Source organism: Urocitellus parryii, chromosome 2 (genome assembly GCF_045843805.1).
Source record: "Urocitellus parryii isolate mUroPar1 chromosome 2, mUroPar1.hap1, whole genome shotgun sequence".
Classification (NCBI taxonomy): Eukaryota; Metazoa; Chordata; class Mammalia; order Rodentia; family Sciuridae; genus Urocitellus; species Urocitellus parryii.
Genome location: NC_135532.1, coordinates 145,946,360 through 147,099,792, shown reverse-complemented (window position 1 = coordinate 147,099,792; position 1,153,433 = coordinate 145,946,360). Strand labels below are relative to the sequence as shown.

Sequence of the window (1,153,433 nt, the reverse complement as noted above, 5' to 3'; positions counted from 1 at the left end):
GCTTATTTCAGGATAGGAAAGGAAGGTGCATGGCAGAAATTATTACTCTGGAAAGGGCAGAAATTATTCCTCTCCAGCCCAGTAATTTGGTATCTAGACAATGACATTCTTTTACTAAGTCTACCTATGATCCATCCTAATCCGCCCAATCTGGGAATACATGAGGTGACATGTTAGAAAAGAGAATTAATTTTCTGGATTCCACTAAAATTAGTAACAAGTTGACCTTAAACTACACAGAGTATCTTCAATTATCAAGGTGGGCCCAAAGTCAGCTCAAGGAGCCCTTGAGTAGAAGAGGGTAGCAGAAGACTCACAAATGAAGACATAGTGACAAAAGTCCAGCACAGAGAGAGGCTATGAAAATGGAAAAATATGTTTATGAGTCAAAAGTGCATGCTCACCCAATCTAGAAAAGGAAGAAAGCAAATTCTTCTCTACAGAAATGACTGTAGCCCTGCCACCACTAATACAATTCCAGAGAGACCCACATTAGAATGCTGCCCTCCAGAACTGCAATATAATAAATTTGTGTTACATGACCTGAAAATTTTGTACTAATTGGTAACATTAGTAACTGAAAAAACACTGCCTCACACCAATCATATTTGCCTCTCCCATTTCAAAATCCCCATCTTCTTCAAGGCAAAATTTGAAAATCCATGTGTCTGATTCTCCCAATCACTGCCATCTCCTGTCTTCTGCTCATAATCTCTCCAGATTCCGAGAGGGGAACATTTTCTCCTACGACTGCAGTATCAAATTCTGCTTCTACCAGAGTGACAATTTTGAAGGCTGCTAAGCATGCATAGACCAGAAAAGGCAGTCCCCCCAAACTCAATTAAAGATATAATTAAGAAGACATAAAAAAATTAGGTCTACTTCTCACTATTTTGTTAAAAAAGTGAAGTACTAGCTTTTTCACACCCAAGAAAATATAAAAAGAAACTTGTTAAAACTGGAAATTACATTTCCATTGTTGAATACATGCAAAGATATTTTCCCCATTGACTAAGGAACTACCTGTGTTCCATTTGGGAGACAGGAGGATAAAAGCCCTGCCTCATACGATTATGAATGAAAAATACATATAGCAGATAATACTTCTCTATCTCCAGCTCATGCCATAAATGAGTAGAGGGTGAAGGAGAAGATGATGAGTGGAGAAAGGAAGCATGTCCTGGCACTTCTTTAGCACCAGACTTACGAAGCAGGAAGACTGCCTCTCAGGGGGGTGAGTAACTAACAACCTCATTGCAACTTAATACTAAACTGGTTTTTAAAAAATCATAGAGTTACAGGAAGTCAGTAACTTCAGCATAAGAAATAATACCTTAGAGACACACAGCTCCAGTTGCCAGCAGTGGCAGCAGAGAGAACAGACAAAAGAGAATCGTGGCCAGCAAATAAACGAATTTTAAAATAAAGAAAAATTGTGGAGCACTGTGGCACACACCTGTAATCCCAGCAGTACAGGAGGCTGAGGCAGGAGAATCACGAGTTCAAAATCAACCTTAGTAACAGGGAGGCACTAAGCAACTCAGTGAGACCTTGTCTCTAAATAAAATACAAAATAGGGTTGGGGATGTGGCTCAGTGGCCAAGTGACCCTGAGTTCAATCCCTGATAGCCCTTCTCTAAAAAAAAGAAAGAAAGAAAGAAAGAAAGAAAGAAAGAAAGAAAGAAAGAAAGAAAGAAAGAAAGAAAGAAGAAAGAGAGAGAGAGAGAGAGAGAGAGAGAGAGAGAGAAAGAAAGAAAGAAAGAAAGAAAGAAAGAAAGAAAGAAAGAAAGAAAGAAAGAAAGAAAGAAAGAGAGAAAGAAAGAAAGAAAAATTGTCCTAGGAAAATCTTTGGTATGGAGGAAGGCTGATTTTAATGAACACATAGTTAGTAGGGGAAACACCACAGTGGAAATAAATTCAAAGCCTTCCATGGGGGCAGCATGGAAAGCCCTCTAAGGGCTCAATGCAGAAGACCTTTTTTGGGACAGTCCCAAATGGCTATAGTTAGGCTCCCTTGCCAAGGCTTCCTGCAGGCTATGTTTTGGTCTTAGTGTGTGACTGAGACCATGAATCAGCTATGTTATGGTTAACAAGTAGTCAAAGTCAGATACATATATACTCAAGGTCATAAACATTTGCTTGTAAGCATGTGTCCACTTTGGTAACCTGTTGACAGTGTGCCTTATTTGTTTGGCCTGCACATAAAAATGGCTGATGGAAATGTCTCACAGGCTGGCTAAGATCTATTGTCACATCCAAATAAAAGTTGGCCAATATTCCCATAATGATTCACATCTTCTTTCAACTGCCCAATCCCTGGAATCCCTAAACCTTGCTTCCCAAGCCTGAGCCTCACCCTCAGTCTCACAGCCTTCCACAGGCACATTAGGGAAAGCTCTCTGCAGTGTGGAAGACAGTGGCAAGTGTGGAAAACACTCCCAGGTGCTGAAAGCTGTCACCCGTGCAGCTTACACAGCTGCAAACAGAGGCAGGATTAGCAACTAATGAAGAAAGTTACCAGCATCCAGCAGAATAAAATAAACATTATTATTGCTGTATGTATATAGGTGACTGTATGACCAATGTGATTCTGCAACCTGTACAATCAGAAAAATGAGAAATTATACCCCATTTGATTCAAATGTAAAAAATAAAATAATATCAATTAAATAAAAAAGGAAGTTACCAGCATCCAATAAACAAAAATTCCCAAAGTGTTTCTGAACCAAAGAGACTGAAATAAGTGCAAATAATATTTTACCTAGATAATTCAGCCTCTGGATCCCAGAGGAGAAAAATCCCATAATTGCTTGCCTCCTTTAAGAGCTATTGCAAAGTCTCTGGCTGCACCCACACAAGCACATTTGCATTCCAGGGCATGTATATACACAATGCAATGAAGAGTTCATTCTTTGAAAAGATAAGTAAAATTGGTAAACCTTTGGCAAAAATAACCAAAAAAAGAGAAGGTCCAAATCAATAAACTTAAAGATGAAAAAGTGATATTACCACAGACCCTTCTGAAATCTAGAGGATCATCAGAAACTATTTTGAAAATTGATACTCCAATAAACTGGAAAATTTCTTAGAAGATATTGACAAATTTCTAGACACATGTGACCTGCTCAAATTTAACCAAGAAGATATAGAAAATTTAAATAAACCAATAGCAAGTAAAGGGCTTTTCATTGAAATACCAATTAAAAGGCTTCCAACAGAGAAAATCCTAGGACCAGATAGATTCTCAGCTAAGTTCTACAAGACCTTTAAAGAACCAAGACCAGTCTGTCCGAAGTTATTCCATAAAAGTGAAAGGAAGGGAAAACTCCCAAATACATTCTGTGAAGTAAAAAATCAGTAGAGATTATTATTGAAATAATGAAGATATAAAGGTCAAAAAGTCTATATATTGACATATTGACATTGCTACATGCAATATAGATGTATATTTCTATATTACATGTAGAAATTATATATCCAAGCTTAATCTGCCTGTGTAACACCTAGAAAAATTTATAAAGTTTTGCACTGGGCTTCACTAGTGAGAAAAGGAGACAGAAACTTCTATAGAGATTCTGCAACTAAAAGGAATGGCCTGCTAGGATTGGAGCCCACATAGTTCAAGGCACAGAACAGACACAGTGAGATCTGTGTTCTGAGAACATTAGACTCTAAAGAAATTATGCCTGAATCAGGTTGCCCCACCTTGGATTTTGGTTAAAGGAATCAACAAACTGCTATTTCTTCAGATAAGGTATTTTTTTTAAAAAAAATGCTGGGGATGAAAAGAATGTGAAGTATTTTTTATCCTTGTACATGTTGACAAGGCCACAATATAATAGGAGATTCAAGAGTATACACCATTAAGAAGGCAACACATAAAACACACAGTTTTCTAGGGGAAAAATATCAATTTCATTTATTTAACTGGCAGGTGATTGAACATAATTGCTATTTTAGGTAATTAATTCCACAGAAAACTGTACTCAGTAATAGAGTGCTAAGAAAGTTCATCAATAAATCCAAAAATATATGTTTTGAAAGACTCAGAAATCTTTATAAATATGATACAGAATCATTAAATCATTTTAAATATATTAATATATTTATATATTTAACCATCACAATAAATGAAATTTGCTTTTAAATATTTCTTTTAAACTACATAGAATTAGTCACTTAAAATTTCTCAGGAAAATATGTTTCCACATTTAACGATATTATTTTAATTTATAGATTGTTTCTGTATTGATAGACAACTACAAAAGGGAGAATTTGAAAAATACATTGCTCAATAAATATTTAGAAAAGTATAAATGTATTTTAAGCTGAGAATTTACACAGGCTGAGTCTTAAAAGAACGTTAAGTTCAAAGAGTATAAAATATATGTATCTGGAAACAAAAGATTACATTTATCTTAGACTTCATAATGTAATGATTTCAGTTTTATCTTTGAGTTTGGATTTAAAACAACCAACAATTTGGAATCTTAAAGTGTTCATTATTAGCCTTTGGTGGTCATAATAATTTATAACTGAGACAAGCATACCTAGCTAAAGAATTTATTCATTCATTGAGCAAAATGTATTAAGTTCATACAATGTTCAATAAAAAGCACAATATATTGCAATTCATTTTTTTAAATTGTAAAACAGAAAGAATAAGGAAAGTTTCCAGAGGAATATTTATTTCTTCATCACTTTTCTCAGTGCACCTAAAACTTCCTTGTTTCTCAGGCTATAAATAAAAGGATTTAGCAGGGGAATTATAATGGTGTAGAACAGTGAATACATTTTATTTTGATATTTATCTGGACCTGACCCAGGGCGCACATACATGAAGAAGAGAGTGCCATAGAACAAAGACACAGAGAGCAGATGGGCCCCACAGGTGGAAAAGGCTTTGCTTCTTCCCCTCTCAGACTTCTTTTTCAGGATGGCCAAGAGGACAAGGGCATAAGAGACTATGATACTCAGAAGGGAAAATTCTTGTATGGAAGTGGCGAATATAAAAGCCACTAATGCATTAATAGATGGGTCAGTGCAAGAAATTGTAAACAGTGGCAAGATTTCACAGTAGAAATGGTCTATTATGTTGGACCTACAGAAAGTCAATCTATGTAATAATCCTACATGAATTATGGGGTGCAGAAAACCAATTACATATGACATACTTATCAGCCAAGTGCAGAGTCTGTTCGACATCACCACTGGGTAAAGCAAGGGATTGCATATGGCTACATAGCGATCATAGGCCATCACTGAGAGGAGAAAAATTTCTGTGGTTGCACTGTAACAAAAAAAATAATACTGGATGAAGCACTCAACTAAGGATATCTTATGATTCTTAGATAAAATGTTGATAAGCATCTTGGGGGTCACAGAGGATGAAGTACACGCATCAGCCATGGCTAAACTACTGAGGAATAAGTACATAGGGGTGTGAAGGTGGGGGTCCTTCCAGATGAGAGCAATCAGGCCAAGGTTGCCCACCATGGTGATGAGGTAGATCACAAGGAACACCAGGAACAGGGGCACCTGCAGCCCTGGACGGTCTGTAAGTCCCGTGAGAACAAACTCAGTCACCTGTGTCTCATTTGTCTCCATCATATCTACTCAGGCTAATCACTGCAATGAGAGAGGTTAAAAACATTAATCAAGCCTTATACAAAATGATCTGGAGTGCAAATGGAATTACTTTGTTTCCACTTTAATTTGCTCATGAAAATGAATATAATGAAATATAAAGTTTCAATGCTTCTTTTAAGAGCACATCAAAAGCTCTTATGTACTTTATAAATAACTTTTGAAATAAGGTGTTTTAAATGCATATAGTTACTTAAACAATTGTGAAAGAGGCTGTAAACACTAAAGGATTTGGTCTAACAACTTATCATTCATAAATACCTTAAAATTGAATATATTATCAATTGAAATGTTTTATGCAATTAAGAATAAAACCAAATTTTATATTTTATGATAAAGTCTGTGAAAACATAACTTTGGTTCAGGATCCACAGGGCTTTATCTCTTTCCAGAAACTCTTTCATGTCTTCCTATTGAACAAAACAAGGGTTTTGTTTCTGGGATTTTACTAAAACATTTCATTCTTTCTTCAAAAACATTAATGGGCTGCAAATAAGAGAGTAATTCAAATTCCTTTTTTCTACTGTTCTCTGTTAACTTTGTTACTTAATTTTATATACATGTATATGCATATTGCATATGATATTATATATATATATATATATATATATATATATAAAATATCATCCAAAAGTTAATCAGTATGTTATTATAAATACCTCAAAACTTGCCATATTTCTATTATACTCTTTTTCATAGTTTTATACTAATATTTTTCATATATGAACACCATAATTCATTTATTTGTTCAACAAATGTATATATAGTAGCTCTTAAGTTGGAGTTTGTCATCTTAGCTTGGGTGCACATAGACCTGTACCTCTGGTGTTAACCGGGTGATGCTAAAAGAAGCCCTGTTCCCCACAACTGCCTTGTCCAGGCATCCTATAAAGAAATTCTGGAGCTCACAGCAGCAGGAAGGGGTCTTGGATTCAAGTATTATTCTGTCACTATTATTCTGAAAAATAAAATGTTTAACCAAAATTTTAGAAGTTTCTCAGTCTTGATTCCAACCTGGCTTTAAGGTTTACATGTGTAATTCTTCAGATTTTCCAAGGTAAATTTCCACCCACACAGTCTGTGAAGCATGATTCTTCATTGCTATTCAGTAGACAACAGAGAAAAATTGGTAAAACGTACAGACTCAAAAATCCAATCACAAGTTCTAATTTTCATTCCTTAAATATGTACCTGTTTATGAGAAATTCTTGGTACTGAAATGATACAACTTTATGTGGAGAAAAATAACAATGAAATAAAGCAGTGCATCTCACCTAATTCCTATGAAATGTATAGATGCCATAAGATTTAAATTTTCATGAAGAACATTTAAGGTACAAGAACAAAGATATCAAAGACAATTGTTCCTCCTTTGTTACTTTATTTCAGAAATGACACTTGTATGGTCTGATATTTATTTCTTTCTATCGTCAACCGTGTTTGTGATTTTAACGCAGAAATCCCTCAATGCCACCAAAAAATTCCCTGTAGGATAAGGTCAATCTATCTGACATTGTAGAATAATCAACAAACGACTTCTGAGATACACATTACCCATTTCCAAATATAACTTTTACAGCTGTATTTCTCTCTTCTGAAAACAAAGGCATTACAGATTAATTGTAGATAAAATCGAAAATTAGAAAAGCAAAAAGAAAGCAAAATGCTATAATCTCACTAATCACCAATAAATACAGTTAATTTTGGGGTGTATGTATATATTTTACCCATGAATGTATTTGTATTGATGTACATTTACATATACTTTTCAAAACAATGAGACTTCTGTAGATAATTTTTCATAACTATTTTAAGTTACTAATATAAAATTTATATATTTATGTCATTAGTTTTTAAAAATGTGTTTTTCATCTTATAATTTTTTCAAAAAAAAATCTGTAATTCTAAAGTCCTAAAATTGAAACTAAAATGTCCAGGTAGGTGCACAATTAAAGAATATTTTGTTCTGCAATATTCCCTCTTGGAAAATGGTACCAATTTACATAGCATATTTCTCAAAATTTACACTAGCAAAAATAATGAATATGCACACACTTGTGCATGGGGGCATGGAGAGAGAAATCTATATATCTACATATATACAGATATCTCTATATCTGTGTATACAATTCAACTTGGTAAGAAATACCACTTCTTTTTCAAAGCAGCCAGCTTTTACTGAGTGGTATAAAAAATGGCATAATGTATGAAAATCCATAATTTTACCATTGGGGAAGGCTTGCTCAAGTATTAGTTTTCACAACTTACTATATAAATTTGATGCAATTTCAAACAAAATGATAAGGTGATAATTCACTAAAAATATATAAATTTATCAGAAAGAGCAGATGGATTCAAAAGCAGCCAAATGATTTCTTAGAAATAAAAGGAGCATTTGTTCCATGCAAGACACTGCGCCATATCATAAAGCCAGCTTTAATGATTACAACTGTGTTTTATGTCTCAAGGAACACTACAGCCATAAATTCATTAATATTTGATTGTCTGTTTCTAGACATTGCAAAGTTGAGTAAAAGTATAGACTTTGGAATGGACATGCTTGAGGGCTTTGCTTTAAAAATTAGGAAATAACTTTAATTCTCTAAAACTTGCTTTTCTGATTTGTGGAATAAATAATAATAAGTTAATAGTGTACACTTTCAAGGCTGTTGCAAGAGTCACATGAAAAGATGAATGTCCAGCCCTTATCACTTACTTGACAGATAACAAGGGTCATAAAAGGGGTGAATTTAATTACTCTTTTAGTTATTTTAGATATTCATAAGGAAATCTGCTAAGCTCCGTGTAAGAAAATAGAGTATTAAGTGAGGAAAATTGACAAAAGTGCATTTCTACTGCCAATTCATGACAATAGTGATTGAACCCTATCATAAATGACTTATTTCCAGCTGATAGTGACTTAGGTGTATCACATTGTTCCACCTTCCAGAAGAAACAAAAAACTACATATACAGTGTTTTAAAAATAAGCATTTTTATATTTTAATAAAAATTACATTGTGCATTTCATAACTAAACACTTAAGGTGGATTTTTAAAACATGGGACATTTTTCTTCCTAACCAAATATCATTTTGACACCTGACCAAATTAACAGTAATCTCTAAATATCATCTTTAAAGTACTCTATATTCCTGTTTCTTTCTGCCAAACTATCTTTTAGAGCATTGCATCTGTTTGCATTTTCTGTCAAGATGATTTTCATTCTAGAATAGTTTTATCTCTTTACCCTTCTTTCTTTTTCTTCTTTTTTCATTTCTTTCTTTCTTTTTTATGACAATGATGTTTTGGAGACTGGGTAAATTTTCCAATTAATTGTCTTGTGGAATATTCCATATATTCTGAATTCACCTAATTGGCATTATTTAGCTTGTTTTACTATTTTCTGTACTTTGTGTTCCCAGTGGAAATTACATCCAAACCCTTGATTAAACATTTTTTGGCAATAACACTCCATAGATGACGCATTTCTTCATATATTCATCACATCTGGAAGCACATACAGCCTGCTAGTCCTAGGACGGTGAAGCTCAATACAATCTCTGGATTAAAGTGGAATCAGATCTCATAACTCTAAAGTTGCACTTTCCCCCCTTATATTTAGCAAATAGTAAATGATGTGATACTTGAGTACCTTGTGAATATTCAGGATGCCATCCGTTTTTTAATTGAGTTAGGAACCTCAGATCATCCTTGCCAGAATCAATTACAGTATTAAGGATTTTAAAATAGTAATCTCTTTAATTCTTTTTTCCTACATGATGCTTAGACATCTTGTGAGTATCCAGAATTCTATCAAACTTTTAGCTAAAGTTTTTAGTGTCCTTTTCTGAATTAGGTCGTTAGATAATTAACAATTGAAACTTTTTAAATTCTACCATTTGTTCTATTTATGTTAGCTGCGGTACTTCTACACAGCAAAAACAAAAAAAAAATGTTTTTAAAAATGACAAAATCTTGAAGCTTTACACATTGTTTTCCTTCTTTGATCTTGCCAGAAGTTCCCAGTTGCTTCCCCAAATGACTGGAAGCTCAATTCCCTTTTTATATGAAGTCAGAATGTAAATGATTAAAGAAAGGCTTTTTCAAAAAAGCTTAGTCATTCAGTAACAATATTTTTGAGTGTCTGTTCTGTAGTATAATCCAGTCTGGAAACTCCTTTTAAGGAAAGAAAAGTGTTATTTAAGTTGCAAATCATTCCAAATTCCTGTTTCTCACACTTTGGAAGAAATGGATTTTTCTATCTGATAGATAGAATTATTTCTTTCCAGAAAAAGTCCATTTGATCCAAGTTCATCAAAACTATTTAATTTGATCCAAACTATTTTGAATAGTTTCTGCCAATGAGGGGTTTTAGAGATCATATGCATTCTACATAGCCTAGTTTTTAAAAACATATATTTATAAAAAATAATAGTTATTATTGTAATATATTTTATTTTGTTTTTTCACTTAACTTGAAGCAAAATTTATTCATATAAAATAATTTCTCAATAGAGGATCAAACCATACTCACATACAATGATACAATGAGAATAATTCTAGTGGTGTTAGCGTGTTCACATTGACAATCTGTGACAATGTAGTTTTAGATTGGCTCATTGGTTTGTCCCTTCATAGGTTATTTAACATTAGGAAAATCATATCTTAGTGTCTTAAAAATAAAAACTTATATTTATACAGTAATTTATATTCTGAAATATACTTCCACATGTATTGAGCTACCAGATCGACTGAACATGAGGACAAATGTATATTATCATCCTCAATTTACATGAAAGAAATTAAAATACTGTCCTTTTAAATTAGCATAAAACATTCTTTTTTTCTTATTATTGTATTAGAAGATTTACTGGAAGATATTGTGGTGTCTTTCAACTGCAAATGAAATTTTAGAAAATAACAATTCTTTCAAAAGAATAATGTAAATGAATCTGATGTCCTGTGCTCTTTATCAGACTGCCTCCCTTAGAATAAAATATATATATATATATATATATATATATATATATATATATAAATTATATATAACATCATATATGTAAATTATATATAAAAATTATATATAAAATTATATAATTATATATAACTATATAATTATATAATTCATGTTTTACACATATATGTAATTTATATTATACATAATATAATTTATATTATATAAGGATATATAATTTATATTATACATATAATATATAATTATATTATATAAGGATATATAATTTATATTATATGTGATATAAATTTTATATATATACATATATATGTGTGTGTGTGTATATATATATATATATATATATATATATCCTTCCTTTCATTCTTCCAAACCTGCTAATATGAATAAATGAGATAATTCAAGTGAACACACTCTAAAATCTTTGAAATAACACTAAATATGAGCAATCTTTCTTACTTTAATTCAAAATCTAAAGAAATAGTGATGAATGCATGAATAATTTCAATAGTTTAGCTCTCAAAATGAGGGCCAGGACTTCTTGCCTCAGAATCACCTAAGATGGTTTTTGAAAAATGCAGAATTTCTGTCCCGTCCATAATCTGCTATATTCAATACACAGAGGCTCATATTTAAAGAAGCTTGAGAATGACAGAGTCATATGAAACCAACTCCATATCACTTACTTCTCTCCCACTTAACATACTAGTTGTAAATTTTGCCTAGACAATTTACTCAAAGTATGTGAGTTAACATAACAGTCAAACACTTTTAAGAACTCAAGATGTATCCAATGGATTGCTTTTACTACACTGTAGTAGGGATAAAATACAGAACTGTTCAACATAAATAAAATACCTGCCACAGTCTTGAACCCCAAGAAGGGAAGAGAAATAATTTTTAGAAAAGAATTTGATATAGTTTTTGTTAACTATTTGAATATTCATAGCCAATTTCCCTAAACTTGTATCTGGTGATGAATTGGAAGAATTTGATATACTTTCAATTTTTTCATGAATGTTAGGGTCTGTAAACAAGTCAAGATGGCGCCTGGCATTTTGCCAGAGGGAGTGGTTTGTGAAGTAACACCAGCGAGCCATTAAGTGTGGAGATTCCTTATTGGTTGACTCCTGTATCTAGTTTATGTTAATTAAGATAAGCTGTGTGGAATGTATATATACCCCTCCTGTCCTACAATAAACGGCTCCCACTCCTGCTGTATCAATCTCCACAAGTTCCTCGTCACCCGCTGGTTAGTTTGCCCAGCCAGCCGGGCTGTGGCATATGAACATATTTGTTTTCAGACCTCAAACTCTAGGATTTTTTGTAGTACCACTTTAGACATTTTTTAATACCTTTATTTTATTTGTTTACTTTTATGTGGTGCTGAGGATTGAACCCAGTGTCTCACATGTGCTAGATGAGCACTCTACCGCTGAGCCATTACCTCAGCCCCTAGACAGTTGTTTTTAACCTCCAAAAACAATAAATAATCAAGAATCATCTAAAACTTCTACTTTCCTTTTCAACCAGTATTTTTAAGACAGGAAGGAAGAAAACTATAGGTCAATATCCTCATAAGCATAAAGGCAGAAACCTTCAAGAAAATACAAGCAAACTGAATCCAAGAACACATCAAAAAGATTATTCACCATGTTCAGGTGGGAATCATCCCAGGGATTCAAGAGGGCACAATATACATAAATCAATAAATATGATGCATCATATCAACAGATTGAAGGATTAAAAACTATGTTTTCTCAATACACAAGAAAAGAATTTGACAAAATTCAATATTCCTTTAGGATAAAAGCTCTTAATAAATTAGGTGTGGAAGAAATGTTACTCAACACAATAAAAACTAAATATAAAAAGTCCATCTTACTAAACTGGGAGAAGCTGAAAGTTTTCTCTGTAAAATTTGGAAGAAAATGATGTTCACCTCCACCACTTTTATTTAACATACTACTAGAAGCTTGAACCACAGCAATCAGGTGAGAGAAAGAAATACAATCAGGCTAGAGAAAGGAATACAGGTATCCAAATTGAAAAAGCAAATGTTACATTGTGAATATTTTCATAAGCATGATCTTAAACAGAGAAAACACCAAAAAGTCCATCAAGATCTAATAAAAAATAATAATTTGTCAAAAATGTATAAATTAAATTTGTTTTTCTTTGTAGTGAATTTTCTGAAAAATAAATCAAGAAAGCAAGCACATTTATAATAACTACCAAGAAAATAAAATACCTAGGAATATATTTACCAAAAGAGGTAAAAATTTTCTACAATAAAACTATAAAGTATTGATTAAACATGTTTAAGAGAGCGCGCGCACACGCACACACACACACACACACAAGATATCCCACATTCATGAATTGGAAGAATCAACATTATTAAATGTCCATACTACCCTAAATGATCTACAGACTCAGTGCAATAACTATCAAAATAACAATGACATTGATCATAAACTAGAAAAGCAATTCTGAAATTTATATTTTGTGAAATATAGTCAATGCCATCTTGGTAAAAAGAATAAAGCAAGTGACATTGCACTACTTTACTTCAAAGTATACTAAAAAGCTATAGTGATCAAAACAATGTGGTATTGGCATAAAATCAGACACATAAGACTGGTGGAACAAAAAAGATAGCCCTATAAGTGAACTCACTCATCTGCAGTCAAGCAAGCTAAGAACATGTGCTGGGGAAAGGAGAATATCTTCAACAGACACTTCTGGGAAAATTAGACATCCACATGCAGAAGAATAAAACTAAACCATAATCTCTCACCATAAGCAAAGTCAACAAAAATGATTTAAGCTTTTAAATTAAGACCTGAATCTATGAAAGTACCAAAAGAAAATGAAAGGGAAATACTTTAAGACTTTGAAAAGGCAAATACTTTTTTTTATTATTATTTAAATAGGACCCTGAAAGCACAGAAAACAAAAGCAAAAATTAGCAAATGGAATAACATAAAGCTAAACTTTTATGTTAAAAAAAAAGTTTTGCACAGCAAATAATACGATCAACAGAGCAAAGGGAAAGCCTACAGAATGTGAAAAGACTTTTGCAAACTATAGATTTGACTAGGGGTCAATAACCAGAATATATAAGAAACACAATCAATAGTGGAAAAAAAATCTGATTTTTTAAACGGGCAATAAATCTAATTAGACATTTCTCAAAAGAACAGTTACATGAAAAAGTGGTCAACATCACTAATCATTGTCTAAATAGAAATCAAAACTTATGCACTGTTAGTTAATATGAAAATTAGTTTTGTCATTATGAAGCACAGTATGGAGGGTAATATGGTTTGGATATAAGGTGACCCCAAAACCTCCTGTCAATGTAGGAATAAATAATCAGAGATGAAATAATTGGATTAGAAGAGCTCTAATCAAATCAGTCCATCCTAGTTTGAATGGAGTGACAGGGTGGTAACACTAGACAGGTAGTTGTAGCTAGAAGAGGTGGGTCACTGTAGGCATACCCTGAGAGGGTTGTTCTTCCTATGGAATATATCCCTCACCCCTTCCCCACCCCCTCTTTCTCCTTCCTGGTTACACCATGAGCTAAGCATCTTTCTTCTGCTGGGTTCTTCCCTCGTGATGTGCTGCCTCATCTTGGGCCCAGAGCAATGGAGTTGTTCATCTATGGACTGAAACCTCTGATACCATGAGCCTCAAATGAATTCTTCCTCCTGTAAGTTGTTCCTGTCAGGTGTTTTGGTCACAGTGATGTAAAAGTTAATTGAAACAGAAATTGGTACCCAGAGCAAGGTTGTTCCTGTGAGTAACATGACCATGTGGTTCAGAAGCCTTTGGAATTTTTGGCAAGTTGGAAAAGTTTTAGAATGTTGTAAGCAGAACTTAATGGGTGATTCTTATAGGAGCTCAAGAGACCAGAATGCTGTAGTTATATTGACTGTGCTCATGAGGTTTCAGAGGGAAATGAGCACTCTAGTTGGAACCAGACTGTAGACCACTTGTGTTATATTCTGGCAAAGAACTTGGCTACATTTTGCCCAGCTCCTGAGATTTTATGTAAAGCTGAATTTAAAAGTAATGGACTAATTAAGCTGGCAGAGAAAATTTCAAGGCAGCACTCAGTCCGTGAAACGGATGTTGCTGGCAGGTTTTAGACAAATTCGTTATAGGAAATGGGAGCAGAAAAGAGAATGAATTAAAGGATTTTAAAAACCTTCAGTTTGGCTGAGAAAGTCCATGTAAAGCTGGAGCCAAGCCAAAGCTTGTTGAAAAGATTACAGCCCCAAAAGAGATACTCTGTACTTTTCACAGAGACAACAGGAAAGATGGCTTAAGGGCATCTCAGGAATTTGCCAGACCACATCCACCGCAGGATCAAGAGTGCAGAATGAAAGCTCTTTTGAGACAAGATCATGGGAGTGCTCTTCTTGTATGGGGTTGGGGATTAGGAAGTTGTTTCACCATGCTGAACTGTGCAGAAACTCAGGCTGCTGCAGCCATGATTTCAAAGGGACAAATATTGTGCAAGCTGATAGCAGAATTGGTGACAATCACATGGTGCTTATTCTGCAAGAATGCAGGATGCTTGGATGAAGGGGTCATGGAGGCTTTCACCAAGATTGAAAGGAAGGCCTTTTAAAGGAAGGCAAAGTGTGGCAATGCTGGTGTTCCTGGAGGCTGCCTAAGAGGACAATGTATGGAATCATGAAGACGAAGCCAAAGCTTGTTCAGGCTTTCTATTTCTCCTGACTTAGCCTTAGTCAGTTGTGTTGTATGTGTTTTCATTTCAATTTGACCTTAAGTGCAGGTCTACTGATAATAAATCCCTTTAGGTTTTGTTTGGGAATGTTTTTGTGTTTCATTCACTTTTAAAGGATAATTTTGCTGGTTATAGTATCATTTCTTGGTAGTTTGCTTCTTTCAGTCCTTTCAATATGTCATTTCATTGTCCTGGCCTGCAAATTTTCTGCTGAGATATCCACTGATAGTATTATAGTTTTCCTCATATGGAGTAAGTTGCTTTTCTACTGATGCTTTAAGTATTTTTATCCTTAACCTTTGACACATTGAATGCAATTTCCTTTAAGTTGATTTTTTTTTTGACCATGAATCTGGATTTATTTTCACAATACCAAAATATTTGAGAAGTTTCAGCCATTATTTCTTCAAATAAGCTTTCTGCCCCTTTATTTGTGTGTTCTCCTTAAAATCCATAATTATATTTTTTATTTCATGGTGTTCTATATTTCAAAGAAGGAGGAGGAGGAGGAGGAGAAGTAGTAGCAGTAGTTTTGAAGCAAAAAAATACAAAAGCAACCAGACATGGTGGCACACAGCCTATAATCTCAGATTTGGGAGGCTGAGACAGGAGGGTCTCAAATTCAAGGCCAGCCTTTGCAACTTAGCAAGGCCCTGAATAACTTGCTGAGACCCTGTCTCAAAATAAAACAGCTAGGGGATTCAATCCGCAGTACAACACACACACAAACACACACACACACACATACACACAAACACACAAGCAAGACTTGAAAAGCAAGGGATTAAAGATGACCTTAAACTTTAAAGATGAATGACATTGGTAGTTAATATTGATCATTTTAATTATTGTATTTTCAATGTACCAGACTTATATCACATTAATTCTGACAATAATTGTGAGGTAAATCCTAATATTATCAATCTGATTGAGCTATAAAGTAACAGACTCAAAGAATAATATTAGGTCATCATAAATATTCACACAACTAATAAATGTAAGAATAAGAATTTTTCCCAGGATATTTAATATCAAAGATCAGATTCTTGACTAGTATGTTTTACTGCCTTCTCAAAGTTCTCAAAAATGACCTAAGTCTACCTGCTTAATGAATCAGAAAAGCAAGTTTTAAAAGCTTTCTAAAAATCCTACAGAAAGTGACACATCCTCTCTTAGAGCCAAGTTTCCTAGAGCCTTACCTAATGCCATTAAAATATTACTTATATAGGTACTTTATTTGGATAGAAAGCTTATTTTTCCTGTGTTTTCACCTCTATCTCTTAGTATTCCAAGAAATAAAGGACATCTCTTAGGTCTAAGTAAGAAACCAAAATTAAATATATACTTAATGTTCATAGAAACTGATAAACATCATTAGTCAGTCAAGATAAAGTTGCATTTTCCTCATAACAGCTGAAATTGTAGAGTCATAGAATATCAATATGGAAGGAGCTTCGCGTATCATTTAGACTAACCCCACTCCCATCCTTCTCTCTTTTATATACCATAATTTTTATTTCTTTCCTGGGTCCTTTGGAATTACATAATTAATTTTTTCATTTCATGTTGCTTGTGTTGTTAATTTCAAACAATTCATCATTCAATTTTTTCCTTTCATAAGGAAGACAGTACTTTGACAACACTGAGATCTGTATGGAACTATGTAGCCTCTTCTTCCATCTAGTGGTGATAGTGTACTATTACCCTTTAAGAGGCCTCTGCTTCCATCTAGTGGTTATACTGCAGTATTACACCATGAAGAAAATTGCTGGGCTTCAGTGCCATGCACTCACTTTCCTCTAAAAGGGAGCAAGATTCTTCCATGTACCCATGCCTATGACAGCGGATTCTCTATCTCAGGAATGGTGTGAAGGGAATGAAAATAGAATGATAGAATGGAGTGATGCTGTACTGGAGTTCCAGGAATGCTAGGAACCAGAAGAGAAAACAGGATTGCTGTGTGAGGCGGTCTTTTGGGTGAATAGAGAATTCCCCCTACTGTATGTACTTGTCACATTCGATTATATTTCCAACATACCAAAGCAATTAAATTTTTAAAAAATCAAAGCAAATGAACTAATCACTTAATGTCTCTAAAGTCTTAGTTCATTCACACAGTTGGCCCTTCATATCCACAGCTTCCTTTCTATGGATTCAACCAACCCTAGATCCAAAATTTTCAGAAAACAATTGCATCTGTACTGAACATATACAGACATTTTTTTCATCATTATTTCCTAAACATTACCGTGTAACAACTATTTACATGTATACTTTACAGTGTATGTACATTGTACTGGGCTTTATAAGTAATCTAGGAATGATTTAAAGTATGTTAGGCTATGGGTGCAGATTATATGCAATTGCTATGAGGAGGAGAAGTAGTAGTAGTAGTTTTGAAGCAAAAAAAAAAAAACCACACATAAAAGCACCCAGACATGGTGGCACACAGCCTATAATGTGTGCTGTGTAAGCATCCTTGGATTTTAGCAAACTCAGTTGTCCTAGAAACTATTCTCCACTAATACCACAGATGGTAGATAAAAGATAGAAGGATGGGGGAAGGGTTAGTCTAAATGATTTCCAAAGTCCCTTTTATTTCAATATTTTATGACTACAATTTCAGCTCAATGTATTTTGCCTTCGTGACATCCTGAAGCTACATTGGGAAACTTCTGGGAGCTTGGGATTTGTTTAGATTAGACATATTTAAGAAAGGTTAAATAAAACTTCAGTTGTTTTGTTTCTTTCACTTCCCCTTTTTAGGTATAATAATAACTACATATTCTGAGATGAATATCAGGGATAAAGCCATGCTATTCCAAGTTTTCTCTTTGGCTCCTTGCCAAAAAAAAAAAAAAAATCAAACTGCCTGACATCACCAGAGTGGAAGAAGAGTGAACAGGAGGCAATTTGTGCAAGGGAGAGTGTAAGCTATTACAAAATTCTCCAGGGATCCTATGACTCATTTTGTTTCCTGGTAGTTACCGCTTTCTAATTTTGACAGATGTGGTTTTCTGCTTTTTTCCTTAAGAAGCTTACTGGGCTTGCAAAGGAGAGTACTAACGGGATAAGGTTAAGGAGCCAACTCAGCAGCAACAGAGACAGATGCTTTGTTGTAATTGAACTAAAACCCTAAGACCATCTATGAGCCAACTCTTTCTAATTTAAGACATTGCCTTATTTTATTGTTACACAAATCATTTTCCACATAAAATTAATCACCAAAAACATAAACTGCTTTTGTTTCTTCCTTAATGCTAATATTCATATAAGTAGTTGGCACAGAAAATGTCATTCAATAAAAAGGTCAGACAAATCCTCATCGCTGATTTGTCTCTACTATGCATAAGGAGACACCCAGGACATCCTAACAAGATTGAAGTGAAGAGGCATATGATCTCTCAAATATTTCTGAAAACAATTGCCCCCAAAGCTCCACTGAGCTCTGTAATGCAGACAGCTACTACTTTAGAGGTTCGTTCTTTTAGGTGAAGCTGTTGCTTCTAGGAGTTCCTTCTTAATGTCTTGCTTATTCTTTATCAACTACTAATGTTTCATCAAAGATAGTTTTAAGATGGTAGGTTGTAGAATTTTGATGAGAAAGATATGTTAAGCACGAATTGACCTGTCAGTCAGAATTTCCCCAACTGGGTATCCTGAAGGAGCACTTCTGTAAAAATATTAGTGACTATTGTGAATTTTTTTCAAGGGGGATTTGAGGTAAAATAAGTTAGAGAAACACAGAATTAAACAGGGTTTTTCCTATAGTCTTTACTATATTAACATTCATTCATTATTCAACAAATATTTATTAAACACTGTCTTTATGCCAAAGAGGGTTATAAGTGCTTGCGATACCCCAGAGAATAAAACAGACAAATATCATTTCCTTATAGAACTCACATTCTAGCAAGACGAGACAGACTGAACAATATATTTCATTTTATACATATACATATATTTTATTGTATATGTAACATATATTTTACTGTATAGGTATACATATATTTTATTGTATATGTTATATAGTAATATAATATAAATGCATATATATTATATATATATATATATATATATATATATATATACATATGTATTATATAAAACACACTAAGTGAGGTCTAAGAGAGACTGGTAACACATGTTTGAGAAGGAAAAGAAGTATATTGATTTTTTCAAAGGGTGACCAGAATATGTTTCAAATAAATAAATGACATTTGAGCAAAGGTTCAAATTTGTTAGGGGAATTTATAATACAGATAATCTGGATGATAAGAGTTGGAATTTTGAGATAAGAGCCAAGACTAATGATATAAAATTGGGAACACTTGGTATTTAGATGATTTTTGGTTTGGGTTTTCTAAGATGTGATTTCTTTACAATTCTTTTTCATTTGGATTTTATATTTAATTGGCCAAGAATTGTATGTGTGGCCTGCAATGTGATGTTTTGATAATTGCATCTATTGCAGAATGATTACAGGAAGCTAATATATATATCACCTCATGTTCTTAACCATTTTTGTAGTGAAAATATTTAAAATCTGCTCTTTTAGCAATTTTGAAATATGCAATACACTATAATTAACTACGGTCGCTGTGATGTGCAATATACTTTGTAAGCTTAATGCTCCTAACTGAAACTTTTAAGTCTAAAGACTTGATGATCACTAAGGGATTGAGTTGCTAGACAAGACAAGCACCCAAGAGCTTATGGCCACTCCAGTGTTATAAGATCTGACATAAAAGGGAGAATTTGATAATCAGACTGAGCGAAAATGATCAGAGAGGGAGGAAAACAAGAGTAGAGAATCCCAGAAGTCAGATGAAGAAAGCATTTCAAGATGTGGAGAGAGACTAGATGTGCCAGTGGTCCCAAAAGATGGAGCAAGATAGGGATGGAGAATAGGTTTGTGAACTTACAAACTCCTTGTTACTAAAAAACAAGAACACTTTCACTGTACCACATAATGAGAACTGTGCCTCTTTGATAGGGAAATAAAATGTATAGCACTCCACTAACTCATTTAGCACAGAACACTTTCCACACAACATCTCCAGGGTAGCCAAGAACTTCTCTGGGAAGTGCTGGTAAAGATCATGGGTACTCAGGGCAAACAGCAGATCCAAGTACTGGGGCCAAGGAGCCAGAGCCCCGGATCCCATCAGAATACTGAAGTGGAAGATATTGAAAACAAACTCTGAATGAGATGTTACCACAGTGTAATTCTCTATCCTCCAAAATGACAGTGATTAAGACCAGCAACTGTTCTTATTGTCCTTCCATTGACCCAACAAAGAAGAAGAATGCTTACTGACAGAGAAATACATGAAAAATTGTCCAAAACTCTCTAGCTACTGAGGAAATTAAAATTAAAACTACAACAACCATTGGATTGGTTAACATTTAAAAACCTGATAATGCCAATGTGGGAAAAAAAAGGGTTTTAAGAAATTTCATTTAGGCTTGGGTTGTGGCACAGAGGTAGAGTGCTCGCCTCACACATGTGAGACCCTGGGTTTGATCCTCAGCACCACATAAAAATAAATAAGTGAAATAAAAGTATTGTGTCCAACTACAACTAAAAAATAAATATTTTTTTAAAAAAAATTTGAGAAATTCCTTCACAACACTGTATTCTGGGAAGAAAATGACATTCTTCCTAAATCCTAGTGAACAAGTCACTTATTACTTACACTGCTCACCTTGTGGTATTCCAGTTGGAGAAATTTAATTTTACTGACATATGCATTCACTGGTACTTTGCATTACATGCAGGGAATATTTCCAGAGAATATTTCTGCTTGATGTGGGCAAGTATCTTTAGGAATGCATACGTACATAAATTAATAGTAACAGTATGTGCTTTGCACCCTGCTCAGGACTAAGTCATTTCTTATTTATTAGGTTGCTGAACCTTAAATTGAACCACTTTTGGGGGGGTAGGGTGCTGGGGATTAACTCAGACTCAGGGGTACTTACTCAACCACTGAGCCCCATTTTGTATTTTATTTAGAGATAGGGTCTCACTGAGTTGCTTAGCCCCTCACTTTTGCTGAGGCTGGCTTTGAACTCCCAATCCTCCTGACTCAGCCTTCTGAGCCACTGGGATTACAGATGTTCACCTCCATGCCTGGCTAAATTGAACCACATTTTTTCTCAAATATTGAATAGGCCATCATCTTAAAATATGATTGTTTACCCGATAAAAGTAATAATTTAATATTTTGTTTGTGCTACAGCAGTCTGTATGCTTTGGGGGAGAAAAGGATTCCTTTCTGGATTAAAATGAGTCATAGGGTTAAAAAAACAGTCTTGAAATGTGTAATTAAGATTAATGATCATATTTTTCTCATATTAAGCATATTACTCTACAGAGTCATTAAATTTATTCAAATGATATTGCATTGGATTAAGAGGATTAATGCCTAACCTCACTTCTTTGTCTACCCAGGACTGCAGCCCAGAGTTTATTGAATAGGGAAGGGATAAAGCATCTCACTAAGAACCCTCCCTGCAAAGAGGGACTCAAGGTTGTAAACCGAAAATGAAAAATCTGCCTTGTTTTCTTTAAATTTCAGATGATCTAGGCAGACATGAGCCTGTAAATGATGTGACTCTATCTAATCTACTGAAACTAGGGCAGTATTGAAGGCAGTGGCTCCTTTTCTTTTCTTTTTTTTTAACTTGGCATGCTATCTATTTTTTTAAAGATACATGAAGAAGAAATCTCAATAACAATACTAGCTGCATCCACCTGCATTCCTTTCTTCTGGAAGAGATGGTCCTAGCTTCCCAGTTGATCTTCTTCACCTGCATCTGGATCACATTAATATCAAATGCTTTTGCTACTTCTCACACCAAGAAGACCTCCCACCGGTGCTCCACTTCAGTGAAACACACCCGGTAAGACTCCACAGTTTAGTCCATGCAAGTATTTTCTGTTTTTTCTTATCAGCTGCTTCAGGCCTATTGGAAATCCAGAAACATATCTCTAATGGAAATACATCTTTGTGGCAGTGTCTATCTCTGAAAATAGCATTCACTCATCAAAATAAGTACCCCCTGGTGGACATCAGAAAGAGAAAAATCCTGCATCTCTGCTAGAGTTTGTATGCTTATTTTTAACCAATTTTTGGAGAATATCATTAAATGGTTCATGTAGGGATCCTCTTTCAGAAAACGTATTTCTTCCATGAGTAATACATTTATTATTAATAATGACATTTAATGTTTCTTCAGATTTTTTTTAGTAGAAAATAGTCTAAGTGGCAACTTCTTTTAATGTCAAGTACTATCATATAGAATCATATATTGAGATAGTATCAAAAGGCATTAAGGCCATGTGTTGTCTTTGGAGAATAGTTCCCACACATTAAAAATACCCTCCCAAATATCAACACATCACCATTGTTATTTTGCCATAAATAACTCCAAGAGTTTTCTGGATATATGGTGAGGAAGGTACTTATCTGTTCCGGTGACCAACCCATCACTCACTACTTGCTGTGACTTTGCAGATTTTAGCACTACAGTTCCAAGAATCCCTTCCGATTGGCACCTGAAAATATTGGTCACTCTATTACCCATACATGCTTAAAAAACAAGGAATGTCTTTGGGAAGGTCTCCCCTTTTTACAAAATTTTGAAAAAAGACCCAAAAGGAGAAAGTGAGGGAAGAAGAGGAGTAATATCCTCCAGTCAATTCTGGCAGTCAATGAAGTGACAAAGGTTTCAGCCAGATTGCTCTCACACCTTGAATATTTATAAAAAATATTCACCAGAAGATTAAGAAGGAGAATACAGGATTGTAACATTTGTCTTCTGAAATTTTAATGGACCAACATTGAAAGGGAAGAGTGACTAGAGTCCTGACTTCTTGCTCTGCTCTTAAAAATCAAGGCCTTCCTCCCACATTTTCCTTCCATTCTCCCAGACTCCCGATTTGAAATGAGGTAAGGTCTTGTACAGTTTAACCACTTCAGAGCCTTCTCTGGGGGCAATTAGAAAAGAAAATATTTGGGAACTATAGTATTCTACCACCAAACTTATGTGGGTTTTTTTCCAGATTACTTACACAATTCATGTAGTATATTTTATCTATTTTTAAAATAAATGAAGACTGCTTAAATATCATGCGCCATTTAAACTGTGGGGGATTTGTCCAATCTGCAGAGTAAATGTTTAGACAAGAAGAAAATTTGTTGTAGAAGCTAATCCACTGTCGTGGCCCACTGTCAATGGCAGAAACTAAGGACGGTATTGAACGCAGTGTCTCTGCAGAAAAATCTGCCCACTGTCCTTTTTAGGTGTCTTTTAAGGACAGTAAGGGAACATAAATTCTCTGTGGCAGGGTGGAAATTTTTCTCTTCTGTTAAGTGCCTCGTTTTAGATCCCATTAAAAGGAAGAGAAAATTTTACAGACTATGCAAGCCAGATTTCCTCCAGAGGAACCACCCCCCTCCAGGTTTCTGCTACAAGAGGTCTAACATGTTTGTTTTCGCTTCTTTATATCCTGAATGAAATGCCCCTGTGAGCCACAAACTAGAATACAATTCATTAAAATTTATATCTGCTTCTTTTGTTCTTCAAAGAAAAATCCTGTAGGGCACTGGGGACCGAGTAAACCAGAAGTAGCCACTTAGAATGAAACCAGGCACTTTCCCTTAGTGAATAATTCAGCCAGCCAATTTCTGAGCTGTCACTCAGGATCTCTTGTGCAAATTCTAAAGCATTTGACAAAAAATACATAAATTACTATACAGGGTAGTTTTTAGAGAAAAGAGCCCAAGATTTATTATGCGAGGGTTTTTCCCCAATATCCAACCTGATCACCAACAAATAAGAAATGAATGAATTAATAATCTACCCCTTCATAATGCAAAAGAACTAACAGAGTGAACATGAAAGGAAGTCATGGTCTTCCTTTGAAAATTATGTAGTGCATTTTTATCCCTCACTTTGAATTTATACACATCATCTTGAACCTACTTTCATGCAATCTAGCCCTTAAGTGCTTTGTTATTAACTATTTTCATTGGGAATATGACCTTATTTGTTATATGAACATTCACTTTTCTTAATCTAAAGATTTCTTTTAAAATCTTTGCTTCAAAAATGTCCTTTATTTCTTAAAAACAAAGCAGGGGAGAACGTGAACAAAGAAAGTTTTGGCAAACGAAAATGTCCCTCTTTTGCCTGAGGAGAAAATCTGGCTCCCTAGTAATGCAAAAAGGAGGAGATATATAGACTCATTGAATACTTAGTCTTTCTTTCAACAATCTTATTGAGTGACCTTCACATGAAAGTGCTGCGTTGGGGGTTGATGATACCATGGAAATGACACACTGACCCTGGCCTTAAGAATAATCAGCAGAGCACTAGAATCTGTGCCACCAAGCTTGATAAATTTTCATAAAATTTGTATGCTGTTAAAAAAATTATTAAAAATTAAGTTGTACAAATTTATAATTAAATAAGTTATTTTTAATTCAAAGGCAAATATTTAACTCACCACTTCCTAATTACTTTACTAAATTTGCCTATCGTCTAAGGTCTTGAGATTATTTAGGCTTAGAATATCTCTATGGTAGAATTACTTCAATATGCCATACCATATCATCTTATGCCATACTGGATTAGTCTATAATATGCTAGTCCATAGTATTCCGTACCCTATTGTTATGTATGTACTATAATAGGGACAATCTCTGTCTTGAAGTTCAGTAACTTGTGGAAGTATTCTACTTCATGGAAATAAAACAAAATTCACTTGATATAAATAAATACTACAAATCAAGGCTTTTTTAAACCTGGAGAGCCACTTGTTAAACAACTATCAATATCTCCCTAAGCCCACTGTAAAAGTCAGTAAGGACCTAGAGATTGCAAATTCAAATGCAACTGCAAGCAAGTAAGACTGAAGAGAGAAGTAGAAACTCCGATTGCAGGATATATGCTCTTCTGAGGTGTGTCTCATCAGGTTCAGCCTCCTCTTATAAGAGAATCTGAGCACAGTGTTACCAGATATTCTGATTTTTCAAAGGAAACAGGAGTCCCAGTTTTCATATGAGATTTTCCAATTTAATACATCATGGGAGATATCCAAAATATGTCTGCAGACTAGCTCTTAATCTGGTCCAATTTTCTCATTTTGCAAATAAGGAAACTGAGGCCTCACCACTGAACTTGTGTGCTGACAGAGACCTAAGGGAGATATAGGAACCGCTGTGTTTCAACTGGAGCATTTTTCATGGTTGGCTCTTTCACAGAAACGTTCATCTGCATTAAAAAATGGACTATTGAATAAAGTCAAGTATGCATTCTCAGAATTCAGGTGTTCAGGAGTCCTTACATAAGGCCACAAGTGTCACTCTATTTAATGTGCCATGTCCTCTCTAAGGCACCTCACAAGCATCAGGGGCCTGGAAATAAACATTGGATCCATAATTATGAAGATTTTCTTAATCAAACATTGAACCAACTGATTTTCCCACTACTTTTACTTTATTCCTTGGATTTGCATCTATCACTCTAATAAACTTTTTTGTTATATTTTGTATTTTTCTAAAGAAAAATAATGTCTATAAAATTATTTTAAAGTTTGCCTATATGCTTGGAACAATAAACTGCGCTTCAGTGTGCACTGGTTCATATCAAAGTGAGAAAAAATAACCATGTTAACAATAAGACATGCTTCTAGAATGACAAGAAGAGTGATAAGGTAAGCAATTCTAGAGAGAAGGTCCAACTTGGTCTACATCATTTATAAATCATTACACAAATAACACTATAACAGTAATGGGTTTTTGCATGGAAAAGTACCAAAATAATCTCCATTATGCTTCTCTTTTCTAAATTGAGTTTCAATCCTAATTCATATACCTGGTTAAAGTTACAGCATAGAAAGTATTTTATATTTTCTTAAATTAAGCATTTTCCTCATTGTTTCATTGATACTCTAATATTTTTCAACACTTCATATTACTAATTGGAATTAAAGAATGAGAATTAATTCCTTCAGTATTGAACATTTATTTTCAGCTTTGCACTGCTATAAGTAACAGCAATAAATATTTGCACTCATGTTTTTATTTCCTCTACTAATAAAAATTATAATTTTCTGGAATTGAATTACTGAGTCAAAGCATATAAAATATCTTTATGGCTCCTGAGATTAAATTCTAAAAGAGTTTTCCAATAATTATTCTCCCACCTTCAAGGTTTAAATACTCCCATTTCATCATATCCTTATCAGTATAGGGCACTAACACTATTTTTTGTCTTCTATGCATTAGTAAGAATAAAATAGTAGTTGTAGTTTTAATTGGTGTCTCACTGTTAACCCTTTCAATTAAACTTTTAAATATACTTGTTAATTACAACCTCCCTTGGGTAAATAGTCTATTCATGTGAGGCCTAGTTGTTTTTAAGTTCTGATTCTAGTGGACTAATCAAATATACAGGTCTCCAAACTCTTGGGAAAACAGTTCTGTAAAGCATCCAACAAAGTGTGACTCAATTAATATGAGATTTTTTTTCCTTTCATTAATGAGAGTCTAAAGCATCAGAATGAGTTAGGTGTTTTTGTTTTCTGTCAACCAATTCCAGTACTTTAAAAATCTTTCCCTAGTATGTCTTCTTCAAAGACTTTCTTAGTTCCCCTGAGACTTCAGACTAAGTCCTAAGTCAAAGTCCTTGGTCAACTATTACCAAGATGTACACCTCTCTCTAACAATGTTCACAGCACTTTGTGGGCTAAGGCAAAGACTAAGAATGCTGGTGTACCCGTCTTCCATCAATTGAGATTTCTTTGTTTGATCCCATCAGGACTTCTGGAAGAGCCTTTTTTTCAGACAGAAGTTATTCAATAGCTTTCTCTCAGTAACTATGAAAACTGAAGTCATTTCTTCTAGAATGGGGAAGAGGCCAGAAGGTACACAGAATGGTTTAAAATATTGCATACCTGGAATAAGACTAGAAAGTTCTGGGCTGAACCTTATGCTCTGCACATATAAGTAACAGAAATAAATATTTGCTGTTCAGTAAACGTATTTGCTTCTTTTTTGTTTTGTTTCTTTCTTTATTTCATTAACTTTTTAATGTATTTTGATAATCCAGAGGCCTTTAAACCAGGCATCTATATTCCTGAGGTTTATCTCTATGGGAACATGCAGGCTACCTGAGAGACTGGTGGACATGCATAGTTTTTAAACAGTTTAACTTTCTTTTGACCTTTTTGCTAAAACTCCACCTGAAAACTCAGCTGTCTTCAGTGATTACTCTGTCCAACTTGAAAAAGTTAAAGTGTACCTCTCTCTCTTCCTAGATCCTACTCTGTGCATGGCCCCAGGGTGTAATAACTTCCTGGGAACAAAGAGACATTCCCCCCACCCAAAATGTAAAGGGATGACTGTATGATACATCCTTTTCCAAACTAGATGATTTACTATTTTTTTGCTTTCAACAAAACTAGAGAGAAAGAACCTAATTAATTTGTTAGTTAAAACCCATTAAAAATGACTGTTGATATATAATACAATGTGAATTTGAAAAACATGTCAGAAGAAATTTAAATAATTGTTACATTGCTAAGACAACATTAAAAATATTAAATTCCATATACTTATATATGAACAAATGTTTTCAACATTTCATCTATTAAAAATAAAAAATAGAAACAAAATTCTTGATAAACCCAGTTTCATTCTAGCAATAAGTAACATCTATTCACTTATACATAAAAGAATTAGGAAAAATATACCATCATTCCATAAACAAATGTGTTTCCACTAAAATTTCATTCTTAATTTTAATAAGAATCAATATTTACTTCAGCCATGCTTTGCTTTGTTTTTGATGGTTATAGAAAACAAAATAAAACAAAAAGCTAATTTCAATCTACACACAGTTTTCTTGAGAAGACATATTATAGGGTGGTTAAAATTCTATGGAGAAGCCGGGTACAATGACACATACCTATAATTCCAGCAGATCAGAAGGCAGAAGCAGAAGGATCTCAAGTTCAAAGCCATCCTCATAAACTTAGGGAGGCTCTAAGCAACTTAGTGAGACCCTGTCTCAAAAAGGGGGACTTGGGGCTGAGGGTGTGACTCAGTGATAAAGTGCCCTGGGTTTCATAAAGTCCCCTTTGTTCAATCTCTGGCATTTACATACGTACATACATACATAAATAAATTTCTACGGGGGAAATAAGATGGAAAGACAAGTTTGAAGAAAAGAAAGAGTAATCACTAATTATAGAAACACTATAAAATTTCTAATATTTTAAATAAGAATTTGCTTATATATTTTTAAGTAGTTCAAATTCATTGGCTACATTTAAATGATGAATATAAGTTTTCTCTTATTCATAAATATTTAAGTAATTTTAAAACTTATGACAGAAAAACTGAAGAGGTCTATTTAAGTATATGTGGAGAAGCAGGTAATCTCCAAAATTCCTTTAGAGGGTAGGTATACAAGCACCAAATTCCTTTTTGGGAAATAGATGAGATTTAAAAAATGGTAAAAATAGATAAATATGGAACATGTAAGAAGAGCCCTTAGGTCAAAAACAGATGCCTGTGTTTTCAAGTGTTGCCAAGACAGCATTTCACAACAGTCTATGTGTTCAGTGTTCTTGGAATTCTTAATTAAAATTTATCCTTTTCAATCTCATGGAGAGATAAGTTTTATAAAAAGTACATTAGTGACATGTCATTTAATAGTATTATTAAAATATTATTAGCAAAGGAGTAATTTTTTTAAGTTGACAATGTTACATTTCCATTTTTCTTAAAATAATAGCAAATAAGTAGCTTTTATTAAATGTCCACTATTTTCTAGGGCAGTGGCTCTCCTGAGAAATTGTTATAATGCAAATTCTCATATTCAAAAGCTATTGAATCAGAAACTGTGGGCATCAGGCCCAGGAAACCAGATGTTTTGGATGCATGCCAAAGAAGATAATATTTACAAAACATCTGCCATGACGCCTTGAACATAGTAGGCATTTAATAAAACCTAGCTGCTATTACTTTTTAAATAAATAGTTCATTTTAGCTCCCTAGAAGATTTTTTCTAGTTTAGCTTCTTGAAACAAATAGTTCTATGTGTTCCATTATTCATAAGATAAAATGTCTTGACATATTTAGAGTCAAACTTAATGCCTTCTACCAACATCAGATTTTTTTCCTCCCAGTTTCTTTATTCCTATCATTAGAAAAAGTATGTCTGTTGACCTCAGAGATTTCCAGAAATTGCCCCATTGAAAGACCACACTGGATGATCTCAGGAGAACACATGCCCAGACACATCTCTTCAACTGCTCACAAACTGAAATTCTCCCCCATCAAAGTAATTTTACTGAGTTAGAAAATTGTCTCCAGCTGGGCATGGTGGCGCAGGCCTGGAATTCCAGCCTTTCAGGAGGCTGAGGCAGGAGGATTCCAAGTTTGAGGCCAGCCTCAACAACTTAGCAAGACCTTGTCTGTAAATAAAAATAAAAAGGGCTGGGGGTATAGCTCAGTGTTGAACACCCTGGTTTCAATTACAGGCACAAAAAAAAAAAATTTAAATCCTCAGTACCCCCCAAAATAAATAAATAAATACATTGCCTCCAACAGTCTAGAGTTAAAATTGACCTCGATTGCTTAAAGAAGATATTTGTTTATCCAGATGGATATTGGGAATTCAGAGTAACTAGATTCACCCAGAAGTCCCATGAGAGTCTTGCCTTACTGTGGCTGCAGACCACCATGATATTTTTCTAGAAGGGGAATCTGAGGAGGGTCTCCTGCACAAGAAGACTGCAGCTCACAAAGGAGCTGGGCTCTCCCAGACACTGCCTCCACACTCACAATGACGCTGGGAAGCAGGTATCTCAGGGCAAAAGTGAGTCTGAGAATCCAGCAGTGTGCCCAAGTTCACAGACCCAGGGAGACAGGACTTTGTTCCCACATCAGGACACTTTCAGAGAGGCCATCGTCACCTTGCCTTTGCCCTAGAGAACTATGGTTAAAAATACACTTTACATCCTTCACAGTTTGGCTTGCGTGGGTCCAAGCATTGCCATCCCTGTGTCCTAGAACCTCTGCAAGTCATTCTGCCAGTATTTCAGCCTGCTCCCAAATTTTCTTTTTATTTTGTCTTTGTAAAACATTTTTCTCATCAGTTTACAATTTTGCAATGCTTTTTTTTTTCCACTGTTTTAATACAGAGACTGTTCAACTTCAGTAATCCCCAAAATTATGTAGTGACTTGGTTGTTTCCATGAAAACCGATTTAGTTGTTCTGGGATGGGGGTCCATGAATATGTGAATGTGAATTTTGACCACCTTCACCCAAGTAATTGAGATATCCCAAGACTATCAACCAGATTGTGAGAAATGTTGCCTATTTGGACATGAAATCTATACTCACTGTGTCATTTCGAGTGCTCCAAAATTTGGTTTATCATACCTGCTCCATCCTTACATAATAAAGAGTAAATATTGCTATTTGCATAATATGAACTCAGGAAATGAGATTTTATGTAATTATTTCAGAACAGGCTATGTTGAGCACAGATGGATAACATAAACAAAAATATCCAGAAGTTAGCCAGACAAAGTGGTACACCATTATGATCCCAGTGACTTGAGAGGTAGAGGCAAGAGCATCTCAAGTTCCAGACCAGCCTCAGAAACTTAGTGAGAACCTCTGCAACTTAGCAAGACCCTGTCTCAAAAGAAAAAATAAAAAGGACTAGGGGTTGTAGCTCAGCAGTAAAGTAAAACCCCTGAGTTCAAGCTCTAGTACCCCCACGAAATTCAAAAGCATGTATATCTCAAAAGTATTATTTTTCTTTTGGGGTGGGACAGCAAACAAGAAGCTAGAATGAGGAAGGATGACAGTACCAAAGTGAGGCCCCTGAAATATAAGCAACTTCTCCACATAGAGGACCATGATTTTGCAATAAGACCTGGATTTGGAGGTGAGTATTATCTTTATAAAACTCATGTTAAAACTCATTGTACTGCTAAAATGGAGTTAAAAATTAGAAGCAATTAAGGTCAAACATAAGACCATCAGTTAAAAAAACTTACAATAACTTCTTCTGAATGAGAACAATTAGAAATTTATCCATTTTAACTTGAATGAAATCGACACAGGTCATTAAAATGGGTTGGAAATCATAGTCTAGAACTTACTGTGTAATTTATTATCATTAATAACATTAATGATAGTAATAATGAGAATTACTAATCATACATTTATTACTTTTCTCAAAATAATAGGATTATAAAAAATATTTCAAAGTTACCATAAATGGTATATTTGTTGTTCAGTTTCAGTTTGGGGGGTTGGGGGGAGAAGGGTACTGGGGATTGAAGCCAGGAGCTTTACCACTGAGCTATACAACTAGCCCTTTTTCTTTCTTTCTTTCTTTATTTTTATTTTGAGACAGGTTCTCACTAAGTTGCTTAAGGCCTTGCTGAGATGATGAGGCTGGCCTTGAACTTGCAATCCCCCTGTCTCAGTCTCCCAAGTGGCTGAGATTACAATCACATGCCACCATATGTCTTGCCTCAATACCAGCTTACTTCTTTATTCACGATGTATAAATTCAATAACATGATGTTAATTATGAAATCTTGTTCAATATTCTTATGAGCTAGAATGCCTGACTTTCATGGAAGAACTATAGTATATCAAATGCCATGGCTCCCTATGAACCAATTTTGCTGAACTATTGTTGCTGTTTGTCACTTTTAATGATTAAAATTGATAACCAAAAAAAAATTAGGTAGTGTGTTAAGCCCTGAAATGCACTGTTACTTCACTGTCACAGTGATCCTATGGAATAGGCACTATCATAACTCTTAATAATCCAGTGTGGAAACTGTGGCTTAGAGAGTTTGGGAGATTTGCTCAAGACCATGGAAGTAGTAAGTGGTAGAAAAGATGCATGACAAGTCAGGGGAATGGGAGGAGGCCCTGGGAGAGGTGTGTGCTTGGATCAAAGTGTATTCCCTTCAGATTCTTCCACATCACTGAGGGCACCAAGTTTTCCAGTAAAGTGCAGGGTGTGGTGAAATCAACCAGTTAAAATGAACTCTCGGAACCCAACTGATTCCCTTTTCATTGACCCCTTTGGAGACTCCACTCCAAAAATTCCTGAACTGACAACTTTCCAGACTCCTGGAAATCTGCAGCTAGAGCAGTGTAGATGAGGGGGAGAAGCAAGGTCCTCTGGCTATAAAACAGAATAACTTTTGATGAATAACTAACAACTCACCATTCAAGTGGGGTGGAGGACATTTCATCCTCCTGTCATATTGTGTTTATGGCCAACAGGCATGTAAATGCCCTCCATACATAATTTGTTAACAGGAATTTTTTTTAAGTATGTTAGGTAGTTGTATGTTGAGGGCTATTTTGTCATGTTTTGATTTTTTTTTTAATTTTCTGGAATCCATTGGGTTGCAACACTAAGAACTTGATCTTAACTCCTTACATTGGAGACTCAAACTTTCCTGAACATCTGAATCACATGAAGGGTCCTTACCATGCCCCACCCACAGCACTTCTGAAGCACTGGAATGGGGTGACTCCAACAATTTGCATTTCTAAAAATTTCTAAAAATTTTCTTGATGAGGCTGATTCTGCTGGTATGTGAATCACATTTTGAGAACCACTGCATTAGATTACCAGCATCACATTAAATGTTAGTGAGTTTAATTTTTTTGTTTTTTGTTTTCTGGTTGTTTCTGACACTTATTAAATCCTAATTTAAGATTGTATAGGACTTGAAACTCACAAACTTAGAACTGTGTTCATTTTCTTTCCTCCTAGTATCTCTATCTCTCTATCTCTATCTATATCTATATCTGTATCTATATCTCTTCCCCCTCCCTTCCTCCTTCCTTCCCTTATCGGTCTCCCTCTGCCTCTCTTTCTCTCCTTCACTATTTCTTAAATATATCATCTTTCCCAAATTCCAAAGATATTTGAATTTTCCACTGTTCTCAATGGACTGTTTCTCACCCCATCAAATTTTCCCAAAGTTTGTATACTATGCCCTATAACCACCATTCAGGTGTTCTCTTCCTTGGTCTGTATGATTTTACGAAAACTTTGTGAAATATTTCTTCTATCATCACCTCTTAGAGGCCAGAAACCCAGTTACACTTGCCGGCTACTGGTCTCATTAGCCACTAGAGGGCGCCAGTGGCACGGGAATGGTTGCAACTGTCTCAGGCGCCACAGCTGGAAGCTCGACACGGTGGAAACGCCAATTCCAAAAGCTGCCCTAATTCCTAACAGGTTAAGTTCCTCAGTCAAATTACTTTCTATTCTAGAGGAAAGAGTTTCTGAAGGGATTACTTTAGGCCGCTGAAAGTCAGAGTCAGTGACAGAATCACTGTCCTTGAATGTGAACCTTGAAATAAGCAGCCCACAGACACCTCTCTCAGACTGGTACAAGGATCAGCTGCAGAATCACTGGGGAGTTCTCCTAAGTGCAGAAGCTCAGGCCCCAATTCAGGACTCCTGAATCAAAACTAGCATTGTAACAGGATCCCCTGGTGATTGACCTATGCTTGACAGTTTGAGACCTGCTGCTAGAGATTATTAAATGCCTAACCACCACTATTATCTCAAAACATATGCCTTTACTCTCCATCACCTATATCATCCCCAGCCCACAGAGCAACATAAAATTAACCCTAAAGTTCCCCTTTGTTTGATCTGTTAAGATATTTTTAAGTGATAATGTATTTTTGAAATATTCTTTTCCTAAGGCTACTTTGCAAGGTTATTAAAAATGCAATTGAAATCTGCTACTTAGGGACAGGTGGCAAATCATCTGACAATTAAGAAATTTTTCTGACAATCATAGACTGGGGCTAAATGATGCTCAAATGGCTTATGTATTCAGTCAGTTCAGGCATAAAAAAAAATTCATAATTTTGGTCAGAAGCGTCAGTCTAGAAGCTCTGTGAAATATAGTTCTTGACTTTCTCTTGCCTCTGTTCCTCTTAACGGCTCCTTATACCAGTGACCCATTTCCATGTTCCCATATGATTGCCTTCCATGGGGAAATCAGACTGCAGGATATAAAAGATGATCTTCAATTTCTCTTCTCTTTCTTTATACTTGTCCATTACACCAACACATGAACATACTTCTTCCCTCTTGATCTAAATGTAACTTCAGCACTTCCCCTGCCTTAATGTGTTTTCCTAATTAGCTTTAACATCAAAACCAGCTGCTGCTGCAGTGTTTTTTTTTTTACTTTTATAAAGCATTAGAAGATTAATTGACTCATTATGTGGAAACAGGAGGATATAAATTTAGGGGAGCTTTTTGTTTAACTTGGGTTATAAATTGCAGCTCATTTTCTTTATTTATGTTTTCCCTACCCATTACATCTCCCATAACTAAGGGTTTCTGTTTTAGTCTTATAGATGACGATTTCTTTGTTTCCTCAAAGTGAAATCAATGCAATCTCTAGATATTGGCTACTGAGTTGAAACAAAAGCAAACATTAAAAGCTGCCTGTACGGTCTCTGCCTGTCACGTAAGAGGACTGAGAGTCAGAAGGACTTGGTAATATCCCTGCCATTAACCAGCTTTGGTTTCAGGCAGAGTTGTAGGTGGCCTCTTAGTATAAGGTCCCTCATATGCCAAGTGGAGCTAAAAATGTTGCTATAATAACATGAGATAATACGTGACATAATGTATTTTAAATGAACCATGCAAATGAGATGTATTTAACCTGCGTTATTCCAGCCTGCATAAAAAGAAACAGATTGATTTTATAGCTTTATGTATATAAAAAGGTTTATAAATGTGTGTGTACCTAGTTAGTGATCCCAGGCAAGCAATGTCAGAATCAGAAAACTTGATATTTTTTCATTTTTATTATATTTTACATATAGGCTTAATAAAACTGCTTATAAAATTATCATTATTAATGCTGTTACATTTATCACTGATCTAAGAGTGAAAAGTTGTTTAAGCCATTTGGATGAGGATGCTAAGGAATTGACATGCATTTCTTCATGGAGTCTCACAACAACAGGCATATAAGGTATATATTTTTCCCTATTTTACAGATTAGTAAAACTGATATCTGCAGTATTAAGGGATTCACAGAAGTTTTGTTTAGCTTAGGCTTATTTGGCTACAAACCTCATTTTAATACATCTTTTACTGCCACTTTCTCTCTTCACTCAGCTGCATACCTGTAAAAGGAAGGATCTTGGGAATTTTATGTGGATCCAAAGTTCTGTGTTTCTGCCTCTGGCCTTCACATCCCCCGACCCTCCATTTGGTCCTCAGGGAGCCAGAGCATAGATCTTAGACCAAGAAGTGAGTTGTCACTGGACATGGAGCTCATGGGAGATATAAATGAGGGCAGGCAGTTCTGAGGACATGCATCTGCCCCAGAATTCTTCCCCAGGAGAACAGTGTAAATCTGGAGGGAGGAAAGAATAAACTATTTAGGAACTCATCTCTAATGGACAAGCCATGCCTTAGCTCCACTGTCAAACCAGCCTTCCAACAACCCCAAGGACCCAATGCTTCACCCACACAGGCTTGTCTGTGTCCTTGAAGGCAGCTCAAACATTGTTCCCCGTTTGCATAAATAGTCATCAGCAGTGCTTTTATCATCTTTCTTGTGGCTGTGACCAAAGCATCTGACAAGAAAAACTTAGAGGATGAAAAGATTATTTGGAGCTCTTGATTTCAGAGGTCTCAGGTCATAGAGGGCCAACTCCATTACTCTGGGCCAGAGGTTCGGCAACTCATACTGGGGGAGGGGCTCAGTAAAGGAAAGCTACTCAGCTCATGGTAGGGTCGAGAAGCACAGAGAGAGGCCTCAGATGAGATTCTACAGTGATCATTACTCCTCAGGTTTTATAGGTGAGGAAACCAAGCTTAGAGATGTCACTTACTATATATCACATAACAATAGTGGAGCTAGGTTCAAATTCAAGTCTATGTGGCTTCAGTGCTGGATCTTTATCTAGGTCATGCTGCTGCTTTCTAAGACCTTTCCAAATATTTCATTCCCTTGGAGTATTAGAATTAGTGGGAAGATTTACTTACTATGAAATACCAAGCAGAGCCAGAGACAAGATATTTTTATGAATTTTTATTCTGATACTCTACTAATTTGATTAAAAAGGTAAAAAAAAAGCCACCAAATCTGAATCCTATACAGGAATAATATTCAACTGTTTCCAAGTTAATACTCAATCCAAACTGACAAGTAAACAACATTATTTAGAGTTACCACTCATATTATAAGAAATGATTGATTCAATCTAGCAAGAAGAAGTTGGAGGTTAAGATGCAAGTAAGGTATTCCTGAAGGTAGAGGCAAGAAGAGATTTCAGTGGCAGAGAAGTGGCTGGCATGCTGAAACCCTTCTAAGTGAGGAATGATAGTGGTTTTATGGATATATAAAACAAAAAAGCAAATATAGTGTCCATATAGTGAAGGTAACATTAGTCAATTACTAGGGGAGTCACAGAAGAGTGACATAAACTAGCAAGACAGCTTGTTTTACACAGTGGTATGTATTTAAAAGGCCATTGAATTTATGGATTCATACATCACATGTAGCACTTCCAAGTATTATTTAGCCTAGTAAGAAAGTTTCTTAGGCCTGATTTCTATTTTTTTATTATTTATATATGAGAGAAAAATGCATTACAATTCTTATTACACATATAGAGCACAATTTTTCATATCTATGGTTGTATACAAAGTATATTCACACCAATTTGTGTCTTCATACATGTACTTTGGATAATAATGATCATCACATTTGGCCATCATTTATAATCCCATGCCCCCTCCCTTCCCCTCCAACCCCTCTGCTTGATTTCTCCAAATCCCAGAACATTGACTAAAACAGCTAGCTGGGATTTCTCTATGCAGGATTTGTATTTTTCATCAATTATTTAAAGTGTTTTTTAACTCAAGACTATATAGGCAATAAGGTTGACAGTAGGTCATTACAAAAACAAAGTATATGAAGATTATATGTTTAAGTATAAAAATTGTGTTAACATATATATGCATCAAATTTCATACTTAAACCTAAATGATAAAGCTATTAGCATCAGTGTTCCCTCACACAGAAAGTTAATTAATGCCAGAGTATCACCCAGTCTGGACTGTGTTATCCTTCAGTCTTTCTGGGCCCATGAACCTGACGCTAGGTGATCCCACTGCAACCAAGTCTCAGCAGTTCCCTGTACATAATTGCTGCAGTTCTGACTTTTGGTATAGTCTCTTCAAATGCATTCCAAGGATGTCTTCTTCTCCCCAGGTGCAGCCTTTTGTTGCTGATGATCTGTGAAGGGATCGATGTGTCTGAATCCACGGTGTCTATGCATAGCTTGGCACTGCCATCTGTGTGCTTCTAGTTTGCCAACCACTGTACAAGTAAAAGAGGCTGAGTTTTTCAGAAGGAGAGAAAACACTTCAACACTGCCCAGAGTCAGTTACTCTATGATACTCCCTGGTTGTAATATATGACCATGACCTTATAAAATGCATAATTTTTCATATGTTTTCAAAACATCAACCTTTCCACTACTAGCAATAAATAAATAAATAGATAAATAAATAAATAAAATGAAAAATAGAACTGGGGACATCACTTCTATACTACAAAAGAAAAATACTGAGAGGTTCCCAAGCAAATGACAAAGGATTATTGGAATAACATTTGTTTACTCGTATGCTTTTACTGTTATAATCGAATGTATAGTAATTCATTCAATAGAAAATGGGAAAAATTTTTGTTTCAAGAAACTCAAAAAATAATGTTGTTCATTTGCAACATATAAACAACGCACACTCTCTGTTTTGACAGTTTCCAAAATGATTGACATGCATTTCTCAACATTTTACCCATTGTTTTTTCTGTAGGGTCCCCAGTGCCAGTAGGTATAGATGTCCAGGTTGAAAGCATTGACAGCATTTCAGAAGTTAACATGGTAAGTTTCTGAAAGTATGATATCAATAGTAGCAAAATCATTGGTGTTTTAATAAATCATTTGAGTTATACATACATTAATCTTTCCTACTCTGCTCAATAATAATAGGGTTGTAGTTATTTTGTCCACTTCTACTCAGTTCTTTCTGCCTTTGATTACAATTCCCATTCCTTTCCTACTCTTCTTTTTCCTTCTAGTAGTTTTTCAGCAGTGAGGCACTGCAGAACATCATAATGTATTTAGTTATATAATATGAACTTGGAGCAATTTATTAGAAGGATAACCACAATGTATGTGCACTATGTCATCACAAAGGTGTGAGTTTACCCATAGAAAGACTACTGAATCAAGCTTCATACGCTGCTTCCAGAAGTTTCAACTGATATTAATTTTGCTTATCTGTAAACAACAGAGGATTTTTTGACTCAGGAAACTAAAAATTAAGAAAAGTGCTTCTATTTCCTTGTATTTCCTAGAAATACAGAAGAGATTATCACAATTTTATTTTAAAATGAAACAACCATATTATTTTCATGGAGTACTCTCTACCCACCACTGTCTCTAAAACTTGACACAGATCACTTGCTAATCTCAACCACCTTCCCTGTAGCCTCTCTCTGTCTCCTACACCACTTGGCAGGCTTACTTTTTAAATCTTTGCCTCCCTTACTCCTGGTTTTCTCATTTTAGCCATTTTTAGTGTTTTAATATCCTCTACTGTAATTTTTCCATTTTATTTTCCCTATTCCCAACTTAGAATTACCTTCCTTATCTACATAAGGACAAGAATTATCTTCCTTATCTACATAATGACAAGAGCCATTTTTGTTTATATAGTTTTCAGGGTTTTACTCCAAGAACCCTCCTGACTTGGCGGCTAACTTCCATGCACAGGCCTACACTCCTTTTCCTCTTCTGTTTGTGTGTTAATGTAGTCTCAGGGTTTTGTTTAGCCCCTTTTTGTTTACTTATCTATGCTAAATGAAGAAATATTTATAGTTGTAAACCTTCAGCGTCCATTTCTCTATTCTCACCTAATTTCTGGACTTCCTTATATCTGAATCATACTTTCCATTTCATTTATTTCTCCTCAGTTCCACTGCCTTTTCCACCATTGGTGCATTTCTTTTGTTTCTAGCAAGTGCAAGTGTATGACAAGGTCTCCACCAGGTACCCTAGTATGTAGTAAGATGCAGCTTCTAGCTATGCTTTGCACATAGTTTGCATTTTAATGTTGATCCTCCTGGACCTTAAGTATTAAGAAATTTCATTTTAAATGTCTTTAGATGGAGGCTGTTCCCTCTCATTGGCCCTGGAAACCAGGCCATGCTTTTCCCTGAATTCAGCCAGTCTTTGTCCCAGGACCTCTGATAACTTGCTTTCCACTAGCTCTAATAGAGACTGTACCCAGGTTTTTGCACGACTATAGTTTATTCAATTTGGGAGATCTGCTTTATCAGAAATAACACAAAATTAGGAATACTAAAACAATTTGAAAAGTGGATATTTAGAATAAGCAATAAAATAATAAACAAAATACGAAATCACAATAAAATAATAGACAAAATATTGAAGTTTCAGTTCCCTTTCATTTTCAGTCTATTCAGGGGATTAGTCAGAATGCTCACATAAAATTGCTTCCCATTGATAACATGGTTTCCCTTCCCAGCATGAATACTCTATCACTCCAGGAACTCTCAGCATTCACTGAAGTCCATGTGAAGGAGAAGCTCACAAAACAAGCTCATTAGTTTCATCCTAAACCTACCTGAAAATACAATATATGTCAGTCGCCTACAAGTCATCAACACCCATGGCAATCACTCCTGGAACCAAGAGTATTGATCCTGAGCCCCATTTCTACTGGTTTTGATTGGTCTCCTTTTCTCTCTGCCTAGGACTTTACAATGACTTTTTACCTCAGGCATTACTGGAAAGATGAGAGGCTCTCCTTTCCTAGCAAAACAAATAAAAGCATGACCTTTGACCACAGATTGATCAAAAAGATTTGGGTGCCTGACATCTTTTTCGTCCATTCTAAAAGATCCTTCATCCATGATACGACTGTGGAGAACTTCATGCTGCGCATCGACCCTGATGGAAACGTCCTCTTTAGTGTCAGGTAAGGAGGGCTCTCAGTTGCCTTTGCTTCCCTGGACCACAGGCATCTACACGGAAGCTGGTGGGCCTCACTTCTGATTACACTAACCACACTGCTGTCGGTTTAATGGTGATGAGGCACAAGAGAAGGTGCCATGTTCTCTGGTTCTAACACCCAGATTTTAAAAGATCAGTTTCCTATTCTAACTATAGCCATTCCGGGTATATGGGTATATGTTGATTGTACAAATAGACTGAAACTGACCTTTAGAAATACTTAAAAATCTGGTTTACAATTTTCTAGGTATGCAAATCTGCTATTTCTCTTCACCAGCTTCACCCCACCTCTCTACACCAAACGGTGTTTGAATCTCGAGCTAGCTAAGTAATTGACTGTGTTCTTCATTTTTCACAAGAAGGCATAGTCATCATCCAAGTTAGTATTAATTTGTTTATTTCCTTTTCCTCTTTTTTATTTACTTTAGTTTCCTCTTTTTTTGTTCTAATACTATGTATTCATAGCTCTCCACCTTTAATGTTCCATATGTTTTTTAACTAAATGAGTCCTCTACATACTGAGTGACGTATTCTAAAAATGTTTAGTAAACCTGTGCCATTCAATTTTTTTAAAAGTCCTAGAAGTCTCAGAAGTTTCTGTAGTAGTCTGGAAAAGTGACATCCTAAAAGATATCCATCTCTTTATTTCTGGAACCTGTGAAGGTTACCTTTTATGGCAAAACACACACACACACACACACACAAAAAAAAAAAAAAAAAAAAAAAAAAAAAAAAAAAAAAAAAAAACCTTGTAGATGTGATTAAATTAAATATCTTAAAACAGGAAGATTATCCTGGATTGTCTGGTTGGCACTTGAATGCAACCATAAGTATCTTTAAAATAGAAAGGCGGAGAAAAGTTGATAGACTCAGGAAAGCCGCAAACAAGATGACCACAGCCAGGGAATACAGATGGCTCCCAGAAGTTGTTAGATGAATGGATTTCTCCCCCAGAACTTCTAAGGGAACAAGAATTTTCTGATACCTTAATTTTGGCCTAGTGGTACTGACCTCAGACTTCTGGCCTCAAGAAGTGTGACAGAATAAATTTCTATTGTTTTAAACCACCAAGTGTGTTTTAATTTCATACAGTAGCAACAGAAAACTATTATAGGTTCTCTTGCCTATTAAAAAATCTTGTACAAAGGAACTGTTGCTTGCCATTTTATAAAGGTTGTCAATGTTTTTCTAAGTGAAATTAATGAAAAGTACTATTTTCGATGGGACTTTTAAATCAGGAATAACAGAAGACTTAAAAAAGCTGGGCACAGCGGTTCATGCCTATGATCACATGCCTGTGATCCCAGCCATTTGGGAGGCTGAGGCAGGAAGATCACAAGTTCAAACCCAGCCTCAGCAACTTAATGAAGCCCTAAGCAATGCGCTGAGACCCTGTCTCAAAATAAAACAAAAAGGGCTGGGAATATGGCTCAGTGGTAAAGCACCCCTGAGTTCAATCCCTAGAACCGAAAAAAAAAAAAAAGACTCAAAAATATTAAAGTCAGTTCTCACTAGAAATTGAAGGCAGAACAACAATATTTGGTCAAAGAATCAAGTGTCTTAATTTGTTTTGATGAGGGGACGACTGGTAAATGATTAACTCACTGGATTTTTCTTACCTTTCATATTCTAAAAAAAAGATTTGGCTCTTGACTGTCTCCTGCAAGGTAATCTCTAATCCCTTGGAATATTCTACCGGATAAAAGTATTTTTTTTGTTTAGCTGTAGTCTGTGGGTCAAGTCAGATAATCCTACATTCACAATGTGACTTGTGGGGGTTCTGAGGATATATGGTATCTGTGTATCCCCTGGAGGGCTAGAGACTAAAGTCAGCCATGTAGGTAGTCAACCATGGCTCTATGACCAACTCTCAATTAAAACTATGGACACTGTATTAGTCATTTAGCATCACTGTGACCAAAATACCAGACAAGAATGACTTAGAGGAGGAAAAGGCTATTTGGCTCAGTTCAGTCCATGGTGAGCCGACTCCATTGCTCTGGGCCCAAGGTGAGGCAGAACATTATATAGAGGAAGGGCCTGCTGAGGAGGGCTGCTCCAGGCACAGTGGCCAGGAAGCAGAAAGAGCAGGGGGAAAGGGCTGCAGGAAAGATGATTCCTTCCAGTGTACATCCCCTGTGACCCTTCCCCTCCGTTCTATAGTTCCCCAGCTGCCTACAGTTACCACCCAGTTAGTCCATTCAAACTAGGATGGATTGATTAGGTTACAGCTCTCACAATTCAATCTTTTCACCTCTGAACTTGACTGCATTAACATAATTGGGGAAACACCTAGTATCCAAACCATAATAGACACAGGCTCAGATGACCTTCCCTGGTTTGTCTCACACCATTGCTGAGGGAATGAAGACCTGTCTACATGACTCCACTAGAAGAGAACAACTGGAAACTTGCTCCTGATTTCCCCTGGACCTTGCCCTGTGCTCATTTCCTGTTGTTTATTTTAATTCTTTGGTCGTAGTAAAGGGAACCATGAGTACAAGAACTTTGTTGAGTTCTGTGAGTCTAATGAGTGGTTGACCTTGAGGGTGGTCTTGGATATTCCCAAACTCAGGAAGATTCAAAATTGTTGTTGGCACAGCTCTTCCAGCCAAGAACAGAGCCAATCCAAGCTCAGAGTCCTATTACCTGGTTCCAGGCTTGGTTCTGACATTGCCTAGCCACTTTAAATCCTTGCTCATTAATTTCTTTATGTGTACTATGTAGGAGATGGACGGGAAGACCTCCCGGGTCCCTTCCAGCTTTAAAACACTGGGAATGCACCAGAATGAATGTATTTCACTTACATAAAGCTGTCCAGCTCTTCCCTAGCTTGGTGTTTTGGTGTATGACTTTGACAGTAGAATTCAGCCACAGAAGATAAAATAATTCTACTCCTCTGATTATCTCAGGAGCACCCTGGGTAGGAGCATCTGTTGCCCTTTGTTTTTTTTTTTTTTTTTTTTTTTTTGCAGACTTGCTTGGAGGCCTTTATGAACCTCTGATCTGCTATTCTGGGTAGCAAAGTTTCTACTTTGAGGCAAGATCATAGTACAGCAGCCTCTGCCTGAAGCCAGGAAAATCTAGGAGGATACAAAAATTGAAAAAATATAAACCTCATCAGCATGCAAGCCTTTTTGCTTAATAGCACCTGAATTATGCATTGTGCACATAGATCTATGACTAAACATGCTCCAGGCTTTCCCCCTCACTGCTGGAAAGAGAATGTCCTCAACTACATTTGCTTTGTGAAGGAAACCTTTACCTGTAGATTTTTTATTACTTACTATTCCAACCCTTTACGACTAGAGACTACTTAAGTTTTGGTCTTTCAAAGAGCAGAAAATATTTAAATCTATTTAGAAATGTCTCACTTTGAAGTGTATTTTTCTGAAAACATCAGCACCAGAAAACACTGAGGGGGATGACCAGGAGATGATGAAATCAGAAGCAGTTGTGAGAGTGGGAACACACTCATCAATCCATGTCTTAAGCAATTATCATCCATCCTCCTGGTTTGCTTCCTTGTGCATTATTTGGACAAAAGATAGTAACGCCCATTTTCCATTATTCTTGAAAGGCACACAAAACAGGCGAACAATAAGGAAGCTTCAATGTTGCGTGCTAATTTGACCATATGGTTAAATGATCTGCAGTTCTCTTTTTCTCATTCCTTTTATAGGATAACAGTTTCGGCCATGTGCTTAATGGATTTCAGCAGGTTTCCTCTTGACACTCAAAATTGTTCTCTTGAACTGGAAAGCTGTAAGTCTTATTTCCTGATACAGTGAGTCCATATCATCTGAACACAACATCACATGCTTGCACAGAAATAATTATGGTCTTAGCAAGCGTTTAAACATCTTGGTGTGTTTTTACAAAGTGGTGGGAATTTTGTTTTGTTTTGTTTTTGCTTTTGCTTTTACTAGCAATGATGGCAGTTTATCTTTCAAATGAGAAGATTCAGAGGAAAAAAATGCTTTCATCATTACTTGTTTGTTGCGGTTTCCACATGGTTATAAGCTTCCTAAAAAGGTATATTCTTCTAACATTTTTATGTAGGATGACACACACTTTCCACATCTGGAAAGCTCTGGAATTTTATTCTTAAATCTAGTCACAATCCTCCATTAAGTGTACGGATTTCCCCAGGAAAACCCCACTCTAGACGTAGACCTCTAATCAAAGTTCTGTAAAAGGAATGCTTATCCAGCTCCTTGTCATTTACTTTGACCCAACAGCTATTTTTGATAAGACATCTTAAAAATTGACTGCAATTTTTCATAATGTGACCAAAATACTGGGATAGACAATGTATGTCTTCTACATATACATTCTTTCCCAGATCTATTAGAAAACTTTCTATAACAAAATGTGATTCTAGAAGAAAATTTCTTATAGGCTATGTTTATTTTTTAATTTCTTTTTTTTAATGGTACCAGGAATCGAACCTAGGGGTGCTTAATCACTGAGCCACATCTTCAACCCTTTTTTATATTTTTCTAGAGACAGGGTCTCACTGAGTTTCTTAGGGCCAAGTTGCTGAGGCTGGTTTTGAACTTGCAATTCTCCTGCCTCAGCTTCCTGAGCCGCTGGTGTTACAGGCGTGTACCACTGGGCCCTGCTCATTTTAGAATTTCATCCATGAGAGGTGCAGAATTAAAAAATCATGAGATCCTGGATCAACCCTGACATTGTGAAGCAATGCTATGGCGTCTCTCTGAGGTGACACCTGGCTTCATTTTGTGAGAGAAGGCACCTAATGGGGGAGCAGCTATTTGGAGAGTTTTAACCAGACAAGCTTGTGGGCATCAGACAAGCTTCCACACACTACTATTCATCAAGTTGTAATTTTTCAAGGATTCTTTCTTCTTTTTAGAGGAGTGGATATGATCAGTCTATTAGCAAATGCTTGTCTACACCTAAAATATATATGTCATTGGACCAGGCACTCGTGTAACCAAAACATGATTATAGGCCTCTCGTAACTTCTAAGAGCTTTTTGCAGTTACAGGAATGGTATTGTCTTGTTTCAGATGCCTACAGTGAGGAGGATCTGATGCTCTACTGGAGATATGGGAACAAGTCCTTAAATACTGAAGGGCATATTTCCCTTTCTCAGTTCTTCATTGAGGAGTTCAGCGCATCCAGTGGATTAGCTTTCTATAGCAGCACAGGTACAGCATTTTATGTGACCAATTCATCAGCATTTATTGAGCCCCTATTCTTTGCTAAGTACCACAACATATGAAGAAACCTGAATCTAAGCAAATGTGCTATTTGGCCAAAAATATCACCCAGCTGACTGCCTCTACTGTTCTAATACACCATTTCTCACCCCTCATTCAGACACCTCTAACCTCATGCCTTGCTTCCTCTCTGCCACCTCCATTCTATTCTCAGTACAGCAGAGAGATCTTTTGAAACATAAAGATCATAGTTCTTTCCTGCTCAAAAACTTCAGTGTTTTTCATCACATTTAAAACCGGATTCAAGCTTCTCAACATGGACTACCTCCTGCCTGCTGCTCTGACCTCACCCAATGTCAAAACAGTGAATAGAATATTGCAATATTTCATGCTAAAAATGTGTTATATATAAAGTATAAAAATCCATTTATATTATTTCCTGCACTGTGTAGATAGATATAGATATAACATATATAATAATGGTAATGATATTTCTTAAGATTTGAAGCAAAAGTATCCACAAATATAATCCAGCTCTTCTCTTTAAAAGAAAAGGTTAAATTTCACTTCCATATTCTAACTCCCCCCCCAGCCCCACCAAGATACTCCATTGACTCTACTATCCCTCTATTTGTACTTGTTAACCTTTTGAGCCTTGCCAGGTAGGCTCAACACTAGTTGATTTTTTTTTTTCCTTCTGGTCATGTTTTGGAGTCTGTCAAAATTCAAACTACTTACACTGGAAATTTTACTTCTTACAAAGATGCTTTGAAGTGTTTTAAAATAAATTAAAAATTCTTAACATTCAAGAAATAGAATTTTGGTTCCTCAGAAAATTGAGAAACAATAGAATTAGGGTTGAATGTGCAGTTGTACATGGCATGAGATGGAGAATTATTCATAATCAATTTTTAAAAATTCAAAAAGCGTTTTACAAAAGACTATATACATGTAATGCATTCTCATGTTTGTTATTGAAGAAAGGATTAAGCACATGTGTGTGCTTGTATATGTGTGCATTTTAAATGTCTACAGATTTAATCAAAGATATGTCTGAGGAGTGGGTATAGATTGGGGAGATTTTTTAATTTTATTTTAGCACTTTGTATTTTTTCATTTTGCTAATATGTACACATTTTAATGAGAAGGATTAAAATGGATTCTAAGGGTCAGAAAAGATACAAGAGTAAAGCATTTTGGAAGTTGTATTCAAATATTAAATTAATAATCATAACTGAGTTCCCTTCATCAAAACTATTCCCAAGGTTTCAGAAAGATCATATTTAGACATTTATTTCAGTTCACAAATATGTGATAATTCTGACTCATATTTATCTATGAATTTTTTAACAAGGTCTCCTGAAAGTCAAACTCAAGTGTCTTTCCCAGATTAGTATCCTGTCTAAATATATAAGCTTCATCAAAAATATTTTTGACACTTTTTTTTTCCTACCAGATTAGATCCCTAATCATATTTAGAAAACAGAATGACACTTTTTTTTCATTTCTATCATTTACAACCATCAACTGTACCCACTACTCTCAAATCATCTATACAGAAAAACTCTGGTTAGAAGAGCTAGAAATATAGTTATGGAATCTTAGTTTACATTTTACAGCTGAACCACAGGGTCCTCACTTTTTTCCTTGGCTTCACTTTCAATGCTCTCATTGCCACTATACAAAAAAAAAAAAATACTATCTGGCAACATTAACAAGTGGGTGAGGGCTTCTGCCCCTCAGCTCTTTCGATGTGCCTCCAGATGATGTACTCTGGATAGACAAAGTAAAAAGAAATGGCACCTGCCCCAATGGATTAGTTTTCATAGCATAATGCACTTGCTGAAAGTGTCTGTACTGAGCAGAGGCTGCCCAAGCTCAAACCCCAATCACTTATTAGCAATGTGGCCTTGGATGAGTTGCTTCATCGCTCTAACCCTCAATTTCCTCATCTCTAAATGGGTTTCATAATACTCTCTACCTCATAAGGCTGTGAGGATACATGAATTTATACACCGAAACAACTTGGAGTACTATTTATTTCTGAGATGGTGAATTCTCAATAAATATTAGTCAGCAGGCAATATCACCTCACTATCTTCATCAACATCATGATCTTTTGAATACAGTCTAGGGCTTTAGTGTCAAAGGCCATTGAAGGTAACAGTTTTCTGGGTATAAAAACTTGCTTTGTCTTGGTATTTACTTACTCCTCCAATACTGCCTCTCTGTTTCATTTTCCTGGCTGCCAATTCTCCAGCCATTTTCTCTAATTTCTTTTTTTCTACAGTCTGGCAGTTGAATGGAGGTAGATGGACCCCCGCACACAATCCAAAATTTGGTTCAGATGTCAAACTGATGATGCCATGCATGTGATAAATGATATGAAAAAAAAAATTCTTATTCACATAATGGATTTTCTAGAAAGAGCAGCACAGGCTCCCAAGTAGGTCTAAAAATGTGTTGAGAGAACAGAGAGGCATGGCTGGGTTTTATGGAGGTTTGGGAGTGGAGCTAAGCAGGGGTTCCCTTTCATGTGTCAGGACTGCCTGTTTGAACTTCTCAAAGATACACCAGAGAGTGCACTTGGGCTTTTTTTTTTTCATTAGGAAGTAGAAGTAGGGCTTCAGAGCTCTCAGCACTCCAACATCAACCTGGAGTCAGACTCTATTACATTACTCAAAATGATGGCTCCACACTGTTTCAAGGTAGCACTACTTTTCCTGGTAGGTAAAGGAATTTCTACTGGTCTAGATTTAACCACAATACCATTTCCAGTCTTCTCTTTCCCTAAGAACCACAAGACAAAGTAGCATTTCTCCTTTCTGGTTACCCCCACCCCAATCTCAGAAACTAGATAATCATTCTCCAGAAAAGTATGAATAAAGGAATGGTACAAGATGGGGATATAGTTCAGTGATAGAGCACTTCCTCTGCATGCACAAGGCCCTGGGTTCAGTCCATAACTTCAGAATGATTGCAGTTTCCTAAATTTATTTCAAGACTTAATAATAAACTGCCAACCACTTAGGTGGTCTCTGTGTCTGTGGGTTCTATCTTCATGGATTTAACCCACCCTAGGCAGCAAATATTTTATAAAGGACTTCTCTGCTGAACCTATACAGAATTTTTGTCATTGTTATTCTATAAACAATACAATATAACAACTATTTATATAGTACTTAAATTATTAGGCATCACAAATAATTTAGATATGATTTAAAGCACACTGGAGCATGTGCATAGATTATCACAATTTTATGTGAGGGACTTGAGCTTCCATAGATTTTTATGTCCCAGGGGGTCTTGGAACCAAGGATAGATGATTGCAGATGTTTATATTCCCAAGGAATGATTATACAGTTATTATGACTTTCTTTATGAATTACTTTAATAGGTATTCCTATTGCTTTTAACCTCACAGTAATTATATGAAGTTATCAGGGTAAATGTGATGTTATTGTACCCTACAGTCACAATTTAAACTCTCAATTGCACACAATAATAAAGTGAGGGACACATATGAGATAATGTATAGCTCCAAAAAATGTATATTTTAACCTTATAATGAACTGAGAGTATCTTTCATTACCCCTGGAAATGAAATTGTTTGGTGTTCTTGAATCGTATGTTTCTTCTTTTTTTCCAAGAAGGAAACTCTATTAGGTTGGCACCTTCTAGAATATCAGGCTTATTTCTCTTTTCTATATTCAAAGAAAAACTTAATCAAATATCCATCTTTAGGTTACAGATACTTTAAATAAAAAATATTGACAATCATATGTTTCTTAAAGCATATATATCAACTGACAATGAAAGTGAAAATTAGAATGTGGTTGAGAAAGAGAGAGAGAGAGTTAGAGAGAAAAGGATAATGAGCACTTAAGGATAGGAGACTAGGAGAAGAGCCTGCCAATTCCGTGTGGGTTAATTTGGTCTATATTTTAGACCTCATACCTAAATGTTTGTCAGATCTGTCCAAAAGGTGCCATCTTGAGTTTTCTACAAAAATCATTACTAAAACTAGTAGAAAGGTTCTCTAACTTTGCAATACCTCTGATTTTGTTTTATAATTTATAACCTATAGCCTCTGTTTTTAATAATTTCAATGAAAATAAACTGCATTTATCATAGAAAAACTAATCTTACCGCTTATTCATAGCAAGTGTATTTTCATGCTTATTCACTTCATCATTCATTGCTTTGTTTTTAGTAAAGATTAAAAGGTTGGCATCACAGTTATTGTGAAATAAAGCAAGGTAATATAAGCTGGAAACATGTGAGTGAGAAAGAAAAAAGCAAAGCAAGGTAAAGAATTGAATAAAATCTGATGTGTGGTCATGTAAGAATGGTGCTCAGAGAAGTCCTACATATGATTCCCCCCCACACAAAAAAAATGGCTCTATACTTCCTTCTGATCTGTGTGAAAAGGGAAACCTGAACGAAATATTTGTGTGGATATGACCACAATTTGTTCTGTTAATCAGACCAATAACAAATACTACCAATAGAGTCTATAACTCCAACATCATGAAAAGAACATTATCTTTTGGTTTATTTTTTGCAGATTTATCACAGTCACATTATGGTGTCCATGAGTCTTTAAAGTAATGAAAATAACTTAGAGATGGCCTTCTCTCTCCTATTTGAATTTCTAGATGTCTAGATTCCAAGTTAGAATGCAATGACCTAGTACCTACTGTGAAGTTTTTCTTTTAGATAAAATGTTCTCTTCATTTGTTATAGCTAATGAAGAGCTTGTTGACTATTACATGCAAGCATCAATCATGCGTTGAAGACTGTCCTTCTTGTAAAAACATAGCAAGTATAATATATTATCTTTAAAGGCCACCTCACATAATATAATTACCATTCATCCCTGAACTGCAGAGACAAATAATTAAGCATGCTGGGACTGGGATTGTGACTCTGGTAGAGTGCTCATCTAGCACGTGTGAGGCACTAGGTTCGATCCTCAGCACCACATAAAAATAAATTAAATAAAGGTATTGTGCCCATTTACAAATAAAAAAATAATAACTAAGCATGCTGAAGTTTAGGTCATGGAACAAACATTAGTGGAGTGCTAGGCTCACTCAGGTTCCAGCTAGGGCTGGAAAAAGAGTTGCATTTATCCAGCTTCATATCCTCTAAGAGCTTTGAGTTTCAAGAAGCAGATCACATCACCAAGTGTAGTGTGGCCAGAAGGAAGCCTGTTCTAATGGAAACTTTGGCTCTTTTTTGTAGGTTGGTACTATAGACTTTTCGTCAACTTTGTGCTAAGGAGGCACATTTTCTTCTTTGTGCTAAAAACCTATTTTCCGGCCATGTTGATGGTGATGCTTTCATGGGTTTCATTCTGGATTGACCGAAGAGCTGTTCCTGCAAGAGTGTCCCTGGGTAAATAAATCTTTCCACATCTTGTAAAATGCTAGTAAGGGAGAAAGGCCAGGAGGTAAATATAAACAGTACTGCATGGAGGGGGAAGAGAATGGTGGTGTAGTGGGGATGCTTAGCTATGTACATTAAGATTACAGTATTTACTTTGCCAGCGTCTAGTGCAAATTGAAATTATAATTGGGCTCCTTTCTTGGGAACAGAGGCTTTAGGGATGAAGCCTGTGCTGTTGATCCGTCTCTGAATAATGGTAAGGAAAGAAGGTGAATTATGAATCATAAACAGTCTTACTTCAAAAGGCTCTCTTTTCCCTTCAAAGAATCCCTCTCCTTTACCTGTGGTCATTTAGCTTTGCATGAAAAACCCTTACATCATAAAAGAAAGAAACTTTAAGCTAATTCACATTATGTTGTTAGTATCTTAAAAATTTTCTGGGGGAGGTGCAGAGAATGCTTGAAGTTGGGAATGTGAGTGCTGATTAGAAATATGGGCTTAACTCAAAGGCCAAAGTCAGAAGCATCCACAGTGGAATAATAGGTGCTGTAGCACATTAGTTGGCATGAGATCTCAGGTGGAGAGACAGTGCCAGCCTTATTAAGTCACCACACAGAGGTGATTATCTACTCCATCTAGTATTTTATATGCCCCTGTCACACACACTGATTTATGGGAACCATTTCAGACCCACTTAGCGGTTATAGAGTCCTTACAAAGTGGAAGGTGCCAAGCTAAGCACTTAGATGACATGTTACTTAATGAGGACTGGAGTGAATCCCACTTGCTTTCTTGACTGGTTCAGGGCAGAGCTCCCTCATTTCATCTAATTTTGTTCTTTCACCTGTAATGCTCTATCTAGAGGGAAGACTGTGGTAAGTGCTTCACAATCATTGCAATTATCACACAATTCATTCCAGAAAGGATGGTTTTGAAGTTAATGTTCACAAATTATATGCATACTTCCAAAGATCATTTGAAAGACATAAATTATTAATATTAATAATTTGTTCACCTCTTTCCCTTATTAAAAGCTTCAATCTGCAAACATTTGAGGTTTGCATATCTGCAAGGAAAACATAACATTTGAATGAGTAATTGAATTATTTTGACTCTGTCTTCACATCAGAGCATCTGTGTCCTGACCTCAGTACTGCAGCAGGGCAGCATAAACCCAAAAAGGAGATGAGGGGCACATTTCTAGCCCTAAAGACAGGATGAAAAAGGCACTCTGAAAGGTTATGAACATAATTTTCAGTGAGATTCCTCAAGTTGACTCCTGATCTTAACACTATGAGAATGACAGCTATAAGAGCCAGTTCTGGGGCAGGTTGAAATGAATGGAGAACATGGACACACTACTTTTAAGTTGTTCTAGGAATTCTATGCTTTTTACATCCACATCTGACCACTTAGAATTAGAAAATTCTATGCAGATTTATGTAAAATAGTATACAAATAAAAATGTACCCCGCCCTTATTAAAATAGAACAGGCATTCCTATAATACTGCATCTTCTCCAGGCTTAAGATTCCTACCACCCTAAATTTTTTCTCAGGGATATTTTGCCCTGTGTTTTACTCTGTCTTCCAAATGCTCTGACACTCAACGCCCCGAAAGTCCCCGAGACTACCTCTGCCCACTCCACTTGCCTTTTCTCAGCTGCTTCACCTTCTCTGCAAAATTTGACTTAGTAAACATTCTCTCCAAGTCCAGAACCAAGGACAGTGGTCAAGAGTTCAGCCTCATCTTCCTCATCTGCAAAATGAGATTATTATTAATACTTCCAAAGGTCACTCAGATAATTTAAATGGGAGAATTAGTATCAACTGTCTAGCTTGATGCCTGGTCCTTTGTATTGGATGAAAATTATCAGGCAAACAATACATTTGTTTTCTGTGCTCTGGTTTTTCTCCTCCTGCAGATATATTTCTCTTTCCTACTTTTTACTTCTTCCTTTTACTCCTTAATTGTGAGTAACTCTCTCTCAAAGATTTGTTCGTATTGGAGTTTCCTATCAAATCCTTTTGGTCCCCAATTACTACCCTTATGAATGTAAATTACAAATCTGTGTCCTTGTGTCAGATCTTTCTCTCAAGTTCCAGATGAGTATTTCCAAGTTCCTGCTGGATTTCACCTTCAGGTTCTAAGGGAGCTCAGCATCTTCAGAAATGAACAAACTACTGCCTCTTCCCACCTCATTTTCATTTCCTTTCTTTACTTTTCATTCTGTTAAGGAGACCACAATTCACTGAGTCTTTTATCTTTGAAGCCTCAATTTCCTTCTTAGTCTTCAGCAATGGTTCTCAAACTCTGGTGTTAGGACTTAATTTATACTCTTAAAAATTCTTGAATACCCTAGAGAATTATATCTAACATTCTTAGCCATAATAGATTTAAAAACATAAATATACATATATGTATATATATGTATATACATATATATATAAATTTATACATGTATATGTATAAATTTAAGGATAGCAATAATAAAGTCATTACAAGTTAACATGATAAAATATTGTATAAAAATAATTTTTAAACAAAAAAAATAGTGTAGCATTGTTTTATATTTTTGCAAACATTTAACATCTGGCTCTAGGGCAACTGAATTCTTATCCTTGCTTCTGTTGCAAGACTGGAGCCTTCAGGAAACTGAGCTAGTGCAAAAGCCCCCCCTTGGAATTTTGATTCTTGTGATCATGTCAGAAAGATTTTAGATGTGTCGCTCAGAGTAACAGGCAATGAGTTTATTGAAGGGATAGAAAAAGGGAAAGGGATACTCTGAAGGAAGAGAATGGGTCCTCTCAGAGAAGAGACAACAGTGTACCTCTCCTGCTCTCCAGTTTTATTGTGGATCTCAGAGAATTTTCCAGAAGGTCTCACCCAGGTTCTTGACTGACAGCAGAATGACATCAGACTTTCAAGTCCCTACTACCCTGACAACTCTCAGCCCATACTGACTGGTTCTAGTTGGATTCTTAGCCAAACATTCTTACAGATTTTATGGTTAGAAGAATTTACCTTTATCTCCCTGAGTTACAGGATCTAATCTCTGAAAAGGATCACAAACTCACATATATTTCCCCCTTCAGGTTAACTTGGATTTTTGTTTTTGTTTTTGTTTGTTTGTTTTTATAGTAACAGGCATGAGTTTATTAGAAGGAACTGGAAAGGGGAAAAGAGGGCACTCTCAAGAGAGAGAAGTGGCTCCTCTTAGAGTGGCAAACTCCACTGCATCTCTCCTGTCCTTCAGTTTTATTGGGATTCCTAGGGAAGTTTCCAAAGAGTCCCACCAAGTTTCACCTCTTGACTTAATTGACAGCATAGAAATTGCATAGATCACCTCAAAGAGGATGGTATGGTGCTCAGAGTTGGGAGGTTTAAGGAAATTGGGTCCCCTGTTTTATTTTATACTTTGAACAGCCCTCAGCAAGCTTTCTTTGTGAGAGTTTAGATTTTTTTTGAGAGAGAGAGATTTTTAATATTTATTTATTTTTTTTTAGTTTTCAGTGGACACAACATCTTTATTTGTATGCAGTGCTGAGGATCGAACCCGGGCCACATGCATGCCAGGCGAGCGAGCTACCGCTTGAGCCACATCCCCAGCCCAAGAGAGTTTAGATATTTTGATTGTCAGAATACTTGGGAGTTGTGATAACTTTGGTGATAAAGGAGGGTCCAGGCCACCTGGTAGAGTGGGACATGATCTTGAAACAATATTTTTTCTTAAGTGGATGTAATTTTGGCTGAGGGAGATTTTAACACCCCTGGGCCCATTTTCTAGGTGTTTGCCTTATTCTTAAGGCTCCCCATGGATTTTAGTCAACCTTTATTGTCCTTTCCTTCCTTACCCACTCATGGCTGATGAGCTACTTAACATTACTCCCCTAGAGGACTCAAATTCCTAAATTCTTTTCCAGTGTTTAGGTATTGATTGGAGCAAGCTACTTCCTGCTGAGACAGGGTAAAGTTGGGAGGGAAGTGACCCTAAATTCTAGTTCTCTATCAGTGGGGCATAAACATTAAGAGTATTTAGCACTAGGGCAGTCCAAAAGTCCAAGCTGGTAGCAGGTGAATAACTGGACAAAGCATACATAGGGCAGGGCTCATGCTTAGAGGTGAATTAGAGTTCCCACTAATGTGAGTCTTGAGTGAGGTCCCAGGATGTTCTACTCATCTGGAGATAAAGATGAGAGACTAAGAGGAAGAAAAAAATGTCTCCTCACCCTAATGGGCATTGAGGTTCAAAATCTTATAATTGCTGGCCTTCATATTCTACAAAAGCATCCCCTTTGCCAAGAACCTTTACAGTTGCCAGTGGGTAAGATTTGCCTGCGCCCCCTCCCCAAAAAGACCAAGGGTAAAAGCCTCCATTCCTAAACCTAAGGTCTATGACATCTGAGTTTCAATCAAGAAATCTTTTGGTCCTCACTAGAGTGTGCTGTAGCCAAAAATAAATAAATAAATAATGTCAAGATGTTTCAGCTAGTCACTAAGAATCTGAAGCGGAAAATACAGGTTCAGAAGAGACTAATGAAGAGGGTAGCCAGGAAATAATCAGGGTAATACGCAATAACCAGGCAGCAAACACCAAACATGACACCAGTGCAAACACCAAATGCACAAAGCTGAGACAGTTGAGGAGGGCCCCTCTTCATCCTGATTCTTGCTATCATGCCAGAAAGATTTCAGGCGTGCCTTTCAGAGTAGAGGCATGAGTTTATTAGAAGGGAATGAGTAAGGGGAAAGGGGGACATTCTCAAGAGAGAGTGTGGGTCCTCTCAGGAGAAGGAATCAGCTTTCGTTTTAGTATACAGAATTATTTCACATATATTTCTTGTTTCATCAACCAGACTGTTTTACAGTGTGCATTCAAGAGCCATAATTTAATAAAATTAACACTTTTTGCTGTGAGTGCTGGGAGGTGGAAAATACAGTGACAACTGGGTCAGCTTGGTGCTGCAGACTTGGTTCACACTGAGGCAACCAGCTGTGTTACTCCCACAGATCCTGCACCATCAGTGCAAATGTCAACCCAGGGAAAACAGCAAACAATGTCTTGGTTTTATTGTCCTATTCATTTTTACTAACCAGAGTCCCTGAAAAAGTCTTGGAAACCCCAAGGGGTCAACAGAACTGTAGCTCTGAAGTGTCTAAACCTTTGTGGTTTTCAAATCAGCTTAGCATCTGTTTTCTGTTTATCCTGTTTTAACCAGTGCTGTGACCTTTGCTGACTTCCCCCTGGAATGTCCCACAGAGGACTTCCTGCCTAGGGTCATCTTTCAAGAGAATAAGGAGGAGGAGAAATCCAGCCCTTGCTCTTTGAGACACATGGGGATTAGTGTGCTCTGGAGGAAAGGACACCTTTTACTAATTTACACTAAGCTGTAGCATAGGCCTCCTAATTGCCTATATTATTTCACCTCCTGTTCTTCTTGATCCAGGTCAAACCTCCTACCAGAATAATATCTCCAAAATGCAAATGTGATCACACTAATGCACCCCCATTCCAAAGTGCTAATGAGGTAAAGACTCTCAGCTTGGAATCCAAGGTGCCCTGAGAGTTTCCAGATTCAAAACACTTGGTTTAATTTGAATTTTAGATAAGTACCAAATAATGTTGCTAAATTGGAAGCCCTCTCCTTTTCCAATATGCTTAAACTAAAGCTTTAGCCAATTGGGATATTGAGTGTTCTCAAACAGGTGTCATTTCTTAGTCCATTTGTTATGGCTATCTCTCCACCTAGAATGTACTCCCTACTTCTGTCCCTCCATCAAAATCCTGTCATCTCCGTGCAGCCAGAAGTGTTTGACGATGACTTCAAGCACACATGATCATTCTAATTTTTGAACAACTTGGCATTTTGTGTTTTCCCCTATCTGTGGGCAGGGGTTAACTGTCTTGTCTCCTCCATTAGTAGAGCTCCTGGTGGACAGGGATCACTGTGCCATCCTTTTATCCCTGCAGTGACTAGCACAGAGTTTATACATAATTTACATTAATATATAGCTGTTATGTCACCAGCATTTACCCCATAGTGATTTTAATAATTGTTTTTAGTTACTAACTGGAAATAATGAAGGATGATTCATTTTCTGGAGAAGATCCACATTTGTCAAGTTTCAGGTATAGAACAATAGAAGCTGAACTGCTTGGAAGTATCAATTGTGATTAGGCAATTCTCATGAGAGACAATAGCTATCATAATTTGGAATGTGTGATGAGTCAGAAATATTATGCTTCTCAAGTTGTTGTGGTGAAGAGAGAACGTGAGGTGATTATAAAGTTATTCAAGGCTATTTTCAGACTCATCAAGGAGGAGCAGGACTATCATATATCTTCTTATTCCACCTCCCTACTCCTTGCCTCATTTCCATCACTCTTGCTTGCCCCTGCACAAAGTTATTATGCCATTTACTATACTATGTATTACATAATGGGGCCTTTACTGGGAAACAGATGTGGTAGACAAAGACAATCGATGTTTTCAGGCATATAGTCCCTTATAGAGAAAAATGTTTTCTAGCAGAGGATATGCCATTTACCTAGAAAAATGAATATTTTGGGAATGGGACAAGACCAATTCATTTAACCATCATGGAGATGGCCAGAACTTCTGATAGTCACTGGATTCTGGTACTGCCTTTGAGGGCAAATGGTTATTAGTGTCTAGCCATAGAGTGTTTGAATATCCTGTCTGTCTTCCTTTCTCTTCTTTGTATTTTCTTTCACCCTAGACCTGTAAGGAACATGTTTTCACTTGTTTGAAGGTAAATGGAGATAATATCTCCCTTCAAAATAACTACCCACAGTACAGCTAGTTCTAGGAGAGAAGCCTGTCTGCTTTACTGCTCTCACACTGGTCAACAAACCTCTCCACGACACATGACTAAAAATGGCCAGTGAAACACAGAGATGAATAATTCTCCTGGACTGTCCTTAATTCACCCCATGCATATCCTTAAAAGTTAATATGATGAAGTTGTAAGGGCTCAGGGGAGATAAATGGCCAGACTAAATGTTTTCTCATAACACCTTCCTAACTATGCATAGCAATATCAGTAGATGGGAAGATAATTTTCTAATCTCAACACATGACCTTTCTTTGACTAAATGGTCACTTCATATAATTCAAAACTCCTTTATCGGGATGTTAACTTTAATGGATCTGTAAGGAATACTGTTTGTCAAGATTAATGTATTTCCAGGGGGTGGTTCAAGACATAATAGGTGTGCTTAATGTAGCTTTATAGTCCTGACTTCAAGTTCTATTGCTTTAGGAATTTATATATGAGTTTTCACATCATTCAACCCCTTACCCAACAATCACTCCTCTCTACTTTCTTATTCTTTTTTTTATTCACTTGTTCGTTTTAAACAAGGAAAACCTAGTACACTGGGTTTGAAATGAATAAAGCTACTGTGAATTAGTTAGACTCAGCACCCTATTAATGAAAACTATGGATAGTTTATTGCTCTCTGGCCAACATAAATAATGCAACTCTTTTTTATGAGCCCAGTACTCATCAAATCCAAATACATGGCAAGCATTTTTGCCATGTACATGTGTGTCTTTGTTTCAAACCCTTATTTTATCTACGCCCATATTTTTGTCTATTGAAAAAAAATTGAAGCTGAGTATGGTGACTCAGTCCTGTAATCCTAGTCACACAGGAGGGAGAACAGCAAGCTTAAGACCAGCCTGAGCAACATAGGGAGACCCTGTCTCAAAATTCAAAAAATAAATAGAAAAGGCTGGGGATATGGCTCATTGAGAGTGCTTGACTAACATGCACAAGATAAGACCCTGGGTTTGATTCTCAGTACTGAAGGAAAAAAAAAATTGAAGTTTTAACTTCCATATCTTAAAAAATCAGAGCAGATATTTAAAGTTGCTTTGCATGTAAAAAAGTATAGGTTCACAGTGGCTTGGGGAGCTGAGGCAGGAAGATGGCATTTTCAAAGCCAGCCTTAGCAACTTAGTGAGGCCCTAAACAACCTAGCAAGGTTTTGCTTCTAAGTAAAGAAATATAAGAAAGGGCTGTGGATATGGCTCAGTGGTTAAGCACCCCTAGGTTTAATCCCCAGTACAAAAAAAAAGAAAAGCTTAGGTTCAGCACTCAGAGGGAAAGATCTGAATTCTTACAAAATTTGAGCTACTTAAACTACTCTTAGCTCATATTCCTTTTTTTTAATAAAAATATTTTTAGTTGCAGATGGACATAATACCTTTAATGTGTTTATTTAGTTTTTTTTTTTTTTTTTTAATGTGGTGCTGAGGATCAAGCCCAATGCCTCATGTATGCTAGGCAAGTGCTTTACCACTGAGCCACAACCCCAGCCCTCATATTTCTTTTCTGCAACATGTGGCTACTTAATATTTACCTCGATGTGTGGTAGCTAAACATTTAATTAAAGCAAACAGTTTTTAGGCAATAATCTTGGCTTCAGTTATCCCTGTAATGTTAATAAAAAATTTTCACATCTCTACATTTCTATAACAAATATTTTTTTAAGCCAGAGAATGCAAACAATATACACTCATGTAAAGATTGTTGATTTTACCATTGTTGATGGGAAACCTGGAACTCAGTGAGACAGTGGCCTGACTTTAATGTTAAGAGCTAGAATAACACTTAGGTTTCTTATTCTGGAGTTCAGATCAATGTCAAGGTGAGATTCTGGGTCCTCCCATGGTGGCTGTCAAATTACAGGATTGTACTGGTCTTGATTATACAAACTAAAAACTTCATTTGAAATTGAATGGCTCTATAGAGTTTTCATTGTTTTTGATATGGGCTCGCTCAGATGGGAACCTCACAGCAGTACTGTAGAAAGGACAGAGGTGTGTTGGTGAAAGCTGTCCACATGCTGTGTCTGTACATTTAGGAATAAATCATGGTGTTCTTCCTGCTGTTCGGGACTCTTCACAACTTTGAAAAATCATTAAGGATTCCATTTGCACCTCCCTAGTGGGAAGTTAAGAAATAAAATCATACCAGCCAGTGTACATTTCAAATATTTACAATTATACTATGCTTTTTCTCTAGGCAGTACTCTTGCAATAACCTTCTGAGAAATTAGGGTAGACATGGAAGGGCCCTTCTCAAAGCCAGGATTTTGTTAAAGAAGTCTCAGAGTCACTTCTTCCTCCATCGCCCTCCAGAACTCTGGTCTCTTCACTCTGATTCTCATGCAAGAGAACAAAGAGGGGAACAGAAAGGGGATCCCCCAAAAAAGGAGATGAAGGGAAGAGAAGGAAGATGGAGAATGCAGAAGAGGGAAATAATTGGACTGGCACTTAGCAGTTTCTCAGTAAATGTTTACAGTGGGCGGAATCTCCACTAGTACATGTATACTCAGTTGAACTGTAGTTTCATTAACAATGAACAAAGAAAATCATGATGGATTTTGAGTATTGTCTATGAAAGAACATTATGGAGAACAGTAATCCTTAATGCTACCAAACATCATTCAAAAAGAAATGAGTTCAGAGCTGGGGTTGTGGCTCAGCAATAGAATGCTCGACTAGCATGTGCGAGGCACTGGATTCAATCCTCAGCACCACATAAAAATAAATAAATAAATGTCCAACTACAACCAAAAAAAAAAAAAATAACAAAAAGAAATAAATAAAAAGAAATGAGCTCCCCGGTAGCATGAAAGAGTAAAGGTGGGCATGAAGACAATTTCTTTAATAGGAAAAGTTGTTAAATAATGGGAAAGGTTAGTGGAAATGACTTTGGGATTTCTTTCTCAGAGCACATTTTTACCTATCTGGGATGATTAGAAATAGTCCATCTGAGGGCAGGAGGAAGATATGCCTTGCTCTGTGTTTCTAGATGAAAGAAAGGACGCATGGTGGACAATAGGAGTGAGGGCAAGGAAAAGATGTGGAAATAGCCAATGAGAGCTTCTTGAGCTACCAGATTAAAATGCAGAGATCCATCCCTCCCATTGCTAATCTCCAGACTGATCTTGTTCTAGAAAGGCACCAGCTGGGTGGAGCCACCACCAAATCCAGGAAATGAATGACTGTGTCACTAAGCTTGTCCTTATTCTTGAATGGCAGGAATCACCACAGTGCTGACCATGTCCACCATCATCACTGGCGTGAGTGCCTCCATGCCCCAGGTGTCCTACATCAAGGCTGTGGATGTGTACTTGTGGGTCAGCTCCCTCTTTGTGTTTCTGTCAGTCATTGAGTATGCAGCTGTGAATTACCTCACCACTTTGGAAGATCAAAAGCAATTCAAGAACAGAAGGAAGGTACTGTCTTGCTTTGACTATCAGATCCCTTTGCAAAGTGGGAAACCCTATCCCCTTCTATCACCCTCTCCCAACAGAACTACAAGCCCTTGTATTAAGTCTATGTGCCTTGGCAAGTTGTCAGATTTACAGGAGAGTGACAATTTAATTTTGAACTTTAATCTCTGTTCTGCTTTGACTGGTTTCCTCAGCATCCTCATTCACTTTATGGGGAGTTTTTGTGCACAGAGGATTTCTCTGAGTGTGCCCCTCTCCCCTGACTGTACCCTTTGAAAAAAAGAGATTGTTGTACAAACCACAGCCTCTGAAGTGGATGATGATGATGATGATAGCTAACATAGCATAAATGGTCATAATATATCGACATAATGCCAACTTTCTAACACATATTATGTAATTTAATTCTACTAGTAACCCCAAGAGGTCAGTATTTTATAACCCTCATTTCAGAGAGGCAGAATAAGTGCAGGCAAGGTCACACATATAAAGGGGAATCAGGGTTTGCTTCTGAATCTCTTTGACTCCATATGCTATCCTTTCAAACAATGAATGGTATTTCTCTCCACCAAGAGATGGAATATATTTTTCTCTTCCTTTCAATCAGAAAAGTGCTATAGCAAAGATGGAAGTTTTCCCCCCACCAAATCCTAGGAATAAGGTGACTTGTGGGCTGTATGTATTATTGTGTGTTTGTGTGTCTGTGTGTGTGTGTGTTTGTGTGTGTGAGAGAGGGGCAAGGGAGGGAGATTGCTTTATAAATATGGATAGATTTCTCTCTGGTTCATTTCACAAGGATTTGGACATCAGTTCCCTGTTCTTGTGAGAACTAACATAAAATATTGTATTTCAAATCCTAACTAGTAAGATTCATTCCTTTGCTAGCCTATTTAAGAGACTGTGTGTATGTGTACATTCATATATATGTTATTATTTTTACTTCAGAATATTATTTAATAACTTTTGGATTTCTTACTGAGCATTTTGTACTTTCAGAGTGCTTTTACATCATCTTCCTGATCTGAAAGTTCATATCCATTCCCCAATGTGGGTCTCACAGGGATTCTTATCTCTATTTTATAAATGAAGAAGAAGAGTTTCAGTGAAGTAAAGAGATTTGCCAGAAGGCTCAGGGTAAACGGAGCTGCCATTGCAATTCAGATTTCCTGGGCTGCTGACTTCATTCTTTCATTTTATATCTCTTGAGTCAAAGTTCTAATAAGAGCTGATTTTGTTTTATTGCAGATGCTACAATTATTTTGTTGACAGCATGGGGCCATGTGTCACACACACACACACACACGCATGGTGAGGTGTTATGCAGGTGTGAGGAAACCGAGAGCTTTTAGATTAACCATGTGCCACAGTGGTGTGTACACATCACCTGCAGCATTCTTGTCAAGACTCTGACCCAACAGGTCTGGGCATAACCTGAGAATCTGCATTTTTAACAAGTTCCAGGTGATACTGATGCTATTGGTCCATTAGCCACACTCAGAATAGCACTGATTTGGATAATCTGTGAAGTAAGCAGTGATGGGGAAAAAAATGTGTAAAGAGGGAAAGAATTTTGTTTTTGTTTTGTTTCAATTTGGAAAGTTGTAAACCCAAGAAATAGGCATGAAAGTAGTTTTGGACAACCTCATCTAGTCCTTTGACTCCAAAATATCCATGTTTCCCTGTTGTCACCTGCCACACAACGTGCATTTTCTTGCTACCTGGCTTTTTTTTTTTTCATTTGATAATATCATACAGAATTTTCTTAAGTATGAAAATGAAGAGATTCTTTTGAGTTAATAAGCATTTTAATGCTTTAATGATTTTTAATGTTTTAAAAATTGTTTAATTATGGTAAAATACACATAATTTACAAGTTCCCATCTCTTTTTGAACAGGGTTGCACTAAGTTACTCAAGCTGGACTTGAGCTTGTGATCTTCCTGACTCAGTCTACCAAGTAGCTGGGGTTACAGTACATGCACTACCATGCCCAACCTGGAATTTCCCATCTTAATTATTTTAAAATGTATAGTGTGGTAGTGTCTATTCCTGTTGTTGCATAATCAATCTCCAAAGATTTTTCTAATGAACTGAAACTTCCCTTAAAGAACTCCTCATTTTTACCTCCCCAAACCCCCTGGAAACCACCATTCTAAGCATTCTCCCCTTAAAGGTACAGTTATCCCAAAGAAATTTTCTTACTTACCGTCATAGACCCATGGGAGGAAATGAAGAAGTGATCTAGATTTAGAAGAAAGGATGCCAGACAGAATTCTATCAGTTCCCAGCTTTGTGTTCTAGGCTGACTCGTTTATCTCACAGAGCTGTTGTGAAGGTCAAATGATATAATGCATGGGTATGAAATCTCGGTAAACTATAAAGTGCACGTGAATGTTCTTACTACAATTGGTGTTAAGAGCATATAGTTTAAAGGAGCAAGAGTTTCCATAGGGATAGTAGACAAAGGCTGCTGGAGATGAGAGGATTTTGAAGGAGTAGGCTGCCCTAGAAAGGAGGTAGAAGCATATGTCTACAGGTTTAGGGGCTAAAGTTGAATTGAAACCAGCTTCAAAGAAAGAGCAAGATGTGAGAGTCATACATTTGGCTACTATGTCACCTTAGTTTTTGATAACATAGTTTGTTGAATGTTGCTTAGATCAGAGAGCAGGGCTCACTAATATTTATTTCATCACTGAATTAAAAGTACTTACTCTTTTCCTCACTAGCAAAACTAAACAATTTAGGGTTCCCCCTGTTGGGTCTGTCTCCTTTTACATCATTTCAGAAAACAGACCTGGTACAAATGTGGATCCCAAAGTGCAGACTCAGAAGGGTCTGAGTCACACATGCCAGCTCCTTTCCCCAGACATCTAGTGGGGAATGGTTGAGGGATGGTGAGAAAGGCCTTAGAATGTTGGGCCAGTGGAGATCCTCCCCATGAAATCATGAAGTCAGGCAAAGCTCCTTCTTACCACCACCATCACCACCACCACCACCTCTGCTGCTCTCACACCCGTTAGATATCAAGAACTCAGAGAACAGCAAGGACCATGGAAAAATTATCTCTAGTATTGGTCTTTGTCCGGTAAGGAGAAAGGAAGGCACTTTTTTCTTATCCCTTACCCAAATGTTTTCCTAATTCCAGGACCTAGAACTCAGTCTAAAATAGTTTTATATATATATATAATAGCTTATATGAAATATGCCTTAGCTATGTGCTTATCTATAGCCTGAAATGAAAAATGAGAGACCAGTTCTAAAACTCCTTCTATTGGACAAGTGACTTATAAACTTGTGAAAAATAGCAGCCCTGTTGGAAAGTTGGTAAAGACTACAAGCTCTAATCAATTACATGTTAGATTATCATAATAGAGAAAGAAAATGACACCCTTGTTCTTCCAAGATTTGTCTTCTTTTATCACACTAATGACAATTTTGTTCAGCTAAAAAAGCAATCTGCTAGTATGATGACTCAGCAGTGTTCTGGATGGCTAGGGAAACCACTGATGAAGCTATTCATAGTTTTTCCGTGCTCAGATCAATAGTTGAATATATTATTAATATTATTGACTACCTAAAGTCATTATTCAGTCTTGATCTCATTGCATGGTTATTTTGTCCATTTTCATTTTATTATGGAAAATATTTACAATTAAAAGAAAAAGGGACAACCCCACTCAAAGTATGGGTCCCTGATTAGTTCACTGACTACACAACATAGCCTTCGTGTCTTTTGAATTCAGTAAAATGTTAGGTTTTTATAAACCAAATACATATCTTGAAAGGACTTACTCTGCAGCCTCTGATATCAACTCTGAATAATTTTTTCTAGAGTAGCCTCTCTATCTTTGCTCATTTTTCAGCTTTCCTATAGATCAAGAAGTGATTTTGTCTTATCAAAAAACAATTACTAACCACTGCTTCCTAGATATTATCCTATACTAGTGAGCACAACTATCTTCCTCAGAGTAAAACCTTAAAGAAAAATTTCAGTTCAGATTCAATCAGATACAAAAGCCAGATGCAATCAGAATTTGTTCCTTAAAAAAAAAAAGGTCAACTTCATGTTTATTGGGCTGTATTAGCATCATTTATAGGTGCTTTTAAGAAAAAATAGAAGACCAGACTAATTTGCATTTTTAAGATAAATGGATGATATGTTCTGTTTGGGGACAAAAATCACACTGACTGGGCATACTGCTATATTCTCTCTCAAGAGGAAAAATAAGTTGAAAAGCAAATCCAATCGCCTTACATTGATGTTCTGATAAATCATATTCAACTTTAACTCACAAACTTATGTTAAACGATTCGTACTATTCCAAGAAAAAAAAAAAGAAAAAGAAAGAGGAAAATATGCACAAGGAGTAATAGTCTAGCAGGCCAGGACTAAATTAGAAAACATTGGCATTATGGTAGTGTGACATTTATTTTATTTTTTTTTTTTTTTTAATGCTCAGCTCATATTCCATTTCTTTTTTTTTTTTTTTCTTTTTTTTTTTTATTGGTCGTTCATAACATTACATAGTTCTTAATACATCATATTACACGGTTTGATTCAAGTGGATTATGAACTCCCCCTTTTACCCCGTATACAAATTGCTGTATCACATCAGTTACCCTTCCATTGATTGACATATTGCCTTTCTAGTGTCTGATGTATTCTGCTGTCTGTCCTATTCTCTACTATCCCCCCTCCCCTCCCCTTCCCTCCCCTCCCCCCCTTCCCTTTTCTCTCTCTACCCCTTTTACTGTAAATCATTTCTTCCATTTGTATTATCTTGTCTTACCCCTCCATTCCTCTTATATGACATTTTGTATAACCCTGAGGATCGCCTTCCATTTCCATGCACTTTCCCTTCTCACTCCCTTTCCCTCCCACCTCTCATCCCTGTTTAATGTAAATATTCTTCTCAAGCTCTTCGTCCCTACCCTGTCCTTGTTAACTCCCCTTGGTAGTGTGACATTTACTTGTATGATGCTCAACTACCTCTATGGGAATAAATTTAAATTTCCTTACTAAATCAGTATGTGCAAGTCTGCAAGACAGTGTTTTCCATTTATTATTAAAATGACTTGTAGTCAGATGCAAGAAGCAAAGGTAGAATTCTATTCTTTATTACAGGCAAAACATTCTTAGCTATAGAAACTATTTTAAAAATCTCATTTACATTTTTACTATAATTCCTATTCATAAAACTATATTCCTGACCTACTAAAAAAAAGTCTTTTCTGACAGATTTCTGGAATATATAATATTGATGCAGTTGAAGCCATGGCCTTCGATGGTTGTTACCATGACAGTGAGACTGACATGGATCAGACTTCCTTTTCTTTACACTCAGAAGAGGGCTCCTTGAGAGGACGATCCACAGGGAGCCCCAGCACAGATTCATCTCGCATAAAGAGAAGAAAATCCCTGGGAGGTAACATCGGTAGAATCATCCTGGACAACAACCATGCCATTGACACCTATTCTAGAATTTTATTTCCCATTGTATATATAATATTTAATTTGATTTACTGGGGTGTATATGTATAAAGAGAAGCCTCGCTTTTTATTTTTCTCTCCCTTTTTGGGGGGTTGGGGTAGGGATTGGGGGTCCAAGCCAGGGTACTGCACATAAGAGGCAAGTGCCACACCACTGAGCCACATCCCCAGTGCAAAGAGGAATTTCTAATGTACAAAATCTGTATTGGAATCAGAATATGTTTAAAAAGCAAACCTGTTGAACATGAATTGGACCATACTAACTTGACCTAGGAGGGAGTCAGTTATGTCTCCTGGCCTAAAGAAGATTTAAAAACGGACTGATTTACGTCTAGGAAAGAGTTCAAAGTCCTAGGAGAACTTTGAAACAGTAATGAGAGTGACAGGCAATTGTATTTTGGAAAAAACATTTCCATAGGGAAGGGCTTTGTAACTATTTCATCTGGACCATTCTTCTCTCTCAATGAGAATGTTCTTTATTCAACCAGAGAATAAAGTTGGCCTGTGACATTAATTCAAGGATAAATTTTTATTTCTTAGTATCCACCAAGTGATAGATTACCTGACAAAGCTATATTCTCCTAGGGAAGGACATCCACATCAAGCCAGGAGTCCTGTGAAAGACTTCCTTCTCTTACCTCTAACTACTGAGATTCATATATTATGGAGTCCAAAATGTGGAAAAAATATAAACTTCACTCAATCTTCACTCCTCATATTAAATTATTACTTCCATCACCAATAACAGGATCTAACGTTTTTTAGATGAGGTATAGCTTTTATAGCTTTTTTGAGGTCTTTGATGACTCTTTTTTAAAATACATACTTTTTTTTTACTTGTAGTTGGACACAATACCTTCATTTTATTTATTTATTTATTTTTATGCAGTGCTGAGGATCGAACCCAGCACCTTGCATGTACTAGGTGAGCGCTCTGCCACTGAGCTACAATCCCAGCCCCTGATGACTCTTTTTAAATCAAATGTTGATTGACGACCAACATGTGACAGACACTTTATTCAGTGTTATATTCATCAAATATGAAATTACCTATTCTTTCCATCCCTGAGCACTCAGACTAGCAGGAATAATAATGAATTGGCATAGTAGATGCTGATACGATGGGAGGTACACTGTGCTGGGTCTGCAAAGTGAAGGCTGAAAGAAGAAAAGAACATCTATAAAAGAATGTGGATCTCAAGTTATCAACAACAGCAGATGCTTTCAGATATCACATTGAGGGAGAAGACTGAATGGAATGTATGTATCCATTAGTAATCTTCAGTAACTTGGTTGAGCCAAGTAAATCAGGTCAAGTGAGTATTAAAGAAATGTTAAGTAGAAAAACCTCCAATAATCGTGTTTTGCAGATGGGAGATATTATGCTTCTGAACTGAGCATTTTGTGGAGAAGACATGGTTTAGAGAAGAGCTCTTGGCAAGAAATGTGACTATGTCCCCTTCCTATTTTGGCTGCTGGAATTGAACTTGGAGAAATAAACTGCTGTATTACTTTCAGTAATACTGAAATACTGGAGTTTATTTCTCCATAAAGTAAAACAAAATTATTTGAATTATTTTATGCCAGGTGAGGAAACAAACAACTTCCTGCTTGTTGATCAACAACATTGGTTTGGGGTCTCTAACGTTACATGGGGAGGATTTTTTTTAAAAAAATTGGCTTCCTCCTGGTGCAAAAGATTAAAGGGAAAATTCTCTCTTTATTATGACTTTCCTCATGGGCAGGATAATTCTTAGATACTTCATTCTACTTTCTTAATACAATTTTTCCATTACCAAAATTTCCTAAGCATTATATTTTTCTAAGCTGTCATCCAAAATTAAACTAATATAATTTATTTAAACCCTTCTCCATTTAATTGTAGACTGTAAATAAATTTTAAGAACTATTTAATTGCTTTTAAGCTTGATGTAATAGGGATAGTATTGTTGTAGGATTATATTTTCATAATACAGCACAGATTAATATCCTGGGTGGTTGGCAATTTGTAGGTATTTTTCAACAGAGTGCTGAGTTTGATTATGTTTCTTATTTTGACAAGTTCTGTGTATAATTGATGAGAGAGAGAGAGAGAGAGAGAGAGAGAGAGAGAGAGAGAATATGAATCAACAAATGAGTAGAAAAATCTATAATGTTCTCTTCCTCTAATTTCCTGGTTCTTCAAACATTGCTGGTGTTCATCTATTTTGAAGTATAACATTTAAAATGTTTAATGAAGCCCCCATGCATATTCATTTTACTATTTTACACCAAATGCATCACTGCATACATTTGGCAGTCTAGGCTAGAGAAGGGCTCCATCAGAATACATATGCATTCTTCTTGAGAAGCACTGATAAATAATTGTTGGCCAATCAAATGTAACTTTTGTTAATATCTAATAATACAGGCATTGCATTTTCCAGTAATAAATATGTTGACTGCTCCAGAGAATTATTACAGCATTCAGAATGAGATTCCAGGATTTTACTTGCTTTCTTCTTCTCCTCAAATTGGTGGTTTTGAAGACAGAACTGTTTCTATTTGCCTCCTCCCTCCTAGGAAGCAGCAAGATTTCTGCTTTCATTTCTATTGCAGGAATGAAACCACAGTTACCTGGAAAATATATAAATGATCGAAATCATACAATAGATACCTCCTGTTAATTTTCACTTCATATACTGATCACAATCCTGAACAGACTGTATATGATTGTTCACTGATGGATAATCCTGGATAAAATGTGAGGATTTGGGAAAATAAGCTGCTTTCTAAGATTAAGAAAAAGCCAGCCAGCTTGTAAACTACCTAAATATAGAAATGGGCTATTTTATAAAGACTGCTCTAGAAAACCTATACTTTTAACTTAGTTTTGTTGCTTTTATTCTGATTAGAATAACCAATAGTATATTTATTTTAAAAATTAAAAATGCCAGTTGGCAAAAAATAATAAAATCCACCCAGAGTTAAAGTTAATATTTTAAAGTATATTCTTAAGAGGTTTCCCTTGCATAAATTAAGATTTTTTTCCAAAGGAATAATTTTGTACATATATTTCAATTTACTAGTTTAAACACTTGCTTTGTAATAAACCCTGCATTGTCTGTTGGGGATGCTATAACAAAATATGGACATGGTCCCTGCATACACAATTTAAATCCTATTGAAGAATATGTCTAAATTATGCAATTTGAAGCCAAATATTCTACCCTGGATTATAAACAACTTTCTTTGCCTTCGTTCCTACAAACTAATTTTCATATACGGAGTAGTAGTTTGGTGAATGGATACACCAGAATTTACTTAACCCATCTCCACCTGTGGACATGAGTGTTATTTCCTATTTTGCGTTATAATGTGCTGCAATTTTGTAACATAAAGATTATCCAAAAGCAAAATTATTTGATCAACAAATGAAATGTCTAACCATATTCAAATTTCAGCACTTATTTGTAAGAATTCCTATGTGCCCCTAGAACCTGATTCTCCCTTGTCTACCCAGAAGTTCTGGAGTATAGATTTCTGCAAGAAGAAACCTTTCCTATTTTGAGTTCATTTTTGTCTCCAAGCAGAGCTGGAATTCCCTCAACCCGACCCTACTTAATTCCCACCCTCTCAAGAAAACTGGCATTCCCTTTTTATAATGAAAGTTTTGGCACTGTATAAAATGCTGATATTAAGGCAGCCTTCTTCCTTCCTTAACAGATGCTGCCTCTACAAAGCCCTTGCCATGTTTCAAATAGAAGACTAAGTGGGAATACAAATATTTACATATAAGTTGCCACAAAAATCATAATTTGTGACCTTGCAGATAGGTTAGCCTTCATATCTACCTTTTCTTATGATGCCACTCATAAGCTTGTTCAGATCACAGGCACACAAACACATTCACAACCCGGTACATGTTTAATATTTTTAACATGGAGATTAATGAGGAAAGAAATTATAGATAATTCTTTAATCATTGTTAAGGTAAACATTCCGGTGAAATCAAATAATACTCTCAAAGAAGCAATAGGAAGGTGCTATTTCAACTACAGTTTTGTACCTGGGGCAGCTGTTAATTCCTAGCAGGGCCTTAGGCAAAGCCGTCAATGTTTTACTCCAATTATCTCACTTATGGAACTGAGCCACCTTCTCTTTTCCTTTCCCTGTAAGCATTGCATTAAAACACTCTCTCATTCTATAAAGTTTTGCTTAATTTCAAAGTCATATCACCTTCCAACTGCAATTTGATTTCCCTAAATATAACAAGGCACTTAAGACACTTTTCTCTCTTTTAATGAAATTTAAAGACAAAACACACCAGTTATTTAAGGAGAAGATTTTTCTTCAGGATGTTGCAATAGGAAGGACATATGTTAATGAGTAAATCTCAGAGAAAAGGAAGGGATCCAGGAGTTTCAAAGAGGCAGGAAAAAGTGCCACCTTCTCTCTGAGAAAGCAGAGAAGTAGTCTTATCTTAGAATATATAAGAGCAGGGTGTTCATTTCTCAGAATACAAAATTGTGTGGCACTTCTTGACCTCTGCTACATTCCAGACACATAGGGGTCATGTGACATTCAACATATGCCAAAGGTAGTCTTCCATTTCAATTTTTTTTGCCAAATCATAATGATTTTTTGGTTTACAATGAGGCCAAGGATAAAGGAGATATTTCACAAAGCAGAGAAAAACTATAATACTATTCTTTTCAATATATTGACACTTAATTTGTTGTCTCAAACATTGAACTAAATTTTATTATCAGGTCATTTTCAGGATGTGATAGCACTTTTAATCCTAGGACCAATTCAATTTATTATATAAATTATTTTCTATAAGAACGCTTCAGGCTGGGTATGGTGGTACATGCCTGTAATCCCAGTGGTTTTGGAGCCTAGGCAGGAGGATCTCGAGTTCAAAGCCAGCTTCAACAAAAGTGAGACTCTAAGCAACTCAGTGAGACCCTGTCTCTAAATAAAAATACAAAATAAAGTTCAATGGTTGAATGCTCCTGAGTTCATTCCCTAGAACCCAAAAAATGAAGCAGAAGAAGAAAAAAAAGAATGCTTTGCTGCTAGTTGACCACCCCTTGCCTTAGGCAATCAAAAGTAGTAGAATTTATAATGTAAATAACAACTATTTTAAAACACATTTTCTATTTTGAAATAAAGACTTTCTAGAGTTTAATGAACAAGTTTCACTTCTTTAAAAGTGACTTATAGGTTCCAACAGTTTCAAAATTAACTAACTCAAGAAGTCATCCCAAGAAAGGAAGGAAGAGTCTGTACTTATTCTTCTTATTTCATCAGAGAACATTAATGCAGGTGTTTCAAGTGTTTTGCACTTCACAAAGGCGCTATAAATACAAAGCCACACATCAAATAAAATTTTAGAGCAATCACACTACCCCAAAATAACTTAAAATATATTTTGTTAATTAGGTTGTGCCTTGAGTGAGATCATCTTTAAATTAAATCATGGACAAATGAGGAAGGAGCCTCAGAACCTACTGAATAATTTGAAAATAAATGTACAGTTCAGGTTGACAGAAGAGAAAGAGAAGGATTTTTGAAAATTAACTCTAATATTTGAATATGATTTATAGAGATAATGTGAATTAGAAGTAGGAAGACCCATAAGGCAAAGGAAGGATAGGAATAGAAACTAGAAAAGTGATTGGTTCACAAAATGAACTCCTTAAAGTCCTATAGTGTGTATCTTGGAAGAAGACTTAGATTTGAATGTAAAATGAATTTTATGTGATTATTTTGGATAATGTCCTGATTTAGACTAGTGTAATCTCATGATTATTGTTCATTTGTGTGAAGGGTGGTGGTATGTGCATCTGGGAAATCAAAGAATTATTTGTATGTTGGACATCAAGTAATTGATACAATATTCCATCTTGACTGAAATTCAAGATATTCTTATTACTTGGTTAATATTACCATTTACTCCTTTTATGTAATGAGTTGTACTGATGGAATTCCTGGTAGGTTCTGTTTGATTAATATGGACTATATAGTTATTATATTGCTGAACAATGTTTTATATGAAATAATCTGAACATAATAGGGGTATACTCAGTAAATGGCTTTATTTTTCACTAATCACTGTCAAATGTGCTCTGTTGGCTCTTTGTCCTCAGTTTCTTGCTGACATCTTAGGCAGATCCCATTGCTTTTGTTATTGAATATTGATCGCTTAAACAATCACATATATAAATGCAATCACATGTATAAATACACATTTATAAATACATAAATACATGTTAGCTTTCCATCACCTTAACAAAATATCAAACATGTATAAGATTAAAAGGAGGAAAAGTTTATTTTGGATCACAATTTCAGAGGTTTCAGTCCATGGTCATTTAGTTCTGTTTTTCCTGGGTCTTGATGAGGTGGACCACCAAGGTGTGACAGCCCAGTACAGGAAAAGTGCTCACCCCCTGGCAGCCAGGAAGGAAGGAAGGAAGGAAGGAAGGAAGGAAGGAAGGAAGGAAGGAAGGAAGGAAGGAAGAAGAAGAAGAAGAGGAGGAGGAGAAGGAAGAGGAGGAGGAGGAGGAGAGAAGAATGGAAAGGAAGAGATGAGGAGGCACAAACAAAGGTCTGCCCCTAGTGACCTACTTCCTCCAACTGAGTCCCACAGCCTAAAGGTTGCACCACCATTTAATAGCCAATAGGCTGGCAACCAAACTTTAGCATATGAACTTTGGGGTGCATTTCAGATTTGAAACACTATAATCCTTACATACAAAATACTTTGATAAAAGGGATTTGTTTTCAGGTATAAAGCCTAGTCTGATTCAAATTTGTTTTCCCTTAAGCTCAGGCCTCAACTTTGGACTGAGGAATTGTCATTGGGCAATGTAGAATCTGCACTTGATACATAATTCTCCTTCCTCCTTCTCAGTGTATGAAGCAGATTAGAGAAAAAAAAAAGGCAAGGTTTTTTTTTTCTTCAGTATTTTAGCTCCCAGTTTGCTAATGCCCTTTGAGTGGCAGACAGAGAAAGTTTCACCAGCATGCAACATAGGATCCAACTTTTGGGGTTTAATGCTCTGCAGCCACCATCCTGAAATTCTTAATCTTTGAGTTTGTTTTGTAAGTGAATGAACAGAGAGTATGTACAGGGCATGGCACATGCAGTTTTAACTACAGTTCCACTATAGGATTGTTCCAGTTTTTGCTACATTGCCTGCCCCTATCATACATTTACCCAATGCCACTGCTGCCTTCTGTGTCTGGTGGGACCAGGGCATAGATGTAGGGAGGGTTAAGATTGTACACATATCACTCCTGGGGCTGGTCATAGTAGTGGCCAACTCCCTCCTGGGCTGGCAGCACCAAAGTGTTTTGGGAGAGAGACCTACTGGAGCAAACTCTTTCCTACCCTATACTCAGGTAATTTGTTTACCCTGACTAGGAAGTTGCCATCTCTTGAAGCATTTGCTGTGGGTTGGTATTTGGCTAGTTGGTCAAGAAGACTGATTTTCCCATCCCTGGAAAGTACACAGCAGTATAGTGTCAGTGGTCAGCAGCAGGGCATTTCCATAGCGCACCGGGTCACTAGTTCAGGACCACTGCTGCAGTCTGGCTGGACACAAAATCACGAGCCACTCAAGCAGGAACAAACTTTATTTCCAAAACTCCCGCGAATGCCACGCACACCGGCCTTCTCCCGGGTCACACTACACCAATTGGAAATCTCTCCTCCGGAATTCCCTCCTACCGCACTTCTCCAACCAATGGGAACTCTCCGGGAGTCCCCGGGAGAGCTCCAAAGTAGCTGGCCTAGGCGGACAGCAGGGGTCTAATCTCCAATTGAATTCGCATCTTAACGTAATCATTATCATCTCAATGGCTTGCTGGCTTCACCTTTCAACCAAAAATGCCAAGCTTCATTCCTACTTGGCTATGGCTCTCAGCAGAGCACTATGCACCAAGTGGCACTGCAAGGCCCTGGGGGCCTGTAGATGTCTGCACTCACCTTTAGAACATGAGGAATAGAGTATGACATTTAATAGCAATAAAAAATACCACCACAAAAGAATAGGTTATATTTAGTATAAAAAATGCAAATAAGATCCATATTCTCCATATTATCACTTTGCACAGGATCCCACAAATTTTGTTGGCCCTGATGACCCTGATGCAGGTGAAAATTCTTTTGGAGGTCTACATGGGTTCATTAAAATTAACCTTGGAATCTCTAATTGATCTTGTGTGACCCCATTTCTCCTTTCCTGTCCAGGCCATGGCCTCCTAAAGCTTGGCTTTATTCACCTGCTATACCATTCTCTTTGGTCAGGTAATTTCTTAATGGTCCAAGCCCAACTATTTTCCACACTCAAGGATCTTCAATAATATCCATGTTAGAGCAGCCTGCTGCTTTCTGCATTTCTCCACTGAATGCAGTTTGTGAGGGTAATCTCTCAAGGGCTCAAGATGTGTGCTCAGCAGAGGAGTACTCACCTAGCATGCAAGTGCACAAGGCTTTCAATTTGAGCCCCAGCATTGAGGCGGGTAGGGAAACCAAAAGACAAAAACCCTGCTTCAAAGCCAGGCTGCCTGGATTAAGTTTGTTGTTCTACCCCCATGTCTGTGACTTTTGGTTGACTACTGAGTGTCTTGGTGTCTCCATTTCCTCAAATGCAGAAAAAAATATACTTACAAATCCTCTGCACAGGCTTTAGTGTGGATTAATCTTTGAATACAAGATGTTTTTAAAAGGCCTGGGAAATAATTTATTATATTTTAATATTAAATATTACTGTCTTCAGTTTTGAGGCTTCAACAGACATTTTCAAGCAAACATCTCAATTGGCATACTCTTCAACAAGTTATCTCATTCAAGTTTATGCATCAATTTTTCATGGATAATGTGATCATACAATTTTTTTCAGGGTTGTTTTTCTTCTATATTCAGAAGCCATAATTAAGGTATATTTTTCACTTCTTTAACACTTGAAATGAAATTATTGATAGATCTAACAGTTCATAAGTGTTATCAATTTGGAGATTGATTAGTTGGTCATTTTTGGTTCATTAAGGTAAAATTCTAAAGGAAAATAAGTCAACTAATCTATCATTATTGAAGGGTATGGAAAATGACAATCTCTAAAAAGGGAAATGACACCCCCCCACCCCAAAACTGACCTGGAGGAAGAGGGAGAAGGAAGACAATCATTAATCCTCTCCTAGGATTAATGGGCCCTAAGGGGGAAAAAAGGCAAACTTTCATTCCTTCCCAACAACAATGGGTCCTGAAGGGAGGAGGCCAATACTGAAATTCTGGGCCCTGGACTTTTACCCTTTCACCTTGCCAATGAGGAAAAAAGCAAATAGTGAAGGTCTGGGAAACAATGAATTCCGGAGAAAGAGGATGAGCAGTGAACACTGAATTCTGAGCTTTTCCCAGTGATAATGAGTTTAGGGCTTTTTACAATTTCTTTCCCGACTGTTCAAACTAATACATCCTGCTTTAGTCTCTAATAATTAAGCCACCCACATTGTAAACTATAAAACTCAAACTCCTGTAACCGGGGACCATTTTTCTACCCAGAAAATGAGCCCCTCCAGTACCTGATCATTGACTCCACTGCAGAATAAAGGAAAGCTTGTTGATCCATTTGAGGTCTGCTTCCATCCTGGTTATTGTGCTTCCATAATGGTGCTGAAATTGTGTTGGTTATTTTGCTTACAATCATGATGGTTGTTTCTCTCATCCATCTACACATTTTGCTAGTCTCCCAAGAAACATTTTTCAATAAGAGCTTGTTTACTCTTCAAGAAAGCAACCCCCAAATATATCTTATTCTTATAACAGTCATGAACACACATCTATTTCAGCGTTGTTGGTTTTTTTTTTTTTTTTTTTTGATGACATGTTAAGTTACAAAACATCTCTGTAAGGAATAGTCATTGGAAATTCTAATGCATACTTTCACTCACTAGTTCTGGGTTGTTGGAGAAAGAAGATCTGAAGTATCACTTAATAAAGAAATGTCATGCAACCTAACATTAATTGACTTTTCCATAGGCACAGGCTCTACAAGAAATTAAGACTGTAATCAAGAAAATGACAATATTAACTCAATTCACTTTTGTAAACACTGGGTATTCCAAACAGTGATAGTATGCTTTAATCAAATCAAATATAATGAGTCCCAGATGTATCACAAGTATAATCTTGGAAGACCTTGACTAGATCATTTTTAAAAGTGGCTTTTCTGAAGTTACTAAAGCCCCAAGATTATCTCATGGTTGACTACATTCATTTAAAGCTGCCTTGCTTGATGAGTTTTGTAAATGAAGTGAAGCAAACATGTGTCACAGACTCAATTGCACTTAATTCATTCTATAGAACCATGTTCAAGATGCTGAATGGGCTGTAACAAATGCCTCTCAAGTGAATTCATTTTACAGTTTAAGACTCTTGCTTACTCTCTCTCACCTGACACTAACGGCAGCTTTATAAGGACAAAATTAATCACTTTTACAGATGAAAAACAGAGGTCAGAAGAGAATACTGGTAAGCAGCATGAATGTTATGGTATGAATGTTTGCCCCCCAAAAATCTATTCACATGTTCAAACTGAATGAACAATGTAAGTAGGAGGGGCATTTTGGGAAAAGATTATGTCACGAGAGTGGAGCCCTCCTGATTTAGGTTAAAAGTCCCCAAAGAGCTGCCTTGCCCCTTCTATCACATGAGGATGCACCTAGGAGGCCTCATCTGTGAAACAGGATTCAGATACACCGAATTCCAGAATTAGCCAGTGCCTTGAACCTTGGAATCCGCATCCCTCAGAACCGTGAGAAATAAGCTACTCAAACAAAATCAGCAACCCAAACAAAAATGATGGGGAAGGGGAGGGTGTTTAAGACCCAGTTATGCTATTCAACGGTTGTATAATTTTGAACAAGTTACATAATCTCATTATGCCTCAGTTTTCTTATATTAGAAGTTAGGCTAGTAATGGTTTAAATATTAGAGTCCTATTTAAAGAAAAAAAAAAAAACACTGCCTAGGTCTTTTATGGACCAAAGTGAATATAAATATACAACAGATGGCATTCACACCATTTAAAACAATGTGTGTGCTTCCCACAGTTTTACAATATAGTAGTACTATAAAGTTTTGAGACAAAAATACAAATAATTATTTTAAAAGTCCTTTGATGTTTATAGAATGAATGATTCCAGTAGGACTGATTTTTCTCCCAAAATCCTGTGAAAATTGGTGCACAGATGCTCAGAGGCCAATAGGAGGATCACAGTACATCTGGTGCAAACTCAGCATTAGCATTAGCTAAGTTCATGCATTGGCTTCTCTCCCCTCAACTTTGTGATGTATGTGTATCAATCATAAAAAAGGCTTTTTCACACACTGGTTCTCCCATTGCTGCTTTGCCGGCTTCCCCAGGAGCACCCTCCGCCAGCAGCCGGGCTCGCCCAGGAGGCGGGCGCCTGAGCAGGAGCGCACCGCCCCGGACGTGCCCACGCCGCCCCGCCCAGCCAGCTCGCGGCCGCGCGCAACAGGCCGTGCGGGGTGAGTGGGGCGATGACGGCGGGAGGGCGGGTTCCTCCAGGCGCGCGCTCCCCTGCTCCCGGTTGGGTCTGTGGGATCTCGGCGCTGGGCCCGAGAGCTCAGTGGCGCCGGTGGCTGCGGGGGCCGGGGACGCGTCTGAACCGCTCTGGGCCCCCGGAGCTCCGGGCCCTGTGGACACGCCGGGACCAGCGGGGCCCGGAGCTCTGGGGTGCAGTCGCGAATGTCTGTAACACTTGGACAAGCTCACGTGCTCGGCCCGGGGTCCAGAGACCCGGGAAGAACGCGGAAAGTTTGCAGGCTTGGCAGGGAGGGTAGGAGCGAGGCCGCCACGTGGGTTGCCAGGGCCTGGGCGACAGGTCGGGCCTAGGAGACACGCTGAGGAAAGCTCCTGCATGCGGAGGCGGGAGCTGAGGCTGTCCCTCACCCCACTCCTGACTTTAGCAGCCTTTGCTTCCAGTTCATTCATTTGTCAATAATTGGCTGCTGAATGCTTGGGTTGTCCAACAGGTTAAAAAGACCAAGTTTCTCACTGTGTTTCTAGGAAGTGCAGGCCTGGGCCTCTGGAGACTCTGATTTCACCACTAATTAGTTGTGTGTCACCATCAGGAGTTTCTTTCAATGGTCTCATCTTTTAAGTGGAAGAGCCTGATCTACCCAGTTTTTACACCATCAAGTGGTTGGGTCTGACTCCCTTCTCTTCCTTTGTGACCTCATGGTCACCAAAATACATTAATGAGGTACAATTCATTTTCCTTCTAAAATAAAACTGAAAACATAAATGCCAGTCACAACTCAAGGTCAATAGGAGAACTTCTTTGCATTAATGATAATTCTTTATGCCGAAAAGAAATCATTTAGGTTAGCCTGGGCGACCTTGTTACAGGCAATATATTATTCTTATCAGGCGTGCGTGTTTTATTGAGCTGAGTTCAACTATCGTCTTCTATATTACTGGATCTATAATTTGCCTGGAGAATTTAATAATGTTGATGTAGATTTCTGGGCCCTGGTCATCAGAATTGACCATCCAGTAGGTTTGTTGCAGGTCCAGAAATTTGCGTGTTAACAAAACTGCCCACGGACTACTAGCTGTGCCCAGGTTAAACCCAGTCACACTTCCCTCCTTGGGTTGATTATAATTACTGGTATCTATTTGCCAGTTAGCCCTTGGAATACTGTTGAATACCAAAGCCACAGCTGCGTTCAAAGTAGCAGTCATACTGCAGGAGGTCTCTGTTTTCTCCAGCTCTGGTTTTTGTAAGGCCTTGCAGATTTTTTTTTTCCTCTAAAATTGTATATAGATTAAAGATGAAAAAAATGAAAGTTAATTTAGCAAGCATTTCTTGAGAATCCCCTATGTGCTATATGCTCTGCTAGGTTCCAGAATGTACAGATAGCTGTCCCTTCAAGAAGCTGTTATGATTTCTTGTCATTCATATTACTTTGGAAGAGGTAGGACACTTTCAAAATATAAATATCTTTTTTGGCTATAGTATGAGCATCAGTATTGATTTTCTTGTACAGTTTATCTGCAGGGCACTGAAAGTATGAACTGTGAATCTTTTTACTTAATCTTTTTACCTTTTAATGCTTATAGTCAACTCATTGAAAACAATTATTTTTCAAAAACTTTTTTTTTCCTGTAATATTATAATTTCTTTCTGGGTGGTCTGTGAGGTTATAGGCAGAATTGTATTGGCTGAACTTTTGTAGACAAAGCATTCTTTTGTCTATATTTCTTGGATTTGAAGTCTTTTTTTTATTTTTTAAAAAATATCTTTTTTAGTTATAGATGGACAAAATACCTTTATTTATTTATTTTTTTAAATGTGGAGCTGAGGATCAAACCCAGTGCCTTCCACATGTGAGGCGAGCACTCTTATCACTGAGCTACAACCCCAGCCTCCCCCCACCTTTTTTTTTTTTTTTTAACTTTTTACACGACTGAAATTGGATGCATCTTAGGACTTTTTTGTGTTTAATGGAATAGGGTGTGTCATCTATTCTCCCTTCCATCCTCTGAAAGCTGTTAAAAGGAATGGTTGTCTTAACAGTATGAGTAGTGTGAGCATCGAATAATACATTTGCCTAGTAACATCTAAGCTAGGTTCCAAGTAACTAAGCCTCCAATCATTTCAGCATGTACCCAGAGAAATAATAAATGTTGTAACTTTTGGCAATATAAATAGTGAAATTTATATTCTAACAAAAGCATATATTTTACAGTATTACAATTTAATTTTATGCTTGTAAGTGGAGAAAATTACGTGATTTTATTTTGGTTTAAGTATTTTGTGCATTTTATTTAGCCACACTTTCTGATAGGTGTGCTTATACTGTATTCATATTTTATGTTTAAGGAAAACAAGCCTTTCACTAGCATCTTCCTGCTTATTCCTTTAAATATCAAAGAGACTAATTCTGAGTAATAAGAAATATGTGACTGAATATAAAATTGTAGGGTACTTTAGTGAAACAAATCTAATAAGCCACTCTAACATTTAGTTTTTTTTTTCCTTGGAAATTTATTTATTTATTTATTTATTTATTTTTTTATTGTTGGTCGTTCAAAACATTACATAGTTCTTAATACATCATATTTCACAGTTTGATTCAAGTGGGTTATGAACTCCCAATTTTACCCCGTATACAGATTGCTGTATCACATCAGTTACCCTTCCATTGATTGACATATTGCCTTTCTAGTGTCTGATGTATTCTGCTGTCTGTCTTATTCTCTACTATCCCCCCTCCCCTCCCCTCCCCTCCCCTTTTCTCTCTCTACCCCTTCTACTGTAAATCATTTCTTCCATTTGTATTATCTTGTCTTACCCCTCCTTTCCTCTTATATGTCATTTTGTATAACCCTGAGGATCGCCTTCCATTTCCATGCGATTTCCCTTCTCACTTCCTTTCCCTCCCACCTCTCACCCCTGTTAATGCTTCTTCTCAAGCTCTTCGTCCCTACCCTGTCCTTGTTTACTCCCCTTATATCAAAGGAGTCATTTGGTATTTGTTTTTTAAAGATTGACTAGCTTCACTTAGCATAATCTGCTCTAATGCCATCCATTTCCCTCCAAATTCTATGATTTTGTCATTTTTTAATGCAGAGTAATACTCCATTGTGTATAAATGCCACATTTTTTTTTATCCATTCATCTATTGAAGGGCATCTAGGCTGATTCCACAATCTTGCTATCGTGAATTGTGCTGCTATGAACATCGATGTAGCAGTGTCCCTGTAGCATGCTCTTGTTAGGTCTTTAGGGAATAGACCGAGAAGGGGAATAGCTGGGTCAAATGGTGGTTCCATTCCCAGCTTTCCAAGAAATCTCCATACTGCTTTCCAAATTGGCTGCACCAATAACATTTAGTTTTAAAATTTAGATTTGAGCAATATATTGGAATCCCAAAGACCATTTGTAGGTTCTGTGATTTTTTTGCTAGAACGTGCTGATTCATTACAGCAAAAACATACTAAGCACATTAGTAAAGGGGAAAAGGCATATGGAAATAAAGTCCTGTGGTGACCAGGTACAAGATTCCAAGTTTCTTTTTGTGGAGTGCTTAATTGCTCTGGGCCCTAATTTTGTCACCAGGTGTGAAATGTTGCCAACCAGGGAAGCTCATTAGAGACTCAGTGCTCAGGGTTGTTACAGGGACTAGTCACATAGGATCTGTCTTCTTGGCACATACCAAATGTCTAGACACAGAGAAGGCAAGCAGGTATTCAGTATAAACTGTATTGTTTTACACTTCAGGCATCGTGAGCCACTCATTAATTAATGGTGTTGGGAACCTCCCTAAATCTTAAGTTCTGAGATATCATCCACAAGCTAACCTCTCAAAGGGTTGCAGTCAGTCAAGCTACGGTGACTCTATTTTGTACAGTCTTTATTGACTCTCTTTTCATATCTCCTGTACATCACTTTAGAATTCCAAGTACTGGCAATGCTTTTTCTCAGTAAAGCCTTGATTCTTTGGTTTGTCCATTTGATTTAAAAGGTATAGGAAACATTTTCAGAAAATATCTCATTGGCTATATATCCTAAAATACTAGTTTATTTTTTCCAAGCTTAATTAAGCGCTTACCCCTCTACTGTAGGTTTTTAGTATCAATTTGTATTAGTTTTCCACCATGATCGGGAATGTCTTTTGAAAGAACTGAACTGTTCATTGGTTTGAAATTTAGGCGCTAAAATGAGGCCATTATAGACTTTTGTATTTTGACTTTCCCATATCCTCATTTGTTCAGTTTACATCTGGGTTGCATTTTAAAAATTCTTTGGTAAATTAGTTGCAGTACATAACAAATTATTCTAGAGTGTTTACTTCTCAGGCCAGAATACTAATTCTACTTAGTCTGTTGTGTAGCTGAAATACTTCTTAGTTACAATGAAGAGAAGAGAAAACAACATTCTTGTAATTCTGATAATTCAACAAAATAGGAAACCATAACACTTATAAATTACTGGTCTTGGGAAAAAATTGGCATTTATAAACACCAGTGCTTCTTAACTTTTTGTTTGTTTGTTTGTTTTCCTCCACAAACGGAAAAGACTTCTAAGAATCTGGTGAAAAACAACCCCTTTCTTGGGGTAGGGTGAGTACAGGTTGAGTGTCACTAATCCCAAAGTCTGAAATGCTCCAAAATCCAAAATGTTTTGAGTGCCAGAATGATGCCACAAGTGGAAAATTCCACCTGACGTCTTAGTAAGATGCCTTGATGATCTGTGCACATTGAAATCGGAGAGTGCTGTGGTAGAAGTTAATGATTTTGGTATTTCAGTTATGATGTTTTATTGTTTGTTTAAAAGTTAGTGTTTTTAAAAACTTGGCATGTAATTATTTTTGGCCTTCACTTTTCAGCCCTTTTTGTTGTTGTTGTTGTTGTTGTTGTTGTGTTTTGTTTTGTTTTAATGGGGTGGGGGGATGATAAAGTGGGAGTTTTCAAGAAAGGCTCAAATTTGGGAGTGAAGAGTTTCAGGAGGTTGGTGGAGTCTTGGGAGCAAGCAGCATCTCACTTCAGCCACCAGGTGACACCACTGGTCCAGGCCATCGTGATTTCCACCTGAACAACAATTGAGCATGTACTGTGCTGAAAGCACCTGGCAGTGGACAGCTATTGATTGTTTGCCATCAAATGTTTGTAACTCAGAGTTCATCTAATTAGATTCAGGGCTTTGTGCTGATAGAAGCTCAATTCAAAAATTTTGGCTTTGCTGTATCAATGGCCACAGGCTAAACCTATGACTAAGAATTGCTGAGACAGTTGAATGGTTTAATTTGGGATAATTATACCTCCTAATAAATAATGAATTCCAGGACTTGAGTATATACACAAAAACATGTTTTCCTTTAAATGAATGCGTAATCTAAGTAGTGTGTGAAGCTGAATCATATCTTGGAAGAAATGGCATTGACTTAAGCCTGTCTCATTTCTAGAGGAAGCAGTGTTGACTTGGGAATAGTTCTCATAAAGGCATAGTGTTCAGCCATGGTTTGTGTGTACAGGCCACTAACACCAGCAATGGCACTTCCAGTAGACCTAACCATGTATGTTTTTTTTTTCCTTTGGATAGGTTTGCATTCCCTTCTTGCTTGAAGACAGACAATGCCAAAGAAAGTGAAGCCTGCAGGGAATGGGAAGGAAGAGAGTCCTGTTCCCTGTAAGCAGGTGAAAGTGGAGGCAGCTGGTGGACCTTCCACCTTAAACTTTGAGAGCCCCCGTGGTCTCTTTGAAAGTCTGATTTCACCCACCAACATAGAGACATTTTTCAAGGAATTCTGGGAGCAGAAGCCACTTCTCATTCAGAGGGATGACCCTGCAGTGGCAGCATACTACCAGTCCTTATTCAGGCTGACAGATTTGAAGAGTCTGTGCAGCCAGGGTATATACTATGGAAGAGATGTGAATGTCTGTCGGTGTGTCCATGGGAAGAAGAAGGTTTTAAATAAAGATGGAAAAGCACACTTCCTTCAGCTGAGAAAAGATTTTGATCAGAAAAGGGCAACAATTCAATTTCACCAACCTCAGAGATTTAAGGTAACAAGTTTCCCTATTACAGGTCTTCATACTTGCCCCAAATGCTAACACTTGACCATACATAAGCTCACAAGTGAATATGCTGAGCCTCCTGCCATTTTTGGAAGGCATAGCACCTAGTTGGTGCTCTTTAAAGAAAGAGTCTGAGAGTCTGTATTATCTTTTGGCTCTGTTATTGGGAACTCCAGTAACTAAGGGTGGACATTGTTGAGTATCTCTGAGCTACAAAAACTAAATTACATTGATAGTTTATAAAGTTATTAAAGTAGTATTACACCTTCAGGATCATGTTCTATGGACTGATTTATGATTTTGTATATTGTAGAGATTTCTGTTTGGTTTGTCCTACTACTATAATTTAAGACATGATAGCATCAAGGTGATATATTTTTTTTGAAATTGCCTCCCTTTGCTGCCTACATCTTTCTAAGAAGAGGCTTCAGAGCTGGAACCAGATCACATACCAGATGTATGTCTAAGAAAGTGACCTCTCTTCCTATTGACAGTTGAACTGGTAACATTAAAGGTTGGGGTCCTGAAACTTTTCCTGGGGAGGCAGTCATAAGTGCAGGATAACTTTGATTAAAATTATCCTGTAATCAGTGACTGACATTTGGGAAATAATTTGCCACCTCTGTACTCATTAAATGCAGATTTAGGATGAGGCAATCTGCTTTTTTAGAGATCTTTGTGTCAGCTCCAAATTGTTGAGGGTCTCATCTGAGTTTTAGATACTATTAGTCTCATTGTTGTAACCAATGATAGAATCACAATGGCAGCAAGGGAGAAGAAAGTGGAGTTTGAGGAGATTCCATATTGAGGAGAGTAGGATTCTGCCTGTATTGGTGGTTTCTGAGACTCTGCCATCGGTTACCAATAATATTTCTTACAATTTAACTCAGAAGTTGGTTTGTTAGATCCCATTAGGCTTCAACTGGTTAGTGCCATTCCTTCTCTTGTCTAAAGGTCTTGAACCTATTTATACTCTAGATGAAATATAAGTACTCAGGTGTTTTCAGGACAAGTCCTGATTCCAATTATTACATCTCAGGCAATCTTAAAATGTTGAAATGTCCCTGTAATGCCAGCCTTTTGGCACTAACCCCCCAGAAGGAATTTATAAATGATTTCCCAAACCAACTCATGATTTGAATTTAGAAAATATGGACCATATATAAAATGCTTCTCTTTAAGCTAGTTGACTCTTTACCAGACTAGAAGTAGCTTTTTTTTAAGAGAGAGAGAGAGAATTTTTTTTCTAATATTTATTTTTCAGTTATCGGCGGATACAACATCTTTGTATGTGGTGCTGAGGATCGAACCCGGGCCGCACACATACCAGGCGAGCATACTACCGCTTGAGCCATATCCCCAGCCCCATTTTTTAAAAATATATATTTTTTTAGTTTTAGGTGGACACAGTACCTTTATTTGATTTTTATGTGGTGCTGAGGATCAAACCCAGTGCCTCACGTGTGCCAAGTGAGTGCTCTACCACTAAGCCACAGCCTTGGCCCCTAAAAGTAGCATTTTTAAAAATATATTTTTAGCTGTAGATGGATACAATATCTTTATTTTATTTATTTATTTTCATGTAGTGCTGAGGCTCACACCCAGTGCCTCACACATGCTAGACAAGTGCTCTACCACTGAGCCATAACCCCAGCCCAGAAGTAGCATTTTTTGAGTAATTTTTAGAAACCTAAGAACTAAGAATATAAATCAATGAAATTTGTTACATATAATTTGGTCATAAACCAGAAATTTATTATTTGGCCCATGTGTGGTATTCTCTATGGCTGCCATTTCTGTATTTCAGAACCATCTCCCCCAGGGCTTTTCTCTGTTTGTCTGTTTAAGCCTTGCACACCCTTCTAGGATTCCAAGTGGCCAAGAAGCTGTTTCCTTTGCACTATTTACTCTTCTCTTTGGTTGGGTTTAATTATAGAAAGGATGACCTTCCTCAGCCAAAATTCAGCCCTCATACTAGACTAGGATTTTTTTTTCCTCTTTCCACCACCAGTACCTGAGAGACTATAAGCTATAAGAACTCACCTTCTTACATAGAAGCTGAGTTCAAAATTCTGTGTTATGAGGAGGATTAGTGGTGAGTGTGTGTGTGTGTGTGTGTGTGTGTGTGTGTCTGTGTGTGTGTTAAGGAATGAGTCTATGACATCAGAATAAGAAAGTTCAGAGATGGTTTACACTGGTCAGGTCAAGAAGGTGTCAGCCTGAACAGTTAGCCCATTGTTCACTGAGTCTCAGACTGTCTAAGTCTTATTAATCTAGATATTCTGCATACTTTCCCATAGCTATTCTAAACTGGTCTGGTGTTTTTGACTCCACATTTAAGTCATTTTCCTATCAGACTTTGAAAGATGATTATTGAAAGTAGCAGAACTTTTGAATATTAAGCCTTTCTTTAGGTATATGAGTGGAATTCTGGTCTTAGCCGTGGCATTCTATTTTGTTTCTGTGGAGACTGACATTTGGGAATTGGAGAAAGGTCAGTGGAGGAGGTTGTACCCAACCAGGAGAGAAATCTTCACCACCCTTGTCTTTCATTTTTCTGGTTCTCAGACTCTGTGCACAGTAGGAGTTTGTGGTAACAGGAGACAGGGGCCTTCCTTGTACTCCAATTAGTGTTGTAGTGTAATACTTATATACTGCTTTGCAGTTTAAATAGGTTTTGAGATAAGTTGAGTTTTGCTCCTCCCCAATATTGGGGTGGGGTGTTAGTAGCTTTGCTTTATAAAGAAATCTGTCAGGGCTGGGGATGTGACTCAAGGGGTAACGTGCTCGCCTGGCAATGGCGGGGTGCTGGGTTCGATCCTCAGCACCACATAAAATAAAATAAAGATGTTGTGTCCACCGAAAACTGAAAAATAAATATTAAAAAATTCTCTCTCCTCAAAAAAAAAAAAAAAGAAATCTGTTGCCTAGCTTGTGACTACAGTTGGACTCATCTCTTTTCAGTAGATCACAGTTGGCAGATTCAGAAGCCAAAGGTCTAAGAAAAACAGAAAAACTGTACAACTGATAGCATTTGCAGTAACCTTTAAGAAGAAGAGACATGTTTACATCAATTGCACACCTTGAATGATCTTGAATGATGCTTGGGCTGGGAAACAAAGTCAACCATTTTGTCCTGAAAGACCTCTAAGGACATCGGGAGAAAAAGAAAAGCTCTGGTTTCTTAGTGGTTCCACTAACTGTACAAACATAATTATAAAGCCAGGTCCTGTTGGTCTCTCTCCTGAAGTAAATTAGGTTCTTTGGGAGCTCTAAATTTTCTGAGGTATTCAGAGTCCATTAAGTTATTTTTCTGTGTCAAGGAGAACCTTCGAGATCTAAAATAAAGAAGCCCAGTGGTCCATATAAAGATATCTTCCAAAGCTTTTGATTTTTATGCTGACCCATTTTATCCCACTTTGTGATTTTAATACTGTAGATCTCTTTTAGTCCAGTGGTAGAATTGACTCTCAAGTTATAATTGATTTGCTCAGCAAATATTTGAAAATGTTGTAATGTCTTCTATGAGCCAGGCACTGAACATTCATATGCTTAAAACTTTGGTCTCTCTCTTCACAGCTGGGGTTGTAGCTCAGCTGTAGCATGTTTGCCTAGCACTTGTGAGGTTTGATCCTCAGCAGCACATAAAAATACGTAAATAAAATTAAGGCATTGTGACCATCTACAACTCAAAACAAAATAAAACAAAGCAAAAAAAAAAAAAAAACCCTTTTGGTCTCTTTAGTGTAAGTGAGTCACCTTTTCTTCAGTTATCTTAAAGGCATGGACTCAGGAGCTGATTTGCCCAAATTTGAATCCTAACTCCATCATTTAATAATTGTGTGTTCTGGTGCCTCAATTTTCTCATTTGTAAACTGGAGATAATGGTAGTAACCACCTTATGAGACAGGGTTGTTGTGAGGGCTATAGAATGAATAAAAAAGCAGTTTGAGGCTGTGCCCTGTCTTGGGGAAAAACTAACACATTCTCTCTCTCTTTCTCTCTCTCTCTCTCTCTCTCTCTCTCACACACACACACACACACACACACACACACACACATAGTTCCTGTCTAGGCACTTCAGTGGGCCTTATACCTAACAATTGATTAGTGACTAGAGAGAGAACATTGCTCACCCTTGTTCTTAACTCATTTGTCTATAAGCTTTTTCCTAGGTTTCATTTCTGCTTCCATTGCTTTAAATACCCATTTTGTGTAGGTGGCTCCCAATCTCTAGCCCATACTTCCTGCTAAAACTTCAAACTTACTTAAAAACACTTCCACATTGTGGGGAGAGGAGTGGTCTTAGCATCCCAAATTTAAACTTTCTTGTGTGAAGCTCGTGGTCCCCCCACCCCCCCTTGAAAACTTATTTTTTATCAAGCCTTTCTTGTCTCAGTCAGTGGAACTGGGAGCTAATTGCCCAAGTCAGAAACCCAGGTGTCTTTTTTTTTTTTTTTTTTAATTCCTTTCATTTCCATGCCCCTTTATCCATCAGCATGTCCTATCAGTTCTACTTCCAGAGTACCCCTGGGCTTTTCAAATTCTGATATCCCTCTTCCACCATCCAGCTTATATTTTACCTAGACTGCTATCTCAGTAGCTTCTAGACTGGTGTCTTACATTTGTACAATCCGTTTTCCACCCAGGAGCCAGAGTGAGCTTTTAAAAATGTTAATTGGTTCATGTCATGTGCATGTCAAAATCCTTCATGACTCACAGTTGCTGCCTTGCCAGTCTATCATTTGCTTACTTCTTTGCAGTAGTGTCTGTGCTAGAAGGAAAGATTCTTGAGGGCCCTTTACTGGTTAATTGTCTGATCTATGATAATTGTGAAAGGAAGGCTTCCTAAGTGAACAAAAACATTTGTTTTATTTCTAATTTATTTTTATCCCTCCCCCCTTTTCTTTAAAGGATGAGCTTTGGCGGATCCAGGAGAAGCTGGAATGTTACTTTGGTTCTTTGGTTGGCTCCAATGTGTATATAACTCCTGGAGGATCTCAGGGCCTACCTCCCCACTATGATGATGTTGAGGTGAGAGAAGAAGCATATTGCCCAGTGTGGGGAACAATGAGTTATTGAGAGCATGGTTATGAAGTTGCTCTGGGAGTCCTTGGGGTTCTTTTCATGTTACACTCTAAAACTCCAAGACCAAGTCTGTGGCTGTTCTTTATGTGCACTCTCTGGAGATCTTGAACTCATCTAAATGTTGGGCCAAAACAAATCTCTCCAAATTGATTTCCTGCTCCTTCTCAAAGGGAGAGATTGTTTCCAAACTTACTAATAAAAAAACATCAGATTCATTCCTTTGAAACAGGAATTTACTGAACTCTATAGAAAAGTCATTAGCTTTTCCTTTAATTTCACAAAGTATGGTCTTTGATATAATGAGATCACACATAATCCCGGCTTCTGCTCTCATTTTCTTTTTTTTTCCAATAACTGCCAAAAATATATATGTTTTTTCCATTTGTAGAAAACTTGGGACAGCCTGAATGAAGGTCATGATTTAATTTAAGCACTGGCACTTTAACAAATGTTGATTTCATTGTCATATGGTTTCCAAAAAACTTAACTGACTTTTTATTTTTGTAAAAATATGAGGTATGTGAACACAGAGATATTAGTAAAAAGTTCTTTTTTTTTCCCCCTTCTGAGACCAAGTTGATGGTAGTACATTTTCCAAAAGAGTTTTTATTTCTATTCTTAATAGACCATTAAAGTATCTTTGGCTGAATAAAAAAAATAAAAAGTTTTCCTGTTTACCGAGCCCCTTTTCAATATTTTAAGACTTTAGGCATTCCATTATAGCTGAAACTTGCCTTTTCCAACTGAGATTATGGGCTTTCAGAGGTCTGTAAGATGATTTCAAGAGTGAGATTGTTAATATAAAGAACTTGGCAATACTCTAACAAAGTGAAAAAAAAAAATTGAGTATCTGTTCAGTATCAGGATTCATGGTTACCTGTTTTAAAAAAATAAAACCAGTAGTGGCCACTTTTATTGTGTGGAGTGACATGCATTTCAGATTCTCTCATTTTTAATTTTTGTCTGAAACTTAGGATTTGTCTAAACCCCCTCAAAGAACTAATATTCAGAAAGATTTTGCACGTGAATTGTCAGGAAACTCTGACCTCCCAGGTCTGTGGCTTTTTATAGGTTTTCATCCTGCAGCTGGAGGGAGAGAAGCACTGGCGCCTTTACAAACCCACAGTGGCCCTGGCACGTGAGTACAGCGTGGAGGCTGAGGCCAGGATTGGCACTCCAACACATGAGTTCACATTAAAGGTATGGAGTGACCATATGGGCACCTCTATGAGCTGGCCTGTCTCTGTTGCTAAGACAAGTTCAGGTTTGAGGTTTAGAGTTTATGTAACCATCCCTGTGGGAATGTATCCTTGGGACTCTGAGGTAGGATGGCTCTCCTTGCAACTAGCCAGCACAGGCAACTTCTGAAGGAGTCTTGGGGGTTTGCACTTGGAGAAGTGAGCTAAGGAAGTATTACATTTATTTCTCAAATAATCTATAACCATATATGATCCAGTTTAACAGAAATAAAGTTAATTCAGTGTACCATGAAGTTCTCCAGAAAAAAAGTGAAAGATTTGGCCTTGGGCAGTTTTTCTACATCTAAGACAGCAGGTGGAATGGGTTGTAGGTTGCTTAGGCAAAGCCTGGCCAGGAATCTCTTCATTTTTTGGTTGCAAAAACTCTAGTATAACCCACATTCCTCCTGATTATGCAGCAGACTATTTTCTGCACTCCTTCTTTCTCCCTGCATATAGTTACTAGAAGAATAGTAATTAATGAAAGTTCTTTAGGATTCTTCCTCCAGGGAGCCAGGTGGCTTTATCATGTGCATTGGCATCTTTTTGCTGAGAAAATCTGTCTTTGAGCCGTTAGCATGGATGGGAACACAGCCAGTCCTCAGCAGGAGAGGTTGTTGAGAAAAAAACTTAAAGTATAAAAAAAGCTTCATAATTAAACTTTATACTCTACTTTAATGCTACTTTAATTTCCTTTAGTGGCAGTTAAACAATGGTTAATTCAAGCTATTCCAGAGATGCTTATAATAGAATATATTGCAATGGAATTATTTACATACAGTTATTGTTTTTGTACTTATTTCATCTTCAAGTTGTAATTAGTATAGAATTCTTGTCAATGCCTGTATCTGTTTCTGGATTTTAAGATCTTTGCCTGTTTATCTGCCAAGAACTAGGGGAAAGCAATCTCTTTTTTTAGGATTGGGCCTAATTATAGTGTACTTAAGTAAATAAACAACAATAAAGGTAACCTTGGTTTTATATGCCTTTGGTCAGCAGTCTGTAAACTATGGTCCATGGGTCAAACACCTGGCCTACTGCCTGTTGTTATGAATAGAATTTATTGGTACAAAGCCACACCTATTCCTAAAGTATGTCTATGACTGCTTGCATTAAATAGTTTACTAGTTGCCATAGAGAACACAGGGCCTCAAGCCCAAAATACTATATTTGACCCTTTAGAGAAAGAGTTTGCCCATACCTGCCCTTGTACATTTACCAGAATCTTGGTTGATTGTGTTTAAGCTAGAGACTAAGCCATCTGGGGTTTTTGAGGCCAGGGCTGAGTTGCTCAGGTGGACAGCCTGGCTATTTGTCATGCTGAAGAAAGTCAGGCTTCATAGTGGTCTTCAAGTGTGGAGGGTGTGAATTCTCTGTACTGTTGCCATGGGACTTGGAAGACGAGATGGAACAGATGTCCATTAAACATTCAATGAACACTGTTTATTAACAGAAGCTCTGAGTCTCCTGGAAGGAGAAAAATAGCATTGTGAGGTACACTGCTTTTCAAGTGTGTATATGCACATACATGTGAAATTTTAATCAGTATACCTCTTCAAATGAAATTGCCTAGTATATGAAACAAAAGCTGAGTCACTCTGGTTGGGAGAAGTGTGTGGAAGATACTATGGGAGTGCTGAAGCCCTTGTCACCCTTTTTCCCACTATTGCAGTGCGAGCCAATGCAGTATATTTGCCAAACCAGGAGTGTTAGGGTGAAGACAGCCCCCATAGCAAAAATAACAACCCTCTGCTTGGTGATCTGACAGAGCTGGTTTGAATTCAGATGTTGTCACTTAAATAATTTGTCACTTGGACAAATTATTTAAGTCTGTTCTTCTTCATTAAAACAGAGATCATAATATTTACCTTGTAGGATATAAGAATTGAAGGATATTATTTTGATATCCCCTTTACAATGAAATCACTTTGATGAGGTATAAAAGTATGTACTAGTGTAATGATTTTTTTAAAAAATATGTATTTTTTAGTTGTAGTTGGATACAATACCTTTATTTTATTTATTTATTTTTATGGGGTGCTGAGGATCGAACCCAGGGTCTTGAAAGTGTTAGGCAAGCGCTCTACTGTTGAGCCACAACCCCAGCCCGTAATGATTATTTTAGTAACAAAAAATTTATTATAATTCTGGAGGCCAGGAGTCCAAAAGTGGTCTCCACTGTGTTGGCAGAATCACATTCCTTCTGGAGGGAAACTCTCAGGGAGATCTTCCTTGCCTTTTCCAGTGAGGGCCGGAAAGCATTGATCAAATGTTTGTGGAATGAATGAAATGTGTATGTGAGGCTCTCACCTACACAGGAGCCAACAGAGAAACACTCATTAAATGGTTCTTTTAAGTATCAGTAAAGCATTTATTTACCTGCAATACTGTCAGTTTGGTAAAATTTAAAGCAAATCAGCAGCCAAAAATATAAATAAATGTATATTGCTTTTGCTTTGAGGGAAATCTTTAAAATTCTTTTAAAGGTGGTATTTCTTGAGTTCTGTCTCTAGGGCTCTTTTACTTAACTATTGAGCTAGACTGCTTCCCTTACTTCAGAGAGGAGATGAATGGCTCTCAAGATTCCTTCTCTCTTTAGGCAGTTACAGAATGTTGGTCTCAGTGGGATTAGGGAGGAGGTAGCTCAGGGCAGGAGTAATTTGGGAAGAATTTTTTCATCTGTTTATTTGGGAGAGAGTAAAGGGGTAAAAGGGAGTAGGCTTATCTACCCAAGAAGATAATCCATTATATCTAGTTTGTAGGTTCAAATAAGAGTAATATAGATTTTCAACCATTTATCTAACATTTTTTGAACATATGTTGTGTGTTGGGTGCTTTGCTAGGTTGGGCTCTGGGGAATATAAAATGGGTAATTGACCCTTCCTGAATGAGCTCAAATATTATTAGAGTGGTAGTGTGGCAGCCAAGATATGTAAGCACATAGCACATACCCATCTTTGCCCTGGGATCTTTGAAAACTGCATGTCCCTAATCCTGTGGGGTATGGGGCTGTTACCCCATTCTAGTAAAAGAGAAACTGAGGCTTAGGGAAGATAAATGAATTGCCCTGGTCAGCAGTCCATAAATGGCAGCATCAGTGTGACAAGCTTCACTCTTAACCAGGAGGGAGAGAAGATGCTCCCCAGGAACACCTTCCTGGATCCCAGAATCAGGCAGGGATGTTTCAGGTGTATCTGGTATCAGCTTGAGTTTAAAGACAGTGACTCTAGGCCTGGATTTCTGTTGGATTGTGGTTCACAGTGACAGGCTCATGGACACAGTGAAGCTGGATGGAGATTGTCCCATGAAGCAGTGGGTTTGAGTAGAGATCTGAAGCTCAATACCTGTATTTATCTCATTAAAACAAAGAGGACTATCTGGGCACAATGGTGCACTCCTATAATCCCAGCAGATCACGAGTTCAAAGCCAGCCTCAGCAATTTAGTGAGACCCTAAGCAACTCTGCAAGACCTTGTCTCTAAATAAAATACAGAAAAGCACTGGGGATATGGCTCAGGGGTTAAGTGCCCCTGGGCTAAATCCCAGTATCAAAACAAAAACAAAAACAGAAAAAAAAAAAGAGGACTGAGAAGTATAGCTCTTGTTAACTCTACCTTTTCTTTCTCCTTTAGCCAGGTGATTTGTTGTACTTCCCCAGAGGGACCATTCATCAGGCGGATACTCCTTCAGGGCTGACCCACTCTACTCATGTGACCATCAGCACCTACCAGAACAAGTAAATGCTCCGTCCTCAGCCTAGCATCCCGTCCCTAGCACTGAGTTATGGCCCAAGCAGCCACATTCAGCAGGGACCTGAGGGAGTTGGCCACCTCCTCTTGTTTCTGTCTTTTTGCTGACTTCCCTATTTCTTTGATGTCTCATGTGTGTGATTGGCCCATTGGACTTGCTCCTGGGAGCACCATGGATCTCACTCTATATAGAATACTGGGAAATTGCCTGAATACAAGGTTTCATAGTTTGAAAAGAAAAGAAAAAAAATACTGTAACTATGGGTGTGTCAGTGTGTTAGTGATGCCAGGCTGGGTTTGTAATCTCCGTGTCTCTCCTTCTCCCCTCTCCTTCTCCCTCTCTATCCCTACCTCTTTTTATTTTTTAAAATTATTGTGGCAAAGTATATATAGCATAAAATATGTCATTTTGAATTATGTTTAAATGTAGAGTTTGTTGGCATTAGATTCGAACAGCCATTACCACTGTTTTCAAAACACTTCCAAAGTCCCCAACAAAATTCTGGAACCTTTGAAACCTCTTGATCTCTTAAGAGTTCCAGTTTTTACAGTCCATGAAATTTAAGTAGGAAAGGGAGCCTGGAACAGGAGGAACTAAAAGCACATGAGATAAAAATAGATCCACTTAAAATCATGACAGGAATTAGTTCATTTTTTTCAGTAGGCATGCACTATTCCTGCTAGTTGTCAGGAATGCAAAGGTTACATTTTGATGGGCTTTGAGAAAGCTGACACTCTGGAAGTGGTGGCAGGATCAAGGGATGGATATGTAAATAGTTGCCAAACAGTGTGATAAATTCTGTCTGAGGTTTGCACAGATACCCGTGGAACATAGAGGAATTCACTTAGTTGAGTGTCAGGGAAAGTTTCAGAAATGAATTGACACTATCCCTGAGTGAGTCCTAAAGTGTGCATAAGTGGGGGTGAGTCAGAAGGTTGGGGTAGGAGAGAACATTCTAGGTCCAGGGGATAATATGACCCTCTCCTACCTCCGAAGCCATGATTTACAAAATGAGTAAGCATACCTCTGCTTCCTTACCTGATTTTTCAGTATGAGATTTACCTCTATGCTTAAGAGCCTTACTGAAGGAACTGGCTGGAATTGGGCCTGAGGTCAGTTCTGTCTTTGCCCACAAGTAGAAGGCCCAAGCTTTATTAGGCTTCCATTCTGAAAAAATGTCTTTGTTACTGTGGCTATTGGGTTTCTTAAAGTGTGAGGAATAGAAAGTCTGAGTCTATCTCAAGAGCAGAGCAACTGAGGGAGTGAGTCATAGGACTTGTAGAAGGGCCCTCCCACAGAGTCTGGAAACAGAAGTTCATTCTGGGTCTAGAGTAGCTCTGGACTTTGCCAGTCAAGTTGTTTTGCCCCATGTGCATCTTCTGGTATCCCCTCATTAATGTTGCTCTGCTACCCCCTTGCTCCTGAATTTTCTCTGCTTCTGTTTCATTTCTGTTATTGTCACCATCTGGTTTTCTGGTCATTGCTTTTTGCTCCCTCCTTTTCTTTCTTCAGCTTTATGTACTCATAATATTGGCTTATCCCATGCTGTCATCAGTTACTTCTGACCTCCCTCTGAATCACTGAACGTATTTGTTTCTGCTGTTCAATATTTGACTCTCACTCTGCTTCCCGATGAAGCTCTGATAGGCTGCCCCTGGATCCCATCTCACCCTTATCCAGTTACCTGTAAGTGGGAGGAACTTTATAAGTTACAGAGGCTGCTGCCCATGTCTTAGGGTGGGCACCATAAATGATGTGTCTAGACTAGACTCTGACTTTTGTCTTGTATAACTCGAGGACCGTTGCTCCTTGGAGGTCTTCTGCTCTGAGCCTGGGCTCTGTCAGCTCCTGTAGGAAGGTGAAGATTTGGGGCTTCTCCCCAACACCTTCTCATGGCAACATTATTGGAACATTTGGAGCCTGTTCTGTGGGGCAACAGCAGGTTGAATTGGCTTTTTTATCAAAGTGAACTCCTTAAGAGGTATTATTCCTGAATTTTGGAAAGTCCCGAGGTCTGTCCTAACTCTGTTTAGAGAACAGAGCACTGTTTTTTAACTGCTGTTGAACTCTTCTCAGTTGTTGCCATATGACTTTCACCTATTAACAGTGCAAAGGAAGTAGGTATTTTATGCTGCTGCATGTGTCCTACAGTTGAAGTTCAATTAAAAGATGTGGCATTAAGTCACAAAGCAGTGAGGCCACCAGGTAGTGGATACCTTGGGGAAAGTACATCTCAAGTGGATTTTGTCCTAATTTGCCACTTCATCAGAAAGGGAACATAAAAGTGTTAATTTTCCTTACTGAGTGAGAAGCAAAAGTCATACTGTGAATTTCCATTTTGCACATAGCCAGCAATTTGAAATCTGCTGGTAACACAGGAAAATTTTAAACAAGCTAAGAAATGTTTAAAGAGGGCAACCCCACAGAGAGTGTTTCTTACACTGGCACATGGTTAAGAATGAGCCAATTTTACTACCCCAGAGAAAGCAAAAGTAATTGAACACTGAGCTTATCCCTAGATGTTATTTTTGGCCACTGGCTTCTCCCTCTACTCCAGTAAAACCATTGCTAGAAATCAATTCTTTTGAAATAGTTGTTGGTGGATATTTTACTAAAGAGCAGCTTCCCTCTTTTAAAATGCAGTGGAAAATGTAACATTTCACTGTTCAGGTAATTACATAGTCTGGAGATCTTGCTGTTTCCCTAAATGTATTCCTCTTGGATTTATTGCATAAAAGATACTTTTTCTAGATCGCCTGAGTGTTAAATTTCTACAAAGCTCCTCAGAGATACTTGTGTTAAAGCTTTGGTCCCCTGGACTTCCTATTTTATGACAGTATCTGATTATTTTTCTGGTATCTTTAAGAAAAATCATGAATGAAACTTAACTTTCCACTTTTAATTTTCCAAGTGAGTGCCTGCAGAGAAAGAAGCAGTGTGATCAATGAAGATCTTAGGTTTTCATATTGAGTAACATCAAATTAATTGAATTCAGAAAGCTTGGGCTGGGAGGTTGAAACCCCACTTGTAGTTTGTAGTTTTTGGTTTTATTAGTAACAGGCATTTTGCATATATTTGTGTTCTCACTGGTTTTTATTCTTTCTTTTTCATGGTATATGTTCTAGTTCATGGGGAGATTTCCTTCTGGACACCATTTCAGGGCTTGTTTTTGATACTGCAAAGGAAGATATAACATTACGGACTGGAATACCCCGGCAGCTGCTCATGGTAAGAGTAAAGAAAGGCATGTGGAGATGAAAGTGGCAGCCTCAGCCCAGGCCAGCCAAAGCCCTGTCTTCTGGGGATCCAGGATTCTTTACTCAGCTGAGCCAAGTTCTTCTGTGTTGCCTGCTGAGCTATATGATTTGCAGAATGAATGGATGTCATCCAGAGATCGTGGGTGTTGCATAAACAACTCTCTTACTTTATTTCACAGTGATAGTAGCAGGCACTGTGGAGAGCTTGTTGAATAAATTGGCCAGGAGAAATACACATGATGGGAAATGAGGAGGAAATAGGTTTGTTCCAATGATGACTTAGAGAAGAAACCCACTGGAGACCCAGGCCTTTGTGTATTCGCTGGTGCTCCTGCATATTTTTGCATTTTGAAATATGAGTACTGTTTGGTTAGTTTTGAGAAGATCATTAAATGAGGGCTGGGTGGAACAAAAGTGAAGCAGGCACCTTAGAATAGTGACTTGCTTTCCAAAGGCAGAGCCAGACTGCAGTATATGTCTAAGGATTCTTCTTTCTAGGAAAAATCCTGAAAATTGTTCTTTTTTTATTAACAACAGGCAGCATAACATGAATGGGTTATGAAGAAGTAATAGGTTAAGGTTCTTAAGAGCTCTATTTATTCCTGTCCTCTCTTGAAATGACACAGAATTTTGTCTGTAGTGTGTGGTTGGTGTTAGGCTCAGCATACTACTGTAGAGACTGGGACCTCGGCAGTAAATTCTGCTTGGGTCCCCACCAAGGCTCACTTCTGTGTTTTTAGCAGGTGGAAACCACAACAGTTGCAACAAGATTAAGTGGCTTTTTGAGGACTCTTGCAGACCGGCTGGAAAGCACCAAAGAACTGCTTTCATCAGACATGAAGAAAGATTTTGTTATGCACAGACTCCCCCCTTACTACACGGGAGATGGAACAGAGCTGTCGACACCAGGTGGAGCTTTCTGTTTTCTTCTAGGTGGTTGGGGCTGGGGCCGGGGCGGGGGACATTTGAGGCTTTCCTGGGTAGGCCCCTCTTTGAGCAGATGGAAATTAAGAAGCAATTTAATATTAATGTGGGCATAAATCCATTCTTAGCACATAGAGTTAAACTAGATGGACTGCACTCATTAGCATCCTGTTCCTCACAAGTCATTTGCAAAGAACTTATAGCATGCTGGAAAACAAGAGCCCTGTCTTTGGGTTAGGAATATATATATATATATATATATATATACACACACACTTATGGGTACTCTGCTAGTCAAAATCTTCAAGAAATTTTAAGAACTTAAATACTGAAATAATCTTGTTGGAATTAAGGCAAAGGTGGGTCAAATGTTATCATTGTCAGATGAAATGCAAGAAAACTGAAGTCACCACATAAATTAGGTGACTAATTTATGACAGGTTTAGGCTGCAGCTGACATAATGCCCTCTGGATAGAGGATGTCAATGTCTTTTAGGAGAGGCTACAGAGAACAACCCCTTGAACCCAAAGTTGTGTTTATTGATTTGTTGCAATGGAGAAGACTGCACACCATTGGAAGGGCATGAGAAAGGACTTAGGGATGTGGGCCTGAGCTAAGTGATTTTGGAGAAGGTTCCAGGAAGTAGAGCATTGCTCTGGATTGATGCTGTCAGGATGAAGGATTTAGAAGAGACCCGATCAGAATCCTTCTTATCCAATGGGTAGGAGGAACACATAAGGCAATGTTACGATGGGTGAGCAGCAGCAGTCATTCCTTAGCCAGGTGGGAGTGTGGTCACTGGCGGTTTGGACAGTGTTCTTGTTTTTGCCTGAGTTCAGATATGGGTCTAGAATGTTTTCATCTTGACCTGTCATGGTTAGGGTGGTCCTATCTGACACTGTTGCTTTGTAAAAGGCCTTACCAGCTGCCAGGCCAGCTCACTGGCTGCTTCTCTTTTTCAGAGTTGAGTGAGGGGGTGTATTTTTACTAATCACCAGGTGAGAACCACTGAAATAAACAGTACTTTGAAGGGAGTTAAGAGATTTTTATTGCATCGACTCAAATCAAGTATTTTACCAGAAGTGTTTTAATCTTTAACAGAACAGAATTTGCTAAGTTCCATCTTATGACCCACAATGTTTTCCCTAATGGTTTCCTTGTCTTAGTTCTTCTAGTCAATAAAGTTATACCTCCCTAAGAGTCTCCCCACCCAGAGGACCTTGTAAGGCCTGTCAGTTGTAGTGACTGCCTTTTTACTAAGTTAAGTCCACTTTAGAAAAGAGTGACTATTTTTTTTTTTTTTTGTGAACTTTATTAGATAGCTTTTATCCGACACTATACTTGACCTACATAGACTTCCAGGGCCACACAGTTAAGAATAGTTAGGAATTGATGGAGTGGTACAGTTTGAACTCAGATAGTCCCTTGTGTGGGAAAAGCTGTTGGAGGATAGATACTGGAGAAATAAGTGCTCAGGCCAGATGGCAATATGTCCCAGTCTACTGCAAGTAGCTACCATGTTTTGATGGCATTATTTTTACCTGTTGAATGTACTCATGAACTTTTACCTAATTGTGTATCTGTCTTAACAATAAAGATAGCTCCATAAGCATAAGGATGCAAACTCATATTTGGATTCACCTGCAGACTATTAGTTTCCTAACCATTTGTACTGCAAGCAAGTTTGAATGGCTGGTTTCCTTTTTTGAAGGTTGGATTTTTCTTTGGTGTTTTCTAGGTGGAAAATTACCAAGGTTGGACAGCATAGTGAGTCTGCAGTTTAAGGACCACATCATTCTCACAGTAGGGCCAGATCAGGATCCATCTGTGAGTATCCAAGAGGGATTTCCTCTCTTCCCAGGGTCTTTCCACTATAGGCCTCAGTTTATTATTCAAAAGGAGTATTGGTCCCTGCCCTTCTCCTTCAGGAATCCATTTGTGTTCAGTTTACCATCACTTTGGTCAGATAATGCCAAAATCTTACTGTTCCAAATTTTCCTATGTGTTGGATACTTGAGGGCTTCCTCTCATCCCCTCAGAGTCTCCTCCTTCATTTCTAGTTATGTAAATATGTCTGCTCTTGGCTTCCCATCCTACTACAGGCCATGTTTTTGAGAATCCCTGCTTCAGTCCCTCTCTGATCATTTGCATCAATTTCTGTGTGGTTTTGCTGATATTTCTTCTCAACTTCTAATCCCATAGATCAAAAATAATAGTCTACACTCTGTAACCCTGCTATCTATCTAGCCCATGATTCTCAAAACTAGCTGACTGTGGAATCAGCAAGAAAGCTTTTAAAAAATTAAATTCCTGGGGCTGGGGTTGTGGCTCAGTGGCAGGGCACTTGCCTAGCATGTGTGAGGCACTGGGTTCAGTTCTCAGAAATGCATATAAATAAATAAGGTACATTGACAACTAAAAAAAGAATTAAATTCCAAGTCTCCTGTGGTCTGGGTTAGAACCTCTGCATTTATGGTTTTTTAAAGCTCCCTATACTAAGGACCTTGAGGACTGTCCCATACCCTGTTTCTTCCTCATCAGCTCATTTGGAAGGTGCCCCATGAATGATTGAGGAGGAATTCACACGTCTTCTATGTTGTACCAGCCATCAGGGCCAGACCTGGAAGGGTTGACATATATAAAACCTCAAAAATACACTATTAAAAAAATTCTAGTTATTTTGACAACCAATTAGTTTGAGACAGTGTGTAACAAAGAATGACAAAAGGTTCCAGAAATAAGTAGGGGTCATTTGGGAGGCTATCACAATTCAAGTGTCATTCTTCTATAAATTACACGGCTGTTTTTTTTTTTTTTTATTGGCTGCAAAGTGTACAGATATGATTAATATAAATCAAGTTCCTGAAGATACCATCTTTTAAAATAATGACTTTTAAGTTTCCATTGATGAATTATACAATGTGTATATGTCCATATAACTTTTTGCCCAAAGGATTCTTTAAAGATTAGATATAATTTCATTTGAGCAACATGACTTTTTCTTAGTGTTCACTTACTGGAAAACCCTCTTAGTACTGAAGCCCTCAATATTTTGTTGATGACTTAACATTCTTTTCTTTAAAGGATGAAGCTCAAGAAAAGATGGTTTACATCTATCATTCTCTAAAGAATAGGAGAGAAATACACATGATGGGAAATGAGGAGGAAATAGAGGTTTGTTCTAATGGAAACAATGTCATTGCTGAGATTTGGGTGGTGGCTGGGAAGAATCAATTATTTTTTATTTGTATGTAATATGCCTTTTATGGCTGTAGTATGGACTTACCACTTGATATCACTATGATACAGACCAGTTTTAAAAAGATACTAGCTGGAACCTGTAGCTTTATAGGAAAAGTAAAATAAATGTAAATGTAAGGCATTTCAAATGACTAATAATACCACTACTTAAATTAGAATGATTTTCATCTGATTTAAATGGGCATCAGCAAGTTTTGTGACTTCTCTAAGTTTATAGTTGATGAAAAGAGCTTATCTGAAGTTTCTGAAGGGTATCAAAAACAACAATGTAAGGTTTATGTGAAAATGCCACTTCAGCAAACTAAGTTTTTTAAAATTAAACTTATCCTTTTTCAGTCTCATGGACTTCGTTTCCCTTTTTCACATGTGGATGCACTGAAGCAAATTTGGAATAGTTCAGCAATTTCTGTCAAGGACCTGAAGCTTACTACAGATGAGGAAAAGGAAAGCCTGGTATTATCCCTCTGGACAGAATGTTTGATCCAAGTAATCTAGTGATGTTATAGAATCAAATAACTGCTATTTTACATGCTCATTTTTAAAATTTTTTTTAATGGGAAGTTGGGTAGGAGAAAATTGTCAACTGTCCTTACTTATTAATATATGGGAACATGGAAGGGGGAAAAAAAAAAAACAGGAAATTACAAGGTGTCCCAGAATGTGACAAAACTATATTTTTGACAAATTTATTTAATCCAGTGTGGTAGAAAAGGCACAACTCCAAAAATGTATGATGTAGAACTAAAATGTCATTAACCTTTGTTCTTTGGAAATAACTTCTTTAATGCGCCTTCTTGGCTCTAGAACAATTTTTAAAATATTAACATGAAAATTTTTAAGTTTTTTTTTTTACAATGAAAATATACATACCTTGGTGTATACACAAGCTTCCCTGTTAAAATAAAGTTATCCCTATAACATTAGTCTCATTAAATAATACAGCCACACCCATGGGAGGCACTCAACATCTATGGACTTGAGAAAGTTTTTAGATTCTGCTTAAAAGATGACAAAAGCCTGAGATTTCAGGGGGAAAAAATATTTACATGGAAACACCAAGTCTATAAAAAATACTCAAAATAGTGGGTCTTGAGTTTAAAATATTGTTATTTTTACATTCTAAAGTGCATATAGGTTGATATTTTTTAAAATATCATTAGAGAATTTAATCTTTCTATATAAAAATAGAGTATTTTTCTGCATTCTGGCAAAAGTTGGGAATGAAAGAAACAGTTGTCTCAAGGTACATTTAAATCCATCTCAGGAAGGAAAATGCTTGTGAATTGTGCTGTTAAAGGTGGTAATGATTATTGGAAACTAAGTAAAAATTATTTCCTGATTTTGCTTTAATATAAGCTATTTAAAATGGGAGTGAAAACTAGTAGAGAAATCAACTGCACCTTTACTTGAAAAGTAAATTTGGACAGAGTTTTATTTCAGGCAGACAAAAATTTGACTCTTATATAGGAGTGTCATACTTTTCATGAACATTTCTCCTTAACGGCAAATCAAGCAAAATCTAGGGCAAGGTCTCAGCACCAGGACAGGTGACCCAATGCTAAAATGTGAGGTTGGCACTCCAAGGTAACATGCATTTTCAGTTTGAAAGACTGAGCAAAGAATGGCCACAGAAAATATTCCAGTCCTGGTGCCTTTTGCCTAATAAAGCTGAGGTCCCTCCATGGAGTCAGTTAAAAGTATTTAAATACTCATGGTATACTTCTATTATAAAAGCTTCAATATAGAAATTTGAAGACTTATTTACACACAGCAGCAGCTTAAGAGGAAGTCTTTTTAAATACATTTTCAGATGTTGCTAAAATTATTTTTTTACAAAAGTATGATATAGTTTATTTTCCTGTGTTTTGCAGTCATACAGGTGTCTGGGATATTAATAGCTAATACAGGTGACAGAATCACCAACATCCTATAGTGGGCCATCAGGAATAGCATTCATGGTTGGTAGATAGGAAAGAAAACACAGACTTCCAGAAACTTGCTCACCATAACTGGAATCCATCAGGAATAAAACCTTTCCCAGAAATCATACCATTTTCTTCATAGATACACTGAATAACTGGCAAGAATATGGTGCAAGAGCAGCAGTCTTAGCTCCTGAAGGAAAAGTTGATTCTGTGCAGCGATTCAGTAGAGAGGGCACAGTAGCTTCCTTTCCACATGCATACATCAGTGAGGGAGGTGAGGTTCCTTTGCTCCTTCTAGGGATGGTGTTGATTCTCACAGTATTTCAATGTCCCATTTCTGAGTTTCTTTTCCCTCCAGGGGCTGATTTACAATGACATGAGTCTTGTCACAATAGTTTCCTCCTGAAATAGAAATTCCAAAAGAAAAGATTATTTGTTCACACAGGTGCTAAGCAATTTCACCATTTTCACAAGCTTTTGTTCGGCCCACTGCTTAAGTAGATGAATATGTCATTTACATAGTGGTCTGAAGTGAAAAATAGAGTTTGAACAGGCGTAGCCATTATTCACCTCAAATTGGACCTTATTATGACTCACATTGAAAAATTAAGAGGTATAATACGTGATTGTAGAAGCAGTGTGCCCTAACAATGCCATGCTTGAGAACAAACTGCTTTGAGAGAACTCTGGCTGGATGTCAGGTACTGTGTTTTTGTTTCTACATCAGCAGAGGCCGTGTGACTAAAGCCAATTAAAGCAAAAGCCATGAGTAATATGGCCATGACCTTGCTGAAGTAAAAAATAAGGTTAACTGACATCTACCTAAATTTTAACTGAAGACTGAAGGACCTTGATGACTCAGGAGAAGAAGTTGGAGATGTTCCTTTTCAAGAAACAGATGACATTATGGCTTATGATGCTTCAGTTGAGAATTGTTCCCAGGGTTTACAAACATTACACTTGCAAATGAAAATTTTACAACTTTACTAATGAACAAAAACCTTTTTTAAGACTTTGTTGTTGGGCTTTTCCTGCTTGATGCATAGTGTATTGGTTTGTAAAAATAACTTTTTTTCAAGCATAAAAGCATAAAGGATCATTTCCCTCATATATCAGAATGTCCTTTACTCAGAAGAGGTTTAGAACTTAAGCTGATATCCAGGGATACAAACATTTGCATATTATCAAAGGCCCACCTTTAACATCAAGGACAAGTTGCTCACTGAGATAAGAACTGATGGTTCCATTTTTATTCAGTCTCCATTTTTGCCTGAACTGTCCATGTTCAGTCCATAGGGCTACCTTAGCTCCAGGTGTGTCCCGGCCACCAATCACATCAAGACATGTATCACTGGCCTAGAAGCATTAAGAAATAGAATGGCAGTACCACATTATATTTGCTAACATCAATTTAATAGGGCCCCTTTTCTTTCAGATGAAGAAGTCATAGACATCTAAGTTCCACGTCTTAAAAGAATAGCCTATAGTATAATTTGAGTAGACATCTTAAAAGGGAGGAGTTGGTACAGAAACTGAAACAGAGGGTCCTGTACTTATTTTTAAGAGGGCATGCACATTTGACAACAGTGTTCAGTAAAGTTTTATTGACTTGTAATTAAATGTTGTTACTGTTAGCTTAAAATGTATTATGTTGATCTTGTTTTTCTTCTAAAAATACTGGATGTGCTGAAGATAATCCAGACAATAATTGTTTTTAGATGCTTTTCATTTTTGAAGCATGAGATTTATATAAGTCATTAGTGATACAATGAAACATGTTTGTAATTTTTTTTAACCTAATGTTCTGTGCTCCACAGTATCAATAATGAAGGGTCACAAAATAAATGAAACTAGTTTTCATTTTCTTAACATCCTCTAATAACAGCTGCTTCTACTACCACTTCATTATATATTTTGAAAACAAAGGAGTTTTAACATGTTTAGATTCACATAGCTGATTTTTATCTCACAAAAGCACGTTGTCCATTTTTGATCCAGTGACTTACATCACTGGTTTAAAAAAATAATTTAGGCATATCTATAGCATGTGATAACCATGGTTTTTCTCAAAACCTAAAATTTCTAGATCAAAAATTCTTAGTCAATTTTACTTATATGCTTTAGTACTACACATAAAGTGTTTTTATGATCACACAGTGAACTGTCTCTAGGAAGCTGCAGTTTCATTTATGCCAGTTAATTTAACTAGATTCTAGTTTCCAAAACCAAACACCAAAAAGTAGGGTACTATATCAGTGGGGATGTTTACCTTGGATTTAAAGAGTCCTCGACAGTAATACCAGATCTGAGTATTCTTTCCACTGTAGGGAGAGATGCACACAGACATCGCCCTTGTGTCCGCTAAATTTCCAGTGACTGTCAGATATTCATCTTGGGCTCGGTTTTTTATTCTGATGTACACTGCAGGCTGTGATGGGAGAAAAAGCCATTTAAAAATAACTTTTCCAAGCTGGAAATTAATCCTTCCAAAGAAGGAAAGCTGTGAGGAAAAGTGAGAAGTGATTAGATATTTACATCACTTTCACTCTTATTTCCTTTAGCTAATATGTATAAATTTATGTTTTCTATTGCTCCTGAGACTATTCAGCACAAAGCTGAAATTGTACAATCTAATACTTCCTGGGAAAAAAGGGTAAAAGGTAATATTTTCATTCACTACAACTATGTGTGTGGCAAGAGGTAGGGCAGTGAAGAATTCAGGACTTGGTGGTCTTTGCTCAATAATGTATCTCAGCTGTGCTGAGAAAGGTAGGGAAGTAGGAATATAGGCAAGAAACAACCTACAAGACAAGAACAGTAATCAAACATTCTGTCTCCAGCTGTGATTAAATGTCAAATGACTACAGTGAAAAGTCTTAAAAAGCCCAGGTAGGCAGAGAACTAGAAGCTCTGGTAATCTCTCTTTACCTAGGACTTTTATATGTCTTCAAAGGAAGACACCATGTATGTTTAATCACTACTTGGGTATTCAAAAATTGCATAACAAAGGAATTATCTCCTTGGCCTGGAACATACAAAGGAATTTTTAAAAATATACTAAATCTGGGAATACTACTAAGAATAATAGCTAATATTTATTGCACCTTCAGTATCTTGTCAAGCAATATGTTAAATGCTTTCTGTGTCATTATGCTAAGACATACAGAATTCTTACTGTAAGAATTAAGGTTAAGAGTTAATTATATCTGTAAGGATCGAAATCAATACAACCCTTTCTGAAAGTATGGTTACTGACCTAAGTTTTAAAATAAAGTTAATATAGATGTGGACCCAGATGTATCTGCACGAAAACCCTTCCTGCTAACCAGCATGCTCCAAAGCCTATGCAGAAATGCAGTTATTATTCTTAAGACAAAGGGTGGCAGGGTAGGTAAGATGAAGGAACAGGGCACTCGATGGAAGCTCAAGAAAAACCATTCATGTTTAGGCCTCCAGCCTCAGTAAAAATATAGGATATCAACATTTCCTCCTGTGGTCAAGTGTTGGTATCTCAGTCAGAACCTTGGCTAAGTAATAATAAATGGTTTGGTAGTTAATGAGAGAGCACTTTCACTCTAAGAAATTTAAGTGCTAGGTAAGTGCAACATGGTATTAGGGTTAAGACCACAAGTGACTATTCTGCTTTTGAAACTTGTGATACATCAACATGAAGGTAGTTGAATTTTGGTAAATTGCTATCATGTTTAGCATTCCTCAAGAAATAAATATTCTGAGCATTTAAATTGGCAAACATAAGGATAAATTATCTGGTCACTTAGATCAAGTGAACATGACCTCTGCTTAGCAAAACGTTTCAAATGTTTCAGACCACTACTTGCACATTCATGCTGCAGCCAGAATGTAGTTAAATTTCTATAATTCAGCCTGGTCTCTCAATGCAGCTATTATTAATTCTAGAAGCTTAAGTATATCTTTATTACAGTTTCATTACCTTGTACATGTAAGAAAACAGGTATGACCTTCACAGATGATAGAATTCCAATTACTTTAGGACTAAGCATCACAGTTTTAATCAATTAAACCAAGCAAAGTACTAATTACCCTTATTAACACATGTGTAGTCTGACTCCTCTGTAATTATACTTAAAAACACTGATATGCATTATAAGTACCTTAGTGACTTCCTAATTCCCAACTTCAAAGAGGATCACATTTTAATTATTCCTGAGTTTCTAAATATGCACTAGAGCCACACCAATATCCTTGCCAAAAAGTTAAATATAGCCCCCAAATTACTATTTTAGAAAGCCAGAATTCTCTTGCTGGGTTTTAAAGCTATGGCCTAAATAAACAGGGAAGATAATCTATTAAAATTTTTTGAAATTAAATGTTTAATCAGAACTTGACCAGGTAGTGCCTAAAGCACAATGCAGGAGGAATATATTTATTGTCAAATAACTTTCATGTAAAATTAGAGGCTATTATTCTTTTTTTTTTTTTTTTTTTTTGGTGTGGTACTGGGGATTAAACCCATGGCCTTGTGCATGCAAGGCAAGTACTCTACCAATTGAGCTATATCCCCAGCCCTAGAGGCTATTATTCTAATTATTCTTTATCTCAGGACCTTGAGGAACCACCTTCCCCAGCATGGAACCACCATTCAAAAATGAGGACAATATTCTGTGTTAAACTTGCCTACTAACATTATTTAAAACAGGATTCACAAGATTATGCAGCTGGTAAAGTAAACAATTTCCATGTGTATCTTGCATTGTCCTTTAGCTTTCCAATGGGATTACCCATCCATGGTTGTGAGGGGAATCAGCAAGGTACAAAGGTCCTGGGGTCCTGTACCACAGTGCTATGCCAGGAAAGTCATTAGTGTTTCAGTAACCTCAGAAAGGCACCTCTGGCTTGCTCCAGGGCCATTGTGAATAATAAACTTAGAAATGAATGTTTTATCATAGCAATATGAGCCAGGTGTTGTATCAGGTCCTTTGTGTTATTTAATCCTCACAACATTGAGGTATAAGCAATGTGATCACTGTTGAACCAAGATAACCCAAGGGCAGTGGAAGTAGGAATGGTGTGTATGAAGTTTATGGCAAGAGAAAATCAAGTAGGTTAACTTTTATACTTAACATTGTGTCAGATCCTCACCTAAGAGCCTCCACACTTTGGACAATATGGTGGCATTGCAAATGCTGATCTTATTGGAGGAAACTATAGTTGCTTAAGAACACTTATTTTAAAATATCAGACTTGGTGTCAAATCTTGGTTCTGACACTTGGATTACTAGTGTTTACTTCTCTGAGTCTTACTTTGCTATGTGGAAAATGGGAGTGACTGAACTGTTATCAGAATCAATTGAACAAGTGTTTCTAAGAGATTAGAGAGAGTTGATGGCATATCTACTCACCATCATACCCCTGACGGTTTCACTTGGGCTTTCCACCTTCCCTGAGACTAACCCCCATCAGGCCCTCACATATTGATACTTCTCTGATCAAAGTACTACCTGCGGCTTTTGATGATAATACACTGTCATAAATATTATTGCTTTGCGCTGGACACGTTTTACCCAACAAAAATGTAAATGTAAAATGCAAAAATGTAAACCATACCAAGGCAGAAACCACGTTATATATAACAGAAGACCTCCTTATATCTTCCATTATATATAACATGATTTCTAACATTCACTAATCCAGATATACAGCCCTTGAGCTCTGCATACAAGGTATGCATACAAGGTACTGGGTTTCCAGTAGAGTGGTAAGAACCCAGTCCAGCTGCACCATGTGGTCATAAATGATACACATTGTCCTATAAAGACAGAACCAGGCCTTTTAGGATTCTCATTTAGATTAGGAGAGGGGTGGGGAAACATTGGTGAGGACCTGACACATTGAATTCAGAGGGGTGATTAAAAATTAGCCAGGCAAAAAATGAAGAACATTCTACACAAAGAGTATAGCTTTGTTACAGATTGAGTGGGACAGCATTCTGCGTTCTGGTGCATGTGGCACAGCTATGTGAGGAGGAGATCCTCAGAGCTGAGGCTGGGGAAGCAGGAGGTAGCAGATCACAAAGACCACACTGTAAAGCAAAGATTATATCCTAAGTGGGAAGCTTTTGAACAGGAGACTGACAAGCAGTAGGTGTGCAATAAATACTATTTTAATTAAATTGCCAGGATCCAACCCGAGTATTATGTAAGTGGGAAAAGAATCCAAATGCTAAGAAAGTAAAACTGTTCATTGTTGTGTCCACTGTTTGCTACAGAACTTACAGTATCTTCTTTTTCCATGAAATGTGAATATGGCCAATAAAATTTGATCTTTTTTTTCCTTATGAAAGAAAATTTTACATGAATCAATGCTTAGATAAAATTCCTTTAAAAACAAATGAGTCAAAAAGAAACAGAAAATCTGAATAGTTCTGTGGCATTTAAATAAAATGAATTTATAATTTATGGACTTTAATCAAAGAAGATTTAAGGACCTGAATGTTTCACTGGAGAATTTTTATCAAATATTTAAAGGGGGAAATAATACCAATCCCACACAAAGTCTTTCAAAAAATTAAAGAAGAAGGAACATTTTTCAACTAGTTGTAAGATGCTAGTATTATCCTAACACACAAACTAGGTAGATGTACAAGAAAATAAAACCAAAACAATCTATAGGTTAATATTCCTCATATATGGTAGACACCAAAATAAAATTTACTGTGGACCTTAGATAAAATTCTACAAGTTGGATAAAATATACAAAATCCTTGCCTACTAGTCCATTCTCTTTTCTACATAAATGAAAAACTAAGTACTTCAGATACTGTGTTTATGACATGTCCTGGCAGAAAATCAAGCTATTCTGGGTCTTAGGTTTCTCTGCACTTTACCTGCTTCATGGGACGAAGGGAACCTATTGTTTTCCATCTACTAAATGCTGTCCAATTTGGGATCTCAGTAGGATCAAGTAGAATTTGTCTTCCCAGGAAGTTGGGACCTTCATAAGCTATCCATCTGCAAGAAAGAAGCAAAGAAAATGGGGCACTACACAACAAAAGGCTATCTGTTAGTAAAAAATCTGCTATGATTCATATGAGCTCATTCTTTATAACTTCTAGGTTTGTAGATTTTAAATAGACTATCAAAAAAAGCAGGGAGGTCTAGGAGAAAGCTCACTGGAATGGAGGCTGCTCTGGTTTCCAATTAGAATGCTGGGCTCTTTACTTCCAAAATAAATATATGGCTACCTCCAGCTCTGAAATTCTGTATTCCTTTAATAATACCAAAACATTTTTCATAGCATTAACATCCAAGACAGACCAGACCATAACCTCCCACTATAGAAAAAACATGTTCCTACCTTTTGGTCATCCTCTCATGGTGGCTTCTCTGGCTGGCTGAAACCTATCCAGACATCTTTTTCCACAATTTCAAAGACCACCAAGGACTACTTACAATTATTCACAGATGTCTCTCTTCTCACTCTTGCTTCAAGGATGGCTCTTCTGCAAATCCTCCCCAGTATTTCCCTGCCTTCAAACCTGACTGCATTCAAGCATGCCTAAGTGCATGAGGCCTTCAGGTGAATGCCTGGTGTTCCAAGAGTTATTGAATGGAACCGAGCCATGCCCATTCCCTTTCAGTTGGCCATGGCAGGTTGAAAAGCTGTGTGAGAGATATAGCCCACAAACTGAAAAAACTATCTGACCCTTGACTTAGGTAGTTACCATGCTGGATGGTTAAGGAGAAAAGGCTGGGATGGCCAAGAGGATGTGAAATCCTCAGCAGGACTCAAGGTCACTGTAAACAGTGCTTTAAGACAATGTGTGATGAGGAGGTGGCTGCCTTGCTTGGTTCATATATGGTACCTCGAGTTACAGTGGGGCTGTTCTGCCTCAACCAAGGGATGTGTAACCTAGAAGATGAGGTGCACAGCGTCAGCAGCAGGAAAGATAGCCAGCTGATTTCAGAGGCTTATTCTCAGGAACAGGTTCATCCAGTGTTCAGGGTTTTGATGAGTGTTCCCAAAGAAGGTTCACATGCTAATGTTTTGGTCCACAGGGTGGTTCTGTTGGAACTTTCAGGGGGTGAAACCTAATGGGAGGTTCTCAGGTCACTGAGGATGTACCCACAAAGGGGACTGTGGGGCTCTAGGCCCCCTACTCTTCCTTCTTCTTCTGGGACCATGATACAAGTGATTTTGCTCCACGTTGTGCTCCATGATTCGCATATCTTATGTGCCTCACTGGAGGCCCAGAAGAATAGGGTTGCTAATCTTGGGCTGGAACCTCCAGAACTATAAACCAAACTAAATTTTTTTCATTACAGTGACAGAAAGCTGACTAATACTGGGTTGTCACTGTGGCATTGTCTTCAACCCTTCAATTTTCAGGTGAAAAAGTTTTCAACTTACAAAGGGCAGTATTCTTTAGGGACATGTGCCTGGGTTAGTTCACGAAGAGACTTCAATTTGTAACTAAAGTTGTGGGCAGAAGGGAGGAAGTGACGAAAGCTTAATCTATTAAAACTATGAAAGCTTGTATGGAGACTTAAACTGACCATTATTAGGAAAAGTCTACCCTTTTTCCCACAACTAGGGTCAGACTTAGTCAAATTACAGATAGGTGAACAAGATGCTTCACCCTCCTTCAAATCCTTCTTACCTACACAAATCTAAATTGCCACACTGGGGCAAAGGCAAGTTAATATGGCCAGAGAGAGGCTTAGCCTCTCCGCCTCACAGATTCTTTTTTTTTTTTTTTTAAATATTTATTTTTTGGTTGTAACTGGACATAATATATTTATTTATTTATTTATTGTTATATGGTGCTGAGGATCAAATCCAGGGCCTCCCACGTGCTAGGTGAGTGCTCTACCACTGAGCCACAATCCCAGCCCCTCACAGATTCTTTAAATGGGCAGAACAGTTTCAGTTATAGAATTTAAGCAAGATTTTAAGGAACTGTAACTAATTATATCTTGATATTAATGAATTCCACAGGTGGAAAGTCTGTGTGGGATGATGCATTAAAATATGACCTTCATTACCATCCTAGATCAAAGATATGACATAACATGGGGTTTAAAAAAGTAGAAGTCACTGAGGATAGGTGGCTGTGCATTAAATGGTATCCTGTAAGCCATTTGTAGCCTAGGTAAACCTTTAGCCAGCCCTCACTATTTAATTTATATATACTAATTTCTCTTCTAGAGAATTTGGAATAGTAGGTAGATAATAATTCAAACAGAACAAATAATAATAAGGTAAAACACCAGTTTTCCAGAAAAGAGTAAAAATATAAGGTGAGAAAATTTCAGTGGTGAATTAAATATCTATTTCATTTAGGAGTAGAAAAAAAGTAGAAAAATATTATGAAAGTCCTAAATTGTGGTAATGCAAAATTCAGTTCAAATGTACTTTGTTAATTGGTAAATGATATTGTGGAATATTAAGCTTACATACAATAAATCAATTTATTTTAATAGACATTAAACCTTGGGAAATGACCCAGAGAAGAAATTAAAACTGTTCTATATATGACTAATATAAAAACCATTTACTGCAATAGTTGACTTAATTTTCAGTTTATACTCTGGGCTGTCTTGTTGACTAACCTCAGATATTTAAACAGTTGATTATCACACAATTTAAAAGCCATAAAAAATTAAAAATGGCCCTTTTTATATTAGCCATCAAGAGTTGTATGTTTTTAGTTGATGTCTAGTATGAAAATATTAGCAGTGCTGATAGGAGGCAGGCTTCAATGCCACAACTCTTCAGCAATGGCCTGAGAATCAGATTATCCTGGAAGCAAAAGGAGCTTCACCGTCAGAGCTGTTCATGTGCAGACCTCTCACAATTTTTGATTTTAAATATACAAGTTCATACCTAATTTTTGTATGAATAATTTTTAGTTTCATTTTCTAAAGGCAGAGTCCCAAATTGTAAAAGTGCAGGCCTTATCATCTTGGATCCACCCTAATAACCTAAGTGCAGGCAGGCTAGGTCATTCCACATGTGTTATTATCCATCTTATAAGAGGTGTCCTCCCAAAGCTCCTGTTAATGCAGGAATATTCAGAGGTAAATGACCAGATTATGAGAGCTGTAACGTAATCAGTACACCCTAGTTTGAACAGACTGCCTGGGTGGTAGCTGTAGCGGCTGGGGCATGGCTGCACAAAGTGGGTCATTGGGGGCATGCCCTGGAAGAGTTGTTCTTCCTTTGGCTCCTCCTTTGTCTCTCTGCTTCCAGAAACCCCCATGAGCTGAACAGTTTTCCTCTGCTGGGCCCTTCTCCCATGAAGTGCTACCTCACCTTTGGTTCAGAGAATGGAGTCAACTGTATAGGCAGGCTGAGACCTCTGAAGCTGAGCCCCAGGTAAATTTTCCTCCTCTAAATTGTTCTTTTTTGATATTTTGGTCACAGCAGTGAAAAAGGTAACTAAAACAATATGCAAATGAGTAACCTGGAGGGAAGTACTCTAGAATAAACATGCTGTCAAGTCAAAATGCAATAAAACAATCTTAGTCTTACAAACAGTCATTTGCCGGATGCAGGCAATGGTATTCACAGTGAAAGTTGTTAGTTAAATGAAATTTCTCATGAGAAGAAAGCAAGTTCAATCAGGGAAATCTGACCTGCTCCATGACACATGCTCTGACAAAGTGGTGCCCTTTGTCTCCCAAGGGGCTCTTCCCCCAGACTACTGCATGCTGCTACTTATGGGACAACACAGTCTTCTCTTATTTAAACAGAAACTACTATTACTATATTAAGAAATAAAAGGAGTAAGAATATCATCAGACTAAAACAGCAACAGGGAAAAACCAACCATGCAACAGTGACCAAATCAAACCAAGCTCTTCTCTCATACTTACAGTCCACTTTTTACCCATACAGACTGGGTATAGAAGTGCAGGTCCTTGTTCAAAACAGAGTTCACAGCCTCTTCAAGGTGCAACTCTCTTCCCTCACAATGTTCCAGAGCAAAAAGGCTGATTGAGGGTTCTTCAAAAATCTAACAGCCCCAAAAAAGAGAAAGCATTACCATATGGAATAGCCACACCTCAGTAACACCCCACTCTGAAGGCAAGGCACCTTGCATCCGACAGTCTCAAATGGATGAAATTTACTGCTCTACCCACTGAAGATATTACAGTGAAGGCCACACTGGAGAGATTTACTTCTATTAGTAATTTTTACTCACTATTTTAAAGTTGAAATTATCAGAAAAGTAATCTTCATAACTCAAAAAAGGGACACAATAAAAAGTTACACTTGGTTCCAAATTGCATATTAAGGTCTTGTGGTAGTGTAACAGGTACCACATAACACTGTTGATGCCAGTGCTTTTAGTTGGCAATAGAATAAATATCAAATGGAACAGTACCTTCATTTCCCAAAATACTACAGAAGCAGTCACTGAGAATGGAGGACTTTATGGCCCTATCCTCTTATATTCTTAGGAGGGCAATAAAAGGCAATTTAATTTAAAAAATAGCTAGAAGGCACAGGAAAAAAGGAGATTTCTCCATTAAAATTAAGTATTCCCTCAATTCATCATGTCAGACAATAACAGAATCAATATTGTTCCTTTTCCTTCATTAGTATATGCAAGTCATCATGCTAAGAAACTTAGGGGATGAGAAATAAAAACAAGTCAACATCCTAGTATTTGGGGCATTACTACCTAAACAGCTAAATTAGGAGAATTACAGATATCATTAATGCAATCTAGGGTCACCACACATACACATACACACACACACACACACACACACACATACACACACATCCTGTAAGAGTAGTCATAAGAAATCTATATTATTTTTAGCAGAAGGGAGAAGAAATCAAGGAATCTTTTAAGAATGTGGTGGTATGTGAGCTCTGTTTCAAAGGATACAACAGATATGGAAGGCTGAGAGAGAACAGAGGGAAGGCACACTGTGCAAAGCATGGGAGACAGTTGCATGGATACATCAAATGAGCTGCAAGCAGAACCATTTAGTTAAAATACAGAGTCTGACGAGAAATAGAGTGAAGTCCTTACACTGTCTTATTGTGTACTGAGTTGCCTGCTTCCCCCCTACAGCAACAGAGCAGGTGCAGATTGTTGCCAGGGAAAGTCCTTGAAGGTTTTGATATAAGGACTATGATTGCCCTGAAGTATCTTTAACTTAGTAAAGGAGAAGCAGTACACTAGCAGAGGGACTATGGTTGGGTCAAATAACATTAAATAAACCCTCAAAAAGCATCTTGCACTCAAAAGTGAACTGAAGATACACCTGCAACTGGAGCAAAAAGAAATATCAAAGCGTTACTCTTTGCAGCATTGTTTGGGATATCAAAGGATGGGGAATCATTTAAACGCCCACCAAGAGGAAACTGGTTGAATAAATTATGGTACATTCATAAAGGAACCCTGTGTAGCTGTAAAAAGTAATCAGGATCTCATTACGGAATGATAACCAAGATAAATTCTTCAGAGACAAGTGAGGAATAGTGTAGAATAGCGTATTTTATGTGCTAAAATTTTGTAGTAAAGAAAAACATATATATGTACATGCACACACACACACAGCCCCACACACATATATACTTGTATATACATTAAAATATTTGTAAAAAATAAATACAAAACCAGTATCCATGACCACCCTTTGGGAGTACAGCAACAGGGAAGACAAAGGGCACCAGTGGAATGAGTGGGAACAGTTTTTCACTAATGCCTTTTGGTATACTTTTTGATTTCTGAATCATGGGAATATATTATTTACTTGGAGGTTTAAATTGTCAATTATTATGCATATGTTGCATTGTGTGTATGTTTATAGGTTTTTCTTAAAATGGACCTTAGGAAACTTATCTGGCACCAACATAAATGAAGAATAAAGACAGAAATTCTGTTATAGCACCAGTAGACTGCTAGAAGATTAGAGACCAAAGAAAAAGGGACTGGACCTGAAATTCAGACCTGTATTGGGGGACAGAAGGAAGGTTAGGAAGAAGGGTATTAGAGGACAGAAGGAAAGTTAGGAACAGGGGATGACCAGGAAAACCCCTGAACAATAGAGTAGACTTGCAAAGAAATGCAAGGAGTAAGTGAATAAAAGGAGGTAGAACGCTGTGGCTGGGAGCATGGTGGTATTTTGACCTTTATGAGGAAACCAGGAGCAAAAACTTATCTAGCAACTAATAACTTATGTTTAGAGCTGTGTGTCTTCATTGTAAGATAAGAGGCAGGCTAAGCTTTTCAGAGACATTCAACCGTACACTGGACCTTTGGTACAGAGTTCAGAGGGAAAAGACCAGGCATAGAGTGAAGTTCAGAAACTCTCAGAAGCTGGATAACCACTGAAGCCTTGGGTGTAGGAAAAGGAGAGCCCAAAGAAAGCCCTCTACATTACATTAGTAAAGGAGAAATAAAGTAATAGGGAAGAGTGGTCCCACAACACACAACTTCCAGCAAAGCTGAGGAGGGGGTGACTGCAATAAAGCTTGGGGGTTTGGCAAGTAGAGGCCAATGGAGAGCTTTATGAGAGCCACCTTGGTGGCATATCTGTACTGAGGGGGAAACCTGGGCTGTCAGGACTGAGGAGTAAATGGTGAGAAATTGCAGACAGGGTATACAGACAATTTTTAAAAGAAATTTGATGAAGAGAAGAGAAATAGGGCAGTGACCTCCGAACTTGCTCACGGGTACAGTGGAAAGTCACAATGAACAGAAAGACAGACGGTTCCAGAGAAGGAATGAGAAGTCCAATTTACTGCTTCTTCAGAACTACTTGTTGGAATAGGTCAGTAAGGGAAAGGACCACACTAGAAGGGATGAAATAAAAGCCAAGACAGGAAAAGGAAAAGGATGCTGAGAAACTTCCATTTAAAAATAGAGGAACATCTTAGTAAATTTCTCTATGTGGCCAAGGCTACCCTCTGACCAGAGGTCTTAAGCACTGTCCACTACAACTTTCTGCACCCTGAGAAATGGTATCTGCGCTCTCCACCATGGCTGTCACTGGTCACTCGTGAGCATGAGCACGAGTGACCAAGGGACTGAATTCAAGTCATTTAATTGAAACTTAAAAATTCACGTATGGCTAGTGCCATGGTTCTGGATAGTGTCCTACAGATTGGGTGACACTGGGAAATGATGTAACAACCACCTTGAAGTGAGACAGTAAGCCTGGGGTAAAAAAGCTGCCCAGGAGCACTTCTCTTTCTCACAGTAACCATTACTGACTGGGCAGGAGCAGAAACGCATTACTAGTCACTGAGATACTGAGTGATCACAGGCAAGATCAGGCACCTCGACTGCTACCTGTGAAATAAAAACTGGAAGCATCCCATAAGTTCAGAGAATAAATTGGAAGTGACTGAAAATGAGGAGACAATCAGAATTCACAGGATAAGCCTTTGACTTAATGTTGGATTTTTTCCAACATCCTCACCCTCGGGCTTTTAAAAAATCATTTCAGCTGACCGCTATACACACATTTACCTCTGGTGATGTTTGTGGCCCCTGCCTGTCCAGATGCCTTGCCTTTCTTCCCTTCCTCCAAAAGTCTCTAAAACTTTTTTTTTTTTTCCTAATTCACTTGACAACAAAATCTGACCTGAAAAATAGATGGCTGTTTAAATATTTAATCCAATCTGTGTAGCTATGCATTTAGTTATGGAGTTCGTGCCAGAACTCGGCTGAGGGTGTTTTCTTATATACTACATTACCATGTAATATTTAAAAAGTTCCAAATCTCAAAATACATTCAGACTAGGGATGGTAGAACTGTCTTCACTCATTTACTCTTTACAATTTACTTTTAATGTAGCCACTACTGCTATCCAACTTTGCAGATGAAGCATCAAGACATGGGTCACACAGTTAGTGGAAGAGCTGGTGTTTCAGTCTAGACACTGTGACCTTAGAGGCTGTTCTTAACTCCATGCTACTGTCCTGAAGTGTTCTAGGTACCAATAAGGTCATAATGCAGATTATTTCCAATTGGCAGGTGTGATGAGCACTTGACCTCATTGTGCTCAGCTGGTAAGTATCCAGGATCCATTTTATTTACCTTGCTCATTGGCTAAACAAATGTATCTGCCATCTCAATTTGAAGCTCTGAGACCCTGGTACAAGTCCTCTGCTAGAATAGACTACATTTATATCAACACATCTTCAATATAACTGGATAAAAATTTTAAATCTAAGTTACTCCTAAGACTTTAAACTAGGCTGGAATTGTGGCTCAGTGGTAGAACACTTGCCTAGCATGTGTGAGGCACTGGGTTTGACTGTCAGCACCACATACCAATAAATAAATAAAATTAAAAAATCATCAACAACTAATAAAAAAATGTTAAAAAAAAGACTTTGAATACTGTTCAATTCCAAAGAATTACCAAACTGTGCTGCCCAAAAGTTATTTAAAATGATAATAATTTAATAGAAGGCTCAAAAATCTCTAAGACTCCAATCTTAAGTAGTCAAGGTCTATTATATTAAAAAAAATCCTACAAATGCCTACAGGCTATCAAAAATCTTAAGCGTTGCACAAAAATATGAATTAATCATTGTCTGTGAGCGGTTATGATATTATTAAGCACTTATGTGCTAAAGGTTTCATAGGCACTGGCTCATTTAATCCCCACATTTTAGAAACTTGCCCAGGGTCACTCAGGTAATAATTATTAATGGTGGAGTCAGGACTTGACCCAAAGTCTGTCAGACACCAAAGCAAACTCTTTACAAGGAACTATAATTCTTCTTACAAAACCTTTCGTTTGGTTTAGAAAATCAGTTTCAAAATAGGACTATCTTTCTTAACTGAATTTTATTCTTTTTAAGAAATATTGTAATACATTTTAAAAAGAATAAGTAGCACAGTATATGACCATGTGCTCTAGATCCTGAAGTATTACATTTTAATTTTACTTCATTTGTATCATATTTATTTTTAACTGATGCATAATATGTACCTATTAGTGGGGTACACTGTGATAATTCAATATATGTATATGATGTGCAATGAGCAAATCAGGGTTATTAGTATTTCCGTCTCCTTAAACATTTGTTACTTGTGTTGGGAGCCATTGAACTCCTCTCTTCTAGTTCTTCATAAAACATATAATAAATTACTGTAAACCAGTCAAACATATGGAATTTTGTATCCAAAAAAGTTTTTGGTACCAGGGATTGAACCCAGAGGTACTTAACCACTGAGCCACATTCCCTGCCTTTTCTTGTATTTTATTTAGAGACTTAGCGCTTATTGAGGCTGGCTTTGAACTTGAGATTCTCCCACCTCAGTCTCCCTAGCTGCTGGGGTTGTAGGTGTGGGCCCACTGTGCCTGGTTGTATCAAAATTTTAAATAAATAAAACATACCAAATATAGTAAAAAATAACTCCCCTCTTTGCCCTTCCCTCCTCCTTTGCCTTTCCCTAGAGGTACCCACTATGTTGAAGTTGCTGTGGCTTCTTCCAGCTCATATTTTTATACTTCTAGTTATGCATCCTTTGTTTTTAAAATTTCCAGAAACATATGTTTCTCTAACAACCTTTAGCAACCTTTTTTTTTCCAATTGTGTTTGAAATTTACCTGTTCATGTAACTAGCTTTCCGTTCCCTACTAATCATATGCTTTACTGCTTTCTCTTGCATGAATGTGCTGTGGCTTGTTTCGCTCATCAATGATGCAAATGCTGCCCTCATTTCCCCCCTATCATAACCGATGCTTCTTTCACTAGCTGTACAGGAATAATCCCACTTCTCTGCAACTAGATCAAATTTTGTTATTTTTAAATGTTTGTATGAAAAGTAAGGTAATGTTACCTTGTTTCTGATTTAATTTATATTTCCGTGATTGCTAGTGAGGTTGACAATCTTTTGTATGAACTAAGCCATCTTCTTCTATGAACTATTTATATTCTGTCAAATTTCTGTCAGTCTAAAAATGGATTTTTAAATTGAAAATCCATTGATTTTTTGAAAGATTGTTTGAAAGAGCTCATTTTAAATTCTGTACAGTAAAATTTTGTGAGTTATCTGTACTACAAAGATATTCTCTGTCTGTGTAGCAGGCTGAATAACCCCTCCCTACTCCCTCTTCAAAATCCTAATTCTGCAAATACAGTATGTTATCTAACACAATAAATGGAACTTCAAAGAAAGATAAAGAATTAAGGATCTTAAGACAGGGACATCAGTCTGGATTATTCAGGTAAATACATATAACTACAGGTATCCCTGTAACAGAGAGACAGGAGGGTCCATAAGAGTGAGTTTGGAGGGATGCACTTTGAAGATGGAGAAAGCATACAGTCAAGAAAAGCAGCTGGCCTCTGGAAGTTGGAAAAGGTAAACCAATGCATTAGCCCCTAAATATTCCTAGGGAGAACTTGGCCCTGTTAAAACCTTCAATTTACCTGCAGGAAGACCCATTTCTGGCTTCTGACAACCATAACTATAAGGTATCATATTTCTGCTGTTTTAAGCTAGTAAATTTGTAGTAATTTTGTTACATCAGTGCTATGCTTTGAATGTCCCCACCAAAACTCATGTTGAAATTTGATTCTCAACCTCAGGCCCTCAAAGGCTTGAACCTCAATCCAACTATGGTATTTGGAGGTGATTAAAGTGAAATAAAACCATAAGGGTGCAGCCCTAAACCAACAGGACTGTGGCTTTATAAGAGGAGGAGGAGAGACCTGAGCTAGGGAGCTCAGTTCCTCTCCCCATGCGATGCTGTGCGCTGTCTTGGGGCTCTGCAGAGTCCCAACCAGAAAAGATAACTTACCAGATGTGGCTATATCTTGAGCTTTCCAACTTTCAGAAGAACCATAAACCAAGTAAACTTTTTTATATATAAATTACCATGTCTGGGGTATTCAGTTATAGCAATAGAAAATAAATTGGAACAAGCAGCAACAAGAAACTACTATGCTTTTTCTTACTAACCAATGCTTTTGGTGTTTAAAAGAAATCGATCCTATTTCAAGATCATTAGAATAGTTTCCTATGTTTTCCTTTAAGTTGTAAGGTTTACTTCCCACTTTTAGGTTGTGTTTCAAGTTCAGTAATGTTCTAACTATCGTTTTCCATGTAAAGAGCCAACTATACTAACACCATTTATTTAACAGTTCATAATAGCTACATTGTAAGGCTCTCTGTGTCATCTTCCATGTTTTGGTATTATGTAAGGCAGTTTTTATGCTACTTACCCTATTCCACTGTTTCATAGGTCTTTCCTTGCACTAGTACCCAAAACCTTAATTATTACTGCTGCATAATGACTATGCATTTAGATAATTAATCCTACCTGTTATTCTAAAAATTATTGTCATGATTCTGGACCCATTCTTTTACAAATTAATTTTAGGATAATTAGCTACTAATTGTGTGTGTGTGTGTTGTCATGTTTTATCCACCCCCACCACCAAAATAGACAAAAAGTTGTAAACACTTTGGAAGTGTATTGATTTGGGGGGAACCATACCTTTGAAATTATTGTCTTTTCATCTAAAACACAATCTTACTCCACCTTTTATGTACTTTTGATGCAGCTTTTATAATTTGCTTCCGAAAGGGCTTATTGTCTTATATTAGGTTTATTCCTATGTACCCTATAGTTTAATTGCTACTTTTCTTACATCTATCTACTGTAAGTATGCACATTAATCCCAGTAACTTATTTGTAGATGCTCTTGACAGTCTTGTTTCTTCCACTATACTTTTCTTTTTGTTTTTTTGTTTGTTTCAATCTTATAAATTGGTCAGGACTGCAGAGTACTGTGGATTACAGGTGGTGATAGCAAAGACATTTGTCTTCTGCCTGAATTTAAAGGAACCGCTTCAGATGTCTCACTAGCAGGGGAATGGTTACTGTGGATTTATGCTGGTGTTCATGTTCACAATGTATAAAATCATACTTTTGATGATATACGGGTTCAGTTTAATATCAACCAAATTCTTCTACTCTTTATAAACTCACAGCATCCTTTTGCTCTAGGGCTGGATTTTAAAGTCTTCCTATATTTGGGGCTGTGTCTCTTATTCAGTACTCTTGCAGAGAATGAATCACTCTTGTTAACTCTTATTACACCTCTTAAGATCATTTATGTCACCAGCCATAATTTCATATTCAGGTTTTCTACAGTCTCTTGTTATGTTTCTTTGACTCTGTCTGCTTATAGCTGCCAAGACAGGATTATTACTTCAAAGAAGGCCAAACTTCTATGCCAAACCACCATAGAGACATCAGAGAAGCAATGTGCAGACTATTGCTCCCATGGCAACACAATAAAAGCAGGTTACCCAACACACTATTGGGCCAATATTTATTATGCCTTACACTGTAGTTTGAAGTATTCACTTCCTTCTTGGATCAATCAAGAGTTGCTTAGGTTTCCTGCTCTCATTTATTATGTATCCATTATTCTTTTAATATCCAGTTTGACTTTAAAGCATTTCATTAGTAGCTGGCAGCTATGAATTATGGTTTTTGAAAAAACAAACAAACAAAACACTTTTGCACCCTCCTCTGACTTCCAAATCTACCAGTAGAACATTGTACGTAGATAAGATACAAGTCCACTGCAAGTTCAAAGTACAACCCCTCTTATGGAAAGAACTGAAGTAGACCAACAAATTGTATACAAGTACTGCTTACATAATTTTAGGCAAGAATAAATTAGCTTACTTAGTGTATTTATTAATGGATTCTTGACATCTTTATGGGCCATGTGCTAAGCAGAGGTGACCAAAATGTGAAAGAATTTAAGCTACAAATAAATACAGATCTTGCCCTAAATGACTTTACAGGTTCCATAGTTGTGATAAAAGTAGAAAGTGAAAAGCATCTTAAGATTCAGTGAAAGAATATTCAGGGCAGATAAATATCACTTCAAGAAACTGTCTCAGGAGGCTGAAACAGGAGGATCACAAGTTCAAAGCCAGCCTCAGCAAAATCAAGTTGCTATGCAACTCAGTGAGACCCTGTCTCTAAATAAAATACAAAATAGGGCTAGGGATGTGGCTCAGTGGTTGAGTGCCCCTGAGTTCAAATCCCCAATTACCACCCCCCCACCCCAAAAAATAAAAGGGAGAGAAAGAAATGTGGATCACTGAAAGGTTCTTAGAACTGGGGTCCTTTGAATTAGGTCTTAAATGATTAAAAGAGGAGAAAGAAAAAAAGGTGTTTTATGTTTCCATATAAGCGATACAAAACAAGAGATAGTTCAAGCAAGGCATTGGGAAGGGGAAGTGGTAGCTTTGTAAACAGGACACATGAAGGAGAATGAGAAATAATATTGGGAAAAGTAGGTTGGACTTGACCTTAGAGTCTAGATTTTATTAGAAGGTTATCTGTTCAAAGCTGCAAACAGGAAGAACTGAAGAAGAAACGGCCCAAAGGAATAAAATTAGTGAAGTGACCATAACAATAGTTTGGAAAAGACAGAATAAAGCTCTATACTTAAGATAATGGAAAAAAAATTACATAGATATACACACCCACACCCACACACACACCCCTCCATCTCTATCCAATGCTTAGCTACTAATTGTGTGTTAGAAATCATGAAAAAGATAGAATCAAAGGTGAATACTAGTTTTATGAGCAGATGATGGAGTAATAGCAAATGTATTCAACAGAAATAGGAAATAAAAGATGAATAAATCTAAAAGGGAAAATGGGATACTGCTAGAACTTACTGAGAAAGACCCACTTGGAATCTAGGAATGGGACTCGGGAAATAGTAGACTTCCTGCTTACTCTATAGATCTGGGAATCATGTGCATTGACAGAGGAACAGAGGTGAGAGCCAAAGTTATGATAATGGGAATTTCCAGGTACAAGAAAGAAATGGCCAAGAACAGATCTTTGGAAATTTCTATACTTTGAGAGTCCAGGAGGAAGAAGACATTTGAATTTGATGATAGTGGGCTCACTGTGCTATGTAATTCTCCTTTAATTTTGTATTAAGTAGTTAGCACAGATTTGGTACCCGGTAGTGGTTAATACTTGAATAAACAGATATGAAATGCATACTCAGTATTATTCTCATTGTGCAGCATTAATAATATCTTTGGTCAAGTAGAAAACCCTTAAACTTCCTTTTCCTCAGTTACTAATCAGTTCTCTTTTTCTTTCCTGCAATTTGTACTCATACCTCAATTTTCACCTTTGGCCTTTTGTCATCTTGTTGCTCTTTTACACACAGTATAATTAATGCTAAATATAGAAGTCTTTGGTTTCAGACCCAACAAAACACTTAAGCTTCAGTATTCACTCCCTTTCATCTTAAAAGATCTTCTTGTAACCGGTGTTAAGCACAGTTAGTTACCAAAACAAGGCTGGTTGAAAACCTTAAAGAGGAATAAACCAATAGAAACCCACTCCCCAATGGTTTGAAATTCATACTTAGTTGTATAATCCAATGCATAATTTTCTAGAAATATAATCATGTCTTATAAAGATCCTGATGAAAACCTTGTTTGTTTCATTATTAGGCCACTTAATTTGATTTTACTTTTCTCAAACATAGCTCCATTGAATTTCTCAAAATAAAATTAACCAATAATTTTATAATTCCAAATGAATTCTAAGAAGGGATTATGGACCATATTCTGGGGTAAGTTCCTCTACTGGTCTACCATACACTTCATCTGACAGCCACCAAACTATCCTCATGCTTTCACTAAAAATTAATCTCAACAATCTTTTTTTTCTTTTTAAAGGAAGTTAGTGCTTTTACAAAGGCAGAAGGAAGAATATGCAAAAATTATTAAAATTTCATTATCTCTGATAATCTCCAAAATCTGGTAATAGAGAATATGTTATGAGTTCAATACATCTAAGGTAGATCACATTATTCTTTGAATATATTTACTCTGTCAACTTCCCCCACTGCCCAAGGAGTAGGGAGGAAGAATCTGTTTGTTCCCTTGTCCCATTAATATTGGGGCATGATCTTATGACTTGCTTTTGAGAACATAATGTAAATAGGCAAATAATACTGTAACTGAGCAGAAGTTTCTGAATTTGAGAGTCTCTCTTCCTCTAACTGCCATAAAAATAGGTATGTCCCTAATCAGTGATGCTCCCATCACCTGGTCCCCAAAATATATATCAAATGTACCTAAAGACAACTGATATCCTTGAATGGAAGCCAAGCCAACTCTCCAGCAAGTTGCTGAGACAAAGAATGAAAAATAAAAATGCTGCTTCATACCACTGATATACTGGAGATTAATGTGAAAGCTAATATACAATATTATTTCTTTGGAACATGAGAAACCTAGGGCTAGATAGATTCTTTCTCATGTCCAATCAGAAATATGACTACAATACTTACTTGCAGCAGAAGTAGAAGCTGTAGAGGTTTTAAAATACCTGTTATAGCTTTTTTTTTTTTTTAAACAGATACACAGAGGCCCAGATAAATTGAGAGATTTTCCCAAGGTCACATTAGTAAGAAACAAAGCTATAAACAAGGCCTCCAGCTCTTTTCACTGTGAAATTTTCACAACACTGCAAATTATGCATCCAGGGACCTCTAGAACAGTAACATCTATCTGCAGCTATAGAAGTTAGCCTGGTACAAACTGTCATTTGTAAAACATACTGATCTTGTATGAAAATGAAGTCTTAAGATTCCTTAATATTATATATTATGACACTAAAAGGTAAGTCATAGCATGTCTGGTAATGCTGACAGTAGGCCACATCCTCAGAATCTTCAGTTTTAACTATCTAAAGCAAAATCAATGAATAAACTTATACATACTCAACCAGACAGAAACATTTCTGAAAATGAATTCAAAATCACACTGGGTCATGGCATAGACATTGGTGTTAACAATGTATAGAAAAAGGTGTATGAATCCCTAAGTAAAAATACAGAGGGCAGAGGATGTAGAAGAGACCAGAGAAGCAGAAGAGGCAAAGAATGTCCTTTAATGCCAAGGGAAAGGAGATACAGAAGCTGGAGAATGTAAGCAACTAAGACCTGGGAAACATACATCTCTCTGGTAGGGAATGTAAGCTTATTTCAAGATATGGAATTAGAATTCACCCAAATCTTATGCTCAATAAGCTTCTGGTGATTATTTCAGTTTCCCATGTTTTTCTATAGAGGCAGAGCAATCCACAGATCAGACTTCTCAAGCTTTCCAGTCATTAGAATCCACTAAATACAAATTATTAAATTAGCCTTCTGTTTTACACATCAGTCTCCCTGGCTCTGGTCAACTCTTCAGGGCCTTCCAGGTAAAGGGTAGTTATTTTGCCAGGGTAATATAAACTGGTGAAGCCACTTTGAGGTCAATCTTCAGGTCTTTGCTGTGACACCCAACCTTACTTTATACTCCTTCAACCCCAAACCCATTGCCCTAACTTATCTTCAACAAAAACCTTTCAAAGACTTAAAATCTACCAAGAAAAAGCATTAGGAAATATGCTGCCCTTTCATAATTGAATGTCCTTCCCAACAGGCACCTTTACCTGCACTGCCTAGATTCCAGAGGACCAAATCCAGGGGTATGCAATTGTACACAACTTACACGTAAGCATTCCTCTCTGTAGTTTTCACTCCAGATTTAATTACTCATTTTACACTTCCTAAATATAAAATAATTTTAACTCTTCAAAGGAAAACAGTAGTGCTCATTAATTTTGACCCTGTTTCTAAATTGCCTTTCCTAGAAATTTAATTTAGTTCACTTAATTAAGAATCCTACAAAATCCTTTCAAGAAGGTACTTTATATTTAGAGCTATATCTTTTGCTTTTAGAGTTAATAAAAAGTAAAGATCTGTCTATTGATCCAGCTACGTAAGTTACTTTCCCAGAAAATCTGGACTATGCCTTTTTCAACTTTATTGAAATCTACAGACACTGACCAGATCACATTTTTTTTTTTTATGTTAGTCTTCCTCTGATAGGAAACAGAGATATTCTTTCCAACGTGGTAGCTATTGGGCCAACGAGAAAGACTAAGGACTCTATTTTTATTCTTCTTCCACAGCTAAGTTGCTAAGTTGCTATACTTAGCCTGATACCAAAAATATTCTATCCAGGAATTCCTCATGAAATAGGATGAGATTGCTTTGGTTGAGATCAAAGAACCAGAGTATGGCCATTCTCCCTCGAATCAGCTCTGGCCAAAAGGTATGAGTCATACCCACTATTATTTAGTGCTTACAGTCGGCTCTGTGTGAATTGCAAGTTTGGACCAGACATGCCCCAAGATCATCACCATATTTAGCTTGAAAATGCCCTGGATCTTCCCTGCTTCCTCTGGAAATACACCTTGAAACCAGGAGTATTAGAGTAGTGGTTCTGTTTTTCTCACATTCTGAATAAATTTTTTGAAAAGGAGACTCTATTTGCTCTCTAAATGTGGGCCTCCAAGATAAATCAGATAATTCTGCATGCACTGGGCAGAAAAGCCCTGGCTCCCCCAAAGGCTCAATCAATAACAGTGATAACGCATGCATTAATGTAATTGGAAAGCTGAATAGCAAGTTGCATGTGACTTATCTAATAGAATAATAAGGTAGTTGGTTATTATTTTTATATTTAAGTAGCTAAAACAACTATGGTACTAATAGCTAAGGTTGAATTGACTGAATTTAGTGTTCACTTATGTACTAGACATTTTAAAAACATATTTAATATTTAATGGTCTTTTGAACTATTATTTGCTATAGATAAGAAAATAAGAAACTTTGTGAAATTATTAACCTGGGATTTATATTATTCTAGTTTTGAGTTTTACACTCCAGCTTAAAGGAAAATATCAATCACATTTTGCTTAGATTTCATGAGTGAACCTCAATTTTATAACCAACGAGTAAATTATTCATATTTTATTATTTCTTCCTATAACATTTCCTCCAACTTCACATTATCAATTATTATTCAAGGAATTAAGCCCTTCATGTACACTATTTTATTTAGTTCTTATAATAATCCTTTGAGGTAGGTATTATTACTATCTTTCCTTTACAGATGAGGAAGCTGTGGTTCAGAGAGATGAAGCAATTTGCCTAAGGTTACACACATGGGAAATGATGGAACTCGGCTCAAATCCAGGTCTCTCAAGTGCCCTACATACTTACACAATTAAATTGGACAAGAAGGACAGTCTCATAATTATGCACTCAGCAAAACACTTACATAGTCAATGGGTTTGAGGGATTTGACTGTAGATGTTGGGCAGCCACAGGAAGTAAGGTCAGCATATAGGCCTTCTTCTAATACACACTGGTTATAAAAAACACCCTCTTGGTAATACAGGAGCCAGCTATAAAACAAGCAGTAAGACATTCCATTAAATTATATTCTGTCAGCACTGTGGACTCATCTTCATGTTGTGGAAACTGGGGTAGAGCCAGGACACAGAAGTCGTGGTGTTAATTAGCACAAGCTAATAAAACTTCTGCCACTATTATTTATGGATTGCTTACCTCGTGCCAGACATGAGACTAGGAACTTTACATACATTTTTTGACTGTGTCCTTATTCTTTGAGTTAGAACATATCCTAATTTTTATAGGCAAAAAAAAAAAACACTAAGTATTAGAAAAGGTTAGTTGATTTACCCAAATCCACCCATCTATTACTTGATAGAGTTAAAATTTGAAATGAGATATTTGCTTTGCACTAAAGAGCGTCTTCATTTAGTACTTTCAGGTACAAATCCCTAGGATCAAATTATGGGGATGATTAAGTACTTGAATAAACTATATCTTCTTCTGGGTAAAATAATTTTCTGTATCTTACTGATGAGCTTAAATGAATAAGCCTGGATGAATGCAGGGAAAAACTAATTGGTTCTTAATAATTCAGTTTTGGGATGTAAGTGCTAGCCCTGTATTTTAAGATCACCAACTGTACTAAATCTAGACCTTTAAATGTTCACAGAAATGTTCTGACATTAAAACTTATTGTCATGGCTTCTATGTATTAAACATTTCTATAAAATTTATCATCATGTGTCACAGGTTTGCAATGTGCTAAGCATGATGGAGCTACATCCTTCATGAATACTCCTTTAGTCTTTAAAAATCTTTTGGGATAGGTACTATCATTATCCCTCCTTTACAGATGAGGAAACTGAGGTTCAGAGAAATGACCCAATTTGCCCAACATTACAAAGCTGGGAAGTAGTAGAACTGGGGGCTTAAATCCAGGCCTGAAAAAGCTAGGTGCTCACACAATCTCCATGGTTCCTAATTTCTTTTATTAAGTTATAGTTGTGTATTTCCTATATTGATAGAGACATGTGGGCTAATCTGTCCTAGATTTTAGTACCAGGAGAAAAAGATCTTCCTCCAAAACAAACTTCAAAGCTTCTTTTCATGAGAAAATGAAAATAAATATCTCTTCTAAGATATTCTTTTTCATCTTAATAGAGAAGAAACTCAAGCCAACTAATGATAACAAAATTATTTCACTTCCTTAGTGTTTATTTTTCTTTCTTACTAAAAAGTTGCAGATAATCTATATATAATCATTAATTACTTAATGTGTTTTAATAATGTAAAACATTTTCTGTTTGGAAGTATAAAAACTATCAAATATAGGGAGGTTCAGAGCAGAAGAGATATAGGAAATATGAAAGGGAAAAGACTACTCAAATTAGGGTGAATTTTTTTTTTTTTTTTTTTTTTTTTTGGCAGTGGGGTAGAGGGTACTGGGGATTGAATTCAGGGACACTCCACCACTGAGCCACATCCCCATGCCTATTTTTTTCTATTTACAGAGAGGGTCTCACTGAGTTGCTTAGTGCCTAGCTTTGGCTGAGGCTGGCTCTGAATGTCATGATCCTCCAATCTCAGCCTCCTGAGCCACTGGGATTACAGTCATGTGCCACTGTGTCTGGCCCAGGGTGGATCTTTATCAAGGATTATGGTTTGGGTTGAACCTTAAATGATACATTTGGAATAGTACTGAGCGGAAGTCACAAAGTTATATACCTTCAAGAAGGCAGGCAAGTAATGCGAATAAGTAGTGTACCGAGTTGAAAAAACAGTAGGAAATAAGGATATGGTACACTGGGAAGCACACACATCCCCCCCACTTGGTATCAGCAACAGCCAAAGGTGAAAGCTTTCTCAAAGTCTTGGAATCTGCTGTTTTTTAAAAAAGGACAGTGGAAAACAGGCTCTTCTGAAATAATATATCCTATACCTAAGTACTGTTAGGAAGAAGCTTTTATTAATGCACAGACTGAACAAATAACATTTGCTGGCTACATTCACCAGAAGCCTACAATCTTTGATACAGAGCAGGGGTCAGCAAACTAGCCTGTGGACCAAACCTGCCCTGGCATCTGTTTTCATACAGTCCATAAGATGAGAGTAGCATTTACATTTTTAAGTGGTTTGAAAATTTAAAGAAGACTATTTCATGACATGTAAATATTACATACAATTCAAATTTTTATGCATAAGCACCGTTTCATCGGAGCACAGCTGGGCCTACCCACTGGTGTCTTCTCCATGGTTGCACCTGTGTGACATTGTTACGGTGGCATTACTAAGTAAACTGGGGCAGAGACTACTCAGCCCACAAAGCTGAGAACAGTTACTATCTGGCCCTTTACCAAAAAAAAAAAAAAAAAAAAAATGCCAACTGCTGGTACAGAGCGTAAGAAGGAATACAAGTAGCCAACTAAATATTGGAAGAGGGGAAGACAAGAAAAAAATATAAGAACAGAATGGAGAATGAAGAGGGAAAATGAAACTAGTTGATGGCAAATCCTGGAAAAGGTATGATCTGACTGGTATTAGAGAGTGACTACGGGAATTAAAAATCAGAAAAATATTAAACTGGGTTTTGGGACAATAAATGGGCTAAAATTGGTTTGTGATAAATACTAGAGACAAGACAATAGAACAGGGGATGATTGGGAGACTCAGTCTCTACTGGATCAGGAAAGGAAGGAAGGAAGAATAGAGATATTTTAACAGGTTATTCAGCAGATATTTGACAGAGATGCTGAACTGTATACTTTGGTTAAAAATGATAAGCTTTATGGTATGTATATTTTACTATAATAAAAAAATTGAGAGACTATATTTCAGCCTTGAGTATGACATACAGTTTCATATATATGTGAGAAGATTTAACATGTTACTGCAGCTGGGAGAATACAGAATTCAAAAGGGGAAAAAAACCCTCATAAACTATTTATTTGGTGTGACTTTGGCAAACCCTAACTCTGAATGTGGTTTCTTCATCTGTGAAATGCGAATGATAAATACTTCAAACAACAATGTGAAAGAAAAAAAAAAGAAAAAGGAGTATGTTGTCTTACATGGACAAAATCAGCTATTTTTGGTAGCATTCTATTACGCTATATTAAAAACATACAATATAAACATTCAAAATATTAAGAAAATAGTGAGTAACAAAATCATCAAGATGTTCCCACAGCTGGTTACTTGTAACATTCTTTCTTGGTTTCCATAATAACTCAAAATGTAAATTTGGCAAAATTAACATAAGCCAGTTAGTAGTTGACCAATCTTTAAAAAAGAAAAAAAATAATCTCACTATGTATGCAAAAAAAAGTCAGCTCTCTGTAAATTTAAAACAAATTTAGTCATTATGTAACACCAGAAAATACTCAACAAGAATACTTACCAACCTCGAAGAACTTTAAAAGAACATGGTGTAAATGAAGTCAAATCAGAACTTTCTTTTGTAAAATCTATACATTCACCTTGGAACCCTGGTTTACTGAATGCTTTGAGCTGCAAGAAAAAGCACAACTGAAAATAATTGTTTGACATCATCATAATAAAAACCTTAAATATACTTATAAAAAATTAGCAAAATATTGACTTGTTTTATCTATTACCAATAAATTTAGGTTAAGGATGATAGCATTCTCCTTAAAGTCTCCTTCTGACAAGTTTCCAGAAATACAATTTCAAAATCTATTTACCATTTTCATTCATCTTTTGCATCAAATAGTGGGCACAGATGCCTAGAAAATAATTCTACCTGTAAATCATAAGGGATTTACAATGTGATTTTGTTCATCATATTGAAAAATATTATCCTGTATGGTGTGACTAGAAGTGGAAAGTAAGAAGCAATTTAGTGCTCAACACAAAAGAGGTTCAGATGGGTGTGTGGGAGATTTGGTATGCCTTTTCTTTCCCAAAGTCTTCCTGATCCACAGTTAATAAAAGTGAGAAGAAGAGAGCATGAGGGTGCCCTGAGAGCACAGGAGCAGATGGCAGAGAAGATAATAATGGTGGGATTAGTGGAAGATTTATGGTGAAGAAAGAAAGGCATCTGTGTCATGTATTTCAGCTTACAGGCTTCATTTTTTCTGATAAGAACATCTTTAACATACAGCTTCAGCCATATACCACTACATTTCTACTTTAGTTCTTTTTGTCAAGAAACATCCATGAAATCCCAACTATAATTCCCCTTGGGATCAGTGAAATAACAATCTGAAACTCTAGTGGCCTTGGATCACAAGCAAGAAAAAATTAATGAGCACTATAAATACTTCATAATACACTAGAGACTTGAAACAACATGGCCCACGGTCCACCCTGCACTGACAGGCCAGCATTGTAGCAAAGCATGCATCATCACGGGTGATCCTCAGCAGCACTTCTCCTGCTGTCACCCAGGTCAATGCTTCTTTGAGCAGCTGGTGTTCACTGCCTTCACCTTCCCAAGGGTCCTTTGAGAGGAACTGTTTCTTGGCTGTCTTATTCTGCTCTGACCTTGCTCCTATCAAAGGTCAACCAAAACCAGGGAGGTAAGAGACCCAATTCCCCCCTAACCAACTGTGGCTTGCACAACATGACTTCCCATTGTGAAGCCACACTATACTTGGAAATTAAAATGCCAAGTAGCTCCTCGCCTCAAAGAGATGAGATCCAGCAAGTTTCTGTCAGGGTCCTTACGGTGCATACAAAGGATGGCAATAAAATGTAAGACAAAACAAGACCTGATTTTGAGGTAAAGGTTTATAAACCTGAGGCTAAAACACAAATCACTTTTAACCTCCAAAAGTGCATGTGTCTACAGCTTACAAATATTATCTAAATACACAGTAGAAATTAGAAAAAAACATAGGCAAGTAAGATTAGCTATGTTATTAACTGCTTGTATTTCTAGATTGTTGAATTAATTTTATACTGCTGAGTTCAAGATCTGTATTTCAATACTTCACTATGAAACCATGAAATGTCAAATCCTTTACTGTTAACAATGCATGTTAAGGCATGGTTCAGATGACATATTTAGTAGTTATCTCTGGTTTTTAGTCTGTCTTTCTATCCAGAAGAATAAATAAAAATTCATACACATACACAAATAATATCATAAAGTCATAATTTATGACATCTTTCAGTGAACTTTAAAAATTAGTTTTAATGCTTACATAAGTTTATTTTTACCCTCAAAATGAGATTATATGGCTTACTTAAAATTAGACCGATGCCACAGAAGTAACACATCATTTTGACCATCTTATAAATGCCTCAGAGTACAACAATTTTCATAATAATATTCTGAGGCTGGTCCAAACAGAATATAATTCTACTTACTAATTATTGAATTGTGGTTTCTACTCTTGGTGAAATTCAGTGACAGTGCCTCAGTGAAATCAAGTTCTGGGAAAACTAATATAATCACACAGCAAAACAGATTTCTGCAAAATCTTCATCATAACTAATAAAGAGAAGTATATCATATGTGATAATTGCACAGCAGAAAGATACCTGGATAAATTACTATGGTGTTTTCCTTTCCAGTTGAATGGCAAATACACATACAAAGTGACTCAGATAGGTTGCTTAAAACTCAGGCAAACAGATGAACAACAGATGAGTTGTTTTCAAATGACGCCTATCCCTCTGCGCCATGTGAGCATGTCTCAGTCCCTGCCAGCTCCCCACTTCATTTAAGTGTATGGAAGCAAAAACAAGAACATCACAAAACCCAGCCTACCACTGACTGGCAGGGTGTCTTTTCACATATATTGTGGCATTTCTTTCTTAAAACTGTCCTCAGGCAGAAAATATCACCACTTTATGCTGAAGATTTTGCTTTTGCACTGTGTCATTATCACTTATGAGACACATGAATAAAATGGGGTATTGTCTAAACTGAAAACTCAAGAACTTAATTTCTAACCAAATACAGATGCTGTGCTCAATTTATTTCACAATATCAGAGCCATCTTTTGACATAATTTTATTATTCCCAAATTAGATTAATTTCTAAGAGAAACTTTCTTCACTGAGTAGGACTTTCCCTAAGAATCTGGACCTCCCTCAAACACATTAGGAGACTGTTAAAAAAAAAAAAATCTTGTTTCCATTCCTCAATTATATCACACCTATCTTGTATTATGGTGTTCTGTATTTCTCACGTCAATTACATAGTCTATCATAATTTTATTTCCCTGAACACTCACAGAAGACTTTCTTAAATAGTTCTTCCTATTTTTGGACTTTGGAGTCTACAAAAACTGTCAGATGCAGTGTAACAAAGAAGAGTTTTTCTCTGTACTGTTCTTAAGTCTTACTGATATTTGCCTAAAACTGCAACTGCCACTTTCCTATTCCCATTCATGACAACAGTAACCATAACTAATACAGATACTGGGATCACGTTAAAATTCAATGAAACTAAGTTATCTAACAGAATAAAATATCCAGTTGTTTTTCTCAGCTAGCATTATGTACAAAAATGAATCAAAGGCTTCAGGATTTTTTAAAAATCCAAAATTTTGCTTTTATTTATAGATGAACTTTAAAAATACCTGAGGGACACACGGTATTTGGTTGGGTCTATGAGGGCAATTGGTGAGAATTTCTAATAGAACAATGCAACTAAACTAAAATTGAAAAATTAATTCATTTTTATGAGATTTAATTTAGTGAGATTTCTGAAATTCAGGACTTGCTAAGACAAACGACAATATAAAGATAACTCATATTATATTTAAGGTTTGTTTTTTTTGGGGGGAAACAAAATAAAATGTCACCTGTTAATAATGAGAACTCTATATAATGATAGTGATGCTATGTATCTTGATTTGATAATTTAAATTTAGTGACTGATCTTCAGCCTTAGGTGAAAAACAATCTACTCAATAAAAGGCAGGGTTCTAATAGTATCCCAAATAAAATGTGTCATAATATATTAACAGCAATATTTTTATTATCCTAAGTCTCATGATATATGTTAATCATTAAACACACTTTCTAGTGACTTGAGGTTTCCCTTAAAATCACCAGCGTAAAAAAAAAAAAAAAAAAAAAAAAAAAAAAACCTTATCTGAGTAAAACTCTGGAATGTAACAACTGCCTTCTTACTCCTCAGACAGGGAAAATAAGTAGCTCCCTGCACACAGCACATGCATGACCAATGTGCATATTAGAGCTACCTGTGAAGGAGACAAGACTTTCTGGTTAGTGAACAGAACCCATGTGTCAGCCAAGACTTGTCTATTTGGGTTTAGGTAATTATAAATAAGAGAAACACCTGAAAATGTGGCCAAGAGAAAATAATAAGAGCTCTGATACCGAGTAAACAAAAGAAGCTTTGTACATGTGTTACCAAATATGCAGTTATCATCTGCCTTCAGAAACGTGTACTGTACAAGGCAATTACTGAGCTCTCTCCAGAAAACATGAAGTGCAGCTGACTTCACTGGGTATTTTCTGCTACTTCCTTTCTTTTCAAGTTTGACCAGAAATACTATAAAGAAAACCTCCCACCAATGGGCCCCCATACAAGGAAGTGCTCACCCTCCCCCCAAAAAAAAACCTGCCACCAAATGAGATTTTTAAACTGTACTTTAAGCTCAGAAAATGTGGAGTTTGAAATGATCCCTGTGTAACTCCCTTATCTACTTGGTTATTTTGATTCATGTGAAAAAAATATTTTAATAATCCACAGTTGGGAGTTTTCAAAAATTCAAAATAAAGATCTGGCAGCAAATGTCTTTAAATACAACTACTCAATTATATTCAAAAAGGAAATGTTCCCGATAGGCCTGAGCTAATCAGAAAATAACCAAAACTAAAAGGACTGTGAGTGAAACACTGTGAAACCACGCTCAGCTGAAACATATAAATATTAGCAGGAATATGACAAAACATACGCACCCAGAGGAAATGCATCATGTAAGGTAGCCAGTACTATTTAAAACCACTCACTACACTTGGCTTTTGGATAGCAATTTTCCTGAATAGGGGTATTTAAAATGAAACAAAGGAAGCAGTTGCTCATCCCTTCCTTTTATGGCTGTGCTGCTTGTCCCGTGATGTGTCCTCCCTTCATGCCCAACTTTGAAAATGTGGCTTTGTTAGTGGAGTCAGGAAACTAGAAAATGTCAATTTTGTTACTTCTGGCTGTGTGTGTGATTAATGGCACTTAAATTCTGAATCTTAGTTTTCTTAACAATAACTGGGATTAACATTGACCTCACAAATTATTAGAAGTATGAAATGGGCACGATTTCTCGCCCACAACAGATAATAAACATGAGGCTCCAGAGTATTACACAATCCACTTCAAACCACAAACACACCAGAAATGACCAAGTAGGGTTTCAGCTTCATGAGTGCTTTAGAGCAGCATTTGATGTAGGCATAAGAAATCCAGGGGCCTGATAAGCATGTCAAGACAAAGACTGCTCCATGCTGTTCGCTCCTCCAGAGACAGAATAATACACTGTCCTGAAAAAGATCGTGATATGAAGAAAGAATAGGAAGATGGGAAAGAAAGAATGACACATGTTCAAATGACCCTAACCGGGTGAGAGCAGCAGCCCTGAAAAAAAAAGAAAAATGAAAGATAAGGTGACAAATCTAGGCCCATATGTCCACTAACAAGGACGGGCACTCCTCTGCTTACCAACAATAATATAAATTGTCCTGCCACACAGAAAAGTTATTTGAGAGGAAGATTTGAGGAAAGGGCACAAATGTTTTTGGTAAACAATCTAACAAGTACAAGTCGAGAATATTTTTAAACATACCAAATGCGGAGGCTCATTTATCCCAAGTGGTTCCTGAAAAATACATTAAAACAAAAAGGAAAACTGTCATCAAATAATCTTAGTCATCTTTCTTAATGTTTTGAAAATATCCTTTGAAAAGAAATTTAATGGTCTGATCAATTTACTAGATTCCTTGAACTGGCTATGACCCTCAAATAACCTTGGGAAATTCTGTGATAACAACTTTAGTATTTATGACTAAGTCATTTTGAGTAACATTGTGGCTGGGAGAAAAATGGGCTCCAGTGCCCACTAGAAAGAAATAAAGTCTGAATTTCTGACCCCAATCTCATGGACACTCTTATTATTCGACAGTGTTTGTTATTATACAAACTCGCCATAATCACTTACAACTACATGATTTTGGACACCAGGAATATTTCCTCTTTGTGAAATGCCTTTCTGCCTGGAAAATTTCCTCCCATCCCTTAAGATACTACTCAATATACCTTTTTTTTTGCGGCGAAGTCTCCAACTCCCTAGTGCTGGGAAGCCCCTCCCAGGCTCCCTCCCCTCTGCCTGCCCACTTCATTTTCTCACTAATCACACATAATTAGTTGCTTGTACATCTACATCTCTCTCTCCGCAGGGACCAGAGAGCCACCAGGGCAGTCTTATTCATCTTTATCTACAGTAATCAGCACAATGCCTGACATATTAGAGGCACTAAATAAATGCTGCTGAATGAATGATCAAATTACAGAATCATCTCATTCCTGTACCTAACAGCTATATATGGAATCTACAGAAAATCATATAATGTTTTATTTTCTGCATACATACATACAGAAAATAATTCAACAATCTCACTTTAAAAAAAATTATCCCACATATTCCACTGGCACTTGCCATCTTCATACTCACCAGCTGGATGGGTCTGATTGACATGATTATATTATTTGATCCTCCCCAGTCAAAAAAGCATTTGTATTTCCCTTTCTCTAAAATGTACTGCTCTCCACAGAAGCACTTCTGCTGGTAGGCAACCCATCTAGTGAGGAAAAGGGAAGAGGAGAACAGAGGTGATATAGAATCAAGCAGCCAACAATTTCAAACACCAAAGACTCTCTCAAGGTTCTCAGGGTAGGAGACCACTTACACTCCGCTTTTGACATGAATGGATCTTGTTTCACTGCCAAAGCCAATTTCTTCCAAGTCAGAAATTTCCTGATTTGTAATGTCAATAAACTTCCCACTTTCTAGGTCAGATTCAAACAGTGTGATGGAAGATTCTATAAAATTCTATAAAGAGGAAGAGGAAAGTTTAAGAAAACATGTACATTTTGTTTTATGGACTGCTACAGCTAACCACAATTTCACATACTCATGGAATAATATTCCCATAAATAACTTCAGAAAGAATTTTAAAAGGTTCAGGAAACAATTTTATAATTGCTACTCTGATACAGTTTAAAGGGAAAAAAATATAAGCCTGAATTTACTTCAATCAAAAAAAATATATATATAAATGGAAATTAGTCAACAACTGATAAATTGCTGGAATTTATAAGCTAAACTATGTGCTACTAACTGTAAAGCAAACTAAAGTCTCACTTTTGCCTAAAGAATGTAAACCATGTGAGAAAGAAGTGAATATAAAATATATTGTAGACAATGTTGTAGATAGTTTTATGAGTTTACATGTAACTGAAGAGACAGATAAAATTTACTTAACAAAAAAATGGCTTATTAAAAAATCAAGATGAAGAAATTTTAAAAGAAATTATAGTAGGTCAATATAATCAAAGTAAATGTATTTTAGAAAAACTCTAAGTCCTAAACAGATAAATCAGTAAAAGATATAGACAATTAAGAGAAGAGTAGCACTAAAACAGATATACAAATGTCTTAATTTCACCAGTAAATTAAAGAAATTCAAATTAAAACATTTAGATACAAATTTTTAAAAATTAGAAGTCTAAAAATTTAATTTTATCAGAGACTATTCCTGGTGGAAATATAACCAACTATTTTAAAATAAATTAAATAAATTATTAGAAAATAAAATATTAGAAAATAATTTAAAAATCAATTAAAAAGACTATTAAACTTTCTGAAATTCCCTTTTAATCAAGTTTTCCTAAAGGAAGAAGTGATATGATACATATATGCAAAGATGCATTCTTTAAAATAGTGAAAAGCTGTGAACAATGTAAACGGAAAAAAGATGGTTTGATAAATCTTATTACATCCTTCACTTGATGAAGCATTAAATATAATGAAGAACTGTAGACAAACTAAGTTAAATTATTCTATAATTACTAGTGACCAGGACCTTTATATACATTATTTTCAAAAGAGCCACTATATGAGTATACTACTACCATTCCCATTTCTCAGTTAAGAAAGTGGAGTGAATAATTTGCCTGAGGTCACACGGCTAGCAGGAGCTGAGATTGAATTTCAGTGGAAGTACGTCTGATATAAATGTGAAGATGGAAAGCAGGATAAAAATGCAAACTTGCAAACACTAGTAAGATTAGAAATAAACCCCCCTCAAAAAAAAAAAAAAGACTAAAACTTTTTTTTTTTAAATCAGAGTTACCTATGGGTACACAGACATTTAAAAATTTTATTCTACATTTTTTTTCAAATTTCTATAAAATATTATCATTTTTTAATTGGAAAAGTATAGCATATATTTTTAAAATCCTCTCTCTTCCTATATTCATGGTCTGTTAATCAAGTCTAGACCTATAGAAGTGTATCAAATTTTGTAAGTTCCAACAATGTCAATTTTCTCCCTTATAAGTAAAATTCATGAACAAAAGATTTCTAGGTATACATTCATTTTACATGAACAAGTAAAACAGGGTTCAAAAACAACAGGCATTATAATGAGTGGAGAAAATACATTTTAAAAAAAATCCTCTTGAATGTTCTACTTATCCAGCTTTGAAGGATTTTTACATTGCTGACTTAGCTGGATCAAGTATCACTTGAAACTTTAGGGTAAAAGATAAGGGCTTTTCACTTGAAATTTTTATCATTAAATAACATCTATCCCAAAACTGTGTTCTCAGTTCCTCAAGAGTAAACCTTGGAGAGAACCTGCCACCTTCATTATTTCTACACAGTTCTTAAAAATATGGGAGCTTGGGACTGGGGTTGTGGCTCAGTGGTACAGAGCTTACCTTGCATGTGTGAGGCACCGAGTTCAATTCTTAGCACCACATAAAAATAAATATTAAATAAAGGCATTTTGTCCATCTACAACTAAAAAAATATTTAAAAAATATGGGAGCTGGGTGGATCTATGCTTCATCACTACCATGACTCCTGCCTTTATTTAACATTAAGACTATTTTCAGAGCACTTTCGCACTTATCTTTTTGAGCTCTCTTACTCCCTGGTTTTATATACATTCACAAACACATACATACACATGTATAGGCAATGCAATCTTCCTAATGGGAAAAGGAATAACAACAGCCTGAAGGTGATTTCTCCTAAAATCTCCAGGACAAGCTTCCAACTGACTATGACATTTACATTCTAGATGCCATGCAAACCTAATTATACTGACAACATAAGCCTCCCTCACCTGAGGATCTTCTGCTTTTTGCAACCTAAAAGTGTCTTAACAACCTCAAGGTGACTGTGGGAAATTGATGTAATGATGATGATGATGGTGATGGCTAAAGGTGGTCCAGTCTGGTCCTGGTAGGAAGCACTACCCACAATCACCAACAAATCAGACCCAACCGTAAAAGAAAGGTTCTTGGCAGCTCTCAATTACTGGCATCTCTGTTCTCCCACTCAGATGACTCCAAAACCACCTCATCGCTGCTTCTACTTCTCCTGCTCCTACAATTAGCTGTTCTCTACTTCCTGGAAGGGTTTTAGCAATGGAGAGCAGGAAATGTGTCATGGATCACTGCGTTACACTGGAGTAGAACAGCACAAGGACACAGATACAGATATATGCCTGTGTGTTGTGTTTGTGCCTTAGCATTCAGAAATATCAGTGTTATACTAGGGTGTACTTGACTTTAGCTATGATTTGCACACATGTGGTGTGGGTTGTGGGGACTTACAGCAATGAAGAGAGTGAGCTGGGTAATGAGATAGAGAAACATGCCACATGCAAAAATGAAGCCTGGGCTGAGCAGAGCAGAGCAACTCACTGTCACAAAGTCCACTGACAAATATAAGGCTGGCAGCATTTGGGCTCACAAACAAAAATACTCATAGAGCTTGCATGTGTATCCATCTTGAACTGCTTATCATTCCCAGAAGGACACAGGAGTCTCCTAGATGATATCACTCTCCACTTTCCATCTTCTACACTTATTTGTGACTTTTCTTGCCTTAATAGTTTTTTTTTTTTTTAAACAGTACTAGGGATTGAATCCAGGGGTGCTCTACAACTGAGCTACATCTCTAGCTCTTTTTTTTAAATTTTTGAGACTGTGTCTTGCTAAGTTGCTGAGGCTGGCCTCAGTCTCCCACATTTCTGAGATTATAAGTGTGCATCACCAAGCCCCACTTTTTGCCTTATAGCTTTTGCCTTCCATTTTTTTTCTAAGTCCTTTTCCCCATCTGAGCAACTCTCCATGTTTTGTCCCTGTCTGCATTTTTCTCTCAAGCCTACCAAATACACCATATCTGATCTAATTGATTAGTTGCCATTAATATGGTATCCTTGCTGTGCAGAGCCCTTGGTGTAATTATAAGGCAACAACTAATATTTAACTTTTAAAAAATCATGTGCTCACAAGGGTCTTGTGTCAGCTCTGGGCCCAATCACCAAGATATAAACCTCCAGGGGTCACAAGTACAAAGCAAAAAAGCAAAAAAGAAAGAAAGAAATGAAAAGTCAATTTAAAAAAAAGTTCTGGGCTGGGGATGTGGCTCAAGCGGTAGCGCGCTCTCCTGGCATGCGTGCAGCCCGGGATAGAATTCTAGAGCACCACATACAAAGATGTTGTGTCCGCCGAAAACTGAAAAGTAAACATTAAAAATTCTCTCTCTCTCTCTCTTTTTCTCTCTCTTTCTCCCTCCCTCTCTCTCTCCCTTCCTCTCTCTTAAAAACAAAAAAAAGTTCTATCTGCCTTGTTCAGGACATGAGTAGAACAGGCACTCATGGTCATACCCAGGAACAGGTAAACAACTTTGAAAATCCCCAGCTTATAATGTAATCACTCAAGAAGAATGAATGATAGAGCAGCCTTGAAAACTGTATTCCATTTTATATTACTCTAGTTGGATTGAACCTAGGGCCTTTCACCTGCTAGGTAAGTGCTCTACCATAGAGCTAAATCCCCGATTCAATGTCTTTGGACAAAGCTTCAACTATAGACTTTCCTGTTATCAAAATAATATTTTTCTCCTCCTTTAGCATTTGCAGAGATCCTACTGGGTACAGGGACTAAGAATATATCAAAGATACCAGCTCTGCTCTCATTCCCAACTATGCCTCCATTTTATATTTTTAAAGCACTTCGATAGCGTAATAGTTCATCACTCCCTGATTTATTAGAGAGAACTAATCAGTAGTTGCTTCAGGCTCAGAGATGAGTTGTAAGGATCAGTAATCTGATTGCTTTTAAATTCCACAAACTTCCTCAGATGATCTGGCCCCTGAGCTCTTATGCTATAACCCCCCATGGGCAATGTGATAGAGATAACCCATGGAGATCTGGCATATCCATTAGCACAAGAGAAATCATGGTTCCTGCTGCATACCACCTGGTTTCTGGGATCTGGAAAAAAAGGCCCAAAGTCTGAAAATCATAGAAAAAGCAAATATAAAACTTGTTAGTACAAAATTGAGAAAAGACAACCTCACTAAGAAAGTTTTATTGAGGAAGTCAAGAAATAAAAATTTACTAAATCCCTGGAGTCTCAATTCTCCTATATTCCTTCTGGTGCTTTCCATTCTTAAAAAGTAATCTGTTCCAAGTCAATAACATATTTGAATGACTCATCTGGAACTGGGAACATGTTTCTGGTCTTTTTCTCCAAAGTACTCCACGACATAGATCACATTATCCCCAAGGAACATGTCTGTTATTTGACCTTAGAAAATTCACAGTGTTCCATGTACTGGAGCCAGGACATTGAGACTGCATTGCATCATGCAGCTTTTCTACCTGTCCTCTTGTTTATTTTATATTTCTGCAAGTGAGATTATAAACGTCATGCTTCATTCTTTCCCATGTTAGAGACATCTGAATTTCTTTATGGGGAAAAGATGCCTCATATCATTTCTGTCTTTTAATTCACTAGGGCTGCCACAATCACAAGGGCTTTTCGTACTCCTTCCCAGGCTGACAGGCATGTTGTTCAGTGAGAGTGCACTTGCCTAGCATGCAAGAGGCCCTGGATCTGATCCCCAACACTTCAAAAAATAATAATCACAAAAGAGTTCCTTCCCAACTATATGCTACATCTAAGAAAGATACAATCTTTCAAACTATAACTTGACAAATTTTCAAAGCATTTTCACTACATAAAAGTGCTATGTTGTCTTAATAAATATATTTAGATTATTTAGTACATTTATATTTAAAGTGAACATAAATTTAAATTATAAAAAAGTATTTGAAAATCCTGCAGCTATTTTTTATTACATAGGTGTATTGGTCTGCAATGTGACCCTTTATTAACAGTTATAAATAAAAAGCTAATAAGCCTTTAACTAAAGGAAATTTCCTTTCCCATTGAGGTGCTTTTTAAAATCTAAGCATTTGGAATGAAGGAAATGGACAGTATGACAGGGCCTCTAGAGTAGACAGAATTTTACTACAACCAGGGCTCTGTGCTTGGACACAGTAACTAATCTCTTACATTCTGCTTCCATGTCTGCAAGATGGGAAACACAAAGACTACTTCAGAGTCTTTGTGAAGATTGGTGCAAGTATTTAAGTAAAGCCATTAAAAAGTAACTGACAGGGGCTGGGGATGTGGCTCAAGCGGTAGCGTGCTCGCCTGGCATGCGTGTGGCCTGGGTTCGATCCTCAGCACCACATACCAACAAAGATGTTGTGTCCGCCAACTAAAAAATAAATATTAAAAATTCTCTCTCTCTCTCTCCTCTCTCACTCTCTCTTTAAAAAAAAAGTAACTGACAAATACTAGGATTATTGTGATGACATCTTTAATTATAAGGTAACAACTAATATCTTAACTTTTAAAAAATCTAATAGAGAACAAAAAGAAGGTTTTGGAGGAAGGACATTTTCATTTATTTATATTAAAACTGTGTCATCCTTTCTGTATATGCCCAAAACCTCTGTGCATAGCAGAAATTAACATGCTTTTTAATGCTGATTTTTCTAATGTATATTATTATGGACCTTGTCTAGATCAAGTATATCTTCATTATTTAACTACATAGTTAACAGTATTTCTTTCTTTTCTCACTTCCAACAATGACTTGGGGTTCTGATTTGTTTGGTTTTGGTTGCTTTACCCATAAGCCCTCTATATTGCTAAAAATTTATATCATCAGTAATGTTCCCACCCAGCTCTTTTTTTTTAATAAGTAGAGAACATTTTTAGTATTATGCAATACTAATATGATGATTTGAATCATGGCCCATAGTTTCTTAAAAAAGCAAGAAAGTTTCTGTCTTATTTTGTCTTACTCACCTTTTAGTTGTCAGGTAGAACGTGGATGAGTGGAGAAAAACTGTGGCCCTTGTATGTTAGACTTGTACACCATGCTATTGCTTATTGCTCATGCTATCCCAGAACTCAACCTCCAGTGGACTATCCTATACTTCTTTCAGGTTCAACTTGTTTCTGACTCACTTTCTTACTGAGAAGGATCATTTATGGGAAAAAAAAAATGCTCCCTTGTTCCCTGGGCTGCTTCTTTCCTTCCAGTTTCTCCTGCTTAACAAGGTGTAAATGGGCTGCTGTTAACTCCAACAGACAGAAACCTGAAGGGCCAGAGGACACAATCCCTGCATTGATCTTAAGTCTACATGAACCCAGTGATCACCTTTCACTTCACTATCAAATCCCTCAGGGAGGAAATTGTTCTCCAAAGAATATTCCAGATTCACACTCACCAGACCTAAAGTCTACCAGTGGCTCATGGTCAACTCAAGAAAAATGATGTGTATCCCTCAACATGGTACTACATTTTTCATTAACTGGCTCTGGATTCATCTTCCCAAAGTTCTCCCTAATATCCTAACTCAACTGCATTTCCCCACACACACCACAGATTTACTTACATGAGGGTTTCTCAACCTCAGCACTATTAATATTTCAGGACTTGTGATTCTTTTCTTTTAGGAACTGTTCTTCACATAGTGGAGGTGTAGCAGGATCCTTAGTTTCTACCAACCAGATGTTAGCAGCACCCAAACCCCCAAGCACGACAACCTAAAATGTCTCTACAGACATTGCCAAATGCCCTCCATGAGCTAACATCACCCCAGCTGAGAACCAGTGCTTTACAACCTTGACTTTACACATTAAAAGTGTTAGTCTCTTTCTAAATAGGACCTATCCTAGCCTTACCCAGTCCTGGAAATTCTCCACTTGGGCAACTCCTGTGTGTGTGTGTGTGTGTGTGTGTGTGTGTGTGTGTGTGTGTGTGTTACTGGGGATTGAATCCAGGGGTGCTGTACCAAGGTACATCTCCAACCCTTTTTAATTTTGAGACAAGGTCTTGTTAAGTTGCCAGGCCAGCCTTAAATGATTTTCCTGCCTAAGTCTCTAGAGTCACTGGGATTATAGGTGTGCACCACCATGCCCCACAGATAAATCCTATACATGAATTTCAGCTCAGTCATCATGTTTTCCATGCTGCCCTGTCTACTCTAAGTGGAAATAACTGAACAAATAACCTTTTCCTGGGTACCTTGAGTACATCATTCCATCACAGGCAAATAGTATCAAATATTTATATAAGTGCTACCTTCCCTACCAGACTGCCACTCTGGGATAACAGGACTGAGTCTCTGTCCACTATATATCCAGCATCTAGCATAATACATCTACAAAGTAAGGGCTCCAGAAAATAATTACAGAATTAGTGGATGGAAAGTAAAAAATACTCACTATGGCAGTTAAAAAAAAAAACAAGCTAGTCATTTTCAGTTCAGTTTCATGCTCCTAGCTGCTAGATACATTTTATAATCTCATGTTTTATCAGCAGTCATGTCTAATATTCATGGAAAGAGAAAACAGGTAGAAAGTTTAAATTAAGGAGGTAAACTCACAGCTTGTAAGTACCGGAAAGATAAGATGGGACCACTTAATGCCCCACAAGCATTAGTATCTTCAAAGTGTCCTTCTTCAAGCAGAAATTGCTGGCCTTTAAAATGTTCTTTTGCATAGGCGACCCACCTAGAAATACAGAGGATGATCAACTGAGCCATTAATAAAACTAGTCGAGAAAGCAAAAGAGAGAAACTCACGATAAAGCAAATAGGTGTTCATCTCCATATTCTAAAAAAAAAAAAACCCAACATATCTGCTTTGTTTCCATTTACAAAGACAAATGGTAAACCCTTCATGGATCAAAAATTTTTATAGTTTGGAGGCTTTTCCCAACGAAAGGTTAATTGTAGAACTGCAACAGAGCAAGCTTATTAAATTTTTGTGGCATGACTTTTTACCACATGTCAACATGCTTAAGAGAATACTTTGCCAAGTAAAAATTATAGAAGGCACACACAGCTGACAAGAAAAATTACAAACTCACATTGAGATTCAAAGATAATCATTCTTATTTTACTGAGCAAGCCCTTCTGAACCATAGAATGACTACTATATTATACACGCACTCAGGGTTTCAGTCAAAGGACCTCTCTCACCAGGCTGTAGATCAAAAACACAATACAGAAAGGTTTATTAAAGAAGAACTGGGCAAAGCAACTGAGCTGGAGAACACCAGGAGTGCTGGTGCCCTACATGTATACAAAAACTTCTGTAAATACTTATGGGTGAAAACTGTTGATCCCCTCATTTTATCAGAGATTATGGTGGAAACAGGAAACACTGTGGCTGAGTACTTTCCAGGTACTTTCCTGACTTCTAATCTAAAAGTATCAGTACAGGACACTGAGAAGCTTCTCCATGAAACTTATCTTTTTATTGGGTAATCCACATTATACAGTCTGGGCATCAATGGTTCATGAAACATGAAGATCTGCTTAAATCAGACTTTAAATGATCTGTACAATTAGAGAAGGACCCTCCAAGTAGGCAGATTCTAAGGATGACTATTCTAAGCTTTGGAGACTTCTGAATTCAAAAGCTTATCAAAAGAAAGCACAGGAGGATTCCCTACCATTGTTTTTCTTTTCTCCCTGCTCCCAAATTGTTTTCATAGACACTCTATAATAGTATACATTCAGCAATAATTAATCTCTTCTTGCTTTCTGTATGTATATGTATGGTGGGGTACAGAGGATAGGGGTTCACATGAATTAGAATAAACTTATAACTTACATTAAACTACTTAAAACACCTTAGTATATTTATAATATGTAGAGAGACTAATATTATTGTATTCTTAAACTATCCTGTAATAACAAATTTCACAGAAAACTTACAAATTCTAAATTCCTTTTACAATAATGTGACTATTCAAAACGTGTTTTTAATCATACCAGAATGAGAAAAAAACTGTATGAGGTATAGAAGATTTTAATGTTAAAGGATAGATGAAGTTTAGTAAATCTATTACATAATGAGAGTGCAGAAAGCTTCTGCCTAGTTTTAATAACAGATTGTTGTGATTAAGATTCCATTCTATTTAAATGTCTATTTGGGCTATCTAACTATGTATATTATCTGAGAAAAATTAAGAATGTCAATCTCACCAGATCACCAGGTGAACTGGTGTCCACCTGAAATCCTAGCTATCAGAAGACTGAGGCAGAAGAATTTCAAATCTGAGGCCAGTCTGGGCAACTTAGTAAGCTCCTGACTCAAAATAAAACAAAAAGGGCCAGGGATATAGTTACCACAAGGATGGATCTACCATATGCAAAGCTTTGGGTTTAATCCCCAATACTTAAAAAAAAAAAAAAAAAAGAACATCAGTGTTACTTTCCCTAGATCTCTCAAGATGGGATAGGGATAAAGAAGAGTCTATAATATCTACACACAAACTAAACAGCTAACAAACAGCAAATAATGGCGAAAACAAATGAAGCCAGATGGCCATTTTTAAGTGGGAACATCACATTTTTCTCCTGCAAGTGCCATATAAAAATGGAAGTGTGTATGCTGTATACAGCCATACTTTCTTGAGATTGTTCTTATTAAACAATTGTAAGAAAACAGAGAATAACACTGTTCATCACACCAAATTTTAGCAGATAATATTCTGTAAAGCAGAATAAAGCAGAAAACTAGTTTTAAGTCTGCCTAGTTAATGGGGAAAACATTTAGATTCCAAAGAAAGGAAGAGGCAAAAATATTTTAGAGCAGGATTAATAAGAAGCAGATGTGTTACAAACCAAAGACTACAGAGAAATACAACATAGTAATATGTAAATATTTAGCCAAACTGTATCTGTTCTTTTCAGTCCCAAGCACTTTTTGAAATTTAAAGATAAGTAATTAAATAACTACCAACTTGTCAGAGCAATTATCAATATGACCCATATATCTAGTATGTTAAGGTCTCTGACATTTTCATTTTGGCTGGTATGGCCATCACTTAATTTGTTGTCATAAATTGTAAAGTCTAAGCCATTATATGTTAGACACTCAAGTGGCCTTAGATAAGCTATTTAATGCCTATGAATAAAAATATTTTAGTAGCATCATTTTCTAGAAGAGGATAAACAAGTTATATGATATTACAGCAAATATTAAGAGACACTAAGGCCATTCAAATGAACCAATATTCAAAATAACCAATGTTTTGCTAGAGACAAGAGAATGTTTCTAAGGGATTCTGGCACTGGGTTGACAACAGTAAATAAGCTTTGTGGGGAGTTTCTTCTTTATGATTTTACCTTTATGTGTGTACATGTATTTATACCCAGGTGTTCTTTAAGAGTTTCCTCAAAAACAGTTCAGAGACGAGGGCTATCAGTGTCAAAAACTCTCAGCTTTACAAATACACAACCCAAGCTATTTCTTTAATGAGAGGGGATTCACTGGCAAAGACCTAAACACATTAGTCTACAAACATCAACATACCAACAGAACAGAAGATAAGACTGGGCACTCATGTTCATTACCAATGAGAAGATAACTTAGTTTACAACTCTTATCTTCTATGCTGTGTCTAGAAATGCTAAGCGGTGATGTTTTACATTAAACGTAGAAAATATCTTCCATCTCAAAATCTTTAATACCAACATAGAAAACCATTGTTGTTACTTTGCACACTACAGAAGGGATGTATAGTTTTAGAATAAGGCTTCTGTGTTTGTCCTGTTGAGCACTTATTATGTAGACTTCAAAAGAAGGATACTAAGTCAAATATTGAAAAGATGACACTCACACTCCACCAATGACACGAATTGATCCAACTCCTTGAAAGTCCCCATCATCTTTTAAAAAATTAGGGACGGAATCGATATGCTCACTAAAGTCTTTGGCCTGTCCATGGAAGTGAGGTTTTTCATAAATAATGACCTGAAAAACAAAAAAATATTATTTACCATGATCATACTTTACAATATGTATGTATATATGTGATGTAAATAGGGACTGCTGTTTTTTTTTCATTAATACAGTCTTATAACACTGTGTCTGATACTCACATGAAATGTTACTCCTTATCATCATAAATGTAAAACATGTTAACAATATATCTCTCACATATTAATATACCTGGGTTTGATTATATTATTCTGTTCACCCAAATTCTAGGATCATTTCATACACTGTCTTATAACTGATAAAACTGTCTTATAACTCATCCTTCATTTTTTTTTCATCCTTATACATTCACTCCTGTGTTTTGAATTTTATATTGACCTGGCTTCATATTTAAATATGAATTTAAGTATAGAATTTCATATTTAAGTATACTTCATATTTAAGTATAGAATTTTTGCTATAGGAAATAAAAACTCTGGAGTTTCCAGTGTATAGCAATAAATTATTGTATTTTAGAAAACATATTTAATTTCTTGTAAAACTTAATTGCTTCTATGGGTCATTAATATTTGTTGAACAGAAATATTTAAATTTTTTTAAGTGCAAAAATTTCTAGAAATAAATGATTAAAAATTATGGACTTTTTGAATTGGATATTTGATTCAAATTTGGGAGTAGTGTGACAAGTACAGTAGAAAACAAATTTATAATATTTCATTTGCATCAAATTTGGCTTGATACAGTATTTATCTTGTCTATTTTTCTGTTTTAACTCCTCAAGTACCAGTTGTCCTAATTATGTTAAAATAATAACAGTGGTTCTAGCATTAATCTGTCTACACTTTATCACTGACTCCTATTTATGGTTAATGGGATAATTTGTGCACAGCTACCAACCCAAGATCATAGCTAAAAAGACCTAATACTGAAATATACTAAACAAAAATGTTACATTTTTCTTATTTCTAAATGCTAATAACATTATATAGACTACATATATGTGTGTGTATGTATGTGTGTGTATATGTATATATATATATATATATATATATATATATATATATATATATATGGCTCTATTTCGCATGTTAGATTTTTATAGAAAGGTCTATTGGAAGTGATATATTTGCTTGCTTGTTTTGAATCCCCAGTACCACAAATATATACTAGACAAGTGTTCTACCACTGCTCCAGATCCTTTTTCAAAATTTTATTTTGACACAGGGTCTTGCTAAGTTGTAGAGGTTTGTCATTGAACTTGGGATCCTTCTGCCTTAGTTTCCTGAGTAGGTGTGATTACAGGCATGTGCCACTGGGATATAACATGTTACATGTGATGACAATATTCAAACCAAATGAAAACCAGTAATTCTTTAATGAGTAAGGTTCTGTGACATTATCAATGTTATCTAAGAGCTTGTAAACTGTGATTATTTATGATGATCAATCCAGTCATATATACTTACAACCTGTAAAACTGCAAATGCCCAAGGAAGACTCAGCCTATCAGATCTGTCATGTCTAAACTCAGCCTATCATACCTGTCATGTCACCAGCTAGGAGATTCAGAGGAGTCACTCAGTGTTACAGCTAAACGTACATTTATTAGATTAGTAGTTTGCAATTTTCATGGCATTTTCAAATCACCTGGGACTGGAAAATTTTTGATCACATACCAATTTAAAAGTCTAAGAGTGAAACCCAGGCATAAATATTTTTTTAAAAACCCAGATATATAATTGCAACATGTAGAGTCAATGTGCATTAAATATAAAGAAGTTTTTAAAGTCTTCATATATGTTATTAAGAAATGGTAGTCAATTCCACAAATTAGGAAGTCTAGAAATGGTAGGGTTGGAGGAATTGTGTCTTGTTTCCAAGGACAGGAGAAGGGTGAATGAACTCCTGATTCCATGCCTGCCTCTGCTACAGGTACTACAACTTACCTATAAGGAGGGGTGTTTGCATATTTGATCACTGCACTAAGTTTCTTTCTCTCTCCTTACATACATTTTGTAACCCTGTCTCCTTTTTCCCCTCATTTTAATCCTAGCACCCCTGCCTCCAGTTTTCATTGCCTCTCTTCCTCCTTTCAGGTATTTATACTTACAAACTGATGATTATGTGATAAGAGCTACGTATACCTCCTTCTCATCAGTCTTGATCTCCTCTTTAAGCATCATCCTCAAATACATGCTAACTATTTCCATTTAAGTATATAGCTGCAATCTCAAACTCACCTCCCTAACAAAAATCAGACCAATCACCTTGACATCAGTAGATACTTGATGGATTTGAGCTCCAACTTTGCATACTGATTCCACTCCTCATTCACAACTGTGCATGAACAGTCTGTATAGTCATTTCCTACCACCTCAACATCCCTTATTATCATATGTTCTGGGAACTGTTTCATTCCAGTAATTTCAAATACTTAAAGATTAGTACTCAGAGGCCGGGTGCTGTGGCACACGCTGGTAATCACAGCGGCTAGGGAGGCTGAGACAAGAGGATCTTGAGTTCAAAGCCAGTCTCATCAAAAGCAAGGTGCTAAGCAACTCAGTGAGATCCTGTCTTTAAATAAAGTACAAAAATATAAAATAGGGCTGGGGATATGGCTCAGTGGTTGAGTGCCTCTGCATTTATCCTCAGTACCCGCTCCCCAAAAGAAAAAAAAAAAAAAGATTAGTATTCAGTATTTGGGGCCTACCGCAAAAGTCATTTTCAACACTTACCTTTAAGTTCATAGGCATTTCCACTTTCAGTCCACCCTAAAGATGACAAGATACTCTTATTTAATATTAGATATGCAGATATTAAAATCTCTCAAAATATCTAAGTGACATATGTAGGTTATATAAAATCTAACTTGGTAAGACTACATAAGCAAATTTAAGTTCATTTAAGTACAGACTGTAGTAGTCAAAACAGTCTCCGATTGCTCTACAATTTTAAAAGATTCCAAATTATAACTACAAGGAAGACAATTGAGGTTTAGTCCTTGAGCACACATAAGCAATTAAGATTGAATCCCCAGCTCAGAATGTCCCAAACAGAAAGCTGAATTGCTAGTAGATTTAGCAGTCATATTTGGCAGAGTAGATTTCTAAACCAAATATCCAAATGTTTACCCTACAATTAATTGAGATTTATAAATAAGAGCATTGAGCTATCCACATTTAACCCTTCCAGGTTCTACCAACACTTTCTAATCACACTTGATATCTTCATGATGCCAAGATTGTACAGCAGAAAAAGTAAACCCTTCCTCAAAAAACCCTAATTCTGTAATTTCTTGTTTCAAAATGGTACTTACATTGTGATATTTCTTAAAATTTCTTATTTTTCATAGTGTTCTAAAAAAGGCACAGAAGAACTAAAAATGTTCTATTACACAGTCAACATTTAGTTGAATAGTTTTCTCCTCAAAAAAGTATCCTGCAGATACTTTATTATCTTTAAGAAAGTAAACATTGACAGAACTATACATTTATTATTAATGCTGAGCTTACCATTCATTGAAGTGGAAGAATGTAATTTACTACAACCAATTTTCTAAGGAGTATCAAGAAACTCACAAAAAATACTTATATAGGAAACTGCAGGTATTGTGATTGATACTTGTGGTACAACACAAGGTAAATTCAGACCTCTCTATGATATAAACAGAAAAACAATATGCAGTAACCCAATTCAGTAGTACACATATTCATGGCAGATTGAGATGTATGAGTAATCATCATAGCTATTTAATTTTAAATTCATGAGTATTTGAGGGAAGAAGCACTTCTTTCTAAATTTGCTTACCATTTGAAGTGGAAGCAATGATTTCATTTCTGCTGCAGAAATCTCAAAGAGCCCATGGTCTTCCTCCAACACTGTAGCTTGACCTTTAAAATTAATATCTGGGTAGGCAAGCCACCTAAACAAGAAGTGAATGATTGGTTAAAGTATAATAGTAATAATTTCATCTGAATCTGTAACAGTAAAATGGCTTGCCCAAAACAAAACAGAAAATCCTCCGTCACAGAATTACACAAGTAAAATACACCCTAAGTGACTGGCCAGACAGCACATAGAGTTAACATGTTATGAAAAACTCACATCCTTCTAGCCTCTAAATCTAATGTTTTCCAAGTTTTACTTTTCTTAGAATTTTCTAATACTCAAAGCCCGTGCACTTTTAACTCAAGAAGAATATAACTGAAAAGTCAAAATAATTCCCGTATATCCATTCTTTTCCAAACTAGGACAATCAGAGGAAGGGGTTCACTAAGCATTTTACATTTTGACCTGAAATTTTAGAATCAATATCAGTTCTACTAGCTGCCATAGAAATAGTATTTGAAATAAGATTCTGAAAAGATACATCTATCTCCCAGCCAAGCTTGATAATTATAGATACTTCCAATGCACTGGGCTAATTACTAGGTCTGCCCAAGAGTTTTAATTCATAGTTGGAGGAGGCAAAGAAAGATGTCCTATACTGACCCCAAAATTGTATACCAACTGTTATCAGAGCAGACAAAAATAATGGGAGACAGAAGAGGAATCCATGCTGCGCTAGGCATGAACTGGTTTTTGTGACAGGAGCCAATCAGGAACTAAACAATGACTGAGCTGAGATGCATGGTCCTACAGATACCTTTAGAAACCCAGAGGCCTAGAACCAAATCTATGCTCAGCATCTAGTTGTCTTGCAAAAGCATTTACCTAAAATGTGAGGGCAATACCACCTGCCTTTCAGGAAAAGAGGGGTGATAAACAACACAGTGCCTCCCTGTTGTCAGGAATTAGCACCTAAGAAACCCTAGACTTAAAATGTGGGAGACAAAGGATCCATCCACCAAGAACTATGTCTAAGGATTCTATACATAAAAGCCTTAATTGGTTCCACAGAAAGATTGAATATGTTTAAAAAGCATTTGTCTTTCCAGGAGCATAAATAAAGTAAATTAACTAAAACTTGAGAAATTTGTATGTCACCTACTAAAATATGAAACAAAAAATTAACTTTAGTGGCCATCAGTCATTATAATAAAGAGGAACTGATACATACACTCCTGAATTCACAGTGAAAGACACAGATTTGGGGATACTCAGTTCTTCTAAATTGGGGACTGCTCGCTGTATGTAGATAGGACAATAAGCTGAGTCAGACTGTGAGCAAAGTTCTATCTCTGGAATGCTGCAATCCTGAAAAACAGTAAATAAGTAATTTTACTTTGAAATCATCTAAAGACACACAGGCTAGCATTCCCAAACCCCCTGGACATAGTTACAATTATTCTCATTGTTCAGCTGAATTTCTTCACAAAAACAACATAAAGGAAATATTTTTGCTCCTTAGTTACTTTCTACATGAATTTCTCTAAAGAAACGTTAATAACAAGAAAATTATTAAATTGATGGAAAAACAATTGTACCAGTTTTTTCTGCTTTGTTTTTTAAACACTTGTTCCATTAAGTAATGCTCAGAGTTACTAGAGGCTTTGAGTGCCAAAGGTCTGTAAGCCTTCCTTCTTAGAAGCATAACAAAGCCATAAGGGAGGAAGGGAGTTAAATAAAAGTTGATCTCATGGGGGACATAAAAAATAAAGAATAGAGAGGCACTACGCCTTCAGAGTGTTTATCTAATTTACACTGACAAAAGAAGTCGGAATTAGAGGTGAGGGGAAAGGAAATCTGTTTTCCTACTTGTGGAACCTCTTTTTTTTTTTTTTTTTTTTTTTAGTGTAAACTGGTATGATAAAGAAAGGCTTAAGAATTAAGAAATTTGATTCTACACTCCATGATCAGTCATAAGAATTAGGTACCCCCTGTCAACATGTTCCTTCAGATCTTCTCTTTAAAGTTACACTCCCATTTATCTCCTTATCTAATCCCATTGCCATGGTCCACTCTTCAATAATGCCTCCTGCCCCGGCCTCCAATCACAACCACCAATCAAGTAGAAGCTACTCTTAATGTAGCTTGGATTGTGAGAATACAACTTTCTACCTTTAGCACCTTGGCTGAAGATGTAATCACACTCAATCCACACTTCAGTTCACTGTTCCATAGCACCATGACCCCACTCACACCCCATAGCTCTGCAGTCAGGCTAGCCTTACTATGCCTTTGTAAACTCTGAAGATGCTTCCCTCATCTTAGCTAAAGAGATGACTCTCTGCATTATTTATAAAAATCTCTCATAACAGTCAACTCATAACTCAAAAGAGAGATCTCATTCTTCTTTAGGGAAGTAATATCACAATTATTTCCCCCCTTCTCCAAAATTACAGATAACCTTCTGTCTGAACACACAATCTATCTCATTACGCATGAGTGTGTAATTATACAACTCAGGTTGCAGGAGCAGAATTCTTACCTAGGAAAATGTGAAATTCAAATGAATACACTTTACTAAAATAGGTAACTGCAGTAACAGAGGTGGTATATATTAAAGACTGAAACTATTTATGTGTTTTGCAATTTTGTAATTCTTAAACCTTTCCCCAAACTGAGTTTTGATCATTCTCATTAAAATGTGAAATAATTTAGATTGTTACATGTAATATTAAAGTACTTTTCAGTGTTCATATAGAAGACATTTAGAACCATATTAGGGAATTTAGTACCTCAAACTCAAATTTTATTAGTTAAAATACAATGTCACAATTATCCTTTCAAAGTGAAGCTGTTTAGTTCAAAAAAGGTGAATATAAACAGAACATTAAAATAATAAAAGCTACATTTGTTATGTATTATTATTATGTCCTACAAACTGTTCTACTTTTCTTAAAAAATACATAAAGGCAAGAACATTTATTCATCTCATTTCAGAAAATTAGTTTCAAAATTTAACATATTAAAGAAGCATAACCTAAAATCTCCTTTGAAATATAAAAGTAGATATCCTTCTAAATTTTCATTTCAAAAATAGCCAGAAATGTCCAGAACAGTAAACTGTCAATCTTCAATAGTCTTTTGTATGCTATTCATAATAGAGTTCTAGTAACATTATTTCAAATGCTGCCTATTAATGTTCCTCCAGGGATCTGAGGTACAGTAACAGAATACATAACTAAGTGTCTCACACAAACAAGTTTCCTCTGCATTGTGTTATACAAACAATGTTTGGGTGGTGTACTTCAAAAGGGGAAAAGCAAAGAGGAATTCTTGTCTACAACACAGAAGGAAACAGCACAGCAGCAAAAACTTAAAAGTGAATATAAACAAAAATAAGAAGGCATATGTTCTCAGCTATCTTTATTAGAAGCCCAATTTTTGCTCCAGTTGATTGAAAAAGATTTCACTATGTTCTGTATTCTACAGTAGCTATTCACAGAAATAGCATCTTTTGGAAGAAGTATTATAATCCTTGATGGACAAAGGCAGTCAAACACTAGCAACTGAAGGGTACTTTATAGTAATCTAGCAACAATTAATAGCTTACTCTAACAGTTTACTGGCTTCCTCCTGGACATTTCTAATTGTACTATACTTTGCAAGTGTATCCTGGTAAACTCTGTGACCTTAGACTATTACAATAATTAGTAGAAACAGAAACAAGGTTATAAAAGAGAAACAGAGTGGGAATTTATGTTAGTTAATGAAAACAGTATGAAAATCTAGTTGTTTCTATTTTCCATGAGCTGACTCAGTCCCTGATTTAACAACGGATCTCTCTCTTGTAGATTCATTAATGAAGTGTGCACAAACTAAGTAACTTCTGGCCATAAGAAAAACGCCATACCATTGAAAAAGAATATTAAATGCACAGTAAACATAGTAATTTGCAATACTCATTTATTCTAATTTGAGAAAGTTAAGCACCTGAGTCAAAATTTTCGCACTGCCACCCCCACTCTCAATTATTCTCACTGGGACAAAGATGAGCCCTGAGTATTCAAAATATACAAATTGCTGAAGACTAAGGGTATCTGGTGTATCTGTTCTCAGTTGAGTGAAGACACTGTGAAAGCATCATCTTTAATCCATTATTCCCCATAGTCCCATATATTGGTCACTTACGGAAACTTAAACTGAACAGTTTTTTAAGTGTCCTATAAAATTTTGTGTCCCATATACAGAATAATACCACATAAAGGGTTAAATGACATTAAAGTTTTGACTACTACTAATATCAAACCAACTATAAGGTAATGAAACAATATAAAGTTGGCATAGGCCTCCATGAATCTGGCACGGCAACAGCCACCATGAAAATGAAGCTATCCACAGGCAGAATCTTGACAAGTTTAGAGAAAAAGAGAACAGCTTAATGCCTGACGCTTACTTTATAAAATGTTTAGAACAATGTGAGTGTGTTTTCTGTTCAAAGAGTATTTTCTTTCCTCACCAAAAGGTATGAGCCAATCAAGACATTAGCATTGCAACTAAAAATCCAAAAATTTTAGTTCTAAAACTAATAACAATGGAAGGAGGGAAAAAAATGAAAGCAAATGGTGCATGTGTAAATATTCATTGAAATATCCAAGATCAACAAACTGATCTGTTCAATTTTACTCTTTGATTTCACGAGGGTTGTGAGGGTGGCTGAATGTCTCATTTCATTCACTTTTGCCCCTAAGCTTTATATGGTGTCTGATATTCTCAAGGAAAGCATAAAACTATAAATTATACAAATCCCAAAAGATTCCACCTACAAACTAATTATTCATTTCAAGGAATTTCTAGTGAGTTAGCTAAATTAAGTGAGCATTCAGATGCTCTTTGCAGAACTGAACTGGTCACTTGGATCCTTCCATCCAAGTGGACACTTCCCTCTCTGCCTTAGCCATTTTAATCTCCTTGAGTACCACTGGGCCACCAATGCTCACCTCTTCATCTGGACAAAAGTGGCTCTACCAGGAGCTCCCACACATCTCCCATACTGTCAAACTCCTGTTTGATCTTTTCTAAATTTAGATCAGGTGCTACCTCCTCCAGGGGAGATGCCTCTTCCCAAAAGGTGAGGTACTTCTTCCTGGTGTACCCTCAGGGCCCTACAGAGCACTTCCTGAGTCACATGGTCATGTGATTCAGCAGCTTCTTCCCAGACTTTAAGCAACATGAAATAAGGGACTATATCTCACTTGCATTTCTATTCCCAGAACCCCAAATGGCATTAGATCCAAAAGCAGACACAAATATTTGTTAGACACACATTGGTGTAGTTCTGATTCATTCAAATATATGCAGACAGACCTTATGCTAAGTTGAGTTTTTCTGTGTGCCAGCTTTAGTTTTTCCACATATTTTTTCTGCAACTGTCAACAGTTTAATAACTTAAGCAAATCATAGTAGGATTCACTTCAATTTCTATTTTGAAGTATATAAATTATTTCTGGAAAACATATATACCCATGATGATTGTCACATGAATAACTTCACTACCTCATATATGATGTTACTGCTGAAGGAAAAGTTTTAAATATGTGAGAGGATATTCTGTCCTTATATGAGGTCTTCCCTTATCACTAATTAACCCTTCCTCTAAACTATCATTGAATGTCTGACAAAATGTTTAATTATCTTAGAAGACCTTCCTCATCTTCACTAATATTTCTAGACAGGAAAAAAAAAAACCACCTTTTGCTTCCTCTCCTCATCCTTCCTTCTCTGATGTATCCTAACACACTCACACACAAATACACATATGGCCATACTTAGTAGTAGCAGAAAATACTATAAAGAGATACATTTGAAAATATTGGTTTTTCCCCTGAAGATTCCTAGATAATATAGTCCTAATGTTATATATAAACATGCACACATGTGTATGGGTATGTATGAACACAGTACATGTACCACTTTAATAGCCAGATTACGGTTAAAATTTTAAGTTTTCATTCACTTCAATGGTTTATATATGTAAATTCAAAAATTATCAATATGATAATAAAGATTAATAAAGTTAGAACAAATATTAGTAACTATACTTAAGTACTGCTAGGCCACAACATAGTTTTACTATGTGATAAATGAAATAAAAAATAAGGGAAAATCTACAGCTTTGTTACCTTTAAGACACGTTTGATAGAACCCAATACAAATTTTCTTTGTGGATGTTTTCTGTTCTGAAGAATCCAGTCACGATTTAACACTGTTTCCCCTTCTTCTAACACACATTTCTGACCTTGGAAATGTGGTTTCTCATATAATAGCCAGCTAAACAAATATAAACACAATGATGAGTTATATCTAATCTTATAAGTAATGAGGCATATGACAAATAATAATAAGTAACAGATCATTTTATCTACTTATAGTTTTTAAACTGGCCTCTTCCTACTATTAGAATATAAGCCTCTTTTTTAAAAAATAATATATCTTAATTATAGACAAGTAGTATAAGAAAGAAGTATACACACTTGGAAATAAAGCTACTGAACACCATACCACACAATATATGTCTGTCTATATTTATGTACACATGTACTTCATTATATACACAAAGCTATACATTTATATTAGAAATAATTTATATACACAATGGAATTATTTAGCATTAAGAGAGAATAAAATCATGGCATTTGCAGGTAAATGGATGGAGTTGGAGAATATCATGCTAAGTGAAGTTAGTCAATCCCAAAAAGCTAAATGCCAAATGTTTTCTCTGAAATAAAGATGCTGATTCAAAATGGGTTTGGGGTGGGAAGTATGGGTGGATTAGATGAACTTTAGATAGAGCAAAGGGGGAGGGAGAGAAGGGGAGGGGACATGGGGGTAGAAAAGACAGTGGAATGAGATAGACATCATTACCCTAAGTACATGTATGAAGACATGAATGGTGTGATTCTACTCTGAGTACAACCAGAGATATGAAAAATTTGCACTCTATATGTGTGATATGAATTGTAATGAATTCTGCTGTCATACATAATAAATTATAATTTAAAAAACTTTAAAAATAAAAAGAAAAGAAATAATTTAACAATTTCAAGTTACACTTCTAGTCTAACTTTCCTTTTGATGGATTTTGGCGAGATGGGTTACATTTTGTTAAGTAAAGACAACAATACACTATACTTCTTACAACACGAATACCAACCCAAACTCTGGACAAAGAAATTCTGACTCCAGCATGTCTATGGGACATGGTTCATAATAACAAATTGAGGTTTTCCACCAGTTTTGGACCATATAAGGAATTCCTCGCTTCTTGAGCATTTCAGCTATACTAATAACTCTAACTATGTGATCTTCGCATTCCTTAGCATCCCACAAATTCTGAACTCATTTTCAAAACTCTGCTTCATTTGACTGAAGCATTCAACTCAGTGTGCCAATTCTATCCTGCTAATACTCCCAATACTGTATTAAGTATTGGTGACTGCTGGCATTAAGTACTAAAAGCACCCTGTATTTTCTGCCATAGCAAATATTTATGTCTAATACTGGAGGAAAAGGAATACGACTTTTACAAAAAGTACAAATACAAGAAGGCATGCTTAATTTCAGAAAATATGCTATAAACCATTGAGATTTCTTACCAGCCTCTTACAACTTTTATCAGTACCCCATTGGGAAAAGACCATGCTGTAGCATCAGGAATATTACAGTAGATCTCGTGTTTATATTCACTTCCATGGAGATCATAGATAACCATCTGCAACATAAAGTAGACAGGCCCAATGACCCATTTTAAGAATGTATTTAAATCTTCAGAATGTCCTAGAATATACAAAATAAAATATCCTAAATAGATAAACACAAATATTACTTCAAATGTAAAATCCTCGAGTAGAAAAATCATTTTCTAAATCAAGCAAAAGTATTTATCTTAAACTCCCCAGGCCTAAAAGGAATCTTGATTGTCACTTTTTATCTTCATCTACTTGCAAAAACTATCCTTACCTTCCCAGGCCTTGGGTTACATCTCAGAATTTGTCTGTCAACACTCTGAAATAGTAAAAATTGAAAAAGTAAGACTTAACACTAGAGGAAACACATGTGGTTTACATTCTTAGCCATCATATACCCAATATGTACTAGTCACCATTATGAGCAAAGGGCTTCTCTACACAGAAGGAACAGAGTGCAAACATGCAGTATAATAGTATGGTGTCACTGCCTTCAAACAGTCTCCTGCTTAGAAGGGGCAAACAGACATCTACACTTTTAAGGTGGGACTAAGTTAAATGAACCGGTAAAACACAAAACAGAACTTATAATCAGAGTGAAGAGGTTCCATTTAATTTGGTTGGCAATGGGAACCCATAAAAGGCATATTTCTTCAAATTCTGTCATTTCTTTCAAAATGAATTTCTCTTGCAAGGTACTGATTGGTATACTATTTGCTAAGGGTGCTCTAGGTCAAGATACAGGCCTTGAGAGTCATCAAGAAAGCTCCATAATCCTCGGAATGCTGGAAAGGGAAAGTCCCATGTTCTGTAAATATTCTACGTTAAGACATTTAAATATTGCTAAACCAATGAAAGATGTAACTGAATTTCAACACATTTTCTAGCTCTTTTTCTCCAAACTGGACTACTCACTGTCCTGCTTTGTATGAATACGAGCAACTCCACTGGGAAGTTGTTGTCAAGCAAATATATAAAAATTTTACTTGACAGAAATATTTTCATGATATGTATGAGCTAAATGGAAAGTGACAACTTTCCCACATATAATACCTTGAGAAATCCAAAATGTCATCACTTAATTTAGTTTGAAAAGTATCAACTAAGGATTGTGTAATAAGTGGCTCCTCTATTAGGCATTTTAAATTCTGATCAGGCAACTGTGTTTTCTCAGCATAACAATTCAGTTAAAATACACAAATTTTGACACAATTCAACCAATTGTGAATCCAATATTTTCAAAAAACAAATTGTATTATACAAAGTCAAAATACTGATTTTTTTTTAGTATGCTTTTAGATAATTTTACAACCTAAGGTTTAATTTCACTAGTTAAATAATCAAAAGAACTTACCACAGTGTAGGGGCCCAATCTGCCTGGGTTGTCTTGAACACGGAAATATTTTGACACTGGTTCCTGAAAACACCCACCAAATCTGGTTCCTTTTTCCGAGGAATGAGTTTTAGAAGTCTGTAAATACTGATGATAAGCACTCTTTAAAGAAGAATGCAATTTAGAAGTAAGGTCAGATTTTTGTAAAAATAAAGTCTTTTCTGGCCACAGACCAATCTGCAGATTGGAAGGAGCAGGGTCACTTGACATTACATGCGAATTCTTAGAAAGTCCAGTGCTTTCCTGGTCATTGTCAGGGTAGCTTGTGATGGAAGGATCTGGCAACTGGAAAGTAACATGATCCTTTCTTTGAGCTCTCAGGCCTCCTCTCTGCAATGCTTCTTCCTCCTCATCTTCTTCCTCAGCCACCTCTCTGTCATCTTCATCAAAATTCATCTTTAAACGCTCTGATACTGACTGGAGAAGTGACAAAACCGAAGAAGACTGGTTTGCACTCTCTCTGGATTTAGTGGAGCCATGATGACCAGGAGACACCTCACTGGATAGAATGTCCTCCTGTGAGCTATCATCCTCATAAATGGGGCTCAAAGCCAAGGGATAAATTTTGTACCTTTTGGCCTCTACTGATAAGAACGTTTCTGAACTATCACCATCACATGTCTCACCTGATTTTGTATCTTTTTCAAGATGATGGACGAGGTCAGTTCTACTCTCAGATCTTTCACATGCCAAAACAGGCATGTAGGAAGGGGCCACATTGGGAAATAAGACAGAGCTGGTTTCTCTAACTTCTGCAGAAGCATACTTGTCTTCCTCTTGAAGGGGCTCTTCATATAATATAGTAAAGGAAGAATTTTCTTGTTCGTCCTGAGAAACGAAGGCCAAATTAGATTCTTCCTTCCCATCACTAAAATCCAGAACTCTTCTTGCGTCATATACTGTAGTGATGGACACTCTTTTGTTGAGCCTTACTACGGTGTCCTCAGGTTGAAAATCTGACATTGCTAAGGCCGGGTAACCCTCATAATCCTTACTTAATGTAGGTGATTGATATCCCCTGAAGTGTGAGGCAAGTCTGCTATGATGCAATATCAAGCTTTCCTTGATTTCAGTAGGCTCTTCCTCCACTTCTCCAACACTGCTTTCAGCATACTCTTGAGATGATTTTTCAGCTTCAAATACAGTGAGCATGCCTTCCACTTGGGTAATGGTCAATTCTGTTTCATGTATTTTCTCTATATCTATGGCTGTGGGTATTGCTTCATGTTTCCTAAGAGTCCCACTAGGATCCCCAGGGGATGATATTTTCATTTCCAGTTTAGAAGGCATAAACATATTTCTTCCTTTAGTCTCTTCAGCATCTACCTTGGATTTTTTCCCCATTTCTAAGGAGGCAGGTGCTGCCTTCTTGTGTGCTTCTTTCACAGAAGATACCACTCTAGTATTCCCCAAAACCCCTAGAGCATCCTTTTGGTGAGTAGTTTCCAATTTCAACACAGGCCTCTCAGTCTTTCTAATAACTCCTTCAACATCCTTTTGGTAAATAGCTTCCATTTCTAAGGGAACAGGTGCTGCCTTGGCCTCTTGGGTAATCTCCTCCCCACCTCTTGGGCAGGTATTTTCCACTTCTGACACAACAGATGTCACTCCACTCTTGCCAACATCCCCTTCTGCAAGCTTTTGATAATCATTTTCCACTTCTCTTGCAACAGGTGTCATTTCACTCTTTACTATATCCCCTTCAGCATCTTTTTGGTGGATATTTTTCACTTCTGATATAAGAGGCATCACCTCAGTTTTGCCAATGTCCCCTTCAGTATTCCTCATCTTGCAAGCTGTTTCCATTCCTAAAGTGACAGGTAATCCCTCAGGTTTTTCAGCATACTTCTCAGCACCCACTGAGTACACCTTTTCCATTTTAAAGATGTCAGCATCTGGCTCAATTTTTGTAATATTTAATTCAGCTTCCATTTTATGATCTCTTTCTGCATCTAACACAGGAGGGACTGCCTCACATTTCATAATATTGAATTCGGTGTCCCTTTTGTTTGTTTTCCCCATTTCTAACATGGAAGGTATATGCTTAATTTTTCCCATATTTACTTCATCCTTTTTGTGTACTTTCCCTATTCCTGACATTGCAAGGGGTGTGCTTTTACTATGTTCTGGCAAGCTTTTTTCAGATATACATACAAGACTATCAGACAAACTGCTTTTGGATGTGCCAGGTGTGAGAATGTTATCACTCACAGATGGAGGACATTTGAAATTCAGCACAAGAGTTCTTGTGTCTTCTGTCCCACTTTTGTGAATATCCACATGCTCTCTTTCTCTTGTCTCTCTACAGTCCTCATTGACAAATAAATGTGCTTTTACTCTATCATCTAACTCTTTATGGGGCATGTCTTCAGGGAGTAAAACAGTATCTGATTCTTGCAAATTTATACTATCAGACTGTCCAATTTCATTTCCAGAAAGTGAAGATTTTTGGTAAAGAGAAATATCTCTTCCTTTAATTGACTCTGTGCCACTAAGTAAGTTACTTATGGAGAAGAATCTACTTAATTTTTTGTTTTCACTAATTTCACACACGCTTTGATTTACTGCCTGTTCTGATAACAAGAACTCCCTAACTACATCACTTGGCTTAACACTATCACTGTTCAGAATTTTTGAAGTATGAGCCTGAGGCTCAGAATCCCAGGTAGCCTCAGTATCTTCAAAAGCATCATTTTTCAAATGTTCTTGGGCTGAATAAATAACCTCATTGACTAATTTCCTAGCTTGATCTTCTAACACACAAGACACATTCATTCTATCCGAATCAAAAAGAAGATGTGTCTCACCAACTGTAGTTGAAACACAGGCTTTCTCTTCCTCTTTGACTTCTGACATGTTTTCCGTGCCCTGCTCTTCCAAACACCCTTTTTGTTGGATCCCTGTTAATGCCACTTCTGATTCTTTTTTCTCAGGGATATCGTCCTTCAGAGTACCGGGATTCATTACACCATCTATGGATATATGCTCCTGGCAGGTACCAACTGTGTGTTTGGATTTTAGTTCTTCTCTGACAGAATTAAAAATCTCCTCAATCAATGTGTCAGCCTTTCTGAGTAAACCACTTTTGAGGTCCAAAAGTTGGTCATGTGCTCTTCTCCTCGTTTCTGCATGCTCAGCAGAGGCTTCAGAACACTGCTGGCTTGAGCTGTTAACTGACGCTGGAGCCCCAGCAACTGCTCCAGTCTCTGCTTCCATGGTATCATCCAAATGGGCAGTGGCTGGGAAATCAAGAGCTACCTTTCCAGTATGAATCCCCAAATGGTCCTGAAATGGGGTTGCATCTGCCCCTGTTGGGATAGGTGTCTCCAATTCCAAGTAAAAGCTGCTAGGGTCCAGCAGATTAGTTATGGAGGCATTTTCGCCTGAGAGATCTTCAGTAACATTCACAGAATCATAATTATTTGAGGGATCATATGAATGTATAACCATGCTAATTTCCTCTGGCTGACCAGAGAAAAAGGATGCACTATCAGTACCACCACTCAGAAAACGAGGTTCCTCTCTCTTTGTGTGAGATGAGGCTTTCCTTGCTGATCTCAGCACAGAAGGTACATTAAGCAAGCTTGAATATTCTGATGAAAACACATTTTTTTCCACACTAATATCAGAACTCAAAAAAGGTGAATTTACTTTTGTGCTGTCAGTTTCTTGGAACTTTGGGGAGATACTAGTTAAACTGAGTTCTGCCATTTCTGAGAGACCAGAACTCTGCTTAGTCCCACAAATATCCAAAGATTCATGAATCATACAAGTGTTGGATTCACAATTCTGTACCATATGCCTAGTGACATTTTTGTCTTGACCAAGATGTGAAATCACAGGTAGATTACTTTGGGGAAGAGAAGGAAGATCACATAAGGTGTCCACCTCTGTTTCTTCTATACTTTGATGTTTGGAAGTAGAAGAAACCTGAACCTGGTGACTGTCCTTAAGGCTGGCATCTGAACGTTTGTCTTTAATCTCCCTATGTTCCACTGATTGAAAACTTTTGTCCTGCTCAACTTCTAGAGAGGTTAACTCTGATAAAACAGGCTTTGCTGGCTCCTCTGGAATTTCTAATGGAGAAGAAATTGCACCCTGAGAAATGCTGTTGGGCTCCGTTTGGCAAACAGATAACTTGAGCAAGGCTATAGATTTTCCTCTTCCAGAATGTGACTTAACAGGAACACTGTTCTGACCACCAACCTCAGATGTTGATAAAGTTTTAGCAATGTTATTAATTTTGGTTTCCAAGGGAAGGGAATCAGACTCCTCTACTGTGCTTTTAATTGTTTTGGTCTTTGCAGGCATTAACTCTGTTTTATTAAGGTCTGGAGATGAAACAAAATTATAATCCTTGGGGAGGTTTCCAGGCTCAGAGTTCAATGGGTCCACCATAGTGCCACTCATTTCAGGACCCGGATGAAACTGGCATTTTTCACTCTCAGCAAAAGCTTCCTTGGATTCAAGAACTGCAGATTCATGCTCAAGGTAAAGGGAAGGAGGACTCTTCCTATCTACAGCCTCAACATGAATTGCCACATTTTTTTCTGGACATTTAGTTGGCTGATGAGAAATACCAACAATGTTGGAATCTCCAGTTTCTATGGGCACATCCTTTAAAACAGGGATATCAAATTTACTCGGAATGTCCGTTCCAGAAACAAAGGTAGAAGGTGAAGCATCAAAATGTGATTTCTTACAGTCTAGGGTAAGTGGTGTTTCATCATCAAGTGATACTTTGGCTTGCTGAGGTTTCTTGGCATGAAGAAGAGATTCCGAAAGGTGACTTTTATTAAGTTTGAAATTCATTTCAGGTTCTAGTCTGTTTTCTAAGCATGCTACAACTGCTGATTCACTGATGTACTGTGCAAAGGCAGGGTCCTTTTGTTTTATACTCATAGTGGAAGCTTTGTCATGTGGCCCCAAATCAAGCTTTTTGGCTTCTGTTTCAAACAATTGGTCGGTATCTTTGGGTAATGATTCGATTCTGTTTTCTAGAGCTTTTACATGACTTGAAGTTGTGGGTTCGCCAGCCAAGACACTTGCCGTTTCTTGCCTGATTTCTGTAACAGCCAAATTTTTCTGTGAGTCTTGGGCAAACAACTTCTTTCCTTCATTTACAAGTTCTGTGTCTGTCACAGCATGTCCCTGGACAGCAATGGTGCTGGTGTGATGGGCAGCCTGCTTTGATGAGTTATCTACAATTTGCTTGTTAGAACACTTTCTCTCTGGCAACTGCAGGTTTTCATGCATAACTGATTTATTGGGACTTGGCAAATTTGTACTTTCCAGTTTGGTAGTGTCACTCCCATTAGATTTACTACAAGAGAAATCAGAAACAGCAGGTCCCTGAAGTTCAACATGCTCTTCTCTTTGCTCCAGTGTCCCATCATTCATCACAGAGCTGTTTTCTCTCCTTGTATTTTCTGTTGGAGTTTTCCTCTGAAATTCTGGACTGCAAGGAACTTTGCTACTCTTACTTCCTGTAAACAATGCTGAACATACCAAATTTCTGTCAGTTTGAGAAAGTGGCACACAGCCTAAATGGTTCCGTGAGTCAGATTCTCTAACAGTAGAGCTGGAGTTAGTCTCAGAAGAAGAGAATAACCAACTTCTCTCAGGTCCTCCAGGATCATTTTTATTTAAAACATTCTTAGAAGGAGTGGTGTTCTGAAGTCCCGGACTGTTAGTCAGATGGCTTTCTGTGTTGAGATTAATTTTGCTACAGTCAGAGTCGTCTAATGGGACCCCAAGCAGACATCGTTTCAAGTGGACATCTGTACTAGCTGATGACAACGGTGCTCTCTCAGCCTCCATTTCACTTCCAGGGCCAGAGTGTGTGTTTGTACTAGAATCAGAACCATCATTTTCTCTGTCTGAGGTATTCACAGTTTCCAACATGGGCTGTTGCTTTAGGTATTTCATAATTTGTCTGGGGCCTCGATATGTTGCATATGTTACTGCAGGCCTCTCTGGCTTACCATCAATTTTTCTGTGAAAAAAAACAGTTCAAGGATATCAGGAAATATAATTAGTATCACTTTACAGTAATCCCAGCAATCACATTGCAGCGTACTGTACCTTTCAAATACCACTTCTCTTCATATGTACTCAATTGGAGAGAAAATCCTAGGAAGTTTTAGTTAAAATTATCTGCCATTAAAAATAATGCAGATTTGGCAAGCAGCACATGAATGTCAAGGCAGCCTGAATGCATTGAGTTTCTCAGAACTGTTCCTTCGTAGGATACAGTGATTTAGGATTAGGATACAGTGATCAGATAGAGATATGTATGATTACATATTCTTCTGTGGCTAACAAAAGAGTCTAGGCTGACAAGTCCAAGGCTTAGGTTCTGGTTCTTATCTGAAAGCATTTGACATTAATGAACCACAATGATTTTTGTGCCTCGTGTTAGTACCATAAGTTCATGGAATCCTCACTGTGATTTCTCCACCACATCAAACGTCATAGCAAGTTTCTATTCCTTTACTTTTACATGTGAACTTAAACAGCATCTTTAAGCACATAAGTTGGAAAAGTGTTAAATAAAAATGCCTGGCAAGATGTTCAGCCCATAGTAAGCACTCAGTATTTATTCATTAAATCAATCAGTAATAGAATTGGCTTTAACACCTTTTCCTGTGTTCAGAAAAAGTATTTTTCCAAGTACTCCACTGGTGCGATGAGTATTACATTGCTTGGATAAATGCAGATATCAAAAAGATTTCCAAAAAGAGTGGAGAACCAATTCCTGCATAAGTTCCTGATGCGCTCAGCAACCAGCTTCCCTTGAAGATTCTGTGGGAGTTCTCATGCAAGACATGCTGCTTTGTAGACTTTTATCAGCTCCATTCCCTGTCTTTTCATTCCAGCACCAGAGAGAAACTGACCTCACTCCTAACCTCAGCTCACAAATTATCTCTATCACAAACCTATGCTTTCTACCAAGATGGACATTTACCCTCTGGTCTGTGGGTACACAAAACACAACATTAACTACATTAAACTATAAAGATCTAGGTTATTTATTCTTCCCCACTCACCTAGTGGCTGAGAGAAGGTACTATGTCTGAATCATCTTTATATATTTAAGTGCACCATGCACGATTTGGAAAATGGTATATGTTTAATACCTTTCTGTGAATCAATAAATAAGTAAAGCAATGATACTAAATGCTAAGTAATCTATTTCAGACTAATGTCATAATTCTTATATATGATATCAAAATGTTTTCTGAACTAAAGCAACATTTTAGGGCCCGACTATAATAATTCACAGTAGAAAGACTGGATGTGTGTTCTACTTGATTGTTTCAGATTGAACATATCAGTAACCAAACATTACTCTCCATATGAATAACTAAGAAATTCAGTTATTAGTATTCCAACATCTAAAAGAATAAATTTTATTTCCACCTTTAAAGCAATAAATTAAGAATGCTAGATTTGTCTAAATGAAAAAGCAAAGGAAATCTCCTTTGATAACAATTTCATCAACTGTGCCTGTTATATACATCTTGAAATTTAGCTGAAATAACTCATTTCAAACCATATAGTTTGCTGGCCTTTAAAATCCTACCAAACCACTATTGTAAAACATTGTGCTTATTACATCCATTTATTTTTACTGTCCACTATGAAGTAGCTAAAGGAGATGTGGTGAGAAAAGCTTTGCCCTGCAAAAGGGATTTTAGTTGCTGCACAAGTTTCAGGCTGCATCTAATGCTTATGAAACAAAGTCAAAAGCTGGATATAGCAATCTTCCTATGAAATATTCAAGAGAAAAATACATACAGGCACGTTAACATTATTGGTGAAATACCATATCAAAATACACATATCATTCAGAAAATAAAAAAGGCTTTTGAAACAACATATTAAGATCTAGGGCTGGGGTTGTGGCTCAGTGGACGAGCGCTTCCTTGCTTGCCTTGCATGTGTGAGGCACTGGGTTCGATCCTCAGCACCACATAAAATAAATAAAGGTATTGTGTTTATGTACAACTAAATTTTTTAAAAAAAATGATCTAGAAGTGTAAATAAATGACAAAAATTGTTTTGTTTCTATAAAAATTTTAACATTGTATAATTATAACCTAGTATGCATAGGCTACAATTTTTCCCTAAAAGATCACCAAAATAATCCTTAAGAAATGTATACCCAAAGAAGGGAACATGGTGTCAACCAAAATATGAAATGAAAGAGAAGGATCAGAATTTAGGTCCTCTTACTACCAACTCCCTTGAAACTAGATCACAAAGCATTTTATCCTGCATCAATACAACATTGCAACTTTTATCTAAAAGGACTCTAATAAACCACACACAAAAGTCCACTAAACTTTAGCTTACTATAATAAGTGTTTTGTAGTTTTGGAGTCTGCAAAGGGGGATTCGTGTTTTACATTTTTTATGATTTTTCTTAATGCTTTTAACTAAAAAGTGATTAAATTAAATATATATTATATATAAATATATAAAATTATTAGATATATATATATATGTACTAGTTTAAATTGCTAACCACATCTTCTGCAGCAGCCTGTAAGAATATGTTACATATTTGTAAATATGCATTCTTTATATTAAACAATTACCATGTTTAAAGCACTAGACATCAAAGTTGTAAGCTTAGCTTCATTCATTTTAATTGATCCCTTCAGGCACTGGTGAGCTACACAACAACTTTTTAACAGGTTAGTCATGCCAACATTATCTATTTTCTGCATCATTCTTTCACAGGTTGAAATAGAGTCATCATAATTGAATATTAAGTCCATAAAATTGGCCAGGTACGGTGGTGCACACCAGTAATCCTAGTGCTCTGGAAGCTAAGGCAGGAACATAGCAAGTTCAAAGCTAGCCTCAGTAAAAGCGAGATGCTGAGATTTTGTCTCTAAATAAAAATTACAAAATAGGGTTGGGGTTGTGGCTCAGTGTTTGAGTACCTCTGAGTACAATCCCCAGTACCAAAAACTTAAATTTAAATTAAATTTTGCCCTTTAATTTGCGAACTTTTAAATAAACTAAAATAGCCCAAAATAAATAATTTTAAAATAAGGTAAAGATGGGGAATTAAAAAGGTGCATTTTTCACAAGCTGAATGAAGAAATGGGAGTATTAGTTTCATATATTATGTAATTATACATGGGATCTATAGCTTATTCTTTGTATGAAAGGTATGTGATGTGACTCAAATAGTAGCAAGAAAAAAAATAAAACACACTGAAAGTTCAAATATTTAAGAAAATAGGCATATGTATTTAAAATTTGAAAAGATTTTATGGATGCTGTCCAAATTTAGCTTTCATGTGAAGGTTTAATAAGCCTCCAGATATTACATATGATATGGTCTAATCTGAATAAATTTTATACACCTGTCAACCAAAGACCTATCATTCTGCAAAGAAAATTCTATAATAGCAGCCTGCAAATAGTAACTAGTCTTATAGCAAAAGAACTATAGGAATTCACTTTAAGGAAAATATGAAGTTTAAGATACTTTTTAGCAATAGGATTTATTTCCTTTCAAATTACATAGGTAAACATGCATCCTCTCACAATAAGGAAGTCTTTTAACAGCTGTAGGTAAAGAAAAGCTGCAAAACTAACAATTTTTTAAAAAAATCACAGGAGAGTTTTGATAGAAGAGATTCTCATTATAATGGATATAAACCTGTGAAAATATAAAAATTATAACATAGAAAAATTTTTAAAACCACAACAATAAAATAGCTTTCTATATAAATTACACAGAAGCTGAGTTAATGTATGGAAAACAATTTTTAAAATGTCACCAAACAGGTTTTTAAAAAAAGTTTTATCATATTAAAAATAAAATCTGCATAGTCAACTATAAATAAAACAATGGTGAAGCTTATGACTATTTTAAGTAAGCTAAGATGAAATCATTCAATATGATTTTCATGATAATTTTTTAAATCCACTTTGAATAAACAGGTAAATAAATGATTTAAATTTTGAAAATGATATTAATGGTAGTCACAAAATATCTTTGATTATATGATAATGTGAATACTGTTATACACCATAGGTTATTTTATTAACTCATATAAAGTCATTAACTCGTTTAAATACACCCTGATTATGAAGACTTCTAAAGAAAAAAAGGGCACTTTCCATAAAAGGCAATGTAAAACCTTCAGTTAACTCACTCTTCCCTGTATTAAATTTTTTTTAAATTTATGGGAAACAAATCCCCTATAATTTATTATAAATTTCACTTTAAATTACATTTTACATTTGATATAATCTCATGATCTGAAAAAGAAACTTAAATATACCCTTGTTTTTAGTACAGTCATACCACAGAACAAAAACAACTTTACTCCTTAAAATGCAAATACTCAGAATTATTTAATTTTTTTTTAAAAGAGAGAGGGAGAGAGAGAGGAGGGAGGGAGGGAGGGAGGGAGAGAGAGAGAGAATATTTTTTATATTTATTTTTCAGTTTTTGGTGGACACAACATCTTTATTTTATTTTTATATGGTGCTGAGGATCGAAATGCCTTACGCATGCCAGGCGAGCGCACTACCACTTAAGCCACATCCCGAGCCCCTCAGAATTATTTTAAAATAATTTTCTAGGTGTATTACTTAAATGACATCTAAAATCAGTTGTGAGCAGTTCTTCACTATAATGTGAAAACAAACTTATAAAAATAGGATTCAACTTTCAAATCACAATTCTTAAACAAACTGATAATTGTTAATAGTAACTATCGATAGAAACTGACAAATTATCAACTGTAGTTCTTAGCCTGATCAACTGTGGCATTTCCAAAGCTAGGCCTAGAGGAAGACTGTTTCTTAGTTGGGAGTTCAGGCATCATTTCCTTTCCTTCTAAATTAAGAAAAAATCTTTCTTTACTGAGTTGGTTCTAGAGAATTGCCTTAAGTGATTATTCCATTATCAAAGAAAGTTTACCAACAAGAAATAAGCCTGGTATCCACTGTCATTTTCTATTGTCCATTGCCAAAGAAATAAGCCTAACCAAACTAATCAGAACCAAAGAAGAAAAAATGTGAACTTTCCATTCTATTCAATTCTCCATCATTTTAAATTACTTCACAATACTGGATCTCAAATATCAGTGTGCAAAATAATCACCTGGAAAAGTTGTTAGAAGCTTGCTGGACCCTGCTCCCAGAGATGCCAACTGGAGTTTTAAATCAGGACCTGGGTTTCATCCACAGTGCCAGGGGGATGGGGCGAAGGAGGGTGGGGGTGAGCAGGGGGTGGAGACATGGTCAACAAATATGCTTCTCTAATGATTCCTGAGTGATGCTGATGCTACTTTTTCAGGAACCACACTTTCCATAGTGTTACTTTAAACAATCCCATATAATGGATTTACAATTGAGCCACTTTGTTGGACATTTATTTTCAATGAAAAATAATGTTTAAATGAATACCTTTGTATATCATCAGAAAAAATTGTAAAGTTCTTGTACATTTTAAAGTTCTTGATACATAATGCCAACTGAATTCCTAAAACATGCTATCAAATTACATCCTCCATTCCCAGCAGAGTATATGAGCACTGGCTTTATCTACTTTGACTCATGAAAAATATTTATTAGTATTTTCAATTTAAAGGAGAAAAAAATTCTCATTTTAGTTTTCATTTCCTTGATTGCTAGTGAAAACAAACTTTTTCATTTGTTAGTGGTTTATATTTCTATTTGAATGTTTATATTGTTTGCCATTTTTATCTTTTATTATGTTAGTATCTAAATTGCTGACCAATTATTCTCTGTCATTGTTGTATATGATTTTTCTCATTTTCCATTTAAATTATCAATGGTTATGTTTTTTGACATACAGGAATTTGAAAACTGGGAGTAATCTTTCTCTTGATCTCTTTCCTAATACCATACATTGCTATTATGCTTATAAAGTGATTTTTGTCAAAAGTAAAATAATAATTCATATATTGCTTCTCTTAGTTTACTTTGTAAACATTTATTTGTAACTCTATTTTAATTTGTTTTAATATAAAAATGAGAAGTAATTTTTTTCCTCCAAATTGTTAAGCAGTTTTTCCAATGAATCCACATTTCAAGGAGAATGCAAATGTCCTCACCACAGGTTTAGATTTTAAATTTTATGAGAGTCTACTTCCAGACTCTCATAAATTCTGCTCCATTTAAATTTATAGCAAATATTATACCTGTTTGGCACAGCTGCAGATACTCTATCTTTATCAGTATATTTCAACATCTGGTAGAACAAGCTCTACCACATCACTTGATGGGCAAACTCTCATCTATTTGGGTCTCCGTTCTTAGAACTGTGATTTGGGTCTGATCTTATAAATTTGCTATGAGGAATTAGCTTGCAGGACACTTTGAAACTACCAAAAAAAAAAAAGTACACAGAAAGTTATCTTTACATGACTACAGTATTATTGATGACCTCTTTGAATAACCAATTCTCAAGTGAAGCCAAAATAAAAGTCAATGAAACAGATCCCTGATAGTTATGAATTAACACTCTTGCGTTACCCAAGATGCCTAATGTACTCAACACCATTAAAAACATTTTTTGGCTCATTTGAGTACAAGGAGAAACAAGTTGCTTCCTATTCATTAATCAAACAAAGGAAAGATGGGTGGTAAAATGCTGCTCAAATTCATGTAAGACTTTGGCTTCTAAGAGCTGGGTAAAAGTTTCATAAAGCTATTTTCATGAATAGAGTCAATTAATTTTCTTAAATGATTTACCTAGATTTCACACACACACACAAAAGAATACTGAAAGAATGAAAATACAAATGTTAGGTCCATTATGGTTCCTAAAGTAGACATACAGAACTTCCCCTTGCCTGTCCTAATGCAAGAGGAATTCAGACAACCAAAAACACTCCCATTCAAAGAAGGCTTAAATTAAAAAAAAAAAAAAATCTTCTACTGTGACAATTAATTACCTAAAAGGCAATACTAGTCCTGCCCCCCAAAATAGCTGAAAAGGTGTTAGATTTCCAGGATGGTCAAAAAAAAAAAAATCTTACTATCTTTTACATAGCAGCAAAGATATTACCAAATACTTTTTCTTTCAATTAATGAGAATTAGAACTTACGTTTAAAAACTAGGTCCAAAAGCTTGATTTTTTTTTTGACTTAATTAAATTCTACTTACTTTGGCAAATCAGTGGTTTCCTGTTCACTGTCCTGAGTTGTATCCAAAGAAAAGGTATCTGAGAGTTCAACTGACATGGACTCTTGTTCTTCTGTTGGAACTGCCTGGGGTCCCAGTGGATCACTGAGAATCTCCCTCTCACTTTGGATCCCTTCATGACTGTCACCATGAGTTTGAGAGTCTCTTTCAGTTTTATCATGGCCTTCCTTGAAAGAAGACTGCTTAGCTTCACCAAGAGATGATTTTCCTGAGATATTGAACAAATTACCAAGAAACTGAAAAAAGCTCTCTTTTGGTTGTCTGTCAGTTTCCCCTGTTTTGGCATCTGAAGTGGAACCGGCAAGATCATTGGCCTTTTTGGGATCTTCCTGTGTTGGAAGAGTGATCAGCTTCTCAGCCTGGTTTATTTTCTCCTCACTTTGATAAATCTGAAAACAACATAGAGAATAAATAAGAAGCATTATGATTTAAAAAACAACACAGATTAAGTGATAAGAAATTTTAGGACAGACTGTGCCAGACACCAGGGAAACTTTGGGAATCAGAACGATGGCTTCTCAGACTTCAGGCAGATTACAATCCACTTAAGCACAGTCAAGTGTGTGACTCGAACAAAGCCATAAAGTAGATATGGAAAAGGGAGAAGTGCAGCACACGTGGGGACCCAGAGTAGCGTAACCAGCCCACATTTGATGGAGGCAAGGGCAGACAAGGTAAGTGTAGGAAGTGTCCCATCTGAAGGCGACCTAAAATATGACTAGGTGATGCTAGTGAATTTGAGTGAGTGAGTGGTGTGTGTAAGTTCAGTGAGGCATCTGCTTCTAAGAGGTTCACTATGAGTGGGGCCATGATGCAAAAGTGAGAGGTAAGTAGAGAGACAATTAGAGGGACAGATCATGACAAAGCTTGTGTGTATTTAAACTTGTCATAGCACGTGGTATGTTAGACAAATAACACCTAAGCAAACCTTATCATCTCAGCATTACATTAGTCCATGAAGCTGTCACAATTATGTAAAAATTGTTCTTCAAGAATAACAGGAGAGACAGTAAGATGGTGCAATAATTCAGAGAAAAGGCTCACTGTGACCTCTTCACAGTAAAACATAAGGTTCTGATAATGTGTTAATGCAAAACAGGTAGCCCTGGGCATTCTTTGCAGACATTAAACACTTCCAGAGGTTTATTCTGTTTATAATCAAGTTACTGGTAAAGCAAACACACATTAATATGTGTTCTGCACACGGGAAAGTCAAGCTGTTCCAGCAAAGACCACGCTGGCATTCCACCTCACACTCTTCCCGGATTCCAAAAAGCTTTAGGCCATTGTGCCAACTCACCCTGCCTTCCAAACATGCTTGCTCACATACTTGTAAATGGAATGCACATCCGACAGTATCTGTCACCTGTCAAGCTCACGAGTCCTTACAAAAGGAAAGCTCAAGTATGAGTCAGAAAAAAGATCAGAACACCAAGGTAAAACCACCTCAGGGCACTGTAGGTTCACATGACAAAGTTTTGCAAGAAGCTGATCTTCAAGAAAGCAAGAACACCATAATTATAATGTCATTTGTTCATTCACCTCGTTCCACATTTGAATCCAAGTTTCCAACCGCTGAAAGAAGCATTCCACTCACCACAAATCACATTTAGCATATGAAAGGTTGAGAAAGTATTCAGAACCTATTAACCCAGCGAACTGATTTCAAGTAAACCATATTTTAAGTCTGTGCCCACCTTAGGTGTCAGAGGGTAGTTCTAAGTCAACATGGAGCATTTTTCTGTCAGGACCTTAATGTACTTGTAAGGTTCTACACTGAAAAAAAAATATCACCAGCCTTACAGTCTACAAGTCTCAACTTCTACAGTTTCAACTGCAATTTGACCCTACTGTCTCCTCTTAACCCATTCAACCTTCTGCTCCTGTGAGAGCCCACACTGTAAACAGGCAGACCCTTCCCCTCAGCTAACAGAAAGGCCCCAGAGTGTGGCAGAAGACATGTTCACATTTTACAAGTGCTCACACAGGAAAGACACTTTTTCTTTTGTCCTTTGACTATTCTATTTAATTTGTTTAATTTCCAGCCACAATAGTTCCACCTAAGTCAAAATGAACTAATGTGGAACATCAATCAAACCAATTAATTCTTTCCTATAACCAATAGCCTGCACAGCCACCTGAAGAAAGTAAACTATGAACTTTTCACTAAAATATCATCAGTATTCTTAAAATTATTTAGAGATTCAAAAGTGAAGTTTGGCAAAACTAGAGCAATATTCTTAAAAAGTAAGAGAACGTGGAGATTAGCTTTAGACATTATTTTAAAAAAAATATTTCTGTCAAAAATAGTATTTGGCTCACTTAATTATTATTTTCACTTGACTATTCCTTTCAAAGCATAATATTCTATTTTCCAAAGGAGGAAGACACATTTTGCTAATGAACACCTTCACATTTAACCTTCTCAGAGTTATTTACAAATTTTTAAAAATCATTTGTTTCTTCTTAGCCTCAATTTTCAGCTTTACTCTTCTAGAATGTTGATAATGTAAGTTTGCCAAAGATGATTTTTTAATTTTCTAAAATGTCTGAGCTGCTTCATTTTCCCCTCACAATCTTAGGAGAAATTTCTAATTAAAATAACCTCAATAAAGTTATTAAATTTAGGGGGGAAAAAGGAGAACTGTGCTATTCAATGTAAACACCTACAATAAAATCTGTATTTGTATAACTAAAATCTTAAGTTTGATCTAAAGCAGCTGTTCTTTGCCCTAAGCCTAGACAGCAATGCAGTTCAGCCTGCCACAGGCCCTTATTAGGTGGGGCCTATGTCCCTCTGCCAACAGGACTGTCTGCCATTGTTCTAACAAGTCAGTAGAATGAAAAGCACTCAGGATTTAAGAAACCACAAACAAAATATCAATTCCAGTTTCTTGTAATGATGTTAATATTCCGCATATAATACATGATGCTACCATGAAGGCATCTGTATCTTTGGGAAATTTTTCCCTTCATATGCAGTATGTAATCTTGAAGCAAATTCATCTCTCCGCTCTTTTTGCTACATGCCTTATACAAGGAAACATAGAAAAGTGTTAGAAGCACTGATTAATATGTCTTAGCTGTGGCCTTCGGGGAGCTTCCAGAACAAGAAATTTAGTCATCACTGCATCACTTTATGGAGTTCAAAAGAAAGACTTAATGAAGGACATAATTAATTTGACTAGAGATAGGGAGAAATCATCGCATAAAGAAGGTAACATCTGAGCTTGCTCCTGAAGGACAAAAAAAAACATTTTAGACACACAGTATGTATACACAGATGTCTGAAGGATGTTTATTATGGCAGCAGTGTGGCCAAAGAAGACAGAGGAGAGAGAATGAGGTGTGACAGGGTGACCAGTGAGGGATAACAGAAAGGGAGAGTGAGGGATAACAGAAAGTCTGGTAGGTAGTCAGAAATACAGCTTAGGAATGCAACTTGGCAACACACTGTGTACAGGGGAGTGGAGACCAATGAAAGGGCTGTAGAGGGAAAGAAAAGAGTAAAAGGCAGATGCAGACACACACAAAGAAATGAAAAATGCAAAAATAAGGCCAGATTACTCCCTCCAAAAGAGTGGTGTCCAAAGTCAAGGGGAAAAGATACTTTCAAATGCACCAGGGAGGAAAGAATGTTTTCACTACTGTCAGATTAAAAAAAAAAAAAAAAGTAGGGGCTATCTTCCTCACTGATCTTCAGAAACATCAGGTACGCTCTCTTGCCTAGAAATTTTGCCCTTACTCTCTCTGCTTAGAATGTTCTTGTCCCAGATAGTTACGTGATTTGCACCTCCTTATCTCCTTCAGACCTCATTTAAAGGTCCTACTTAGCAAACCCTGCATTGCAAAACTGCCCATCTCCCTTCTGTTTTATTTTCCTCCTTGTACTTGCCAAGAATACACATGTACACCTTTGAACATCTGTGTTTGTTTGGTTTCCACCCTCCCCCCTAGAAAATAAAATCCACTAAGGTAGACATCTTTTGTCTATGTTATTCACTGCAGTATCTCCAGCACATTGAAACGTGCCTGACAATAAGAGATGCTCAAATACTTTTTGGGATAAAGAATGAGAACCAAGGACAATCCCTATGAATGGAGGAAAAACAGTCATAATGCCTCAGAAATCCATGAGCCCAGTCCTAAACTCAAGGATCTACGAAGTGAGCAGGTTACAAAGAGATCAGAAAGCTCACTAATTAGAAGGGAGCCTTTTGAGAGATTTATAACCAGAAAGAAAAATGACAACATTTAAAGTTCCAAGAATGAAGAAGTGGCTTTTTGTTCCCATTTTAAAGGAAGGGATACACAGGTTGCAAGGGAAGGGATCATAGATGCCAGAAGAACAGAGAACATGATGGCCAAAGAGATCAACATGGTCTCTAATATCACTAATAAGGGAGGGGTTTAGCCTTGGGGAGGAGGAGGGACATTTCCCTTTTCTCCTAAAGTAAGAGGCACATGGCTAAACCCTGGGCAATTCTGTAAGAGTGGAGACAATGAGGAAGATCCAACAAGTGGCTGTGATCTCATGAAAGTGGAAGGGGAAATAAGGCAGACCTCAGAGGCAGAGCTGGCATCTGGACTCACGAAATTAAGACTTGTGAGAATGTTTCTCACAAACTTGGAAGAATGTTTCTGAGGAATGCCACCCCAAGTCAGCAATACACTAAAACAGGGTGAGCCAAGGAGCAGTTAGGGGTAGTACAAACTTTAAAGGATTTATTCGTTCAATAAACAATGTGTAAGACACTATTATAAGTGTTTGGATACAACAGTGAAAAAAGACACCCAAGTCCCTGCTTCCATGGAGCCTACACTCTAGTAATATAAGAACTTTCTGCAGGTCTTATTGGAATTATTTTGTCACCTCCTTGAGCAGCCTAGAGCAGGTCGCAGATGCTGTACCACCGTGGTGACTGGTAGAGTGAGCATGGTCAAGGTCTAGGGAGAGTCGCCAAGTCTGAGTGAAAGAGAGAGAAGGGCTCTTCCTTGACTGCCTTTACCACCTGACTTGGGAATTGTGCACAAGAAGGACAACCCTTCGGTTCACCCTGGCCAGTTCCTTGGCACCCTTAATTCTAGTGACTTTTGCTTCCACCTGACCTACTCCTCTGGCTAACCCAGTCACTGTCTTTACCATCTTGACCCACCTCTGACCCTCAACTTCAGTCAACCACCAGTGTCCGAACCTTCTCATCTTCCCAGCTCCTTTCCCACTGTCCCAGGTGTGCCCATCACACCATGTCCCCTGCCTCACCACAGCTTCTGCCCTCTGATTCTTATTCTGTTTCAGCTCTCACAAATATGTGTATCTTCTCTGTCCAGCTATCCAATAATACTGTCAATAACCTCAAAGCCTTTTCCCCTTGATCTTTGTTCATCTCCACCCAGCAAAACTCCAGTCTTTGTCTTCCACATCCGTGAGGGAGTCTTACTTTAAAACCCAGTGGGTATACACACAGCTTTGCAGATGCAGGGCACCTACAATTCATGATTTACAGCCTTAGCTAGAAACCAGTCTCAAACCTTCCCCCGTTTCTACAGCAGTAATTTCAAAACTTTTCTATATCCCTTTAGTTCCCCACTTCTCTCTCCCTGGTTTAAAACTGCCTATTTTGTAGAGTCACTTCCTCATAGTCCCGAGTGTGCCTCTCCTCTACCTGCATTTTGGCAGCAGCCTCTGGGCTGCTTCCTTCACTAAGCTGTGCATGACAGAATAGAAGAACTCCACCCTGATGTCTCCTCAGAAACCTCAGTTGCTCATTTGCTAGTCTAACATACAGAGATAGCCTTCTCTCTTCTCACTACCAACCTCCTCACAAAGGAGGTATTAACCCTCACCACCCTTCCTTTACCTCCAAATCACTTCCTAAATCCCTATTGCCTGGTTTTTCTCCCAGGCATGCTGTGACCACAATCTCTGGGAGACACTGTCCTACTTACTAGTTCTATTTTTTTTTCCGGTATTGGCATTATATTATGCATTGAAAGAATGTGAGACGAAATCTCTTCCTGAAAACCATTCTTTCTTTGGCTTCCCTGACATTCAGACTCCAAGGTGTCCTATCTTCCTATCTGAATATTCTCTCAGTCTCCTCCAAGATGAACACATTGTAATCATCCCTTTTAAACCTTATTCCTCCTATTTCCAGCGTGTGCTCACTTTCTCATGAGATCTCATGGTTCCCACATATGCAATGGTTCAGATTACCCCAGATTTGTATTCTCAGTTCGAACTCCTAAGCTATGGACCTGCACATCTCACCATCAACCAGACATTAATCTGCATCTGGATGCTTCACTGGAACCTCAAAGCCAATACATTCTAAACTAAACCTGACCACCCTGTATTTCCATTCTTCCGTTTTCTAGAAATTATAAAATCCTCGCTTCTTGTTACAGTCAGCCATCAGGACACTATAACCCCCTACCCTAGAATAGTGTTGGCAGTGTCCTAACCAGTTTCCTTGATTTCCTTCTTGTTGTCCTTCAATCTACTGTCCATTCAAAAGGCAAAGCACTCGTGTACAAGTCAAATACAATATGTCAAAGTCTTTCAATGGTTGTGCATTGCTGTCAAACTCCCTACCATGGCATTCGGGATCTTGATGAATCTAGCCCCTGAAGCATTCTCCAATTGCACCTCTTGCTGCTCATGCTTGGAATGTTCAATGTCGGCATAAGCATTCTCACTCATTTATTCTGCCTCCCTTCTTTCCTCCCTTCCTTCCTTTCATTGTCTCTAACTGTATTATCTCTTGGAATACTGCTATTCCAATTGCTGAGACCACTCATCCCTTCCTCTCTTTGGAAATTCCTACCACAACTCAAGGTTTTTTTGGTTTTGTTTTGTTTTCTGGTACCGGGGACGGAACCTAGGGGCACCTAACCGCTGAGATATATCCCCAGCCCTTTTTGTATTTTATTTAGAGACAGGGTTTCACTGACTTGCTTAAGGGCTTGCTAAATTGTTGAGGCTGGCTTTAAATTTTCAATCCTTCTTCCTTAGCCTCGCAGGCCACTGGGATTACAGGTGTGAGCCACTGTGCCCTGCCATAACTCAAGGTTTTCAGTGTGGAGACTGTGTATATGTTCTTCCAATGGATATCCCTATCATCCTATGTCTTCTCTGCCACCACTGAGGGAAAGCAAACAACTTCTTATGTTGTTGTCATAAGTAGGACTATTACCTTAGTCATTAAAAGTTACTAAAATTTGGCATTCGTAAACTGAAACAAGCTGCTTTCTAGAGAATTCTAGTTAAGATTCCATTAAGACATCTGGCTGCCTCATATTACTTGGCAAATTTGCCATTTGTTGCCAGTTGTTGAAATTGTACCACTAAGAGTTGAAATTCCCTCAATTTTGAAAAAAAATACTTCAGCATCAAATTATTATTACTGCTACCTTGAGTTAAAGTCTAAGTGATACTAAAGTTTTAAATAAAAATCACCACTGACTGTCATAATCGATTTAGTTGTGGTGAACTGTTTGATTTACTCCATAGTCACTACTGATACACATTTGCCTTAACAATATATGAATTTTACAGATAATATTAAGATGTAAAGATAAACTGTTTATACTTCTATTGTTAAAGTAATTTTGCTTGAAAGGTAACTTTATGTCTTTATCACAGAATAAATTATTCAATAGAAAATAAGAACAGACAAAGTAGATAGGCCATAAATTATTTTGTCCTACCTAATTTGGTTACGGCTTAATACAAAAATAACTAAGCTATCTGCAACTTCTACATCATGACACACTGTTGCTAATAATTATTTCTGAGCTGTCATAAATAACTCTACCAATATTAATTAAAAACCTGGAATTTCACTTTTAAAAATTACAATGGAATGTAATCAAGGTTTTATCAATGGTATTACTTTCACTGTTTTTCATCTCCACATAAGTTTTAACACAGGAATATATATCTCCAGATAAATGCCCTTAACCATAGTTATCCCCAAGCAGTCATCATTATATGAATCAGAACCAAAAGAAAGGTTGGGGCGGAGGGGTGTAAATTGCTGATCTAAATAAAAAACATCAGTTCTAATCTAAATAAAAAATCAGGGCTGGGGTTGTGGCTCAGCAGTAGAGTGCTCGCCTAGCACATGTGAGGCACAAGGTTCAATTCTCAGCAACACATAAAAATAAAAAAATAAATAAAGGTATTGTGTGTGACTAAAAAAAATATTTTAAAAAAATCAGTTATATAGTAGCAAGGGGTAAGGATAGGAAAGATGAGTTGTTCGTGCACATTGATACAATGAGAAAGAAAACAAAATGAGAGAATCATTCCCAGGTGCCAAGCTTGGGTAATATAATAGCACCTTTTACTAGGATCAAATAGACAAAAATAGAAGGAAGTTAGAACAAAGTAAGTTAAAACAAATCTTTTACCTGGTGATATCTCAGAGGAAAGGCTCAAAGAACTGGCTTTCTCACTCTGAATGTCAGGAATACATGTTGAGATGGAGATAGAGATGTGGGCTTTGTCATACATAACCTACGATGTAGTCAGAAATCAAATCAAGCTGGGCAGAAGTATAAGGCAAGAAGAGAAAGAAACAAGAAGCTATGACATGAAGGGAAAGCCATTCCTTCCTATTGTGGTAAAAGGACTTATTCAGTAAAAACAATGAGCCAGAAGATCAATGTTTTTGATCCTCTGAGAGGTTTTTGGAGTTGCCTCTACTATTCCAGATTCCATACCTAGAACCTGTGGAGGCAAAGTTTCTCAAATTAAAAAAAAAAAATCAATAAATTAGAAGAGATTTTTAAAATACTTGATCCTTCCCAGTTTCCTTATGTAAGGTATTCACTTATACCAGTGAAGGATCATTCCAGGTCTATAACAGGCTGAAATGCTGCAAATCAAACCAAATAATTTACAATACGTTTGACATCCAAGAATTCTGACCAGCACCACCTTTGGTCACTTGGACAGTTTAGCAATGCACACTGCAATCTCCATTTTAGGTACCCTGATGGCACTCTATAAAAGCAAGCAAGAGATAAGGATTTTGATTTCTGGACAAAGTTCAATATATTCGTGTATGCCTCCGTTCCAAAATGTTTCTTTCTGATAACTGATTTCTACACTGTTCACCCAGAATAAATCACCACCATTCTCAAACAAAGATATATTTCCAAGTTTTGGCCAGATGTTTTATTCCAAGAACTATTTTTCCTGAGTTATGGTTAAAGTTAGGGTTAGGGTAAAGGCACCATTCCACTGATATGGGACACAGGTACAGGCTGCTGGGAACTCAGCCTTGGAAGGAACAAAGGGATACCCATTCCTCTGAAATAGGCAGAAGGGGACAGGGCTTAACAATATGCCTTCCCCCACTTAAATAAAAGTAATGTGAATGCATCAAGAGGCTAAGGCTACAAGATAATGGTAAAATGAGAACTAAATATCCAAAAGTTTCTCCAGGTAGATTCAAAACGTGATTAATATAAAAGAAAAACATTCCAGTAGATGAACAGATTCAAGTATTAGATAACAATGTTATCAAAACAGCAAAAGCTGTGCAGCATGTAAGTGGTATTTTAAAAATCATAGTGTCCAAAGATAATTATAAAATTATCTTGTATTATATTATGAAACTGCAATTAATTTTTGTAGCTCAAACTTGTCCCCTAGCCAACAATTTCTGACATCTTGAGTCAGCATCTTAAAGGTCAAACACTCATAATAAGATATATATAAGAACATATTCATCATATATAAATGTTATTCATGACTCAGACTTGGGAAGAAAAATGCACATTTTTTCCTTCTTATAACAGAATCCAATCCAGGCTAACAAGATGGAAGCACACAGTGAAAAATGCCAAACTACAGTGGAGTGCTGTTTCAGGAACTATTCATTAGAAAGAAAACAAAAGGCATGTTTTATGCCACTTGCTAAATGAAAAATCTTCAACTGAAAATGTTCCAAATGGCAAGAGACTAAATGTTATCGCAAACTGTTTTTAACCTGTTTTGCTCCCCCTAAGGCCTGAGGCTGAGTGCTGGCGTCTGTGTGGTTAGGTTGAAGAGATTTTACTGGTAGTTTTCAGAAGGATGAGAAAAACAAAAGGTTACACGGGCCAAAATGCTATCCCAGAGAATGCCATGTACTCTTTTTATTATGAGCTAATCCAGGTTCCCATGTACAAGTAACCTTGAAGGCTTCACGTCATTAGTAAAACAGCCTTATGACTGTGGGTGGTATTTACTTAGGGACCTAGATCCCAGAATGAAATGATCCTGGACACTCAAACTAAAATATTAAGAGCATATCAAAAAGATTGTATGGACTAAGATATTAACAAAAATAGGAAAAGGCTGTTAGCATAGACGTCCAGCCATTATTTTTGCCACCATAAATATTTACTAAATCCACAAAGCTGGAACTTCCTGAAGCAAATCTCTGAAGGTGGAAAACAGAACTACTGGGAATAAAAGAGTTTTAAGACTGAAGACTTTTTTTTTTTTTTTTTAAGGAAAATTGTAGCTGAAAGAACAGAACCACAGAAAGAGCTTGAGTAGGGAAACAAGAAAAGACCAAGAGAAGAGGAGGGAGCAAAGAAAGCAGGAAGGTTTGGTGTAGGTCAAGAATTCAGAGGCCATGAGGAATTAAGATGAACAGGCAGGAGTTGGTATCCAAAGAAAATTCCAAGTTTGAGATCTCAGAAGCACAGCCTTTCTGTGAAACAACATGGGTGAAGTTTCATATTTGAGTACTAGAAGTGAAAATCTTGCGTAGGGCAACTTTATGGCATATAACAACTATAAAGCTTGTCCAAAGGTAAAGTGACAGAATGGCTAACTGTTGGCTGCAGAAGAGAAGTAGGGGAAAGATATTATAGAACCCAAGAACAGGATTTAGTAGCCAAACTCACAAAGGAGTGAAGAAATGGAAGCAGGGTGATCCAGGATTTTTTTTCTCTTTCAATAAATATTTAATTTTCCACTGGCATGAAGAAGGCAGGAGGAATAAAGAATGCAAACTTGATCCTTGCCATATTCAATGTACTTGGATTTTATATAGGTTTCAAAAATGTTAAAAAGTATCCACATTAGTACTTAAAAAATCCACGTGACTGTTTAACCAAGCTAATTTGCCCTGAAATCCTTAGAAAATGTAAACTGTCCCTCTGACTGATTGTTACAAATCATGTAAAAAGAAAGCAACTGGGACCAAAAGCCAAGATTGTAGAACAGCATATCTGGCCAAAGAACACAAACATCCAGTTCCTAGAAAATCACTTATGAAAAGAAAGACTGAAACATTTATTAATTTTCAACCACTTACCAATAACTGGGTAGCTAGGTATAAGGCTTATATGTTTTTTGTGCTTGTCCTATATAAGCAAAGAAGACCAATTCATATGTAAGCCTACCAAACTCATGCATCACAGAGCAATGGCATGTGGGAACATGTAATTAATTTCTACTTCCCCCAAACTGATGAATAGTTGTCTACAGCATTTCATAAATGCAACCTACATCTAAGAACTTTCTAGGGAAAACAGACTGTGGAGATCATGTAATATGATATACAGATTAGAAGAGTAAGGCACAAAAAAATTAAGTTTCTCTTCTGAAGGCCATGCAGCTGATTAGTGGCAAAACTGAGACCATCACTCTCTAAACTGCCTTCTCAGGGTTCTTCTTTCTGTCTCAAAGCTGCCCCATCTCATGATGCTAATGTTCAACAGAGCTGGACTGAATTTCCACATAAAGTAATAATATGAGTCTCTTTTTGAAAAGTACAATAAGATACAGAATCTAAAAGGAAAAATGTGCAGTAATTTAAAATATGCGCTTGGTATTAACATTAACAATATATCATTGTGATTAAATTGATAACATTAATTTAAAACTATACCTTTACTGCGTCTGATGAAAGTACATTTTCCTTTTTCTGACTTGTGCTCATGGGCTCATTTTCAGCACTGAAAAATAAAAACCACAGTTTCTTTTGAAATTAAAAGAGAATAATTCGACTCATACATTTTCTATAGTTAAGCCAAAAATTGAATGTTACTTTATCTGCAGTGCTCAAAGTATTCATACACAAAATATATGAGGAATATGCTTATTTGAGGCCGGGTGCAGTGGTGCACACCTGTAACCCCAGCGGCTCAGGAAGCTGATAGAGGAGGATCTCGAATTGAAAGCCAGTCTCAGCAACGGCAAGGTGCTAAGCAACTCTGTGAGACCCTGTCTCTAAATCTCTAAATAAAATACAAAAGAGGGCTGGAGATGTGGCTCAGTGGTTGAGTGCCCCTGAATTCTATCCCAATACCGATATATATATATATATATTTGATATTTGATATCAAATATATATATATTGATATTTGATATCAAATATATATGATATTTGAATATCAACACTTGAAAAAACATACAAATATGTCCATCCAGGTTTCAGTAACTTTTGTGAATCCAGTATGCTTCATATCTTCTGATTTTGGTAATCAAGATCACAGTAATGATGTACCGGAACAACATAGGTCTATTATAACAAGGGAAAGTGCTAGCACATGAAGATTTATTTATCTTCAGGTTCTCCACAGTTAGATCCCTTTTTAATGTCTGTGCTGAGATATTTCTATTCAGCAAATCATTATACACATAGAGGTTCAGCTAGCAAACTCTGGGAATACTCAAAACTGGATGCAGGTTGATCTTGCCCCAAATGTATCCCAGATGGCAACTCTGGAATCCAATTTTCTGGATAGTCACTTCTAATTATTATTTGTCTTCACAGATGCCAAAAGGAATGACATAAGAAACTACTCTGCCTATCAGGCACCTATACATTTGAGACCTAAATATTCTTATCTCTGTGTTTATACATTATCTTGTTTTCTTTTTTTTGGATCCATTTTTTTTCTTTTTTCTATTGGTTGTTCAAAACATTACATAGTTCTTGATATATCATATTTCACACTTTGATTCAAGTGGGTTATGAACTCCCATTTTTACCCCTTATACAGATTGCAGAATCACATCAGTTACACTTCCATTGATTTACATATTGCCATACTAGTGTCTGTTGTATTCTGCTGCCTTTCCTATCCTCTACTATCCCCCCTCCCCTTCCCTCCCCTCCCCTCTTCTCTCTCTACCCCATCTACTGTAATTCATCTTGTTTTCATTCTTTCCTAATCCTAGACAAAACCAGTAGCTCCACTCTATTATCATGACTATCTACCATAAGTCAAAGTCTACATTTGGTTTTTAGCACATAAAAACATGTAGGTTTGGCACTTTGTAAAACTCAGTCTAGTTGGGGACACTGATGTAGAAATTTCAATAATACAATTTATAAAAATTAAAACTGCTGAAATCACAAAGTGCTGTGAAGCACAGAGGAAACAATCCATTCTGCCTGCCCCAAAAGTGCCCCAGAGGAAGTACAAAGACAGAGGATCTAGAGAATATGGCATTTTCAGGAACCCATGTTTGTTTTTAATATAAGACAAAAACATAGAATGTGTGTCAGGCAGAGGTCCTATAAGAGATAAGAAGGAGACCAAGGCTGGGGATGTGGCTCAAGCGGTAGCGCGCTGCCTGGCATGTGTGCGGCCCGGGTTCGATCCTCAGCACCACATACAAACAAAGATGTTGTGTCTGCCGAAAACTAAAAAAATAAATAAATATTAAAACTCAAAAAAAAAAAAAAAAAAAAGAAGGAGACCAAAGGTTAATGGATGCTTTACTATGAAAAACTGGCTCAACCCGTTGCAGAACATGATCTTTGTCCTACAGGCATGCAGTGGGGAAACTTCAGGGCTCTGAGGCAGGTACAAGAATAAGCAGGAAGGTGCCTGCCTGCTGACAAATCTTGGGGTCATGGTCACTGGCAACAGAGCAACAGCTCAGACCACATAAAGGTCAGTCCCAAAGCAAATGGAGTAGAAAGAGAAGATGCAACGTCTGATGCTTAGATTTTCTAACCTAAAATCCAGTGATTTTGTACAGTATCCAAGGAACAAATGGTGGCAGTCAAAAGACAGAAATGTAAGAAAGGTCACAAATACCTGGAAAATATACTAGATTAAAATTTCATTAAGTCTCAGATTCTTTGCAGGAATACATAGACCTAGCTCTAATACACAAGCCTGTACAAAAGACAAATATGTAAGTTGTATGTTAAATACACAGAAGATTCTATAGGGAAAATCAGGGCACAGATGTACAAATTAATAATGAGCAATATAGAAATTTAACCTGTATACATATACATATGTATTAAAAATATGTATATGTATAATACATATATATTTGTATTAAAAATATGTATATGTATAATACATATATATTATACATATGTCTCAGAGGTTGCTATTTTAAAAATTAACATCTATTTTCGGAGATCCAACATGGCGGCCGGCGAGCAGGCAGCATTTTCTATACCTCCGCAGTAACGGGATCAGAGAGACACATAAATACACTTGCATGGGACATGCTGAGGAACTTCTAACAATTTTCCACTGAAAGGAGACCTGCCGATAACTAGTAAGTCTGTGGGAGGGGTCAGTTGGTCCCAGGCGAGTGAATCTCCGCAACGCGGATCAGGGTCACAATCCCGCCTGCCGCCGCTGAACTGCAGCGAACATAGGAACCTACTGGGCCCCGCAGGCCTGAGTCCCTGAACTGACTCTAGCGGCTTGGTGCTAGGATCCACACTCCAAACACCCCACCCCACCCCCAGCCAGTTCGGAGCAAAGCGGACCAGGGACACAACCCCGCCGGCCGGCCACGGGCGGCGGCCAGACTGGGCCCCGCAGGCTTGAGTCTGTGAACGGCCTCTGGCGGTCCAGCGATAGGATCCACATTCCTACCACCCCACCCCCAGCCGGCTCGGTGCATCGCAGATCAGGGACACAATCCCGCCAGCCGCCGCTGAACTGCAGCGAACATAGGAACCTACTGGGCCCCGCAGGCCTGAATCTATGAACTGACTCTAGCGGCTTGGTGCTAGGATCCACACTCCTAACACCCCACCCCACCCCCAGCCAGTTCGGAGCAAAGCGGACCAGGGACACAACCCCGCGGGCTGGCCACGGGCGGCAGCCAGACTGGGCCCCGCAGGCTTGAGTCTGTGAAGGGCCTCTGGCGGTCCAGCGATAGGATCCACATTCCTACCACCCCACCCCCAGCCGGCTCGGTGCAAGGCAGATCAGGGACACAATCCCGCCGGCCGCCCCTGAACTGCAGCGAACATAGGAACCTACTGGGCCCCGCAGGCCTGAGTCTGTGAACTGACTCTAGCGGCTTGGTGCTAGGATCCACACTCCTAACACCCCACCCCACCCCCAGCCAGTTCGGAGCAAAGCGGACCAGGGACACAACCCCGCGGGCTGGCCACGGGCGGCGGCCAGACTGGGCCCCGCAGGCTTGAGTCTGTGAACGGCCTCTGGCGGTCCAGCGATAGGATCCACATTCCTACCACCCCACCCCCAGCCGGCTCGGTGCATCTCAGATCAGGGACACAATCCCGCCGGCCGCCGCTGAACTGCAGCGAACATAGGAACCTACTGGGCCCCGCAGGCCTGAATCTGTGAACTGACTCTAGCGGCTTGGTGCTAGGATCCACACTCCTAACACCCCACCCCACCCCCAGCCAGTTCGGAGCAAAGCGGACCAGGGACACAACCCCGCCGGCTGGCCAGGGGCAGCGGCCAGACTGGGCCCCGCAGGCTTGAGTCTGTGAACGGCCTCTGGCGGTCCAACGATAGGATCCACATTCCTACCACCCCACCCCCAGCCGGCTCGGTGCAAGGCAGATCAGGGACACAATCCCGCCGGCCGCCCCTGAACTGCAGCGAACATAGGAACCTACTGGGCCCCGCAGGCCTGAGTCTGTGAACTGACTCTAGCGGCTTGGTGCTAGGATCCACACTCCTAACACCCCACCCCACCCCCAGCCAGTTCGGAGCAAAGCGGACCAGGGACACAACCCCGCGGGCTGGCCACGGGCGGCGGCCAGACTGGGCCCCGCAGGCTTGAGTCTGTGAAGGGCCTCTGGCGGTCCAGCGATAGGATCCACATTCCTACCACCCCACCCCCAGCCGGCTCGGTGCATCGCAGATCAGGGACACAATCCCGCCGGCCGCCGCTGAACTGCAGCGAACATAGGAACCTACTGGGCCCCGCAGGCCTGAATCTGTGAACTGACTCTAGTGGCTTGGTGCTAGGATCCACACTCCTAACACCCCACCCCACCCCCAGCCAGTTCGGAGCAAAGCGGACCAGGGACACAACCCCGCCGGCCGGCCACGGGCGGCGGCCAGACTGGGCCCCGCAGGCTTGAATCTGTGAAGGGCCTCTGGCGGTCCAGCGATAGGATCCACATTCCTACCACCCCACCCCCAGCCGGCTCGGTGCATCTCAGATCAGGGACACAATCCCGCCGGCCGCCGCTGAACTGCAGCGAACATAGGAACCTACTGGGCCCCGCAGGCCTGAATCTGTGAACTGACTCTAGCGGCTTGGTGCTAGGATCCACACTCCTAACACCCCACCCCACCCCCAGCCAGTTCGGAGCAAAGCGGACCAGGGACACAACCCCGGCGGCCAGACTGGGCCCCGCAGGCTTGAGTCTGTGAAGGGCCTCTGGCGGTCCAGCGATAGGATCCACATTCCTACCACCCCACCCCCAGCAGGCCCGGTGCAACGCAGATCAGGGACACAATCCCGCCCGCCGCCGCTGAACTGCAGCGAACATAGGAACCTACTGGGCCCCGCAGGCCTGAGTCTGTGAACTGACTCTAGCGGCTTGGTGCTAGGATCCACACTCCTAACACCCCACCCCACCCCCAGCCAGTTCGGAGCAAAGCGGACCAGGGACACAACCCCGCCGGCCAGACTGGGCCCCCCAGGCTTGAGTCTGTGAAGGGCCTCTGGCGGTCCAGCGATAGGATCCACATTCCTACCACCCCACCCCCAGCCGGCTCGGTGCATCTCAGATCAGGGACACAATCCTGCCGGCCGCCGCTGAACTGCAGCGAACATAGGAACCTACTGGGTCCCGCAGGCCTGAGTCTGTGAACTGACTCTAGCGGCTTGGTGCTAGGATCCACACTCCTAACACCCCACCCCACCCCCAGCCAGTTCGGAGCAAAGCGGACCAGGGACACAACCCCGCGGGCTGGCCACGGGCGGCGGCCAGACTGGGCCCCCCAGGCTTGAGTCTGTGAAGGGCCTCTGGCGGTCCAGCGATAGGATCCACATTCCTACCACCCCACCCCCAGCCGGCTCGGTGCATCGCAGATCAGGGACACAATCCCGCCGGCCGCCGCTGAACTGCAGCGAACATAGGAACCTACTGGGTCCCGCAGGCCTGAGTCTGTGAACTGACTCTAGCGGCTTGGTGCTAGGATCCACACTCCTAACACCCCACCCCACCCCCAGCCAGTTCGGAGCAAAGCGGACCAGGGACACAACCCCGCGGGCTGGCCACGGGCGGCGGCCAGACTGGGCCCCCCAGGCTTGAGTCTGTGAAGGGCCTCTGGCGGTCCAGCGATAGGATCCACATTCCTACCACCCCACCCCCAGCCGGCTCGGTGCATCGCAGATCAGGGACACAATCCCGCCGGCCGCCGCTGAACTGCAGCGAACATAGGAACCTACTGGTCCCCGCAGGCCTGAATCTGTGAACTGACTCTAGCGGCTTGGTGTTAGGATCCACACTCCTAACACCCCACCCCACCCCCAGCCAGTTCGGAGCAAAGCGGACCAGGGACACAACCCCGCCGGCTGGCCAGGGGCAGCGGCCAGACTGGGCCCCGCAGGCTTGAGTCTGTGAAGGGCCTCTGGCGGTCCAGCGATAGGATCCACATTCCTACCACCCCACCCCCAGCCGGCTCGGTGCAAGGCAGATCAGGGACACAATCCCGCCGGCCGCCGCTGAACTGCAGCGAACATAGGAACCTACTGGGCCCCGCAGGCCTGAGTCTGTGAACTGACTCTAGCGGCTTGGTGCTAGGATCCACACTCCTAACACCCCACCCCACCCCCAGCCAGTTCGGAGCAAGCGGACCAGGGACACAACCCCGCCGGCCGCGGGCGGAGGCCAGACTGGGCCCCACAGGCTTGAGTCTGTGAACGGCCTCCGGCGGTCCAGCAATAGGATCCACATTCCTACCACCCCACCCCACCCCCAGCCGGCTTGGAGGCGGCCAGACCAGGCTCCGCAGGCCTGAGTCTGTGAAGTGCCTCTAGCGGTTTGGCGCTAGGACTTTGGCAGCGCTTAGTGCTGAGTTCCAGCTTTCAGACAGAGGAGAGAAGCGGTCCAGTTGGGTTCCAGACACCGGTCGGACCACAGAGGAGGACAGCAGCCGCCATTTCGGAGAGATGATGTAATCATCCCCATGTTCTATTGATCTCAGCTCATCCAGCGACGGAACAGGTGATTTCAGGCTGGTAGTTGCCTGCGTCTAGCAGACAGATTTCTAGCTCAGGCTCGGGACTGGGGATCTTGTGGAGAATACTCCTAGAGGCTCATGCCTGGCAAGGCGTGTACCGGGCACTGAGCAGCTGGATTCTGGTTCCCGGGGCTAACCTGGCCCAGGTCTGAGGAAACTGCGGAGACTGCCGGTGGAGGCCAGCTCCAAGTGGAGCGTGCGCTGAGCTAGGGGCGACTGGGTTCTGACTCCCGGAACAGTTTTGGCCCGGGGCTAGGGAACCCGTGGGGGTCGCTCGCTGGAGCCAGCTCCCAGCGGAGAGTGTATCGAGATAGGAGAGGCGGGTTCTGGCTACCGAAGCTGCTTTGACCCAAGGCTAGGGAACCAGCGGTGTCTGCCTCTCAGTCAGGGTCCTGTTGGGTGCTGTGGGGGCAGAGTGGAGCTTCCACCTGCACCCAGAGCAGGCCAAGTGTCCCGCCGGCGTGGTAGCATGACACCCCAAACGCAGCTGGGTCTGAAGAGAGTAGCCGCCCACGCCTAGAATAGGACCAGCGGCCCCGCGAAGCGGTAGCCAAGTATCCTCATTTGGAGTAGGGGCTGTGCAGAGCGTGCAGGCAGACCTGCGGCCCACTGGCAACACAGGCCAGGTAGCTTGCCAGAGTGGTGGACACGTAACACCGAGGCAGTTGCGTCACACTGGTTGGAGTGGGGGCGGAGCAGGGTCGCCGCCCGGGTCCGGAGGGGGCCCAGCGACCCGTTGGAGAGGTAGTCAGGTACTCCCATTGGGAGTGGGGGCTGTGCAGAACTGTGACCCACCGGCCTAGAAGTATGCCAGCGTGGTAGACTCGTCACACCAATTGGAGTGGGGACCCAGCAGAGCCGCCACCCACATCCAGATCAGGACCTACGACCCCAGGGCGTGGTAGTTACGTTACCACAATTGGAGTGGGGGCAGAGCAAAGCCGCCTCCTGTGCCCGCAGGGGGGGCAGACCTGTGACCGATCAGCGTGATAGATAGACCACCATAATTAGAGGAGGAGCACAGCCACTACCCACCCTGCAAGGGAGACTTTCCAACTATACAAGAGCAACATAAATAAATAGGGGGTAAATTTCAAAAACACAACAGTTGCACCAAGCAGAAAGAAACGCGAGCAGTATGAAAAGACAAGGAAAGAAAGGACCACAAGCAATGCAGGTCAACTCAACTTTAGAAGAGGTAATAGCTGCAACAGATGGAATATCAGATAAAGAGTTCAGGATATATATGCTTCAGATGATCTGGAGTCTCAAGGAAGACATGAGACAGCAAAATCAGACAATGAAAGATCACATTGACAAACAAATCCAGGAAGTAAAAGATCAATTTCACAGGGAGATAGAAGTAATAAAAAACAAACAAATAGAAATTCTAGAAATGCAGGAAACAATAAACCAACTTAAAAACTCAATTGAGAATACTACCAGCAGAGTAGATCACTTAGAAGAGAGAACATCAGACAATGAAGACAAAGTATTTCAGCTGGAAAAGAACATAGACAGCTCAGCAAGTCTGCTAAGAAACCATGAGCAGAACATCCAAGAATTATGGGACAATATCAAAAGACCAAATTTAAGAGTCATTGGGATACAGGAAGGCACAGAGCTCCATGCCAAAGGAATAAACAGTCTATTCAGTGAAATAATACGAGAAAACTTCCCAGAATTGAAGATTGAGACAGAATCCCAAATCCTAGAAGCCTACAGGACGCCGAATGTGCAAAATCATAAGAGATCCACACCTAGACACATTATAATGAAGATGTCCAACATACAGAATAAGGAGAGAATTTTAAAAGCTGCAAGAGAAAGAAAGCAGATTACATTTAGGGGTAAACCAATCAGGATAACAGCTGATCTCTCAACACAGACTCTGAAAGCTAGAAGATCCTGGAATAACATATTTCAAACACTGAAAGACAATGGGCTCCAACCAAGAATCATGTATCCGGCGAAATTAAGCTTCAGGTTAGAAGATGAAATTAAAACCTTCCACGATAAACAAAAGTTAAAAGAATTCGCAGCTAGAAAACCATCTCTTCAAAAAATCCTTGGCAAAACATTACAGGAAGAGGAAATGGAAACTAACATTGATAACCAACAATGGGAGGTAGGACAGTAAAGGGGGGAAAGTAGTCAAAGAGGATAACAAATCAGGTTTAGTAACATCAATAAACAATTATGGATAGAAGAACAAACCACATCTCAATAATAACCCTAAATGTTAATGGCTTAAACTCACCAATTAAGAGACACAGGCTAGTAGAATGGATCACAAAACAAGACCCAACAATATGCTGTCTACAGGAGACGCATTTGATAGGAAAAGATATACATAGACTGAAGGTGAAAGGTTGGGAAAAAGCATATCACTCATATGGACCGCGGAAACAAGCAGGAGTGTCCATACTCATATCTAATAAAATAGATTTCAAGCCAAAGACAATCAAAAGGGATAAAGAAGGACACTTCATACTGCTCAAGGGAACCATACACCAACAAGACATAACAATCATAAATATATATGCCCCAAATAATGGTGCAGCCGTGTTCATCAAGCAAACTCTTCTCAAGTTCAAGAGTCTAATAGACCACCATACAATAATCATGGGAGACTTCAACACACCTCTCTCACCACTGGACAGATCTTCCAAACAAAAGTTAAATAAGGAAACTATAGAACTCAATAACATAATTAACAACCTAGACTTAATTGACATATATAGACTATACCACCCAACTTCAAGTAGCTACACTTTTTTCTCAGCAGCACATGGAACCTTCTCAAAAATAGACCATATACTATGTCACAGGGCAACTCTTAGACAATACAAAGGGGTAGAGATAATACCATGCATCTTATCTGATCATAATGGAATGAAACTGAAAATCAATGATAAAAGAAGAAAGGAAAAATCAAGCATCACCTGGAGAATGAACAACAGGTTGCTGAGTGATCAATGGGTTTTAGAAGACATCAAGGAGGAAATTAAAAAATTCCTAGAGTTAAATGAAAACACAGACACAACATATCGGAATCTATGGGACACATTGAAAGCAGTTCTAAGAGGAAAATTCATTGCTTGGAGTTCATTCCTCAAAAAAAGAAAAAACCAACAAATAAATGATCTCATACTTCATCTCAAAATCCTAGAAAAAGAAGAGCAAAACAACAGCAAAAGAAGTAGAAGGCAAGAAATAATTAAAATCAGAGCTGAAATTAATGAAATTGAAACAAAAGAAACTATTGAAAAAATTGACAAAACTAAAAGCTGGTTCTTTGAAAAAATAAATAAAATTGACAGACCCTTAGCCATACTAACGAAGAGAAGAAGAGAGAGAACCCAAATTACTAGCATACGGGATGAAAAAGGCAATATCACAACAGACACTTCAGAAATACAGAAGATAATCAGAAATTACTTTGAATCCTTATACTCCAATAAAATAGAAGATAGTGAAGGCATAGATAAATTCCTTGAGTCTTATGATCTGCCCAGACTGAGCCAGGAGGATATAGACAACCTAAACAGACCAATAACAATAGAGGAAATAGAAGAAACCATCAAAAGACTACCAACTAAGAAAAGCCCAGGACCGGATGGGTATACAGCAGAGTTTTACAAAACCTTTAAAGAGGAACTAACACCAATACTTTTCAAGCTATTTCAGGAAATAGAAAAAGAGGGAGAACTTCCAAATTCATTCTACGAGGCCAACATCACCCTGATTCCGAAACCAGACAAAGATACTTCAAAGAAAGAAAACTACAGACCAATATCTCTAATGAACCTTGATGCAAAAATCCTCAATAAAATTCTGGCGAATCGGATTCAAATACATATCAAAAAAATTATACACCATGATCAAGTAGGATTCATCCCTGGTATGCAAGGTTGGTTCAATATACGGAAATCAATAAATGTTATCCACCACATCAATAGACTTAAAATTAAGAACCATATGATCATCTCGATAGATGCAGAAAAAGCATTCGACAAAGTACAACATCCCTTTATGTTCAAAACTCTGGAAAAATTAGGGATAACTGGATCATACCTCAACATTGTAAAAGCAATCTATGATAAGCCACAGGCCAGCATCATTCTGAATGGAGAAAAATTGAAGGCATTCCCTCTAAGATCTGGTACAAGACAGGGATGCCCTCTCTCACCACTTCTGTTCAACATAGTCCTCGAGACACTGGCCAGAGCAATTAGGCAGACGAAAGAAATTAAAGGCATAAAAATAGGAAAAGAAGAACTTAAATTATCACTATTTGCAGATGATATGATTCTATACCTAGCAGACCCAAAAGGGTCTACAAAGAAGCTATTAGAGCTAATAAATGAATTCAGCAAAGTGGCAGGATATAAGATCAACACGCATAAATCAAAGGCATTCCTGTATATCAGCGACAAATCCTATGAAACGGAAATGAGGACAACTACTCCATTCACAATATCCCCCCAAAAAATAAAATACTTGGGAATCAGCCTAACAAAAGAGGTAAAAGATTTATACAATGAAAATTACAGAACCCTAAAGAAAGACATAGAAGAAGACCTTAGAAGATGGAAAAATATACCCTGCTCATGGATAGGCAGAACCAACATCATCAAAATGGCGATATTACCAAAAGTCCTATATAAGTTCAATGCAATGCCAATCAAAATCCCAACAGCATATCTTGTAGAAATCGATAAAAGAATCAGGAATTTCATATGGAATAATAAAAGACCCAGAATAGCAAAAACAATACTAAGCAGGAAGTGTGAATCAGGCGGTATAGCGATACCAGACTTCAAACTATACTACAGAGCAATAGTAACTAAAACAGCATGGTACTGGTACCAAAACAGGCGGGTGGACCAATGGTACAGAATAGAGGACACAGTAACCAATCCACAAAACTACAACTATCTTATTTTTGATAAAGGGGCTAAAAGCATGCAATGGAGGAAGGATAGCATCTTCAACAAATGGTGCTGGGAAAACTGGAAATCCATTTGCACCAAAATGAATCTGAATCCCTATCTCTCGCCATGCACAAAAGTTAACTCAAAATGGATCAAGGAGCTTGATATTAAACCAGAGACATGGCATCTGATAGAAGAAAAAGTTGGTTATGATCTGCACGCTGTGGGATCGGGCTCCAAATTCCTCAATAGGACACCCATAGCGCTAGAGTTAACAAACAGAATCAACAAATGGGACTTACTCAAACTAAAAAGTTTTTTCTCAGCAAAAGAAACAATAAGAGAGATAAACAGGGAGCCTACATCCTGGGAACAAATCTTTACTCCACACACTTCAGATAGAGCCCTAATTACCAGAATATACAAAGAACTCAAAAAATTAGACAATAAGATAACAAATAACCCAATCAATAAATGGGCCAAGGACCTGAACAGACACTTCTCAGAGGAGGACATACAATCAATCAACAAGTACATGAAAAAATGCTCACCATCACTAGCAGTCAGAGAAATGCAAATCAAAACTACCCTAAGATACCATCTCACTCCAGTAAGACTGGCAGCCATTAGGAAGTCAAACAACAGTAAGTGCTGGAGAGGATGCGGGGAAAAGGGCACTCTTGTTCATTGCTGGTGGGACTGCAAATTGGTGCAGCCAATTTGGAAAGCAGTATGGAGATTTCTCGGAAAGCTGGGAATGGAACCGCCATTCGACCCAGCTATTCCCCTTCTCGGTCTATTCCCTAAAGCCCTAACAAGAGCATGCTACAGGGACACTGCTACATCGATGTTCATAGCAGCTCAATTCACGATAGCAAGACTGTGGAACCAGCCTAGATGCCCTTCAATAGATGAATGGATAAAAAAAATGTGGCATTTATATACTATGGAGTATTATTCTGCATTAAAAAATGACAAAATCATAGAGTTTGGAGGGAAATGGATGGCATTAGAGCAGATTATGCTAAGTGAAGCTAGTCAATCTTTAAAAAACAAATACCAAATGACTCCTTTGATATAAGGGGAGTAAACAAGGACAGGGTAGGGACGAAGAGCTTGAGAAGAAGATTTACATTAAACAGGGATAAGAGGTGGGAGGGAAAGGGAGTGAGAAGGGAAATTGCATGGAAATGGAAGGCGATCCTCAGGGTTATACAAAATGTCATATAAGAGGAAAGGAGGGGTAAGACAAGATAATACAAATGGAAGAAAGGATGTACAGTAGAAGGGGTAGAGAGAGAAAAGGGGAGGGGAGGGGAGGGGAGGGGAGGGGAGGGGGGACAGTAGAGAATAGGACAGACAGCAGAATACATCAGGCACTAGAAAGGCAATATGTCAATTAATGGAAGGGAAACTGGTGTGATACAGCAATCTGTATATGGGGTAAAAGCGGGAGTTCATAATCCACTTGAATCAAACCGTGTAATATGATGTATTAAGAACCATGTAGTGTTATGAACGACCAATAAAAAAAAATAAAATAAAATAAAAAAAAAAAAAAAAAAAAAAAAAAAAAAAATTATACTTATTAAGTAATTTAGGAAGTGTTATAATGTTAAATCTAATCAAAAACATTTAAGAAGCTTAACATTTATTTGTGTACATTTCTATTTGTATGCATGTGTACATGCACATGGATGCTTATATATCTTTATATCTATGTTCAAATTTTATCTATAGGTATATAATTATGTTTCAAACTATCAATTGATTAGAATAAATTCCAGTTCCCAGAAAAAAAAAAAAAAAAAAAAAAAAAAAAAAAAAAAAAAAATAACATCTATTTTCTGTTGCCACAAGGTTAATTATAATTCAGTTGTTATTTTGTTGTTGTTTTAATTTATTTATTCATTCTCATTTGTCACACATAATAGCAGAATGCATTTCAATTCATAGTACACATACAGAGCACAAATTTTCATGTCTCTGGTTGTACACAAAGTGGAGTCACACCATTTGTGTCTTCATACAGGTACTTCGGGTGATGATGTCCATCTCATTCCACCATCTTTCCTACCCTCCGGCTCCCTCCCTTCCCTTTGTCCTATCTAAAGTTCCTCCATTCCTCCCATGCCCCCGCCCCAAACCACATTATGGATCAGCTTCCATATATCAGAGAAAATATTTGGCCTTTGGGTTTTTGGGTTTGGCTTACTTCACTTAGCATGATATTCTCCAATTCTATCCATTTACCTGCAAATGCCATGATTTCATTCTCTTTTATTCCTGAGTAACATTCCATTGTGTATGTATACCACAGTTTCTTTATCCATTCATCTACTGAAGGGTATCTAGGTTGGTTCCACAATTTAGCTATTGTGAATTATGCTTCTATAAACATTGATGTGGCTGAGTCACTTATTATGCTATTTTTAAGTCCTTTGAGTATAGACCAAGGAGTACAATAGCTGGGTCAAATGGTGACTCCATTCCTAGTTTTCCAAGGAATCTCCATACTGCTTTCCATAATAGCTGCACCAATTTGCAGTTCTACCAGCAATGTATGAGTGTTCCTTTTTCCCCACATCCCTGCCAACACTTATTGTTGTTTGTCTTCATAATAGCTGCCATTCTAACTGAAATGAGATGAAATCTTAGAGTAGTTTTAATTTGCATTTATCTAATTGCTAGAGATGTTGAACATTTTTTCATATATTTGTTGTTGATTGTATATCATCCTCTAAGAAGTGTCTGTTCAGTTCCTTGGCTCATTTATTGATTGAGATATTTGGGTGTTTTCTTTAGGGGTTGTTGTTTTTTGAGTTCTTCGTATATCCTAGAGATTAGTGCTCTGATATGTGTGTGGTAAAAATTCGCTCCCATTCTGTAGGCCCCTCTATTCACCTCACTGATTGTTTCTTTTGCTGAGAAGAAGCTTTTCAGTTTGAATCCATCCCACTCATTGATTCTTGATTTTTATTTCTTGTGCTATAGGAGTCTTGTTAAGGAAATCGGGGCCTAATCCCACATGATGAAGATTTGGGCCTTCTTTTTCTTCTATTACGTGCAGGGTCTCTGGTCTAATTCCTAGGTCCTTGCTCCACTTTGAGTTTTGTACATGGTGAGAGATAGGGGCTTAATTACATTTTGCTGCATATGGATTTCCAGTTCTCCCAGCACCATTTATTGAAGAGGTTATGTTTTCTTCAATATATTTTTGGCACATTTGTCTAGTATGCGACAAAAAGAGGAATCTAACTGTATTTAGGTGGGTTTGTCTCTGTGTCTTCTATTCTGTACCATTGGTCTACACGTCTAATCTGTTGGTGATACTTTCTATTGAGTGTTTAATTTGATTTATTGTTTCCTTCATTTCAAGGATACCTGGATTTTTTTTTTCAGAACTCTATCTTCCTATTGAAGTAATCTTTTGCTTCTTGTATTTGCTCATGTAGCTCTTTATTAAAATGATCTTTTGCTATCTGTATTTGCTCTATTATATTATTCTTTAATTCACAGAACATTTAAATTATGTATATCCTGAACTCCTTATTCATCATTTCTTCTGTTGTGCTGGCCATGGATTCTAATAACGTAGTATCTTGCTTTGTTTGGGGCACTTTCTTCCTTTGTTTTTTCATGTTCATGTATCTTCCCTTCTAAACTGCGGAACTGAGGTGTTACAGTTTTTAGTGTTCCTGCAGGGTTCCAGTACCTCTCCTTTAAGGAGCAGAACAATATTAACAGATCCTAATACAAACAATATGCAGCCTTAAACCAAATAGTTGCTATTAAGATGTTTACGGTTTTGTCACAATATACAGAAATGTTGAGTTCAGTTATTATCTACAATATAAACTGTAGATAATAAAAACATAGGTTTGCAAAAGGGTCTACAGTTTCTGTTGGTGGACAAAGAGAGAACCAGGGGTGAGGTGTAGGAAGAGGTGTTAAGGAGGTAAAGGGTGAGGATATAGAGTTATAGGATATTGAGAGCGGAATCTAAATAAGTTGGCTAGTAGCAGAAGATAAGAGAGAAAGTGATTTGGGGGAGACAAGTGGGAAGACAATAGAGAGAGTACAAAAAACAAACATAAAAATTAAGAAAAATAAAAAATATAAAAATTGGAGATACAAGAATATATAACACAACCTACTATTCAGACATTGCAGTCTTCAGTAGCCTAATTCATGAAAAGTACTTGGTTTCACAAATGTTGGGGATGTGAGGGCAGGAAAAAAGAGAGAGGAAAAAAAGAAGAAAAAAAATCTCCAAGGAAAATATAAGGATTGGTTTTGTTGCAGTTCAATATCTTTCCTAATTCCCTTCTCATCCAATAGGTGGGGTTGTCTGTTGTTAGCTGGTATCTCCACCCTCAGGCTGGTGAAGGTTATTAGAGTGGGAGGATTGGTCTTGGGGTGGAGCTCCTGGAGGTGGGGTTTAGCACTTGCTGGTCCCCAGTGGGAGACTACACCTCAAGGATCTCCTTTGAGGCCCACTTGTGTGATGTGGGCGGCTAGTCTTGTCTCCTTATATCACCTGTAGACCTCACAATTCTTGGTCTCTAATTTAGTCTCTAAACTGTATCTCACTCACCCTCTCCCTTTCTACTTCCCAATCAGGAACCTCTCTCCCCAGAAGTCATGTGGGCTGCATTCTGGGGGCTGAGCAACTGCCACGAAGCTGTTCTGTAGTGAGCAGTTCAGGGGCAGGTTTTGTGAGCTATGGGCTGTGCCGGGTTAGTGGCTGTGGGGGAGAGGGGAGAGTAGGGGACTATAGGCACTGAAAGGAAAGCAAGGAACTGGGAGATGGATGAATGAGAAACGAGAGACAGAGACCAGGCAGAGACACATACAAGAGTTTGTTAGAGCTGACAAATAAAGGTACATCTCTCCATAGACGGAGAGAGGCAAAACAGGCTTGGGGTTCAGGACTTTCACGGGGCAGGCTCAGGGATTAGAGCCAGGCAGGTCCTCATGCAGCAGTTAAGGGTGGAGTTGGTATGAGGGAGTGTTAATCCTTTCTCAGAAATAACCTTGGGCAGGAAAGTAAAATTTTTTCTTAAAATGGTGACTGTCACTTAAGATGGCTGTCCAGATGCTAAGCAAGGACCTTACAGGTAACCTTGATATTGCTTCTAGGCCACAGCAGATGTCCCAAGCTGAGAGTTGCCCCAACTAAAGATGGTGACCAAGGTGTCCCAAGATGGAAGTGGCTGCTTTCAGAGATGGGGTGTTCGACCAGGTTGGGCCATGTGGTAGTGTTGAGCAGCATGTCAGAGATACAGCTCTGTGGCATACAGTGTTGTGGCTGGTGGCTGCCTCCAGTCCCTGCTCTGTGTCCCCAGGTGCAGGTTACCATGTGTAGGGGACTATGACAGTGGTTGCAGTGTCTCAAGATGGAGGGGACCAAGGGAGCCCCATGTTAGTAGATGGGAGTCCACACAGGAACAGTGTGGTCCTGCTTGTGGGTGGCCAGGTGTCCCACTCAGATGCTGATGCTGGTGGTCCTGCTTGGGAGCAGCTGTTGAGGTCCTCTAATAACTCGCAGAGAAACAACATTCCCACTACTAGAATCCCAAGTCGTGGAGCAACACAGAATGCAGCCTCCCTGAAGCCTGCCATCTTGGATCCCTGTTGTCGTTTTCTAATAACACGTAATTTGATACTAGTCTAAGTTCAAATCAAAGACAACTACCAACTGTCAAAATAAATGTAATAAGAGAATGTTACAAAGATTTGGCATATAATTTATTATAACACTGACCTTAGCATTTTTTAATATCTTTTTAAAATTTTTTAGTTATAGATGGACCCAATAACTTCATTTTGTTCATTTATTTTTATGTGGTACTGAGGATCAAACACAGTGTTTCATGTGTGCGAGGCAAGTGCTCTGCCACTGAGCTACAACCCCAGCCCTGACCTTAGCATTTTTATAAGTGAATTCTGTAACATTTCAAATGACTTACCTAAAAACTATCTAAACATATAAGCACTTAATTTTAATCTCCTGGTTCTTGCTTCATGATTCCTGGAATTCTACTTATTTAGAGTGTTTACAGAACTTTCAGTAAACATACTGCCTTAATGAGACTAAATCAAACTGGTAAATTTCTCTTCCAAAACAAAAGCTCTGCAGAAAATGCAGCTGAGTTCATGGGATTAAGGCAAAACGTTTTTTCAAGTAGCTACAATTAGTTCTATGTACACACTATGAATACACCCCAAAATGCCAGAAAAACCTAACATTAATCAGCACACAAGTATGGTGCAAACACGAAGTGATTTAATGCTCAAATCATGACAAAAAATATTTCTGGATACTATTTGTAAGTTTATGAAACGATTTGCTATATAATTCCCATGATTTTTATTGCTAAATGAAAATTTTAAAATGTATTGAGTTTTAAAGCAAACAACACATTTAAAATTTTTGATTTAGTGATAAAAATCATTTAATTAAATGTTTCCCACTTCTTTTCCAGATTAAAAGGTCTCCTGTATCTTTTTTTATTTTTATTTTTTAGTTGTCAATGGATTTTTTATTTTATTTATTTATTTATATGTGGTGCTGAGGATCGAACCCAGGGCCTCACACGTGCCAGGCAAGTGTGCTCTACCACTGAGCTACAACTTCACCCTGGTCTTCTGTATCTTTAGGATTGCTCTGCTTTAATCCATTCTTTCCAAATGATAGTCAAAGTGACTGTTAATGTCTTATCATGACATCCTCCTGTTCAAAAAATACTTTAATAAATTTCTGTTGGCTGATCAGTAAAACAAGAGTCCTTGGCATAAACAGATAAAGTTATTCACAACCTGGCTCCAGATACAGTTGTCACACAAAACCACTTCACATACTAGAATAGGCCAAGTTCACAGGCCAGCAAACCACTTTCTTCTCCTGCCAGCAATATCCTTCCCCACCCAAAACAATCCTAATCCTTTATAGTTTAATTCTAGTTTTGACCGTACTTTTTGTGTTCCCACTGTCCCATGGTATCCTACAATACTCTCACACATTTACTGCTCTTTATTATCATACAGCTGGTTTTCCATTTGCCAGAATATGCATTTATTAAATTCAGTAAGTGTAGCATTCATGTGTGTATCCCAGAGCCTAGCATCATGATTGGAATTGTGAAGATAATAGAATATTATACATTATATGAATTTTATAAATCTGTTACAAGTTTGTACCTGCTGCTATGATTTGGATGAAGTGTTCCCCCAAATGTCCTATGTGAGTGCAGGAATAGTCAGAAGTGAAATGATCACATTATGACAGTTGTAACCTAATCAGTCTATGCTAGTTTGAATGGAATAACTTAGTGGTAATTGTGGGTAGGTGGGCTGAGGCAGTAGATCACTAGAGGCATACTCTGGAAGGGGGTCCTCTTCCCTCCTCTTTCTCTCTTCCCTGGATTTGCTCCTCAACCACACTCTCCTGCCATTATGTTCTAACTCATCTGGGGCCCAGAGCAATGGGGTCAGGCCACCATGAACTGAACCTCCAATTTATTGTGAGCCAAAATAAACTTCCCCTCCTCTAAGTTGTTCAGAGAAACAGGTCAACTAACATACCTGCTTACTTTCATCAGAAAATCCCATTCTACTGAGAACAATAATAAATATTATTCTTAATGAGGTAGTATATAGATTTCTTGAAAGAACATACCAGCCCATTCTATATCATCTTTCTCTAAAGTCATAAAGAAGGAAGTGGGGTTGGTGGGGAAAAAAATGACTAAACAGGAACAAATTCATTTTCAGTTGTTTTAAACACACACACACACACACACACACACACACACACACAAACTGGACTATAGTAGCTAAAGATACTAGTAACAGTGGATAGTAAGATGTCTGCTCAGTGAAAAAAAAGAAAAAAACACAGAAAGACTCAAAAGAAAGTACTTTCAGACACAGAACTAAAAGGAAAAGAAAAACATGTTCTAATCCAGACAATCTCAAACTATATGAAAGACAACAATCTGTTTCTATTGTTTGCTCACAATTTAACCCCCTTTGGGACCTGGGAGTATTTCAATAGAAATATTTTTAGAAAGCACACACTTTCCTCATGACAGGGAGTGAGATACAAAAATCATAACCACACATTGGCAGAAATGAAACTACCTTGCAATTCTAAAAAGCCTCGCCTTATTTATTAATAGAAATTTGGGGATGAATCTGGCCAAACAGCCCAAGTTTGAAGGTCAGTGTAACACAGAAGCTGTTCATTTTCAAGCAATATTATTTATACCATAGCTGAAAAACAGGAATCCTTACTCTCTGTCAGACATAAAACAAAATTCTGGACCATGAAAGTAAAGTGGACACATCAACATTCTAAAGTTCAAATAATTTACAGATAGTCCCTGGATCTATCACTTAGCTCTCTTATGTTTTGTTAAACTCTAACAAGAGTCTCTAACCCCTAGCCAGTAAGAAGCAAAAGATTGGACTAGATTACTCACACATTCAACAGGTATACAATACATACTTGTATGTGCCAGGCACTATTCTTGGGAACTGAGCAACAAATAGACCAAGTCCTTACCCTCTGCACTCCTCAGAGCCTCTGTCCATCAACATCAGAATTGTCTGAAGAACTGGGTTTACGAAATAGATTTGGGGCCTGATTGCCAAGGAAGCCACCTGGAGTGGGGCTGAGGAACCACATGTTCTACAACTAACACCTCCTCTAGGTTTTTCAGCTGTAGGTCACACTCTGACCAGATTCTTGATAAACAATGATCTGGGAGCCTCTCTGGATCCAGCAGGAAGCAACATCTCATAGCTGCACAGGAGAGAGAAATCTAGTCAAGAAGATCTCCCCTCAATAATACTTAAGTATGTTAAGTGCTGATACAGAAAGACTAAGTAACAATTATTTAGCAAACTCACTCATGTGGAACACTCATTTTCCAACACAACTGCTCAGCTGCAGCCAAAGCTGTTACTCAAAGGTGTACTGGGAGCATTACAAGTACCCAGTGGAACCAACAAGGACAGATCCTCTGTTTTCTCCATACCACGGACAGTTTTGTCATGGAATAAGAGTGCAGCTTCCTGGGTAGCTGGAAGACAGTGAGGTATGGTCAGTGGAGAGGGGTGAAGGCAAGGGGAGGAAAAGAAGTTCTTTAGTCTGCCCTGCTTATAACACACATGCAGGCACATCTTCCTACTCCCGTTCTTTTCTCTCATATATCCTGACTGTGGCTGCATCAGAAAAATCTGGAGACATTAAAGACCTGAAAATACTTTCCTTAACTGTACTAGGGAGACTTGTCCACTTCTCTATAGATGCCGGAGTTGATAATGTCTTGCCATTTCCAGAGAGGAGGTGATCTTTGGTGTTGACATCAATGGCAATAATTCTGAGCATCTTTAAACACAAGATCACTAACATAACATAGTCCCTAACTTGGGAATGTCCTTACATCTAAACAGGACTACCAACCAGCTCTCCTTTGAGGATGGTTTACCATCCTCAGAGTCTTCTAAGGATTTGCCTTTTCTCCTCCTTCTCCATTCTACTCAGCCTGATGCTGCCTGAAATTATGTCCCCATTCTAGATTCTCCACTGCACAAGATATAGTCTTCAACAGAGGGACTAGTAATATTTTTTAGGACAGGAAAAAGGAATCGGGACAAAACTTTTGTTTTCTCTTCCCCTCAATAACATAAAACTGCTGATTCCAGCCATCTGGTTGACTAAGCAGCATTTCTCCCACTGCAACTTTACTAGGTCTGTCCTTCCTGGCACGTTGTTCCTTACCTAGAGCCCACCTCATCTGATCCTGTGATGAAATGCTAGAAGAAGCCAGAAACTGACCCACTCCTGTCATGTGATCAATCATACTTGAGTCTCCCAGATGACTTTCCATTGGACTAAATGCAAATAGAATACAGAACACAAACAGGTCTTTTCTCTACTCAGTCTCTCTTCCACTGTCATTAGTAGTAAAATGCTTTGAAAAAACTCAAAATGGACATATGTCTGTTTCTGGGATAATACCTTAGGGACAAAAGGCACTTCAGTCAAAATGCACTTTTCTGGATCTGATGTGAACTGAAAAGACAGAGCAGCTGATGTGAGATCTCTGTCAGATATACAATCCTATGTTGCTTTGTTTCTATAATCACATGGTGAGTCAAAAAAAAAAAAAGAAAATAAATAAATAAAAAACAGAGAAAAAAATAGTTAGACTAATTCCAAGGTTTCTGTTGTAAAAAAAAAGAGAAAGATTATAACCAAGAAACCAACAGAGAATCAAAACACCACCAGGGCATTATATTAAAGAGGCAGAAATGTCTACTGTCCCTCTTTTCAGAATGACTGAGGCTACTTATCTCCAGGCTGGTCCTCTATTTCCTTAGACTCTCTAAGCTCTCATTTAAGCCACAACCTCCTGAAGCGTCTGCTTATGCCATAAGGGTCATCTACATGACCCGAGAGTTTTGTTCACAGAAATACAGATTTACGGGACAAGCTCTATAGTTCTCTTTGTTCAATATTATATTGCAGATATGTTATGAATTAAATTGACTTTCGAGCATTGGCCTAGAACACCATTCAGCAGGTCCAATACCACTTCTACAGGGAAAAAGATTTCCACATCAATGCTTTACAAACAACCATCTGGAAAACTGTCCATTCATAAATGGTGACTGTCAGCAGTGGAGTGGTACTTGTGTTTTTTAAATGACCATTAACAGGATATAAAACAGGTGGTTATGGCACTATTTCTGGGCTTCAAATTAAAAGGTAACTAGAAGCTGCAATTTTAAGGCAGTCAAACAGCATGTATTTTAGCTCAAACATCTGGTGTTTGAATGATTCAAAATCTTTGGAGAAAAGTCGGGAGAAGGGAAGAAAGGTAACAGATGTGATTACGAGGTGCTGCTGCTTTGCAATATCAGACTCTTCTGACACTGCTTTTCTCTATCATGTCAACTCACTCCTATAATTTATGTCTTTACCTTAAAGGGGCTTTATTTCCTGTCCCTCTTCCCATGTTCCCAAAACAAGACCATAATTACAGTTCAGTCAGACTGTGGAGTGAGAATCTTGGTGTGTCTGGCATGTACCTCAGCTATCTACCACAAACACGCAAGTGTCACTACTACATCCTCCCCAAAGTCTTTCATTGATCCCATGCCCTTCAGATTCCACACATCTGTGACCCACCTCACAAGAATCAACACCCTGAGGGCTGGGGTTGTGTGGCTCAGCGGCCACAACCCCAGCACGTGCGAGGCCTTGAGTTTGATTCTCAGCACCACATAAAAATAAACAAATAAAGGTATTGTGTCCAACTACAACTAAAAAATATAAATATTAAAAAAAAAAGAATCAACACACTGAATCTTTTGCTATGACATGAACTCAGAACAGTATTCTAGCTCCTTTCTAACACAGAGCATTCAGGGTTGGGGATGTAGCTCAGCAGTAGAGCACTTGCCTGGCATATGCAAGGCTCTGGGTTCAATCTCTATCCCCATGAAAAGATAAATTAAAATTACAAAATAAAATGGGTCATTCATTATGTATAGTTCAAAAAACTGTCCTGAGGGAGGAGGCACTGGAGAACTGAGGATGGGCAAAACTGTGCCTTCCCAGAGATGGATTATGGCTGACCTCAGCTCCCACAAAAATCCTTTCTCCTCTGTAGATTCTTGTAGACATATATGAGCAGACAATACATGTAACAATCAATAAACAGACACACACATATAAGCCTATGCCTAAATGATCATTTCAAAAAGTAAATCTCATCACTTTAACTCCTAGCTAGGGCCCATCAAGTCCTATCTCAGCAGGCCACAGCCCCTGGGCCCCTCCTTATGTCACTGACACTTATTATTATACTTGCCCCCACAGGCATCTATATCACATGATCCAGGACCAGGTTCTAGTCTCTGACTGAACTGGTTTTTTCTTGGATTTGTTCATTTCCACTCTCACTTATCATCCAGGTCTTTGCTCAACTCTTATCAATAGAGCACACTCTGTGAACACACTGCCCACCCTTTACCCTAGACTCACCACCTCCATTCTCCCCTATTTTCTCACACTGCTTCAAAACACACGCATATTAATTTACATGAGGGCTGGAGATATAGCTCAGTTTGTAGAGTGCTTGCCTTGCATGCACAAGGCCCTGGGTTCAATCCTCAGCACCACACACACACAAAAAAAAAAAATTTACATGATTTGTTTTCTGCCTCCCCCACTAGAAATTCAAATCCTATGTAAGCAGAGGCACAATTAAATACTTAAAGCAGATTCTAATAAATAATGACACAACTAAGATTTTCATAGGGATTAAAATTTTTAGTTTGTAACTTGCATAAATATATGCACTATTATAGAAAATGTTAAAGCACTATTGTTAAGTGAATATATTCATGTTTCAATCCTGAAGAGAACTTTTACTTTTTATAAAAATACTTAGACATCTAGACACACACACTGGAAATGTGCTAGAAGAATGGTACTTAGCTCTAAATGGGTAAAGTAATGAATGTGTTTTTTTTTTAATTTTCTTATAATTTCATTATTTGTCTTGCAAAAGTTTACATTACTATTAAAAAGATAAGAAAACTACAAAGTACCATAGTTGATTTTTTTAAATAGCAAAAAATCGAAAATGAATTAAGAATAGACAAATAACAAAATACTAATCCTACAAATATTACACAATAGTAATTTCTTTTGTTTTATAGTATACACAACATTGTCAAATAAGATCCTTATCTGTCTTAAAACAATGAAACAATCAGTCAAAATTATTACTATTCACATCTTCCGTTTTAAGATATAGCACAATGCCACTCTTCCAGGCAGGGTATGCTCCTTGCTGCTTTACAAGCAAGGCAAAAAACATACTTAACATCTTACCTAATCAGTAGGCACTTATTAAAATCTAAAATTCAAAATATTTTATTTCTTGTCATAAGAAACATGGTAGTTACAAGAAAATCACTACCAGCCATTGAGGTAGTATCCACTTTTTGTATAAATATTAATGCATATAATCAAGAAGAAATTTCTAACATATCTTTTACAAATCACATAAAACTAGTATTTGTAAGAGCAATTAAAAAACATTTTCACATCATTTCTGAGACTTCTATTTATACCATTGTCATAAAAAATATAAAAGATAAGTTCCTTAAAAGTTTGCCATACTTGTATCAAAATTGTATTTTGTAAATACCTTAAAATTTTGCTAGACAATGGGTTATATTCTTGGTCCAACACCTTATTTGAAATACTGAAAGTCTAGTATATGATTTTGTCAGTATGTTGGAAACCTTTGATTTGTCACCCTTTAGCAATTATTTCCCATTACACACGTAACTTAAAGTTCAGTTTATACTCAAGCAATAAAAAAAAAAAAATGGCAACAATGATATCCGCAAAGATTTTCTAGCTATTCTCAGCAAAACAGGAGAGCTGAGTTCATGTTTAACTCTATTCCACAGAAAAGCTCTGCTAAATGACAGTGAAGAAATAAAAGGAAATAAGCTATTAGGTAACAAAAGAAAAAAGTAACCACATTTAGGAGATAACAGATTTCTGAGGGAGAAAAGCAGGCAGAATTATTTAGAGTAGATACAAATGCAATATAAATTGATACAGAAGAAAAAACTATAGTTTCAACTTATCCTGACACAACTCCAGAAAATCTCAGCTGCAGGCCCAAGACAGAACATGAGGCACATGGCTGAAAGTGTTAACCCCGCCCCAACTCACACTCCACAATTTACAGACATTTGGTAGGAGACTGAAAGCGAAGAAAAAAAAAAAAAACTTTTTAAAAGAGAAGTCTCCAAGCAATGGAGCACCAAGAATAGTAGAAGTATACAAAGTGCTGACCACAAACAAGGGAGCCTGAGCAAACCTCTTTATTTTGAATGGTAAGGCATAAATCTCTCAAGAGAAAGACCCTGCCAACCACCCAGCACTATGTAAGATTTATTATATGCATGTGTAGAGACCAGATTAAAACAAAAATTGCAAAATTCTCAAAATTGCAAAGAGAAAAATGAATCACACCAACAGATCTGAAAGCTGGGCTCAGTGGTACACACCTGTAATCCAGTGACTGAGGGGCTGAGGCGGGAGCATCACAAGTCCAAGATCATCCTCTACAACTTAGCAAGACCTATCTCAATTAAAAAAAAAAAAAAGACTGGGAATATAGATCAGTGGAGAAGTGAAGTGCCTCTAGGTTCAATTCCCAGTACTGTAAATAAATTTTTAAAAAAAGGTCTAGAAACCAGGTTGGCATCTGATTTCATGCTATTAACAATTCTGACATGACTTCAGAATTCTGAATAATTTCTATTTTATCAATTTATACCTAGAAAAACTATCATTTAAACAAATACAAAAAAATATATTATGAAATTGAAAGACAAAAAATTCATCTCACATGCAGTTTTTCTTGGAAACACTCCACAAAACTGGGAAGTTAACCAGGAGAAAGAAATACTTGAGATCCAAAAATAGGGGGCTCTATTATAGGGCTGAATAGAAAAGATCAATGTAGCAAACCCAGAAGCTACTAGATTATACAAATTAGAAGAAGACTCAGTGGCCAAGAGAAAGGTCTTAGAGGACAAAGGGGTGAGAGGTGTTTATCTATCACTGTGGAAAAGAAAGCAGGGAAAGTTTTACAAATGTGTTTGAGTACCCTACAAGTAGCAGTAAGAAAATGAAAAAATAAAGTAACTTACTTTAGGAAAAATAAAGACCATACAAAGGAACATAATCATAGTATAGAACCTGGTTGAGCAGTAAATAATATTTATACAGTCATAAAAATGTGAATATTGGAACTGGAGTTGTAGCTCAGTGGTAGAGCACTTGCTTAGCACACGTGAGGCACTGGATTTGATCCCTGGCACCACATAAAAATAAAATAAATAAAGGTATTGTGTCTATCTACTGGAAAAAAATATTTTTAAAAATGTGAATATTGCCTTTTTATTTAATTCCCAAATTATAACAGTTATTTTGGCAGGATGAGTATAGGGACACAGAAGGATGTAACAATGAAGTCCTCACCTACCATACCAGAGGTCAATATATATTTCCTAAAGTTTATAAATTAAGAAAGAACAATAAAGCATTATTTACACATATGGCTAGAAATATAAGAAACAGCTTAAATGTGATTAAAAGAGTTTCCTCTAAGAAGAAATTCTCAAGAATGTGTTCACACATGTTAAATGCTCCTACAGGCCCTATCAGTTTGTTCCTTATTTTGAGAGAGAGAGACTTGTGCAATGTCTGCCTTCTCCAAAAGACTGCATGAGTGCTTTAGGTAAAGATGTCATTGTAACACCTTCACTGCTGGATTCCAGTGTATAGCAAACTGCCAGGCACAAGTGACACTAAATTAATTCCTGCTAAATAGGTGAAGTTTTCACATCAATTGACCACAATGTTACCATTACTTGGAGAAGTTAGCAAATGCATTTTCAATGTGACTTTTCTAATAGAACATACATCTTCCTAATCTCAGACATATTGTGCACACAACTACCACCCCAAAAAAGTTCTAGCTGGTATGCAAAAGCTGGAAGGGACCTTAGCAATAAAAGCTAACTCCCTCACTTTATAAAGATTGAAAAGGTTAATGCCACTACCTGGCCAAGGTGGATAATAAGTGACCTCAAAGATAAGTTGATACTTTTGTGGCTTTAAATGTTAATTCCACTTGGTTTCACAATATAGATTAGATATAAATCATATGTGTATAAAATGTAAAATATCAAAGTACCCATCATTATACACACTACTTCTACTTATTTATAGCTTTCATCCGAGTTTTTCTCACTTGAACAAGTTAATGTATTTCATTCTTTCGCTGGAGAAAATTTTGTCAACTCAAGTTCATAAATTCTCTTTTTCTCTTCTTCTTCTTTATACATTCAAGATCATAAATTCTCTTTTTTCCTCTCTTGCTTCATACACAAATATTCACCAGACCTTAAATTTAAAAAAATAGATAATTCATATAATCTTTTAAGTGTGAAAAGGTATAAGATGAAAAGTGTCCCTCTTGTTTCCAATATCTTCCCTCTCTCCCCATGCACCAAAAATAGGGATACAAGGACAGTAATAGATTAATTTCATACCCCTACTGTTTTCTATTTAAGTGAGATATACTATACATAATAGTTTATAACTTTTTAATGTACCTTCAAGATATGTCCTTATCGCAATAAAATTTTTCTCTTTAAAAATTTTTTGGTAGTTCTAGATAGACAGAATGCCTTTATTTTATTTGTTTATTTTTATGTGGTGCTGAGGATTGAACCCAAGGCCTCAGACATGCTAGCCAAGTGCTCTGCCACTGAGCTATAGCCCCAACCAAAGTTTTCTCCTTTTTGATGGCTATGTAATATTACATTATATGAATGTACAGTTTATCAACTGATGGAAATCTACTCTACTCTTCTTATTTGCTATTAAAACAGTACTAAACTTGCATAGATGACTTTGGCACATTTTCAAACTTGATGCTTAATGGAATTCCTAGAGGGAACTGCTGAGTATGTGAATTTGTAACATTGATAGAACTTCTCAAATGTCCCTCCAAAGTAGTATGTATCAATTACATTCTCCTCAAAAGTGTATTAAGAGTTCCAGTTTCCACACATTAAATTGGAGTTTTGGTTATCAAATAATGTGGCATATCTTGCTATAGTTTCAATTTATCTTTCTCACTTTTAAGGGACTCTTTTAATATTTTGAACACATTTTTAATTTGTATACATTTATTTTCCTCTCTCTCAATGACAGGACTATAAATTCTTCATTGTACAGAACACTGACCTAGTCCATCTGGGCAAACGTCCAGCTGCAAGCCATTGTCTTTTACTCCTATTCAAAACCATTTTCTAAGGCCAGTCTTCTTTTATGGGTCTTCTCAAGTTAAGCAAAGGAAACATACATAATGATGTAAGCTTTGAATTCAGAAAGGAGAAGCTGACTCCTGACTCTACCACTGGAGTAGTGAGACTTGATCAGCCACTGAATCTCTCAAAGCATTATATATCTGTAAAATAAAGATACCCCTCATTTTTGCTTTAAGGACTAAGTAAATTCATGTTTATTTTTATATGTGTGAGTATACACACCTATATATTTATATATGAATCCCTAAGCACAGGGCTTGAATCTCAATAGGGACTTAATAAGGGTGGTTTCATTTTGTAATCAATAATCTGGCAGGCCAAAAAAAAAAAAAAAAAAAAAAACTTTGTCTAAGCAAATAGCTATTTCAGTGCTTTGGGATACTTCCAATTAAATACTTCCCGGAGTTAAACACTGAGGGATCGTCCCACTGGAGTTGTATCATTACTTGACCAGTCATAACTGCCAAGGAAACATTAAGAATGAATTATTTCTGGTTGCAAAACTTTAACTTGTTCTCCATCAGCATCAACCCATTTTGTGTAAGAGTTGGCACTCCCTGGGAACATTGCTTCCCGAAAGAATGCACTTCTCTGCCTCTATCTAGAAATTGCAGAGCCTGTAGAGTCCAAGAGGAGGCAGGGGAATAGAAGGAAAGCAGTTGTACCCACCTCACTGCTGCAGTCACTATCACATTTCCCCCATTATTCTGACTTGGCAAATAATGGCTGATCAAACTAGGGGCAAAGTTAATAATGGGACAAGATATTTTGAAAGCCCAATTAAAGTTCGTACACAATACATGACATACAACAAAACACTATGTGTGCTAAACCAAATGAATCACACCTATACACCGAAAACATGCTTAGCTAATAATGAGCTTCTCTTAGGAATAGAAGTACATAGGTTTACCTCAACCACTAATTTATGAACTCTTCTATGCAGTTTTGGTCATTCACTCATCTTCGTATCACCACTGTTTAGCACCATATTGGACACAGAGCAGCCACTCTTGTGCACTGAACAGACTCAAATTAAGAAGTGTTTCTTTAACTGTTATTTTATGTTGATTCTCTCTTTTCTGCATATAACTTAAATGAACTATTTCCCTTATTTTAAATTTAATGTCAACCTATAGTTTCCCGATACTATACTTTCATTTAGCATCTCTGGTATAACTGGGTTCCAGCGTATTTCATTTTAACTTAGGAGATGAAATATTTCACTTTGAAGGATTATAATTTTCCTCTTACTTTACAAAATTAGTTATTATCCTTTTTATGTATTATCCACAGTGATGAATTTTTTTGTTTGTTTTGTACTGGGCACTTTACCACTGAGCCACATCACCAGCCCTTTTCATATTTTATTTTGAGACACGGTCTCACTAAATTGCTTAGGGCCTTGCTAAATTGCTGAAGCTGGCCTTGAACTTGATATTCTATTGCCTCAGCCTCCCCGGTCACTGGGATTACAGGTGTATGCCACTGGACCTAACACTGTGATGAATTTTAGATGCTAAAAATATAATTGGTTCAGTGAAGTCAGAATTCCTGATGACACAAGTTCCTTGCAGGCCAATTTATGGAACAACTGTAACTCTAACACTCAGGTTTTACAATTGAGTTAGTTTCTGAGGAATCCCCAGGACAAGAAATAATCTCCCAATGAGCCATCTGATAGGCACTCTGTTAAACACAAGAGATAAAAATCTCACTTGTAAAAAGTAGGGGGTCTGACACCCTAAAACAGTCCATATTTCTATTCCACTACCAAGAGCTAATTTTGAGGCTTGAATTAACCTGGGAGCCCAGTAATCTGAAAATATTCACACCCCTGATGTTTGTGGAGTTTGCCAGTTACTTTTACTACTCCGGGTATGAGCTGCTGATGTGGCACAGGTATCTTCTATTCAACTAGATACCAGCTGTTTTCAATAGTGCTTTCTTTTTTTTTTTTTCTTTTTTATTTTATTTATTTATTTTTTAAAATATTTTTTTATTGGTTGGTCAAAACATTACAAAGCTCATGATATATCATCTTTCATACATTTGACTCAATTGGGTTATGAACTCCAAATACAAATTGCAGAATCACATCGGTTACACACTCACATTTTTACATAATGGCATATTAGTGACTGTTGTATTCTGCTACCTTTCCTATCCCCTACTATCCCCCCTCCCCTCCCCACCCATCATCCCTCTCTACCTCATCTGCTGTTGTTCAATTCTCTCCCTTGTTTTCCCCTCCTTTCCCCTCACATCCTCTTCTATGTAATTTTGTGTAACATTGAGGGTCTCCTACCATTTCCATATGCTTTCCCTTCTCTCTCCCTTTCTCTCCCCCCACTTGTCTTTGTTCAATAGTGCTTTCAAATCAACAAACATACAATTGTCATGAAAATACAAAGAAAGAAAGCTCTCTTTCCTCAAACAATTGATGGTGTGGTCAACATTGGCAGTTTAACGTGTAGGCAAACAATTCTGAAGGTGGTCATGAGGAGCAATATTTATGTTTGTTGTTGGTTTCTACAAAAATGTCTTCTACAATATAGCCAATTAGCATTCTGGTCCCATTTATTCAGTACCCTCAGGCCATGGTGACAGGCAAAAATCTCTCTCCATGTTTCTAAATGCCCACTTTAAGGACAGGGAATGTACAGCCCCTGGCTGAAAACTATTAGTGAACACTTTTATGCTCCAATTAATAGATTCACTCCTTATTTGAGATAGGTAAAAGAGACTCCAAGAAGACTAAGACACAGCCCTGCCCTTGAGTCTAGGAGTCCTGACTTACCTTCTTCTCATCAGTGACATTATATCAGGTCCCTCAAAGTAACATTCAAAAGAATATACTATATCTACAATGGGCCATTTGTTATCCATTCCAGAAGAATGGAGGAAGATCCAATTGACTTATATATTCAAATGTGTTTTGAAGTTCTAAAGGATGGTGGTGAGCATGGTGTGCCAAAAAGAAAGATTTGTGGAGCCAAAAGAACCTAAATTCAACCCACACCCTTGAAACATACTCCTCTCAGGTTTGGGAGTCAATCATTCTCCACTGGGAGTGGTACCACTCTCCTGCCCGCCCTCCTGGGTAGAGGCATTTTGAGTTATTCCAATGACCAGAGGACGCTACTGGCAATTAGTGGGCAAGGCCACGGATGGCAAACGTCCTGCAAAGGACAGTAGAGTCCAGTTTAAGAACAGTCACAACGCAAATATGGACAGTATCTACCACTAAGTATTCTCCTACCCTCAGTTTCTTTAGTTGCCAGAGAGTGTTACCCTTTCAGTCTGAGTGTATGGCTTAAATGAGATGCTGCAAGAAAAGTACCCAGGCCAGGTTTAAGTGTCAGTCAGTCCCTGTTAAAAGTTATTCTCCCATACCTCTCTTCCTTTTGGAGTTACAAACATTGCATGGAGTTCATCATACAGATCCCTCATATATGACACAGCAAAGAAATTCAAGCAATCATTTTCTCAAAGCAGTTAAAATTAGGTGGCAGGTATTTATACAAATTTCACATCTTAGCAGTATCTGTTTAAGAGGCTTTTCGCAAAAATTCTCTGAATTCTAAATCAAGAGCCAAACACTCTTGTCTAGAGATCCTGACAACTCAGGATCTAAATTTCTGGCTGCTTTTTCACTTTGTTCACTAATGTGCACAGCCCCTAACAGGTCATAAAACCCTGCAGGCCTTTTCTCAACCTGTAATACCTGTTACCTATTTATATCTTCCTAGCTAAGTTCTCCATCTATATAAACCTCACCAATTTCTTGAAGACCATTTAAATAAAAATCAACTCTACCATGATGTCCCCACTGGTCCCCCATCACTTCGAATGAGTCCTGTCCTTGTGTACTCAAAAACTGAGCTTAACAATGCAGTGATGGTTCTCAATCCAGTATCCATAGAACACCAGGAGTTCTAAAGTTTCCTGTGAAAATATGAACTGCAGTTTTCATTTCTAAAAAATCTAAAAGAAACATAAGCACTTCTTACATTTGGTCAAGTTTCCAAGATGAGTAGTGTCAAGCAATCTGAGTACCCAAATCTGAGTAGTTCACTAGTGTTGATGCTAATGCATTGTAACTGTTGGAACTTTGCTAAAAACAAAACAGCAAACTCAAATATATAAATAATGTGTTCATACCAAGTAAATCCCAAATGAATACCTCATAAAAACAAAAGTTCTCCTATGGCTCAAATAGGGAAAAACCAGAGACTTATATCAGGGTGTGGTGCAAAACAGTTGTCATGGCAACTTCCCAAAGACCTTATGTTTGTCTCAATGTGTAACATATTTATGTTTTGGGTAGCCAAAAAATAGCTGTCAGGTTACTATTGTAAATTTGATCTTTATGGTAATGCTTAGTTTTTATTTCTATTCTTAAGAAGGTATTAAAGAATTCTGTTCTTGAGAAATTTATGCCTTGTTTTTGTATTTGTACATGGGTAAGCTATAAAATAAAATTCATGTGGGAGTGGAGAAAAGGAGACTGTTGAACACAATTTGAAAGAATGCATTTCATCCCAAGTACAATGAAAAGCCAAAATGCAGACATTTGATCCTTAAGGGACCTTAGAGTTGCAGGCACTATACAGGATTTGATATATGTCCACTGAACAAAAAGTACTTAAGTGATTTGGGGCAACTCTCTTTAACCCTGTTGTGTGTGTGTGTGTGTGTGTGTGTGTGTGTGTATATATATATATATATATATATATATATATATATATATATCCTGCAAAGGACAGGAGAGTCCAGTTTAAAGAACTGTCACAACGCAAATATGGACAGTATCTACCACTAAGTATTCTCCCACCCTCAGTTTCTTTAGTTGCCAGAGAGTGTTACCCTTTCAGTCTGAGTGTTTGGCTTAAATGAGATGCTGCAAGAAAAGTACCCAGGCCAGGGTTAAGTGTCAGTCAGTCCCTGTTAAAAGTTATTCTCCCATACCTCTCTTCCTTCTGGAGTTACAAACATTGCATCCATGCATATATGACATCCTCATATATGACACAGCAAAGAAATTCAAGCAATCATTTTCTCAAAGCAGTTAAAATATATATATCACACATACATACATACATACACACAGTAAAATGAAGATTCTCATAATACAGGTTTGTCAAAAGTCATGTTCAGTAATATTACTGAACATACTTTAAAAATTGTAAAGTGCTAGCACATTATAGATTGGTATTACTATTTTCCAGTGGTATTAGCTTTTCAAAAGTCCTTGAGAAAAAAAAAGACCCATTTTCTTAGTCATCCTTATATCTAACACATCGTGTCTATTGAACTGATTCCTCTATGTGTAAAACCACCACTACAAAAGGGAAACCCAGGGACTGGAGGTAGTGCTCAGTGGTTGAGTGCTTATCCAGCATGCAGAAGACCCTGGGTTTAATCTCCAGCACTGTGTGTGGGGTAGGGTGGGGCGGGGGGAGTGAGCCCAGCTCTTATTAACATTAAAAGTTTTTACTACCACAAAAGAACAGCCCAAATTCCCTTTCAGAACATCATAGTGACAAATTGCAATTCCTTTCCAATCTTGTTAACACCAGGGTGTTGTGTTACTGGGACATTGGGTACTACTAAGCATTTCCATTTGTTTCATTAAACTTTCAATAAAGGCTTTGTGTTTGTGTATATCCTTGAAAAGAAAGGTTTAAGCTCATTTAAAACAGTAAAACACCCACACAAGGGATTATCTGTTATCCCCTTAACATCTGGCGTAGTTCTAAAAAAGATGAGGACAAAATTAGTGTTCACATAAGCACAATTAAAGATCTCATTGTCAAAAAGCCACAGTCTGTGCCTATCTGGTGCTGATGAAAACAGAGAAGTTGTAAGTAGATGAGGAACTAGCTGCTGGAGTGGTCAACTCCAGGCAGAAAAGAGTGGAGAATGGAGAAAGGCCCTGAAAAGGCACAAAGGCCAGGGAGGCAGGCAGGATTTCAGGACAAACTGATATGAACCTGGAACTGGCCTGCTTACCTCCTTTCCAACACTGACTCTCGAGTTTCCAACTTTTGCTGAGTCCACTTGGGACATCTTTTAAAGACTGCTTTCCTATCATCCAAGAGAGTTGTTCACTATCATCCAAGATAGTTGCCATTAGTGTTCCACTGATGGCAGCACCAGTCTATCTGCCTGGCTGACATCCTGGCCAGGACCTATCAGGCTTCCAAACTATTTTTAACCACTGTGTAACTTTGAATTTTAAACCCTCAAGGGTCAGGGCAATTGTAGCTGAAACTTCCCATGAGAATAACCAGTCGCTTATAGTTGGCACTTTCTTAGAATGATGTATTTGAATAATAAATGATCAGAATAAAAAAAAAATGTTTCACAAGTAGAGACACTGAGGAAAGCAAAGGACAAAAATCACAGCAAAATACCTAAAGGCTAATGGAACTAGCTCAGCCTCAGTTGTTTCCATCCGTTTTTCTTTGAAGCCCAACACTTTAGAGTCTGGAGTAAATACAGGTCTCTGAAGTTGGACCCTCCAAGGACTTGGGTAATCAGATGACTTGGAGTAAGGGGGAAGCAGGGTGCACCTCTCAAAAAAAAAAAAAAAAAGTTTATAACAACGAGTTATATCTCCTTTATCTCCCCCTTCCTTCTTCAGGATGGATGAAAAGACTCAGGAACAGACATTTTAATAAGACATCTTAAAAAATTAAATTTTACAGCAGGTGAAAAAAAAAAAAAAAGATTACAGGGAATGGACGCGTTTTAATTGCTGGAAACTATTCAGCTCCAGTCCTGGTTTCTGGAATCTATTTAGGAACTCAAGGCAGATGTTTCCGAACTGAGATTGAAAGAAGGAAGGGCGGCATCATTTAAATATCCAGTCCACGGTAAACAAAACTAGCAAGGATTTTCTATTTCGAGAACGTCTTGGGAACTCATCACTACGACTCTTTAAAAAATCATTTTGAGAAAATTTAAATACAATGAAAAAATTGCCAGTTGAGAGGGTGACGCCTCCAAAGCTGTACCTTTTCCACTTTTGTCCCATCAACTCCCACACAAGAGGTTTTCACATCGCGCCCTCGTTCCCCCGGCTGAACGCTCGGCGCGGCTCACAAGTGTTTCCCATTACTGCCGGCAGGACGCCGGGGGAATCGCTTGTGCCACAGAACTTGGAGAGCAGACGTGTGTGTGGAACCGGAACAGAATCACGTACCAGGAGGGGGAGGTGGGAAAGGAACAGCGCGCAGTGAGGCTGGGCCCGCGGGGAATGCGCCGGATCGCGGGGCAAGAACTTCACCCAGCTTTAACAATCCCAGGAAAGGGGAGCAGTGAGGCACTGGGAACCGGACGAGAAGGAGGAAACTTTAGCAATGGAGGAAGAAGAACAGAAAGTAGAGAACTAACTGCAACCCGGTCCGAGATCGACTAGCTGCGGGCGGTCAGGCCAGGAGCCCCATCCCGCCAGTCCGCGCAGAACTCCCGACGCCCCCGGCAGCTCCCACCTGGCAGCGCCCGGGGCGGGCGGCTGGCTTGTCCCAGGCTTCTCCTCCTCTTCCTCTTCCTTGTCCCGGGAAGGGCTTCGGGGAGCGAAGAACCGGGAGAAGCTGTGCCAGGGGGCGCTGCCCCTCCTCCGGCCACCGGACATCTCCCCCGATCGTCCGCAGGTCGGGGGCCGTCTGTTGGGAATGGACTAGGCGGTGCCGGGAGCCCAGCGCCTGGAGCCCAGATCGGCGCTTTGGGACCCGGCGAGGGCAAGACTGACTCTGCTCGAGCCGCCAGCGCGGCTCAGTCCATCCCCGGCGGGAGAAGCGCGGGCGCTACTCGCTCCCCGCGCAGCAGCTCCTCGCGCGGCTGCGGCTGCTCCTCCTCCCGCCCTCTCCCAGTGCACCCCGCCCCCGGGAGGGGCCAGCTGCCGCGGCACCGCCCAGAGCCCGGGCTCAGCCGTCACCCGCCACGGCTTGGGGGAGTCCCGGGTGAATGCGCCCTCCTGAGAGCCCAAGGCAGTCCGTCCCTCTTGGCTCTTGCTTCCCGCCTGAACGAATTCAGCCTGCAACCTATTTGGCTTTGCTTCAATTACTGTTACGAATTTGTTTTCTATCCTTTAGTCAGAGCAGTTTCCGTAATTTTCAAAGATATTTTTATAAATTAAGGTATTTGAAAACACTTAGATGCAGTACCAGACTGTCCCGGGCTGCCCTTGAGTTAATACATAGCCACTCCAACACACAGGTTTATCCTGGAGTACAAACTTTGCGTGCCTGTGGTCATCCCGTCCTATTCTCAGAGGGAAAGGGGGAGGCGGTACCTGTCAAGCAGTCAACAACTTGTTTCTGGTTCTTCTGACTTCCGAGTTCAGGAAATTGTCCTACTCCAGATGTGTTTTGTAAATCACATTCTGCCTTACAGGATACCTAACTCCAAGAAACCTTTTTCAAAGACAACACTGATCAAAGACAAGGATGATTCAAACTTGTAAATGCTGAAACAAACATGCTGCTATCCTTACACAGATGTCATTGGAATCTGGAAACCAAAAGATCCTTAAGACTTACTTTAAAATAAGAGTCCTGGTAGTGTGACAGCTTTTTATAGTCTAGCACTTAGTATGGAAAACGTGGCCCATTTAACCTGTAAAATTTTATTTTGCTGAAAGCTACACTGCCACTGGTACAGAATTCAAGGAAATGATACCTTTGTTCACCAAAATAACTTATGGAAGTTAATCAGATAAAAATGAAATGTCCATGGCAGCTTTGACAGGGGTAGGAGAACTTTGGGATAGTTCTCTCTGTCTTTGGAGTAGTGCCCCTCACCCCCATCTTTGGGATGCTGGTGGAGGAAAAGTTTTCTTATGATTAGGTTGAACATCCATAAGCCTCAGGTCATTTCAGCACCAGCTGGCGCTATTGAACCTTGTGCTGCCCCACAGCTGCCACTTAGAAGCATTCCAGCTCCTACTCACTACAGTTTCTTTTGGCAGGTTAACCTACCAAAGTTCGGTCCGCTCCAATTCTTTCAACGGAGTTCAGAAAATAGGAGTCTAAGAAAATAGGAAAGGCTAGCATAATATGCTAGAATAAGACTAGAATAAGTTCCTAATTGGAACATATTATTTTGGGGAGAATCTTCATTAAAGGTCTACTTACCAGAAAGTCCAAAGAGAATTTAAAAGCAAAAGGAACTGAAGCAAACTGTTCTCTCCAAATAGAAGACCTAATGAATAATTTATCTCCCCCAACAAATCTTAAATTAACTATCAGATGTGTCCCACACTTGTCCTGTGACTAATGCAGGCCCTACCTATCCATTGTTCAGAAAGTCTTTCTGGAGATAAAAATGGTGGGAGTCAGTTAAGATTTACTAATTAATTATGGTTTTAACTAACATTTCTCTTAAAAATAGCTCTCAAGAAAAATACTGATATTTGTTAAATAACCACTCTCCTCCATAAGTGAGGTGGTATCAGAATCACAATATGTAAAGTCCTTAATATTGAACTTTTCTAGTGTTGTAGAAATATTGCTAATGTTAATCCAGGTAAAATTCTGTTAATGGACAACTTGCAAGGTATTAGATAATCTAGACATTATACAGTGGTGCAGACCCATGACTCTATTTTTTTCCTTAAGAGCAGCTTTTTTTTTTTTTTAGTTGTAGATGGACAAAATACCTTTATTTATTTTTTTTTTTGTATGTTGTTGGGGATTGAACCTAGTGCCTCGTGCATGCTAGACAAGTGCTCTCCACTGAGCCACAACCTCAGCTCTGAGGAGCAGTTTCTTCATGAAGGAAAAGAATAAACTCCTAAGAATACTCTGATTTCCATCTGTAGCAGAGTAAAGCACCTGAGTGAATTTGAAGTTCAAGAGTTTTTTGTTTGTTTGTTTGTTTGTTTGTGTGTGTGTGTGTGTTATTGGGGATCAAACCCAGGGCCTTGGCATACAAGGCAAGTACTCTACCAGGTGAGCTATATCCCCAGCCCTAAACTTCAAGTTTTATGGATACTCACTGACATAGATTCTTCCAGTGTGAACTTAGCAATGTGATTACATTTTGTAAAATTTACAAATACATACATTTTATAAAATGTATTTTTTATAAAACTTATAAATTTAGCTATTTTAACTTGATTAAATTGATTAAGACACAGACTTTTTCTATTTGGATTTTTTTTCTCCATTACATTTCTCCTAGAGTTATTTGGAGCATTTTGAAATCTGTTGGAGAATTTGAGAGGGGAATTACCTTCAGTTTGGATTTACTGAGATATATGACTTTCAATCTTTCCAAAATATAGTACAGTTATTGCTTCATCTCTAATTTGCTCATTGTGCAACTCACCAAGCATTACACCTGAGGTGCAGGGCCACATGTTCTTTCAAGACGTGAATATAGCACATAGCCCCAGACACTAAAAGGTGAAATAAGATTTGAAATGTATAGCAACAACAGTGATATGTAGAAAATTATTTCAGGCACTGGAAGACAAAGTTGTAAAGTTACTTTTAAAGTTGAAAGAGTTACTTATAATTGGTGTAATTTCTATCATAACAGTGATATGTTCAATAATGCCAGATACATAATTTTATAATCATAAATACACCAAATATTTTTTTTTCTTTTGGCTGCAAACCATGTAACATAGAATCTATCAGAATTCTCATCTGTAAGGACATAAACCTTTGGCAGTACTATGGGTTCTGTGTGTGTATGAGAGAAAGAGAGAGAGAGGGAGAGTATAGTGTTGCATGTTTGTACATACCTAAAAATAATAAGATCCCCTGAACTAGAGGAAAATCTAAATTATATTTCCATTATTTTATACAGAAAATCATATTTAAAACTTTTGTTATATGAAAGGCCATCAAAGAGTATGCTATCAAAACTACTTTTACAATATAGAAGTTTTCCAGGCAGTTAATAGAAAAATGTATTATTTTCATAGATTTTTGTTAAGTTTATAAGATTAGCCAATCTTTTAAAATTGGTAATTTGCATGATTTATTTTTCATCCTATGAAATTCTATATCATTTTTATATCTAGTTTTTATTCTTAATTTTAAATCCTTTTTCTTTAAAGATAACCCCTGAAAATGTAGAAAAAGCAGAATCCACAAGTGTCCAGGATGTGTCAGACACATGCTTATTCTTAGCTATAAAAAAGTATAGTGAAGGAAAAAAGCAAGTGCTTTCCCTCAATTTGGTGGGGAAACAGACTCATAAAAAGGGTAAGAAAGATGGCAGGACAGATCCCCAGCATAGTCTAAAGGGTTCTTAGAGGGCTCACTAGAGGAAATAACCATCAATATTCTTTCTTCTTCTTCACCTGCTGTGACCACATCACATCCACAAAAGGACTACAGTTTAATAGCTTATGTGATCTACAAGAAAACCAGAACTAACATCACAAGTAACTGACTTGCCATTCCTAGAGCATACATACTACACTCCTCAAAATTATGAGAACAGACAGGAAGTGCTGACCCCTGAAGCATTTAAACTGATGCAAGAGTTATTTAGAAATGCTGAGATTTTTTGTTCTGAAAACTTTACCAGAGGGATACACTACTGAACATATCTTAGAGCACAATATTTACTATGTGGCAGGTGGCCCAGGAATATTAAGACAGCTGTCAACATCAAGGAAAGCACCAGCCCATGAAAAAGCAAGCAGATGGATTGGGCCACTTCACTCGCTGCTCCTAGAATAATAGCTGTGCTGGCCAAATGAGGCAATGTCATGCTGCCCAGGGCAGCAAAAAAGCCATTACTGAATATAAGCGCTCAATTAGGAGATGGGGCAAGGGGAAGATATTCCCCTTTCCTTTGTTTGTATACTCAAGTTTTCAATGAAAACTATCACAGCAAATAAGAAAGGGGTGGTCGGGGTGGGAGTGTAGCATTTCTCATTGCTATATTCTGATTATGCTGGTTTGTAACACAGAGAAATGTCTCAGTCTAAGCTGCTTCAATGAGAGCAGATGGTTAAAGTTTTAAGTAATTGGTTATTCAGATTTCTATGGGATACATAATGTTATGTTGTATTGTTTAGTTTTTTTTATTTGCAATATACATGGAGATTGAGATCTTTCCAACACACATCTCTTAATGCTTAAATTAAGTAAAATGTATTGGTTTGACCTAAATTACATTTACTATTTTATTCCTCTGATATAATACAAATAGAAAAATGTTCTTTAAAAATAGAATACCATTAAAAATTAAATATATAATTTGCAAACAGTGCAAAATTTGCTAATATTTATACTAAAAAGTATATAAACATAGGCGTATATGTTTGGCAAATGTTGATTATAAAACATTCCAAAATAGTTGCTGACACCAATTCAGTTTGATGTGTCTTTTGTCTGAATCAAAAGCTATCAAAAATATATAGTCACATTAGGATATTAACTTTCATTAATGCACTTTCATAAACATGACCTAGATAATGGTTCAGAAAAATAATTCACTATTAGATGAGAAACTCAGCCTCTATATTCTGTTTCCCCAAGACACTTCATCTGTGTTCATAAGCTATACTCCACATTAGGCATTTACGATATATAGTTTTAATGCATTTTATCTTGCAAAGAATTATTTATAAATTTCTGAATTATACTATATTTGTGTGATTATGCATTCTGCTTATTAGGGTTTTATGAAACAAAGCTTTAGTGTTAAAAATTTGCCTTGGGAATTGACTTCCTTTGTTTCTTATTTTGAAGTTGTATAACATGCAAGTCCCAGAAGCCTGAGCACTTACTATGGATACTTTGTTTCTTCTTTGATTGTTGCAAATTGTTTAAAAAACAAGGCATAGAGGCAGCTGCCATTGAAAGCAAATGTTTTGATTAGAGAGAAAGCAGCTGGAAATGCTGCACGCTGTCATATAAAATGAACCAGTTTTCACATAGGGATTTGACCTAATCTAAAATGGAGATTAACATTATTTCCCTTACATGAATTTTTATTGCCTAGAGTAGAAATCTATTCACTTTAATTTTAATCCAGAGTAATAAAATAGAGAGTATAGTAATTAATATAAATTTGACAAACTTATCTATGTAGATCTTAATCCCTTCTAAATTAATAATATCACTAACAAAACTTCTGGAAATTTCATTTTTAAGTATTGCTAAATTTAGTAGCCAAAATCTATATGGAGCTCATAAAACCAAGTGTTACTGTAGATGATATAATTTTTTATTGGAAATGTAATAAATATATTAATAACCCCACTTTGATTTTAAAAGATTTATTTTAAAAATTATCTATAATTTAATGAGTTTTATAAATAATGAACAAAAGCACCAGATATCAAATATTTTTACTGGTCTATTCTACAAACTGAATTCCCTTCTGATGTCTTCCAGTCAACCTTTTTGTCATTTAAAAAAAAAAGTTACTCACAAAAAGAGTTAAAACAGAAGTTAGATTCTATACTTAGATTTGCCCCATACTACTCTAGAAATTATTTTGTACTATTAAATTTTATAAATGAGGCTGTAGATACTGAAGCATGTTTCTTTTGTCTTTTCTTCTTTTTTGCATATTATTAAATATGAAAATATGTAATAAATATTAACTATTTGACTATTAGAAGACAGTAATTCCTACCCGCTACCCTTTTATGATGGAGTTTTATTAGATACTTCTAAAGCATCCTGTTTGGCAAAAGACAATAAGCAAAAGAAATTATATTTTTCAGAAGCCTTCTGTAGAAATATTTTGACTCAAAAAATCAAAGTAAAAGATAATTATAATAATTGATTTCATATTAATAAACATTCTTTTTTAATATTTTGTTTTAGTTGGACATAATACCTTTATTTTTATTTTTATGTGGTGCTGAGGATCGAAACCTGTGTGCCCTGCACATGCTAGGCAAGTGCTCTACAGCTGAGCCACAACCTCAACCCCATATTGATAAACATTCTTAAGTTTTTGTTCACTTCTATGTTTTATCTTCTATTTTATTTTTCTTTCTTTCTGCTCCCCCAAATTAACACTTCTAGGTATTCACTCAGTTTCCAAATAAGTCATTTGGTTTACTCTCATACTGGTAAATATATTGACATAATGCTTTGAATAATCATGTCTAAAAGACAATTAAAGGAACAAATCATATTTCATAAATCTCGAAGTTGGTATTAATTTTTAGTAACTAAAAAAATAGGATGATGTAGTATGATCAGGTGTGTATGCTGTCAAATGAAGTAGTTGACCACATCAGGATATAAAAGCTTTATCTCTAAAAGCTTCAGCCACATGCAGCCTGAGGGTAATGGAATGAATGTATTTATTTTAAGTCCTGCCAGTCTTATTCAAGTTCTGCCAAGCATTTACAGATACTCTGTAGTATATTTGGTTGTTGTAGTTTAAATAAAACACAATTTTAGAACAAGATGTATCAGTAAATAAAATCTAACAAATAGTGACTGTGAAAACTCTCCCTTAGTAGCTTAGCAGTAAGAAAATTACAATAACTACATATTTAAAGAATGCTATTTATTAATCACTCTGCATTTCAGACAGACAAAATGGAATCTTCTGGGATAAAGATATGCATAAAATCTAAAGATATGCATAAAATCATATTAGTTGAAATTACCAACATATTCATTTAGGTAGTTGACCATAAAATGCCCATATTCATATTCATTCTTCTAGTGGTAGCTGCTTTAAATTTGATTAGAAAAGTTGGTGAGATGAGTGTATATTAAAAATAAAACAATGCATTCCCAATATCATGTCTATAAAGTTAATTTTTAGTCAACCACTCATTCAATAAACATTTATTGAATACTTTCTTTTTTTTTATCCTGTTCTCTACTATCCCCCCTCCCCTCCCCTCCCCTCTTCTCTCTCTACCCCCTCTACTGTAAATCATTTCTTCCACTTGTATTATTCTTCCCTTACCCCTCACTTCCTCTTGTATGTAATTTTGTATAACCCTGAGGATCACCTTATATAAGGGGAGTAACTAAGGACAGAGTAGGGACGAAGAGCTTGAGAAGAAGATTAATACTTTCAAGATAAGTGTTTGGTGATGGGAATACACATTTGTTATCTACCCTCAAGAAGCTGTCTAAAAAGGAAACAAACTAAGCAAGTTACAAAATTACAAAACAGTGTGATAAATATGAGCAGTGGGAAACATGACCATGGGAAAAGGGAGAAATTGCCTAACTGTATGGCTTGGGTAGGCTGTGAGATTATTTTTACAAATTAAAGCTCCAGAAGCACCTACTGAAACACTTAAATTAGGACTATCACGCTTGTCAAGAAGTCAATACAAGGCCAACAATACACATATAATTTATATCTGCTTGTTGGGTGATTTGATGAGGAAATATGGCAATAACTGGGTGCCAATGAATTGTGAATCATCACATACTGTGTAATAGACAAGGACATACAAGAGTTTGGTATGTTAATATGAAACTTCCTTTAAGTGAACTCTTTGCTACGTTCCCTTGACCTTAAAATAGTTTCATAATTAAAAAGTAAATGACAATGATAAGGTATGAAAAATATGCAGGCGGAGAAACTTCTGCACTGATCCTAATGTGACCTACATAATTTGAGTGTACAGCTGCCAATTACTGCCTAAAACAAGTTAGACCAGTAAATCGGGCTGAAGTCTTGAAGTCTTACTACTGATAAAATATTCAATTTAGGACTAAAATCAAATGCATACAAGAATCAATTTAATTGATTGGCATTCTTATATGAATTTCCTCTCTCTCAGCTATTACCTGGAATTCACTCTAAAAGTTGTTAGGTTGATAGTGTTGCTATTGTGAAATCCATATAAGCACCTAAACCAACTTTATGTACCTGGCAATTAAAGTGTTCTTTTTCTTCTTCTAAAAATTGGCAGCAGCAATCATTATTAAACATTATATCTACAGATTTCAAGAATTCTTCAGTTAATAAATATTCTCACATTCCTCGTATTGATTGAAATTACCAACATATTCATTCAGGTAGTTGATTTTTATAGTGAGTGATGCTGTTTCAGACATTGTTTTACAAAAGTACTCATCTACTGCCCTTGATTCTAGTTATTCAGTATATAAAATGCCATGTCCTATATACTATCTCATGTAAAATTAGTTCTTAAACATTTTTATTTTAAAATAATTTTAAACTTATTGAAAAACTACAAGAGTAGAAGAAAAAGCCACTTTTATTCCTTGTGAAAGTATGTTGTTAAAATGATGTCCCATCTCACTTGCACACTTGAATGAATAACTCGGATGTGTAAATTTAAAATCAAGGAAATTAATGTTGATTTTTTTGTAAGCTTTTTTGCTGCTGTGACTAAAATACCTGACAAGAACAATTTTTTGAGGAGGAAATATTTACTTGAGGCTTATGGTTTCAGAGTCCTCAGTCCATAGAAGGCTGATTCTATTCTTCCAGGATCAAGCTAAGGCTAAATATCAGGGCAGAAGAGTGTGACAGAGAGAACTGGCTCAAGACATCATACCAGGGAGCAGAGAGAGAGATTGTGTTTCACTCTTCAGGGACAAAATATATACCCCAAAGGCACTCCCCCAGGGACCCACCTCCTCCAGATACATCCTACCTGTCTATAGTTACTACTTAGTTCATTCCTATCAGGGGATTAATGCACTGGTTGGGCTAAGGCTTTCATAACCCAATCGTTTCACCCTTGAACTTTCTTACAATGCTTCACACATGAGCTTTTGGAGCATACCTCACAACTAATCTGTAACAGTTACATATTCTGTCAGCTTATCCTTAGACCCTGTTTAAGTTTTGCCACTTGCCTTATTAAATTTCTTTTTTTGCAAAGTGATCAGTCCAGAGTTTTGTATCACATGTAGTTGCCATGTTACTTTAGTTTTTGTTTGTTTTAGAAATGTTCCTCAGTTTTTCCTTGACTTTCATGATTGTGATACTTTTAAATGTTATAGGTCACATTTTTGAAGAGGTAGGATATCTCTTAATTTGAGAATGTCATGTGTTTCTTGTAGTTAGATTCAACCTATGCATTTTTGGCAAAAATAATGCTATGTTATTCTCACTGTTATTCTCTCACAAAAGTAATGCTATGTTCTTCTCACTGTTCCAGCTGGCACATGATTTCAGTTTGTCTCATTATGGATTCTATTAATTTGAACCATTTGATTAAAACTTGAGTCTACATGTTTTCTCTATTATAAAGTTATTTTTTGGCTCCCTATAATTCGAAAGCATTTTTTGGGAGGTAGTTTGAAGGTACATAAAACCTATTTCTTGACAATATTTCAATATTATTTTGAATATCCATTGGATATTTCAAGACAGCATTAATTATTATGTGATATCATGGTTTTCTCATTCCATAATTCTTTCTACATTTATTGGTAGGTATTCTCTTATCTTTCTATTTATTTATGCATTTACTTATGTCATGTGGATATGAATTCCTATTTTATTCAATGAGTAATCCATTACAATCATTATAATTCATTACAAATCATTAAAATCCATTACATTTTGATGTTCAAAATATTTCAAGTGTAGACAGTTAAAGCCCATTAAAACTGTTTTCTGACATTTTATCATATCTGTATCATCCCTTGAGTGCCTTCTTACTTCCTAGATCAAGTTCCAGGTTCATTTTGTATTTTTTCTAGGCAGCTCTGGAATTAGTTATTTCCCCAAAGAACTTTGGTTCTTTTTAGTAGAGAATAAAACCAAGAAATTAACATGTGTACCAGTGGTGCTCATCACTATTGGGGTTATTACTCCTAGGCACATATACACATATATTCACACAAACTGCTTCTCTATCTACCATCTATCATCTGTCTATTTATCTAATTATCGTCTGTCATCTTTCTTGAAAACTATGAGCTTACACTGATATCTCCAATTGTAATCTGACAATAATCCAACAAAGTAAGATTCCTTCTAGTTTTCATTTCCATGAATGTAATTCCCCTCTAAAACAGTAAAAAGTTTGGCTTTCATCATTCCCAATATACTGACTTATTAGACGTTATTAATGTGTTTCTAATCTCCTGTTACCATCACCACCTCTGTATGACTCTGGTGCAGAAGTCTTCCTCATCATTCTAGACTTCCTACATACCACACTTGGGTAATGTATGTGCCCTGGTCATCCTATTTCAATGACAACCGGTGCTAGACATTTCCTGCTATTCTCCCATTGCTTCCTTACAATGGTGCTTATTCTCTAGGCCCCTAAATAATGTCTTTTTAACTGAATTATTCAGGAAGGAAAATCAAAAGGCAGGCAAAACTAAATTTAATAAAAAAGAAACTAAGGAATACCAACCATCCACCACCTCCAACGGTTTTCTCATAGTGTTTTACAGTTCATCTGTCTATCCATCCACTTCAGGCAACTATTGATCTGCCTTCTGACATTATACATATTTGTGTTTTTCTTAACTTTATGCATCTCTAGATGTTTTGATATTTTCTTTGGTTTTCAGTAATTTGCTGATATGATTATGTTTGATTTTTATTTTATTTGGGTTTTATTGAGATTTTTTAATCTATAATTTATGTCTTTCACTTAAGAAGTATTCAGTCATTATTTCTTTGGGATATATTTTTAAATAGTTTTCTTTCTCTGTGAGTCTCTAATCACATACTTAAAAAGAACTTTTTGTATCAAGCAGGACTCCAAGGCTCTGTTCATTTTTCAACACTTTCTTCTCTCTTTCATCTTCAGATGAGTAAATTTCTATTGATCATACTCCAAACTTACTGCTTATTTCCTCTGTCATTTTTCATTTTGTTAGTTCAGTGATATTTTTAATTTTAGACATTATATTTTTTGGTTCCATAATTTCATTTTTTCCTTTTTATATGTTCTCTTTTTCTGCTAAGAATTCCCATCTTTTCATTTATTATAGACATATTTTCCTTTACTTCTTTGAGTTGAGGTATGATAGCTGCCTTAAAGTCCTCATCTGACTATTCATTTGAATCATCTCATTATTGGTCTTTGTTGATGATCTTTTCCCTTGAGAATGGGTCACACTTTTGTGGTTCTTAATATGTCAGGTATTTTGGGATTTATTTTAGATATTTTGGGTGTTAAATTGTGGAGATTGTGGATTCTATTATGTAATTCCAAAAGAATGTTATCATTCTTGTTTTATAGGGCAATTAAGTTTGTTAAACTGAAATTGAAAATCTTGCTTTGCTTTCAACAGCAGTTGAAATCTCAGTTCCTTAGGTGTAGGCGTCTGCCTTGCTCGTTTGACCTTAAGTGAAGGTAACTTCGAGCCTGCCTTGTTCATGCCTCAGATGCAAACCATCCAGAAACTTGGGAAAGTTTATACTTAAGAATTTTAGACTTCTATTCTCTGAATTGCTACATTACTGTATCTTCCTTCTTTTACTTTCCAGTGTCTTTGATTGCCCCAGGCAGTGTTCTTTTTCTTGAAGACAGAGAAAGACAGGTTTTCTATAAGACTTTGACCCAGAGATTTAGTTTATTGTGACTGTAGCCTGTGCTCAGACTAACTCACCCAAACAGAAACTCACCCTATGTCAGTGACTCTTTTCCAATTTTATCCCTGTTTCAAAATATGCCTTCTTCTGTTCATTCTCAAATCCTTCATGTAGTTGGATTTTTTCTTATTGCCAAAGTACATAGTATCATCTGTGGAAGAGTTTGTCTTTTGGAACTAATTTTACCATAACAGAAGTAGAATTCTAACTGATTTTAAATTTATTTTTAGGATAGTAAAAAAGATCACACTATAGCCTAATATATCATGGTTATTAGCTTAAGAATACAGGCTAAAATAAATAAGAAATACATAATGGAATATTACTCAGCAATAAAAGAGAATAAAATCATGGCATTTGAAGGTAAATGGATGGAGTTAGAGAAGATAATGCTAAGTGAAGTTAGCCAATCCCAAAAAACCAAAAGCCAAATGTTTTCTCTGATATAAGGAGGCTGATTCACAGTGGGGTAAGGAGGGGGAGTGTGGGAGGAAGAGAGGAACTCTAGATAGGGCAGAGGGGTGGGAGGGGAAGGGAGGGGGTTAGAAACGATGGTAGAATGTGATGGACATTATTATCCAAAATAAAAATTTAAAAAAGTAGTTAATAACTAAATAATTTAATATTTCATTTAGATTAACACAAAATGTTAACTTTCACTTATATTCCAACTTTATTTCTTTAATTAGCATAAAAATATCCCTGGTCTATAGCAAAATTTACAAGTACTATTAACTTATTTCTTATTCATTCATTTGAGGAGATATATGGGCCTACAATATCGCTGATGAACACAGCTGCAAAATACAGCAAGCCAAATCTATTTTTATTTATTTACATTATTTTTTATTTATATATGACAGCAGAATGCATTACATTTCTTATACATATGTAGCACAATTTTTCATATCTCTGTTTGTATACAAAGTATATTCACACCAATTCTTTTCTTCATACATGTATTTTGGATAATAATGTCCATCACATTCTACCATCGTTTCTAACTCCCTCCCTTCCCCTCCCACCCCTCTGCCCTATCTAGAGTTCTTCTATTCCTCCCACACTCCTCCTCCTTACCCCAGTATGAATCAGCCTCCTTATATCAGAGAAAACATTTGGCATTTGGTTTTTTGGGATTGGCTAACTTCACTTAGCATTATCTTCTCTAACTCCATCCATTTACCTACAAATGCCATGATTTTATTCTCTTTTATTGCTGAGTAATATTCCATTATGTATATATGCCTCATTTTTAATCCATTCATCAATTGAAGGGCATATATGTTGGTTCCATAGTTTAGCTATTGTGAATTGTGCTACTATAAACATTGATGTGGCTGAGTCCCTGTAGTGAGCTGTATTTTTAAGTCCTTTGGATATATAAGTCCTTTGGGTATAGAATGAGGAGAGGGATAGCTGGGTCAAATGGTGGTTCCATTCCTAATTTTCCAAGAAATCTCCACACTGATTTCCATATTGGCTGCACCAATTTGCAGTCCCACCAGCAATGTATGTACCTTTTCCCTCACATCCTCGCCAATGCTTATTGCTATTTGTATTCATAATAGCTCCCTTTCTGACTGAAGTGAGATGAAATCTTAGTTTTGATTTGCATTTCTCTAATTTCTAGCGATGATGAACACTTTTTCATACATTTGTTGGTTGATTGCATATCATCTTTGGAGAATTTTCTATGTCCTTGGCCCATTTATTGACCGGGTTATTTGTTTTTTTGGTGCTTAGCTTTTTGAGTTAATTATATAACCTAGAGATTCCTACTCTATCTGACGTGTGAGGGGTAAAGATTTGCTCCCAAGATGCAGGCTCTCTATTCACCTCATAGATTGTTTCTTTTGCTGAGAAGAAACTTTTTAGTTTGCATCCACCCCATTTATTCTTCTTGTGCCAAATGAGTCTTATTAAGGAAGTTGGGGCCTAATCTCACATATGGAGATTAGGGCCTACTTTTTCTCCTATTTGATACAGAGTCTCTAATTGTATTCCTGGGTCCTTGATCCATTTTGAGTTGAGTTCCATGCATGGTGAGAGATAGGGGTTTAATTTTATTTTGTTGCATATGGATTTCCAGTTTTCCCAGCACCATTTGTTGAAGAGGCTATCTTTTTGGCGCCTTTGTCTAATGTAATTATAATTCTGTGGGTTAATCTCTGTGTCCTCTATTATGTACCATTGGTCTACCGGTCTATTTGATGCCAATACCACAGTAAGCCAAACTTAATAGCACATTAAGAGGACCAAACACCAAGATCAAGTGGGATTTATGCATGCCATGTTTCATCATATAAAATCAATAAATGTGATACACAACTTTAACAAAATAAAGACTAAAAACCACGCAATTACCTCAACACACACACACACACACACACACACACACACACACAGCATTTGGCAAAATTCAATTTCCTCTTATGATTAAAAATCTCTCAAAAAGTAGGTACAGAAGTATACTGCAGTATAATAAAGGCACCATGTCATAAACTCATAGCTAATATACTCAGTGGTGAAGCTGAAAGCTTTTCCTGTAAGGGACCAAATAAAGGTGCCCACTTTTGCCATTTTAATTTTATATAGTATTGGAAGTAGTAGCTAAGCAATTAGTAAAATAAATAAATAAATAAAAGGCATCTAAATAGGAAAGGAAGAAGTAAAATTTTTCCTTTTTGCAGATGACATGATCTTATACTTTTTAAAAAAAAAAACTTAAGAATCCACCAAAAAAAGGAATAAAAAGCCTGTTAAAACTAATACATAAATTTAGTAAAGCTGAAGGATACAAAATCAATGTATAGAATTTGTGTTTCTATACACTAACAATTAACTATCCAAAAATGAAATTTTAAAAATCTTATTTACAACAGCATCGATAAGAATAAAATACTTAGGATTGAATTTAATCAAGGGAGTAAAAGACCTGTATGCTGAAAGTTATAAAACATGGATGAAAGAAATTAAAGATGACACAAATACATGGACGATACTTCATGTTCATAGATTTGAAGAATTTATATTGTAAAATGTTTATACTACTCCAATACTGTACAGATTCAATGTAATCCCTATTAAAACTCCAACTGTATTTTTTTATAGACAGGCAGAAAATCCTAAAATTTTTTGGAAACATTAAAAAAAAACATGAATAGCTAAAGGCATTCTAAGCAAAAATAACTGAGCTGGAGGCATCACCCTTCCTGGTTTTAATTATCCTACAAAGCTATAGTGATTAAAACAGACTCACAGGTCAATGGTAGAGAAATAAGAGCTGAGAAATAAACCTATAGATACACAGTTAACTAATGTTTAACAAAGTGCCACTAATACATACTGGGAGATATGTGGTCTCTTGAAATATATAGTGTTGAGGAAATTGGATATACATATTCAAAAGAATAAGGCTAGATCCTTATCTTAAATCATAAACAAAAAATCAATTTGCAATGTAATAAATACTTAAACATATGACTTAACATGATAAAGCCCCTAAAAGAAAAAAATAGGAGAAATGCTCTTTGTTATCAGTCTGGTCAATGTTTCTTTGTTTTTTGTTTTTGTTTTTGGATTTGACACCAAAAACACAAGTAACAAGAGCAAAACTAAGTGACTACATCAAACTAGAACGCTTCTATAAGGCAGAGACAACCAAAAAAATGAAAAGTAAGTTAGAAACTGGAGAAAATATTTGCAAACCATTTATTTGTCAAGGGGTTAATAGCTAAAATACCAAAGAAAGTAATGAAACTCAGTAGCAATAAATAAAAAATAAATAAATCCTGGTTAACAGATTGATAAAGAAGGAAATATTAGCTCAGTTGTAGAGCACATGCCTAGCATGCTTGAAGCCCTGAGTTCAATCTCTAGTACGGGGGGGGGGGGGAGTAAATACACTTTACCTGATTTTATTTAAATTTGTGATTGATGTATAAGTGGAACACAGTTGGTGAAGATAAGGGAACAAACAGATTCATTAAGGACTGTGGAGTTCTAGAAGAGTTTACAGCATTACAGATCAGAGAAATATTTTTGGAAAGCATGTTAAGTCCAATACCAAGATTTGAAGCAGGACAAGAGAAATTATATACCTTTTTCATATTTTTAATTACCAATCTGGTTATTTTGTGGAATGAGTTATAACATACATTCACTATCACTTTTTCCCCCCAAGTGCTAGGGATCAAACCCAGGGCTTCAAGCAAGCTAGGCAAGAGTTCTACCACTGAGCTATACCTCCAGCCCCTCTACCATTTTCATTATTTTTCTTTATCATCAAGGAAAACCTATTTCAATCACTGTATCTTATTTAGATGGATAAATGAACAAATATAAGTTGATACATGTAAAGATGGAACTTTTAATACATTCATTTGAGAAGTGAATGGAATTTTGATTTTTGCTTGCTTTTATTGTGTGCATACTGTTTAATAGTCCCACTTTGATTTATATTACTTATTGTAAAATATAAATCAGAATGGGATACAGCATAATGCCATTTTACCTTCTTTTTCAGAAATATTTTTTAATTTATTTGTATGTGGTGCTGAGAATCGAACCCATTGCCTCACACATGCTAGATAAGCGCTCTTCTACTGAGCTAAACCCCGCCACCCTTTACCTTTATTTTACAGAAAGAAATGAAATTATGAGTACTATTGAAATGTAGGAACCCAAATTTCCAAAATTTACATGTACAACAAAAAAGCATAAATTAAAAAAATTGCAGACTTCATTAATGGTTGAAAACATATTATTCTCAGAATCAAAGAATGAAAGTTTGTGAAACTTCAGGGTACCACTTTTATTGTTTAATTTCAAAGTACAAATATAAATTCACATTTTAAGTACAAAATTATCTAAATTTCATCTTTATTCAGTCTCAATTTTGCAATGATTTAGACAATTCAACCATACATACATGTTTACATAGTATCTCCCACACACCAAGTTGTCAGAAACAATGGAACAATACTCAGTGTTCTTGTTTATGATGTCTTCAATGCTCTCTACCATTCACTTCTAACTTCAAAAGTTAATTTTAGCATGATCAATCATGGACCCAGAAAATATTCCTCAGACTCCCAAATACAGACTGGGTTGTCTCAGCAAGCTATGTTTACCATATAAAGTATCTTCTATTTCTGGTAGTGAGAATTACCTAGCAATTAAATAAGGATAAGACATGTGAGCCAAAAACAAGGTTCAACTAAGGCCTAGAACCACTTTTGGAACACAGGTAATTTTTTTCTAACAACCAGATTTGTTTGTTTCTGAATTTTCTGTATCACATGTCCATGTTATCTTTGTTTTTAGTTCAGTGGCTTCTGCTGTGTGCCTTAGGTTTAATTTACTCTTCTTTTTCTAGTTTAACACACAAGCATAAGCTATTGAATTTAGTCTTCCTTTCTAATGTTATTTCCCTTCAAGTGATTTCATCCTACAAATTTTATGTTGCATTTTCATTTGGTTTAGTTACAAATTTCTTATTTCTCTTGAATCATCCTCCTTGATTTATGGATTATTTATGTTTAATGTCTAAACATTTGGAGATGTTAACACAGTATTGATTACCAATTTAATTCAAGGCCTAAGTATATATTCTGCATGATTCCTATTATTTAAATCTAATCAGATTTGCTTTATGACTGAATATATATTCTATCTTGTAAATATTCCATATGCATTTGAAAAGAGTACTAATTTGTTGGTGTTGGAATATTCCATAGATGTAAATTATATCTAGCTGTTTGATGATTTTAAATTATTTTATATCTTTATTGATCATCTGTCCACAAGTTATACTATCAAAAGAAGTATTGAAGTACTTACCTTTAGTCATTGATCTTTTTCTTTCAGGTCTGTGAATTTTTCTTTGAGTATTTTGAAGCTGCTTTTAGTTGTGTACACATTTAAATAGTTTTGTTCTTGGTGCCTATATTCTTTTATTATTGTGTTTTTGTCTTTATTCCCCAAAATATTCCATGTTCTGAAATCTCATTTGTATGATATTAATATACCCACTCCAATATTCTTTTGATAGTAAATATTTTAATCCAACTTTTTACATTATTATATCATATTTGACATGACTTACTTATAGACAGCATAAACAAGTAAGAATGTTTGGTTAATGTTTTAAATTTTTTAATTTGTTTTAATTAATTATACATGACAGTAGAATACATTTTGACACATCATACATAAATGGAGTATAACTTCTCATTCTTCTAGTTGTACATAATGTAGAGTTACACAGGTTATGTAATCATATATGCACATAGGGTAATAATGTCTGACTCATTCTACTGTCATTCCTACCCCCATACCCCCTACCCTCCCTTCACTCCCCTCTGTCTAATACAAAGTACCTCTATTCCCCCCACCTTTATTGTGAATTAGCACCTGCGTATCAGAGAAAACATTCAGCCCTTGGTTCTTTGGGACTGGCATATTTCACTTAGCATAATATTCTCTGGTTCCATCCATTTACCAGAAAGTTCCATAATTTCATTCTTTAAGGCTGAGTAATATTCCATTGTGTGTATATACCACAATTTCTTTATCCATTCATCTGTTGAAGGGCACCTAAGTTGGTTCCATAGTTTAGCTATTGTGAATTGAGTGGTTCCCTCACTGTACTATGCTTATTTTAAGTCTTTTGGGTATATATCCCAAGAAGTGGGATAATTGGGCCAAATGAAAGTTCTATTCCAAGTTTTCTGAGGAATCTCCATAATGCTTTCCATAATGATTGCACCAATTTGCAGTCCCATCAGCAATGTAAGAGTGTACCTTTTCCCCACATCCTTGCCAACATTTATTGTTGCTTGTGTTCTTGACAATTGCCATTCTGACTGGAGAGAGATGAAATCTTAGAGTAGTTTTGATTTGCATTTCTCTAATTGCTAGAGATGTTGAGATGTTGAACATTTTTTTCACATATTTGTTGATTGATTGGGTTAAGAAGAAAAAGCATTACCCAGAAAAACAATTTTTTCATTGATGTTTAAATTAATTAATAAATTATTAGTATGTTTGGATTTATTATTTTATATGTTTTTATTCAGGTTTACTATTTAATTTAATTTTCAATTTATCATTTCCCTTTTTTTTCCTTTTTTGGATCAAGTGAGCATATTTTAAAAATTTGAATTTAAATTTTTAGTTTTTTCTATATTTCTTTGTATAGCTTCCTTTGGGGGGTTCTTTAGATGTTACAATAAATATACTTTTCAAAGTGTATATAGAAAAAATATTTTTCCAGTACATTATATAGAAAGCACAGTATTGGACCTTTTACTTTCCCTGTTTATTTTCAGTTGTCTTTTTTTAAAAAAAATATTTTTTCAAGTTGTGATGGATACAATAACTTTATTTATTTTTATGTGGTGCTTAGGGTCAAGCCCAGTGCCTCACAGGAGTGAGGCAAGTGCTCCATCACTGAGCTACAATCCCAGCCCTATTTTCAGTTGTCTTATTGGTCACATTTACATACACTGAAGTCCCATACCACAATGTTTTCAACTGTCAAACACATTTTAAGAATACAAGAAGTTAGCAGCATGTAGTATTGCATACCTACAATCCCAGAGAATGGTGAGGCGGAGGGATCCCAAATTCAAGGCCTACCTGGGTGACATAGATCCTGCATAAATATAAAAAATAAAAAGGGCTGAGGATGTAGGTCGGTGGTAGAACTCCCTGGGTTCAATCCCCAGTTTCAATCCTCTGGGTGGGGGGACAGAATACCAAATGTTCTTTACCTTCTGCTGCTTTTTCTTTTTAAAAAACTTTCTTTAGCAATTAGTTTAGGGCAGGTTTGAAAGCAATGAATGCCCTTGGATTTTCTTAATTTCATCTTAATCCCTGAAGGATTTTTTTATTGGATATAGAATTCTGAGTTGACAGTTAAAAAAATTTAAAATAGTGTGTCACTTCCTTCTGGCCTCAAGAATTTCTGATAAATCAAGTAATTTGAATCGTTGTTCCCTTAAAACTAATGTGTCATTTTTATGTCACTGCTTTCAAGTTGACCACCTAAATAAAATCTATAATCTATGCTCTTCACCATAAGTGGAGAGTTTTTTGCTACAATTATTTCAAATCCTTTTCATGTACTGTGCCTTTTCTCCTTTTCTTCTGGGACTCTGCATAAATGTAGACTTGTCTCCTAAGTCCCAGAGAATCTGCTCATCCTTTTTTTCCCCCCTGATATTCAGATTAAATGATTTCTAATTCATCTTCAAGTTAAAAGAATCCTTCCTCTGTCATTTCTATTCTGCATTTGAACTCATGAAGTGAGGCTTATTCCAAGTATATTTTTTCAGTTCTAAACTTTTCATTCATTTCTTCTAGTTTTATGCTGAGACTTTTTACCTCTCCATATGTTTACACTTTGAGCATTTTTATAATACCTGTTTTAAAGTCTTTGTCAGATATTTCTAAGATCTGTGTTACCTGACATTGCCTTTTCTTTGCCTATGTCATTTTTCCCCTCTGATTTTTGTATACTTAGATATTTTGGATTTTCTTCTTGACTTCTGGAATATAATTTTGAGTCTAAATCTTACTTAAATTCTATAGAGATGCTGATGATTTTAGTAGGAGTTCAACCTGGTTGGGTTTAGGCCTAAAGTTACAAGTCTTGTAAGGATTTGTTTCAATTTTATGTTTTCAAACGTTTGCATTTTTGTTCCTATCTAGCCCATATGTATGCTGCCCAGGGGCCAATCTTGAACTTGAGTCATAGTCTATTTTGTAGCTTAGTTTTCAAAGTTTGAGACACAGGTTTATATTGAGGATCTCCCCTTTCTGATCCTCTGGCAAGAAAGTTGGCATTTTGTGTACTCTACTCTGCTGCATGTTTCCTGAGAAAGAATTCTCATGTCTGGGGCCAAGCAGTGTATAGAGAGAACAAAAGCATTAACTATGTTTGTAATTAAGAAAATATTTTTAGTTATAGATGTTACTTATGATCACATAACTTAAAAAATATGTACAAACTGAATTATAAATGTTTCCACATTCTATTATACATATTTCAAGACCATCAACACTAGTTATCATTTATCTCAAAATAAGATTATTGGGGAAACCTGGAAGTCTAAGCCAGATCCTTGGGGACAATCTGATGCTTCACAATCCGTCAATCTCTTGCCACCCACTTAAAGAAAAGGAAGGAAAATGACTGTACAGGGCAAAGACTTGCCTATCAATCTTATGGGGAAGGGGGAAAGGAGGTTACAAAGAACATTACTTTCAAGCCATTGGTACCTAATGTTTCATTTTTAATAATTATTTAATAAGTAATTTCAAATTACCCTATTACATTTTAGGTTAGTCTTTAGCTGTTTTGAGAAATCATATAGAGATTAAGAACACATAAATTTGGTGCCAGATCTTCTAGACTATAAACCCAGGTTTTCCAATATGTTTGCAGCATGAACTTAAACATATTACTTAACCTATCTTGCCTCATTTTCAATATTAAGAGTTCAGCAAAGTTTTTGTGCAAAAGATCTGTACAGTAAACATTTTAGGCTTTATGGGCCATACACACTCTCTGATGCTCCTTCTCCTTTTTTAATACAATCCTTTACATATATGAAATCATGATTAGCTCAAAGACCATGCAAAAATAGGTTAACAGTTTGCTGACTCCTGATCCATATAAGACAGATAATAAGAGCATTTACCTTACAGGGTTGATATGATGATTAAATGAATTAATTGAATTAATATATGTAAGGTATTTACAAAGTAAAAATAGTAAAAATTATAAAGATATTTATCATTATTATATTTCTAAACAAATTTTATTTTAAGATAACTACTATTCCTGGATACCTTCTCATATTGCTTGGTGACTTGAAATTTGAAGAAGGAATTTGTCTTTCCTGATTTATTCCAAATGCCAGAAAGCTTGACATTCCTATATTGATGAAGCCCCTAAATGTGGCATTAAAACTAAGTGATCAAAACAAAGTAATGATTCTGAAGTAACCCTTACAAACCTGAGCAGAAACATCCATACTAAGATTCACTATAAAAATGCAATAACTATATTACCTAAAACATTCAATTAAACACAGAATAATTTCTCAGTCACTACAGTATTGCTCTCCAGTCAAAGTATACACACCTATTCATTTAGGTGAACTTCTAGAATCAGTCATTTATTTTTTAAACTCAGAAATGAGAGAATAATCAGAAAACAGAAAATATGCACAATGTCAACTGATGAATTTGCCTTAAGTATTAAAACAGACTGAATGTTTGTATTCTTCCAAATTTCCTATTTTGAAATCCCAACCTCAAATGTGATATTAGGAGGTAGGGCCTTTGGGAGGTAATTAGGTTATAGGGTGGAGTCACATAAGGATATAATAGAGTTAATGCCCTGATAAAAGGGACCCAAAGAGTTCTCTTGCCTTTTTCCACCACATGAGAAGAACTCTGTAATGGGAAGAGGGCTCTCACCAAGACTTTATAATGTTGGCACTCTGATCTCAGACTCCCAGCCTTCAGAATAGTGGGAAGTAAAATTTTCCCACTTTATCAGCCACCCAGTCCATGGTACTTTGTTATAGTAGCTGAAACTAAGACAAGTATTCTCAAGGATAACTGCATATAACACAACACTTGTGTGCCAAAATATTAAGGGGGAAAAAAACCTTAAAGTAATTAGAAGATAATCCATTAGTTTTAGTAGACAGTTTCTAAATAGAAAACAAATATATAAAACTCAGCCCTTTTGTTATTCATAAAACACAGGCTTAGTAAGGCCACATACAAATATTTAAATGTAAAACATTAAATATAAGGTTTGAACATTTTACAAGGTCTTATATTCAAATGCAGAGCTTAATGAACTAAACTTTATAATACAGTGGTGTCCAAACATGAAAAAAAAAAAAACTTGTTTCAGCTTTTATACGGTACGTTTTAGTTATATGCTAAATAGAAATGCAATAATTTTGGCTTGTACACACATCTGTATTGTTACTCAACTTACTTCTACAGAATTTCTACACAAAAATGTAGATCAGGAATAGATATTTGTAAACTATAACCTAGATCTTGGAGATCATAGAAATAAGAGTCAGTACTTTTCCTCCTTCTGAAAAAACACACATAACAGTTTCAGTTAACAGCTTGTAGAGAATTTACTTAGCATCAAAATAGCTTTGAGAATTATTTTTATCAAAGTCATTTACTCTCAGAGTTTAAAATATAAATAATATTAATAGTCTTAAAACAAAAAGGAAAAAAGTGAGGGTTGGGGAAATAGCTCAGTTGGTAGAGTGCTTGCCTAGCATGCACAAAGCCCTGGGTTCGATCCCCAGCACCACCAAACAAACAAAAGAAAAAAGTGAAAAACAGACAGTAGTCCCTGGCCTCTGACCTTCATAGTATGGCTCCATCCTGGTCTTCTCAGACATTTTAGTCATTTTTTGGGGCAGATAAATCTGTACTTCTAATACCTATGCTAATTCTCTTGACTCATCCCTCTTAAACAGATTGTGGGGTACTGAATTTCAGTAACACCATTTACTAGTTGTGACCTGCAGCAAGTTACATAACCACTTTAAGTTCTAGTTTCCTAATCCATATAACAAATAACAGAACTTAACCACATAAGGTTATTGTGAGGATTAAATAGTGTAAAATTCTGAATGTGTAATAATATCTGATTCTTGATTTTGTATTCCTATAGTGATAATTATTACTGTTGTTACTATTTTCTTTTTAATTATATATATATTATATAATTATACAATATAATATATATTTTAGTTGTCAATGGACACTTATTTTTATTTATTTGTATGTGGTGCTAAGAATCAAACCTAGCACCTTACAGTCTCACACATGCTAGGCAAATGTTCTACCACTGAGCACAAACCCCAGCCCATGTTACTATTGCTTATGGTAAGTGAGGATTTGAATGTCTTTTTCTATCCTGTAAATTAGTTATATCATTTTTTTTAAATCACATTGTTTTTTCATCATAATGTCTTTTCTATATTTGAGGCAACTCTAGATCAATGATCATTTTTATCCTTATCAAAAAATTTATGAGATGCTGGCAAAATGTTGGACCATTGGAATATTCTGAATAACTTTCAGTTTGACAAATATAAGATAGCTGGTATTTTTGGATTTTGAGAAACTGTATTATAGAACTTTTACTGTAGTTTTAAAGTTAGTAAGAATTCTGTTAAAAAAAATCACTATTGTGGTTACTAAAACCCATTGGTATTATTAACCCTCTGTATTTCTTTCTGTTTTTATCATTCTCATAGCTAAGGATATTTAAGATACTATACATTCCATTGTTTTTCTTTATATTTAATGTTTTCAGGATTGATACCACTGATTTATGAACTGTTTCTCAGTGATTAATTTAAAACAAAATCTTCTATTTATAGTTCACAGTTTAAGTGGTCTTTAAGTTGTGAAAAGTAACACAACTGGTGTGCTTGAGATGTCTAAAATTCCAAAGAACATTTATATAGCAGCTTACTTTCAAGTCTGTGTAGGCATATTTTAACAAGGTACTACTATAGTCATTTGGAGGCTGCTATTGTTTGTATCTCAAATGTCTCTCATTGGCCCCTGTATTGAAGGCTTAGATCTTAGACCATGGTGCCACTGGGAGGTAGCAGAACCTTTGAAGGTGAGGCATAGAGAAAGGAAGTGAGGTCCTTCTGGGTGTGTACTTGATACTGGGACCAGAGACTCTCCTCTTACTCTCTTGCTTCGGAGCTTCCATGAGGTGAGTAGCTTCTGTGGCATGCTCCCCTTATGATGCTCTGACACAGGCCCAAAAGCAATGGAGCTAGTCACTGACTGAAATTTCCAAAACTGTGAGTCAAAATAAACTATTCCTTTTTAAAAAATTGATTATCTCAGGAATTTTGTTACAGTAACAGAAAAGTGACCAACACAGAGGCATTTTAAAGGAAAAAACAATTTATGATAATTGTTAAAGTCCAACATTAATTTACTGTTTTACTTTAAATCTAAAGATGTAATATTTTCATTCAGCTAATAAAATGAAATTATTTGCCATGTTTGAAAAGGTGCTCAGATTCTCCCTCATTATATTTTAAGTTCTGTGAAAATAAGGAATGACTTAACGTATTTTGTATCACCATTGCCTTGGGACTATGCCTGACTGTTCAGGGTAGAGATGTCTAAAACACATTGAATAAAAAAAATTTGTTTATCTTGGCCTCAGATTATGTACAAATGTTGGCAGTAAAACACCAAATACCACATTACACAATATTATTTTTTTCAGCAAAAACAAACCATGCAAGTTGGTAAACTGCCTTTTTTGTTTTATTGATAATGACACATACTAAAAAATTAATATATATTAATTATCCATGGTCCTTTATAAATATTTAAAGCTATTTTCAAAAGCACAATTCATACTGCAAAATCATACCATAAACTACATATTTAAAAAGACAAAAATAAAATACATTAAAGATCATAAATCATGATGGGATATTGAGATGGCTCATAACTCTTTCAAACATTCTGATTACAATCAAATGTAGATCTTTACCAAAAAGTTGATAATTCTAGGGATTCCTTTTGAGGAAAGATTTAGTTTTTATGTAACAAATAGCCAGATTAGCATACCTGAAATTCCTATGGTCTTAAAAAGTTCTTCAAAGTCCATTAATGCAAACAGAATATTATAAAGTATTCCTGGATGTACACACACCTTTAAAAGATTTTAAAGTACTTCGTTTATATTAAATATATTCCTTGGATTCAAAATTGTTGAGGTTTCTAGATCCTATCTTTTCATGTCTTCACAGACTGGATCTGATCTGATAACAAAAAACAAACAAGAATTATTAGTTTCTGAAGGACAAAAATCTTTTCTAAAGTAAATATAAAAAATGTGTGTAACATGGTAAAACCCTATGTGTACATGTTTTTCTTACACAATTCATACTATAGTTATATTTTTAAAATCAAAGTTGTACATACAAATGGTTAATGAATCAACTAGTTCTATAAGGCTTGTTTGAAAAATAGCAGCTTCTTGCTTCATCTTTCTTTCCCCTTTATAGAATCCAGGACTTGCAGCTCTTTTTAGGTGATCGTTTATGTATTTCTAAGTATACTTTAATATTAATTCTTGAAAGTAATGTAATAATGAGGCTTCAGTTCTTACACTTTCATGCTGCTCTTCTGTACCCTCACTGTATTTCTACTACTCCCATCAATTTAACATAGTGATGCAGTCATTATCAATATGACTATGTAAATTTTATGCACAGCTGATTTAGGTGGTACACTCTGGTTAGTTGTCTTTTCCTCTACTATATTGTTTTCTTTCAAGGTAGTAATTTGACTTCCCACCTTCACATTAACCCATCTAGGTTTTTAAAAATGTATGTTTTAACAATAATCCAATCCCAATACTTCCAGTTTAAATCTTTATTATTATGAAGCACTTTGCATCATATTCATCTTGAAGAATTCTTCCCTAGAGTCCTACAAAATTCTCCAAAGTAGACCAGCTGTTCTCTCTTCCTGTCAGTCTGAGATTTCCTTTCATTATTATTTTAGAATATCTATTAACAAATGAGATTCCTTCCCCTATTCTGTTTCAATGTTCCTTATTTTTCTCTTCTTGATTTTTTCTCTTGTTTTTGAAGACTGCTCCTTTCAATACTAGACTTTATACAATCAAAGATGTCTTTATTCTGTTGTCACAATATGTTGATATTGTTCTGAGAATATTTTCTCCATGAACTTTTTGTTATAGCTTCTAAATTGTTGTTTTTGAGAAGTCTGATGCTATTCTATTTACCCTTATAGGAAAATGCTTTTATTTATTTTTCCTTAGGAAGCTTACAGAGTCTTCTATTATTATCAGAGCTGAATTTCATAAACAATGCACCTTGATGGGGATTATTTCATCCATTACACTGGGCTTTCAAAAGGACTTTCAACTGCAAACTCATCACTCAGTTCTGATAAAGCTCTAACTGATGATTTGCTACTCTTTATTTTCTCTGTTCTCTTTTTCTGACTTTCTTCTTAGTTGAATATTGGGCCTTATAAATATGACCCCTTTTTCTTTTCTTTTCAATTTCCAAATCTTCATCCTTTTGATGTTTTCTGGGAAATTGCCTCTATTTTATTTATTTTTGTTGAGTTTTCCATTTTTTTCTATTCTATTCTTATTTTCCAAGGATTATTTTTTTGTTTCTTATCAAGAAGTAGTATCCTGGTCCTATTCATGAAGACAGCATCTTACCTATTTGAGGAGACTTAACGGTTTTTCAAAATGTTCTAAGTTCTACGTCTTCTAACCTGCTTTTCTTGTTTTTTTACATTCCCATATTTCACAATGCTTTCATCCGCATGTCTGGTGATCATTTGCCACTTGTTCATACGTACATGTGAACACTAAGAAAGCACACTGAAATTTGGAAATGTGTGAGGAACTTGTCAAATATGGTCTTCACTATAGTGTCTGGCTAAGTCATTTCTGTGGGAATCTCCAATATTAATACCTTTAGGTTTTTTCATTACATTGGTCTAATTCCTTAAAGATGACTTTTCCTATTTTTTGCCTACCTCCAGTGTTTCCTGGGAAAAGTAGAAGACAGAATTACAATATTTGATATGGAAACTTTTAGTCACTTCTCACTTTCACTTCAGCATTACCATACACATTTATGTCTGGTGTTTTCTAGTCCAAAGATATTCTGCTTGACTTCCATACAGATATTCCTTCAAACTTCTTTGTGGGAAGGATATATAGCCATATCTTTTCTCTTCAATTCCATTTTCATCCTTATTTTAAATTTCCGCCAATTTCTGAGCTTTCAAGAGGATCTGCAAAGCAAATTAGGCTGCCTTCCAGCATTCCCCAGTACTAATTTGGGATTCAGCTTTCTGAGATCTGTTAAATCAATCAACATCCATCAGATTCACCTTCCAAAATTCAGTTGTTCTTTTCACCACTTGCATTCATTTTGCCCACATAGGTTAATGTCTTTTTAAAAGTTCCCTTTATTGTTAGTGAGATTTGGGAATAAAACTGTGTATGTGTTCTATCTTCTGTTTTTCACTGGAGTTTCCAGATGCATAGTTTATAACAGCTTAATGTTAAAATCTAGAAGTAGAATGGGGATATGGCTCAAAGGTAGCATGCTTGTCTACCATGTATGAGGCTCTGGGGTTTAAATGCCAACACCACAAAAACAAAATAAAACAAAACAAAAAGGTTTATAATCTTTAAGCATTATTCAAAGTTTCAAAGCTAGAAAACTTATTGCTCAGTTATATTTTCTGGAAGATTAAAAAAACACTTCATATTCTACTCAAGGGTTGTCTTTGGGTGGTTATACGTGCTTAAGTGATGAGATTCTTTCCAAAAGAGAATAGAGTCATAGAATATGCAACATTTAGTATTTCACAAAAATGTTTCTAAATTTTAGCTTAAAATAATGAGACGAAATTGGTCCAAAATGAACCAGAGGTCTTTTTGTTTATCATGATAGGAAATTTCAGATTCTAAAAGCAAAATGAAGAGATCAAAGTTCAAAACATCTTTCATAGTTAGATTCATATAAATGTTTTTAACTAATGATTTAACAATTACAGACTAGTCTCTTGCATTTACTATTATTTATTTTGCAAGATAGGATTTCATCTCTTCAAATAGAGGGATATAAGTGGGAACATCAAAATGCAAACTATTTATTATTATATAAGAAATATGAACAAAGAATCTTTTTAAACCAAACTGATATATATATATTTTTTTATTTTTTATCTATATATTTACTAATTTATACTCTGTTAAATAGTGTAGTTAGGTAAAAGAGTAAATTTAACATTCACTGACTTCTTTAGTACTTTAACAGAGACAATATATAATTAATTTGTATAATTTATGACATTTTAAAACTTTACAGATGAAGAAAATTATCTTCACAAGACACTAAGAGATGTTAGCTAATAGGTGAAGAGGTTAATTAATAAATAGGGGAATAAATCTACTAGACTCAAGAACCCCACTGTGTTTTACTAGTGTTTTATGCTGCTTAGAGACAATAGGGATACTACCACTTACCTTGTGAAGACTGTTGTAAAGAGAACATAAAGTAAGATGATAACAAAAGGACACAAAAGCATTTCCAACAATGTGTCCTTCATAAGACTTGGAAGTTAAGACAGTTAATGGGTGAGAAAAGTCAAAGAAACAAAAATTTGGTGTCAAGAGGAGTTGGCAGTTGGTACTATGATGTTGGATCTTTACTGACACCTAGTGGCCTGATTGCTACAGACAAAATAAAGCCAAGGTGGGTGGGAAGGGCCTAAGAGCTTAACTTAAAATCTAGATGAATACAAACTAATTTTCAGTTAAGTACTATGTTCTGAATAACTTTATTATGATTGATCATAGGGTTTCTATTCTATAATATCTTCACTATAACAGTAAGAACTTGTGAAGTAAGAAATGAGGGATGAAAACATGCTTTTGGTACATTCTCTGGATTTTCATCTGACCTCCATCAGTTTGTGGTGGGAATTCATCCCATTACCTTGACCATTTCCTTTACCATAATCTAAGAATCTAACTTAGTGGGGTATATGTGCTAGATCCTTGCTATTTTTTCCCAATATGTAGAAGATCACTGTAGAAGAAATCAGAATTTATAACCAAAAAACAAAATTAGAATTTATATCTTGTTATTTACCTTTATTCAGAGTAAGATTCCCCTTAAGAATGATCTTAGTTGTTCTATTTAAAAAAAAACTTTTGACCTGGTTGCCAAGATTATGCAATGAATACCTATAGAACTTGGCTTCATGGACTTATCTTCTTGTTTTACATGCATAGTAGATAATGTAACATTAGGGAAATTATGTATCTTAATTTATTCCCCGATATAATTGGCTGGCATCAACCTATGATAACTGTTTTGGTGAATAACAAACAGAACTACAAATACATAAAGCATCATAGAATAGCAGTATTTATAATACTCAACATGTGTTAAAAGTTCTATATACATTTTATATATAAATGAAGCTACACATGGAGTATTTATAGCCTGATTCTTAGAAGATACATGTCATTCACACTTATTTTTAGTTATTGACAATGAAGCCCAATAATCATACCAAACTTCAAATGTGCTTCAATTATTAGCTCTAATGGAAATTTGGTGCCATAAATTAAAATTATTTTCTAGATTTGTCATATATATTGATTGTAAAGAGGCAAACGCTTTAAATAACATATGAAACTTAAAGTGTAAAAGTAAATGGAGCAAACTATTGGATACTTACTGTACTGTTTTTTCTGATAGCAGAAACAGATGGAAACAAGAGGAAAAAGGCAATGATATAATAAAAATAAAATGTAGACAAGAAAATTATATGAGTGGAAAAGAAGCAAAGGCTGAAGATACACAGTACTTTGTGATGTACCTTGAAGCCAGTCTACACCTTCTTGCAATCCTTCTCCTTTTATGGCATCACTAGCACTGAAATAAAATCCATAAGAAACAAATCCATTTCATTACATAATGAACTGTAAGAATAAAAAATTACAATTTTTCCATGTAACAAATTAATACATTCTAGTAATATACACTTAAGGAAAACCAGTTAAGAAATGACACTGAATATAAATTGGAAATTAAAGACTGAGGGCTCAGAACCAAGACATGAAAAACATTTTCATAATTTATATAGATATTCTGAAAAGTATATCACTAAAGTTATTCTAAGAATAGTACTTAGACTTACATTAACAACACGTAAACTTTGAGTTATTCTTCCAGTGGTGGTAAAGTTTGTAGAGTTACCATCCTACTTCAACTAGCCTTGAAGGTTCAATAACAGCTACTTACAAAAAAAAAAAAAAAATGCTTGAATTGGGTTGGGGATATAGCTCAGTTGGTAGAGTGCTTGCCCTGCATGCACAAAGCCCTGGGTTCAATCCCCAGCAACACACACTCACACAAACACACACACAATGCTTGACTTAGGCTGTAAAACAGCTACATGACAAGAGTTACTTTATTTGAAATGTAACCTGATATCTATAACCCATAATTATAACTTTGATAAGCTGGCAGAATAGAAAAGAAGCCCAGTAGATTTCAATCACAATTTTATATTTATGAGCTGCATGTACTTGGCTAGGTTACTTAACATTTTGTCTTTAATTTTAACATCTGTAATATGGGGAAATATAATTACTCATTCAGCACCAAGGCTAGCTCTTAATGTAAGCTCTACTACATTCTCGCTTCTTATTTTACTCCCTCTTCTCTACTTTAGTGTTCAACCTTTCCCTTTAGTCTCTGTAACTCTTATAAAAAGGAGAAAACTCTGGTAAGAGAAGGTCATCTTGCAGCAGGGAGAGGTAAGTGGGTGGTAGGTAGAAAGGAGTGGATGGTACTAACACTATCTAATAATATATAACCTCTGGTTATTATTTTTGATACATTTTAACAGAAAGATATATAATATATTAGTAAGAAATTGTTTTTCAAATAATGCATAATAATTTCAGATATTAATCATTTGAGATTTCAACTTTATTAGTTTGTCCAAATAAAATTGTTATTTCTATTTATTCATTTTAACAAATATTTATTGTGTATCTATTATTTACCAGGTACTATCACTATTTCAGAGGTTACAGAAGAAGAAAAAAGAAAATGACAAAATCTCAACTCTTACGGAACTTATTAGTATAAGAAGACAAGTTAAAAATAAACAAACAAACAATAGCGGTCATATGGTGCCCTAAAGGAAGTACCACAGCAAGACAGAAAATATATTTTGGAGGATGATTCAGATGGGGGAGAGGTGAGACTATACAAGTATAAATGCCCTGAGATGGGATTATGGTTGAATGTTTCCACATACAGAAGGAAATCACTGTGGTTGAAGTCAGGTGAATAAGCGGGCTACTTAAATTATTCCATTATAATAGTGTTTACATTTTTCTATCTCCAAAAGGATTTAAAAGGGTTTTAACAGTAATATATTTCTGAATATCTGCATTGCCACAATTCTGTAAAACAAATCCTTACTTTACACAGTACTCTGCTTGGTCATTTATAAAATGAGATCAGAAACAAAACAATGAAGCTTGGATATCTTTCAGCATGATAAATAAAGTAAATATAAAACTTTACCAAATATGCCATGGTTTATCTTTGATGTTCTCTAAACACAGCAACTGAGACACTTTTACAGATGTCACTGCATCTCTAAGATCCATTTTGTTTGCAAAGAATAAGATTGGAATTCGACGGTGTTTAATATCTAAAAGAGAAAAGAAGACTATCTTACAAGTTCAGCTTATGGGGTCACCTTGCCCCAAATTCTTAAAACTAAAATAAAATAAATTGTTTTCCAGTTAATTTGTTCTATATGACACATGATAAACATTTAAAGGCACATACTTTCAAGCATGTATTTGAGCAAAAGGAAAATTTTATTGATATTTCTTCCTAAGACCATCTGCCTTCTGGTTAGAAGCTTTAAACCAAAGGTAGATGAGGTTGGAGAAGGGGACTCAATGAGCAGTTAGGAAGAAGAATCTATACAAAAAGTTCAAATATATTGCTTGTTACATTTTGTCTTCTAATACTTATGCAACATAATTTATTCAATTAAATGTAAAAATGTAATGTATTTGTTAACTAATCTTTTTAATTTTTTTTTTTTTTTTAGTTGTAGATGGACACAATACCTTTATTTTCTTTACATACTGAGTATGGAACCCAGTGCCTCACACATACCAGGCGAGCACTTTACCACTGAGCCACAACTCCAGCCCAAACAATGCTGCAATGAATACATTTGGATATAAGGTGGGTATTCCCACAGAATAAATATGATAGTGGAATTGCTAGGTCAAAGGACATGGAAATTGCTGTTTTTTGATAGATAGTATTTTTAAACAAAGGCTATCTTTCCTTAATTCTCTATCAATCTTCAGCAACAGTTTATAAAATTAAAGGTTTCCATTCCCTAGCTAAAAAAGAATTACCAAAATTTTAAAATCTTTTCCATATGCTATATGATTAGTAAAAAGTATGAACCCAATGTGTTCATTTGTATTTTTTGAGAAAAGCCACGAATCTTATAATATTTACAAAAGATGTTAAATGTACCTTTTCTGTTGAACTAGCTACACTTATATCTGGATAATTCATTGCCTTTCTCTGTTTTCAATTAATTTTTTATTTTCTTACTGATTTGTAGGAACACAAGTAGTATGCCCTATAGCTATTATATTAGTTGCAAATATTTTCCCTTGTCCATCATGACTTTTGAGCATTCATGATACATTATTTTGCTCGTCAAAGATTTTTTTATGTCTTTCATTAAAAAAATGATTCATATGCATTTCAGCTGAGAAATCCCACCCCTGAAAATTTATACCATAAATTAAATAAATCAGTACAAAAGGTATACAGACAAAGCTTTGGTTCAAGAATCTAAGGTTCCTATTGTGTTTGAGGCAGATTTTGTTAAGAACTATTTCATTTTATTAGTCAACAACTTTGCAGGGATAGGTAGAAAGATCAATAAAAAGGAAACATTTGATCAAAAATGCCTTCTCAACACAGATCAAAACTAAAAAGCTTTAAAAGTGGAAATGATACATAAATGATATAGGCTAGGTAATTTGAGATCATCATATAAAAACACCAAAGATATTCTAGTTAAGCAGCAAGATTTGTTAAGAGTTATTTATGTATTTAAGTTTTGCGATGCTGGGGATCAAACACAGGACCTTCTGCATGCTAGGCAAGTGCTCTACCACTGAACTATGTCCCTAGCTTAGCAAGAAGGTTGGAAAGCTCTACAGTATTCCTATTCTATTTCTAACAAATCTACAGTTTTTTAAAACCACCCTTCTCTTCTAAAACTCCTAACACAAGGATTACTTAAAACCTTTTTGACATGAATAAGGCTAGAAATTTAGAATTTCATAATATACTGAAGAATTATTTGTAATAGGGGAAAGGGAAGGGAAAAATATCCATCAATAGGTAAGTCACTGAATAAATTATGGTATACTCATAGTACATAATATTAAGGATCTTTAAAAAGATCACATAATCATACAATTTGACTTGGAAGTATTTCCATCATGTAGTGTTGAAAATGGGAAGATGCAAAAGAGTCTAATAAATATGATCCCATTTTGGTAAACAACAATAGCTCCAAGAGCCCTCAATCTTACAGATATCTTTGGAATCTACATAGGTATATATATATATATTTTTTTTTGTGTGTGTGTGTTCATACATACATACACATGACACATTTAAAAAATATGAATGAAAAAATATCAAGTTGTTAATACTAGTCTGTTAAAAAGGGGTGGGGAGCTGGTAGTTGGAGATTAAAAACAAAAAAGATTTGTTTTAAAAGAATATCCATAATAAATATGTAAGAAATTCTGTGATCATACACACACACACACACACACACACACACCTGTTTTATATGCTGCTAAATGATATGAGCAGCATAATTGTAAAGGAGGAAAGGTTTATTTAAGGCTCATGGTTTCAGAGGTCTTAGTCTATAGAAGGTTGGCTCCATTCCTTGAGGCTCTAGGTGAGGCAGAGCACCATAGCAGAAGGGTGTGCAGAGGGAAACAGCTCACATCATGATCAGAAAGCAGAGAGAATTTCACTTGCCAGATACCTAAAAGCCATGGCCTAATTCCCACCTCCTCTAGTCACACCCTACCACTTCAGTTACCACTCAGTTAATCCCTATTAGGATTAATTCACTGATTGTCTCACATGTGAGCTTCTAGGAGACATATTACATCCAAACCGTAATACATACACTCTCACAAATTCAGATATACAAGGAGTGATACATATAAAAAAGTAACCAAATTAATCTTAATGGCTGTTGAAATATATAGATTTTTTACTTTATTCTTTTTCTGTTTCATTTTTTTCTGTTGGCACATATTATTTATGTAATTGGGAAAGAAGGACATTTTTTTACTTTATTTCAGACAGGGTCTCACTATGTTGCCAAGGCTAGACTTGAATTTGAGATTTTCCTGCCTAAGTTTCTTAAGTAGCTGGGTCTACAGGCATGGGCCACTGTGTTTGACATGACATTTTTGTTCTTGTGGAAATGTTAGAGACTCAGAAAACATTGCAAAGAGCTTTGAAATTTAAACAATATGATGACATAAGCTATTCTAAATTTTGTATAACTAGCACATTTTAAAATTCAAGAATTTTAAATAAAATGTAATTAGACAGTATAAGCAACAGTTTTGGTTTTTATCTAATAACAAAACAACATACATAAATAGATCCTAAAACACAGAGATCACAGACTGAAAGACAGACATACCTGGATGATTCAGAAGAGTATCAAGCTCTTCTTTGGCCACAACCATTCTGAGTCTATCACTACTATCAATGACAAAAATAATGGCTTGTCCTTCTCTGCATAATAAAATAGAAAATAAAATATACTATTTTGGTATAATTCAATGGACATTTTGTGTATTTTCACATATGAACATCTATATCTGTATTTAAAATGGAATCCTGATGTTTTATACCTTGCCTTCTTTTTTTGTAGTATGGTTTGTACTTTTATATGAAAAAATAAAGCTTCCCAATAGCATTTCTCAAAATTTCTTTTTACCATAAACCATAGTGAAAAACTAATTTTACACTGAGATGCAGGAATTGTATATACAAGTATACATAAATATAATTAAAAGTCTCCTGAAACAATACTTAAAAATAGCTTTTATTTTACCCTAGTTTACATTTAAAAAAGGTGATAGCCACTGAACTCATTTAATGATCCTATCAGCATTTCAAAAATCATGGATTCCTCTGTACCCTTCTTTCAAAGGTTACAATATATTGTATGCACCATCAAATAAACCTGTGTTGTTGGACTTCATTCTGTTATTGGACTGTCATTAATAATCAAATGAATAAAAATAAATCAGACTTCTAAAATACCATTTATCCTATCATCTAAAAAAATGAAAATGCAGATTAACACAGCCACACCCTACTAGTGTATATAGAAGCCAGTACAATTGGAAATATCAAGAGCTTTAAAAATGTTCAATTACTTTGAGCAAGTCATTTTATTTCTGAATTCATTCTAAAGTAATGTGAACTATAGCTAAGGTTTATGAAAAAAGTTAACTGGAGGATCATATATATCTTACTCTGAAGAAACAAATGACATTCTTTCTCATAGGAGTGCTTTGTTTTGATAGTAAAAATAATTATTACTGTATGCATTATTAATCTTTTAACCTTTTCAGTCTAATACGTTAAAATACATTTATTATTTATAATTAGAAAAATATAGAGAAACTAATTATTGTAGGCTTCTCAACAACAAACATATTTACCATTCAGTCTACAATTTAACCACAATGTTCCCGAATTCATTAATTTCTTTCAAAAGCAGTAAAAGGAGTTGAAATCAGAAAATTTTTTTCTTGTTTTAAGTATTATTTTTCCCTGTATTTTTGTTCTCTGTAATTAAGATAAGTATTTTTTTTTCAAGTTGAAGCAAATAATTTATAATTATACAAAACTCCTTAACCTGTAAACTGAAAACATTTTTCGAATATGAAGGTCAGTATTTAAAAATCCTTGATTTTACTTTTTTCTTTTTTTTATTGGTTCATTTTAGTTATACATGACAATAGAATATCCATTTTAACATAATTATAAAAGCATGGAATATATTTTGTTTTAATTCAATTTTAAAAGGAATTTCTATCAACTAACTAAAGGAAGAATAAAAATCATGTACTGAAAATTTAGATTTTCAAATAATAAAAATAAAAAATCGTCATCATCATCATCATCATCATCATCATCAAATTCCCCAGGGAATTTAATGCAGGATACCATAAACATGTTACTTTTCCTTTTCTAAAATGATCCTCGAATTGGAAGTGCTCTCCTTTTTTTCTACCTCAGAGGTACTCTGGATCTACATATTTAAATAATTTCAATGTACTCAAAGTACTTACTGAAAAGAATATCTCCTTTTGTTCATATCCCAGGAATATAATATTTGTTATATTTGCAAGAAAGAGTTAATCAACTTATTAAATCTAAATCTGATGTGGTAGTCTTCTTATACCATTTCAAAGCTGGAGTTCATAATATCAAAAGGGAATTTAGTCGGAGAATACTGTTTTTACGTTTCAGACTCCAAAAATGCTTTTTTGAGGGGGAGGAAGGGTTTAAACATCAGAACTTTATTAGTTGCTCAAAACATTACATTGATCTTGACATATCATATATCATACATTTGTTTCAAATGGGGTATGAATTCTTATTCCTACATGTACAGATTGCAGGATAACATTGGTTATACCACCACGTTTATACATACTGCAAAAGTTCTATCAATATTAGAAGTTAATGAATTTAACACCAAATGCAAATCTTGAGAAAGTATAACATATATGGATTCTAATAACTTGACAGCTGTTAATTTGAAGTAACTAGTGAACACTTATTTGTTTATGCTGAAAAATATCCTATTTAAAATTGCTCATGGAAAAAACAGATCAACTGTTAGTACTATTATTTTAACTAAATTTGGTAATAATATTTTATCTACATGCTAAGCATCATACTAAGCCTTAAAGAAAGGAAATCATCTCATCCTTAGATAAGTTCACAATCCCATTAGGGAGGCAGCTACAGTACTTGACTTTGAGATAATAGTAAGTAAGATTACAGAGATGTAAAGGGATAAGGTAGTGGGCAAACACAGGGGAAAGAATAAACAAGGAAACAGTGACAGAGGAGGTGACTTTTGAGCAAATTCTTAAAGCATGAATAAATTAATCATAAACTAAAAATATGTAAGATAAAATGGGACATTAAAAACAGAATGGCACATGCAAAAGCTCAATGTTATGAAGGACCTGAAGCATTGAATTAAAAAATGTGCTTAATCATATTACATTTGAATTAGAAAATGTGCTTATAGTATATTATATTAAACCTTAATATAATAATTAAACAATATTCATAAACATACTTACTTATAATAGTGCTCCCAGAGATTTCTATATCTTCCCTGACCTGACATGTCAAACACTGTAAAAGACAAACTTAAAAAAAAAGTATGAAGTATGACTATATTATAAGCTACTAACTTACAGTATAACATTTATTTAGTATTTTAAATTGTTTTCAAAGAAATCACCCTTGCTATATAATAATCAATGTGGGCCAATTTTTAAGAGTTCCAAAAAATGAATTTGTACGTATGATTTTTGTAATGAATAACACAAAAAGATACTTTATTTGCTAATGAGGTTACTTAGAATCTAAATTCTATGTTTTGAACAATAAACCAGAGGTAGTGGTACAAAGTATTAGAATCTACAGGTTTCTAAAATAAATTACTTTCTCTAAGACTAGGAGGGATGATCAGGCTCAGGCAGATTGAATATGGTTACTTTTTATCCACAACTTCTTTTTATAACTTTATTTATTTTTTATTAGTGCATTATAGCTATATATAATGTTGGGATTCGTATTGACACAATCATATCTATGACTTTTAGTCAAAGGGATAAAGGGGATTACCTGGATGATTTGAATTTCTCTATGTTGAATCCTATTGTTGGAACTATATCTTGAGATTGAGCCTATAAGAGAAAAGACAAAGTTTAGAAAATTGCAATTAACAAAGAATTTTTTCTTGTGAAAAAAAGTGTTCATATTTTATATTTCTAAAATATGTCACAAAGGAGATGGCAGCATTAAACAAATTATAACTTTTGCAATAGGATCAATGTGTATAAATTTTTTATAGCTGATTAAAATTTATACTGATTTTAACTGCATAACATCCATGTCTTAATTCACATTTTATTTTATTAAGAGTTACCAAGGACTTGAAGTTTTCTTTTTCTTTTTTCTAAATGTTTGTGGTTTTTTGTTTTTGTTTGTTTGGTTTTTTGCTTGTTTTATTTGGTTTGGGATTTTTAATTGCCAGTTTGCAACAAATAGAGAGCAAAAAACTTTTTTAGTAAGGTAATAAATTCATCTATTGATTTAACTCAGGAATTTTCTATTGATGATACACTGTGCCTACTATAAGCATTTTTTTGACAAAAAATGCTTATAGTAGGCACAGTGTATCATCAATTTTACAATCATCATTTGCTTCAGATGTCAAATACAGCTTCTAGGTTAGGTCATGTATCCACATAAGCAAAAATGATTTTACCTTATAATTCATCTCATCAAATTTGTTTTAAATTGCTTTAATTTCTTTGACTTTATGACAGAGACATAATCATATACATAGACTTCAATTCTACATATCAGTTTTATCTGTTGGGATCTCATCTCCATGTCTAAATCCTACAATGTCCCAATATTTAATCCTTTTTAAAACATTAAAACATATATATATATATACATATTTATACATATAAAGCACAATTTTTCATATCTCTGGTTGTATATAAAGTATATTCACTCCAATTCGTGTCTTCAGACATGTACTTTAGATAATGATGTCCATCACATTCCATCATCATTGCTAAACCTCAGCCCTCTCCCTTCCCCTCCCACCCCTCTGCCCTATCTGTTTTTTAACAGGTCTAATATATCACCCTGAGTTCATACATGGAATTGTCTAATCTTTCATCGAATATTTACTAAGTTTATACAAATACCACCTTGATTTCACATCTAGACTGTCCCTGTAAGGATTCTGGCTGTGGGTATGTACAAGGCAGCGTTCCTCTGGTGAGCAAACTCATGGAGGGTAACAGGCATCCTGTTATCCACATTTGGAATATTCTACAGTTTCTCCCTGGAACTAGTAAGATGACTAATACATGGTCAATGCCTAGCTCAATGTCCTTGAGAGGAGGCTCTGTGCTAGAGTCTTATCAGCCTCGACCTTAATCTCAAATACTCAGCTTCTGGGAATAAAGGAACTCTCTTAGACAACACCAATGTGTCACTGTGCCTAAACCTGCCCACATAACAGTAACTTTTTACAATGAGCAATATGTACTAACGATGTCAATGACCTAATGTAGCCTATAGATATAAATAAAGCTGGCAGCTCAGATGAGAAGCTCTTTTACTTTGCCCCTGCACCTTGTTGCTTCTGTCTGTCTTTGTTATTCTTCACATGTCCCTGCTCTCAATGAGTTTATAATCTAGAGAAAGTAAATGAATTAACAACTTAATAACAGATAAATACAATTTTGAACAGTGATAAGTACAAAGACAGGTGATTGGAGTGAAAGGGAACAGGGCAGAGGAAGGCTGGTATGTGGCACAGTAGAGTCCTCAGGAAGGACTGCTCTAAGAGAGTGACATCCAACACAAGAGTAAATGGCCATGAAAGAGAAAAGCTATGACAAGCTCTTGGCAAAAAACATTCCTGTCTTAGCCTATGCAGCAATGATCTTAGAGCAGGAAGGAACCTGACACTCAGAAAAAGTATAAGGCCTGCTTGTCTGAAGTATATGGATAAGTAAAAGAGCTGTATATGTTTAGGTAAGAAAGGTAGGTATTGAAAGCCTACGCAGAGAGTTCTGTGTGATGAAGACTGCAAGGGGACAATAGTACAGCAGGACATCTGTTGACAAGTTGAACAGGCAATTAAAATGCGTTTTACTGAAAACTCATCAAATGTCTCTTAGCATTTCTACCATCAAAATTATTCACCCATTTGAATAAAACATCTACTTATTTTCTGATCCAGAGCTTTAAAGTTATTCTTGAATCCTTCCTTTTTTACATTCCATATACAATCATTTTCTAAATCATTCTCGTTACAGGTTCTATCTCACTTCATTCTGGTCCTTATTATTTCTTGCTTTGAATTACTACAATAGTCCCTTTTTATTTGTTCTTTTTAGGTATACATGACAGTAGAGAATACAAACACGAAACACGTCCTATTCTAATTAGAATCCTAGTCTTGTGGTTGTACCTGATGTGGAGACTCACGACTCACTGTGGTTTATTTATATATGTACATAGGAAAGTTAAGTAAGATTAATTCCACTTTCTTTCCTATTCCTGTCCCCCTCCCTTCCCTTCATTCCCCCTTGTCTAATCTATTGAACTTTTACCCCTACCCCCCATCTTGTTCTGTGTCAGCATCCACATATCAGAGAAAATATTTGACCTTTGGTTTTGTGGAATTGGCTTATCTCACTTAGCATAATAGTCTCCAGATCCATCCATTTACAGGTAAAAGCCATAATTTCATTATGTTTTATGGCTGAGTAAATATTTCATTGTGTATATCTACCACATTTTCTTTATCCATTCTTCTGTTAAAGGGCATCTAGGTTGGTTGTATAGCTTAGTTATTGTGAATTAAGGTGCTATAAACATTTATGTGGTTGTATCATTGTAGTATGCTGATTTTAAATCCTTTGGGTATATATACTGAGGAGTGGTCAAATGGTGGTTCCATTCCAAGTTTTCTGACAACTCTCCATACTGCTTTCCATAACGGTTGCACCAATTTGCAGTCCCACCAGCAACCTATGAATTTACCCTTTTCTCCACATCCTTCCCAACATTTGTTACTTGTATTCTTGATTGTTGCTATTCTGATTGAAATGAGAGGAATCTAGGTAGCATAGCCAATTAAGAGACTATTGAGACAATAGAATTACCTTGGACAAATTAGTTAAGACTAAGTTTTCTTAAATGTGAGGTATATTTTTTACTATCCTTAGCTCATAAAGTTATCATGAAAATTAAACTAATGGGTGCAAAACAAACAATACTGTGTCTTAAAATATGCAACAAATGTCTGCTGTTATTATAATCATAGTCTCACTGATTTCATTCAGTCTTGCCTCCACTTATTTCCCATACTACCACAAATATAGCTTAAAAAGAAATCCCTTTCCAGTTTTGCCTCACATCATTATGCTCACTCTGGGAAATTTAAATTCAAATGAAAACACTGAAGCTGTAAAATCACTGGGGTCTGGGTACCCTAATAGTAACATTAGTGAAAAAGTCTGCCCCTGAAGTACCCTGGTCTTGCTTTTTTGAAGTTTATTCATCTTTCTCTTTCATCCATCTTAAGAGTTGCCATAGTATTTTTCAAAAATACCTTCCTACTTGTTTGTTCAAAAAAATTATTTTCTGCTACTAAGATTTCTGCCTCATATATTAGGATTCCTCCCACAAGCTTTGAAATAGTTTCCTAATTTTGTTGTCCAAAAAAAATCTCCACCATCTTTAAGGGTTCTCAATGTGTCAGTCACATGATAAAATCATCAGCTATTACCTAAGAAAAACATACCAGTAACAAAAAAGTGAGGAAGTTAAAGCTTAAAGAAATCTCAGAAAATACAATCAAAACAGTAACCTTGTTTTCATTGAATTATAATTAGAACATTCAGCTAACCTCTCCACAAATATTCAGCTTCTCCACAAATTCCCCTTTAATATGGTATTTTATTTTTAGATGTAAAATTCATTAACTTTCTTTTCTTCTCCATCAAAGTTAAGATACTCCACAAATTAATCAGGATAGAACATACATGGGGGCTAGAGCTTCCAGATCATGTACAACTCATTTTCCTCTAAAGTATTTCCAAAAGATAAATCTCCAAAATTAATCTCTCTCCGCTCTCTTCATGAGCAAATGTATTGGGCCATTCTCTAAATTAGTCAGGGGATGATATAAAGCAAGTGAAAGGTATAGGAACAGATCATCCGAGACAGTCTAGGGATGGATCAACCCTAACAGGAATGAAACAGACTTCTAAGAACCTATTTAGTTAGTTTTATAACATCTGGTAAAATCCAATATCCTTGGACTATCAATAAAAATTCCCTGGCCAAAACCAAAAACATCATCTATCAATTTATCACCCCAAAATATACTTAATTGCTGAGCATTATTCTAGATATTTATAATTCAGTGCTTAACAAGTTAAGTGCTCTATTATGCTGAAGATAAATTTAACAAGGAAGTTAGCAAATGAATATACAAGATAATTTCAGATTGCTAGGAATTGGAGGAAAAAATTGTAATTTAAAAGGAAATATAAACATATCTTTTAAGGAAATGACAGCTGCAACTAGATTCTTGAAAAGAAACACAAAAAAGGGCAAAGCAAATTATTTTTCTGAGACAGAATAGCTGCCTAAAGACTATGGTTCAGGAAGTGGTTATCAGAAATTAGTAAAGCACTATTATGTGAGTTTTCTTGTAGCAAAACTTAGTAGGAATGTATATATCATGTGTGGAATGTGTTAGATTTACCTATGTTTTAATTATTAAAATAATTTGTTCATATGCTTATTTCTGTCTTCCTGTCCACTACAAATGATATGTACATCACACTTTTGGGGAAAAGTGTCTAATTTTCATAGAACCTATAAAAATGCCCATTCATTCTTTCCCTTTGTTTTACATCTCCCATAAAGAGGGAAGTTAAAAAAAAAAAAAAAAGGCAATGCAACCTGAAAGTAAGGTTGAGAAAGTTATGAAGATCTTTAGGGGAAAAAAAAAAACCAACTAAAATAATATTCCAGTTTAATAACCAAGATTTATATACATGCAACATAAAATACACAGCAAATTGTAGTTCACTGATACTTATTAAAGTATTTCAAGATTAACAAGATTCATAACATGATTACAGAAAATTATAATATCAAACAAAATAATTCTACATATTAACTTTTTCTAGTAGCAGAAAATACACACTGCATTGAACAAAGATACTTACATTTGAAGGTTTAAGTTTGTTAATGATTGTTGTTTTGCCACTGTTATCCAGCCCAAGGCACAAAACATGAACCTCCTTCTTCTTCAGGCCAAGCAAACCTGAAAGTCGGTCTAGCAATCCCATACTGTTATTCCAATATATACAAAGTGGCTGCAAGGAAAAAAAAAATACTATCTAAAGGCACCTTAAGTAAGGAAAATATTGATATCTGCATTAAAAATTTAAAGACACACATTGATGTAAAAAACATGTCAATGTAGCTTTACGCTTAGTAAACAGAGTATAAGCTGATTACCAGAAAGAAGCCTTAAATAAAATGCAGATTGGCAGCTTATAGCCTTTGGCAACATAGAACAATGCCCTTGAAAGAACCACATTTCTCATTCAATTTACAATATTTAAGAAGATGTGGTCAGCCTCACTATCATATGAAATCTGCCAATAGTAACACTTCAAATTGAGATTTCTGCCTATATCATTTGAATCACTAACTAAATCTTTATGACATATAAGAGCATTGTTATATTTTGTAATACTATGAAGATATAAAATGTTTACTATTTTTGTTTGGTTACTTTCAGTTTGAGTAGGGTTTTCTATCAATAGAAATAAACCATCCTGATATATTTATCTTTATTTCCCCTCATCCTTTACATATATCCTTGCAAGTCATCACAAATCCATTTTGAACTAATGGACACACACACACACAAACACACACACAAACACTATCACACTTTTATTGAATCTTACTAAATTTATTATCTTAACTATAATTTACCTGAAACATCCTTCTGTTATTTTAAGAAAACTTTATAATACTAGCATAGAAATAAGAAAGTAAATACTAATATTAGATTTTTATTTTCTCAAATACTGTTAAAAGATTTTTTGTTAACTTTTCCTTAAAGTATGCATTTGTTCAATTGTATTCATTTTTAGAAAAAAAAACAAAACAACTCTTCTGTTAGTTTCTATTGCTATAACAAATACCTGAGATAAATTAATTTATATAAAGAAAGGTTTATTTTTAGAATTTTGGAGATTTCAGTAAATGATACAGGCCCAATTACTTTTGGGCCTGTAGTGGAGCAGTACACCATAGTGAGGAACATGTGGTAGAGCAAAGCCGCTCACCTCACAGTTGGGATGTGAAAAAGAGAAAAAAGAAGGGGTTGGGTCCAACTATCTCTTTCAGGGCAGCCCTCAATGTTTGAGACTGCTCAGTAGGCTACAGAGGACTAGGCTTTTGGCACATGGATTTTTGGGGAACACTTAAGATGCAAACTATAGCACTTTCTAAATCAAATGTTTAAAAAAGACTCTACCAGTAATCCAATTACAAAAATGATGTCCTAATTAGAATAAATTATACTCCATGTATGTATAATCTGTCAAGATACACTGTACTGTCAGCTATATTTAAAAAGAATAAATAAAAAATAAAAAACAAAGTCAAGTAAAATTGCTATTGACAGGATCTTTGCTATGTGAAAACTTTATAGGTGTTCCTATCCAAGATGCTATTAAATTTATACTTCAGATCTCTAAATGAAACTTTTCAAAGGAGCTTGTTTTGGATTCCTCACCTCTCAGATCACCCGACTCTATAAGAAAATAGAGATATTCCTTTTGCCAACCCTCAAGTGCTACAGGCACTGCCCCAAAATACCTGTGAATATTTCCCATTACTCATTGAATATTCATTTTCCAAGTTCTCTAAACATTACTCTCAATTTATTTTCATCTTCATCTACAGTTCCAGAAACCTATTATCTGCCAACTTCTTCAGTATTTTTTATTCCATACCATCCTAAGCAAGACCAAACCTTGAATGATGTAAGGCTGTACAAAACTAACCAATAAGAGTCATCCAAGATAACTGCATGGGAAAGGATGCTGCAAAATTGACATTTTCCTTAAGTCCTTTGGGAGATCATTATAGTTTATAAATTTCAAAACTGAATTTCAATGAGGTACAGAAGATAGAAGGCACCACTCCCCCATTTAAGAGTAGGTTCTATAACAGAGCTAATTTTGTCTTATCCAAGGGATGGGTTGACCTCAGGTACTTCCATTTGTGCCAAGTGAATCGACTTTTATTATTAGCGGTACAAATCCCACTCAAAATTTCCTTTGAATATCATCTAAAGGACTGGTATTTGTAGAATCTATTTTAAGTTAACCTTCTGATAGGAAGCAATTCACACAGATCATCTTAATTCGAAGTAAATTTGCTATTACTTTATTACACTGAATAAATGATATAAATGATATAAATGCTTATATTATTTTGTATTCCATACGACTTAAAATATTTTTAAAATTATGACCACTTTTCATATCTTCTCCATTTACTATAAAGCACTGTTAATGTTTAATCATTTTTCATCATTATTCTGACTTCCATTCCTTTTCACAATTACTAACATTTGTTACTGAAATATTTTTCAATATACAATTGAAAAAGGAAGTCAGTTTTTCTAAAGGATGTAATCGTATTTATTGAAGTTGCTTCAAAAATAACTATGATGAAGCCTTATGTATACTTTTTTATTTTTCAGTAATTATAATTTTCCATCCTTAAGTTTACTGTCTATATGCATAAAGGAAGGAAGTAAAAAATAACTAAAGTCACTCAACATTTATTAAAAGCACAGTGTATTAAAAGCACAGTGGAAGATACAACTGATATCTTTTATAGATTCCTATTCCTATAATAGGCTCTGATTTTCAACACTGGTTGCACTTTGCAATCAACTACTGAATCAGAGTTTCTGAGAATGGGATAAAGGCATTCATAGTTTTAAAAGCTACACAGTGTTTCTGATAAGTAGTCACTATTGAGAAATAGTAGTTTTCAGATCCCCTAATCCCATGTTCTTATCATCCATGTCGCCTTGCTACCTATCAAAATTAAGTCCATTTACAGCATTTTTTCCCCTAACAAGAGAAAAGCATAACAAAGCTATTTTTTACTCAAAGTTTTACATGACATAGGAGCCTTCAGAAATAAAGACCCAAAGACTCAGTGAAATTTTCTATTTTTTTTGTTAGGTCCCATGAAATATGAACAGAGTGTAAACTGATTGGACAAAAGAATATGATCTAATGGTAACAGAGGGAAACCCAACTAGCCCTGTCCATTCAGATTCTTCTTGGTCACTCTGTGCAGGTATGGAGCAGGACCTCACTGGAATGAGGATCTTCAAGGGAGGAGGAAAAGTGACCTTGATAGGATTTATGGTTTGCTTGAGGGACAGGAGTTCTAGTTTCTATGATATGTCTTGGGGAAGAATAATTCTCATTTCTCTTTGGGGAGACAGATAGGCAGGACACAGGAAGTGGAAAAAAAAATCAGGAAAATCTTGCTTCCCAGGCCCTTCCAAAGTCTTTCACTTCAAGGTACTCAGAAATTCAAGATGCAATACTTTGCGGTATCATGATCTGAGTTCTAACACTACCTTGGTTATATCTGTACTCCTAGTGTACATGAAGTTTATTTTTAATAAATATTGGTAATGAACACACTCAAAAAGAAAAATTCCATGTCATCACACTCTTAAATCTAATTCCTTAATCAATATTCAATTATAAAGATCTTTTTTTACAGATTTTCTTAACCTTCATTCAAACCTAGGACCTCACAAATGCTTGTCAAATGCTCTACCTCTAAGCTACATCCTCAGACCTACTATACATTCTTAGAAATATATTTCTAGAGGTAGGAATTGTTGCATCAAAAGGCAATCATATTTTAAATTCTGATAGATTCTGAGGATTTGTTTCTAAGAAACTTGCAACAACACTTACCAACAGTGGATGAAGCTTTCTATTCCTTTTATCAACACAGGTTATGGTTAATTTTTCAATATTTGCTAATCTAAAAGTAAAAAAAAATGATATTTCAGTATTGTTTAAATTCGTATTTATTTCACTACTAATGAAACTGAACATCATTTCAGAATTTAATTGCCATTAACATTTCTTCTTTTGTGAACTATCAGCTATATTCTGATGCTTATTTTTCTACTGATTACTTTTTACTATTGGCATGTGAGAGCCCTTGCCATACCATACTATTGCATAGTTTTAACCAATAAAATTTTACTATTATTTATGTTGTTTTGTGCTGTAAAGGAGTTTTAATTTCTATCCCGTAATATTTATAATGTTTTCTCCAGCTTCTTTCTTCAGCATTAGGCCCAGAAATACTTTTCCTCCTCAATATTTTAAACATATTAACCCCAAAATATTTTCTGCCTTTTGAAGAAAATAATGATTTTGAAGTTTTTGAAGTTTAAGTTTTGCCTGAAACATCTGGGTATAAGAAGTGAGGCAGGGAAGGGGCTGTGGCTTCTTTTCTTTAATACAATGATAGTCATTTTATTCTGGTATCATTTTTTTTTTTACCAACCCTTATAGATGGACTAATTTTTTCTCAACTTTTTTTTCACATTCTATATTTTTTATACAGGTTTGGGTGTGTTAGTAGATTCTGTATTTCAGCATATTCCAAATAGTACTCTTTGGAAGATGATTTTATGAATTATATTTAAAAGGTTTCCAAGATTATGTAAGTTTTAGAAATTTGGTATTCTCTCAATTTAAACAGGTTTCTGCAGGGCCATACTCCTGAAACTCTTTAATATGATTTAGCATATGGACTGCAAGTTTCCAAGAGGTATATAAAGCCAGTAGTATTTTTGATGAATATCTGTCCATGAAAACTTTGTTGGGAAGTATTTCAATTGCACATAATTTGGGAAACCTGATCTACTCTCTTTTTATGGATCTGTCTATACCTAGATCAGGACTACAATCTTTTAATTCACCTCCCTTTATAATACATTTGATAAAGCCCTTCTCTCATACTGGTATGTTTTCAGAATATGATAGATTTATTAAATGGTTTGCACACTTTCCACAGAAGATTTCACTTCAGTTATAAATAAAAATCTGCTATGAAAATTTCTGTGCTTCTATAGAATTTTTCTTATCTCATGTTTTTCTTTTTTCTTTCATTCTTCTTGTTTAAGTTTACAGAAAGAAAGATCTTGGACAACAATAAGGTTTTTCAAAGGCTAATTATGACTAATCTGAGATTAGTCCAGGTAATTCTTATTAAGAAGAAACCCCTCCCCCATCACCACTCAGACTGAGACACTATAATAGATGAAAGACTATCCCAATCTGACCATAGCAAACCTAAACATTCAGAGTTGGATAATAAAAAACAGTTAAAAAAATGAGACACCTGTCACAAAGTACACTTAGCCTTTTTCACTCTCCAAGTTGTTCTTATTATCAAAACTGTACTAAAGCTTATTTTTGGAGAAAATTATAGTCTTGTTTTAGGCAAAAAGTAGAAAGCTGATATTGAGATTGGCAAGTGTTAGCTAGGCAGAGCACCACTATCTGATAGCTTAGAAACAAAATATAACTTTAGCTTAAAATCTTACTTTCTAAACAGACAGTGGCAGAATTAAGACACCTGAGATCAATTTGCTGTAATAACAACTCTGTACTTGAATCTAGAATACTTGGGTTTGAGTATTGGCCATGGCCCTGGATGTATGACTTTGTGAGTTGCTTGGCCTCTCTGTCCTTTGGATGATCTCTAAAGCAGTGGTTATGCACTTTTTAAGGTTTTTTTTACAATCTATCTTTTCAGTTTTTCATCTGTTTTCCTTTTCCTGGCTACTGAGAATCAGCTTCCTAAAAGATTACACGTTGCTAGAAAAGCCCAGAAAAATTAGGATATTATCCAGTTAATAGCTTGGAAATTAAGTTGCAGACAGAGATAGGATCAGGCAGAGAAAACCCATGAATGGTATTTTGTAAACTTTAAACATGTTTGTCGAGTAAATTTTTGCACCTTTTATTACACCAAGTAAACATGCTTATTTGACTTTCAGTTTTTGACTGCGAAATTTCTATTGTAATTCCCCATAAATCATAAAAAGGCTCAAGTTGGACAGTGTTAAAACTAACCAAACACTATTCGCCCAAACCAGTTCAATACGTTTTCTAGGGTCCCTAGTACTCACCACAAAAGTCCAATTCTCCTTTTCCATCTTTCACACATTAGAAACAACTACTCGAGTGGAGCACAAAACGTGGGAAAGAGTAAAGAGAACTCCTAAAGCTAAGGGGGAGAGGTTTACCTCTGGCCACAAAAACTGGGGAAATAGGGAGATACCTGATCTTGAAGCTGGTCTGGAGGGCCCAGGAGCTTGTGAGGAACCGTAATGGATGCACTCGCTAGTATCAGCTTCTGAGAAGGAAATCTGGTACGGAAGTGCCTCAGCCTTCCTCTCTAGGACTCCATCGGAAAGACCCCTTGTCTTGGGCAAAGCCGCCTCTACTAGTTGGGGAAACTGGCAGCTTCAGCCTCAGCAAGAGCATCAGGGGCTGAGCAGGCGCCTCAGCGCGCGGCGTTCCCTTGGCAACAGGAGTTTCTTCCGGTCCTGAAGCCACGCCTCCTTGAGGGTCTTTGCGTTTCAGCCTTGGCGCCCTTGTTTCTGGGATCCAAGAGCTCCGGGGAAAGACGAGAGACCTGCCGAGGAACTCTATTAAGGAAAATGTGAGCACAGGTGAAAAGTCGAGCCTCCGATTTCTGCGAGGAGCTTCGCAGTCACAGATGAAGCATGATGGGAGTTGTAGGCGCGCAGAGCCTGCTGGGTAGCGTTTTACTTCCGCTTTGGCTGTGAGCTTTCTTTCTCCGGGCTGGTTTCCCGCTGCAGTTCCCGGGCTTCGTAGTAGATAGCGCTCTGAGTGGCACCCAGAAAACGCCTCCTCCTGGCACTACAGGACAAAGCTGTGTCCCCTGAGGCACAGATGTGTACCAGAGTTGTCCCACTGCCCATCGCACCCATCCTCCCCTGGGTTATTCCGACTGACTCCTAAGAAGTAAGACAGTAAGGCTGTTAATGTGGTCAGAGAGAGGAGAGAAATTTGTAAAAAAAAAAAAAAAAGTAGTATAGTTACTGTCAATAGCGTGTTTTTTTTTTTTTTTTTTCCTTTTAGGCTAGGGAAAATAAAAAGTAAAAGACATTATTTAGCAAAGGAAGTTAGCTTGTACTCCTGCTTCTTAGCTCTCTGGTCTCCTGGAGTGATTTCCACCAGGTCTAATCTTTTGTGATTAGATTATGGTCCCCAGAAATCTAATCCACCGTATTTAAAAGTTGGCCACTTTCTAAAATTGCACTTGTGTATTATTGTAGTAGAAACTAATGATCCTCAAAATATGTACACGTATACTTCCCCCCACATTTCCCCCACAGTTCACACTGGTAGTCATTTTAAAGATGTAGGATTTTTTTTTTTTTTTTTTTTTTTTTTTTTTGCCAGCCTTTCAGTCTATCTAGTCCCATCAGCCTCACCTCTCCATGAATGGCTTTCATGATTTAAATGTTCTTTAAAGAAGTTTCATCTCTTCATTTCCCTCATTAACCATGAGTATGGGATTTTATTTTTCCTTTTCTACTAATTAGTGTTATGTTTATTATTCTACCTGTTCTTTGGCCTATCAATTAATTTGGCCTATTTAAATGGACTATAAGGGTGAAAAAAGAAATTCTATCAATATAATGGTGGTGGGGAGGATTGTACACATATTATGATGGGGGCTTTTTTATTTGTTGATTTTGGAAATTTGCAAATGTAGCTGTTTTTACAGTGAAGGAAGTGTTCTGGGCTGTGACTCTGCTGCAAGCAAAAACTAACAAAAATCCTGTAGTTGCATATGTAAAAGTATTAACATATGAGTGTTCTTGTAGAAAACATTCTATGAAATATACTATGTTTTGTGGTGTCTCCTTAGGCCAGTTAACCCTTCTCTATGCTTCATCTTCCTCATCATCAAAAACATACTATTTTATCTACTGTTTCTGAGGATTAAAGAGATAACAGAAGTATAACTGTTTGACACATAGGTGTTCAAAACATATTTTCCTGCCTTCCTTTGTTCTGAAATTTTTTACTTGACCCAATTATGAAATATCATGGTCCTTTAATTTCTGGCCCTGAGTGCATTTACTGGTAGGTATTGATCAATTTTCTTTGTTTCTGAGTATTGTACTCACTTTAATAAGAGATGGAAGCTATTTGCTGGTAGACAGACTTCAACAATTTTGTTTTGTTTCCCCTCAGTTAAGAAAAAATCGAGTGTTCTAGAAAACTTTCATGGATAGATCTTACTTTTCTTATTTAGGTTGAGTTCATGTTTTTACATAGTACAAAACATTGGGTGAGAACTACAAATGTAACAGGCAGATTGAGCACCAACTTTACAGTAGACTTAGGCAGATAGATATTTCTTAACAAGAAAAGGTAAACAAAAAGATAATTGTTATTATTATTAGAGATGAAATAATTGTTGTCATGAAACAAACAATTTACCCAATTTGGAAAATGTCTGTTTTGAAAATGCCAACCTAATAAAAATGACAAATATTTAATATGATTGAGTTTGTTGTTTTTGTTCTTTGCCAACTGAAAATAATCTGAGTGTTGAGCACACTTAGAGGCTCAACATAAAATTGTTCCATTCAATTTAAGAAGTTAGTTTGAGAGTAACAAGCTTTAAAAATGGTATGTAATTTTCTTAAAACTACATAATATATATGTGCAAGAGAAAAGAGTTCTAGATTGTTTTTTGGCCAGTTTTAATTTCATACTGGGTTTTGGAACTGTATCAAAATTTGGAACTGTAGAAGATACATTGAATATAACACTATTCTGATTAATTCTTGATATTTTTAACATTTTTTTACCAGCAACTTTTAAAAGAATATAGAAAATCTCTGGTTTATAATTTATTGGAAGTTTTTGGAACAAACATTGATGGTCTAGAGCTGTACTTGAACAACGAGATGTTCTGTGTCTTTTGTTATCTGCAATTTGCGTACAGTAGTACCTCTGCAATAAAAAACTTTAATTCACTTGAATCTCAGAAAATATTTTGCTAGTGTAAAGTCACTAAAAATATGTATAATTTATTATGATTCATGTGGATTTATGTGTAGACAATAATGACATTATTAATTACTACAGCTATGATTTTGCATTCAGAATTACTAAAGTAGCTAAAGAATATCTACATTTCATAAACTAAAAATAAATTACATTAGGAATACATCAATACAAAAACATCACAAATTCAACCACCAGAACTGTAACTTTTATTTGCTAATATATTTTAATAAACAGGCTTACTCCATCTGTAAGACCCTGATAATTCCTCTTAGGAAATCATAGAAAAATAAAATACAATAATTATTAATTTGTACTTTGTACAAAAATCTTATGTTGCTCAGCAGGTAGTTTTGCTAAACATCATATTCTTTCAGCAAATAGATGACATGTAATGCAATTCACCACAAACAATCTCTCATGTTGAGAGCTGAGCATTCTATAACACTATTAACTTGTAAGCATGCCAGCACATGAAAATTTACATGGAACATCATAATATTATAGTAGATTTTTGTAAGATGAAAACAATACCACATTCAAATAAATTTGAACTACTTTACTGGTATAGCAAAGTAGATAATAGGTAGGATTGCAGTTCAATTAACACTGTTATACTGTGTTTATCTCTACCATATTGTGATTACAACCAGAAAAGAGAACATAGGCTGTGTAAGGATCCTGAGTGAAAGGCATATATTGAAGCTCTAAAAGGTGATAAAATACCAATATTGAAAAATAATAATGTAGTGCTGCGCTTCCTTATTTTCATAAATAGATCTTCCCCTCCTTTTGTAAAAGTAGATGAGTATAGTGCTAAATCCTTAATTAATGATAAATAGCTTTATGTCACTTTAAGAGATACTTTGAAAGAATCACATAGGAAGGAAAAAATATTTTCAGCTGCAGTTTCCCCCTTAGTCAAATATAGCTCTATGAAGGATTAAATGTCTCAACCTAGACTGATGTTACTTGAGTATTTTATAGAAAAATGCTATTTAGTATTAAGCTTTAGGATTTGTGCTACAAACGTGTTTAGAACTATTATTTTGAGTGCACTGCAACTGTTGATATCATCTACCATTTAAAATTTGATATGGCCATTTAAATATCTAAAGTGTTTAATCAAATACACATTTATATGTACACATATTATCTTTATATTTTTGGCTATGCTAGAACAGCAATAAATTAGAGAACAATCTTATTCCATCATTCACAATCTAATTTCACATCAAATCCAAAGAATAAATATCATTAAATTCCAATACATTGAATTTCATACAGCCTATCCAGAAATAAATCACCAAGCACTATTAAAAGATCACATCCTTATGTTAGAATAGGGAGGGAAGCATTGAACGAAACAACCATCTTGCCCACATGTTTCTCCCAAATTATAGAAACTATTTATGTTTTCCATATGAAACAAAAATAATAATTTTTAACTAAAGATTAGTTCTCACTTGTCTTTATTTATTTTTAAAAATTCAGATGAGCGTTCAAAACCTCCAAAATAGTATTCAGGAAAATTGACAGGTTTAGTATACAATATACATCTTTCAGGATTTAGCTAATTTCAATTTTATAGGCCCCAGATTATAATGAATGGCTAAAAATTATTTCTGCCATTTACTCTGTAATAGACAAAAAAACATGAGAAGTATCTATAGCATTTAAGAAGTCCTCAATCACTTGACTCTTATCAAGAGTCCTTGGAAAGCAAAAGTTTTAGGTCTTCCAATAAAATTACTTATATTTAATAAAGATGCTTTGAAATATTTTCTAGGTTTTTTTCTATCCTGTATTAACATACAAATACCCATTAACTATGTCTGTATGTATATATAACATACATCTATATTCACTTTCCTGTTCTGCAACTATTTATGTATCTCTCTTCCAGTCTATACTCCCTTACCACCCCCATATTGACTTTTCTTTGTAAAATTAAACTACTCACATAGTAACATCTTTACCTCGTCACCACAAATCTACTAATCTACCTGCATATTACAAAGTCAGCTTTCCCTCTTATTGGAGTTTTATGTCCCTGCTCCTATAAAAAACTAACCTCCCTACTTGTGCTCTGAATTCTAACCCCTCCAGACCTTTGCCATAATTATCTTTTCTCTTGCATTATCAGTTTTCTCTTGTCTGCCAAAGTACTCTCGTTAGTATATAAATATGCTTTAGTATCCTTTATGTAAATAAAAGAACAAAAAATCTCCACAGAGCTCTCTTGACCCTACATCTCCCTTCACCTACTGCCTTAGCTCCTTTCACTTGCTCCCTTTACAACACAACATTTTGATAGAATTGTTTATAGATTCTGAGTCTGCTTTTTACTTATCTCTCTTCTTAATCTACTTCAGTCAGGCTTTGATTTCATGGTTTCACAGAAACTGCCCTTTTTGAGGTCTTGAGAGAGACTGCTCTTGTCAATGTTGCCAAATCAAAGGGCAATTTCATTGTTCTAATCCTGATTTTGGCTATGCTAGAACAGCAAAAAATTGGAGAGCAATCTTATTCCATCATTCACAATTTAATTTCACTTCAAATCCAAAGAATAAATATTGTTAAATTCCAATACATTGAATTACATTCATTTGGATTAAAAACCTTTAATCCAAATGACTAACTGCATTTCTTTCTTTCTTAACATTCCTTAGTTTCCTTTGTTGGTTTCTAATTCTCTGCCCACCTTCTAAACATTGCAGTGCCCTGGAGTTCAATCCTAGGCACACTTCTCTATCTATAGGATTTTCCTAGGTTCTGTACTTTAAATACCATGTATATATGGATGATTTACAAATCCTAATCTCTGCTCCTAAATGTTCCTTGGAACTCTCAGATGCAGCTGTCTACTTAGTAGCTCAATTTGGATACCTAACAGTCATCTCAGGCATGAATCATCTCAGACTTGATTTTTCTTCCAAATCTGCTTCTTCTCTACCACCAATGAATCAATTGTCTATTCCCTAAATATGGAATTTAGCTTTGATTTTTTCCTCTCTTCTTCATCCCTCATTCCCAGTCCATTAGCAAACCTTGTCTCCAAACATATCCAAAGTCCATGACTTGTCTTCATCTCCACTACTTCCATCCTAACAAAAGTCAGTGTTTTCTTTTTTTTAATTATTCCAGTGGCCTTATTCATGTCCTTGTACCTTATCTCCTTTTTGCCTCCTTCTTTGCCTCATTACTGTGTACCACTGTTCTCTTTATATACTGTTCTCAAATACTCCAAATTCCCATACATAGTTAATATTCCTTCTGCCTAGAATGCTCTTACCCTGGATCTTCTCATGGCTATTTTCTTCATGTTATTCTGGTATCAATAAAAATGTCATGTCTAGAGATTTCAGTTACTAATTAATGTGAAGGAGTCAATGTCATACTATGTAACATGATTAATATAATTACCAGTACAACACATCATTATATCTTTATTGTGTGTTTTTACTGTTAGAAAGTCAATTTCATGAGACAGGGACTTTGCTTGTCTTGGTCACTATTTATCCTCAGAGCTTTGAAAAGGACACTAGTATGAGGTTATATTCAATAAGCATTAGTTGGATGAGTGAATGAATTTACAGATACATACATATATTTTAAAAATTTATCAGTGTTACCATATTTTAAAATTTAGGAATTATAATTTTGGAACAGCAGTAGACATGACTTCCTATATTTTTGTTGTTGCTGTTGTTATATTCATTTCAGAGTGTAAAGAAATTAACACTGAGATTTGGACAAATCATGATTTTCTATTGTTTATATTAAATTACAGATATTTAGTGATTGCATTTAATGTAAGGTTATCAAGATTGTGTTTTTATATTTCCATGCGTACATTTATTCATGAGAAAGCAAATGTTCTATGGAATATCTGAGCAGTAATAAATAAAAGAAGAATGACTTCAGAAAGAATAGAGATTCTTGCCATTGTGTTATGGAATTTGGTTTCAACTTTTTTGACAACTGGAAAGTTACAAGCATTATGAGACTGAATGAAGATATAAAATATGCAGTGCAATTGCAGTGTAATCTAAATTTAAGCATTTGGAGATCAAAAGATCACAATTAATATGTAAGTACCATATTTTAAAACAGTACTATGTAACATTTATACAACTGCTTAAAAGACTAATTGGTGTTAAAAAATAACACTTTTGATTCGTTCATCTGTATCTTATAGATGCTCTTAATTGAATAATAGAATGGGATAATTCATTAATATATATAAAATATTTTCACAGTCCAATATTCAATGTATAATAATATATTTGATTGTTAAGCAAAATTTTAAATTAGATAAGCCTTAGAAATAAAAACCAGAGTACAGAAATGTTAAGAATTTTGATCATTTTCCTTATTAATAAAACTTTTAAAATTAAACTCTGTTTTGTTTTTTATATTTTCATAAGATCTTTTCCTAATTTTATATATTGATATACATTTAAATAACTATTAGTGGTCTTATTAGAGATTCTCATTTTCAAAATTTTCTCAGTTTCAAAATTAACAGTAAGAGTAACTAACATGACAATTTTCTTTGGGCTTTTCTAAATTTTTTTTTAATTGTTGACACAGTTTTAATTTTTATTTATTTATATGTGGTGCTGAGAAGCAAATCCAGTGCCTCACACATGCCAGGCAAGTGTGCTACCACTGAGCCCCAGCCTTAGTCCCTGATAGATTTCTTTTCTTATTTTTCTTGGTTGTTTGTTTAAAATGAGATAAGCAACAATTTTAACACAACTATCCCATTATTTTTTGTGTTTTCCTCAATTTGAAGGGTATTTGGTCTGTTGCCATGTTCTATATTCATAGTCTGCTTCTGATTTTTCAAAAAGGAGGTTAATATGGTAGGTATAACTAACATTTTAGAAAACATAGACAATTAACAATTATCCCTTAAAATTTAAAAAGTAACTGTTGAAATTTACACACAAAATAAAAATTAAGTATGGTTTATGAGAAATGTCCAAAGACATTAATATCCTACATATATTCAAATTTTAAATGTTACAATATAAGATGGACTTTTATTAACAAAATGATTAATAATGGACCATAAATCTAGCACACAGAGGAATTATTAAAATCAAGTGTTACTCATCTTCACATTTGTTGGCCCTGTTCAAATATCATGCCCCACACCCTCCACCAAAATGCTTCCATTTCACATTTTAATTTTTTTAAAAATCTTGGAGGCCTGAAAAACCTAAAATTATAACAGAGCTCGAATTTTTATAAGAAGAAAATTAGATTTTTGCATAGTATATCAATATAATTTTCTTTGAAGACTTATGGCATGGGAAGAATGAACACATTAAATAGATTCAAAACTCCATTGAAAAATCTTTATATACATTAAACCTTACTTTCTATATAGTGCAGAAAATTTTAAAAAGCCTCAATAATTCACTGTCCATAATAGGCATCATTATCTTAAAGATACTCTAAGGATATGGCAATAATAGTTCTAGATAATATACCAATAGATATTCAAAACACTTTAACATCAGTCACATTGAAAGAATAATAGCTTGTTCACTTACAAATTTGTTAGCAAGCAAGTGGTCATTGATTTTGTCATAAAGCTTCTATAGACCACATTTTAAGTAGACTTATTTTAAAGAGAAAAATAATACATGGAAATAAAGCATGCGTAGTTAAAGAAAATCTTCATTATGTCTTTAATAATGGTATTACTGTATGAGAATTATAAAGAGCAAAGTTTGTGTGACAGTTGAGCTAGTAGAATTAATTAAATTCTGGCTTCCCTAATTAAGTGAAGATATGTTTATATGAAAAATATCAAAAGTGGTTTTTACCTAAAATCCATGCAGTTTATTCTACAAATAACTAAATGTTGAAGAGAGATTTTTAAATCATAGAAGCAGTAGAAGAGAATGTTTTAAATTAGGTAAAAACTTGAAAATAATAGTATGTCACTCATTTTTGTGAATTAGAATTATTTATGCCATCCATCATGATTTCAAAAACTTAAGTGATATTGGGTCTTTCTAGAACAAAGGAAAATTAAGACTGTCCTAAGGATGAACTAACTATAAATATGGGAAAACATAGAAAGGTTAATATTAGTGTGGCTTTTTATATAAGCTCATATTTAACTCATGAAAATAAGGGTACCTATCTTCAAAATAATAATGCCCAATATAAATCTTAATTGGATAATTGAAAATGAAAAATGATAATCCCTATGTCCTTAAAGTTTCTTTATATTAATGCTTATTTGGCGATAAAGATAGTTCTCCCTTCAGTAGGGTTCATAAGATAGAGACTCTGAGATCAACCAAATAGGAATCCTTAGGATAGTCATCATTATGTTCTGAAGAACACTCTAAAGCCACATATCAGTTGTTCTGACTTATTGAGTTGATAATAGTATAATGAGTTATGAAAAATTAAATATAATCAGAAGATACAAATGATAGAGAAATATGGATAAAGACAGTGTTTTACCTGAGAGAAAATTTTCATTAATTCCAATACTTTTATAACTCCTGGGAAAATTTTTGTGTTAATTTGTATTTTATTTGCTAATAAAAGTTGAAATCTTGGGGCTGAGGAAGTAACTCAGAAAGCCCACCTAGAATGTTTAAGATCCTATGTTCAGTACACAGCACTGGGGGGGGGGGGAAGTAAAAATCATATCTTCGTATTATATTTAAGAGCTAACTTTCATTCTACTCTGTAAGATTATATTTCTTTAATGTCTTAGTTATTCTTAAGGAGGAACTGGTTCTGTCTAAGGGTAGAGGAATTCATTGAGATTTTTCTCTTAAACAGATAAAAAATTCCTTTAAGGGGCTGGGGCTGTAGCTCAGTGGTAGAGTGTTTGCCTAGCACAGGTGAGGCACTGGGTTCGATCCTCAGCACCACATAAAAAGAAAGAGAGAAAGAAAGAAAGAGAGAAAGAGAGAAAGAAAGAAAGAGAGAAAGAAAGAAAGAGAGAAAGAGAGAAAGAAAGAAAGAAAAAATTCCTTTAATTATGTAGAGATTTGGTAGTCTAATAGGCCTGGACATTCATGCAAGAGCTTTCCTTTGTTTTGTTTAGAAGGAAACTTTGCTTTCAGTGGGAAAGTACAAAAATAAAATAAGCTAGAAATAACTAGATACCATTAACTTTCACAAACTTTGTACTTGCTAAGTTATTTTTTAAAAGGTGAAGTTTATTATTTAGTAGTTCTTTGCTGCCCTTAGTAATTGTAAAGCTTTCTTTTAAGTTTTTGTTTTCTTTTTTAATATAGTAATTTTGAATCAACACTGATAAGCTAAGGATAAACTTTCAGATATATTCTAGGTTCTCTAAAAAGCGAGTGCCAGACACACAAAACATTTGAATTAAAAGCAAAGAATGCAAGTGCTTCACTTATGTTATAAATAATCTCATAATCATTTCACTTAAGTTGAATCTGTTAGTCAGAAAAAGAGAATTAGTTAAAACTACATCTTATGACCTACATATTCTGAACATTTTGATCTGTTTTCCCATAAAACTTGCATATGGTGTCACATCCCCTTATAACAAGAAAAAATTAAATTTTGTCCTAAGAAATTTTTGACAAACATGACTTTTTACAAGAGTAAGATATTTACTTTGATGCAATGTAAGATTTTTTCCCTTTATTTCACTTAGTAGTATGTTAATTTTAGTTGTAAGTAATCATCTCTTCCCTTTCTCATGGATCACATTTGAAAGGATTTTATGCAACTATTAAAGTTCACACTTATTGTTAAATTTACTAGGGCCAATAATAGCTTTGGGAAGAGTTTAGTTACAGAATTGTTTTTGAATAAAGAATGATGTTTTCTAACTGACAACACCTTTGAGATAGTGGGTCTACATATGAATTGAAAGATTTGTGACTGGACAATATCAATTTATGACTCTTGATGAGGAACAACTGTTGAAAAGAGAGACTCTATTAGAGAAACATTTCTTTCTGAAGGGGATTACAAATCCAATTCACAATAGACCAATTTTTGTTTTGTTCTGTGGAAAAATCTAACCCCAAGTGATATGACAACCATACAAACTGCAAATAGGCTCTCACCTCTAAATTTTAAGCTTATGAGTTAATTCAAGGCAAACAGTATATTCAAATTCATTTTTGCATAAAATTTTATGCATATAGGAGACATTTAATACATATTTGTAAATTGAACTAAAAACACTTTATACTGCCTTTGCTTAGCATTATAAAAATTTGAAAAAAATTGAAAATGTTGATCATAAAATAAAAAGCGCTTCACTTATATTATAAATAATCTCATAATAATTTCACTTAATAAATGACTATAGTGCTGGATATTCTGAGGGAACAACATTATTAATTTTACCTTTTGGAGGTTTCATATAAAAAGCATATAAACTTTTCCATTAAGTGTGAAACATGAGTTTCTTGTATTTTGTGAAATTTGAGCTTGGAAAATTTAAGATGATCATACTAAAAGAAGTATGACACACCTGCTTCAAATCTTTTTTGTATTTTTTTTTTCGGTGGTGCTGGGGATTGAACCCAAGGCCTTCTGTATGGGAGGCAAACACTCTACCAACTGAGCTATATCCCTAGCCCCTAAATATCTTTTCTATATAAAGACATAGACACCACCTGTGAGTTAATAATCAGAGCTCCTGATTTGTAAAATATTAATTTCTTTTTGTGGTTACTAGGGATTGAACCCAGGGCCTTTCACTTGCTAGGCAAATGTTCCATTACTGAACTATACCCCAGCCTCTAATTTGTTTTTAAATTAATATTAAACTTCCTTAGCAAAAGCTACAGAAAAGGAACATCATAATTCAATTCAAAATTACTTCCCAGCATACTTAATTTTCAGTTAAGGCAATGCCAGAACCCATACCCTCTGTGAATACAAGTGTTCCCCTTTGTGTGATAAGATCTAACATATTAAAAGCATAATTTTTGCAACCTTTCCTAATCTTCATCCTTTTCTAAGGCGATCTATAAGACCTTTTTAGATTTTCTGTGACTCTGATTCTGATAAGGATCCAAGATGTAGTGATAGAAGTGGAGAATGGATGAGACAAGATGAGGCAATTAAAAAGAAGAAAGAGCGCTGAAAAATAGTGTTATATAACTTAATAAATGAATAGAAAAATTATAGTATGGATGAAAATTTTAAGAAATTTAACTGACTGCTTTTTAGAGCAGAAATGTAATATAGAAAGTTATCAAAACAGATTTTTAGGAAATGTGTTTGGATGATATGTAATGTAATTTATTTTCCACTATCACTTTTTTAATGACCTTCTGTAAAGACTTTGCTATTTAAGAACTGGATCTGGATTTGTTTTTTTATTCGTGGACTGAGATCAGCATTAAATTTATAACTGGAAGCTGCTTTATTCAGATTATAGCTTAATAGATTTTTAAGGATTAATGCATCGTGAAATAAGTCTTTTTTGTTATGGCATGCATAACTTATTTATTGATAGTTATTATATAACTCTGAAAATCTACTGAAATTCTGGATTCCCATTAGGCAGAAATTTATAATTTCTGATTGCATGTTTTCATAAATACCATTTTTAAACCTTTATTTTATTGATTTGTTTTTTTATGTGGTACTGAGGATCAAACCCAGGGCCTCATCCTTGCTAGGCAAGCACACTACCACGTAGCTACAACCCTAGCCCTTCTGATTGCATTTTTAGTTTAATTATTTAAATGCCTCATCTACCTACTTGATTGTACATTATTTTTACATTTTTCCCAAACATGTCTTATACCATGAGATAATAATTTGACTATAGATTGAAAATTGACTACCCAGAAAATAAAATACAAATGGTTTCTTCAACTTTCTGACTTTCAAAATTTAAAAACTCCTTCAATACACAGACTAGAAAATTTTGTAAAGGCAGGTACATGAATTTTTATGCATGTTTTAGTTATCAAAAATTATTCTTGAAGACTTGTGATTTATGGAAGTTACTCATTTACTTTTATAAAGTCTATACTTATGCATATTAAGGAAGTTTAATTATTGAATATGTGCACCAGTCAAATGAAATGTTTCATGTAAAATTTCCAAATGATTTGGCATTTTAATTGTAGTTATTACTGAATATTATAATATCCCTGGGATTGTGTGTTTCATGATTGGTAGGTAGTAAAGAAAAAGTATCCTTATATTTTAATGCTGCTGTTTAATTTTACATATATATATATTTCAACCTTACTGTATGATGAAGTTCAAAATTATACTTAAGATTATCACATTTATAGATCTTTAGCACATTTATAGTTCTGTAAAGTGAAATTTGAAAGAGAATATTGGTTGAGAGACGAAATAACAAAGGAATTTTCCAATACTGTAACAAATTGTTAGCAAAGAAAAAAAAAAGAAAAGCATCATCAGACCTTTTAAAGACAAATATTCTTAACAGAGATCTTTAATCTTTCAATTACTTAATATCCATCCCATATAAATTTAAATACTTTAATAGAATTTATTTCATCAAGGTATACAGATGCTGCTGACAGAGTCATATGGAAGACCATATTATTCTATCTCTTATTTTCCTAAATACCTTTTTTGTTGTATTATAAAAATAAATATATATGATTAATAAATTTCATCTGTTTACTTCTGTTCTTATTTAATATATACTTGAAGACAGATAAATATGGAAACTTTATATTTTCTCTAAATTTATCCAGATCTGTGTAAATGTATCAAGCACACTGCAGATAGTCTATGAGTAATACAGGACCATGCAGGTTGACAGCTGAAAAATATGGCTAGCTATTTCTGACACTTAAAAAGTGATGGATTACTCATTTTTTCTTTTTTTAAAGTATACTTATAGAATACTCTAAAGACTTTATTCTAGCTTTCTGCATTTTTGTTTTTCAGAATGAGAAAAATTAAGCTGTTCTAGGCAAAAATAAGGAAATAATTCAGCAAAAGAAAATATGTAAAAGGTTCTAGTATAATGGGATAATCCATAAAATCTTAAAATAAGAGAAAAAAGAAACAGTGAGCTTCCTTAAATACAAGGCACACTACTATGATTAAAAAATGTACTTTAAGTCGGAATTTGAGAATGTGGGTAGGGAATCTTATCTTTGAAATAAAATAAAAACCAATCTATTTAATCATCATATTTAGACAATCTGCTTTGTATTTTTTTTTACCTTACCACATTCTCCTTACTCTTTCACCTAGCATGTTAGTCATTTTTTATAGGTTTACAGGAAGCAGCTGACATTATAATTGAATTTGTACTTAAAAAGCATTATTTTGATAAACTGACTCAGCCTAACTCACTGAAAAAATATATTTGCCTTTTTGTTGCAAGCCCCTCAGAAGATTGTGACAAGACACCTTAGCGGTGCTCACATTTTTATGTGAACTATTATGGACACAGTTTGACACACAATATATATGCTCAGTAAAATCTATTTAAATCCAGTTTGCAGTATTCATACTTATTTCTTAGAAGGCCTTGAAAATAGCTCAGCATGTTAATGTAACTATTTTTGTGAACAGACATAAAAATTCTTAAAATTGCAAAATGCACCATTAGCAGTCAGCTGGATACATTTATTTTGTTAGGTTACCACATAGCTATCATAAAATTCTGTTTTAATTAATCATTTCATATTAAATCTAAGGCTATAATCTTATATTCTTTATTCAAACCAATTCTGAAAACAACCACTTTTCTCAGTGCTGTGATGATGAGCTAAGGAACAGTCATGGGTTTATTCCATCCTTCACTCTATGAAAGCTATTAGAGCAATGGACTCACTCTTGATCTTTCTAGGGATCATCTTCAAAACATAGTAGAGAAATACACAATAGTAAAAAAATTAGAGGGGAAAAGCCTCTAAACTACCACCTACTATGAAATGTGTAGGACACTATAAAGTTAATTAAAAAAATATAGACAAACCCAGCCTTAGAAGATTTAAAAGCACAGTATTTTTCTCCCGCTCCCTCCCCAATACACCCTTCTCACCATAGTCACACCTGACAAGAATGCACTACATGGAATCATTGGTCATTTAGGCAAATCATTCTAATCACATCAGGCACCAACAGTTAAACTATTAAAAAATGAAGCAACAATACAACCCATAAAATTGAGTAAGGTTTTCTAAAAAATAAATATTAATGTCAATTTGGAAGTTACTAGATCACAAAATAGGAAATAAAAGTCAACTATTTCTTTCTCATCTACCATTAAACTCTACATACATCGTTAAGGATGCTACATCTGGACAGATTCCTTTAAGTCCATGAACACTTCCCAAATACTTCTATACAAAGTTACACATCCATGCTGGGTTATTTATCATTGTGTAATGATAATCTGAAGTGGGCCAAGATTTTATTTGCAGGCTATTCAGAGAGGACCTATGTAGCATGAATTTAAAATCCAGGTTGGAAGCAGAAACATAAGGTGTGCAGCCATAGTCTGAACGGGAGACCGTGGTTTAGGAAGTAATGTTTGGAGAATCAGAAGAGAGAGTAGTAGAGAGGACATTTTCCTTTTAGAAATGCTGAGGCACAAAACACAGGTGCTTGTAGTACTTTCATACATGAAATCCTTTCTCCTGTATGTGCATCATATGTAAACGTAAAGTCTGTATGCTGCTGACTATTCGTCTCTGGTGTCCAATGAGTATGACTCCAATTCTCCTAATGTCACTGAGAGAGAGAGAAAAAGAGAGGGAGAAGAAAGAGAAGGAGAAGGGGTGGGGGGTTGGAGACCAAGAAAGGAAGAAAAAGAGAGATAAAAAGAGAAAATGAACAATTTACATTTTATAAAAATGAGAAAGAGAAGTAAAGAAAATGTATGCTTAGATACATTAGATATACAACAGGTCACACTTGCCAAACATTGTGTAGTTTAATTGTTACAGAAATATAAATCATCAGTGAGAGTTTGTTATTTTTTTCTTCTATCTGGTCACACAGAATGTATAATAAGTTAATCTCAAGCTTAATGATACAGGAAAAATTTCATATCTAGGTACCTATGTAATGTTCAGATATTTTGTAGGCTGAAGGCTATATATGATTTAGATAGTTATATAAATTTGCAACTGTAGTAGCAAAATGATCAATATGCAAGGCAGAAGGTATACTGTGGATTCCATTTGAGTTCTTGATTTCTCAATAATCTGAAAAAAATGCCATTAGGTTGAACTATGAAATTGTTATTACTATTTTAAAACAATGGCTCGATATAATTGTTTTAATATCTAGTTAAGAAAAAACTCACACGTTCAGCATTTATATTGCATATAGGTAAAAAATGATCTTTGAGACAATGGAAAATGTCTGGCCATTGTAATAAACAAGAGGAGCCCTGGAGTGACATGATAAAATTGTATTTATTTGACAAAGGTAATAGTAGTTATAGATTATTTAAGAAGAAAATATGAAGAATAAATAAGGTAAAACTACATTTACATGTAGTTTGTGTGTACTACTCTTGTTCACATTATAGATGTGAACAAAAGTAGTACACATTTTAGAAAGTATTTAAAACATTTTTAAAAGCTATTTGATCCTTTCTAAAAATAATGGTTAAAAATGTAATGTCTAACTTCAACTAGAACAACAGAGATGGTAGAAATGACATATTTAAGGGCTGGGGTTGTGGCTCAGCGGTAGAGCACTCGCCTAACACAAGAGACGTCCTGGGTTTGATCCTCAGCACCACATAAAAATAAAACAAAGATATTGTGACCATCTACATCTAAAAAATAAAATATTAAAGAAGAAATGACATATTAACCTTAGAAAAGGTGTTATTGATATAGCATTTAAATTTATAATTCCCTAAATAGGACATCTAATTACAGTAATAACCCTAGTACCACTTACTCAATGCTCATTCTTGAAATCAGGTCAAATGTTGTAAACCCTGCTGCCATGAAGTTATTCTTATATTGCCCCATCTTTATAGAATCCAGCCAGTCACCGACTGTGACAAACAAAGGATATTCAGAAACTTCACCAGGAGACTCTGGCATTCTATGGGGAAAACAAAACAAAACAAAACAAAACAAAACAAAAAACATAGGCACCAGACAAAAAGTCAGATAAAGGTTTTCTTTTTCCTTTTACAATATTGTTAACATCTAGTATTTTTATCCTCCAATTTTCTGTTATGCAAATCAATAATAAAAACCCCATTTGTTGATCAAATCAATCTTTCGTCTTTTTTCTGCTTTTTGCCACACTTGGGTCTTATATTTGATAGATTTTGAAGACATTAACATCTTCTATCTTTTGTTTTTTTTACTTTTTCTCTTGCATAAAGCTGTGTTTTAAAACTTGAGGAATAACCTGCTCCCTATCCCCACCAAGAAAGAAAGTAGTTACCATTTTTGATCTGCCACTGAATCCATGTGCTTTTATCTTTTCCACATTTGTTGGTATAGTTCTACTTTCATGGTGAATTCTTCTATGGTAAATTCATTGATCAAGTATCCACTTATTCGATTTTAAACATTCAATAGGAATTATTACTTATTAAATAGTAATCACTGCTAGACATGGTGGCTCATGCCTGTAATCCCAGCTTCTCTGGAATCTTAGGCAGAAGGCTTGCAAGTTCAAAGTCAGCCTCAGCAATTTAGTGAGACCCTAAGCAATTCAGCGAGGCCCTATCTCAAAATATAAAAGGGCCGAGGATGTTGCTCAGTGGCTAAGCAACAATGAGTTCAATCCCTGGTACCAAAAATAAAAAAAAAAAGTAATTTGCTGCTGTCATAGAACTTGGTTTTGTGAATAAGATTTACATACATTTAAGCATATGGTTTTGTAGCCCAAAGCAAGATAGTATTAAGGCACAAAACAAAACAAAATCAATGTAAAGTTTAATTAATAAGAAAAAGGAATGCAGCATTGGTGGATCATAAAGGCAATGTTATAGCAATCTTTGGTTTCTAAAATCTGAGGCAAAGGCAATTTAGTTGGGGATATTTTGTAATCTTAGCATAAAATAATAGAAAAGTATTATTTTGGAAAAGCTAGGGTAGACAGGTATGTATAAACTCAGAGGGAATAAAATGAAGCTAATCTTAGAAATTATAGGAAAAAGAACTCAAAGTTGTGTATTTAAGCCATTCTTATGATCAACTATATTTTTCTGCTTCTAGAAATACATGGAAATTAATGTAAAAAAACATTTTACATGTTTTTAAAAATATTTGGTTGTAAAAGTGATTTTATAGTAATTGATGCATTATTAACCCTATAGGACAATAAATGTATCATTTAAAAATTCTTGGATTAGGACTTATATTATCTAGTAAAGCAGTAAGAATCTTTTAGTGTTTAGTGTTTGAGTCAAATTAGTGTTTTCTAAATAATGAAAATGTTATTAGAAATCAATCACTGAATTACTTGAATTAGAACAGTGAAGGCTAGTCCAATTTTTAAAAAAACTATAAAGAATGAAAGAATGCATGCAGACTTAACTAGAATTATAATTTTAAACACTCATATTTGAAATATTTTAACATGTTTTTAACATCCATATTTTAATTATTTAACCTATAATTAGAAACTTCTAGTACCTTAAAAAACACATGATTAAACCACATGAAGTAAGAATTCCACTGTGAAGCAGAGGGCATATATAAAATATATAACTGTATTGTTCTGTTAAAATATATGGGAGTGGGAGTTAGGTTCTAAGATTAATGCTGAAGGTGAAAATTGAAATTCCCTAACACACACACACACACACACACACACACACACACATTCTAAGATTAATGGTAAAGGTGAAAGCTGAAATTCCCTAACACATTCACACACACAAATCATTTAAGTTACCCTTAAAGAACTGAATCTTTTAGAAAGACAAGTTGTGCATGGTTTCAATTCCCAAAGACTCTGAAAAGTACGCCCTTGAAATTCAGGAGAGCCCTTAATAAAGGCCTAGAATTAATTTTATTTTTGTATTCCTTGTTCATTGACATCCTTTTTTAAGACTGAGGTTTAGTTGAAAATATAGAGTTGGCAGTGAACAAGGATGATGGGGAAGTACAGGGGGTTTTGCTCTTTACATAATTGGAATGTGAATAAGGTAAGTGTGTGTATCCTGAGAGTACACTGTATTCTATGTTGAGTCTGGTTATCCTTACCAGCACTGCCATCTTTTTTTTTTTTAAGCACTACTCAATTATATTATCACATTTATTATTTTGGAGACTAAGTCATATTCTTCTATACTACAAAAATGTTATTGACTATGGGTTGTTTCATTCTAGTTAATATCAGAATGACTCTTAATTTGACCCGAAATAAGAATCAGTTATGTATAAAAGTTGAATAGCTATCACAAATACTTAAATTGTTCCTCTGTTTCTTAAAATTTTCCTAGAGGTGTTCATGTTAATAAATAATATCAAATAAAACTTCATGTATGAAATACTAAATGATAAAGCTCTTCATGGCAAAATTAGTTATATAAGTTCTTTAACCACAGCATTTCTTGGTGTTAGACTCTAATGTGCATTTTAAATATGTAAGAGAATTTTGTATAGCTTATATATTCATTTCTTAAATTAGATAACTAGTTTCTATGGAATATACTTCAGGAAATAACTGCTGTACTTTATTGACTGAGATTAAATATCAAAATGACTAGGGTACATTTATTAATTATTAATAAAAATAAAATCACATGATAGAAAATTGAATGTCCTTTTATAAAATAAGATGGCTCTCTTGTGTTTAATTTCTTGTCAAATAAGTTTGTTAAAACTAAATTAAATAAAAGGTGGTGGTAATCTCATGAAAATGGAAGGTGGACTAGTAGAATAGAGGAAAGGAACCAGGGGCAGGGAGGAAGGGAGGGAAAGGAGAAATACTAGGAGAATGATATTGGCCAAATTAGATTGTGCACATATTCAAATATTTAACAACAAATCCCACCATTATGTATAATTATCATGCACCAATAAAAAAATGAAAAAATGTGAGCAAAATTAAAAGACTGTGTTTAAGCAACTTTGCTTTCATATTCCCATGCTGTTCTTGATGCACACACACAAGTCAGATGACTTTCACTCTCCTGAGATAATGCTGGAGTAACTCTTGAGCCATCACAATTTCCTTTAACTGGTGAGTAGAAATGTAATTTGCTAATTTTATGTCTTTAATACAGAAATGGAATGAAAGGACATTCTGTAAACTAAATGACTGAAATGGCCTATTTCCCTGTTGAAAAGCATCCACTATTAGCTCCCAGAATGCTTCAGTATAATAATTCCTTTTCTTTCCACACATCTTTAGTAACCTAGTTACTCTTTGGCCTTTATACGACTGCACTGGCAGTTGATTTAGTAAGGTCAGGATCCCCTCATTGTTCACAGCCACTGTGCAATAACTTTTCTTTCACCTTATCTTATAATGAAGTTGAAAAATGCTCCTATTTTCTGGCTTCAAGGGCTGGGTACCATTAGCCTCACGCGAATTCTCTGGAACATTAACTAATAAACAATAAATGCCCTTTCTTATCAAACATGTACAATGATAAATTCAGTCTGCTGTTTGCTGAACACATAGAAATTTCTGTTATTTGGTGATTAGTGGGTACTGTCCATCTGAGAAATGTCTTTACAGCAAAACCAGATGCTCACATTTTTAAAAAGTTCGTATTATAAAACGGAAGGTGGAAGATCTGCTATTTTTCTCAGAAAAATGAGGAGGGGCTAGAATTAGTAAATTTCAGGTATAAATTATGGTCATTTATAGAAAATGGCTGGAGTTTAGGTATAACAGGTAATCTTATAGTTGAAGAAGCAGTAAGTGTATACCTGATTCTTCTAAATATGTGTGTATAAATGAATATCTCTGATAGAGCAAAGATGTTCCTATTCTAATGAGTCCCTTGAATTCACAATAGTAACTAGTTTTTTAGTTTAGAAGATGCTTACATAGATTATTAGTAGATATCAACACTGTCCTTATAGAGCAAAAATATTTTTATCCTCAAAAGTATTTCATGTTTTACACTTAAATATGATCTAGTAATAAATCTATTTAAATGATTCAATAAAAATTACATTTTCAAAAACACTATTGCAAGTAAAATTCTGTTTTAATATGAAATGATCACATACTTAAAGGGTTTTCTTCCCTTTTATTCTAGCATAAATTCTTTTTTCCTTGCTCTTATATTTATATACTGTTAGCAGAACTGTACTGATAGTCTATCCTATTTTATATTGCCTTTATTTTGCAAATTTTATGGATATTTTTCATATTTCCATAGTCTTCATACTTAAATGAATATGTTATATTCTATATATTTATGCTTAATAATTTTTAATTCCCTAAAATTAGACTCAGATTGCTAACAATATTCTTTTAATATAGATGATCATGTAGTCTTAGAGCATGTATCTTTTTGCTTTAATTGAATTATTTCCCTTGGAAGAAATCCATAAGAAAGAAGAAAATTTTTAAAGAGTAAATTAAAACTCCCTGATGGTAGCAACCTTATCTCATATATTTTTCCTTTTTATATAGGCCCAGCACAACACTGAAAGAATTATAAGAGTTCATTAAATGAGGGATGATTTGTACTTGAGTTTTAAATTCTCTATAGAAATGTTTGATCCATGACATGATAGCTGATTCATGATGAATGATCTATTTTTATTTAATTCCATTATGAGAGCATCTGGAGGAATAAGTTCCTGTTGATGTAACTATCAAGCTATTAATGAATATACTGTTTAACTTATTCCTTACATTGTGGAAATGTTTATATATACTCATTTCCAGGTTTCAGTGGAGGAAGAGGCAGTACAGAGGGTGCCAGGTGTGTATTGTTAAGGGTTCATATGCAATTCTAACAAGACCTAGAATCAGAACAACATCTCTCCTATCCAGTGTCACTGCTTTTATATGAGTTTCTCATCTCATGACACAGAGACTACCGTCACACTACCTCTGAAGTCATTGAAGGCACAATTTACTTAATCAGATAAAAAATAAAACATTGCATTCAACTTGAACACAAGTTAAAATAATGAAATAATTTTGTTTTTTTAAATAAAAAAACTACAAAATCTCTAAAGCACTGAAATATGCCATTTATCTTATGGATGATGCTTGTGGGCATCATCTGTTGGTTCTCCAAGTCTTTTGTCATACTTACTTTTATTTTCAGTTTTTTACTTATTACCATTATTTATTGATACAATAATGCTGATAAGTAGTATAAAAAGTGAAGAAATGAAAATGAAAATTTCAAAGTAAATTTAATTATTATAGATTTTTTGAACATCTTGAGGGATAGATGTAAACAGGCATAAACATTTTTTAAAATTTTCTCATAAGATGAGCAGAGTACCTATCATGTGCTCCCTAGAGTCAGATTAACAGATCACTGAACCTCAAATTTTATTTTTGTGAGGATATGATCCAGAGTCAGAAAATAGATTTTATATTACATGCCAACTGCAATGCATTGGCAGTGCCCATCAAAATGTGGTCATGAAAAGGATAGGAGACAGCATGTGAGCTCAGTGGGAAGGAGTTTTCTGACGATTGCCAAAGCAAGAAAAAAGAAGCAAAATATATATTTGCCAACATCAGAAAAATTAAACCACAGAAATGCCTGAGGATATAATTCAGAACTATGTTCTTGCCATATTTTCCTCATCTCTATTTATTGTTGTAATTATTACTTTCTTTTTCAAATAATATTCTTTAAGTGGCTGGGCATTATAGGAGGATATTTGGAGAATATATGGACTATGTATTTGCTACTTATTCCCATAATGAGGGCATATACTCTTTGTATTTACTCAGTAAAACATAAAATAATTAGCTGTGCTACAGTAAGTTTCTTTTTGAAATTTTAATATAGTCCATCTATGAAGTAAAATAAATCCCAGAGAAAAGTCTAACTAGAAATATTTTAAAAATGTACCCTCTCTTTTTATCATCATATTTCTGAAATAGTATTATACTCGAAAACATCTCTCCATTTTGTGAGTTTCTCTAACTGTGTAGTGGAATGGAAAAGGGCTTTGGAGTTGGTGAATTTTGCTCCTGATATACTAGTTGGTTGCTGAACAGAAGATTTTACATCAAATTGTTGAAAATTATTGTGCCCCTTGGTGCACTATTAACTGAATGCAGGGAATTAGTATCATTCAGTCTTAGAGTGTTTCTCTAAAGCAAAGTTTCTTTTTTTTAATGTATTTTTTTTAGTTGTAGTTGGACACAATACCTTTATTTAATTTATTTATTTTCATGTGGTGCTGAGAATCAAACCCAGCATCTCTCACATGCTAGGTGAGTGCTCTATTGCTGAGCCACAAGCCCAGCCCCAAAGGTTCTTAATTATGGTATTGGTATGAGAATTTTGCTCTTGTCCTCATACACATATTACTTGGATGTTTGCAAGTTCAATGATAGATTTGTATATACTAAGAAAGGTGGTGATTGGAGTTCCTTAGAGCTAAAATTCTAGGATCCTATCTATTGCCCAGGGTAGGTAGTGAGAATATTCCTAAAGTGCCTTGGCCTGGGCAGGATATGATTTCTAAGGCGACTGACATTGTCTCTCTGGGTCACTTGAACATCTGTGGATGCCACTGTTGAACTGATGTTCAGGAAGTCAGAATCTGTAAAAATTCTTTGTCAGAGACAGGCTAGGAATGTGGAGCAGGACTGAAAGAAAGTGTTATTTATCTATCACATGGCAGCTCTGCTCAAAGGAGCATTGGCAAGCTAAATGAAGCCTAGGGTGCTCAACAGGCTTCAGTGCATGGAGGAACTGGGGTGAGAGTTAAGAGAATGTAGAAGGAATGAGTAGGAAAGGTGGCTGGGGTGGGGAGGTAAATACAGTTGGATAAAGGGACACCCTATGGTTACCAGGCCACTTTACCCTACTGAGTACAGATCCCCAGACAAGATCCTGGACTCTATAGGAGCAGGCTTACTTGGAGTTGGCAGCAGCTATAAGACTGATCCTGGGAGTTGGAGGGAGGGAGCAAATGATGTTTCAAAGTTTGAACACTGCTCCAGATGCCATTCTACACACAACCTTGACCTCAAGTTGTCCCCTTTCTCCAAGGGGCTGGGTACGACTTGACAGCTATACTTAATTCTTTGGAACACTATTATAAGTCATTATTGTAAAATGAATGAATGTGAGGGTACTTTGAAGTTAAATATATGGAAAAATAACTGCTTATATCAATGTTGTCATTTTGAAAATTAATTTTGTATGATTATTTAGATTTTAGGTTATACTTATTATATCACTGTATTCACTTATATATTCATATATTTTCTTGAGTAGGAGAGAAATGAAATATGTTGGGAACTGCACAGGGCTCTGAATATTCCTGTGGGAGAAACTTAGGTATAAGAATGTCAGCAGAGGAAGGGCAAGATCTGCTGCTTCAGATAGTGAATGCCTTTTCTGACCAAATATTTTTCTATTATGTACTCTGACTTAAAAGGAAAGATTTTGGTACAGAGTTTGTAAAATTTCTAATATGCTAATATAAAATTATTTAATTGTGAGCTTTTCTCATCCCCTTTTGTCACCTTAAATTCTTTTTCTCTTACTACTTTGTCAAGAGAAAGGATAAAATCTTCTTAGGTGAATTCCTGAGGGGGAAAAAAAGCAATTAGAGGGGAATAAAAACCATGGGGACCTAATGCATTAGTGAGTTGTATCAGCATATGTGTGAGAGAAATGTGGGAGTTTGGGGGCACTATAGAAAAGAAGAGTGCAGTAGAGTTTAGTAAGAGTCACTGTTAGGCTCCTTTACATGTTTGAGAGGCATATGAGGAGAAAGATTGAAATTCTACACTGTTATGTTTCCTTAGTCCAACATCACTCTGGGACAGATGTCTGGCACTGGGATGTGGTGGATGGAGAGTCCTGTCACATGAAGGGGTTTGTCACAGTTTTATAGCCATAAAACAAACCTTGAGTTCTTTAGCTAATATTGTTATCCTTTAATCTACTGCATCTCTTCCCCCTAAACAGTCACAGTTCTCTGGATCAGGGACAGGGTGGGTGGGTGGTAGTAATAATAAGGGGATGGCAAGGGGACACATTCCAGCTTTTGTTCAAATAAGATGCTGATAAGACTCAGACATGAAACCTTTAGAACTATGGTTCATTTTGTTTCTGAAAAAGTATATTAAGGGCAAAAGCAGTAGCACATATGTCTTTGTCAGAAACAAGGATAGCAAATCAGTCACAAAAAACTTCCATTTGGTCTCCCAGAGATTAGACTGTAGAATTGAATCAAGCTGCCAACCTTATATAAAGCACCTGACTTTTGGCCTACGTGTGACAGGGCTATCACAGAGTTTGCCAGTCACTGGCGCTTTGCACAGAAGATTCATGCACCTCACTAAATCATCAACCTCTGACCCTTAGATACAACCCTTCATCTTGGCTTGACCATTGGATCCTTTTTGCTTTTTGGCATTTTCTCAGATTCTTTCATTAATATATCTTCCAAATATGATAGTTACTCATAATCTTGAAAATGCAGACAAGCAACTGTCTTATCTACTTTTACTTTTCTTTCCAAAGAAGACTTTTACCTGCCTGTCTCTATATAGTCATATCATACTTAAACAGCTTTGTTGGCAGGCACTGACTGTAAAGTCTGTAAACTCTCTACCACAACATCAGGCCCAGATTAAATTATTTTAGCTTTAGAGATTCCAAAGTCATCTTCTATGAATGCAAACTCATTTCATGGTCCCTTTCTATTAGGACTTTTTCCTCAATATTCAAGCATGCCAAAGCCTCTTCAATAAAACATATGAAAATAGGAAACAAGATATATTTCCTCTACTTCTCTTTCTCTGGAGAAACATTTCTGGAAACACAAATTAGTACTGTGCATTGCTCTTCTCTCTGACTTCACATTCATTCCTCCTCTATTGCAAGATGTCTTCCACAACTTTATTGAAAATACTCTTGCAAAGGCTGCCTATGAACACCTGAATGCCTCACTGCCCAAACCAATGGACACACTTCACATTTTATTTTACTGAAACTTTGTGAAGCCTTGGACCTTATGCTCCTTGAAGCTCTCTCCTCTTCAGGCTTATGACACAACACCCTATATTTTCTTCATTACTTGTTTGACTCTTCTTTCTCACTCTCCTTGGGGTATACTTTTTCAGTTCTTAAGTCTTGGTGTGTTCTAGAGGATGGCCATTTTTTTCTTGTTGATTTGAATCCTTCATATTCTTTATTGGTTTTCTGAAGGACACTTAAAGCTTAAGATACAATCCACATGCTAATGATCTTCAAATCTACATCCCCAGTCCAGACCTTTTTACTTATAAAAAGAGACCCCACCTATAAATTTCACTACCTATTGGATATCTCCACTTAGATGTCCCACAGGCATGTCTGACATAGCATGCTGAAAATGATCTTATTTCTACTCCAAAATTTGTCTTTCTTCCTCTCTTAATGATTATACCATCCATTAGCTTGTCTAATAACGAAGCCTGATAAAGTTTCTTGATTCTTTTCTCTTTTCCTCCCTGCATATTCAATCAGTGACCAGGTCATATTGGTTTTCTTGCCTTATAGTAAATAAATTCTTTTATCTCCTGACCCCAAGTGTATTCCTGTTTCATAAGTTAGGTCCTGATCTCTTGTATCTTGGATTATTGAAAACATATAATCATATCTGATTCCAGTCTTGTTCCTTATTTTGCAATCAATCAAAATCAGCCCTAGGGTGATCTTTCTGAAATGCAAATGTGATCATGTCATTTTCTTGCTTTAAAAAAATCCTTCAATGGCTGTCCATTGCTTTAATGACAGAATCCCAAAGTGCCTTTCTCCCCATCCCCCACTCCTTTACTGCTCCCTGTGTTGGACCACTTTGGGGAAGATGGGCTAGAGTAATAGTTTAATCTCTAGCTATTTCATGCTTGGCTTCACTTTACTGAGACTGCCAATTAGTGATTTAGAGGTGAACTCTTATATGCTCACTGTGAACTGAAACCTGTTTCAAATAGTCCTTGAAGGGCCTTGGCCTTATTGTCACTAAAGCACTACACCGACTTGAACCTGTGACCTGAAGCTGAACGTCCGAATATCCTCTTGGCTATCCCCTGAGTCAGGGAAAAATGAACTTGGGAAATGCTATAGTTATTTCTAAGTCTAATTTATCCTAAAAGAAGAAATATATTTCCGACTTAATGATATTTTAAATGTAATATTTTCAGACATAGATGACAATCTTTTTTTCTTTGACTTTTCTCCTTCTTATAATTGCTTTTCAGAGAGAGGTGAATATATCTTCTCAACTCCACTGACTTTTATAAAATGGTGTATGAATGCCTTTATTTTCTTGTCTTGTAGTCTGTCCTTTTCTGGTTTTAGGAAGTTAACAACAGCTAGATGTGATCATATCACCTGGAAGCATTCTTGCTCCTGGCTGATTCACAAATTACCTGTCTTGCCTGCCATTTTAGATAGAGGGACATAGCACAGATTGGACAAGAAAATTAGAGGTGCTGCATGTACAAAAATTGTATTCATGAAGGTAAAGAGGGATCCATAAAGAAAGATCGATAAATATCAAAGGCCCACATGTAAAAAATATAAACTAATTCATAAAGTTGAAATAGAAAAGAGAAGGGGAAGCTACTTTTTTTCCTCATGAAAAAATTTCCATAGTTTCATTAATGCCAACACTTTGTTCAGCTGATAAATAAAATATAGCTTATACAAGACCGACAACTAGGTAGTCACCAGGGCAAACTCTTTCCCCTCTATCTACTATTCTTGTCTGTAGCCTAAAAGAAATTATGATTGTCAAGGGGGGAAAAAAACAACATTATGCATCTTACACAAGGATGTCTTCCACTAGGGTGTGAAGGGCACTGGGATTGCGGATCAGTTTGTCAAGGAAGCTGACAATGTCAGTAAATTTTGGTCTGTGGTTTCTCTCCTTCTGCCAGCAATGGAGCATCAGTTGGTGTAGAGATGCTGGGCAGCCCATAGGAGCTGGAAGTCTGTAACCTTCTTCAATGGACAGAATGACCTAAATGCAAACAAAAACAGATTATTCTCTTATTTTGGGGGATAATTATATATATGCTAAGTAACAATTACTTTATATGCAAGCAACAGGAGCCAAAATATTGGTGAGCTTGTGAATACACAGGAAAAATAGCAAAGTTCTGAACAAGAGCTGAAAATAGCCCCACAGTGCATGCTGACCACTATTAGAGAAAACAGGTTTTAAACATGCTGTGTTACTGGTGTACACAAGATAGCTAGATTTCACCACAACCTCAAGAAAGAGTTTTTTTGTGATTTTGCTGGAACATGAGAATGTCAGTGTGTGATCCATGCATTTTGTGCAAACTAAAGCAAACTAATGCAAACTATATGTGATGATCATTTCAGGTAAAATTTAAGTAAAATTCTGCTAAAGCGTGATTTCTGGAATCATTTTCTATCCTCTTTATAATAATATCAATGTATTTTCTTTTCTATCATTCCTTCTTTATCATGTATTTAATTTCTTCTCACTTTTAGCTTTCTCTCAAGTCTGACACTGACCTGACAATGAAGTCATCCTTTCATAATTTATAAGGTTGTTTAATCCTTGAAATGCTACCAATGGCCAGTCACCAATCAATAGGAACATTTAGCCCCAGCATGAAACAGAACTTCTGTGATGATACACATCTTCTCTCTGTCTGGTTGGTAGCAACCAGTCATGTGTGACCATTGAGTATTTGAAATCTAGTTACAAGGACTGAAGAACTGAATTTTTAATTTGAGCTAGTTTTAATTCACTAAAGTTTAAATTAAATGACTACCTTCTATGGAATAGCAGCTTTAGGGAAAAAAATACGCATAAGAAAGTAAAGTTAATTTTCCCGTTCCCCTCTCAACCTCTTATGTGTAATTTTGTATAACAATGAGGGTCTTCACCATTACCATGCAATTTCCCTTTTCACTCCCTTTCCCTCCCACCTAATGTATCTGTTTAATGTTGATCTTTTCTTCCTGCTCTTTCTCCCTGCTCTGTTCTTAGAAGAAGGTGGGAGGGGAGGGGAGGGGGGATAGTAGAGGATAGGAAAGGTAGCAGAATACAACACTTACTAATAGGGCATTATGTAAAATTGTGGATGTGTAACCGATGAGATTCTGCAATCTGTATTTGGGGTAAAACTGGGAGTTCATAACCAACTTGAATCTAATGTATGAAATATGATATGTCAAGAGCTTTGTAATGTTTTGAACAACGAATAAAAAAAAGAAAGTAAAGTGAAGAGTAACAACAGGATGACAATTTGTTAGTCTTGGTACTTAGAAAATCACACAAGATCAGGGAAGACACTAATCTGTTTCATATATGACCCACCTGGGAACTTCCTAAAAATGCAATAAAACTGATCCTAAATTCATGTTGCTTAGTTTTAGTAAAATGTTCAAATGCGTTTTGTGAACCTTTTTTTTTAAATATCATCTCTGGAGAAAAATAAAAGACAAAGGGTTTATTCTCCATATTTTTGGGGTGGCAATGAGGTAGGAAAGAAAAAATAAGAACAGGTGGAAAAAAGACAAAGAGGGAAAGAAAGAGGGACTATAGATTTAAATCTAAGAACCCTGCGAACATCCTCAGTTTCACCCATCCAGGCTTATTTTCCTGTAGGCCTGAATTCTTAAAAGATCCAGTAAATCTAAGAGCACTGTGAGTCCAGTTAATTAGTGCCTATGTACCTTATTAGATTATATAATGTATCCTTAGACTGATTAAAGGAAGCAGAGAGAGAAAGTGAGAGAGAAACACGGTATGGGTACACAGTCCAAGTGCTATGTATTAACTAGATAATGTCAAAGTGAAGATTCTGAGAAGAACCAGATGACCATGACTGCTCTCTGCACCACCATGAAAAGAATCCAGCTCATTAAGCTGACTCATCCCACCTATGGTTCAGGCTCAGCATTTCCTTTAAAAGTTAAGCCAGAGGCCCCCAAAGAACTTCTCTCTAATACCTATACCCCTCTCCCTTTGAGTGCTGTATCCTGTGCTATTATTACTTTCCTGAATAAATATCCTTGCTTTATTAAATAAAACTTGGCTTGTGCCTCTTCTGATATGTCCCCAAATTCCCTTCTGTGGGATAAGAACCTGGAAGGGTTAATTTGAGGTACCCTTTTCCTTCTGGGAGCCTCCTTAAACCTTATCTGGTGACAGAAAAACTGAGAATCAAACTAATATTTAAAGACAGGGACAGTTACACCTTACCACCACCCCATCCCAACACCCAAAATGCAAAAAATGTAAATGTTAATATCTTTAACAGAAGAATCCTACTGCAGCACCCTCTGCACATTTTCTGTAATTAAAAAGAAATATGGACTCTCCATTTTTGTTTATTTTTTAAATTGGCACCATTTGACATGACCCTAAAATATGTTATTCCTGAATTTATGTTACAGGTAGTTTGTAAAAAAAAAATGAAGCAGCAATGATATATGTTGGGGAATCCTTTAACCACTTTAGTATTAGGGAATCCCAATTAGTGTCTTTATGACCATAATCCTTTAAAATGTAAGGATATTTATATTTTTCTATTAATTTTATGTTCCATTATTAAACAAAATTTTTTTCTGAACTTTTTTTCTGGCTACTTTGGCTGTCAAGTAGGTTTGGATTTTAAGATAATTTATTACAAATTTTAGTAAAACAGGAGTGTATAAAATGCTTTTAATATATCATAATTACTGTGGGTAGCTTCAAAAAGTAATTAAGAAAAAATAGTATAGAATTACATTAGAGAATAACCTTGAATTCCCACCCTAGCAGAGCTTTATAGTCAATTTGCCCCAGTTTCCTAATTATAAGAACATGGAGTAAAATAGGTGGCAAGTGATATTATGAAAAAATGACAACTGTATTTATTGAATATTTCCCAGGGGTTAGGTTGTTCATGTATTTTTCTTTATTTACTGCTTAAAATTACTCAGTGTAGTAATTATTATTATCCCTATTTCATAAATCAAAAATTTAGACTCAGAGCAGTTAGGAAACTTGCCTAGATTCACAAAGTATGCAGCAGAACTGGAATTTGACCTTAGTTCCTTTTAAACTCAAAATTTCTCCTCTGGTCTTTCATCAGAGACGTTTTTCCATTTTCATGATGCAACATCTTCTGCTCTAATTTTATATCACTTAACTTAATCTGAACACTGATTACCATGTTACATTTCATGATAGCTTATGTTAAGTGGACTTCAAGGATTTTATAAATTTAAAATAAAAAACATATTTACTTCATAGTCTGTAAACTGTCATATTCAACCAAGAAGTCAGTTCTGAAAGCTTCTGAGTCTTATGTAAATTTGTATTACTGTAGCTATTATTTTGAATTGCTATTTCTCCATTTGCCTTTCCTCTAAGGCTATGTGCACTTGAAAGCAGAAATTATCCCTCTAGATTTTGTTTCCTCATCATTTAGTACAGTGTTGGACACAGTGATAAATGCTACTGACCTAAACTAAAGCAATTAGAAAAACTTTTTGGATTCATCTTGATAAAAGAACAGATTTTTAAAAATAAACTTGGAGTATCAAACCAGCCCAAATGGATTCAAAGCACAAGCACCATAGTATCTGTACTCATAACTTATATATTAATTTTAAAAGTAAGGTGAATTAAACAGCATTATCTAAAAATGCTATTCTAATGAACTAACTGTGATTTGCTTGGACAAGCCAGGAAGAATGGGGTGTTCAGGTTTGAAGTGTTCCCCAAAATTTCCTGTGTTAATGCAGCCATATTCAGAAGTGAAATGACTGGGTTGTGAGCTGTAACCTAAACAGTGCATCCTACTTTGAGTGGACAAACTGGGTGTTAATTGTAGCCTAGAATAAGTGGGTCACTGGCGGAGTGCCTTGGAAGGATTCATCTTCTCTGTGGTCCCTTCTCTTTGTCTTTGATTCTCCAGCTACCATAACATGAGCAGCTTTCTTCTGCCATACCCTTCTACCATGGTGCTCTTCCTCTCCTTGATCCCAGAGTGATGGAACTGGCCAACCATAAACTAAAACTCTGAAACCATGAGCCTAAATAAACATTTCCTCCTGTAAATTGTTCTTTTTGGGTATTTTTGTCACAGTGATAAAAAGCTAACATGCTGGAGACTTGCTCTTATCTAATAAACAGGAATTTTACTCAAACATCTTTTGACTGTAATCCCTTTCCTGCTGTCCAGAGGAGTCATTATTTTCCTCTGTTCCCATTTCTGGGAGTGAACTCTCATAAATAACTCCTATAAACAGTTGATATCCAAATCCAGATTACTTGGCCTCAAGCAGGTTGTTCATCCCTCTTGACAAAGTTGTTCTCAGGCTTTCTCTCTATGAAGAGTGTAAGAGGGTAGAGTCCCTTTCCTGGAGATTTACCATGAATATGTCCAACAGGGTGTCTGGTTCCAGCTTGCCTGTCTGTGGAGCAGTGGGAAGAACAGGGCACCCATGACTTTTCTTCTTGCTGATCTTTGACTTTAAGTTTTCTAAAATTTTTAACTCTTGACCTTATGAAATTTGTCTTGAACTCTGCCTCATGATCCCTCACATAAAGAGAAAACATATAGTGGAATAATTCCACAATGCTAGTTCTAAATAATATACCTGTATTTATTCTTTTAAACTTTATAATAAACCTGTTGGGCAAGTACAATTGTTATCCTCATTTTATGGACAAGAAACTTCATATTGAGGTTGAACTTACCTAAGGTCACATACGTAAAATCTCTAGCTTTAAGGCTAAAAAGCGACTCAAAAATATAAATTACACAATTGCTTAAAAAACCTTTCTAATGGGTTTTAAACTTATTTATCCAAAGATGTAGATATTACTCACTTAAAATAGTTGGCCATTATACATAAGAGATAACATAATGAGTAAGGTATATCTTCATCCTTAGGAGATTATATAATGTAGTTAAAGGAGGGCAAGGATTATGATACAGCAAATGCCACTCAGAACAGAATGGGAGCACTAGGGAGGGATGCTAACAGCCTAGGAAGACTTCTCAAGGAGGTGATCCAAGTCTTAAAGGAAGCCAGCAGTGTAAAGAAGGTGGGTTGAAGAGAGGAGATGTGATCTGGAATACAGTAGCAACATTTATAACTTTGAGAGCTTATTGTGTGCCACGTTCTGTACCAGGTGTTTTGATATAGTTTGGATCTTATTTGGGTCTTAAAATGTGTATTATATGGCTATATACATTTCATGTATGGTTATATACATTTTATAGCTAAGAAAACTGAAGTTCAAACTGATTAACAGATTGCATGAATATCACACAGCAAATAATTCTCTAAAGAATGACTTTGGTTGTCACCACAGTAGGCTTTGAATCATAGAAGTGGTGGACAAGGTCTCTCCTGGGTCTTTAACTGCATCCCTAATTCATTCCTTGCCAGTTAGATCTTGAGCCCTCCTTTCTGTGCTGCCATATTCTCTGGGCTTTCACTCTCACTCCTCTTCTTATGATTTCCATATCTGTAGCTCTAGCTCAGCTCTCTCTCCAGATTTCTATATTGGTCACCTGAGGGACATATAACTTCATAAAGGGGCCATGGATTATTTTATGCAAAATTGAACCTGTCTCTCCTTTGGGATGTGTGTCTTTTGCAAGGGTACCACCATTCTTCTCTCCAGTCATTGGCCAGGGAAACACCTGGGTCTCAGCCTTCCCTGTTGCTCAAAATTAAGTGATTCTGATTCTACCACCTTTGTATGTTTAAAGTGTGCTCCATTTAAAAAAAAATCTTCTTTCCATATAACTTATCTCCCCTTTTGATCAGGGCACATTCTCCTGGCCTCCTTCCCTGTTTTTCTCTCTGCTGTCATCAATCACAGTGCAGCTAAAGCAATCCTACTGAGGTGGGACTGTGATCATGCTCCTCCACATCCGCAATGCTGCACCATGATCCTGGCTCCCAGTCCTCACCTCTGGCTGCAACTTGTCCCACTTGATCCTTTGCTCTGGCCATTACAAAACACTTGTAGTTTCTTAGCTGGGTGAGCTGAGGTTCTGAAGGTTCTTTTTCCCATATGTTCCTGGCATCATGGAGTTCAATGCCTTGTCAAGTCAAACAATGGAGCTCACTTGTCACAAAGGGGACTGATGAGAGGTGTATTTTAAGAGTAGCTTGAGAACATCTAAATTAACCTTTATCTTCATACATATTTCTTTTGTGGAAAGTTTTGCTTTATAGGTACTTTCTGATTCCTTAATTAATAAATGACAGGGAGCAGCATATGGGGTGTTTTTGTCTAAAAGACTAATTGAGCTTTGTTGTTTTAGGAGATGAAGGGGTGATAATTAACTAAAGGAATTTTGCAACAGTTTGGTTTTATGATATTCATAGGCTGTCATCTTTTGGGAGAAGAGTTATATAAGGTTATACCCTTATTTTAAAATGTAAGAAAAAATTAAAATAAAGTGACTGCAATGATAATTTCCATGCAGAAATAGAAGGAATTAGATTTTGTCAGAAATTGTTATCTGAAACCTGGTTGGTTGTTCTAAATAGACTATACTGGTTCCTTGTCATCCACACTGAAATTTTTTAACAGCTGAGAATCAACATAAGGCTCAGTTGGGGCACGTCGCAGACTGCTCTGCTCTTGCTGAATCTGATGAGTTTTCCAATTGTGATGATAGTTTCTGAATCAAAGCAGGCAATGCACATCTTTTATTAAACCAGGCAAACAAAGATGAGACAGTCAATATTAAGATGCTGAGATATTCCTGAACTATACTATTGAACAGGACTGCTTGGACTGTTCAGGAGATCACATTTTTCCGACTACTAAATATCTACAAAAAAGCATATTCTGTTTAGTTATTCACATTCTCTTTCAAAAGAAGCTGTCTCAAAAATTTAGCATAGGCTGAAATGTATAGTAAATGGGAATGTGAAATGATGTTGTTTTATCTTCCCTCTAAATATTCATCATAGCTTTGTAGAGAAACTATAATTTCATATAGAAGTGAGTAGTGAGACAGGGCCCCAGTATGTATTTACTTTTTGTGATAGTGATTACTTACATAGATTAGGGTATTTAGATTTATAATATAACAACAATAAAAATGTATTCTCTGATGTTTAACATAGAGGTGTGTCTACATGGAACAAGAGGGAAAGAGAGAAGGAGGGAGGGAGGGTTACTAACGAAGAAGGGAGGAAGGAAGGAGCAAAGGAAGGAAAGAAGGAAGATCATAAATAATTACAAGTAACATTCATAGAAAGTTTAACCCACTTTCTCATTCAGCATTTTTCAACATAACAGAATTTAAAATTCATTTAAAAGCAATCAAGACTTAAATGAACTCAGTGTCCTGAAAAGAGGATAGAGTAATAGAAGAATAAGATGCAGAAAGAGAATTCATTTTCAGAGGCTAATTTATAACTTGTTATTTGGCATTAGATTTCCCTTTTAACTTTAGATGAAAATCTTCTGAAAACCTTACACTTTATTCAAAAACGCTTTTTATTGGAAATCACTAGGATGATGCCAAATCATACGTATGGAGGGTATGTAGGATCTTTACAAAATAAAAAAGTACCTGTTCCTTATTAGGTCACCATGCCTTGTACTGCTGAATGAGAGGACAAACGGGGGAACAGTAAAAGGTATAGGTTGTTGATGACATGATATATCATTTGGAAAATCTTTATCCCTAACAATTTGAAAGTCACACTTCTTGAAACTGAGATAACTAACACCTTCTACAGAACTTCCGTATGTAAGAGCATTAGTGAAGCAGTTGCCTGAATTCCACTGAAGTCCCAAGCTGTCACTAACAAGCTAGGTGTTGAGCAAGTTTCTGTCACCTCATTAATAAGGAGAAAAAGGAGTGGACTCTGCCTGCAATTGTACACCATTTTCTTAAACATTCTCTGGGGAAAAAGAAACATTTCTTCTCTGGTGCATCATTTTGATTTTATGACGATATTAGCCAACTCTAAATAATACATTTCCTGGGCCCACTAAAAATATTGACTAGCTATGGAAAAATAGTTTGTGAGTATAAATGAAAAGGTAGAATGCCGTGTTTGTAAACAAAATTAAATAAAAATCATGAGAGCTAAAGATAGTAGGCATATTTATTCCAAATAGAAACTGAAGCTATAGTTAATTTTTTATGAAAATATTGCTGTATATTTTCTAGCATTGTGGTCATTTGGTTAAAATATACATTTTCTAGTGTTGTGGTCATTTGGTTAAAAACAACTTTCCTTTGAAAATTACACTGTGGTAGTAGCATATTGGTTACTGGTTTCCTGTACTTGGAAATTTACTTTTTGAATTATTCACAATGGTGATTGATTACATCTTTTAATATTCTCCATTACTCTTGCCTTAGATCAGACATTCATCATGCTAGTATACTTAGTATTTATTTAATTAAAGTGCTTCTATTGTGTACATACCAGTAGTAGAAATTACTGAAAAATTGAGAACAGGAAGGCTGTTTTGAAAATTGCATCAGTAAAACACATATTCAAATAAAGGCAAATTTTTTTTCTATAATATGGTAGGTTGAAATAATAGGAATAGGTTTTTAGCAATTTACTGTATCTTACACAGATCATTACACAAGGACCATTACATAATAAAGTCGAGTTTTGAAAATCTAATCAGAGACAAAAATTGGAAATGACTGGACTCTCTGAGTCATAAAATCATGCTGCATTTCTAGGTAAGTGGATTCTACATATCCACCATTCTAGGCTGAAGTACTGACCCATAATGGAGAAAGGTTATAGAATTATGAGGACAAACTGGAAATACGGGAAAAGGTTATTTTCTTTCTTATAATTTGAAGAAAGGAATCAATTCAGATAAGGTCAAAAGGTTGTTTCCAGGCACATACTTGTAAAAATAAAACCCTAAATATAAATTCCAATTTTCCCCCTCTCAGGTAAGCTTCAAAGAGCAACCTAAAGCACAACTCATTATTATATAAAAGCTTTTAAAATGCAAGAGGGAAAAAAATCAAAGCAAAAACACCTAGGCAGCATTATGCTTCCTAGTAAGCCTCAAATGAGATGCTCCCTAGTATGTTTTTGGGAAACTGAACTAGCTTGGTAGCATATGCCTAAATGTTACCATACCCGGGAGGCACCTGAGTTTCAAAATGCTTCAAGGCAATTTTTTTTTTAACAGCATCATGTCAGGGAAACAAAACAAAACCAAACCAAACCCAAGACTCCAGTCTTGCACTCATATCATTAGCTCAGGCTAAGTTGCCTCTCATTTAAGTGGTGAGAGTATTTTCCCTACGTCTTGGCTCTGTGGGGATTTGGTTATTTAATGTTGCCTGCTGTTCATGTTTTGCTTCCATTCTCTTCTGTGAAGCACATTCCACAGTATAAGTGATGGAGGGGAGAGCCACAGTGCCCTTGATGTCTGTCATCTTCAGAGCTTGTGTGGCTCCAGCACATGTACTTCCAGTATGCAGTAAGTAACACTTATTTAGAATGTGGATGAAAAATACCATAAAACATTTTCCTGAGATACGTTATAAGGAAGGAAAACTAAACCTCATCATTTAGAAAGTAGAAAGCAGCCATGCACTTGCAAGGTGCCTGTGATATATTTCTGTTAATGAGCTAAATATGCCAATCATTAAAATTTGATTTAATATATTTAACAAATATAAGAACAAGATGGTACATTTCATAAATTTTTGACACCAAGACACAAATTCTGCCCAAAGGATTTATATTTCTAAACATTCTTTTGCTAATAAAAACAATGGAAAGGCTGGGGTTTTGGCTCAGTGGTAGAGTGCTTGCCTGGCATGTGTGAGGCACTGGGTTCAATCCTCAGTACCACATTAAAAAAAAAAAATCCAAAAAACAACCAAAGGTATTGTGTACATCTACAACTAAATTTTTTTTTTTTTACAAAGAAACAATGGAAATGCTTCTCTTGTGATAGACTGGCATACATAATTAAAGATGCATTGATCTCATTGTGTAGAACTTTGTGGTGTGCAGATACTTCTTGGAAACTGGGACTTCTATAGTACAGCTTAAAGGACAGAATCATAAATTTTGTTAACCAGTGGCTGGAACTTCAGTATGACCACTCACCAGCTCCTTGATATACCAATACTAAACCTCAATTATCTAGAAATGGGAGTAATAATTTACCTCATTGAATTATCTGGAATATCAAGTGAACTAATAATCTAAAATACTTGAAAATTTAATATGTTGTTACCACTGACTAATTAAACATCCTCTATGTAACAAGTGCCATACATGATATATTACCACTCATTCTTTTGAATTTGGCTGTTGGATATGTAGAACCTCAGTAAAGAGTATTTCAGAAACTTTAAACTGGGGGTGGGGTTGTGGTTCAGTGGTATAGTGCTCACCTGGCATGTGTGAGGCACTGGGTTCAATCCTCAGTACCACATAGATTTAAATAAATGAAATAAAGGGGTTGTGTCCATTTACAACTAAAAAATATTAAAAAAAGAAACTTTAAACTACTTGCCAAAGATTACATAGTCAATGAATTGTGGAGCTGGCATTTGATCCTGGATCTTTCTAGCTCTGATCTAGGGGTGGTTTTGTCTCTCATTGCTTCCAGGGCAACATCTAGGGACATTTTTGATTGCCATAACTGGTGTAGTGCTACTGAAGTCTGGCATGTAGAGGCTGGGTACCCTACTAACTATCCTATAATGCACAGGACAACACCCACAGCAAAGAACTATCTGGTCCAAAATGTCAATGGTTCTGAGGTGGAAAGAAGTCTAACCCTACTGGTCTTTTCAGTATAACCTACTGCCTCATTAGAATCTAGTAATGAACACTGTTACTATTTTGGTGCCAGTTGATATTTGTAATAAAGTTGCTCTTAAAAATGATGTATACAGCTGGATGCAGTGGTGCATGTCTGTAATCTCAGTGACTAAGGAGGATGAAGCAGGAGGATTGCAAGTTCGAGGCCAGCCTCAGCAACTTAGTGACATAAAATAAATAAAATTCAAAATAAAAAATAAAAAGGGCTGGGGATGTAGCTCTGTTGAGAGCCACAGCCAAAGGGGCCCCAGCAAACTTCCAGCTGCCAGCAAACTTCCAGCTGCCAGCTGATGATTGGCTCACAGCGGCCCCAGCAACATCTAGCTGATTGGCTCCTCTGCGGTGATGTTCATTGGGCTGTTTCCCTGCCTTTTCAGACCACGGAGCTGCTCATTGGGGGACTTCTTTGGCTCCGCCCACGCGACCCAGCCAATCGGCCTCAAGAGCAGGAAGATTGTGGGAGGTGGAGAGGCTGGTGTTGGGGTGAGAGGCTTGTGGGAAGCTGGTGGTGGCAGTTGGGCTCTGAGGGTTTTTTCCTGAGGAGCTGTTTTGTTTGGCATGTGTAGTTCTAAAAATAAAGTTAGTTTCTTTTGACAAATGGCTCCTGAATTGTGCCCAGCCAGACTGCGGCATTTGGTGGCCCGTACAGGGAACGAACCCGCGACCTTGGCGTTAGTAAAGCACTAAAGAGTAAAGAGTAGAAAAGCACTCTTGGGTTTAATCCACAGTACAATAAATAAATAAATAAAGGAAAAAAGACAATGTATACCAATAAAGGAAAAAAAATAATATACTTCTAGCAGCACTTGGGGAAATTCCTCCTTCATTTGATGTTATTATGGGGAAGTTGCCAGTCACAGTGTTCCTCCTACCTCAGAATGTAGAGAGGCATGTAGACCTAGCTGGACAATCATAGCATCAGTTTCCCTGACAGTTTTGGTTGAGGGTTTGGCAAGGGTCTAATGCAGCCAGGGTCTCCTCTGGGATTGGTATGTATAAATTTGTACAAAGAGGTCTTGTTGTTCTGGGATTGTTAAACTGGAACACAGAGTCCTAGAGTATAAGGAAAATAGCAAAGAACTTAGCAATAGGAGAAAATGAGGTCAAGGAACCTAGGGAATCATTAGAAGTACTGCATGATCCCTTGGACCTGGCATGCTACATCATCTTCTTAGTTTCATGATGATTTATTTTTTATTTTTGCTTAAGTTAGTTCAGGTTGGGTTCCTATTATTTACAATCGAAAGAATGTTGAATAATAGTTTTCATATTTTATTTGCATATATTTAAAGAAATGACTGCTGTATTCACACAGTAACACAGTATTCTTCCTTTTTTTTTAAGATAGAAAACAAAGCCTCTACTCTTCATAAATGTCACTCTAGTTAGCTGTAGGTGAGGGTAAGACTTACAAATACTAGAACCTTATTTCCTTACCTGAATAAAGAGTTTTTGAGCAAGGGCTAGGTTTAGTTTGTCATTTTTTTTTCTGTACTGAAGATTGACTCCAAAGCAAGTACTCTACCACTAAGCTATATCCTCAGTTGTTTTTATTTTTAAATTTTGAGTTAGGGTCTTACTAAGTTTCCCAGGCTGGCCTGGAACTTGCTACCCTGTTGTCTCAAACTTTTGAGTAGCTGGAGTTAGAGGAATGTGCCATCACATCTCACTCTTTGATCTTTTTTTAATTGTACTTATATATGTGGTATAGTGTGAAAATTCCATACTTAAATACAATGTATAATGATCAAACAGGGTAATTAACATTTTTGTTTCCATAAACTTTTGCCATTCATTTCTTTGCATGGAACCTTCAAAATCCTCTTTTCTAGCTTTTAGTATTATAAACATATAGTCATTTCTTGTAGATTATAGGTGTCCTACTGTGCTATATAGAATGCTAGAACTTATTCCTCCTACGGAATTGTTATTGGACCATCCTCTATGCTTGCTTACCTCCTCTTCCTGTAACCATTACTGTTCTACTCTCTACTTCTATGAAATCAAGTTGTTTAGCATTCACATGTAAGAACATTTCAGAATTTGTCTTTCTGTGCCTGCCTTATTTTACTTAACACAATGGTGGATTACGTTTCCTCACTCCCCATCCTGTCCCACAGGCACACCTGGTTTATTGATTGGCAGATGTTTAAGAAGTATCTGCTCAGTGGCTAAGTAGATGACACCTACTATTATTTTTTGTTATATTTTTTAGGGACTAGTGTTCTGCGTACTCTGCTTTTTCTCATTTCCTTTTCCTACCACACAATACCACTGACCTTTGGGAAACTCATTATGTTATTCACTAATGCAGATTCTGCGAACTCAGAATTGTTCATTGTAACAGAATACATTGCAGTCTGCAGAATGAAGAAACTATTTCATAAACACTATCTGAAATTTCCTAAACTCACTTAAAAATCACAAAGCATGGTGACATTCTATTTTATCCATGCCCAAAGCTTTTCTAAACTCACCAAAATACAATAAAAATGTATAACTGAAATTTTATTTTCTATTTCATGACTTTCCTTATTTCAAAAGCATCTTGGCTTGGACTAAGTCAAACGTAAGACTATATACTTTGACCAAATGAATGAAGAATGCAGGACAAATAGGGAAGAGCCAGTATTTTGAGAGAGCAGCTGGGAAATTTTTGATTAAACTATTTTTGCTTCCAAACTGAAATTCTGGTTATAGGATCTGTCACGGATATGCTAACTTTCAATATGTTTAGCTAAACAGAATTCCAACTCTCTTTACTATAGCTGCAAAAAATATTCATGAGACACATAAAAGATCTTAGCTTTTTCTACTTTGCTCTAGTCTTGTATTGATCTGAGGACCTCCAGGTTTGTTTCCCTGCCCCAAAGCCCACCCCTGCCTTTTTTCCCCCTGTTCTCTTGCTTGAGTATTGTTTGATAACCAACACCAAGACAATGAAAATACATTAATTTAGGCCCTACCTGGGCATGGAAAAGCAACAAGGCTCTGAGTGGAAGAAGAGATCAGTTTTATGCCATGGCATTGGCAATCCTGAATGAATGAGAATGGGCTTAATGTTAGGAGTCTCTTCCTGGCTGCAACAGCTTTTCTGATTCCAGATAGAGTCTCTGTGGCCAAACAAGGCTTAATAGGCGAAATCAGTGTCTAAATGGTCATCATGGACACATATCATCAAGACCCATGGCCAGAATGGCTGGGTAAACTGTTGGGCAACATCCAGACAGCGAGAGCCTGACAGCAGAGTCCATACTAGTGTAGGCCACTTACAGGGTGGTCTATGCTGAAAATTGCACATTGGAGCCTTTTCCTGCAGAAGCTGCTCTCCTAAAGTATCTATCTTGTGGTCTGGCATTTTCACTTGTACCTGCTCCACTCTCTGGATATCCTATCTAATTCTTGGCATCTGCACAGAGATCGGAAAAATCCTAAACTTCAAGAAAGAGCAATTTAAATCATTCATTTGCTGAGAAAGGAGTGACAATGATTTTTTTCAGTGATTATAAAATCATAGCATGTTATTGTTAAAAGGGACATTAAAAAATCTTTTGACCCAGTCCCTTTAATGTATTTATTGGTCACCAAAAGGAGGTACTTTGAAAAGATAAGTGACTTTTTGTGGTTGAATTATGGTTCACATAACCATTGCCACAGTAACTAAATTGGTGACTTCAATGTACCGGAGGAGGTAAGAAAAATTAGGGGACTAGAAACATCATGTATGTGTTCTTTATATTTATTTGTCTCTTCCATTATAAAACAACTATTTATGAATGTCTAAAAAGAATGACTAGTTATGACTTTTCCGAACATGAATGACTTATGAATATATTTTATAATGTACATAATTTATTATAATGAAGTTCTCAGCATTTATCTTCCTCTTCTTTTTATCTCCATAATAGTGATTATCATGTCACATATTATGTATTTTAATTATTTATTTTGTTTCTAGTTTTTTACTTTATTTATAGTATATCTGTCTCCCATTAAAATGTAAATTTCACAAGGGCAAGAAAGCACTACTTCTATGTGAGGAGCTACCGTGGACCCTACCAAACCACCATGAAAAACACAATTATTCCCTCTTCTATTTTCCTTGGCCACAACTTATTGTAGAAGTTTATTGGAATTATTTTCTAAGTGTACAGACAAATCACTTAATATGTGATTTTTAGGAAAATCACATCGCTTATCTATGCTTCAGTTTTATGGCCAAGGAAACAATGGGATTGAACAAAATAATCCTTATGGTTCTTTCTAGGTGTTACACTTGTTCTCTTTTGTAGCTCTAGTTCCTATAATAGAGAAAGCACCTGATAAATGTTTTTAAATGAATATATTGGTACAGCAGTATTTGTATATAATGTGCAAATAAATTTACATGTCATCTGTGGATGCCGAAGAACTGTTTACTCTTATGGGTATATTACTATACCCTCTGAGGCAATTTTTAAAATTGCATGTCTGTCAGGGAACAGGTTAACACAAAGACCAAGTAGGATACTAGTTAAGAAGGCTTAAAGTATAGCAGCTTCTATGCAGTGAGGACTATAACTCATCTAGAAGGGACTTAATTCTAGGGTTTTGTTTGAATGGCATATTTTAGTCATATCAAACCAGGACAAGTAGATTCTTGGGTTTAGAGTAGTGACTGAATTCATGGTTTCTATTGCTTAAGTATACTTAACTGGTTAAAAATCAAAATAAACATATTAACAATTAAAAACAAATAAAAGCCACAACAAAAAAATGTGAGTTCTTTTCAGCAGTGAAGGGACAAATTTTTGCTCCTAGAACTCAACATTAGGAAGAGCTAAAAAGGAGGTCAGGAATTGCCCCAAACAAGGTCCAGTGTCAGGGAAGAGCAATGAGGTCCTTCAAATAAGATTCTCTGGAGAATACTAGGCTCTAGGTAGATGATGTGGCTCTAAAATGCCTAAGTTTCAGGGGTAGAGCAGAGATTGCTGTATATGGTCTCTGTGTGTAAGGCCAGATGTTCTGCAGCACCCAACCACACTGGCTTTCAGTTTTGATGTTGTGACCAGGAGAGCAAGGAATGAGCAGTGTGTTTGACCTCAAACCCGATGCTGTGTGGGTTTCTGAACTTGGCATTCTCTCAGAGTTCATATACACTTACAGAAATAAGCAGGACTCAGCTGCAAAAGTAATTCTACATGACAGGGAGAAACATTAGCTTTGCCCAGCTGACCAGAAGCCCAATGTGTGTGTGTCCCACATTAGAAGAGCATAAACTTTCTCTGTGATTAAGTCTTTAGAGACTTGAACAATTTGAAAGTCAGGGAGGAAGAATCTAAGTGTGGGGTGTGGAGGTCTGGGTGGGTTGCTCAAGTGATTAACTGAAAAAAGGAACAGGATATTGCAATAGTTGTATTCTGTGTGGTTTAGGGATTATTTATGATCACATAGTCTTTGCATATATGAACATTCAAAATCACATTAGAGGTGATTTCCCTTCACCCTTGTCTCAGAGCCATCAGATGCTTTGAGGAAGGCAGGTGAGTAGTCAAAGCCTGAATTCTGAGATGAGGAAGTGGGGAATGAGACATATTGTCAGCTTATTGGCATTGTTGGGATACCTACATCTTCTGATCACTGTTACTGTCACTATGGACAGGTCCTAGAACAGATTGCACAAATGATCATCTATCTCAAAAGAGCCTTACTAGATGGTGTATCTATAAGGCATTGAAAGCATTCATTCTTTTTCTTCTAAGTGGTAGCTAGCCTAAATTTATGTGCGTTTGACAGTTGTTCATTGAATTTTCTATGGAAAAAATGAAAAGTAAACATTATTTTTTCTTTTTTTACTTGTAGGTCAAGGCCAGTTCATTAGCACAGTCTTGCCTCATTAGAACAATGATTAAGAAATGGATAAGATACTCACAGGGCAAAGCCCATCAGCTGACCCCAGGGTCCAAAATCAGCTGAAGGTTAAGGGTTCCTCACTTCTCAAACCCAGCCTCTGGCACTGAGCAACTCACAGGAAGATAGGGCTAATCCGTGTGAGGATAAAAGGTGTATTTCTCCCCCAAGGCTTAGTGTTTATTTTCACAAAATGACTGAAGTCTCCATGTACTTACATCTTGGTTAGACATTTCCCAGTAAGGTCTCTCTCCATAGGACATGACCTCCCACATGACGATGCCGTAGCTCCATGCATCACTTGCAGAGGAGAATTTTCTATAGGCAATAGCTTCTGGGGCCGTCCACCTTATAGGGATTTTCCCACCCTGAAAAGGAAAGTGAAGATTTTTTCAGCTGGCCCACAAGTGAAATAAGAAACAAAATGGTGCTTCAATTAAATGTCTTTTGTTAGAAAGATCTAAATACTTTATAGTAATATTAGTGTTTTAAATTAAAATCAAAAGAAATCCAGAGGTCCGGGGTTGTGGCTCAGTGGTAGAGTGCTTGCCTAGCATGTTGAGGCACTGGGTTTGATTTTCAACATTGTGTATAAGTAAATAAAATAAAGAAAGGTCCATTGACATCTAAAAAGTATTAAAAAAAGAAAGCCAGAATTATGTTAAAATGTCAGAAATATTTTCCCTTAATAGTTATTCGGTAAAAAAAAGGGAAAAAAAACAGTTTTAATAGGAAAAATTTACACTTCAGAAATATTTTATTTCATTTATTAGTTAAATTTATTTTTACCTTAGATTCACATAATTAAGCCCATTATTATGCCACTTGAAAAGAGTTCCAGATTATAGAACATTAAAACTAAATTTCATTGAACACTCATTAAACATTGTATTGCATTTATAAATAATAATGATGATAAAGCTCTAATTTAATTGAAGACAAGTAGTTAAACACAGAGCTGTGACATTCTGCACCAACCCCATGTTTACCAAAATTTTATTTCCTTTTCTTTTTGTTGGCTATTACATTTATTTAGAAATGTTCTTTAACTCTATACCAGAGCACCTGAGAAGAATAATATTTTTTTTGAACACTGTAGGTTACTTTATATTTTCTTTCTTCAGTGTTCTAGTTAACATTTGAACATATTTAAAGAGATTAAATGGCATGAATTCAATCTATACTGCTCAAGTATTAAAGCCCACCATTCTGTTATACTTAACTTTTATTAACATTTATTACATTTTATCTGTTGAAACACTCTATAAACCCCTTTATACTGTAATGACAAGAATAAAACAACTCATCCATTTGATTTACAATCTTTAAAATCTCTGCCCCTCTGAATTGTCAGGATGAGCAGCTGCAGGCAACCAGGATGCCACTAGATGGAGCTAGAGAACAAGGAGTGGCTCCCAGACTGCTCTCAAATAGTAGAGATGGCTTCCATTGAGGAGGGCAAAATTGTCTTCATCTTAAGAACCCACTACAATGGGATTGTTCCAACATCAGCATTTTCATGATAACAGCAGGTGATCATCCACTGTGTGCAAAGTCTGGTGTTTCAAGTAGTAAGGGTGAAAAGAAAGGAAGAATGTGTTTCTGGTCCTTGAGGAATTTAGATTAAAGCTGAATTTATTAACTGAATAATAATCTAATCATGACTTATTTAGTAATCTAAACAGTACATACTTGAAGAGTAAAAGAATTCACGGAAAATAGGAACAATTTATGTTTCACAAGGCAAATTAGAGAATTAATGGAACTCTCATTTCAAAGACTCAAACCATAAAATTGTTAGAAAGAACCTTGGGGGAAATACTTTCAGCTGGTTTCCCTGGTTTTAAAAGTGAGCAAACAGAGTTCAGAGATTAGAGATTGAGAGGTTTAGAGATTCCTCACTATCTTATTAGGAACCTAAAGTTCTACCAGTGCTTTCAAAACAGAATTATGGGACATTGATTTACAGAAGTTAATACTTCAGCATGGGGGGAAAGTTGGACACAAGTAACTTCAGTGTTTTAACACAGATAGTTATTACCACATATCATGACAAAATAATGGAAGAAATCCCGAGGCCTGGAGTTTTCATGTTTGGGGGCAGAAGTTAAAAGTAGTACCAAATTAGACTGGAAAATTAAATTTACAAAATTGGTGATAGCAGCTGGTGGGCAGGGAAGTGCAAGGAGATAGGATTTATTCTTTTAAAGCAGGGTTGCCAGAGAAGATACAGGTCCAATAGTTAAATCTGAGTTTTGGACAAATAACAACTTTTTTAAGGATAAGTATATCCCATGAAGAATGTTTTTGTGCGTGACCCAAATATTAAATGAGATCTATATATACTAAAAATATTCATCATTTATCTGGAATTCTAATTTAAATGGATATCCTATATTTTTATCTGCTAAATACAGGAATACTAATCTAAGACACTAAATCAGAAATGGAAACAGTGTTAACATTCCATTAACTGAACATAAAGTGGTGTTCTGAGAAAACTGGTATAATCTTTATGATTATGATTGAGGGACAAAGGTACTATAACTTGTATTTGTGTATTAATACTATAGCATTCTTTGCTTTTTTTTTTTGCTGAACATTGAGTAAAACTCACGCTTGTTTCAAGTATGGAAGCCACGCATTCAGAGAATAAAGACAGTATCTGTAGATTTGACATTAAAACAGAATACAACAGTCACTAATATGGCAGTATGTAAAAATGTGGACGTGTAACCGATGTGATTCTACAATCTGTATTTGGGGTAAAAATGGGAGTTCATAACCCACTTGATTCTAATGTATGAAATATGATATGTCAAGAGATTTGTAATGTTGTGAACAACCAATAAAAAAAACATTAAAAAAAAGAAAAAAAAAACCAAAATAAAACAGCAGAGCAGTAGTCTCATCTAGCATTTCTGACTCTGGATCTTTCTTTGTTCTGGCAAACAATATGTGAAACTGCTAATCTGCCTGGATGAATAACAATTATAGTCTGCCTGAGTGTTCCTTTGCAAAATCTTTCTAAGTTAAGACAGTCCCTCCCAACACACACACACACACACACACACACACACACATACATACACACGCACACACAGTTAATGGTTATTTTATGGTCATTTACTCATTCATTTTTATAAATAATGTCTCACATCTTATATTAGTGATTCACACATTTATATTTCAAATGACAATATCACATATAAATGATAACTTTATCACTTTCCTTCATGAGATTTTATTTTACCCTCAAGGGGAAGCTAGTTCATAACATTTGATAAATAGCATCACTACCCATCATGAACTGAACTGCATTCCCCTAAAATTCATATGCTGAAGCTCTAAGCCCCAATGTGGCTATATTTAAAGGTAGGATTTTTAAAAGGGTAATTAAGGTTAAATGAAGTCATAAGGGTATGACTGTCCTCCAAATGACTGGTGGTATCCTAATAAGAGGATGAAGAGCCCCCAGAGGCATGCAGGCACAGGGAAAAGGCCATATGAGGACATCCTCGAGAAGCAGTCAGCCATCTGTGAGCCAAAAAGGGAGTCCTCAGGAGGAGCCAAACTTGCTGATACCTTGATCTTGGACTCTAGCCTCCAGAACTGTGAGGAATAAATTTCTTTTGCTTAGGTCATGCAGTCTGTGGTATTTTCTCATAGCAATACCAGCAGACTAATTAATACTCTGCCACAGTCAAAAACTAACATTTTTTTCAAAGTATTTGTTAAAATTAACACTACTGCAAATTGAACAGTACATCTTTATTTCAAATTCTATTACAAGTGTTATCTTGAAGTGAAAGTGTTAGCTAGAAAAAAAATCTTAAAATTTGAAAAAAAAGGAGTAAAAGTTTAGGGTACAAAACACAATGCAAAATAACAAAAAATGCATTATAAAGTGAACCTGATAGTATGCACAGAATGGAAAAATTCTGAACACATATGTAAGAGAGGTAAGGAAGCATTCAAATCATTTTTTTTCCACTGGGATGATATGTGTTAGATATAGTTTAGTTCTAATTGCAATATGAGAAAGCAAGAAAGAGGCCTTTAAATACTCTTGCCTGGTCTCTATTTCCTGCAGTAGAGAAATAGAAGCCAAGTTCATTTAAAAAAATAGTATAGAACAATTTAAATGTTTGTGGCTTAATCTTGCTTACTGTTTTCACCCAGATCTTGAATTATAAAGGGAATGCACTAAGGTGCTTTTTATTTTTTCCTCAAAACGTTAACCACCAGGTGTTTGTTTCAGGTTTCAGAAATGAACAAATAATACTTTAGATTTGAAATCCCAATCACTGGAACATTACTCCTTGCTTTACCATATGTTTATGAAAGATAAAAAGTTACCAAAGATGCTGATCAAAATGACTGAATGTAACTCAAAAGCATTTCCATTTAATAATTCCTTTTTATGTAGCAAGCTTCCTCACTTAGGGAAAAAAGGAGAAACAGGAAATAAGCAAACTAGATGGCAACTGAAACTGTTGCTAGTAAACATTTCCCCCCACATTCCAAGCCGTAGTCAGAGCTTGTTATCTAATACACAGGTGGTGGGTGGTAGCTGAAAAAGCACTAAGGAGAGAACCAGGAATTCTGTATACCTGTACATAACATCCTTGTCTACACTAAAGCTCCGGTGTGGAGTTGTCTCCTACATTTATTTAACTTCTGAGTTTTAGAATTTAACCCTCTAATCTTCAGAGGAGTGACCAGTCAATTGACATGCAGTAAAGTTATAGAGGCGAAATACTGAAACCCAAAGAGAGATTCCATAGAGAAGCAAACACTTTCATAAAGTCCCTCTCCATTTCACACTCATTGGATTTCATTGTTTATCTTGAAAGGAAAATGGTTTGAATAGACAATAAAAATAGCCATCAGATTTTCCATTTCTTATGTCCTCAATCGATAGCTGAGGTATTCAAACTTCAGTGAGAATAAGAATTATGGCACAGAAAACGTATCTATTGTGCTTAAAGGATAATTTAAAGAATTTGTAGTGGCAATTTTGACTAAACAATATTATTTTTTATGAACTGCAAATTCCAAGTGAGATGCAACTCTACTGCAATTCATCATGTGACTGTGAGCAAGTCTTAACCTTCCAAACTTACATTTCAGAGATGCAAAATGAGGGGATTTGAATTAATGGTTATAAAATAGTAAGCCATAATGATTTTTATTTTTAAACATTTGTGCATGGTCTCTCAGCTTCCAATAGCTGTAATAAGATAGATCAAAAGCACTGGTACCAAGACTGTGTGAGCAGACAGGCTCATGGCAGACAAAAGAGGGGACAAGTACATTCTTGGGCTGGTCCTAGGCCAAAATTCAAAGGTCACAGTAATCATTCTAGATGGCAAGTAAGAGGTAAAGTAACTTTATATTTCTTGTTTAAAAAGGTAACAGTGTGGACAAGTAAGATCTTAGGATGGTATGACACCAAGACACGGATTTTCTGTTCTTTTTGCTTTTTAACTCTTAATGGATAACCACCGGTTATTTGGAGAAATCATATGAAGTCTTATCAGTGTTGGAAGATAATACTAATATGATTACTGAAGGATTACCTTAAATTTGACTTTCTTGTCAATGGGATTTTCTGTGTGGCAGAAGTGGTCTGATTTTGTGAGCACTGGCAGAGGGGTCAACATCCTCCAGACTCTGCCTTAATTCACTGTGGTGCCCCAGGAAATCATAGCAAATTACAGAAAGATCTCAAAAACCTCACTAGTTATACTGAAACCGCTTACTAGGATTGTGCATGTCTTTTTTTTTTAACTCTCTTTTTGTGGTGCTGGCATCAGATACAGGGTCTCACACATGCTAAGCAGGTGCTGTACCACTGAGCTATGTTCCCAGACTCTCTGTGCATGCCTTTTAGAACTATTTCCCTACCCCTTCTCAGAGAGGTATGTACACCCCACTTTCATTGTGGTTTGCTAATCTAGGGTGATTCTGGTATTATATGAAGTTTTATTCTTTTCTAAAATATGGGGATGGTATGTCTTCACTGGAAAAATAATGGAGGACTAATGTTGGAATCCATTTGTAGTCACAAAGGAGACACTTCACATATTTTTACTTCTAGATGACATTTATTAAATGGATTAACTAAAAAAGTATACATAAGATTCCTCTTAGCTGCTACTACATTGCAGGAATTTAGTAAATGCTGTTTCCTTAGTTTGTGCATTTATACCTTGTCTATTTTGGACCTGCTTAGATTCTAGTTCAGATCAGTACCCACATTTCTCATTTGGAGTCACTGAAACCACTCTACAGTGCCAGGCTCCAGGGTGATCTTCTTTCTCAGATAAAACTTTTTTTTGGGGGGGGGCAGGGGGATGGTACAGGGCCTTGAACTCAGGGCACTTGACCACTGAGCCACATCCCCATCCTTATTTTGTATTTTTTTTTTTTTAATCTAGAGACAGGGTCTCACTGAGTTGCTTAGCACCTCACTTTTTCTGAGGCTGCTTTGAATTTACAATCTTCCTACCTCATTTTCTGAGCCACTGGGATTACAGGGGCCTGCATCTCTCTGCCGGGCAGTCAGACAAGGGTTTAGGGGTCTTAGGCACCAACTCAATTGTACTGATGGACAGGATCTGACCCAGTATTAGTAATTTAGACCTTGTCTTGCCCAGTTCAAGGAAATCTATGTGTCTTGGTCTCATAAGCTTGGTCCTATGCCTATATTCCTGTATTATTCTGTAAGTGCCCTTCCAAGATTGAGGTCATATCATATGCATCTTAATATTTCACAGGTGTAATTCTGTCATCAAAGATCATCATCATGGTTGAATGTTGGCAGGCCAGACTTCCACCTTACGGCATGACCTGCTTGAAAATGATTGCCTGGGCTTGTCTTTCTTAGGCATTTTTCTTCTCTATGAATCATTTTAAATAAACATGAGACTGTGGCACATTGGACAAGGCATTAAACAAATTCCTTCAAACTATGCTCAGAGACACTGTTGAGTACCCAGGGGAATATGGACAATGATTCTGCATCTGTACTACTGTAATTCACAGATACCAGACTAGGATTTTCTTATTCTAAAAGAAAGACCTTTTTAAAAGCATAGTGTTCAAAAATATATCATTCGCTCTTTTTATTGAGACATAATATTTGCCCATTTTTATGGGATACATTGTGATGATTTGATACATATACACAATGTGTAATCATCAAGGAAGTAAGCACTTCCATCTCTTCAAATGTTAATAATTTTTATGTGCTAGGAATTTCTTACTCTTGTAATAATTTTGAAATATGTCATAGATTGTTTTAACCAACAGTTACCCTACTGTGCTGTGGAAAACTAGAATTAATTCCTCCTCTGTGTTTTGGTACCCTTAATTTAACTTTCTTTCTATTATACCCACTCTTCCCAGTCTCTAATAACCCACTATTCCACTCTGTTCCTCTAACTAGATTGACTTTTTTGTTGTTGTTGTTTGAGTACTGGGGATTGAATTTAGGGGCACTCCACCACTGAGCCACATCCCCAGGCCTATATTTTATTTAGAGGCAGGGTCTCATGGATTTGCTTAGAACCTCGCTTTTGCTGAGGCTGGCTTTGAACTTGTGATACTCCTGCCTCAGCCTCCTGAGCTGCTGAGATTACAGATGTGGGATTACACCATGGCTAGACTGATATTTTAGTTTTCAGAAGTCATTGGTTCTCAATAACTGCTATGGTTTGAATGTGTCCTCTGGAATTCATGGGCTGGAGAGACAGTTTAAACTGTTATTAGGTCATAAAGGTTCTTCCCTCTTGAATATATTAATGCTATCAGCACAGAAGTGAGTCCCTCATAAAAGAATGAGTTTGGTTCAGTTCCCTTCCCTTCTCTCTTTCTCACTTGCACATGCACACACATTGTCTTTTTCTCTTGCACTTGTGTCGTAGGGTAACATAGGTATCAAAAAGCCCTTCACCAGGTACAGGCCTTTGACATCCCAGCCTCTGTAACTATAAGAAATAAATTTTTGGTTTTTTAAATAAATTATCCAGTATAAACTATTCTGTTACAGCAGCACAAAACAGACTAAGACAATAATTTTATAAGATAATAATTACTATAGAAATCTATGGTAAATAGCATTGTTACAGAAAAAAATGTGAGACTAGCCTTTTTCACAATTTTTTATATGACAAAGATTTCTTGATGGTGTTCCTTGTCTGAGCCTTTAACTTCCGGTGCCCAGAACCTTAGCAAATGTGTTCTCTGAGATCTCAGAGTACTGGATTTTATGAACTGGATTTTATCAACTGTTTGGCCTTGGCCTGAAATAGGTTTGCAGCTAATTTTATCATGGCTAAGTGGTTATTGTTGCTGCTGTTGTTTTTCAAGTGAATCTACATGTCTGTCGACAGAGCTCTCTAGAGCTCCATCACTCCACCCTCTTGCTAAGGTGCTCATCAGATACACTTGACCTATTTCCATTATCCTTCTGGCCCTGTAGGCTTGCTGTCAGGCTCCTCCCCCTACTCTAACTCCAACTCAGCCTCCCTGTTCTGATTATGAAAAAAAACAATTATCTACTGTTGAAATTTATTTTAGAATGTAATTTTCAAAAAGAATAGGGACAGATGAGAAATCATTTCAAATAAACATGAATAGCTAAATTACCAGTTTTGTTTTCCACTTGTTAAAAAAGTTTTTAACTCTACAGAAAGACTCTCTCATTCTCTTCTCACACGATATGCCGGGAACTATATTACATTTTAATTCCTTGTCTAAGTGTATAAGCAGCTCAGGGAATGCAAATTTTTTGTTCCCATAATAAAACAGTGCTTATCATGTTATTCAAAGTCCCAAGAATCAGGATTCTTTTCACTTGCTTCCTCCTAAATTGTTCTGGAAAATAATTCATCACCATCTATTTCTAAGTATTCTCTTTCATTGAGAACATAGGTGCTACATCATTCAACGAATAACACCATTCTGGGTGACATCTGTTAAATTACATTTTCTATTCCATCCTAGAAGGGAGATAATGTAGGACACAATGCTACTGTAATATAGGAGAATTAAACATATACATTATTATGAGCATTGCCATTGTATCTGGGTGTAGATAACTTAAACATGGCTGACAGTACAGGCAAGTTTTTCAAAATAACCTGTCATTCATTGCGGCTCTGAAAATATACTCTATGGTAAAATCCCACGGGGATAGCTGACAATAATAGAATTAAAAATACTGTTCCCACTCTTTTTTGGACACCAGAGAAGAGCAGCACTCTTCCCTAGCATCTCTCTCAAGTTAGTCTCTTTCTGTTTTTGTCTGTTTTTACAGAAGACTAGCTAGCCTAGCCTTCCTTCCCTGGTATACTTGAATGAAGCTTTTTAAAGCTTCTCATCTATAATGTATATGAAAAAAAACCTATGGAAATTAGCACTGAAGTAATTTTTTAAAAATATACTCCACAATTTAGGAGAGTGAGGGATTAACTCTTATGGTTCATTTGCTACTGTAAGTATTTCATACCTTAAAATCTTTAGTGATACTATAATTCTCCATCTGTATAACACTTGAGAGTTTACAAAGCATTTTTATCTCAGTGGCCTCAAACTGATAAACAACACAAAGAGTGAATAGCTCCCTTTCTTACGAGAGGTTATACTATAAAAATAATCCTAATAAAAAGCAGTGATTAAAACCCGTACCATATGTGACGATTAATTTTATGCGTAACTTGATTGTGTTAAGGAATACCCACAAAGCTCGTGAAACATTACTTCTGAAGGTGGTTCTGAGTGTGTCTTTGTAGGAAGAAATTACCACTTCAATTAGTACCTTATTGAGTAAAGAAGATTCACCTGAGAAAGGGCATCATCAAAATCCTTTGAGTTCCTGGACAGAACAAAAAGAAATTTTGCTCTCTCTCTTTTGAAGCTGGGAGGTCTAACTTCTCTTGTCATTGGACAATACAACTTTGGATTCTTGGGTCTTCAGAGTTGGGGACTTCCCCTGTGCCCCATACCAGCACAATGGCCACCATGCCTTTGGATTTGAACTAGATCACACCATCAGCTTTTCTGGTTCCTCTAGCTTGCAAATGGCAAACTGTGGGACTCCTTAACCTCCATAATTGTATGAACCAATAGCCCTTGTAAGTTCCCGCACATAACTATGTGTATTCTACTGGTTCTGTTTCTCTGAAGAACCCTAATATACCACCTATCTTCATGGTTGGATGCTACTTATGTTGAGAAAACATCTAGATCCTGTCATTAGGAAAATAAATTGTAAAAAGTGAAGCGTACCTAAATTTATACCAGTATTATTTAAAACCTTGTTTGAAAGTAAATATTCAAAGATGATGAAGAAAGTATATAGGACTTGGAGGTACAAAGTGGATTAATCTCATAAATCCTAGGGTGCTTACTTTGGAGAAACAGTACACAATATAAAGAAAGAAAGGGAATATGAAGCTGTCTTTTCATCCTTTTTTCACTAATTTGTTGTGTGATTGTGGGCAACATATAGGTATTTCTATATGGTGAGGCAATTGGACTATGTGATCTTTTAATTTATATTTCATGATTTGTTAACAAACATAATACCACACTGAGTTAAAACAGAAAGAACAAGCTTCACTTCTCTGAGGAAACAGAAGGGTTAGAGCCAAGCTCAGTTGCTTCCTGCATCATTGCTATGCTCATTGTCATGCCCACAGGCACTGTATACATTAAATCAGCCTGTTCCTGACAGATCCACAGTGCTTTGAACACATCTGAGAAGCAGGTCTTCTTTTGCGGCTGCCACATGTAGTGTTGTGACATATCAGTTCAGAGTGCAACTGTGACCTCATATTACCCTTTGTCAGGAAGGCTAGCTGTGGGTGTAATCCAAAGAGGAGAGACAAGATGACATGATGGCATCTTTATAGGCAGTCTGTTTGGGACCAGCAACTCAGACGGATGAACACTCAACAGAGAGGGTGCAGCCTCCTGAAAAACCCAGGCAGCATTACTCTGTGGGAAGGACAGGCTGAGGCTCACACCCACAGGTGGGTAAGAAATTTTAAAAAGTCTAGAAGTATTTGGAGCTGGAAATAGAAAACAATGTTTCGCACAAATGAGTCTATTTTATAGGTAGATTTTTGACTGAGAGAATTATTAAAATGATAGTATTTCGAATAAGTTTTAAAATTGGGTTTAAACTGATTAAAATATGGAACACCGTGTTCTTATATTCAGGTTCATAGTTGAGAAATTTACACACTTGTTTATTCTAATACTGAATGTCTTCTCAACTTATCTCCTACTGAAAGCCTACCAGTCCTTTGTATCCTAATTTTTTTCATGACCAAAGTGATTTCTCCTCTTACATCTGCCTGTAGCACCCATCTGCCTCCCTCATTAGGCAGTTAGCATTGTGTATCTTCTAGGTTTTTAAATTGTGGCTGTATAATCCCCCATCTCCCCAATCCATGATTTTACTTTCCATAGTTTCAACTACCCATGGTCAATTGTGGTCCAAAGATATTAAACGACCCCAGAAATAATAAATAAAAAAACCCTGACAAATTTTAAATTGCAGGCTGACTCAGGCATGGTGGTGTGCCTGTTATCCCAGGTTTCAGAGGCTGAGGCAGGAGGATCACTTGAGTCCAGAGGTTGAGCCTATAGTATGCTATGCTGTCTACACTGAGTTTGGCACCAATATGACAGTCTCCTGAGAGCACAGGACCACTAGGTTGCACATGCTGATCAATAGTTGGATCATACCCGTGAATAGCCAGGGCACTAGTTTAGCCTAGGCAGCATCCTATTAAAAAAAGAAAAATTGCATGTCACTCTGGGTAGCACACTGAAATCTTGTGCTGTCCTGCTGCTTACTGACCTGGGAATAAGTAATCTCTTTGTCCAGCATTTTCCCAATGTATATATACTCACCTGTTAATCACTTAGCAGCCAACCTGATCATCAGATCAGCTGTTGCAGTCTGCTGTGGTTATAATCTTTTACTTAATCATTGCTCCAATGCTGTATTACAATGTATATATTACTTACTGCACTTCCTCTCAGCATGTAGGCACTGTTATATCATCACAAGAAGGGCAATATGATTCAATAAGATTATGAGAGCAAGAATCTATTCGTAGAACTTTCATTATAGTATATTGCTGTGATTATTTTATTATTGTTGTTGTTAATCTCTTACTGTACCTAATTTATAAATAAAACTTCATCATAGGTATTTATGTATGGAACTACATATATATGTATATATGTATATGTATATAATATAGAATATTATAATATAGAATATTATATACATAGGGTTTGGTGCTATCCATGGTTTCAGGAATAAATTGGAATCTGGAACATATCCCCTGAGGATAGCTTGCGGTGGGGAGGGGACCTACTGTAATGTCTCCCATGAAAAGTTATAAAAATACTGAAAGGTCTTTTTTTTTTTTTGGTGTGTGTTTGTGTGGTACTATGGATAACCAGGAGTGCTCTACTGCTGAGCTACATTTGCAGCCTTTTAAATTTTTATTTTGAAATACAGTCTTGCTAAGTTACCAAGGCTGGTCTTGAACTTGTGATCCTCTGCCTCAGTCTCCCGAGTGGCTGAGATTACAGGTGTGCACATCACTACTCCTGGCTCTAGAAGATCTTTTATTTCTCTTTATAATCTTTACAGTATTTAGTATGTTATGATTATCATGGAAACTCACTGATTATTTACTAAGGAGATAACAGAATGGGATGTTAGGCAAATGATGTAAAAGGGAAAGCACAATTTCAGACTCATATTGTATAAGTGGAATTCAAATTTTACTTTTTAGTTCCTTCTGAATCATCTTTATGAACTTAGTTGATGATAAGGAAATAAGAAAGGGGGAATTTCTTTATCTACATTTTCAGTTCATAAAGGATGTCACCGGAGAGATGTTTAGGGCCACTCATGGCATTTATTCATTCATTCTCTTAATCTTTCTTTGATCAAACTGTTTTCAGACATATCTTCCATCCCAGGTGCTGAAGTGCTCCTTGTCCTCAGGGAAATCACATTTTAACAGGAGGGGCATAGATGTAAACAAATAATAGCAGTACAGAGGGTAAAGACTTTCACAGAAGTTGGTAACAAATTCACATGGGAGAAAAGAAAAAGATCAAAGGTCAGCTTTTGGAATGGCTGGTGGGGAGAGGAAGAAGGGCTTCACCCTTCAAGTGGTATTTAGGAAGAGTTGGGGAAAAAAGTAGGAGTTTAACTATGAAGACCAAAAGGTCAGGGCATCCCTTCAGAGAAAAAGAGCAAGTTCAAAGGCAAAGAGGAATGGAACAGCATGTTATGTCCAGGGAATTTCAATTTTTCTAAAATTGTTGCTGCTTAGAGTTCAAGTAGGAAATCAGTAGTTTGAAATCTGAGACAACAGCACCTTGGTTTGAATGGTAGGCATAAAGGCGTGGGATTTCACTATTGTCACTTGTTATGTGTTCCTAGAAAACTCAGTTTTACAATTTGGGTTGCATCTGTCACTGTTTCTATGTGAAAAATTATACACCATTTGGCATGATTGTTTTTGTTCTTTTTTTTGTGTGTGTGGCTTAAAGATTTGTATCCTGTGTTAAAAAGTGATGTAAATAAGTTCTTATTTTTTAAAATAGTATAAAAGGATGACAAGGATCCTAAACTTTTCTTTTGACCTTTTGCATCAAAGACCTAATAAAAAAATAAAATCAGTTTAATTCTGGTAGAATCACCTGCAATAAGTGTGGGCAATCATGCATCATACCAATAGGTTGAAAGGTCTAATTTTACTTGCATAACGTATTCACTGTCTGATAGCATATTTTTCCAATGAATACATTTTAGAAAAGAAATCCTTTTAAAAACAAGCTTCCAGCTTGTTTTGCTGAGGTTTAAGTGTATCATTTGGTTTCTGAAGCCTTGTTCTTGTGGACAGCAGATGGCTCTGAAGGACATTGCTGGAGTGCTGAATGGCAGGACATGACAGGATCTGGATGTACTTGGCTGCAAGTAGAATAAAGCAAGAAGCAATTTTTATCATTTTCAAATTATATCATTAGCCAACAGCAAAGAACAGTTTTAAATAAAAGAGGCCTTATCCAGTCATGGTGTGGGATCTTTTTAAAAGATCAATCTGTACTTCTAAGACTCGTTTTCATCTTTGCTTTGAGTGTTTCTTGACTCTTAATTTTACTTTATATACTTCTTGATCTTTTATCTTCATCTTCTTCTGTTTCCTTTTACTCTGTTTGTGCTGACAAATAACTCCTTGTGTGAATTAACTATAACTCTCCTGAGGCAGAGACTTTGCTTGATTCCTTGCAGTTTTCTCACTGCTTGCAAATGAGCCTGAGCATAAAAGATCTCAATATTAGTTAAATGAATATTGAATATGTAGCATAAAATAAAAGCAGTGCTAATCATCTAGTGGGTAATAAACATTCTAAATGATGCTGTGAAGTGTGATCGGTACCATGCTAGTGAAGAGTCAGGGAAGGCTTCCAAGAGACAATGGAGACTAGGCTGGGATTTTAGGTAAGACTGGAGTTAGATGATGAAAGAACTGTGGGAGGAGATAAAGGGATTGGAGAAGGAAGGTGGGGAGACCAGGCCAGCTAGAGAAGAGAAAGCATCACGGATATAGAAGTATGGAGGAAGATGAGTGCGACTAACTGGAGAGGGTGAGTTAGGGTGCTGGAGAGATGAGGCCTCAGATTTAAAGAAGGGCTTCTTAAGTCACTTAAATGATTTAAACCTCATCTTGGGCCCATGGAAGGCTATTGTAAAGTTTCATGCACAGGGATAATAAAATCATGCTTTTTTGTTTTGTGATGTTTTTAGATTACTTTGGTTGCACTAGATTACAGATGGGGAGGGGGAAATAGAGTAGAAGCAGGATGAATTGTCTAAGAAGTAAGTTACGTTAGTTTGTAATTCTACAATAGTCACATATAATAGCAAATCTTCATACCTTAAAGATGTGTTTCAATTCCTCTGATGAGATATTGTCTATATTACAGAGAAAGATGGGATGATATTTACTCAACACCATCTAAATAGAGAGTCCAAATCAATTATGTAAACAAAGTTGAAGGGGGAATAGTCAAAGATTAATTTTGGAAAATTCTCATTTTCAAAACCATCACACACCGTAGAAGCATCACTTACATGTTCTTAAAGTGTATGTATTAGAAAAAAATCCTCTGAATGAGTCAGGGTTCTCCAGACAAAAAGAACCAATAGAAAACACACACATACACACATACACACACACACACACACACACACACACACACACACACACACTCGGGGAAAGGGCTCATGTGATTATGGAGGCTGAGAAGTTGCATGATATACCATCAGTGGGATAAAGAATCAGGAAGGCCAGTGATGTTATTCGGTTTGAGTCCAGAGGTCTGAGAACCAGTAGAGCCCAAGGTATAACTAACTCTCAGTGCAAAGCTGCAGCCCTGAGAACAGGAGTGGGAAGATGGGGTTTAGGGGGATCCTGGTGCTAATCCTGGAGTCTGAAGGCCCCAGAACCAGTATTCCTAATGACTAAAGACAGGACAGGAGACGATGAATGAGCCAGATCCAAAAGAGATAATTCATCCTTCCTCCACCTTTTTGTTCTATCCAGACCTTCAATGGATTAGATGATGCCCACCCACTTTGGCAAGAGTGGTTTCATCTCTTAGAGTCTACTGATGTAAATTCTAATCTATTCTGAAAACAGACTCATAACCACACCAAGAAATAATGTTTTACCATTTGTCTAGGCATTCCTTAGGTCAGTCAAATATGACACATAAAATTCATCCACACATTATCTAAGGAACTGCTAATTTGAGTGGAAAGATTTCCTATGAATATTCAAAATGAATAATGTCATGTTTAAAAAACAATCTACCCTTTTCTACTTAATTCATAATGGTTTTCATATAAATTAGTCTAAATTAAATTTTTACTTCAAATATTTTACCTGAAATGGAAGAAGGACAAATGTCCAACTTGCTTTCTCACACACCTGTTATCTTCTGGGTATAAGAAAGAAAATTCCCTCAGAAATGTTGTTTTTCCATTTTCCATTTATGAAATTCTATAAGGCCAATTTTTATTTTCCCCCCAAGACTATAAATTTGCTCAGGGAAAAGGACTTCACATGGCTCAATGTTATACTACAAAGAAACAGACCCTAGGTCTAGTTGCTGAAGCAATTCAAGGAATCAAAAATGGCACTTAGAGTCACCATGAGCTTCATCAGTTATTTAAGTACAAAACAAGATAATTTACTTGATTGTGTTTTTTGATGTGCTGGTTTTCATCCATACAATTCAGACTGATTTTTGTATTTTGTTTTGCTTTTTTTATTTCAATGATGATTCTACAGCCAGTGTTGACTGGAAAGCTTTACATAATGTGTCAGTTGCTATGTATTCATTTCTGCTTGTCATATTATTGCACTAAGTAAACATCTTTACAGCATTAAACTTGTTCTCATATCTTTCTGGTAAACAAAACTGAACTTAAAGCAGAACCTTGAGAATTCAGGAGGAGAAAAAAAAATCTACTTGTAGAAAAATACCTGAGATGTTAAGCCCAATACTCTATTTAAACAAATAACATCACGATTTTCCGGAAAGACTCTTTCATTTGAGGATGGCTATGCTCATATTATTCATTCAAAATATGAGCTTGGTCATCTCCAATTAGTCTTGGACAGGCATTTATAGCAGTCCACAAGCAGAACCATTGGCCTGGTTTTACATTATTGACAGGCTCTTCCCAAACAGCTTCTTTCTAGAACCTAGAGGAAGCTTCATGTCAGCACTGTAGTGCATTAGCCTGGCTGTCAGAAACACTTCCTGAGGGCTGACTGCTCCTGTCTGACTTCAGCCAGTACTGTCAATCTTTCTTTCATGAGCCCTAAAATAATCACACCCTCCCTTCCCCAAGTGTCTCTTAGAAAAGAAAGATTAACTTTTATAATTGAAGGAAAGAGAGACGTCTTAACGTTTAGAACAGTGGATGTACACATTGTTTATGGTAACAAGAAGGGAGAATAGCCTACCTTTGTTAAACTTGAGTTTTTAAAATTTAGGACTTTGTTTTGTTTAAGAGAAAGCCCAAGGTACTTTAATATTCACTTTATTAATGATTATAACTTATAATCTACCTCATAAAAAAACAAAAAATGTGATTCAATCAACACATGAAGATCAAAGCCAGAAGAACCTACATGCTACCTCCTAAAATAAACTGTTGGGATGACAAAGATTAGGGAAATAGGGAGTAGCTTCCTGTACCATTATATAGCAGGAAAAGGCTAAAAATTAATCAACATTAGGCACCATAATAATAATATTACATTTATAAAATTAAACAGAAAAAAATCTACTCTAAAAGTTTCTTCCTGTGCTTAGATTCATAAATCAGAGTTTCAGCATTTAATTTTTTTTTGGTGCAGCAAAAACATTTTAAAACATGGGAGCATCATGTTTCAAAGAAAATGCAAAACTCTACACTCTTATTCCTATTCTATATTCCCATTTATTTTGACCAGATGCTTGGTTTTCAAAAGTAATATGGAGTTTAAACCCTGCATTCATTTCTTACATAAAACTTTCTTATTTTGTCAACTGGTAACTAACAATAAGTAATAAAAATCCTCATCAGTATTTCCCTTATATCAAATCACTTTCATATTACAGGAGAAAAAAAAGTTTTTTTCTCTTTTCTTATACGTTGATCTTCACAAAGGTTGAAAGATAATAAAAAATCTAATAAAAATGCATAGCTTTGACCCTCAAAATCCATGTAAGTGAAAGGGGAGTGAATATTTCTGAATGTTAAAATCTGTACTACAATCATATTTTCTTGGCAGGCTGAATTAGAGAACTTTATATGACAGTCAAGTTATACTAGCCCTGACAGTACAACTGGGGAAAAAAGATTCAGGCCTGTTTGTGTACTTAATTGGAATATAAGGGTCAGGCTGTCAGAGCAAGATACTCCTGCCAGTTAAGAACACTGAATTAGGAATGTAGATACCTGACATTACTTTTAACTTGACTTTCAATTCATAAATATGGAGAAAAGGCTATGTATCTTATTATACATCATTCCTCTCACCTATGTATTAAGAAATTGATGGCACTATACCTGATGTGGGATGGAAAGGAAGATGGAAGGGATCAGAGGTGACTCTGAATGTCAGATAACAAGTTATCTGTACAGTAGTCAAGAAGGTAGGTATATCATTGTCAGATTGAGGCAAATAGGAGAATAAATGTTAATATTTAAAATGAAGTTTTAAGTATATGATAATGAGAGATATGTTAAAATTTGCAGAAAGTTATACAATTTTAAAATTTATTGTTCATCAAAAATACGTATTATATATCAAATGTAATAGTACTTAATACATTTTTACATTTTCTCTGAAAGGATATAACTGTCAATGTTCTCTAATTGAAGGACATTAGTAATTAAATGACTTGTTTGGCCTTTTACTCTGACTCCCTCCCCCCATAGCTTCTGATCTTTTCAAGATGGATGCAGGCCATTACTTGGGTACTAAGTAAGCTCTTTCTTGGGCTTTGGGGCCCCTACTATCCTCAGGAAGCTCTAAATCTGTGAGACTCAAAATGGAACGAGCCATATGGGTGTCCTTTTTGTCATTAGCTTCTGCTAGGTTGAAATTAATCTCTGTTCTTATGTCTGAATACTTGTCCTACGTCTATCCATTTTAGAGGTATCATTGGAATAAACCTATACTGGAATCCTTGACCCTAAAACTTCATGGACTGCATATATTACAGAAAGTGTTTTCCTGCCTGGGCTACTTACCACTCATGACCTCCTGCTGGATGCTGTGGACACTATGCCCTGCCCACCAACAGGGAAACTTCTTTACTCTCTGACACACCCATTGGCTGCATGGTCTTTGGCTTGTGACATGGTCTTGTAAGGGTTTCACTCCTACTGTTTCACTCCTTTCTAATGCCTTTTCTACTCCTTTCTCTGTTGTGTCATGCCTGACCTGTCCTGATATACCACCAATGGAATACTCTAACAAAACACATCTTTTCAGAATTATATTTCTGAATTTACTGGATATGACTGGATTATAATATACAAGACTGAATATTTTATAATACTGAAGGGAATTACATTCATATGCATGTAATGATATACATATATAAGAATATATGTAATATTTGTATATGTGTATTTATTTCTTATTTCTTCATACCTTGTACCCTAGATGCTATTATACTTTAAAGGCGGTAGTTTTTTCTTAGTGGGCTTTAGATATTTTGTTAAACTGACTTAAAGAGTTTGATTTCAAAAGTTCTACAAATAGTAGGGACTATGTCAATTTCTATCAACCTCCTCTGCCTCGTGGACCATGCTTCACCCCTAAGGGATAACTAGGTATTTGCTTTGGGAGTTCTGGGTCCACCTTCACTTATTCATATTCATTAATTATAATCTCAGAATTTGTAACTTCACCACTTCTGGACTTGAATGATAGACCAAATTAAAGAATGTGAAATCTGGCATCTCACGTGGTCAGTTGAGTCACTCAACTTGGAAGTACAGTGGAACGAATTCATAGTGCAGGAACACTTATTAGTGGGAAACAGGAGACACAAAAGTGTTGCACAGTGTCATCCTTCCTTCCTGCTCCTTTCTATGAATTGTTTCAAAGTGTGGTTCTATACCCAGCCCCCTTGGAAGAGATCTGCATGGTTAGTAGAAACATCTCCCAGGTTTTTGTTTGTTTGTTTTTTGTGGTCTATATGAAGAAGCTGCTGGTACATCAACATGCTGTGGTATGGCCTCACATTCTTTGTTGCTTCACATGTCCACTTTCCTTCCATCAAGCTGCCTACGTTTTGTGCCTCAAAAATAAAGCAGCATCATTTAAAATCTTTTTTTCTGAGGCTCTATTCTCTAGGAAACCTAGACTAAGGCAGTTTCTAGAATTAATATTTCTGCCACCCCTTGACAATTCAGGGTACTTATTCTAGTCATATGCAAGTTCAGAAAAAATATATGTAGTTAAATGCTTATATGAGCATGCATTATAGAAAATTGTGGTATAAGGGTAATAGTGGCAAAAATGATTAATTTTTATGCGGTTCCTATATATTTCTTGGCTATTCTGTGAAGCATAGTTTATATTTCCAGGCCTCATATCTTTGCTCAAGTATAAGTTTTGACTTCTGTGTTGGACCTGGAAATTGCACAATGTGTTCCTGTTTTGGGATCTGAATGTATCTCCCTATTACTATACTCTGCAGTTAAGTATACTGTGCAGTCACACTGTTGTCTGAACCCTACTTGTGCCACTTACAAGCTCTTTTTCACTCTCTATATTTGTCACAATTTCTAGGATTTGATCCTTTCTCACACCATTGCATTTTCCTTGCTGGCTCTGTGACACTAGACTGCTTAAACTTGTTGAGCCTCACTGTACTCATTTGTAAACAGAAAATAATAATTCCTCACAGACTTATTTACTCAACAGAAGCATTTATTGCCAGGCATTTTGCTAAGAATTGTGGACACAAACATAAATAAGGCACAGATCCTATGGTAAAAGAAAACAGTTATTACCACTTTCAGACAAAGAAAATGAAGGTCAGAATCAGCCGAAAAATTGACCAGAGCAACATGACTGACAAGGACCAGATCCAAGATCTAAGTGCAGACTTTTGCCTTCAAACTTAAAAAAAAATGCTTTTTTCCGTTATATTGCTATTCTTCTTGTGTCAAAACCTAATAAAATATAAATTTCTATAAATGCAAATGCTTTACACATTAACTCTGTTTTGTTGTTACCTTGAAATTTATTAAGTACTAGAATTTCTTCAGTATTTAGAGGCAAAAAACATGAAGAAGAGGGATTTGCAGGTGGCAAAACACAGTTTTATGAAAGACTTCAAGTCAAGAATTAGATTTTGAAGTACCTAAGTTGCCACTAATTTCTTTTCTTTTTATACTATTTATTAATTAATAGTTGGGTGAAACAGACATACATTGGCTATTTTAATCCTTTGCTTTTGTCTTTCAAATTCATTAATATTTTACTTCATTTCATATTAACAATTAAACTAAGGCCAGCCATCATGTATAACAAAGCTGGGAATACTCATTTGACTTTTGGGGAGGAGTAGGGGACATTCTTGAGAAGTTTTAAATGGAAGCAGTTTGGGGAAGAGAGCCAGCAGCACCCTAACCTATGTGGTAGAGTGACATAAAATGATTGGTAGGTCACAGAGTGCCCTGCATCCTGTTGGCGCAGTAGAGTATATTAGAGACTCTGGAAATTGATAACACACCTCCAAGCCAAATTGAACACTGACAGGTTGATGCCAACTTCATCATGATCTAACTAGTGGATCCCTGGAAGCACTCTAGAACAGGCACCCTATTGAAATTGCACATATAAATCAGCTCAAGTAAAAACTCCTTTCATGACCCTAAAACATTTCTTGAAGTCTGTGACACATTCATCTTTTAAGGTTTTTACTACTGACAAAGAGGCATACCCACTCATTCCTAGAAACCACACACCCTAGTATCCTTGCCTTTTAGGTTAGAGAAAAATAGCCTCTATTTTTCTAAAAGGATACTAAAATTGGACTCTTTCCTGTCTCAATTTTGGCTGCAACCCCAAAAGGCCAAGGAGGAAAGGTGGAACACATAGTACCTAGGAAATAGCCTACGTTACAAACCTGTCCTAGTTACATTATCCCACAGCTTGAAAAGGGAATGTAAAAAACCAAAGAACAAACAACTGTTTTTGTGATCTGTGTCTCCATTTCCAGATCACTGAGGCATAAGAGACTGGGATGCGAAGAATTATTTTTGGAGAATTTACTTGGAGAGTTGTATCACCCTCATCTCACATCTACAAAAGGGACTCGAAAGGATGACTGGGAGGAATTTCATCTGCCATTGGAGTTTGGGGAAATATAAGACTTGTTTTGAATCTATACCTGGAAAAGCTGAAAAGTGAGACCCTGGTTACTTAGTTGGTACCTGCTCTAATGAGAGAATAGGCATGTGTAGTTCTAAAGCTAAATTTGGTAGTTATTGCTGATACTAAAATTGTAATTTTGTATCATGGTTCAGAGTACACAGCTATGATCACCAGTGTAGGCCCTCTGAACTCTGGGTCTTATTGAGTATATTAATCTTTCTTATGTCTTAGTTTCTTCATCTGTAAAATGTAGATGATAATACTACCCTTCTTATTTTAGGAAAGTTCAATAAATTAATACATGAAACAATGCTTGGACCCATAGTTATGTTAGGAAGTCTTTAGGAAGAGATGTGTATTATTGAGAGGGGGTCTTCAAAGAACCTGTGAAAGTATTATATGAGAGAAAAACTCAGTTATAATTACCTCACAAGCTCAGAGAAACTGCCAGATGAAGAGAAGTGAGATCTACCTGTGGCTTACTTGGTTTCCCCCAGAAGCCCTCTGATTATGCCAGTGTCAGAGGTCTCAGCTAGAAAGCTGTAGGGAGGAATCAGAGATACAAGTAACTAAGACCTTGAATGGAACAAGTAGTGTTGGGAAAACTGAAGTTGATTTTTATCTACAGACCATGGTATCTGGCTCTTTTAATCTAATTGATTTCAGATGTCTAATATTTGTTGTTTTGAACATAGAACGTTATAATCAAAACCATCAACTTAACTTTGCGAGTACTTTGGAGTTTCTTCTGTGTACAAGTTTCTGTGTAAACTGATGCTATAACAAAAATGATCTGCTTAAAATCCTGAATAAATTAGTTGTTCCTCAACAACAAAGTTTACTGTTTCCTCTGGTTGGCTCAGTGACTTGGGGCATAATGTATATTATTATAAGGTGTCACCAGTAGACTGGAGATTTATAGGAAATCCAGCAGTCTTATAATAGGTAGCTTATTGTAAGATGTTCACAGGCTTCTTAAAGATAATTAAGTAGAACTAAATCTCTGTCAAATGTTTGAATACAGGACAACGGGTGACTTTTGGTTTATACTTAACTATCCACTCTGTCTACCGTAATAGTATTTAAATTGACAGTGCTTTTACAACCTCACCTCGTGGACTCATCTTTCTTTAACTTGTTTTCAGTTTCAAAGGACATTTTAATATACCACTGTACAAGAGTTCCGACACTAGAATATCACCAACCCTATTAATCAACTGAATCTGCTTGTGGTTTTCCATGATGCTGTCATTTCTTGAGTAATATGAAATCAGATAATCTCTCACTGATGATGTATCTCAGTAAATCACTCTCTGAGTGCTGATAACATAATGACAATAACATATTAGCATAATTTATCATCACATGTACCTTTGCTCTGGGGATATTTTATTGTAATATATAATACACTGGCTGTCACTTTGATGATATATTACAGCAAGACTTCCTCAGGAAAAAACACATTTTGATGGAATACTACTCCTATCAGATGGTACTGCCCAGGGATAAACAGTGCAAAAAAAATTTGACTTCATTTGCTGCAGAATTCACATGAAGGTCAAAGGCACAAATAGTAAAAGATGGTTTGAAGGCAACAGGTATTGCTCTATTACAGAATAGTTTTCGAAAGTTCAATTTTAGTTGAGAGTAGGTTAAGGCAGGTTTTTATCCTTAGTAAATATTTAATATCCACAGCACTGACACTTTGCAATGGAAGTTTCTGCAGCCTGCAGTACTACTCAATGAAATGACACTCTTAAACAAGATGTGGAGCTTGCTTGGGGCAGAAGTGAGGTGACTTCCAAGGACAGATTAAAAGTGAATGCAATATATTATAATACTTTTCCTGCAATTTTTCCCCTTGAGCTACCTCATGGAATATTAGATATGAAAGTAACTCAGATATCATCCACTCTAACTGAGGCCTAGAAAGAGTAAGACTTACTCTAGGTTATGCAATAGTAAACAGTAGAATAGGACTAGAACCATGTTATCTGGCAACACTTTAGTGTTTGATACAAAATAATCAAAGTTAATCTTGGATCATTTGTGATTTAAATAGCTATAATAGGGTACCCGTATGGACATAATATGCTGAGTACAAAGGAATCTTTTTTTTTATTGCATTTGATGAAGAGCTTCATGCAAATCAATATACACTTGACCTAGCACAATTATAACCAGTGAGCAGAAGAAAATGATGATGATGATGATAAGAATGATAGCCAACATTTATTAAATGCTTACAGGACACTTCGGTAGACATTTTGCAAATATTACCTTATTTTGTCTTTTCCATTTGTCTAAACACTCTGACAAATGGATTACAGAAAACAATGGTCTTAAATCAACATACTCAAGCTTACCAACATTATTTCTTCCATACAAAAGCTTTGTTCAGTAGTGAAATACACAAGGTTCATATGTTTGTGTAATCACTTTTGGTGATAATTACTTCTGCAAGTTCATCCTAATTTTATTCTTTAAAGAGTAGAAATATTTGTCCCTCAGAAGAAGACTAGGTATGATTTTGTTTATTTATTCTACGCTTCCAATAAGAAAATGGTTTTATTTAAAGGTAAGCTGGTGCTGCTGATCCCAGATATCTGGATTTCTTTGCCAACAATTTATGTGCCTCTCCCTCTTAAGTTGATGCTCCTCGGCATTTTCCCGGGGTTGCCTAAATTAAGTGATAAGGCACCTACCCTGGAAGGCCTAGGCATTTTCTTGCGTTCTATGTAGGGCAGAGCTTAGTCTCTGCTCAGTCTTCCTTACAAATGCCTATCTCACTGAACCAGATGGCATTTTCCTCATTTACTTTCATTATTATTATCATCAGGCCATCACAAAGGCTTGACAAGGGCCACTTACCAACCACACGTGTCACTCCCTGAGTGGTACAATGTAAACATTCTAGCTGACCCTAAAAATACAACTAATGTTACAGCTTTCAATATCTCAATAGATGCTCATAATACTCTCCTTAATTCTAAAGGTCACGTAACCATCGGTGATGGTAGACTGCACACTGGATAATGATCTGTTAGTAATGTTATTTAATGTGTGACTTTGTGAAGAGACTGCCCGTATGTATTTTTTTAATTTGAAAAACAACGGGGCAGAAAATTGAGGTCACTGATAACTGAGCTACAGTCCTCTGAGTATGAATGAGAAAGCATAATGTTTCAGAAAAGTTTTTCAGCAACTTTCCACTATTATGAAAAGATGTCACTGTAAATCAAAAGCAAACAAGTCACACACAGAGATGTTTTGCTGCTTTTTACAAGGTACTGTAAATCACATGAATTATTCATAAAATGGCAGTGGGGTCCAGTAGAACGCCTGAATTGGCTGAGGATTCAGCACTAAAGGGTCAATCGGTTTAGGACCAGAATGGCCTTTTTAAGATTTATGATATTTCTGGCAACTATACTATAAAAAGGCCTGAGTCAGAAAAAGTAAAAACAAAACCTTGCATTTTAAAGGCCCTCCAAAAAATCTTTTAAAAATATTCTGATCAAATACTGATCATTTGGTTCATGTTTTCCTAAATATAATCAGGTTTACATGAATGCTAATTTAAAACTGTTGCCTCGGTGGATATTTTAATACCATGAGATAAATAATCTACTGTATAAATTGGGTGCTAAGATTATTAGAGTATAATATTCATATACTTTTCTTTAAGTAAGAAGTTTGGGATACTGTTTAATTTAGGAGATTTTTTAGAATGTAAATGTATATTTATAAAAGTCATTAACCATTCCCTTACTGACACCCATATTACTCATTTTATGAAATCACTTACTATGTTATATGTAATTCGGGCAGCAAAAAACCAAGAAAAAAAGAAATGGACTATGAAGAATTTATATTTTTACTTTAAAAATTAAGCCAAAATGTAAGGAGCCTCATAATAGCCAAAATAGTCCTTAAAAAGAATAAAGTTAGTGAGCTTTAGTGAGCTCACACTATTAGATTTTTAAAGCTTACAAAAAAGATATAGTGATCAAGACAGTATGGCGTTGAATAAAAACAGATACACAAACAAATGGAATAAAATTGGGAGTCCAAAAATAAATGTTAATAAATAAATATTTATAGTTAACTGATTGCAAATAATTGCGAAGAAGCCAACAGTTTGTGACTTGGGGACAGGAATAGGCTCCCATTTTCAGATCTGACAGTATATCCCGTTTAACCAGGGGACACTCATGACTGGGGCAAAGCAATTCTTGCTATAATAGTATACCATCAAACTAAATGCATGGGAAGACTGGCAGGGTAAACAACTGCACCCAAAACAGAAAGAGAAACTAAGGTCAGCCCATGTTTTGTTGGCAGCCTATGCAAAGGGATCTTCAAGGAAGCATAAAGAAAAGGATGGAAAAGGGTCCACCATATAGAAGCCTAGGATCAGAATGGAAAAGGCTCCACCATATCAATATACCTATTATAAGACAGTGAGGAACAAAAGTTGATACTATTATGATAACGATAAGGGAGACAGATCAGGTTCAAAAATATCCTCTGGTCCAACCCCTAGAAAGCAAGCTGACAAAATTTTTATATATGCTGGATTATCTAAACCTTTCCTGGGATGAAATTTGTTATGTAAATTAAATGTGCAGATAACATTCATAAGGATTGTTTCAGAACATGAATTTAAGAAAGGGTCCATAACTAGAAAAGATAAAAGAAAGTATGAAAATATATTTTAGTACAATAAATCTGAAGGTTAAAAAAAGTATCTGGATGAGAAAGTATTTTGTCTGTAAAGTAATATTCTTATGCTAAAGTCCAAGATGAAAGAGAGGACAAAACTTAGGATTCAAAAAAAACTGTGAATGTCTAAATAAGTCATGGAAGGTTTGAGAAAGGTAAATTTCAAAAAGTTTGTGTTTGTGATTAAACTGGCTATAATTAGCACAGTAAGATAGTTATTTGAACTTTAATGTACTGATATGAAACAAAGTCTGAAACATCTGTCTGCTTTTATCTATCAAGATAACTTTATTGTATCTGTTAGGTTTTATTATTTAGAGAAACTAAGTCTTAAAGAAATTAGAATTGTACCGGTTTTAAAGTCTTTTGAATGATTACTTTGTAACTGGTTAGACATATAACTATTACTTTAGGTTATAACAATATAGTTGATAAACTAAATATAGGTGACTAGATATAAATATACATCTGAGAACTATATATATCTGAGCCTTGTATAACTGTTATGTAAAAGTTTATAAAAAGAAAGAGTTTATCTAGGTTTTCTGGAAAGATAACCAATAAGGGCTTTCCATTGTATCTGACATAGAGGGACCACACTGACAACTGAAGACCTGTCTCATATGTGTTTGCTTGGACTGAGTCATTTTCTTATTATTAACACTGTTTCCAAAAAATTATAAAAAGATTTAAGGCTATCCTTTGATTTTTGTTAACCCAAGAAGATCTGTGAATACTGTACACTCTGGATGCTAAATTGTACTTCAAAATGTAAAGCTTAGGAGAGCACTTTGCCAAGTTGCTTTCTAGACTAAAATTATCTGCAACAAAAGTCTCAGATTTGTATAGAAATAACAAATTTGGTTAGTATTTATTCATGAAATTTGATGTTTTATAGTCGGATAAAGTAACCTTTTGTCAGTAAGTCATACATACAGTTTTGTGTTACTCTTCACACTAGAATTGGAATTTAAATGCATTTTTAGAAGATAACAAGGAGAGCCTGATCTGTTTAAAGGTGACATTGTAAAATACGGAAGCATTCTACCACTTTTTCCAAAAAAAAAAGAAAGTTAAAATTTCTCCTAGCTTCTCTGATTCATTTTTTTCAGATGTAATGTTGTACTGTGTTATTTGTGAAGACCCTTCCCTACCTAAGATAAGGCTCTGCCTCCCACCTCACTTTGTATTAGAATGGCTCAAAAATAGGCTAGACTTCAGCTCATTTAAAGTTGTGTCCAAAAGTCTGACTTTTGTTTTAAATATTACTGTGAACTCAAACAGGGGATATAACTAAGTAAAGGTTCAAGATTATAAAAATCATTTTTCTTGGTTCATACTTATTACACAAACTAAATATGTTTTTGCTTTGCAATTTATTTCATTTTGTATTTTCCTTATAAACTTTATAACTGTTGAGTGTTAGTGTTTTGCATAGGTACTGCTTCAAAACAAACAAACATCCAAACTGGCTTAATTTAAGATAATAAGCCATCACCTACAGGGAAGATAGTAGTATATAATGCTGACTACCAGTACTAATACTAACTCCAGTTAAATGAAGGGGTAATGTAACGTCCTTGCTTAGCATCTGGAGGGCCATCTTCAGTGACAGCTGCCATTTTAAGGAAAAAGTTTTGCTTTCTTGTCCAGGGACCTTTCTGAGAAAGGCTCACCACTCCCTCATACCAACCCAGCCCTTAACCTCTGCATTAGGACTCATCCGGATCTGATTCCTGAGCTTCCCTCATAAAAGTCCCAGAACTCAAGCCTGTTTGCCTCTCTCTCTCCTATAGAGAGATGGCCTTTATTTGTCAGCTCTGACAAATAAACTCGTGTGTATCTCTTCCAGGTCTCTGTCTTTCATTTCTCACTCACCTGTCTCTCATTCCTTGCTTTCCCTTCAGGTAACTGTAAAATTATAGATATTGAAGTTATTACCTGTTACTCCATTTTTAAGACTGGTGAAAATGGCCTGCTGGGTGTTTAAAACCCAAAATTTGGAGACTAAAGTCATGCAAATAGAAGGGTGAAGGAAAAATCAGCCAAAATTTGGGTCCTTGCCCTCTAAGGTCAGGCAGGATGCAGAGAACAACAAGATCCCCCTACTCTGGGCCCTGCAACTCTGGTGAGTCACCTGATATGCTGATCAGAGAGAGGACCCTAGAGAATAGGGAGCCAACCAGTTCACATCCTGCAAAGAGCAGGGCCATTGGAGATGGAAATATCCCTGATGCTTCCATGAGAAGCCATATATGGTCAGCCAGATCCTGACCCATCCTGGCAAGTGTCACCACTGGTAGAGAAAAGCTAAAGGAACCAGGAGGCTTCACACATGTCTCCAAGGGTGATCTCTGAGGAATCTCAGCTGACTCTTAAGAGTAGATAGGAACAAGGTCAGTTTGACAAATTTGGTCTTAAATACCTGGCAGGAGAGTATAGCCTAAGCACAGTCCTACATGGACATTTAAAAGGAAAAGCAATAGTATAGATTTTTAACGTGACTTAAGATGTGTATTTGTTTTAGTCCTACAAAAATTATGTAAAGCTTAAGACTATAAAGGAAGAGTTCTTATGAGGGAATGCCTAATAATAATAATGATCACAAGGATTCTAGAGTCACAAATTTGTCCTGAGTTAATTTGAACTAATCTAATCTCATAGACCTAGAAATCTCCCTAACCTCCTACATTGATAAACTCAATCTGTTTTTTACTATATGATTACGAGTCACTATCTTCTTGGTTTTCAGGGACTGGATGAAGTACTAATTTCTTTTGTGCTAACTGTTTACAAAAAAGCAATGCTTTGCTGTCTTATTTATTGTTGTCTCAGCATGATTCCTGCCCTAGGTATGTCTTGTCCAGTCACCTGCCATCTGCCACTGTGGACCTCTGAACTGCTCATGCTGAATACCCTTAACTGTCCATGCCCCACCTGATAGACAACAAGGACTTTGGGTTACTTCCCCCAACTTTGTCCTCTTTCAGCAGGAAACAGCTTGGAGATGGTGTCTCCCATTTTTTCATAGAAATGAAATGTAGAAATTGACAGTGAGAAATGTAACAGTGGTCCACTTTATGCTTTCAATATAGCCCTTGCTGCTCTGTAACTGCAACTTATTTTTTAAATGGGCATGTTTATTTCTCTTCCACTCTCCCTGCTCCTCCCTAATATCTCCCACTCCCTAATCTCAGGGGAAACAGGATTACTTTTCTTGCCCATCCTAGACAGAAATATCTGTCTTTGAGCACATACCCATCATAGGAATGAAGTAATCCAGACTTTGGGTTGGGTGCCAGAAGATCTTAGAAATATCTATTTCCCAAAATAATAAGTGAATTACAACTCCAACAGAGAACACATAAAATGTAGCCTTTGATTTACCTCCTTAAAAGCCCCCTATTCCTGATGATGGGCAGAATCACAGCTTCTGGGACAGAAGTCCCTTTTGTTTCTCTTTTGCTAGCAAAACAATAAACCTTCTTTTTCTTTTTACTAAAACAAAACAATAACAATGACAAAAAAAGCCAACAAAATTCAATGGGGGAAAATAGTTTTTCAATAAAGATTTTGGGCAGCTAAATATCTATACTCAAAAGAATGAAATTGGACTCCTATTTTATACTATATATAATATTTAATAAAAACGTCTCACAAATCTAAATATAAAAGCTAGGCAATGTTTCTTAGACATGATGGCAAAATCATAATAAAAAAAATAATTAAAGCTTCATTTCACATAAAACCACTAATGGAATGATTAAAAACAGCATGGTAGGTAATATTCATGAATCACATATCTGATAAAGGAATTTCATCCAGCAAACACAAATATTTCTTACAAACAAATCATAAGATGAAAAATAACTCAATTTAAAAAGTGGAACAAGGGTCCTCTAAATATTGTTCCAAATAAGATATGTATATGAATTGAAAATAAGCAAATGAAAGATGCTTAAAATTGTTAGTAATTAGCAAACTGCAAGTCATAATGAGATGCCACTTCACATTCATTAGAAATGGCTATAATAAAAAAATAATAACAAAGGCTGGTAAGGATGTATTGAATAGAATACTCATTACTGGTGGGATTATAAAATGATGCAAGCATTTTAAAAAATAATGTGGCAGCTCCTCAAAAGATGGAGATACCCAAAACAGAATGACTTTGAAACATAAAGTTACCATATTTAACCCTATCATGGCCAGCATTTTAAATTCTAGGTATACAAACAGGAGGAATAGAAACATGCAACATGAAAATTTGTAAATGAAGGGTCATGGCATATTATTTATAATTGACAAAAGCAGAAAGAACTCAAATGTCTACCACTAATGAATTAATGGATAAAAATTCAGTATCTTTATATAAATATTAGACATAAAAGAGTGAGCTATTAATATAGGCTACAATATAAACTTTGAAACATGTGTTCATGAAAGGCTAGGCACATTCTGTAGGATTCTATTTGAGTTAAATGCCCATGATTGGCAAATACATAGAGATAGAAAGTAGATTCATAGTTGCGCAGGTCTGCAGGGCATTGAAAAAGGAATACCGAGTAACTGCTAATGGGCATGGGTTCCTTGGGGGGGATAATGAAAATATTCCAAAGTTATATTATGCTTATGTTTAATTCTGTAAATGTGAAAAAAAAATCATTGAATTATACTTTAAATGGGTGAACTTCTGGTATATAAATTATATCTTAATGAAATTGTTACAAACAAATTACAACAACAAGGAATGCTCTCTCAGTTCCTGGAGCTAGGTTCTGGGTTCCTAGCTGCTCAGTCATTGCACAAAGTGGGCAGCCAGGAGGGACGAACCAGGCTTCACCTTCATGTGTTGTCAGTGGGACAATGGAAACCCCTCACAAACTGTGCCTCCCAAAGGTGGTGAGTTACACCTCTAAGAAAATCCTCAGGAATTAAATAAATTTTCTTGTATCTGGCCAAAATCAAACTTAACATTTTTTTCAGGACATCATAAATTTTGATGAAATTGAACATATTTGTTAATATTTCAGTTAATAAAACTACTGTACTCTATTACACACTAAGGACCAATTTTCGACTTTATCACATTCCCTAGGACTTCTGAATAAGTGGAGCATGACAGATGTTTGAATGAAGAGAAACCATTTGGCCAATCTCTAATACAAACATCAAAGTTTGCTTATCATTCTGTGAACTTTCATATGACTTCGTAAGTTCCCATTATCTGCAGATGGTACTATTTGGCAAAATGCATTAACTTCATATATTATCTGTAGAGAATTTAATGTATGTAAAACTAAATCAAACATTTTAAAAGTCCTTGACCATTTCAAGTTATAAAATATCATAGCAAATATAAGGCATGCCAAGATTCATAGGAAGGGAAACTTTGCAGAAATAAAGGTAAAAATACAGTGATAACTTAAGATATTGATATGAGCTATACTTTGAGTTAGTAAATAATAACAAATTTAAATATATGGAAAATATTTTTAGATCTTCATTTAAGATAAGAGGTGTAGCTTTACTATGGATGAAAAGGGGCTTTAGTTTTTTAATGAAATAATTATTTCCTTCTTATATTTAGACATAGGCCAAAGCACAGGTAAGTTCTAATCTCATTTAGAAAAGAAGTGGGTAGAAGCACATGATAGTTTTAAAAAAAATAATTTGGAAAGTACCTATATGTCTCTGTTTTACCAGATGGTTTTCTACCAATTAACTATAGTAAAAACACATACTAATCTTCAACAAAAGTTGAAATCATGAAAACCAAAAAGAAGTAGAAAATTATATGTCAAACACAGAAGAAATAGACTACAAAAAAAGAAAGTAGTTTTTCTTGGAGGACATAGAAATACATTATTAATTTTCATTGGCAATTACCAGACATAGCAATTCCCATATTACTCATTATGGCATATGTTGTATAATTTTGTTGAAATCATTAACATTTTTAGTATTTTTGAAAGTCTGGGGAAAAAAAGCAAACAAAAAAGGGCTATTTCTATAATAATGTTACAAAATAAGCCACCCCTCAAACATCCCAGAGCCTAACAACAAGCCTCTGTTCCTCACTTGTAAGTGTGCAGGACATGAGTGAGTTCTTTCCCATATAGGGAAGACAGTCATAAGTGATATTTGTATTATTTGGTCACAATAATATACATGACCTTTTCTCCCTCCCTGCCCTGGACATTGATCCTTGAAAGTGAAGTGGACTTTCTCACCTCAACAACTCTGAGCTTGGCTAATGGAATGTGAGTGAGGGTAAGTTCCACAAGTGTTATCACGTGGTTTACTGTTGGGCCATTGCTGTGACACTTCTGGCCCAAGTGTGCTACAGACAGGCCTAACCTTCACCCTGGTTTACAGGACAAGAAATGCAGAACACACCTGAGCATAATTGACATTTTAAGCATTGCTGACCTGAGGCTTGAGAGTGAGATAGGAAGGCTTGCTGTTGTCAGCCTCTGAGGTGGTGGTAGGTTGCTTGTTATGTAGAATTATCACAAAAAAAGCTCTTTCATGTTTGTTTTGTTTCCCAGACTTTACATAATACTAAAAAATGTTAATGATTTTTGATAAAATTATATAGCATTTACTATAAGACAAACAATGTGGAATGATCTTATGTCATGCCTAGAAAGAAAAATACAATTTAAAATAAGTTCATTCAGGATCCATCCTCACAATTCCTTAGGGTCTCATTCTGAAATAGGGAATATGCTTATTACACTTCATTATATGACAATCTCTGACAACTTAAAGTGAAACAAACAAAACGTACTATGGTTTGAACTTCTTACAAAATGCTATCATTTTGGAATACAACATTATAGCCACAGGGTCGGATAATACTTTAATAAACATACAACTTCCTGTACTTCAAAAGAGAACACAGAAGACCATAGATTGAAATAAAATAGACCCTGGTCAGTCACTGTAACCCAGCACAAATAGCTTCTCTGATTGTTTTTTATGTACTATAGGATCTGTGACACACTGAATATATAAAGCACTTGAAAAAGATGTGATTGTAAAAGAAAGCCAAATAGGACCTCTGACACTGATAATGGAAACAGGCTAGTAATTAAAGTTTGGAAAAGTAACTTTTATGAGCAGCAAAGTTATTGCAGAGGGAAGGACTTTCATTTGTCCTCTTCATGCACCATAAGAGACAAAAAGCCTGACACACAAATCATGGCAGGTGAAGTGCAAGTAAGACTTCCCACCAGATGGCTGTAAACAACTCGCAGAACCAGGCGAGCTAGACACAGAGTTTTCCCCACAATATATGGCAGATATTTTTTTGCTATGCCACGGGTAAACAATGTATACCCTAAAGCCAGTGAAGGTAGCATGATATTTACTAACAGATGCCAAAGAACACAGACTCCAAGATCCAGTGTTCCCCTATGGTTATAAATGCATCTCTTTACAATAATTCTGAGTGATTTCAGTGAAAACACTTGAAATCTTATCCAGACATAAAGCTGTAACACCATGTGTCAGAGTAAACAAACGTGGGCACAAAAGCCAGGAAAGATAGCGTGTGTCAGCCATAAATATATCAGTGAATGAAACCAAAAGGTCTCATGCATTAAAGAGGTTGTTAATAAATTCACAGGCTGAGAGCTGTAATAAACATATCTTGGCAAATTACAGTCAAGCCCTGCCCTATAAAATTGGGTATATATGTAGAGTTTGGATTTCAGAAGATTTTCAGTGTGTCTCATGGAATCTTAAATTGCATTTATGCATCTCATTTATGGCTATGCTTGTGAGTTCCTTGGGGACAGGGTATAGATCTTATTCCTGTTTCTCTCTCCAATTCTTACCTGCCATCTACCAATGCAATAACTTTGTGAAAGAGAAGATAAAAAGTTGAGTGGGATGAAGGAGACAAAGAAAGAAGGAAAACCAGCCTATTCATCATTTTCAGTGAGTCATTCTTTCTTTTAGATGTTCAGTAGATGGTCCTTATATATCTGGATAATTTCTAGTACCAATCCGTATTAGGAGAGCCCCCTTCTCTTTGAAACTGATGTGATCAGAAATTATAAGTAAATATAAATATTTCTGGATGTACTTTAGAAATGATTATTAAATGAATATTATGGATGAGCATTTAGGCAATGTTGCTTACTGAACTAGAGAATATGTGGACTTTGCTGTGTTACTTTTTAATTTTATCATAAAGAACTTAGTATAATTACTGAGGGTAAATACATTTGTCATTCCATAGTTTATGGATTTTCCAAGAAATTTATATCAAAGGAGGTAGAGACTAGTGGTTAGATATGTGAATGGAGCCTGGATTTTAGTCTTATCTTTGGCTTTTATTATTTGTGTAATCTCTGGTTAGTTATTAAGTTTTCTTCATGCTTCAGCTTTTCACATGCCTACTAGTGGTAACAGTATCTATAGTAAGTAATCATTATTGTGTGTTGACAAACATCTGTCCTTCTCTAAGGAATTGGTTTTGACTACTTCTTAGTAGTTAGGCATGGCCACATGACTTTCTTTGGTCAACAAAACGGAAATTGAAATGATGGTATCACTTTCAGTCAAAGCTTTTAGGAGTCAAGAGGCTATTTTTCATTTCCTCCCTCCTTGTTCTAGTGATCATACTCCATATGGTAGTGTCTTTGGTATCCTTTGTCTCCATGTGACAACCACATATAGGACAATTGCTAGCTACAGGATGTGAAGAACAAGGAATAAACCTTTAGTGTATGGAAATACTGAGGTTTGGTGGACTATAGGCACTGGTATAATCTAACCCATTCTGCTGATACAGTAACTTCTTCACTAAGTTGTTGTAAATATATTTAAAGTCTTCAGAGAGCATTGAATAGAAATTAGTTCTTATTCTTATTTTAGGCTTTAATTGTATATACTTTCCTCACTGGTTCATTTACAACAGTTTTATAGAGAATACAAAGGGAATTCAATTTTTTCCCTAACATTGTTGGCTAAAATTTGTTTTTGTTATTAGTGGTTCAGAAAGACATCTTTTTTTATAACATTTATGATTGATATCCTAATTTTTATGACAGTTGCTAAAATTTGGGAAAATCTATCAAATTTCTTTAATATTTCAGCTGTTTTTAAGCAAACTTTCTGTAGTACTGACACTGATTTGTGTCTTACAAACACAGGAATTCTAATGAATACTGTTTCCTACAATATTCATTAAAAGCGAAAAGAAATGATTACATTAGAATGGTACATACCACATTATCAAAAGATGTTTTTGACAGGAGAGATCTTCTGCTTTGACTGGTCCTTTATAAGAACTGACTCCTCTACTTAGAATTTTATGTATTTGATAATTGAAAGAATTTTTTGCAGCCTAGTTTCTGGGTCCCTCCATTTTGAACCTTGTTTCTACTTCACTATTAATGTCATTTCAGGGCTGGAATTTTCAATTACAACATCTCTGACTCTGCACCTTTGTCTCTCCTTGCAGTGATTCAGCATCATAGGCAGAGAAGTATTTTTGGAAACCCTTCCTATACCAAGCCACCAGCAGTAATATTACTATACATGGAACTGACTGAGAAACACATGGACAAATCTCAGAGAACTCTAAATAAATGTATCCTCAACTCAAGCTTTCTGATAACTGAATTTCCAAAATGCTTATGGTCATATCACCACTGGAAGAAACATAGCTGGCTCAGGATGTGAAGAACAAGGAATAAACCTTTAGTGTTCGGAAATACTGAGGTTTGGTCAGTAAGAGTGGAGTAAAAAAAATCTTACTTTTGCAAAATTTATAATAGATTATCATATGAGCATATTTAAAAAAAATCTTAGGTCTAAAATAGAAGCTTTGTAACATATGATTGTGAATTTACTTCTTTTCTTATAATCTTATATTCATTCACTCATTCATTCATCCATTAATTAATTGAAAAAAAATATTTATTAAAGGTATAACATGTACTGGGCATGGGTAAGAATCCAGTGCATACAAACATAGATTTTAATGAGCAGCTATTCTCAGTGAGCATGTATTTTCATGGGGAGGTAAACATGTATATAATGGACAGTTAATCTAGAGAGTAGCAGATATTGTTCAATGTCTATCAAATAAACATTCACCAAACTATTTTTTTAAGTAAAATAGGGATTGTTTTAGGTAATCTGTCCAAGTCCATACAATCAAGTTCACGAAACCATACATGGTAATTCTACTCTTTGTCTGTGATTGATGCAGGAACAGGCATTAGCTAATGCAATATGTGAGGACCTCAGCTGGAAAGCTGAGCGAACAATTCCTCTCCTTCCTCTGGATTGTTAAGTCTGGGTTGGATGAGTAGAATCACAATAGCCATCTCACAACAGAAGTTATCTCAAATTAGAAGGAGGACAAAGCTGAATATAGAGGAGCAGAGCAGAAATATGGAAAGAACACAGGCCTGGGGTTGGTGAGCAGCTAATTAATCAATGCCCAAGCCACCTTACCCATGGACTGACAGTGCTTCAGGGAATTTAGGATTCAAAAGGAGAAATTTAATTTTTTTTTAAAGTTGTAGATGGACACAATACCTTTATTTTATTTATTTATATGTGGTGCTGAAGATCGAACCCAGGGCCTCTCATATAGAGGCGAGTGCTCTACCGCTGAGTCACAACCCCTGCCCAAGAAATTTTTAATAAGCTAGAAAACTTCAAATTAAATAGTGACAAGCTTTTTATTTATTTATTTTTGCCAGCCACTCTGCTCTATGTAAAACTGTGAAGTTTCATTTTTCATTACTTTAATTCTGTTCCAAATATGAAAAGCAACTGAATACCTCAGAGGGTGATTTGATTATCCTTTTTATAGTTACTACATCTGCACTAATGTATTGGGAGTTATTATGCTGTTTATTTTCTGTAATTTTTCCCAATTAACAGTTATTACCGGGAGCTATCTTTGTTAAATGAGTGCTGCTGCCTGTATCAGAGTGTACAGTAATATAAGGCAGACAACCACAGAAAAGGCCTCTATTTTATGCAATGGTCAAGAAGCTAAAATACCACTTTAACACAATTAAAATTTTACACATTCCAAGAACAAGGTGCCAATAAAGTCTGAGTTATCTCAAATTAGAAAAATTTAGCTTAATTAAAGATTATAATTCCAAAGTATTTTAAAACTCTCTCTCTTTTTTTTTTTTCTTAAAGGAGAAACAACTTTTTCTTTCAAAGTTTGGGGACTCAGTGGGGTGAAAACTACGTTTGGCAAAGCAGTATAAACATTTCTGTAAATCTTACAAAAACATAGAAATAGAAGGGGAGCCTTTTGGTGGTGATGTTCACTAAAATGTAGCCAGGTTACAGGAAGTTACTGGCATCTGTTACATTTTAGCTGAATGCCATGGGTCGTCATCTCTGTGTTTATCAATTCTTACAGTCCAATATGGGAGAAGGCATTTTGTTGTGAACAATTGAGTACTGACAGATAAGCTGTCCGCAGAGTATACAGATGATAGATCAAGAGGAAAATTAGCTCTTTATACAGTTTTTCAGTGTCCTTCACTGGAAAAATAGCCAAGTGACTGGTGCCCTGTGCATGGTGGGCTTCTGTGTTAGTGTTCATGCTGCTGGAAAATGTATTGCTCAAACTAAACGCACCGTCTATTGAGCACCAATGATTCAACCACGATTTAATAGGGGGATCATTACTTCTGCGAAAGGATTTTCATTCAAGATGAGCAGTAAGGAGTCATGGTCTATGGAGGAAATTGAGACATTACTTGCTCAGCATTGTAAACTCATGTGGTAGTAGAGATAGATATTGCCTGTTCTTTTTGTCAATAAGTAAAAGGGTCAATTAAAAAAAAACTGGAATGATTCAGGTGGGTTGTCAACACTGACACTTCTAGATATCCTATTAGTCCCTCGAAATTATTTACTTTCTTTAAATTATTTTACTTTTGCCTTTCAAAAGTACACTAAAAAAAAAAAAATCTGTTGAGAGATCCCAGAATTTTTTTTCTTTTTTATCATCACTTCCACTCATCTTTGACCTGCTTGAGGTCGAAATGGTTTTTGTCACTTCATTCACTTTCCTCTGACAGATAGGAGTTCAATCAGCATTGGCTATTGCCTCACCGCCTACCAGGTGATGAGAACTACAGTCTAGGCAAGATGGAAAGGAACAGACTTAATCAATATGTATTATTGAATTAGGTGGGCTATCTATTATTAAGGAATATTTTGGCTCATTTCAAGTCCTAAGTGTGTGATCTGTAATCAGTTATTATAAACTGATAGCTCTGAAATCAGTTATTATAAACTTTTAACTGCTTGGCATGTTAGTATTGAGCTGGGCAGGTTTTATGTAATGACTATAACAAAACTTATGGCAGATTTTATATAATGACTACCACAAACCTTATGGCTACTAGAGGCAAATTATTATTATTATTATTATTATTATTATTATTATTATTTAAAGAGAGACAGAGAGAAATTTTTAATATTTACTTTTTAGTTTTCAGTGGACACAACATCTTTATTTTATTTTTCATTTGGTGCTGAGGATAGAACCAAGTGCCCTGCGCATGCCAGGCGAGTGCGCTACCGCTTGAGCCACACCCCCAGTCCAAGGCAAATTATTTTTAAAATTACATATATGATGCATTTTCAATACATGAATTCAGATTATTCAAAATTAAGTAGGCCAAAACATGTTAAATTTCTTTTTTCTCATTTCCAATGAGTAGCAACTTTTGAGTTTGGTGAATATCATACCAACTCTGTTTAAGCAAAATAATGCTGCATTTTTAATTTAGTGTCTTCATTTCAAATGTAGTATTTCATTCAAAACAGATCAGTGCACCAGATATTTGGGTAGCTTAAAGAGCCTTTCTAAATCATAGATTTATTCATTCAATAAATGTACACAAATTTACATAAATGGTATTACATTCAAAATTTTCTTTCCAATAGGCTTTTAATCTTTTCATTAAATAATAAAGATATTTCTAAGTCAATTCATCAAAGTCTGCTTCATTTTTAATGACTGCATAGTATTCCAAGTTATGAATGTTTAATAATTAATTAAAATTCTTGCACTGGAGGATATTTGCCTCCAGTTTTTCTCTATTGCAAACAATGCTGCTATTGATATCTTGTGCATGTGCTTTTCTCCTATGAAAGTATTTCCTGGGGGAGAGCTTTTATTGGCTAAAAGTTCCAAATTGAAGATTTGAGATACTGCCAATGCTTTTCAAAGCAGGTTTATCAATTTATACTCCCACCAGCAGTGTATGAAAGTGTTTATTTCCATTTATTCCTGCCAGTTCTCATATTATAAATCTTTCTAATTTCTCCTGGTTCAACATCTGGTTATACAATCTTATTGTAGTTTGCATTTAGTGATTACTATTGAGGTTGAACAGATTTTCATACATTTATTGTTATTTGTATGTATGTAAATTCTTACTTTTTCCACTTTTTTCCACTTGATCATTTGCTTTTTTCCTATTGACCATGAACCTGATTGTCTTATTATATTTTTCCTTACCTACTTAATTTATCTTTTGTTAAGCCTGATGCTAATTCTGTATATTTTCCTATACCTGCTTGTGGTAGAGTAGTTATGAAAAGTGTTAAATGGGTTTTTACTATAAAATTAAAACTCAAAACTATACAAAGACATTTTACATGTTCACTTTTACAAAAAAGTAATTTTAATCATTTTTTTTTCATTTAAAACACCTCAGGGTGCCAGATACTCAGATAGCAAAGGAAGAATTTTCAAGTCCATGACTCCTTCCGTACCTAGTAGAGAAGAGGGTGAATTCTGAGCATTCATTTGCTCATTCATTCAATTACTTAAAGTATTGGTGTGGGAAATGTGATCTCTGTCATCAGTTTTCTCCTAGACAAAGGGCATTGATGTGTCAACAAAACATGAAAATATAGTAAAATTCTATTTTGGCAATTTTTAGTCAAATGCTTCAGTCTGAAATCACTGAGAATTTGGGGAGTCTATTTTCTACTTTTCACAGCTTTTGTGTGACTCATTCATTCAGCAAAATTTGAGTTTCTGTATTGCAAGAAGTAGAGAAATAAAAATAAATTAGAAACTGGATACTTCCCTCAATGAACTGAGAATCCAACAAGACAGACAGACATGCATACATGTGTAGAGAGATCATAGAAAGTACTGACCATGATTGATGGTGCACCTGTGTGCCAGGCCTCCAGAGGTCTGTTTCCACATGGGAAGTCTCTTGAGTGAGCACAATAAGGGGCAAGAGAACAAGCATTACAGGATCATGCAAATGACTCCTTCCGTACCTAGTAGAGAAGAGGGTGAATTCTGAGCATACATGCCTGTGGCTGTATGTGTTGGTCCATTCTTACCATTGGGTTTATACTAGAGTTGTTTGCAGATCTTAGCAGAGACAGAGGAAGGGGAAACAAGTCAAAATTGACCGAGGTTTTCATTAAAACTCTAAAAGACATCCAAGACCAGACATATACTGGGAGCTCAGTAATCAAGACTAAATCTGAAGATGTAAAAGAGATTCCTCCAGCCATGTCACCACAGAACATCAAGAAGAAACATTTCCCAAAACATGCTCCACCAGCAAACTGCCAATGTAGGGCAAGCAAAAGCTTCCATGGTCTGATAATTTGGGGTCCCAAAGGGTTTAACAGGTATCTCACTGTTGATTCTTCTGAGAACCTTTAGTAGAGAAATACTGGACTCAAATTTTGAACTCAAATTAACCTAAATATACAGCCCTTGGAATGTTGTTCTAGGGAATCATTTCACAGGGTGGTGGGGGGAAACCTTTGGCACACTGAGGGGTCGGGCATCTCTATGTACTTGCCACATATTCCCTTCTATTTATGTTCTGGATAAAATGAAGGCACAGAGCAGAATAGCAGTGGGCACAGTGGTATACTCCTGTAAGTCTCAGCAACTTGGAAGACTGAGGCAGGAGGATCACCAATTCCAAGCTAGCCCGAACAAATTAGTGAGATCCTCAGCAACTCAGGGGGACACTGGCTTCAAAATTTAAAAATTTAAAAAGGGATGGGGGTGTGGCTCAGTGGTAGAGACCCATTGGGTTCAGCCCCAGTACCATGAAAACAAAACAGAACAAAACAAACTAAAAAACCAACCAAATAAACAAAAAACCAGACTATCTGAGGTTATTTACTCTTACGTGTATTTAGAAAGAAATGATTGACCAGGGACTGAATTAAACAGTTAGTTATATTCTAGTTAATGATTCTTTCATTAAGCATGTGCTATATTACAGTACATTAATCAGTCATGAGATACTTAAAGCTACTTTTAAATGGCTTCCTGAAACCTTGTTTATCATGCCCACCGGTACCACAGAATGCACTTCACATATTAGATGCAGTGATTTATTGCTTTGGGAACTTTGGGGGACTAACACACTTTATTTGTGGCTATACATAGAGTTCTGTGACTAAGTCTTCCACATTCCAAATTGCCACTGAAATTAGGAAAGAGATTAAATAGTTTCCAAATTATGTGCTTAATAGAAAATGACAGGGAAAGAGAAGTAAAAGTGAGGAAAATTCCATTCTCAGAGTAGGTAGGGATACAAAATTCGTTTTAAAAGAAATTTATAGGTTATCACAGGTAGAAAAGTTGCAATGAAATATTTTTAAATCATGAATAAATTATAAGCAAAGAGATATTCTGATTTTTATAGCAAAACTTGGAACATAAAAAAATATAAACTGGAAAACTACCATGGCAAAACAAAAATGTAAGCATCAATTACCACAATAAATGGGGATGATTTAAACTCTTTATTAAAAAATAGAGATTCCACTAGGGACTGAAATGGAGTCAATTAAATTCCATGTATGGATGATTATGCCAAAATGAACCCAACTATTTTTTACAAGTATAATGCACTAATAAAAAAATAGAGATTCTCAAATTGAGTCTCATATACATAATTATATACTCATCTAATTATATGTTATTTGTGAGACATACATGTAAAACAAAATGACCCACTAAAATTAAATATAAAAGTATGCATAAAGTATTTCAGGACAATCAAAAGTGAAATCAGGATTTATATTATTATCAAAAGAATGAAAATAATAATTATATAATTTTGTATATAAAATAGCCAACATCAAAATATATAAAGGAAAACTATCATAAAGGGAAAAGATGGACAAAACCATCATATGAAGACTGCTCTCAATTTAAATGCTGTGATTTCACTTCAAGATGCAAGTACAGGCACAAGTAAATCATTTTTCAAGGTTTCTTTGCCTGCTTCTGTAGAAAAAGGGATGGTGGGCTTCAGAGACATCCAATATTCACAGACTTGTCTTCGTAATCTGCCTTAAGGATAGTAAAACCAATTTTAATGGCACTTTACCCCTACTATGTCATTTATTACAGGAAACGCTAATCTCCTGGGTCAATCCTCATTGTCTACATTTTGATCTCTAAGTCTAAAAGTCTTCCACTTGTCCCCTACACCCCATGGTGCATCACTGTGATGTTTAATCCATCTTATTAATTAAAAAGTTCTGTATTTGAGAACATGTGTTCCTCTGCATAGTTTTCATGTCATAGCTATATTTTTAGTCCTCTGTGCCACAAACACTGGGCCAACAAACGTATTCCTTCATCCTACCTCAAAACCTCCAACTTTGAAACTTGATGACCAGACTTTCCACTCAATAACCTCTTTGCTGTAGTCAACTACCAAAACCCAAATCGTCCCTCACTCAATTTTTGAAGGATTTTACTTCTGCATTATAGTCTCTCTGTCCAATATGACTCCTTCCTGATTTTAATTATCCATGTAATCCATTTCCTGTTGATTCACAATCCTTTCAATGCTACCTAATTTCTACTGTATATCCATGGTCATATTCCAGGCCTTGTCATTACCAACCCTGCACCACTTCCCTAATCTCAATTCCAAGATGCCCACTCTCCACCAACCATATCTTCTCTTTCTCTGTCACTCCTTGAGTAGCTTGTCTCTAAAACTTCTTAAATTCCATGAAGTCCAGGAATCCATAGATCCTATCATGTTTATTTAACCCTTCAATGTTCTTATTTTGCTACTTAGCTGAAATAAGTAATTCCCTTGAAAGCACTTTCAGCCCTTTCAACCTTCTTTTGCTTTGTTGTACTCACTTTACAAAAGCTCAACCCTGGTTAAATCCTCTAGACCTAATTCACACATTTTATTGACTGTGGTTAGAGAAAAATCATACAACCTGATGAAAAAGTTCACGTTAAATTCATGAACACTCACCTCAAATTTAAGAATGCCTTAAACTATACTCCATTTCCCTCAGCTTACACTGTATAACAGACCTCTAACATGAACCATGTGTAACTGAAAATCTTCTAGCAAGTACAAAGTAGAAAAAAGGTGAAATAAATACCAATATTTAATATCATTCAATGTATTCATTACCATTTCAATGTATGATAAGTGTGGAAACATTAAAGAGATATTTAACTTTTTTTCATTCTATGAAATCTGTTGTGTATTTTATACTTAGTAGAACTTCTCAATTTGCATATTAAATTTTCATCAAAAATCCTTAATATGTAAATTCACAAAATTTACCATTGAAATCATTACATATTCAAAAATTTCCAAATGTTTTTGAAAAAATTTTAAAACCGGGTACCAAATTTTAAATCAAAATTAAAATTATTTTAAATTAAATAAAAATTTCTGTTTCTCTGGTTTACAAATCCCATTTCAGCATTCAATAGATATGTCACACCGGACAGCAAAATTCAAGAGCATTTATTTTCCCATTTCTAGAAATTATTATTCTACATCTTTTTTTAAAAAATGTCAATTATTTTAGTTTTAACTGGACACAATATCTTTATTTTACATTTATATGGTGCTAAGGATTGAACCCAGTGCCTCATGCATGCTAGGTGAGCACTCTACCATTGAACCACAACCCCAGCCCCTGATTATTCTATGTCTTATCCTTTCTTCTTAAACTGATTACACCTCTCTCCTTATCCTCAATATTAGCTTGTTACATTTTCAACATGACTGTGAAAACAGAAGTTATTTTCAACAGAAGCTATTGAAGCTTCTATCTTCAATAGAAGCTAGTGAAGAGGCCTTCAACAAAACGCTATGACCACATCTGTATCCATGTCCTCTGTTTGCTTTCAGTACTAGCCACAGACACTCCATACTCTATCTAAAGCCAGTCTTGCAAGTTGTTCACTACATCCCATTCTTTCTTGCTTACTCAAAGACATGATTTCAGGAAGTCTTCCCTTTCTTTCCTGCATTACCTATTTCCCCTTCCCATGAGCATATAAATACTTTAAAAAGTTTTATTGACCTCATTTCTACTTTTAGCCAGTGCTCCACTTCCTTTTTTAGCAAACCCCTTAAAAGAGTTATCTTTACTTTCTGGCTTCAAGGTGTCTACCTCATTTCCCTTTAAATCCATTCCAATCAAATCTTTGTAGGTACCACTTCACTGAATCTGCATTTTCAAAGACATCAATTACCTTCTTGTTGCTATATCAATGGAGGAGTTCTCAATCCCCACCTTGAGAACTCCTTCCCCCTTGAAATATTCCTTCACTTAGAACTCAGAACACCACTCATGCTTGGCTATTTTCCTATTCCTCTGGTCATTCTCTCTCAGTATTCTTTTCATCTTCTCAACTTCTCAGAGTGCGACAGTATTCTTCTCATTCTTATGGCAATTTTATGGCTTTAAATGTGATTGATGTGCCAGATTCCCAAATTTTTATCTCCAGTGTGGATCACTTCCCTGAATTAAACACATGCACACATTTACACATACACACACGCACACAAACTCTTCTGCTCAACATCTCAACCTGGCACATCATATTCAAATTGAGCAATGTTTCTAAGACTATTGTTCCATGCATTCATTCTTTGCCAAGGAATCTTTGGAATTATCTCTTATGCCTCAACATTTTTCTTACATCCAATGCAATAGGATTATTGTCAGCTCTACCTTAAAAATACACCCAGAATCCAATTGCTTTTAATTGAAGAAGGAAATCATTCTGCTACCTTTTAAGTTAAAGGACTATAGGTCATTAAAACAATAGTCTATTCTTGGTGAAAGATTCAATATAGAAGCATTTTTGACATTCATTTAAAAGATCTGATGGGAAAATTAGTTTTGTTCTTATAAGGTATATATAAACACATATTCAGAGTTCAAAAAGAACAAATATTTCAGATAAGGATATTGCCCCCTGTATCATAAAAGTAGTCCTGAAATTAGATCTTGATCTTCTACAATCCAAAATAAAAATTATGCTTTGTGGATTCTATGGGGGTCACTTTTAGTTTGATTTTTGATGCTCTTGTAACTTCCCATCCAAGGCCTGTGTGTTTTGTTAACCATAAAAGCAGAATTGAAACAGGTTTCTAATTGCTTTCTGTTGAGTTTGTTGGGGACTAAAACAATAATGTATTGCTATTTCTCAGTTTGTTTTCTGCAAAACATAGGCCTCAAATATGTTGATTTTTATGTGCTTGGGAACAAGAGAATCCCTATATGACTCAGTCTTATATATGACTTTTGAGAGATTCTAATTGTTTCTTAAACCTCACCCCAAATTTCAATCGACACCTCACTTTCTGGCTAAAAATTCTTGATGGAGTGATTTAAAAAATGGGTTGTACCTGAGCCTTCAAATGAACAGGGATGAGAAAAGATGGAGAACCACTGATGTATAAGGGTGTGGTTTTAGAGACATGCTTTAGATGATAGCAGTGAAAAACAAACACCTTGGCTGTTTCAGCAAATGTTTCTCCTGTCTCCTTTTAATCGAATCAGTCAATTATTAGACTCAAATAACCATTTCCTAAAGTGGTTGCAATAAGTAGAAGCCACTTAACTGTACTTTTCAAAGACTTGGTTCAAACCTAGTAATTGAATTTTCCTGCTTCCTCTAAGTCACAAGGCTTTAATGTTAGCAGAAACCAGCAGAAGCTAGTCCTGTCTAGAGAAATTTTGTTTTTCTCTCTCTTGGGTTGAAAATGCAGATTATGAGTCTAATTAGTTAATAAAATGATTAGGAAAATTATTTTTTATAGCAAGATATACCCACATGTTTTTAAACACTGGGTAAAACTGAATTGTTGAAAAGAAGTCCTCTGAAGTATTGTTGCTTGAGTATTATGAGGCACTTGTAAGTCAGTGTGGCCTCATTTAAATCCTTAGCTGGGTAGTAGAATGGAGACGATATGTGCACTTGGTTGGAATGTAGTTATAGATACTACATTTTTCTCCCAGTGCCATTCACACACACATTATTTCTAGGGCAATGAATCATTACCTAATCATGTAGGTTTTTATTTGTTTAGTATAGTATTATGCTTAGTTTTTAGTATTTTTTTCTGTTGTAATGAACACACACCATTTTAAATACAGCTCTGTCTTACAAAATGCATTTTTTTCCTTTGAGACAAATTCAAAAGACTTTTCCAGAAGATTTTCTATCTGCTGGGGTATGAGTGCTTTGAACTTTGATGCTCTCAGAAATGCATTAAGTATTAAAGAAATAGGTTCTCATAAAGATGGACTTGTCAATAGACTGCTCATGGAGGGCTGTGGAATAATGTTCACCGTGCTTCATGGGACCGTCCCTTTGAAAGCTTGTTTGAAGCCCTCAAGTTGTAGTAAAACTATCCTTACATATGATTCAGAATGGGGTTAGTGGCCTCAATCTGATCCTGTTAGTCCCCTTCCAGCACTTTAGGCTGTTGGCGAGACATCCCAACATGTGGTTGGATAATCATAAAGGAGGTTCATATTCCAATAATTGCTATTTCAGATCATCTTCTGTCTGTGAAAGTGAATGGGTACTTATCTATTCAAAGCAATGAATTTACCTACTTTCCTCCTTTGTTTTATGTTTGGAATTTGCTAGAATGTTCATGTCACTCCCCTTCCAGGGTAACACCAATTGTCCCTTTCACTGCCTTCTCTTTCTTAGTCTTTCTGTTTCCTTTCTTTCAGCTTTTTCACATAGAGGTTAGTGAAAGATATTTCAGGTATGGATTTTTTGAGAAATCAAACGCATTCCATACTGACTTTAAAGAAACAAACTGGTAGTGGGAAATTTTGTGAGAATAATTATTCCTTAAATAGGTTTCTGCATTTAAAAAGAGAATTCCCTGAAGGGTTCTCTTAATAGCCAGCCTCTCATGGGACTACATGAATTGTCAGATGTACAGGAATTTGATTTACAGAGACTCGGATCTGTTCACTTCTATTATGAGGAATGGAAAAGTTTTACCTGGAGAGATTTCTATTCCCCCATTCCCTTCTCACTTCTTGAATAATTTTTCACTTTGGAATACTAATATATCAAAGCTGGGAGATTTTTTCCCCTCCCTGCTGCAGTGCTGGGGATGGGATGGAACCCAGGGCCTTGTGCATGTTAGGCATACCACCCAGCTACACCCCCAGGTCCAAAGCTGAGATTTTGATATAAAAACCTATTTCAGCAAAATCAGTTTTAAGGGAAAAAATTAGTTTATTTAGAGCAAGAAATTAGTTTCTGCTCTGACCTGACCTTGAAAGTGTCATTTATGCAAAATGGCAACAAGAAAATCCATCTCAGGAGGATTTAAGGAGGACTCCTTCCAAGATCCTCAATGTTGTTTTCCCTTTCACACTGTCCTCTCTCTTTTCTCCTTTCCTTCTTCCTCTTTCCCTTTTGTCTTTCTTTTAACAGTAAAGAACAGGAGGGCAGGAATACAGCAGTATGTCTGCACACTCCACATGCACTTGGCTGTGTTGCGTCTACATGACCTCCACTGTCGTTTTTATTAATAGTTCCCTTTTGCTTTTTCACCTAGAGTTTCCTAACTCCCCCTCCCCTTACCCATCCTCAAGAAATAAAAATAACTACAGTAAGCAAAGCCCTGGTGTTAAAAGCTAGCAAAACCCAGAAAAGGCACTAGTCATACCAAAACATTATTCCCAGAGAAATGAGAGATAAGCATGTGATTATCATATGAAGGCAGGGAATATGCCGCAGAAGGTAGTCTTCTTTAGAGTCAGAAGGTGGAGTATTATTCGGTAGAAAAGCACTTCGGATGATCTAGTAGAGGAAAAGCACTTCGGATGATCTAGTAGGGAAGAATCAGATCTTGAAACTGGAATTGAAAAAGACTTATTATATAATTTAGTCCCTTTGGTTGGCAAAGGAACAATACAACTTTGGATCTCAATTTAATTGGGATTTAACTAGAGTCTGTGAAACTTTTTTCATTTTTTCATCTGGAAAGCACAAAGTGCTCATCCTTTCAGGAACAGTGATGGACTGCATAATCCAGTCGTGCATAGTGTAACCTAAATCAAGCTCTCAGCAGCCACAGTGGGCCAGTCAGAGGAATCAGACTGAAATGAGAATCTAAACAGCATTGCAGTCTGCATAAGGAAGGAAGTTAAACCTCTCAAATAGAAATGATCAGAACCATAGCTTCTATTTCTACATTAAAAAAAAATTGACATTGAAAATTGGTGCTGGGATTTCATCTTTTGCCCAAGCCTGCTACAACAGTTGCCTCACAATTTTGCTTACATAGAAAAAAATAGCATTAAAGCATTTTGGTGTGAGTCTATTCAAAGTCAAAGGTTTCTTAAAGTACTATCTTCCATGCAAATAATACCAAGATTATAGCAAGGAGACTTGATATTAAAGAACAATAAAGCAATGTGTGAATTAAGCATATTATGTTTGACTTCTATCAAGGACTGTGCCCCTTGCATAATCCAATTGAAAATGCTGTATAAACCCATGCTTTCCAACTCACAGCATTTATATGCTCCTCTTCAGTAAGACAAAACTAGGCTTAATCAGAAAGTATTAGAGTGACTGAATACTTCTTCATAAACATATTATTGTTCATATGTCTTTTCATATGTCATTATTCTTGCCCCTCCTTTCCCCATCAAACTTGTCCCAGACTTTGAGATGTTAGAATTGGGAGAGAGAAGGGTTGGGGGATGCACCTGCAGAGAGAGAGACAGGGGATATAACTGAAGAGAGTGAGTGGGTATTTGTAAACTTGTCAAATCTACTAGTCTCAGCCAATTTCCTACTCCTAGGAAGCTAATTGTGATATGGACAGGCCGACTTCAGAATAAATGTACCAGTAAGATAAAGGATATCAGTTTTATTTTTACAAATTAGAGAACTGAAACTCTGAGAAATACATTAAAAAATAAATGGTCAGAAACTGAGTTGCCACCACACAGGGGCCATAGAGGGATCCTGAAAGTCAGGAAGGTCTTCTAGAATATCTACTATCATAATTTATATGTGGGTGCTCCTTAGAGGTATTTTGCTTTCCCACAGCTCCCAGATCTGATGAGTGAAATTCTCTTTGTAGAAGGTCTACCAATCTTGAGCAGATGAATAGCAAAAATCTAATGAAAAATTGGCACGCCATCACAACATCTATTTCCAAGAAAGAACAGAGTATTTTTGGTGGTGATTAAAAGAGAATCTCTGTGTACAGAAAAGAGGCTAGAATAGTATGTCACATGCAAAAAAATAATTAAGATGTTAGCATTCACATCAGGGGATTTTTTTCTTTGAAGTCTTTATGAATCCCCATGTTTTGTGGTGGTGAAGTATGCAAGTTCTTTTTACTTGGGTTGTAGAGATGCTCAAATATCCTATTTTCTACACCTATATTTATGTGGATGAATCTGAGATGAAAGGGCCCTGTTTGCTTTTTTAAAAAAATCTAATTTCCCACAACAATGTTTATAGCAGCTTAATTTGTAATAGCTAAACTACGGAACCAACCTAGGTGCCCTTCAACAGATGAATACCAAATAAAATAAATTTGTACAAATTTATGTCTAATCAATATAACATTTTGAAAATATATATATGATGGGATTATATATTATATATATTATATATATATATATATATGATGGAATATTACTCAGCCTTAAAGAAGAATGAAATCATGGCATTTGCCAGTAAATGGACGGAGCTGGAGAATATCATGATGCTAAGAAAAATAAGTCAGTCCCAAAAAACCAAAAGACAAATGTTCTCTCTGATATGTGGATGCTAATACAAAATGGGAGCGAGGCTAGGGAAGAATAATGTTAGATTAGGTAGAAGGGAGTGAAGGGAGGGGAGTATGGAGGTAAAAAGGATAGTAGAATGAATCAGACATTATTAATTATATTCCATTATATATGATGTATCAAAGTACATTCTACTGTCATATATAACTAATTAAAACAAAAAAGAATTTTTAAAAAATCTCATTTCTTTTCAACTTAGGCTAAAGAAGCTAGTCAGTGATAATTTCAAACTTGTTGAAAGCAATTGTTTACCCCATGTTTAATTAATTAATATTTCAGCCATATTTATGGTGTTTTATATAGTTATTTAGCAATATGCACTGTACACGGTAAAACTTATTATAAGATATTCTGTTTTCCAACAAATAGGTAAGGTTTTTTTTTCTGCTCTACCTTGATGGATAGACAATATAGCTAATGCCTCCTTATTCTTTTATAGAAGGTCTTTTTAGGTGTGATATTTGTTGCACAGAAAATCCCCAACCACATTTCAATATGCTTATAAACTGGTTCTGTTACCAAACTTGTTAACAAGTTACAAAAGATGAGTGATTTGTCCTCCAGAAAAATAGCCAAATGAACTAAGAAAAAGACAGAAGAAATCAAGGACCTGGGTAATCTACCCAATAGTTAATTCACCCCTGAACAACTGATGGTTTGGTTGACAGTATTGAATTTTTATAAAAACTTTACAAGGTACTGAAAAGTAGATGCTTCAAGTGAAAATACCAAATAAAATAAATTTGTACAAATTCATGTCTAATAAGGATCTTATTACTTAACGGGAACATGCACAATTCACTGTTTTCAAACTTTAGTGTGAATAATAATTATGGGTACGGGTGTGGGGGGGTATCTGTTAAAATGGCAGATTTTCAGATCAACCTCAGAGTTGTTCCTCAGGAATCTGCATCTTTAGCAGTTTGTCCAAGATTATTCCTAAGGTGGTGGTCAAAAAATTACTCTAGGAGAAAGATAACTTCAGTAATGACAGGGAAAGCTTATTTTTAAGTAATCAGAGATACACTGATCTATAAAGTGTAAAAAAGGGAATCCAAAGGAGCATGCTTATTACCACAAAGGAAAGAATAATCACACACACACACACACACACACACACACACACACAAAGCAGAGGATAGATGATAGAATAATGAACACCATAAAATATCTAAGTATTTTAGAGATTTGTTATAAAGATCAATAATGTCTTTAATTCATGGAAAGTTACTTCAGATTCTACAGTCAGTGTAAGCAATACTTTAGGTATGATTAGTTACTCATATTAGGATCTTAAAGCTCAAGGATGGCTCACTAGCATTCTAAAGGGAAGCCCAGGCCCCAAAGAGTCTGATACAACTAATTCAGCCATCCAAACTGAATCCATACCAGAAGGTTTAATAATTAACATACTGAATATCAAGAAGATAATTTCAATGGTTAAATTAGTGGATTGTGAACAAGCATTACAGGTATTAGAAATGGATTCTCATTGACAGAATTAGGGGCACTCAAGACGTGGATTGGCTAAACTACTTTTAGAGATATTTTCTCCTTCTGCATAAACCAGGAATAGGAATGGAGAAAGATCTTTATTGAGCCTGTTATTTGAGGGATATATCTTAATCCCTAAATAATCCATATTGGTGCAAGTAGTGAAATCTGAGGATTTCTGATTGCCTGAACAATAAGACTACAGAACTGTGTGCCCTGAGATTTGGCAGGGCTTCCTTTAATGGCTTTTTTCTGAGGCAGGATATTTGGAGGTCCTTTGTTAAGAAAGAAGATTTTTGAACTTCACAGATTTTACAAAACAAATTACACAGAGGTTTTGTACCTGTTAATATTTATTTATTTGTTATTCCTTGTTTAGTAAATGTTAAAAAAAACGAGTCAGAATTAGTGGGACTTGCTCTTATTTTACCTTGACACAAGGCTGAGAGGGTATTTGCTAGCTGTTGGCCACTCCATGTGTTTTGGTGGCTACATCTTCCAAAAAGATTTTCTATGGTTGTCATAACCTGACCAGGATAGGTAGGTTCCCAACACAGATGAAGAAAAATAAATCTTCAACTGGGAGATAAATTTGTTGACCTGTTCCTTGGTGACCTTTCTCTTGTAAGAAAAACTGATAAAACAATGTACAATTTATTTAGTGTTCACTCTGGAAGGTCAGTGCATTTCCTGCCTTTGTTTGGTCTCAAGAAATTATGAAAGGGTCAAGAGAGGTTTGAATAGAAGTAGTTACCAAAGAGGTGGCTTCTGCTGGGTTACTTGTTTCTCTTATTTGCTGCATGAAAGGAACAAATATAAATGCGGAAAGAATTTTGACCTTTCAGTCAGTAGTCTACTGTACTTTCCAGTGGGGCCCTACCTTCTTCATTTTTTCTTCTTTTAAGAGCTTTCCCAGGCTAGTATTTTTTCTTAATTTGACTGACTCAACCCTTCCTCCCCTGCCACAAGTAATTGCTGGTTTAAAAAAAAAAAGAAGAAGAAGATTTAGAAGCTAACCATAAAGCTCTAGCTGTAAGTTCTTCAATTTCCCTGCTTCATTTTTGGGAGAGGAATACTGGGGATTAAGCCTGAGGATGCTTTGCCACTGAGCTACATCCCTAGTTCTTTTTTTTTTTTTTTAAATTGAGACACCATCTTACTAAGGTGCTTAGGGCCTCACTAAATTGCTCAGCCTGACCTCAGACTTGTGATCCTGTGTATCACTGTGTTTGATTACCTGCTTCAATATTTTGAATAACCTGATGCTTTCATCAAATCAATCTTACAACAACAGAATCCACCTTAATAGAGACCCTTCTAGACAAGAAGTTATATTAGTCAAATTACTATTTGTTTATAGTAATATCTTTTCTGTGGTGATATTATACAAAATAAATTCAGAACATGTAACTCAACACTCTTCTATGTTGAATGCTAAAAGATCTGAGAGATCATTTCAAAATAATAGTTAAATTATGGAGCAGATTAATTAAACTATAGACATCATGAATGCTTAAGAATACCATACATTCAATAAAAGTAAGAGATTTAGTCTGGGTGTTTTGTCACTTTTATAGTTATATGATTTATAAGACAATGTTAATAGGCAAAAATAAAGAAGGAACTATCTATAAATAACTTTGTATATGTTTGCTACAACTTCAGCTAATTATCATCTTGAGATATGATGGTTCTGATTAATATATCAAAAGGGAAACTCAATTATGAATGCATGCAATCAAACTTCATATGCAAGCCAAAATAAACCTGGCATTTGTAAGTCTGAAGAACCCATTAGGGAAACAATTATGGTGGTGTTCCAAGGCTACATTGTATGGAAAATAATGCTTTCCAGTTTGATAAATGAAGTATGTGAGAGAATAATTAAAGGAATAACAATTTGGAATATTGCATATGATAACAGGACACTAACTGAAATAAAGGGCTCAAGTCGAAAAAGAAATGATAATGTCAATTCATGTTAGTTGAGTTCAAAGGAAGATTGGGTAAAAATTCTAAAAATTCTAAATTCTAAAGGGTTCTGAGTTTAGATTAAAGAAAGACAATCTTTCCTTGCCTCTGATCTTAGATATAGAGTGATGATCTGGGGTGAATTTGTGTCTCCCCTAAATTTCTATGCTGAAGTCCTTAATCCCCAGTACCTCAGAAATAGGACCTTATTTGGGAATAGGGTGGTTGTGGATGTAACTAGTTAAACTGAGGTTATACCAAAGTGGAGAGAGCTCCTAATCCAGCATAGCTGGTGCTCATGTGAGAGGGGAAATCTGAAGAACACTGTGTGAATGGGGGTGTGAGAGAGGGTGATTCATTTTTTAAGCCAAGAAACATTAAATATTACCAACAAACCACCAGAAACTAGGAGAGAGACAGACAGACTGTTCCTCACAGGCTTCAGAAAGAACCAAGCCAGTAGAGTCCTTGACCTTGGACTCTTAGCTTCAGAACTGTGCAAGAATAATACATGTTTGTGGATTAAGCCACCCAGTTTGTGATACTTTGTTATGGTAGCCCTAGCAAACTAATAGATGGATGGAAACAACAAGAAAGACAAGAATTCTTCTCAAAGCTTGTACTAACTATAATTCTATTGTACAGGTCTATAAAGAATTTGGTAGAGTTTTGTAACATAAACAGGAATATTCAGGAATCTGGAAAGGAATCAGGGAACAGTAGAAATGTGTGTTACCCAGAGCTACTTTTTTTTTTTTTTTTTTTTTTTTTGGCAGGGGGCAGGGGAGGCAGTGGTACCAGGGATTGAACTCAGGGGCACTTGGCCATTGAACCACATCCCCAGATCTATTTTGTATTTTTATTTTATAAGCCTTGCTTTTGCTGAGGCTGGCTTTGAACTCTTGATCCTCCTCCTGCATCAACTTCCTGAGCAGTTGGGATTATAGGTATGTGTCATCGCACCCCGCCCAGAGCTACATTTTGATGAGGTTGAAGATGAAGGGGCATTAATTCAAGGTGTTCTTGAATTCAAATGGTGGACTGTGCAATCCAGGCTAGGAAGACAAGCCAGGGAAGACTATGTGGAAGGGGTGTGCTGCTGAGCTAGATCAAAAATAGGAATACTGTGGTCTGTGGGAGAAGAGGAAGAATAGGTGTTAGGGGATTTGGGGCTCCTTTTTTGGTTCTGGATTTGGGTAGCTGAGCCTTCCATAAGAATAGATGTGAGGAAGCTGGAGCTTATAAATTTTTTAATATGCAGATATATATATATTTTAAATTCTAATGAAATCATGTAGTTGTTCCCTTTTAGAGCTTTCAAAGAGTTTCTTTTAAAAATATTCAAAAATATTTAAAACACATAAAAGTCACCTAAAGATTAATACAAGGATCACTCATGTATCCACCACTTGGGTTTAAGAATACAGTATCTCCAATACCATTGAAGCTCTGGGGCTTCCTCTTCCAGATCTCATTTCTCCCCCAGATTCTCCCCAGTGGTCCTTCCTGCTCTGAACTCCCTGTTTGTCACTGCCATGCTTTCCTTTCTGTGCTTCCCTGCAGCACTGTAGGGAGGCAGCTCTAGCTGGAGTGCTAGCCATTGGTCAAAGACGGTCCCATGACCTGTCACTTTCAAGTTGCTTGCAGGCTCCTTTGGGCCACAGGGAAAAATCAGCAGGGAAAAATCAGGGCAGCCTCTGACAAGGTCTTGGGTGTTGACTGTTGGAGTCAATCCTACTGGGAGCTTGTGTATGTTCAGGGAAGCCCCTGATTCAAGAGCCAACTATTGCTCACGTCCTGGGAGGGTGGTGGATTCAGGGTCACTTCGTGTGGATTGGACTGGCAATGAAAAGACCACGCAAACACAGAAATAACTTTTGTGGGGGTCAGGGACAGCTCTGAGATGTCAGATGTCAGCTCCCACACTGAGGGCAAGAGGAACAAGGGAGGCAAGAAAGAGAGAGGGAGAGAGAGAGAGAAAGAGAGCGCGCGCGCGAGAGAGGGAGCCAGCACACCCCAAATCCCTGTTTATATTAGGGGAAAGACATTCAATAGAATATTCCACCCCAATAAGGCAAGGGATTGTGTTACAACAAACAGGGGGGTGTAGTCCAACTGGGTGATGCGCAATCCCAGAGCTGCACTTCCTTCGCAAGGGAAGGTAAGGCCCACTTGCTTCCCATTGCATGCCATACCACTTCCACACCCCTATTACTCAAGGCTAAGTGAGCGTGCTCAGCTCCAGTTCAGAGTGATCCCTGACATGTGTACACACACACACACACACACACACACACACACACAAACAAACACAGAAAAAAAAAGGTAAAGGAAAGTGAGGAACTATTGGAAGCATTTTACCAATATCTGCTACATATGCCCCATTAGATGGATTCACTACACTGAATCTGTTTCCTTACTGGTAGATGATATTAATTACTGTATTTACTCTGATTGACACTGTATTTACTACTGTATTGAACAGTAGACGCTGGGGTAAGCTATAAGCAATAGTCATCTTTAAATATTTCCTGATGCTTTATTTTATTTTGTTTTGTGATTTAAGAAATAGCACACGTGTCCCATAAATTTTTTTCTTATGGGAAATAAGCAGAATAAATCAGCTGTTCATTGTGGATTGTCAGAGATGAACCAAGACACATTGTCTCAGAGGGCAGCAAGTCTGGATGCCTTGGGTTTGAAGGCTTCAATAAAGGGCTCCTTGCTACAGTTAGGGACAGAGCCTTGGGACCTAAGCTCCTAAGAGACACTCACACCAAAGACATTCATTTCTCAGGGGACTTTGTTTTCTTTCTTGCTTGATCCTTGGATATTCTGTTTAATATTTTAGAGCCTGTGCTTAACCTTTATTGCTTTTTTGGGTCACATTTTAAATTAATATTTGTTTAATAATTTTAAAAGTCAGAATCAGGAGATATTTGTATACAGAGACAGACTGTTTGTCTGAGCCCCAAACAAGAGAGACTTGATACTTATTCCTACTTTCTCATTTCCCTTTTCTCTTTATTCCTTCAGCTCTTAGCTTTTCAGATCCTCCCCCACAAAGATGCCCCTTTCTCTTATTTGAGCTACCGTGTAGTCTCCAGGACTAAATCATGCATAAGCAATGTTTCTGACATATCAGCATATAGGAGTAAAACAGAGATAGTTTTCCACAAAGAGAACAATGTGCTTTAACCAATTTGCTGAACAGCAGTCTCGGGGCAGTGCTAATTCTACACATGCAGATCTTGCTATCAGATCCCAAAACTACAAGGACCTACAGGAGACAGAATCCAATGTGTAACCTCAAAATTAGGCACATTTGTGAAAGACCAAAAGGGAAATTCACAAGGTTGTGATTAGCAAGTAGTGTTTAAGAGGGATCCCTAAAATGAAAAAAACAAAAACAAAAACAAAAACAAAAAACAAAACAAACCTCACAGTTTTCTTTTCCTCAAGTGTTAGGATTTTTCTTGTAAGGACTCACCTTAGGAATAACCAACCAACCAGCACTCACATATAACAACCCCAAAAGAAAACACAAATTGATCTCTTTTTAAGGCAGATTTTACAATTCTCCCAAATTTTAATTCTTAAGAAAGTGTTGGCTAGGTTAAGGTACTTTCTAAGAGGTTTTGTAGTCTGCATGTCTGTAAAATATGATTATTCTACTTAAAAAATTATAATGTTTTACCTTGAAACTGAAGTTTTATGAACTATAGTGGCTTAGCATCAGTAACCTGCCTGTCATAAACTCCTGTGCTCTATGAAATGCTCAAATATTTAAAGCCAGGAGAGGAAATCTTGAATTATGTTCTTTCTTAAGAAGAACATGCAGACTTGAGACACCTCCCAATAAGCTGACCAATTTGCTACAATTCTTTTTGCTCTGAAATTCTTTTGTAATGCTTTACAAAATTTATATGAGGGGCTGGGGTTGTGGCTCAGAGGTGGAGCGCTGCTCGCCTAGCATGCCTGAGGCACAGGGTTCGATCCTCAGCACCACATAAAAATAAAGATATTGTGTCCACTTATAACCAAAAAATTAAATATTAAAAAATTATATGAAAAATGCAGTATAGAATATGAAGGAGCCTGTGGACTCATAGCACCACACACAGAGATGTCATTTATGAATTAACAAAGACATCGGAGAACTAATGTTTTCCACTTTATTATAGGAAGTACCTTGCCTTTGTAATACAATGAAAAAGATGAAACATAAAGTGTACTTTGTGCACATGTGTTGATTAGAAACAGAAGTCATAAGAAAGTCATTGAAGACCGGAAGAATACAATTAAACTAAAAGAGAACTATTGTCTTAGACACTTCCATTTTTATTTAGAAGAAATGGAATCTACTATTCAGTATCTCTCTTGCACTCTCTCTATTTTGGTATGTTGAAGATATAATTTAATAAATGAGAATATAAATTTTGTTTTATTTTTATAACATGGGTCAGGATATTTTAAATAATCTCCTTGTCCCAATGATTCCAGATTTGAGGAATGTTCTTCAGATACTGTCATCTATCAAAACCTCTATTGCTAGACACTGACTATGGCAATCAAGATTCAGGCCTTAAAGCAGGGAAATCAGGTTCAATACACTTTAAAGAATATTGTTTTAGTGGGGTAAATTTCTGCCACAGCATTTATATTTTTCTCATTCCTGTTTGTCCTTTTCTTTTAAAAGTGGCCTATTATTCTTTTTTCTATCTTTCATTTTCTAATCAAGCTAAATCAAACAACTTTATAGTCTGGTTCCAACACCTTTCAAATTTCAAAGTCAAGATTCACCTGCTCTGTATCTCTGTATCTCCTGTCAATATAAATGGCCCAATGGCTCCAATTTTGGTAGTAGCAGGACATGATGAGTTAAAAAAAAAAAAACTATGAGAAATTATGTTGGTACAAATGTGACCTTGATTAACCTCAAAAATTGAAAGCTAGATATATGTAGTCATATTTTAAAAATCAAGAAAAAAGGGAACATAATGAGTTAGGCATTATATATGATTGTTATTATAATCTTCTTTCTGTCAATAAATATAAGTTTTCAAGAAAAGGAATAAAAAATATTTATCTAGGAATAAAATTTAAAATATCAAAGAAAATGTATTGTTCTGTTCTTGAAACATCCTTATATTCCTCCTTTGAAATAAGAAAATGGTCACCTGCATTGAGTTTCACATATGATCCTACTAGATGCTAAAATGCCTTATATTTTTCTTGGCCACTTATAAAACTAAAAGAAATTATAATGGTGGTGGTTAGGATGGTAAATTCTTATTTGAACAAATGTGGTCTAAATTCTGTGATTTTATCAGCTAAAGTACAATGTATAGTAATACATAAAAATTTAGAATTGTTTTATTCAAAATTCATTTATACAATCACTTTCTTAATAAATAAATAAATATATATATCAGTCATATTACAAAGTATAGGTCATTTGATTTAAGTTACTGATCCCAACTCTACAGAATCTCTCATTCCTTCAATCTGTTCCTTTTAAAATCAAGGTTGCTCTTTTGTCCCATGGGGTGTTTTCATAATTCTTTATGTGTTATCAAAACTATGAGTTTCATTTTCAGGCAAAAAAAAAAAAAGCATTGGCATTTAAAAACATCACTGAAAAGTCTATATCTTATATTCCAAAACAGAAGGAAGTCATTGAAGAATGGAAGAATTTAGTTAAAATTTATACCTTAAATTTTATACATAAAACACTGAGTAAATCAATTTAAATCTGGGAAACTTCTCAGTTAAATATTAGGAAACAGTTTCCTCCTCTCTTTGTTTTCTTCTTTTGGGTAAAATTCAGTGTTATTAATCTTTAAAACCATACACATCAATAAGATCCTTATTTATCAGGGCTCATTCAAATGTTAATCTCCTATTTCAGATAATTTTTGAATAAGAAAAACAAAATCCTTCTTCCTTGATATTTGCAAACCATTCCAAATATCTTATGTGCCACAAGAGGGCATATCAATACAAATGCATCATGATCATTTGATAGAATCATTTGATGATGATTTCATGAAAGTTTTATAATGCTTTTACTTCTTTTATTTCTCAGTATGTACAGCTTTTGTAAAGGAATCCTAAGACTACTATAATTTCTAAAGTTGAATGTGGAGAATGATTTCACTTTAGAAACACAAAGGGTATTCTGTTAAAACCCTGAAAATGGCAATTCCATCAGTTTCTTTTTATTCCATAAGTCATACCGAAGTTCAAGCAAAACCTAATCATTTCTACTACCTTGAAACCTCTCTTACTAAGCGTTTAATGGCATAACATTTGGAATATATGTAATTGATTTAAGACCCTGAGATAAAATCCAGTACCTGAGGAAACTTGAATGACTTTGCTATCTAAAAATGTTTGTATTTGACCACAGATTATATTTATATCACAGAATTTTACAGATTTTCAATAAATGCCAATGGAGGAATGCACATTTTTACATCAGTCTGTCCTGGGGAAAAAGGATCATTATCGATATCTTTTTTGTGGGGTGGGTGAGGGTGCTGGGGATTAGACCCTGGAGTACTTTACCACTGAGCTACATTCTCACATCCTCAGAATTTTTGTTTTTTTACATTTGTTTTGAGACAGGGCCTCACTAAGTTGCTGAGGCCGGCCTTGGCCTTGAACCTGCAACCCTCCTGCCTCAGCCTCCTGAGTCCCTGGGATTATAGGTGTGCACAATCACTCTCAGCTACATCTTAGAGAGAGACAGGGAGAGTACCTGCAAGAAGAAGATAGAGGAGTAGAGAATACTAAATTCATCAAATGAAAAAAATATTAATATTAATGCTGACAATTTCACTTTTTATTATAAAGCATATTTTAAGCTCAAAATTATCTTTTATTAGAAACAGAAAACAAAATACATGGGCTAAATGGAATAATGTATGCTAAAAATAATATCAGAGAAGTTACTCAATTTTGTTGTGCAGTGTGTTCTCATATTTATGGAACCAGAGAAACTTCCCACTGTGCAAAACACCCCTCCCTTCCTCTCCTACCCTTTTTTTTCTTAGTGTATCGACAGGTCTTTTATCTGCTTGTAACTGCTGCCTTATTTAACGATGTATAAGGCTGGAGGAGGAAATAATTGGATATGTGTCTAGATTGTATTAGTGCAGTTAATCAAGATGGGGTCCTTAGATAACCTGTTTCACAGTCACCAGGGTGGTTATTAAAAACTCTGATTTTCAGATCACACCTTACTGCTCTTCTGTCAGAACTACGAAATGAAAATGAACTTCTGTGGCTGAAACTGGGAATGTGAGTTTTAAATAAGTGTCTTAGGCAATTCTTACACTGTTAGTCTCAATATTGGCCATGATCCATGCTTTAGCTTATTTATTATCTTGTTGGATCTTATAACATTTCTGTAAAGTAGCGAGAGGACAGTTTTATTAATTCCATTCAAGATGTGGTGACTGAAGCACAAGGATTTTAAATTAATGATTTATGTTGTTCACTGAATTATGGCCAAACTGAGATTAAAATCAGAGCTCCAAGTTTATAACCCACCGTTTTCTCTACTATATTACGGGTAGAGTGTTTTCTCCATTACTTAATATCTCCATATCCATACTCTGCTATTGAAAGGCTTTGATTATGAAACCTATGGATAGTGAGATGGGAACGAGGAATTAATAACTTTCTCTTTGACTTACTTATTGGTTGTTATTGTATATATGGTCCAATACCATTGAATTTATCCTTTTCTCTTACTAGCAAATATTTTTAAAAGCAAATGTATTTTCCCCTTAGTGAAGAACCACAGCCAAAAAAAAAAAGTTTGTTTAAAAAAAAAAAGAGAATCTGAACCTTAGAAAAATATATAAGTGCTTAAATTAAAAAGATTGCCTCCCTTTAAAGAGATTTTACTTTTATAACATATGTGGAAAACAAACTTTTAAAATACTAAAAAGAACAAGGTAATGATTCAGTTTCTATAAAAAGAAGAGATTAAGGACCAGAATGTGTTAGGGCCTAAATTATGCAATATATACAGGCAGGAGTAATCTAGAAAACATTATCTTTATGTATAATTCATTTAGCAGCTGCTTATTTGTGACACATATTATACACTGATTAAGAGCATGGTTAAACAACCAAATAATGTGCATGCTTCATATAGTAATACCCTTTCTTATTGCAAGTTTAAAGAAGCAAAACTAGGTACAGTGAAACTTGGTGTGTTTATGTTAATGTGAACAGGGCATGATCTGAATATATAAAAATACTGATGGATCATGGATGTATTCAGAGCTGTTCCGTGCACAGAGGCCTGGAGAGAAGCTGGGGAAAGTTTCTTGCAAGTCATCTTTATAGTGGCCACCTTTTGCATTCCTGGGATGAACTGTGGCCACAAATGTTTAACCTATGAATACCTGACTGATTGGTAAGTAGCCAGCAGAAACCAACCAGAGGATTGCCAGGTGAAAAAAAAAATACAGTAAATGAGAAAAAAGGTATTTATTTCTCAACAAGGACATTGATAAATTTTTGTAATGTTTAAAAATCTTTTTTTTTATCTTTAAAAAGCACACCTGAAGATTCTGTAGTGCTCTCTCTAGCTTTAGATCTCTAAATTATTGTTTACAGGCAAGGAGAAGTTGATGACTGTGAGCTAAATTGTAGGCCCTGTGGTGACAATGAGGAATAGGTCTTAAATTTAAAACTCTGAGAGAACCTGAGGTTTCTTGGAATTATGCCCAGAATTCCTTTTAAAAAAATTGGTAATAGTAATGTTCTTTTCCTTAAACTCCTGTCTTTCAATCAGAAATAAATTTTGCCCTGTGAAATAACCTCAGCCATTTCTTTGATGAGAGAAGTTGCATTAAAACAATCAAGCAAACATGTTTAGCACTGACTAGTACCAGGGAGAAGAAGTTTGAAATATAATGGTCAGAAGAATATTTGGAACTCTATTACTATGACATATATTCTTTTCTCTTTCTTATCATAAAACAAAAATATTCATTGTAGAATACTTTTAATAGCTCTATTTTAGTTAACTTCTTGTCACTGTGGCCAAAAGATCTGACAAGAAAAATGTAGAGGAAGGAGTTTCTTGGCTAACAGTTTCAGAGGTCTCAGTTCACAGACCTCCAACTTCATTGTTCTATGTCTAAGATACGTCAGAACATTATGGTGGGAGGGAGTGGTAGAAGAAAGCAGCACAGGTCAAGACAGACAGGAAGCAGAAGAGAGGTGGCTCTGCTCACCAGGGACAAAATATCAACTCAAAAGGCATGCACCCACACTGACTCACCTCCTCCCACCACAACTTATGGGCCTACACATAATACCACCCATTAATCCATATCAGAATTCTTGCATTGTCTCACACATGAGCTTTCTAGGATAACCTTGTATCTAAACCATAACAAGATCCATGAACAAAATTTAAAAATCAAAAATCAAAAACATTTTGGGATACTATTACACTTGTAATAGATATCACCAAAGTCTAAGAAATCATTCTATTTTTCAACCTTCAAAGACTTCCTACTACTATCTATCTCTTTCTGTAGGGGTCTTAGAAATGAAAGATGGAAGGGATTTTGCTTATAGTAGAAAAGAAATTGCTGAGGGAAGTTTTGAAGGAAGGGGAGGAGGATTCAATGGTAGGACAAGCACTTTCCCTTGACATTATCATTACTGCAATGGCTTAATTTTCCATGGAAAAACCAGGTGACTTGTGTATGTCACTAACTGTCTTTGGGCTGCTTCATCTGTAAAAACAATCCAAAATCATACACAAACATACAAATCACACAGTCTATTATCTATCTTCTCTTTCCATTTCACTCTCCAGGCTGAGCTATTACCAGAAGCCTCTCTGCCACTCTCTCTATTTTTTTTTAACTTAACATCAGTGTACACCAACACATTTCCTGTCTATGGTTCTATAAAGGGATCTCTTTGTCGTATCTTTCCTTGTCCCTCTACAAACCATTCTCAACATGCCAGCAAGAGAGAGCTCTAATAACACAAATTCTGTGATTTCATTCTCTGTTTAAAATCTTCCAGTAGCTTCCCTTGTAGTGGAGTAACATTCCTACTCCTTCCATGACCTTCAAGTTCCTGTAGGATCTGGACTCTCTGTTTTCTCTTTATCACTATTCTCTACTTTTCAGTGTGTCAGACATTCTGGCCTGATTCCTGGTTTTAAAATGTGCCAAGCTTGTTCCCACCTAGGGATTTATATTTATTCTTCCCTCACCTTAGAACTCTCTGGCTTCAGATCTTTTCTTGGCTGTTACCCTTATAATTTTCAAGTTTCATTTCAAATATCAACTAATTAAGGAAATATTTCCTGGCCATGCCTCCTAAGGCAGCTAGTCACCTTTATAATTTGTTATTATTATATATGTTCTGTGTGTTTGTCACTTCATGAGATTTTGAAAAACTTTGAAAAATTATCTTTATTTCCACCATACTCAAGACTAACTCCATGAGAAAAGCTCATTTACTGGAATCTTTCCAATGTCCAGAACATTGTCTGACATATAGTAGACACTCAATACACAGCAGTTAAATAAGACCTCAACTTGTAATGAAATATTTAATATCATAGTTATTAATAGCTGTCTTTGCCTCACTTCTAAACACTTTTCCCTGAAATTTAATAAAGAATGAATGAAAGATAAAAATGCTATATATTTAAGGAATGTACATCATGTTTTGATATACATTTTAAAATATGTGAAATGATCACTCTCAAACTGATTTACATAGGTTTTCCCCTGCTTTTCTTCTGGTGAGAAAATTTACAATCTATTCTCATATCAAATTTCACATAAAAATATAGTACTATTTATTAATTATAGATTCATGTACCATGTTGTACATTAGATCCCAGTACTTATCCATCCTGTCCAACTTATACTTGGCATCCTTTGATCAATATCACTCTTCCTCCCTGGGTGCTTTGAGAGGAACCGTTCTATTTCTGCTTCAATGGGACGAACTATAGTAGATTATGCATACAAATGAAAATGTAAGCATTTGTCTTGCTGTGTCTGGATTATTTTACTTAGCAAACTGTTCTTCAAGTTTATTAATATTGTTGCAAATGGAAGGATTCCCTTCGTTTTAAAGGCTGGATAATATTCCATTGAGTGACTATATGGATGCATACCTGTGTATATACACACCATATTTTCTTTTTCTATTTGTGAAGATCATTTAGGTTGTTTTTATGTCTTGCTTACTTTGAATAATGCTGCAGTGAACATAGAAATTCAGATATTTCTTTGAGATACAAATTTCATTTCCTTTGGATATAGATCCAGAAAGGGATTGCTAGATTGAATTAATTTTGTGGATACTCAACAGACTGCTTTCTGTAATAGATGTACCAATTTATATTACTATGATAAGTATGCAAGAGAGATCTTTTCCCATAATCACATCATTTATTTTTCTGATAAGAGAAATTACAACAGGTATGAGGTATTTCATGGTGGTTTTGGTTTATATTTCTCCAATGACTAATGATGTTAATTGCCTTCTATATATTTGTTGGCCATTTTTATGTCATTTGTGCAGAAATATCTATTCAGGTCTTTTGCTCATTTAAAAACCAATCAGAATATTAGCGTTTTTTTGTTGTTTTTGTTTGTTTGTTTTGCTGTTGATTTATATGACTTACTTGTATATTTTGGATCCTAAACCCTTATTAGACATATGGTTTGCGAATATTTTCTCCCATTCCATAGTTTGCCTTTTTGCCCAATTGATTGCTATGAAGGAGATTTTAGTTTGATTCAATCTTGCATATTTCTGCCTTATTTATGACACTAGTTTTATCTACATTGTCCAATTTTGTGCCTCATAACATTAAGAAATACATGTGAAATGAAAGGCTGGGCATGGTGGCATATCCCCGTAACCCCAGAAGATCAGGAGGCTGAGACAGGAGGATCGAAAGTTCAAAGCCAGCCTCAGCAATGGTGAGGTGCTAAGCAACTCAGTGAGACCCTTTTTCTAAATAAAATACAAAATAGGGCTGGGGATGTGGCTTAGCGCACCTGAGTTCAATCCCTGGTATCCCACCCCTGCAAAAAAAAATACAAGTGAAATGAATAAATTAGGAATACTGGATCCTCAAGATAACTTTATATTTATAATCTCCTTATATAATCTAGTTAGTTTGTATGATTGTGGTGATCCTTAAATTCTCCATTTTTGGGGTCTATTTAAAATATTATCTGTTAATATAGTGGTTTGTCTTATTTTTTGATTACTGTCTCAGGTAGAATATTTTCCCATACAAATGATAGGGGGCCCAACTCTTAAGGGCTTTTAAGCAAAGAAGATATTACATTGAGTTACTAATAAAAAACTGATGTCCATTTATTTTCTGTATTAATAAAGAAGCACAACAATGTCATCAGAGCTCTAGGCTCTTTTGATCTTCCTACTTTCTCCCTCATGCCATGGGTCTGTCTCCATAAGCTTGTTGTCTCATGATTGGCAAGATGGTTGTCACAGGTCTAAGGGTTATGTTCTTCCAAAGCCATATTCCAGGTGACAACAACAGTTGTCAGTACTAGAAAGTTCTCCACTCAGACATATTTCTGGTGGGCCTCAACTAGAAAGTTTCCCAGAAGTTCCTTATCTCACTTCTCTTTATATTTCTGTGTGTAAAAGTTAAGTCTCAGAGAACAGTATAAATATAACTGACATAAAATCATGATTTATTACTTAGATCTTAGTTCATTTCAGAAAATTTCAAGATTTAATTAGCAGGAGAAATGATGAGAGAGTTTGATTAGGTAGGTAGCTAATACAGACTGCCACAAACAGCATAAATAATTGATAATCATTTTCAATGTATTTGCCATTGATGGGAAACTCTTTATACTAGGAATAAGGAAACTTTCCCAGAGAGCTTTCTTATGATTTACTTATTATATTTTTCTTTCCACTTTCCTGTTGTCAAGGGGAAAAAAAAGCATTCTTTTGATATTAGATATGAAGCTAAAGATGAAACATTAGTAAAGACTTTGTTTCTTCAGTTGGTTACTTTAAATTCTATATTCAAACTAAATAGATTTGTGTACATGCTCTTTTCCATATTTTTCTCCAGAAGAAAAGGGGCCAGTGAGCATTGTACATTCTACTTGCTAGACATTTGCTGATTGATCATTCCCAGTAAAAGAGTTAAGTCTGAGTTTGTCCTAAAATCAATGGGAGTAGGAATCAGTATATTTGATGTTGCTAACACAAAAACAAATAGTTCTTGGTATTTCCTATGGTTCCTGGTTAATCACCAAAGTATACGCCAAATATCTTGAGAACTGTGATTGACATTTGATTATTTCTCAGTGATTAGCATTTAGGTTAGAAGGACTGGATGCATTTCAGATGACTACAGGTATTAAAACATTATGCCTCTGTGAATTTATGAACCATCTGTCTTAGATCTTATCCACAATGTAGGCAGACTTCTGTGCTCAGAGCATTTGGTAGGATGCTTCTAGAGATTTTAAAACGGAATTTTTCTCCTCTGCTTGTGAATATCCTAATCCATCATGGTAAATGTTTTTAACATTTGTTATCATTGTTTCTTTTATAGCAAAATTTTCATATCTTTATAATTTATGAAGGCTTTTCATAAGCCCACTCTTTAGATGGATTACAATTAACAGTGATGTCAGAGGAAAAGTGTGAGGTTTTACTGAAGACAGTGTTCTTATAGTTTCAGTCCCTTTCTACCTGTTTCTCATTAGTTTTTATTATTTACAATTAATTAAGTAATCTTTATATAGTGTATTACTGTAGATATTGGAAAGACTCCAAACAAGAAGATAAATCTCTTGTTCTTCAGGGTTTTACACAAATCTGAAAGGAGGGGTATCATCCATATCGTAGTGACAAAAGACTTACACTCAAGAAGGTTTTTTTTTCTTTTTTTTCCCCAAACATGGTTTGACTATATGTAAAAATAAGCTACCTCATTCTATCTTCAAGATTTCTGATAGAACTATCCTTTTGTTTAGTCATTTTCTCCTCTGCATATGCTGATCTTCAATTCTTTACTTGTCTTTCTTTCCTTCTTTTTTTTCCTTCCTTCCTTCCTTCCTCATCACAGAGAACCCTGTATTGTAATTATCACAAAATGTTCCCTAAGCTTTAGAGAGGAATGCCTTTCAGAAAATGATTTTTTTTTTCTTGTGGTGTTGGTATTGAACCCAGGACTTTCCTCTTGCTAGTCAAGTTCTGTGCCACTGAGCTACACCCACAGTACAGGCAATGTTTCTTCTGGTCTTAATCCACCTTCATTCTCATCTTACGCTTAAGATCTATCATCGACAATTCAAAGCAGTATATTTCATAGAGGTTTTGTGCCCCTCTGATACTATCATCTTAGACAACTACCTTTTTTTTTTTAACTTAAAGACAGGGTCTCACAAGTTGCTTAGTGCCTTGCCATTGCTGAGGCTGTACCATTAATATTTTTTGATTCTCTCAGCCAATGATCCAAGCTGAGAATAGGTATTGGAGAAGAATTTTCACTCTGAATTTAGCATATGTTCTGTTCTGGTTTGGTGTGAGGCTTTGCTCTTTTATCGATATTGTGGTGGATTGACTCCCTGGTATTTGGGCTCAATGTGTGGAAACTGCTAGTTTGAGAATATAGCTTTTATACCTTAGATAATTTGAATGTCCTTTATCAAAAGTGAATATTCAGAGGCTGGGGTTGTGGCTCAGTGGTAGAACACGTGACTGGCATGTGTGAGGCACTATGGTTTGATCCTTAGTATCACATTAAAAATAAATAAAGTCTTGTGCTCACTAAAAAAAAAGCACATATTGAAAAAGTTAAATAAGAACTGTCAGATTTTTTTGATTTTTCATGATTAGACTATCAAGTATGCTTCAGGAAAACTTTTTTTCCCTTTGAATTTAGGAAACCTAGTATTGGTACATCAATTTCTTCCTCCTCAGCTAATTATAACGTTCTATATATTTGACTGATTGAGTAACTGCTCTCGTAGTATCTCTGGAGTAAGAATAGTCTCTCAGTGAAGTCACTTTGTTCTTTTTCCCAAATGTTATAGTCCCTTTCTTGATGACAACTTTGTTTCATCTGGCCTAGATTTTATTGTTTTTCATTCTTCCAAGGTTTACTGGCTCATCACCTTTCTATTGAACAAAAGTTTGAATCTTCACATTATAGCATTTGATAACATTGCTAATTTTCTCACTTTTTTCTTTATACTCACGTTGCTGAATTTAGGTTTGCCTAAAAGATATTGTCATTTCCTTTACTTGAATCTTCTAGTGAATTCTGTACAGGAGGCTTTCTGTATATTCTATTTACATTGCTATATGTAGCTTTTCATGGGCCAGTAGGTTTCACAGTTTTTACCTGAGGGTCTGCCTTTGGGCCCAAAGGTTGCATACCTCCCTCAGTTTTAGTTTGGCTAAGAGTGCCCCCAAGTTCAATCCCAAGTACAAAAAAAAAAAAAAAAGTCATTCTTCAGCCTGAACTCAGGTAGATGTACAGTAAGATGCATTTTAAACTATATATTGCATCTTAGCACAGTGTCAGTCCCACCCTCACTGTCACTGTCTTGATGAACAGAAAATCTGGTGGTAGGATTTGAAACATAACTTTTTATTCTTCAAAATCCCAGAATTCAAGAGCATTTCTCAGTATTTTTTATTCAGTACATTGGATATTATGTAATGTTAGTAGAAAGCTTTAAATTTTTTTCCTCACTAAAAATCTTTTTAGAACAAATTTTTAAAAGACAGAAATGAATGAAAATTCTGAGTATATTTTACTATGTTAAGCATGATCTCCAAACAAATATGTTATTCCTGTTAAAGTACTTCAAGGTAAATAGTAAAGGATCAACAATAATTGTTTTGGAAATATTTATTCTTGATACCAGGCATTTTTCAAGATTTAAAAATGTACCTTAAAAACTCAAGACAATTTATAACACTTGAATTAGGTAGAGGAAGGTTGGTCAGATCTCTACCAATTTCAATAAATATATGTAAATATGTCACCTTCAAACTGCTTCATTATTAGCTATAAGAAAATCCACATTAAATATAAACCATGATTTATTAGATTAATAGGATATTTAACTTTTCTCAAATTTTTTGCAGAATAGGAAAGGTTAAATGTTAGAGTTTGGAAGAGGTCCCATGAATGCAAAGTTAATGGAATTAAGATGTTAACAGAACTGTGATTATACAGATTATGTGTTGTCAATAATGAGACTCTGCATTTCAACAAAGAAAGTACTTACGTGAAATTGCTGCTGACAAAGGAAAAAAAACAAAATTTGCATTGGAAACACAAAATAACACAATTGAAAATAAAAGTATAGAATTTTGGGGGGTTAATATGATAAAATGACTTTTCCATTTTGCTTTAATCTTTAAAATATAAGGAGTTACTCATATTTTTTAACTACCATTATATTTTAAATAAAACCTATCTCTTAAAACAGATGAGTGTGAGGTATAATATACCTTATAATGTTCTTTTAGGTAAATAGGAACTAATTTCCATAATTGAGAGCAAAGAAGCTTAGCATTTTCAATGTCAGTGTAAGATGGGGTTGCTTAGCAATATTCAAATTAGTTAGAGTTCCTCCATGGGAAAGGAAATGGTTATAAAATAGTCATAGATGTGAACATGTATCAGTCAAAAAAGGAAGTGATTTCATTACACCTAAATTTTCACCAAAGAGGATTCCATGTAATGAAATTAAAATAACCTAAACTGTCAGTAACTTTTATGCATATTAATTTAGCCACATAACACTACATGTATATGGTTAGGTTATAATCATTCCCAGTCTCTCCTCACTAATTGCCTGCTAAGTAAGTCGTGAAATGAGCATGCAAAGACAAGGCCTCAATTCTTGTTGAAATCCGGTTGTTTATTTTTTCCATTCTCTTTGCCCCCCCCATGTACATTTCTTAGTTTTTGTGCCATCACCAGTTCCTGAGGTCCTTTTGCAAAGGCTTGATATACTTTAGTATATGGCTTAAACACCTTACCAGAAAAATCGACTACTACTATATTTCTTTTCATGTAGAATTGCTCATTCTTGGTATCTGCCTGCACATATATGAGTTTTAATATATGCTTATTCTTGATATTCTTTCTGTGTAACCATTTATCTGTTCTCATTCATTCCTTCATTCTAGTTATCGGTGCAGGAGAGTTCGTTGAGGGTCCTTAAACCCACCCAGCATCCCCCAAAACCCCACTTTCTTACTTGTAGTTTTCAAGAATAATTACATTGTGTGTTGGGAATGCAATATCCTGAGATCGAGAAGAGCTTCCCATAGCAAGCTGGGCCTTTTCCTGTCCCTCCTAGGTAGGGCCTGTAACATCTTAGTGAGGAATTGCCTAAAAAAGTTGAGCTTTATTCCAGTCTCCCCAGGAAGCAGGATATCCTTCAAACATTTTCCTAGTCAGTTATGTTTCTCTTGAGATATACAACACAGGGCAGGCTGCCTTTCAGAGTCCTTTAGATGTGATGTAAAGTAGGGTTTGTGCAGTCAAAACTCCATGTAGCCGGGTAGATGATGCATGCCTGTAATCTCAAAGGCTCAGGAGGCTGAATCAGGAGGATTTTGAGTTCAAAGCCAGACCCAGCAACTTAGTGAGGTCCTAAGCAACTCTTCGAGCGCCTATCTCAAAATAAAAAAATTAAAAAGGGCTGGGGGTGTGGCTCAGTGGTTAAGTACCTATAGGTTCAGTCTCAAGTACCAAAAACAAAACAACTCCATCTAACCTATATAACTTTCTAGATATTTGGAGTACAGGCACACAATAGATCCTTATGCTTCTTTTGTCCCTTGCCGCCTAAATGTAACTACTAAGTCTGCTTCATACAACTTCTGTGTGTGATGTCTTAGCAAACTCAGACAAATAGGTAATTTGTGCATGGTGGGCCTAAACAGTAGCTCAGTATAGAGTGGGAATACGGAGTTGGACTTATGGAGTTGGCATAGGTAATATCTTCCCTCTTCTTCATGGAGTGGAGTCCATTTTTGGGGAGTGGTTGTAAGCGAACCCACTTCACAATTGTCACTCTAATAATAGGACCCTAAGTATGGTAGTGACATAATAAACTATGTTGAGTGCACATTAAATAAATAAATCTTAGACCTAAGCAGGCCATATAAAACATTCAAGTTGTAGGAAGAAATATTATAATTTCTAGTTATATTTACTTTCAAATTTCAACCTTTTATCTACTTTAGTAATATTCTAAAATGTAGGGAATATAATAATGAATAATATGACTTTTAATAGAACATTAAAGGACTCACTGATTTTGCCAGGGTAATTTATCTTCTTAACCTCTTTCTGATCTGGCCACTCTGGCTCCTACAGCCATTGTTCATCTGCCACTGTGGACCAGTGTAATGTCACGGCCAGCACTGAGTTTAGACTGGCCATCTATCTTTCCAGTATGACTTCTTTAGCCAGTAATAATTACCATTTGTTATGATATGTGGAATTTAAATAGACAAAGACATTGTAGTGGAAAAGATCTATTTATTCTGCCCCTGTTTGAATAGGAAGGGCTACATCCATGTAGCACATGATTCTAAAGATTAATTTTCTTGAAGATTAAAACAAAAAACAGAATAAAACACACTGTTTATCCATGATAGCTTCCTGTTTTTATACCCTTCACAGTCTTTCTTTCCCCCAAACCCTTCCTGGTGTAGATTGTAAAAACACTTAAAAATAATGAGGAAATAGCAATTATATTTATGTAAGAGAAAAAACAACTCAGAAATATTCATGATGAAAGATAAGCTCTAAAAAAGTTGTATACAGATAGAACTTTAAAAAAACGAATTAAATTTATATTTTTAAATATATGAGGGAGCTTGATCTTTGAAGCTTCTTTCATGTAATTGAGATATAGATTCACTAGACAGTAAAGAGTTCTAGCTATCTAATTCACTTTAACTGGAAATATACAAAAGTACTGAATGGGGGGGAGCTAAGTACATTTACATAAAACTTTAAACATTTTACATAAAGTTTGGACAGAATGCTAGTGCTTACTGGTATTATCTTGATGACTTTGAACTAGAGTATCTATCTATGATGTCTTGCTCTAAGTTTGCTTATAATCTTTTGCTGTTAGCCAGGCCATCTCTAATAGGGATTCTATGTCTTGATTATTTAACAGAGTCTCTATTCAACTAGTTGTTCAATCTAGAAATATTAGAATATCTTTAAATCCTCCTTCTTCCTTATAAATTATGTTCAATTACTAAATCTTATAAATTATACTTTCATAAAGATTTTGAATGTTCTGTCCTTCTCTTTATTTCAGTTGCCACTGTCCTAATTAAAATCACATGGCCTTTCTGATCTACAGCAAAAATGCCGAAGTGCTCACAGGGAAGCCAGTTCTTCAGTGCTTTCTCTATGTTATCGTCAACAGTATTTTCTAGGACACACACCTATGTTTGTTATTCTGCTGCTTGAATAAATCAATTTCGCTTAGTTACTATAGAAAAACCTTCAAATTCCTTGGAGTACTTTTCAAGAACATTCACAATTACTCCCAAGAAACTTGGCCCCTTCACTTCTGGTCTCCATTTCAAACTGTCCTTTTTCCTATATATTTGCCCATTCACTTCTCCACATTTCCATGTCTTTTCTCATCTGGACTGCCTGTCCTCCAACACTCTGTCTCATGAAGGTTTTAAAGATCCAGTCCAAATCTGATCTTTTTGTGACACCTTCTTTTAAATTCTTCTCTGAAACTTCTGTATTTATTTTTATTGAACTGTAAGGAAGCATGAGTCAGTGAAAGCATAAATTCTTTGAAGGCAACAGCTTTGCTATGTTATATATTGAATGTCCATTTTCATTATTAATCAATTAATGATATTTTACACTGCAAAATTCTCTGAGCAGGAAGGTATAACCCTGAGACTTAAAAAAAAATTAAAAAAATGATTACATTATTTTCCATTTAATCAATATCTCTTAAATCAGAGACATTTCATAGTTAAGATATAAACTATGGCTTTTTACAAGCCCCTTTTGTAGTATAAATATCCTATCTACTTAATCTGCTGTTTAATTCTCTAGTCTGATCTAAGTTTAAAATAGTACTCTACCAGATTCATAGCCCCTATAATAACATTAGATAGAAAATGCCTAGAATCTAGGGATCAAATTGTTACAGTACAACCAGTATATGTCTCAAACTTTGGGTTACCTGCTAATTTTATTAGTATTTTAAATTTAGTTGTGAGCATTCTATTTTTAAAAAGCAGTTAAATATTCCTTAATAAGGGGTTTCAAGTGTAGCCTATAGCCCATAGTTAAAGAGTTTCATAGTTATTTCCTGATTTTATCCTTTGAATTGATTTTGTTACAATTTTTATAAATATTATATAATTTTCATATAATTTTAAACACTATTCTTCAGAGATGTGAAGAATATGCTTAATATACGATTTATGAACATTTTCTATAACCCTAAAAGTTATTACAATTTATACATTTACAAAGAACAAAAAAGAAAGAAATAAAGGCCTCAAGAAAAATGAAAACAATTTTATTTTCCAATTGGTAGATGGATTTAAAAATATTATTTTTTTTCTAAAATGAACCATTTGTTTTCAGGCTCAATAGACTTATTTTATGAAGCGTTTTGGTTAAATTAAAAGATCAATAGATACTGCTACCTTATCTATAAAACTCAGAAATTGAGTTATTTTTATAACTATATTTTTGTTGACAAAATTGTGAAAATATGGATAAATTAACAGAGCATCTGTACAAAGCAAGCAGCAAAGGCATAACATATTTCATTCATAATATTAAATTTGCATCCATTCTGGAGTAATTGAATTCAGTGAAGTTGCAAAAAAAATTCATAGAAAATGAAATAAAAGAAAATTTTAAAATGTGGTTGCATCTTTCAAAATAATATGTAGGGTTAGAAAAATAGAACAGAGTAAGAAAACCTTGAATAGTTTTACTGGCTTATTTTTCATTGAAGCCGATTATCAAGTGAATCAATGGTAAGGGTTTTGTGTAAGAAATAAAGTACAATATAATTTTACACATTTGTACCTTTCACATACTTGATCAGAGATATTGAGACTGAAGTTAAAAAAAAATAACCAAAGAGTGCAATAGATAAAAATGACCTTGGAAAAACCATTCATGGATCATATCAACATTATATAATTTATGAATAATGGTTTGGTCATCAAGTTTTTTTTAGCCTTTCATTCTGCTTACATTTTCCCCAAGTACCATTTTGAGAGTTTAGAGAGTAATCCTATAACTTCAAAGAAACTTCATTTTTAAGTATGATCAGATCATTCCATAATATTAAGAAAAAGAGTCATTTCATAACCCCTGATTACCCTACTATTCCTGAGATATTAATTGGTTGCACTATTGGCCTATAAAGAGTTCCATTTATAGGAGATAATTATTGAAGTGTCAAAAATACCTCAGGCAAAGACAGAGTTGTCATGAGGGCAGTGATGATATGGATCTTAAACATGATGTTAAAGTCTCAATACATTAGAAAGAAAATAGTCAAATATGAGACTTTTGTTCCCCCAAACCAGGCCCAGAGCTATAGTAAGTGCTTGTCAAATAATTACATAAAATTAGCACAATATTAAAGGAAAGTAGAAAATTGGGAAAAACAAATTCAGAATTACTCTAATAATATTAAAAACAATAAAAGTAAACAAGCTACACTGGAAAATGGCATATAAACTTACAGTTGTTGTATAAGCAGCTTCTGGATCATCTTCTAGCACTCGGGAGAGACCAAAATCAGAAACTTTGCATACTAAGTTGCTGTTCACCAATATATTCCTAGCCGCCAGGTCTCTATGAACATAGCCCATATCAGAAAGATACTTCATGCCTGATGCAATGCCTCGGAGCATGCCGACCAACTGGATGACTGTGAAGTGGCCATCATGTTTCTACAAGAGAAGCATAATTGTTAAAATTGATGTATTTTAATAGAGTATGTGTGCTGCATGAGTGTGTGTAGGAAACAGAACACTTGCATTTATTTTATCAGAGCCAATGAACATAAACATCAAGTATGCTGAACATAATGTTCATAAAGGAATGTAAGGATTTGTTTGAAGTTGAGTGGGGAAAAGTCTAGCTAGAAGTATGATAAAGGAAAACTAAACAAAAGATAGAAGGGGACCAACCAAATTTACTTCCAGAAACATGACTGAAAAAAACTTTTGGTAACAAGAGGGAACTAATGTCAAATAAAGTGAGATCAAAGGTTACTGAGAAAATGGAATGCACTTTCCACAGCTACAAGCTTTGAACCAGCCACACAGGTGGGCAGGAGGGCAGCAAAGCCTACAATTGGATGAAATCTATGTGATAACTAGAAATACTGTGAAAAATGGTAGTTAGGAGAGGTCACTCAGGAAACAGAAAATGTGATGGAATGAACAAGAACAAAGGTAAGAAAGCTGCTACTGAAAGAAAAAAGACACAAGCAAACAGAAAATAACTAGTTTTTTTTCTCCATTATTTTAAGTTCATAGAACAAATAGAAAAGAAGCTGACAATAGATCAAACACAGGACTACTTTAAGTCTCGCTTGGGAAGATTAAATTAAATACTGTGATATGAATAATGAGCCAGGAAGAGTATGGTCATATAATAATAGTTAATAACATTTTATTCCCTCCACCTTGATTTAAAAAGGAATGTAGATTTTATGAATGAGAAAAAAATCCAATTATCATCTGTACAGGATGTTTAAAACTACAAAACCAGATATAAGAAGTATCCTTGAAATTAGAGAGGATGAAGATAAAAAATATTTTAAGTTTTAAAAATAATTTATATCATTTTTCTTAGTTATTTGGAGATTATTGTCTTTAATGGAGTTATAGAGAAACATAAAAACTTCTTGAGTTGGTTTTATATATCAGGCCAAATTTATTTATTAATATTAAAAGCGAATCTCTAGTATAGGGTGGTATTACCTTATATCATATGGGAGTAGCACAAATAAGAGTATCTTAAGAGTTTTCCAAGTTAAAGCAGTTTTCACAGATGTTTGATTTAAAACTACAGTGTAACTTCTTAAGCACAGGGTGATCCGACTGTATCTGTCACAGTGATAAGGCCTCCTATATACAATGATGATTCATTGGTGCTTTAAATGAATACGGTTATTCTACAAATGAAATAAACTTTATCTTACTGTATCAACTTATCTCCCTGATAGTTCTCTGATAATATCTCTCCACTCAAGTGCAGAGTAAGGAAAAGAACCCTCTCCTAAAAGAAGCACTCTTACAGTACAAGTATCCATTTAAGCAGGCTCTTCTGTATAATTAATGTCTAAAAGATAACCTAGCAAAGAAAATCTTTGGTGTTATTAGCTCTTTATGTTTCTAATCCATCTTCTTAGACAGAACACTATCAGGCGAAATCTGCCTATTCTATCATGTTCTCTACCTATTTCACCTCTATTAGGAATCTCAAAACCCCTGAGTAGAATTGAAAGCATTAATTTTTTGGCCTAGAAAAAAGGATTATACTAAATTTAATAAGGTGGCTCTTTTATCTCTTAAAAAATAAAGTTGCTTCATATTACAGTTATTGTCAAGCAGAATTTCTAAGTAGCAGGAAATATTAATGAAATCACCCGAAATCTCCAGTGTGCCTCAGTTTTCTTATCTGTACAATGAGAACAGAGTCATCTAACTCAGACTTAGAGGGAGTATCACTTATAAAACTCACACACTGATCCTGAATTATTTTTATAATGGTTATTATTTAATAAGTTCTGATTATCATAAAAATTTTATAATCACAGTGAGTCAAAAATTTTCTTTCCAGTTTACTGAAAAATTCACTGAGAACATAAGCACTAGGTACATAAAGATGAATAGTTAACAAAAGACTAAGTTGAAATTTGATTTCTTATTTACTTTGGGGGCAGTATAAAGCACCAAATTATTTTGACAGCTTTATTGGGATGTAATTCTTACATCATACAATTTACCTTTACATAAAGTATACATTTATTTTTTAGTATTAGGGTTGTGCCGTGATCATCAAAATCTTTTTTAGAACTTGTTCATCCCCTACAAGATAAACCCCACAGTCACTAACAATCACTTCTTACTTTTCCCAACCACCCCCAACACCCTAGGCAACCACAGATCTATGTTACATCTCTAAAGATTTCCCTATTCTGGATATATATCTGGTAGGTGAAATCCCACATATGTATTTTTTCTGTCTTCTTTCACTTAGTATAATTTTTTGATTCATTCACATTATAGCATGTATCAATGTCACTTTTATTGCTAAATATTTTTATTCCTTTGCTTATTCATTCATTAGTTGATGATACACATTTGGTTTACTTCTACTTTCCAGCTCTTATGCAGGTTATTCATTAAAAAAAATGTTTTTTATTTGTTACTGGATACAATGCCTTTATTTTGTTTATTTATTTTTATGTGGCACTGAGGATTGTACCCAGTGCCTCACACATGCAAGGCGAGTACTCTACCACTGAGCCACAACCTCAGCCTCTATGCAGGTTGTTCTTTACTTGATCATTTAAAATATTCTTGTTAGCAACATTTAAAGAGACTTGAATTAACCGCTTTCCTATCAACCACTCAGAAATCATGGTTCTAATAACAGTAAGTGGTATCATTTAAAAGGGGATATTTTGGTGTGTGAAAACAATCTAAAACACTTTTTCCATGTTCTCTTATGGGACTGCAACAATGTATATTATTATCTCTAATTCAATTGGTGCAGGGGTCCCTGAGGTCAAAATTATTTCCATCATACCACTAAGATACGTGTCCTCGCCTTCCACTGTGCTGACATGTGTGCTAATGGTGGGTAAACCATGAATCAAGGCAGTAGCACTAAATCAAATTGTACTGGTATTTTCATATTCTTCTCAGCCAAATGAACTCACAGGAAAAAAAACTAATTTCTTTTAAGAATATCCTTGGTGAATCAGTTAAACTTATTTATTATGTTAAATCTAGATCTGTGATGAGACAATCTCAGGATTGATACCTTTGAGGAAGAGAAGAAAGCAGGATTAGGCAGCAAGGGAAAGATGAAATGCCACTATGCCACCATTCCATGGGATATTGATGTTTTAGGTCTGAAGTAACATTTCAGAGTTGGCCAAAATTAAGGAAAACATGCTAGAACCTTGTACAGTGGTGTACTGTCTCATCACAATCATTAGATTCCAGACAAACCTGTAACGGTGTCATGGCCTTGGGTAAGGTGGCTTTCTTCAGCCACAGGCATTCCCTAGAGAGGGGCTCAGGTAAGATCCATCAGCTTCCCAAACTCCTAAAGTGACAGCAGTAAGGGAGTTGGTCCTGAGAGCTCACCCCAGTACACTTCCTACATGCAAATCCCTTTTCTATATTTTGTTTCCTGGCAGACACAACTTGTGATAATCTCTATATCTAACTGCATATCTGTCTGACTACTGATAAATCCATCCATCCATCCATCCATCCATCCATCCATCCATCCCTTCCTTCCTCCCTCTATCTATTCTTTATAAAATGTTGGCTTAATGACAGAGAAGCTTCAGAAACAGTTCTGTATTCTTTTGGGAGAGTATATCTTAACTGCTGCCATCTTGTTCTAGGGCAAAAATAGCTAATATTTATGAAACTGTACAGACCAGTCACAGTCTAAGCTCTGTACAGGTATTAACTCATTTAATCTTCACAACAACTGTGAAATGTTACTGTAATTATTATCTCTATTTTGTAGATGGCCAAACTGAAAGAAATTTGATAACCAGAAAGAGGCAGACCCATGATTTGAACTCTGAAAAATCAACATACAGCATATATTCTTATTTTCTGCAGTTGTGAGAAAAAGAGCAGGTCTAAATATAACCTCAGTCTGGACTGGTTTGGGCAACGTAATTTAACATAATAAAGAAAGATCTAAAAGACCTCTGAGACCATTAAAATAAGACCAAACAAACAAGAACACTCCAGAAAAACTAACATGGGAATCCATTCATCTATGTCTGGCTGAAAAGAATAGCCCAGTTTATTAATACATGAGGTTTGGTTCAAATCCATTTCTCTAGAAATAATTCAATTCTCTTATTAAAAAAAGCTATATTCCTTTTCTAGTCCTTGTCAATATAGTTCCCTTAAGTTTGGTTTAAGACATCCTGGTTTCCTTGAAGATGGCTAATACATGGTAACTGAATTAAACAAAGCTTGACACTATCTTGAAGTGCACTGGTTGTTATTGCTATATTATTTCTTTTGTATAAAATAGACAACTTTCTTTCCTTAAGACTGGACATGAGTCTTCTCCCTTTTATGTAGCAATTCTATTACAGCATCCACTATGCTGCCATCCATTGTCTCAGCACTCAATAAATATTAATTCAAATTGAATTGAATTGTTTATGAGGGGAGGAGAAAAATGTGAGGGTGCTGAGATTTAATATCTTTGGACTTCTACTGGAGATTAATCAAAAAGAAACTATGAATTTTTTTATGACATATGGTTTCTTCTCAGGAAGGCAGATTCAAATGAAAGAGAGTGAATGTGGCATATTTGCACACTGCAGCTCAGAGCTGGGTAGCTAGAATTCTGTTTGTTTTCATTGTTTCTGTCTTTACTTTCTCAGTCTGACTGCTGAGAAACACAGTTTACCCTCTATCTGACAGAAAGGGTGAGCCTGATTGGAGGGATTTTTTGAAAGTGATACATAAAATGTCTGCATGCCGCAGAGTTTCATAGGTCCCCCCAGGACCCTAAAGTACGGCAACCATCAGCTCTGAGCACTGGCATGTCATATTGTCTCTGCAGTAACACAAGATCTTTTCTATGGTTTTCAAGGTCCTACCCTGTAAGCTGTACCCACAGACACTTTAAGCATCTCAGTGTTCATTCTTGTTACGCTGAGCTTAAGGCCTTGGCCTGAGTTTGACAAATGTGGGATTTCATCCATGTTGTCCTGAAGCTATCACATTATTGTCTAATGAGGTTTTTTTCCCTAAGTAAATATACTCATATCTGATGAAAACATAAATATTGCCCCATTGACTAGCTTAAAAACCCTTCAATAATATCAAGGACAGAATGTAATACAATGTTGTTAGCATGAATGCAAGGATTTGACCTTTGCTTATGCCTTTAGTCTCTCTTTTGGTAATTGGTGCATTATAATTATACATAATAATGGGATTTTAAAAATATGTTTGTACATGCACACTATCTGTAGTCTTTTGTACTTACTCTGCTTCAAAATTTTTTGTGTATTAAATTCAACCTGACAACATATTATTATATGTCTAATGTGCTTGGCTTACCCAGTTCCTTCTTCCAGGAATGTATTCTAATCTTTTATCACCTGAGGTTTTCATTAAAAATGTTGAATCACCAAAATCATTCTTTTGAATAGGAATCATTAAATATCTACTATAGGCCAATAATTGTTCTAGAATGAGGGTCAACATGAGAAGTAAAATCAAAAGGTGCCTGTTCTGATTGTTCCTAAATTTAAATGCAGACGGGAGATAGAAAATAAATAGTAAGAATAAGTGAGATCATTTTAATTAATGATGAACTATAAAATAAAAAGTTGAGTAATCTAAAAAGGAATGACATGATGGAGACTGTGAATAGTTCCCAGAATGTGCAAATGGCTTAAGATAGGAATGAGTTAGTCAAGCTTGAGAACTGAAGGCCAATGAGGCTGGAGTTGGTTGAGTGAGGACAGTAAGAGAAATGCTGGAAAGGTAGGACAAGGTAAAGTCCGGCAGCAGGGCCATGTAAGCAATTACAAAGAATTGAAATGCTTTCTAAATGTTGAGAACTTATAGAAGAATTTTAACTGGGGATTGAGAGATATATTCTGATTTGCATGTGGAGAATAGAAGCAGAAAGGTCATTTTGGAAGCTATTAGAGTAATACTGGAGAGAGTAATACTGGTGGTTGGAACCAGGTTTGTGATTTATTTTAGAGACACAGCCATCAGGACCTGGAATGGACTGGGCAAGGGAAAGACTGGTGAGGAAAGTAGGAGAATAAAATTGGCTCCCGTTTTCTCCAGACACTTCGTCTACACCAACAGTGGCTAAAACCATATATGCATGTCACTATATCTCCCTCTAACTTAAACATAATATCTTCCAGGACAACAAATATAACTTGTTTTTCATCTTTGTAACCCCAGGGCCTAACAATATGCCTGGCACATGATACTTATTAAAAGATATTCACTCACTGGGTTGAACTGAATTTATTTTTCTCTTAGAAAAGTGAAGATCTTTGGATTTTTACTTAAGTAGCAAGAGATTCTCTTGAAGTATTTTTCATAGAAAATTGACTTTATTATTGGAGATTCTCTGAGAATATTATGAATGAATAAGAATATTGAAGCACTGATTACAGCTATCTCAACTTTTGTGGACAAGAATCCTTGATAAGGACTACCAGACAGTTACATTTTTGCTTAGAATGAGGAAAAGGGAAATAAATACCCTTTTAATATTTCTTCTATATTTATTTCTAGGTCTTTACTGGAGAATCAAAGTGATGTCGAACCCACAAACCCTTAGAGCCTATAAATGATCTGAGGACCATAATAAAAATCATTGTTCTTAAACTTTTGCTGAAAATGTGCTGTATCCTTTACAAAAAGAGATAATTTTAGTGATACACCTCCTAAAAAGGTTAGACATGATTGGTATTGACCACTACACTCAGTAGATGATAAACTGGCATTTGTGAGTAGAACTAAAAACAATTATACATCTCTTATTCAACAAACATTTATAGGGGATCCAATTCACAATTAAGTACATTAGTGACCTACAATAATTACACAGACTTCCAAAGATTCCTCACAAATATGGTGCAGTAAACATTACAGGATAATGACAGATTTAAAATGAAGTAGTGAAACTTGGTTCATGTGTATTTTGAAAGATGTTTTTGGTTCACTTACCCCAAGTTATAGGAGGTGTTACCAGTTTTCAAGACAGATTAGAAGGCTTAGCTGAAGACTTGTAAAATTATTACATCCGAACTTTTGACTTGCACTGTGAAATGGTTGTACAGGAAATTTGCCTTCCTAGATTGTTTATAAAAGACTGAGGTATAAAAATAGTGAATGCTATAAGCCTCCTGTCTCCCTGCTTCTGTTGTTGCTAGAGGTCACTCAGAGAAAATGAGATGTTGTGAGAAACACAATGGATTAATATGAGAGAAAAGATGAGAATCTATGAAGCACACAACAACTAGGAACCAACCTTTGGGTTTCTGCTTGTCTCTTGGTCCAAAAATATCTTCACCTATCTTGTACTCATCTCATTTTTTCACTTCTTTTTTGTTTTGTTACCTGGAATTCCATTATTAAAATTCTATTTGGTTTTACAAATGCATGTAAAAAATGCACACTCTTCTGGAGAAATGAGAACAGTATTTGTGAGTAACATGCTAGTATGAATTCATCTAACCCTACATCCAACTGAAATCTGGGACAGTGACATAATGGGTGCTTAGAGTAGGGTGAAGAGAGGATCCAAGTTGTAGGTGATCATGCAAGATGGAAAAAGGTCTATCCTGGGGGTACAAGGGGATGGGATGATGTGCTACCGTAGGCAATCTACAGCAGTAAAAGTTGAATATTTAAGGACCCAGGAAGTGAATGTGAATAAAGAGGTAGATGACAAAAAAAATATGGCCTTTAAAAAAATGTTTGCCAAGGGTAAGTCATGTAGATGGAAGAAAAACATACTCCCCCATTTTTGAAGGAAACTCCCACCCTTGTTGGAAGTTACATCCTTCAGCTATAATCTGTATTAAAAAAGGCTTTTACAGGTCTGCCTAGGGACTTAAGTGAAATCTTTAAAAGAAATATTTGTGTGAAAAAGTATTCTTGAGTTCTGAACAATTGATTTAATGATTTTGCAGAAAATAGTCCTTGGAGGATTGATTCTATAACTTAGGTTTAAAGTTATAATTCTGTTTTTATATGTTTCTAAATCAGAAAGTTGACAATGTTATGACTTTGTAACATGCTCTTGAATTTTAAAAATGAATGACTAGAGTTATTTAAAGATTTGAAAATATCAAATCACTTTTGTTTTAAAATAACAATTGAATAAATAAAAGTCAATATCAACTTTTTACTGAAAACCATCTTGGTTCTTGTGGTCTCCCTAGTTGAAAATCTTACTATAATTCCCTGTGGAATACTTAACAAATCCTTCAAAGACATTTTTCTTATAGTCATCATGGACTTTTTAACTTAAGTTAGGCAGAGTTATATTTTTAGTTATAGGTGCGAGAGGCCACCAAGAGTGGACTCAGAAATTTTAGACATAAGGAAACTTAAAAATGTCATTTATAATATAACTAAAAAAAATCTAGGAAGAAAAGATGTAGCTATGGATTTGTGAAACATGGCAGTTGGATTTCAGAATTACATTTTAAGAGCTTAAAATGAATCTGAATATAATATAGCTTAAGCTCACAGAGCTTACTACTGAATTTGCTTTTTTTCTTTTTCTTTCTAAAGTTTTTGCTCCAGTTTCTATGAAGATAATCTATACATGCTTTGGGTGCTGCATTTTTATAGTGTCAAACAAATTTAAAATTGTTTTGGCTGGTATATGGGATGAAGTGTGACAGAATGCTATCTGATAAAGCATTGTTAACAAGTATCAGAATTGACCAGGGACAGTTCTGTAGAATATATATCTATTTGAGTCTGCATGTGTATCTTGGAAAATCTGTTTAGGTTGGTGATTCTGGTTTTTGCAGCATGGTTGAAAACCACAAGTTTAGGGTTTAATAACTAGTTATGTAAATTTAAAATCTCCTGTGTGGTTCAAACATAGAGAAAGGAAAGATTAAAGAGGAGTACAGAAATGCTTAGAATTTCTCCATTATATCAGTATAATTGTACATTATAAAGCAATTAAAATCAGTGTAATGTTTTTATATATAAGGAGAATTAACAAGGAGAATATTAAAATACAACTTCATAGAAACAGGTACTAAAAATTATAAATGCTAAATACACTAAATGTTTAAAGAGATAAATTTAGGCTACTGGGTATTGATGCTCTAACTTCTAATTTAAAAATAAAAGTTCAGTTGTCCTTATGCTTGGCTCCAAGTGCACCATGCTTTATATATTTTATTATTTAATATAATATTTTTAGAATTTTTATTTGATATTAACTTGCCATAGTTTTAGTAAGCAACAACATTCACTTGTATTAAGTTTTACATATTTTTTCTCTTAAAATTAATTAGGATTGGATTAAATTGCACTTTTTATGGCTTAAAATATTGGTGAGTAAAAGCAATTTTATTTTATTTTTCACAGTTGGACATAAGATGAAGGTTACACAGATTAATTTTGCCCTTATACCTTGGCGCTAGTAGAGCCACATATACACAATTTACAAGAAAAGTGTGTTAATAAAATTCAGCTCTCATTATTAATAAATAACTAGCATAAGGTAAAATGCCATCTTTACTAGATTTATAGTTTGAGTACATAAATATTTTAAAGATCCCTTTAATTTTTTAAATTAATATTTGCTTTGCATTTGTTCAAGGAACTCTTCAAGTGACTTACATTGCTTCTGAAATGCTGATATGAAATTATATGTATTATTAAATCCTCTTATTCCTGAGGCATATGCAGATTTTTTAAATAATGAAAATTAAGACTATTTTTGTCACCTGATGAAGCAGACCAGGATGCAACAGAAAAATAATTACAAAACTCTAGTGACATGTTCTGAAACACACTATAGTGATACTGCAGGATATTATGAATACTTTACTAGAACTTGTCCTAGGAATTTTACGTCCTTCAGCTATTTAATAGTAAAACACAATAACCTTCGGAGTCAGTTATTGCCTATTGTTTTCCTTGAATTTTCTTGTTTATACACTTCATCCAAGTCACCAGCAAAGGCTATTGCCTCTACTTTTCAAACTGATGTTGCTGAAGCCATCATCATTTCTTACCCAGATTATTACAAAAGCCTCCTAAATTCTCTGCATTCATATGTGCCTTATTATAACCTCTTTTTAATATAGCAACCACAGTTATCCTTTAAAAATGTAGTTATATAATTATTTTATGCCTGTATTCCAAATCCTACAATGGCTTCCTATGTGACCCAGAGAAAATTCAAAGTCATACTAATAGTCAAGAAAAAAATTATTTCTATGGATTTCCAACTCAGTTGTATATTGGGCTCAACTGGGGAAACTTTTGACAACTATTAGTGCACGTGTCTCATCCCAACTGGTTCTTTAATTGGTCTAGGGTGCAGCTTAAAACTTAAGATTGCTAAAAGATTTTCAAATTAGATGGTTGTAATGTCCATCCAGGATTGGGAATCACTGCTGTCCAAAATCTATGCCCCTTTCTATCTCTATCATTTTTGTGTCTTATTTTTTCTGTCCACCTTTCCTTTGCACATTCTACTGAAGCCAAAATTATTGAGAGAATATGTATTAAATTGTAATTTCATTATTGATATCCTCATCAGTAAAATGGTGATAATACCAAAGGATTTAAAATCAGCATACTATAGTGAAACAGCCAGAATAATGTTTATAGCAGCATAATTCATAACAGCTAAGTTATAGAGTCAAACTAAGTGCCCTTCAACAGATAAATGGATGATGAAAATGTGTTATATTTACACAATGGATTATTACTCAACCATAAAGAAGAATGACTTTATGGCATTTGCTGGTAAATGGATAGAAACAGAGACTATAATGCTAAGTTAAATAAGCCAGTCTCCCAAATTCAAAGGAAGAATGTTTTCTGATATGTGGAAACTAATTCACAATAAGGCAGAGAGGATAAAAATAGAAAGAAGAGAAGAAAGATCAGTGGAGAAAGGTAATGGAGGGAAGGGAGGAGGGATGGAATCTGAGTGACAGTAGAATGAGTCTGACCTAACTTTTGTATGTATATATAAGAATGTACCACAGTGAATCACAATATCATTTACATCTACAAGACACTAATTATAAAAATTTACATAAAGAGCAGAAAGATCAGTAGAGGGAAAGAAATAGAGAGGGAGAAGCAGGGGGAAGGGGAAGTACTGGGAAATGAATTAGAATAAATTATATCCCATACTTTTACAATTATGTCAAAATGAATCCTATTGTCATGTATTGATAAAAAGAACCAATGTTGGTGGGGAAGTGAAAGGATAACCTATGGGCTAAAAGAGACTTGAGACACATCAATCAATGCAAGGTGTGCCTCTTTTTGAATCTTAATTCAGACAAATACATTACAGTTTTTTTATATTATGCAGCAATTGGGTATGTTTGAATACTGACTGAATTTTGATGAAATTGAGAATTTTTGTTGATTTTTAAGGTATAATAATGGTATTATAGTTACATACTATATAAAGTCCCCATCTGCTGCCACTTCCATGTGGGAGGAAGCATGGAACCCACGGCTTCAGGCATGCTAGGAAAGCACTCTACCCACTGAACTCATCTCTGATCCCCATTTAAACTTCTTATCTTTTGGAGAGAGCCACAGAAATGTTTAGAGATGAAATGATAAGATGTTTAAGAGTTACATCAAGATAATCCAATACAGAAAGGGCTAAATGGGCATATAATGCTCATGAACTGATATTTATAGTCACCAGGCAATGGGCACATGGGGTTTTGCTATATTATTATCTTTGATTGTTTATATACTTGAAAATTTCTATAATAAGCAGCTTAAAAAGAAGCTAAAAAGATAGTAATAATATTTATTTAATGGTGCTGTTGTTAGCAATAGATGAGTCACTGCATGAGACCAGAATAATGCCTGACTCAGAAAGCAAATACAAATGTTAGCTGCATTAGTTAAGCATGTTAACTAATGACCATTAATATTGGCCATTGACTCCCAGGTTTTCAAATGGGAACTGTTATCCCTGAAAGTGCCTCATTTTAGAAATTTTAAACATCAGTTTAGTATTATGTTGGTAAAATGCTGTCTAGAGAAAAATAAGACTATATATCAGTGATTTGTTGCATTTCACAATAAATAATTTCATCATGGAAAATTTCAAGCTACTAACAATGTAACAATTATCTTATAAAATTCTTGACTATTTAATAACCATCCCTTGTTGACTTGTCTGATTCTGGCTCTAGTGCTGACTGTCAACATTCTACTTGCTGGCTACATCCTTGTTCTCTTCAGTTCTCTTACCCTAATATGCAGCTGTACTTCCTCTTGTACCTAATATAGATTTAAAGCACATAAAATTTCTATTTATTTCTAATAGATTATTTATTTAAAAAATTTTAAAATTCTATATGACAGTAAATATACTTTGATACATCATAATAATGGAGTATAATTTCTCATTCTTCTGGTTGTCCATGATTTAGAATCATACCATATATGTACATATGGTAATAATGTCTGATTAATTCTACTATCCTACCTCCCCCATAACCCTTACCCTCCTTCACTCCCCTCTACCTAATCTAAAGTAACTCTATTCTTCCCTACCCCTTCCCCCTTATTGTAAATTAGCATCTGCATATCAGAGAAAACATTTGGCTTTTGGTTTTTTAGGGTTGTCTTTCTTCACCTCGCCTGATATTCTCCAGCTCCATCCATTTGCTGGCAAATGCCATAATTTCATTCTTCTTTAATGCTGAGTGATATTCCATCATGTGTGTACACACACACACACACACACACAATCACATTTTTAACCCTATTTCTTTAACTAGCATTAACTTACTGGTTATCTGCCTATATTATTTCACTATTACCACAATTCCTTAGCATTATTATTATTTTTTTCTTTTTGTTGTGTACCTGTTCTACAAACAAGAGTTCCTATCATCTCCACTCTTACCTTTTAGGAATTTGAGTGTTTGTGTTGAAAATCACGTAAGAATGTATACCACTATCATAATAAATTTACATTCTTCAGTAGTAGCTGGACATTCAACAGGACTAGTTAGTTATTTTTTCCAGATTCAAAACTCCCAGACTGGCAGGTTTGAGGGAATAGCACAAGTAACTAGTACTAATAATTACATTGCTTCTGGACAGTAAGCCAGAAGATCCTCTCCCCCTCCACTTACAATGTGTACCATTAAAAACGTTGGTAAAGATTTTTAGTTGGTTACCCTTGCTGAGGTCAAGAAAAGACCATTTCTGGAATAGAACCTCCTCTGTTGGTATAGCTTTTTAATGATCAGCACTATACTTCTCAACTCCTGCAATTATTCCAAATATTCACTCTAAATGGGGGTCTATCCTCAAACTACCCTGTATTCTGTCCTCCATTATGTAAAAATCAAAGAACATAAGCTATAAGTTCCTTCATTTTATGCTTGAACCTTATAAATCTATCCAGATCCACAAAACACAGTCTGTTTAGTCTTGGAAGATGGTTTGCTTTCTGTTGTTCAAAGTCAACCTTCCATCAGGGTTCCTGATTTTACACCTTTCCATCTCTTGTGATATTTCACTTAATCAATTTAATTGTTTAATTCCTTCCTTTTCTTCTCCTTCAGTTTATTGCTTAATTCTTCAATTTTTAGTAAAACCCTTGATTTTTAAGATACAACCTTTGTAAACACATATATAGTTTCCCTGACAACAGCAGAATACATGTTCTTCCCAATTGTGAATGGTACATTTTCCAGCATAGACCATATGTTTGGCTACAGATTAAAATCTAAACAGACTTTTAAAAATAGATATCATATAAACTATTTTCTATGTGCACAACAGATGAAGATAGATGTCAGTAAAAGAAAGAAAACTGGAAAATCCATAACTTTATGGAGAGATGATTAATACACTGTTAAAAATGGATTAAATAAGATATGGTAAAGGTGATTAGGAAATACTTAAAGAAAAATGAAAATATCTCATACCCAAACCTGTAGAACACAGAAAGAAAAGTGCTAAGGAGAAAATTTTTGGTTCTAAATGCTTACAATGGAAAAGAAAATATCAAATCAACAACCTAATTTTACAATTTAAAGGATAAGAAAAGGAAGAACAAACTAAAAACCAAAGCTACCAGAATAAGGAAATAATAAAAACTAATAGAGCACAGAAAAATACAGAATAGACAAATAATAGTGAAAAACCAAAAATGAAACCAAAAGTTGGTTCTACAAAAAGATCAGCAAAATTGACAAACCTTTTGCTAGATTGACCAAGGGGCTGAGGCAGGAGGAGAAGATGCAAACTATTTAAGTCTGAAGTGAAAATGTGGATATTTCTACAGATTCTATAGGAATAAAAATTATAAGAGAATACTGAATAATTATATATGAACAAATGTATAACCTGAATGAAATGAAACAATTCAAAACAATAAACCTACCAAGATCAAATATGAATTAGTAGATAATATAAATAATCTATAAATATTAAGAAAGTCCAATCAGAAATCAAAAGTCTCTTAACAAAGTAAACCCCTTGATCAAATGGCTTCATTGGTGGTTTCTATTGAACATGAACTAACATCAATTCTTCTCAAATTTTTCCAAAAAGTTGAAGAGGAAGGTCATTTTGATTTATTTGATGAGGTCAGCATTGCTCTGATAATAAAGCTAGAGAGATGCTACAAAAAAAAAACCAAACTAGGGACCTATATCCCTTATTAAACATTGATGGAAAAAAATCTTCAAAAGAATAATACCAAACAAAATTTAGCCACATATCAAAAGAATCACATATTCCCTGACCACATGGGATGCATTCATGAAATGCAAGAATGATTCAAATGTGAAATTTAATTAGTGTGATAGATCATATAACATGATGAAACACCCTACATGATGATCTCAATTGATGCAGAAAAAGTGTGACAAAAATTCAATCCCTCTTCGTGATAAAAACTTTCAACAAACTAGGAATAGAAGAAAACTACCTCAAAATAATAAAATCCATATGTTAGAAAACACTGCAATATTTTAATAGTGAAAGATTGAAAGCCTCTCCTTTAAGATCAGGAGTGAGGCTACAAGATGCCATTTTCATCACATATTCAACACAGTACTGGAAGTTCTAATCTGAGCAATTAGGCAAGAAAAAGAAAACAAAAGGCATCTGAATTAGAGAACAATAATCATATCTCTGTTGACCCTAAAGATTCACATACACACAAAATGGTAGAATAAAAAAAAATCAGCAAAACTGTTGAATACTAAGTCATCAATAAAAATCAGTTGCTTTTTACACACTAAGAATGAACAATCTGAAAAGGAAATTAACAATTACATTTTCGATAGTATCAAAAGAAATAAAACACTTAGGAATTAACATAACCAAAGAGTTGAAAGACTAGTATAGTGAAAACCAAATGGAAAGATGGTCCCATGCTCATGGATTAGAAGACTTAACTATTGACAATACTACCCCAAACAATCTACAGATTCAATGCACTTTCTATCAAAATCCCCCATATTAATGAAACAGAAGAGTCCTCTGTAAAATTCATAAAGACTCTCAATGGACCCCAAATAGTCAAAATAATCTTGATTAAAGAACAAAACTGAAGAACTCAGGTCTTAATATGAAGATATGATAATCAAAACATTGTGATACTGGCATAAAGAGAGAACAATGGAACAGATAGACCAGAAATTAGCTTTTGCATTTACTATGGTTTGAATCTATGTGTCCCTCCAAAATTCGTATGTTGAAATCCAATATGCAGTGTGATGATATCAAGAGGCAGGACCCTTTGGGAATTAATTAAGTCATAAACATTCTTTTTTTTTTTAGATTTGATGGACCTTTATTTTATTCATTTATTTATATGTGGGACTGAGAATCAAACCCAGTGCCTCACACACACTAGGCAAACATTCTTTCACTGAGCCACAACCCCAGCCCCATGAACATTATAGTAATGACGAGGATTAGTGCTCTTATGAAAGAGGTTGAAGGGAGTACTTTAGTTCGTTTTTGCCTTTATTCTCTTCTATCATGTGAAGACACAGCTTTTGTCCCTATTGCCATGTGGGGATGTAGCAAAACCTGCCATCAGAGAAGCAAATAGAAAGCCCTTAAATGACAGTGAATCTGCTGGTGTGTTGATCTTGGACTTAACTGCCTTCAGAATTATGATAAATAAAGTTTTATTATCTATAAATTATCCAGACTTGTGTGTGTATATGAGAGTGAGTATGTGTGTGTGTACATATATGCACACACACATATCAAAGATTATATATATTTTATAGTAGCAGGAAGGGACTAAGACAATAGCCAAATGACTTTTGACTTGTTTTCTAAGATAATTCAATGGGGGAAAGAATAGTCTTTTTTAATGGATTGTGCTAGGGAAGCTGAATGTCCACAAACCAAAGGATGAAATTATACCTTTATTTAACACCATATGCAAAAATTAAATCAAAATTGGTCAAAGACCTAAACATCAAACTATGAAACTATTAGGAAAAAAACAAATGGAAAACTTCATGTCATTAAATTTAGCAGTGATTACTCGATATGGTAGTAAGGGCACAAGAAACAAAAGAAAGAATAAGACACATTGGATTTCCTGAAAATTAAAAAAACTTTTGTGTATCAAGCAGATATAGTGACATGTACTTGTGGCCCCAGCCACTGAGGAAGTTGAGGCTGGAGTAATGCTTGAGGCCAGAAGTTAGAGAGGAGCCTAGGCACTAAAAAGACCTTGTCTCAAACAACAACACAGTTATTTTTGGGTACCAAATAACACCATCAATGGAGTAGAAAGGCAACTCATAGAATGAGAAATTAGTTGAAAATTATATATCTCCCAACAGATTAGTATCCAGCCTGTATAAATAACTCTTAAAAGTCAAGAACCAACAAAAACCAAGTAACCTGATTCAAAACTAAGCCAAGAAACTTGACTAGATATCTCTCCAAAGAAGATATAAAAATGGCCAATCAGCACATAAAAAGATGCTGAACTAAAGTAATCTTTAGAGAAATCTGAGTCAAAACTATGAGAAACCATATCGTTCCCATTAGAATGACTCCTTATAAAAACAAACAAAATACTAGAAAATAAGTTTTAGTGATGATTTGAAGAATTCAAAACCCTGTGCTCCATTGGTGGGAATAAAAAATGACACCGGCAATGTAGGAAATGGTAAAGCAGTTGTACAATAAATTAAAAATAGAAGGACAATACAATCTGGCAATTTCATTTCTGCATATATATTCAAAATTAATTGAAAGCAAGGTTCAAACAGAAGATGAGGTAGAGAGGGAAGATGGGAGGGGAGGGGAGGGGTGATAGTAGGGGATAGGAAAGGTAGCAGAATACAACAGTCACTAATATGCCATTATGTAAAAATGTGAATGTGTAACTGATGTGATTCTGCAATTTGTATTTGGGGTAAAAATGGGAGTTCATAACCCACTTGAGTCAAATGTATGAAAGATGATATGTCATGAGCTTTGTAATGTTTTGAACAACCAATAAAAAAAGAAAATAAAAAGAAAGCAAGGTTCAAAGACATATTTGTACACTCAGGTTCATAACAGTTTCTTCACAATAGCTAAAGCATGAATGCAAACTAAGTGTGCATTGAGAAATGAATGGATAATAAAATGCCTGTCTTGTCTGTCTCTCTCTCACACACACACACAATGAAATATTATTGAGCCTTAAAATATGGAGAATATTTTGACATAATACTTCAATAAGACTGAACTTGGATTTAATAACCACTTTTATGCTACCAATTCCCAGATCTGTAATATTATTCAAGATTTTTCTGCTGAGTTTCAGATTCATATTTCTATGAGAACATATAATCACACACACAATAAAACAAATACTGTATCTTTTCATTTATATGACATGCTTATAGTATTCAAAATCAGAGGACAGAAAGTAGAATGGTGCTTTCCAGGGCCTGGTGAAAGAGAGATATAAGGTATTGTTATTTAATGGGTACAGAGTTTCAGGTTTGCAAGGCTGAAAGAGTTATAAAGATGGATGGTGGTGACAGTTACACGATGATATAAGCATCCTTGATACCAATGAAATGTGTATTTTAAACTGCTAAGAATAAAATGTATGTTATTTATAATTTATCAAAATAAAAATGTGAAAAATAAACCTTGATTTTTTTTCTAGTTTACTAGCATTTGGTTTATCTTTTGCCTTGATATCTCACCCACTTCTTTCCCCAAAGGTATTATCTCCACCAACTAATTCTTATCAATCTTTCATTCTAATTTTTCAATCTTGTTTCTGCTTTGGAGCAAGCCATTCAAAGTGTTAAGGTCACTGAGGACCTCTGACATGCTAATACACAGATGCTTTTCAGTCTGTCTTTCTGAATTTCTCTGTTGTACTTGACACATTCGCTTAATTGCTCCTTCCTGAAATGCTCAGTTCCCTTTGCTTTCGGTACTCCATATTATTTTTTCCTTCTCATTTCTGTTCCACTTCTTCCTTAGCTACCACAGGAATCTATCTGTGTTGCCACTTAGGCTGGAATGGAATACAGTTTCCACTTTGTTCAATTTGTCAGCTTTTCCTAAAAATTCTTCCTCAGAAATACTATGGCTTGGATTTAATAACCATTTTTATGCTACCAATTCCCAGATCTGTAATATTATTCAAGATTTTTCTGCTGAGTTTCAGATTCATATTTCTAATTGCTGACTGCATGTTGGGGTGTTTCATCAGCATCTCAAATGTAACGTGATGGAAATGAAACGCATCATTTCTTCCCAACCACCAGACCATCCTGGTCCTCCTCTGTGTCTTCATTTTAGTTGGTAGCACCACCTTCCACACACTCTTCTTGTTCCCCACCATGTTTCCCTGAGCATATTTCAAGCTATGGTTTCCTCCCTTAACCCAATCTGGCTGCTTTTCCTTTTTATTATTTTATCCTAGATTTTTGGCTTTTGGATGATACTCCTTCTTGTTTGCCCATGTGACTATATTTTGTAACAACTATGAATAAACCTTTTCTTTCTGTTGAATGATTTGAGATGTGATCAGAGGCTGCAGTATGGACACAGTGCACCATCTTGAACTGACATTGGTGATGGTGTATCTTGGCATAGACAAATTTTGTAACAAATAAATTCATAATCAAGAAATACTGTAAAATAAAGAAGTAAATTTTTGGTTGATATATGACACCTCAAAATCTTAAATAATTTTATAGCTATTTTATTTGGATTGCTAGTTTTTATTATTATTACAAAAATGTAGGCCCTGAGATTTAGAGGCAGGTGATTTTCAGGTAAGTGCCACAAAAGTATTTATGAAATTCATGTGTGTAGTTAAAGACCATTCGGGGATGATTGTCAAGCTTACATTTAACTCACACTGGTACATTTCCTCTGAAAATATTTTTCATTAGAAAAATATACACCTCAGTGATGCTGTACCTTCTGGGCAGCCAGCCTGATGCTTGCTCTCTAAGCTGGAATCTGTTTTAAAAATTATAAGCCAACATATAGCTACACCCACACCCATGTCTGCACATGCATGGCTGTATACACTCCACCACTGCAAGCCTGCACACTTGATCTGCACCTCCACACTCCAGTATATGTCTGGAAGAATGTCCACAAGGATCTCAAACAGCATGAGATTTATGAATCCTGTGCAATATCACAGCCAGCCAGCCACCAGTGCTGGCACTAGACTGTAATCTTGTACTTAGTTGTGCTACCACTCCTTCATAATAAAATAGCAAATTGAAGTGATTTTCAAATAGTGTGGGAGACCAAAGGGAAATCTTTTCTGCCTCCAGTCAGCACAGAAGGCTATTAATGAGCCAGGGATGGCTCCCTACGATGCAGTGCATTTAGCCACTTCCTCCTCTGTGATCAGAGAAGCTCTGATTATCAAATTCTAAAGCAGTAGTTTGAAAAATGACTTCACTTTTGAGAATTTATGGGCTATATAGACTTATATATTTTATTTCTGCTTGCCACGGGGAGTTGAGTGCCCGCTATTGACATAAAGTTTATAAAGCCCTTTGTGCTTCTGGCATAGAAAGGATAATATTACAAAGAAGGGTAAGAATATTAAAGAAGGGTGATGCAGGAGCATTAGCCTTGTTTATTGCCTCCATTCATTGATTTTTTTTTTTAGTATCTTAGCTTTGAATTAAAAAGAAATTTAAAACACTATCACCTAGCTAAATTTCTGACCACCCCCCTGTTTTTTTTTTTTTTTGCATTTTAACCATTTAATTCTATTTTAGTAGAAACTGTATGTGAAGAGGGGGTGATAGCAGTGGACTTATAAGGAAAAGTAGTAAGCAAGTTACTTAAAAGTACTTATAGGATATGCGAGCATGGCTTTTTGAGTCATGGACACTTGAATTGGATTCCTTCCTCTTTCATTGGTCACATATAACCCTAAAAGCTTTACAGTAATCAACTCAATCCTTATAATATATGCATATTTGAACAGGTACTATTCAAATTCCTATTTTATAAATGAGTCAGAAGTATAGAGGAGTTGATAGCATGCTTGTTCGAGGTTACATAGCAAGATTAACGTAGATGGGTGTTCAGGTCCTTAGAGTGCTGGTTTACCATCAGGTAAACATTGACTTTTTTCTTCAGACCTTCAGCTAAGGTCAAACTACAAAGTATATAATAAGAGCTGAAAAATATTAACTTTCAAAATTTAGATCATGGAATATACCTCATATAAACACGGATTAGCATATTTATTTATTTATTTATTTTGGTACTGGTAATTGAACTCAGGGGCATTTAACCATTGAGTCACATCCCCAGTCCTTTTTTATATTTCCTTTAGGGACAGTGTCTCTCTGAATTGCTGAGGGCTTCACTACTTTGCTGAGGCTGGCTTTAAACTCACTATCCTCCTGCCTCAGTCTCCTGAGCCACTGGGAATACAGGTGTGTGTCACCATGCCTGACTAGGATGTTAATAAGTAAATAGTTTGTTTATAACGTATCGTTGCCTTTTTATAACATATTATAATGGATTCATGATTCAGCAGAATAAGAATTATATCTGAAACTAACATTTCTCACCTAATTTGCTGGTGTAGTCATTTAACCCAATTTTCAACAGCTATTGATGATGAAACATTTTGATATGTTTCTGATGAAATTATGTTTTTGAATAAACATAATAGAAGGATGCATTTCAAGTACCATAGGTGGTCCTGATAAATTTCTCTAAAATAATTTAGGACATTTACTGGTGAAATGAATATAGCTATAAAATAACACATTCAAAAATGGCTACAGAAAAGAATAAACCATTCATGTTCCAAACACCTTTGAATTTCCTTTTGCCTTAATGAGCACATGTGGTTGAGAGTATGCATTATGAAAGTGGTACTGCTCTAGGAGAAGCCAAAGATTTTGCTGAATTCAGCTTCTGTATTAAATCAGGACATCATGTCCAGTCACAGTGTAAGTACATCATCGCTGCTAACACTGAAAGCAATTGGAAGAAGAGGGCACAGAGTCAAGAAAAATAAATGAAAATGAGATAAAGAGAGAAAAGTGATATGCAAAGGGAGCACATTCAAATAACATGGGCAAAAAATAAAGTGAAGAAAGAATACCTCATTTTCACATGAATATAGAGAGAAATATAATACATTCCAAAAGGCAAAATTTCAGTCATTTTGTAATCAAGTAAAATGATTATGTGTATTATTAGACAGATATTAAAGAATGCAGAGATGTGCAAATATATGACCTCTGCCAGGGATGAAAAATATTTATGGTAGTGATTTTTTATGTTTATTTTTTCACCATCAATGAGGAGTTTCCAAGCATATGATGGCTTTTTAAATATTAAACATGTTATGAATACACTTTGAAATATAACTTTCTGGTGCTTACTCAGCTTTGTTATTTTATACCATTATAGAAAACAACGTTTTAGGTTTTTTTTTTTTTTTTTTTGTATACACTATACTGTTAAAGAGAAGTCACTTTAAAAAGAAAGCTTTAAAATTTTTATTTTAAAATAAATCACCACTGAAGGAATTATGTTTCTTCTTTTGTGAACAGTCCTTCAAATAAACTTAAGAAGGACAAAATTGAGAACTATCTTTCTGAAGCAAACTTGAGTCAATTTGGTAAGCTATCAGAAACTGAAGGGTCTCAGCATTATAGACAGTGGATAAAATATCATACTAAATTATTAAATGAGTGGCTGTGGGAGGGGATGCAGTTTCATTTCCTTCTTTATGATAACATCATTCGGAATATACGTATGTATATATATATATATACATATATATATATATACATATATATATATATATACATATATATATATACGTATATGTATATATATATATACACACACACACGCACACACACAAAGACATATGTATTTTAATATGGCAAGTAAATTTATAGAAGAAATCAATTATAAAGTGTACATCTTATCCCCTTAAAATATTCTAAAATATCACAATATCAGAGAAATGCATGTTAGAGAAATTGCTGCTATTCTTTACAGAAAACCCATGCATAACATTATGCAAAATTTAATTGACAATAAATGATTTCAAATCTAGAACTGAGAATAGCTTATTTAAATGCTATCATAAAAGAGCACCTCACCCTCAAAAAGGAATCTAGGGATCCATTCTCCATATATTCCACCACAATCATTACTGGTCTGCCTGCAAAAGAGCAAGAGAACACACAAGGATTAGATCAGTTACAGAAATACAGCAGTTAGAGGTTTCCAGCTGTGATATCTAAATTATTTGTCATTTCCGAGCCACTTCTATAAAACTATACTCATACAGATGGATCTCCCCATTCCTTTCTTTATAGCATTATTTCCTTTTAAGTTTATAAAAGGTACATGAAGTATATTATGAATTATAAAGAAATTAAATATTTCTTTTCCTAAATGCCTGCAATCACTTGTTTACATTATGCTCCCTTTGTCCTCTAGCTTTTCCTTAAAAGAATATCAACAAGTCAAGGTCAGGGTTTTAGTAGTTACTGCTGCTGCTTTCACAGTTGTGGTACAACTTCGAAGACAGTGCAGCGATTTTGTCTGACTGATATTTGAATGGGCATTTCTGAAATAATCCTAAGACAAAGCAGAAAGGAGAAATTCATAAATTCTCACTGACAACATATAAACAGTCAAGCATACTCCTGCTTTGAAGGGATTTCAAGCAGAACAATTTCCATGGACTGATGGATGCCCCAGAGTTGGTAGGATTTGTGAGTTCCTGCTCATTTCTTTATTGGACGTAGATTTGATCAACAGAGCGATGGTGGCAGTACAAGAAAAATAAGCAATTCTGATTTTGTAGTCTGGTGCAGAAGCTAAGATCAGAAACTAAACTGAAAATCATTTATTTCTTGTTTGATCATATCAATTGTTACAGTTCCCAGCACACCTCTATTAAGTAGAATATTTGACATAAATAACTTTGATTTGTTTCCAAGAATGGAATGCATTTGTTCTGGCCAATTGCTCAAGTTTAAAAGATAAAGTTTCAGATGAAGAGAAAATGATTTTTACCTGAAATAAGTATATACGACATATTTACTTTTTACATCTATATTTCTTGATTCTCATTAGAATTTTTGGCAAGTCAGACTGGACTGTGCATGGTTTTTCCTTACGACACAAAAAATGTTCTGGAAAGAAATTGTGTGCATGAGCACCAGTGATGGAAATATTAGATCTCATTGTAATTCATGTCTTTCTTATGAACTCAGAGCCTTACAGGTTAGAGAGGGTGACCGTCACAAATTACAACCATGTATGCAAATGCTAGATTTTACATTGGATCTGTATTTTAAAGAAAGATGTGCTAAAGGTTAAATGTAGTAATAAAATTCCCAATTTATCATGCATAGAATTAGAACCCAAAGAAGTTTTCATTTATACTGAATATTAACCTATATTCTATAATGTTCCTCAAAGCCATTAATTTTACCCCAAAACGAACGAAGAAGAACTTTGTCAGCAATTATTGAGGTCAAATGAACTGTCAGCACCCTTGTGGGTCAGGATCTAGAATATCTAGGTTTTAAATGTGAAAGTTCATCATGAATCTTCTCTTTGGATATTGTTTCAGAGAGCACAGAGATTGGAAACTGACATAAACACTTAGCTAACAAGATGGGGAACATAAAGGTCATTACTATATTTAAACATAAAAACCCTGAAATCAATATTCCAGTTTGATAAAGGGAAATGGATGTTAAGGGTAAAAACTGGGTTACTACAGTACTGCTGCCTGAGCTTTTTCCCAGCCTGTAGTCTCACCGCTTTTTACTATATCTTAGCTCTTATGGCTAGGAGAACCCCTTTGGTTGTTTTTAAACTGGTACCCTTCCCTTAATGATATCAGAATAAAATGACCTTGTAAGCATTTCACTTGTATTGCTACATATCATTCCCATTAGATAAGGAAATGGAAAGAAAATTAAACTACTAATCCAAAGTCAAATAACTAGTGAGCAGCCATATCAGGTAGTTAGTCTTAGAGCTTTGGACCTTTTAACCTTTATGCTATAGCTGCTCCTCAGAAAAAAATTATAGATAAACGCTCCAAGTCTCATCCTGGTAGACAATTTTTCTCCAGTGAGGGACCTCATCTTTCCTAACTAGCCTTAGCATCCACTGCTCTAGGAGCTGTCATCTCTTACATTGTTCATAACTGTCTCCTTCTGCCTTTACTTATGAAATTCACCTGAGAAGATTATTTCTCCATTTGTTCCCCTCTCTAATACCACCACGTGTGCCATTCTGCCCCAGAATTTATGCACTGCACCTAATCCTGAAAGGTCTCCCTCAGTGACATTTCCTACAGGTTCCCATCCCATCTATTATGTGCACTGTCATGTTGGGCCTGGTTTTGTGTTAGGTTGTTTTTCTTCTTTATCTTCCCTTTATTTCTCCATTCACTGGATTTCACAAGGTCACTGCCCAAAGAGCTAAGCCTAGTAGGTGCTTTATAGAAACAAGTTAATTTTTCTCATCAGTTTCACTATTGTTAAGAAATTAACACTGAAGATTCTTCATCAAGATTCTTATCTATGTGAACACAAAACATTTCAATATTAGTTCTACCTATAATTCTTTGGTTAATACTTCAGGCAGTCTTAAAATTCATCAGTGACACATTTCTCAATGATAATAAGGAATGAAATGAAGAGTCCTCAATTCCTCATGAATTAGAAATTCCACATTGGAGCTATTTGTCTTTTGTATTTTATTTAGTACCACCAATTGAGAGTAGTTGTTATTTGAACTAAAGTGTTCTTTTTAGAATACTTTTGCTTTCATCTGATCTGCAATTTATTTCCTAGTTGTTTTCTCTAGGGAAGTTAGTTATGTTCTGAAGATTAAAAGTAACTTCAGAGCCCATTATTATATTTGTTATAAAAAATTAAGTAAGTCTAAGGAAATTTATAAAAATTAGAATTGAATTCTTTTTTTTAAATTAACTACACATGACATTACATAGAATGGTATTCTTTAAGTCTATTTTAGGTGGTAGAAGTCTGCTGTTGGTAACTACAGTTTTTCTGTCTTATTTTCAATCTGTAACAATTGTATATTGCATTACTGGTCCTGGGAAATATTTAGAGTTGATTAATTCTCATTCTAAAATTTCAAAATATTCTGGCTTATTTTCTTTTGTAGATTTTTAGCCATTTATCCCCAATGTCTCATCTGACAGCATCACCTTAATATTTGAATTGCATTCAAGACAACGGACCAGCTCCAGGATTCTTGAAAACTATTCAATTTTCAAAACTCAAGATCATTATTTTTTTAGAAATATTATTGGTTTAAGAGCTCTTCAAAGCCACTAAAGTGAATTTCTTGAGTTTTTTTAAAAAATCACAAATAACCCAGATATGGTTATAGATATTTTAAACTGCATTAGAATCAAGATTTTCTAATAAATAAGCTATTTTATTCTGAAGACCATAATTCAAAAAATCCCTTGTAATCCTTTTTCTGTTCTAGAGAAGAAAAACTGTTTTCTTTCATTGAGACTTTTAGGGACTATTAACCAACATATATAAATATATATATATTTAAATTATATATATATATATATATATAATATAAATATATATATATATTTTTTTTCAAATACTTATAGAAACTTAGAGTGATTTTGAAAGGGATGGTATGAAGAAACTATATGATCACAAGACTACACTTTTCTCATGCTCATGTTAAAGAGAACAAAAGAATTCTTTAAATGTCTTATAGAATCTTGGAAAAATATTTTGCCAGTGAAATAGTTATATGTTTTTTTTTTCTCAGAAAAGATTTGTGAAAGAAGGGGATTACAGAGATTTAACATTTTCATATAAGTAATAAGTTTGTGCTGGATGTACTATTTTGTATCTGTCTGGCAATTTCTAATGTGCAGTCAGTAAAATGAAGAATTGAAACAACTCTCAACAACCTCAAAACTCTATTACAGATTTAAATCATTCTAGTTTATTTTACATTCTATCACATCTATATTTTGTCTTCCAGGTAATAAAATTTGTGATGATAACTTGGATTGACAGTTAAAGTGCCTGTATTTTTTCTTCCAGAGGCAATTCAGGACTCTTTGAGCCATTTATTTAATCATTTTTACCTCCCCTCTTTATACTTTAGACATAGCAAACCACAATTATAATCTCAAATGGACTTGATAATGAATGAAATAATTTTCTCATCCTTCTAATGCATTTAAAATATATGGATAAAACATACATATGAACCATTATAATACATTAAATCACTGTTTTTATTCACATAAGTACTAAAGTTGGTGAAGTCTTTTCTTCTTGTACTGTTGCCTGGAGACTATCAGATCATGAACAAATCTTGTCCTCAGAAAGTTTGAATTCAACCTTATTTTTAAGCTTTAAGTTTAAATTTATTTTTAACTAATACTTACAAACTTAAACATTATATACATTTAGAGTGGAACCTAGTGATGTTTCAATACATGTACTCATTGTGTAATGTTTTTGTCAGATAAAACATCTCACTCTCCTCAAACATTTATCATTTGTTTATGACAAAAAACATTTAAAATCCTTTCTTCTTGATTTTTGAAATATATAGTATATTATCATTATCTATGTGCAATAGCACACTAGAATCCTTACTTCTAACTATAACTTAGTACCTATCAATCAACCTCTCCCACCTTCTCCTATTCTCCCCTGTCTCTGGTAGCCAATATTCTACTCTGAACTTGTATGACTTCTACTTTTTTGGATTCTTCATTTCTAATTTTACCATTTGATATTTTTATTTATGTGCCTAGATTATTTCATTTAACATCATGATCTCCAGTTCTATCCATGTTGTTGCAATCTTTTACCATTTTCCTTGAACCTTCTTCTCCTCTTACAATATTGTCTTAGTAAAAACATCATTATCTATCTAGTTACCCTGGTTTGAAACCCTTCTGTAATATCTGACTTCTTACTTTACTAGACTCCTATCAACCCATACATTCATTATTAAGTCCTGTTGAGTCTGTAAAAAATTTATTGATGTTACCCACATTCTTTCTTTTTCCCTTACTTGTCCTATCACAATGATCCTTTACTGGTTTCTTTGCTTCTATTTTTGTCTCTTGTTGCAAGATAACCCTTGCATCCACATTATTTCCAAACATTGAATGATACAACAAATAACTTTTTTGAATGCTTACTAGTGTATCAAGTACTTTTCTGGGTTCTGGAGACATAGCCTTAATCAATACAAGATCTCTGCTCTCTTGGGGTATTTAGTGGAAAGGGAAATAGAAATAAGTCAATTACTATAAAGGTTACATAAAGAATGCCTAATTCTTCCATTTAACGGCCATGTTATTTATTGCATAGCATGTTGCAGGATTAAAGTCTAAACTGCTTCGAACTTAAGTTCCTTCTTAGTGTCTCCTCTACCTTCATTTCTAATGCCATCTTTTGATCTCCCCCTTCTTCCATACCTTGTGTTTTTCAAATTCTTGAGGTGACTCATATTTCCCTAAGTATGACTTGCATCTTGTTTTCTTTGCAACATTTCTTTCTCACTACCTCCACTTAGTAAAATCACATACTATTTTTTTTTTAAAAAAGCAGGTAAAATACCATGACCATTGTAAATTCTCCCATGAATCACTTTCCCTTTCAGGAAGTCTTCATTATGTACCTTCTCCTTCCTTTAAATGATATTTATGATATGATATTTATGTTAGCAATCAGGTCTTTCTCTCCTACTCTAAAGTAACCTTTAGAGAGGCCAGAATTTAGGCTTAATTGTTTTTCTGGAGTCATTCATTTAATCTATTTCTGGAATCTCACAATCTGGAACAGACCTTGGTATAGAATGAAATGAATACTCTCAATTTATTTTTTTTTCTTGAGCTGAATGTCAACAGGAACATAAAGATGTTTTCTGACAATAATTCTAGACATAGAAAAAGTTATTGAAATAATAGAATGGAAACTGATATTCATTTAGTCCTAAATTATTTGTTATAAAAATTATGATTTTGATAAAAAATCTTTGAAAAGATTAGGACTGCATAATTAATGTGGTGTGTGGCAATAATTGTTTCTCAAAAATGGTACACATTTCTTCCTTCCCCTTTTGTTCACAATTATCTGCTTTGCCTTTATTATATTTGTCCATTGTATAGCAAAACTTTTAAAAAATAGATAATTTCTATATTTTGTTGTGTTTTAATATTGGTATGAAAATTATTTTATCTCCTGTGGCAAAGTGAAAGTTAAAATGACTGCAAATTACATGTTTTATATGATCCAACATGTTCCCTTTTGTAGCACTGAAAAATTTTTTTCAGGCAAACTTGGATGATTGGTTATCTTTTACCTCATACGCCCAGTACAGTGCACTACCTTATGAGTCATGAGATTAGTTAGAAGTTATAAGATTAGTTTCAGATACTCTAATACTGAAAACTTGGTCTAATTTTGACAAGTGACCTTTCATCACTCACTTTTCATTTCATCTTTTCTTATTTGCATATTGTGAATTGTTCATTTGAGTGCTTCTATATTCTGTGTAATAACCTCTCCTCCTATAGGGTCATTATGAGATTGAAAGAAATGATGTATATCAAGCATCGAGAATGGCAACTAATACTAAATATGGAATTACCCAATAATAGCTCCATTAATGACTGGATTGTATATTTTGAGTGTTATATCTTACCAACTGACTTGATGCACAATCCTAAGCTATGAAGTGGTTTTTAGAGTTAAGAAAGTTTATTACTAAAAATGTCTAAGGTCAATGAGTAAGCTCTCCTGATGATTTCAAAGGTCATTTAAAGTCTAAATACTTAAACCCAACAAGTTTGAAAGTTGTTTTATTGAACAAAATGATTTCTATTAGAGTAAAATAATCCAAATAGGATTTTTAAAAAATAACATAGTATATTAGTTTCTTAAAAATAGCTTCTGCTGGAAGTGGGTTTTTACTTTCTATCTATCTAGCTTTATTGTATCCTCTGTACTGTACTGATACATTTGTCTGTAACAACATATCTTATGGTTAATCTGGAATTGATGATTTTAACCTTGGAGCAATTTGCAACTCATGTGTCTATATAATCACTGAGTTGATTTGGTTCCCTTTTCCCCCTTTTAATTTCTTTTGCTTTTTTTTTAATTTAGAGATGACCCGAATATCCTTGGAGAAATGCTGAAGAATAAAATATTTTCCAGGATTAAAAGAGGTGAGCAGAAATTAGGAGGGACAACCTGCATTTATAAAAACAGTAGCATTTCTTAATCTGGATTTGTTTTATAGTAAAGGATAGGTGAGAGGCTAAGATAAAACATAATTTTTCTGCAGTTCCAGAGAGCATTGGCATACCATCTGATCAAATAACTTCAGTAATATTCATTAATGTCCTTTTTATTAGAAATTACCACATGGGCAAAAAGATTTCTCCTTACCTAAAAGTGTCCTGTTGGCAATAAAAGTTACAGGCAAAGATACCTAAGGTGAGGCTGTGCTTTCACTGTAAGACACTAACCATATTGCAAAATTTTAGTAATATAGTAGTTCTTAAAAATGGTTTTCTTGATTTAGTATTATGTGCTTAAAAGAGTAATATAATGGTCAAATTAAAAGCATATGTTTTGAATTTTTGTGAATTTTTTGCTTTCCAACTATTATGAAAGAAATAATCAATTACAGAATAGTCAATAGTTTACTTACTGTTAGGTAGCAATGGGTGACACCCAGCAGAAAATTTTCATGCCTTGAAATACTATATAGAATCTGAGTTCAAAAATTAAACTTGATGACATAAATAATTGCATGCTACTTTACTTTTCGGTTTCCTTCTTAAAAATCTTTTGTGCAGATAATTTTTGATCAGCTTTTAAAAATGTTTTTATTAGTGCATTATAGTTATGTATAATAGTGGGGTTCATTTGGATGTAATCATCCATTCAGGAAATACAAAGTGCTTCAGTCCCCAGTACTTCCCCTTTCCTTCCCTTCCTCCCCAGTTTTTAAATAGATATTATATCTAAATCAGCATATATGTGTATCCTGAATTATATGTAAATTCTTTATTATGTTAGGAACTATTGATGGACATTCCATATAAAACTGTTTTAATCCTCATATTAACCCTTGTGGGAGTGTAGTTATTAGTTTACTGATATATTTAGCATTTAAGCAACTTTCCAAGACACAGTGAGCAATTGGCAGAGCCAGGGCTTGAAGCCAGGCAATCTACCTCCAGAGACTGCATGCTTTACAACAATTTGATAAACATAAAGAATCATCCTAAATCTCCATGTCTTATTTTAGCCACATCCTGGAAAGACATTATGGATCACACACTGTGTGGCTCCCAAAGATATTTTGTTGAGAAGTTTTAGAATTTTCAAGGTCTAAAAATACTAAAACAAACTATATAAACAGAATATATGTCCTAAGGAAACTGGCAGGAAATATCTTTAGATTTTTGCTTTCTCTTTCCATAGTTATCTTAAATTGATTTGAGTTATCCAAATCAATTTGTTTGAAATTATTCTACTATTTTCATGAGACATTTTATGATAAGGCTTAGCAGTTGAAATTTCAGTTATAAGAGCATATATGAGAAAATTTAAGAGCAACAGCCTGATACATTTTTGCAAAACCCCTGGAGACAACACTGGGGGAGCTGTTGCACCCAGAATATTTTAAGAGTCCCTAAGCTTTTATAGAAACGGTCATATTTCCCAGTAGTGATTCAAATGCTAAACTTTACTTCTGGCTACAAAAGTGTCTTATAGCCACATAAGTGAAAAAAATAATGTCTGGTCTTCTGTATCATTCATTATAAAAAAAAGATCAGAAAATTTAAAAATAAAACAAACCTTTGGACAGGATATACTTAATGTATCTTAGTTACATAGTTCATTTGTCATGAAATTTTAATTATAATGGAAAAAACATTTGCTAAATGAATCCTATATATGATTCAATTAAATCATTACATACTTTTCTCTCCAAATTACTGTTTATTTTTAATTCTTTAATTCTTTTCTGAAGCTCTTAAAAGGTGTCTAATTTTATTTTTTACACCAGTTCAATTTTATTAAATGTACTCTAAGACCTCTGTGACTAGACTCATGAAAAGACTATGTCCTATAAAGCAAATAAATGAGGACTGAGAGCAGACAAGGTTTATAACAGGGCCAGTCTCTCTCTTACTTATGCTTTTAAGTGGCCCAGCAGCCCTTAATGGCAGGCATGCCACCCTGTGGGGTCATTCCTTGGAGGGGAAGTGGCATCAGAGTAGCTGGCACCTTATCATATTTTGAATCAAGGTGAAAACACTGACTAAAGAACACTTACCCAGTCAACACAAAGATTAAATGCTGACTCACAGAGAGATTCAGCTAAATTATGAAACTGGTTAAGATTTTATGATTTTCCTTTATGAGAAGAAAATGATTCTTGGATGAATCTTAAAAGTGTTGACTATTTCTTTGAATAGGAACACAATAAATGTGTAATAATAAAACATAACAATCTGTAGAGGCTTAATATGTTCTCAATGAGAATATAAACACACACACATGATTCATATTTTTTAGATTCATACTTATTCAAATGATGATGATATGGAAGAAGCAGTTATGTTAATAAGAAGGCTTAGCTAAAGTCAAAGGCTAAAACTATCTAAAGCTGCTGAATAGAGAAGTAAAAGGAACTACTAAAAAGATTATTTAAAGGCTCCTTTAAGATTTTCATGTACTTCTGGCAGGATAAAAAAAAAAGAAAAAAAGAAAGAAATTCACTTTGTAAATGTTCAATAGCCTGCTATGAAATTCATCCTGCAGCTGTTTTCTTTTCTTTTTTAAAAAATGCACTGTCAGTCTTGCATAAAGATGATAATGCTCACTTATATCAGTGAAGTATAACTTTATATTCAGAACATTGAAACAGGGATTCTTCGTTTATGGACTTCAGGGTATTCAGAGACCTCCTGAAATTGTACATAAACATTTACATGCATGACTGTATTCCATTTTCTTGGGGGAAGAGAGTCTACAGTCTCCATTTGATTTTCAAAGTTGGGATTGAGGAGAGAGTTTAAAAAAAATCACCAAATTTTCACTTGGTCCTTTAGACAACAAAGAGTCTTATTTTTTTGGCTAAGAAACAAAGTACAATCTGAAAGGAATCTGAATTCATGACCTGTACCACCCTATCAGGACTATCTGTCCACAGGAGTCCTTAAACTCATAAACTGTGAGAAAGTTTTTAGTTGTGTTTGTCATTCTGTCGGTGACCCTATCTTCTCTATGCCTCTCTCCCTTCCTGAAATAGCAGTAAGTAATCTTGGTCTCCTGCCCAGACCTGCCTCAGAGTCCCCATCTTAGGCTTTTTTTTTTTTTTTTAATAGTTGTCCTTCTGAAGGGTTTCTTCTAAAGTCTGCAGCTGCAAAAACTTTAGAGAAAGAGAATTCTCTAGGGAGAGCCATGCAGATGGGCATGGAGTATGTCTGCACTGGGGGTTGAAATCATGTAAATGCCAAGAAATAAAGAAGCTAGGAGTTAGTATCCAGATAAAGGAATTTCTTTTTACTATAAACCATTTGAATGGTTTATTCAGGATTTTACTTTGAACATTTAATCTAGTTTTTCCAATTTCTTTCACAATTAATGTGTTTTCACAAACACATTCACATACTTCATCCAGGGTAATGGCAACATCCTTAACTATAAAATGTATAGCACATACACATATCCATTGAAGAAAAGGGTCTCTTTTCTTTTTTTTTTTTTTTCTTTTAATGATTCTAAAGCAAATTTTTGTATAAGCTATAGAAATATGTTCAACAAATAATCATTATTGGAAGAACTATAGCCAAGAGATTTTTTTTTGTCAGAAGTAATTTGTTTGGAAATGTCAAATTGTGGTTCTAAAACAAAGTTACTGACTTTTTAGGATGCTTGAAAATATGAATAAATGAAATGGTTTACTTTGATTTTTCTGAACTGCGTTTGATTGTATTTAAAATGTATTTACTTCTTCACTGTTGATTTCCCTTGATATATTGAGTTCATGCCAATTTCCCTAATTTAATGTATATTCCTTCAAAGTTTGTCACCTAGTTGTAAATAGTTTTGTTCTATTTTGCAGTTCTTTGTATGCATCAAAACCTGATAATATTACATTCACCAGATTCTACACTTCCTACAGCTTCAAACTTATTTATAATTCCTGGTCTATTTCTAACATCTAAACCATAAACTTGCTGAAAAAGAAAATTCTGGACTAGTTAATAGTGCATGCAATATTTGCCCTGACTCCAGATTAGATAGGATTTCACATGAAATATGGAAAGGAAAATATTGATAACCATTGTTAATGGACTGTGAAGACATTTTAATATAGTCTCAGGACTGTAAGTCCTTTGCTATAGAAATGATATTACAGTTGGACATGTTATTGTTTTATAGAAAACTGGATTATGAATCCTTTTCCTAACATGTCTAGGCAGGGGACAATAGTGAGGATATGAAAAGCTTTTGCCCCTCTTTCCAGAGGGTAAATAAATAATATTTATTAATCCTAAACTCAGTAATTGCAAATCTAGTTTTTAAATTTCCATAAGTTCATATTTGTCCTAGATTCAGAGTAAGCAGCGAAGGACTCTCACTTCATCTTTCGTATTTCCTTTGAACCTAACACTAGTCATACAGTGGAGGGAAGCTCATATTTAAATGTCAAAAGTGGGGCTGGGGTGGTGGCTTAGTGGTAGAGCACTTGCCTATCATGTGTGAGGCACTGGATTTGATTCTTAGCACAAGATAGATAGATAGATAGATAGATAGATAGATAGATAGATAGATAGATGATAGATAGATAAAGATATTGTATCCACTACAACTATATTTAAAAAATTTCAAAGGGTTATTATATTTATAGCCTTGCACTTAATGCAGAGGCTGGCAAACTGAGAAGATGCTTCAGAAGAACCTTCCCTCAACAACTAAAGCACTGCCAAAATTAACCACAAAGAGGAAATATGAGGGAGATCTTTAATAATAAATTTGTTTCAGAAATTATCTATATCTAAATTGCACATAGAATTTTCCTGTTTTCTTTTTATTCAACCTTCAGCAATACTTCCTGGAGTTTTTTTTTTCTATCTGAACTAAGAATAGTAACACTTTACTATGATCTTTGTAGAAATTTGTGACAATTGACTTCTGTTACATAAATGCTGATTTCAGGCTTAGCTGCTTCCTGGATCTCACGATTCACTGATTATCTTATTACTGCAGTTAGTGTAAAAAAAGTACTATAGAAATATTGTGCTTTGATAGCACAGTGTGACATGAAGCAAAGGAACTATTTTATGTAAGACATGGTCATGCATTTCATTTGAATGTGGTTAAGTAACTGGGAACTAAATTAGCCTTATCATTGGAACAGTTGATAATTCCTTGATGAACACGGGGAATATTTTGAGACTCTCAAAATACTGTGACATATAATCAATGTAGTAGGTAAATTAATTGCCCAGTGGGCATCAGCCTTCAGCTGACTATTTTAAGTATGGTGATGTTGGCCATGGGAAGAATTGCTTCTTGCCTTCAAATTGATGTCCTTGACCTGAAGGGGTATCCATTAAGTTCTCAGATGCCAAAAAAAAAAAAAAAAAAAAAAAAAAAAACTTTAGGGTTTTAAAACTACATAACAACAAAATCTTCCCATGTTTAGTGCTGCATTCCTCTTCACATAAAATTATGAAAGAAATTCTATAAAAATAAGCTTCAGTTGAATGGAGAAGATAAAAATTACCTTTACAACTATATAGCAGATTACAGAAAAGTAAAAGACAAAGTATACAGGGATCACTTATCAAAGTGATACAAACTAGAAAAAGTGAGTTAATATCAGTTTGAAGGAACAGGAACAAGTTTATAACTATAAATTTTTTATGAAGCAATTTTGTTACACCTGATTTGTATATAAGTCATGTAAACCGAGTAGAGTCTTTTCCTCCCATGAAACCTGGAGGCTAATTTCGCATAAAGCCTAGAAGAACAGAGTGTTAGGGTGATTTTTGAGATCCCTCTCTGGAAAGTTGTTTCTGTGTTTGTGCTGTGGAAAGATCATTTTCTTCTATCATTCCCAGGCTAAATGACAGGCTCCCCCCACCTTTTTCTAAACCAGCAATGTTGAATAATTCAATTCACCACTAAACTTCATAATGCCATTTCTGCCAAATATATCTAAAGTCACCAGATTTGTCATTGACATTAAGGGTTAATGTCATTAAACTACAACTGTTCATCTCCTCAATTCTAATCACTGAGATATTAATTATATTTTTATGAAAGCTGCCTTTTATATTAGTTAATTCTGAGCTCTCAGTTTATAGATTTTCCCCACCAATACTTTGCAACAATACCAGATGTTTTTAATCACATTATTGTACAGGATAGCCCTCTTGAATATACTGAGGTCATTACCAGAATTTGTAATATTAATTATGATAAAACACAAGAATTATGATAAAAACCTGAAGAATCAATCTATTTTGTCTTATGAAGATACATAAAACATATAGTAGATCTGCATCATTCAGAAACAATGAGAGAAGGCAGCTGGGTATTTTATTAAATGACAGGAAAAAACAATTTTTGATAATAGTTATACTGTAGATAACCCACAAATTATTTTGCTAAACAATGAAATTGTATTTCAAAATGCTTAATATCCTATATTTTGCTTTGTGGCTTTACTAGAATACTATTTTTAGAGAGAACTGAACCTTAATTTACTGTCTCAAAAATTTCTTCCAAATTTGCTATGTTCTGGCCTTTCTTCAAATTATTTTTCTTTAGTGAAATAGTGCTGAGGGCCATTACCAAGTAGGTATTGACGCATCGTAATCCTTGCCAGTGTACCCCATGTTAAATGGACTTGCCTTGGAAATTTGCTGCGACCTTGCTTGTGTGCTTTAGTAAGATGACCCTGCTCAAGGTGATGGAGGGTGGATCCAGGTTTGAGGGAGTATCCTGCAGGTTTGAGGAAGTATCCCGGTCTTTGGGTTTAGGGTGTTCCCGGTTTAAGGCGTTTCCCGGTTTAAGAATATGGGTTTTAGGGAAGTTGAGGTTGAAGATTATTGCTGCTGGGATTAGGGTGTTCCTGCTGCTTGTTCCTGTTGAGTTTGAGATTCAAATGGGATTTGGAAAAAGCCTCGTGGAGTAGGTGAATTGTGCGGGAGACAGAGACTGCCCCTGAACGTATGTAGAGGCCGGTGTGAGTTTGGGAATAAAGAATTGCTGTTTGAATCTACAAAGCTGTGTGGTGGCTCGTGATTCTGTGCCAAGCCGAGACATTGCCACTTGGCATTTGGCAAAATGGAACCTTAATTAAATCTCTATAAACTCACACAAATATGGAATGACTCTTTCTGTCAAGAACATTTAATCCTTTAATTCTTTTCTGGTAAATTCCAGTTGGCCAAGTGGCTTAAATCCATCCTTGTTTCATTCTTCTTTTTTAATATTTACTTTTTAGTTTTAGATGGACACAATATCTTTTATTTTAGATTTATGTGGTACTGAGGGTAGAACCCATTGTCTCACGCATCCCAGGCGAGTGCTCTACCACTAAGCCCCAGCCCCAGCCCCAGTCCCCCTGTTTCATTCTTGAGTTATAGATTAATGATCTGAATTCTACTTCTTATTTATGAAAACAAAACTTTCCCCCAAAGACACTGCTAGGCTGGTCAGATATTTGAGGTCCATATTCTCTTTCCACTTTCTTTATTTTCACAGTACCAGGTACTGTAAGCATAGTTGGTACATTATAAAGAGACAATTGCATTTCTTCTCTACATCATATTTTAGAAACACTCATTTTTGTATTGCAGGTTTATCACCTGTTAGCACAGTCCTAGTGCTATACACAGTGGCAGAAACTTCACCTGAAATACCTACCAGCAGGAATCCTGGGGGGCAAAGATCCTCCCCCTGGCACTGGATGCGGGGCCTGGATGCTATTTAAAAATCCTGCCCTCAGGAAGCTGGGGCAAAACGCCTCCACCCCAATGGCCGGGAAGGATCCTTTTAAGAGATAAAAATTGGCATTAGTCAAAGTCGACTATATAAAAAGTGGTTGATAATTCACTTGAAATAAAACCTAAAATCAACAAAGACATCAAACATTATAAAGAAGCTATGAAATTAAAGAAATGTAATGCATATTTCTTACTCATAAATTTAAAAATAGCTTAGTTTCTTGGAAAGAAAGCTCTTATTACAATTAAACAGGATTTAGAAACTTAGCATCAGAATGATGAGTTAAATTTTTAAATCTACATTTAGAATGGAAAGTCATGCTACAGAATGGCCAGGTAGACACAAATGTCAGTCATTTATATTGTTTAATTGCAGAATTCATGCTCATATGAGTTATAAACATGCAGAAAACAGCCACGATGGAATCTGTGATCTATGCTGTTTCAAAATTAACAGTGTTTTGTTTTAGGTGTATCAGTATTAGTGCCTAAAATGAGAAGCAGTTTTATTCATATGGTAATCACACATGTTTTTGAAACAAGAATAAAACAATCAACATGCACAATTCTTAGTTTGTTTTCTGTTAGAGGTAAGACATCAGAGTTTGCAAAGGTAGAACCGTATGCTTTTTCATTTTTAGGAGGGCTATGTGAGGTGAAAAAAATAGTGAACTGTTTTGAAATTTACCCATAAAATTATATGATGTAACATGGAATAAAAGAATATTAGAGCTAGAAAGAACTTTAGAGATCATCCAATACCCTCATTATACAAATGAACAACTGAGGCCTGGACACGGGAAAGATTATGATATCCTTTGAATATGAGTTAGAAATACTGCATTTTGAAATAATAACATTATCATTTGGCATCTCAATGAGTTGAAAGGTGTTGAAATCACTCAGAAATAAATCAAATATATATGTGATATCAGTGAAAGGACAGCACTGATAATGGATATGGCCAATCTAAGGTACCATCACAATAGGTCCCTAAAAGCAAATTACACTGATGATTGGAAAGCATCTATCTCATCTGGGCCCTCGGAAATGCCCATTGGGCTGAGCACCATCACAGATTGTATGTTGGGGTGAGATTTAGCAAATCCTGGGTTTGTTGAAGACACTACTCTGTTTCTCAACCAAAATTTTCTGCACAAAATAAGTTAGTATTGGAGCATCTTTGAACTTAGGTCAGAACTAAGGGGACCAAGTAGACCACACTCTTTCTTCTATAGAGAAAGTCTTTGATAAAGAAAAGCCAGAATCTGTTGGATTTTCAGAGGTATTTGTATAAAAGGGCAACGTTTGTACATTTTAATATATGGTGACCATATATTATACACTGTATTAATGAAAGCATAGACAGAAAATGACATACTGTAGATGTACATTTCATAGTAAACTGGTCCTATCAGGCAGAGCTAGAAACCCTTCAACATTAAGAGAAGTAGTGAAAGCACCAAGGGGTAGGCCAGAAGGTTCTCTGAGGTAACTTTGAAGAAACAGTGGAACTTAGTTCTCCCTGTGACTGTGTAGAATATTTATCACAGAATACAAAAACTGGTGTGCAGTGTCTCCCATATAAGGCATTTTCCACATTATGATGTTTCATCATTGTCTGGGGAAACCTTATAACCACTGAAGGCTTTTGCTGAGTATCTGATGAAGGTAAGCTTATCATACATTTATATGGCATGCATAAGATTACAATAGAAATGCTATTGTTATAATAGGGAAAATAATTACAAGACATGCAGATTTTAATTATATGCTCTGAAAAAATTTAAAAAATTCCATTTTATCTGATATTTGATTTATTAAAATCAAGTAATTAGGGAGATGGTTTCAAGAATATTATCATAGCTGGGTATAGTGGCACATGCCTGTAATCACAGAGGCTCAGGAGTCTGAGGCAGGAGAATCCCATCCCAATTTCAAGGCCAGCTTTACCAATTCAGCAAGACCCTAGTAACTTAGCAAGACCCCATCTCTAAATAAAAATAAATAAATAAATAAAAATGGGCTGGGGATGTAGCTCTGTAGTAAAGTATCCCTGAGTTCAAAAAAAAAAAAAAAAAAGAAAAAGAAAAAGAAAAAGAAAAAAGAAAGAAAGAAAGAAAGAAAGAAATATTATCATAAAGAAAAAGAATAATTTGGTCATGCCGAACAAAGAAGGAAGGATAAAAATAATCTTAAAGGAAGTTTAAAGAAAAACAACAAAAGTATGTAGAACAGTAACTCCAAATATTGTTAATATGCTACACATTTAGAGATTTTTGTGTTTTTGCTATTTTTGCTAACGTTATCAAAAACTTCCAACTTAGAAAAGATGCCATTATTTTAGCTCCTTGAAAGGAACTAAATACAAACATTATTTTATTGCTATGATTACACTGATTACTGTTTCTGTGGTTGTGACAGCCTGTCATGTTTAATAGCAGCTTTCCCTTCCCTCAACTTGCTGCATCATTCATAATGGCTTTGTTATGCTTCTTTACCATGGCTAGAAAGGTCTTTCATTTATTGTGGTGTGTCTTCCATCAGGAGCTCTCATTTTTTTTTTTTTTTTACAGATGAAAAACAAAACAGAAAAACTGCTGTACAAGAATACATATTCAGCTGAGATATTGTATTATGTGAGAATAATCCCTTGTCATTTTTCTTCTTAAGGTCAGTCATGTCAATAGAAAAAGCATGAAGTACTACAGCTCTAAGTTTTCACAATTCATTTAGGAAAAACTGAAATTCTTTTTGGTTGGAATTTCCTTATCCCTTCATCTGTAAGAAATTAAGCTTAAGGATTTGATGTGAAATAATTTAGGTCTGGTTTTTCCAATTGCTCAAGTTGCTGACCCTCTATGACTGGATTATTATTTTTTAAAAGAATTATGGAATTTATCAATCAATTATATTGAAGCTAAAGAAGAAGCAATATCTATAAAGTTTAGCCAGAGAAATGTCACTTTCGATGGGTATTTTGTTTTTATTTATACTCATTAAGTATTTATTAAGTTGATTTATGAACTCAATACTTGAGTGTCTGGTTTGTTTGTGGTCTTGAGTCCTTCAGTGGTACAGTGGTTCTCAACTTTGGTATTACCTTCATCCTAGAGCATCATAAAATTATGACCTGGAAAAGGCATTACTAGGGTTTAGTACATGGAGGGCTGAAGGTATTGCAAGATGTGATGTACTTGCTGCAAAATGAGAATTCTTTCTCCAAAAGCTAGTAGCACCCACTGAGAAGTATGTACAAGAGTAATGAATGATTTTTAAAAATAGCTGCTATTAATTGGTCACTTAATGAGACTAGGGTGTGAAAAAAAGCAGAAGTTGACAATGTTTGTATTCTGACATCTGACTTGATCAATTAAAGGATTCTGATTACTGAGATATTGTATTTGATAATGAGTTGGCCTTCAGGGTAACCAGCTTCAAATAGTTAAAATATATTTGACATAAACTCTAAGAAACAAAATCCCATTTTGCATTTGTTATTAGAGCAATCTGAAATAAATCTATATTGGAAATTAGGCAACACTAAGAATTCATGTAAAAGATAATAAACTATGACCTCAAACCCTTTGTGCCTCAATTTCCTCATTTGACAAATAAAAATGATAAGTGATCCTACTTCCTGGGGCTGTTTGTGAAGAGAAAGCAAAAGCTAATTATCATAAATACAATCCAACAGTTTTTTTTTTTTTTTTGTAAAGAGAAGCCTCTTTAGGTACGAAATGGAGATAAAAATAGGTGAAATTTTCTAACTCCTTCCCTCCACATATGCACACAAACCCCTAATAGAGGAAATCCCTTCTCTGAAGAAGATATATCAATAATTGAACATGGATGCCAAAAGTTTAATAACAAGGGCAATATCCCCGAAATAGGAATTTCTGAGATATGGCTCCTTCACATTGTTTTTAATTATGTTGCTTTGTTGCAAGTAACAATTATGATCTATGTGTATCCAATGGAAACAATGATTTAATTAGATAAAATTTAGAATTGAAAACTTAAAACATAAACATAGGGCTGGTGTTGTACCTCAGTGGTAGAGCACTTAACTAGCACCCGTGAGACACTGGGCTCAATCCTCAACACCACATAAAAATGTATAAATAAAACAAAGGTGTTGTGTTCATCTACAACTAAAATATATGTAAAATAATCCAATCCTCAAAAAATAAAGGCTGGATGACAATGGGTGGAGGGTGCTAGGGAAGAGTAGAATTACTTTAGGTAGAGGGGAGTAAAGGGAAGGCAGGAGGTATGGGGGTACGAAGAATAGTAGAACTCTCTCTCTCTTCATATATATATATATAACTATTCTACACCATATACAACCAGAAGAATGAGACATTATACTCTATTATATATGATGTATCAAAGTACATTCTGCTGTCATATATAACTAATTAAACTAATTAAAAATTATATATATATATATATATATACATTTATATATACCGAGAGAGAGAGAGAGAGAGAGAGAGAGAGAGAGAGAGAGAGAGACATGTTTGAGGTGCTGTAAGAAGATTAATTTGCTCATTACTATGTTTGGTTCTCCTCTATTATAGATTGTTCAGCTATCAGTTTACTTTATACCAGAGTTTTCAAAATTGGGGTGGTAAGTAGAGCAGTAGAGTACATAGAAGATGAATGGTAGAAAGAAAATACTAGAAATTATACTTTTATTCTTTATCTTATCCTTTAGCATTGTTTTTTGTGTATTTTTGTATATATATGTATATATACTATATATATATATATATATTATCAATAATAGTTCTTACAAATAAATTATAACTAAAATGTAATCACAATACCTCCTGAGAAGGGTGCTCAAACATTTTTTATTGTTAGAGGTATGTAATGAGACAATTTTGGAGATGACTTGTTCAACCAATAAAACAGTGACAAAAAAAAAGGCTAAAAAATGGATAAAGTAAACAATTTATTACAAGGACTTGAACAATTAGAGCAAGGCCTTGATTTTACCTATTCCAGGACAGGGATCCTAGAAGACCACCTTGCTCCTTACATAGTAGTTCTCAATCTTGGATATATATTAGAAAATATATAATAAAGGACAAGTGAGCAAAGAGAACATGGAACATCCATCTCTTCAACTCTTAAAATGAATTCTTCATCAACTAGATTATGAAAAGCAAGAATGATCTAATCAGATGTCAAAAGAAGGGCCACAAAAAAACCTTGGAAATAGTATTAAAAGTTAAGAATTCCATTTGTATCATAACACATCTGGCCATACATATTTAGCATTTTATGTATGATCTGCCTGTATATAGTATAGTCATTATTTTAAATCAAGTTTTGAAATAAATTGAACTTAAAATCAGACTGTAAATTTTAAAATTTTATACTATTAACATGAGATTATTTCAAAAAATTTTCATTCTTTTATATTTTACGTTTTATATTAAACACAAAATGCAACAAATTCAATAAAGTAGTACATACATATGACTTATACATAAATATCTATGTAGCAGACAAATTTGACTCAAAAATATTTACTGATGGGAGTGTGACCCAAGACTTGGAGAGCTAAACACTAAATCTAAATGCATTCAGAGGAGAGATCCCTTCTCTATTTTTTTTTTCATATCTCTGGTTGTATAAAAAGTATATTCACACCAATTTGTGTCTTCATATGTGTACTTTGGATAATAATGTCCATTACATTCCACCATCCACCATCATTTTTAACCCCATACCCCTCCCTTCCCCTCCCACTCTTCTGCCTTATCTAGAGTTTGTCTATTACTCCCATGCTCCCTTCCCCCATTCCACTATGAATCAGCCTCGTTATATCAGAGAAAAAAATTTGGCATTTGGTTTTTTGGAATTGGCTAACTTCACTTAGCATTACCTTCTCTAATTCCATCCATTTACCTGCAAGTGCCATGATTTTATTCTCTTTTATTGCTGAGTAATATTCCATTGTGTATATATGTCACATTTTTTTTATCCATTCATCTATTGAAGGGCATTTAGGTTGATTCCATAGTTTAGCTATTGTGAATTGTGCTGCTATAAACATTGATGTGGCATGTCTCTGTAGTATGCTTTTTAAAAGTCCTTTGAGTATAGACTGAGGAGAGGGATAGCTGGGTCAAATTGTGGTTCCATTCCCAATTTTCCAAGAAATCTCCATACTGCTTTCCATATTGGCTACATCAATTTGGAGTCCCACCAGCAATGTATGAGTGTGCCTTTTTCCCCACATCCTCGCCAACAATTATTGTTATTTGTATTCATAATACCTGCCATTCTGACTGGAGTGAGATGAAATCTTGGAGTAGTTTTTATTTGCATTTCTCTAATTGCTAGCGATGATGAACATTTTTTTCATATATTTGTTGATTGATTGTATATCTTCTTCTGAGAAGTGTCTGTTCAGGTCCTTGGTCCATTTATTGATTGGGTTAATTATTTGGTTTTTTTTTTTTTGAGTTCTATATATACCTTAGAGATTAGTGCTGTATCTGATGTATGAGGGTAAAGATTTGCTCCCAAGATGTAGGCTGAAAGATCCCTTCTTCATCCTCAAGTACACAGCATTGAGTTCTGGAATCTACACACAGAAGCCATTCTGAAACTGTTTTGCATTAGCCATGGTGCTTCGGAGAAGCAGAACTGCATAGTGCAAAGATAAAATAGTTTGTTTGACCAAACGCCGCACACAGGGCTGCTCTCCTTGAGGACTCATTACTCCTGAACCTTGAAGGATTCTCTACCAAGACACTTTCATTTGCCCTTTCTTTGTCAAACATGGGCTTTCCTCATTCTTCATGTAACTGAGGTTTTCAACATGTCTCTCACTTCTATTTCTCGGTTACAATAATTTTTAGCATCATATGTTCTCTCCTACACTAACAGAAATAAAGAAAGGAAACCACAAACCCATTAAGTTTGAGCTATTGCTACTTAGTTTTCTGTGATGGTTGATGAGATGGAATAATCACTAAGTTTACATCACCAAAAAGAAAGACCCACAAAAATAAGAATAGCCATTTTAAGGTAAAGCCTAGGAAGAGTGCATCTAGTACTCCATGGAGATTTATTTTGGCTCTCTTTAGTGAGTAGCATGTATGTTAGAAAAGATTAAGCTGCTTGACCTGTATAGAAAATATTACTGTCTCATTGTGATTTGCTCTAGGCCAGCAGGGAGTCCAACTTTATCTCCCTAACAGGGATCATATCACTATGATCAAAAGATGTACAGAGTGAGTTTCCAATAAATACAAATTGAATAAGTGAAGATATATATATATATCCTCCAAAATCATATATACATATTCATGTGTGTATATATATATATATATATATATATGATCATATATATATGATTAAATGTATTATATAAGTATATTATAATTGGTCACTTTATTTAATTGTATATATGCATATATAATTAAATAAAAATAATATAATTTATATATAATTAAACTAAGTTTAAAAATATATAATTGAATAAAATGTGACCAATTCTTTTGTAGGCTGCTATCTTGCTGGAATTTAAGGAAGTACTCACCCAATTGCTTCCTAGGCCAATAGTTACCTTCTTTGGCTTGAAAAACAGCCATTTTTTATTGAATGTGAAAACTTAACTATGAATAACTCATTCATTCATTCATATTTTTATTCATTCATTGACTTATTCATTTATTCAGTAAATGTTTATTGAAACATTTTTCTTTACTTATGACATACATGTATCATACCAAAAAAATAGGAAATCAAATAATTTTTGATGTGACCATTTTTTCAGGAAAGGCAAAGATATACTCTAGAATGTTGTCCATTTCATAAATTCTTATAAATAGAAATACCCCTACAATTAATTTAGTGTCTTATTCTTTACTTTCCTAATTAACCTTAGTCCAGATTCTTCAGCACCAAATACAATTAAAGATCTTGTGAATTTAATTGTTTTGCTTTTGACTTCTTTAATACTTCATGTCACTGCAATATGAATTTTATAGATTTCTCATCCAATTATTGTTCAATAGGTCATAATGAAAGTATTGAAGCAAAAAGTGCAGTTTCATGGCTAGATTTTTATGAGTTGTTTCTTCAGTGCCTTTAAAATAAATTTTTAGCTTTTCCTGAATAATGTTTATAATTTAACATTTGTAGAATATATATAAAATGATAGGTGCTATTTTCAAAAGTCAAAGCATTAACAAGGAGAATCAAAATTTTTAAGTTGATTAAGAAGCTTATTCTGAAAAATAAGTTTTAATATACATTTAGAATAGTTTTTTGATTTTTAAAAGTGAATATTTTAAATGCTTAAATTTCCTCCCTTGTAAGATTATGGAATTGCACTAAAACTTCCCTAAATTTCCTTTAAGCTCTAAAGGTCATGATTTTTGTTCAATTTGCTTTTTGAATTAAGCGTATATTTTCCCCACATAGGGATTATGTCCAGTAGTTTAACTATGTTCATATTCAGTGGGATATAAAAAACTAATTACCAAATAATGTCCTAAATAAATATGAGATCTACTAATGGAAATGCCATCCCTAACTGATTCATCTTAGACAGATAGGAGCTAATAATAAGAAACATATTGGTTTGCTATGAATTTCATGTGTATTAGTGTATTAGTGGCAACAGTAATTGTTCAATAAGATAAAGGAATATATTTTTTCTTCTTTTTCTTTCTCCTTAATTTCATAAACTGGTCCTGCCATTCCATGTCTCCATGCCTCTGTCATATTCCCTTTTTCTAGAAGACCCTTTGGTCTTGGCTGACATTAACTCCTGCATCAAAATGTGACTGACATCCCTAGGGAGAATTCTCTCTGCTCCCTCCTGTGTGCCTCCATATCACCTTAGATACTATAGTAGAGATACAATAGAGATCCCAGATACAGTATTTATTTTTCAATTTAATGGCACCAAATTCAAATGTGTTTTCGGGCCTGCCAGATACAATAAATACGAAGTTGGTGACATGCATTCAGTTGAGCTGAAGGGTAAAACTTCTGACTGAAGACAGTGAATGCAAATGTTTTTAAAACATAGAAATCAAATAATGCACACCTCTTGGGCAACTTTAGCTTGTAGGCCTGGCTGGTGATTCTGGTGTGTACACTCTCTTTCCCACCAGGCTATGAACCCTGGAGAACAGGGAGGAATTGCATGTGTCTGAGTCTTCTTTTCATGCTCAAGCATAGAGCTTGTGCACGGTAGGAGCTCAATGCAATATTTATCAAGTTGAATTAATATTATCTTTATACAAATACCTCAAAGGCAGTTTGACTTTGTACAAATAACAGACTGAGCTTTCAAAACCATGTATACTCTGGTAATACAAATATCCTCCAAAATGTGTGTATAATTATTAAAATTCCTTAAGATTTATGACTTCCTACTTTGAACACTTATGAAGAGCCAATGTTAAGGAAACAAGGACAGGATAAAAATTTAAAGTTCTTTTATCTAAGAAGTAAAAAGGAGGTGAATTGAACTTAAAAAGCATGTCCTTCTAACTGAGCCACCATGCAAGCCACTTTGTTCAATGGAATCCTTCCTACCCATGTTCTTTTCTAGGTTTACACTTTTAAACTATATGTTCCTTAAAAAGTACTTTTACACTTCAGGTGCCAAGAGTCAGCTAAGGAGTTGTTAAGCAGCATTTATCAACATGTTTGAGCACTAGACCTATTTAGCTTCATAGCCAACACTGGCTAGGTACTTAATATTTATGAACTGTGGGTATATCTGCCAGGTTTGCACATTCAGCACACAGCAAAAAGAGGTCAAGATGCAGGCTGCATTGGCCTCCTTGTAACTTTTCAAAGGTGCCTACAGACCAGACTGGTCATTTATTGCTCCTATGTATCCTAATGTTATGTTGCATTGTTGCTCTCAAGTATACAAAGTTTAAAAGATAATGTTCTGAATTTAATTTTACTCAGATATAACAACATCTTAGGTTGCACTATCTACAAGCAAATGTGTTAATATATACCAACATTTCTAATATAAGACTGAAAGATTCAGATTCCTTTCAAAGTGTTACTAGCTTTTCAGGTCAGAATGGCACTCATCTGTATAGTTTAATTATTACCATACTGAACATTTGATTAATCTTTAAAAGTATGAGGCAACACAATCTTAAATATAATAGAGAACCATCCACAGAGAATGCAACTAAGCTACTCCTTACTGTGACTTTACAGTTACTCTGACATGATAAATGTGTGACTGGGGTTGTCACGAGGGTGGTAATATTGGTGGTGTGGTGGCAGCAAGGACAAGACAAGTCCACTCTTCAGGTCAAAAAATCTCTGCTAAAGGAAAGCATGAGGAATTTGTTCCTGCACTCTCACCTGCATCTATGCAAGGCGTATATACTTTAGTGGACACCTCTCTGAGTCCTTCCACTTCAGATTATGTTATTGCTTATTTAAACAATTTGAAAATGTCCGTTATTTGGAACTAGGTTGAGGAGAACCCCAAACATAAGAACATAAAAATCTTTCACTTTTTTTCTCCAAACATACTAGAAGATTCATTGTTATTTGAATATGTCGCTCACAGCATCTAGCACAAAGTAAGAATATCCCATCTTTTTCTGACTTATTCTAAATATCCCTTTCAAATGCCATCTCTTCTAAGAGGCTCTCAGTTTTGCCACTTGGAATCATTTCCCCCTGCAATAAAGCTACAGTGGGAAGAACACGGATTCTGAAGGCAACGGGATTTAGCTTCAAAGCCTGCTGCATGACCTTGCACAGTCATTTAAACTCCCTGAGCCTCAGTTTCCATCTTGGTAATGTGTTGAAAATTGTACATTTAAGTAATTCAGGACAATTATTTAAGATAGTGTTTATAAATTTCCTGGTACAAAACGGTCACACAAGTAAGGCCTCATTACCTGCCTTTCTTAACTCTTTCTTTTCCCTCTTTCATTTGGAAGTAATACAGTTTTCATTGTAGTGTGCTTATTTCTGTTCATGACTAGTCTTACTGTATATTCTTTGAAAATACTTCTAATTTTTGTATTTATAACAGAAGCTGGCATTGCATATTGCTTATAGGCATCAATTGCACAGATTACTTTTAAAAATGGGAATTATAAAGTGTGTCCATGTTTTCTTTATTTGTGACAACGTTACTGATGGTTTGATGTCAACTTCTAAAGGTGAAATGAGAAATTCATGCAACTGGCTTAGGGAGTTAGACAAAATATTATTACACTCCTAAAATGTTGACATGTCAAGCCACACAAGCAGCTCACGTGTTCTTTCATTCCCAGGTAGATGGACATAAGGGACATAATCACACAGGGGGGCTTTAACACATATACTTACTCTCCTGCGTCTCTGTGAGCTTTTTCATACGTGTCTTCCCATTTATGGGATTGAAGGAACAGAGGGAGAGAACATTTTGAAATCGGAGCTAGCAGGTCTCTTAGCATGAAAGAAAAAAATGAGGCACAGAGCTAAAAATGCTATTCTGTGAAGGGAGAAACTGACTCAGCCCTCATTCCCTGTGGGCCTAACTATTCAGATGTATCTGCTATCCCACGCCAAATATAGCCTTCAAGAAAAGCAATAATGGTGTGTTGGGCTGTATTTTAAAATAAGATCATAAATGTGAAATGGGCTTGAAAAGAATAAGGTGTTACACAGTTTAATGCATTTTTAACTTTTTATTGAAGCTATTCCGTTTTTTAAACTTGATACCATTGAGGCCTATATTAATTTAACTTTCAGATATGATCTGAGGCAACACTCATTCCTGATAATAAAGGAGAAAATGGAAACAGACAGAAAGAGGCCTGATTTTTATTCTTCTTAAGCTACCTTAACCGGGCATGTCGAGACTGCCTGAAATAATATCTCCACTCACCATCTCCCAGCCTCTTGCTGTGTCTCCATTTTCAACTTTGCTTGCCATTAGGCTATCCTTGAAAGGACATTAGAGTGATTTCAGAATGAGAGTCCAAGTATATCCTGTTCCATGAGAATATTGTTAAAGGAGGTCCAGGGATTTTATGGAGAAAAAAAAAATTGAGAAAAAAGGAGCTAGCAAGTATTGTTTCCGGTTGAAAATGTCCCTACTGATGTATTCTTCAGAGCTGTCCCAAGACAATTTCAGACTCTGTATCATTAGATGACTGGTTCACTTAACTTACATGCTTTTTATTACATTTTAAACATTGGCTTGGATGTAAATTTGGGTAGTTTTCTGAAATGTTCTGCTAGGAGTTGTGAATGATTATAGCTCCTTGGAAATAGTGACAGAGTGAGAGAAACGGCAGCTTCTGGCATGATCTACGTGGAGAGGAAAACACTTGGAAGCACTTTGCCTGCATTTTATTTCTGCATGGGCTCTTTGGGCACTCAGCCACTTGCAAAGCATTATTTAACAAATTATGGCACCACGGAAACTGTTTTATGCTCTGGATGTTAGTTTTCAAAAGAGGAACCAATAAATGTTTGAAGTTTTAATATCGAAGAAAACAGGACTGAGTTAAGATTAAAAGAACATTTGTATTTAAAAGTGAAAAATGAAACTTATAGCATTCTATGTATTATATTCAATTTTATTGCTATTTAAATGGGCTCATTTTATGTACATATTGTTGTATTAAGGTTTAAAAAAGATGCTTGTTTACTGATATCTTAAAGGGGCCTGATTATTTTACTATATGATGGGAACGTATCACTAATTTTAACAGTTTCAAAGTTTATTTTCACTTTATAGTTTCAGGTTAATTTTTGCAGTTTAGAGGATAGTGATGCACTTTTTTTTCTATTTGATTTATAAAAAATCTAAATAATCAGCTCTCTCATTTACTCTTTATATACTGACATGCATGCTCTCAAAGGGAGCAGATCATCATGAAGGTCTATTGTTTGAGGCTGTGGGTAAATACTGTATCATATGAATCACCCTGTAGCATCAATAAGGTTGGGCCAGTAGAGAACTGGGGAGATAAAACTGCTCCCTGTAAAGCAGTGGTTCATCCAAGTGAAGCAAATTCAGTGTGCTAGATAAGGTAATTTACTAAATGGTACTCCAGTGCCCTAGAAGACATAATTCACCTCTGCTGAATGAGCAGTTGGAGCAAAAGCAATTATTGAGAGTTACCCATTCATACTCAAAGGCATATAGATCTCAAATGAAATGTTCTTTAATTGAGTGCACATAACTCTGGGGTAACCTGGGTACAGAATAGAAAATATATAAATGAGCGTGACCTAATTAGAAAGTCTCATTTAAACCTGCTTTTCAGATCACATCTTCACAGCACCGAGTGACAGTGACTAAGGAGATGAGATATTTTCAGGAAAGCAAAAAGCAAGTGACAATATCATAGCTTAACACTAATCACAAACTCTTGAGTTTGGAGGGCATCCCAGAGAGCTTGTCTTAAGTATAGATTTGCCTACAATCTAGCAAACTGTATTTATAGAAAATATTTTTTGGCAAAGATAAAAACTGTTTAGTGGAAGAGGCTTATCAAGAAATAACAAAGAGTAGATAGATTTGGGGGTTAATTATGTATATAGATTCAAAAAGTGGTTGCATAAAGTTGTATGTTTATGTGTGAATTCATGTGTTTAAAGCTTTCAACATCCTCCCACAGAGTGAGCAAATGTAAAAGGTATTTTCAAAAGTTTAATTTTACATGGTATAAAATGATTTATTTCCTTGAGTTTTTTTCTTTGATTTATAATGTCTATCTTATGGGGATAGTGGGGATACCCTTACAAATAATCTCTACTATTTGAAAATATCCAGTCTGAAACCAATTTTTAAGAAATACGTATCTCCTCTAAAGCTCATGTTGCTCTTCCCACAAAAGGAACAATCTTAATGAATACTTGATGATAGACACAGTTCTTTATTTTCTGATCATGATCTGACTTCATAGCAGAGATGGACAGTGGCCCTTCAATATCACGTCCCTTCTTCATCTTTTTGGAATGGCTGATTTTAAGCTGTCATTGTGATTTACCAGAATAAAGACCAGATTTTTTTTTCCATCTTCCTTGTATATCCAGATGAGGCAGTGATTAAGTTGGTAAGAGTTCTGAAAAGAAGAAAGTGTGACTTTGTGTCCCTCTTCCTCCTTCAAGTGTACAGCTTAAGCAACCATCTGGAAAGTGTTCAGAGGACAGCTGCTGAGTAAAAAGAACCACCCCAGGTCTTCATGTGATATCCCTCACTATCACAACTCCACACTAGACTGTAATTTCCATAAAATTCAGGTGATCTTGTTCACTGTATCCTTAGCACTTGAATACAGACGACTAATTAAATGAATTTTTGATTTTTACCATTATTTAATTTTATTTTTCCCATTTATAGAATTTTATCACTTTATTTTTGACAAGGATGAATTCCAATGACTAAATGAAACATCCTGTCCCACTAATTTCATTTTAATTCATGGTTTTAACACTTGGATGAGGTTTCATTTTTATCTTCCAACAGTAAAACAAAGTGTATATATAAAGATGGTATATATAAAGGTGGTATGGTTTGGACTTAGAAAAGCTTAAATGTTACCTGCCCGAATTGAATTCTGTTTCCATTTAAGTTCAATAACTGTGAAATCAACTTCAGGGCAAAAAAAAAAAAAAAAATATTGCTGACCCAAAGAATACAAGCTTGTCAAGACTTACATGTCAATATACACTTGGAACAATCTAACAGAAAACCTTCCCTAAAGTTGGGGTTCCCACAGAATGTGATTGGTCAGGCTAGTGGTGAACTCTGGGTGGAAAGAATATGGGAAGGGTACATAGCAGATGAGACTGGTACTCTCTGTATGATGATCAGACACTCGTAAGGCAGATGTACCTCTGTCACTGAACCACTCAAGGGAAAAACTACCAACAAAATTTTTATTTACTGTGGAATCTAGAAATTTCTTGAAAATTTATATAAATCTAGTATATTTAGATGAATCTCATTGGTTGTTGGCCCTTTATATAAAGAAATCAACACTTTTTTTTTTCAAGGAAAAATAAAGTTTTCACAGAAAATAGCTATCTCTTTGTGAGAGTTTTCTCTGTTCTCCCAAATCTCTCAGAATAGCAAGGGTCTGAGAATCATACTTTTTATAATCCTCCCGTCTCCCCCTACATAGAACCTGCATGTTCATCTCAGTACATGGACTTGACCAGTGAGCCAATTGCTAAATTTAGATTCCTCTTTCACAATGGTTTTCTAATCCCAGGGGGTGGTGTCCAGTGAATTCTATGCAGTACATATCTTTTATAGTCATATTCTTCTTTCTCTCTTAACTAAAATTACCTAGCCTTATTTACGCCTCCCCCTATTTTTCACTCTGGTTCATTGCTATCATTTTTTATTGACTTCCCTGTCTTCAGTTTAATTTCCCTTCAATCGTTCTTATATTCAGCTGGCAGAAAGATATTCCTAAAGTGTAGCATGCTTATGTGATTTCCCTGTTTAAAACCTTTCAAAAACTCCCCACTGATTTAAGAATAATGCTCACAGTTTATATTACACTGCACAAACTATTGTTATTAAAATTTTTAACAATTTAGAACAATGAAAATTCCTTTTCATCATCCAGCTAATCCCAGCCCCCTACAGTTATTATTTTGATGTGTGCCCTCTAGGATGTTTTCATATCTTTTTCTTGTTCATAAATAGAGAGATAAAAATAAGTATGTTTGTGAATTTTTAAAGTAAATGAGATTATACTCTTTATATTAAATTTAACTTTCTTTTTACATTTAAACTTGATTATACGTTTGAGAGTGCCTTCATGGTATTAATCTACCTCTTTCTTTTTAACTCCATGATACTAGTAGAGATATGCAGTAATTTATCTAACAATTTCCTTCCTAATGGATATTTAGGTTATCACATGTATATCTGGAATAGTTATACAGATGTAGAGTTTCAGATTAAACTACATATGCCTTTAAAAATATAACAGATACTTTCAAATAGTTTACTAAGTTTATATTTATTTATACTCCTACCAATAGTGAACTGTAAGTACGTCTATTTCCCCATGTGCTCACTAATACAATATCAATCTCTTCAATTTTTTACTAACTAGGTAAAAATTATGTAATTTTTAAAATTTCCATATTACTGGCTACTAGTGAAATAAAATATATTTACTTACTTTTATTGATCATTTTATTTTCTTTTATAGAAATGAAGTGTTCATATTTTTACCCCATATTTATGTGTTTTCTTTAAAGAGGAAGTGTAAGAATTCATTATATAATCAGCATATTAATTTTTGTTTTAAAAGAATCTCTTGCTTGTCAATCTTTTGGGCCACATCTCACAAAATTCAAACAACCTATGTTTCCATAATAAGAAAATGGTTGCAGGTCTGTACACAATTTAAACCTGTAGTACATCTCTGTAGCTTCTTCCTACTTGCTTTGCCTGCTAAGGAAATAACCCTTTCCTCATCTTTCTAACCAAGCTAACTTTTACTCATCTTTCAAACTCTGCCTAATTTAGTTTCCTTTAGGCAAGTTTCTTTGATTCTCATTCTTCAGCTAGATCCAATGTGCTTACCCTGAGCCTTCATCTATCACAGATTACTGCATTCACGTTAATACTTTGCCTGTAACTTTTGACAGACTTCTGCACTTTTGGGGAATAGAGATAGTCATTTGTGTCAATATCCTACTCACTTCTGAAAATGTTTGTTGATTGAATGATTCTGTAAATTCAACCTTTGGAAAGATTATTAAAACCATTCCTCTTTTCTTTTTTCTTTTTTTTTTTTACATTACAAAGCTCTTGACATACCATATTTCATACATTAGATTCAAGTGGGTTATGAACTCCCATTTTTACCCCAAATACAGATTGCAGGATCACATTGGTTACACATCCACATTTTTACATAATGCCATATTAGTAACTGTTGTATTCTGCTACCTTTCCTATCCTCTACTATCCCCACTCCCCTCCACTCTCATCTTCTCTCTCTACCTCATCTACTGTAATTCATTTCTCTCCTTGTTTATTTTCCCATCCCCCTCACAACCTCTTATATGTAATTTTGTATAACAATGAGGGTCTCCCTCCATTTCCATGCAATTTCCCTTTTCTCTCCCTTTCCCTCCCACCTCATGTCTCTGTTTAATGTTAATCTTTTCTTCCTGCTCTTCCTCCCTGCTCTGTTCTTAGTTGCTCTCATTATATCAAAGAAGACATTTGGTATTTGTTTTTTAGGGATTGGCTAGCTTCACTAAGCATAATCTGCTCTAGTGCCATCCATTTCCCTGCAAATTCCATGATTTGGCCTTTTTTTAGTGCTGCGTAATACTCCATGGTGTATAAATGCCACATTTTTTTATCCATTGATCTATTGAAGGGCATCTGGGTTGGTTCCACAGTCTAGCTATTGTGAATTGTGCTGCTATGAACATCGATGTGGTAGTATCCCTGTAGTACGCTGTTTTAAGGTCTTCAGGGAATAGTCCGAGAAGGGGAATAGCTGGGTCAAATGGTGGTTCCATTCCCAGCTTTCTCAGGAATCTCCATACTGCTTTCCAAATTGGCCGCACCAGTTTGCAGTCCCACCAGCAATGTACAAGAGTACCCTTTTCCCCACATCCTCGCCAGCACTTGTTGTTTGACTTCATAATGGCTGCCAATCTTACTGGAGTGAGATGGTATCTTAGGGTAGTTTTGATTTGCATTTCTCTGACTGCTAGAGATGGTGAGCATTTTTTCATGTACTTGTTGATTGATTGTATGTCCTCCTCTGAGAAGTGTCTGTTCAGGTCCTTGGCCCATTTGTTGATGGGTAATTTGTTATCTTATTGTCTAATTTTTTGAGTTCTTTGTATACTCTGGATATTAGGGCTCTATCTGAAGTGTGAGGAGTAAAAATTTGTTCCCATGATGTAGGCTCCCTATTTACCTCTCTTATTGTTACTCTTGCTGAGAAAAAACTTTTCAGTTTAAGTAAGTCCCATTTGTCGATTCTTGTTATTAACTCTTGTACTATGGGTGTCCTATTAAGAAATTTGGAGCCTGACCCCACAATATGTAGATCGGAGCCAACATTTTCTTCTATCAGATGCAGAGTCTCTGATTTGATATCTAGCTCCTTGATCCACTTTGAGTTAACTTTTGTGCATGGAGAGAGGAGGGGATTCAGTTTCATTTTGTTGCATATGGATTTCCAGTTTTCCCAACACCATTTGTTGAAGATGCTATCCTTCCTCCATTGCATGCTTTTAGCTCCTTTATCAAATATAAGATAGTTGTAGCTTTGTGGATTGGTCTCTGTGTCCTCTATTCTGTACCATTGGTCCACCCACCTGTTTTGGTACCAGTACCACGCTGTTTTTGTTACTATTGCTCTGTAATATAGTTTGAAATCTGGTATCGCTATACTGCCTGATTCACACTTCCTGCTTAGAATTGCTTTTGCTATTCTGGGTCTTTTATTTTTCCATATGAATTTCATGATTGCTTTATCTATTTCTACAAGAAATGCCGTTGGGATTTTGATTGGCATTGCATTAAACCTATACAGAACTTTTGGTAATATCGCCATTTTGATGATGTTAGTTCTGCCTATCCATGAACAGGGTATATTTTTCCATCTTCTAAGATCTTCTTCTACTTCTCTTTTTAGGGTTCTGTAGTTTTCATTGTATAAATCTTTCGCGTCTTTTGTTAGGTTGATTCCCAAGTATTTTATTTTTTTGAGGATATTGTGAATGGGGTGTTTTTCCTCATTTCCATTTCAGAAGTTTTGTCGCTGATATACAGAAATGCCTTTGATTTATGCGTGTTGATTTTATATCCTGCCACTTTGCTGAATTCATTTATTCTAGTAGTTTCTTTGTAGACCCTTTTGGGTCTTCTAGGTATAGAATCATGTCGTCTGCAAATAGTGATAATTTAGAAGAAGCAATCAAAAGACTACCAACCAAGAAAAGCCCAGGACCGGATGGGTATACAGCGGAGTTTTACAAAACCTTTAAAGAAGAATTAATACCAATACTTTTCAAGTTATTTCAGGAAATAGAAAAAGAGGGAGCTCTGCCAAATTCATTTTATGAGGCCAACATCTCCCTGATTCCGAAACCAGACAAAGACACCTCAAAGAAAAAAAACTACAGACCAATATCTCTGATGAACCTAGATGCAAAAATCCTCAATAAAATTCTGGCGAATCGGATACAAAGGCACATCAAAAAAAATGTGCACCATGATCAAGTAGGATTCATCCCTGGGATGCAAGGATGGTTCAATATACGGAAATCAATAAATGTTATTCACCACATCAATAGACTTAAAGATAAGAACCATATGATCATCTCAATAGACGCAGAAAAAGCATTCGACAAAGTACAGCATCCCTTTATGTTCAAAACATTAGAAAAACTAGGGATAACAGGAACTTACCTCAACATTGTAAAAGCTATCTATGCTAAGCCTCAGGCTAGCATCATTCTGAATGAAGAAAAACTGGAGGCATTCCCTCTAAAATCTGGAACAAGACAGAGATGCCTTCTCTCACCACTTCTATTCAATATAGTTCTCTAAACACTGGCCAGAGCAATTAGACAGACAAAAGAAATTAAAGGCATTCCTCTTTTCAATAATAAGATTTTGAATTTCTCCAAGAGTCATTCACAATTTTCCCTCAAAGTAATTGTTAAAGTATTTAAAGATTTTCTTATTAATTGCTTGAATAAAGAGAAAGAGAGTGAAAAGTGATTAGGTCCATATTATAAGACATGTTAATTTTAGAAATGAAAGAAAAATATTATGGCTATCATTCAATCAAGGAAGTGAAGAACTGGAAAGAGCCTAAATATCTGGGCATTCTTGAACTATGCTATTTGCATCCCTGTAGCTATATGTTCTGTGTCAGTCTGTTTCATGGTTGAGCTTTCCTAATTAATATTAAATTAATGCAAAACTTGCCTTCATGAAACATGATTTTGTCTCCAATCTACTGGTCTTAATTCTGCCTCCTGAAATTGCATGTGATAACTCAAATGATAACTGGAGAGACCAATTACTTGCTCTTCTATTTTTTAACCTATATTTTTGATAGTAGGCTAATGATACCTTGATCTACTAACACTTTTATTAAAATCTCATCATCCTGGTTGCTCTACTTTTGAACAAACTGTGTTTTGATAATGTTGCCCTTAAAAAGTATCATCTGGAACTGACCAATATTCACTAGATGTTCATTCAGTTCTTCCCAAAGTAGAACATCAAAGTACTCTTGAATCCCTTTAGAAGGTCCTCTTCTTTTTTTAAGTGCAACCTACAATGTGGTTAATTTTTTTTTATAATAGCCCAGTCACACAAGTATTACTGAACTTGTGGCCAATCAAACTCCATTGGTGTTTTTTAGGTGACCAGGATTAATACCTTACTAGCCAAAGTAATCTAACGGCACACTACTTTATATTTGTTTTTTAAGTTTTTCATGATTGCTTTGGTCCTGATCACTCACATTAAATTTCTTGTACACAAGTAAGAAACAGATTTAGAACTTTATTAGTGTTCTCTATCCTTTAAATAATCCAGCAATTACCAAATCAATCCATTAAGAGGCACTAGTTTTCAATACAGATACAGTTGTTATCGGAAAGCTGTAGTGGAAGTTCAGTATTATTTTTAATAAGAGTGGATTATTTTCTTGCCTTATACTTATTTCAGTAGCATTACATATACAGTGGTGTAATTTGATCTATATGGATTTTGTCATGAAGATGTGGACAGAATTTTTTTTTAAAATCAACATAATGAAGAGCATGAGCTTTTAATTTAGAAAGATATAGATTCACCTCATGATTTTGCCCCTTACTAGCTATGTGATATTGAACAAACTCCTTAACATTTCCAATTAAGTTTCCCTATTTGTGAAATAGAAAAATGATGATGATGATGATGATGATAATAATAATCAGTTTTGTAGTTTTTATGAGGATTAATGAAACTACTTATGAAAAATGCATAGCATAGTATCTGGCACAGGGCAGGCACAGAGCCATGGGCAAATAAGAAGGAAACCACATAAGGAAAGTGAGACTCTCTTGAGCCAGCTGCATAGCAGCACACAAGAAGCCTAATGTGAAAATATGTCACACTTGTGTAATTTCTTGAGGCTTAAGATCTAGGAACCAGAAGGCCAAGAAACATGTGCAGTACCATTTACTATGATCACATTCTATTACCTGGCTAAGGTCTCATATTACCAAGAGTGTCATATAAACCAAAAACCATGTTAAAATAGCATCATAAAACAAAACCAAAAAAACAGGAAAAAGGAGCAACTAAGAGATCAGTGTTTAAGGTGACACAGGCATTAATCAGAATATAGATTTTTGGTCCGAGAAAACTACTTTAGATAAATTGCCAGGATAAAAAGGATAGTTTGCACATATATATAAAATGCTGACTGAGGGAAAAATAGTAAAACTGGATCAAAATAACCCTATGGTTTTATGAACAGAAAGGGGCAGCAGAGCTATGCTGAAAAGCTGGTTGTGTGTTATACATTGTAGTGGTGGTTCTGAGTTCTGAGCTCCTTTGCAAGCAAATTTCATTGACCTTCTACATTTCACATTGACCTTGATGTTTATAAATGCTGCAGGGCTCAGCAATTAGTCTTTTGTGAGCTGAGAATTCAGTTCATTTTCTTTTCTTAATGTTCAATTGCAATTAAAAGCCCTTTAACAGCAAATTCATGGTGAGTCAGAATAACAAAAATTTGGGTTTAATGTGTGTCCATTGTTGAGTATGATACAGAAAAATGCATTTCATCAAAAGTTTCAAACCAGACTCTTTTGGGCTTAGGGAAATAAGATTTATGATTTAAGTGTAATTTTGTCCTCTGAAGGTTACAATGTAATGAAATAATAAGAAAAATGACATTTGAGTTGATAACACAGTATCCAGGTCATTGAAAGTATGACTTTTCTAAGAAGACTAGAATTTAGCTGGTAAGTCAGTTTTGGAATCTATCAATTAGCACTTTCATTTTGAAGAAACTGCCTGACATATGCAATTGCTTCAAATGAAAGAGATTTTAACTATAAAACTTTTTAAAAAGAAGAATTTTCGCTGTGTCCCCTATAATCTAATTTCCATTATCCCACCTCTGACGCTTACTACTCTCCATTTTAACTTCTCTAAGAGTCTGATTCTACTCTTTTGTGATCTGGGATTACTGAGTTTCCATGCCACCTGGCAGTAATATTACATAAGAAATGATATTGTTAACCTCAATGACAACTCCCTGCAGTGACACATATGATGTATTTATGTATAACATAACCATGTGCACAGTCCTGTTCATCCCTGACTTTTCCCCTGAATTAGGCCTCTAATTTCAAATTCCTTTTGTCTGAATCTAACCGTAAACTATTCTATTCTGAACTTTCTCTTGCTGGCCCTTTCTCTCTTTTAGAATCTCAAGCTGATTTCTTTGCCACCACATGCTGGTACACCTCCCCCTTCCTACAGAATTGTCATCTTAAAAACCTTCAAAATTTTCTGTTACATTGGGATAGAGTTAAAACAACTAATGTTTTCCATAATATGGTCTAACACACTCTTCCAATTTATACCCTCATTCCTCCTCATTTAAACCTACTGCTTCAGACCAATTAAAGTGGTCCCTATCTCCCAACTGCCCTTGAACCTTTGCTCATACTGCTTCCCCTGCCAGCAATCTGTCCATCCTGTCTTCTTATCTGTTCAAATTCCAGGCATCCTTTAATTCCTATTTATGCCTCTTTTTCTCTGTAAAATTTTCTTGGCCACTCACTTGTATGAATCCTTCCCATGTATATTCATATCACAAATGTATTTTATTTTAACATTTCTATTATACTCATTGTGAACTTGTTTAAACCATAAAATCTCTGGTGGTATCTAGGTGAGATACAAATAGAACACTGGTATAGCAACAAAATTAAAAATAAACATTAGCAGTACCATCTAGTAACAGTGCTAGTAGATTCTACATGAGACTCTTTCCCCCTTTTCAGATAGAATTTAATAAGGTTGAAGTTAACAAAAGCTATAGTGACTGATATAACCCACCTCTGACCCAGTTACCCCAGAACAGAGGGGAAAAAGCCATGAGAATAACAACTGATGGCAGTCAGTATTTGCCCTCATGCACCTGGGAATAAAAGAACTTTGCTTTTCAATAAATGCATGTATTTTTACATATATATTGGAAACCGAAGAACTAGAAGCTACAGAGATATGGTTTGTAATTTAAACTCAGAGTTTTCAAAATATGCAAGACAGAAAAAATAAGAATTCCCTCAAATTAAACCCAAAGATTATTTCTAACCTTTAGGCACAATAAGTATTTTAACAAAAATGCATACAGCAATTACAATATTCTCATTTAATCTTCATAAAAACCATCTTCAGAATATAAATATATATGTCAGTCTCCCTAGAAACACAACAAAGACAGAACTATGACATCCACAATTTTGCAGAGAAGTAAACAGCCCAATGTCATCTAAATAAGTGCCTAAGCAGGGAATCCAAGCAACCAGACTCCAATTACCAATTACACATCACCAATGCATACAGGACCAACACTTCATTCACTTTCAAGTGAAAACCTTCATTAGGGGACTGTTGGACCCCTCCAATATTCACTCTTACATTTGTTTATTACTTAATTTTTTTTCAATATTCATTAATTTAGCCAACATTTATTGGGCACTGACCATGTGCCAAGTACTGACATTTGTAGAGAATCTTGCCTTCATGAGGTCATTGGGGAGACCAATGTCCATCACATGACAAGGGCAACACTGTGTTGTGGGAACTATGGAAGTGATAAATATCTTACCACCTTGGCATGCCTTCATCAACAGTCTCATCGAATTTCAAACAGTCAGGGATCCCCATGAAAAGCAGCCCCTCCCCCTTAATATCAAGAGAATAGAAACTCTGAGAGGGGAAGGAGACAGTGAGCCCCTCATCCCTTGGAAAAAGGCAAATGCACTCCAGGAGTCTTAACCTATTTAAAGCGTGGGGTGCACTTCCCCTGCTTTCCCACCTTACCTCATGGCTTCTTTGCCGTCAAGGGCAAGTATGCCTTTCCCTGCCCTCTCACTCATGCACTCTCAATCTTTATCAGAAACCAGATACAGCAGAAAAGCCAGGATAGCCTGGCCATAACTCTCTAATTACAAACTGCCTAAAAGACAAACTGTCCAGGAGCAACTGAAATAGCAAATGGCTAGTGCCCTTAACTTCTTTCTAGAATTTGTGTTCTCTTCCATTTCCCACCTATGTGTTCTCTCAACAGCTATAGCAGCTCATCCTCAAAACAAGGCATCCTCAAAAGGAGGCAGCATTCACAAATGATGCAATATTTGGCACCAGGATGAGCAGATACTCCTCCTTCTTGATTAAAATGCTTACCCAAGAAGAGGTCCACCATTGAGATGTACCTGAAGCCAAGTAAAATTTCTAAACCTTAGCAGCCTTTGCAAACAGCCCTTTTCTTGGAATAAAACTCACCCTCTCCCATTGTTAGGAGAGTCAGCTTGATGTTCTTGATTAGTGCTTGGGTCCCCTTCTGCAGAGCCAGAAGTCCCATAAAAAGTCTGATTCCTGTTAGTTGTGCCTTTATCTGATTTTTCTGATGGAGAACACAAGAACACAGAAAGCCAGTAACAAAAACAGTTTATCTAGAAACCATCAGCTTTGATGCTTCCTCTTATAAGTTTTCCATCTGTTTATCTCTGCTCCTTGGTTATAAGTCCCCACCTGTATATAGGGTTGAGTCAAATTCCTCCTCCCCACTGTAGGACCCCATTGCAGTGGCTCCTATTCCTTTCTCATGGTCCTCTTTTAACAAATGTCAAGAATAATTTTTCTTTGATGTTACATATTTAAATTGAGTGCAGTGGGAAAAAGAGGGGGTCATAATTTTACTTGAAGGAGGGAAGTCTTGATCTAAATCTAAGAAGGACAAGTGTTTACCACTGGGAAAGAGAAGAGGGGCATTCTAGGCAGAAGAAACTGCTCTGAGGTGCTTGGTGCTCTCTAAGATCTTTAACTGGCTGAATAGAGCTGAAGCAGCCACAATAATTAGCCAAAGTGATCCTAGAGAGGAAGCAAGTGCCAGATCAATGAGGGCCTTGAGTATTCTGCCAAAGAACTTGGACTCTCTCCATCAATCTGTGGGGAGCCTTGAAGAGTTTTTAAAGCCAGGGGAGTACTATTATCTGCTTTGCATTTTTAAAAGATCATTCCTCTAATAGTTCATGGGAAGAATTAGGGGATAGCAGAAATGGAAACAGGGATACAAGTTACGTGATTTAAAATTAAAAAAACAAAATCTGTGTAGTATAATGTTTTACATTTCAAAATTATTTCTGGCTATTGAGACTGCCCCTTCTGTGCCTAGCTAATTCCTAGAGGTAGCATAGGGCACACAGCCTGTGCTGTGGACTTTGATATGCAAATAGATCCATCCAAGGCCAAACCCCCTATTCCACCCCAGGAAGCAGTATTCCTCTGCTTTACTCATTCCAAGGCCAGGAGCCAGGCACCTAAGATGGCTCCTATAGTCCAAAACCTACAGACATTTTTCTAACTAGTCAATCCTACAATGCTCCTTCCCTGCCTGCCTTTACTTTTCTGTGGAAACCCCAGTAAAGACCATGACTTAAACTTTCCACCTGCTTGGTTCTTCTCTGCCTCCTGACACCAGCCCCTCACCCTGTTGTCTTTTCCAGGTATCTCTTTGTGACTTGCTGTCCCCCTGTTTCAGGATTTGTGAGTAAAAGAAACTTTAATTTCCTTAGCTTTTTCCATATCTCTTCTTGGGGCTACATCTAACTGACTATCTCATAAAAGAGTGCAGGAGTTAGTACCAGGCAGGAAGGAAGAGAGTGAAGAAGGTGGAAGCAAGAGAGCTTGGTCCTGGATTAGATGTGAAGAGTAAGGCAGAGGGACAATCTGCAGAGACCTTTCGGTGTATGGCCTTGGAGAAGTGCATTCAGGGGTTAATGCATAACTACAGTTTTGGATATGTTCAGTTTGAGCTGTACATTTGAAGTCTAGATGGAGAAGTGCTACCAGCTACTGCATACCTGGAGGCTCAGGGGAGTGACCTTGGCTGTTACTATAATGTGGGTAATCCATGGATGATGATTGCTACAGTAAGAAGAGAAGAAGGCTGAGGCTGAATATTGGATTCCACCTACACTGAAGGACTAAGGAAGAGAGGGGTGTGATAAAGACACAAAAAGCCTTTCTGAGAAAGAAGAGGAACGCTGTAGAGAAGGATGTGCAGTAAGACAAGAGAGACTGTGGAAGGGAATCAATAGGCAAAGTGGCAACTGATACAGAGACAATGAGACACAGCCAATGCTAATCCAATGGCTATTGAACATTCTTATTTTTAAAATGTCAACAGACTTAAAATATGTAATTCCATATTTTGGAAACACTGAGGTAGAATACTTTCAAATTTAACTAACCATGACTGATTCCAAAGGGACCATCTATTAGTTTCTCAGGGTGGCTGTAACAGAAAGCCCTGGACTGAGTGTCTTAAAATGACAGAAAATTATTCTCTCACAGAAATGTAGGCAAGAAACCCCAAGTCCAAGAGTCAGCAGTATTGATTCTCCCACTCTCCCCCTCCCCCACCTCCCCAGGACTCTGATGGAGAATCTGTTCCCTGACTCTTAGCTTCTGGTGACAGTGGGTGATCCTTGCTCTTCCCTGGCTTGCAGATGCATCCCTCCCACCACTGCATCGACATTCATTTGGCCATCCTTTCCCCACCTGTCTCTTGGTGCTTTCCTCCCTGTGTGCCTCTCTCCTCTTACTGTAAGGATACAGTTACATTAGTTTAGGACCCTGGACTGAGTGCCTTATATGCCCCCCTACTCCAGTGTGTCCTCATCTTAACAGTGACCACATTTCCAAATAAAGGCATATTCTGTGGTTTGGGGAGGGAGGTTATCCACATATATTTTTGGGTACATAATTCAATGTACAACAGTGGCCACACCGCACAAAATGTCACCATGCTACGTCTTCATAGGACTCCACATAAATGGTCTGATTTGCCTTCTTTTAGAGGTTACATTGGTGACTTCTTTTATTGTAATCTGTGTGAATGATGGCCTTTGATACTGTGCAAAAGGCATCCATGATTTACCTTTAGCCATGAGCCTTTATTTACTAAACTCTTCTTTTCCTTGTCAATTCATTGATAATTCAGTGATAAATGTATTTGTAAAGTAATTTACAAGTAAAAAAGGATTCAGTCTTGGAAACTTACTCAAGGTCATAAAATTAGATTTTCTTGCTTTCATTCCCAATTCTTTTTCTATACTACTACAATAATAAATGTGCCAGATGTGATATCATCTGTGGTATTAAAAAATGAACCAAACTGAGCATAGTAAATATCAGAGGGTTTTTTTTTGTGTGTGTGTGTGTGTGTGTGTGTGTGTCTGTAATCCCTTTTTCTTTGATCTTGGAAGAACACTTTGATTTTCTTTAAAACCCACTCTTTTCTTTCTCTAAATTCATTTGATTTCTATTTATTAGTGGTAGAGTTTAAATCTATCCCTCCATCCTGTTGAGCTTCACAGGTAGGCTTATTATATGCTAGGCCTATGTAGTTCAATTCTAGAACTTTTGTTATAATTATTAGAAAATGAAGGGTATTTATTCATTGGAATTGTAGATAGCCCCAAGGTACAGGTGGCTGCTATTTAGCAATAGTTTATCTGAAATGGAAGTTATTATAGAAGAAAGCAGAGCCAAGAAACTGAAAACAACTAAATCATTTTTTAAAAATGCTAGAGCCAGCCATACCTGAAGCTAAATGACCCTACATTTCTAGTTACAAGAACACATTCTCTTTGAATTAATTCAGTCTGATTTGAATTTTTATCATTTCTTACCAAAAGAGCTCTGACAAATACATGTTATAAACAAACCTGGATAATCTATGATAAAATGGACTTTATCATTGAAAAAGATTGGAATCCAAATCCATGTTATTTATATAATCTTAGCTTTGGTAATAATTATTTCATTTATAGCAGAGGCATTCTTTGGAGTCTGAGATAACCACTCACATTAAGGGAATTCGGCTAGATAGGTTTAGTCTTAAGAATCTCTTCCAGTTTTTACTTGGTGCTATGTTTGAATGCTAACAAACTTGCAGGAAAATTATATTTGTGCTCTTAATTTGCAAGTTCTGATATTATTACATTAATATTTAATTCATTCAAGGTACATTCTGATACTCAGTTACCATCAGTGCTTACTGACTAGGACTTTTCACAGAATTATTTAGAAAGCAGAATTTTAAAACTTCCTCTTTGGAATTTTGAAATCCTACACATAGTTATTTCAACAGATCCTCTCTTCAAAAGTTGTAATCATAGATTATAATTATCATCTATAATAACAGGGATGTTAATATTACTTCAAATGCACAATTACTCATTTTTTTTGCATCAAGATAATTTTCCTTGAATATTTATAGATTGTGCTATGTAAACTATCGCATCTGGTAATGCAGAGGACTTCAAGGTGCTGTTTGCTCAGATTCCCTTTGATGCTGGCTCACTTTGTTATGTGCTTGTGAAACTAAGTTGTTTATTTTCTATGAATTTTGGCAGGAGACTCCTTAGGGTCATTTCAGGTCTCCATTACTTCTCTATGAAGCATGTACCACTTGGTATATGGGCTGTAGACCATCTCTGTGCTGCTGAGAGTCACCTCTATCCTTCATTTTCTACTCTTTCCTGACATTGGGAAGGCTATTTTTTCAAGGTTTGCCTCTGCCTCTAAGGTACTATGCATGCCAGACATTTACTTGGAACATGTCTAAGCTTTCGTTCTCCTATGACCTCTGATTATGTAGCAATTGGTCATAAAGGTTATCGTGGCTGCCGACAATTTTTTCCCATTTAACATTAGCCTCAGAGATTCTTGTGCATTTAATGGTAAATCTCTATATTGATCAAAGCTAAAAAAAAGTTACTATTGTCTTCTTCCTTATAATTGACACATTGTATGTGAATTGTTAGCCTTTTGGGAAAAGAAATTGTTGGATGGCAATCTTTGTCATGGCCTGTGCATCACAGGTTTTCAATAGTGTCACTTGTAATTTTTATCTGTTTACTGTTCCTTTACAAGATGACCTTTTTACTCAGCAACTAAAATGTCTAATTGTGTCAATCAAATTTTGTTGTGAGAAAAAAATGTAGTATATACATTTATAATATAATATACATTTATATACATTTATAGTAGAATATCCTTAATATGACATAACATTTTGTGTTTAAAGGTCTTATTTAAAGGAATTATCATTATTGTTATATAGTGTATCAAGCACGCAGATAAAAATGCAAATGTTTCAGAATGATATTTAACATCAGTAGCACAATGGTCTATCAGCCCATGCAATTCTCTTGCTTCTCAAAGGTGATCATTTTATACTTTGTTGTTCTGGGAATTATAACCATTGTAATATGTTTTTATAAGTCTGGTTTTTTTCCCCTTATCCATGCTGGCAATTGAACCGAGAGTCTTGTACATGCTAGACAAACACTTTACCACTGAGCCATGGCCCCTTGTATTTTTTGATTTATCTAACTTTGATATAATCAGTTGACTCCCCACTAGGTTATAAACTTCTTCCTGAGTTTCCTTACTTATTTTTAGTTTCCTCCCCACTAATTAACTCAATATTTTAAATAATATTTCAGCTTCTATTAAGTCATTGTCTATAAACATTTCACTAAGAAGGAATAAACATTTCATGTCCCAACATTAGTCACCACCTTGAGAAATGTCAATTATCTAATTACTTTCAAGCATGTATGACTTCACATCTGTAATGAGTAATATGATTTTGTCTCATTTTTGCTTATAGATCCATTTAAAATATTTAATACTAAAGAGAATTGATAACCAAATATTATTCTCTATAAAATCTACTATTGAGATTCATTTTTAGAGAATAAAATACACTTCTATGACTAAACCTGTCTATTGAATGAAACTATTTCAGATTTCAATGTTAAACGGATGCTTAATTCTTTTACTACATGTATTGGAAATTTTCAGTTTGCTTCATATTTGGACCAGGAACTTTCTGCTAAATTTATTTCCTTTTTTTTTTTGAAAAGTTTTAGTTATATTTAATTTCTGCTCATGCACTGTTATAATTAATTTGCCATCTATATAGTTAAAGTGATGGTTAGAACACGTAAATCTGATCATGCTACACCCCACTCGGGAATTTCCCATTACCCCCAGAATAAAGATATAGTCTCACTCATGCTTCCTACAGGATCTGCTTCCTGCTTATTTCTCTGCCTCCACACTCCTTGTTGGCTACGTCAATCACAACAACCCTCCTGTTGTTCTGTGGACAAAGTTTTTCATATTAGTGTCTTTTTTTTTTTTTTTTTATTGGACGTTCATAACATTACATAGTTCTTAATACATCATATTACACGGTTGATTCACGTGGATTATGAACTCCCGCTTTTACCCCGTATACAAATTGCTGTATCACATCAGTTTCCCTTCCATTGATTGACATATTGCCTTTCTAGTTTCTGATGTATTCTGCTGTCTGTCCAATTCTCTACTATCCCCCCTCCCTTCCCCTCCCCTCCCCTCCCCTCTTCTCTCTCTACCCCTTCTACTGTAAATCATTTCTTCCATTTGTATTATCTTGTCTTGCCCCTCCTTTCCTCTTATATGACATTTTGTATAACCCTGAGGATCGCCTTCCATTTCCATGCAATTTCCCTTCTCACTCCCTTTCCCTCCCACCTCTCATCCCTATTTAATGTAAATCTTATTCTCAAGCTCTTCGTCCCTGCCCTGTCCTTGTTTACTCCCCTTATATCAAAGGAGTCATTTGCTATTTGTTTTTTAAAGATTGACTAGCTTCACTTAGCATAATCTGCTCTAATGCCATCCATTTCCCTCCAAATTCTATGATTTTGTCGTTTCTTAATGCAGAGTAATACTCCATAGTATATAAATGCCACATTTTTTTTATCCATTCATCTATTGAAGGGCATCTAGGCTGGTTCCACAGTCTTGCTATCGTGAATTGAGCTGCTATGAACATCGATGTAGCAGTGTCCCTGTAGCATGCTCTTGTTAGGGCTTTAGGGAATAGACCGAGAAGGGGAATAGCTGGGTCAAATGGTGGTTCCATTCCCAGCTTTCCAAGAAATCTCCATACTGCTTTCCAAATTGGCTGCACCAATTTGCAGTCCCACCAGCAATGAACAAGAGTGCCCTTTTCCCCGCATCCTCTCCAGCACTTATTGTTGTTTGACTTCCTAATGGCTGCCAGTCTTACTGGAGTGAGATGGTATCTTAGGGTAGTTTTGATTTGCATTTCTCTGACTGCTAGCGATGGTGAGCATTTTTTCATGTACTTATTGATTGATTGTATGTCCTCCTCTGAGAAGTGTCTGTTCAGGTCCTTTGCCCATTTATTGATTGGGTTATTTGTTATCTTATTGTCTAATTTTTTGAGTTCTTTGTATATTCTGGTTATTAGGGCTCTATCTGAAGTGTGTGGAGTAAAGATTTGTTCCCAGGATGTAGGCTCCCTGTTTATCTCTCTTATTGTTTCTTTTGCTGAGAAAAAACTTTTTAGTTTGAGTAAGTCCCATTTGTTGATTCTATTTGTTAACTCTAGCGCTATGGGTGTCCTATTGAGGAATTTGGAGCCCGATCCCACAGCGTGTAGATCATAACCAACTTTTTCTTCTATCAGATGCCGTGTCTCTGATTTAATATCAAGCTCCTTGATCCATTTTGAGTTAACTTTTGTGCACGGCGAGAGATAGGGATTCAGATTCATTTTGGTGCAAATGGATTTCCAGTTTTCCCAGCACCATTTGTTGAAGATGCTATCCTTCCTCCATTGCATGCTTTTAGCCCCTTTATCAAAAATAAGATAGTTGTAGTTTTGTGGATTGGTTATTGTGTCCTCTATTCTGTACCATTGGTCCACCCGCCTGTTTTGGTACCAGTACCATGCTGTTTTTGTTACTATTGCTCTGTAGTATAGTTTGAAGTCTGGTATCTCTATACCGCCTGATTCACACTTCCTGCTTAGTATTGTTTTTGCTATTCTGGGTCTTTTATTATTCCATATGAATTTCATGATTCTTTTGTCGATTTCTACAAGATATGCTGTTGGGATTTTGATTGGCATTGCATTGAACTTATATAGGACTTTTGGTAATATCGCCATTTTGATGATGTTGGTTCTGCCTATCCATGAGCAGGGTATATTTTTCCATCTTCTAAGGTCTTCTTCTATGTCTTTCTTTAGGGTTCTGTAATTTTCATTGTATAAATCTTTCACCTCTTTTGTTAGGTTGATTCTCAAGTATTTTATTTTTTGGGGGGATATTGTGAATGGAGTAGTTGTCCTCATTTCCGTTTCAGAGGATTTGTCGCTGATATACAGGAATGCCTTTGATTTATGCGTGTTGATCTTATATCCTGCCACTTTGCTGAATTCATTTATTAGCTCTAATAGCTTCTTTGTAGACCCTTTTGGGTCTGCTAGGTATAGAATCATATCATCTGCAAATAGTGATAATTTAAGTTCTTCTTTTCCTATTTTTATGCCTTTAATTTCTTTCGTCTGCCTAATTGCTCTGGCCAGTGTTTCGAGGACTATGTTGAACAGAAGTGGTGAGAGAGGGCATCCCTGTCTTGTACCAGATCTTAGAGGGAATGCCTTCAATTTTTCTCCATTCAGAATGATGCTGGCCTGTGGCTTATCATAGATTGCTTTTACAATGTTGAGGTATGATCCAGTTATCCCTAATTTTTCTAGAGTTTTGAACATAAAGGGATGCTGTACTTTGTCGAAAGCTTTTTCTGCATCTATCGAGATGATCATATGGTTCTTATTTTTAAGTCTATTGATGTGGTGGATAACATTTATTGATTTCCGTATATTGAACCAACCTTGCATACCAGGGATGAATCCTACTTGATCATGGTGTATAATTTTTTTGATATGTATTTGAATCCGATTCGCCAGAATTTTATTGAGGATTTTTGCATCAAGGTTCATTAGAGATATTGGTCTGTAGTTTTCTTTCTTTGAAGTGTCTTTGTCTGGTTTCGGAATCAGGGTGATGTTGGCCTCGTAGAACGAATTTGGAAGTTCTCCCTCCTTTTCTATTTCCTGAAATAGCTTGAAAAGTATTGGTGTTAGTTCCTCTTTAAAGGTTTTGTAAAACTCTGCTGTATACCCATCCGGTCCTGGGCTTTTCTTAGTTGGTAGTCTTTTGATGGTTTCTTCTATTTCCTCTATTGTTATTGGTCTGTTTAGGTTGTCTACGTCCTCCTGACTCAGTCTTGGCAGATCATAAGACTTAAGGAATTTATCTATGCCTTCACTATCTTCTATTTTATTGGAGTATAAGGATTCAAAATAATTTCTGATTATCATCTGTATTTCTGAAGTGTCTGTTGTGATATTGCCTTTTTCATCCCGTATGCTAGTAATTTGGGTTCTCTCTCTTCTTCTCTTCGTTAGCATGGCTAAGGGTCTGTCAATTTTATTTATTTTTTCAAAAAACCAACTTTTAGTTTTGTCGATTTTTTCAATTGTTTCTTTTGTTTCAATTTCATTAATTTCAGCTCTGATTTTAATTATTTCTTGCCTTCTACTTCTTTTGCTGTTGATTTGCTCTTCTTTTTCTAGGATTTTGAGATGAAGTATGAGATCATTTATTTGTTGGTTTTTTCTTTTTTTGAGGAATGAACTCCAAGCAATGAATTTTCCTCTTAGAACTGCTTTCAATGTGTCCCATAGATTCCGATAAGTTGTGTCTGTGTTTTCATTTGACTCTAGGAATTTTTTAATTTCCTCCTTAATCATATTAGTGTCTTTGTACTGAGTTTTCTCTTTACCTAGAATGTGCTTTCTGCTGATTTTATGTGACTTTTTACCTTGCCTCCTTTAAACATCCCATTCTCAGAGAAGCTTTGACTCACACCCAGATTCAAATAGTGAATTCCCTCACTCCCTTCTTTTTATACTTCTTTTTTTTTCTTTTTAGCAGATGTCAATGCTTTATGTAAATTATACTTTATTTGTCTATTATGTGTCTATTATGACTCCAGGGGTCTATGAGGACAAAGTTTTTCCTATCTCCCTATGGATGTTATATTTTTAGTTCATTCTACTTCTGAAATTAAGTCTCTCCATGGATATTTGTTGAACAATGAATGAAAGAAATGTGCTCACCTAGTCACCAAGGTCAAAGCCATTCACTAGACTTTTGAGGAGTAATGAAAAGTTTTGTATCTGTGCTCTCCAACACAGTGGTCCCTAGCCACAGTCTGCTCTGAGCACAGGAAATGTGCCTAGTGAGAGGGTGGAACCAAAGTATAGATTTTATGTAATTTATATGTTAATAAGCACACCTCTCTAGTAGTTAGCTTTAGATGTCCCAGCTTTTTATCTGCTGAACAGGCCCATTGTTTTATTTAAAGACATTCTTTTGGATTATAAGACTATTCTTCTAATATAGATTTCTTTTGAGGTATTATGAGTAGGTGACTTCCTTTTCTTTGTGTTTATGTACTACTCTATTTGGCAATCCAAGTCAATAATGATTTCAGAAATGATGAGTTTCTGTTCCTGGCCCATCTCAAAGATTCTTTGATTTTGGATTCTTACTTTAGTTTTCCTGGAATTCCTTTATTTTTTCCCCTTTCTGATGGAAGCCTGTTCCTGTTGTATGGCTGAAATATCTTTCTCCTTCTCTCTGAGAATATGAAATATATTTTTTTAAAGTCTTTCTTTGGTTTCCTGAGTAATTAAGTTGTGTTTTTATTTGTTGTTGCTTTTCCTTTATGTCCTTGGTTTTTATCAAAACCTGTTCATTATTGTTTAGATCTAGAATGTATCCCTAAAGCTCATGGATTGATGTCTTGGTCCTCAATGCAGCAATGTGGAGAGGTGGGGCTTTGGGGAAGAGGCTGGATCATGATTAGAATTTATCGGTGGATTAGTCCATTGATAACAGAATAAACTACTTAATAAACTACTTAGTGGAAACTCTAGGTTGGTAGGGCATGGTTGGAGTAAGTAGGTCACTGGTGGAATGCCTTTGTGGACCATATCTTGTCATTGGCCCCTTTCTCTCTCTCTCTCTCTCTCTTTTTTTTTTTTTTTTTTTTTTTTTTGCTTCCTGGCTGCCATAGCTTCCTCCACCACACCCTTCTGCCATTGTGTTCTGCTTTACCTCAAGCAGACAGCAATAGAGCCAGCTGTAAACTGAAACCAAGGATCAAAAATAAAAATTTTCTCCTCTAAGTTGTTTTGCTTTGGTATTTTGTTCATAGTGAGGAAAAGCTGAAAAACACACTGGTAAACCCGGTTATCTATTGTCTACTTCAAAAGTCTTTTTCCTAGATGATAAGGGTAATTAAGAGCTAGGTTTAACTTTGGGATGTGCTATTGGATAAGTCTACCTAGACCTGGTCCTATACAAAATTGATGGAAGCTTTACCCTGGGCAGCAGCGTCCAAATTTGGCTCTATTGCTCTTCAGGCATGTTACCTTGCTTCTATAGAAAACCTGCTTCCCTCTGTAGCCTGGAGGTATAAACCACCATTTCCAGTGATTCCGAATACATGCAGCCCAGGAGGAAGAGCATAGAAAGGGGAATTAGGGTTTGGTGGAAAATTCTTCAGTTAGTCAATCTGATTTCTGAGTGGTTTTCAAGCTCCACTCTCATTCTAATTACTGCTAGAAGAGTGGAGCCCCAGCAGTTTTTCTTATGGGTATTTTAAGCTGCATGATGTGTCTTTCTGGATCATTTATTTATTCAAAACTGTCTAATTTTGATTTGCATGTATTCATCAAAATCTCTAGAAATCTTTCCTGTTGTTTGAAATACTAGTTCATATTTATTCCCTTTTATGCATTGCCACTATCAATTTACTGGAATTATGGGAGCAAGGTGAAGTTAATTTATGTTTTTAGCTTTCCCTTATTAAGCTCATATGCATTCTGTAACTTTGGTTGTGTGCACTGCAAAATATTGGTAATACTAGTAATTTGATTTTATTTAACTGCTCTGGAATAATCCCTCCTGTCAGCATTGTACTGTTTACTCTGAAGTCCATTAAGTGTACTGTTCATCTTTATGCACCTAATGCATTATTGAAGATAAATTCTATTATTTTCAACATTTTTAGGATCACAACATATATTTTGTTCCCAGATTAACTCTGTGCACATCTCACACATACTGATTTATCCACTACCAGTTTCTACAAGTTATCAATAAGTATTACATTAAGTACTTCTATAAAATAAATATTTTAAAGGATTTAAATTATTTCATTTCTATTTTATCATTAATATATAAAATATTGAATATTATAAAGATATTCATATTCTTTCAATGTTCTTTGTAAGTCTGGGGACAAAGTGGGCATATCAAATATTATATGCATATTGCCCATATATGTGGAAAACTGTATTTTTTCTTTTTTTTCTTTCTTTTTTTTTTTTTGAGAGAGAGAGAGAGAGAGAGTTTTTTTAACTTTTTTTTTTTTTTTTTTTTTTTTTAGTTTTCAGCAGACACAACATCTTTGTTTGTTATGTGGTGCTGAGGATCAAACTCGGGCTGCACGCATGCCAGGCAAGTGCGCTACTGCTTGAGCCACATCCCCAGCCCCGAAAACCTGTATTTCTTCCTAAAAGCATTTAAGTTTTAAGGGTTAGACATTTTATCAAAGACTTTTAAGATTTTATTTTATCTACAATTTTTCAATAAATATATCAATTTTACCTTACACCTTTTGGCAATGAAAATAGATGCTTTTATAAGTGGAGGGTGGAAATAAAGCTGAGAGGTTACAGAAGTGGAGAATAAGGACAAAAACGAAATACCCATGGCATTAGCGGAGAGAGGATATTAACAAACATCAGAGGAAAGCAGTCAATGATGTCTAAGAAGATTTATTTATTGATGGAAGAGAAGGTATCCAGTGGCCTGATGGAAGGCTCACTTCTCTGTCAGACTTGAGGTGAAGCCTGCCAATCCTAAGATTGATTTTGGAAGATGAGTAGCTGAGCATATGCTCTTCTGACAAGAGAAGAAGTTGTGCTGCAGCAAGGTACCTGTGGATTTGAATAAGCCTGCTGCTCCTGCTTTTATCAGTCAGCTTTTCATTGATTTGACCAAAATAACTGACCAAAATCACTTAGATAAGAAAATGTTTGTTTGGGGCTTATTATTATTTCAGAGGCTCAGACCTTGCTTTGCTGATCCCATTTCTCTAGGCCCAAGTGAGGCAGAACATTTATGGCAAAAAGGCATGGTGGAGGAGAGCTGCTCAGCTCAAAGCAGTCAGGAAACAGAAAGTACATGAGGATCCAGGGCCAAAATATAACCCACAAGAGCATGCCCGCAGTGACCTACTTCCTCCAGACATACTCCATCTGTCTACACTTAGTACTCTGTGGTTCATTCAAATTATTAATCCATAAAATGAATTATTCTAGTGATGAGACTACAACTCTCATGGTCTAATCATTTCACCTCTGAATTAACACATGAGCTTTTCTTTAAATACCTCATATCCAAATCATAACACTGCTTGAGATAAATATGCTTTCAATCAGCTGGTAAAGGACTTCCCAGTTCATCTCACATGTGCAGAACTTTGAGAATCAAGTGGGACCTCTCTTTCTTCATTTCCTCATATGCTTCAGTATATAAGCTTACTACAGTGGAAAAGAAAATTTGATTTGTATCTTACTGAATGTCAAATCTAATACTGTTTGCCCTGCACCTGTGCTGTACTTCTAACTTGAATCAGCAAAGAACAGTAAGCCAGAGTTGAACAAAGGAGACTGAGTAGAACCACCAGAGCAGATGGCTATTGTAAAGCACATACAGCCAATGAAATAGAGAAATCATTAAAAATATGAGATGAGATTTCTTAAGGTGCTATCATAACATGTTATGAAGCAAATAGGCAATGCCTTAAAGAATTAAAAAAGAGAGGAACACTACTGAAAACTCAGTGCTCATTTAAAAAAAAAAACATATGGCTGAACTGTCTTAAAATCATGTGTGAAAAGGAAATCATGAGTGAAGACAAAATATAAATGGGGTAGGCTTATGATAGCTAGTGTTCATATCCTGTGAACTCTAGTATAATAAAAAATTTAGAAGAGCAGCAATTTTCAAAGAAACAGTTGAAGAAAAGTACTCTAAACTAGAGAAAAAGTGAATTTTTATTTCTCAAGGACACAAAGAAAGTTAGTCAGGATTAATGCTAAAAAGACATATGCTTAGACACGTATTAAAGATGTGGTAATATTAATGTTCCTGGTTAGAAATAAGTTATATATCCCAGGTTAATAAAGAGTTAGAGATAATAACATGTAATTGTCAGAAAAGAGCTGAGAATGGCCAATAAAGATAAAATAATACTAACTGGTAAAAACATTAAAATGATTAGTAACAAGTAGAGCTAAGTAAATTCAACAAACACATTTATCTTTTAAGAGGATTCTAAATTGTTTCAATGTTTTGGAAAACAATTGGTAGAATTTTTAAAGAAGGTCATATGACCATTGGCTCAAAATTACACTTTTGGAACTTAATTGGATATAAATTATAGCATAGTTCAGAACAAGGTGAAAGTCTGAAAAAAAATATAGCCCACCCTTATAATACAGGGCAGATACAAAAAAGGAAAAAAGATATTTTTATGTACTCATGTGTAAAAACAAAAATACTATTGCAGCATAGGCGATCATCTACAATATCCATTATATCTTCTTTCTATCATAACAGAACATGTTGTTTTATGTTCTAAAAACTTGAGATATAATTATCTCATTCTTTTAAGGAGTTTTTAGTTCTGGTTTTTATTGTATGCATGAAGTTGTATAACCATTATCAGTACCTTGTAATATTTAAAATGTACCCAGTAATTGTTTTGATCAGGTATAATAAGACACAGAGACTGTAAAATGATAGTTATGAAGGAAGATTTTCTCTTCACTAATACGTGAAAGCAGAGGCACTGTACATTATGCAAGGCCATAGAATGAAGTTGGTCAGGAGATACAAGCTATGGGGGCAAATGTGAGCAAAAGCCAATTTATTGTGGTTTTCTCAGGGAGGAAGAGGTGAGGGAGGTGAGGCTAGAGGCAAGAAGGTTAAGTGAGCTACGATTAAATAGTTTGAATAATTTCTATGGGCTCTGGGCTTAGGGGATGTCCCTAATTGTCTCATATCTGACCCTGGGATGATTAGGCTAGGGGCATAATAGCTTGGCATTTAAAGGCTAAGTGAAGGAGGTAGGAGGCAAGATGGGTTTGGGATTGGTTGGTTTATGTATGAAAGGAACAGTTCTGGTGAGTCCTCTATTATCTCTAGGAATTGGATAGCTCTAGAATGGGTAGTCTCTCCATGATCAGCAAGTCCCAGATGTCAAAATATCAGAAAATAAAAAAGGCATGATTAAGACAAATAATAGGACCACCAAAGTAAGACTACATTTGCCAGTTTCCCTTGTAGCAGTTCTTAGCATAATTGTTATTTATATTTTTATTATTTTCAAAATTGAATTCCTCACATTATTTATTGTGCATTATAGTTGAACATACTGATGAGATTTGTTGTTACATGTTCGTACATGCAAACAACACAAAATATAACAGTATCTGTAACCAGCCAGCCTGCTAGAGGGTAGAGAAACAGGATTAAGGCAACATCTAAGACTATGAAGTCCCATGGTTAGGAAGCTAGAAAGTGAGAAGGAACCAGGCTCCCAGATGATCACGGAATCATCAGAGATCTCTGGGGGAGGAGTTTGGCTCAGTGTCCGAGCTTTTGCCTAGCATTGGGCAAGGCCCTGGGTTTGGTCCCCAGCCCTGAAAAAAATAAAAAGCCTATATAAATATTTGTGTGAGAAGGACATTTTCATTTTATTTTACACCAGCATGCTTCTAGTTGTCAATTTACTCATAGTCATACCCAAAACAATAATTGCTAAATTTAAAAAATTGCAAGGCTGGGATTGCAGCTCAGTGGTAAAGCACTTGCCTTGTATACATGAGTTCCTGAGTTCAATCCTTAGCACCACATAAAAATAAATAAATGCATAAATAAATAAATAAAAATAAAGATATTGTGTCCATCTACAACTAAAAACAATATAAAGAAATTTGCAACTAATCTGTATATGATGATTCCATTTCTGTTTGAAAAATAATATAGAGAAGTGTAGAGAGACATGTCTACATACATTTATAGAAAATTCAGAAAGTCTGTCTCTGTATTATTAATAGGCATTAACCTAGGGGACAGGAGTGGTTCAAAGAGAAATGATAATATTTTATATTTAATAAAAAGTTTTAAATGCAAGTTTAAGATTTGTTTTTGTTTTACTCAAATATAAATTAAAAATCCATTTAGTCTTACCTCCTTTTATAAGCAGCTATTTAAAGAAAATATAACTTATTATATTTAAATTTATTAATAAATAATTTAACCATGGTCATATTACATTGTTACTGGCTGATATGTGTTTTCTTAAAATGTTTGATTTCTCATCCTCTTATTTTATGAATCATTCTGCAAAGCTGGTAATGTACTATCTATATATAATTTTGAAAATATATCTTTCTATCTCTTTATATACACACAAATATAAAAAGGTTTGATTATAACTATTAAACCAAATTTTCCAGAGATGTTTTTGAAACCCATATAGTAGATTCTAATTGCTTTGTTATGAAAGGAACAGTTTGTGGTGAGTCCTCTATTTACATTTACAAAAGACCCCTTATGTACCAAGCCCCTCATTCCTATCTCTACTTCCATAGGGGAGATTTATGACCTGGCCTGGACAGAGCATTTCATTTACTTGCACATAGTGATTACACCAAAGATGAGCATGTGGCCCAATTAGGGACAAGTTAGTCACTAAATCTGCAGAGACTTGTTCCCCCCCCCCCAATAAATGGAAAGGATCTGCCTGAAAAGGAACCAAGGATGGTATAGGAAGAGGGTAGAGGTCAACTTTTGTGTATATGTATGTAATTTTACTGTTACTTCAGTCCCTAGATGTCTCTTGGACTTTCAAATTATTTGACCAAAAAAATTGTTTTTGCTTTTCATTAAATTAGTGTGACTTGGATTTATGTCTATCATTAATTTTCTATTTTATTTGCCAAGATGTTTCAATTGTTTCATGGAATCAGTTATAACAAAAGTATAAATACTTGCATATTTGTGAGTTCGGCTGCTTGTCCACTAATTGAGTTTCTTAGAAATGAAACCATAAGAAAACTCCTACATTCAACAATTGTAACCTATAAAAATGGTCATTTGGTAAGACTGCTAAATTTAATATAAATAAATCTTTCATTACATATTAGAAACAAAAATACACAATATTTATTTTTGGGAGGAAACTTAGATGATGTACACAAATACAAAGATAAAAATGAAAAAGAAAATTATTCTAAAATTATAATCCAAAGATAAACACTATTATAATCATGGTGTGTTTCTTCTCAGACAAAAAACTAGATTTAGAAAATAATTTTGTTAAACTAAAAAAAAAAAAATCATTATGTTGATGACAAGTTGTTATTTTGGGAATCCCTTTAATTAAAAAAACATTCACCTTGCTTTACAATAAAAGCCTTCATAAATTTAATTACTTTTTAAAAATGTCATACTTTAGCTTTTACTTAAGGTTCTTTTTATTAACTAATTTGAAAATAGTCTAAATTATCTAAACTGAAAAGACTTCTCTGTATAATTCTCAACATATGACGGGTTTGATAATTCCATTATTTATTATATAATCCCAGTCCCAGGGAATTTAGATTAATTATATGTCAGGTTTAGATAATTATTTTAAAAGAATCTTATTGTATGTAATTTGAAGTACTATGAAAATATTTAATAAAACATAGTTACATTTTGATCTACAGTTTCTTTTTAATTTTAAAACTGAATAACTTATTTTGTCTAATAATCTGCATTTGGAAATGCTCCAAAATAAAGGTATGGGTAAAATTGGAAATTCTAGAAATTATTTTAATGATTATTGCTTAAAATGTTTCATTCATATATAAAACCATTCTCTGTTGAGTGCCTACTTCTGTGTGTGGGGAACTTTCCTTGGTGTGGGATATTCTGAGCATGTAAGGATAAAGCCTATATGATTTCATAGAATAATAATTCAAGGAAAGAAAACAGAACAAAAATACATGATAAAGAGGGTCTGGGTGTGAGGAGAAGTCTCTCTTACAGTTAGAGGAGGGTTTTCAAGGTTTTTAGCCTTACTCCCAGAAATGAGCCTTGGAGGATGGGGAAGGCCCTGGCAGCCAGTGAGAACACACAGCAGCTCTGAGTAGGCAATCACTGGAGTGTTGGCACCAAACAGCTGATGTGGGGTATAGTGGATTAGGAAGGGAGAGAGCTGGAAAGTAGTAGCTCAGAAGTGAGCAGGGTCCAGATCACATTGTAGAGCAAAGTAAACATTTTGTATTTTGTTTTTGTTTTTCCTAGGTAAAAAGGGTAAAAAACCAAAATGAGTTTTTTTTTTGTTTTGTTTGTTTCTTACAAAGATCAATGGCTGCTAAAGAATAAAGGCTTTAATTGGGACAACAGTAAAAGGAGGATGAGCAATGAAAAGGCAATTGCATTAGTCTAGGAAAGATTTCTTTAATTCAAGGTATTAGAGAGTGATAAAGTAGCCATTAACCGATTCTTTAATGTTTACTTAACTGCATCTAACCTGTCCACTGTAAGCAATGCGTTGTAGGACAAAGCTTGATTCATGAAAGTAAAAAAGGTATAAAACATTAAAAAGAAACAAATTATAGCTTTTAAAAATCATAATACATATAATCTCTAACAAGATAATATTATTTATGCATCAGTGAAGAAATATTTTATGGACAAATTTTGGAAACTACAAGTTAGCATGTACTATGATACCTCTCCCTAGTTACTACCTACTGAGTTAGCATTTGAAGAAGTTTTATTTTGTCTTTCATTAGTAACATATCAAGATTCTAAATTGTAGTGGATTTTTCTTATGATATCTGTAAAAATATGTCATTTTTAAAAAGACTATTTTGTTCCATTAATATAAGCAAAAAATATACTTTTTGTTCCATAAAATTTACAACTAATTTCTTTATAAGCCCTTAAAGGAATTCAAATTTGTTAATAAAGGGCTTTGCTCCATTCATACCAGCTTTTCCACCAATCTTTTTTCTTTTTCATTCTTCCTGTCTCTCTGGCTAGTTTCTATTTATTGATTAGTAAAAAGAGTAGGTCCCTTTAAGTAAGGTAGATCTCCTCAACAATTAAGAATTATCCTGTAGCAAAACTCTGGAGAATATACTAAAGGATGAGAATCATTATTTTGATATAGTAACTGTTTCATTTCTTCCATCCTTTAAAAGTAGTAACTTTTAAGCTTTCCATGATACATAACAGAGTGTTGGAAAACACATTCTATAAATGCAGTCTTAGAAATATTCTTCTTGGAGGTAGTTGCTGTGAAATGTTTTCTGAGTCTGTTACTAAGTATCTCCATGACCTAGGAACAGTTTCCACTCAAGCAAAAAAAAAAAAAAAAAAAGAAACATTCAAGTTGACATGAGGGAAGCTTTTGTTTAGAAAATTTATTTAGCTAATATGCAAATAATAACTATATTAATTATAAATCTTCCTTAAAGAAAATAACTACTTTCTCTATTTTTGGAACAAGCTAAGAAATCCCAGTAGTCTCACCCTTGGTTCTTTCTCTTTAAGCATCCTCACTCTTTAAGTCCCTCTAGCAGCCTTGTACTTCCTATCCAGATCTATCTTCCTAAGGGAACATTCTGGAATTTCTTGCCATGAGATAAAATCTGTATTAAATAAATCATTAAGTCCCAGAAACTGTAGCTAATGGAAGGCGTTTTTGTATACTTCCATTTCAGTGTAATGGAATAGTTCAGTCATTAGGTATATGAAATAGTGAGAAAGTCACAGAGGTGCTATAGAGCTTGTTGTATTTATGGATTGCTATACCAAATACAACAGCATGCACCATGTAATATATGGCCATGCCAAGATGAAAACTGAACTTATTTCAGAAGAATCATGCTTATTAATGTTCAGAGGAAAGGTCAATGCATTATATTCAGAGCTAAGAATCCTGAAACAGCCATTGAATCTGAATGAAATGGAGGAAAAAATACTAATGTCTTTGGGTGACATTTGTGCTAGGTGGAAAATGAACAAATACACTCGCAATGATTGATGTTAACATAATAAAAATGTCAATAAATTCACATGATTCTGTTGTTTTATCTCAATCATGAGTGGACTAATGTGTGCCTACTTTCATTTCTCAGGCCTAAAAAGTGCAATACTGTATTCTATATCCACTCTGAAGTTATGGCTGAGTTCACACAAGATCTGGACTAGGTAATATGGGGAATGTAAAGATGAATTAATAGTGGTCCTACTTTTAAGTTGATTCTGGTCTATAACAGGAACAGACAGGTACCTAAATAACTGTAATACAGATAAAGTTTTGGAGGAGAAACATGCCTAATATCTGATTACTGTTCAGAGGTAGGAGAAATTGAAAAGCACAGAGAAACACAATTATGAGAAAAGCTTCCACTTCCACTTTGTGACTGACAAAGGAAATTGTTAAAATTGAGAATTAGGTTTGAAGTCTTTGAAAAAATTAGGTTCCTTCTTTATTCTCTTGCTTCCTTCCCTTCTTTTTAGCATTCCTCTCTTTTCTTTCCCCTCTCTACTCTCTCAACATTTTCCTTCATCTTTATGTACTTAGTGTTTAATGTGTGCTTCATCATGTGCTAGACACCACAGTAAATACAGCCTCTACTTAACCATCCATGGCCTCCTCAAACCCCTATTCTAATATTACACAGGACCTCCTATTCAAAAGTAAATAAACATAAAATACATATTGGGAGTATATGTTAGAGATTAGAGAGAGTAGTTTGAGAGAATAGGGAGATAGAATAGAAAGTTAACACTAAAAGGAAAAACAGAGGTAAACAATATACTGAGTTTAGGGATTCATTATCAGGGTTACCATAAACCACATGAATCTGTTCCAGAGATATTTTGACTACTCTGAGTACAATGATAGCAGCTTTGGTATCCAAATGACAAATTGAAGCACCCAGCGGCTGGAGAAGGCCCATCTCCTCATTTCACTCAGCACACACACAAGCCCAGCAAAACTATGGGATCCTGAAGCCTCCAGATAAATCCAGAAATGACAGATATAGTTTTGTTTTACTGAGAGTCAGTGCAATTGTATGAAGCTTTTATAAAGGTTGTGGTGGGCAGTATGTAGATGAGATACAGGTCCAACAGGGGACAAAGATAAGGTACATGTTGTGCTGTTTCAGTTAACAGGCTGGTGGGAATGTACAAGAATGATCCAAGGGGCATATGAGAAAGCTGCTCAAAACCTGATGTGGAAATGAGGGCGAAGAAAACATCATATGTTTGGGTCACGCATGTACACGGTAATTATAATCTTACTTGGTAAATGCAATGTGGATATCTAACCCAGATCAGAGATTACAAAAGGGTGATTCATATAGAATGGCTCTTCCCTCATAAAAATAGTTTGAGAATTTTAAAATGAGAAAAAAATCATTTTATATTTCAAAAAAACATTTTGATTCAATAAATAATGTCAAAATAATCCAAATACAAAATTTTTAAAAGAATCTTGACCCATACCGTATATTTTATTCAAAAAGGATCACAGATCTATTATGTAAAGTGTTAAACCATAAATCTTTTACAGAATAGTAGAGGAGAATATCTTGGGTTAGGTAGTGTTTTTTTATATTCACACCAATGCACAGTCCGCTAAAACCATTATGAATTATATTTGGTCAAAATTTTAAAAAAAACTTCCTCTAAAGACATCGTTTAGAGAATGAAGAGACAAACTACAAACTGGACAAACATCTATAAGTCATTTTACTAAGGACCATATTCATAAAATATAAACCTTAAAAACAATACTAAGAAAAGAAACAATGTAATTTTCAAAAAATGGGTAAAGAAGACACACTCACCATAGGAACAAATAAACATATGAAGAGATGTTCCAAATGACTAGTCATTAGGAAAATTCAAATTAAAATGAAAATGAGATACAACTATAGATGCATCAGAATGGCTAATTTCTTAAAATGACAATCTCAAGCATTGTAAATAATGTACTGACACTGAAATTCTCATAATTACTAGTTGGGCATGCAAAATGTAAAATCCCATTTGGAAAATAGTCTGACGGTCTCTTATAAGGTTAAATATTACATTTACCATCTGACCCAGTCATTCCCCTTTTGGGCACTTACCCAAGATCTAAGTAAATACATGTTTACATAAAAGCCTGTACATGAATGTTCACAGAAGTTTTATTAATAATCACCAAATTGGAAACATCCCTGGATGTCCTTCAAGCACTGAATACAAAAATAAATGATGGTGCATGTATATAAAGGAATAAAACTCAGCAAAAATAAAAACAGATGAATCCCAAGTGTATTCTTTTGAGCATACAAAGCCAGATCCCAAAGGATACATATATACTTATTTGAGATTCTGAAATGTAGTTTTTCCCTATAGAAGAATTTCAATTAATAAATACAGACAGAAATAGAAAAACCTACATTAGAACTCAACAATAAGAATTGTGCAAACAAGATCTACTTAAAACAGGTGACAAATTTAGTAAACAAAAATGTGTGGAGAACAGGATATTTTCAGAGTTTAAATTCTCTCTCCTTCAAATAACATATTAACAAAAGAGGAAAATAATTTTATAATGGAATGATCTAGGAGATGCCCTCTTAAGCAAGAAATCTGATACCACCCTCAAGAATAAGGTGGGAAGACACCAGCTACTCCCTCATCTAAAGCTGTGTGAAGGGTACATCTTTCTGATGCCCCTGCCAAACAATGCATAAACACAATCTAATCATGAATAACAATAGACATACTCAAATTGAAGGACATTTGACAAAAATCAGATTAGTATTCTTGAAAAGCATCAAGGTCATGAAAGACAAAGAGTAAAGAACTGTCACAGACTGGAAGATGCTTAGATATGATAACTAAATGTAATGTGGGATCTTAGATTGGATCATGGCACAGGAAGAAAAGAAAAAACATCAATGGAAAAGCTGATAAAAATTTTAAAGAATTCTATAGTTTAATAAACACTACTGTACTTTCTCAGTTCTGATAATAGCCTCATTTTTATGTAAAGTCCTTAAATCAGGGAAACTTACTGAAATTTATATAGGACCTATGCTATTTCAACATTTTCTGTAAATCTGAAATTATATAAAAATAAACATTTAAGAAAAGTCATAATAACAATCCAGCAACAACAAAGCAACTACAGCAGCAGCAGCAGCAGCAAAAACAAGCATTAAGGGCTGGGGATGTGGCTCAAGCAGTAGCACGCTCGCCTGGCAGGCGTGCGGCCCGGGTTCGATCCTCAGCACCACATACAAACAAAGATGTTGTGTCCACCAGAAACTAAAAAATAAATATTAAAATTTTCTCTCTCTCTCTCTTTAAAAAACAAACAAACAAACAAACAAACAAACAAAAAACAAGTATTAAAGTGCCCATGTTCATCAAAGTGGGTCTGGGCATTCAGCTTACTTGTATTGTACGTGCTTAGCATGGAGCCATGGATGGCCCTGAGTTCAATACCCAGGACCAAAAAATTATGATTTAATGAGGGCCTTGTTAGATTTCCATTTATTAGTTTCATGGATAATTTTACTAGAAATAATATAGAGAGGGTCTTATAATAAATTTCAGTGATTGAGACTTGACTGGTTGTTATCCAGTCCTACATAAGACTGTTAGGAACCTGGTGAAGGTTCCTCAGTAATGACTGACTGTCTAATCCTGCAGCCTGGCAGGTAGGTTTTTATTCTCTTGAATTCATAGATGCAAATTCGTGCCTGCAAATATGGGTTTATCGAGTTTATCTACAGTCCTTCCCAAATTCAGATTTATCACACTCTTTACTCAGAACAAATCTTATCTTATGGATGGTGTGAAAGGATTTTTTTTTTCCTTTTTGAAATGAATAAGATTTCACCCTCTACATGGCTTCATTCAATTTTATTTGGGAGTATTAAAAGAAAATATATGTGAATAAAATTGCATTTACATTCCCTTTTCTCTCTTAATTCTTAGAGTATACAGTGTTACCTTCACACTTAACAAATTGTTACTAGATTTTTTAAACTGTTACTACTTATTACTATTTACCCAATAATTAGCAGGATAGTTTAGGGACCCAAGGAGAACCACAGGAGGAGGGAGCAGGTTAGAAGTAGATCTAGGGAGGTGATTAGAGTGAATGACCTTGAGAAATCTTAAATGCTTCAATACTGAAGGTATAAGAACAAATTTCTCCTGAATACAAAAAAGGTTTATTCTCTTTTATAAGGAGGGAAATATTCTCTGACAGAAAGAAAACGAGCTGGTGATCCCAATTAGCCCCAGTACTGTTTGAACAAAGTGTGACACTAGGGCCACCAGGTTTTTGTCATCTTTTTATTATCGGTTACAGTCACATTTGGTTTGTTTTCTGTTTATCAATATGTATACATTATAATTCTAAAGAGTAGATACTTTGCAGTTAATGTTCTATGAATCCCTTGAGAGTCCAGAGATTACAAAAGAATAATTCATCACTATTTTCAGCAACAGCAAGGGGTAAATCTTTAAGGCTAGTAGAAGAGAGAAAGTACAGAAAAACATCTTTTTTTTTTTTTTTTGGTGCCTCTCTTCTGATGAGTTTCACCTCTTCCCACTTTTGCTTTATCCCTGATTCCCTCTTTGATAAGAGGGCAGCAAGTTTTGTCAATATCTCCAGGTCCCTGACTGCTCAGAGATGCTATTATGATTCAGATTTCAAGTGTTGCCCAAAATTTCATGTGTGAGACAGTGCAAAAGTTTTTAGAGGTAAAATGATCAGATTATAAAGGTGTAATGCAATCAGTGGATTAATCCACTGATTTGAATTGACTGAGACTTAATTCTAGGTGGGTAGGGTATGACTGGAGAAGTAGGTCACTGGGGGCATGCCATTGGGGTATATATTTTGTCCCTGGTAAGCAGAGTTCTCTTTGCTTCCTATTGCTATGTTCTCAGTTGCTTTCTTCTGCTACATGCTTGTGCCATAATATTCTGCCTCAGTCCAGGCTTAGAGCAATGAAATTAGCCATGTATGAACTGAGACCTCTTGAAATTGTTAACCAAAATAAACTTTTCCTAATCTATGTTGTTCTTGTCAGTCCTTTTGGTCAAAGCAACAAAAAAGCTAACTAAAACAGATACTCATAATCTTTCCTCATCAGTTCCTGGTCAGTTCTCTTTCATATACATCCCAGGAATTATTTCAAACTTTTAATAACACCTTAGCCCTCTATGCACCCCCTCTCGAGGTAATCTTACTTATTAAGTCACAGGGGGAAAAAAGCAGCTGTTAACTCCAGAAGAAGCTAGGAAGTGAGTCTTCCAGAGACCACAGTCTTCATATCACAGTTATCTGACTCTCTACCTGGTTAAGGTACTTTTTATCTCATCTCCTCAGGGATTTAGAAAAGGAAAGGAAATATAGGAGAAATAAGAATAAATTTGGCAATACCTTTGTCGTTCGGAATAAAATGCAATCTGGGATTCAAGATGAATGAAATCAGAGAAGGCAGACCTAGAGAAACCAGACTCGGGACTTCCTATTCACTACTGAATATTTAATGCTTGGAAAAGAGCTGAGCACATGGCAGCTCAGTACTTAATAAGTACCACTTGAATGAATAAATAAAGAATGTTTAATATCTGAAATTTAAACAATCAACAGTATCTGATTTGCATTTCAAAAGCTACCAGTTCCATCACAGTGTTCATGTGTCTTGCTCTATGCCACACTGCAATGCATCCTGTGCCCTCTCAATGAGCTTGATGGACAGTGCCCTCCTGATTATTCTACCCAAAGGATGCTTTTCAATCCTTATTACACGTGGCTATCCAGTTCACTTTATTCTATTGACCTTTCTCTCATCATTGGAAACCTGTCCTTCCTCTTTCAGGTTGCTCTTCCATCTTTCATTTCATGAACTTCTCTTCTTCAGCGTGCCTCTTAGTACTGGCTCTCCTCCACCTTCTGAGTAATTGCATCCTTCCCCTGGCTTCAACCATCAACCACCCCCTTATCTGTTGAGTACTCTTTCACTTGCACCTAAAGCCTAGACTCCCCCTCAGGCCTGAGGGGCATTCTGGAAGCCTCAGGCACCTCACACTTAACATGTCCAAATCAGAAAAGATCATTTTATCTCTAAATCTGTTCTCTCACCAGAATTTCCAATATACTTCTTACTCATAGAAACCATAAACTTGGGAGTCATTTAAAAACATCTCTTCTCTCTCATTCCCCCTATGCAATCAAATAGTCACTAAAGTCTCTTAACCTTAGAAATAGTTCTCAAATCTATTCCTTTCTTTTTATATTGATTTATTTAACCTACTTTCTCATTATTCTTCAACTGGATTACTGTACTAACCTCCTTATAATTTTTTCTGCTGGTACTTTTTATTCCATTATGTAACCTACACTGTCATTACTTTTCTCCAGCTTATTTGATGTTTCCCTAACATGTCAAATTCTTTTTCTTATCACAAAGACTTAGAACTAGTTGTTTCCTCTGCCTTGAATACTCTCCTATCACACCTAAGTCTGGTTCCTTTACTGCATTCAGTTTTTGCTTTTTACCTAAAATGATATTTATATATTCATAATTCTTTTTGTCTCCTCTAGTGGATATTTCTTTTTCATTATTGTATTAACAGTGACTAGAAGAATGAGAACTCAGTAAATATTTAATGAATTAATGAATGAATAATTTCATCCCAAATGGCATATGCTACACTGCATCGGGAAATACTGGCCTCAGTAGACTCTCGCCAACAAATGAGCTTCTCAAGAGCACTGGTCGCTTCTTTTCTATCTCTAGGTTTTAATCAATAATAGTGCCTGATGAGCAGTGGTCCTAAGCAAATGTTTCTTGGAAAACCCTTCAGAGCATCCAAATCATAGGAAAAACAAACAAACATCTAATGTCTGTTACTAGAAACAGATTTATAGAACATTTTAACCATTTATGATTTATACTATATATCTGCTACAATTTGGATGCTCATTAATCCCCCAAAGTCAAAGACTTGGTCTCTGGGGTAACATTATTAGGAGGTAATAGAGCCTAGTGCCAGGTCCCTAGGCCATTAGGGTGTGTCCTGTGAGGGGACTGAAGGTCCCTGACTCCTTTCTCTTTTGTTCCCTGGCCTTGAGGTAAGTAGTTCTGCTCTGCCCTATCACAGATCCAAAACAGAACAAAGGAAGTGGTCAATCACAACTGGAACTTACAAAACTATGAGCCAAGATAAACCTTTTCTTTTATAAGTTAATAACCTCAGGTATTTTGTTATAATGATTGTTCTTGTGTTGGTCAGCTTTTCATTGTTTCAATCAAAATACTTAACATAAGCAATTTAGGAGGAAAGGTGTTTTTTGTTTGTTCATTGTTTTTATTTGTTTTTGGCTCATGGTTTCAGAGGTTTCATTTCAAGGTTGGCTGGTTCCATTGCTTTTAGACTGAAGTGTGGAAGAATATCATACCAGAAGGGTGTGACAGAGGAAAGCTGCTCAGCTCAGGGCAGTGAGGAAAGAGAGGTTTGAAGAAGAGTCCAGGGACATAAGATATAGTCCCCCAGTGATCCACCTTCTTCAACCATGCCTCACCTTCATACAGTTTTACCTATTTCCTGTAATGCCTTCAAATTATTAATCCATAAAATGGATTAATCCACTGAAAAGATTACATCCCTAAAGATCCTTTCGCTTCCCCCAAAACCCCAACCCTGAATATTGTTGCATTATGGACCAAGACTTCAATATATGAGGATTTAGGAGACATTCCAGGTCTAAACCATTGAAGATGGAGAGCTAATACAGTTTCCAAACTCTGATTTTCCTCATGGGAAATTTTTACCCTTAAACTTTTTACCTTATAGATTATAACTCAAAAATTTTAATATAGGTACTTCTCATTTCTTCCTTTTCTATCTCTTTGAATCATCACTTTGAATCTGAAGTTATAAGAAAGTTGGGGTGATAAGTTATCACTGGCATAAATTTTCCGCACCAACATTTCATGACTCTCTTCTTTTGTCAAAGGAAAGGAATCGCAAAATATTAGAGCTAGATGTGACCTTTATCGGATTCTAGTCTAATCTGCACTTTTTCGTCTTTTGTACCAAGGAATAAAATGAGGCCTAAAGAGGTCATTCGACTTGTCTGAATATAACGAGGCAGAGAAGAAGATATATCAGTGGCAAAAGTAATAGTGGAAATCTTGGGAAATGTCTATTATTTCATAAGCAGACCACAAGATAAAAGTCATCAGTTAGAAGTTATATCAGGTGTTCTTATGCATTTACTACAAGGTAGTTGACTAGCTTTAATTTATTTTTCTAGTTATGTTTCACGTGGCCCTCAAACTCCCTTGAGGGAAGTCACAGTAATCTTGAGTAATTAAAGAGGATTTGAGCATGTTCAGAACTTTATATTGTACCTTTAATACTGTGAAGGTCATATGGTGAAATGAAGTTATGTTTAAGAATTTGTATGTTATCCTGATTTGCTTTTATTACTTCTTACTGGAGTTATGATTTAGTTGAAATATAATTATATATCTAAATATAGTTGCTACTATCCATTGTTTCTCTTTTTGGTTCTTCCACCATCATGAATTCAAATGGCAGGGCCCAGTCTCCTGAAGTGTAGTTATTGTATTAAATTTCTTCATTGTTGTGCTGTAATTCTGATTTTTTTTTAAAGAAGGGTAGCTCTTTTTTTGTGAGTTATATAGTTAATGACACTGGTGTATACATTATCTGTTATGAATTGCTACTATTTATGCTACTTATGGCTAAAAGTCTGTCATCTAACTGATGACTTTTATCTGCTTCTTGGAGAAAAGGTACATTCTAAGCACATAGTTATAGGCTGATTAATCTCTTTTTATATCAGGTGTATCTTAACGTTAGTGAAATTGTGATGTGTATCATATAAATAGGTTCAAATTTTATCAGAAACACTTTTGAATAATACAGCTTTTAAACATTTAACCTTCGCATCTAAAATAAAAGCAGATATATGCACAAATATGAAAGAAAAGAAAAGCATTCCAAGAACTTTATAATACATATCTCTCAGAAAAAAACTATAAGATTAAAAGTGTACATATTAAGAATTTATAAAAAGATTTTTATGAAGATTTTGATCTATAATTTTGCATTACTTTTAATGGAGAGTCTATGCATTTGTTTCTCAGGCCCTGGGATACTCTACAAATATGCCCTTGTAAACCTACACTGCATCTTCATCTTCATCAGTATTATCTTTTATGTAATGGGGTGATCTTCAGGGAGCATTAATTGCTAGCTATCTCTTAGCTACTTAAGGACAATCTTGGAACAATTATCATGTATTTATGGGAATGAGGCATTCATTCATTTATTTATTGCCTTTCTCTTAGCAAATCCATAGCCCTCGAGGCAAGATGATAACAGTATAAACATGCCCACTTATCTTTGCGGGAATTATTTCTTTCTCTGTTCTCACCACCCACCCTGGCAGCACCACACCACTCATAATGGGGCTCACTCTTACAAGTTAAAATTATAATGGTGATTATTGTTCAAGAGCATACTAAATCTATCCTTTCTCAGTTTATTATATAAATGGGATTTTATTTCCTTTTTTTCTTAAAGAAATGTGACAAGGATTTTGATTCATGGATCACATAAATTTGACTAAGTACAGGTCTCATTTTTGGATAAGATTGTTAAAGATGTAATCACTGTACTCCTTGTTTGGATGTTTATGTGAAATAAACTATTTCAAACTGGGAGACAGATGTCACAGATTATCATATTAAATCTATTCAGGTGATTTAGGTTTTATAATCCTACATTTCATAGGTCTATACATCTTTTTCCTTATCATAGGCCCTAATTTACATATATATGAGAATATGTAAGTAAAAACATGGGAATACATGAAAAAGACATATAATTTGACTTATCAAAAATACAGATCTGATACGTTTTTATCTTCAATTTTTTGTTGAACACTTATTTCAAGATATTTCATGTGTAATCACATATAAAAAGACTTTGACATTAAATTGTTATGTTAAATACACTCCAAAGATTCATAACTCAACTTCAAAATTATATTTTTCTTGCACAATTATTCTCTGATTGCCATATAAAACAGAAGGAATAACATGACATGGTCAAGCTAAATTAATGATGAGGAAGTCAGAAAATATAAATGAAATAATTAACATGAATTTATTTGTCTCTTGGTTTCTCTCATTTAGATTTGATTCTTCACTGGGTATTATGCATAGCAGGCTATTTCCTAATTTTCCTTTTAGGATTAATTTAAGGCATAATTTTTCCTATTTTGAAAATCACTGTTATTTAATTCAGATTTTATCTATTTAATTATTACTATTATTATTATTGCAGTTCTAGGGATTGAACCCAGGACCTCATGCATGCTAGGCAAGTGCTCTACCACTGAGCTACATCCAAGCCCTTTTTCAATGTCTATATTAGAGGTCTTGCCAATTGTCTATGATTGCTTCTATTACCTGTGGTTCTCCTGCATCAGCCTCCCAAGTCATTGGGATTACAGGCATTTACTTCTGAGCATTGCTTTTCTTTAGGTAAAGTAATTAAAGTTTAAAACTTTGACTCACTGAGACATAGTAAAAGAGAAAAGAAAACCCTTGCATTTAAACAGACTTCTGTTTGATACCAATATTGCTGCTTTGGGTTAGCAGTCCTTATGTGGGTTGATTAACTTGTTTGAGTCTTAATTTCTCATTTTTAAAATATGGATATTGATACAAGAGCTGCTGTGAAGGTAAAATGGTAAAATGTTTGTGTAAAATGCCTGATATACATAGTACCAATAACGGTTCCTGTTAAATGAGGCTTACCATGAGTCACACACAATGCTAAGTGCATTATACATTTACAGTTAATTCTTATAGCATTCCTTTGCTATAAGTACTGCTTTACTGTGAAGAAGAAAAGATATGAAGTGCTTTATTCAATATGGTAATGGGTTATTTCCACCCCATTTTATAGAAGTGCAAGTAAAGGTTAGAATTGTAAAATAATTTACCTGAAACAGCACTAATTTTAAATTACAAGAGCTGAATTCTAACTAGAGTCTATGTGTTTGGTTATCCACAACTGTGTAACAAGCCATCCAAAAATGTAGTGTCTTAAAAAAACATTTTATTTTTTGTTATGATATTATGGATTGACTGGACTGAGCTGGGTAACTTCTTTTGCTCCAAAAGGAGGCCATAGCTGCAGCCATCTGGTGTCAGTGGTGATAGGGATTAGGGGTGTGGTTGAAATATCTGAGATGCTTCACTCACAAGGCTGTCACTCAGTGCTTCTGCAGGGAGCTCCCAATGTGGCTGTAGACTGGAGTATCTCACTACTCCTCTGCTTTTCAGTGCTGCTTATTAGGAAGGAGTGTTGCAATAATATGTAAAGTGCCTCCACTTGTTTCACACTTCCTAATGTCTCATTGGCCAAATTAGACATATGGAAAAGCTCAGAGTGTGGGAAAGAGTTACACAGAGCATAATATTAAAAGACCTCATTAAGCCCACTAACAGTCCACTACAACTCCTGCTGTCAAAAACTCTTTTTTGCCTTCCAAACTTCATGGCTGTATGTAATCTGCTGCCCTTGGGCAGCATGTTCCTCACATCTTATGAGAAATTTTAGTAAGAGGGCCAGTTACACGATTTTAATAAGCTTTTATGCTTTTCTCCTTCCAAATATGAAATAAAATTTCAACTTTATTTAAATTGTTTAAAAAGAAATTTCTATTCTGTAAAAGAATATACCCCTTTCAAAGATTCAAATTATTTTCAAGAAATTTTTAATGCCAGTCTGTGTTGGATTTTATATGTGTAATTCATTAGTGAATAAAATAAGAAGAAATATTATTGCATTTTTTGAACTATCATTCAGATAAAAGTGAATATATATCAATATGTTTCTTTGAGTATCTGACTAATTTTGGATATTTTAGAAATTGCCTTTTGAAGGAATGGCCTTGGTCCCATTATTTCTGTAAAAGCAGTATTTTTTACTTCAGAGTCTATAATCCTTTTCTTCACTTTATATCAATTTTAACAATTTATTTCTATTGCTATTTATGTAGATGGACTCCATAGTAAACTTTTTGTTTAAATGTTTTGTTCTAGATAAAACATTCTCTATTGATGAATAAAATTTATTTCTAAACAGTAGTATTTTACCTTAATGATCCAAAATATTGAAACTTTCTTCCATTAATTTTGAGTGAAAAAACATACATATAATGCTTTACTTTACATTCATTACTTCAGGTTAAATTAGCAATGGCTCACAGGTAATACCATTTTGAAGCTATTTGGTGACCAGTGCAAACTCTGATAATGTCACGGCTTAGTATCAAGACTCTGAGGGGTAATATCAGATGATATCTGAACTGTTATTCTCTTAATGACTGTGCTATTGTTATCAAATTTAAAAAATCTCAGACTGACATAGAAAAGAAATAATGAAGAAAATCAGAAACTTACTTTTTGTGACAACACCTTCTAGGCGAATGATATTTGGGTGGTCAAACTGACCCATGATGCTGGCTTCTCTCAGAAAATCTCTCCTTTGCCGATCCATATGGCCACCTTTCAAAGTTTTAATAGCAACTGGGATCTCTCTTTTCCCTGGTGTCTTCAAACGCCCACTACAGACTTCTCCAAATTCACCTTAAAATATGAACGAAAGGAGTTATTTGTCTAAACAGAATGTTTATATTTCAGAAAAAGCAAATTGTCATACAATGCTATACATTTTTTAAAAGGCAGAGATGTTCAAGTGTACTATTTTCACATAAAATTTACATTCTTAAAAATTAAGTTTGTATAGATAATATGCTTGATTGACAGCATATACATTTACATTGCATTTATACCATTACATAAAATGGAATACATTTTCATATGCTGTGTACCACAGGAAATCCCTGATCTTTTGAGAAATGATGACTAGCAGAATGGGTGAAGGTAATGTAATTCTTATAGAAAAGCAATCACAATATAACATTTCCTGTTCTGGTTCTCAGTTCTGATATATGAGCCACATGCCTGCCCTATTCAGGGAATCCATCAGGCATGTGTGGTTGATTTCATTCCCCATGCCACAGGCTTGGACTTCACTGACCATTAGAAATCAATGCTAGGGTCAACTAATGTATGAACATATTGGAAAAAACACACTGAACTCAACTACAATTAGTAATTATATAGGTTCAATTACAAGCCACATGCATGGAAATACAAATACAGCAAGATGAGTTATGTTTCAATACTCACTCCACCGGGTAGATTAAATAATAACCAAATATTTTATTTATCAAGCATTTACTACATATATATCCAATACTAGGTTCCTGTAAATGAGTTTCAAAGAAATATGAAACTTGGTTTCTGCTTTCTCCTGAGCTCACAGTCTAGTAGCAGAATTTGAATGTACATAAATGATGCACTTAGAACTCTCAAACCAATCTGTGTAAAGGTTGTATTCATTAAGAACAGCAGGGGCTGGCCGACTTCCTGGAGAAGGTGGGAGGAACATTCAAGATGGGTGCACAGAGGGAATACAAAAAAAGAAAAAGAATTAAAAGTCGGAAACAGTAAAGAGAATGATGTGGACTCTGGGCATTAAGGAGACTTGAGTTGTTATTTTGGGAAAGAAGTGCAATGCAATCTCAGTGTAATGCAATCCATTCAATAAAGCCTAAAATTCTAGGCTGTTAATTATTCTTGGGATAATCACCTGCATTTACTTAGAAGCATGATGCTTGATCCCTAATTTATTTACTTATAAAATGAGGACATTATAGAATTACAGAGAGTTTTATTGGAAAGACAATAAATAAATGAGAATATATGTGACAGTGCTTATAAACTGTAAAGTGCTAATCACAAAATAATTTGTTTAAATATTTGCAAGGGTGAAAGGAATAAAAATTTAAATATCTTCAGTTGATCTATTAGTTACCAGTTCTAGTCTTTGTTGGATATAATATAAGTTTGATTGTAGAAGATTGGATTAAAATTTTGCACTCATAACTTTCAATTATCCATATTTTCTTTGGACCAATTTATCACAGTCAACTAACTACTGACTATACATGAAAATTAACTATATTTTGATATAGACACTAAATTATTTTTTTAAAAAACTATAAAGTAAATAGGACCAAATATTTCTTCTTTAAAGTTTTGCACACGTATCCATTAGCAATGGAAAATAGTCTAACAATATAGTTTGTTCTCATACATGTTTTAGAAAAAAATACGTCCAAAACACTAAACTATTTTCTCTATAAAATTTACTACCTATGATGTTGGGGTATTATAAATATTGCATAAATTTTGCATCAGAGTCTAGAATAGTAATTTTTAACTTAGTGATGGTCTCAACCTGTTGGAGGATGGATGTTTGTATTTCCCAGAAAATGAAGCTGTAATTTTTCAGTTCTGTTAGCAGTATGTTTTTGATTTTTTATTTGCTCTACTTAGTTATGTTTTTGATATTTAAAAGATGTTTTCTTATACAAAATCTGACAACTGTTAGAAAATTTCAAAGATTTTCTATTTCAAGTCTCTGGACCCTGAGAGGAAAAGGTGTTGTATATGTTAATATTTAAGCGTAGTAAGATACTTGAGATTCATCCTCAGATCATTGTTCTTTTCCAATGAATATGTGGAACAATACAATTTTTTTATTTTCTCTTTTTCTTTTACTTTGCCTTTAAAAATCTGTTCATATTTATAAAAAATCAGTAATATTTTACAACCTATCACCTGGTATGAGACCATAATCACTGTTATTTTCCTATTCACATTTCATAGGAATTCAAGTGAATTTTTGAATATAATGAAATAAATGAGAACTCTGTTGGTATTTTATCAAGACAGACATAGTGGAAATTTCCTTTGGTTTTCTGTTGTCTAAAATCCATGTATCTTATTAACACCAAGCAGGTGTTTTCTTCATGTCAAGCTTTGCATGATCAAGCTGTTATCACACTTATTTCATTGGCACTAAATATGGGTTGTCTCAATTAAAGATCTGAGACTCCCAGTGCATTCTTTAGGAAAAGTCCAAATGGCTCAGCCACAGAATGTATTAAAATTCTTATACACATTATGCTGGGATATATAAGATATATGAGAAAGACAAGAAAAAATACTTAAAGTTAAATGTATAATTTTGGATATTGTCCCAAATGGATTAATTATATGACTGCCCTTGTAGCAAGAATAGAAGCCCTGTATATAACTTAACCCTAAGTAAGAGAAATTATTACTCAATAATATCTGAAAACATCTACAAGTACTGGTTAATTCATAATTAACTTCCTGACCATAAGGATATGGTGTTAATTATTATTATTAATATTTTCTTTCCCAATTTACAGTTGCAATCATTATTAGATTATTCAGTGCTTATCATGTACCAAGTCAAAGAATTCAATACATAACTCTCCACGACAAACCTTTGATGATACTCGTATTATTCTATTTGTAGATGAGGAAACTGAAGCACATGAGCTAAGTAACTTGTCCATAATGAAATAGCTAGGAAGTGGTAGAGTTCTCTTTTGTACCAGTTAGTCTGGCTTTAGAGTCCATCCTTATATAGCCTCTGTTCTGTGCTGTAGGCTATTTATTGCTACTATTCTCTTGTATTAGCATGTTAATTTCCCATTGGTAAAAAGATGTCTTTGAACCATTTTATAATGTTCAAACACATCAAGTGGATATGGCCAGGGGGATGGGATGACAAAGAGGTATCCTATGAATCCTCTACTATTGAATGAAAATGGAGACCTATCTGAAATATGCTGTATGTTAGACAGTTTGGAAAAAATCACTACACTCAATCCAGTTTCAAGAGAGCAAAGAAAATTATATCTAAGATAATTGATCTTCTGCCACTGACAAGAGCATTCGCTAACTAACAACCCCATCTATCTCCCTGGATAGTGGTAAAAGCTTTCTGGACAAGTAATTTTGTTGCATAATATACAGGGTCATGTTAAAATATCAATTAGTATTGGATTTTCAAAAACACTCCCATACAACTGAACTAGAATTGTGAGGGGAGTGTGAGCTGGTGAATGACAACCCACTTAGAGGCCTGTCATATCCCAATCACTTGGAGGTTTTTCAAAAATTTACTCCCTGTCTTCTGAGATGCTGGCTCCCCCTCACCTCCAATCTCTTAAGAACCAAAGAAGCAAATAACCATGTTCCTGAGGCTTTTTTTACTTTTTAATTCATTTTTTTTTTATCAAATCTCTTAGGCAAGACTAAATATTTCTTTCCTCATACTTGCTGTTGGCCTGACAGGACAGCTCTCTAGTAGGATTCATCTCCTTTTCTTCTCTATTATACCTCTCTAACCCTTTTCTGTCTGGATAGTTCCTTGTTAGCAGTAAATGGCTGAGCTCTGACAGCTCTTATTCATAAAACTTTCCCTGACTACCCACTTTTCATTGAACCTAGCCTCTTACGAATTGGTCCTTCTAAATGGAAAAATAAAAAATAAAAAAAGAGAGAGAGACCCTCTAACATTCACAGGCCAGTCTGGCTCTGAGAGTGAGACTATTTTACTCTCTCAAATACAATAACAACTTCAGACAAGGCTACTTTGAGACAACAACAAAATGACAGCAGGACCTCTTCATAATTTTGTCTAAGCCCAGACAGAGGCAAGTGCACTGTTCCACTCAAAATACCAAATATTCAATGTATTTGGCTAAAATTAGTGTTACTTATAAGAGAAAAACCCCCACAATTATAGCTTTTTCTAATTCTAGCCCCCCCCCAATAGTATGATTAATTAAAGTCTTTAAATATAGGACCAATATTATATGCTGCTTCAATAGCTGGAGGAACCTGGGAGGGAATCAAATATCCTGCTGCAAGTTCTCTTGCCCACTCTACTGCTACAGATAAGGTCCCCGAGCCAAACAACCCTTCATATCAAACACACCAGGTTCCTCCTCACCCATAAGTAGTAGGTTTCAGTTTCATGCCCACCTGTGGAATGATTCAACTGAGACAATCACATACTCCCTAGTGAATTGGAGTAACCCTCCCTCTTGACACTATGAAGCCTGCATGCCACAATCCTAGTTGTTCACTCCAACGTCCATGTGGCCCTGCATGGTGTGTAGTGTCTTCCTCCTCTGGACTGTGTGTATACATGATTAATAAATATTGTGCCATCTCATCTGTCCAATGTAAAGTACTGTGTGTGGTCATCTCCAGCAAGGAAATCCCTCCCTCATCCACAGGGTGAATGGAAGGCAATTATAACAGATATCTAAGGGGCAATTAAAGTAAGATGGTTCTTGAAATGACCTTGTAAATTGGTTCCAATTTTTCTTCAACCACCCATACAAGAATTCTCTCTGTGGACATAGATATCTTTGTGGCATTCAGCTAGGAGGTGTAAAACTCCACTAGAGCCTAAGACCTAGGAAAATTATTTGGAGAGGACGGGTCCAAACATAGGTGTCAGATTCACTGATTGTTAAGTCTAGCTTTGAACCCCAAAATGACCATTCCCCAAATAGTTGGGATACAGACCCATTTGTCTTGAGCTTGCAAACAAAACCAGTATCCAAAACCTCTAGGAGGAAACCAGAACAAAGCACCTTGCAGACAAGTCTGCCTGCATGCTGGTATTTGGTCTTGTCAGTAGGCCTGAATGTTATCCTGGGGTGTTGCTCTATGGTCCTTTGGCTCAAGTCCAAGTTTAGAATTGCTAGCACAGGATTCAAAGAAGACTCACCCATTTATTTTAATGAGGCAGGCTTTCTGATCTCTTCCCCACAGCAAATGAGTCCTATAGGCAATAGCCCCTTTTTGCTATAGCCTTGGAGTTATCCTAACTGTTTAGGGAATTGCTCAAAAAATGCTCCTATATTCCCCACTGTGCTTCCATGTCAGGCTTGCAACATTGTTCCTATAGCACATTCCAAAATAACCTTGATCCTCAGTTTCAGTCCCTCCAAGCTGCAGTCTAGGAGCAGAACTACAAAGCTGGGGCACCACCAGAAGATGTGTTTGAGTCTCCATGGCAGTCTTGCCAACTTTATTCCACAGTGCATTCTCAAGTGGCCCTGGATTTTGATTCTGGCCACTCTTTCCTGCAGAGAGCAGTTCAGTCCACCTGGGGATCCAGAGGAAGGCATATTCAGAAGTGCTCCTAAAGGCTGATTTCCCACTGTGGGTCCTGAAATGACCTTGTAAATTGGCTCTAACTCTTCTCCACTGTAGTCTGAGAGCAAGTCTGATCAAATGGGAACTCAGAAGGAGGCAGGAAATTAGTGAGAGATATGCTTGCTTCCCTCAAAAGAGGCTTAAAGATTTCAGTCTCAGGTGTAGATCTGGAAATAACCTTGTGTCTCCATTCAAACTCATTTCAGCCATATATCACCAGCACAGTATAGCCAGGTCTGTGACCCCTTCGCTGATCCACCTGGAGCTCTATTAGAGATCTGGAAGAAGCCACACCCACCAGTACATGTGGTAAAAGACTTGCCTTCTGCAGACCCTGAAACAACCCTTTATCACTGCAGCACCAGCCTCACCAGATCAAGGTCCTGGAGACAGTCCTGTCCACCCAGGGAACATACAGAACTCATGCCCACAAGAATCCCTAAAAATATTGCCACCAACTGCAGTCTTCTCTGAAGATTCAGCACCAGCTATGAGACCCAGATACAACCCCATTCAACTGTGGTGCCAGAGGCAACACCATCAGCCAAGAAGTCTTACAGGAGAAGCAGGAGAGTTGTCAAAACCAGACTGTAAAGACTGCAAGAGGAATTTGCTCCTTCAAAAGCACACACACTAATGCAAAGTTATGTAAATAACAAAGAATGAGGCAAAAGTAACACTGTAATATTAAACTAATAAAGCGCCAATAAGCAGCTCCAGTGAAAGGGAGATATGAGTTTCCAGAAAAATATTCAAAATAGTCATTTTAAGGATGCAAGGAAAGGTGAGAAAAAACATATGAATAACTAAATAAAATTAAGAAACCAATGCATAAACAAAATGAGAAATTTAATAAAAAATACACTGTGAAACTAGGAAACATTGATGAAATCATAGGAGATGATGCAAAAAAAAAAAATGAAAAGGTACCCTGTGTTCATGGACTGGAAGAACTAATGTTGCTAAAATGGCCATATTAGTCAAAGCAATCAGATTCAATGTAACCCCCATCAAAATTCCCATTTCATTTTCCAAAATAATGGAGAAAATAATGGTAAAATTTGTATAGAGCCACAAAAGACACTGAATAGCCAAATCAGTCTTGGGCAAACAGAACAAAGGTGGAAGCATCACCACCTGACTTCAAAATGTAATACAAAGCTATGGGAATCAGAGCATGGTACTTGAATATAAGCAGACAAAGAGAGCAATGCAACAGAATAGGAAACCCAGAAATAAAATCATGTGTTCCATCACAAAGGAAACAATAAAGAAAACAACCCATGGAGTAGGAGAGTAGGAGAAAACATATGCAAGCCATACATCTGATAAGGGCTACTGTTCAAAATACATAAGAATCTCAAAAAAAAAAAATGTGACAGCAAGAACACAAAGACCTCAATTAAAAATGGATGAAGAAAGACCTAAGTAGATATTTTCAAAAGAAGACATACAATAGTCAATAGGTATACGAAGAAAATGCTCATTATGACTAATCAGAGAAATGCAAATTAAAAGCATGGTGAGATATCACCTCATACCTGTTAAAGTGGTTATTATGAAAAAAGATGAAAGGAGGCAAGTGTTGGGGAGGGTATGGGGAAAAGAGAACTCTTAAGCATTGTTGACAGGAAACAGACATATGACAGACACTGTGAAGATTCTACACAAAATTAAAAATTACTACACAATCCAGCCATCCCACTTCAGGATAAATATGGAAGGAAGATGAAATCAGTGTGCTGAAGTGATAACTGCACTTACTTGTTCGTGGTGGTGTTATTCACAAATAGGTAAGATATGTAGCCTGGGTGTTCATCATTGAATATGTGGATGAGGAAAATATGGGAAGGCTTTCACACTTCAAAGTGATAAAATGCATCAGCTACTAGTATCAACTAGTAGACCATGATGAGTCAAATATACATTAAAATATAAGAGCAAACATGATGAAAACAATACTAACTGATACACACACATGAATATTACAAACTGACAATTTTATCATTTGGCCAAATGACTGAGCCTTTTCAGAAAAACGATGTGTATGCCTAATACCTGTTTCTGTTAATTTATGGAACATATATGCTAATGGAAAAATATGTGTATATTTGGCTTAAACAGAAATTGTGTTGTAGTCTATTGACAGTACATAAATTACAAGATGGCACATTTGATGCTTTTTCTCCTGAGTAGTTTTTAAGAGGATTTTAAAGAATCTCATATTTAACCTCATGATACCCACATTTTGAAATTACTTATAAAAAAGACAATTTTTATAGAAAAATACATAAAGTAAAAAGTAAAACTAAAAAAGGGGAATGGAAATGTGAAAAATATATATATATATATATATATATATATATATATATATATATACACACACACACACACACATATATACATATACATACAATGTAATATTACTCAGCCTTTGTAAAGAAGGAAGTTCTATTATTTGAAAGAACATGAATTAAACTGGAGGGCATTATGGCAAGTGAAATAATCAATGCATAGAAGGATATGTACTACATGTATATAGAATCTGAAAAAGTCAAACTAATAGAAGTAGAGAGTAGAATGGTGGTTACCAGATCCTGAGGGAGTTTGAATGGAAATAGGGAAGATATTTATTGAAGTGTACAAGTTTCAGTCAGATGGGAGGAATAAACTTTCCTGATTTATTGCACTTCATGATGACTAAAATAAAGCTTTTTTTTCAAAATTGCTAAAAAAATAGGTTTTAAGGCTTTGACTTTATAAAGTGATAATTATGTAAGATGGTGTTTTTTTTAAATTAGGCTTTTTAAATCATTCTATAATATAACTAAATAGAGATATCATATCCCATAAATATGTACAACTGTCATTTGTCAATGTTATACCGATACCAAGACCCTCAATATAACTCTCAGACCACACATTGCCATTCCAATTAAGCCTTTATTGCTGGTCATCGGTGGACACTCTACTCTCTAAAAGCCAGATCCTCAGAGTGGCGCACCCCCTTCAGTTTGGCCTCATATATAAGTAAAAAAAAAAAAAAAAAAAAAGGATGTTAGGGGGTTTAGCAAGCCAAGTTACAGAAGCTGGAGATTGCAGTCAGGTGGCAGGAGGCTTAGGCAATCAAAATGAGCCCAGTTACCCCAGGTACAGAAACAGAGTCCAATTAGATAGTTCAATGTTCTCAAGGGTTTCCACAACAAAAGGAAAAAACAACTTGTCCCAGTCATGACCTTTCTAGTTGGCATGGCTCTTTAACAAAATGGAGTCACTAAACAAAATGGAGTCACTATAGTCAAGATTTTTGTCTCATCACATCAATGAAAAATAAAATAAAAAGGAAATGCAATCATAGAATTGGCATTGCTCAAAGCAAATCCATACTACCTTAGACCCTCTCCCAAATCACCCTTCCAAAACCTAAATCAGTTCTAATACTCTTGCTGATACATACTATAGTTCTCCATGGTGTGAATTTTCCTTTGCTTAAATGAGTAATAAACACGAATTGTTTAAGTGTAGTGTGCTCCTGGTGCACTTTGCCTTAAGAATATTACCACATTATTGTTAAGGATTTTGACTATTTGAATTATCCTTGTAGGCCATTTCTGATTTGTTTACTCATTTATTAGTTGTCTCAAACCTTTCCCATAACCCTATCCTGTCAACTATAATCTTAGTTATGATGGCATAGGTCTTGATTGTCTTGCTGTCTCTTGTTCCCACTATCCTGAGTACACAATAAACACCTCTATAATATTTGCTGTATGAATGAAATAAATGAATGAGGGGAAAAACAACAAGTCTAGGTTCAAAATTAGATTATCTTGGAGTAGATGTAGAGATAGAAGAGTTTTCAAATATAATAACATTTTTAAAATTTGCATAAATTTTTTTTTTGTTTTTGTTTTACAGAGTAAGAAGAAGGCCCAATATCTTTTGTCTTCATTTTCTTTAATTTTTTTTTAAAGACCAACTGAACATAATCCACTCCCCTTTCTGTGTGCAAAAGTAATAGGGAAAATATTTTTAAGTGTCATAAACAGAAAGAGTTTTAAAAAAGGCATAGAGAAAAAAAAACATATATCATTAGATTTTTAATTCTGCTCTAGAGGAATATATTAGTCTCCTGAGGTCTTAACGTAAATTCCATTATTATTAATATTCTCAGGAGAGTTACTTAACCAACTGTATTCACTCACTGCCTGTCAATCAAAGATGGATACCAGTATCTTTATGACTAATTCTGTCTGATTTGTTCCTGATACATAGCATACCTTCTACATATGAAAAAAGAATGACATTTTAAAGAAAATTTGTAATTGAACACCAGGTGAACTGATATGACAATGCTTCTGACTCCACAGAAAAGTTCAAGATAAAGGAAAATTTCTCCTGCTTAACAAGCCTCATCAATCAAAAGTGGACAAACACATGGGGCAGGACAATATGTTAGATATTAGGGCTTCTATCTCTGGCTTTACCACTAATTTGTTGTACAGCATTACAGGAAGTCATTTTACTTTTTCCTGCTTTTGTATCATTGTGGGTTAATAGCTACTACCTATCTACTATTTGAGAGGTACAGATTAATGTCTAAAATTTGTAAAGCTATTGGAATCTTTTTAAAGTTCTATGTAACATGTGTCTGAAAATCATATTGATCCATGAAGGATATGTTAAATATGCCATTCTGAGTATGCTTCATTGTTAAAGTCTATAAAATCTAGTTTAGGTAGCAGGATTTCTTTAAAACCTGAGTGAAGTCTTTTAACTTCCTTATCAAATGAAGCATAAATAATACACTATCAATTTTTTCCTACATCACATTCCAAACCTTCTAGTTACTCTTTCTTTTAGGGTAGGTTTTCTTTTCTGCAAAAATGTACTCCCAAATATAGCACTGTCTTCAAGAAAATTAAAATTCTGTCTCCTCTGATATCATAAAATCTAGTGTATTACTTTCTTCGTGAACACTTTTACTCATAATATTTTAACTTTTCAAACACACTGATAGCTCTACCCCCACACCACCTTTTTTTCATTCAATGTATCAGCCTCAACCAGAGAGCCTCTCGTAGCAACCTGCTTTCTTGCCTGAGGGTAGATAAAAAGAGCACCTATTTAGACTAAGAAATATTTACATTTCAAAACTAGTTCTATTTGACTTTCTATCAAAATTGATTTTTCCATTGTGCTATCAGAAAAATCATGTTAGAAATCAAATCTAATGAAAACATCTTTGTGTCTCAGGAAAATTACTCAATGTCTTTGAGTCTTGGGTTCCTTTGTCTATAAAACTTAACTGTGTTTTGCAGAATTATAGGCAGTTAAAGATACATAAAATGCCTCAAACTGTCTCTAGTAGCTTCCATTATTGTTACCACAACTTCCACCTGCCCTTTAGCTATATACATAGTGCAATTGAAATTTAGGGCTAATTTAACCATCTGCTGAGCACTCTTGGAGAATTTGATAGTTGTGTTGCTTGAAATGCATGGCTCTGTTCCCAGATATATTCTCTTTTTAGTATACATACTATCTCAGGTTAATGTCTTTCTTTACCACCAACTACTGCCTTTAGGCTTTTAAGTTTCAAGTCTATGTTTATACATCAGATTTCTCTCTTGAACTGTATACTTGTATTAACACCTGCAAGTCTCCAATTATCATCTTCTGTATTATTAGTCAGTTCAGGCTGTCATAAGGAAATTCCATAGATTGGTTAGCTTAAATAACAAAAATTTACTTTCTTACCATTGAGGAGAATGAAAAGTCCCAGATTAAGGTGCTAGCTGATTTCAGTTTTCATAGGGCTCCCTTCCTGGCTCGTAAGTAGCAACATCCTCATTGTGTCCTCACATGGTTTTTTCCTTGGTACACACTTGTGGGGAGAAAGACATTGCTCTCTCCCTCTTATTACAAGCCTCCCAATCCTATTGGATTAGGACCCGATCACATGACCTCATTTAACTTTAATTATCTACTAAAAGTCTTATCTCCAAATACAGTCCCACTGGAGGTTAGGGTTTCAACATATGATTTTGGTGGGGGACATATGTCAGTTCATAACATCTCCTAAAATCTATTTTTTTCCTACTTTATCCAGTAATTCACTGAGTAGCCATGGTTCATTGAATAATGTCCCTGCCAAAGAGGTCAATATTCTAATTCACAAAACTGGTGAGTAGATTGCCTTACTTTGCAAAAGAACTTTACAGCTGTATAAAGTTAATAATCCTGAATATGGAGAGTTTGATGGCAATCACAAGGGTCCTTATACAAAGGAGGTAAGAAAGCCAGTGAAAGGATGGGAGGATGGAAACAGAGCTAAGAGAATGAAAGAGGTCTGAACATGCTATATTTTGGTCTTGAAGGCAGAGAAGGAGCCATAAGACAAGGATGCAGGTGACCTTTAGAAACTGGAAAAGGCAAGACACAGATTCTTCTCTGATGTCCTCTGAAGGAATTGGTCTTGCCAATATCCTCATTTTAGTCCAGAGAACTGTAAAATAATAAATGTGTGAATTTTTTAAAAGCCACTAATTTTTGCTTGCATGTAGATGGCACTTAGCATAGCTTGGCACAGAGTGAACTCTCAAATATTAGTTCCCATTAGGCTGAATAATATCCTCTTTTAGGCAGGAATTCTCAATATTCTCTAATGTTCCTTTTTGTAATCATTATCAGCAGCACTTCTCATATTAATTGTGACTTTTTATTCATTAGTCTTTCCCACTACACCATGATAGTTTTGAGAGCAGAGATTTGATTTTGCCTTCTTTTTGATCCCCTAGTGTCTGTCACAGTGAATATCTTGGATAGCTAATATTACTCAATGTTTGATTGCACAGGTGTCCTCATGGCAGACACCTGCATGAGTATTTAACTCCATGTGAAAGTACAAACTAAACATTTTCAAGAGTTGCTTGAGGAGGCAAGCATGAGAGGCCATCATTTATCCCAGTATGTGAGAATTCCTGCACTAGCACAAATAAGACATTTTGGAATTCAGTCAAGCAATAAAAATGATCAGTGTTTGCAGTGGAAGGATAATGTTTAGAAAACCATGTCTAGGAGAAATTAGTGGATTTCCAACTGTAGTAGTCAAATGCTCTAAGAAATGAGAGAAAAAGTATTTTCCCAAAGTACATAGATAATTATCTTGATTAAAAAAGCCGGTGAGTGTCCTGAATTACTATTAAAAATGATATTATGAGTCCTTAACAGCAATAAAGACTTTCCCTAGCTTTATTATACTAATGGCTTATAAATAAAACTGTATTATTAGATCATTTTATCTTAAGCTAAAGAAAATATTCATAGATAATCGCCAACACCTCTGTAAATTAAACCATGATTCAAAACTGTAGACATTTTAATGTGTTTTTATTTATTCTCCAGAGATAATAATAGGCAGATGTTCTAACAGAATAATAAACATGAAAAAGTATGTTTTCATATTAATGCTCCATTTTCACTAATGTAAACATTATTTTAGTTAAAATTTCATTCAGTCAGTTTTACTCTCAGAGACATTCATCACAATTTATTTTTTTTTAGAGAAATCTATACTTCACTATTTTATTTATTAAAAACACTTTTTCACTGAGACCTAGATTGCAACATGTCTCATTATTACATATATTTCCAGAAATGAAACAATTAAACTATAAATGTTGTTGATTGTAAGAAGAAACACAACTCCAATGACATTAAAATGAGAAAAAAATACATCCTAGAATTTTGTTAGGTTGGATATATTCATTGAATAAAACTTATTTTATCACTTTTGGGGGGCTTTATTTAAATAAGAGTATCATAAATACTAATTATTTCATTATTATATTGACTGAAATTGTAATGAATTTTAAATTGCAAAAATATTGCTCTATAATGACTCATATGATACTCAATGGTAAAATATAATTTTCAAAAATAATGGAAAAAACTGAGACTGATTTTAAAGTATTCATAAAGGTACTAAAATAAGTCATATTTTATGATAACATGGAAACTGCATGTTATAATAAGTGAATATAAAACTGCCTTAAGTGTATATAGCAAAATATTATATAGTGTTTTTACAACTTTATGAAAAGAAAATGTAAACTTCTCATACTTAGGAAATAGACTGAAGGAAAATATACTAAAATGAGATTATATTTCAGTTATTTGTACTATGGGTGATTCCATTTGGGCCCTGGGCTTTTCTTTGTTGGAGACGTTATAAAAATTGATTCAATCTGATCATTTTTTAATCAATCTGCTCAGGTTTTCAGTATCTTCATGGTTTGGTTTTGTAATGTTATATGTATCCAGAAATTTATGCATTTCCTCCAGGTTTTTCAATTTAATGATATATAGATGTTCATAATAGTCCCTAAAAACACTTTGTATATAAATATTTTAATATCTTAATTAATTTTTATTATATCATTAATATTTTAATTACTCCTTTTTAATCTCTGATTTTATTTATTTAGGACTTCTCTCCTTTTTCTTTGATTATTTTAGCTACTGGTTTGGTGATTAGAAACAATTGCATTTCATCTATTGTATTCTTTGTTAGTCTCTCATTTATTTCTGCTCTGATCATTGTTACTTATTTCTGTTTACTAATTTTAGATTTGGCTTGTTGATTTTCTAAGAGCTTGAGATGAATTGTTAGGTCGTTTATTTGAAAATTTTTTCTTTTTTTTGATGTAGGCACTTGTTACTAGAAATTTCCCTCTTCGCACTGCTTTTGATATATCCTACAAAACTGAGTTTGTTGTGTTTCCATTTTTACTTGTTTTAAGAACTGAACTTCTTTTATTTTTTTCTTCCATGACCCATTGTTTGTTGAATAGCAATGTTGTTTAGTTGCCATGAATTTGCATATTTTCCAAAGATTCTTTTGCTGTTGATTTCCAGTTTTATTCCTTCATGGTAAGAAAATATAAATAATATAATTTCAATTTTTCTGAATTTGTGAATTTTGTTTTGTGATCCAATACATGATCTCAAGAAAATGTTCCATGTGTTGCTGAAAAGAATTCTTTAGCGGTTGGATGAACTATTTGGTAAAGATTTGCTTAATTCATTTGTCTGTATTATTATATTATTAATATTTTAATTACTCCTTTTTAATCTCTGATTTTATTTATTTAGGACTTATTTTATTTATTTTAAACTTCTTGTGTATATTAGAGTTTGAATCTCATGTTGTATTGTTGATTTTTGTCTGGATGACCAGTCCATTCATGGAAGTGGAGTGGTGAGGTCACCCACTATTATTGTCTTGGAACTCAGCTCTTCCTTTAGAGGTAGTAATATATATTTACAAAATTTGGAGCTCCAGCAATAGGTGCATATACAATTATTATAGCTTCTTGTTGAAATGATCCTTTAATAATTGCAGAGCAACCTTCTTTTGTTTTTAAACTGCTCTTCTTTTAAAGTCTCTTTTTTAAAAATAAAAATTTTAGCTACTTCTGCTTTCTTTTGGTATATATTTGTGTGAAATATCTTTAGCCAAACTTTCATCCTGAATGTGTCTTTACTTGTAAAGTCAGTTTTATTATTGATAGCATGTCTCGGGGCCTTTCTCTCTCTCTTTTTATCAGTTTAGCCAGGTTGTATGTTTTAATTGAAGAATTTAGTCCGTTTACATTTGACTATGAAGAGTAAAAATTTTGTACAGTAATTTTGTTAAATTTCTTTAGTTTTGAATAACTTCTGTTCTTTCCTTCATATCTTGATTATCCTTCTGGTTTAGTATGTTGATAATGTTTATTTATGTATTTATGTTTTGTATATCTGCTTTTTGATTGGGTTTTATAATTTTACATGTTTTCATAATGGCAGTTTTCTTCTTACCTTCAGGATGTAGGTTTATCTTAAGCATCTTTTAAAAAAAACTTTATAAAATTTTTTGTTCTTTTTAGATATATATGACAGTAGAGTGTATCTTGACATATTATACTCACATGGAGTATAACTTATCCTATTCAGGATCTCATTCTTACAGTTTTATATAATATAGAGTTTCATTGGTCATGTATTCACATATGAACATAGGAAAGTTGTGTCCGATTCATTCTATTTTCTTTCCTAATGTGATCCCTTCTCCCTTCCTTGCATGTCACTTTGTCTAATCTAAAGAACTTCTATCTTGCCTCCCCTCCTTTATTGTGTGTCAGTATCCACATATTAGAATATTTAACTTTTTGTTTTTTGGGATTGGCTTATTTCACTTAGCATAAAAGTCTCCGGTTCCATCCGTTTACCAGCAAATGCCATGATTTTATTATTTTTATGGCTGAGTAATATTCCATTGTGTATATATACCACATTTTCTTTGTTCATTCATCTGTTGAAGGACACCTAGATTGGTTCCATAGTTTAGCTATCGTGAATTGAGCTGCTATGAACATTGATGGGGCTGTGTCACTTAAGTATACTGATTTTAAGTTCTTTGGATATATATGAAGGAGTGGGATAAGTGGGTCAAATGGTGATTCAATTACAAGTTATGTGAGTAATCTCCATATTGCTTTCCAGAGTGCTTGTACCAATTTGTGGTCTCATCAGCAATATATGAGTGTCCCCTTTCCCTATATCCTCACCAAAATTTACTCTTACATTTATTCTTGATTATTCCCTTTCTGACGGGAGTAGGTTGGAATCTCAGTGAGGTTCTAACTTGCATTTCTCAAGTTGCTAGAGATGTTGAACCCTTTTTAAAAATATATTTGTTGACCATTTGTATTTCTTCTTCTGTGTGGTGCACGTTCAGTTTCTTTGTCCATTATTGACTGGGTTATTTGTTTTTTTGTTAAGGTTTTTGAGTTCTTTTATACCCTGGAGATTAATGATCTGAAGTGCAGGTGGCCATTCTGTAGGCTCTCTGTTCACATTCTTGATTATTTATTTCACTGTGAATAAGCTTTTCAGTTTCATACCATCCCATTTATTGATTCTTGATTTTACTCCTTGCACTTTGGGGATCTTATTGATGAAGTAGTTCTGAAGATGACATGATGGAGAGTTGGGACTAATTTTTCTTCTAGTAGGCACAAGGTTTCTGGTCTGATGCCTAGTTCCTTGATCTAATTTGAGTTGAATTTTGTGCAGGTTAAGAGAAAGGGGCTCAATTTTATTATACTACATATGGATTTCCAGTGTTTCCCAGCACCATTTGTTGAAGAGGCTATCTTTTCTCCAATGTATGTTTATGTTACCTTTGTCTAGTATGAAATAACTGTCTGTATATATGTGGGTTAATCTCTTGAGTATTCCATTCTGTTCCATTGGTCTTCGTATCTGTTTTTGCACAAATACCATGCTGTCTTTGTTACTTTAATTCTGTAGAATAATTTAAGGTATGATATTGTGATGCCTCTTGCTTCACTCTTCTTGCTAAGGATTGCTTTGGCTATGCTGGGCCTGTTATTTTTTCAAATGAATTTCATGGTTGCTTTTTCTATTTATGTGAAGAGCACCATTGCAATTTTAATAGGAACTGCATTAAATCTGTGTAGTGCTTTTGGTAGTGTGGCTATTTTGACCATAATAGCTCTGCCTATCCAAGAACATGAGAGATCTTCCCATCTTCTAAGGTTTTCTTCAATTTCTTTCTTTAGTGTCCTGTAGTTTTTCAATGTAGACATGTTTCACCTCTTTTGTTAGATTGATTCCAAGTATCTGCTTTTTTATTTTTGAGGCTATTGTGAATAGTATAGTTTTCATAATTTCTCTTTAAGCTGATTCATCACTAGTGTATAGGAACACAATTGATTTGTGGGTATTAATTTTATACCCTACTACTTTGCTGATTTCATTTATGAGTTCTAAAAGCTTTTCAGTGGAGTGTTTCTGGGTCTTTCAAATATAGAATTATGTCATTAGCAAATGGGGATAATACCAGCTCTTCTTTCCCTATTTGTATCCATTTAATTTCTTTGTTTTTTCTAATTGCTTTGGTGAGGATTTCTAGGACTATGTTGAATAAAAGTGGTGAAAGAGGGCATCTATGTCTTATTAAAATTTTTAGAAGAAATGCTTTCAATTTTTTTCCATTTAGAATAATGTTGACCTTGGGTTTAGCCTATATAACTTTTACAATGTTGAGGTATGTTCCTACTAGTCTTAGTTTTTCTACTATTTTGAACATAAGTGGATGCTGTATTTTGCCAAATGCTCTTTTTTCATCTATTGAGATAATCATGTGATTCTTGTCTTTAAGTCTATGGATGTGATAAATTACATTTACTGATTTCCACATGTTGAATCATCCTTGCATCCCTGGGATGAACCATATTGATCATGGTGCACTCTTTTTTGAATATGTTTTTGTATGCAATTTGACAATACTTTATTGAGAATTTTTGCACCTATTGTTCATTAGAGATACTGATCTGAAATTTTCTTTCCTTGATGTGTCTTTGTCTGGTTTTGGTATCAGGGTGATGCTAACTTCATGGAATAATTTTCATGGAATTATTTTCATGGAATAATTTTAGTAGTATTGGTGTAAGTTCTTCTTTGAAGGTCTGGTAGAACTTAGCTGAGAATCCATATGGTCCTGGGCTTTTCTTTATTGGTAGGATATTGTTGATATCTTCAATTTCATTGCTAGATATTGATCTGTTTAAATTTTCTATGTCTTCCTGATTTCATATAAGCAGGTAATACGACTCTAGAAATTTGTTGATGTCTTTGTGATTTTCTATTTTATTGGAGTATAGATTTTCAAAATAGTTTCTGATTATTGTTTGTATTTCAGTAGTATCCATGGTGATATTTTCTTTCCATTATTAATTTTAGTAATTTGAGTTTTCTATCTCTTTCTCTTCATTATCTTGGCTAAGGCTTATCAATTTTAATTATTTTTTTCAAAGAAATAACTTTGTTTTATTGATTTTTTGAATTTTTTTGCTTGTTTGTTTCAATTTCATTTATTTCATCTTTGATTTTAATTATTTCCTGTCATCTGCTTTTGGTGTTAATTTGTTCTTTTTCTAGGGTTTTGAGATGTTGTGTTAGGTTATTTATTTGATGACTTTCTATTCTTTCACTGAATGACCTTAAGTGTCTTTTGTAAGGTGTCTGGTAGTGATGAATTTTCACAGGTTTTGCTTTTTCCTGTAAGATTGATTTCCCCTTTATTCCTGAAGGATAGCTTTGCTGGGTATAGTATCCTTAGTTGACAGCTTTTTCTTTCAGAACTTGGAATGTTATTATATACCCTCATGGCCTGTAAAGTCTCATCTGAGGAATGTGATTTTATTTTTGTCGGTGTTTTATTTAAATGCAGCTTATACCCTTTTTTTTTGTTGTTGTTGCTCTTAGAATTCTTTGTTTTGTACCTTTGACAATTTGACTATACTATGTAATTGTGTGGCTCCATTGCAGTCACATAGACTCATGGACCCAAGTGTCTGAATTATCCCTAGATGGAAAATTTTCAGCTATTATAGATTTTCTATATCTTTCTCTTTTTTTTCCTTCCCTCTGAGGTTCCCCCAACTTTAATAAAATTTTCATTTAAGGGTATCCCAAAGTCTCAGAGAGTGTTTTCATTCTTTTTCCTTTTTCTCCTTTCCTTGTCTTTTCTTTTTCATCTGGCTCAAAAATTTTTTTTAAAGACCTGTCTTCAGGTTCTGATATTACTTTTTCTACTTTTTCTAATTTGCTGTTCTGTTGTGGAGACTTTCAATTGTATTTTTTATTTGACTTATTGAATTATTAGTTTTCAAAATTCCTCTTTTTTTCTTTTTCATGATCTCTACCTCTTTGCTAAATTTCTCATTCATATCATGACTTATTCTACTTATTTTGCTAAATTATTTTTATGTGTTTTGTTGAAGCTCATGGAGTCTTCTTTGAATCATTCTTTTGGATTATTTATCAGGCATTTCCTCAATACCCTTCTCTTTGAAGTCTGGTGCTAGGGGTTAGTATTCCTTTAAAGGCACCCTGATGCCCTGTTTTTTATATTCTTCTTATATTGATATTTGCTCATCTGATGGGTCAATTTTCTTTACCACTTTTATAAGATAGTAATCATAGTAAATCTCCTTTTTCTGAAGAAGTGTCTTAGAGTATTAGTTTAGCCAGCTATGATGGCTTTGGTTCTAGTTGGTATGACAATGTAGTCTCCCTATAGCATCTTTAGCTGCAATCCATGGCTTTGGACACAGTGTCTATGGCAGTGGCTTCAGAGAACCCTTCTTTCTTTGGGGACCACAGTGGGGAGAGGACACTTAGTAGTGCAGGCAGGTACAGTACACACAGTAGTAGGAGTGGGATAACTACCTTGTGGCTACTTCAGCTATGGGAGTACTGGGGCAAGAGTTATGGAGAGTGGTGAATGCGACCATGGTAGTGACAGCCTTGGGGTCATGGAGCACATGCTGGGACTGAGTGAAGCATGAGATCCATGGGGGTTGGCAGCATGGCTCTGCTCCAATATGACTCCATGATGCACCAGCCTGGTCTCCAGTGTTTGAGGGGAGATAATTCAAATTTCTTCTCTGAAGCAAAACTACAGTGTAGATTCCTGATAGCTCTATTTGCTGTGTTCAAACCTGTGATGACCATGGAACTCTCTTATACCTAGGGGTGCTGACATCCAAGGAAAGGGAGACTGATAGGACTCTCCAATTAACTTTTTCCCCCTACAATAGAGTGCCCGTGATTGGGGAACAGGGGTCATAGTTGCCAGTTATGCTCTATTCTATTCTTTAAGTCCCATTCAAGGTATCTATATCTTAGAGGGTTCTCATTTCTTCATTACTCTTCCTCAGCCATTTGCTTTTAAATGTAGCCATTTATAAGTTATCTGGTTCTTCTTTTTGGAGAAAATGTAGGTGAGCATTAAATACCTCTATTCCTTAAAAGTGTTTTCAATTCTATATTTTTTTAGTTATTTTTATATTGTGTATTTCTAGATTAATTGTATTTTATTTAGAAATGAATTCCCTAAAAGCCCAAGTCTTTAAAATTCATTGAAAATTGCTTTATGGATTTAGAACATGTCAATTTTCATACATATTTTTTTGTTTCCTTGAAGAGGATGTACTTCTGCAAATTTTGGCTTATTACTTTCTGTATATTCATCAGAGAGAATTTATTCATTGTAATATTCCTATCCTCTAGTCTTATTGAGTTTTCACTATGCAATGCAGCAATTATTAAATAAAGTATATAGATATTAAAAGTTTATCTATTTCTTATTGTACTTCTTTTGTCAATTTTTGCTTTAAACTTTGCACTTTTTGCATATATTCTTAACATTTCATTGTTGAGAGGTACAAGAAGCTAAAGTCCAGAACTATTATACTTAGAACTGAATATAACCTTATAAATCACAAAATTATTGCTCATGAAGTATCGATAATCCTTTAAGTTTGAGGAAAGTCATTTGAAAACTAGGAAAAAATGTTGTTTCTTATTTTTGTGTTTTTAATTTTTTATTTTGTGGTGCTATGAGTGCAACACAGGCCTGGCCCATGCATGGCAGGCAAGTACACCCATCACAGTTTAAGTATACTTCTTAATATACTTAAACTCATTGCCTCCTATTATCTGATAATGATGATGGTGATAGTCATCATCATCATTATCATCACCATAATTGGAAATTAGGTACTTGGCACCATTTCTACTATTTTGTATAAATTAATTCACTTAATAAAGCACATTACTGAAGTAATTGTGAAAGTAAGTAAATACTATAGCTTCAAGATTATTTAAATGAGCCACATTGATATTAATAATTATTAGTTCAGGGATTTTCAGAAGACATCCGTACATTTTGGAATTACAAGGAGACAAAATTACTCTTCTCCATAATGTCAGTTTATTACCACCCTCATTGATGGGATAGATTACTGAGCTTACATGATGTGATGATCTTGCTGTCCTTAAGGTTATGAACGTATATGGTCTACAAACATTGAAAATTCTTACATTCTGGAATTTTAGGAACATTTCTAAGCAGACCCTTAGATTTTTCATCTATTCCAAAATATACTTTGCAAAATGATAACTACAACTCCAAATTCAATACATTTTTTTTTTTGCATTTCCAAATTGTATGTGGGTAGCAGTTACCACACCAAATTAGATAGTACTATTTGTCATATATGAAAGAGAATATAACAGGGTCTGCTACTTGATCTCTACAAGAGTATCTGCTAAAATTTCTTAAACAATAGTTAGGCCTATTTATTTCAATAGCTTATACAATGACCATTACAAAAATTATAAAATTTAAGTGTGTTCTAAGTTAAACCACAGTCTATTCTGTAGAGTACATTAAGAGAGGATTTTAAGATCTCAAAAGGCCTATGGAAGAGAGCAGTAAAGAGAAGTGCATTAGTGGCAATATCACTATATCTCATATATTCTTTGAAATTAGGGTAAATACATTATAGACTTTTCAGAAACTTTTAAAAGCATTTCTCTAGAGGCATGTTATACTACAAGCAGAGCAGAAAAATATGCTAAGTATTTGTTTTTCTTGATGTGTCTTTTTTTCTCTCTCATTTGTATTTCATTGCACACAAGATAGTATGAGTAAAGAAATCTGACAGTGCTCGTGTTCATGTCAGTGAATAAATGAAAGCTGCAAGTCATGTCTTATGGATACTGTTTTTTTAATCATAAAAAATGAAAATCAAAAACCTAAAAGCAAAATATGTTGCATTTAGTCTGAATACACACAAAAATGTTATTTGAGACACTTTAAAACTGTTATTTCTATTCATTAGTTATCTTTAGATAGCAACTGCCTAGCCTATTTTTCTATCCATTAGTTGCTTTTATGTTTCATTTAATCAAAAGAAAGCCTAAAATATTCTTTAAACAAAGAATTATTTATTATATGGATTATTAGTTGATTTTCAATGTTCAATGGTTAAAGTTTACCTAGGAGAATGTAGTATGTATGGGGCACAATTCCAATAATGTTGTTTTGGGTTGTAAAAAGTTACATGGAATGGGTTTAGGATTAAAAAACAGAGAATCAATGTCAGAAATCAATATTCATTAGAAGAATACTCTCATGTTTAAAATAGTTCCACTGCTTATCTCATTTTGTAGACCACTGACTTCTGGTTAAGGTGATATACAATGGTAGAGTAGACATGTGCTTATCTCCTTTCCACCTGAAGCTTCTCTAATAACAGAAAAGGAAACAGGAGATATAAACCCTCCAGGAGAAAGGATTACAGATAGGATTTCAGAGGATGACAGTGGAACCCATTTTTTTTTTTTAAGCAACTGAAATGATTTTGGAGTATTGATGAGTGTAGCCAGGCATCAAAGAAGAGAAGAGATTGTTTTTGTTGAGAGGAGATAAATTCACATGGAAGAAACATAGATGGACACCTTGTTTAGATGTACCCATTACAGTAAAGGGCAGGAAAGAGATGTGAGTCCCAGACAGGGCAAGGGTGTAGTTTGAAGGTTTTACAAGGAGGAGTTGAATATTAATTTCCACAAAATGTCACAAAAGAGAAAAAAAATAAAAGTGCTCCCAGGAACTAAGGAAAAATACATTTTGGCATTCAGAGATCTAATCAAACAATGCCCTCACCACTCAAAGTGAGGTCCACAATCGACAAGCCTGCATTTTCTCACCAAGACTCCAATCAGTGTTTCACCTTTAAAAATGACTGGAAATTGAAGAATCTCCCAACTGGTGAGAAGAGTCCCTGAACTAAAGAAGGAGGTAAGAATAATTAGAGAGAATCAAGGAAACTAGAAGAAACAGCACTGGTGTGCTACAAGATATCTAATCTAACAAGAAAGATCTGGATGCTGAAAGAGAAAAATAATCAGAAAATGGAGATACCTGGAATTTAAGACCACAGCAGAAAAAAAATTTCAAGAGAAGTTTTGGAAAATATATAGGCATAGTTGAGGATGCGTACCAGAAAATAGATTTGATCTACACCTTCCAAAGAAACAAACCCCAACACCAAATATCTGTGATTAATCCTTAAGAAGATTAACAGCTCAATCAAGGTGTTTCATAAATGACTGACAGGAACTCCAGAGAGAACAAAGAGAACACATTTGAGGAAATTAGCAAAGAAATAGTAGCAAAGAGCTTTCAAAGTAATAAAATCTCAAGATTAAAAAGACCTCTATGTGTGCGACATGTTAATATGTAATTCCAAGGCAGAATCCTCCTGACACAGAAGTTGTCAACAGTAGTACTGTCACATAGAAGACAATGGAGCAGTGCTTTTAAAATGTTTTAAATTTTGAATTCTATGCCCAGACTAGTAACTTGTAGTATTTATTGAAAAGACATTTTCAGATATAAAAGAACCCAGAAAATGTAACCCCTCTACAAACTTCCTATTCATAGTTGGAAAGCCAAGGGAGCATTTGTTCCAGCAAATGAAGTCAGCAACTGAGAAAGAGGAAGATGATAGGATACAGGAGATATTGGCTCCAGTTTAGCTAAGAGCCTGGATTAAAGCATGAGACCCTTGCATTAGATAGAATAGAAGCAGAAAGAAAGTGGCTTTAGGAATGCAATGGCTGCAGTGATAGAGTCTTGATAAGCTGAAAGATGCTCTCAGTCTAGGGCAGTCTGGAGCAGAGGTTGGTAAACTTTTTGTTTGTCAAGGGTCAAATAGTGAATATTTTAGGCTTGTGGGCAATTCTGTCTCTCTTAATCGTTCTCAATTCTGCAGTTGTAGCACAAGAGCAGCTATATCATTAAGTAAACAAATGGGTGTGGCTGTGTTCCAATAAAACAGGCAATTTAGCCTTTGGGCCACAATTTGTCAGGCCCTACTCAAGAGCAGTTCAGCCATAAATTTCCAGCAACATTACCAACAGGACATTAGAAGGGCAAATCTACTCTACAGAAGTGGTGTTATTAAAGGGGACTAACAGTCTTCAGCATTCAAAGAAATGCTAAACCTTTCTCTTTCTAGCATAGCAGAAAATGGCATCTGACTATCAGGAGCTGCTATATTAGAAATCTTAGCAGAAAAGGCCAAAACATTTAAAAAACATGAATGTAATAATTTGAAAATAAACAGTTTTTACATTTTTCATTTTGATGATAAGAGACTAGCATGAGTATAAAAACAGTGCCTGTATTTGTGGGAACAAGATATAGAAACTTAAATATAAAACTTTCTAACACCAGTTATACAAGTAACCATTATATTTACAGGAGAGGAGATGGGGTGTTTAGGAAGCAAAATTTTTATCTCTGATAACAGGAAGTCCATAGATAATGTCTACAGCTGAAGTAGATTTAAAGTAAACATCAGAATTAAAAACAAAAACAAAACAGAGTCAGTTAATAATTGTTGCCACGAATGACTAAGAACTGGGGTTAAGTAGGTGAGGGGAGGTGGGACCAAGGGAAGGAGTGGTATCCTTGAACTTTTTAATACAAGCCCTTTTATTTCCATTCTTTTAAAAAATATGCACAAGTCATTTTGATTTTAAAACTTACTATTCTGAAAACATGGGAAAAATAAAGAAGTCTCTAACTGTGTTGAAAATCTAACATCCCATAATTGTTCTGACAACTGCTTTTGTGGAGAGAGTTGTTGAACTACTTACAAAGAACTCAGCCAAGCTTCTGGACTTTGCTTACATGCCAGAAAGCACAAACATTCTTGCCCACTTGTGGACAGAATTCACTTTTCTTATCTTGTCCTTGTAATGTTTGTCATTCATACCTGGAAGCTGGGTATTTTATCTCAGGGACTTTGCTTCAAATGAGGCAAGACTCTCCATTACAATAAATCCCCTTATAGTCTAAATTCATTTATTGTCTTCACAGAAGTTACAGATAATGGGATAAAGAAATGCTATTTAATGTATCAACAGCTTAGTGATTTCCATCAAAGAAGGATAGACCAGAATTTCATTCTTAGTTTGAAATCTATGTGATTCTTTCACATGGTCTCAATATATCAAATCTTCTCTCAAGTATCCCTGTCTTCTTTACCTCAGTCTTTCTGGTCAAAAACCCAAGAATTGTTCTATATGCCTTTCTCTCATGAATCCTTGCATTCTTATTGGTTTTTCTGCTATCAGTCACTGCTAATCTAAATCCTTCCACTACACTAACATCAGAGTGATATTTTAATTATAAATCTGACTAAAATTCTCCTAAAATTCAATTTAATTTTTATGCCTTTCCTTTAAGAGGATGATGTACCCTAATGCCTAAATCACAGCACTTACTCATGGAAGGTATAAATTACTATCTTCACCCCTACCCAACAGGCTATAATCTTCTTGACAATTAACTCATGTATCAGATAAATAATTGATTTCCATAATTTTTTTAAAACTAAAACTTCTATATCAATTCATTAAAATTTATATAGCACTTAACACACACCAGGTATTATGTAGAGGGCTGAGGGTGCACCAGTGAAAATGGAAAAACAATAGGAAGAACAAAATACACATGACAGTTGTTAATGATTGCTATGGAGTAAAAGCAATGGAGAAAATAGTGTAGATCCTTCATGAAGGATCTGAAAGTTCTCTCTGAGAGATTCACCCTGTCTTAGAGAATAGGCGACATGAAGGAGTGAGGGAAGGAGTCATAATGTTCCTGGAGCTGAGAGCTTTCCAATCAGAGGGAACATCATACACCAGTCTAGAGATGGGAGTGTATGGGGCATACGAAGAAAAGCAAGGAAACGTGGGAGGCAAGTTTGAAGTGGTAGCTAGGCAGGCAAACAGTCTTTTACTCTGAATGACTTGGGTCATGATTGGAAGGTTCCAAGCAGAGAGTGACACATCTGGTGTACATTTCAGGGGAATCTTCCTGTTCTAGGAGCAGTAGAAGGATGAAGGCCAGGAGGGATATTAGTAGCTTGGCCAGGTTGGTAGCTAAGAAATAGTAAAAAGTGATTGAGTTCTGGGATATAATTTCATGGCAGAATTGACAGAGTTTGCTGATGGATTGGCATGCCGCATAAGAACATGTGAATTATGCTTCAAATGAGAAAATTATGTAATCTTGCCCTAAAGAATAGCTTTATTATGTTAACAATCTCCACATGAATGTTGGTCCTCCTAAGGCACTTGTTTTTTGGGCATATTAATGCACTCAGAGTTAGGTGGTGGTGGCAGTGACAATTCCTTCTCCCCCTACATCATCACAGAGACTCAGGTCAGCCACTACTGCCATCATATCATGGAGTTGAGAAGTATGTGCAGACAGAGAATGACAAGACCCTGGTATGAAAGGAAGGGACACAGTGAAGTCCAGCTAAGAGTGGGGACCATGTAATAAAAGACTTTAAAAAAGAGTATTGCATAAGTGCCAGAAGACTTTCCTGTGGATGTATAGATTCAGAAATGGAAAAGGTTATGTGTAATGAAGCTGAGGTTAATAAGATCATGGGATCTGAAATCAGATTACTCTGGGACTGAATTTGACCTTACTATTTATAAGCTGGTTCCTTTTGATCAGATAATTTAATTTCTCAAAGGCTTAGTTCCTTTATTGTAAAATGGACATTATTCTTGTGATTTTAGTGTTTGTGAGGATTAAAAAAAAATGAAAACCTAGCCATGTAAACAATAACTTTCAAAGAGAAACTACATTTACTGGTAGGGCAAAACAAGGAAAGAGCCAATGGGAAAGATTCTGGTGGGAGCAAAATTTGCTCCAACCAAATGAAAAAACACATTAGATTACAAAGAAAGCTCATGTTCTTCAAGCCTCAAGTGTCCTCACAGGACATACATTCCTACCCTGTGAACTTACTCCACCATGAAAGCAATAAATGAGAGACTCTGATTGATCATATTTATCTACCTTACTGCTATTTCCATCTTTCAAAGACTCAACAGAGCTATTATTCGGACTTGGTTCGGAACAAAACTGATGAAGTGTATAGGGTCAGAACTTGGAGAAAAGCTGACCATTTTCAACTTATGAAGCTGAACAGCCTAGGAAAAAAACAATAGCTGTAACTGTGGATATTGAATTTAGGGTTGTGGTTAAAAACAATGCACATTTATTTGTTGGGTACCATTTTATGATGAGAGACTCTGTAAAGAGTGAAGTACAGGTTTCTATAAAACATGGAATTCCAAAAATGCAGGCACAAACATCCCAATGAAGAAAATAATTAGCATGTATGTTGAAAAACTGCTGCATATGGAGCTCTGAACTGTTATATAAGGAAATGTAGCAAACTTGCAAGATAGAAAACCTCACAGATGATGCTGGAAAAGACGATATCTAACTGAGATGGAAATGAACATGGTCAGGTTGGGACAAATTTACCTACATAAAGATAATAACATTTTAATAGTAATAATTATAAAATGAGACTATGAAATATATTACATATAATAACTTTGTACAGATGGAATGAGATATGTACTAATTTATATTGATTTATAGTGTGGGTATATAACTAAAATATAGTATTGCACTCAGCGTAATAAAATCAGCTGGAGGAAAACAGTATATGCCTCCTTAACAGCAACTCATCTGAGAACCACCATTTGGGATGAGCTGGTAGGAAGCTTTCCCTGGGCCATGATGTGTGGCAGCTGTTTTAAAAGAAAATGCAAACTCAGGCTGTACTAATCAAAGAATGGCAGGAAAAGTCACTAGTTCTGTTTTTTTTCTCCCTGGAGTAGAAAAATTGAATATTTGATTCAATTCTGAAAGCACTGAGAGAAAACTCCAGTTCTCCAGAGGAAGATCACCAGAATGATATTACCAGAAATCATGCCAAATGGAAATCTTTAGGCTGGGAAAGGAGGATTAATGAGGTTCACATGTTGTCTTCAATTATCTGAAGGGTTGTGGTGTAGGGGTAGAAGAAGGATGAGGTTCACACAGTGTAAGTTTAATTTTGCAGAGCCAATGGGGCAGAGTTAAAAGATTATACACCGTGTTATGAGGAAGCACACTTTTACTCACAAAGATCTTCAATTTACTAAAACTGATCTCAAGGAATGAGTTGTCAGGTGAGGCAGTGAGCACTTTCCCTGGTGCTGCTCTGATAAAAATTGGGTGGTCAGTCAGAATTTATGCTATCTCATTTGCTTCTCACAACAATCACGAAGGAGCAAAGACATTTTATTTCTATTTCAAGATAAGGAAATCAAAGTTTGGAGAGATAAATTGGCTGGCACCTGTTCTCATAATTTAGACAACTTTCTCCTCAGTGGATAAGGAGTTTGAAGGACATTTATAAAATGAACCCTAACGTGTAAGGACAAGGCTCAAGTCAGGAAGCACCACTCACTGTGGGGGAAGATTATAAAAAAAAAAAATTACTGTATGTATATATGTGCAACATGTACACTCAGACAAATGAGAAATCATATCCCATCTATCTATGATATATATCAAAGATCATAAATGCATTCTACTGTCATGTATAACTAATTAAAAAAATTTTAAAAATTTTAAAAATCTTCTAAGCATGGATAGATTAACTGGCAATGGTGAGGGAAAAAAACTTTTGTTGGTAAATAATTCTTATCTATGACATAAATTATTTCCTGATAAGATTAATGCCTTCTTCCACTATAGTCAGGGAGCAGTCAATATACAATGTGCACTGATATCAATAAGGGTTGTGATAAAATAGCAAATACTTGATTTTAAGAGAAGATTCTAACACCTGTGAGAAGTACCCACCCAAAAGTCAACCTTTTTATAGATGTTTCCTAGTCTGAGCAACTGAAGCATCCAACATGCATTAGACAGCTTGATCTTAGCTTTCACACTAATTTCTGTGATGACTTCATCTCAATCTTACCAGCAATCACATTGACATATGACCTGAGAAGTAACTGAAAATGGAACATCTTTGTAGACAGTACCTAGAGTATACATATCTCTCTCTCTTCTGTGGCTCCACCTCTCTGAACAAACCATCAGATGCTTGGCTTTAAGTTCTTGGTCCAAATGCAACTCTAAGTTTAGCACTCTCCTGGTAAGACAAACCTAGCAGGGACACCCTCCATGAATTTCGTTTTTATGCTTTCATTTGAAAAGTTTACCAATGAAGGTACTTAGATAAAAGTGAATAATTCTCATATCAGTTAATATCTCAGTCTACTTTCTCTCTCCATTTTTATCTTTCTCTCTACATACAAACACACATATGCATACAGATATGAACTGAATTTTGTTCTCCAAAAATTCCTATGTTGAAGTTCTAACTCCCAATGTGACGATATCTAAAGTTCCCAGGAAATACTTCAGGTTAAATAAGGGGTGAGGCCCTAATTGGATAAAACTGTGGCCTTGGAGGAAGAAGATTATCTCTCTTTCACGTAGGGACACAGTGAAAAGGCAATCTTCTCCAACCTGGAAGAAAGACCTCACAAGAACCTGCCCATAAGTCCAGAATTTTGGAAAAAATTAATTTCTGTGGTTTAAGCTACCCAGTGTATTGTTTGTACTATGGCAGTCTGTCTCAGTCTGTATTTTGTTGACAATAACATCAATAACACAACATCACAGACTGAGTGAGTTATAAAGAAAGAAAGTTTATTTTGCTGATGGTTCTGGAGGCCCAAGGCTAAGTGGCCTCATTTGGTGATGGCCTTCTTGCTGACAGAGTTCCTAGACAGTGAATGGCATCACATGGCAAAAGACAGAACATGCATGGGTACCTGTGTGTCTTCTGATCTCTCTCCTTCTTCCTATAAAGTTACCAGGATTCAATTATGAGGACTCCACCCTAATAAACTTATGTCATCCAACTCACCTACCAGACACCCCACCTCTAAACACCAGAGTCAAATTTAGTTTCTACTCTCTTAGTACCTCAAAATGGAAATTAAATTTCAATTCATGAAGACTTGGAGGACTCGAAAACCATATCTAAACCTTATCACAGCCAAGCCGGCTAACATGAGCATTTGTGTACACATACATACATATAAGTGTGTAAACATATACATAAAGTACACAAGCCTACAGATATGTATTTTTCTTTATTCTTTTCATTGGCCCAGTAAGATCAAAACATCCTTCCTCTTTAATTGCCTTAAACTTTATGTAATTGTAAACTAAAATGTTTATATGTTTTCATGACCAAAAATAGTATTAAAGACAAGATAGCAAATAAATTCCCAAACCGTTATTTGTATAGGTCTTGAAAAATAATGATTTAATTAAAAAACTATGATTTTTGTGGTAGGTTATAAAAAAATGGGCAAATTTCCTGTCATATCTACATACATGCCCCTTGTAATATGATTTTGTTATTTATTAATTCCTCTCCTCAAGATGTAGATTCTATTTCTCCAAACTAAAAAGTCACTAACCCTTACTAATTAGTTAAGAAGCAGGGCTAGAGTGATTTTGCATTAAGAAAAAGGAAAAGACTAGGTTTTGAAGAAAATTAGATATTAGAGGGAGCCAATGTCATCAAATCCTAAAGTATCTTGAAATTGTCCCAAATTGTTCTTTGTGGTCACCATACTGCTTTTGCCACTTCTCTCATGCAATCTTCCTATGCAATCTTATCTCAAGTCTTCAATAATTTCTGGATTATTTGCATAGCCATTTATATGTATGTTTTACTATATTTTGATCTTCCTTATTTCTAATTTGTCCTTTCCCCCTTATATATTGTATTTTCTTTCTTCTCCCTTAAGCCTTAGCTGCTTTGTTATTCATTTTCCATGAGCCTCATAGTGCTTCATGCAAAGCTGATTACACAGGGTTGCTAAATATGGAAAACATGAATATCATTCATTAGACATGCAGAGCAAAAATGTTATTAGAGACAAAATAGCAAATTTATAATCCGTTATCCATATTAGCCTTGAAAATAATGATCACTTAAAAAAACTATTGATGATGTGCTAGGTTGTAAAAAAATGGGCACAAATTCCTCCATATGTGTATGCACGTCCCTTTACCATATGACTTTGTTATTCCTCTCATGAAGAGGTAGAATTTATTTCTCCACATTGTGAAATCTGGGCTGGATTTGTGACTTGCTTTGAACAATTTAACATGTGGGAATTGTGCTATGGGAATTCAGAACCAAGGCTTCAAGAAGCTTTACAACTCTTGCTTCATCTGCTTAGCAAGGTGCATTGACAGTGCCACATTCTGTGTGCTGAAGAAGGAGAGGTCATATGAAGTAGAGATGACCCATTCGTGCTGAGACCTCTAGACCAACCCTCTGACATCCCACAACAGTCCATCTACCAGATGACTGTGGTCACAGAAATTACCACAGAGTGTCAGAAAATACCCTCAGTTCTTACTAAGCCCAACACAAAGAATGGAACCACAGAATCATGAATAATTAAATGATAATTATTTCAAGCCATTCAGTTTGGGAATGGTTTGGTACATAGCAATAGATAAATTGACTAGGTTACAAAAACAAAAGTCTCTAGTTAAATACATACACTGAGAACATAGGCATAACTATGGGAACAATCAACTAATTAGCTCATGATAGACAAACTGTAGGCTAATATAAGCAATCCTGTGATTAGATTTATGGCCTTAATTTACCTACTTACCCATGTAGAATGCAGAGGGGCTCTCTAACAACATTAATGCATATATGACATTGTGAAATAATCTTACAGCCTACCCTTTCACTTCTTCATGGGAGAGAGATGTGACTGCATACAATTTTATTTAAACTCATTTTACAAATTGTAATCTGAATAAAAGCCTGCCATCTTTAATATTCTCATACCAGACTTAAAACTTCAAATGATATTCAAGTTTACAAACATATTGTGGCTACACCATTAATGATAGTCCCAAGGCCCAAATATGTTGGAAAACTTAAATTGTGTGTCACTTAGCATATGAAAAAAAAAAAAAAAACAGGGCTGGATGTTACCATGTCTCTATGACAATGGAACCTAAAATCCTTGGTTGTGTTAGATACAAAGTTGCTTTTGAAACTTTCATAAACCTTAAGAGAGAATTTACCCTTATTAGAAACTTAAACTCTCTATATGAATAAAACAGCAGTTAACTGACCTAGACCGAATAGGTGAGACAAATTCCCCAAATTTCAGGAGACCTTATCAGTAAGTTAGTTGTGTGAGCCCTGATTACATCTGACTCATGACACTAATCTGTCCCACTACCCATGATATAAGCGTTGCCAGAATAAAATACTTGAACATCAGATGGTATCTAAGACTTAGTTTTGATGGGAATTGGACTGAAGAAAAAGTATTCCTTGTACCCTGTGCAAGCTCGATAACTAGGACCACCTGAGAGTCCTGACAGAACATAATAGTACTCTATGTTGCAGGCAGATTTCTAAGATACCCTGCAACAATCCCTACAAACCAGTATTTATGGCTTACGTGATGCTCTCCCCTTCAGTGTAGGATGAGCCCAGTACCATACTTAAAACCAATAGTATGTGACAAAGGTGATATGATATTATAATATATTGTATGTTCAGCTTTACTACCACACTCTATCATTGGCTTCAAAAAAGCATGATGGCATGTCAGAGAAGCCCATATATAGGTAAGACTCTGAGAGTCTCCTCCAGCTAAGAGTCAGTGAGGAATTAAGGCTGTCCATCCAACAGCCCCCACTGGACTGTATCTGACAACAGAAACAAATGAATTTAGGAGTCAATTCTTGCCGATTTGAGCCTTCAGGTGAGACCACAGCCCTGAAGGAACCAAGCCATTCCTGGGTTCGTGGTTCATAGAAATTGAGAGATGATAAATGTTCTTGTTTTGAATTATAGTATAATTTTTATATGTCAAGAGATAACTAATATACTATAGTAATATAAGGAGTCAAAGCTGTTGCATACTTAGTGTTCCCCTATATTCTTAAAGTAGACTTTGGAAATTAAGGGTCAAGTTTCCCTCATTTCACTAAATATTTTAGTAATATACAATTTGAAGGAAAAAAAGATAAAGGAAAAATGAGTTTAAAACATTAATAAGATCTTTGTAAGTTATAAAAAAAACCCTTTCATTTCTCCTGCTATATAAACTCGATACATAATAAAATATCAATGTAATGTGTTCCATATAAGTTTATATTTCACTAGGTAAATGCAATGGATATGTCATAGATTCCATAAATTTGGTCTAATTATCAGGTAAATTGTTAACATAAAGCAATGCAAGACTGTAATTCATAAACAATTTATATATTTTTTTATTTTGTATATATTATGCATTTGATATTATAGTATAGTATAATTATAGTGTTATATCCTTACTCTCCCTTAAGATTTTTGTCTAAGACAGGCATAATCACTTAAAATAATTATTTAAAAAGTTTCTACATTTTTTTCTCTTATTAATTTCTTTACTCATTTGTTTATTAAACATATACTTATCAAACAACTATGAGGAGGCAATTTTTAAGAATGGAAAATCCATTTACTCGATAGTGAATGTACATTAAATGGTTCCCCAAATAAAGTGTAGTATGTTGAATAGTAAGTAAATAAAATTTAAGTAAAGTCTGTGACACTGATATGTAGTTCTGTTCCTGATAATAAATCTACTAATCTCAGATGTTCCAGGAATAAGTTGACAAAAGTGTTACAATGGTTTTAGATGAAAATATTCAAATGAATTTTCTGTAGCTAAACATATTTCATTTTAAATAAGTTTATAGAAAAAATAAAACATGTAGAATAAATATAATTTCACAAGACAGAGAAAATTAATCTTTCAGTTTAATTAAAAATAAAAATTAAAAAAAAGAATTTGCTGCTGTGGGTATAACTCAGTGTATCAACCAAAATGAAATTTCATTTTTATTACTAATTTTCAACTAACTATGAAAATCATAAATTTTCCAATTATATGAAGCATTGATGGTCAAATTCTTCATGGGTAGATATTTATACCATAAAGTATTTTGAGAGTTAGGCAATGACTATCATTCCTAGCTATCAAAACTAAATATTAAAACTATTTGTTTTTATTAGTATATATTAATTATATAGAATAATGGATTTAATTATGGCATATTTATATGCATGTATACATTCTTTGATAATAACCACCTCTAAGTGCCTCCCTCCTCCCCCATCCTCTTCTTCTTGTCTCACAGTCTCCCTTCTTATTACTGTATTTATTAAAAACTGTATTTATTTTTAACCAAACAGTCAAATTCCCACGGTTTTCTGTAGTGTCTGTTTCACAACTGTTTCTCAAATGTGTCATTTCTAATCCTCCCTTAAATCCTGTAGGATAGCTATTATTATTATGAATCCATTTTATAAGTGAGGCAAAATGTCTGAAAGATGACTAAATTACTGAAGGTCACAGAATGAGTTAATAGCAAAGCTGTGAGTCCAACCTGACTTTGTCTTGCTTTCATCTATGTCTTTTTTTATTGATGTAAAGCCAATCTTTAATTATATCATCTGATTTAGAATGTTACAAAATTACTGAGTAAAAGGCACAACAGCATTACCAGAATTTGTTGTTAAATGTATCCTTTAGTTTATTGATTATGCCAAGAAGTGTTGAGGAATACCAAAAAAAAAAAGAAAGAAATCAATCAGACTTTTATCATAAATTCTTTAAATAGATAAACAAGAACAAAGTGTGTAAGAAATACTATCTCATCTAAATCTAGGGGAAATAGATCATCACACAAATTTCTTTTTGTAAAAAGAGAATTGGGAAACCACATTTGGGATACTGTTTACATTTCTTGTTGTGTTGCAGGAAAGTATAATAAAAGAGGGACAGATATAAAAAAAGGAGATTCTTTAAAATAACTGGGTTAATTAAGATAATCTAGAACTACATTCTAAAGAAAGAAGACTGTGGGTTGGGGTGACAGGGAAATTAGAAGAAGCACAATAGTTTACATGTTGTCTTGTACTTCATCAAGGGAAAACGCGACCTCAAATGAGAAGGCAACTACAGAATAAAAATACTAGGCTGAATACATCACCCTGTTGATCTTATGTCCTTTTTATTGTCCGTTCAACTTTCTTTCACCTGCATGTGACTGCCGAGAAACCAAGAGTTAAACTTTCTAGACTATTTTCTGGAAGAGAAAAAAATATGGTGACACTAAACCAGCAGAAAAGGCTGATAGCAGAGGCAATAACCGAGTTTTGTATAGATAAAGGGATAGAATATGAATGACAGTGAAGATATTATGCATTTCCATTGAGACTAGGGAAGGTCAAATCTAAAAAAGGTCACCCTATGGGCTTAGAAACACAAGAATGATTTTTTTCAATGGTATAATGTTTCAAAATTATAGACATTCGGCTAGGCAAGATTTTCTTACAATGGTATAGGATCAGTACTACTCTGAAAAAGGGATAGCCTTTCAATGACCTTTTCTGGACCATGATTAAAATTCAGTTTACCAATTTCCTCATTATCTCTTAAGATATGCGTAAAATAATGATTCTACCCTAATCTGACTTGGCTATTTTAGCGTGAGAATTTCTGTTTTAAAGTCCTCTCTGCCCACAGTATTTCATTTTATGATGCAAAAAAGTCAAAGGAGATAGATGATCTTGATAGTCTCCTATGCAACAGAGATGCTCACTTCATTTAAATGGAAATGTGCATTTTCATGGAAATTCAGGCCTGCATTGATGAACAAAGATAAGCTGCCACTTTTAAATAGAATAGTGATATGGGGTGGGGGGAGTCCTAGCAAACTCATAAAAAAACAGTGAAACTTACAGTGAAAGATAGGCAATATTAAAAGTATATATATTTATCTGTATATATTTTCATACTGATAAATTAAGTTCTCTAAGGTTTAGTTGCACAGTATTTGGACTGCTACGAAGTTGAAAATTCCCAGGATAAAGGTTAGAGAAGACAGGCTGAATATATATGTGTCTGATGAGCCCAGTGACTTCATATGACAAAGCTAATTAGCACCTTGTCTTTTATAAGTATTATCCTTCTCATAAACATTGTTCAGTGACTGTGTCCTGAAATCTCATGGGTCAAATGTAATATCATTTCCCATGCTCTTTTCTTTCTGAAAATATTAATGTGTTATTTTTACATTCTTCTTTTTTTATATAACTCATTTAGGAAATACCAATGATTGTATATTGTGTCTCCCAACTAGAAACATGGAAAGAATACATAATGGTTTCTTTGCCCAAAAAAAAACATGCAGATCTGGTAGATTTTTCTTAGACAATGAATTGTGTGACTTGACTGACTCCTCTCCATTCCCACTCTCAGTCCTCTAATCCTGTTTGAGTAGCTTTCTCCTAACTGCTGTCAGGACCTGAGGACTGGCCTCTTCTATCTCTCCCACCCAACACACTTCTAGCCAGCATCTACGATGCCACATAAATCATTTAATTTACATTTGCAAAAACTACCTAATGCACCCAGATGATGTGGAAATGGAATCTAGGAAGAAACAATCAGTAACGGTGGGAAAAAAATAGAGGACAGAAGACAACCTAAGGAAAATATTTAAAGTTAGGGAAATGTGCCATGGATGTTACAAAACTGTTAGTTTTTCTACAAGTTAAGTGGTTTGGGGACTCAGAAAATCATACCCTGAAATATGGCACATTGGCATGCCATGCTGAAAGACATTGCAAGGGCTTTTCAGAATGGTTCTCCCTGATTTTCTCCTGCTTTCCTGCCCTTCTTTTTCCCTGAAGCAATTCATAGGAACAAGAATTCCTCTTCCCCAAAATGAGTTAGGCAAACTAGATTTATTACTCTAACCTTTTCCCACCTTTCTGTGCAGTAGCTGTTGCACAGAAATTCTCTAACCTACCTGACAGATCATAAGACCCTCATTCCAGAGGGTTCCTGCCCCCTACTGGGGGGGAAGGAATGCCATAGAAGAGCCAAGAGGAATCTGAATAGAGAAGCCTTGCTGGGCTTCCCTCTTTAGTCTATTATAATTATAATAGCCTTCCTCCAAACACATTTCTACATGGATATCCATGTTTCCTCTATCCTAAGTGTACAAATAGCTGTGGCCCTTATGATGAGTGAGGAAAAGCATCACACATTTTGCATCCCTACACGAAGAATGCTTCCTACACACAGCCACTGCGGGAAATGTCCTGGCATCCACCAGAGTTTCCACATGCAGAGGTTTGGACAGACACACTAATGGAATTACCTAGTACTAGGTAGTAGCACAAAGACGAACCCTAGGTTACAACAGCTTTGCCTTATAGAGTGCTTTTATTTCCATGATTTTTCAAAGATAGACAGTAAAAGGACTCTTAGTATATTGTTTGAAAGTTGAAATAGTCAAAGATGAATAAAAATTTTAAAAAGAGACACTAACACTCAGGCCTGACTACATAGTTTCAATATTCTGTCTTTGCCAAATGAGTGATGTCCCATATAACTCAAGATCAGGAAATGCTGGTAAATATAATACTAAGATAGTCCCTTTAGTAGTTTTTTTTTGTAGAATCTGTTTTACCTTTTTTTGTGGGGGGTATTTATATTTTGATTAGGAGAAAAACCCCAAAACTGAAGAAACGTTTAATTTCTTTATATCATTTTTACTTCAATAACTGATTTTTTCCTTTCAACATTATGATTTCAGACACTGATTTTTAATTTATTGACAAAGTGTTACAATAGAAAATGCTTCTACTATAACTATATGAGTACTGAACCATGTGGATGAAAGGCCATGTCACTTTTTCCAAGGGGTCAGAAGAAGAAAGTCAAATATAGTGTACAATGGAAACTATTCACTCTCCTTTCCATTCTACTGTCTAAATAAAACAACCTCCCCAAACAAAATGAATTTAATGCAGTCACTCTTTGCAATTATGCCTACTGGTGCTCTTTGTTCAGCCGAAGTAAATGGAGAAACTGGTTCTATTCTGAGTCTTTAATCTTTCTGATATGGCACCCTCTTTGGCAGAGAGCATACAGGACCCCTATGTCAGCACTCAGATGAACATCTATCTGGTCATGCAGGATATAAGGCTATCCACTTTTGCATACAGAATGCAACAACTCAAGGAGAACTCTCTCCCAAAGTCCTAGGAATTCTTGAGGTAGTGCTAGTACCTAAGAAATTAGGTTTCATTCATGAGCAGGTGATCTATGAGTTCAGAGGAACCCTGCAGTAAGTTTAATGCTCTGTTGTCAATATCTTAAAATTCTTAATGTTTCAACAAGAGACTCTGCATTTTCCCTTTGCACTGGATGCTGCAAATTATGTAACCTGACCTTCTGAGGGAGAAGGGCTTTAAAAGGGGAAAATTGCTTTCTTTTGGCCTTTGCAAAGACCTGAAAGCTGGTTGGAATGACCCCACTTGGGTATACTCTATTTTCTCCAAAGGATAACTCCTATTCAGGTTTTGAAAAAGTCTATACTCCCCTTCAAGATCCAGTCTCCCTTCTCTATTTTAGGAAGACATTCTGTGCATTCTACAACCTCTTCAGCTGCATCCATAGTTGCTTTGTCAGTGATTATATTTCCAAACTATCCAGTGTGTCTCCATTTGATTATATGTGCATTTGAACCATTGAGATGTGAATAGAGTGTTTCCAATTTCCAGGATACTGCCTCAAAGACAAAGATGAAGAGACTGAACTCTTTATCCTTCCTCTAAGGTGGAAGGTCTTTGACCATATTAGGGAAGGCAGAGGAAGGAGTAGAGGAACTGGGGTCCCTGCAAGACCTTCAGAACTAGAGCTCCTCTGCTAGCATTGACTACTCACTTTGGGTCAAGGACTTGAAAGAGGAGTCAGCCTTTATTCTTGAGAGCCTTTATTATTTAAGCTTAGCTCTGGCATAATCAAGGTACAACATAAATACTTGTGGGCTGATTTATACTTAATTTGCATTTACCTAGAACAGCTGAATAACTGTTCAGAGTATTGGAATAGTCTACATAGGAAGAATTATCAATTTACCTTAAAATGATATAAAACTATATTGAACCGAATTTTACCTTCAGTGATTCTCAGAACACTTCTGAGTCTTGAAGAGCCTCAAGGTCATCATTATGAATATTAATTACAGTGGGAGTCTAGAGATGTTGAGGCTTAAGTAAATCTATAATAACCTATGACAAACTCCTGAAATTGCATTTTCAAAATAAATTCCGGAAGCACTCTAGTTTCACTGTAATTTATCTTCCTTATGAAAAAAGACTATAGGATGTTAAAAATAACTTTTGTGAGACTTCTTGCTGTTGGAAACTAAAAACGGACACTTATACTTTAAAGAAATAGCATAACGAATATAATTTTCCTCCTTAAAATTTTTAATGACCAAAATATTCAAATTTAAAATGTTATGTTGTTAATCAGTTACAAAGCCTTTAAGCCATCACATATTCAAAAGTATAGATTTTGTGTTTACCTGCCCCAATAACTCTTTCGATGCGAATTCTGGAAGGATCTATTTCTTTTGCAAATTCATGGACTGCTAGGGATGGGTCTTCATAGGTATCTGGATCAATGTAAGTTTTAACTCCTGGGAAACGCACTGCAACAAAAATAAAAGATTGATTTAGTTTAAGAATATTTTAGTAGTCATACATCTTGTGAATATGTAAAAGGAGGAGTCATGTACTGAAATAGTCAGTCTAGTCTTGTTACACGAATTCTTCTCTTTTCCTGATTCCCTTCTTCTCTTCCCTCCTTTAAAGCTTGGACTGCTTGCATTTATTTACCATACAGTGTAAATGAGTGGGTAGTTTCATAGAATCACTGATGGTTCCAAGAAAACACATCAGCTTACTCATCCACTAGAAGAAGACCCATACATTTCATACTTCTCTAGTCAGAGTGTGGGGAAATGAGGCATTACTCACCCTCAATAAGCTAGCACCATAGGATCCTTCAAAAACACTAGATTTTTGTGAACTTATAAACATTTATATGAAATAGCATAACAAAAATAAGTTTACTCCTGTACTGTGGTCTCTGTTTTCCAGAAACTCTGTCAATAGAACAGAATAGAAGTCAGTGACAGGAAGGGCCACTACTGATACAAGCCTTTCCTGTGTACTCTGAGTTGCCTTCACAGCCAGACTGCTAATGTCTTGCAAAGGACCAGCTAGCTTCTCTAACCTGGTGGGAAGGGTGGGCACCAAGCTCCCAGATCTTGTCACTGATGGTACAGCTGCTGCTGTGTCTCTGGTGGGGATGGAGTGTTCACAGCCCACCAGCAATTGGGATGAGGAGGGCTGGTTAGAAAACGTGAACACATGGCTGCCAGTTCATTTGTGAATGCCTGAAGTCACAGACTGCCTGTGAATACCCTTCTGTTTTGTCATTGATTTCTGTTTTCTGCTTTAGATTGCTTGCTCTTGGAGTACAGAACATTTCTTATGTATTTGTGTACCTTTCGATACCTTCTGTATGGTTCTCGAGGCAATAATCAAGTCTTTACTAAATAACAGGGATTAAAGGACCAAAGCTAAATTTGTGGTAGAGTGAATAGTACTCAGTTTTGTTACTACTTAGATTAAAAATCATATTAATCTAGAATTAAGTATTGTTTGGGGCTGCTTGGAAACATGCTTTTGCAAGAAAATCTCAAACAAAAGATAACAAAGTGAGTTTAGAAGAGGTGACTGAATGGCTGTTATTAGCAGTAATTTGCTTCATTTATTCTTCATGCTCATTGCCTTCATTTATTACCTCCTGTCTACTGTCTTAGTGCTTGATATTCACTCACAAAAATATTAGTATTTCTCAAATAGCACCAGAAAAGCACATTTTCAAGTACACTTAGACCCGACGCTGATTTGGAAATGCTATGCTTTTTATACTTCTCAAAGTTCAGATTGGAGGGAAGGAGAACAGAATCTCTACTTCCATTTCAAAGGCCATGGGATATTATTGTAACTTAGTAAGAATTGTGATTTATGATTGAGTTCTGTAAACTCAAATCTGGTAGCTACTATTAGATGATTAGCAGCATATAACTGGATATATGGACATGCTGAAAATACCGCTTTAAGCACGGAAAACAAGTCTTATTTACTAACTCACACATAGTTCTAATAATGAAACCATTCAATTATTTATGATGACACACATTTCTATAGAATAAACTGATTAGTTAATATTACTTTCTTTCTTGTAAATACAATGTATGTAATATAGGGGAAAAAATGACCAAGCTTAGTTTAGATTTTACATTATCTGGTTACTAACTGATTTATTACTTTTTCACATTTTTTATTGGTATAGTTTAATTCTATATAATGGTGAAGTTTGTTGTTACATATTCATACATGCACATAACATAACACTATAATTTGGCCAACATCATTCCTAGTTACTAACTATTTTAACTTATACCCTGTCTTCTAACATCAGTTTAGGTTTTTTTTTTTTTTCCTATCTCCTTGGCTGCCTCACGTTATTTTCAATGCTTCTTGCTGTGCCCATCTGGTTTAGTTTATGCTAAACTGGTACTTAGAAAACAGATAATAAATACCCTAGGAGCACCTTTTCCCTTCGCATCTCAGTACTAAATGTCCTGCAGTGAATCTTAAGGTTGCCCAGCGTAAGTCATCTGCCCAGGTGTCTGGATCCACACTTCTGCAATCTGTTTACAGTGTTTCCAGGTCATCTCATGCCAGATATTGGCTCTCTCAGCTCTGACAGAGTAGTGAGACTCCAATTTATTGTAAAAAAGAACAACCTGTGAGAGTTTCTAAAACTGCATATGTCTTAGTCCTAACCCGGACCTTCCCAGTCAAACCTTGGGGAGTCAGGGTGAACATTCTATTTCAGGTGATCCATAGAATACTCTACAAAACCACATTAGCCTTAGGAATAGTCCTAAATCATCTCACTGATTTTTAATATCCTTACTTAAAGCCCTTTCTCTCTTGAAAAAGGACATAGATTGGAAAGTACCTTATTCTTTTTGTTTTTTCTTATTTCTTTTTTTTTTTTGAAATAAAAGATGAGTTTCAATAGTTAAAGGAATTGCTTCTTGTATTATCTCTGTACTGTAGTTAATTAGAGAAACACCCCTTTCTTGTTAATTCAATGTCTCATGGTAGAGAAATTCTCTTGAAAGCAGTGTGCAATTTTTAGGTGGATGTCGAGGAGGGTGTTAGGGAGGAGAGGATGGCAATTATCAAACCAACTATAGTGGCAATTACAGCTTGCTTGGGAAGAGATCCTCAAATGAATGTAACTGTGTAGTCAGTGCAAGGATTCCTTACATATTCTAAAAGTTAGAGAGCTGATGAATAATAAATTGTTTTGTTATATGTTTAAGTGATGACAGTCCCTACGAGAAGGAGTAAAGATCCCTTAATATCTCTGTATCTCAGCTACTAAATAAAATGGATGCTGATTCTGGAGCCATTGTGAGTGGTAAATAACTAGATATAATCAGTCAACTTATATTTTTAGCAAATTCAGTCTGTTGTGTTTTCCAGCAAGCAGAACTGGGAAATAGGTAATGCAATTTAATGAGAAGCAGGTGCAATTTCTACCAACAAACCTGGAAACCAGATGACAGCTTTAAAACTAGAAGCTTAGAAGTGTTTTTGCTGTTGCTATTGTTGTTTGCTTCCTCAACTCAAAGGATATAAGTTTGAAATAAACTCTTGAAGTGCTGGAACAGTGTAAAATAATGCTAGAGAGTCACCACACTACTTACAATGCCCATTCTGCAACTGGTTTCTTCTCTTCTCTTCTGACTTCATCTTAGCCTTTATGTACCACTGACACCTTTTAAAAAAGCAAACAGAAACTTATTTTTAAGAAATATGTGGGCTAAAAACCAAAAGTAATTAAAATAGATATTATTTATAGACAAAGTTTATGCTATAAAGACCACTTTTAAGAATATCTTTACAATATGAGCAAAATTACTTATCTTTATAATATGTACACATTGTGATATACATCAAGATTAGCCCAGATAAGTGAAGTCATTTGATCCAAAAGAGAGGACTCATGTTTTTATAATATGCATAACCATCATTTCTTTCTTGTATGAGTTTGTAAGAAGTTTTTAAAAGTCAAAATGAAAAAAAATGATTTTGTGTCAGAATTGCAGAAGTTTAGGCAGGCATCTTCCATTGTTCAATGTTAACCAATATGATGGTTTTCTTTCTTTAGTAATTGAAATCTGGTGGAAGAATATTCTGTTCTCTCACTGGATAACTTGGTTCCCATGACTTCTTCAATACAAATAAATTCACTAACATCTGTATGATCTAACAGTTCATCAAACTGCTCATTCCAGTTGGTTAAACTGAATATATCTCTGGTACACAATACAATCTTCCACTGTGAATTTTGCCTCAAATTATCTGCAAGCTGAGTCTGGATCAAAAATGTCTTAAAGATTTCATAGGATAATTTTCAGTGTGTGCTCCTTTACCAACCAGCATAAGAGATACTTCAAAATGATTTTTTTTCTTATGTAATTCAAATTGTTCTCTCCAGTGTGCAGAATATTGAAGTGGCTTCTGATGTCATATAAATCAGCAAATGTAGAAACTGAAAGCTGAGAATAATTTGGTATAATTTTTCTTTATCATCAAGTTCTCTTTTTAAGTGTTATTCATTTTCTGCTCCAAATATCAAATAAAGGTAACATTTGAGTCCTTTTCTTAAGTTTATCAGGCAAAGTTATTTAACCTACAAAGATTGTAATACTTTATAATTATTATGTTTAAGTTTTAAGGCAATACTTTCTGATATCTTCATAAAATGCTTTTCCACATATGTATGTATTATTCAAATCATTATTTACTGAATTATTTTATGGAAAATAATGCCTTAACCAATGTTCCACAAATCATATATAACTTGTAAATTACATCTAATTTTGCTATAGGTTGAATCACTGTTAAATAACATATCATGTAATATAATTTCCATGATGAATGGAGTTGTTTTTCCCTATTGGGGATAAATATGATACTGCTGTTAAATAAAATTATATTTTTATGAGAGTACCTCAAATTTCTTTGAAGGAACTTTCCAAATGGAAAATAAGTATCTTTATAAATCAAATTTCACCATTCTGTTTAAATCATCACTGTCTATCTAGTTAACATGGTATAATTTGTGTCTTTGGAGTTAAGATTTCTTAATGTGACCTTAGTTTACTTCAATAATTTAATAAGCTTTCTGGGCTCCAAAGCATATTGTCTGTAAACAGGGTGCAATTTCATGATAAATGGAAAATTTTCAAGAAATGCATGCCCTCAAATTAACAGAGATTGGGAAGAATTTATGAGACAGAGGGCATAGGATAATACAGTAAGGTTTATTATTCTAAACATTTCCATAATAAGGTTTGATAAACATGTAGTAATTTTTTGCAAGTTGGTGTTTTTAACTTAACCCAATTGTCATTTCGGCTTCCCATACAATAAAATGCTTTATTTATTTTGCTTTTCCAGTCTGGTACCGTTAATCTCACTGCAACTTTCTTTCATTTGTCTCCACCCCCAGCCATCATTATCTCCTGATCCCTCTCCTGTGTCAGAGTCTTATGTAAAATTAAAAGAATTTCAGCATGTTTTTCAGTAAACAAACAAACAAACAAACAAACAAAAACAGCCTCCACCAGTATATACACTTTTTATTCTTGGTTTCTATGATTGGTGGGTCCCTGAGGGTGGTTAAGGTTTTTCTAGGCTGTGTTTGCTTTAGGCTTGAATATTCTGTCTTCAACTCCAAAATTTGTTTTTCATTCATTATAAAAGAAAGGTTGTATCTAAGCTGTGCTGATGGCAAAGTGCTATCAGAGGTTAGCTTTCAGAATAAAGGGAGAGAGTTGAAGGGGGAACGCTGGCAACATGATGTGGCCACACTAGTATTTTTACTAGGATAAACTTATTCTTTCTTAAGTTCTGTAAAAGGAGGTTTGTTATGATGAAATCTTTGAAAGCAGTTGTATTAGGGACTCAAAATGATAAGAGTTGTCTAAGTACTTGTGCACTTATTTATCTATACCTTGAAGTCTGTTGTCAATATTGTAGGTGACTTTTTATTTATGCATATATCCTAGCTTAAAACTCAAAGGACTTGGTGGTATTTTCTTTCTTATTAGAGAAACCTATTTTATAATTGATTTCAATAATTGAGTACAATTGTTAAATGAATTTTAATAAAACATAGGTATCTCGGCAGAGTGTATTAAATTAGTAAAACAAAGATTGTTTATAAACAATCTGACAGTACTATTTATTATTCCTGGGTTTTTTTTCTGTTTTTTATCAGATACTATCAGAGACTAGGTTTGCTGATAGGGTTTGTACACTTTACCTAATGTTAGCATGGATGTACACTGTTTGGCTGGCCTTACTTCAGTTTTAAGTCACAGCATTGGTATTTTGCTGTACGTGTATGTAACAAATTACTCTAAAAACTCTTGAGGTATTTTGTGCCCCTACTGATATCTATATCAATTATTTCTCTTTATAGAAGTGATCTGAAGATATTTATGATTTCTGACAGAAGTCCTGGTTAAATATCAAGGGTTAATAAGATATAACACTTGCATTTTAAAATAATTTTCTACATACTCATTCTTCTTTCTGAATTGTCAATGTCTATATCACAGTAATAATCATCAATTATATTTAAAAATCAATAATCAATGCTTTTAGTGTATTAAATTATCATAGCAAACTTATATGAAAATACAAAGCTAAGATTCAGATGGGTGAAGGACTCTGACCACTAGTCAGGATTCAAATCTAGGTCTTTTGCTATTTTATAGTTATCATTACTTTACATTTTCATCCATCTTACCCTAAGGTAGAGAAATACCATAATTATAAATCCAATTAAAACTATTATACTAAGAACAGTTTTAATATCTAATTGATAGAAAGTCACACTTTTGTAATACTAAGTTTTTAAAGAGCTTTTATATGTATTGTTTGCTCTGCAAATTTTTTTTTCTAGAAAAATATCTTTTACGGTGTCATTTTATTTTAGAAAATGAAAAACTCAGAAGTAACTTGTAGAGTACAAATTCATCATTCACAGATTTCACACTTCTTTACCAAGTCATTGTGTGCTCTTGTGCTCAGAGGCTTGTTGACACCAAGGACTAATGATGGAAGCCATGTGCTGGGTAAAGCTCTCTATCCTCTGATCTGTCAGGATTGTTCTTTGGCTCAGCTGTGCATTGCTACACTTAAAAGCATTTAAATACACAGTGTATAAAACAGTGGATAATCAAAAATCTTGAAAATACATCTGTTTCCGTTACCTGCCAGTGATTAAGAAGAACAAAGTAAGGATGACCAGAAGGGTGAATCCCCCAACGGCGGCAGTAGCGATCACCAGAATTTGCCCTTGTTCTGCTGCCATGTCAGAAGCTGAAACACAGAAGGGTAATATTAAAATTTACCCAAATTTATGCTAAACATAGTACCTGTTTGAAAATATGGTAATGGATACCAAACAAGCCCAACATATTTTGCCTTTATTTCGGAATTCATATATAGGATGCTAACCCCAAATAAATGAGCTTTGTCTAAGGACTGAAGAGTTGAGGTCATCACCCACCACAATAGCACTTCTTCTTTCCTATAAAAAATATGAAAAAAGTAGACTTATTCTTAGTACCCTACATTTTAGGATTAAATATGTGTTACAGAATTAAACAAAATGGTTTTGTTTTATATAATTGCTTATTTTAATCTCCTTTAAAACCTTTAAGCCAGTACACAAGGCTTCATGGACTGTTCCATTATCTGTTTCTACAAAGCAGCAAGACTGTTCTCTCATTCCTTTCAAGAATGATCTTCTAAAGGTAGCCTCTTCAACAAATGGTGCTGGGAAAACTGAAAATCCATATGTAGGAAAATGAAATGGAACTCCTGTCTTTCATCCTGCACAAAACTCAAAGTGTATCAAGGGCCTAGTAGACCCTGCACCCACTAGAAGAAAATGTAGGCCCAATTCTCCATCATGTTGGCTTAGGAACTGACTTTATCAACAAGACTCCTAATGCATAAGAAGTAAAATTAATATCAATAAATGGTATGGTATCAAACTAAAAAGCTTCTTCCTAGCAAAGGAAACAACTAAGAACGTGAACAGAATGGGAGAAAATCTTTGCCACCTCAGTTAAAGCATTAATCTCCAGGGTATAAAATAACTCAAAAAACTTAATTACCCCAAACCAAATAACCCAATCAATAAATAGACAAAGGAATGGAACACATACTTCACAGACGAAGAAATATAAATGGTCAGCAAATATATAAAAAAAGTTCAACATCTCTAGCAACTAGAGAAATGCAAATTAAACTACACTGATATTCCATCTCACTCCAGTCAGAATGATAATTATAAAGAACAGAAGTAACAATAAATATTGGCAAGGATGTGGAGAAGCAAACTGGTACAACTACTCTGGAAAGCAGTATGGAGATTCCTCATAAAACTTGGAATGGAGCTACCATTTGACCCAGGTATTCCACTCCTCAGTATATACTCAAAGGACTTAAAATCAGCATACTATAGTGACACAGCCATACCATTGTTTATAGCAGTTCAAAGCACAGTAGGCAAGGTATGGAACCAATGTAGGTGGGCTTTAAGAGATGAATGGATAAAGAAAATGTGGTATATACATACAATGGAATATTACTCAGCAATAAAGAAGAATTAAATTATGGAATTTGCCAGTAAATGGATGAAAGTGGAGACTGCCATGCTAAGTGAAATAAGCCAATTCCAAAAAAACAAATTTCTCTGGAATGTAACCACCAATTTGACCCAGTTATTCCACTCCTCAATATATACCCAAATGACTTAAAATCAGCATACTACACATCATTGTTTATAGCAGCTCCATGCACAGTAGACAAGGTATGGAACCAGAAAGTTCTTTCTGATATGCTGATGCTAACACACAATAAGTGGGGGAGGGTTGGGGAAGAATAGAAATTCATTGGATTAGACAAAGGAGAATGAAGGAAAGTGGGGGATGGAATATAAAAAACAGTAGAATGAATCCAATATAACTTTCCTATGTTCATATATAAATACATGGCCAGTATAATTCCACATCATGTACAACCATAAGAATGGGATCCTAATTAGAATAAGTTATACTCCATGTATATATGTATAATATATTAAAAATACACTCTACTTTCATGTATATATGAAAAGATAAATTGAAAAATAAAAAATAAGCTAACAATAAAAATTTAACACAACAAAAGAATGATCTTCTATATATTTCATAGAACTAAGTTCACACATTAAATTTTTAAGTTTCTACCTGCTCAGCACAAGGAAACACACACACACACTCTCTCTCTCTCTCTCTCTCACACACACACACACACACACACACACATATATATATATATTTAGATGTCTAGATATCTATATCTCTATTTATATCTACACATACATATTATGTATAACTAATAGGTGCATAAATGTTTGGCAAGAATTGGGAAAATTATATTTAAAATGTCATTTTTTTTTTGTTAAAAAAGGTCAGATAACATATAGAACAAAATGCTACTTTTTTCATTGACAAAACTTTTTTTTTTTCACGCTGCTGGAGATGAAACATAGGACCTTGTGCATGGTAGGGAAGAAAACTGTATCTTAATACTGCATGGAGTGCATATTTAACTAAACTTCCAACAATGTTTCAAAATATTAGTTCAATTTGTTTATTAATATTCCTCATTTTCTGTATTACTGAAACTTAATTCAAATACAATTTTTATGGGATGGGATGAGAAACAGCACAGAAAAAATGAAGAGCTTGCTCTCATAGGTCTATGACAAAATTCAGGTTTCCAGCTTCTTGTTTTAGTTCTTCTTCATATACTAAAATTCATAATAATAAATCAGTTATCAGTTTTCTATAATATTAAATAAATATCACCTTTTAATATTGCTTAAGCTAAATCTTGTTTTTATTTTGATTATTATAAATAAAAATATGTAAATCTCATAAGTCATAGAAAGTAAATTGAATTTAAAAATATATAATTACAAAGCAAACTGAACTGAGTATGGTAGTGCACACCTATAATCTCAGTAACTTAGGAGGCTGAGGCAGGAAGAACACAAGTTCAAGGTTAGCCTTGGAAACTTAGGGAGACCCTGCACAGCACAAGGAAATACACACACACACACAGACACACACACACAATAAAAATAAGAGTGTTTCTGAAAATAAGTAGATAAATAAATTTAAAAATACTAAATAATAAATAAAAAGGGATGTATCTCAGTGGTGGAGTACCCTGTGTTTTTCAGACACAAATGTGTGTGTGTTTATATATATATATATTTTTTTTCAGAATATTACAATCTCATAAAATGATATACCTACTAGAGAAAATCTAAACCTTCAGTGCTATTGTTGACCCATTAAGGAAACAGTCCTGGTATTTAAGAGACTTTTAAAGAAATCCTAATGTAATAAAAACAAAATTTATATATGTTCCGTTTTCAGTAAGAAAAATATATTACACTTTGGAATTAGATTTTTGCCATCCCGATTTAATCAAGGTATTTTCAGGCAGTCTATTACAATGTTCAGTTTTTAGCTCATAATCTGTACCAAGACAAGTTAAATGTTGCACCTTATCCAAAACATAAGGTACTGAACCTTTTTTGTTTGGTCTTCACTGAATTTCCTAATCTTCAAAATAGCACTACTATCAGTGCCCCCAAATGTCACATTTCTCATTGAAAATTATAAAATAACAAATATTAAGAAGTTCTTGTTATAGAAAACAATATTAACTCATTGAAGATAAAGAATATAGCATTTTAAAAGAAAACGGTTTTTATGCAGCAACTGCTATGTTTACAAATTAATAATATTGTTCAAGAGTGTTGAACCCGAACCATATATTTTCACAGTAGTCAGACAGCTAGTAATTTATTGAAACCATATATCCAAAGTTCAGATGGGGAATAAGATTATGTAATTGGGTACCTTCTGAAAATCAGATTACTTTGCTATAGAAAATTGTGTTGATTTAAATAGTTTTACCAATATGTCTCCTTTTGCAAACTTCAACTATTTATTTATGAACATTTTAAATTAAATGTAATTGGATTACAGAATATTAAGTTGTGACACTTCAAAAAATGCATATTCTTGTATAATTGTTTCTTAAATTTCTATATTAGGAATCCTAAATAGTCCTCTATGGAGAGTAAAATATATAAGTAATCAAGTTATTTGAAAATAAGAGTGTTTAAGGAGGCACCCTGTTACAGTGGGAGCAAAATGTTACAGATGATGAGGTTGAGATTATTAGGAAAACACCACCAACATTCTCATCTTGATCAACAACAGTCACTATTTATTTTGACAGTCTTCTATGTTCCTAGCATAATTCATCAAGCTTCAGATTCACATGAAATTTATGTTCATAATCTTGATAGGTAGGTACTGTTATCATTCCTTCCGTAAGTAGTAATGTTACTTGTCTAACATTGCACCTATCATACACAGGAGAGCTAGCAATTCAACTATTATCTGCCTCTGAGTCCTTGCTATTAATGGTACTTGAAACCACCACTTTACAAAAAGGAGAAACCACTACAACTAGACCATTTGTTACATAAGCATAATTATAGCCTTGCTTGACTTTGTTTTGATGTTTATAATGTTAAGAATGTTGGATTAAGCATTCACAAATCTTTCAGACCAATTTTAAAAAAGTTATAAGTATAACAATAAATAAAATTTAAATATCACCATCTTTCAGACCAATTTTACTATATTGTGTGATCCACTAAGGCTATAATCAAATTTAGATTTGCTATATGGATATAAGAGAAATACCCAGGATCTATACTGAAACCCTTGGTCCTGACAGAGATAATTTCTGAGTTTTATTATATTAGTGTTGGTCTATCACAGAGTTCTGACTTCATCTCAGGATAAATTCCCAAACCCTCAACTTTTTACAAATGCCTCCAGTATATGTCTCCAGATTTATCATTCTCTAACCTTGCTGAATTTCTCCCAGTGTCTTGACTGAGCCCAACTTTCTCTGCTGGTCAATTCCTATGCAGTCCTCCTTCATGAACATCACATCATTTGGGAAGCTTTCTTTTTGGCCGTTTAGATTTGCTTAGACCCCTTCTCCCCAGATAGATGTACCTCTGGTCCGTTTAATGACTTATACCAATAACATGATCATATTTTATTAAATTCCCTATTTTTTTTGTAAGCTTTTTTTCCTATTGGAAAGCAAATTCCATAAGGGCAGAGAATTGATTCACTATGGTATCTGTAGTGAGTTGAATGGTGACGCACCTTCCCTCTCCCCTCAAAAAGGGAATATATGAAGAAGTCTCAGTCACTCTGAATTATATACATGATCTAAAATACAATGACACATGTCTTTCTAAGAGACTGAAAAGGAGAAGACAAAGAGGAGAAGGTGATGTAAAGACAGGCAGAGACTGGTGCTGTAGTACCACAAACTAAGAAACACGTGGAGACCCCAGAAGTTGAATGTGGTAAAGGATTCTCCATAAGAGCCTTTGGAGGGAGGATGTTTTGCCCTCCAGAACTGTATTCTGTTGTTTTAAGACACACTTTTTGTGATAATTTGTTACCACAGCCCTAGGAAACTCATATAGTGTCCAACCTACAGGACATGATGCATGGTATTAGCTTAATCGGTATTTTTTTTTTTTTAGTGAATGAATTAATGATTATTTGCATTGAACGAATTTGGTAAGAAAATGTTAGGTTAAACTCTAACCAATCAATCCACATTCTCACACTTCCCTTGATGTATGAGGAAGATTAACATGAAATGCAGCTATGCAATGTATATGAAGAGAATCTACCACCTGATATTAATCATGAGAATCCTATTATTCTGTATGCTTGGATAAAATACTTCCTGAAGGCAGAAACTACTGGAAAATTCTTACTTCCAAATTTTACTTAAGCTCAGAAATGTGAATATAAGGTTAATAATTCACTCAGAAAATATTTATTAAGTATTTTATTTTATATGGTGCCAGGGATTGAACTCAGAGGCACTTAACCTCTGAGCCACATCCCCAGCCCTTTTTATGTTTTATTTTGAGACAGAATCGCACTAAGTTGCTTAGGGTCTTGCTAAATTGCTGAGGCTTTGAACTTTCAATCTTCCTGCCTCAGCCTCCAGAGCTGTTGGGATTACAAGCCTCTGCCACCAAGCCTAGCTATTAAGTAACTATTATATACCAAGCATGGAGGTAGATACTGGGGATACAGTGATGAACAAAATAGACACAGTTACTATGCTCATGGACTTATAGTTCAGTGGTGAATATAGGCAGTGAACAAAATATTACAAGAAAAGCTATTGTTATAAAAAGGAACCTGGTGGGCTGGGGTTATGGCTCAGTGGCAAAGCCCTTACCTAGCAGGTGTGAGGCAAAGGGTTCTATCCTCAGCACCACATAACAAATAAAGGCATTCTGTCCATATACAACTACAAAAAACAAAAATTAAAAAAAAAGGAAACTGTAAAGTGATAGACCATGGCAGTGAGTCAGCTGACCCATTAATTTGGAAGATATAATATGTTGAAAAGGAAGAGGATGAGGAGAAAGATAAAGAAATGCTTTGTAGCCAGAGACCCCACTGACTTGATTCATTTAAATAGACACAAGCAAACCATAAAAATCACCAACCAAATTGATTCAATAAAAATACAGTATTGCTACAAATCCCTCTGCTATAAAAACTTGTCTATAGTACTATTTGTTTTTTCTATCCTGACAAAAAGTTTATTTTTAATTAGTTTTGTAGGGAAAATTTATAACTCACCCTCCTGAGTAGTACCTACAGAGAGCTAACTTGTCCTTAAAAAGAACCACAATGAAAATCATAGTAAGAAATGAAATTTATTTGTGATTAGCGGATTGGAAATGTTCTTTTGCTTAATGGATTGAGGTTGTCTTCTTGGAAAAAGATTAAGTATATTAAAACAGCATATTTGTTTTATGGTTTTGGAAAGGAGTACACTTCCTTAAAGGAAGCAATTATCCAAAAACATGTTGCAAAATTATTACTGAACAAGGACTTAGCACCCTAGCCACCGCTTGATATAATTCAGATGACATTATTAAGTAAGGTTGGATTTAGCTGTTTCCATTTAAAGAGGAAAAAGTGAAGTTCTTTAGTTGGAATCAAAATACTTAAAAAAAATAGATTGCATGTCTTTAGGAAAGTATGTGAGAAAAGCAATTTGGCTATTTTTAACTGGAGAATTTTCTTCTATGGAGGCATATGATTTTGTCTCCCTGTAATCAAGATTATTCTAGTTTATATTTACATTTCAAAGTAAAATCTGTTATTTGTATTCTGTCTCATTTTCTGTGGAATAGCTTTTTAAAGTTAACTCTTTTCTGTTATGAACATCCTTTTAAAGTTATTGGAGACAGCAGTCATGAGATTTTTTAAAATAAATTATTTCTCAAAAATGCTGCCTGTTGAAATAAAATATCTTCATCATTTCACCAAAATGAATTCTTGCTCTTTTTTGGCACAGTCAAAATATTAACAAAGTCATGAATTGACAATAGTCAATAAATAAATGCATTTTTAGGTTTATTTGCAACCGATACAGGAAAATTCTCCTCTCAGGTCATACATAGCAATCACTGTTAGCCTAACCTTATGAGAATGAGAAGCACACATGAATGTACACAACCTAACACTATATAATGGAGACCAATTAATCTTAGCAATTTCAATGCCATAAGCTTAAGTAAACATGAGTAAGGGATACAAATGAAAGCTGAGGAAATTTTTCTCCTAGAAGAATATAACTCTTGTGACTTAGAAGATGAAATCACTATTATCTTGCCCATCTAGACTTAAAAGCATGTTACTCTCTTTGATTTTTCTACAATTCTGAGTCCCATGTCAAAACTTTCATCAGGTTTCATATCATCTTGTCTTTATATTTCCACTGGAATGGTCAAATTTCAGACTTCAGCTCCACGTGACAAGACCAGTTTTTTGATTTTCTGTTGGGTTGCCTTTCTATAGTGTCTCTTCCAACTCCCTCCCATATTGTATAGCCAGATAATTATCCTAAAACATAATATTTGAAAATATTTAGAATGTTTTCCATTGCCTAGAGGTTCAAATTATCCCTTACTGGTGTGTCTGCCACCTCAGCGATTTCCAAGAATGAAATTTTGGAGTTAGCCCTCTTACAAGTCTCCCTTTGCCTTCCAGTTGTCATCAGTACTGTCATCTGTACCTTTTAAGTATTCCTTAGATTTATCCCCAGACTCTCCAATTTCCATTGCTAGTTAGGTATATATATTATCACATTTATTTGAAATCAATCAGCAGCCTCAGTGATGTGAAATGCAGTTGAGCAATAGCAAGCGAGACAAAAAATAAAAATAAAAAAATCCTCTGGACATCCACTTGATGTTCACATATTAACAATACATAGCTCATGCCAAAATAGAGCTTTGATTCCTTGTGCTTTTACTTTAGACATATTTATTGATTACCACGTTTACAAAATAGTACAATAGCAATAGATTAGAAATAACATGGTGGGGGTGGGTATCAGAAGAGAGAAAGCTGAGTAGAAGAGCATACTACTGGGAAGATTGGCAGAAGAGACGAGGAAAGCAGAAAACATGACATCCCCAAATATACATCAGTCAGGAGTCAGAAATCAGAAATTTAAGATCCTAAAAAGTTCAACCCTACAGAATTCAAGGAGCAGCAAAGGACTTACTATGATTTAACTCTTCACATTGACAAGTTCATTCAAGGTCAATTAAAAACATAGTGAGATAAGTCCAAGACATTTTATTTAAAGGGCAGGAGTCTGTAGGTGCATGATTTGAAAGATATTTCTCTCTAACACAAAAGTTAAAAAATAATGCTTTTTATACCAAATGCCTGGATGAAAAAAAAATGATTCACTTTTTTTAGGGATTTTATATTTTATGTTAGAAATAATATCTTTAGATATTTTCTACAACAAGGAATTGGCCTACTGCCTTACATGAGTTAGATATTAATAAATGCATATTGTTCATAAAAAAGAGATAAAGGATACATTTTAGACATAAATATAAAATATCCTTGGCTGAAGAATAGTATTCTTATTTGATTTACATGGCAATACTAATCCTTAAACATGTCTTAAGTTTCATAAATGATACCTCATAACTTGCATCACATTGATAAGTTAATAGAAGAAAGTAATGTGCATTAGTTTTTTCCTAAATAGTTCTGCCTAGGCTTTAAGTGAAATAAATATTAGAGAAACAGGCATAAATATTGTATTTATACTTTTGTTCTCATTCAATATTTGATGCTATCTACCAGTAGGAAAATATGTTTAAGGTTAGAAATGAAAGAGAGACTTGAGAGAGTCTCTGTTCCACTCAAGTCAGCTGATTACTGGGTTCTCAGCTGGGCAGAAACAAACCTCAGATACCATCTCTGTTGCAGTGGAGACCTTAGCAGGGATTAAACTTATTTTCAGAATGTGATTTGACATTAATGTTTTTTGTACTGTTCTGCTGCTTCCCCTGAAACAATGCAATTCGGTACATCAAACTGTGGCTACACTGGAATGCCAAAGATTTCAAGATTCACTCTTCTTGATGACCTCAATTTACTTGTCAGACAAAAATGCCAAATGATACAGGGATAATTGGAAAATGTGAGTTTGGTATAAGTTGATGGAGTGTCAGAAACAGTGGCAGGTATGCAGCAAGATTAAAGACTTTTTTAAAAAAGAGAATCTTATGTTCATTCCTAAGTGGTCAAGATGTCATGCCACAGGTAGGGTCATGTGACAAATTTCAAAAACAAAGAAAAGTTGATTGAGGCACTTAAAGAATGGAAATTATTGTCAAGATTATGAATGTCAAGGATCTAATTTTTAATTATCCATGTTTCATGCTGTTACTGGCAGTTGAGATCGGTCTTTGAGAACATTTTTGCAAACTAAAATATTTCTGTCTTTATTTTATACATATGTTTTATCCTTAAAAATTACCAAGTATAGAAAAGGATTTTCTTACAAGTTTCGCAAATTCCCCAGATCACTGGCCTGGAACCAATGATTGTTTTCATTTCAGATACTATTCATTTTGCATCATGATATTAATAGTGGGTACCTGCACACTGGGAAAGCACATTTATGGAGTAGAAGCTATAACTTCTTAAAATAACAGCTACTGTGATTCGAGGTAAATAGATTTTTTTTCAACTTCTTTTTGTAGTTGTAAATGAGCAGAAGGCCTTTATTTTATTTGTTTATTTTTATGTGGTGCTGAGGATTGAACTCAGTGCCTCATGCATGCTAGGCAAGTGCTCTGCCACTGAGCTACAGCCCCATCCCATGAGGTAAATAGTTTTTTAATTGAATGTATAGTCATTTGAGATCACAGCTATCATAAAGCTACTGGATTTATCTATAATCTGCGTTTTACAGAAAATATTTAAATGAAGTAGTGTCAATTTAAAGTCACACATTGGTTTATTTAGAAAAAGTTCCAGAAAATTTCTTGAGGAAATTATCATTGGTTAATTTATTATTCATTCAAAAATAATAAAAATATCCATTATGAAGTGTGTGTGAAACACTGTGCTACTGGGCTTGAAGAGATAAGAACAGAAGTGTAATTTCCCTGTCTCAGAATTTTCTCTTCAGTGACATGGGCAGATACACAAGCTTTGATTGTAATGCAGAAAAAATATTTTTCACATAGGGGACAATTGAGAGGATGGTAACTTAGATTTGAGGAAGCAAAGTTAAGGCTAAGGAGGGATTCTTCAGTTAAATCTAGAATAATTAAAATAAATCATATTTCCACTCACCACTTGGTTGGGTGATGTTGGGGCATTCTAGGTAAAGAAACATCATGAATAGTTCAGACATCAAAATAGCCCAATATCTACAGGAGTTGTTTTCATGTATTTTGAGATGTCTGAGACATAGACCAAAATACAGAAGAAGCTGGAGAGATAAGCTAGGAATTCGTCAGGAAAATTAAACATGCCTATTTATTTTTTTCATTTTGTCATTTATTTGTTTTTGTTTTAATAAGTCATACTTGACAGTAGAATGCACTTTGATACATCATATATAATGGAGTGTAATTTCTCATTCTTCTGGTTGTATATGATGTAGAATCACACTGGTTATATAGTTATATATGTACATAGGGTAATAATGTCTGATTCATTGTACTCTCCTTCCTACCCCCACACCCCCTGCCCTCCTTTCACTATTCTGTACCTAAAGTAACTCTATTTTTCCCTAGGCACCCCTCCATTGTGAATTAGCATCTGCATATCAGAGAAAATATTTGGCTTTTGGATTTGGGGATTGACTTATTTTGCTTAGCATGATATTCTCCAACTCCATTCAATTACATGCAAATGGCATAATTGTATTCTTCTTTAAGGTTGAGTAATATTCCATTGTGTGTGTGTGTGTGTGTGTGTGTGTGTGTGGTATCTCACATTTTTTTTATCCATTCATCTCTTGAAGGGCACCGAGTTTGTTTCCATAGTTCAGCTACTGTGAATTGAGCTGATATAAGCATTGATAAGGCTGTATCACTGTAATATGCTGATTTTAAGTCCTTTGAGTATAAACTGAGAAGTGGGATAGCTGGGTTAAGTGGTGTTTCCATTTCAAGTTTTCTGAGGAATCTCCATACTGTTTTCCATCCAAAATTGTTGCACCAATTTGCAATTCCCACCAGTAATGCATGAATGTACCTTTTTCCCCACATCCTCTCCAACATTTATTGTTGTTAGTATTCTTGATATTTGCCATTCTGACTGGAGTGAGATGAAATCTTTGAGTAGTTTTTGTTTGCATTTCTCTTATTAACATGCCTGTTTTTTTCCTCCTCAAGTTACCATTAATACTCAGATTCAGGAAGTAGAAGAAGGTGAGTTTACTCAAAATTGCAGATATAGGTTCATGCAAATATGAGAGGAGACCCTGCCTGATGATAACCCAACAGACCAGAAAATAGAGCTGAGTCTGAGAAATTGTTGGACATAGTTGGAGAGTCGGGATCTGGCCTGACTCTCATGTTACTCTCTTTACTTTCCAGTTACATGAGGCAATAAAGTCCCACTTCTCATTAAGCCAGCTGAACTTTTCTGTCTTGAAACTGAGAATCCTATTTAGTAAAATAAACCACGAGGAAGGAATTTGATTATGTGTATAACTTATGAGGCTGAAGGATAAACAGGCCTTCACATTTTCAACCTCAGGACTACTAACTCCTAGTTCTTTAGCTGAATGCTTTCTATCTAACTCGACAGTTTTCTTTTTATTTTAATGCTATACAGCTTCCCCAGTCTTTTTGCCCATCACCTGATGCATAGGATTGGAAAAGTAACATGAAATGAAGTGGAGATTTTTACCTTTCTAAAACAGTCTTTTGTATACAAAGAATATTAAATGTTCTGCCAGGAGAGGCTTCAATTTATTTTTTCCTTAATGGACTGATAGTTTCTGGGAGAAAACCAGTCGTGTCTTTCCTATATTTAATGGATTTCATATTGATTTATAAAAACTGCATGGAACAGAAAAATAAATAAACAAAACCCCCAAATAAAAACAAATGAGCAGACATTTCTGGCAAGTTTAGCAAGGCAACATGTTAAAATTAGAATGTGGGAGAATCTTACCAATTCAAACCCATCTAATTATAAACTCATTACCACCAAAATACCAGAGCTAAATTAATTAAAGCATGTGGAAGGTTTTTACTTAATTCTCACAGTTAATGGCAATGCAGATTTGATGCTACAATTGTCCCTCATGTGGTTGCAGTACGACTATTTCTGGAGGCAAAGATACCCATCAGTGTTGGGGCCGGGTTGTCTTAGCTTTTCAGACCACCTTCTATTGCCCCAGTAATTGAGAGCCTGAGCAGCTAAAAGGGACCTGCCACTGCTTTACGACCACACCTATTTCATCATCCCCTGAAAGTGAACAAGTTCTGAGGGAAGTTTTTGGATCATTATTTAAAACCTGTTGGGAGAAAAATCAAACTATTTACCTCATACAACCTCTTAAACAGTCATCCAGATCAATTCTGGAGAGATTTAAAGACAGCTCACTCTATTTTTAAAAGGGTCAACCCGATGGTACCATAAAACTATCAATTTTCTGCATCCCCTCAATAATTTATATGATGCTTCTTCTCAAACCCCATATGTGAAGTCTCCAAGTCTTCAAGTAAAATATATTGTATTAAAAGCAAGAGAGTTTGAGGCCCAGTATGATTCTACTCCTTCCTACTATTATTTTTAAGAAAATGAATATTTTGCGATGTATATTGATCTTTCACTAAATTTTTGCTTCATCGTCTGTGGAAGTTAACTACAAAAAGGGTCTTAAGGGCTGGACAGGTAGATCAGAGGTAGAGTGCTTGCCTAACACATGTCACATCCTGGGTTTGATGCCTAACAAGGCAAAAAAAAAAAAAAAGGCTTAGTATTATGATTTGCACAGGTGTGGATAAATATCCCTTTAAAACTGGACTAAAAAAGAGAAATTTCCCAACCTATCCATTCACAATATCATGTAATATAAATCAGCACTGTGCTTTATATTCATTTTAAAACTAATACCTTTATGATAGAATACTGATTTTAGACAAATTGGTTATTTACCATCCTGGTAGATAGAAAGATAGCCTTCTCCTAGATGCTGATATGGGTTTAATTTTTCAACAACTAGAATTGATTTCAGGATACAAATAATTCTGCTACCCTACTGCTGCCAGAAAAAAAAAATTGAGCATCATCAACTTTATCAAAACTAAAATCATTTTCTTTGGCAGACAAAGGCAATTGATCACAGTTCTACTCAAGACAAGCTATTTCCATTTTGTACAAGCATTCTTTTACCCATAGTTTATCCAGGAAAGTATGCTACAGAGTTATGCAGCTCAGCATAACTTTTTTTTTTTCCTATGGAAACATTACTCCTTGGGTTTCTTTTTGATGACTTGGAACACCTGCTTTGAAAAGTTTCCAGGCCAGAATCATCTTTTTTCATGGTATCCTGTGGTGTGAGACTCTGGTCTCTCAATTGAGAGTGTGTCTAATTGTGGGAGCAGATTCAGATCTGCTTCCTATCGGCAATTTTTGCTTTGCTTACAGCCCATTTCAGTGCAAATGTGTGTGTGGGGGGCTTTATTTTTATCTTGGCAAAAAATGTAGTAGACATTTTTTTCTATGCCTCTTCCTCTTATTTTAATACAATTAATATCTTGTATTGATAATGGAAACAGGAAATTCACATTCTAAACCCTCATTAAAGAGGCACCTCAGCATTCTTAGCATCTTCTGAGGTATCATTTCAGCCCTGTTCCAGAAAACTGCCTTCACCTGCAAGGTGGAATCTTGGGAAAGGGTTCTGTTTCTGGCACCCAGACCTCTGGATTGAATTAGGGATGGAGACCTGATCCAAAGTGGCCCATTTTACTCCCTCTTTTAGCAATACGGATTAGAATTCACAGCTAGTTTGGAAGTTTTGGTGCATGGTTGAAATTAAGGGAAGTGTAATCCTTTGTATCTTTTCCTAACTGAACAGACATACATTAAACTGAGAGGCGTGATTGTGTAGATTTATAATAAGACTGGCTGCCTTTGTTTCTAAAAGTTTTTCTTTTCTTTTCTCCTTCTTTTTTGAAGCTTCCCCTGGCACATTCTTGCATTGTTCCTTGCTTAAGTTAGCTCCCATATATATGATACCTGCAATCAAAGGGTCATATTGGGGTACTCTAATTTTAAGTTCCTGACTCATGGGCAAAATATTTAGAAACTTAATTTGATGCATGATTCTATTAATTAGCTTCCTAGAAACATCTCCTTTTTGAAGTCAATATGCAGGATATATATGTTCAATAATTTTCCTTCTCCCTCCCTTCACTTCTACCACAGAATAATCATGTTCAACTGGTAACACTTCACCATGCCTCTACGAAAGACTGTCCTCAAAAAAAAAGTCATGAAATCAAATAAACACACACCACCACCAACAAAATCCCATTGCATTTTTTTAAATACCCTGCACAAGGCCATAGTCTTCAATGCATTCTATTTATCTTTTCCTATAGCATTTGTGCTCCTTGAGTGTGTGATGAGTTCTCAATTTTCTGGCTGTTACCATGATGCATATGCAGTGTACCTTCAGTAGTAATTATCAAAATGAGACTTTGTTCTTATTGGATCCAATTTTATATTTCTAGTTATAATTTATTAAACATTCCATGAAGGTCCTTAAAACTGCCCTAAATGTTCTTAGGGAGAAGTCCAAATAAAAATCAATATTCCTTTGTTTAGTTAGTCAAACTTTCTGAAAAGCATCCCTGTAAAAATCAAGGACAATTTAGATATGCTAGTATAAATGTGGGGGAAAGTCATGCTACTTCCTGCTTAAAACATCCCACTTCCCTCCTAGAACATGAAATCTGACTCGGCGAGTACTTTTTTTCTCATCCCTAAGTGAGTGATATTAATGACTTAAATTAGTTATATATATGTTAGGAATATTCTGTTAAACAAAATTCTTAATTAAGTGATATGGATGATTAGCAAAAATTATAATAGTTATATATATGTTAGGAATATTCTGTTAAATTAGTTATATATATATGTTAGGAATATTCTGTTAAACAAAATTCTTAATTAAGTGATATGGATGATTAGCAAAAATTATAATAGAGGTTACTTCTATCTCCTTTGAAATACCATGAAAAGTATTTATAAATTATATACACACACATATTATTTTTCAGCAATGGAAGTACATGTAACTGCTATCTTCAAGGGAGTGCTTCTATACTGTTTTTCTTTTGAAGATTGACAAAATTGTTTTTCTGATTTTTTATTTTTTCCTAGGTTGAGCTTTGCTGTTTCTCAGCTGTCCCAATTCCCCACTTCCCACAGTATGAGCTACCAGAAACCTTAAGCCATTGATTTGCCTGAGATTGGCCCCAACTAGCTTCCTATTCATGGGCCAAGTGGGAATGCCGCTTCTTTCCTTATCTAAGTCCTAAGGATTTGGAGACTTCTAAAAGTCACTCTTCAATGCAAAGGTAGAACAACCAACCCCATCAACTTCCTATTCATTCACGGTTTCCTTTTTTTTTTTTTTTTTTTTTTTTCCAGCATACCATTTCTCTCTCTTTATCTTGAACAGTTAGGACACTGGGAAAATGGTGACACCGATTCATGTGCAGAGGGGATTTTTTCCCCCTTATGGAAACTCAGTAGGTTTATCTTGTCTGTTTGTATTAATAATCTCAAGGGTAGGATAAAGTTTGATCATGAGTGATATACTTTTGAAACTTAAAAATATTGCTGAACTCAAAACTGAAAGCAGTTGTAAAGGTACATAGCTTTTTATCTTTTTGAATCTCTATGGGTGCTCAATTGGATATTTTAACTGCTTGCTTTTGTTTAATACACTTTGAAATCTATCATCCCAGTGGGCACTTAAGCAGGATGAGAGAGAAAAAATGACAAAAAAGACAGCAACCTAGTTATAAAAAGGTGCAGCTCTTAAGAAGGATAAATACAAACAGTGAGAAGTGGGTCTCTAATGGACAAGAATTAGCTGTCAACGATTTAGAAGAATTCAGAAGGCACTTTGAGCTGCAATACAGAACATGATAGAAAAAAGACAAATGTGCTAAAGATAATTAGACAACCCAAGTCTCCTAGGTGTGCTCCCGCTCGGCACTCGGCTTGTCTGCCAGGCAACTTAGAATAATTTAGAAAAGAATAGCATAGCTTTCTTTTCAGTCATTATGCAAGGTAAAAATGTGATTTCTTAAAAGTTCAAATATTCTCAAAATTGTGTCTGTTCAATAATTTGAAAAAGTAAAATGCTTTCTCAAACAAAATGCTATATGCTTTATATTCAAGAAGTAATAGCATAGCTAATACTTCTGAGCTAAAATATAATTTTCAATATACAACTAGGTTTACTTTTCTTTGATTTGCTTACTCCTATGTAAAGAAATCAATTTGAAGGCTATTTATTTACTTTTAAAAAATATATAGAACTGTCAGTGGTAGTGGATACTTCCATGGGTTCTATGTGTCCACTGAAAGTTTGTGTTGGAAAGTTAATCTCTAAATTTATACGTTAATGACATCTGGAGGCAGGGCTTTGGGGGATGACCAGGATCAATTGAGGTTATGAATGTCGGTCCCCAGGATGGCATTAGTGGCTTTAAAAGAAAGGGAAGACAGAACTGAGCTAGCCCACTTACTCTGCCTGACCCTGTGCTGCCTTCTGCCAGGTTACAATGCAGAAGGCCCTACTGAATGCCAAGCTTGTGTCATGCTCTTATACTTCCCAGACTCTAGAAACATGAACCAAATTTTAACTTCTATTCTTTATAAACTACCCAGTTTCAGGCTTTATGTTATACAACACAAAACAGACTGAGGCTGATGGATACAGAATATAACATCCCCCAAGACAAGGGGAATGACAGCCCCAGGGAGGAGGGAGGACAATGGGTCCTGGGAGACAGAAGGTAAACATTAAACCCAGGCCCTGGACTTTCACCCCTTCCCAGTAACAATTAGACTCTGGGCTCTAGTCTTTCATCTTTTCCCATTCACAAGGATTCCTGGAGGGAATCCAAACAAATGGGCTCTGGGTTCTGGATTTTCATCCCAGTAACAATGAGTTTCAAGCTTTTACAGCTGTTTTCTGAGTTAGATTTTTAAACTGCACAAGTAGTTTCCTGACTGTCCCATTAGCACGTCCACAGTGTCTAATGATTAGGTCACACTAAACATTCTGCTATGATTAACTCTTATTAAGACCTATAAAAAACAGATCCCTCTTGTAACCAGTCACCATTTTCTGAAAATGTGACACGTGTCATTCTCTGCTGCTTCATAAAGATTGCTGGCCAATCCAATATAGGTCTGCCTCCATTTTCATTTATTTTTGCTTACAAAGGCAGGTACGCAGGTCTTTTCATTCTCACTTGAAAACTGAAGAGGATTTCACAGAGGATACCCTGGGAGAGGTATATTTGTCTTTCCTTTTAATTTTTTTTCCTTTCTTCTTTACATAGATGAGTAGCAGCTGATTCACAGCATAGGATTGTCTCAAAAATTTATAATGAACCTAACAAGGGAGTCTCACTCAGAAGAAGGGTAGTAATTATTATAAAAATAAAAACTTTTGAAATGCTTACATGAGCTATGCATGGTTCTAAACACTCTACATATACCAGTGTATTTAGTATTCATAGCAATCATATGAGATAGTGGTATTATTATATGCATTTTATAGATGGAGGAACTGAGGCACAGAAAGGTTAAATAACTTGCCCATCATCACATAGCTAGAAACAGCTGATCAGGAACATAAATGCAGATATTCTAGCTCCAGTGTTTAAGTTTCTAAACATTATACTACATTGTCCTTTGTAATCGAGACATTCTATCTTCTAATTATTTTAAAGTAATGTAGTCCAATCCTTAAAAAAATTGATTGCCATAGAAATAGAAGGGACAATACTTCTGGGTCTACAAGGTGATAATTGCTGGAATAGCCCTGATAAATTCTCCCTGTCTTGCCTATTATGCTGCTAAGATCTGGTGTTTCAGAAGTTCAAGTGCAGAGCTTCCTTGGTTGAGTTTAGTTTTATAGTGCTTGAATCCTGAGAGGTCAATACAACTTGGGGAATTCCATTCATTCTTGTATGTCACTTATAAAATTTAAACAAACATTAACACCAAGATCAGCCAAGTTGTCTTAAGTATTAGCTGATGGTTATGACAAATAAATGTCCAAAGGAAGACCAAGAAAAATAACTTGGTTGCCACTATTTGTTTTCTACATGCAAGAAGGTAAAGAATATTGTTTCATTTTAAAATATATATATATTGAAGTTAGAATAGGATTTTGGGTTTAAAACTAATAACAATAATATCAGCATTAGTATTTATTGAGCTCTAACCATATGAATGCTGGGTATTTTGCTAAGTACTTTACGTGCATTGAATTAATTAGTACTCACAAGTATAATAAAGAGTAAGTGAAATTCTTACCCCCCTTTTCCAGATGTGGAAACTACTAGTGTACTGATTCACCTAAAGTCTAATGTTTAGGAAGGGACAGAATGAAGATTTAAATCCAGGGGTAAGTACAAAACTTGAGTGTTTATCCCAAATCCCTCTTCAGTAGTTCTCTTTATTATCTATTTATGTGGGAAATATCTGACAAACTGAATTGCAGAAATAGGTTGTTATCTTGAAACATTTCTTTCAGCTTATTTATATCCCTCCTTTCCTTCAAGGATGAGGTAAGGATTCCCTCCATGAAGTCTTCATGAGCTGCCTACTTTGTAGTAAGATTATAGTGACAGTTAACATTTAATGATCTGATGTTCTGATATAGTGAAGCATACTCTGCAGTGAGCACTCTCCTCACATGAGGAGACGGTACCCCTCTCCCCCTTCTCAGCTTAACTTTTATTTTTAATTGACACTGCAATACTACATATTTATGGGTTATAGTGTGACATTTGGATACATATATTCAATGCATAATGATCAGATCATGGTTACTATCACATCAGACATTTATCATTTCCTTATGTTCATTCAAAAACCTCTCTCTTAGTCTTTCTGTATTGAACTCTTCCCTCTTGCTAGAGTCCTTTTCTTATTTTTAATTTTTTTAATTTATATATGACAGTGGAATGCATTACAATACTTATTACACATATAGAGCACAATTTTTCATATCTCTTATACACAGAGTATATTCACACAAATTTGTGTCTTTATACATGATCATCACATTCCACCATCATTTATAACCCCATGCCCCCTCCCTTCCCCTCCAACCCCTCTGCCCTATCTAGAGTTCATCTATTCCTCCCATGTTCCTGCTCCCTTTCCCACTATGAATCAGCCTCCTTATATCAAAGAAAACATTCGGTATTTGGTTTTCGGCTTTAGTTTTCTTCAGAGCATCTTTCTCCCTCTGTCTAGGGGGCATACTGGCACATTGAGCATTGCATGTGGCAGGTTTACTGGGAACATCAGCATGGACAGGGAATGTGGAAAGCACAAATGGAAAGATGTAGCAATGGAACTGCCGTATGGTAGATGGGGAGATATGGAGCTGAGTTGGCCCTTCAGAATCATCCTGAAATGAAACAGAGGGGCTGGGTCTTTATACCTCACCCTGAGCAGTCCTGCATTTTGGTTGGCCCTGGTGGAGGGACATGGCCCTGGGGCATGCAGTGCTCTGTGCCAGAGGCAAGTAGTCCAGTGAACTTTTGGCAGCCAGAAATCTCTAGCTCAGAGAATCTCTGCCTGAGTCAAGAGGAAGGGATCCTGGTCATACTCTACAGCTCTGTACAACCTGACATACTAGACATTTTGCTTATTATTTGTTCATTGTCTTTCAACTCTCTTCAAAATATATGTTCCAGGAGAGGAGAGATATTTATCTCTTTCTGCTCTTATAGAGTGGTTCTCACAAGTGTTTATTGAATGGGTGACTGTACAAATAAATTAATACATTTCTATTTTCCCATGATGAAACCAAAGTTTAAATTGATTAAATTGCCTTCCTTTGGTCCTAATACCTCTGGCGTAAGAGAGTTTAGAGGCTGATCCAGACTGGTCTGGTCTAAGTCTTTAATTACTTCACTGGAAATTTCTCATTTTCAGAGTGAGTGAGGGTAACAGAGCACATTCTCTTTATTTAATTGATAAGAAATTAATGTCCAAAGAGGACATATGTCTTGACATATGCCAAGAGATCAAGTCTTATGTTCCCCAATTGACTGCATCATTTTACCTTTACCAACCAGAACATACAACCACGTGAGCTAGTCTGAGAGAAGTCACTGGTATGTGTAGCATGTTAGTGTTGGCATCTGACTTTGCTAACACATCATCTTTACCTCCCTGGTATCTAGACACATCATCTCCCAGATAACGTAATATTCAGGATTTCTCCAACTGACCAATTTTCTTTGAAGGTTTGACATGGATGGTTTAGTTGCAGATGTTTTTCAGGAGGCTGTGGTGAGCAGGTCATAATTCACGGTGTCTTGAAAGTCCAGAGACCAAATATGAACTGTCAAGGAGAGATATGCAGGCTTACATGCAGGCTGAGAGCAAGCATGTGTGAGAATTTAAATTGGTAATTCCCAAGGTTCCAGCACCTTCAGTAGGTGAATTCTTAAGGCTAAAATAGTCTCTTGGGAATTTAGAAGATATGACAGGTATAAAAATGATAATAAAAAAGATATTTGGAAGGTTTTAATTTTATTGCAGATAAAATGAAGGTGAGGAAACAATTAGATGTGTTAGAAATGATTCTAGAGAAGTCATTTATGATAGGCTCCCTCTGGCTGGCTTGCCTGTCTCCACATCTACAGTGAGATAGAAGAAAAATAGAAAGCCGGAAAGTTTTAGCCAGGAAGTTTTATGAACAACACAAAACAGTAGCAAGATGAGGGGGAGCATTTTTGGTCCCATGAGCATCATGTTATCTTCTTGTTCTTGCAACAAGATCACCACCTTCACCACTGACCTTGTACTGACCTTGTACTCACTGATGAAGTCCTAGTTCTCCAACCTTATCTTTAGCAAAATTACCTGAAGGACTCATTTAAACAGAATACTGATTCCAAAGTGTTTTAGTAGGTTGTTATCTGTGGTTTGAATATGGTTTGTCTCCTCTGAAACTCATGTTGAAATGTAATCTCCATTAAAAGATGTTAAGAGGTGAGACCATATAAGACCTTCAAGAAGCGATTAGGTCCGTTTCTTTATGAATGCATTGATCTATTCAGGCAATTAATGAATTAATGCATTATCTCAAAAATTGCTCTGTTATAAAAGCCATTTTCACCAGATCTCTTATATACTCCCCATCTCTTGCCTGTGATTTTTCGGGACTCTACCAACAAGGTCCCATCACCAGATGCAGCCCTTCAACCTTGAACCAGAACCTCTTTATTTCTTAACTTATTCAGTATTTGGCATGTTATGAACAACACAAAACAGACTAAGACATAGATCCAGCGTGAGGTGTGAGAATCTGCATTTCTAGTGTGTTCTCGGATATTTCCCATACCTTTAGTGCTGGACCTGTAGTTTGGAATCCATATCTCTCATCATATTGAAATTCTCCCACTTACAAGAAAGCTCCGTGTTCTCTTTGGGCTCTACACCTGCACATGTTGTTCTGTGTGTGCAGGAGAGAAGAGTGTCCTAGTCCTCTCTTCCCACCCCACTCTCACCTCTGTCCTTTCCATGATCAAGTTTTGCTCACTGTGAATGTCTCCTTTAGGGCATGGCGTCTTATTGAAACTTCCCTTGACAAGTTTGTTTGTGTTTTTCTCCTTGTTGTCTTTTACACAACTCATACTACCCCACATGGTCATCTTGTTTAACTTTCTGAACCTCTTTCTAGATTTTGTGAAAGCAGAAAACAAGTTTACCTTTTTGTATTAGAATTACCAATACTTGACCTTGATATCTGGTCCATCCATTAATAGGTTTGGATTCATTAATATGTTTTGATGGGGTAAATGAGTAAATTAATCAATGAAATATTCTTCTGTTTGCCTTAACTCTTTTTTTTGGAGGTGGGGCAGTGCTGGTGAGTGATCCCAGGTGTGCTCAATCACTGACCATAATCTTCAGCCCGTTTTAATATTTTATTGAGAAACAGAGTCTCACTGAGTTGCTTAGGGCCTCAAGTTGCTGAGGCTGGCTTTGAACTCCTGATCCCCTTGCCTCAGACTGTCAAGCAACTTTAGCTCTTTTTTTTTCTTTTCTAATTTTTTTTTATTAGTTACACATGATAGTACAATGATCTTGACATTTCATACATTTGAATCAAATGGGATATAATTTCTCATTTTTCTGATTGTACAGTTTGCAGAATCACATTGGTCATACAGTCACCTATACAGCAATAATAATGTCTATGGGGGCTGGGGATGTAGCTCAGTTGGTAGAGTGCTTGCCTCGAATGCGTAAGGCCCTGGGTTCAATCCCCGGCACCACAAAAAAAAAAAAAAAAAAAGAAAGAAAAAAAGAAAACTTTAGCTCTTAACTGTTCTCAATTGTCCTTCACTTTCTTCCTCATTATATTAAATTTAGGAACAAAACAGCATATTCCCCGCAAAATTATATTTTTACTTGCAAAGATAACAACTTATGCAACTATATTTAATACCTTACCCATTTCATACCTTTATCTGAATATGGGAATGGGAAGTTTATATGAATACAGAATAATGCTAACTTCAGCAAATAACGTTTCATTGTTTATTGTTTGTGAAATTGATTATTGAAAAATCATTTTGTGTGCTTTCTGGTTATGTTTTCTGCAAACATAAAATAATTAATTTAAGAAAACTACAGTGCAAGACCATTTTAAAATGGATGTTAAGTTTTCCAAAACAAAAGAGACTATGAAATTCAGTCTGTTGTGAGTCGGCTGTTTTACATCTGGTAGTCAGGTTGCCACATGGTGCTTCTCAGCCTATCTTCATAGCACAGTAATGTGCTCACATCTGTGACGCTCAGGTTTGCACACACAGAAAAAGCTTTTCAAGGGCTGTGATTTTGCCAAGAATTCCTGTTACACAGTTTAAATTCACAGAGCTACTGTTTCTCTTGAAAAAGTAAAGTGTAACACAAAAAATTCAATTCGGCTGTTTTTTAATTCTTCACACAGGCCTTTGTAGAGCTGGCTCCGTTATTTTAGAAACATCTGTCCATTCAGTGTTGTGACTCATAATGAGATAGAGCAAAAACAGATGGTTTGCTCTGGGTTAACAGAAACTTCCAAGGTATTGCTCTAGATAATTTAACATGATTTTTATTGCAAAGTAGTACTGTGAAAATTTAAAAATTTCAAACTTTGTATGTTTTGAATTGGGTATATAATGCTTAACATTTAAAGATTTTATATAAAATAATTCTAATGTGTCTTGGGCATTTCAACAACTCAGATTCAGCTCAAATTTTTTCAGCTCTGAGAAAGGAAGGATTACTACATGGGTAGACTTCAACTGAACTAAAACTGTGTGCTGTGTCATCCTTCTAGTTTGTGGCTTCCCAAAGGACAATTTCATCCTAGCATCATGTGTTTTAGCTATTCTTGTAGAATCACATTTATAGGATAATGAATATGTATCACTCTACAACTAACTTCAGTTCCCCTAATACTTTAAAAACACCATTGCATAAATACCTCTGAGCAAGACAACAATCCCACTTCCTTCTTGAACCTAATCAAGCCACAGTGGAGGGTAAGGGTGAACTACAATCCAAAATCCACCAGCTGCTCTCTATATACCTCCAAATGGTTAGAGTAAGAAATTATGTTTCATTCACTTGGCTCTTGATGCTTTTCTAACAACTAAAATATGTCAATAAAAAATATAAGTCCATAAAGTTGATTTGTATAGTCTGAGAAATGGATCTAAATCTTCAACTATTATGCAGAGAATATATTTTTTCACAAAATTTGAAGCAATTCAAAATGTCTTAGGAAATTTGTGCTCTATAGAAAAATTCAAGGCTGTAAATTCCAATAGCTTGACAGAAAAATTCAGGCAATTTAAAGAATGACTGGTAAAAGAAAAGTCAATTTCAAAACAATTTCAAATTAAAATCAGACTTGGGAATGAAATAAACAAAGAACTCTGTTATTAAATCCTTAATGTGGTTTAGTAGTGAGCTTCCTGAAGACAAAGAAGAAAATATATTAATAAATTCTGAAAATCTAGTGACTATAGCCAATATTGTATTGTTTACTTGAAATTTGCTAAGAGAACAGTCCCTGCACATACAAAATGAAAAAAAAAAGAATAAAAAAGAAGTCTTCTGATGTTAAAAAAATCTTCTAGTCAATGTTTGATGATTTATATGCCAAAGAAATCATATTTTTATATATACTGCTGTATGTTCCTATCTATCTGATGTATTAAGAAATATATCCACATCTGTTTGTTACTTCCCTTTTAGATCTGAGTCAAATTATAACAGTGCACTTTGAAATACCCGGTTTACAACTTCTAAGTACCTGTTAATAGCTAATGATTTTCTTTCCAGCCCATTTAGCAAAGTTATGATCTTTAATATTTTTCATATTAAGACCTTCAATCTGTCTCATGGTACATAAGTCTGGTTCCGATCACTTAAAATCATCATTTGATCTAGGAAAAATTGAAACAAAATATCTTTTTGTCTATGCAATTTCCCTTAAAGGGAAACTTCCATTTTCTGTGCAGATAGTTACTCTTCATGAAGATTCTGAATATATATATATATATATATATATATATATATATATATATATATATATATATGTAAATCACACTAAATGCATTATTTTGCTCCTTAGTCTATCATGTGTGCACTAAAACAGAAATCTGCATTAAAATACTGCATAGCTCTCTGAATTTGATGTACAATGATTAATAAATAATTAGTGTTCTGAAAATCTGTGTTTAATGTCAAAGATGCAATATTTTAAGCAGAGATATTATTAAGGTATAGTAAAGAATTGGAGATAAGAATAAAAAGTCATGGAGTATATTTGAAAGAAGGACCAAAGGAAGTAAGAAAAATGAAAATACTGAATGAGTAGAAATGGAACTAAATCCTAGTTATCAGAATCAGTATGAAAAGGGCCTAATGCCATAATTTCTTCCTTCCAACACTTATTGTCTGTGGGGAATTACTAGTAAGTTGATTGCCCTTCTTTATGCTTCAGTTTCCTGATCCATAAAATGGGAATGATAATAGCTTCTACTTCAAAAGCTGTGTGTTAGTAGCCTTAAAGAGCAGAATAGTGCTTGGGACACAAATGGAACTCAACAAATATGTTGTTAGGGAGTCTACAAATATGTTGTTAGTGACACTAAACTTCTATTTAACCTCATCAATAAAACACAGGTTTCCCTTAAGAGTTGTTGAACAAGTGCCCCTCAGCACAAATTCTTACTAAGAGAGGACTTCATTACCTCATAATGAAGTCCTCTACTACTACTTTATATTCAGACAACCCAACTGCTAGGAAAGTCTTCTTTCCCATTGATGTTTGCATTTACATAGTATGGCTGCCAACATTGGAAGTGGACTACTGACTGCAGGTTATTTCAAATTAAATTCTTATATACTGAAATTTGTCCTCCTTTGGGTAGTAATAAATATGAAATCTGCCTCCTGTTTGATTAATTAACTTTTTTATTGCTCCACCAGGGTCAGCTGGTCCTCTTTCTGCTTCATGCTCCACCATTAATGAGCATTCCAAAATTCCTGGCTGCTGTTAATAATGATGTAACTAATTTCATCCTAAGTAATTGAAGCAGTACAGATTGTATTTCAGCCCATAGACTGAATCAAACACACTGGAGTTCTTTTCTTTTTTTAAAGAAGGAGTTTAAAGAGGAAAATGTGTTAACAAAAAAGTCATTTTGTTCTACCTAAAATGTCTCTGAATTTTCAAATTAGTAATTAATATATAACTAAAATGTCATACATTATATTTCTGTATGATTCAAGCTACTTTCGGTTTTTACTCCAAATAAAGTCAGCAGTATTGTTCATTTGTGACAAATAAAATGATTTGATCCTTTCTTTTTGGATGGTTAAGCAAATAATATTCTTTCATATTGTTTTAAAAGTTATCTTTTCTTTATTAAATGCCTATTGGGACCTATTTATGTATAAGGATATTTTATGAGATACAAAGATATATAGACTAATGTGCTTGATCTCAAAAGAGTTTACAACCTAGTAAAGAATTAAGCCCTTGCAAAATAAAATACTATGAAAAGTCCTAGGGAAGAGTAGTGATTGTGATTTCTTGCTGGGTTAATGGAGAGCATTTCAAGAAGTCTAGTATGTGAGCAGGACCAACTAAGCATAATATGATAGTCATCTAAATATTCCAGTTGAAAGTCATGCAAGAAGTTAGATATGATGAAGATACAGAACATTTTGTAAATGAAGCATCTAATTTTTAATTTAATTTTCCCAGAGTACATGTTAACTTGAGAGAAACTGGACAGGAGTATTGTCAATGTGGGTTAGATTTGAAGAAAGACAAATAGTTGTTAAAAAAATTTACATTTTATTCAATGAAAAACCTCCAAAAATCTATGGTTGTTTTTTTCTTACCTATTTGTTTTTTAAATTATGATTCATCGTACACACTAATTGTACAAAATAATGGGTTTCTTTGTGGCATTTTCATAAATGCATATATTGTCTTCAATCACATAACCTTTCTAGAATGTTTAAGTGTACAAAATGGAGTATAGAAAAAATTAGTCAAATGGAACATGAAGAATGCTTTAGAGAAGAAAGAATGGAACCCATCATGCACCTTAATTTTCAGGATCATTTCCCAGCTATAAATTGTTAAAATGACTCAAATTGCTTAAATATCAAACCATACTAGAATAGATAAAACTTATGAGTGTTTTCAAAATAGTTAAGTGATTAAATTCATTCATTTGTAGCTACATGCCACATTTTGTTGTTGTTGTTATAAACTTATAAGAGATGACATAAGAATTTATTTTGAAATATGTACTCTGGTTCAGTAATTTATATTGTTAATTGTGTGATTATGTTTTGTGATATAAGCCTAGGCAATTATTTGATTCATGATAAATAATACATATAAAAATGTTGACAGTTGTGGCTTTTGTGTTACAAAACTGCTTTATGTAGCCTACAGGTGAAGAGCTAAATTTGCATGTTGTTAAAATTTAAGCTATAATCCTTTCAGGAAAAAGGAACACATTGCTTATAGGTTGGCAATGCATTAGTTCCTTGGGGTCATTTGGATAATCATTAGGGCAATGGAAGAGGTAAATTGCTAATTATTATGTGTAAAATTCCAGTTTTTTTTCAAAAATTGGCTTCACAATAAGAATTTGGCTTGATTTTGATAGCTTAGAAGCTATTTTACAGTATTTAAACAGAAGGCTCAAGCTGGCTGGCTACAATCTAGCATAAAACATTTTATTTTGGTTTTAAAAAATGAATATGTAAAATTATTTTATTTCTCCAAAGTGCATTTAAATATTAGATAAATGTTTCTTCTAAGTAAACAAGTATTTGATTTCATTATCTTTAAATTATTTTTGTTCTGCTTTAGAAATGTAGTTGTAATTTTAAGAAGTTATTTAAAAATATATTAAATAGGTTTTTAAGTCATTAATAGCATGTGTATATAATTAATAGACTATTTTAATTCTCATATTTTTCCTCATTGAAGTATAGAAAATAAGCACAGAATTAAAAACAAATTTGAAAAAAATCAAAATTTTCTTTTGTTTCATTCACATAAGCCAGAAAAGACTGTACTTGCCCAGTAAGTATGTGGATATGTGTTTATGGTTGATACTTTGGGCATAATGTAAATTTATTTTAATTTTAATAAAATTATTATTAGCTTCTTACTTAACTTCATATGGAGTATTTATATATTATCACCTTATTAATACTTATTCTGTAATTATTATAATATTGTTACATCTTCTCTGAAAAAGCAGAAGAGGATCAAATATAACACATAATGCAGTACTTAATACTAAGGCCAGCATACAACTGGCACTCAATAAATTCTGTTAGAGGACATAATATTTCATTATACTCTTTTTTTTTTAAAGAGAGAGTGAGAGAGGAGAGAGAGAGAGAGAGAGAATTTTTAATATTTATTTTTTAGTTCTCGGCGGCCACAACATCTTTGTTGGTATGTGGTGCTGAGGATCGAACCCGGGGCCACACGCATGCCAGGCGAGCGCGCTACCGCTTGAGCCACATCCCCAGCCCCTCATTATACTCTTAAGTCTAGTAAGATATTAGAGCACATTAAAACACAGAGGGAAAATATTGGGTGACCCTATGACTATTACTTCCTATATTACTTCAGCACTCTTTCCATATTTACATATATAATACAATTATTCTACAGACCTAGGGAGGTGAAAAATCTATAGCTCTAGTTCAAATAGAGTGATTTTATAGTCTAGCAGTCATAATTAGTAACCTTTACATTTGTTATCCACTTTCCACTAGCATATTCTGACAATGGAAAAATAACCAGTGCTGCTCTGGAAGGGCAAGAGGAGTCACCATATTTGTTTTCCTGATGCCACTATGATATATAGCACAAATAGGTAAGAGCACTGTGATTCTGAAAAGAAGTTATTTCATATTCTATGCTATATCTTTTTGGTTGTTAGCAATCTAGAAGCTGAACAAAGTAAAAAATACGGGAAGCTAAAGAAAAGTTGATTGTAAACTACTACTGCATCTTGCTTATTTAAAAAAATTTGAAACATACCATCAAATAAGAGAGAACCTAATCTCTTCTCCCCAACCCACACCCGATCTCTATGTATGTATTATGAATTTAGTTAATTAAATGGAATACACTAGAGAAAACTAAATAATAAAGTTGACATTATAATAGTTCAGGCACTACTCGAGAAACAAAAGCTATAAAAATTTAAACATGAGCTAGGAGAGTATGAAGAGAAAAAGACTGATGCCATCAATTGGGATTCACATCATCATATTCCTGAATTTATGGTAAACCTGCCCATATTCCTACCATGACATTATTCATTGAAATTCTCTTCTGGGCAGAAACAGCATGCTTTAAAAATGCAATTTAAAGCTAACCAGATAAAAAAATTATCCTTTAAGTGATTTTCCCTTAGGCTGTAAATTAACTTAGGAGCTATTCTATATACCCAAACTCTAGTTTTAGACAAACACACTTTTCAGATTCTTAGACATTTTGTCTCTTCAAGAGTGTAATCAAAGTCACTTTTGTGGCATTAACAAATCAATAACTCAGAGCATAGTTTTGACCTTCTGCTGCCATTCTCAGATGGTTCTAGGTTCCCATCTTGTTCACCACTCACTAGTTAACTGATTTTGGTACATAAGTTTTATAGAGATAAGATATTGTTGGAAATAAAGGAGATAATGTGTATAAATTGCTCATCCTGGAATCTTTCATGTGCTAGTAGTAGTCATGCCACCCCTAACTCAGATCCTCTGATGCATCTTCAGTAGCTTTAGGATGTGCACCAACACCTTACCATAGCCAAAGAAGTACCTTCATCTCGGTCTCTCTGTAACTCTCCACCTTCACTTTCTACCATTTGATCACTCACATCTCCTTGTTGCAGCCACAACACATTATTTGTTCTTCAAATTGTTCTTGCTGTCTTGGACTCCAGTGCTTTTGCTCCTTCTTGATGATTGCTCTTTCTAGAGTGAGCTCTGACTTTTCACCCTGAGAAGCCTTACTTGTGCTGAATTGGGATCCCTTCTCCAGGCTCTCATGGAATCCTTTGCATATCTTTAAGATGGTTATATGCCACTAATCTAGTATTTTGCTTCCCACAAATCTAGATTGTAAATTAGGGGAACAAAAACTATAGCTCTTATTACTTTTTATTCTCAGGGCCTCACAGAATATGACAGAGCACATTAAGTGCCATGTACATTTTGTTGAATGAGTTATTATTGTACTGAGTCATTGGTGAGTATGGGACCTTTCAACTAAGAAAGGATTTTTTTCTCTATATAACAACTGAAGGAATTTTTGTCCTGAAATTATGACTGTTAGGAAATTTAAAGCTGAAATAAAATAATTTTTTTAATACTTAGAATTTACTTTTTATCAAAGTAGATTTCCTTCTCTACAAGGCCCCAAAGGAACCCAAATGACTTACTTGGATTTTGTACAATGAGTTTTTCTAAGAGTATATTTTCTCATTTAATAATGAAATACTAAAAATGTCAGACTTTTATATGTTGAGTAAATTTCTTCATCTATAAAATAAGAAAACAAAGCTTACTAATTGTACCTGGCTGTGAAATAAATTTGTGGTAAATAATACCTTTAAAGGTAAATACAATGAAACCCCCCAAATAGCCTGACCTAACTCTTCCTTAAACCAAATTCTCCTTGTATTGACTGTCCTTGCTAATGCTTAACATTTGGTTATGAAACATCAGTCAGCAGGACTACGGTAGGGATATTTCTTTGAATATTTTTATATTGATTGTCTTGTGGTTTTGTAATCATTATGTTCTTTTCCCAATAATTCAATCTCCAGTTTGAGAAGTTATGATTCAGCATTATAAATTATTATCATTAATATTAAATATCCACATAACAAGTATTCATTTTGACTCATTAGTTTACTTTCATTCCTACAACTATATTCCTTAGTGAATAGGCCAGTGCCCTTCCACTTTGTAGTTAGATATAATCATAACGAAGAAGTACTTATGGGTCGATATTCTTTAACAGTGTAACAACAATAACAAAACATTCATAGAATTTAAAGTAGCTTCCCTTCCAGCTGGAGAAATTGTGACCTATTTCATGGTCTTACCTATAGCACTTTAGAATAACACAAATGATAGGACTTTGCAGGATGATGGACTAGTTGAAAAGACCAGGTTTTAGAAGAAGATAACCCTCAATTTCAAATTTTACTTTAACTTCTTACCATATGCATAAACAAATTCTTGAACAAATTCTTGAACAAATTCTCTACTCTTCTATGCTTCTGTTTTCTTATTTTTTAAGTGAGGAAAATAATGCTTGTCTTTTTGGATGTGAAAATGTTTGAATGAGATAATTCATGTAAAATACTTCATTTCAGGCATTTATTAGGGGCTCAGTAAATGGTAGCTATTATTGTTGTTATCCATAAAGAATTACCATAATAAATTTTCTTTTCCTGAATTTTATAGTTTAACATTGATAGGAACAGATTTTTATTATTATTATTAGATATTTGGACCTTTTTTTCCCATAGAATTACACTACCTGAAAGTGTTACGTATTATCCTGACAAAGTTAGTAGCAAGATGGATTTCTGAAAATTAAAAGGAATTCCATAATAGAGCTGGGTTTAGAATGAAATAGAAATTTCAAAACCTGTGTTGTATGATGTTGGACTTCACTCCCTTCATTTCCCATTTTGGTTTTCAGTACGTTGAGGCAATGCAATTAACATGAATTTCTAATTAAGATCATCCATGTATATATAAACTTATAATATGAACTTGGGTGGAATGTAGCTCCTCATTTTGTTTTTATTGACCTGAGATAACAAGCCAAAGCTGCCCAATTTTGAACTAACAGCTCAAATAATTTGCTCATGGTTTCATTCTCTTCCAAGTTTTCATTAGTATCATATCACTGTGCCAAGACTGGTTAACAATTAGGCTAACACCATCCATTGAGACTCTGTGTGATAGTGTGAGTGATGAATCCTGTATAAAGGGACTGATTTGGGCCACATTATGATTGTGATAGAGCAAACATCTCATGGAAATATTTAATGATGGCACAGAAACATTAACTTGAATGACTGTATGAATATTTACATGAACAGAATCCTATTTGGAGAGGCTATTAAAAATTTGGGACACCTGGTTTAAAAACATCAGGTCAAATTAGAATGGTCCTAAATGAACATCTTATTTTATTTCATTGTGTATAACTTACTTTCATCTCCTGTTTCAAATTCGAACTTCTGACTGTAGCCACTGTATCCTGTTGCAGTCCTCACTCGGATATGAAATATGTACTTGGTGGCTGGCTTGAGACCTGTGATGATGACACTGGGGGCCTTGGACCTCGTGGAGGAATAGGTGAGCTGCTCATGCTCCTGGGGACAGAGAAAAAGAAAGGAAATAAAGCAACAGGACCCCACCTTTTCCCAGAGACATTCCTAAGTTAAACTGAGGAACTATGCTCTGAATATCAGAAACATTGATTAAAAAGAAGTAAAAGCATGGTTTCCCATAATTTAGCATTTAATAGTTCACCGTTATGATATATGTGATATGGCCTTGATTGGGAAATTTATTAAGGAAGATAGTTACTCTTCTAGAAACTGCACTTGTGTTGTTGGTGATCTAGATTTCTTATCCAACTCTAAGTAATGGTGGTGGTGTGAGAGTACATTTACACAGAATGGCAGCTGCATCTTGAATACAGTGGGCACATCAGATCAGAACACGCCAGCAGAGTGCCAGGAGCAGAGAGGGGAGAATTCAAGTACCCGCTACTCACTTCTACCCGCAGGTAGTGCCAAAATGCCGGCGCTATCCGTGGGTAGACCTGTGGGTGAAAGGAAAAATAAATTAATTGTTTTTAAAGTTTGAAATCTTTCATCCAGAAATCTATTGCTTTGATCTGTAACTCAGTGATTCACCAGTAGTTGAAACTGAAACTAAGCCAACTTTAATAAATAAAAGGATTATTTTTTTTTTCCTTGAGGGAGAATTGACTCCTTCCCTATCTATATTACTATACTTTTAAACATGTGCAAGTTACATAGTAGTTATGAGATAGAATTTAAAATAATCTTCCCATGAAGGAACACTGAAGACATGGAAAGGTATGAAAGGCTTAGCATACCTGTGGGATCAGTCAGGGCCGCATGCTTGGTGTTTCTTAACCTGTGTTAACTAAGCTGCTTCACCTCACTAAGGGCAACAGGATTTGCCAGGGTGTTCTGAATGATCTAGTCAGACAGTGTTCTTTATGTGACTTTCTGGCCCATTATTTTGGAACAGAATAGTTCACTTAACCTGTCCTTGTAAGGCTTGTCCACAAGATTCTGGTTGTGGGACAAATTAAACTTGATACTGTTTTTGTATTATAAAGTCATTACACAATAACTTAAAAGTGACATGCTAAGTTATCAGACAATAACTTTATAATGATATTTTAGTAAGATATCTGAAAGACATTGAACAGAGTGAGCACCTCTAATCTGAAAATCCAAAATCTGAAGTGCTCCAGAAACAATTATTGAGTGTTGATGTGCTGCCACAGATGGAAAATTCCACATCTGACCTTATTTGATGTGTCACAGTCAAAATGCAAGTGTACTACTGGGCAGAATGGTGCATACTTGTAATCCCAGCAGTTTAGGAGGCTGAGGCAGGAGAATTGCAGGTTCAAAGCCAACCTCAGTAAAAGAGAGGTACTAAACAACTCAGTGAGACCCTGTCTCTAAATAAAATACAAAAAAAAAAAAAAAAAAAAAGGGCTGGGGATGTTGCTCAGTGGTGAGTGCTCCTGAGTTCAACCTTCGGTACCAAACAAACAAACAAACAAAAAGCAAGTGCACTAAAAATAAGTGTACCAAATTAACTTCAAGCTATGTGTATAAGGTATATGAAACTTAAATGATTTTTGTGTTTAGACTTAGGTCCCATCCCAAAGTATCTTATGTATAGGCAAACATTCCAAAATTGAAAAAAAAATCTTTCATATCAGGTACCAAGAATTTTGATCAAACCAGGTCAACAGGTCTTTAAGTTATTTTTTTTCTATTCTTTTCATAAATCTCACTCAAAACTTTCAGGGATGAAAGTGACTTTCAAAGCCTAACCAAATCACTTATTTGATGTTTAAAGTCTGTCTATAATATTCTCATTGAGATTTCATTTATGGTTTGCCTGAAAACTACAGCTATTCAGGAGTAGTCAGGGAGATCCAGACTAACAAACAAAGTTATAAAAATCTACACATACAATATGCCAACTTTCATGTATTTGCCGGTGATGCTTTAAGATTTAGAACTATGAAAATCATTTCCCTTAAGCTACTGAAAAAAAAAAGTTCTTATCTTAAAGATAATTTTTAAACTTTATGGCCTTATTTGTCAGAACTTTATATTCTGTATGGTTATTCAGTGTCAAACTGAAGAATCTAATTTGCTATCTCTACCCAAAATAATAAAACTGTTTATTGAATAGGAAATACAAAGAAAAATGTGTTAATGACACAATATTTTGACTAAAAAAGACAAAACAGAAAAATTGCAACTTATATTTATCGCTGTGTAATTTTGAGAATAGAAAGCAAATAAATATTTACCTACCAATCATAAACTCTAAAGAAATAAAACAAGGTCTCTAAATCATTGATGGCCATAATCATCTACAAAGGGTTGAAGGGAATAGTTGGCTAATATCAAGGCCTTTATAATGAAGGAGATTAAACCCATATTATACAGAAAAATGTAGACTGTTAGAAGAAATGATATTGCTTCTAGAATAAATTTTCAGAACATTTGAATTTTTACATCCTATATGCAAGAGAAGAATATCCACTTTTCATAGAATTTTCTGCAACATAAGAGTTATTGTGAATGCTGCCTCACAATATGAAATGAGTTGATTGATGACTGAGAGATAAATTGTAAAGTCATGAAAAAGGAATTGAATTCTATCCCTGAACCAAGGAGGTAAGAATTCAAAAGTTTACTCTTAGAATAGCCTCCATAATAATTACACATTATACCTTTTTTGCTTCACAAATACACAGCTGAATAGTAATTTCCTATTTAGTAAAGTTACAAGGAGTAAAGGACACCTTCTGCAGGTAGCTTTTAGCTTTTCTGCTGTTATATATTCAAGTGCATTTGTAACTACATCCCCAGAATAAAAATGCTCGAGCAGGAAGGGTGCTGAAACAGGTCCTCAGCCAGACGCCACCAGCATGATGGCAGCTGCCTTCTTCTACATCTTCTATCTTGCTAGCCTGTCGCAGAAGAGGCATCACAAAGCAGTCTCTCACTGGGAGTTCTCTCACAGTACACAGCAGCCCTCTGTCCTTCTGGTGTTTTTAAGCTCTTGGGAAACCGAGTTAGCTTTCATCCATGACAAGCGCAGGACACTATTAACTCAGAGCTATGGCTAATTGCCTTTCGGCTGACACATCAACTCCAATTCAAAGTAGCTGTCAGTAGGTAGAGACCATGCTTAGCACAGAGCCATCTAGCTCTCAGTACTCATTCTGGCAGGCTGAATTCTGAACATGGTTTAACAAAGTGTATGTGCATGCTTTTCTGGAGTTTGTACTGTAAGTTTGTGTCATAATGGAACTGCTAATTGAATGACAGGTATACCATTAACAATGCTTGGTAATACGTTCTATTGTTCATGAAGTTTTCTGACATGCTTTTCATCTCTGCTGAATCTGTAGTGAAATTCCTCTATCACCCTTAATATTATTTATTTTTGTATTTTATTTTAATAATCAAACTTCCCAGACATTTGAATGAACATTTGGCTTTGTTTCCCTCTCTATTGTTCCTCTGTTTCCTATTACATCTAATACCTACTTTCACTATAAATTATTTTCTTCCCGCTTTTTACTTTCTTTGTGTTAATTACATTGCCTTCTAACTTCTTATGTTTCATGCTTAGCTTATTAGCATATTGATTTCCACATACAATTTAAATTTACCAATTTCACACTTAAGTGACTGCAATGGCTATATCCATATGTTTTCATATGGTGTATTATCTATCGTTTCTAAGTATTTACTAATTTTCAAAAAATATGATATATTAAAAATATGATATTTAAATATGATATTTAAGTGATAATCAGATCCAGGATTATCACTTGCAATCTCTTCTGGGTCAGGACAGGTTGTCAGGCAGCAAATAAATTACATAAAGTGTAGTTCTAAAAGCTTAACTCCATAGGTGGCAAAGCACATTTTACTGTGGATAGATATAGAGGGTGCTCATTGGCCCCAGGGCACCTGCAGTCACACTGTAATGCTTGCCCTACCTCTCCTTGGATTAAGATAGAAAATAACACCAACTGTGGGTACATAGTAACAATCAATTTTAATATATTGTTATGAATATCATTTCCTAAAATATACAGTTACTATTTTATATGTTCACATGTACACATTTCAAAAAATGTAGGGCATTGTAAGACAGGGCATATATATATCGTTCTCTGGAGAATTTGACCTTTACTTATGGTTCCCTTCCTATGGTAAGATCCTGGAGCTTCAGCTCAGGCACTGTTCCTTTCCAGGTGCTAAGAATCAAGCTGCTGGGAATCAAACTGGAACAATAAGATTTACCTAGAATACTCAATTCAGCTTTATGTTCGTAGGCACCAGTTTTTTCCCAGACACTAAAAAGGATGCTCCTCCTTGAGTTTGGATCCTTTCGCATTGGATTTGCAAACTGTAAATTTGTGAAAAAAAATAGCTCAGGTGCTGAGTACCTCTACTGAATCAGTCTACAATCAGGTAACATGGCCTGAGTCTGTGGGGAGCAACACATACAGAATTCTGGATTGGAATGCTCCTATCTTGGATGTGATTATGATTCTGTTTCTGTTGTGTACCTTGGTATGTTGCCTTCAAGAGTTTGATGTATTCATATAATAAATTAAGTAAATTAAAACCCATATATTCTATATACATTTGCTGAATTCTCACTATGTATGAGGTTTTAGGGCACCCTCATAGTCACCAAAGTTCTACCCACCAACTGAATTCTATAATTATTTCTATGCCAGAAAGGTAGGCCCCTTCGCTTCTGCTGTGAGCCATTAGAGGGCTAAGGAAAATATTAAAGATCTTCCTGTCATGGCCTGCTGTGACTTTCCCACATCCTTGATAGGACATCTATAGAATGCATACTCTTTGAAGGGTTTAGCTCACTCTGAAGAATTCCGAGATATTTATTTATCTCAAGGTTATCACTCCCTCCCTTTGGGGAGGGGACAAAGTGTCCATGACAGGATCACTAAGTCACACAGCTTGTTAGAACAGAGCTTTCTTTGTTCTAACTGGTATTTAAAGAGTCTCACTGGGAATAAGACTTTAGAGTTTAACTCCTAGAAAGGACACTCTGCTAGAGACTTCCCAGTTGGGACCCTCATAAGCTGTCCTAGAATTTCCCAGTTACATGACTTGGTGCTGGTGTTTCCCCTGATCTGGTGATATACTTTCTTCTCTTTTTCTCTCACCTATCATAGTGAGATTTTTACTATATGAAGTTCATTGAATTTTTTTTTTGTTTTTGGTTCTAATGTGTGATCAATATGTGTTAATGCTTTGCAGTATTTGAAAATAATAGATGAACTTTCAGAATTTTAGAAAAAATACATTCATATTCATTAGGGAAATTAATCGTCTTAAAAGATTCTTCATTAGTCAGTGTTTATGAGATGTTTTATAATCTTCCTGTCTGACTGTATATTTTTTAATCATGACTTATATTTTAGATTAAAATACATTTAAGATTGGCATTTTTAATATTATAAAAGATATCATACAGAAGGAAAACCTAGGCATATGAAATTTAAAAAAAAACCCTCTTCATTCTTTAACTCTAAACAGTATGTATCATATTTTTTTATAAGATCTGTTTCCCTCTACCAGTTATTTCAATGTCTTTAATACATATCTCTAAGTAGACTGCAATTTTCTCAAATATGAGTTGAATGTTTTCCTCAAAAAATAAAACAAAGCAAAATGAAAAGTCAAAGGAGTGATGGATATATAGCAAATGTCGGTTTATTGATATCCAGAAAGGAAAACCTAAACCATTTAACACCGGATGCATCCAGTACAGCTCTGGTCACATATCACTGGGAATTGGACTAATGAAACTGCTGCTTCAATGTAGCTGCACATGCTGGGATGACTTCTAGCTCACATTGTATTTCCTGGGATCACATATACCCCATTAGCAGGCACAGATGGGGCCCATCATCCCAGAAATGAGAGCAAACTAGAAAGATCACAGATTTCTTCTTAGTGATTGATAAGGAGCAACAAAAAGAGAAACTGCATTGAAATTGAATGACCTCAGCTTTCCTGGTTCCAGCCATCCTGAGGTTGAGAGGTTCTACTCTGCCTTGAAATCTACATTTTGGACATCCATAATAATAGTCATAGATGTGTTCTGTTGCCAGAAACCAAGAAAGCTGCATATTTTTCATATTCATTAAAATGCACAACACAGAGTAATTTGAGGAGGCAAGTGGTTAAGTTCATTGGTAGCGTGACCTAAGATAGTGGATACGGTGTTCTGAAATGTTTTCCTTAGATAAAAATTAACCACTGCTATGTCAAAATTTAAAAATATGCAAAAGCAAGAAAAACACAGAAACAATTATTCTAAATACACAAGTACATTCTGACTGTACTTGTGGAGAAGTATCATTTAGTATACTCTGGCTATAATTTACTTCAATCAACTCTTGATTATTCTCAGTAATCCAAAATAAATGCTTTTTGATACATTTCTTCTAATATGTATTTTATTGCACCTAAAGTGAAAATTAAATGCATTTCCTGAAGATTAAATGATGAGCAACAGTAGAAGATGGGGCAAAAGTATATCTGATGGCAGAGGAAAATTGATATGAAATTAAACATTTATAACTTATTTTCACAAAGAAGATAACCTGGACATAAATAAGTAACTGTGTCAAATAGTGGCTATATTTACTGTTAGAGAAATGGTCAAATTATTATAGTGTGACCTTTAGAAACCAAGTTTAGGTGTTAGAATGAATCTAGTAGATACTTAGTTGTTAGTTCATTAGTGAAAAATAGGATATTTGTATCCATCTAAAAGGACGGGGCTTTCTGTAAGGATGAAGCAAAATAACATGTACAACTCTTACATGTACAGCTTCAGCAGACATGTAAGCTAGCATTATTTCTTTATTTAAGAAGCAATTTTCAATAGGTAGTGCTAAATTTAATCCAAGGCAATGTTAAGTTTATGATTTCAAGTAATCTTGCAGATGCTGTGAGAGGCCTTTTAAAAAATGTGTAGTTATTTTGCTCATCTGTTAACCTTTATATCCCCACTGTTTAAAACAGTATTCTTAGGCCTAGCATATTGTAGGCTCTCATGATACATGATCCAGATGATTGAATGAAGAAATTAATGAATTAATTGCTCCATACATTTAGCTGTTAAGTTCTTAAATATCGTTATAGAAATTTAAAGTAAGTTTGCATAACTAATTACAATCCAGATGAGAGATAAGAAATACTGTTTTTTGGTGGCTTTTAATGCTTCCATAATCAAAATGCAATAATATTGTGTCAGCCAATTTGTTTTCTTAGGAATATTATGGAGAATATTTAAGATTTTACTTGCCAAAAAATAATTTATAAAACCATATATATTACAGAGTGGAGCTTCCTCCTGCGCCCAGAGCAGGCCAAGTAACCCGCCGGCGTGGTATCATGACACACCAAACGCAGCTGGGGCTGAAGAGAGTAGCCGCCCACGCCTAGAATAGGACCAGCGACCCCGAGGCGCGAAAGCCAAGTAACCTCATTTGGAGTAGGGGGCTGTGCAGAGCTGCCATCTGAGCAAGCAGGGCAGGCAGACCTGCGGCCCACTGGAAAGACAGGCCAGGTAGCTTGCCAGCGTGGTGGACACGCAACACCGAGGCAGTCGCGTCACACTGGTTGGAGTGGGGGTGGAGCAGGGTCGCCGCCTGGGTCCGGAAGGGGCTCAGCGACCCGTTGGAGAGGTAGTCAGGTACCCCCATTGGGAGTGGGGGCTGTGCAGAACTGCGACCCACCGGCCTAGAGGCCTGCCAGCGCGGTAGACACGTCACACCAATTGGAGTGGGGACCCAGCAGAGCCACCACCCACATCCAGATCAGGACCAATGACCCCAGGGCGTGGTAGTTACATTACCACAATTGGAGTGGGGGCAGAGCAGAGCCGCCACCGGTGCCCGCAGGGGGGGCAGACCTGCGACCGATCAGCGGTGTAGACAGATCACCCTAATTAGAGGAGGAGCAGAGCCATTACCCGCCCTGCAAGGGAGACTTCCCAACTATACAAGAGGAATATAAATAAATAGGGGGTAAATTTCAAAAACACAACAGTTGCACCAAGCAGAAAGAAACGCGAGCAGTATGAAAAGACAAGGAAAGAAAGGACCACAAGCAATGCAGGTCAACTCAACTTTAGAAGAGGTAATAGCTGCAACAGATGGAATGTCAGATAAAGAGTTGAGGATATATATGCTTCAGATGATCTGGAGTCTCAAGGAAGACATGAGACAGCAAAATCAGACAATGAAAGATCACATTGACAAACAAATCCAGGAAGTAAAAGATAAATTTCACAGGGAGATAGAGGTAATAAAAAACAAACAAATAGAAATCCTAGAAATGCAGGAAACAGGAAACCAACTTAAAAACTCAGTTGAGAATACTACCAGCAGAGTAGATCACTTAGAAGAGAGAACATCAGACAATGAAGACAAAGTATTTCAACTGGAAAAGAACATAGATAGCTCAGCAAGACTGCTAAGAAACCTTGAGCAGAACATCCAAGAATTATGGGACAATATCAAAAGACCAAATTTAAGAGTCACTGGGATACAGGAAGGCACAGAGCTCCATACCAAAGGAATAAACAGTCTATTCAGTGAAATAATACGAGAAAACTTCCCAGACTTGAAGAATGAGACAGAATCCCAAATCCTAGAAGCCTACAGGACGCCAAATGTGCAAAATCCTAAGAGATCCACACCTAGACACATTATAATGAAGATGTCCAACATACAGAATAAGGAGAGAATTTTAAAAGCTGCAAGAGAAAGAAAGCAGATTACATTTAGGGGTAAAGCAATCAGGATAACAGCTGATCTCTCAACACAGACTCTGAAAGCTAGAAGATCCTGGAATAACATATTTCAATCTCTGAAAGAAAATGGGTTCCAACCAAGAATCATGTGTCCGGCGAAATTAAGCTTCAGGACAGAAGATGAAATTAAAACCTTCCACGATAAACAAAAGTTAAAAGAATTCACAGCTAGAAAACCATCTCTTCAAAAAATCCTTGGCAAAACATTACAGGAAGAGGAAATGGAAAATAACATTGAAAACCAAAAATGGGAGGTAGAACAGTAAAGTGGGGAAAGTAGTCAAAGTGGATAACAAATCAGGTTTAGTAACATCAATAAACAAATATGGCTAGAAGAACAAACCATATCTCAATAATAACCCTAAATGTTAATGGCTTAAACTCACCAATCAAGAGACACAGGCTAGTAGAATGGATCACAAAACAAGACCCAACAATATGCTGCCAACAGGAGACGCATCTGATAGGAAAAGATATTCATAGACTGAAGGTGAAAGGTTGGGAAAAATCATACCACTCATATGGACTGTGGAAACAAGCAGGAGTGTCCATACTCATATCTAATAAAATAGATTTCAAGCCAAAGTTAATCAAAAGGGATAAAGAAGGACACTTCATACTGCTCAAGGGAACCATACACCAACAAGACATAACAATCATAAATATATATGCCCCAAATAATGGTGCAGCTTTGTTCATCAAGCAAACTCTTCTCAAGTTCAAGAGTCTAATAGACCACCATACAATAATCATGGGAGACTTCAACACACCTCTCTCACCACTGGACAGATCTTCCAAACAAAAGTTAAATAAGGAAACTATAGAACTCAACAACACAATCAACAACCTAGACTTAATTGACATATATAGACTATACCACCCAACATCAAGTAGTTACACTTTTTTCTCAGCAGCACATGGAACCTTCTCAAAAATAGACCATATATTATGTCACAGGGCAAATCTTAGACAATATAAAGGGGTAGAGATAATACCATGCATCTTATCTGACCACAATGGAATGAAACTGAAAATCAATGATAAAAGAAGAAAGGAAAAATCAAGCACCACTTGGAGAATGAACAATAGGTTGCTGAATGATCAATGGGTTTTAGAAGACATCAAGGAGGAAATTAAAAACTTCCTAGAGTTAAATGAAAACACAGACACAACATATCGGAATCTATGGGACACATTGAAAGCAGTTCTAAGAGGAAAATTCATTGCTTGGAGTTCATTCCTCCAAAAAAGAAAAAACCAACATATAAATGATCTCATACTTCATCTCAAAATCCTAGAAAAAGAGGAGCAAAACAACAGCAAAAGAAGTAGAAGGCAAGAAATAATTAAAATCAGAGCTGAAATTAATGAAATTGAAACAAAAGAAACAATTGAAAAAATTGACAAAACTAAAAGTTGGTTCTTTGAAAAAATAAATAAAATTGACAGACCCTTAGCCATGCTAACGAAGAGAAGAAGAGAGAGAACCCAAATTACTAGCATACAGGATGAAAAAGGCAATATCACAACAGACACTTCAGAAATACAGAAGATAATCAGAAATTATTTTGAATCCTTATACTCCAATAAAATAGAAGATAGTGAAGGCATCGATAAATTTCTTAAGTCATATAATCTGCCCAGATTGAGGCAGGAGGATATAGACAATCTAAACAGACCAATAACAATAGAGGAAATAGAAGAAACCATCAAAAGATTACCAACTAAGAAAAGCCCAGGACTGGATGGGTATACAGCAGAGTTTTACAAAACCTTTAAAGAGGAACTAACACCAATACTTTTCAAGCTATTTCAGGAAATAGAAAAAGATGGAGAACTTCCAAATTCATTCTACGAGGCCAACATCACCCTGATTCCGAAACCAGACAAAGACACTTCAAAGAAAGAAAACTACAGACCAATATCTCTAATGAACATTGACGCAAAAATCCTCAATAAAATTCTGGCGAATCGGATTCAAATACATATCAAAAAAATTATACACCATGATCAAGTAGGATTCATCCCTGGGATGCAAGGCTGGTTCAATATACGGAAATCAATAAATGTTATTCACCACATCAATAGACTTAAAAATAAGAACCATATGATCATCTCGATAGATGCAGAAAAAGCATTCGACAAAGTACAGCATCCCTTTATGTTCAAAACTCTAGAAAAATTAGGGATAACTGGATCATACCTCAACATTGTAAAAGCAATCTATGATAAGCCACAGGCCAGCATCATTCTGAAGGGAGAAAAATTGAAGGCATTCCCTCTAAGATCTGGTACAAGACAGGGATGCCCTCTCTCACCACTTCTGTTCAACATAGTCCTGGAAACACTGGCCAGAGCAATTAGGCAGACGAAAGAAATTAAAGGCATAAAAATAGGAAAAGAAGAATTTAATTATCACTATTTGCAGATGATATGATCCTATACCTAGCAGACCCAAAAGGGTCTACAAAGAAGCTATTAGAGCTAATAAATGAATTCAGCAAAGTGGCAGGATATAAGATCAACACGCATAAATCAAAGGCATTCCTGTATATCAGCGACAAATCCTCTGAAACGGAAATGAGGACAACTACTCCATTCACAATATCCCCCCAAAAAATAAAATACTTGGGAATCAACCTAACAAAAGAGGTGAAAGATTTATACAATGAAAATTACAAAACCCTAAAGAAAGATATAGAAGAAGACCTTAGAAGATGGAAAAATATACCCTGCTCATGGATAGGCAGAACTAACATCATCAAAATGGCGATATTACCAAAAGTTCTCTATAAGTTCAATGCAATGCCAATCAAAATCCCAACAGCATATCTTGTAGAAATTGATAAAAGAATCATGAAATTCATATGGAATAATAAAATACCCAGAATAGCAAAAACAATGCTAAGCAGGAAGTGTGAATCAGGCGGTATAGCGATACCAGACTTCAAACTATACTTCAGAGCAATAGTAACAAAAACAGCATGGTACTGGTACCAAAACAGGCGGGTGGACCAATGGTACAGAATAGAGGACACAGTAACCAATCCACAAAACTACAACTATCTTATATTTGATAAAGGGGCTAAAAGCATGCAATGGAGGAAGGATAGCATCTTCAACAAATGGTGCTGGGAAAACTGGAAATCCATTTGCATCAAAATGAATCTGAATCCCTATCTCTCGCCATGCACAAAAGTTAACTCAAAATGGATCAAGGAGCTTGATATTAAATCAGAGACACGGCATCTGATAGAAGAAAAAGTTGGTTATGATCTACATGCTGTGGGATCGGGCTCCAAATTCCTCAATAAGACACCCATAGCGCAAGAGTTAACAACTAGAATCAACAAATGGGACTTACTCAAACTAAAAAGTTTTTTCTCAGCAAAAGAAACAATAAGAGAGATAAACAGGGAGCCTACATCCTGGGAACAAATCTTACTCCACACACTTCAGATAGAGCCCTAATAACCAGAATATACAAAGAACTCAAAAAATTAGACAATAAGATAACAAATAACCCAATCAATAAATGGGCCAAGGACCTGAACAGACACTTCTCAGAGGAGGACATACAATCAATCAATAAATACATGAAAACATGCTCACCATCGCTAGCAGTCAGAGAAATGCAAATCAAAACTACCCTAAGATACCATCTCACTCCAGTAAGATTGGCAGCCATTAGGAAGTCAAACAACAATAAGTGCTGGAGAGGATGCGGGGAAAAGGGCACTCTTGTTCATTGCTGGTGGGACTGCAAATTGGTGCAGCCAATTTGGAAAGCAGTATGGAGATATCTTGGAGAGCTGGGAATGAAACCACCATTTGACCCAGCTATTCCCCTTCTCGGTCTATTCCCTAAAGACCTAATAAGAGCATGCTACAGGGACACTGCTACATCGATGTTCATAGCAGCTCAATTCACGATAGCAAGACTGTGGAATCAGCCTAGATGCCCTTCAATAGATGAATGGATAAAAAAATGTGGCATTTATACACTATGGAGTATTACTCTGCATTAAAAAAATGACAAAATCATAGAATTTGGAGGGAAATGGATGGCATTAGAGCAGATTATGCTAAGTGAAGCTAGTCAATCTTTAAAAAACAAATACCAAATGACTCCTTTGATATAAGGGGAGTAAACAAGGACAGGGTAGGGACGAAGAGCTTGAGAAGAAGATTTACATTAAACAGGGATGAGAGGTGGGAGGGAAAGGGAGTGAGAAGGGGAATGGCATGGAAATGGAAGGCAATCCTCAGGGTTATACAAAATGACATATAAGAGGAAAGGAGGGGTAAGACAAGATAATACAAATGGAAGAAATGATTTACAGTAGAAGGGGTAGAGAGAGAAAAGGGGAGGGGAAGGGAGGGGAGGGGGGATAGTAGAGAATAGGACAGACAGCAGAATACATCAGACACTAGAAAGGCAATATGTCAATCAATGGAAGGGTAACTGATGTGATTCAGCAATCTGTATACGGGGTAAAAGTGGGAGTTCATAACCCACTTGAATCAAACCGTGTAATATGATGTATTAATAACTATGTAATATTTTGAAAGACCAATAATAAATAAAAATAAATAAACCAGTATATGCAAAAAAATAAATAAATAAAAATTATTTTGAAAAAAAAAAACATATATATTAAAAAAACCCTCAAGATTTGTTCTGAAATTTCTTTTAATACATATTTTTGGTATTTATCAGTTTTAACTTTTCCATTTGTCTTCATGTAATCTACCTTCATATAGGTGGAATATTGATTTTTATTTTACTCTACCATTCTATACATATTTATCAAGGTGTTCAAGTAAAAATGAAATCTTTAAAGCTGAATACTTGTCCCTAAAGAAAGTTCCTTTATTCCTAAATCCCTTAATAATATTCCTTAAAAAGTATATTATAGAGAAACAATTTTAAATTTGTCACTCCTTAAAGTTTTAGATAATTTATCAGAATTTTAAAATCGTGTAAATTTGGTGATAAGAACAATATACTAATAGAAAAAGTAGAAAATATACATATCAGAAGTGAAAACCCTCATGGAATTCATATTTATTAGAGTCTTGAGAATAATAAAAATATTTTATCTAAAATGGGGAAATCACATTCATTAGAAGAATATTTGAGGATTACACAAAGTATAAACTAATATTTTTAGAAAAGTCTAAAAATTTCTACTGACAGTAAGGTTTAGGTCAAATTATAAAATTACTACATAAAAGCTAGATAAAAATAACATTTATTATAAAAACTAACATAAGTTAGCAATAAATACCATAGAGAGAAACAAAACCCACCAAATATCTTTGGAAACATCAGTGTGTGTATGTTGAGTTCCTTGGTATTTAAAATGTTGAATTGAACATATTTTAAGTTAAATCATTACAACATGTCAGTGTTGTAATGGCTCTTTGATTAATTTTACCGTAAGTATTGGATGTGATCTTTCAAAAAGTAAATTAGAGGAAATAATACATTTTTAGAACAATGTAGCTGGGTGCTTTGGTACATGCCTAAAATCCCAGCTACTCAGGAGGCTGAAGATTCACAAGTTTGAGGCCACATTGGGCCACTTAGGGAGAACTTAAAATAAAAAATAGAAAGACCTGAAGATGTAGCTCAATATAGCTGGGTCCATTCTCAATACTGCCAAAAAAAGCAATTATGCTTTTTCATAATAGTGATAACTGACTGGATTGTAGGATAGATAAACAAAGGATAGCAGAGAACAAATCTATGAAAATTAAATAAATAACACATGCAGGTTGACTGCTCTCCAAAAGTACTTCTTGGTTGGTAGAGTTTCTGAAATAACTAAAGTCAATAATAAGTAAGACAAAATGGATAAGATTTCACTAGATTTCCCATTAGAATGCCAATAGATCATGAGAATATATTTTGTAAAAAAAAGTTTCCACTAAATATTATCAGTTGCAAATATAGGTATTTTCACCATTTCCCAATCAGCTATAAGAAAACTTGATGTTTGAGTTATGTCTTGAATTAAAAAAAGAAGCAGAAATTCATTCAAATATTCAAGCAGGAGAATTATTTAGCCTCTTTAAGAACAGGGTTGGGATACTTTTAAAAATATTCTGTTGTCAGGGTGAATTTTTATTATATCTGTTTATGAATCTTAATTACTCTCTGATGACACACATTTGTTTTGTTTAAGTGTAAAACAAATATATGTGTTAATATTGATCTACAAAACTACACAGTGTAAGTTTCAAGAAATGCAGCTCCTCCACACCCCAACTGAGATTTGAAACTTTATCAGTGATAATGGTCTTGACTTGAAAAGTGTCCTATTGTGCTCTAAATAACCCAATACTTTTAGGTAATTACCTAGCTCAGTTATTGATTTTAAATTTCATGAGACGATATTGTATGGGCATCAGATGAATAACTTAAGATTTATTTATTTATTTTTATTAGAGCACTACAGTTATACATAGTCGTTGGGTTCATCTCAACAAATTAATACATGAGATTTAATTTCAGTTCATGTTTCCCCCTTTTTCTTTTCCTCCTCCTTCCCCTCATTCTTCTTCTTCTATTCTATTGAGCTAATATCTCAAGATTTGTGATTAAATACAATTTAAAAAACATTTTATCAAGATACTGAAATGGGGAACTGAATAGCTCATCACTGAGGTAAAATAATATAATACTAATAAATAGATTGCAGTAGTTGACAAATTCCCACAGACTACACCCACACACACAAAATATTTTTCTAGTTCAGATGTGGGTGGTTGAAACCAAAGGATATTTAAATATGTAAATGATTGCAGAGAGTTTTAAATGCTAGTAGAGTAATTCAAAACAAAGCAAGGTGATTTTCTAGAAACATTATATCAATCTGTATTATTATCAAACAAGGAACACATTTACTTTTATATGTAAAGTGGTTTTGAAATGGAATTGGAAAGAAAATTACCAATGATAAAGCAATAAGTTAATTTAGGGTAAAGATGATTCCACTATAGTGAAAAGGTAGTCAGAAAAGTTGCTCATTTTAATGTTGGAGGCTGGGGATGCTAGTAATAGTTTCTCTTTCCTTGAATATGCAGAAGTCACCTTATTTTAAAATTTGGATAATTTGATCATATAATATTTTATTTGTTGTAAATACATTGGCAAAACCCAATGTATTATACAGACTCAAAAAACTCAAAAATTCTGTGGAAATTTTTTTTTCTTTTCACTACTCTTTTCTTCATTTTTCATTTTTTTGACTTATGAATTATCTTTTTATGATTAACATTTATGATTTTTTCATCCTACAATATTTCTATGTACACAATTATTTAAATCTGCTTTGAATTTTTAGAATGTTATACATATTCAAATTTAATGAATTTTTTTGACCCAGAATTGAAAAAAAAATATTTTTAAATTACTAGAAATGAGAAGTAAAGCAATTAATGTACTAATACAAGGCCTAAAATAAACTAGTATGAAAAATAAAGATGGTTGTGCATTGTTATAATTCTTTTTTTAAATTTTACCATTCATTTTAATTGTGAAATATCAGCTTTCAGTGCATATGTCAGAACCATTAACTCTTGTGCAGACACCTCAGATTTACAACGTTCCTGCTCTGAAGCTCATGCCTATGCAGGTATTTTGTTCCCACTGGAGCAACAGAAGTGATTCCCTGAACCCATTTGGCAATTTTATTTGACTTCTCAAAAGGTTCTTCCTATCCTACCAGCACCTTCTTCAAAGATGGCCAATGAGTTGGGAAGGAGTGGGAGCAAAGGGCTCTGGTTTCCCTGCCTCTGTTCTCCTCCAATATGACCATGTTCAGCAAAAGTGGTTGGCTAATAGGTCTATGTCCTCTTTCCTTGAATCTGATCTACTTTATGACTGATTAAGTAAGATGGAAGTTATAAGCTGCCAATTTCTGGCCCAGCCTCTAAGAAAATGCATTTTCCACTTGTTTTCTTGGAGCTCTGTGTTGCAATCTAAGAAACATAACTAGCCAGAGAGTGCAGAGCTATAGGAACCCAAGATAGCCATGTGGAGAAGCAGCCCGGGAGAGAGTGAGATGGAAAGGAGGCAGATAGGGAGAAAAGGAGGGAGAAAAAGAGCAAGAGAGGGGCAGCAGGATGGGAAGAAGGGAAGGGGAGAGTGAGAAATAGAGATAAAGACAGAGATGGGGAATCAGAGAGAGAGAAAAAAAAGAGAGAGAATATGAGGGACAGAGAGAGAAAGACAATATGAAGATGAAGATCAGATGACATGTGGCTGGTCCCTGTGCATTCCAGTTACCAGTCAATTTTCTATCATGCCACCTGAGGTCCCAGATTGTTAAACAGAGATTAGATGTGTCTCCTATGACCTGTTGCGATATATGACTCAGATTCATGAAATATAACATTTATAAATTGCAATTTTTAAGACATTATATTTTGGGGTAATTTGTCATGTAGTAATAGATAACTGGAAAAAACAAATTAAATATCTTTGTTTTATAGTCCCCTAATCTAATATGTAATAGTTCATTGGTCCTACCTTCTGTCACTACATTGTCTAATGGCACATACCAAAAAATTAATTAACTTAAATATGCCAATTGTCTAATTCTCTGAAATAGTTTGAATTTTTAGCCTGAAATGACAAGTTAAATTAGTCAAAACAAATCAATTAAAAGTATAAAGAGAACATAATGTAGCTAAATAAAATTTTAAATGTTAATACTGCTTACCACTTTGCTAACACTCCTAATATCCAGAAAATCCTTAAAGCTACTGTGTAAAGTACAGATGACATAACTGAGGTATAAAATGACAAAGTATTACCAACGTCACTCAATGAGTTAGTCATAGAAATGGGATTTGAACTTGACTGGAATTCCAGAGAGAGTGCAGCTCCAGATTTTATGCTGTTACTTATTACACTATGTAGCTTCCAACATTGAATAATAGGATACAGTCAAATGTCACTAGCAACTTTATATATTAAACATGCTAGAGATTATGTAACAATCTCAATCGATTGACAAGCACAGATGTGAAAGAAAAATCAGTTAATACCAATTTTTATATACAGAAGCAAACCACAGTCCTAATTGTAGTGTAAGAACTCTGAAATTCAAAGTACTTAGTTTAACAAAGGTTTAAATCAATTATGTTTTCTATTTCATGAGGTTTGGAATCTTTATTAAATACCACTATTGGGCTCAAGACACAATTCACCTTCCTTTTACCTTTTCACCCTTCAAGCTATTTACCTATCTTTTTTACCTTTTCAGAGAAGAGGCTCATTAGGAAGAATGAAACTGCTATTTCTTCTACACAGCAATTTAATTATTTATCTACGCTCTGGCAAACAGGAAAGAATGAGCCAAACTAATATCCTTTATTTCCACTTTCATTTCAGTTTTTCCATCACAATGAGTTCAGAATACCCATGTTGCCTGTGAAGAGACTATGCACTTCTCAATACTTTAAACGGATTTCTAATCCTGTTGAGTTTGCAACAGGATTATCTATATTTACTGACAAACTGAATGGTCTTACTAATTGAAGTACTGGATTAGAATCCACAAAAACAGCGTTATCTTTCTGTGACTCACAAAACAGGTTAACTTAACTATGTCACCTTATGACTGAGCCACAGCCTGCTCAGATGAATAATGGGGTTAAAATTTTGGCTGCATCCACACTTTGGAATTTTTATGCATCAAATAATAATATATATGAAATGATTTCTAAGCTGAAAATTATCTTCAAACATAAGACATTAGTGCTGCTTTTGTTAATATGTTTAAATAGATATCTGGGTTGGTGATAGAAGCATAAGACATATAATAATGAACTTTATTTTGAGTTAGTGTATGGAAATTACATTGGTTATTTGGTAATTTAATCTCTGAGAGTCACAGGAATTTTCATCTTTTAATTCCATGTCAGTAGTTAGCATAACTCAGTCAAGTGCCCAGGGGTCTGGCACATTAGATGATTGTGTATAGTTAAGAACTTATGTGGGTATAACATCAATGTCTAAAGATTTCTTCAGGTGGCAGATTTTTCTGTAGTTATTTGGGTCTCTGGTCAATTACCTGAGCCTGAAGGCATGACCAGCTGACTCTTACTAAAGTATCTCTTATTGGTACAACAGGATAATCCCTGAATATTTTATGTTTGGGAGTTTAGAGGGACTATATATCTGGCATCTACTACTACCTCTTTGCCATGCTAAAGATGAAAACAAACAAACAAAAAACCTTCACTCCTATGGTGAACAACAATTGAACCAAGTCTTCAGAACTACATGGAGGTCTTTGTAAAACATAAAGTTGTTAAATCTGCTAAGATAAAAATATTATCATGCACAATTCACTAAATAAGAATTATTAAGGAGTTGTGGGTAACATGAGTTGTAATACCTATACAAATTCAGGAATAACTAAATTAGGTAGAACAGAAAAATTTTAACTCATCCACTTTGCTGTGTTTTTTCCATGATATCACAAGAATCCAGGGACATATGGAAATGATGATTGCATTGATTACCTTCTTTAAATGTCCTTGTATAAAATGAAGGATCAAATGCAGGTATTGGGAGCAATTTGCTTTTGCCAACTGAAACTTAGCCCCAAACCATTAATTTATATTGCATTCAATAATGAAAAATTGCAGAATACTTCTTCACGTAAAATTTTACATTTTTTTTTCATTATGGACAAGATTTTCTGTTACTGAAATTTTAAGGAAGGTCTAAATTAATTCCAATTCTTATCTTTAAAAATTTTCTGTGGGCATGCTGATATCTCTAATAACATTTATGTGATTCTTCTAATTAAAATATACATATATGTGAATATTAATCTTTTTGACATAAATTAGGCAATGAAATTTCAAGAACAAAAATGTAAACAAATTCAAGTAGCATAAAAAATTTACCAAGAATGTGAAAACTACTAATGAAAAACATCAAAGAATCCTTATAATAATAAAATTATTTTCAGTTTCCATTGATATACTCAAATAAATGAATATAGATGTCCTTTATTCTTGTTTTTATTTCCCCTAAGAAAATCAGATCAGTATGTATTCCACAAGGTCACTGCAAATACATGATATTAAACACAGCCAAATTCTGTAGCAACATAAATGTTTTTATGAGCAGCAGGTGTATTCTTTGAAAGACTGTAAAGCTATTAACAGCTCAGTAAGGAGTACATAATAATAGGTTGTTAACTCAGCCTCCCTTACAAGAGTACTGAGGAAGGATATTTTGAAACCATTAAGACAAATGCATTTGAAAGTCTATCCAATATGAATGCTTTATGAAGAGAGATTCATTTAAACTTTATCTCATTAAAGTAATGAATTTAGTCTTCTTAATTGAATATGCCCATCCAAAAGAATTATTTAGCTATTCTGAATAAAAATCAAATCATAATTTTGAAACTAAATATGCTCTAGTCATAATAAGTACTTGAAAATGAATTCTAACTTAGAATAATTTTTTTTTTTGCAAATTTCAGGCTTTAAGTCTTATTACAAGAAAAATTCACATTACCTAGCACATCTGCCATCTCAAAGTTTAATAAGCTTATTTTAATGAATGAAAGAATGATTTCTTAAAATATTTTATATTATGTGACATTTTAGTTGCTCATTTTGAAAAAAAAAATTTGTGATTAGACTCTCACGAGATCACCTCTAGGTTTTTGATTAAAAGAGAGAAAGACTTTGGTTTTATTATTCTGTTGGAACTATTTTCTTCCATTGTTGCTATTCTCATTAATTAATTTATTTTTAAATTTTACAAAGAATGAGGGCATGAAGATATTTCTAGGTATAGGGTATTTGTGAGGCATAGAATATCTTGCATACCCAAGGAAGTATATATGTTCCCCCATGGCTTCAATGAGTGTTCCCTACAGGTCCACATGTAAAGGCTTAGTCCTGAGGCAGCAGTATTGGAAAGTGCAATGGACCTTGCTGAGTGGTAGGGTCAGCTAGGAGGACCTTGGGTCATTGGGGGTCTGCCCTAAAAATGGAATGTAGAATTCCAGGCTCTCCCAGTTTCTGCTTCCTGACTCATGATGTGAGCAGTTTGCTATGACAATTTCCGTGTCATTGTCATCTGGCAACCTCACCAGAAGTCCAAGCACTGGGGGTTGACTGGTTTTGCATTGAAACTTCCAGAACCATGAACTAAATAAACCTTTTCTTATTACATCTTAATTGCCTCAAGTATTTCATTGTACTAATGTGAAGCTGATTAATACACCTATTTTGTCAAATTTTTCCTCAGTTTGGATATGAATGTTATAGTTATTTGATCTATATATAACTATATAAAAATTTCAAAACTACATTTGAAAATTAATACAAACACAACATGATATATATATATATATATATATATGTGTGTGTGTGTGTGTGTGTGTGTGTGTGTACATGTGTACGTGTGTGTGTGTGTGTGTGTGTGTATTATATTTTTCTTCCTTAGGGTCTTACTTAAATTCCTATTTCAATTAAATAAACAAAATGACATATTGGAATGACAAAGTTATTTGATACTAAATATTAGAGTGATTTACTTTGGCACCAAAGATTAAGTTCCCATAACCCTCATTCTGAAACTATGCAGAGTAGAACAGGACATGAAAAATTTTATAACAATATTTTCCTACTATGAAAGTATGAATGAAGGGTCAGGATTGTAGCTCAGTGGTAGAGGGCTTGCCTAGCATGTGTGAGACATTGGGTTCAATCCTCAGCACCACATTAAAATAATAAATAAATAAATGAATAAATAAATAAAATAAAGGTATTTAAAAAGTGTGAATGAAATGAAACATATATTTATATTTTTTCACAATTTCATGACATTAAACACAGATAGCAATAAATTTGGATTAAAGTACCACATCCCAAAGAGTCTGCTATGGAACATTATTTCTAAGGACTATGTAACACAATGGTTAAAAAATGTTTTATGATTGTGCGTATCTGGGTCTTCTAAGCAGAATCCAAAACTGTATTGAAAATTAAGATACTTATGGAGGGAAACATCTACGCAAGTCAAAGAGCAAGAGATCAAGAGTGGGCAAGAAACAGAGATACTTCTGAGGAGAGAGAAGCAGGGCTGGGTGGAAAATGCTTTTGATAGCTCTGTAATTCTGAGAAAGTCTTGGCCAGGCACTCAAGGGATCACGCCTTTCAGAAGTTCTGCAGGGAACTTGTAGGGAGACCTCCTCCTTGTTCTGCAGCTCAGGGAGAAAGAAGTTTTGAGGGAAACACTGGTGGATCCTGAAATTGTATGCAGCTGGTGACCCTTCTCACAGTGGGCTCTTTCTTGAAGAGAGGGCACTTATGGCTGCTACCTAAGTTATACATTTGGAAAACACTAGTATCAATAAAATAAATAAAACACTAGGTAAATAAAATAAAGTAGAGTACTTGGCTGTGTTTTCCTTGAGCATTAAATATATCCATGTGATTTGTGAACCTTTAACCTACAGAAAGCATATGCTATATTTTCCAACCATGCAATTCTAAAGTAGCAGAACATCTACAAAGACCAGCTCTATAGTGCATACTTTGGGGGAACATTGGCATAAGATATAATAAACTGATATAACAACCAAGATACCACAAGCAGTATTGTACATTAATTTTGTCACAGTTAATGGGACCATTAATATGGACTTACATGTGTTTTTTTCCCTATTCAATTCACTTTCTTTAACACAGGTATTTACTACCCTGATTTTTGTGTTTATATTGTTATTTCTTAAGTAAATATTGTCACAGTTGCATGATTCCATTAATACTGCATTCATTAAGCATTCTATAATTATTCTACTTCTGAGACTTCGTTAGGTTTCTAAGGTTTATCATTTTTTTGGAATTCCTTATTGTTCATTCATTTCACTAGTATACATTATTCATATTTTAATATTCTACAATTTACTCATTTTTCCAATGATACAATTTCATATGGTATTTTTTCTTTCTATTGAAAAATGCTTCCTTGAACATTGTAGGACATGGTTTTGATTACAATGCATATTTTAAAAGTTTATATCCAGCAATGAAACTGTTGGTTGACTGACATGAACATACGAACATATAAAATTTATAAAATTATCTTCCAAAATGATTTATCAATATACAGTCATTTTAGAAATTTAAGAGTTCTTAATTATCATATTCATATTATTATCATATAATATTATTCATATTCATACTATCTCCAATTCTTAGCAATGTCAGATTTCTTAACTTTTTTTTTTTTTTTTTGGTACTAGGGATTAATCCCAGGGGCACTTAATCACTGAGTCACATCCCCAGGCCCTTCCTTCCTTCCTTCCTTCCTTCCTTCCTTTTCTTTCTACAGGGTCTTGCTAAGTTGCCTAAGGCCTAACAAAGTTTCTGAGGCTGGCTTTGAACTGGTGATCCTCCTGCCTTAGCCTCCCAAACCACTTGGATTACAGATAGACACCATTGCGCCTGGCGAGGTTTCTTAATTTTTGCCAATCTAGTGTGTGTAAAATGTTCTCTTGTTGTGGTCTTCTTCAGCACCTTCCTTATTACCATTGAAGTTGACCATCTTTTTTCATGTCAGTTGACATATAGGTCTTATACAGGTTTTCTATTGGCTTATTCTTTTAGTAATTGTTTTTTAGAATTTCTTTATGTATTAAGGATATTAATCCTTTGCTACTTGTATAATGTGGAAAATTTCTTCTTGTACTTTGTGTCTTATCTTTCCATAATCTTAATAGTGTCTTTTGGAAGAAAGCATTCTCAAAATGAATATAATTAAAATTATATTCAAAAGTTAAACTTCATTTATTAAATATTTTCCTTATCCTTGGTGAAAAAAAATTATTCCACAGTTTTCTTCTAAAATTTTTACATTCTCTCCATAACATTTTAATCCATATAATATTAGAACTTAACTTCTATCAACTATAGGGGTAGGTGTCCAGTGCCTTTTTTCTTGTTTTCTTTCCAGATTTGATTGCCTAGCACCATGTAGTTTTTAGACCATAAATTCCTTAATGATCTGTAATGTCACTTCTGCCATATGTTTAGATCCATTACATGTAGTTCTTTTTGTGGAATCTGGTATAATAAATTGGTCAAGTTGTTTCATTCTGCAACAATATTACTCAGCCTTAATAACTATACTTCTGAGTAACTCTTTGTGCCTCACCCTTTTCCCAGGAAACTACTCTACTGATAACTCACTTTTGAGATAACATTAATCCCTTCACAAGGGTGGGGCACTCATGACCCAATCACCTTTTAATGGTCTCACTTTTCAACACTATTACAATGGAGATTATGTTTCCAACACCTGAACTTTGAAAAACATTCAATCAGGACCTTCTTTCTACTTTCCCTGGCCTTATTCTTCTTATTCCTTTTGCTAAGTTCTTAAGCAGCATTGTTTAAGTTAGTTCATTAACTTGGGACTTGATTATTTTCTAATATAAGCATCTGTTAAACATTTCAATTTATGAACTGATCATATTGCATGGCACAATTTTTGTTACATAATATTTTCATTATCATTCAAGTAAAAGTACTTTAATTTCTATAATTTCTTCTTTGACCCACGTATATTAGTTAGTTTTCTGTTGCTATTACAGAAATTCCTGATACAGGGTATGTATGAAGTAAATAGGGGTTCATTTTGTTTCACATTTCTGGAAATTCAACTGCAATATCAAGTAGCTTATTAGTTTGGGCCTCTGGTGAGAGGAACAGATCACAACGCTAATGTGGGACTGAGTGTTCACTTCTTGAACCAGGACACAAGAGAAAGAGAGAGAGGACTGGCAGAGTCCCAGAATGCTCTTTGACAGCGTTCACCCAATGACCAAAGGATCTCCCATTGGACTTCACCACTTAAAATGTCCACATTATCTTCTAACACAGATATCCTGTGTTATGGATTTGAATATGAGTTATCCCTTCAAAGCTTATCTTGTGAAACAATGCAGAAATTTTCAGAGGTGAAATGATTAGATTATTAGAGTTGTAAGGACATCAGTGGATTAATCTGTTTGGTGGGTAAATAATTTGAAAGGACTACTGTACTGGATGGTGACTATAGGGCGGTAGGGGTGTGGCTGGAGGAAGTAGGTCACTGGGGATGTGCCTTTGGGGTTTATATTTTGTTCCTGGTCAGAGGAGCTCTCTCACTACTTCCTGATTTTTATGTTCTAAGCTGCTTCTCTTTGCCATGCCCTTTCTCCATGATGATCTACCTCACCTTGGGCCCAGAACAATCAATGGAGTAGGTTGAACATAGACTGAACCTCTGAAACTGTGAGCCAAAATAAATGTTTCCTACTCTAAATTGTTCTTCTTGGGTATACTGGTCACAGCAACACAAAACTGACTAATATACTCTGGGAACAGAGTTTTATTTATGCATTTTTGGAAAAACATATCTATAGCATGCTATTTTCAATCAGTGCTTGATTTTTTTAATGTTTTTAAAAATATTATTTCATGCAGGTAATTTTTTCAGATTAATATACTTGTTGACTATTTCCTTTATTCATTTCTTGCTGCTTATACTTTCCTTCTGTGATTGTTTGCTTCTTACTGAAACCAATTCCTTTATATTGGGTTATGTTGGTGACAAACTCTCCTTTTGTTTATTTTTATATATCTTTATTTTACCCTAGTTCTCAAAAAAGTTTTTTTTTGTACATAGATCATTCTGAGTTGACAAAAGTTTTTTATCAAAAAAATTAAAGTTTTTCAGTTGACCACTGTTTTATTAAGAATCTGTTTTTACATTTGCTCATCCTTTGTCAATGGCCTCTTCTGTGCATCTAATGTATTTTTAAATTGTCCCTTTCTTTCTTTCATACTCTAGCTCTAGTATAAAGTTTTCAGATATGAATATTTATTGTTCCTATTCTGATATGTTATTTTGCTTCCAGAAAAATCATAGGTGTTATTCCTGTAAGTACCGTATGCTCTCCATTCTTTTTACTTTCTATTTCTTAGAATGCATTCTAATATATGTGAGATTTTGTTGTTCTTTCACAATTCTTTATTCCTCCATCATATTTTTATTTGACTTGACTTTTCATGCTGAATTCTGAACAATATTTTCAGATGCATAATTCAGTTTATTAAATGTCTTTTATTAGTATTTATTTACTGATTTTGTATTAGTATGTATCTGATAAACACATAGACATATTTATGTGTTTATACATATAAAATGACCATTACATTTTATAAGTTTCATGTTCCACAACTCTGCTTATTTTTGTCTTTCTCTCTTTCATGTTTTTTTTTAGACTTTCCATACATAGCTGTACTATGTATGATTTTTTAAAAAAATATGCCGTCATTGGGATTCTAAATCTGTGGCTGATTATTTGTGCTTATTCATGTATGTTTTGCTTTTGTATATGCCTGGTGGTCTTTCAGTGTGATGTTACTGCCTGATCATAATCTGTGACATTTTTGAGTCCTAAATTTTAAAAGTTTTCCCTCCTCCTGGGCTGGGGTTGTGGCTCAGTGGTGGAGTGCTCATTTAGCATGCACGAGACACTGGGTTCGATCCTAAAACTTAAGAATAAATATTTTTTAAAAAAGTTTTCCTCTAGAGAGGATATGCTTCTATGTCTGTAAGATGCTACTGGAATAGCTCACTACAGCTCACTATGTTTGATATGTTGGCTCAGTACCAGAGTCTCGGGATTACTTCCCCTTCCTCATCAGTGGCTGAAAACTCTGACCCCAAACAATATTGTTCTCAGAGCATTGAGTAACCTATTTTCAGAGAGCTCACTGAACCAGAATGACAGTTGTGCTTCTCCATGAAGCCCAGCTTAAGCATAAACTTTTTAAAGTACCTAGTCTGACATCGTTCTAGAAACCAAAAAGTCACTTTCTATCAAGAGTATGTGACATTGCTTTTCTTCCCATGAAAGAGAATAATAGAGAAAAGAAAGAAGAAATTTAAGAATAACAATTAATTAATATAATCACTAGTTCCTCAGTTTTCCGTGAATGATTACATTGTGTCAGACAAAGCGCTGGTTGCTAAGGATGCAAACAAGTCATATATAATCCGAAGAGGAATGACAACCCAGCACATTAGAAAGGGCCATAGTGACTTGCAATTCCTTTTGGTGCCTGCAAAACCTTATTTACTTGGCAAAGGACAAAATTTTTAAGATAAAAAAATAATTGAAAGACACGTAGGGTCTATGATTGTTTTAAGTTATGTATTTAATCATACACATACATTCCCTGGAGTGTATTATCTTTTGAAATAATATAATTTAAAAAATTCATTCCAAACTGAATTCTTTGAGAAATAAAATTTACGAATTATGTACTACTTTTCGATTGCAAAGATTTTCATAAAAGACCTTTATAAATCCCTATCTTGATGAGAGAACTTAAAAAGGAAACTAAGTGAATGGGAGGTGCAAAATTAATTATTTTCCTGAGTGTTAGGATGAATAAAAATAATAAAAGTTAAAATAGCAAAAAGGAAACAAAAATAAGATGATATCAGTGAAAGATATGAAGATATTCTGTAATCATGAAAGGCAAGAGATTTTCAATGATTGAATTGTATCTTAAGCATATTTAAAAAGAAACCATAATAAAATACTGCTTAACATTTTACCATGAATCTGCAGTGCTAACATAGACATGTATAGATGAGCATAAATATTTGTTGAATGACGGAAGGAAGGCAGGAAGGCTATCCTTGGCCTTCCTCTGCCTACTGTGTCAGCTTCATCTCTTGTTCCTTTGTTGTTATCTGCAGGTCACAGTACACTGCTTCTGTCTGGAATTTGCCAAGCTCCTTTCTGCCTTGGGTTTTCACATTTGCTCTCTCTTTCTCTATTCCCATTTTGCTACAGTTGTTGATATTAAATACCTCATCATCATGGGTTAGTACCTAAGCTGAAAATGAAAATGTTCCATCTGTTTAATTATTTAAGTTTTATTCACAAAAGAATTTTATTTTAGAAATTCATTTTGCTCTAAAATCTAATATAACTTTAGATTGCAAATGAGGCTTGGATTTAATATTCAAGAGACAACATGACATGACATGAAGAAAAAATTCTGGATCTGCTATCATGACAGGTAGCAAAAATGTGTATCAAAGTGCATTCTACTTTCGTGCATAACTAATGACAAAAATTAAAAAATTAAAAAAAAAATGTCTAACCCAAAGCCAGAACACATGGGTACTTACTAAACTTTAGTTTTTTTCCTTCTTTGCATTCCTGTCTTTCTCTTTTACTTTTTTTCTATATTAAAACAAAACATTGATATAAGAGGAAGTGTTCATTTCAGACTATTATATCTCTCAGCCTCTATTTTATTTTACTTTTATTTTTTGATACAGGATCTTGCTAAGTTGCTGAGACTAGCCTCGAAATTGTGATCCTCTTGCTTCAGCTTCCCCAATCTCAGAGATTACAGGTGTACACCATTACACCCAGCTCCTGGAATGATTTTTAAATCAAATACGTGGTGAAGTTGATGATCATTACACAAGACCACACTCAATATTAAGGGTTTTTGCACAAATTCATATCCTAACCTCAATATGAATCATGTTTCGAATATTATAAAATTTATCTGCATTTCAAAATTTACTGTCAGCTATATCTCCCTTTAGAAAATGTATCAAGGTGTCAAAGGAATAGATAAGACAGAACTATACAACACCACTCACATCTGAGACTAATTAATATTGGATGATTATAATAGGACACTCATCAACTAATGTTAAGAGAAGAATGATGCTAGCAGTAGAATGTGACACGTTAAAAACAAAGGATTTGACAAATGCAGCTGCTGGTCTTCCATTAGTGATAACTACTCCTAATGACTTTTTAAATTATTACCTTTTTTTTCAGTAATCTTTTTCAGAGACAGAAGAGTCATCATACATTGTTTGCTTCATTTCAAGAGAATCAATGTTTCTGTGACAAATGGTACTAATGGCCGAGGACTCTCTAATTTTTTTCCAGCAAAGCCACCTATATTACTCTGTTTTCCCCAGAGTGACCCTTTCGTTCTGCAAGAAAGATAATCAGGAAATGCTGTCTAGGCCATTTTAATATGATATACAAAAGCTTAGAAATCCCCTCTAAATAATTGAAGACAACCATTAGGAATATAGCCAATGAGTCTCTTAATGGAAAAGTCATGAGGGACAATAGGCATAGAACTCTCCAAAAAGTTCAAGGAACATTTGGTGGTTTCTAATTGATTTTTCTGGGCAGATTTCCTTTTCTTTCAAGTAGGAATTATATCAGTGTCATTAATAATGTCTGTTGCAAAGGGTCTTGTTTTACTCTTCAAGGCAAAAATTATATTTGGTCAAAGAAGCCTCATAATTATTTCTACTTATTTGAAGGAGAATACTGACTTAGGTTTTTTCCCCCTCATTTGAGAATCTAAGACTCTTAAGTATTCCCCTGAGGAATGAGGATAATAATAGCAGAGCCGGGAAATGAAGCAACTTACTACACATCACTTACTATGCGGGAATAAGCTAAGAGTTTTGCTATAATAGTTTAACTCCCAGAGTGCTTTTGTAGTAATTATTTTTTTCCCTCAAATTTGAAGTTCTGATGTGTTTCTTGAGGATATTAAGTACCTTTTAAAATTAGGACAGTAAGGCATTTCTAAAAGAAACTTTCTTTTTAAAGAGAGGCACTGATTAACAATTAGGAAAAATGAGTCAAATATCAAGAGTTCAGAGAATTGGCTGAAGAAGCAGGGAAGGAAATGCCTCAGTGTTTAGCAAATCCTTTATTAAGACATTTCTTCACAATTATTGGATAATACAAATCCAGAGAGAAATTTCATGGGAAATCACTTTTTGATTTAATTTTCTATTTCAAAATGCAACATTAATTCTATCATTTTTAAAAACAGAAATGTTAAGCAAAAATATATATTGAGAATTTAAATCTCTCTCTTTTTTTCTTTCTCTCTTTCACACACATACACACAGAGAGATATATTCATGCTTTATTCTGGCTAATTTTTCCATAGTATTAATCTACCCATATCTCCTTATACAATGATATTGCACAGCACTTACTTACTTTGGTGCTATAATTAGTTTTGACTCAAATTCAACTATGTTATTATTGTTAATTTTTGGAACTGGGGAATGAACCCAGGGACACTATTACAGAGACATATTCCCAGTCTTTTTCACTTTTATTTTGAGACAGTGTCATGGTAAGTTGTCAAGGTTGGCTTCAAATTTGGGACCCTCCTGCCTCTGCCTCCCAAGTCATTGCAGATTATAAGCGTGTGCCACTCTGTCCAGAAAATAATGATGCTGAGAAATTCATTCATATAATCAAGTTTAGGAATTTCTTTTATAAATTTTTTTTATCATTTAGATAATATTAGCAACCCTGCTATGTATATGTATTATTTATGACCAATTAAGGGAAGAAAACTCTCTTTTATAAAGTTGGTTTTATCTTTGTGTAAAACCTGTGAATTTTGGGGATTTGGTCTCCTTTGGCCATTAAAAATTCTTAAGCTCTTGCAAAAGTCAAAACAACATAAATCCTTAGAGTTTAATACTAAGCTAAAAGTATGAATTTTCTGTTTAACTTCTATAATGACTGGTATGGATGGCATTGCTTCCTTCAAAATTTAGGCAACTTTTTTATTTTGGAGAGAGGAAAAAAGCTTATTTTGGCTATTTAAATCATGTGAATTAATTCTTTGGAAATAATGAGATCTATTATGCATCAAATTCACATTCACATGATGAATTTTGGACAACTTAGTCTAACATTTCAGGGTAATTTTCTTTGGCTCATATGTTTATATATTTATTTGAGTTCCTCCTTGGAACTTTGAAAGCTGAACACTGAAATATTTTCTTTCTTGTTTTTGTTTTTGCTTTTGTTTTTTGTTACTGAGGATTGAAACCAGTGGTGCTCTACCACTGAGTTATATATCCAGTTCTTTATTATTTTGAGACAGAGTCTCACTAAGTTGCCAAGTCTGGAGTTGAATTTGAAATCTTCCTGATTTAGTCTCCATGTTTCTGTGATTACAGATGTGCACCATCATGCCTGGCTCCGGGGTAATTCTAAAAATCAAAATGGTCCTATCACTTAGAACTACCTTGAATATCTTTCAAAAACCATGAGAATTTCAGAAAGAGTAAATAGCATTTTTTCCCAGATGATTTCTCCGTTGAAGCCAAACTGAAGTACTACAGATTTTGCCCATAACCCTGATAATGTGGACAGTCTCCTAGAATGACCCCAATGACCTCCAATTGCTGATATTCATACCCACATGCAGCTCCCTTTCATATATAAGGGTTGGCCTATCTGACCAACAGAATATGACTGAAGCAATGGAAACTTCCAAGATTATAGTATGCCAAGAACTGCAGCTGTGGTCTTGAATATACACTCCCAGATGTGATAAGCCTACCAGATGACTTGATGAAGCTTCCTGCCAACTGTCACACACACACACACACACACACACACACACACACACACACACACACATATCTCAAAGGATTAGATTGAATTAGCTGAATTGACTGCCTTTTTAAAAAATTCTAGAATCCTAAGAGGGTTCTCATGTTCTCAACTTGAACATCTCTTTTGTAATTGAAAATTTTATTTACCATAAGATTCACTATTTTTCCACACATCTCTGTTCTTATGAATGATTAATTGGAGAACAAAGGCCCTATTGTAAAGATAGTAATTGAAATGCAGGTAATGTCTGACTGCCATGTGTCCTCTGGATAATCTCCTTTGGTCTTGAAGGGGTATAAAGAAAGAGGAAGAGGTGAGGAAGAAGAAAGAGCAGAGATGAAAAAATGGACACATTACATTATTTATCCCAAGTTGAAAGTAATGAAATAGAAAATAAAAGTGCAAAAATAAGTATACCCCACCTCATGAACTGTTCTCCTATGTGAAAATCCTGAATCAAAGCATGAGAATCCTGAATCAAAGCAAAATACTGTGTGAATTGTCATCAGTATATATCTAATATATTATTAGAAAGCACTAACATATTTTGCATGCTTATGGTCATGATATTGTAATTTACATTCATTATATTGTAGAATATTTCTGTCTGTAAAATATCACATTCTTCATAGTTCAGAAATTCTAAATTGTATTTTAATCAATTATATGATTGCAAATTAGAATGTTATCATAATTTATACTAAGATATCTTTAGTGCATGACAATAAAATATTGTGAATGGTATTAATTGGTTAATATGGATGTGGATGGTACTTGTAAAAGTAGGAACTGGCTCTGCTCTGGAATTTATGTATTAGTGACTGTGTTTATACTTATTCATTACTACATAATCTATAGAATAGTAGTAGTTCTTTTAATAATCATTCTTGCAACTTGGGTAACGTGCCATTCTATTTGGGCGATAAAGGTTTAAAGAACCCTCTGTATGAGGACTGCAGCTATCCTAAGACCAAAGCTGGTATTGATATTAATACCAACTTTAGCAGATTGCATGTATTAAAAGTTTACTACCTCTATTTTTCCCTAACCTCCCCCCATTGTGAATTAGCATCCACATGCAAGCATTTGTTTTATGCCACAAGTGAAATCTCTTACATTTGAAGTTTCAGTTAGATAGTTCCTCATAATAGCTTGTGTACTCTTATCATTAAGATTTAAGAAAATAAAAGTAATTGCCTATGATCATGCAGTAATTAGTATTATATCCTGAATTCCAACCCAGGTCTGTCAAAATCCACTATGATTGACAAGAGAATTACTTCCTTTTGATTTTCAAGGAATTGTAAAGGAATTTAAAAATCATGTGTAAGAAGATCATTTTCAATTTGGCTGTCAGAATTTGAAAGGTATGTCCAAAGTCTGCAAGTAGGTCAAGTTGATAGCAGAACTTTACAATTAAGTTTTGTTTCAGTTGGTTTATGACTTTAAATTAGAGTACATTTCTGTTCTTATTTGTCAGATACTTCATTTCATAAATATCAATGTGAATTTATTAAAGAGACACCAAAATTAAATGATGTACAGAAGAAAGATGAAATAAACAACACTCTAGTCTTTTTTTTTTAATGTTCCATCAATATCTAAACACATTTTTATTATAGCGTCTTATTAAGTTGCCAGTTGGTGGTTAAAATAAAAGTGGTAATCATGAAATAAGTGGATGTCTTTCAATTAGCTAGTAGCTAATTAACTTGTCTTATGATGAGTTAATACAGGTTAAATGTACTCAGTAAGTATTAGTATTATTTTTGTCTTTTCCATAATCCAATTAAAGAATTTACACCAAAATTTAGTTCTTGCCTTTATTCAAAATCAAAATAAGGAGTTTCAAGGATTAAAAATGTGCAAATGTTTAAGCCTCTGCCTCATATTTTTTTCTATTTGTAATTTATCCAATAAAATCAGAGATTGGCCTTGCAGGAAACAGGGGTTCCCCAACTCCTACAGGGCAAGTTTCCTAACTGTGTATATGCTACAAATCTTGGATATTAGACTTCCCCCTTGACAGTTAAAATTTGCAAATTGAGTCAGACAGCAGAGGCATAAGGCAGCTCACATATTTCTTAAGATAAATTTTTATTAAAAGGTTGAATTTTCTTTATAATATTACAAAATTTTGAAAGGTATAGAAGCTTATTGAAATTACACTTAAAATGCACAATTTAAATGTCCATATACACACTTTTCACAAAAGCATTTATGGGAAAGAAATATTTCCAGGGAGGAGACCTCACTGAATTTCTGAATGATCATCAAGTTTTTACTTTGCTTTACTCTCTGTAAGGTCTATATTTCCTCTATTAGGATTTCCTGCAAAATCTGTGAATAAAATGAAGCCTAGCAATGCAACTCTGTAAATTGGTACCTTACTGTTTTCAGGAAACCTCTTGAACTTCACAAGATTTTTCATACACTCATTTGCTTCAAACAATTGAGAAGAAATAAATGTTTCTTTGTTAAATTCATAAATTTACTTGTTGAGTAACTGATAAAAGAAAGTAGCAACAGAGTATAAGAAAAAATAAATTTATGGATTTGTATTCTTAAAACTAAGTTTATGAACTCATAAATTTTTGAATTGAGAAGTTTTCACTCTTTGTCCTATGGTAATTGTTCGGAATAGGCAAAAACATGGTTTTGGGGTTTTTTAAAAATATTTATTTCTTTTGTTGTAGTTAGACACAATAACTTTATTTCACTTATTTATTTCTATGTGGTGCTGAGGATTGAACCCAGGGTCTTGCAGGTGCAAGGCAAGCACTCTATCACTGAGCCACAGTCTCAGCAGTCATGATTGTGTTTTTAACCGCAATTTAAATGAGCAAACCTTCCTTTTCTCTCCAGACAAAAACTTCAGTCAACACTTCAGTAATGTCACTAAACAAGGAGAAACTTGTTCAGGGTTAGATAACACAATCTAATTGTAACTCTTATCTTGAAATTTATTATTTAAAATCTAATAAATAGATTAAAAATGTATCTGTGTTAGACAGTATTATTTACTTTTTCAGAATTTTAGGACAGAAAGTTAGATGCGTATCTTATATATTTGACTTTCAAAATTATTTTCAGGTATGTACAATATTAACATTTTCCAATGATGGATGTTCCTTGAAAGCTAATAATAATTTGAATCCATGACAATATTATATTAAAAAAAAGGGCTTGTGGAATTTTTATTTGTTTTTTACCAAAACAGATTTTACCAAAACATTGAACCTCTATTTGTCAAACTATTTGCTACACTGCATTATTTTCTTATCTTCAAACAACATGACTTGTTTAAGGTTACATATAATTTTTTTTTGTAATTAGTCATTTATAAGTGGCCTGACATTTTTCTTTTTTATTAGAAATTCAAAACTTTGTGGTAAAATTTTAATGTAGATTTTCATATTGCTGAGGAAATTGAATTTTTCTTTCATTCTTATGTTTTATAAACTTCTCTGCAATTTAATTTTTTAAAATATTTCATATTCATTAAAAATATCAACTCTTTCATTCTTCCCTTACTCTTACCTGTTTCCTATCATCTTGCAAAGCAAAGCAATGTACACTAAAAATAATAAGCTTCCACAATTTTGAAATTTCACAAATGGAAAATAACTTAGTTTATTCTAACCTCATCCAAAAACAAGTAAAGACATGAATTCAGGGAAATGCTGAGGAAGCAATTTAAGAAATGTATGTCTAGGAATATGGAAGCAATTGATGATGACTTCAGCATGTGAAACTGAATTGAAATGTGGAATTTAGAGCTGATTGACATAGCAAGTTAGCAGAAGTGTGGCTGATGTGTAACCTTATCTAGTGATAAACAAGAAACTAAAGGACAGAGGAGCGATTCTGATGACCACAAGCCATCCACAGAATCCCAGGCCCTCCTAGCAGTAGTGGACAGGATATTGTTTTATGATTCTTAGACACCAGAACATAAACTTTTGATATTTGTTATATTTATATTTTATTATTTTAGTCTATAAATTTACATTGATGGGGTTCAGGGAATGCTGTTTCAAAAAATGACTCCTTGGTATTTGAGACACAATACAGGCAGGAAGGTCACTCTCTGTCTTTCATTTGCCCTTATCCCCTGAAGCTAGTCATGAGATCCTCATTTGAAAGTGCCCTCCAGATACAAAGAAGGGATCATCCTGATTTGGGAACATTCAGGGGCTCAGAGAAGAATCTGAGGGCCTTGTTAAGTTCTCCCTAGTTCATTCCCACATTGGCCCAAGCATATTTCCACATATCTATTAACTCTTCATCAAACCTAATCATAAAAATCCACAGGTATCCCTGGTCCTTGGGGTCTTTATATCTGAAGGCTCCTGTGTCATGTACAACTTGTATTAAATACATGTGTATGTTTTTCTCACGCATAGTCTGTCTTTTTCCAAAAGAGCCTCAGCCATGAGCTTAGTGATAGGAAACCTATTTCATATCCCCTACAGTATATTCAAAAATTTTAATGAAATCTATTCCAAGTACCTGTTTTTTACCAGCTTTATTTTTCCCTTTTTCTGACAAATATTTGACATACTAAAACCAGCTTTTATAATTTTAAACATTCTCCAAAACAAAGAAAAAAGTATATCTGTAATGACCTAGGAGATACTTAAAAGCTATAGTAATTACTAGACATTTGTGACAGGCATGTGTGAAGACTCAATGCTTGGATCAATGGTGTAAACATCTTTTTAATTTCTTTCTATTTTGATATGTCCACAGCATACAGATGTGGCCTGTTGATGATGTAGGACTGGCATCAGTCCCAGCCCTGCTATCATGAGGATCTCTGCTCTAGGCACCAGGGGACTCCCTGGGCTCACTAAACCAGGCAGACTTCCACAGAGTGTGATATTTGCTGCAAAACACTGCAATTGGGTATGAAATCTCCATAATGAGTGTTTGTATCAGTAAATTCCCTTGCTTTCCATTTTCTTTCAGGTAATGTTGTTTTAATTAGTACCAAATGCTCATTTTCAATTGCAGTGGACATTGCAGCAAATAAGAATTATGGAAAAAAGAACTGAAAGGAACACAAAAACATTTACCAGCTCAAGAGTTTGCTGATTCTATTAGAAGCAGTGAATTGTATCTGGAACTGACTTGGTACTTTATTTAGTTTTAGATTAAATTTTTGGGTTCCAATAACATACAAATCTTGTAACAGGTACAGAGGTCTCAGCTAATTATAAAGATATATCCATATAAGTTCACCTATATATTTAGAGGGCTGTGACTATTTTTTCCCTTTACACTTGATTAAGGGAGGCAATAGAAAGGCAGGGTCTCTAGGAACATGCAAAACTTGAAGTGTCATCCATGGACAAGCAGGGCTGTAATCCACCTCAGAGCTTGTTAGAAATGCAAAATCTTGTTCCACTACCCTCAGACTCAACTGCCCAACCATGTGAATCATAATCTACATTTCAAAAAGATTCCCATGTGATTCAGGTACTCCATCTGCAGTTCCCAGAATCATACTTTTCTTAGATCCTTGTATAATAGGTTTAGGTTTAAATGCAAATTTACAATAATATTCATGAAATGTGTTAGATCGTAGTAGGGGAAGACAGATGCAGAGAATGAAGGAGCTGTGTTTCTGTACCTAAACAATGGATGGAGGAAAGAGTAGCAGTGCGGGAAGGGAAAATAAAATGGCTTCTTTCCTTGGGAAACACCTCAGGAAATACAATAAAAGGAAATAAGGAATGCAAAATGGCCATCATTTCAGAGACAGGAATTTTTACTTTCTTGTATTGACCATCACTATAATTGCATCATTTATTTTAATACAAACAAAGATGTATATTCACTGATCGAATATCATTAGAAACAATAAGGCATATTTATTTATTTATTTTTTCATTAGAAAAACTATCTCAAATGAAAAAGAATAAGAGGATAGTCTTGAATAAATAGACACCATAAAGTGTGATCTTGAGGGGCATGTGACTTTCAAAAAGGACGTGGAGACTTCAACCTGCTCTCAAAAGAGGCTTCTTGAAATCATCCCTGACTGGTGATAAAAATATTTTCCATAATAAAAACCTGTTCACTAATCTCTGTACCTTTTAATAATATACTGTTCTCCATGTCATTAAATGATATATTTTTAATTAAAGCTCATAGAAAGCCCTTTCTATAATCTGTGGTTAGGTGAAAAAATAACAAGTTATATTAATTCAATACTTAATGTAGATAATTATTGACCATCTGAATATGAGAAATGCTTCCTTTTTTTCACGATGAGGTTTCCTGAACAAAATCTTAAAACTGATGACTGTGGTAAAAGTGAACAAGAATGCTTTAAGGAAAAGAAGTTACCAGTCACAATGTCTTTAAACACTGAATGTAAGAATAATGAACTGTTGTGGGGGATTCATGTTTGCAAAATGAGCTACCAGTTGGTAATTAGTGGAGCTGTACAACACCCTGGTGAGATAGGTATATTTTATTGCTGCCATTTTACAGATGCAAAAGGGCATCAGAGAGTAATGAAATGTTTGGCCTCAGGGAAGCTAGAAACTAAGCATCAGCAGAAAGCACTGACTTTTCTGAGGCGTCTATTGTGATGCAAGGTATCATGGACAACTTTAACAACCACTTGTTCCTGTGTGATTTCAGTGAAGTTACATAAGCTCCTCATGCCTTAGTTTCCTCATCAGAAGAATGAGAATAATAATATCTACCGAAAATGGTTGTTATTGGAATAATTACATGCAAAACACTTGGAAGAAGCTGGTATTTAACTGGTCAATAATTGTTTTCTATTAACTAGGAGCTCTTGCTGTTCTGAGGACTGGGGATATGACAGTGGACAAAAGAAATCCCTGGACTCATGAGCTTACATTATAGTTATTAGCAGAATGTTTGCTCAGCTAATGGGCATCCATATATTGAGGGTTTCTAATGAACAAGTAAAAAAAAGCAGAAAGTCACAGCAGCTTTCTTTCTTTCTTTATCTTTAATTTTTTTTAATTGTTAGAAGTAATTTTACAGTGACTGGGTGACTTCTCAATTTCCTACAAGTGAGTTCTGAACAAAGAGAGCATTTTGCTAATATAGCTTGAATGCAACTGAAAGGAATTCATACACTAGTGGGGGAGCCTCTTAAGAACACAATTTTAATTAAGACTAATTTTAGTAAAATAATTGTTATAAGCTCAATGTGTGTGTCACCCCATAATCCATACACTAAAATAATCCCCCAAGAGAACATTAGGATTTAGAGTCTTTCACAGGTTATTAAGTTTGGGAGTAGAGTCCTCATGAATGGGATTAGTGCCCTTATAAGAGAGATCACCAAAATCTCCTTTGCTCATCTGCTATGTGAGACATAGTGAGGAGACAACTCTATGATATCAGGAAGCAAGTCCTCACCATTCTGCCAGCATCTTTCCAGTCACCAAGCTGTGAAAAGTAAATGTACTGTTTATAAACCACACAGTTTATGGTATCTATTACAGCAGCCTGAATACACTGGAAAGAATAATAAAAGAACTCAGAAGCAAGAGAAAGGAGAATGCCTTGGGAAGGAAAACAAGGACAGGAGAAGAGGAAATAGAAAGGAGGGTAGTGTGGAAAAGGGGAAAAGAGGAAAGATTAATGTGAGAAGGGTGGACAGAGTAATAGAAGGATGTTATGGTTTGAATGTTTGTCCCCTCCAAAATTCATGTTGAAATTCAATTGCCATTGTAACTGTCTTAAGAAGTGGAACCCCTTAGTGGTTATTAGACAGACAGCCACACCCTCATGGGTGGGATTTGGGATGTTCCAAAAAGACAAGTTGAACTTCCTCTTGTCCTTCTTTTGCCCTGCTACTCTTCTGTCATGTGAAGAACAGCAACCCGCCTCTGAAAAGATGAAGCATTCAAGGGACCATACTGCAAGTAGACGTCAAGTTTGTACCAGTCCTGGAAACTTCCAGTACCTCGATTTTGGACTTCCCAGTCTTCAGAAATACGAGGAATACATTTCTCTTTTTTAGAAGTTACCTAGTTTCAGGTGTTCTATTATGGCAGCACAAAATGGACTAAGCCAGAAACAGAAGCCATCTTGGTTCAGGAAGGTGTCATTGCCATAACAGATGCTTAAAAATGTAGAAGTGAGTGGCTGTAGAATTGAGTAATGGGTACAGACTGGGAGAACTTGGAGAAAAAGCCTAGATTGCTGAAATCAGAGTATTAAGGATGATTCTACTGTGGGCTCAGGAGAAGAATAGGGACACTTTGAAACATCATAGAGATTGATTAAAAGTTGTGATCAGGATATTGTTAGAAATATGGGCAGTAACTCATGAAGTGACTGATGAAAATGAGGAAGAAAGCATTGGAAACTGTAGGAAAGGCCATTCTTATTATAAAATGGCAAATAATTTGACGAAATCATGTCCATGCTCAATGGCATGTGGAAGGTAGGATTTAAGAACCATCAATATCAATGAGGATATATGGTGCAAGAAATATCTAAGTAGCAAAGACCTAGGGTACATTGTGGCTTCTTTAGACTTAATTTAAATTTTTTTTTAATGATTTAAAGATAATTTACAATTAAAAGGAAAAAGAACTTAGAAATTTGAAGGATTCTAAGCCAGGCCATATGGTAGAGAATGAAAAACTATTTGGGGAGAGGAAATAAGGAGGTGGCCAAGCGAGTGACCTCTAGATAAAGACATCAGAATGGACAGGATTAAGGCTGAGGCTTGTTTATCAGGACAAAGGGAGAATGACTGACTCCAAAAGCACTTCAGATATTATTGGGGCCTCTGATCACAGGCCCAGGGGAAGGAAATATAGAAAGAGAGGCCCTAGGGCATCCTCAGACCTTGAGGATCACTGCCCAGAGCCACTTCAAATCTTTGCTTCCCATTTTCTAGTTCTTTTATCTTGTACTTCACAGCCTCTAGAAGTATGAGGAATAAATTTCTCTTTTTCATAAATTTTCCAGTTTCAGGTATTCTGTTATATCAGCATCAAATGGACTTAGACAAAGGGTATGTTTATAGTGAATGGGGTATTGAATCTTTAGTGACTGCAACAGGTTTTTATAATATTTTGAAGTGGAAGATTGAAAGTTTTGGAACAGATGATATCTTAGTACTCTCATTCTAAAGAGAGTTTCTGATTTTGGAGAAAAGCATTGGTAATAGGTAAATAGGTAAATTTTAAAAAGTAACATACACTTGACATCACTCATTATTTTAATGTGCTTTTCATATTTAAGATATATTCACTTGAATTAAAGAAAAAAGACTTTTTAAGTATAAAAAAATAAAAGTAACTAAAGATTGAAGAGTATGATTAACTAAATAGAGGTTATATAAATAACTATAATCAACATACAGGCACACAGACACTGATACAATATACACACCCACACATACACACACACACACCCCACATACACACAGAAGACAATGAGAGCAGGGTCTCAATCTTTATATACAGTTATGATGTGAAGATTACTTCTCCATATGGTGGTGTATTTAAAAAAAAGTGTGTGTATTTGATTTCAGTAGGCTTAAATGAAAAACTACAGTTATTTGAGGGATGGGAAAACCATAGGACACTTTACCTATATAAAAGTATAGACATAAACATATTAGTATTTGAACACAGCTAGACCTGTAAGAAAATATCTTTCAAGACCCTTATTTTACATATTAATATGGGACTAAGAAAGTTTAGGTCTGAGTCAAACTGAAATCCTTTAATATGCAGGCCAGTGCTTTCTCTTTTTGTGATATATCATTTGTCTTAGGAAAGATCGCTGGTAACAATACTCTGCTGTTTGACCTCATATATTTGTAGATATTTCATATTCCAAATAGATTAATTTCTTTCCTGATTTACAGAAGAATGCCCTTTAAACAATAAGAACTGAATAAAACAGCATTAATTGCTCAAAAATTGGTATTAATATTGATCATTTGTAGATCAATTATGGGTATAGCAATATAAAGTAACTGGGATTAAAAGAAAATGTGATTTTTAAAGGCCATGTGACCATTAGAGACTTGAGAATATGAATATTACAATGAGCCACGGATTAATTATCAAGTACTTTAGTTAATAGTATTCCAGCAGAACACCTGTTCCTGTTCCTACCTTCCAGCTTCCACGTTTTGCTTTTTAAGGCTTTAATCTGCATCACTCTTTTAGACCTGAATTTGGGCAGCTGGGGCCACTCCAGGGAACCAGAGGTACCTATAATATTTTACTGCATGCTATTTATACACTTCCACAAAGACCTGTAGCTAATGATTGACTGGAACCAAAGTGGGGAAGCCCAGCGTCTGTCTCCATAGACTAACTCTGAGATAAAATTTAGACTCTAGAACTTTCTTGGGCACATTGAACTTGACTAGCATCTTCCTTTGTAGTCCTACTTTTCTTGCTCTTGCTCTTTTACCAGTTCTTCTGGATTCCTTCTTTATTAATCTCTTGCACAAAAATCCTTGTCATAGGGTCAGCTTTGGGGCAGACAATTATAAAGACAAGTACTAAAGCTATTTAAGATCCATCCATTCATCCATCCATCCATCCATCCATCCATATTCACTCAGGCTCTGACTTAGCACCTCTGCCCCACCCCCAAATAAGCAACACTCTATTACTCATATAATCATACACAAATACACAGATGAGGGAATATCTGTTTTCTAAAACTGGAATCATATGTATGTATACTTTTTCATCTTGGTTTTATTATTGAGCAATGTTTTGATTCTTAAAACAAAAAGAATTAGATTTTAAACTGAGCTTTATTGTAAGCTGTCCTAGTTATTCCTTATAAAAATATTTTCTCAGAAGGAGAAACCATATTATAGATGCAGATATGTAAAATGCATACTTATAATTTGAGAACCTAGTAGGAAAAAATTTCAATGCTGTCAATCATGCTCCCTGAAAGGTTTGATATTGCAACATCTTTGGCTGCTTATACCTTGTATATTTAAGTATGAAAAGAAAATTATTTTTATTTATTTTTTTATACAATTCCCATGCTCTTGTTTTCTGGTTCTAAATATTTTGCTTAAATTATATTTTAAATACTTATTAAATGCTTTTAATTTTTAGATCTGATTATAATTAAACTTTATAACCCACCAAAAGTGCTGATATCTTTTTCCCCCATTTATGACATCTGTAACATAGGAGATTTATTGACTTATTTTCCTGGTCACAAGCATAATCAGACTCAGAACATGAATTGGGAATCTCTGGTTTCCAACTTCAGGTAGAATTTTCACTGGATTGCTGCCATTTTTTTTAATAAAATAAATACTTTTATAATGTATACTTTCAATTTAAAATAAAATACAATCAAAGCAAATGATGCACATCTAAGAGTAAATATGGATAATATATTGATGGCAATTTTTAAAGAATTTTATTGATTTTCAAATTTTAATTAGAAAAACTTTTTTAATTGAATCTATATGATTCTGGGAAATCTGCAGATTATTTTCATTCTTACATGAAGTATAACTGACAATAAAATGAGTCAGTGTTTTTTTTTTGTGTGTAAAATATAACACAAAATGTTCTTATAAAACAGAAATATTTTGATTCTGAAAAGTTTTCTTGTATAAATGTGTTCTTTGCATTTAGATGATCACACATTTTGAGTACATGAAGATCTATTTAAACCATTAAACCCAACATATATTTCTTCTTGTGACACATGCTACAATACAGTTTGAAAGGTTAGGCCAAGTGATTACTGATCACATGCTGGCATAGCTAATGTGCAGAATCTGCCATCCAATTTAAATTCAGTGAATTATTTTTTCTTAAACTATGGCTGTATCCTTGTCTGTTAATTATAATGTCACTTTTATCGACTACAATGATGCTGACATTACTTAAATGCCAAAAATGGATATAAGCAAGTGAATGAGTCACCTGTCCTTTATTCAATTACATTTACCTAGAAACAGAATAAAGGTAGGTTTCCATCTCTCCCCTTGCCATATATTTCTTTACAGTAAATCTAAATTTACTTATGATGTTTCTATTGATGCTCATGAAATGATACCCCAAAATATGCTGCTTTGGACTTCAAACTGAGAGCACCTGAGGAGCTGCAAATGAATGTGTGTCTTCCTCTGAGCATCCCTTATCTATCTGAAGACCAGATCTGCTATGGAGGAACACAATTATCTTCAATGCCACTGTTCCACTTTCAGAGTAAGAGACTGAAAATTAAACACCACATGGAGAACACAGAGGAACTTTGTCCCAGGCCACTGGATCTACTTTTCCTGTGAAAATCATTTATTACCTCTCTGAAATTGCCTACATCTCCTACTTCACTACTCCTCATTGTGAAAATATTTAAGTGTCAACCAACTGGGCCTTCTTTGAATTTTATATTTTTTGTGGCTCCTGTGCATACATGCATGGCAATACAATTATATGCCCTTTCTGCTGCTAATCTATTGCCAGTTTATTTCAACAGACTCAAATATCAAACCTTCAGGGGGACAACTGGAACTTCCCTATATTCCTTTGTTTCTAGTAAATTACAGAAATGCAAGACATTCTTATTGTGGTAAACCACTGTAAATTATGTATGTTTTATACATTAACTGTTTTTTAAAAAATAATGTTCCCTTTGTCAACATTTTTGATGTAACACTCTACAATGAGACATTTCAAAGTTAACTATGTGCTCTGCTATAGTATCTACAGCAACAATGTCATAATGGTGAGAAACACAGGGGAAAAACATAAAAAGAACATCAAAAAATATAATTGAGCAAATAAATAATTTGGAAAATTATGATGCTGGAGTATAATTTTATATGACAAAATGGAAATTAGGGTAGATAACTGATTTTCCAACCAAATTTGTCTTAGGAGAGTCTTATAAAATAAGAATGTTAAGAGAATATTTAATTCATTTGTTATTTTCATTTTTCTCTTAAGATATCCTCTTCAAATTACAGTGAACAATAACTTTAAATTCATTTGCAAAGGATATGTGCTCATCACTCATTTTGGGTCATAGGAATTCAATTTTATAATTCTAAACTGAATTTTAGAAACAGTGTTATAGCAACAAAATTGTAAGTTGAAGGAGTTTATTACTCAATGTTCTTTACTGCATTATAAAACTCCCTAGAGGAGGTCATAATAAATATGAACATTTGTCATCTTCTACTTTAATAAAACAAAATAAATTAATTGGTAAGCTATAATCACAATAGTAAGTTAGGGAGAATTCAAAGGAATAATGAGTATGAGATTAGCCCACCCCTCAAAAAAAAGTTTAAATTAAAATAATATAGTATAAAAAAATGTTTGATATATACATATACATATATATGTATATGTATATATACATTTATGTAGGTTTTTAGAAAGCTCCAAATAAGACCTACTTTCTCATAGTACTTGATCTCGTAGTCCAGAATGGCTCCATTGGAGAAAGCAGGTGCTTGCCATGATAGAGCAATGCTATTTTGGGATGCCCAGTCCTTCCTTACCATACCTATTAGAGAAGGTGCTGAAAGGAAAGAAAATAACTAAGAATTAATTTACAGGAATCATTTTTTGAATGATCTTTTCTTTCATATTTTTCTCCTGAAGAAAGCACAGTACTTATTGAAGAGGACACCAATTGTTTATACCAGATTAAGAAGATGGCCTTAGGATATACTCTATTCAGTCTAAATAAGGCTATTTAATAAGAAACACTATTAAGGAACAGGAAAAACTCAAATATTCCAAGGACAAGAGCCAGAATTCATCATCTTTGGTCTCATTAGACAAGGGCCTTATTCCTTAAACTTTTTTTTGGCATTGAGTTATGTCATGAAGTACAATACACTTGGTTCCTGTATTTTATAAAATCTATATTTACTATCAGAAAAACAACCAATCTCTGCAATTACAAGATCACTCATAGGCTTTTCTTTCTTCTCAAGAAATCTTAGTTCTTTATAAACAATCTACTTTATATTTACAATGAATTGTTTTTATCAATGCAAAGATTATTTTGTTTGCACAGTTTCAGTGACATCTGGATAAAATTGAAATGTTTAACTGCACAAGTTTATTTTCAGAATCTGGTCTGTTTTATTTTCCTATATGACACTATGTTAGCAATACAAAATTAACCTAAAATAACACGTGTTATACTTCTAATATTTAATTCAAATGTTTATATTGCAGATTAATTTCTTTGTATCTTTCACAAAATACTTTTCATGTTTAAGTATTCTAATTTTTTAAAAAGAGTAGTGTTTGAACATAAAAGTTAAAAATCATTTGTTTAAAAAAATTCAAATTAAATTACATTGAGATATCATATCTCAGAGTGGAAAAATCCAAAATTTTAATAACATACTTTGTTAGCTATGTTGTGGGGAAACATAATTTAATGTACTTAAGTGTTTTTTAAGCAAAATAATACACTTTTATGAAAGTAAACTCAATAATTAATGCAAAATACATATTCATTTATAGTTTTTTAAAAAAATTTTTGGACTATTCCACAGATACTTGGCACAAATACAAAGAGTCATATTTACAAGACCATTCATTGAGACTTTATTTGCAAATATTGGAACAATCTAGATGTCTGTCAATGAGGGATGTTAAGTGAGGGATGTTGTTGTTATTAAGAAGTAGAAATTTTCCCCATAGGAGGAAGGGAATGTAAGCTCAATGAAAATAAATAAAAACTTAAAAGAATCCCTAAGAACTCATGATATTTTTTTCCAATTTATTCTCAGAAATTTTTTAAATTATGCCAATCACAGATGAAAATTTGGCAGAATGTGATACTTTAAATTTTTTAGGAAAAAAGTACTGAAAGTTTGGTATTTTATATTAAAAACTGCCTCCATGTCTTTAAGAAAAGGGTTTTTTTTTGTTTGTTTGTTTATTTGTTTTTAAATTCATGACATTAACAAGTTTAATTTTCCTAAGGGAACTTAAGAAATTATATTTAAAACTCTTTTTGGCTGTCCAGTGAGAAAGTTATATAAATCATATTCTTAAAATGTTATGTCACAAATTACATAAAACATATCCTTAAAATGACAGATAATCATGTAAGTTACTCAAGAAATAGAAGTTTGTCTTATGAGCTAAAACAGAAATGGATAGTATGATAAATATGGAAAAGCATTGAGAAATAGTTCACTATTTAAATTGAGACACATTCACTATTAATAAATTACCACTAATAAATTTATCCCTGTTGGAAACTGCATTAATGTTCTCACAGAACAGCGTAATAATGTATTAAGTGGTGCTTTATGGATAAATTATAACTTTAAAGTGATCATACAAATTAGAAGTTGATTTAAGCATATAAATTCATTACAATTTTGAACACTTCATGTCTAAAATCTTATGGTTAATTTTCAATTTAATGTGCAGTGTCATAAAGCAATATTACCAGTGTATTGCATTTTACCTCACAATTATTTAATACCCAAGGTCAGCAATAAAATCCCTGTAAAATTCATACAAAATCTAGCATGATGGAATGACTACTCTGTAAAATGTAGATATCTTTTTTCTATTTCTAATTCTCCAATGGTCAATTGTACATGACCTAAATTTTATAAATCCCATTCTATATTTCTGTCAAACAGAACTAATGAAAATCTATTTCCTAATCTATAGGTTCTACAGTTAAACATGAGCTTTAGGGTCCAACATTATGGTAAGCTCTAAATTCTCTTCACTTTTGTATATTCCTTTCACATGTAAATATCCATATTTTACATAATTGTTAAATATACATAATTTTAAATAATTATATTTATTTTAATAACATATTGTAAACAACATTTTATATTTTTAAATAGTCTATAATAATAGATAAATATTTACTCTACTTCTGGAAATCTAGCTTTTGAAGAAAATCTGCATCAATATACTTAGGCATACTTTTTAAAAAATATTTTTTAGCTATTATCAGTGGTGTTTATTTTTTATTTATTTACATGTGGTGCTGAGAATTGAACCCAGTGCCTCACACATGCTAGGCAAGCACTCTGCCACTGAGCCACAATCCCAGTCTGTTAGGCATACATTTCAATCAGTTCATAAATTAAAGGATGTATTCCCTAATGCAACATTTTCTGTTTTCACATTTAAAGCCAGCACAATATAGAATTTCATTTTAAAATGAGGCTTCAATATATATAAGCATTCATTTTGAACATATTTAATGAATTTGTTTTCATAATGACCCAAGTTTATGTAACACCTGCCACATTGTGATAGCAATGTAGGACCAGTGAATATACAACAGAAAATAGAGCATACATATTTATTTCCCCACATGAGAAAAGTGATTTTAGGACATAGATAAACCATTATTGATGTATTCCTGATTAAAAAAAATAGTGTGCATGGGTAGAGCTCAGTGGTAGAGCACTTGTCTGACATGCATAAGGTCCTGGGTTTGATCAACAGAAATGCAAAAAAAAAAAAAAAATGAAGAAAAAAATAAATAAAATCAGAGAAAGAAACAGGCAGTGGAGTTTGTCAGATCAGAGGCTGACTGAAAAACAGAAGCAGTGCTTCCTGAGCAAGAATTACTCAGGAATTACTTAGTAGAATTGCACAATAAATTGCATAAATATTATGCAATTCTATATACATCTTCTCTTAAGCCTTCAAATCTTAGTTTTGATTTAGTTAATTCTTAGTTCACTATGAAAAAAGTGAACGTTAAACAGATTACCACATTCTTGGAAATGTTTTAAAACAAACCTTGATTACTACATTAACTGAATCTCAAATAGTTCACTGAAAATTATACAACAAAAATTGGAAAAAAGTCTATGCACAGGAATTAGTTAACAAAAGAGATCTTATTAACAAGTAGATGAGCATTATTTTCATATGCTTATATGGAGATACTTGAAGAAAGAGTAAATTACTCTAGTTAATTATTGTGTTCTAAATTAAGATTCAATTAATTTTATTAAAACATTTACTATATATCGTGTCTATTATCTTATTTCAGTCTCACAAAACTAGGACATTAAGGTTGTCTCCATCTTAAAGATGAGTAAACTGAAGCTCAGAGGAGTTGAGCAATCATTTAGTGAGGAGAATTGAAGGTGAATTTTAATATTAACTCCAAGTGTCAAGAGAGAATTGAAAAATTAATGTTTCTGTATTTCCCCAAAATTAGTTCTAATTTACTATTGTAATATGTTCAAGATTAAAATCCATGCCCCAAACTAGAAGCAAGGAATGAATTACACTACAAAGAACCATCTTGCCTTTTGAATACGTTACTATTAAAAATCACACTGTGGATTATTAAAAGTATGTCTTATATCAAGAATTTAATCAAGGTTTATGATATCTATTTTTCTAAAGCTATATTAAATATTGTTGATCCTCCACCATCTACTGAGCTCATAAGACCTGTAGGTTTACACACTGGGATATGTGCAGTATGCGTGCTGATTTGTGTGTGTGGGGGGTGCAAGTCTAGATGAGAAAAACAGGGAGTGATAGTACACACATATGTACTTGTTTGTGATAGAGAACCTCAGCAGTGAATGCTAAGCAATAGAGTTATAATATTAGAAGAGAACTCCATATTTTGTTTTATTTAACACAGAAGCTCCCTCATTCCTGAAGTTGATAATCCACATTTTGTTTCAGCATTTGCGTAAGTGAAGCACACTTCTTTACAAGTCTCTACTATCTGTTTCTTTTTGAACATCTTGAATTGCTGATGAGTTCTCATAGTCATTGTCTTCCTGTAATTTCCACCAAGACCCTAGCTCTGACCTTTCACATAAACAGAACTAACTCTTTACTTTTCCTCATCTGCCATCCTCTTCTTCTCTCTCCTTTCCCCACCTCACTTCTTCCTATCTCCTTTCCTTCCTTCCTCTCTCTTTTCTGCATTTACTTTTCTTGTCCTTTTTATTGCCTCTTTATTCCTTTCCTTTCTTCCATTTGCCCCTTTCAGGAGAGGTATGTTTGTGTGTGTGTGTGTGTGTGTGTGTGTGTGTGTGTAGTTTAACAGAAGTATAATCAACAACAAAGTGAAATGTCAATAAAGAATGATCCTATAATAAGTAAATAAAAAGTACAGGCTAGAATGTTCAAATCAAAACCATTTTTATCCAGTCTCATTCATTGTTAACAACTATCAATGAGAATAATTGCAAAGCAAGAGCATGTAATGATGTTTCTCCCTGTTTGCTTAGGACAAGGCACCATAATCAATACCATAATTTTACTTGGGAAATTTTGTTGATTTGATACATGGTTATCTTATGAATTGACATTTTTGAAAACCTGATAGCATGCTCTAAAATATTTCTGATTCATATGTAGTTTTAGAAACATTTATTGAATATTTTTAAAAATTTTTTATTTATATGTGACAGCGGAATGCATTACATTTCTTATTACACATATAGAGCACACTTTTTCATATTTCTAGTTGTATACAAAGTATATTCATACCAATTCGTGTTTTCATGCATGTACTTTGGATAATAATGATCATCACATTTCACGAATGTTTTGTGGTCTAGATACAATATATTCTAACATTAGCCTATGGTGCATTTATTTTGATGTACTTTTTTATTGTAATCTAGTTCTCTATATGCTTGAAACCTCATTATGAGTTTGAAATATACACATGAGACTTATATGTAGGAAAACTGGTATTTCATATCATGTTCTTCCTAGTTCTTTTCTACTCTCTTTATGTCTGACAATAATGGCATTATAGTATGTTAAACCATATGGTTGATGTTGTAGGCTGAATAATGGCCCCCAAATACTATTTTGTAATCTCTCAAACCTCTGAATATTGGAACATTGTAGTTTTGATTAGGTTCAGGATTATGAGATGGGAGTAGTCTGGAGTCTCCAGATATGCCTGGTGTAATCACAAGTGATCTTATGATTAGGAGCCAGCAGAGCGAAGGAATGGATTTTTCCCTGGGTGTCTCCAGAAGGAATAAACTCCCCAGATGCTTTGATGTTAGACCTGAAAGACTCACTTTGGATTTCTAACATCCAAAACTAAAGGTAATAAATATGTGCTGTTTTGAGATGTTAAGTTGTGATAATTTGTTACAACAATAAGAAATTCACCATCCATACAATAACTTAATCAATTTAAAGACTTTAATCATGGATACATTTAGGAATGATGATTCAATAAGGGAAAGTGGGTAAGTTAAAAAAAATAGGTTTGTAACTGTGATAAGAAGTCATCTATAGCCAGGTGCCATGGTGCATGCCTATAATTCTAGTGGCTCTGGGAGGCTGAGGCGGGAGGACTTTTAGAGCAAAGCCAGCCTCAGCAACTGAGTGAGGCCCTAAGAAACTTGACCAGACCTTATCTCTAAATAAAATTACCCCCCCAAAAAAAGTCATCATCTATTTAGTAACTTCTTATTTTATATATTTATGACTTGAAAAAATTATTCAATCTGTTTCTTTGAAAAACATTTTGGGTACTATGGACTTACAGTTTTTTTTTTCTTATTTTAATCTATATTAAATAGGTTTCTCTCTTTGCCTCTCTTATCAGAAAAGGGAATGATTTCCCTCTTTCTGATTGTATTATCATAAATTATAGGTAATATAGGATTAAAAGATATTTCCCTAAGAATAAACAGTATACTGATTTTTTAATGCCTTTATCTTTAAGTTTCAGAAGTCTTACCAAGGAAAACACAAAATTTGATCACTCTTCCTCCTTCTTCCTGCAAAGCCAAAGCAATGCTGGGTGGTAGCTTGATATTAGTGAGTAATGTGTGGGAAGATTCACACAGAAAACTCTCACTAACTATGGAGGCCACAATGCAAAGCCACTTCATTAATGATGAGTCAAAATGACATCACCATCAATACTTAATTATCAGAAATAAGATCTTTAAAGTTATTTTCAATATAATCTGCATCTTTTTAAATTTCTCTCTCTTTGGTTGTGTGACTGGCTGATTTAATATGCTCCCTGTTACGCTTTTCTTTTTAAAGTTTTTATTTATTCTTTTTAGTTATACATGATAGTATAGTCTATTTTGACATATTTATACAAATACGGAATACATCTTATTTTAATTAGGATTCCAGTCTTGTGGATGTAGAGGATGTTGAGATTTACTGTTGTCTTTAAGCTATTGTTTTCAGTAATTTATATTCTACACCTCTAATGACTGGTGTTTAGTTCCAGGGGTATTTGAGAAATTGTTTATAAAACAGATACTATAAGATGCAGTTTCCTTGAAATAAAAGAAAAAAAATCTTCATATTAGACTAGCTGAGAGTTTGTTGACTTCAATTATTACCTTTAGAATTTCAGTTTAAAGAATACATGTTATAGCGGTATGTTTAAGGAATTCAATATAGGTTCTTTTCACAAAAATCAAAAAAGTTTCCCTGTCCACAGAGAAAACTCAAGAATTTGTCACTTCCCATACTAATTTTAAACAAATACCTTATTTATAATATCTCATTATATTAACTTTAAGATCAGTGTTTTCTATTAAATCTTCCTGGTAAATGTGCTATCATTTGAACTATACAATTATATAAATTCTGTAAGAAAATTATAATAGATTTAAATTTATAAATAACCTAATTATATTTAATGTGGCTTATAACTTCTGTCTATCAGCTCATTCTTCAACAAAAAGTTTATATCATGTTACATAAATATCTAAAATGAACTAATTTAAGTGATTAAAACAGGGGAAAATTTTATAAATGTGAATAAAAAAGTCATCTATAAGTAAATGAAAATCATCTTAAGGTATGTTATAAAAAGGAAGCAGCTAAGCGAAGAAGTTTGCAGAAATATAAATTTTTAATTTATATTTATATATATATTTTATATTTATATATAATCATATTTACTTAATCAACAGGTAAAGTTGTATATATACATTTTATTGGAGCAGATTTAAGTTTATTTTTTTTTTAATTGGTTGTTCACAACATTACAAAGCTCATGACATATCATATTTCATACATTAGATTGAAGTGGGTTATGAACTCCCAATTTTACCCCAAATGCAGATTGCAGAATCACGTCGGTTACACATCCACAAGTTTACATAATGCCCAATTAGTAATTGTTGTATTCTGCTACTTTTCCTATCCCCTACTATCCCCCCTCCCCTCCCCTCCCATCTTCTCTCTCTACCCCATCTATTGTAATTCATTTCTCTCCTTGTTAATTTTCCCATTCCCCTCACAACCTCTTATATGTAATATTGTATAGCAATGAGGGTCTCCCTTCATTTCCATGCAATTTCCCTTTTCTCTCCCTTTCCCTCCCATCTCATGTCTCTGTTTAATGTTAATCTTTTCTTCCTGCTCTTCCTCCCTGCTCTGTTCATAGTTGCTCTCATTATATCAAAGAAGACATTTGGTATTTGTTTTTTAGGGATTGACTAGCTTCACTAAGCATAATCTGCTCTAGTGCCATCCATTTCCCTGCAAATTCTATGATTTTGTCATTTTTTATTGCTGCATAGTACTCCATTGTGTATAGATGCCACATTTTTTTTATCCATTCATCTATTGAAGGGCATCTGGGTTGGTTCCACAGTCTAGCTATTGTGAATTGTGCTGCTATGAACATCGATGTGGCAGCATCCCTGTAGCATGCTCTTTTAAGGTCTTCAGGGAATAGTCCGAGAAGGGCAATAGCAGGGTCAAATGGTGGTTCCATTCCCAGCTTTCCCAGGAATCTCCAAACTGCTTTCCAAATTGGCCGCACCAATTTGCAGTCCCACCAGCAATGTACAAGAGTACCCTTTTCTCCACATCCTCGCCAGCACTTGTTGTTGTTTGACTTCATAGTGGCTGCCAATCTTACTGGAGTGAGATGGTATCTTAGGGTGGTTTTGATTTGCATTTCTCTGACTGCTAGAGATGGTGAGCATTTTTTCATGTACTTGTTGATTGATTGTATATCCTCCTCTGAGAAGTGTCTGTTCAGGTCCTTGGCCCATTTGTTGATTGGGTTATTTGCTATCTTATTGTCTAATTTTTTGAGTTCTTTGTATACTCTGGATATTAGGGCTCTATCTGAAGTGTGAGGAGTAAAAATTTGTTCCCAGGATGTAGGCTCCCTATTTACCTCTCTTATTGTTTCTCTTGCTGAGAAAAAACTTTTTAGTTTAAGTAAGTCCCATTTATTGATTCTTGTTATTAACTCTTGTGCTATGGGTGTCCTATTAAGGAATTTGGAGCCCGACCCCACAATATGTAAATCATAGCCAACTTTTTCTTCTATCAGGCAAAGAGTCTCTGATTTGATATCAAGGTCCTTGATCCATTTTGAGTTAACTTTTGTGCATGGCGAGAGAAAGGGATTCAGTTTCATTTTGTTGCATATGGATTTCCAGTTTTCCCAACACCATTTGTTGAAGATGCTATCCTTCCTCCATTGCATGCTTTTAGCCCCTTTATCAAATATAAGATAGTTGTAACTTTGTGGATTAGTCTCTGTGTCCTCTATTCTATACCATTGGTCCACCCGCCTGTTTTGGTACCAGTACCATGCTGTTTTGGTCACTATTGCTCTGTAATATAGTTTGAAATCTGGTATTGCTATACCGCCTGATTCACACTTCCTGCTTAGAATTGCTTTTGCTATTCTGGGTCTTTTATTTTTCCATATGAATTTCATGATTGCTTTATCTATTTCTTCAAGAAATGCCTTTGGGATTTTGATTGGCATTGCATTAAACCTATAGAGAACTTTTGGTAATATCGCCATTTTGATAATGTTAGTTCGGCCTATCCATGAACAGGGTATATTTTTCCATCTTCTAAGGTCTTCTTCTACTTCTCTCTTTAGGGTTCTGTAGTTTTCATTGTATAAATCTTTCACCTCTTTTGTTAGGTTGATTCCCAAGTATTTTATTTTTTTTGAGGATATTGTGAATGGAGTGTTTTTCCTCATTTCCGTTTCAGAAGTTTTGTCGCTGATATACAGAAATGCCTTTGATTTGTGCGTGTTGATTTTATATCCTGCCACTTTGCTGAATTCATTTATTAGTTCTAATAGTTTCTTTTTAGAAACTAAATAGTTTCTAAATTTTTAATTTATATTTATATATATATTTTATATTTATATATAATTATATTTACTTAATCAACAGGTAAAGTTGTATATATACATTTTATTGGAGCAGATTTAAGTTTAGACATACAAAAGATATCTATACCTTTTAAAAATGATTCCATATACTTGCATGGGAAAATAAGTGTCACATATATAAAGTGACAAATTCAAGTAACCAAACAATATATGCTATGACTCCACTTTTTTTTTCTAATAGAAAATACCTTCAACTGGGTATGTGATTACATTTATATGTGTGAATTAATTAACATCATGCTATTAATTAATAGGGATTTATCACTCTAGTTCTTTTTAAAATTAGGTAAAACAAGAACAAATGAAATAAATTGTGTAGTTGTCTAATAGGTACTGATTCTTCAATCATATTAACAAGTTACTATGTTATCCATAATTTTGAAAGTATTTGAAAAAGAAATATGGTTTTATTGCAAAGAGTTTAATGAAACCTAGTCCTAGGTCTTGTGATATTCTGAATATTGCTTCCAAAATACAACTCAAAGCTAGATACAAATGTATTTTTAAGCTATAACCATAAAGTAATACATGTGGCTTATAGAGGAGTCATGAATTTTTAGTATTACCCTATATTCTTGTTGTCCTCCAATTTATATGATGGTACAAAATTGTGCAAAAACTAGCTAGAAAATAATAGATGTTGCATATATTTTAAGTAAGAAAACTTATGAAAATTAGGCTTTTAAGTGTTATTAATTTGCTTCCTGAGTGTCTGAAGAAAAAAAGAAAAATCCCTTTCCTTTTAGAACTCTAATGTGCATAAGCACACATAAAAAATTTCAGTCTTCTTTTGGGTCTGTGACACAATCCATAGATAACCTTGGACCTTTTAGAAGAGTTCACATTTAAAAGGCTTTCATCCATATTATAAAATAAAACAGCAGCAATTATTTTCTTTCCTTAAGATAGAAGATCAGACTGCCTTAAGATTTCTTTTATCACCTTGGATGGAATTGATTTTGGTGTCTGAAACCCTAGAATATTCACTGTCCATTCCTCATGATTTAACAATTGATGCCATTATCTGAAGCTATTGCTATTCTTCCCTATGGAATATAAAAAATATATTGTACTGCACTTTTCAACTTCCTGTGCTCTTTCACATGTATTGACTCAGGTTATATGCATTGTAACTTTGTTGATAAAATAATTATCATTTTATAAAGACCAAGATAGAGAGAATCTGACTGGAAACAACTTATACACAGTTCCTTAACATGTAAGGAGCAGAGGGTAGACTCTTATGTTTATCTCTGATAGACTACTCCAGCAATCATGGTTCATTTAAAGCTCTGAGCTTCCCATTGGACCTGGTATAATGCCACACAGATGAATTAGGCACATTTTATTTGACTTTTCACTAATTCTAAACCCATTTCATTATCCCATCCTCCTCTACCCCATAAGCTGTGATCTCACTTTCCCTACCCATAGTTTGACATCCATAGATCAGTAATATTCTAGTTGGCAAAATTCTTCTGGGTTTCATAAGTTTGAGGGATATAACAACTCCTTCTAAGATTCTACATGGACTAGATGTAAAATACTTTAAAATATTCATTTTTATGCTTTTACTTCTTGCTTTGGGGGAATAGAAGCTATATTCCTAATACAGTATGAGTGAACATGGTTCTAGAAGGTACCAAAAGGAAGAATGGACTCATGCTGCTGGCCACAGGAGGGAATGTTGAATGATCCTGTCATACGGATTTAGGAAGGTGAAAGCATTCCTGCAAAACTGCTTTTGTTCTCTCATTAAAGAAATAATTGGATGCAACATCAAATTCATTGGCATTGCTTCTGGTTCAAGCTGAGAGGAATAAATCTCAATTCTTCCTTGACTGCAATTGTCTTTTTGTAGGACAAGTAGCCAGGAGCTCCCACAGGGGCCTTGAAACATTCAGGCTTCTTGAGGATATAGGTAATTTTGTTCTCATCCTTGATCAAATGGTGGAGTAAATTACTGACGTCAAGTAACACCTGGTGGAACCCTGTGTTTTCCTCTTATTTTCTGTGGTTAGTAATTGTTTAAAAATCACTGCACACAGAGAAGCAACTTGTGTTTTCTCATATTGGTTGCTGGCTCACAATTTCTACTTCATGTTCTCCTAGTAGCTTCAAAGACATTCAGTGCATATCTTACACACTTTCCCTGATTTTTGTGACTGTGTTCTTAACAAGACAAATGGCATTGCCCTGTATTTATAGCAGAAGTTAATAAGATTACAAAGACTTTAAGAAATAAATGTTTTAATTATGAATCTTTAATGTGTGAATCTTCACCAGATTTTTATACTTCATTTAAAATGCAACATGCTATGCTGGCTACACAATCTATATTATATTTCTACGAGAAAACTCATTTTTTTAAAAATCAGGGATTGAACTCAGGGACACTCAGCCACTGAGCTATATCCCCAGCCCTATTTTGTATTTTATTTAGAGACAGGGTCTCATTTAGTTGTTTAGCACCTCTCTTTTGCTGAGGCTGGTTTTGAACTTGTGATCCTTCTGCCTTAGCCTCCTAAGCCACTGGCATCACAGGTGTGCATCACTGCATCCCACCCTATTTTTTTTTTTTTTTTAGCCTGTAAATTTGCAAGGTGACTTTAGGCAACCAGGAATTTTTTTTTCTTAAAATTAACATAATAAATTATTTGTCCAGTATGTATGAAAAACACCAAAAAATGCAATTCTGCTATTAAAATAATATTGTAATTCAGCAACTTACGAATTCAGAATTTTCAAATTTCATTTTGTAATGTATAAGGGGAGTGATTAAAAATAAGGAAACAGAAATATATAACATGGGCAATGTTGATATAGAGCTAGCCCATACCACCATGGTCATGTCAATGGCTTACAAACAGCATTCTTCTATGTGGACACTAGCTATGCAATGTAGTTTTAAGTTATTTTGAACATTACCCTGAATGTATGTACTATTGCCCTACTACTTTTAGAATTCTGTCAATCATGTCATTTACTATAATTCTTGTCATGTTCTTCTGTTTTGACTTAGATCAATTTCAAACAATGGTCAGGTGGGGGTTTTTTGTTAGTATTTATACACTAATTTGTGCATGTGTGTGTGTGTGTGTGTGTGTGCGCGTGCGCACAAGTATGTGTGTATTTGGTAATTTGGTACTGGGGATTGAACTCAGAGGTGCTTTACTACTGAGCTACATTCCAAGCTCTTTTTTCAAAAAACTTTATTTTGAGCCAGGGTCTCACTAAGTTTCTTAGGACGTACTTAATTGCTGAGGCTGTTTTTCAAACTTGTGATTTTCCTTCCTGCCTGAGCCTCCCAAGTTCCTGGAATTATTGGTATGTGCCACCATGCCCAGCTACATATTGATTTTTGATTTGTATTTGTAAACTTTAGTTGTATAACTTTGCTTCTTAGGAAAGCCAAATGTTTGCTTAAAATTAAGTGACAATTAGACTCAAAATTGCCCAACATCATATGGGCTACAAAGAAATGACTTAAACTTGCTGGACATTTTGTTTCCCAGATAGCCAAAATGTTGTTTCCTCAACTTGAAACTTGCTTCAGAAAAATATGAGAATAATTTTCTCAGATTATTTTCCTTACTTCAGTCCCTGTCTCTCTGCATGTTGGGTTGCCTGGCTAGCTGAGTTTGTTTGAAGAGACAAAGTTTTTCTATGCTGTGTAGATTGGCCTGAAATTCCTGGGCTCAAGGGGTACTCCTGCCTAAGTCTTGTAAGTAGATGGAACACATGTCAAAATGCCCAGCCTAGTTGAATGTCTAAGAGATACAGAGTACTGTGAATATTTTTTTTTCTCACCCATCCCTAAACTTCACTTATCTGTCTAAAAAAAATCATAGGATCTCAAAAGAATTCAACTATCATAATTCCCTCCTCCAGGAGTTCACAAATAATGAAGATTGACTCCAATCACCAAAGAGAAGTCAACACTGGGATAAGAAATTATCTAAACAGACTTGTCACAAAATCCTCATATCTTCCATCTATCCTCTGAGAGACCCATTTCTCTTTTTTTTTTTTTAACATTTTTTTAGTTGCCAATGGACCTTTATTTAATTTATTTATATTTGGTACTAAGAATCAAACCCAGTTCCTTACCCATGGCAAGAACTCTACCACTGAGCCACAACCCCTGCCTGTTGGGAGCTTCTCTGGACAGGAGCTATGTACACACCATTAAGTCCTGAGTAAAGAGGTACTGAATAGGTATTGTACCCACTGCAATGCCTTTGGACCTTACCTCTGGTTGGATAAGAAAGGTGCAGCTCCAGGAACGGGCGTCACCCTGTGGCGTTGGATTATATCCACTTGTTTGCTGTAACCCTACCCCTTGCCTCATTTGAATGGATTCTCCCCAACAAAACCGGGGTTCTAGGCAGTGCTCTCTTTCTTACCTGCCTTGCCCCTCCTTGTGGGAGCTGTGACTGATGAGCAGTCACTGAACCCAAAATGGTACTTTCGGTGGGTGTCTATGTCTTTATTCAGTCAGCCAAAATTCACCTGGAGTGACCCTGACCAGTTTAGTTGTGGAACAACCAACCTCTCATTTATCTTTCTTAAAAGTCATTTGTTTTCTCTTGTCATTCTCCCTTCCTTTTCCCGTTCTAATGGCATGTGACTATCACATTCTAACAAACTCTAACAAATGGAGTCACATTTTTCTGTGAAGTCCTATGAACACATATGAATAAAAATTTCCGTTTTTGCACGATTATCTATCCTATGTCATTTCAGTTTGCAGGCCCTGAATCATTGAGCTAAGAGATGAGAAGAAGTTTTTCTCCCTAGCAGTTTCAGTGCAAAGAGCATAGCTTCAATGCCAGAACAATGGTTCTGTTGACTCAGAAGTTTTCATGAGAAAGACAGACAAATGCATGCATTTATCAGTGTGCCTTTTTATGTAATGAATAACAACAATGTCTATAGCAGCTCAATTCACATTAGCTAGACTATGGAACCAACCTAGGTGTCCCTCAATAGATGAATGGATAAAGAAAATGTGATATATATACTCAACGGAATATTACCCAGCTTTAAAGAAGAGTAAAATTATGGCATTTGCCAATAAATGGTTGGAGTTGGACAATATCATGCTAAGCAAAATAAACCAATCCCACAAAACCAAAGGCCAAATGTTTTTTTCTAATATGCAGATGCTAATTCACAATGGGGGGTGGCACTAGGGAAGAATAGCATTACCTTAGTTTAGGTAGAGGGGAGTGATGGGAGGGAAGGAGAGGGGATGTGGGGATAGGAAAGATAGTAGAATGAAACAGACATTATTACTGTATGTATATATGTGACTAGGTGACCAATATGATTCTGCAACATATACAGTCAGAAAAATGAGAAATTATATACCATCTATGTATGATATATCAAAGTACATGAATGCATTCTATTGTCATGTAAACTAATTAAAAAATAATAAAATTAAAATTATAAAAGAAAGCATAAGGGATACTTGGGAGAGTTTAGAGGTAATTTCCTAGGCCACACAATTTATAGAGCAAAAATTAATAGATCTTTGGAACAAACCTAGGTCTAAATGACTCACCTTATTTCTTTCTTTATGGTTAATACTGTTGTTTTTGTTTTTATTTTTCCCCCTTGCCTAAGAATATACTTATACACTGAGTATTTTTACTATAGACTTGTTTAGAATGTATTTTTGTGAGAAAAGTTCATTTAGATAATTATAGCTAGAATTACTAGAATATAAGTAAGGTCGATATGCTGCTGATGTTGGGATTTTGGAAGAAGGTATTTTATGACTTCACAACTATATTGGGAGTGATTTGGTTCAAATGTGACTTTGCAAGTGCCTTTTTTCATGTGTCCACGTAAGTAAAGGAATTAAAATAAGACCCTTAAATGTAATTCTTTAAAAGTCTCTCCTGAACTCTTATGTATATAGGCTTCACACATCAAGAGATGTTAATTTTGTAGCTTTATAAGAGGTAATGCTAGATTTTGAAAAGACATATAGTGAGCTGGGTGCAGCTCTAATCTGCTTGCCAGAACCTACTGTGCCCATATTTGCCTTACACTGTGTTCAGTAATAGTTTAATAGATTGAAATTATCTATGATTAAGGTATTTGTGCTTAAAATTCTTTAACTAAGAACAGACTAGGGAAGAAGAGCACGAGAAGAAGACCAACATTAAACAAGGATGAGAGGTGGGAGAGAAAGGGAGAGAGAAGGGAAATTGCATGTAAATGGAAGGAGACCCTCAGGGTTATACAAAATTACATACAAGAGGAAGTGAGGGGAAAGGGAAAAACAGTACAAGGGGGAGGAATGAATTACAGTAGTGGGGGTAGAGAGAGAAGAGGGGAGGGGAGGGGAGGGGAGGGGGATAGTAGAGGATAGGAAAGGCAGCAGAATACAACAGACATGAGTTTATCAATATGTAAAGCAATGAAGTGTAACTGATGTGATTCTGCAAGCTGTATACGGGGTAAAATGGGAGCTCATAACCCGCTTGAATCAAAATGTGAAATATGATATATCAAGAACTATGTAATGTTTTGAACAACCAACATTAAAAAAATAAATTAAAAAAAATTGGTACATACTGCAAAAGAGGCCTTTTTATATAAAAAAGAAGTTCTAAATACTTATCACCAGATCACAACTTATATCTCAATATTGACCAAACTTAAGTGTGGTTGTAACATTGTTCTTCAAGGTGATGTTAGACAGTTTTCTATCTTCACATTACATTTGAGAAATGGTAAGTAAAGCAGTTACTGTATGGGTAAATATTCTAACTTGGTTTTTGATTTCATGTGATCTATAATGAAAAACTTCCTGGAATCATATTCTTAAATTCTTAGAATGCTGGAATACTGATTTGGGAAGAAATATCAACTTATACTTTTAAAAAGTTTATTCTGTTGGTTCACACTCAAGTATTGACTATTGCCCTGGTGTTGGAAAACAAGTGTCAAAAGGACTAAGAGGTGTTACAGATGTTCAGTTAAGACCATATTCCTCTTCACTGAGAGGTAATATGAGGGACTGCAGGAATCTGTAGGGTATTAGCACAGGCTCTCAGGATATACTGCAGCAGAATGTGGCAATAAGCACAGGGGCATTAGAGACAGGTCACTTGGATTTAAATGCTAGCTTTGCTATTCACTAGTCACGTGACTGATCAATTTTCTTCAATTTTTTTTATTATAAAAAATGAAAAATTACCAATGCTAGTTTATATAAAAATACCATAAATATCGCTTCATTTTATTAGCAATCAAAAATAAAAAATAGTAATTTTTATCATTTAGGATAGTTGTGAAGATTATATACATCATTTCATTTAAAAGGTATATCATCTCATTTATAGCAATTAAAATAATGACTGACATTGCAAGCACTCTAAATAGTTGGCTATTATTATTGTTATGGTTGAATGGCAACTTTGAATAAATTTGAATAAAAGAGCCATTTCATTTAGACTTATAGAAAATTTTCTAACAGTGAACATCATAAATGTAGCAAAATACTTACATATCTCACATGCTAAAAATCCATATAAGAACAACTTGTGTATTCAGCACAAGAAGATTTTAGTAAAATATTTCCCAAAGGAGATTTTTCAAACTTGAGTATCTGGTAAATGCTTTTGCTACCTTGGGATTCCTTCTTCCAGAAAATTAGTTGCTTAAGATTTTAATAAATGTTGCACAAGTAAAGGTTATTGTAGATAATTGCATTCTGAAAACACAGATTGAAAATAAGCCAAATGTTTCCTTTTTGAAAGAGTAGTCAGGGCTTTCAATGTGTTACACTGCTTTGCAAGTGGTGAAGATAGCACTATAGTGTATGTAGCCCCTTCACCTAATTGACCAAGTTATCACTTTTTGAAAAGCATGTCACGGGACTAATCCTCTATAGAAAACTTCAAGAATGCTAATAAAGAGGATAAATCTTGGAAAACCAAATATTTATTCAAACTAATATACTTTATTGGAATGCTTCAAAACAGTTAATTATACATCAGGAAAAACACACCAATTTCATGTCACCCTCTGGTACTTGATCAGTTGAAATGCTGGAAATCATGCCAATGTTGGAATCTACTTTTCAGAACAAGTTTTTTTTTTTCAATGAACAATATTAATAATATAAATTTGGCATTTTACTTGTTTTAACTCTGAAAATACTTACTAATGAAACCTGGATCACATTTTTTCAAAAAAATTGGTTGTGTTCAGTGTGTGACAAAGGGAATTTTGGCAGAAGGCACATATTTTCCACAATAGGGTTTGTTAGGGTTTACATCTGAAATGTCCTCCAAAACTCATGTGTTGAAGTCTTGGTGCCCAATGCAGCAGTGTTCAGAGGTAGGGCCTTTGGGTGATGACAGGATAATGATGGCTCTGATCTCATTGGTGGGTTAGTCTATGGATGGATTCAGAGCTTAACAGGTTATTAGGAAGAAACTTTAGTTGGTAGGGCCTAATTGGAGGCTGTAAGTTATATATATTACTGGGGGCATGCCCATGAACAAGGGTATATTGGGGCCCTAGCCCCGTCCCCCCATCCCCTATATGTGCTAACTTTTTGCCATGAGGGATTAGTTCTGCTTCACCAGGTGCTCCCCACCAACTGTTGTGCATGACCACAAGGCCAAGGTGATAAGGCCAAGTGACAGTTGAAGAGAATCTTTGAAACTACTCCAAAATAAATCTTTCCTCCTTTTATATACTTTTTTCAGGAATTTTGTCACAGTGACAAAAATCTGACTAACACTGGAGTATCATTTCTCTTTTCAGGAACATGCAATGTCAGTGTCCATATTAGAAACAAATTTTTCACATCATTTCAAATAGTTCAAATAATGAGTTTATTCCTATGTTAACATATTGTGGTTCTAGTTCATCTTTCAGTTCTAGAGCATTAATTCCTTCCTGTAGGTTCTACCTCTGGTTAAGTTACCGATTAAATACATCACTTGTATCCTATGTCCTCAAAATTTATGTTTACTTTACTTTGGATCAGTTCATACTTTATTTGCTAGAATAGATGGTTGTTTTTAGTAAACTTTTAAATCTCCCGGACATAAGTAGATTACTTCTCATTTACTTTAATTATTATATTTTCTGAATATAACTTAGAAGTAGATATTAGTTCTTCTTAAGTAATATAATAACTAAATGTAAAAGCATCAACACCAAAACTGAACCTATATTGCATTTGTATAATATACTTTGTTGAAAATTATACAATTCATGTTTCACTGTATTTTGTTTTTATTTTTTGGTACTAAGGATTTAACCCAGGGATGCTTTACCATGGAGTTACATCATCAACCCTTCTTTATTTTTTATTATTTTTTTTTTTTTGTATTTTGAGACAGGGTCTTATTAAGTTGCTTAAGGCCTGGCTAAATTGCTGAGGCTGACCTCAAATTTGTAATTCTCCTGCCTCAGCCTCCAGAGTCACTGGAATCATAGGTATGCACCATCATGCCTGGCTCACTGTTTTAATGATATTGAAAATGTAGTATATTTAATATTATACTCATAAAGTGTTTTTTTTTTTGTGTGTGTGTGTGTATAACTGAATTGTTGATCTGTCTTTGTATATTCAGGTAACAGACTAAAGGACCAGTGCAGATCACTAATGTTAAAAATTCTTTAATTTTTTGAAAGAGCACATTGAGTGCTACTGGGTATGCCCAAGTCAGGGTGGATTCTAATTGCTCTGACAAATATCCTGCTGGGAAATTGATCTTCAAAGATTCCTTAATGCCTTTTTTTTAAAAAAAAATCCATTTACTTCATTTTAATACTTCAAAGTCTTCCTTTCTATTAATTATCACATACACTAGAAAACACAAAGAACAAAATGCTATGTTTTATTCATCTTAGAGAGCATCTAAACACTAAGTTACAGCAAAGATGGAGACTATTGAAGCAAAGGTCATCCTCTGTCAAACAAGACCATAAGAGACTTTTCTTTTAGAAGAAAATTCATGAATATTTTATCTGAACATTTTCATGAACTTGCTGAAAAGCTATGTTTCTTGGCATTAACTGGGGATGTCAAAATCAGTTACTGTAATTTAGATCTTTTGTTAATATACTTTTCAGTCTTTCATTTAAAACATGCTTTTCAAAGTTCATCTAAAATGTACATTTCTAAATTGTTAACATTATAGATAAACATGCTATGTAAAATTAAATTGTGTATTTTTATTGATGAATAAATACTTTTGTTCTAACACAAATCTGCAGACAAATGACAATAATAGAATAAATAACTTAATTTTCTTTATCTGAATGAGAAAAGAATGACTTCTGTATTAAAACCTTCCAACTTTAAGTTAAATGCTAAGCAGCCCTTGGGCCCTGACTGGTGAAGGAATCAGTAGCTGGTCAAGCAAAAACTAACCACAGCTCACAGCCTATCAACTTTTTTTTTTTCATTAAGGCAGGATCATTGCATGTTCTAGAAATCATCTAAAATTTCTTAAGTCTTCACAAAATGCTGCCTTTGCATGTGAGAGAGACAGCAACAAAACTTCTATACCTGCTAGAATTCTCCCCTGCACCTTCTCACTGTCCTGGTGAAGAGGGCAGAGTCCAATGCAAGTGGAGTGTTTGTGTCTTTAACTTTGTCCTAAGTGTGATGTGGCTACATAACAAGGATGTATAATTAGGCTTTTAAAAAGTCAATTCTGGAATTAGATTTCCTTGACTTTGAATTGTAGTTTAGCAGTTTAAATCTTGGCAATTCACCTACTTAATCTCCATTTCATTTTCTCTTCTATAAACTGGGAATACTAATACTGTCTAACTGATAGGTTTGGTAAGGAGAACTTAGTGCAATCATCTGTACAAGTGACTCTTTATTTGAGCTATAATAGGCATCAATAAGATATAGAATAAGGGTGTGCATGTATACCAAAACAAAATATGTTTATAACTGATGCCTAATGAAGTAGGAATGCAGAAGCTCACTTTTCAGTTTCCAGACGAATATTAAGAGATGGAAAAATTATTTCAGGTCTGTCTTCAGATACATATTCTCCACTCTTGTGGATTTTTCCTAAGCATGCCAGAGTTATTTTCTTTCCTCCCATGAACTTCAGTCTTGCTACATTGATCACTTCCCAATTTCTAAAATTACTGGATGACCTCTGTAGACTTGTGTGCCACATTTTTAGTTTCATTTCTCATTAGTACATGTTATTTCTTTGTATGCCAGTTTTATAACTCTTTCCCCATTGTTTTTCTGTTGTATCTAATTAGTTAATTTATTTCTATTTTTGTTCCATATCTAACTTTTTTTTAACCTTAGGTTTTTTTCCCCATGAGATCAAAGCACATCATTGTGAAAACCATAAGCATTTTCCTAATGTTTATTTCTACTTTCTACAATAAAAGTGACTTTCTGAGGTCTGAACTGACTGATATTACTTACATTATATTTTACACTAGTTCTGAAGTATTTTTTCAATTGGTCACATAATGACTTTTGTTGTTGTTAAATATCTTTCAAATGAAAGAAATTTCTCCAAGCTTTGAAAACACATATGCTGGAGGATCATATTTGTTCCATGTTTGTCTGGAGAGTTCTAATTTCATTTACTACTTAGACCCAGAGTTCCACAACAGGTGAATGTGCTTGGAATTTCACAGTCTGGATGATTTTTAACAGATGCTGTTCTATTAAATATTAAACATTCCCTATGATTTGGGAGCTTGGTCTAAATATGTAGATTCTTCATCAAGAAATCAGAAACTATTATTTTTATTCTTCTTATAAAATGCATCTTGCCTACAGAATAATTCATCATTTCTTGTTATTCTTCTCCTTACTTCCTGATTTTCTGTAGAATAAAAATCCCTCAATGACTATTGAAAGTAATAATGCAGACAGATGTCTCCCTGTTTTAATAAAGAGCAGCCACCAGTGCAGAAATGACTGCCCAACCGTCTGGTTTAGACCTTGCATTTCTGTATAAATGACTCTTTATTTGAGTTATAATAGGAATCAGTAAGATGCAAATAGACAATTATTCTCATTGTACTAATTAATATTTTTGTAAATGTTTTATCATAGTTATATTTTGAGACAATTTTTATCTCATGTATTTCTTGAGTTCAAATTTCCTCAAGTATATTTTTCATTATTCTTTTTTCATTTGGTAAATATAAGCCAACTAAAATATTACTGTTACAGGAAGACTGGAAAATTTTAAAAAACAAAATTCTTATGCCATGTTAAAGTAGACACCATCTAATATTAACTATAAAGGTCAGGAGAAAAATGCCACAGTTTTCAAAGAACAATTGAAATAAGACTGTGGGAAAAGGCTGAAAACTCTTTTTACTTTTACAAAAATAAACTATTGATAAGATTATTTGATTCTGTTCTTTCTGTCTTAGAGATTTGGGGAATCTTTCAGAATCTATCAACATACTGTTAGCCCTTATAGAATTTTTGTGCGTCTTTCTTGATTTTTTTTTTTAAGAAGTGCTTTATAGACATTTTGAAGGGAAATTTGCACACATGGTTAACAGTTTTACAAGACAGATGAATGCTCCAATCAGAAGTCTCTTTATTTCATCACAACTATTTATACGGGTAGGTCAGTTTGCCTTGATAAAGTATGTAATGGTTGGGATCTGAAATGTCACCATAATCTAAACAGCTCTCCTCCCCCTCCTCCTTCTGCTATGACATTTCTGCCTTACCTCAGGTCCAGAGCAATGGAGTTAGCTCACCATGGATGGAGGATCCTAAACGATGAGCTTAACTAAAGATTTCTCCTCTAAACTGTCCCATTAGTTATTTTGTCAGCAATGCAAAGCTGACTAACACAATGTAATTCTATGTTTTAGTCGAACTAAAATGAATACATTTAGAGGAAAAACATCTCAATTGTATTTATCTTGGTATCTCTCACCATTATTATTATAGTGCATTATTAAAATTTAATGTTTTTCCTCTTTCTTTACTGAGATATACTTTATATATAACAACTGTATATACTTAAATTATACAGTTTGATTACTTTTGATTATATATACATATATATATTAACTATGGAAACATCACTATACTCAAGTTAATAGATATTTTTATTCCCTGTAAAAGATTTCTCTTATTCTATTTGCAATCCTCTCCTCTTCAACTACTGTACCAGGACAACTGATGTTTTCTTTAATTGTATGTTTGTTTACATTTTCTAAAATTTTATATAAATGAATAATACAGTATGTACCCCTTTTTCACATAGGTTTATAACTTTCAGCTTAATAAATTGAAATTTATTCACAGTGGTTTATGTATTAATTATCTGTTGCATTTAACTGCTGAGTAATATTACATTGTTAATATTTTCAGGCACTAATTTTATATCCATATAGTACGGGTCCATATCTTTAAAACAATTTTATTTGTTTACATGTTACTTAGGTTTTCTTAATAAATTAAGTAGAGTTATATAATACTTAGGGTATGCATTGACCTATTTTTTCCCATAAACTATGCTCTTAATTCCCTTCTTTATGACTAAAATTTGATTCATTGGCTTTGTAAATTAACAAAACAAATTAATAGGAGAAAGAAGAAAATATCACCTTATATAACGAGAAAAAATGCTCAATAACTTTTGCCAACTTGTTTCCTTCCTCATTCTTGCCCTGACCTAGAAATTGATGAGAAAAGAATGTGGTAATGTTGCCAATTAGTTACATGATTTAATACACTAATTATTATGGAATTCATTAAATTCTTCTCCCTGGTATTTTCTTACTGATGTAAAAGATGCCAAATTTATGTCATACAATGTGAGGAGTGATTTAATGATTAAGAACCATTTTTTAAAGATGTAATCTCCCTGCTTTATAAATATGAAAGGAGTAAAAGAAAGAAGTGTCAGAAGATGACTAATTTCAGGAAAGAGCATAGTGTTAGTTTCCTAAACATCAAGACCTTTTAGATTTTTTTTTTTCCAATGGCGAATGAGATAGAACCTTTATTTTGGGAGAAATAAGAAAGTACAGAATAAAAAAGTGGCATGGTAAGAATCACTTTGGTCTTGTTCCATGTTGTGTATTCAGTGACTACAGGGAACAACATATAATAGGTCCACAGTAAACATCTTTCCTATGAACATATCGAGTCTATTAAGTGTTGGTTGAGCCCATGGAAAGTTTCAAAAGCCAATCAGAAATTATATGTCAGTAGAAAACAGGTTAAATCTTTAAATCCGGTAGTGAAAAATCTGGGGAAAAATAAGAAGTAATGTGTAGTGTGGATTGTCAAGATTAGAAAGCAATGGTGTCAAGAGGAATATTTATAAAACTACTGAAGTAATTTAGGGTTTAGACAATGAGTTCCTAAGAATGTGTTAACATGAGGTATCAAAATGGGAGTATTAGTGGCTGGGGTTGTGGCTCAGTGGTAGAGCACTTTTCTAGCATGAGTGAGGTTCTGGGTTTGATTCTCAGCACCACATAAAAATAAATAAATAAAATAAAGGTCCATTGACAACTAAAAGATATTCTAAAAAATTGGGAGTATTAATTTGGCAACTGATTAATGATAAGTAGGTAAAGGGTGACAATGTTAAAGATGAAAGAGTCAAAAAGTAGGAGAATAAAGATTTTGGGACTGGGTGACTGCACAATTAGAATAGCACTTACAGGTATGTTGACAAGCAATTCAAGTCTTCATATGGTACTTTGTATAATGTGACCATCACATTCCACCACCTTATGTACAAACAGAAATATGAAAAATTGTGCTCTATATGTGTATTAAGAATTGTAATGCAAAAAAGTACATGTATAATGGCATACATTGACGTGAACATACTTTATATATGGAGATATGAAAAATTGTGCCCTGTATGTGTAATGAGAATTGTTATGCATTTCACTGTTGTCATGTATTTTTAAAAAATAATAAAATAAATAAAAAAGAACAGCACTTATAGGTAGAGAAAGCTGAAGTAGGAATTAATTAAAAAATATACAAAATATAGGTGGAGAAGTAAATGAGATTTGGAGGTTTTTCTCAACTTATTCTTTTTTTGTTTGTTTGTTTTACTTAGTTACACATGACAGTACAGTGATCTTGACATATCATACATTTGAATCAGATGGGATATAGTATCTCATTTTTCTGAGTATACAGGTTGCAGAATCACATTGGCCATGCAGTCACGTATATACACACAGTAATAATAATGTCTGTTTCATTCTATTATCCTTCCTATCTCCCCAACTCTTCCCCTCCCCTCCTTCCACTTCTCTCTACTTAATCTAGAGTAACACTATTCTTTTTTTTTCTCACATCTTCATACATCTATAGTGCTTTAAGATTTGTGATGAGCTGAGTGCACGCCTGTAATACCAGAGGCTTGGGAGATTGAGGCATGAGAATTGTGAGTTCAAAGCCAGCCTCAGCAACTTAGCATGGTCCTAAGCAGCTTAGTGAGACCCTGCCTCTAAATAAAATATAAAAAAGGGCTGGGAATGCAGCTTAGTGGTTAAGTGCCCCTGAGTTCAATCCATGATACAAAATATAGAAAAGATATATAATGAGCCTGGAATGTAGGAAATATAGAGAAAAATGGGAGTTCAAATAACTATTACTTTCCGAAGCAAAGGAAAACAAAATTGGAGAACATATTTTTGTCCCTGAAAAAGCTTACCAAAGTCTTCCCTTTACTGAAAAAACAAAAGTTATAGTCCTAAGAGTGAAGCATCACCTTTTTATGATCTAAGAATTTTCTTTTAAGAGTTAAATATACAACAAATACGTCATCTAAATGATCTTTCAACAATTTTACATATTAAACCAAGGATACAAATGACTTTAAAGAAACACACAAGCAAAGGAATTTTTTGAAGGGAAGAAAAATTTGTATTACTCAGGTATAAATGAGATAGTTCATGGTTTTAAAAATTTACTACAGTATATGAAGACTTGGCAATATAAATTTTTTAAAAATGATCCGTCTTTCAAGTCACATTCTAGTAGCTCAAAAGCAGTATTTCTTATTACTGAGACTACTTCTGAAAAGGCTGAATAGTTACTGACTGTGTGGTTGATGATTTCAAATAACAAGCCATTCTTGGATCAATTTTCTGATTTCAAAAGTAAATGACTTGTGAAATAATATTCTAATTTTACCTTATCTTTTAAAATGACTTACATTTCTTATTAATGAAGAGATGCATGTGATCACAATAGCTGGGAAGTTTTAAATTTTCAATCACTTGACTCATTGGAAAAGGGGAATTTCAACAGCCTATTCCATAAACTATGGCTATGTGTGAAGTTTTATGAAGCAGATGCCATAATAAGACTGAATTTCCAAAATGCAAGATCATAGACATAGCGCATTTTAAAAATCCCCAAAAGTATAGAAGTGAAAACATCTTTTTAAAAAAACTATATATCTAATCCAAAATGCTTTTATTTATTTTATTATAGCCAGTTCCTATGAAAACATATCTTGAAGAGGAGTCATGGAGATAATTTGCATTTCAAAATGACAATTTGTAAATAGAAATTACTAACAAAAGCTGTAAATGCCAATCTATTTTATAATGTAAATCACAAAACTGTTATCCTTTTTGTAACCTCCTTTGTCACATTTTCTTGGTTTTTACTCCTAAAGTAACCACTCAAAGGTGTTGGTGTGTTATAATTTTATGAATGTTTAACATATTTAATATTAGCATATAACAAGATATAATATCATTTATGTATCATAATATATAGTATACAACATTTATTACAAATCATATATACAATATATAATATATAGTATTATTTGTGGTGCTTTTTAAAATTTTACTTAAAATGAATTATATTAGGTATAATGTATATTTGATTCAATTTTATTTTATTTGGATTTTTTTTGTAGTCCTGGGGATTGAATCTAAGGGTTCTTTACTACTGAGTTATATTCCCAGGTCCTTTGTTTTTATGTTTTTTATTTTGTGGCAGCGTCTCACGAATTTGCTGAGTTCTGGTCTTGAGTAGCTAGGATTATAGGTCTGTGCTACTGCCAATTTTATGTTTTCTGATTTCCAAATTTGTATATGTTAATAAATATGTATCTGGCTCATTCATTTTAACTGCTATATAATATTTCATTGTAAAGCTATACCAAGTTTTTACTTATTCCTTTAATTATATAGAAGCTTTTCATATTATTGTTATTAAGATCAATGATGATGTTTTAGTCAGCCTTTTTACTGCTGTGACTAAATGACAGGACAAGAACAATCATATAGGAGGAAAAGTTTATTTAGGGGCTCATGGTTTCAGAGGTCTCAGTCTATGAAAAGCTGGCTCTATTCCTCAACACTCTAGATGAAGGAGAATATCATGGCAGAAGAGTGTGGCAGAGGGAAGCAGCTCACATGATGATCAGGCAGCAAAGATAGAGATCCCTACTTGCCAGATACAAATATATACCCCATAGCCTCTCTCCCAATGCCCCACCTCCTCCAGCCACACCCCACCTGCCTTCAGTTAGCATTCAATCCCATCAGGTGATTAATTCACTGATTGGGTTAAGGCTCTTATAACCCAGTCGTTTGTTCCCAAACTTCTTGTATTGTCTTACATGTGACCATTTGGAAAACATCTCACATCCAAACCATAAGAGATGCATTGCACATCTCTGTCCACATATCCCTGAGCATATGTGAAAATTTAATGGAAGTATGAATCTGATAGTAGAATTATTAGATTACAGGAAGAATATACACATCTCCATAGCAACTTGCTCTTCTAAGTAATTCAATTGATATGCTCTCCAACAATGTATGACAGTATGTTTCCCCTACATCTTTATCTGTACTCTTACTTTGTAAAATTTCTAACATTGGGTGTGGAACCCAGGGCCTCATGCATGCTCAGCAAATGCTTTATCATTGAGCCACATTTCTTTGTTGTTGTTGTTAATTTTGAAACAGGGTCTTGCTAAGTGTACTAGGGTGACCTTACACATGTGATCCTCCTGTCCAGGTCTCCCAGTAGTTGGGATTACAGACATGTATCACTGTATTCAATTTCTATATGCTTCCTTGAACTTACTACACACTAAATATAAAATAAATTAGACAAAATGCTATGTTGAATTTGGCATTTATGATGAAAAGCTTTTAGGACCAATGGATCCCTCAAATAAATATCAATCTTCTGTATGAGTAGAACATATTTACAATAAAATTCAGCTACAGACTAGACCAGGCTCTTTATTTCCTACACACTCATGGTCCAAGAAATAAAGAAATTAGAATTTCTCAGCACCAAGAGGAGAAATAAATCAGAAGGCTGATAATCAACTGGAAGCAGATATGATAGTCTAACATCTCAGCTCCTTCTCCCATTAGCTATACAACTCACAATCCCCTGAACGTCAGATTCCCCAGTGAAAAATGATGATTGTAACTACAATATTACTGTCACGTTAAAGCCAATAACATAAAATAAAACCTTTAATATATACTCGCCACTATTTCTTTCTTTCTTTTCTTTACATTCTATAGAGTGTCATCGAGTACTGTGTTATTAGTTAGCATTTACCAAATGTTGTCTAACAAGGACTCTGAAAGTTCACGTTTGTAAATACTTTGGCCTTCCTTGGTATGTAAATTATAACATACAGTTAACTTTCTAGACAAATCCATAATATTTTGCAGCAATATTTATAAGACTATCAGAGAAAAAAGTGTCAGACAGATATTTTGGGCTTATACTTTTTTGAGTTGCTGTATGAGCTGTTTATGACAGGAGCTTTCTGTTTTTGTATTTATATTCCTCAGGTTGGCACATAGCTTTTTTATATGCTAGGCAAATGAATGAAGGAAAGAACAATTTTTAATATTTCTTTTTGTACTAATTTCCAGAAAAACTTAATTTTGAAATGGAAAATATTCTGTCATAATCAAATTGCCTTCATAAATGGGACCATATGTGTCAGTCAGTTATCATAAGTAGCAAATTATAAGCTACAGGTATCAATTTGGTTTGAGGTTACTATCATACTAGTGCAAATACTATATGGCTAAAAATGGGGTGGGGGTAGGGTGGTATAAAAGGATCGCTCTAACACTTGGTTTTACATTCTAAAATAACATAAAATTATTTCTTTCTTCTTCTGTTAGACACTGTAAGGACAAAAGTCTATGTTGTTGGGCTGGGGATGTGGCTCAAGCGGTAGCGTGCTCGCCTGGCATGCGTGCGGCCCGGGTTCGATCCTCAGCACCACATACCAACAAAGATGTTGTGTCCGCCGAGAACTAAAAAATAAATATTAAAAAAAAAATTTTAAAAAGTCTATGTTGTTCCTGTTTCTATAGAGCTACTATCTTTAAGGGAAAATAAAAGATTGAAAATCTGATTTTGTTTTCCACCTGGTAGATTGATATTATACAGTAGCAGCCTCAAATTTGGTAAATAACTGGAGCTTGTAAATCCAGAGAGTCTTTACAACTCACAAAGTATAGGAAGGACACATTGATTATCAGTATATAAATATTACCAAGATGCCAGAGAAATTATAGTGCAGTCAGGAAATAAAATTCACTTTATCAATCAGTAAGACAAATGGATCACATAAAAGATGGAAGTCAAGGAATAAGGATTGGAAGTCAAGATGTGAACCGTATCAGATTAATACAAGAAGCTGATAGCAGGCACCTAGGCTAGGTCAGTCATTCCTGAGTTTTTTGGTATCTTATGTCAATAATTGGAACCACCATTTACCCAGTAACCAAAACCAGAAATGTGGGAGTCTACTGTGACTCCTCTACATTCCTTAATTCTACGTATCCTAACTATTGCCAATATGTCTTATCAGGTTTACTTTCAAAATATATCAGACACCATCCACTTTTTTTCCATCTCCATTGCCACCAAACTAGTTCAAGTCACAGATTTGCTTAACATAACTAATAAAAAAGTCTTCTAATTGGTTTCTTTCCTTTTACACTTGACCTATTCTCCACATAGCTGCAGACACATTTTAAAGAGGATGTTTACTTAATATCATCTCACATTTGAAAACTTTCAGTATCTTCCTAATATTACTAAAAATATCACTCAAACTTAGGTGCATGCTCTTGCCCCTGGAACCCTCTAGTTTCACTACTGTATCATGACACTACTCCAACATTTACCATAGCCTCATTACAACATCCGCCATCAAGATATAGAAAATTTCTTTCCTGGCTCAAGGTCATTGCATATACTTTTTTCACTTTTCTGAAATGCTGCTTGTATGGCTGTTTTATTCTGACACATCAAATATTAGCACAAATATTCACTCTTTGAAGAGAATTTCTTTGGCCTCTATCAAATATTGGTCAGCCCAGCTGTCATGGCATAACCAGGTTATTTTATAGAGTAGTAATACAATGGGTAAATATTTTATCCATTTATTTAATTGTTTGTGATGTGCTTTTCCAAGCATATCACAATCACCTGGGATTGTGCCTGGTATGTTTATGAATCAGTGAACAAATGCTTACCTACATGTCTCTCAAGATACTTGAAGAGGTTAACTGGTAGCTAAAGTTGGAATTTCAAGAATTATCTTGTATTCTATTAATTTATTCATTGTGAAACATTACCACTGAAATAAGCTGCATAATTCAATAAATAAAATGTAGCAAATATATTTTCAATAAATATATTAGTTTTACCTAGCACCTATGGTTTATAAAATGGAAGAAGAAATCTCTTAATTATTAATATGGTTATAAAAATAAAACTGACACTTATCTTTGTATAGACCTTTATTGCTTCAAATTCAATAAATCTGTACATGATGCATTGTTGACTTTTGTTATATTAATGACATAGGCTGATAAAGAACCAAATGTTTCAGAATAAACCAAACCATATTTTGGTAGAAGCAGAAATTAGACATTTCTCATTTTAGTCTGTCAGTGTAGACTAGTCTAATTTTTTTCAAATAATAAAATATTATGAGTACCATAGAAATTAAAATGTTTTCTTATTGACACTAACTGAAATTTGTCTCAGAAAAAATGGTAGTTTATGGCATTTAATTCTTTATAATATTATTAGGGAAGGGCTTCAAATATTCCAGATGGGTCCAGTGTTTACCAACATATGGTAATGTTGTTAAACAAAGAACATGTAAATTTTGAGCTTTGAAGTCAGCACACTGAATTTGTGAAAGTATCTATAAATTATTTTAAAAAGTGTGAAAGTAATGCTATGTTACTTAAGAAAGTAAGTTAAGAAAAGGAGTCAAGCTCTGCTGGTGCAAGATGTATTACTTTATATTTGGGGCCTTCTACATTTTAATTGCATTGATTTGTGAAAGACACTAAATACAAACCTTTCACTGGGATATTTTAATTGATATGTTAAAGAAGAAATAAGTTCCTTCTTTAACATAGATGTTCTAGTTAGTGTTATTAACCTGCTAATGTTTTCTGAAACCCACCAAAATGCCTCTTAACCAATTAGGTTACCAATGCGAACCAGATGGTACATTCAAATTGGGATAAATTATGAAGGTTTATAAAACAGGCTATTTACAAAGTGTGGCCAAGAAGTAGGAGAACAATGGAGATAACCACAGGAAAATATGACAAAACAAAACAAAAAAGTGCCCAAATCCAAGTGTTATCACCTTTGGACTCAAGGGAAACAGGTGAGTAGTTAACCAGAAAAATCAGAGGAAATAGTCACAGAGAAATTATCTGGAAAGGAGACACCCAGGGACACAGCCAGCCAGAAGTAACCACACAGGAAGGAAAATAATACTCGAACCTCGCTATTGTCAGTGCCCCTCTAATACAGTTGCTCAGTGGGCCAGGTCTGAGCATATGATCTGGCTTTAGCTGCTAGGAGGTCAAGGATTCCTTATTTAAAAATTAGTGTACACATCACCAAAACCAAAATAAAACAAACAAAAAACACAAGAAAAGTGTCAATCATTCATGCTTTGATAATTAAAAACTATATTACTATACTTCATGCAACACCATAAATTACAAAGCTCCTTCATTTTATATTCTCAAGTGTAGCCTCACAAAAGCATTATAGGTTAAGAATGTGAGCTCTGGCGTAAAATATTGCATTCAAATCTCAGGGTTCCTGTTCATCAGTTAGGTGACACTGGACAAGTTCTTAATTCATGTGTCACCACTCTTCACCTAGGAAGGGGATGGCAATTATAGCCCCTCCTCCTGGGACGCTGTGAAGACTCAATGAATGGATACATTAAAAGCACTGAAACTAGGTCCTGGCATGCAGGTGCTTAGTGAATGCTACCTTTTATTTTCATTTTTTAGTGATAGAGAGGAGGTTCAATGAACTCAAAGGATTTAGGCCATATAGTTTTCCAACAATGGTGACAAGGAGCACTTGACTCAGTTTACTGACTCACACTGTGGGGTTTTTTATATTCGTCATAATTATATAATTGCAGTCTATAGCTTTGTTTAATTATTCCAAACACATTTTTTGTTGGCTTTGCTCACTATCATGTCCATGGTGCTAGACTCTTAATTCCAATCTGAGATTAGTTACTCTATTGTTAAACCCCTGGATATGGTATATTCAAACATGTACATATGACCACAGGGACATCTTTGTTATAAATCGAAGTGATCCAATATAATTATTAATTTTTAAAAAGGGTGTGATCACTTTAAATATTCACCACTTAAAAACTTTTAAACCAATTCCTTCTGAATTATTAAGACATTGATGTAACCACCAGGAATACTGCCTGGTACATAGTAGGTACTGAATAAATATTTGCTGAACTAAACAATAAAGGTTTTCAGTTTTATATATTTATTTTTATTAATATTTACAAAAGAATAATCTGCCTATAATATTAAGAGATTGGAAAAATGGAACTACCTAGACTTAGATAAAAATGCAGAGTAATGGTATATCAGTATGTGTTGTTTCTACAGTTATAAAGGCCTTAAATCATGTGGTTTTCAATATGAGCCCAAACAGCAATACCATATTAATTTTAGGTTAACACAGAGTTTTCCTTTTAAAAAAAAGTTCAGTGGAAAATTTTATGCGTAATATCTAAACTTCCCCTTCTGTTTAATGACTATAACAAACCTGACAGAAGGTATTTTCCTGGAACAGAAAAGTTGCTGATGATAGTTTAAGATGGACATTCCTAATTCATCTTTAGTTTATGCTTCAATAAGTTTTAGAATGATTTCCAAAAAAAATCTTTCTGGTTGATTTACCTTTAAAAGTAAACATCAAAAAAATTTCCAAATAAATTTTACTTTCATATTTTAAAAGAAACTTGTTTTTTAGGAATAGGTGCCTTGAGATTCAGCTAAAGGCATAATTACAGTTTCTGTGTTAATTAATATTCATGTAAATTCAAGGCTGCTGAGTTGTGTAGAAATAAACTATGCATATATATTGAAACTTTTTTGCATATTTTTAAAAACATGATTCTAATCACAAAGAATAGATTATTTCCTTCAAATTTTGCTAGTTGTGATATTATTCTGAGGAACTCTATCACAGGTAAAATAATTCTCACCTATTCTTGACTACACCTCAAATTCACCCTGCCTTCTTGGTGTGTCCTGAGATACAAGACTGAGAATAAAACTACTGTTTATGTCAAGTATAAAAGAAAAAAAGGTTAAAAATTTATATAACACTGATAGGGTCTATCATATTAGAGTACAATTCCCCTTAGAATAACTGCGGTATATTAGACTCCTTTGTGCCTTTCTCTGTGTCCTCATAATTATTCTTAAAAAAATCCTCATTAATTCTGTATTCTTTTTTTAAATCATGGTAAACATATATATAATGTAAATTTAGCATTTTAATCATTTTTTAAAGTAGTGTCCAGTAGCATTTAATACATTCACATTGCTAGACAACTATCACCAACATCCTGCTCTAGAATTTTTTCATCTTTCCAAACTGAAACTGTATACCAAATAACCAATAACTCATTTCCTCATTTCCCAGCACTAGCAGCCACCATTCTCTTTGTCTTCATGAACTTGACTACTCTAGGCAACTTACACAAATACAATCATACAGTATTTGTCTTTTAGTGACTGGATCATTGTACCTAGCAAAATGTCTCAGCATTCTACCATGTTGTCACAAATGACAATCTCTTTCTTATCTAAGGCTTAATAATATCCGATTGGATGTACATACCACATTTTGTTTATACATTCATCCATTTATGGATATGTGGGTTGCTTCCTTCTTTTGAATACTGTGAATATTGCTGTCATGTACATATACAAAAATCTGTTAATATACTTCTTTTCAATTCTTTTTTTTTAAAGAGAGAGAGAGAGAAAAGAAAGAGAGAGAGAATTTTTTAATATTTATTTTTCAGTTTTAGGTGGACACAACATCTTTATTTTATTTTTATGTGTTGCTGAGGATCGAACCCAGCACCCCGGGCATGCCAGGCGAGCATGTTACCACTTGAGCCACATCCCTAGCCCTTCAGTTCTTTTGATAATGGATTTAGAAATGGATTAAATGAATAGTATATTAATCCTCTTTTTTTTACACAACACACACACTATTTTCCCTAATTCTGTTTTTTACAAAAATATTAAAATGTATAAAAATAAAAATTGAAAAAAAATTTATATGTCACTTTCAATTATAAAATTTCATGCTAAAAGAGACTTGAGATTAATTAACCTAAATCATTATTTTATAATTAGATAAACCAGAGAGAAGTTGTGAGATATATAACCTTGACTTTTCTAAAACCTGTGCTTCAATTTAATTCTTAAACTTTATATTTTAGAAAAATAAATAAGATTGGATAACCTGTAGAAATAATTTATGCTTTTCAACATAGCACCTGAGATTTTTCTGACATATATTACAGGGTCAAGGCTGGACATTAAGGTTTTTTGATATTTTCTCTTAAAACTTTTTTCATCTGATGTTTAAAGACGACTCTTGTCTGTAAAGAATACTTAACCTTCAAAATCAATACCTTCAAATTAACTCCTATACTATACACTCACACAAAAAAGCAAAAATCTTATAAATAAATAATTAAATTACTTTCATTTTAAACATAGGTTTTGTTCTTTTAAGAGTCATTGCAGCAAACTTAATCAACTTCCACACATTCTTCACTTTATTAAGTAGGACCATAAGCACATTCACAGATTGGATCATCTGATTAAAATAAAAATGAAATTGACACCTTGACTCAGTAGTTTGCATACTTCAATAGACTTTCCTTCAAGTTAATTAATGTGTGAATTCTTGACTGTGGCTTCAATTAACCCATGGGGTTTTGTTGCTCTATTTTAAAACATAAAATAGAATGAAACAAGATACACCTAAATGATATTAACATAACATACTAAGGTTACTAAATTGAAGGGAAAAAAATCAGATATGGCAAAAGCTGAATTTTATCTTATTAGCGCACAAACAGTATATACAAATTACAACCATAAATTGCTCTTTGGCCTAAAAAATGTGTGAATAGATATAAATATGAAGTAGACATTAGATATTATAATAAACTTAACTTTCTCATTCTCTCAATTTTAATTCTAAACATTGTATATGATGCATATTAATTTAAGTAAAAAAGATTGTTGAGGTAAACTATATCGTGATTATATCATAAATACATGATTTAAAGGATTTATTTTAAGACATGCAAGGCTGCTCACAAGCAGGCATGTTTATTGGCAATACTGAACAACAAGGTTATATACATCAATTTCTATCAAACTTAAGTTATTTAGAAGCATTAATTTCTGTAAAAATGAGAGACAGTTCTAAATCTCCAAGTTATTTGCTTTCATTGAACTCTGAAGAATCATATTTCCTAGTCTATCTGTAATTCCTATACTATTCTATTCCTATTCTATTCTATTCTATTCTATTCTATTCTATTCTATTCTATAATATTGCTTATTCTATTGTATCACATTTTCTGCTGAATTGTAAAAACTAATGATGGCTTGTGCATTTAGTTGTATACTCAGTTTACCAAAAGACAGAGAAAAAACCCCACAATTCCTTTAGGTTCCATAAAGATGATAACCATGTCAGCCTTATTTATCCCTTTATCTTCAGTCTAGCACCATTTAGCACATCTTAAAGAAATATTTTCCAAATAAATAAAAACATTTTGAGGTTAACTTCCTGATTTCCTTTAAGCACACTGCCGCATTACTTTCAGGCACAGTGTACTGACTTAAAAACAAAAATCACTTAGTTAGTACCCAAACTAAATTTCATGACTTATATTAAATTTCAGCTATTCATGGCAACTGTTCCTGCACCTGACATCCTGCACAGCACTGAAGTTTGCCCCTAGTGTTAAAAAGAATTGATCATTTGATCATGTTTGCAAAAGACTCAAGCTGTTAGACCAAGATTACTTTTGGGATGTTATTACAGTCTAGCAGATGAAGAAAACAAAGCCATTTATTTAACACAGTTTCTCGATGATAGTTATAGCACTGGATGCACACATTAATGAGGCAGACTGCCTAGTTTGTGCCACAAATGATGCATACCTATGAAATTTTTGTATTATTTACAAAAAAGAGAAGGAAGATACCAGTACTAGATGTGTTAACAACAAATAAATCCTTGTTGTCCATTGGATGAAAGACATAGCACAGTGTATCACAATTACAAAATGGGGAAAAACTCAAAAGGGTATATCTTGTTGATGGAAAGATTAGTACTATCTCCTACAGAGACCCTTTCCTTGGTGAGCTTCATTAAGCTTAAAGAAATAGGATAAGCATACATAGAAACACTCTGGTGTGGGCACTGGTTACGTACCTAGACCAGGGATACAAGGGAGACAGTAAAGACTGACAAGCAATTATTCTCCTTACACTGCAAATTATATTCTCATATGATGTTAGATCTAGCTAATTTGAATTCATTTAGTTCTATACGTTATCTTTATCTTTTTCTTTTTTTTGCGGGGTGTTACCAGGGATTCAATTTAGGGGCACTCAATCACTGAGCTACCTCTCCAGTCCTATTTTGTATTTTATTTTTTAGAGAAAGGGTCTCACTGAGTTGCTTAGCACCTTGCTTTTACTGATGCTGGCTTTGAAATTGTGAACCTCCTGTATCAGCCTCCTGTAAGTTATTTTACCAGGCTACATTATCTTTTAAGTAAATATTATTTCCTCAAACTCTATCAAATGTAGCTTAAGTTAAATAAAGCAGAGAAAAATACATAGTTATAATCTTATTAGACTCACAATGTGAATCAAAGACAAATGACCTGATACCTTGTATCAGCCACATAGAAAATTGAAAAAAGAAAAGAAAAACATTTTTTTCAACCATACACAACATTTTTAATTAAAAAAATTTAAAACATGTTGCAAAGGTTTATCAAGTTCATTATATTTAAAGAAATTGTAAAACTAATGTTTAAATTTTATTTTCATCAAATCATTAAAAAATTAATATAGAGAGGATTCTGAGAAAAGGTGAAGAAGGAAGCACCAAGAATCAGTATCCCCACCAACACATTACTACCCTGAAAAGTTAACTACTTGGGAACTCTGTCGTCAACTGAAGGCTTGCAGCACTGAATGAAAGATCAGGACAACAAATTCCAGTTAATTTCAGCCAATTATCACATTAGCAGCCAACTCTCAGTCACCCCATCCATCAGGCAGGCAGCTGTGCACCTGTTCCTGAAGCAGCTTACAGGCAAATTCTGAGAACCAAAGTAGGCAAAATGAAAACTGTTTTTCACATATTAGGGATCTATATTTTATCAGTTATCCCTGCTTCTTATCACAGAGGTATAGACAAAGAGTCTTCCTCTGGATGAAAAGACTTCTTCGAGATTTCAGGGGACAGAGTTTTTTCTTCCTCCTTATTTTTCTACTTTCCCCCTTTAGAGTCTTACATTAAGGACTAGGATATTAAAAATGAACTGTATGTACAGTGAAAATTAGAAAGTGATCACACATACCTGGACAAAGGCATAAGCTCAGAAAAGACCTAGAAAGCCTTAGGATTACCCATCAGGTTAATTCTTGGCATAGAAATATAGTCATAATCATAAACAAATAAATAAAACAGTAACAACAACCATGAACCCTGATAAGGAGGGAGAAATTGATTTACATACTTACCATAATAATAGATTCAAGAGTCCAGTTTTAAAGGACAAAATAACAAGGTATACAAAGGAACAGGAAAGTATGGCACTTTCAAAGGAAAAGAAGGAAATTGGTGAAAACAATACTTGAGGAAAAAAAAGAAAGAAAGAAAAACCTGATGGCAGATCTACTAGACAAAGACTTTAAAATATACGTGTTAAAGATAGTTAAAGAACTAAAGTAACGTACGGAGAAAGTCAAGAAAATGATGTATGAGAAAAATGGAAAAATTAAAAAAAATTGAAAAATCGAAAAAGAAATAAATTTCTGGATCTGAAAAGTACAATAACAAAAATTCACTAGTGTGGTTAAAACACAGATTTGAGGGTGAAGATCAGACAATTGTCATTGAGTTTGAGGATCAGAATAAAAAAGATTGGAAAAAAAATGGGATCTATGAACTGTGGGAGCATATCAAGTAGGTCAACACACTATTTGTGGGAGTTTCAGAAGAAGGGACAATGGAAGGGTAGGAGAGGATATTTGAAGAAACAACAGATAAAAACATTCCAAATGTGGGAAAAGAGAAGATTTTAAACATTCAAGAAGCTCAACATACTCCAGATAAGATGAACTCAGAGCACTCACATTGGAGCAAACTTTCAAAAAATAGAGAATCTTTGAAGTCACAAAAGAAAAGTCAATCATCATATTCAAAGGATGCTCAATAAGATTATTAAAAGATTTAAAAAACTGCCTTCAAAGGAAGAGAGAAGTTAAGACATTCCCTGATAATGCAGAGGCAGTTTATTCCTCCTAGACTTTCTTTTCAAGAAATGCTCAAAGGAGTCCTGTAGAGTGACATGAATGGACACCAGTCACTAACTCAAAGACATATGGAGAAAAGGGATCTCATTAAAGGAAATGTAAGTACAATGACAAAAGTTAGTATTATTTTCCAGTGGTTTGTAACTTTACCTTTTGTTTTGTAAATTATAAAAGTTTGTCTTTTGTTTTCTACATGATATGAATATTATTCTAAAAGCTAATATTATTAGCATTTTGGGTTATAACTCCACACTTTGCTTTCTATATAAATAGAGAACACTGAATTTAAAAGATTTACTATTGTATGTTTTTAGGCATGTTATATATAACAATGTAATTCTATGAAAAGTAGTGGATGCAAAGCTGTAAAGGGGCGGAGAATTATATGTTATTGAAGTTAAGGTGGTATAAATTAAAATTAGGGTGCTAGAGGTAATTTCATGGTAGCCACAGGGAAAATAGTTCTAGAATGTAAAAATAAGGAAATGGGAAATGAATTTAAACATTTCAGTATAATATTCAACTAATCACAAAAGGACAATGATTCAGAAAGAAAGGGACAAAAGCTGTAAGGCATATAGAACACAAGTAGAAAAATGACAGAAATAAGTCCCAATTTATAACAAATGCTTTAAATTTAAATGGACAGACTCTTCAATCAAAAGACTAGCTGAAAGGATTAAATAACATGACCAACTATAGGATCTCTACAAGACACTCAGTTTATATCTAAAGATATAGATAGGTCAAAAGTGGAAGGGTGAAAAAGGTATTATATGAAAATAATAGTAAAAAGAGAGTAGAGGTGGCTACATTGATTTCAGAACAAATAGTCTGAAATATTTAAATCAAAATCTAAGACCAAGAATGTCATTATAAATATAGCAAGAACATACAAATGTAAAGTTAAACACCTAATAACAGACCATCAAACCATATGAGGCACAAATCATAGAAATGAAGGGAGAAATGGTTCTATAGTACAAGGTGGAGACTTCCACTCAATAATGGATAAAACAATCAGAAGATAAATAAGGAACCAGGATGCAGCACAACCAACCAACCAACCAACCAGATCTAATAGACAGAAACAGTAGAAACAACAGCATAAGTTTTCCTCTCAAGTGTACCTGAGACATTTTCCAGGATAAACCATGTCAGGCCACATATTGAGTTTCAGTAGATTTTCCAAGACAGATACTATACAAATTTTCTTCTCTGGCCATAATGGGAGGAATTTAGAGGTCAATAACAGAAGTTCTGGCAAGATGGCTGACTTGAGGTACCAGACTTGCTCTCCTTCAAAAATAAAAATCAAAACTGGGGGTGGGGGAGAGAATCAACAACTGCTACTTGATTAGACTCTTTGAGGGAGGACACTGGAGTGCCACATGGATGAAATGGAGAAATTGTGTAACATGGAGACTCTTGAAGTTCAAAAAGGGAAGGAAGGACCTTTTATTAGCTACTCTATTGCCCCAAATCTGGAGCAACTCACATCTAGAAGGTCTCCCATCCCATGATGGAGTAAAGGTAAACAGGAGGCCCCCAGTTGCCCCCACTGATACTAGGGACACATGAAGCTTTTGTAGCTTGGAAATTCTGCATCCCTGGTGGGCCCTAGTTCAACTGAGGGAGTTGTCAGAGAGGGTTTGTCACTGCACAGTTCTGGAGGGTGAACCCTATTCACTTTGTATGTCCTACCCAGGTAACTGGTACATGACACCATTTTGCAATCAAATAACATGCTTTCCACTCCCACTGCTGTGAATGGCACATGCTCCCAGGCTCCATATCTGCACTGCCCATGGAGATCTATAGTTGCGCATCATGACTCACAGGTACCCAGGTCCTACAGCTGTGTACACTGCACCACATACTCCTAAAATCACTTGAGTGACTCCACTCCTGTGCAGCCTCCACATAATAAGAATTCAGTACCACTCCACATGAGTGCCCTCCCTGCACTAGTTTCTGCTCCTGCCATGAGATACAACACACCCAAAGCCTTTGATTACAGCTGAAGAAGCAATACAGAGATGTCATTACAGAACCTAACTGGAACTAGAGTCAACTTAGCATTTGAAGACACATCTTCAAGAAGAAGTCTCTAACCATGAAAGTTAAAATTGGCAGAGGCATCACATGGGAAAAAAATGTTACCATTAGGGACCAAAAAAAGTAGGAAAAAGGCAGGTAACATCCATTCTTCCACAGGAACACAAAAATTCTAGCATCAGACCAAAATGTAAAGAAAATTGATGAAATGCCTCATTTAATAGAATCACATAAAAGAATCATTCTAAGGAAACTCAATGAAATAAAAGGAAATACAGGCATCAAAAAATTCATGATATAAAAAATTTATCAGAGAGATTATAAAAAAGAGTCAAATAGAAATTGTAGAGATGAAGAAGTTGATAGTTAAAAATATACTTGTGAGCTTCAACAACAGACTAGATTAAACAGAAGAAAAAAATTGAAATGGAAGGATGGGTATTATGAAATAAGCCAGTATGACAAAAAAAAAATTTTAAAAAAGAAAAGAAAAATACAGACAACAAATAAAAAAAATGAAGAAAGCCTCCGAAACTTGTATGGTATATATAAAGAACAAATATTCAAATTATACGAATTAACAAGGGAAAAGGGAAAGGCACAGAAAAACATGTTAAAAAATACCTCACAGGTCAGAAGGGAATAGGTTAACATATTCCAAGTTGTGAAAGAAGAACAGAAACAAAGTAAATGCCCCCCCCCACAAAACAAACAAACAAATAAACAAACAAACAAGAATCCTACACTCTGTAAAGCCATCATTCAGAAATGGAGAAGAAATAAAGATTTTTCTGAGACAGAAAAAAACTGAGGGAATTTATCACCACATTCTTCTCACCAGATCAGCCTTAAAAACATGTCTAACAGAATCCTACGACTAAAAGGCAAAAAGGAACTACCACTGTGAAAACACGCCAAAGTACAAACCTACTAGAAGAGCAGATATACGAAGAGAGAAGAAACAGAACTTATTGATACAGAAAGCCTACCAAACCACAAATAATCAAGAGAGGAAAAGGGGAATAAAGCATATCCAAAACAACAGGATAAAACGAACAAAATGACAGGAGATGGTCTTATCAATAATAACCTTCAATGTGAATGGATTAAATTCTCCAATTAAAAATTTTGAATTATCTGAATGCATAAAATCAATTAAAAAGAAAACAAAATGAAACAAGACCCTATATTATGATGAGGATAAGAAATTCACCACACCAGTAAAGATACACATGGTAGGACAGTGAAGGCATGCATGGAAAAAGATATTCAACACAAACAGAAACAAAAATTAGGCAGGGCTAGCCATGCTTATATCAGATAAAATAGTCTTTGAGTCAAAAAGTATAAAACGAGACAAGGTGACTATATAATGATTAAGATGATAGAATCATTCTAAATGTAACTGCACCTAATTCCAGAGGATCTAATTTTATAAAGCAAGCATTATCAGCTCTAAAGATTGAGACAGGCTCCAATGCAATAATAACTGGGGACATAACATGCACTTTGATCAATACACATGGGCAAAATAGACATTTATATAACATGTCATTCAACAGCAACAGAATACATTCTTCTCATCAGCATGAGAACTTTCTCTGGGATAGACCATATGTTAGGTCACAAAATAAACCTCAACAGATTTTAAAATATAGAAATCATATCACACATCTTTCTGTGACTACAAGAATAAGAGGAACTTTAGAAATTACACAAATACATGAAACTAAACAATATACTTTTGAAAGAACAGTGGATCGCTGATGAAGTCAAAAGAAAAATTTAAAAATGAAAATTGAAAAAAGCATACAAAAACTTGCGTGACACAGCAAATATAGTAACTAAAAGGAAGCTGATACTTATGGACACCTACAACCTACATTAAAAATAAGAACAACAAAAATATTTCAAATAAGCAACTTAATGAGGCAACTCAAAGAAACGGGAGAGTAAAACCAAACCCTAAATTAATAGGAGAAAAGAAGTAACAAATATCAGAGAAGAAATAACTGAAGTGATACTAGAAACAAAAACAAAATATAAAGAAAACAAAATTGGTTTTCCACACTCTGTAAAGATAAATCAACATACATTTAGCTAGATTAAACAAGGGAAAAGAGATAGCAAATAAATAAAACCAGAGATATAAAATGAGATATTACAACTGATATCACAGAAATACAATTGACATTAGAGACTATTATAAACCATATATCATCTATTTGGAAAAGTCAGAAGACTGGGTGAATTTCTGGACACATATAACCTACCAAAATTGAACCATGAAGATGAAAAGCCTGAAGAGACCAGTAACAAGATGGAATCAGTAATGAAAAATCTCCCAATAAATCAAAGCCCAAGACTAGTTGACTTCACATTTGAATTCTATCAAACTTTAAATATGAACTAACAGCAATATTCTCAAAACGTATTTCAATACACTAGAAGGGAAAGAACTCTTGCAAACTCATTCTACAAGGCTGGTATTATACTACACAGATAATAAAACCAGACAAACACACACGCACGCACATACACACACACACATGCAGGCATACATATGCACATGTACACACAGAGAAAAGAAAAAAAGAAAAAAATTCATAAACTAATATCTCTGATGAATACAGAAACAAACAAAAAAATTCAACAAAATACCAGCAAATCAAATTTAACAGAATATCAAAAGGTCATATACTGTGATCAAGTAGAATCTCCCCAAGGGATATAAGTTTGATTGCCTTAACAAATAAACATGAATGAATGTGATATTCTACATCAACAGAGTGACATGCAAAACCCACTTTATTAAAATCAGAAATGAAAATAAGGACATCAATGTTAATTTTATAGGAGGAAAAGGATTGCAAGAAAGCATTATGAATAATCACATGCCCCCAAACTGGATAAGCTAGACCAAATGGACAAATTCCTAGAAACACAAGATGAAATCACAAAGAAATATGAAATCATAATATACCTAGACCAGTCTAAGGGGATTAAAATCAGTGATCAAAAATTTCTTGACAAAGAAAACACCCTGGACACAATGGCATTACTGGTGAATTCTAACAAGCATTTTAAGTAGAAATGCCAATGTTTCTTATGTTTTCTAAAAATACTGGTGAGGAATTAATGCGTTGTTATAGCAAAGTCAGATAAAGACACTTTAGAAAACTCAGAACAACATAACTTATGAACATTAATACAAAAATATCTACAAAATACTAGCAAACCAAATTTAAGGGCATATTAGAAAAGATAATGCACAATGATCAAGTTGGATTTACTCCTAGAATGCAAGGACAGTTCACCAGACAAAATTGATCAATGTATTAAAGCATATTAACAGAATTAAGAGAAAAAATTCTATATGGTAATTCCAATTGATAAAGAAAAATATCTGACTAAATATCAACAATACTTTAATATAAACATACTCAAAAAACTAGGAATAGAGAAGTATATTAACATAATGAAAGTCATACATAAAAACCTACAGTAAATATCATATCATTCTGATGTACTGGTGAAATACTGAAAATTTTTGCATCTAAGATCAGGAAAAATCCTCCAAAGCAATAATAACTGGGGACTTAACACCCACTTTGATCAATACACAGATCACACAAATACACATACATATATAAATGGGGGGAGGAGAAAGGGAGAGAGAGAGAAATAAACTGCATTCAAAGTGAAAAGGAAGAAGTAAAATCATCTTGGTTCACAGATGATTTAAAATTACAGGTAGAAAATCCTAGAGTTTACAAAGTCTCTGTTAGAACAAATGCAGACATTCAGCAAAATATCAGGATACTTTGTCAATGCACACTTGCATTCCTGTATACTAACAATGAACAATCCAGAAAAAAACGCATGAAACAATTATATTTACAAGAACATCAAAAGATTTTTTTGAGAATTAACTTTAACAAGGAGGTAAAAGATTTGTATAATGAACAGGTCTGTGTGTGTGTGTGTGTGTGTGTGTGTGTGTGTGTATATATATATATATATATATATATATATATATATATCTACTAGCCCAAATAATCTACAAATTCAAAGAAATCCCTATCAAAATCCTGATGATTTTTTTTCAGATAGACTAAAATTCATACAGAATCTCATAAGACCCCCACATTTCCAAAGCAATTTCAAAATAGAACAAAGTGGCAGGATTCACACTTCCTGATTTCTAAATTACTATAAAGCTATAGTAATCAATTACTTCCTTCAGGAAGCAATACTAAGCAAGAAAAGTGAAGCAGGAGGCATCAAAATACCTGATCTGAAATTATACAACAGAGCTATCATAACAAAAAACAGCATGGTATTGGCATCAAAATAGACATGGAGACCAATGGAATAGCTTAGAAGACACAGAGAAATATCCACATACTTACAGCTGCCTGATATTTGACAAAGGTGCCAGAAATATATATTGGAGAAAAGAAAGCCTTTGCAACAAAAAACTACTGGGAAAACTGTATAACTATATGTAGGAAAATTAAAACTAGACCCTATCACCCTGCACAAAATTCAAATTGAAATTGATCAAAGATTTAGGAATTCGACTAGAAACTTGTAGAAGAAAACATAAGGTCATGGCTCCATCATTTAGGTGCTGGCACCAATGTCTTTATTAAGACCCCTCAAAACACAAGACATAAAACAAAGAATCAATAAATAGGATGCTATTAAACTAAAAAGCTTCTGCATAGCAAAGGGAATGATTAAGAGCATGAGAGAACTTACAGAATGAAAAAAATCCTGGCCAACTATTCCTGTGGTAGGGGATTAATATCCAGAATATACAAAGAAGTGAAAAAAAATATTAACACCCAAAACAGAAGAAAACAAACAAACAAACAAAAACCCAAATAACTTAATTGATAAATAGGCAAAATACATAACAGAAGCTTTTCAAAAGAAGTGGTTTTGGCCAACAAATAGCCAACAAACACTTGAAAAAACATTCCATATCTCCACAAATCACAGGAAATACAAATCAAAACTTCACTAAGATTTCATTTCACTCCAGTCAGAAGGGTAATAATCTACAAACAACAAATAGATGTTGGTGAGTCTGTGGTGGAAAAGGCGAATTTTTACATTGTTGGTGGGACTGCAGATTACTACAATCACTCTAGAAAGCAGTATGGAGAGTCCTCAAAAAATTAGGGGTAGAACAACCATATGACCAAGCTATCACACTTGTATATTCCACAAAGATCTAAAATTAACCTACTACAGAGATACAGCTGCCTCAATGTTTATAGCAGCACAATTCACAATAGCTAAATTATGGAATCAACCCAGATGCCAGTCAATAAATGAAGGGATTAAGAAATTGTGATACAACACATACACACACACATACACACCCCCCCACACACACACACTAAGGACTTTTACTCAGCCATAAAAAATGAAATTATGGCCTTTTTAAGTAAATGGATAGAAATGGAGACTACCATGCTAAGTGAAATAAGCCAAATCAGAAACTCCAAGGTTGAATGTTTTCTCTTATATGTGAAAGCAAGAGTGAAATAAAGGAAACCGGAAGGGAAGGATAGGGTAACATAAAGAACCAGTCAAATGTAAATAGATGAGTGAAAGCCAGTCTAGTAGAGAAAGGGAATGGGAGAGAAGGGGGAGTACAGGAGAGAAAAGGAGGAGGGAAAAGGAGGTGATCATAAATTAAAATCTATTTCCATGCATGTAAGAGTTTGTTGGAATGAATTCCAAAACTATACGTTCTAATAAAAAAAGCTATGGTAATCAAAATAATGTGATACTGGAAGAAAGACAAACATATAAACCAATGTAATAGAATATAGAGCCCATGTATAGGGAAATTAACTTCTTTCTTTTTTCCCCTCCCTCCCTCCCTTCCTTCCTTCCTTCCTCTTTCTTTCTTTCTTTCTTTCTTTCTTTCTTTCTTTCTTTCTTTCTTTCTTTCTTTCTTTCCTGGGACTACAGGTACTCCCAATCCTGGTGAAATTATTTTTGATAAAGATTTCAAGACCACACAGTGGGGAAAATATAGCTTTTTCAACATTTGGTGTTGAGAACACTAGATATCCACAAGGAATAGAGTAAATCTAAGTCAGTGCCCAGCATCACATAAAAAATTAATTCAAAAGGGAGCAAAGCCATACTTTAAACTTTAAAATTCCTAGACGAAAACATGTCAAAAATTTCATAGCATTGAATTCAGCAGTGGTAACTTGGATATTACACCAAAAGCACAGCGGGGCGGGGGGGGGGAAGTGTACTTCATCAAATTTTTTTAAAAAAAGTGTGTGCATGAAAAGACAATACCAATAGAATAAAAAAGGAAACCCACAGAATGGGAAATGATATTTTTAATCAGCCAGGCATGATAGCACATGCCTGTAATCCAAGTGGCTCAGGAGGATCTTGAGTTCAAAGCCAGCCTCAGCAATAGTGAGGAGTTAAGCAACTTAGTGAGACCCTGTTTCTAAATAAAATACAAAATAGGGATGGGGATGTTGCTCAGTGGTTGAGTGCCCCTGAGTTCAATCCCTGGTACATCCCCCCCCCAATTTTAAATCATACACTAATATGGGATTAAACTAGAAAAATCCTAAAATTCCATAAAAGGAAAACAATTAGATCAAAAACTGAGCAAAGTTCTGAAAAGACATTTCTCTGAAGAAGGCATACAAATGGCCAATAGCCACATTAAATGATGCTCAATGTCACTAATTGTTAGGGAAAGGCAAATCAAAACTACAAAGAGGTATCTTTGCACTAAATAGGATAGCTAATATAAATAAAAAAAACCAATAATTGTTTGTGAGGAAGTATAGAAACTGGAAACTTTGTACAATGTTAGTGAAATATAAAACTAGATATCTCCTGTGAATAACAGTATGGCTATTCCTCAAAAAAATTAAAATAAAATTATCATATACTCTGCCATTTCCACTTTGGATTTATTTCCAAAAAAACCTGAAAGCTAGATCTCCAAGAGATACTTAACACCCATATTTACAGCAGAACTATTGATAATATGTAAAACATAGAGGTAACCCAAATTTCCCTAAACAGATAAATGGATAAACAAAAGGTGGTGCTGTATTATACATTTAATGGAATATTATGCAATGGATGCTATCGTATGAATTTGCATGTCTTTCCACAATTCATTTGTTGGGCTGGTGATATGTTGCAGTGGTTAAAGTGTTTACCTTGCATGCATGAGGCCATGGGTTCAATCCCAGCAATAATAATAATAATAATAATAATAATAATAATAACAACAACAACAACATGAACCAAAGTCTATCTGTTGGTAATTGATACTCAATACAACAATATTAAGATGTACAGCCTTTGAGAAACAGTAAGTCATGAAATAAGCGTTCCTCTAAGAGACTGACAACAGCACAGCTTTCTTCTTGTACATCTCTCCTGCCATTCATCACCTTTGTCCTTTCTGCCATCTGAGGATGCAGCAATAAGGAACCACCCCACAACAGGCACTGAACTGCAGGCACCATGACCTTGGATTTTCCATCTTTCAGAAAAGTGAGAGATAACATTTCTCTTCTCATATATTACCTAATCTGTGATGTTTGTTATTATAGCAGATATAAACTGAGACAATGGAAAAAGAAGGGAATTCTCACTGCTGCAGCATAGACAATTATGCTACATGTAATGAACCAGACACAAAAAGACAAATAATATATGATCCATTTATATGAGTTTTTAGAATTGTCAAGATTATAGAGGCAGAAATTAAGAATGCTGGCTTCCTGGGACTGGGGACAGGAGAGATACCAGTTACTGTTTAATGGGCATAAAGTTTCAGTTTGCATGTTGAACAAAGTTATGGAAATGAAGGTGGTGATGGCTGTACAATATTATGAATGTATTTAATACCACTGAACTCTATATTTTAAAATGTTTAAGATGAGTATATTGTATGTTATGGCTATTTTACCTTAATAAAACTATTTAAAATTATTAATATTTTAGTAATATTCTTTGATAATGTGTCTATAACATTAATGAAAGATTCACACAAATTTTAAACCTCTTATATTTTAGAGATATTTTTTTCTCACTTCAAATTTTTCTCAATTTTTTCAAGATTTTTGTAAAATCTTTAAAATTGAAATATAATTCTTATATGAAATAGGTCAATACAAAAACCTTGCAAAAGTAGCTTTAGCACATTGAAAATGGATGGCTGTGGTCTGAAAAATCATGTCAAATCATCTAACACAAACGCAAGTATGTATTTCACTCTTATTAACATTTACTATCCCAACACTGTAATGACTTATTTTTTGATAACTTGGCAGGCTGAATTGTTCACTAACCCTAATGATTTTAAACTTCCTTACGTATGGGCAAAACCTATGATTTGCCTCTAGTCAGCAGAGAGAAAGAAACATGACAAGATGCCATGCCATGATTCCACTGAATGACGTAAAACTCTTTTGTGGCCCACTATAGCAAGGCAATCTTCCACTGGCTTTGAAGAAGCAAGCTACCACGTTGAGAGCTTGTGAAAGGGTAAAAGGAATCGGGAGGACTTTCAGGGATTGAGAAGACCCCTTCAAGGTTATAAACACATCATTCCACTAACTAAAGGGAAGTCTACTCTTCCAGATATTCAGGTTCACAAGGGAACACAGAGCAGCCAATACCTTGACTTCAACCATTGAGAGGCACTAAGAAGACCCAGGTAAGCTGTGCCTCCACTTCTGACCTTCAGAAACTTGGAGAAAGCAAAAGGACTTGTTTAAAACTGCTGAATTTGAAGTAATTTGTTAACAGCCCAGAAAACAAAGAGACGAATTATACAATGCAGCAGATTGGAGACTTAGAATTAGTTGCAGAACTTTGTAGAATTGGTCATTATATGAAACAAAATACTATTTAGGCAGGTATTTAAGTAGTGAATAAAACATTCTCTTGCTCTCTGGTGATTTGGGGAAGTTTTATTCCTGGTAGTTTGTTTTTAACCCAATGGAATTTCTCCCAAATTATATTAGAGTCCTGTAATCTAGCTTCCTATTTAACTGAAGGACAATCACCCTTGCTGATGACAAGAACTATCTACTTTCCTGGAGGTATTTCTCCTCAAGATAAAAAAAAAAAAAAAGATAAAGCATCTCTTTTCTGTTTGTACCTGTAGGTCCCATCAGTAAGCATTAAAATTGGATTCTTCTACATACAGAAAACACCTAAAATCATTTTAGTTTTTCAGGGCTTTCATTTTGCAGATGTTTTCCCCCCTCTTTTCTTCACTGGTCATTTGACCACTTGTTTTACTCTAATTCTTTGATACTTGCACACCTGGTCCCTGTTACTGCCTAATTTCTCACATATTGCTCTATTTCTTCTAAATGGTTAAATTTTGTGTACAATATTCCCTTAGAAAATCAATAGTGATAATATTACTTCCATTCATGATATTGGTATTTGGGGGTTCTCTCTTATTTTTGCTCTCTTGTTTTCTGTCTCAGTAAGTGTGTATCAATTTTCTTGAGTTTAAAAAAAAAAAAACAGCTGTGACTCTGTCTGTATTGTGTATCTGTTTTCTATTTCACTGATTTCTGTGCTTTATTATTTCTTCTTCTTTTTGATACACTGGGTTTATATTGATTTCTTTATTAGTAATTTCTAAATTTATTTACTTAGACATTTTGTGTTATAAGCATTTACAATTTTATACACATTTCCTTCTAAATATCACTTTAGTTGTATCACATAATTTTTTGTATTTTATTTTTATATTAATTTGCAAATAGTTTATAATTACCTTGAATCTTGTTTGTATTAACTGTCTAATTTATACATAATTGATTTTTTTGTGAGAATTTTAGTGCTATTGATTACTAATTTAATCTCTTTTTAGTCAGGGAGTATAGGCCACATTATTTCAGTCTACTTATATGTATCCACACTTGTTTTATGGCCCATGAATAGACTGTTTTCTGTGGCTGTTTCCAAGAACTTCCCATCTAAGCATACAGTTTGACTATGATGTGCCAAGGTTTTACTTTCTTTGTATTAATTCTGCTTACGGCTTCCAAATCATCTTGAATTTGTAAATTTATTTATTTTTTATCCAAATGGGGGAATTTGTTTACCTTTATTATCCCACTTTCTCATTCTCCCTCTCCTTTTTGTTCATGACCTCAAATATACTTTTAATATTGTCCCATGTGTCCTGAGGTATAAGTCATTTTAAAAATATTCATTTTTTTCATGACCTCAAATATACTTTAATATTGTCCCATGTGTCCTGAGGTATAAGTCATTTTAAAAATATCCATTTTTTTCTCTCATTTCTTCAGATTGGTATAACATCTATATTTTTTCAAGTTCACTGTCTCTGCTGTAATTTCCAATCTAGTCCTGTGTCCATCAAGTTCACCCTGACCATTGTCTGGATTAAGTATAGAATTCTATTCTGGACTTTTGTGCTGGTTTAGGTAATTTATTACTATCAATCTTATTCACATGACTCATGCTATACACAGTTCTCAAAGTAACAGTGGTCATGTTTATTACTAAATATTTCTTTTAAAGGTGATGATCTGTCTTTAGCTATAATGACAATCCAGTATAAGAAACAGTAATTATGTTATATGGTCATGGTTAATATTTATGCTTATCTTCTAGTCCATGTCCCACACAGCATCAATTCTTAGATGACCTGCATAAAAAAGTTTTCTTCTGTTATTTACAAGTTAATATACTTTCTGGGAAAAATTAAGGCAACTTGTATTATATATAATCATCTTATTAGGATTAAAGTTATTTTCTAATTTTAGAGCAGCTATTTCAATTACTTCAGTTAAAGATCCACCTTTCTTTTTAATTTTTAATTCATCAAAGTATTCATTATTAAAAACTATGAGTCATTTCAAGAATAGAAGAAATGGTTTTGCATAGGTTTAATAGTTTTTCTCATTGTATATTTTCCAAATATCTGAACATGATAAAACTTAAGACCTTAATATTTTTCCAAATTGACAAGGGTTGAAATGTATCCCTCTCAGGTTGTTAATAATGGCCTGCTGTGAGACAGAAATGAAAGTATAACAAAAACAATATAATCAATTTTAGTTGAAAAATTACTAAAAGTTGCTGTTTCACTAAAATTGCACATTTCTTAGAATTTAGAAATTGTTTGATGACATGATTAGTCACTGTTTTATAAGCACTATAACATAATCCAAGTTACCTCTGAGTTGAAAATTGGGCACTATATATTAAAATGTTAAAAATCATTGCATAAGAGCTATGGTGGCATAATGGTTTTCTCCAGCCCATACTCCACTGTATAGACTAACATCTTTAAATCATCAAATTGCAGGAGGATGTCTGCCACTTTTTTAGTCTCTGGTAAAATAGCTATGGGCATATGCAGTGTGTTCATTTATAGAATTTGAGATGGCAGGTTTAATTATATTAAAAGGCAAAGGATGAATGGCGATTGAAGACCAAACAGGCTTAGCAGGAGATGCACAAGGTCATTTAGCAAGGACTATGTATGCCAGGTTGGAATTCTCTGACATCTCATATTTCAGTTTCATCCCACAGGTTATCTTTGCCTTCTTATTGTTAACCTTGACTGATTAGAACCTGTTAGCAAGAGAAAAAAAGATTTTTTTTTTTCTTTAGGGCTTCAAACAGAAACAATGGCAGGGGAAACAATAGGGAGCCTGATTTGAAATGGACATGAAGCACATTTTCTAATGATGAAAGCTGTCTTAAAATGGAATGGGATGTCTTGGAGGTGAGAAAGTTCTATATCATGTAAGTGTCCAGGTTGAAGCTGTGTTATTTGAAGACACTGTTATACTAAAATATGAAGCAAATGACGGTGATTGGAAGAGATGTATGCTGAAGCATCCTCTAAAGTGTCCTTTAAGTTATACCTGCTGTAATCAAAAATTATTTTCATGAAACATTAATATAAATATTTTAATTTATTTTTACTGTGGAATATCTATAATACTCTTTTTGGGGCTGTAATATTTGTAAAATAACCTAATATTTAAGTCTATAGGAAAATATTCAACACAATAAATGTATTAGATAGGTCACTTAAATTGTTCTATATAGAATTTATCAGCATGTAACTGATAACTTGGCTAATTAAATCTTAAAGAATAAAAACATTCACATATCTTCCAAGCATATTTCAGCAATTCAACAATGTCTTCAAGGGCCTACACGATTTTATCTGGTCATATCATTCCCAGCATGAAGACTTTTTATGGTCAAGCTTTTTGTTTTAGAATTGTATGACTGCTGCTAATATTCCATATAGTCTATATTTTCTCTGTAATATCCAAAGCTGGAAGGATAGAAGAGATAAGGCAAGGCTCTTTCACTAATGCTTATGTCTTTTTAAAATTTAGTGCTTCATATGTGTGTGTGTGTGTGTGTGTGTGTATACATATATATAATGCATTTTATGTATATAATTTCATACATATGTATGAAATTCACTGTGGTGTATTAATAGTGTACATAGTATGGTCAATTTCATTTCACCTTTACTTGCCTTTCCTGTGCTTTCTTCCTCCCCTTCAACCCCCTTCTCTGCTCCACTGATCTCCCTTCTATTTTCAGTGGATACCCCTCCCACTTTTTTCCCTCATACTTTGCTCTAGCTTCCACATATGAGAGGAAATATTTGACCTTTTATTTTAAATATTTTTTTAGTTGTAGATGGACACAATATCTGTATTTATTTATTTTTATGTGGTGCTGAGGATCTAAGCCAGTGCCTCATGTGTGAGAGGCAAGCACTCTACCACTGAGCTACAGTCCCAGTCCCATTTTATTATTCTTTATGGCTGAGTAAAACTCCACTGTTTATATATGTCACATTTTCTTTACTTGTTAATATGTTTATGAGCACCTGATTTTTGTTAGGAAGCAAAAACTTCTCAGGAGTAACACATAAGAGTTACTCTCCCATTAGTGAGAACTAGATCATATGGCTGCATGTAGATTAGGAACTGGCAAAAGAGGGCAGGACTGCCATCGTTAATTTAGACTATTATTTCTGAGCCTGGAATAGCCCTACCCACCAAGGTGTACTTGTTTCTTTTATGGTCACTATTATTGGGACATAATGTTGAACAAAAGTTGTGAGCGCCAAGAACAGCAAACATGAAACTGTTCAGAAGAGTCCTACTCACTGAAAATTTTGCTGCTTCAAAAAGTCTCCTTAATATATTGTTTGGTATCCTGCATGATATGATTAATACAGTTTAATATGTAATCACATTCCACATTGCAATTCATCCTATGCATTCTGTGTTACTTTTCTTCTTGTCAATATTCTGAAGTGCAGCTAGTAAAGGAGTCATGGAGAGAAAACATAAAAATTGTGATAGACACAATTGCTCACCTACAAAGATGCACAATATTTCCTCTCCATCCTGAACCGAATTTGGTTTAATATATAATCATATTCCTGTAATATTTATAATCACATGCCTGAATCCCAGAGGCCTATAAGGCTGATGTAGGAGGATTGTGAGTTAACAGGCAGCCTCAGCAACTTAGTGAGGTCTTAAGCAACTTAGAGAGACCCTATCTATCAATAAAATATAAAAAAAGGCTTGGGATATGGCACAGTGGCTAAGGGTCCCTGGGTTGAATTCCTGGCACCAAAAAAGTAATTAAAAAATATTTCTGAAGTACAATCCAATTACAATTTGAAATAGAAATGGAGCAGTTGGTTAGAAAAAAAGTACTATTTTTGGAAAAACTGATACCTTCCCTTGGGCACACTATTGTATCAACCAAATTGGGTTCAAGATGAAAAGAAAATGCTGTGCTTTGTAGTAGGTGAACAATTGTGTCTATCACAATTTTTATGTTTTTTCTCCATGACTCCTTTACTTTTGTAAAACTCTGAAACACACACAGACACAGACACAGACACACACACACAGACACACACACACACACACATATACACACACATATATATGCATATGAATATATGTGTGTATATATATATATGCAAATACTTTGTGGAAGATATTACTTATCATTTTGACTTCCTATAATTTTGAACAATATATTTCTGCCTCCATAAACAGTGGTTAATAATACAGACACTGGCTTGTGTGAGCAGTCATAGATGAGCCTGTAGAGAAAAGTAAGTAAGTATACCTAGAGATTAAAATTGTCAAGCATTATTCATATAATTGAAGTTGGTTATATCCAAAAGTCTGAACTTTGATTTTTTTTCCTTTCATGTAATGAAACCGAATGCTTTTTAAAACTAAAATCCTTATAAAAATGTTTAAAGATAATATTTCTCACTTTTATTAAAAATCTTCATAACAGTAAAATGAAAGTTGATATAAAATAAATTGATCAGCGGCCACCATCCGGGAAAGCTGAAGGATACACCGCCACTCTCCTTCAGAGTGCAACATCAAAACAGCGGACACTCCATCCAGGCAGTCAGTGGCCACCATCCGGGAAAGCTGAAGAATACACCACCACTCTCCAACAGCTTGTAACATCAAAACAGCCAGCAGCAGGACCCCGGAGATCCAGGCCAACTGATTCGCTCGGCCTGCCCCGCAGCTACAGAAGGCGTGGCGCCTCAGAGAAGCCATTCATTAGCAAGCAGGGAGGTTAGGGACTGCCATTAGGTGGAATCCCACCAGCCAAGCCCACCGCCCACGCCCGGAAGAGGCCCAGCGATCTGCCAGCATTGTAGTCACGACACCCCAATTGGAATAGGGACAGAGCAGAGCCGCCTTCCACTCCCGGAACAGGCCCAGAGAGCCGCCAGCGTGATAGACACGTCACCCCAATTGGAGTAGGGGCACAGCCGCCGCCCGCACCTGCAAGGGAGACTTTTCAAGTATACAAGAGCAACATAAATAAATAGGGGGTAAATTTCAAAACACAACAGTTGCACCAAGCAGAAAGAAACGCGGGCAGTATGAAAAGACAAGGAAAGAAAGGACCACAAGCAATGCAGGTCAACTCAACTTTAGAAGAGGTAATAGCTGCAACAGATGGAATATCAGATAAAGAGTTCAGGATATATATGCTTCAGATGATCTGGAGTCTCAAGGAAGACATGAGACAGCAAAATCAGACAATGAAAGATCACATTGACAAACAAATCCAGGAAGTCAAAGATCAATTTCACAGGGAGATAGAGGTAATAAAAAACAAACAAATTGAAATTCTAGAAATGCAGGAAACAATAAACCAACTTAAAAACTCAATTGAGAATACTACCAGCAGAGTAGATCACTTAGAAGAGAGAACATCAGACAATGAAGACAAAGTATTTCAACTGGAAAAGAACATAGACAGCTCAGCAAGTCTGCTAAGAAACCATGAGCAGAACATCCAAGAATTATGGGACAATATCAAAAGACCAAATTTAAGAGTCATTGGGATACAGGAAGGCACAGAGCTCCATTCCAAAGGAATAAACAGTCTATTCAGTGAAATAATACGAGAAAACTTCCCAGAATTGAAGATTGAGACAGAATCCCAAATCCTAGAAGCCTACAGGACGCCGAATGTGCAAAATCATAAGAGATCCACACCTAGACACATTATAATGAAGATGTCCAACATACAGAATAAGGAGAGAATTTTAAAAGCTGCAAGAGAAAGAAAGCAGATTACATTTAGGGGTAAACCAATCAGGATAACAGCTGATCTCTCAACACAGACTCTGAAAGCTAGAAGATCCTGGAATAACATATTTCAAACACTGAAAGACAATGGGCTCCAACCAAGAATCGTGTATCCGGCGAAATTAAGCTTCAGGTTAGAAGATGAAATTAAAACCTTCCACAATAAACAAAAGTTAAAAGAATTCGCAGCTAGAAAACCATCTCTTCAAAAAATCCTTGGCAAAACATTACAGGAAGAGGAAATGGAAAACAACATTGAAAACCAACAATGGGAGGTAGGACAGTAAAGGGGGGAAAGTAGTCATAGAGGATAACAAATCAGGTTTAGTAACATCAATAAACAAATATGGATAGAAGAACAAACCATATCTCAATAATAACCCTAAATGTTAATGGCTTAAACTCACCAATTAAGAGACACAGGCTAGTAGAATGGATCAAAAAACAAGACCCAACAATATGCTGTCTACAGGAGACGCATTTGATAGGAAAAGATATACATAGACTGAAGGTGAAAGGTTGGGAAAAATCATATCACTCATATGGACCGCGGAAACAAGCAGGAGTGTCCATACTCATATCTAATAAAATAGATTTCAAGCCAAAGCTAATCAAAAGGGATATAGAAGGACACTTCATACTGCTCAAGGGAACCATACACCAACAAGACATAACAATCATAAATATATATGCCCCAAATAATGGTGCAGCTGTATTCATCAAGCAAACTCTTCTCAAGTTCAAGAGTCTAATAGACCAACATACAATAATCATGGGAGACTTCAACACACCTCTCTCACCACTGGACAGATCTTCCAAACAAAAGTTAAATAAGGAAACTATAGAACTCAATAACACAATTAACAACCTAGACTTAATTGACATATATAGACTATACCACCCAACATCAAGTAGCTACACTTTTTTCTCAGCAGCACATGGAACCTTCTCAAAAATAGACCATATACTATGTCACAGGGCAACTCTTAGACAATACAAAGGGGTAGAGATAATACCATGCATCTTATCTGATCATAATGGAATGAAACTGAAAATCAATGATAAAAGAAGAAAGGAAAAAGCAAGCATCACCTGGAGAATGAACAATAGGTTGCTGAGTGATCAATGGGTTTTAGAAGACATCAAGGAGGAAATTAAAAAATTCCTAGAGTTAAATGAAAACACAGACACAACATATCGGAATCTATGGGACACATTGAAAGCAGTTCTAAGAGGAAAATTCATTGCTTGGAGTTCATTCCTCAAAAAAAGAAAAAACCAACAAATAAATGATCTCATACTTCATCTCAAAATCCTAGAAAAAGAAGAGCAAAACAACAGCAAAAGAAGTAGAAGGCAAGAAATAATTAAAATCAGAGCTGAAATTAATGAAATTGAAACAAAAGAAACAATTGAAAAAATTGACAAAACTAAAAGCTGGTTCTTTGAAAAAATAAATAAAATTGACAGACCCTTAGCCATGCTAACGAAGAGAAGAAGAGAGAGAACCCAAATTACTAGCATACGGGATGAAAAAGGCAATATCACAACAGACACTTCAGAAATACAGAAGATAATCAGAAATTACTTTGAATCCTTATACTCCAATAAAATAGAAGATAGTGAAGGCATAGATAAATTCCTTGAGTCCTATGATCTGCCCAGATTGAGCCAGGAGGATATAGACAACCTAAACAGACCAATAACAATAGAGGAAATAGAAGAAACCATCAAAAGACTACCAACTAAGAAAAGCCCAGGACCGGATGGGTATACAGCAGAGTTTTACAAAACCTTTAAAGAGGAACTAACACCAATACTTTTCAAGCTATTTCAGGAAATAGAAAAAGAGGGAGAACTTCCAAATTCATTCTACGAGGCCAACATCACCCTGATTCCGAAACCAGACAAAGACACATCAAAGAAGGAAAACTACAGACCAATATCTCTAATGAACCTTGACGCAAAAATCCTCAATAAAATTCTGGCGAATCGGATACAAATACATATCAAAAAAATTATACATCATGATCAAGTAGGATTCATCCCTGGGATGCAAGGCTGGTTTAATATACGGAAATCAATAAATGTTATTCACCACATCAATAGACTTAAAAATAAGAACCATATGATCATCTCAATAGATGCAGAAAAAGCATTCGACAAAGTACAGCATCCCTTTATGTTCAAAACGCTAGAAAAATTAGGGATAACAGGATCATACCTCAACATTGTAAAAGCAATCTATGATAAGCCACAGGCCAGCATCATTCTGAATGGAGAAAAATTGAAGGCATTCCCTCTAAGATCTGGTACAAGACAGGGATGCCCTCTCTCACCACTTCTGTTCAACATAGTCCTCGAAACACTGGCCAGAGCAATTAGACAGTCAAAAGAAATTAAAGGCATAAAAATAGGAAAAGAAGAACTTAAATTATCACTATTTGCAGATGATATGATTCTATACCTAGCAGACCCAAAAGGGTCTACAAAGAAGCTATTAGAGCTAATAAATGAATTCAGCAAAGTGGCAGGATATAAGATCAACAAGCATAAATCAAAGGCGTTCCTGTATATGAGCGACAAATCCTCTGAAACGGAAATGAGGACAACTACTCCATTCACAATATCCCCCCAAAAAATAAAATACTTGGGAATCAACCTAACAAAAGAGGTGAAAGATTTATACAATGAAAATTACAGAACCCTAAAGAAAGACATAGAAGAAGACCTTAGAAGATGGAAAAACATACCCTGCTCATGGATAGGCAGAACTAACATCATCAAAATGGCGATATTACCAAAAGTTCTCTATAAGTTCAATGCAATGCCAATCAAAATCCCAACAGCATATCTTGTAGAAATAGATAAAAGAATCATGAAATTCATATGGAATAATAAAAGACCCAGAATAGCAAAAACAATACTAAGCAGGAAGTGTGAATCAGGCGGTATAGCGATACCAGACTTCAAGCTATACTACAGAGCAATAGTAACAAAAACAGCATGGTACTGGTACCAAAACAGGCGGGTGGACCAATGGTACAGAATAGAGGACACAGTAACTAATCCACAAAACTACAACTATCTTATTTTTGATAAAGGGGCTAAAAGCATGCAATGGAGGAAGGATAGCATCTTCAACAAATGGTGCTGGGAAAACTGGAAATCCATTTGCACCAAAATGAATCTGAATCCCTATCTCTCGCCGTGCACAAAAGTTAACTCAAAATGGATCAAGGAGCTTGATATTAAATCAGAGACACGGCATCTGATAGAAGAAAAAGTTGGTTATGATCTACACGCTGTGGGATCGGGCTCCAAATTCCTCAATAGGACACCCATAGCGCTAGAGTTAACAAATAGAATCAACAAATGGGACTTACTCAAACTAAAAAGTTTTTTCTCAGCAAAAGAAACAATAAGAGAGATAAATAGGGAGCCTACATCCTGGGAACAAATCTTTACTCCACACACTTCAGATAGAGCCCTAATAACCAGAATATACAAAGAACTCAAAAAATTAGACAATAAGATAACAAATAACCCAATCAATAAATGGGCCAAGGACCTGAACAGACACTTCTCAGAGGAGGACATACAATCAATCAACAAGTACATGAAAAAATGCTCACCATCGCTAGCAGTCAGAGAAATGCAAATCAAAACTACCCTAAGATACCATCTCACTCCAGTAAGACTGGCAGCCATTAGGAAGTCAAACAACAATAAGTGCTGGAGAGGATGCGGGGAAAAGGGCACTCTTGTTCATTGCTGGTGGGACTGCAAATTGGTGCAGCCAATTTGGAAAGCAGTATGGAGATTTCTTGGAAAGCTGGGAATGGAACCACCATTTGACCCAGCTATTCCCCTTCTCGGTCTATTCCCTAAAGCCCTAACAAGAGCATGCTACAGGGACACTGCTACATCGATGTTCATAGCAGCTCAATTCACGATAGCAAGACTGTGGAACCAGCCTAGATGCCCTTCAATAGATGAATGGATAAAAAAAATGTGGCATTTATACACTATGGAGTATTACTCTGCATTAAAAAATGACAAAATTATAGAATTTGGAGGGAAATGGATGGCATTAGAGCAGATTATGCTAAGTGAAGCTAGTCAATCTTTAAAAAACAAATACCAAATGACTCCTTTGATATAAGGGGTGTAAACAAGGACAGGGTAGGGACGAAGAGCTTGAGAAGAATATTTACAGTAAACAGGGATGAGAGGTGGGAGGGAAAGGGAGTGAGAAGGGAAATTGCATGGAAATGGAAGGCGATCCTCAGGGTTATACAAAATGTCATATAAGAGGTAAGGAGGGGTAAGTCAAGAGAATACAAATGGAAGACATGATTTACAGTAGAAGGGGTAGAGAGAGAAAAGGGGAGGGGAGGGGAGGGGAGGGGGGATAGTAGACAATAGGACAGACAGCAGAATACATCAGACACTAGAAAGGCAATATGTCAATCAATGGAAGGGTAACTGATGTGATACAGCAATTTGTATACGGGGTTAAAGCGGGAGTTCATAATCCACTTGAATCAAACCGTGTAATATGATGTATTAAGAACTATGTAATGTTATGAACGACCAATAAAAAAAAAAAAAATAAAAAAATAAAATAAAATTTTCTACAGGAATAAAAAAAAAAAAAAAAAAAAATAAATTGAATGGGTTTTTAAATAATTAATGGAAGCTTATACCAAGCTAAATTTCAAGGATACATGAAACAGTGATAGGTATAGGCTTCAATATTAAATAAGTACTAGTTAAATGTTAAGATATATAAATTATCTTTACAGGGATTATTAAAGGACTATTGTTAGGAAAGAATCATAAAAAGATACTGAAATGTTTAACTCATTTGTTAGGGTGTCTTAATTATAGCAGATTATTGTAAATGGTAAAAATATTACCATTCTAATCTGAATAGCACTGCCAGGTCTACTAGATTACTTCTACTCTGTTATCTGTGACAGGAGAAAAAACTCTACAACTGCCCTTCTGAGACCCATACTAACTGTAGGTTCCCAGACTCTCCTGCTCTATAACCTAAGTTAGGATAACTTAATGGATGTAGCTTTAATAACTGCATGGTAAAAGACATCTGGATAAAAATGAATTTAGCATTTTGTCTTTTAGTTTTCTATATTTATAAAATTTTGTATTTCACATTTACATAACCTCTCTCCCCCAGCTTATTTAGGCATAACTAGTTGCTTAATAAATGCTTTTCAACATGATAATGACAAATTACCTTTTCAAATATAATAGCAATTTTTGAGCGACCTCAAAATGTTACTACATAATAAAAATACTCTTTTAATGTGAGGAATCAAACCTGTTTCTAAATAACTTGGAAGAAGCTAAGATGAAATCTATTAAGACCCAATACTTAACTTTGACACATCTTACTATGTATGCACATTCACTCAGTCTTATACTTTTAAATTAGACAAGAAAATATAATTTATAAAATCAAATAATTAATGGACACTATCATCAATTCAATTTGTAGGACAATATAAATCATCTTTACTGATTCTTATTTTTCAAAGATAGACGTAGAATTTTAAAAACATAATATTTGGCATTATAGTCCATTCTTTACAAGAAATCATATACTATCCTATTCTATGTTGTTATTTTTATACTATTTTTCTATTTAACATATAATTAAATATAATTAAAATAATTACTTATTAAATTATTTACTTATTAAATCATGTTTTAAAAATAATTTTATTTCATATACAAATATAAAAACACAAAATTAGGTTTGAAGTTTTTATCATGATTTAATAATGAACAGCATTTTGTTGACACTGTAACATTTGAGAAAATCAGCAGTCTCTGTAGACTGGATTAGCCATAGTGTGTGTGATCTGAGGTTCCTTGAAGATATCCTGTCTTGATAAATAACTCTCAAAAAGATTAAAGCTTTTAATTAAATTCTTTAATATGGAAAATGTACTTTCCATAGAAATTTATTTTTGAAATGCTGAAATTTGTGGAAAGAGAACTTTCAATTGACAAAATACTTCTAAAAGGCATGTAAAATTTTATCAAATTGATGCACCATGGAAGCCTGTCAAAAGGAATGATTAACAGCTATAGCTGCTCTAGGATTATTGCTTGAGATTCTCTTATCTTGACTGAATCAACCATGAATCTTCTACCCTAACTTGGGAGAGAAAGCCGCAAAGTCATGTTTATTGATACATTGATATCAGTTTCTAACACTGTACCCATTCTCAGAATTTTGTAAATACATTCTTTATTCTGAACTTAAAGTAAAAAAAATAACTAAATGATTTTACTTATTAAATTAATTTAGTAATTTTTATGGCATATTTAGTCTGTGCTGGGCACTGGAGAGGTAATAATGAGCAAAGCCAAACACAATTCTTACCTTAATGGAGTATGCATGCTTTATCGTACACAAGAAAATTTTGTATCAATTGGTAACATGAACATATCTGAATTATGAAGCAATCACTTTTTTTGGATGAAAAATAGAAACCGGAGTGTAGAAAGTCTAAAGAGTCTAAAGTGGCTAGAGGGAAATAAATTATGAAGGTATTTTAGGGGTCCAGGCTGGATTCATCAATAGATTGGTGTATAATGAGTAGAGAGTGAACAGGTAGAAATAGGAAAGTGAAATACAGGGATAAAGCCTACAGGAGTTAGCAATGGCCTGACTCTCCAAAGAAGGGAAGTGGAAGAGGTCAAGATGACTCCTAAGTATTTTGTTTACAGTGGGATGGCATATTGCAGAGACAACTGTTGTCCCTCTAACCACCATTCTTCTTTTCGATAGTGTTTACAAAAATGTAGCTTATACACTTGATATCCCAGTTAAAGACTATGTTTTACAGTTTCCTTCAAAGCTTTACACAGACATGTGACTAGGTGTCAGCTAAAGAAATGTAAACAAATCTGACGTTTGCAAGATAGGTCATGTTTATAAAACCGAAGAATATGTTTTGTGGAACATATTCCCTTAATAATTAGTGGTATGGGAATGTGATGGTAGGAGCTAGAGCAGCCACTGTAGATTCAGAGATGGATGTCACCCAGCAGAGTTACCAGAGAAAGAACCTGTATCCTTGGCATTCTATAATTACCCTATATCCCTAGACTGCTCAGAGAGATGAACTTTTAATTTCAAAAAAATACAATTTTATCAGACTTTAAAAGCAACTTTGTATAATTAGCTTCCTTTTTCTTCTGGTTTCCCTTCCTAAGATTTTTACACCTTTCTGATCTAACTATCTTATTCAATGCTAATGTCTAATCCCAGCCTGCTGAATAAAAAGCTGTACATTTCTGAATTTTTAATGTGTGGCTACAAACTTTGAAGGCCAGGACACAGGGGCCTTAAGGATATCATGACTAATTGGTTGATGAACTGAATTATGCATAGTAACAGAATAGAATAGGAGGTCCCTATCCCCCTTGAAAAAGAAATAAAATAAAAATATAAAATGCCCTGCTAGTTTTCCATAACACAATGAAAATACGCATTTTCATAATGAGAGAAGGGGACAGAATTGAAAAAGAATATTATATTAAGGGGAAGGATTTAATCAATAATATCATTGTTAGAACTTTTTCATGATAGTCTTGAGATAGATTATGACCCACTGTCATAATGCCATTGAGACATCAATAAAATCCATCAGTACTTTGAGAAACACATTATTCTCAGTTTTCTTTCAATTACTTAAGATTCCAGGCAGCTATAGCTCCTAAAAAGAGGTGCTGTCAGTCATAACATTGCTTATATTTTCCATCTGAATTAAATTAAAAGGTATGATATAATTAAAGGATATAAGTGTGTGTGTGTGTGTGTGTGTGTGTGTGTGTGTGTGTAAATTAAAACTTCAGGATATAGTGATAATTACAAAATAATTATCCAATATTTACTTTAAAAATTATTAGCTTGATGTGTTCTCAGGGATAGTGAAATTCATCTAGTTAATACTTCATCAGTCACCAATAGTTCAGAATATTTGACATCAGTGCACTATTGGTGAACAATATTTCTCATATTTCTGGCTGTACTTAAACCTAATTAGAGCCACACATGGTGGTACATGCCTTTATGTCATAGTGACTTAGGAGACTGAGGCAGAAGGATCACAAGTCTGAGGTCAGTCTCTGGCAACTTAGTGAGACCCTGTCTCAAAAATAAAAAAGACAAAGGGATGGGGATGTAGCTCCATGGTAGAGTTCCTCTGGGTTCATTTCCCATGACTGCCAAAAGAAAAACAAAAAACATCCCCCACACCCCCTCACCCCAAAATAAAAACCAATTAGAAAACTTGAGCTGTCATTCATTTGTTCATTCATTCATACAGTCCCTTAGTGTGTCTGGAAATTTATCATGACACAAGAGGAAAAACAAGACAGAAATAAAAGATTCTTAGAGAAGTATCTCATTATCAGCATGAGGTCACTCTTACTGCTTCCCTGCTCCTGGCTTGCATCTTGATTTCTCCATAATTATGTCCTGACCTATGATGTCAATTTCTAAGCAGTCTGCTTTGACCTCCAAATATCTGTCAAATTATCTTCTAAGCAGTATTCGAAGTTCCACTGTCAAAATTTATGCGAATCATGTTCAGTATATAACTATACTTGCTTGTTATAGTTTGAATGTGGAATGTCCCCTACAGGCCTGTGTGTTAAATCCTTGGTTGCTGGCCCACAGAACTATCAGAAGGTGGTAGAACTTTTAAAAAGTGGGCCCAGTGGGAGGAAGTTAGGCACAGAAGGGTGATTACCAAGAAACATGAAGGAAGTAGTGTAAGTTGATGGTTGTGTTCCATTATGATTATAATCATGGTAACACAACTTTATGCCCTTGGAGGTTATATTGAGATCTTGGCCTCTTACTGTCTGTTTTCTGGACACCATGTGGTTAAAATAGCCTTTTCTGCCTTATTTCCCACTATGATGTATTGCTTTCCCATAGTCTCAAAAGCAAAAGCGGTCAACTGATCATAGACTTGTACCTCTAAAACTATGAGCCCAAATAAACTTTTCCCATTTTAATTTAATTATCTCAGGTATTTTGATATAGTAGTAGAAAACTAACACATTGTTTCACTTTATTTTTATATGTCCTTGAGTTTATGGACAAGTGAATAATTTTTCTAATAGTACATATGTTGGTTCCAACATTTCTCCCCCTCATTGGGCTCCTTCCTTAACTTTCCTCCCTCTGTGAAGAAAATAACAGGCTTCTAACATTTCTCCAAACTTACCTCCCTTCTTCTCTTCCTTTCTTCCCTCCTTCTCAGTTTCTCACTCCTTTCCTCTCTTTCCCTTTTCTACAGAATCCAAGAAAATCTTCCAAGATAGGTAATTTTTAAAATTACCCACTTAACATTATTAGCCATTAGGAAATGCAAATTAAAACCATAGAATATTCCAATCTATACTACTACAACTATGAAAATTAAAAGACAAGCCAATACCAAGTGCTCACAATGAGAGAACAACTAGGCCTCTTATAAGTTGCTTATTGAGAATGCAAAATAATAAAGCCACTCCATCAAACAATGTGGAGATTTATTTCTCACAGTTCTGGAAGCTTAGAAATCTAAGATCAGGGCATTGGCTGATCTGGTGTCCAAATATGGGCACTTTCATGGTTAACAGATGGCACTGTCTATCCTCAAATGGTGGACAACAGTCCAGCCAAGTGATTTGCCACAATAAAACAGGGACTGCCTTTCCTCCCATTTCCAATATGTTTCTCACTTCTGCCTGAGACCTCATTAGAATGGGCTTTATCCACTGTATTTCAATGAACATTCCCTCCATGACTGTCTCTAAGAAAACAGGAGCTCTCTCTATAGCTCTCCTCTTTTCTTCACCAGAACTGCTTTTAAAGTTTTCTTCACAACATTGCTAACTCTTCCTTTCATGAACCTCAAAACTCTTTCCATCTCTACCTATTAACTTGTTCCAAAGTTACTCTCGTGTTTTTTGGGTATTTGTTATTGTAAAACCACATTTCTTGTTGTCAATTTCACTCTTAGTCACTTTGGGCTGCTTTGAAGAAATGCTATTAGTCTGGGTGACTTACACAATATTTATTTTCCACATTTCCAGATTGGGGAGATCAGGATGCTCACTGATCAGGTGTTTGGCTGGGGCCCTCTTCCTGGTTTACAGACAACTGTTTTCTTTTTTTTTTTTTCACTATTTCTTTACATGGTAGAGCAGAGAGGGTGAGAGAAGCAGCAAGATCTCTAGTGTCTCTAGCTTACTGGAGCACCTGTCCCAATAATGAAAAGTCCATCTCATCATCAAATTATCTCCCAGAGGCCCATCTCCATATAGCATCACACTAAAGGTTAGGGCTTTGATATGAGATTTAGGAGAACAAAAATATTCAGTCCAGAGAAAATCCAAAAGGCAGTACAGTCTGCTCTAAGAGAAGGTCCAACATACCTGAGGGAAAGGCAAATCTATACATGCAGAAATCAAACCACACAGGCCAAACTGGTTGCAAAAGCCGAGTTAGGCACAGAAGGGTGATTACCAAGGAACATGAAGAAACTACTGTGAGTTGATGGTTGTGTTCCATTATGATTATAGTCATGGTAACACAACTCTATGTCAAAACTCATCAAACTATAAAACTAAATAGAATGGATTAGAGATTAGAGGTAAGGTTTTTTTTTTTTTTTAAAAATTAAACACACATATAAAGCACATTTGCTCTGAGTTCTAATCTGTGAAAAAAAGGCTGTGTGGATCAGCAAGTATAAGTCAGAAAAATGTTTTCCCTGCTCTTTGCCTAATATTAATTGCATAGTTTTAAAAGAGCCACTGTTACCTTAGTAGCCATTTCTTTCTCTTTCCTATGTTTCTATGTCTGGCTACTTCACTTAGAAACTTTAGAATATCTTTGAAGTATCCAGTTTCAAAATGTGACTTCTAGTATGTGACAATTGTTATACTACAACCTTTTTTTCTTAATAAATGTCTATTATTTTTGCCCTTTCCTCAAATGCAAATCTCTATCTGCCTAGGATTTTTTTTTTCTTAGCAATGTATCTGTAGAAATTGATTCTTTTGCGCTAATATGACTATATGAAGGCATGGAACACAGGAAGTTACTTTGAGAAAGAGAATATCCCTCTTAAAAATTAATCTTTACTACATCATCAAAGCAAGTGAAAGCTTTTGCTTTATATAATCAAGCACTATATATAAACATTTATATATATAAAATGTTAAATTATTCAACATTATATATGATTTAATGTGTGTTAAATTTGAAGAAAATATTAATAGTTTTGTCTGGAAGTACAAGTACAGCACAAATAGCATGACAACAGCCTCCAAAACTGAGCTGGCTCTTATCTATTTTCTCTTTTATTAGCCCCTTCCCTCCCTTTACTTTTTGATGCACAGAACCTCTTGAACTTCCATTAAAAAAGAAAAAATGATGTTCATTGGGCCCAATGCAGCGGGTTACCTCCCTATGGGCATTTCATCTACCTTGCTAACAAAAGCAGATTTCATTCATTCTTTCAGTATTTAGGTAATTAAGGAGAGGCCAAAACTATGATGGTTCTGCCAAGAAAATAGGTATTATAATTTTATTTCCCTTGTTAGTGGGATGAAATTTGGCTTGGGGATTATAGGATTCCCCCCACACACACATTTTAAAAGGGACATAAGTAAAATATTATGGGCTGAGTTGTGTCCCTCCCAAAATCCATATCTTACAAGCCCACTCCACAATGTGATTCTATTTAGAATTCTATTTAAAAATACATAATAAAGGTCAAAGGAAGTTTTAAGTTAGGGCCCTAATCCAATAGGCTGGTGTCAGGAAAGGAAGACTCTCCAGAGTCTTCCTTGATCATGAATTTCCAGCCTCTATGAGAAAATTAATGTCTGTGGTTTAAGCTACTCAGGCTGTGGGGTTTTGCTATGGTAGTCTGAGCAGAAGAAGCCATAAGAGAAATGCCCATGTTTCCCTTCCAAGGTTAGTGGTAGGTGTGTTAAGATTGATGATTAAAGCTTCTGGTTAGCTGGAGTTTCTAAAGGAAATAGCCCGAGGGCAAAAGCAAACAAGCTGAGAATATTAGTTGGAGAGAAAGAATTGGGGTCCTTGGTGATTTCAGTCAATTCCTGCATAAACCAGAACTACCGCTCCAGACCCACCCAACCTCACACTTCTTGGTTGGATTTTTTACCTGTTCATATTTCAACTGACAGAGTTCCAATAGTGGAGGCAGCAATGAATCCTACTGTGGTTGGGTGTGGATGTACAAAAACCACAGGAGCTTCATCTATACAAAAGCTTTTGGTCAGGAGCTGCTTGAATAATGATTTGTACTGTTGGAAAAACTCTCTATATTTAACCTAAATCCTTCATGCTGCATTGTTTGTACTAAGAGCGCTTTCTTTTGTAATACTTGTCCTTTAGAAATATACATCTCATAAATTTTTTATCCATTTTAGAATTTCTTTTGGAAAAAAATATTTGGGTTAGCATTATTTCATATAGTTCCAAAGTCCTGTGACAAGCCAGCTGGCTCTGTCCCAGCTTGTGACTTTTCTTGGCAGAAAGGAGGTTTGGTTTTTAGCTCAATGGGAATGAGGCTACCAGAGCGCCATTATATTCTATGTGGCATCAGTGAAGGTCACTGTTCCTCACAGCCCTTGTCACTCAGTTCAGAATGTAGACTGCTTTTATCCAGGCAGGTTCATGAGCTGTGTGGCCAAGAATCTAACTGTGAGCTGCTGTTGGCTTCTGTAATATGTAGTTTCTACATTACAGTTCTGTGGTCTGCGCTTATACTATTTCACCCTAAGTCCTGATAAAAGCCCATTTTATTTAGTTTTCAATCCTAACAAATATCCTAATGTGGATGTTAGTTCCCTAGTTTTACAAAGACATGCGGGCATTTGCATGAGGTCATCAGATAGTAAATGGAAAAGTCAGTATATAAATTCAGATTAATCTGACCCCAGAGCCCTCTTGTTAAATAAGTCAATCTAGTGCCAGGGTAAAATGTTACATGATAGAAGGAATTCTCAGATACAATTAATTATTTTTCTCTTCTGGATGAGTTCAAAAGGACTTTAAAGAGCTAATATGAAGGAGTGAAGAAGAGATAGAAGTCTGAGGGGTCAGAGTGAACACCAGGCTATTGCAGTCTTTGATGATCTGTGCTAGGCCTGGTAGGGATTCAGGAATGAGACATGCTAGAAATTTAGTGATGTGTCTCTTGTATGTCTCTGTCCAGCATACCTGTTCCCATTGCTCTTATAATAGTACCATCTACCTTCTTCCATGCATTTGCATGATTCTGGTTGGACTATTTATCCTATTACTTCAGTTTCCTGATTAAGTGACTAGTCTAGGTGTAGATATGTTACCCAAGCCAGGACAATCAATAATCTGACATTGTTAAGCAAAGACTATTTAAGAATGAATCAATAGATAGCCATATTCTGACAGCTTGGAAAGAATCTACATGTAGTGGTAGAGAATGGGTTGTGAAGATAATAGAGGTCAGGACTGAGAGACAATTTTGGGGGAAACTGAGTTCCTGGTTCTCATCCCTGAGGCCTCCAGAGATGACTTGTTTCCTGTAGCTAGCCTCTTGATGATGTGGAATGCTTCTGGGTCCTTCCATTAAGTCATTCCCACCATTTTCTGTATTTTTATTATGTGTGACCAAAAGAATACTGAAAACAGTAGACCTCAGGGGCTAAGAAATCCAATAACAGTCTGATCTCAAGCTAAGTGATAGATGAATCTGAAAACTGGGCAAGTGATAAGATGTCACATGTTTTACATGATATGTCTGTGCAAGTCTCTGGAGTTTGTAGGCTGTCATGATACTTGGATTCAGCTGCAATTGGGTTGGCAGCACTTTAAGTTCTGAGATTCAGAGGATGATTCATTTTAATTGAAACTGAGTTCTGGAGTCCACAGGGCAAAAATACAGCTGAACATATTTGGAGTTCTAGCAAGTCCTCTAGGAGCACACAGTACAAAGTAAGCAAAAATTCAGTCATGTGATCTGGGTAGATACAGACAGGTTGAGGTTAGGATGCATTTCAAAGACCCCATAGGTGCCAAGAGGATAGTCTTAGGCCAAAGAGACCTCAGACTTGTGATAGAAGAGATATTCTGCATGGCTTTATTCATCAAGCTTTAATTGCACATCTACTGTGATCAGATATTGTGACACAAGTTTAGTTCTTATTGGCAGAAGATTCAGGCAGAGGTGGACATAAAGAAGTATACAACATAGCAGGGTTATGTGGACAGAGATCCTATGGGATAGACATGCAGAAGCTATCAAGATTTCCTCATACTTCCCCAGTTTTGGTCTCTCCATTGAGCTTCAAATTCAGAACCCCAAAATAATCTTGTTAATCTGAACATTATCTAAAATTTGATATGGACATAATAAAATGTTCTTCTGTGAGTCTACCCAACCTTAGTAAATGGTTACACCATCCATTCACTGAGTTAGCTGTCTAATATCTGTGTGTCATCCTTGATTCCTCTGTTAATTTCCCTTTGTTCTGCTTTGATTCTTCTTTTAATCTTCATCCAACTCACCGGGTCCCTTTAGTTCTTAGACTGTCAAACTCTCCCAAGCTAAGGTATACATTCACATGTAAGAAACCATGGCCTCTTCAATGGTCTAAGGGTGAATTGGTGAATTCTCATGGTATAAATATGATTTTTTGACATCCCATTTTTATTTTATTTTAATAACATTTACATTGTAATTCTCATGACATCAGAGGGAAATTTTCATAGCTGTCCATCTAATAGATTCATTTCTCCATTTATACTTACAGATTAGCAGACACTGACATTCCCAAGAGTTTGTTTCATCTATTTTTTCCATGATTGGGAAAAGTTTAAAGCATAAATATTAAACAAATGCCTATAAAGTGCTTATGGCAATAAATGTTGTTTTTTCCACATATCTTTGATGTAGTATTTCTTGAAAATAACACCCATGTGAAGCTTGATATAATAAAAAACAGAATTTACTTAATTTTTTTTCAGTGTTTAGGCTAATAAAATGGGGTGGAAAGGAATGTGGGAATGATTAAGAAGAGAAATAGAATAACTTAGTAAATGTGTCAGACAAATTAAAACTCAACATTCCTCAATATAATGACCATGTGAGACTAACAAAAAGATTTTTTAAGGTCACTTACATCTTCAAAAATGAAATTTTCTACTTAAAATTCTTCCTATGAAATGAGCAATGACTTTGAAGAAGTTGTAAATTTACTTTATAATAAGTCAAAGATCAGGTGTATCACATGCTGGAAAAAGTAGAGCATTACTATGTGCCTTTATTATCAATGATGCAATTAAAATCCATCAATCTGTGATTCAAAACTGATGCATAATATTGAATTCTCTGTGTATCATAAGAGTTTTTAAAATGTTGAGATATTACAGAGTCTTTAAAGTGCTATGTGAGATTCATCCAGAAAATTGTTTAATGAAAAAAATATTAAATATATATTTTTACTACTTTTATTTTATCTATGGTCCTGATTGCCTATTATAATAACTGTTTAACTTAATTATGTCCTAGATAATCTAGGAAAGAAAAATACAAACTATTTCCTTTACCTGAGTTAAATATATGGGCCTTGCATCTCAATGTGTGATGATGAGGAATATGTTATCCTTTGTGTACCACTTTATGTGACTATAACATGGATATTATTCCAAGTAGGTCTAGGTAAATATCTGTGAGACACTAAGCTTTCTCAGACAAGATTCATAAAAGTGCAAGAAGGATTCCTGGATCTCTTTGTTGCTTTCTAAGAGTCAAAATAAAATCTTTATAATAAAAAAGACCCCACCCACTCAAAGAGGAATGCACTAGACTTCCTAACATTTGTTAGAATCAAATAATCTATATAGCTATATAGGTATATATAAGTCTTATCTCATTCCAGGTCTAAAATACAATACGGATAAAATTGAAGAAACATGTCTTGGCTAAACAAGCCTTTTTCATCTATAGAAATTTATACATAAAACAAAGTTGGTGACATAGAGAGAACATTTCACCTCATAATACTAGAATACTCTTTATTCAAGCTCTCTTCCACAAACAGAATTATGTCCCAACAAAATTCATAAGTTAAAACCCTAATCCCTAATGAGATGGCATTTGGAGATGGGGTTTTTGGGTAGTAATTATGTTAAGACTTCGTCATGAATGTGTCCTTGTGATGTGATTGGTGCACTTATAAAAAGACATTTAGGAGATTTCCATGTCCCCCTAACACAAGAGAGTATAGGGGAAAGGAAGTAATCTGAACTTAATCTGAATTAAGATAGAATTTGAGGGGCTGGGGTCCTGGCTCAGTGGTAGAGTTCTTGCCTAGCATGTGTGAGGCGATGGGTTCCATCCTCAGCACCACATAAAACAAATAAATTAATTAAAGGTATCATGTCTTTATATATATATATATATATATATATATAAAACTATATATAACTATATATAGTTTTAGGTATGTGTGTATATATATGTGCATATATATATATATATATATAGAGAGAGAGAGAGAGAGAGAGAGAGAGAGACAGACAGACAGACTGACAGACAGAAATTGGTAGCATGATTGCAGTATCATTGTAACAACAAAATATCTGAAAGCAACTTTGGAACTAAATAAAGGGTAGAGTCTGAAAGAGTTAAAGAGATTCATGCTAGAAAAAAACTGATACTTCCATGAAGACAGAAAGGAAAAAAGAAAGCTATAGATAACGTTTCTATCTTCTTAGAAAACACATAAATAATTAGAATTAAGTGCTGGTAGGGATCTATTTGTGTATATATGCAGTAGATCTACATGTATGTAGATTTATCCATTTGTGCTGCTATAGCAAAGTAACCGAGTCTGGGTAATTTATAAGGAACAGAAATTTATTTTCTTACAGTTATTGAGGCAGAGAAGTTCAAGATCAAGACACCAGGATGTATTCTTGCTGCATCTTTACATGGTAGAAAAGCAGAAACATCTAGCCAAACACTACATAAAATCTCATTTTAAGGTCCTTAATCGCATTGATATTATTTGTATATTAAGTTTGTGTGTGGGAATCACACTTAAAGTATGGTAGTAAAAATGTGGATTGGTCATTGTGGTGAGGTCTCTCGTGGAAGTGGGGATTGTTAGTGGAAACTGAAGGAAATATAATGTTTATTAAAAGTCACAAATAGCCTAAATGTATTATGACATCTTCTAGTGTCTTATGCAAAATAGAACTTGTATAGAATGAAACTGGATATTTAGCTGAGAATATTTCTAATCCAAATATTGAAGGTGTGTCTTGGTTCCTTCTGATGACTTACAACAAAAACACAGCGGAGATAATTGATAGAATTGTTTGGCAAAATGATACTAGAACTTGGAGATTTGGAAAACCTTAGTCTATCTATATTGTGAAAAATGAGAGAAGTTGCTCTGAAGAGAATAGGAATGGTATAACTAAGCAAAAACTGCAAAAAGAAAGCATAGATTCAACTCATGAATGTATTCAGCCATTTCAGCAGTGCCTAGGAATAGAGATGAAATTGCACCAGAAATGTTCTGCCTGTTTGAACTAAAAGTTATGAGTGTGAGAAAGAATGAAGAAAAACTGTTGAACTTCTTAGATTCTACACAACTTTAAACCAATATGCAATATTCTTTAAGAGATGGGAAGTAGGACCCTAAAGGAAAGTCTGAGGTCTTTTTGGCTGCCCTCAAGATCTAAGAGCAACATACATAGAGGTCCAGGGAAAGGAGAAACTTCTTCCAACTCAGTCTCAAAAAACAGGACTACCACCTCAGAAGAGATCAACAGAATAAGCAAAAGGGCAGGGTTGCTCCACTGAGTCATAGGGGTGACGTTGCTATCCCAGTGTGCCTGGAGAACAGAACATCAAGCCAAAGGAGGATTAATGTATTGCCTTGAGGTCTATTAGAATTTACTGTGTTAGGTTTGGAATTTCTTGGGAACCATTGCCCGTTCCCTACTTTTTTTTTTTTTTTTTGGAGTGGGAATGTCTATTGTATGTTTTTTCCCACTGTTATATTTTGGTCTGGTTATGGTTCACAGCTGAAGCGGATTTTGCCTGAGGAAGAGATATTAATATTAACCAGTGGTCAAGGACAGGGAAGGGGATGGACAGAGTAATGTGAATGATTATAAAAGGTCAACACAAGAGATTCTTGTGGTATTGGTACTGTTTAGCATCTTGATATTCAAACATACACAGGTGCCAACATTTTATAGAACTTAATACACTCAAATGAGGACAAGTATAAGTGGGGATGTTGAATAAAATCAATGGATTACATCATTGCCAATATTCTGGCTGTGATATTATAATTTATAAAATATTTACCATTAAGTAAGAAATGAGACAATTTAAAAGAGATCATTTGTGTTTCTTACAATTGCATGTGAATTTATAATTTCAGTAAAAATATCATTTAAGGAGTTAAAACAGGACTACTTTCATAAAAAATATTTTTTTGAATATATAGTTATTTTTTATAAAACAAAATACAGTTTTGCTTTTATAAAGATGCTATTTATGTTAGCATGCAATGAGCTTACTATTCAACCTGTTAATAAATGAATATTTAAAAAATAAACTTGAAAATGCTCATTGATCATTCACGTCTTTATCTGATTGTGCTAAGGCATACTCCATGGGAAAGCAAGGCAGTTCATATGCATTTTCATTTCACCTTACCTCATATTCAAAAACCAAAAGAAAAGTAACTGTATTAAAAACGGAATCCTTACTTCTGTGAATATGTACACAGTGAACCTGGGAATGCATTTCAAAGAAGGTAATTTTTCATTAAACTATTTTTCTAGGAAAGTATAGAAAAATTACACTTAGAAAACATTATACAGCATATGTTAATAAATACATAAAATAGAAGGTGGTGGTTTGCATTAAAGTATTTTTATATTTTATAATGTAATCTATTGCTTATTATTTTTAGCAGTGAATAGTCCTGTTTTTCATTCAAAATAGCTGAATTCAAAATGACAAAATGTTTCTGGGCTCAATCTTCCTCACAAAACAAAGGCTGATTGTTCACTGGTATGAAATTTGTTCAGAATATTTGGAAGACTGAAATCTACACTCACTACTGAGAAGCTACTCCATAATGGGGAAATTATTGATGTAAGCTCTTCTTTGAATTCATAAAGCTTTGCTACACAATATTGTGCTAAGGAGCATCCATGCATTGGCTAGGTAGTTTTAATGCAAATTAAGACATTTCTCATATTTAATTTCAGAGGATCTGCAATGAGGCAAATCATCTTTCTTAGAAATCTCATCAGATTTCTAGTGCTTTCTTCTACTGTTCCAGCAGTTCTGCATTCTGTTTAAAATGATTTTGTCCTTTGCTGTGGGAAAGGGTTTTACTGTTTCATGATGTGTGCTTCCAATTTCTACCAAGACTGTCTGCTTGACTGAAGAGTAAAGAGCCGAAACTTCTGTAAAGAGCACACATTTCTGCTTCAAGTTATACAAGTGTGAGCTCTTTAAGTTCTAAGTGGTTTCTAAGGGAGTATCCTTAATTTGGTTTCCCCAAGAATGGGCTGTGGGCAGTTAAATCTCTGCAGATGGGATAATCTTCACATTCTGGTAAGATTATTTTCGATTAACCCCACCACCACCACCACAACCCCAGTCCTTGTTTGATTACTACTAAGCTAGCTTTAATCATTCATTCAGCCTAAGAATGTAAGATTTGTAATATTTAATGAAAAATGATGAAAATAAGAAAAGGCTTTCACTGATTTATACTTTCAAAGGCAATTTACTCTAATATTATGAGTAATTCCATAAAAGCTCTATACGAAGCATTTTCCTTTCCCTATCTATACATAAAATAAAACTCAGCAGATGGGGTTTGGTGACTGGTATTACAACAAAAAGGAATTCATATGAATATTTCTTGATTATAATATGCTTATGAATTGAATACTTTTTTAAAAAAACTTGTGCCTTTAGAATTCTGTTAGATGGATAAATTATTCTGAATACAGGGACTTGGGTAAAATAACTTTCCATGTTTCACTATTATCTCAGATCTGTAACAGATTCATGGATAATACTGTGTGTGCAATATATGTGATATTTTATGTACAGTTCTGTCAAATTGCCTGAATCTCTTCAGTTACTCCTATTTCATGAATTATTCTGTGGTAATGATAAATGCCTTACAACTTAACCAACATAGAATAAATTTTTCAATGAGCGGAGTTGAGAAAATGGGAAACTCCTGCCAGCTTAAAATTCTACTTAAATTTGGTAAAGTAATAAAATATTTATATTTGATAGATTAGCAGGAAGAAAACAAGAGCCTTGTTTTTAAGGGAAATATGCATAGGGAAGGTGAACATAGAAATGTGAATTTGAAATTAGATTATAAGGAAAAGGAAATATTATTTGGCAGAATAAGACAAGGCTACTAAAAGTTATCAGAAGTCCAAGAGAACAAGGCTGAAGGGAGAGAAATTATACCACCACTTACCCCTGAGCTCACCTAGTGTGCTATGTACAGAATACTGCTGTATGTATTTTACATGGATCTCAGAGGCTCTGCTATGCCTCTTCCATTCATATGTTGAAGCCCTAGCCCCCAGATCCTTAGGGAGGGACTGTATTTGGAGACAGGACCTGTAACAAGGTGGTTAAATAAAAATGAGGCCATTATGATGGACCTTAATCCAATCTGACTAGTGTTCTAATAAAAAGAGGACATCTCTACAGACAGAGAAATACCTGTGATGTGCATGCACAGAAAAAAAAATGGGAGGATAGAGCCAAGCGATGACCTTCTACCAATGAAGGTTAAGTCTCAGAGACAACCAAACCTGTCCACATCTTGATCTTGGACTTTCAGCCCCTTGTTTAAAAGACTCAGACTATGGTACTTTGTCATAGTTAGTGTAATGTCATGGTTTGTGTTAGTCACCCTAACACACTAACAGAATGGTTAAACTCTTTAATTTCTAAATGATCTCTCTATTATTATTCCTATTTTATAGGTGAAGAAATTGAAGCAGAGATTGTAAGGAACTTGCTTGAGCTCCCATAAGCAGTAAATATTAAAAATCTAGAATTAGACGCAGTTAACCTATCTCTAGAGGTAAGTTTATTAACCATGCCTGATACTATTGAGAACAAGGTGGCTCAAGTTAGAAAACAGTGGAATGTAAAACAAAACAAAAGATTTATTCAACTTTGACCTAACTATCAAACACTGAATATGTATGTGTGAATGATGTTTACATATCATAGTAAATGCATCATAAGTTTTTCTTCAAAGAACTTAGAATCTGGTAGCAGATAAAAAAAAATAGGTAAAAAGGAGTAAGCTAGAAGAAAGGAGCATGTCCTTATAGGGTGAAAACTGACCAGTAATATTCAGAGGAAGGGGCATAACATTCCTCTGGGTGGTTCAGAAAAGTCTTGGAATTGCAGGTGGCATCTGTCTTGCCTCTTGAAATATCTGCCAAGTATGAATATGTAAAGTTGGGAAAATATATAGCAATCAATATAAACACAGATGGAGGAAGGAGCAAAAGGAAAAGAGAAGGGTCAACGAGTAGATAGAGTGAAAAATACGGTTTGGAAGAATGCAGAGATCCTGGATTACAAATTCTTGGAAACTCTTAAAGCTTTCTGCTTGCTGTAGAGGATTATTCAACCAACAGAACAATAAAACTTGCACTTTCCTTTTTCAATCTAAAGAGAAAAACTGCATCAGTTCATAGACTAAGTAAATGAGAAGCGATTTCAGATTTACATTTCCATCAGTATCTATTGAACCCGATTATTTTAAAGAGTAATTTTCAGTTGCTACACCATTTCTCAATTCTATTTCAGCATTTTATATATCCACTAAAATATTACTATTTGTAATTTCTCTTGTGCTTTCAAACTGTATTTCATTCCTCCCGGTGGTATTATTGGGGGAGCGATTTGATTTTTGTTCTAGTTTTATTCTGCTTGAACTCAATAGAGTTGTTTTGCAATTTTATCAGACCTCTTAAAGCATCTTTTTATGTGGAGGTTTGAATATAGAATTAAATACATGCTTTGAAAGACAGATTGCTACAGCTTTGTTGTCCACAGAGTACAAAGGTTTTAAATATTTCATAAGTTTCATAGACATAGTGTTTTTCTTTTAAAAGTCCCATGACAGAAGGACATGTGGGTACTGATCAATACAACCATGGCCATTTGACCTACCAACTAAGCCGATGTGTTTTCTTCTATCCAATATTCTTTTACTTTTTATTCTCAAGTATACATGATTTATTCCAAACTTAAATCAGTTTGTTAGTAAGTTTTTTTTCCACCTACATACTTACTTGTTTTTCCTTATATATGCATATACTGTTTTCCTACCTTTTCTTTGTCAGAATAAATTTATTATCAGCAAAAGTAATGAACTTATTAAAATATTTTCCTTATACTTTTATAGTCAAAATTACATTTCAGAATTTATGGAAAGTTTCTTTTTTTAAAGAACATTCATTATTTGAACTTGTTTTAATGAGACATATATTATGTCAGAGACATTCTCAGTAGTGTGATCAAATGCTTAGAAAATCTATCTTGGCATGTGGAGTGGAGTATTTTGTTCCATTTATATGCTCAGTTCTTGAAAGCTTTTTGAAAAAAAGGTACAAGGGAAGATGATACCCTTAGGGGTCTAATTTTCTTTGTCATCCACCTGAATAACTTCAATTAACATTAATATACATGCTAGTAAGAGAGCATCCGCTTTGAATATGTAAAAGAAAGTAATAACTGCTGGGATTGAAGGAAAATCTGATTAGTTCAATAATGCACTGAGCAATGTCATTATGTAGGCCTGTTCTTGTTAGGATTGTTCTTTACTGAATCAAATACCATAATTAAAACATTAAAGATTCTTTAAATTAGTTTTCTCATTCAATTAAGAGAAAAAAATGCCACTAAAAATGTAATTGCACTTTAGTGGAGGGAACTGAATATAAGTCATTGCAAATATTTAGAATTAATATTAAATAAATCTTCCAAAGTATTTTGCAGCATAATATCTCTTCTAGTAACATTTTTCCAAGTCAGTAGAAAAAATATTTCTCTACAAAATGAAACATAAATCATTTTGCAATGCTTTCTGTACTTTTAACTCAACTATTATTGTAACAGGTGGTTGAGAACATGAAACTCATATCATCCTTTCCTATCTGCCATGTAAAGCAGTATCATTTTTGAGATGGAAAGTAGTGTCATTTTTGAGAAGAGCAGGTCACCTTTTGTGTACTGTCATTTTCATTAGCAGAATTATTCTCCACAAATCTGATGACAGATGGAAAGACACTTGAAGATTTTAAATTTGATTTCCATAAATGGAGAATGTTAACAAAGAATGATTAAGTAGAATTTGCTGTTTTATTTTTTACCTGATCTACTAATACAAAATTTAAAATATCTTTTGGTTTAAATAGTTAAGCAAAGTGATATTCCCATAGAGTAGCATTTTAAAATCATATTTTAGTTAGCTAATGGTATTTCAATGAATCTGTATATGTATTATTTGAGTTTAAATTTGCTTTCTTTACAGAGAAAACAGTAGTGTAAGGAAGTCAGTTCTTCCCATTAGCACATGGAATTAGAGTTAAATTTTCATGGCTCGGAACTGGAATAGTTGAACTCTGTGGGCAAATTGGACAGTAACACAGGGGCTCATGCTTAGAAGGGCAGTGCACTAAATGTTTGCACTGTGTTTTGAAATTCTTAGAAGCTTTTTTAACAAAAAAAAAAAAAAAAAACCTCAAAAGTTTTGTTTGGCTAATTTGTGAGCTGAGTTTCACAAATTAGGCAACCTGTCCTACCAGGGAACATGATTTTTGACATATGGTTGGCTAATTTGGAACTAGACTACAATAACACAAATAATATATTGACTCTTTCCAACTTTTATACTAATAAAATTTAGTTATTTACACACAAGTTATTCACTGTTCAAATTTAGTTTTGCTATTTCCATTGCTTTTTGATATCTCAAATGTCATTTTAGAAAAGCTAACTAAGCAAGAGAGAGACATATATCTTCATATATTTCGGTCGTAGATCCCTTTGGGGTCTTTTAAAACTTCATCGTTTTCCATTGTTGTGAGAGGAGAAAGGCAGGGATATAACATTAAGACCGTAGTTTGAAAATCTGGACCAAACATTTAGGTTAAAGTACTGATTTCTGATTGAATCCTAAGAAACTGTTATTTGGAAGTATGTTAGTACACCTCTTGCTTTCCCAACTAACGGAAACTGTGTAGAGTTAATTGTATCATTCATAATCCAAGATGTCTTCAAATTGAAAGTATTCATGGGCTTAGTGTTTTAAAGCTCAGTTAAGAAATTATTGGCATTTAAAACGCAAAGTGACAACACAATTTAGTTCTTGGGGAGAAATAGCAATGTGGAAACCTCTGGAAAAATAAGTATGATAACTGGATGCTGAAATCATTTTAACATTGATGAGTCCAGCCTACTGCCTCTAATAGATAAGTAGTAAACCATTTCTAAGATTGCTCTTCCCAAACAATAAAAGCACACCCTTAAACCTGACATTTCCACAGTGATGAATCTTAGATGAAATCATATGAAATGTCAAAATAAAGGCAGAAAAAAATCAATAGTTGTGCAGATGAAGCTATGTTAGGTCAATAGTTTCATAATGTTTGTGACAGGCCACCCATGTTTTTTGTGTGACAATATTTTTTTTAATGTGCAATAACTCCAAAGCACTGAAAATTAATTTTTGAGATGGAATTACCTCTTGACAAGGATATAATTAAATTCATACTTTTCCCCCCTCTCCTGAGATTGCAGAAGGATGTGGTAAATAAACTGCCCCTTCAAGGTCAGAAATATGTTAGGTTTCTAAGCCCATAAAAATAAATGTCCCTTTGGTCCAGAGGAGTGTCATTTCTCTCTCTTCCCAATTTTCTGCTATACCTCAAGAGAATCACAGGCTGTGCTGAGTCCTCTTCTAAACCTTCCACAAACATATACCTTCCCGGGTCTGTGCAGCTCAAAGAGAATATGCCTTCTGAGTGAGAAGACCTTTTCTCTCCCTGTGAAGGAAGAAGGCACACAATCTATTTTTTCTGTGACTAAGGTAGGAACTAAAAAATGTCCAACAAATTAGGAAAAGAGTGGTTGTAGGATACCTTAAGAAGAGTTTTGTTTGCTTGAGAAGAGAAGCAGAATATAGTCAATAAGTAGTGACAATGATTAAAACCTATTTCTCAAGAATAACATGAAAAGAAACAGAGTTCATTGGATGGATACAAAGCTGAGTCCCAAACAAAATGGCAGCACTTAGAGAATAATTTATTTTTGAGTGAATTAAGAGTGTAAGATCTTAGGTATATAGTTGGATTTCTGCTTCGATGTTGCTAATTTTAAGCAAGTCCTCTGAATGGTCTAATTCTAAATTTCTTCATCACTGAAATGAAATAATAGTACCTTCTAGTTACTTTGTTAGGATTCTTCAAATTTCATGAAACATGTCTTTTTATAGTTGCTCCCTTTACATTTTGAGTTTTAAAACTATTGTGGACTTTACCATTATAATGCTCCATGATGACATTACTTTACTTCAGTTAGAGCTTGTGATTCATCTGTAGATTTATCTATTTCTCCCCAACAGGTCTCAGCTCTTAATGATTCTGAACTCTCAATTATGCATCCATATGTTGAGTACTCTAGCTCTTTGACTCTTGGGTCCTGCTACATGCAAAATGAGAGAATTTTCAGAACAATTTTCTATGAATTTTGAATTTAAGTCTTCTCATAGGCAAGCCAAATGTAATTCCCTGGACCTCTCACCACTTAACTGTGGGTATAACCAGTAGCTCTTCTCCAAATTCTTAATGTTTCTATATTGCCCTGTACCCTATTATTCCTTTCTTGCTTATGCATAGGGAACACCCAGCACCATGCAGCTCTAGGAACTATTGCAATGCCAGCAGTTTCTGTGCCTAATTATCTCATCTCCCCAAACCACCACCTGCTTCTATTTGTCCTGAAGGATTCTTTGGATGAATACCAAATACTATGCATTAGGAATATAGCTAGGATTATTACCGAACATAGTTTGGTGGGGGCATACACATGTTAAAAAAAAAACTTCATTCATAATAATGAACATGAAAGGAGCACATAGCTATACATTTTTAGAATAATCTAGTATCAGTTCAATCTGAAAAGGGTATCTAAGAAGTGTAAAGGGAAAAAATCATAAAACTATAAAATCCAGAAGAAATGTTGTTACTTTGTTATCATAAGTAACATGATTATAGAAGAGTTTGAATATAGCTTTTTCCTATGGAATTATAAATACATACTAATGTATATGTATACACATGCAACACACACATATGCACATGTATATATGTGTAACTCAACTACATAGATTTTTAAATAATTTAATATATACACATACATATATATACTCAAATATGTGTGTATTTATTAAATATACAAATATGTGTGCACATATTAAATTATTTAAAACTTCTGTGTGGTTGTTGAGTATGCACATGGGTAGAAAGGACTGGTAGGGAGTCCTGTAATTTTCTTAATTTGTAAGAGAATTTTTTGGGGGTAGAGAGGCTGCAAGACAGGTCACTTTTGGTAGTTCTGATGTGTGACATCAGAGATTGTGTTATTCTCCTTCTGAGAGAAACTTCATGCTACCAAAAAGTACAACAGGGTAACAGCGCCACGTAGCCTTCCCTGATTACTTTTTCCTTTTCTTTTTGTCCACTCTGACATGACAACCTAAGTTAGAATTTTTCATTTACAACATACATGTTTTCATGTTTACAACATACATCTGATTATTATTTTAGATATTATCGCTTGGTATTGAATTGAATTGTTTAAAAATATATTAAAGAGTGAAAAAAGTATACAGAGTTTTTATATTAGAGTTTCATATAATATGTCAGAGTCTCTCTATTTCACTTCATAGATAAAATAGCTAAGAGCCAAAAGTCTACTCCAGGTTTCCAGATATCACAGATAAATAATGTAAATATCTAGGCTATGATTGTCTTTTGGAATCAAATAAAAATATTTTTGGATTATAGACATTTTTACTTAATTAAACCTTACTGGAAACCTCCCAAAGCATTTGTGAAATTCCACTTCTTAATATTACCTGTGAAACAGTTCTAGAAACAAGGTTGATTCCATAATAGGGTTGATATTTTAGCTGAAAAAAATGTGAATAGTCTTAATGTGGGGTAAAGAAATCTGAGTCTAAAGATAAATGGCGTAAGTTCACTAGGCTATTCCAATATGTAAATGCTTGAATCTGAATCATAAAATATATTTTTAGCACCAGGGCTTAAATTATAAGATTATATCCTAAGAGGATCATCAGAATAAATAACACACGATGCCTTACATAATGCAGCAATCATTAGAAAGATACATTACATGTGAGGTTTCTCCTTGTGGCTGGAACAGTATTTATTATTTATTTTTTCTTGATTGGTGATCCTACTTTGAGAGGCATGATAAAACACATATGAGTGCCTCTCATCAGAGGTTATTTCCATTTTAAGAATTTCTCTTTAGTGTTAGAAAGTAAAAGCTGTCAGTTGCCAATATTAGATCTTTTGTGCAGAAAACCTATAATAATTCTGGCTCAATTATACAATTATTAATTAGTCTCTTTTAGTGTATATGAAACAATTAACTAGGAAGACTACTTTGTTTTCCCATATCTGTATGAAAATGTATTTAATAGAATTTACTCAGTCATTGTAAAATTACATTATTTTTAGGTCATTTAGAGAATAAATTTTTAAAAATCTAGGAATTATAAATGATGTTAGAAAATCACTATTAATATATAATCCATTAGCTATATATTTAAGCAAAGAAATTTCCATAAGCATTTAAATGTAGAGTCAGCTTTAATTTAATTTCTCAGTCTAATGAAATATAGCTTAATGGGATAACACTATGATTGTGGTTTGTTTCAAAATTTTATACAGATTTATAGAAATATGAAAATGATGGGAAAAATATTAGATATGAAATAGGAAGAACTGGGTTAAACACTGGCCCTGCAAATTTCCAGTGTGAGGTGTAAGCTTCAGTTCCTGTGTGTGAACCTCATTTTCTAAATTGTGAAATGCAACTAAACAAAAATTTCATTAGTGGTTAAAGAATTAAACAATTTACTATATACTAAAACTGGTTTCTTTTCTTTCTTTCCTTCCTTCCTTCCTTTCTCTCTTTCTTTTTCTCTACATCATTCAGTGTACATGACTTTATGCCAATAATAAAATTTCCCTAACATTTCCCTCTTCCTCAATTTTCAAGGCCAGTTTTAAGAAATATTTTGTACAAATGAAAGTGTATTATATAATATCTAAGTTACATATTTATATACCACCTCCTTTGATGCCACTTCCTTATCTATCATCCTTTCTTTTTGTCCACATGATTTTTGACAGAAAAAGCCTTACTTAATGTTCATACCTTTTTTTTTTTGAGACCAGAAAAGATGAAGAAAAGTCCCTTTGAGAGGCATCCACAAAAACAACCTTGATTGAAATAACAAAGCTGGACAAATCAAACAAACTAAATCCAAAATATATTGTAAAGCTATTGTAATCATATAGCATGACTCTGACATAAAATCAGACAATGGGACAGGACAGAAAGCCAGAAATAAACCCAAATCATTTATGTTCAATTGATTTTAAGAATACATAATAGGGAAAGGCAGCCTCTTCAATAAATAGTATAAGGAAAGCTGTATATTTATATAGGCAGAAGAATGACACTGGTCCCTTTATCTCATACTACATAAAAATCAAAAACTGGATTAAAGGTTTAAACATAAGACCTGAAACTGTAAAGTCACTTGAAGAAGACATAGGTAAAATGCTTTATGACATTGGTCTGGGCAATGATATCTTAGATTGGACTCCAGAAGCATAGGCCACAAAAGTCAAAATGAATGAATGGGATTACATCAAACCAAAAAGCTTCTGCATGGCAAAGAAAACAACAGAATACAGAGAGAACTTATGGACTAGGGGAACTTATTTGCAAACTGCACATCTGATAAGGATCTAGTATTCAAAATATATAAATAACACAATGGCAAGAAGGCAGATCACCTGGTTAAAAGATGAGCAAAGGATTTGAATGGTCATTTCTCTATCAAAGACATATGAATGGCCAACAGTATAAAAAAAGATGGTCAACATTTCTAATCATCAGGGAAAATCAAATTAAATAAGGTGTCCCAATAAGGTATCATCTCATACCTCAAGAATGGCTGTTATCAAAAAGATAATGAAAAGTGTCAATGAGTATGTGGAAAAAAGGGAGGAACCCTTGCACACTGATGTTTGATGGGGATGCAAACTGGAACAGTCATTTTGGAAAGTGTATGAAGTTTCCTCAAGAAGCTAAAAATAAAATTTCCATACGATCCAGGTAAACTCACTTCTAGATATATATTCAGAACAATCAAAATGATGTTGTTGAAGAAATAACCTCATTTTCACATTCTTTTCACCATTGTTCATGATAACTAGGATACAGAAACAATATCAATACTTATTGACAGATGAATGGATATAGAAAATATGATACATATAGTTTTTGAAGTTCCTCTACCTTCCTTTACCACCCTAGCCTCCAGTAACCACTGCTTCTCTAAGATAAACTTTTGAAGGTGAGATCTGTCTTTCTGTGCCTGGCTTATTTCAGTGAGATATGTCTTTCTGTGCCTGGCTTATTTCAATTAATGTAATGTCTTCCAGGATCATCCATGTTGTTGCAAATGACAGAATTTCATTCTCTTTTATGGCTTTATATCTATACATCTATAGTATTTATATCTGCACATTTTCTTTATAGAATCATTCACTGATGAATACTTAGGTTTACTGTTTCATGGTTATTGTGAATAGTGCTGCAGCAAACATATGAGGGCTGAGATCTTTGTTAGATACTGATTTCATTTCCTTTGGCTATCTATCTGCAAGTAGGAATGCTGGGTCTTATGATTGAATGGGAGGAAAAAGTTCAAGAGATCTATTGTACAGCATGGTGACTATAGTTAATAATGATATTCTGCACTGCTGAAAACTGCAGAGGGTGGATGTTAAGTATTCTCACACCCAAAAGGATAAATATGTGAGAACATATTTGCTAATTATCTGAATTTAACCATTCCACAATGTATACATACTTCAAAACATCATGCTATACATGATAAATACATACAAATTTATCCATCAATTTAAAATAAAATAAGCATTTTTTAAAACATTTATTCTTTAGTTGTAGGTGGACACAATACCTTTATTTAATTTTTATGTGGTGCTGGGGATCGAACTCAGTGCCTCACGCATGCTAGCCGAACACTTTTCCTATGAGCCACAATCCCAGCCCCTAAAATAAGTATTTGATTAAGAAAAAAAGGAAAATATTATGCATACAATGGAAGACTATATAACCTTAAATATGAAATAATTCTGTCAATCATAACAACAAGAATTGAGTTGGGGTCATTATGATAAGTGAAATAGCCAGGCACAGAATGAGAAATACAGTATGTTCTCATTTATATGTGTAATCAGAAAATGTTCATGTTATAGAAACAGAGAATAGAAAGGTAGTTACCAAACACCAATAGGAAAGGAGAAAGATGGGGAGAGGAGAGAGGTTGATTAAAAGTTACAATTTTCAGTAGGATTGGAGAAATCTGTTTTAGGGCATATTGACCACAGTTCATAATAATATTCTGTATACTTACAAATTGCTAATAGATTTTTAAAATTCTCACAATAAAAATGTAAGTGAAGTGATGAATATGTAATTGCCTTGACTGAATCTTTGTACAACACATACATAGTTCAACACATAATACTGTACCCCATAAACAGACAAGTATCTGCCAATTAAAAATAAATTAGTTTTTAAAAGCAGATGTGATACTATGGAATAAGATCAGTCACTTGCTCAACTAGAAACCTGGAATTGATAATAGCAAGTATGAAAATAGAACTCAAAATCACAAGGTAGATAACAGCTTGGAAACATAAACATCCACACAAAGCACAAACATTCTGAAAATAAGGAAAGAAAGAATGCTTCTCTGATCCATATTAAATCATGTCTTTGATGGCATATTATAGATCTTCCCCTTGCTATCAGATGTGGAAAGTCATAACAGACCGTCACTCTCACTGTAACAATGAGAATAATCGGGATAAACAGACCAACCATAGTGGTAATATGTGTATTTGAAGTCACTGAGATTCTGCAGGGCACAAAGAAGTCCAAAATAAGCTAAATTTCAAAAGGAGACAAGTCTTTCAAGGTGGATAGAAACCTACAGCCATTCCATCGTAGGTACTTAGCTTGCTGTCATAATAGGTGGAGGAAAAAATAACCTGCCACAGAGACGATTGTTTTTTCTCCTGTGCCTTCACCAATGCTTGTGGATGGGAAAAATTCAATTAATGTTAAAGACACATATAAATGAAGAAATAAGTGATTATGCTATCATACCTTATTAGAGAATAGCTGTTACTTATAATAACTAGAAAAGGGAGATTGCATGGAAATGGAAGGAGACCCTCACTGTTACACAAAATTACATATAAGAGGTTGTGAGGGGAAAGGGAAAAAAACAAGGAGAGAAATGAATTGTAGTAGATGGGATAGAGAGAGAAGATGGGAGGGGAGGGGAGGGGGGATAGTAGAGGATAGGAAAGGTAGCAGAATACAGCAGTGACTAATATGGCATCATGTAAAAATGTGGATGTGTAACTGATGTGATTTTGCAATCCATAATTGGGGTAAAAATGGGAGTTCATAACCCACTTGAATCTAATGTATGAAATATGGTATGCCAAGTGCTTTGTAATGTTTTGAACAACCAATAAAAAATAACGTTATGGTAGAATTACTATTACTTATCCTAGTTGGAACTGGGAATATAACATATAAATCTTCATGGTTACATATATGGTTTTCAGGATAGACTTGGTTTCAATAAATGCTTTAAAAATGGAATTGTTTCAAATGTTACTCTTCTTAAAAATATAATAACTTAATATCCTTTTTTATATTCCAAAGTGAAAAACAACTAAATGGGTAAAGTTTGTATAGGTTCTTCTTAGTGATACAAGAAAGTAGAATCCATTTTGATAAAATTATACAAGCATGGGATATATTCTAATTAGAAACCCATTTTAGTGAGTGGGCACAATAGTGGAATTCACACAGGTATTTTCATATAAGTGTATAGGGAAATTATATTAGATTTATTCTACTGACTTTCCTATTCCTTTTGCTTCTCCCTTCCTTTCATTCCCCTTTGTCTTGTCTAATGAACTTCTCCCACCTCCACATCTTTTTTTGTGGTTTAGCTTCTGCATATCTGAAAAAACACTGGACCTTTGCTGTTGGGACTTGGCTTATTTCACTCAGCATGATATTCTCCAGATCCATCCATTTACTGCAAAATATCACAAAATCATTCTTAATGGTAGAGTAATATTCTATTGTGTATGTATACCACAATTTCTTTGTCCGTCCATCTGTTGATTGGATATCTAGGTTGGTTCCACAGCTTAGTTATTGTGAACCGTGCTACTAGAAACTCTAATGTGGCTGTGTATAGTATGTTGATTTTAACTCCTTTGGATACATGCTGAGGAGTGCGATAACTGGGTCAACCAGTGGTTCCATTCCTACTTTTTTGAGGATTCTCCATATTGCTTTCCAGAGGGGTTGCACAGGACATCAGGTTGGAAATTCAGGAAAGAGCTGTTATTGCAGTCTTGAATTCTCATTCTCCAGGGAAACAAGCTGAGAACTCAGGCAGGCTCTCCATGTTACAGTTCTAATGAATAGTCTTTGTTCTTCTGCTAACTTTATTCTTTGTCCTTTTGGCCATCTACTGGTTAGGTTAAGGTCCACCCACATTATGAAGAGCAATCTGCTTTATTTAGTATTTATTTATTTATAAGTTCATCATATTTAAAAAGTACTTTCACAGAAACAACTAGACTGTTGTTTGGCCAAATAGTTGAGTACCACCATCTAATCAAACGGACACATAAAAATTGTCCATTGGAGTAATCCATTTGAGTTTGATAAAACAAAAGAAATGAAGTAGAAATCTAATATGATTATCCCAGAATGGTTATAGTCATTTTTCTATTAAAATTAAGATTTTATTCTTTATTAACGTTTTATAAATAATGAGGAGCAGAGATTTTGTTTTCATTAATCAATACATTTTCTCTTCGTGAGAGCTAACTTTAGGGGTCAGCTTGGCTCAATTAAGGAATATCTAGTTCTAGTAAGGCATTGCATCTGGTGTGCCTCTGAGATTATTTTGAGGGGTGGTTGGTATTAGGACTCAGTAGACTGATTGAGGAGGATGTGTCCTCAATGAGGGTGAACACCATTCAATCATCTGGATTTTAAATAGGAAAAATATAAGGCAGAGAAAGGGCAAATTCTTTCTTCTATGCCTCCTGAATCTGGGCTCCTGTTTTGTTGTTCTTGGACACAATGACTCCCAGTTCTCCAGCCTTTGAGTTCTGGGGACTTACCAGCAACTCTCCGGGTTCCGAGGTCTTTGCCCTTGTATCAAGATTTCCACCATCAGCTTCCCTGATGCTGATGCTTTTAGGTGTGGCCTGAGGGGCCAGTCATCCCAGGGTCTCCACAGCACTGACCACTGTTGTGAGGGCTTCTCAGCCTCCATAACCACAAGAGCAAATTCCCCTAATATATCTCCTCCTATTTATTTGTATCAATACCTATATCTACATTGACATCTATATATGTCCTTTTGGTTCTGTTACTCTGGTGAATTCTGCATAGTAAAGTATGTAACACCTTTTTGGAATTTCTTTAATATATATATATATATATATATATTAGTATCTGAAATGATGAGTTCTTTATTATTTTTTTCACTTAAAAAAACACTTTTAACCTCTCCTACCCTCTGGTATTATTCCAGAGATATTTCTCAGCTAATTTTAAATAATATTGTCTTTGGATTTAGATTTGAATTGTATTAAAATTCTAAATTAATTCAGATCAAATTATCTTTATAATACTTAGCTTTCCAACATGCAAATCCTTTAAATTGTCTTTTTACATGTGTTTCAGTAAGACATTATTCTACTTATTTAAAGTTGTCTAACATTTTTAACATTAAAAAAGAATTTTCTTTAGTGTTCTACAGGTAATTTCTCTAATGATTAAATCTTTCTGTCTTCTCTCTCCAACTCTTAGTTTCATTACTTGAGTGAAAATTCAATTCAAAATATTAAGTTATATGGAAGTAATTGTTTTTGTCACATAAAAATGATAACTTTTTGGTATATGTAATTATTTCCTGGAAAAGCCAAATATATAATTTACGGTACATAGCTTATAAATAGCTACATTGGGTGAATGCTTACATTCTCTGACTCCTATACATGGTTTATACTAAAATGTTCAATATGTCCAGTGAGTACAAAAAAATCTTACGCATTGTAAGGAATTATGCTATTCTTTTCAATGAGAGAGTTAATATATTCTCTGAAAAAATAAACACAAGAAAATAGGACTTGCTGACTAAGTCTTTAATTTTCTAGGCAAAGATCAAACTGTCTACCAACCAGAAATAATGTAGAGGTAAGCAATATGATGCCATTTCTGACATTTTATTTTTGAAATGTTGGTACTTATAATTAATGTCATAGGCTACTAGATATAATACTTTTTCTTTGCAAAGACAACATATACCATGTAAAGGCAGCTATCATTTTTGACAGTAATTAAAAAGAACTGCCTATGGTTAAAAATATCATTACTTATGAAAATCTCTGTATAAAAATATCAGTGCTTAGGAAAATCTCTGTGAACAAAATAATATACAGCAGTTCAGGAATAGGTATTATTCTTTATTTCTAATATTTTATTATGAGAGTAGCTATTCCTTTTCTCTACTTTCAGACTGGTTTTATAGAATAATACAAGTGTAAAAATAAATGCCATGTATCATCTTTGCAAAGAGCATCATGAAATTGTGCATGTTATTGACAAAAATAACCCCAAATTATTAATAGCTCTTATTCTGGAATACTATTGAAAAAGGAAATATGACCTTAATGTGGCAGAAGCTTAATGGATGTGAGTTCGACAACCACTTCAAATTTCAACATGAACTTGAAAACAGGAAGAGCGGTCAACAGTTCTCTTTTTAAAATGCATTAATTGGCAAACAGAAATAAAAGTTGGTAGTAAAAGAGTATTGTACACATATAAGTTTCTAGTTACTAATTTATACTCTAGTTATTGATTTATACTTTCTGTGTTAGGTGGCATGGCTTGAAACATGAGTAAAACAAGCTTACATGGAGCTCAAAAAATGTGGGTAAATGCTGTAGAAGTATTAAAGGATAAATATTTGAGTGATAGTATAATTATTTACATTTTATGGTTGGGATATGAGGTGCCCCTCCAAAACTCCTGTGTTAATGCAGGAATGTTCAGAGCTAAAACCTAATTCATCTATCCTTGATTGGCTGGACTGACTGGGTAGTAACTGTATGAAGGTGGGGTATAGTTGGAGGAGGTGGGTTACTGGGAGAGTGCCCTGGAAGGGTGCATCTTCTCTGTGGCCCCCTTTCCCCTCCCTGTCTCTGTTTCCTAACCCCATCATGAGATGAGCAGCTTTCCTCTACTGGGTCCTTCTGCCATGATGTGCTGTCTCACCTTGGGCCCAGAGCAATGGAGTTGACCATCTATGGATTAAGACCTCTAAATAAATTTTCCCTCATTTAAGTTGTTCTTGTGGGGTATTTTGGTCCCAATGATGCAAAAGCTAACTAAAACATTGAGTTAATATTAATCAAAATGTGGAATGATTTTTTGACTAACGATTTAAACTGTGCACTCATCTGAACAAACATATTCATATGAAAAGTTTTATTTATTTGATAAATACTTAAAAGTACAAGATCATGCTGCAAACCTGTTGACATGGAACTCTCAATGCGAAGAGAGTTCCAAGAGTTCATGCCTTAAACCCTGTCCCTTTGGAAAATCAGACTAATTCAAACTGCTTCCAGAGTACATCTCTGGAATGAAACTTAAGATTTCCTGACATTTACAAGTGCAAAAAGAGGTATGAAAATTTCTAGTTACATGCCTACCACTTACTTGACATGTCTTCACAAATGTGTCCGTTGCCTACCACATGGGTGTGTGAGTGAGAAAATGTGTTCATGTTAGGTGGAGGGGAGGCTAAATTATGTGTATGGTGGGTGCACTTTGAGTGACTGGGCTTGGGTTTGAGCAGTACCTTATATGACAATAAAGAGTGATATCTGTTTTCTTTTTAGATATTATCCTTTCTTTATTTAGCACACCCTGGATATTTTTGTCTTTATTCAAGTTAGCAATTATTGGTGGAGTCCACCGTGTTCTTTGAGGTAGATAAACTTAAGCTTCAAGTATTATAATTACTGTTTTTATATTGGTGTGAAGCCAACAAGATTTGAGAAATTGTTAGCATAATTTTTCTTCATTTATTTTGAATTTTGTAGTAGAAGGTTGCTATGATAAAGATACTAATAAATAAAGATGAAATTTATATCTAATCTTCTTAAAAGTTGTGAATGTTTGTTAATCCTTAATTTCAACTTTTGAGGTTTTATCTGATTTGAAATGTTCCTCTGAATATGCAGAATACAAAATGAGCATATGGGATGATGGAATCCTATTTTTTCTATTATACTGTAAGAATGAAACAGGTGGCTAATAAATTAAACAGGGGATTGCTATCTATTATTGACTAAGTTCAGTTAAACCATGTTGTTCCCTAAAGGCCATGTGTTCCTCCTGAAATATGTTGAATAAAAGCTTTCTTTTCTGACCTCTACATAACTGTAGAAAAATCAAGTGATATTTTTTATTCTTGGTTTCAAGGAACCTTTGTATAATTTGGCAACTTATTAAGAAAAAAATCTAGAATAAATTTCCCTTTAATTAGAAAGAATAATAAAACTGCATGCAGTTTTCTAACAAAATTATTAAATGAAACAAATAACATTGTGGGTTTCCTGTTCTCTGAGCACCTTGGGATGGGTCTGATGTTGATGGACACTAAGTATTCTTAAGACTTTCTTTTAGATAAAAATAAACAAGAAAAGTATGCACATAGACTTCTCAAATGGCTGCTTCAGGCCTACTAGGAAGCTTTGTAATATGAAAAGATCTTTCCAACTTAAAGGTAAAAGAAGTCTTCCACATTTATCACCTTTTGGGGGTGGTTCTAGGCAAAGCAATGCTTTTCAGGCCTTGGGCAATCCATCTCCAATCTAAACTCTTTTTTGGTCTTTTCCTGAGTTTAAAAGGACTAGCTTACATAAATGATTAAAAGGATGCTTGCATATGGCCATACATTCCTTGGACAGCTATACTCTGGGATGTAAAACACAAAACACACCCACAAAACACACACACACACACACACACACACACAGTTTCTAAGGAGCAACAAAAAATTGTCTATGCAAAGGGTGTTATGAGGACTTTTAAGAGAATCTGAAATTTTGAAGACTAAGTTCCTGTCTTAAGAAAGCTAGATTCTGTCCAATCTGTGCCCCAAGAAACATTCTATTTTATAAGCATTGAGAAAAAATTTTAAAAGAGCACAACTGCCAATTTTAAAAATGTGTATGTTAAATAAACAAATATCATAACTTCAACAACAGAAAATCAAGTAGAAAAAATACAGTAGTTTTTCCAAGTTAAAGAAGAAGCCTATGATAAAGTTAGAATTTAAATTCCTAATTAACCCATATATTTATTAGGAATAGACACACAAATAAATTTTTTCCCTTGACATTCAGAAAAAAAAACTTCAAATATTTTAATGGTTACATTCATATATATAGAGCTTTGCTTGAGAATAAAATCACTTAGAAGCAAATATATCCAAAAGTACTTCTATATATATATATATATATATATATATATATATATATATATTATTGTAAATAATGATTACATCTAGATTAAACAATAAATTAAATGATAAAATAATTAGTCATTATTTTCCACGATTAGTGTGAAATTTGCTTCTGCACTATATATTTGGTAACTGAAATTAAATCATTCATTACTACCATTTAAAAGATAATTTAGATATGTGTCAAAATTAATGAAACTATTTAAAGAGAAACCCAAGAGTACTGTTCATTTTTAAAAGGAATTGCCAAGTGACGAAGCAGACTTCACATAGTAAGTAATTAATTATTTATTAAATTCACTCTAGATCCTAGAAATAGGCACCTCAGAGTGAACAAAATGCCTGGATTCCTTCAGGATACTGGTTATTGTTAACACTTGTTTCATACTCAGGAAAAAAAATCGATCATAGCTCTACTGATTAGTAGAATTTTAACCCTCTCATTCCTTAGACAAATTAGCCATAAAACTTGATCAAAACCCATGATTCAGTCTGAAAATCCCCCATTACTTAGGCAAATCAAAGAAATGATGACAGGAATGGAAAAGAAAGTTACTTTCATAAAACACTAAACTATCAGACAAGGTAAAGTTGCTATTATATTTGAGATATTTTACCTGCCAAGGGATATGGAAAAGGAGCAAACATAGAATACAGTTTTGTTTATAACTTCTTCAAAATGATTTCTCATTTATTAAGGTGTCAAAAAGAATACAAATATGTTGAAATACCTAAACATGCTACTTTCATGGCAAGACTGCATGTTATGCAAATAGCTATTACAGTTAACCCAACTCAAGATATGGACTTTATTGCTCTTTGAAAGAGAAGAAAATCTTACTGCTGTTTGCTACATTTTCTGGGTACCTTCACCTTAGTATAATGTAAATGGTAAGAAGAAAATTAGTATTGAAATCTAGAGGCAGAAAAATATTCACTTTAAAAAACTGACATCAAAGTAAAAATCAATGAAAAAAATAATTGTCAGTACTAGGACTGACTAGAGATTGACCACAGATATTATATATAAAGAATGGGCTTTTCAAATGTTTTTGTCAAAATTTTACTAGGTATATTTTTGGAATATAACATCATTCGAATATATTGGTTATTGGTCATGCTATGGAAGATGAATGAAATGTGGTCATTTAGATGACTAATTTGTTAACCTTTGTAAAAGAATTTGGTGTATTTATTTGCACAAACTTATTACACATGAGTATAGATTTTTCTTAATGATATTCTTAAATATTATAGTTTGTTAATAGTAGACACCTACTTATAAAATATGGTTAATATCTATCTCTTGATTTCATGTTATATTAATTTATTATAAATGTTAAGTACTTCTTAAAGGGTGTTCCTTGGTATTTGATTTATTATTTTGGAACTATTATGTACAATTAAAAAAGTAAATCTAGCTTATCTAATTTTTTACTCTACCTGGTCTTATAACTGAGTTAGCTCTTTTATAAGTGTATAATGAACATTTATATTTATCATATTACAACCATGAATGATCACAAAAAAACCTGCAACATGCCAAACAAAATATTCTATAGACCCAATGGTACTTGCACTTATTAATTATATTCATGCTTTTGTATGATATAAGTATTAGACAACATAGAGCTACTTAAATATATTCAATGACTCAACATTATCTTTAGAAGATGTGGAAGAGATGTTGTACTTTAATTTTCAACTGTGTGGCCAGATCAGGACTACCAGCAGTGGCTTATTGGATGACAATACCACATAGATTGGAGAAATTTTTAACACATATAGGGTCAAAAGTATCCCAGACCATTATTCAATATAATTCTAATGTAAAGCACACAACAAGAGAAAGGTTAAAATAAAAGATAGCTATTACATAAATAATGTATACCTATCCCTCTAGAACCAGTGTTCCATGTTTAATAATTTACTATTCATCATATATAATTAAATATTCTAATTATTGTCTTGGTATGCAAATTACAGATCTGATACATCTGTTTTCATTGGGGAAAGAATGATATGCTGGTAGAAATTGTTTTCTCCTAACTTAATAGCAAGTATAATGAATTGCTCTTATAATAGTCTACTATTTTTTCATGTCATGCTAGTCAGAACTTCTCCTTGATAGTGCTGAAGTAGCCTTTAGAAATGTGTGTATTCTTATTGTATGAAACCAGCAGTCATATCTGGGAATACTGATTTTAGAAAAGCCAGTTCAGTAGAGCACTATGTAAAAGTAGTAACTATAGTATACAAATTAATTTTATAAAAGTAGACACAAAATCAATTTCAGGGTAAAGAAAAAAAAGTAAATTGAAAGCTATAAGAGGTCAAGTAAAATATTCTCAGAATAAGGTTAAAGATTAGAAATGAGAGGTTATTGTTCTTAAACTAACAAGTTTGTCTCTTCTTGAAAATAAAAAAAATATTAATTTAAAACTGAAATTTCAGTATTGTTTTTCAAAAGTAACAAAGGGCACAGATTTTAAAAACTAGGAAAACAATAAAGATTAAAGACCTATTTTGGAAGAAAAACTCTTTTTTTAAAATTTTTTTTTAAAGAGAGAGTGAGAGAGGAGAGAGAGAGAGAGAATTTTTTAATATTTATTTTTTAGTTCTCGGCAGACACAACATCTTTATTGGTATGTGGTGCTGAGGATCAAACCCAGGCCGCACGCATGCCAGGTGAGCGCGCTACCGCTTGAGTCACATCCCCAACCCAGAAGAAAAACTCTTGACTGTACTTTTATGCCAAATAGGTAAGCAATGTTATAATAGGAAAAACTGTAGGAATATACATTTTTTAAAATATATTTTTTTAGTTGTAAATAGACACAATACCTTTACTTATTTTTATGCAGTGCTGAGGATGGAACTCAGTGCCTCACATGTGAGAAGTAGCACTCTGCCACTTAGGCATAACCCCAGCACCAGGAGTACTCATTTTTAATATTCATTTTTTCAAACACAGGGTAACCAATAGGTAGCAGGAATGCACATGGCAGAATCATGGAAAAAATTGTATTTTCTGGGATAAGATCACAAAATACTGAAATGAATTACATTTCTATGTAAAGACTATGGTTTGAATTAAAACTTTAAATCAGAAATCATTAAATTTGCTTTAGTTTGTGTCTGTAGTTGACTGAATTAAGATCAGAATTGTGCCATGTTTAAAAATGTGTAGTCTCTATAACATAAAAGGTCATCTGTCACAGATAATGTATAGGTTATTACTTAATATTGTATTAATTATTCTTACTTTTGATATAGGAAGTTTAGATTGCTCAACCATACTTAAAATATAACCATTATTTCTAAAGGCTGTTTTAGAAAACCACTTTCTATCATCTGTTTTTGCCAAACCAATCAGACCAGAGTTTAAATAAAGAAAAAATTTGAGATAAAATTTGTACAGTTACATTATTCAATGAATGTCATAATATGGGAAATTTATTATTATTTATTTTAATGCCTGCAAACTATTATACATTTCACATATGTTTACTATTGCTAGCTATTTGTTTCAAAATTCATATTCCAAGTCAGCTGTAGGGAATAATGGAAGAAATATCTAGCATTGTGGTTCTGGTGGTATACCTTAGCTTATTTGCTATTAAAATATTAATCTTCCAGTAGTATCCTTTGTTTATATAATAGCTGACTGGTTATTTGCCTGCACTGTTAATATTTCAATATATTCTACTGTAAAAAACTCAATAATAAACAAAGGTAGGTAGATTGTAAATTTTAATGGGAAATGTGTACAATGATTGAGCTGCTACATGTGTAAACATCTTTTTTCTGTCAAAGTGCATGGGAAGAAATCATAGAATCTTATGCTTTTTTTGAAAATCATAATCAGTCATATATTGGACACTGTTTATAAATGCCACAATATAAAAAGTTTGGTGAAGTTTTCTAAGTTTTTGTTTTCTTCATAATAACTTTAAATTATTACTGAAAGATAATTAATCAATTAATATTGTAAAAGGTCCAAGCCTAATTTACAGTTATAAAATTAAAAATAAAGAACCTATTTTTTTTTCTCTAGAATTTTTTATTGTGCATTATGCTGCTTTGGAGAGGGTGATATATTAAATGTCAACAATTTGCAAACAAATGTTGTCTGGAAATTTGAGAGCATCATTTTAGATTATCATAAATTTTCTCCTTTGAATTATTAAAAAGTCATTATTCATATGCTCCTTGAATGGCAATGGATCCCAGCTATACCAATGCTTCACCATCCCTGTTGGTTCTCATAACCCTGTCTATGCCTCTATGAACATAGCCTTCATTAAATTAGTTTTAGATAAAAATTTCTGTGTCTGCTACCTGGCTTCTGCCAGAACCCTGGCACACTGAAATCTCTTTGTACCTCAATCTTTCACCTATAGAACACACATAAAAGTGGTTACCACGCTCAGGCATGTTGTGAAGTTTACATGTTTGAATATACATAAAGATGTTTACAATAGTACCTTGTCCACAGAGGGCACTGAATGAACCTAACATATAGTAATAATGATGATGTTAATAATACCATTTATGGGTTGGGCTTTTGGTTTAGTGGTATGAGGCACTGGGTTCGAGACTCAGCAGCACATATAAATAAATAAATTAATTAATTGAAGGTCTATTGACAAATAAAAAAAATTATAATACCATCATTATTACAACCTCAGTTGATAATTTGAATTCCTTCAGGGTTTTTTTTTTAGTTATTTTATGCAAGTTTGTATTTTTTGGGGTGAAAGTGATCAGAAGCAGAAGGAGAGGCACATTTGATTAGAAGACTTGAGGATTTGCTCTGCCTAAACAACATGATAAAAAGTTTGAATTTACTCATAGAAGGGGAAATGCAAATTAAAAACTAAAATTAATGCAAATTAAAATGAGAGCCATCTTTCGTTTTGGCATATGTGTTTATTTTTTTCCCCAGAGAAGTTATAATTACATTTAAATGGATAATTCTAATAAAGCAGTGACCTTAAAACACACTCACTTAATCTCCCATTTTGAATTAATGGATGTGCTTTAGATCATATCTTTACAAACTGTAAACAAAATTCTTTCTCTTCTCCTAGTTTTCAATGACACCACCTTAGTGTCATCTGATAACATTTAACTTCCCTACCCCAGTAGGAATAACTCTGATATATTTCCCTTAACTTTTAAATAGTCAGAAATTGCCAACTGACAGAATTATGTAGAGAAAAATATATTGTTTATAGTTACTTTGGATTCTGAGGCAGGAGGATCACAAATTTGAGGCCAGCCTTGGAAATTTGGTACCCTTCCTTTTTCAAAACAAACAAACAAACAAACAAACAAAAAATTGCTGAGAATATGAGGATGTAGCTGAGTGGTAAAGCAAGTCTAAGACACACACACACACACACACATACACAATATGGATGGATGGATGGTTAGGTAAATAGAAAGAAGTGAGAACCTCTCCAATATTTGGAGGAATAATTGCCAAATATGAACCATATATTCTGTTAGGTTTATTTTTTTAGATAGGAAAGAGAGTCAAATCTTGTGGGAAAAGTTTAATATGCTTGTCATCATATATCAAAGGGCCATAATCTAAGTTGAGACTCTGCCTTTGAGAGAAAATCCCAGAATTTTGGTTTGGTATTAGAACTTGCCCTGATGTTTATACAATGCTGAATCCAGAACCTTCTTTATAAATGAGGATAAAAGCTAATAAAAATGAAATGCCTTGAGAAAGCTCATCCAGATGGCAGAGAAAAAGCTGCTGTGCAGGTATCCATGATCATAAAATGTTTACTGTGTTTTAACCTTTGTTGCTTATAGGATTTATCTAAAATATAACTTAAGATTCCCTGGGTATACTAAAGTCAACAATAATAATATTATTTGAACTTTCAAAGTGTGTCCAGAACTCTTCTAATTATGTTTAATGTTCATAACAGTTTTTCAAGGAGTACACTATTTTCAATCCTAATTTTGTAGATTAGACTATCTAGCAATTAAGCTGTTTTGCCAATATGTAGACCAATATTTTTCCAATTCATCTTTAATATGTTTTAAAACACCTGTGCATATTTATTTTTAATGTTTTCTAATCTTTAATAGGATTAATAACACTTATGAATTGCAGAGTGTTTGTTCTAATATCTCTGACCTTTCCTCTTCAAAGAAAATTCGGGAGTAAAAATGTCACTCAGGCTTTCAGTAAAAATCGGCGTTAAACATTTACTCTTTTCTATATTCTTCCATCCTTGAATCCACCTTGATCATCACCGGTTTTCATTGATTCTCTGCTTGGCTTCCTGCCTATGATGTATTGTGTAACTAGATTTGGACTTTCTTGTAAAGTGCTCTTTCATTTTGCTTAAGCCTTACCTGATTTTAATTTACACTTTTCCCTGCTCTGACCTGCTTTGCTTTATAAGTTCCTTATTCTCTTCACTTGAGCAATCTGACAGCTCTTGAAAGATGCTTATGATGGCTCAGTTTTTTTTTTCATACAGCCACACTGTTAGAATATCCTTTTCTTCTTTAAAATAGCATTTTTGGTAAAGGGGGGATTCTAATCAGGTATGCAGTTAGATTTTATTTTCTAAATACTGACAGTAAGAACAGTATTACTAAATCACAAACAGTGTCAATGGAATAAAAATAACACAATTCTCTTTCCTCCAAAATATCTTTAGAATATATTGGAGGTGGTAGCAAAGTCAAAAATGGATGTCTGGCCCTTTTCTTATGTAGCAATTTGTAAGTTCTTATTTTGTGACTTGACCATTTTAGAAACATCCTAAAATGCCTGAAAGAGATGCACTGAGAAGTTTTATAGATGTAATATAGATTATAATTACTGGCTGTCTCATGCTGTAAATTTTCACCCCTTCTCAGCAACAGAAGAATAAGTCTTAGGTCTGGAATATTTCTGTACTGAGTGAGAGACTTCCTTCCTGTATGGGCTTATTGCCTTGTGTAGGAATACCTTTTATTATTTTAGACTAAGTATTCTCCTTTGTTCTGTTAAGCATGTGCATTAATGACCCTCAGGTGGGCTCCCAGCTTTCAGCATTTCATCTCCACTGGGGAAGGGCTGGGTTTCCAGGTTCCTCTGCTGTAGGCCAGTTGCCGTGCATCAGTTTCCAGGAGGAACCTGCTAGCCAGGAGAGACATGCCCACTACTGGAAGTGATCTTACTCTGTCTCTTCTCTGTGTGAATAAAGTATTGCTCAACCCAGTGCTTGATTGTGCTCTGTTTGGTTTTGGTTTCTTTTGCAAACTCTGATACTGTGATACAATGAGCAGAAGTATATGGACCTCTATTCATACTGGTTGGTGTGATGAAAATCTTTGTTATTCTCCTGGTGGTTGGCATTCTCCTCTGGAACTGACAATCTGTGCACATTATTCTGCATGAGAGTTTGGTGCAGTAACCAGGATCATCAGTGAAACACCCCATGACATGGTGGAAATGCAAAGAGTTGTCACTCCCATTATCCCTGGGTGATGTAGACTCCTTGTGGGTTTATGGATTGACTGAAATGCTGGCCTCCCTTTGGCCTCATGAAAATAAATGGGATGTAGATAATCTTGCCATTAGAGTTAAACTAGTATAATGGGTGAAGACTGAGATACAACAGGCAGAACCTAAAAGAGTAAGGCAGGTAGATCCTGCTTCTGGGTTGCTATCATACCCAGCTCCACTCAAATCCCATGGTTCCCCAGAGGTTGTAGACAATGTCAGAAAAAAATAAGGGAGCCCAATATAGGGAGCTCCAGCCAGAACCAGTTGCTTATGGGTCTCAAGTAAAGCCTATTTTCATGCAATGTTGAACTTCCAAACACATTGCTGAATACAAGGCTACTGAAATGAGATTATATTCTGAGAGATACATCAAAACCTAAAGGACAGAATATAACAAAATCTTGGTAAATCTCATGTTGCCTAGATGGTTCATTCTCCTTTTGGAAGACATGGATTTGCAGACCCAAATGTCCTAGGTAGAATGGTGCAGTATGGAAAATCTAGCCCTTGATTGCTTGATAGTATATATTTTGGCTCAACCAAACAGAACTACCAACAGGATCAAAACAGAGAAAAACTGAGGCCACTATTGTTCTAAATGTCTGCAAATAGGAGACGGAAGTGTCCCAAAGATGAAGATTTTTTAGGAGTAAGACTCCCTGGAACACTGTAAAAGAGGCATCATGGCACCCTGAAATAAGGTCATAGAGATACTTAATTGTATTTCCTGGTCTCCATCCAGGCAGAACAGATGAAACTAATCAGCTCCAAACTGTATTACAAGCCTTTATGAGGGATGGGTCACATCAGTTCAGGAACTCTTTGCATCTCCTACTCCTTGCTGTCATGACAGGAGTGAGGTAGTAGAAAACACCAAAGCACCATTTCTCTAAGAATAGGAAATAGGGAAATGACAAAAACGATAATAATAGTCTTGGCCTTAGCCAGAAGAGGACCTGGCGAGTGAAAATTCCAAAGTGGTAACCAAAATCAAGGAACAAATCAAGAAACCAATCAAAGGGGTAGGACCTTTGCAATGTGGCTTCACCTGATTAGCAATGTAGCTATACCTGTTCAAACAAGGCATAAACAAAACTGAAAATGATAGAGTTTCCAACAAGGACCTTTTCAAAATAGATAATTTAGATGGACATCTGTCAACCTTAAGAACCAAGATATCTGTGTTACTAAAACAGATCAAAGAGGGCACACAAAACTGGAAGGATACAGAGTCTTGCATTGTTGTCACATAAGTCCCAGTCCAACCCAAGAGGAATAATGGATAGCTAAAATATTTCTCTACCTTGGCTTCGATGACGGAGAGGATGAAGGTTTTGATTAAAAGCCTAGATAATCAGGCAGGATTGAGAAGCCTCTTGGACTTCGCCTTGACCTCAGCCCCTTAAATAAAAGTGGCCAAGGTCTCAGCAGGGAACTAGCAACCCTATGTTCCAGTGCCAGTAAAAGGAGAACATGGTGATTTATTGATATAGGACTGTTGATACAAGTGTACAAGTTACTATTCTCCCAGAAACTAGTATAGAAAAAGGAAAGATAGTGGCTTTGAGTTGTATGAGGGAGGATGCAGTTACCTGTGGCAAACAGATGCTCATGTAATGGTAAGTGGGTCCCTGTGTTCATTTCAGTTACATTTTCACATTTTGGCCATATTAGTACTGAACACCATCACATCCTCAAAAGGCATGCAATTCAACACAGAAGTGAGCCATTGCAGTGCCCCCTTTACATTCTCTACTGCCTCAAGAATTGCCCAAACTCGACACATTGTCTCACAGAAGTAATAATGAATTACTCATGGGGAAAAAGTTATTACTTGGCTAAATCAGGAGGGCTCTTCCACATTTTCACAATTCAACAGACTGATTTGGCTAATGAGAAAGTTCTTTGGGACATGGAATTTGATAGTCAACTACATCGAGCTGAATGCCCTGGGTCTCTGGGTGCCAGATATTATCACCATCACTGAGATACCTATAACCCATGCTGGAGATGGGTACATTGTTACTGATTTGGCCAATGTTTTTTTTTTCTCAGTCCCTTTTCAAGATGAGGGTCAGGACCAATTTGTGTTCACATAAAACTGCCTGTGGTATACTTTTCCTGTGACTCTTTCACTAGCAGGTAGCCTTTGTCCTTCAACAAGCCCAACTACACTGAAAAGTTTTAGTCAACTACTATTATGTCAGTAACATCCTGATGAGAGAGCACACTAAAAAATAGTGGCTATGGCACTCTCCTAAGTCATTGGTGCAAGGACTACAGGCTGAGGAAAAGCATAACAGGTGCTATTCTTAGGGGACACCTGGGTGGAAAGCCAAACAAATATCTTACATAAAGTAAACAAAAATTGTTAATCAGGTGATACTGAATAATAAAAATGAATGCCAACATCTAGGGATCTCTTTGGGTACTGGAGAAAGTATGTACCGGATGGAGTATTCTCTACGTGCCATTAGTCATACTGCACATTAATTTTAAATATGGCTTTTTATAGCAGCAGGTCTTAGAAGCATAATTACTTGTAGCTCAGGTTAATGCTGTCCAACAAATGAACCTTTGCAACCTTTGGGACCTGTTAGCCTCATGAAACTATGGGTGTCCCAAACCTCCATGCATGCTGATTAGAGTCTATGACAACAGAAAACTAACTCTTAGATTTGAAGACCTCTTGGATTCTGGATGTCTAAGTTGTCTGAGGAAGTCACTGGATATGCATCTTCAACTGACAACTTGTTTGCTATTGTGCACTGGGGGGGGGGTGTTTAATATTTTTTTAAGTTGTAGTTGGACAAAATACCTTTGTTTTATTTATTTATTTTTATGTGGTGCTGAGGATTGAACCCAGAGCCTCACACATGCTAGATCAGTGCTCAACTGCTGAGACACAACCCCAGCCCCAGACAGGGATTGTTTTATGGCTAGAAGGCCACATGTGACACTGGACTTAACTGCATTATTTCATGCAGATGCTTAGGAACTCAACTGATAAAAATTGGATGGAGTCAACAAATATCAACCATCAAATCCTCAAAATACAAGATGGTGCCCAATCAATACTATAAGGGATAAGTAGCCTCCATGAATAAATAGCCAGATTATCATAAGGGACCAAATAACCTCTAGGGGATGCTTTGACCCACTGTTGGCTACTGGTAGCCCCAAATCCAATGATGTTTCTGCAGCAATTAGGGAGGAAGTCTGTTGGTAGAATATCTGTTGGTAGGATGTTAGGTGGGTAGCACCTAGTATGCACAAAGTTCTGGGTTCAATCCCCAGTACCAAAGTAAAACACAAACACCAAACAAAGATGTGACTATTGAAAACAGATTAGGCAATTTGTACTGGGCTACAGAATGCCTATCAGCCTTGGATGAGGCATCCTGTTTCAGAGTTTGGGGTTATCAGAAGATTGTGCAAAATCACATTCTAAACTGGAAAAGCCCTCTACTACTGACACACTGCAGTGTTGCCTGAGACCCTTTTCCAGGAAAACAGACAGTTATCTCCACTCTCCTGTCTGTGTCCTCAGATCAAGCATAAGTGAGCATGCCCTATAAAAAGGTTTGCAACTTGTCTTAACTGACTATGGCAGAGGTGGATAATACTATGATATAACTTACTCAGGATCAAGAAGACTCACTAAATGCACTAGCCTATGTAGTGATGGGATAACCATATAGCTCTTGTTATGTTATTGCTAGAACCTTTGCTGTGTATCCAATAGTCCCTTTTTACCTGGAATCTGTGATGGATATGTTTCAAGACCCCCAGTGGATGCCTATACTATGATTTATATATATATACACTATATATATATATATATATATATATATATATATATATATATATATATATATATATTGTAATTTACAAATGAGGCAAAGAGGTTAAAGATAATAATAATTATTATTATTATAAAATAGAACAATTAAATTATAGAAAATTATGTAAATATAGTCTGCTAAGAGCCACAGCCAAGTAATATGATGCATGGCATTTTTGGTTGAAAGGTGACACCAGCTAGCCACTGAGATGATATGATTATGTTAAGATTTGCATTTTTATGGATATTGGACTCCTGTTGCCCACCTTGGCCTGCTATGGGACTCCTGGAGAGTTCCCATTGGTTGGGGAAGTGCGGTAGGAGGGAATTCCAGAGGAGGAACTTCCTCTTGGGATCTGGGAGAATGCCGCGGGCGTGGATCAGCAATCTTCCCAGGCGTGAACAGGGTATTAGTGGCAGTTTCAAAAAATAAAGTTTGTTCCTGCTTGAGTGGCTTGTGATTTTGTGCCCAGCCAAACTGCGACAATTTTTGGTTGAAAGGTGACGCCAGGTAGCCATTGAGATGATATGATTATGTTACTTGGCTGTGGCTCTTAACAATAGTCTTTCAATCTTTCTCAAAATATCATATTGTACTGTACTCATGTTTCTTTCATGATGCCTGTGTGATGAGATAAGGTGAGGTGAATATTATATGCACTGTGTTACGGTGTTAGGCAACTATAGTTGCTTAACATGAACACTGTGATATCACCACAGTTAATCTAAGTCTACCAAATGAGTAACAGACAGATAACTTACACAGCATGGATATGCTGCACAAAGGGATAATTCATGTTCTAGGTATAATGGAGCAATCTCATCATGCTACTGTGGATGGTATATAATTTAAAATCTGTGCATTTTTTTATTTCCAGGATTTCTAATTTAATATTTTCAGACAGTGTTTGACAATAGACAATTGAAACCACAGAAATAGAAGTCACAAATATACTACTGCATATCCACCGACTTCCATGGATCAAGCAGAATGGTTATCAGCCATTTGCCCAAAGTCCTCCCTAGGCTTCTTATGTGATCTCAGTTGACTTGACTTGGAGTTCCTGGTTGAAGACCTCCCCCTGGATTAGTTCTCAAGAAACTCTTGACCAGTTGCATTGTTCTCAAACAACAATCCCTATGAGCAATCTGAGTTGAGTTTGTTTAGGATGAAGCAAATTAATCTCTCTCTGATGACCTGACATTTAATTGTTAGTCACCCTGAAGTTGCTGCTGGAACTAGTGTGGGTGTTCACTAAAATGAAGAAGAGAAATTATAGGTTTGATGCACCATGAGCAAGTGGCTGTTGTTAATGCCCACTACATACCACATCGAAGCACCCTGAAGGGTTCCTATAGCTTTCCCCAACTCCCTGAAGCACATTTTCCTCCTTCAAGAGTGCCTGACAATCAGACCCTTGGAGATTTATAACTTTGTACCTGTCATAAGTGCCATTCTCTTACTTCCCTTCCTTATGACTCTTCCTTGTTCAGTGGTTTTAGAAGTGGCTAAGTGTTCTTGGTTGCTGATAGGCAGGAAGGTACTAACACTCAGAGAGTGATGTGATGGTTCTCTTGGTGGAAAGGAGACCAGCCTCTCTCTATCCTACCCACTAAGCTTAGTGAGTCACAGAACCCTCAGTTCCAGGATTACTACACTTGCTATCCTAACCATCCATCTGGCCACTGTTTTAGGCTACTGAAATATGCAGTAGCCTGAATCTTTGGGTACATTAGTAGTTCTTGGAACTGACTGGTATTTTTTTTCTGATTTTCTATATATTTTTTTAAATTCACTTATCTAGATTTGATTTGGCTCAATGGAATCAATATCTGTAGAAAGAAAGCTTAATATTCTTTTTCACATGAGTGCACACACACACACACAAACACACACACACACACACACACACACATCAATGCTTCAGGGAGTCCCTTCATTAAGATATAATGCCATTCAACATAAAAACTTTAAAACATATTTTTCCCTGGAATGTTTTTAGAAAAAAATGAAAGGACTGCCTGTGCATACTAAATTATCAATTTGCCCTTGGCACATCGTTATGTTGAATGTTTTGGCACAAAGTTTCAAGTCCTAATTTCAAAGTAGTATTATTTTCTATTATTCCACACAAATAGATTTACAATATTTCATAAAATTTAAAAGTTAGAAATAATTGGGTCTAAGCACTAATTTTAATTTCCACAATATTTGATTGAAAAAACAACTCATGAGAAATTAACTAAGGAAGGCAATGAAAAATAGACTTAAAGAACACTATTTAAAGAGTGGCTACTGATAGCTAAGATACAGAAACAACTTACGTATCTGTCAGAAGATAAATGCATAAAGAAATTGTTATACACACAAATACACGTACATATGCTCATGAGCACACACTGGAATATTATTCAGGCTTGAAAAATTAGATACTGCCATCTTTGATGACATGAATGAACCTGGAAAACATTATGCAAAGTGAAATAAAACAGATACCTCTACTTTAAGATTATGACCTCACTTACATTTAGAATCTATGAAAGGAAAAATCCAAAAAATAGAAACCTGGAGTAGAACTGTGATTACTGGGAGTTGGAAGGGGGAATAAAAGGAGAAAACTAGTTATAAGGGAACAAATTTGAAGTTCTAGATATCTAATTATAGCATGAGGACTATAGTTAATGATGTACTATATACTAAAAATTTGCTAAGAGTAGATCCAAGGTTTTCTTAATGCATATGCATATACTAATTATGGAAGATGGAAGGGAACGGAATGTCAATTTACTTAAACTGTAGTGACTATGTACACCTTAAACATACACAGACAAAAATTAAACGTGGTCACTGATTTTCTGTTATTTATGAAAAACTGAAAATATACAACTGAATTTAAAATATATAAAAAATTTAAATTTTCAGACAGAAGACTCTGGAAGACTTTCAAAATCTTTCAAACTCTTTAAAAGAATTTAAAGACAGAAGACATATAAACAGGATGGTAAACTACTTGTTACCTAGTATTTGTTTATTTCAGTAAAATGAGGAGAGAACTCATTTTGTGAGTATGGCTGCACATTCAGAAATGTCAGTCCAGAAACTCATTCACTCATCCACTGGTGTAACAAGAAACTTTCATCTAGGTTTTTCTGAGACAAACCAGGTTAACACCTAGGATACTTGCATAATTTGAAACACCTTCCTCTTTAATCACAGGAATTTATCATTTTGGATATAAATTATATTGGTCAATTTAGTCCTTGATCACTCATCATTGGGTCATTAATACCCTCTAAATTGTCCCAGGTTAGGGCGTTAATGGGTGTGTCAATTCACACATGAGATACACTCTGGAAAGGCTTACACATGTCTTTGAATCCCCAATGCCTGTTATAAACCGGCACCCGTAGAATTTTTGCAAATTAAACCATTAGCCATAGACTGCTATTGACTGGGAATTTAAGAAATAACCTATAGGGTCTCTGTTATTCAATACTTACTGTACATTTCTAAAATTGTGTATGAGTGAAGAAGTCTAAAAATATAGGTTTTCACTGGTGAATATCATAAAAATATATAACCTGGGAGCCCTGATACAAGATTTAAATAGTTAGGAAAAATGAATAAAAAGCAGTCAGTCTTAATGCATTTTTGACTTTTTCTGGCTGTGGTATGATTGCTTAATTCAGTTATGCTATGAAGTTTTGATGCATATCTGTCAAAAAGGCAGTTAAAGTCACTCAGAAAATTGTGTTGTCTAAGGTAAATTTGACTTGCTTAATAAGGGAAAGCATATTCTCCTGTAACATGAAAAGTAACAAATGCAATAATATACCTCATCACACTCCAAGATTACACATATTATTAATTCTCAGCAAGACTATTAACATGCTTTAAGTATAAAAAGAAACCTTTGGAGAATAAAAAAGTTTCTTAACCCACAGGGTGAAAATGATGAAAGTAATACCCAGAAGGAAATTCTTTACCAACATATTCTTGGGCTCCTCTTTTTAAATTCTGGAACTCAAGAAATAAAAACTGTGTTAGCATTTGTAGTACAGCACAAAGGAATACAGATTTTTATAAAATATTTATATTACTTTTAAAAATTATTTTTGGCTATATTTTTGCTTTCTCTAATTGTGAAGTCAATTGAATTATTGACATTTTAAATTCTGTTACTATGTTTGTTCTTTTCGGAAAGCTATGTGCCTGTCAACAAAGTCTAGATAACCAAAACTCCAATGATGTAGAAAATTCATAGAGTGTATCCTATCTACATTTAATGATGGAATGTGAAATTTCCATGAATTTGAAGATTAAAAAAAATAACAGCTGGGTATTTTAATTAATGGACAACAATTACAAAACAAAAACCATTAAAATTATACTATTGTGAAAATAATTTTTGCTACACTTTTCAGTAATGCACATAGTTAAGTCTCTTGCAGTACTTCAATCACACGAATAAATATCTGCCATTTCTCTCTTACAGATTTGGCTTCATTCATTAATTCAATAGGATTGTGACATCAAACTCAGTGGAGTTAGGCTCCAGGTGTTGGTGTTTTTAAGTATACTAAGTGATTTTAATGTGCATCTACAGTTAAAACATCACTGTAACTTAAAGTGCAGTATTAGCAATACCAGAGATTGGTTAGAAATGAGGAATCTTGGACCTCACCCCAGGCCTAAAGAATCAGAAGAACATGAAAACAAGATGCTGCAATAATTCAGATACATTTTCAAGTTTGAGAAACACTGCATAGAAATTGAGAGATAAGGGAAGTAACACAAGAGATTAAGGAGTAACTGACAAATGGGAATAAAAAAAAAAGCAAAAAAAGCAAGTTAAGGAACAAGGGAGAGGGAAATGAAGGAAGTGAAGGAAAGAGAAAGGACCATTTGAAATGATCAACCCTCCTCTGAAACACTTGAACTTGTGAATACCCTCTGACAAGGAGCTTATGTGTAGTTAAAAATTTGTGAATGACTGATGGGGGTAGAAAGTGGCTGGTCCTTTGGGGTCACTAGGTCTCCAGGGGATGCTCCTCTCATTTTGATGTCCTTACAAAGGCACTTTTTTTTTTTTTTTTTTTTTTTTTTTTTTTTTTTTGCTGTTTAAAGAATATTCTAAAGGGGAACATCCTCTCACAGTGTGAGCAACTTGTAGTTTGAACTCAAGGTTTAACATTTTATTTACCTGATTATAAAAATTAGGACTGCTCATTTTCAGAAAATCAAAATAAGAATCACTGACAACAGTACAAAGCAAGAGAAGCCATCACTGATATGATTAATATAGCCATATATTATCCTGTACAAATGAATGCTTTCCTCTAAAGTTAAGCAGAACTGTGCTCCTGCAGATTTTTAGTTTGTTTTGTTTGTTTGTTTGTGTTTTGTAAATATCATCACATGAGAATATTACCTTTCTTTAAAAAATTTTAGTAGGAACATAGATCATTTCAGGAGTGTTAGTAACTGATGAAGTCACTCTTCTTTTGTTAAACATTTATGTTTTTTAAATTTATTTTTCTACTTTTTTGTAATTTTTTTATTAGCAGAATTACTGAGTCCAAATATATAAACATTTTAAAATGTCTCAATAAATATTGCTAATATCCTTATCATGACTTAAATATATTTAAATTCCCACACATAGTATATGAGTTATATCTTGCACATCTTTACTAACATCAAATAGTATGTATTTTTAAATCATCTCTAATTTGACAGGTTAAGAAACATTTGATTTTTAAATTTCCTTACTTACTAATGAAAACAGTTTTAAATAATATATAGGCAATTTTTATTCTTTTTTAAAAATTTATTTTGATCCATTAAAATTGTGGTTTTAGTGCTTTTCATATTATTTATTCATATTTATAAAGTACTTCATATTTATATAAAATTCACCCATTTCCAACTTGTTACAAATAACATGATGATTAAATCTATTTATTTTCTTCAGATATATTTAAATCATTTCTGTGTACATATGCAGTGTTGTCTGTCTTTGCTTTTGAAAAATTTCTATAGCTTTTTGAATTACTCAAATTATAGCCCCTTTAGACCACATAAAACTCATTTTGCTTACAAGTTCTTATAAAATTAGTTATTAGTTTCTTGTGAACAGTTAATCATTTAATTAATATGGACATATATGTCTTTCAATCCCATGAAGCCAAAATTAAAATATGAATATCAAGAAGAAATCATATAGAGGGAGGAATAATTATAAATCTGAAGTACAGTGAAAGTAAGTATGGTTGTCCAATGTGATTGAAAAGTAAATTCTTGGACATTGTATTTAAAAATGAACAAAGCAAATTAAAATTGCTTTCTTCTTGTCTTTGTGAATTCGAAAATGTTTTCTTATCACTAGGCCTAACAATATATGGTTTCGTTAAACAGGATCTAACTCAACTGTGTATAACAAATAAAAAATATAAATACCTCACCAACAAGAGTAATATTTCCAAGGTAGGCTGCCTTAACTTATTCTTTCCTTATTTATACTCTTTTGGCTGTTTCAAGAATATCCATTGATGGTTGATAGTTCATAGTTGATCGTTCATAGTTCTAGCTACAAAGTATAGTTTAATGATTTTTCTAACATCATTTTATAATATAGAACTATTTATTTAATAGACATAAAATATAAAGAACTTATAATATCTCTAACATCTTTTCCTAGGAAAATCTACCCTTCACTTTTTTTTAAAGGTACCAGGGATTGAACCCAGGGGCACTTAACCATTGAGTCACATCCCCAGCCCTTTTTTTGTATTTTATTTAGAGACAGGATCTCACTGAGTTGTTTAGTGCCTCACCATTGCTGAAGCTGGTTTGAAGTTGCGATTCTTCTGCCTCAGCCTCCAGAGCAGCTGGGATTACACGCATGTGCCATTGTGCCTGATTTACCATTCACTTTTAATAAAATAGTACCTATTACAAAATATTTTAAATAATTATAATAAAAACAAAATAATCCATATATTCACATCCAGAAAAGGACCATTTCACATTTTTTTCTATTTAGCTTCACAGATGCTTATACAAACTCAGAATTATTTTTAAATATTGTTTTATAAACTCATCAAAACATCATGATTGATAAATTTTGTTAGAATCTGTCTTATAAAGAGTTCAATTCACAAACCTGCTAAAGATTACTGTGTCAGACACTGTAGGTTAGCTTTTTCAATACCCATTTTCAAGGGTGTTCTCCATGGACCTTTGTTCCCGCTGGAACTAAAATGCACCCATTATTTTCTACCTGCTATATAGTTGGGGATAGCTATGGGCCAAATTTTGACTAGTAAAATCCTACAAGAAGTTTGCTGATTATGGACTGATAAAAGCATTTTTCCCCCCAGAAGAAAGGAACAAGGATGGTTGGTATTACTGTTTTGCTGTACATACATTTTTGCTGGCTTGAAAACAGGTTATGTGGCCAGAAGGAGCAGCTAGCATCTTTACAATCCAGGAAACAGTAAGCGGATACTCTTTATATGACAAAGCAGAAATGCAGAAAGAACCTGAATCCCTGAATCATCACTGAGTAATTCTATCACCTTCAACAATGTCTCAACCTCTGTTCCTGTTTTATGAGAAAAATAAACTTAAGGAACTCTTAAACACATCAACCAATTACATTGCTAACTGGCATGATTAGTTAGTCCTTTTTTATTCCTGGCAATTTTAGACATAATTCCTTGGGAATTGTTCACTCAGAAAACAAAGACAAATTGAGAATATTTTTCCTAGTGAAAAGAATAAAGGAATTTATGGACAACTCTTTCTTGGGCCTATAATCCCCCCAATTTGACCTTACATTATTGTACTCATGTGTTTGGAGATTTTTCTAATATAAATGTCTTTATCATCTTCCATTAGGCTCAGGAGAATAAAATAAAAAGAAAAACTCCCCAAGCCAAAATAAGCAAACTTCAATTTAAAATATAAAATGGAAATTAAATATAAACATTAGCTTTTTTTCTCCTTTATTCATTTAGTCAGTTAACCAACATTTACTGAAGGTCTATTAAATGACAATACTGTTCTCTCAGAAAAGATGTGGTAAATAATACTTTTGTTTTATATCCTTCCTTCCTTTCTATTGATCTTAAACCAGTGTTCTAATAGGGGCTAGATTCTGACATACACTATGAAAGCAGATCCTAAATTGGGTTATATTTTCTATTTTAGTGTATGCAAGATAGTATTTCTGACCACAGAGGACCAATGTATCTGTGCTCATAAAAACCATTAAAGAAATTTTTCTCCAATACAGAATCCATAAAAGAAATAATAAAATGAGTAAGATGAAGAATAAACTACATTTGTTTAAATTGGCTTGTGAAGTAGTTTTATTATTTAATTACTTTTTCAAATCAATGAAATGTTCACAGGTATAGACATTCACAATATGAATAAGTAAACAAATACAACAAAAAAGCAGTCAATTAATTTTCACTTGAAAGCAGATTAAGCTCATATTTCAATATAAAAATAACAAATTGTTGTGGTTACACAACATTGGCTACAGATTGCAATAGTTCTATCTATGGTTCTGTTTTATGACACCTCTTTATTCCTATTTATTTCTAATGGAGAGTCGGAGAGTGGAATATAAACTCAACTTCTACCTAAATGATTTTATCTATATGCAAATCATCTCCTGGACATCTCTGTTAAAATACTTATGTACTTACCATTCTTTATAAAGGAAAGTCGAATATCAAAGTCTCAATTTTCACTTTTGTTCTTTATATATTTGTTCTACCCTTTTAGCATATCCTAATGTATTTCCAGGAATTTATGCAGTTCTTTAAAATAAGGTTAAGTAGAATGGTGTAAGGATAAGGTTCAGTCTTTTTATCTTAATGGCCAAATCAGTACAATAGCACTGTTCTCTAGAACTGTACTGATCTCCCTAGCATTTTACCAACATCTCTTGTATTGCATTTACAGTTTTTAAGCAACAATCCAATAAAGCAAAAGATACATAGCTGGAATAAGTTGTATTGGTTAGTGCTAGTTGTCTGTATTTTAAACACAGAAATCTCTATATAATACATGAAAATAATTCATCTTAACTTTTACTTATCCTGGTTAATTTTAATTCAGTTTTGTATTGCTCATCCTCATAAGGAGTCTGAAATAGAGGCAACTGGAGAAAATCTCCTTAATTCACATTATATTAATTACATGTATACATTTACATTGAAACTTCCACTTTCACATTTAGTTAAAAAGGCGAAATGCCTGAAGTGTCCTTTTAAAAATAAAAGGACTGACTCTGTATTTCAAAATGTCTAATTCTAAAGGAGAAGAATCATTTTATGTCTTTGGAGAATTTTTCCTTTTTATTCAGATTTTAAGTTATGGGCAAGTTAATCCAAAGCATCGAATTCCCTTACCTAGGAATGTAAGATGTTAACATCTAGGGCAGAGGTTGTTAAACTACAGCCCTTGGGCCAGATCTAGTCCCATGCCTACTTTTGGAAAGTCTTATTGAACACAGCCATGTTATTTCATTTATGCACTATCTAGGGCTATTTTCATGTTACAAGGAAAGAAGCAAGTAATCTGATAGAGAATTTATGGCCTACCTAGCTGAAAATATTTACTATCTGGCTCTTTACAGAAGAAAGGTGAGATTCTAGAGGGACACATAAAGAGATTCAGCATTTTTCTACAAGGAATTGTCATCTTTTTATTTGAAATAAATAAAAGGGCTGTCCTTCTTATTTCACGAAATAGCTTTAATGGAGAAAACCACAATGATGTTCCAGATTCACCCAAATTTGTGGCCAGAATCAGAATGGGAATGAGAAGCCACACACCTTCTCCCATCCATTTACTACACTCCCTTCTCCAAGAACACGTACTGTACTTTATCATTTTTTCTTCTTTCAACTTTGTACATTGTAATTACATTAAATGATGGGGCAGCTTAGAAAATAGCCTTGAAGTTAGCATATTAAATGCTATAGTTTAAAATACTGTATTCTATATTTTTATAAACATATTCATGAATTTAATTTAAATGCCTTATTGAAGCTGTTTCCTATGTATGAGAACATGTTTTGTTAATATTAGTTATTTATGAATCAAAAGCATACTTAACTTAAAAAGTAGTTAATATTATCATGAAATAATGACTTGTAAGAAATATTCACTTAATCAACTGTTCTCTATTTGTGCATTCAACAAATATGTATTGGGTGCTTAGAATAAGCCAGGTTGTATTATGGACACAAGATCTAGAACAAGGAACCATAACAGAAGTACTTGATGAGAAAAAGTTTATGTTAAATTTGCAGGGGGACAAAAATTAAATATTTAAATACAGTGGAAAAATCATTTATACTGATTAAATAAATAAGTAAATAAATAAATAAATAAATGGGAAATGGTGATAAACCAAAAGGAAGTCATAGAATAGAGTTAGAAATGTTAGATATAAAAAGTAATAATTTTAAATAATGAGGGCATGGGTATTTCTTTGATAAAGGACCATTTAAGCAAAGACTTGAAGGAGATAACACAAAGGACAAAGGTCATGCAGCAGAAATGTCCTAGAGTGTTTGAGTAACAGCAAAAGACCAAACCAAAAGTAAAACCCAAACAACACAGAGCTGAGTAGAAAAGTGGAGTTATATTATTAAGAAATGTATTAAGTGGGGCTGGGGTTGTAGCTCAGTGGTAGAGTGCTTGCCTCACGTGTGAGTCACTAGGTTTGATCCTCAGCATCACATAAAAATAAATAAAAGATACTGTGTATTTCATCTACAACTAAATATATATATATATATATATATATATGTATATTAATATATATATATTAAAAAAAGAAATGCATTAAGCACATTTCTTTTGGAATTGACAAAATATATGTATGTGGCAATATATCAAGAAATATATGTGCTTATTAAATATAACTTTTAGCTTTTCCCTAAAATTTTTAAGATATATTGCATCATAAACATGGCTCTTAAGTAATAGTATACATATTTGTGTCAAGGTTAAAATTAAGTATAATGAAAGAACTAAAACCTTTTCTTTTCCTTTATGTGCACAGAATCATCATTTTGAGTTTCAATATCCAGCTGTGAATTAGAGCCTCTTTCAATGTGGGCAAGACATTGTACTCTGAGAATAGCTCAGAAGCCAAGCTAAAAAGTCAAAAAATTTACTGTAGTGGCTCTCCATAATTTCTGTAGTGTCTGCTATGAGCTGTCTCAGTCTATGTGTCCCATCTTCATTTTCTAAAGAAGGTAAAAAAATGTTCTGGTGTGTTCAACATAAAAAGATGAAAGAAGATTGTGTTAATAAATTTTAACTAAATAATTAATTTTATTAATAAGGACTGCTGTTTTCTCTAGGCCCAGATTTTAAAAGTTTGTCCTAACAGCTAAGAGCTTAAACCTTCAGACAAGACTGATTAGTTAAAATTCTGATTTGTCCATATCTTGGATAGGTGATCTTGACATTCATTTAGTCTAATATTATCTCAGTTTCCTTCTGTGGAAAATGCAAAAAGTAATACCTCATAGGGATTGGTTTATCTTATGATTTCATATTAAGTGGCTGGAGAGTGTCTGACACAATAAGTACTCTGCAATTTTATTCCACCAAATGAAGGTTGAACTATACACATCTTCTTAAGATTCCTTCAAATTTCAAAGAACAAGTTCTTCCTTGAAAATATTTTCCCAAATGCTATTAAAATTATGTCCAGTAGGAGTCACTTAGAGAAGAACCTGTTGTTCTATAAATGTCCGAAGACAACAGACATCATGGAACATACTACAGAAAAATAAACAAGGGACTAGTTAGGAATTATGTGAGTTATACCATTTCTAGGGGTGTAAGGTCACACTCACTTAAAGTAGAGCTGTTCATTATGTTCATCTGTCACGAGACGAGTTAACGGGCATCAAATATCTGATCAGCAGTGGTAGAGATACACATGTCTGGGCCTCCTCCATACACCATGTGGGCACCAAGATTCAGATGCATCTGCCAATTTACCACCTTATTTTTTAGACTAGATAAGCTATTCTCAGATTAATACCCATTTTCAAATACCTAGACTCATCCATCTAGATGTATAATAAATAACAAATTTTTAAATTTTTTATTTTTTTTACCTGAACTGTTATTTGTATGTCTCTATTTTCTAATATTTCCTCTGGGTATTTTGTTAAGGTAAAACACAGCTTTTTATGATGCCCTTCCCAATCAATATCAGATTATTTGTTTCAAGACAGTAATTAACTTCCTGCTTAATTTGTCACACTTAATTTAAAATTAGGCATGCAAGGCTGTTAGAAACTGTGGTTTTGGTGTTTGCATCTGGCTGAGGCAGTAGCCACTGGCAGTCTTGATTTATCACTCTTCATTTAAATTCCTGTGCCAATGATTTTAGTTCCTAAATGCTGTGACTGGCATTTATGGATTTCAAAATCAAAGTGAAAATAAGCTACAGTTAAGAATTCAACAGCTCAGATCGATGAAAAACGGTTTTATAACTGTGAACCCTGCAGTTAAATCCTAGGGGCTTGACCAAAAAGTGCTTAGTGCTCAGAGATGTTGCTGTGGGAAGACAAAAAGTATTCCACTGTAATGGCTGTTTATAAATCACTATCAAAACTGTGCATCTTGTAACAGTGCCATGTAAATTTGCTCCCAGATGGAAACTATTTTTTGCTAAGCCTTTCTTTAAAGAACACCACCCAGGAGAAAGCTTTTCCCTTTGGTAAATCTCATTTTTAATATTCTACAGTCTTCATCAGGCATTGCTCATATTTGAAAAAGTGGAATATAATATTGCTACTAAGATCTAGTCTATAAAACAACATTCAAAATTTCCCCCTAAATTGAGTGATCATGATTATATAACTTCCTTATTAAACATTGACTGTGATGGAGTTCTTAACTCAGTGAAGATATGAACACAAAGTCTTTATTTGGCTTTTCTATACCCCTCACAGAAACAAACTGTGAAAATTTGTTCTTCCTGCATAGATCCATAATCCCAAGGTTTGACATGATGTACAAAGCCAATCCAAATGTTATTCTGCTTTTAGGGTGAAATGCCTCTGGGAAATATTCCAGCTTGATTAAGCATTCTGCCTTTAAACTAAAGCCTTTAAAATCTGTATTTTATAATTGAACATATAAAAGAAAATAGACGTATTGGTGGGTAGATACCAGGAATTGAACTCAGGGGCACTTGACCATTGAGCCACATCTCCAGCCCTATTTTGTATTTTATTTAGAGACAGGATCTCACTGAGCTGCTTAGCATCTTGATTTTGCTGAGGCTGGCTTTGAACTCCCCATCCTCCTGCCTCAGCTTCCGAAACCACTGGGATTACAGGCATGTGCCACCACACCATGCTAAATAGACATTTTTAAAATTCATTGCCTACTTTTGGTACATGACTATGTAAAGCTGTGGAAGTTGACCACATCACTTTCTTCCTTTCTTATTTACACAATATGATAGAAATTAATACTGATGTATTATAGCTAAATAAGAGTTTGCTCATTAGTTAATAATTTATCCAACAGCTACATTATGTGTGGTACTTTTAAAAACACCAGGGATAAAGGGAACCCAATAATAAAACACCAAGAACATTCAGTCCTCAGAGAGGTTCCATGTCATTGCTGAAGGACCAAATTACATTTGGAAAGTATTGATCATGGGATAAAGTGATGGAATAAAGAGCACATACAAATTGCTTTGAAGACCCTTGCTTAGGTATTATTTTGGAAAATCAATATACGATAAACACAGGTAGTAATAAAAAATTATGAGGTTGAAAGTGATAGTGAAATGAGAAAAAAAGGAAAAAAGAGAATATATTCTTACTGTTATGCCTAGACAATTAAAATTGTTTCTATTATATATTCAGTTGTTTAATGCAGCATATTTTCTGTTTTTTAAAAGCCATCAGGATTTTTATTTCTTTTCACAGAGAGTCAAATGATTTGAACTGGACATGGGAGGAAAATCTACTGAGATGCTCCTTCTTTATCTTTTAATGCAACTGAACAACTCAAAGTCACCATGAGAAAATTTCAAGAATACCTAAAAAAGCATTACTGTGTAAGGTCTGTAGACAGATCTGTGCATATGGAAAGTTAAAATAAGATTTTAGGAGAATGTTATTTTAGTGAAGGTGTAGGAAAGATATCTGCATATTTATAAACTGTTATTTTCTTATTATTAGATCAAGTCTTTGTAATCATAGAATATTGATTTTAAATAAGAAAAGCCTCCACACAGAGCTATAATTATGGCATATTTGAATGCTCATCATGTTATCTAAAGCACTATATTTATTTTATAGATGAAGAATCTAGAGTCCAGAGAGATAAAATAGTGTGAATTTACACAGCTGGATAGTAGCAGTTTAGGGATTAGAACTAAGAGTTGATCAGATTCTTAGCGGCTGTTTTCTGCCTCTGTATGTGACTAAATTACTGGACATTTCAACAGAAAAAAAATATAATGGCATTATAAGTTATAAATCTATGAGTATGCAGATGGTAAATAGCAGACTAAACTATGTACATAAGATATGAAATTTGGAGCCCTAGAGATCCATAAAACCAAATAGACAATAATCTCTCCTATATATTCTCATGGCATTCCTGCTTACGTTTACAAAGTTGAACACAATGCCTGTTGTAGGTCTCCAGAACAATGAATCTATTAATAGAATGCTTATAGCTGATGTTCTTACTGAGAACTTTGTGATCAAGGGGGAAAGTATCATGGTAAGAACAATTTAACAGGTTTGAGTATGGTAGAAATTCTCTATGTGTGTATTTGTGTATGTACTATATGAATATATGTATGTAAACACATTCACACACCTAAGTTGTGAAATTTCTAGCAAATATATAATACATATATTTTATGTGACAAATGCTATGTTAGGCCACAGATACACACACACACACACACACACACACACACTCACACACACACACACTCACACACAATTGAAAAGATTAACATGTAATTGAAATGCAGAGTATGTAAGTATTGTGACAGGGTGTGTATAAAGAGAGATAAGCATGGCCTGAACATGAAGGATTTTGAAAGACATTTTGGAGACATAATTATTAACTGTAATTGCACCGACACAGAGAATTAAAACATTGCAAATACTTTACAGTTGTGCAGCTCATTTTCTTATAACTGTATGTAGGCAACAATTGTCACACAATATGGATAATAATGTAGACAGTTTTCAGTCATGCTATTCATAATGCAATGTTGTAATTGTTATTTTCATTCATTAAACTTTTCATTCCACTTGTAAACAGCACATTTTACTTATTAATAGTTGATGGTCATTTAGGATATTTATACATTTCTCTATTTAAAAAAAAGTACATTGGACTAGTATTACAATTCTTTTTGTTTCATTTTTGTTTTGTTTTGGTACCAGGGATTGAACTCAGGGGCACTTGACTACTGAGTCACATCCCAAGCCCTATTTTGTATTATATTTAGAGACAGGGTCTCACAGAGTTGCTTAGCGCCTCCCCATGGGGGAGACTGGCTTTGAATTCATGATCCTCCTGCTTCAGCTTCCTAAAGGGATTACAGGTATGCACCACCTTGCCCAGCCTACATATTTAAAATATTGATATATAATAGTGGATTTAAGGAACATAATAATATATAAGGGTCAGATACACAATGACGTACAATTTTGTAGTTACTTCTTTAGTAATATGAGGACTTTCACCCTAAGCAAGCATGAGAATTACCCCCCAAAAAAAAAGAATTCTATTTGAGAATATATTACCTATTGTTATTGTATTAATATTGCATCAATTTTCATTTCTCTGAGTTTAAGAATACAGTAATGTTAACACATATTAGACAATTGCATGTCTTCTGAGAATTGGTAACTTTTGTCCTTTGACAATTTTTACCTTAGTCTATTCTTTACAAGTGTTTTTTCTTTTCCATAATCAGTCTTGTTTATGTGTTTGGATGGTACTGGGGATTGAATGCAGGGTTTCACACATGCTGAGCAAGTGCTCTCCCAGTGAGCTATATCTCCAGGCCTATATTAGCTTTGACATTTGAAATTTCTATTAAACTCATTAATCTTTTGCTTTGTAATCGTTAACTTTTCCTTTCACTCTTGTATTTTATTTATATTTTGGTACCAGGGATTGAACCCAAGGGTGATTAACCACTGAGCTACAATGTCTATTTTCCTATTTTATTCAATGTCTATTTTCCCATTGGTTTTGGGATATAGTTTACATGCTATATTAAAATCCATTGTATATTTCAAAACTAGCTTTGTTGTCACTTTGATCAGAAACTGTTTTTAATTTTTTCTTGGAGAAACAAATTAATTACTGAAGGGTCACATTACTTATTAGTTGATTTTGATTAAACATTAACATTAATGTTCATGTTTTAAGGAGACATTCCTAGATGAGAATACAAGGTAAAAAATTTTCAGCATCCAAGGAGAACACCACCATATCTTTTATTCATGTAACACCTTCATTATCCTAGAACGTTTGACATTTTCAAAATATAAACACAATGCACTGATTTTTGAAAATATTATGTAAACCTTCTTCCACACTGCCTGAGAAAACTTCTAACATAGAACACAAACAATATTTCAACAAAGAAATGGAATCATGAAAAAAGATTTAATTCTCAAAAAGTAAAATTTGAAAATAAAGGGTTTTTAATGCAAAAATTAATATAGCAATGCTATCTTCTTGCCATATCTGTGTTTTATTTAGATAGTATAGAATCTATTTGATTGTTCAAATTCTAATTGTATAAACTTGTTTTAACTTTCTAGCATAAATACACAACAATGATTTTAGCATCTTTTGACTCTAAAATTATGGTTTTTCCAACATAGAAGACCTAGTAGATATAACTTATGTGAAATGAGGCAGAATTCTTCCCCTCATCTGCCTGGGCCCATGGTGCTTCTGGAACTTTGTCAAGCCATAACTGGTTTATAAGTCACATGAATGAAGTCAGATGTGTGAATTCAGTATCTCACTGGGACTCTGGGTCACTATAGAAGGAGAAGAAGAAAAATGCATGGAATGGGAAATTAAAATTAAAATCACTGAGAAAAAAATTGGAAAATTCATAGTAAAAGTTTATAGGATGACATTCTGTTCTACATTAGAGTGAAAGAATGAGGATCTCTGTTTTATAGGGTCATTTAAATTTCAACTCGTCATAAAAAGGTGATATATGAAAGATGTATCACACAAAAAGATCTATCAGAATGCTAGTACAATTGGCTATTTTTGCATTTCATCCACCATTATGGATTCTTTTACTGAAAGAAATGGGTAACAAAAATTACATGTTATATTAACAATTTATTTTTTAAAACTGTATTTTTGATCAATTTAAGTTATAAGTGGCTAAATCTAGTTATTTATTTCCAAAGTAATAATATGGTATGACATGACATTTACTGAGAATCTATTTTAGAATTAAAGCAGTAATTTAAGTCTGTACTATTTAATGAGATTTCAACTTAAATCTCTCGGACTTTAACCTCACTATAGTTTATCAAAATTTCACATAAAGACAATTAATTATTTTAACTTATACTACATTTGCAGTACTAATTATTTGAGGACTTGAAAACATGTTATGCATTTTTAGCACATCTATAAAGATTTAGCTTAGTCAAATAAAAGAAGCTATTGAACCCCATAATATTTTAACGTGAGATTTTAATTCATGGTTTCTAAAAGTAGTTTTTAAAAAGTGAATAAACTTTTAAAATATAATAAACCATTCATGATTTTGAAGATCTATATTGCAAACATTAAGTGGTTGCATTATGAGAAGATGTAAACTTGATATTTGTTCATCATCAGTAACTGCACATGATTTAAGGTAGTGGCCTTGTTTTCTTGTCTTTTCTGAATGTTTCCTGGAGGCCTCATTGATTGATGTCACCAGAGTGATCATGTTAGAAACATTCAACTCTTTTGAAATAAGCATTCTTAATTCCATGACTCTCATTCTTTTGGAAAGGAGTCTTCTACTTAATGGCCCAAAGTTTTCACAGCATTCTGTGAGAGAATGACAGCAGGACTCTTAGATTATCTTGGAAATGCATCCAAAATATAAATAATCTGATATATTATATTTCTTTTGATGGTTCCTGTAATAATAATGGCCATTGATGCATAATACTTGTCTACTGTATTAGAAGTACAGAATTGAAAAAGAATGGATGAAGCTGGGTTTGGATGATAAATTTGCAAACTAGAAATGAGTAGAAATGATCTAACTGGAATGCACTACTGAAAGTCTTCCTATCTATAAAAAGTGATGACGCAGAGAAAGTGAACTTCCATCTCCTAAAGTGTAATTTATTTTTTCTATTTACCTTTTAAATAAGCTAACATTTACACTGGCAGCAGGAAGATTTTAGGAAAGACATATGGAAGACCAAGGGGAAAGAATCAGTTAAATGATACAAGAGGAATGGAAAGTTCTTAGAGATCTTTAAAACAGGATAAAAAATAATATTTATTTGAAAAGGATACATATGCACCCACCTGACTAGTAAGTAGCTCAGTTCCACATTGTCTTGAAATTCTTTTAAGCATATAGAAATTATTGCCTGACAATATAAGTGTGAAACTAATATGAGCTGGCAGCAGTTAGGATAATAAAATTCACATGATGAAAAATAATTTATTTTAGGAAATAATTTTGCACATCAATTGTAGTTTAAATTTAAATGTATAATTAAGTAGCATTTCAACTAGAATTTAGCTGTTCTCTTTTTAATAAATATATCTCATATTTTGTAACACAGCTCAATAAAAACAGTAGTTGAACATTTTAAATATTTAAAACTGCTCAGCTCATTAAACATATCTTCTCATAAAAACAGAATAAAGAACCTATTCCTCATTTCTAGCACTGTGAATGTGCAATTTCCTATCTACAACTGTTCAACATTTATTTTATGAATATAATAAAAACAAAAATCAAACTATGAGATATAAAATAACTATTAAATAAACTTGTTAAAATGTAATCTGAACCCATAGATAGATAATGGTCAACAATCTACTATTTACTTAGAAAATATTTGAAGTAGGAAGTCAAAATAGGTGGGCATCCATTAACCTGAGCATTATAAAGTAAAAAGTAACATGTATTTTAGAAATTCAGTGATTCAGCAGAAGTGTAAAACCAGTTTTTTAAAGACAAAATGAAAGATAAAGTGCATTTCTATTCACATATTATAAGTATATTCATTGTTGTTAGAATTTACTGCAATAAAAAACCATCTTAATGGAGGCTGAATCCTACTTAAAAGAAGAAGCACAAATAATTTCAATGAGTTATGTTATTATTTTGAGGAAAACCCACATTTCAATCTTAGGGCAGACTTCATATTGTATTTTCACAACATACATATAGCTGAGCACAAAGGTATCAATAACCGAAACCTACCCTTAGGTCTGTTAGAATGTCAAAATGATTAGAATAGCATTAGGCAAATTATAGAATTACCTTTCAATTTTTGTTTGTTCCTTTTTTAACCTTTTATTACTAAAAGCTTTGCTGACTGCCTAACAGAATAAATGTAAAGTCAAACAACTAGGCTTTCTTTCATAAAAATAGGTAAGTGAAACGTCAACATTCACTGTCATATCACTATTTAATAATTTATTACTTCATTCGGGGCATTACATACTAAGTAATATTTCAGGCATTCAGTTCTTGAAAATGTATATTGAATCTGATATCATATATTTAATTTAGTCTTTTTTTTTTAAGGCAAGCTCTCACTTTCACATCTCAAAAAGTAGGCTGCCAGCTATTCCATAGAAGGCACCATGTCTCACTCAAACATGTATCTTGGAGTGTCACAGTCACTGAATGTGTTTGCTGAGTAATACACAGGAAGTTAGTTGGAAAAGCAATGGCATTACTCTTCTATAAAATGTTTTCAGGACTGGCCTCATGACTATATCACCTGTGCAGTTGCAGAGCTCCCACAAGCACAGTGGGTTTAATGCCCAGTTACAGCCACACTGAAAGTTTTAATAGTTTTTATGTTTCCACTCAATGTTTTGTAAGATAAGCCAAATGAGTCTATGGAACATGCACTGGGAGATTGAAGACCACGTTCCAGGCAACCCCTTTACCATAGTCACAGAATGGGTTCTCTCAGGCATACTCCCCTCCTCTCAGCCATGCAGTCTTCCAATCTCTGACCCTGTCCAGTGGTTTAATCTATGTGGGTTAGCAAATGGGTTGATCTCACAGATGGTGGACAGCATTCTTGGAATGCACCCTGCTTCCAGTTGCAGATATGGACACAATGGGATATGGACATTATGGAAGGTCTAGGTTGGGTCTGCTAGACCTTGATATCTAGGTATGTGTCATGCAGATGTCATGTCAGTAGGGATGTCCCTTTCACCCAACCTATTCCAGGGAAGAGCAGCTCTAGGGAAGACGTGTAAAGACCATTGGTGGCTTTTGTTTTCAGTTGAAGAGGCTTCATGAGGAAGGATCCCTGGGAACCTGGGAGCATCTTCATTCTCCTGCTTGAGTATGCTTAGTACTGAGGGACTGCTCCATGTGTGGGCTCAGTCTCAGGGACTATCTTCTTCTTTTTAATCTTGATGTGTCTGGCTGACATTTCTGTTCTAATCTACTTGAGACAATTTTGTTGGCAAGTGTTAGGGGTTGGTTGACTACAGAAAAATGAATAGTGTAATTTCAATTATTTTGTATGAGACAGATGCTTTTATATTAGCATTTCATACTGGCATTGAGCTGTTTAAAGGTCAATGGTAAATTTTATGCTAATAATTTATAATTTTACATTTTTTTACAAATATGGACATTAAATGGGAAATAAGTAGCACCATGATAAACAGAAGAGATTTATATTTTAGTACCTTTTATGGCCCTTTTTCTTGCTTTTTGAACAAAGGGTCCTGCATTTTCCCTTTTCACTGGGTATCACAAATTATGTAGCTGGAACTGACTGTTTTAGAATCCAAACCAACAGAAAAGTGCTGAGGAATACACGGAAGAAAAAAACACTATTTAATCTGAAGATGCTATATGGAATTCATTTGATTAAAGATCAGCAATTAGTTTTTCAATCATTACAATTTAAGTAATAAATTATTAATTATGAAGAAATATCACATTTTAATGATAATCAGAATATCTGTCAACCTTGAAAATCTTTCCATTTTACTTCTACACAATAATGTACATTTAATCCTATTAATACTTATTTCAAAATAATAGTCTTTTAGAAAACATTTTAAAAACCTACTTATATTAGTAACTACATATGAAAGAGTTATTTTAACTGTTTTGTAGTCAGTTTTTAGTTAATGAAATCAAATTAGCTTCTGTTTTCGAAACAATAAATTGCACTGAAATTGGGCTAAAGAGCTTTTTAGACAAATGTCTCACCATAAAGTGGAAACTTACATCCTATGATGGGTATAGAATACACAGAACATGTTCATATACACTAATGTTCAATTTAGTTAAACATCTACTAACCACACTCATTTTTTACAAGATTTAAATCATTTTACTAATCAATTCCTACTATACCATTAAAATTGTCAATGCAATAGGAAAATCAACAAAACAGCAATTGTATCTATTATTTTATACTGAGTTATCTTTCCTGCAAAATGTGCAAATGAGAATTCCTCAAAGAAAACAACTGATGACTGTAAAAGCAAGTGGTCTGAAATCAAGTTCGGGAGTAAACACATTTCTCTAGGAATGTATGATCGCCAAGAAGAAAGCATGATTGCTGGTAAAGAATGGGTTAGTGTTGATTTAAACCTTTTGCTGAAAATTCTGCAGGCACAGCCTCAGGGGATTTAATGTGCATGAAATTCAGTATATGCCAAAGACTACATAGGCAGCAATTGTTTCTTGTTACTTTTCAGACCTATTTTTGCTTGAATTTAAGGCTTTGCCCTTTTTCTACACAGTGCCTGGAATATTAAAAATGAAATTTATTCTCCTCAAATCATGACCTGTTCAAGTATCATGTTATCAAGGGATATTTTGGTTTTCTTTCATAACCTCTCTTACCCATTCACTTTAAAATTTCTTACTCTATTTAATTCTTCATGGGATATATCACAACTCGCCACTAAAATAGTATGTCTACAAAGGCAGACATTGTTAACTGTTAACTGTTTATTTATTCCCTTATATTTTTATATGCTCAGCACATAGAAGAGTTCCTGGTGATAGTAAATATACAATAAAGAGCAGCTGGCTTGCTATTGTACACAACTTTTTGGGACAGGGGTTCAATTTCTCCAGCTGCTGGCTAGGAGTTAAGTCACTGACTAATCCTCAGCATATTAATTTCTAAGGCCTTAGGTCTTTTTTTATATATCATTCAATTCCTCAAAAGACACATAACAACAAATGACATTAGACCTAGAAATAAAACGATATTTCATAGGGGAAAAATTAAGCGTATAAATATCCAGATTTAATTTAATTTAATGTTTAGTAGCACCATAAAATTATTTAATAATGATTAACTCGACGGACATTTCAATTGTCTTCCATAAATAAAATATTGAATGCACTTTTCAGGGAATAATACTTTGCCTTAGGAAATAGGAAATCTTATATATCAATATAAGGTGTCTGTAACTTATGAAGTTATCATTTGCTTATGTATAAGAAATAAGAATAATACAAATAATATAGCATTTCTCTCTTAGGTAAAAAAAATCATGACTATTTTCTATTTTCAAAAACAAAACAAAACATGCCACTGTTTTATGTTTAATGCATTACTAATAACCATTTAAAACTTTCATGCTTAGTTTTTTAATTTATTGAATAGAGTTGCACAAGTTTTAGAACACTATTTATCAGTATTTCTGAGGACGACAGGGATTGTGAGAGATACTCAGAAATAAATTGTATTAAAATACAGGCATAAAAATGAATGAATGTGTACAGTGTCCCTAATTACCTACTCTAGCCATACACTAAAAAGCTTGGCATTTGAAATAGAAGGTATTTCCAAAATGCAGTGAACTGTACATCAAAAAAAAATATATCAAGCTTATGAATATATAGAGACTTTTGTTGATTTAAATCTATTTTCAATGTTAGTTCAATTAATTATTGCTGATAGCAGAATTATATCAGATCTGCAATCAGATGTGAGCCTAAGGCAGACCTATATAGTCACCCAAGGTCAGAGACAGGGGTGTTGTATTATTTTAAGAAGGCCATGAGTCAGACAAGTTGCTTTTAACAATAATTGCTTTAAAGACCCTTTAGCAAATATCAGCAGAATTGGTTTGTAATTTAGCATGTCTTTCACTTTGAACATACTCCTTAAAGGTTTTTGCATATGTCAGGATTTCTACAAACATAATTTGTTTCAGGTTGACTATCCATGATTAACACTTTCCTCTACTGCGTACTACCTGAATAATTACTTTTTACTGAACTACACACCTTAGTTTTCTTATCATGCACGGAAGATTAAAATCAAGTGTTTTCTAGGTGTTGCTTTCTTGTTTTGCTCTCTAATGAAACACCTTTCAATTACATTTAAATAAACTGTGAAAAAGGAAGGTTACAAATATAGCTCTAAGGGATTGGGGAAGTTGGTTAATTAAGATTTATTGCAAAGATTCCTAATTATGAGAGTCATAGTCTTAACTCTATAATCTTATTTATCCAACTGGAATAAAATAATCAAGGAACATTCCTCCTAACTACAGCTGTTATTCTATGTGATTTGGAAAGACCTTTCTTAAAGCATTGGTTTAATTATAAACAGACAGCAAACAATTAAGTCAGGATTGTTTAATGTGGTTTTCTTAATATTTCTTAAATATGAGAAAATAAACTCATTGGAAAGAAAAGGCAAACCAGCACAAACTTCCTCTTTAGTTTCATGTCCCACACTATGCATACATATAGTAGAAAAGCATTACTAATACAATTTTTGTATTAATCTATAATTTTTGTTGTCTAATATTTTTCTTCCATGCTCATACAAGTATGACATTTTCATGAACAATTTTATTATTCTGCTTTCTTTTCTCCACCTGTGGTTCTTGCAATGTATCACTGTCTTCTAATAAATGGTTTATTTCCTAACTTGTTTCATCTATTTTACAGACAACAAATTTTATATTAACTTTTAAGATCCTCACCCTAAACCTGTTTTACCTTTGTGAAATATAAAATATATACATATAATATATAAAACATACATTATACATAATACAAAAATACATATAATATATAAAAATTATCACGTTATGTTTGTGTGTGTGTGTCAATACATTAACAGTCTAGTTCCTCAATTTCTCAGACCTTGTATTCTTCCTTTTATTTAGAATTCCTTCTTTTTCTCCCAGGCTCATTTTGCCTTATCACATTCCACTCACCCCTCAGAACAGAACCCAAACTAATTATTACTTTCTTGGGAAGATCTAGTCTTATCCTCCAGCATTCTGGGTTTCTCTTTAGCTGAATTTACACAGTACTAATTACATTTTTTTGTGTGAAATTATTCATTATTGGCCTTTCCAGACTTTAAAGTTCATGAGTGCCCACTAGACATTCTACAAAAAGAATATACTCAAAAATATGTTGAATGTGTTGACAATTTCTGAATCGTACTTATCATTGTCCATTTGGCATAAATTAATGATATGGAATCTACAGAATAAAAACCAAACCATTTTTCTGTGGTTCCTTTGATCCAATGAAGTTGTGATATATATCAGATAACTATGGGAATTGCCTCTCATTCACTTGAAAGAGAAAACTTTCTCAAAGACACTCCAAGTGAAGTGACAGTAGATCCTTTCCTCTATTTGAGCTGTGAAATTATCTTATTAAAGGCTTGTACACAATGATGGCAATTGAGATTTGGTTCTTGGACACTCAGGTTTTTATAAACTCTTTTTAAATTCAACACTGAGTCCTGACCATTTTGAATAACATGTGGCATACTCACAAATTTAATTATTTCATATCTTACCCTTGCCTGGAACATCTGCATTTTCACAGATGTGATTCTCTCAGAATTTCAGACACAAAGAAGCTTTCTTGTTATCATCACATGGGGGTAGATGTTCAGACATAAGGCTGGCCATCATATTTTATTAAATATATATGTGGCAGTTTTAGTTGAGGATTTTTATATATTTTCCAACAAAATTTAAATATATATAGATTCTTAATTACTATTTATATCTACAATAAAGTCAAACTAACAATAATTTTTTTTTAATATTTTTCAACTAGGATGTACTGGTGAGGGTTATTTAATGATATCATCCTTTCAGAACAAATAGTGTCAATATGTGAATACATATTGTATTTTATTTCAAGATCAATATATGTCTTATATACATTAATATACTTTTAATGAAATAGCTCATTTTAAAATTGAAAGCCAACTTATATTTTATTCTAATGAGTTGAAAAGTAGACTAAACTGTCTTATAATCCTAGAATGAAAGTATATTGTATCTGTTTGAAATTATGTAAATATATTTGTATTTTCACATTAAAAATGTTTTTTTATGTGCTAAATTTAATTATTTTCACCCCATAGCTAAGAATGGTTATACTGGGATGGATATATATATACATATATATATATACACATATATATATTTATATTTATATTTATATATATTTTTATATGTATATATGTATTCTATATGTATATGATATATAGTATATATACATATATATGTATGTATGTGTGTGTGTGTGTGTGTGTGTTTTTTTCTTTTTTGGTTCCAGGGATTGAACCCAAGGGCACTTAACATTAAACCACATACCAAGCCCTTTTTATTTTTTTATTTTGAAGTAGGGTCTCACTAGGTTTCTTGCTAATTTGCTGAGATTGGCTTTGTACCTTTGATCTTCCTGCCTCAGCCTCCAGATATGCTGGGATTATAAGAATGTGCCACTTTACCTAGCTAACTGGCATATACTTTTGTTTTAGGTGACAGCAATAAAGGTCTCAGAAATAAACTGCTAAAGTAGAGAGTAACAGAAGACCCTAATGTGCTTTTAAATGATGACACAGTTAACAAGGTTTTATATCTACTGAAAGAGAATGGGCAATAAATAAAAGAAAATGAGAATTCCATTTTGAACAGATTTAAATCAAATCCTATGATGTAAAGCTATTTTTCAAATGAAAGAGGAAATTTCTTAGTAAATACAGAAACTTTCCATGTATTTTGAATTAACTTCACATCCATTTCATATGCTTTTAGTAAAATTTTGAGGTTTTCTTCCCATACACTTTGTAGGTTCAAATAGTAATAACATTTTTAACTTGGTGTTGTAAAGAAATTTTAGGTTCAAAGAAATTTGTAAACTAAATAAAGTAGGAAAATCCTGTACATCCTTTGTCCAGCTTCTTCCAATGTCAACTATTTGCATAGTACAAGAAAACTGAAAGTTGATATTAGTACAATCCAGATTGTTTGTGTAGTATGTGTGTGTGTGAGGGGGCGCAACTCTATGCGTATTATGACATACATAGCTTCCTGAAACTACCACCACAATCAAGATATACAAATGTGTTATCCCCAGAGGGCTCCCACTATCCCTTTATATCCCCATCAGTCCCCCCCAAATCTCTAAACTCTGACAAAATCACCAATCTGTTATTCTCCATCTCTACAGATATGCTATTTTAAGAATGTTCTAAAAGTAGAATTACATAGTACGCATCTTTTCACAATTAGTATTTTGAAAATATTAATTTTCAAAATTAGTATCTTGAGGCCCATCTAACTTGCATGTATCAATACTTGATTCATTTTTAATATTTAGTAGTATTCCAACACATTCAATTTGATTTTTTAAAAAACAACTATCTGCTGTTAGATTAAATTTGGGTTGAATTGTGCACATCCTTCTTCCCCTTAAAATTCATGTGGAATTCCTAAACTTCAGCACCATATGTAGAGATAGGGCATAAAGAGTAATTAAGGTAAAATGAGGTTCTATGAGAAAGACCTAATATCTGACATGTTTATAAGTAAAGTATATTAGAAAAATCTTGTGAAGGTGTGTGAGAAAATAGTCACCTTTATATATACCAAGAAAGAAGCCTCAGAATGAAATCAACCCTGCTGACAACTTGATGTTGGACTTTGAGCCTACAAAACTGTCAGAAATAAATGTATACTTTTTATGTGCATATAAATGTATACTTTTTATGTACATATAAATGTATACTTTTTATGTACATACACATACATACACACACAGTATGAATGTTATATTTTTATGTTGTGTTTGCTATTACTTTCCCTGGCAAACTAAAATGGTGCATAAAACTAGTTTTGTCTTTATAAATTTATATCATATCCATGTGCTCATTTATAATACCTTTCATTTTAGGAGGTGTTGGGACTGAATCCAAGTCCTCAAACATGCTAGGCAAGCATTCTAGCACTGAGCTCAATGTATAGCCTTATTCATAAAACCTTCTGCTCTAAGGTAATCACTCATGTATCCATATAATTTGTAAACACACCTTTAAAAAGTTTTCTTTTTATCTCTGAAGCTTTTCCTATATCATGTTCAAAAATATTATGTATACACATAAAAATCATGAAAGTTTTTGTGGTTGACAACAGCACAATAAAAAATTTAGAGGGTTATAAAGGGAATAAATATTTAATTGAATTTATCAGATTTTTAAAACAGTTTATTTTTCACTATAAACAAACAGCATTTATATATTCTCTATATATAACATTTATATAGGCATACTGTGTGTGTATACACATATACATACACATATATACACACACAGTATGAATTTTTGCTATTTTTAAGAGTGGATAAGGCTGGCTGGAATGCTTTTACAATACATAGAAGACTTGTAATTAAAATAACTTCTTACTATTTGCTTTTTTGACATGAAAAAGGAATAGTAGCATGAGAGGCAATTAAAATTCAATTCATTTAGTAACATTATTTATGACTGATGTTTGATGTTTTATGGACTTATTAAAAGATATTGTTATATGATTATATTAAAAATAAATACATACATATTAGGGAGAAGCATTTTATCTTATTAACCTTATTGGTAAGAAGAATTTTCAAAAATATCATTGTGTGTGTTAAGAACAAGAACATAAACCAAAAATTCTTGTTTTGTCCTGCATAGCATATATGTTTGCACTGTGCCTAGGGTGTAGGTCCATCAGGGATACTGTGCATAAAAAGAAATCATGAATCTTTTTAAAAATGTTTTTAAATTAGATATTGATAGACTTATTTATTTATTTATATGTGGTTCTGAGAATCAAACCCAGTGCCTTGCACATGATAGGCAAGTGCTCTACCACTTGAGCCACAACTCCAGCCCAAGGAATTATGAATCTTTTGAGAGAATAGCATTGGAACTTACCATCTTGATCCGTAGTCACTGTAATAGCTGTGAACGGTTTGGGAGAAAAACTCAACTCGGAAACTCCATTCATGGCTTCTATTTCAAAGGTGTAATTCACGTGAGACACAAAGTCAAGTACTACCACGGAATTGTTGATCAGGCCAGTGTGTCTTGGGATGAAGCGGAGTCCTCCACCACAGTCCTCACACTGGCTGGGGTCTAAGCCACATTTCTTACAGATTACACTGTATGTGAGATCTTTCCTCCCTCCTGTATCACTTGGTGGGCTCCATTCCAAAATAAGGGCTGTTTCATTGATGTTAAAAACCACATTCCTAGGAGCTGAAGGTGGCCCTAGAAAAAAGCAATTAAAAAAAAAAAAACAAACAAATGTACATGTATAGGACAATCAATCATGCTGCTAAATTGAAAACTTCATCAACAAGTATTTGTTGGTCTTTTATAGCTCTTTCTCTAATAGAAATTATAAAGATTATATGATTAAACATATCTGATTATGCCTAGTGAGGAAAGAGTCTTTAGAAGGTGAAGGCAGTCCATAGTCTAACTTTGGGTGTATGAATTCCAAAATTTAATGCCAAATATAGCAAATCTCCAAAAGATATGGTAACTATATTTCTCAAATTTGTTGACTGAAGAATATACAACAAAAATTATTTTGAATTACATGATGACTTCAATTATTATCTTACTAAATATATCATTAACTTCAAAATTTGAAAAATTAAAAACATGCACATGCATAATACACGGTGTTCAGATTTTCAGTCTTCATACTATGGCTAGTATGTAGCTAAAACCTCCATTCATTACCTTTAACAATCACTCAGATTCTGTTCTCCAAAGATTGAGAATAAATGAACATGAATTTAGAGAGGGCAGAAAATGAAGAAGAGAAATGGAAATTGGGGCAGCAGAAACCCTTTATGATTGCCTTGCCTATTTGAAGATATATAAGCATAATATGGCAGGGGTAAAAAGGAGCTATAAATAATATATGGTCAGGGTGGGGATGTGGCTCAAGCGGTAGCACGCTCGCCTGGCATGCACGGGGCACTGGGTTTGATCCTCAGCACCACATAAAAATAAAATAAAGATGCTGTGTCCACTGAAAACTAAGAAATATCTAAAAACACTCTCTCTCTCTCTCTCTCTCTCTCTCTCTCTCTCTCTCTCTCTCTCTCTCTTTCTCTCAAAAAAATAATATATGGTCACTAGACCTTTAATAAACACAAATAATTATGTCACTAAATGTCTGCCCCTAAAAGAAACGTGCATAATTCTCTTATCATAAAACAGCCGAAACCAAACTGTCTAGGGGTGAGCGAGCATTTTCTTCCTCCCTAGTTTTCCAGACAGATCACACTATGTAGAATCCTTAACAGCCTTTCATTAGCCCATCCTTTTAAAATTATGCCAAAAATCATTTAGACTTATCTGAGTCCTTCAAACTTCAGTTTCCTATCATTCACTGATCATATATTACCTGAAGGTCTACTCACTGTCAGACACTGTGTTAAGGGCTGTGTGTGAAGCACCACTGAATTCATAGGCTGTGAGAGCAGAGCTTACAATTAATATTTTAAAAAATAACTCACTGTATAAGTGGCTGAACAAACAACATATTTGTGCCATAATTTGAAAGGATTTGTTTTAAGAAATCTAAATCAACTCTCTAAATTTCTGTGGCCAAGAAAATCTACTTAGAAAATGGAAAAGAGTTCTTCTGCAACATGCTCTCTAGAAATTAGAATTTTGTGTAGGCTTCTTTTGAAGATTTCAAGCTATAGTCATTCATTCATTAAATAAATATTTGTTTAGTGACTACTATGAGGTAGATACTATGCTAGATTTTCAACTCCAAGTGGTAAAACATGGTAGACTTCATTATTTCTTTTTATTTACATTTAATGGACTGGTTAGATAAACATATGAATATAAAAAACAAATGAAATGTAAATTATAAAAAATATAATCATAGAAATTAAAGGACAGGAATTGAAATAAAAATTTTCAGAAGGACTCCTAGTTTTGGTAACATTCTATGGAAGCCCTGTAGATGTGAGGGGAAGGGTGTGCAGAAGAATGGGAGGAATGCTAGAAATTAAAAGGCTATGGTTTTCTGTCAGGAAAGATCTTTAAATAGTCATGGGACTGGCAGAAAAGCAATGTGGCTAGAGTATGTGGAATGAGTTTTACGGAACAGGAAAAGGCTATCTTATGCTGGACTACTAAGCTCACTGAAATGAACATGGAAATTTTCCTATGCACAACAGGAAGAAACAGATTTTATGCATGGAAGGAATGTGTTTTAAGAATAACATTTCAACTGCAATGGTCTGAATAAGAGGGGAAACAGCAGTGAGATCTGTTACTCAGAGTTAAAGTAGCATAATACTAGCTATAAATCCATGTGATTGGCTTTGAAGTATGAAGAAGTGTTATATTTTCCTTTTTCTTTCTGCTAGATCCTCATTTCAGCAATCTGTAGGATAGGTTCCTCAGCCACCTGTATTCATGTTATCCACAGCTAGACCTAGAAATGTGATGGGTAGTGTTTCTAAAAGGTGCTGGGTGTCTAGATTTATGCCATTTTGTATTTCAGAGTGTTTAGAGAAATATCTGCCTCCAATAAGGAAAACATGGAGAAGTTAATGAACTTGAGCACAAGTGCAAAAGTGGTTTTTACCTTCAACCTAGACTTATGCCTGGGAGATAAAAATTCATTATCATTATCATAATAATGTCTTCCTACAGAATGACATATTCATATTGTTGGTTTTTCCTCTTATTTATAATGGAAAACATGAATTATTATTCACTTATATCTCCACGACTAGGGAGAATGTTATCAATTATCTTATGGGTGTCTACAAGTATATAACCGTCCGCCTGGAGATACTTAGAAAAAAACCAGAAAGACCGACACCCCTCTTACTCAAGGGCCCTCATACCAATTTGCATGACGATTAAATAGCTTTTTAATTGCTGTTAAATTATGCCAGCTAAACTGTGATTTCATGCAAATATTAAGCTGTAATGACATGCAGTGAATCATTTACTAAGATTTAGAACTTGGAACAAAGAGAGACAATTAATTCTAATCCTCACATTCACTAAATTATGTGTCACTGGGCTTTTATGAATGTGGCCTGATTGCTTTGTTATCATTTATAAATTATACAAAGATTATGTGACATGTTGAAAAAATAACCTGGCAGAAATAATCCTTTTGGAGACATCTGTATTAAAAACTCTCAGGGATTTCCTCATGTGGATTTTTTTTCTTTAACAAAACAAACAATTCACCTAAGAAAAACATTCTCCACCCTTCACTCTGCAGACTAACTTTACAAGAAAAATGGCAATTTTTCTAATTTTCAACTAGCGAGTTTTCAAACTCCTCATACAATAAGTCTAACTGCATTACTTCTATTAGTTTATCTATAATGTTATTTTCTACTAGTGTTTCTACTAGAAAACACGTTTTTGCTTCAATTTTGATTTCCTCTTAACACTTCTAAAGAATAAAGAAATAGTTTTTTAACAGTGAAACTTATGAGAAGCTTCCAGCAATAGTGTCTCTTCCCTGTTCAGGAAAGCCTCTGGCATGGCAGGCTCCCATCTTCCTGAATAGCAGAAACCAATCATACATGATTTTTATTCCATTTTATTTTGTTTTCGGTTTTTATGTAAAATTTAAAAAACATAAATGTGTTACTCAAATATATCTGTACAGTGTGTTTAATCCCAAGTGATACCAAATCAAATTGAGTTTGGTGCTTGAGTAAGACTCCACTGGCAGACTGATGTTTGAGACAAAATGTAACAAAATTGCTTCACTTTGTTGACTCTACCATTTCCACAACATTTGTTCATAAGATCTTATTTTCCCCAAAGCAACTGGAGGGATACTAGCACTGTGCAGAACATCCTTAAATAAAGGCTAAATCCGGAGGAGAACAAGCTTAAGGGTAATATCTCAGATACTGCTTCACATGGTGTAAATTTATATTTTATGTTTATAATTATAAAATATGTTAACTGATAAATGGGCCGTTTTCATATTAACTGAAAAAGTATTGTTCACATTTTTAACTCTATTGCTAATGGTGGTTTGCTGATACATTTTTTGATCTTAAGAACAAAAAAAGTTTTCATATGAGGATAGAAAGTTATGAAAGAGTGTTGCTTTTAAATTCTATTTGACCAGTTCTTAAGTTACTAGCTTCATTAGCTTAATGACTAACCAGGAAGCACTGGTACAGTTTCCTAATAGAAAGCAAATTTATTCATGTTTGAGCTTATGAAGGAGGTATGCTAACCTGAGTCAAAGAAACGTTAAAAGCACATACTGAACTATCTAAAAATGTTTAGGTAAATACTTTTGCAAATGAGTAAGACTGTAGTATTTACCAAAGGAAAGTAAATACATTGGTACAAATTTAAAAAGTACAATCATAGACATTAATATTGTATTAAAATATGTTTATATGTTTACAAAAAGACACAATTTAAAACATTCACCCTTTGTGTCACTATTAATTTTAACTTTTATTTACAGTCATATTGTAAATCTAAACATGCTTTAAATGTAATCTTTTAAAAATGTACCTAAAAGAATCATTTGTAAATAAAATTTTGTATCCTCCCCCTCTAACCACTTCTTGCTCTATGTATAATTTATTTTTTAATTAGATATTTGGAAAATTATGTCAATTAATGACAAAACTGAAACTATAATGTGGACACTATGAAAGAAGTATATCCATTAATTGAGGTTAATCTATAGGTACAAATATTATGTGAAAGTCATGAAGCTATTTAGCTTAGAATGATACATCACTATTTTACATTTAGTTTTGTTTTTAAACTCTACCACATTGTGCTCTGCCTAGAGACAGAATGTGTGGCAAATAAATATTAAAAGTATTTTATGTAGTTCTTTTATTTCAAGTATTGTCAAATATGAATTTTTTAAAACAAAAAGTAAGTAAAAATTATTTTTTTTCTTAGAAGAGACACCCTTAATAATCCTTAGACCATTTAATAATTTTATATATGAAAGACCAATTAAGATTTAAGTTTTCAAGGTAAATATTCCTCAAAATTCAGCAGCATGTATACTTCATATCCTTTGCATTCTATGTAAAAAAAAGCTGGCTTCTCATTATCTTCAATATTTTTATACCTACTTTCAGTAAATAAATTTTTTATCCATTAGTGTTCTAATAGTACCACAATTAAAGATTTGTATGATTTTTTGATTTTCTATTATTCCTAAAATTCATAATTAAAGAAAACAAATATAAAAAAACAAATAGACAAAGTATCATTAATTTCTAAAATAAGATCTAAACTACTCAGTTTTATATGTAAGTGCTCATAAGTAGGCCCTGGCCATTTCTGAGCTTCTTATCCCCTTTGTCTGCTTCTCAATGCTTCTACACATGGTGTTCCTAAATTGCTTTTACCTCGTTTTGCTTTGTGGGAAACTCCTACTGATTCTTCATGTTTGGATTTAGGTGCTACCCTCTTTATGAAAACTCCCTGCTTCCTAAGGCAGAATTGGTCACTTTTTTGGAGGGGAAACTAAGGACTGAATCCAGAAGTTCTTAATCCTCAGCCAGTTTTATTTATTTTGAGACAGGGTCTTACTAAGTTTATGAAGCTGTTTTTGAACTTGTGATCCTCCTGCTTCAGCCTCCCAATCTACTTGGATTACAGGCATGTGCCATTGTGCCTGGCAGAATCACTTTTAAACCTGTTAGGCATGTATTCAAGAAACATAGCTAACTCCAAAGAGTACATTTGGTATTTTCTGTGATTTATTTTGTTGAATCATAATAACCCTATCAAGTGGCTGTAAACCTTCCCATAATTTTAGCAAATAATCTAAATATTAAATTTAAGTACTTGCATTAATATTCACAAATTGATGATCCAGTTGGATCCAAAGGTAACATGTACTTTTAACTAAAGGAACGAATAATATGCATGGTTACATGTAAACCTCCAAGAATTATATTTCAAAGAGTACAAATTTTAACAAACACTGGAAAGCAGAGAGTTCAAGATTATAATCTTTGTAAGAGTCTGGTATTACTGATTAAGAGTAGTGCTACATGATATGGAAATCAATAGCAAGAATATTTTAATCTTGGTGCTGAACTAATAAACACCCATAACAGAATGGGCAGCTACCATCTTGCTCTACCCATTGCCACTGAGGAACAAATAAAATCTTCCAAAAATTCATTTCTATAGACACTTGAAAAGGAAATATTTGTATCCCCAAATTTCTACATCATAGAGTATGGGCATAATTATAACTTGAAAAAATTCCAAAGTGGTAGTTATAAACTCAACTTATAAATGTAGGAAAAACAACAACATCCTACATCTTAATACTAGCCTTTGTAAAATTATGCATGCTACCATGTGGTTACATGTATCACCCATCCAAGCAGTTGTGCTTTTTTATTTCAGTTGAGAGATGGAAAATCAAGGAGCCAGAATGGTTTCCTTCATGCAAAACTTGAATTTACAAAAGAAAGGAAAGAAAAATAAATAGAGAGATGGGGGGTGGGAACAGACATAGCACACTGAGCTAGGGTGTATGTATTGTGAGCATCCTGTATCCACCATAAAGTGGGGGACCTAAGTAGAGCAGCTGACAAGTGTAAAGAACTCCTCTCCTGCCACATCTAAACCACTATTTATTCTACTCAAAAGAAGAGTGAGAGAATAATGACTTTCTAAAGTGGCCAATTATTCCAGCAATAAAGGAGCCATGCTTTACAATGTTAGCTTTAGAGCAAAAGTAAATTGAAGTTTTACGCTTTCTTCACAATCACTGTCATTGTATATCAAATACAAAGACATGGATATTTGCCTGTGTATTAGGAATGAAGTTGCACGAAATTGTTTTTACTCACAAGGCATTTGATTACATGTTTAGATAATCACAACAAAACAAAATCCTTAATGGTGTGCATAAGGATTATGCACACATTTGATTTATGTTTTTTGTTTAAACTTTTCTAAGTAACATAAATTTTTGTTAAATAAATGAATCTTCCAGTACCAAATAGTAGCTTTTTTTTCTTTTAAAGTTACTCTATTAATTTAAACACATGAGAAATATCAAGGTAGAAATGCTCAGATCATGGAATTACATATATTTTTTTCTAGTATCTCACTCATTCACCCTTATACTCTTACTCCATTTCTCTGTATCTTTTCAATTTCAGCCTTTTCTGCATGATAAGTACTTTTTTAGCAACTCTTTTCATTCTACTTTGTTTCTCCAACTGCAGTGAGTATTTTTCCTTTTGGCCTGAAAAATCTTAGATGGTTATTTTGATAAAGAACTTCTTGGCAAGCAGCAGGGTCTCCTGTGCTCCAAATAGCTCTCAGAAACCACCATAATTGACTGAGAACTGATACTTCAGAGGGTCCTCCATAGCTCAACCCATAAGTACAGAACATATATTAAGGAGTCACCTGAGAAATAAGGTGAAGAGTGTAAGAAATAGATTCAGATATAAGAGAAGACATTCCACATTTTAGTTTAAATTTCTTATTCCTAATTTCCTCTGCATATCTTTTAGTTCATGCAAATGGAATATAATGAATTATTTTTTTAAAAAAAGAAATGGGTTCAAATCTACAAGCATGCTGTTGGTGAAAGTGCGCATAAGGACTGTTTCAGAGATGCATGTGTAGTTAAAGGAGAGGTGGAGGCAGACTGAGCCTTGACCTTGTGTGTGTGTGTGTGTGTGTGTGTGTGTGTTTTATTGAAGTACAATTTGGGCAAAGAGCATTGGGGTTTGGGCAGTCTTTATTTAGAAATGGGAATATGATCAAGTTTTCGAGTTGTTCTTTGTTTTTGTTTTAAATATAGTAGTAAGTAATTATATGGAAGATTATTTGGGAGAGTTAGAAGGATACTTGCCAGTAGATTAAATTAACCCAATAGAGAATCAAAGAATTTGACTAATTCTTGAGCTAGAAACTGATGTGAGGAATGGAGAGATGATATGCTAAAAAGGAGAAATGATAGAACATGTCCGGGGAAGAAGCAGGGGAAATGTTTATGCTTTGGAAGCATGACCAAAGGAGGATTAATTGGGATAAGAAAAAAAAAAGAGCAAGGGTAGATGAGCAAGTCAAGGTAGAAAGCAATGAAACAGGCTTTGGCAGGTTAAGCTTGAAGTTATTAGTTTTATCATCAAATATTTAGTGCCTCCTATATGCCAGTTGTTATTCTGATTGCAGAAGATGCAGTTTAGAAAGAACATCTCTGAGCCCATGATCTTTGTCATCAAGTGTGGAAAGAATGACACTAAACAAGTGAGCAAGTTTATAAATAAACCAGGTGCTTTTCAAAGAATTATATAATCCACATATCATAAGACACAATGACAAAAAAAAAAGAATAAGTAGAATGGATTCTATTTTTGAATGGGTGGTCAAAAAGTGCCCATGTTAAGAGCTGATATGTGATCCTGAATAGCTAAAAGAAAACACTCATAAGAAATCTTATATAGAATGCATTCAAGTAGAAGAAACCACTTTCAAAAAGGAAAATAAGCTCAGTATCTTTGAAGTGTAGTGGCTTAATAAACAAAGGGAGTATGGAGTGATACAAATTCAGAGGAGTGGGCTGGCTTCCACAGATATCAAGGTCATCAGATCCCATAATCAGTTGATGAGAAGACTTTGGATTTCATGAGAGAGGACTGGGATGTAGATAAAAATATGAGCATCACTAATCTACGGATGGATTTGAAACCATGGGAGAGAAAGAGAATATGTGTCAAGAATGTGAAGAAGGGAACAAGAGGAGATTCAATATTTAACAGGTGAGCAAAAGAAGAGAAATCATCAAAGGTAACAGAAAAATGCTCATAAAACTAGGAGGGTGAAATGGAGTTGCAATGTTTTAGAGTAAAAGAGAAGACACATTTTCCGTGAATAGAGTGATCAGCAGAGTTAAATGTCATGAATAATGGAGAAAAAGAGTTTCTGATACAAAATGGCAATGGACATCATTGGTGATCTTCTTAGATGTTTATAATGGCAGGAATAAAAATCCAGCTGCAGTAGAGTGAGAAGTAAGAGTCTAGATGCAATAACTTAAGAGAATATTAAAAGCAAAAAGAAAGCACTAAAGTGACTGCTTTTCCAAAGTGTTTGTTTTAGAGGAAAGAAAAACCAAACCAGAAGCATTTTTAATGATAGAAATTTGTGCACTATATGTTGCAAGGAAGGAGTTAGTAGAAACAAAAACTTAAGACAAGAAATGAGTAATAACAGCCAGGCCAACAGAAGGTTGAAAGAGCAGCTCACTCTCACAATCTGAGAGATTAGACATGAACACAAGACATTTAGTTTTCAGATTGCAGTCATTTGAAATACATAAAATGCATTATGTTGATAAATCACATATATGTCTCAGATTTACAAAACCAAAGAGATAATAAAAGTCTTAATTGTGAAATCGCATGCCCTCTTGTACCAGAAAATTTGGGGTTATTGTTTTTTTTTTTTTTTTAGGGAGGCATTGGGAAACAGGTATTTTAGGGTTTTCAAAGTCATATCCATTATATGTTCACCCACTATACCTATCATTGGGGTAAACACTAGTCAGTGCCTAGGGAAAAAATTTTTTTTTTGTACTGGCAGTGAGATAATGAGAATATAGTAAAGAAGAAAATAAAGAGGGGCAATGGGCACTTCCCTTGTCTCCAATCTTAAAGAAATGTACTCACAAAACATCTGAAATCTATCTGCACTGTGGGCATGTAATCTATCCTGAACATTCCCCTTGCTTGTGGGAACAGTGTGGCTTTCCTTTTCTTTTTCTTTTCATTTATTAATATTCTGTGAAATCACTGTTGAGAAGAGATTCTTAGAAAAGCCATTGGGCAGGGGGAGGCAAAGAGAAGTCTGATACTGGGGATTGAATCCAGGGCTTTGTGCATGCTAGGCAAGCACTCTGCCACAAAGCCATGTCCTGGGCCCTGTGACTTTCCATTTTATCTTGCCCTCCACTCTCACCACTGCTGAAGTGCACATGGGTAATATAATGTCCAAATCCTGTCCATTTAGTCCTCCAACTTATTTCTCTGGAATTGGAAAATAGTATGCTGAGGCCATTGTGGCCCTGGGGTTTACCACCTATGTGTGAAATCTTTTCCTGCTAGGCCATTTATTGGCTAAATGTCATCCATTTCCAATATTTTGGTTTTTACTTAGAAATATATAGTAACCATACATTCAAAAATCTTAGTTACCTTTCTCCTGCCCCAGCACTAAGGAAGAAATGTTTACTTTTAAATGTTTACAAGGTTCTCTGAAAGCAATGTTTTAAATGCTATAGAGACATAGATTCTGGAAGTTAATGGAATTTGTATCAATTAAAATTTGGCTATTGTTTGCATTTAATGAAAAACAGGAATATTTGATACCTTGTTGGATTCTCAGACTCAAAAGTTCTACATCTTGCTATATTTACCATGGACATCTTAAGTCCAATTGTTCAATTGTTGGGTAGGGTAGTTAGCCATGAACAGGTGGATACGGGAAAGGACAATGAAGGACAACTGAAAACCACAGGAGCCTTAACTTACAGACAAGTATCTGGAAGATGGCACCTGGTATATCAAACCTCCCCCAACCTTAATTAAGAAAAACTACAGTTTCCCAGGTTCCAGACCAATCGATCGTGTCATCATTATCTCTTGTAGCCAAGTTTCCAGGACCCTCCCTTATTAGAACTATGTCACAATCCTTAAATCACCCCAATAGCCAAAACATAAAGACCTTACAAAAAAAAAACTTGATGGTCCTATTCAAAGTATAGAATAAACCAATTAAAAAGATGGAAAATTAGATAAAACAGGGGATTCAGTTTTCTTAAAAATTCCAAAATTGTGAGCACCATATAATCCTCTCTTTAGGTGGTCTATGTAATTCCTATGCTGTAAGCTACACTCACATCTTAGTCTATTAAATTTTGCTTACAATTCTGTGTTTCACTCAAATTCTTTTCTGTGGAGTCATGAGAATCAGCAAGGACAAGAGTGATTGCCCCCACTCTGCAGAGCAGGCCCCAGCCTTATAACACAATGACCTCCTAATGTTTTTATTTTATTATTTTCTTCTTCACAATCTAATCATTTAATTTTTTAGGAGACAGGATGTGTTTTGGAGTTCATGGTCCTTGCTTATTCTACATTTATTGTAGGTGTCTCAGTATTAGAGTATAAATCAGAAAACATTAATGGTTCGAGATAGGCTTAAAGACATAGAGCTTAATATATCTTGTGAATGGGGTTAAAAATTGAGTATGTTCCTGTTTTTAGATGGTAGGAATAGAAATTATGGAAGCTGTGAGCCCAGCATAATAGTCTCAACATAAATTAGTATTCAACTATTAAATACTTTATTAGAAACTTTTCAAAATAAGTCATCAAGTAACAACTTACTTTAACAAACATGTGTATGTAGAATCTGCTACATGCAAAGTATCATTTTTAAGTACTTTTCAAATAACTTAATAATCACGACAGTAGTAAAAGGTATATATTGTCATCACTATATATGGTGCAACTGAGATTAAGAGAGACTAAGTAATTCGCCCAACTTTACCTACCTAATAAGTACCAAGATTCATTCTCAGATAACCTAGCTGTGAAAGGAAGTGCACTTACTATATACACTATGCTATGTCTTTGGTAAACAAGTGAAAGAAGTCCTCAAGGAAATAACAGAAGAGGCTTGAGAAGAGATTTTTCTATGGCTGAACTAGGGAAACCTGATTAAGGTTCCCCATTTCACCTTTCTTTGGAAGTTTTTTATTTTGATCCCTAATGACAATTTAGGAGGCAGCATTTGCCCTGGCTCTTTGGCATAAAGTTTTTTTGTTTGTCTGGCTTTGAGCTGATTATTTTGAGAAATTGCAGGTATAGGAAAAGCTCTGAAAACAGAGTTACTCTTTCCTAAGGAAAATGTGCATTCATATGGAAAACCTCCTTTTGTAAGGGTGTCTATCTTTTGGGGAAGATAAGGATGACTAAATCATCAGATACTCTTACCCTAAGGAAAGCTGTGACCTAAACTTACATAACAGACTTGTCTTCTGATGCTTACAAGCACCTGCCCCATATTGACCCCTTCTAATACCCTGCATTCTTGTTTCAGTTAAAAACGGCATTTTAGCCTGAATCAATTCCACTTGTTTAACCTTTGCTTTTCTCTTGTTAATCTATCTTATGTTACAGAGGTCTGTCATTGCTGAAATCTATGTGTGTGTGTGTGTGTGTGTGTGAGAGAGAGAGAGAGAGAGAGAGAGAGAAGAGAGAGCAAGAAAATTGTTTTTCTCTCCCCAATAGCAAAAATGGCACACTGTTCCCTATCTAAAGCTCTGCCCAAAGATGACAGAATCATAAATTTCTTTGCTTCCTCTTAGTCTGACCAAGGCAGGGTAGCATTTTTAAACTGTAATTTATACTATCAAGCATTAAAAAAGGAAATAAAGAAATGATAAGCTGATAAATACAACTATATGATTCAACAATGAATTGATAACTTTCCGGATTCATGTACATTGTTTGATCCTATATTTATATCCTTAGCTAGTCTCTCCACACGATAGCCTTCCCAGCTACCTACTCTACTATACCTTAGAAGGATTCTATGAATGGCAACCAATTGATGCCCTCAATTTATGGCCAATAAATAAATAAATAGAGAAGATTCTCCTCTGTCACTCAGGAGACTTTGCTCAGTGTCCTACCTAGGTTTTGAGGGATGCTCATCTCACAGGAATGCAGCTGTTTGAAATAGTTCCATATAGCTAAGCTGGAGTGTGTTGTCCACAGTATAATACAATAATATGCAGTAATATAAAAAAGGGATTACACATCTTTACTAATAAAAAGTTTTTCTGTTAAAACCTATCTTCACAATTAAATGAGAACCAACAATATTCAGAATCTTTATTTTCTTTCTTATAAATTTAAAATACCTTCTCTGAAAAAAAAAAACTAGGTAGTTATTTCTCAGGTTTTAATTTTCTGAAGAAACAAGCCTTTCAGTATTTATACTCAGAAAGTAAAAATTATCGCTAAAGAATGCGTTGAATTTTTATTAAATATATCTGCAAAAACTTTTTTGGGGGTTGGGTACTGGGGATTGAACTCAAGGGCATGCAGCCACTGAGCCACATACCCAGCCTTATTTTGTACGTTATTCAGAGACAAGGTCTCACTGGGTTGCTTAGTGCCTTGTTATTGCTGAGGCTGGCTTTGACCTTGCAATCCTCCTGCCTTAGCCTCCTGAGATTCTGGGATCACAGGCGTGCACCACTGCACCTGGCGGCAAAAACATTTTGCAATGAAATCTATAGTAATGCAGACAAATCTATAAATGGCATCAGTCAAGTTCAAAAAATGGACCATCTCCATCATAGTCTCTAAAGAAAATGTGACATTACATGATTCTCAATCTATTTTTGCTCCTGTGGAATTACATAAAAGAAGCAACATTTTGGTATCAATTTATCACTATGAAAGCCAAGTTTCACTAAAATAACTTGTTTATGATTTTAATAAGTTTTTATAACTAAGGGGTGACATTTTCCTTTTGCCTCACCTAGAAATTCATTAATACATCCATTTCTAGTTTATAAATTAATCCTCAAATATTCCATAATACTTGAATACTAGAAGTCAACAAATAATTTTAAATTTTAGACACAAGCATTAAAATAACCTCACATTTAGATTTAATATTCTATTGTCTCTAACCAAAAAACTGAAGAGGAAGTGTGAAGTGAAATGTGGACAAATTTAAAAGTATATTCTTTTAAAGAAAAGAGATTTTCTGCATAATAACTACAGAGATTTTTAAAGTTTCCTCTGGATTCTCCCTCATACAAAAAACTTCATAATACTACATTGGTGTGCCTTAAAAAGGTCAAAGCAAAGAACAGAGGTTTTATTTATAATTTCTCATGTAGTCTTAAACTACTGAAATTTCTTAAAGACAGATTTTTGGTTAGGAAAATCTGCAGGGCCTCATGCCAATTCTGGTATTTGTATATTGAGGGTCAGTATAAATTTTGAGGAGTAAACACTTTCTTTATAAGTTTTTGAAAGCAACCATGCTGAAAAGGACAGCTTTTTCCTTGACTATTATCAAAGACAAATGGCACTGATGATACAGGATTTTGTACATTCACTTATTTTTTTAAAATTTCAGATAAAGAAATCCAAAGGGTTGGAAACAGGATGTGCAAATCCAAAATGTAGAGACTTACTGGTACATGCCATAGAAGGTGGATCTTTCACAGCTCGGAAGTAACCCTTTTCACACTGACAAACAGATGTTGCTTCCATGTAGGTTAAACTATGCGGAGGGCATTTAGAACACTTTGTGTTACCAGCAAAGGCTTTATAGAATCCTGGTCTGCAAGCTGTAAAAGCAGAAGAAACAATTTCTTTTTAGTTATTATGCTAGAGTTCCTCTGTACAACATATTTTAATTTATACATTTTTAGACATCAGAGTTCAGCATCATAGATACACAGAAAGGTCAATATATATGTTACTAATATGTGTAATTAGTTATTCAATGTTAGTATCACAACCATGACATATTTTAGCTGAGGTTGCTTTGTAATTTTTAAAAGTGTACCTAAGGCATGTATTGATTCAGCCTTACATACAAACATGCACATACACACAAAACATCAGTGCTTACCTAAGTGAGAAGATGCCCATTATTGGCAGTAAAAAAGATGATTTTTGTAGAGTTTGGGGAGATGGCATTAAATAACTAAATCATATGGTTCAAGTGTACTTAGATTTTCATTCCCCCTCATTCTTTCTAAGTATGCAAAGACAAAGCCCCAGTTTGGCTTGATGTGTTTTTAACACCTCTGTTAGTAGTTAGATTTTCTTTCCTGGTGGCTGGGGCTGTGAATCAGTGGTAGAGCACTTGCCTGGCATGTGTGAGGCACTGGGTTCAACTCTCAGCACCACATAAAAATAAAATAAATGTACTGTGTCCACCTACAACTAAAAAAAATACACATTAATTTTTTTTCGTTTTTGTATGGTAGAACTATGTTATTTTTGATAGTTTATGTTTACTTTTATTAAAATATTTTAAATGATCTATTAATTTAAGATAACTATAAATTATTAATTTTACATAGTAAGAAGTTATTCAGTATTAGTATCAATAAGCAGTGGTGGCATATGAACACCAACATCAGTCTCTTCTCTAACTTCATGACAAGGTAGTGCTAAAAAATTAATAAGAAAAAGGACTGTGTCACCAAAATATTTCTCTAAACCTGTGGAAATTCAGAGTGTATACATAATAGGTAACCCTGCTCACATTTTTCATAATTAAAATTTCCTTAAAAGCCTGCAATTTCTAAGTTTGAATTTATTATAAAGGATTATTAAGAAAACATATCATAAAATTTTCAATAAAACATACTTATTTATATTTTTTCATTAAATAAATATTCTCTACTTAATTATGCAATTTACCATTCCAAATGTTTGGGTTTTTATTAATTTCCAAATAATTTCAAAAGTGGAACCTCTTGAGAAACTTAAATAATAACTTTAAGCTATTACATTATTAAAAATCTAATAAACCAATTTAAAGAGATATGTATATCTAAATGGAGAGCTTGCATTCAGAGCATTCCAATGTTATTTTTAATGTCACTTAAATATTATTTTAAAGATAGATAAGAAATATTTCCTTCTTTTGTCAGCTCTTCAAATTTTAGCCATAAACACTGTTTATTAGATAAAGTAGTATGCTTTTACCTTAATTTTTATGCCAACAAAAATTTTATTTATTTGCGATAACTAATACAAGATTTTAAACATATACATCTTATATGAAAGGTTTTAAGCTAATATGCTATTTCCTCTTAGAATTTTCTTCTGTGCTTAGAGAAAAGCTTGCTTCTGCCACAGAGAGCATATTAGAAAGCTTGCTTTTACCAACTGCTCTTATCCAACTATGCAGAAGACTTCCTCTTCCCTTATATCCGTCTTCTTTTTAAACAACATAGTATCAGTGAAGCTTCCTTGCATGATCCCCTTTTTAAACTGCAACTCCTGCTACACCATACCACAATATTCCATATTACCCTTCGCTTGTTTTTCTTGCTTCCAAATGACTTAGCAATATCTGACACATGATATATTTAATTTTAGAAACCATTCCTCATGAGGATGTGAGCTCTATTAAACAGAGATTTGTGTCTGCTTTATTGACTGAAGTACTTCTCCAGGGCTTAGAAGAGTGCCAGGCATTCGAAGCCCTCTATGAGTATTGGACAATAAATGAATGAGTTGCTGAGGGGCTCCCTTAATTTCCATAAATTCACCATGCTCTTTCTGCTGCTTTGAGCCTTTTCTTCTGTTGAAAACCTCTCCTCTATCACCATCTTTTGACCTACTTGTTTTGCTAACTCCAGGTCAGGAGTTAGGTCTCACTTCTTTAACAAAGCTATACTTAACTTCCTAGAAAAAAATTAGTTTCTCATTAATCTCAGCCATTTCCATCCACATTAGTTATTCTTTGGCAAACACTTATTAGATGTCTGTAAGCTCTGGGAGAACAGGTTAGCATAGGCTTAGTGCATGTCATATAGTAGGTGCTCAATATATAATTATTTAATTGAACTGGACAGTGTATGATTACTCTGTTAACTAAATTTCTGTAGAGAATCATACATGTGGATTCAGTGCACACTGTGATCATGGTACCATTATCTTAACTATAAATTTATAATTTTTCCTTGCTGAATCATTGCATAATAAGTAAGAGATAAAAGTAGTTAGTATCTTGAAAGTGATTTAACTATGACAGAAAAAGGATAAATATTGCAAGGTGACCTAGCTATTTAAAAATCAGATTTCCATTTCAAATGATCATCTATGCATATTTGGATTTTCTTGCTACTGTGCACATATACATATATGTATTCACACAAATAATTCTGCTGACAAAATCTTAAAATACCATTGTCCTAGGCATTTATATTTTCTTTATATAGCATACATTAATAGTATATAACCTAAACCTCATCAGCTCATACCATAATAGATCATAACTGTTTTATTGCATCTGTAACTTTTAAGTTCCTGTGACTGCCACAAAGCAGAAATGGGTATTACAATTCTAGTATTTACAATACATAGCAGATTGCAAGTATATATTTAGTTTTTATAAATGCTTGAAAAATTGAATGAGTGAAATGAATAAATGCTGAGTTTACTAACTCTGTGAGATCACAAGAACTTTATTTGGAATGAGCATTCTGTGTATCCATTTGGTTTGGTTTTGCTTGTATTTCTGCTAAAAATGGGATATCAGTACTTTCTGAAAATTTTTCACTGCACTTTGATATACCCTTTATTCTTTCTGTTACTCCCTTGTTTCTGTTTATAAGATATGTAAGCTTCTGCTTCCAGAGAGCAACATAAACAAAGCACTTCTTGGTTGATTGCTTGCAACCAAGATAAGAAAAACTCCCAACATGTGTCAGTAGTGTACAGAATACTGTTGGAAAGTTAAAAGTTACCTGATGTGGCAGTTTTTTGCTTCTTTTAGAAAAAGCTATACAGATATAGATACTCAGCTCAGTCCTTCATTGCCTACAATGATTCTAGTTATTATAGCTTCTCTCCACAGTAATATGAATCTATAATTTAAATCCACATCTCTAGGACTACTACATTCATCTAAGGTCTACCTGTCTCTATTTTGTCCCTATTCAAGTCCACTCCACAGTTAACACAGGTTACATTTCTAAGTATGAAGAAGGACCATTTTGCTCTATTTTCTAAAGCAGGAATTGCAAATCATTGTTATTTGGCTAAATGTGACTCAGTACCTGATTTTGTACAGCAAATATGTATAATTTCGAGATAAATTTGATTTTTGGCTCTTGATATACATAGCCTAAAGTATATGCTATATACTCCTTTATAAAAAAATACCAATACTTGGTCTCTAGAATAGAGTCTAAACTCTAATGTTTAAATTTCTTCAAAGTTAGACTCACATCTATTTTTCTAAATTAACCTTCCACTGCTATAAAATTTTAGTCTTGCCACTTCTCATATTTACCATACTTTTTTAAAGATTTTTTTTTAGTCATTGATGAGCCTCTGTTATGTTTATTTATTTATATGCAGTGCTGAGAATTGAACCCAGTGCCTCACCATGCCAAGCAAGCATTTGTCACTGAGTTACAATGTCATAATATTTAACAGCTTTATTTAGATATAATTGTTATTCAAAAACTACAAAGTGTACAATTTGGTAAATGTTGATGTATGTACACAACTGTGAGACATTACCATAATCAATAATCCAACAATTCCAGGTTTCCTTGATTCCCTTAACTTTTACCTATTTATATTTTCAGATTAAAAGTAAGTTCCATGTAGGTAGTACACTCCTGGGTCTGAGGTTTTTCTATTTTTTTTTTACTATTTTATATTTTGTTTTATATTTTATTATTATTATTTTATTTATTTGTCCTACTTAATTGTACATGACAGCAGAATGCATTTGAATTCATCATACACAAAAGGAGTGCAACATTTCAATTCTCTTGTTGTACGTGTAGAGATGCAGCATTCATGCAATCAGACGTATACCTAGGGTAATGATGTCCATAACATTCCACCATCTTTCCTACCCCCATAACCTCTCCTCTGCCCAATATAAAGTTCCTCCATTCATCCCATGCCCAACCTCCAATCACGGATCAGCATCCACTAATAAGAGAAAATATCCAGCCTTTAATTTTTTAGAATTGGCTTATTTGGCTTAGCATAATATTCTCCAACTCCATCCATTTACCTACAAATGCCATTTTTAAAATTCTTTTAACACTGAGTAATATTCCATTGTGTATATATACCACTGTTTCTTTATCCATTCATCTATTGATGGGCATCTAGGTTGCTTCCACAGTTTAACTATAGTGAATTCAGCTTCTATAAACATTGGTGTGGCTATGTCACTTACTATTCTTATTTTAAATCCTTTGTGTATAGACCGAGGAGTAGGATAGCTAGGTCAAATGGTGGTTCTATTCCAAGTTTTCTGAGGAATATCCACCCTGCTTTCCAAAATAGTTGCACAAATTTGCAGTCACACCAGCAAAGTATGAGTGTAACTTTCCCCACAACCTCTCCAATACTTTTTCTTGGTAACTGCCATTCTGACTGGCATGACATGAAATCTTAGTTTTTATTTGCATTTCTCTAATTACTAAAGATGTTGAAAACTTTTTCATATATTTGTTAATCACTTGTATATCTTCTTCTGAGAAGTGTCTGTTTGGTTCCTTAGCCCATTTGATTGGGTTGTTTGGTTTTTTGTTTTATGTTTTTTTTTTTTTTTGGTATTAAGTTTTTTGAGTTCTTTGTATATCCTGGAGATTAGTGCTCTATCTGATGTGCATGTGGTAAAAATTTGCTCCCATACTGTAGGCTCTCTCTTCATCTCATTTTCTTTTTTTCTGAGAAGAAGCTTTTTAGTTTGAATTCATCCCATTTATTGATTTTGTTTCTGGTGCTTTAGGAGTCTTCTTAAGGAAGCCAGGTCCTAACCCAATGTGATGAAGATTTTGGCCTACTTTTTCTTCTATTAGATAGGTGTACAGTCTCTCATCTAATTGCTAGGTCCTTGGTCCACTTTGAGTTTTGTGCATGGTGAGAGATAGAGGTTTAATTTCATTTTGCTGCATATGGTTTCCAGTTTCCCCAGTATCATCTGTTTCCTTGATTCCCTTTACTTTTACCTATTTATATTTTCAGATTAAAAGTAAGTTTCATGTAGGTAGCATATACCTGGGCCTGAGGTTTGTCCTATATTTGTTTTTAATCCAATCTGTCAATCTCTGTCCTTTAATTGGAATCTTTGTACTTAGTGCGATTACTGACACAGGTATGCATTAAATCTATCTTGCTATCCCTTTTCCAATTGTCCCATTTGTTTGGTATTCCATTTGCCTCTTTCTGCCTTCTTTTAGGATCCTTGCATACATTTTATGATCACTTTTATCTCCTTTGTTGGTGTGTTCATTAGCAAAATTTGGGTGAATACACAGCTCTCTGAAGCTCACTTTCAGAACAGCATTGTGTTATCTCCATACTCCATATTGTGAAATCTAGGTTCCTTCCTTTTCTCCTTAGAGTATCAGATCTGTTCTCTCAATCCACAATACAAGGAGAGAACCTATCAGTGTTTATCAGGGTCCTCCCTCCCTGTGCTACATCCTGAAAATCTTCTCAAGATAGTTAAGTGAAACAATTCTGGAGCTCTCCATCTTTTTAATCTTCTTTCAGCTATCTGATATCTCACATCTTAAAGTGACCTTTTCATATAGTTTTGCATTAGCTTTCTTTCAGGTGTTTCTTTCAGGTGTTGTATATTAGTCCAATCTGGTGACAAAAAAAATCAGATAACTGAGTTAATCTAAATTATTCTTCTTCTAAGTCTCTTTTTCTTCCATAAATCAGTCTTTCTCCTATCTACTACACTTAGTTTCCCAAAGACAAAATCTAAAAACTTATTTTGAAGTACAGTGCAATACTATGACCATCAATGAGAATGTCCAAGGTGAAAGAATATGATAACAACGGTTGGTGAAGTTATGGGTCAACATGAACTCTCATATAGCTGTGGAAGTTTAAGTTGGTACAACTACTTGGATAATTGGCATAATCTATTGTAGATGAACACAGACATATGGTTAGATAGACTGATTCCACACCTCATTATATTCCCAAAGAAAAGCTAGCTCAAAATGCAAGTGGCATTTCTAGTATAACTAATCAGAACAAATTAAAAAATGAATGCATTTAGTCATACTAAGTTCCACTGCTAAGTATCATTTTGCCACTTGATTTTCATCTTATGAAAATTATGAACTTATATTGACAGATAGACCTTCCTCACCTTGTGTGTTGTTCCTTTCCTTTACCTCTTGCTTTATACTTACTAGAGTAAATCTTCTGTATTCCTTTTGTCTTATTAGTGAAGTATGCTAAAGTATCCTAAAGGAATATGATCAACCAACCATATTGAAAATAAGCTTATACCTTAATTTCTTCACATACAATTTGGAATGAGTATATTCAATTCAGAATAATTAAATTATAAGAAAATCATTATTTATAATATATTTGTGAAATGATTTGATTTTTTATTTCATTGTACCTACTGATAAATGTAGCAAGAATAGCAGAAGAATAAATTCTATGCACTTTAGAAATGGTGAATCTATAATATCCAACAAATAAATATTCTCACAAACTTGTTTTATTCATACTTTATTTAAAAAATCAAATGACTAGGCTATACATTGCTTGCAGTTTTCTATTCCTATCCCCATTATCAGAGACCTGGAAGACAAAAGACCATAAGAAATCCCAGTTGGCATATCAGGCTGTGCAGTTCTTACCATTTGATGAAATATTAAATTGCACCTGTGTGGCAGGAACTGATATTTATATAATCGAATGCCTTTCCCTCATTGGTATTCTATAGGCTATAAGTTTCGATAAACCTGAATGACTTATCAGTTAAATATGTGAACTGTATTACTTTATACTAGAATTCATGAAAGAAATTTAACAAATAGTCAAAGGCAGTTTCTTCTTGTTTTCCTAGATGCTGCTGTACAATTGTGGAAGTTAAATTTCACTGTCATGTTAAGTAGAGAAGAAAACAGATTAAGGAATTGAAAGATAAAAAGAAAATATCTCCAAAACTTGAGGGTAAACAAGCATAAATATTTTGTTTTCTCAGAATATTCTACAAACAACAATAGAAAGAAAATCTTAAAGTCACAAAATACAAGTCTATAAATAATAAGCATGTGTACTGTGCTTTAAAATATTCAACCTAACCTTCCTGGAATGGGTGGGTGGAGCACTATAAAGACAACATGAGAAAATGTATACATAAGTATCCTATTATTAATTTCAGTTTCCTGTTCACAAGGTGAACTATCTCTTGGATAGAAAAGCCATTAGACCTACAGAAATATACTGTAGGTTATATATGACTTTCATCATTAAGAATTAAAGAAAGAAGCTCTGGTTTGGGGCCACACATACTATACTCTCTTTTTCCTATTTAACTATAAAATCTAGGCATGATATACTGATCAGCTATTTGAGGATTCTGAAAAGTTACTACACATAGACATATTGAAGATGAAATTTTGAAGTCCTGCTGAGCTGGTGACGAGTTTACTGTTCCTCTCTCCCTTCATCCCCAACTCGCCTTTACATACCCCTTACCATACCCTGAATAAACTGAGGCCACAGAGATCCAGGACAAGCAAGCTGATTTTGCTTCAGAGTGGAAATCAGAAGTTCTAACGCTCAGAATGTGAAAATCTCTACTCCCCCTTTTTATTTTCTCCCTAGCTATGGCCTAGCCCTAAATCAATCAGAGTAGTGGTGATGGCCAATAACGGAAACCCACGGGAGCCAAAATTCTAAAGGATGGATACCTTCTCTGTTCACTGAAACTGTGGTTACAAGAGGGCTGAGTCAACCTCCATCACATTTATTTTTCTCTCTGTATTGGTCTCCCTTGGTCCTGGATTTGGAGTTAGTAGCAGAAGTGCACAATCAAGTAAATGAAGCATCAACCTTCTAGCCAAGGGATTTTAAAGAGGAAATATGGAAAAGCAGAAATATTCAGGAGAACATGAAGAGAAAGCATGTTGGGAAAGCAATCCCTGAAACTATCAACTCCCGAACTTACTCCTAAACTGCATCTATGTCAATCTGATTCTATTTAACATACCAAATAATAAAGAAATTAACCAAAAAATGGAACCTAGATAGATTTCGGACTAACATTGAGGATTTAAACATTGATTAGATAAAGAAGAGGATACCAACCTAGAAACCATACACTGTTTGTGACTTCTTATTACTATTTAACACATTAACTTATAAAATAAACAGGGACATTATACATACAAATATTGGCAAATCTAGGTAAACTGTTACTAATAAGAACTTTGTATACAGTGTTTTAATTACCCTTATAAAAACTGACTTCAAAGAAAAATAATGTGGACTTTGAGAACAGATTACAGGTTTTTTATTTCTGTTTCTGTATTTTATTAGCTCTCACTTCTAGGAACTTTTTTTTCTGTTCATCAGTTTTCTCATTTGTAAAATAGGTGTTGTGGTCTGAATGTTTGTGTTTCCCTTCAAAACTCTATGTTGAAGTCAAAATCCCCAACAAGAAGGGAGGTACAAGATCAAGGTACTCCTCGCTTGACATGAGGACAGAATGTGAAGATGGCTAATGCAAACTAAGAGGGATGCTATGAACAGACACGGGTCTGCTGGCACCTGAATCTTGTACTTCTAAGACTCTGCAACAGAAATATACCCAATCTATGATAAGTGGACTAAGACAATGGTATAAATGATAGAACCCAACTCACAGGTTTTTGGGAGGACTTAATAAATGTAATATGAAAAAGGGATCAGAAATGTATACATTTTGCTACTTAAGATCAAGAGATCTTAAGTATTGTACTGTGAAAGACTCTGCTTTCCAAAAATGGCCTCAACAGTATCATCTAAACTATATACCTGCTTTTCTGATAATGTCTCCGAGACATTCTTTTCATAAGGAAATAATACCTATCTCTGTTGCTTCCTCTTGAATCTGGTATACATGTGACTAGAGTGAAATGACTCTATATGACATCCTATGTGATTCTTTGGGATGCTTACTTTGAAAAACAGGCCACCATTCCAGGATAAGGGTCAAGCAGCCAGGGAGAGGACCATGTGGAGAAGAACTTAGTTTCTGGGCTCGCAGCTCTGGCTGAGTTCCCAATAGACAGCATCATCAATTTTCAGCCAGGTGAGTGAGCTATCTGAAGTGTGGTCCTGTAGGTTTTCTAGACCAACTACTCAAGCAGATTATCCATGGGGATGAAATGAGTTACTCTTGTTGTACTTTGGTCAATTAATAGATTTGTAAGCAAAATAAATGGCTGGTGTTATTTTAGGGATTAGGTTTGGGGATGGTTTCTTTTGTGGCACTAGGTAACCAGGAAATCTGTTCAAGGCCATATGGTAAGAGGGTCAAAATTAAAGCTGACCACTATTATAATCCATAATCTTCATTGTCACCATAAGGTGCATTAGTGTTCAGAACAGCATGCATATTTTGTAATCTGGGGCAGGAATGTAATGAATCACATTTTTAAAAGGACAACTGATGATGGTATTTAATTATAAATAACTGTTAAAATGAAAGCAGATTTCTGTTATTTGATAAATATGGTTCTAACTAATGGTTTTACTTTCCGCTAGTCACATTTGTTGAGAAGTAAAAGTTACAAAAGAAGTAAGCAAGACATGCTATACAACTTTGAATTAAAGAATAAATTCATTATAAAGTGAATTGTATGAATAGGAACATTTTAACCAAACTCACTCAATACTGTCAAAGTCTCAAGTGCTCTGTCTTTTCAGTAAAGTTTGACATACTATCTTTTGCTGGTTTAGTAACAAACTTACAATCCATTCTTCAATTTGACAATTGTGAATGTCACACTGTCAAATATTTTTGGTATTTCTATAGCTGATTAGTACATTATAAATTTTACTGAATAAGCAAAGCATACGTTTTGTTTCATTTTAAAAATTTATGTTACTGGTTCATTATTCATAAACATGGAGTTCATTGTGATACATTTCTATAAGTAAATATAATAATTTTGTTGATTTAATTCCCCAGTATATCCTCTTTCCTTCCTCTCCTCTTAACCTGATGTTCTTCCTCTATTATACTATTTTCTCCTCCATTTCCATCAGATCACTTTTTAAACCTTTTTTCTCTCATGCTTCCACATATAAGAAAAACATAAGCCCTTTGACTTTCTGATTCTTGCTTATTTCACTTATCATGATGTTTCTTGGTTCCATCCATTTACCAACAAAAGACATAATCTCATTATTTATGACTGAAAACAAAGCTCCATGTACACCACATTTTTAATCCATTTATCTCTTGATGTACATCTAGTCTGGATCCGTGATTTAGCTACCAAGAACAGGGCTTCTATAAACATAGAAATGTAATAACAATGTAATAATAATCTGGTTGCTTATCTTCCTATTTGCATACCTTTAAATTTCTTCTCTTGCCTCATTGTTCTGGCTAAATTTTCAAGTAATGTATTGAATATTCTATGAGATTGATTTAACTTACAGTATTTTTTATGTCTGAAGTATCTTTACTGATTTATTTAAGTCTGGATAACTTGTCTACGTGAGAGAAGTGTGTTGAAATCCCCAGTATTACTGTATTGTGATCTATTTGATCCTTTACATTGAGTAGTGCTTATTTCATGTACTTACACTCACCAACATTTTGGTCATAAATATTTCTTATTGTTAGATCTTCTTCTTCGATCGTTTCCTTTACCAGTGTGAAATAAATATTTTTTTCTCTTCTGATTAATTTTTTTATTGAAATGTGCATTGTTGGATATGAGTCCACATACTCTGGCTTGCTTTCAAACTCCATTTGAACAAAATATCCTTTCCTATCTTCCACTTTTAGCCTATGGATATTATTGTCTATGAAATGAATCTCTTCCAAACAATACACAGTTGGGTTTTCTTTTCAATCCATTTTCCAGTCTATGCTTTTTATTTGAACAGTGGAGCCCATTTATATTCAGTGTATTATAGACAGAAAATTAATATTTTCTAATGTCTTGATTTATGTTTAAATTCAGTCCTAATTCTCATTTGCTTAACTACTCTTCATTGAGAATTTTCCTTTTGGGAGCTCTGCAGTTTTTTCTTATGGTCTCATTTGTGTAGTATCTTTTATTTTCTTTAATTCTGGATTAGTAGGCATGAATATTTTTAGTTTATTCTTATTTGGGGGGTTTTGATTTCTTCTGCAAATCTGAAAGATAACCGTGCTTGATACAACAATCTTGGTTAGGTGGTGTATTTTGTTGTTGTTGTTGTTGTTGTTGTTGTTGTTGTTTGTTTGTTTGTTTTGTTTTGTTTTTTGTACTTGGGATACCTTGTTTCTATCCCTCCTGGATTTTAGAGTTTATGCTGAGAAATCATACATTATTTTTATTGATTTACTTCTAATTGTGACCTGACATTTTCTTTCTCTTGAGGCGCTTTAATTTCTATTATTGTTCTATGTGTCAGGTATTTGTTGTGTGTCATGGAGAAATTCCTTTTTGATCTTGTCTATTTGGGTTCTACATGCCCCTGTATCTGGAGGTCCATTTTATTACAAGGTTTTGAAAATTTTCTACTATTATTTCACCGAAAGTTTATTGATTCCATTAGGCTATATTTCAATCATTCCAATGATTCTTGTTTGTTCAGTTAATATTGCCCCAGAGGTCTTGTATATTCTGATTTTTAAAAATTATTATTATTATTATTATTATTATTATTATTATTATTTTATTTCAGACATAGTGCTCAAGTTCATATACCTTGTGTTCAAGGCCTGAAATTCTGTCTTCAAGGTGGTCCAATGTACTGGTGACTTCCAACTGAATTTAGTTTTTGATTTGTTGATCATGTTTTTTTTTTTCTTTCTAGGGTTTCTCTTTGGTTCTTTTTTTCTCAAATTCCCATCTCTTTATTGTAATTACTTTTTACAACCTGTATTTTCTCTTTTAGTTCATTCTTTAGATATTCTTTTAGTTTGCTAATCATTTTAACACAACCATGTTCAGGTTCTTCTCTGGGGCTTCATCCACATCAATACTTATGAATTTAGATATTGAGAGGCTCTAAATTTTTTGGCGATATCTTCCTAGCCTTTTCCCTCATGATTTATAATGTCCTAGATTTACATATCTGTTGAGATTAATTCCTTATTTTTAAAGTTGATGTGCTTTGGTGAGTAGTTATCATTTTATAATAAGTCCTAACTTAGCTCCAATGCATCCAATCAGCATAAGCAAAGTCTTAGTTTCAACCACAAATGCCTCTTTAAAAGGAGATATTTCATTAAAATAACAATGGTAATTTAAGAGTAAACTGGATATCAACATGTACTATAAATGCTATTACTAATGATCTCTACAAGTTTATTAACAAAGGAAAACTCTGGATGAGAAGTAACATAGAATAGGCTGAAGAGATCAGCCATTAATGATAGTGCACTAAATTGAAATAGAAGATGGATTACAAAAATAAAGAAAATAGAAAAAACAGAAACAAAAAAAGGGAAAGAAGTAGACAGAAGTTAACATTGGGAGAATAAAATAAATACAGAAGAGGGAGTTAGAATGGAAATAGAAAAAAAAAAAAGGATGAAGTGTCTAGGGAGGACCTACTTAATTGACAAACTCCATAAAATGAGAACCCTGGCAAAACACAAACTGTGGGGAAACATTACGAATCAGTTAATGAAATAACTAACATGTGGAAGATTTTCCTTCTTGCTGAGGTTTTGTAATATAGACCTTTCTTTCTAGGACTTTGATTTTGGAAATCCCTAACTATGAGGCAGTTTCTATGATGACAACTTTATGCTATTGGTTTTCAGTTCTGACTCAAGTAGCCAAACTTGTTTGGGGAGCCTAGAGGCTGAGTTCAGCCCTCCTCTTCCTGGTGGCCTCTGCTAGGGGGATTTGAAGGGCTCATTTTCAGCTACAGAGTAGACTTCACTCTCAAAATGGCTTTGTTACTCTGCCCAGGGCTTGGGACTACAAGTCTCTCAGGGCAGCTGCCCAGCTCCTTCACCTGCTGTCAGTAGATGGACTGATCTGTGTTGCATCACCTCCCTTTTTCTGATAACTGGCCTTGTGCTGGGGAGAGGTGTATGTGGTGGATCCATCTATCCTCCAGTCCCTTCTGGGCTTCAGATGGTGCCATGAGGACTCTCTGCTATTGCCTGACCCTGATCTGACCCAGTTTTTCCCCCCATCAGCCATGCTACTTATTCCAGAAATTATACCACAAAATTGAAATGATAGTTCCCTTTGTTCTTTTCCATTCTGCAAACTGATCAACCAACCACTTGGAGTTTCTTGCGAGACTTAGTCCCAATCGTAGTGGATGTTTAGTCATGGGTATTCAAAAAAAAAAAAAAAAAGAAAGAAAGAAAAAAGAAAAGGAGCTAAAAGTGAATATACACTGTAGGGATTCCTAGCTGACAAGCTAGGAAACTTCAGGAAAAAAGTCTCATCAAGTTGTCAGTGCTTCCCTGCTTCTTTACTGGGAAATGCCAGTCTCTTTCTAGCCAAAGAGCTGTAGTACTTGAACATAGTTCAAGTTTTCTGAACTTACTTTCTGTTCAGATTGTGGATATGTTGGTCAGTATTTGTTTTTCTTAAATTCAGTGGGAGAATGTCTTTCAGCTCATTGGAGAGGAGCTTTTCCTCCCCCACTGAGCCAAAGCACACCCAAAACTGCCTGTCTGTTGCCTTATTAATTAGTTTTCTATTCTAGAAACCAATACTTTTGGTTTTCACTTAGTTGCTAGCTCCCCAATTTGCTTGCCAGCTGTTTCCCACTGTCTTAATATTTCAGTTTGCTGTTGTAGAACTGCTGTTTTAATTCATTCTCAGGGAGGTGCTAAAACACTGTGGATTCCTCTGATCTGCCATTTTGATACTTCAATTTTTTTTAGTTGGAGTTATTAAGCATATTGGCAGTCAGTATAATAATCATATTTTTTGTTCACTTGGTGGACAAAATCTATGTTTTACCTATTTTATTCTCTTTAAGTCTTACAAATATTCAACATTTTGGGTATTAAAATTCTCATTTCACAAATGAAAAGACATAGGCCATAACAGTTGCTTAATGTCACAGACATGATATATGTACAAGCCAAGGAGTTACTAAATAATATTTTATATTCCACTTTCTATTAACATTTTAAAATAGCTTACCAAAACCTTTGCTCTATATTTCACTGGAATGTTCCATAAATATTGAATTGAAGCAAACTTAAATAGCATCTTTTATGTAGTAGAAGTAGAATACCTATATTTGTCCAGCATGGTTTGGATATGATAGATTCTCATACATTACAAGGGCACAGTCAAGGGTAAAATGCTGTATTCAGCAACAGCAGACACTCAAGATTCAGAACCTCCAATGCATTCCTTGGAATAGCTTTATGTGGCTTTGTAATCAGCAGAAACTAGGACACGAAGGTTTTACAAATGTATGTGTCTGATCAGAATACAGTCTCTTGATTTGGCTTATATCTAGTTCCACACACACATAAAGCCATTCTATTATTAATGCTGTTGACCTGAATCTGAATTTCTCAATCACTATTTTATACCCAGGCATATCATCTATAAGTTGGTATTTGGATAATTCAGTCTTCAAGACAAGCAGGATCTCTTCTGTAAAAATAAACCACAGCATTTTATGAACCTGTAACAACTGATTGTATTGGAAAACTGGGAACTGTAGACATGATTTTGTATTATAGAGCTATAAATCCATGCCATTAATTGGAAGCTGTATACTTATAAAATTTTGTGTAAATCTTTTTTATATCTGTCAGTACATGTGTAAACATTTTAAATATAGCAAAGGAATTCTTAGCAGATTTCCTTTCATGCAACTCTAAACCCTTTCATATTCTATACATTTGCATTATCAGATTTCCTTAAATTGGGACATACTCTAGTCACCAAGGCAAAACAAGCTACTGGACCCAAGTGATTGCACTGTCAACATACACAAATATGTCTCTTCCTTCTCTTCCAACTGCATGTTGAATATTTCAATGCCTGCATTATACAGGTATTTGACTTCCTAGTTTCAATAATGAAACCATCTCAGCACCAGACCGTGGGTATTCCTGAGGAAAAATAATCTTTCCACAAAAACTCTCATCCTCTAAGACAGTGCTTAGCATATATTAGGAGCTCAGTAAATATTTGATAAATGAATGAATAGATGAATTACTAGTTTTTGTTGTACCATAACTTATAAAAACAAAATTTTATCTGGGTGCAGTGGCACATGCTGATAATCCCAGCTGTACAGGAGGCTGAGGCAGGAGTATTGCAAGTTCAAAGCCAGCCTAGGCAACTTAGTGAGACATTAAGCAACATAGTGAGACCCTATATCAAAATATAAAAAAATTAAAAATGGACTGGTGATATTGCTCAGCCTTCAAGCACCCTTGGGCAGTACACCTAGTTTCCCAAAACATCAAAATAAAAACAAAATTTTTATATTCAATCAATATTGCTAAATTACATTCTGATACATCTTCTTTAAGGGGGAAAAGCACTTGCAAAAGACACCTAGAATTAATATGAACTTGTACTATACCCACTATCAAAAACATCATAATCAAGTGCTGAGAATTTTAAAAGGTATAAATCAAAATACACACTTTCATGTTGAAGCCTGCAATTTTACAACCTTTGTCTCAAATTGTCACATTGATGAACACATTGAGCTATCATGGTTGACTGCATATTTTAATTTGAATATATATGTAATTTTCTTTTTCTGCATCTTTACAGACTGGATACTGAATATAACATTAATGGTGCCATTGCAAAGAACTATTTATAGCTAATTCTTACTTTTGATGTTTTCAAATGGAATACTTTTAATATATGTATGATTATTAACAGCATATTATATAAAATAAGGCTAGAGATTGTGCAAGAATAATTTTTGAGCAGGAAATGAGTATAAACCTCTCGTTATGTGAGACTATTAGACACTATGTGATCAAATACCTGGATGGTATATAAAGTAAATGCATGAAGTTTCAAGAAGGAACACATTAATAGTAGTAGAGTAGCTGAAATTGGCTTGTTCACCTGAAGATATGACACTTTAACAGGCACTTTAGATGGAAAGTAAGAATAAAAAGAATGAGTAACAAATATGTGAATATGGAAATGAGTATCACAAGTTCCTTTAGTGAGAGAGGAAACCAATTTTAATGAAATGAAGAGTTAACAGAGGAAAGAAGGGATATACATGGTAGTTAATAGGAGCACAGTTATCAAGAGCCTCATATGGCAGCCTGAAGAATTTTATATTTATAAATAAACAGCACAGAAGCTTTCAGACAAGGGAGAACAAATTTATATAAAGCAGACTCTCATGACAACATACCAAACTTATTAAACAGAAGAAAGACAAGAAGCCAAGAGAAGAGGTAGGAGAACAAATACCAGTGTAAATAGAAATGATTTTTTAAACAGCATTTAACTAGACACAGGGCAAAGAACAAGGTGAACTTTAAGTGAAGTTTAAACGTAATTATTAAAAATACTTAATATTACTAATTATATTGACCAAATCATCATGGAAAGCATATAGGGATTTTGATGCAGAAATTTTAGATACAAATCATCAGGTATTTTCTAAGGTGATTTATTTAACCCTTGTATGTCTCAATTTACTCTTTTTAAAAATAGAAATGAAAATAATACCTGCTTGTCAGGATGACATGTAATATAATTTATGTATTTATAATTGCACATAACTTATTACACACAATGGGTAAAGGTTAGCTCTCTATGTCTTTATGTTAATCAGCTCACAAAAATTCACAATATCAGGAAAGAAACTCTGTATCTAACTTAGTCAAGAAAATAGTTATAAAGGCTAGCCAAATTTTTTGTCATGTGTATTATAAATGAATTTCCATTTTCTAATAATTGAATTTAAGAGGGGGAGCATGGGAGTAATAGATGAATTCTAGTTAGGGAAGAGGGGTGGGAGGGAAAAGGAGGAGGCAGAAGATTAGCAACGATGGTAGAATGTGATGGTCATCATTATCCAAAGTACATGTATGAAGACATGAATTGGGTGTCAACATAATTTATATACAGAAATACGAAAAAAATTGGTATATATGTGTAATAAGAATTGTAATACATTCTGCTGTCATGTATTTAAAAAATAAAATCATTTAAATAAAAAACACTATATTTAATAAAATATTCTATCTTATATAATACAAAAGTATTTTAATATTTAACCAAGTTACATTTAAGATTTGACATTTCAAAACTTTTCTATTGTATATCCCCTAATAGTTCATCAGATCAAAAAAAATCTAAACAAAATATTGGGTTTGGTTTTGTTATGGGCCGGGCTATATGGGCAATAACAAAACAGACTCCATTTTACCCTGAGATTCCATATCATGTAAGAAATGCTTCTCTCATAGGAAAGTCCCACCTCTGTACCCATTAACAATTCCTTAGCATTGTATACTTGGCAACATAAACTAGCAATTCTTATACAATGTAAAATTGTTCTCTTTGGTTTCCATTTTTCTTGGGCAATGTACCTTGTCAGAGATTGATTATCTAGATGTTAGTGACCAACTTGTACTGAACCAGGGCCATTTTGACCCACATCCCTTCTGCTTGTTTGCTGTTATGCCAATCTGGAGAGTCCCAGGGAAAATACCAATGTACCCATTGTATTATTTCACTAACTGCTCTATTCAGCTTCTATACCCCTGTTTGCTTGCATCTATGTGGTTTTTGCCTTTAAATATCCTAAAATATTGAGGCTCGAAGTCTGTTCCTTGCAGAGATAGTTTTGGGTTCTGCAGGGAGCAGTCACTGGCCAGCCGGCTAACGACTCTTCAATTTGGACAAAACTAGGACTTGGTGTGTTTTCTGAGTGACCTGCCCCACAACAGGTTGTTTATGGCAGACAGGTATTCTGGAAGAAAAAAAGCCTTTATATATCTTTCAATTCAATGAAATAAAGTACTTGTTTGAGACAAGCATATTCGTTTTTGTTGTAAACCAATTTGTTGATTAAAGTAAGTCAGAGATTTATAACACATATAACAGAGATTTGCACACATATAACTGCCCAAGTTTTATGTGTACTTTCCATGAAAAATACAGGCCTAGTAGATTATTTGAGAACATATCCAGAAGACACTTCTCCCTTTCTCCCTTTAACTTTAAGAAGATTGTATTTTCTAAACCACTCTATGGTTGGTAAGTAAAAATGTCTGTTTTAAATGAATCCTCTTGAAACCTAACCTAATGTGGATTCAGTTGACAAATCCGCATTGTGTGCCCCGCCAGTTTAGTCAATCAGCTCAGCTGAGTGTAAATTCTTTGATTTATAAATTTTCTTATTTATTTCTCTATAATTCCTTTCTATCGACTTGAGTGTTTATTATTTTCTCATGCTCACAGAGAGTAAGATATCATAAAATCTAGGAACTGTTTTTCCCTGCTGAATTCCCACAGAAAGAATACAGAACTTCCTTTATCAACTTCACATATAATACAGCATTTATGGTAGAACACCTAGAGTCAGGTACCCTAGATTCAAAATTCAGCTCACCCACTTATAAAAGAGGTGCCCTTAGGCAATTTAGTTAATTTATATCTCATTTTCTCATCTGGGAAATGGATATAAAAACATTATTTATCTGATAGGGTTATCTTGGGAAATTATGTATACTTCCAAAGTACTTAGGAACTACCTAGCATATGGGTGTTATGTAATGATTTACATATACAACATTTTATCTAACAATGTAACAATATTTTCATTTTTGGAGACTAGTATTTAGAAAATTTACTCCCATTTGGAGAATAGATAGCCATGTCAATACTTCATAACTTCAATATTCTGTAAATAAAACAGTATTGTGTTTCATGAGTGAAAATTACTCTTCAAAATTCTAGATTTTGCGTATTAGGTGAAAAAATTATTTAGAACATGTAATTGTATAACCTTTTATCATGCATGTCATTCCAAGCAAAAGCCTCATAGGGATAGTAAAAATTTTTAAGCCCTTAGTGGTGATCTTCCGTAACAGTCCTCTTTTACAAATGAAAAGACAGAACTTTGGAAAGATAAAGTTCATTCCTTAGAATTATACACTGGGTTAGTGACACAACTGGATCTAGAACTCAAGAGTCTTGATTTTCTTTTATTTCTCCACACAACAATCATTTCACAGATTTCTATTCATTAAGCATTTCATAAGCTTTTTGTTTCTCTGGTTTCTTTTCTTCTCCTAGAAGTATCTTAACTGGAACTACTTATAATATTTCTGGAGAACAGAAACAGGGTTTTGTTTGTTGTTTGTATTTTTTAAATTGGGTAGAACACTTTGATTTGGGGAATTTTTTTTCACTTTTTGGAACCTTCTGTATTAATATCAAAAGTCTACATAGTGTCTAACTTTGCCCCTAGCAGATGCTTGCTATGTGCCTCTAACTCCAAAAAAGATGTAAGACCCATCCCTTTACATCCATCTCCACAACCAATGCCCAAGTCCACATTAGCCTTATTTATTGATTAAATTACTCCAATGTCCATTTCCTCTTTTCCCCACCTACCTTACAACAAAGTTATGAAATCACAGCCAGAGTGATCTTTGACATACACAAGTGAACTTTTAAAAGGGGCAGAGACTATGAAGTACCTCTATTTTACTGCTTAAATTCTCTAATTTCTAGAATTACATTTGGATTAGGATCCAAATTCCTTATATAGCCTAAAGGTCAGTTCTATGAGATCAGGTCCTTGCCTCATCTACACTCTGTTTTATGACCATGTCCTTCTTGTTTCTTCTGGATTACCTGAGATATTTGTAACTTAGTAATGGTCCTTTAACCAGTCTCTTATTATATCACATAATTTTAATATTATTACAGTTTGAATTTATTTTGCACATTTATTTTTGATCACTATTATTTTTTTAATATTTTATAGTAGATGGACACAATACCTTTATTTTATTTTTTGAGGTTCAAACCCATTGCCTCACATATGCAAGGCAAGAACTCTACCAACTGAGCTACAATTCCATCCCATGATCACTATTCTTGAGAATAGCAACTATTCTTGTTTATGCCTTGCCCATAGTGCCTAGATTATTGATTGGCAATAGAATTTTGTCTCAGTACTAAATGAGTGAACATGAGTTTTATGATCAAGATAAGTCTAGGTATCTTCTAGTTATTTGCCAATAAATTTTGATTACTATTCACTAACAGAAACATATGCCCTAATACAATTTTGTTCAGAGTATTAATTAAAATAGTTCCCTCTTAGTTTTACCATACACATGATTTTCTTTTCAGAGACTATTTTTGAGTACTATAATTATGTTTCTTGAATAAAAAGTATATGTAATATTTGTGAGAGGCAATGTTCATTTATGTCTCAAGACTTTCAGTAATTTTCCTGACTTCACAGAAAGTTTTTCTTGCCATTACTCTATCATCTCTTCAGGATTTCTTTTGCTTGCATGGAACCCTCACATGTAGAAAGCAACATCATCAGCATGTTTGGTTATGTGCGTACTCACTAGAGTGTTAGTTAGAGCACCTTGCCAAACATGAGCAATCAAACATTATGAGCCAGTGATGAGGATTCTGGTCCTTATGTGCCTGTGTGCCGGTATTAATTCAGGCAGTGAAGAATTTATGTCTTCAGTGGGCACTGGGAATGTAAGGCCTACGTGTTGCTGCATATAACAGCACTTTCTTAATTAAGGTTGGAAGCCAGATTTAGCTTTACTCAATACATATTACTACATTACAGAACACTGAGGCAATGTAGTATGTGGGAAGATGCCAGCAGTTTAATTACAATATCTTAGTGTTATATAAAAGGGATATAGTTATTTTCCTTTAACTTAACAAAATATTATTATATAATTGAATATTTTCTTTTTGAAGTTTTCCTTTCAAGTAAATTTCCCAATCAATAATAATATTTTTTAGACATGTTTACTTTTCTTTCATCAATAAAGGCTGTGTGTTTCAGGGTTATTTAATTTATTTTATTTTATTGGAGGGAATAAGATACTGTGAATCAGGTAACTTGTGTAAATCGCACAGAGGATAAGAACACCTCAATAAAGAAGTCAAGTTTTAGTAAAAATAGTTACTGGATTTTAGGCTTCTGAAACTTTCAACTTTCCCACATTAACTATAACTGTGAAAAGGAATAAAAATAGTTAATTATTTAAAATTAAACAACCAGAAAAAAATGCTCATCAAAAAACTGAGATGATTTTTCAGTGTTGTCATTTTTATAGATATGTTTAATAAGTAAACCTCTCCAGTGATTTAAGAGATATTAAAGCAACTGACAAGGGTTATGGCTTGGTAATTTATTGGAAGACATGAAAATTTCTATAAAATATATTTTGATATGTAGGACACACTTATGTTGAAAAGTAGTGCAAATACATGACTGATAAATTACCTTTTGTTTTGCATTGTTATTGAAAGATAGATAAAATTTACAAACTGCAGAGATATTTTTCTCTATTTACTAAGATGTAATTTGGTCACAATTTATTTTCCATTTCTAAACCATAGTAGTTTAGACTCATGGCCAAATACTTACAAACTTAAACCAACCATTATTCTAAGTATAATTATAAAAACAAAACAAAACAAAAAAACTGCATCAGACTTCACATCTACCTTGTTCTCTTCCTCTAAGACTATGATCACACTGGCCTTGTACTAGATGCTTATGAACATGTGTAGTCCCCTTTATTGGACTGCAAGCTCCTAGAATATGTGTGTGTGTGTGTGTGTGTATAATATAACATAATATAATATAATATAATATAAAGAATACACATATTTTTTATTATCCCCTTTCATCTAATATAAGGTCCCTACATGGTGTGTTGAGCACTGAGAAGATTTCAGTAAATATATATTGAATTCAATTGAGTGAGTGAGCTGAGAAATTATACTAAGAATTTGAGCAAAGAAGACTGTCAATCAAGATGTAACTAAGTACTACAGGTAAAAATGCTGAGTCTGCAAGTCAGCATTGCTGGAGGCAACACAGGCACAGAGGCTGCCAGATTAAAAAGCACCACAGGAAATAAATTCATAATTTACAGAGTACTTAGTATGTATCAAGTATGCAGTGAAACATCATACGTGCACCATCTCATTCAATCAATCACAGTAAATTTATAAGGTGGAAAGGATTGCTTATTACAACATATATGAAAAGCCTGAGGCAGTATGCTGTGATGGTGTAGAAAGACCTCATGAATTCTGCATTCAGACTTGAGTTTGATTCCTGGTTTTACCAATTAAAAGCTCCCTGGGGTACTGACCCAAGAAGGAGCTCCAAGGGCATGTAGGGAATATTTCTCAAAATGTAAAATAAAAATGCAACTGTCAAACATCTATTATTCCTCTTATAATTAAATGAGTTTCAGGTATTTAAAACCCATGACAATCTGTTCCTGGAAGTCTTTGTAATTTTCTGTTCATTGTATTAATTAATTTGATCACCCTAAAACTATTTTTTGTTCTTCCATCAGGCTGTGCACTCCAGAGTCTTTGCAAATACTGCTTCTTAACCTAGAATTGGGCCATGAGGCTGATCACAAATCACAGTTTCTTTCTTAGGTTGTGATTTTTCTATTTATTAGGCAATTGCTTATAACCATTTTTTATCCTGTGATCTACTAGCATCAATCAAACTCTTTATTAAAATTAACTTGTAGACATTTCCAACCTTCCACACTAGCTAATGAATTCCTTGAAGTCAGAGACAACATCAGATTCATATGTATATATTTTTTATATTTTCTATTTGTTCTTTTTAATTATATATGATAGTAGAATGTATTTTGATATATCATACATATATGGAATATATTGTATTTTAAACTATATATAAATGTATGAAATTAAAAATTAGTTTCTTTGGGGAAGGAGATAATTAGAGTCTTAGGTTCTTAGAGCAGAAACAATCTGAGTTTAGTTATAACAATAACCATATTCTATTAAGAACTGATGCAATTCTATAGAAGTTAAGCCTGTAGAAAGTGGCAGAGCCAGGATTAGGACTCAGATTCTACTGCTCCAATTTCAGTACTCTATCCTTTAGTAAATAGTGCCTTCTTCTAGCAGGTGGTTGCCATCCCAGGGGCAGACAAGAATCCCCTAAGAACTACATAAACTACTGATGTACAGGCTAATTAAATCATCTCATGAAAAGGTAGGGAGGGTTTTCCAATGCTACTCAGGTAATTCTCATGTACAATTAGGCATAAAAAATAACCATAACAATCTATTCATGTTACCTATAAGCCCATTCTTACATTTATGAATGAAATTAGGAAAAATAATAACTAGGTCATTGGCACGCCTAATTTCTTTCCCCCTAGGTCCCATTCTTGAAAAAGGCAGTCATAACTTCTAGGTCTGGATAATCATATATTTAATAATATTAATCAAAACCAAATTTACTAGTATGTCATCTTTCCCAAATACGATATTAATTATTGGCTAAAGAGAAAAGAGAACTAGGAGAATTCTCTTTCTCCTTGCCTCACAGATAACTGTCAACACTGGTACCTTCAGGACTCTGGGCATCCAGCTGGGCCAGTGCAGTCTGATGAACTGTAAATAAACATCAAACTTACTCAAAAAACAAGAGCCCCATACTTGTTCACCAAATTTATTTCTAAGTTAAAAATTTGACAAAGGGAAAAAAATAGACATTTTTTCCCTATAATTTTTAATGAAAAATATTTTGATATTTTAAATGGACCATTAGGCAAAGGAAAAAAATCAGTAATAGAATGCCTATTCTATTAATATTGTGTTTAACTCCTTGGCCAAATAAAAGTTTCAAGAATTAAAGGGACAGTTACAAATGCTCACCAGTATCTCATTAGTTCCATAGGTCCCCTTATTTACAATGCTACTGAGAAGACCAGATTTGCACTGATGTCAAAGTGTGTGGACTTGGCGTAAGTCACATCAGGGGGAAGGGGGTTCTGTATTTCCTGTGGTAGAATTCAGAATAAAGAAATTGGAATATACCAACCTTGTGAGAACTAGAAGTTAAGCTGAATCCAGAATCAAAGGTGTGTCACATATAACTGAGAGCACCATGAGATTAGTCACAATAATAGGTTATTGAATCTCCATCAATGTTTCTAGATACTAGGATACTGTGAAGGTATACTTTAACTTTTCAGTTCCCTGTCCCACTTTGAACTGCATACAAATCCTTTATAAACTGTTTTGAGAAGATGAATTAGAATAAAGAGGCAATATTGTTATTTTAATTTTGATTTCTCCAGATGTTGACCTTAAAACAAAAATCCAGTATAAGTTAATGATTTGTAAAGGGAAAGGAACATTGTGGGGTGTGGGGGAAAATGAGATGAAGAAACGAAGCTCACCTATAAAGGAGATATTTTTTAAACCAATTACCATTATGAGTGACTGGATTTTCATCCACCTGGCAGATTATGAGAATAAGAGCTGAACACACACCCCAGAATTATCCACCTAAGGAGGGAAAAAGTTGGTGTCTTTATATGCTAATTTTCTATTAGTCATTTGTTGATGGCAGCTCCTGGAGAACATTTTGGTTGGACATAAAGTGGAATACAGCAATAAGAAAAAAAATCTTCACACAAAATATCAAGGTCTGGCAGTTGGATGGGTCAAGGACTCTGAAATGGGAATGAAAGACTGGGAAATGATGGCATCTGCTGCAAGTGGACACATGCTAACACCAATGTAGGAGTTAATCACTTTCACCATGATAGTGGAGGTCTACTGAGGTTATGCTGGAGCTGAAAAATAATTCCTATTGCTACGACACATGACTCGCATGCCTGTGGTGGTGATATAAACAAACCTTTTGTGCTGCTGGTCATATAAAAGCACAGCATATGCAATTATGTATAGTAGTACAATACATAGGACCATGTTACCGGTTTATGTATTTACTATGCTATATTTTTAATCATTATTTAGAATGTACTCCTTCTACTTATAAAAAAAATTTTACTGAAGAACAGTAATGACATGTTATGCTGGCAACAGCCTTATTCAGCTCACGTTTGCCGTGTCTCCTGACTGCATCAAGAGGAGAGGCATGAAGACCAATGCTATCATGTTTGCATAACGAAGAAATCGCTCCAAGACATAGCTCTCAGAATGTGCCTGTCATTAAGTGACACATGACTATATAGGCTTGTTGTAGTCTACTGTTTCTTTCAGAAATGTAATAATGTTCTCATTTATACTCTGTAAAGATTCCGATTCTGTAGGCTCTCCTAGTGGGTCTCTACTGACTCTGCTCATGACTTTCCTCAAGTATCCATTGCTTCTAGGTAAAGCTTGTCAACTTAGGAAGGACTTGGTATTTGCAATCAGGGTAATGAGATCTTCTTACACATCATACATACTTTCACCAAACACTAAGGGAGCTTGGCTAAAGTGAAATACTCTGAACTCTTAGAATAGCACATGAAACTTTCAGAGAATCTGAATGCATTTTTAAAAATGGTTCTTTTTTGTACTCTAGAAGGATAAATGCTTCATGTGGTATGAGCTACATTTTTTGAACTAAGTAGAAGACACATAGTGACCTAAAATTTGAAAGGGAGAATAGTGGACCAAAGATATATCTAAGCTTTCCTTAGATCAAAACCTAATAATGTCCAATCTTTAAAGTGGAGAGCATAAAAAGGATACAATGAAAGGACTTTCTTGTAAAAAGTATGGGGAGAGACACAGAACAGTTCTGAGGCTAAAGAGCTATACAACTAGGATAGTATTCAACTCCACTTTACTCATTCCTAGCCTAATGTCACATGGAAATACCCCAAATATTTAAAAAGCATTATCATTTTAGAGAAAATTACTTTAAAATTATAGTAGGCTTATTTTTAATCATACTGCTTACTGTTTCATATAAGTAACAATGTTATTTTAGGCACAACTCTCTCCTGACCTAATTTTCCCAGGACATGAATGATTATGGTTCTCCAAGTTTTGTTTCTTAGGCAATTTGAAGCAAGTATTTGAAGAACAAGTATTATCTTCATTCATATTTGCTGGTATCACATATTATTGAAAAAAATTGAAAATGCATCTAATATTATTTATTTTTTACAGATATAATTCATCATTGATATTATAGTCATGTTTCCAAACTATATAGACATCCTTTAGAACTACTCCCAACATCACCCTATACATTTCTGATAACCAACTCTTAATTCTTACTATAAAAGTAATTAAAGCAATTGTAATATAAAAACAGTATATTACAATAAATAATATTTTTAAAAGGTGGCCAATGTAGCTAAAAGAAAATTCACTTGACTTTTTTCCTAAATCCAATTTCATTATCTTCAGCTGTTCATCTTATTATATATATTCTTAAATACTTCCAGATATCTTCTATATATTCATATATTTTTGAGAACAACTAGAAATATGTAACTTTATGTTGTGTGCTTGCAGATATGAATATATAACACCTTATACATTTTCCTCCACTTTGTTGCTTTACTTACGGGAGATGTTTTTTTCATTGCCATTATATAGACTCTGCAGGAATTTATCATTGTTTATATAACTTATTCTCAGTATCGACTTTTTATTTAAGAACTACTTTAAACATATGAGTTTGACAGATGTAATGAGTGTAGTAAGTGGATATATTTCTCCTGTTGACAACATGCCTTTTTTATTTCTTTCTAAAGCAAATAAAATATTAGGGATACTATTGGAGCTCTTTACCCTTCTCCTTTTCCTCTTATGCTACTTCTCCACATATTTTTGTCCTTGTTCTTAAAACTGTCAATATATAAACATATAAGTAACTTATTTGCTTCTGTGTAAAACTAGATGCACATTTTACATGTTTTTTTTTAAATTTTATTTTCCATTACAATTCTTACAAGCTACCCATGCTGAAAAAAATATACATAGCTTTATTATTACAACTTATATTTAGCATTCACCTATATGAATATACCATAATTTATCTATTTATATTTAGCTGATCATTCAAGTTCCTCAAAACCAATCTCATTTTAAAAATCATGCTGTGATGAACCTCCTTTTACCTGCCCTGAGGTGTATATGTAGGAACATTTTACTGGAAAAAAAATGTGGAATTTCTGGATTAAGACTACGGAAGACATACACTCTTCAGCTTTACTAGCTACTACCAAATCTTTCTCTAAAGTGATTATACAAATTAATAGTTTCAAGGGCCACGAGTGAAAGTTTCTATTTTCTCACATCTTGAAACATAGTTGATGTGATCAACATTTTGGATTTTTGCCAATCAAGAATGTGTGAAATATGGGCTGGGGTTGTGGCTCAGTGCTTGCCCAGCATGTGTTAGGCACTGGGTTCAATTCTCAGCACCATGTATCAATAAATAAAATAAAGGTCCATTGACAACTAAAAAATATTTTAAAAAAGAATGTGTGAAATTGTATCTTATTTTTGTTTTAATTACCACTCTCCTCATTTCTAGGGAAAGTGTAGAAGACTGTGTTATTATTTCCAGTCATTCACTGGCCAAACTACAGGAGGACTGCAACTGCCCTGCCCTTTCTCCCCACTGCCATGGTAGGCTTGATCCTGTGTCTTGCATGTGTAATAGACACTAAAATCACACACAGCATTTTTAAGTAGGAGCTTTGTAAACCATCATATCATTCCACCAATTATCTTCAATTTTTGCTTCAGAGATCAACAGATCCCAGAAAAATAATAATCTTTCCAACTGTATTTATAGAACGAAGAAGAGACATATGGCTAAGCCCCTTAGCTGGCATATGATGTAAACAAAAGGTAAACTGCTGTTGTAAACCCCCACTTATATTTTGGGTTATTTGTTACCATAATATAAACCAATTAAGATAGAAGACATTATAGAAATGGGTAGCTTGAGTTTTAGGTGGAAAGATTGCAAAACAGATTGTTAATATTGTGTCTTTGTATTATTTGACAATGTTATGAGATGAACTTACAAAAAAAAACCTCATTTGCAATTTTGCTGTTTTGCTAAGAGGAATGGATATAATTGTGGAGATCCCCAAAGATTCCTGTCTTGTGGGCTGAAACAATCCACTGTTTTTCATTTGCATCTATCAAGATATCTTTTAAGTAATAAAGCCAACCAGACTTAATTCAAGCACTAGGTTACCAGAGACTTTATTAAAACCTTTGAATTGATTAATTGGGCATCCATAAATCCTCTTAGTTGGACAAAATACTCAAGGAAAAAGATTCTAAAGGCACGAGTCTCTCAAGAAGACTGATAAAAATCAAGGTATCAGCAGTTAAGCTGAGAGAGGCATATCTCAACATGATTTATGAGTTTGAATACTGATACATCTAACAGAACAAAACTAACAGATGAAAAGACAAGCAACTATTTGAGAATTGTGAGCTGTGCTGCTATGAAAGCAATTAGTCTGGATTAGAGGAGTTAAAACTTTTACAATTTTTGGGCCCCAGATTTGAGTTAAGCCCTGAAGCTGACACATAATGTACATAAAAGGTAAAACTACTGTTGTAAGCCACCATTTATAATCACTAGTCAAATGGCCTGCTTAGGTCCTGAAGAAGACACATTTAAAGGCATCTGCTCAGTCGTGTTCCATTTGTGTACAATGAATTGAGCTATCATGTATAACTAATTAGAATAAAAGATGATTTACACTTATTAAAAAGGTTCATTCCCTCAGCAAAAATAAAAATAAATAAAAGCATGTGCTCTTAGGTATGTCTAAGAGGCATCTTTGGGAGGGAGGAAAGGCTTTCCTAGAAGATGAAATCATGGCCATGGAAATCATACCAAGGAGGAATTACTTTCAGGGCACAGAATCTAAGGATAAGGGGAAATAACATACTTCTGAAAACAAACCACATTTAATAGTTGCTTTTGCCTTTAAAAAAATCTTGATAATCTCTTTATTTTTCTAAAAATGATGCTCTTAATCTCAAGATATTAAAAAGGAGGAAAGAAAAAAACAATGAATTCAGTTTGGAAAATATGGCAAGTAAATATGGCAAAGGGACCTCTTTACTCTTCCAAATTAAAGCTGTAGAAAGTTATTACATATATATGTGTGTGTGTATATATATATTTCTACACTTAAAATTATATACTATATATCCTATTTTTAAAATTATGATTTAAAATCTTTGAATAAACAGTGAAACCACCACATTGTTTTGGGAAGACAGGATGATTCACTTTGAACTGAGCCATTCCTACTAAAGGCATATATGTCAGCTACTGAGAAGCCACTGATCATCTTAGACACTATCTGGTTAACTTAACTAAAAACAAAAATGAATGTTTGAAGTCTGAACAAATTTACAATGCTGTCATGACAAGATCTCATCTCAAGTTGTGGCCAGGAAAGTACACAGGTCTGTGTGTGTGCACATACCACACACACCACTTCACACTGCCAAAACCACTAACACCTTTCAGATTATCAAGTGAAACCATTACTTTTGGTATAATCAAAAGGGACAAAGGGGGCTGGGGTCAGCGGTACAGCACTTGCCTAACACTGGTGAGGCCCTGGGTTCATCCTCAGCACCACATAAAACAACAACAACAAAATAAAGGTAAAATCTTTTTTTTTTTTTTTTTTTTTTTAAAAAAAGGGACAAAAGATACTGACATAGTAAAACTATGCAGAAAACTCTACCTATTTTTACTTGAGTTGGTAAAATAATATAAATAATTCTTTAAAAAAATTTGTTTTAGCCTCAAAATGAACATCTGAAAAGCTTTGAATTAGAGTTTTAATATTATCCCTTTTCAAATGATAAAATGTAGTCAGGCCAGAAAATATAGCTGGATAATCACATAATGTAGTGAATCCTTTTCTTGTCCTAACTATTACAATTATCTAATAGTAAACAATGTTATACTAATTACTGATGAACTTTGACTCCAGTTTCAGATTCAGCAACCCCTCCTTATTTTCAAGGGATATATTTGAGGACGTCTATTGGATTCCGGAAACCATGAATATTTCTGAACGCTGCACATACAACATGTTTTACTATGCGTATATATATATCTATGATAAATTTTAATTTATAAATCAGGCACACTGAGAGGTTAACTACAAATCAAAATGAAATAAAACAATTACAACAATATACTGTAATACATTATGTAAACATGGTCTCTTTCTTTCACACACGCTGGGTCGATCTGGCTCAGTAGTATTCTCCTACTGTGGGTACAATCCTCAGCACCACAAATCAAAACAAAATGCCATCGTGGGCCATTTATTTCAGAAATATTCTATTTGTATTTTTGAAGCAAAGGGATCTCAGGTAACTTTAACATCGGAAAGTAAGTATTGCTGTATTAAAAATATTCTGTAGTCATAAACTTAATCACTGTCACAGCATTTAAGTAAAAACTTAAATAGGAATATTTAAGTTGAAAATAAATGAATACTTAAAATAAATGTTATAGGTATAACTACAAATGAAATTCATGTTCACTGAAGAAAGAAAAGCAAAAAAATGTTATAAAGCAGAATGAAACATCTTCTGCCAAGATGATGATGTATGTCCTTGAAATATTTTTATATCTATATAAAATTTTGTTTATGACTATATATGTGCATTCTGTTATAAATTAGTAATTTATAATATTTGAGCATTTATATTTTAAGTAAATACCTCTATAATCATTTTAATGGTTTTACTATCTAAAATAGATGATTATAGTAATTTTATTAAGTCATATCCCCTAATTACAATTAAATATTTTCCTATATAGTTTTAACAAAAGATGAACTATTTTGTTGGAAACTTATGCTCATTCAAGATTTTTCTTTTTTGGAGGGGGGATACCTACTTAATGGTACTGTTGAATAATGATAAGCAATCATATTTTTTCTATCAACTGCTAAATTTGTAGCAGAAAAGTTGTGCAGATTCTAATAGCTTATATGAAAGAAAATTTTTTCCTTCCACTTACTATTCCTGAGTAATAATATATTTGCATTACTTAATAATTTGTATTTTAAAACATTTATCATTTTCTTAATTTATATTTAGTTAATTTCCTATGATAATTAACATTTTTTCAAGGCTACAAAATGGTACTTAATTTTTACTTTAGACCTGAGTCAGACAGTATTACAATATTTGGAAAATTACTACAACTGTTTGGTTTTAACTCCTTATCTGAAAATGGAGAAAAAATATTTATTACTCAGTTCACATGAAAGGTAGAGCTATATATGTGAATGCTGTTTGTGAATTGTAACTACAAAGGATTATTAAATGAAGTCAATCTAGGTAACTAAATGATAAAACATTATTATTTCACTTGAGCTTTAGAAAGAAACAGCATTGTGAAATAACATTGAAAACAATGTAAAACTCAAGTTAAAAAAAGTAGATTAAAAATGTTTGTTTTCTTCTTCAATAAAAACACAAAGAAGAAATCATTCAGGTTTAAACATTTTCTGTCTTTTTTATTGGTTCTTTTTGGTTATACATAATAATAGGATTCATTTTGACATAATTATAGAAGCACTGAATATAATTTGTTCTAATTCATTCCCTAGTACCTTCTCTTCTCCCTTTCCCTTTCCCTGCTCCCTTACCCCTAATCCACTGATCTTTCTGTTACTTAGGTTTGTTTGTTTAATTAGTGTCTTGTGGATGTACATTATGTTGAGATTCACTGTGGTATATGCACATATGTACACAGGAAAGTTAGGTAAGATTCATTCCCCTATCTTTCCTTGACTCATCCCTCTTCCCTTGTCTTCATTTCCCCTTTGTCTACTCCACTGCAGAAAGAAGAAGGTTTAAACATTTTCATTGTAAACTTTTGTCCTCATTCCTTCTGGCTTTAAAATCTCAGGCAGCTGTGCACTTTTCAGCAAAACAAAGATTGTGGATTTATGTTTGTTATTCACAAGACTCAAATTTTCTTATTTTTAAACAAACTGGATGAAGTCTAGGCTTTCCAGGGCTTTCCTCTTAGGAAACCATATGTGGGGATAATTTTTTTCTTTCTTTTTTCTTAATTTCAAAAAAAGACATGTTGACTCTCTTAAAGGTATTTTCTTCTGGACCAAACTTCCTGGTACCACTTTCTTTTGCATAAAATCATTAGGGAGAGCTATTGAAACTAGACTCATTTTTGATGTTTTCCCCAAGACGAAGATAAAGTTCTTTCATCTTGATTTACCTTCCACAAAAAGTGAATGATTTCTATATCCCAGTAGAAAAGTGACTAGATTAAAGAATACCTAGAGATCTGGTAAAGCATTATTTGAGGAGTGGCTATGAAAATATTTCCAGAGGAGCCTGGCATACGAGTCTCAGTGGACTAAATGGGAAGGCATCATTCAATTCCCTAGAGACCTGGAGAGAATTAAAAACAAAGGGAAAGTGAATTGTTCTGCAGACGTCTCTCTCTCTCCTGGACCTACAGAACAAACTTTTTCTCCTAGCATCAGAACCTCAGGCTTCTGATGGCCTTTGCACACTAGTGCATAAACCAGCAGGCTCCTAGGTTCTCAGTTCTTCATCTCAAACTTAGCCATGCTGTTGACATCCCAGGGTCTCTAGCTTGCAGGTGCCTGTTGTGGGACTTCCCAGACCTCCATAATCACATGAGCCAATTCCCCTAATAAATCCTCGCTTACATAGCTCTATATTTATCTGTCTGTCTCTCTGTTATTGGTCTGTTTCTCTGAAGAATCAGACTAAAACAACATTTAAAGGTGAGAATATCTCAAAAGAATTTTGTGACAATGGACACTGGTCATCATTAAGAGGTTATTTGAATTATTCAAATGTAAGTCTGCCTCCAATTAGTACCTTTATGTCATCTCAAAACATGTTTAATATATTCATATAATATATGGCATGAGAAATAATCAAAAAGGAAAAAATATAGCAAGTCAGATTAAAGTATAAAATTATATCCTGTGAGATCTACAAACTCATGAAATGATTTTGTTGTAGCTGGCTATGAATCACATTTCAGATCATCAGTGACCCCAGGTCATAGCCATGAAACATTCTGTTCTCTCAATAAAAATGTAAATACTTTTGATTTCCTTAAACTACAATAGTTTGTTGTACAATGTAACTGGTCATTTGAAAGCAGATTGATGATTCCATTATTCAAAGCAATCCAGTTGAGATATTGATAAATAATACAATAGTAAGTACATCTCTAAGCTTTAGAGCACCTTTTTTTATTTTAGAATACACACTTTGGAAATGTTATGGTAAAAGCATATGTACACAAACCTATAGAAAAATATACATGGGTTTAAGCATCACTTGAAAATGAGTCTAATTCACTACCTCATCCCAAAGATCCATTATTTAGCATTGCTTATAATTGCATCATTGATTTATATTTGCTTAAAATTGTGTCTCAGCATTTCTAGTTTCCTCTATGTAAAGTACCAGTCAGGGGTTTTAGAATGTGGAAGAAACATAGTGCAATGAGTTAGTTCTGCATAATCTATCATAATATATCTATTTCTGAAACAGTTACACAGAAGAGTATTTTAGGATTCTGGATACAAAAGTACATAGTTTCCCAGCGGTCTTCTACCTCATTTATACATTAATTCAATACGTATTTCTTAAGAGACTCTGTGTGCCAGGAACTAAGCAAAACTCCACAGGAAGTAGGAAATAGATAAGATATAGTTAGTACTCACATACATCACAGGTCTTGACCCTCATTCCATTTAGCTCAGGACACACTCTATCAAACCTATGTTTTACTTTGAACTTTCAAAAGTACAGTTTATATGTACTATGTTCATGCTAGAACCAACCATCTCTTTTGCCTATTACAACCTTTCTGCCATGCTTACTTTTCATGAAAACTACATTCTAAAAGATTACTGGTAAAGAAAATATACTTGGTCCCCTTTTCTGCAGGTTCTACAATTATGGAGTCAGTCTTTCACTGTATAAAAATAGTAAACAGCAACAACTACAAAATTGTGCCTGGGGCTGCTGGGAATGTAGCTCAGAGGTATAAATTTGTCTAGCATGCACCAGGTCCTGTGTTCAAATTGCAGTATAGCAAAAACAAAGAAAAAAACTATGTCTGTACCAAACAGTATTTTTCTCATCATAATTCACTAAAAATTACAATATGAGAATTATTTACATAGAATTTAGATTGCATAAAGTATTATAAATACCCTTGATATGATTTAAGGTATTCAGGAATATCTGCATAGGTAATATGCAAATGTTACACCATTGTATATAAGGGACTTGAGCATCTCCTTATATGTGTGGGGTTGCTGGAACTGTCCCCTGTAGTCACGGAGGGATGAACAAACCAAATGCCTTTCTTAGTTCTCTACCTCAGTGTTGCATTGGGCAATGTGTTGAATGTGCTTCCTTCTTGATATTTCTGTTTTGACCCGTCTGATGGTACAGGCTTCTTCTTTTTTTTTTTTTTTTAATTTAATATACAGCTTCCCAAAGTTTTTTCTTCCTATACTCTTTCTATTCCTCTTTTTCTCGGTGATTTCCATGGTCTCAGCCTCTCACAAATTACATATTATTCTTATTTCAAATTGCCTTCTGATGTCTTTCCCCAGGAGTATTTAAACCAAACAAGTAAGTCATTATGTCTTGAACTGAACTAAGCATTTCCCTCTCCTCACTACTGCCCTAAATCTGCTCCTCCTCTAGTTTGCTGTCATTCTGATAATGGCACTATTATTCTCTTGAGAACTCACAGTTGGATCTGGCAGCCAGCTCTGACTCCAAAGTCATCCAGGTACCATATTTAAGTGGTTTCAAAATCTGGTAGTTCTGTCTTTGTAATATTGCTTGCATGTTTATCTTCTTCTAATTTCACATTCATTATTTCCTGCTTCTTATAAATATAGCTGGCTGGATTCCTAGTCATCTCTTTCTTCCCAATTTTCCTCACCAATTTTAAACTTCAATAGATTAATCTTTATACTTATCTTCTGTGACTGAAGAAAAAAATCAAGCTTTATCTTCTCTTTTGTTTTATTCATTAGATGGTAGATAGAATCTCCTTTATGCCTTCAGAATAACTGTCTTCCTGTACTTACTTTTTCATTAGTGAATTAATTCATTGATTTATTCAATAAAAACCCATTTAACATATTCTGTCTGCACATCATGTGAAATCAATATCTTTCATCTCTCATAAGACTGTAGTTGATACTAACCTTCTTGTTTTAGTTAATGTCTTTTTCTCTAAGACAATTCTTTTCCTTATTAGTTCCTACACTTATTTATGAGTTTGTTATTCCTCTTTCCATTATTCTCAAGGAAAAAAAGTCAGTCTTTCCAACCAATAATATATAGGGTGCCTGTAACGCATTGAAATTTATTTCTCGTACCTTCCCTCAGACCTTATTTCTTTCCTCCTACTCTCTTTTCAGATAAGCCTTAAAGTTACCAAACTTGCCCATGATTATACCTTTATACAATATTATTATGCAGATTATACCTGAAGTATTAAAAGGATTTTCACAACAGTGGTATATCCATTTATGTAACATGAAATTTACTGTTGGCAAATACATACAGGTTTAAACTCTCTACAAATTATACTTTTCTTCAGTGAAAGTCAATTAACTTACTCAAAGGAAAGGATTGAAGTGAGATAAATTGAGGAAAAGAGTGAAGAAAAGCTTAACTATATAAATGATGCTTTTCTATGAAGCAATGTTGTATGAATAAAATTATAAATTTGTATTAGTTTGACCATGATCATATGGTCATGGTCAGAGATATCAGAGAATGAGCCTGTAAAGAAAGGCTAATAAGCATCTAAAGAAGTATACAGAGTGACCACATTATGTACACTATCACCAGTGATATTCCAATTAGATGTTGGAAGGAAGAAGAAAAGGGAGGGAGGGAGGAAGTAGAAGACAGGAAAGAGAAGTGATAAGTTATTTTCAACATTGAAGGTACTTCTGTTGGCCACTGAATAGAATGAGGAGTATCCTAGATAGAAAATGAAATAGGAGAAAAGAGCTGGTTCTTGCACCATGCGTCTTAGCCAAGCTACTACTTGCCTCTCACATACCCAGCTTTAGCAATGGCACAGGTGATTTTTCACTGAATAACATAAATGCTTAAAAACATACATTTCACCCAACTGAACACTGAACTAGTGAAGCGGCCATCCAACACATCAAGCAAATTTACCTGCAATGCAAATTAAGAAACCATTTTTTTTTCAATACTGAAGGAAAACTGTATTGGATACTTTTTAGAGAGAAAACAGTTTCCAATATGGCACGTGAATGTTTCTATGCATAATAAACCTACGCCAGTGTAAGAGCCCACTCCACAATACTAGAAGTAAGTGTTTTTAGAATAAAGAACCACAGAATTAGAATTTTTGGTGACAATAAAAAGTGGGTACCAGAATTTAAAAATGATATTTTGAATCGTAATGAAAAGAATATAATTATTTGCAATAGCTTTATACTAATGGATATTTCCAATTGTCAGTGAAACTATAATCATTTTAGGAATGTATATGTCATCTTATAAAAAGGATGGAACCATTGACTTTATTTAAGAATGAAATCTACAGTGAATTCTCCATACTGAATCCTCTCAAGGACTGGGGGATGTGGTGGCTCAGCGGTAGAGGTCTTGCCTGGCATGCATGAGGTCCTGGGTTCCATCCCCAGAACTGAGAAAAAAAAAAAAGGACAAAAAAAACCACAACTCTAAATCCATTCAAAATGGAATTATATTAAAGCCTCTAAATTATTTTTTAAATATTGCTAATTATGAAGTCAAGGAGAAAGATAAAGCCTAAAATCTTAATTTGTGTAATCTTTAAATAAGTAATTAAACTTCATAGCATTAAAATTTATGCTATAAAACTAATAATGAAAGTGGTGAGTTATCTCTTTTAAGAAGCTTATGACCTCAAAATATGATAGTTTTCAAAACCTATTATCTGTTAGAATAAATTATTAAGAAATTGTACTGTTGATTTTAAATAGATTTCACACTAGTAGGACTTGAATAATTAGGCGTCGTCATGCAAAGCATCTCAATGAAGACCATTTATTCTTTAAAGTCTGATACAAACTAATCACTTTTGACAACTTATATCTTAAATCACAGAGTTATCAGCTGGCTGGATTTTTAATACCCAAAGTTTTAACTTGAACATAAATGGCATGCCTAAGCCAAAGTCTAGTTAATAAACACGAATTATTTTTAAACAAAAGATTAAAAATCTGAATATATATATTTCAATCATACACTGATGTTAAAAGAAACTACAACAAAAATAAATATATATGGAGACCCAATGATAACTTCTCAGAGTCTAAATGAAATTAAAAACATGGAGGTTTCATTGTGAGGATGCTGAGCCCAAAGTAGTAGATTTCTGAGGAAGAATTAGAATGGATGGATACAATCTGTGTTAGTTTCCCTGGGGATTTTACTTTAAGATGGTGGAATGTAAAAAGATCAAGGATCCTCAGTGGCATAAAGGAAAGGATCCATGCTTTAATCTTTTTTTCACCACCTGGATTTTCTTTTAACACAACCAGACTAGAGTGCACTGCTTTAACACAAATAAATAACGTGTATTACCATAACCCGGGACAACCACATTACACAACTGAAGGATGCTGTGATTTGCCTCCTAAACAGTCATGTGTTGGAGGTTTGGTTTTCTGTGTGGCAGTACTGAGGTGGTAGAACCTTTAGTGGAACCAAGTGGGAGGTGATTGGGTCCTTAGGGACATCACCTTTGGAAGGTGTTTAAGTCCTTCTTGAGGCACTCTGGTTAGGTCTCAGGAGACTGTTGTCATAAAAAAGCAAGACTGATCCCTGGCTACTTTCTGATTTTCTGGTTCACAATAAGATACCTCCCTCTTACACTAGCTCCCTCCATGATACCAAGTGCCATGAGACACAGCCAGAGTCCCTCACCAAGGCTGGGCAGATGTCAGTGCCATGCTCCTCAAGCTGTACAACCTTGAGCTAAATACACTTGTTTAAAAAAATAAAGTACCCAAACTAAGGTATTTGGTGAAGCAGTTATTTATAGTTTACTTTGTATGAATGGTGCCTCTAATAGATTACATTATAGTTTTCCAAAATTCCCTGGCCTATTTTGTGGGAAAATTGTATATCTACCCCAACCAGAGTGAATTGTGAGCATCTGAATTATCTTTGTCCAAAAATATATAAGCAGAAGTTCCAGCATTATTTCTGGATGTGAGCTTTAGGAGTCTCAGTGAGTTTCACTGTGCTTCATGTTCTCCTTTATCATTACTAGAAATCCATTATAGAAACTATTACTTTAGCCTCAGACCTGGCATGAAGGTGACATTAAGTAGAGAAACAGATGATCCATGGTAGTCATATAGCAAGAGAAACATGCTATTATGATAATTCACTCTCATTTGAAGGCTATTTGTTACTGCCCACTTACTTTTTCCCTCATGAGGAACAAGAGCCCTTCAAATTATGCAGTCTGCAGCCTGAACAACTATGCACAGCAGCCCTGCCACTACATTCTAGTTCAGCATTCTTCTAAAAATGCTTTGAAAACAAGGTCCTGAAAATAATTGCTGAATCTGAGTAAGTATACATTTTGTTAATCATAGAAGAACATTTTTTTAGTTTATAATGTAATTTGATCTTCCAACCTAAATTTCATAAACTATATACTCAGGATACATATGATTACAGGCAGAATTACTTCCAGTCCCGACTATAGAAACCAATACCTATATGGTTTTCACCTTGCTAAAGGAAAAAAAAAGGACATGCTTCCAAATTTTCCACCCTACCTCCAAAGAGTGAAGTCATAGATATCCTACTAATTATTATAATTTTTAATCTATAAAGGTGTTTTTAAGTAAAACTGGCTGTTTAGAGTATGTAAATATTCAGAAGTAAGAACTGTGTTTCTTGCCCTTCACAGCAACACTTATATATTTGCACATAATAACAACAGATGGTATTACCAAATGCTTGTTCCATTAAATTTAAAACTTCCTTTGGGAGCATAATTGCTTTCTACAATAAAACATTTGCCCAAATCCAATATTAAAGAAACACAGAGGTCCCTTAAAAGGCAAACCTATTTTAAATGGAAGAGACAATTTCTCATATTTTACAGGTGTGCAAAAATCTAGTCATGTACTTGTCTTTTAAATTGAAACCAACAGTATCTGTATCCTCAGACAGCATTTAAAATTGTGCTGTATAGACAAGACACATGCATTTTGTAGTGAATACTTGAAAATATATTTTCAAAGAAACCATTAATCACCCAAAGATAATCACATTTCAACTTCCAATATGAAGCTCTTTCAACTACTGCTTTCTCCATAATTTGTCTCACACAATGGGGCTCATTGATGTTAATGGAAGCTTCATTACCTTCTGTAGAAAACTTAGTTGGCAGAGTCATCCTGATTCGAAGCAGTGACAATCACTTCTAGTCTTCTCACTTCAGTCCCTACACCCTGACTCTTTTCTGGTCATTATATAGGCTCATGCATTTTTCATTTCTCTTTAGAGCAAGACACTGTAGATATACTTTCTCTGATTTCCCTCGCCACATGATTGTAGGTAACCTGAAATTTACCAAATACTTACATCAATTAATTAAACTTAAGAAATGCTTAATTTATACCTTGTAAATGTAAGGCAATATGTATATCCTGCAGAATATACACTCTTCATAATAACATATTCATTCTGATGTTGGAAACACTGTTACATCCTATAAATCTCTGAAGTGCAATTTAGACAAACTTTTCTGAGACTAGGAACAACATACTTTGTTGGGGAGTCAGGAGACATTTGAGGAAATCTTTGTGTATACTTGGCATTTCCAAGGAAGAGATTACAGTCCAGGATTACAGCACAAGCAAGATGAAAATGGAAAAATAAAACATCATACCATTAATGATAAAGTGGTCAGCCTTGCTCTTTGTGGGAAAGCAGTGATAACCATGTTGTAACAGTGGGGCGAGGTCCTAGAGTGGAGGATTTTACATGTTGAACTATATGTTTGGGATATTCAACTAGCTGGTGAAAAATTAAAAACTGCTGACAAAGTTATATCAATTTATTCTGATAGACTAAGACTACAGAACTTTATGAACACCCTAAACTTAATTCTTTCTCTATTAGTTGTAAGATGACATCATAGATATTGAAACATTAATGTCCACTGAAGCAGAGCTAAGACTTTTCACATTTCTAAAAATAATCTCTACGCTTCCTCAATATGACACTGTATTTATAAAACAAGAAATGTGGTAGCTCTAAATTTTGTAGGCTAAATATTAAGCACATATTCAGTATTCTCTTTCCTTCTTTAATTACATTATGCATTTTTTCACTTAATATAACTATTCACTTTTTTTTAAATGTGTACTTCAAGTGGTCCCACGTAAGCCCTTCTCCAAACAACAACAATATTAAACTGGAGCTAGAAGCATGTAAATATAAAACCAAAAATATTCTTAAATGGTAAGAAGTACAGATAACCTTTTCTCTATCATGTAACTTAAAGTATCAAGTGACAATGCTAATGCCAGAGTAGCTAAAAACTATGTGGAATCAAATTTTCCCATATCATAAGTGCATAAATGCACTTTCAGCATGAAACATTGTATAACAAAAATTTATTAACATTTTTATTTCATTGTATCTCTGATATTTAGTTGTAATACCTTTTTCTTCAGGTTATTTTAAATTGGGTCAATGTAAACTATAATAGACAATATGTGACATATTCATAGTAATCTACTTAATTAACATTAGTTTCCTTAAATTACATTTTAGGGGACATTTTATTAAGTATATTCAAAAATACCTAAAGTTTCAGGATTTAAGATCTAACAGAGCATCTGTCTCAGCCATGGCCATCTACATCACAAGTCCCCTTTCTTTCCAGCATTCTGATCAGGTTTTAGATTAAACCCAGGTCTAATTAAAGACAACTTAATCACTCCAGTCTTAAAATTAAAAAAAAAGAAAAAACTTGACTTTGACCAGTATTATTTAAATGTTCCACGATTGTCTTCCTCTTTAAATTTTTACAGACCTAATAAAATAACTTCATCTTTGTATTATAGTATGAGATTGGCACAATAATGACATCCTAAGATGTCAATGCTCTAACCTGGGAACCTGTGGAAATGTTACCTTACGTTGCAAGAGGGACTTGGAGGACATTTTGGAACTTGAGGACATTTTCCCAAATCGTCTGGGCAAGTGCCTCAAACTTACTCACATAAGGCCTTAAAAGTATAAAACTTTCTCTAGTTAAAAGATGAAGAAAGGGTCTGGGGTTGTGGCTCAGTGGTAGAGCACTTGCATAGATGTGTGAGGCACTGGGTTTGATTCTCCCAAGGCATAAAAATATACAAAATAAAGGTCCATTGGCAACTAAAAAATAATTTAAAGAAAAGATAAAGAAAGTGTGAAAGAGACAAAAGAGGTGGGGGTGGGAGAGGGAGAGAGACAGAAGTGGCAGATTCTTAGTGTGAGAAAAAAATGACATGCTCCTGCTGGTTGGGAGATGCATGGACCCAAGAGTCTTCCAGGAGCTAAATGTGGATTCCAGGTGACAGCCAGTATATTAAGAGGACCTCAGTACTACACCCACAAGAAACTGGATTCTGTCCACAACCTGAAAGTGCTTGAAAGCAGATTTTCTCCAGAACTCACCAGTAAGACTTAAATCATTTAACTCTTTGGTTTCAGCCTGATGAAATAAATAGAGAAATCAGTTTTGCCAACCTGGACTTCTAAGGTCAAAAGACTATGGAATAATAAATGTGTATTGTTTTAAGCAACTAAATTGCTTTGATTTGTTAAAGTAGCAATGAAAAAACTAATATATAGTATTACAATATATATTTTTTTTAATTTCAGCAGTTCTTACATTTGTTTTGAGGTTTATTTATATCATTCAGGCACATGGGAAGAGCTGTATTACATCCTTTTTCAATAAGATGGGTCTCAGAAACACTGAATAATTTCAAGAAGATTATGTACAGCATACTGCAGAAGATCAGAACCCAGGTGCTTAAGTTTTTGGTTTAAGATTCTTCCATTATAACATAAAGAGAACTGATTCAGTATTATAAGTGCAGAAAAATATTAAAAATTGGAATTTTCTTTCCTTAATACTGCTTTTCTTGACATTTAAAAGAATCTTAACGTTTACTTATTCTCAGATTAGAAAAAAAAAAAACTTTTGACTTCTAACTTTTCTTTAGGTATTGTAGAAACCTAACAGTAACACAGAAGGCTTGAGGTGTTGAAATTCCCTAGAAAACATACAGAACTGTGTAATATATAATCTGTTTCATCTGCATCGTACACAGAAGTTTCCCAGATTATGATGGTTCAACCTACAATTGATATTTAATTTCATGATGGTGCAAAAGGGACACACCTTCAGCAGAAACCTTACTTGATAGTCTGAATTTTTATCTTTTCCCAGGCTACTGGTGTGTGGATACTCACTGGCAACACTGGGCAGTGGCAGGTAACCTCAGTTCCCAGTCAGCCTCTGATCAATGAACAAGTGATACTCTTCAGTGCACTGTGCTGCTAAGCCATGATGTTTGGTAGGTTTAGAGTATTAAATGCATTTTCAACTTACCATATTTTCAACTTAGCATGAAATTATCAAGATATAAACCCACTATAAGACAAGGAGCATATTTATAGAGCTCAGTTGGTTTCTTTATATTACCATCTAAATTACATATTCAGATATGGTCTAAAAACGTGAATAAAGTAAGCATATTTTACTTCAATTGCCTCAACTGATTTAGAGGGTTATTTCATTTTTCATACAATGTGATCTCATGACTAGGTATCTTGAACTGACAGTCTAGAAGGATTTTCATGGGACTTCTTCAGTCTTTTCAAAAAGATATAGTCAGGCTTTAAAAAAAATAGAACAGATCAAATGTTCATAAAATTTTATTAAAAGATGCATAATAGTAAAAATATCATAAATGTTATTAGTGTATTACACACGCAGTAAAAAGAAAATTCAGAGTTGATGTTGGCCAAACAGTAGAAAGTTAAAATTAGGAGAAAGAAGTTTGTGAGCTCTCTTGTACAGCATGGTAGCTCCAATAATAGTGTAATAATGTAAACTGTACTTCAAATTTGTTAAGTCAGTAGATTTTAAATGTTCATACAAAGAAAAAGATAAGAAATGACGGCTGTTAATTAGCTTGGTTAAATAATTTCATAATGTATTTATCAAAATATCAATGTACTCAATACAAAATTATTATTTGCCAACTAAAAATAAAATTAAAAAATTATAACAGAGTTCAAAGGATTAAAAATAGAGTTATATAAATAATGTTTTAAATTTAAAATTGGTATTCTTCCTAGTGGTATTTGCTTATTTATAGCTAATATTTATACTGAATGGTTTTTATTTATAGATAATGTTCAATTAATTCTGATATAAGCATTTCACAGATTGTGTTGACTCTTCCAAGTATGATAAATTTTAAAAGGTACATAAATACACATAAGCCTTGGTACAGTTATGTATGTCAACAGTCCCAGAAACTGAGGAGGCTAAGGTAAGAGGATCACTTCAGCCCAGGAGTTTGAATAATTCTTATATCTTGGTTTAATACATTGGAACTACAGCTTGATGATTAACATCAAAATCCAAAGCTATATCCTGTTTTAAATGTGTATTGTTTTAAAAATAAAAGATTTTTATAAGACAACAGAGTTATTATGCTTTAAAAGTTTTCACAATAAATACTACAATTACAATTTTTGTATGTATGATATTAAGTTTAAATCATGGCTTTATATCATTTCTCATTCTATGTTGAAATTCATTTGTAATTTCTATCCATATTATTGCTATCAGAAAGAAAAGCAATAATATAACGAACTCCCAGATATACCATTTTGATATTGACAATCATTTTTAGGGGTCATCAGCATCCACATAATTGACCCTATTTGACTTTCTGATGTGATCAGAGGTAGACAATGTGTAGCACAGTATCCAGGATTAGAGGTGCTCTCAAAGTTGGAAAAGCCCATGAAATCTGAGAAATTCTATACAGCATAATTAATGGATTATTACCTATAAATAAATACCAATAGTATTATATTAGACGTCATTTCTTCCAAGGGGTTTTACATTTTAAGAAATGCTTGAAGTAACTATGTATTTTTACCCTTTTGAATGCTGTTACCGAGAACCGTATTCTGCAAATGTTCATCAAGTACTAGTTATGTTTGGAAGTCTGGTCCTATCTAGGTTACTTATTGAAAAGGGCATTTTACAATTTTTTTAAAAAGTAATTCATGTTGTGCTGAAAAATACTATTGAAAGACACCACTTTGTTTCATATTAATAATAACTAGTAAGATATAAGGTTAAATGAAGACAAAGAGTAATTTAGTTACTTTGAGTCAAAAGGAAGGAATGGTTATTTTTATTTGTTTGATTGATTGCTCTTATCAGTTTTGGTTAAACTACTCATAATTCGGTTGTCCAGAATTATATTTCCCAAAAGTTATTTAATGCCCATCAAATGCTCTGAAGAAAAACTATATGTGAAAATTGCATGATGATTCTGGTCATATCAGAAATTACATGTATTGACTGCTATCAAACTGGCAAGGCTATAATGTACACATTGTGTTAAGTGGACATCTTTAGTTTTATATCAAAGCATCCATTAGTTGAAAATTTTACTAGGTATGTACCAGGGGCATTTGGCTTCTCTTCAGTACCTGTGCCTGTTTAGACTCTTAGAATGAACAGAATGTGATAAAAAAATTTTTTATTAGTACAGTCTCTAAAGCCACTAGCAAAACATCTTGATAGCATCATGAAATACAAAACAGATGAAGTAATAACAGAAGAAAATTCATAAGGCATAGGGAACAAAATGCTACCCAAGCATTACTTTGGCTCTCAATTTTAGCATGCTCTAACTTCTAACCTGAAGAGAGAAGGGCATTGGGCTTTCTTTTTTTTCCCTCTTATTGTAGAGGAATAGAAATGGACAATGAAGTAATTAATTATACACTTAGAAAAGAAGCAATCATTAAAACCATTCTCTTTGTAGGCTTTGAGAATCTATCAGTTGCACAGTCAAACTGAAATAGAGGATAACGATTATAGAGTAAATGTTGAGTGCATTTACTCTATAAATGGTCCAAAAGCAGTATGAAAGAATAGCCTTACTTATTATCTATCCGTTACACACAGTCTTTCCTTAGTCAAAACTAGAGATGACAAGATTTTAATTTTACTCTTCTACACATTTAAATGTTAGTTCTGCAATATTTCTCATTTTCTGTTTAAGTATTCAAAAATACTCATATACAATATTGTACATATACTATTCTTTGAGAATAGGATAACATTAGTTTGTGATTCAGAGATGGTTTTACTGTAATCAACTTTTCACGTAAATTGTTTATTATAAAAAACAAAAAGGACAGAGCCATTGAAGTACTGACTTTTACTATGTCTTCTAATATAAACTCAATTTTTATTTTCCTTTACTGATTTCATAAACTTGGAAAATCAACTGCAATATGTTAATACAATTCTTCTATGTTTCTCTTTTTGGGTTTACATTTAGTGAAACAATCATTATAAAGGAATATAATCCCAAATAAAATCTGGTTCTTAATATTCTGCTTCTCAAACATTATGGTAATTAAACTCTAAGGTAATTTATTTCCCCAGGTAAGCTATTTAGAATCTCTGGACTTTAATTTATCTTCCCAAATTATACATGAAATAATAACATCTACCTCTTGGAGTTATTTTTCTAAAGCATAATGTCTGACACTAGCATTTAATACATTTTATTTATTAACAATAAAAATACTAAATATTATATAATGTAAAAGTGTTACATACTTATATTATGCAAACAATATTAAAACTAGATTTTAAATATAGATTTTTACATAAACCACCATAATTGTAATGATACCATGTAGTTTCATTTATTATGTGGATTAAAAAGTAATAAAATAATTATTTCATTTTTAGAATAAAATTTTTCATGCAAAAATAATTTATCTAGATTTGAATTTCAAGTTCTTTATTACTTGTTAGGAGCACTGAAGTTTCTCAATGAGGGACAAAAATCTAAGTATAATATTTCTCTAGTTTTTAGAAAATGAGGCTACTAAGGTTCAGCCAGTGCTAAATTTAGACCAGCAGTTCTATATTGATTGTGTGTGCTCAAAAGCCCAGTTCTAAGAGAAGAAAGACCTATTAATTGCATCTGGCTGACAGATGAAGACAATTTTATCAAGCACCTTCTCATTAAGGGGAAATTTGTAGAGAAATTATTATTTAAATAGGGGTTCTATAGGATGGACTTTTTTTTTTTTTTGTAGAAAGAGATCCAGAAACACAATATTTTAGGGAAAAGAATGGACAAAAACATAGGGTTGGAAAATAATAGGACCTACATCTATGTAAAGACTGAATCCAGGTTGCTGGAACACTTTTTTTTTTAAAGGGATTTGTGCAAATTAAGACAAGAAAAGTAAGTTAAGCCAGTACTGGAACATTCCAGCTTAAGTGTTGCATTTGATCTTAAGTTAATGGGGACTGTTTTCATATTTAGTTTGTATGCCATTTATCAAGTACCTAAAAACACAGATAGTATATGCTTCAAAATTTAATAAATGAGGGCTGGGGATGTGGCTCAAGCAGTAGTGCACTCACCTGGCATGCACATGGCACTGGGTTCGATCCTCAGCACCACATACAAATAAAGATGTTGTGTCTGCCGAAAACTAAAAAATAAATAATAAAAAATTCCGTCTCTCTCTCTCAAAAAAAATTAATAAATTAATAAGCTGATGAATTAAAACCTACACTCTTATCAAAGAAAAATGGGTAGTAGCTGTGAGATTTTGGTCAAAGTTAGATATTAGAAAAATATACCCAAGACAATGGCATATTATAATGAATCAAATGACTTGGAAATTAAAAGAGAGACTAAATTTAAATGTTTTATATGATTGAAGGATAAAGAAGTGAACATAAAGGTCTGTCAAGGAGCAGAAAATTATCCCACTTTCAAATAGCCTGTTACAATTTCCTGGATGCTGTCAGAAGATAAAAGACTCCTGGATTAGAGACAAAAGATTTCATTACTCACAGCTATAGAAGTATCCAGATTATCAGCATCTGTGTTGGTTGCTCAAGTCCCAAACCCTGCATAGATAAGTATTGTTTGCATAATTAGGTAGAGGAACCTGGATAGCTTAAAACAGGTAGTAAGGTTGCCTAGAATCTGCCCCTGGGGGAAAACTTAATTTCTTATTACTATGCAGTTCACAAACCTACCTTTGCTCCATAGGGAAACACTAAATAAAAACACAGAAATCTGCCATGAATAGAGTGATTCTTTGAATGGAATTTTCATTACTACTTTCTAAATCAGGACTTCACTATTGGGAGACAAGACAGGTTTGCTTGCTTTTATTTAGTCTGCATATCAAATATTTAACTTCATCAGGAGGCTATTTCTTGTCATACTACATTTTATCAACACTAGTAGAAAGAATAATTACTTTACTGAATCTATACCAAAGTTCATCTTATGCTAGGAGGATAATGTTAAATTCTTACAAGAATAAATTACAAGTCATAATTTAACACTTCTGGACTTTTCTCAAAATGGGAATTCAGTTCACAAAACTCAATATGTTAAATTCATAGAACTCGATATCTTTTTTTTTTTATTGTCGGTCGTTCAAAACATTACATAGTTCTTAATATATCATATTTCACAGTTTGATTCAAGTGGGTTATGAACTCCCAATTTTACCCCGTATACAGATTGCTGTATCACATCAGTTACCCTTCCATTGACTGACAAATTGCCTTTCTAGTGTCTGATGTATTCTGTTGTCTGTCCTATTCTCTACTATCCCCCCTCCCCTCCCCTCCCCTCCCCTTTTCTCTCTCTACCCCTTCTACTGTAAATCATTTCTTCGATTTGTATTATCTTGTCTTACCCCTCCTTTCCTCTTATATGTCATTTTGTATAACCCTGAGGATTGCCTTCCATTTCCATGCGATTTCCCTTCTCACTCCCTTTCCCTCCCACCTCTCATCCCTGTTTAATGTAAATCTTCTTCTCAAGCTCTTCGTCCCTACCCTGTCCTTGTTTACTCCCCTTATATCAAAGGGGTCATTTGCTATTTGTTTTTTAAAGATTGACTAGCTTCACTTAGCATAATCTGCTCTAATGCCATCCATTTCCCTCCAAATTCTATGATTTTGTCATTTTTTAATGCAGAGTAATACTCCATTGTGTATAAATGCCACATTTTTTTATCCATTCATCTATTGAAGGGCATCTAGGCTGATTCCACAATCTTGCTATCGTGAATTGTGCTGCTATGAACATCGATGTAGCAGTGTCCCTGTAGCATGCTCTTGTTAGGGCTTTAGGGAATAGACCGAGAAGGGGAATAGCTGGGTCAAATGGTGGTTCCATTCCCAGCTTTCCAAGAAATCTCCATACTGCTTTCCAAATTGGCTGCACCAATTTGCAGTCCCACCAGCAATGAACAAGAGTGCCCTTTTCCCCGCATCCTCTCCAGCACTTATTGTTGTTTGACTTCCTAATGGCTGCCAGTCTTACTGGAGTGAGATGGTATCTTACGGGGTAGTTTTGATTTGCATTTCTCTGACTGCTAGCGATGGTGAGCATTTTTTCATGTACTTATTGATTGATTGTATGTCCTCCTCTGAGAAGTGTCTGTTCAGGTCCTTGGCCCATTTATTGATTGGGTTATTTGTTATCTTATTGTCTAATTTTTTGAGTTCTTTGTATATTCTGGTTATTAGGGCTCTATCTGAAGTGTGTGGAGTAAAGATTTGTTCCCAGGATGTAGGCTCCCTGTTTATCTCTCTTATTGTTTCTTTTGCTGAGAAAAAACTTTTTAGTTTGAGTAAGTCCCATTTGTTGATTCTATTTGTTAACTCTAGCGCTATGGGTGTCCTATTGAGGAATTTGGAGCCCGATCCCACAGCGTGTAGATCATAACCAACTTTTTCTTCTATCAGATGCCGTGTCTCTGATTTAATATCAAGCTCCTTGATCCATTTTGAGTTAACTTTTGTGCACGGCGAGAGATAGGGATTCAGATTCATTTTGGTGCAAATGGATTTCCAGTTTTCCCAGCACCATTTGTTGAAGATGCTATCCTTCCTCCATTGCATGCTTTTAGCCCCTTTATCAAAAATAAGATAGTTGTAGTTTTGTGGATTAGTTACTGTGTCCTCTATTCTGTACCATTGGTCCACCCGCCTGTTTTGGTACCAGTACCATGCTGTTTTTGTTACTATTGCTCTGTAGTATAGCTTGAAGTCTGGTATCGCTATACCGCCTGATTCACACTTCCTGCTTAGTATTGTTTTTGCTATTCTGGGTCTTTTATTATTCCATATGAATTTCATGATTCTTTTATCTATTTCTACAAGATATGCTGTTGGGATTTTGATTGGCATTGCATTGAACTTATAGAGAACTTTTGGTAATATCGCCATTTTGATGATGTTAGTTCTGCCTATCCATGAGCAGGGTATGTTTTTCCATCTTCTAAGGTCTTCTTCTATGTCTTTCTTTAGGGTTCTGTAATTTTCATTGTATAAATCTTTCACCTCTTTTGTTAGGTTGATTCCCAAGTATTTTATTTTTTGGGGGGATATTGTGAATGGAGTAGTTGTCCTCATTTCCGTTTCAGAGGATTTGTCGCTCATATACAGGAACGCCTTTGATTTATGCTTGTTGATCTTATATCCTGCCACTTTGCTGAATTCATTTATTAGCTCTAATAGCTTCTTTGTAGACCCTTTTGGGTCTGCTAGGTATAGAATCATATCATCTGCAAATAGTGATAATTTAAGTTCTTCTTTTCCTATTTTTATGCCTTTAATTTCTTTTGACTGTCTAATTGCTCTGGCCAGTGTTTCGAGGACTATGTTGAACAGAAGTGGTGAGAGAGGGCATCCCTGTCTTGTACCAGATCTTAGAGGGAATGCCTTCAATTTTTCTCCATTCAGAATGATGCTGGCCTGTGGCTTATCATAGATTGCTTTTACAATGTTGAGGTATGATCCTGTTATCCCTAATTTTTCTAGCGTTTTGAACATAAAGGGATGCTGTACTTTGTCGAATGCTTTTTCTGCATCTATTGAGATGATCATATGGTTCTTATTTTTAAGTCTATTGATGTGGTGAATAACATTTATTGATTTCCGTATATTAAACCAGCCTTGCATCCCAGGGATGAATCCTACTTGATCATGATGTATAATTTTTTTGATATGTATTTGTATCCGATTCGCCAGAATTTTATTGAGGATTTTTGCGTCAAGGTTCATTAGAGATATTGGTCTGTAGTTTTCCTTCTTTGATGTGTCTTTGTCTGGTTTCGGAATCAGGGTGATGTTGGCCTCGTAGAATGAATTTGGAAGTTCTCCCTCTTTTTCTATTTCCTGAAATAGCTTGAAAAGTATTGGTGTTAGTTCCTCTTTAAAGGTTTTGTAAAACTCTGCTGTATACCCATCCGGTCCTGGGCTTTTCTTAGTTGGTAGTCTTTTGATGGTTTCTTCTATTTCCTCTATTGTTATTGGTCTGTTTAGGTTGTCTATATCCTCCTGGCTCAATCTGGGCAGATCATAGGACTCAAGGAATTTATCTATGCCTTCACTATCTTCTATTTTATTGGAGTATAAGGATTCAAAGTAATTTCTGATTATCTTCTGTATTTCTGAAGTGTCTGTTGTGATATTGCCTTTTTCATCCCGTATGCTAGTAATTTGGGTTCTCTCTCTTCTTCTCTTCGTTAGCATGGCTAAGGGTCTGTCAATTTTATTTATTTTTTCAAAGAACCAGCTTTTAGTTTTGTCAATTTTTTCAATTGTTTCTTTTGTTTCAATTTCATTAATTTCAGCTCTGATTTTAATTATTTCTTGCCTTCTACTTCTTTTGCTGTTGTTTTGCTCTTCTTTTTCTAGGATTTTGAGATGAAGTATGAGATCATTTATTTGTTGGTTTTTTCTTTTTTTGAGGAATGAACTCCAAGCAATGAATTTTCCTCTTAGAACTGCTTTCAATGTGTCCCATAGATTCCGATATGTTGTGTCTGTGTTTTCATTTAACTCTAGGAATTTTTTAATTTCCTCCTTGATGTCTTCTAAAACCCATTGATCACTCAGCAACCTATTGTTCATTCTCCAGGTGATGCTTGCTTTTTCCTTTCTTCTTTTATCATTGATTTTCAGTTTCATTCCATTATGATCAGATAAGATGCATGGTATTATCTCTACCCCTTTGTATTGTCTAAGAGTTGCCCTGTGACATAGTATATGGTCTATTTTTGAGAAGGTTCCATGTGCTGCTGAGAAAAAAGTGTAGCTACTTGATGTTGGGTGGTATAGTCTATATATGTCAATTAAGTCTAGGTTGTTAATTGTGTTATTGAGTTCTATAGTTTCCTTATTTAACTTTTGTTTGGAAGATCTGTCCAGTGGTGAGAGAGGTGTGTTGAAGTCTCCCATGATTATTGTATGTTGGTCTATTAGACTCTTGAACTTGAGAAGAGTTTGCTTGATGAATACAGCTGCACCATTATTTGGGGCATATATATTTATGATTGTTATGTCTTGTTGGTGTATGGTTCCCTTGAGCAGTATGAAGTGTCCTTCTATATCCCTTTTGATTAGCTTTGGCTTGAAATCTATTTTATTAGATATGAGTATGGACACTCCTGCTTGTTTCCGCGGTCCATATGAGTGATATGATTTTTCCCAACCTTTCACCTTCAGTCTATGTATATCTTTTCCTATCAAATGCGTCTCCTGTAGACAGCATATTGTTGGGTCTTGTTTTTTGATCCATTCTACTAGCCTGTGTCTCTTAATTGGTGAGTTTAAGCCATTAACATTTAGGGTTATTATTGAGATATGGTTTGTTCTTCTATCCATATTTGTTTATTGATGTTACTAAACCTGATTTGTTATCCTCTATGACTACTTTCCCCCCTTTACTGTCCTACCTCCCATTGTTGGTTTTCAATGTTGTTTTCCATTTCCTCTTCCTGTAATGTTTTGCCAAGGATTTTTTGAAGAGATGGTTTTCTAGCTGCGAATTCTTTTAACTTTTGTTTATTGTGGAAGGTTTTAATTTCATCTTCTAACCTGAAGCTTAATTTCGCCGGATACACGATTCTTGGTTGGAGCCCATTGTCTTTCAGTGTTTGAAATATGTTATTCCAGGATCTTCTAGCTTTCAGAGTCTGTGTTGAGAGATCAGCTGTTATCCTGATTGGTTTACCCCTAAATGTAATCTGCTTTCTTTCTCTTGCAGCTTTTAAAATTCTCTCCTTATTCTGTATGTTGGACATCTTCATTATAATGTGTCTAGGTGTGGATCTCTTATGATTTTGCACATTCGGCGTCCTGTAGGCTTCTAGGATTTGGGATTCTGTCTCAATCTTCAATTCTGGGAAGTTTTCTCGTATTATTTCACTGAATAGACTGTTTATTCCTTTGGAATGGAGCTCTGTGCCTTCCTGTATCCCAATGACTCTTAAATTTGGTCTTTTGATATTGTCCCATAATTCTTGGATGTTCTGCTCATGGTTTCTTAGCAGACTTGCTGAGCTGTCTATGTTCTTTTCCAGTTGAAATACTTTGTCTTCATTGTCTGATGTTCTCTCTTCTAAGTGATCTACTCTGCTGGTAGTATTCTCAATTGAGTTTTTAAGTTGGTTTATTGTTTCCTGCATTTCTAGAATTTCAATTTGTTTGTTTTTTATTACCTCTATCTCCCTGTGAAATTGATCTTTTACTTCCTGGATTTGTTTGTCAATGTGATCTTTCATTGTCTGATTTTGCTGTCTCATGTCTTCCTTGAGACTCCAGATCATCTGAAGCATGTATATCCTGACCTCTCTATCTGACATTCCATCTGTTGCAGCTATTACCTCTTCTATAGTTGAGTTGACCTGCATTGCTTGTGGTCCTTTCTTTCCTTGTCTTTTCATACTGCTCGCGTTTCTTTCTGCTTGGTGCAACTGTTGTGTTTTTGAAATTTACCCCCTATTTATTTATATTGCTCTTGTATAGTTGGGAAGTCTCCCTTGCAGGGCGGGTAGTGGCTGTGCTCCTCCTCTAATTATGGTGGTCTGTCTACCACGCTGATCGGTCGCAGGTCTGCCCCCCCTGCGGGCATGGGTGGCGGCTCTGCTCTGCCCCCACTCCAATTGTGGTAACCTAACTACCACGCCCTGGGGTTGTTGGTCCTGATCTGGATGTGGGTGGCGGCTCTGCTGGGTCCCCACTCCAATTGGTGTGACGTGTCTACCATGCTGGCAGACCTCTAGGCCGGTGGGTCGCAGTTCTGCACAGCCCCCACTCCCAATGGGGGTACCTGACTACCTCTCCAACGGGTCGCTGAGCCCCCTCCGGACCCGGGCGGCGACCCTGCTCCACCCCCACTCCAACCAGTGTGACGCGACTGCCTCGGTGTTACGTGTCCACCACGCTGGCAAGCTACCTGGCCTGTCTTGCCAGTGGGCAGTAGGTCTGCCTGCCCTGCTTGCTCAGATGGCAGCTCTGCACAACCCCTACTCCAAATGAGGTTACTTGACTACCGCGCCGCGGGGTCGCTGGTCCTATTCTAGGCGTGGGCGGCTCCTCTCTTCAGCCCCAGCTGCATTTGGGGTGTCATGATACCACGCTGGCGGGTCACTTGGCCTGCTCTGTGTGCAGGTGGAAGCTCCTCTCTGCCCCCACAGCACCCAGCAGGGCCCTGATTGAGAAGCAGTCACCGCCGGTTCCCTAGCCTTGGGCCAAAGCAGCTTAGGTAGCCAGAACCCTGCCTCTCCGATCCCGATACACTCTCTGCTGGGAGCTGGCTCCAGCGAGCGACCCCCACGGGTTCCCCAGCCCCAGGCCAAAACTGTTCCGGGAGTCAGAACCCAGTCGCCCCAAGCTCAGCGCACGCTCCACTTGGAGCTGGCCTCCACCGGCAGTCTCCGCAGTTTCCTCAGAGCTGGGCCAGGTTAGCCCGGGAACCAGAATCCAGCTGCTCAGTGCCCGGTGCACACCTTGCCAGGCAGGAGCCTCTAGGAGTATTCTCCACAAGATCCCCAGTCCCGAGCCTGAGCAAGAAATCTGTCTGCTAGACGCAGGCAAATACCAGCCTGAAATCACCTGTTCCGTAGCTGAATGAGCTGAGATCAGTAGAACATGGGGATGATTACATCATCTCTCTGAAATGGCGGCTGCTGTCCTCCTCTGTGGTCCGACCGGTGTCTGGAACCAAACTGGGCCGCTTCTCTCCTCTGTCTCAAAGCCGGAACTCAGCACTAAGGGCTGCCAATGTACCACTGGCAGGAGCCCCCCGAATCCGTATCGCTGCTCCCCCGCTCTGGCACCTTGCGGCTCCCCAGCGCGCGCCACAGAGTCCAGCCGCGGGGCGATCGCCTGTCAGGCTATGCGACCCTCCGTGTGGAGAAATGGAGCTCTCACAGCCGAATTTCGCATGATGGAAATCTGTCCATTAGATTCTGGAGCACCTCAATTTCACTGGAAATTCCCAACAAGATAGCCTTCAGCCGTTTCACATCGTCTTTCTCCCGCTTAGTGACTCGGCTCACTGGGGTGATGCACTCCCTTCGCCATCTTGTCAGCCAGAACTCGATATCTTTCTAAGCAGTTCTGTCATCTAGACAAAACCAGCTTTATAAGTGATTTTTAATTCTAGCTAATATAGTCAGAATACTTCAAAAATTCTCATTCTATGAACTATAATTTAAAACACTTATATAGTAATAAAATGATTAATCAATTCTACAGTTAAATTAAAATACCAGAAATATGGTGTTTTGTTGTTTTTCTTAATAGCTTATGATAGTGAAGTCCTTATACATGGTTTGATCAGGTGGTAGAATTTCTCTTTATGTTTATGTTATATATATTAGAGATACAATTACCTTTTTTAAAGGAAAAAAAGTAAAGCAGAATAAATCTCACTACATGCTTTTTAGATTCTACGCAGCAAAGAGTTTAACCTTAACCAAAATAAGATTGGCCTTTACTCCTAGTTTACTGCAACATAATCTCTAAGCCCTTCAAAGGCCATGACTGACTGGACTAACTTTGCTTGGAAGCCTTTGGTCTGCTAAATAGTTAACAATGTAATTTAGGATTAGGAGAGCTCTGAGCCACAACAACAATGTGATTTAGGGTGGGCTTTGGGTCATCAATATGGAGGTACTTGAGAATAAGATAAGCTCTATGGAAAATCAGTGGTCTTAATGTGTTTACCAAAACATGACAGACTAAATAAATCATAAACTATAGAAATTTATTTCTCACAGTTCTGGGTGCTTGGAAATCCAAGATCAAGGCACTGGTAGATCCAGAGTCTGATGAGAATCAGTTTCTGTGCTTTCCAGGCAATGCCATGTTGCTGTATCCTAATATGGTGGAAGGATAAGAAAAACAACTGCTCTCTGAAGCCTATAACATAAGGGCATTAACCTATTGATGAGGGTTTTGCATATGCATAATGAGATGTCTTGGGGGTAGAACCAGTCTTAAAATAAAATTCATTTATGCTTTATATATTCTTTATAAATACAGACCTAATAATTACCAGAAGCCCTGCCCTCCCTTTAATAACACCATGATGGGGATGGAGTTTGAACATGAATTTTGAAAGGAATACAAACTATCACATAATCCATGCCTTTGTGATAGAGCCATAATACAAACTCTCTTGCATGGAACCCCACCCAAGCTGAAACTTGGGTATGCTTTTCAGATTGGCAATATTCTCTATTTGGACATGGTGATTGGAAGTTCTGTCCTGACTCCCTGTGAAGAGGATAAGTGGAAGCTGTTCATTTGGAATCCTCCTGGATTTGTCTGCATTTGTTCAGACTGCTATATCCCAGCAGTAGCCAAACTAATAACCTGGGTAAAAATTGGGTAGCTAAAACAATAAACACTTCTCGTATTTCTTGAGGCTGGGAAGTCCAAGACCCCAAGACCAAGATGCTGACAGATTCAGTGACTGGTGAGGACATTCTACTTGGCTTTCAGATGGATATCTGGTTATTTTATCTTCACATGACAGAAAGAGTGAGAGAGCTCTCTGGAATCTCTTTAATCAGTCTCTCTGATCCCACTTATAAGGGGTCTAACCACATGAACTAATTACTTTATAAGGGCCACATGCCCTAATAGCATGCAAATTTTAGGGATAGGCCTTCAGTATGTGAGTTTGTGGGATTTTCCATTATTCAGGGATAGGACTTCAATACACAATTTTGGGGAACACAAATATTCATAATACTGCCTCTCTTCTTTTTAGTCTGATTTGAATCTGTATCCTTTGACTGTATAAACTGTGTCTTTGAGTATAATAGCTTTCAACAAATTCTGTCAATACTACTACAGTTTGAATATTCCTTATCTGAAACGCATAAATGTTTCAGATTTTATATATTTATTCATGGTGGGGTTTTTGAAATATTTGTATTTACAAAATGAGATATCTCAAGGGATGGGACAAAAGTCTTAAAATGAATTTATTCATGTTTTATACACACATCACCTAAGGCATTTTTTTAAATTGTGTGTTGACCAGGAACCATTGGATAAGTTTAAATGTAGGATCTTCAGATTTTGGAGATGATTTTGTAAACCAAGGAATTTCTAACTTGCAACTAATACCATAAGCAAGGGTGATTTTGTGTGCTTGGGGGTCCCTCTAATATTGACCAATTTAATAATATCCAAAAAAAGCATATTCAGGTAATGTTTTGTGATTTTTGTAGATCATATTTTATACTTTCAGAATTTCAAATTTTTTATTTGTATATGATAATACATAATGAACAGCATTCCATTTTGATTTTTATAATATACATTTAAATAGATATGAATGTGTGAATATAATTTCATGAAATTCTACAACATTTTCTCAAATATATTTTTAAATGTTTTAACAATTAAGCATACCTTACCAAAAATAAGTATATATTTAAATATCTAATTGGACTTTTAAAATCACTGATAGCTAATTCGTCCTCATTTCTACTCTATGTGACTTTTATTCTTACATGTTTCTCAATATTGTTGTAAACTTCAAGAACATATTATGAAGTCTTTTCAGAAGTGATTCTTGAGTTTACCAAATAGTAGTTCAGTGGATTAGACAAAGGAGAATGAAGGAAAGGACCGGGGATAGGAATAGGAATGATATTAGAATTAATTTGATATAACTTTCCTATATTTATATATGAATAGACCACAGTGAATCTTACCATCATGTACATGCACAAGATTGGGATCCCAATTACAATAAGTCACACTCCAATGTATGTATGTCAAAATATACTCTACTGTCATGCATATCTAAAAAAAAACAAATTAAAAAAAGAAATATTATCCATTGCACAACCTCAAGGATCCACATTAAAGAAAATGTAGTCCACTGTTTCCTAACAAAGAGCTGGAGATCTCTTTCTAAGGAAAAATGAGGTCAAATTCACCACAGTGATTTTATCCTTTCTTTTTAGGGATAATATTAGGTACAATTAAGACAGACCCAATGACGGACTTATAGACTCTTGTTACAATGGTGTGAAAGGCAATTTACATGAAATTATCAGTATTAAACACTTATTATATGGCTACTGTGTGAAAACTCTACAGAGGGTATTGCCAAGGCTCATTCCCAACCATGAGGTTTTGGATTTAGCCAGAGCAATTTTTAGCCTCAGAGTTTCAGATTGACTTGGGCGGGCCACGTGCATCAAAGTCCTCTAGGTAGCCTGCATGAGAAAATATGTTCTCATTACTCCCCCTTAGCACTGTAACCTGGTGACAGTTCTTCTTTTAGTCATGGGCCAGAGGAAGCAAGCCAAAAACCCCTGTCATCTTCTAAATTCACAGCATGAAGCTATAACATTTCTTTAAGCCTTCTTCTTTTATTTCTGTCTCCTACTGCCAGTCTGTCAAAGTCACAGCAGGAGATAAAAATGAAAAGAACCATCAAAGAAACCCATGTGCAGAATTTCCCTACAGGAGCTTTCAGCAAGAGGGGTAAAAAAATGAAAGTGGCTACATTGACATTTGCCCTCCAGCAAAACATTAATAAAAGGGAAAAACAAATGTATGCTTGCCCACCCCTCAAATATGTCCCCTGACATCAGGAAATAGAATGTTTCATTCTTGTTACACATGAAAAAAAAATCAATTGCTAAAACATTTTGCTATGAGGGATTCTGAAGTATAAAAATTGAAAATGGTCCATAATATTCAGGTAGACAAAAATCAGTGTAAATTTCTGTTCTCTTCAAAGTCAGAGTTTTACATAAAATTTTTGACAAAATTGTGTTACTAGTAGTTTCTTCAAATTTGATATAAAAATAAACCATTAACAGAGTAGCATGTGATCATGAAAGCACTCAGCTCTTAATTTAAAATAAACTTATAACAAGTAGCATAAACTAGAAGCACATTTGAATTCAGTAGCTATCCTAACTTCATCAAATTTATTAAAAAGATTAATTTTTAAAATTTGAAAAGCACTTAAATTTTCTCTGAACTGCCTATGCCATTCTAAAAATTGTTACATTGTACTATATCAATAATGAAAAAGTTTTTTAAGTCCTAACTGCCTTTCTACAAATAAGCTTTCTATTTGGGGGCAATTTTAGAATTATAGAAAAATTGCAAAGATGGCACAGAGTTCTTTTATATCACTCATCTGGTTTCCAACAATCTTACCGTTTTATATTACCATAGTACATCTGCCAAAACTAAGAAACTGACATTACTACAGTATTAGTAACTAAATTCTAGTTTGTATTTAAATTTTATCAGTTTTCCAGTTCAAGGATAAAACTAAGGTACCACATTGCATTTAATTATATGCAATTTCACCCCTTGCCTGTGACAGTTTCTCATTTTTCCCCATATTTTTATGACCTTGACAGTATGGAAGGGAACTCACCAGATATCTTAGACAATGTCTTCCAATTTGAGCTTTCCGGATTGTTTTTCATCTATCAATTTTGAGCATAATTCTCTAGTTTTGCCTATGTAGAGTTATTGTATAACACATCATTCAATTTAAAAAAATATATTTGTTATGAAAAGGAAGAAGCTGTACTTCTGGAAGTGCTTGCTAGTAGATTCACTACTAAACAGCTTTATATCCAAATAAAGGTAATCAGGATGAGATTCCTTTATTAAATCAATAAGCACTAATTGAATTCTAGCTTTGATCCTGGCATTGTGCTTTATAGAAGGAACAGAGAAATATAAAATAAAGTTTCTTTTCTCAAAAGGGCATAACTGAGACAAAGGAAAAGTCAAGGAAACATACAATTATCTAGAGCATATGATGGGCTGGGTTTAGTGTTAGAGATATACCTAGACCACAAGGTTCCCAGGGGCAGAAAACTATGACTGTAAAATAATTTATCTCATTACCTTTATACATATTTCCTGCATTTCACTCTGTCAAAAAACAAGGAAGAGACATCTGCTTAGGCAGAAGACCTAACATCTAAGACAAATTTTGTAGAATGAGCTGCATTTCAACAGGAGTTGTCAGAAAGGAGATTTAATCAAAGGAAGCAAATGTGTAAGTGTGGCTGAAGTAAATATAGGATGCCAGAAGGCTTTGCCAATGTCTTTGGATTTTATTGAAATGTGGAGGGGAAGTTAAAGGGAAATTATCTTTTCTCTATTGATTTTAAGTAAGAGCATGACAAAGAAGATTTACATTTTTAAGTTTATTGAATTTTTCAATTAAAAGAGAAACTGACATAATTCCACATATTGCAAGTGTTTTCTCTTTTCATTTTATTTTAAAATGTCTTTGCAACTCAGAAGGAATATTCCTTAGTAGTAAGAGAATGAACTGAAGGTAGAAGAAATTAGGAGGAGGAAATAATTAGAAAAATGTTAGTAAAATCAAGACAAAATAATGAAGTTAAGACTGACAAGTTAGGGGGCAGAGTTTCTAAAGAGAGGTGGAATCTACAGGACAGGTGCAAAGTTGATTGTGAAAAAGAGTAAAGGGAGGGCAGAGGATGTATCACTTCTGAGTTTCTGCATAGTTAATAAGGTGACTACATCTCTGTGACTTGCCTAAGACAAGCAATACAAGAGGAAAGGAGCGAGTGGGTGGTTAGATATGAAAATATTTCAGTTTTGAACAGTTTGGGTTGGAGACGCCTGAGTTTGAAGATATAATGAAGAGATGAATACTAAGTTGGTGATTATTGGAAATGGAGCTGAAAAGAGAGATGGTTAGAAATATGGTTTAGGAGACATTATCATATAGATGGTATTGTAAATAATAAAACTAGATGATATCTTCTAGCAGCATAGAGAATGAGAAAAGAAGCCTGTTATGGAAATGATTGGGAAACATCCACATTTCATTGATGGGTAGAGGTAGCCTACAGAGCAAAGAATACTCACAATGAATGACAGACAAGTGAAAGTAGAGTAAAACAAGAACATTTTTATCAGAGAAACCAAGATGGAGGTTACTGTACTCCAAAGCAGAAATTTAAAAAGGAAAGCAAGGTCAACAGTGCCAAAGCTGGAAAGATCAGTTAAAAGAAGTACATAGCTCTAAAATAATTTCCACAGGATGTCTATGTTGGTTAATACAAAGGGAGCAATTTGAAAATAGGGTTTGTTTCATATGCAAATATTTCAGCCTGCATGTCACTATCAGTTTGGTACAAATTTGCTAATAGATCAGAATGAAACAACTTGAAAGTATTTAAGAAGCATAAATTCATGGGAAAAATATTACATCATTTTTTAGATAAGAACTTTATAACCAAAACATTGCTGGGATTGTTGGAAAGTGTTCAAGTCTTTATATAATACATTTTGCTATTGACCCTTAAACTATCGTTTGCATCCAAAATATTGCTCTGTAAAAATAAAAACTCACTTTGTTTGACATATTTCAGAAAACAAAAAGCAATCTTTCCATTTAAAAAATGAATTCTTCAATAAACATGGTTTGACACAAAATGAAAGACATATGTTGTAGAGTTCTAAGACTGATGGGGAATTGCCAAATTCTTTGAATGAAGAGTGATTAAAATTGTTTTCTTTTTGTAAAAATAAGAACAAGTGGTAATACATTCAGGAAGCTGGAAATTAGCACAGTTCATTGAAATGTTTCCTAAAGCTAAATAAGCTATCTTTAAATTAGTACCAGAAAAATCAAAAAGACTTGAAAGTAGATAAGAAAAAGCCATACAAAAAGAAGTAACCAAGAAAAAGTCTTAAAAAACATTTTGGATATTAAAAACATTTTTAAAAAGCAGGAAAATACTCATCTGGATCAAGAAGAAAATTGAATATAAAAGTAAAGAATATCCAGAAAGTTTTAATTGACCATGACAGTTTTTTACAGTTTTTCTATTATTAATTTTATTTGTTCTATTTCGTTGCACATGACAGAATGCACTTCAATTAATCACATACAAATGGAGTACAACATTTCAATTCTCTGGTTGTACACGGTGTAGAGACGCATTATTTGTGCAATCATACAAGTACCTAGGTTAATGATGTCCATTTCATTCCACCATCTTTCCTACCTCTATAATCCCTCCTAACCCACCGTTTTGCCCAATCAAAAGTTCCTCCTCCTTACCCCCATCATAGATCAGCATTCACTAATCAGAGAAAACATTTAGCCTTTAGTTTTTTTGGATCGGCTTACTTCGCTTAGCATAATATTCTCCAACTCAACCCATTTACCCATAAATCAAATGCATTTCTATCCATAGGTGATGAATCCACTGAAAGAGAAATTAGAAAAGCTACCTCATTCAAAAGAGCCTCAAAAATATAAAATATTGTGAATCAATCTAACAAGAGATGAAAGACCTCTACAATAAAAACTATAGAAACTAAAGAAGGAAATTGAAGAAGATCTTAGAAGATGGAAAGATCTCCCATGCTCTTGAATAGGAAGAGTTAACTGACCATGACAACTTTGTTAAAACTATTGGACAATTGAAGAGTAAAAAGATATAGTAAAATGTAGGCTGTATCTTGTATACTGATAAAGATCTAGAAGGTAATTAGAAAAAATCCCCATGTGTTAAAAATTTAGAGTGTTAGAGCTATATTTCAGTATATATCTGTCTCAATTGTTTGATTTTATTGATTTTATTTACTAAGTGTGATTAATGTACTTTCAGTGTAAAATAAATTTTAAAAATAAGTAAATAATAAAATGAGTATGGAGTTGTGGATACATTTTTTTGTCCTATTCAGTTCCAAATTCTATACACATAGAGACCTAGAGATAGGCAAAGATTGAACATTTTTGTTCCACACTTTTCTCAGGAACTCGAGAAATATCAAGAAAATACAGTGCATAAGAGAGTGTTAACACTGAGAAATGAACACTTGAGTACTAGAAATAGGATTCAGCAGAAGACCAAGGCAGTGGAATTCTAAGGAGCAAAGTAAAGTCTCAAGACAATAAAAATTGGGTTAGTCAGCTTTCTGTCACTGTGACAAAATGCCTGCTATGATCAGCTAATAAGGAGGAATGGTTTATTTTGGTTCATGGTTTCAGCGGAAGATTGCTTGTCCCAGTTGTCTTCAATCTGGTGGTCAAGACAGAACATCACAGTGGAGTTTTGCAGCAGCAGAAGTTGCTCACCACATGATGGCAGAGACAGGAAAGAGTAAGGGTTGCAATAATCCTTACAAGAGCATATCCCAAATGACCTAACTTCTTTTTTATTAGGCTCTACCTCCTAAGGGTTCCACCCTATCCCCAAAGCACCAAGATGAGGACCAGGCCTTTAGCACACAGGCCTTTGATGGAAACTGTCTTCAAACCTCAGGAAATGTATAGTAGACATTAAAACAAAAACAAACCAAAGATGGGAGACACAGGAGACAGATCTAAAAGAGATTTGTTTAAAAAAAAGGAAGAAAACAGATGAAATATTTAGCATTAAGGACATTTTTATTAAAATATAAATCATTTGATGTTGCAAGCTGTTGGAGAGTGGTGGTATACACAATGGAGTATTACTCTGCATTAAGAAATGACAAAATCATAGAATTTGGAGGGAAATGGATGGCATTAGAGCAGATTATGCTAAGTGAAGCTAGTCAATCTTTAAAAAATAAATACCAAATGACCCCTTTGATATAAGGGGAGTAAACAAGGACAGGGTAGGGACGAAAGTTTGAGAAGAAGATTTACATTAAACAGGGATGAGAGGTGGGAGGGAAAGGGAGTGAGAAGGGAAACCGCATGGAAATGGAAGGCGATCCTCAGGGTTATACAAAATGACATATAAGAGGAAAGGAGGGGTAAGACAAGATAATACAAATCGAAGAAATGATTTACACTAGAAGGGGTAGAGAGAGAAAAGGGGAGGGGAGGGGAGGGGAGGGGGGATAGTAGAGAATAGGACAGACAGCAGAATGCATCAGACACTAGAAAGGCAATTTGTCAATCAATGGAAGGGTAACTGATGTGATACAGCAATCTGTATACGGGGTAAAATTGGGAGTTCATAACCCACTTGAATCAAACTGTGAAATATGATGTATTAAGAACTATGTAATGTTTTGAACGACCAACAATAAAAATAAATAAATAAATAAATAAATAAATAAATAAATAAAGGCATTAATCCCCCCCCCCAAAAAAATAAAATAAAATGGCAAGTCCTGCATAATGTTTCATAAAAAAAAAAAAAACTTGGGTTATGAAACTCCTTTTATCAAAAATTTCCAGATGTTCCTATTCATTCCAAGTAAAAGCCCAATCATTACAACAGCTATTATTCTACCTGATCAGTTCCCAATCCCACCCTGATGACAGCTCATTCTATTTTCTCTTTTATTTTACTCCTCTCAAGTGTTACTTACCTCTTTGCTTCCTTAAAACACACCAGATATGCTGCCACCAAGTCCTTTGCATTTGCTATTCTCTTTACTTGGAATTTTCTTTCTCCAACCACTACTTGACACACCATTTTCATTGAACATTTAACCCAAATTAAGTGCAGCTTTCCCAGGGCACCTAACTAAAATAACTTTCCCTCTCAAGAGATTTCCTATCTCCTTTTATTGATGTTTCCCTTTTAAATTATTATCTAATATACAGTAGATTTTGCTAATTTACTTCATTTATTGTGTATCTCTCCCATGAGAATAAAGGTTCTATGAAGTTGGGAATTTGTATCTGTTTTGCTTGCTGATAACTGCACAGTTCCTGAAACAGAGAAGGTGTTCATAAAGTATTTAATAAATGAATAAGCAAGGAAGTGAAAAAAAAAATAAAAAAAATAAAATAAAATATAAATCATAAAATCCATGGGAAAACATGTTTTTTAAAAATTAAGCATACTAAAAAAGGCATCAGGAGCATTATTAATTCCAGGTTAAGTTAGTCACAGAACAATTTTTTTCTAATTTTCTTGTGTATTATATGGCTAGCAGTGGATATATTTATAACATTGTACTAACAGAAATATTCAATAAGGAATTAGAAACACTAGAGAAGTGGAAAGGAGGTTAGCCGAAGTTGCTCATCTATCATAATATATAATGTGTAGTAAGATTGTAATGTGTGCACTTTGTTGAGGTATATATGCTGGCTAAAACTGAAAAAAAAATTTAAAAAAAAGAGAAAACTGCCTCTAAGGAACAGGGAACAGAATGAAGTGGGGTAAAGGGGAGTTGGTTGTTTGGTATAAGTTTTATAGAATCATGTTTTAAAAAAAATGTGTGTATACAGAATTTTAAATATATAAAGCATACTAGTAGAAAATAGTAGAGAAAAATAATTATAAGAAGGAGAAAATAAATGATTGTAGGTAGAGAAATTTCTGTTAAAACAAAAGATCACTTATACTCACATTGGTGGTAAAAATGGAAAGTTATATAATAGTCACTGCTGATAGAAATACCAGAAAAAGACACTGAAATAATGAAAACCATTGACTTAGTCATGCTAAATAACAATAATATTACCTTTACAATTTAATATTATTTGATATTGATATTTTTTGTGAACTCATGTTGTTCAAAGAATAATGTTGCTATCTAATGTTTAGCAAGCTTTTGATATAGGAATATTTATTCCAGTATTCACTCCAGAAGATAAATTCTGCCAAAAATATTGAAAAAATGATAACCTCTGGTTATCACCATAAGATAGTATAGTTGTGTTGCAATCTGCAACATAGTATTTTAAAATTGACTTGGTAAAGTTTTCATTTCTTTAAGTAAGCTATTACTTGATTAATATTGTTAAAGCATAAAAATGCAAGGAGTTTTTTTATTACTTATAAAGGTACAGATGAAGAAAGATAAATAGTAAAATCAGTCTCTAGACCTATTCTACTGTGGGAACCTGGCAAATGTTTTAACTCCTTTTTAGCAATAAATACCAATAAAATTATATAAAGATTTTCCTAAATTATGATGCCTTAATAAAAATACTATCATTTACCATATTTCAGTACTGTTTTAAGTACTACTAGAATACCTCAATCTTCAAAAAAGAACTTTATTTTTGTATACCCAATTACTATGTATTTTTACAGATGTGTAAACTGAGATAAAGGGAAAAAACTGCCCAAGTTCACAGCTTATATTCTGATTTGAATCCAAGCATTCTGACTCTTGCCTATGTCCTGGCAAGTAGAATTAAAGTAAGCAACCTGGGGGTGAGAAGGCTGCTAAATGGCAGAATCCAAGGACCAAAGAGGAGAACAAGATGCAAAAATGGTGTGAAAACATAAAAAAAAGGAACTAATTTTAAATGGTAGCTCTACAGATCATTTGAGAAATGGCATGTTTCTGCCACCAAGCCCCACAGTGAATTTCTAGATGGAATTCATACAATATGTATGAAATTTAATTACTCTTCTGTATTGATAATTTTATGTTCTTAGATTTTGTTTTGGAAAATACTAAAGCATTTTACACTGTGGAGGTGATTCTCTTCATGTGATACAGGAATTCCTCTGATGTTATTTTGCCACTCATATCATGTGTGAGATTGAAATTTGGGTATTTCTATGCCACATTCTTTCAGGGTATCCTTTCTGACATGATTGGCCATCTTCTTAAAGAACACTTTCACAATTTCTACTTGTGAAGAAATACTGTTGTTAAATTTATCTTTTTTTCACATGAAAATATCTTTATTTAACTATCATCATTTAAAGATAGTTTCACTTACTAATTAATTCTGATTAACAGTTATTTTTTTCTTTGCATTTTGAAGGTATTATTCTTTGCATTTCTGACTTGCATTAAAATTTCAGCAGTTTCCTATCTGTTGATAGTCATTCTTTTGTAGGTGATATATCCCTTTCTCTTTGGATTCTTCTTAACAGCTTCTCTTTTTTATGGATTTATTCTGAATGTGTGTGTGTGTATATATATATATATATATATATATATATATATATATATATATTGCTTATTTCATATTGAACTTCCTGAATGCATTAATTTGTTGCTTTTATCAATTTATAAAAGAAATTTAGTCATTATACTTTAAAATATCCCCACTTCTCCAATTTCTCTATTCTGTACTTCTGAGGCACTGCATATTTAGATTTTAGAACTCCTTATTATGCTCTATTTGGCTTTATACTTTTTCTCCTTATCTGTGTTGCAATTGAGAAATTTACTCAGATTTATCCTCTCTTTCACTTCTGTCTTCAGCTTTTTGCTACATGCTATTTAGCCTTTCTGTTGCATGTTTATTTTGAAAACTTTTTATACTGTTTCATTTTAATAGTCTTTTCCTCTGGCTTTTAAAAATCCATCTCTTAGTTCTTTAGAAATTTTATATCATATTGAGGCTATTTGTACAAATAGATTTGTTGATTTTTGTTCTTGCTGAATCATGAGAGCTTGGTTCCATGAATGCTGAACACTTTTATGTCCAAAGCTCGCTTTTTATTGAATATTGGGCATCTTAAAGGCATAATTGGGGATGCTTACCTAGAAAGAGAATGTACAAATGATTCTTCAAGGGGGCCTCTGAAAACTACCAATCTGAGATCACATTGAGGGTTTCTGTTTTAAAGTACAAATGTCAGGTCCAGATGCACTACTTTGCTAGGGGTTGAATTTTTGTTTATGTGATACAGCACTGAAACCAGCTTTGGTCTCAGGACAACCTCATTTTATTTTTACTACTTACAACTTCCTGTTGTAATTTCACTTTGCTGATGTATATGTGCACAGCTTTTCCAGGTTTCTTTTACTTTCTAGCAAACCCAGCAACACACTGACACTTATTGTATTTAATTAGGATCTAGCTGAATTTTTTCTAGAAGTCTCATTAGAGTGTCTACATACCTATACTAAAAGTGTGAGTCCTTTTACTTCTTGTCACTCCAGATAAGGTACAAGAATCAGTACATTGGCATCGCCTGGGAGCTTGTTAACAATGTAAAATCTCAGGTCACAGTTGAGATACTCTGAATCAAAATGTGTTTTTTAACAACATTTTTTAACAAGATTCATGGGTGACTTGAATATAGTTTGAAGTTTGAGAGACAGGGTTTTAATGGACTCTTAACGTGCTTATTGAATGTTTTAAGAGTGAATGAATAAAACTTGACATTTGGATGGACATTCTCTAACATATTTTTAGAAATTAGTATCTTCTTTCAATAGAGTATTTTTTTTAGCAGAATTCTTTGAAGCAGAAATGTTGTTTTGATTTTCCAGGGGGAAGTATACCAAAGTGAAATGGCAGGAGTTGAGCACTCAGACGAGTCAATAAGGTTTGAGGCTCTAGGATCAGAAAAGTCCAACTGGATCTGAAATGTACAGGCTTCCTCAGATTCATGATTTTCTCATGTTCATATGAGATTTACTGTAAAAGTCAAGTTTTGTGCCATCATGTCATCTCTTCAGAACAATATCTGAATAAAGCAAATACATATATTTTCAAGTTTTTATTAATCATCTGGGCATCCATCGCCTTGGAAGGAAACCAATATATGGCACCCCAAATATACCACTTTGGTACATTGGTTATTTTGAATTGAAGGCATTTGAAATCAGCAGAGTGAGGCACATCTGCACACCCCTTATCTGCCTAAAGACAGACCCTCCAGAATGAACACAAATGTCATAAATCCCTTCCCAGGGAGTTTCATCAACCAGGGAAGATTATTGCTTATCACAGGAGAGGACACCAGGAATTAATATTATGACCAAACTTTGTCACAAACTGTCACTTCTCCCATCCATTCTTCTAAGGGCCCATTCATTATCATCATTTTTTTTAAATAATTTACTTTCTCCAACATGATCTGCTTTTCCCTAAAAGTCAACAGTTATTTTCCCCATGTTTTTCAATTCGTTGTATGCAGTTCAAAAATGCATTTTTTGATAAACTAAATATAGTGCATTTGGCATTAAAATGCACTTGTCACTTGTATTTTGTAACATAGTTAAAAGCCATAAGGATGAATATATTTATCTCAAACACAATGCTATAATGCTAAGCAATTGGAAAAGTCCATAAACATAATGCCATTCAAATGTTGTTTTTCTCTTAAATGTCTGGGTAAGCATGTTTAATTGGCATTTTATAAAATAACAAATCTGAATATTTTAATGTTTTGATATATGCTCAGTTTTGTTGAAAACTCCAAATTTAAATGATTGGACTACAAAAGCATTTATTCAGTGCTATTACTTAACATTTTTATTTTTGTCTATTATAATTACGTTTTACTTCTTGATTTATTTTTAACTAAACAAAAAAATCAAAATATTTGATATTATTGTTTAAATTTTTCAAAATATAAATTCATTTACTTACAATAAAATGTTTTTTTTCTTAATTTGGAATATATTTACTGATTTGTATTTTTAATCATAAAAATAAGCAAAATAGTATCATTGAAAGGAATATTCTTTTAAGATTATTTTATTCCATTAATTGTTTTTAAACCAAATCCCAAATTAATATCTTGGATTTATTTTCTCATATTTTAGAATGATGATACTTGATATTTCTCAATTGTCTTCATCTGTGTCTAAACTTAGGAACAAACTGTGTACAAAAGTAAAAATATTAGTGCCCAAAATATTCTCAAAATCAATTACCTCAGAATTTCTTGTGTGTAGGGCATAGATATCAGTACTTTTTAAAAACGCTCCTTGGATCATACTAACATTTATATGGAGAAGGAACCACAGACCTATCTTACTAAAGTTTCACAACAATTCTATCTAAAACAATAGCAAAGAAGCAGTCTAAATATTTGGTTTCAGAAACAGTGTATTGGCAAGAGTATATGTTTTTATGTTGCTTAAAACATGTTGCTGAATGCTGAACATAATGTATATAAAATACAAATCTTACTTTAAATCATTCTTAATTCATTTTTAAGTGATAATTCCATATTAATTATCTGAAGTGTTAGATTTGTGTATTTTTTTAATTTCATGAAAACAAAGGCAAAACCAATTTTCCCTAGTTCCTATATTAGTTTTATGAAATCACCCTTACCTGCTAACAGAATTTTACATGCCATACTCAGTATTATGAATCTAATATAAAATCAACAGCTTGAATTATGTTGATGTATTCAAAAGAATAAAATTTAGAATTTACTCTTGAACAAATTAAATTGATTAGTTGGGAAGACTTTTTTTTCTTTTCTGGTGCTGGATTTGAACCCAAGGCCTTGGGCATGGGGTGGCAAGCACTCTACCCACCAAGCTATATCTCAAGCCTGGGAAGACTCTTTTGACTACTTTGATCACCATTATATAGTATTCTTATAATTTCTTATACTATTAAAATATCAATTATTAAAATTAAAATTTTAATATTTATTTCAAAAATACCATTATGCTATTCCAAGGATATCATCAAGAATGAAACTGACAATTTCCTACTCTGTATATTCATATTTTACTAGCCGCATTATGATTACATATTTGTATATTATCCTTAGTTGCAGGGAAGTTAATAATTATAACTCTATCTCTGAAAACTCAAATATAAGCATTTATAGCCTGTAGAGTTATTTTAAATGCTTTTGATATTTGTATTATTTATCCAATAAATGTTTAATGAAGATCATGATAATTTTTTTCTGGGAAGACACAAGACAACATAGATATGAACAAATTACATTTGAAAAATCTATTCATAACAATCTTAAACCAATTTACTTTCTGTGCTTTTAAAAGTTTTAAATATATGAAAGAAACTTGTCACTTAGTGATGACCAACATTTTTTTAATTAAACACTGATGCCATGAAATATACATGGCTTGATTCAGTATTACAGGACCAACATAAACACCTTTCCTATTTTATCCACTTCTCTATGTTAGTCATAGTAATCAGACTATTCCCACCAGATATCAGGGGTCTAAAACCTATGCCTGCTGTATATTAAGAGATATCTCAACCCTTACCAATCAATGAAAGTGTTACACATAGCAGTTATCTTCTTTTTTATGGACTCTTCTAATATTCTATTTTTAAATTTTGTACAAACTCATACACATGTGCACATGCACACACACGACATTTTATCATGTTGTTTTGCTAAAAAAAGAAGTTGTACTGAGTGGCTAGAGAATAATATACTGAAGGAAAAATAATATTTTTTTTCTATTTTATTAGTTTATTCAATTTAGCAGCAATCCTAGCCCTAGGAGATTTTGCACATTTATTACTATTGGTAAATTTACTTTGAGTATCTATCTGCTTCCTTCTGAAATGGTAACATTGCACTCAGATTCATACTCTCCAGATGATATTTTGAATCCAATAATTGTCCCTTTGCTAAGCTTTGTATTCTCAATTGGCTAAGAGTAGAGTTATCTGATAAACTGTCATTTTAGGGGCTGTAGAATAAAATTGATAATACTTTACTGTGCTAAGCACTGTAAGGTGAGCTGTTATTTTAAAGAATACCATGCCAGGGAGGAAAATTAGAAGGTATAGTTTTGAACAAGAAAACATGTCAGTAACTCCATAAATCATCATGCAAGGAACCATTTACCGGAATAATGCAGAATTTCTTAATAAAGAGGTAGAGAGTATAATATTAAGAAACCATTGATTGAATGAATGACTTAACAATTTTCCATCGCTCATAATTTGGGTTTCCCCAAATTAAGTAATCAGAGTACAAAAAGAAATTTACAGTCAGCCTTTCATATGTTATACTTAAATAAATTTTGAGTACATCTCTTGAAAAATAAGTACTGCATATTATGTCAAAATACTGAAACAATGTGATACATGACAAGTGTTTATCAAGCTGCTGTTTTCTGAATTAATAAACACATATATTGATTTCAAAATGGATAATGAATAATCTTCAAAGAAAAACCTCTAAACTCCACAATGTATGTATATGTATTTATGCGTGTTTATAACTACATATATCTATGTGTGTATGTACACACACATACATAATTTTTACATTTCCATTCATTATTATCAATTTTATTTGAGGACCAGTTTCTTTTAATAGCACAATGACATTCAAATATTTTTTTCACACATGGGTAATATTACATTATTCAACTACCATGTAATTTACAGATTTTATTCACGTTAAAGTTCTATAATCTTTTATTTATTATTATCTATTTTAAATATTTGGTGGAAAATTGTCAGTTTTGTTTTCACCTGGAAGGTCACCTAGACTATGATTCAAACCATCAGAGGCTATTTACCTGCTCTGACTGATTTGTTACCACACAGGCTATATACTAATGTATAAGCAGACAGGTACACTCTTTGAAGAAGAGAGCTTGTTCTCTTATTATTTTTAGTAATAACAGTACAGCAAGAGAAGAATATTCATTATTCCACATGCCCTGACTGACGAACTTTTCTGATCCTCCCTTTTTGCTGCCAATGTCTTGGCTGGTTCCCTAGAGAATACCCCAGGCATCTTGTTGGGTCATTTTTAGCCTTCCATTTGCAAATAAGGTCATGTGTATATAACTATCCTTTTTTAGAGGAATGAAGGGACTAAATTTCTCTACATATTCTTCCAGTATTTTCTTCATTTGATTATCATTTTACTAAGGAATCTGGTACCAAAACAGCATTACAATTACTTTACATTTATTATTGCTATAGTTCAGTTTAATTATTTTATAATGAAGAAATATTCTAAGTATCCACATATCTAATTCTTTTTTTTTTCAGATAGTACTTTGGGGACTAGAAAGATAATATATACTCTTTCATATTATTTTCTATCATTTATCCATTAATTTATATATAAGTCATTGTATATAATAAATGCTATTTACTTATATTTCTGAAATTTCAATACATAACATTGCATACATTCATATATGTGTATATATATATATATATATACATGTACATATCCAAAAATCAAGCAAAGTACACATTGGGGAATTAATTTACATAGTACTCCTTTTTAAAATACTAGTTGTTTTCATTCTCTGTTATGATCATTTTAATCTCCCTTTGTAGTGTTAGGGTTTTTATAGGTATAAATCAACTTCATTATTGATTGCCTCTATACAATTAACTTCTGAGTGATTAAAGATTACTTTGTGTAAATTAAGTAGCATATGAATAGCTGCAATAATTATAACTAAAAAACTTTTGTAGTAACATATTCTTTCAGAATCAAATTTAGGCTTTCTTGTGAAGAAAACAACACATAGTATGGCTATATCAAGAGTAAACTGTGGAAGAATAGAGTAAATATTTTTAACTTTTGAGAATTAGATCTAGAAAAGTATATGTAGGCCACATATATATAGGTATTGTTGTTTTCTTAACACAAGTTATATGCAGTCATAGCATTATTCATGTCCATAATACTTAATGTTCTTCTAATGTGAGATGAATTAATGTGCACAATAAAGTGAGGATGGCTAAAGAATTTGTCATACTGGAATGATATATCAATTGTCTAGAAAATAGGATATGCATGAGTGAGAATTTTATAATTCATCAAATCTACTTAAGATAATGGGTATAATTTAACTGATTTAGAAAGATGACATAAGTAGCATTCAAGACAGAGTCAGAAAATATGAGTCAATATGAAGAAATACCTGAAAAATTAAATAGAACTTAGATATTAACAAAACAAAAAAGTTAGCATGATTCTATACAGATTGGATTATATCTGAATGCCAAACCACTTTACAATAAAAGCAAGCTGGATTTAACTATCCATATGTAGAAAAATTGTGAAATTCCAGTTTGACAGATGGTAACTAGGGAACAACTGAAGAAATAGGCAGTGGAGCCCTGAGATATCAAAAGAATGCAGGAAGAGTACACAGTATATGGCAGACATATGCACAAGAGAGAAAAATACCAAAGGTTCATTTAGTAAATGAGTGAAGGTTCCCATGTTTACTACCAACATTGCCACACAAGAAATAATTTCACACAAAAAAATATCACATTTTGATAGATACTTAATAATATCTACTTGGTCACATGAGAGGCCTTAGAAAGTTCCATCTTGGTCTGTACCAAGGACTATCTCTTTGATCTAATTGTAGTTAAACTCCTTTGAGCCCCACTGAGACTCATCCTTAGGTATTTCCCCCAAGAGTTCAGTTTTAGAAAGATCCTGCTAAACAAATTTTGCTAGAATCCTCCATCCTCATTATTTGATCACCTCAATTTCTGAAAAAATCCCTATCTCCTAGGTAATATATGATTACCATGATACGTCTTCAGCAGGGATCCTGTTAGGTCAGTGTAGTAAGCACTATGCTACCTGATCAGTAATTTTCCATCTACCAATCCCTCTCCCAACTGTGCTCCTTGGCTATAAATTTCCACTTATTTTTACAGTATTGATACTTGAGCCTAATGTCACTCCCCCAATAAAAAAACACTATTTCAGTAATCCCCATAGCTGTTTCTATAATCTCAAATAAAGTCTGGATTTTCATTTTCAACAAGTGTCAGAAAGCTTTCGTCTTCAGTGGTAATGATTACAGTGATTACTGTACTTTGAATACAGAGGGAATGATTTCAGAATGATTTTAGCTGTGAAATTACAATGAGGACATAAAAATAATTGGCAGAGGAAAGAAGGAAAAAAAGAAAAAAATCCTATATAAAAATAGGAATTTTTCAGAGTTTGGACTTTAGAATACTTTTATATACAACAAGCTAATTGTGAATTATTATACTCTAACTAGTTAGTGTAAAAGCAGATAAAATTAGAGAACTTCATGACCCTTTTGTCAAATCTTTATAGAAAGGTCACGATGACCTTCAGGTGTGCTATCCCCAGATATGGCACCTTGCATACTTAATATTTTAAGTTGAAGGACTCTCAGAAAACAGCAGAAGTGACTCTCCTGTCCTTCCCTGAACCAGGTAATAAACCTGGGCTTTCCTGACCATGCCCTGAAGCAGATCACAGGACTCTCCCTTGAGGGGTACCTTTCCTTTACCTAGAGGAAAGTAATTTACCTTTAAAGACACAGGAACATAGAGAAGAGCAAATCAGCTTTGCCAAGTTTCCTCCAGGTGATACCATCAAATCCTAGCTCCTTTGTCCAATTTCATTTCTCCTCATCAACTTAGTATAAAATTATACTTTTGTTTATTTAAGTTTTTATTTAAGAAGTCATCTGTGTCATGTAAAACTTATTGAATGAACTTGCATTCCTTTCTCTTGTTAATCTATCTTTTGTTATAATGTTACAGGTGCTCAGCCATGAACCTAGTCTAGGTGAGGAAAAAGTACTTATCTTCTCCTATGGTCCGTCTTTTTCTACTGGTTATTGTTTTATGTTTGTTATTGCTTTATTTATTGCTTCCCAATTAGATTTAAATGTTTTGTTGATTCTTCTCACTGGCCTATTGATTAATTTATATATATAAATTAATATATATATATATATTTTAATTTTTAGTACAAGGGATTGAACCCAGGGGCTTGTACATGTTATGCAAGCACTCTAACACAGGCTACATTCCCAGGTCTTTTTTTTTATTTTGAGAGAGTGTTTAAGTTGCCACACTGGCCTTGAAATTGCAATCTTCCTTGCCTCTCCAGGCATAGACCACCACACCTATCTATTTTTTTTTTAAAGAGAGAGAGAGAGAAAATTTTTCAATATTTATTTTTTAGTTCTTGGCGGACACAACATCTGTTTATTTTATTTGTATGTGGTGCTGAGGATCGAACCCAGCGCCCCGTGCATGCCAGGCGAGTGCTCTACTGCTTGAGCCACATCCCCAGCCCACCTGTCCATCTTAATGCTTTTACTAAAGTGATTTCCAGTAAATTAATGTTTATCATTGAAACATCAGCAGAACAGTATTTATAAACTAAACTCAGTTTTGATTATTTAATTTTGTTATCCTATATTACTCTGAATACTTTTTAAAAAATACTTATTTTGTTTATTTTTATGTGGTGCTATGGATAGAACCCAGTGTCTCACACATGCTAGGCAAGTGCTTTTCCACTGAAATACAGCCTCAGACCTCAAATGCTTTTTTGACACAGGTAAAGGCTCTGAATTTTCACTGTTCCTTATTACAGACTACAAAGCAGAACAGATGTAATATACATAAGAACCTAGCAGCGGTTATTTGAGTATAATGGAAAGTAATTTGCCATCTTTTGGTGTGGCATATTTAAATTGCTGGGAGAAAGCTGCTCAGTAGTGATGTGTCAATAAATTATTTCTTATATACCTCTTTATGTAATTATTTGGAGGTAATTTTGCAGTTGCATTGTGGTAGAACGCCAAAAATAAAGCAATCTTGAATGAATTTTATATTTTTATTTTGCTCATTTTTGGACTGAAACAGCTGTTTAGAAAAGTGAGGAAATTACTGTTTTCTTCTGCACTGGGGGAATGCTGGCTGAAGCCTCACACCTGGAGCTGGCTTTCCTGGGCTGAGCTCCAAAATGCCAGTGCTGTGCTGAGGATTTGGGGACAAGAAAACTGCAATCCCCTGGTGATCAGAATCAGGCGGGAGTAATAATTTGTTAATGTGGCCACTGGCTCTAAATCAATAAGTCCCACCTGGGGTTAAGGAAAGAAACCACAGTGCCTTTTCAAAAGTTTGAGAGCCCAGCTGTACTGTAAAGGCTAAAATTTGTCATTTAAAGTAGTAGGAAATCCTACATGTGCATCAAATAGGCTTTTGTCAGGTAATCACAGTCTTGGGATGCAAACCTGCTTGCCATTTGGTCTTGAATAAGTCTCATTTTGTCATCCATTCACTCAACCAGAGCACAGTGAGATCTGCACCTCTGATTGAAGACATTTCAGTCTTCTGAAAAATGAACTACATTGATGGCATTTACTTATTTTCTCATTATAACTGAAGTGAGTACCATAAAACAGTCTGAGAGATTCTAATGCAGGGCATGAACTCACTGAAAGGTATATGTATCTGAGATGATCTTCTGGGCTATTTGGTCAGAAGTTTTTGATTCATTAATTCAAACATGACCACTGATATGTTTGAGTAATACTGACTGAAAATATTTAATTTTAATCATTTACACATCTATCCACATAATCATAAGGATTTTATATTCAGTTTTCTATTTCTTTTAGGAGGAAAGAATAATCCATTACCTATTCTAAATTCAGAAAAATTAAGACAAAAATTTAATGTATATTATATTCTTATAGAAGACAAATTATATTTAGCTCCCAAAATTCTTCCTGAAGACTGTCTGTCCATTTTTAAATCAATTTTTAAATCAATGGTAAATAAATACACACATATCACTGTATATTATCTATATACACATAACAAGTGTGATCTTACATTTTAGGATTATATTTACTTATTTATACTGTAGTATAGCATTTCACTTTTGTATCACTTATAATTTAAAAGAACTCAGTCTTGTTGAATTAAATCAGTCTATGTTCTGGTTTTTGTTTGTTTGTTTCTTTTTGTATTGGGATTGAACCCAGGGATGCTTAACCACTGAGCCACATCCCCAGTCCTTTTATTTTTTGTGTAGAGACAGGATCTCATTAAGTTGCTTAATGGCTCACCAAGTTGCTGAGCTTGGCCTCAAACTTGTGATCCTCTTGCCTCAGCCTCTTGAGTCCCTGGGCTTACAGGTGTGTGCCACCCCACCTTTTGTTATGTTTGTTATGCAACATGCCAGAAGCAATCAACAGGAGCATGATTCAATCTATATCCAAAATAAATGCTTTCTCTGCTAAAGGTTAACACTTATCCTAAAACATCACCAGAATTTCAATTCATTGAGGAAAATAATGGTCTTTTCTGGTGGCACTTTATAAATAAAAACAAAACATCCAGGGCATTGGTTTCTTTTGTCTCTGAAGCTGAAAGCCCAAAGGCATGACATTTTGCAAGAATCCTTCATGACATCCTGCACTTCTCTAAGTAATATTGTTAGTCTTCTCCTAATGAGCGAAAATGTTTCCTTTGGCACTTGGGGGGTCAAGATGCTCCAATTAAGATTAGTAAAAACCTTCAAAAAGTAGGTCAGTTTTGTATTTTAGTGATGATGCTTTCAGCAAGGCAGAAGATAGTTCTGGAACTGAAGATGCCTCTTCCTGACATTTGGTACTTAATCTTAAAAATTTCTGATGTCAAAAAAGGAGAGGTAAATGTAGGACCTGCATGGTTTCTAAGCTTTACTAATTGCCAGAGTTAGGCACTTATTTCTGCACAAGTCTTACTAACATCAGTGCACTATCTCAGGACCACAGGATTTTATATTTTACCTTTATCCAAAAGTTCAGCTGGGGCAGAAATGGAATAGGTAGAATGGAACAGGTGGAATAGGTGGTTGCCTACTCTCAAAATAAACTGCAACAATGGGGGTCTGTTTAAGGTAATTTGTGACAAGATACGTGTTAGCTTTTCTTTAAAAGATATTAGATGAAATAGTGTGGAAGCAAGACTAGAAGAGACTCAGAAAAGAATCCAGGTTAGCCTCATTCTTTAACTTCTCTCTCTTTCAACAGGTTGATGCTTTAAACAATCAAAGGCAACTTATCCTTATGCCTATAATGGCAACTACTGGCCACAGCTCTGTATTTAAAAACACCAAATCCTTAATAAAATACTCATATGAGAAGTTGCTACATTTAGGTCCTTTATATTCCCTCCCTAAATTTCCTTTGGTGATGAAAACAAAACGCTGGTAGAAAAAATGTCTTACCATGGGTAAATATTTGGCATTCACTGTTGTTTGGGACTGCATCTAAATTATATGACTTAAATAATGAAATGTGGAGATTTTGACAGGTGAGTATAAAACATTTCATGTGAATCTGCTGTTACCAACCTCAGTTTCCTTATCTTCCAATTATGTTGATTTGAATTGGGGTAATTGGTCCATTTTTTATGGTAACTAATGTAAATGTTTACATTATTATAAGGTTATGAGCCGGGTGCCAGGGCACACAACTATAATCCCAGTGGCTCAGGAGACTGAGACAGGAGGATGACAAATTCAAACCCAGTCTCAATAATTTAGTGAGGCCCTAAACAACTCAGTAAGACCCTGTCTCTATATAAAATACAAAATAGGGCTGGGGATGTGGCTCACCAGTTGAGTACCCCTGAGTTCAATTCCTGGTACCTCCCCCCCCACCAAAAAAAAAAGGATATGAAAGAATTCCACAGAAAATAAGCATTGCTGGTTCTCAAAGATTTAAAGCTGGAAACCTGAAAACTGTCAGGGGACTAGGAGATCTCAATCTCAGTCTTGTATTCTCATTTTAGCAGCATAAACCTCTAAATACATGGAACTAGCTCTCAGGGACAGGGGTTCCTGACTTGGAGCATCTGCTTAGTTGCATGGTTTAAATATAACACTAAGGATGGCAAAACTCCCTGCCCAGAGTAGTGGCATACACCTTTAATCCCAGCCACTGGGGAGGCTGAGGCAGGAGGATCCAGAGTTTGAAGCCAGGCTCAGCAAAAAGCCAGGTGCTAATAAGCAACTCAGTGAGACCCGGTCTCTAAATAAAATACAAAAGAGTTCAGTCCCCAGTACTAAACAAACAAACAAACAAATAAATAAATAAATAAATAAAGTTCCTGAAGATTTAGCAACAGTTTCCTGTGAAGAGTAACAAGCTCACTCCTCTACTTCACTGCTCTAGGCGACAATGGTCTTTGACCCTTTCTCTCTACATGTTCAATTTATTTTTAAAAAAACTTTCTCTGAAGACTTCTTTTCTCTGCTACACATGATTTAGCATTTTCATGATTCACAGACATCTAATAATGCTTCCTATGTTCCTAATTTCACTTTCTGAAAGGGTATCTTAGTGGCTTAGCCTTTTTTTTTTTTTTTGCATGTGTTTCTAGATTTGAGGGACAAGTATTGATGGAAACAAAACTGCCCATGTGCTGCTCAAACCAGAATGTTGCTGAAGCAAAGCAAACTCCGACCTAAGTACAAGTGAACAGGAAAAAAGAGGAGCTAGGCTGTCATATACGTAAATAATTCAACATAGCAACATGTGCATATTTAAATATATCACTGAATTTTTAAGGACAACAGTGCTTCAATGCAATCCAAATATAATACAACTAAAGGTGTCAACTCTATGTGCTACTATTTCATGTTTTAAGTAAAAATATTTTGCATTTGTATCTAATTTGTGATTTACGTTTGGGTAAAAAGACAAAATAAACAATATACATTAATATTATTTTGGATAATAAACTTAGAAGCAGCATAGGTTACAATTATTTATACAGCAGATAAAGTAAGATTGTTCAGGGGAAGATGTACGTACACATAATGATAATGGTACTTGTATACAAAGAGATATAAATGTTATGATAAATGTAGTTTCAAGCCACTTCAACTTGAAATAATATTAGCTACCCATGTATTTTGAATAAAATAGCAGGATTTCCTATAGCAAAACTATGTACAAGCACCTTATACTTTAATCATATAATATTATGGGTTTTCCACTTTCACAGGCTGATATGTAAGGATTTTCATACAATTAACAGCCTTCATATGTGGGTTTTAAGGCTCTCAGTGACAAAAACACACATTTTGTGTGGATGATACAATTTTTTAGCTTTTTCTCATTGCTAGGTATACATCAATGCAATGTTTGCAAGCTCATAATGAATCATTCAATTTCTCTGATGCCAAGATACTTTTATCCAGCTAAATATATTTGTAGTATTTTCTTTCTTCCCACTAAAATACATTTGTTTCGTAAAAGGATTAACCACTCAGTAGAAAATTGGAACACATAAAATCAATATATTTCCATGCTTACCAAATCAACATGATGTACAACAGCAGGTGATTCTGAAATCCATTAAAACAATCTGGTTTCTAAAATATATGTGTAAATTCAATTGAAGTCTATAGGCATTTTGCTTTATGACTATGGGTCAGGGAGATATTGTTAAGTACACAGATATAAAATTTAAGATGATTTCTCTATCAAGCACAAAGCCTGGTGACATCAGAGAAGAAACTGAGAATAGTTCAAAGAGAGAGAACCAAAGTGAATTTTCCTTTTTCCTCCCCAAACACAATTTTGTGTGAATTTTAAAATAATTTCTAGATTATAACCTAGATAAATATTATCAAATATGATAATTATTCTACTTGCTACTGAGGAAATATCTGTAAACAGGTTTATTTCCTGGCATGGTATAGTTTCATTAAATAAATAGATTAAAAAAAGACATATATAGCAATATTTATAGATATTAGTGGCTATAAATTCCCTAAAAATAGTTAATGTAAATGCAGGGTCAGACCAAAACACCTAAGCATCCGAGTTTGAAAGTAGAACACATGAAGATTTGATGTCCCTCAATATAGTCTTTTTAAAATATTTTTTAAGTTGTAGATGGATATAATAACTTTATTTTGTTTATTTATTTTTATGTGGTGCTGAGGATTGAACCCAGTGCCTTACACATGCTAGGCAAGTGCTCTACCACTGAGCCACAACCCCAGCTCCTCAGTATCATCTTAGTATCTCTAACCAGCACTATTTTGAGGTAGATCAGATCATTCTTGCTTTAGGCAAAGTAAAGAAATGGAGTACTGGCAGCAATAGTTATTTTTTATCTTCTGTCCTGAATTGCAGCCCTAAATAGCATAATCCTTTCAGACAAAAAATTGAACTTCACCATTGAACTGGATCTAAAACCTCTTGAGAGAGTGGTTATATAGCCTATGTTGCTTCTTTAGCATGTGTCTTTGAGCAAGGTCTCTATGATATGGAAAGAATGGCACCCAACCAAGGGAACACATAGGAATGTAAAAAATGGTTTGCACTTGGATTCGGAAGCTGTCCATCATGTTGTCCAACTGGATCCACATAGAAGCAGAAACATATACCAAAGTGCTGAGAGAGTTACAAAATGGTTAATCACTGAGTTGACTTCTCTCTCCCCAAGAGCTTGATGAAAATAAAACTACATACAAAATTATCCCTAAGAATTCCTGTAATTAAATTTTCTCTCTCTCAACTTTAGGACAACTGCCACTACTTGAGTCTGGCTCCTGAATGTGCATTTGTGAGGTTTTCTAGAGAAAAGTACATGCTGGTTATCAGATTCTCTGAAGGGTTAAAATCTTAGTAATTGTAAACTTCTCCCTTAGGGTATGACATTCACACTTTGAGGGCAGGAGTAAGATGGAAAGGGATATATCTTCATTTGAAGCAGGTTATTATATTGAAAAGAATTTGGACTTTGGTTTAAATCACTTTTCTCCCAACAGATGTGTAATGTTGCAGTAAGTAATATTTCTGAATCTGCTTAGTCACATATAAAATCTCAAAATAATAAACACTTAAGATGAGGTATTTCTCATCTCAATATTAGATTAATTCTTTCACATATTATAGGATATTTTTGTTAATGATATAATACTTTTGACAGGTAACAAAATAAAATATGTTTATACTTTTTAACATGCCATAAATGTTGAAAGCCCCATTAGTGTGGTTCATGAAAGAAAATCATAATGTGTATGTGGTAATAATTATATTCACATATCCCACCAGAGCACAGAGTCAGGTTGTTTAATATATAAAATAGCATTTTCTTAAACACCTTAAAATTTTTGAGGTCAGCTAAGGATGAATTATGAAAAAAATTAAAATCTAATGACTTTTTTTAAAACTATACATGGAAATAAATAATACTTTTATGTAATCAACCTTGAATTTTAATCCAGACATTTCAGTTTTTAAAACCTTTTCCTTATATTTACAACTATGTAGCATATTTGAGTTTGTTCATTATCATTTTGTATTTCTAAAATGCCAGAAATTAACTTTCAAGTTTCTTCATTTTCCTAATCATACATGTGGACAACTATAGTAGCAACATATACACAATTTTATATATTTTTATAAAAACATATGAAATTTCCACACCAAATTTTATAAGACTCATTTGTATTCAGTTTCTAAAATAAGATACTATTACTAGGAAAACAAGATTTATGACGATTTTTTTAAATATACAAATTATCCTTCCTATCTCCCGTGAAACAAACATTATTATTACTGTGTGTATATATGTGAATGCATGACTAATGTGATTCTGCAACCTGTATACTCAGAAAAATGAGATATTGTATCCCATGTGATTCAAATGTATGATATGTCAAGGTCATTGTACTGTCATGTGTAACTAATTAAAACAAACAAAAAAGAAAGAAAAAAATACAAATTATAAACTAAAAATAAAACATTTCAACAAAGGGCTAATAATTATGTAATGAAAAAAGTTAAGTTGCTTGCCAATAGAAAGAATAATTGTTGAACCAAAGAGACAGATCAAAGACATTGACAGAAATGAATTTGAGCTCCAGTTGGGAAAGAGATGATAAGGAGACATCTTGTAATTTAGTTCAAGTTTTTTTAAAAAAGACTAATTACATTCCAGTGCTACAAGGACAATTGCATGTGAGTCAATGATTTTATCACTGAGCTTTTAGGAAATAATGAGACAGGAAATGAGGCTGCAACCCTGGAATTTAGAGAAGGAATCTCAGCATTCAAAACAGAGAGAGAGAGAGAGAGAGAGAGAGAGAGAGAGAGAGAGAGAGAGAGAGACACACACACACACACACACACAGAGGGAGACTGAGACAGAGACATAGAGAGGTCCTTTAAAAAACGAACTGCTTTTTATGTTGATCTAAATGAAACTATATTCTATAAGTTAATTTTCAGAGATTCTCTAAAGGAAAGGGGAAGACAAAAAATCACCCAATGGGCTTGCCATAAATTGTGTGACATTAAATAATTCCTTTCCCCAACTCAACATGAAAGTACAAAAGGGAAATAATACAAAAATGTGGGCAACTGTATATGTTCATTCTGTTTGTCCCTTTCCATGAGTTTGAATAACTCCATTTACATAGGCAATGCAAAAATACTCCCCCTTTTCCATTCATAATGGACACTCAGAATCCTTCTGTTTTTCTCTCCAATTCCATTTCATTTCCTTGCAGCTGCTGGATTTCTCCTCAGATTTTAGATCTGCTCTTAAAGTTAATATCTTAAGTTTATGTGGCTTTGACTTCTGCTACTTCATTAGGACTTTGTTCTGGGTTCAGCTTTTTAATCACTCCAGGTCTCCATGAGAACCTGCAACCTGTCAGTAGCACACTAGTTGATGGCCCTGACTGACCTATGCCTGGATTCATCAACAAATACAATTGTTCCCTGCATCTCAGTAATGCATTTGATAGTTTTACTTCAGCTAACTTTCTAGGTAGTATTCAGCTAGAGAAATGTCTGTTAGATCCTGAGAAGGCAAAATGGATTAAAAGTGGGTATATGAATGAAGGGTGTAGAGTATTGAGTACTGGCTCCAGGTCGGTGTATACTTTCCTAGGGAGCTGGCTTAAGTCTGCCCTCTCCTACTGTGTGTGTGTGTGTGTGTGTGTGTGTGTGTGTGTGTGTGTGTGTGTGTTGTTAGGGACTGAACCCAGGCCTGGTGCATGCTAGGTAAGTACCTTACTACTGAGTTATACGCTCAAAACATTCACTTCCATGTAGAGGAGGAAAAGTTTGTTTGGTGCTCATAGTTTCAGAAGTCTTGGTCCACAGATGGCTGACTTCATTGCCGTAGGACCCAGGTGAGGCAGAACATTATCATAGCAGAAAGGTGTGGAGGATAAAAGCAGCTCAGGATATGGTAGAAAGGAAGCAGAGAGAGCTCTGCCCACCAGGAAGAAAACATAAACTCCAAAGGCATGCCCCCAGTAACCCATTTCCTCAAGCCACATCCTACCTGCCTATAGTTAACCATGCAGTTAATCTCTATGAGTGAATTAATACACTGATTAGATTAAACCCTCAGAACCCAATCATTTCACCTCTAAACTTTCTTCCATTGCTTTAAACGTTAGCTTTTGGGGTTTACCTTATATTTAAACCACAATGCCCAGCTACTTTGTTTTGGTCTTTAGCACCGATTCTAGGCAGGGTGATTATTAAATAGGCAGAAGACAAATTTGGGAACCTGGAACACATGGATAGTTGGGTAAAGTTCCAAAAGATGGCTTAACAAGCTGATGACCACAGACAGATTCTGACATGAATCCTTAAATGCATATAGAGAGAATATTTCAAAATGTGTATGTAAGGTAATGAAATGAAGGTTAGCATTTCTTGTATAAAAATAATTTTAACTTTTCTTGAATGCTTCTTGTAAGTAAATAACACAAAAAGATTTCCAAAAAGTGAATGAAATCTTTGTATTACTTAGTAACATTCAGAATACTTGATGATACCATGTCAGTCTGCCAGTAAGTCTGCCAGTGGTCCGACTTTGACCACACCAAAGTCAGAGAAAAGAATAATAATGTGTTAAATTATTGTATTTTTTCAGGTGCCTTTTTACTTATTTTTTTGTAGCAACCTCTATCAGATATTTGTTGCTAGAACCAGTTTACAGATGAGAAAACTAAAAGTTATAGAAGTTAAGCAAGACTATAGGTTCTAAAGCCTGGACTTACAACATTGTCATGTCCTTATGTGTTTTTAAATGGACAAGTTCATCCTATACAAATGGATCTTATCAGGTACTCAAACTGAAATGAACATGAGGAAGAAATAACTAGCGACAAGAAACTAATGTGTTAAGACTAAGCTTTAAAAGATTTATGTTAGATAAGATCTTTATAATAGGATGTGTTAAAAGATAGGGGATTACCAGTCTCTGCAGGTTTAAGAATAGGCTGAACCAACATTTGTCAAATGTACTTTGCACATGAGTCAGTTAATTTGAGTAGGCAGCTTCTAAGGTATTTTTAAATTTAAAAAAAATCTTTGATTTTAGAATATTTATGATTGAACAGGTTCCAGAACTGAACCAGAAAGCATAACTTGAGAAAAGAAGATAAGCAATATTCCAGACAGAATCTACTGAACACTCTGAATTGGAAGTTGATAGATACTCTAAAATAAGTTTCAAAGTACCAGAAGACTCTGAAATAATCCTTTTCGTATAAAATTTCTCTGGCCCCAGTAACTTGGAAGTACATCTTAATCCACTGTAAGCGTTTAATGATTTTATTCAAATTTCTGAATTTGAACACACAGCAATCTTATTATTGTATATAGTATTCAGATATCATGAGGAAGTTTTAAAATTGTAATTTCTTATCCTTTAATTGGAAATTCTAAAACAGATAATCATTATATTCTTATACTCTGCTAAACATTAAAGGAGTTGAATGTAAAAATATAAAATACATACTTCTTCCTATGTGAAGTAACTACAGACTACATTTAAGGAATGCATGCTCTTTCTTTTCTTTTTTTTAAACCTAGAGGTGCTTTACCATTGAGCCACATCCCCACTCCCCTTTTTTTTTGTTGTTGTTGTTTTTTTTTTTTTTTTTTTTGAGACAGGTATCACTAACTTGCTTAGGCTGGTCTTCAATTTGTGTTTCTCCTGTCTCAGCTTCCTGATCTTCTGGGATAACAGGTGTGCAACACTGTGTCCAGCATCTGGTTTATTTTTAAAAATAAAATAATTTTGCTGAAACAGTTATTATACTGGTCTCTCCTTATAACCCAATTAATTTCTAGTGTAAGAAATTTTGTGATTTTCAGATGCATATCTGTGTCAAATGAACGTAGTGAAGCTCAGAATCTTGATTCAAAACTACAGGAATCAAAGCAACATGATATTGGCATGAATACAGACATACAGATCATTGAAATGGGACAGAGAAATAAGAAATAAAAATTCATACATTTAATGTCAAGTGATCTCTGACAAGGGTGCCAAGAATACAGAATGGGGAAAATAGTATCTGATAAGTAGTGCTGGGAAAACTGGATTATTTATATGCATAAGATTGCAACTAGACTCTTATTACCTCATATACAAATATCAACTCAAAGTGGATTGATTACTTAAATGTAGGACCCGATTCTGTAAAACTACTGGAAGAAGACATATAAGAAAAGTTTCCTGGCATAGGTGTGAGCAATAATTATTTTATAGAACTCCAAAAAAACACAGCAATAAAAGCAAAATGGATAAGTGGAATTGCATCAAACTAATCAGCTTCTACACAGAAAAGGAAACAAGAAAACAGTGAAGAGACAACCTACAGAATTTGAAAAACCATACATTTGATAAAAGGCCAATATCCAAAATATATAGGCAACTCAAACAACTCAATAGTAAGCATATGATTTTGATAAGTGTCTCAAAGGCCATATATTAAAAACTTGGCCTCAAACCTGTGGCACTATTGGGAAGTAGAGAACCTTCAGAAACTAACAAAAGTTAGGTAACTGAAGAGATGCCCTTTGAAGGTGATATTAGGATCCTGTCCCTCCCTCCCTCCCTCCCTCCCTCCCTCCCTCTCTCTCTCTCTCTCTCCCTCCCTCCCCACCCCCAACTCCCTGACATAATGCACTGCCTCATCACAGATTCAAAAACAAGATAGCCAACTAATCATGAACTGAAACCTCTGAAACCATGAGCCAAAATTAGTCTTTTCTCCTTATAACTTTACTGTCTCAGGTATTTTGTTACAGTAATGGAAAGCTGACTAATAGCCAAAAAAAGAAAAAATCCAAATAAAAAGTGGGAAAAGGGCCTGAAAATATAATTTTCTACAAAAGACTTATCAGTGGCCAATAGGTATATTAAAAGGTGCTCAAAATAGCTAGTCATTAGGGAAATACAATTAAAACCATAGTAAGACATCACTTCAACAATTGTTGGAATGGTTATTATCAAAAGAAGAAAAGATAAGAGTTGGTAAGATTGTTGTTTTGGTCAGATTTTGTGCTTCTGTGACCAAAATACCCAACCAAAACAACTTAGAGGAGGGAAAGTTCATTTTTTCTCATAATATCAGAGGTCTCAGTCCATAGCCAGTTAATTCCATCCCTTTGGCCCAAAGTGAGGAAGAACATCATGGAAAAAGAATGTGGTAGGAGGAAGCTGCTTCCCTCATGACAGGAAGGAATGGGGGGGGGGAGGGGCTGCAGGGAAGATGACCCCTTCCAGGGCAACCTCTCCCCCCCCCCGCCCCGCCCCTGCGCCCCCCCCCATTCCCCATGATCACCATCCAGCTTGTTCATTCAAACTAGGATGGACTAATCAGGTTAATGGTCTCACAATCTAATCACTTTACTTGTGAACATTCCTGTCTTAACACAGGAGCATTTGAGGGATAACTCACATCCAAATCATAACAGATTTGAAGATAAGGGAACTCTTATACACCAGTGGAACTCAAACTAATATAACCATTAAGAAAAATATTATGAATATTCCTCAAAAAATTAAAAAACTACCATATCACCAACAGGCCTATTTCTGAGTATGTATCCAAAGGAAATGAAATTAATGTCAAAAAGATATCTATAATCCCATGTTTATTGTAGCACTTTTCATAATACGCATGATGTGGAATCAACATAAGTGTGTATCAATGTTTGTTTGCATGGAGATAAGTGTGTGTGTGTGTGTGCGCGCGCATAGATATATAAAACGGAATATCACTCAGTCTAAATAAAGGAGAAATCTTGGCATTTGCAACAACATGGATGAACCTGGAGAAATTATGCTAAATGACTACAACAGACACAAAAAGACAAAAACTGTATGATTTCACTTGTAAATGGGATATTAAAAAGTCAAATTCACAGAACCAGTAGAACGGTGGTCACCAGTGGGTGGGGGAAAAGGTGAAATGGGGAGATGTTAGACTAAGGGTATCTAGTTTCAGTTAGGATAAATATATTTTTGATATTTATTGAATAGCATGGTGAGTAACGTTAATAATTCTGTAAAAATATTTGAAATTGCCAAAAGGATAGATATTAAGTGTTCTTACCATAAATATACCAAAAAGATAATTATATGAAGTTGAGGACGTGTTAGTTGGCTTGACTGTAGTAGTCATTTCATAATGTATACCTACATCCAAATATCACTCTATACACTGTAAAAGCATACATTTTTGCGTGTGGATTATACCTTAATAATGTTGGGGGAAGTAAAGAGAACATGAACCTCTAGTTTAAACCAAAATATTTTAAATAAGCCAGTATTTTAAAAGTGGATAATTTGGGATTTTGTTTCATTTTTTGTTTTTCCCTTTCTCATATATGCTTTTGCTCTAAAAGAAGACCTCCTTAGGCAATGTAAGATACTAAGAAGAAAATTTCCTTTGCTAACTCATCTTCCATTTAGCTTTGGACCTAAACTCTGTTTAAATAATTATCACCTATGAAAACTAGACCATAAACACTAGGATTCTTTTCCAGGCAGTTAGGTAATATAAACGTGATGCCATTTCATAGTATCTTTCCCATGACATTGAAATGTTTCATTATTATATCACATATGTTATTTGTGTCCTCAAAATATGCTTAACTCCAGCATCCTAAACACTTTTCATCCCACAAGGATATGGAGAAAGTCCTTGGAGCATAATGTTAAATAGTGTATGCAATGATTTTAAGCACACCAGGGAACATTTAACCAGGAATAGGATATAATGATATCTCATTTTTTCTCTTCAATCTCATTTTTTTCCATTTTCTCTATTCTCATTCTCTCTTCCCATCTCATTCATTTCAATAATTGTAATAACTTCAATAATATAAAAATGTATATGTTTTACAGTAATGAAGCCTATGCATTATGAGGCTGAGTTACACACAGAACAAACAGAAAGGGTTGTGCCAAAGTCACAGAGAAGGTGACAACACTTTTGCAGTGAATTAGTATTTCCTGTCATGCTCTGATTCTTCTACATATCTTACTCTATCACCTTCCACTGCAGCAATTCACCAACTCTCCTCTACTAAGTTTTTCCATCTCCCTAATAATAATTACCTCTTGTAGTTGCCTTTGCTTCATTCTTTAACACTTTCATACCTAGATTCTTTAGGCTCCCATTTAGGCTTCTGCTCATAATCCATCCTGTATTATGTAACCAAAACTTCCTTTCTGAAATAATATAATTAATCTATTCCCTTTCACAAAATAAAAGAACAACAAATCCTTAAACAGCCATCCATTAAATATAGAGTAGAATTATTTTAAGGCTCTTTGATACCTGACGTTAAGTTTTATATTCATTACATTCTGCAAAAACCACCCCCTGCCCTTTTTAGCAATACTGAAAGCGTTTTTTCATGTACATGCATGATACCCATCAGAAATCAGGCTCAACCATCAAAAATTAGTTCAAATATTACTCCTTCATTAACTTTATTTTCAAGTAAATCTGTTGTCAGAAATTAGTTGTGTTTCCAGGGCTTGCAATAGTACTCTTCACAATACCAAAGATCCCTTGTCCAATTTTATTACTTCAGCTTACATGTAAATGTCTTCCACATAATTATGTGAATTTTGAGAGGGGAAACAAAGGCAACTTATTCATTTTCATATCCTCTATGTATACAACTGGAGTGCCAATATGGTTTTTGAATGAATGAGCTGGTTCACAGAAATGAATGAGAATCTTTCCTTTTCACTGGAACTTAATCAAGGAAGGAAATTATGAAAACTACAGAATTCCAAGAATGTTACATATGTCTTAAATAGGAAGTTATAGGAGCCAAATGCTTATCACTTATTCATGTTTACATAATACACAGGAAGAAGCAATTTGAAAATAAGATGATATCTAACCAAGAATAATCAAAATAAAGCTCTGAAGTTATGAAATAGTAAAATAGGACTGCTGAGATAGCGGATGCTTATATGTGATAAGATTTTATTGTAATGTTACAGTGGTAAGATGCATTAATCAGGTAAATCCAGTATAGTAGTACATGCAGTCACATTTACTAGTGGAATTAAAATTTTTTTCCTGTAAGAAACTGTCCATACCTCTTTGCAAAGTGGTTATTTGTTGTTCTTAGAAGATTAGTATCAACAACTTCAGATTTCTCTGTATGTAAATTAAGTTTGATCATCATTAGAAGCTTTCCTGAATGTAAGGTATAAACAGAGTCTGATTAGAGATATGGAGATATGATAATACTACTTTTGCTACATTTAAGTTTTACTCATATATTCTGAGTGAGTAGCATAATAGCTGCAGATGTTGTGTTATAGGTAGTAATCGCTTCCTCCTGTTGATCAGGAGCTGGCCATCTGTCCCAAGATATCCCAAGTGAAAGACGCAATATCTGCAGTCAGAGACTGTCTACAATTAATCTATAAGTAAAATAAAGTTATTAAATTCCTCATTATCTCTCTCATAACTCTACATATGCATAAATACTATTGTATGTTTATTTTCTTTATAACTGAATAATGAAGAGTAAGTTTATGGGCCATTATTCCTGCTATAGATTTCTTAAAAAGAGTTAACTCATTGTGTCCAAGGTAGTTAAGAAATACAGTCAGCATAGAGCCTCTATGTTTAACTTCCCAACCCTTCTAGCTAGGAAACTAACTCATACCCACTAGGAAAAGTATTGAAAGAAAAAATGGCGAGAGAGAGAGAGAGAGAGAGAGAGAGAGAGAGAGAGAGAGAGAGAGAGAGAGAGAGAGAAAGAAATACAAATTAAGTGTCATGAGAGAGAAGAGGGGAGAGCAAGCAAGCCATGGAGAATTAGATTATTTTCCAGGTGGAAAAGGAAAAAAAGCAGGGAAAGTGCTTGTGTATGTTTTATAGATCAATCCCATTCCCTTTGGACTGAGGCCTTCACTACCCTCAGCTGCAGCGTTGGCTGCTGTGAGAACACAGCTGACTATTTGCTTGGATCTTGCTCTTGACCAAAAGATCATACCCATAAGTTGTCAATGAGGGGATTCAAAGGATCACTCAGCCTCATTTCTGAATAGACATTTGAATTTCATCACAATCTGTGGGGTTAGGCGAAGCCCTTTCTGCAACTGCATCTCAATTCACTCTCCCCAGCTATGTATTCTTTACTCTGTCTCAGGAGGACCCCCCCCATAAGTATCCTGAATGCAAATCCTGGTCTAGGGCCTATTTTCTATGGGATCTAGCCTAAGATAGGATAAAATGGAAGCAAAGCAATAAAACAACATGCAGGTAATTTTTTCAGATATAATAATGTAGAAATATAACCATCTCCAGGACGTGGTTAAGTTTGAAAGGAGCAATAGTAGTTCCTCATAAGGCCCGACACAGCTCCAACTGATAGCTGTTTATGAAATGAATAACTAGAATTCAGTCAGGTATGCTGCAAGTATACAGAGAGTAAGCTAGAAAAGACATCTGGGTGTTGAACTCTTAGACTGCAGGTCTGACTTGACAGAAACAACCCATGATTCTCAAGTTAACATATTAAGAGCATTTGGAGACATCCTATCAGTTATTGTGATGGCATTGGTGTGGCAGAGACTGGTTTATCAGCATAATGCAGACTTTAAGAGAAGGAAAAAAACGAACTGAAAGGGACATACATTAAGACCTATGAGACAGGTCCTTGCTTTAAATGTTGAACAAAGACTTATAAAACATTTTCTATGCAAAAAAAAAAAAAGATTCAACAAATTTATTAAATCATTATACTATGCTGGAAGAACCCTCCCAACTTCCACATAGTATGACTACACTGATTAAATTTTGCATACAAAGTTAACTTCTTCATGTACTTGGGAGAAAACAAACTATTACTGGCTTTGAATCAATAAAATTCTCAAATACTAAATAAACTCTTAAGAAATAGCACTTAGCTTTTTTCTTTCCCTCTGTAATGTCTCCAAATGTGTGATTCATCTGATAGGCCTAAATATTGTACTAATGATCATCAGGGATAACATTTATTTCTCTAATACTCTTTTAAGTGTAAATGACATCATCCCAGTCCAAAGTGTAATTAAATGTCTTTAGAATATCAAATAATTCATGAGTAGATGTTCTGTTGTATTTTCAAATTAGAAACATGCCAGAACATAAAAATACCAAAATATCGTTTACATATAAGCCATCTGAGAGGAAGAAAGATTGCCTCTGCTTGCTATTCATGCCAATCATGAAATGAATAGCACAGTCACAGATTGTTAACTGAATTTTAAGTTTCAATACACAATTTGGAAATGAAGCACTTGTAAAGCCATCCTGGATATGGGCAAATATATTATGGGCAAATGTATTCATGGTCAAATACAAAACAGAAAAAAGTAATAAATAAATGATATTTCACATTTTTGCTTTGAAATTGAGTTAAAATATAGTACATTTAAAAGTCTGAGCCCAGGGCTGTAACCTTTTTTCAATCAAGGTGAACGTGAGAACTTTCCTTAAGTCTACTTAGCTTCAATCCCTACCTCGCCAATCAGATGAATGTGGAGAGCCTGCTCTGTATCATAATGCTACATACTGAGTAAGTCTGTCCTTCAGGGGTAAATTTCTGCAAATATGATGGAATTTTACAAAGAAATAAGTGCACATTTCTTGAATGGAAAAGAGTAACAGAAATGAAAAAATCTTAAGGATCTTGGGAAAGTTGTAAATTGAGAGAAAATATGTTACAACAATATAAATAAGGCCTTTCAGTGTGCATCTAACCAGAAAAGCAATTACATTTTTGTTTCTAGGGAAAAATATAATTTTAACGATTCATTTAAATGATGGTGACCTGCCCACCCAGAAGCTGTTTTTCCTTCCTTCCAATTTATCTGTAGATGAAAATATGCATTACATATTGCCACACAGCTGTCACTCTCTACTTGGCAGGAAAATTGAAGCTATGATAGCACATATTGCTTATTATACTAAAAGCTGAAAACAAGTACTTAACTAGGTACATGTCAAATACAATTTTTTAAAAATTCACTCACAACAAATGAACACCACAATAATAGATCTTGAAAACTCAATTTACAAGATATATTTTATGTGATGGAAAGAGAAATTCATGAATAAAGATCAATTTTATTCTCACACCAAAATTCCACATTTACAAATGAATAATTGTAGCTGCTGAAAATAACCTCTAAGTCTGCACATGACAAAAACCTCTAGGTGTATAAATTAGAGCCTTAATTCCTCCCTGAGTTTGGCACAATTTTCACTAAGACTTGAACAACACCAAAATGAATTTTCCTATCTGATGTAACATTGTACCCATGTCAATAGGGGGGAGGGAGGGAGGGAGAGAGTTGCAGATGCTCACTGGTTGGTATCATCTTCATATCTAAAGTTCTCTTCAAACCTTTTTCCTAAAGGCTTCAAGTTATAAAATTTCCAGGAAAATGATGCCATATATACTATCATATATGCTTAAATAAGTATATATAAAATAATTATATATTTTGTAGTACTTTCTGCAGATTATGATAATGAAGGCCTAATTTTAGTGACATTATGAGCAAGTCACATTGTCTATCTGTATTCCAATTTTCTCATGTTTAAAATTGAAGGATTTACACTGGTTATTTTGTATTTCTGGGGTTCTAAGTTAAGACAATAACAACTAAAAGTGAAATATAGAATAATATGATTTATCAAGATAAATATATTTTAAAAAGAGATGAATCGGACACAATTAAACAGAGTTGAGTTTGATTTCTGATTTCTACTTAAACCATGTGACTAGAGACTGGTACCTAAAATTTCATCTAAAATAGAGTGTGTTCAAAGGTAAAACACCATTAGGAAGGTGATTTCATTAGACAAACTACCATGTCTAAGTAATTTTTGACATGTAATCACTCGTCTCCATTTATAAATATTTTAGTCACTTTATCTCTATGAATGAGAATACTCTTTCCACCAGAGATATTAAACTACAATGAATATACAAATTATCTACACAAAATATCTGAAAAATGTTTTAAAAGTTTTTTTTTAATGTGTTCATATCCCAATAGGTAAAAAAATAAAGAACATTTCAGGGTTTCTTAATATCTCCTGGAATTTGATTTCTATTGACCCAAAAAATTTCATGGCATGATGCCCTCACTGTTCCAGTCCAAGTGATTATTTTGGATGAAGTTGTGAGGTTGGCATATGACCACTTCTGTACTTACAATTATCACTAATAATTTGAGTAAGTGCACTTGTTGTCTGTCCTCTACCAGGCCATAAGCTTCATTGAGGTCAAGAGAATTTGTCCACCCAGTTTACTGCTGTCAGCATCTGTCACAGCAGTATGCCCCTAGTCAGTAAATATTCTGCAGTTAATGAATAAATAAATCCTGCACATCCTGACATGTCCATTTCGAAGGTCTCCAATTCTGATGACTTTTTTCCTATCTTCTTTTCCAGCACACAAGAAAACACAAATAAAGGACTCTAATATAAAAGTTGAAAACTTAGCATCTTTTATTATTTTAAAATTTTTCTCCAAGTAATGGAGTTATTGACAGTTGTTTTTCCATGTCTCTTTTAAAATTTATCTTGAAAGTGTAATTTGAAGCTATATATTTGAGACCCTAATAGAACCATCCTTTACCTGAAAGGGGAGTTGTCAGGGTTTTTAGCCCCCATCTCCTCCTGACCAGTGGGAGAAAGGGGAAAAGCACACCCCGACCAAGAGGAGCCATGAAAGGTAAAGGTCGACTGGCTGCCTCCCTGGAGGACAATCAAACCTGCCAGGGAGAACAGTCAAAGCAGGATCTCATTTAATAAGGAAGTACACACAACTTATACAGGAGCCAATCAGAATAAAGGTCGGAGGGGTGGGGCAAGTTCACATGTACACCCATCCCATAGTCTGTAAGGGAAGGCACAAGCTGTCCAGGAAGGCAGAAGAGTCCTGGACCTATCCTGAGGTGGTCCGCCTCTTCCGTCACCGCCCACAGCACCGCCTCCTGGCTGATCCCCAGGAGCTGTCCCAGCCACATGTGCAGCCTCAAGACCAGGAAGCAGGCAGCCATGCCCTACAGAGAGTATTGTTTTATGTAGTTTCACTGTGCTAAAGTAGGTCCACAGAAGACAGTCTCATTTTATAATGAAATTAATTCACTAATCTAGCATGTATTCTAATTTAAGCTTAAAATTTTTCACCCAAATTTGAGCCATCCATGAGTATAAGGAACTGAATTGTAAGAGGTCCATTTACATGTTTCATCAGGCAGCCTTCTCTGGGAAAAGAACTTACTAAAAGAAAAGTGAACACTGCATAATTTTGTCTGAAGACATATGCTTAGAGTTGCTCATTCATTCAACAAATAATTGCACTCCAAACCAAATAAATCATGGTTCTTGCTTTCAAGCATCTTACAATAGGGAAAGCTTGGCAACAAGTCAATAATTATAAAATAGTGCACCAAGTGTCATAGAACAATGGTGGCTATGAGTATGGCCTGTCATCTGTCACTCAGATTGCTCTCTGCTCAGTCCTTGAAGTTTGACAAGTGTCACTGGAATGTCATCAACATTTTTTTTTTTGGTACCAGGGATTGAACCCTACAGTGTATAACCACTGACCCACATCCCCAGTTTATTTTTAATATTTAATTTACACACAGTGTCTCACTATGTTGATTAGGGCCTTGCTAAGCTCCTGAGGCTGGCTTTGAACTCACAATCCTCCTGCCTCAGCCTCCAGAGCTTCAGGGATTACAGGCATGAGCCACCATGTCTAGCTTGTCTCCAACATTGGATATCCACTATAGTCTTGGACATCACCATGAAAAGCAAGAGCAAGACAGGACAATGTTGACTAAAACATTGCAGCTGTGAAGAGAATCCTCAGAACACCTTCATGTTAACACATGGGAATTACCAAAATAATAAAATATTTAGAGGTGAGATCAAAGTTCCAAAGAGGGCGAGAGAAGTGTCAGACATTCACTAAAGTGCTATTGTTTAGCTAGTACACCTGAAAAAAAATCAAATATGAAAGAGGTTACCTTATTTATAAGATGGCAAATTCTCTGCCTATATTTTTTCAAGCAATAGTTTCTGCCAGAAGTATATGGAGTAGGCAATTATTGAAACAATAACCTCTTCATCTCAGATCTCATGAGTCTATAATGGACTACAATAAAACATTGCATATATATATATATATATATATATATGCATATATATATATATATATATAGCGGGGGGATCAGGGATCGAACTCTGGGGCACTTGATCACTGAGCCACATCCCCAGCCCTATTTTGTATTTTATTTAGAGACAATACCCAATTTTGCTGAGGCTGGCTTTGAACCTGCAATCTTCCTGTCTCAGCCTCCAGAGCCGCTGGGATTACAGGTGTGCGCCACTGTGCCTGGATGCACACACATTTTGAACCAGCATTGTGCTCTTTTCTTACAGACTTTCTTTCTTGGCAATGGATGAATTTTAAGGAAATGGAAAGGATTTGTGTCTATAAATGCAATAAAGTTTGTGCCATTTCCTGGACCCTTTTCAGAGCCAACTCTTGTCTAATCCCATACCAGAGTTGGAATGAGTAAAATCTGCAAATATCAATGATTCATGCTGACTAAGATATTTTGGCATCCACTGATTGATTTTTAAATGGGAATGCCTGCTCTCCATTTGGTTTTAACTGTTGATAATAACCAGCATATTGTTTTCATGTGTTCTTTTCCTACTGAGCTCTCCACTGACTTTCCACTAACACTCCTTTCCCACCACTTCCTGTGGTGGGTAATACCATGGCAGCTTTTACCTAGCATGCAATTTACCTAGGCTTGCTCTGCATGATACGGGAAGTACCAGCAAGAATTATAAAGGTTTCAGAGACAAGAAAAGGTATCCTGCTATGTTTTGAATGAGGCCAAATTTAGTGAAGGAAACTTAGGTCTCTTATGTACAATAATAATTCTGGCACTTAGAGAAGTATCATGTAGTTTTATTTGGAAACCCAAGAATATAAGTTATAAAATAAATGTTTAAAAAATACAATACATAATTTTTCTGTATAAAAAAGGCCACTCACAAAAAGAATAATATCCTTGGGCTGAAAGAACTTGCAACCTATTTGAGCAAATTACATGGAGAAAACCAATGAAGAACAACCAAACATAACCTTCACTAAATGATAATGTGGCATACATTGTATATGCTCTCTAGAGATTGTTTTACTTATCAATTAATTCTGATTGATAAGTAAAATCCTCATGAAAGACACAGACATGAAATTGACTAAATAAGGTTTGAAATATGCATTCCAGACATTCCAGAACAGAAACTAAAGGATGCATGCAAACACTGATCAGAATCATCTATATGGAATACACCTGAATTCAGTTAATTGCAAAAAACAAAACAAAAAAAAAAAAACAAAACAAAAAACTACCTTTGGGTTGCTAGAAGGAGAACATGGGCTCAGCTTGATAATAAAGTTTTAATAAAAGTAGAGGCATATAGACTTGATTTAGGCAACAGAAGAACATCACAGTGTTGAACTATGATGAAATGAAGAATGTGTTATTGAACAAACATATAAACAGGCACTGTCACCCAGGATGACTTGATTCAAGCAGCAGGATTTCAGGTAGAAAACTAGTTTGAAAAGCCTTGATAAAACTGAAATATCTTTTTACTCTTAATTAAAGAATTGTCAATATTTATTTTATTTGCATAAAATAATAATATTAATATATACATGGCTGCCAAGTTCAGTGTCAGACTCATGCCCTAAGTAATTCATCCATATATTGAACTTTTGTGTACGTAGCATGGTTAAAACATGGTAGGTTTGGTTTAAAGATATAAAGATATAAAGATGGTAAATTTTCTTTCTTTCTTTTTTTTTTTTAACGTAATCCTATCCTATTACCTAGTCACCTGGAACACTTGGATGCCAGACTCCTAAAATTGTTGCCATCCTTTTCCCTAGACATACCTTTGGTGAGTTACCAAGTTTTTCTACTGTTGAAATGTTATCCAAATCTAACTACTATGTTCCTGTTGCATGACTGATCAAATCCTCATAATTTCTCCCTAAGGCATCATATAATAGCTTTTTTCTCTGGTCCCCATATCTTTAGTCTCACATCTTCAATCTGTTCTTCACACTGCCACAAAGAGATTTTCAGAGAAAAACAAACAGATTACATTTTATTTTTTCCTTCTTTTAAAACCTTAGTTTTAAATTCACACATAAGATTATTCAAATTCATAGGGTACCATGTGATGCTTCAATATGTGCATTCATTGCATAATGTTCAAATTATGACAAGTGTATATATCTACTCTAAAACACTTAATAACCACCTATGATCTCCTGTTCCATATAAAACTCCTCAACAAGTACATAAGGCCCCACCTACCACTAAGGCTTTATTGGCCACAACTTCAGGTCCCTGATCCCACTGTTTGTCTCACAAACCTTTTATGTTTTTCAGATTTCATGTCTTCATGATCTTACCTTGAATTTTCTGACCATTGTTTAATACTCAGGGAAATTCTTCTAATACTTTAAGGAAAATTCGAATGTTACTTTTCTTATGAACCCTTCCCCAGATTTCCTAGGAAAGTTCACCGACCCTGTGTTTCCAAGTATTATGTATGTTATTTTGTTATAAAACTTTGGGGGTAGCTTTATATTATATGTGTACCTATTTCTATATTTTGGCAGTTATCCATCCAGTAGATAGATCATGTCTTGACACAGAAATTTGAAAATATTTCTGAAATAAGCAAATGAATTTATCCTGTCACGTAAAAGTATTAAATTTATTTATATTTAATAGCTTTATTGAAATGATTTACATACTAGAAAGTTTAATCAACTAATTGTTCAATTAAATATTTGATAGCCATTAGTATATTTACAGAGTTGTATAACCATGCCCAAAAGCTTAATTTTAGAACCTTACCATCATCCCCAAAGAAAATTTTAATCTATTATAATCACTCTTCATTCCCCTCTCCCTCTAGCTCTAAACCACCTTGAAATCTAATTTCTATCCCTATATATTTACAATTGTATTCATTTCATATACAGTAATGCTCTATGTAATGATGTTCTGGGCATTGGTTGGCTGTATATAAGACAGTGGTTCTAAGATTATACTGCCTAGTAACATAATGCTGTCTTAATTTCTTTGAGTATACTTTATCATCTTCCTACAACCATGAAATTGTCTAATGATATACTTCTCAGAAACATCCTTGTCATTAAACAACATGTGATTGTGAAAGTTCCTAACAACAGCATCAGATAGAGCAGTGGGTGGAAAAGTCAAACATCTCAACTAATTCTCTTGAGAATACAGCTGTCCAAATGGAACCTAAGGTCTAAATGAGACTCTCTTCCTCAGAAGCTTCTCTTGCCCTTGGTTAACTCTGTTGCTTAAAATTTTCATTATTGAAAACAAGCTTGTTATTTTAAAGGACATATAACTGCACCACCAAGACCTTTAGTTTTCTTGCTCTGTTAAACCCCATAATTTGTCATGACTTGTGCTTCTATAGGATTGTTCAAAGGTTTGGTAACTTCAACTAGTTGTCAAATCAAAAAGACAGGGAACATGGGCTAATTCTTGTGCTCACAAAGTTGTTTCATTTTATATTTATTTATTCATTTATGGTGCTGGGGATGGAACCCAGGGCCCTACACATGCTAGGCAAGCATTCTAACACCAACCTACACCGCAAGCCCTTGGTGTGTCTTTGACATTGACCTCCAGGAGGGAGGCTAGAATCTGATACACATGGGAATATCTGCTTAAATGAATTAGAAATAAATAAGAACTTCAAATGAGCAGTTAGAAGAGACACATAAGGGGGTCATTTGAATTACTTGCATACCACCAACAAAATAATGATGATACCTAGTCAAATATTTATTATAGCTTATTTGGAAGTCAAAAATTAATAATCACTGAAAAAGCATATACTAGACATTCAAACCCACAAAGAATTATGTGGATATAATTTTTATAATTGACTCTATGCTAACAGTGACATTTTAGAAATGCCATTCAATATGTCTGAATATTCCTTTGTAAAATAATGTGATTAGACAAGATAGCTACCAAGTTCACTCCTAACTCTAATATGTTCTAATTAATTCATTTTTATTTCTGGGTATCATATCTATTTTCTATTTCTATATATCTATTGTATATATTTTCCCTGTTCCTGTATTTATGAATAAAGATATTTTGTTCGAAATTTAATATTACAGCTTGAATTGGCAGAAAATAAAGCTATGATAATTAACCCATGCAGTAAAGAATTAAAAATCAGAGATAATATGCCTCAAATACGTTGAAAATATAAATTAAAGCACATTATAAAATGGCTTTGCATTAGCCAATTAATATTAAACTATTACCAAATAAATATTTTATTCCATATTGATATGCTCTTTGGTAATAGTAAGGATGTTTTACTCATTTATCTTATTTAAATGTCTGGCTATTTAAAAATCTCAATGCTTTCCCCACAATAATGTTTAGTGAGGGGTTAGTATTGGGACAGAATAGGGAGAAAAAATTACAAGGAATAATGTAAACCATACAGAGATATTTTGGCTCAAATAGCTACAAATAGAAAATAATAAGTAATTCTTGTCATACTACTTGGAGCATGTTCTTAGTAACAATTCACAATGTTTTTAAATAAAGGCAAAATTGCAGCATATGCCCTGGGTTATTTCTTATCTCCTACTTACTAACCCCTGTTGCAGCCACAGCAACAAGACACAGTGCACTGTCTCTGGAATAGGTTGCACCTGAGTATGAATCTCAGCCTGATAACTCAAGAGCTAATTGATCTGGTTAACTAAGTGATCTAAAATCAGTTGGTAAGCATTAAATAAGATAACTTAAATAACAGGATCCCATAGCCACCTGGAAACACTGAAATAATGGATGCTGTCATTATCACTCCTCTAATTTTTATGGGTATAATAAAAATATATCATAAAAATTGATCTATTCACTATTATTGGTGTTTACTGGAATTGTTTAGAGAATGTTAATTTGATTGCTAGGTGAATGTTTACAACTTTTATTCAATTATGTTTGGAGACAAGAAATTAAAATATAAAGTGAAGCAGATTTTACTTATTATCTTAATTTTCCACTTATTATATTCAGAGCACAGTTTGTATGGCCAAGACAATAGTGTCTATTATCTATGGCATTATACAGTGACTTTTAACTCATTATTTAATGAAAATATACATATACATTGGGGAGACTTTGTTCTTAATATTCTCTGAATAACCAATCTTTAGCCAATCTAAGATATATAAGTCAAGGTACATCAAATAGCGATAACAAAGAACTCCAAAATCTCATTGGTTTACTATGCTGCATGTTTATTTCTTAATTACTCAATAATTCAACATAGTTGGCAGTGGGCTTCTGTTCCTATGAGCATTCAGTTATACAGGCTACTTCCATCTTACTTTTCCCCATAGCACAGGGGCTTAGATTCCTCCACTGGATATTTCTTAGGGTATGAGGAGAAAGATGGCAGAGAGCTTTACAAATTATATATTAGGGCTTTAATGATCCAAGCTTAGAAGAGGCTTATATTGTTTTATTATTATTCCAGGGCCTGTATTAGTCATATGATTCACTCAACCACAAGGTATTCAGGAAAACTGCATCCAGATGGGTGACAAAAAGATACATAATATTGTTTCTGACACAACACACTATCCGTAAGAAATACTAATTAAGAAATATATAATCATTTCGTAAGTGAACATGTTCATAAAAAAGAACGTGAAAATATTTGGAACACAGAAACAAATTATATGCAATATTAAACAGATTTCCAACAAAAGTTAGTTTTAATTTCCAAGAAAAAGATATGCTTAGGATTCTAAATGATCAAAAAATATTTCCTAATTAAAAATTAGAAAGTTGACAGGAAAAAAATATGTTTAAATTTTATGGTCAGCAAAGCATAATGGGAAAGCTGTGGATAGGTCTGCTGAAAATAGATACCCCAACTGTGATTAACAATAAGGAAGCTTAAACTAAGTTAATGAATAAACATGTTGACTTTCAGCTTCAATTCATTGGAATAATTAACTCACATTAACATATCAACAAGCCACTAATCAACAGTCTAAAGTCTCAGGTCACTGACTACTTCTACAAATATATTTTAAGAATTTTTTATTATTACACAGCCTTTTGCAAAATTTCTGTCCATATTTTTACATGCTTAATTGCACAGAATCTCATAAATTCTTTCTGAAAGTGTTTTGTTAATGTTAATTTTATCATTATGTTAATGAGAATATAATAGAACTGCATTCCAATAGTAATACTGACAGCAGAAGCCACCAATTTGTTAGCAATCATCAAACACGAGCTGAGCCAGCACATTCATCAATGGTGGACAGAACAGCATGGCAATTATATTCTTTTCCTGATAGATTTAGAGAATTGTACTGTTGTAAGTTATAATAAGAATTAGATTATGCTCCAAATAGCCCCTCTTCTTTTGTAGGTTTATAAAAAAATGTATTATCTAGAAAAAAATGTATTATCTTTTCCCATCTCCCTATCTTCTTGTCACAATGTTCCTACAAAACAATCTTAGAGTCCTAACTACTTTTTCATCCTAACTTGGCAAAGATATTTCATAGAACATACCCTGAGATGTTATAAATCTTGGCCATATGACAGCAACTAATTCACACTCTAAATCTACCTAGACCTCCCTGTTTTAATTTACCTTTTATGTCTTGCTTGGAATCCTTTTGTTTCTCCCATAAATTGTGTTTCCCATCCAGATCAAATACATAAAAAGATTATGTAAAAAAGCAGGGAGATAAAAGAAATCCTAAAAATTAAAACTTAAATTAGCAATTAAGGTTATTACTTCCAATACCAAAAGTACAATGATATTTGAATAATTTGAAATAATCAGATCCAAAAAAGTAAAGTAAATCCTTTAACAGTTTTAGAGGTCTGTAATAAACACTTGATGACAGCATGTTTCCAAGGAATCAGATTTGGTTCACCTCCTGGGTCCAGCACTTGCCAGTCCTATGACCTTGGTTTCCTGTGCTGCAGTGTACTTATACTGACAATGAGAGCATTAATGATGCCACTTCAAAAAGCTGTTTTGAGAACTGTGATTCCAGTTAAGGCACTCAGAAGAATTCTTAGTACACTGTAAAAACTCTGTAACTGTCATTACTGTCTCTTCATCTCATGGAATTAGGTTTCTAGACTCAAATTCCTACATTTTTTATTCATTTTATATTGTTTTTGCAAAATTTTAATTTAAAAGTAACAGAGAGGTGACACTGGTAATGGTATAACTTATACCCACATCATTATTCACATGCACAGATGTTGATTTAATAAACACTCACTGCTTTAAATTTTCTTTTTGGATATATTAACTGCATATATTCTGATTTATCTGCTGATTAAAATACCAGAAAAAATTCTTTGCATTAAATTTTGTTAAATTATTATTAAAAAACATTTATTTTACCTATCGTGGACAGACTTGATATGACATGTGACACAAAATGGTCACTATATTTTGGTGCTTGTGATCATCCAATCTCGCAGTGAAGATGTAAATTATCATCAAATAACTATATATTAAAAGTGTCATATGAAGTTTTTAGTATTAAAAAGGAAGCAGTATTATTTTACTTTCATTGAGATAGTGTTTGAGTTACAAATAACAATCGAACATCTATGATACTTTTTTCAACTTTTTAAATTCAATGCTTTTAATTTAAAACCATTTTTTTAAATTAGCATTTATTTTTCACCCCAAAAAAGTAACATTAATTATGTAACTGGCTATGTCTTCTTGCTTTGACTATCAAGAAGCAAAATACGGCAAGGATTTCGATGTTGATGGTCATTTAAATTACTCATTAGCTTGTTTTCTTTTATGTATCTTTGTCTTTTATTAATGATTTATTGTATGTTATTTTTAAAACTATTTAATTCTCTTTAATGTAATGCATACATAATTTTAAGCACCTGATACTTATATTTTAAACATTGTTCTAGTTTCCTATACTTTATTTTCTCTATCTTTTCATAACATAAAAATATTACTGCTTTATTGAGAAGTGTTAAGAAAACATCCCAAAACTGGATTTTTTTTCTATGAGAATTTGAATGTTTATTTAAATGACTATGATTGTATATATTCTAAGGGAACTACAATGAAGAAAAATATTAGGAGATATGAGCAGTAAACTTTGAGTTACTTATAAAATTTGTAAACAGATGATAAAGATTTTGACTTGTATGCTTCTGTTACTCAGCTTTCCATTACTGCAACAAATATCTGAGATAAAAAGAGAAGAAGTTTCTTTTGGCCAATTTTGGAACTTTCAGTCCATGACTAACTGTAACCTGTTTGGGACTGTGGCAACATAGTGTATCAGGCCATGACTTTGAGGTGAAGGACCCCATTTGCCCCATGGCAGGGTACAAAAGGGAGGAAGGGGAAGGGGTTGGATTCCCATTTTCATCTTCAAGGGCATGTCCCCAGTAAGCCTAAATTTGAACACAAAAATTCAAAAAAACCCTATGTCCCTGATATTAATTACCAAAATTGTTTTCAATTAAAATTAACATTTGAATTTTTTAAGCCACTTCTAAGTGGTCTGATTATTCAACCCTTAAAACAAAAAGTAAGCATCATGCAAGAGGCCAGAGTTTACCAATTATCTTAGCTTTAAGTAAAAAACAACTGAATATACTGACTTCATTCTTGCGTGTCTCACTAAGAATTTAAATGCCCAGGTCGACATAACTCATGACAGATTATATTCTCCTTCTGAGTTATATTTGGTGCTTTAGAAAAATCACAGGCATGAGGTTGAAGGCCAAGAACTCTCAATACTTATGAAGTAAGTAAATCTCATTATTAATCATTACTTGAACATATTTTTGTACTGCTATGAAGTACTCATGGATATACATGTACACAATAATACACTCCTAAACTACTCTAAATATAGCCTTGCTATGAAAAGCCTAGTGTTCAAGTATAGGGTGTGTAGGATATATAAGTGTGTGTGTGTGTTGTGTGTGTGTATGTGTGTATTTCTATGGGAATTTTATTGTTTATTTAAATGACTATGATTGTATATATTCTAAGGGAACTACAATGAAGAAAAACATTAGGAGATAAGAGCAGTTAAATTTGAGTTACTTATTAAATGTCATTGTTAACAAATGATAAAGATTTCTACTTGTATAGTTGTGTTACTCAGATTTTTATTACTATAACTAATATCTGAGATAAAAAAGAGAAAAATTTTATATATACATATATATACACACACACATAAATATATATGTGTGTGTGTATATATGTATGTATGTATATGTGTGAGTGTGTATGTATATCTCCTTAGTTTAAATTCACACACACATTTTACAAATACATTTTCCTTAAATATTTCGATACATATAAATTTATTAAGACCAAAATTAGAAATAACAGCATTACTAAAATCTGTTCTTTCTAGTTCATAAAGTTTCATTTGCTTTATATTGAGCTTCATATTTTGTCCACTATCCCTGGGATGGGTCTTTCAAGTTCATAGCTCAAGATGCATCATCAGGAGCCATTACACTCTTGCTCTGAGAATTATAATGGGAGAAAAGACCAAGAACACAGAGATTCAATAGTATAGTTCCTGGAACAGCAGCATTGATCTCATTTAGGAACTTGTTATAAATGCAATTTTTCAAGCCTCTCTTCAGGTTTAACTGGAACTGAGACCACAGGTAGGGATCCAGCCATCTGATTTTTGATCAGCCCTTGAACTGCAACAATGTATTTTTAAAATTTCAGCATTTTCCTCTTTTCTTCTCCTGCCCCTTCAAACACTGTGTTTCTGCAAAGTATCCCCATGATAATGTTAAAAGTCTTTTAAAATGTGAAAGCTAAAATAATAGTAGCAAGACAATAAGAACTTTACAATTATGATACTAATCAGAATGAGCTACACTTGACATTTTCTTCTATTTCTTGTTTATATTTCAATCATGGAGACTTCGAAGAAATAACCAGATTTTAATAACTGAGAAAATGTTAATAACTCAAGATAAATAGCTGCTGAGCACTAATATTACTAAACTTTGATTTGAAGTTTAACTAATGTGACAACACAATTTTTAAGAGACAATGACAATTGACATTAAATTGTTGCTTGCTTGTTCTTCCATTTAAAAAATGAGAAAATTGTTATGACAGCAACTATAATGAGAATGGAAAGTAATTAAAAGTTACTGTTTAATTTTGATATCATGATCAGAATATTTAATTCTATTCAAGTCAGTATTTTTTAATGTTTTGAAAATATTTATTGCCAGGGTTAATAGCAGAAACTATATAATATGATAGTTTTCTCTCATATTTCAGAATTTTTAAATGAAAACAAAAATTGCTATGTAATTTACAAACATGAAACTGAATGCAATATAATAATCAACATGTGGCCTGGGGATGTGGCTCAAGCTGTAGAGCGCTTGCCTGGCATGTGTGCGGCCTGGGTTCGATCCTCAGCACCACATACAAACAAAGATGTTGTGTCCGCTGAAAACTAAAAAAAATAAATGAATATTAAAATTCTCTCTCTCTCTCTCTCTCTCTCTCTCTCTCTCTCTTTAAAAAAAATAATCAACATGTATAAACAGTAAGCATACATTGTAGAACACAGAGCAAAAGAAACTCTGTTGAGAGGCCAAGTCAGTTTGATGCTCGGAGCAGATTTTTATGCTGTGACCAGCATATGTTTTCTAATGTTGCAAGAGTCTGTGTCATTAAGGGTGAAATGACCATGACTCAGGCAAGCTCAGAGGGACCCTCTTTGCTGTGCTGTATCTAAAGCTGCACAATTAATGGCTGATAAGAACCACTTACCAATCTAAGAAGCTGTTTTTCCTCTGACAACCCCAAGACATGAAAAGAAAATATTTAGTATTACCACTCCTGTAGGAAAAAATGCTCACAAAATAAATGCATAAAACTACAACTGTAATTTTATAAGTTATAAGATTTAACCATTCAGGATAAATGGAATAGTAATATTACATCACCCTAAAAATGATCATTTTATATATATGGTCAGAGAAAACAGATTACCATAAAGATATCACAAAACCTAACCCCAAAATTCATATTACATGAGACCCTAAAATATCTTATGTATATTATTTCAGTAAATTTTCACTCTCCATCATTTAGGTATATATATTATTCAATCAGAGACCAGAATTAAGGAAATTCATTATTGAAAATTATATAGTTTACTTAAAGATATATAGTTTACCAAAAGTTTGTATTATTTTTCAAATGTAGAGTCATATATGGGATGCAGCTGTGTAAGCAAGAATTCTATTTCTCAGTTCCTATCATCATCCAGATATGTCTATTGGTGAGTTCTTGCCAAAAAATAAAGGTGATCATTCCATTTCCACTGGGCCTTCTCCATGTTCCCTTACTTTATCCCCCACTGTAGGAGGGAGGCTGAGACCTCTAGGAGGCTAGGACTATGAGATGGCAGAGGCCTTGGTCTATGAATTCTATTGTGCAGGAGAGTGGCTTTGCATCTCTGTTGGTTAAGCCATGGAAATATTTGGAATTTTGTTCATGTTTGGATATTGTGCAATTTTAACAATAGAGAAATTAAGTTGTGAAACAGAAAAAATACCTGTGTATCTGACTTGATAAGACCAATGGTGGCTCTTACATGTTATCCTGATATACTTAAATTGATCTTAGTAGAACTGCTGAATATTTCAATGACTTCTTCATCAAAGAGAAACACTCTGTACTGTACAGAGTACTCACAACATTACTAACCAGCTTTTAATATGTCCTGAGCATGTTAGTAATTAATTAGTTGATGATGCTAACCAAAATAAAATAATAATAATAGTAATAATAATAATAATAATAATAATAATAATAGGAATGCTGGTATATTTACAGATATTCTTTTGTCTCTAAGATTTAATGAAAAAAAGAAAATAAGTTTAAAAATCTTTATTTAAGGAAGGATTCAGATACCTAATTTTTGCTTAGGCCTAAGCTTTGTCCTGCAAATGTACAGTTACAGCTCTTCCATGCATTTGGATATTAAGGAGCTGTCCATACCTTTACAGAGGTGAAATTATGACATCCATTTGATTATTAATATTTTGCCTGTAACTCTCCTATCCTCACTCCCACTCCAGTATTTTCTCTGATATCTCTACTGTTGGGCACAATGACTAGCACAGTATAAGATCTGATTTATACACACATTGTTAAATTCACTGAAGGAAAATGATGGTAAAGATCTGTAAAATCAAAGTTTTGTTTTTTCCAGAGAAAAGGTTCTATTTATTGTATTTTTAGTTCTTGTGGTGGTGACAATGTAAAATTAAAAATTAAAACTTATTAACCAAAAATATATTAAAATTAGAAAGAAAAAAAACCCACCATTTTAATTTAGAATATTTCAGAGCACCAAATTTCTGATCAGTGATTCTGAACCCATCACAATCAAGTGGGTCTTCTCCCAGTCTCAGACAAGAGTTAGATGTTCAGGCCACATATGACCCCATTAACTCAGAAGATATGGTCCTGAAGATAGGGTATTTCTTTTTTTTATGGTTCACTTTTAAATTTTAATTTCTTTTAAGTTACAAGGTACAGTGAAACATAACCACATTGAGAGTCATCTTGACAAAACCAAAAATATGTAGCCTGTAGAATAATAAATAGGTAACATTTCAATAAGTATATAGTAGGTATCAGCTAAGCATACTCTAATCTCCATAATAATCCTTTAACCCAGATTTAGCCTACTTTTACAGAATGGAAAACTGAACCTTAGACAGACTGGGTATATTTCCCAGTGTCACAAGCTATTAAATGATGACCCTTCATTCAACTCTTTTTCTTGGGAACAGAAATTATGCTCTGAATTCTATGAACTTCCTGTATAACAAAATACAAATAGTTGTTCTGTGTAGTCTGATTATCTCAAATTCTTTGGTCAACATTGGTTCTGATAGGACCCTTCCTAAAAACAGTGATGACAGTATACACATAATTCCACAGGTTTTGCTTTTATGGTTAGTGATTTTTGGAACCATAGAAGAATATGTCTGAATATTGATTTCAATTAGTATTGATGGATTTTATTGGAGTTAATGCATACAGTGCAAAATGGTAAAGACTTCTGAGAGTATGGAATATATTGTAGGGAACATCAATGAAAAATCTATGCTGCAAATCACTTTATTGTCTGAAAATTGCTCAGGATAGGAAATCCTACAGCCCAGTCTTGGAACAGTATTGGCTTGTCCCAGCTTTTCCAGTAAAATGGGAAAAAAGAGTGATGTCTTAATCACAAGGCTTTTGTGAGATAAAATATAACAATACACTTGAAGTTTGTGGCAAATGACAGTACATGTTAAATACACTGTGTTAAAAATTACTGTAATTATTATTGGTTCCAGCCAGATGTTAAAACATCTCTTTTATTCTATTCAACATATATATGTATATTTTTCTTGGTCTTGAAAGTATGATTTTTATAATTTCTCTTAGTTTTATTCTCCACATTATCTACAAAAGCAAGTTAAGAAGTAAATCTAGAGTCCCTAAGTTCTAGAAATTGTTTTTACTTGTGGTAATTTTGTTTAGCCAATGAGTCCATTATGAATCCCAATTTCAGGCACAGAATGTTTAAAATTGAGGTAATGACTCCATTACCCAAGCTGAAACATAATAATTCAGCTTTATATGTACTATATCAAGGCAAACATGGTAAATAGGTGTTTCCCTTGTAAAATATAAACAAATTAAACTCTGGTCATATGAGCCAATAAATTAGAATTTGCTTTTTAGTTACTGTAGATTGCTTTTCCTTTCCATTTCTTGAATTTTTGAATATTACATGTGATGTAATTTACACACTTACTGAGCTGAATATATTGCCACACATTATAAATTGAAAGTAAAAAAAAGTCAGAATGTCTAACCGCCCTTTTCTTTATACTGGAATGCCCTTCAGGAGAAAAAAACATGTGAATTTATAGTGTGTTCTACAAGTAAATGCATGAAACATATGAAGCCATAATTCACACACAAAGAAACTGCAATATTTCTATTTTTTCTAATTTCAAAGGTTTTACAGCATTAGCTACAAAATATCCTTATCCAAAAATATAATCAAAAAAGATAAAAAAAGAAGAAGCTTATTAGATTCTGAAAAAAAGAAGTAGCAAATAGCTTGTCTCAACTAAATTAAGGTAAGGTCCTTAGTCTGTTTTCTAGAATGAAGGGAATATAATAATTTTATCAAAAAAAGAAAAAAAGAGGGGGGCCTTGATACGTCTCCATGAAAGGTATGGTATGAGCAGCAATTATAAAATTAAATAGAATTGCATTAAAATAAATAATATTTAGACTATCAATTGCAGTATACTACTTATCAATAAAATATACAGCTTAAATTCAATATAATTTATATTGCTTTTTCCCTTACACAGGAAATGGTGAAAATAAACTCCATATGTTTTCACTTAAACCAGTATCACATCAGTTTTCCATCAGTTTTTGAAGCTAGACTAGTTATAAAATTTATGAGTCCTTCAACCCTCTGTCTACAGTTTGATGGGTTCACTGAATGCTCTGGAGAAGTCATTTTTCCACTTCTAGAGTTAGGATGGAAGCTGGCCTTGCCTGGAACCATGAAAATAGCAACCTCAGAGTTCATGACAATGTATGTTATCCCAGAGTTTGGAGCTACTAATACACAGACACAGAGTGAGACTCATGTAGATGGTTTGATTTCAATTTGGTTGCATAGCTCCTTTGTATAGAAGTGAAAAATGACAGACTTTTGAGATTCTGGAATTCTCCACATTTTGGGGTGGAGTGGGGTGGGGGAAACACCAAAAGAAAGCTATTTTGTGTGAATTTCAGATTGTTGACATTCCATCATGGGACAAAAAGATTAGAGAAAAACCAAACCTTAGATTGTTAACTGAAATACATTTTAATTTAAAAATATAAATAGTTCTAAAATTGAACTGTGACAAGATCACAGGATATTCAACATCTTATTAAAAAGTTTGTGTTTCTTAGCTATTTTTTCATAATAATTTCTTAGTTGTATGTTTTTCAGACATGTAAGTATTAAGCCTTACATTGAGTCAGTTCTCACTGGTATAAACTCCCAGATTAGAGTACAAAAACTTCTCTACTCATTGTTAAACACCTAATAGCAAAATTTCTTGAGGGACCACTTTACCACACTAGTCCCCATCCTGGTTTTCTTTGCCCTTTCCTTTTCAAGAGCAGGCAAATAAAACTGCCATAAAAGGAGGTGATAAGGACTTTGCTCCAGTTTCAAAGCCAGTATCTATAGAGTGCCTTACGGATTAGAAAACATACTGAATGTTAACTCTCTTGTGCTAATCTTGTGGACAATGATGTGTTAAACCACCAGTATAATCCATGTTTTAAATTTCCATAATGTCTTGAGTGTCACACTTAGATGCTGCTTTCAGCTAGGACTTTTTTTTTTCATGTGAAATGTTGGGCATTGAATCAGGTGAGTCACTGGTATAGCATTTGTGAGAATCCTGGCACACAGACACTGGGAAGAAATGGTGGGGACTGTCAATCAAAACACAAAGAAATGGGGAAAAGACAGTTCCTTCCCAGGCAGGTTTTAGGATCAAAGTGGGGAATAATCTAGAAGAGCAGAAGGAAGGAATTGAAGCATAGGCAGAGGGAACAGAAACACCAAACAGGGAATATATAGTAGGATATATGTGTCGTCAGGTGAGGAAACATGATAAACAAGACTAAGAGAGGAAATAAAATGTGAACATACATGCTAACCATATAGCTGGAATTCAGGCATGCTTCTCCAGAGACCTGACAGCTCTGAGGGACAGAACAGCTCCAGGTACCTAGAAACAGGGAATGAGTCCCAGGAAGGGAAAGTAATACTAATAGTAATAGTACATGGATAATCATTGTTCAGTCTTTGTCAAAGAAAAAAGAAAGAAAGAAAGAAAAGAACTGATAAGATTAATTACCCATAAAAATATAGTGACTGAATTTCAGTAAGAATTTGAGTCCTATGAAACTTTAATTTAAATTCTGGGATATCCACATACTAATTTTGTGACCTTCGCAAGTATGAAACATCTCTGAACATTTTTCCCCAACTGAAAAATATTTTAATGGGAAATGAGAGCACATATATTTTAAAATTGCTTTGGATTCATGTAGCACTCAATAAATGAAAGCTATGTAGATAATGATTCCATTGAACATAAGAAGACTCATTAGCAGAGTATCTCTAATACCTTGCCAGCTAAAGCCCTCTGGTCTGAGGAATGAGGAAAGTGGTTACTCAAGGCTACCATTTGCAAAGATGCTCTCACTGAGGACGCAGCACACTCTACTTCAATATCCAGACCCTCATATGGTAAACATTTGTTTTACATTGCTCAGATGAAAAACAACTTACACATTTTCATTTTCAGTTGTATAAATCAATGAAAGATGGTTTTGAATACCCATCTGTCTGGTTCATTGGTTCCTTAAAGTTAAAAATTAGCTCTGGCTTTTTACAGTCCAGAAATCTTGGGGGGAAAAAAAAACAACCCAGCTCTCAGTCCAATAGAGATTCTCATTATTCAACTCTGACAAACATGTTAACTCTCTTGTGCTAATCAATTGGAGCTTTGCTGCTATTCCTAAGCTACCAAACTTGAAGTTCAGTCTTCAGATATCCACCCCCTCCAGAAGTCCACTCCCACCCATCAAAAGCTTTTCTAGTACCTGTGGCAGTATAATAGAACAGAGGAGACTCCACACAGAACCTGCCACACAATGCTCCTTAGTTCCCAGATCCAAAATAATCCTGGCTTTTCTGTCAACTCAGGTTTTTCTTTCTTCCCACAGTCTAGGCATCCTAGCTTAACTTCTGTCTGGCAGGGGCAGTGCCTAGACAAAAGACAAGGCTGCTTTTTGGCATGCCTATAATAGGAAAACCAAACCTAACTATATTAAACATGATTTTCAAGTATTCCAAAAGAAATGAATTCTATTCTTCCATTAATAGTTGCCTACTATTTAATTACTCAAAGTTATTTAAATAATATGCAATTCAATGAGGGGAAGAATTCTTAAAGACTTTTCATATTATTATTAAAATTATGGACTAGTAAATTCTTTAGATATGTAAATATATGCATCCTTAAAATTTATTCTAAAATTAATAAAATACTCTTCATGACAAAATCTTAAGATTTTTTTCAATAGTATACATTTATTCAAGGATTATTATTTAGGAATATATTTAAACATTTAGGATGTTCAAAATGTTAAACACTAAAATGTAACCAAATGAAAGTTAGAAAATAACTGTAAACATGTCTGTAAACATGGATGCATGTGTATGTGTGAATATATTTATATCTTCTATATTGTATCTAATTTAATAGTATGTCTTCTAAGTTTATCAACGAAGAGTAGTAAAATAAATTAAATGTTGTAAAACAGCATTAAAAGCTAGATATGCCACATAAAGGTATTTAATATGTGTTACTTTAAAATTCTCTATTTTAGAAAATCAATGAGTTTCAAAATTATTTTTTATTAAGGTCTACACAAGTAAACTATAATGTGAGACATGCTGGCTCAGCACATAACTAAACTATAACTGAATGTAAATACTGAAGTAGAGGATTCTTTTGTTATACTCAAAAGTTTTAAATTTTAGTATGAAGACAATATTGTAGCACAAGATTTTACCAAAACTATCACATAGTGGTTTTGCAATTCATCCAATCATTTCCAGAGAAGATTAATATTAATTTATAATGGCATATAAACAGTTCCCAAGTGAGAATGTTCAATTTTACCTCACCAATTTTAAAGAAAACACTTCTCAATTTATTGCATTGTGATTAGAAAAACATTCTCAGGCTGGCTACCTGAAAAGAGACAAAAAGGGTTTTAAGAAGTAAAAAATACAACCAAGGCTAAATTTTGTTTCTGAGGCCTAAAAGAAATTAGTGGAAATTAAAAAAAATTCAATTGTATTAATCTAGTTTATCTGAGTATTTATAATAAATACATTGGATAAAATTCATAAGTCTTGAAAGGAAGGGAAAAGCCTGTGAAATACATGAGGCAAGGCTATAAACAAACTTATGTGAAATCTAACTCACAGACAGTGTATGCCACAGAGCACTGGATTGTCTTCAGTATCCCAAGTGACTTGCTTAAGGTCATACTCAGCCTTTTCATCAGCAAATCACTGTGCATAAGCATATGGGCCATGTGCCCTGTCACTTTGTTTATAGCACCATTACTTCAAGTTTGATACAAATTTTATGACTCACTTTGTCAAAGTTCTTCAACCCCATCACTCAAACCATGATTTTCTGAAAATAAAAGGTAAAGTTGGCAAGAAAAGGACATATATTTCCTAAGGCTGAGTTAACCCAATGATGTTTAAAGGTAGCATTAAGCTTTTATATTACAGCTGCACATATAACCTGTGTAAACTGCCTTCTGGTGGAAGAAACACTTCTTTATAAAATTTTGATTTACTAGATGGAGAGTAAGTCAAGTATAGGAGCAAGTTATAAGTTGTTATTGGAAGTTATTTCAAAGTACAATATTTTGAAGCAACCATGCATCTTCTGATCTTAAAACATTCTCATTGTAAGCTGGAAGTAATCATAGAACTTCAAAGTGCTGAAAGTATTTCTAAATAATTAGTAAAACCATAAAATAAATATGTTGCTAAGGATTCAAAGACTTTTCTTATGTTAATATTAAGACTCTTAAGTAGTTTCTGTAATGTTTAGATAAATAAAGGTTTGAAGAAGTGAAGTGTGATAAAAAAAAATTATTTCCAGCTGGTCGTGGTAGCACACACCTCTAATTCCAGTGTCTCTGGAGGCTGAGGCAGGAAGATTGTGAGTTCAAAGCCAGCTTCCCAGCAATTAGTGAAGCCCTAAGCAATACAGTGAGAATAAATAAAATATTTTTAAAAAAGGGTTGGGGATGTGGCTCAGCAGTTAAGTGCCCCTGAGTTCAATCCCTAGTACAAAAAAATCCACATTTATTATATTATTGTCAAATTTAGATATTGCTGCTACCATTAAGTACACAAAACAGCATCAGACACTACAGTGCTATTAGTATCTATTGAATAAAGCCCATGCCCTAGAACTTATGAACTACTGAAAGAAGATTTAAAAGTAAATAATATTGTATGTAAATACAGTAATTTCATAGACACATTAAGAAACCAGATCTTAAGATAAACTGAAAGAATTTACAATTAAAAAGAAGAAGACAACAAGCCAGTGCATGCTTGTAATCCCAGTGGCTCAGAAGGCTGAGGCAGGAGGATTACAAGCCAGCTTCAGCAATTTAGCAAAGCCCTAAGCAATTCAGTGAGACTCTTCTCTAAATAAAATACAAAAAAAAGGGGCTGGGGATATGGCTCAGTGGATAAGCATCCCTGAATTCAATCTCTAGTCAAAAAAAAAAAAAAAAAAAAGCACTTGGAAGACTAGTTAAGGGTGAAAATAACACCCTCAAAATATGCAAAAACAAGAATAAAGAAGGATAAATAATATTATTGGAACAAACTGTAATCAGGTGGAAAAGATTTTTCATTGGATGAGGAGTGTACAAAAGGCAGAGAATTCTTTATGGAAGAGCATTTCTAGTGTAATAGTGAAGCATCGTTAGAAGAATCTGTGTTACTGCAGCTTAGTAGGTGTGTGCATTTGTATTGCACAAGTACTATATAATAGCCTGGACAAAGTCAAGGGTATTTGGCTTCATCTGATATTTTTGTTGTGAATGACACAAATTTAGCAACCGGTGGTTTGTACTTTGTAAATAAATGAGATTTTGTTTCTGTGAAATTTTGAAATGGATGAAAGGGAGGATAAATTTGCCTTCACGGCAATTAAAGATTTGTTTTCACTATTATAAGGTCTTTCCTGTCCACCCCCCCTTTCTCTCTCTTCTCTCTCTCTCTCTATCCCTCTCTCTTAACTCGTGCGCGCGCGAGCGCGCGCACACACACACACACACACACACACACACTGCTTTAAGAAATGAAGAGCATCATTCCTATCCAAACCTTTAAGAAAGCATTTTAACAAGGTAACCTGATTCTGCCAAGGATTTTTGTAGATTTTATACCTGCTCACAAATATGGCACATATACATGGAATTTCTTTTTGAAGCAAATATACATTAATATTATTAATGTTTGTTATGTTACTTGTATTTTTGTTTTGTTTTGTTTTTAGTTTTGCTTAAACATCATGGACAGGGTTCAACCTCAGATTTATTTTATTCTTTTTAATGGCTGAAAAGATTTGTGTATACAGAATAATCTTATCTACCCCACTTTTCTATTGAAAGATATTTAGAATTTTTATTATTAAACTATTACAAATTATAAATATGTGGTTATCTTTGTGTTTATGTATTTAAAAATTTGTGAAAATATGTGCTGCATTAATTTCTAAAAGTGGAAAGCTAGAAATTTATATTTAAAGAATGAATTTAAATGATGGTAAACACTCATTTGTAGCATAGATTTGGGAAGAAGGAAAAAGATTTGAAAGAGAGAGAAGACATGGGAATCATGAACATAAATATAGACTGACAAAGACACTACAGAAAATGGTAGGTAGCAGTAGAAAGTATGCTGTATATCAGAAGTTTTATAGAATTGCTATAAACAAATAGCAATGTTATAAGCACATGAAGAACTGTCTGAGAAGCAAATACCAAAATGGGTCAAAACTAACAATTAGTTAATGATCTTCAATTATTAAAAGCAAACAGTCTTCATTCTTAGGAAAAAAAGGAAATACTGGAGTCAATCATGAGAGTATTGTGACACTTAAGAATGGTTTTGTAAAATACTCAACAAGATGTCCCTGACATCCAGGCCGAGAGAGAAATAAAAGTAGAATTATGTTTCCAAAAAATTCATGGTAGTGATAGGAAGAGTGGATTTAAGGCAGCATCTACCTTAACAACAACAACAACAACAACAAAAATTATTGAAATAACTTGAACAGAAGATAATTGTTAAAGCCTTTTTAACGATTATTAAACTAACATAAGTTAAACTAATTATTTAACAATTATTAAACTAACTAGAGTCGGTTAAATATTGTGCTTTTCCATCTGAGTTGAAGAAAGGATATTAAACTGGAATAAACAAACTTAGAAATTGAAAGATATTTTACTATTTAACATTAAGCCAAGCATTTTCTAATTCAAGTATTTGTAGCCTAAGAAGAAAAATCTATGAGAAATTCTGAAGTGTGTTAAATTTTATCAGACGGTTCTCAGAATACAGTTACAGGAGTGTATGAACTTTAATACTGAAATGCATTCTTAAACATAAGGAAAATAATTTTGTCAATACTGAATATATTAAATGGTGACAGTCACAGTTTTGGCTTATAAAAGAAAAAACAAGCCTGCTGGACTGATTGTGCCAAAGGCCAGACATGAGAGTACATTTCACAGGTAGTATTATAGGTATTGCATGCATGATCACCTATTATGGATGTCCAGCAGATCCTAAACAAAATCATAGCATGATTAACAGAATGTTATGCTAATGTGAAAGGCAATAAATTAATTTTCCTAAAATTGCATACCCATTTTCTAATTAAAAGTGTAAAAGGACAGTCTACATGGAAATATATAATATGACTGAAAAAAACATGGCAAAAATTAGGCACAACTGACAAAATGATCTGGAAAACAATTCTGAAACCCATAAAAAGCAATTGCATTTAATGAGCATTTTTACTTTAGTACAAGGTATCAATACAAAAGCATATGATTATACATAATATGTATATGATACAAAAATAAAATAAATGATAGGCTACTTGTCATAGTTTTCTGCTTTCCATGTGTATAAATTTCCATATTTTTATTCATATTTTTGTAATAGTGTGTTGTATTTCTCAAATATTAAAAATAACATGCTCATTTTTGAAAACTAGAAAACAAGAAGGTATAAAATGTGAAGTAAATCACAATCATTAAGAGGTTTAAGTACTCTCACTGCAAAATGATAAATATATGGGATGATGCATTTGTTAATTAGGTTAATTTATTCATTCCATATGTATACTTTCCAAAACGTCATATTGTGCATAAATATATATGCTTTTTAACTGTAAAAAAACCCCAGCATTGTATTGGCACATACATAAAACTGGCACACAGACCAATGGAACAAAAGAGCCCAGAATTGAACCCACACATCTATACCCAACTGATTTTCAAAAAAGACACTCAGGACACACGGGAAAAGAACTCTTTAAAAATAAATATGCTTGGAGAATTTGATCTCCTGCATGCAGATGAAAGAATGAAACAAAACCTTTATCTCTCACCATAGTCACACATCAACTTAAAATGGATTAAAGACTTAAATGTAATTCCTGAAATGATAAAATCAGTAAAGGAGAACAAGGGAAAATCTCCATGACATTGGTCTGGGCAAGGAGTTTTTTGATAAGGCCTCCAATGCACAGACAACAAAAGCAAAAGTAGACAAACAGGATTATAACAAATCTTCTGCACAGAAAAGGAAATAATCAGCAGAGTGAAGAGACAACCTACAGGAGATAACATCTGCCAATTGTAATCTGATAAGGGTTTAATATCCAGAATATATAAGCAACACAAACTATTCAATAGCAACATAATGAATAATGTAAATAAAGATCTAAATGATATTTGTAAAAAGAAGATAAAATATAAACACCAAAAAAATGCTCAACATCAGTAATCATTAGGCAAATACAAAATAAAAACCACAATGACATATCATCTCCCTCTAGTTACAATGGTTATTAACATAAAAACAAGATAAATGTTGATAAAAGTGGAATCTAACATAATGTTGGTAGGGATGTAAAGAAGTATAACATATATGGAAACTAATATATATGTTCCTCAAAAAATTAACCACGAAGCTACCATATGATACAGCAAGCACTATCACTGGGCATATCTTCAAAGAAAATGAAATCAATATGTTGAAGAGATATCAGCAACCTCATGTTTATAGCAGCACTGTTTACAAAAACAAGATAAAGAATTCTCCTAAGTATCTATTGACAAGTAAATGGATAAAGAAATATGATGTATGTGATGTTCTCTCTCTCTCTCTCTCTCTCTCTCTCTCTCTCTCTCTCTCTCTCTCTCACACACACACACACACACACACACACACAATATGGAATATAAGTGAGCCACAAAAAATGAAACTCTATCATTTGCAACAACATGGACGAACCTGAATGACATCTTATTAAATAAAATAAGGCAGATACAGAAAGAAAACTACCACATGACCCCACGCATCTGCAAAAAATACAGAAGTTGACTTCACAGAAGCACAGAACAACAGTTAGTACTACTATTGGCAGGTGGGCAGAAGAGGTTGGTCAATGAGTTTCAAATTACTGTTAGGTGGAAGGAATAACTTCTGGTGTTTTGTTGCACAGTCAGGGGACTATATCTAACAATAATGAATTTTGTATTTCAAAATAGCTAAGAGAGGATTTTCAAAATTTCACCTCAAAGAAATGTCAAACGAGGTGATGCATTATGTTATTCAAATTTGATCAGAACACAGTGCACATATGTATCAAAATATTATTTGGTACTCAATCAATTTTCATAGTTATTATATGTCAATTAAAAATAAAAGTAATAAAATAGGTTGTGGCTACACAGTAGAGCACTCACCTAGCACATGTGGCATGCTGAGTTCCATCCTAAGCACCACATAAAAATAAATAAATAAAATAAAGGTATTGTGTTCAACTATAATTAAATAATATATATAAAAAGTTATAAATAAAAAATAAGAAAATGTATTCATATAAAATATACTTCCTCTGCAATTATGAAAATACAAGGATGTGTCACTAGGCAAAGACGAAAGCTTTATATGTATATATATATTTTGGGGATGGGCAGAGGGGGGTACCAGGGATTGAACTCAGAAGCACTTGATCACTGAGCTGCAATCCCATTCCTATTTTGTGTTTTATTAGAGACAAGGTCTTGCTGAGTTGCTTAGCGCCTCACCATTGCTGAGGCTGGCTTTGAATTGGAAATCCTCCTGTCTGAGCCTCTAGTGTCCTGGGATTACAGGCATGCTTCACCATGCCTGGCAAGTTTTATGTTTTAATAGATTTTTTGTTCATAATTTTAAGCATTAAAATTAAAAAAAATTAAAATTAAAATTAAAAAAATCATTTTCAAATGATAAAAGAAATTTTAAGAAACAACTTTTATTTATCAAGATATAAAGAGTATTTTCTGATGTTTTTTAAATCATTTTAATAGATGCATGAAAATTTGATTCATTATGGTATATCAGAAGGTTGATAAACAATCTCATACGTGGACATGGAGGCTATTGTTTCTTTCCCTTGTTATATATTATAACAGACAAAATTATAACCTGTATGGGTAGGTATAGTCTTAGAAAAGAAGTGGAATCACATGGTAGATATGCATGGACTTAAAGATTGCTTGCTATACTAGCAAATTCTGTCCTGAAATGGTTATTTTAATGTATCACACTAAAAGTATGTCAGTTTCAATGCACCCTGGCCAGAAAAAAGTGCACACTCATTTGTTAAACATGTTAGTTTGATAGGAAAAAAATAGCTTTCAGACCCAAGAGTAACCTATTTTTGATTACAGTGATTTGAACATTTCTATTATATAGTTATGTGTTTGTTATGTGTATGGTGCTAGGGATTGAACCCAGGGTCTTGTGCAAGCAAAGCAAGCACTCTACCAACTGAGCTATATCCACAGCCCCTGTTTTTATTTTTAATGTTTATTTGAACTGCCTGTGTTTGGCCTTTGTTTGGTTTTCTATTGGGAGGGTAGTATTTTAAATATAGTTTATAAAAGTTCTTTACGTGTTAAAATGTAAATGTATAGAATATTTTAAGTTAATTTTATTTTTCTTATACTGTTTGGAAGATATTTTAAAATTTTCATTCACTTGTGCCTAATTTCAATAATTCAATCATTCTGCGTTAATGTTTTTTTTAAACTCCTGATTTTAACAAAAATATTTGACATTTTGCTTCTTACACATACTTTAAGTGGTAATTAGCCCAAATATTTTATTTCTATATATGATAGAGACATCTTACTGAGTAAAAGAGATGTGAACAAAACTAGAGAAAAACTTTTAATAAAAACTGTAGGCACATAACTATATCCAAACATTTCCAGAATTTGAAAAAGAGTGTGTCATTATTTTTTTTAGTCTTTTTCTTAGATTATGGTCTAAATACAACTATGAAAATATATAAGCACATGTCTATGCATTCCAAGTGTTCAAACTAAGCTTACATATTAAAATATTGGAATATATGACTTCTAATTATACAGTTTTCCTTATATTCATATCAATATGAACATTATATTTACTTTGACATGAGCAAAAATTCAAATAGGCAAAGCCAACATAGGTGTGAAATATCATATGTGTCATAGACATGTATGCTTTATGAATAAATACTACACATTCTTAAATTGACACTTTAGAATTATATAGTTTTAGAATCATATTTTTTTTTTTTACTCTCTGCTTCATCTGGTTATTTGTAGTTCAACTTGTGAAGTGCCAAGAAGTCATTGACAGTGTTTCTTCATTTCCTGTAATTTCTATTCTTATCACTATTGCACATTTTATACATTCCTAAATTTAGGTTCATCATGCACTCTCTTTGAACATTCTCTTAAAGATTCCTCTTGCAGAAATAGTTACAGAAAATGCTAATTATGTGATATAAGTAGTTTTGGAGAGTTGTCAGGCGTTAGGGGAGGGAAATTACTTATTTCTGGAGTAAGTTTTGTTTGGAAAATAGTCTCTTAAGGAAGGAAAACACCAATATGTGAAATGGCTGCCATACCTTGAATAACTCTTCCTTCACAACCCCAAGCTAACACCTGAGGTATAGTTATAATTTCCAGTACCACAGAGTTTGCCATACATTGTACAACCACATCTGGGAAGGTCATATTATTTCAATAATTGCATAGTTAACAGACACTTATTGAAAGGCTATAACATGTTTAAAAACATGGCTCATGATAAGCACTGGTCAATTGATTAATTTAATGATTGTAATGAAAGTAAAGGGGAAATAATCTCAATTGCTGTCATGGTATCTTGTAAAGCACATTTTTCATAATGATAACTATTAAGTTAAAATTTGTTAATGTTTATGCAGGAATGGAAAATTTTTAAAAGCAAGTTGGAAATATGTATAAAAATATGAAGTGTAAGCTCCCATTAACATACCAATTTTAATTTCATTGATATTTTACATATTAAATCAAATAAGTACCACAAATACACAATGTTAGGTACACTGACTTTCTGCTTGCAATAGACCAGAAAAAAAAAGAGACAATCTAAATGCCATGAGAGGACAGAGAGGAAGAATGGCAAAACAAGTAGTGTCACCTTTGTGAAATACAACACAGAAAAGGATCTGTTTAAAATGTATGTAGTTATAGTATTCTTCAATTTGCATAAGATAGCATATATTGTTCACATATCACCAGAAAGTTTTAATCAGGAATAGCAAATGAATAGAGGGTACAGCGAGATGATTCATAAATTTAAAAAATATACTGCCAATAAACATATTGAAAACATGATTTTTCTAGGATTTGAATAAATTAATTCTTTTTGAAAATAGCATACATTTTGTTTTAATAATTTAAAGTTCTAACAAAAGAGAAATATTTATCCATAAACAACTTAAAAACAGCAGTAATCTTTCATATATAACATATATACATAGATTATTTCCCAAAGGCTATTAAAAGCCTTAATTTTTGCATATGATTTAGGATTATATGAGATGGAAGCATCACATTTTTACAATATATCTGATTTGATTGTTTCAGTTTTGTATAAAAAGGATGCATTACTAATATTTTCTTTTCTTTTTTATTTTTTAGAGAGAGAGAGAGAGAGAGAGAGAGAGAGAGAGAGAGAGAGAGAGAGAGAGAATATTTATTTTTTAGTTTTCGGTGGATGCACTCATGCCAGGCGAGCACGCTACCACTTGAGCCACATCCCCAGCCCTACTGATATTTTCTTTAAAATTACCTTTAGAAAGTTCAACATATTTGACAGAAATTATTAGACAAAGTTTCTCCTGTGTGGCCTAAACAAAGCAGTACCATATAACACAGTAAGATTAGTTGTGTGAACATAGTTAAAGAAATTTCCATTGTGTGATAAAATCTCTGAAATTTCTTTCCAGGGTTAGGAAGATGATACTATCTTTCTTGGCTCCATTGCCTTAGGCTATTTATTTCTGGTCACTGATCTTAATACTGTGAATGTAGAAAGTGGAATAATAAGATTGAACAACCTAATTTTTCTCCTGTCTTGGGTTCTTAAATCTCTCTCAAGGAGAACTCACCTTCAAGTGAAAATATCTTTCAAAAAGTAGGAATCCCAATGGAGTGTTTGGGTTAGGTATGATATAAGGAAATAATTGTAAATTATTTTCTTTAAACCCCTCTTGCTCAACAGTCATTTAAAATATTCAGACACATGCACATATACAAAAACAGGCCATTTTCAAAAGGAACATTATTTTGGAATAAATAAAGAACTAGTTAAAATATTGTTCAATAAAGAAATGTTTTCATGTCATATGACATTGATCAGAAAGAAAAATGGAGTAGAGTTAAGGGATAAATTACATGCAAACTATACCATTTGGATGCCACAGGTTCTCTATCCTGAGAGAGGGGAAAAAAAGAAAAAGTAAAAGCAATCTCATATCTCTGCTATTCATACAGCACATCCATAGATTCTTATTTTAGAGTAAATCTAAGTCACATGTGATGTGAATAGCCATATGTAAAAGAGAAAGCAGACTCTCCTCATAAAAATGATAACAGAAAATAGGATAAATAGAAGAGGGCACTTTCTCTACTATGCTACAGGAAGTTACAGAGCTTTTGATGTAGAAGTTAATCTGAAGCCTGGAGTGGAAGACCCACATGCTGTGAGCAAAATGCACCTCTCAGTAGGCTCCTGAACCTAGGAAAAAATGCATGGTTAATTTAAGCTCTGATTTGTACCACACCTAATGGGAAAATCTAAGGTTAGATTAAGAAGTGTTTGATAACAGTTAACATTCAGGCAAAGGTCAACATAAACAATAGGCAACATTGCCTGTAGTTTATATAATAATGAGTGATTTGCAGATTTTATCATTATCATGTGGGTGAGTGCACGCGTGTGCACACACACACACACACACACACACCATAAATAACCTAAAATATCAAGACCAAGCTTACTCATATATTTAAAAATTAAAACATTGTTAATTAAGTCACTATTTTAACATTAATAGATCATCTAAAAATATTTGATAGTATTCAAGGTCGCTTAGATTATGGGAAAACATACAGTATCCTACACTTTTCTATTTTAAAATTCCCTTTAGAATTAGAGAGTATGATCAGTATTGGTAGCTCTCACAGTCTCTCATCTCTACTTCCCCCTATTATGAGAATGCTTCATATTTCAATGTATTTATTAAAGTACACTGCCAATTAGAAAATATAGAACATGTATATTATTTTGTTTTGCTCATTCATTAATGAAGGAATATTTATTAATGAATAATAATAATTTTAAAATTCTCTTTTCTATTTTAAGCCCGAATAACCAAAGTATGTGTTTAAATTGTTGCAATCAGTAATTATCATCTATCACATGATTCTCAATTGATTTCTGTCCTGGTATTAATTTCCTAAGGCTGCTGTGAAACAAACAGAAAACCAAACAAAAACAAAAAACTTATTGTTTGGGTACCTTAAAAACAGGATTGTATTGTCCCATAGTTCTGAAAGCAAAAATTCTGTGTCTCCCTCTTTTTTCTTTTTTGGTACCAGGGATTGAACTCAGGAGCACTTGGCCACTGTGCCAAATTCACAGCTCTATTTTGTATTTTATTTAGAGACAGTTTCTCACTGAGTTGCTTAGTGCCTCGCTTTTGCTGAGGCTGGCTTTGGGCTCACAATTCTATGATTTTAGCCTCCTAAACTGCTGGGATTACAGGCATGTGCCATCATGCTGGCCTGTGCCTCCCTCTTAATTTGGCTTACAAATAGTGTTATCTGCCTGTTTGCATTGTCTTTTCTGTGTTTCTGTGTTTCCCCTTTCCCTTTTACATAAGGATATCTGTTACATTGTATTAGGGCCAAGCCTAATAATCTGATCTTAATTTGAGCATCTGCAATACTATTTCCAAATAATGTCATATTCATAGGTATTGGGAACTGATACTTCAATAACTATATGTGGGATACATTTTAAACTGTAACAGTCCCTAAATTCAGGAGGAAAAAGACACTCCTATAAATGGCATCACTTACATCAACTATTTTTTATTGAGAGAGTGGAAAATGGTAGGGAGTGGAAAGTTTTCCAAGATGAAAAAAGAAACAGTAGCTGATATTTGAGGTTTGGAAAGAATGGCCTAGGTTGTAAGAAACAACAATACTGGCTAAAAAAGTTCCCTCACCTTTTTGAATCATTGACAAACAGGGGATCCCATTCCTATTTTCGGATGGGAGATGCCTAATATATAATGATAGTGTATTTTGAGGAAAAGAATCACCATAACTAGCCTGTAATAGTCTAGAATTATAAGTGTTAATTCTATGAATTGGTGGCAAAAAAATTCCTAGCATTTTATTTAGCTGACTGAATCATACCATTTATCTATTTCATTAATTGATTTTGAGATCATATCCAGGATATCAGGTACTGACAAGACACAAGGGCACAAAGACAAGTTAACCACCTTCTGTTCCCTCAAAAAGACTGTAACTGAGGTGACAGCCTTACCAGAACACCCATAGAGAGGAAGAATGGCAAAACAAAATGTCACCTTTGTGATGTAAAACATGGTATACTCTATATGGAAAAGGATCTAAGTTTAAAATGTATGTAGTAATAGTATTCTTTAATTTGCATGAACAACAGAGGTCACTTTAAGCAATAGCTCTGAAACTACTTTCCACTTGGGCACATATGCAAGATGCTTGTAGCATGCACGAAATATTCTTATGGACAAAGAAAACTTGTTGACAAAATTTTTTAAAATTATGGTAAAGACACTAATTCAAAATCATTGCTGTATTAACATTCCTCAATGTCTCTTCTTTTCCCATAAAAGAATATGTGAGTAATGTTACAGAAATAATGTTGACTTTACAATATCTTACAAAAAAATTACTCATAAACTTTAATAATGCTCTATTTAGTATACATTGTTTTTAGTACAACTGATGTAGACAAAGAGGAACATAAAGATGTCAGATGAGCTTCTCTGGCTTAGAGAGTATGAGCACTATTGATAGCTCTCACAGTCTCTCATCTCTACCTCCCCCTTTTATGAGAATGCTTCATATTTCAATGTATTTATTAAAGTACACTGCCAATTAGAAAATATAGAACATGTGTATTATTTTGTTTTGCTCATTCATTAATGAAGGAATATTCATTTATTAGTGACTATGTTCTGGATATTTAATACCTGCCCTTAAAGAATTACATGTTAGGGATAATAACAGAAGACAATTAGACAAACAGATGATAAAGATAGCCAAGATTAGTATTAAAAGCTCCGGAAAAAAAAAGAAATAAACGAGATATGAAGAGTGAGTAGTGAAGCAGGTGGAAAGCTCTTTTAGAATGGAATCAAGGAAGGTATTGCTGAGATCAGTTTGCCATGCTGCATCTGTGACAGAGCAACAAGAGAAGAAAACAGCCACAGCAAGCCCAAGTGGTATGAGGAAGTCAGGGATGGTGGCGAAACAAAGTATTCCAGATTCTTATCACATTTATAAGTAGAAAATGTATTTTTAAGAGGCACTTCCCCCTCATTTTTCCTTTTATTTAATTATATGCTGGATTATAAGATTTAATAACCATAAAGCACAGCCCATTAGTAACTGCTATAAAGGTTCAAACTCTAAGAATGAGCAAGTAAAAGAGCAATATTTTAATATCATATTTAATTCAAAATACATGCTTATTTTGCCAGAAACACTTAATTGTGCTTACAGCTGTTAAATGGTACATCATCAGACTGCCAAATAGATGTTGTTTAGGGAAAACTTTAAACAAAATTATTTCCTAATGAAAAATTAGAACTCCTTTCCTAATGTGGTGAAATACTTAGAAGTAAAATTTTCCTAATTTTAAAGTGCTAGCATGCATGAGGCCCTGGGTTCAATTCCCAGCACTGCAAAAGAAGAGGAGTTCTCATTTATTTTTCTGATTTTAAATGACACATCAAAATAAATAATTGGTGAGAGAAAATGTGTGTGTGTGTGTGAGTGTGGTGTGTGTGTGTGTGTGTGTGTGTGTGTGTGTGTGGTGTGTGTACAAGCTGCTATAACCAAGTACCATAGACTGGGTGGTTTATAAATAACAGAAATTTATGTCTCACATTTCTGGCAAGTGGAATCCTGAGACAAACATGCTAGTGTGGCTACAGGTTGTGGTAGGGTTCTTTTATGGTTTTGGGGCTGATGATTTCTCCTATGTCCAAATATGGTGGAAACAGAATGACAGAGCTCTTAGGTATCCTTTTATTACAGGTACTAATCCTATAATGAGGGCTCCACTTTCATGACCTCCCAACACCTTAACTTCTAATACCATTACACTGGGGTTATGATTTCAACATACAAATTTGGGGGATACAAACATTCAGTCCATTGCTGGGTTTGTGCGTGTGTATGTGTGTAAGTGTAAGTATGATTGTGGGGTTTGTGTACTCATAAAAACTCAGCTGCCTTTGTTTTCAGGCACGGTATATTTCTTTTTACATGCAAGCTATTAATAGTGAGAATGCATATACCCATATTCTAGGTGCGTCTGGTAAAGGCATTTATTCATGTCTAACTTTCTGGCTTTTTATTCTTGTGGCTTTATTTCAAACCTGTAACCTCTATTATCAGTGTCTTGCTCCCTGCCTTGTCTCTCTCTTAGCTTCCTACTCTTGACTTCCAAAGTTGCCCATAACATCAGGCTTTCACAGCTTCCTCCAGTCTTGAAGAAGGAAACACTCAAATTTTTTATCCACCATGGATTTCACTATGGACACTACAGAAATATAGAGGATAATTAGAAACTATTTTGAAAATTTGTAATCTAGTAAAATAGAAAATATTGAAGACATTGACAAATTACTAGAGTCATAGGATTTACCCAAAATGATGCAGAACTATATATACAAGTTAAATAGCAGTTTCAAGGAATGAAATCAAAGATGCCATCAAAAGCCTACCAACCAAGAAAAGCCCAGGATCAGAAGGATTCACAGCTGAGTTCTACAAGATCTTTGAATAAGAATACCAATATTCCTCAAATTATTCAATGAAACAGAAAAGGAGGGAACACTTCCAAACTCATTCTATAAGGCCAATCATCCTGATTCCAAAACCAGATAAAGACACATCAAGGAAAGAAAACTTCAGACCAATATCTCTAATGAACGTAAAAGCAAAAATTCTCACTAAAATTCTGGCAAACCGAATACAAAAACATATTAAAAATACAGTATACCATGATCAAGTGGGGGTACATCCCAGAAATGCAAGGTCAGCTTCAACATACAGGAATCATAAATGTAATTTATTACATGAATAGACTTCAAGATAAGAATCTCATGATCACCTCAATAGATGCAGAAAAAGCATTCAACAAAATACATCACTCCTTCATGTTCAAAACACTAGAAAAACTAGGGATAATAGGAACATATCTCAACATTGTAAAAGCTATCTATGCTAAGCCCAAGGCCAACATTTTTCTAAATGGAGAAAAATTGAAAGCATTCCCTCTAAACACTAGAATAAGACAGGGATGCCCTCTTTCACCAATTATATTTAATAGTCTTTGAAACTCTAGCCAGAGCAATTAGACAGTTGAAAGAAATTAAAGGGATATGAATAGAAAAAAAATAAACTATCCCTATTTACCAATGACACAGTTGTATACTTAGAGCATCCTTAATATTTCAACAGAAAATTTCTAGAACTAATAAATGAATTCAGCAAAGTAGCAGGATATAAAATCAACACCCATACATCAAAGGCATTTCTTTATATCAGTAACAAATCCTCTGAAAGAGAAATTAGGAAATTTACCCCATTCACAATAGCCTCAAAAAATAAATAAAATACTTGGGAATCAATGAAAGTAGTAAAAGACTTGTACAATGAAAAGTACATAACATTAAGAAAGAAATTAAAGTAGAACTTAGAAAACAGAAAGATCTACCATGTTCTTGGATAGGCAGAATTAATATTGTCAAAAATGACCATAGTACCAAAAGAAATATACAGATTTTTTGAAATTCCAAACAAAATCCCAATTACATTGCTCACAGCAATAGAAAAAAAAGTAATAAAATTAATTTGGAAAAATAAGAGACCTAGAATAGCTACAGCAATCCTTTGCAAGAAGAATGAAGCAGGTGGCATTACTATTCCAGACTTTATATTACAGAGCAATAGTAACAAAAACAGCATGGTATTGGCACCAAAATAGACTTGTAGACCAATGGTACAGAATAGAAGACTCAAGAGACAAATCCACATATATACAGTTATCTCATACTAGACAAAGGCACCAAAAACATACATTGGAGAAAAGATAGCCTCTTCACCAAATAGTGCTGGGCAAACTGGAAATTCATGTGCAGCAAAATGAAAGTATGTCCTTGTCTCTCACCATGCACAAAACTCAACTCAAATTGGATTAACGACCTAGGAATCAAACCAGAGATTCTGCACCTAATAGAAGAAAAAGTAAGCCCAAGTCTTCATCATGTTGGATTAGGTCCTCAATTCCTTAACAAGACACCCAAAGCACATGGAATAAAATCAAGGATCAATAAATGGAATGGATTCAAACTGAAAAGTTTCTTCTTAGTAAAAGAAACAATCAGTGAGGTGAAGAGAGCCTACAGAATGGAGCAAATTTTTACCACATGCACATCAGATAAAGCACTGATCTCCAAGATATATAAAGAACTCAAAAAACTTAACACCAATAAAACAAATAACCAATCAATAAATGGGCTAAAGAACTAAATAGACACTTCTCAGAAGAAGATATTCATTCAACCAACAATAATATGAAAAAAATGTTCAACATCTCTAGTAATCATGAAATGAACATCAAGAATAGAGTAAGATTTCATTTCATTCCAATAAGAATGGCAGTTATTAACAATATAAGCAACAATAAGTGTTAAGGAGGAAGTGGGGGGAAAGACACACTCTTACATTGCTGGTGTGGCTGCAAATTGGTGCAACCAATCTGGAAAGCATTATGGAGATTCCTTAGAAAACTTGGATTGGAAACGCCATTTGATATAGCTATCCCACTCCCCAGTTTATACCCAAAGGACTGAAAAACAGTACACTATACTGATACAGCCACATCAATGTTTATAGCAGCTCAATTCACAATAGCTGAACTGTGGAAATAACCTAGATGCCCTTCTATAGATAAATGATGAAGAAACTGTGGTATACATACACAATGGTATATTACTCAGCATTAAAAGAGAATAAAATAATGGCATTTACAAGTTAATAAATGGATTTTGAGAATATCATGCTAAGTGAAGTAAGCCAATCTCAAGAAACCATTGGCCAAATGTTTTCTCTGATAAATGGATGTTGATCCATAACGGGAGGAGGAGTGGGGTAGAGTGGAGAAGAGCTTGGGAGGAATGGAGAAACTTTGGATAGGCAAAGAGAAGCCAGGGAGCAAGGGCGTAGGGAAGATGGTAGAATGATACGGACATCATTACCTTAGGTACACGTATGAAGACCCTAATGGTGTGACTCTGCTTTGTGTACAACAAGGGAAATGAGAAATTGTGCTTTATTTGTGTATTATGAATAGAAATGCATTCTGCTATCATGTATAACGAATTAGATTTAATAAATAAATAAATTTTGAAAAAAATTCTTAACTCACTTAATACTTCTGTTGATCCTCTCTATTGTATACCAACCCTTTCTTCCCTTTTTTTCTTAAGGTTTTCATTTTTTATTTTGTTTATGTTTCCCCCACCCCCCCATTAGCTCATAAATCACTTGGATACAACTCTTATGCTGTTAAAAGAATTAAAAAGTAATGGTTTCTCTTTATCCCTTACTCTTTAATGAACTGGTGCATATTTACATATTTCTGTAAGCTTTCTTTCCTCATGGAACCCATTTCCCTTGTTATAGAAATGTTTTTCTCAAAGATGGCTTTAACTAGATGAGTTTTCAGTGTTATGCTTTGTCTTCAGTCTATTTTACCTCATTGCTTCTCCAAAATCTGTGGTCCTGTGTGCTCACACTGACCTCCCTGGGTTTGCTTATGGTGCTATGCTAGGTTCTCTCACTTTCTCTCTTTTTGCTCCCTTTCCTTTCTCACCCATTGCTTCTCTTCTGGATATATTAAGTTTTCCTGGATAATTTCAGTCTTTCTTCACCACCTAGAGCCTTCTGATTTCAAACTTCATACTCTGACTAGACTTTCTTTTCAGCATCAAATATGAAGGTTCATCTTTCATTTACCAACTATTATTTTTATATCTATATTTAATGAAAATGCCTTTGGTGGAAAATTTTAGGATCTTCACCTAAATCTGAAGCTTCTTAGACCATAAACTATGTCTTAGTGACCTTTGTATTTCTAATACAAAACAATATTATCTACTTCACAGTAAAGACTAAATGAATATTTGAACAAATTTAATATTCAACTCATAATATGTTATGAATTTAAAATGTAAAATATGCTATATATATTTTTGCTTAAGCCAGAAGGACACTGGTAGGCAGCATAAACTAAATAATAAACACTGAAAATCACCATTATTTACTGAAGGTAAATAAGAGAAAAATTTAGGATTCATGAATCCCAACAACGCCATTTGATCTAGCTATTCCACTCCTCAGTTTATACCCAGATTTCTGTAAAGTAAAGACAAACTTCCCCTAATCATCTATTAAGTTATTAAAACTGGTCTCTGCTTCTGTATTCTGTCTGCTTCTTCAGATCAATCTAAATTATCACAAAGATTCTTCTCTTTGAAATTATTCCTGAATAGGTTCCGACAGCTATTGCTCTGGTTTGGGTACAATCAGGAAAACATTTAGAACTCAGACATGGAAAAACTTGACTTTCACTTTAACTTCAGTAAAGCAAAAAAATAAAAACTTATACTTGTAGGTAAGTATTGGATATCCTAAAATCTCCATCATCGCTAAATTAACTCACTGTATATTTACTGTGCAAAGAAAACCTCAGTGAGGCAGATTGCTATAAAATGCAGGAAAAGTTAGTAGCCATAGACATCTGTTTCGAAAAGATAAACCTCTGCTTCTTTTGAGTCTTACCAACAGAACTCATCCCATCTGGATCTAGTATGTCTTCTACAAGACTGTTCTGAAAATATTTTATGAACCTCTTCTGTTCGCTGAGGTCCCTAAAACCTAGAAATTCCAGGACATATGTCCTATCTTATAACTGAACTCAATAGTGTAAATGACTTTTAGATAGTCGACTGCATTAAAAAAGTTCTTTTAATTCATATGTTGTGCAATCTCTGTACCTAGTTTTCATGAAAAATATGGGCACTTTGGGGATTGCTTTGTAAATGTTATATTTTCTTCTGTGAAAGTTCTGTAAAGGAGATTCTGTTGGGAGAAGAGAAGTTCCCAGAAAAAGAAGCACTGTCAAATACTTCTATAAGCCTATGAGTACATGAAAAAAGATTCTGAATTGGAAGTAATTGACAAAGAATTAAATAGAAAAACAAATGTACTAGATATCTATACCCCCCTTGATATTATTTATGAGAACTATAAATTTCTAAAAGATACTTCATTTATTAGACAAATATTTATTGAACACCTACTCTGGGTTCCTAGAACCTCAAATGAAGGTAGTTACAAAAAATAGCAGTTACAAACTTGGATTTAAAGCTCTTTTTAGACATGTTCCTCAATCATCAATAATTAGATGAGCATTCTGAACATCTGTATTCCTTATGTATTGTTATTTTCATATGAATTTTAAACAATCAATATGATTTTACAAAGATTAAAAAGGAAACTTTACAAAGTCACTAAAAATGAACCATTTCAGATTTTCTGAATAAAATAGAAGGCAGCCATATAAAACTAAAATGAAAATGTTGGCCCACATGGCACATAAACTCTTTTATGGTAACAACAAAGGTATAGATTCCACACTTTGAGAAACACCTGTGACATGTAGCACTGCCTTGAAATGGTTTAATTTCCCAACATTAACTGTTAGACTCTAAGCATCTTGATTTCATAAATCATGTTTAATAATTTTTAAATTCACTTCTTAATAAACAATGGATAATCAATAGCTTGAATTACAGAATATACATGCACAGATCCCTTCAGTTATACATAGTCAAATTTTCTTTGAAGAGTAATTGCATCTTACTATTAAGAGATGATTTTAAATGAAAATCATCTAACATTTTATTTTTAAAAACCATGTATTCTAAAGAAAGACTTTGCTTTTGATTTGGTAACATGCATATTTCATGGGCTGTACTTTGAACATTTAACCAAGAGATTCGATGTGATTACTTCAGTAACAATTCAATTTGAAATGTCAACTATGTTCAGCATTTAAGAATTAATAGCTAAATCCCTTTAAGGATCAGGGAAATTTTGTTCTGGCTTAGAATAATTTTATAGCCTATGAATCTCCTTGTACATTGTTTGCATGTTTTAAGCTATTCTGAATAATGTACTCTCTGTGAGGGCCCATTACTTCAAAGAATTTTGACAGCCATAGCTCAAGGTATTAATTTTCATACTAGATATATATTTCTATTGGCAGTATGTTTGTCAAGACACAAATACACTTCACCCAAATTTTGAGTATGTACATTTTGAATAGGTTAGAGCAGTATATAAATATTTTTCAAATGAGAATTTAATCAATGCTTTCCCCCTCCTCCCTTTTATTTGATTTTTGAGAAAAGAATGAGTCAGTGAAGTAGGAAATCTGAAGCAGCAGGCTTCAAACCAAAGTGGCTGGAAAAGGGAGTCCAGGCAGTGCTGTAGTTTTCTCCAGAAGCAAAGAAAAATTATAGCAATTCTGAGCAAAAGGGTGGGGAGCTTCATATTTAATATGAAAGTGTAAATAGGAAAACCACTGATCAGCATACTTGTTGGTATCAGAAGCACCTCTTACCTAAATGAGATTGATGGAAATGTTATTACCTCTCAGTGGCACCAAGAAGAACAGTCAGAAATTCTCCTAGACTGTCAATACCATCTTAGCAAAACCTGAGATGATATGTTCAGTTACTCATCTGAGAAACTTCTCTTTAATATATTATTATTGACATACTACTCTGGGCTAGAAATTGGTGAAGTACTCAGAAAATAACATGGGTTAAACAGTTTCTGTCCATGGGAAGCTTGCAGCTTAGTGGGCAATACAGACTCAATCGAGCACTACTGCCCATTAATATGTACTTAAAGAATGAGATAAATGGTAGGAAGGAGAAACAGCTTTGGAAGAATATTTTGCAAGACAGAAATCCTTCAAGGATTGTTGAATGAGAGTTAGCTTCTCTGAAAATTTGACAGAACCACACCTTTAACATTTGATCATTTTATTTATAGTACTTACCATGACCTAGGTCACAGTAAAATCTGAAAGTCATATTGCCACACATGGTTCTAAGGAACTGAGGATTCTGTATGTTGATATTTAAAGGAAAATATAGTTAACTCCATAAACACTCTTCCCAAGTTTTCTTCTCCATATAGTTCCAGAGTATATGCACAAAAAATCAGTTGAATATCTATTTTCATAGGTGTTAGATACAGAGCCAATATCCTTTCACACATTAGAGAATATGGACTACACTGTTTCTGAAGTCCTTGCCCCTTCCATATGTCTGTAAGCACCTAACTGCCTTTTTTCCTCCTACCCCATTTAAAATACCTCAAAGTACCCCGTAATACATTGTGACAGTCTTCAATTTATGAGCCCTCAACTCTAAACCCATCCTTCAATACTTGCTTTATGAAAATAAAGCTGGTTTCCTTTTTCCTAGCCAGTTTGTGTAATGTTAAATTGTGTCAGCAGAGGGCGCTGGAAGGACACTGGAGGAGAAGGGTTTCTTTCTGGAATGGTGTTCTGGTCTCCTCCTTCAAAGCGTGCAGCCTGTTCACTCCTGCTCTGTCCCCAGAATTTTATTCCTGAGGAACAAGTGGCTAGTTCTGCAACATGCAGAGCTTTTTCAACACTTGGTTCCTATAGTACACAATCGTCAATAGCACCCAGTGTCTCCCTCATACTTCTTTCTGTAGACTTATCTCTATGAACATTTTCATAGGCACATTGGAGGGCCAATTTCTAGCAATTTACTGAGGGTAAATTTCCAGCCAGTTCCACTGTGTTAGCACCTCAGAAACTTCTGCCAGGCATTGATCATAACCAAGCCCTCTCCAGCAAGATCTAGATCTCAGCCCTGCTAGAGTTGGGGATGGAGTCTTCTTAAGAGCTCTGTCTTGGTCCTAGGCTTGGTGGCTATGCTTTCTGCTAATACTTTTTCCTCTACAATTGTCTTCATACTTGAAAAACTCACTTTAATGAAGCCCTGTTAAAGTCAAAATTCTTTATATTAACTTTTCACTGTCCAAGGTACTGAGGTCTTTGTTTCCTTATCAGATCTTGACTGATACAGCCATTGATGATATTTTAACTCCCAAACAAGGGCAGTGATATCACAACTATGGGATGTTTCATGTGCCACTTATATACTGGTATAGTTTCTGTTCAGTCTTTATGACATAACCAAGTCACTGGGAATCTTAATCTACTTTCTCCTCTCCACTCTCCAAGGACCAGACCTGAACTAGTGTTCTTTCTTCTCATATTCATCCCAGAACAGTTTTGTCATGTTCTTACAATTTTCACATAATTGTTGCTTTACGCATTTACCTCCCAACCACAATAGGTGGCTCTTTAAGGTATATACACCCAGCACAGCATATATTATAATGAGCATTTTAAAAATTGTTAAATAAATGAATACTTGAGTGAATTAATGATCACTCTTTTCCTTCCTACTCCCTGTCTAATCTGGGCTCCTTTCCGGGTCTTGTCCTCTCATTTGACTTTCAGAGGCAGGGTATCCAGAGCTCAGTCTTATTTCTTTTCTCCTTCTCATCTCCCTGTTCTTCTCCCAGCTTTCTTTTTTCAATTCCCTCTTCCCATTTAGTGGTAGTTTTATTTCCATTTAAATCTAACTGTATAATGTGTTACAAGCATGTAATTCAATTCTATCAGCATCCAAGAAACCAAGGGATGATCAGCTCTCTAGAATGTATGCATGTGTGTGTTGGGGGGAGGGGGAGTGGTGAAGAAAATGGACCTACTAAAATAAGAGAATTTTTTTTCAGATTTGGATATTACAGTTTGCTATGGCAGTATCATCTGTATCTGGCTCTCCAGTTCAGTTCTTGCTCCTATTTCTTACCATCCATCTCTATATCAAAAGATCTTCGTTCTGGGCTGAGAAAGGAATTTATATAGTTCCCAATCCTGCTCAATTCCTGTTTGATAGTTTCTACCTATCTCTTGTCATAGAGACAACATACCATATCCAATTCCTGTTATCACATTTCTTGATATTTAGATCTTATGATAAAAACTTTAGCTATTTATTCACCTAATTTTATAATTTCTATTACTAAGATTTTTGCAAGTCTTCACTTAATTGAAATTCCTATCTACCCCAGCCATCATTATCTACTTCTCTAATACAGGGTTCCTATTTTTGTGTTCATCAGCTAGGTTCTTGAGCTGGATGTTAGCCGCTTTAATAATGAAGAATATTAATTAATGAATAATTTTGAATATATAATTCTCTATTAAAAGAAAATCTATTAATTAAAGAAGAAATTCATTGGACTTTATTCACCTGATATATGTGTTATATAGATCACTCACAAAACGAGCTTTTCAAATTCTATTGCAACAGCACAATGTTAAGTATCAGTTCTTATTTTACATCTATTTGATAAAATGATGAAATTATGTCATACATATAAATTCTGTTATCCTTGTTTCCTAAAATTATAGCCACAGAATAAAATAAGGGGCTTAAGTTCATTAATTCTAATTGTAGGATCTATACCATACTGATTATTTAATCTCAGATTTTTTTTGTCTATAATAGGAGGATAACATCTAGTAGAGGATTAAATTATACAATGAAAGTACTGAATTTAATTTTTTTTTTTACAGAAGAAGTGTTCAATGAATATTATTTCCTATTTTACTGTCAATACATTAAAAAACTATGGTATTTGAAAAATGAATTTCAAGAATTATGCCTATTACTAATTTTTTCATAAATTATTCTTGGGCACTTCTTTAATGAATCTAGTGCTATATTCTTGGTCAGGAATAAATTCAACAATAAAGTCATTTGTGTGGAAATATGAGCCTATTTATGATGACCTGATTGTTTTATATTTCTCACAAATGCATGAGGTAAGAAGTGACAATCTTTCTTTGTTCCCACATAACAATATTCTTGATGAGGATATGACTGAAGTAATTTATTCAATTTAGAGCCTGAGAACATAAAGCCTTATAGTAGTGAAGCAACCTGTAGGAATTGCAAGTTGTTACACTTACCAAAATCTAGAACAATTATCTTGCCCATAAGAGAGGATTGTCCTAAGGGCTCTGAGGTTTGTTTTCATCCAATGAAAGCATTTAGAATACAAGAGAAAGAAATATGTGTTTCCTATGAGATAGCCACTTTTATCTTGCATAGACTATTATTATAAAGTCATTGGAGAAAAAAATTTGATTCTCAGATCAGGCTCAATGACTCTGAAAATCAGATACTTAGAGGTATATCTTTGCTTTCCTTTCTTCTAGGGTTTGCCTCCTTGCTCCTACAGCCATGAAAACAATAGTTTTTTTTTTTAAAATTCTCCTTTCACTTTGCTTTTGTGTATTTTATTTAAGGCTTGTCTTTGTCCTTATCTCCTAGTCTTAGTGTTTGATCTAAAGACTCCACTGTTCAGGCAGAGATAATCTACCCCCACAACCCACCGCCCCAGTCACAGAATGAAAAGCACAAGCTGTTGAGGTTAGCATTCAGTTGAGATCAGAAAGATATTTTCCCTCCAGCATTATTCTGAGGCTTTTGTGTTTTTGAGAAATTGCTTCACATATGAAAATATAAAAATAATCTTACTCACAAAAGTCATAAGAAGACTTGCTCAAGCAACCTCAGTTAGATCACTCTTTAATCATTAGAATTGATGCACAGATCTCTAAATGATTTTTAAAAGTCTAGCTGCAGGCTAAAAATGATTAAAGGAAAATCCATTGTGATTTATTTGGCCCTTTATGAAGAGAAACTTAAGTTACTGTTTAATTAAAAATTATTTCTGGATATTTGAATACCTATATTGAAAATCATATACAATATACTCATACAAGTAACCAGTAGAAATTTTCTACTCTTACTCAGTTTATATTCATATTTAATGTCTCAAGTAAAAGGCACATGTGAGTTTAATATATATGCTATATATTCATATATATGATATGTAAAAGTATGGCTACCTTTATGTATGTATATGTGTACAGCAATGTCTTTAAAAATAAAATCTATTTAATTTTAGAATAGCATTGATTGCCAATTTTTTCTGCAATGTAACTGAATGCTATAAATTATTTTCATTGCTTAGAACTAAAATGTGATGAAAATATTGTTTAAATTAAAATAGGAAATCTATGGAAAAGTCAATATTATATTAATTTAGGGAAAAATGAGAATGCAACATATAATAAACCCAAGAAAAGTAAAAAACTAGGTAATTCATCTTCTTTCTGTATAGAAATAGAAACTTTAGTGCTTACCAATGATAAAGAAATAGTCTAAATTAAGGCTTCATTGCAAGAGGGCTCAATTCTCCTGTCTAGTCTAAGAAATAAGATAGGAAGTTCTTTTATGTCTGAAGTAGACTAGGAAATTAAATATAACTCAGCTATGTACAGCATTCAAAGTATCCTATTGTTACACATAGATTAGAAGTATGACCCTTCTTAAAAAAATAATAATAAACTGTGACTGTGAAAGTTTTGGTAGGTGCTCCTATCAATGACTCTCAATTATCAATTCTCCTGATACACTGATCTGTTTTCCTCTTGTTCAGTGACTCTGGGCTTGGTCAGATGGTTTTCTTTTACCAACGTCACATTATCCTTCATGACCTAAGAAGAGGCTTGAGTGACCTTTCACACTGCGGCATGCCCTCTTGAAATAAAAATCACCACCTCCTAAAATCTCCTTGAGGAAAAATGAGATGCAGCCATGGAGATCCCAGGCTCCCCAGCTGGATACAGCTCCCTTCAAGGCAACCTGCATCTGTGTGCAGCCACGTAATTGAGCCCTGTGAGAATAGAGACAGGCGGGGGAACACAAGAGACTTCTCCTACCACCTCCTTCATTAGCTGGATAAGTTTAGTTATCAAAGGTTTCACTTTTAAACATGGGTATGTATCTGTAGAGCAAGATTAGGTGGGAATACAGTTCAATGCATTTGTGATGAAGTATCCTTGGCTTCCACTATAAAGCCGAATCATACTTCCATGACTATTCTTTTCCCTTTTTATTTATTTCTGGCCAATACCAGAGTACATTTGTTGACTGGCAACAGGAATGGGTCACATAACTTCCTGCAGTTTCTTGGCAACAGACAAGGATGGTGATCACATATATCCTATCTGTCTTTACACTATTTCCTCATATTTTCCCATTAGAAGTGTATAATTTATCTGAGCCAAGCATGGTAGGACATGCCTGAAATTGCAGCTGAGGCATGAGGAATTCCAGGTTCAAGACCAGCTGAGGCATGAGGCTGAGGCATGAGGAATGCCAGGTTCAAGAGCAGCCTCAGCTTAGTGAGACCCCCATCTCAAAATAAATTTTTTAAAAAATGTGCTGGTAGTGTAGCTCACTAGTAGAGGGCCTCTAGGTTCAAACCACAGGACCAGCTACCCACAAAAAGTGTATAATTTATCTATAAGAAGCGAGAGCATTGGTAGCAATAATTGTGGTAGTTGTAGTATCAGTCAAAAATAGCAGGTACTGTGTGTAATGTACTGTGATAAACTTCTTACTTTAATCATACTTTACAAATGTATGAAGAATTGAGGACTTTTAATATACCCATTTTTTTTTTTTTGGAAAAATTGAAACTTAAATGAGGATCCTAGGGCTATAAACTAGGTCTGTTTAAATCTCTCGAGGCTAAGATCTCACCCACTGTCCTAAATACTTACACTATTTGATATTCATCTACACTACTGAAGCAGCACTCTGAAAGGCTGGGTCCAGCCCCAAGCAGTACTCTCTTTGTCAAGATATTAGAAGCAAAGTTTTATCTAGATGTTTTTCCACTTCTAGGAAAAGGCTACACAAAACAATTGTCAGAGCCCACAAGATGTAATGAGACTGATGACCACAAACATTTCCTGGGAGAGAGGGTCAAACTGGAAGAAACATTCCTCTCCTCTCTCATGACAGTGCTTCTCCTGCTCATGAGATGGGTAAGAAAGACAGGGTTTGTAACAAAAATAAAAAAGGGCTGGGGATATAGCCTAGTAGTAAGAGCCCCTGAGTATATCCCCAGTATCTATCCATCACTCCTTCCCTCCCTTTCTCTCTCTCTCTCTCTCTCTCTCTCTCTCTCTCTCACACACACACACACACACACAAACAAACAAACAAAAAGATTAGGATGTTGTACTCTTTACTCATTTAGTGAAATGAGTCATCATGAGATAAATGGCATTTCCTATAATTCGGGGTAAATCGGTAATCTTGATTTTCTCTAAATAAGTATTAGAAAAACAATATTCTGGATATAGTAATATGAAATATATTTTGCAGAAGAAAGTTTTAACAATACTAGGCAAATCATAACTACAGACTAATGTAAGGATAGAACATATTTTAAGTTGCAGAGGAAATTAAATAAATTTACAAATTAAAATACCATATTTTATTTAGGCAGATCAAAAATTTCCCAAATTAGAAATGAAAGACTGAATTTTCTATATTTGCCTATACTAGTCTTTGGAAAAAATTTTATATATATATATATATATATATATATATAATGTATATATTTTTCTATACATAGTAAATAATACATACATAAGACACACATATATATGTCTAATATATAATATGTATATAATAGATGTATGATATATAATACTACATATACATATATACATGTAATACACACACACATATTTAAGAATAAATCAGGGCTAGGGAGTTGGCTCAGTGGTAGATAATTTGCCTAGTTTGCACAGGGCCCTGCGTTCAACCCCCAGCAGTGCAAGCAATTAATAAATAATAAATAATAGGTGTGCTAAAGGAAAAATATAACTATTTATTCAAAAATGTACATACATGATTTACCATTAGAAAAAAATCATTTCCAAGTACTTTATAAGGAAATAGATGCCTGGAGGACAGTTTTTCCCCAACATTACATTTTATCTAACAACCACTCTGTTTTCTTAATGTCTCTTACCACACTCATGAACTCAGCTGTTCATTTTAGTGTCATTCAGCAAGCCCTTATGTATTTCCAGATGAATTTAATTCCTGAAAGAGCATAAACCTTTCTAAAAATTAATGACCCAGGAAGAAGTCTTTCTATAAACAAACCATTTCTCCTCATGAATCTTAATTAGAAGAGGTTTTTAAGCTAAGATTTCCCAAGTTCCCTCTATGGATGAGGGATGTTCATTTATTCCTTGCTACTGTATCATAATACATTTGTAGCACTCTCAGGACTTAAATCAGGTAGGCTATATATAAGCTGTGTTCTCAAACTTTGACATGAATGAGAATCACTTTAGAAGTTTGTTATAAATTCATATCTCCAGTATGTATCCTCAGAGGCTCAAGTTCAGTATGTTTGGTTAGGGCAACACAGATCTCTCTGGCACACATTATCCTTGAGTAAGTTTCTGATTTGGTGCCTTTTAAGAGCAAGTCTGTAGTATTTTGTATGAGGAAAGTAAGTTAAATGTGTTGGTCAGTTCCCATTCAACTACTTAGAATCACATTAGTATATGTGATTCAGAGTAAGGTTTTGAAAAATACAACTAAGCAAAATCATCCTCATTATTTCCCACACAGGGAAAAAAAAGTAACCAAAATGAAGAAAAATGGAGAGAACAAAGGGAGAAAATAAAGGTATCCTTGTCCGTGGAAAAATTATAATAAGAAAAATACATAAAAGTACCTACTCAATTATGAAATTTAAAAATTTTAAGTATATATAAAATCAATAGTATCATATAAAATAGGTTAAATAAAATTCTGAGTATCAGACAAAAATCAGACATGAATTTCATTTTTTTCTTAAGAATAACAGCTTTTTTGAAAACACTAATTAGAAGAAGTATTTCTTTCATTGATTGTTATTGACATATTCAATGTATTTTTCAGAATAAAAAAAATTAACTCTTGGTGCCTACTAACAGAATGACTTTACAAGTAAATATTGATTATTTTTATTTAAATCAGTTCAGTGACTATATTGTCCTAGTTTACATCATTCCATAATGGTGCACTTAATAAAATATCTTAAAAGGAAAATGAAAGTGAAATAGGTGTCTCCCTTTGCCAGATGAAATGCAATGTTCTATTCTCTAATATTTGTTTTTAGTAGTCTCATTATGATCATATGTTTTTATATACCAAAGGAAATCTGAAACTTGTTTTCACCCATTCATATAAGAAACAATTATAAAGAAATATTAAATTTATAGGCCTTGATGCAGTGGCTCTTTTTAGGAAATCAGGTAGTTTTCCTAACATGTTTTTGCTTATTAAATATTATGCTAATCTGCTGCTTCTCCAGTCTCCTTGCTTTTTCCATCTTCCAGTTATTCAACTCTTATCATCTTATTTGTTGGGTAAGCTCAATAGGAACTTGCTACCAGCTAGCCATGAAAGACAAAAGGCTGTCAGTGGGCACTGTGGTAAAACAGGAAGAATCCTGGACTTGACATTCTGGACCCATCAAGTTCCATCTAACCTAGTGAAACACAAGGACTGATCCAACTTTCTTTGGGTTCAAGATAAAGAGCTTTAAATGGGATTCAGGAAAATGAGGTGCCCTGAAGCTTAAGTTTGTGTCCTACAAGATAAATTTAACTTTGGAGTGATAGTCTTACCCCCACCCCATTCTAATAAATTTAAAATGTAAGGCACACTGTCTTACGCTATTAGATTAGTGTAAGGCGTATAAATTTAATGACATACGTGGAGGTGCACTGAGGTTCTTACAAATGCAGATTGTACAGGAAACACTGGTTCCTATTAAGACTGACTTTTGCCAGTATACCAATTCCAGGCTGCTGGGGACCTTATATTCTTGTATTACCCTTCTGGGCTCCTGGTTCCTCTCTGTAGTCTCCCTATATTTCAAGATTTTTGGACTGCTTGGTCATCTACTTTAGTCAACTAATTTTGATCCTCTCCTTTAAGTCTTGCTGATTCTGGCTCACTCACTGGATCCAAGTGTCAGACATGCTCCTGTTCATTGCTTTTGGTCACACAGTGATGTACAATTTCAACCTACTAGTCTTCCTCTAGAACAAGTATCCAAGTGTCTGCTCTATTAGGAATCTGCACCTCACTGCAGTGCTCCACCCTTCATTTGTGCTCTGCATCCCATGACATTTACTCCCCAAAAATGATGTTAACTTTGACAGATTCAACTTTAAAAGGCTTCATGATAAAATATCTTTATTACTTCATTCAGGGGCTTCTGCAACACCCTACATAAGGTTCCGAATTAATCCCTATGTTTTTTAACTTTTTCATTATTATGGAAGGGTCAGGTAATACTTGATGCTTTGTGGGTCATGTATCTCTCTCTTGCAATTCTCATTTCTGCTCTTGTAGTGCATCCTAAAGAATCTTAAGCAATACTTAGATGCATAAGCATGATTGTGTTCCAATAAAACATTATTTATCATCATTTAAACTTTGTACAATTTCCATGTATTATTTTACCCAAGCATTTAAAAAATGAATGGATAAATCATTTATAGCTCTCCATTTTGTCAACCTTTGCTCCATACTCTCTTGTCCCCTACCACCAGGTTCACCTTTCAAAATATTGTTTTCATTATAACCAAGAATTTGAGGCACTTCTCATTACTACTCATTACCCACCATCAAAGAAATGGACCTTTTTCCTGGACAGTTTTCCTGGTTTCCATTCTAAATTATTATTATTTCTTTTGCAACATGTACCCTATGTTTCTGGTTATTGCATTTGAAACTAATTTTACATTTACTTACTTCTTAGATCTGTCCTTATATCCAGCCCGCACAACAGTTTGCAGTGTATCCAGGTGGGCCTCCCTGGCTAGAGATGACATTGCACTGAATGTAATTTATAGGATTGCCCAGGCACTCTCCTAGGGTTTATTAAGTTTCTACTGGTGGAAACAAGATGCATTACTTGAAACCTTCTATAATACCCCATTATTTTCAAATGAAATCCAAATACCAGTCAGGAATTAAAGGAGTTTAATAATGGCTTCTGACACATTTTTTACTTTACCTTTTAATCAACCAATTCCATTAGCTTACTTAAAAGACTAAAACACCCATGTTCTTTCATCATTGACTATATTCAGTGATACATTATTCCACTTCACTCATTTAGTCAACTGATTCTGAGTGGCCACTAAATTCCAGATTAAGACAGCTACAAAAAACACATTACAGGCACTTTCCTCCAAGAACACATACACTAATGTGAGTCATACACTAAAAGAAAACACGAAAAGTCTTTGACAACTGCTACAAAGGAAGCTAAATTCTCAGAGTAAAGAGGCATGGAGGACTTCCTGTAGGATCATAACAGAAAATGGGCAAAATTTAACGGACAAGTGATTGAAAAGAGGTATGTCAAGGTATTGTGAACACAAGATAGTTCAATGACATGAAGGAAGCATGTGGGGCAGGTATAGAAGACATGTAATTAACACAGTGTTAAAAGTGTACCTTCTAGAGCCAGAGTGCTTGGATTCAAATGCCAATTTTGTCACTTAATTAGCTGTGCAGCATTAGGCGAGTCACTTTAGTTCAGTTTTCATTTGTATTAAATGGGAAGAATAATCACACTTATCCTGAAGGGTTTTCACGAGGATTCAATACATGTACACTTAGCACATAATAAAAAAAAATAAACACTGCATTATTTTAATTGCAATACTTCTCCTCATCAGGTTGGGCATTTCAAATAGATCAGCATGGCTAGTAGAGAATTAGATGGGGGAGCATTATGAATGGTCTTATAAATGGACTATCTGTTTTAAATATATCATCTAATGAGTTTGGGTGTGAATGCCCCAGTAACCAGGGTGTATTCTGGAAAAATTTTAATAGAATCTCTAAGGATGAGATCTAGGCATCATTAAAGCCTTCCAATCAATGTTAACATTAAGTCCACAGTGAGAACCACTGAAGTAACTGGAAATGGTCTTTCTCCTGGAAGCTATTGTAGCACTTCTTGCATAACTTTGGGATATGATGTCAAATACTGAATAAGCTTTAAAAATACACATACCTGAATTCCATTCCTTGACTCTGGACTACATAGAGCCAAGGGATATTTATTTTTTACAAAGTAACTTTGGGATATGATGTCAAATACTGAATAAGCTTTAAAAATGCACATACCTGAATTCCATTCCTTGACTCTGGACTACATAGAGCCAAGGGATATTTATTTTTTACAAAGTATTCCAGGTTTTTCTTATATAGGTGATATGCATATGAGCCTTTATATAAACATTATGCATCACACATAACACATATAGTATGTGTTTTTTAATTATTATGCAAAGTTTTATCTCCTCTGCAAAATAGCAAATTCCTGGCAACAGGAGTCAGGACTTAAGCACTGAAAAAATCCAAGCCATCCATAAACATATATACTACAATTCCTTACAGAGGAGAATTAATAGGTATTTTTTTGTTCAATTTATTAAGGGGAAAAAAAGGGAGCTCTCTAATGACACTTTTCAAACTCTACATGTTCCAGTAGTTGTTTGTAAGATATTTTGTCAGCAAAAATAAAACCATTAAAACTACTTAGTAATAAATGGAAGAGTTATACACAGCTTATTAATCGGTTCACAAATTGCCTCTAGTAGGTATTGCCATTCTCAATTTTCACTATTCTCCGAGGGTCCTGACAAGCCTGTCTGAAATGGTATCATAGGACATGTTTCCTGGATAAACTTATTTGCTCTGACAAGATCCATATTTTCAATCAATAGAAGCCTCATTCACAAAGATTCTTCATACTAGGGCTAAGTAAATTCAAGTTCTATATTAGTACATAAATTTATTGAGTAAATTCCAAGGTTATGCTAAGAATTACATTTTTTTAAGTCTACTTCATTCCTAAAAAATCATGCAGATATATAACATTGATGTTTTCCTTGTAAAGTCTTCTACACGGGCAGTACTCAACAAATGAGCAGCAATCCTTTAATTTTTTCTAAGTCTATGAGAAGTTATAAATAAGTAAACAAATAAATAAGGGAGTATCATAAAAAGAAGCAGCTATCACAGGTAATATTTGTGCTCAGTATAAGCAGCAGCAATCTCATAGTCATATCTTTTAGAATTGTGGAACAATACAGATATCATTAACTATTTCCTTACCCTTGCTTAAATCTCTACTTTTAAAAAATCTTTTTTTTTTTTTTTTTTTTTTTGTGGAGACCTCTCCATTTTAGCTTACAAGTAATTTTTAATGTTTCTAAAGGCAACACACACTCCGTTATGGGGAAACAGTTTTCCTAGTAAGCAAATGAAATTTTAACTTCCATGGTCTCTTGTAGGCTTAATGCTGACTGTGCCTTTTAACCTTCTGACACACATCTCAGCCCAAGAGTCACAAAGAGTCAAAGGGACTATAGAAAGCTCCTGTCTGTGTACTAATTAGTAGACAAATTAGTTCTGGCATGTTTGCTTCTCATCTTTTGCTTTAAATTTTCTCCCTAGTCAAGACTACTAGAACATGGATATTTGCTTTTGTATCCAGAGTCTCTCTCCCCAGGTCTCATTTGGTTCTAACACTTATTTAGATGATTCTCACCCTGAATCTCTCACTGATGCTAGTGCCCAAACCTGAAGCAGGCTGCCTGGACATAACACCTAGTCTCTGTCCAGTGCCTGGGGGCACTTCTCAACAAAAGGAAGATAAGCAATAGAATTATCTATTTTGTCTTCCAAAAATGTTCCAAGTATTTAAGATATATATATATATATATATATATATATATATATATATATATATAAAATTTTACCTCAACACTTTTAATTCCTGTGATGTTTTTAATAGTTTTTCACTAAGCACATTTTCCAAATAATGTGTACGCTATTCCATGAGGTCTGAATGCTGATGACTTGTAAACCTAATTACTAAATCTACTTAAAAATACTATTTGTACTTAAAATTTAACATGACCCCCAACACCAGCATTATTATCCTCACCTTATGGTTATATCAGTTGTTTTCCATTATCTCTCTATTCAGGATTCATCAAATTAGCAGCAATACTTGCTCTAGGATAACGTTTTACTGCCCCCAGATACTTGCTCTAGTAACCTCCTAACCATTTCCCTATCTTCACTTTGCTCCTTTGAAACTATTTTCAACATAGCAGTCACAGAGATCCTGTGAACATCCAAGTCAGATCGCTACACTTCTATGACACCTTCTCTCAATCACATATAAAAACCCTGTAAGCCCTGGCACTGGGCTTACACAGGAGGCTCTCCAGTTCTTCAGTGACCTTTTATCCCACCCACTCAATCCCCCAGCCCCACTGGTCCTGAACTTCTTCAACAAGCTTCTGCTTCAGACATTTGTTCCTAATATTCCTTCTATCAGGAAAATCTTTCCAAGATACCTGGGTACTGACTCTCTCAGCGCCCTCTCCTGTTCATTCAATTAACAGGGTCACTTTATCTAAAGTTGCGCATTCCTGGGACCACACAAACACTTTCTTTACTTTTTCACTACTTTGGGTCTCTCAATAGCATTTATTTTCTGACTTATTTTAAAATTGTATTTGTGGTTTATGTCCACTACTCCTCTCCCCTTCCCACTATAAACAAGATTTTAAAAAACAGTGATATTTGCTTGATTTTCATCACTGTTTTCTCTCTCATACATTTCAATCAATGAATATTCATCAAGTGATTTCCACATGTTCAAATATTGGAATTCTAATGATGTGATCCTTCAGTTTTGCTTGCATCAATCCCACCTATTCCTAATGCCACAGCTCAGAATGATTTGATCTTTTCATGGGATTACCATCTTCCTCACCAAGTCTCTAATTCATTACATGATACATCCTGCTCCAAGAATAATCTTTACATTCAATTATGTACAATGCCATTGGTTAGAAAATAAAACCCAGACTCTTGAAAATGACATTCCAAATTCTTTTAATGTGATTCCCAGGCTTCTGTGAAGGTCTCATGATTTCTCACCTTTGTGCTTGGCTCACATGCAGTTTTATTCACCTGCACTGACTCTCACTCCAGTCCATGATTATTAGGACCTATCCTTCCCTCAAGCCACTACTCAACTAGTACATTCTTAGTAAATTATTCCCCCAGCCAAAAATAAATTTATTCTCTCAACAGATTTGGCCATAGAGTAATTAGATATGCTTATCATAGATTTCTCATTTGTTTATGAGCTCATAACCTAGAATGTCAAAAAAAATCTTCATTTTAGGCAGTCATTATACTTATTTTATTGAATTATTTATATGTCCCATATTTTCATTCTTCTTTATTTTAACAAAAATGCACTTTGTATCTTTATCAATGGTATTATTGATCAGAGAATTCCATTAAGTAGACATTGATTCAACAATACTGGACCTTCATTTGTAAATAGTGCCATCATGAATGATTATCAAATATCTCAGTGAAACTGACATGAACTATAGCATTTCTGCAGAAACTCATCAGATGGAAAATTTAGTTACTCAGATATGGTTCATTTTAAGTGAAATTATTTTCCCAGCAGTCATCATCTCTTTCAACTGAACTTATGAAAACCAATTACTTAATAATGCATCCTAGTATTTTACAAATATTCAATTTCAAACACACTGCAATGCAGATTTAATTTCTGTAAGTAATCTGTATAGAGTTTTCCTATCTCTAGAATTCAGGCAAATGATATGTGCTACAAAATCCTTAAGTCATATTGTGGATGTTACTTTCACCTTTTTTCTGGTGTTTTATAACTTACAAACTTCAGATATTAGTTAAAATCAATATGATCAATATTTTTCTTTGCAATTTGTCTAGGTCTTCTTTAAGAAATACATATGCGCCCTGTCATCATATCCTATGCAAATTAAAATCCAAATCAGTTAAAACCTACTATTAAAGTAATTTTACAATTGCTAATTTATCAATTTTTACAAGGCTTAAATATTCCTTTTTAATCAGAAAATAATTTGAGCATTTTTAAAATTTTATACTGGGTTTATCTATATTTTTGTCACTTATAACACTATTCTTTTGAGTATTTGACTAGCTTCTTTTCTAACTATGAAAAAAATCAAGAATGGTAAAGAAAAATGAAAATAAATGCAGGTCACAAGGCACAGTGCTAATAGATAATTCTGAATCTATGGGCCTGGATAATGAAAATGAATTACAGAGAATACTGTTCTGACTATTTATAAAAATTGTAACAAGGCAAAGTGATAGATATGTCAGTTTGATTGTGTTATTTATTTTTCATTGTATAATTAAATATCAAAACACCATCTTGTATACCCTACAAATAAAAAATTTTTATTTGTGAATCATGTTTTAATATAGCTGGAATTTCTTTTAGTTTTAAAAAGTAAGAGCTCTTATAGGTAAATGAAAAAACAAATTTAGGTCAAAATGGATAAAACAAATTAGTGCTTTGAACCACTTACAAAAAGACTATCAGATAAATATTGACTGTGATTTTTGCTCTATGCTATTTATGGTAATTTATCATTTTGTGATACTCCAACCCTTCCCCATCATATTGTAATTAGTTTTGGATGTAGCCATCTGGTAGGAAATAATCTTAATTGAACTCCAGAATGTTACAAAATACCAGTATGTGATATTTTCTTTAAAATGATACATTTGAGAAAAGAACCTACATTGTTAACTACACAATGCTGAATATTATCATCAGTGCATGAGGCTTTATGGATCACTTGAAGTCATAGAAACAGTACAATATAATAAATTATTTGTATACACATTTAACTACAGAATTAAAACTGATTTATAGAATAGGAAATATTAATGTGTATCAGTCACGACAGTTAGATTTCCACTGATTCAAAATTGATATAATTCTTCACAATAAAGGATTCTTCTGTATGTTTACTTACATGAGAAAATTTCTTAGAATTTATAATGATTTGCCAATTTTTTTGTTTACAAAGTTCTTAATACATGTACTTTAATTTTTATAAAATATATGATATTCTGTATCCATGATCTTTATGTATAGGCTAATAATCATTTAAAAGTCAAGAGCTGTAAATCGTTTAACACATGCATGTCCAGACTTTTTTCCCATCACAGAGTGTGTTTGGATGTTAGATCCCCATTTTTTTTATACTTTCTCCCTTCATACCTGCCTGCCTCCCTCCTTCCATCTTTGTCTTTTCTTCCTTCTTACTTTTATTCTTAAAAATTTATAATAGGTATCTTTATGTTAGACTGGGTTTCAAAGAACTGAGGTAATGATAAGGACATGACCAACAAAATCTGACAACACAGATACAAATCTATTCTTCATCACTTACCAGATGTTTCATCTTAACAAAGTTAAAGGATTAACCTTATCAGTTTTCTTCTGCAAAAATGGCTTTGAGATTACTTACCTTGCACAATTTGGAGGGTTAAATGCAATCATGTATGTAAAAATGAAAAGCACCATATTTGTCATATAAAATTTGATTAATCAAAAGTTAATTTCATATTCTTGCTCAGAGTGTTTGATTAATGACAATATAATTACATTCAACATGAAGCATTTCCAAGTCATGGTGTAAACAAAATGATAAATAAAGAGAAAAAAGTAACTAAAGCCATCTCTAAAGATAAGCCATGGATATTTGGCTGGAACCAAAAGGAAAATAGGACATTTCCAGATGAAAAGAAAAAAAAAAGTTGGGAAGGTATGACAGGTGTGGAAAGCAGAGTCTGCACTTGCAGCTGAAAACTCTACTGGAAAGAGTACATGATTGGAAGCTATGGTGCACTGGAGAAATAGGAAGAGATATTGTAGGAAAACAGTTTGTAAAGAACTATAAATGCCCTGTTAAGAAGCTTAGTTTGTGTTGAATATAAAGCTAAAATGTCCAATATCGTATAGATTTTATAGCAAAAATGTTTGTTTTATACTCACTACATTTTAGATGTTTCTTATCTTAACTGGATATCAGAACATGCAATGGTTATTGAAGAGCTAGACAAGCAAAAGGGTCCTAACCAGTGGAGCACTATGCTGTTCCTGCAGCTCTTTGGTACAAGATCAGTTAATATTCTCTTAATACTTGCTGAGAGTATCATTATGGAAATTCCACCATTCTTGGAAAAGTTTTCCAAGGTTCCAGATACATAGAATGATCCATTTATGTTTTTCATGTACCATTATATTCCTTCTCTGGGATATACACGGCTTAACGAAGTTCCCAAAGGTGAGAACAGGTAACTTTAATTTGAGAATACCCAGCTGAAAGGCCATCTCCACAAAGGGAGAGTCTGTCCACAGAGGCACTGCTCAAACATTACATCCACTCTCTAGTTCTGCATAGAATTTAGGCCAGAACTAACTTGTCTTTGGTTCACAAATTCCAGAAGATGATGAAACCATTGGGTCAATAAGACCATGGGGTTAATTCTATATAATTATGGATTTCAAAAACAAAGAATAATAGTACAGTCTTCTTTTCTTGGAGAAAAATAAGTTATAGCATTAAAAAAAAAACAGAATATAAGATCACTGCCATGCTCATGTGACTGAGTAGCAGATGGGGGAAGTTGCTTCACTTTACCATTCTGCTGTTGCAGTTACCTTTCTGCTACCTACTGTCTGCTCTAAGCACTCACCTGCTGAGATCAAACTGGCAGATAGCTATACTGCTAGGCTAATTCTTCACACCAGGACCTAGACTGCCTGCTGCAGAGAATCTGAGCGGTAAAGAGAGTTGTTGAGATTTTAGTTTGATCTGATTGTACACAGGGCTGTATATCTGAACTTATTACTCCAATTTGGATGTGGTTAAGTGTTCACCATTGTACTCAGAGCATACTCTGAGATTCAAAAAGTGCAATGCCCCTGCTGCTGAGTAACTGCACCAGCTTCAAAGAAGAGGAAATAATCTAATGCCAGAACCAAGGATACAGATCTACAAGGACGAAAGCACAGAGGTGTGGCTTTCCAGCCTTGTGGAGCTCTGAGACATGGAGATGTGTAACAAACATTAAAAACAGGCAAAATCTTCAATGGCGGGGCTGAGATAGTGTGATATTTCAAGGAATGAGAGAGATTTAGATGAGAAGTATACTGTGTCAGCTATTGTCACTATAAAAACAAAATCTGAGGTACGAAAATACCTGAGTTAGCCAAATTATAAAGTGATAATGTTTATTTTTGCTCATAGTTTTGGAGTCTTTAGTCCACAATCCACTGGCTTCATCACTTTGGACTTGTGAAGAGGCCACACATCCTAACAGGAGCACTAGTTGGAGCTAAAACACTCACCCCATGGCCAGGAAGCAAAAGAGAGCAAGGAGAGGGCCAGGATCCCAGAATCTTCTTCAAGGGCACACAACCCAATGACTTAAAAGACCTCCCATGAAACCCACCTCTTCAAGGCTGTATCACCTGCCACAAGCACAACCCTGGGTACCAAATCTTTATACATGGACAAGATCCAGACATGAGCAAATATCAATTCAGTCAAAGAACCTAGACCTCTGATACTACACACTGGTTAACTATGACTTATCTATGGTTTCAAGGCCACTAAATTTGTCTCTCTGATAATGTAAGGAACCAACTCAGTGAATAAAAAGGCAAGTATCAGTACTGAAACAGTAGAAATGGCTAATAGACTCCAACTTCTGAGTTTTCTGCAAACCCTAGGCATTAAAACATAGAAATAAAGATGTGGAAGAATCAGGGACGCTATTTGATTTCAAGGATTTAATAGTCAAGTGCCAAGTACACTACAAAAGCACGAGATAAATGCTATAAAGAGAAGTGTATGTAATAAATATAAGACTACATGGGAACTGTGAGAAAGCTGGTCCAGTAGTCATTTCATCAACCTGGTTGTTTTTTACTTGTTTTCTTGGTACAGAGGGAGGAAACAAAACTAAAGGTAGCATGCCAATTCTTCTCAATCTTCTAAAGCAAAAATAGAAACAAGAAGCCATTGCCAAAGGGACAAAAAGAGAAAATTATCTGAATAAAGGTTGCTCTAATTCCTAAGTGAACAAGTCCTTCGGTGTTAATATTCCTCTCAAATGTGTCAGTCTTAAATTCTAAATACCATAGTTAACAATATATTTAGCAATGATATAAAGTTTTTTTTTAATTCATGGGCACATATGAATCATAGGTAAGACAGAGAGAATGGTTAATGCAATTTCTCCACTTCATAGTCAACAATTGCATTGTTTCTTTGGTGTTATTTATTATACAATAAATTCTTTCTTGAGGATTTGACCTAGCCAAGGAACTAGATTATGTTATTTCAGGAATCATCTCCAGGGATAATATGAATTCTTGGATCATTATAACTATGCTAAAATCAATTTGGATTTATCAGAGAAAAGGAGTTGAAACAATAACATAAAAAACACTCCAAGGAGTTCAAATTCCTATAACATGAAGAATTTATAATAAGCTGTTCTATCCTTCAGAGCAAAGGCCATGATAAATTAAAAATGTCTTGCACACTTTAATCATAACCTATTTTCTTTTGTTTGTGTCTTACTTTAAGAGCCTATTTTGATAAAAATCTTAGGTATAATGAGGTTCTTTTATTTATGAAGTATGATCTATATTTAGGATATTAAAGACCATACAAAATTCCTATTGTAGATTTGCTTTCTGTATGAGTATATTTTCATTAATGTCTCTCTATACTTGAGATGTGAATGGATAGTATCAATAATGAGTTGAGAATGCTTAAATACACTACTTTAAGTAGACATCAATAATTATGATAAATTTTTATCATTCTTAGAATCATAATTAGCAGATGTCCTACTGAAGTTATAGCTTGTCTAAAATAACAACCTGGTAGATCAAATTTTAGACTGCTCCATATTGTTTCTCTTTTCTGACTATGTTTCTTCTTCATCTTGTTCTTTTCCTGAACATCATAGTAAAGGTTACCAGGGCTTACGCTGAAACTGCAATTTGCTCAGCTCCCAATTAGATTAGAAGGACTTACTGACTAACAGCTTACTTCAAAGTATCCCCTGGCTGCAATAAAACAGTCAAATCCAAAGTTGTAAACTTGTAGCAAACAACTGCCTCATTTTTTCCTTAACTCTTTATACCACCTGTTACAGGTAAGTTTTACATAAAAATATATTTAAAATCCATCTAATCTCTTCAGGCTATGTGAAACTAAAAACTAAATGTAAACTACTAAAAACTGAGTAAATTTTGAAATGTAACAAAAATACACTCACATTAATAGTCTACTATTTCCAGTTCTTTTAAAAAAATGTTTCCAAGATTCTCATATTCCATTCTAATTATTTCCCTTCTCCACAAATTCTATCTTCACTTCTTCATTCTTAAATCCATTTCAAACTGCTTGTGTCTCTACCACTCCACATATTTTATTTTAAGGTCATTTAATTCCTATAAATTTCAAGTTCAATGATCTATTCCCAAACATTGTTTTAACAAATATTATGCAGCATTCGATGTAGTAGAACATATTCAAGATTTTTTCTTCATTTTTCTCCATTCACCCTTTGACTCAGTTTGTCTCCTCCTCCTTCACTAATTCTTTCTTTTCATTCTTCTTCCTAAAGGCTTTTACTGGCCAACTTAAAGAATCATGTCTTAGGTAATTTTCTCTTTCTCCATAATCTCTCCTTAACTGAGCACATTTATTTTCAAGTTTTAAAGATTATTTTTATTATGTTCACTCTTAGATAAATATTCTCAGGCCATCAACACAGGTACATACAACTCTTTTTAATATCATACTACAATTTCACATTGAACATACCCACAATTAAATCTTTTTTCTCCTAAAATCAGTTTTTTTCACCAATTTTGCCATCATATCCTTGCTTCCTCCTTTTTTACTTGCGTTCAGTCCACCTCAACACCCTTTCTTTTACAGACTTAATCATCTTCAAATACTCTTTCAGAAATATCTCTTCTCTTTATTGTCACTACCCTTGCTCTGTCCAATATGATCTCTCACCCAGTCTTTGACAATAATCTAACTTGTTTCCTTGTTTCCTTTCTTACCTCTAATAATTGATTTACTATCATCTCATCAGATCTTATTACTCCCCATTCCCTCCATTTAAAATCCTTTAGTGGTTTCTCATTGCAAGTAGAGCAAAATCCAAGTTCCCTAGTATGGCATATAATCAATTCTGTGTGCTCATATCCTTTCTTGTCTTTCCAACTTCATCTCTTTCTACTTTGAACACGACTCATTGTTCTACTAGAACATTATTATATTACAAAAGTCACATATAAAATTAAATGCAAAATATTAAATGAATAGTTCAATGGAAAATTTCAGCAAATGGTGCAGTCCATATTATAAATTTAAAACCACACTTTTTCTCAGATTAATCTGGCTTTATGTTTAAAAAGGGGATAAAATACAACTGAAAGTTTTTCAAGTTGGGAGACATAAATGAGTTTTTTGCTAAAGATATATTTGAACCTATATAATGAAATAACCACGAATATTAAAATGTGAAAATGCTCAAAACACAGGGATTTTGTTTGTTGCTTTCTTTTTTTTTTTTTTTTTCCAGACAGGGTCTAAGTTGTTGAGACTAGCATTGAAATTGTGATCCTTCTGCCTCAGCCTCCCAAGTTGCTGGGATTACAGGTGTGTACCACCACACATGGTTTCAAAACTGAAGTTTTTAATGATTTTGCTGTGTTCACTTTGACAAAAATGACAATGAAATTAATAATAATGGAGATAATATTCGCTATTATCTATATGGTGCTTATTATATGCTTGTCAATATGCTGAGTACTTTGAAAGCATTTTCATGTTTAATTCTCTTAATAGCCTAGTGGAATAGACACTATTGTTATTTTAATTAAATAGATTAAAATGGTAAGCCATATCACTTTTGTCCTACCCAAGAACATAAACAGCAAGTTAAATAACTGGATCTGAACTAGGCCAGCCTGGTACTAGATTTTGTGTTATTAATTACTGTTATTGGTAAAATAAACTGATGTATTTCATTCTATACAAAATGATTTTATTGTAAGCTAAGTTTTTGAAAGAAAGAGAGAATAAAATTATCTCAATATCTCAGAAAATACTATGGTTTGAATGTTTACCTTCCAAAACTAAGGAGTTGCCAATGTGATAGAATAAGAAGTGATTATACCCTGAGAGCACCTCCTTCACCAATGAGATTCAGGCCTATTAAAGAGAATTCAAGAGTTGGAGGCTTGTTGCTTTCTGACTTCTACCTTTGAGGAGACAGGGTTCCTCCTTTCTAGAGGATGCACCCCTTATCAAACAACTCAAACTACTAGCAACCTGATTTTGAACTTCTCAGACCTTAGAACTGTAAAAATTTAATTTCTCTTCTTTATTAATTACCCAGTCTCCATTAAACTGTTATAGCAGCACAGACTAAGAAATAGATTTTTAAAATATCAATGACATAATTCACACTTTGATTTTTATATTACTCCAAAAATCTTTTGGGGCTATATTAACAAAATTATCATAAACTATATAGCTTACAAACAAAAGAAATTTGCTTTTCATATTTCTGGAATCTGGAGTTTCAAGATCAAGGTTCTAACAGATTTAGTGTATAAAGAGGGCCTGTTTCCATGCTTATAGATATCTATCTGCCTACAGAGTCTTCAAATGGCAGACGGTACAAAGGTACTGTCTGGGGTCTCTTTTTATTTTTATTTTTTATTATTAGTTTTACATGATAGCAGAATGCATTTTGACATAGCATACATATATGGAGTATAATTTTTCATTCTTCTGGTTGTATATGATGTAGAATTACTTTGGTCCTGTAATTACACTTGTCGTGCAGTATGCCGATTTTAAGTCCTTTAGGTATAAACCAAGGAGTGGAATAACTGGGTCAAATGCTCTCTTTTATAAGAATACTAATCACATTAATCACAAGTCTGTCTTCATGACCTTCATCACCTCCCAATACTACCACATTGAGAATGAGATTTCAAAATGAGGAAAAATGTTTGATTCCCAATATCCTAGATAATGAAATAAAAACAGGATTAAACAAACTAGTATTATATATTTCATTATAAAAAATTAAGAAAACAGATACATTATCCAGTGACCAAAGCATAAAACTGTTCATGTAACTCTAAATGTGAATATCTGTCAACAAATATTCATCTTTATAGACAAGTTAAAATTTAAAGAAAATTATTTTAAAATATGGAATATGCTACAAAGAAATCTTGCTTTTTTAAAAATTTTTTTTCATTTTTTGTACCAGGGATTGACCCAACGGGAGCCACATCCCTAGCCCAACTGTATTTTGAGACAGGTTTTTCCTAAGTTGTTGAGGACCTTGCTAAGTTGTTATAGTTACATTTGAACTAGTGATCCTCCTCCCTCAGCCTCTCAAGTTGCTGAGATTATAGGCATGCACTACCACATCTATTCTTGCAATTCTTATGGCTAAACTCTCAACTTTCCAAATAATGATAAAAATCTCCTGCTTATAGCTCTAAGTCACAATGCATTTCTTTAAACCAATCCACTCTGTTTATAAAATGGGGTCTTGAGGGCTATAGTTGCAAGGTATCTAGATACATGAGTTGAATATTGAATACCAAAGAATTTTTTAAAAAGTAATACCTTTACTATAGTAGAAGGGGAATATCCCTATTTCAAAGTATACTTAGGGAGGTACAAAGAATAGAAACGATGAGAAAGGGGCACCATGTACAAAATCCAAATGTCTATAAGTTATGAGTGAACAGAGATTGCTTTTTCATCCGTGCATTTTGAACAAAAGAGAAATTTTATCTGCAAAGCACCCTGGGACTTGAATTGCTAAAAGGGTGCATGCCTTGGCACAAGAAAAAAGAAGAGGAAGGTAATGGAAAGCTGAGAGGAGCCAAAAATAACTAAAAATTATTGAATGTTTGACCCCTTCTTTAGGAGAAAACAGGGAAGCTTCTGACATATAGAAGTTATCTTATATAAAGAATTATTTACCTTATTTCTTTTTTAAATATTTATTTTTTAATTAGATGGGCACAATATCTTTATTTTATTTTTATGTGGTGCTCAGGAACAAACCCAGTACCCCATGCATGGCAGGTGAGCACTCCACCACTGAGCCACATCCCCAGCCCTATTTACCTTATTTCTAATAGGATTCTGCTTTTTTCTAATATATGTTTATAAAAAAATCTCAATCTTAATTGAAAGGAAAATAAGGAACAGGGTGTTAAGTGAGTAGGATTTACATTTACTTTTAAATTGCTCTTAGAAATCTGGCATTATATTCTGAAAATATGATTGCATGTGAAAATATGGGTATAATTTTATTTCTTTCAAAATAACCCTCAAACAGTACAATGGTAAAGGAAGTTTTTAAACTATGGTTTGAGGAACCTTAGTTGCTTTGAAGTTTCAGAAAAGTTCAAAAGAAAATACAAAAGATCTTTCCATCTAATTAATTTACATATTCTAGTTACAGGAACAATTCAGTTAGAAATCTAAAATCAGTACTCAGTATGTGTGTGTGCATATTAGTTTCAGTAGACTGCCTTCAAAACAACTGGTATAGGCACACTACTAAAAATAATAGCTAAACCAGACAATTTTAAGCAATCAGCTAAAGAAAAAGACAAAAGAGCCATCTTCTCAGAAAGAACTATATTCTAAATATTTTAAACAACAATTTATTGCTCAAGTAAAGGATAATGCCTTTAAAAAAACCACATCTGATGATTCAGAATTTGGAATAGATTTTTATAGAAACTGAAATGTCAGTTTAGAGAAAGGATGAATCAATTGGTCATGCCATATTAAATGATGTGCTCTTGGACAGTAAATGATTTTATATATTCATTCTCTAAATCATGAAAATATTTAGGTTGTGATAAAGTACGGCAATGGCACTGATGATTACAAAGATTGTGAGACTTCTCCCAAAAAACAAAAGCAGAGTTATTTTGCTCATATCTGTTCACAATAAAACATCTCACTGAAGGTAAGAAAAAACAATTCATTGCTATAATCTCATGACTTTTTTTTTATAGAAACACAAATTTAAAATTAAAAGATGGATTATAATTTATGGCAGTTGAGGAAAGAATGCTTAAATTAAAATTTGTTGAAAAGTATTTTGCTCCTAAAATGCCAATTTCTAAGAATCAGACTATAGATTTGGACTATAACCTGATTAAGGGATATAGAAAGGATTGTGGTCATCAGTAAGTTTAAAAATGAATTAAACAGACAAGTAAAGTAAACCCCTTGAAACCCAAAGTCTGAATTCTTATTTTCCTTTTGTTCAGAATAAAGCTTAGAAAGAATTATTTGATTTTTAAAACCATTATCAAGACAGAGATCTTTTTATAGAAAGATTTGAGATGAGCTCACATAGATTCTAGGTATAAGATGCCTTATCCTTTCCAAAGATGGCCTTGTTCAGAATGGCAGGAAAGTAGCAAATCCCTGAATGGTAGAGGGCAGATGAGACTCAGGGTGAACCAATGGGAGGTCGTTTGAGGGTGCTCTGATTCACAGGTATTGAATTAGGTTACAGTAATGTGTCCTATGGGTAAAGCTGATAACAATAATGAGTCAAGTTAAATTTCTGTCCTTAGCATAAATGTAGTCTAAGAGTAAATTAGATTGAAAGGAGAAAAACAAAGAGATGTTATTGCACACTTTAATATTTGGACTAAAGTTTGATACCACCAAAGAATCCACTTTGAAATGAAGGTCTTCTTACATATTGGTTTATATCATTTGGGGCTATTCCAGTAGAATGTATGTGTTCAAAAGTTTAGAAATTTTTGATTACCTTAGAAATGCACTGAAAATTGCTTATTCAAAACTCTAGCCAACTAATACCTTCACCATCAGTAAACTTATAGGATACCATTACTGCTATTCTTAGGTTATGGTTTATTATTTTTTAAAAATCCATTTGTTTAAAAACAATCATTTCTTGTATTTATTATACTTATTTGCTTCAAAACTCATGCAGTAAAATTATTGTTCATGTTCTTTTAAGTCAAATTTAATGAGATATGATTCATGTAAAATAAACAGCAGCCAAATTAATCAGTGTACAATTTGATGAATTTTGATGAAAATATCATCACAATAGAGTCATAACATATTACCATCATCCTCAGGCATTTCTTTGCTTCTTTGCAATACATGCCTCTCAGCAGGCTCCACTCTAGGGAAACATTGGTCTCATTTCTATCAGAACACAATAGTTTATTTTCTAAAAATTAAACATCAATCAGTATGTGTTATTTTGTGCTTCTTTATGTATCCTTTTCTAGCTTCTTTCATTCAGCACCTTGATTTTTCAGAATTTAGTATCAGTATCTCTCATATAAATTATTTTAGCCCATTTTATTTTCTCATTTATCTTAAAATCAATTTAAAAATTGTCTTTAATAATATAGGTTATTAAATGTATCACATGGGATTTAAATTTCTATAAGAATTAAGATTTTTTAAATAACTAAACAATGAGAGCTTATAAAAGCAATAAAGAAAACACATTTTATTAAATTATCTATCATGTTTATATTATTTCAATATTTAACAAAGTAGGTAAATATTTATTCTATTTTCTTTCTTCATTCAGTCAAAGTTGAAGTAGGATGCTTCATACATATTAAAGTTTTATTATTTTACAATTACTGGGTAAAACTGATGTAAATATTCACAAGTAAGAAACAAATAAAATGTCAAAATTTATAAAGTAAAAAAAATTATAAAGTTGATTTAGTTCTGATATATCACAACTAAAGTTATTTTATGAAATTGAGTTATACTATTTGTTTCTTTCCTGTAAACATTTGCATCAATTTTATCCAATAGTTTAAAGGAAAAAAAAATATTGGCTCAGGCAAGCAAGATCACAATTAAGGAAAAGGTTTCTATCAGTTCAAAAATTAAAATTATCAAAAAATGTGAAGTTTGTATTTAATTATGTTCTCTAATAAGTAATTAATTGCTTGTGTGAATATCTGTAAGAAATATTATTTAATTAATATTTTCTAAATTAAAAATTATTAGAAACTTCCGGGCACAGTGGCGAACACCTGTAATCCTAGCAGCTCAGGAGGCTGAGACAGGAGGATCTTGTGTTCAAAGTCATCCTCAGCAACAGCAAAGCACTAAGCAACTTGGTGAGACCCTGTTTCTAGATAAAGTACAAAACAGGGCTGGGGATGTGGCTCAGTGTTTGAGTGCCCCTGAGTTCAATGCCTGGTACCACCCAAAAAAAAGAAAAAAAAATATTAGGAACCTAAAATGAATGGCATCTACAAATAGCACATTAATAATGGTTTCTCCGCTTTAATAAACTGAAAAATCATCATTTCATATTTTTAGCTCATTCACAAATAACATTTATTTAGGGTTTTAGTGTTCATGTTGTTTTTCCCATGCTGTCCTCAAATTCATGAGCTCAAGTTGTACTTCTACCTCAGCCTCCTAAGTAGCTGAGACTACAGATGTGTGCCACACTGCACTTTAGAAGTGACATTCACAAATATCAATGGCTTTTTTTTTAAAGCAATAACAAACCTGCTGAGAAAGAAACTAGGAAAACAATTTCATTGACAATAGCTTAGAAAAAAATAAAGTAGCTAGGAATAAACCTAACTAAGAAAGTTAAAGAACTAAAGAGCCAGGCACAGCAGCACACTCTAGTAATCCTGGCAACCTGGGAGGATGAGGCAGTAGAGATCACAAATTTGAGAACATCCCCAGTGATTTACCAAGGCCTGAGCAACTTAACAAGACCCTGTCTTAAAATAAAAAAATAAATAAATAAAATAAAAAGGGCTGGAGATATGGGTCATTGGTTAAGTATGCAGAGGTTCAATCTCCAGGAACCACCCCCCCCACCACCACAGGAAAAAAAAATTGAAGGAAGAAACTGAAAAAGATACAAGAAAATGGAATCCAAAATCTAAAGGGCTTCAAACTAATAGTTAAAATGGCTATAGTATCAAAAGCAATCAACAAATTCAATGCAATTATTAGCAAGATATTAATGACATTATTCATAGAACTAGAAAAAATAATTCTAAAATTCATATGGAGGCACAAAGGACCCAGAATAGCCAAATCAATATTGAGCAAAAACAGCAATGTTGGAGGTATGACAATACCCAGTTTCGAAATAGATTACAGGGCCAAAGTAATAAACATGGCATGGAACTGGCATAAAAACAGACATGCAGACAAATCGAATAGACTAGAAGGAAGAATCCACACAGTTATAGCCATCTGATTCTTTTTTTTTTTTTTTTTTTTTAGAGAGAGAGAGAGAGAGAGAGAAAGAATTTATTTATTTATTTTAGTTCACGGAGGACACATCATCTTTGTTTGTATGTGGTGCTGAGGATCCAACCCGGGCCGCATGCATGCCAGGCGAGCGCGCTACCGCTTGAGCCACATCCCCAGCCCTAGCCATCTGATTCTTGACAAACTAGCCGGAAACATGTTGGAGAAAAGATAGCCTTCAAATGGTGCTGAGAAAACTGGATATGCATATGTAGAAGACTGAAATTAAGGGCCTGGGGTTGTGGCTCAGCTGTAGAGCACTCACTTAGCAGGGGCACAGGTGCAGGGTACTGGGTTCAAACCTCCGCACCACATAAAAATAAATAAAATAAAGATATTACTACATCCTTCTCTCTCACCATAAATAAAAATCAACTCAAAATGGATCAAAGGCCTAACTTTAAGATCTGAAAATGTGAAACTGCTAGAACATGGAAAATACTTCCATATATTGACACAATGATCTCCTGAACAGGACTCCAATAGCTCAGGAAATAATAGCAAGAACTGACAAATTTAAAAAATTACACAGTAAACAACAGAGTGAAGAGACAGCCTACAGAAAGGGAGAGAAATCTCTGCTAGTTACTTTTCCGACAAAGGATTATTGTCAAGAATGTAAAAAGGACTAAAAAAATGAACAGCAAAAAGAAAACAAAATAAAAATAAAAAAAAGTACAAATTACCCAATGGATGAAAGGGCAAAGGAACTGAACAGACACTTCTCAAAAGAGGAAGCACAAATGTTCAATATCTTTAGCCATCACGGAGATGCAACTCAAAACTACATTTATCTTCCATCTCACCTAAGTCAGAATGGTGATCATCAAGAATACAAAAAAAAGAATAAATGCTGGAGAGGATGGCCAACAAAGGAACCTCTTTGACATTGTTGATAAGAATGTGAATTAGTACAGCCACTATGGAAATAAGTATGAAGATTCCTGAAAAGCTAAAAATAGAACTACCATATGATCTACTTATATCTACTTATCTCTCTCCTTCATACCTAATCAAAGGAATTAAAGTCAGAACACCATAGAGACACCTACATACATACACATGTTTATTGCTTCACAATTCATAATAAACAAGTTATAAAATCAGTCTAAATGCCTATTATGATTTAGATATGAGGTGTCCCCCAAAAGCTTAGGGGTGAGAGAATGCAAGAAGATTTAAAGGTGAAGTTTTTGGGTAATCAGTGCATTAATCCTGATTGGGTTAACTTATAGGAAAGTAGGGTGCCACTAGAAGAGGTGGGCCATTGGGCCATGTCTTTGGGATAGTTATTTTGTCCTTGCTGACATAAGTCTCAGTTCCCACCATCTCCCCTGAGACCACTTAAACTGTGAGCTCCCAAATAAAATTTTCCTCCTCTAAAATTTTAATTCAGATCTGTTGGTCACAGTGGCAAAAAACTGGACTACAACAGTGCCCATCACTGGATAAGTGGACAAAGAAAAAGTGGCATATATGCAAAAAGGAACATTATTCAGTCATAGCGAAGAACAAAATCATCTAATTTGTAGGAAAATGGATGGAACTTTAAAGTATCATGTTAAGCAAAATAATCCAGACCATAAAGATAAGTATCACATAGTTTCTCTTAAAAGTGGAATCTATAAAGGAAAAAATAAAACAAAGGCAACGTGAAAATAGACGGGAGAGTATTAGACAAGAGTAAGTGGACCTGGGGAATGGGGAGGAGAGGGGAAGGGTAAGTAAAGAGCAGATGAAGATAATAAAATTATGTTATATGCTTGCATGAATATGCCCCATGAAACCCATCATTTTGCAGTTAATATGTCCCCATGAAACCTATTGTTTTGCATATTTATATGAGTTAATAAAAAGAAATAACATCATCTAGCTGTGTTGTTACAGAAATATAATCAGGTGTGTTTTTGTTTATTTTTGCTTAGAGTGAAAAAGAAAGGATACTTGACAACCTTCTATTGTAGTATAGTACAGATAATCTTTCTGAATGATTTAGGTAAGCACAACTATACTTTTCTATTTTGATATTCCTGGTGATCACACCACCTACTAAAGAAGGCTGATGGAAGGAGAGTATTTTTATTGAGGTCCTATTATTACCAGACACTATATACAGTATTTAATTTATATTGTTTTGTTTAATCCAATAGTCCTTTGGCAAGTATTATCTACATCTGGCAAATGAGTAAATTGTTGTTTAAACTGGTTAAGTTTTACAAATTCACCCATGGAATAAAATGCTGCAGTTTAGTTCTGCCCTCTATTAGCTATTACTTAATGACTAAACCAGTCTTCAGTTTTCCCCTTCCATGCAAATGAACCAGTTCCTTGAAATAATTTTTGATGGGTAAATCAAGCATTGTCATTCCTACCCTCAAATCCTCTCTAGCTTCATTTTTTCCCTCACTTTTAGAATAGCAAAATAAAACTAATCAAAGGTCCAAAATGATTAAAAAACACATTTAAAATGTTAGGCAGCAGAGAAGATTTAGGAAATGACAATTTTAATGGCAAAAATTCTATACACCCAATTTTACTTTGGGGACCAGGATGTGAGAAATTGGAATAAGTCTGGAAAAAAAAAGACTTTTGTGTCCACGTTGCAAATCATTCTTGATTAAGAACTATTAGAAACAGGTCATCAGCAAGATATTTTACTCCAACCACATAATAGGAGTTATAGCCACAAAGGGATGTTAATAAAAATAGACTTTCTTTAAAGGCAGTATACCTCTGGGACAGAATCTATATCTTCACAGTTCTAAGACAGGAACTGAGACCATTATAAAGCATTAGAAGGTTGGGTTTTGGTACATTAAACAAGCAACTGGATTCCTTTGTTTTCAGACAGAGGTTTCATTAACATGTTAATGTTTATTCATGCCAATTCTTAACAGAATAAAAATAGCTAAAATTCTATTGAGAACAATCTTCTTCAGGAAACATGAACATGAACACTTAAAAGAAGCAGATATAAAGTTTTTCTATCCAGTTTCAAACCTCATATTAGAACTATATTTTTAATTAATTCTTCCATTAATCCCAAAACAAATTCCAATCCTTTTTCCCTCCTTTGTTGCACCCTTCCTCTGTCTTCTCTCTCTCTCTAGTAAAAGTTTTAAGCTACTAGATTATAAAATTTGAAGAGTATAACATTTGGCATAACAATAGGGACTGCTTATAAAATCAAAGGTATTATGCTAAATCCTCTGTGTACATTATCTCATTTAATCATAATAACAACTTCAAGATTTATCTAATGCTATCTCCTCTTCATCATAGGGGCTGAACTCTCTGCTCTATGAGTGGCAGAATTCAGCTTTGAATTCAGCCAACTTGTCTTCACAGCCTGCATACTTCCCCACCAAACTACACGACATCTTTTTAAAACTACTCATAGAGGCAGCATTTCCCACTATATCATAAATAACTCCTTAAATGAGTTTACTGTTACATAAAATGCTTTCATTCTGCAGGGATTTAATAAACCAGAAATCTCATCACCAAATAGTGGCTTTGTGTTTGTTTTATTTTTAGGCAATATTTCAAATAAGACAAATTGGAATCAAGAGTCACTGAAAATAGCTAACACTAAAATAGGAAGAAAAAATACCCTGGGAGCAATAAGACAGCAGCTTTGTGAATGTTAACTCTTGGTGGGCTGAGACTGTGCCAATGGGTTATCTTGGCTCACAGAAGATGTCAGTAAAATGAATCCTGTAAACATTCTTCTTGATTTCATGACTATGAAAATTTGAACTATATCTTCTATATTTAGATTCTAAATTTAGCTCCTCAAAGGAAAAACAACAACAACAACAACAAATATCCACTGTGTTCATTTCATGCATTGTTCAAACTCTCCATGTTTGATATTGTAAAGTGTTCATCTTTAAGATTTTTTTCCAGGTCAGTTAGATATAAAATATGCCAGGATTTGTGTGTCTGCTATAAAACTAAAAAGTGATTTATTCAAATGCTTACAGTTGATAATCATTTAATGACAATTTTTTACATATGAAATCAAGCAAGCAGTAAAAAGACCTTCTGATGACCTGTTACCACCTCTTATCATAACTGAGAACAATAATTTATTTTGGTATCAGTGATCTCAAATAACTAATAATTTAAACATATAGCAAATACTTGCGTATTTTGTCACTTGAAAGAAACCAGTATTATTTGAAAAGTTAAGCTGTCTTCTCCAACCTAATGCTATTTCCATACTAGGTCTCAGAACAGTGAGATCAGCAGATGGGACCACAGAATATGTTTATTCCCATCTGGGCTTTGATATGTAAATTATTGTTCTAAAAGAATGTGCAATGAACTGACCACCAGATCTTCTCCTAAGAGACTTCTCTAAAAGAGGGAAAGAAAGGACAGAGACTGAACTCTGAGAGGGATAAGCTTTGCCATTTTACTCTCCAATACAATGTATTAGAATGTAAAACATTCTCCATTAAAATACATTTAAAAAATCAACTTCAGGGTAAAAGGTATAAATGTTACAAAAATTCTTCGAACCTTACCGCTGATTGTCTACTCAGGGTGATATGTGGTTGTATGCATAACAGAATTTTATAAAACTGTTCAAAAGAGAAAACAAGATTTCCCTATTTGAGGATTTGTATGTAAGTGAATACCCATATACAATAATTTTTTTAAAAAACACTGTAAATTATTTTTTAAGTCTAAAATTTTATTTCTAAAATTTACATAATATGAAATTTAAAAATATATTTTCCCTGACAATTGTTTTTTACTCTTATTAGCTTATATTATATCTAACATTTCACCTAGTAAATAGATACAGTAGTGATATCAGAATATGAAAAACAAATTATAAAAGACAGATTACAAAATGAAATTAATATAAGAATGTAATGCCCAAAATCTAAATCAGGTTCTGGGAAATAAATTGTTAATTGAAAAAGTAGATATACAAGCATAACAAATTATAGTGTTGTCACCACTGTTAGCTCCTTCCTGTGATCCCAGCATTTTGGGAGGGAGGCAGGAAGGTCACAAGTTTGAGGCCAGCCTCATCAACTTTGTAAGACCCTGTTTCAAAATAAAAAGTAAAAAGGGGTAGGAATGTAGCTCAGTGACAAATCTCTCCTGGGTTCAATCCCCACTACAAAAAAAAAAAATGTGTAATTAAAAAACTTTAAAAAAATCAACATAGAAATTTGAAAAATTAAAGTTGTGAAAGGTATGAAATAGTTGCAATAATTTAATCTCACAATCTTTAAAAAGTATGAATCATTTTACTAGCAAAATTAAAATAAAAAGGGTAAAAAGTAGAAAATGTTTTCATAAAAAACACCCATTTTAGTTGAAATATGCACAACAACATATTGTGCTCTAACATAACAGCAATTTCAACAAAGACCAAGTTGAATTTGATCATTTCTAGTAATCTACTAATTCACAAACTCCAATAACTGGGAAGAGATAACTTAAATTGTTCATCAGGTTTTGCCAGATTCAGTATCCCCAGTCAACAGAGAAATAAGGAACAATGAATGGACTTTGGAATAATGTGAGTACAATCTGGTGAAAGACCTTCTCCAATATTTGGAGTTGCCTAAAATGTCTGCTATAGTTTGGATATTGATGGTTCAAAGGCCTGTGTGTTAAAGGCTGAGTTGCTAGCTGTGACACTACTGGGAGGTGGTAGAACCTTCAGAAGGCAAGGACTATTGGGAGCAAGTTGGGTCATCTGGTGTGTGTCCTTGAAGGGCTCACTGGGCCTTGTCCCTAGCTCTTTTTGCTTTCTGGCTGCTATTAGGTGAAGTGCCTCCTCTAACATGTACCACTGCCCATGTACTGTGCCACCAAAAGTCCAAAGAAATGGCCAAAGGACCATGGATCAAACCTGCAAAACCATGAGTGAAAATAAATCTTTCCTCATAACAAATCCATTATTTCAGGTAAATTAACACAATGTTTCCTTCGACTTCTTAAATTAGATTTCTCTTCTGAAACATTGATGGGTAAATGGACCAACTTATTGCTGCTCAGTCATGACACTGTTCAAAATAGAGAATTGAAAGTTCCCTTTATATCTGTAAAGAAAATGAGCTCTGTGAGCACCTGCCTTCCCACTGTATGCTGAAGCAAGGCTATGAACTACCCTTGGGCCAGAAAGATAGGAATAAGGCTGAGGGGCTTAAGCTGACCTGCTAACATTCCTTCAAGCAGAAACCATGGGGAAAAGGTACTTCAGTAGCAGTATATGCTGGATTTTAATGAAGAAGAGAAAGATGAAATATATGGAGCTGAATCTTGACCTGCTTCTCCAGTGATCCATGAAATGGGCACATCTTACATAATTCTCAGCAGAAAGCACATACACAAGAGAATTAGGCACTGGAAGGTCAGGCAAATTGAGGACATCTGAAGTGATCATCAACTTGAGAAGCAGAAATAACCAGCAAAAAGACAACTGCAATCTCTCCGAGTCAAGTCATTTGCCCATTTTTGTCACATTAGAGAGGGAGCTGGCATAGAGGAGGCAGAGAAAAGAGATACCTACAAGACCACACACATCCAAGTACTCATGAAATTACAAGAGCTGTTATCACAGATGGGAAATGTCAAAAAAGCTTTGAGTAAAATTTGAAATTGACACTTTCAAATGAATAAGTAATAGAATAAATTAATAATGCCATAGCTGAAAAGTTGTGGCATTGGTCCAAGAAGAAGACAAGAAAGACACTATTGAGGAAAAAGGGAAATCTCATAAGAACATAGCTGGGATAATTGTTGGAAAAATTTAAAATGCTAATTCCTTAATACATCAGTTACTATACTTTCTATATTCAGGATAACATTACTGTGTTCTGTCTTTCTGGATAATACCATGAAACAGAAAGCTCTGTTTTCTATTAAAGTCTGTGGCATACCCAGAAATGGTCATATCCATAAAGTAGCATATTGGAGAATGTATTCATTCAAAACATGTTTTTACCATTGCTTCATGTGTGTCAAGCCCAATTCTGAGATAACAGTCTTAATAATTGGCAAACAGAGTCAGACAGGTCCTTGGTCCTGAAGAGCTACATAATTCTGGGAACAGACCATAGTTGAGGAAGAGCTGTAGAAAGAGCTGTGTTGTAAATAAGCTAAATAATGAAACATTACGGGGTGGGTGGATCAATCTGTTCCAAAAAATGCATAGAAAGCTCTTCTGGTAGTGACAGAGGGAGAGAAGAACAAGCCAAGACAAGCTAAATTTCTTGAGACACAGATTCAGAACTGGCACACATTTATAACTAATATTCCATTTCATTTTCTGAAATACATAGGGGAGGCCAAAATCAAGGACTCAGGGAAAAAAAAAAAAAAACTCCTGCCACTTCATGGAAAGGACTGCCAAGTTCAAAGGGAAACAACATAAACAACACAAAGAGGTTAAAAACAGGGACCAAGAATTCAAATGAAGAATCCTGTATTCAAACATCACCCCTGTATTCAGACATCACACCAGTATTCACACATCTCTTAGACAATCACATGGGAACAAAGAGGGTCATTTCACTAAGAGAAAGTGATCAGTTCATCAAGAGAATGTGACAATCCTATACACTTATGAACCTAACAGCAGATTTTTCACAATACTATTGGGCTAAACACCAATCAGTGCCTAGGAAAGCTTGCAGAGTGACAAGAAGGTCTCTGAAAGAGTGTGGTGATGAAGGAGATGTAGAAGGGGAGATAACTGGCCACTTGGCTATCTCCAGTCCCTAAGAGAGGCACTGGAGAAAGAGTGACCTTAGTTGTAAAGTAAAGGAATATGCTCTTACAACATCTGAAGATAGCCACCTGCACAGTGTGTATGCAACCTATCATATGAATACTCCCCCGGGTTGAAGGCAGGCATGGCCCTCCATTATATTCCAGCCCACCATCACCCAGGAGTAAGTAATGAAATGTCCAAAACCTTTTTGTTGAGTCCAACCAAGTTCTTTCTTTGGAATTTGAAAACAGTATCCTTGAGGCATTTGTAGCCCTTGGGTTGAAGGATTGCATGAAGCAAAAAGAGAAATTCTAGCAAAGAGAATAGACTACCAAAAACGAACAAAAAACAGAACAAAATCAATCAAATACTACCAAAAAAAAGTGATTCATAAAAGAAAAAAAGATCAATTAAAGGGATTCATTAAAATTAAGACTTGGAAATTTCTTAAGACAGGAAATAGAGAATAAGGAAAAATAAATTTAACTCCTAATTTTGATGAAGGAGTATGTCAAAAACTCTGAAATAATAATCATGCATACATTTGTATAAGTAAACTGAAAAAAATTAATCAAACATATTTAAAGAAACAACCCAATAAATAGGACCAAAAAGATTTAAAATGATCCTTTACCAAACATAACAAATAAGCTCATGAAAAGATATTTGATACTTTTAATCACTGGGGTAATTAAATTTGATAACATAAAGAGAAGCCACTATAACCTTTCAGAATATTTAAAATAAAAAAAGACAAGCCACTGAGGATATGGATCCATTGAGACTCTCCTATTCTGCTGATGAAAAGGTATAATGAACAATCACTAAAACAATTTGGTATTTCCTTTAAAATGTAATTATACAAGGCTAGGGCTGTGGCTCAGCGGTAGCATACTTGCCCAGCATGTGGGAGGCCCTGGGTTCAATTGTTAGCACCACATATACATAAATAAAATAAAGATCTATCAACAACTTTAAAAAAGTATTTAAAAAATGTAATTATACATTATAACCTATATGTTCAATTCTTTACCTGAGAGAAATAAAAATATATGTCCAATAGAAGAACTACATACAAGTATCCTTAACATCCTTATTTGTAACAATCCCAAATAGAAAACTACCAAAATTTCCATCAACAAATAAACTGGTATTGAATCAATATTCTACACTCAAATAAACAGAAATTGATTACTGAAATAAACAAAAAAAGTTAAAAATAACTATGCTGAATCAAAGCAGCCGGGAAAAAGAATATATATTTGTATAACCTTGTGATATAAGATTCTAGAAAATGTGAACCAATGTATAGACACTAAAGTATAAAGCCACAGAGACTGACCACAGGGAATAGCAGGAGAAAGGAATTACAGACTTGTATAAGGAAATATTTGGGGACAACAGATATGTTCATCATCTCGATTGTGATAATGTGTTCACAGCTATAAACAAATGTCAGTGCTTATGAAATTACTACTTTAATAGTACAGTTTAATTTATGTCATTATAATTTGCAGACCACCATTAAAAAGCCTTAAATGTGTCTCAATGTTAACTAAATGTTTCATACTTTAAAGTAAACAAATATCTTATAATGTAAATAATTCTAATAGAATTTTTTATAATCAGTTTAGTTCATTTCTAAAATTGGGAATTACATATTAATTAGGCAAATATCTCCTTGAGATGAAGAGTTTCTCTCAGAAAACTCAAGAAATTCTTGAGCTGGGTATATAGCTCAGTGCTCAAGCACTTGTCTCTCCTTTGTTCAATTCCCAGCACCAAAACAAACAAAAGTACTTGGAGGTAAAATAGTTTTTATTCATTTAAAAAGTGGAGTGCCCAAAGAAAGCTCAAAAGGAACTGAAATAGACTGGGAAGCTAATAACAATCTAAGAGGAATATTTCAAAGTAAAGATTCTGTAGAAAATATTTATATTTAGAGAAACAGCTTTGAATTCAATGTGAAAATTCAGATTTTTAAAAATTAAAACCATAAGTGCTGATTTAATATTGAAAGTTATAGTACTCATTTAAAGTCATACTGAACCTTGAACAATTTGATTTCTATATAGATGACTATTGGACTATCCGAACTATCAAATGTAAAAAGCCATATATAAGAACAAAAGTTGGCAGAAATTATTAATGAGTCAGGTGCAATAATTAAGACCCATCACTTCTAAGATATTCTATTAAAAATTAGAAAATACAGCTATAAGATTTTACAACATATGTTTAATTATTTCTAATTCATTACTATTACACTATCACTTCAGTAATGACCTCACAGGATTTCCTGTCCAATCACTGTGTTTATTAAATGAACCATCACAGGCAAAATCACCCTAGAGCATCAACACCTTCAATAAGCTGGTACAATACACATGCTCAATGTTTATTTCATTCACAATTTGGGGAATTACCATTGTACTTGAAAGAAGTTGTTAGTTTTTCTTCAGAGAGAATGAACAGTGGAAGAAAGAACAACCTGCATATCTGTGAAAAGCTTTTAAGAATGCCAAGGAAAGGTAATAATTCAAGCCATTCTGAAATAAAACCTAACAGTGTTGAGTTTCCCTAAATGTCTTCCCTTAATTGAAAAATTTCACTTCCCACAGATTTTCTATCAGTGATGTTTTCCTGTTGCTAATAAAATTTTAAAACCACCACTTTCTCTGAGATGGGTGAACATGGTAAAGCTCTTAGGGACTGGGGTCACATGCAACTCCAGAGAAGCTGGGCTTCCTGGACACAGGGCCATTCCCTCCAGCACCAACCTCACCAGTAGTATCCTCTCCCCTCTGGAGCCCTTTCTATTCTACACCTAGTAACCTACTTCTTTCAGTTATCACTTATAAGCTCACAGGCTTTCACACAGTTCATATTAATTAGTCATATCTGAATATTTTTTAATATTAAATTGGAAGTGGTGGCAGTTTTTCTTTTTTGCCTTTATAATAGTTTTGTAATTTTAAAAGCATCTTTATTTTGGCATTTGAAAAATGAACTAGACAGGTCCCAATGACTTTCTTAATTTAGAAGTGGAATTACCAGTAATGCAAGCACTCCTGGATCCTTATATATTTGTTGGAAAAGATACAAATGTATATGTTTCTAAAGAAAAGTACCACTGTTGTTTTGTGGCCCTACTCAGAGGAAGAGTCGGAAAAATCATTTCAGGTTGCTGCCTTAGCACTGAGTTTTTCAATGCTGCATACATTTCCTTTGTTTTCTTATAGTGAAGTTGTCAACTAATAAGACTTTCTTCTGATACCTTTGATGTATAATGCTAATTTCTTTTTTACATGAGCATTTACTCTTAATTTTAATTAATAACTTCTTATGAAAAGGGAGTTAAAATGTTGACCAACATAAGTCAATAATTTGGTAATTATTTTTTATCTAATAACAAAATTTTTCTCAATAAACTTCAGTTTAATTTACTTATCCTTGGAGAGTTCATGAGATCTACTAATGACATTGTATTAATTAGAATTAAATCTTTCATCTTGCTTATGAATATATATATATATAAGGCAAATTCTGAAATGTTGACCATCTGGGAAAACAGTCAAGCTGTCACAAAAAAATTAAGACATTTTTCATGAAATACTACAATTCCATCGCCACTAGACAGTAAATACACAAACAAATTCATTGCTATTACATTAAGGATAATTCCTGCAAAGTAGTACCACATTCTCCTTTCAGAATTCTTACATATTTTGGTCATTAGCACTTTGAAGTAATACTCATTTAAAAAGACATTCCAAATGTTGAACTCTCTTTAGCATTTCATTGTTGGTCTGATAATTATTAAATGATAAGCAGATCATTTAATTGTGTGAACATCACTAGCATCTGTTTCAAAAATCATACTGCCTTCCAATGGAAGCCAGATATCCATCATTAACATACACACACACACACACACACACACACACACACACACACACTCCCCCCCCCAAAAAAAAGAAAGAAAAAAACCCACAATGGAAGGAGGGATAAATCAAATAATCTACTCCATGTCTATTAAGATTTTGCATATGTATCCTAGGCTATGTGGAATACTGGAAGAAAAGAAAGAAAGAAAGAAAGGAGTTTTGTTTGAAGAACAAAGATTCAAATGGCAAATACCATAAGGTACACTTACACTTAGGAAGGAGATAATAATGTCCACAGTGAAATACTGAAAATTATTTTAAGATTAAATGTCAAATTAGTTTTCAAATCCTTAGTTATGATGAATTATTTGAATATCTGTATGTATATAATTTTATCATATATTTTATAATATATACATATAATATACATACATATTATATATTATATGCATAAATATATGCCTATAATAAAAGTAACTGCACAATTATTTAAGTAGTATTGAATAGAATGGCATGTGTGTATTATTTTACAGGGACCATGTTAATCAGTAGTTTCCAGAATATGGTAAATATGCAATACATTTTTGCTAATTCTACGTCATACCTTAATAAACACACTTTTTTACATTGCTGAAAGTTCAATATTATCTGAAGGTAGAAATAACACCTGAAAACCTACTGAAAATCAAGTCTTTGGTTCACATAAATCCATTTTCTAGTAATTTTTAAGTAAAAGACAACCTAAATTTTAGTTATCATTTGCTTCTCTACATCCTTTAGTACAAGGAATATAAGCTACTTACCAATTTTTAAGAAATGCATTTTTAGTGTTTAGCTTGGACAATAATTAAGATTTTGCTGAATGAAACAACAGCTAGTACTAAAGAGAGTACTTCAGAAAGTACTCCTAAGTCAGTAACACTGTACCAACAACCCCCAAAGAAAAAAATGTGTGCGCACGCGCACACACACACATATTTTAGATTTATTTTATGAATATGTTCTTTTCTCTCAGATTCTCTTAATAGAATTTATCTTAAAAGATCAATATCTAATCCTTTATTAAATACTTTTGAAATTTTATTCCTTAATCACAGATGCTTTAATAAAATGAATGAATAAAAAGACAGCTAACAGTGAGGACAGTATTTCCACTAGAGGTTTTATGCTATGTTTAATTGTTAAAAAAATAAAAAAGTTACACATTAATACCTTCCTAAAAATAACACATTTGACCACCTCATTTGTATTTCCAGATGCATAGCAAGAATCTGTAAGCATATCTGTAAAGAAGCAGATAGCAAATATTTTAGACTATGTAGGTCATAGAGTTTCCCACACAACTACTGAATTCTGCTATTTTATTTTCAAAGCCTGGAAAGATAACATGCAAACAAATGGACGTGGGTGTGTTCCAAAAAGCCTTCATTTACAAAAACTGGGTGTGATTGGCAAGCAGGCTCTCAAAAGTTTCCTCTGATTGATCATAATCCATAGTAAATACCTAGGTGATTGCTTCCTAATAAAACAAACAGATAAAACAATGTTGGCATAAATTTAATCCTTTATTATATTAGTAATGTTTCTTTTTGATTCTTTTAAATTAATGTTTTGTCAGAATTGTAAATGTCTATGAAAGCCTCAGTTTGTATCCTACAAATCAGTATGTTTCTGTTATAACTTTGCCTCAGAGCCGTTTTATTGCAATGCTAAATCCTCTGTGGGATTTCTCTGCCTCTTAATAGATCCCTGCACTGCACTGGATACTAATTTCCTACATTCTAAAGAAAGCTGCTTTAAACTACGAAGGCATCTCCTCTGGGGCCTACTAAGAGGTGGCAGTACTATCCCTACATCCAAATCACTATTGCTCCCCCAACCCAATCAATCTCTGTAAGTAGGATTCACCAAGGTAATTAGCACATCTATTCTCTCTCCATTAATCAATGATCCCTATTTTACCATAGTTTAATTACTTCATATAATTTAACCTATTTTCCCTTTCTACTTGGAACTATGAATATAGATTTCTCTTGAGGTGTTGATATTATACATTTCAAGTTTCCCTTGAATACATTTTAATTCAATTACTGAATTATTGTTCAGATATTTTTCCCTTTTTATTTTTCAACATTCTTCTACATTTCATTCCATTTTTATTTTGAATAAAATTTGGAGTCTTTCTGCTGATTTAGAAGCGGCAAAACAGTAACAATTGAATGTGATTTGTTCATAACTCTGAATTAACATGTGTATCTTCCAAATATCTAAATTTCTCATCCAAGAACTCAATAACCTAATTATTTTACTCTTTTTTAATCACTAATAACAACTTTGTGATTCACTGCATTAGTTTGAATATGTTCATCTAGGTTTTTTATAAAGAATATATATATAATTTAACATTAAAGCAATATTTCATCAAGACCAAGTTATTCTACTGAATCAAATACGGGTCAATTAAGAGAATACATTAATATATGACATATCCATGAATAGGTAAGTAGGGAATTTAATGGTCATCTAAATAAAAGTAAAGGAACTTATGATCAAATATGAAAACTATCAATAATTTGCCTCAGTAGTGTGTGTTATTTGCTATTTATTTTATAGGGTAATTTTGAAAATTACATAATTAAGTATAGAATTTCATATGCATGGCAAATTGGTTCACATTAACAATCTATAATTACATGGAATACACCCACATACAATTAGACTTTAAAAAGAGTAGGCTCTTGGTCCTAATGCAATTATTAAATTAATTGAGAATAAGCTCTTACATAATCCATCTTTATTGCGATTTCAAAGTTGTACAAATTAACTACTCTTTTTATACTTAATTGAATTAAAATATTTAATTAGTCAACATTGATACAAAGAACATAGGCTTCTTTGGTTCATTGGGATACAAAATAGCCCATCCTGTATAGCAGCTAACTTCAGAGGAATATTAGAAATAAGACAAAGAAATGAAGGGATATTAATCATTTTAAGAAAATGACCAAAAGTACTATGATCCTATTATAGAATTCTGTCCAAGACAATGGATAATTATCTCTGTTCAACACAAAAGGTTTACATCTTTCAAGAGATCTTCATAATTTTTTACTGTAGTTATTTTTAATACTCTCAAATAATGGGAATAAATCATGCTTTTTCCTTGTCTGCTGCTGAAGATAAAACAGATTTTATGCTCCCAAAGTTGCCATCAGTCATTGCTACTCCATGCTTCTTTATGTGTTGATAGTCTTTGTAGAGCAACAAGAAACTGGAAATCTCCATTCCTCTAAATTTATCATTGCACCACGGTTTTTCATGCTTTTAAAACTGAGATTACCTTTTCTAGTAATAGACTAACATTTCTAGTAATTCCTTATTTATTGAGACTCATTCTCAAAACAGATGGTTTCTACTAAATTCAGATTGAAAATAGTAATCAGTTATCAAAATTTATTTTTCACACAAAATCATGATGGAAAACTATAAATAATAATAAAAATTTCCCTTGTAAAGTACTACACACCAAAATAGAAGAAAAATCGAGTACAAAAATTTCTTCTTTAAAAGGCCACAGGCATAACTGAGAACACTAGCAATTTCTTAAAACTGTATTATGTCACTGTCTCAAAGAACTCTAAAATAAGAATCTCTCCCCATCACCATAATATATACTCTTATTTTATATACAATACATAATTATATATTTTATATAACATATATATACACATATATTTACCTTCAGAATCCTCCTCCAGAAAATAGTAGTAATTGTAACTATAACCAAAATCAAAATGCTCTTTTTGCATAAAAGATACAATTTATCTTAAATAAACATTTTAAGTGTATTTATATCATATACCCTATTCTTAAACCCTGAAACACCTATCCATTTTTCTCTATCAATTTTTCCATTGGTCTTTATAGACTCTATTACTGGAAACTTAAACTCCGTAGTCCTTCTAAGTATACTTCTATAGAGCTTAGATGTGAGAATATCCTAAAAGAACTTATTCAATGGTCATATACAATATATGCAATCAATAATACCACTGTAGTTTCAATGCTAGCTCTGAATATAGAGAAAAGAACATATAACTTCAAATCAGCTCCTAAATTTTATAATTATCATATTTTTTTAATTATGTATGTGGGATTAGGCCCCAACTTCCTTAATAAGACTTCTTTGGCTCAAAAATTAAAATCAAGAATCAATAAATGGGATGGACTCACACTAAAAAGTTTCTTCTCAACAAAAGAAACAATCTGTGAGATGAATAGAGAACCTACATCTTTGGAGCAAATCTTTACCCCTCTCACATAAGATAGAGCACTAATCTCTAGGGTATATAAAGAACTCAAAAAGCTAAACACCAAAATAATAATAATAATAACCCAATAAATGGGCCAAGGATGTGAACAGACACTTACAAGAAGATGATATACAATCAGTCAACAAATATATGAAAAAATGTTCATCATCACTAGCAATTTGAGAAATGCAAATCAAAACCACTCTAAGATTTCATTTCACTCTAGTCAGAATGGCAGCTATTATGATGACAAACAACAATAAGTATTGGCGAGAATGTTGGGGGAGAAAGGTACACTCATACACTGCAGGTGGGAGCAAATTGGTGCAGTCAATATGGAAAGCAGTATGGAGACTTCTTGGAAAATCAGGAATGAAACCACCATTTGACACAGCTATCCCTCTCCTTGATCTGTACCCAAAGGACTTAAAAACAGCATACTATAGGGACACAGCCACATTAATGTTTATAGCAGCACAATTCACAGTAGCTAAACTGTGGAACCAACCTAGATGCCCTTCAGTGGATGAATGGATAAAAAAAATGTGGCATATATACATAATGGAATATAACTCAGCAATAAAAGAGAATAAAATTATGGCATTTGCAGGTAAATAGATGGAGTTAGAGAAGATAAAACTAAGTGAATTTAGCCAATCCCCCAAAAACCAAATGCTGAATGGTTTCTCTGATAAAAGGAGGCTGATTCATAGTGGGGTAGGGAGAGGGAGCATGGGAGGAATACACAAACTCTAGATAGGGAAGAGGGGTGGGAAGGTAAGGGAGGGGGTATGGGGTTAGAAATGATGGTGGATGTGATGGACATTATTATCCAAAGTACATGTATGAATACATGAATTGGTGTAAATATACTTTGTTTACAACCAGAGATATATGTAATATATGTGCAATAAGAATTGTAATGCATTCCACTGTCATATATAAATAAAAAAAAACTTTTTATATTAAATAAAATATTAAGAGAAAAAAAGTTCATATAACTTCAAATCAGCCCCTATGTTTTATCATTATCATAATTTTATTAGTTATACAGGAATACATTATTAATTTTATTAGTATGATGATTATCATTTACTTTTAATATGCACATATTTATTAAGTACAATATTTTATAATTATATTTTACTGCATTTTTATAAAATTAAGACAGTTTTCTATAGTAAAGGTTTGACATTAAACTTTCAATGCACTGCAAAATATATTAGTGAGAAATTTACTTCAACTGTTCCCTGGTGCTATTTGTGGGTTGAACATGAAAATAATCACACTATTCTTCAAAAGATTTGAATCCTACTTATTGCTATGGAAAAGAGGTTAAATTTATAAAAATGACTTTTAATGTTTAATTAGGAATATATATTCAGTTCAGTTTGTGTTTTCACGGAACATTTATACATGTGTTAACTGCTTGTTGGATGATCAAAAAAGATAATTCTCTTTTACCTGCACTGGATGGAGCTTAATATTGCTGCTTGCACTCAGAACCTTTACCTTGTTAACTATATAACTTTTACAAGTGTGCTATAGTGACTTTGTCAAGCTTATATAACACATGTATGCCAAGACTTTCAATAAATAGTTGTGTCTTCTATGTGATTATTTTTACATTCATTGGAAGGCCATAGATGATAATGGAGATGAAAAATGTATGATTTGGAAACCAGGCACACCTGGCATTCTTATATGAATGAAAAACAAACTTCTACATATTAAGATTCTAGGATTTAGAATTTGATTTTGTTACCTCAGCTCTTAAGTAGTACCCTAAATCAAGTATTAAAAATACATATGGCTATGCCCTTCAACTGACATGTAAAAAAAAAAAAAACTTGAACTATGACATTAAGCTCAGTAATCAGAGGGCTAGTGATATGTAAACTTAAGAGGAGGCTAGATAAATGCAAACCTTTATTATGTTATAATAATATTTTTGGTAAAATTTTGAGCTGGAAAGCCGGCCAAGTGTATGGTGTGTGTGTGTGTGTGTGTGTGTGTGTGTGTGTGTGTGTGGGGGTGGGTGTGTGTGTAGAATGTTACTTGATATATTTAAGAAGATACTTTCAGGAAGAGAGAAGCCCAGGCAATAATTAGCTATGCTGCAAGCTTAAAGAGCAAAAACAAAAACAAAAAAGCAAAACTAGAAAGCATTGCACATTAGTTGATTCAGGATGAGAAAGGGTGATTTTTTTTTTCCAATATCAAACAGAGAAAAAACTAAGAAAAAATATTTTAAGTACCAAACATAGATTGAGACATCCTAGTAAAAAGACTCTACCTCATTCCGTAGACCTACTCACCCCTAGTGTTTAAGATGATCTGAACTTAGCTGCATTAAATTAAAGGAGGAGTTTGAGTAAAGCAGCAAATGGGTAAGTTAATAAATGGAGCACACCTAAAAGCTATGGACCTGGTGTGTGGATCCTGGCACATGGAATTGACAAACATGTCAAAAGGATACTATGAATTTTAGGAAATCTTACTGCCAACAAATCATGAGTCTAGACTAAAAGAGGCTATAGAGGTAAAACAATCCATGTACTCCAGAAACGGATGAGCATGGCGATAAAAGCTGCTCGCCCTCCAATATTTCAGAAATAGTCATGATGATTAAAAAAAAAAAAAAAGCTCACAGAGTGGAGCCAGGAGACACTGAGGACAATGGATAAGAGTGCACCACGGAATCAGCATTCAGAACCTCATAGTGCCTGCCCCATAGGGTCCTTCATTGCTAATGTGCAGTCACATCTGTGTGTTCCCCTTTTCCTCATTTGAATTATTTTTAATTCTACACATTTATGAGGTACAGTTTAATAGTTTAATACATGTATATATAATAAAATAATAAAATTAGGAAAATTAATATTTCCATCTCTATTAACATTTTTAAAAAAATTTAACATAATTTGTACATACTTTTGTAGCAAAATGTGATTATTTCAATACATTTAGTATGTACTGATCAAATCAACGTAATCAACATTTCCATCTCCTTATCATTACTTTGTGTTTGAAGATATTGAGATCCATTCTAGTAGTTACAAATAAAATACGTAAGTTTACTATGAATTGCAGATACCCACTGTGTTGTAGAACACTAGAACTTCTTATTTATAATTGTGTTTAGGTGCCTGTTATCCAAGTTTCCTTTATTCTTCTTCCCCCATTCTTCCTTGCTTCTAGTAATCACTATTATATGTTCCAAGTGATTTTGTTTTTAAATATCCATATAGGAGATATGTTTACCTTCCTGTATCTCATTTAGTCTCTTAACATAACCTCCAGCATTATTCCCTTTTCTTCCTGGGAATATTCTATTTTGTTACACTATTGTATATTTTATGTTAGTAGTAGATGGCTTGTCATTTATTTGTGCATCCCCAGACGACAAGAAGACATATTTAAACTTGATAGATAAAACACTGCATTATCAGACATATGAAGATGAGTGTGTCCATTTTGTAAGACAGGAGGCAGACTGTTTCAAAGATGAACATTTTTATAGAAAAATTTAGACTTTCTCATCCATGGTTGGAAACTGTTGTTGAAAAGCAATTACTGAGCCGGGACATCATTTAAGAATATCCTACTCCCTGTTTACAGCCAGGTTTGGTCATGTACTCATTCTTACTGTTGGTTTGTGACAGAAAGAAATCTGTCTCTTCAAATATGAATTGATTAAAAGGAACATGTGCTCCCTACAGTCTCTGAGCTGGACACAGACCACTTCCAAGCTCTCAGGGATATCTGCTTTAAGAAATGCAAGAAGCCTGGTTCCCAAGTCACTGCACGAAGGGGAACTACCCACCTGTCAACCAGGATACTAATAAAAATTGTTGGGTAAATTTCTTATGCCTCTTAATTTTTTTTCTGTATTTAAGGACTGGGCTGGTGCAACTAATTAATCAACAAAGGAAAAGGAAAAAAAGTAAAGAAAACAGAATGTGAAATTCCCAGACAAATTAGCCTATGTTAGAAATCCAAAGGACATTATAAAATGCTTAGAAATATGGTCAATATCCTCAATAAAAATGAGGAGATTAATTTTGACTCAAAATCTATTACAATATGATTTGAAAATCTATAAGAAATAATATAAATCCATAAAAGAGAGAAAGGAATTACAAAACAGAGTATGCAGAGCAGAAACAATAGTAAGAGAATGAAAAAAAATAAAACCAATGAAGGTAAAAATGCCTCAATAGATACAATAAACTCTTATCTAGGTGCTGTCAAAAGTGAAAATTCATGATGTGAAAATTGGTACTGGGACTGAAATATTCAAAATAGAATTTCAAAGAGGACAGAGTTAAAGTGTCCAAAATATCTTAATAAGAATTCTAGAAATAAAAAAAAAAACAGAAGAAAGCAATACCCCTCACCAACAAACAAACAAACAAACAAAGAACACAATAAGCAGGAGGAAGAGTAAACATACATCTTGATACATCATCCTGAAAATGAAGAACAGCAAATACAGACCCTACAGAAGATCTCAGGAGTAATAACTGTCAGGATAGCAGCACATCATTAAGGAGCACATTCTCATAGAAAGGAAGTAATTTTTTCAGAGCACTCGAGAAAAAACAATTCTCACCTAGTATTCTATGACCAAATAAGCAATCACTGAGCAGGGAAGGCAAAACAAAGGGCTTTTGTGTGTGTGTTTTAGGATGTGTGGATTGGACCCAAGGCCTAACAGGTGCTTCACCTCTGAGCTACACCCACAGCCCTAAAGATATTTTTAGATATCCATTAAAGAGCATTATCAACTCATAGAATCCTGCCAAAAGAACTACCAAAGAATATACTTCAGTGAAAAGAATATTTTAACCCAGAAGAAAGGAGATAATCAGAATGGTGATGAGTTTAAAAAATGTTAGCATGTCTTTGTGTAACTAAGTATTGACTCCACAGAGTTAATCATGTGTGTGTGTTTTTTTAAAAGATAAAATAAAATTCTAGGCAATATTCACAAGGAAAGTCACAATTCCATTGCATGTAAGATAGTTCATGCTTGGAAAAAGAACAGATACTAGATCAATTTATCCCTTTCCAGAAATATATGTGCTCAAAAATATTTTAAAATTTAAGCATAACCACTATAGAAACATAATTTATAGTTTTCAAGCCAGAAAAACAATATAGGGAGTAAAATTAATGTTAAATAATATTTAAATAATTTCATAAATATTTTCATTTCAAGACAGTTTATATTTTAACCTATTTTTAAAATTGTGATAAAGAACAAAGAATAATGTAATTATTCACCTTTACTGTGTCTCACTTAGCAATAATTCCTTCTATTTTTAGATTCCTTTAAACTTCTGGATTTCATATTCTTCTCAAGTCAGATGAAAGCCTGGAATTGCTTCATGACAAAGCAGCTTTGTTTGGCATCGAAGGTCATATTGCAAGAGTTTATATTTACTATGTGAAAGCCTTTCGAAAAGGAAAATACTATTTGGGCCAGTAAGTCTGCCCTTTTTTTTCTGATCCCAATCTCACCTTCCAGCTTTTCATCATATCCTCAAACCCTCTTATTTAATGCCAGCAAATCCTGGCCTCTCAAATTTCTTTATGCTTTCTGCTTCCACAGTCATCTTTGATAACATGATTAGACAGAAGATCATAAACTCAGAGTATAAATGTTTCTGAACTGCAGCAGAGGACTATGCCACGAAGCCTTAATAACAACACTCTTCAGAAGATCAAATCAATAGCTAAGTCACTAAAGGCCTTGTATATCCCATTCACCTCTATGCACAATAATGCAATGGTCTGAGAAATGCCACCATCCTTTCCTCCTGAAATTTAAAGCAGCACTAGAAGGAAAATAAACAAAAGCATGTTCTAGAAAAAAGCAAAGGTTTTGAAAAATTCTCTATGTTTTAGAACTTTAATTTCCATAGCTAAATATTATTTAATCATATCACGTTATACTTAAAGGAAGTATCCTTGTAGTATATACGTATGCCCAACAGATATAAAACTCTAAACTTAAACTGACATATCTTATTTTTTAAATTATTTTGGTGATGCGGATAATTGTCAATTTTTATTTAACTTTAAAATATGTACAGTTTTAGGTGCATAAGATTCTAAGTAGAAATGCTACAACCTTAATGAGATTATCTTAAATTAATGTTCCAGAGGAGATTATTAGGGATTCATGTCACTTTAGGACTCAGACAACTGAACAAAAATTGCATTCAACTTTGCATGTCATATCCAGTCATTTCTTATATAGTCTTAAAATAATCTTAGATATGTAAAGTGAAAGACTATTTGATGTAAATTAGCATTTCCAATGCTAGTCCAATCAACTTCATTTTTAATTCAAACCCTTAACAAGATTCGACATTAAGTAAAATAAATAAATTACAAATTATATGTCTAATATCAATATGCCCAGTATGACAGTTTTACTTAGGAACTTATGAAATAGAATTAAAATAGTTATCAAAAATAAATTGATTTGTAAGCCAAAATTATACTAATGCTTGTTATGTAAAATACAGTAACCTAGATCCTTGCATTTTGTTTTAAATTTATCACATATGCCATAATAAAGTTTCTATTTAAACTTGATTGATATTACAAGAATAAGAGTACTTCTCTCTTTTGTGCTTCTAGAATTTGGATCTAGATGTGCCTTAATATTGTAGAAAGGCATCACTAATTCAAACATTCAGTGATATAATTCTTTAGGATACAATACAATAATGAATTATATAAACATAAGTACTTATATATCATTCAGTAGATACATATAATATATATACATGGATTTATTCTACTTTAAATCACATTATTGTGTCTACTGCACAGTTAGAGCTCTCAAATTAATTCAAGCAAATTATGAAAATATACAAAGCTTCACTGTAAATTTTCTTATTTGTGATCTTTATCTGAAGAGTTCTACATAAATCTGTATTTTTTCCATTACTCTTGGTAGCCTAAATTTCAAAATGGATGTGTCAATTCTGTCCTAACAATAACTATATTGGACTACAGAAAATAAACAACAGCTTGAAAGGGGTCTTAAATAATGTGTAACAGACCTACATTATTTTGGGCTTGGCAGACAGGAAAAATTAATACAAAGTAAGAGTGCCACTGATTGGAAGAAAGAGGAAGAAAGGGGAGGGAGGAAGGAAGGGGAGAATAGAGGAAAGAAGAAAGGAAAAACTCACAACAGCCAATAGGAGAAACATCTGAGCTTCAATTCTCAGTCTAGTGTTGATCACTACTGTTGGCCCCAGAAAACGAAGCTCTGTTTTTAGTAATTTAGTGCCCAGTCATAAAATGATGGATGACAGTACTTTCTAAGGCCTTCCAGATCTATAATACTGAAACCCTCCCTGAAAGGAGCTTTCTTGTTTCATAGATGAGAATAAACAGTGCAGGGAGCAGCTCCACCAGAAGCTAAACCTTTACTCAGGAGACTCCACTCTCAGTTCCACAGAAACACTCCATCAACCAGTTTCCTACCCTTTATTACACAGGTGAGGTTGAAATACACCTCTTTTATCTGATAGCCAGGTGAAACAGGCAAATAATTAGTAAAAACTGTTAACATAGAGAAGAGAGCTATTAACTCACTGAAAACCCAGAAATAGGACACTTGTGCTATACTTTGGAGGATGAATGAAATACCATTGCAGAAAAAGGGGAAAAAAAAGGGAGGGGGGCACTGAGCAGCTAAATAAAATATGGAAAAAAAGGGACATGAAAAGCACACAAATTTTTCAAAAATAATAAAAATAGAATAGCAGACAGAATTTTCCAAGGCTAGGAAAAGAACAAAACAGAGCCCAGTTGTGAAGTCACTTGAATACTATTGGGAATAATCACTTTTAATATATATATATAATATATATATATATATATATATATATATATATATTATATATATATATACCAATAAAGAAAAATACTAGAATAATTATCTGAAATAAAACACACTAAAAGAGTGTCATTAGGATGTATTCAGTAAGCAACCTTAGAAATTCAAAGATCCTCGATATAGAATTATAAGTGTATGAAGCCATTCTTAGACATCCAGCTCTGATAAATCTTCAAATAACTTTAGTTGTATTTACAAGACCAAATAAGAACCGTGTTATGAACCCAGTCCAGATATCCTGACTACAGAATTTTAAGCAAATAATTGTACAGAACATAGGATGCTGCCACAAAAAAAAGTTTAAAAATGGGTCTCTATGTTAATCTCCAGGATATATAAAAAACTCAACACCAAAAATAAATAACCTAATCAATAAATGTGCTAAGGAACTGAACAGACATTTCACATAAGAAATACAATAGATCAACAACTATATGAAAAAAAGTTTAACATCTCCAGCAATTAGAGAAATGCATATTGAAACTAAGATTTCATCTCACTCAAGTCAGAATGGCAATTATCAAGAACACAAGCAACAATAAATGTTCGCTAGGATGTAGGGGAAAAGGTAAACTCATACATTGCTCATGGGACTGCAAATAGGTGCAACCATTATGGAAAGCAGAAGGAGATTCCTCAGAAAACTTGAAATGGAACCACCATTTGACTCAATTATCCCACTCCTTGGTTTATACCTAAAAGACTATACTGATGCAGCCACATTCATGTTTTTAGCAGCTCAATTCACAATAGCTAAACTATGGAACCAACCTATATGACGTTCAACAGATGAATGAATCAAGAAAACATGGTGTATATACACAATAGAATATTACAAAGCCTTAAGAATGAAATTATGGCATTTGCTGGTAAATGAATGGAGCTGGAGAATATCATGCTAAGTGAAGAAAGCCAATCCCAAAATACCAAAGGCCAAATGTTTTCTCTGATATGTGGATGCTAATTCACAATAAGGGGCAGGGTGTAGTTAGGGCAAAATAGAGGTACTTTGGATTATGTAGAGGGGGAGTGAAGGGAGAAGGCAGGAGTATAGATGTAGGAAGTACAGTAGAATGAATAAGACATCATTACTGTATGTACATATATAATTACATGACCAGTATGATTCTACAACTTGTACAACCTGAAGAATGAGAAATTATACTCCATTTATGCATTCTAATGTCATGAGTAAGTAATTAGAACAAATAAAAAATACTAGTCTCTACATCCACTCAAATTCCCTTTTCTTTGCTAATAGCATGTCCTTATATTTAATTAAAACCATATGTGGTTATTTTCAGTCTTACAAAATAACAAATAGATACAAAAACTGATTTCAAATTTAGTAAGCCATGGACATAAAATTCAAGTTCAATCCTTATAGTTTCTGGTATATAGTACAAGAAGATGATCAACATTTACACTATCCCAACTCCCTCATATTTCTGAAACCAGGTAAATAAGAATAAAGATAACAAGACATAAAAATGGACATGCAAAAGCACTAGACAATCTGAGGATGTTTATCATTTGTCCAAAATCACCTTTGCCAGACAAAGAAATATTAGGGTATATACAAAGAATAAAATTTCACACAACAAGCATGTTATGTAAAAAGATATCTAGTCATCATGGTTGGTTACTTTAATCCTGTGGTCTATGCCATAAAAATACAAATATAGTAAAAGCTAATCACATAAATCCTTGGATTATTGAACAACTTTTAAAATATTTTTAAAATTTGATTATTTTTATCAATCAAAGCCTGTAACTTCTATGTATAAAATGTGGCAAAACAGTATAGTTCCTTAGGTATATTTTATTCCAAGTTCTAATTGCCCTCCCATTCACTGAATAAGTTTTCATATGTATAAAATATTTATTGTATTAAAAATATAGCAAAAAATGTAAAGTATTTTATAAATCTATCCAGGATCATTTATGATTTATTTTTGCTCCATTATAAATCTTTCTTTAAGGTGAGTAAAAGTTTCAGGTTCAATCTATATTGATAAATCTGAATGAAATATATTTGAGTGATTAAATAGTGGAAGAAGACTAGTTCATGCTTTATAAAATACACACTACTGACTTTTCATGCCAATATGAATGTTCTCCAACTATAAAACATGAGGATCATTGGAGCCTGTAGCAAACTTTTCAAGAATCAAGAACCCAAACATTTTATGAGTAGATAAATCCTTTGAAAGTTCACATATATTATCCATGACCCTTATATAAAAACAAGTATTTTTTTCCTTATTTATTTTTTCTCAATTTTTTAATGAATGTGAATATACCATCACCAAGATGTCAAAAAATTCAATATGGCATTACTGGCAAACATCTGTATATAATTTATCTCTGAGAAGGACATAACTCTAGTATGCTACAGTTTACCAAGAAAATAACTTTTTTTCTATATGTGTGTTTTGGTTTTGAGTACTAAATGCAAACATAATTGAATAGATGATCTTTATCAAGGGTATATAAAATCTTTATATTGATTCATTAAATTAATAATCCCTCATAAGATATTTCATATAAAAAAGGAAAAATGTCTCTCTTTTAAAATTACAGGTCTTTCATTATCTAACCCTGTGTAATGCTAAACTTAACTAGCATTATGTAGTATTAATATATCCCAATACTTGGACCTTATACAAATACAGCTATTTTAATAAATACTTACTGTGTCATGTGGCTGGAAAGTGTACTTAATAATAACAAGGGATAAATTAATTTTTGAAAAGGTCAATACTCAACCTTCAACCTTCAAACATATAACACCTGTATAAACTAGCTTATTTCTTTTAAAAAATAAAACATATGAATTACCCCTTTAAGTATAATTCCACTTGAATACTATTCTTTTATTATAATTCAACATGAAAAATGCAATCATTTTTTAATGGTGTTTCAATATGACAGTGTCTCTAAACCACCAACACTGGGACATCAGGCAAATCCTATTTTGAATCCCCATTGGTTTTTATTACTGTGGTTGATTTTAATATTCTTTATAAAAGTAGGTGAAAACCACAATACACAGTGTTTAACTCCTTTATCAAAATAAAAATGATATATTTTTCCAGGAAGAAAAAACAGGTTATACAATTTCATATAGATAATAGGAGTCAATTATTTCTATAATTAGCTATTAGGAGCAGTATCAAAATGTTTACTATTTTCAAATTATTGTAGAACATGTTTACTTTTAAAAAATAATTAAATGCAAAATAAATTATTTAAATGTTCCTTACCATGGCAAGAACCCTCAATTTCTTCATATCCTGTACTGCAGATACACCTTCCAAGAGGAACCAACCAATCTCCATCTGCTCCACAATATAGTTTAGGAGTATCACGCTCTTCAGCACTCTTCACACAAGAGCCCCGTACTTCAACCAAAGAGGAAGAGTCAACTCTTGGGATGGTATCAGGAAACATGGCCAAGTTTCGAACAGTGAAGGGACACTTTTTGTAGAAAACACGAACGGAGACCAGGGCAATGCATGCCCCAATGTCTTGAAATGCCAGATAAAATCCTTTTCTTTCTATAGGCCCCACTTCACGAATTTCGGTGTTGAGTTTGAGGATGCGATCACCTAAATCCATTTGGGTAAAACTCTCATCAGCAGCAATTGTGTCAATCTTTATATACTGGCTTGGCTTGAATTTAATTGCATGGGACTCATCTGATTCCATATAATACAGATTAAAGGTTTCTTTGCAAGTCCCCAAGACCCAAGGGATGCTGTTACAATCCCTTAGTGTGAACTTCATTTCCACATAAATTTTCTGAGCTGCATCACGTGAGATCCAGTTTGTACGAAGCCAGTTGTTTTGGTTTGGCTCCATTACATTGCATACCTGGTAAGTATGAATAGGCCTATTGTGTTCATCCATTTCAGTGATGGCATCCCACTGTGAAAAGAAAAAAAATTAAGTAATTATAAAATGACAATGGTGAAACGGAAACTTCCAAATGTTTTAACAAAAAGTGAATTAAAAGGATACAAATGAAGCTGTTCAAAACAATAATGCAACAGCATTTTAATCATGAGCCTCTGGTTGAGAGGATGGTTTCTGCAATTGACCATCCCTCTATGAATCTTGCCTTCCTACATATTAACTGTATTAACAGCAACTTTAATATCTCTAATTTCCTTAAGTGTAAAATTAAACTTAATATTACCCATTTCATAGGACTGTTATAAAGTATATACTACTTAAATACATAAAGAACAGTTTAATTATTTCCTGTAACACTAAAAGAACATAAAGAAGCATTCATTATCTGATTAAAAAAAAGAAAACAAAACAATGAGTCCCATGATATATGCTCTCTGGTTTCCCCATCTGTCCTCATATCCAATTTGCCACACATCACATCACGATGTATTTTACAGTGTTCAGTAAAATATTTATATGGCTCTTTGGGGGGATGTTTATATGGAGAAAAGGGTCAGAAAAATCACACAAGAAACATGAAACTACTCAAAGACAGTATATAAGGATACTTAAAGTGGTGCATTATCTTTGATGTCAAATTTGTGATGTTTGTGAAAAAAATTGTTTCTTAGTTCATTGATAGAAAAAAGAGGAGGAGGAAGCAGAGGAGAGGAAGAAAAGAAGAAAGAGAAATAAAGAAATTGGAATTGGACTCAATACCAAAACAGTTAAAACGCAGCAATTGATACATTTCATCTTAACCAAGAAGGGAGAAAGTACTTTACATTAGATTTCTACATTTGAATTTGATTTCCTAAAATAAGAAAATAAATTCAAGATTGGTACAACTGTAAAAGAATATGAAATTGACTAACATATCTGGAAATTGGGATCTGAGGCAAGAATATAAGTTTGGGCCTTACATACCAAGTGTATAAATGTTTTTAAGTAATAAATCATACTTTAAGTAAGATGAAAATTTACATTTTTATATTCTTACTTTGTAAAGACAACTTCCTAACAACCTGGGATGCCAGGTCCATACAAAAATACTTGTATTCTTTAGAATAGCAAGGGAAGTATGTGGTGGTCCATAGAGGGCTAGCCGCTAACTTTGGTCAGTCCTACTGCTGTTCCATTCCTTGACTCTAGCTCCATCCCAAACCATGAGGGCTTCACCATGTACATATGGTGGCCTATAAGCCTTCAGATACAAGCTGTGCCCCTTTCTGCTACCCAAAGCTGACAACTTTGGTCTTCCATTTAACTTGAGATGAGCAGAACAATGCACAGTATATCCATTGGAGGATGGAACTCAACAGGACATGGAGTTCCTGAAGGAAACCCTGAGCTTGAGAAAGAAATTATGGGGTCTTGACTATCTGTGGTCTTATGAAAGAGGAAAGCATAGGATTTATGTGGCAAATCTCCTCATCCCTCAAGGTTAGAGCTTCATGAAGAGGAGTGAAGCCAGAGGAGAGAAAGGGCAAGATCATAAAAAGCTCTAGACACAGAGCATGGCCTTCCTTTACTGGGTCTAAAGATGACAGGAAGATGAAGAATATCCAATTTGGAATTTGAAAAATATTATAATTATTCTTTATTAACATGCAGAGTTAAATATAATATTTAAAGAATCCAGTAGGTTCTACCTCACTATTAGTTGGTTAATTTAAACATTTACTTCAAAACACTTTTAGCTTCATAAAATATATTGTGAATCTTAGAGGTCATGTGTTAATAAGAAATTGATAATAATTAATGAATTTATTGTATGTGTCAAGTTCCATTAAAGTGTTATTATATCTTTAAAATAAAAAATTAGGAAAATGTAACTGATAGCACAGGTTTGTTTACAAGTAACAATGGAATGGGATATATAATAAACATAGTATGTGCTCAAATAAGAACTTCTTCATGAATTGGAGTGGTTTGGAGGGATTGGCAATGAAGAAGGCACTTGACATGCAACTTAAAGACTAAAAGAATTCAGTAAGGCAGAGGGGAAGATGTTGAAGCTAATGTATAAAACTAATCTACATGCCTACACTTTGAGAAAACTTTAAGGTTGTACCACAGATATCTAATGGATTAAATTTCAAAATTTCATTCAAAACAAATATATAATTCATTTTCTATGTGTGTAGATAAAGGTAGAAATTAGAGAAACACACAAATCAAACCACCATTAATTCTGTCATTAATTTGACAATTTGCTTCAGATGCATTGCAGTCACTGAACCCAAAATATTCTAACTCCTTAATCTCCTGGTACTTATTTTTTTCAAATATGTTTTATGTTGAAATAAAATAGTCTACCCATTTGCTACAATTTGGATCTGAAATATCTCCACCATGTTAAATACTTGATTGCTAATCTGTAGCACTTTGGGGAGACTGGCCTAATAGAAGGAAATTGGATTACTCAGAGAGTGTTATGAAAGGATATATTGGTTATCCTCCCTACACACTCACTCACACACACACACACACACACACACACACACACACCCTCTCTTTTCCCTTCAAGACTGTCATGAGGTGAGCAGCTCCTCTGCCACATGCTCATTCCATTATGTACTGTGCTGCCACAGACCCAAGGGCAATGATGTCAAGTGATCATGAACTGAAACCTCTGAAATAGTGAGCCAAAGTAAAACTTTCCTCCTTATAATTGGATTATCTCAGGTATTTGTCACAGTGAAAAAAATATCTAACACACCATTATATAAAAATTTGCTAAGATACAATGTAGGAAAAAACTTAGTAAAGCAAACCATACATTTGCAAATCATTTCTGTTTTTATGGCCAACATAGGTAGAACAGAGATTCTTTTGTCTTGATTTTATAAGCCCTTTCTTTAGATCAAGTTGTGGAATTATGAAGCGATAGACAGAAAAGGTTAAAAACTTCAAGTTTCATGATCAGTAAGAAGTTTTGCTTAAGCAAGAATTAGGTATAGTCCAAAGGACTATTTCTTTGGGCTACATGTTTATCTTGGATGTAATGACCTCTGAGGAAACTATACACTGAGTTTATACTCATTAAAGCTTTATACTCATTAAAGTAGCATAGAAAGGGCTGGGATGTAGCTCACTGGCAAAGTATTTGTCTTGTATTCACAAAGCCCTGGGTTCCACCCCCAGTTCCAAAAAAGACAAAAAAAAAAAAAGTAGTAGTAGTAGTAGCATGGATTTTCATACCTTACTGGTATTCATTTTCATGATACCAGTAAGGAATCCAAGGCTACAAAATTAAAGTAATTGCTCATTGTTGTACTTGTCCTGACCATGAACTAGAACCAAGGCTTCTGGCTTGATTTTCTATAGTCTATGATGTTTTGGCATCTTATAAAACTTGCTGGAGAGAGTTGAGCAGATGAAAAAACTTCCCTCCCAGGGCTAGATAATTAATTCTTAGAGATTGCAAAGGGCTGACCTGAAGTGGATCTTTTATATGCCAAACAACCAACCCCAAGTCTAAATCCCTAAACATCCACTTATCTAACTCTCACAGAGGCAGCCAATATTCCAATATTCCTCTTGTCCTAAATCATCCCAGGCTGGGTATGGGGCATTTAGAGACCACCCTTAAAGTACATATCCCACAGGAATTATTTAAACTAACTATGCTGAAGTGCCTACTCTGCAGTACCTTTCCTTGGAAATCTCATTAAAGTCTTCTGGCCTAGAGTTTTGCCATCTACCATCTGACCAAAACCTCTGTTGTCTTTCATGGCATGTACTAAACCCCTCTGTGGGACTCATGAGTAAAAAAATGTACAGACTCCCTCTGTGGGACTCATGAGTATATAAATCTTCCAAAGCCTTATTAATTTTCCTGATATAGACACCACAACTATATCATAACATATCCAACATGCACATTCTTAAAATAGTCATATGACTCTTAAAACATTCTTTCCCAGAAGATCTCTGAAGGAAAACTCATTCTTGCTAAAGCAACAGTTTTCATTAAGCAAGATAGTTCACATGACAAAACTTGCACTCATCACCTATAATTCATATATCCACTCCTGTACCCAAAGAAAGCAACTCATAAAGAACTGCAGAAAAAAAAATTCTTTGTTCTACTTACACAGGCTGTAAGAACGAACATAGTTTACAAGATACTCTACTACGAAGAAGCTTCAATGACTTGTTTTTTTGGTGTTCTGAGCTTTTTTGTATATTATACATTGGCTTATTGCATTTATATTATGATACTGTTAGTCTTACATGAAAAATATGAAAAAAATTAAGAGCAAAAAGAATACATGAAGGAGGAATTGGTATATTTTGCTTCAGTGCCTGCTATATAAAAGCAAACAGCTGATGGGATTGACCAATATAATAGCAGAACTAATGAGATGTTTGATTATTTTCATCCTATATTTTCAACATTTAGGCAGTTCATGTATATTTAAACATTTCACAGCTGGAAAATAAGTATATTTGTTTTACTAGGGGTAACAGCATTTACCCACTGGATACATACGACAGGGCATTTATCTTAGTGCTGAGCTCTTGCCATTCCCATCTCAATTGAATATTTCTTAGAACTGACAGGAGTACAGAGCTCTAAATAGTCTGTAGTGCATTTATAACTGAGTGCTCTCTTTAAAAAAAATCTCTACCCACATATGAAGTTTTTGTTTCCATAACAAGTCAAATAAACTAGGCAAAAAACTGAATTACTTTTGAGAATAGAAAGTTAGAACAAGAAAATTAATACTTAAAGCAGAAATATCATTGAAGAATAAGACTGCTTTCTTTTCTCACAGATATTAAAATAAGTCAAACACATAGCCTTTGTAGGGAAGGAATGTTTAGATAATAAATTGATAAACTGACCATATATCCAAGTCCTCATATAAATGTCTCAAATGTATATCTTCCTCCTTTTGAAAAATATTTAGAATGCAACAGGAATATAAATTTTATTCCATGGTAAACTTTGAAATTTTAAGATAAAAGCAGATAATTTCTCAAAATGAAATGAACTACTGCAAAGCTAATTAAATTTTCAAAGAAAGTGAAAGTCCTGAAAACTCACTTAAAGAACTAGCAAAGGAAAAGATCAATCACCCTCAGACTAATACGTTTACCTCTGTATCCTTAGAAACACATGGTAGGGAGGAAAGTCATGCCCTGACTATATGAGGACCATACACAGCTGCAGGGCTTGCTGATTCAAGGGGAATAAAAATAAAAATCTGTAAAAAGTAATATTATATGTACTGATAGGAAGGAATGAGACAGAAAGCACTCCAAAAACATTGGAGAAAGACCTTGCTGTACAGAAGTACTTTGGTCTTTACCTCTGCCTCCTAAAGAATAAGTATTCATATGTAGATCAAAGATTTTTCCTCCCTCTCCACTCTGTGCTTTAATAAAATTATTGATTCCTGAATTTATTTCTGCCGCAAACTGTAACAGATCCCAACTCATGCCAAAATGGAAAAAAAAAGTTTGTGGAGAAATGTTTTTTCCTTATCTTTTTATTCCTCAAAATGTGGTTGTGATAAACATATAAAAGGGAAGCCATGCAGAGGAGAGACTACAACAAAGCACCATTTCAAAGATATGACTCCAAAAAAGTAAATGACCTTTCAAGTTGTCTAGTATTACTGGCAGATGATTAATTAATAATGTAATAAAAGCAAAATATTCATTTTTCCCAATGAGCACTAATCTAAAGATAGGTTAAAATAAAACAAAACCATTCATCTGGATGAATCTTTAATTCCTTGTCAGGTTCCCTATGTAATTTGTTCCACAGTGTTTTGAGTCTATGACTTAACTAATTAGTCCCACAGATAACCAAGTTTATTAGAAAAAGGAGCAAAAGAGAAGTAAACCATCAAATTCATCCTAAGAAAAAGAATGGTTCAGAATGAAGAGATGCTTTCATTTGGTAAAATGATGTCTATCTGATTTGTTCAGAACATTCTTCCCGCTCCTTGCATAAGAAAAATAAACTATAGTTATTGAACACACAGGCATCTCATTATGTAACTCTGTAATGGCTTAATTTTTAAAGCATATACATCTAATATTTTCTATCAATGAAAAGCTTCTTAAAGGGCCTTCTTATTCTAATATGATATTTTCCTCACAACCACTTAAAAATTCACTTTGCGTCAATATACTGACATAAACTTAGAAAATTAGTGCCCTGAATTCTGCTGCTAGGCATGTAGTTAATAACATAAATCTGTTTTTGCAGCAGAAAAGCGAAGGCTCTGCATTTAAATGATAACTAGTTTCAGAGAATAAAATGAGAAGCAAAATGTATCATGTGCAGATACATTTCTATTTCACTTTGGGCAAACATAAAACTTTTTTATTAGTACTACAAAGATATTTAATTTAAAAAGATATGAATTCGCTGGTATATCTAGAAGACAACTGCTGAGAGTAAGTTTTACAGATAAATTTATTACTTTTTGTGGATTATTCCTATTAATAGAAGCAAAATATTATAGCAATGAGGATAATTTCCACTAAGAAGAAAAGATCATCCCATTAAAAACATCAAATATTCATGAAGATTAAATGTCTGATAATAGAGTCCACCTTCTATATGTCCAAAGATCTTAACTGGCATTATCAGAAGTCAAGAATTTACTGAACAAATGAATAAAAATTCTGAAAATACCATCTTTGAATATTTACAGCAATACTACAGTAAAGAGATGTCAAATATTCATCTAAATTATTCTGCCTTAATACTCAACAATACCTGAGGACCATGGTAGGTTTCATGGGACTTCACAAATATAGAAAGCACAGAATAATTATCTCACAAGCCACATTAAATTTAATTCTTGAACTTATATACATTAGCATTTGTATGAAGCGTTTTATCCTGGTTTTAGAGATGAAGGAACTGACCTGAAGAATGAATTAACTCACTTGAGATTTTAAAGAAAACACAAGACTAAACATCAAATGTATCTGAAAATTTATGCTGACCCATATAAAAGCTTTAAATTAAAATAAGTGTATGTAGAATGCTAGTTCTACAAAAGTAGAGACTTTGTATTGTTCATCAATGCATCCCCATTACCAAGGGAATACTTACAAAGCTCACAGTAGGTTCTTAGTATTTGTTGAATATTCAAGTGAATAGCACGAGGCTTGAATTCTAAATTAATTTTCAATGCATCTACTAATGTGGAGACTTATTGTTTCTTAGGTCAAGATTCTAAATATCATACATGTAAAGAAATATGTAAACTTTTAGCACTCTCCCAAACCAGAAATGTTATTTTAAAGATATCAGAATAATGTAGCTGATTACAGATGATTCAGATACCATGCCTTAGCTGAAGCCTAGAAACAACAAATGGCTTTTTGGGCATTATGCTAATACACAAGATTTTTAGTACAAGAAAATTTAGGTTTAGAACTCTCCCTCTTTATGTATCCTGTGTGTGTGTGTGTGTGTGTGTGTATGTGTGTGTGTGTGTGTGTAGAGAACAATTATTTTAGGAACATATGTTTGCATTGGGAGAGATACTGACCCGAGCAGGCCATATGCAATCAAGGCTACTTGGCAAGTACCCTTTAACTGAGCAGGATTTTAATAAAAAAAGGACTACTTACAGATTCTGTCAAATCATCCATCTTTGCTCTAATTTTTAATTAAGTCCATAGTCCACAGCTGTAACTGTAATTAATTTTATATTTTAAGTAAAAGGTACAGTATTTAAATACATTAATTTATGAATTGTTAATTCTTGCAAATATCAAGTATAAAATACTCAAACTGTACATATTCATGCAAATTGGGAGATACAAGTGTGATGTTCTATGCATGTTATAGAAGAAAATGATTACTAAAAGAGGAAATACTTAAATATATTAAATGCTACTGAAAGGTGTAGTAAAATAAAGAGCTCAATGTATACTGCAATTATTAACAGAGAAGTTACTGGTGGCCAAGACAAGAAAACATTTGATGAAATGTTGCTATGGCATTCATCTTCATGCAGAAATCTGGAGATGAGCTATTTCATATTGCAGACACATAATGTGTAAAATAATTAGTAGAGAATCTTTCAGAGTAAGATCATGATTCTCTATAAACCTTATTTGGTCAAATTTTGGCCCACTAATGTTGCCTTAACACTTCACAGTAATATTTATTTTTTTCTTGTTATTTTAAATACCTTAGATCTTCACAATTATATTAAAATTAAAACTTTAAGACTTCAGTCCCACTGGAATGACTTCTGGTAGGACAACCTTGTTCAACATTAGAATTCTACATATGAACTATGTTTGTGATCACCTCAAACACAACAGAACAGTCAAATGGTAAAAGAGCAGCAATAATAAATAAAAATAAAAATAATAAATAGAAATAAAGCAAATGAGGATTTGCATAGAGCAGTGATGATAAGAAGGCACTGAACTGTCATTCAGAGGTGTATGTGATTAGGTCTGGAGACCTCAGGGGACACCTCTCTCCCCAAAGTGATAAGACTAACTAGATGTTACCTATTGAGCATGAATACATTCACTTAGATATTTGAAGATTTGGAAGCATACCACTTGAAATGACTATGCTTTCTTTATTCTTTGCAAAATGGCATTATGATATACCAGGGATATGATGACATTGTTTTACCCAAAGCTAGAGTTGTACATATACTAATAACCAAAGATGTTACTGTTTATTTCATGGAAACAGAATAGGAAAGATCAGAGTAAATCATGTATTTTCCCACAACTTTGTATTTTGGCTTATCTGTTCACTTTTACATAATAGGTGGCAGAAAATAGAAAGAAACCCAATGTATGACATATAATTTTTCTGGAAATGAACTCAAGTTGCACTGTGTATAAAGACCCAAGCAGATCTGGCAAACAGCCATACCCTGGAGAATTCTTTCCAATAGATTTTGTTACAATTAATTGTAAATACTGGTAGAAAATTCCTCCAAAAAAAAAAAAAGAAAAAGAAAAAGAAAACCTATTCCAGAAGTGGGATCTCAACAATGGAAAAGAGTAGGTCTTTACAAGCCCCAGAAATAGGTGACGTTGGTAAAGATTTGTAGGAAATTAAAGCTTGTGCAAGAAAGGGAATATTTGAGTTAAACTAATTTGACATATGCCTGTTGGTGTTTTATATGAGAATGATAAATTAATACAAGTATTACTAGATAAGTGCTTAACATATGAAGTATGTTCTTAGTTTTTGCTCTTCTATTTCCAAGCAGCTTTCAGATTAGTCAAAAAAAGTGCTTCTTAGTGCTTAGTCCTTTTTCATTGTCTTTGTTCTCTGACTTATCTTTTTCCTGTTCCTTTGTCTTGGTAAACCACTACTGGGAATGAAGTATTGCTAAATGGTGCTAAAGGTCACAAAGAGTTGGCTGGACAGTACTGTATACCAGAAAGCACAGGCAAGGACAACCTTAACTCTCTCCATACAAGGCTGTTTCTGTTTAGGTTAATGTGCTTTAGCTCAAACAACATATTGAAGTCTGAATGACAGGGTGAAGATTTCCCATGACTCTTTATAAATAGAACAGAAAAAAGTAATCTGGGAATGTTTGCTTCCATTCTAAGTTCTCAGCTCTTCTGAGAATGAAATCTCTTTCATCTGAAATACTATTGTTGGTGTGTGCTCAGAATGCTAGTCTTCTGGAAGCTGCTTTAGCATTAGGACTGTGAGCAGGTCCCAGTCAGAACTAGAAATAGAAATAAGATCATCATGTTACGCCCTCTCCATTATACTATCTGCTAGTCGGCTTTTCTTTGCTGTGACTAAAATAACTGACAAGAAAAACTCAGAGAAGTTTATTTTGACTGATGGTTTTGGAGGTTTAGACCATAGTTGGCTGATTTTGTTGCTCTGGGATTGAGATGAGGCAGAACATTATGGTAGAAGGGCATGCCAAAAGAAAGCTGCAAAGCTCTTTGCAGCCGGAAAACAGAGAGTGTATGTGAGCAAACACAAGGAGCCAGGGACCTATTTCTTGCAGCCATGTCCTACCTGCCTGCATTTCCCACCAGTAATCTATTATTCCGCCAGAAGTATAAATCCTTTGATGAGGTTATAGTTCTCTCCTAATCTAACCATTTCACTTCTGACCCGTCTTCCATTGCTACATGAGCTTTTCAGGGAAACTTTTGTACAAAAACCATAACACTACCCAATCTTGTTCTCCAAACAATCCTATAAACTACTTCAGTTTAATTTTTCCTAAGGCATAATTCTTAGCTAATCAAATTCTTTCTCTAAAGAAAATCAGGTTTACATATACTTCTTCAAATGGCATTTGATGCTGCATGAGTTGACTTCAGTTAACTTTAATTTCACTTCTTCCATGAAACAGATGTTGTCAGAGTTCTGCCCATTTCCTACAACTTTTCAGGATGTGCTAACGTCAACTCTATGAATGAAGGCTGAACCATTGACAAAAAAAAAGAAAAAAAACTATAGAAGTTTTCTCTGTATACATAACAGGTCACCAGTGCTAAGAAATTAATACCCCTAGGAAAAAGAATCATCAAAACATGATTAGTAGAATTTAGTGAATGAGACATTTTTTATACCATTTCCCTGAATGTCCTGGTGGAATTAAGCATCAATTATCTACGGTATCAAGCAGTTTCATAAAGTGCCCTTTAATGTTGACGTCATCTTCTTTCTGCATTACTTCCCCTCCCCAGTCCATGCCCCTGCATTTCCCAAATAAACTACAAAATTTTTGTTTTAGCACCAGCTTATGAAGGACCTAGAAAAAGACAATGGGCATGAAAATGATTCCAGGAAGTAGGTACCCCAGTAACTGTATTACTCACTGTCCAAATGGCCAAGGACTCCACTGCTATTGAGATAATAATGAATGCTGCTGTTCTGAAGCATCTCAACTGCCAACATTATTTCTGTGGTGAAGTGGGATTTCATATAGGCAGAGGCTAACATTTGAGTAAGTAATATATTTAGGATTTGAGTGAGTTACACTCCAATAGCAAAGGTAATTTATAAGGACAATGATTATTGTTAAGTGCTATCAATGCACTGAAGAAAGAATAATAACATACTCAACTGATCCAACCTCCAACTCATGGAACGTTCTGACACAGAAGGTGATAATATCAGGTGGATATGCAGAACAAGATCAGGGATTGATATCAATGAATCAAACTGTAGAGAAAGATGACTCTTCATCCTGCAGTAAAGTCAGGATGGACAGGGAAGGATTTATGTTCTAGATTGATTATAGATGGATACATTTGGATTTAAACACTGAGATTTTCCTGAAGTCTGTATGTGTACAAATGTGACTCCCTCATTATTGCTAGAAAATCAGCAGCCTTTCTTTGTCTGGGAGACATTCGAAAGCAACATCTCAGTCAGGTGTCTGGCAAAATGAAATCTGCCCCATTAGAGCTGTCCCTTCCCTCCCAACTTAAAAGTTCAAAACCAAAAATGAAGATCAATTTTTGGTATAAACCAAATATAGACATACACTGCCTTCATTGAAATGGAAGGGATTATTCATCTGAAGGACCAAAGGACCCAGATAATTTATACAGGCAAGAACTGCAAAACGATGGTTTTTAATGAATCTTGAGACTGTTGGGCAATAGAGGAAAGAAAGGCAGATCACAGTGAGTTGATTGATATGTGACTATTCACTGAGGACTCTGAGTTAATGGAAGCGGGAGCTGGAGTTGGTATGATATACTATTTTATTAGGATACTTCTTCAAAGCACGTGGGAGGAGGAATGATGACCTAGAGTCAAAAAGATAATATTTGTTCAAAGTTTAGATAAAGAGTTCAAAAGAGTACAACAACAGAGTGCATAGGAGTGGGTTTATTACATAACACTAGGGAACTACCAGCTGACTAACCCTTTCATAAAACAGGTAAGCAAAAGAAGGAAGAAAAGGAGGAAGGGAAGGGAAGGAAAAGAGGGAAATAGGATGTTGGTTGAGAAAAGTGCAAAGGAGAACACCTTCATCTTGAAAAACAGTCTTGGTTATTCTTTACAGACCAGATTTGAAGGTTGTAGTGAGAGTTTGTTTATGAAAGTAGTTCCCCAGTGTCAATAGTAATGCTGGGATTTTGGAATATCAGAGGCCAGAAGGCAAGACTTAACCAGAAGAGGAAAGACGAGTGAAATTATTCTAAGTGCCAAAAAAGTGGCCAAGTTTCAGTGGCAAACTTAGGGATATGTGGCACTGGCTAATAGATTATTCTCAGGAATGAATCAGATGGGAAGCCAGAGGGGTACTGCAGGACCTACAAAACCAAAGAATTTCAAGACTACATGCCATCACAGGCTGTCAGCTCTGACAATGAAAAAAATCACTATTCTAGACTACTTTCTGCAGTGCACCAGTTCTCATACCCCAAGCCCATCACCATAACACACACCTCAAAGTAGTCCTTCACCAAAGGACTCTAGGGGATTGGGTAACAATTATACCAGCTCACATGCCCTGAATGGTGTAACTGAGACACTCCATAGACATGACTGTCTTTGTGCCATTTTGTCAGGATCAGGTTCCAGGTTCTCTGCAAAGCATGTAACAGGGAAAAATAAAATCATCATTATAACATTTTTTTGTTACTTTCTCTTTTTACCTATTCCTATAATTCGCTTATCCTAATATTTCTCTCTACATGTTCAAAGTTATTCACAGTTAAGGAAACTATATATAAAATAAAACTTCCCCAATATTTCCAATCAAATGTGAGTTTTGTGTGGATTTTTGATTTCCCTTTCTATTTCCTGAGCAACGTATTTATTACTGAAAAACATACTATATGGGACAACTGCACATCTACATGCAAAATATGAAGTCAAAACCTCTTTCTTATATCATACACAAAAATTAATGCAAAGTGGTTTACAGACCTATGTGTAAAAGCCAAAACTATAAATATCTGAAAACACGTAAGTGAACCTTAGTTTAGATGGTTTCTTAGTTATAAAACCAAAAAAGAACAAATTAAAAAAGAATAGATTAACTGTACTTCAAAATTAAAAACTTTTGTGCAGTAAATGATACCCTACAGAAAGTAACAACCCAAAACATTGGAGAACTATTTGTGAATTCAAGTTTGAGAATAAACTGGAAATTAGAATATGTAAGTGTCCTGTCAACTAGAAAACAAAAAGTAAATAAATTAAAAATGGGCCAAGGATTTGAATAGACATTTCTCCAAAGAAAATAGACAAATGGCTAATAAGCATATAAAAAGCTATCAGAATAATTTTCCATTAGAGAAGCACAAACCAAAACTAAAGTATAAAACCACTCCAAACCCACTGGGATGCCTATAAACAAAATAACAGACAATAATATGTATTCATGAAAACATGGAGTAATGGGAACCCTCAAACATTACTAGTGGGAATGTAAAGAGGCACAATCACTGTCGAAAATGATCTGTCAGTTCTTTAAAAATGTTAAACATAATGTTACCATGTGACCCCTTACTCCACTGCTAGGTATCTATGCAAGAGAATTTAAAACATTTCCATACAAGAACTTATACATGAATATTTATAGCAGCATTCTTTATACTAGCCAAATGTTCAGACCCAAATATTCATCAAGTGATGAACAGATAAATAAAATGTGGTATATTTATACAATTGAAGAGTATTTGGCAATTGGAAGGACTGACAAATTAATCCTAAATAAATAAAAATATAGCAACATGGATATATCTTGAAAACCTTATGCTAATTGGAAGAAGCCAGACACAAAAGACTGCATTTATTATGATTCCATTTATGTAAAATGTCAAGAACAGATAAATCCATAGAAACAGAAAGCAGTTAAGTTTTTGCCTGAGGGTGGAAGTGGCAGTTGAGCAGGCACTCCTCATGAGCACAGAATTTCTCTCTTGGATGCTGAAAACACTTTTAAAACTCTTTGTTGATGAATGTACATCTCTGTGAATATACAAAAACCTATGGATTGTATACTTTATACTGTGACTCTCATATGACATTAATTTTATCTTTATTAGTTATGTTTTTTTAATTCAACATTGCATAATGTTCACTGTTTTCCCTCTTGGACCTTATGTCTGTATTATTTAAGATGGTGTAGTTGAAAGCTGAACAATCTTGGGGAGAAAAAAAAAACATCTTATTTCTGTAATACTTCCAGAAGAGAAGAAGTGAAGACAGTCTCAGGGAAAGGTAGATTCCAGAAGTCAATTGTTATGATGCAGTCCTGTTTTCCAGTTTTTATTTCTTGACTTTTGTCTCCCTTACAGTACATGGAGTTAGTACCATGATATAAATACAGCTATGCAACTCAGAGCTTAAATCCCTATAATTTTTTCTTCTTAAATTTGCACTTTAGAGTCACATATGATTGTAAATTATGGACCTGGTATATGAATACAAACTATGTGATCTGGGAGATTCATTTTGGTTTTCAACTATTAATAAAATCAAAATATATATTATATATATATATATATATATATATATATATATATATATATATTACTTAAAATATCTACAAGAGTTTATTCTAATAATTTAATAACATGTGACATAGCATAATAGCTAATATGCATTATATATCAAAAACATTGTTTCCTAAAATAGGTGAAATTCATCCATGTTGATGAAGGAAAGTATGTCCCTAAGGTAATATTCAGGAACCATTAGGTTAATATATATAAGCCAATTAGATATTCCCTTTTAAAATATGAATTGAGAACCAGGAGATGGGAGGTGAGATATAAATGGGACTGCTAGTAACTATTTGAAGGTAAATCTGAAAGTTTATTATATAGCATAATTATAAAGACAATGTGAATAATGTGAAAATTTAGCTAATGAAGAAACTGATGAGTGGGAATAACTAAAACTATAAATTCTTCCCAATTCTTGTTTTACTCCTACATTCTCTTGGTAGATGATTTCTCACTATCTGATTTATACCTAGACACCTCACCTTTTCACTGAATTCCAAACTTATATATACAGCAGCCTTTTTGACGTACTTAGATATCTGCCCAATATGTATCATGAATAATGGGTACAACATATCTCTTGATTCTACCTGTCCACATCCCCCCACCCTGCTAGTCTTACCCATTTTAGTAAACACAACCACAATCTGTCATACAGCCAAGGCCAAAGTCTAAGAATAATACTTCATTTATTGTCCCCTCTTCAAATGTGGCATTTATTCAAGAACTAAACACCAACATCATACATTCAATTTTCTCCATCTGTTTTGCTAATAATTTAAATGAAACTATCACCATCTCTTGCTGGCACTATTGTAATCTCCATCCAATCCGTCTCCCTATTTCTCTTCTTGCCTTCTCATAATCAACTTAATAATCAAACAAAAATGACTTTCAATAATACAATTATTGGGATCTCCACCAATAATGAAGACTGTAAATTTTAGCAATAGAAGTAACAAGCACTTCATAGTCATGGTTTGTTACCATCCATTCCTCTCTCCTACAAATAGTAATAATGCCATATAAATAGCCAGTACAAGACAACTGAAATCATTCAATAAATATGTCATCATCAATATTAGTAATATTATTGATCAATGTTATTAATAGTATTTATTGAATAAATACAAAGACTTTATAAGAAATGTTACCCATAATCCTCACAAAAAATCTAATAAAGAAAGTACTAGTGTTATCCACATTTTACATTTAAGAAGACTGAGTCTTAAGGACATTGAGTCTTATATTCCAAAGGCTGAAAACTTGCAAATAAACTGAAAATTAAAATCTAAAAGGGACCATGACAGCAGTGCATGGAGAATCCCAAATTCTAGGAGCAACTGAATCACACTATGGTGAAAGAGTGCAAACCTCCTAACTTTCACTCCCAATACTTCAAGGTATCTCTTGATATAGTTGCTGTGAGGAATGACTTTACTACATTTTCTCTTTGTCTTGAGGTCCAATAGTTCAGTTTGGGGGGAAGATGTCATGTATGCATGTCATTATTAGAATAATTCTCTCTACTTAGGTTAAATAAAAATTCACAGAAATAAACTTTTTCCAGGTGCCTTTTTTTTTTTAACTTAAAAGAACTATAATGTGACTTGGTTACTGACTCCCAGGGATTCCATTATTTTCAAGCCACCAGTCAGCATTATGATGACAGGCATTACCAGATGACTGAAATTTAATAATACAAATTATACTGTTCACTCATAAGATTCTCCTAGTTTCTGATATATTCTAATTATAGACAATATAGTGAAACAGGAGAGTTTCATTGAAAGTAGCACACTTCTGCATATATGAAAATATTTCCAAATATCAAAGACTCCATTTTGTATCTTCGTTTATAATATTCAAAACTGAGAGAGTCTGTGTCTAATATATTAATGTCTTTAGCTATCTAGCATATTCAACAATTCTTTTTCTTTTATTACTCAAATATTCCCCAACCTCTTGGATTCCCCTCCCTTTTGGATCTTGTGTTCTGATCCACTATTGTTACTGCATTACTGTTATTCAAATTCCCTTCAATGACTCCTTATTAACATTCACTTATTTTTAAGTTTCCAAATACTCTGCATATTATTTCTGCTCTGTTCAACATACTTTTGCTAACTCCAAAAGTTATTTACTTCATCAAAATTATATTTTTCTTGTCACTGTGGTTCAGATTTTCTGTACTTTTAATTTCCCACTCCTGTGTTTCGGTTTGTATATATGGACGACTTTTTTTTCCACTTTCAATTAAATTTTATTTTAATACCTTTCTGATAAAAAGGACAATTCTTCTACCATATCAATGCATATAAAATGTGTCTTCTAATTTATCAAGAGCATCTCTACTGAATTCTAAACTCTGTAACTTGCTGTTTACATATATATTTTATTTTCATTCAAATGTTACTATACTCAATTAGAAACAAGGAAAATTCCATGCGAGTTTATTGGTTTTCTTTTCAGAACCTGGAAAATCTGATGATAGTGAGCTTTGAGGTAAGTGCATTATTTGTTTCCATTTCAAATCAATCTGTTCACCATTGTTTAATAGATCAATGGGTCATAGCTGTCTGGGCACAGTTACACTTTCTAATTCATTCATTAGGAGTAGTTATTAAAACCTGTGTGCCCTTTACTAGAGCAATTTCTCAATAAGCTTCTAAAAGAGGGGAGGATGTGAAAAGAAGGATTTTCTGCTAATTACCAATCTCGTAGCCGCCTCACTATGTACATGGATTGTTACTTAAGAAAGTTTACAAGATACTTGTGAAGAGATTCATACTTACTGAATAATGTTTTAAATTTTCTTTTCATGTTCTTTTTACACTGTAGAACACTTTTCAGTTTAACAACCTCTGACACTGACCTGCTGATATATTTGCTCAGGAATGAAGAGGGCATGTTTACTCCATTCCCACTGAATATGATTCACATAACTATGAAAAGGATATGTTTTTAACATTTTTATCCCCTAGAGCTACCAGCAAATGATTCCTCTACTGATTTCTTCAAAGCATTTTTTATATCACACAAACCACAGTTTGTACTGCTCCTACTTGTGAAGAATGCTTTTCAACTGACAACTTTGTTTTTTAATTTTTGTAGTTGTTGATGGACAGAATGCCTTCGTTTTTATTTATTATTTTCATGTGATGGTAAGGATCAAACCCAGTGCCTCACACATGCTAGGCAAGTGCTCTGCCACTGAACTACAGCTCCAGCCCTGACAACTGTTTTTTAATTAAAATGCATTCATCTGAAAAGTAATTAGCATAATGTGTAAAAAGGTGGGAAATATTAGATTTACTGACATGGATAAAAAACTGAGTTTTGTTCATTATATATTTTTTAAATCATTGAATTCCATCTGTGAAGTGAAAATAAATATTTTTTTCAATAAAAATAATACAGACCCCTACTTTCAAAGTTCTGCCTGCTTCTCTGCATGTAAAAGCACAATGATTGTTCTAAAAATCACATTTTCCTTTTCACAATTTGAAATTTTCCAAAAATGAATTAAGAAAACACTAGGAGTATTGACACAACTGAATATAAACAAACATAACTTGCACAATTTTTGTGAAAACTCTTCATGTATCAAAAATTGTTTTCCTTCTGCTTTCTTTGAAAATACACTTTACCAAATACAATAAATATTCCCTGCATAGGCAATGAAAAACCATAAGCAGATTATGCTAAGTGAAGCTAGCCAAGCCCTAAAAAACAAATGCCAAATGTCTTCTTTGATATAAAGAGAGCAACTAAGAACAGAACAGGAAGGAAGAGCATGAGGAAAAGACTAACAGTAAACAAAGACGAATGGGGGGAGAGAAAGGGAGAGAGAAGGGAAAGCATATGGAAATGGTAGGAGACCTTCAATGATACACAAAATTATAAGAGGTTATGAGGGGCAAGGGGGAGGGGGAAAAAGGGAGAGAATTGAACAACAGCAGAGGAGGCAGAGAGGGAAGATGGGAGGGGAGGGGAGGGGGGATAGTAGGGGATAGGAAAGGTAGCAGAATACAACAGTCACTAATATGCCATTATGTAAAAATGTGGGTATGTAACAGATGTGATTCTGCAATCTGTGTTTGGGGTAGAAATGGGAGTTCAAAACCCAATTGAGTCAAATGTATGAAAGATGATTTATCATGAGCTCTGTAATGATTTGAACAATCAATAAAAAAATATTCCCTGCATAGGCAATGAAAAACCATAAGCATTATGAATAAAAATCAATAATATTCATATATAAAATTGATATTAAAATACATAGAATTATGAATAAATGTAAGTAATATACAAAGCCCAAGGACATAAAAACTCTAACTGTAAAGACACATATGGTCCACTTTTTTGGAGGGCACCCTGTCAGCACTCATCAGATTTATAAGTTTTATATTCTTTGATATAGAATTTACATTATTAAAAATATATTCTATGAAATAAACCACAATAATGTACACTCAGTATTTCTTCATGTGAAAAATTAGAGACAAATGAAATATCTAGAATAGGTAAATAGATAAATTACAGTTTTCCTACATTTATGACTATACTATCAATGTTAACATAGCTCACTAATCCTTCAAAACATTTAATAACACATTCAATAAGTATTTAATAAGAACCTGTTTTTACCAATTTTTATGTTGGGTACATATCAGTTAAAATCTAAGACAAATTCTCTGCTTCCATGAAAATTTATTTGTAGATAGTTTTTATATATATATATTACACACACACACACACACACACACACATACACACACACATACACACACACAAATATATTTGTTGGTAGACCTTTTTTTATTTATATGTGGTGCTGAGAATCAAACCCAGTGCCTCACACAGGCCAGGTAAGTGCACTACCACTGAGCCATAGCCTCAGCCAGTGTAGATAGTCTGTTTAGAAAAAATTTTTTTTTAAAAATTACCAGTAGTAAAGTGCTAGAGAGAAAAATGAAGTGAGATAAGGTAGGGGTGAGTGAATGAGGGAGGTGTTCTTTTCTATGAGGTAATGGGGAGCACTTCTCTGATGTGGTGATATTTGAAACCTGACTCCAGTGCAAGCTAACAAGAGATCTCAAAGAACTCAAAAGGAAGAGGAAAAGGTAAGATCAAAGGGCACAAGTGAAGAGCAAACACAGTTTATTTGAGAAATAGCAAGGGGGCAGTGCACTAGAGATCAGCTTGCAAGGCTGGGCGTGGTAAGAAATGAGTTCAGAGAGCCTTGGGGAGTAAGATCACAAAGGCTCTGGCAAGCTGACAGGAGGATTGTGGCTTTCACTTACAGTAAGATTTCAAACCACTATAGGGTTTGGCCATGAAGAATGACAAGATCTGGCTTACATTTTAAGTGGGTCACTCTGGTTGCTGTCTAGATAATTGGCTGAAGGAAGGAAGTGAGAAAGGAACACCAGTTAAAATGCTATTGAAATGATGCAGGTGGAGGGAGACAGAGTCTGAATTAGGAGAGCTGCAGCAAGAGTAATGAGTCCAGATAGATTTTAAGGTCATCCTGACATGATTTGTTAATGGTTTGGATATGGTGTACAAGAGAAAAAGAGGAACTGTCAAGTATGAGATAAATTAGCACATTCTGATATAGAAGGTAGTCTGTGATATATTGTCAGGTGAGATAAAAGATATCTGCAGAAAAAAAAACGTGTATATTGGGTACATTTTATTAAGAAAAAGAGATCTGGAAAGGTAGATATTAAGATTTAATGGCAGAAAAATATGTATAATCACTCTATTTTTTATTTCTAAAATGGCCTAGAAAAATAAATACCAACTTTTTCCTTCAAAAAATGGAGGCAGAAGGTGGAAATTTGAACATGTGACTCCATTGATTTTGATGTTATTGAGTATGCTAGCATGCATTATCCATGTCATTATTTTTTGATTATGTTTTTATTTTTTGGTGGTACTGGGTCTTACACACCCAAGGCACTGTTCTACCAGAGTTTTACATCCCTGGCCCTCTACATAACTTTTAAAGCAATTGTAAAAGCCTAACTCACTGGAAGAAAAAAGAGATTAAAACCTGTTTGATGAGTTTTTAAATTAGAAGTTAATGTAATTCAGATAAATGACTTGGAATTTTCAATACCATAAATACTAAATGAATCTCCAAATACAACTTTTCAATTGACAGTAATTTAATCATTGGATATATAAATCTTACCATTTTCATTTTTCTATGACATAGAAGCTAAGCTGTATTTCCAAATGTAATCTCACTTAAAATTAAAAAAAGAAAAAGGACATTTGATTAGTATACCAAGCAGCATGGGATACCTATCAGCATATAGTACAGTGGAAAAACAGGCTATGGAATACAATGTCCTGTATTCAAATATTTCCTATGACATTGGATAATAAATAAATTTAGAAAATCTACATGGTCTTTGTCAAGCACTGCACTGATTGGTGCTTATCAGACCATTCAGAAGTATCACCCTCTTGGTTGGAGAGTGCAGTGGGATATACTTAGTGATGACAGTCTCTTCCTGGTACACCATAAAACAAGAGGACAAATTGCCAGTCTTGATGATAATAAAGGATTACATTTTCCAAGAACTCTGGCTATATAGTTTCTCTTTCTCTCTCTGTTCCAAGTACATTGCAGTTTTCTAGATTGCTGAAAAACCATCTCAACCCTCTTTGACTTTATCAGTCCTCTTTGTCTCCTTTCTACCTTCCTTCCTAAAGACAATGCTACTTTCATCACCACCCCAAGGGATATTTTATCATAAACATCTTAACATCAGGGATTGACTCTCAAATACCTAAATCCTCTTCAGCAAAAAAGTAATGTGCATTTTTACCAACAGGCATTAGTAACAGAGTAGTTAATTAGAAGCATTTTGTAAATACTATACATTTACCAAAAATTCACCCTATTAGAATAAAAGATAATAAAACTTCAAAGGTATATTTTAATTTCTTTGTGTCCCAAATATGAGATAAGGTATGCAAGAAAAGGGAACTGAATCAAATGAGAGATTAAAAAGTAATGCTGGGTAGCCAGGCATAGTGGTGCATGTCTGTAATCCCACTGGCTCAGGAGGCTGAGCAGGAAGATCACAAGTTAAAAGCCAACCCTAGCAACTTAGAAGCTAAGAGAAACTCTGTATCAAAAAAATAAACAAACAGGACTAGGGATGGTGCTTAGCAGTTAAGTGCCTCTGTGTTCAACCCCGCCGAACACACACACACACACACACACACACACACACACACACACACAGACACACACACACACACACACACAAAAGTGCTGGGTAGACAAATAGAAGTTACTGGACATGTGTCATTTAGTTATAAGAGCATATAAGAGCAATATTGACCATGCTTGGGCAGGGAGAGGGGGACTTGCCTTCTGCCAGAGAATTTCTTAATTATTTATTCTTATAAAAGAGATTTGAGGGACTGGGGTTGTAGCTCAGTATTAGAGCACTTGCCTTGCATGTGTGAGGCACTACGTTGGATCCTCAGCACCACATAAACATAAATAAACAAAATAAAGGTAAAAGAATTTGATCTTTTAAAAAAGAGAGATTTGAAACAGTGAATTAATTAAGGAATAAGTAACGAACTTTTTTCCACAATCATAACAATACTGCCAACATTGAATATCAGTTCTTCATTAAGTAAAAAGAAAACCAAAACGTTCTCACTAAAATAGACTTCATAAACAAGAACAGTAAAAGAATGAAAAATAAAGCTGGGCTAAATTATAAGAAAATTGTATCTAACCAGTACCACCTCTCTTAAATCACTAATTCTAACAGAAATTATTTCAGTGTTTAATAATGAAGAAGTAACTAGACATATTAGACATCAGTAGACAATTGTCAACATGGAGAATGACAGTTACAATGTCTAGGCAGTAATACAGACTACTTGTAAAATAATAAAAAGTAGATAAAGTTGAACTTGGACATATAAACTAAAACAGTAATAATAAAAAATGACTTTACAGATCATAAGGTTAAAGAGTTGAGAAATAATTAGTGATTAAAGAGTAAGGAAATATTAGATTACTATTCATGAATAATGATGATTTGTTTCTCTTCAACTTCCATTGTTCAGTTGTTTTAATTTTAAAAATCCAATTACCACAGTCATTTTTCCATGAACTAATATATCACAACTGAGAAAACGACACAGTCTTTGATTTCACAGAGCTACAACCTCATGAAGGAGTCAGCCACAACTCAGTGCGCCTCAGAACAGCAAGGGCAACAAAGGTTACCCTAGCGTTGCACACAAGGTACCATGGGAACATCAGTGATTATCTCTGCCTAAGCAGTCATAGGCTTTATAGATTAGGGCATAGAATCAGTATTTGAACTAAGGCAGGAATAGTTTTGAGCAAAGCAAGAACTAGAAACTAAGAGAATCAGTACTAGATATAAATAAGCACATGAGAAATTATCACACAGGTTGTAACAATGGTTGTTGTGATTGAAACATAAAGCCAATGGGGAAAGAAGGGACATGAAAAAAATAAGCAAATACCAGGTTTCCATGAACCTTTAATATCTGCTAGTCACCATAACTTGGGATACTGACAAGTCATTGAAGGTTTTAAGACTGTTCCCCTAAACAGAATTTCATTATTTAGAAGACATAATGATCCAAATCCATTTAATGTAGTGAACTCTACATAAACTATGGATTGTGAGTGATAATGATATGTCAATACAGATACATCAATCATTACAAATGTGCCACACTGGTGGGGAATTTTGAAGCCCTGGGGAAAGCTATGCAAGTGTGAGGTTAAGGGTATATGGATAATCTCTGCACCTTCTGCTCCAGACTTCTGTGAATATATAACTGCTCTAAAAATACAGTCTCTTCTTTTAAAAAGGGAGAAAACCTGAAGATTTTTTACTGAGAACATGCTGATTTCGTATAGATTTGCCACATTTTCTCTTTTCTACATACATTTTGAAGACTGATAATATTTTCTAAATACCAAAACTAAAATGATTTTATTTGTCTTATATCTGTTCTCTTTCACTTTTCTGTGGTGTTTAATCTTCTAATTTTATTGACAATTGCATACATATTTCATCATTTAATGATAGCAATAAATCTAGAATGACATTTATGTGCTATGCCAAATATTTTAAATTTATCATTTCACTTAACTCCTAAAAAAACCCCATAAAGGTAAGCAATATTTTAGTTAGTTTACGGACTAGGAAAATAAGTATAAAATAAGTTGACATAGTTAAATGAACATGAGCAAAGTCAAACACGTCTATTTTTATTTTATAGAACTAGTAATATATGCTATTTATTTGAGTAAGCTGGGAACCTATTAAATCTCCAAGACATAACTTAAAAAAATCTTCATTATCCTGAGTCAAATATAAATTAGCTGATAGTAATATTTTCCTGGCTACACAATTCAGACAGTACAAGCATGAGTGAAAAGTAGTTCATTTTAGGGAACCTGTTTGCTCTGGATGGGAAAGTGGATATGAAATCGGAAAAAAAAAACACTTATGAGAATAATTTCATCAACACAGAGTAAAGATGATGGTACTTTGACTATGGATTGCAATAATGGGGTTAAAGGTAATCTAATTCTGGGTTTATTTTAAAGCAATGTCACAGAAATGTGTTTTCTTAATTGATTGTACAGTCTTTGTAAAATGATGTCAATATTCCTCCAATATTTTGTATTGAGGAAGGGGATTCTAGAATTTCTCTTTTGTGAAACCATGAAGACTGAGGAAAAAGCTGTTGAGATGGGTCAGTTTTATATATACTGGATAAAGACATTCAGTTAAGGAATTCAGAGAAGCCAAGCCTGGAAATATACATCCAGCTTTCAAGTAACATGTTTAAATCCTTGAGAATGAATAGGTCATCTGGAGGATATATGACAATGTAAGAGTTGACGTTTTTATTCCTGGAGGAGAAACCGGTCAAGGAAATGGAAAAGGTAGAAGGAAAAACAAAATAATGTCAGGGAAGCCAAGGGACAGGGCTACTTTAAAGTAAAAGTAGTCAATATGTATGAAGAAGGCTACCCATGAATCAAATAAGAGGAAGGATAAATTAGACTTTTGAATTTGACCATGTGAGTGTTATAGATGATCCTGTATTATTTTGGTGCAGGAAAAAGTCAACTAATATGGTTTTGTGAAAGAAGATGGTAAATATAGATGGTTGACTCATAGAGACAATATATAGACGATTTCTTAAGGAATTTTGTAAAGAAATGTATAGTGGTTGGAGGGGGATATGTATAGTAACATAATACATACTGGCTGGTGGTTGTAACACAATTGATGATACAGAGCACTATTGATATCAAGAAATACATACCAGGAACTACATAATTCATGTCCCTTATATTTCAATAATGAGTCTGAAATCTTAAGTTTGATTTTATTGTTATCATCTTTAACTTCATTTCATTAGAAATTTTACAGTTCCTTCTCCAGCAAAATGTAGGCTCCTAATCTGTCTTTCATTTATATTTTAATACCATTCTGTGTACATACACATCATGTATATATATGCATATACATCAATGTATATATGTGCACACAGACCCACATGTGTATATACATAGAAGCACAAGATATATGTACATATATACACAAACACACACATGTAAGTAGATATAGTCACTATTTTAAGACCAAATGAACAGGTTGAACCAAATTATCTTTTAGCCACCAAACTGTCTCTGAGACAATAAAATCTTTCTTAAAGCCTGCCTGCAGATTTGCTATACTCATTGGAAGCATGTGTTTGGGTAACTATTGCTTATTTTCAAGTCACTATCCTTGAAGCTGACCTATTTATGACCCGTTATTCTTAATTGAAAAAATATGCTTAATGTACCAATTCAAATTATTTATGGAGTAAACAGGTGAGGCTGTTTTTTCTATATCTAAACCTATTACAAAATTGTGCTCATTGTTCCATTTTCCTTCTAACAATTACTGTTTTATTTCTATTCAATTTCAGTAATCCATACCACACTTATAGAATTTAGAGTAGTTATGTTTGTTACTTTATGATGAAAAGAATTTACATTATTATGTATTTATTATTTATTATTATTATTTATTTTATGTTTAAATAATCTGATAAATGGACAAGTCAGTCTCACTGAGTGTGTACTAAATACAAGATATTGTTATCAGAATTTTAAAATATGATTTGGATCACCATTCTAGGTCTGTCTACACCAGCAGTGTCTTAAACTACTAGAGCAGCCACATTTACCAACGTTGCTTTAGATTTAAGGCAGATGGACTTTCAAAAGTCCTTGAATTAATAAACACAAACAGGTTTGAACTGATTTTTCAAACAAGTCAATAAAGCAAGTATTTATTTTTAAGGCTTGACTTTGAATATTTAGTTCTTCAACAAACTTTATAAATTATTAACACTTAAAATCAGCTTATTAGGGCTTATGGGAGATAAAAATATAATCATATTTTGAGATACAATTATGCCTCTCAAGGAATTTATAATTTAATGCTAGGGAGAAAAGAATAACAACATGAATCCCCTTAAAATAATATTTATAATACAATGTAAATGTGATAAAGCTATTAATCAAGTATATTGATCATTGTATAATTTTCCTATTAAAAGTGTCCTAAACTTTAGAAGTACTACATTTTCATTAAGTAGATCTATAGATAATAGCATTTTAACATAGTTTTTACACACATGCAAAGATAACTCCCATTTTTTTGTGTACCTGTTGTTTCAGAATAAAAATATCAGGGTATTTCCTATTGTCTTTTTTAGACCTTTATTTAAAAACTAACTGTATTCATTAGTTGTGAATTCATGTCTCTGTTGTCAAAATTTTTTGCCTTTTTCATGTTTGTAAATTTATTTCTAGGCAATTACATCTTTAAAATATCCTAACTGTGCATCATAAATACATTATTTATACTTGTAATAATTGTATGCAACCACTATTCATAGAATGGCTATCATTCCTTTATATTTAACAGATTTCAATGTTTTGGAGATTTGCTCTATTTTCAAAAATATAAAAAAAATCTGAATTCGGGTCTTGAGATTAGTCTTAAGAGAAAATAAAATACTTTCAAACTCATTTTGCTAAACACCTGACTTTATCTCCAGAGTCTACCCATGATCAACATGTGAATATTTATTACTTCTAAATTTCACTTAAAAATCAAAACATTACTATAAATTTCCTTAAACCTGAAGTATACAGAAAAGAGAACTATGGAAATTACCTACTGTTGTTTAAATAATATACAAGAACTTGAAATTTTTGAAGATTTTATAATTTATATTTGAACTTCATACTCTCATAATGAATTCTTAACAGCTTAACATTCTTTTCTAAAAGTTTGCATAAAACAAACACCTTATGTTTTTGATTAGCTAACTTTGCATGCTTTAAAATCATTACATTTAATTCATATTTTTGAGAAGCCAAAAGGTTTCACTGATGTTTTAAAAAACCAAAAAAACCTTAAAGGTTAAGTTCAAATTAAAATGTGGACGTTTTAATGTACTCAAATCTGGGGCCTAAAAACGACAAACTGCCATAGAAAAAGAATCTTTCTACTTAAAAATATATGCCATACATGTATATTCTGTTTTCCTAGAAACTTTTCCAACCTGGCTCCTATGGAGCTGCAGCATGTACATCCAGAGGAGAAGTAACATCGGGGTCTGGTGAGGCGGTCTCTTCAGTGCCTTCTTGAATTTTCCCCCCTTTTAGCAGTGTTGAAAATAGGTCTGGAAAAGCATAGGAAAGCTATATCAAATTTTCCTTAGGAGGTTTTTTCCATACTGTTTTACCAATTTTGCATGGTGAAGGTGCTATATGGTATGACATTAAATATTCATTATCACTAATGAGTCCTCCCATGTCAAATTAACAATATCCTCAAAATAAAGAAAATTACATTATATTAATTCAAATTAGGATATATTTGAAAATATGCATGTGTGAATTAAATAAAGGCATCCTTATAACTACACATACATGTATACAGTTTCTAGGGAAAGCTGAACTATTTAGGATGGTATTTTTATACAAAATGAAATATGATGATTAAGGACAATCTAGGACTTTTTATAGGCTCTCTTTATAATCTGGACTTATTAAATATTATATGCTCTTAAAGAAAAATATGAAATGAATTGTATAATAAGAAGTATTCCCATGTATACTACATAGAATATTTTAATATATATACATATAAAGGTCATATGTGTGTGTGTGTGTGTGTGTGCGCACGCGCGCGCTAATCCAAAATTAAAATATATCTAATTATATTTTGACCTAAAAGGTATCATGGAATCGTATATGATCCTTAATTTCTTCAAGTAAATAGCAAAATTATTTATAACATAAAAATGTTTTTATTTTTCTCCAATATTGATGTGACAAGTAGGTAAACAATTGATGATTCAATATATTTACAATATTTTTTACTAAAATATACAAAAATGCTATTCATATGAGTACCATCTTTAGCTTTAGTGAAAAATAACATAATAATACACATTTAAGTAACCATTAATCTAAATGCTTCCAAAACAGTAACCATTAATCTAAATGCTCTCAGTGTTGTTGGATCATTACTACTTGCACAAGGCTTGAGTAAACATTAAAGAAACAACACTATTTGAATACTTATATTATGAATGCAGTGGACAGAAATTATAAATGATATCACTCCCTCATTTCTTTGGGGGGCTAGAATAATAAAAACAAGTAATAACAGTTTAAATTTTACAAAGCTACAAAGAAAGATAATAATTTAAAGCTATCATAGTTGAACGACTTTTTACCAACCTATATTTTCATATTTAAGATTTACAATTCTTTACAAAAGGGACATTTGAAGTATTTGATTATTTTGTGTTACTGTTAAAATCACATGAAGAACATGAATTTTTACAAATATTCCTAAATCTACTTACACATGACTGACTACAGCATAGTCATATAAAGAAAAAAAAATTAGAGCTACTCAATGCCTTTTATTTTATAAAATACAAATCTAGCAAAGCTTATTATTTTTCCTGAAACATTTTGTCTGATTATTCTAAAAGTCTGTATTTGACTATTTCAAAGTCATGGTTAATAAAATAATAAGGTATGTTGAAAAATTAGTTTTTAAAAACAAATTATCACTTGTGTAAGTGGTAATTTACAACTAAAATTAGAAATAACAAATGTGTTAATATAATTTCTTTAATAATTTGACAGAATAAAATTAAATCAAGATAGTCATTACAAATGAAATCTAAAAGCAGAAATGAAAATTATAATTGCAACCAAGGAAAATCTGACAGAAATTCATACTATCCTTCTGACTAATGAAGTTAAAAACTAAACAAAGTGAAGTTTCTACTTACAAACAGCTTTCTTTCTTGCTGAAATATGTGAAAATTTATTCCTCCTTGTAAATAAAACCCACTGAAACAGGAAAATGTATTGCACATTTTGAAAGAGAAACATTATCAATGGCGTATTTTAGCATGAATAATGCAATATTATTGAGAATAACCGTGATTTAATGACAAAAAATTCTAAAGTGAGGATTTCCACAAACATGATATTGTAGATATTTAGAAAAAATAATTTAACACTAAACAATCAGAAAAAAACCTGCTGAACTGAAAATGTGGCCAAAGATAGGCAGCTGTGACAAAAACCCTTCAAACTAAGGTCAGATGTCATAGAGAGTAGTTGTAACATAAGCAAATGAAAGCTTTCCAATTCATTTATAAAATGAATTCTGTGTTAAAGATATCTTTTAAATCTGAAGCAATCACAGTTCAAACAAAGAAAAACAGTAAGATTAGTTTGATTTGAAAAAGGGCTCTCATCAATTTCTGCCGATCATGGTGTCATTTTTCTTCAGGAAAGCAAAATTCAAAAGATTAAAAGGAGCATGCTATGAAAGAAAACAAACAAAAAGAACCAGGGAAAATTTTGTCACTGAAAAAAGAACAGTCCCTGAGAAAACTTTTCAGTAATAAGATATATAAACTAAGCACATTTTAGAGCTGATACTAATGATCACTTCATTTTTCTTGACTTAAATACTGAATATATGTTCAACAAACTTCAGGTACTTCAGTCCCCCAAAATAATATGTTGAAATGCAATGACCAATCTGGTGATTTTGGGAGATGAAACCTTTAGGAGATAATTAGGTCATAAGGATTGACTCCCTACCCACCCCCCGCCACCATACACACCACCATGAATGGAATCAGTCCCCTTAAAAAAAAAAGACTCCTCTAACACTCTTGGCCATTCCACAATGTGAGGACACAGTAAAATAAAGAGCAATCTATGCATGAGAAACATACCCTCTCCAATCACCAAATCTTCCTCTGCCTTAAATTTGAAGTTTCCAGGTCTTTAGAATTATAAAAAATAAAATTCTGTTTTTATGAGCCACCCAACCTATGATAATTTGCTATAGCAGTCTGAACAGACTAAGTAGGGTGCTGTAACAGGAGACAAATGACATATTAACACATACATGTTTTTATTATAATTATCTCAAATTAATAGAAAGAACACACATGTACTGATATCAGTAAATATTCAAAGACCATACATAAAATTGTTGCAGGCAATTTAAAGCAGCATTTTATAAGAGTAGAAACTGCAGTTCAAAGGAAGGTGGAGTTTTCTAATCATACTGTTTCTTCAAATACAAAGATGAATAGACAAATGAAGCAAGAGAATGACAGCAAGCTCATGAACACTATTAAGTGTTCCTATGGTATAAAACAAAGATGAACACAATTATCTGGCATTAAAGTGTTTTAAAGTTACCAATGATACTGGAGGGCAATGTGTGTCTTCTACTACTATCCAAGCTCATATTTGAAATTCTAACCGCTTATATGGTGTCATTAGGAAGTAAAGCCCTTTTCTGGTAAATTAGATCATGAGGGTAGAGCCTTCACACATGGGATTGGTGCCCTTATTATTGGACCTCAGAAAACTCTGTTACCTCATCCAACAAGTGAGGATACAGGTGAGGATACAAGCAGCAGTCTACCAACTATCTTCAATACAGAAGATGGCCCTCACCAGAACAGACCAAGCTCACCAGAATCTGATAACGTACCCTGATATCACATTTCAGCCTCCAATACTGTGACAAATAAATAACCAACATTTAACAGTCATCAGGACTGTGTGCTTTGTTATAATATTAGAATCTAAGACAAATACCTACTGGGGTGATGTGCTACAATGCCCTAATGTCCCCATTTTTGGCAAAATATATCATGAAACATCTCCCTAAAGTGAATATTTTAGATAATATTGATCTGGAGCTAAAAATAGTATATGTGACAATGGACAATGCTTGTGGTAGAAAAAGAGCAAAATTTTTCTGTTGAGTAGCTTATTTTCTTAGTTGGTTTAGTCTGCAATACCAAGTACCATAAACAGGTAGTTTAAGTAAAAAATGTTTTTATTTCAATGTTATGAAAGATGAGAATTCCAAGAACAAGTTACTTGTAAACCCAGTCTCTGGTGAGGGCACTCTTGTTTGCTTACAGATGGCTGTTTTCTCATAACAACCAAGAACAGAGTGATAAAGTAAACTCTCTTCTTATAGTTATAAAACTCAGTCATGGGGACCCCATCCTGATGACTTAATTACCCCCCAAGGCCTCATCTTCAGATACCATCACACTGAAGATTAGGCTTCAGCACATGAATTGGGGGGAATAAACATTTAGCCTATAACATTCCACCCATGGGCCCTGAAAATTGATGTCCTTTTTGCATGTGAAGTACATTTGTTTCATTCTAATAGCCCACCCCCCCCAATTTTAACTTGTTCCAGTTTCAACTCTAAAGTCCAGCATCTCATCTAGATATCATCTAAATCAGATGCAGATAAAATTGGGTATTTTTCCTGAGTCAAATTCCTAGCTGTCAACTTGTGAAACAAAAGTTATATGTCTCCAAAATATATAATAGACATTCCCATTCACAAAGGGAGAAATAGGAAGGGAGCAGGAGGTGACATCCCAATCAAGTAAAAAAACTAGTAAGGAAAGCTCTGTGAGGTCCCAAGTCTTTAGAATAATCCTCTTTGGCTTCATGTTAAAACTTGTGGGGACTCAATAGGATGGCAATGCCACCATTATGGCTCAGAAAATTCTACCTACATGGTAGCTCTCTGTGGTAGCCCTATCCATGTCTTAGGTCTCTGCTGGGCAAGGGTCATGCCCTCATATCTCCATGTAGCTTCTTTTAAGCCATTTGTCCTACTGTGACCTAAATTATGGCCCTGATGATCTCTGAATTGCCTTTTGGGTTTTTCCTTTCCTTTTCTTGAACAAGAGAACATATTCTCAGCCTTCCTCTATTCTATTCCACATTAGGCCCTAATGGCAATCTTTCCACTGGTACAATTCCATCTCTATTCCTGGCTTCTGGTGAGAAGCTGATTAAATCTATTGTTCATACCCATACCAATTTCCTTACCCAATGGTCTCTCTGCCACATCTTTGGCATCCTCTTCCTTTCATGCTGTCTTATTGTTTACATTATGGACAGGCTGATAATTTTCCAAATCTTTTAAGTTCCAGTTGCATTTGCCTAACAATTCCAACTTCAATTCATTTCTTTCTATTCACATGTTCCTGTAAACAGTCAGAAGGAACCTTCAATAATTTACTTTGAAATCCACTCAGGAAAAGAAATAATAATAACTTGCACAATCTACCTTCGGCAATTAACTAGAATAGAAACAATTCATGGAAGTTACTTGCCACTTAATAATAAGGATTTTCTTTTTGCCACTGACCAATAACATAGTTCTCATTTGTCTGAGACCTCATCAGAATGGCTTTATAGTCTGTATTTCTACCATCGTTCTGTACATGATTATTTATGTATGCAATAAGGAAATAGGAGCTTTCTCTGTAGCATTTTTTTTTCTTTTTGAAACTTCACAAAAAATCAGTTTTAAAAATCCTTTTGTAAAAATATTGGATTTTTTTCTAGTATGTTGTCATAAAACTCTTCTAGCCTCCACCCCATTACCTAGTTTCAAAGTCGTTTCCAAATTCTTAGGTATTTGTCACAGGATCATCCCATTTCTCAGTACCAATTTGTCTTCTTTCATGCAGTTATAATGGAATATTGGAGACCAGGTGGCTTAAAAAACAAACACATTTCTCATAATTCTGAAGGCTTAATGTCCAGGATCAAGGAAGATATACTGTCAGGTGAAGGTATTCCTCTTGTTGTTAGATGGCCAGCTTCTCCTTGCATTCTCATATGACAAACAGGAAAGACAGGGGGAGGAAATTCTCTCGTGTGTCTTCATAGAAGAACACTAATCTCATTCCTGACAACTCAGGACCCCAAAAAGGCCCCACTTCCAAATATCATCTTATTGTGAATTAGGCCTTAACCTGTGAATTTGGGGGGAGGGGCACAATCATTCAGTCTATAGCAGTTGCCACTACAAATTACTGGTATCTCTCAGGTAACCTAGAAATCCAAATCAGTCTACCTATTTTTGGCTTAACAGGCATAGCTAGAACCTACTGGTATTGAGATGCTTTCAGGAGGTGTAAACAAAGCTCAGTTCTTGAACCTGGGAAGGAATGGACACTAATCCACCCATCAACTACTCTACTGACCACTGGGAGTCATCTGAGGAGAGTGCAGGATTCCCCTGAACCATGGGAATTTCCCACTCTAGGTACTATATCCTAGAGTGACAACCAAAAAAAAAAGCAAAAAATAATAAAATTAAAAATTAAAGTTCTTTTGACAGAGTGGAATGATAGTAAAGATATTTGGAACTAGATAGGAAGGACAAAGTTAGAAAAATGGCATCAATAAAAATATCTCCATATAATATTGGCAGAAAGTGAACATTGTAATGTAAAGCCATGATAAGATGGCAACTAGTTGGGGGAGGACCTCAAATACAGACTCAAGAGTAAATTTTAAAGAATACATAAATTTTGTGGCTCTGTAGTTTTAAATGCTATTATTAGATACTAGGTTTTCTTAAAGGATTGCTTAAAAATAAACTATACAGATGTTTTCGGCTTCTGGTTATGGTAGATTCACTTACACTAGGCTAATAGTGAAAACTAACTCTGGGGATGGGGTAGAATGAGAGTATTTGAGAGACACTTTAAGGAAGCAAAAATTACAAGAGGTGATACTCTTGATGGAGGAGATTCATGAGTGTTTGATAGTTTGGATTTCCTACCCTGCCCAATAAGCACTGAGGGTAAGCAGGTCTACAATGGAAGGGAGGGTTGCAGCAGGGGGAAACAAAGACTCAAGCAGAAAGGTGCGGCTTCAATAATCCTATGTTGAGGAATCAGAGGTTGAACATTCTGGCTGTTAGAGCACTTGGAAAATAGGGGTGGAGGGTAGGAATGTGAAGTAGATGAATCCAAAAGCTACATATCAGATCCACAATCCTCACCTGACTCAAGCTGTTGTGCTGAAGAGACTGAAAGCAGCACAGGGAAAGCAGCTGACATCCTGAAAGAGCTCAACAGATTTCAGCACCCCACTCTAAGGGAAATAAAAATTTGTAGTTTAAGCCCAATGAATTCACAAGGCTTTGTAAACTCTCCATCTTTCCATGGAAATGGCAGAGGAGCCATATTTTAGGAATAAAAACTTTCTCTTTAGATTAAAGGATTGTCTCTACAACCAAGTACAAACCAAAATAGAATGAAAATGCCCTAACACAGCCTAAAGCCAAGCCTTCAAAGTACTATGTGAGCAAATTAATGCCCAGCTGAAAGAAAACAGAAAAGATTTTGGAGAAAAGTAACATTCAGAGTGTCTAAAATATTCCTATGTCCAGTATGAAATAAAGAGTAATAAACAGGAAAATGTGACTCAGAATAAAGAAAAAAAATCTGTCAATTAAAACAAAGAGACAAACTAAATGTTGAAGTTAGTGAAAAGGACTTAAAGTAATTAGGATAAATCTGTTAAGGAATCCATGAGAAAAGATGGCCACAATGAATGAAGATAAGGAGAATTCAGTAAAAATATGAAAAGGGCAAAATAAAACAAAACCAAGAACTAAAAATAAATTCTGGAACAGAATAATGCATTAACTGAAAAATAAAATCTATTAGTTGAGATGAAAAATATACTGGCAAAAAGAATTAATTAACCTCAAATACAGGCTAACAGAAACCATCCATATAGAAGTAGGAAAAGAAAAAAGAAAAAATTGGAAAAAAAAAAAGAACCTCAGTGACCTGAGGCCAGAGTGAAGATGACTTGCATACAGGTATATGAAATTTCAGTAAGAGAGGAAAGAGAAATTATGACATATATATTATTTAAAAAATAATTACCAAAATTTTTCTAAGTTTCATCAGAGAGAAATCCACAGATTTAGGAAGCTCAGCAAATTTAAAGCAGGATTTAAAAAAATACCATTGCTTCTATTTAAAAGTACAGATTGGAGATTTTAATTACAGACATCACTTGCTTGTTTTAAAACCAAATTGAAAACTAGTATTAGTCATTTTTGAATGGTTAAAAAATGTAGTAAAGTTATTGGAAGAGAAAATAGTTGCTAAATAATTAAGAGAATTGAAGACTGGAAAATATTTCAGAATTGAAATTGAGTCTAAAGAACTAAAATCATCATCATCATCATCTTAAACTACTTCAGGAAGTATTGATATTATAATGGGTCAAATGAATTCCATGATGTGTCTTCCATTTCTCTTTTTTCCCTGTACACTTATAAATACAATTTTGAAACATCATTGTTTGCATATGGCATTCCTTTTTCAGGACTGCTGGTAGGTACTACTCTGCTTTTGTTTTTGTTTTTTTCCTTTCTGTGGAAAAGTGAAATGAAGATATAGAACCTTTCTCACAGGATGAAATGTTTCGCTAATGATGATTAAAATTATACTGTAGCACAGAAGTTCAGAGACAAACACAAGAAATAACTAAATAGAAAGTGTCATTCAGAAATCCTGAGAACTACTAAAAGGTATGATCAATTTATAAAAAGGAAATATCAATGATCAATTAGCAAGCAAATATTAGACAAACTAAATCAATACACATTTAGTTTCTTAAATTCAATAATAAAAAATGTCAATCTTATATGTTTGGTTGCAAAGAACCAAGTATTTTAAATATGTGGGCACATCATCAGCAAATTTATTAACTGACCAAGGACAGTTCATTGCATAAAATGAAAATCATTCTCTAAAAGTCGAATATAAAAGATTCTTACAATTTAAAACAATTTTTCTGCCAAATTTCACATTATTAAAGAAAAAAATACTAGTGAAGACTCTTACATGGAAGTATAGTTATTAATTTCTCAGAAAACCTAAGCCTTGTGAGTTTTTTTAGCATTTACTTTGAGCAATTATATTAATCAAAAGTATTACAATTTGAAGATTATGTGGATTTAAATACAGTGCACTTGTAGGGCTTATTGAGGAAAATATTTTAAATTATTATTGGTGTTTATAGAGTTCTTGTGAATTGCTGCAGATATTTTGCAAAAGTTCTTTCTTTTAAAGTTATGTGCATGAATTCAGCTGCTTCCAGAAAACCAAACTGTCAAGAAAAGATTGTGTGTGCATGTATGCACGTGTGTGTGTGTGTGTGTGTGTGTGTGTGTGTGTGTGTGTTTCAAAGATGGATGCATGGGAAAGGAGAATGCCATAGTTTTGTTGATATTTGCAAAATGTCAGTAAATAATACAATTTTTGATGGAATAAATCTTCAATTTATGTTTTTTTGTACATTAAATTACTATACCAAAAAAAAAAAATTACTATACCACCTAAATTACTGCAGTCTTTTCACCAATTGTCATAAAATTTTGTCACTGATACACTATAGTAACAAAGGAATTTCTAATAAATGAAAACTGCCGTCTGGTCATTTCATGTTATTTAAAAGATCATCACACTGTCATTTATTATATGCCAAACATATTAAATACCCACATGTTCTGACTGACTCCTGAATCTAAAAGTAGTTATGTTTCACATATTTAGCTTTCCTCCAATTTCAATTTAAAATTCACAGTCACGAAATTACTCTGAATCAATGTAATTTCATAACTGATAGTTTCTGTTTCAAGAAACTTTTATATGTCCTAAACTACCTCATGCTTTAATGATGATTCACAACTTGATTATGAATCTTTCCTACTTTCCCACTTCTGGGAGAAGATGTTAATGAAATAGTACAAGAGTTTTATCATAACATAACTCATTTCATTTGTAAAACTTAGGAAATCAGAGGTGATTTATAAAAAATTTAAAAGCTAAACTATTTGCTATCTAGATATTTTTCTATGGCAAAATATTATAAAAGTAAAATGTTTAAATTTTAATAAACATATTTAGCGTAAATATTTAATAGATATTGAATAATTAAGGTCTATAACTTTTGAAACTTAGAAATAAAATGATTAAATATATTATTAGTATAAAGATATATTAAGGTAATTTAATTCCTTTCAAAATCTGCAGATTATTTTTATTGAATATTAATTTTTTCATTATCTCCATTTTGTGTATTTAAGCAATGTAAACACAGTAAATACTAAGATGGTATTCTCTCTTACTTGGCTTTTGTTAAATTAATAAAATGCAAAAAAGTAGGCTGAATAATTGAGGGGAACTCTATGATATAATTATTTTTTAATATTTTATTTTGAGGAATGCAGATGGCGGCCGGCGAGGAAGCAGCGACTCCAACGTCTCCACTTTAACGGGATATGAAAGACTCATCGAAACAGCTGCAGCCTAGCTACGGAGGAACTTCTAGCATAACTTCCTTAAGAGGAGAGCTGCCGTGAACTGGTAGGTTTACTCGAAGTGACAGGTTGCCCCAGAGAAGTGGATCTTGGAAGGCCACGCGGGCACAGAGGTCTAGTCCCCCAACCATCAGCCGCTCTGGCAGGCGGCTCCCCCTGGAGGCCTAGCTCTCGCCCTGGGAGAAGCGGCCCCACCCGCCCGCTTCCTAACCTGGCGGCCACAGCTACTCAGCGATAAAGGTGCCCACGTGGCGGGTGCAGAAGTTAAGTCCTGCAGACGCCAGCCACCTTTGCAACCCCCGGGAACCCTGAGTGGCTTGGCCCGCCCCGCCCGAACCGGCAGTCCTCCGCCATACGGGCTCCCCCGGGAGGCCTAGCTCTCGCCCTGGGAGAAGCGGCCCCACCCGCCCGGTTTCTAACCAGGCAGCCACAGCTACTAGGCAATAAAGGTGCCCACGTGGCAGGTGCAGAAGTTAAATCCTGCAGACGCCAGCCACCTTTGCAACTCGCGGGAACCCTGAGCGGCTTAGCCCGCCCCGCCCGAACCGGCGGCGGGTGCAGAAGTTAAGTCCTGCAGATGCCAGCCACCTTTGCAACCCGCGGGATCCCGGAGCGGCTTGGCCCGCCCCGCCTGAACCGGCAGTCCTCCGCCATCCGGGCTCCCCCGGGAGGCCCAGCTCTCGCCCTGGGAGAAGTGGCCCCACCCGCCCGGGTCCCAACCACGCGACCGCAGCTACTCGGCGATAAAGGTGCCCCCGCAGCGGGTGCAGGAGTTAAGTCCTGCTGATACCAGCCGCGTTTGCAAGCCGCCGGCACCCAGTGCGGCTTGGCCCACCCCGCCTGAACCAGCAGTCGGCCTCCACCATCCGGGCTCCCCCGGGAGGCCTAGCTCTCGCTCCGGGAGCAGCCCCCTGCAAGCTAGGGGAACCTTTGACCCATCGGGAGGTTAGGCCCAGCAACCTGCGGAGTGATAGAGGTGCCCCTCGTGCCTGCTGGGTAGGCGGACCTTTGACCGACCAGCAGAGCAGACCTAGGGCCTCCCAGCGTGGTAGACGGATCACACCAATTGGAGGAGGATCACAGCCACTACATGCACTGCAAGGGTGATTATTCAACTATACAAGAGCAATATAAATAAATAGAGGGAAAATTTCAAAACACAACAGTTTCACCAAGCAGAAAGAAACGCCAACAGTATGAAAAGACAAGGAAAGAAAGGACCACAGGCAATGCAGGTCAACTCAACTTTAGAAGAGGTAATAGGTGCAACAGATGGAATGTCAGATAGAGAGATCAGGATATACATGCTTCAGATGATCTGGAGTCTCAAGGAAGACATGAGACAGCAAAATCAGATAATGAAAGATCACATTGACAAACAAATCCAGGAAGTAAAAGATCAATTTCACAGGGAGATAGAAGAAATAAAAAACAAACAAATAGAAATACTAGAATTGCAGGAAAAAATAAACCAACTTAAAAACTCAATTGAGAATACTACCAGCAGAGTAGATCACTTAGAAGAGAGAACATCAGACAATGAAGACAAAGTATTTCAACTGGAAAAGAACATAGACAGCTCAGCAAGTCTGCTAAGAAACCATGAACAGAACATCCAAGAAATATGGGACAATATCAAAAGACCAAATTTAAGAGTCATTGGGATACAGGAAGGCACAGAGCTCCAAACCAGAGGAATACACAGCCTATTCAATGAAATAATACGAGAAAACTTCCCAGACTTGAAGAATGAGACAGAATCCCAAATCCTAGAAGCCTACAGAATGCCGAATGTACAAAACCATAAGAGATCCACACCTAGACACATTATAGTGAAGATGTCCAACATACAGAATAAGGAAAGAATTTTAAAAGCTACAAGGGAAAGGAAGCAGATTACATTTAGGGGTAAACCAATCAGGATAACAGCTGATCTCTCAACACAGACTCTGAAAGCTAGAAGATCCTGGAATAACATATTTCAAACACTGAAAGAAAATGGGTTCCAACCAAGAATCGTGTATCCGGCAAAATTAAGCTTCAGGTTAGAAGATGAAATTAAAACCTTCCATGATAAACAAAAGTTAAAAGAATTCGCAGCTAGAAAACCATCTCTTCAAAAAATCCTTGGCAAAACATTGCAGGAAGAGGAAATGGAAAATAACATTGAAAACCAACAATGGGAGTTAGGACAGTAAAGGGGGGAAAGTAGTCAAAGAGGATAACAAATCAGGTTTAGTAACATCAACAAACAAATATGGATAGAAGTACAAACCATATCTCAATAATAACCCTAAATGTCAATGGCTTAAACTCACCAATTAAGAGACACAGGCTAGTAGAATGGATCACAAAACAAGACCCAACAATATGCTGTCTACAGGAGACGCATCTGATAGAAAAAGATATCCATAGACTGAAGGTGAAAGGTTGGGAAAAATCATACCACTCATATGGACAGCGGAAACAAGCAGGCGTGTCCATACTCATATCTAATAAAATAGATTTCAAGCCAAAGCTAATCAAAAGGGATAAAGAAGGACACTTCATACTGCTCAAGGGAACCATAAACCAACAAGACATAACAATCATAAATATATATGCCCCAAATAATGGAGCAGCGGTGTTCATGAAGCAAACTCTTCTCAAGTTCAAGAGTCTGATAGACCACCATACAATAATCATGGGAGACTTCAACACACCTCTCTCACCACTGGACAGATCTTCCAAACAAAAGTTAAACAAGGAAACTATAGAACTCAACAACACAATTAATAACCTAGACTTAATTGACATATATAGACTTTACCACCCAACATCAAGTAGTTACACTTTTTTTTCAGCAGCACATGGAACCTTCTCAAAAATAGACCATATATTATGTCACAGGGCAACTCTTAGACAATATAAAGGGGTAGAGATATCACCATGCATCTTATCTGATCACAATGGAATGAAACTGAAAATCAATGATAAAAGAAGAAAGGAAAAATCAAGCATCACTTGGAGAATGAACAACAGGTTGCTGAGTGACATATGGGTTATTGAAGACATCAAGGAGGAAATTAAAAAATTCCTAGAGTTAAATGAAAACACGGACACAACATATCGGAATCTATGGGACACATTGAAAGCAGTCCTAAGAGGAAAATTCATTGCTTGGAGTTCATTCCTCAAAAAAAGAAAAAACCAACAAATAAATGATCTCATACTTCATCTCAAAATCCTAGAAAAAGAGGAGCAAAACAACAGCAAAAGAAGTAGAAGGCAAGAAATAATCAAAATCAGAGCTGAAATTAATGAAATTGAAACAAAAGAAACAATTGAAAAAATTGACAAAACTAAAAGCTGGTTCTTTGAAAAAATAAATAAAATTGACAGACCCTTAGCCATGCTAACGAAGAGAAGAGAGAGAACCCAGATTACTAGCATACGGGATGAAAAAGGCAATATCACAACAGACACTTCAGAAATACAGAAGATAATCAGAGACTATTTTGAAGCCTTATACTCCAATAAAATAGAAGATAGTGAAGGCATAGATAAATTCCTTAAGTCTTACGATCTGCCCAGATTGAACCAGGAGGATATAGACAACCTAAACAGACCAATAACAATAGAAGAAATAGAAGAAACCATCAAAAGACTACCAACTAAGAAAAGCCCAGGACCGGATGGGTATACAGCAGAGTTTTACAAAACCTTTAAAGAGGAACTAACACCAATACTTTTCAAGCTATTTCAGGAAATAGAAAAAGAGGGAGAACTTCCAAATTCATTCTACGAGGCCAACATCACCCTGATTCCGAAACCAGACAAAGACACTTCAAAGAAAGAAAACTACAGACCAATATCTCTAATGAACCTTGACGCAAAAATTCTCAATAAAATTCTGGCGAACCGGATTCAAATACATATCAAAAAAATTATACACCATGATCAAGTAGGATTCATCCATGGGATGCAAGGCTGGTTCAATATACGGAAATCAATAAATGTTATCCACCACATCAATAGACTAAAAAATAAGAACCATATGATCATCTCGATAGACGCAGAAAAAGCATTCAACAAAGTACAGCATCCCTTTATGTTCAAAACTCTAGAAAAATTAGGGATAACAGGATCATACCTCAACATTGTAAAAGCAATATATGATAAGCCACAGGCCAGCATCATTCTGAATGGAGAAAAATTGAAGGCATTCCCTCTAAGATCTGGTACAAGACAGGGATGCCCTCTCTCACCACTTCTGTTCAACATAGTCCTCGAAACACTGGCAAGAGCAATTAGACAGACGAAAGAAATTAAAGGGATAAAAATTGGAAAAGAAGAACTTAAATTATCACTATTTGCAGATGATATGATTCTATACCTAGCAGACCCAAAAGGGTCTACAGAGAAGCTATTAGAGCTAATAAATGAATTCAGCAAAGTGGCAGGATATAAAATCAACACGCATAAATCAAAGGCATTCCTGTATATCAGCGACAAATCCTCTGAAACGGAAATGAGGACAACTACTCCATTCACAATATCCCCCCAAAAAATAAAATACTTGGGAATCAACCTAACAAAAGAGGTGAAAGATTTATACAATGAAAATTACAAAACCCTAAAGAAAGACATAGAAGAAGACCTTAGAAGATGGAAAAATATACCCTGCTCATGGATAGGCAGATCCAACATCATCAAAATGGCGATATTACCAAAAGTTCTCTATAAGTTCAATGCAATGCCAATCAAAATCCCAGCTGCATTTCTTGTAGAAATAGATAAAAGAATCATGAAATTCATATGGAATAATAAAAGACCCAGAATAGCAAAAACAATACTAAGCAGGAAGTGTGAATCAGGCGGTATAGCGATACCAGACTTCAAACTATACTACAGAGCAATAGTAACGAAAACAGCATGGTACTGGTACCAAAACAGGCGGGTGGACCAATGGTACAGAATAGAGGACACAGTAACCAATCCACAAAACTACAACTATCTTATATTTGATAAAGGGGCTAAAAGCATGCAATGGAGGAAGGATAGCATCTTCAACAAATGGTGCTGGGAAAACTGGAAATCCATTTGCATCAAAATGAATCTGAATCCCTATCTCTCGCCTTGCACAAAAGTTAACTCAAAATGGATCAAGGAGCTTGATATTAAATCAGAGACACGGCATCTGATAGAAGAAAAAGTTGGTTATGATCTACATACTGTGGGAGCAGGCTCCAAATTCCTCAATAGGACACCCATAGCGCAAGAGTTAACAACTAGAATCAACAAATGGGACTTACTCAAACTAAAAAGTTTTTTCTCAGCAAAAGAAACAATAAGAGAGATAAGCAGGGAGCCTACATCCTGGGAACAAATCTTTACTCCACACACTTCAGATAGAGCCCTAATAACCAGAATATATAAAGAACTCAAAAAATTAGACAATAAGACAACAAGTAACCCAATCAATAAATGGGCAAAGGACCTGAACAGACACTTCTCAGAAGAGGACATACAATCAATCAATAAGTACATGAAAAAATGCTCACCATCGCTAGCAGTCAGAGAAATGCAAATCAAAAGTACCCTAAGATACCATCTCACTCCAGTAAGATTGGCAGCCATTAGGAAGTCAAACAACAATAAGTGCTGGAGAGGATGTGGGGAAAAGGGCACTCTTGTTCATTGCTGGTGGGACTGCAAATTGGTGCAGCCAATTTGGAAAGCAGTATGGAGATTTCTTGGAAAGCTGGGAATGGAACCACCATTTGACCCAGCTATTCCCCTTCTCGGTCCATTCCCTAAAGACCTAATAAGAGCATGCTACAGGGACACTGCTACATCGATGTTCATAGCAGCACAATTCACGATAGCAAGATTGTGGAATCAGCCTAGATGCCCTTCAATAGATGAATGGATTAAAAAAATGTGGCATTTATACACAATGGAGTATTACTCTGCATTTAAAAATGACAAAATCATAGAATTTGGAGGGAAATGGATGGCATTAGAGCAGATTATGCTAAGTGAAGCTAGTCAATCTTTAAAAAACAAATACCAAATGACTCCTCTGATATAAGGGGAGGAAACAAGGACAGGGTAGGGACGAAGAGCTTGAGACGAAGATTTTCATTAACAGTGTTGAGAGGTGGGAGGGAAAGGAAACGAGAAGGGGAATCGCATGGAAATGGAAGGCGATCCTCAGGGTTATACAAAATGACATATAAGAGGAAAGGAGGGGTAAGACAAGATAATTCAAATGGAAGAAGTGATTTACAGTAGAAGGGGTAGAGAGAGAAAAGGGGAGGGGAGGGGAGGGGAGGGGGGATAGTAGAGAATAATATAGACAGCAGAATACATCAGACACTAGAAAGGCAATATGTCAATCAATGGAAGGGTAACTGATGTGATGCAGCAATCTGTATACGGGATAAAATTGGGAGTTCATAACTCATTTGAATCAAACTGTGAAATATGATGTATGAGGAACTATGTAATGTTTTGAACGACCAACAATAAAAAAAAATATTTTATTTTGAAAAATTTTCACCAAAATAGTATATAGAAAGATATAAAGTTAAAGAAATTTAATTGCTTATATTCAGTAATTACAAATGCCATATTTTTTTACCATTTGAAGCATTTTAAAGTAAATTTTAGATATCTTAACATTTAATTGTAAATATTGTAGTCAGATTTTTTGAAAAGAACCCTCCTACATAACCATTTAACTATGTAACCACAATACTGTTTTCTAAGTAATAAAACTGACACTGATTATTTAATTTTATCTAAATATACACTCTATTTTCAAATTCACTTGCATATCTATTCAAGGTGGACATTTTGCATTTAATTGTCTCTACCAAATTTAAATCATTCCTTTCTGTGGATATTTCGCCTAGTGATTTTACCAATTTTTGTTGAATTAATTATTTCACTAGGTATTGAAAAATGGCAACATCTAATTTTATCATTCCCTCTGTTTTTAATTAGAAGTTTGTTTGTTTTTTTTTCTATGATGAAAATCTGTCCATCATGAACTAGCTCCTCAGAAATAAGAGTTACTACAGGAAAATGAGCATAAATTATTCTTATCTTTAACGACAAATTTTCAGAGTAAAGATTTATACAATAGACAACTTCAAAACTTAGGCCTTCTCCTGCCTCTCCACCCTACATCCCACCCCACCCCATGTGTAACATCAAATCAGATCCATGCATTCTGACCAGTAGACTACCAAGGATGGTCAGGCCTGGCCCAGATCCACCCACATTGGCCTGTGTGGAACACAGGCTCACAGTAGGCCCAAGTCCTTTCCTTGATCAGTAGGGGCCCAACCTCCTGCACAGGACCATATCTTGGGACCAGCAGACTACCAAGGGAGCCCAGGCCCAGCCTAGATCTTCCCACTCCAACTGGTGCAGAACTCAGGCCCAGGGAAGGTCTGAGTTCGCCTCCCTCCCCCCATCTGGGAGCCTAAGCCTAACCCACTTTCATCTTGGGACACTGCAGTTACCACCATAGCCTTCCCCATGCAGTAGCTCCTTTTAATATCAGACAGGGCCTAGAAGCAGCTGCATCTCAGAGCAGACATCCCAAAGAGAGTGTTAGGCCCACCCTTCCAGCCCCATCTCTGTAAGACATTGCTTCCATCTTGGGGCACCTCAACTATTATCTCCAGTTATCTTAGCTATTGCCACCATCACCTTTAGTTGAAGTAGTATACCTTGAGGGACACCTGCAGGATCTGGTAGCCCAACATCAAGGTGAGGTACAGACAAACTGCATGGGTACTACAAGAATATAGGGTAGAAACTGTAATATCTCAGATCCACACTGCAAGAAAGGAAGACACAGACAACATGAAAAAACAAGAGAGGCAAGTTCCCCAACCAAATCAGGATACTATAATAACAGAACCCATGGACAGTGAAGTTGAGGAAATGTCAGAGAAGGAGTTCAGAAGATTCATAATTAAAATGATCTGTGAATTAAAGAATGACCTAAATGAGCAAATACAGTCAAAAATTGATCCCCCAACAAAGCAATAAGAGAGCAAACACAGGTTGCAAAAGATTACTTTGAGAGAGAGAGAGAGAGAGAGAGAGAGAGAGAGAGAGAGAGAGAGAGAGAGAGACTCTGAAAACAAACCAAAAAAATAGAAACCAAATAAAAATCTCAATAGAAAGCATAACCAATAGACTAGATCACTTGGAAGAAAGAAGGTCACGTAATGAAGACAAAGTATACAATCTGGAAAATAAAATTGATCACATAATTAAGAGAGTAAGAAACCATGAACAGAACATCCAAGAATTATCTGACAGCATCAAGAGACCAAATCTAAGAGTTATTGGAATAGAGGAAGGCACAAAGTTTCAAACCAAAAGAATGCACAATCTCTTCAATGAGATAATATTAGAAAACTTCCCAAGCATGAAGAATGAATTGGAAAACCAAATACAAGAGGCTTACAGGAACCAAATGTACAAAATTACAACTGATCTACACCAAGGCACATTATAATGAAAATGCATAGCATACAGAAGAAGGATAGACTCTTAAAGGCTGCAAGAGAGAAGAATCAGATCACACGTAGGGGGTGAACAATTCATATCTCAGCAGATTTTTCAATCCAGACACTCAAAGCCAGGAGATCATGGAACAACATATGCTAAGCTCTGAAAGAAAATAGATGCCAACCAAGAATCTCATATCCTGCAACACTTAGCTTTAGATTTGTTGATAAAATAAAAACTTTCCACAATAAGCAAAAGTCAAAGGAATTTACAACTAGAAAGCCTGCACTATAGAACATCCTCAGCAAATATTTCAAGAAGAGAAAATGAAAAACAATGATGAAAATCAGCAGAGAGAGAGATTAAACTAAAGGAAAATCTAATCAGTAAAAAACAACTTATGTTAAATACCAAAAATAAACAAAAAGGGCTGGGAATACAAATCATGTCTCAATAATAATGCTGAATGTTAATGGCCTAAACTTACCAATCAAAAGATGTAGACTAGCAGATTGGATCCCCCCAAAAAAGAACCCAACAATATGCTGTCTCCAAGAGATTCATCTCATAGGAAAAGACATCCACAGACTGAAGGTGAAGGGTTAGGAAAAATCATACCACTCTCATGGACTGTGGAAGCAAGCAAGGGTTTCCATCCTCATATCAAATAAAGTAGAGTTTGAGCTAAAGTCAATAAAAAGGGATAAAGAAGGACACTAATACTGCTTAAGTGAACCCTATACCAATGAGACTTAACAATTATAAAATATATATACCACAAAACAATTGAGCATCTACGTTCATCAAACTCTTCAAGTTCAAGAGTCACATAGACCAGAACACAATAATTTTGGGTGACTTTAACACACCTCTTTCTTCACTAGATAGACCTTCCAAACAAAAAGAGAAATTATAGAATTCAATAATACAATCAATAACTTAGACTTAACTGACATATATAGAACATTTCATCCTTCAATGAGAGAATACACTTTCTTTTCAGCAGCACATGGATCCTTCTCTAAAAGAGAGCATATACTATGCCACAAAGCAATTCTTAGCAAATACAAAAAAGTAGAGATACTATCATGTATTCTAACAGATCATAATGAGATGAAATTAAAAATCAATGATAAAATAAGAAAAGCTACTCCCAAACTGGGAGACTAAATAATATGTTACTGAATGAACACTGGCTTGCAGAAGATATCAAGGAGGAGATTTTTTTTAAAGGTTAATGAGAACACAGATAAAACATATCAAAATCTCTGGGACACTATGAGGGCAATTCTAAGAGGAAAGTTCAATTAATGGAGTTCATTTCTTAAAAGAAGAAAAAGTCAACAAATGACTATAAACATTCCATCTCAAAGCCCTAGAGAAAAAGAAGAACAAATCAACACCAAAAGCAGAAGACAGAAAATAATTAAAATCAGAGCTGAAATCAATGAAATTGAAACAAAAGAAACAATTGAAAAAAATGTGGTTCTTTGAAAAAATAAAATTTACAGACCCTTACCCATGCTAACAAAGAGGAGAGAGAAAACTCAAACTACAAATATACATGATGAAAAAGGAAATATCACAACAGCAACTACAGAAATACATAAGATAATTATAAATTATTTTGGAAACTTGTACTCCAATAAGATAGAAAATATCAAAGGCATCGACAAATTTCTAGTCATATAATTTTTCCAAATTGAACCAAGATGATATACACAATTTAAAGAGATCAATTTCAAGTGATGAAATAAAAGATGCCATCAGAAGCCTACCAACCAAGAAAAGCCCAGGACCAGATGGATACACAGCTGAGTTATACAAGACCTTGAAAGAAGAACTAATACCAATATTCTTCAATTTATTTCAGGAAATAGAAAAAGAGGCAGCACTTCCAAACTCATTCTATGAGGTCAATATCACCCTGATCACAAAACCAGGCAAAGACACATCAAAGAAAGAAAACTTCAGACCAGCGTCTCTAATGAACATGGATGCAAAAATTCTCAGTAACATTCTGGCAAATAGAATACAAAACATATCAAAAATATTTTGCACCATGATCAAGTGGGATTCATCCCAGGGATGCAAGGTTGGTTAACATAAGAAAATCAATAAATGTAATTCATCACATCAATCGACTTAAAGATAAGAATCATATGATCATCTCAATAGACGCAGAAATAGCATTTGACAAAATACAGCACCACTTTATGTTCAAAACACTAGAAAAACTTAGGAAAACAGGAACATATCTCAACATTGTAAAGGCTATCTATGATAAGCCCCAGGCCAACATCATTCTAAATGAAGAAAAATTGAAGGCATCCCCTCTAAAAACTGGAACAAGATGAGCATGCTCTCTTTCACCACTTTTATTTAACATAGTTCTTGAAACACTGGTCAAAGCAACTAGACAAAAGAAATTTAAAAAAATACACACAGGAAAAAACTCAAATTGGCATTATTTGCTGCTGATATGATTCTATATCTAGAAGACACTAAAAGTTCCACCAGAAAACTTCTAGAAATAGTAATGAATTTATCAAAGTAGCAGGATACAAAATCAACATCCATAAATCAAAGGCATTTCTTTATATCATTGACAAATCCTCAGAAAGGGAAACGAGGAAATCTACCCCATTTACAATAGCCTCAAAAATAAATAAATAAATAAATAAATAAATAAATAAATAAATAAATAAAATACTTGGGAATCAACTTAACAAGAGAGGCGAAAGATCTATATAATGAAAATTACAGAATCCTAAAGAAAGAAATCAAAGAAGACTTTAGAAGAAAGATTTACCTTGCTCTTAGATAGGCAGAATTAATATTATCAAAATGACCAGACCACCAAAAGAACTATACCTATTTAATGCAATCCCAATCAAAATCCCAATGACATTCCTCATAGAAATAAAAAAGCAGTCATGAAATTTATCTGGAACAACAAGAAACCCAGAATAGCTAAAGCAATCCTTAGCAGGAAGAGTGAAGCAGGTGGCATCACTATACCAGACTTTAAACTATACTACAGAGCCATAGTAACAAAAACAGCATAGTATTGGCACCAAAACAGACTGGTATACCAATGGTACAGAACAGAGGACACAGAGACTAACCCATCAAATTAAAATTATCTTATATTAGACAAAGGTGCCTAAAACATGCATTGAAGAAAAGATAGCCTCTTAATGGTGCTGGGAAAACTGGAAATCCATATGCAACAAAATGAAATTAAGCCCCTATCTCTCACCATGCTCAAAACTTAACTAAAATTGGATCAAGTACCTAGGAATTAAACCAGAGATCCTGTGCCTAACAGGAGAAAAAGTAAGCCCAATGCTTCATCATGTTGGATTAGGCCATCACTTCCTTAACAAGACTCCTAAAGCCCAAGAAATTAAATCAATAATCAATAAATAGGATGAATTCAAACTGAAAAGTTGCTTCTTGGGAAAAGAAACAATCAGTGAGATAAGGAGAGAGCCTACATATTGGGAGCAAATCTCTACCCTTCACATATCATACAGAGCACTAATCTCCAGGATATATAACTCAAGAATATAAGCACCAAAAAAAAAAAATAAATAACCCAATCAATAAATGGGCCAAGGACCTGAACAGACACACCTCAGAGGAGGATATGCAATCAATCAACATATACATGAAAAAATTGCTCATCATCACTAGCAATTAGAGAAACGCAAATCAAAACTACTCTAAGCTTTCATCTTGATCCAGTCAGAATGGCAGCTATTAAGAACACAAACAACAATAAGTGTTGGCGAGGATGTGGGGGAAAAGGTACAATCATACACTGCTAGTGGGCTACAAATTGGTGTAGTCAATATGGAAAGCAGTATGGAGATTTCTTGGAAAATTGGGAATGGAACCACAATTTGACCCAGCTCTCTCTCTCCTAGGTCTATATGTAAAGTACTTAAAAACAGCATACTACGGGGACACAGCCACATCAATGTTTATAGAAGCACAATTCACAATAGCTAAACTGTGGAACCAAATTAGATGTCCTTTAATAGAAAAATGAATTTAAAAAATGTGGCATATATACACAATGGAATATTACTCAGCAATAAAAGAGAATAAAATCATGGCATTTGCAGGTAAATGAATAGAGTTAGAGAAGATAATGTTAAGTGAAGTTTGCCAATGCCAAAACACCAAATGCCAATGTTTTCCCTGATAAAAGGAGGCTGATTCATTGTAGGGTAGGGAGGGGGAGCATGGGAGGAATAGAAAAACTCTAAATACGGCAGAGTGGTGGCAGGGAAACGGAGGGGGCATGGGGTTAGAAATAATGGTAGAATATGATGGACATTATTATCCAAAGTACATGTATGAAGACATGAATTAGCATGAATATACTTTGTATACAGCCAGAGATATGAAAAATTATGCTCTATATGTGTAATAAGAATTGTAATGCATTCCACTATCATGTATAGATAAAAGAAAAAGATTTATGGGTTGTAGTCAGGCACAGTGGTGCATGCCTGTAATCCCAGCAGCTCGGGGGGCTGAGATAGGAGGATCTCAAGTTCAAAGCCAGCCTCAGCAATTTAGCGAGGCGCTAAGCAACTCAGTAAGACTCTGTCTCTAATAAAATATAAAGTAGGTATAGGAATGTGGCTCATTGGTCAAATACCACTGAGTTCAATCCCCCGTACTCCCACCAACTGAAAAAGAAAAAAAAAAGGATTATGGGTTGAGCTAGATATGTGGCTTAGTGATACAGCAGTTGCTTAACCTGCATGAGATCTTTGGATGAATTCTACCCAGCACCCCTTAACCACCAAAAAAAAAAAAAAAAAAAAAAAGAGCTGAATTTAGTATCCTTTGGTAATCCATCAAATTCTGAAATAAATATAATTTTGTTCTTTTTTTTGAATATCATTCACAATTTTATTAACATTACATATAATTCATGAAGAACTGAGTTTACAATAACATATGCCTAAGAACAAGGTCTGGGGACATTGTACACTCTCCAATATAGACATATTTATACCAATTTAATTATACAGGAAACTACAATAAATGAGAAGAAAAATCAATTGTATCAACACAAAACAATATACAAATAAAAACTTGTAAAGACTTAAGCAAGAGACCAATAGTGGATGAAGTGTGGCTTCCAAATGCTAGGGGAAAAATGGACATATAGTCAGTTAAAGGTAATTGAAGAATATAAGTTACCCACTTTGAGCTAGAACAGCATTTGAAAGAAAAAGAGTCACAAAGTAAGCAAAGATTATTCACTTCCATTTGTATGCTTTGTAATACTTTCCAAAAGTTTTCTGCACATTTTATTGCAGTCAATTGGGAAACAATCCAGAAAGTTAAAAAAGACAACTATTGCTCCTCTGGTTTTAAAAGCAAGAAAAGGAATAGAGAGAGATTTATTGAGCTAGAAAAATTTACTAGTTAGAGTTAAAAAAAAAAAAAAAAAAAAAAAAAAAAAAACAGATTACCAGAGTCTAGGTATGTGTTTCAGCCATCCCTGGCTGCACAGGGCATTTTTGCTTAACAAAGAATTTGTTCACATATGTACACTTAAAAAACATTGCTGTTTTTAGTCAGTCTTTTTCATTAATAACAATGATGTATCTTACAGTATACATAGAACAAATTATTTCTCTCCTAGCATGTCTGTAAATTATAATTATTTAAATATTTATTATAGAGAAATAAAACCAATTCACTTATCTTAAGTTCCAGCTATTTTATAGAGGCATTTATTTAAATCAATGGAGTGGTTCCTTCCCTCTCAAAACACAAACATACACACATGCATATATACACTTCCTAAAACTTGCAAACATACTAAAATATTGTGTGTTATAGATATACACATGCAATTAAGATAAAGTTCTCCTTAAATGTTCTATAATAACTAAAATACTAAGGAAATATTTATATATCAAAGATGATAATTATTTTATATGCAAATAAATTTGCTGGTTGGTTTATTTGTTTTTGTATACAGAACTTAACTGGCCATAAGACGATTAACACCAATTTTAAAGAACCTATGAAGAGGAGATTTTTGGCACTAAGCAGGCAATCAATAAATCTATTGTGAATACAGTCAATAAATAAATGAAGGCATGTTTTCCTTTTGTTCAATATTTTTGATACTTTCTCTTCACTAGATTAAAGAGAATTTTATATATTCTATTCTGAATCACCTTTTTTTTTGGGGGGGGGTGTGCTGGGGATTGAACCCAGGGCCTGGAGCATGCTAAGCAAGCACTCTACCACTGGGATATACTTCCATCCCCTGTTAATCACTTTTTAATGTATTTATTTAAATTTATTTTGAAATTTAAAACTGAACATCTTTTGTTGCAGAATGAGATGTCACTGACAGAACATTCACATAAATACAAAACAGTCTTACTAAATGTTTTTAAAATTTTTCCCTCCACCAACCAATTATGATGACCAGAAATAAAAAAAAATATATAACTTCACTTGCCTTTTTTCTTCACTGGATTTATAATAAGTATTATGAGCAAACTTTAAGAAATCTTTGCCAACCTCAAAGTCATATCTTTTTTTGTGTGTCTTAGTAGAATAAAACCCGAAACTATATATACTTCTGTCTAAAACTTAATTTTAATGATTATTTTATTAAAATACTAGGGTAAACAACAGGTAAATGTTACAAATTCCAGGTGTACCCTCAGAAATATACATGTTTTAACACACTCCTTTTCTTCTTCTATAAAGTAAAATAATACTTTTGAACCAGACTGAGGAGAAGATCAAGCAAAAGAATCCAAACTGTATTTATGAGCACACAAAGCTTGAAGCAAAGTGATTTGTCAAGTGAAGAAATAGTAAGAAAAGTATTATTAGAGATGGACATACATTTCTTATCTGGCCAAAGGCATAGATTTTTTTAATATCTATGAAACTTTAAATAGTATTCAATACCAAGAATTATTATAGTCAATTATAATCCCTGCCTCAATTGACTGAAAAAGGATGGTTTCGATTATTGAAATAGACATAAATATATTTTTAAAATTCCCTAAAGCTAAATTAAATGAAGGAACTAAAAGAGTCATTTTTAAGCAGGAGACAACATTCCTTTATAGACAATATTAATGTGCTTTTATGAATTTATGGAATTTATTATCCTATCACAAAATTTAATTGAATTCTTTTATTATATACTTCATGTACAGACATGTAAATTCAATCCTTGCTCTCAAACCTCAATCTATGAGCATATATTGTTCCCCAAATTTTCAAGTTGAGAAGTTCATAACAGTCATATTTTCCCTCGTTTGTAGAATAGTATTCTAATATGGGATATTATTTATTGTTGATATTAGTGTAAAATTACAAGATATTATAATCTAGCCATAAGTAGGATTGTTTTCAATTATAAACTTATTAAACAATGACTATGTTCTATAGTTGCCCATATTTTCTATAAATAACATAGCAAAGTAAATGAGAGGTAAATTTGCCTTCTGGTAAGACACTGTGACATGAATATATGATCAAAGAAATACTTCATTTATGTATTTGGGTTCACTTTAAAAATTTATTCTGGAACACATTAAATTCATAATGTATTATTGCATAATCCCTCAAAAAAACATTGTGTCTATTTCAGACGCCTCAGCATCTAAGAATGTGAAATAAAATACTAAATCAAATGTAATATATTATGCTTTCACATCACCACAGTTGTTTATGGTAGTCCTTAACATACAAGTTGGAATGTATACATATTTAATGAATAATATTTCTAAGTAACTTAGTATATAATTAAATGTTAATAAAAATAGATTAAGGTAAAATATGTTGAAAAATGGTAAGTAATTCTTAAGGCACAATTTATAAAAAGAAGACAACTGTGTTTAACTCTAAACTACTAAATGATGTTTAAGATTTAAGAATGATAAACTTTATGCTTTCTTTACTACCAATTACACAAAATATTGTAGTCCCATTGATGCAATAAAAAAAATGGTTTAAATATCACATAGCTACAACATTTTTTTTCCATTAGGGTAGAATTGAAAGTGCCTGACAGGAGTTTCTTCTGGTCATTTGCTTTATCAAATTCAAACATTAACCTTCATGAAGAGAATCTACACAAATGCTTTGTTTCAAAGTCCCTTTGAACAGGGTTTCTAGGACATATTTTGTCTAATTTGTCCACAGATATACCTGGAACATCTGATATTTCTCTGTGTTTTATGCACATTGCAAGTCCATGTTCAAAGTGTGAAATGCATATTTATTTTCACTAAAACATCATTAAAGCCAACTACAAATTACCTTAAGTAAAATATGATTCAAACACAATTTCAAAAAGCTTTGTAAAGTAAGAAACCAAATTATAAAATTGACTGTACATGCTGGTATTATAGGATTTTTTAATACTTCATTACGCTGGTTTCCTTATTTAAAAATGAGACTAAGAATAAAATGATCATTTTGGTAAGAATTAAATTTGAATATATAGTTAGAATAGTAGCTACATAATAAGTGTTCCTTACATTTATTCTGCACATTGCCTCCCATTCAAGCAACATGTTATTCTCCCGAATTATGCCAATAATTTCACAGCTTTGGTTGGAAAACTGTGGTTTTCTTCTGGGATAGATGAATAACCTACAGTATTTCATGTGTCACTAACATAAAATATAAGCCTGTAACATGCAGCCTGTCACTAACCCTCAGATATAAATAAGTAATATACATCAATAAAGTAATTCAAAACCTAAAACAAAATTAAACAAGTATTTGAATAATGTGCATTCCAGTTACTTTAAATATTATTGTTAGTTGCCATTGTTTAATTACTTTTTTCATTTTCCTTTAAAGGTGACACCTTATTTCTTCAGTGATCTGCACTTTTCTTATTCTTTTTAAATTTTATTTTAGTTATACATGAGAGTAGAATTGATTTTGATATAATTATACAAGCATAAAATATATCTTATTCTAATCAGTACCCCATTCTTATAGATGCACTTTTTAAAAGCCTATGCCTTGATGTCTATGATTAATGAGTACATATAATCATGGTGCACATATTTAAGTACTATTGACCAAAATGTTTTAAATCATCTGTCTAAATTTTGTTTTTTTTCTAAACAATGACATCATTGTCCTTTTTATTTATTTATTATTTATTTACTTTGTGTGGTGCTAGGGGTTGAACCCAGGAACTGGCAAACACAAGGCTAGTGCTCTACCACTCAACTTCATGTGCCCGGCTCTTATAATTATATGTAGATATATAATTATTCTTTGAGACAGGGTCTTCCTAAAGTAGCCCAGGTTGTCTTTGATCTGGTGTTCCTCCTACCTCAACTTTCCAAGTAGTTGGGATTACAGAAGTGAACTACCATGATGCCTAGCTTATTTTCTCCCTAATTTAAATAAAAAATCTGGATGTATAATTTTGCTAAAGTAAAATTTTATTTTCTTATTTTACCTTACTTCTTCCTCCTCATCTCACAGAAGAATTTAGATGGTTTCAACACACGTTTAATTTGTTTCAGTAAAAAAGTATGGAGGGAACAAAAATCACAGTAGATAATTTTAGATTATTTATAAATTTTTACATTTCCCTGGAAAACAGATTTTTTTTCAGATTAGTACATTATTTCTTTTGATAGAAACTTCTTTATTAAATTCTAAAATGCTGCCATTTGTTTCTGACAAAGATCATGAAACAGTCCACTGATTCACTGAACCAAATTTAACTAAATTGGGTTTTCTGGGACTCATCTTCTTTTTAAAACACAAACCATAACTGCTAGAACTGAGTAAAATGGAGTAGGGTCTTCAGTCACCAAAATCCTTTTTAAATGTGAATTGGATGTTACTCCTATAGAATAAAATCCACATTCTTTATGTGGCATACACAAAGTCTTTCAAAACTCAGACTTTCAGTTCTACCTTTCACTGTTTCTCCCTTCCTCAATCAACATGCACAGTAAACACTATGATGCTTCTTTCAGTCACTGTGCTTTCTCTTGCTTAAGTACTTGCCAAGATGTCTATTAAAACTCTGTATTTCCGCTTTTTTTTTTTGCCTTGCTAAATCCTACTCACCCATATGGCCTTATATTGTGCGCTATATCTCATAAGATTTTAACTTCTGTGGCTAGGACACACACCACTTCTATCTTTTTTAGAGTATCTACTATTTTTCACAATATACTTAGGTATAATAATATTTAAATTTCCTGAAATATTGAAATTTCACTTTTCAGTAATCCCTTCAAGATGATAAATTTCATGATGGCAAGTCTATTGTTTTTCACTGTTGAAAGGGAATTAGACCCTGATTTATTCAAAGTGTTTACTTTAGTCATTTCATTCATGTCAACATGACAGGACCCTTCTGGGACAACCAAATTTTATACCATAATTATAGCATGATAATGAAGTTAAATGTATCCATATATTTAAATACATACAGTATATATTTTATATATATGTATACATATATTTATGAGAAACTAAATGAAGTCAGAAATAAAGACCTGGAAAAAGAGATTATCACAGTGATGATAAAGTTAAAAAGAAATAAAACTTATGAAAGTGAATCTTAATAATTTAAGTGTATTTCATTTACTTATATTCCATTCCTAAATAATCTAAATTTATTTAAGATGGGTACAGTCTGTTTCATACTTCTTGAATTCTCCATTTATAAGGCACCAAATTGAGACATCCTATACATAAAGTAATATATCCTATAATAAAAAGTAATATAAGGTAGAAAATGAATAATTTTAAGAAAATAATGTCAAAATATGAAAAAGCATTAAATATATGTTGAAACAGGTATATTAAATTTTTAAATATAATTTAAATGTTTTTATATTATTTTTTATTTGTTCTTATTAGTTATATTTCAAAATACATTCTGCTTTCAAGTATATGAAGAATAACATCTCATTCTTCTGGTTGTACATGATGTAGGATTACAATGGTGTGTAATCATAGATGCACAAGGGAAAGTAATGTCCGATACACTCTATTATCTTTCCTATTCCCATTGCCCCTCCCTTCCATTCATTCCCCTTTGTCTAATTCAAGGTATTTCTGTTCTTGCTGTCCCCCTTCCAATTTTGTATTATCATCCACTTATCAGAGAGAACATTTGGCCCTTGTTTTGGGCAGATTAGCTTATTTCACATAGCATGATATTCTCCAACTCCACCCATTTATCTAAATGCCATAATTTCACTTCTCTTTGTGGATGAGTAGTGCTCCATTGTGTATACATATCATGTGTTCTTTATGGTTTATCTGTTGAAGGGCACCTAAGCTGGTTCCATATTTTAGCTACTGTGAATTGAGCTACTACAAACACTGATGTGGCTGCATCCCACTAGCAACCCAAGCAGATGAGATGAACTTTTTCAAAAAGAGATGGCTGCAACATTAAGCTTAAGAAAATGGGTAAAAAGCACAGGACACAGAGTAATTTTCATATTGAGGGTATGATGGCACTTTGACATTAAGGGCCAGTTTCCGTGCTTAAAAAGGAGCAGTGGAAAAGAGCATGCACCTGGAATCTATTTTTATAGGGGGACTAACAAAGGAGTTTGATAGGATGTTCTTCACTAAATAAGGCAGGGGACAAGGTTTCAAGAGTGGAGTCTTGCTTCCTGATGTCAATCAATCTGCTGACCACAAGACATCTTGGCAAGTCACACCATCTTAGGTGCTGTGTGGGGTCTTACGCAGAGCTTTAGAGGGAGGCGCACATGCATCATGCAATAATGCCAGGCCTATTCCCTCATATGCACAATAGCTCACACACAGCCTATTCCCTCATATGCACAATAGCTCACACACACAGCCCATGGACGGCTCGTAACAACTGCATCAGTGCAGCATGCTAATTTAAAGTCCTTTGGTTATAAATCAAGGAGTGGGATAACTTCATAAAATGGTGGTTTAATTCCAAGTTTTCTGAGGAATCTCCATCCTTCAAAAGTGGTTGCATCAATTTGCAGTCCCACCAACAGCGTATGAGAGTCCTTTTTTCCCCACATCCTCACCAACATTTATTGTTGCTTATGTTCTTGATAATTGCCATTCTGACTAGAATGAGATGAAATCTCAGCAGAGTTTTAATTTGCATTTCTCTGTTACAGATGTTGAACATTTTTCATATATTTGTAGACCACTCATTTCTTCTTCTGTGAAGCCTGTTCAGTTCCTTTGCCCATTTGTTGATTGGGCTATTTATTTATTTATTTATTTATTTGGTGTTAGTTTTTTTTGAGTTCTTTATATATCCTGGAGATTAATGCTGTATCTGTGGTGCTGGTGGGCAAAGATTTTCTCCCAATGACATTCTTTATAGAACTCAAAAAAGCAATCATAAAATTCATTTGGAAAATTAAAAGACCCAGAATCACCAAAATGATCCTTAGCAAGAAAAATAAAGCAGAAGGCATCACAATACCAGACCTTAAATTATACTACAGTAATACATGTTCTAATTTTAACAGCAAAATTCTAGCTAAACACAGAGCCAGTCATCACTAGGCCATAGACTGACAACTCATTTTGTTTCATTGTTCCAGATGTGGGACACACATAAAAATTTAAGCATTTTATTGTTCATGATATACAATATAATTATATACTAAGAAAAGAATTATAATATTAATATAATAATATACATAAGCTCATTTTCAAACTATTTCAATACAACTACATCGATTTTATATAAATATTCACAGAAGGGGCTCAGTGGTAGAGTGCTCGCCTCCCATGTGAGAGGCCCTGCTTTCGATCCTCAGCACCATATAAATAAATAAAATAGAGATACTGTGTTCAGATACAACTAAAAAATAAATATTTAAAAAAATATTCACAGGACTGTAAACTTGGGTCTTAATGGATTAAATGGCATTGTATTAATTTGATTTTTAAATGTTCATTTTTTATTAAAGCATATTAAACATATCAAAAGTTATAAGTAATATAAAACAGGAAAGAATTTTCCCAGTACCATGTTTGAACAAATGTTAAACTTTGATTTTATTAATTCTATATTTTTGCTTCAAAAAATAAACTTTTACAAATACCACTAAAGGTCACATTTCCTGCTTTATTCCATGGGCATATGCAAAAGTAACTGCTATATTAAACTCAGTGTTCATTTTTCATATTTTATTGCATATATTTATAATTTTTCTCTTAAAATATATTCTTAAAACTTAAAGCCTTCCATATTAAAAAAATACCATATTCTTACATTAAAATGAGATTACCTAACAGTGATTAGTTGGGACATTTTAGTGTCTCTGAATTAAAGAATTTTTAAACAAACACAAAAAGCATAAGTTTTCTGACCTATAATTATAGGTCAGAAAGGTTTGAGTTTAATAATATATTCAACTTATTCCTGATTTTAATTTTTATGAATACCAATATGTACTCAGTAGATTTAATGGAAAATTTATAAAATGGTAGCTAAATAATACAGCCAATCATATGTGTTGAATATTTATAAAGCTAACATTTTAATATAATAGTATCAGTGTTTTCCCCCGAAATACAGCTTGATTTTTCAGATAAAAGTCGAAATGTTACAATTATATTTTAAGCAAATATGTCAAAATAGAACAGTTCATAAGGCATTGGAAAGCACAAAATGTAAATACAATGAAAATAAAATATTATTTTAGAGGAAAATAATGTTCTTTCAGTTACCAATAATTATTGTGCTACTAACTATGGCCAGAATTCTGCATACATTGGTAAACAGGATAAACCTCATGGAGCTTACATTACTATGGAGACATAGACAATTATCTAGTGTCAGCAAGAAAAGCATAAAGGAGAGGGAATAGAAAATAATAAATTGGGAAGGTTATTTTAGACAGATTGTGTACAGCCTTTTCCAAGGAGATGACAAAGGTTTGAGCAAACAAACTATTGAATGAAGTAGGAAAACTTTAGCAAGGGACATCGAAACAGAAGAGTAAGTTTAAAGTCAAGTTCAAAGAAAGAAAAAGGCAATGTGGTTTGTGCAGAGTGAAGAATGGAGGAAGTCATAAATGAGGGGTTGGAGAGTTAGGCAGGGAATAGCCATTTAGAACCTTGAATGAAAGAGTAAGTTCCCTGAATTCTGTCCCAAGGGTCAAAAGAAGCTATTGGAGGTGTTATGTCAAATAGCCATATGATCAACATATAAAGGAATATTGTGGCTACTGGGGTCTGGGGCAAAGAGGTCAAGAAACAGGAGAGTGATCAATTATTAGACAATTGCTACACAAGGATGAAGATGATAGTCTTAAGATGTGAGATTGAAGCTGTATTTTGATCATATAAAGGAACCAAGGCTGAATCCCAGATTCTCTGACAGAGCCATTAGGTAGATTATTTTTGTTGTTATTCTTGTTTATATATATAGATATAGATATAGATAGATATAGATATAGATAGATAGATAGATATAGAGATATAGATATAGATATAGATAGATATAGATATCTCCAGAACAGAGGGCCCTCTCTAGCCCTATATAAGATATCTATCAACAATTTCTACTAATATACCAAGGACACACCTACTATATTTTTGAACAATGTGAAACATAAGAAGATAGTTTTTTAGATCAATATAAGATGGACTGGCTAGGGGGCTTTGCAAACACAAACTACTGACACTATCAAATGGAAAGGCAGAGGCTTGTATTATCTGTAGGCCAATGATCACACTGTGTGACTGAGGAAATATGTGTCCTATATACACACAAGACTTGCTCAAGGTCAGGCACAAATTCAGTAGCAGAGACAACACCAACTCCCATCTAGAGTTGTGTGTTAAGAAAGTTGTTGCTTTAGGCCAAAATGTTGCAGTTGCTCACATAATGTAACTGTAAAGTTATTCAGTTCTTGAGATTCATTATGTCTTCTGGTTTCATTCACTAATTTATACAGCATATATATATATATATTCAGTACCTTCAACATAAAATGAACACCTAAGATGAAATACTTATGGTATTTTCAAGTTATTTCATCTTTAGTTTCAAAATGTATGAAGTAATTTATACAGAAATCACAGTATTATGATCAGTTGCCACATATTCTTTTCGAAAAGAGACAACATATTAAAAAATTCAGTAGGTAAAACCACAGATTTTCACTCCTTTATCACCAACACATATGCATTTTACAGTCACTTTAACATCTCATATATGGCTATTGGCATTCCCAAAAGCCAATGAAAAGGAGATAGCAACAATAAAAATAAACCAGTTTTTAAAGATGCTTGGGATATAAAACTCATGTGTATTTTTTTTTTACTTTTTCCAGAATTTTTTACTGGTTATCTTTACTTTAAAAACTATTTCAAAGATTAAGATTCTACTAGACTAGATTATAAAATGAAATATTGTTGCAGTTCTCTTAATTATATGGGACATGGACCCAAATAACTGTCATCTATACTAATAATACTGGTTTAAAAATGAATTCCAAGTTTATATGAAACTTAGCTGTCTTGAAAAATCTCTTGGAACTACTTTTTAAGAGAAGAGTTGAGCAAAAATAGCCAGTTAAATTACATGAAAAACACTGTATCTGCCATCAAAGATCTAAGTGTCTCCATCTTTTTATCTACTGCTGAAGCCACAAAGACTGTTTCTCACTAATCAAATCAATATAAGGAAAAGAAAATTTTAGCTCCTATTCTCCACTTCTCCCAACTGTTTCAATTACATTATGAAGCTCTGAAAACTATTTCTGGGCTCAGAGATTAATCCCAACAAAGTCATTCCCTTAAAACCAGATTAAGACAATCTTTTCATGTCAAAGTGCCTCCAAATCAACCCAAATTGCTTTTCCTTTCAAAGCCATCTACAGTTTACAATAACAAGAACACAGAGAAAATTGTTTTCTTTGTTCAAAAAATTTCAAAAGGAACTCAAATACTTAGTTCCTTCTATGTACAACAATCATCTTATCCAACCAACTCCTGTGCTGTGCTGCCCCTAGATTCCATTGCACTTCACTCACTCAGTTAGCCACAGCTAGATACCATTCAGCACAAGAAATACAATATGAAATATGAAATGAAAACTGATAAGTATACTTCTTCATTTGTTTTCAATTTGCAATCTTACCCTGCTAATCTCAGATACGAATAATGTAATCTATCCAAGTACATAAAATGTAAGAAGTATACAATATAAAATCCAAGCTTATGGAAAAGCTGTGCAAGTTTCGTTTGTTATTCTCTATCACTGGTGAAACAGTATGACAAATATTTCGAGAAGTGTCTGAAAAACTTTGCAAAACTTTGACCGTTGAGTTTTATTTCTATAATACAGATAGAAAAGTGGGAACTAATTAAATAAATAAAGCTAAAGTGATATTTGGGATGGAACTATATTTTTACAAAGTATTATGGACTATTGGAAGAGAAGTACAGAAAAGCTGACTTCACCCTATTCATTTGAATGGTACTGTGAACTATGCTAATTTTCCAAGGTTGTGTATTTCCAGACACACTGTGAGCCATTTTGCTCCATTTACACAAAATACATGAGTTTGAGGAGGAACTACCAGATAGCTTAAAAATAACAAAATAACAATTAGTTACCGGAAGTCAAGTTAAAATACGAACTATCTCCAAATCTTTTCTAAAACTTAATATCTTTCACAAAGTATGAAAGATACAGACATTAAAATTATCACTGCCAATGTAAGATTCATGCAAAAGATGCAATGTTAATGCAAACAAAAAATAAAAACATGCAGCAATTATAAAACAACAGAAGACAAATATCAAATCAGGCTTTCTCCCTGGTTATCAGCAACAGGTAAAGGTATAGAAATAGCGGCTAGTCACCAGAAGTGAATAAATCCTAGTTTATAAGTTTTCCACGATTATGATGAACAGATAATCAGAAAAATCCGAAGAAATAAAAGTAAATTTTTAACACTTTTAATAATAATCAATGCATTGTAATAAAATATAAGACACTTAATTGACAACCTTAAAAAACTTATAAAGTAATTATTGACCTGCAAGCAAATAAAAATTTCAAGATAGTGCTAAACACATCTTACTGTATAAAAAATGGAAATCAATGACATGCCCATTATTTATAATTCTCCATTCCTTTGATTTCTGCAGATTCTTTCATGATGACCTTCCATAATATTTCACCAGGAATGTGAGACAAGTGACAGGAAATCATCATTTATAAATGCCAACGTTGGGGCCTACTTTTGACCATAAATATTTCCTTAATACCAAATTACTTCTCCCAGATTCCAGAGATCATTTATTATTTGCAAACCTATTTCCAATAATCTTATCCTTAGAGATTCTTGTGTCCTTTCTCATATCAAACTTTCCAATGTTCTGGTTACACCTATTTACTTCTAGTGAGTCATATTCTGTACTAGTCATAAATTTTCAGAGAAAAATCTGATCTTAAAATTCTTTACCTCTTAACAGTTACCCTAAGACACCTACTGTGAAATTCCACTGCTACTCTGTAGTCTCATAAACCCCAGAAGGCAACATAAAAAGTTAAGACAAAGAAGAAATTTTGTGGCTGGAAACTTTGGATAGAGGTATAAAGACACAGAGATATTTTAAACAAGATATGATAAGGCACCAAATACATGGCACACAGGGTGCCTGAACCTTAAAATGAGAGGGAGAGGGAGAGGGGGAGGGGGAGGGGGAGGGAGGGAGGGGGAGGGAGGGAGGGGGAGGTGGGGGGAAGAAAGTGGGTATATAGAATTTACCTCTCACTTCTCTCTTAAAAAGTCTACTGAGCAATTTTTTAATTTTGACAATTAAATCTGGATAATTAGATTTTTAAATAAAAGAATAAAACATCTTTTGAATAATTTATTGGTCTTCACACTGATTTATCAATATGATCTGTACTCAGTAGACCTATTAATTGAAATTTAATACAATGTAGTAAGACAATTTCTGGAGAAATTGTTGTCTTTATGATTTTGAGTTTAAATTATATGAAAGAGTTTATTTTAAACACTTGTAGCTAAATTCAGAATTTATTTCATTTGCAATAAGACATAATATTTCATATGATTTTTTAAATATGTATTTTCACATTTTAGTAAAAGAATTCAGGATGCTGCATACACAAGCACACACACAAATATATACCCACACATATATATGGATCCATATATATCCATATAAAACATATATATATAACATATATATATTATATACACACATATATGATGAATACATGTGTGCATACACACATACATTTCTACATTGGTAACATACTTTATATACTTACAAAGTTAATAAACAAATTATGAGATTTTGCAATGTACAGGTAAACTATGATAAAATATTTTATTCTGATAGCCAATAATTTAACTGTTTCAAAGACTTGTGTATGGCAAATTAGTACAAACTTCTCTAAATTCTACAGAAATCACTGGTCTTGGCAAGTCCTAAGAAGCAAGACAAATTTGATGAGAATGATTAGCAGTCTTCTTAAATTATAAGCTTTATTTTTTTTTAACAAGTAATAAGGTTTTATACAAGTGACAAAACACAGGAGATCTCTCAATCTAGGTACATTAACCACCCTAGAATTTAGTGCCATAAGATTATGAAAGAGTTTGGTTTAAACACTTATAACTTTTAGCTAAATTTATTATTTATTTTCTTTGCAGTAAGATATGAGAATATTTCATATGATTGTTTAAATATGTATTTTCACATAGAATTAGAAGAATTTAGGATTCTGCATGACTAAGCCAAGTGCCCCAGAGTGCAGAACTACAGGTTCAGACTAAGAATTCTGACCATTAAAATTATAGCAACAAAAAAGTCAAATTAAGAATATTTTAAATATTTTCCAGTTAATTTCAAAGCAAAGTTCTATGCAAGTATACTTTTATTCACAGAGAAGAAGAGATCTTAAAAAAAAACTTAAAAAGTTTTTAAGTTATCAAAAGTTTTTAAGTTATTTAAGTTATTAAAACTTAAAGAGTTTTTAAGATATCTAAAGCTACTACAAAGCACAGGAAATTTGGTGAAAATTCAGTTAAACTACTTGGATAACATAAATATGTTTAATGAAGCATGTACTTTAAATTCTAAAAACATTCTGCTTTTTGCTCTTGGAAGATTTAAACTAGGCAATTAACATCTTTTGTCCCTCTGTGTGTATGTGTGTGTGTGTATGTGTTGCTGGGGATTGAATCTGGGGCCTCACAGTGTGAGACACTCTACCACTAAGCCACACCCTTAGCTAGGACAATTAGCATATTAAAGGATACATCATATGTACATTTTGCATTCCCTTGCAAGATTCTCATAAATGCTAACAGCAGGGAAAAAAATACAAGGCTCCTGTTGCCTTTATGATTGTATTTTCTTTGCAATACACAGAATGGTTACCAACATGAACAAGGCACTAGTTTTAATGCCCTTTGCTCATGTAGCCTATTTATATTTTAATTTGACACAGGAACCACAGTCCTCTTCTCTTTAATAGTTAATTTTCCACTTGCCAGAAGCTTCATGTTCCCACCCTTCTGTATATCAAAATTAGATATATTATCACTGCTGGAATCATGATAAATATCTACAGACTTCTTCTATACCCCTTCAACACTACTTTCAAAGAGAGGTCCACAAAATAATTGAACTCAGTGAGAAAGTTGTTATTAATGCAGTCTTTCAGAATTTTTAATCTAGATCTTCTGGTGGCTTACCTTAGGCATGCTTAATTTTTCAAGTGCTAATAAACCATAATACTTGCTCCATTCAAGTCAAATAGTCAATATTACCGAGGAATCAGTATAGCTTTGGATTCCTATGCCAAAAGGGAGAGATACACTTATACAACGTGCTCCTCATTTTGAATTTTACAAGAATCTCCCAAATTTCAAGAGAAAACATGCTTTCATTTGGTTATCATCTGAATTTATTTCAATTAAGTTATATTCTTATTGGCATATACAAGATGAGTTAATTGCTCTTCAGTTTAAAAAGAATGCACTGCAAATATTTACCCAAATGGTTATAGGACAGTTTAACTTTTTTTTTTTTTGATAAATTAAGCTTGATGACTTCTTTTGTTGGTAAAATTAAAATGTCCCCATTCTGGCATCTTTGAAAAATCAATCCATAAAACACCTCCCTTCTCTAAGGAAAATCTCAAATTTGTTTTGGCATCCAGGGATCATAATAATATGTCATTAGAAATTATCTTAATCCTATACAAATGTAATATAGGAAAATCTTATACTAAAATAAGAGAATTATTGGACTTCAATAAAAATTCTTATTTTTTTCCTTAGTTTCTAATATTAGAAAAATTTTATTGAAACTACTAAGCAATAATAATCATAATTTTTAAAAAATTTCTTAATGAGCATGTTTTAAAGTTCCTAGGTCATAAAAAACACAACTTTCCCATCAAAATCAGAACAATCTTCTAATATTTAAATAAATATCAACTACCCCATACCCCAGTTTATCTATTATAAATATATAAAATGCTGACTCATGTTTTTTCTCATACAATCATCCAACTTGATGGGCTTTGCTCTAGGTGATACCTCTCCCAAGAATACTCTTTCACAGTTATTCACAGGGCTCACCATTCCATTTTTTAGTGTTTTTCTCGAATTCCCCATTGTTCTACCACTCTTATCTCTTTATTGATTTTTTTCTTAGTGTTTCACCACTTAACATTAATTTACACATTTAATTATTTTCATTCTCTCCCTACTAACATGTAAATATCAGACACAGAAACTTTGTTTGCTTTTGAGTCTCCATGTTTAAAATATATCTGGTGCACTATAGATATTCAAAATATACTTGACTAAATGAATACAGTAAGTACATGAAACTGAAATTTTACAGAGCCTAGTATTGCCTGACTTCCAGTTAGGCTCTGTCTATGAGGTTAGGGAGGCAGGGGCAATCCCACAGTCTCAGCAACACTGAGTTTACTGTCTCTGGCTCCAGGTAATGTTGCAGCTGCAACAGCGATGTGGATTCCAGCTATGATCCAGATTAGTCCATGAACTACAGCCAAAATTCCTAGAGCCTCAGGGAGTGTGCAACTCCCAGCCTGCTGATGATAGAGGGTCAGAAGAGGCCACAACAGCACTGTGTCCTGGAGGTGCAGATAATCCTTTCCTTCTGCCCCTCTACTTTTACTCCTTCAGTTTTTCTAATACTTCTGGAAATTTTTTCCTGTTTTAAATTATTTCTGAATTAACTAGGGAGATTTTGGTTGCCCGACTAGCTCAGACTGACAATATCTGTTAAATTGAACGATAAGCATGCCCACTCTTCACAATATAGGCATCCCACAAAATGTTAAGAGAGGCCAAGAGGTGTTCACTGCACTAGTCCTCTTCAGGGTCTTTATCTTTTCATTCTATTTCTCAGTTTCAATAGAATGCACTGATATATTAAATTATCAATATGTTTTGTAACACTGGCTTTATTATCCTTACCCTCATTGTAAGTCACAATGATATCTTTAGGTCCCCTTACTTTATTTCCAAGTATAATATATAAAAATACATTTCATAATATGTATCTCACATAAATCAAAGATGATGTTTCGCAGAATGGACACATTAATGCATAAGGTCAGCCAAAACCAAATAGTTCATTATACCACTATTTCTAAGATTGATTGGAAGATGATTACCAGCGACTTGAAAAGTCTTAAAAATCATAATTATAATTTGCAGGATTTCATGCAGAAAACGAAGCCAAGATCTTCTCTTTTCCATTCAATAGGAAATTTGTTAACACCATCTCTCCTTTATACATAAGAACCAAAACACTACTATCCAGTTGGCAACACAGGAGTTTAAGTTATAAATCATAGGGTTTTGTTTTTATCATATCTGATATAATTCTAATAATTTTGCAGGTCCAAACATTTTACTTATTATAAAAGTATATAAATGTATGTACTATCATCTGTAATGTTATTACTTTAAAAAATAACAGAAACATAAAAGCCATCTTCTCCCAGAGTGCTTTAAATCCAACCCTGAATCCAGGATATAATTGGCTTACCATAATATAACAATTTAGATGGCACCAAATAATTTGTTTATGTTTGTATGCATATTTTGCAAACATAATAATTCCAAAATTTTTATAGGCATTGTTTTTACAAAGGTTATGAGATACATATATATATATATATACATCTTGAAATAACTTATTATTTAGCCAAACATATATCATGACTATCCCTCACAAATCTGTACATATAAATCTATCAACTTACCCCTTTTATGACAATGAGCATCCTTAAATGCTTGGACCTACTGCTGGTCACATTACTATACTTGGATTAACTTAGGGCCCATGGCAGAGATTTTCAGAATCTTCTGGATGATGAATCTCATCAAATTGGCCCAAACTGACACTTACAGAAGGATTCAATCTCTTTGAGCATTAGCCTCTCTAAGCAGGCTGCCTCCAGTCACGGAATGTCACTACTTATGCACAGAAGTGATATAAGCTCTTCTTCCACTCTGAACCAAATGTGGAGCTACAGCCAACATATGAGTTGCCTTTAGAATAAAAGAGATAGGACCAACTTCCTATCACGTCATGAAACCAAATTTATATTCAAACTATGTCCTGTTATATTCATATATGATTCAGAATGAGGGAATTCATGGATATTCTAGTTATTTCTATTTTTTTCCCTCACACTGTAAAAATAGCTGTAGGACTGACTGATGATGTCACTAAACCTTTGTTTTTTCAAATGTTTCCTCATGTCCTCCTCCTCCTAACAAGTTATTATTGTAAATCAGTCTTTGAGCAGACTCGACTGACAGAGATGAATTGGATGGTTAATCTCACTGGCACATGTCACAGCTGTTCCTGTGACCAGGAAATTCCATGTAAAGCTTCTTATTAAGTAACATTCTTAAGAAAATGAGGAATTTCCAAAAGCAAACATCTCTTTCCATGCCTACCAGTACCACCAAATTCTCTGTTTCTCATAACCCCTATTTCTTTCCCATTTCCTATACTTTCAAATTCATTGTATTCACTAATTTCTTCCTTTTCCCTCTATTAACTATCTTCCTTTATAGTTGAGGACTCAAAAATATATTACTGAAATATTTATCTCTTCAAATACCCTTTATTTTAAAGGAGACTCATATTCAATAAGATAACCTCATATAACTGAACTTAAAGTCATGTGAAACAGAGAATTTAAAAAATAATTTTCCTTTCCCCCTCGCAAGAGGTGTTGCCTTGGCTAAAGGGGGAAAAATTTCTTTAATTTTTTAAAAAAATTAAGTTAACCTTCAAAGTACTTTCAGTGATATTAATGATTTTCAGTATCAGTTAATTTTATCTGCAGTAATATAACTGATATCAAAGAGACTTGCATGTAAGAAAAATATTTAATTCATTATATGTAGAATCTAATTAAACACACAGTAACTTTTATATTTTCCTCCAAATAACATAGGTAATTTCTCCCTTCTGTGGGATTTTACAAACAGATGACATCAATTTACACAGTCATACCACTGAATTAGAACCTTTTTTTCTTGTTTGTTCACAAACTATGATGCATTGACTATGATTAAAAAAAAGTTTATCTAGTCATTACTTTTCTCTATGTTAAGGCATGTAACAGAAAAACATTTTTCCAATAAAAGTTAGTAGATAATAAAAAGATAGCAGAACTGAACATTCTGTTTACATGAATTGTCCCAGGGTAATTAATAACAGTGCCCACTTCATTCTCAAAAGAAACAAGTTGGATAATAATTTAATTTCTCATGATTTGTAATAGAGAATACACCAAAGCCTCAAAGTGGGAAGCATGTGTATGATCACTAGTAATGATAGAGAAATTATTATGTATTCCCATATTTCAAGAACTTTTCAAATTTCATACAAGGGCTGTTGGAGGCCATATCTAAGTTGTGAGTTAAGATTATTTCATCAAATTAGAGAAAAATTTGCAACATCTCTGTTTCCATTCTTCTGTGTCTTGTATTTAATAGCATTTCTTCAGACTTCACTAAAGGTGGCATCCACCATGACAATAGGACTACTGCTAATAATAAAATGTGCAACAGAAGACACAGAACAATTAATTGCTTTACTAGCATATAAATAACTACTACTACTACTATTATTATTGTTGTTATTAATGCTTATGTGTTTAATTCTCCTTAGCTTTCCTTAATGAGAATGAGTAAATCATAGTATTAGGTGCTAACCTTGAAGAGACAGTGAATGAAAGTATTAACCTCATATTGAATCTGCTGATGTATTTGAGTGTTACATTGCTATACTTTAAATCATAAATTTAAATTTTATATTACAATGAAAATTAATAATCTGACATATAGTGGCTGAAGAGTGTCACAGGAAACTTCACATCGACCTAGAACCTGTAAATGTGACCTTATTTTGAAATAAGAGTTTTTGCATATATAATCAAGTTAAGATTATAATAAATTAGAACAGATCCTAACTCCAATGACTATAGTTCTTTCAAGGCCACCTGAAGACACCTACATACAGAGAGGGAATATTGCCATGAGAAGGTAGAGACAGAAGGTAGGATGATGATGTAGCTAAATTAGGCAAAGGAAGCTAAATATTGCTGAAGACACCAGAAATTTGGAAAGGAGAAGAAGGATGGTCTCCTGGAGCCTTGAGAGAAGCTTGGCCTTACCAATAACTTAATTTCATAGTTTTGGCTTTTAGATCTATGATATAAATTCCTGTTATATTAAAACAACCAGTTTCTGGTATTTTGTCAAGGTAGCCACAGGAAATTAAGATATAGCATCATATAATAATTCCTGATTACTCATAATGAGTTATTGGAATTATCTACAAATTATACTTCTTACATGCATACACAAAGATTAATTGGTCATATACATTATTTAAATAATTTATGAATGTAAAACAATGGGAACATAAGAATCCTTGGAAATTTTGAGAAAAACCGACTCCTCAAATGAGACAAATGGTAGCTGGAATTAGGGGATAATGATGCTAAAGTTAAGAGCTCGAATGGCCCCCAAAGACCCATGTATTGAGGGCCAGGTCCTCAGCCTGTGGCAGTACTAGAAGTTAGTGGAACCTTTAGGAGGTAGGACCTAGAAGAAGCAAGTTAGGTCCCTGTGGAAATGTCCTTGAGGGGGATATTAGAACACTACTAGCCCCTTTCTCTTTCTGTGCTTTCTGGTTGCCATGAGGTGAGTAGTTTCTTCTACCATGCTTTCACCATGTGTACTGCTAACAGCCCACCAAAAGCAAAAGGTCCTTTGATCATGGACTGAAATCTCTGACACCATGACCCAAGATAAATTTTTCATCCATGTAAGTTGATTATCTCAAGAATTTTGATAGAGTTACAGAAACCTGACTGACACAGGAGGAAAGATTTCCAAAGCTGCAAAATTACCTTCTATTGTGTATGTTAAAACAGAGTTCTTCTATCAGTATTTTTTTCCTATTTCAACATAAATCTATTTCTTACCATTAGCATGGCTCCCTATAACAATATTTAAATCACAATATAAATATTTAAAAGTAATTATGCAGGTAGAGTTCATTACTTTAATATTTTAAGTATATTTGGAATAATAAATATTAAAATGTAAATTTATTATATGTGTCATGGCTTGATGAGTGTCCACCATCCCAAAGGACCATTTGCTAAAGGCTTGGTCCTGAGGGTAGTACTATTGGTAGTTTCTGTGGAAGGAGGTGGGAGGTCATTAGGTCACTGCATGGAGGGGATGCTTTTAAGGGGGATTAAGGTCCTTCTTTTGCTGTCTCCTGGCCCATGACAAATAGCTTATCCCACCATACATTTTCCACCATTGCCATCTAGTGTCTTCACAAGAGGCACAGCAGAATAGAGCCACCCAATCTTAGACTAACATTCTAGAACTATGAGCCAAATTACTAATAAGTTAATTGCCTCAGGTTATTTCACTACAGTAATGCACAGCTAACAAATACAATACGTAAGAACTAAACTTCACTTCCAGTAGTGTCTCATTTAAGAGTTAAATTTCAACTATGCATTATCGTTTTTCACAGATCTTTTCTTTTTTTAGCAATATTTACTTCAAAATAAAAAACAATGTGATTTCTTAAAATCCAAGTAATGTAAAACATGATAAAAATCAATATTTTCCTTTTTATTCATTTACAGGTCAAAAATCTTAAGATTTTGGGATTTAACAATTAGGTTTTGAGAAATACCTGGCACTAAGTAACAGCAGTAACTACTTCACTAATGAGATCTCTTCATTCCATCATGCCCACTATACTTTCTGTGGTCAAAGAGAGAAATTATCAAATTCACATATCCTTAGATGCTGAGATATTCTGTGAAGATTTCTGTAATAGATTGATACTGTCGATCAAAGCACTCAAAAATACTTATGCATTTTGCAATCCATTTGGAAAAAAATTTTAAATAAAGGAAGTCATGAACTGAATTTTTATATTAGCACATCTCCCCATTTATTTTGCTATTATCTCTATATGTGCAACTGTATTAGAGTTTCTGTTGTCTTTGTTAACATCTGCTCAGTGACAAATGACATATTTAGTTTTATAAAGAATAACAGGCTGCAGGAAAGTATATTTTAAGGACACTCAACCTGGACACTCAACCTGCCTTTTCAAACAGAGAGAGAGTCTCAGGGCTGAGTATACATAAAAATATATTTAAAAGTGAATACCATTCTTTCTGTTTCCAAACTGAAAAATGAAAGAAAGAAACAAAGGGTAAGTATGTTAAATGAGTATGGTAAGGTGTTAGTACCTACCTAGGTCTGCTTGAAAACAAATAAGATAGTCCTCAAAGAGAAGAAATTTGGTCTGCTAATACACATAGCAAGATCACTATTTTGTATCAACAATCTTGTTAAATGGCATGTGTGCTAAACTGAAGCTTCATATGACACATCAAATAGGTTACTGGCATTGAATGCCAAATGTTGTTTTAATAAAAATTTCATCAATAATGTGTTGGCAAGTGTAGATATCTTTGAGGGAATAGCAATAGTATATATTTCTAAACAACTTTCTTTTTAAAATATTCCTTGATTACAATAAAATTAAAATATTTTCATAATGATGTTTTTCCCTGAAAAGCTATAATGATATTTGGGGAAAGATATTTCAAGCTTGTGGTAGTTATTTAATGACAAAGCAGAAATGTTCACATTCTTGCTTTTAAATATAATCTTGAGGGCTGTTTTCCAAAAGGGCTAGTTCTAAAATTTTAAACAAATGGCTTACACTATTCAACTCTAATGAATTAAAACTTTGCAAAAACTAGATAGACGAAAGGCTCTCATATCCAAAAATTTCCCATCAAAGTGACACCATAATCCCACATTCCTATGCCCATTCCCCTTTCCAACAAATAATAAAATGCAAAACTTGAAAGTCCTACAGACAGGATAAAAACAAAATAAGAAATCATAGAAGAAAAACTACAGGAATGCAAAGCACTAAGAAGACTAGATGCCACAGGCCTGCAGAGACTCTGATATGAAAGCAAGACCAAGATTGGTAGCAGGGACTTTTAATTATTCTGGCAGGCCAAAAAACACAAAAGTTACTCATGTGATACTGAAGACAGGGGCCAGGCTTACCGCTGACTTTATATGCCATTTCATTACTCACTTCAACACATGAAAAGAAGTTAAAAAACAAACATTGTGTACTTAGCGATCTGAAGACTTAATTTGGTGGCAAGGAACTGAACCAACCTGAAGAAAGGAAGTGAAAGGCCAAAGTAGTGAATCAAATAAGTCAATAACCAAAACATAAAGGGAACATGGATGAAAATAATTTCATAATAAATATGAAAAGATTAATAAGCACATGTAAGATGAAAATAGTGACAATGACAGAAAAACCTCCTTAATGAAAATAATAAAAATATAAAGGGGGCTTCAGAGTGCTTTGAAGCAAAAAAAGAGATGACAGCAAAAAGAATCAGAGACATTAGAATATAATACTAATTATTTATCCTGATTTACCTAAGAGAGAGAAGGAATTTAAAATCATGAAAGGGCACTTAAGAAATATAGGGACTAGACTAAAAAGTTCAAACATTTATCTCATGGCACTCATGAGGGAATAATACTTGAGAGTTTTCTAGATGAGAATAAAATAAGAAACAAGAAAACCCCTTGAGTCGTAAAATTAAAAGTGGATTCTGAGATTTGAGCTGACATTGCACTGACAAAAATGCCCACCAATTATTCCTTGAATTTCCTCCACATCTGACTCCCCTTGATGTGAACTGACATACAGCTAGTTCTGGTCAATGCACTGTAAGAAATGATGTGTCAGGTTTGGGCCTAAGCATGGAGTACATTGTGTGCATTCTCCTTCTCCTGTGATTCATCTTACACTTTAAAAAACGATCTGTGGCACAATTCATAATTTTTCTAGGACAACTGTAATATATCAGAACTCTGTCAGGCAAGCCAGACCTTATGGCTATCCAAACAACTAGTAAAGTGTTTACCAATAGCAGGAATAAAAAATAAATATAATATTTTGGCTGTGCAGCTTTCTTTACTAGAGATTTATAATGTGGAAATTTCATAGTGCAATTTCTCACTGGTAAACATAAGGAAATTCTTTCTAATATGCAATGGAAACTACTGAATTTAAGGCAAGCATATAATTGAATTACATTAATAACATTACTAAATGAGCTAATTCAATGATAGATTTAATTCTTCCTCCCCAAAACACTGTCTTTAAGAATGTATATTCAAAGCAACACACACACACACACTCCTAGTTTTATGATTTACTTGAAAGACTTTAATTTCATTGAAATATTTTTATATACATTGCTTCTTAATTACGGGGGAGATGAAGACTATATTAAGCATTACATTTATAAGCCAATAGGTTTTGCTTTGCTGAAATAAAACAAAGTCAAACCCTTTTAAGAACCTATTTTGCTTACTATGGTACATTACTTCAAAATACTAATTGCATGGAAAACAGATTATAAAAACCCATTTAACATTTAACGCTGACCTGTGCTTTTTGAAAGCTTGACTGGCTAGTATAAATTCTCTAAAATTTGCAGTCCATCTATCAACCATTAAAGATCCATATGTTCTTTTTATTCTCATCTTAATAACAAGGTGCAGGATTAATAACCTTCTGGGGTTAATATCTCCCACATGTGATTCAAATCATCAACTGTTCTAAACCGGTCATTAATTCTTTGAAAGTGTATTATGCCTTGATTGGTGTTGCTTAAATAGCTTATAAGCTTTTTTATAGTCTTTATTATTTCATAGGTAAATATATTTTCCTTCCACCTTTAAACTCCCATTCTGGTGAGAAATTTGATAATGAGGCGATGAACTGGATTGTCTAGAATACAAATATAAAAGTTAATGTATAAACTTTTCTACTTGTAATCAAAACAAATGAAAAGAACTCAGTTCAATTTTCACCTTTTTTAACAGCTTATTCTGTAGAAAGCAGTATATTATAATACCTCCAAAACTATCTCCATTCCAGAGATAACTGCAAAATACACCCTTTAAGCAATGTCCTATCTAAAATGGTGCCACTGGTGAATCCACTTAGCTATTCAGCCAATTTTTAGGGAGCTTCCACTATATGGTGGTTATTCTGCCTCCTAACTCACAGAAATCAAACAAAGTATCATTCTAAGAATTCACAATCCAGTAAGAGACAGACATTAGAACAGTGTGAGATAAATGCAATGACAGGTATGAATTTCAGGTGTTCCAAAAAAAAAAAGTTGTTTCCTAATTCCATCTTCAATGATGTAAAGATTTCCAGAAAAGGGGAAGAATCATTTGTGCCTTTAAAGACCAATAGGAGAAAGGGAGATCCAGAAGGTGGAGACTGAAAAAAGGAGAGATAAAAGAGGTTTTTTCAGACAGACTCAACAGCATGATCCTTCATCCAGAAACAAGAAACAAATCTCATGGAAAAAAAACGCTCAGCTTCTGGAAAGCTGGCAACAAGATGGTTCAAGATCAGAGGATGTTAGAAGATGAAGAGACAGAAAGACATCTACAGGTTAAATGGTAGGTAGGAGGAGGAGGAGGCTGAAGTAGGACAGAGATATGGGTATAAAACATTCAATTTAGAAGATGAGTTGTACAAACAGGTTGAGGTATGTATTGAAAAGACTGGAGAAAGGGCTGGAGAAGGAAAGCAAGTGATCAATTTAGGACACATCATGGTAATATGTAGAAGAAATAATTGAGTCAAACTATTAACAGTAATAGATGAAACTGATGATACTTGAAGGAGTTTTAAGAGAATCAGCAAGATATGGTAGCTAGATATAGGGGTCTAAGAAGAAACTGGTCACTTAAAATAGTAAATGATTATAAATCATCTAGTCTAACATGTTTTATCTGGTCTTTCACTAATGGTCTCTTAGAGTTTTGAATGTCTTTTTTTGGATTAAGATGTAGACTTATTTATAAATAAAATAAATTATATTTTATTCTAGTTAAAACACTTATGAAACAATCTTAGATTTTATATTATAGAAACCCATAGTTTAAAAATGAAAACTTCAGGGACTGGGGTATTGGCTCGGTGGTAGAGTGCCCGTCTATTGCTTGTGAGGTGCTGGGTTTGATCCTCATCACCACATATGATTAAATAAAAAATAAATATATTAAAAAATGAGAACTTCTCTTAGAAGTAGGAGACTTGAAGTGAAACTACTGAAGTAGTAATGCAAAAATTAAAAGAATTGAAAAACTACTATGTGATGTAAGTTAAGGATATGTGGTTTAAAGCAGTTCACACCTTTTTAACAATGTATGTTTACAGGAAGAAATTTCCAGGACCATACATAAAAGAATAGCAGAGACACCAGAGAAACAAAGTTTATACATTTATACTTTCAGCTGACCAAAAAATGAGGCTAATGACATGTTCACAGATTCAGTGAACACTTCACATCTGATTTCCTAAGTCACTCTAAGCTGCTTTTCCATCACTTCTCTTCCTTATTATAGAATTAATCCCATCATTATCTAATACATGCTCTTTCAGCTAATGAAAATTAAGGCAGCAATTCATTTTCTTTGCAGATGATGCTTCACAGAAAGGAATACTCTTAGGAGAGAGAGAAGTGACATGAATCATGTAGTTGCTTAGATATTAAGTATTTTAAAGTTCATCCACTCTAATAAACTATGCACATTCAGTCACCTGTTTCCCACATTGCCTGTACACAGGGAAGGTTATTTACTCATGCATGAGTTGACAGCATAAGCCAGGGGCTCTCCTCTGTTCTCCTTGAGGAAATTCTACCTTCCATGGCTTTTCTTGTTTATTGGTCTGCCTCAAAATAGTGCCAGTAGCTCATTCCTGGTAATTATTATTTATTACTACTACCACTGGAAGTATTACAATCCGCATTTAAAATCTGGCCTTCTACATTAAGGGAGAAATTTACATGGTTCTTCCTGTGAAGACAGGAACTAAATTTCTAAGAGCTCCTGAGTGTGTCATGTTCTACTGCTTAGATTGTGCACCACAGAAAAACTCCAAAGCCTTCCTGAATTTTTTTAAATTGGGAATTATGACAATAATTCCTGCATACAAAGTTATAACAGTGATTTATTTTTTAAATTCAACAGACTTGAAAATCAAGTTTACCACTACCAATAGTGATTGAAGTGCAGAGAAAGTAAAAAGAATTTAGTGCACTGAAAGAAAAAAAGGTCGGCAAATATTAAGTCAAATTCATGAAACTTTTAAGCAAATATTTTAAACAATATTTTTTTCTCAATTCAGCTTCTAAGAAGTTTAGAAGTTACTAAAGAATAAGTAAAATGTCCAACATTTTCATGAAAATGTTCAACATCTTTAGCCATCAGGGAAATGCAAATCAAAACTACACTGAGATTCTATCTCACTCCCATCAGAATGGCAATCATCAAGAATACAAATAATAATAAATGCTGACAAGGAAGCAGGGGGAAAGGAACTTTGACACACCCTTGGTGAAAATGTAAATTAGTACAACCACATGAAAATCAGTATGAAGGTTCTCTTCTATATTTTTAAAAAAAAAAAAAAAAGAGTGAGCTTTCCGGATTTCCTGCAAATGGCAGGAAAATGGATGGAACTGGAGACCATCATGTGAATCAAAGTGAGCCAGACTCGAAAGACAAGTGTCTTATGTTTCCTCTCATACCTAAGCTAGTGGTGGTGGGATAGGGAGGACATCATTAAAGTAGAAAGGAAACCAATGAGTAAATGAAGGGAAGCAGTGGGAAGGAGGGGAGAGCAAAGGAGAGGTACTTGGAAGTGAAGTTCATCAAATTATGATATACACATATATCAGTGTGCCTTAATGACCCTCCTATTCTATGTAATGAATATGAATCAATACAAAAAATAAAAAAATATAGAAGTTACTTTTCCATTTTAATAGGTAAAAATCTGAATGAACTGAAAATTCAACTCTTCTTAAAACAGAGAAGTACAATCACAAGGCAATCCACTCCTCCCCAATTTGGAGAGACAATGGTACAGAGAATCACAACCCAGAGAAATAGAAACCTACCTATAGAAACTCTGTAGGAACCATTCTAGTTAAACCTAAACTTAATTGACAAATTTCTTGGAGTGTAGCATAAACAATTCAGATAGTTAAAACTCCAGGAGGATGTCCTTGCATATAGTGGGGAATATCAGGAAATCTGGAAAGCTCAGAAAAAGCTGAGAAGGATAGACGTCAGAAAAACAAAACAAAAACCCTTACACCTAGGCACATAATAATGGAACTTCAAAAAAAACAAAGATAAAAAAAAATATCTTGGAAAAAGCCAGTGAAATTGAACACCTTACTTATAGAGCAGCAAAGATAAAATTACATCTGACTGTCCAGAAATCATGCAAGAATAGTATAGAGTAAAATATGTAATGTTCAGCAAGAAAACAAAGATTTGAAAACTAATAAATATGAAAATATGTACCCTACAAAATGTCTCTCAAAAATAAAAAAGAAAAAGATTTTCTGACAAAAATTGAAAGGATTTGTTACTAAACACACTTTACAAAAAATGTTGAAGAAGTTCTTCAGAAAGAAGGAAAACAAAGATACTCAGAAATCTGGAGCTACTTAAAGAAAGGAAAAGCAGAGGAAAATGTAACCTCAAAAACTTCCCTGTCTTTCATTGCCCAGTTTCCCTTTGCTCTTGCCCACAGGAGCCACAGGAGGTCTCCAGGCAATTCTGAGCTCACCAATGCTGATATGTGTCTCAAATAGGGACAAGCCCTCGAAAGGAGCAATCCCAAGAAGCAAAGGTGGGTTTCAGATCATGTTCCTTCAATCAGAATAAATAGAAGAGAATGCTTGGATACTCAGCTTGACCCTCATCAAAAGGCTCAGCAGTCATCCAGCAAAGATTGTTAATTTACAGGTTGCTCTTTCAAAACATATGAAAGTCATCAAACAACAACAACAAAAACAACAAAATGTAAGAATTGCATGTAGTTCCTTAGTCCCTTCCCAGTGGGAATCCCAGGTTCATTCTTTTCGTATAGAGTTGCTTTCAAGTAACACTTTAAACTGAATAAACTGTCCTCCAGACTTATCTCTTGGGTAATTCCAATTCAACAACTTTTATGGGGCTTTTATCATACTAGCATCTCATAACTAAAGTTAATGAGTCTGTATTTATACTCAGTATTTGCTTTGGCAATCCTTGGGTGTGAGGTTAAATTCGCCATATATCATCAAAATATGTTATACATAATGAGCTGAATGCACTTCTCAGATAAAGACCATGACTACTGTTAAGGCAGTAACTTTATAATGATCACAACCCCACCCAACCACCACCTCTACTACTCAGCAAATGGTTTTCCTATGATCTATGTGCCATGAGTGACTATATTAATGAGCTAATATTTACATTTTATATATGTTTAGATAAAATGAAAATACAAAAGTACTTATTTAATAAAAAGCTGCACAAAGTAATATTTTGTGGCTCTAGAGGAAAAAATATGCAATACATTATGAAATTGTGATTCAGTAAAAAGTAAGAAAGTAAAAAGTCTATACAGAAATCTTCATTTCAAAATATTTAGGGTCCCTGCAATAACAATAGTAGTAGTAATAGTAGTAGTAATAATGTTAATGTTTATTATGAACAATATACTGTTAAAGTTCTTTACATTTGTTAAATTAGCTGATCATCACAATAATCTAATAAAATGAATACTATTATCATACCTTCCTCTTTGTATGGATGGAGATTAGAAATTATATAGCTTTGAGATGTTAAGCACTGAAATTTATTCATGAAACCTAATGCATTTTTTTTCAAATGTGAAACAACATAATTAAAATTAACATGATGAACATTTAGAACATTACCACATAAGCTGTGAAGTTTCTTGGTGGAAAACCATTTAGATATATCAGTTTTGAAAATAGTAACAGTTCACTTTGACAATATAAATTATCACTAAAGTTCATATTTTCAGAATTCAAACATATGGTAGTTTGAAAACATTTCAATGAATTATCAATGAATCAAGATGCAATACTGAAGTCCTATACCATGATAAATTAATTCTTATTATATGAAATGTAAAAACTATAATATCGAAATAAAATTATTACTAAATACTACATTCTCTAATATATATTCAGTGTTTGAAATTTCATAAACAATGATATTAGTAAATGATGCCCTTATTCATGAAAAAATGTATGCTTTTACACAGGTTAATTATAATGTACGCTTTTTAATCATAGACGTCCTTATTTACTAGGTTCACTTGTAGCAAATATGTAGATATGAATACCATGTGTTCCTATTTTCCTGAGATGATTAATTTTATGTCAGTTTGACTAGAGTCAGAGATACCTAGACAGCTGGTAAAACATTTCTGGGTGTGTCCCTGATGATTTTTCTTGAAGAGGTTAGCATTTGAATCAACAGAACAAGCAAAGAAGGTACTTCCTCACAAATATGGAGCCCACTGAACAAAAAAAGGCAGAGGAAATTATAATTTCTTCCTATCTCTTGAGCTAGGACATCCATCTTCTCTTCTCCTGCCCTCACACACAGGAACTTATGGTTCTTGGGCCTTTGGACTTGATTTCATCAGTACACCCCTTTTCGTAAGCTTTATACCCAGTCCTTGAACTTGGAGAGAAAACCTTGTCTTCTCTGGTTCTTGAGCCTTTGGACTAAGACTGAGTTACATGACTGGCTTTGTTGTTTTCCAACTTGCAGACAACACATTTGGGGATATAGCCATCATAATCACATAAACCAGGTCCTATAGCAAGCCTCAATCCTGCTTGGGTCAGTGAAGTCTCTCTACATCCTCTACCCCCAAAGACATCTCCTTTTTGTTCTGTTCCTCTGGAGGACTCTAATACACTAAGAATTTCAGGTTAAATCTTCTAATATCAACTGACTATGTCTAACAGATAAGATCATATAATTTGCATGATCCTTCTTTATCCAAGCCCTAAATATTATCAAAACACAAACACAAAAAATACATATAATGAATTTAAAACCAACATTTGACATATAAAAAACATTTTTATCAATCTTTAATTTTCATCATTAAAATAAAATGCAAACTAACATCCAAAATACTTTTTTATCGTAACATTAAATTTTTCTTAAGTTTTTGTTAAAGTTGAAATCATCTAATATTGAAATGCAAATTTGATTTTAAATGTTGGACAATTATATCTAATACCAGGACAACTACATAACAAAGATATGATCCACCACCTAACATTAAAGACTAACTTTTAAAAGATAACTACCTCTTAGTAATCAAAAGAGTGAAAATAAATCAGAGACAAGATGATATTTATTTTCTTGCTTAAAATATCACTATAAACATAAAAGCAAATTACTATTTCAGATGAATTCAGAATTCATGGAGTATTTAAAAATCAAATTATTTCTATCAAGAATAGTAATATGTAATTACAGATTAAATAAATATCTTAGGGAAATCTTATTAAGAAATTTCTATATATTATAATTATCAAGCTGTATTTAGGTATAATTACTCTTACTAAACAGTATGTAGCTATTAAAGAGCCAGCTGTACATTTTGAATTATAGAACCAAACTAAAAATATATAACTATTAAGTTTCAAGTAATATAAATTTAATTATTAAAGCTCAAAGGAAACAAGATTGGATTTTTAATCATGAAATTCCTTTTTGTATTGTGAGAAGCCTTCCAATCTTCTGGTTCATAGCAGTTACTTCTCATTAGTTAGAATTAATATTAGGCCAAGATGCTCCAATATGACAGACCCATAGCTGTGTGATAATAAATGGGGTCTAAGCTGTAATGGATAGTAGGGGGTTTCAGTTACGACATTTATCTATGGGTCCTATTATAATAATTTTATTTTCCCTTTGTTTATAAAATTATTTAGTGGCTAAAAGTAAACTGAGAAAGTAAAAACTTCAAAAGGAAAGAAGTCCATATGAGGTGAGAGTTGACTAAGCCTTAACACAGTGTTCTGTCCAATGTTTAGAATAATTCAAAAATTTTAAGAACTTTATTCTAGGAATTTATTCCATTCCTTATCTGTCAGTGTAATACAATAAGATAAGATTATGGTCTTGCAAAGCATCTAACAGAATACTACGGAAATCAATGGAAAAATGTGCACAAATTTAAATTTTTGAGCAGCATTAAAAAAGTGTTTTCACACACATAAAATACAGGCACATATTTTGACTTTTATATTTTATTATGTTAAAATCAAGCTTCAAATATTATGATTTAATTTGAGGAAGGTCATGTCATTTATATTTAAAGCATCTTTCCAATTTTCCAATGCCTATTTAATTTCCAAGGGTCTGCATTATTCTGTTAAAAGAAAACTTCAGTAATTTTTAAGTAAATTGATAAAGGCTTTATTTTCACATTTACTTATTAGAATTGAAATACACACTATTAGATCAAGTAAGACACTTAAATTCTGTCTTTTGCACTGTGGCTTAGCCTGTGATGACAGCTGTACTTCCCAATGCAACCCTCTACTACAAGGAGACAAATGAGTCTCAACAGTCCTGAAGCTTAACACACATTAAGAATTGTATGAGAACTAATATATAAGAATTGATAATAATACACATTAAGAACATGGGTTTAACAATCCCATGTTTTTTCTGGAGCCATTCCTTTGCCTAGACAGTGCCTTCTATTTTCTCTTCCAGACCATATGTGATTCCTTCACAGTTTATTAAAAAAAAAAAAAAAAAAAAAAAAAAAAAAAAAAGCTGATACAACACTTCTCATACCCAATTTTCTCTCACCAGAATTAATCCTTCCCTTAATATTCTTTCACAAAACATTACACAAAACTATGTGAAGACACTTTCTTTGGCCTTCTGATTGTGCAGTATAATTTCTATAATGTAAGACTGCCTGAGGCTAGAAAAATCTGTTATTTAAGCACACTTAACAGGATGCATGGCACATAGAGCATAAAAAAGAAGTTTGTTAAATTGAATTCTGGAAAATGGTTAAAAGAAAATAAACTATAAATTATATGTTGATACAAGCAAATGTTTCAGAAAATTAACATATTCTGTTTCCACTTTTGTAAGATATGAAGTCATTCACTCAAGACTATTCATCCCTTTTCCATGTTCAAAAAATAGGGAAGCTCACCCCCCTACTCCAATGATCATAGGAATTCTATTCACAGGCACATTGTGAATGCCTACTCCTGTAACTATCAGCATAGCACTCCTGGTCATCTGGCTTCTTTAACTTAAAAAGGGAGGAAAAAAATAAAGACTTATGGAATTACTGATTAAATTTCTTTTATTTTATATAGTACATTTTAGTATTTCATCTCAGTTCTGTTTCTTATATAGAAAGAAAGCTTTTTCAATTTAAAAACGTTATTCCAAATATATAATTCACATGAATAGTAGAATATGTTAGATAGAAATAATAGAAATACAAGATTTACTATCTACTAATAGAAATATTAGATATACTTTTTATGACAAATTATTATATTATCTAATCATCTTTTCCACACATGACATATTCATTAAACTACCGAAATTAGTGCCTGAAAAAGATAATAGTTAAAATTGTTCATTCAAATTAGTCTGACTCAGTAAAACTAAGAACTCAAGAGTCTTATAAATCCAAATAAATAAAATTTCAATTTTAATAAGTGGCTAGAAATTATTGTTTAAGTGTTATATAGTAATAAATGGTTCCCACAGATCTTATAAGTAATTTAAGCTCCATTGATGTCTAGATTATTTTCATTCTTGGCATTTCTAATAGTCTTTTTTCAAAGTTCTTCCTTCTTACTTATTATTTCTTTTTTTCTTTTTTTAGTTATCTGTGCCTGGGTCCATCTTTTTGGACCAGCAGTTTTATTTTTTTTACTATTATTAGTTGTTCAAAACATTACATAGCTCTTGACATATCATATTTCATATATTTGATTCATTTTAGCCTATAAATAGCATTAAGTTTGATACTTACCAGTAATCTATCCTCCTTATTAGAAGATAATTTAAATTGTACATTTTCTTTAACACTGTTTTCTATCCATTTTACTGTTTCCCTTGAATTGCCTTGATCTTACCTTAAAATTTATATAGTTTCATACATATATATTGTGAAATATATCCAGGTGCTTTTATATTCAAATAGTCCTCCTGTTCTCAATTAGTAAATATAGGTTATTATTTGGAGATAACCTAAAAGTATTATAGCCCATACTAATGATAATATTTCAATGTGTTTTAGTTATTTACTTTTTAAAGTTTGAATCCACATGTTATTTTTCCCTCCACAGTCTAAATATGTTGGTCATGGACCTTTATCTTTACCTGTTAGAATCTTTGAAGAAATAAAAAGCAACTAGCTGTGAAATGACGATCCATAAGTGTCAAGATTAGGATATATTTGGCTTAGGACTTTTGCTGAACTACCTCCTAGCTTTATGACCTTGTGAATGTTATTTAATGCACCTGAGTCCCCAATTTCCACATGTACCAATGAGGTTGAATTATATTTGATGTACAGGACTGATCTGAGTAAAGTGTTTTGAGGTGAAGTCTAGCATGTGGCAAATGTCCAATAAAACATAACCTTCAAATGCTTTCCTATTTCATTCTATTTATCTTTTCTATCTATTCATTTTCTATTTTACTCTTCTCGTCCCCCTATTCTTTCTCTCTTTCCTCTTGGTAATAGTTAAGTAGTGTCCCAACTGTAAATATTGTGTGTGTGTGTGTGTGTGTGTGTGTGTGTGTGTGTGTTTCTTTAAGGGTATCAAAGAAAAGAAATATGAATCAATTAGGTAAAGACTGCACATTTGTAAAAAGGTCTTTCATGAAGTTTTCATGCCTCTCTCTCTCAGCAGAGTCACCAGAAAGAAACAAGTTTAGAGTCAGAAATATCTTAGTTTTATATTCCACCATTCACCATTTGGCTGTTAGTATTACAAAATATGTTAGTGTTTTCTATTCCTCACTCTTTTTTAGGACTAGGATTCTCTGACAAGAAAATAAATATATGACACACTTCAAAAGGCCATTGTGAAAACAAAATATGCTGAGGGCAGTGTCTGGAAAATAGAAAACCATGAGCTAAGTGGTTCCTTTCCTGACAATCCTGCCCTCTCTCTTCCATAACTCCCAAATCTACTTCATAATATCCAGAGAAAATTCATCACAAGACTGACAGCAGCAAGCAACTTCATTTATGATTCTCTAAGTCTCTGCATTACCCGTTTCCTCAAAAATGAGGCCTGATCAAGCCGTACATAGCCACTAGAACAAGTTCATATCTTCTGTTCCTCATGTGATACCTGACTTTGACTACATGAGGCCAAGAATAATGTTTCTAATAGCTTTTTCTCATTTGTTTCAGAAAATGGAAAAGAGGGCTTTAAACTACTTAATGTTTGGAAGTGTTTATAAGTTGTTTTGTATACTGTAGAAATTACATCTATGTATTTATTTATACATTGTGAATATCTATATGATAGATAGATGTATATCTCTTATGATTATATGTATATAAGCATACACACACCTTGGAATGATATTCAAAAAGAAATGTTAATTCATTTTTTTTTCATTACTTAATGATAAACATGGTCCATTTAATACTTAATTAGCTGATACTATTAACTTAAAGTTTATTTAACCCAAAACTGAAGTTTATTATTTGTCATGGAAGAGTATGAAAAAAGCATAATTTTACTTTTATAGATATATTTCTCAGAAATGGATTGATGAGCATTTTATTGAAATAAAATGAAAATTGAAAAAAATACAGAATATAAAATAAATCTATAAGAAAATAGGACGATAAAGTGTTAATGCTAAGCTTTGAGTTGAAAATATATATTTTAATGAAATAAAATGTCAAATTTAAACAGCAATATGTAAACATCCCAAAAAAATAAAAATGTGTTTTGATCAACTTTTCTTTCAAATTTAAATTTCAGATTTATTGGTAGAAGCAATGTAAAACTTATGAACAAAGAATATGATGAATGCGAAAATACAGTTTCTATGAAAAAAGATTAACTCAAGCACAGCTGAACCATTTGTTCCTATTATTGAAGAGTTTAATTAAATAGAAAAATATCAAGTAAAAAATTCACAAAGCACTCTTTTATATTAGCCTAATAACAACAAATGAAGAAGAAATTCATTGCAATTTGAAAATGCAAAACAGGCCAAAACATAAAAAGTCAACTACAACCATAGCTAAAATGTCAGTACATGAAAAACTGTATTTTGTAAATCATACATCCCAATCAACCTTCAAAATCAACTATTTCCAGCTAAGAACACAGTACATCATCTTGTCAAGTTCAAACACATACTACATTAGTAGACATATTTTCTATTCAAAACCAAATTGTTAGTGTCACACAATATACTTGTGATACTCAGAAGCTTGCTTATGCACAAACACAAGATTAACAAGTGTAACATACAGAAAAGAGTCTGAAACTACACATGGATATTTATTTCTGAAGAAAACATGGGAGAATTCTAGTGTTACTATGTATAAAACACAGCATTAAAGGATAAGATGTAAATTAGGAGCAAGGCTTCTAAATCATTATTTTAGAATCATCCCCTTCAATCACCAGTTTAATGATATTTTAATCTTTTCTATAGGATTTAAGTTATAAGTCAAAATTCATATTAAATAGAACCCAAAGTCTACTGTTCCTTCAACTCTTACAAGAGACCTTAACAAGGATAAGAATTTTTAAGACATTTAAACTTACCCCATTTAATGGATACGTCTTCCATCCTAGTTCTCCCAGCACAGTTGTCGTATCAAGCAACACAACTGGAATTAAATAAATAAAACTTGGATGAATTCCTCAACTGCTGTAAAAATGTTAAATTATTTAAATCAATATCACCTACCTTTATTATTCATCACATTAGCTCTAATAATTTTATTACTTGTTTTTACATATTAAATATTAGCATATAATAATACCAATAATTTGATAAATGAAATAGTGATAATTTTAAAATAATGTACATACATTTAGGTTTAACAATGCTGAAATACGTAATTAAAAACAATTTAAAAGCCTTTTATAGGAGATATTGAATGATAAAACCACCTCTGTGTATCTCCACTTTTATAGTCTTTTTATACTTTTTTTTTTAAAAAAAATTGTATTAAAGCCAACAAACTTCTGTTTTTATGTTAATATGCTTAAGTGTTATCAGTAAAGTATGGAAACAACTTGAACTGAGTAAACTGCTATCTTTAAAGCATAGACTATATCACTGTAAGTACTAGGTATATAATAATTAATAGAGGCAAAAACAAAAACTATGTGTCTTTTCTGTAATAAAAAGTAACTTCATCTGGTTTAAAACAAGGCATACATGTAAACAAATAGTAAGCACATTTCTGTTAAAATTCTAAAATAGTACTCTTGCAATTAAGCTGAACTAAGGTTGAGAAAGCAGCTCAGGAGGGCTTCACAAAGGACCTAAAGCTTGAGCTAGGCCAGGACAAAGAGATCTTCAATCACATGTAGTGAAAATGTGTTGTTTTTTTTTTTTTTAATTTTAGAAAACCATCTATAAAGTAACTGAGACATGACTAAAAAGAGTTGTTCAATTTCTGGAAACTAAGAATGGAAATTATTTTGAAATAGGAGTTTGGAAACAATGCTGGAAAGGGCTAGAGACTACCACATTAGAGATTTTGGAATGTTTTCAGAAAGAAAGAATACACATATAGAGAGAAATATAGTTATAATCAGACCGATATTTTCATCTATTAATTCCCAGGCCCCACAGAAGTATGTAGGCCATGGGTTACACTGAGAAACAATGCTTTCATAGCTCATCGTTAATTTCAGTTAATCTTGCAAAGAAGGTAGGTTTTATTGCTTTCCAAAAAAAAAAAAAATTACAATGCCAATGTGATTATGACGTTTGGCATCTACTCTTTAGTGTCTTTGTAAGGATTCCATAGTTCCACTTGAGTGGGATTATAAGGTACATTTTACTAATAAACTTTAGAATATGAAACTATCATTAAATTTCTGTGATAAAATTTACTCATTGCAGAATACCGGTACTAAACATTTTTTTTGTGAAACTAAGCTGTAATTTTTAAATTTTTATTGCAGAATTTTCCAAACATATTTCAAAAGAGATAATAGCTTAATGATCTCTCATGTAATATTCATCTGACTTTATTAATTACCAACTTCATAGTCAATCTTGTTTTATCTTTGTGTGTTTACCTTCTCTTCCACTGAAAGATTTCTCTGAAACAAATTCTAGTAATTATATCATTGCATCTGTAAAAATTTCAGCTTTTATTTCTAAAATACTTTTATATTAACTATATTTTAATTAATAGACAATAATTCCTTAATGTCAAATATCAAGTCAATGTTTAATACTCTTTGTTGTCTCAAATCAACAGGAAATCAAACTCCAAATAAATGTTATATATTACAATGAGCTGGCATTCCTGTGTTTATTAAATCTCCCATTATATTTTCCAGTTACTTATTGGTTTTACTTGCTATAAAATTCACCCTTTATAAAATACACATTTCTATGAATTGTGCAAACCCTGACATTCATGTAACCATGGCTACAATCAGGCTATAAAATATTTCCATTATTATATATATTATAAAATATTTCCCAAACTTCTTGGAACCCTTTCTTTTTAGTGAATCTCTTTTCCATACCATCCTCTGGAAATTACTAGTCTGATTGCTGTATGTATAATTTTGTCTTTTCCAGAATTTCAAATCATATAGCATGTTGCCTTTTGAGCCTGTTTCTTGCTCTTTGCTTTTGAGCTCCATACATGTGGCTTCATGTATTAATTCCTTCTTACTCTGACAATGATTCCAGTGTATATAATTCCCTTTTGATGAACATATGGACTGTTTGTAATTGGGAAAATTGTATATGAAGCCACTATGAATTTTCATGTATAAAGTATTAAATGACCTATTTCATTATTACAAGGGAAATAACTAGGATATATATTACTGAGTTATACAGAGAATACTTATCCAAAAAACCTGTCAAATTGGATCCAAAATGGCCCCAAAATTTTACATACCCCATAGCAGAATGTATGGTTTTATACTTTCGTCACCTATCAGGCCCTGGTATCAGCCAGTTCCTTTTAAAGATGTTCTGACAGAGATGCTATAAAGTACCTTTGTTGTTTTATTATGTATGTCCCTTAATGGCTAAATAATTATTTTTTTCACTACTTTAAATCAAATTCCTAGGGAAAAAAGATTGTTTTGTCCCACATTCCATGAAATACCACTGAACAACTCCCTCATTTCCTGCATTTTCTTTAAATAGGTAGATATATCTATATCTAGTTACTTGATCAGATTCACTTTTTTTTTTTTTTTTTTTAGGTCTGCCAACTTCACTGGTGGTGTTTCAGAGCCCACATCCCAGAAAATAGGGAAAATATCAACATGAAAATAAAACAAAACGATTTAGCAATCAACTTTCATACACTTCCACTGATGAAAAATAAATAATTTGAGCATACACAAGGGTAATGACCATAAGAGACTGAAACACTTCACATATACTTAAATCCATGCATTAAAATTGACTATATACCTAGTATTAACTTTTGCTGGATGTTAGAAAAACATTTTTAAAACTGGTAAGGAAACTGAAAAGAGTAAAATATGTTATTATCCTTTTCTCCATGAACTATTTCTACATAACAAAACAGTTAATGAAGGACATTTCTCTTATTGAAATATTCCAGTTAATAAATTAAGAAGGAATGACTGAATTAGGCTACACCATTTGCTAGTAATAATTAATAAATATATTTAGGTAATGGTTTTCCATGGCTGCTAACATCACAGAAAGAAATAAAAGGGGACAAAGAGTTAGAGCTTTGAAAAAGTCTTTTTTTTTTGTAGTTTAATTTACTCTATATTACCACACAATTCTAACAAACCTGGAAGTAACAGAATAAAAAGCAAAGTAAGGATAAAACACACACACACACACACACACACACACACACACACACACAATGACATCTGTGAACGAATATGGATTCATTCAATGCAACAAAAATAATCTCACATGTTAGACAAAAAGATAAACACAGCACTATAATAAACAGTCAAAGTAATAATATTATCTTGTTACAGAATGAACATTCTTTTTATTTTGGTATGGTGGCTAATCAAGATGGTCCACTTGATTGTATTAAGAGATGCCCCAAATTAAGACTGAGTCAAGCTGAAGGGGAGATCCAGCCTAAGGTGAGCAGCAACTTCTAATAGGTTGGGGACTGGATGGAACAAAAAAGAGGAGGAAGCCAAACAGATGCAAACTCTTTTATTCTTCAACAGGTGTTCCAATTGCTAGTGTGATCCCCTGAGGAACTCAGACTCCTGCTCCTTCACTATTCCCAAGCAGATTCTGACCAGAGACTCCCTAGGAAGTTTCAGGCCTTTGGTATGGAACTGGAGCTGCATCTTTGATGCCTCTTCTGAAGCTCCAACTGCCTGGACTGAGGAGCTACTGGTTTCTCTGGGTCTCTAGCCTGCAGAAGGCCATTGTAGGACTATTAAGCTTCTGATCCTGTAAGCCAATGAAATAAATCCCATTTTTGTAATCACAACCATATATGTTCTGTTCCTCTAAATAATCCTAAATAATCCACTATTCAAAAGAATAGAGATGTAATATCCAAGTTTACTTCAGAGTACTGAGAAGTTTAGTGTTATTTCATACTTTTGAAGTAGCTCATTATTTCCCTAACAGGTGGGGAAAATGATAATACTAATACACAGTCACCAAAGTAAGGACATAGCATATCATTCAAGTAATCTCCAAAGTGTTCTAAATGTTTTTATTTATTTTTCCATTTAAACAGATCTTTATGAAATCAGTACACTAAGAAACAGCTGGGGCTGGGGTTGGGGCTCAGTGGTAGAGTGTTTGCCTAGCATGCATGAGGCACTGGGTTTGATCCACAGCACTACATTAAGGAATATATAATAAACAAAATATAGGTATTGTCTCCATCTACAACTAAAAATATTTTGGAAAAAAAAAAGACAGCTGCATTCCTATGTACATTGCAGCAGTATTCACAATAGTCAAGATACGAAAACAACTGATCAACTGTGAATGAATAAAAATGTGGCACAGACACAATGGAGTACTATCTAGCTGTAAAAAAAAAAATGAAGTCCTGTCATTTTCAACAACATGGATAGAACTGGAGATTATTGTGTAAAGTAAATTTAGCTGGAAACAGAAACAAATACCACATTTTCTCACCGGTGTGTGGAATCTAAAATAGTTGACCTTACAGAAGTTAAGCATGAATTGGCAGTTACCACAGGCCAGAGACAGTATTTGGGGGCAGGGGAAGGAGAACAAGAAAAGGCTGATCAAGAAAACAGGTACTTAGGTTACACTTGGAAGCAAGAAGTTCTGGTGTGCTATTCCACAGGACAGAACCTGCACATGATTTAATAACCTGCTATGCATTTCAAAAAGCTAGAAAACAGTATTTTAAAAGTTTTCAGAATAAATATATATGTTTAAGGAGACTGATGGGTTTAACCTGATTTAAACATTACATAATATATACATGCATTAAAACATTTTGATACCAGTCTTGTAGATCAGGATCGGTCCTTGTCCTGCTGGTGTTGAAGATTAAATACCCGAGAAACACCAAGGCAAGTGTAGAAAACATGTTTATTTTAAAAGACACAGAGGCAGGAGACTTCTCTGAAGAGAAGGGGACCCAGAGCTGGAGTGGGTACATCTTGCTCTTTTATAGACCCCAGAATGAACTACCTTCTCATTCTTCTCCATATATGGGCCTAAGGGCAGGAAGGAGCAGTAACTCCTTATGCTGGAAAGTGACATCCCAGAGGTGTTAGCTGTTAGCAACCCATCGTCTTAGCTTTGATAACCAACACTCATCTTCTCAACCTCTTTATTCATTACCTACACTGACTGCCAGACCCTCACTCCCTGCCTCAGTTTGCTGAAAGTTGCAACATGTCCTGTCCACTCAGGCCAGGCAGGGCTGCAGGCAGATGGCTTTTTGGAAAAGAAAACATGTGGGGAGTCAGCACAGTGGGCTCATTTCATATAATTATTCTCTTAACCTCATGTCTCCATGATCCTCATTCATCTATCCTCTAATAATTTCATAGTAGTCCCTTAATATGAATATTTTGGGGTGTTATTATGTTCATCTAAAAATTTTATAAACATTTTTACAAAAATTTAATAATCTTTGATGATGTAAATTATCTTTGATAATGTAAATTATATAAAGAATAATTTTCCCTATTTTGACAAAGATCTAAATTTCTATTTAAATGCTTGCTGTCTATAGAGTACATCCAATATTTTTAGTTTATGATCATTATTCTTTGTTTTGAAATAGCTTTATTGAGGTATAGGACAAACATTCACCACCTCACCACTTCCAAATATTTCCTCTGGTCAATTTGTGTTTGTTTCTCTGGTTTCATTTTGGGTTGTTTGGTGTTTTGGGGTTTTTGTTGTTGTTGTTGTTGTTATTGTTTTTTTTTGTGTGTGTGTCTGTGTGTATGTGTGTCTGTGTGAGAGAGAGAGAGATTGTTTAAGAAAATACTTAAAAATTTAATAGGGGAGATCTCATGTTAAGTGTACAGACAGCATTATAGATACTAGACAGCATACCTAGAGTTCATTCATTTGCATAGCACACTTTATAGTCATTGGACAGCATCTTTCCATTTCCTCCTCCTCTCAGGCCTTGCCAACCTTCTACTGTTTCAATGAATCTATTCAAGATATTCATCTAAATGAACTCATATAGTATTTGTCCTTTGATGAATGGCTTATTTCATTTAACATAATGTCCTCCATGCCCATCCATGTTGTCCAATGTAGCACAACTGCCTTCTTTTCTACTATATTATTCTATTTATTGTATGCATACACCATTTTTTATTTTACCCATTATCCACAGGTAAGAGACTAAAGTTGTTTTCAGGTCTTACTATGGTGAATAATGCTGCAATGAATATAGCATACAAATAACTCTTCTAAGTTCCGATTTTAATTCTTCTAAATATGTACACAGACATGGAGTGACAGATACTGTGATGGCTCTATTTTTAATTTTTTGAGGACTTTCCATACTATTTGCCATAATGGTTTATCAATTTACAGCCCCACACCAACAATGAATAAAGGTACTTTCTTTTTCACATCCTCACTAGTACTTATTACATTTTGGTCTTTTGATAAAAGTCCTTCTCAGGTGTATGCCAATTTCACAGTGGTTTTGACTTGCATATCCCTGATAATTAGTGATATGGAGCACCTTTTTCAGATACCCATTGGCCATTTGCATGTCTTCTCTCCAGAAATGCCCAATCAAGCATTTTGCCCACTTTTTAACTGGATTAATTGATATTTTTTGCTTCTCAATTATAGGAGTTCCTTATGTAGTTTGGATATTAACCAAATGGTTTTTTCTTTAAATACTCAACTTACATGAGAAGACTAAAGCTCATGAAGGATATATAATTTTTCTTGAAATAACACAAAGTGATAGAGGATTCTAGTCAAGAAGACTGATTCTAAATATTTTTTATAGTATTTTTCTCCTTACCATATTAAGTTGAAATACAAAACTCCATTAATAGCTTTTTCTTTTCATTTCTGTATATACAAGGAAGCAACACTATTTCTCCTGCAGATCATACCTCTTCCTAAATTTGATCCTAGATTTCTCAAAGCTTTGTACAGAAAATTCACAGACTACCCACAAATGAAGATATTCAAATATAGGGCTTACTGGAGAAACTGTTCGAAAATCCCTGCTATATACTGAAATTTATCAAAAGAGATTTTCTTTTATATTATACATAGGTATTATGGCCAATAAGTTGTTTAGTTGACATAATAATTATTCTTTCTAAAACATTTAGACTGCTTTGATTTTGATATCTGTAATTGTATACTCCAAAGTATATTCATTTAAAACAAAGGAAAATACATATGTACAGCTATAAAAATGTAGATGCTTAGCTAGTATGTTTTGTTCCTTAGTAGCTTCCAGGAAATTGACCTAATTGCTTTATTTCATTACCTTGCAATCATGCATTTTAAAAATTCCAGAGTATAAAAAAATTTAAAATTTGTTTGCAGACAAATCAAGGACAATGCATTGATATTAAATGAACCTAAAGATTCAACATTTCCTTATCATTATCTGTGGTGAATGTCTTAATTTTATCATTTCTTTCATTTACAAAACCCCCACAAATCTAGAATTTCCAGCCACACTAATTACAATGAACCCAGCAAGGTGAGAGCTCCTCCTACTGGCTTTAAACGAAAGTTATCTAGTCCCTACCAGAGTACAAAATTACTGTAAACTTAGCAAAGAAAAAAGAAATTATACTGACATTAACATCAGTTAAAAAAATAATTTTTCATTTTAAATTTAATGGTAATGTTTTAAACAGAAGTACCAACACATTATCTATTAAAAGGTACAATTGAAATTATAATTATTTATTTATATTGTAATGAATGAGAAATTAGATAAGCCAAAAAGTAAATATTAGGCTGAGGATATTAACATACTATTTTGAAAGTATGTATTTTCTTAATAAGCAAATAATGCATATGTTTGCAAAACTATACCAATTCTCCTATTAACTTTAAGAACAAATCTTTTCAGCAAATTCCATTTCTCTGAAAATATCTTCTACCTTATTAGCATTTCCTTCACTCATTCTCTATTATAAGAAAATTTCACTATATTCTAAAAGAAAATTTTAAAAAATAGACATAACTTTGGAAGTACTAGAGTAAATCTGAAAGAATAATTAAGATTCAAAAACTCAATACTAAATTTTAGCTTTTAAACAATTTATCAAATTTATCCATTGTAGTGAGGGATATTAGTTTTAAAATAGTGTATTGATTTATAGTACATAATAGATCAGCTTTATTCAAACAAAATAATAAAAAGAATAATTTTATTTATATACCATTTTGAAAAATTAAATAGGATGTAAATTAACCACTAAGAAATTATTCTTTTAGAATAATTTTATAGTGAAAATTCAAAAAATTTACATAATAGTACATGAATTTTGTCAATACTGAAATTTGTCACTATTCTTAAAAGTTTAGATGATCATAAATACATGTTAGGAGAATTTTAACATATTCCATACAAAACAAAACAAAAAAACAAGCTTTTTTTTTTTTTTTTTGGTAGAACCAATCAATGCAGAAAGGGAAAGTTACATTTGTAAGTCAAACAGTAACAACCCAGCAGTAGCTGCTTAGGAAGGGTCTAAGACCTACCCTGTGTAACATAATCTACCATCTCCCTTAACTCTAAAATGACAGCAAATCAACAAGAGAAATATTCCTGATGTGAGGACCAGATATAATCAAAGAAGACTTCAGGTTACAGATTTATAAACAGAAATGTACCTTTATATATTTAGAAGTAGTCTGTTTGAATATTATAAAGTTTGGATGCTTTAACTCATTATGTCCCATTTATAGAACACCAAGATATTTAAATTGAGCAAGGAATATACTGCTTACGGAAACTCTGAAATAAATACTTATGTTTCTAGAGTTCTATCCTTTTGAGAAAATAGGTGAATGATTACTGGTAATTTTCATTGATATTGTTAATACCATTAATGACAATAAATCATAATAAAATATACATTATCATTTCCAACACATTTTAATGGATTTGGGTCAATTTTAGTGAAATAGTCCCAGAACTGAAAATGTGGAACCTAATAGATTAAACTGACTCACCCAGCTTTGACAAAATTACATATTTGTGCTTGGTGAAAAACCAAAGTTTTTATATTCCAGTTCTACATACTATGCTATATACCCTCATATCTAGTTGGAACCAATATTTAATTCCACAAAGATCTAATGCCTATTGTTTTAAATACATATGTTGGATAACTATGTTTAGCCCCTGGTATGTCCCTGTGTGTACTGACATTATTTTAGGACAACATATCCCAAAAGGTATCACCTCTTCTTGAAAATAATTAATTTATCTACAACCTGACATCAATATTTGATTATTAGTTGTACCAAGATCACTTTGTCTTATTGTTGTTGTTGTTAATTCCACTATTGCTGTCTTATTTTTAATATGGGTGATGTCAACAATTTTATCTACTCTAAGTTTTCAGCATTTGAAAATCCTACTTGGAAGGTAATGAGTAAGTACACGGGAAAGTTAAATAACTCTTTCAAATCAGAGGGGAAAATACCAAGTCTAGCTCAACTCTAAACTCATATCCTCATCTTTCTACCCCACTAGAAAAGGATATCTTTAACAGAAAGCAGGTATGTGTGCCTTCTATATAATAAACATTCCTTTTTAGTTCTGATGAAAAAAAGTTTTTTTTTTTTTTACTATAAACTTAAATAGAAAAGGCAAAAAAAAAAAACCCACCTCTATAATGCTGTACTTATAGAACTTACTTTGAAAATAACGTAAACTAGTTTGCTATTATTTATAAGACAAGGAACACTGTATCAGAAGTGCTACTGAAAACCTAATCCAAATAACTAGTGAAGTTCACTCTCATTTTGACACCTTCCTATTTCACTGTCAAGGCACCTGTAGATCATCATCCTACTTAACAGAAGTTTTATTAGCTTCCTCTTTATAATCATTATCATTCCTAAAACCTGTCATTACCAGCACTTACCATAGAGGCCAAAGAAGTGGGATATGATCTAGCACAAGACCACTCAGCTACAGGTTCACTCCTGGGTGCCTGAGCAAGGGCATTAAGACCCAAGCAACACCTCAGAAGCTGTTCTCTCCATCAGACAATTCAATTGTCTCTATGGTTAGAAAATGACAGGATAGGAAATTTGCCATGTTCCTAATTAATAGCAGTATATAGTTCTTCCTTTTGACATCTTCAGCACTTTAGCCTATAAGTAAATTAATTCTTTACTTTAGAACCTAAGTTATTTGCATTTGTTTAAATTACAGAGTTTAAATTGGTAGAAAAGACTACTATCTTTACTCTTAGATTTTCCAGTCATATTTAATAAATGTCATGAGTTTCTCATCTCACACAGAAGTGCCCCAGTTAGCCCAGACCATTGAACCTGCTCCCCATCGCTTCCACAGCATCAAAGATGCTTTTTCGCCTTTCTAGTTCTATCCTTTCTTACATTTCCCACTTGTCTTTCATGGGCTTTGGACAGTCGCCATTTTTTTAAAAGAATATTATGAAACTTAAGGTTTAAAAAACTGTTTTTATAACTCTGGCAAAAGAGATTATAACTACTTAATTCAAAGTTCTAGCTATAACATAATGGCCATCTCAATGCAAAACCTTTTCTATAGAAAAAAAGAAAGGTCTAAAAAAGCTACTGAAACTTTTATCTCAAAAGGAAATAGTGGTTTCATATTGAAAAGGGAAAAAATGTAACTTAAGAATTACACAAGATTTTTTTTCCTCACTGAAAATGGAAGGAATATTCTCCCTGCCTTGTTTTACACTTCATTACATATACGTGAAATTCATGAAAATAAATTTTAACTTTGTTCAGTAGGGCATATAGGGACACAGAAATGTTACTTGATTTTATCTATTGTGTTTTGATATTATTCCCACCAATATTTATTGAGTCTGTAGTATTTACAACTCTATTAGGCAAGGTAGGATATAGTTTATAAAATATAATATTTTCCTTCAGGAGTATTAGCTGTACGTATACCACTTCCACTATTGGAATTTTTGTGTTACAGCCTATTGCATACTTGATTCAAACACGTAAATAGCAAAACCAATTAAAATAGCCTTATTTAGAAGTACAGACAAGGAAAGTCTATTTAGTAGACTGTGTAGAATTAAATTGATATTGGTAAAGGGCAGACATCCAATATCACATCAACATCACCATCAAACTGTCAGTAATTGAAACACTTATCCCAGTTTTTATGGAAGTGACAAGGTTGAAAAGATTGTAGAAATTCATCTTAGGAGCCAACAAGATGAAAAATAATTCTCTAGCAGTAAAATACTCTCCAAAATAATCCCAAGTACAAGAAGTATCTATTAAATTTGCCTGGAGAGAGTACTTGACATAAAATGGGATTTTTTTTTTTTGACTGGGGGTTGAACTCAGGGGCACTATACCACTGAGCTACAATCCTAGTCCTGTTTTTGTTTTTTGAGATAGGCCTCAGTAAATTGCTGACATTGGCCTTGAACTTGCAATCTTCCTGTCTCAATCTCCAGAACTGCTGGAATTATAGGTATGCTCCACCACGTCCAGCTCAGAATGAGTTTTAAAAATTAAACATTAGCACAAGTGAATAATAAATAATCCAAACTTTAGTCAACAAAAATGATAAATTACAAGGTAAAAATCTTAAACTGTGTTGTCATAATTTTGAAATAAATACATATTAAGCAATTTCGAAAGGACAAAATTTTGTTCATTGAAATTATGGTCAAATTAAGATACCACAATTATATTAGTTTAATTCTGCCAACAAAATATGAGTGTGTGAGAGATAAAGAGTAATAAAATGCTTGAATTAATGAATGCATCTAAGAGAAGAGAGTCTAGGCAAGAACCTCATCTTGAATAAAAAAATAAATTTTAACTACTAAAAATGTGAAGGACAAAGTCAAGTACTTGAAATTTTAATGGCCATTGTGCTCAGTTTGTGTTGGATATGATCAAGGGCTATTTATATATCAACTATTTGAGATATTGTTAATGGGTAAAGCAGTCTCTAGAAAAAATAAAATGAAAATAGACATTCGTTTAAGCATTGAAGGTCTGTGAGAAGATACACATGTTCCATAATGTGTGGAATCCTCTTCTGTGCTGCAAATGATACGAGTATTTTAGCATGAAGTGCTCTCAGGCTACTCTCAATCCAAACCCTATGCATCTATCCCCATTTCCCATGGTGCACAGTGTTTAAATTTTTCCTTCTCTTATGAGCTGTCCCACTAAAAGCATCTCTCTTGTCCAAGTCATAATTTTTTGTGTTTAATATTTAGTTTTAGGTTGACACAACATCTTACTTATTTTTTAAGTGCTGCTGAGGATGGAACCTAGGGCCTCATGTTATTAGGCAAGCACTCTACCACTGAGCTACAACCCCAAACCTGCCAAGTCATAATTCTTATTTCACTAAAGAATTGTTCTGCTCTAAAAGATGTAATTCCCCAAGTCTTAGCACCCACTCTATCCTGGCTATTAGTACTGTGATATTGTTAAAAACTTACTAGGGTCAAGTAACAGTATAGAAAAGTAAGAGTGACAATTAAGTTTGTTTGTATCATGTATCATGACTGTCTTCTCCCTTTCTCTTTTAATTGATCCATTCCAGGAGTCTTCGACAGAGATCTGAATCCCGTTTTATCTTAAATTTTCTAAATCTGGGCTTTTCAGTTGATTCTAGAATTACTATCCACAAAATCCACTAGTCTCTTAAAAAAAAAAAAAAGTGGAGTTAAACTGCCAATATTGAAGATGCTTCTCTAAAGCAACTAACTCAAGTGTTTCTGAATACTCAAATTTCTCAGCCAACTGTTTCAAGACGTGTTTATCAGATCATGAAACTTGATAATTTACTCATAAAATAATATACTTTCTGAGGAGATGCTATCAAAGAATAATTTGAATAAAAACATAATTTTCCAACACCTTTACCATAATTTCAATATCCTTGACTACCTAAAGGATGTGTATTGTCTTCTGGAACACTGAATTGAATTATTAAGTAATATTGTTGGTGCAACAGAATGGTCTGTAACAAGAGAAATGGGCAGGAAAAATGTGAACACTTAAATAAAATATTAAGACAATCAGTTGTCATATCATTTACACATTAAAAAGCTTTTAGCACAATTATTTGATAAATAAAGTCATAAGAATTATGTAGGACAACTTCCTACTGAAAACTATTGAGGAAATGTCAGAGCGAATGTAATGCCAAATTGAGAGGCACATGAACTACAAGACAGCTCATCTTTATTGGCATGTTTCTGTACTGCAGAGGAGTCAGGAGGAGGAATGGTTCATAAATGAAACATTTACAAATGTGACCCATGCCAGGAGCAGTATTACTTTAGTATACAGGAAAGAATGACAGATGGAAGCTTTATTGTTGGAATAAAAAATAAAATTAAAAAACCCACATTATTATCATCATTACCCTGTAGGGAAGGCAAGTCAGTAAGTACTATTGTCAAATTGTTTATTACCAGGATCTTGTGCAATAAAATAAATGCAATATAAATGATAATGGCATTTTAACATTTAGAAAATGGAGAGTATTTTATTCAACATGGGTTTCTCAAGTATAATTAAGCATAAGAAAGCAGATGCCTGCATTCAGAAGACATTGATTAGTTTTCTTAATTTACTGATTACATAGGACAATGGATTATGGGAAGAATATATAATGTTGAGAAATACTTTTGGTGAAGTCACCAGGATCCAAATCTGTCCTAGACTCTCATGGTAAAAGATTTCAATTTTCATCTCCCCATAAAGGAGTGATCATACCTTTGGAGACTGATCCTTGCTAATTAAGCATGCAGGAGACTAACATAAATGAGAAAGACAATTTATTCACTGACGATTTATCTTCTCAGGGAATCTTCTTCCCTGCAGGTAAGTCCATTCAGGAGACCAAATTATAGATCAGAGATTTCTTGGAGAGTACTAAATTACTGTAAAGGAATGACCCTGTTTTATTTTGAAAACTCCTCTTGACCTCTTTTAAGGAATGAAGAATTTTATCTACCCATGTTAAAGCTCTCAACTTCAAATAGTAATAAAGCAACATCAAGAAGATTGTTTTATTTTCACTTAAATTGTTTTTCAAATATATCTTGCTACCAACTGCTGTAACTCTGGCATTTCAAACACCATTTATAAGACATGTTAGAGTGTCATAACCTGTCTTTTATTGCCTAATTTTCGGCTTAACTATTTTTAACTCAGTATTCCCCTCACCTTTTTGACACTAAAATCTCTTTAGCACTAAATATATATTAACATTTCATACTAAAATATTCAAGAGAACCTGCATAAGAAACTTTTGCCTTAAGATATGCAACCTTTGGAATCTAGGGAGACTGATTTCAGGACCCCCCATGGATACTAAAATCTGAAGATATTCAAGTCCCTTACAAAAATGGTGTAGAATGTGCATATAACCTATACACATGCTTCCTATATTTTAAATCACTTCTAGATTACTTGTAATACCTAATGAAATGCTTGTAATACCTAATGTAAATGTTCTGAAAGTAGTTGTTATATTACTGTATTGTTTGGGGGAAAATGATTAAAAGTCTGCACGTGTCCATTAAAGACAATAGCTTTTTCCCCAAATATTTTCAATTTGTTAGTATATGAATCCATGGATATGGATTCTTATTGATATAGAGGGTTGACTGTATTCAGAATTTCTTGGCATGGCATGCAAGAATATTCTTGTCTTGGTCCCATCTACCTGTTTCAATTCTTCTTTTTATAGTACATCATTCCCATTATACATTACTTTTATATGCTGTTAATCCTCAAACTCACCTTGCCTTCTCACATTCCACCATTCCATTCATTCTGTTCCTTTCTGTTTGGTATACTCTTGCTTTACTGATCCCACAAATAGAATCCTAGTCACTATTTATGGCTTAGCTTAAATGTGAATTCATATAGAACCTTCTCTAATTTACCCCGAAAAGATGGAGATGTCCTCCTTTCTATGATCCACTGAAAACTGTATATAGTACTTGACTAAGAGTAATGTTCTTACTTTGCCATGATATATGCATTTCTTAGTGTAAATATTCTCCTATAGACTGAATTCCTTGAAGGCCAGAACTCAATTTTAACTCCTATATATTTCCCCATTGTTGAGGGTTTAAAAATGAAATAACAGCCTCTCAATTTTCTGTGAACCTAAAAATGCTCTTAAAAATGAAAGGCTTTGTAAAAAATTGTGCTATGAATGGATAATTATGTTTGTAATGCATTCCACTATTGTCATGTAAGAAATAAAAAAATCTTAAAAATAAATACATACATACATATATACATAAATATAAGGGAAACAATGATACAAATTACTTCTGATTTCTCATCAGAAACAATGAAGGGGAGGAAATAATGGAACATCTTTTAAGTGCTAGGGAAAGCAGAAAGTTGAAATTCAAATCAAACTTGGATTCCATATGTAGGAAAAAATTATCTTAAAAGTGAAATAAATATTTTCAGAAAAAAATAAAGGCTTTTTAAAAAAATACAAATATTTGAATGAAATTTTAAAAGAAAATGTTTGAGGAATTATGAATAACTACATATAAAAAATCTGCAGTTAATAGCTCAAATGTGATTAAAAATGGCTAACTTGGAGTAAGTGAAAAATGATATACTTTCAGTAGTTAAAAAAAAGTACTGAAAAGCGTACATTGGAGAAGGAGTAGCTAAGACTCTAATTATAAATTTATTGGTTCACAAGCAATAAATAAAAATACTTTGTACTTTTATGTCAGATTGTGCCAAAAAAAATTAATAGAGCATTGACAAAATCACAATAGTAATCTTGAAGTCCTGATCATATGGGAAAAGGGAAAAAAAACTATTGAAAACATGATTCAGGCATGTAAATAATTTGATCAAAATAAATCTGTGGGAACACAGGAATATTTATATTAGTTTATATGTAAATGCAAACATGAAAATATACACTCAAGAGTACTTCAGGGAAAAAAAAAGCTAAGAACAGTGGGAACCATCTATCCATAATTAACTAAGTCTTGTGATGCACCCGACATAAAAAAATAGCTTTTTCCCCAACTTCAGTGGCCATAACACACTGGCTAAGAAAAGAAACATGAAATGACATCTAAAGTCATTTAAAAAGAGCTATAGAAGTGACTACAACTTCTTAGAAGTTAAATATAGGGATCCTACCAATTTGACACTTTCATCTGGAAGTGGAAAGAATGATATCTTTAACAGAGCTCCAATATAGTTTTCATATAAATTCAAACTTTTGGTAAGGTACTTTTATTGGACACTAGGTATACTGAAACATCAGAAAATAATGTTATTTTTTTATTTTTATTGATTGTTCAAAACATTACAGAGCTCATGATATATCATCTTTCATACATTTGACTCAATTGGGTTTTGAACTCCCATTTTTACCCCAAATACAGATTGCAGAATCACATCTGTTACATACTCACATTTTTACATAATGGCATATTAGTGACTGTTGTATTCTGCTACCTTTCCTATCCCCTGCTATCCCCCCTCCCCTCCCCTCCCCTCCTATCTTCCCTCTCTACCTCCTCTGCTGTTGTTCAATTCTCTCCCCTTTTTTTCCCTCCCCCTTGCCCCTCATAACCTCTTATAATTTTGTGTATCATTGAAGGTCTCCTACCATTTCCATATGCTTTCCCTTATCTCTCCGGCATCTATACACAATGGAGTATTATGCAGCACTAAGAAATGACAAAATCATAGAATTTGCAGGGAAATGGATGGCATTAGAGCAGATTATGCTAAGTGAAGCTAGCCAAGCCCTAAAAAAAAATGCCAAATGTCTTCTTTGATATAAAGAGAGCAACTAAGAACAGAACAGGAAGGAAGAGCATGAGGAAAAGACTAACAGTAAACAAAGACGAATGGGAGGAAATAAATTTTAATAAATCTCCACACTTCTTATTGCTGTAAGATGCAGTTACCAACTTTGATGACATAACCTCTGTTGCCTGGAAGAAGCTGTGAACATGGAGAAGCACAGCAGGCTCTAGGGAGCCTAGATTTTACATTATTTCTTGGGAATCCTTACTGAGAAAGAGAGTACAAATCACAATAATCAGCAAGATGTAGCATACTTTGATTGTAGGGTTATCAGCTATTATCCACTATATTCTCTATCTAGTCACCTTATTTACAAAGAACTGAGTACTATTACCTTTAAAAGTTTATACTAACTTGAAGGAACTCATAAAATAACCAAGAAAAACCAACTAAATAAATAATTTTAATTCCCCAATCCCAGGCAAGAAGCTACCAATGTGAGAAACAACAACAATGATATCTGCCTTATCATTAACACCATTGTCAATTATCTGTTCAGCAAATACTCTGTAAACCCAAGATTTACTGCCCAGGGAACTCAAATTACATTTTGAATACAGGGCAACAAATTGATAGAAAGCAAAACACTTTGCATTAGCAAGTTATTTTGGGGGAGTGAGCAAGATATTTCAAAAATTAAGTAATCAAGTGAGCTATCAAAATCATGTAAATGCAACCGAGAACATTTAGTAAATTGACTTAAACTTGTGAAACAGTGATTTAAGGAGACAATTTCAAATTCTTCTTGTCCAGAAAATTAAACTTCATTATACCTCTTATATAGTACTGAACTCATTTTAAGAAAAACTGTTAAGAAAAAATTTTGGTTTATCTAGAAATTTAATACATCAGGTGCTCCAGACCAATTCTAAAATGTCATACAGTATATGCAGAGTCGACCATGAATTAAAACATCTGATCAATTAAAGATACACCTTACAAATACACATTTATTCTTTGAGGCTTTCTTATAACATTCTTGAATATGGTATTTTTCTTCAGTATTGTTTAAATTTCAACATATATTCTGAACAAGTCTCAAGTGACCAATATTATGCTTTGTTCCTACAAGATTTTGACATTCAACTCTCAAGTCTTTTATTTTCCCTTACCATTAATAAATTCCTTGAAGCACTCTAGGACTTATTGAACATATTTTTCAAAACTTCTATTTCTCAAAAATATTAAACTCTTTGGGCCTTTCTGCAAGCCAACATGCTCTTCTCTTTGTGACTAACTTACTCATCCTCAGTCTCAGTTTACATGACTCTCCCTGATATCCTATGTCTAATGGTGCAGAAGTATCACATTTAAAGGGTCTCCTTAGGCCAAGACCCATTTCCTGACAAAAATGCGTGAACAAGGTTAACTACTTGATCATTTACCTCCATGGTGAGACTAAGTTTAAGAATTTTAGGAACTTTAGTCATCTTGCTTATCAACATTTTTCTAGATTCTTGTGCAAAGCTCTATGAAAAGGCTATTATAAAAATCCAAATAAGAAATGATGACAACCTTGGCAAAAAAAAATTCCCCCAACTGATGAAAGTCACAGTAAACTCTCCTTCCTATCAACATTTAACATATCTGTCAATTTCTGTTTCTTGTTCATCATGAGAATTCATATGCTATGTTTATTCGTCATTATAACATATACCAATTCTGATTCATACTATCACTTTTTGAGAAAACAGAAGATAACATCATACTAATAAGGAATAAGAAACCCTGATATATCAAGAGTCTTACTATAGATCACTCAGGTAATTTTAGTAGCAGATTAAAATTCCTAAGTATAGTGCTTTTTCCACTGTGCTGTAAAAATTCTATATTCCTAGCTTCCAGAACATTTCATGTTTTTCAACATATTTGAGCTTATATAGGGCAGGAAAGCAAGACATTTATCTCCTACAACTGTGTCATAGTTTTCAAAGAATATTTGATTATATTAAGTGGTGATTCTTTTTATTGAAAGAGCTATACTTCAATATTATTTTACTTATATTTCATATGTTCATCTTTTTAGGTATATTTTATTTGATTTTATTTATCTGCTACTATTCCTTCAAGAAATATCTGTAAGTCAGTTTTACCGTGCAACCCAATGAAATCTTAAGGCAGTAGCATTAATTTGCCATGCCTTTTTGCTCATAATATCATAAATTTTTGAAATAGGACATTTTAAGTTCAAGAAAATAACCAAAATTCAAAACTCATACAATTTTGCCATTAGTTTTCTCCTCAATCTGATTTTTGCCAAAGGTATGGAAACCTGCAGTGTTGAAGGAGTATGTGTTTAGATTCTCCTCATAGTCTCTCAGTAGCTGGCTATGATTTTCAACTCACCAAAATTAAGCCAATGGAGTAAGTAGGCAAGGGGTGTAGTTTTGCAAGACTGGTTGTGTCTTGGTCTGGGTTTTCTGCTAAGACTGGAAGATAGTCAGTCAAAGGGGAGTCTCTCCTCAGTGACCATTTTAAGGAAATTTTCCTGCTGTAAAAAATTTGATCCTGAAAGAAATACTGCTTCTTACCATTCAAGTTCCTCCTCAGCTCCTAGATCACATCACAAGACTAGGAAGCCAAATGAGCTTTTAAGGCAGTATTCCTTCTAAAGAGATCCAGGACAGTTCCATTCTTACTGTTCCATATCTATGGCATGTAATGTGTATCTGACTCCCAGGCACAACAAGCCTGCTTCTGCCTCTGCTATTCTATCCCATGATACTTATAACATAGACTCCATCATAATCCTTATGCTACCCAAAATGCAGTGAACTATGATTACCCTTTAAGTCTCCTCCTTTGTGTTCCCTACTCTAAAACCACACCCTGCCCCAACAAAACTGAAATTCTGACACTGGACATCTCTAATGCTGGACAAATAGGTTTCTAAGAAAACTTTAACTACAAGCCACACAGGAAACAGTCTAGTAAGTATCACTAGTATGTTGAGATTTGCAGGTATCATCATCTCTACATTCCTGGCCTAGGAATTTTAGCTAAACTCAAGTCTCATTTTTAAAACTAGTAATAAAACAATTTTAGCTGACAATTTGAATGATCTCTGCATGTCCATAACATTGCTAAACATATTTTGTGCATATTAACTCATTTGCTATTTATTTCAACCTTATTAAAAACTAAGTCCTATTACTACCTTCATTTTACTAGTTAAGAAAACAAAATCTTGCCAGATTTGGCGGCAGACTCCTGTAAAGCTGCCCAGGTAGATGTGGCAAGAGAATCACAAATTCCAGGCCAGCCTGATCCACTTAGCAAGACCCTGTCTCAAAACAAAAAAGATTAAAAAGTTGGAGGACATAACAAAGTGTCAAAACGTCCCTGGGTATGATACCCACCATGAGTGAATACAAAACATATACACATACACACACACATACACACACACACACACACACACACACACAAAGAAACTGAAATTCCGAGGAGGTAAAGAAACTCTGGAAACACAGCTAATAAAAGGCAGAAGCCTCTGAATCTAAAAGCAGCTTTAAAGCTCAAATACCTAAAAACTATGCTTGATGCCTCTCTGAGCTTATGAATAACAAGAGAATAGAAAAGTGTAATAGTAAAGGAAATAGAACAGTCTACAGTGCAAGAAGAATGAAAGGAGAAAGTGATTTCTGAGACAGGAGACTTCCGAGGGATTCCTGTACTCTCTTGGTTTCCTGCCTGAAGGATTCTAATAAGAAGCTATAAAAAATTAACACAGCAAGACTTGAAAGTTTACATGATTTTATATGGATCTTCTCCTGACATAAAACCAACAAAATAATTACCTTAATATTATTTATAATTTTAGAAATGAAACATCATAAAACTTGATTTTAAATTAAATTGATTTTATAAGGAGTTCCATTATACTGCCTAATCTCCCACAGTGTGGAATGAATAAATATAGAGCCAGAGTCATTCACATTTCCTATGAACAATAAAATATTTAAGCTGGCACTTTTTTAAACTATTACCTTTGAATTTTATAATATTTCACACCTAATCTTCTCAACTGGACCAAGGTAATGAACAAATCTTACAATAGAGGGCTATGGACATTTGTATTCGGTCAGCAACTTCTGAATTAAAGCCTGCTGGGAAGCTAAACTTCATGTCTTATTTACTTCTTCTTTGAAGGCTGCTGAAAAAGACAGCTCTAACTTTTGATAAGCCTATATTTTCCCCTAGGAAATTTCCATTTTTTTCCCAAATTGTTCTGGGAAAAGCAGTTACTGTGTGTTGTGTAGACCAAACGGCAAAATTAAAGTTATTTCACTTAAAATATCTGAATCTCTGTATTTTCATGTGTTTAAGCTAGATTACTATCATTAAAAATTTTTATAAGAAATGAAAACAAAGTAATTCAGGAAATTTAAGAATAAGGAAAATGAATGTAATCCAAACTGGCATGAAATACATATGTTTTAAGATTTCATGGCCAATTTGCCCTACATCAGGGAACTCTTGAACATTTTTTTTTTTAAAAAAGATCATTTAGTATTACATTGCATGGCAAATTGTATCAATCGAATTTTCAAATTTTTAAAATATGAAGGCTTAAGTGTTTTTATAACAATTGATGTAGTCACTTTTGTTTTCAGAAATTTTTATCAGATTTTTAATTTTCTTGAGTTTGCTCAGAAAATTTGGATTTGAACAAATTTGTAAAAAATAATAAAAATAACTTACTCTATGATTATAATCACTTGTTTAGAATTTTAGTACACATCAGTATAATTTCATTATGGGGATGAAGCATATTAAAAACTAAATAAAGCCTGACCTGTAATACAAATTTAATTAAATACATATATATATTTAACATGTACCCATGTATATGCAAGTGTAACATGAAAATATGGCATGAAAGGTATTCATTTTCATTTTAAGCCCATCTGGGATGAATAAATACATTTCTTACAGCTAATAGTACCCCTAATAAATATTATTTACTATGTCAACTGATATGGGTTAGATTGAGGTGTCCCTCAAAAGCTCATGCGTGAAACACTGTCAGAAAGTTCAGAGGTGAAATGATTGTGTCATGAGAGCCTTAACTTAATAAGTGCATTAATCCCCTGATAGGGATTAATTTGGTGGTAATTGTAGGCAAATAGGATGTGACTAGAGGAGATGGGTCCCTGAGGACTGCCTTTGGGGTATATATTTTGTCCTTCTTGATCAGAGCTCCCTCTTTGCTTCCTGGTCAAGTCCTGAATCACTTTACTTTACCCCACACTATTGCCATGAAGTTCTGCTTCACCTCTAGCCCCAGGAAATGGAGCAAGCTATATATGGACTGAGACCTCTGAAACCATAAGGCTCCAGAATAATTTTTTTCTCCTAAAATTTATCTTTAGAGGTCTTTTGGTCATAGCAGCAAAAACTCTGACTAAAACATCCACTGTCAGCACATAAAACCACTCTCCCAAACTTTCCATCTTGTTAATATTAGCTTTTAGTAAATGACTATCTAAATAAGCAATCAATAAATCCATAATATGTACCAAATGAATGAACAGTACCTATTTTATCTACTTAGCCCTTAACTAATCAAATCAATTTTTAAATGACTTGCAATAACTATTACATATCTTTTAGAAAAAAATTAAAGTTTGGCTTCAGTAAGCTTATACTATTCCCTAATATCCAAAAACACAGAAATATTTTCTTTCATATAATTTATCCCCTAATATATTTAGCAAAAATAGTTTACTAATAATGCTTTTCTTAAAGATTGTAATCCTAGAATTCCAAAAATCTTTTATTGAAAATATTTTCTAACCTGATTATAAATTCATACTGATATTTAAGTACAGAATGTTCAATCAGACCTACAAGTGTATCTTCTTCTGAGTATCATTACTCTGTTTTGTATTAACAATAATGAAAAAAAATTAAAATGTGCCATGTTTGTGGGGATTTCTTAGAGTTCCCTTTATATCATTTCATTTTCTTGGAGGGAAAAAATGAATGTGGCAATCAGTATTTTGATAAATGTCCAAAATTATTTTATAATTTCCTCCCTTCTGCTGCAAGAGCAAGGATATCAGTAAATATGACAAACTACTGACTATTTGGGGTTTGATTTCTGAGCATTTTTGCAAAACATTTTACCACGAACAAGATATTTTTTTTTATTCATTAATAGACCTGTTTGGGACATTTTTTTTAACTTATAAAACATTAAATACCATTTTCTTATACAAAATTAATAGCTGAGGCAAAAATAATTAGGCCTTCCTTCTACTGGTTGAGATTTAAAACAAAAATGGAGGCGAAACCAGGCTTTTGAGAAATCCCTGTTACTATGCTCTAATGAGCAGGCACCAGAAATGTTGTCCACTCTATGAGAACTGCACCTGATCAAGGAAGAAAGACTCTTACAGTACAGATGAGACATAAAACTCAATATACTTCCCCATCACCCCATAACCACAAGCCAACCAACCAAACAGGAGATCCAGGAGCAATCTAGACATAGTGTAAGAATGGTCATTAAGATTTTTTTTTTCCATTTTCAGTTACAGGTATGGTAAGGTAAAAATAACTATCTTGCAATCAAAGATGTTGGGTGGACTTTTGGGTGACCAGCGACTAATACAGTCTTTCTTGGCATTACATCCATAAACTTCTAATAAATCACCACTACTTATGATGAGTTAGCTAACCATCCCTGGATTCCATGATACATCTTAGAATCAGAGCAACAGAGAGCCTCCTGAATCAGGGCAACAGATACTACAGAATGCAGTGTTTGCAGGATAACTTTCTTAATCTCTGAGTTTTCAAAGACAGAGAAATCTGCTAGCTTCTTCTCTTCTAGGAACTCAAATCAAAGAAAACCTGACCAAGTGCTGACATAAATAATATGTTAGCTCTCACTTCAAGTAAAGATTAGAAATTCATCATCAGAATTCACTGATGGCTGTCAGGAATTAAGGAAAGCAGAGCAAACATACCAAAAATACTTTTTAAAAAATCTTTTATTGATTTTATTTTTTTTAAATACATGACAGCAGTATAATGCATTACAATTCTTTTTTTCATATTTTATTGGTGCATTGCAACTGTGTAATGCACATAATTACATAATGATACATAATGGTGAGATTTGTGGTTACATATTCATACATGCACACAATACAACAATATAATTTAGCCAATATCATTTCGAAGTTCTTCCCCTTTCCTTCTTGTCCTCCCTCCCTTTGGTCCCTTTCCTCTATTCTACTGATTTCTCATTGATTTTATTGAGATTCTCCCACTTTTCCTTTTTCCTCTCTAGCTTCCAAAATTTTCAGTAATTTATATGATAGTATTTCTTGGATAGAGGTGAAATAATTTTGATGATGTGAAAACAAACATATATTAGGTGTTTAAAAAAACAAAATAAAGCAAAAAATACTTTTAATAAACTATTGAGAACAATCAACTAGACATTTGGACCAACATTAGTGGAGAGTCACTAACAAAGCTACAGATGTAAGGACTTTATTGTATTCTAGCTGGAGACTCTTTGCATTATAGCACATAAGCCACACTGCATGGAAGTTAATTGGGCACAGCATGAGACCTACCCTAACACAACTGCTCACCAAATTAAAAAGTCTCCCTTAAGCCCCCACCTTGAATCCTTAAAGACTGATTATATTTGGAGAAATGCAACTTAAATTTTTCATATGCTGCCACTTAATTACATTATCTAAAGAGAGGTTATTCATTAAAATCTGAAAATTAATTTTCCTGTTTCATCCTAAAAGCTACTTTCTTAAAGTCATTTTTTCCTCATAAAAAAATTCACTCATTAATTTAAAAAATATTTCTCTTGTCTTTGTACTAATTTTTATGCTGGAAAGACAGTAGTGAAGTGATAGATAGGTAGATACTTATCTATCACAGAATGTACACTATATTTTCTTTTATCTACACATTTTCAAACTTGGTCTTCATGAATCTATTATTTATATTTAATTTAATCATTTAGTCTCATACGGCTAGATTGGGGATCAGTTTTTCTTGGACTATAATTGCCTGTTAGGATCAACTTGGGTGACTTATTTCAGCTGGTATTTTCTCTCTCGTTATTTATCTTGATCTCTTGGGCTTTCTTTCTCTTCTTTGCAAGTACCATTCTATATTATTTGTCTATTGCTCCTTCATGTATCAAGTTCTGTTGGAGTTATCATTATGTGTATGCCACAACCGATTACAGAAACTGTATTTATTTAGTCCTCACCAAATGATCTGGCACTCTTTTACATGTTTATCAGAATTTTACCACTTTCTGATAAAAATCATGCCATGACTCTGAACTCACTAATCATAAGTCGAATAGTCCAAGCACTTACATCTTTAAAAAATAAGCCAGTAATAGAAAATTAATTTTTAGCATAGAAATAATACAGGATTTACATGAAGATCCTTTAGGATTATCCAGAATCAGTAGATAATGAAAAAATATTTTAATTCTTTAAGTGAAAATTATTTTTCAAATATTCCAGTTATCTTCTAGATGCATTTAGATTATACCTAGGTAAACTCTATTTATATAAATTCATAAATATATAAATCCATTATATTTGATATCTCTATAAAACAGATAAAATAAGACCTTTGTCTTTGAGAGGTAAACACAATGAATGTCAGAGAATGATTAACATATATCCAGAGGCTAGTCTCATTTGCCCTACAAATAACTTGGAAGGGCAAAAGAATACTGCCTAACACACATTTTTGCATCTAGTTATGGTGTCAGACAAAGTAAGTTTATGTAAAAGTGTATCAAGCACTCTACAACACCTGGGAATTGAAGTGGGCAATAACTTGAATGGGGTCAGTGACTGAAGATCAAATTTATGGATAAAAGTTAAGGACTGAGGCGCACAGTTTAAGGAAATCACCAGGACTGGGTATTAGGGGGGGAAAAAATCAGAGAGCCTAGAGATTAGAATGACTATACCAGATGAAACTAATAGCAGAACTACTGGTGAGTTGCTGCCTTTTGTGGTAATTTTAAAGTTGACCCCTGAGACTTTTCTATCAAGTTAGGACTACTCCTGCTCTCCAGACAGCAGGAGAACCATCTCTGCACATGGGCCAGTAAAAAAGAATGGTATGCCTTCAACACACTTTGCATATTTTGCATGTGTGAGGCACTGGGTTCAATCCTCAGCACCACATAAAAATGAAATAATATTGTGTCCACCTACAACTAAAAAATATATTTTTTAAGAAAGAATATTCCATCCAATTAATTTCTCTATATTAAAATTCCATTAGCAAGTATAAAAGTAGTAATAAAACCCGAATTTGAGAAAAACTCCATTCTCAGCTTTTGCTTGTGGGTGGGGCCTGGGCAAGCTTCAGGCCTCTGCAGCCCAGAAAGCCCTTTAGTGTTATCACAGCAGGGTCAGCTCCTAAGGCTGAAGCCAACAAAGCCTAACTTCTCCAGGACTATTGAGTTTAGTCTTGGAGCTCTGAGGTGGGCTGTACCCTCCTGTGTTGCAAAGTCCTCCATCTGCTCACACCCACATTCTTTCCAGGTTCCTGTCTCACAAATCAGAAGAAACAAATTAACCACACATTGGAGGGCAACAGTGAGAGGAGGAGGATTTATTTGAGTGTGAAGAATAGAAACAGAACTCTTGCAGAGGCAAGAGGGGAACCAATAGGAGTTGCCCCAGTGTGTGCTAGGCTAGCAGGTTATACAGCACTTGGGTCAACACTATTGATCCAAATTTATGTTAATCAGGGTTTGAAAAAAATACTAATGCTATTGGTTAGCTCTTGAGTCTGAACTTCCATTCAGGTCTGTTCCCTTCCATTTTCTTGCTATTGGTAGGGAAACAAGAAGTTGAAGTCCTTTGTTGCGAGCCATCCATGGGCTTTATGTGAGCTGTGTGCATTTGAGCATATGAGGGGACTGATCTGGTTTTGTGCGCTGATTGGGCTATAGGATGCAGAAGTGCCTTTCCTCTCCCTCTGCCCTTGATCCCACACAGCACCTGAGATGGTGAGATGGGTGTGTCTTGCCAAGATATCCACAAAACATCATCAAGCAAGACTCCACCCTTTGAAATCCTACACCTTGCCTTATTTGGGTGGTATATTCTATCTAATGTCTTCTCCCCAATAAATAGGGGGGTTTGGGGTGTGCTCACTGTTGCTCTTTCCAGTGCTGCCCAGCTTGGAGCTGACCCCTGAGGTCTCAGTGCCATCCGTGACCCTGGAAAAAGGTATTTTGTGTTTGTGTGGTCTTTTCATTGCCAGCCCAATTCACACAGACTGACCATGATTCTGTCACCCATGCAGGACATGGGCGACAGTGTATGGAGGGTGCATACTGCAGAGAGAAGGGGTAGAGCAGGCATATACACCTGACCAGGACTGGTCATCACAGTGTGACAGATTGGTGCCCTGATTTGCCTCTGCAATGGGCTTACCATGCCTCATGCCCTCCAAGCCTCAGGCATAGCCCACCAGGGCTCCCTCTCCTGATCAGGGCTTGGTTTCACTAATACCCCAGGTGATCTCAGAGATTTGCTGTGAGAAGCTAAAAACAATGGATGACATGTGTCAATTTGCACAAAGGAAATTCTCAACTAGATGCTCAAGAGAAGCTTAAAATGAATTCCACTCTGATCCTAGTACTTTTGTTTTTACATTGGTGATATAATGGAATATTTCTTTAAATTTTCTGATGGCAATAAATTGTAAAGACAGTGGGTTGAAAACTGCAGCTCAAAGGAAAACTGATACAGATATTTTAAAATATGCACCAAGAATAAACACCCAACTTATACAAAACGAAACACCTTCAAAACCAAGATATTAAATAAAGATGTCTGAACTGTAATATTCCAAACCTGAACAGAGCAATGTTTCTGATATTATTTTCTTTGGAATTCTTCCTCTCTATATTGAAAGTGGAAGGTAGGTCTTAAATAATAAAGACTTTCAAGAGGGAAAAGTTAAAACCAGTTCAGGTACAATAAATTCTGAAAGGTCATAATACCTATCACTGTATGTAATTAAGTATTTGGAGAATGTTAGCAAAAAGTTTAAATTTAGGGTGCATTTTAATCTAAATATAATCTTAGCCTATTTATAAGAGCAGAGTTTAAAATGTAGTGCTAAAGAAACAATTAGTGGTTAGGGAGGGAAGCCACACTTTGTGGGAATCTAAATTCTCAGACATAATCATCTGGAAAGCAGCATCACTTTTTATTTCTATTTTTTGTCATTACATAAAAGACAGCTCCAACCCTTGTCCTCCCACACTGATTACAAAAGGGCAGCTAGCACTTATTTTTGTTTTAGCAGACACAATCTTGGTTCTCGAAAGTGTAGTCCTATTAATTTATCCTGAGGTCTGGGGTAAAGTTCCCCATTTTTGTGCATGAGACTGATAGCACTCCTGGTTCTGTCATGCTTTGATTAAGATCTTTTGATTCATATTTCCTATGATACCACTACTGGGTATACACACACAGGAAATTAAATCGGTTTGTTGGAGAGATGTCTGCCTCCCATGTCATTTACAGCATTATTCAAAACAGCCAAAACAGGGAAAGTACCTAAGTGTTCATCAATGAATGAATGGATTTTGAAAATGTGATGTAAGTACACAATGTGATATTATTCAGCCTTACAGAAACAGGAAGTTCTGTCTTTTGCAGCAATATGGATGAACTAGAGGATATTATGTGAAATATGCCAGGCGGAGAATGACAAATCCTGCCTGATCTCCCATATATGTGGGATCTAAAAAAGTCAAACTTGTAGAATTAAGAGTAGAAATGTGATACAGAAGCTGGGATTAGGGGTGAGGCTGATGGCAAAAGGAGAGACATTGATCAACAGGTTCAAATTTATACTTAGATAGGAAGAATAATTCTGGTGTTCTATTAGACAGAATGATGACTATTGTAAAACATAATGCACTATATATTTTAAAATAGCTCAGAGGATTTAAAATGCTCTCCAGACAAGGAAATGATAAGTATCTGAGGTGATAAATATGCTAATAATCCTAGATTGATCATTTCACAATGTATAAATGTATTGAAACATCATATTATACCTCATAATATGCAATTTTTCAACTAAAAAGAATTTTAGAGATAACATTTTCATGCCCAAGACCTCAGGCTTGCAGTAGTGGCCCTGCCAGAATCTTATCTTCCTTTGAGGAAGAAATTGCAGGATAGATGGGAGGGTGACCCTTACCAGAGAATCTTAAGGAGGCCAGATACTTCCTCTGCTCCCTTCTTTGCAGTTGTTAATATAGGCATATGATATAAGAGTATTCACTAGAATGTTCCAGTCCAGGACTTTTAATCTGGACTGAGTGATGATAAGAAGCACAGACAGAATTAATTTCAGCAGTGGTGGTAAGAACAGAAGCAGTGCTGACAGCATCTGGTACTAAACTGCTCTCATCAAGAAATGCAGATTAGTACACCATGATACTAGCTGTTACTTAACGTTATTAGAAAGACCAAAATGGTTTGAAAATATGTACTTTGGGTATAACAAACAGGAAAGGTATGTTGTAGGAAAAAAAAAACAGTTCAATGAGCTTAAAACTATATATGTTGATTTCTCCCTCAAATGACTTCTTCTGTGGCTGAGAGGTGTTTACTCAGAAACCATAGCTGAATAAGAACCCACCAACTTGATCACTGCTGGTTACAACCAAGGAAGACAGAAACTGAGGCTCTAGAGAGTGTTACACTGGCACTCAATGCAACATACACATTGCTTCTGATCTACATTCCTTGGACAGACAAGGTATATGGCCTTATCCAACCACAAAGACAGCTAGGAAATTCAATCCTTCCATGTGTTTGGAAATCAAGATGCTAGAAACACTGAATAAACTATTAATCACTGCCACAATTTTTGCTTTTACTTTTAAAACTCTCAGTTTCCTTGAAACTTTGAAACAGATGAATTTTGATTGCCAAAGTGAGGCCAAGAGAAGTTCTTCTCCATCTATCTCCCCTAAATACTCACTCTAATGACTCCACTTTATCACATTCAAACTTCTGTTCTATCTTATAACTCTTTCCCCCTAACCAAGGTTCAGTTTCATCTTTACTTTAAATTTATACTTTTCCTGCCTCCTTCAATATTTTACCTTCACCCAAAAGTCACATGTGAGTTGGAGAATTCACACTGCTGTCCTATATACAGGCAGCCAACAATTCATGCTCCTACTCTTCTCTCTACCAACAGTTCTACTCTCATTTTCACTTAGATCTTGAAAACTTTGTTGCTGTCCCTCTTGCTTACCAAGATGTGTCAAAGGTTCAGAATAACAAAGGTGCTTTAAACACCCTATGAGAGTGAGTGGTCTGGATCATTGATACACTTGCTGAGCTAATAAAGATGAAAGCAATAGCAACTCTATGGAGGCTCCTCTGACCTCACAGAAATTAAGAGTTAAGGGCTAAGAAACAATTCTAAACAAACTAATCAGAGACAGAAAAGATATCCCCATTCACCTCCAACAGATGAGTGTGTATTATGCTCACAAAGGCAAATAATCTGATTTTCTGGAAGGGCAAATAAAGGAAATTATTCTTGCTCCTCACAAAATACACACAGATAGTACAACTTTAGTTTTAGCCAGGTGGTTGGACCCAGACATGAGATTAACCCTAGCCCATAAGCTCTGAGCTATGTCCCAATTATTACTCTGAATTGAACACTTTTTAAGAGTTGGTGAAAAAACCTCTTGAGTTCATTCTTTCAATATTCACTTGTCACTTTTATAATCACTGCAATTTCTTCCATGAAAAATGGCAACAGTGTCCTAAATGGTCTTCCATTATCAATTCCTGTCATCACCTGCAATCACTGTTCATTCTGGGGCCAGAATAATCACTTGGAAAAAGAACCTAGAATATTTTATTCATATCCTCCCCTCCTAAAATCTGTCAATAGATTTTCTGCTTTTCTAACAAATGCATAGTAAGTGCTTCCAACAAGACGCCCAACAATTAGAGCCAAGAGTTGAACAACCAATTTTTAATTATGCTGACAAGATTTATTAGAAATCTTTGTAATTTTTTTTCTTTTTCTTTTTTTTCTTTTTTTTTTTGGACAGGAGGTGCTGGGTCAAATCCTGGGGCTCAAGCAATCCTCCCACCACCTCAGCCTCCTGAGCAGCCAGGACTCAGGACTAGAGGTGTGCACTACTGGTATTTCAGAAATCTTTCCCTCATTCTTTGTCTATCACAATTATATTTTAACTGATATCTTTAACCTCCGAATCTATTCTCCAAAGCATGTTTCTATCTTTCAGAGAAAGCATTCTAAGATACTCATTTCATTTTATACTTATTTATTTCTTAAAATCTAATATTAGTGGTTTAGAAGATTATCAGGGACAGAACTCAGGGTCACTTTACCACTGGGCTACATCACCAGCACTTTTGCTGAGGGTCTTAAGAAGTTACTAAGACTGGCTTTGAACATGCAATCTTTAGGCCTTAGCCTCCTGAAATGCTAGAATTACAAGTGTATGCCACTGTACCCGGCAAAAATCTAACGGTTTAACAATAGTTCTCAGCTAAAATTCTTCTAAAACCCCTGAGTCTCTGGAGGATATTAAATATTAACTGCACAAATCAAAATTTTTAATTTCCAATTTACAGTCTTTAAATCAACACACACACACACACACACACACAAATTTACTCAAAACCTTTACCCTTTAAATGGGAAGCCATAGGGATGCAAACCAATTTCAGTGGAGACAAAGTGAGCACTCCATCAGTCTGTTCCAATTGGGCACTACCAGCCCGGTGACACTGTCCATTCTCAGTAACATAGTATTAAAATATCTACCCACAGATGCCCACTAATTAATGTAGGAAGCAATGTAACTAATGGTGAGTTATATTTAAAAGCTTAAATGTAGTCAAGATAGTATGTAATTAACCACTTATTTGGGGGAGAGCACTTTCAACACCACAATGAGTTATTTGGAGAGAAGTACTTATAACCTAATTTATTTCATCATTGATAAGCAGAATATGAACACCATAAAGATGAAACATAAATTTAATATAAATTTCACAAATTACAAATATCAAAATATTAAAAATTTGTTATACCTCATAAAGTAGAAACATTTTAACTGATAAACTATACATTTGAAATACTGAAAAATCAGTTATTCCTTAATTTAAAAGCATATAAATTCTTAAGAAAAAATAAAACATTTCCTTATATTTTAACTTTAAATTTGTTATACTTTAAAAATATACAATAATCAACATGCCTTTATTGAAATCTATCACATTCCAACAAAAAATGAGCTGTTATTTAAATGTATTAGAGATATTTGTCATAGTAAGAAGGGTCAAAAGTACAACATGGTTGAAACATGTTGACCTGAAAGCTCAGAATGGCCTCATTTTTCCTCATTTTTCTCTGGTGACGCCCATCCAATGACACCACCAAACTGATTTCACTTTTCCTGACATGCCAAGCTCCTTCTCTCTCTTTTCTTTGAGCAGTTCTTCCATCCTTTGGGAAAGCGTTTCCCTGCTGACTCTCCCTCATCAGAAACAATGTTATTCAAGACCCTGTGCAGCATCAGCTCCTGTGAAAAGCCTCCATGGACTCCTCCAGGCAGAATAAGTCACACCACACTTCCTCATCCTCCAGGAAATCCTGTGCTTATTCTTACTACAGAGTCATTACCATACTGAATTATAATAACTAGTGTATATATTTCTCTACTCCGTGCTCTAGGAATTTAAGCCTTTCAGTTAGAGAAGCCGTTTCCATCTGTTAGGACATAACTTGAGTATGCAGGGCACACTTCTATCTGCTGTATGACAGCTGCTATGAAAAGTCACCTCTATCTCCTAACCTTAGAATCAATCAATTCTTGGACTCCCCCATCTTATTGTCCAGTTTAGAGGCCCTCACACAGAACCTTCTTTTTATGCTTTTGTCCTAGGTTGTCTGGCATAAGTTTCTTAATCGCTCTGTGCCTCTGCCTTTTCCTAATTTATACAAAGGAACATCATAATGGTATCTACCCCTTAGGTAAAAAGGAGGGCAGGGATCTATGCAAAACTGCAGGCTACCATTTCCCTTTGTGCCAAGTTTAAACATGGTGGTAAGGTCCAGACTATGGGCAGCACAGAATGAGGCACATTGTTAGACGCAGAACTAAAGTGCGCCTGGTCAAGTACAACCTCAGTGACCACTGCACTCAGCTAGCCTGCCTGCCCTCTGCCTCCCAATTGTATTTTCTCCTTTTTGACTCAAGAGGGAGGCAGGATAGCTCTTGTTTAATACTAACATGAGTCACAGTTTCTGGAATTCAATTAATGTTTGTTCAGTAAATGTGGAGTGAATGATTAAATGACTTGATCGACAATGTGTGAAGATGTTCTAGCACTGCTGTGAAACTAAATGAAATACAACAATGTGTAGTACTTCATAATTTTCAAAACATTTTGACAAACAACATTCCATTGCTGCTACTCTGTAAAACATAACCTCCAAGGATTATCAGCCCTTCACAAAGGTGGTAACTACAGTTGGAAGAGATTAAAATATTTGCCCAAGGCCACAAAAAGACCAGCCTAATTAGCCTGTCCAGTGCCTGCCTGGGATAAAGGTTATTGCTTCTTAAAGCCTCTTCATATGTTTTCCTTGATTTCAATGAATTAGCAAAATTTAGGTTGAATATTAATGAGCTATATGATTTTGCTGGATAGTTATTTATGTACCAGTACCATGTCTGAGAAAACAAATTTTTGGTCAATTGAGGGAATGAGAGAAGGGAATACTTGATAATCCTGTTTATGAAAAAAAAATCAGAGATGAAAGTTGTTTGTCAAGTCCTGCGTAACTCAAATACTGACAAAAGTTTGATGTTAATATAGTCCTTAGGTTACATTTTAGAGTTTGTTTCTACATAATTAACCTTTATCATAAAAAACATGAGATGATTTTATACAAATACTATGAGATACAATCACTAGAATTTATTTCTCCTTTGTGGAAATTAATAGAATTTCTGGCAATACTTTGTATAATTTTCCTTCTCAAAATCATTTGGTATCTTCAATCAGAAATGACATCACAAGCTTTATCCCATCACATTTCTTAGGGAACTCAAATTAAAAGCCAATAAGTAAGCTATCCAAAGACACTTGGTAGTTTTTGGCAAAATGAATTAATTTCACTGAAATTTTATTTTCTATCTTATGTGATAACTGATAATTCATGTACATGAATTCATGTAATTCAGTATTCTTGTAGACATTCTAGTATTCATTATCCCAAGAAAAGCTAAGTGACTGTGTACAAGTCACTTAATATTTTTTGGTCTTATTTGATTCAATGGTATGTCAAAGTGTTCTGCTAATGACCTCTGGCTACTCATCTACATTTGAATTCCGTTTTATAGATCAAATTGCCCAAAGCAATCTATCAGTCAATTACAATCCAAGAAAAGCAATTCTTTACTTAAAAAAAAAATGTCAAAATCAGTCATTTTCATCTTTCCATGACAGTAGAATTCAAAAAAGTCAACTTTTAAAAATCCACATAAATATAATTTTATCTAATGTAATTAAATATTAACATTTTAAAATTGAACACAACATTTTGATTACTTTTCTAGTACAAATATAAACATTTCTCATTTGACATAATTTTTTACTATAGGAAATAGAACACATCTTAGAAATAATATATAAGTATATTTCTGGTAAGATAGATGCAAAGAGATAATGCTGTAATAATTGAAAGAGTAGTTTGCCATTAGGTCTTCATAAGGGCAACACAGGGTTATGCCATGTATCAATAAACTCTGATTTCTAGTTTCTATTTCTTCGTGAGCTATTTTTTTTCTTTAATTAACCTCAAAACAACATACTTTGAAGTCTGATTACTTAGTTTCAGATGATACTTTTAGATTAATTTCATTCTTTTCTGCCTGTGATGCATTAATAAAAGACTTAAGACTACATGAAGCATCATCAAAAAACAAAAACAGGTAATGTGGTCATCTTATTTTAGAAGTTGAGAAATGAAAATTAGCTAGATTTTCAGCTTCAAGTTCACCAAAAAGAAAAATGCAATCAGAGCACCTTACATTAAGGCCAACATGGTGGGGTGGGAGAGGAGTACATAAAAATGCTGCTCAACAAACATTGCATATGGTAACTATTTATCATTAAATCATCAATAAATAAATCAGTATACCACTTTGACATTTTTGGAATTCTTCTGTATCCTAGTAAAACTATAATATTTCAAAACTTTCCCTTCACATCACTGACTGAAATATCTAGGAATAGTTCTGAAGTGACTAACAACAAAAGTTAATTACTAAGATCAACCAAGGGGCTACTACATGCTTATGGCTAGATATTAATAATAAGAATAATGATCAAAATCCATTACAAATCATATTTAGAAAGGTAGACCTGGGTTGGACTCCAATATAGGTAATTTTTCAAACATGCCTAAATTATCTTGAAGCACAGTCAGTATTGAGAACCCCTGGCTTCTCAGGATAGAACAGTTAGCATAGCACACAAGGTTCTTTATGTCTTGCCTGTCTAGGGTTCTTCCAGCATCTTCTGCTTCACCTGTGAGCCTCTCAGTATTCTCAATTACTTACCAGTCACCCTCCACAATTACTATCATGTATGTTCTCCTCACGCACATCTGTTGATACTCCCTCTAGATTAGTACCCTCTAGTCACCTAATATATAGCTACTCAAGTTTCAAGTCTCATCTCAAGCATCACTTCCCATAGACTTTCATGATGCCTATAAGTAAATATGGCCACCCCTTCCTTTGAACCTTCTGGTAACTTGTGCATACTTTATCACCATGCCTACAACACTTGTCTCTACCAAATCAATTGTCTCCTGTTAGATAGTAATAGGAATTCATGGAAGGCTACAATTAAGTTTACTCACATATGCATTCCTAATATAGACCCAAGATAATATACTTAAAGTGTTGGTGGGGTTTGTAAATTTCAAAGGTAGGATCTAGCATTTATTCCAAATATATGAGTAACTTACCAGCTTGTGAACTTGAGCAAATTACTCAAACTGTCTATGTCTTAGATTTTTTCAGCTGTAGAATTGAAATAAATTTCTGAGTTCAGATGTGAAGACTGAATGAAATAATGCACTAATTGCTTAAAACTAATAATTTGATTAAGGTTGGATATTATATGGCTTTGCTTGGTATTGTGTAGTCAGACACCTGTACACATATTCCATCTATAAACCCCCAAAACAAAAGTAAATGGTGTTTATTTTTCTTTTCTTTCTTTTTCTTTTTGCTATCTTATAGATAATAATGGCAAGGTCAAAATATAAAGCCAATTTCCAAGAACCGCATTCTTCATGAGACACAGAACTGGGATTCAGTCCTAGGCTTATTTGATTATGCAGCTCTGAACAAAGGTTTAAAGAAAAAAAAGAAGGGAAATACAAATTAAGTATTTTTTGGACCAAACTTTTAACAGTAAGCTATTTTATAAATCCCTACTACTTTTATGGAACCTGAAGAGAAATATCATTAACTTATTTTTAGTAACTTATAATAGAGCTAGAAAGAAAAAAAATCATTTTAAATCTAGAAATCAAGATTTTTAGCCATCCTTGGCATTTCAGAGATCTCCAGCTCTTCATTAGCATTTCCAATATGCATAGTTGAGGTTTCACTACAGTTGTTAAGTAATTCTTTCTTCTAATTCCCCTTTCTCACTTTGGCTTTCATTTATTCTTGAACAAAAATACTTAGGTTATCCATGACTTTCTCTTTATTCCACAACAGTCTGTTTTATCTAAAAAAGAGCTATGGGCAGAAGGCCTCGAAAAATGCTTCTCCAGTATGGTCTCTGTGTAAGGAAAACACTGCTTCACTTCCACATTTTTTCCTGTTTAATGCTTTAGTATTCAAAGTCTAGAATTATGCAAAATTTATGTCCTCTGAAAACTTAAAGATATGCAAATGGCCATCTACCAAAAATGAACAGAGACCTTCCTCAGGATATTCTCTCTTCCTCCAGAGATGTAAGGGAAATAGCTATTTTCTGATGTTCAAATAAACTCATATTAAGTTATACAAATTTATAACTGATAAATTCTCAGATTATTTTTTCTAACCATATTTAGTCATAGTTTGTTTTTGTTGTAAGTCAATTCATAAATCTTAGAACAAAATCGGTCAAGCATTCCTAATCTGAAAATTCAAAATGTGAAACTTTCTGAACATTGACATTTTGTCACAAGAGGAAAATGCCACACATGACCTTAAGCAAGGTCAGAGTAAAAAATAAAAGCAGGCATTCTAAAAGTACTTTGCAAATTACCTTGGGGTATGTGCATAAGATAAATATGAAACAAATGGAGTTTTTTAGCTTTAGACTTGAATCCTATTCCCAAAATATCTCATTATGCGTAAGCAAATATTCCAAAATCCATTAAAAAACACAGAATTTAGAATACTTTGGTCCCAAGCATTTCAGATAAGGATACTCAACCTATAGTCAAGGCCCATTACTCATATAATACCCTTATAAAAAGCCATTTCACAAAAGCTGGGGGCGGGGGTAGAATCTCAGTCTGGTTTAGCTTTTTTTTTTTCTTTTTTTTTACTGGTTTCTCAAAACATTACAATGATCTTGACATATCATATATCATACATTTGATTCAAATGGGGTATGAATTCTTATTTTTCCCACGTGTACAGATTGCAGGATCATGTTGGTTATACAGCCATGTTTATACATACTGCCATACTAATGTCTGTTGTATTCTGCTGCCTTTCCTATTCCCTCTCCCCCACTCCCCTCCCATTATCTCTCTCTACACAATCAACTGTAACTAATTTCTCTCTTTTTTTCCCCCCTTTCCCCTCACATCCTCTTTCTTAAACTAAATCTCTTACTCATCCTAGGAGATCATGTTTTTACCCAATTCTCTTACATTTAGACAGAAAAGTGTATTCAATAAGAATGCAAGCTTTGGAGTCATAATATCTTATCCAATCCTTCCTCTGTGTTTTACATTCCTGTAGTTGCCTTGAGACATACCACAAACTGAGTGGTCTAGAATGACAAAAATCTATCATTTCAAAGTACTAAAGGGTTGAAGGTTGAGATCATGTATTGATGGATTTGGTTCGTTCTGAAGACTCTGAACCTGCTTTGTGCCTCTTTCCTTCTTCAGGTAGGTAACTGGCCATCTGTGGTGTCCTTGGCTTGGAGCTGCTTAATCCCCATACATACCTTCATCTTTACATGACATCCTCTTGGAGTGCATATCTGTATCCAAATTTCTCTTTTTAATTAGGTGTCTACTATACTTCAGTATGACTATTTTTCCTAATTACACTGCAATAATCCTATTCTAAATATGATCATATTTTGAACTCTTAAGGGTTATGACTTCCAACATACTGATTTTGGAGGTACACATTCAATCCATAAGACTATGACTAGTAAACGTTAACCTTGGTTCAGGTTATTTATTTTGCATCCCGATATCCTCACCTATAACATGCATATGATAATAATAAAATCTACTTTAAATGTTGTTGTAAGGGTTACATAAGGACTTAGACTGAAATACTTAGAATGGTGCCCAGCAATGAGTAAGCACTCAGAAACATACTGTTTACACTTCTTAATGTAGGCAGCTATTTCTGGGAAAGTGGCCCATAGAGAAGTAATCTTCTCTTTACATTGTTTTATTAGATAAAACATTGGCAATATTAAAACCCAAGCTCCTTAAAATGTCAGTTACTGGATATTTTAAAAATATAAGATTTAGAAGCATATTGATTCTGCTATATAGTTAGGAATCAATTTATTTTTAAAAGCATAATAATTGTGTATAGAACCTGAATAAATACTGGGCAGAATATTCTGTGGCACAAATTTCCTCTTATTAACCAGGCAAATACCAATAACCAGATTATTGAACCATATTTTCAATGTACTGAAATTTTTAACATGGCTTAAGTCTTTTGCTAAAAGTAATATTTCATATAAATGATGATTAGAAGTCCAGATAACCTATATGGCCCTTTATCTTCTATACTACAAAGGAAGAGTTCTGACATGATAAAAGTTCCTCACATTGTACAAGGGGAAATGCAAATTCATTTTCCATTTTGGGAAATTGGCTTCATGATTCTATTATTATATACAACCTATGTTGCTAATATTCTATTGAGTATAGAAGCAAAAATTATGCCTAACTCTCATGGGCTGAACCAAGAAATTCTATAGGTTCTTAGGTAGACAAAGTCATATGGTCTACTTCTTGAATTCTTAAGAGAAGTTTTAAAATTCTAAAAGAAATTATTTTAATGATCATATTACATGATAATTGATTAGATGCTGGGTTTTGACCATCCATTATTCATTCCATTTGTCATATTCTACTGGTGACAGCATTTTTAAAGGAATTCCTCATTCAACATAGTGACCAATCATGATAAGATTGCTAATCAAGGATCCCTACTCTTTCCATGATGCTCGGGGCATGACCCTATCAAGGAAAATTAGGTTTTCTCTTGCAGGACTAAGATTTTGAGATGAGAAATACAAGAACAAGAAGAAATTGGCTGAATATAATTCAGCCCACGATATGGGTGACTAATTCCTGATGTCTCAATCCCAGGTGTTGACTTCCCTTTCCAGAGCTGGTTCTCTAGGATTCACTTCAGTTCTGAGGATTATCCAGTATCATATAAGTAACTTTTTTCTAATGTTAGCTAGCTTCATGGCACATTGCTTGTTAAAAAACAAACAAACAAACAAACAAAAACCATAAAAACAAAAACACTGAATGGTCAGAAATGGGATATTCAGGCCAGATTTTCTCAAACCATCTGCATCTAAATCATGTAGGATGCTTGTTAAAAATGAAGAATCCTAAATACTATCTCAGACACATTTATATCCAATCCTTTGGAATGGGCCTCAAGACTATCTAACTGAAGCCAGTTTTACAGCAATCCCTATAGAAACTAAGTTGTTTTAGTCAGCTTTTTTGCTGCTGTGACTGAAAGAACCCAACCAGAACAATTTTAGAGGAGAAAAAGTTTATCCAGGGGCTCACAGTTTCAGAAGTCTCCATCCGGAGAAGGCAGGCTCCATTCCTCAGGGCTCAAGGTGAGGCAGAACATCATGCGGTAAGAAGGTGGCAGAGAGAAGCAAGACGAGCAGGAAGCACAGAGAAAGACGCCAGGCACCAAATACAAATATATACCCCAGAGCCACACCTGGCAATGCCCTACCTTCTCCAGCCACAACCCACTTGCCTCCAGGTAACACTCAGTTAATCCCATCTGGGATCAATTCACTAATTAGTTTAAGGTGCTCACAAGCTAACAATTTTCCCTCTGAACCTTCTTGCATTTTCTCACACAGGAGTTTTTGGGGGACACCTCACATGGAAACCATAACATAAGACCTGTTGGTTGTTAAGTTATATCCAAATTGGGGGAAAACCAAAAGGAAATCAAAATCAAAAGAAAATCAAAAGGAAAATCAAAAATGGTCATATAGAGTGGGGCCAGGGACTAATTCAAATTGTGTGGCTTCTCATTAAGTATGTATGCTTTTATTATTGCTCATTAATCAAGACAGCATATAAAATACCTACTAGATTTAATATTATGGGACAAATTTTAACAAGCAAACAATAAGCAGAGAAGAAAAGACATGTAATACATGGCCTTATGACCACAAAAGAATATATAAATATAAAAATGAGATTTAAAGGGTAAATAATACTTAAAGCCATAACTATTAATTTCTGATTTTAAAAAAATGTCCAATGAATACATAATCCAAGAAATGAAATTCTTTATAAATATTTTTGAAATAAGTTTTTATTTCTTTTAAACAGACTACCATTATTTAAATGGAATGTAAGTTCTATGTTTTTAATATTTTAAATACATAATAAGAATAATAGTAAATTTAGTATCATTGCATTTTAAAATCCTAGAAGTTGTTTGAAATTCTTTGCCCTATTTAGAAAGTGCACAGATCTAACTTTCTTAAAAATACCTTTCTTTTTTTATTTTGTGATCACTAATTTGTCCAATTAGCTTTACCAAGTAACTTAACATCCATATAAATTCCATTAGTAAAGTAAGTACAGTCACTTATTGTACTTAGCTAACTTGGGTGAATTAAAAAAAAAAAGTTCTAGAATTAAATTTAAATGTACAATTCAAAAGATTTTGTCTTTTATTTTTCCTAGTATGTCAAATCCTCCATTGTCAGGAGATACATTTTTAAATGTCCATTTATTGGGAGGGGCTAATGACTATAAAATATATTCATGTTTTTCAGAGATACACCTTCCATAAACCCATAGACCATGCCATCCATTTATTTTGTACTTAAATCAGAACTGGTTATTGCCTAATATTTATAGCATCAAGCATGTTATATTTGCCAAACTTTAATGTAATATGACCCCAATTACATTATAAAAAGCAAAATTGTGCACATTCTTTATAGTTCTTTTCATGGTAGCAATAAAATGAGATACTTAGGATTATGTGAAGCACTGCGTTCCACTGAGAAAAGAATTTAAGTTTACACAGTGTTTGGGATTGTGTGTGTGTGTGTATGTCCATGTCCATATACGCAGACATACAGTACTAGTGGAGTCTAACAATATGTTATCTATTTTAAAATATTGTTTACATTTTTTAAAACATTCCATGACTCAAAACACAAAATTTACTTCAAATATGTTCCCTTTTCCTATGTATGGTACTGTTTAGCATTTAAACAGGATTTCAGTCTTTAAATCAGAATGTTGCAAAGAACAAGATGACATGGAGCAGATATTACTTCTGTGTGTACTTGAGATGGGAAGATACCTCTTTGTTCTGAATTTTTTTCTCAAATTCTCAACCCTGTTTCAACTATGTTCTAGATTTTTCCACTCAAGGATGGAGAACATTAGAAGAGTGTAAAAGGCAGGACTGCAGGTGTTGAAAATCAGTGCTCTCCTGTAGTAAAGGCACATGCACCTGGTTCTGTGCTAGCCTCATTTGGTGTAGCAAATACTCCTTGGCCTGCCGTTCCCTCTGCTCTCTCTCACCTATGACTAGGCAGTGCCACTGGCCTGTTCATTTATCAGCCATGGCAGTTAATTAAGGAGATACTGGATGAAGGGCGATGAGGGTGAAGAAAAGACAAACAGACATACATAGAGTTTGGCCAGGTGGGTAGCCAAACTGATGGAGTTTGACTGACCACAAGGTACCTCAGAATGTTTATTTTATAGATTTTGTTATCAAAAGGTTATTTGTGGGAAAGTTTTAGCAAAGCAGGCAATCTGAAGGATGCAGGACTGGTAAGACATTAGGGTCATCTTGTTATGCTCAGAATCCTCTATCCCTGGGAGTTGGTGCCTGAACTCAAGGAACCAACTAATAACTCTGACACTTTGCACAGAATTTCCTCAGGCCAGCATCACCATAGCACGTGGGCCAGCTTGATCTGCATTTTTTTGCACAGGTAATTCCCTGTGCAAACACAGCCATGAGAGTCAGAAAGACCATGATTCAAATCACCACTCTCCACAAGGGAGGAGTCAGCCATTGTTTTTCATCTGGATATTAGGTAAGTGGATTTGTGTTGCTTTAGACTTAAATTGGAAGGTAAGAAATCCCACTTAAGAATAACTTCCAAGCCCAGAGTCATGACACACACCTTTAATTCCAGCAACCTGGGAAGCTGAGGCAAGAGGATTCACAAGTTTGAGGCCAGGTTCAGGAATTTAGCAAGGCCTTCAAAAACTTAATGAGACTCTGTTTCAAAATAAAAATAAATAAATAGTGTTGTAGCTCAGAGGTAAGGCCACCCTAGATTCAATCACCAGTACCAAAATAAATAAATAATTAAGCTCCTCTTGCCAAGGAGCTTATTATTAGTACACAAAATACTTTTACAGTGACTGTAAATGGGAGTTTTGCCTGCCAGTTACCTATTGATCAATGTGTGCATGAGACTTCAGGGGCAAGTATCACATGAGAAAAAAACGCTGAGTAAAGAAACTTGAGATCCAAGCAATAATAAAATAATTGAAAGACTGTTTGGAATGAATGTGAAATATGTAACTAGCATGAGGAAAAGATTATCATTAAACAGAGATGAGTGGTGGGAGGGAAAGGGAGAGAGAAGGGAAATTGCATGGAAATGGAAGGAGACCCTCAATGTTACACAAAATTACATATAAGAGGTTGTGAGGGGAAAGGGGGGAAAACAAGGGAGAGAATTGAACAACAGCAGATGAGGTAGAGAGGGAAGATGGGAGGGGAGGGGAGGGGAGATAGTAGGGGATAGGAAAGGTAGCAGAATACAACAGTCACTAATATGGTATTATGTAAAAATGTGAATGTGTAACTGATATGATCCTGCAATTTGTATTTGGGGTAAAAATGGGAGTTCATAACCCACTTGAATCAAATATATGAAAGAGGATATGTCATGAGCTTTGCAATGTTTTGAACAACCAATAAAAAAAAGAAAAAAAAAGAATTTAACATAATAAAAGGAAAAATAATCATTACAATTTATGAACTAACAAATATAAAAAGAGCAAATTCATATCAAATATTTTCTACGTTTGCACTGGACTCAAACACATTCATGTTTTCCATCAGAAGCTGAAAGCAACTGTAAAAGTAGGGTAATCTCAGACTAGGACAATAAATACAACACTGAAAAAAGTATTAAGGGGAAAATGGGGGTTTGTTTCCCTTAGTTTTATAGGTACCATTTAGGTCCCTTGGATTCCAGTATCACATCAAGAGACCTTCTAACTAAGCTGGCAGTGCTTTTAGAGAATGGGATAGGGTATTATAATAAGGATTTAAAGTATCAAAACTCTAAAAATAGGGGCTGGGGCTGTAGTTCAGTATCAGAGTTATTGCCTATCATATGTGAGGCACTGGGTTCAATCCTTAGCACCACATAAAATAAATAAAGGCATGCTGTCCATCTTCAACTACTAAAAATTTAAAAATTAAAAAACTGAAAATATCTTCAATTCAGTAAAATCTAGTTATAAGTCAGATTCTGACAGGCTAAGTAAATAATGTACTATGATAAAAATACTTTAAACATTTGTGATTTATGCTACAGTGGAGAATTGAAATAATAATTTTATGACAGAGCAATAAATAACCATATTCCAGGAATTAGGTAACGATTAAAGGGAAAAAATATCAATCCAATTTTATAATACAACTATTTAGTTCCATAATTTAGAAATAATGCCTATACTAAGGTGTTGTAATAAGAATGAACCTAACTATACCCAGGTGAACTAGAATAAGCCCAATCAACCTGCCTGCAAACACATTCAGGCAGAGTGATCAGTAATCCATTAGTTGTATCAGCAGATCCATAAATTTTTTCAGGTAACTATTTAAGTTATATCAGGTTTATCAAAAAATGTATGATTATTTCAGTTGTTTCAGAAAAACCATATCCTTGTTTTTAGGAGAAATGGGGAAGGCCATAAAAGGTTGAGTTTGAAAAGAGGAATAATATTATAATTTTGAAACAAGATTGATAGTTCTCAGTACTTTTTGACATTCTAAATCTAAATGTCAACAGCTAATCATGGGTAATCTGGTATTAGTTTTTCTGTTTAAAAATACCAAGTTTTGGCAGCAATTTCTACTTCCATGTGCTATTAAAGGCACATTTCTGAAATATAACATAGCCAACCTATCAAAGAGTAATTTAAATAATTTCTAAAGACAAATATTAAATAAAGCCAGTAATTTCAAAGTTCTGAAACACTGATAAAAACAAAATTTCATACAGTTAAGAAATATAAACTTAGGATAAAATTAAAATATAATATGATAGGGGATAGCAAGTAACAATTTGCAGGAACATTTCAAATCGTATTTAATGTAAAGCTCATAGATAGTGTTCATCTAAATATAAAATAACCAATAGACTGGACCACATACAATATATTAAAATTTAATTTTGTGATTTTCTACTTTTAAAGGTGGCCCCATCACATATATTTTTAAAGAGTAAGATAAAGCAATAATCAATAAAAAATACCTCACAATTAAATGTTCTGTGTTCAAAGACATTAATTTTTTTGTATATTTATCTTTCATCTTTAAATGCAGAATAAGTATTAAGCTTTAAATAGAGAAAAATTATTTCAAGGTTATTTAAGACTGAGGTCTCCAGAGGAGTTAGTCATCTTAATTCTCTTATTATTTTCAGATATCCACAACAATAAATCCTCATAAACATAAGACTCATTCTCATTTCCTATGTTTAATGTAACAGTCTTACTTGTTTCTGAAATTTATATTACTTTACTTCATTTTATCTTTCCTATTTTGTTAGTATTTTGAGTTCAGGCATTTCTCTTCAATTTTATAACACTATCCTTGCAGTGGGGGCAGATCTTATTTTCAGTAATTATACAAAGCCATGTCCAATTTATGGACATGACCAATACATTAAGTGGATATTTATTCTCAATGTCTCCATATACTAATTCCTAGCTCATTGAGAACAGTACTTTTCATCTGTTTAAATATCAATTCAAATCCACAGAGCAGCAAAATACATACATGTTGATACATAAACTAAAGTTGTAACTATTCACTGAAATATAAATAGCTGCATTAGCTCAACCTTTAAAGCTCAGAACTTAGGGGCTGTAGTCTCCTTGTGTCCAGCACAGTGGAGAAATGTAGTGCCAACACGTTTTATTTTAAAATTGAATGAATATATAATTATTGTTGAATCAGTCTGGAAATTCTAACAAAGTATAGAAATTATAGAGATTAAGCTGACGTATTTATAGCTGAGCAACAAAAGGTAAAATGAACAAATAAAAACTCAAAGGTTGTTTATATGCTGCAATGAAGAATTGAGAACCTTATAACTGAAGTATGTTAAAAATTTTGATTTAAGACTTTGTAGCATTTCATAAAAAGAATTTAGTCTTAATAATGCTACTAAAACTTTGGAATTCTAATATTTTAAAATAAATCCTTAAAATTTAATTCCATATTTCCAGTTAATGGGATTCTTGAAAAATCTAAAAGGCAATGCATCCATAAGTAGATTCCTTGTAATAAACTCATGAAGATTATAAAGGTTATTATATGTGTAATTTTTACTAAAAAATACTAACAAAGTGTTATTTTAATAAACTGTGTGAACCACATTTTCTCTAATTTTTAAATTAAAGTCATTATAGTACAAAACTATAAGACCATAAGGTATTATACTAAATGTACTGTTTCATATAGTATTATAAAAATAGTCATAAAATTGAGTATGTTAGATTTTACTTGTTTTGAAGCCAAGTCATGTTAAGCAATATGCTATACCATCATATATAATTCCCAAGGTTTTCTGGGTTTTAGATAAAAATGAGAAAATCTTACCAACTGTTCCTTCATTAAAGTAAGCACATAAAAGGGTCAACATAACAGTGAATTTCTCTCAATAAAGTATTCTAGATTCTTAAATCTTTGTTTTTGTTAAGGCATTATACCAATGACTAATAAGTGGATTAATACAAAGATTTTCATTTTATTTTAGAAATTAATACAATTCTCTTATGATACTGTGCAATGGAATATAACAGTTGGCTCAGTTATTTGTCATCACACTTTATAGAAACTACTGTTTTCACATGCATTCACAATATTTTTTAAAACATTTTTTAGCTGTTGATAGACTCTTACTTTATTCATTTATATGCAGTGTTGAGAATTGAACCCAGTGCCTCACACATGCCAGGCAAGCACTCTACCACTGAGCCACAGCCTCAGCCCCAAGACAAATATTATTTAAGTATACTTTAACCCCAGAAAGAGACAGTGAAACAAAAAATTTTCAATATTGGATAAAATGGTGTTTTAATAAAGTTTGTTATCAACATACACTTCTATACTTGCAGAGATCAAAGGACCTAGAGCAGACTATTTTATTCAGTATGTATCTCCAGGGAAAATTCTTAACCAACAGTCTCATTTTAAAAAATAGTGTCCTCATTTAGCTTTTTTCTTATCTTTATTTTTCTTTGATTTTTGGTATGTTTATTGCTACTTAGCTACAGTGTTATATTTAAAAAATCTACTTCAATTATGTGAGATATTAATTCTTAAAGTAATGTATTTATTGAACTCTATAGTTAAATTTGCCAAACATTTAATTTCAATTACCTTTACCAATATTAAATTATCATATCACCATTTAAAAAAGTCTCACTTTAAAAGTAAAAATTAAAGTACCATTAAGACATAGTTCAACTCAAATGTAGACACAATCATTTTAGTTATTCTAAGATCATTCTTACTCGGAATGCATATTAACACAATACCTCTTTATTTCCTAGTTCAAAATATTTCTCTTTATGATCTTGCTTAAAGTATAATTAACTAAGTAGGTAAATTTCTATATGCTATTTTTTTAAAAATCATGGGAAGTTTTAATATTAAAAGCAAATGATTTTTCTTATTCTAGATGCTATGCCCTACTTAATAAGAATTTGTGTCTCTTTGCAATATTCATGTACCACAAAATACAATTATCACTTTATATTATAGTCACCTATAGAACACATAATTACCCCACTGCTATATCATTAGTAAATTAACATAATAAATAAATTATAAGTATTTACATTTAATGCTTACTTTTATCAGATCCAGATATCCACAAAATTACCAAAACTGCAAGAGTAAAATAACAATTCTACCTACTAACATCCATTTTCTAAGGCCATATTATCTCATCTCTCCTATGATCAAAAAATATGAATTCTACACATGAAATTTTTAAGTGAAATAGGAAGAAGAATAAAGATTTTCAATTATATCCACTAAGTACAGTTCACCAAACAGGCCAATAGCCAGAGGCCTCTGCAGTACCTAGGAATGCAGATGAATATATTTTTGAGGATATGGGTTGACAGCACATACTTTCATCCCAATTCTTGCTCCAAAGTTCAGTTACAACATATGCTCACTGGTATCTGAAATTAGAAACTTGCATCTTCAACATGAAATCAAGTTTTTAATAATTAACCCCTTTTAAATAAACACACCAGAATAGGCCAGTCTAATTTGCCTTCAACAAAACTTCATTTTACTTGTCAGCCTATGAAAAGTCATTACTGCATGAAATATTTATTTTTGGTACATATATTTGTAAAATGCATACTTGTATATTTTATATTCATATAATTAAACAAAAAATCTACCTATCCATACATACAATTAACAAGTTTCTTATAAAGCAATTTTATTTTTTTTTTCAATTTTTTTTTTTTTTTTTTTTTTTTTTTTTTAGTTTTGGGGGAAACAACATCTTTGTTGGTATGTGGTGCTGGGGATCGAACCCAGGCCGCACGCATGCCAGGCAAGTGCGCTACCACTTGAGCCACATCCCCAGCCCCAAAAAGCAATTTTAAAATAAAGCAAATACTGCATATTTTTTTGCTCCCTTTTCTTCCAGTCTCATTTATTGTAAAACTCTTCACCTTACAAAAAATAAGTATTGATAAAAGATTCATAACAATAACAGAACAGACTAAGACACTAGTAAAGACTGTGTGAGATAATCAACATTGTAGCCTTTAGTAGCTAGCATGTTGCCTAATATTTATTTTCTTTCTTTTTAAATTGTATAGTTCCTATGGACACAATATCTTTATTTTGTTTATTTATTTTTATGTGGTGCTGAGGATGAACTCAGTGCCTCACATGTGCAAGGAAAGTGCTCTGCCCCTGAGCCACAACCCACCCTTAATATTTATTTTTTTAACTTTGAGAAAAATGCAATAAAATTATAGATTCTTTCAAATAAATGGTACACAAACATTCTACACCATGAGGCTCGGTTTTAGTCCATATCAGTCTGTATTATCACATAGCAAATATGTTTTTAAAGATTTTCTACCTAATTAAAAATTTGATTTTCAGGGGGACAAAAAAAAAACATACTGGAAATGCTACACTGGGTCTTATGTTCTAAGAGGGAAAGTTCTCCTTGAGCCTCTACCAAGTACACCAGCCACGATATAGCAGAACTTCAATCAATGTTTTTAAAAATGAATGTTTTCACTTACTTTTAACATATTTGTCAGTGAAAACTGAAATCGTATATTCCATAAATAACCATATGATTGAAAGAGATTATTAAATTTTTCCAGATCATCTGAAACATTAAAGTAAAATGTGAAGTTTACTAAATTTTAATAAATCTTTTAAAATATTAAGAAATATTTAAATGAAGTATCTCCAAATAATGAATTTTGTAATATATACTAACTATATGTGAGTGTTAAGTGAGGAATTTTATCCTTCTATATATTTAATAGTTATATTCATATGATATTATAAAAGTCAACTTAAAGTAATGAGTAAATAACTTCTCAGGAAAAATTTTAATTGCATGAAATTTCTATTGTTTAGTTTGAAGTCTAAAAGCTTTTCCCCTCATTCCTACCACCAGAAATATCGTGTATCCTTCAATTTCATTCTTTCGGTTTCATAAGCTTTCTGAACATCTATTTGTTTCTTTTCATTTAAAAAAATGCAGAGAGAAGATAAATGGAAAATATCTGAAAACACATCTGTTTTATATCCGATATTTGAATTTTTGTTTACAATAATAGCAAATTGATCAAAACAGAGATGAATAAATCTGGTACATTTGTAAACCCTCAACTATCACTCTTATTAGAAAAAACTAGATGGATCATTACATTGCCTTGTGAAAGTGTCCCTAATTATACCAACATCCACTCTGACAAAAATAACTGTATATGGAAAGCTGCAAAGTCCAAAAGCATCAACAAATTGTACTTGTTGATCCAAGATGAATGTACATTATGCATAATGGTTGGACATAGCAAATTTGTACTATTAAGGTTATGTTTTAAATGACAATCAGCTTGGGCTGAATAAAGTAGGAAATAGACATTACATCCTTGCTATGTAGTTTGTTCTACCCCATTCCTCTTATCTGGTCAAATATCAACAATTATATAGTAAACTTCATTTTAAAGGCAGGTAATGGAGCATTTATTTGAGCTCCTTGAAAAGAAAATGGTAAGAATGCTGAATATCCAGATTTATTTCTCTCTAGGGACAAGATCATCTCATACATGCTAGCTCCAAAATATATCTCAGGCTTACCTGCCTGCTCTTCAGTTTTACTACCACAGCTCTAGGACAGGCCACCATTAACAACTCTCTGAACAACTCTGATGGGCTCCTAATTCTGCTCTTGCCAGCTTTCAGTCCTGTCTTTGCTTACTTGCTACAATACTCTTAATATTAGTGAAATGGCTTATTTTACTCATTTGGTTAAAAATCTCCCAATCACTTCACCTTTCACCTGGTATAATTTCTTTTTTAAATTTTTTTTAAAGAGAGAGTAATAGAGGGAGAGAGAGAATTTTTAATATTTAGTTATCGGCGGACACAACATCTTTGTTTGTATGTGGTGCTGAGAATCGAACCCGGACCACACACATGCCAGACAAGCGTACTACCACTTGAGCCACATCCCCAGCCCTCACCTGGTATAATTTAAAAAGGTTTACTCCTTAACCAGTGCTCTTTTTCTACTCTATGGAATCTGGGTTATTAACCATCTTTCAAATCTCACTTCTTGCTTGCCCAGTAAATTCCAGTTACACTGGACTTGATTTTTCAAATACATTAAGCTTATTTCTCTTCAAGGCCATTGCTGTGGCAGTGCCATCCACTTTTAATGCACTTTTTCCTGCTCTGCTTAATTAATTCTTTCTCTTCCCTGAGAATGAGGCTTAAATGTCACCCCCATGGACACACAGACCTATCTGTCCTGTTCTACACAGTATGTCTTTCCTGTTATTTTCTATCTCAGCACTTTCGTTGATTCTGCCATAGAATTTCTACAACCTTTATTGTTTTATTTACTTACCAAGCTTCATGAGGATATAAAACACACCTACCTGTCCCATAACGTTTCTCCATGATCTAAATTTTAGATTCTAGGGAACGATATTCAATAAAATAAAAATTAATGTTTTCAATTTTTTAGTGATGAGGTATATAAATATCACGAGTTTAAAAGAAAACGAAATGCAAAAGCAATTTAACCCCTATGTAAGTATGGTTTGATAACATGGTTGACAATGTACATTGGATAGTCAACCTATTTTGATTATTTAGCTATATATATTGATCTCCAGCATGTTTATACTACCAAGAAGTGTTGAGCCAGGGTATAATAACAAGACTTCTAGCTCTGTTGTGTGAAGCAGAATCTAATCTTTCATGGTGACAACTGAAACATAGTTTTAGGAGAATCATAGGTGTATATAAGGCAGGAGGAGGATGGAGAAAAGAAAGTGATATTGAGATTGTGTGACAGAAATAGTTTGGTATATAAAAAACTATAATGTCTTTTATATTTAAAAAGTTTATACTAGCAGTGATTAGTAAAAACAAAATACTTTCTACTCCATTATTTTTCTAATATTTATTTTGTAATGACAGTAACACAAAAGTAAAAAAAAAAAATAGTTAACCGTTTACTTCTCTTGTACAATTAAAAACATTTTCTCTTCCTTAAAAATTTAAAAGTGCTTGATGTATGTGCAGTTTCTATTATATTCTTTTAAGTTATTTCTGGTTTGAAACACAGATCTTTAATGAACACTGTATAATTTTTTGTGCAAGCAAACTATTTTAGATATAATCTCATTTCAAACCCAGAACAACCAACATTTAGATGGTCATTGCTGAATCTGCATAAAAATGATGTTTAATCTTTCAGGATATTAATCATAATGACCATACAACTACATTTTAACTTTAAATGTATAATAAAATGACATTCTTGGTTGCATTGGTATTTATATATCAATAAAAAATTTTAAATATTCAAGAGTTTAAAAAGTATTATTAGTATTTAAAGTTCAAATGTTCTTAAAATTTTTCCTTAATTCTACATTTATAGAAATATAAGAATATTCAATCTTACAGTTTTCAACACTGTTTATAGTTAGTCAACTAATTTTAAGCCATGAACTTTGTTAAGCAGATTTTTTTGCTTTGATATGTTAACTTTTATTTACACATAATTTAGTTGCTTTTGCAGTCACAATTCATCTAAGTCAATAAATTCAATAAAATTAATTGGTCACATTACCATTGTAGTTATTTTGTTTGTCACTGAATTATCTGGGGGGAAAATGAATTCAAACAATAGCAGTAATAAAATAAGTACTAGATTCATGTACCCAAATCCTACTTTGACTTAATGAATTATTTGTGTATGTAACTGACTATTTGTATAAACACTAGCCACACCCTGAGAGGCATATCAACTCATTTAGGCAATAAAATACTCTTTGCAAAGTGAAATAATATTTGAATAAATGGACCCCTAGTGGCTACTAACCATTGTAATTGACATAGATGGTTAACTTATACATGAAGCAAGACTTTATTTGATATTCACCATTACAGAAACAAAAGGTTATCATCTAGAGAAGATAAAGTCAGATTTTTAGATAAAAATTTAAAACACTGAATTAATGTTGTGGCTTTAAATATAGGAGAAATCAATGGAATAAGAGAGATTTGAATAGAAAGCATGTTTTCATTTATTCAGATACTTTCTCATTGAATCAAGGAGGTCTGGGTAATACAGTCAACCTTAATAGTAGAAAACTTTACAGTTAAAAGACAAGATCAGTCCTTTCTAGAGCCAAGTCACTAACTTATTTACTTATCAAGTAAATAATGTAGTAGTTTACATTTGTTAGGCCTTGTCATTATTTGACCCTGCCTATGTATGGAAAACCAGGAATGGGAATGAATCTATTCTTTCCTGTCAGGTAGGATTTTTATATAATTTGCTAGAAAAAATACACAGTTAAAATTTTTACTTTGTGAAAGTCCTTTATCAAGAAGCAAAGTTATATAAAAGTGGAATTTTACCCTCTATAAAATAACAAGTTTCAAAAGTGTTAATAAAAATTACTAGGGATATGAACTGCATCTTCTCAAAATAAACAAATATTAATTATTTTATTGATATTTTTATGTGTATAAGAAAATAAACATATTTTACATTAGTCTTTCCATACTGCATATTTACAATAATTATGTATTGTTCTATGGTTTTGATGTACAAAGGCTGATGCTTTGATTTATCTAATGACACTACAAATTAAGAAAATATGCCTAAAAAGTTCACAAGTTTAACATTTACAAGGTTGGTATCTATGAACCATTTGTGTTATTTGTGGTCCTTTCAGTATCTAAACATTATCTAAAATTATTATCTGGCAAATTTCTAATCACTATAAGTTTAGGTTCTACAGAGCATAAACAACCATATGTGATGATGAAAAAAATCTGAATCATAACTTCTCTATATAATTTTTTTTGAAGAATTATCCTAAATTTTCCCTAACTTAACCAGTAGATACTATTTTACCCACGTATATTCTTATGCATAACCCGTATTTTTAACATATGAATATAAATTCAAATTAAGAGCTTTAGTAGACACTCTTTAATGATCCTATTTATCTGATAAAAAAGACTGGGAAATACTAATTTTCCAATATTAAGTTCAGCTAAAAAATAAATTACATGTTTGGTATTTATTTTAGGTGAAACATTGTTAAATGGTATGGAGAAGTCATTAAAATAGCTAAGCAAATTAAAACTACTGCAAAAGGTTACCATTACTAGGCTTTTAAATTTAATGTAACTATCTGAAAGGTTATACTTTAACATGATACATTTTTGTAAAATGGGTGTGAAAATTCATACACACCTGTTTTATTTATGTTAGTAAACCCAAGGACTAGGGTGGTTGCTGATGTATCATAGGTACTAAATAAAATTTTTAAAAAAATCTATTTAGGAAAATTCTTACACAGGAATAACTGTTAAAAACTTGTGGTAAACTTAATTCTCAAAGTGTACATCTCTTTAGCCTCCAGATATACTAACATAAAGTATAATGTTTTACTTTCCACTTATTATTATGAATTGTAATGCAAACAACAACAACAACAAAAAAAACCCAAAGTACATGTATAAAGGCAAAAAAAAAAAAAGAAAGAAAAAGAAAAAGAAAGAATAACATTACCTAAGGTTAGGTAAAAAGAAGTGAAAGGAGAGGAAGGCAGGGGATGTGGGGATTAGAAAGATAGTAGAATGAAACAGACATTATTACTTTATGTATATATGTAACTGTATGACCAATATGATTCTACAATATGTATACTCAGTATACTCAGAAAAATGAGAAATTATATATCATCTAGGTATGATATATCAAAGTATATAAGTGCATACTACTATCATGTATGATTAATTAAAATAAAAAAATTAATTTAAAAATTGTTCTCTCTCCTAATAAAAATGGTCAAGTAAATATGTTATGGTCAACTAAAATATGTTAGTTTTAACAATCTTCTAATTTCACAGAGGTAAAATAAATGCTCCTTTGGTATTTAATACCAATAGTCCTTGAAAACAAATGAGTGATGTGGCGTGAAATTATACCCCATCATAGGTGAGTATGGCACTATGGTGTCACTTATTATGTGACATATCTTCAAAGTCATAAAAGTTATTAGGGTTCCAAGTTCACATATGAATTTGTGATTACATTCTGTCAGATAAAAAATAATAAATAGGAAAACATGGCAAAGCACCAACTATGTAAATGAGAACTGAGTATTGATTCCAAGTGATTATTTTATTTCTAAATAAAGTATATTGTTCATATATGTTTATGACAAAAGTAAGGCTTCATTGTTTTACTTGCCTTCTGTCTTAATCTTCTTCCCTTTACACAAAAGTACACACTCTCAATTCCTCTGACCTCCATTTTTATATCTGCAAATTATTTCCAGACCCTTACACACACATATGTCTCATCTGTTAAATTGCAGTTACAATTGTCCACAGTTGTTTTACAGTTGAAGTCTTTAGGAGAGATGACATATTGGTGGTCATCAGTGCCAGTGAGAGCATCCAGCCAGGTACATGATGGAAAACTTTTATGGTTGTTGGATACCTAGTGTAAAGGAATTTACAATATGCATAGGATATTATTACAGACCTTTAAATATTCAGAAATCCAAGGAAATGTATTTTATAAAGATTGTTTAAATAGAAGGAAAGAAAATGCTCATTGATTTACACCGTGTTGCACATACTATTCACCTTTACTTTGTCTCTGTACCCACCAAAACAAATTCCTACGAAATATCTGACAGAAACTTGACGTTATGAATAGGATATTCAAAACTTGGAAATTCACACTTCACGCTTATCTACTCCCTGCTCGCAAAAAATAGAGACCCCACCACAGATCTGTTTCTATCTGTTCCAGGAGGATATTTGAACAGGGTTCTGGGGCTAAGGCTAGGTGAGGGCAACACTGAGTGACTGGGGTGGGGGTGGGGGTAAAAGGCTGACAATTAGTCACTAGGTACAGCGGGAGCAAGCAAGCTGCCTTTCAAGTAGGCATGTAGGAGAATCCACGCATTACCCTGTTTTGAGCGACAACCAAGAGTCAGAAGTCCCCATTAAGTCTGTGCCGCGGAGCCTGACCTCCGGTGGAGACTGCGCAGCCAGAAGCAGTCCCACAGACGCCAGCAAAGGGACCCACGTGCTGCTGATGCTCACGCATCTGTTTAAAGAAATCTGGAAGCAGAAAGGCTCACAGCTCCTGGGGCCACCAGCCCTAGGCGGCATAGAAAGGACGCTCTGGTGAAGGAAAATCCTTGACCCCCCTCGTGTGGCAAACCCAGAGAAACTGACCCCAGGACGAAGTTACCTGCAGAAGGCCACCTGCCTTAGTCCTCAAAGCACCTTCCTCCTCGCGTCCCCTCTTGCTCCTCCACCCCGTCCCTTACCTTGGTTGTTGGAGACGTGACTGCAGTCGCCTGGCCAAGCTGTCAGCAGTGGCAAGAAGAAACCAAATTGCAAAAGAAATTCCTGGACTTCGCAGCCCCCCATGGTTCTCCCGGGCTCTCTTTTTTTTTCCCTTAAAAAGAAGTGGTAGCAGCTCAACCAGGTGTTCAGGATAGGCTGGGGGTCCTGGTCCACGTCTTCTTCCTCCTCCTCCTCCTCCACCTCCACCCGGCCCGCAGGGGGTGTCCCGGGGCGCCCCCCGCGTGAGACCCCGGGAGCAGGGCACGAGGGTCCAGGCTGCCCAGGTGCGAGTGCAGCTGCTTCGGAGGAGGACACTGCCTGCGGCGCCGGGGAGCTCCTGGCGGCTGGAGGCGAGGGGAATTGCATCCACCACTGTGTCCCGCTCGCGCGAGGACTATTCACTTGGGCCCCGGAGAGCGCGCGCGCAGGAGCGAGCTAGGGCTGTGGTTTGGGGGAGGGGAGCGAGGGGCGGGGGAGGGCGCCTCACCGCGGGGATGAAGGGAGGGACCACCAGGTGCTAGGGGCAGTTCGGGCGGCCAGAGCGCCTCTCGGGACTAAAGTGGGCACTTGCAGAGACCAAAGTAAGGGAGGCTCCGCAGCTGTGAAGAGGTGCGGGGGCAGCAAGAACTTTCCTCCCGCCGGTGCGGGAGAACCTGGCGAAAGAGGCGGCTCCAAGCAGCCGCGAGTGGTCAGGGCGAGCTGCGGACTGAGCCCTCAGCCCCTTGTTTGAGTGGCGTCGACAGAGGTTCGCAGCACAGACGCTTCCACCTCGGCCGCATCTGCACCGCCCCCGGGTCGTGGCAGCAGTTTTCTGAGCATCTCAGAGGCCGCGCGCTTAGTCCCCCAAGCACTTAACCACCCATTTCGCGACAGCAGCGCAGACCGTTTTATGACTACTCGGTTCGCGATATTGCCTTCCCCTTACTTCTCCACATTATCGCCGCTGGAGGGGGTGCGTGTAGTGGGTTAGCGCTACCGGTCCCGGGCAGTGCTTGGCGACACCAGTAGCGGCCCAAACTTGTCCACTAGGGCGATCGACTAAGCTTTGTGGCAGGCTTTTGGCTTGTAGTCCTTGGAAAGCCAAAGGAGGGAGGAAGCAGCAGAGGGAGTCACATCTGGCTGGAAACGGGAGAGAGCTTGGCACCAGGGCTCGCGGAGGTCGGCGCGTCGCTGTGTGGCGGTGACTTCGCGTTGGAGGTCACCAGCATTGTCTCATCCTTTGCGCTGGGATTCCGGGGTCCTTGAGCTCCCGCGACTTGGCAGCGTCGGACCGTGAGCTCCGAGCCTTTCAAAGGCCACGTCCACCGCGGTGCCCAAAGAGAGGCTGGCGTATGGCTTTCCCCACGCAAAACGCCCCCTCTGCCCCTGCTCTCTCCTAGGGTTCGAGTAGCTCCTAGCCAAGGCTCAGGCTACTTGGTGGGACCTCCGGGGGCCGGAGCTATGCGGCTATTTGAGGGGAGAGATCTTGGCGTCTTGGGTCCCCAAGCTCTCGCCCCGAGGCCGAGGTGGCACGGAGGGCAGAGCTGGAGCTAGAGCGCTGCTGAGCTTGGCCAAGCCCGGCGCTCCCTAGCCTGGCAGCAGCGACTCGGATACTGCCAGTTCGGCGCTAGAGGGAGTCAGTCGACAACAAAAATTCCTCCACTGCTAGATGGTGGAAGTGGTTAAACAGGCAAAGAAGAAAGGAGGAATGCTTTCAAACTAAACTTAATGAGTTTGTTAAGGACGCGCCATGGAAACCCGTAACTCTGGTGTGGGAATTTTTGTAATACTCTTATTTTGTTATTATTATTATCGTCAGTTTATTTTTTTAAAGGGGATATGGGCTATCACAGTGGAGTAAGGTGGAAAAACTTGCCTCAAAATTCATCAGATTTGTTTTGAAGCAACGTTGATGGCAATGGGGAAAAAAAGTGAACTGAAAAGAGAAAGCAGCGATTATTATAAAGGGTAGATGATATTTTTCAACTGGGCAGAGCGTACTGGAGGGAAATGGCACGGTGGCAGAATTCTGGAAAGCAGATGATTAAGTAGCAAAGGTCAGCATTTGACGCTTAGAGAATTTTGGAGATAAAAGCACCCTCCCTTTTTATGCATTTCAGCTCTATGATGTTTATCACATATCATAGTTAAAAGAGTTTCCGTTAATACCTTATAGTCGATTGGAGGGAAAAAGAGTAAAGATGCCTCACGTCTAAAATTTTGCTGCGTGGAGAGAAATGTGAAATGCAAGTGATTTCCAGAATGTGAGGAAGGTTTCCGATTGGTGACTGTACTTCCACGCTCATTATGAATTCATACCCAGCTGCTCTTTTAAGGTGTCCATGCCAATTTAAATGTATGCAAATCATTTATAAATGGATAACCCTGTGTGTAGTTTATATATTAGTACTTGAAAGAGTAAAATCTGATTTTGCTATTCATTTTACTGCTGTTGCTGATATTGACTGCTCACATGGTTGTTTGCAAACTCAATTTGCAATTTACAAATTCAGTTGTAAAATAAAAATCCACAATATGACCAATGTGCTTTAAATCATTACGTCTACAACTAGAAAAGATTCACAATTCATTATACCAACGTTTTCATTCAAAATAATGTTTCTTTTCATTTACTGTCAACTATTTCCATGACCTTTTAAATTTTCACTTTTAAAAGTTGAATTACAGTGAATAATTTTATATGCTTCATTGCTAACTAAAAACATCTTATTAAAGGCACTCCTTAAAAATGACTTACATATACTACATTAAACTGAAGGAAAGCATAATAGCATTATCTTAGGAATGTAAAGCCTGTATATCTATTTCTGACCTTTTATTTTTCAAATCAAAGATTTAGGAGGAAATATTTAGAGTGGAAAAGAACCAAAATAATCTCTAACAAAACTAGTTTAAAATGAAAACTTAAAATCAAGTGTTGATCTTGGCTTGATTTTGAAGAATACATTTTAATATAGAACATCAAAAAACTATATTTAAAATTAGTCTAGAAGGAAATGGTTCTCATAGAAGAAAGGGAAGTGGGGGATAAAGAAAAGCTAAAGTTTATTTCTAGGACTCAGGCTTATTTACAAATCATGGCATGATGTCTGAAACATAAACTGTTACATCAAAGTAACAACAGCTTGATTAATTTGAATTTATTCCCCTCCCCCATTGTGGCTACAATTCACATACTCTACACAATTTGTTTAAATAAGCCATAGTTAAGCTTGACTTAATCTGTATTACCTGGTCAGATAATTAATCGTCATGTTTTCATATGGGTTTTTTTAAAATAATTACAAGATTTTTCTCAATATTAAAGCTTTAGATAATGTTTAGATAATCTTTATTGCACACCTAGAAGATAAGGACCTCTAGGTAAAAACATATCAAAAATGAATTGAGATATAATTATCATTACCTTTGACAATAACAAAAGTCCATGAGTTTAAGATGACAATAAATTTCAAAATATTATTGTAAAAATGATTACTATAACAATTTGACCATTTGTGTTACAAACACACACACAAATATGTATATGCATATTCTTTCTAAAATATTATGCTCTTTTTATGTGCAAGAGGAAGAGTTGATAGTTAGCTACTTTGTATGAGTAAAAAATAATTTATTTTATAAAGCAATCATTTTATTTAAAATATAGACACAGTTGTTTCTTTTGTAAGTTAGAAGCAATTGCACTTAACAAAAAAGTACTTCCTTTTTGATTCTCTAGCAGTGTTGATATATTTGCTGACATGTGACAGTTTCAAAATTATAAGCCACTCAATGAACCAGATGCAATATGCATGTAGATTTGTCTGTACTTGTCTGTTTGAATCATATCCATATTCAGAAAATCATTCATGTCTCATTTTTTCAGAGCTATATTATTCAGAATTCCCTTATATTCTCTCAGACCATTGTTCTTCATGATATATGTGGTCTGAATTTGGGTAACTAATGATTATTTTTTTAATTCAATAACAGATATATGATACTAAAAACTAGCCTAAGTTTTCACCTACAGGAGAAACAGTATTCACAATTTTTGCTTTATAAACTGATGAGAAGAACAGAGACTTAACATGAAATTAATTCCTTTGAGGAAAAAAAAAAGGATTCTAATGTTAATATTCAGCATGTTTAAAAGATTGAGAAAGTCTCAAATATATTATTCTGGTAGAAGAATATATTAATTCATTTACAGTAGTAATTTACACTCTAAGGTCAAGATAGAAGAGACAAATAAAAAGAGTGTTGATCCTCAAATATTTCAAAATATCAATTCTTAAAAGATTAAGTTTGTACTTTAAACACACAATTGTGTCTTTGTGTTAATAGAACATTTAGAGACATGCTACAGACATGTTACCTTCATGCCTTCAACTTTAAAATGCAAATTGAGTAAAAGATCAACATATCTATTTTAGCATTCAACATCTAAAGTTAAAAAAAAAATCTCACTCAGTCATGTATATTTAAGTTGAGGCTCTTTGCTTTTAGAAACCATTATTTGGGGAAAACACACACATTGTTTCCTTCAGAAATTAGGCATTGATGTTTAGAAATGGTTAATGTTTCTCCTTCCCCTCCTCCTGCTCTGCTTTTATTTTTGAAAAAAACATCCCAAACAGCACTGGGTGTTTTGTTTTATTGTTATCACATTAAATTTAAAAAACTTACAGAAAAAAAAATGTAGCATAAAGTAACCCAAAACAGACTACAGTTGCTATTGCAATAACTGTATTCAAATCTTGTGTGGCATATTATAGTCAAAGAAAAATAAGCGTGTGTATATATACAAAATCATATACATATCACATTTATATATTACACATGTGTATGTCCGTAATTCATTGAAAACATTGTCTCTACTACTTTTCTACTTCACCATTTACCAAATACGAGTTTCATTTGCATTTATTTGTGCCCAGTACTTTGGGGAATGTACAAAGATTATTTGTATTTGGTTCCTATCTCTCAGAAGTTTATATTACATTGCTGAATACAGACATATGGATTATGCCTATATAAATCACTTTGTGTGGTCTCAAATAACTACTTAAATCAAGAGAATCATACCCTTAACTTCTAAGACATGGATTCCTACTGTTACTCCTTTTATTTGTTTTAAACATACTCTTGTTATAGATTAGTTCATCCTTGACAGCTTGTCAATGAACATTTATCAACATTAAATACAATATTAAGTCTTATGTACAATGGTCAGATAATTCAACTATACTCAACTAGTGTTTTAAATGAAATTGATTTAATAGTCAGGACTATCAGAATATTCACCAAAGTAATTTATCTGAATTATGCAGAGAAGTTTTTAAAATAATATATTTACATTAATTTCAATTTTATAAGTAACATGACATTCAGCTTATCTTTCATGCCTCAGAATAATCAGCTATGTCAAAACAACTTTGTTTTAATTGAATATTAATAGATATCATTAAAGAGCATATTCTAAATATCAAATAGATAAGAGCTAGTGCAAGAAGAAAAACTACTTTAAAAAAATCTGTGTAATGAAATGTCTGATTGTTTCCTTCATAATAAATATCACAGGAATAATACTATTAATTTATATTCAGCTATTGAAAGTAGAAATGTAATAAAAATATACCAATATGTTGTCCTGTATTATTCATACTTTAAGATACTTTACAACCTACTTCAAGAAAAGGAAAAGCAAATTTTACACAAATAACACTGGCATATGCCAAATGCTAAATGTTAAATTTGAATAACAATTATCAACTAGGAATTTCAGCTACTTTGATACCAATAATGCAAAACATGTTCTTTTGCTATAATTAAATTGAGATAGATGAAAAGTGAACCTTAATATCTCTCATACACTGGACTTGGTGGGTAATAAAGTTCTTTAATAAAAATGTTTCTTATTATATTTATTTACTTTGCAGTAAGGTTCCATGCTTAAATTTTTGAGCTTGTGAAATTTTTGATGTGTAAACATAAAAAAAATTTAAAAGACTTTATTTCAACTCAGTTATAATAACACAATAAAAATTAATATGCCCAACATATGGATATAATTTTAATCATAGTATTTATTTTCCTATTGCTATTAAAGGGTTTTCATTCAAATACAAATATTTGTCAATATTATCTTATAGTCATTAGATAACTATAAATTTTATAGGACTCACTTATATCAATCATCTGACAATAAGCATACAATTCTTCATTTTCTTGCCTAACTTTAATACACATATTCAATTTTCCCAAGGACCTTGAAGTGTCTTCAAAGAACAGTGAAGGTTTCTTCTACATCCACAAAAATTATTTCAAAAATAATAAAATATTTCATATTTATGTTTAACTTTTGGTCAAATTTACCATCACTATTATTTTTCCCATAATAGAAATTTAATACTTGCATATTTCAACAGCAAGAGTACCTAATTGCCCTAGTTTTGTTTGTCAAAGATCATTAAATAGTTTTATTTCTATCATTTGAGTCAATATAACTTTATAAATTGCTACATATGAATAATTTATATTATATACATGTTAGGACTAAGCTGAGTTTTTATGAAAATGGTTCTGGCTATTCAGGGAACTGAAGTCCACTGTGAGTCCCTGTGAGACTTCTGTAGTATTTCACTGTTACATTTTATTCATGATCCATAGTATTAGCAGTATACTAAAGTCCATAGTATTTGGAATTAAGTTGTATGGTTTTAGTTGAAAATATAATTTCCAAATCAATGGAAAAAACACTAGACTGACTTCCACTGGTATTAATTTATATCTAATGATGTCTATATTCATTTTATTATGAATTATTTTATATCATGGCTTGAACTATATAAGTAATAGGACGTATAGTCATGATTATTTTTGAATGTTTTGTCCAATGGGGAAAGTTCCTTGCTCTTTGAGAATATGTACAATTTTCAAAGAAAATATTGAAGTTCTGTATTATGTATCTTAAACAAATGCAATATGTTAATACTGCCAAATAGCACTCTTTGCAATGTTAGAGATAATATGTATCTCTGATGTGGAATAGAGTACCCACTAGCTTCATGAATTTTTGAGTGTTTAACTGGATCTAATGTGTCTGAAAACTAAACTTTTGGGACTTAACATCTATAGTAATGCAGCCACCTCAATGTTCTTAGTAGCTCAATTCACAATAGCTAAACTGTGGAAGCAACCTAGATGCCCTTCAATAGATGAATGGATAAAGAAACTGTGGTATATACACAATGGAATATTAGTCATCATTAAAAGAGAACAAAATTATGGGATTTGCAGGTAAATGAATGGAGTTGGAGAATATCATGCTAAGCCAAGTAAGCCAAACCCCAAAAAACCAAAGGCCAAATGTTCTAATAAGTGGATGCTGATCCAAAACCCGGAGGGTGGAGGCATGGGAAAAATGGAGGAACTTTGATTGGGCAAAGAGAAGGGAAGATAGGAAGGGTATAGGGGGTCAGGAAAGATGGTGGAATGAGGTGGACATCATTATCCTAAGTACAGGTATGACTGCACATATGGTGTGATGTTATATTGTGTATAACCATAGAAATGTAAAATTGTGCTGCAATTGTATACAATGAATCAAAAGGCATTCTCCTGTCATATATACCTCATTAAAATAAATAAATATATTTTTTAAAAAAATAAGTACTCACTACATATCAGAAAGAAAAAAAACCAAAACTTTTGGTTTTAGATATTTTTAATAAATTTAAAATTACACGGCTACTTTTTGCCACTGCATTGGATTTTACATCACTGCTTTTCAATATCTCCATGTTGATAATGAGGAAAAATAATAGAGGGATTTGAAAATCATGCAAGATTAAGATTGGATATGGTATGACTTTCTCTAAAAATAGCTAATTCTCAATGTAGAAATTCTGTCATGCACAGTCAAGTTTCACACAGTTATATTTATCATAAAACAAAATAAAGCTTTTGTTCACTTCCAATTATAATTGTTACTATGTGTGTTTACATGGTCTTCAAAGCTTGCTTGAAATGATGTTTTTTGCATATTGCTGTGAGTTGGTCAGAACATTTGAAAAGATGTCACTCCAATAGAAGCTCAATATCTTTAAGAATTATGTCAATTATGAATTCATTAGTTACTAATGTGCCTACTTTTGAAGGCTACTTTAGAATTTTTAAATGGTTCATGAGCCACCATTCCCCTGCACTTCAAATTATGTCTAGTATGTTGCTCCAAGTCCCAACAAATTACAGAGATGGGAGGAACAAAATAATGGTATTATATTTTCCAAAATTAATGACCTCCCTTGAGATTTGTCAAAGAGGCAGCAAGATTTTCCATTCATAAGCTAGACCTTACCTTTGTTAATTGTTTCACTTTGTTTTTGGTTTTGGTTTACTTTTTCCCCTTTTGACTTTTAGGTTTACATCAGAATTATTGTCAGAGCCAGAGGTAGTGGTATATGCCTGTAATCCCAGAGGCTCTGAAGGCTGAGACAGAAGGATTGAGAGTTCAAAGCCAGCCTCAGCAATTTAGGTGCTAAGCAACTCAGTGAAACAATGTCTCTAAATAAAATCAAAATAGGATTGGGGATGCGGCTCAGTGGTTGAATAGTTCAGTCCCCAGTACAAAAAAAAAGGGGGAAAAAATTGTCAGGAACACTTTAAAATATCCACAGATATTTTAAAATATGAAAGTGATGTGAAAACCAGAGAAACCGTTTACCACTATTTGATTTATGTTGTCCTGAAGTTTGTCATTTGATGGTATCCTTCATTTGTCATAAACATCAAATTAAAAAAGAAAACTAAATCTAATTTGGCTTCATCTCCTAAAGAAATCTTGCAACATGATTAAAAAGTATTAATTTGTATATTACTTAGGAAACAATTACATAGATTTACTATGTGACAGTGTTCCAAGTATAAATATTAATTTCAGATACTAATTATAAATACTAATTACCAATATGAATTCAATTGATGCTCCAAGAAAAAAAACCCTCAGAAATAGTTACTATTATTATTCTCATTTTCTAGACTATAAAAATGAAACCCAGAACTGGCCTAAAGTTCTCCAGGCATTAGGTGGTAAGACAGGGATGTTAACCCACCCAGTTGCATCCCAGAGGTTCTGCTTGTCATTGCTGTGTGCCTGAATGTTCACCCAAATTTATGTAAGTGTGTGCTTATATAGTTTGCATGTATCTGTAAACTTATCTATATAATTTATCTAGTTAAATAAAATTAAACTCATATCATCAAGTACTTTCAATTAATCCCTTTCCCATTCATGAGCAAGTTCCCAAATGAACTCATTTTTCTTTCTCAGTGTCTACACTTAGGTGACTTTTGCAGGATATTCTGTTTTTTATATAAAACAATTCTCTTAGGGAGAACTTTTCTCCCAAATTTGTAGCTCAACCCTACTCAGCTATTATGTTTTATGTTCCATCTGGAGCCCTTTATTAAAGCATTGAGTACTTGATGAGTGAAGCAATCAAAGGCTTGCTCACATATAACTTACATCTTAGAGTTAACATATATGAAGTACTTAATCACAACACATACTGTTCTAAGTCCATTACACAGGTTAGCTCACTTAATACTCAAAGGCCTGTGAGGTAAGTACTCTTATTATACCCATTTTACAAATGATGAAGACAGAGATACACGTTACATGCCAATAAAAGGCGGAGCAATGATTCTTAAATTTTAGAGAGTTCTGTCTTCTTGTTGTAATGTAAGCAAGGGAATAATCAGAAGATAAGGAGGTTTGGGCCCTCATTCTGGAGTAAAATAATAATAATTCTGGGATGGTGTTGTGGCTCAGTGGTAAAGTGCTCACCTAGCACATGTGAGGCACTGGGTTCAATTCTCAGTACCACATAAAAATAAATAAAATAAAGGTATTGTGTCCATCTATAACTAAATAATAATAATAATAATTTAAAAATGATTCTATGTAGAATGGGGACAGAAATGAAGAAGTAGATGAATTTACAATGCATTTTGAAGGTAGTTAAGATAAGACTTTCTAATGATTTGAATTATGGTTCATGCTAACTTGTTAGTGGCTAATAATGGCTCACCTATCTAATTATATATGTAACAATTTACATTTTTGAGAAGCCTACTGAAACCATTAGTTAAGTATGCTGATGAAGATTTTGAAGCAATATCAATATGGAAGTCATTTTGTCTATTTTCAAATCAGAACTCTAGAAATCAGCCTTAATTTTTTTTCCATAAGATCAACTCAGACCATTCAGCACCTTAAATTTAAAAAGCATCAATTTATTCTTACGTATTCTGAAATCGAAGCATAATAAATTTGGCAAGTCACGATATAGTTTAGAATGTAGCTTTTACTTTTATAAAGTTAGATAAAATAATGCTGAATCTTATGCAAATTAGTCATGTTATGAGATTCATAAGAACATATTTACCATTTATTATTGTATTTATTTAGATCCAGCATCAACTCCCTTACTGAGAGAATGATTATTTCCAAAGTCATATATGAGTTTGCCGTGTGTTAAACAACTAGGCAAGAACTAAGTCATCCATGTTTAGTATACTTAAGGCAGTACCAAAAACGAGATACTGAAATCCTCATTGAAAATTTGCCCCAGCCACTCAGCCAGAAAGAACAATTGGATTACATTGAAATGCTGACCTTCTATGCAGGAATGTGAAGATTTTATCACAAATGTCCTAAGTGTGGCTGAGAGGCTTTTAAAAAGTAAAAACGCTAGAATGAAGTACTTACAAGTGTTGTTCTCTCCTGTCATTATGAGAATAATGTGTTTATACCAAAAATCTGAAGGATGTTTGAGTAGGTTCACATTTTTTTTTAATATTTTTGTATTTGTAGATGGACACAATATCTTTATTTTATTTATTTATTTTTATGTGGTGCTGAGGATCGAATCCAGTGCCTCATGCATCATCCCAGGCAAGTAATTACTCTACCACTGAGCCATAACCCCAGCCCCCTAGGTTCACATTTTTTGTTAAAAATTTGGAACATATTTCTGTCTTTCAGTAAAGATCATAACAATACCAAAGATTATATAATAAATTGAAAAGAAAATAACTATTGTACTAGTCTAACATGATTACTGTTTTTGTTTTAGTGGAGTACACTTCAGACATCTGAACTACCCCCATCCCCAAAAATATGCACTCTGATGTGGTTGAAACTATATTATGCATTTAAACTTACATGGCATTTCAACTTCTCCACAAAGTCCTTAACTTTTTGGTTTATTTGTATATAGATTTTCTATGATGTAAATTAAGTAAAAGTATATAAAATTCATAAAGAAAGGTACTGCTACCTGAGTACAATGATGGAAAATAATATAAGTCAAATATGCTTTTGATAGATCTCAAAATTTCAGAAAACTGTTCAATATTATCAACATGTGTAAATTAGCATCAATATAGAATTTTGAAATGTTACTTTTTTTTAAAGTTTATATTATCTGATGGGGAAAAAAGAGAATACTTTTTTCTTAAAGAGTTTCATTGTACAGCTCTGAGGAATTGGAGGATGATTCCCTGAATTGTAAATGCTAGGCAAAAATGCAAAGTAATTTAGGCTAATTTATTTCTTTTACCCCATTTAAAAATATTTCCTTTGTACAGCATACCTCTTTTCAGATATAATTAATGGAATAATTAAATTGTGTTTGTTTTTGCCTTTTAAAAAAGTAAGGTTTATTTTATGATGAAATGAAAGCAATAGGAGCCATACCATTTTAGACAACAGTATTTCATCAATGGCATACAACAGAATGATAGCAATGGCAATGATATACACTTGAAAATATGAGACTTGGAGAATAAACTTCCACAAATCACAAAGGTATTAAATACCTCAGCATTTCCTCATACTATTTATATTGAATTTCACTTTTGGCTAACAACGGATGTTTTCTGAATAATTGTACTTATAATTACTTATTCTTGTGGGTTTTAAAATTGTTTATAATGTAGCAGCATAAAACCATCATTTTATTATACTCTTGGACTCAGAAGGGTAGGAATTCATACCAAGTGCAACAAGGAACAGGTATTGTCTCATTTTCAATGACCAAAGCCTCAGCTCACAAAACTCAAAGGCTGTGGATGACTCTAAGGATTTTTCAGCACATGTCTGGTAGCTGAGGTTGGCTGGGCCTTCCATGGGACTCTCAATCAAATTTCTACCCTTGGCCAGGTTTCCTGAGGGAATATAGGCCCCATAACTTGATGAGAAGACGAATATTATATACTAAGAAGACCAAGTGTGGTGGAAGTTCCTTTTGTGTCCATCTGGAAAATATAACCTATCATGCCTGAATAAGATATATAGTCTATGAATATAAGATGGGGATATGTGCGGTAGGAGAAGCCTGAACCTCAATTTGTTGGGCGAGGAATGAGTGAGACATATTAAAGAGAATATTTCATCAGGTCATCTTGAGTTCAGTCTCACAGAGCAGAGGAACCACAGCAATGAAAAATGGGGAAGTGCACACCAGTTTGTAGGGTATGTAAACTTAATTACAATGGTCCATTTGGAATAAAGAGGCATTTTCACAGTTCAAGGGAACTAACTATATGAGAAACATTGCCAGAGATGAAAATCTCAAAAATTTATAATAGCAGCTTATGTTAAAGAAAAATGTTGTTATTAATTCACTGCCAGAACCAGAATTAGAGAAACTACCAGTGCAATTAAAAGTATTCCTCTCCTGGGCTGGGGTTGTAGCTCAGTGGTAGTGTGATTGCCTAGATTGCCTAGCATGTGTGAGACACTGGGTTTAATCATCAGTACTACATATAAATACATAAATAAATAAATTAAATGAATGTCCATTGAAAACTAAAAAAAAAAAAAAAAAAAAACAGCAACAACAACAACAACAAAACCTCTCCTTTGAATTTCTTCCCTCTTTAGGAAGCCCAAACCACTGCTAAAGTTCAAAGTCTTGAATATGAAGATGGTAGAAATCAACTACATAGCTAACTTATTAAAGCAGGTAGCCTCCCTCAAGGTTAAACAAGAAAGTAAAATTGAAAGAGGAAAGGATTTTTTTTTTTTTTTAGGAAATCATTACTTTGAATGAATTAGTGTTTAATTAGTATTTTGATGGATCTTTCTTAAAAATTGAGTCTGTGATGATTAGTTTAAATGACTATCACTTGTCTGAAACAGAATGTTTGTGGGGTGTGTCCAAATTTATACCCAATGTTGAGGGAGATTCCCTATACCATTTAAATAAAAAAGGACACGAGGAAATACAAATAGACTTCTTGTTTGGATAACATCCCCAGGATCATGAGTTTTCCAATCTAATCATATGTGGCTTACTTTGCTCTGCTCTATATATCAGTCTTCCAGAAAACCATCCACATTTCTGTGGAGCTAGTGGCCTGACTCTTGTATTACTGTTAAATTACACACTTTTGTTCCTTTTTTTTTTAATAGGAGGGAGATAAATCTTTCATCCTTGGTTGAACCTAAATTCCAGACAAAGGAATACCCAGAGTAAGACTGGTATTAACTATTGAACACCGTATTTGTCAAAACATTTTTGTTTCAAGTTGTTAAATTTTCTTCTTCAAAAATGGAATTTCTATTATCATTCCTTCCGGTTTGCTGTTGAAATCCTTACCTCTCTATTATAGTTTAGATATGAGGTGTCCCTCAAAAGCTCATATGTGAGACAATGCAAGAAAGTTTAGAGTTAAATGTTAGAGTTATAAGGGTCTTAACATAACTAGTGTGTTAATCCTCTGATAGTGGTAACCAAAGGCAGGTTAGGTGTGGCTGATGGAAGTAGATCTCCAGGGTCATGCCTTTGGGGTATATGTTATGTTCTTGTTGAACAGAGTGCTGGGTAGGTGTGTGTTCCCCCACCCACCTTTGCTTCCTAGTGCAGATTCTGAGCTGCATTCCTCTTCCACATCCTTCCACCATGTTCTTCCTCACCTCCAGCCCACAGCAATGGAATTGGCCATCTACAACTGAGACCTCTAAAGCCAAGAGTATCAAATAAACTTTTCCTCCTCTAAAATTGGTCTTGTCAAGTTTTATGTCCACAGCAGTGAAAAAACTGACAACAAAACACTCTCTGTATCTTTCTAAGTTAAATAATTCCTTGTAGGACAACAGTAACTTATTCAAGATGGTAACTGGTTTATATGCATTCAAGATTCATTTAGGAAATAGTGAATGGGCTTTGATAAGTCTATGAAACCACAATTGAGGCTATTCGACTTAGGTACTGCTGTTCAGAATTATAGGTTTGACAGAATCAGAATTTGCCGCTGCCCTGTGGAAGACTAGGCCAATATTCCTCAGGTGGTAACCTGACAGTAACAGAAGCATTAGAAGCCTATCCAAACCAATCTAAAAGTTATCACCTTCTGGGGATTCACTCAAGTGGTTTACAAAATGAAATTTCCTGACTGCTGAAGTGAGTCATTTGACATTTCTGATAATGCTTTAAATTCAACAGTAAACAACAAAATGTGTATTAATATTATTCTAATAAAATAAAATATTATCTGAATATTTCCATAAAAAATGTAATTGCAGTACTAATTTGCATTTTAAAGGTAGATAAATTGTTGATAATTGGCAGGAGGGGAAGATATTAGCATTCACAAATAAGAATACCTGTAGAAGTGTGACACAGTATACACATTGAAAATATTCCTGCAGGATAGCTTTAAAAGATTGCTTATGAAAAAATATTTTCCTATAGAGAAACTTTTGCTTTTCTTAATAACTGATAAGACCCTTGGACCAAAATAATTTCTACCACAAGATATTGTGATTTTATTCACCAATGTTTGAAGATTAAATCATTAATATGGACATCAGATCTTCAAGATAACTAGGCAAAGAAAATATAGATAACATGTAGAAACAACTGAGGCTATTACTGCTTGCTGGGAATGGAGTAATAATGGAGTTGTTCTTAAAAGACTAATGGAAGAAAAACTCTCTGGGCTTCAATAACCCAATTTTTCATCATGTTTTTTTCTAGCTCTATAGTAGAGAAGGAATTCAAATAAAGTTAATATGGTAAAATAAATAGTCGTATATGCAAAAAGAGTTGTTAATCTGATTTACATATCTCCAATAAAGATTTTATGTCCACTAATAATTACCGTGACAATCTTGTTTTATTGGGAAATAACTGATCAAGAATGAAAATGACTAGGTAGTTAAGAAAAATGTACTAACAAAGAAAACTGTTTAATTCCCACTGTACAAAAAAAAAAAGCAAAATTGAAATTCTTCAAAGTAAAAAACACATAACAATTTAATATTTTCAATATTAAGTGTAAACTCATATTTTCTGGGTTCTATAGAGAGAAACTTTTGAGTAGGGATGCACCATAATTGTAATTTTATTTACACACTTGAATAGATCTAAAATTACTTATTGAAGAATATTTTGGTTTGATGTGTCCCTTGGAGCCCATATCCATGTAATTGTGGAATGAATTTTCATCTATGTATATGACATCTTCTGGTACATAATATACAAAGATTGCTAAAAATCAGCTGACCTTGGTATTTATTTGAACCAATAGAAGATAGTGAAAGTGATAATCTGGGTATATCAATCAAAGTAGCTTTTCAGATTCTACCAGAAGGTTAGGATTCTGCCTCTTCAAACATGGTCATCAAGAAAGCGAAGCTAGGGCTGGAGTTGTGCCTCAGTGGTGTAGCACTTGCCTCACAAGTGTGAGGCACCGGATTTGATCCTAGCACCACATAAAAATAAATAAAGGCATTGAGTCCATGTACAATTAAAAGGAAGGAAGGAAGGAAGGGAGGGAGGGAGGAAGGAAGGAAGGAAGGAAGGAAGGAAGGAAGGAAGGAAGGAAGGAAGGAAGGAAGGAAGGAGGCCAAGCCATATAGAAAGGCTATTGTACTTGCATTGGTCAACAGCTCCAGCTGAACTCAAAACTACATGAGTGAGCCATGGTATTTATTCAGTCAGATGATGTGAGGCGATTCAGTTCCTAGCCACATGAGAGACCCTGAGAGCAAATTGCCTCCTAGAGCCCAGTCAACTCAATAGAAACAAGTAATAATAAACTCTTGTTTTAACAAAGTGAAACACATTTGTTTTTTCCTTTTTTTGGTGATTTGTTATATAGAAATAGAAAAACTGGAACAATTCTTTCTGTCTTTCTTTCTTTCTTTTTCTTTTTTTTTTTTTTTTTTGATACCAGGGATTGAACCCAGGGGGACTTTACCACTGAGCTATGTCCTCAGCCCTTTTTATTTATTTATTTATTTTTATTTCAAGACAGGGTATCCTTAAGTTGCTTAGGGCCTGGTTAAATTGCTGAGGCTGGACTTGGATTTGTGATGCTCTTGCCTCAGTCCCCCTGAGTTACTGGGATTACAGGCACTCCGGGCTTAGAACAATTCTCCCCCCACCCCTAATAGTTTTTGGAGATTGCAGATGGACAGAATGCCTTCTTAATTTATTTTTATGTGTTGCTAAGGATTAAACCCAGTGCCTTACACATGCTAGGCAGGTGCTCTGCCACTGAGCTACAGCCCCAGCTCTGGAAAAATTCTTAATGACTATTGTTTGGTATATAAAACATGTGACTTTTTTCTTCAAAATGCTAACAAACTGATAAAGATATGAAATAGTCTTTTTGGTCAAATATAGCATACATAGAAGGTTTAAAACTAGTCAGTTGTAAACAGATCCTGCTGCTTTCCTAACTTTAGACATCACAGGCACAAAACACACAAACATATGTCTTTAACTTTATGAATATTTTAAGAAGAAAATAAAATTGCATTTATTATAAATTATTTCTTGTCATAAATTAAGAACTCATATTGAACTAGATATTAGCAGATCACTAGCTATTATGTTAGTACCTACCTCTTAAAATACTAATCTATTTTATGAAACATAGGAAGAATGATTTTCAAATGTCTGGACAAATAGACTTGTTCATCCTTACAACCTAAAACACACCTTTGATCAATGACCCTGAAGAAATATATACATTCTACTACATTTTGAATATTTTCACCCCATTTGAGGATATGTTTATGGACCACAGAAAAAAAATTCCAAGAGAATAGTATTGTCACTTTAACGTGAAGTCTCTACAGTTTCATTGTTTAAAATTATGTACCCTAGGGCTGGGTTTGTGGCTCACCATGTGTGAGGCCCTGGGTTCTATCCTTAACACCACATAAGAATAAATAAATAAATAAATAAATAAATAAATAAATAAATAAATATATTGTATCCAACTACAACTTAAAATAAAAATAAAATATTACGTACCCTAAATTTTTGAAAAAGGGAATCTCAAACCTTTTCTAATTTCCTTTTTTTCTTCTTTTTAAATTCTTCCTTTGTTTGTCTTCTTTTCATTCCCCCATTCCTCTTTTCCTGATTTGTTGTCTTTTACAAAGATGATAGAAATAAAGCAAATTACTGGAATTCAGGTGCCTTGGTTTCTAATCTAAATTCTTCAAGTAACTAGATATGTAATCTCCGTCAGGTCACTTACAATCTTGAGTCCTAAATTAATTCCCCCCTAACTTTGGGGAATTAAAACAAATTGTTTTTCTATCCCTTGATGGTTTAAAATAATATAATTCAAAAACATATATAAAACAAGTCAATTACAAGGTAAACATCAGAAATTAATTTGGAGAGGATGTAAAAGCATATCAGGTTCATAGTATGAGTTACATATAGAAATGAACTATAGTCAGAACAAGAAGGCAAATTACTTTAGGCTAACTAGTTCTCATAATACAATACAAGAAAACAGAAAAATTCTCTATGGAAATACTTTTCTTCATTGACTTTTAGGAGAAATAAACATGATTCTTGTGTTTAAGGGATATTGGATAATATAATTGAAACTCTATTTGGTTACAGTATTTAAAGTGCTTCTCGGTATTCTCATAGCACCAGGATCATACCACAATGCATGAAAATCCAACTTGAACATTTATTGTACATTTATATATTTTTAAATCTATATGTCCATTTGTCTAATTAAAATTTCTTAGGGGTAAGTGACTTTTATTTTTTTTATTATTAGGCCTTGCAGAGTGTATGGGGGCATTATATAAGCCTTCAATATGTTTTTATAGAATTAAGGACTATAGAATCAATCTTCAAATAAATATTTTCATGTCATTGCACGAATGGTAACAAAATCATATAATTAAGTTACAATTTAGAAAAGATATGTCTGTTTAATTCTGATAATATAGTCAAGTCAGCAGTTTTATGTTGCCCTAAATTAGTACATGTATAAAGATTCTGGCACAATACAAGGAAGAAAAGTGTCTCTTAAAGGGCAGTTTTCCATTGATGATTGTTTCATGTGAGTTTATGACAATTGCCAGTTTCAGTAGACCCCGTATTTTAATAATACTAGTTATTAAAATACCATTTTTTACATTGTTGACTATTAACTGTGATTTGAAAGTAGATATTGAAGTGGTAGCAGTAACATCTTACATGCCAATTTAGGTGTTTAACATGTGTTTTTTTTTTTTTTTTTCTCATGTGAAGTCTTTCTTTATCAGGTTGTATCAAAAGGAGTTTTGAAAGAGAATTTCCACTAGAAACTAGCTTAAAACCTTCCCAAGCACTGAAACAAATACTGGACTAAGATAAGTTTGTGTCAGTAGTAGAAAATTAAGGTTCAGTGTCATCAATTGGCCACAGCTTGTTAAGCCATGCCTTCTGTGGAAAACCTGATTATGAAAAAGCCTATGGAGCTGAAAGCCTTCCTAGGCCTCTCCCACCTCTAGGCACAGACAGCTGAGGCACAGGTGATATACTTCAAATTCTAAGTCTAAGAATGTTGGAAAAATGTAGATTTTTGACAAAGATATTGAAGATGCTATGTAAATATTTCAGATAGTGCTTAACCAATCCTTTCAGCTAATTTTTAGGAATAAATGCTATATACTAACATAATCTTCCAATTCTAGATTTCCTATGGATGAAACATTGGCAGAATTCTTAAATTTAAGTTTTTAAAAATTATTTTCAGCTAATGGATTCTTGGAATATAGATATAAAGCTTAGAAGCTGCCAAATTGGTTCTAGACATCTGCTGGCTCTCTGAGCTCATTAGTGGAGTAAACAACTCTCTTATAGATAATGGGTATAGAACATCTAACCAGGCAGATTTGTCAGCAAGTTTCTTAATGCTCAAGAAAAGTATTCCAGAATCTGACTTTTAAGAACAACCAAAATTATTGCAGTTACTTTTATACTTTGCCCTAATTGCTCAAAAGCTGGATACAAATAATAAAGTGAATCTTACACATAGAAAAGTTATAAAGTATTACCACAGACAGAGCTAGCAAAAATATGAATTGAATTTTAGAAATTTACTCTGTGTTCATCATTGTTCTGCATTCAGGAAATAGAGCTCCAATGTTGCTAAATTTTGTAAACAATAAGCCCACAGGATAATAAAATAATTAAAAAAAATCTGAATTTTTATGTGGCAGTAGGGAAGCCCTAAACAAGAAGAATAATGCTTTAGAATGTTTGATCTTCTAGTGAAGAAAAATATGAAGTCCTCATAGTGTATTTGTGAAAGGGTTCATTGGATGCCCAAAGTGAAGAAAATGATGTTACATGAATAGTGAGATTGGGATCAAGAGAAGTAAAGATCAACAACAGGCTGGAATTCATTAAGGAAAAGGTTTTTGAATAAGCCTCAATGAGTAGAGAAAGTGAACACTATCAATAATGCTAGTGCTTTAACTTGCATGGGGTAATCCAGTGAAAGGTGAACAGAATGGTCCTATAAATTGTGATGCTTGAATGGTTAAACTGTCGACAAAGTTCAAAATGCTTGTGGTTATTATTTACATCTGTCATGTTATTTAATATTTTGTTTCAAAGTTTATCTCAGTTAATACTGGAGCCATGTTGTTTATCCTTACAGGACTGTGTCAAATAGTATGACATATTTTGCTCAGCTATAATTCAGTACTTCAGTTATTCCTTAATTGGGGGCTAGATATGTAAATGCAGAGCAATTTCTAAGAGGTTTGAGAATCCTTGGCAGGTTACCAAAGATGGCTATGATATCTGTTTTTCTAAGTTACCAAATATACATCTTATTCCTTAAAATCAGGTGCAACAAATTTAGCATTTTCTTATAACTCTCACTTTAATTTCAATTTTCTTTATTGTCAGAAACATCATATCATCATTTCTTTCAGAGATTTCACATCTCTTCCTATAGGATAATGGCTCTGTTTGTAAATATTTTGTTTTTATTATTGGTGATGATTGTGATGGTATTAGGAATATCTAATCTCAGAGTTGAAGTTAGGGGCAGCTTTCTGACTGTTGTCTGTTCACACCATCTAGAAGCTTATGTTTTTCTAAATTGTCCAAACATCCCAGTTTCAGCTAATCTATCTTAAATGTCTTTCAGAGAGAGCATTAATCTGCAGGATATATAAAGAACAACAACAACAAAAAAAAAACTTAACACCCCCAAACCTAGTAGCCCAATCAAGAAATAAGCAAGGAAACAGAATAGACACTTCCCATAAGAAGAAATATGAGTGGTCAACAAATATATAAACAAATGCTAAACATCTCTAGGGGCTAGAGAAATGCAAATTAATTAAAACTACACTGAGATTTCATCTCACTCCAGTTGGAATGGCAATTAAAAAGAATACAAGTAACAATAAATGGTGGTGAGAGTGTGTGGGGGAAAAGGTACACACCTGTGTTACTGGTGGGACTGCAAATTGGTGGAACCACTCTGGAAAGTATTATGAAGAATCCTCAGAAAACTTGGAACGGATTCACCATTTGACCCAGCTATCTCACTCTTCTCTCCTTATAAACAAAGAATATAATCAGCATACTATAGTGATACAACCACATTACTGTTCATATCAGCTCAATTCACAATAGCTAAGCTATGGAACCAACCTAGGTGCCCTTCAATAGATGAATGGATAAAGAAAATGTGGTAGATATACACAATAGAATATTACTCAGCAATAAAGCAGAATGAAATTATGGTATTTGCAGGTAAATGGATGGAACTGGAGACTATCATGCTAAGTGAAATAAAGCCAATCCCCCAAATCAAAGGCTAAATGCTCTCTGATATGCAAATAATGACTCACAATAGATAGATGGGGGAGGTTCACCTTATTGGACAGGGGGGATTGGGGGTTAAGGGCAGTTGGTAACAAGAAAGACAGCAGAATGAATCGGACATAACTTACCTGTATTCATATATGAATACATGACCAGTGTAGTTCCATTTCATATACAACCATATGAATGGGAAGTTATACTCCAGGTATGTAGTAAAAGTCAAAATACATTCTAGTGTCATGTATATTTAAAAAGAAAAAAAATTAAAATTTCATGTAAAATAAAAAGAAAAGAAACACAGGCAAAGTAGTAGACAGCTTGCCTAGCATATGTGCAACTATGAGTTTGGTCCCAGTACCCTTACTAAAAGAAAAAAAAAACTGGAAAATAGCATTATTAGAGATTCTTTTTAATATTGAAAGACATAGATATAAAACGAATTATTTAACTCTTTTCCTTTTGAAGGACATTTTGGTAATTTTTGTTTAATTTTTATTAACCAGTAATCTTATGGTAAATGTACATTTTCCCTTTTATAAGAAAAGTAGTTGGATGGTACAATTGTAAGACTTCCCATATAATTACATTCTACATAATTCCAATTACATTCCATATAAAGAATTTATTCATTCTTCATGAACAGGAAGATATACACATTTGGAATCAAATATGTAGAAAATATATTTATTTCCTCTCCTTCCCCTTTTGAATTCAATAAAGCAAATTCCTTAGTTCCTTTAGTGCTATTTTGAACAAAATAGCAAGTGATGGACTGCAGAAAATTTTTGTAATGTCTTTACAAATTTGTACCACTATGTTCCTTTTGTTACAAAATTTTAAAAACTGTATTAAAAGCTTGGTGCTGGGCAAGGAAGGTGGTGCACACCTGTAATCCCAGGAGTTCAGGAGGTTGAGGCAGGAGAACCACAACTTCAAAGCTAGCCTCAGCGATTTAGCAAACCCTAAGCAACTTAGTGAGACCCTGTTTCAAAATAAAAGTAGAAAGGGCTGGGGATGTGGTTCAGTGGTTAAGTCCCCAGGTTTCAATTCCTGCTCCAAGAAAAAAAAAGTTATTATTTAATAAACAACCTATTTTACCATTTTATTTTATATTCTCCATCTTTTACCAAACATTAACTAAATTTTAGCTGTTTCTCTTCTTGACTTTTCTATTGTTACTATGCATGTCTCTGAAACATATGGTTTTAATGCTACTTGTTATCTTGAACTTATGCTCTAAAGTGGTGATATGACTCCTTTTGCAGTGATACTGTATTTCTCACCTCTTCTTCTTTCTGTCTTCCCTTTCCCAACCTTTAAGCATAATTATATCCATATTTTATCTCCTCTGTAAAATAAACCTCAATGATACCCTTAAATATTCTTCTTAGATTATTATTTATTATTCCATTAATGGGAAAATACACATCTTGTTCCTTTGCTCCTCCTTCCCCTTTCATCTCTGCCCCTTCCACTTTATATTCTTGTATATCTGTAATTTTATAATTTCAAGTGTTATAGAATTTACATTGTTTTATACTTACAATTAAGCTTTTGTACTTGTCCATAGTATAATTTATATCTTAATGACATTATAACCAATATGCTCAATAAACTCTCCACTTAGAGTACAATATCAAATCATTTTTCTTTTCCATTAATATATAGTCTTCTTGTGCAGATCTTAAATTTATTTTATTTTCATATTAATTTTACGGAAATACAGTTCAAACCCATTCAATGAACACATTTGAATTGTACAATTCAATGAGTTTTAGTATGTACTCAGATCTACAATCATCACTACAACCAATTTGAGACCATTTTTGTTAACTAAAATCAAACTCTACACCCATTAGTAGTTACTATTCATTTCTTCCTCACTCCCTGTTTCCAAAGCCTAGGAAACATATAATCTACTTATTATCTATGTAAATTGCCTATTCTTTTAAAAAAGTTTTGTAGTTGTAGATGGACTGCATGTCTTTATTTTATTTGCTTATTTTTGTATGTGGTGCTAAGGATTGAACCCAGTGCCTCATATGTGCTGGGCAAGTGCTCTGCCATTGAGCCCCAGGCCCAGCCCCTATCATTTTTTTATTTTGACATAATATCTAATAAGAGTGCCTAACTCAAATTCATAAAGATTTGTTCTCTTTCTCCATTGAAGAAGAAAAGTCTAGCTGATGTATTGGGAATATTGGGAAGTATTGCCATCCTAACTACATTAAGACTTATGATCCATGAACAGAAGGCATCTTTTCATATATGTCGATCTTAATTTTCATTCAACAATTTTTTGTACTTTTCATGGTATAAGATACAAACTTGTTAAATTTACTCATAAGTATTTTATTATTTTTGATGCTATCATAAATGGAAGACTTAAAAAGAAATTCAGTTGATTTTTGCATATCAGTCTTATACTCTAAAAAACTTGCTGAAAATTAAAATTGGTCCTAATAATTTTGTTTAAGACCTTTGGAATTTTTTAATATAAAATATAAGCAAAGAGATGATTTTAATTCTCCATTTCAATTCTGGGTACTTTTTATTTCATTTCCTTGCCTTCCTTTCCTGATTAGAAACTCTAATATGGGGTGAATAGAAATAGAGATGTCAACATCCTTGTTTTGTTCCTGATGTCAGACCAAAAAACAACATTATTTTCTAACATTAAATATGAAGCAGCATGGTTTTTTTGTGGCTTCTCATATGATATTGAGAAATTTTCTTCTATTCCTAGTTTAATGAGTGGCTTTTATCATGAAATAGTGAAGTGCTTTGTCAAATAATTTTTCTGTATCTATTGAAAAGATCATGTGGTTTTGTCCTCCATTAAAATTATATATTAGATAAATTATTTTTCTAGATTTAAGCCAATGTGGTATTCCTAGGATAAATGTCACTCATAATGGTATATAATATTTTACATAAATATAGACAGATCAATAGAGAAAAAAATAGTCCATAAATATAACTCATATGGTCAATCAAATTTTGGGAAAGGTATCAAGGTAAATTAATGGGGTAAATCATTTTTTTAAAAATAGTGCTAAAACAACTGGATACTTTTATGGAAATAAATAAATCTAGTCCTCAATTTTACTCATATATATACAAAAATTAACTCAATAGATTCTAGATATGAAAATAAATGTAAACCTATAAAAGTTGAAGGTTATTGTGAATATTTGTTATCTAGGAAAATCTTAAAGATTTTTAAAAGTAAAAAAAATATGCAGGATGCAATTATCACTACCATGAAGAAGAAAAACATTCAATAATTTAGACATCATAAAGTAAAACAACTTTCTATTCTTTGAAAATTATCCTTAAGGAATGAAAAAGCAAGCCAAAAAATGAGAGAAAATATTTTTAATCATATATATGGCAAAGGAATTGAATCCAGAATATATGAAGAGTTTAGTAATAAGATAATTTAATAAAATATGAAAAATACTATTTGAACAGACGCTGTTCAAAACTTGTGAAAAATAAGCCCCAAATGATTTTAATAATCTTTTTTTTTTATTAGTTACACACGACAGTACAATGATCTTGACAATTCATACATTTGAATCAAATGGGCTATAATTTCTCATTTTTCTGATTGTACAGGTTGCAGAATCAAAAATTTATTGTTTTTGCTTTCAAAAAGTAATGGACTTGGACTTGTTTGAGTTGAAAGCTGAGTTACAGTTTTTATACTTTTTTCAGTCTCTGATCATCACGTACAATGTCTCCCAACACATATGGTTTGGGGAATAGAGGGAGAAAAAAAATTAAGGCACAGGAGGTTGTCGTTGCTTCATTCTCTTGAATGTGTCCTTTCCCTGCCTTTGAAGCAACTGTGTGTAGGCTTCAAAAATGGAGATCTGATGATCTTGTTGGAAATAGCAGTCTCATGTCTAAATGTTGAGAGACCTCTCAAAGCAGCCAAGGTCAGTACAATTTAGTCTGAGATTGGAAAGTATCTCCAATCCCAAGGGTAGCAGGCTAAATGAATTTCCCACAGAATCAATTGTGGGTTGAAGGAGACATCAACAACTTGATTTTATCTTCGATCACATTTTAAGTGGCAGTCTGAATAGTATGCGAGAAAATGGCTAAAAGAAGTTGTAGTTGTAATGGTGGAAGTCCAAAGCAAAGGTAGGAATTGTCTTCCAACAGCTGGAAAAGATGCATAACACATTAAGGATATTCGAAGGAAGAGATCCCTAGATATGTAGGATCTCTGTAACTCTCATGAAAGTTCCCTCAAAGGGAAAACTCAACTTTAAATACCTGCGACAACTACAGAAAATGTACAACAGATCTGTTCCACTCTGCTGAGAAGGTTTCTGTGGGAGCTAAATCCAGATCTTGTTTTAAATTTCACTCCAGCACAGAGAAACAACTAGCATCATAGAGATGATTTTTAAATAGAAAATACTTTACTGAAATTATTTTCTTATGGCCCCAAAGGAGTGTCAGTTTGGAAGACATACTGGTGATGACTGCTAAAGGGGAAATATTAAATCTACTTTAATAAGCACATCCTATTTATATATTACCCAGATCCAGTAATGTGTATACTGTGTTAGTCAGCTTTTTATTGCTATGACAAAATACACGAGAAAACCAACTTACAACAGGACAGGTTTATTTTGGATCATGGTTTCAGAGGTATCAATCCATGGTCGCTTGGCCCCATCACATATGGCCTTTAGTGAGAGAACAGCATGGCAATGAGCATGTGGTAGAGCAGAGCTTCTCAAGTCATGATGGCTGTTAAGCACAGAAAGAGAGAGGAGGGGGGGGGGGAGGAAAGGCCAGGGACAATATATATCCTTCAACTCACCCCCTTCTCCAAAGTTACTTACTTTTTTAAGTTAGGCAACACTTCCTAAAGTTTCCACTATCTCCCAACAGTGCCACTAGCTGGGGCCCAAGCCTTCAAAACATGGGCCTTTGGGGGAAATTTCAGAATCAACAATTCTATCTGAGGAAATTGAAATTCATTTCAAAATTCAAATTTCCCACATCTGCAACTGTTTCCTTATGTTGACTTCTGGATTATGATAAGAGATGTTCTATTTGACAAATTGTGCTCATTTTATTTTTTGTTTTGACCTAGACTTATATAATTTTTATGAGGTATCCCTTACCTGATTTCAACTGAAATAAGATTGTGAATAATATCTTAAGCAAAATGGTTAAATCTAAAATTTCATTTAAAAACAAAACAACATACCTATCAATTTAGCTTTTAGGAAGACATTATTGGGATAAAAAGAAAACTGTGGGAGAAGAAGAAAGAGGTTATTTAATCACATCAGAATCCCAAAGATTTAGAAAATTCTTTCTGACCTTCCCATAGTTTAGAATTGCCCTTCTTGTTATCAGTTTAGAATTAGCTGTCAAATTCTTTTTCTAGTTATATGCCAGTCTTTCTCTTATTTTTTTTATTTTTTTATTTTTATTTTTTTTTATTTTTTGAGAGCAGGGTGGACACTGGGGATTGAACTCAGGGGCACTCAACCACTGAGCCACATCCTCAGTCCTATTTTGTACTTTATTTAGAGACAGGTCTCACTGAATTGCTTGGCATCTCATTGTTGCTAAGGCTGGCTTTGACTTCCTGATCCTCCTGTCTCAGCCTCTTCAGCCACTAAGATTATAGGCATACACCACCATGCCTGGTGTTTCTATTCATATTTAAACTTTATTTTAGTGAAATGTGTAGTAAAACCTGGCTTAGACTAATATGAACATGAACCTTTGCTTAGTTACTAATTAAACATGGAACTTAAAGAATTTTATTATTTTCTGAGTTGTATTTTCTCTAAAGCACAAATTGCTGCAGTCTGGCTGGGCACAAAATCATGAGCCCCTCAAGCAAGAACAAACTTTATTTCTGAAACTCCCGCCAATGCCCTGTATGCTCCTGGGAAATATGCCGACCCACACACACAGCATTCTTCAGGACACACACTCCAATAGGAAATCCCTCCTCTGGAATTCCCTCTTACTGCACTTCCCCAACCCATGGGAACTCTCCAGGAGTCCAGTAGCAGGCCAAGGTGGACAGCAGGGGTCTAATATCCATTTGAATGCGGATCTTAACATAATCATATGATCTCAATGGCTTGCTGGTGTCACCTTACAACCAAAAATTGCCCTGCATCATTTTTACTTGGCTATGGCTCTTAGCACAAATGATAAAATCTTTAAGCTCATTATTGATTTAATTAAATGAATTAATAGATAAAGTAACAAGCACAGATGAGGTGCTCAAGAAACACATTCCTCTACTATGTAACTGAACCTTCCAATTTGGAAAATACAATCTTATTTACAAATCATAAAATTAATTTAATACAAAATTAATGTGTATGAATTCACATATTTTAGTGAATTAACATTGCAAGTAATGAATGACAAAGGATTCTGTAATTTCTAAATGCCAATTTTAATAAGTTTTCAATGTGTTAATGTATCTTCCATGTACTAAGAAAAATTTTAACTTTTCATTTGTATTACAACATTTACATCAGATGCCACTAGAGGGACTTGTATTATCAGAAGTGTCTTTCAGAAGCATCAGTAGGAAATATTAAGAGAAAAACGTATTAGTGTAAAAATGCCCCATAGTGATGTCTAGATTTGGGATTTCAATATCTAATGAAAAATATAAACTATTTTCCTGCCTTCATCCTCCTTACTTAGATATAATTCATTTTTTAATTTTTTTAAAATTTTTATTGTTGGTTGTTCAAAACATTACATAGTTCTTGACAAATCATATTTCACACTTTGATTCAAGTGGGTTATGAACTCCCATTTTTACCCCAAATACAGATTGCAGCATCACATCGGTTACACATCCAGTATTTTACATATTGCTATACTAGTGTCTGTTGTATTCTGCTGCCTTTCCTATCCTCTACTATCCCCCATCCCCTCCCCTCCCATTGTCTCTCTCTACCCCATCTACTGTAATTCATTTCTCCCCTTTGTTTTTTTTCCCCTCTTTCCCCTCACTTCCTCTTGTATGTAATTTTGTATAACCATGAGGGTCTCCTTTCATTTCCAGCAATTTCCCTTCTCATTCCTTTTCCCTCCCACCTCTCACCCCTGTTTAATGTTAATCTTCTTCTCATGCTGTTCCTCCCAACTTTGTTCTTAGTTACTCTCCTTATATCAAAGAAAACATTTGGCATTTGGTTTTTAGTGATTGGATAGCTTCACTTAGCATAATCTGTTCTAATGCCATCCATAATTCACAATAATTTAGTATTTTGCGAATTGTTAATAAGAATTATATTTTACTCTTAATTTTTCCCATGTCTTTTTTTATTTGTTCTTATTAGTTGCATGTGACACTAGAATGCATTTTGATACATCATGAATAAATGGAGTATAATTTTTAATTCTTCTGGTTGTACATGATATAGAATCACAATGGTCATGTAGTCATATATGTACACAGGGTAATAATGTCAGATTCATTCTACTATCCTTCCTACCCCAATAAACCTCCCCCTTTTCTCTCCCCGCTACCTAATCCAGAGTAACTCTATTGTTCCCTAATACCCCCTCCCCACCTTGTTGTGAATTAGCATCTGCATATCAGAGAAAACATTCAGCCTTTGGTTTTTGGGGATTGGCTTATTTCGCATATCATGATATTCTCCAGCTCCATCCATTTACTGGAAATACCATAATTTCATTCTTCTTTAAGGCTGAGTAATATTGTGTATATATACCACATTTTCTTTAGCCATTCATCTGTTGAAAGACCTACGTTGGTTCCATAGTTTAACTAGTGTGAGTTGAACTGCTATAAACATTGATGTAGCTGCATCACTATAGTATGCTGGGTTTAAATTCTTTGGGTATAAACCGAGGAGTGGAATAGCTAGGTTAAATGATGGTTCCATATCAAGTTTTTGGGGGAATCTCCATATTGCTTTCCAGAGTGTTTGCATCAATTTGCAGTCCCACCAGCAAAGTATGAATGTAATTTTCCCTCATAGACTTGCCAACATTTATTATTGCTTGAATTCTTGATAATTGCCATTCTCATGGGAGTAAGATGAAATCTTACAGTAGTTTTGATTTTTAGTTCTCTCATTCCTAGAGATATTGAACATTTTTTTCATATATTTGTTGATCGATTGTATTTTTTCTTCTGTGAAGTGTCTGTTCAGTTCCTTAGCCCATTTATTGACTGGGTTGTTTGTTTTTTTAGTGTTAAGTTTTTTTGAGTTATTTATATTTCTTGGACACTTAATTTTAAGACATTAAAACTAGTAATTTGGATATGGCACAAAAGCATATGAAAAAAAAAAAGCCAAAATAAGGGAGACTACATTAAACTAAAAGGTTTCTGAACAGTAATGGAAACAACATAAAAAAATAAAAATGAAAGTCGTGAAATAGGAGAAAATATTTACAAACTTGTAGCTTATAAGAGGCTAATGTTTAAAATATATTAGGGACTCATATAACTCAATAGAAAAAAAGCAAATAATCCCATTAAATAATTGACAAAAACCTGAATAGGAATTTTTCCAAAAAAGTTATGAAAAGGTGTCTGACATCACTACTCAGAGATTAAAAAAAATCAAAACCACAATAAGATATCTGCTCACTTTTCTTTGCATGAGTATTATAAAAATGATGAATGATAAGTGTTGACTACATATAATGTGAAGAGAAGAGAAGCCTTATATTTTGTAGAGAAGAATGTAAATTGGTACAACTTCTATGAATAACAGTATGCACATTCCTTAAAATTTAAAAATAGAACTGCCATGTGATCCAGGAATCCTACTACCAGGCATATATTCAAAGGATATAAAATTGATATGAAAGAGATATCACTACTCCCATGTTAATTACGGCATTATTCACAATAGCCAAGGAATCATCATAAATGTTCATTAGTGATGAATGAATGAAGAAAATGTGTGTATATGTAATATGAAACTATTGAGCCTTAAAAAAAGAGCAATCCTGGCCTTTAACACAAGAATGACCTGAAAACACTATGTTAAGTGAAATAAACCAGATTACAGAAAGACAACTAAGGCTTGATATCATATGTGGAATCTAAAAATGTCAAACTCATAAAAGAGACCAGAAGGGTAGTTACCAGTGATTAGGGGTTAGGGGAAATGAGGAGATGTGATTCAGAGGTAGAAGGTTTTAGTTATAATATGGGTAGGTTCTAGAGAGTACAGTATGGTGACTAATAAATTATAATATGTACTTGGAATTTGCTAAGAGAGCAGATCTCAAGTATTCTACACACACGTAACTGGGAGGTGATGGATGTGTTAATTGGCTTTCTTCTGGCAGTAATTGTACACTGTGTGTGTATGTATTCATCATACCTCATGTTGTATACCTTAAATAGATACAATTTTCATTTGACAATTATACTTCATTAAATATAGAAAAATAATGCCTTAAGAAATAATCCTTTCATATTTTGTTTTATATTAAGTCCTCTTGTTAAGAATGGACTCTCTATAAAGTGTTTTAGGTAGTTCTGCCTTGTTTTGTCAATTTGGAGGCACTCTATTTTCAAACTCTTCACTTCTTTGCACAGTTGTTTTCAAGATTATATTTATAATGCATCCTATTCCCAGTAATACTTTAACCGCAAGGTGGTATCTAATACAATTTATTTCATATTTATTAAGCATTCACTATATTGAAGGAACTCTTTGCTGGTTATAAAGATGAGATACATGTGATATGGTTTAGTTATTGAAAGAAATGATATTTTCCTAAGTAAGTGTATTTTTTGGAATAGCAAGAAGAAAGATATGACACACACAAGTTAGGATAAATACATGTCGAATTGTGAAGCTACCAATTAGAACGTAGTGGCCCTGGTACAGAGGATCCTCAGGGTGAATAACTCAGGATCATAGTAGGGAATAGAGAAAGCTCTTACTGTGCAGTAAGGATAGATTCCTATGGAGAGGATCGCCTGGAGAGCCCCAGTGACCTTAGGTCAAGGGACATAGTCAGCTTAAGATGACCTGAAGTGGAAGAATCCAGGAGGATGAATATCTCACTTCTCTTTTTCACACTCATCTGCCAGGGCTCCCCATTTGTGAGAATAGTGATAGAATGTCAGCCCTCAGGGCAGAGTTCAGAGTAGGTAACTTTGAAGACAAAAATCATAGAGACACATAGAAAATGTTCAACAAAAGAATAAAACCAAACTGCTGTATGAAACCATATTCTGAGTTCTAAGAATAGGTATAAGTAACTTTCTTTTGGAATTTAGGGAAAAAAACAATTATGAATTTTGGAGACAAAAATTTGAAGGAGGTGATGGCATTGCATATGAGATAGCTGAACAGAAAAGTATACATTGGTAAAAATAAGCAGAAGTGATACAAGTAGTGTAGTTGGCTTGGCTGGTAAAATATTTTGAAGTGCAAGAAATGTTAGGCTTATCTACATGTTTTCTTTTTCTTTATAAAAATTTGTTCTAATTAGTCATACATGACATTAGAATGCATTTTGACACATCATACAGAAATGGAATATAACTTTTCATTCTTCTGGTTGTATATGATGTACAGTTATACCAGTCATGTAATCATACATGTTTTCTACCCCCCAAAATGTGAATATCTGTGTGTTTGTATGTGCTTTACTTTTACAAGGTAGTTAAAAAGGGAGAATTGAAATTACTTTATTATTATGGATTCATTTTTCTTTTTTATTCTTAAAAATTTCTTTTTCAGTTCATGATTTTAGGTAAAGAGAGAAAGGACATTACATAAGACATGAGGCCTTCAGGAAGAACATTTGACAGTCTTTTAAATTACATTCATATTAATTCACTATCTCAAAGCAATAGATGTACCTAGTTTAATACGTCAAAAAGAACCAAAGGAAACCAGTAAAAACGCAGCATCTGTAGTCCTGCTTCCCTACAGTGTGCTATTCCCTAGAAGTACATATTTTCTACTTTTAAAGAATTTCTCAAGCTATTTACTTCCATATGTTTACACTGTAAAAAAAACCTGTGTCTTTAATTTACAATCTGACATTTATATACATGCAAATTACAAATTACATAAAATGAATCATATCATGCATGCTGCTTTGGTTTTGATATTATCCTTTTTTTTTTTTGTACCTGTTTTCCTTTCTAAAAATTCTACTTCCCCTGACATTCTCCATTTGATCCAAGAAAATATCTTTTACTCTCATTGACTCCTGGACCCATGACCAAACTCTAATCCATGCTAAGAATTGAATACTTATTTTTCCTTCTCCTGACTCATAACTGTGTATATTGTATTTTTATATATATATATATATGGAATTTGTCACGTTTTGATTAAAAAAAACCTGATTTTATTACAGACTTGGATCTGCATATGAGATAGCTGAACAGAAACTTTCTGTTTTCACTCAACACCTGAAGGAATTAAATCAGTTGGAATTGTGATTCTTTTTAATGGTATCATAATGTTGCATGTCTGATATTTGCCATTTTTTGGTTACCCATTCTTTAATTGAGAGACATTGATTTTTTGCAAGTTTCTGTCACCATAGAAAATACCATAACATATGTCTCTATACATATATTCTTACATTGTTGTGATTTTATATCTATAAAATAGTCTATATCTAAATAATACAGATAGTTCTTAGACTGGATTGTTGTTAACTTTTTGGTGGTAAATCTACTGATACCTTTGTTAGGTTCTTATTACAGGTATCTTCAGCATAATCAAATGTCATTTTGTCATAATTGTTGTAATCATGTATTTCTTTTCTTCTCTTTGTTGGTGAAATGAATTACCTGCAAATTTAAGATATTTGAAATAGTGTTATAAACAGCTCTTGTCAGTCACAATTCTTTTTACAAATAGCAGAACCACTTCCAAATAGTTTAAGCAGAAAATAAATTTACAGCAGTATATCAGCAGTTCAATAAATCTTCAGTAAAGTCCAGAGCTTTTCAGACTGAATGCACAAACTTCATCAACATTCTTCTGACAGCTGCAAGTATGTAGCTGGGCACAGACATGGAAGAAAAAGAACAAAGTTCTGGTGACATGGAAGAGAGGAACTTACTCCCAGGACTTTGTGCACTTTAAACTAGAACTTGCAATCTCCCTTCCTTTCTCCCCTAGCAACATGGATTGCATACATTGATCTCTTCTCTTATGAATCAAAAACTCCTGCAGGTGGATGCAAGGGAGGCCAGTAGACAAATTCTGCTTTGGAAAAGTTTTGGTATATGCAGTGTGAGAAATAACCAAAGTAGAAGACAAATGTACTGGCTGCCTTTAATATAATAATGATCTGTGGAAGGCTTAGAATAATAATTTTTATATAAATTATGTAAAATTAAGTACTATCTTACTTAGTATTTTTCACATATATTTTCTGGGATTATTAGCAGTTTTATTTTGGTAGTCTTTTAATTTGTTTCAGAATTAAAATTATAGAATTTAAAATTAACGTGATGTTGGCTTCTTTTTAAAATAATATTGGTATTATATGTTGTAGAAGGTTAGGGGTAGATGCTTTCAAAACAGGTTGGAATTTTTGTATATCTACTGTACTTAAAACTCCTTAAGAATTATTGGTATATTTTTATTCAAATGATTTTGTTTCCAACAGTCTGATTTTATTGTGGATATTTTCTGATTTTGGCCTGTTTGGATTCTGGACATTATTCAGTGTGATGTTGTTTCGCAAGAATCTCTGTTTATGTATTTATTATCAAATATTTAAATCAATATTTTCAGGCAGCATCTTAACAAGGTAATGATTTAAGTAGTTTTGAGTACTTCCTCAAATCTTTTAGCCATTAGAGATTTTTTATTAGAGACTGTCAGGTTTTATTAGAAAGTTATGTATAAAATTATTTTTAACAGGCTAATGTTTTTCTACCACTGTACATGTTTGCAAAGTTATTTCCATGATAATTTTTCACTCTGCCCATTCAATTTAAGCCCTTTACTCATACTGTCTTGTAGAACAAATTAAGTGAAGAAGCAAATTCATGAATGTCTTTTAATGGAAATAAAGGATTTACTCTTTGGATTTCAGCACTCAGAGCTGAAACAGATTGAGTAGGAAAATATTATGTTTATGCATACTAAGATTTTAATACAAGTATCAGTGTATTATAACTATATTTTTGTTTATACTTATTTATAATTTAGAAATAATTTCATATTATTTATTTGTTAGAGACAGTAAAAATTGCAAAAGAAATTATTTGCATACAAAATTTTCCTACTAACCTGAATTAAGGAGATCAATTAATTCTCAATGGCATAAGTATTTGTGTGAAGAATATAGTACAAAATAAATTAGACATTTAATTACTCCTAAGGATACTAGAATGTCTATTACTGAAAATATTTAATATTCTAAAAAATCGTAAAATTAAAAAAAGACTGATGAATTCTCAGTAAAGATACTAAATATGAACTGTCATAGCCAAAGGGACCCTAAAGAAACAAGATAACTGAACATAGTCTGGCATCATGAATGTGATTTTAAGACAGAAAGTCATTAGTCAAGAATTAAGAAAATCTGAATAATGTATAAACTTTAGTCAATAATAATTTCTCAATATAGGTTTTGTAATTATAATAAATATACCATAATAATATAAGATTGTAATAATTGTAAAAGGGGGGATGGGAGTAAAAGGGAACTAGCTGTAACAAACTCACAATTTTCAGATAAAAATAAATTTTTTTGTTATTAGTTGTTCAAAACATTACAAAGCTCTTGACATATCATATTTCATACATTTGATTCAAGTGGATTATGAACTCCAATTTTCCCCCGTATACAGATTGCAGAATCATATCGGTTACACATCCTCGTTTTTACATACTGCCATACTAGTGTATTTTGTATTCTGCTGTCCTTCCTATCCTCTACTATCCCCCCTCATCTCCTCTCCCCTCCCATCTTCTCTCTCTACCCCATCTACTGTAATTCATTTCTCTCTCTTGTTTTTTCCCCTTTCCCCTCACTTCCTCTTATATATAATTTTGTATAACAATGAGGGTCTCCTTCCCTTTTCATGCAATTTCCCTTCTCTCTCCCTTTCCCTCCCACCTCTCGTCCCTGTTTAATGGTAATCTTTTCATGCTCTTCCTCCCTGCTCTGTTCTTACTTGCCCTCCTTATATCAAAGAAGACATTTGGCATTTGTTTTTTAGGGATTGGCTAGCTTCACTTAGCATAATCTGCTCTAATGCCATCCATTTCCCTTCAAATACCATGATTTTGTCATTTTTTAGTGCTGAGTAATACTCCATTGTGTATAAATGCCACATTTTTTTTTTATCCATTCATCTAGTGAAGGGCATCTAGGTTGGTTCCACAGTCTAGCTATTGTGAATTGTGCTGCTATGAACATCTATGTAGCTGTATCCCTATAATACGTTCTTTTAAGGTCTTTGGGGAATAGTCCGAGAAGGGGAATAGCTGGGTCAAATGGCGGTTCCATTCCCAGCTTTCCGAGGAATCTCCATACTGCTTTCCAAATTGGCTGCACCAATTTGCAGTCCCACCAGCAATGAACCAGTGTACCCTTTTCCCCACATCCTCACCAGCACTTGTTGTTGTTTGACTTCATAATGGCTGCCAATCTTACTGGAGTGAGATGGTATCTTAGGGTGGTTTTAATTTGCATTTCTCTGACTGCTAGAGATGGTGAGCATTTTTTCGTGTACTTGTTGATTGATTGTATGTCCTCCTCTGAGAAGTGTCTGTTCAGATCATAGGGATAACAGGAACTTACCTCAACATTGTAAAAGCTATCTATGCTAAACCTCAGGCTAGCATCATTCTGAATAGAGAAAAATTGAAGGCATTCCCTCTAAAATCTGGAACAAGACAGGGATGCCATCTCTCACCACTTCTATTCAATATAGTTCTCGAAACACTGGCCAGAGCAATTAGACAGATGAAAGAAATTAAATGCATAAAGATAGGAAAAGAAGAACTTAAATTATCACTATTTGAGGATGACATGATGACATGATCCTATACCTAGCAGATCCAAAAGTTTCTACAAAGAAACTACTAGAGATAATAAATGAATTCAGAAAAGTGGCAGGATATGAAATCAACACACATAAATCAAAGGCATTAATGTATATCAGCGATAAATCCTCTGAAATGGAAATGAGGACAACCACCCCATTAACAATATCCTCAAAAAATAAAATAAAATACTTGGGAATCAACCTAACAAAAGAGGAAAAATTTATACAATGAAAACTACAGAACCCCAAAGAGAGAAATAGAAGAAGATCTTAGGAGATGGAAAAATATACCCTGTTCACGGATAGGCAGAACTAACATCATCAAAATGGCAATATTACCAAAAGTTCTCTATAGGTTTAATGCAATGCCAATCAAAATCCCAAAGGCATTTTTTGTATAAATAGAAAAATAAAATTTTTAAAATAAAAATTGGCCACCTGTGGATTTTAATAATATATATTTTCTCAATACACTCAAAGACCTTATAAACTTTTGGTAATTGCATTTATATTTTTTAAGATTTAGAACCTAACAAGAAAAGCTAAAATTTTGAGGTACTGAATCATTTCAAATTTGAGAAATCTGGTGCAAAGTCACTTTACCATTGCTTTTCTAGAAGAAAATTAATATAATCACTAAAATTATGCAAACATTAGAGTTTTGGGAGTATTATTATGAGATCAGTACAACAAACTCATAGACATATATTTGAATTTAAGAGGGTTCCTTTAGAACATAAATTTGAATATGAGAATGGCTCTCTAATATTTGTATACATAGCAAGATAAATATTAGGGAATTTTTCTGTATGTTCATTTCTGTCTTTTAATAAGTTAACTATAAAATGTTACTACATGGAATTGAAAAATTGTTCACTTAAATAGTTACAATTAGACAATAAAATAAACATTTGACTATAAATGTTTATAGGAGTTATATTTCATCAATGAATGCTGAGGTGCTTAATAAAACATCTGAATTGTTCACAAGAATAAGAAAAGCCCATTTAGACAAAGCATAACTCTAATTGTCCCACAATCATCTGTCTTTGGGTTTACATATGTTTATCAATTGTTTTTGATTGGTTATGTTCTTTTTTATATCATTATACTGGGCAATGAAATTTCAAATATCAAGTAATCTCAGAAAATTCACAAAGAGCTGAATCCATTTGTAGGCATTAAATTGAAAAATAGTTAAATATATAATATCTGTCATATATTGAATATTTACTTGTTATCATATATCATACTAAGTATTTTATATCTAAGACATATTTAATACTTTGTACTTCCCCGTGAAATGGTGGCTATCACTAAACCCATTTTAGAGATAATGAGATTTGTAGTTTTGGGGGTCACAGTAATCAGGAGTCATAGATTTACAGTAGGAATCTGAGGAGCAGGGAGGAGGCTATAGGCAGCAAAGGACAGACCCTCTTCCCACATCATAAGAGTATTAACAAGAATTTCAACTATGTCTAAGCTTGAGGGTTTGTCTTTGACAAATAGATTCCAATGTGCACATTTGACATTGACAGTTGTATGCTTCCACATGAATAGTTGGTTAGTTTTGTGTGCCATAATGCACATGAATAAAAATATATTTTAAAGTATATAAATAATTATTCAAATATGCTAAAATGCACTATGTTACATTCAGATGATTGATGAAAACTGATTTTGGCTTTCTTTATGCAATACTCTTGTTACCATAAATACAGAAAACATGCTAATCAACTTACCTTAACCTACAACCCAGTGGTGAAGTTCATGGACCTTCTTCCTCTTCTTCTATTTCTTCTCTTTACAATCTCTCATATCTCAGTCTGTCCCAGGCTGCTATAAGGAAATACTATAGACTAGGTGGTGTAAACAATCAACATTTATTTCTCACAAATCCAAGATCAAGATGCTGGCAGATTCTGTACTTGGTGAGGGATCTCTTCTTCGCTTGTAGACAGTTGTCTTCTTGGATTGTCCTCATATGGCAGAAACAGCCCCATTTTCTTGTAAAACAAGACCATTAGATCTATCACTGGAGGTACCAAACTCAGGGCCTCACATATCTTAAATATCTCTTAAAGGCCCTGACTCAAAATAAATTCACATCAGGAGTTAAGACTTTGGCATATGACTTTTGTAGAGACACATTCACACCTCTCTCTACTCTAATTCTTTTTTTTTCTCCTTCCTCTTCATCTTCTAAGTCTTCTTCCTCAAGACCTGGTTTCATTGTATGGTTGTTACATTTCCTAAAATGGGTATAAGCATGTAATTAACTCCAATGCTAATACTCAATAGTAAGGTTTATGTAATTCACTTTTGAAACTTATTTCCAAAATTTTGTAAAAGTTTCTGTATTATAAATATTAACATCCTCATCTAGGCTTAAAGAAGGAGACTCAATAATAACAATGATTCAAGTTTCAGTAGAAAAATTCATGCAAGAATATATTTTCCAAAACACTATTGAATCATATAACCAAGGAAAAAAGCCTATTTCTTCTAATTGTGCATCTAAACTACTTATTTAGCTGATTCATTTAATCATAAAGATAACTTTGTATGCAATTAATTTCCATGAAAGGAACTTTATTGTCTTGGGCTTTTCCAACTGTACCAAACAATGGAGCCGATAAAATAACACAAAGATACAATCAATTCAAATATTCATCCTTTTTAGTAGAAAATAACATTATGAAAGATTGAATTTTTGAATGGATCAAATGCATTTAAGTTTGCCAAAAAGTATCACAATCAACTTCATATTGTTTTATTTAAATGTAACCACTAAGCTTACCTTTCTGTTGTTTACATTGAACACACACACACACACACACATATTTGCATTTCTATGTCTTCTATGTTTTACAATAGGATTTTATAATAAGTTTGAAAAGAAAATATTTACATTAGGCAAGTTCGGTTATAATTAAAGATATTTTCTCCCATTAAGAAGCAGTATGATATTGAATGAATCATTGAAATTCTTTTGTATTTCCTTAAGCTGACTTGCAAAGTGTTTTACTTGAATATCTTCTAGTCCCTTTCTGATATTAAACCTCTCAAATTCTAGCTGCTATATTTACTAAAAGAAGATATCAAAAGCAAAATGCTTAATGAGAGGATGTCCCTCTTATTTTCTAAAAGTATTATATAATTAACTGCAAATTTTACCACAATTTGATTATTGTTTTAAATTGTATAATGTAAATATTTATTTTTATGTTTTAATTTAATTATAAGAAATGAGAATTATAATGCATTTTAATCATGTTTTAAAATTGTCTTCAGTCTCTTAAAATGAAAAATATTGAATTTAAAGTTACATGCTCTATAATATTCAATCAAAACATACTGAGACATGTAATTAATATAATTAAGGTATCATATATAATTTCAATAAAGAGTGGAGATTTTACACTTAATTTGTATTTGTTGCAGTTTACTATTTTTTATCATTTATTATATGCAATTAATCAGAAAATATTCTGAATTAGTCTTTTTTCATTTTTTTTGAATTATCTATATAACTCTATTAGTTTTTTTGAAGTCATTAATAGGATGAACTTTGTTTTTTGTTGTTGTTGTCCTTTTTATTGTTTTATAGCTGAAAATATTGTCCTAATTCTATATCTTATTTTAACCTAAGCATATAATTTTGATATTTGTAATCAAGTAGGAAAATATTAGTAGACTTATTAATAACTTTAGATCAATAGACAATATTGTATTAATGAATGAAGTGACTGAATACTGTGGTCAGCAAAAGAATGTCTCTCCAAAGTGGGACATTTTTATAACTTAAAATCAGAGTGGCTTGAATATGTTATGTGGCATTAAATTGTCATTAAATTGAGGATCATTTGATGTGGGGATCATTCTGGATTATTTGGGTGGGCTCCCTTGTCGTCACAAGTGTTATAAGAAGGAAACAAGAGGAACAAATTGTGATCTTACACAAAGAGCTTGGATTAAGCTTTTTCAACCTGAAGGAATGAGCCAGGAACTCAGGAATGCAGGAGATCTTTAAAAATTGAAAGAGGCATTCTCCTCTCAAGGCTCCAGAAGGAACATAACTCTGAATTTAGATTTCCATTCTCTAAAACTGTTAAAAGAAGAAGAAAAAAATGTATGTTGATTTAAATAATAACTTTGTGGTTAGTTGTCATTGCAGCAATAGAAAACTAATAAATGTAACAGCTTCTTCAGTGTGTTTGTTGTGACTTTGTTTTTCCCCAGATTTCTTTCAATCTTTTTGATTTAATACCTAACAAAAACCTGTATTTCTACTAGGAAACATAATATTGCTATTTGACATTATTAAACAAAGAGAAGTAAGCTAATTATATCCCTAATATAATGTTATAAACTTATTTTCTCACAAAATAATGTTTCATGCAAATAATATGTATCATGTAAATCCTACTTCACAGAGAAATCTAACTTACTTTATTGTGTAATATTTTGTAGTATGAAATTCTCCATAGTTTATCCAAATACGAATATGCAGCCTAAAAACCAAACATATTTTAAAAGACCTACTAAAATTAATGTACTTATTTTAAGGACTTTATCACTTTCTTATATGTTCAAGATTTCTACTTATTGACAAAATTTGATAATTGCACTTTGCTTGTAAATAAGCTGTATCAGTTCAATTTTTTCTTTTTTTGAGAAGGATCTATAATAGTCGTCCCAAAGTTTACATAAGTTCTTTTTTTTTTCCTCTGGCAATATGTCTTTTTGCCTTCTAGATACCTGCTCACATGAGCACAAGTTTGTATTTGTTTATGTTTTTATAAAAACACAATTTATTTGGCTCTTTCCCTTCTCTAGTCAGTGGATAAGCAGGTTATTTATTGACAATTTAAAACAAAAATTCTATAATTTATGCAATTTTTTCCGTTTGTTATTTTCAATGTTATTATTATTTACTTTCATACTTTTGGAGTCACTTTTCTCTTTTTCATTTATTTTAGGGCCTTTCTTCATGAATTCCAGTAACTACACGTGCATATTTCAGGCATCTGTGTGGAGAGAGAGAAGGCACATCTCCCAACCCTGTTGGCTATTATTCAGTGGCCTGCTAGACACTATATACAAGACCTCCATATTTATCTATTGTTTAGCATGGGATCACCAGGCTCTTCCATCTGTTGGGCACAACAGAAATTGCTAGGTTTTATTATGACACATTATTGCCATGAATAAAATTGAATTTCTATTACTAAGGAAAGGACATGAAAAGGGTTTTGGGTTGTTCTCAACAGTTTCTACTGCATCTCACTCACCTGGATTTGACACTTACAATGTTTTTATTTCTTTTTCATTCCTTTTAGCTACAAGGTCCTGGATTTTGTTGAAATTTATCTTTAGGTTTTTCTCTTATATTCTGTTGCATTTTTAAGGAAAGTTATTTTAGGATATTTTACTTCATGGCACTTTCAAAATTTTGTAGTCCTAATAACATTATCCATTTATAATCAATTACATAAATTGCAAGAGTCATTACCACTATTCCCCATTATAATCTTCATCATTTGTAATAACTTAAGTTCTGATTTTCAGTTATTATATTTTTATAATTATTTTCCTCAGAACACATGGGTAATGCATGCTATGAATGTATGTCTAATATCATTCCCTTTCTCTGACAGGAGGAAAGAAAGTTCAATCTATTATTTTTGTCCCAGTAGATAATATTTGACTGCCAGGTTTTAATATTATAAATACATCAGATGCTAGTTTATCTTTCTAATGAAAGTTACTTATTCTTATAGAAGTTTATAAGACTTTCTATTTACTGTTGGAATTTAACAATTTTAGCAGGATATATCTAATTAAATGACCTTTTTTATTAATCTTCTCTGAGACTCAGGTACCTTGTCAATCTTCAGGCACACAGCTTTCTTCAAATAAAAGAAGTTTTCTGTATTTGTTTAAATATTATTTCTCCCATTTCACTTCCTTTATTTGAGGATCCTTTTTATACATATGAAAATTCTCTCACCTCTGTTCTCAAAAACTCATCTTTTCACTAGTGTTTGCCATCATTTATGCTGTCTTTACATGCTTTGTAATTCTTTCAATAGATCTTCCTGGTTGACTTATTTTGAACCATGACCACTTTTAAAAAGTTTAATCATAAATTTAAGCTGAAAATGTTATATTCTTGCTGCTTTTGTTCCAAAAATTGTTTTGTATTTGATGTACTTGATAAATCATATTACTTAGCTTATTTATCTCATCCAACACTTTTATCATTTCTACTTTTTGTGAGACAGCTCTTTGTTTCTCTCTGTTTTTAAGTGTTGATTTTCTTTGCTTGTTTATGGTCACAAACACAGAGACGTCACAAGCAGAATAATCCTTACTGGCACATATTAGCTCCCACAAGAAATAGTAGCAACTCAGCCCACCAGGGTAGATAAATTAAAGTTCCTCCAGGTTCGTTAAGCATCTCACCCTAGACATCAGGACAGATGGAATGTTTCCTTTAGGACATGCAAAATTCTATATTGGTTTAATCATATTAGAGAAGTTCAGAATAATCTTGTTTGGTCAAGCCTTCAAGGTCAAATGATATAACTTGATCTCTGATGCACAGTATCCATTCACTCCAATTCTGGTAAGAAATCACGTTTTTTTTGGTTACTTGTTACTCGTTCATTTCTGTTGGTGTATACTGCCACACCATTTTCCCATGTCAAACAGAAAGTGACTTTTTCACTTTCAAGGCCTTGTTCTTGGAATAAGCTGACTTACAACAGCTTTCATGAGAAGGTATTTGCCTGAAATAATAGTGGTCAGCACATTCTATTCTAGGTGGTTCTACTGATTCACTCAAAGGATGGTCACCAAGCTGAATATAGTCTGCTTAGGCACAGGACATTTAGGGAATGAGAAATTTACTTCTACTTTGACCTTATATTTGAGAGGAAACATGTTGGATCATTGCAAGTCCTTTTTTTTTTCACACATTGCTTTGTAAGGCAGCACAGAGGAAAAAAGCCTTGAGAAATGGGAGATGTTTCCTGAGGAACAGGTTGTTGAAACCTGTGCTATCTGTGAATTGTTCATCTGTAAAAGACAACAAATGACCTTTTTTGTTTTCTAAAGAGTTTAAAAAATATTTTTGAAATATAGTAAATAATGAATCTTCCCACTCTGAATGAACGTCCCACTCTGAATGAACTTGCATAAAGCAAACCTAAGTGTGTGTGTGTGTATGTGTGTGTGTGTGTGTGTGTGTATAAAATAGAACATTAAATCACCTCAGGAGCATCTCTTAACCTTGCTTCCAGTCAGCCAGTAATGTGCAAGGGAGACCCGACAGTCTGATATGATATATTATTTTTGTCATTCTTTAATCCTGTGTGAATGAAATATATGTTTTTGGCCTACATTTTAGCTCAAGTTTTTGTGAGATATATCAATATTTTTGTATACACAGTTTGTTTATTCTTATTAATATACAAGATTACACTGTGAATATACCAAAATCTATTCATTTATATTGTGCTGATAAGCATTTGGATAATTTCCTTTGGAAACCATTATTTATAGCAATGGTACAAATAAAATAGAGCATGTTTTAGTGAACATATCATGCATTTATGCTGATGTATACTTCCATATCATTTTTCCATAACAAAGGATAGACACACATTGAACTCTGGTAAACACTGACAATTTTTTGTAATAGTTGTAAGAATATACTTTCATACCAGCATGCATGAAAGTCTATTTCTTCCACATATTTGTCAACACTGGTATTTTAATTAAAACTTTTTTAAATGTCAAATTTTCTGTTGGTTGCAACCTCCCTTTTTTAAATTAAAAAACTTCTTGTTTTATTAGCTTTATTTCCTTGCCTAGTATTTTATGTAACAGAGGAAATTGAGAGGGAAGATTCTCATTCATGTCAAACTCAAGCCTTTTTTGAAAATTACAGGTATTCCATTCCTTTCGATTTAAATATACAGAAGTATATATGTACACATACATACATACAAAGATACAGAAAATACACACTTGTATGTGTATTAATGTATGTGTGCATTTGTATATACATACATATATAGATTTGTCCTGTCATTTCAAAGTACCACAGTCTATGTTCATATTTTGCTTTAGTTCTTCATTAAAGTGAACTTTATTATGTACATTTAAGGAATACAACCAAATGGTATAGTATACTTATTGAGTAAAATAGTCACCACAGGGAACAAATTAATTATCCATCATCTCATATAGTTATCTCCCCCAATCCCAGCAACAAGAACAGCTATAGGTCTTATTTAGCAAAAATTATCCACAAAGTACACTGTTATTAACTATTGTCTTTGTTATGATTTAGATGTGAGGTGTGCCCCAAAAGCTCACGTTTGAGACAATGCAGGAAAGTTTAGAGGAAAGATGTTCAGGCTATGAGAGCCTTAATCCAATCAATGAACTGATCCCATGATGGGATTAACTGGGTATAGCTCAAGGCAGGTAGGGTGTGGCTGGAGGAGGTAGCTAATAGTGGGTGTGCCTTTACCCCTATCTTGTATCTGGTGTGTGGATTTTCTGTCTCTGCTCCTGATCATCATGTGAGCTGCTTCCCTCAACCACACACTTCCATCTTGATGCTCAGCCTAACCTTGAGGCCTCAGGAATGGAGCCGATTGCATATAGACTGTCCCCTCAGAATCCGAGAGCCCCCATATAAACTATTCTTCCTTTAAAATTTTTTGTGGGGTCTTTTAGTCACAGGAGCAAAACGCTGACTAAAACAGTCTTCAGGTTGTACATTCAATCTTTCCAGTTATTCATCCTACATATTTTACTTTTTAATCCTTTGACCTACATCTTCCCAGTCTTAAGCCAAAAGAATCAATTTTCTTATGGCTTTACATGATCAGTTGATAAAGTGAGGTGGTTTCATCTGTCAAATATTAACCCTATCCTATATCTTACAGTCTAGGCCACAACTACTCCACATGGATTATAGTCTGTTCCAGAGCCTTCTTCTTCAGAAGAAAGAAATGTTTTCCTTCCCAGAAACAACATTAAGGGTCTTCTTAGTTGCACTGGGATCTGCTGATAAGCCAAAACCACTCAGGAACCTTACTCCCACCACTCTCTGGAACTGAGAATAGAGACCTTCTCATTCAACATGGTGGCTAGGGACTAAAGAAGAGTAAATTTGTCAACAGGAAATTTGACTGTTAGTGGTGGGCAAGAAGAAAAGCATATATCCAGGAAGAGCCAACATTCTATCCCTGAATATTGTTTGTGTTGTCAATATTATTTTCAACAGTTAAAAATGAAATTAATTGATGATAATTTTAAATGAACTTAACAGACTTCTGGCTAGAGATTCCATTCCTATTTTGTGTTCATTATTTATTATAAATGCCTTTTCTATCATTCAAACTGAATTAATATTTCACAGTGTAAAGTGCCAAAAAAAATGTACCACTTCAAAATAAATACCCATATGTGCATTTCTAGAGTGACTGTCATGTTGGCACTCAAATACAGGGATGGTTTCCTTGTAAGTGTCTAAGAATCTTGATTTCTCAAATTACACATACATATAAAACAAGGCAACATAAATAATCCTGCCTAAAATACAACTAGACAGTCTAAAAAAAATTAAGCTATAGGTACGAAAGTGATTAGGTAAGGTCCCCACTTCTCATAGGAACAACATTTATAGAGATAGTCATTAGTTTGGTGAATAGGGGAATAAGAAGACCATCAGTCTTGGCCAAAACTATGACATTATATATGCTAAGTTAACATCTCAATTTCTTTTTCATCTTTCTTCTTTTATTTCCCTTCCCTCTTCCTCTCCTTCCCTCCCTCCCTTCCTTCCTCTCTCTCATTTCTTTCTTCATTCCAACTTTCCTCCCTCCTCCCTCCCCTCCTTTCTTTTTTCTTTCTCTTCTTTTCTCTCTCTCTTTTTTTTTGTTGTTGTTGGTATTGGGGATTGAACTCAGGGGCATCTGAACACTAAGCCCAATTTTGTATTTTATTTAGAGACAGGGTCTCACTGAATTGCTTTGCGCCTCAGTGAAACCCTGTTTTTGCTGAGGCTGGCTTTGAACTCTTGATCCTCCTGGCTCAGCCTCCTGAGCTGCTGGGATTACATGCATTCACCACTGCACCTGGATAACAGTTCCATTTCTAAAGTAGGTACTATTCAGTACCATTCATCTATTGTCAACTATATTGTTGCTAGACTAGCTATTTCAAAACCCAGAGGATTTGAATAATAATCATTTAATTTTACATCTATGGGTCTGTGACTTGGCTGGAACTCATCTGCTCTATGCTTTGCTAGTTCAGTTCCAAGCTGTGTGTAGGGCTCATGTCTGTTCCATGAATACCTAATTCTTCTGAGACCAATAGAACCTGGAATAAATAGAAAAAAGAGGAGTAAATTGAGTCACGTAATGCCTCTTATGGGTAAGATCACAAATCTCTGTTTGTTAGAGAAAATCTTTTGCTCTTGAATAGGGATCAAGCCAAAACTTCACAAGGGGGAGATGCCTTCAAGGGTGATACTCATGTTTTCCTCTGACTGACTTCATTGTTTCTATTACAATAAGTAGGTTCAATCTTCATAAAGCCTAAAGAAGAAGGAACTGCTTCATTTTACTAACATATACTACAATAACTCAAATAGCATGTTTAAAAATATGGATCAGGGATAATGGGATTAAGTTTTCAATACATTAAATTTGTGAAGACACACTCAAACCATAGTAGATACTTTTTAAAAAAGTAATTAATTCCTACATCCAATAGGAGTTTCCCTTCTCTGCCTGTTGTCTCAGCCAGAACCATGCTGCAAGTTCAAACAATATACTACTGAACATCACTTCAAAACAAGGAACTATTCATATGGTGAAGGGCACATGAAAGTGGAATCCAATAATACCACAAGATGCTACATCATTGTCATCCAGAATCTGCCATCCTGATGGAGAATTTTAGTGATAATTTTAAAGGTGCCAGTAAGTGTTATTCTGTGTATGATACCCTATAGACTTAGGTCGTAAACTTTCAAAATATAGATCATACTTTGAATTATTGGCTACTACCTGGTTCTAGATTCCTCTAGCTTAAATTTGAGACTAATGCTCAGTCAGCCTTGCTCCTAGGAAAGGAGAAGACAAGAATCAATTCTGAAGCAAGTTCTCAGGATATGGAACTATATAAATAAACCTTTGCATAAACCATGTATTCTACTAGTCAAACATGCAACTCACTTCTTGTAGAAGGTTAGTTATTCCAGGATCACTTGTAGTAGCTATTAATAATAATATGAAGGACAATTTACTAGTATTAACCGATGGCCTGGTAACAGTGATAGCACCTTCCATATAGGACTTGATAAGTGGAGGAAGCAAGAGATAACTGAGAACTTGTCACCACATCAGCTGTGTTTTCCTTCTAAACCTCAGTTTGTTTAGTTCTAAAAAAGAAGGAAAAAAACTTCAATTTACTTGTGATAAGCTTGAAGATTAAACTAACTAGTGTTTATAAAGTCCTAAACAAAGTGCTTGCCCTAAAACAGGTATTCATTACATTTTATTTCTTTCTATGCTTACATATTCATAATTAAAACAACTGCTATTTTTAGAGAAATGCTGCCTTTGCCTTATTTGATAATACTGAAATAATATTTAAAAGAGGGGAAGAAAGTAAAATGTTTTATTGAACTCTAACTGTTGCTAATGAAGATATAAGGTTATTTAACAAAACTTTTTAAACTTTTTAAAAATGTCACACATTATTTCTCTCTACTATGAGTTTGTTTTTTAAAATTACACTTCTTTAAAATATACTGGATGTATTACAAGTGCCTCTACATGATTATAATTAAATATCTTTGCTCTCTATAATGAGCCAGTATAAAATCATTGAAAAGTCATTGTGGTCATGTTTTACAGATAAATCTCTATTCTAGGAAAAGGCAATTTCAACAAAATGCAATATTTTTTAGGCAAGTCTGTGCTCTCCTTTCCTTCCAATAACGTGCAGATATTTTAGTCTAGGAGTTAGGTTGCCAAGCAATATATACTTTCTGCAAGTTTTGACTTGATGTTCTATTTTCTGCTATATAATGTTCAGAGTTAACATTGCTCCCATAGATAATAAGTTAACATTGCTCCCATAGATAATAAGTGTTTTAATACAAGGCAGAAGTTTGGATGTGACTTCATATCACTCTTCATGTAATAATTATATTGATAAAAATTCACTTGCAGCCTATACAAATGCATACATCATTATTTTACCTAAGCCAGATGCTATAAATTAATTATAAGTAACGGTATTTATTATTTGGTTGGAAAATGGATCAAGAGCTCCAATCAGGCTTGTGTTACATTGCATTCATGAAAATCAAGAGTAATTTTTTTTTTGGTACTAGGGATTGAACTCAGGGGCTCTCAGCAACCGAGCCACATCCCCATCCCTATTTTGTATTTTTTTAGAGACAGAGTTTCACTGAGTTGCTTAGCACCTCGATTTGGCTGAGGCTGGCTTGCTTTGAACTCTTGATACTCCTGTCTCATCCTCCAGAGATGATGGGATTATAGGTATGCACCACTGTGCCCGGCTTCAACAGGAAATTCTGAGAGGAAATATCCAACAGTTGGTTGCCTTCATGTGGTCTGCCATTGGGAATGTATTATTTATTTGGACAAAGAAATTAGAAGCAATGACAATTTACACCAAGATAACTTTATAAGTATATCTTATTGACAACATTTACCATTATATAATATTTTCTAATTTCATAGACCTATTGGTTTTGCCTGAATGATTGCTAGTACTATATTGCCTCAATATTAAGTCATTAGCAAATATTCAAATACTTATTTCTTGGTACTGGGTATTGAATCCAGACATTTTGCATATGCAAGAAGTACTTGGCCAGGTACTGTGGCACATGCCTGAAATTCCAGCTACTTGGAAGGCTGAGGCAGGAGCATCTCAAGTTCTGGGCCACCTGGGCAATGTTTGCCAATGTTTGCCCAGGTGGCCCAGAACTTGTGATCCTCCTGCCTCAGCCTTCTAAGTAGCTGGAATTGAAGGCATGTGCCACTGCACTTGGCCAACCTCTTCTTGAAAGATAAATTTGATTAACCATCAGTATTTATAGGGGACTGGTTTTATGAACTCCACAGATAACCAATATCTGGGGATTTTCAAGTATTTTATATGATTATGCATAGTATTTGCATATAAACCATAATCACCCTCCCATATACTTTAAATCATCTCCAAGTTACTTACAATACCTAATTCAATGTACGTACATAATACATGAAAGTTGTCAACTGTATTGTTTAGAGAATGATAACAAACAAAAATGTTCTACATATTTAGCACAGACACAATATTTCAACATATGTATAATTGATTGAATCTTCAAATGAGTAACCCATGAAAACAGAGAGCCAACTAAATTATAGTGATGATTTACATTGATATTTATATTAGTAAAATTCTTTATTAAAAGAATGGCATGAGAAACAAGTTGGCATGATATTAAGATGTGCTTATATAGAAATATAAACCATGTATTCTATGTCTAATTAATAAGGATAAGTGTCCCACAACTTTATGATACAATGGGCCCAGATTAAAAGCACAGAGTAATAATTACATCAGCACAGATGGTGCACAAAGCTGTTGGTTGAGCCCAAGGCTAGCACATATGGTTGTGCAGCTTGGTAACAGTGCAAAGGAACCTGGCTGAGGGCACTAGCAAGGACTGACATTTAGCCTACTTCTCACCCGTGGCCATGTCTTTCTGGGGGATGTCATGTACTCAAAATTGAGTGGCATTGAAGTCATTCTAGTTATCTGTATGTAGTGGACAGATATCTTGTGTCCCTTAGGGTTTGTTTGGGTTATAGCAGGATAAGTCAACATCGAGATTTATTCCCTCTTTGCACAGTGCTGGGTTTGGCAGAAAATCAGGTAAAAATTTCATCCTAAATGACTCCTTTCACATTATGCAAGAGAATTCTCCTGCAGTTGATCCTTCCCAAATGAGACATGCATAGAATGATATTGATTTATGTAGATGAAAACATTTATGTGGCCCCTTGAGGAATATTTTTTATTTGACTTAAAGCTTTTGCTCCAGGTCATAGAGACACATTTTTTCCATTTTCATCTATTTTCTAAAAGCTAAGCAACAATTTATAATCTGCTTCTTGAACAAGAGAGTATTTCTTTTTAATGGGAAGGACCTTGTTTCAGCAGGAATTATACACAATTCTCGGCGATAAGTAAAGGTTATGAGGGAAAATGTGCTTAGAAAACAATTATTTTATAAATTGTGTCCATTACTGAGATACCTGAAAAATATCAATCTTGTTACCTGCGGATCAGGAATTGTTTATTTTTATTTTTTTCTTAACAGGATAAAGAGTAGGATGATAAGGTCATGTAATGAGGTTATGTGCATGTGGGAGAAAAGTTTTAAGTGTTTGGTTTGACTTGTAGATAATTTCAATATGAAATCAACTTATTCTAAAACAAACAGACAAAAAATTCCCACAACATTTCTCTTATGTTAGACTGGTTATCATACTAATAAATATGTGTTGATTTTAGTAATAATATGGGGTAAAGTAGTGCTATGGTTTAGATATCAAGTGTCCCCCAAAATATCATTGTGAGAAATTCAAGAAAACTTAGAGTTCAAATGATTACGAGAGCCTTAACCTAATCAGTGCATTAATCCTCTAACTGAGAATTAGTGGTGACTGTAAGCAGGTAGGGTGTAGCTGGGGGACATGGGTCATATGGCAGTGCTTTGGAGGTACATATTTTGTGAGCTGAGCATATTCTCTCTCTGATTTCTGGTGCCATGATCTGAGTTGCTTTCCTCCAGCACCACCCTTCTGCCATGATATTCATGGTATTCACCTGTATCCCTAAGGAATGGAGTGGGTCATCTATGGACTGAAACTTCTAAAATTGTGAGCCACAAAATAAAGTTTTTCTTCTCTAAATCTTCCCCCTACCCCAGGTCTTTTAGTTATAGCAGTGGAAATAGTAACTGAAACAAGAAGTAAATTTGGAATTTCAAATGCCCAAGACAGAATGAAGCACACAGGAAGCACACATGGAGGTAAAAACACTGTGGGACACCATTTCTATAAGTACAAAATTTTGGATGAATTGCTGTAACTAAAGATGAATATGGCAGTTCATACAACTGTTACAGCTCCTCTAAATTCTAATGTGCCTGAATTGACTTTGAGAAGTCACAGGACTCAGAATCAAAGAGCTTGACCTCTTACAACTTATAATCTAAAGCAGATTACCGTACTCAAATAGATAGTAGAAACAGATAAAAATAATTCAGGTTGTGGACTTTCCTTTTGAAGTTGACATAGCACAATATACTTCTAATTATGTCACTGTCAGTTGATATTGACTTTTTTCCTTATAAAATACTGGGTTCTATTCTTAGCACCACATAAAAATAAATAAATCCAATAATGGTATCACATCCATCTATAACTAAAATACATTAAAAAAATACTACCATACTCACATAAAGGTGTAGTTACTTGACATATACTTTCTTATTTCTTTTGGGAAAAAAACTACAGAAAAATTATTTCCCTTTTTAATTTCCTCTCTTTTGTAACTGACAATTTTTGTCTTTGTTTTATTTAAATAAATTTTTATTTAAAGAAATATTTCATTATTCTTTCCAGGAAAGGCCAAACAATAAATGGTTTAGTCAAAATTAACTGCTGATAGAACATTTAGGACGTAGTTACTGACCTGATCAGAGAACCCTCATATTCCTCATTTTCTCCCAGTTCATCCTCATTTTATCTTGATTACCTTCCTATCTCCCTGGCAATATGCTTTTTCTGATCTTGAAAGCAAATTCAACAAATAGAAGCTATTACTAAACTTTTTGCTGTAGTAGATCACCACAGAGGAATGCAAAGTTCTAATTCTATGGATCCTTGATTTTCATCATCTTCTTTTGTATCTTTTCACATTTTTATCTCACATGTTTGCATAAATGAAGGTGACCTGAATGAAGATCAAGATCAAGAGGATTAGAAAAAGAAAGAAGCAAGATTTTGTAGCTGAAATATCCCATAATGCTTAGGACAGCTGCCCACAACAAAGAATCATGAGGACCCAAATGGCAATAATGCTCAGACCGAGGAATCCTGGACAATAACATCTCTTGGCTTTCCTACTATAGCTAATGAAGCTCAATCTTTATTTACACAAAGAAGAAAAATCTCCATGTATGGAATTGCCCACATTCTAAGTGTTGTCTTGTGAAGCATCTACTCATAATGACAGCCCTATTTGATAAGGGACATATATTTCCACTGACTCAGGACATATCTGTGAAATTATGGCTTCACCATCCTTTCTAGACATCTCACCCTCTTTCTTATATTTAACCCTCATTACTAGATTTTAGGATCATCCACTAAAAGATAAATTTTTAGAAAGTCATTAATTCTATATAACTCTTAAAACACATTCCTAATGCTGGACCATATCTTCATGGGCAGAAAGAAGGTGGCGTGTGAGGATATGAAGGTGAAGATGTTCCCTTATCCCGAAGAAATAAAATAAAAATACATTGGAGGTGCACAAGTTAGAAAGGGATAAAGGCCAGCTGCTTTATCTCTGTGTCAATAAAGAAGAGGAATATTTTCAATAGCCAATAATTAGTTTTGCATTGTAGTCTTGCTGTCTCTTCTCTGCTTCATGGAAGCTTGAGTCACTGCCCTGTTGGCTTTTGTTCCAGCATTGTAGTTGATAGGAAACTCTGAAGAGGGATAAAAATTATGTATGAAATAGATTGAATAAATTGGATATGGAGACAAGGACCTTCTTTACCTGATGTCTGTTTCCAGTATCTCTGAAATTAAAACTTGGTGGTTTAATATTCTTCCTTGAAATTTGATAAAAGAAAAGGAAATCCTACATCTATTCACATTTAATGAGTTCCAAAAATGCACTCTGCTTCACTTGTTTCCCATAAAAGGCAACCAAGCATTACTTTTCAAAAGCTTAAATATTTTCATAAGAAATTGAGAAACTGGATAAAATTCAGATCCTACACATTAAAATTGTAAGTATCATTAGGTTGAATCCACTTGTTTATACCATAGCAGAATATATACTTTTAACCTTTGGATGTGGTCATTATTTCTAAAATGATTCTTTTTCTGTATTTGAGTACATAAAATGACTCAAATACTGTTGAGTGCTGGCTCCTAAAACAATATAAACATAGTGTTTGACAACTTTGGGTTTACTACTTATCACAATAACTGAGAAGACCACCTTTGAACTTTGGATGAATGAGATTAATTTTTATTGAGAATCTGCAGTTTTATTTAATGTCAGTTTTAAATGTGGCAGAGAGAAAGATAAATTAGGGTTGCATAAGAAGCAAGGTATATAAGATTTTAGGATTGTAGAAACAGCAATACAAGCCTTTGGGGCCCAGAGGTTCAAAGAGTCTTAGGATGCAAACTGTTAACACTTTTATTGAAGAATTGATGGGTATTTCATAAATCTGCTAATAACAAAGTTGCTTGCTTTAGTAAATGTCTTTTGGAATAGTAAAACCATGGTAATGAAGGTAATAGGGTAGTAAAACCATTTTATTTCAGAAAATAAGCTGTGTCCCAGAATAGACTGTCTTGATTCTCAATGTCCCATCATTTCAAATTATACCCATCATTTCTTTACAATTATTTCATTATTTTTTCCTATAGTGATTGAATAAGTGTTATTGTTGAAGTCATAACATCACTAATGACTGTATTGTATGGGGCCTGAAGTTTATTCAGTTTTGCAAGCTCTATCATAAAAAAGGAATATAAAATTATGGAAAATAAGTTCATTATTTTGAATGGTGATTACTAGGTATACTTTCAAGGCAAATTTACTTCTGAATATAATTATATTATGATAGTTAGATTTGTCCCCCTGGTTAAAATTTGCAAGTATAGCATCAAGACTTATGACTGGGGAGAATGGAGTATGATTGAAACAACAGGACATTATTATTATTCTTGGAAGAATAATTTAAGGGAGGACAAGGAAGTAGAGTTCTGGAGCAACTTAGAATTAACTTGTTCCAGTGTCAGAAACAAAAGAAGATACAAAACAGGCAAATGTGAAAAGACTGTAGTCTCTTGTAGGTCAGTGTGGGCAATCACAATTAGAAAATCATTTAAGAAGGTGGAGACAGTGAGTTTGGTGTTTAGGTAGTCAAACTTGAGTTGTGGAGCTTCAGAAAGCTTCAGAAGAGGAATCAGAAGTTCCTTTTAGGGCACTGTTTCTTAGTGGTCTTCACACACCATTGTGAAGATGCCCTTGATTCTAAGTCTGGGTCAAACTCTAGTTTGGCTATCTCCATTAGGCTTCATAGCAAATAATCAATAAGCTTCATCTCCTGTGATCTTAAAGTGTGTTCCCAAAATTTCAGCCTTTTTCATACCATATTTAGTATTTCAACCGTTTTCAAATCAAATATTTTCTATTATACCATTTAGTTTTGGTTAAAATGACTTATTTTTATCACAAATATGTTTAGAAAATTTGCATAAATACTGTTACTATAAATAGAAAGCAAATATGCATAAAATAAAAATGAGACTAAAATTAAAATTAAGTATTTGAGCTAAGTGCTGTTGCTTAACAAAGGATTATTATCAAAGTCTGCTTTGTCTTCCATAAGAGATGAGCAACTATTTGCTTCCATAAGAGATAAGAAAGTATTTATGAATTATAAAAAGCATCATAACATCACATTGACATCATCTTTCACTTAATCAGAAGATTGAAAGGTGCTTGGGTAACTTTTGACTGTTTCAGTGTCATTTGGTGCATGTCAATCTTAT

At 34.3% G+C, this 1,153,433-nt stretch overlaps 6 protein-coding genes across 9 annotated transcripts; 2 read left to right on the top strand and 4 right to left on the bottom strand.

The window, feature by feature from the left end:
• Positions 1-4,686: 4,686 nt before the first annotated feature.
• On the bottom strand, positions 4,687-5,619 carry LOC144251352 (olfactory receptor 5AC1-like). Its single transcript, XM_077794340.1, has one exon. The coding sequence runs from the start codon at positions 5,608-5,610 to the stop codon at positions 4,687-4,689; it is 924 nt and encodes a 307-aa protein (XP_077650466.1). The 5' UTR covers positions 5,611-5,619.
• Positions 5,620-22,165: 16,546 nt separating this feature from the next.
• Gabrr3 (gamma-aminobutyric acid type A receptor subunit rho3) lies at positions 22,166-66,936 on the top strand. The gene is made up of 9 exons (XM_026411067.2): positions 22,166-22,290; positions 31,248-31,360; positions 38,321-38,388; positions 40,287-40,510; positions 44,228-44,310; positions 45,582-45,722; positions 50,982-51,134; positions 61,202-61,398; positions 66,634-66,936. The coding sequence occupies exons 1-9, from the start codon at positions 22,166-22,168 to the stop codon at positions 66,934-66,936; spliced, it is 1,407 nt and encodes a 468-aa protein (XP_026266852.2).
• An 11,448-nt stretch (positions 66,937-78,384) lies between these two features.
• Positions 78,385-102,502, top strand: Riox2 (ribosomal oxygenase 2). 2 transcript variants are annotated; one of them, XM_026411045.2, is made up of 10 exons: positions 78,385-78,427; positions 84,010-84,473; positions 89,400-89,519; positions 90,645-90,773; positions 94,444-94,547; positions 97,687-97,789; positions 98,559-98,727; positions 100,482-100,570; positions 101,828-101,917; positions 102,341-102,502. In XM_026411045.2, the coding sequence occupies exons 2-10, from the start codon at positions 84,042-84,044 to the stop codon at positions 102,497-102,499; spliced, it is 1,395 nt and encodes a 464-aa protein (XP_026266830.2). In that variant the 5' UTR covers positions 78,385-78,427; positions 84,010-84,041; the 3' UTR covers positions 102,500-102,502. The 2 variants fall into 2 exon arrangements, with proteins under 2 accessions (XP_026266830.2, XP_077651451.1); XM_077795325.1 differs by lacking the exon at positions 78,385-78,427 and adding an exon at positions 82,981-83,030.
• Positions 102,503-104,225: 1,723 nt separating this feature from the next.
• Crybg3 (crystallin beta-gamma domain containing 3) lies at positions 104,226-224,815 on the bottom strand. 2 transcript variants are annotated; one of them, XM_026411044.2, is made up of 22 exons: positions 224,493-224,815; positions 188,554-188,620; positions 176,618-177,045; positions 163,411-169,444; positions 162,331-162,375; positions 161,967-162,082; positions 160,494-160,641; positions 155,546-155,682; positions 154,294-154,408; positions 153,222-153,257; positions 150,386-150,519; positions 147,138-147,264; positions 139,055-139,197; positions 138,820-138,946; positions 137,935-137,967; positions 132,555-132,664; positions 129,081-129,207; positions 114,786-114,925; positions 110,795-110,918; positions 106,199-106,357; positions 105,126-105,285; positions 104,226-104,331 (listed from the first exon to the last, which is right to left on the bottom strand). In XM_026411044.2, exons 1-22 carry the CDS (start codon positions 224,633-224,635, stop codon positions 104,243-104,245), a joined length of 8,742 nt encoding a protein of 2,913 aa, XP_026266829.2. In that variant the 5' UTR covers positions 224,636-224,815; the 3' UTR covers positions 104,226-104,242. The 2 variants fall into 2 exon arrangements, with proteins under 2 accessions (XP_026266829.2, XP_077651450.1); XM_077795324.1 differs by lacking the exon at positions 224,493-224,815 and adding an exon at positions 224,016-224,260.
• Positions 224,816-248,670: 23,855 nt separating this feature from the next.
• Arl6 (ARF like GTPase 6) lies at positions 248,671-274,955 on the bottom strand. Of its 2 annotated transcripts, XM_026411053.2 has the most exons (9): positions 274,527-274,955; positions 272,138-272,207; positions 268,325-268,474; positions 263,172-263,233; positions 262,622-262,690; positions 259,927-260,021; positions 256,719-256,848; positions 254,995-255,050; positions 248,671-250,361 (listed from the first exon to the last, which is right to left on the bottom strand). In XM_026411053.2, exons 3-9 carry the CDS (start codon positions 268,445-268,447, stop codon positions 250,336-250,338), a joined length of 561 nt encoding a protein of 186 aa, XP_026266838.1. In that variant the 5' UTR covers positions 268,448-268,474; positions 272,138-272,207; positions 274,527-274,955; the 3' UTR covers positions 248,671-250,335. The 2 variants fall into 2 exon arrangements, with proteins under 2 accessions (XP_026266838.1, XP_077650462.1); XM_077794336.1 differs by lacking the exon at positions 272,138-272,207.
• Positions 274,956-289,905: 14,950 nt separating this feature from the next.
• Positions 289,906-1,098,666, bottom strand: Epha6 (EPH receptor A6). The gene is made up of 18 exons (XM_077794332.1): positions 1,098,282-1,098,666; positions 1,042,328-1,042,392; positions 954,397-955,060; positions 763,018-763,173; positions 748,686-749,021; positions 614,160-614,284; positions 569,239-569,401; positions 536,889-536,997; positions 533,307-533,377; positions 530,034-530,159; positions 490,004-490,189; positions 433,027-433,152; positions 418,159-418,220; positions 395,264-395,473; positions 319,331-319,480; positions 302,210-302,403; positions 291,206-291,355; positions 289,906-290,020 (listed from the first exon to the last, which is right to left on the bottom strand). The coding sequence occupies exons 1-18, from the start codon at positions 1,098,664-1,098,666 to the stop codon at positions 289,906-289,908; spliced, it is 3,393 nt and encodes a 1,130-aa protein (XP_077650458.1).
• Positions 1,098,667-1,153,433: the final 54,767 nt, after the last annotated feature.

Excerpts from the sequence above, each read along its gene's own strand:
- Arl6 (XM_026411053.2), bottom strand. The coding sequence starts at position 268,447 with ATGGGATTGCTAGACCGACTTTCAGGTTTGCTTGGCCTGAAGAAGAAG. Across the intron at positions 256,849-259,926 it reads TACTCTTCTGAATCATCCAG|ATATTAAACACCGTCGAATT; the intron begins GTATGTCTGTCT and ends TTTCTCTTTTAG. Across the intron at positions 250,362-254,994 it reads AGGTGTAGACTGGCTTCAAG|ATCAGATCCAGTCTGTGAAG; the intron begins GTACATCACAAA and ends TTTTGTTATCAG.
- Epha6 (XM_077794332.1), bottom strand. The coding sequence starts at position 1,098,666 with ATGCAATTCCCCTCGCCTCCAGCCGCCAGGAGCTCCCCGGCGCCGCAG. Across the intron at positions 533,378-536,888 it reads TTCTTCTTAATCACTGGCAG|GTGTCAGTGGTACATAAAGG; the intron begins GTAACGGAAACA and ends CTTTTTTAAAAG. Across the intron at positions 395,474-418,158 it reads CCCTAGATTCCTTTTTGAGG|AAACATGATGGCCACTTCAC; the intron begins GTGAGGTGCTCT and ends CTTCTCTTGTAG.
- Crybg3 (XM_026411044.2), bottom strand. The coding sequence starts at position 224,635 with ATGTCCGGTGGCCGGAGGAGGGGCAGCGCCCCCTGGCACAGCTTCTCC. Across the intron at positions 154,409-155,545 it reads TTCACTGTGAATTCAGGAGT|GTGGCTTGCCTACCCAGATA; the intron begins GTATGTATCAGT and ends CTTCTTGTTTAG. Across the intron at positions 138,947-139,054 it reads ATTCATGTCAAAAGCGGAGT|ATGGGTTGCCTACCAGCAGA; the intron begins GTAAGTGGTCTC and ends TTTCCTCACTAG.
- LOC144251352 (XM_077794340.1), bottom strand. The coding sequence starts at position 5,610 with ATGATGGAGACAAATGAGACACAGGTGACTGAGTTTGTTCTCACGGGA.
- Riox2 (XM_026411045.2), top strand. The coding sequence starts at position 84,042 with ATGCCAAAGAAAGTGAAGCCTGCAGGGAATGGGAAGGAAGAGAGTCCT. Across the intron at positions 89,520-90,644 it reads CCCACTATGATGATGTTGAG|GTTTTCATCCTGCAGCTGGA; the intron begins GTGAGAGAAGAA and ends GGCTTTTTATAG. Across the intron at positions 94,548-97,686 it reads ATCAGCACCTACCAGAACAA|TTCATGGGGAGATTTCCTTC; the intron begins GTAAATGCTCCG and ends TATATGTTCTAG.
- Gabrr3 (XM_026411067.2), top strand. The coding sequence starts at position 22,166 with ATGGTCCTAGCTTCCCAGTTGATCTTCTTCACCTGCATCTGGATCACA. Across the intron at positions 31,361-38,320 it reads AATAAGACCTGGATTTGGAG|GGTCCCCAGTGCCAGTAGGT; the intron begins GTGAGTATTATC and ends TTTTTTCTGTAG. Across the intron at positions 44,311-45,581 it reads TTCTCTTGAACTGGAAAGCT|ATGCCTACAGTGAGGAGGAT; the intron begins GTAAGTCTTATT and ends GTCTTGTTTCAG.